Source organism: Leptinotarsa decemlineata, unplaced genomic scaffold (genome assembly GCF_025532065.1).
Source record: "Leptinotarsa decemlineata unplaced genomic scaffold, Ldec_3_MD MMD2_tig00001064_RagTag_RagTag, whole genome shotgun sequence".
Taxonomy (NCBI): Eukaryota; Metazoa; Arthropoda; class Insecta; order Coleoptera; family Chrysomelidae; genus Leptinotarsa; species Leptinotarsa decemlineata.
The window spans coordinates 8,253,572-9,309,648 of record NW_027412558.1 but is presented as its reverse complement, the minus strand read 5'-3'; the positions used below and the strand labels follow the sequence as shown (position 1 = coordinate 9,309,648).

General features: G+C 34.8%; 15 protein-coding genes, 4 long non-coding RNA genes and 1 other non-coding gene across 38 annotated transcripts; 11 read left to right on the top strand and 9 right to left on the bottom strand.

The window, feature by feature from the left end:
* Positions 1-32,421: 32,421 nt before the first annotated feature.
* LOC141482422 (uncharacterized) lies at positions 32,422-34,291 on the bottom strand. The gene is made up of 2 exons (XM_074175636.1): positions 34,205-34,291; positions 32,422-33,857 (listed from the first exon to the last, which is right to left on the bottom strand). Exon 2 carries the CDS (start codon positions 33,613-33,615, stop codon positions 32,812-32,814), a length of 804 nt encoding a protein of 267 aa, XP_074031737.1. The 5' UTR covers positions 33,616-33,857; positions 34,205-34,291; the 3' UTR covers positions 32,422-32,811.
* A 27,843-nt stretch (positions 34,292-62,134) lies between these two features.
* Positions 62,135-62,217, bottom strand: TRNAL-CAG (transfer RNA leucine (anticodon CAG)). Its single transcript has one exon. It is a non-coding gene; the product is annotated as a tRNA-Leu (tRNA).
* A 24,139-nt stretch (positions 62,218-86,356) lies between these two features.
* On the top strand, positions 86,357-580,746 carry EcR (Ecdysone receptor). Of its 7 annotated transcripts, none has more exons than XM_074175644.1 (10): positions 86,357-86,520; positions 151,756-152,089; positions 298,195-298,231; positions 363,144-363,682; positions 552,708-552,878; positions 558,993-559,252; positions 562,637-562,771; positions 569,544-569,696; positions 572,029-572,251; positions 572,624-580,746. In XM_074175644.1, the coding sequence occupies exons 4-10, from the start codon at positions 363,193-363,195 to the stop codon at positions 572,872-572,874; spliced, it is 1,683 nt and encodes a 560-aa protein (XP_074031745.1). In that variant the 5' UTR covers positions 86,357-86,520; positions 151,756-152,089; positions 298,195-298,231; positions 363,144-363,192; the 3' UTR covers positions 572,875-580,746. The 7 variants fall into 7 exon arrangements, with proteins under 7 accessions (XP_074031745.1, XP_074031742.1, XP_074031743.1 ...); XM_074175641.1 differs by having other exon boundaries at positions 562,622-562,771; XM_074175642.1 differs by lacking the exons at positions 86,357-86,520; positions 151,756-152,089 and adding an exon at positions 270,982-271,288 and having other exon boundaries at positions 562,622-562,771.
* On the bottom strand, positions 240,936-242,380 carry LOC141482421 (uncharacterized). 2 transcript variants are annotated; one of them, XR_012465526.1, is made up of 3 exons: positions 241,771-242,380; positions 241,582-241,719; positions 240,936-241,136 (listed from the first exon to the last, which is right to left on the bottom strand). It is a non-coding gene; the product is annotated as an uncharacterized lncRNA (long non-coding RNA). The 2 variants fall into 2 exon arrangements; XR_012465525.1 differs by having other exon boundaries at positions 241,582-241,723; positions 241,771-242,379.
* Positions 578,706-616,883, bottom strand: LOC111509038 (uncharacterized). Of its 2 annotated transcripts, none has more exons than XM_074175640.1 (15): positions 616,727-616,883; positions 612,292-612,448; positions 610,656-610,686; positions 607,713-607,827; positions 606,674-606,870; positions 606,145-606,274; positions 600,425-600,615; positions 596,400-596,592; positions 596,303-596,348; positions 593,623-593,782; positions 591,722-591,941; positions 590,810-590,886; positions 589,115-589,271; positions 588,019-588,233; positions 578,706-582,694 (listed from the first exon to the last, which is right to left on the bottom strand). In XM_074175640.1, exons 2-15 carry the CDS (start codon positions 612,337-612,339, stop codon positions 582,684-582,686), a joined length of 1,791 nt encoding a protein of 596 aa, XP_074031741.1. In that variant the 5' UTR covers positions 612,340-612,448; positions 616,727-616,883; the 3' UTR covers positions 578,706-582,683. The 2 variants fall into 2 exon arrangements, with proteins under 2 accessions (XP_074031741.1, XP_074031740.1); XM_074175639.1 differs by lacking the exon at positions 578,706-582,694 and adding an exon at positions 583,312-583,687.
* htt (huntingtin) lies at positions 611,714-666,181 on the top strand. Of its 2 annotated transcripts, none has more exons than XM_074175638.1 (31): positions 611,714-611,731; positions 620,713-620,896; positions 621,381-621,656; positions 621,709-621,850; positions 622,994-623,338; positions 623,392-623,774; positions 624,299-624,751; positions 628,076-628,231; positions 628,284-628,444; positions 628,573-628,840; positions 630,878-631,091; positions 633,663-634,060; positions 638,427-638,687; positions 638,738-638,974; positions 639,191-639,351; positions 642,766-643,297; positions 643,350-643,704; positions 647,267-647,498; positions 647,555-647,624; positions 647,678-647,857; positions 647,913-648,166; positions 651,255-651,654; positions 659,937-660,697; positions 663,271-663,525; positions 663,585-663,897; positions 663,981-664,178; positions 664,295-664,509; positions 664,604-664,778; positions 664,832-664,982; positions 665,436-665,701; positions 665,752-666,181. In XM_074175638.1, coding segments are annotated over exons 1-31 (8,346 nt in total). In that variant the 5' UTR covers positions 611,714-611,729; the 3' UTR covers positions 666,100-666,181. The 2 variants fall into 2 exon arrangements, with proteins under 2 accessions (XP_074031739.1, XP_074031738.1); XM_074175637.1 differs by lacking the exon at positions 611,714-611,731 and adding an exon at positions 620,421-620,660.
* Positions 617,292-619,100, top strand: LOC111509097 (macro domain-containing protein PG1779). Its single transcript, XM_023164788.2, has 3 exons — positions 617,292-617,668; positions 617,949-618,117; positions 618,582-619,100. The coding sequence occupies exons 1-3, from the start codon at positions 617,324-617,326 to the stop codon at positions 618,875-618,877; spliced, it is 810 nt and encodes a 269-aa protein (XP_023020556.1). The 5' UTR covers positions 617,292-617,323; the 3' UTR covers positions 618,878-619,100.
* A 2,506-nt stretch (positions 666,182-668,687) lies between the features above and the next one.
* On the top strand, positions 668,688-672,564 carry LOC141482423 (uncharacterized). Its single transcript, XR_012465527.1, has 2 exons — positions 668,688-669,754; positions 669,816-672,564. It is a non-coding gene; the product is annotated as an uncharacterized lncRNA (long non-coding RNA).
* Positions 672,565-673,691: 1,127 nt separating this feature from the next.
* Mi-2 (chromodomain-helicase-DNA-binding protein Mi-2 homolog) lies at positions 673,692-689,268 on the bottom strand. The gene is made up of 20 exons (XM_023164801.2): positions 689,040-689,268; positions 688,500-688,579; positions 687,336-687,461; positions 687,133-687,277; positions 686,537-686,682; positions 686,301-686,483; positions 686,038-686,187; positions 685,444-685,854; positions 685,080-685,361; positions 683,933-684,081; positions 683,525-683,866; positions 682,942-683,279; positions 681,969-682,192; positions 681,293-681,909; positions 680,730-681,154; positions 680,181-680,634; positions 678,424-679,393; positions 677,414-677,725; positions 676,178-676,538; positions 673,692-674,372 (listed from the first exon to the last, which is right to left on the bottom strand). Exons 1-20 carry the CDS (start codon positions 689,074-689,076, stop codon positions 674,236-674,238), a joined length of 5,889 nt encoding a protein of 1,962 aa, XP_023020569.2. The 5' UTR covers positions 689,077-689,268; the 3' UTR covers positions 673,692-674,235.
* A 340-nt stretch (positions 689,269-689,608) lies between these two features.
* On the top strand, positions 689,609-694,049 carry LOC111509114 (uncharacterized). Its single transcript, XM_023164811.2, has 5 exons — positions 689,609-689,866; positions 689,925-690,020; positions 690,738-690,857; positions 691,269-691,382; positions 693,716-694,049. Exons 1-5 carry the CDS (start codon positions 689,765-689,767, stop codon positions 693,989-693,991), a joined length of 708 nt encoding a protein of 235 aa, XP_023020579.1. The 5' UTR covers positions 689,609-689,764; the 3' UTR covers positions 693,992-694,049.
* A 1,214-nt stretch (positions 694,050-695,263) lies between these two features.
* On the bottom strand, positions 695,264-704,786 carry LOC111509029 (odorant receptor Or1). Of its 2 annotated transcripts, XM_023164701.2 has the most exons (8): positions 704,529-704,786; positions 701,763-702,124; positions 698,618-698,836; positions 698,458-698,557; positions 697,887-697,991; positions 696,394-696,549; positions 696,263-696,340; positions 695,264-695,478 (listed from the first exon to the last, which is right to left on the bottom strand). In XM_023164701.2, exons 1-7 carry the CDS (start codon positions 704,784-704,786, stop codon positions 696,287-696,289), a joined length of 1,254 nt encoding a protein of 417 aa, XP_023020469.1. In that variant the 3' UTR covers positions 695,264-695,478; positions 696,263-696,286. The 2 variants fall into 2 exon arrangements, with proteins under 2 accessions (XP_023020469.1, XP_074031736.1); XM_074175635.1 differs by lacking the exon at positions 704,529-704,786 and having other exon boundaries at positions 696,390-696,549; positions 701,763-702,159.
* A 781-nt stretch (positions 704,787-705,567) lies between these two features.
* On the top strand, positions 705,568-707,415 carry LOC141482420 (uncharacterized). Of its 2 annotated transcripts, XR_012465524.1 has the most exons (3): positions 705,568-706,488; positions 706,554-706,646; positions 706,948-707,415. It is a non-coding gene; the product is annotated as an uncharacterized lncRNA (long non-coding RNA). The 2 variants fall into 2 exon arrangements; XR_012465523.1 differs by having other exon boundaries at positions 705,568-706,646.
* A 1,799-nt stretch (positions 707,416-709,214) lies between these two features.
* cta (Guanine nucleotide-binding protein subunit alpha cta) lies at positions 709,215-739,682 on the top strand. Its single transcript, XM_023164823.2, has 2 exons — positions 709,215-709,796; positions 735,024-739,682. The coding sequence occupies exons 1-2, from the start codon at positions 709,317-709,319 to the stop codon at positions 735,648-735,650; spliced, it is 1,107 nt and encodes a 368-aa protein (XP_023020591.1). The 5' UTR covers positions 709,215-709,316; the 3' UTR covers positions 735,651-739,682.
* A 2,736-nt stretch (positions 739,683-742,418) lies between these two features.
* On the top strand, positions 742,419-798,318 carry ana3 (rotatin homolog anastral spindle 3). Of its 2 annotated transcripts, XM_074175632.1 has the most exons (27): positions 742,419-742,600; positions 742,652-742,843; positions 742,896-743,178; positions 745,171-745,438; positions 747,268-747,405; positions 748,621-748,854; positions 748,952-749,118; positions 749,177-749,396; positions 749,503-749,764; positions 749,815-750,020; positions 753,989-754,414; positions 757,562-757,871; positions 761,125-761,328; positions 762,026-762,299; positions 762,835-763,025; positions 768,066-768,338; positions 768,399-768,649; positions 770,123-770,282; positions 770,365-770,540; positions 772,367-772,484; positions 772,540-772,738; positions 772,797-772,993; positions 787,017-787,235; positions 788,609-789,409; positions 790,859-791,070; positions 792,962-793,232; positions 797,957-798,318. In XM_074175632.1, the coding sequence occupies exons 1-27, from the start codon at positions 742,558-742,560 to the stop codon at positions 798,214-798,216; spliced, it is 6,555 nt and encodes a 2,184-aa protein (XP_074031733.1). In that variant the 5' UTR covers positions 742,419-742,557; the 3' UTR covers positions 798,217-798,318. The 2 variants fall into 2 exon arrangements, with proteins under 2 accessions (XP_074031733.1, XP_074031734.1); XM_074175633.1 differs by lacking the exon at positions 742,419-742,600 and having other exon boundaries at positions 742,658-742,843; positions 742,900-743,178.
* On the bottom strand, positions 776,346-784,169 carry LOC111515662 (uncharacterized). Its single transcript, XM_074175634.1, has 4 exons — positions 784,054-784,169; positions 779,553-779,711; positions 776,686-776,841; positions 776,346-776,563 (listed from the first exon to the last, which is right to left on the bottom strand). The coding sequence occupies exons 1-4, from the start codon at positions 784,135-784,137 to the stop codon at positions 776,408-776,410; spliced, it is 555 nt and encodes a 184-aa protein (XP_074031735.1). The 5' UTR covers positions 784,138-784,169; the 3' UTR covers positions 776,346-776,407.
* A 1,291-nt stretch (positions 798,319-799,609) lies between the features above and the next one.
* On the bottom strand, positions 799,610-819,599 carry LOC111515664 (uncharacterized). The gene is made up of 7 exons (XM_074175629.1): positions 818,510-819,599; positions 813,121-813,219; positions 811,132-811,161; positions 806,046-806,144; positions 802,274-802,303; positions 801,116-801,214; positions 799,610-800,738 (listed from the first exon to the last, which is right to left on the bottom strand). Exons 1-7 carry the CDS (start codon positions 818,523-818,525, stop codon positions 800,701-800,703), a joined length of 411 nt encoding a protein of 136 aa, XP_074031730.1. The 5' UTR covers positions 818,526-819,599; the 3' UTR covers positions 799,610-800,700.
* Positions 819,600-819,657: 58 nt separating this feature from the next.
* On the bottom strand, positions 819,658-824,137 carry LOC111512117 (uncharacterized). 3 transcript variants are annotated; one of them, XM_023168212.2, is made up of 5 exons: positions 824,008-824,137; positions 823,339-823,437; positions 822,740-822,772; positions 819,790-820,011; positions 819,658-819,739 (listed from the first exon to the last, which is right to left on the bottom strand). In XM_023168212.2, the coding sequence occupies exons 1-5, from the start codon at positions 824,021-824,023 to the stop codon at positions 819,726-819,728; spliced, it is 384 nt and encodes a 127-aa protein (XP_023023980.1). In that variant the 5' UTR covers positions 824,024-824,137; the 3' UTR covers positions 819,658-819,725. The 3 variants fall into 3 exon arrangements, with proteins under 3 accessions (XP_023023980.1, XP_074031731.1, XP_074031732.1); XM_074175630.1 differs by having other exon boundaries at positions 819,658-820,011; XM_074175631.1 differs by lacking the exon at positions 822,740-822,772 and having other exon boundaries at positions 819,658-820,011.
* A 4,640-nt stretch (positions 824,138-828,777) lies between these two features.
* IP3K1 (inositol-trisphosphate 3-kinase-like protein) lies at positions 828,778-1,054,338 on the top strand. 4 transcript variants are annotated; one of them, XM_074175617.1, is made up of 7 exons: positions 828,778-828,975; positions 832,582-832,671; positions 856,969-857,022; positions 1,045,952-1,046,164; positions 1,052,059-1,052,337; positions 1,052,490-1,053,065; positions 1,053,853-1,054,338. In XM_074175617.1, the coding sequence occupies exons 1-7, from the start codon at positions 828,904-828,906 to the stop codon at positions 1,053,937-1,053,939; spliced, it is 1,371 nt and encodes a 456-aa protein (XP_074031718.1). In that variant the 5' UTR covers positions 828,778-828,903; the 3' UTR covers positions 1,053,940-1,054,338. The 4 variants fall into 4 exon arrangements, with proteins under 4 accessions (XP_074031718.1, XP_074031719.1, XP_074031720.1 ...); XM_074175618.1 differs by lacking the exon at positions 856,969-857,022; XM_074175619.1 differs by lacking the exons at positions 828,778-828,975; positions 832,582-832,671; positions 856,969-857,022 and adding an exon at positions 1,023,665-1,023,818.
* Positions 841,216-852,229, top strand: LOC111512115 (uncharacterized). 2 transcript variants are annotated; one of them, XM_023168210.2, is made up of 2 exons: positions 841,216-841,374; positions 849,579-852,229. In XM_023168210.2, the coding sequence occupies exon 2, from the start codon at positions 849,579-849,581 to the stop codon at positions 850,878-850,880; it is 1,302 nt and encodes a 433-aa protein (XP_023023978.2). In that variant the 5' UTR covers positions 841,216-841,374; the 3' UTR covers positions 850,881-852,229. The 2 variants fall into 2 exon arrangements, with proteins under 2 accessions (XP_023023978.2, XP_074031721.1); XM_074175620.1 differs by lacking the exon at positions 841,216-841,374 and adding an exon at positions 841,396-841,439.
* On the top strand, positions 964,579-966,764 carry LOC141482417 (uncharacterized). The gene is made up of 2 exons (XR_012465519.1): positions 964,579-965,096; positions 965,199-966,764. It is a non-coding gene; the product is annotated as an uncharacterized lncRNA (long non-coding RNA).
* Positions 1,054,339-1,056,077: the final 1,739 nt, after the last annotated feature.

Genomic DNA, 1,056,077 nt, shown 5'->3' with positions numbered 1-1,056,077 from the left:
TTGAAAAGCTAAGGAACTCTTATTCTGATGTGATAAAAATGCAATCACTAGATTCATTTCATGCCAAAGGTTCCGTTTCTATCTATCAAGCAATCATTTCGCGTCACTTTTTCAGTGAACAAATTTCAATTTTTTCTACAGATACCCCCGAATTTCTGGAAATATGAGATATCTGCGTTGCCTTCAAAGCAATTATTTTATTTTTTTTTGTATATACGGTAATACTGTATACTCTGAATTGACAAATCAATGAATACATTTGTTTTATTCACTACGCCATTGTGATTTTTTTTTTATTTTCCTAAAAACTACACTTCTGTCGTATTAATAAAAGTATTTCTGAATGTTATTCTTTAATTTTCAATTAGAATAAAATATATACAGGGCGTTCTCGGTCAAACCTAGAGTAACGAGAAACTGGCAATAAACTCCGGGACTTTTGGTGTCCACGGTATATAGAACTGACTATGTGTGAGCGGTCCTACTCCACATAGTTGATTAATTATGCATCAGCAAAGAAACGTCGATTATGATAGTGCAAATAACAAAGGATTTGAACACGCATTACTGCATTATAAGTTACCCAAGAACAACAAGTTGATCCCGATGGAGATAGTCACAATATTGCTTCTGATAGATTCAGAATGATAAATACTTTCGAAGAAGAAACTGAAAGGGGAACTATATGATTTAATTCAGATAAAAACAAAAAAGTTTGGCAGATCAGAAAACTGTGAGAAAATTGATTTATAAAGCTAAGAGTAACTAAGAACATTTTAAGTGCTACCTCTGACAAGAAGAAGCTGGTCAGATGCACCTATGGAAAGATGTAGAGGCTGAAACCAGTTATGATATAGTGGTTGGATATAATGATGTTTCTTTTTTCAGTGGTCAAAGATAAAGAAACCAACCACTATTAATAAAGCAGTCAAACAAGAATACCAAAACCTGCTGGTTTGGCAGTAACGAAAAACATCAAAAGACAACACTAACAATACCAGCACTGAAGATGGTCTTCTAATGAAGGGGAAGGCAAAAGAAGACCAATTCAGAATGGAAAATTCACCACCATACACAGAATCAGCATAACAGAAGTTGAAATATGAGCGAATTGAAATATCCTTCACCATTCAGGAATGCTTTCAAGAAAAACGGTCCAACAATATATTTTCCCAAAATTCTCGCCCAAATATTCAATTTTTGGGTATGTTGGGTGTGAACAAAATGGATGTGAACAAAATTGCAACGGAAATATTAATTTGAATACCTCGACCATTTGCGTGGCTTTCAGGAATCTATGAAAACTACGAATAAACATGCCGCTAACATTTCAACGTACAATGCCCACCAAAAATAATATAATACTTTCACAAATAACCTAGAGAAATCTTCAATTGTTTCTCCAGGTTCTCTGATGTAACACCAAAGAACAACCATCTTACACATAGTTAAATCAAATTAAAATTCATTCAATTCAGATTAATATAAAATATAAACCGTTACAACTTACATCTATGAAGGATCGTGGCTATCTAAGTCAAGCTTGTGTTACAGCCACGAATCCAATACAAACAATACATTTACGAACTAAGATGAACCTACTAAGTAGTTCTGGAAAGTCCTAGAAGGACGACCAAAATGATGAGCAGTCTTTTAGCATAACTAGAGCATCAAATACGAATGGAAATAGATATGAAATACATTGGAAATTTGTATTCAGTGGGGATGAACTGTCCAATCTTCACACAGAAAGCCTGGAAATAATCAGATTTGGATATGTTGAGAACATTTCCATTGAAAAAGGAAACTTTCTGTGTATTAATACCAAAAACATTTTTCCAGTTTGAAATGTTAGTTCCTAATTATCATATTTTTGATGACTCGTATACTGATTGACATATTGATTAAAGATATTTTTGAAACCCGAATTACTATTCAGGCTATTTACTTATCGGTATGATCACACTGTAATTACATTTTCTATGGTTTATGGAAGTACAGTTCATTAATATCGATAATTCCATTCGATTTTAGATAAAACCGAGGAAAATTATAATAATTTTGGACCAAAAATCATTTGATAAAATCATTACAATTACGAAACCGAAATATGCAACGTTGAACGTATTTTGTATTGTCACGAGAAATTACATCGAAATAATTGACCACGAAGTTCATTTTGTTGCGTAAATAATGCATAACATAAATTACAGCACCATTTTACACACAAGATGATATGAGCTGTTTGAAATCTCATAAAACGAGAGTGTTTGTTGTTACATGAATTATACCGAAGCCATTTTCGGGTTTTTTCGCCTCGTTCTGCAGGTTTTTGTGCCTGACGTTTCGTATACTACTGCGATATACATTATCAGAGGCGACGAGGTAATGGTCGAAGTGCTCAACGTAGGAACTCGAGCAATGTTACCTCAGTGCCTATAATAATGTCTACCGCAAGAGTAGACGAAACGTCAGTGTTAAAAACCTGCAGACCAGGGCAAAAAATCCAAATATAGTCGTGAAAAGTTACTTGATGACTTGATGATATTGATGGTACTATTTGATTGCTGCGGTGGTTCGATAGCTATTCACTTCAAACAAAGAAAGGGATGAAGCAATAGAGACTAATCCAAATTAAATGCATCCATTTGATGAATTTGTTAATATTGAAAATACATTCAATACTTTCAACTATAGAATTCAATCCACAGTTGAGAAAGAAAACAGGCATAATTTGATTGCATTTCCAGGTACTTCAATAACAAGAAAGCATAAGGTATTGGCACTGGGCTATAAAAAATGATATAAAGAAAACATTCAAATAGTGAGAAGTTTATTGTTGATAATCGATATGCGAAATCGCTCATCAAGGGAATCATGTACAATTGTTCGAACACTAGTCAAACGTATTCAAAAAATAGTTTATTTTGAGATGTTCACTAAACAGTTTTACAAAAACGCAACACGTGTTTCGCCATACAATGGCTTGTTCGGGCGGGTCTTTACTGACTCCATTTAAGAGGTAACCGGTTCGCATTGCTTTGTATAAGAGTAACAAAATGAAAACACCGGTCTAACCGTAAAAGACACATTACCGAAAGAAAACAAATCAAACATAGTAAAGTGTTTGAAATGTGATAAGGTATATATAGGACGGATTGAAGAGGTACTAGGCCCAAGAATTAGACAACACAAATATGGTTGCAAGGATGTATCAAACTCTGGAAGGAACGGCTTTGTCCAAATATCATCACGTTTTCTCTGTGAAGATAATAGTTTGGTATTATTTCTCAGAGTCAATATTTTTGTTATACCATTCTTACGTAATGACAGAACTATACCCTGATCTGAGTTCTGCCGGATCTAAGATTTATGAATGCAAAATTTCAAAGTATTTAAAATGGTTTCGGTAGATTTCGAACACAACAGAATTAAATAATTCTACCGTCAGGCCTACCATCTACCCTGTTTGTTATCGTTATATCAATTACTGCGACATAATGGGAATAATTACCTGGCATCAGCAATGTTGACTACATGACTTATTCCGAACGATTTCTTGAATGAACATGACCTCATGAGTAGTAATAATTTGTATTTCTAGCTCGCTGAGGGGTCTGTTCATAATTTGTAGAAGAACGTGCTAGCTTTCTGTGACATGGTTCAACGACAAATTGAAGATAATGAATGACCCTAGTGAGATTTTTTTCTACTTCTAACGCTAACAATATATAACGACTTTGGTGATGTAAACCTGACCGGAGCACGTACATATCGTATTTTTCATCACTTCAACACTAATTACTTTCATCTGTTCCTACGATTTTCTTAAATGGTTCAACGTTCGACAATTCGGCGAACTGACAACGCATACATTCAATTTAATTTTCCTTAAAATGTATAACATGTCACATACTAACCATTTGCTGTCTTGATTTACCTTATAATTTGAGCATTATCTCATATTCAAGTCCTTATGAAATGAATGACATTTGATTGTCAACATTTCTTGTTGAAATGATGACCAAAATTTCATATCTGAAAGAGAGTATACAAAAATGAAAGATTACAATTGGAAAATGTTTTATAATAATGAATTCAGGATACCAAAATATTGGAATACATTCTCAAAAATTGCATTGAACATGATATGAAATTAGTATTGAAAACAAAGGTATATGCAATTCAGAAGCTTATATGTAAAAAAACGAATTATCATGAGCAGACATGGGATTCAATTATGATTTGGTAGAAATGAAATTGAACTATGGCTTGAAAATGAAACCAATTTTATTTATTTTTTCGGATCATGTGGTACATCTGATTTATTGAACTGCAGCATATTCACTTTCAGAAATAATAGTTTTTAAACATCTCTACATTTCATTAATTGAATGCCAACTAACTCTATATGAAGAAAAGAGAAATGAAACTTTCTTTTTACCACTTTTATTTGTAACTAACGTAACTAATGTCCTATACGGACATTTTCAAACTTATACAATAAACTCTTTTTTTGTATATAAGTGTTTATTGTATTAGTTTGAAAATGTCCATATAGGACGAAACTGCAGTAACGTAAATTACGAATAAAAGTGGTGAAAAATATAGAAAGTTTCATTTCTCTTTTCTTAATCATGATTTCCTACCACGTAGTAACGCTACATCCATCAATTTACTACTCTATATGTATGCTTCTTCCCTACCCTTCTTTTAAAACCGGTACTTCTCTTTTGAAATCTTCCAGTTTGGACCTCCACATGTTTAATGGCGTCTTAGTTTCATGTTGATAGGTAAGATGTGTGTGAAAGAGTTTTTTTGCTTGAAGGTGCATTTTCCTCATTTTGAAGGGATCATCAGGGAAGGGAAGGGAAATGTGATAATATGGAATAAAAAATAATGAACCATTCTGGACTAGTTCAAACACGGTTTTCGGTAGGAGTCTCCACACTCAAAGTGGATGCAGAGGGGGTGGAGGCAAAACCAATAAATCGGACAGCTACTGACAATTTACATCTTGATGCAGTCGTTAGGATTTCAACTCATGCAGCAAAATAATAAAAACCGATTATTGACCTTCGGTATCAGTAGACTACGGAAGGTGAGTGTAGGCCCACAGCACTAAAGCCACATGTGACCCATTGTACATCCTCCCGAAGAGTTGTCCTTCTAGGTCATCGTCCATGCGGTCTTTTCCAGGAAGGTGAACAGGTCACTGGGATATATCTCACGGCATCTCACGGCAGGTGTAGGCCAAGACTCGCCGAACACACACTCTCTTATTGACGATAACTCTGGACACTCGCATAGGACATGCCTGACAGTTTCATCTTCCTGTTCACACATCCTGCATAGAGGTGTCTCTTCTAGCCCCATAATATGAAGGTGTTTCCCTAGTTGACAGTGGCCAGTCCTGGCAAAATTGCATCCTTTGATTTCACCCCATCTCTTCAGGGATTGAGCATTGGTGCTTATTGACCTTTTTTACGTAAAAAAAGTCAATGGACCCATAATATACCACAAAATGTATGAAAAATTGTCAACACATATAATTGGCAGGATCTTTAACAGAAAAGAATCCTTGCAAACCACCCCTTTGGAGGATGAATAAAGAAAAATGGACTCACCTATTCAATATTGAATCTAATCATGACTATTCAGTTGTCAACATTTCCATATTTCCTCTATTTGTATTAGGTAGTTATAGGGAAAATCTTTCATGAGACCTAGTGCCGGATTTCTACCGACTAAGAACCCTGTTCCTTCTCTAAGTACTCGTCATAAACAACTCAATCGAATGTCAAAAAATGAGGTTAATTTTGATTTTCTCAAAAAATATTTATTCACTCAATTCGAAGTATTTCCTCTCAGATTGGTCTTGAACTCTTTCATCGATTCAGTTTTATCGTCTCTTTCTTCACCAAACGTCGTTTTTTCATGGGTCTTTTCAATCTTGGAAGCTGGAAAAAGTCGCAGGGGCAATTTTGGTAGATATGGTGGCTGAGCTTGAACCACTTGTAACCATTTTTCTGACTCAGAGTACAATCACTTTATGCCACTGTCAACATATCAAGTGTTCTTGAGCACTCAATTCTGTTGCTCAAACAAAATTTGATGCTAATTCTTTGATCCTTTTTTTAGATAACAGAAAAACGCCGAACACGAAGAAACCTCGTTTTTGTTCTTTCCCGGGTTCCTATAGGTGTTTACTATGATCAGACGATTAATCTACCTTCCAAATTTGCAATTCGCCCATTTTATATGCTTACTTGGGAGGAGAATTGATATGGAAGTAGATTTGTTTACCCTTGTTTTTTTTCTCCTTCCGTTCCTGGATCAAAAGTTCGATTGGAGAAACTCCAGATGTTACTATGACTTCATCCGCTGAAACTGTACTAGAAGAGTGATTTTCCTGTGGAGAGTGGTGAGTTTCGACACTAAATTTTGATTCTCCATCACAGAATAGACCACCGGAAATAGTTTTTATTCGGTCACGACTAAAATTGATTATATCGTGGAATAAACAGAGTAAAACTTTGCATGATTCCAATTTCTACGAAGGATTAATAAAACAAATTTTCCAATAGAGAACGAGAGAAATTTCAGGAAAACCATTCTTTCACCTCTCATTATTTATCGAATTCGTTTGAAAATTCCAGAAGAAAGTTTTTTCTACTAACGAAACCGTAGAAGATGACGATCGTAATCCTGGCCGGAATTTCCAATACTCTCCCGATGTGAAACAATTCACACGTTCACTTACATAATACAATAACATATAACATGTCCTAGTTCAGACGTCCGTTAATCGTTATATAATGGAGTAAGTACATTATGAATTAATTATCGGTATCCACTGCTCAAATCTAGTGGTAAATGGATCTTCGACACTTTCTCCTCGATATTCGTGGTGATAAGTAGTTACAGGAAAGAGTGATTATAGTTGCTAGTCTTCAATTATAGAAGTAATGAATCTGAACTGAAAACAAGTGTTGCTGATAGTAATTCTGCAAATAGAAAAGAGATCTATTACAGAACAGCGACTGTAATATACTTGGTACTCCCTGTGGACATGAACCTGAAGCTGAAGCTAGCGTTCTGGAAGTAGGAGCGTACCTCTGTTGGTTTGAATAATTTCAATGAAACATTTTCATTATTCGATGTCAGTTATTGAATTTGTTGATGAATCCATAAAAAATGGTGAATCATAAATTGAAGAAAAAAAAATGAAAACTAAGCTAATTAGTAATAAGTTAGATCCAAGGAAGTGTATTTTTAGTAGAGATTAGTTTTTGGGATAATAAACATGAGGTCGTGATTTTGTTAGTGAAATAAGTAGGTACTTGATATTCAACGAAAGTCATTTTTTGTGGAGAAAAAAATCAGTTTTTTGTCGACCTTTTTTGGGTAATTGTTACCTTCCACAATCTGAAAAAATATAAAAATTATAATGGAGAACTTTATACAAGTGTAGAAGGGCAAACTTTTTAGTTTACCCCGATAAGTTACTGCATAAAAATCAAAGTATTTTTCACAAAGAAAAATCTTCTATTTATCAGTAACTTGTCGTATTTAACAATATTGCCTATCAAAAAAATTATTAAGAAATAATACTTCGGAGGCCAAAATCTGCCTCCGTCTTCAGAAATGGATAAAAAATTCGAATATATACGCAGTTATTCCTTTTTTGATAGTCTATTTCTTTACTTCTTCGACAGATGTCAAAGAAGTTTTGAAATATGAGATTATACACTTGTATAAAGTTCTCCATTATAATTTTTATATTTTTTCAGATTGTGGAAGGTAACAATTACCCAAAAAAGGTCGATAAAAAGTACTCGATGTTGTAACATTATTCAAAAAGTACTGAAGAGGTAAAGAGATGATATAAAATGATTTGAAATTCCTGAAAGAACCAATGAAATTGAAAATGAAAATAAATAGCCGAAAATAACTATATTGAGCAAAAAACCTGGAAATGAAATCACAATAAAATCATTATGTAATATTATTGCATGAAGTTGTAAAATTATTACAATATATTAAAACAACGATAAAAATAAAATAAATACAACAATAAAAATTAATTGGCGCTCCGGGGCGACTTCATTGATTCCAGTGGCGCATTTGCTTTTTCAGCTGCAGGAAAACCCGGAAAAACCTGCAGCACCACATCATCTGAAGATCTTGATCTAACAATGTCCTCTCTCTCATAAAACAAAATGTAGGGTGTCTCCAGCTCCAATAAATTCAATGCATCACCAGAACACTTCGTGACACGACTATCGTCAAACTTATACCAGGCCGTTTCTTCTTTGACCAAGGCGTAATAATGACCACATTTAACGCCAGAACCACAGTGAACAATGACTGCATGAATATTATAACAGTGGTCTGCTAGATTGAAATGTTCATCAATTTCGAACCTTCCAAAGAGTTTCTTGCTTCCGTTAGAGGTTGAGTCTTGTTTGAAAATCATCAGTGTTATTATTAGATTGACTGGTGCCTCAACTGTACTTGTTTCCTTATAACAGTCAGTTAGTTTGGCGCATGTTTGACAATACAGTCGATCATCGCCTGTTAAAAATTCCATTTTCAGATGATTTAACAATAAGCTTTGCACGGACTGGTAATTAGTCGTATTAGGAAAAGCTAGATGAAGTTCCAGAAATTCACATAAGTTTTCAGTTCTTCTTGAACATTTACCACAAAGTAAACAAGTGAGGATTTTTCCAGCATAAGATTTACAAACACAAGACGAGATGGGTTGTACGGAATCATTCAGTCCAGAGCGGCCGGGAGTATTGATTTTGCTATTGTTTTGCTCACGAAGAGTATTCAACAAGAACCCCAAGAATTCGGAACAATCCTCTTGTTGTCCTAACGAGTATCTAGTGGACTTCAAAGACTCCAGGAAATCGGTTGGAGGGAAAGATGATACCTTCTTACGAAACTGCAGCTGCATGAACAGTTGTTTGAGTTTGATGAATAAGCTGGAAACATTCTCGTTCTCGTTCATTATTAAAACTTCGTTCTTGAAAAATAAAATAAAAATTGAGCAAACATTTTTGAGCATTATCATTAGTTTGTAATTGAAAACAAGTTTTTTATGACTTTTCACAGCTAGTTGTTTATTTTCAAACATTTTTCAAGACTACCTCAGTTCGTAATTCATCTGTTTTTCATAATCGAAAACTTATACGGCGTTTAACAAAGTGAGAAAACTCACTGCAGTGAATAATATTTTCTTCGATTTGTTAGCATTGAACACAAGACCATAATTTGAATACCATTTTGGACGACTCCTTATCCATTGTCATCAAATAAACAAGTCACTAGAAGTTGTTACGTGACTTCAAGGTATTAGGAAAAATTTACGAAAGCAAATCTGGTTCTTAGTTTATGTTTATAAAAAAAAACTAATAATTTTATTTAGACTAAACAATTCTGTGTTCTAGAAGATTGCATTACTCTGAAGCAAAATTGATTATCTCAACTATCTGCGAATATTGATAAGGAACATATTTAGTCACCAACTTTTATCGTTAATTGCAATGAAGGCCATTCGATGAAGTCGTTTTTAATTAATACATGGCGACTAGAAAACCCTTAAAAAATAAATATTGAACCAACGGAAAAGAATGCTTTAAGAAGATGACCAAAGAAACAAACTATTGGAGGAATAGATTTAGGAAGAATCCGAAGTAATGAAAAACATTTTATACACGAAACTGAAATAATAATAATGATAATAATAATTATTCAGATTCAAATCACAAAAATAAAAACCTAAAGTAATACATACAGTTGAATAAACATCACAGAAACCACAGAAGCATCAGATGTTGCTTGTATGCGAAGAAAAGGATATCCAAAGGAAAAAATTAATATATGATAAATATTAAAGTATGATAATGAATTATATAAAAGGGATTTGCATATGAGAATAAACTACTTAATATATGAAATTAAAAACACATAAGATAATATAAAATCACAAATATAAGTATGAATATAAAAAGTTGTCAGTTTTAACATATAATATTATTATAAAATCTGATTTTGATAAAATCATACAAACATAAAACTAAATTGACAATTAAGTATAATATCACAATTGTAAAATACGCGTACTAGTAATAATAAATAACATGTTGAAATCGATGTTGAAAATAGATGTAATATATATCAACTAAACGATAGTGCCCATATATACACATCATGGATCAATAAGTCCCGAGACTAACAATGAAAACAACATTTTTTTTACAAAATTTTTTTTTATTCATCAACATAATCTCCTTTTAGGGTGATACAATGGTTCCAACGCTTTTCCAATTTTTCAATACCATGTTTATAAAAAAATGTATCTTTCGCTTCAAAATAAGTTTCAGTTTCAGCGATGACCTCCTCATTTGAGCCAAATCTTTTTCCCTGGAGCATTTTTTTAAGATCAGCAAAGAGACAGTAGTCACTGGGGGCTAAATCTGGTGAGTATGGGGGGTGGGGAAGCAGATCAAAGCCCAATTCGTTTAATTTTGCCATTGTTTTCATCGACCTGTGGCAAGGTGCATTGTCTTGGTGAAAAAGGATTTTTTTCTCTGCATGTGCGGTCGTTTTTTTGCGATTTCCTCCTTCAAACGTACCAGTAAGTCAATATAATAATCACTGTTGATCGATTTACCTTTTTCGAGGTAGTCAATGAAAATCACGCCATGCGCATCCCAAAAAACTGACGCCATCACTTTGCCAGCTGACTGCTGCGTTTTCGGACGTTTCGGACGGCTTTCGCCAGCTGTGCGCCACTCAGATGACTGCCGCTTTGACTCTGGAGTGTAGTGATGTATCCATGTTTCGTCCATGGTCACGTAACGACGCAAGAAATCTTTTTTGTTGCGAGTAAATAGTGATAAACAGCTTTCTGAATCATCGACTCGTTGCTGTTTTTGTTCCATCGAAAGCAATCGCGGCACCCACTTAGAAAAAACCTTTTTCATGCTCAATTTTTCATGAAGGATAGTAAATACACTTCCATATGATATCTGTGTCATCTCAGCAATCTCACGGAGCTTCACTTTACGATCTTTCATTACAATTTTTGTCACTTCACTCACATTTTCCGGTGTAACAGCTTCCACAGGTCTACCCGAGCGTTCTGCGTCATTTGTGTCGGTACGACCACGTTTAAACTCGGCAAACCACCGACAAATCGTTGCTTTTGATGGACAAGAGTCCGGGTAACATTTTTCAATCCATTCTTTCGCTTGCACGGTGTTTTTACCCATTAAAAAACAATGTTTTATCAGAACACGAAACTCGTTTTTTCCCATTTTTTAAACAAACTACAAAACGACTTTACTCTAACCTCGATAACTCAGCGTTTCTGGTCCGATCGACTTAAAATTTCGACACGTTTCAAGCAAAGGTTAGTACTCTAGAAAGACGTGGTTACTGGTTTACTAAGAGCGCCATCTCTGGGTTAGTCTCGGGACTTATTGATCCATGTAGTATACATACATATATGAACACATATGTATTACAGAATTGTAAGTGGAGAATATAGAAAAGGTACGTATGGTTTTTTCCCATCTACCCAAATAGACGTAGAAGTTCATGTCTCTGACTTTGAAGAATATGCTCTTTCAACTCTTTTTTGAAGCGATTGATATTTGAGATATATTTTATATTTTCAGGAATTCGGTTGTAGAGTTTAGGCGCAAAGTAAGTAAATGATGGTTGAGTAACCACCCTGACCATTAGAGGTGTAGTATACTGATCTTTTTGGCGGTACTGATGTGAAGGAAGCGATGCCGAAAGAGAAAACAATGATTATATGGTATAAACATATTCAATGAATGTTTGAATATAGAACAAGAAGATGAGAATGTACTCGTATGAAAGATCGGAATGGCAGTGATTGTTTCTTGAACTGTGTCTTTGTGGAAACTTGTTGAATATAAAAAAGATAAGAACTTATCTCTCGATGGTGATTCTATCAAATTACTTCTTCACATCCCAAAAGCAATTAGAGTTGTTCTCGTCTTTCAACACTCTCTAACACTGGGAAGGGTGTAAATTATGGTAACTTTGTCAGAATTATTTTCTTCAACTTTCTTGATGATTTCTTAACCTTTGTTTTGATCTGAGCCTGTTTTGAAAACTACGGAAGTGTAGTTGAGTTTTCACGAAAATCAGGTTGTGGCTTTGTACTTGTAATTGTAATTCGACAGCTGAATTCCTGAATATATTAATATCATAACATTCCAAAAGATTGAGTTTCAAACCTTTCACTTCTGTGTGATACTTCATACCCTTGGTTGAAGCTATGTCCCGCTTCGTCAAAAGATGGATTGTGGATGTGAAAATGGTCTTCATATAAAAAAAAACATCTTCGGTGTTCTTTGGTTCGTTGGAGAAAAGTTCTTCCCGTTTGGCCAATATAAAGTTTCAGTCAAGAGCTACAAGTCAACTGTTTTTAATATTTGAGTTTTCTTCAAAGTCTAATTCGCGTATGTCCTACAATGGGTCATACACGACATCAACGACAAAGATGGCACTCTTGAACATGCATTTCATATTCCTAGGAGAATTTTGGAATCAGGACTCATTGATTGAAAATTGGTGAGTGAAGGTTTTTTTTTGTATGTAAGTTGGTACCTACGAACTATCTTGATTCACATAAAACCTGCATATTCTCTCATTTTTGGATACCTAGGATAATTTATTATAGTATGTAATACACTCCATACCAGAAATCAGCTGTTTACAAGACATTCATTTGTTTATTCAAAAATCAAAGGCAACGAGTTGGGAGAAACCCATGGAAGACTGTACTTTTAATGTTCAGTTTACGAAAAATCGAAGTATCGTTATTTATGTTTTTGAACAATTCAAGATTAGGTCAAGAGTCAAAATTATTTATGTCTTGTAAGCTGACTACGAGAAAACTTAAAATTTCAAAATCTCTGCTAGAGATATTTTTCTTATCTATGACCCAAATTGTTATGTTATGATAAAGTATCTCATATCTTGCAATTTCTACAATATTCAACAGATCTTGCACAAATTAAACTTGTTTGCTTTAGAAATTGTTAAGTGGAATGAATGAGTTCTTCTTCAATTACTTACTCCAAAACATGAATAAACTGCATGAATTACGCATTATGATACTTAAAAATGAATTAAAATTGTTTTATGGTAATCATAACAAATTTTGTTTTTTCTTTTGCATTTTGAATGCTCTCAGATGCTTCCAATGAGATAGATATTACCTAAATATCAAGAGCGAACTTCGCTGTTTTTTTCTCATAAGAGAGAGAGATTATACAAATATATACGATTCACTAGTATTGAAAACCTTCAAATTTTCATAAAATTTCGTTTCACAAAAAATATTCTTGTAAGTTTTACAAACAAATACGTTTCGATTTGGGAAGAGATATGACAGATTGATTTGATTATTACTACTTCGGATATGATTGAATCAGAATATTAAAAAAATCATTTCATATAGGAGTAATTGGAAATATCCCCTGAAGTAACAAATATTGGAATAAACGGCTTTGTATTCGAGAAAAAATGTTCAAGGGGGAATGTTCCTCAATTTGGGTTATTACAGCAAATGGAAGTTTGAACAAAATAAAGTTGAAGATAATTCATGAGTTTTTCAAATTCACTTCGAAATGTATTCAAATTGATGTTTCGAATGTTGGGTTTTAATTTTTAAAAGGGTTTGTTTCTAATTCACATATGGGCAACATCGCCTATATCAAGTTGAAATAATTTATACGTACCTAGATATTATACTTTAAAAAAGGAAAATTATCTTCATAAATCAACAATTGAGGCAAAATATAAATTATAGTTCAATACCACCTCCACAAGCCACATAAACAACAGTTGTTTTGTTATTTATTTATATAGAGGAAGATAGGTTAGGTGCACAAAATGTCATATGTCACAGAATGTCTCGGAACTCGGAACATAAGTAATCAGAACAGCACGCCTCTGAAATATGTCATCTTTGTTTGTCTCATACAGGTAACAGATTCATTGTCCTTTATTAGCTATAACCGATATTGCCAAATGGTGAAATAGAAACGAATCCCTTTAAATGTTGAATCCATTAATTCATTACTCTTTTTTAAGTATAAGTATAAGTATTCAAATAATTTTTTAAAGAAAAAGGTTGAAATGATAACTTTAAAATGCGTTGTTTTAGAGCTCTTTTATGAAAACTACTTCATTTTCGTCAGGAGGAACATTCCCCATTCTAATTTTTCTAATTTTTTCTAATGAAATATTTTCATATAATTGTATGGCCCAGGTAAGAGAACATCAAAGTAGCCCCAGTTAGGCTAGTCATCAAAAAATCTTTCCTCTCCTGTGATAAAAATGTTATAGACCGGATTGGAATCACGAAAAGAAATATAGGTATCCGTCTTTCTCTGAACACAAGAGAAATTGTCGCCTCGGACAAACCGACAAATCATTTCTAGCCGAACATGCTCTCAAAAAAGGCTCTCAGATTATCTCATTCTATAATACAGTAATACTCGATAAAACTCAAAATTACTATCCAAGAATATATATGGAGGCAATAGAAATTCAGGAAAATAGGAATAATTTCAATAGAAAGGGAAAGGCAATGAACATTAATGAAATATGGCTACCTGTCCTTAGTTGCTAACAAACAAAGTCAGATAGTCCAATCAACAGAAACAAAGCGACGCTCACCTTTGATGATATGAAACCGAAGACTAATTCCAGCATCATAGTTTAATAATAATAATATACCCTTTATTATTTCATAACCAAAACAAAAACACAACATAACTTATATATTCAACTTACAATTGAAATAAAGGGCGAAGTTCATCGTCCTTAATGACATACATCACGTAAAATGTTCTTCCACTTAACCCTGAAAAGGAAACAAATTAAAGAAAAGAAACAAAAATAAAAATATGATTGTTGTATCACTTTGGCATCAATTTATATTATATTAGACAATATTTGACAGTCCGAACTGATGAAATGATTGTTATATATAAAGATATTATATACAAATACTTACGTAAAGAGTTTACTTCACCTATTCCTTACAAGATATCAATAATTTGATTCAATCTCAGTCTAACAATTAGTCTTCATATTCAGTTTTAAACTTTGGGAAATTTAATTTTTTGAGGGGATTGGGGACAGAATTATACTTTCGACAAATTTGGTACCTGAAAGACCGCCTGAACACTTCCATTTTGAATTTTGGCATTGCAATCATATTTTTATATCGAATATTCAGGTTATGGATGTCCGTACGATATGTGATTTTCCTATGAAGATATGAAGGTTTTTTTGTTACAATTATTTTATGGAAAAAACAGACAGCGTGAAGTAAACTTATTTTCTCCATGTTCAGCCATTTAATTTCTTGAAGCGTATATGAGATGCTGTGTGGCCGACCAATACCAAAAATTAACCCAAGGCACGAGTTTTGAACTTTTTTAATCTCATTTTTGTGTTGATTGGTTAAACATGGGCCATAAAGAACATCCGCATAATTGAAAACTGAAAGCACCAAAGATTCACATCAGGACTTTTTCACATAATAAGCCACAATATTTGGGTTACCTTAAATGATTTTCAGTGCAGAATAGGCACATTGTAAGAGTTTATCTATAGTTTTGTAAAATCTTAGACCTACATCCATCAAAACACCAAGATTTTTTGCTTCACTAACAATATCTAGTGGCTCATTTCGAATGCAGATATTCACAGAGTTATTCACTATGGAACGGCAAAATCTCGGACCAAAGATCATTACATTTGATTTACTAGAATAAATATACAGTGGTCTGTTGCCAATTCAACAAATCTATTTATATCTGCATTGACAATGTCACAAGCATTGTCACAAACATTCTGCGTTGAGAGAAACTCAAGCATTTCGACAATTATCTCATCGGCTTTCATGTCTACCGCAGTAGTAGATGAAACGATGAAAATAGATACTGCACTAAAGATAGTTTATTCTTGAAGTAATTAAGTACATCTTTTGTGATTGCTATGTCGGATGAAGGCATTCTAGTTACATCTGATTCTTGCACTATTTTTCCCAAAAATATCCCATTTTTTGCACACTCAATGAGTATGAAACATAAATATTCAAACAATGATAAAGCTTTCAATATTTCGAAGTGCAAGTTCGTCCAGGATATTCAGACGAAGATACGCAACTCCTACAGCTGGAACTTTTTTCAACACAAATAATTTGAATACACCAAATTTGACACTCTGTTAATATATCTATAGGCTTCATGTTCCGGACCTACTTGTTATATTTTTTCGTCACATTATACATCTTAAAATTTGTTCAAGTTCACAGAATCGGTGTCAAATCCTGACTAATAAAAATTATATCTAGTTTCACCTATAAACAAGTTGACCACAACTATTACAGAAAGAAAAAGTGGGTCTCTTTGCAAAGTAATATTCTTGCATTCTTAAAGTAATATCTTCGACTTACTCGGTCAACTGAAACAAGAATTGTTATTAAATACACGGGCATGTTTCTGGAAATCATCATCATCGTGCTTCCGATTGGAACGGAGATAGTGAAATTAACTGGACCTTAATGATATCTATCAAGACTACAAGAAAAACAGTCTAGTGTTACAGAGCAACAATGTATCAGTTTCAATTATAATATAAAATTACTACTGTTGTTTGACAAAACCTTCTCATTTCAATACATAGGAGTTTCTGTTGATTTGTTTGGAAAAATTGTTCACTCCTCTAGTCAATATCTTCATTCGATGGAAAACTATAATTAGGCTGTTTGAAGGTGGTTGACAATGTGAAGAGGGGATAGGTGAAAGCACTCGAATGATCTATAAATAGTCAGATCTTGGAAGATTCCCTCATTCTTTTTTTGTATCAAGATGGAGTAGTAGAAAGCCAAAAACTTTCTTTCCCAAAAATTAATCACTCCTAATAATATAACCCCTTCAATTCAAATAAGATTCCTCTTGGCTGGGATTAAATCAAATAGGTGAATGAATGTCATTACGATGTCATCGATGACAGAAGCAGATCAAGCTTATTCCGTGACATTCAAAATCGTAATTCATGAATTAATTGTGTGTATTTTCTATAATGTTATCTAATTTGGTACTGAAGAGCCTAAGGACAAGTGTCTTAAGGCGAAACATCGATGTATGCCAGTGAGGGTGACAGTGTTCCATGTAAGTGCAATTTGTTACCATTCATTTAAAGTAGAACTCATGTGAATGATATCTGATTTTTATTCCACAACGAATGTTTGAAATACAAACTGAGTAGAGAAAAGTATCTTTTGTATAATTCAGTGTTCATATAGAAGTATTTGTTTCGAAAGAATTTTTTTTCTTTCGTGTAATTCAATGTTTATATGAAAGTAGCAGTTTGTGTCTGAAAGTTACTTCTTTACATGATCTACACATCCATATATATATATATATATATAGTTTTCAAATTGATCACTTCCTTCCTTTCTTTGGAAGATTCCCGCATCTTTTTTTTTTGTATCAAGATGGAGTAGTAGAAATCTCTCTATATCTGTAGAGTAGGAAGGGTGAGTGTAAGCCCACGCACTTAGGCCACATGTGACCCATTGTACATCCTTTCCAGGAGTTGTCCTCCTAGGTCATCGTCCATCCTGTCCTTTCCAGGAAGGTGGACAGGTCGCTGGGAGACGTCTCCTTTATATCGGCAGGTGTAGGCAAAGACTCGCCGAACACACACTCTCTTATTGACGATAACTTCGGGCACTCGCACAGGACATGCCTGACATTCTCATCTTCCTGTTCACACATCCTGCATAGAGGTGTGTCCACTAGCCCCATATTATGTAGGTGTTTCCTTAGCTGACAGTAGCCAGTCAGAAATCCTACTGTAAGGCGTAGATTTTTCCTGGTCATCGCCAGATATTTCTTCGGCGCCAGCTTCCCAGGGTCGCTCAAGATGATCCTGGCAAGATTACATCCTTTGATTCCATCCCATCTCTTTAAGGATTGAGCATGGGTGTAACATTTGACTAGTTCCGCAATTGTCGAAGTCATCAGGCCGTGGGTGCCACTGGGTCCTAAAATTCTTAGGTCAGCCGCTTCTTTGGCTAAAGAGTCGGCAATGCGATTACCTTTACTCCTGTCGTGCCCTTCAACCCACCTCAGGATAATGTTATTATCTACCGAGGCTTTGGCTAAATCTTGGTGGCACTCTAGTACTATCCCTGAGGTAACATGCTGTCTGTTCAAGGCTAATAGTGCTTGTCTGCTATCAGTGCAGATTTTTATGGTTCAGATTCTTTTCTTGGTTATTTCTTTTGTGGCGATTGAGATACCAGCCAGTTTTATTTGGACCACGCTGGTATTTCTTCCCATTCCCCACTTAATCCTTAGGCTTAGTGATCTGGAGTACACTCCACATCCTGAGTCTCCTTTGGTTTTTGAGCCGTCTGTATAAATCCGTATTGCGTTTGTAGCATCTGACTCTGTGTTCTGCTTAATTTGTATTTTGTAGGGTTTATTAAACACAAACCTGGGTTCAATTGCATCACTTGTTGCCTGCAGCAGAGGTTGCGCAGTAAGCGCTTCCCGCCATAGGCCCAGCCTCAATTGACCCATTTCTACTTCGAGGTTTACACCAGTCGTGCGCATTCGTACCATGGCCATTAACGCAACCTCCTTAACGTACAGATCCAGAGGGGTCAGACCCGTGATCAATTCCATTGCCGCGGTTGGTGTTGTTCTCATGGCTCCTGCGATGTTTAAACAAGCCATTCGCTGTATTTGATATAATTTTTGGATGGTCGTTGCTTGTAGAACTTTCGGTCCTCATGCAATGGCTCCATACGTTAACATAGGTCTTACTATTGCAGTGTAGATCCAGGCGACCACACGGGGTGAAAGACCCCATGCACGTCCCACTGTCCTCCGACAGTGCTCATAAGCCACGTATGCTCTTTTTGCTCTACTCTGTAGATGAGAGTTCCATGTTAGCTTCTTGTCGAGGATAGTACCAAGGTATTTCACTTCTTCAGAGAAGTTTAGTTTGCTTTTGAAGGTTTCGGGAGGTTTCAAGCCCGTTAAACTTCTTTTCCTGGTGAAAAGGACCATCTCAGTCTTCTTGGGATTGATCGACAGTAGAGTAGTAGAAAGCCAAAACTTTCTTTCCCAACTAAAATATGTTAAAGACACTCAGGTTTCTAGACACTAACGGAAAATTTCAAAAATGAAATAAGATGAATATAATAATAATTACAATAATTAGAAGAATTTTTCAAAGTTTTGAAAATTTCACAATATTTTAGTATTGACCCGTATTTCTAATACTGATATTTGAAAATGATGTCAAATGTTCAGTTAATAGTAAGAGATCACAATATATTGGGTTGTTTCGAAAGTTCTGTCCGTTTTTATCAGTCTACTTCAAACTTAATATCTCAGTTAATACCCAGTCAATTTGTTCGAAATGATCGCCATTTGAATCAGAGTACTTTTGCCAACGTAACACAAGTCGATTGCTTCCGTCAGCATGAAAATTGGGTGCTCGAGATTCGATAAAATCGACGAAGGGCGTTTTTGCCTGGTCGTGATTGGTGAAAGTTCCATCGTTGAGAAAGTTATAGAAGTGCTTAAAAAGATGGTAGTCAATTGGCGAGAGGTGTGGACAGTATGGTAGGTAATGACGGTAATTTGTTAAACGTGCGGACGGGCGTTGTCGTTGAACAGGATCGTAACTATTCTGTTGACCAGTGTCGGCTGCTGCTGACGCAATCTACTGTTCATTTCGTGGATTTCCTCACAATAGAACTCTGCTCAGATGGTTTGGTCGGTTGCAGAAAGTTATAGTGAATCACATCTCATCAGTGTCCAACCAATGTCCCGAACGTCTCCTGTTGTCGTACAGAACCACACGTGGCGATCTAATCCAAAAAAGAATAGTTTTGGTTGTGCAAAAGCAATGAAGAACAGACCTCGAAACGTGACAATTTCTATCGATCGCACAAATAGTGAGGTGCCCACTTTTCGAGCTTCCTGACCTGTCCAGTTCGATTTGAATCGTCAAAAAATGCATGGGAACTGCCGCCCAGTTTCTTCGCCATTCCACGCACCGTTTGTGATGGATCAGTCTCCACCATGGTCCTCAAACCGTCGTCCTGGATTACTTCAGGTCGACCACTTCGGAGCGAAATTTCACAAACCAACGTCAAACAGTTAGAACAGTGCGTTCATTAACACAATAATTTCCTGGCAATAATGCCTGGTTAATTTTTCGGGCTGTTTCGGCAGCGCTTCGGTTCAATTTGAATTCGTAGAGAAAACTGATCAAAAATCGCCTAACAACATAATATAGTAATGAGCTGATTGAAGGCAAAAATTAAAAATTGGAACAAAAATCAACCGGATCAATGTATAGAGTGCAAAATTTCCTATCGATCGGTGTATACCACGACACAGTATAATAAATATTCCCTAATATAGGTATACTAGTTGTTGCCCGGGGCTTCACCCATGTGGAATTTGGTAGTTGTAGTACTAATTAGTACTATGTTGCTATCGCTGCTGTTCCAATGTTTTGACTGAATCAGAATCAACGAACTTAGGCGTGCACAGCGTTATAAAACAGTGCTTTCAAAAAATTGTTCTACAGCGCCATCTAGTGGCGAGTTACAGAAAAAGTGATAGCCTAAAAACCTTCTCTATGAAAAATTACTTATACATGTCAAGTTTCATCACGATCGGTTGAGCGATGTAGAAGTTTATCACTTACCAACCAACCAAACAAACAACAAACATGCATTTTTATATGTATATTAGATTGTGTAGAAATCCTATGAATGATATCTGATATAATTTCATAACGATTTTTTGGAACACAAACTGAGTAGAGAAAAGTGTTTTTTGTTCAATTCAGTGTTCATATGAAAGTATTTGCTTCGAAATAATTTTCCTTTCGTGTAATTCAATGTTTATATTAAAGTAGCTGTTTCAGGAGGAATGTTTCTTCCAGTTTTTGTCTGAAAGTTACTTCTTTGCATGATCTATACATCTATGTATATTTATAGTTGAACAAATCAAATCCCAACAACACATAAACACGTCATTTCCGTCCTCATCTCCTTCAATCACCGAAACGACACACACAGAAGATCCCTCCACCTGCCATTTTTAAGACAACGACCCGCAGTCCGATTCTCAAAAAATAAACATCAAAAACATAGGAAAACATGACCAGAACCTTTACTAACAATCACTATCAAATGAGAAGAACAACAGCACTTCAACATTATTTACATTTTGAAAAGTTATCAATAATTTTAAGCAAGGTACGTACAAAACAAAAAATTATAAACATTAAACAAATGAATCAATTTAAAAGAAAAACAACAGTAATACAAAAAATTGTATTCTTTTCTAGGAAACCAGTCAAATATCCAATGTGTTATAAAAATTTTTTTCAAATAAACAATTGATAAAGCCTCTAGCCAGGGGAGAAACATCTTGATACTTAATTGAAAAAACTTTTCCATTTTCTGAAAGAATCCAAAACCCAAGAACAACGAAACATTTATGTATAGAGTTACTTCTTTTAAAATTGACTACTTCCTTCCTTTCTTTGGAAGATTCCTACATTTCTTGTATCAAGATGGAGTAGTAGAAAGCCAAAAACTTTCTTTCCCAACAAATTGTTAATTAACCCTTTTTAGTTGTCCTTTCCACCGTAAGTTTTAAGATGGAATTGGCCGATACTTGATGAGAATCCATAACTAACGTATTCAGAAACACATTATCGTGAGACTTTCACAAAACTGTTCAGTGAAAATGTCACAATAAAGTGTGATCAATAAAGGGAGTCAGTTTGAACAACAGGAATATAAGTACATAATAATTTTGTTTGAATAATCAAGCATTTATACATGACAAAAACGGACTTACATTCATTATTAATTCACCCTGAGGATACCTCTATTCTCTGAGTTACAACTTTAAACAAACAAGATAAAAAACAAAAGATGAAGTGAACTCACAACTAGCAACTGAGAATGTTCATTCTCGCATTCAGATAAAAAAAGAATAAAAAAATGCAAAGTTCTTGTTGCCGCGTGATTAATGGATTCAATAATAAATAATAATTCAATTTCTGAAGCCTTTAAAAACTCCCGCTGGCCCAATATGAAAAACCATATGATTCATTACTTGGGTTGTTTTGTTCATGAATTGATTACCCTTCCCCATTCTTTCCTTTTAATACAAAAACTAATTCTGCGTGAAAATATTTACTCAAGAAACATTAGACATGAAAAAAATTTAACTATGCCACAACATCGCACTGCTCAGTTTCAGAGATCATTTCTTTGTGGTGCTGTAAAACTCTATAATTCATTGCCCGAGCAATTGAAGAGAATCATTATCAGGAAATTCAAATACAAATATAAAAATTATATCTCTGATAGTCAGTAATGTCAAATTTTGCTCATTGGACAACAGATCAATTAAATTTAATTATATATCAACTCTCTTTAGAAGGTAATCACAAATTATTATTTTTATTTACGTTAGAGTAGCTTTGAGCTGGACTTCGCCAAGCAGTACCATAATCTCCTGTAACCTATTTTCATTTTCAAATATATCTTTGTATTGTTTTTTTCTTGTATTATCAATAAAGCCGATTTATTATTATCATTATTATTGTTATTGTTACTTAGACTCACACATGTGATTTGAATAACATCACATCGATTCAATGATTGTTGATAATAACCATTGTGAAACTGATATCCAAAATACTGACAACTTCAGTAAACGGAAGGATAGTTTTTCATACGACACCATCATTCCATGTAGATTAGTTCAGAGCGCGTATTATTATGTTAAAAGCGACAGTGAATAAGTGAAATGAGTCAGGTCATTATAAAGTGCAAAACAAGTAGTCTTTCACTGCTACTTTTATTGCAAGGCAACCATCATTTATGTCACCCATATTTAGAAACATGGAGAGTAAAGGGCTGTTGCGCGTGATATTTCTAAGGCCTTTGACCCTGTGTGGCATGATGATTAGCTGGCCAAACTTCGATGCTATGGCTAGTCGAATCATTTTTGTATATTGCTCTCCAGCTTCCTGAAAACATTCCCTGTGACCGTCGATGTATATCTCGCGAATACTTTTACCATCAACGCTGTTGTTTCCAAGAGATCCATATTGTCCCCATTGGAAGAAACCAAGAATCCAATATATTGCTTTGCTGACGACAGTACTCTTGTCTCGTCATTCCATTTGGATTCCAGGACATCGGCTGAAGACACACATCTTCACCGGCAGCAGGAGTTTGCATATCTTATTGAGGATCCAGAGGTGCTTCTCGAAAGCTTGGAACATTGTTCCGAACTAGAAAACTGTACAAACCTCAGCAACTTTCGATGCTTTATGAAGCTCAGATTAGACTCTCTTTGGAGTATTGTTTACATGTATGAAGCCCCCCCACCCGAGTATACTCTGAAGATCAAATCTTATCAGTAGTGCTGGTTTGAATCACGAATGTATTTCTGGACTCAACAGTGAAGAAATACTATGACATCTTTCCACATGATCTATGGGATCAACAAAATATTCAATTCACGAATATCAATAATGAACGAGGATTCCCAAGGCAGTCCGATGCAACGCTAAACTTTGACATCGACCACCGAACAAGTTTCTTTCTCATTCTTTCACTGCAATAACTAGTTGAAACCACAATAAAAAACTTCCTCAGGCTTGCCCTTTGAGGACAGTTGAGTCCAATACATGCGTGGTTCAGCCCAGTACCACTGATGATACCTTGGCGGGTCAAGACAATGCTGTCTGATGTTGGATTGTGAACACTTTGTTTTTGAACAAAAAAAAAGGATTGCGTTGTAATTTGTTTTGTTGGTGTTAAAATCAATAACATTATCATTGTCATGCAAAAGAAACACAAGAAAATATGAGACTGAGGGAACCTTGTTGACTCGTATTTATGTTTCTGTACATTCGCCATTAAATTATAGAGAAATAAACATTTCTTGTATAGTGATTCTTAATCCGGATGGAAAAATTAATCAAGTGAACGAACACTAATCATCAAAAGCATATGCGCATTCACTTCAAAAAATGCAGTTCAACCAGCATTTCTTCAGGTTATTATGAACATTATTGAAATGAAAATCTCTTCTCTCGTTATTCGATCATGTCTGATTTATTAAGAGCCCCGTATAAGGGCAACAGGTAGAGCCAGGTAAGGCATTCCGGGAACCATATCCCTTAGAAGGTAGGTGGTAATTTGTACAGAGTTATTTTGGAGTTCTTCCTCCTTTGTACCCGTCACGATCGTTTCTTTTGACTGATCGTTATTAGGGTCCGGTTCGCCTAATAAAAATGAACACCTGCATGCTACAAAATTCTTTAGAAATTTCGTTAGTTAATTCTGAAGCCCATTTTAGTTTTTCGTCAGTATTTTGCGCTCAATTTCGAAGAGATCTTCACAGTTCTAAGAGTTGAAGATTCAACGGGGCTCTGTTCACATCATGTTTGAGTTATCCTCAAAAATATCTCAAAGCTCTTCAACTATATACGAGTATTTTTAGTACGATTGTCCTCTTTATAAAAATTTAAATCTTGGTAGTTATGGTTTTGATAAATGCAGTCGATATTTTGATTATTGAAAGTGCATGTTTTTTGTTCGCAATTATCGCAATAAACTATGGAAATTAGAAGTGCTACTGAGTAGCAGCAGCTGCTACACATATTCATTGTCTGAAAAACCAAATTCCAGATATGTAAAACGTTTTTGATTTGTTCTCGAAATGGATGGATATGAAGAAATTCCAGAAGATGTAATTTTGGCTTATTTGGCGCAAAAATCTGAAACTGCCAAATCCTTTATCCTAAGGAGCAGGTACTCTATGTTGAAAAGTACCATTTTACTGAAGAAATATGTAAACATAGCCAGTTTCTCGAAGGTTATCGCATTTCTCGAAAGAAAAAATATTGGTTACAGAGTGATAGTCTAATCAACAAGTTCAAAAACATGAAAAATAGAGATAAAGGTCCTAAAAATATGAGCAATAGCTCATTCAATTCGGAATCACCTCTAGAAAAATGTTTTTAAAGGATTTTGGTGCAGGTAAAAAAATTGCAATTGTTATCAACAAAATAAGATTTAAAAAAATGGTATTTAGTTTTTCGATAATAACTCAAAAAATATTAATATTTAAGCAATTTTGAGAAAAAACCCAATGAAGAGGAGGAAATTTCCAATAAAAATGTCCCGACTTCCGAAACTCTATCTCCATTATTTATAATTTTAATTTGACGTTGAAAATAGGGTTCTGCGCGGCTGCCGCTAAAGAGAGTTTATCAAAAGAAATAATTTTTTTAAAACATAAAATGTCATTTTAAAAATTTGAAAAAATTTCGCATCTTCTTAACACTTGAATGAATCGAGTCCTGTAGAAAAAAAGTTTCATCACCATTTTACAAAAAGTTATTCAATTGTTAACTAACAAATTTTTTCCCAATCTCCGTTGGCATAAATAAAATGGGATGAAAAGTATAAATTATTGGCCTATAGATTTTAGACTTCGTGGAGCCCTTTTGATATATATAGTTTATACGATCCTGCAATAAAAGTTCATAAAAATGTATTTATTTGTTAATTATGATTTTTTATAACTATTGCAAAATGAAATATCTAAAAATTATTGATGAATTTTTTTTTCAATTGATATTTGGTTGTGTCTGTTTTCACATCCAACAATGGCAGTTATTAACATAGGAAATGAATTTTTTACGTAATTTGTTTATTAAATTGTTTTAAACAAATAGAGAAATTCAATATTTTTTAAATTTTTTTTTGCTATTCCGTTGTCTAGAGATGATTATGAATTAAAAAAAAATGTTTTTCACAATTTTAATTTTTAATTGTTTAAAATTGATTTTTTTATATTTCGATTGTTTAAATAATTAGTTAAGAAATAATTCTGCTTTTAAAAATCATGATTTACACTTTTAAATAGTTTGGCAAACAAATTTTTTTTATTCATTATTTAATTGTTTATTAGTTTAACCATTTGTTATGAATAAATATTGACCATCGTTATATTTTTTTCTGAAGCAGAAAAAAATTATTAAAACAGCTATATATAAGTGTCATGGAATTTTTTTTGTATGATTGTATGAAAGTATCAATTTAATTTGCTGTATTTTCAGATAGCAACAATTATATGGTGCGTGTAGACGAAAAGTACTAACAAAAATGTCAATCGATCTGATAAACAACAAAGTAATGTTGCTTGTGAAAATTCCAGAACACACATCAATTATACAAGTCACAGCATTTGGCGAACTTCAGCGTTATTTGCTGAAAATTGTGAAAACATTACAAATTTGAAGAAACACGGTAGCTTAGGTTTATATAGACAATTCACAAACAAAATCAAAACTGCCAGATCATTCAGAATATATCATATGAAAACAATTAATGTAAAATGGGAGTTTCACCTTCTTGTTCTGACTTCGACAAAAGGCATTCAAATTTCAAACAATTTGAATACCTTCAATATCAGCATTTGCTCAAATTTTCATATTCGTATAAATAAGAATGTTGCTACAAATATTCTGTTCATTTCATTATTTCAATACTCAATACAAGTGAGAAATGAAATGTTTGAAATGTTGTTCTACAAAGAAAGTTAAGTTAAAGAAATAAGTGTCATTGATTTGTTATTCTACACGGGTGCCTAGAACTTTGTCACCTGGTCTAATAAACAGTATTTTCCAGACTTGATATGTAAATTACTATTCTTTGGAATCCATCCTAACTTATTGAGTTCATTCAGGGTTTTTTTTCAACTTTGAAAGATGAGGCTCTCCAAATGTGGTACAAAACATTTTATTTGAAATTGTATACAAATATTTTATCCACGTCTATCTCGTGGAGAAAAAACCAACAGACAAAAGCAGTAATAATCTGAAACTGAAATTTATTTTTAGAAATATCTCCATTGTCTTGCAAATTTCACATTTCCAATGTGCGCGCATTTTCAGAAGAAATATCTTGGTGTTACTATAATCAAATTATGTCAGAATTATTTAAAAGACAAGTATCCACAAGCATCAGCTATAAAATAACAGTTAACACTAAATTATACCACAAATATTTGAAGTTCACCTCTAACATTTCTACACGGAGGAATCTGGAAAATGTCTGCCTGAAACCTCTACTTTCCTAGCTTATACCTGGACGATCATTGGAGTTTATCGAGTACTAGATAATGCTCTCTTAAAAAGGTTTATCTTGCAGATATACTCTTGAACAGGCCTGTAGACTCAATTTATTGTAGTTAGGTCTTTCTCTTGGACAAACAACAGGCATCTGCAAGATTTTGTTTTGTGAGGAAACTTGGACAAATTTTTGTCGGAAATAGGTCAATGTCCAGCCTGAAATAAGACAAGGAAATGGCTGCGCAAGACAATTATTTTATTTCAGATCATAAGTCATTCATACAATCTCTCGAATATTCGTCTTCTAGGCATACTTATAACAAAGTTGTTTATTTCATTAGTATGCGGTTATTGACAGAAAACAAAAGGTTAATATGTTACCAAATTTGGAACACAATACTATCAATGGCCTTAGCAATTCCGTCTGGTGATTCAAAACGTTAGTCACCAATACCAGATCGTCTTTAAAACAGAAATTCCGTGAACAATGACAATTTACTTTGAACAGCATATAATACTAACTGTTATTAGCTGAGTTGAATTAGTTGTTTAATTTCTTAAACTAAAAAGGAATTATTTTTGGGAACATTCATTGAAAAAAGCTTTTTTGGTTTTTTTCTCTCCAAAATTAAACAAAAAATTTAGAAAACTTTCAAAAAAAAAAAAAAGAAAAAGTACCAATGAAAGATCTCTATAAAGATATGTATATCAACCACACAAGTTTCTTTTAGATTAAAACTAGAAAAAAAATCACTTTTGAAACAACTATTTTCATTGTTCATGAATATTATATTACACAAAGAAGTGATTTTCGTGTATTTCAATTTCCATATTGTTTAAAAAGAATGTTTTTCTTTCAGGTAATTCGATGTTCATGTGAGAGTAGTTGTTTCGAAAGGTTTTTTTTGTATCTGAAATAAACTGAATTGGAACTCAAAATAAACAGAAGTCTGACTGTGAGAGAATTCAACTATAAACAATAGAACTGTAGCTCACTAACCAAAACATTAGACCTGACAACTTTGAACACGGCGCTCTTTGCGATTTCTTCTTCACCTGCAGGGGATTGATTCGCAATATTCCGCAGTCTGATTGCATTACGATTTATATGTGAAATATTCGATCTTTTTGCTTGTGGCATTGTAAGTATCAGGTTCTTGTGATGCACTGTTTGGAACCTTTGGTGTAGTAATGAATATTACTGGAGTTGAGTCCCCAAACCGTTACGTTTCGTTTTGGTTGCTTCTGCGCAACGTTAAAAACAATGCTTGGACACCGATGAGCCACCCAGGACTTCCCAAAGATGCAAACTCACCATAAAAAAGACCTTGTTACTGTAGTGTGGTCAGCGTCTGGTGAGATTCACTATAACTTTCTGAAACCAGGTCAAAGCATCGCAGCATTGTGAGCAAAAATCACTGCCTGAGAATAAAACGAATTGAGAGTCGACGTTCTGCCTCAGTCAACACACTTCCCAGACCTCTCGCTAACTGACTACCATATTTTCGAGCACTTTCTCATCGGTAGAATCTCCGCCAGGCAGGGCCTGGCAAAACGGCTTTCGTCGACTTTATCGAATCTCGAGAACGCAATTTTTATGCTGTTAGAATTGATTGACTTGTGTTATGTTGGCAAAAGTACATTGATTCAAATGGCGCTCATTCCTATTGAATTAAATAAGCATGTACTGAGATATTAATTAGAGTTTAAAGTAGACTCATCAAGAGGCACAAAGCTTTTGTAACAACCTAGCTGTGATGGATATTGCTGACGTTGCTTTAGTTATGACATAACAATTACTCATGCGCACAGAATCATAAATGTAATAACCTCAATTGTCTTTGCACGCACCATGACAACTGTCATAACCTAATAAACCTAACCTCTTCAATTTGTTCAATCTTCAAATTTTTCTTGCTTTTTCGAATGTTTCAGTAGTTATTTTGTTATTTCCGGCGGTGACAAATCCAACAAAATTCATGAAAATCGTTCCAGCCGTTCTGGAATTATGAATGGTGTGATTAACACGATTTAGCGATTTTGTTTCAAATATTAGGCTCAGAACGGAAACAACACAAACACTACCAAAACTGTAACACTATTTTCATCGAGTAATTCATAAACTAAGTAGGCGTGATGAACTACTTTGATGACGCCACCTTCATTATTGCTGAAATTCGTCCCAAAATTTGTCTGTTGATTTTTCGTATAGAAGTAACACTATATTGTAATCTGTTTAGAAAAATTCTCAGAATAAAGCGTTATTTGAATGATCTCATGGAGCGAGTTCATAACATTACCATACAAGTTTTCAATTAATTTCCATGCATTCATTTAGATTTTGGTTCCTTAAATCTTCCTCAACAACAAAAGCACGAATTTCTAATACTCAGTTATTATTAGGACATATTTTATCATAGCAGTTCACTATATTCTTTATTATTTATCCTCATTTTAAACTTGATAACGGGTTCAGAGTTTGAAATTAATGTTCAACAATATCGTTTAAATATAGTGGTAAAACTAAATATAGACAATAATAATTACGACTTATTGAAGTAATTCGTGAATCATTGTTTTTCTGAATCAATGTTAATACCGAGTTTCATTGACTTGATATCTTGTTGATGGAACTGGTGACCTAATATCATAAACATTCATTAGGAAATGGAACTTATTGTATATACAAGGAGTATTTTTACAATAATAACATAGTAAGAGTTGGTCTACTCAAAAATAGTTTATTTTTGTCTCTGATAAATTTATTTGATTTTATTCAACTACGTCACTGTAATAGAGCTTAGTAATGTCAGAAATTCACATTTGGGTTGAGATTTTCATTGCAATACTATTGATGTTTCTTGTTACTCATAGAGTATTTTCCAGGTGTTCCTCACTAATTTGTTCACTATCATTCAGTTCCTCTTCAACAGACATCCTACTGATTTTATTTCAAATGATTCGATATATTACTTATTCAATTTTCAGGTAGTAACCTCGCCACTGCTCATTTAGGTGAAGTGGTTAGGTACATATCTAGAATGAAAACTGACGTGACCATGTCTTTCAAAGTCGTCGATCCTTATTTATTTTCTTTTTGGATTTTTCATTTCAGGCACGTACTATTTTTTCATCAGATATCAGATAGTTATGAAAATTGTGATATCTCTTATTATTTTTCTGGAAACAGTTGGTCATTTTCTAGAAAACTCAATAATAATAACTTTAGCGATTCATTTTTAATCTACTCAATCGTAGAAAAACTCCGTCCTTTCATGGGTCTCTTCAATCTTGGGAACAGAAAAAAGTCGCAGGGATGCAAATCTGGTAAATACGGTGTTGTTGTTGATCAAAAAAATACGAACATGCAATGGCGACTGAACAGTTGTACCGTAATGCAAACGTTATGAATACCATACGATTTCTTCGAATTGCTTTTCGTAAGCAGCGCATAATTTCAAAATAATACTCCCAATTAACCGTACGACCATGTGGCGAGAACTCTTGATGCATTGCACCACGGTTATTTCACAGACAGACAGAATTCGATACTTTTTCGATAGATTGTTCGATCGGCTAGCATCTTCAGAGGTCTGTGTTATCGGTTTGAAGCGAATATGACAGAAGATGATAGTCAATCGCGCCGGAGAAACATCTGGAAGAAATTCCAACAGAAGTCGACCTAAAAACCTGAAACAGCAGTTTCAAAAGATGACCGCGAAAGCCTAAATTCCTTCATTGCACATTATCTGCTCATAGTGTGGAAATAATTAGTATCGAACGAACCCATTTTGTGACATGAATCCCACCATAACTTCTGAACCACTTAATATTTTTGGGAATGAATCATTTGAAGAAAAGCAATCGTGTGAAAACATAAAGGGTGTTTCATTGAGGATAAAACACAATGCTCATTGAATACTGAGGTACTGAGTATACGATGTGAGGATAATCCAAGGTCTTCGTTGCCTTATTGCCTTTCATGATAACTACCGCACTAGTGGACGAAAGGTCAGACATAAAAACCTATGGAGCACGGCCAACAAACCTGGAAATATTTTTGAAACAAACACACTGTATATTACCGGTTAGTTTTAAAAACATAACTTTCGTTACTCTCTACAAATTTTGTTTAAACTGAAAGAGGCGTAGGTATTTTTTTCCCAAACATGTTGTTGTTTAGACATATCCAAAAGTTTATTTCGACCTTTTTCAACATTAATGGGACCTTATCTGCAAACATGAACATAAATAAAAAAGCTCTCAAGATATTGTTCTTAGAAGGCATTTTTCAATCAATGCGTTGAGTTCATCGTCAATCCGCATATCACTCTCAAGTTATTCTGTTGGTGTTTATGTTCTTTGTTCGTAGCCGGCCCTTGAAAGGTTTAAAAAGATTAGAGATAGCTGAAGTACCTGAGATCTCACCTGTAGTTGCAAATCACTCAGATTATTAGGAGTAAGTTTTCCGTAAAGCAGTTTTTGTTGTAATAATTATTATCTTCTTTATAGTGTACAGAGTTGCAGGTGTTACAGTTTGCCGAATTGTTGTGAACTTTAGGACAGATTGTGTTAAAGTTGAAAGGGCCATGGGGGCTTTAGTGAATAAATATACATTTTTTCAAAGTGGTAAGAGCTGTAAATTAGCCAGCTATAAACATATAAAGCATTATTGTTTTTTCTGATTGATTCATTGACTCGCCTACTTGATGAAGATCCATAGTAATTGATCACTGCTTTGTTAAAAATATTTCAAATAGTTTACTCAAATTCAATCCATTCATCCTTGAAACAGATATTACAGACCACTATTCGATTATATTACAAATTATCACACCTGAAACAAAAACTAAACTACCTGAATATTTAAAATTTAAGAAAATCAGACAATCAAAAACATAAAATAGCTAGTGAAAACCCATTGGAAGTCTACTCAACAGGTGATATTGAAGCTGCTACTGAAATATTTATTGAAAAAGTGAATAAAATCGTAAAACTGAGTACAAATACTGTGAAAATCAGACGACGAGATACCAAAAGGAACCCTTGGGTTACTGATGGTAGGGGAGAGGGGGGCAAGTTGTTACAAAATTAATTCTAGTTATTTTCATGTAACATGCCCCCTGTGGGGGCATGTTACATGAAAAAAAAATCTAAAAACTCCAAGCAACAACTTTATTAAGTGGTCATGGAATGAACCCTTTTACAAAAAGTGCCTACAAAAAATATAATAAAAGTAACACAAAATGCAATGAAATAAAAAATAACAATCTGAACAAACCTGTTAACAAGAATATCAAACTAGTCGCTATCGGACGAGCAGTGAATACAAGTGTAAAAATCGTCGTCTTTTCCACAACCAATATGTGCCCATTTTTTACACACATACACTGAATCCATTTTTCGTTTTTACATTGCGAAAATGGAGCTAAACATACCAGACACGACGATTCCTCATCTCCTTCCGAACTTTCAGAATTTGATTTTTCGAAGGTGTTTTTGGTGATGGTGTTCCGTTTCTTGCATTTTTCATCCTGCTTTTTGATTCACCTGATATGTTTTTTTGGTTGCCCCCACATTTCTTTTTCTTTGTATTTCTGTTTGTTCCTCTTCTAGAGCTGCTTTAATGGGAGTATCAGTCAATACAGCGAAAGTTCTTTTTTTCCGACCTTTTTTTGATTTTCTTGCCATTGCTTTTGTATAAGGTTTCACCTCTTGGGGCGATAAATGAGTAGGTGCCAAATCAACAGGTTCATTTTGCGCCAAGTTAATATATGTGCTTGTAGAAGGTTGCTGTGGAGAAGGAGTTATATGTCTTTCGGTGCAAATAGGTGAGGGATCTATGTCTACTCTTGCGTTTATATTTTCTGTTATTGACCTATTTGTTATCTCTGCAGGCAAGAATTCATCATCTAAAAATATTTCCCTGTTGAATGGCCAGATTCCAGTCACAAAAAATCCTTTCTTTATATTAATAGGTGTAGCAGCAAGAGGAAATGCATCTTTGAGAACGGTAGGTATGTCGTAAATGTTCATTACTTTACCGAGATTAGATCTTAACCATGCATCTGCATCACCGTTGAAATGTCTTTTGAGTGGGCCAAATACCGTTCTATCAAGTGGTTGCAATTTGTGCGATGTATGTGGCGTGAAACTTGAAAGAATCACTCCATTTTCTTTGCAAAAATTCAACACAGAGATAGACAAATGAGACTCGTGATTATCCAACACCATCAAAACGGGGTTCTCTTTGCTACATCGTACAAGTTGTAAGACCGTAATAAATTTTAGCAGAATGCTCGGTATATTTGGCAAGCTCCTCTTCTTCAGCATTGTTAAATATTTTTCAGGCCGTAGCGTAACCGACTAAGCTCTTGTTACTGTTTTCAACGCCTAACTTTGATTTTCTTTTCATATAGCGGTGCAATGTCATAAAATTAACTTCACCGCGAGTAGCAGCATCCCTAATTGACTAGTGTTCTTGTGAAACTGATTGCGCTGCCATTTCAAATTGTTCCGTTGGAATAACACCCCTTGTGGTTTTCTTGTTGTAAGTTCGCACCATGTTAAGCAAACTGAAAACAACCAAAACAATTGAATAATAGAAAAATTTAATAATATTCTGTGTTTGGTAACATGATGTACGAAAATAAATGTATACTATTCATTACAAACAAATTACTATCTACAAAATATTTCTGATCATATTTGAATGTTTAGTGGAATCATAAATTATAATAACCTTGAATTGTAGGTATTTCGATATATGCTTGCATCAAAGTGTCCGGGGCAAGTTTTTACAGTAACAACTTTCCCCCAGTTTTTTGGTAAATATTGGGAATCAATTACTAGCAACAGCATGCCAAGAACGAGAAATATTTACGCTTCAAAACTATATAATACACATATTTATACTACTTACCAATTTCTCACAAATGGAAACAAAAGCCAACTGACGGTACAGTTTTAGACCCGAAACCACATTCTACGCAATAACACGACGACGGATGCCTTGATTGAGTATCAGTATCCGTTCACAGACCGCGGGTAGGCAGAGCCCGCTTTCCGTAAAATATCAGCAACCCATTATACTTGCTGCGTTTTAAAATGAGTGTGTAACAACTTGCCCCTGTAACAACTTGCCCCCCTCTCCCCTATACTTGAGTCAATACATAAAAAATCGAATTATATAAAATAATGAAGGCGAATCCAACTGAAGTGATTCACACAAATACAATCAATATAAAAACAAAATTCAAAAAGTAATGGATGAATCTAAAATTAACTATTATAAAATAAAAATTGATGAAATAAAGGAGATTCCTCAAAGTTGTGGAAAACAATAAACGAAATTACAAACAAAACAAATAATATAAAAGAAATAAGACAAATCTATTTAAATGATGGTAAAAAAAAACTCATGATCCTCTACAAATTGCCAATGAATTCGTCGGATACTTCACGAAAGTTGGTCAAAACCTAGCAATTAACATTCTGAAAAGGCCAAATTACAGAAAAAACTATCTGAAAAATAGAAAAATGAATTCTTTTTTGCTAGAAGGAACCAACGAATCAGAAATCGAGCGAACCATATTGAACCTAAAAAATAAAAAATGTCCCGGAATCGACAATCTCCGAGCAGAAACTTACAAATTAATAGCTAAAGAACTAGTAAAACCATTAACTTACCTGATAAACTGGTCCTTCAGTAGTGGGATATGTCCAAACCCCTTCAAAATTGCCATTATAACACCAATATTTAAATCTGGAAATAGAACCAAATTGGTGAACTACCGTCCAATATCTACTGTTACAAATTTGGCGAAAATTTTTGAGACTATCCTGAAATCGCGAATCACCGCATACCTAAATAAAAATAATATTTTATTTAAAAATCAGTACGGTTTTCAACAGAGCAAATCAACTGTAGACGCCATATCAGTTCTCACGAATCACATTAGTAAATACGTAAATAAAAATATACCATCTCTATGTATATTCTTAGATTTGGAAAAAGCTTTTGACACTGTCAGTCACGATCAACTGCTAGAAGTACTGAACAGCTCAGATTCAGAGGTTTACCTTACTCACTACTGTGCAGTTATCTGAGTCAAAGAAAACAATGTGTGAAAATTAAAGACGCGATGAGTGACTTCCATACTGTTGAGTACGGCATACCTCAGGGAACCGTTTTGGGTCCGCTACTTTTTAACCTCTACCTGAACGATATTTTCTCACTGAATGTGGAAGGTGATATAATCAGTTTTGCTGACGACACTGCAATTATTTATCAATCGAAATCATGGAATTCTCTGAAATAAAAAGCGGAAAAAAATTTCAAAACTATAATTAAATGGTTCGAAAGTAAATTATTGAGTATAAATATATCCAAACATTTTACATTACCTTCACTTCGTATGCCAAAAATCCACCAGATTTCAAATCACTTTCAATAAAATACGATGATGTAGAACTTTCCTTTTCATCAGTAGATAAATTGAAATACCTTGGTATATATATTGACGCTCATCTAAAATGGGATGCACATATTGATTACGTAGTCAAAAAACTACGATTCGTTACAGATTAAAATACGTGAGACCATACCTACAAACAGCCCAGATGCGAATGCTATACTATACATTGTTCGAAACCCACTTCACATATGGAATAATTGCTTGAGGAGCAGCAAACACAACTTTTCTGAAACACCTAGAACAAGCACAAAAATCAGTATTGAAAATTATCCACCCCAAAGAAAAGAACTTACCCGACCGACTCAAAACTATAATAAGACAACATATTCATAGACATGAATTAAAGAAAATTGAACATCAATATGAAACTCGACACAAAAATAATTCATATGTTCCGAATTTAAGGAAAAACATTTTTCAAGAGTCTTACTCATACCTAGCTCCTCGATTATATAATCTCGTCCCACATCATATAAAAATTATCAGGAGTAACAATTCATTCAAAATAAACTCAAAACCTGGATCTTAGGCTTGCCAAGGCTTCAGATACATAAGTAAGTTGATATGAAAAATGTTTACTATCACAGTGACATGCACAGAAACTAATTCACATCTTTATACAGAGAGTTTGAAGATATAATTAAATTAATATAACAATACTTCTAAAACGTCTTATCTTTTATTTATTTAATTATAATATTTTATATTTCCAATTTTGAAATTGTATTCATTAGTACTCCAATTTCTCCAGAAATCACGGACAGATATATACTTCTGTGGGATTTTTATATTTATTCGAAAATTGTCTCGTACATCTTGTGACATTGAAATATGTATATTTGCCAATAAATATTATTATCATAATTTTACAAACTACACCTAATGATTTGATCTTAACAAACTATGTTATTAACTACAAAAAACTACTGTGATGGCGAAACATGTCGTGGTAGTTTGAGATATAAATTTAGGGTTTATCTGATATATACCATTTTCCAATATAAGGATTACTCACTAAAATCGTAGCGTATCAAAGTCAGGTTTTATAAATGGAATGACATATTGCTTTCAAGATTTGAATTCCGACTGAGAAATACTTCAGCGGTTCATAAAATATTCCAAAAATAACGTCAAGAAAGGAATATATTCAATACAAATTTATTTAAAAATGTTTTTGAGAGGCAAGTTTTTCAATGTTGAATGGTAATTTGACGAAGCAATTTTATTTAGTCTTTAGCTAGTACCAGTTTCGATTTTTGAGAGTTGTCGTTCGTAGGAGCTGGTTAACGCTAAAACACATTTTGGCAAATTTATTGGTTGAAACAGAACTCGTAGACACATTTGAGATGCCCATGATAAGTTTTTATCAGATGAAGAGGTGGAATGAATTTTGTTCTCATTATTAAAAAGTATTTTGACTGAGATACTGCGGATTCAATATTCAAAAATGGTCTTTCATTAATTTTTTCACGGATTTCTATAGAGAACTTCATTGTTGCAATTATTTTTTGAAACTATTTTTGTTTTGCTTTCTGATTCGCTAGATATTTACCCATACAACATATTATAATAATTAAAGCGGAAATCAAATATTGAATAAAAAATTCCGTATTCCATTTGAAACACTAAAAAACATGTTTGCGAGTTTCGCTTTTGCCCAGTAAAGATTATGGTCAAATTATTATCCTATGATGAAAAAACTTCAATTTTCAGATATCTTTACAACAAAACCATCTCTGTAAATGAGTTTTCATTGAAAATAGGCACAGTAATAGTAATATACAAGCAAATCTGCAAGAAAACAAAACATATTGAAACGCAACATAATGGTTTTTCCAATTTTTTTCTCTTTCCCGTACTTCAAACTGAAGTCATATAATTTCAATAAACGCAGACATTCCAGAGTTTATTGAATTGCTATTCAAATTCATTTTATAGTCCGAATATATTCTACTGACCGATTTCATAATTTCAGAATCCTATTCGAAATACCAAGATAGTGTGATATAGACTATATCTACATGCAAAATATTTCGTCGGAAATATTCTTGATGAAAAAGAATAAAGAGATCCTATAAGTTTCAGCCTTTCATTCACAGATGTCCTCAGAACACTTCAAGCATCTTCAAGCGACACTCTTTTCAATGTCAAGTTGGTATTTAAATTTTCAACGTTATTTACATTTGAGAATGAATTAATATCAAGCGAAAGTTTTTTTTACATTATGGTCCCTAAACTAAAGATCTGAACAAAATACGCATGGCAGATTTCGATTTTTGCGCCATCTATGAACATATGTAAAAAGTTGAGTCAATGCATCTTCCAAAATTCGTCTCGCTGGCTCCATCTGTTATCCGGTAGTATAACTAATTTCTAGTATATCCTATTCATATGCAACACTTGTTACTCTTTCATTGCTATAAACGCTGTATAAAACATTTACCTTTGAAAAAAGAGAATTCACAGGTTTACTTTGAAAAAAATTAAGAATTTCAGGCCAATTTGTCACATAACACTAATTAAATTTTGTTCGTACTGACTGATACTTTCAAAATGTAAATGAGTGGTTACTATTGAGATATTATTCTTCGTTCATTTGAAGTACTACTACAAATTTTCAAATTGTGGTGGTTCATAAGGTTTCTCAGCCTCTGTGTTCGAATCTGTTCGAACGACAGGGTGCTGAAACTTCCTGGTTAGTTGAACCGATTCTTTGAGGACAATTATTTCAGGCCTGCACTCAAGTTACATCTTCGAAAAACTTAGACTATACCAAAACAAGCTCTTTCCCCAAATACCAGAAGTGCAATACTCTCCTCATCAGCCAAGTTGGTGGTTTCAGGAGATGCATCTTCTGCAATAAAATATATTTTCACTTTTACCAAAGTGATCATTATCTCTGGTAATAGTTTCCACCATGGAATAAATAACTACTTTGGATAAAGGGACAAAATAATATATGTGAACTACAAGTTGTTCAGATAAAACTGCTTATTAGATTTAAAAAACGATCGATACTCAATTTCCTAAAAGAGGTCACAAAGTATGATTATCCTCTGGAAAAAAGTAAACTAGTCAAAGGTATCAGCCGAGTCACGCGACTGCATCTATTTATTTTCAGCGTGATTTAGTACGACAGACTTTGCATTTTTGTTATCGCGACCATAATACTGACGCTAAACTTGTCCTTACCGGGTAATAACAATTTTCCTTGAAATAACTAACTATTTTCAACTAATTTCGCTCAATCAACATGGTGGTCGGAAACTACTTATAAACGATCAAATTGCAGATAGAACTCATTATTCCCACTGAAAAAATGTGAAATGTAGTCACCTATCTACCTCTTACTCTGAAAACTTCTAGAATGATCCTTGACTAAAGTCAGGTGACCGGTCAACAGAAAAAAATGAGTGTGTGTTGTACTACGAAGATTATATTATCGATTCAGCTAAGGTTGTTAGTTGTCTAAACGACTCACCAACCTAAACCTGATTCAACACGGTAATTCAATTCAATTAGGTAATAGTTCTAGAAGAAAAAATATAAATTGAAAGTTTGAATGAATCTGATTATTTTGCAAATACGGGATTTACTTGATTATTGGGCAAAGCTCAATAAGGACCAGTTATACTCGAATCAAGAGCATGCTATTCATAGATTTCACCAGAGAGGTAACACGGAGCCCATGATGATAATAATAATAATAATTGTATATGGAAATGTTTATTTTCTGTTGTGTAAACACTTAACCCCATATAGGCGCAGAATCTTTTTATAGGCTGACGAAGACAAGTATAAAGACATCTATCCACTCGTAGATGCAAGCCAAATCGCTACATGGCTTTCAGTAATGTTCATTACAATACCAAAAATTTCAAACAGTGCATCACAAGTTTTATATTTATTGTTTGAAAACTATCTGATCAACTATCTGATCACCATATCAAGAACAAATTAGCAACATTTTAGCATAACACCCTGCACTCGGAGCCCAACAGTGTACCTCCTATCTATGTATGGTAGAAGAGTATTGGTACTTTCGTACAACCAGGGTAATGAGACGGTTGTGCTATAATAATACCTAATGGATGGTAATTGTCAAATCGACATTCTATCGAAAATCGAAGAGAACAATATCTGTGGTAATTATCTGATTGTATCTTTCATTATATTATTAATAGGATCAATCAATGAACTGAGTGGTCGATTACATTATTTTCGATGGAAAAACTGTGGGAAATTAATTCGTTTCGAAAATGAAGTCAGTAATTGTCTTTATATCATCTACCGAAAACAACAAATCAAGTCATTACATAAAATCGTTATTCGTCTAATCAGTTTTGAATAAATGATGTTATTTTGTACCACACAAATGCAACTTGCAAGTTCACCTGTATTTCCATAATACACTTCGCACTCACCAATATAATTATTCCTTGGTTCATTTCGGTTTTATATTTTATTGTAAGCCACACATTCAGTTACACTGATGATATCTCCCGCAGTAGCAGACGAAACGTTCAATACTTCGGGTTTCATTTGACCACGGCCACCATCCCGGATTTTGTTCTCACAACGATGATAATTCCAATAATAGTCCAGTAACTTTATACATCACAGCATGCGTCAAATCTGGTAGTTCTGATTTTTTGCAGAATTGTTTATGATGTTGGCCTAATGAATAATACAAGTTTGTGACCTCGAGCGCCGAACGCAACTTTTTCAAAAATCGAAAAATCGGGTTTTTAAAAATTTTGGCGATTAAAATCCTGAAGGACTAGTTTTTGAAAAAACTTGTTTTTGAAGTAGACTAAATTTGCTACAATATGGTACTAGGAATGTCTCTGTAGACCCAATAGTTTCCGAGATTAAGCCTTTCAAAGTTTATCATTTTTTTCGAACTTCGTAATTTTTTGCAATTCGGTCTTTCTGATTGATTTAATTTTGACCCTGATTATACCATCGAAGCTTTTTATGATGGGATGTTAAAAAAAGGAAATGAGAAGTGTGAACGATGAGTTTAAGGGTGAAGAATGAACAACTAGGAAGACATTGAAGTAAACAACTCAAAGAGGAAGGTGAGAAATGTAGAAGAATTGATAAGTCAGTTTTGAAATAAACCACTTTCATCTTTGATTTCATCTATTATTTATTAGGCTACGAATAATGAAGTAAAAAAGATAAGTACAACAAAAGTTAATAAGTTTATTTGTAGAAAATTGAGTAACATTGAAAGTAAATCACTTGCGACCGTATATCCTCTCGTATGAGTATGAGTTCAGTAGTTGCTTTCACCACGTGTAGTCTTTCTGCTTGAGGATCTAAGCTTCTAATACAATGTACTGGTGAGAATTTTGTGACCTGTGTTTTCAAAACAGTCGTGTGTTTGAAGGGTCTCTCAACTCAAAATGTCTTCCCCATTCTTTGCAAACAAGCGAGTTTTGACTGTTCCTAGTTGTGGTCGTCCTCTTTCTATCTGGTCCGTGAGTTCATCTAGAGAGAACTGATACTCCTCAACATTCTCTTTCAGAAATCCAGGAATGAATTAATATTTTTCATGGCCTTATCAACTGTGGGATGCTGATGATTTTCCCTGGACCTTCCTGTTGGTGGTGCCTGGTAGAGCTTTGGTTGGCAAAACCTATGATGTTTGGCATCAAGGGCTACCAAATCTGTGTTCTCAGATATACGCTCTTTTATTTCAAGAGTCCATTCATCACCACATTTCTCAGCTGCTTTCGAAATTGTTGCACTGAGAGACAACTTTTCCGCAGTAATGACATTGTTCCGTTTTTCTGGCTTCTTCTTCCTTTCTGCCACAATTAATTTTGTCTCCACATAGACAACAGTGTTCTCTGAAATTGAAATGCTCAGAGGCTGATCTCGTGGCCATTGATGGCGTAATATTTCATTTTCCACTGCTAACAGCTGCTTTGATCAACTTCGGATTGTTGTATTTTATCTCACAAGCACTGTGCATATACATCTCATTTACGCCCTTCAATAAACGCTGATTTTCTATGTTCTTGAGGGAAATACTCGACCCAAGAAGGGTCACTAGGCGTTTGACCTTCACTTGAAGTCCCCTTACACTGGAATTGGGATCAGACATTCTGTAGATTTTGAGTTTAAACAGCACTCACGTCATGGGCAGCCGGCCAGTCAATTGAAACGAAAAAAATTGGATTTTTCATTAGGCTAATATCACAAACAAGTATGCAAAAAATCACAACTATCGGGTTTCAAAAACTAGTCCTTTAGGGTTATTATCACCAAAATTGAAGAAAAAACCCAATTTTTCACGATTTTTTCGATTTTTGACAAAGTTGCGTTCGGCGCTCGAGGTCACAAACTTGGATTATTATTAGATCAATATCACAAACAAGTCTGCAAAAAATCAGAACTATTGGATTTCAAAAACTAGTCTTTTAGGGTTATCATCGCCAAAATTAAAAAAAAAACGATTTTTCACGATTTTTTCGATTTTTGACAAAGTTGCGTTCGGCGCTCGAGGTCACAAACTTGAATTATTCATTAGACCAACATCACAAACAAGCCTGCAAAAAAATCAGAACTATCGGATCTAAAATAATAGTCCTTTAGAGTTATCATCGCCAAACATAAAAAAAAACAATTTTTCACGATTTTTTCGATTTTTGACAAAATTGCGTTCGACGCTCAAGGTCACAAACTTGGATTATTCATAAGACCAACATCACAAACAGGTATGCAGAAAATCAGAACTATCCGATTTCAAAAACTAGTCTTTTAGGGTTATTATCGCCAAAATTGAAGAAAAAACCCGATTTTTCACGATTTTTTCGATTTTTGACAAAGTTGCCTTCGGCGCTCGAGGTCACAAACTTGGATTATTATTAGACCAATATCACAAACAAGCCTGCAAAAAATCAGAACTATTGGATTTCAAAAACTAGTCTTTTAGTTATTATCGCCAAAATTGAAAAAAAACCCGATTTTTCACGATTTTTTCGATTTTTGACAAAGTTGCGTTCGGCGCTCGAGGTAACAAACTTGGATTATTATTAGACCAATATCACAAACAAGCCTGCAAAAAATCAGAACTATTGGATTTCAAAAACTAGTCTTTTAGTTATTATCGCCAAAATTGAAAAAAAACCCGATTTTTCACGATTTTTTCGATTTTTGACAAAGTTGCGTTCGGCGCTCGAGGTCATAAACTTGAATTATTCATTAGACCAACATTACAAACAAGCCTGAAAAAAAATCGGAACTATCGGATTTAAAATAACAGTCCTTTAAAGTTATTATCGCCAAACTTGAAAAAAAAAAACAATTTTTCACGATTTTTTCGATTTTTGACAAAATTGCGTTCGACGCTCAAGGTCACAAACTTGGATTATTCATTAGACCAACATCACAAACAAATCTGCAAAAAAATCAGAACTATCGGATTTCAAAAACTAGTCCTTTAGAGTTATTATCGTCAAATTGAAGAAAAAACACAATTTTTCACAATTTCTTCGATTTTTGACAAAGTTGCGTCCGGTGCTCGAGGTCACAAACTTGGATTATACATTAGACCAACATCACAAACAAGTCTGCAAAAAAATCAGAACTATCGGATTTCAAAAACTAGTCCTTTGGAGTTATTATCGCCAAAATTGAAAAAAAAACCGATTTTTCACGATTTCTTCGATTTTTGACAAAGTTGCGTCCGGTACTCGAGGTCACAAACTTGGATTATACATTAGACCAACATCACAAACAAGCCTGCAAAAAAATCAGAACTATCGGATTTAAAATAATAGTCCTTTAGAGTTATTATCGCCAATTTAAAAAAAAAAATTTCACGATTTTTCACGATTTTTGACAAAGTTGCCTTTGGCGCTCGAAGTCACACACTTGGATTATTCATTAGGCCAACATCACAAACAAGTCTGCAGAAAAATCAGAACTATGGGATTTCAAAAACTAGTCCTTTAGAGTTATTATCGTCAAAATTGAAGAAAAAACCCGATTTTACACGATTTTTTCCTCCTCCTAGTCCTTTAGAGTTATTATCGATTTTTCACGATTTTTTCGATTTTTGACAAAGTTGCGTTCGGTGCTCGAGGTCACAAACTCGGATTATTCATTAGGCCAACATCACAAATAAGTCTGCAAAAAAATCAGAACTATCGGATTTCAAAAACTAGTCCTTTAGAGTTATTATCGTCAAAATTGAAGAAAAAACCCGATTTTTCACGATTTTTGTGATTTTTGACAAAGTTGCGTTCGGCGCTCGAGGTCACAAATTTGAATTATTCATTAGACCAACATCACAAACAAGCCTGCAAAAAAACAGAACTATCGGATTTAAAATAATAGTCCTTTAGAGTTATTATCGCCAAACTAAAAAAAAAACAATTTTTCACGATTTTTGACAAAGTTGCCTTCGGCGCTCGAGGTCACAAACTTGGATTATTCATTAGGCCAACATCACAAATAAGTCTGCCAAAAAATCAGAACTATTGGATTTCAAAAACTAGTCCTTTAGAGTTATTATCGTCAAAATTGAAGAAAAAACCCGATTTTTCACGATTTTTGACAAAGTTGCGTCCGGTGCTCGAGGTCACAAACTTGGATTATACATTAGACCAACATCACAAACAAGTCTGCGAAAAAATCAGAACTATCGGATTTCAAAAACTAGTCCTTTAGGGTAATATCGCCAAAATTGAAAAAAAACCCGATTTTTCACGATTTTTTCGATTTTTGACAAAGTTGCGTTCGGCGCTCGAGGTCACAAACTTGAATTATTCATTAGACCAACATCACAAACAAGTCTGCAAAAAATCAGAACTATCGGATTTGAAGCATACTACCCCATAATTTTAGGCGACAAAGTTACTGGATTGTAAGTAAGAAATATGAAGAGAGTTATGCATATAATTGAGATCGAAGTTTTAAGTTGTCATATTAAATGTAATGAATCAGCACTCGATTTGAGTGTTTCTTTGAAAAACCTTTCTTTCAATTCAGAAGGAAGATTTCAGTATCAGCAAACCAAAAACACCGACCGCTGAATTGGATCTGAATCGTTATGCAATAAAAATGAAAAATGTTTGTTCTTTGTACCTTCGCCAAAGTTTCAGTTTTTATCCTGCAATGAAAAGTTAGTATTATTAAATTATATTTCAAGGATACACGAAGTAGAAACGCTTCATAGGATAAACTGTCATATAAAGTCAATTCCGGAAAATAACAAATTTGCAATAATTCCGGAAAGATTTGGCATAACTGATATTACGAGTTTCCATATATTTACCCCTTCTTCAATTCCATTGCTTCATTGAGTGTAAAACTTTCAAGTACCCTTTGTCCTTATCAGGAACGCCAATTCTAAACTGGAACAACACGTGGCGAAGCGACGCCAAAACGTAATTAACCCCATAGGCGTGCCTTGGGGTTAGTAATTGATTATGAAATATTGTTTATCTTCAATAATTAGTTGGGTAGAAATTCATAATCTCAGTCCCTGAAATCCGCAATATTGGTATGCTGAAGAAAATCTGTTGTGGAATTGGCTGCGGTGGTAGTGCGCCCGACTCACGATCGGAAGGCCGTGGGTTCGATTCCCGCCTCGACCAGATATTTTTCTCGAGAGAATTTATCTGGTTGAAGCTGGGATGATTCTGCAACCGTATTAGGAATTACACGTTAAAAGGTAAGACCTCGTTAGTCCTTAGCTCGCAAAAGTTTCTCAACTTCGTATGGGGGTTACAGCTGATTAACGGAAAAAACAGATTTTTTAAACAGATTATTCTCTACAGAACTGGCAGGAACCAATGACACTTTCATTGAGAAAAGAGAAAGATAAATTGGGTGTTATTGAAGTATGAAGCAAGTATTTATGTCCTCTTGGAACGAATAATATCAGTAAGTTATGTTCACAAGAATTGTTACATCCAAAAGAGTTTCTCACTGTTAGAGGTAAATGAAGATTGAATGAATGGTCATTTCTGAGTTGTTGGAAACTTCACCATCAAAATAAAAAAAAATGTATGAAGATAGGGACTTACATTCAAAAGAGTTTCTCACTGTTGAGAAGTAAATGAAGATTGAATGAATGGTCATCTATAAGTTGTTGGAAACTTGACCATCAAAATTTAAAAAAATTTATGAAGATAGGGTCTTACGATCAGAGTCACAATTAAAGAGAAGAAAATTTGGACTGATAAGCTGAGGTCGAATGGAATCTGAAGTACCAAACGTTTCGTTTGCTACTGCGGTAAACATAATCATTGTATGTGCTCGAGAACCACCACAATAATATCACTTTACTAGAGACCATGACACCTTCCCCTTTAAAGACGCCGTATATGGGATAGTCAGAAGACTCAATTCACGATTAGCAAAGTTGAACAAGGCTCCCAAAGGCGACCTGTTGCAAAGTGATGCTTCGATACGACCACCAACCGAGATTTGTCCTCGGTCTTTCACTGTAGCTTTCACTACAAGGCCACTAGATTGAACCAGAACCTAAAGAAGAAAACATTCATGGTTTTAGATTAAGTTACGAAATTGAACTCAACTCTAAATAAAGGACAAGCCTGAAAGAGTAAAGGCGACATGTTACCTAATGCAGACGTCATCTTCAGGATCCGTAGAAGAATCAATCTACGACTAGAAAAGATAAACGAGACTTCTGAAGGCGGTTTGTTGCAAACCCAAGCTTCGACATCTACCGTTGAACGCGATTCGTCCTTTGTCACTTCAGCTTTCACCGCAAGGCAACTAGATGAAAGTGCAACTAGTGTAACATCAAAAAGAGATGACCTACTCTGACTCAATTTAGCCAAGCTGATGGAGAGCATAGCTCATAGAAAAAGAGTATATTCGAAAGTGCACAAATGCAACATAAACGAGGCTACCAACTCAGAGAGCCTTCCAACGTTTGATTTCTGTTTGTCGATTTTTATAACTTTTGAATTGTTGTATTTCTTTCTGCCCGGAATAGCAGAATAACTTTCAAAAAGTTCGAAAAATACCGAAACAAAATTAAAGATTAAACAAAAGACCTCGTTAATCCTTAGCTCGACTTCTGAGGGTCGTCGTTCGTAGGGGTGCGACAGCTGGTTAACGGAAAACCAGATTATAATATGCGAGCGAGAAGATCGGTATCCGAATCTACAACGAAGCCGTTACGCAATTAAACTGTGGTATATTTCGACCCAATCCACTGTAGAAGAAAAAGAAATCGCACAAGAGGAGCGCCGTATACTACTAAGCATGAACATGAATTGACAACACATAAACATAATACGAAAAAGGTATTATAACCCATCTAATAACGTAGGTAAATTAACATTTTTTTATTTTAAGGCGGTACAAAGTTTGCCGGGACAGCTTGTATCAAATTCAAAAGAGCGTCTCAACGCCTATCCTCTGCAAAGAACCGCCCTATAAGAACTGTTGAAATTGTCGAAAATAGAATAGTTGCGGAAAACAATATCACCAGAAGCAATATCAAAAATGTTTTCATGAATCTATCATGAAACTTGAAGATATGTATAATCGACGAGAGGATTTCAACAGGAGGAATCATATTTTATCAGGAGTAGTTTTACGAGTTTGGAAAATACATGACTCTTCAACACAAACTTTGCCTACAAAACTTCAGAGGAATGAAGCAGACAACAAAGTACTCTACCACATTGAGAATTTACCTTTATTTTCTTTCATTGGTTTACTAAAACTAATATGAAACCAAGCTGTACCCTTCACGACATCATTGTTACACGCTACTGAATATTTGTATCTGTTTTTCCTCTTTGTGGTTTTTGGAATAGTCCTTTGTGTGGAGAGGCGACCTGGATTTCGATGCAATGCTGCAGTTTTGTTATGAAAATGAGTCTAACTAAGAGATGTTGTATTTTAAAATAGCTTTTATGAGGATCCTAATGTAAATGTCTTCATAAGTGGAGCAAAAACTGTCTTTGTCTTCGCAGTTAGTGGAAAACTCGTTTATATTACACTTACTGCTTTATGGTAAGAGGTAGCTGAATTCAGTCTTTAACTTCTATAGTATGAACATTCAGAAATCGGTCTAGAGAAGTCACTTGGTGTTTTGGAAGAATATCAAAGGATCCTTAGTCCACTTGATAATCCTCTTACGATGATCTATTTTCGAAGTCCCCAGTTGTGTCTCTTTTGTTCTCCTGACTAACACACGTTGAAAGAATAAGGATGCTAAGCTCCATTCTGATGATCAATCGGATTTTTGAAGTTTTTTGACGGTAATCAAGCATTAGGAATATAAGAATGATACAAATGTTACATCATTTAGGTCGTGTAAACCTAGTCTTCAATGTAGGTTCTTTTTTTGAGATTTCCTGATTTCAAAAATATTTGTCAGTTTGAATTGAAGGGGTTATATTTTTAGGAGTGATTAGCTTTTAAAGAAAGTTTTTGGCTTTCTACTACTCCATCTGACAAAAAAAAAGTTACTTCTTTGCATGATCTACACATTCATATATAGAGTTACTTATTCTCAAATTGATTACTTCCTTTTTTTCTTTGGAAGATTCTCTCATTCCTTTTTTTTGTATCAGATGGAGTAATAGAAAGCCAAAAACTTTCTTTCCCAAAAATTAATCACTCCTAAAAATATAACCCCTTCAATTCAAATAAGATTCCTCTTGGCTGGGATTAAATCAAATAGGTGAATGAATGTCATTACGATGACATAAGCAGATCAAGCTTATTCCGTGACATTCAAAATCGTAATTCATGAATGAAGTGTGTGTATTTTCTATAATGTTATCCAATTTGGTACTGAAGAGCCTTAGGGCAAGTGTCTTAAGGCGAAACGTCGGTGTATACCACTGAGGGTGACAGTGTTCCATGTGAGTACAATCTATTACCATTCATTTAAAGTAGAACTCATGTGAATGATATCTGATTCTTATTCCACATCAAATGTTTGAAATACAAACTGGGTAGAGAAAAGTATCTTCTGTATAATTCAGTGTTCATATAGAAGTATTTGTTTCGAAAGAATTTTTTTCTTTCGTGTAATTCAATGTTTATATGAAAGTAGCTGTTTCAGGAGGACTTTCTTTCAGTTTGTGTCTGAAAGTTACTTCTTTGCATGATCTACACATTCATGTATAGAGTTACTTATTCTCAAATTGATTACTTCCTTCTTTTCTTTGGAAGATTCTCTCATTCCTTTTTTTGTTTTGTTGTATCAGATGGAGTAGTAGAAAGCCAAAAACTTTCTTTCCCAAAAATATGTCAGTTGTTTTTGTAGATTTTTAACATAAACTTTCCATTAGATTGCAACTACCTTTTTTCCACTTAGCTTTCTCTCCCATACAGACATTCTTTTAGCCTAATATCATTTGACAGATGTGAAAAACGAATATTTAGTGTCACTCAAGTCCATTTTTCACTTCGTTCAACATAAAATTTGGCTTATGGTAAACATTTTTTTTGGCTCTTACTGTCTTTGTAGATTTCTATATTCAGTATCCAGGAACTGTGGTGCATATTGATTTCCTAATTCAAGTTTATTCTTTCTCTATCTTTCTTCACTAACTTCATACTTCAGATTGACAAGGTGTTTTTCTTTCCTGTTGAATGTTCAGATTGCTATTCTCAAGATGATACGGAAGTTTTAACTTCATCGTTCATCTTGTTAGAAAAAATGTTCGTTCTGGTAGTGGAAATGCCTTGGGAAGGCATTTGACTCCTTTTCAGTTCATCTGAAAAAATCTACTTTGATATTAATTTTTTCAAAAATCGGCTTAGGAACTATGGTTGGTCCATTTTTGAGTGTCTCATATACCACTTGGTTATTCGAGCTAGACAGTTCTATGTGTAAGGGTTCAATCTCAGGGTTTTTTGAAAGGGGTTGCTGCTGATCCAATGAGACACAAGATAGGGTGTGAAAGAGTCTATTTTCGGTTCGAGGGGAAGACAGAGTACTTACTTGGTTACTGACTTAGTTCTAAAATAATTACAAATGTTTCAATAAAATTGTTAGAAGTAGTTAATAAAAACTTCACACACGTCTTCACGTTACATCATTTATAGTAAAAAAAAATCATTACCCACCTAAAATAATTACAGGCACGGGACTCGACGGTAAATCTTGTCCTTAAGGACCACAGTAAGGTAAAGAAAAATCTTCGAACAATCGAGCAAATATGGGGCATCAAAAACGTTTTCACTCAGGTCTCTAGAGACGAAGAAGAATCTCGACAGTCGTTAATAAAAAACCCGACACTGGAAATACTTTTTGTAAATGCAAAAAACCCGTCAAAGTAAAAAATTGGTTGCCTATCCCGGAGGGCGTGAGAGCACAGACCATATACCCTAGACGATTCACATAGGTTACTTCACCTTGAATCCTTTTTTTAGTACCGATACAAATCTTGAGATGGCACTAAATTTGTTCTTTGGTTTTATGTCACGGACCCACATATATTCTTGTGGTTTGTGATGTCAAAAATAAGAAGAAGAAGAACTTGTGCATAATATATAAAAGATGGTCATGTCACTCATGTGTTGTTGGTCTGTGTACCCTAGTGATTATTTATTTCATTATTTTGATTGTTTTACAATGGTTTACCACAACAAATGTTGCGTTCCTTATTGCAAAAGTATATCTTGTATAAGACATGCGTTCCCTAATTCAGATAAAGATATTAAATAGGTTCAAGAAATGGATACTGGCAATTAATAACTTGGAACTGATGGAAATGGACCCAAAAGAAGTTTACGGTTCTAGAAGGCTGTGAGATAGTCATTTTGAGGCAAAATACATTTCTGCTTGGTCTCACAAGTTATTTGGGAACGCTGTTTCAACTCTAAATCTTTCTGGTGAGTAAAAATTTTAATTCGTGAAACTTAAATGAAACAGACTTTTTTATAGGTTCAACAGGCCCAAATGATGTATATGATATTCCATCAACATCTAAGTCTTCAAATAGTTCTGCTCAAGAAAGTACTCAATTTAATGAGTTAGTCGTTGAGATTCCAGAATTGAACGAATCTTCTCACAGTATTGAAGGTAATGAATTTAAACATACAGACATATATCAAATTGTATGTTCTCAATGAATCATCATTCACACCAAAATTTGTTAATTTCGTTTTGAGAATATGGTGGATCTTTCACTAGAAGATTGTGTTACTCAACGTTATCATTTCTCACTTCTTTTTATGATATTGTCCAAGTGATAAACTATTGTTTAGATAAACAACTATACTCCAAACATTTAATTCGTATAATTGAAAATACAATAAGAGGCAAGGTTAGCTTTGAATTCTTATCTTGTAACAAAGAGGAACATAAAAATAATATAATTCAATTTATTATAAAATTCACCATAACAACTATCACACATAATTGGTGCAAGCGTGTAAATCAAATTATACAGGGGAAATCGAAACTGTATACAAATGTAATTAAATTACAAGTCAATAAAATTCGTTTGAACATAATAAAGAAAAAGAATTCTAAGCAATCTGAACATATAATCACACAAAAAGTTTAATGTTGAAATGTTCTGAATAAAAAATCTATAATAATTCAGCTTTTTTTTAAACCTTTTAAACATAAAGCAGTGGTTAAGAATTTGTTCTAACTATAATTTTCACATTGTTTTTGGAAATTTCAGCGTATTGTTTAAAGTCCACACAACACTCAATATAAAGTGTAGTTTGAGACTCTAAACAATACGCTGGAATTTCCAAAAAACATTTGAATAAAATGAATATTCCAACTATATACAACATTTGAATATCCCGCGTCCGTCACAATGGTACTGATACAAATCTTCAGATGGCGCTTTTTTCCGTCTGTGTTGTCTAGCATTGTCGTGAACCGTCTAGGGTATATGGTCTGTGCGTGAGAGCCTTTGCTACTTATGATTAAGGGCGGTAGAAAACTGTAAACAACAGGGAATCAGCCTCCATTGCGACGGATAAGTTACAGAGAAAATTCACCAGATGGCGAAACGATACAAGTTAAAATAGAAATAAATAAAATAGATGTGTTTTATCACATATTTGTAGTCCTGCCCCAAGCTTGCCATAACTTTAGACCTGGGGACAACATGCCTGAATTTTGACTTCCAATGAATTTATCTGAAAACCGGGTTGACCCTGGACATTTTTTGTTGATTCAGGGGTGTTATTTATTTTCTCCTTATACCTTTTGAATATAACTGGAGTTTTTCCCAACACCAAACCGTTATTTCAACACTTCGACACGTGTTTCGATCACCAAGTGATCATCTTCAAGCGGAAGATCAAACTAATTATACGTACAAAGTTATCCTTATTTATACTATAGATACCTATGGAACGCCGGTTTACTTTTTATTGTCACAAATATTCATTCCTCAATTTATTCAACTAACAATGTATTTATTTGAATTTAATTGATTCATGCATTTGTTCGACACATTAAAAACGATTGTTCCCAAAATTTGTTCTATTTTAAATGACACTTGATTTAAAATGTTACATGAATTAATTTGTTTGATGAAAAGTTACGAACAGTTATAATATAGATTCATTGTTTGAAATTTTTGGAAGTAAATGTTTGTCATATATACTTTTTTGTAACTATCGAATAATTTACTACAATTTCTGTGAAACATGAATAAAATGGTTTGTTGATAAATATAGTTACATGAATTAAAACGATTGTTGATAATTTTAATTCGGCGCTAGCGTCGAACGGATTCTTGCAGAAACTGAATTTTTAAATCTGGCAACATGATAGTTTAGTGATAGTAACACAATATTCCGTCCGACCGCAGCGCCGAATAAAAATTATTAACAATCAATTTAATTCATGTATCACCTAAAAGCAACAATCAAAACAATTCATTTTTACAAAATACCAATAGAAAGTAAAACGGCGTGCCACGCCGTTTTACTTTTTTTAATATTCCTTTGAAATGATCTGAATTATTTTGTTTGTTGAATTTCAGTGATACATGAATTAAATTGTTAGTTGATAATTTTTATTCGGCGCTGTCGTCGGGCGTATTTTTATGGAACTACTCAACTGTATATATGTATGGCGTTGGTCATAGTACGGTAATAATCCGTTAGACCGCAGCGACGAATAAAAATTATCAACAATGAATTTAATTCAAGTATCACCTAAATGCAACAGTCAAAACAATTCATTTTCACAAAATACCAATAGAAAGTAAAACGGCGTGCCACGCCGTTTTACTTTTTATTAATATTTCTTTGAAATGATCTGAATTATTTTGTTTGTTGAATTTCAGTGATACATGAATTAAATTGATTGTTGATAATTTTTATTCGGCGCTACTGTTGAACGGCGTGTTGTCGTACTATAAATGAACTAGCATGTTGCCATATGTAACAATTGAAGTTCTTGATGAATCCGATCGATACAAGCGCCGAATTAAAATTAAATGTATCTTTCAAATACAAGAAACTTTTTAAATCATCAAAAAATTAAATTTTTTGTCAGAAATTAGCTTTTTAAAAAGACTGATGAAATAAAATGATACTTGCTTGAGAATGTTTTACACAAAAGTTTTAACCAAATTTTAAATTGAATGCATTAAATTGAATGTTGCAAATATTGGACACTTTCAATAAAATTGAAATATAACAATCTTTATTATTCATTGAAAAATATTTAGTATGGAAAGTTAATTTGCTATATTTTCAGACAAACGAAAGTCTATTTTTATTACCAACAATGTTTCGTGGAAAAACTTTGACAGTCATTCAAATATATTCATTGAAATTTTATTCCCAAACTTACTTTTAGAAAGTGAATTTGAAGTTTCATTGTAATTCAACAGTCATTATTAAAAGGTCAAAATTATATGCGGAATTGGAACGTTTGTTGAATTTACTCGAATAATACATTCCATTGATTGTTGAATTAAAATGTTGGTTTATTGCTGAGTTGAACTATATGTATATAGATTATTTTTCAGCATAATATATAATAAATTGGCGTTCCATTTTCCAATACTCTGAAACAATATTTTTCTTCGGAATCAATAAAAGCTTCAAGTTATTTCATTACTCTTTTTTATTCAAATAACAATTTTATTCATGTAACATTTTAAATCAAGTGTCATTTAAAATAGAACAAATTTTGCGAAGAATCGTTTTTAATGTGTCGAACAAATGCATGAGTCAATTAAATTCAAACAAATAAATTGTTAGTTGAATAAATTGAGGAATGAATATTTGTGACAATAAAAAGTAAAACGGCGTTCCATAGATACCTGCGTCTTTAAGTGTCTTAAATTAATTTTACAATGTGTCCTTATGTAACAGTCAGGTAAATCTATTAATCATTACATTTACCTGATTATATTTCAATTATTAGATTTAACTGACTATTATATAAGGACACATTGTAAAATTAATTTAAGACTAGTAGATCTGGCAGTATTGTGAAATTAATGTAAGACACTTAAGACGCAGGTACCTAGAAGATGTATCTATGATATAAATAAGGATAACATTGTAAGTATTTTAGGTTTAATCTTCCTCTTGAAGATGATCACTTGGTTATCGAAACACGTGTCGAGTTGTTGAAATAACGGTTTGATGTTGGGATAAAACTCCAGTAATATTCATTACTACAACAAAGGTTCCATACAGTGCATCACAAGAACTCATACCTTTTCTTCATGGGTAAATGTTTTTCTTGTGATTTTTGCTTGTTTAGTCTGTTTGATTAAAATAATTGAACGCGTATGTTTTTTCATGTATTCATCTTTTAAATTCATCCCGGAAAACAACTACTTTCCTAGCTAATAAGACGCTGTATATTGAGTGATCATTAAAAGTAATTCATAAAAAATTTATTGGGTAGAATTATTTATCTGAAAAATATCACAATGGAAAATGTTTTTCCGTGGTATGGTGAGGATTGGGTTTATCCATCAAAAGTTAACAAACCGTGAAAAAAACGAAAAAAAACATGTATAGAACTGAAACGTGTACAATTCTCATTTGGAAAGTGAGTGTAGTCTATACAAGAAATATGGCGAACAGAAAAATAACTATTGAGATTTTTTCGATAAAAGATAAAAATATATGCTAAATAATCTGGTAGTAAACTTGTAGCCTCAGTAGTTTTAGACTCAGTAATGCCTACTTAATCTATCGTCAACGAAAATAAATATAGTTGAAAAACACGATTTGAAAAAACATCGAACTAAAAAGTTAAAAATAATGTTTTTTAAAATAAGCTTAAAACAATACCGAACGAAAAATACTAGTATTATCACAATTTCTCATGAAGCACTCTTAAATAAACTGAATTTATATGGAATACGAGGACCAGCAAATAATGTTTTTACATATTATCTTTCTTGTAGAAACCAACGGGTCAAAATAGGTAACAATGTTAGTGAACTGGCTAAAGACTAGTGGCGTACCTCAAGGTACCGTTTTAGGCCCAATACTATTTTTAGCATATATTAATAGTTTAAGTCGCATAAATAATTTCAAAGGGCACATCGTATCATATGCTGACGATACTGCAATTATCTGTACAGGTGATACATGGCAACAGGTATATAAAGTAGCAGAAGAGTGTTTGGGTAAAATACAAATTTGGTTAAGTAACAATCTTCTCAACCTTAATGTTGAAAAATCGAAATTTATCACTTTCACTCTTCTGAGCAACCACCAACCTGTCCAACAAAAAATTTATTTACATATGCCAAAGTGTTCTTAAACCATTTCTGAATGTCCATATATTGAAAAAGTAACTAAACTAAAAGACTAAGACTTAGACATCTTAGCTATAAAATGTATGAACTCAGGGATATACTCACAAAAAAAGCTTAATTATTGTTTACAAATCTCTTGTTGAGTCAGTTATACGATATTGTATCACAGTGTGGGGTGGAATGTTTGAGAATGTGCTAAATATTGTACAGGTGCTCCAGAATATAGTTTTAAAAATAATGTTGAAAAAAAAACAGAAAATTGTATACAGAAAAACTCTATTCTGAAACTAATCTGCTTGATATAAGAAGTTTGTATGCACACCAGTGACTTATATGGATATACTCAAACAATATCAATTATTCTAAGGCAAATACCAAGTACACCAGAAATGTACATAATTTATCCATTGATATACTCCTTTACAAAAAAAGTCATACCCAACGTTCAGTCTACTATTTCGCTCCAAAACTGTATAACATGCTTCCCCTTGAAATAAAGATAAATACCACATTTTTTAAGTATAAAAAAAATACAAAAGAATTTATAATTGTAAATAATACCCGTATAAACAGTTTATTCAAACATACTCAATAACCCAGAAATATCACTCAGTACATTTTCTTATCTTCCAATGTGTCTTTCAGTGTATGTGTACCTATTTCCAATATTATGTAAACCTAGATGTATAGATAATTTATAAGTACTTATTCTCATAAAATATACCAGCTTCCTCTGTCTATTCACTAATACAAATGCAACAGTTATTTAATCTTTTGTTACTTTTGTGCCTGATATATTTTTAAAGTACTTCCACGGGGAGACAGACGGAAGCACATTACAAGCCACCTGCGCTTAGGCTGCTTTCCTCAAACTCCTAGTGGTCCTAACCATAATATTAATAAATTGTATAATAACATATCCCAAGTGAATTGAATTGAATTGAATTGAATTGTGAAAAAAGCGACGGGCGCTTGATATACAAAAAATATGGCACAAAGCGCCCACACTTTTTTCACAATAATACTAGTATTTTTAGTATTTAAAAATATTTTTAACTTTTTACTTCGATGTTCTTTAAAAGTGTGATTTTTTTAACTATATTTATTTTTCATTTTTCAGTTTCGTATGCTATAAAAGCGTGTTTTTTAGTCTTTTCAAACTATATTTATTTTATCTAAACTTTGGGATCAATCAGCCGTATATTGTTTAGAAAAATGATCATTGATATTTTCCGATTCCGGAGAGGGAGCCTGAAAATCAGCTACCAGCCCAAGGCAGCAGGCGCGCAAAGGAGGGTTACAAAAAAGGCAGCAGGCGCGCGTGTTAATGAAAAAAATACTTTTTTCAAACGAAGAAATACATGTAAAGTGAGTTTGAATTATTTCAAGGAGTTTACGTACAGCGCCATCTGCCCGCGAATAGATCAAGCAATAATGTCGATAAAACTGTCAAATACAGATCCCGAGCAGTCAAACGAGAAAAAAGAGTTACAAATATACAAACATACAAACATCATATAGGTGAAGCTAATGAAAGCGTGTTTAAAGAATACTTTTTTCAAATGAAAAAATACATGTAAAGTGAGTTCGAATTATATCAAGGAGGTTACGTACAGCGCCATCTGCCCGCGAATAGATCAAGCAATAATGTCGATAATTCTGTCAAATACAAATCCCGAGCATTAAGACGAAAACATTGTTGTCAGGTTGTGATTCTTTATATTTTTCATATATTTTTTCTCATATATTTACAACACTTTTCGTACACCACAGCAAAACACAGATTAAGGCAAAAACGTCAGGAATTTCTGAAAATTTACTGCCTACTATTTTGGAATTATAGTATAGATAGTATAGACAGTATATTTTGAACAAGAAAAAGAATGATGATCACTTGGTGATCGAAACACGTGGTGTGGTTTTGAAAAACGGTTTGGTGTTTGGATTCAACTTTAGTAACATTCATATACAAATCTTGTTCGATTCTAATCTTGGTTGGTTTGTGGATTTTTTATCCTCGAATGAAAATCCCTAGTCTCAACCCTCGTAGTTTTCATAATGAAGGAATGACACGAAAACTACAAGTAGCACTGAGCCAATGACACGTCCACGACGCTGCATTCCCAAGGGCATCGGAGACGTCGCGACGCTAGACGTCATTCACCTGAATGTATAATAGACCGTATTATACTTTTCCCTCTTGACCCTGCTCACCCCCGGACGTCAAATCGCGCGCATCTGGGTTGGACTGCTCTGTTCGTTATCACGGTGAATTATGATCTTTGGGGTAGGTCAGGTTACGATATGACAATGAAGAGAATTAGAATTACATACGGGGTAAACAAAAAATGTTGATTTTCCTGAAATGAGAATTCAATTTCTTGATAGGTTCAATTGGAATATCTGATGTAAATGGTCTAGAAATGGCGTACAACAGCATCAATGTAGGCAAAAACGTGGCGGCAGCATTCTGTGATATGACAAAAGCTTTTGACTGTGTCAATCACACATCACACCGCAGAAACTCTCTCACTATGGTATAAGAGACATGGCCCATAAGTAGATGGAATCATATTTGACAGGACGAAACCAACTGGTTAAAATTGACCATACATCCGGATTACTAAAAGTCAGTTGGGAGTTCCCCAAGGATCAGTTTTAGGTATTTCCCTCTTAGATATATCTGGTTCCTTCACTTTATGTACCGATGACACTGCCATTCTATAGCATTCTGAAGATGTGAATTTGCTTCGAAAAAATGTTACAAGAGACCTACAAAATATCAAGTCGTGGTGCGATGCAAATTTTCTATGTTTAAACTTCAACAAAACAAAATTTCTTACATTTAAATGTTTTCTTCCGGATATAGAATTAGGTGCTGACTCTATATCATCTCACAACAATATAAAATTCTTGGGACTTAACGTAGATACCAATTTGAAATTCACAAATCATATCAACATTCTAAGTAAAAAATTATCATCCGTCTGTTTTGCCCTCAGGTCTACAGCTAAAGAGTTAGGTTATGCTGCGGCAAAAATGTCTATTTTGCTCTCATTCAGTCTCACTTACAAGAATAAATATTTATATGAGAATAACAATCGCACTGCACGTAATGCAATGAATTTATCATTAATCATCCCTAAATCTACGCTGATCAAAGATTCAATAATTTATGTCGGTGTCAAAATGTATAATAAACTTCCTGAAGATATAAAGAACATGGACTCCCTTAAAACTTTTAGGAAAAAGTTACATGAAAGACTGGCATCTAAGGCCTATTACAATCTGACAGATTATTTTAATGATGAAACGATATGAAATTGACGAAACTTATATATAATAATATATGTGTACTTTTACCTAGATGTGATTATTTATATGTATTATTTTCATGTAATTATGTAATTGTATATTTATCTGGATGTACTTATTTACATGTTCTCTTTTTACCAGTCTTTGTCAATAAGGTCATGTATTTTGGATAATACAATCAATACATTTTTCCAACTTTTTTCTATAATATAATTAGCTCTGCACTTGATTCCGTTTCAATATCAACTTTTCATAAACCCCATTTTGAAAGATCGCCAGGTTCACTAAAATTTTAATATTAGGCGAGTAAAGATCAATCTATAGAGGATGAAAACATTTGAATTTATTAGAAATTCGCAGAACTATATATGTTAAATTTTGGAATCCGGATTCAGTTTATGTGAATATCGCTTATTATATTATTATTAGTTGTTTTTATAGTTGACACAACTGGAAAAAAATCAGAACAGAAATCTCTAATAATCACATCAATCAATGGCTGGTAAAGCATTGTCCCGTCAAAATTATTAACCACTAATTTCTAGAGAAGTGTCCAATTGATCATGGATGTCATGTCATGTGCCAACTACAAGTGATGAAAATGTTTGCCGTCACCCTCAGAAACATACAGCACATACCGAGTATTGAACTACAAATAAGAGAGCATTTGACTAATTTCTCATTACTGCCCACTGTTCAATCTGGCTTCCGAAAAGGTCATAGCTGCACTACTGCCTTGCTTAATATTGTAGATGATATAATTACTTCTATCGATAAAGGTCAATGCACAATTTTAGTTCTTTTAGACTTCAGTAGAGCGTTTGACACTATAAATACAGATATGCTATACTTAACATTTTGGGCTATATAGGTTTATCTGATATGGCAACTTTTCTTTTACGAAATTATTCAAGTAAGAGGGAGCAGTGTGTAGAAATTGAAATGGTCCAATCTGAATATTTGACACTGAAATCAGGGGTACCTCGGGGCTCTATCCTGGGCCCGTTGCTTTTCTCTATATACACTATCAGTTTGATCAAATCTCTGAAGTTATGTAAGATTCACGTCTATGCAGATGACACCCAAATCTATTACAGTTTTCCTCCCCCACTAGTGGATAATGCTTGTGAAATTATAAATCAGGAATTAGCGACCATCATTGATTCATCTGCTGATCACTGCTTATTGATCAACTCTAGTAAATAAAAATTATTGTTGTTTGGTTCTGCATATAATCGTGCTAAAATGCAGCAAACAGACGCTAAAATCAAAGATGATTTGTTAACTGTAAATGAAGCCAAAAATTTAGGAGTCATATTAGACTCAGATCTAAGATTTGATAAACATATGAATAAGTTAATTCAACGTGCATATAGCTCCTCAAAATTGAATTATGGGAACCGGAGTAAAAAACTCTTGTTTAACATTGATATATGGCATAAAAAAGTTTCAAAGAATATCACACAAATTGCTTGAAATCGGATGGTTGGATATGGAACTTGGAAGAATTCTCCATGCAAATTCATTATATCATCAAATTATCCTTACAAAAATTCCTATATATCTCTATACAAAAATAACATTTAAAACGGATGTATTAATGTAATTTATATATATATATATATATATATATATATATATATATATCGATATATATATCGACTATCGAATAGTACACAACGGATGAACACCCGGAAAAACAACACATCATATTCTACCATCCGTGAAAACCTACATTGTAATATATATATATATATATATATATATATATATATATATATATATATATATATATATATATATATATATATATATATATATATATTGTCTATACTCACTACCCTATTATTATTGAGGAAAAGTATGCTATATTGAGTTAAGTGGAAGAACATATTCCTGATGAAGTAAGTGATTGCTTCATTGGAGAAAATGAACTTCGCTCTTCATTTTCCAAATATTTTTATAATTTTTTTTTAATATAGATGTACTGTATGTGGAAAATAATAAAGACGTATTATTATTATTATTATTGTTATTATTATTATTATTCAAATTGGGTATGTGATCCAGTGGATTAAAACAGGCCATAACCATCTTGGGTTTCACCTTCGTGATATCCTTTGGCAAAGCACAGATCCGAGCTTCAAGGGACACCAAAATAGCATTTTTTGCATTCGCTAATTTCTCTTCTTCAGTACTACCCCACTTAACAACTCCATAATCGATTGATCCTGGGCAAAGGAGTCATTGGGATCGATGACTATTATCGCGTCTTATATTGAGCTATCCTTGAAGTTACGAATGGAAGAATTTTTTCCTGTGCTGTTGAGTGTATTGTTGACCCAAGTGACGATTTCCTTCTCAACTGTAGACAGCTACCTCTTCATAATGATTAGTAAATCCAAAAGGTAACCGGTGAGAAGTTGGCAACGGTTTCTCAGTGGTCATTTTCATATAGGAAATATCAGTGGAGTCTGGAATAAAAAAATTGCTTCATAAAGTTTGTACGTATATAATGTGAAATGAAATTTTACCACAACTAATAGTTTGTGAATTCAATAATTGAACACTGAGAGACGGTTTATTTTGAGATAGAACTAGGTTATGGTTTATCCTTGAACGAAATTTTCAAACATTTTATTCACATCCTTGAAAACAGTAAAACTTTTGACAATTTCTAACAAGTTTCATTCAAAGTCATAAAAACTCTTTTGAAATAAATTGAAAATGGAATATTTTCTAGAGGGAATTTTTTGGGAAAAACATCTTTGAACGAAAAAATTTGAGAGACTTCCAAAGAAAGGAAGAAAGAAAATAACTACAATTTTTTTCATTGTGGAAGGAAAAGAAGGAATCCAAAAAGATTTTTTCTCTTGAAATGATTCATAGGACACATAATGATTAGTTTCAACAGTAAACGGAAAAGTGCCAATTTTTTCAATTCCTGGACAATGGCAGTCTTATTAAAATGTGATTACCTCACGAATTAAAATATATTTTTGGGTTGAATGTTATTTCACATGAAAATGTCTTGATAATTATATTTTTTATTTCAGCTCGAAGAGAGTCGAGAAATCCGCCAAGAAGTTACCTTGTCCTAAAGTTCTCTCCCAGGAATGCGGGGTATGTGATAATCAAATTCAAATATTATTAGAATTCGAAGGTCCAATTGGAAAACTGCCCGTGAAACAAAAAATATTTCAGTAATTTTAATGAAATGTTCAAACCATACAAATGTTTTGACAAAAATTATTTTTTGTAGACGTTAACATTGATCAATTATTATTTATTTTCAATATATTCTAAAGTACTGGTTTTCTTAAAAAAAATTGTCAGAAGTGGGATTCGAACCCACGCCCACAGAGTGGACTGCGACCTGAACGCAGCGCCTTAGACCGCTCGGCCATCCTGACTTGTTAATTTTTGTTTGTAATTGTATGTATAAATTAAACGTGTTACAACGAAACTCATGAATAAAAGATAAGATATGGATTGAATGAATTATCGTTATTGTCGTCAACAACGGTTTGTGAGTTGTCTAATTGCGACAGTCTTATGAAGAACATTTCGTTTTATAGAGAAATTATAAAAGATGTCCCAACAACAGGGCCGTAGCGAGAAGAAAAACCAGCAAAATTTCCCAACTTTCGAAAAAATGAAAGACAAGGGATTAGTTACTACTATAATATATTAATTTTCTTACTTAGCTATCCAAAGATTGGCTGAATGCTTATGCCCGTTAGGGTATGCACAAACAAAAATGAATTTTGGTAATTATTATGGTAATTATAAATAATAATGGGAATTATTCTACTTTGGACCAAGGTTCTCCCACCATATTCACCATGTATAGGGATATTCAATACAAATGAAAGGAAACAACACTTAAATAATATTGTGCTTATTGTAATAGTAGACTATTATTTTTTCTATCTTCACGGCCCGAAATTTACCAACTTTTCCAAGTCAAAAATACAGCGAAAAGAAGTTATGCATGTTGGGAAATCCCGACCTTCTCCTGGTTCTTTCCCTTTTCTTATTAACTCTTCCTTTCTTTTCTCTCATTTTTATTTTCTTAATTTTTATTTATTTTTTTCAATCTTCACGGCTCAAAATTTCCCAACTTTCCCAAGTCGAAAAAGCAGGGGGGGAAGGTTCCCCGACCCATCCCCTTCCATGGCGACGGTCCTGCCCAACAAGAAGACAGAAGAAGAATCACCATAATATTATAATTGATGGAATATGGTTTTATACAATTTTATACTATTTTAGAAGTAATTTTGCTCTCTGCTTTCCTTCCGAACATACTTAAAAGCAGTGTAGTATAGTTAAAAGCAATACTACAAAATTCTAATTTCGAATTATTATTCAATGTAGAGTGTGATTACTCTAATATTGAAAAAAACTACTAATATATACAGATCTATAAAATGGTCTGCTGTATCAGTCTCTTAAAAGCCCTTAAAGTAGATATGTATGAAGTAGATTTTTCACAAGCGATGATCAGTTACCAAACATACCGTATTGGGACACACCAAGCGGCATTAAATATCCTTGGTGGGACCCTTGGACCCCTTCCACATGTAAAATATTTTGTCAAAAATTTTAGATCTAGTTGTCCGGTCAATTTAGACATTCGAAGCTACCTAAATTCCCATTAAACTGAAAATCAGTAAGATTGTGGCGTACTCATGCATATTATGACGATTACAACTGTTAAAACTTTTTGAATCGTTATATCCCAAAAATGGTGGCTCGTAGGAAAAATATATTTTTTGTAGATAAATTTATGATCTACAGTTTTTGTCAGAAGTATTTTTATGATAAAACTTTTTTAAACCTTTGACCTTGAATACATTTTTTTCCATACAGGAGAAAGAAACTTTTATATTTTATTTCAATCATATTTTAAACAATCTTACTGATTTTCAGCTTGGTGGGAATTTAGGTAACTTTACTCTTTGAGATCTTATAAAATGAAAGTATGTTCAGAAAATAACGGATTTTTTTTTTAAAGAAATATATATATATATATATATATATATATATATATATATATATATATATATATATATTTGTTCGTCTACGTTTACATTATTGTTGTCACTCTCAGATATATGTCCCCATCAGATATATGCAATTGTGCTCAATCTTCTGGATAGCAATATGGGCTTTTCATGTCATCTATGTTTGTAAAACGACGGTCTTTCAAGGTTCTCTTGGGAAAAGGAAAACGTCACATGGAGCCGTGTCTGGCGAATATGGAGGCAGGGGTATTGTAACAGTATTATTGTTGACCAACAATTTACCAAAAAGCCATGAAACGAAACCTTCGTATACCGTTGATACTCTGGTGCAGATATGTTTGCAAATGACGGAGTTTGAAAATCATCGATGTATGGATTCAAAAATGTGAGAAAAAATGAAGCTGTGAAATTACTAAAACTGTGCATGTTGATGAAAAGAACAAACTTGCAAGATGACCAAAGTACGTATCCAATGTTAGGCAGAAAGAAATTGTGGAGAAGTATAAAGGAATTCAATTCTGCTACGAAAGACAAAAAAGAACATAGCAAATGATGAACCTATTTGTTGCAAGAGATATTACCTAAGGCAGATAAGCACTTCAAGCTTTTTCAGAAAGCTGTTCTACCGGATGTACCAAACAAAGTATGGTTATGAACGGACATTTAGTTGAGGAAATTGTACAACCTACAATCAAAACATTCGACGAAAATTCATCAGATTTATCTGATGATCACACAACATAATTTTTTGTTTTTACCTTAAAAAAGTATACCTCTATTATTATGTGAATATTTTGTATCAAAATGTTATAACAATATCAATTTTATGTAAACAAATAAATATAGATATTGGTTTTAACAAGTATTTCAGTTCAAATAACCGAACGCATGTCACTGCGGGTAGAAAATGACCCGAACGCACATAAAATATTTTGTTTGCGACTCATTCGCGGTACAAAATAGGGTGGACCCGGTTAAGTATCACAAACCCGCCTATGATTTTCAAATTATAACGTCATCGCATTTGAGCTTGTATATAGACCCGATATTTTTTTAATTTGTCCCGTGCTGACTCAGAATTATTTATAAATGGATTCAAATTATTATTTGCCTTAAATGCTTCATTTATGCCTTGTTTCTGAAGGAAACTATATATTTTGTAGAATAACAAAGGTCATTATTTTCTTTGATTCGGAGGTAGATCAAATTTAAACTTTTGTCAATCCCTCGAATTAAAGAAAATCATGCTCGCCGTTTTGCGTGTCTAACATATTTCAGTTATTCTACAAAACAAATTATCTAGTTTCCTTCAGAAACAAGGCATAATTGTAGTATTCAAGACAAATAACAATTTACCTTCATTTATAAATAATTCTAAGTCAGCGTTATATATAGGTCAGACTGGCCACAGTTTCAAGCAGAGATTCTAGGAACATTTGAGAAGTTATAGATCAAATAAACAAGGTTCCAACTACTCCAATCATCTCATAGAAAACACAGTCAAAAAGTTTGAAATTTAATATATTGGAATCTATAGAAATCAAAAAACGTCTTGCTAATGAAAACAACATTGTTCTGAATGATGAGATATGTCGGGACTGGTGATAGGTGACATATTAATCAGCGTACTCAACGGTAAAATTCATTAAGACAAAACACAACGACAAACATAACACAAAAAAAGAAAATTACAGGGTATCTTCGGTAACACTAAGTATTTTCTCGATCAGCGAGGAGACTGTATAGTGAGTTCAGTTCTCGGCGGAACTGAATAAGAAATAGTTTTCGGCCGAAAGCTCCGCACAGCATGAATCGGCTAAGAAATGTGTCACTGACAATGGTCGAGTCATAGATATAGTCAATAAAAGATCAACCACTTGGGCCCTTGTCTTAATCCGTAAAAGTGTTAACAATGAGTACCTACTCGAAACAACCCAGCTGGTTTCGTTCTGAATATTCATCTGTTTTTCGGCAATAAACTCTCGTTTCGAGAGAAGAGAGCATTCCAATGATATGTGATGAAAAAAATACGAAAATGATAAGTAAAAATTAAAAAAAAAATCAACATAAAAAACCCCGACAGATGGATATTTTGGACGACTGCTCGATAATGCAGTTATAAAAAGTTAGTTTCCTACCAAAAATATATAATACAAAATAAAAATCAATAATGCAACTTATAGTATTTAAGGAGATGACATCATATACCTATGTTACTTTATAATTCCCTCAGAGGATGACACAGTGTGTCGAAACAGCTGTTAGCATTGAATGTTACTGTTATATGAATTGTGAAGTAATATTTTCACCCTATTCATGCAATTAAAATGAATTTACACATATAAGAAGCCGAAATTAGAATATTATTAATATTTGTATTTCTATCAGTCATCGATATCCATTTCATGGAACTGATTTAGACTTTTTGTTTTCTTTGTTGGACAAATAAACTGTAATATCGTTCGTTGAAGTTTCGTTTTGATCCGCAACAAAGCTTTTTCTAAACACTCACAAATTTCCACCCCCTGCGAATCGGTACCGATCACACCTAAAAGTTCACTCATTAATCGCCACAAAGCTGGGCAGCGTATAGGTCAAATGACCTTTTCAAGGACGATATGGGCTCCACCGACCGCTCAGGGGGGAAACAGCTCGTCTGGTGTTTTGTAATCAATGATGCAGCACAGCGTCGGGGGCGTCTCTAGCAGGTCAATGTCATTGCCGTCGGTAGACGTCTAGCCAGGACCAATTGCCGAAATTGCGAAATTGCGACTGTTTTGGTGGTGTCGTCAAGTACAAGGCTAGATCCGTATTGTCTGAGACGGAATTGGATCAGTGTCAATATGTCTGGCCGGACGGATTTCTGTCTGACTCGGGAGAGAGAACGCTTTTTCAGCCGTTATTCAGCCGTTTATTCATAGTCCCCTCGTTGAAGATAAAATAAGGCGATACTGTATAGTTTTCTAAAATTGCACCGATTTGCACAAATATTTGGAATTAGTTTCTGACTACCCTCTACTTTGAAGTTGTACCAGTGGTTGCTTTTACTTTGGGTGAGGGTGAGAAATGTTTCATTGAAAATAAGTCCGAGAAAAGATAGATAGATTGCAACTTTTTTCGACATATTCGAGTGAGACTGTCAATTTTTCAGCCAATAAAACCGTGTTATCAGACGGTTTTTTACGAATAACTTGTTACGTTCTTCCTGTGGGTTTTCCAATAATTGAGTGCACTGTACTATTAAAAATAACTTCATTTTGCTGCTTCACTGACAATACAACAAACACTTTAACTAAACCTTCAAACTGATATTCATATGTCTATCGCCTTATTAGAACGCTTCGCACCGCACTGTCCACTAGACTTCTCGATATGCAACTGGGTGGTGTTTATATATGCCAATGGTAGAATCATTCTGGAAACCAGTAGGAAAGTCGCTGGAAGTATCTCGAAGCGCCGCGGAAACTATCGCGAACAATCGCGAAGCGCAAGTTGAGCTGAGCATGATCTTGGCGTCAGAAATGATCTACGACGGCCAGCGACGGCCGGCGTTATTTTTTTTAGGGTTTGATTTTCAAAAAACTGAAAAAGTTTGAATAATGGGCTCATGGTGTCTGTTAACCCAATTTAAGTGGAGTTATAGCTTGTTGATTGTCGGTTCTTAATCGTTAAACGACAAAATTCAAAATCAACGTGAGGTAACGAAAAAACAATGCATATATCGGGGAAACTCAAGAATCTTTCGGAAAAACCATCCGTTTGATTTTTCATAAAAGTTTCTAGTATGGAAACTAAGTAATGAAAAAAATAATGGTTATCGACAACAAAAATATGAAAATCACTTCTTAATTACGTTATTCAGGTATATACTTGTTATGCTCCAGAAGTTTGAACATTTCATTGTGGCTAGTAATGCGCGATAAAAGCAAATTCTACGAGTTATTTAAAAGAAAAGGCATTTTTTTCTTTTACAAAAATGCTCTTTACATATTTTCTCCTTCTCATATTTTTTCAACACCGTTCTGGAGTCTGGAGTGAATAAAGTGAATTGTGAAGTGATAACGATTATTTCTCTTTTCAATGCACTTCCATTATATGGATATCAAATGATGCTGATGGTATGCTGAAAATACAAAAAAAAATTCAAATGTAAATCCAATATGGCGCTCCGCCAAACATGATGGATTTATTTTTTATACACTCCCATGATGTGAGTATCAAGAATATGTCAAAAAAATATTGTTAAGTATCCAAAGTTGTCGCCATATCAATTGTCTGACCCTCATATATTTCTACTGAAAGTAGCTTCTATGTTATGTCTGATGTTATTTTACACTTCCCTTGAAAATACGAAAATTGCTTTGCTTTGTTGTCTGGGAGCTTCGGGCATGTAAAGTCGCAGTATGGAAAATTTGCTCGGTAGTTAATTAGAATTTTGCTTGTTGTTTGCATTAATAATAATTTTGACGATGTGGCTGTGGCTTCATAAATAATTGTTAGTCAGTGTTCAACTCTCATGAAAAGTTATTTGAGTGAGAGAAAGCAGTTTATCAAAGTAGGTAATACTTTAAGTGAATATGATGTAAATGATATTACTGGAAGTTTTTCTTCTTCTTGAAGATGATCACTTGGTGATCGAAACACGTGTTGAGGTGTTGAAATAACGGTTTGGTGTTGGGAAAAATCTTCAGTAATATTCATTACAACACCAAAGATTCCAAACAGTGCATCACAAGTGAATAGAAAGGTGATGAAGCTTGGGGTACCTCAAGGCACAATACTTGGTCCAATTCTTTTCACAGTATATCTCAATAACCTGTTCAATCTCCACACTGAAGGGACAATTATGAGCTAAGCCTATAATAATATAAAGAATGTTGAAATAATTAAAAAATGGATTTCAAAAGTGAAATTCAGAAAACCAATTACCGACCTATCAGCAATACGAACTTGGCAATATCTCAGATGTAAAAGAAATATTTCATTTGAAATTTGCTGTTGACCAGAAAAAAACCGGAACAAAATATATCTGGTTTATTTCTTCTCCATTATCATTCTGGTTCCACATGTGACTAAAACTATATCCCAGAGGTCTAGCATGTTTCTTGGGCCAAAGATATATGACGATCTGCCAATTGAATTGAAACAACTAAACACATTATCTCTGTTCAAGAAGAAGGTGAAATTATAGCTGATTTCAAGATAAAGAGTTAATTGATATTGATATATGATATATGATAATAATTGATATAAAAAATACATATTATGATACTAATTGAGTTGAACTACAATAATTACTTATAGACAATCGTGTCATACTTTTTTTTATGGAAATCTGAGGCATCACATTAACACAAGTTATAACTTTCCTGAATCTGGTGGTTGCGCTTGCCCATATTTCGTGATTAATTCATTGACATATTATAAGTTTTATAAGTTACTTCACAACAAATGGTAGTTACATTCGTAAATTCTTTCTGGATACTCCCAATCTTGTTATGAAATTTTGGTTACTGTTATGTTACTACTTAGATATTATTACTTTGAAAAAAGTAAATTTCAGTCTACAGCTCTTTTTATAATTAAGCTCTATCTGAAAATCACAACCTAGTTGAAAATACTTTCTTCTGGTTAATCTGTAATTTTACTTTTTCTCTTGTTTTTTTCCATTATTTTAACTGTATTCATTTGATTCATCAGTATCACACCATATGTGTGTGTCTCCACACACAAGCTGATAATATCAGTTTTTGTGAATTGTTTATTCATTATCAATCTCATATCATTAAGTTTTTTTATATCATTTGATTTTGTATCAATTGACTTTCTGTATCTTTTCGCTACTTATGAATGAATAAACATTATTTTTATTACTATCATTATTATTATTATTTTTACCGTAGTATGCGCTGGTCAGGCCTTATCCCCCGAAGCCTTGATACATTCGGGAGGGCGTGCCAACCAACAACTACTCCCCACACCGTGGAGTGACTCCGGTCACAATTAGATCGATTGAATTCTTAGTCAGTTTTCCCAGTGAATATACCTAATTCTGGAAAATTATTAAACGAGTTGCTATACTACCAGTGATACTAAAAATCATAGAGAAAAATTAATCAACACATTTTTAAATATCTGAACTACTTCAAGCGACCGTCAATATGGTTTTGGGAAGCAGATATCGACAAAGGACTTTCTGACATATATGTAATCATCTTTGGAACAATGCCATAGAGACAAAGTAATTTGGACTGTTGCACTCGGTATTTCTAAGGTTTTTGACGGTGTCTGACTTGACATATCAATGTTACATCCTACCACATCAATGGAAATCTACTACAGCAGATTTTAATAAATGTAATGATATCTGTATCGATTTGTATCTAACCTGAATCGTTAGTTTCGCACAGGCACAGCTCTCGATTTCTTTTTTAGTATTTCGATGCAGTACTTACGTATTCACTATTACGCAGTAAAAAAATCTGTAGTAGCCTAATTTGCTGCCTACTCAAAACTCATTGCTTTTTGAATTTGATTCCCGAATCTTCGACATTTCTATACGTGAAGATCGTAGAAAATTCATATATTCCCAAAAATTAACCAAAAACTGAATAACTCGAGACACTTCGAGTCTCTGCATCTGATGATTCACACGAGAGCGACCTGTGAGGAGGCTTCTTAGACATCGTAGTTCATCTTTATTGTAGTCCAACAACAGCTTCGAAGAGAGCCTTGGAGTGAGCCTTCCTGGAAGATTTTGCCAGAAGCCCATAAATCTTCTTGCCATCCAGGTGTTAAAAGTTCGTTTGGCAAGCGATGCCTTTGCAAGAGAGTCGGCAGCCTCATTGCCTTTTAGGCCAGTGTCACCAGGAATTCAGGCCAGAAACAATTTGTTGAGTCTTTCTATTGAGGAGAGTCGTTTTTGGCAATTTGCTTCCAATTTAGACGTTGCTCGGCAATAGCCAAGAGCTTCCAACGCCGCGTGACAGTGCAATACAAGGTACTATTTACTTTCGTCACTACAGGCCAAAGTATTTTTTTTACCAGAGAGGAGAGAGAAATTTGATCTTTTCGTATATTCTGCCACCAAAAACTTTTTTTTCATGTGTTGTGGAAAATGTTATTTCAGTACGATCAATAGTTCTTTAGACAATCACCTACTTGTGTCGCTTCACCTTCGTTTCCATATGGTTTGCCGACATTAAATATCTAAAGATATATCAGAGGTAAGAAACGTCGAAAAAATTAATGGGAACGGTTGAAACGAGTTTCTTTATTGGCCATAAATTAAGCTCGATCCCAAGATTGCGAAAGTATTTCTTTTTCAGTGACCCAATATATTCACAGCCAACCAATAACACTCTAAGTGTTTGTGTTTGAGGTGATCTTATTAAGTGTGGGAGAGAGTAAACTTTTATAGATCCTGTTTGCTACTTAACAATTCATTTATTCTTTTCACACCCAATAACCTATAACAAAATGTCCAAAATTATGAATTTCAGTAATAGTTATAAATTTATTCAAATTCAAGTCATGAATATATTATCAGTTTTAAATATATCATGAAGAGGAATACTTTTTCTTTGTGATTGATCAGAGTTTGATGCTCAATAAATATTTGAAGCTTGGTTTGTAGTAATCCACACTTTTTACAGTTGACCTGAAAAGTTCCTAGACTAACAAAAATAATTTTGAAATTTCATTTCATTATTCAATATATTTGCCTTCGAGGGCGACACAAAGTTTATAGCGGTCACACAATTTTTCGAATATAACGTTTGTCTTTAGCCTAAAAATAGGCCTCAGTATCGATGATTACTTCTTCATCGGCACTGAATTTCCTTACAGCGACTATTCTCTTGATGTAGAACAGGAATAAGTCGCTGGGGGCCAGATCTGGAAGGAGATGTGGATACGGAAGCAATTTGAAGTCCAGTTCATGCAATTTTGTCTTCGTTTTCATTGATTTGTGACGCGGTGCATAGTCTTGATGAAACAGCATTTTTTTTCTTCAGATGGGTCCGTTTATCCGCGATTTCGTCCTTCAAACGCTCCAATAACGCTATACATTAGTTGCTGTCGATGGTTTTTTACTTTTCATGAAAGTCGATGAATGTTATACCATGCGCATACCAGAATATTGTTGTTTTTAGTCCTTTGTGATCTCGCGCGGTACCCACTTTGAACAGAGCTTTTACACACCCAAATATTCAGGCACGATATGCCTCATATACATTGTACTTCTCATTTATACGCAGACGACACACAGATCTATATCTCTTTCAAACCTGAAGACGTTGATAAGGCTTGTGCACAAGTTAATAAAGACATCAATGATTTTGTAGAAACTGCAACTGATCATTGTCTAGTTAACAACCCAAAAAAGACAAATGTTTTGATATTTGGGCCATAAAATGTCAGGGAGAAGATTGAAGACAAAATAAAAATAAAAATACTTGACAAGGACCTGTCCATTGTAGATCGAGCGAAAAGTCTGGGACTTATTGTTGAAAGTAATTTAAGATTCGAAACACACGTGAAAAAACTTATTTAAAAGGTTCATGGGACTCTTAAGATAATTCATGGAAATAGAAGTTTTCTTACAAAAGCAACAAAAATAATGTTATGTGATAGTTTAGTTTTGTCTACCCTGAATTTTGCTGATTCAGTGTACGGTCTCTGCTTAACGAAAGCATATAAGCAAAAAATCCAAAAGATTCAGAATTCATGATTACGTCTCATTCACGGGGTTCGAAGGCGAGAAAGTAGGTATTTCCAATGAATTGGTTGAAACGGGTTGGTTAAATATGGCAGGGCATTGGTGGTTGCATGCAGCATGCTTGTTTCATAGAATAATCATAACGAAGATTCCGATTTACTTATATGAAAAAATTTCATTTCGAATTGATGTTCATATAATCAATATTCGATTTAAAGGTATTTCAACACCACCAATTCACCATCATGAATTCTTTAAACGGTACTTCAGTTACCAAATTGGCTACGTGTACAACGGTATTCCAAACGAAATTAAAAAAATGAATGTGATTAGTTTTAAGTACATAAGAATGTTTTGTGGAAGCAATAAACCAAATAATACATTCCAGATCCCTAAGTTGTTAGGAGTCCCTATTTTTTTTCAAATTATGTATTATGTGCATATTCCATAATGTTAAGCTTGTGTGAGGTTGAGTAGTAGAACAAATCAGTAATTTTGGATTATTGATTTGAACTTCGCCTTTGACGTCAGCCCTAGGATCATTAATTTTCCAAATGTAAAAAAAAATATATGTATCCTAGATTGACAAAATAAAGACACATTATTATTATTTTTTTACCGTAGTATGCGCTTGTCAGGCCCTATCCCCCGAAGCCCCGATACATTCGAGAGGGCGCGCAAGCATTATCAACCAATGACCACTCCCCACACCGTGGGGTAAGTGATCATTGGGTCCGAGAATCATGTGCCCTGAGCAAGCGCAGTGAGCCAAGAATGACAGCCTTCTGCATCTGTGCGGCTAATATTTCTGCCTTAGTGCGGCAAGCCGGTATGATTTTAAGATTCGAGAGTAGAGAGGACATCATTTCACCATGGACTCCAATAATCAGAACAACCATCTTGACAGAGTGATCTGGATAGAGTCTGCGGAGTTCGAAGAGAAAGTCTTGATATTTTATCCGTTTTTCCTCCTTTTTTCTCACGATATTCGTCTCGCCAGGAGCTGAAAACTACACGACAAATATCGTTTTGGTCTGGTGGTCGAGAAGGACTACATCAAGCTTATTAGCTTGTTTGAGCCTGAGGGTGGGAAACGAATAGTTCCAATAAATTCGGCACTTCTTGTTCCCCACAACGGATTCAATATCCCCCGGAGCGTTGGGTAACACCGGTGTCTCGACAACACCGTAAGAGTGCCATAGATAGTAATATAGCACTCTTAGGGCCGCGTTATGTCGATGGGATATAGGCCGAGACCGCATATGCTGGACATGCTGATAGCAAGTGCATTAGGGTCTCGGGCGCCTCACGGCAGGCCCTGCACCTTGTGTCAGGAACCTCTTTACCCATCACGCGACTGCGGTAGACTAAGGTGTTGAAGACACCATCCTGGCAAGCCATGGTGAACCCTTCATTTTCCGACTTCAGCCTACTCGACCTGAGAAAAGCGAACGTCAGGCGCTTTGATAAGCCAAGGTCTCCAATGTTATTGAAGAAGACCCCATGCATTGGCTTATCCTTGTGTTTCCGCAGAAGTAAGGTGATCTCTGCGGCTTTTATCTGAGATTTTTGCTGAACGGGTTCCAACTCGGTGACAGAGTTGTAGTCACCTCGTGCAGAGTCGAAAACTATACCGAGTTCATTAGCTGCTCGGGCAGCTGCCGTAAAGAGAAATGCTCCAATTCCTGCTTTCTCATGGTCACGGACTATGCAGAGAAGGGGATCCGAACTCCTGTCGACTTTACAGGCTGTATCCAGCACCATTCTGTCATGTAGATACTCCAAACTCGAGTTGATACAGCTCCTCCCGAGTCCACTTCACTACTCCAAACGAGTAAAGTAAGATTGGAACAGCAAGCATATTTGTTGCAGCAACTTTGTTCTTCCGTGACAGTTCCGATAACCAAATCTGTCGAAGTTTGTGCTGATACTTGCCGCGGAGAGAGTTTTTCACTGCAGTTACCTCTTGTGAGTGGCGTTGTTCCACCCCGAGGTAAGTATACGTCTCTCCGGCATCCATATGGTGTAGGATGCTTCCATCTACAAGCTGCACATCCTCTCCGTAGTCCCCGCATCGTCCTCCTTTGAGATGAACCATTGCACATTTGTCTATCCCGAATACCATGCGTGTACTCTTCCAGCACCCTCAAGGACTGATAGAGATGTTTCTCTCCAGAGGCATAAAGTTTAAGATCATCCATATAAAACAGATGGGTGACCTTGTGCCTCCGGTTTCCGGGGGTGCCACAGTTATACCCTTTTTATTATTATTATTATTATTATTATATATCTCGAACAACTTCATTTTGAGGTCATCCAAAATTACTTTGTGGACTTTTTCAATGTTTTCTTCGGTAACAACCTCTTTGGAGCGTTCATTGCATGCATCTTCCTCAGTGTTCATTTAACCTCGTTTGAACTTGGCAAACTTCTTCTCAACGATTGCTTTTCTTGGTGCAAATTCCCAATAATATTTATTAAGCCAAGCCTTGGCCCCAACAGTATTTTTTTTTCGACAAAAAGCAATGCTTCATTAGCACACGAAATTCTTTTTCATTTATTTTCTTCAAACTAACAAAAGTTGCTTCACTCAAAATGTTTTATTCGGCAAACTAACAGTCTGGCAGCTGTGAAATTTGTACACATGTATTTTGAAGGTTAATAGTAACTGAAAATCATATGGATTCAATACTTGTAGCGCCATAATTCATATCTTCTCTGATTATGTGTGTCTATGTGGTTCCACATTGTCATCTTTACTTTTCACTTCTACAATGATAGTGGTAGTATACTGGCACTACCATTGTGTTGATGTAATTTATGTGAATCCTTATGTTTAGACAGACCACGTTATTTTATATGTGCTTCATTTTATCTGTGTATTTAATCATCAACACGAATAACGAAACAATTAGCAAACTATGTATGAAACACGAACTGAAGATGTATTGGAAGCCGCTCCAATAAATTCATTCTAACCATAGTCGGAACACAAGGATATGAATGCAAACGACGATATGATAGTTAAATAAGACCACATAAAATTTTCCCAGCTATTATATATATGATATGAACTGAAAAGATTCGAAAGTGCCTCCAAATACAATTTTTGATATAGTTTAACCAATATTGTGTTCAATCTTGTCTTTCCATAATGCGTCTGCACTTTTCTAGATGTTGATTATAGTTCAATCTAGTTTCAAGTATAACTCTCAGATATTCAACCTTCCCTAACTGTATCTCTCCATTCCAAAGTTTTAGAGATCATGTTTCTTCATTTTGGTCTTTTCAATGAATGCTCCCATGTTCGATTTGTATAGTATAATGTTCAATTTCTACTGTATGTGTCCACTCACATTTGCTCTGGACTAGGATGACTAACTCGTCCACAGAGCCCAGCTCTAGTTGTCCATTATGCTCGTCCAGAAGATGGTAAGATCTCAAAAGTCGTCCACAGTGGCGAGAAGATTCTCTCTGGGAACAACCTCTTGCTACTCGTACCTCTACCTGTCTTCTCCTCATAACTGTCTTGTATTCCAGTTTTCCTTCAGCAAGTTTCATCGATCCTTCTCCTCAATGACTGGGTAACTGATTCTAAGGTCAGGTTATTCCATCGAAACCTTTCTCAATATCTAAGAAGGCAATATCTAAGAAGGCGAAATAAAGTCATTTTCTTTGGTATACGTGCTCTGTACTGTACTGTACTATTAGTCAATAATAGTAGTGACAGGCAATTCCCAAAGGCGAAAACCCACCAAAAATGACGTTACTGTATGGTGTGATTTCTGCAACCGGGCCATACTTCCCAGAAATTTTCCAACCGACTACCATCTTTTTAAACCACATCGATAACTTTCTCATTTGTAGAACCTTCGCCAATCAGGATCAGGATTAATTGAATTGTGTTATGTTCTTGTGATGCAGTGTTTGGAACCAGTGTTTGAATATTACTGTAGTTTAATTCTAACACCAAAACGTTATTTTTAACACCTGGACACGTGTTTAAATCACCAAGTAATCATATTCAAGACGAAGATTGAACTGTAACGTTGGCAAACTTGTGCTGATTCAATTCAGTTTGAAGTAGACTCAAAAAAACGAACAAAACTTTCAAAGCGACCAATATTGTTTCAATTGAAAGGAGTATCTTTATGGGAGAAATTAATTTCTGTAGGGAGGGTGAGTATACGCCAACAGCACTTAGGCTACATGTGACCCATTGTACATCGTCCCGAGGAGTTGTCCTCCTAGGTCATCGTCCATCCTGTCCTTTCCAGGAAGGTGGACAGATCAATGGGAAACATCTTCTTTATATCGACAGGTGTAGGCCAAAACCCGCTGAACACACACTCTCTTATTAATGACGATAACTCCGGGAACTCGCATAGGACATGCCTGACAGTCTCACCTTCCTGTTCACACATCCTGCATAGAGGTGTGTCCACTAGCCTCATGTGAAGGTGTTTCCTTGGTTGACAGTGACCAGTTAGAAATCCTACTGTTGAGCGTAGATTTTTCCTGGTCATCGCCAGATATTCCTTCGGCGCCAGCTTTCCTGGCAAGATTGCATCCTTTGGTTCCATCCCATCTCTTTAGGAATTGAGCATGGGTGTAACATTTGGCTAGTTCCGCAAATATCGAAGTCATCAGGCCGTAGGTGCCACTGGGTTCTGAAATTCTTAGTCCAACCGCTTCCCTGGCTAAAGAGTCGGCAATACGATTACCTTTAGTCCTGTCGTGCTTTTAACCCACCTCAGGATAATGGTATTATCAGTTGTCAATGTAAATCTTGCAGATCACTCAAGTCTCTTTTTCGAAATTTTGAATTATCAATTAAAAACATTGAATAACCAAAAAATAATCAGTTTCACGAACACATGTTATGAAAATCTTGCAAATCTCCTAGCTTGCCTAGAAAGTGAGAACTACAGTTCAGTTTATGAAAACTCTAATTGTATTCAATCCGCCTTTGGAACTTTCTTGAATATTTTAACATATTGGACTGATTTAACATGCCCCACTGTGAAAAAGACCGTTAATCTTGAAATACAGACGCACAAAAAGCAGTAGGTAACCAAAGAAATAATTATCATGGGAAATAGTCCCAAAAATGTGGATGATCCAGAACTTAACAAACACTACAAGACTCAAAAAAATGTATGCTAAAAAATAAACGAAGCTAAATATTCATTTCACCAGGATTCACTCAATGGCAAGAGTCAACAAGAAAAACAAAAGAAAATATGGAATATGGTTGAAAATCAGACAGGCAGGACCAATTTGAGATTCAATCATGAATTGATGCTAAATAACAAAATAGTAAGTGATAGAAATATAATCGCTAATACTTTTGGTGTATATTTTTCAACCATTGCCAATGATTTGATCCATACACATTTCGCATTTACATCCTTCAATGGCTATACAACGATGCATTCAACTGACACCTTTTATTTTACTCCCGTAAACCCAATAGATATTTGCGAAATAATATCTAGCCTGAAAAACACAAATGCTGTGGGAATCGATTGCATTTCTACAAAAATTATAAAACATAGTATGAACTTTATTTGTGAACCTCTGGCATATATGATAAATATTTCAGTGGAAACGGGAATTTTTCCCGACAAACTGAAAATTGGATCGGTTACGCCAGTTCTCAAAAAAGGTGATCCAACTATAACTACAGTACTGTGTAAAATAGTCGAAAGGTGTATCTTCAATAAAATGCTAGTATTCTAAAACCGTTTTTACATCATTTCTAAATTTCAGCATGGTTTATGCCCAGGTAGGTCAACGGGAAGTGCATTTTATACTTTTTTCATGTATGTTTATGACTCACTTGATGAAGGAAAGTATGTTGGTGCTCTTTTCTTTGACCTATCGAAAGCTTTCAACATTATTGACCCCGATATTGTTTGCAGTGAACTATATGCAATGAGTTTCAGAGGTGTCTTTCTACAGTGGCTCAGGTCGTACCTACTTGACTCAAAGGAAAATACATGTTAAAATTGATAACTGTTACTCTTAATTGTATGGCATAGACCACTCATTTTTTTACTATATATCAATGATATGCCGGATTATATAAGCACAAATTGTGTTGTCTTATATGCGGATGATACAACTTCAGCAATTGATGCTGATAGCTCCGAGGAACTTCAAGAAAAGCTCAACGTATTGTCGTTTGAATTCACAACCAGGTGCAGAAAAAATTCATTAGTTGTGAATTCAAGCAAAACAGTGGTGATGCAATTTTACTATAGAACGAATAAAAAAATTTGACCACTTTTGGTACGGGTAGGAAAAGAGATTATTGCATCATCAGACACAACCAAATTTCTTGGTACGGTCATAGATAGCAACATGTCATGGGAGTCAAGTATAGCTCAAATGAATAAAAAGGTCAATTCGGGGTACCATGCTATTAGACAATTGAGATCGGTATTCAACAGAAAACAGCTCCTAAATGTTTATTTTGCCCTTATATACTGTCACACCTCATATAATATCGCTGTGTGGGGTGGCTCCTCCAAGCTTCATAGAATTTTTGTGTCCCAGAAAAGGGTTATACGACTAATATTCATATTAGAGTGCCAAAAGTCTTGCAAAAAAACTTTTGTTGAAAATGGAATTATGTGTGTATCACGTATATATATTTACAAGTGCATACTAGTATTCAAGAAATATTCACACGATCACCATCGAAACTCTGAAATTCATTCGTACCCAACGAGACATGGTAATTTGATAAGGCTTCAAAAACACTCTGCATCGTTTTTTGAAAAGTGTCCATCTTTCGCAGGTGCAAAATTTTTCAATAATCTTCCTGTAAGTATAAGAAATGAAAAAAAAAATTAATATTTTCCAAGTCAAACTGAAAGAGATCTTGATTAACGGTTGCTTTTACAGTATAGCAGAATATTTGAGTCAATATGAGGACTGATAATATAAGAGTTGATAATGAAATATGCTTTGTGAAATATTCTATCTGTATGTTTGTATGTCATATATATGTATGTGTGTTTGTGCATATATGTATGTATTTCATTTTCCATGTGACGTATCCTATATCATTTTGTGATCTTGAAGGATTTAATAAACATTATTATTATTATTATTATTATCTACCGAGGCTTTGGCTAAATCTTAGTGGAACTTTCTTTGTTCTACATATTCAATTATTTATATACCTAATTTTACAATTTGAAGTACCCAAATTTGAGATACCTGAGTTTAACCTGGCTATTTAATGTTTTATGTAGACCTGACCTTTTCCTTAACCCCTCCCCCTGGCATCAAACCGGAGTTTATTTTTTAATTGGCGTAAAATGAGTTGTTAAATTGTTCCTGATTATTCCTATTTCTAGCAACGAAATCATACGTACGCCGCTGTAACAAACTCGCTCATTAATTGAAAAGTAAACGTGAAGTACTCCAATGGTTTTTCGCACCATAACAAATAAATTTTCCAGGAGATTCTGCGAACCTTGAACGGGTCCGTTGGGTGGGTCGATGAGATCGTGCATCGTGATACATTCTTGATCGTGACTCCACATAAATCTTCGAAGGCGTAATATATTCATTACCAGATCGATGAGACTAGTAATGTTCGCGTGTGTCAGGTTGTTTCACACATGCACATGTATGACCGACAAAAATGTGGATTTTTCTGAAAATTATTTGTTTAAAACGTGTCATTGAATTCAAAATATGATTTGAAAGTTTGTGATGCACTGTTTGGAACCTTCGGTGTAGTAATGATAATTGCTGGAGATTTTTCCCAACAACAAACCGTTATTTTAACACCTCTACACGTGTTTCGATCACCAAGTGATCGTCTTCAAGAGGCAGATTAAACTAAATATAGCCCTATCAGGCTAGCAAGGCGAATCCAGCAAAATTGCAAAAAAAAACATCAATTTGTAGCTAATTACTTGCTAATCAGTTGCCAAAACAACGATTTTGTTGCTCGTGTCGATCCCTAGAAATCGCAAATAATGCTATAGTGATATCAAGGTAGCAAGGTAACTCAATAAATTATATACTTTTCCTTTGATCTTTACAGAAAATTTAGTTGCTAAACTTTGGATATAGCGAAACATTTTTAAATATTTTTTTTAAATTTTTTATGATCTTGCTATCTTGAAACTGTTTTTTCCTGGAATTAAAGATGTTCTAAATGTGTTGCTCATCAAGAGTAAACTTAAATACACCTTGAGTAACAGCAACAAAATAGTTGAAACCGATCGGCCGATTTTCTATTTTTTTTTTTAATTTTCCACGTTCTTGAAACTGGTTTTCCTTGAGTATCAGCAACAAAATAGTTGAAACCAATCGGCCGATTTTTGAATTCTTTTTCCTCGTTCTTGCTATCTTGAAACTGGTTTTCCTTAGAATAAAAAAAGTTTCATATTTGTTGCTCACCAGGAGTATACTCAAATACACCTTGAATATCAGCAACAAAGTAGTTGGCCTTGATCGGCCGAATTTTATTATTTTTTTTTAAATCTCCCTGTTCTTGCTATCTTGAAACCGTTATTTTCTGAATACGGAGTTTTATGAATTTGTTGCCCACCAGAAGGAGACTCGAATACACCTTGAGTATCAGCAACAAAATAGTTGAAACCAATCGGCCGATTTTTGAATTCTTTTTCTTTTTCCTCGTTCTTGCTATCTTGAAACTGGTTTTCCTTAGAATAAAAAAAGTTTCATATTTGTTGCTCACTAGGAGTATACTCAAATACACCTTGAATATCAGCAACAAAGTAGTTGGCCTTGATCGGCCGAATTTTATTATTTTTTTTTTAAATCTCCCTGTTCTTGCTATCTTGAAACCGTTATTTTCTGAATACGGAGTATTATGAATTTGTTGCCCACCAGAAGGAGACTCGAATACACCTTGAGTATCAGCAACAAAATAGTTGAAACCGATCGGCCGATTTTTATTTTTTTTTTCTTTTTCCACTTTCATGCTATCTTGAAACTGGTTTTCCTCAGAATAAAAAGTGTTTCAAATTTGTTGTTCACCAGGAGTATACTCAAATACACCTTGAGAATCAGCAACAGAATAGTTGAAACCGATCGGCCGATTTTATTTTTTTTTATTTTCCTCGTTCTCGCTATCTTGAAACTGGTAAAACTGAATAGTAAGAACGAGGAAAATTAAAAATCGTTCTATCGGTTTCAACTATTTTGTTGCTGATACTCAAGGTGTATTTGAGTATACTCCTGGTGAGCAACAAATTTGAAACATTTTTTATTCTAAGGAAAACCAGTTTCGAGATAGCAAGAACGAGGAAAATGAAAAAAAGAATCAAAAATTGGCCGATCGGTTTCAACTATTTCGCTGCTGATACTCAAGGTGCATTTAAGTTTCCTTCTGGTGAGCAACAAATTCATAACACTCCGTATTCCAAAAAATACCAGTTTCAAGACAGCAAGAACAGGGAGAATTCAAAAAAATATTAAAAATCGGCCGATCAAGGCCAACTATTTTGTTGCTGATTCTCGAAGTGTATTTGAGTACCCTCCTGATGAGCAACACATTTGAAACGCTTTTTATTCTCAGGAAAACCAGTATCAAGATAGCAACATCGAGGAAAGAGAAAAAAAAAATTTAAAAATCGGCCGATCGGTTTCACCTATTTTGTTGCTGATACTCAAGGTGTATTTGAGTATCCTTCTGATGAGCAATAAATTTAAAATACTTTTCATTCCAAAGAAAAGCAATTTCAAGGTAGCAAGAATGAGGAAACTGAAAAAAAAAAATTAAATCGGCCGATCGGTTTCAAATATTTGTTGCTGATACTCAAGGTGTATTTGAGTATACTCCTGGTGAGCAACAAATTTGAAAGACTTTTTACTCTGAGGAAAACCAGTTTCAAGATAGCAAGAACGTGGAAAAAAAATTGAAAATCGGCAGATCGGTTTCAACTATTTTGTTGCTGTTACTCAAGGTGTATTCAAGTTCACTTTAGGTGAGCAACAAATTTAGAACATCTTTAATTTCAGGAAAAAACAGTTTCAAGATAGCAAAATAATAAAAAAATTAAAAAAAATATTCAAAAATGTTTCGCTATACCCAAGGTTTAGCAACTAAATATTCTGTAAAGATCAAAAGGAAAGTATATAATTTATTGAGTTACTTTGCTACCTTGATATCACGATAGCATTATTTGCGATTTCTAAGGATCGGCACGAGCAACACAATCTTTGTTTTGGCAACTAATTAGCTACAAATTGATGTATTTCTTTTTGCAATAATGCTGGATTCGCCTTGCTAGCCTGATTGGGCTATTATACACTTGGGCATTATTATAAAATTATAAATTAATTATGGGCATCTTCTCCGAAGATGCTTTTCATTAGGCCAAGTTATATAAAGAATCAGATACGTTTCGTCCTCAAGACTACATTGCTATTAGAATTAGATGACAACCGTTATTTCGTACTTTTGCCTACTTTTTCTGGACTAATGACATTATGCTTCCGTTTCGATTTCCAATATCGACTACGATCATAACATCAAATGAACTAATCGGCATAACTCTGATATATTATTGTTCTATGAAACGGTATAGCTTTGAACTTTCATAAATAGACATATCTATGGTGCTATAAACAATAATATTGAACACGACAATTACAAGTTGTTAGGACTAAAAATACAAACATTTCGAACTACCGATATCGAGCCAGTGAAATATGAGTATTGAGTAGTGCGATAGTAAATTATCTAATGAACGCATTAGATATGATTGTATTCAATATAGTAGGTGGATTGACGTTTAGGTGAAATTGTGTACTAAGCCTCGATCTTAGTGAAAAAGGGTGTTACATTCTTGAAGCTGGAATTCGAATGCCGGAGGATATCGGAGAGGGACGCTGGGTAAAAGAATTTTCAACTGAGAATTGTATAACACAGTCCTTTCGACAACAAAACGGCCCAGGCGAAGCTATCTGGCTTACAGAGACAGACTTGTCTGGCCATCAGAGGTACCATCAGTACCACACCGTCAACGGTTATGGGGATCGTTCTAGATCTACATCCTCACCACATTTTTCGGGAGAGAGAGGTTAGATGGACTGCATATAGTCTTGTGCACATTGCCAATTGGACAAATCAATTTAATGCAGAGTGTTGATTGACACTGGAAGTCACAGCATTTTGGAAATTATCTCTTATTTCATGCCTCCAACTAACAACTACGAACTGCCTTACAAAGTACTGTTATCGAGTAGAGAGGACTGGATCCTCCGGGAGAAGGAAATATTAGGAGTAGATAGTTATTGTTTCACAGATGGATCGAAAACAACTTCCGGTTCTGGTGCAGGTGTTTTCAATCGCAGACCCAGGACAGATATATTAACCTGCCTAGGAACCTATGCGACTGTATTTCATAGGGAAATTTACGCTATTGAATTGTGTGCGAAGAGATTGGGAGAATCCAAATATTCTCGAACAGTCAAGCGACGTTGTAAGCTCTTGGCTCCTACCAAGCAACGTCTTAATTGGTAGCAAATTGCCAAAAACGACTCTCCTCGATAGGAAGACTTATCTCTGGTCTAGATTCCTGGCCATACTGGCCTGGAAGGCAATGAGGCTGCTGACCCCCTTGCAGAGGAGGGTGTTGCAAGTAGCTTCATCGGACCAGAACCTGTAATTGGTATCGCTTTAGGCTTTGCCAAACAAAGATTGAACACCTGGATGGCAAGAAGATTTATGACTACTGGCAGAATCTTCCAGGATTGAGGTATGTAACCTTGGTTGTTTGCACACTCTTGAATTAATCACGGTTTACCCTTCAGCATCCAAGTTGTACCCGTTATTGACTGTGACAGGTTCAGTTTGGTTTCTGGGTTATATGTCTGGTATATATACAAGAAGGATCTTACTTGTCATGGAGTGTACGAATAGTCAAGTCGAGCTGTCAGCAATATGATGCAGGTTCTTCGTAAGTGGTTCAGCCAAACAGTAACTGTTTCCCAAAGATAGCCAGCCTACTTCTGGAATGGTATAAAGTCACCCTTTGAACAATGATGACATTACAGGATGATTTCTGTTGTAGGCTGTCGAAGACAGGATAAGAAAGATCGAGGGTGAAAAAAAAATACGTGGAAGAAGAATTCGGTCAACTTGGCATGTTCTTTTGTTTATACTCGATAACAGAATCTTTATCGTAGATAATTGATGACCTTATTAGATTAGATTGTGAAAACCAAGGTATATTACGAATATATCCAAGACAGTGGGTATGTTATACCTACAGATAACAATTAATAATATTCACTTGTGTTTTCTATTTTGGTTTCTAGAATCCACAAATGTGTTGAGCTGAAACACCTGCTCAGCGAAAGATAACCAAAATTTCTGCTCGATAAGAATCAAAAGTGAATCTTTTATTTCCATGAAGATTGAGATTTTTGTTCTAAACTTGAGCTTATCTGATTACCCCAAAAAACATGGAATTTGACAACAAGAAATGTTAAACTTAAAGAATGAATAATTATACAGGGTGGTTGTTATGAATTTATTGTACAGAGGAATTGTACTTTCTGCCAGTAGCGAATGCAGTTCATTTATTGGTATATATTTTGTGGAATATTAGAATAAATATACTGAAATATTACACGTGTGTTGGTATTTTACGTTGAAATGATACATGCAACTTTAACAATTGACAATAAATTTATTGAAATATGCTACCATAAGTTTTGTTAGAGTACGGAATCAACTTGACCAATATTCAATAAAATAATTTTACTACTACTAATGTAACTCAGTGATTGAATAATCGAATGTATATTCATTGTTTCTATTTTTTGTGTATTTCCTGTGACATGAATTTGAATGTTGTCTTTTTGCATACCTTTGGTAAATAGGGAGGGCAAATATATTAAATCGAATCGAACTGTGCTTACCTTGAGAACTTCAGCGACTAGTTTTGAATAATGTAGATTTTCATAGCAACAGCCATCATCCTTAGGGCAGCTCCTCAAGCATTCGATCGATCGTTTTTGACGGAATATCGTATACGTGCGCAACATTGGCACAAATGGAGGCAAGCTGAGTAATATCGCGGTCTGAATATTACAAATGAATACAATATAAAATACTTTAAGAAAACATCATGGTGAGAAAAAGTAATTACAATAATAATAGATTAAAATGAAATTGAAACTAGAGGTAAAGACGGAACGCTGGTAAATAAGTATTTTTGAAAATGTTTTGCTGAAATAACAATCAGTCAATCAATCAAACAAATAGATCAAATTTACAATTATTTTGTCCTCTAAGTGATGATGAAATGATCAAATTGATGAAATTAACAGACATGAAATTGACATCTCAGTGTCAATAATGCAATTGATTTAAACTGATTCTTAAATTAATGAATTCAGCTGAGAATGTTTAAAAACAATCTCTTTGATTCTATAATTACAGGGATTTGGTTTCCATTTCACCATTATAAGTAGAGAAGTTTATGTGAAATGAATTCAGCTGATCGTGGTGCAAACCCGGATTCCTGCATTACATCATCCTAACCTCTCAGTTTCCTCCATTATCACCTACTACTGCCCGAATTTTTTTCATCAGAAGTACCTTTCCGCGAAGGACAACGAAACACACCCCCGGCCTCCCTGCAGCTCGCAAACCCCTAATAAACCGTACTACACGACCCACAACTCCCACAAGTCCCCGGTGTCCCTCGAAAACATAAACATTCAATTCATGCGATGCAGCCCTGGCATGGCGCAAGCTCGTCCACCATTGCTCTCCGATTTTGCGCACAGCGCGCCAGTCTGTCGTGTTCTACTATAGTAGTAGGTTGTACGTTGTTTGTATGTGTGTATCTCGGTGGAACACTAAATGCACCAAAGTGCATCACTAAAAATCGGCTACGTGGTGATTCGAATCAGTGCCGAAGCCCAATACATGGATTAAAGTGATCTGGCGAGAGCAGAAGGTGAGTCTCGCGATACAGATTTGAGGTTAACTTTTAGTAGGTCGAAGAGAGTTATTTATTCGAGTTAGGCAGTCATGTGTTTTGGGTTGCATGTCTGCAGGAAAAGTGTACTCACTATCGGAAAAGTGGAAGTGCATTTTGCGGTGAAGGACAGCCGTTTTGTTATGATTTCCGTCGGGTATTACTAACTCATTCTTTGAAATCTGGTTATATCGTAAATGCGTTATGACATTAATCAGATTATTATTCATGCAACGTTCAAAAAGTTCAAATGTATATTTTCTACTTTGTTGGTACACTCATATTAGCATAGGTCAGTTTCAAGGTCAATGTACTCGTCCTAAATCAATATGAACATGGATTAATTCATGTTCAAACATTAAAGCAACATCAAATTCAGCAAGTCAACAAATAATTGATTTCCGACTTCCCGACTTCATTTACACAGTGAGTAAATTTAAGCATCACCAGCAATTTTTTTTATTTATTTGCAATAGTTAGGTATTAAGTCTACTGAATACAAAATTTCAATGATATACAATAAGTAAGGGTGGAGGCAAAATAAGATATTTATAATTTGAAATGAACACCCTTTGAAGGTAAATTTTCGTTTTGAGGGCACCCGGCGATTTTGAAAAAATATTTGTGTGTACTTACGTATTTCAATGCGTAGAATACGAATCCGAAAAAAAAAGTGGCGCTCTCACTTATTCACAAAGTTACGGCCCTTCAAAGTTCAAAAAAAGGGCAACTTTTCAGCCTTCTTTTTCACAAAATAAAATATTTTAAAACATAAGCATTTATTCACTAGGTCATCTTTAAACCTCATTCCTCCTTCTTTGACACTTTCCACTTCAATAATCAAGATTTTTCCAAAAAAAATGTACGCAGCTGCTTTTTGGTTACATATCTCTGTATTTTACGTTATTAAGGTTAATGGCATGGTTGGTACGACTGAAGCAGTCAATATTCTTAAAGTAATTAAAATGTTTTTACCTTCATTCTTTAGGTCGTAAATTGGTTTTTGGTGGTGTATTACCATTTTGAAATATTAGGCGGCGACAAATACCAACAGTTTTTTTTTCTGAAATGTAACTAGTAACTAACCTAGAAATAGAAGAATGTCACCAGAAGAAGCATTCGTTTTTAAATTAGGTTTTTCATAAGAAAAATGTTGATTATTGAAGTGAAAACTGTCAAAGAAAGAGGAATAAGGTGTAAAGGTAACCTAGTGAATAAATGCTTGTGTTTTCAAATAGTTTATTTTGTGAAAAAGAAGGCTGAAAAGTTGCCCTTTTCTGAAATTTGAAGGGCCGTAACTTTGTGAATAAGAGAGAGCGCCGCTTTTTTCTTTCGAATTCGTAATCTTCGCATCAAAATACGTAAGTGCACACAATTTTTTTCAAAATCACCGGATGCCCTTAAAACGAAAATTTACCCAAATGTATTGTTATTCTTGCTCTCTCTTGAAGTGATCCATGATATAATTAGGTAGACTAACCATAAGGCAGTGATTCACTACTTGGTACAAACTTTCTGAAGAAATACTGAGGTGGAAGAATTGAAGTAACATCCATTGTTATAAACCATAAAATGGAATCAATTGAATGAAATAAAGTGGGTCACTTAAAGTTAGAGTCTCCAGTCAAAAGTGATAAGAAAAAATACACCTAGCTACCACACGAACATATAAAAAATCATCAGAGCTATATTAACAATCATATACAGATGCGGAAACCAAACTATTCAGGACACGAAAATATCCATGACTTGCTTTAACTCTTGACACTGGATAATACGATACAACAGAAAATAGCGAATGTGTTTGGTATGTCATGATATTTCTATTAGTGGAAATGAATAATATAAATCAGACCAATTTGGTGAATGGCAAATATTTCACGAAGAATAAAATTCACATAGAATTTAAACCTGAAAGACCTGAGGATATTTTCGATTTTGAGCCAGGCTACTGCTACTTTTTGATGGCTCCCTTCCTCGATGAACTATTATGGTTGATTCAGATAGATTCTGATTGGATCTAGTGGAACAAAACTTCACGCCATTGTAGACTGACACTGTGAATAGGAAATTAAAGAAAAGCTAGTCTAAGAAAATGTCACGAATGAACAGTTAAATTAACCCTTCTATATTGGAAATGTTTTCTTGAAAACAAACATTCCATTGAAGGTTCTACAAATATTACACAGAATAGCAGAAATAACCTTTGAAAATTAAAGGACTTTAACCCATAACCAATAATCATCAGAAAAGTAAAGGGAAATCAAATGAATTGAAAGTAAATCTTGGGATTGCAACATACTTTTTTGGACCATATTCGTCTCTGCTCAAGCCAAAACTTCAATACGAATATAGTATATTTTGTATTATAGATTGAATTTAACCATAAGTTACTCGTTATTATTGAGTAACATAGAGATATCGTCTTTATGCTTGTAGATATGGGGCCAGGAACAAATATTGAATATGCTGATAATACCAAATTGTTCCATATAGATTCAAATGCTTTGAACTGAAGTTACCAGTTTATTTAGGATAACAAATAGAAGCTCAAAGTCTCGAAGTACCTTTATCTAAAAATTGAAAAGTTTTAAACAGATGGGATTGAGCAGCTAACCAGTTATTAAGTCTACAATACTGTACACTTATTTTTTTGCAAAAACCTGTCAATAATTTTTCTTCACAGACTGTAACGAGAAAAAACCTTTTAAAAACCTAACTACCAAGTATTCGATGGATGTTATATAGAACAGCAAGATAATCATAACTGAAATCCGCTTACACGATATCAAACACAAATGACTGCTCTCAAAGTAGAAAACGAAGTTACTCAAGTTTTCAGGTGAAAAACTTGAAAAATTACTTTCGAAAATAGGTCTTCATCTCATTGAAATGTCAATAATTTCATCAGGCTACTTGGTATGAATATGTAAAATTTTCGTCAGAGTTCTCGGGCAGTAAACACATGCTGGCCTCATTATGTATTCCGTTCTCGGTTCATAAATTCTGAATTTGAATAGATTGTCTCTAAAAACAAGAATATAATGTTGAGGGGTGATTTAGAGATTGCAGCACGAATTATAGCGGTAGGACCAAAAATGATTATTACGTAACGAAAAACGAGTGTGAAATTTGGGTACCTCAGGAAAAGGTATGAGTCACAGTCGTTAAGTAATCCATATGTGTACGATAAGTGTGTGTCAGCTTCATTCCAACAAAGGTGTATGGTAATTACATTGTTTTTACTACTTATCTCAACACACTTAAAATGTTCGTTAACACGCTTTGGGTGATTTAAACTGGTCGAAAATAGAGAAAATATCAAGTAACTAATGACTGATACATTCTACTCAAAACATGGTTCAAAATAAAGTTTCTTAAAGTGACAATGTGGGAGTATATACTATCTAAATATTAGGTTTGCAAACGCCCGTAAAAAGCATATTTGAATTCGAATGTGATATTTTCAAGGAATCACTTCTGAACATAATAAATTTCGTCGATTATTACTTGTTTTATGCACTAACTCGAAAATATTTTGTCAACTTTATTTGTATCTGTATCTGTAGAATAGCGAGGGTGAGTGTAGGCCCACAGCACTTAGGCCACATGTGACCCATTGTACATCCTCCCGAAGAGTTGTCCTCCTAGGTCATCGTCTAGGAAGGTGGACAGGTCTCTGGGAGATATCTCCTTTATATCGGCAGGTGTAGGCCAAGACTCGCCTAACACATAACTCCGAACATTCGTATAGAACATGCCTGACAGTTTCATCTTCCTGTTAACAGATCCTGCATAGATGTGTGTCCACTAGCCCCATATTTTGGAGGTGACAGTGGCCAGTCAGAAATCCTACTGTTAAGCGTAGATTTTTCCTGGTCATCGCCAGATATTTCTTCGGCGCCAGCTTTCCAGGGTCGCCCAGGGTGATCCTTGCAAGATTACATCCTTTGATTTCATCTCATCTCTTTAGGGATTGAGAATGGGTGTGACGTTTCGCTAGTTCCGCAATTGTCGAAGTCAGCAGGCCGTAGGTGCCACTGGGTTCTAAAATTCTTAGTCCAGCCGCTTTCTTGGCTAAAGAGTCGGCAATGCGATTACCTTTACTCCTGATGTGCCCCTTTAACCCACCTCAGGATAATGTTATTATCTACCGAAGCTTTGGCTAAATCTTGGTGGCACTATAGTACTAGCCCTGCGGTAACTCGTTGTCTGCTCAAGGCTAACAGGGTTTGTTTGCATAAGGTGTTGAAATAACTGTTTGGTGTTGTGATAAAACTCCAGAAATATTCGTTACTGTACCAAAGGTTCCCAACAGTGCATCACAAGAACTTTACTTGTTTTTCAATGTTTTTTGTATGTATTTGTAACCTTATAATATCTGAAGCTGAATCATCATAGAATCCGTTGAAGTGTAATTCTGCACGTCGTCTTGATTTCATTCAGGTTCTCTCTCTCCCTCTCTATTTTGGATGGTCGTTGCTTCCTATCGTCAGGCGCATATGACCAATGCTCCTCCTGTTGGTTAACAGGAGCTTCGTCGGGGGGCGCAGCGGTCTTGCACTAAGCAATGCTGCCACCCACTTTTTTTTTAACTTTTTATAATAAAAAAACCATAGTTTTTTTTAACAAAAACAGTTTGATTATTTGAAGTCGCCTCCTACTTGGGATACCTTTTGATAATTTTTCACATATATAGCCCCCTTTACGTGGTTATCCGAACCACCCCGGCCTGGATACCGGCGTGAATAAAGGGGGCCACTTATTCTTCACTTTTTTAGACACTTCACATTTTAGTTTTAATACGACACAACACAAAACGGAGCCCCATGATAGCACATGGCATCCGCGTACCTTCTTTGTGGACGGACGTTATCAGCACGTCCGTCCCCTACCACGGCCACCACGGAACTCATTTCATTCAGGTTGGAGGCCAGCAACTTTACCCTTTTGGCTGATCTTCGTCGAAGAAAATTAAATTAGATTATTTGCAAAGTTGATGAAACGGAGAAAATATTTTAGTTTCTATTGTCTTAACAGCACTTAAGATTCAGGGCTGTAGTAAATATTCAAATATAAGTTGTTTTTTTAAATGAAGTATTAGGGTTCACAACAAGTCTCAGGAAATATGTAACATATAAAATTCATATATGTCGTCTTAAAAGTTGTGAATGACCATCGCGTATTTGGTCAGTTTCCAAAGATCAAATTAGACTAAGATAATATTCATTAATATATTTGTTTCTATTGTCTTATCAGCACTGTAACGATGGTATTCTCAAATATTTTGTCAGTGAAATAGAAGAGTTTGCTTCGATTGCAGGAAGTTCACATGATAGAGTTGAAGAGAACAGTAAATTCGCCCAGTCGTCCACTCTAATATTTCACTTGTATCGCCTTCATTACCTGTTTCACAAATCTTCCTTCTGTACCCTCTCAGCAGACTCCCAGAGTGTGTTAGTGAGAGCTTTGACCTGTTGTTGAGTCTTATTAGGGCTTTATATTATTAAAGTATTATAGCAGATTCAGAGTAGAGACATTATATTGCCGGTTACTTGAAAAATATGCAACTCGTAATGCAATACTCCAAACCGAAATATATCGAATCCCTTGTTTGTGAACTGAATGATATATTGACGTTATTGTTCATTAATAATAGTTGAGCTTTACACACTATGCCATATGCCTTTGTACTTTAATTCCATTCACGTAACAACATTCTTTGAAGATACGTCCTACAGTTTGGCGCCCAACATGGGGCCAAAGGATCTATATTGATTGATCATTTTGAAATCACACAGGATATCAATTTCGAATTCCGACATCACATTTCAAGTAAACATTTCAACATAGCATTTTTTCATCTCATCATACATATATCTTTAAGTACAGAAGATTCCATTATCTGATGGTTTCTGAATTCTAGTTTTCATCAAACTAGTCCCCAAAATTATCTAAGAAGAAACTAATGCTGTTGATAGCGTTAAAAATAAAAACCTTCATTTCACAATCTTCTTAGTGGTACTGTCTATGTGAATGATTCACCTTGAACTTTTCCCCTAGTTCAGTTTACATTGCGAAAACAGCTCGCTAGGTGTTATATTTAGATCGAACGTGTCAATAGGTACCAGCAGAAGACATTAAGTAAATTACCATCTCATCCGCCCCCGCTCCGCTCCTGCTCACCCCTTTCACCCGATTCATACCAGTGCAGTTCTATTTTTACTCCTAGAACTTGTATACACGCATTCAGTCAAGTTTGTTGGTCTATCTTCTCGCGCTTTAAATATAAAACCGTTCCGATAGTGCATGAGGTGTATATTTAGAATCCGGAGTTGCGATTGGGGTTACTGATTGGAGAAATGGGATTCATGTTATGAGTAATCTGATTGAAGGTACTGAACGTCAGGAAAGTTTCACGATTTTTGTCAACTGTCGAATTGAAGTTACTATTGTTTTCGAAACCCGCGAAGTGGAAAATTTGGCAGATGATAGATGTGAGGCTCCGGTTGGGTAGGAAGTTGTTTTATCTCAATACAATATGATTCAACTTAAACCTCGATAGGATTTCTATATGAAAGAGTTTCACTTGAAACGGACGTTTTGATACTCGTACAAGAGTTACTACTCGTAGAGACAGTTGATAAACGAAAAATCGAAAACTAATCTTTCAAATATTGAATTCGTTGAGGTTCCTTCACTTCACAAGTTTCGATAACCTATCTTCGTGCGACTTCGTAGATTCTAATGAAAAAATCCAAGTACATTTGGGAGTGAAACTTCCTTGGTGTTCAAATGTAAAAATCAAACACGCGTGCCATGTTGGATATGAGAAATGAATGTGCTTTGACACATGGTGGAGTTTCTGGTGATAATTGTATTTTGAACAACACTTGTACCCTTTCGCAGAAACTTAAAGAACTGAATTTCATGATATATTGGAAGTTGAGTCTAGATGCGAGTTCTTGAGGGGAAATATTGGTCTCTACTCGTTTTGAAACATCTCTGTTGGATATGAGAAATGAATGTGCTTTGACAAATGGTGGAGTTTCTGGTGATAATTGGATTTTGAACAACACTTGTATCCTATCGCAAAAACTTAAAGAACTGAATTTCATGAGATATTGGGAGTTAAGTCTAGATGCGAGTTCTTGAGGGGAAATATTGGTCTCTACTCGTTTTGAAACATCTCTGCTGATATTTTTCTGGAGAACAAAATGGAAAGAAATGCCAGTGTTGTGATACATAGCAGAATTTGTTAAAATATCAGTTACTAAAATTGATGAAGTGAATCATTAAATATCCGTATTGAAAAAGTGAACATTGGCCTGTACCAGATTATAACAAACATGAAACAGCGTAAAAAGTTTCTCTGCGTTATTTCCGAATTATTTGAGATGATGGCGGTAGAGACAACGAACAACATTCAGCAGTTTTAGTTTTATTTGCAAATATCAAAAAACCTCATCAAAACCTGCAGTGATAGTTGCGACCCGAAGAAACATATTCTCTGTTCCTCAAAATGGACATGCAACTTTTGTCTAATTCTTCCAACTTCGCGTTGGACGATTTGAATATATTCAAGGATATCAAAAGTAATTTCTACTAAACTTTTGTTTGATATGAACTCAGCTCAGCGTTAAGCATGTGACACATCTACGCGACACAATTTGTGCTTCCTTCAATTGTCATAGACTATAATTCGATGACAGATGTTTGGCATCAAAGCTATAAGTATAGCTATTTTGGGATGCTTATAGAGGTTGGCGAAATATTACAGAATGCAGTGGAAAAACAATGAAGATATATTCAAGTAATGTGTTGAAAAAATATCATCTCTATCTTTGATATAAAGGAAAAATATTTCACACACTCACTAGTCATCCAAATGATCAGGAGAAGTTATATAACCTGTCGTTGCTTCCGAAAAAAAAAATTTAACATACTCCTCATCTTGTAAGAAATATATTTGTTATATTTATTGGATATTGTAACTCAATTGTGAACATTAATCTTTTTTTTTACTTTTTTAGGAGTTAAAATTCTTTTTCAAAATTGAATTTGGTTGACTGACAAAGCTTGCAAGAGGAAACGTTTTAAGGCATTTATTTCACTCTATTTGGGAGCCATCTGGCTGGTCTATATTTCCAAGTCTTTGAAACACACTTCAGCCTCATGATCATATTGCCTTTTGCCCCCAGTATTCTCATGACTGCTATTCCAACATTTTTTGGACTTGATTTTCAATACAGCAAAGATCTTATTTTCTTCAGGTAACCTCCAAGTGGACAGTGATCAGAAAGCAGTCCTGTAACTATTCTGAGCCGATACCTGCTCTGATGAAGCAGTTCTTCAGTTGTTTTCTCAGACGGTCCTTCTATGAAGGTTTTCTGAAGTATGCCCCAGGTGCAGTTTTTCAGCATTTTTCTTGGCCCAGCTGGTTTCTCACAACTGGTTCAAGGCCAATTTTTGGAATTGAATGCCCGTGTCTGGAACACTCGTGACCTTACAATATTCCTTGTTTCCTAAATATTGTTGGAAATGATGCCCGAAAGAAAATAACGCCGGCCGTCGCTGGTAGCATTAACCTAGCGTGACGTGGCCAAGACCGCGCGAGTGCACGACGATTCCCTGCCAATCGAGAAGCAACGAGAATAATGCTACCGACTTCGAAAGAACTTCAGATACATTTTGAACACATTCGATTACGATATTTAAAGGCTAGCCACGAGGATATCGAGACAGTCAATTGGACGTTACAGTGCGGTACGCGAAGTGATCTAGTAAGGTGATAAACATTCAAATAAGTTTTCAAGCATTCAAAGAAGTTTTAGTTGAAGTGTTTGTGAATTTAAAATTAATTAAAGTTAAGTTCGAATATTCAGTATAGTCAATTATTGGTCAACCCTCGGGGAAAAACGTAGCAATATCCTAGCATTTGGTATGAAATCAACCAGACCAGTCTTCATGTTATTTTTGGCTTCATACTAGTCTTACGCACAATTAATTCTCATCAACTGTTACTACCTAAGATACCATCTGGTAGATAAACAGTTGCAATATATGCACTATTCCCAATCGGTCAAATTCAGACATGTAATGAATTGATTCAACTATTCCATTAGGAAATCAAATAGCTAAGAGATTGGCTTGGAAAAATCTTTCAAACCGAGAATTGGTTTGAAAGGTAATTTTCGAAATTAAATAAAATTGCCTATTCCCTACAATGTTTAACAACAAATTTAAATCAAAATATCGTCCATACTCGACATTACAATCAGTTTGATTCCATAAGGTTTCTAATAGAATAAAACAGCAAATTAAAGAAGATAAGTTTCATTGTGAAGCTTCAGTATTACATATCATATAACGGAACGGACAAAACAGGGAGAAAATTTATTTTTGATTCTTGAAACTGAAGAAAAAATTCGGGCTTCGATATCATTCATTACTTGAATAGGGTCAACATCATGCGTATCATGAAAAAGCACTCAGGAAAATGGATTTTCTTTGTTAAAATGTGTTCCAAAATGATAGTTTTCTTTTTTCCAGAAGATTTATATGTACAGGATACTATACTATCGACCGATATTTCACTTTTCAACCCAAAGAAAGTATGTTCTAGGTTAATTTATCAGTTAACATAAATTCAAAAGCGAATTATTCAATAATCTTCAACCGTATATGGTTAATTCAAATGTAAGATCAAATATAGGTTTAGTAGCAAATAGAGTTCCTCAGGAGTCAATTTTAAGACTGCTATTATTCAGAATATCTTCCTGTAACTCATTTCGGTTTTACAGCTCCCGTGTGTAATCTGATGATATGCAAATCCTTTCATCATTTCACCTCATGTCCTGGGTCCAAACAAAACAAATGATGACTTGCAACACTTTATCGAATGTGTTATTTTTTAGTTAAGACCAAAGGATAGTTGGGAATGTAGATATTTGTGATAATAATCAAGATTTAGTCTCATATAATCGAGTAGAAATTTAATAATTGAGATACATGTGTAGCTGAGATTCAGGAAATATGTTACAAAATATAAGCACACGAGCTACATGTCTTTAAAGGTTATTATTTATATTGTGATTTATTAGCAGAGTCACTGGAGATCAAGCTAATTGATACGTTGATATTGAGTTATTTTTCGTGTTGCGATAATAATTGTCATCGTTGTTTTGGTAAAAGGAATATAGCATGACTGAAGAAAGTTCAAATGTTATGTCAGAACATCACCTGAAAATATGATGGCATTTTTCATTAAATCAAAAAAACAACTTGCTTTCGATGATGAATAAACAAAGTTTAGGTTCTGTTACATATTTCCATAGGATAATTATTAAGTACTTAGGAAGCATATCTGCTTTTCACCGTACTAATTTCTTTCCTTGAGCTTTCAGTTACAGTATAAAACCTTCCACAACTTGCATGAGACTGACATGAAGTTTTTGTCTACACAATAGTTGTGAATCATGACCATAGCCTTGCCATTAACATTACTCATTACCCTCGTACCGTCATTTTCCAGGAAGCATTCTCGAAAAAAACAAGCAACCCACTTGAGTTCATTATTTTCAGTTCGGTTATAAACAACGTTGACTTTCGGCTCTCAATTACCAAAGGACTATCATAAAAATCGGACGTGACACATTCTCTGTGACCCATTGCCAAAATGAATGAAATATACTAGGTTTAAAACGTCATTTGCTCGAGTTTCGATGCATCGTTATTCATTTACATTGCGTTTCTCTTTAAAAAAATTGCATTCTGCTGGAATGTTATGCTCCACAGAATTCGAAGCAAGTGGAAGTATTTAATTGTCTTTTTTCGTATGCGAAATTGATGAAAGGTTTATTAATAAGTATGATGCTATATACTATGGCAATTGTGCATTATTAGACTTCCATTGATATTCATCAAACAAATGTCCGGTGACAGCCGGCATATGTAAAAATATCTGATGCGAGGAAATGTTAACGTATGTCAGATTCAATTCACTAGCCTCTTCAGTATTTACCAGGCGAGTATAGAAGGTGATTGATTTAACTCAATCAAGGCCACGAATCTTCTGAAACGCCGGTACTTTTGGAGAATCGTCCCACCAGTTCCAAAAGAGTTTCACTGGGATACACTCGTATGTAATGATATGATTTTCATTGAAATAACAATTAATCTAATATTTCAGTATCATATCCACTACTTTAGAGGGGCACAGGAGAACTGTAATTGACATCAGGTCAGAAAGGATTGTAGGTGGAAATGAACTCGCACCAGTATTTTGCAGACTTTTCAACCTGTCTTACAAGAAAAGGGTTTTTCGTTCTCGATGGAAGGTTGTTCGCGTTCAGCCTATTCCCGAGTAGGGCAAGAAAAGTCTTTCAAGTAACTATAGAGCAGTTTATTTGCTATCAGTGATATCAAAAATCATGGAGAAAGCCATAAACCACCATATTCTGATCAAAGGAAAAACATATTTTAAAACAGACAGACAGACCGATTGTTAAATATTTGGAAGGCTCTAACATCTTTAGCGATCATCAATATGGTTTTCGGAAACAAAGATCAATAAGCCACCTTCTATCGTATGTCACCTATATTTGGAAAAACCCAATCGAGAAACATGGAGAGTCAAGAGCTGTTGCGCTTGATATTTTTAAGGCCTTTGACGGTTTGTGGCATGAGGGTTTGCTGGACAAACTTTGATGCTATGGCTTTTCGGATCTTTTTTGTGTATACGACTCTCCAGCTTCCTGAAAGAAGGTTATCTGCAAGTGGCCGTCGATGGATTTCTCACGAATAATTTTACTATCAACGCTGGCTTTCCCCAGGGATCTATATTGTCTTCAACCCTCTTTTTATTGAAAATCAACGGCCAATTCGAAAAACGAAGAATCCACTATATTGCTTTGCTGACCACAGCACACTTCTCTCCTCATTTCATTTGGAATACAAAGGCTGCTATTCAAAAGTTTGGAACAGTGTTCCGAACCAGAAAACTGTACACACCTCAGCAACTTTTGATGCCTTATATAGCTCAGATCATCTTCTTTGGAGCATTGTTCTCATGTATTGAGCTCCACGTCTAAGCATACGCTGAAGCTGCTGCGGATTCCATCCAGAAAAAAGCCATCCGCCTGATTGGAGACGCGAACATCATTTGCAACGTTGATAGTCTGGAACATCGAAAGAAGGTTATGGATTTGTCTTGTTTCTATAGATACTTTCACGGAAAGTATTTGCCACATTTGATTTCACCGAGATCGGTACATATCAGAAATACGCGACGGATTGTGGCTGCTCATCGTTTTGACGTTCAACTCAGTACACCCCAAACTTCATTGTTCAACAACTTTTTCATTTGGAGAAACTTGTTTATGTGGAATAAACTTCCTGGGAACGTTTTTCCAAATGGATTTAATCTTCAGCGATTCAAATCCAATGTGAATGCTACTTTCGCACAGGAACCGCTCTTAAAGCGCCTTAAAGATTCTCCTGTAGAAAGCACAAAATTATCTTGACGTAATTCGTAATAGGACTACCTGAAATACTTACCTTGATTACCGACTTTTCGTTTGTCCAGTTCAACTTGAGGGAAGAAAATGCCATTGAATCACTACTCATTAAGTCAGCTTACAAAAATAATAAAAATCAAATATAATGAAGAATAGAAAATTTTTCATGAAAATAATATTTAATCATAATTCAAATCAATTCTGAAATTGTTGATGGCTAAAGTAGAAATGCATTTATCACGAGTTGTCGCAATATTGACATCCGTTGGAAATACAGCGATCATTTAGACTCTCAGCAGCACACATAATAAATATAGAGAAGTAATATAGCCTCATTCTGTTCCCATTAATCAAACGTTCTCAATTATTATGGATATTTTTTCGCTCGACCGCCATTATCATTATTGATAATTGGATGTGATTGTGCTTTCGCTTTTATATTTCCGAACCAACTTGCCAGAGATGGACTTGTTTCTTTTCTGAGATTCTCACAAACCGAAGAATCATTATACGCAGCGTGAGGACTGGAATAAATTTTATGAAAAAGCTAAGAAAACTCTAGGAAGAAAAACTTTAATATACTCAAAGCGTTATAATAATATAAAGAATTATAGTATTCATCTTAAATCCTCAGATCACCATAGAGAGTGTAGTCAATTTTAAAAGCAGACTGGATGTACAATAGTCAAAGAGGAGAATATCACTTCTGCTGCAGCACTGTTGGCAGCAGTGAAGCAAAGTTGAGGCCCTTTATCGAGAGGCGAGAATGTGACTTCAAAGTTCCAGCTGCAAGGATTGAATTGCTCGTGAAATCTAGGTATGCCGACGATACTCGATCATACCTAGATTTTACGAGCAACTCAATCCTTTCAGCAACTTCTAAAATTGAAGGAGACTTATCGTCTTTATACAATATCTCAACTGCACATAATCTCACACTCAACCGAACGATGTCAGTAGCGACGCTTCTTGGAACTAAATCAAAACGTGATCAGCTAACTCAACGTTTTCAAATCAGGTTAGCAGGAATGCCGTTGATTCTTGTGAGTGAAATCGAAAACCTAGGTCTGTGGTTTGATGTTGACCTAAGATTTACCAAGCACGTTAGCTACCTCTGCAAGAACTCGTTCAATATTCTGAGACAGCTGTATCCTAGTCGTGGTATGTTGTCAACTGTCAACAAAGTGGGGAATTTGTCGTTTGTCAATCTGCTAATACTTTTTTATACTACGTATTTGTGTTGTGTTGGAGTGCGGTGCGGGGCGTGCGGGAACGAATGACGGTCATTAGCTAAGAGTGTGTGGCCGAAATGAAAGCGCGGGGGGATTGGAGACACGAACATCACTTGCAACATTGATAGTCTTGGAACATCGAAGAAAAGTTGGAGATTTGTCGCTCTTCTATAGATACTTTCACGAGAGGTGTTCAGGTGACTTGGCACATTTGATTTCACCAAGAGCAGTACATATCAGAAATACGCGACGGACTGTGGCTGCTCATCGTTTTGAGGTTCAACTCAATATACCTCAAACTGCACTATTCAAGAACTCTTCCATTTGGAGAACTGAGTTTATGTGGAATAAACTTCCTGAAAACGTTTTTCCAAATTAATTTAATCTCCAGTGATTCAAATCCAATTTGAATCGCTACTTTCGCACAGGCACAGCTTTTAGAGCGCCTCAGCGAGTTTTCTGTAGTGCTTGTATTTTGTCCTTAAAATGAAATAAAATGAATATAGAATGTCTGAAATCAGATTGTTTAATTCTCAAATGTTTTATAGTCAGAAATATCTTAAAACTTATCATTCGGTTTTTATATGCATATTCATAGTTACATAACCGACATTGACTCATGTAGAAACTACCCAATTATAATAATGGTCTGCATTTCCATTCATATATTTATCGGAAGCAATGACCCCAATATTTTCTTATCACAGAGAGGACGTTATCATCTGATGGTAATATTTATTAGTGATTTGGTTATCATTTGATACTTCGACTTGAGCAGTTCGGATCTGATTTTCTAATTTTTAATGCATTTGTGAACAGTGAGAAAGTTGCTGTAATGGAATTATTCAACTCATGAGATTTCTGATGGTGTTACGCTTTTAAGATTTTTATTGCAATTATACTTTCTTTTCTCAACATTCAGTCAACATCCAAACTAAATGAACGTCCACAACTCTTGATTGCTACCTTATTCTTTTTTTCCTTTGAAAATTTTTTCAGTAGATTGTGGCTCATAATTTTTACTCCAGATCATTAAAATCACTCATAAGAAGTGATGATTTATTACTCCTGCGCATAAATATAGTAACCTGGCTGATTTTTTAAATCTTGTTAACCTAGAAATTTGACTTTTAGTACAAGTCATTCAACATGTGTTTCGATTCCAAGGGGCTATTAACTGGCCCAAAATATATATGTACCAATTCCAAAAAGTAAAAATATATTTAATTTTAAGTGTTGGAAGTGGGTTACAGAGTTGCTATTAGATTACTTTGCCGAATAGCTATTTTTGTCTACGATATATAAAAAAAATTTGGAGTTCTCACAGGACACTATTTCTCGAAAAGGAAGCTGTGTAAGACTTCACTGATAGGAGTAACTCGGATTTATAATTAAGAAGTTATATTGTTATATAACTTCTCAACATTATTGTTATATTGTTGTTCTTAACAGTTCTTTAGCATCGGCAATACAATATGAAAAGCTGGAAAATGCAGGTAGTTCTCGAAACAATACTCAAAAATTGAAATGGTTTATTTTCAAGAGAGATTAATTTTTGGGAAAGAAAGTTTTTATCCTTCTACTTCTCCATTTCGATACAAAAAATCTGGGAATCTTCCACAGGAAAGAAGCTATCAATTTGAAAAATAACCTATATACAAAGATGTGTAGATCATGCAAAGAGGTAACTTTCATACACAAACTGGAAGAAAAACCCATTTGGAAACAAATATTTTCATATAAACATTGAATTACACGAAATGAAAAATACTTTCAAAACAAATACTTTTATATGAATGTTGAATAAGAAAAACACTGTTCGTTTGTTTGAAGGTGGTTGACAATGTTTCGTGGTGTATTTTATCAGTTCGGACTTCCATTGTCTAATATAATATAAATTGATTTGAAATTCCTGAAAAAAAATTAAAAAGATCAACCGAAAATAACAATTTAATTAAATATAAACTGTAATTACAAATAAATAATATACAAGCAACAACCAAAAAAATAAAATATTGAAATATTAATAAAAGCTGAAAATTAAAAAGTATTATTAACAAAAAATGAAAAATTGAAATATTAAAAATTAAAAGAATCCAAACCAAGTTATGTCACGACGTTTCGATTGTTAGTATCCACTATCGTCTTCGAGTGATAACTGGACTTATTCCTCCGACATCTGACTATTTATAGGTCATTCGAGTACTTTCACCTATCCCCTCTTCCCTCTCTCCGCTTCATTGGTTTTAGCGGGAGATGACCGTTTGGCGGGGGTTGGTCGTTTTTCTCTTGATTAGAGGTTTCCATATGTTACGTATATCTACGCTAGCTTGACTAAATGCGTTGTTGGACAACATTTACGCGTCTTCTTTGAATTTTCTCCTAAAAAAGTGTTCCTCTTTGTGGATGATTTCAGCCTGAGCCCACTTGATGTTATGTTGATGAGTCCAAACATGCTCTGCTATTCCGGATTTGCTGGTTTCTCCTCGCTGTGTGTGTTTCTTGTGCTCAGCAATGCGAACTTTCAATGGCCTCTTAGTTTCACCGATGTATGATTATCCGCACTTGCAGGGTAAATACAATTCTTGAAATCGCAGTCCGCATTTGGTGGCCTGGTTTTCGTGAGGCTGCTACGGATACTGTTCCCAGATCTGAAGCAGGTCCTGATGTTAACTGAGGATACACTACAAAAACACACTTTTGTCTATTTTCCACTATATTTCTTTATTGTTGACCGGTTTCGGCTATTATACCATTTTCCTTTCCGATAATCCTCTGATGTACATTGTACTCTGAAGTACATTGAAGGTCATTTTTGATGATGCCTGGTTCCTTCTCGAGACCTTTCTTTGTATTACAGAGCCCGAAAGCACGGTCTAGTAGATCCTCAATGATTCCTCTCTTAGTCGATTGATGGTGGTTGGATTTCTGGTTCAGATACTGTCCTGTGTGAGTGGGTTCTCGATATACAGATATTTCCCATTTAGTGTCGGTCCTCTTCACCAATACGTCTAAGAAAGGCAATTCGTTGTGGACTTCCTTCTCCATTGTGAAAGTGATGGAAGGACTTACGTTGTTGATGTGCTTCAGGAAAGTGTCCCATGGTTCTATATTATGAAGGTGTCGTCTACGTATCTTAACCAGACTTGGGGCTTTTTGTGGGCTTCTTCAATGGCCAGAGTTTCAAACCACTCCATATATATATTAGCTATAACCGGTGAAAGTGGCGATCCCATTGGCAGTCCCTCATCTTGCGTAAAGAATTCGCCCTTCAGTTGGAAGTAGCAGTTTCGTACACAGCATCCTAGTAATTCCATGATCACTTGTATCGGTAAGTTTATTCTATCTTTCAGGTTCCCATCTTCGGATAGCTTCTTCTGTATGATTTGAAGTGCTTCTTTGACAGGAAAGTTGGTGTAGAGGCTTTCCACGTCGAAATTGATCAGTTGATTCTGCTCTTTGACTTTGATTTCCCCTAGTAGTTCAACGAAATGCCTCGAATTTTTTACAAAAGATGATGTTTTACCTTGCAGTGGTTTGATTATTGGTAGTAAAAATCTGGATAAGTTCTGGGTGGCTGAATCTCTGGAGCTAATGATCGGTCTGAGCGGAACATCCTTTTTGTGGATTTTGGGTAGTCCATACAGTCTGTACATAAACATTGAATGAATACAGTCCCAGGATGGCTTCAAAATATAATTAATGAAAGAAGTAACATTTCACTTACATGGAACACTATCAACCTCACAGATAAACATCCGATGTTTCGCCATGAGACACTTGCCATACCAGCTCTTCAGTAGCAAATACGGATAACACCATAAAAACACCACTCACCGTCACACATGTCATTGATGACAGTATGTAAATAACATTCATTCGCTCATTTGATTAAATCCCAGCCATAGGATGAAAGGGTATAATTTTAAGAGGGATCAATTTTTGGAAAGAAAGTTTTTGGCCTTCTACTTCTTCATCTTGATATAAAGAAATGTGGAAATCTTTGTATACAATTGATTTTTGAAACTCATTGCTTTCTTCTTTCCTTTGGAAGATTCCCACATTTTTTTATCAAGATGGAGAAGTGGAAGGGCAAACATTTTCTTTCCCAGAAGACTCGAAACTTCTTGACTGTACTCGTGTAACAATGTATCATCTGGATTTATCAAAGTATACTTTTTTTGAGGTGCTTGGCATGCCAAGGTTCCAAAATTGTCAGATACGAGAACTGAAATTACATCCTGCTTGATCCACTTGTGTCACCAACCATGCTATTACGCAACCTATGAAGCTCACAACCAGAAGATATTTTGGTGTATGTACCGAAGATTGATATATGTTATGGTTCCGTGTTTGATCGAAGACATTTGTGGTTATAGATTTCTTTTAGTAGGTAATGATTCATATTTTCAGTAAGTATTTCATTTCTCTCACTGACAATTTCTGTCGATTTTATCTCGAACGTTTCGATGGTTCTAGTCCCTCATGGTCGATTCAGGGTGATACATGGATGACTATTGACTGATGTCAATGACCTGTCAGATCAGTGCTCTTCCATTACAAGATTTCATGACAATGAGGATAAACTATAATTTGAGGACAACTTTTTTTTAGCTGTTACCATTGTTTCCCCGACACATGGTTGATTGATTTGATGAACGTATTATCTAATGTATGAAAGTAACAGAAGGTTCTATGCTGTTTTCTCAAACGTATTCCTTCGTGATTCCTTATAAAACCATTTCTGTTGACATATCGCCCCTTTACCATATTTGTCTCGATTTTACTGAATTATCGGAGGATCGGAGGTTCCAGAATATATTGTTTGGTCGGTTTTGCTTCCCCGAATTGTCTTCTTCTTACTGAGTCTTTCAATTTATCTCAGAGATTTTGTTTTGCTCCACACTCCGGATTTCTTTGCATTTTCAGAAGCTTTTCTAGCTTCGTATCAGTGTTATTCATCCCTATTTTATATATGGATGACTGTGGGACAATGAGTGTTGTTCTTGAAGACCATAGATTCGTGTAATCGCTATGTAGTTCATTTTGTCTATTCCTCATTTCGAAACTCATCCAGTCTAAGCTAGTTTCCAAATCTAGTAATTTCTCTTACGCTGATAGTTGCGATTGTTTCACCAAAGCATTGTTATGTTCCCAACCATAGCTTTCATGACTGTTTTATTTGACCAGTAGTTCAGTTTTTCGGCCTATCTTGGCTTCTTTTGATTGTGTTTCCAAATATTTATCGTTGTCTATCGTTGTGCACTTACGAATGCACCAAAAGTTGCTGGAAGTAAAGATTGTCTCTCGGAGTCCAATTGGATATATGACGATTTGAAGATGAAGATGATCTCTTGGTGATCGAAACACGTGTCGAGGTGTTAAAATAACGATTTGGTGTTGAGAAAAAACTTCAGTAATAATCATTACTACACCAAAAGTTCTAAACACTGCATCACCAGTATATGACTATTTGAACAAAAAAACATCATTCATTTGTTATTACTTGAATATCAAATCAGAGAATGTAAGGAAGATCGGCTTCTGATGAATAATATTGAGACAAACAAAAATAGTTCGATTCCAAAAATCGAAATGAAAACTTTACTATTTTCTACAGTGCAGTTTTCGTGGCGTAGGCCTAATTTCGTGAAAACTGTCTTTTTTTTTAACTGTCTCATTTCTAGTTTTCCCTTGTTTCACACTTGTAGACAAACAAATAACATTGTTGTGAATAATACCCTGAAGAAAATAACGCCGGCCGCCACTGGTAACCATAAACCAAACGTGACGTAGCTAAGAGAGCGCGAATGCACAATGTTCCCCGCCACTCTAGAAGCAGCGAGAATAATACTACCGATTTCGACGGAATTTCAGCGAAATTTTCTAGCGAATTCGATTACGATATGAAAACGCTAGCCGCGAGCATACCAACACAGTCAAGTGGACGTTACAGTGCGGTACGCGAAGTGATGTAGTAAGGCGATAGACATTCAAACACAAGCAAAAGTTTTAGTTCAAGTGTTTATTGTATTTAAAGCGAAATAAAGTTGAGTTTGATTATTGAGTGTAGTCAATTATTGGTCAACTCACGGGTAAAAACGTAAGAAAACATAGACAACAGTAGCAACAACTCCATGGCGTGAAATAAACTAAAATATGAAAATGCGAGACCTAATTATTAATTGTACACATCAATTATATTTGATAAACACAACCAAAAACTCCAACTGAAATTGGAGATGAAATTGATGAAATTGGAGAAAAAAAAGGAACGTGAAAACAGTACATCCATCCGCCGATAAAATGTAACGACTTATCGCTGCAGACGTTTTGTCGTACCGTATAAACCCACCTTCAGAAAAGACAATGACCCCATAAAACAAAACAAATGCAGCTCTACTACAACTACTATATGGTTTCCAAGACAATAATAATCCGATTGCATTAAATATGCAGAAAGTATGGTAAATATTGAATCACTTCGAAAAAAATCGATGGAAGCGTATCTACCTTCTGTATCCAATCCAACAAATAGTACGGGTTATTGCGATAAAAATTCCTATCGATAGAAACACATACATCTCGTGACCCCTTTGAAAATTATATAACTTCCTTGTACTTCCGGCCTGCTAAGGTCACACTAGGTCGTGAACGAGGCCGGAAGAAGTTTTTTCCTTGGTTGAAGTTATTCCCATTGTTTGACCGCTATTGTGTCATAAATTATGTAGCACACGCACTTTAACGCTCAGGTTGGATATCGTGGAGGGTCTCACGCATTGTTGAGGTTTTTTCGGTGTTCAGGGCCGGAATGAAAATTGTATTCACCCAAAAGTTGTTTGAATTTCTCGAAAAAAATTAACCACCTGCATTACATCTACCAAATAATTGTAGAGAAAACACAATGAGACAAAAATGGAGAAAAATGGAATAGATGGTATATGATAAGAAATTATTCTGAATTTGGTAATACAGCTTTATGTAATTTTCATCATAAAACGTACATAAAATCGAGACTGTGCATTGGCCTCCTCAAGATGTATCTAAAAAATTACTTCCAAAGTATAATAATTTTATAATTACAGCTATGATCCAATAAGATAATTTATTCTAGGCTAGATTTAAGTACTTGAAAAGAGCGACTTTAATCCATAATATGCTAGTAATAGTAGGTAAAACAGATAAAAACACACAATTCACAAGTAAATCAGGTAAAATGAAGAAAAAAAAATCACATATTAGTTATACAAGAAAGAAAACAAACTCCTATTCCATAATACAAAAATTGAATTTTATAAAACAGATTGCGATCAACAAATAATAGCAGTCTAATAGGTTTTTTCAGTCCAGAAAAAGATAATGATTCAGCCATAAAGGAAATTTTTTGGATTCTAAGAAACGAGGTTAAAAATTATATCACATATTTGAATTAACTTCGTATGAACTATGAACCAATACATGCACATCATGGTGTTATATAGACCACGAGTTTTAGAGTAATAGTGTGCTTTGTGTCCAATAATTCACATGGGTCAAACTGGGAGAACATGTGAAACATGTACGAAAGAACATAGAAACAGTTTCCAGAATGTAAAAATGAATTTAATGCCTGCTACTCAACTCCTTACAGAGATACATGAGTTCAGTCATGAATTGAAAACTTTACAGTATCTAATGAACGATCTAATTGATTTGGATTACTCTCCGTTACTAGATACTCACTTAAGTCACCCTGCTTTCACTTCGCCCCGTTGCGTTTACTTCGTCCCCTGCTTCTACCAGTGAATCAAGGATTCTTAACTAGTTTCACTATTGGGTTGAGGATTATATCCGCTCTTCTCAGGTAATCAAATTTACTCTAGAATCTATTATCTGATTGGAATAGCGTTTCCCAGAAAAAAATCCCTCCCAATTTCAAAAGAGAATTTTTCATGTCCAATAAGAGTCGCTTCAGCCGAAATTCAAAAGAAATAAGCAATAGATTCAATGAAACTGTCCAATCCGTAACTTCAGAATATAATCCATGTTCCAGTAAAACTGGTTTCTATTTTTATTGAGATTGAAGTGCTGGCAAACATATATTTTCCGAACCCAGGTAAAAGATGAGTCGCTCCTAAAGCATCTTTGGAATCAATAAAGATGAGCAGGTATGAGTGGTGGTGACACGACGTGCCTGCGCTTTTCAGACAAGAAAAAAAAAGCGAAGGAAAACTGTTTCAAAATTCTTACCCTATATCCTCTGGTTTTCCAACTCTACAGCAATATCAGATACCATAATCACAGAGGCAGGGGTGGATTATTGATAGCCTTATGTGTTAACCACATCACCCATCTAAATAAGCTGCTGTTTAAGAGTTATACCCTATATGTGAATGAAGTTTTCATCTAAAAAATTAAGCTGGGCTACGAATTCATTAGTTTCTTTTGGAATAACTCAGCCATAGATGCCCTCTTGACACTCAAGCAAGAAGGATTTCAACTGCGATTGATTCAATGAGTAGAAATAATAAAAAAGTGCTCTCTATGTCTAAGGTCCAGCGGTATTGGGCATTTGTTGTTACATTTGTTGTGGGGGCCCCGTTATAGAATCATGCCTCTTTAGGGTTAAGGTTGATTTACAGGTGTTTTTTGCAAGATATTATATTAATCTATCTAAATCTACTTCATCTATGTTATTATTGGTTGGTTTTGACGACTCTTGATGCATGCTGGGTAGTGTTGTTTGCTTGTGGCGGATGATCCGGGAACATTTACGGTGGTCGATATTTGCGAGTTCAGGTTCGAACAGACCTAGGGTATGAGAAGGTAAGACTGCAGTATGTCCCAGCTGTATGCTGTCCTTTATCTGATTATTAGTGGTTACTCCTCGATGATATCCTAGATCTGTTCCGTCTGGCAGGGGGAAACGGGAACTTCTTTGAAATTCTGGACACCACGAGGTGTCCAGGGGATGACCAGTGTGTTGATGGCGGCGGTGTTGATGCTGCTCATTGTATCGGCCTTGGCGTTCCTGAAATTTTAAGTTTATTGGTGTACTTTTGGTGGGATCGTCTCAGGGAGAGCGTGTAGTAGATCGTGGCTTTATAATCCAGGATCGGTCTTATGATCATTTTGTATGTGTGTAATCGAGTATATCGAGAGTCAAAAACTAATCGTATCTTCAATATGTTGTGGATTGGTCATTAATAAAAATTGCAGTCTGCAATAAACAAAAAGTTTGCGGTTTTTCGCAGTTTACGTTGACAAAAAACTTTCGGGTTCCGTGCTTGAGCTCGTTTTATATTTCTCTCATTCTGGTATACATTTTTCCTTATCTTATTTTCCTAAGAGTCGAAGATCCTTACTTGTTAAACACGCAATGTTAACAATCTTATCTTCTAAATTTCGTAATAAAAGAAGGCATTTCAACTGCGTTCATTTTCCTAACAAACGCAAGATCTGTTCGTTGTTTACCGAGCGTTTGATAAGCAACGACTGGGCTATTTCAGTGCATTTTCCAGATAACTCCTATTGAACTCGAGTTCCTCTCGAATTACAACACTCTCATTCACGTACGCGCTATTTATAAAATCAAGGTTTCAAAGTCAGGGTTTGTGTTATACTTTGAGGGAGTGCCTGCCGTCATAGCTTGGATGCACTCATTGTGGTCGGCTAGTCGTAAGAACAGAGATTACAATGGCGGATAAAGACGTTGAAAACTGGAATGACGGTCTGGTTCGCAAGTGCCATGTCCCATGAGTTTTCTCTCACTGGAAATGATGTGTAATTCGAATGTGCACCCAGAGTAAATATTGCGCTAACAAATAATTCAAAAATTGAACAATTCAGATAAATATAAAAAGAGGTTTCCGTTTTTTGCAAATATATCCCAATAACTATTGCCGATATTCTAAATTTGAAAAAAAATCCCTAAAGAACAGAAAATCTACTGAAGAAGACCTTTTTCCGGAAATATACTACATATATAATTCAGATTTTAAACAGACAGAACAGAGAGAAATATTGTATTTGGAAAAAACATGCTGAAACGTGAAATATACACCCTTATAAACAACTATGAGCCAAAATTCAAGTGGTATGAAATAGATCAGCTTTCTAGCAGGAAATCACAACGTTGTACGTTTACCGCCACATCACCAACTGAGATGGTTTGGGCTGGAGTTGAATATTACTTTCAATTTCAACGATGTCATGCAGAAGTTATAAACAATTTAGTTGAATACAGAAAGAGGTGTCGTTTTTTGCAAATATCAGATATTCTAAATTTGAGAAAAAAATCCTTGAAGAACAGATAATCTACAGAAGAAGTCATCTTTCCGAAAATGAAGCACTAATATTTATATTTTCAATTGATCGGCGAAAATATGTGCCAAAATGTGTTAGATTGAATGAGAACTTGTGGCGTAAAATCAATCTATTGAAAACAGTTTTCCCACATCAGGTAATATTTTGTTCTGGTGTGGGAAACGTGTTTAAATTGGTGAAAAAAAAACGTGTGGCGGCCGATTCAGGTGCTTCAACAAAAAATAGTTTGATCCATTAATTTGAGTATTGAAAATAACTAAAGCTAGGTACTTGCTGGATAGTTGCATAAAAAATAATCCGCCGAAAACACGGCTTATCGCATTTGCTTTCGATTGTGCTTTTGGTAATCAATACTTTGTTTTCAAGTTAAATATTTACAAATAGCATAACCTATACTCCTGACCGCTCTGGATTGAATGGAGTAAATGTTCAAGAGGTAGCGGAAATTTCTGGAACTACAACTAGCATTTCCTAATATGACTAATAACCATTCCGTGCAAAGCTCATTGTTGAATCATCTGAAAATGGAAATTTTAACTGGTGATGATCGAATGTATTGCCAAACATGCGCCAAACTAACTTAATTGTTGCAATAAACTTGAAAGCGATAACATTTTTGAATAGAGAATGAAGAGACTTTCCAAACGATATATCACAAACCTATACTTCCCATTCGAAAAGTTTGGGCTTGTACCTGTCATTCGAAGGGGGTTGAAGGTAGAGGTGGCATTTTTACGTTGAAGAATGTCAAATTATAATTCACATTTGACGTGTTTCGGGATTTTTTTCAAATATGTACAGTAACCGAAATAATTTATTCCATTTGGCTTTTACACACTGTATATGCATTATGCACACTTGTGTTATATCGGTTTAAAAATTTATACAGGGTTCTATTTGAAATTCCTTGATTTTCAAATGTTTCAGCTTTGGAAATATCAGCTCCAGTGACCAATATTTTCGCTACAAATTTTTTTATTAGAAAAACGACGTGATGGCGTTGTGTAAATTGATTCAGTTGTCACACAATATTTCTAAACAAAGCCGCTGCTTACATTTAGAGGTGATTATCAACATTTTACACTTGAAATTTTAAAGTTGTTGGTCGCACTGGGGCACATAGTACCTATTCATTATCGTATAAATGCTGTTGTTACGAAACACCGCGTGGGTAGGAAACTGGAAGGAAGTATGTGGAAGACCACCCACATCTTGCACAAAAGTAATAAGATTAATCGCAAAATGATTGGGCACATTCATTTGTTGTTAGCAGATGTTGGCATCAAGTTCTACGTTATGATGTTTCCAAACACGACTCTCGCATACTTTGGTCTATAAATTGTTTCTTCATTAGATTTTTTTCGAATATAATAGTTGTTTTGTTTTTTGGGGCACAAAAGTGGTACCTGAGTGAAGACTTGCTTTCTATTTTTTTCAGTAATGTATTTGTTCATATCATAGAGGCGTCATATCAGATGATCTAGTGGGCTGAGGGGCCACGTCTGCCTACCAATTTGGATAATTAACAAACCCAAGGAGTTTTCAACTGATGTAACGTTTCAGCAAGATGAGCTACCCCCTCTTTACGAGAGGCTGGTTCAAAAGTAACTAGGTAATAAATATTCAAACCGGTGGATGGGTCAACATGGTCCTTTAGAATGGCCTGCTAGATCAACTGATATGACGCCCTTAGACTGTTTTTGTGGAGATTCGTGAACTGTAGAGTATACGTTGTTACAGAATTACGGTGTCTTTCAGAGATCATGCACGGAATAAGGAGTACGCATAATGAATTTACACCAGAAACATTCCATAAGGTGGGAAATGACTTTGGAAATGAACTTGTGATGAAAACACTTTTCTCAATTAGAACAAAAACAAGAAACGTGCATCGAGAAATAGTGTTTTTGTTCTAGTGTCGAAAAAGGGTTTTCATAGGATTAATTTTACGTCAGAGCTTCCACCACTGCCTAAACATTTGTTAACGAGAAGTGAAAGACTGATCTGATTTCCAAAAATAAACCAGTTTAGAAAATTGATTGAAATATGAGGTATCAAAAATCTCCCTTTTTCATTTGAAACGCAAAATTTTGATGGTAGATATTTAATGGTCACCTTCGAAATTAAAAAGAATTACATATAATGAAACATAGACGGAAGAAGATTTTTTTAACAAGATATTTGATTTATTAGTACTAATTGAATAATTATGTGGTATATTCTTTCATGTAATCTGTATCTCTGTACCTGTCGAGTAGCGACCACATGTGACCCATTGTACATCCTCCTGAGGAGTTGTCCTCCTAGGACATCGTCCATCCTTTCCTTTCCAGGAAGGTGGACAGGTCACTAGGAGACATCTCCTTTATATTGCCAGGTGTAGGCCAAGACTCGCCGAACACACACTCTCTTTGGCAACCTTGAGGTGCCTCAACGTGGCATCCGCGAAGGTTTAGGAAGGTGCAACGACATTACTGTCTTTGCGGGGCTTCTTCACCTTTCTTGGGCTTCCCTCCGTGGAGATGCACAAGTGAGGGAGCTTTCCTACAGGGGCAGCCGGTTCCTTGCCTTTATTCAAGGCGGAGCTCTTGGCGATCACCGCAGAAAGTTCCCTTGTTATTGGAGGTGGAGTGGGGGGAGGAGAAGGGTGTACTTATAGTTGCTGCTGTACTTCTGCCTCCTTCGCTCTCTTTCTCCTTTTGGTCTCGGCGCCGCAAATGCGCTTACGCCTTGGCCTATGTATTATATCACGACGTGATCTGCTATGTCCAGCCTCATTCCACCGCCTTAGATTGGGTGAGCACTTCTGTCCAGCCTTGGGATTAGTTTTTGTTTTTGTTGTTTCTGTTTTTGTGTTTGTTTCATTCATGTGTGTTCTCACAAGTAGCAAGGGAAGAGTTGGTCACCTCTGGCAGAGCCCCGCATTACCAGAGGGAGGCTGATTACAATGAGGTTTCGCCCGGTTCCCCAAGGGGATCGTTTGTAACCGCATATCACCCTTGTGGCCATACAGCTGTCAGAACGATTCCTTACATTTAGCTTGGGTAGGCTGGTCCCCGGTGGCATGTTTTGCAAAGGCTTTTGGGGAGTTTCAGTTCCCCCCACCCTACTTATTTCTGCCACTGACCAGGAGTCCGGCGACCCCGTCCGTAAGGCCACAGTCTCCTGGCCGTTTCCCTATGCGCCACCTGGAGACGCGCCCGATTGGTTGCCCAACCCACTGGTTTCTGCTTTAGAAAAATCATATGCATTCTGGAACGTGGTTTGAAATTAAGGGGAGGGTAGGAGAAAGTCTCAATGATACTGACGTCACAATAATATATATATATATATATATATATATATATATATATATATATATATATATATATAAATCCTTTATTTAGTCAAAGAATAGAATAGAATTGTTTCATTCAAATACATAGATATAATATATGAGCACAGAGAATATAGCGAACCAAAATTATAGTACGTTATGCTATTTTGGAATAATGATATATGTGATATAGATTAATTTAAATATATAAATATGTTTTTTGTGTACAGTAAATACAACGCACCACAATGTGTGTAATATTACAATCTGAGCAAACAAATATAACAAAACAATAATACAAATTACTACAGAGCAAGCTCGTGTGTAGCAAACAGTAATACCGTAATTTTAAATATGTCTCTAGTGCACCGTTTGTAAGTGTTATGTGTCGCGTAATACAGGACTATGAACTCAGACATAATTATTTGCAACAGAATTTAAGAAAAAAAATGAGTAAAAAAAGGCTGAAAAAAAGATATGGGGTAGAGATATGTCGGTAGACAGTAGTTGAATATAAAATGTGTGAGTTTGAAAATGTGAATACAACTTTTTATTGTATTGGATGATATAACAATTGTAACAACTGGTTGGAATTCTCAACGATCCACAGTGTTATTTTTGATTTGAAGGAATTGAGAAACTTAATATCCCTAATTGATTTATCTACAATATTGTACAATTTTTTACCGAGATAATTAAAACTGTATCTCGTCAACTTATAGTTGAAGGATGGAACTTGTATATTTCTATTAGACACAGCTCTAGTTGTGACACTGTCATAAGATAATGCAAATATCAGTAAGTTCTTGAGGTACAGTTCTTTGACTGTTAGGACTCTGAATTCTTTGAAAAGAAGATTAGATGGATATCTTCTAGGTTTCCGAAGGCAGATCTTGATAATGTATTTCTGTGCTGTGACCAATGATTCCATAATTGTTTTATATGCCGATCCCCATGCTATTATGCAGTACTGCAGTAAGCTCTGTGTGATAGCATAGTACACTGTTTTAAGAGTCTCAGTATTCAGTATATTTCTCAGTAAATGAAATTTATAGATGGTTTTTCTTATTTTTGAGACCAGATTAGATATATGCACTTTCCAGGTTAGTTTATGGTCAATTATTATTCCCAGATACTTGGAGTTCTCGACATAGCTGATATTATGTTTGTTGATATTAATGTTTTGTAGGTTATTATTACTATTGTTTTTGAAAGGAATTGCTTTTTTTGAAAGGATTTGACAATATTCAAAGTGAGCAAATTATTATTCAGCCATTTGCTGACAGACAGGAGATTTTGGTTTGTTCGGTTGATAACTTCAGGCCAAGAATTCCCCACAAAGGTAATCGCTGTATCATCGGCATAAGCAGTGAAATTTCCCTGAATATCTAAAGATAACATATCGTTCAGATAAATAACGAATAAAATGGGACCCAAAACCGTACCTTGAGGAACTCCATAGGAAACAGTTTTGTATCCACTCATCTCACCGTATACCCTGGTACATTGGATACGATCGGAAAGATAACTTTTCATGAGATCATGTCCTGGGCCTCTTATTCCATAACTATATAACTTGTTCAGTAGCTTATAGTGGCTCACGGTGTCACGGACTAATAATACAGTTCAGTGAGTAACAATTTCAAAAGAAATCAATAAAATCTAAAAATAAAATGGATTTGTTGTCACTTGTAGATTGTCATAAAGCAATAAAATACATATACATACATATACACACATATATACACACACATACATACAAAATTGTTAATTACTAATTTACATCTCGTCTCAGATATATTAGCATAAAATCTTGCGAATACATAAAGAAAAATGAAATATTAAATTAATGTCGTCATATAGAAAAAGTAAAATGTAAATAAAAAGTTTCTAAACTAGAAGTTTACGTCTCACAACAAATATAGATACTGTGTGTATATGATTATTGATTATATATTGATTATTGATTATTATATGATTGTTGAAAGCTTTGAGTCCTTTAACAAAGACAGTTTTGAAAGTCTTTGTCCTAGAGGTAAGTGAAAGCAATTTCTTGATCTGGTTGGGTATTGGTGCAGTTCAAAATTGTAACTTATTTTATCAATTAAGTTTTTAGGTGCCCGTCCTGTTTTGATTTTAAAAATGAAAATAAGTGTCTGGTATAACAGATAATATTTAATTGCTAACCATCCTAAACTGTCCAACATGCATTTTAAGGGAGTGCGTCTGCTACATGACAAAATAATACGCATCGATCGGTTTTGTAGTTTTTGGAACCTGTTAATTTGATTTTGGTGTGTAGGTATAAAATAGTGGAGCAATAGTTCAAATGGGGAAGTATAATACTATTGTATATCACCGTTTTTGTCCATGCATTAAGGTATCTTGAACATCTGAATAAAAAGTTCACTTTGAAAGAAATAGTTTTTAATATATAGTTTGCATGTTTTTTAAACGTTAGTCCATAGTCAACCATAATACCTAAGTATTTAATTTTTTTCTCTTGTTCGATTGGGTTCCCGCATAGTTTGATTTTCAAATTGGCAGTGTTTTAATCTGATTTTCTCTTGCAATGAGCATACATGTTGTTTTATTTTCATTCATTTTAAGTAAATTACTGCAACATCATTTATGACTACAATTTATTGTAACAGAAAAATTTTGGTGTTACTTCCTAAGGAATGAACGATTTTTTATACAACTGACGAATAATATCGAGTCATAATTTTTTTATGGAAAATGTGTAAAGTTTGATTATCTGAAAATGAGACAGATTTACGTAACGTTTGCCCTACCTTGATATCTTCACGTATGTCAAGGTAAAATATAAGATATCTGTTCATAATCGCATGAGAAGAAAAATAAATTTCATTTTTCTGTAACAAAATATCCTGCGAGAAATTTTCGTTCGGGCTGCATCTGCAGCACAAATAAAATTTTAAATCTCCTGACGCTAATCTAGAAATAAATTCAGTCTTGTAACATTTCGCACTGTATTTTTATCAACAGCGAAAGTGGGTTATCGCCTTATTGTCCGTCTGACGGGATATCATGTAGTTACTTGATTAGAAAACGAGGTCGATTTAAAAAATGTATTCAACGAAATGTAAATGGTTGGCTTCTCCCTGCAATTCAAGTAGGTATATTCCGTTATATGATTCAAGAAGGAAATACAAGTCCGTATGGAAAATTCTAGAAAATTTATACGGATTAAATAGTGTTGATATTTACATAACCTTCAATTGATTCCAGGCTGCAAGCATTTCCTAACCTAATTCCCCGTCATGGTGAATTCTAGAATACATCGTTCTTTGAATAAATCGAATACATAACCCTTAACCTTCTTTTCATCTATTTTTTTCTGGAAAATATCAATACTAGATAAAGTGTTTGTTTGAAAGTGGTTAACAATTATTCATGTTCAATTTCATTACTCAGGAGCTTCACTTAATTTTTTTGCAGATGGCGCCCAGTATTCATGCATTAAAGTATTCATGCATTAATTTCATTATCCCAAATTTCAATTTTTTCAGTTGACCCGTTCAAAAAACCAAAGGGGGTGGAAAATGCACCGTATAAAGAAGCAAAAAAGTGGAGACGTTCACTTTATACTGGATGACCCTGACCAGGGTAATTTTTTATCATGTCACGCCCCCTCTAACTTTTGTTCTACAATTTAATGGAAAAACCTTTGAAAAGGAAAGTTATAGAGTTTGAAAAGTAGTAGGAATATTTTGTTTAGTTATTTAAGTGGGACACCATATATATCGTGGTGGAAATTAATTCTTTAGCAACTTTTAAATATTTGATTTTCATTGATAATAGATGAATTCAACATTTTTAAGGTTTAGTAACCATATTATTCACAATTTAGAAGACTGTGAAATACAAAGGGTTTGCACTTTCGAGTCTCAGTTTTCAGTTATCTATTTAGAAAACCTGAATATTTTGTTCTGAGTGGAGCAGTTTACGTTCTACTACCCTTTAAATGATAGAGTGTTGAACTCAGAGTGTCAGTATTTAAAAAAACGACTGTTTGAGTAGTGTCAATATGTTTATTGAAAGAGAGGGATGAATCAAAAGTAACATCCAGATCAGTGAGTGTGTCGGGATGCTCCAGAACTTGATTGTTCATGTTGTATAAATTCAAGTTCGTTTTCAGTGAGTGAGACATTATATTTGGATATGTTGAGAGATAGATTATTCTTCCGACACCATGTAGCAACGCCTTTTGAATTCAGGACGAGACGTTCGCAATCATTAGAACATGTTATATTGTGATAGAGTTTCAAGTTATCTCCGTATAAAAGGAAATTGACATCAATCTCAGCTCCAATATCATTAAAAAAATATTGAACAGTAGGGGTCCTAGATTTGATCCATGGAGTAACCCGTTACTTGATAAACATTAATAACAAACACCATCCATGATAAAAATTGAACAATTTTCACAAACATTTGAAAAAATTCTAGATGCGTTTCGCTAATACCGTAGCTTCAGTTGGCCCTTCATTAATTACACTTCAGCGGATTTTCTATTGATATTACTTAGATAATGTTGTCGAACGTGATCCTATCAAAAGTCAGTTAGAAGTATAGTGGGCAATTTCACTATCACTCCTTTGTGAGGTGGAAAACTTAAAAAAAGCTCAACTTTTTTCATGTTACTGGTTGCAAAAAATATTTTTTCGATATTCGTTGCATCAAATGAGATATTGCTTGACTCCTGACTCCGCCAAGTGGTAAACGTGGCAAGTTTGAAAGTCAACGGGTTCGGGCGAATTTTTTTCCCTAATGCTGTTTATGAGAAACTGTTTCGTTTTCGCTGACACACCCTGTATTCATTCTGTTGTCAACATTCTATTTATAATTTACCTTTGAATTTAGGCTACTTCATTATAAACTCAGTGTGTACCATCACAGACATCCAAATGGCCTACTGATTGAGTTATTTACATGTATATATGTGGTGTTCGTCAGGAAAATGCCAATCAAAACAAGATCCAATTAACTTGTCAAACGCGGTCCTCGCTAAGGTAACTTTTGGGATCAGGTCATCTAAATCATGTATTTTCGATGCGGCACGCTTGGCATCCTATATATACCAGTTAATTACTCTTCGATGTCTCAATTTAGTTAATGGTTGACCAAATGAAATCAAATTATAATATCCAAGATGTTATCCCAAATAACAATTACTTCGATAAAGTGGCTTGTTTTTAAATTACGACAATAGTTAATGCAAAGTAGTGTGTAGTATGACTTGAAGACCTAGACCAACAGATCCTCAAATAGTTTTCACATGATAGTGAATGAATCGGTGATTGAATGATGTGTTTCATTATGATATCACACGCTATTCGAACACAAAAACAACATTCTCTCAAAACACCTCCATATTTCTATGGTTTACCTTAAATGCATGAAAAAATTATCCTCTGGGACCACTTGACGTGTCAAAATCTGGCGAAATATTTTCACCAAACTCTGAAACGTCTGTTTGGAAATGGAAACAGTTACATACAGAATACTTCTGATTTAATTCAAATGGATGGATTACAAATTCGGAATGCAGATCTACTGGTGAGTTCTTTCACGAATGTTGCATTTCATGGAACCTCAAGAATCAGTGAAAATGAAATTAGAAAAATAGCACAAAATTGAAACTGGAAAATGAAAACAATCTTGGATTTTCTGAGATTTGGTACCGATAAAACTTTATCCCACTTCGCAGAGGATTTTTATCGACAATTTAGAATGGCAAAAGTCTCATCCTCGTCAGCAATTCTGAGTAACATTCATATGGAAAGATATGATGGAGATACGTTGACGATGTATTCGCTATCTGCGACCATAATCCAGATTCCATTGATTCTTTTTGAAATTATTTGAATACAAGGGAACCGACAAGAAAATTTGCGTTAGAATGTTTTATAAACTCCGATGCTTTGATTTGCCAAGCTGTTTTTGTTTGTAGCTTTCCAGCTTTTGCAAAGGGGTTAACAGGGGTTCATATTCCAACAAACGACTTTTCTATTCTATATTAACCATTCATTGGTTCAATCCCTAAAGAGATGGGATGGAATCAAAGGATGCAATCTTGCCAGGATCACCTTGGGTGACCCTGGGAAGATGGCGATGACCAGGAGAAATCTCTGCTTAACAGTAGGATTTTTGACTGGCCTCTGTTAACCAAGGAAACACCTCCATAATATGGAGCTAGTGGACACACCTCTATGCAGGATGTTGAGAACAGGAAGATGAAATTGTCAGGCATGTCCTATGCGAATGCTCGGAGTTATCGTCAATAAGAGAGTGTGTGTTCGGCGAGTCTTGGCCAAACCCACTCGCCGAACACACACTCTCTTTGGCAACCTTGAGGTGTCTCACGGCGGCCTTCGTGAAGGTTTTGTAAGGTGGCGACATTACTGTCGTTGCGCGGCTTCTTCAACCTTGGGATTCCCTCCATGGAGGTGCTCAAGTAAGGGCGCTTTCTCAGGGGCAGCCGGTTTCTTGCCTTTATTCAATGTGGAGCTCTTGGCGTCCGCCACAGTAAGTGCCCTTACTGTTGGAGGTGGAGTGGGGGAGGAGGAGGGGGTGCTGCCATTCCTGCTTCTATCGCTCTCTTTCTCCTTTTGGTCTCGGCGCCGCAAATACGCTTACGCCTTGCCCTTTGTATTATATCACGAGGTGATCTGCCATGTCCAGCCTCATTCGAAGTGGTAGACAGTGCCTGTTTGCCTGTTTTTCAGTGCCTGTTTGTTTTATTCATGTGTGTTCCCACGAGTAGCAGGGGAAGAGTTGGTCACTCCGGCAGAGCCCCGCATTATCAGGGGAAGGCTGATTACAGTAAGGTTTCGCCTGTTTCCCCACTGGACAGGGCTCCAGTTCCCTGTCTGTTCCCCTATCCGCCACCAGGGGACGCGCCCGATAGGTAACCCAACCCGCGTGACAGTGATACATTATATGAGGCTAAATAATATGTCCAGCGATAACTGAAAAATCAATTGAAATCAAGAACTTTGTCAAAAACAAATGTATTCATTAACTTTCCCAAAAAATAAGAAAAAGTTTCGAATTAATTCAAACACGTCAATTCTTACATTAGGTACCCAATTTATATGAAAGCTAGTCGCGACATTTACATGTGGATAACCAATAACTTGATTTTGACATTAGTAATTCCAAGAAACTGAATGTTTTTCATAAAAAAGAAATATGAGTTTATTGCAAAAAATTTGTTTACTATCATTCTATTACAACGAAGCATATTTGTTCCAATTGAATGAGATATTGTCGTGTGGTTGTTCTCTGGCTCACCATTATCCTGAATTGTCTAATAAATTTCCATAGGGTGCGAGTCTCTTTCACAAGGAACTCAATTAAAATTCCTCGATGAACATTTCCTCCCCTTCTCGCTCATTTACGTTATTCCTGACCACGAAACCTATTTCTGGTCGAGTATTCCTTCTTTCTCTTATCTGTTTATCGCAAAGCAAGACAAAGACAATGAATCATCTGGGCTGAAATATCGAGCGAACTTCATCTATTTATAATCGACCTGTTTATATGTCACCAGGTCCGTATTTCGTTCGACTTCCCTTTGCGATAAGTTTTCGGTTACGGAAAGGAAATATACCAGACAAGGAAAATACATGAGAGAGATAAGGGCTTATGCCACGCATCCGTAAGACGGTCCGGAAAATCTACCACACAAGTTATACCATAAGTGATAACTTTAATTTCGTGGGGTGATTGAACATGTTTTTAGCCGGGTATCTTGTGCTTAAGAAATTAGTTATTTCAGAAACATTTCCAGAATGACTTCGATGTAGGCAATATGCAAATGAATCATGATAGACAAGATGACTTTTATTAGTTGGAACTTGCATTGTCTAATATTATTCTACTATGGTTCGAAATCTTAGAAAAACCAAATGTAATTAAAATTAATTGCGGAAATATCAATTATATTGATATTTCCACCTCCAATACTAACAATTTGCCGAATATGGGGCCATTGAATATAAACCAGAATATATCAATTGCAGAAGCCAGCTCCATTAAATACCTCGGTATAAAAATTGACCGACATTTGAAATGGGATTTACATATCTCACAAATAAACTTCGAGGATTCATATCAAGATTCAAACTCTTGAAAGAATACCTTGATATCACCCATTTGACAACTGTGTATTATAGTTTAGTTCAGTCCCAACTTTCATACGGCATAATAGGATGGGGAGGAGTAAATGACACACAGTTAAATTTCCTCAATATTGTACAAAGAAAAATTCCTAAAATCATCTTGGGCAAAGGAAGGATGTATCCAAGCGATAATTTATACAAAGAAAGTGGCATTTTCGATGTTAGACAACTCTATTGCCAAAAAATGTTGCAGAAAATATACAAAAATGAAATTAAAATAACACGCTCGGATCACCCATACAATACTAGGAGACAAAAACATAGTGTTGTGGTTCCGAAATGTATCAAAACAGTGGGACAGAGACACTCCAGCTATCTGGGTCCAAAAACTTGGGATTTACTACCTAAAACCATAAAAACTAGTCGAAACTACGTTAAGTTTAAGAAACAAGTAAAAAATTGGCTGAATAGTTATGACAGAGGTATATTCCAAAAAATTATTTTACTGTAAAAACTGCAAAAATTCAAACCTGTTATAATTTATAAGTTTTAACAAATTGTTTGTCATATTCAAAAGACAATGACATATATCTCTAATAAGAATCTAGATGTGACTTTTTACCGACTGAGATATTTATCTCATGTGATACTTTGCATAAAACTGTTAACCATCTATTGGTGATATTTAGATAATTTGTAATGTGATATATGTATATTATGTTTCACTGAGATTTCAAACCGATCGTGTTATTCACTTGATCTGGATGCGACGCTTTTACCGACTCGACTGTGATATTTATATCATGTAATATCTTGCATGAAACTGACAACCAATCATTGTGATATTTTAAATATTGTATTATGTGCTACATGAATGTTTTTTTTGTCATTTTTTTTAAATCTTTTCTAAAGGCTATATCACGCACAAGGAGCAATCTTGCGATTGTTTCTTCAGTGATGCCATTGTTTATTTATGCATCTCTCAAGCACTACTGATATATTCAATATTGTAATTTTTTGATAAATAAACATTATTATTATTATATTATTATATTATGAAACGTGAAAGGCAAAATAAAATAAAACGAATAAAATAATCAAAATACAAAATGAATGTTTGAAGGTGATTAACAATGTTTCATGATGAATTTCACTAGTTCGGACTTCCATTGTCTACTATATAAAATTATTTGAAATCCCTGAAACAACTAAAAAAGAAGAAATAAAAATGAATAGCTGAAAAATAACAATTATATTAAGCAAAATAAACCAGAAATGAAATAATAGTGAAATAAAATACAAGTAAAATAGAACAATTGAACAAAAATGAATAAAAATAAAGAAATGAAAAAATAAAATAAAAAGTGGAGAGATTCCAAGTCACGTTAGTTCACGACGTTTCGATTGTTAGTATCTTCAATCGTCATCACCCGTCAACATCTTCAAGAAATTGCATGAAATTTAAATAGGTCATTAGTTCGAGATCAGCGCTGGATTGTCTTTTTCTGAATTGGGACATGCTTCAGTTGTTTTTCAAAGGCTAGGAAATGTGTTTGTTGATAGTAACAAAGGGTCCAATAATGCCATAAGACACTCTTCACTTACAATTCTAGGAATTTGGTTAGAACCAAAAATCAATTGTTTTGGTAATATTTTAGAATCGTTGAAAATATAATTTTCAACAATCTTGTATATGAAGATGCAGTATGATTCCATTATTAGATTTTGCATGCCAACCAAAAGCGAGTGGTCAGTAAGATTATAGACGCTTTTGAAGAACTCGTATTGAATACATTCAACTATGTTTTGCCGTTTTTCGTAAATATCATCACCATTCCCCATTAGATCTTCAAGTCTCTCTCACTGAGAAACTTTCTCGCCCTAGGAGTGGATGCTATAAGTATTTCAGGCACCTCATGACAGACCCTGCATAGGGTATCTATCCTATACCCACATGACTACGATAGACCAAGGTGTTCAAATCACCTTCGAAGTAGGTCATGATGATTTTCATCTTTGACTTTGGCAACCTTGCTCTTAAAAAAAGCAAAGACCAGATGACTTAGGAAGCCGAGATTCATATTTTTTTCAAAAAACACGCTTTGCTTTGACGTGTTTGTTGTATTCCAGTTCAACTGGTGGCTGCTATAAAAATGCACGATCGAATTCTTGCTCTCTCATGGTTATGGACTATGCAAAGAAGAATATCAGACTCCTTATAGTATCATTCTAGTCTGTTATCCAAAAGCCATAGAAATGATGAGCCCATCACTGCTGGTATAGGATGCAAACTACACTATGAACAGATCTTCATATTCAGTTCGTACAACTACTTCCAAGTGCATTTCTGAGTCCTTACGACTGACATTCCAGACCAAGGTAAGTTTCTCCGGGATCAAGATTCTGCAGACCATTGCATCTTCGATCTGCATATCTTCTCCGTGTATTTTCTTCGTATTCTTTCGAGGAGGACCCTTGTACATTGACTCCAATGAAGACTATTTTCTTGCAGAGTATAACATTTAAGTCCGGTCGTATGAAGTAAATAATGATGCCAAAACTGAATTCACAAGTAATTCTGAAGCAGCCAATATGAAATTGTTCTATGAAAAGATGGATCTTGAATCGCAGTTAGTATACTGCTATTGGTGATACTGATATTAGTGGTACTGATATTGGTGAATTGATACACCAATATCAGTATACTGATAATAAATAACCGAGAATGGTTCCAGAAAAAGTGAATAATGCCACTTTTAACAGAAATGCTCCAATCATGGAAGTATCGATGAATTCGTACTTCAATGATATTCCACGAAGCTGGTGTTAATAACTTCAAAACTATTCAATACATAAATGTCTCGGTAATAGTTGAATAAACGTAACAACTTGAATATAATAGTTCTAGGTACTTAAGATTTGCATTCAATGATGAACGGAAGTAATTATTATCGTTGACTAATTACATATTCACGATGGTCAGTGTCACTGCCATACAGGGTGGACTATTTTGAAGGAAAGCAGTGCCAAATATACAGTCTGGATTCAGAACAGGTCATAGTTGTACAAATGCACTTTTATATATTAGTGATGGCATAATGAGAGCAACGGATCAGGGTAAGTGCACGATATTGGTTCTCCTCGATTTCAGCAGAGCATTCGATACCTTGAATCATAAATTCCTACTAAATATATCACATTATATGGGGATATCTGATAACGCTGTCAAACTCATGGGTAATTATCTGGAAGGTAGAAAGCAGCACGTTTGGTTGGATTCTCAAGTGTCAAATAATCTGGAACTGAAGGCAGGAGTACCACAAGGATCAGTTTTGAGTCCATTGCTCTTTACTATTTACTCGTCAACCTTGCTAAGGAAACTAAAAACCTGTAATGTACATCTTTATGCGGACGACACTCAATTTTATTACAGTTTTAATCCAGAAGACGTCAAAGAAGCCTGCGGAATCATAGACTCTGATATTTGACACTTTATTAAACTAGCAACTCCACACTTGCTTTTTATCAACAAAGAAAACTCTAAAGTTATTATTTTCGGGTCAAAAATCAATAGGAGTAAAATCATCAATTCAGTTGAAATTCACATAAATGCAGATACATTTCATTTTGTTGATGAAGCCAGAAACCTTGGCGTTCTATTTGATTCTCATATGAGGTTTGAAAAACACAAAAACAAACTCAAAGCACAATTAAATTTTGTAGATACTCTTTATGGGCTGAACCTGACAATTCACTAGTGAAAGAAAATAAGAGAAAGTGCAGAATTCTTGTTTGATTACATGGAATGGAAGAAGAAACAGAATATCTCACAAGCCAAGGAAGTTGAATGGCTAAATATGGAGAATAGAAGAAAACTACATGCTGTCTGCCTCTATCATGAGATTCTCTTAGCTGTCAGTTACCAGACAGCTAAAGTATGCAATGCTATTCCTGATCTGCCACTCACTCAGTTTAAAATCAAATTGAAATTATATCTTTTTCAAAATCAATAACATGATGAATTTTTCACCATTCCACTTTTCTATCTTCTTGTTAATGCTATGCTTCTTTAATACCCATACAGATACTTTTCTAGGTTAAGTGGAAAAACAGTTAAGCAGTTATTTGCATACCTGCGAAAATTGAACTTTTACTATAACTTTATACGAGTATATGTAGTTAGAACTTAATATTGTGATTTTTTGTGGTTGTGACGTTCATTATTATTATTATCAAGTACGTTCATATGGATTTTCCACGTGATTTCTACACAAGTCATATATATTCAATAAAAAATTAACCATTTTTCCAGAAAAAGTAGACCTCGTTTTTATTTCAACCCAACGAATTTTTGAAAAATAAGTGATTTCGTGATTTCCAATGTTTATATTATGTTCGAAAGTAGTTTCCAGTTTGTATCTGCACATCTTTGTTGACAGTTCATTTCGAAGTTGATTACTCTCTTTCTTTATTTGAAAGTTCATCACATTTCTGTATAAAGATATGAAGTAGAAAGCCACAAACCTTTTCTCTTCGGGAAAAGTTTCCCTATTCGATTTTAATATTCAACACATCTTCGATGAGTTGATTGTGCCTGTTAATTTCATCTCCATAAGTCTTGAGATAACGGTATTGCTATCCACATGTATAAATTTCATCAATATTCTATTTCTGTATGAAATCAATGTATTGTGGGTTAGTATAATTATGACTCTCAAATTCGTTTGAACTTGTTTGGTTTGGATTATGTCATATGTATAATAGTATATTATGCAACGATCATGTAATGATGGTTATTAAGACACGAGCATTAACCGGGATACGAAACGAGTCGAAGGCGAGTTTTGTATGGTATATGCGAGTGTATTAATAACCATTACATGAGAGTTGCATACGCTATTTTTTCTAAACCAGATAAATAATGAAAAACTATAAATATTATATTTGTATTGAACACATTTACAGTAATTAACTCATATTTTTTTTTAAAAAAACACAAACTTAATGGTATTATCATGGATATATGAAAACTATAAAGATTCTAATTATATTTATATTGAATATAAGAACTGTAATTAATCTGATCTTTTAAAAATATTGGAGTAGATGGTATTCCTTCTATATCGCTGTTTTCAGACATTTTGATAATATAGGTAGGTAATATGAAAACTGATTTTTGAAATGTTTGATATTTCAAAATTCAGTTTAAGCCATCGAACTATTTGCAAATAATTCATTTTTTCCTATTCCTTAAGTCATTCATTTTTGAATCAGGTATACAGTCAATTAATTAATTCAATTGTCAATAGTAGAAAGCGTAAAAATTTCCACAACGTAAATCATAATGTCTTTTTAGGTACAAGCTTAGGAATCAATATAAAATCCTACTTCTTTTGATCGGTTTTGGAAAGTTAAAGAAATGACTACGTTGAAGAATAAAGCCAATTTTGAACAAAAAAACCGTTTTCTTCCTCAGGCACGGGAGTTTTCAGTCCATGTGTTAGATGTTTTAACGAACATGTTGCCTGTAACTGAGTGCTTTTAGTTGTTAATATTCTCGTGTGGTGAAGCCATTTCATTTATGATTTGTTTTCCAAGATTTGAGTCAAACTAGAGGGGTTTTCTATATTTCTATGACAGATTGTAATATAACAAGCTATGCCTTTTTTAACTATTATAAAAATCACGAATCAGAGTAAGCTTGCGAATTATTCAACATTACAATGATATTTTTCGGTGAAACTTCCATAATGTATTTGAATGTGTAATCTCATTATCCTTGAACATACGAACTGGATAATCAGATCGTGAACCATATTATCTGCTCTGTACCATGTCATCGGATATCATGATAATTTGAGCTGGATACGTCACATATGCACATTCAAGTGCTCGCAAAAAATGTGGGTTAAAGTCAAGGCTAAATTCTGTTTATTGTGGGCGATTTTGCCAGAATATTTACGTTGGCATCCGCGATAAGAGTGTTTTATTAGCGCTGTGAATAAGATGGGGCAGGTTATATATATAATAGATCAGAGTTTTTTTCAAATTTGCAGCAGTCGCGGGTATTATATAGGTTTTGACTGTCCTAATAAAATGGAGATAAGTGGTTTATATGAAATACTGGTGTTTGAAGTAATTTTGGCTTTTGCTACTTTTTTGTTTGTTGACATTAAAACTATTTTTGCTGAAATGAAAACGAGAATATAAATTTGTACTTTATAAAACTACTCATATTGTCTACTTTGTATATAATATATAAAACAAGGCCGCATAATCGTGTTGGTTACGACATCAATCTGGACCAACTTTCATGATTCTTTATTTGTTGGATTCGTCTTCACCGGGAATGGCAGACAAATTTGAAAAAACAGACTAGCAAAATTCGGTTTGTTGAGCTATAACAGTTGTCATGATACATGCAAAGACAATTAAGGTTATACCATTTCTGATTGTGTGCGCTAGAATGATTGTTATGTCTTACTAGAAGCTAGAAGCAATGCGAGAAGATCGACTCTCACAGCAGAACCGTAATGCAATCAGACTGCGTAATATTGCGAATCAATCTACTGTAGATGAAGAAGAAATCACACGAGATGACGGCCATGTTCTTGCAGTAGATCTCTTGCTTTTGTCTTTCTGTGTGTGAGAAGTAGGATATACTGATGACTCAGTTCAATTTCTATAATAATTATTAACTGATTTCTACTATTTTTTCTATTAATCTCTTGTTTTCCCGACACAAAATCTAGTGCTGAGCATGAAAGTGACCAGGCAATATTGGCCGTATTAGTATGACACCACTTCGTGCTTCAAAAGTACTATTTAAAAAATTAATATATCTAACTTAGTATTTTCAATACATAATTTATAAATAATTGTTTTATCTATTTAGGTAACTTTTGAAAATGGTCTGGTGAGTTGCACAGTAATTGTTGTGAGTAATTGATTAGAATTTTAATAAAATGAAATTGTGGAACTTGTGTTGAAAGGGAGGATCATGAAATGCCGATTTTTTGAGAGGAAAAATCATTGCGGCAAAATTCGCCAAAAATTGTCCAAAAATTGGGATAATCGGGATAAATTGGTCAAAAATTGTTTTTTTTATTAGTGCAACTTTACGTCATTTTTTTTAAAGACCTATGGTCCAAGTTTGACCAATTGGGGTGTTTTGGTCAGTTGTGGCTGGGACTTCGAAATAAACATTACGTTTCAAAAAACGCATTGGTAATTCAACCTACCATTACTTATTACCTTAACAATTTTCAATGCCTGTGTCATCGGTACCATGATTCATTATGGTTTGGCTAACATTTTCCAAAAATTTACCTCCACCGAAAGAGTAATATTCTTCTGGAAATTATCTAAACATAATAATTGTACTTGTGATGCATTGTTTGGAACCTTTGATGTAGTAATGAATATTACTGGAGGAATATCAAACTGCAATTTGTGATCGAAACACGTGTCGAGGTGTTAAAATAACGGTTTGGTGTTCGGAAAAAACCCCAATGATATTCATTTACAAATAATTGTAGTGAAATTTGTTTTAGTAGGCTCGAAAATTAGGTACCATCCTGCAACACTCATTATCTTATAAATTACTAGTACTATGTTGCTGTATCGCAGCTGTTCCAATGTTTTGACAGAATCAGAATCAACGAACTTAGGCGTGCGCAGCGTTATAGAACAGTGCTTTCAAAAAAATTGATCTACAGGGCCATCTAGTGGCGAGTTACAGAAAAATGGATATCCTAAAAACCTTCCCTATGAAAAATTACTTATACATGTCAGGTTTCATCACGATCGGTTGAGCGATGTACAAGTTAATCACTTACCAACCAACCAACCAACCAACCAACCAACAAACATCCATTTTTATAATATTAGATTCGAAATATTGTCAACTGTACTCTAAACAATAATAAAGTATGCTTGTAACTTTGTAAGCTTTTTACAGAAATCATTGAGGTTTCATACTCTCTCTCGATATCAAACAAACCAGAAGAAGATGATACGGCTCACCCTGTCAGTGCTACTACAGATCTTGAGAACATATGAACTTCAGCACCTATTAATGTTTTTATGTTTTTTCCTTCGGTTCTTGTAGTCATAAAGATAAGAAGTTGCCTGAATCAGTTTCAGTTCCCAAACTTGATTGGTAGATCAACATCTTATAGAGATTCCATCTACATTTTTTCCTTTTCATTTGAACTTTGTAAGGTGAATATAATCGGCTTTCCTAATCCAGGATCTCAAACAGATCATAGAAAGCAGGTCATTTCATTAAAAGTTTTGTGCAATTATAAACACTTTTATGATAATTCCTCGGTTTTCTTTTCATTTCATCTTAATTACGACTCCTCTTCAGACTCATGGACTTGCATTATTAAGTTTAAACAGGAGGAGAATGAGATACTTCAAGTGGGAAAAGGAAGTTTACCCTCGAGATATTTTTCAATTTAAACTTTTATTAAATTGGGAGAATATACCATATATATTTCAGTGGAACGGTTGACAAGCCTTCAAAACACCCAGAAGTGAGTTAAATTTAATGAAGCTGAAAACTTTGCTTGATAATGTGTTGTTTTTTGTTATGTTCATTTATATTATTCGAGTATATTTAAAAATAGGATTTAGGAAAGTTGTATATGAAACAGAAAAATCGTACGTCATTTGGAATTTAGCTACTGAATATATAATCAAATCAGAATAATGTTTTGTGTGGATTGACGTTACCCACACGAAAACAGGTAGTTTTTATCGATAATTCTGCCTAATGCTTTTGAGAGATAACCAAACGATTCAACACATAATGTTTTTTTTTTCATAAGTCTACAGATAAGTCTATATTTTAAACATAGCCTGCTATACCAATCAATCAATCAACCAATCATGCTTTTTGAAAAATATTAAAATTATGATATACAATGAACAATCATTTTAGTGTTAAAAAATGTACATATACGAATACACATAAATTAAACAATATATAAACCATTACAGATAAACCATTACAATGCATATGTATTTGACAGCCCTTTTTTTTAGTACGAATACTGAATTTAGTAGTTGCTGACTATAAAGCCCCAAAAGGCAATTCCATATCTCAGGTTCGTCTCTATCAAGGAAAAATTTACAGTTCTGGCTGACGATTGATTGAGTTCTTAAGAAACAATTCGAACTGTATAGCAGCCGGATGCTATTTTTTGCATATATTTTTTATATGGTCATTAAATTTTAATTTATCATCTATAAATACCCCTAAAATTTTGTGTGAGTTTTGTTAACTATAGCGTGATTTTATATTAGTAAGTCGTCAAAATTGAGTTTGAAGCAAACTATGCTTTTTTATTTGTATTGATACATAAGGAGTTTGAATCGTACCATTGTTTAACCCTATAGAGATCCAAAATTCTGATTTCTCTGAGATTATCTTCATTTGTCCCACGCCAAAGGATCGTGGTGTCATCCGCAAAAAGTGTGAACTTTCCTTTAATGTCAATGGTTACCAGATCATTCAGATGAAGCAAAAAAAAGGGGAGGACCCAGAACCGAACCTTGTGGTACACCTGATGTTTTATTCTCCATATGCGATTTATTTCCTTGGAGTTTTACTAATTGCTTCCTGCCTGTTAGATAACTGTAAAGCCAGTGATATGACAATCCTCTAAAGTCGTAGCAATGAAGTTTAAATAACGCTTTTAAGAAATCACAGAATAGTGCCCCAATAGATTCATTATTATTCAAACCAATATATTCATCTTCCAGAAAAGAAAAGATTGCATCGCGTGTGTTTTATGGCTTTGGAATCCATATTGAGATTCGCATGGTATGTTATGATTACTTAAGAAGTTAAGCATTCTCTTTTTAACCAGTTTTTCAATTATTTATGAGTTAGTCGGAAGCAATGATATAGACCGGAAGTTTGATGGATCATTCATTTCACCACCTTCATGAAGCGGAATAAGTATTGCTAGTTTCAGACATGTAGGAAATCTGTCAGAAAGAAATGATTTTTAATGGCCTCAACAAGAATATCTAAAGTAGGAGATTTTCTAAAATGTTAACTGATATTTCATCATAACCAGATGATGTTTTGATCTTTAGTTCATTTATACTTTGCTTCAGTTCGTATATGTCTGTCACAATAAAATTAGGCTGCCGCACCCACCATACTTACCAGACCTTTCGCCAACCGACTATCATCTTTCCAAGCACTTCGATTGTGCTTATTTCGATTGAATTGAATAAGTAGATATTAACTGAGATATTACAGTTCAAAGTAGACTCATAAAATCAGTAAAATGCAGAAATCTCAGCTCCAGCGAATTATTTTACATGATTTTCTTCTGCATAATTCATAGAAGAATGGCCCAAATCACGAACCCCTTTGTCGTTTTAATTAACCTTGCAAACTATCTAACTATCGTTAATAAAATGAAGCTTCTAATTTGCATTCATATTATCATGGGCAATTCACATTACACGAGGGTAAACTTATATTGAAATTCCAAATTGAGTAATACAATTATTCACAAACATATGAATGTCAATAGATTCATAGAATAGAGAGTGCTTGAAATTGGTAGGTAATGCCAGAATATAACCAAATAATTCAGATAGATTCTTGAGAATTGGACCATTATTTGATACCACTAGAATACATTGCAGGGAATTAGTTCATGAATGGTATCTTTCTATTCATGAGCAGATAATACCTTTCAAGGGAAAATTAATAATAATAATTCATTTATTTCGCTTGTTAAAAAGTACATAACAGTGGATAATTGTATCAGTACAATAACAAGGAAAACGTCTTAAGATTTTGTTCTTTTCATGTACATATATTCAAACTCAAGTATTTATCTAAATATTTTGAAAGAATTGAGATAAAAAGATGAAAAATATATGTAGACACATAAAAGTAGCGAAATACTACAACAGTAAAATTGAGGGTCATGGTTGTAATTAAAAAGTTTAAAATAATGGTAATGTCAAATAGTGACAAGAACGTTAAAGAAGACAAAAAAAACACCTAACGTGAATGTTGAATGTCAAACAATATATCAAGGGAAGCCGTTTACCTTGAGAATGAAAAAAGTGGACTACTTTTTTATTTTTTGCTCTTCCAATGTTGAACAATTGACATCGATCAGAACCATGTACAATTTATGAGTCAAGGTGCAGCTGTATATATATATATATATATATATATATATATATATATGTGTTAAGTTAGGTTAGGTCCAAAGTGAGAGGGTCTATTCTATTCGACCTTTCAGTACAACCCGCACGGGTTTATTGTGGCTCAAACCTATTCACCACCAAATAAACCCAGCTTTCTAACGAAGCCGATTAGTTTGTAAGGTGAGTGGTCTTTCAGGTCAGATATTTTATCAGAAGCGACACACACTGTTTTCCTCTGCATATGATGATTCAAATGACAGTGACCTGTAAGAAGGCCTGTTAGACATCTTAGTTCATCCCTACTGCAGTCCAACAACTCTTTGGTGCTTCGAATAAACGCCTTGGAGTGAGCCAATCCTGGAAGATTCTGGCCAGAAGTCCATAAATCTTCTTGCCATCCAAGTGTTCAATATTTGTTTGGCAAAGCCTGAAGCGATGCCAATGACAGGTTCTGGTCCGATGAAGATGCTTGAATCACCCTCCTTTGCAAGGGAATCAGCAGCCTTAATGCCAGGATGGCCAGGAATCAAGACCAGACATAATTTGTTAAGTCTTCCTATCGAGGAGTGTCGTTTTTGGCAATTTGCTATCAATTTGGACATTGCTTGGTAGGAGCCAAGAGCTTTCAAAGCCGCTTGACTGCCCGAGAATATTTTTATTAACTTGTGTATGAGGTTGGATTCTTCCAATCTGTAATCCGTCCAAACACAATTCAATAGCGTTAATTTCCGTTAATACAGTCGCATAATCTCCTAGGCAGGTTGATATCTCTGTCCTGGGTTTGCGACTGAAAACACCTGCACCAGAACCGGAAGGTGTTTTTGATCCATCTGTGAACCAACAACTATCTGCTTTTAATATTTCCTTCTCTCGGAGGATCCAGTCCTCTCTGCTGTACGTATGTGTACACATGCAATAGAAATTACATGTGCAAACAGGTATAGGGCGTTGCACTTATATTGGTTTATCTAAGATAAAACAATAGGCTTGATTAATTTCACATATTTGGAACTCGCATTCTTCATCGTCGTCCCCTTCGTCAACGCTTACAACTGAATTATCTTCATTCATCATGTTAGGAATCACAAGTTGAAAGGTAAGACCTCGTTAGTCCTGAGCTCGCACAAATTTCGACTTCTGAGGGTTGTTGTTTGTAGGGGTGCGACAGCTGGTTAACGGAAAAAACATATTTCAAAAATTTTTTTAAAACTACGAAGCAAATTGTGACTGAAATAAGACCTATTGTTGAAGCTCGGATAAATGGCCAGAAAATAATAATTATTTGTATATTATTTTTGAGAAAGTTTTTTGAATATATAATAATCCAGATTCTACTGAAGAGTGATAAATCAAGTTCAGAAGATTTTGGTCACTCTAAGATATACTATCAACGATATTTCTCAGAGTACTATAATTATTTTGAATATGTAGGTACATTTTATCTTCGATGTTCGTTAAAGGTTTTTGTCAGTTTTTGGGATAATAACAAAAGATGCAGGTTTTATCGAAATTGTTAGTGTTAGTTGTTCCCAGCAGTCAGACTCGAATACTATAGCGGTATCGTTTGTGAAGTTCATCACTTTTTCAGTAATATTTATGATAGGGTGTTACATATACAAAGTGAACAATATTGGCCCCAAAATAGTACCCTAAGGAATGCCGCAAGTTACTTTTTTACAACTTGTAACTTACTAATTGCCTTGTAATACATCTTATAAATGTCCTCGTTTGTCCCGTTTATAAAACTTTAATTTTTTCTGTGATTCATTTGAAAAATTATTGAGTTTTGATGTTTGAATAGGGATAAATTGTTTTATGGGTATTTTATATTCCTGTGTACTATCTCTTTTCTCCGAAACTTTATACGCATCAAAGTAAAATTGATCGAAACTTCCGATACACAATACGGATTTGATTTCCTCTGGGACTTTTCATGTTTTCGATGAAGAAGAGAGTGAGTGGAAAATACCGATCGACAGGTTCTTTTATTAGCTTTGGCACGGTAAAATTGCTATGTGGGATGTTAGATGGAACACTTAATTATTTGCTGCGTGACGGACCGAAATGAATGGGGGAATTGCGTGTTTTTGATAACGCCTGTATTCTTTGAGTTGGTGACACATTTTCTTAGATATTCTGGTTGTTTCACTTACGTTGTTTTGGAAAGCAGGTTCTCTAAGTAAACGGTTATATTTCCTAGGAGAGTTGGTAATGTTTCGAAAGATTTTCGATAACGCTCTAGCATATTTCCAAATATCGCACTTTCTCACTAGAATTTTAAAAACAAAAGGCACTAGTCAATTCGCACGAAAAAAACAGGGGAAAAGCAACGGAAAACCTTTGTAAAACGACCGTCCAAGAAGAGAACTACTTCAACAAAGCAGGAATGGGGCCTGGTGCCTCCACAGAAGAGGGACTTCCACGGGAGAGGGGCCTCCACAATAAGAATAAAAAAGAACATTTTTTTTTACATTTTTACTAAGATTATTTGCACAAACATAATAATATTGTTGTCGATATATCAGAAAGCCCTGATTGCAAGTTTCCTTTTAATATACATTTTTTATTTGATCGAGCATTTCAGTGACAATACTTTTTTAATGTGTAATTGGTAATTTGTATAGTCGAAGTAATCGATATAGTAATTCTTAAAGCTTCGGCGAACTCAAAGGCTAAAAACACCAATACAAAGGAATAATGTCGCTACGAATTAGTTCACGTGGACTGAAGAATTGGCGGTTCGTATTGGTTAATTTTTACTAACCGAGTTTTATGATTGGCTGAAGAGTCATAAAATTAAATTTGAAGTTATGTTACGGTGACCAATAGAATGTGAGGTTGGTTAGAAGAGTCGTGTTGTCAATGTTCAGTTCAGGAACTGATCGCGATTTGAGTGTTGAAATTCGATATTGGTGAAGTTATAATTACTCAAAATTTTTGTTATTTGTTTAAAATGTAGCGTCCTTGGACAAGTACTAATAGTAATAACGAGTGTGATAACAACGCAGACTTTTTCCTGTGTAGTAATTCCAATAGCGCTGGTGAACAAGGCGAAAAAGAGATATCAGTTAATGAGATTCGGATGCATTTGAATATTGAAACACAGAGAGTATGTTACAATGTATATAAGAATCTACATATCAAGTTTGGTTTCGAAAAAAAAAACTATTACAAGCAACATCAGATTTGACAGAAATTCCTTTCTCAACTTCACGTGAAGTAGTTAAAAACAAACCTAATGAACGCAAGACGCGATTTGATGCGGGATTACCAAAACTTTTAGAATCATAAAAAAAAACAATATACGACTGCACTGAGATTCCTACAATTGAAATCATAAGGAAGACATTGAATACTTCCGGCCATAACGTGAGCTGATGTGACAAAACTCTTCTGAATTGGATAAAGAAACTAGGATATAGATTTAATATAATAAACAAACGTCAAGCAGTTATAGAAAGCAGACGAATAGTGGAATTGCGTAACAAATACTTAGAACAAGAAACTAAATATAGACAAGAACAACGGTAAATTTTCTATTTGGACGAAACTTATGACACTAACGACACAGTTACGAAAGGGTGGACTGATGGTTCGAGAATGTGTACGCCTAACATGCCTGCAAACAAAGGATAGCAACTAATCATTGTGCATTGCGGAGGAGGTAAACGATAGGTTCCGAATTCTTTTAAATTATGTGGATAAAAACTTGAGTACTGCAATGTTGACTATCATCAGAACATAGAAGCTAACATTTTTGAGGAATGGTTTGATTCCAAATTTGGATGCGAATAGTATAATAGTTCTTGACAAACGCTTCCTATCATTCGCGATAGCTCATCAAAGTATCGAATAAAAATTCGAGGAAAGATGAAATACAAAGTTTTTGGATGGATAACAATTTGTATTTTGAAGATAACTATACCGATAACCAACTAATTGAAGTTTTACAGACAGTAAACCTTATCTCCCCGTTAAGGTATCGATTGTTAAATCTGAAGTTCTCACGGATAGGATTATGCTGAACTGGTTTTTCGGGTATATATATATATATATATATATATATATATATATATATATATATATATATATATATATATTACAACATTAGTTGTAATATATATATATATATATATATATATATATATATATATATATATATTACAACATTAGTTGTCAGTATTTTGATTTTAAGTTCGTTAACTTCAAGTCTGACCAATGGTTAGATTAACGGAAATACATAAAATAACAGTTTTACAAATTATTGGTAATGGAGATAAAACGCGAACACAACAGGTAGTAGCTCGCCTATCTCCGTATCTCCCGTATCTACAGGAATAATAAGCAAAATAGAGAAGCAGTTTCGCGAGCTTGGTCATATGGGGCAGATAAAGAAGCAGCTGCCAATGCAATGAGTGATGAACTCAAGTAAGACATGAAGCTTGAGTTTGAGGAAAACCCACATACATCGAGTAGACAGGCATTCACTACAGTCAATGTTAGCCATACATCGATAGTAAACATATTAAAAGAAAATAAAATGCATCTCTATAAAATGATACCTAGTCAGAAGATGATTTTAATAGAAGAACTTTTTTTCTGAGCAAATTATGGACATGTTAGATAACAATATCATCCAATTAGAAAACGTTATGTTTTTTCATGAGTGTACTTTATCTCTTAACGTTCATGCTAATCGGCAAAATTGCCGCTACTGATCAACGGAAAATCCTCACGCAATAACCTCAAAAGGTTAATGTTTGGGCAGGGATTGTAGGAAACCATATCATTGGTCCCTTTCTCATTGAGGGCAACTTGAATAGCGATAATTATTCGGCACTACTTCAGAATGATGTCATTTCAAGTTTAGCAAATGTATATCTCGATTCAGGAAACCCTCAAGTTCCAGTGAATACTATATGGTTTCAGCAGGATGGAGCACCACCACATTACCTACTTAATGTCCGGCAGTACCTCGATACAACATTTCCCAATCATTGGATAGGGAAGCGAGGATCGATTAAATGGTTAACGCGTTCACCTGATCTTTCACCATTAGATTTCTTTTTATGGGGATATGTAAAGAGCAATGTGTAGAAAACCAAACCTTCAGATTTGAATGACTTTAAAAAACGAAAACCGCTTGCGGTTAGGTCGGTCACGCCTAACATGTTAAATAATGCTGGAAAACAGTTTTATTTGAGATTAAGAAGTTGTCAAGACGTTCGCGGTGAAAATTTTGAAAATCTACTTCGTTAACATCCATAGTTCTTTTTCGTATTCCACATTTCATTACATTTGAGTGTATTTTATAGAATTTCGGTAACCACTTGATTTTAATTTATTTTATTTTAATTGTTGCAATAAATTTGAAAGCGATACTATTTTTGAATAGAGAATGAAGAGACCTTTCAAACGATACATTACAAGCCTATAAGTACATTCCATTCCAAAATTGGTAGTTGTACGTGTTATTCGAAGGGGGTTGAAGGTAGGGGTGGCATTTTTACGTTGAAGAAAGTCAACTTTTGATTTACAATTGACGTGTTTCGGGATTTTGTTAAAATATGTACAGTAACCGAAATAATGAATTTACTCCATTTGGCTTTCACACACTGTATAGTCAGAATCATATTCGATATCAATTTAAATTAGGGAAATGATACAAAACTAGGCCCTGTGGAAATAATGATGTCAATTTCATGGCAATCAGTTTCATCACTATTGCGAAGAAGCGTGTCATCGCTGTAAAACTCTGTTCTAGTAACCAAGCCCTCAATTTTTTAAAAATATTTTATCGATTTGAAGGAAATAGTGGGTGGTAAAATCGATTTTGAACTTCAACATGTCACCTACAATATTTTCAACGTAAATAAATATCAATGTGTAGAAAACAATTTTCCTCAATGGTCTCTTTCAGATATTTCAGTGACAGATCCAACAATAATAAATAATACCTAATACCTTGCTTACTCGTTGGCCCGAGCAAAGTCATGGACCGTAAAATTCCGAAAACAGCAATTCTGGCAAGCGAAAAACCCAGCCCATTACGGTATTCCTTATCCAACTTCGTCGTGCAATACGAAAAATGGCAAATGTCGGAGTGCACAATGCATAAGAATAAAACGGCGACGTGTATTCATTTCAGAAAGCTGTTTGAGTCTTCATGGAAAATGGCGTGCTTTGTTTCACAATTCTGAATGCAGAATAGCGTGAGATACATGTGTAACACACAACAAACTGTTCATTTATGTCTGGTACCGAGTATCTAATAAAGTACATGACATGACGCCATGTCCTTTTATTTACCGGACTTAATGTATGTTTTCGATTCACGATTTTTGCTCGATGTTAACTAAACGCCTAACTGTGAAGGTACTTCAATGTTTATTGCATTTTGAAGTAGCCTATTAGTCAGTGTCTTTATATTTGGTTTACACGCACAATGAGAAGGAAACAAATGTTGATACGTTCGTTGAAAGGCATTTGAGGTAGAAACGAAATTGACTACAGTTGTCGTTTAGTTAGAGATTCGCGCACGACAGTTTTAAAAATTGAAAAAAAAATTCAATCATTCTCCAACTCAAATGAAATTACAATAAGTGTCTCAGTTACATATTCTAATAATGAATAGAATAGAATAGAATTTATTCGTGCAATGCATACATAAATAGAATTCGCATACGTCAATGTGATAAATAGTATATAAATTAAAATCAATGTTACACAATACAGTCAAATAAATACATAAATATTGTTGCATAAAAATATATCTATTATTAGACGCGCAACAAATCTGTTGATGAGTCGAAATAATTAAAATATCATTTGAAAGTGTAATAGGCATACTGTAAAAGAATATTCTTAATTTTCACTTTCAAAGTGTTCATACTCATGTCCAAAGTCTGAAACTCATATGGTAACACGTTAAAAAATTTCAAAAATATATATAAATAAGAGGTATCATGGTAGTGAATGTCCTCCTGCTTAGTCAATTTATTTTTACCTATTGAATATTTACCATAACACAGACATTCATACATAAAGCAAGATGGCAGAGTTAATATACGGAGATTTTTGAAAATAGGTTTACAATGATCATCGTATTTAGCGTGTGCTATAATTCTTACTACTTTTTTTTGTAGTTTAAATATTATATTCAGATGACATGATGAACTCCAAACTATCAAGTCCATATGTCATTATGCCGGGAAAAATGGCGAAATAAGCTACTCTTAAACAATCCGTTGTTATTATGTTGTCTTTTCATGTAAAATATTAATCACAAAATAGTTCTTACTCATTTTGTAAACTCATGATGGTTCGTAGTTGGAACCTCTGGCGTAAAATCAATCCTACACCTAACATAGTCTTCATACATAGATTCAGAGAACTGATAAATAACCAGCAATTCGATAAAATCCTTCATACTGACGCATCGAAAGAAGTTAATGGTACCGGACATGCTGTTACTACACTCGATACAATAATAGCAACATACAAACTTCCCAAGCGTGGAGGTCTCCAGTACAAGATAACAGTAAACTTGTCATATGCACAGACTGCCTTTCATCAATATACTCTACCAAAAATAACTACTCACGTCATCTTTTGGTTGAAGATATCCTCGACACCTGCCACCATCATTGTACCAGAGGTGTCCATGTGAATATCATCTGGATCCCTTCTCATGTAGGAATTGACAGGATACTGGACGAACATATCAGGATGGTAGCTTTATATGCATCCCCTCTGAATAACCACCAGTATGCTTATCAAACCGGCAAATCGACAGATTTATCATTAAACAACCTCGTTGAGAAAATCTTCCAATACCTTGACAACAAGGAGATTGCGGTTGATTTCTTGATATTGAAGGGGCATTTGACAATACACTACCTGAATCTATATTATTATCTCTGGCTAGGAAGGGTATAGAATCGACCATAACTGGCTGGATTTATGCTATGCAAGTAAACAGAACTGCAAATACGATTCTTCAAGGCGAGGCCATCAGTTTCAGGGTTACTAGGGGCTGCCCTGAAGGTGGGGTACTTTCTCCCCTTCTGTGGCTGCTCCTGGTGGTAATCTGCTTGATGCCCTTGAAGGAAGAAAAGTAGATCTGCAAGCTTATGCAGATGACCTTGTAATCTTGACAAGGTCCACGTCGGGAAGGGTAGCTTGTATTATCCTCCAAAGCACGTTGGACGCTGTTCACAGATGGTGCCTGAGGGAGCAGATGTCTGTCAACCCCAGCAAAACTGTGTTAATCCTCTTCACCAAGAGGAGGGAAAGTGGACGATCTAACGCCAATTTCCCTCAATGGTGAGGTCATTCCATTTGGATCGGAGGTGAAATATCTTGGTATTGTCCTTGATAAGAGTCACCTGAAACGCTCACTTGGAAATAGTTTTACACAAAGCTAGACTGTCCCTGTGGACGTATCAAAGGATTTGTGGTAAAACATCACATAAATCCATTGGATTTATGTGATGATTGTCAGACCAATGATCACTTATGGTACAGTTGCTTGGTGGCCGAAGGCTTGACAGAAAACGGCTCAAGCGTAGCTGTCTGGCTTACAAAGACAGGTTTGTCTGACTATCAGTGGTGCCATCAGTACCACACCGTCAGCGGCCATGGAGATCCTTCTAGATCTATCTCCTCTCCACATTTTTCTGGAGAGAGAGGATAGATGGACTGCATACAGACTTGTGCACATTGCCAATTACACAAATCAATTAAAGCAGAGTTGGTTGACACTGGAAGTCACAGAATTCTGGAAATGACCTCTGACTTAATGCCTGCAACTGTCAACTACTACCTCACAAAGTACTATTTTCGAGTAGAGACGACTGTACCTAATGTACCTTATAAATCAGGTGGAAAACTATCTAAATAAATCCTTTGGATCTAAGAGTATTTGTGTGCAATAACTGAAACTGTTTAATAACTTTTTCATTTCTTGATGATAAATGTTTATATACAATCACATTTATTAGTAATACAATATTTTTATATGTAATTAGAATTAATTTGGGTGAATCTTCACCTTGAAATAATTCTAAATGAAAGTATGCCTTCTCATTTTCAAAGTTAATAAGGTCATTTTTGCAGCAAAGAATAGGCGCAGTTCGCAATTTGTAGTGTTGGCACATAGATGAGAGATTCATTTTTAAGGATAAAACGCAAGCACTACGGGAAAATCCGGAAGACGCTCTAAGAGCCGTGCCTGTGCGAAAGGGATTAAATTCGATTGGGAAAATCTTCTCAGGAAGTATATTCCACATAAACGCAGTTCTCCAAATGAAAGAGTTCTTGAACAGTAAAGTTCGAGGTGTACTGAGTTGAACCTCAAAATGTCGCATATTTCTGATATGTGGTGGTATCAAATGTGACGAATCCCTTGAACACCTCCCGTGAAAGTATCTATAAAAGAGAGACAAACCTCCGGTCTTTCTTCTATGTTTCAGACTATCAAGGTTGCAAGTGATGTTCGTGTCTCTAATCAGGCGGATGGCTCTTTTCTGGATGGAATCCAGCAGCTTCAAGATGTGATCTGAGCTTTATTGAGTTTGAAAAATTACTGGGGTGTGTGTACAGTTTTCTGGTTAAGAACAGTGTTACAAGCTTTTGAGAAGCAGCTTTTGCAATCACAATGGTAAGACATATTTTGTCCATGTTAACCCCCAACAAACTTATCTCAAGATAATCATATCTCGACAAGACGATATAAGATATGAGAGATGAAAGAATGCCTTTTCTCGTCGAGAGAAACAGTATTCTTGTTAAGACGAGCGAGAAATTATCTCCGGTGTATTCTTGTCAAGAATAGAGAGGAATTTTCTGAAGGTGAGTTAAGACAAGACGAGAGAAAACATTTTGCTGGAAACCCTAAACCCATATACCTACTAGGAAAACTTTTTTGTGAATGTGATGAACTTCTTTTTCATTCATATGACTTCATGATTCATTATTCTCACTTCTTGCTCACTATTTACAGAAAACGTTTCCTTTTAGCCTTCGTTTGTGCCTATTTGTAGGTACAAAGCTTTTTGCCGGTTAAATTATATTAAATGTGTACCATTAATTACCAACATTCAAATACTATGCGACTCTTTGAAATCGATTCATACTCGTAATGTCATTGTATTTATATTCATTGCCATCCGGCCTTCTTTCTGTTTTATTCGCAATGTTCCCACAGTTCAAATTGACACAGACGAATTCCTGACTCAAGCTGTGTACCTGTATGCCTATTGATTTATTTTCACTGCTGTAATAGAGGCAATGTAACATAATTAATTCTTTAGGTAGGTCTCTAGTTTTACAAAACTATTAGTACCCGCATGAATTTAAAATTGTAAAAAATTACGAAAAACGCGGCTTGCACTGCCCGCATGACCTCGATCGAATCTCGTCCCAGATAGTGGGATAACGAGCCAAACTACCATACAAACATTATGGGTGTTATGTAAGACTTGAAAATGGATACGTATTGATTGAACTGAAAAAAAAACGTTCAATAGGAACGTATGTCCTGAGCCACAAGGAAGTATATCAGAAAATGTAGTAGATTTTTTTATATTGCTCTTTTGATTATCTATTATTTCTGTCAAAAATAACATTGCAAAACACTATATCAAAGATGCGAACTCGCTTCCTCCTTTTCATAAACCATCTAGAGGAAATTCGATGGGAACAGTGAACTTGTCTCTAAATATTTCCGTTTGAGATAAAATTTTGAAATGAATTATTAAAATACGGGAAACTTATAAATCGATAGAGACATTTTCTTCTTTCCTTGCCACTCGAACAAGTCGATTTTTCATGCCCATCCAAAGTTTCCTCCCTTGTGATGGAAAGCAAGCATTGTGACAAGCTCAATTGACCAGTTCTTTGTTATATGGGGGAGTGACAAATCCCAGAAAGGATCGAAGTTTACTGATGAGTGTCCACAGTGTGCTACATTCTAGATTCTAATTGACCAACAAAATTATTTATGTATATATTCATTTATTTATTTATTCAACGGCAAAGCCAATTTACAAAAACATATTTAACAAAGTGTGAAGAACTTCAAGGTATTTTTTAATGCTCATGTCTGATGTCTACATTACAGTTTACAATTTTACAAAACATTTAGCGAAGTGTGAAATATAAAATAATAATAAATCCTTATATCTAGTGACTACATTACTAAAAGATGTAACAATTCTGGTACTTACAAGAAAAAAGATGTAACAAATTTGGTTCTTACAAAGAAAATGGTGAGGTAAAGAAAATCTTCGATTGATCTTTAAAGACTTGAAGTGATACATTAAACAAATCTAAGTTACTATGATATTGATTTCCCAGCTTCAGAATACGAGGAATTTAACTGTTCGAAGCCTAATTGGTATGGAAAAAATTTATATGAAAAATTTCAGGATTTCTCGTATCTGTTTGTTTGATATGAAAAGTTATCAGTTGAATCTCACTATTTATTAATTTGAAGAGGAAACTCAAGTTCATAGAAATTCCCCTATCTTCCAATGACTTTATATGTAACTTGATTAAGAGTTGACTGTACTCATATTCATTTCGTTGAATACTAATGTGAAAAGCACAATTCCTCAAAAATTTCTTTTGAATATTCTCAATAAAGTCGATATTTACATTATAGTTTGGGTCCCATATAACCAAACAACTTTCAAGAATGGATATTATGAAAGAAAGCACAGTATAAAATCTTTTTTGTTTTAATTGAAAAATCAGTAGAAATTCTCAACCCAAAACCTAGCATTTTGAGACTTTTTGCCCACAATTACTGATACTTGAGGAATGAAAGAAAATAAATAAATAAAAATCAATCATTTGAGAACCGTAAATGAATAATCCTTGAAACTTTGTTGGTAAATGTGATGAAATTGGTCGATCTATAACTTATTCAAGAAATATGTTGATATATGTTTTTTCCTTTAACCAGATGTCGCACCCTTATGAACGACAACCCTCAGAAGTCGAAACATGTGCGAGCTAAGGACTAACGAGGTCTTACCTTTTAACGTGAGATTCCTAACACAGGTTGGACGATAGCAAGTGAAAATCGATCGTTCAGCCTGCGGTTTGAACTAGTGACTCACACATCGGTCGATTGAGAGAGTGAACAAAGCACCCACGTCGAACCGCGCGGCTACCGACCTACCCTTTATTTATATGGTAGAACTGACCGATACTTGATGAAAATCCATTATAACGTATTCAAAAAACATATTTCAATGTGAAGTTTCCAATTGCAACTTTACAAAACCGTGTTTCGCTATACAATAGTTTCTTTAAGCATTCTCATACTGCGTTTGTTACTGCATTACATTCTGACGAAAATTTTTCGGAAATAATTATGACCTTCTTACCATTTCTACTAAACTCAAAGCAATAATTTTCATTTAAGTAATGATCAGAAAATTTTAAAAAACATAATAATTAAATGATAATTAAAAGCCGCCCAAAATGATGTGTTACTTGGCAAGTTATCAAATTTTCACTCTATAGAATGGTGTCAACAAGATCATATCTGATCAAGTAATTGATACTATATTTTGTTCATTACCGTAAATACCGTAAATACATTTCATCGTGAAGATTAAATAAAAAAAGTCAGTATGATTCCTCGTTACAAGATAAGTTTATTGAACAGGAAAGTAGGCCAAGTCAATTTTTTTTTGATAATTTCAATTGTAAACTCATAAGTACAAGTCATAGTCGGTAATAATTTCTATCGTTGTTTAATTCTGATTGTAGAATTTGCTGCTTTAATGCACTAGTAGGTTCAAGAGACATACTCAAAGTATTTAACAAATGAAGCATAACTAACTACTTTTAATTAAGACTGAAATGTTTGTTCTCTGCTGGAATAACATCTGCAGAGTAGTTCAAATTTTATTGAAATATACGATGTTCTATGTATTCTTTGCAGCTCTTGTGACAATTGACGAGTAAAGCAAACATCGCTGATAAGACATATATGCATGATAACGTGCGACCTTATTATTATCGACGAGATTCAAGCAAGTACTCGGGTATATAATCACATTGTGTATATGTATTTGTGTTATCAAGTTGAGCAACTTGGAGACAACAACCGTTTCAAGTTCATGAAGAGTGTGGAAGACAGTGTTACCAGGTCAAAAAAGCAACGATTACGGATGAGTGAAGTATTTTGAATTCGAATTGTCCCATCTTCTATCGAAATAGGTATATAGTTGAAGGTCGCCCATTCTAGCTTGGTTTCTTGAGTAGGCCCTAGACGGTCAATCATTTTGATCAAAAGCTTGAGTCAATAGGATGACTCACGGAACTTCACTTTTTGATCAGTCAAAACGATTTTTTGTTTTTCGGTGGTACTGGACGTCTACTGCGTTCTGCATCATCGGTGTATCTACGACCAAGTTTGGAGTCAGCAAACCAAAATGTTTAATTGTTGTTTCTGATGGAGCGGAATCCTGATAACACTGCTTCGATTGAAACGGTATTTTTTTCCATCAAGAAGCACACGAATTTTTTTTTGATCCACTGTTTTGAAAATATTAAATGTAGTGCCACTCTCAGCCCAATAACTCACAAACTTATCAGTAGAATATCATGAAATTTCAACAGCTTTCTTTTGAAGGTTAGTACTAACTGAAAAAGCGATGAATGCAATCACACTATCGCCATCTACGTTTCAGGCCCAATACTTTTCAGCCCAGGTACTATGTCGATGTGATGAGGACCGGGAAGTTAAACGCTTTTATGAAACGTTCAGAAACAAATTACTCCATCCAAGTCAATACTCGAAAAATCGATTGATCCTAATAAGTTTGAAGAAAAGACTATAAGGGAAGTTGAAAATTGTAGTTTGTTAAACATCTGACAAAAAAAGTTCATAAAATGTACAGCAGATTATATTATATCATTTATACATCGTTAGAAATGAAATTCATTTGGAAGTTATTTCCACATTAACACAGTTCTCCAACTGACAGAGTTCTTAAACAGGTGTACTGAGTTGAACTTCAAAACGATGAGCAGCTACAGTCAGTCGCGTATTTCTGATATGTACCGCTTCTGGTGGAATCAAATGTGCCAGGTCATTTAAGCACCACCCGTGAAAGTATCTACAAAAGGTAGACAAATGTTTTTTTCGATGTTCCAGACTATCAAGGTCGTAAGTGTTGTGCGTGTCTCCAATTAGGCGGATGATTCTGTTGTGAAGGAATTCAGCAGCTGCAGGGTATGCTTAGGGTCGAAGATCCATAAATGAGAACAATACTCCAAAGAAGATCTGATACGATATAAAATATAAAGCATCAAAAGTTGCTGGGTTGTGTACAGTTTTCTGGTTCGGAACAGTGTTCCAAGCTTTTGAGAAGTAGCCTTTAAAATTCCAACGACATGATTGTGCCAAGACACATTGGTGTCCATTTTAACCAACAAACTTATCGAATCAGATAGTAGAGGTATCTGTCCTGGCATTATTATATTCCGTTCAGAGACATGACATTCATCTTTTTAGAGAAAACCGATGTCAATTAAAAATTACTTCTAAATCCTCATTAAGATATGCAACCTCCTGCTTTCAGTGAAAATGTATACCCGCAGCCGATTTCCTGAAATCCAAATGGAATGACGAGACACGTGTACTGTCGTCAAAGCAATATATCGGATTCTGTTTTTTTTTTTCAGTCAGACGTTGATATACAATCAAAAGAGAGTTGGAGGCAATACAGATCCCGGAGGAACACCAGAGTTGATGGTAAAAGTATTCGAGAGATATCCATCGACGGCCACTTGCAGGGAATGTTCGATCAGGAAGCTGGAGAGCCATACACAAAAATGATCATACAAGTTATAGCATCGAAGTTAGGCCAGCAAACCCTCTTGCCACACAGGGTCAAAGGCCCTAGAAATATCAAGCGCAGCAGCTCTTGATTCTCCATGTTTCTCTATTGCGTTATTCCAAATATGGGTGACATACGATAGAAGGTCACCTGTTGATCTTCGTTTCCGAAAGCCATATTGATGATCGTTCAAGATGTTGAAGCCTTCCAAATATTTGAGGATATGGTGTTTTACCTCCATGATTTTTGATATCACTGATAGCAATGCGACTGGTATATAGTCGAAAGATTTTTCTTGCCCATTTTGGGAATAGGCTGAACGCGAGCAATATTCCAACAAGAAGGAAAAACCCCTTTCATGTAAGAGAGGTTGAAAATACTGTAAAATACTGGTGCGAGGTCATTTGCGCACTTTTTAAGTACGATGACGGGCACTTCATCAGGGCCAGACGCCTTGTTGATATTGAGCTGTTTCAAAATTCGCCTGACTACATGTTGTCGAACAGTAACTACCGGCATTGTGGATTCCAGTGTGGGAATAGTGGGTAGTGCTTTTTCCAGAAAATCGACTGAGGAGTGGGACGCAAATTGTTCAGCTAGTAGATTTGCTTTTTCTATGGCTGTTGTTGCAATTGAACCATCCGCTAGTGTAAGAGGTGGATTATGAATTTTGTAATGTAATGATTAACAGCTTTAGCTACTGACCAGAGGATGGACGGTCGAAGAGTATCCCACTCCTTTGGACCTAGTTTACGGTATTTGTTTGCTGTTTTGTGTGCTTATAATACTTTTAGCCATGCAAATATATATTATTATTATTTTAGACATAACGCCTAGAAATCAAAGTGTTTTGAGAAATCGTTCAATTAAGTCCAGTCAACATTTTTTTTTTCAGTTCATTTTTCCAATAAAGTGACTCAAAATCACATTTGCTTGTTCCTAAAAAAGTTTATATTCACTTAGATGCGATTGTAGCGATCATCAAATCATTTTTCTTACAGAAGTTGAACAGGTCTAATGTATTCAATTGCTGTAAACATTTGTAAATCTGCCTAACAGTCAAGTTTTCCATCTTTTTCCTGCCTCAAGAAAAATAATCAAGAAATATATTCCGAGTATATATTTATAGTTTTCAAAATATTGCTTCGAAAAAGGGTTGATTGCATTGTCATCTTGGATCATTATACACAGAAGGATTTGCTTCAAGATTAAATTTAAAAAAATAGGGTATTGCACGCATTTGATTGATCGAGTTTGGCATACGAGGAAAGTATATTGATATTTCCTCCAGAAAAAAAATATAAACTCAAAACTGTGAAAATACAGATTTCAGGAATTATGTAAAGTGTTTCTAAAATATTTTTATTGCCTGTAAAAATATGTATGTTCATATAAATCGATTGAACAGGTCTAATCCATTCAAACAATGTAAAACCCTTTAAAAAATAACTAGCCTTTAAGATATTCATTCGTACATCTGCATTGAAGAAAATAATTGAAACTAAATAACGATTAATCACTTCGACAGTCACGGAAATCTGAGTCCAATTTCCCCGATAATATGGATGTTGGTAAACAATATAATTTAATCCTCAACCGCAGGATTATAATTAACGGTTCAGATACCATCTCGACTAATTTCAATTTGAAATTACCGTTTATTTGTAATCGATTATAGATAATGAACCAGTGGTCAAAGGTTGAATATAGAGTTCGACCAATAATTAAAAAATAGATAATTAACATTCAGTTAATCAATAAATAATGAACATATCTTCTGGATTTCATCCAAAAATGTTGATCATAAACATTTTTTAATATTCAAGTGATCCTATACAATTGTATAGAAAAAAATAATGTTCTGTGCAAAGATTAAAACTAATTCTCGTGGCAACGTGAATCACTAACTTGTCGTATATGTACATCAATTTTGCCTGCCAAAAAATTGCTGAGAAATGAATATAATTTGTCAGCACTCATTGTGAGCTATTAAATTATTATTATTATGTTTTCTTAGCTTTTTTTATAGAATAATTATTGAAGGGTTAAGAAAGTATGATAATAATATATCAAAAGCTCAAAAAAATAAAAAATTGTAATTATAATTCCTTAGCTCTTATTTTGAGCTAAGAAATAATTATTATCATTCCTCAGTTTTTTTATAGACAGAATTATTGATATGAAGATATCGAAATCTCTGAAAATAGCTGAGAAATTGTTAAGTATTATGATTCTTTATTCAGCTCTCATTTTGAGCTGAACATTTTGAAAAATTATAATTCCTTAGCTTTTTTTCTTATAGACAGACCTAAGAAATTATGATAATATAAAAGCTCAAGAAAAGAGCTAAGAAATTATAATAATAATAATATCTCTTTTTGGTGGACAAAATTAGTAAATACAAGTTACTGAAAAATACTTTGAATTATGAAGTAACTTATCAGGTTGAACTAATAAGTTTGATGTCTCTCCATTAAAATTTTTATATTGTTCTGATTGTAGTAGGTGGAAAAACCTCCGAAAAGGTAGATGAAAATCCCAATTTCTCCACAAAAGAAGGTTTTCCGTTCAATATATATTTCTGATATTGCAGAATATACCATGCATACCTATATGCATATGATGATATGCACGTGTGATACGAATATAAGTATATTGTATATGAATATATGTTATGTTTGAGGTGTATTTTAATATTGTATATGTACTGTATTTGTTTTCACATTATATACTATGTATATTTTTATATAAATTTTCAAGTGACGATTCTAATATCACTTTTATGATCTGTGGTTAATAAATATTTTGATTGATTGATTGATGAATAAACAAGAAGCATAATAAAAAAATCGTTCAAGAATCAAGCGGTAGTATTATTTACAGGGGAGTTAGAAATTGTAATGAAGTGTATTTCCGTACTTTTCTATGAATAATTGCGATTTCTGAATTATGTAATTGGCCAATTCTTGATGGAAATCCATAATGTTTTCAATTAACACTTTATTGTGAGATGTTCACGGAATAGTTTACAAAACCGCAATACGTGTTTCACTATACAATACCCTCCTCTGGCGTGTTCATACATATTTCATCAGTTCGGACTTCCATTTTCTAATATAATATAAATTGATTTGAAATCCCTGGAAAAATTTAAAAGAATCACCGAAAACAACACTTTTATTGAACAAAAATCTGAAATTACAAAGAAATAACTTACATCACCCGAAGACGATTGTGGATACTAACAATCGAAATGTCGTGACGTAACTTGGTTTGGAATTTTTCAATTTTTATTTTTCATTTTTTTTTATTTTTCAATTTTCAGCTTTTATTAATATTTGAATTTATTTTTTTTTTATGTTGCGTGTATGTTATTTCCTTCTAATTTCCATTTTTTTGTTTAATGAAATTGTTTTTTTCCGTTAATCTTACAGGTTTTCTCTTACATTATTGTTGGGGTGGTTGTCAAAACGGAGAAATGTTATGATTATTAGTACAACTTTCAAATTTGAGACAATTGTATGGTAAATTATTAGTAAATAAGAAACAAGTTGACTCAAAAGATCAGCGGTTTTTATAAAATGTATTTCCTCCGAAACACCGTTTTTATCTTGTTCATCAAAATATTTTTATTTGTTACAGATAAACGAGTAGACACGTCCAAAAATGAGAAGCTGACCAAGGGGAAAACTCTCCCCAATTACCATTTTCCCAACAAATTCCCGGTCCGTGTTTCCAGGCAGAACTCACGTATATATACTTATTAAAAAAAACATAGTGATTGTAGTGTTCCGTAGTGCGGGTTTTCGTAGTTGTAAAAATTTTTCAACCTATATATAATCCAGAAAAACTGCCAGTTTATACTAAATTTTCATCTTCATAAGAGCAGATAAACATTACTAGATTGAAAGTATTTCACGTGGGGAATTTTGTGGAACTGCAAGTATATTCGACGGAAAACAGGGACTGATAAAAGGTGAGAATAGTAATAGTGATAGTTATTAATGTTTATTGTAAGTCAGCGGTAATAACTCTTGATGAAACATGAGAAGCATTAGTTTTCAATGTAAACAATGATAATATATGATCCCCCTACAATTCTCTAGAGAATATTTGAAGTTATACTTCTTTTGACACGTTAGGGATGAATGAGAGTGAATATTTACGATGCACACGAATACCGTCACGAAATTATCTTCTCTCTTCTTCTTCTTTAATTTATATAATCGTTGCTTTTCAGTCGATCGCATTTGGCCAGTCTGTAGTGAACAGAACATTCGTCTGGGGGCGCAGCTGTCTTGCTCGAGACAATACTGCCACCATCAGTTTTCTCATTCACTTTTTTTTATAAAAACACTTAATATCTTTACTAGGGGGCCGCCGGTCATTTCAATATAACTTTCACGAATAACACATCTATTATCGCATTAATAACATCGTCGAATCCGTCGGCATCCAGCCTGGTTACTGGCGTAGAGGGCCGCCAGTCTTCTTAAAATGTCTTTCACTTCAATATTAATTCGAACTTGACTTCATGTTTCAAAAAACACCTCAGTTTTGGACTACACTCCGACCACGACATCCACGTGCCATCTTTGAGGATGGTCCTTATCGGCACAAACGTCCTCTGTAGCGATCGGAGAGGAAGTCCTTGACGTTATCTAGCTAGCTAGTTTTTCAAAAAAGTTACCAACAGAGTAACATCTATGTATGTTTGCTGGCAACTGTATTCAAGATATTTATTCAAGTGTTTTTGAAAATATATATTTTTTCATATAATATATCGTAGTGACTGATATTTATTAACGATTCATTGATTTGAATGTGATTATGAGTGAATAAATGGTTTTTACACATTACTTTGAGTACATTTTTTGAATTTGAGGATAGTTAATGATATGTTTTATTTATTTACGTCATAAACTGAAATACATTTCCACATTCTTATTTGATATATAATAAATGTACAAAAAAAAACTAATAATAAAGTAATTATCAAATACTTGAAAAATTGAATTATTCCAATAATAAATTAAATTTAATGTTCCTTTCCTTAAGTAATCTTAAAATTATCAATAATAGAATTTATCATTTTCCCATGCACAGTATAATGACGATATCATAATAAATTTCAATGAATATTTTGGAATCCATGAATAAACTTAAACGAATAGTAGAAATAGTAGAAATTATAAAAAAAAACAAAATATAACGTCTTACGTGCGTACATAACATTTGTGTAACATCTCGATCGAAAGTTATTTCTAGTGTCCATAAATTCATATAATTTTTCCCATTCGATTGATTATTTGAAAATCAAATTATAACTATGAAACTGTATAGAAATGACTGCACAAACAATACACGAGTTTTCGGATAACCGTAAAATTTCCTGAAACTCATGGAAAAGTTAATTTTTGACGAGTGAAAATTTAAATAAATGCCAAGCTCAAGACTTTCACGTTTCCACACGTCAAAGATTGAGTCAGTCTCCATTCAGTATAAGACCTACTATGGGGGACCATATCGATAATCTAATTTCGAATTCGTTATCACTGCTCTCAAAAAATTCAATTTCGGAGACTCTATTCCTATGTTGAGAAACCTACTAATAAGAAAATTAATTCAATACAAAAAAGTGTATCGATTTTCATGCTCCCCACTGTAAATATTATAGTAAATTGACCCCCAAAAAGAAAGTAACGTCAGCCGTCGCTGGACTTCGTCGATCGACTGAGAGATGGCCAAGGTCGCGCTCAACCCTACTTGCGCTTTTCGATCGTTCTAAGTGTGGCATCGCTTCGAGAATATTCCTATCGGCTTCTGAAAATTTCTATCGGGATATATAAGCACAGCCAACAGGCAGAGGAGGCTAATATAGTTGAAGGTGCGGTACGAAGTGAACTAATGAGGTGATAGACATTTGAGTATTAGTCTGAAATTCAGTTGAAGTTTTTATGTTGTAATGGCAGTGTAGTATTGAAATAAAGTTGAGTTTAACTAAACAGTGTAGACAATTATTGTCGAATCTATGGGGAAAACGTAACAATATGTTGTTTTCATCCTAAAGTTTTCAAGAAGAAGTTTTCAATAAGAAGAAATTTGTGAATTTGAATAACTCAGTGTTGTTTAAGATTCATCTGAAGACTTACTTGACTGATGAAATTGTTTATAGAGTAAATTAATTGTTTGCTCTTCAGTATTTGTTGACGACTATTACTATATATCTTACATCTTTGGAAAAATAATTGAACTATTACTTTCCAAGCCACACGTTCGTTCTGCTTGTCCTTATAAAATCGTATATTAGGTCTCAAAAGATAGTTGACGCCAAATTAATACATTTGCAGTCTATAAGAAGTCGCAAAAAATTATTAAACACGTGTCCCATTCAGAAACTCGTAACCTGAAGGTGGCCTCAGACGAATATAAATAAACTTTAAAAATAAATATGCTCTTAAACAATCATTATGCGTTCGCGTATGCCAACAAATGATTTAACGGTTGTTGGCACGAAATTGCAAAGATTACCCGAAATTTCCTCTGATCCTATGGCTAGATACGAACATAAAGTTTATTAGCTCCTATTTTATTTCGGCCCGAAATTTTGTTTACTCAGCGAATGTAGTTCAAGTTCAGATGGACCCGAGAATGGACCCCCGTTTTGAATAATTGCTTTGTCTTCTTGGGACAACATTTTCCAAAAATAACACAGATATTCACTAAAATTCTTTATTTTCAGGAAAAATTAATCTTGCCGCCAATGTCAGAAATGCCGGTCTTGCTGGCAATAATTGAACTCTCTATAACACGAACTATGCAATATTTACCCAGCCATTCTTGAACACTTTCAGTTTGAGAATGTCTCACTTGAATATTCCCAACTAGTGACTCGCCCCGGCTCCGCACGGGTGCAAAGCTGATACTGAATATGAATTCACCCACCGGAAATTTAAGGACATGGGGAAACAGTGATGAAAAGAGTTTTGTGGGCTCCCCTTTTTCCCCGTAGCTGGCGCCCCAGTTGGAATATTTGAAAATCCCTTTCTAATCCATCGCTAGGTATATTTGTAGACTTGAAGAAAGCATTTGATACAGTTAGCCATGATCAATTTCTAGAGGTACTTGAGAGGAACATCCCACCAACTCCTCTATAGTTATCTCCATGAAAGGAACCAATGTGTGAAAATCAAAGACACTCTCAGTGAATCTCGAATAGTACAATATGGTGTACCCCAAGGGACAGTTCTGGGTCCAATTTTCTTCAATATCTACCTAAACGATCTTTTTATGCTAGATGTGGAAGGGGACATAATAAGCTTCGCAGATGACACAGTAGTCATATACAAATCGGAAACGTGGAGCTGTCTGAAAGAAAAAGTTGAAGAAAATTTCAAAGCTATAATTCAATGGTTTGAAAGTAAACTACTGAGTATTAATAGGGCTAAAACATTTTACATTACCTTTACATCTTATGCTAGCCATTTACCAAGTTTCAAATCACTACTTATGAAATATGATAATGTGAATTCCACTATTTCTTCAGTAAATAAAATGAAGTATCTTGGTACATATATAGACGTCCATTCAAAATGAGATGCACATATTGACTATTTGGTGAAAAAATTACGTAGTGTTACATGTAGATTGAAATAATTGACATCCTATCTAGATATAGCTCAAATGCTCATGCTATACTATACCTTGTTTGAAACTCACCTCTTCTATGATATAGTTGCCTGGGGAGCAGCCAGTAATTCACATATAAAAATCTTAGAACGGATTCAAAAATTAACTCTGAAAATAATCACAAGTTGAAAAAGAACTTACCCCACAGAAGCGCTATATAAGGAAACATTGACTTCAAAACTGTTATAAGGCAACATAAAAATAAACATGAACTTGAAAAAATTGAACACCATTGTGCAACTTGCCACAAAATGAATTAAACCTATGTTTCAAAATCAGAGAAAAATAATTTACAAAAGTGTTCATTCGAGTATTTGAATCTGTTAACAGATGTGTTGATTTCAATTTTTTGTTTAGGGAAGCAGACCTCAAAACACCATTGGAGATGGCTTAAGTTATCAGATAACATTGTTTCTGTATTAGTTATTCGATCAATAATTTTGAATGATTCCATTCACATGAGTTCTACTTTAAATGAATGGTAACGAATTGCGCTTACATGGAACACTGTCATCCTCACTAGTATACATCGATGTTTCGCCTTAAGACACTTGCCTTAAGACTCTTCAGTACCAAATTGGATAAAATTATAGATTTTCATTCCACAACGAATATTTGAAATACAAACTGAGTAGAAAAAAGTATCTTCTGTATAATTCAGTGTTCATATAGAAGTATTTGTTTTGAAATATTTTTTTCTTTCGTGTAATTCAATGTTTAAATGAAAGTAGCTGTTTCAGAAAGACTTTCTTTCAGTTTGTGTCTGAAAGTTACTTATTTGCATGATCTATACATCCATGTATGAAGTTACTTATTTTCAAATTGATTACTTCCTTCCTTTCTTTGGAAGATTCCCTCATTTTTTTTTGTATAAAGGTGGAGTAGTAGAAAGCCACAAACTTTCTTTGCCAAAAATTAATCACTCCTAAAAATATAACCCCTTCAATACAAATTATTATCTTTTTCCATTGCTGAGCATTCGAAACAGCCTTCTATTGACGTTGCCATTATACGTTGAATGTTTTTACAGTTATTTAGTATTTCTTTTTTAACAAATATTGCCGTTCCTCCATGTTTAATATTCTTTCTGCAGTATTTACTAACGTTAATGAATCCCGAAATGATAACTTGCTCGAATTGATCACTGTTCATCCAGTGCTTACAAATACAAATGAGTTTTACCTCATTTCGATCACATATGATTTCCAACAAGTTGATTTTACACCCTAAACTTTGTATGTTGAGGTATAATTTTTGAGAGGCGCCATATCATTGTTACTAGTGAAAATTTGCTGAATTTCCAAATCTACATTTTTTTCTAGTTTTTTGCATTGTTTTGCATTTTGCATTTATTGAATTTTACTTTCCCGTTTTCATCTTCATAAAATTGATCCATCATTTTTCTATTACCAACCTATATAATTTTTCGCAGGTAGTATTTAAGTCTCCAACTGAAACTCATTACACAGGTGGTACCGTTTTTTCATTAAACTCTCACCAATGATGATAAATGTCTCCGAACCGGATATAATAGTGTCAGACAGTTCCGCTTTCTGCTTCGATAAGTTTATTGGGGCTTAAAATGGACACCAATGTCTTGGCACCATCATGTCGCTGAAATTGCAAAGGCTGCTTCTCAAAAGCTTGGAACACAGGTTCAGAAAACTATACGCACCTCAGCAACTTTTGATGCTAGATAAATCTCAGATCAGACCTTCTTTGGAGTATTGTTCTCACATACCCTGAAGTTGCTGAATTCTATCCAGACAAGAGCCACTCGCCTGATTTGAGTCGCGAACATCACGTGCAACCTTGATAACCTGCAACATCGAAGAAAGGATGGAGATTTGTCTCTCTTCTATAGATACTTTCACCGGAGGTGTTCAAGTGACTTGGCACATTTGATTCCACCAAAAGCGGTACATATCAGAAATACGCGACGGACTGTGGCTACTCTTTATTTTGACGTTCAACTCAGTACACCAACTTCACTGTCAATAACTCTTTGATCTGGAGTGCGTTCATGTGAAATAATGTTCCTGGGAATGTTTTTCCAAATGTATATAAGTTCCAGCGATTCAAATCCAATGTGAGTCGCTACTATCGCACAGGTACTGCTCTGAGAGCGCCTCAAGGATTTTTCTGTAGTGCTTGTGTTTTGGCCTTAAAAAATAAATAATAAAAATATCATACAAAATTTCATTTCAATTCTGGTCTGTTGTTTAGGACACAAATGTTGAATGACAATATTGACTGAAATGACAAGTGACGGTTGACTTCATATGACATATGACTAATATGAAAAGTTAAAACGGAAACTGACCTCACTTCCACAGAAAATATGTTGTAAATTTCTCAAAACTACATGTTTTCATTGACCATTTTGGTAAATTAAAACTGTAATGTAGGTCTTTACAGTTTTAAGAAGGCTAATAAAATCCTAGTTCACTCTGATAAGTTACTGAGGAAACTTATATTCGTTATGAAGTGTCATTTGTATAGGGTCTTCCATAACGCGTTTCCTATCTTTGTATGTAAAACAAAGTGTGTGTGATTGAAGGTGATTGAAGGTGATTGACAATGTTTCGTGGTGTATTTCATCAGTTCGGACTTCCATTGAATAATAATATAATAATCTGAACTGATTTGATAACCCTGAAAAAATCAAAAAAGATCAACCGAAAATAACAATTTCATTAAACAAAAAACTTAAATTACAAAGAAATAACATACAAGAACAACCAAACAAATAAAAATTGAAATTTTAATAAAAGCTGAAAAAATAAAAAAATTAAAAATATTATTAACAAAAAATAAAATAAGTATAATAATAATATGAATTTATTCAATTTTCAGTACAAGGATCAGTCAATAACAATCTGAACAAATTCAGGAAACACACAAAGGACACCCTGTGCGTGGGTATTATTGTTTTATTCACAATATTCACATTATAAATCAGAACAGTGTGAGTAAAATTGAATTGACATTTCAATTTATGAAAATGTAAAGATGTGGAAAAGTTGAATGTTAGAAATGTCAAAATGTAAAAATATAATTATGTAAAAATGTGAAAAGGTAATATGTAAAAATAAAATGTAATAAATTTAAAAATGGTAAATGTTAAAATGAAAATGCAAACATCTAAAAAGTATAAAAATTGGTGTTCATCCGTTGTGTACTATTCGATAGTCAACGTTTCGCCATCATCTCAGATGGCATTATCAAGACGAGTTACTGCTTCGAGAGGTGTAACTGTTACTGTTATGAGGAAACATACATGCATGTATATAGTGGTCAAAAAAACTTAACTTACAGCTATCTTTCTGATGAAAATCTGATTTCATTGACTCTACCAGTGAAACATTTTTTTTGAAACGAAGATATTCAAACGAATTAATGACAACCTGGCTTTCATCAACGTTCACATATTCATTTCGGTTATCGTGGAGCCAGAAACAGTAAAAGTGGTACAGTGATTCGGAATCTGGATAGAATTGCTGACACCATTTCCTGAGCCGTCCTCAAAGGGACAAATATTTTCCCAGTATAATCGACTCGCGTTCCAATTACATTCTTGTGTAAATAATAGTTGTAATCACACCGCAATTCCGTACCGAAGTCGTAGAATTCAAGTTTGTTTTATTTCTGTGCGGATTTTAATTCATTTTCAGGATTTATATTGGTAATGGAACTCTATAGAACGCGTGTTCACTCAGTTATTGAGGTCAAAGATACCTACAGAAAAATTAAATATTGATAAACGATAGCCAAGTGTTCTTGCATACTCACGGGAATTAAAGGTTACGTTAGAAGGAGGAGATATGTGCATACGAATGTTATTTCAACCCTACACCTGAAAAGATAAAGTAATTTTTCATATATAGTCAGTGGGCTATGCTTGAAGACAAGCAGTAAACAAATCTAAGGAAATGAACTTTGAACGTTCAAGTCCGTCTCGGATATACTTACACAATAGGTTGAATGGACTGACGCCTATCAGAAAACAACAACTTCCCTGGCTAATAACACGAAGGGTTATAACTTCAGTGAAGACTGACATCTGTCGGATACAATCCAACGCCCTCCGTGGTATTAACCAAGGGAGTAGTGATTTTCTGATAGGTGTCCGCCCTTTAACATATAGTGTAGGGAGTTGAGACTGGCCTGAGCATATTGTTCCTTTGGATGATTTGAGACAATTTGAGACAAAGTAATATCTATGTGGCAGTTTTTATTTTTTCAATCTATGTGAGAATATTGTTGCAATAATGGTCACAAATTTTCGTGAAATAGAAATTGAATGAAAATAAAAACTGGTATCAGTGAAGCTATAGTAGCAATATTGGGATGAAATCGCAATGGACAGTAAGCCTAGTTTGTTTGAAGGTGGTTGACAAAGTTTCATGGTGTATTTCATCAGTTCGAATTTCCATTATCTAATATAATATAAATTGATTTGAAATCCATGAAACAAAATTGAAAAATCAAAAAGATCAACCGAATATACCGATTGTATTAAACAAAACACTGAAAATTACAAAAAATAACATACAAGCAACTATCAAAAAAATTTAATAAATAAATAATAAAGCCTAGTATAAGAACAAGCGATGGAAAATGATTTTCTTATTTTCTTGTTTGTTACTCAAGCAAGTAAACTTTTTTAAAGTTTCATAATTGTCTGTAATGGATCAATAGCAGTCACATAATTATTCGCGAGGTACTTACAATACCCTCAAATGTTCTACGTGTGAACTAGTTCTGCGTATTTCATACATCACATGTTCCTAGATTTACTTTAGAAAACGAAAGACCCAGCTTGATGTTCCTGCTTCCACACTACTCAAAAACTTACCGTAATCGTTTTCGAGGTTGCTAAATAGGACCAATGAATGCAATTGAGTCACCCGACTCAAGTCCAGGTTCAGGCGAAAACACCTTACCCCTTGCCTCTCATGTAAGACCTACGACTTTGTAGGAACGTGTGGCAGAATCTACTCGACGGAAAACAACAACCAACCCAGCTAACGCCGCGCAGAGAGTTGAAATGAAACCATCAGGCACATGTGCAACGTCTTCGATCTGGAAGACTCGTCGAAAGTTATTTCCCACTATGAAGAGCAGAAATTAACTTCATTTGGTCGATATGACTAACCGATAGACCGGTTTCGGTGTTCTTGTCCCATTATCAGTACCGGACATGGTCTCTTCAGAACGGTGTGAACCGTCTGAGTATCATAACCAAACAAAGATAATTCCAGCTAGTCATGAACTCTTTCTGCAGTTGATTCAGTACCTAGAAAGTCGTAGGTTTGCCGAAAATAGAAAACAACACATACTCACAGGCTACATCTAACATGACCACGTAGCTACCTACATGAAATCAGGGTCCAGGATATAAATACAGATATAGATGTCATCGAGTGTGTATGAAACGATTCGTGGACATAATAATTCAAAAAGGGACAAACGGCGGACACGTGTTTTTGGCATTGGCCTCATCAGCGCGGTGCAGGCAAATGTAAAGATGGGCAACCTTCGTTTGCCGAAAATAGGAAACAGCACATAGCCAAGGAGTCAACAACAACGTTACGTAAAAGAATGTAACTTTCAAGTTGAAAGATGTTAAGAAACTGGCGGAGCACGAGTGATGGCAAAAGCGTTGCTGACATGTAGTAGATATAGAGCGGAAATATTGAGTAAATAAAGCATTCACAGACGTTTAAACAGAGGTGAATCCAGTGATTATAAATTTAAATGACGATAGCATCGCAAGCAGCAGCAGTGAAGATGAAGAAAATCTGTATTCAGATAGTGAATAATTAAAGTTTATTTTTGGATAAATATATCATTATATGACATTTTAATGAACTGTACTACTACCTATAATACTGAATAAAATATGAAAAGAAATAACAAAGAAGTCATGTTCCATTTGATATGCTAATTACAACTAATTATAGGTACACTGGCCGGCAAGGGGCTTATCGTAATCGAATAGTAATTAAGTTGGGAGAGTCTATACCTGCGCGATCGCTCGCAATCAGTCGTGGCGTGTACTGTACTTGTCTGTTGTATAAATATATAATTGAAAATATTTTTGAATTTAAAGTTTTAAATTACTTATTATTAATAATCTGAAAATAAAGAAGGTACATCTACCGTAACTATCAGTATATGGTTCCTCATTGAACTTGGTGTCAATCTTGTTACAAGATAACAAGCTACAAACATCAACAAGTGATATTCATACTGAAATGTTTCGCATGCTAATCCGCACTCTACGCATCATTGGTTAAGATAAAATATGTAGGTCAAAAGGTTAATGGCACTTTTCATACTTACGCATATATATTTTGACGTCCTTGAGGCCTCACTTGAAAAAGGTTTCGGATATACAGCTCATAAACACTTCGGAGTAAGTGAAATGTCAGCTGGATTTCATTTTCGTTTGCCATATGGTGACACTGATGTAGGTAGATATGTATCTTGCATATGAAATTTGGAGGTGATGCATTTTTAATGAATGCAACTCATATGTAATTGTTTGGCGGTGGAACGATAAAAGAGAATGAATTGAAATAATGAAATATACCAGATGGATTTGAGAAATATTCCGCTGTTTCAAGTTTGTGACAAAATAAAATAAAACTGTTAGTAGTAACTTGCAATAAAGATTTTTATGAGATAAGCAATGGGTTACAAAACACCACTGTAGGTATAGTCGAAGTAACCGTTATTGTGTACTCTTGAAGTTATCGGCACACTCAGAGGCCAAAAAAAGCAATACATAAAAATGAACTAGTCTACGTGTACTGTAGACTTGGCGATTTGTATTGGATAATTTTTACTAACCGAGTTTTATGATTGGCTGACGAAAATGCGGAGAATGCCAGGATAGTTAACGCCGTCTTGTTCGCGATTTGAGTGTTGAAATTCGATATTGGTGCAGTCATAATCACTTGAAATTTTTGTTATCTGCTTGAAATGTGGCGTCCTTTGACAAGTACTAATAATAATAACGAGTGTGATAGCAATGCAGACTTTTTCCAGTGTAGTGATTCCAATAGCGATGGTGAACAATGCGAAAAAGAGATACCAGTTAATGAGATTCGGATGCATTTGAATATTGAAACACAGAGAGTATGTTTCAATGTATATAAGAATCCACATCTCGAGTTTGGTTTCGGGGGAAACAAACTATTACAAGCAACATCATATTTGACCGAAATTCCATTCTCAACTGTACGTAAAATAGTTAAAAACAAACATTATGAACGAAAGACGCGATTTGATACAGGACTATCAAAACCTTTAGATGTGCATCTAATAAAATCATTGAAAAAAACAATATACGACTGTTACGAAAGCAATGAGACTCCTACAACTGAAATCATAAGGAAAACTTGTGATGCACTGTTTGGAACCTTTGGTGTAGTAATGAATACTACTGGAGTAATATTCATAAGGAAGAAATTGAATAGGTACTTCCGGCCATAACGTGAGCTGCTGTGACAAAACTCTTCAGAACTGGATAAAGAAACTAGGATTTAGATTTAAAATAATAAACAAACATCAAGCAGTTATGAAAAGCAGAAGAATAGTGGAATTGCGTAACAAATACTTAGAACAAATAACTAAATATAGACAAGAACAACGGCAAATTTTATATTTGGACGAAACTTGGTATGACACTCATGAAACAGTTACGAAAGGGTGGACTGATGGTTCGAGAATGTGTACGCCTAACATGCCTGCAAACAAAGTATCGCGAGTAATCATAGTGCATTGCGGAGGAAGTAAAGGATGGGTTCCGAATTCTTTGAAATTTTGTTGAAAAAACATGGGCATGGAAGTTAATATTTTCGAGGAATGGTTTGAAAACTTTATGGAGTATCTCAATTTTGTTCACCTGTGACAATGTTGGTACGCTAAGTTGAAAACCGGTGAGGAAACTAGAGTGATTTGATCACTTAGCAGGTTACATTCGCGTTGCTTATGCTTATGACTTTCCAAGGATTCCAAATAATTGAATCGAAATATTGAATTTGTGTAATTATTTTAATTTCCCAATCTACATTGTTAGCAGATAAAGGCAACAAGAATGCTCTGTGCAACATTGAATTATAGGTTGCTAATTTATGACTGTCAAAACTTGATGGGTGATAGAGGTATTATAAAAACTCAATTGAGGAAACATTTCAGTCTATGTTTGAAAGTACACCATTGAGGATGATAGTGTTCAATGTGATTGATATTTAATATCGAAACTGTCTTATATATCACGTTGGGTAGTGTTCCTATGAATGATATCTGTTTCAGTTCTATCAAAAATGTTTGTAGTACAAACTGATTGGGAAAAAGTGATTTTCGCATAATCCAATATCAATGTGAAAGGGTTTTTTCCAATTTGTATCTGAAATGAACTTTTGTGTATGCACTACATATCTTCATGAAGAGTTTCTATTGTAGTTTTTTTTTTTTCAAGTATCTCTTTCATTGATGGACTAAAAAAAGAAGCCAAAGAGCGTTTACCCAACCTTATTAGTATTCCTTACAAAAATGTCTTATGTTTTTACGAACATTACATCTTTGAAAAACTATTTATAGAATTGAATTAGAACACAAGTAATGATGATTTGAACTATTTTAAATAATTATCAACTATTTTGAAGAGACACACTCAAATCAGTTGAGTTTCAAGGTAGTTTTTTTCCGATTCAATGTTTGACAGATCCAGTTCAACGGTTCTCTGATTATAGCTGTCAGATGAGGTGAATGACGGCGACATAAGCGCTTTATGAGTGCACTTTGAACAGAAAATGTCGTAACATATTCACTTTATTTGATAAAGATTATCTGACAGCGATTACAATCACCTGTAAAATGCCACTCATTTTCTGGCAACTCCCACCTTTTGTTTTCTCGGGAGCGAATTAATTATGCAGACTGATTTTTTAATGAATTTTTTACATCAGGTTTGTGCGGCTCGTTTCTTAATCACACGGTGTCATGCGAGTGATACGATTCAAATTGGTTGCTGACACCGTTTCAAATATTCTAACATTCAAATTATATGGTGTTATCGGTAATCTAGCGAAATTTTTCAATTTGGTGTTTTGAATTCATTAACGTTTTTTTGACAACCTATAATGAAGTAATGTTCTTGAATAAACATTTGATTATACAATTTTCTATGGCCTGAAGCTGATCGTGAAAGAAATTATAAACACGTCTTCAGAAAACAGTGTGAATCATCAAAATATACACTGTTTCTTTTTAAGACAAAACACAATCACTACAGGAAAATCGTTAAGGTGCTCTAAGAGCGGTGCCTCTGCGAAAATGGGGATTGACGTTGGATTTGACGCTGGAGATTAAATTCATTTCAAAAAAAACTTTCTCAGGTTCATTCCACATAAACGCAGTTCTCCAAATGAAAGAGTTCTTAAACTCTTCTGAGCAGCAAAACGATGAGCAGCAGCTTCTGTGTATGTGTTACGGTTAATGTACACTTTTGGGAAATGTACAGTTTTACCGTAAAATGTGTACATTTCCCAAAAAGTGTGTACTCTTGCCTTCATATTTCAAGAAAAGTTGGAATACAAATACAAATAAAATAAATATTTATTTAAATAATACAAAAGGCTTTAATAACGAAAATTATTTCAATTAAAAAATGTAAATGACAAACAAAACATACTTTTCTTTGTATATTATATAATATATCGTAGGTTATATCCCAATATTCATAAACACAATTTTCGTCCTAGTTTTTCGGGACCAATACGATGGGAATCAAACAAATAATAGTAATAACATACTTGTCTTTATTATAACAGTGGAATTTTATGAAACTATAAAGGAACATATCGAAATTTCATAATGAAAAAAGTTTTATTTATTCAAGCAAGAATTGCTATTGTGACACTTGGAATTACATAATATTCCTGAGTTTTCACAACTGCATTTTTGGAGGAACATGTTCTTTTACAGATGCATCTTTTAAAACCTTGTCCATCAGTAAGGGACTGCATTCCCATAATTTCTCTTACCGATTTCTCAACATCTTGAGGAACATTTTCGTATGATATAAACTTTTGTTCGCAGATGGCGAATTCATGTCTAGAATAAGATTGTTTTAAAACTCCCTGTTTAGTTCCTAATTCATATAATTTTTTTTGCCATCTCTAGATAAAAAAATGCAAATCAAATTTTTTGGATCCGTTTTACCACGATCACGATCAACGTCTGGAATGGAAACTATAACACTGTCACCAATCACAGCAACAGGAAATTTTTTCTTTCGAAAGATTACACATTCTGATAGCTTGATTTTCTAAATTTTCCTTTGCTTTCTTTCGAGCATTATCAATTGAATTTTTTTTTCTCGTTTAAAACAGAATTTAACTCAAAACTTCTTTATCTTCAATTTGGTTGCATAATAAACCATCATCGAAAATTATATCTAACGTTTCAATAGAAAATTCATCGTTTTCTCCGATGTTGCTATGTGGTGCTTCTAGTAGGTTAGATTAGATTAGATTAGATTAGATTAGATTAGATTAGATTAGATTAATATGGTGTTAGGAATCATACGTTAAAAGGTGAGACCTCGTTAGTCCTTAGCTCGCACAAGTTTCTTAACTTCTGAGAGTTGTCGTTCGTATGGGGGCGGCAGCTGATTAACGGAAAAACAGATTTTAAACAGACAGATTTTTTTTTCTGTGCTGAACAGCCACTACACTGCGACCTTTGCAGGTCTATTGTGTGTGCCCTCATGTATGCTAGAGTTCCTTGTCTAGGCCGGTCCTTGTAACTAGACTCCAAAGGCCAGACATCAAGTTCCCCATATATTGAGAGGGTTGTGGTTTTTCCTCCCCTAATGTTGCAAACCGTATCCTTGACATACCTTCGCAATAGCATAGTTTGTGTACGGAGGTTTCCTCATCCTCTTGGCAAAGCCTGCAGAGGGCTGTGTCTGCCAGTCCGATGTTGTTTATGTGTTTGTTGAGTATACAGTGTCCCATCAATAGCCCGACCAGAACTCTAGTTGATCGCCTATTCAGACTTAGTAGGTACTCCGCTTTTGCTGTACCACTAAAGGGTTCTGGGCCAATGGGGGAGCATCGTGCTTCTTCTCGTGCTAGTGAATCAGTCTCTTCTTTGCCCTTGTATCCTGTGTGGCCTGGTACCCAGGCTAATGAGAGTCGGTTTTGACTACCTAGTTCTTGTAGCTTTTCTAGGCAGTTCCAGACCAGTTTGGAATTGACCTGCATGCTTCTAGTAACTGCTCTAACTCTTCTTCTGTTCCCAGCTGCTCAACGGATTCTATAGGTAAATTTGATGTTTTCAAACTAAATTTCATTCTTGTTCCGAATAAAGCTTTATACCCTCATGAAAAGCTCCATTTTTCATCAGTTGAACATATTTCAAACCTTCTGAACACTTGGTCAAATTACTAGCACTTGCGATTTCGTATTTTGTATTATGTATTTTTGTACCAAAACGACATGGCCATTGTGAATTCAATGTATATTTCCCTTATTTGAAATTGTAAATGTTAGTTGAATGCACATTACCCAAACGAGGTAACTTATGCATGAGAACAATACTTCAAAGAAGGTCTGATCTGAGCTTTATAAAGCATCAAAAGTTGCTGAGATGTGTACAGTTTTCTGGTTTGGAAAAGTGTGCCAAGCTTTTGAGAAGCGGCTTTTGCAATTGCAGCGACATGATTGTGCCAAGACATATTGGAGTCCATGTCAAGCTCAAACAAACTTATCGAAGCAGATAGCGGAATTGTCTGTCCTGACGTCATTATATCCGGTTCGAAAATATTTATCTTCTTGGAGAAAACCGATGCCTGGGTTTTTGTGGCATTGAATTGAACTTGGTTATTTTCACCCCAAATCGAAATAACCTCTAGATCCACATTTTCCTTATAACCTCCTGCTGCCGGTGAAGATGTGCATCTGCAGCTGATTTTCTGGAATCCAAATGGAATGTCGAGGCTAGGGTGCTGTGGTCAGCAAAGCAATATATTGGATTCTTGGTTTTTTCCAATGAGTCGTTTATATACAATAAAAAGCGGGTTGGAGACAATATGGATCCCTGGGAAAAAGTATTAGAGAGATGTTCATCGACGGCCACTGCAGGGAACGTTCTTTCATACAGACATGCCGACAAGCCATAGCATCGAAGTTTTGCCGAAGTGAGTCGGGTGCAATACCAATTCTAATCATGATGACAAGGCGTAATAATATTTCTTATATTTTTGTCCTCTTCCTCAGTTTTTCATTTTCTGACCGCTTGATTTTTTCTGATAATTTTTCTTCAATTCCTTCTTTTTCAGGTTCTCCTCCAAGATAGTTGAAATTGTCAACCTTTTCATATTTGAAGTTTTCAATTTCAACATGCATTCTCATGCATGCAGCTCATATTTCATTCCTCCAGGTTCTAATTCGTTAATTGCTTCGATTGTACTAGTTTTTGTTTTCCTATTATTACCATTTCGTCTGTCATTATTTGGATGTTATGTAGAAATATGTTTTTGTGTTCATATTGGTTTTATTTAGTACCTGTTCTGGTACTAGTTTGAATAGTTTTGGGGCTTTGCTTCACTTCTTGGTTCATGTTGCACTCCTCTGTTGTTTTTCCTCGAAATTTGACTCATGCTTTTGCAAAGCACTTGAAGTCAATAAAATACTACATTTTTTTTATCCATGATTTCTGTAGAATGTGTTCCAGTGTGTGTATAGCGTTTATCATTCATCTTCCTGGTCTGAATCCACCTTGGTAGTCACCTAGTCTTTTCTGTACAGCTTGAAATTTCCTTGTTAATTATATCATAAACTACACCTAACGATTTGATCTCCACAAACTTTATTTGAGAAATATATCAGATGTTCCGCTAATAACAGTGATTTGAACACGTATTCAAATAACTATTTATAAAGCTACTTTGTTAGCGAAACATGTCGTGATATATTTTTCGAATAAAGTTTGTGGGGATCAAATCGTTAGGTGTATATGTAATTACTATAGATCTTCATCAAGTAACGGCCGAATCAATCAGAAAACTTGTTAATTAAAAGTATATGGCAATACTTTATATATCCAATTTAGTAGCGTAATTGATCCCTAGTGTTACATGTTTTTGTTTTATATTGGTTTCATGATTCTTGTTCCATTCTTTAGGTATTTAGCTTTCCATTCCTAACTGTTTCAATAATCAGTTTTTCTATCAGTTCGTTTGTAATGTTATCTTCACAGGTGATATGTCGTTTTTCGTGTTTTGTATTTCTTTATAACTTCTTTCTTCAAAATTGTATGGAACCAATAAATATACAAAACTCAAAAGAGCAAAATAATGAAAATATAGACTAAGTGTATTTCCATACTCTTCGCGTTGATTGGATCAATTTCACTACAAATCTTGTATTGGAAGTTTTATTCACTTGTGTCCAAGATCTATTGATGATCTTCATTTGAGTTAAAATAGAACTGTTGGCAAAAATTCCCCAATAATTCAACTGTATTTGTGTCTCCAAAATGACGAGGATAACTTGTCACAAGCAATTCAAGTCCATGAGAACGATGTACCAGAAACAAGACAAACGAAAGTGTTAACCAAATTTTCGAGAAAGAAAGCTGAACATCTTCTAGTGTCTGGTTAAGACCATAGTGATGGTAGTGACGGAACTTTTTGCAGAACATTGCAACCAAAGTTTTACTTTTATTAAAATAACAGATCTAAGGCTACTGCAATTGTGCTGAAACCGTAGACTTTATGGGTGTCAATCGGAGGTCTGCAAAGGCTCAAGTTTCTATGAGAAGTTTTTTGAGGAACCTTAAGTTAATGCCCTGTGATATGAAGGATCTACCTTCCTAGAAAGTAGATCACCTTAGCCAGAAGAATATCCACATTCTCAGACAGGAATAGAGGGGAGTTATGAACCAGAGACCTTATTGATCGTAAGACAAGTCTGCCGCCACAAATGGTAAAAATCTCATTGGAATTTTCCGAATGTTGAATTAATCCACCCAATCACCTTCATTAGTAGCTGAAGTGCCGCCGCTAACAATCACAAAATGATCTATTATTCAACAAGGTATAAATAAATTATCGCGAGTCGATGTCCCCTATTTGGTATAAGCACAATTAAGCAATACTGCGTAGAGTACATTCGCTTTTAACAGGTTTTTTGCCTTCTAGATCGTCGACTGTCATGCAAAACGAGGACAACCTCTGGCCAAATGGCAAGGACGACTGCTTCTGCGACTCTCGTTAGTTCGTTAAACTATCCTGCGGCGTAAAGGATTGTCGGTGTTCAAGTTGTAGGATTTCGACAGATTTTCGTGTGCGTCATGAAATTTCGCTGCGGTATCAGAAGCCATACGGAGGCATATGATGAACTATCGCAAAAAAGGGAATCGTGAACACTAATTTAGTCCTTGAAAAGGTAACTAAACTGCGGACAGTTTTATCTGTTTGATTACACAAAATAAACTATAATATAGATGAGCTATGAGAACTTTTAATTTTTCACCACAATAACTGTCTCTTTTGTACTCTCTGAGAACCACCTAGACACAGGAAAGATATAGAAGTAAAGCCTCTTGCTCTTAAGATCTGTGCGTGGTTCGACCAATCGAACGTCGGAGAGAATTCATTTCGCTCAATGGGATAACGTAGAGGAATATATGAAAATAGGTTAAACTAAATTGTAAATTGAAAGGAAATTTTCCTATGATGAAATATTAAGAATATACAATGCCCTTCATGGTATTAGCTACGGGACTAGTTGTTTTCTGTTAGGTGTCAGTCCATCAACTTACAGTATAGATGAGTTGAGAGTGCCCTGAACGAATTGTTCTTCTAGATAATTCAATTTGCAGCCAGTCTTCAAGTATGCCCCTTTGCTATATGTAAAGTGGCAGAGTCTGCTCTCAAAGCCATTTCTAACATTCCGAAAATCTTCTGCCTGAATTCCTCTACACGCAGTTGCTTTTCGTCTCTTCAAACCTTCCAAATCTCGGGGCTGTGTTTTATAAATTATCGATTTCAAATGTCCCCATGGAAAAAGGCGGTAATTCGGGTGAATGTGGGGGCCATAATATTGCTGGTGGCCATACTGTATAAGTGGATCTTTGTAGAGGAAGTCTATCTTGTTAAAATTAAATAAGATCTCTTGCAAAATCAAGTTACCAACAGCATCAATTTCATTGTCCAAACTATCTGCTACAAAAAAGGTCAAGTATGTGGCACCTGTTTTGGAAAGGGTGAAGTAATACCTCACGATTTTGTATTACTTCACCCCCGTTTTCATTTAAGACTGAAGTGGTTGTTATGTCCGCCTCCGCTAGATGGTTGATGTATATCAATTTAACAAGTTCATAAACTGTCCCCTTCAAAACAAAGTTTGAGATGTTCTGGCATATTTCTAAATTTTCTATAGGAGAAGAAATATAGAGTGTGGTGCGTTCTCAAGTTGACACACTGTATAAATCTTTATCAAATATAAAAAGAACAGTTCAGTTCCTGCATTTATCTTCACTCTCAAGAAGTACGAGAATAGTTCGACTGAAAACAGAACCTGATTACCGAGAAAATAAACCAAAGTAAAAATCCGGAAAGATGCAATTACACATTTTCACGTTCTCTCCACTAAGTAAACCGGACGTTGATAGGATTAAACGAATCCTAGAATGTTCTTTACGCTAAAAGGATACTCCACCTCCATCTAATGTTCTGTTTCCCTGCGAGCTTCGAGTTGCTAAAAATAAAAATTTTACCGCCCTACTTTTTCTTTTCATCAGTTGTGAGAGCTTCTTGTACTTCTAAGCAAGTGGTAAGTCCAATTTATGTCCGAAAAAAGGATGATATATGTACAGATAAATGTTTCCTCGGGATACCTCAGGGTGATGTGTTTCCGTGACCAGCGGAAAATTTATATTGAAAAAGCCACAGTTCTAGGAGTTCTATTTTGTATTCTAGCGGAACTGCTGAAAATGTTGAAAATTTGCAAGAAACATATTTTATTGGTGGTACTTGAATTAATATACTTTTTGTATATTCTCAATACACATTATTTCATAATTTTTTTTAATTTTATTTTTCCACTGACATGAAGCGTTGATGTTTCTAGCAAGAATTGTGTTAATCGCCAGTGAAAGGTACCCAAAAGTGGTCGTCGATGGATATGTCTCGAATACTTTCATCATCAACGCTGGTGTTCCTCAGGGATCCATATTATCTACGACCCTCTCTTTATTGTATTCCAAAAATCCAATATATTGGTTTGCTGACGACATCGCACCTGTCTCGTCATTCCATTTGGATTCCAGGACATTGGCTGCGGATGCATTCTTCACCGGCAGCATATTTTACTGAAGATCTAGAGGTGATTTTGAATCGGGGTAGAAGTAACCAGGTTCAATTCAATGCCACAAAAACCCAGGCATCGGGTTTTTCTAAAAAGATAAATGTCTTTAATGATGTCGAATTTAATGATGTTAGGACAGACGATTTCGCTTCGTGCTTCGATGAGTTTGTTTGTGGTTAAAATGGATACCAATATGTTTTGGCACAATCATGTCGTTGTAATTACGAAGGTTAATCTCTAAAGCTTCGAACACGGTTGCGAACCACACCACTGTACACACCTCAGCAACTTTTGATGCTTCATAAAGTTCAGATCAGACCTTCTTTGGAGTATTATTCACGTGTATGGAGCTCCGCCACTAAGCATACTCTGAAACTGCTGGATTCTATCCAGAAAAGAGCCATCCGCCCGATTGGAGATACGAAGATCACTTGCAACCTTGATAGCTGGAACATCGAAGAAAGATTGGACATCTTTTAACGGCAAAGCCAATTTACAAAAACATATTTTACAAACGTTTGTTTGAAGGTTGTTGACAATGTTTCGTGGTGTATTTCATCAGTTCGGACTTCCATTGTCTAATATAATATAAATTGATTTTGAAATGCCTGAAAAAAAATTAAAAAAATTAACCGAAAATAACAACAAAAAATTGAAATATTAATGAAAACCGAAAATTAAAAATATTATTAACAAAAAATGAAAAATTAAAATTAAAAGATTCCAAACCAAGTTAAGTCACGACGTTTCGATTTTTAGTATACACAATCGTCTTCGGATGATAACGAGTGCTCTCACCTATTCCCTGGTGGGGTCGTTTTTCGCTTGATTAGAAGTTTCCATGTGTTACGTATCTCTACGCTGGCTTGACTTAATGCGTTGTTGGTAAAAGCACTCGAATGACTTATAAATAGTCAGATCTCGGAGGAATAAGTCCAGTTATCACCAGAAGACGATTGTGGATACTAACAATCGAAATGTCGTGACGTAATCTTGGAATCTTTTATTTTTCATTTTTGTTTTATCATTTTTTAATTTTCAGCTTTTATTAATATTGAATTTTTTTATTTTTTGGTTGTAGCTTGTATGTTATCTCTTTTTAATTTCAGTTTTTTGTTTAATGAAATTGTTATTTTCGGTTAATCTTTTTAATTTTTTAAATTTTTTTCAGAAGTTTCTAATCAATTTATATTATATTAGACAAAGAAAGTCCTTACTGATGAAATATTAAACAAAGTGTGAAAAACTACAATGTATTTTTGAATGCTAATGATGTCTTCATTACAATTTACAATTTTTCATAACATTTATCGAAATGAGAAATCAAAATTTTAATAAATCGTTATGTCTAGTGACTACTTTATTAAAAGACGAAACAATTCTGATACTTACAAGGAAAAAGATGTAACATATCTGGTACTTATAAAGAAAATGATTTTTAAAGACCTGAAGTGACACATTAAACAGATCTAAGTTATTATGATATTGATTTCCCAGCTTTGGAATAAGAGGAATATATATGGTTTAGAGTTGACTGTACTCATATTCATTTCGTTGAATACCAAAGTGAAAAGCACAATTCCTTAGGACTTTCTTTTGAATATTCTCAATCAAATCGATATTTACATTATAGTATGGGTCCCATATAACCGAACAATATTCAAGAATGGATCTTACGAAAGCAAGCATTTGCCTTTTTGACGGAAGGTGTTCAAGTGACTCGCCACATTTGAGTCCACCAAGGGCGGTACATATCAGAAATACGCGACGGACTGTGACTGCTTATCTTTTCAAGGTTCAACTCAGTACAACTCGATCCTCACTGTTTGAAAACTCTTTCAGTTGGAAAACTACGTTAATGTGGAATAAATTTCCTGAGAACGATTTTTCAAATGGATTCAATCTGCAGCGATTCATATCCAACGTGAATTGCTACTTTCGCACAGGCACCGCTCTTAAAGCGCCTTAAGGTTTTTCCTGTAGTGCTTGTGTTTTGTATTTTTAAAAAGGGTTAAAGGTGTTTTCAATGAAATCTTCTCTATCTCTATACAATATCTGATTCGATTCCATCACGAATGTTTGGAGAATACACTGAGGAAAAAGTAATACCCGTATATTTCATGTTCATATTTGATAGTACTTAGTTATTTCGGATGAATGTTTTTCTTTCGGTTTGTATTATGTTTATGATCTGCAAATCTGTGTAGCGAAATTTTATTGATATTCTAACGAATCTGAAGCCGCCCCTGGCCAGTATGCCGGCCGAATCATGTAACAAACACATGACATCACCGCCAAAGAATGCAGTCGGCAATCGCCGGTAAAACTCTAGTCGAGTATCGAACCAATTACAGATTTCTAGAAAGGACCGTTACATTATATAAGCACGGCTTCCCGATCCAACAGGACAGTTCAGAAAGTGAATCGAGCGGCTACACAAGAAATTCAATTAGTGGAAAAGAATTAAGCGTTAGTTGCTGAGTGTTGTAAATAAATTACTTTGTGATTAGTGAAATATTGTCGTAAATAAATTTGTTTAAGACAGTTAGTTCTTTAATTTGTTACAATGTATTCAATCTTTTCTCTTCTTCTTCATTTGTAACGATAGAGAAGTGGAAAATCAAAATTTTGCTCCAAAAATCATTCTGTTGTTCATGCTCTACTTATTCAATCTGTTTATTATATTGCATCTGCATGTACAAGTTTATTGAAGAGATAGTTTTTAAATACTCATATGCCAGCTAGTACTGAAATGGTTAATGGAAATTTTGGGTTAATTCATACTTTTAATTTCGAAGATATAAGACAATTACGTACGTGTAACATTTTACACATGTTTCAAAAATTTTTATTAATGAACGCCACGTCAAAAGCTTGGTAGACTTTCATATCCCTTCAATTTTCCAATCTGTCGTTGTCTGGAGGAATTGACTATTGACCATAAATCCTTCATTTTCTCCTGGATAATCGTCATAACAAAATTTTTCAAAATCTGGAAATATGTGGTCCCGTCAATTTTGCCTGGTGCTTGTATTTCATTTACCTAGGCAATGTTACAAGAATGGCATCAACCTGATCACTATAAATAATCCAGCATAGTGCACGAATGCAGTGTAACCGCGTGGGAAGGTGTAGTTTACTGCTACCAGGTGGGTGTCGAACTAATCAATTCACAACCAGCACCCACATTGTTCCCAACGATGTACGAACTGGGGATTCCAACCATTCCAGTTAATGAAGGGCCACAATCTCGGAAGACATCAAACAGAAGCTGTCTAAATTCTGTACAATGATTTAGATATTAATTGGAAATTTGGTATCTACAGTACGGTCAATGAATCTACACACGTACGTTCTCAGTTTGTGCAAACGGAATGCATAGACAAGATAGTTTACACAGAATGGCATGGCCATGGACCCAACCCAACCTTTCAATGATAATAATAATATGTATAATCTTTATTTGAAATAGAAACATCCTAATTTTCATACATTTCTAAAATTTGTGATTAGTAATAAAAATATTGAATGCTGAACAGTAAATGCTAAAATATCAAAATACACCTAGTGTCACAATCATCAGAGATTGTACACTCATTATACGAGGGTGATATGAAAAGTTTCTCGACATCAACATGAAGATAGCAGCACTAGTAAATGAAAGCTAGTGTGTTTCATTGTTCACATATACTCACCAGTTTCAGCTATTTTGGACGCGCAGTTGTTATGTAACATTCGTTTGAGTGAGTTGATGTAAAAGTTTCAATGAAAATGGACAAAATCGAGTATCGAACTGTCATCAAATATTTGCTTTTGAAAGGGATTACGCCTACGCAAATCAAAGATGAGTTGAATTCTGTGTATGGGGGCTCTGCACCACCATTTACCACAGTGAAATTTTGGACAGCTGAATTTAAACATGGCCGTAAGATCCAGAGAGATGATCAACGTTCGGCACGTTCAAAACTACCACCACCAATGATAACATCGCCAAAGTTCACTAAATGGTGCCAGATGACCCTCAAATGGAAGTCAGAGAGATAGCAAAAGTTATGAACATGTCAAAAGAACGTGTTTGTTACAGATAAAATCAACGTTTTGGCATGAAAAAGCTGCCCGCGCGTTTTGCTCACGTTAGACTAAAAACTTGTTAGAAAGAACATTTCCAACGCTCTGTTGGCGCAGTTTAGGCCCTATAAATCCCAGTTTCGTCGCCGAATGATTACTGTAGATGTAACTTGGATACACCGTTATACGCCCCAAACAAAAAAAAAGTTGAAACAGTGGACTGCAAAGGGAGAACCGGCTCCAAAAAAAGCAAAAACTGTTTTTAGGTTAGGTAAGTGATAGCGACTGTTTTTTGGGATAGTCATGGAGCTATTTTGATCGATTATCTTCAGAAAAGAAAAACCATTTCAGCAGCATACTACGTATCATTATATGATAATCTGAAGGCAGAACTTGCGGAAAAAGAGCCACATTCTCAGAAAAACAATTCACCGTCCCACACCCCACCGGATGCCGTGGCGAAAATTCACGAATCACAGTTTGAACTGCTTGACCATCCATCTTACTCACCAGATCTAGCCCCAAGCAACTTTTTTTGTTCCCTCATCTTGTCGTCCTCGAAGAAGAGAGAAACCCCGAGTACTATTTGAACAGGTTACAGAGATGTGAGCATAGCTGTGAGAAGTGTGTAGAATTGAAAGGAAAATTTAAAAAATCTGAAAAGATATGTTGTATGTTTTTTAGGTCAAAACTTTTCAAAATCCCCTCGTACATAAGCAACACAACCTACACACACACATTTCATATTTTGACATGTACAGAGGTGAAACGAATTTTGGATGTGTTCAAAGACGGTGAATTTTTCACTTGTCATGAAAAACAAACGTTTATTAACGTTATGCCAGTTCAAAGTTCTTAACGTCAGATCAATTGAAACATATTTATTGCATTGCAGAATGATTCTCATATCCCTATTCTGAAGTTTTTGTAAAGTCATTAAACAGTTTTTGTCCAAGAGGTACAGTACGCTAGTACAATAATCAAAGTAGGGTTTTGTTATCGTCGTACAGATGATTATTTTGGAAAAGACAGATATGTTATGGGATATCTAGATAACTTTTTTGATATTTTTTTCGCAGATGTTTCCGCTTTGACTTTTGAAACTTAGTCTATCATTTATCATTAAACCTAAATATTTAAATTCCTTAACCCATTCCAGATTTTCACCTTCTATTTTGATGTGTAATTATTGATCGTTCACGTTTTGAAATTTTTATTTTGTGCTCAGGATCATTGCCTTCGTTTTCCATGAATTTTATTTCTTCTTATTAGTTTTCAAAAATGATTCGAATGAGTTTGAAACATGATTAAGTTTCATTACCGTTCACTTCATAAAATTGATTATTCTGTAAATACATTATAGTTTATGTTCCTTACTGTTTTTGGGGTGTGTAACCTTCCACAATCTGAATCAATCAAATATAAATCAATTCTGCTGAAGCTTAATAAAGGGTAAAATAAAAAGTTCAAAATTCAAAAAAAAATCACTTGCGAACAATCAATGCATCCATTGCAAACGACTATATTTTCTTTGATGGCACTTCGAAGGAAGAAAGTAAATTCAGCTTTCATTTTTTAGCTCGAGGTTCAACTGTTTTTTTCACAATGAAAGCTGCAGAGAAATACGTTTTGGGAAAAGCCATACATGGACCCATTTTTTATTGAATAATTATTACATGCACTGTTGCATTGAACAATACCTCTTCACATTTAGACGATTGTACTTGTTACATGACCCAATGATTATTTGAATTTACAGTCCCCTGTGAATAATGCCATGTTTCCCTTGAGTTTGACGTTCCAATTATTAAACATAGATGTCGCCCACTGTGCACTTCTCCTGAATACTCATATAACTTACGGTAAGGCTAAATCCTTTCACACTATGACAAAGTCAAAAAAGCAATGTTTTCAGTACAAGACAAACGTATAGGTAATGAATACAAAATGTTTTTCTTCGGAAAGTGAAGAAGGTACTCATTTTCTCTGATGCGAATTTGAGAACAGTAATTTCTTTGTTGTGTTTTCTTCTGAATTACATCCTCTTGCGACTTTATTGTAAAGGCATGCCTTCACTATCCCTTTTCTGAAATTATCATGATTATAGATTTCAATGTAAATATTTGTTACTGGTCTTCTTTCGATCAACATTTTCCTATGAAAAAGTTGTGTATGTTTTCTTTCTTTAGACTGAAACTGGCGAGATGAAATCCTTTCTACATTTGTATTGAAGTTTTTCACAAGTTTTGCACAACGAATATTGGTGTTATTGTTATTATTATGCCTAGGGAGCTACTAACCTGAAACTAAACATCAACATACATTTATGGTCACCGAAGAAAGGGAATCAATGAAAACTATTGTTTCTTTCCACTTCAACGTAAGGCACACAACTAAAATACACAATTCGTTATGCTTTTTCTGTTCGAAAGATCCTTCTAAGTTGAACTACATATTTCCTCTAGAGAATTTATATTGCTATAACTTCTTTCCTGAAAGTACTTTATCATAACAAAATCTCCTGGGAAGATGCAAGTATTTCAGTATATAAGTTTCAGCTGCCCTTTGATCTATATCAAAGGGCAGCTGAAACTTGATAAAAATTACGACAGCTGTTCTTACGATGATGGAGAATCAGAAATCCTTCAGATCTGAAAATATGCCACAGACAAGTTTTATTCAAATAAATATATTCCATGAATGTAATTCTGTTTTTGAAGCGCTTTTAGAAAAAAGTTCGGAAAATAAAACGAATATCTTTGATGTTATGTTATTTCGAAATATTCGAAGTTGTTATGATCGAATACTAGTAAACAGTTATTACTCGATGAAAATTGATGCAAAAATCAAAAGTGAAAACTTTCGAGAAGGATACATACGTATAAGGAAATATATATTTCGAAATATTAATCTCTCCCAACTACCTATACAGTAGGGTCTGGTAAACGTCGGTCGGAAAACAACTACTTCCCCGGCTACTACCACGCATATATATATATATATATATATATATATATATATATATATATATATATATATATATATATATATATATATATATATATATATATATATATATATCATTCCATATATATATATATATATATATATATATATATATTTATATCATTCCATCTTTTGATAATACTTTTCTCCACTAGATTCATAGGTATATTGCTAAAAAGTGAAATCACATCAAGGCCCAAATTGAGTTTTGAAATTCCCTTTTTAAAGAAATATGTTGACGATGTCATCTGTGCAATACCTTATGACAAATCTAATGAAATTCTTGATGTTGTCAATAGATATGATAAGAAGTTACAATTCACTATCGAAATAGAAAATAATCAGACCCTTCCTTTTCTTGATACAAGAGTTATTCGTAAAACTGATAATTCCTTGATTACAGATTGGTATGTCAAACCTACTAATTCAGGAAGATATATCAATTACTATTCCTTTCACAAAAAATCAGTTAAAATTAATTTAATACTCTGTTTGAAAAAAAGAATAGAAAAATTAGTACACCCTTCCCTCAAGCAAAAAAAACTCAGACTTCTTAGAGACATACTGATCGATAATTCTTATCCCAGAAAACTTCTTAATAAAATAATTTTCAATACTGGCAGTAATACAAATTCTGATGTAATTAACAGAAATGTATGTAATGATAGTTCACCTATCAATATTTCTTATAAATCTATACCTAACCTTGGAAATTTATCTTCAAATATCATAAAACTTTTTCATAATGAACAAAATATCAAAATATGCCAAAAAAATATTAAAACTATAAAGAATTTGAATACTAAATTGAAAGATAAAACTGATACAACAAAAAAGTCAAATGTGATTTATAACATTCCTTGTAATAATTGTAACTTGAATTATATTGGAACAACATCTAGAATTCTTAATGATAGAATAACTTCACATAAAAGTGATATAAAGCTCAATAAAAAATCATGTGCATTAGCACAACACTCTATAGAAACAGGTCATAAACCAAATTTCTCTAATATCAAAGTTTTACATACAGAAAAAAATATTTCCAAACGCCTTTTTCTTGAAATGGTGGAAATTAATAAGTCTTCTGATTGTATGAATAAGAAAACTGACATTGATAATCTCAGCAGTATATATAGTAATTTACTAGAACTACATAAAAAACATAATAATAATGAAAGATGTATCAATTAATAACTCTTTCATTACAGTAAAAAATTATCAAATCATCATACCCATTGAAAAATGACATTTATGTGAAGGTATGACATTTGTCAAACCCACAAAAAAAATCGTATATATGTTAACTTTTATGTCAATTCTATCTTCAATTTATTGTTTTTCACTCATTTTTACTGTAAGTATGATTTGTAATATTATTCAAAGGCGAAAATATTCAAAAATCATTAAATTATAGGCCCTGAAGAAGCTTTCCATTAGAAGCGAAAGCTTGGCAAAGTAAAGCAGAGTTTGATTTTTGATTTTTTGACTGAGAGACCCTGTTAATCCATTTCACCATACATTTCTCCAGTCGCTAACATTATCCAATTTATATATATTTATATATATATATATATATATATATATATATATATATATATATATATATATATATATATATATATATTTATAAAATCTAGAAAGGTTGATGCAGTCAAGCTGCTGGAAAATAATTCCATGAAAATCAAAAAATAAATAGATAAGTACTTTTTGATAACTCCCATATTGATTTCAATTTAAGAGCCACCGGTAGACATCTGTTTCAGCCTATTGGACATTGTCAGTACCGGGCAGGCGGTCCTCGATTGAAGACAAAATGAGAAAAAAACCAAGAAAGTACTTGATAAAAATAGATGCGTAAACGCAAGCGAAACATAAGTGGAACCACCTATTGGTGTGACACCCAAGTCAACTTCCCAAGTTTGTATGTCAGTGTTGGTGGTTTGACCAATCAACTGGCAACTGCGGTAGCAGAAATTTATTTATTTATTTATTTTTTGATTTTCATGGAATTATTTTCCAGCAGCTTGACTGCATTAACCTTTCTAGATTTCATATCATTTCTAGAAACATGTGGATTCGTTTTCCGATGGCATTTCAGGTTAGCTTCCTAAATTTCTGCTACCGCAGTTGTCGGTTGATTGGTCAAACCACCAACACTGACATGTATGTAGGTTCGTTTCATGTTGTAGTTGTGCAATAAGAAAGAATTTTCAAATGTTCTAACTGGGGGTCTTCCACTGGGGATAAAAGGGATGCGTTTACATATGAAAATTACATTTTCATCACTGTTTCTGCGTACCGCTATATTTTCAGAGGCTGAAATTTTCTATGTAGGTTCGTTTTATGTTGAAGATGTTCGATAAGAAAGGATTGTTAGGTATTCCAACTGGGTCGCCAGTAGTGAGGGAAAAAGAGGCGTTCATAAAATGAAGTTACATTCTCATCATTGTTTCTCCATACCTGTATATGTTTGGAGGCTGAAATTTTGTATGTAGGTTTGTTTTATGTTGTAGACGTGCAATAAAATAGGATTTTTAATATTACAACTAGGACGCCAGCCGCGGGGAAAAAGCCGCATCCATAAAACAATTTTACTATTTCATCACTGTCTCTTCATTTCCGGTGGGTAAATTTATATTTAGTATCAGCATTGCATCCGTGCAGAGCCGTGGCGCTTTATGCCCTCATTCGCATAAAAAGAGAAATTTTTGACAATCGTTCTGGAAGTGTCCACTTTTCGGACGCGTTTTCTATGATAAAAAAGCATTTTTTTTAGTCCGGGAAGTATGAACTTCCCGTACTAGGCCTGGAAGAATCATATCGTTGTTATCAGCTATAATATCCCAAGGACATTGATAACTAACGAAATAATTTTATCAGTTTTCGAAAGCACGTTATTTGGTAACATCCCGACGCCGAAGGCGGAGGGATGTTACCTAAAATAACGTGCTTGAGGAAGTTGTGATAAAATTATGAGTTATTTATCAATGTTCGAGGGATATTCGGTGAGAAAATTTTTTGCAATTAGAACAAAATTATTTATTGAACACAGTTATTAAAAGAACAATTCGTATAATGATATTCCGTTGATCTTGCTGTATTTGCCCATAAATATTTTCCAAGTGTATTTTTTACTATTGACAGTATTTTTTGGTGTATTTTCTTCAATGATTTTGTCAATTGCCGCATCATTTTGAACACCAAAGCGAGGAAGTGACATTTTCGAAATAAATTGAATTACTGAAATGTCAAACAACTTTATTGTGTTGGTTGCTTAGCAATGTCATGACATAAGTGATAACTACCCGTGAAAACTATCCATGGGTAGTTATCAGTGTAATGATGGTTTCATTGGTTATTTCGACACACATGACTAGAAATAGACAAATTTGATAGGATAATTTTTTGGCAAAAAATTTTCATTGTAAATTTGGAAATCTTGGTAGCTCTTGATAAATGCAGTCGATCATTACCATATCAGCGAGATAACGACTGAAAGCTATTTGACATGAAATCAGTTGACAGTTTGATTTTTGAAAGTCTGCATGATTTTTATTCGCTATTATCGCAATAAATTATGTAAATCGGGCAGCAATAGTGAGTTTGATAAGTATCCATTGATTTACTGAAATGTGTTCCGGTAAGATGAATGTTTCTGCGATGAGAAAGGTAGTGTTTTCACTTTCTTATCAAACTTTCTTATTAGTCAGTGGGCTAATGCTTGAATACAGGCAGTAAACAAATCTAAAGAAATGAACTTTGAATGTTCAAGCCCGTCTCGGATATACCTACACAGTAGGTTGTATGGACTGACGCCTATCAGAAAACAACTACTTCACCACGAACGACGTTGGTTTATAATAATAATATATTTATTGCCATGGGTTTCCTATGAAACATCAGCAACGTCAAATACAAAATTACAATTTACAAACACACATATAAATAAATGAGTAAATACTTAAAATGACATCAAAATTACAAGTGAAATGTAAAAATATATATCATCACTCAGAGTACGTTCATTTGTCGCTGTTACAAAAATAGAAGAAAGTATGCATATACAACTCATACATTACACTTTACAGACATTGTAAAATTCGTCAAGTGAATATAGGGGATTTTCAGTCAGATAGTCCTTCAGAGTTCGTTTGAAGATACTCATGGTATTGATTTCTTTGAAATGTGGAAGCAGTGCATTATATATTTGTGCAGGTATTTTTTAGCGAATATTGCAATATTATATTGTATAGTATAGGCACAATGAACAGTCATAATTCCTAAATTAGAAAATAATTGTCTGCAAGAGGTATCATTTTTCAGGTTAAGTATAGTTCTTAACATTTTGATATTGTTAATACTTATGTGATCCCTGAGGTATCTTATGACACAATAAGCTGACGTTAATATACTCATTACTGCTTTTACCTGATCAGTCCAACGCAGGCGTCAGTGCAGGAAAATTTCCTGCATATACAATTGGCAATACAACTGAAAGAGCCAATTGCACTTGCAGGAAATTTTCTGTGAAGATTCCTGCACTGACGTCTATCGGATATAATCTAACGCCGTTCGTGGTATTAGCCAGTGGAGTAGTTGTTTTCTGAACGGCGTCAGTCCATTCAACCTACTGTGTAGATATATCCGAGACAGGCTTGAACATTTAAAGTTTATTTCTTTAGATTCATCTTATCAAACGTTCAATCATTTCTAGTGCAGTCATCAAGAGTGATACGAACAAATAAGTGTCAAAGAAGGTGAGACAGATGGAATTAATATTTTGCGAGTTTTCACTATTTAAGAAACGGTAACATAATTACATTATAGTCAGTGGTTGAATCATTGTTATTTTATTCTTTTATAGACCTTTTTCAATTTTTCCGTGCTTTAAATCACAATAAAAAATTCCAAATGCAGCAATCATTATATTAAACCTCCGTTCGTGCATTAATATAGTTGTCCTTCGCGAACAAATAAACGTCATGACTAATAAACCATAATCTTGCGTAAATCCAAAGTGAGCGAAAACAAATTTGTTTATTCCAGAAAGATGATTTTTCAGGTTAATTGGTCGAATCGAAATTACTGGCACCTGATATTTAGAGAATATCTGAATTACCTAGCCCAAGAATAATATTATTCGTTTCGAATGTTTTTCGCAAATGATGAAACAGTGAAATGGAATAATTCGTCAAAGTCCTATGTATCAACAGGTGAAACTATGATCACAGTTTAAAGTGAAGTGAAAAATTAAAAAAATATTTTTTGAAATTAGATTCTGACTAACGGCATTGATCACTGACCGGAAAAATCTAAAACCCTTCTCAATTCATTAGCTGATAACATTTCTTTAGGGTGAATGGCCTGATCCGTCATTTGATGAAAATTAATAACATTACCTATCCATGATATTTAATACACTATATATATATATATATATATATATATATATATATATATATATATATATATATATATATATATATAGTGTATTTGGCTTGACATTGGATTCGAGGCATTTCTTGTTGAAGTATATTTTGGCGTCTGTCTTGATGATCTGGTTGTTGAGTTTCTGAAATTCGTTCAGTAGTTCACCAAAACATTATACGAAACAGCAGATAATTAATAGAAGATATAAAGCTTCAAATCCTTTTTGTAGAATTTAATATTGAAATAGTAGTTGCGTTACCTTGTGGGGTGGATATCATTTTGATTGATGCAACTAATTTTTCTTTATTTTGAGTATTTCAATATTAAATTCTACAAAAAGGATTTGAAGCTTTATATCTTCTATTAATTATCTGCTGTTTCGTATAATGTTTTGGTGAACTACTGAACGAATTCCAGAAACTCAACAACCAGATCATCAAGACAGACGCCAAAATATACTTCAACAAGAAATGCCTCGAATCCAATGTCAAGCCAAACTACACCAAAATACAGATAAAAAACAATAGTACCAGCGCAAAGAAAGCAATAGAAAAAGCCCAAACTACATGGATCCAAAACGAAATACAAGAAACATACAAGAAGAAGAATATCCTCACCAAAAAATTATACGAAACAGCAGATAATTAATAGAAGATATAAAGCTTCAAATCCTTTTTGTAGAATTTAATATTGATATATATCTATATATATATATATATATATATATATATATATATATATATATATATATATATATATATATATATATATATATACACTTCACTAACTTTCTAACTTTCTTCGAAAGCTTCTGATAATTCCTCTTCCATATTCTCTGTTTCACTATCACTGTATCACTGTCATCATTTAAATCAATAATGAATTTATTTCCATCATTAATATGGAAGTGTCCAACCTTCATATAGTATTTTTCAACTAAAATTACTTTTTTTAAACTTTTCTGCCAGTCTTATTCGGTAATATTAAATACTTATTCTTTAAATAGCTCTATTATAAATATCACTCTCAGTAATCAAAGTTTTTGTTTAAGAAATGCCCTTCACCTTTCAAGCATTCACACCGTAAATGTCTTTCAAGAAAAATATAATGGCACTATGCAATAAAAGGAAAATCCCATAAAACGATCTTCTTTGATTAGAAAACGTGATTTAAAAGATGTTATACAGACAATAAAATAAATCTTCAGAGGGATAGAACATCCATCTAAATATATAAGATGTTTTTCAGTAATTGTTAATACGAATATAAATTTCAAATGGCGTTTACTGCTGAGTGGAGTATTTTTCATTGGACTGAAAAATCAGAACCAGTATCTATTGTGCAATCCTAGGAATGCTGCAGTCATTTGCTTTCAGGTCTAGGTACTTGGTGAAATAGCTTCATGAAATTTTGAAAGAAATTCATTTTTTTGAGGGGAAAATATATTTTTCATCGAGGATAAATCGAACCCAAAAAAAATGCAAGATTTGTGAGATTTTCTTCCAGAAGACTGAGACAGAGTTTGCATTCGAAACGTTAAGAAAAAAAACCCACAAAGTCAATAAATCTCAATGAAAATGATCAAGAATCTCCATCTAATACATTATGAAATAGCTTCACAACATTCTTATTTATACCTCCATCAGACTCATCAACTGTGAGTCATGATATTTTTTGTGATAATTTTGTTCATCATTCGATTTTTGTAGTTCCATAAATGGCAGTTTAAAAAGGTTAACAGTTAGTATTAGAATGAAGATAGAACAACATTGACAAAAAGAGTTTTCATATTTGGCGGATTTTCATTTATTACTATCAAATTCACCCAGATTCAGAACAATACAAGTATAATAGTATTGAAAACTACCAAAAAATTATTGAAGATTGCGACAATAATTATGTTGGTCAAACTAAGCAGACTATCATAGCTCGCTACAAAAAACATGTTTCACATATTCGATTTCATAGACTGGGAAGTCTTATACCGTTCAACATGCCTAAGAGAAAGGTAATGATTATAGGTAGGAGGTATGTAACATAATTTTTGGAATAATAACAAAATAACTCAATGAGTTATACTAGAAATGAATTCAATGTCCCTCAGGTGATGATGTTTCATCCAGATCTAAATAAAAGCATCAACATAGTTGTTACATTCAATTTTAGTGATTTTCTGATAATGGTAACTGGGTTGGCGAAACGTGTAATTACTAACAGAATTTTTGTTCAGGTGTTGAGCCATTCTATTTAATGATTTCAATTCGCTTCATCAATCATTGTTCCCACGGTTTCAACGGTGATTGTGTCATTATTAAATAGAATTATTTTCACTTCCACATGATGTTTTTCTATTATTCAAGTAACTCCCAAACCAAAGAAGAGTTATTATGGTGTAATATACCAAATTGAACTTTTCTATTCCCTATACTAAATCAAAAATGTGTAAATCATCCAACAAAAACACATAGAGTTAGTATTTTTGAAACAGCTGTTTTTCATACATGAACGCTTCTTTTTTGCTAAAAATAATTCATCGCCTTTCTAAGTAGGTTGCGGGGTTGCTAAGGCCCAGAGTCTCTGAGAAATACTCACTTTTCATATCAAGAATACGAGATATATTCCATAAAGGTTGCTTTAATTTGATATAGGCAATACGACGCTAGGAGCTTTGAGAATATTTGAAAAAATGCATGTTACCTCTCCATGAAATCATTTAACGTCTGCTGTAACGGTCTGGCGTCGCGCCAATAATAATTGGTCTCATTACAATTTACCGACCGATCTGAATCTAATTGACATAGTGAGAATAATTGTTGAATCATCCGTTACTAGTGCAGAACGTGCAAGAGGAAAACTTCATAGATGGAAATGAGAAGACCTATAACCAATTGTTTGTAGTTGTCACGATAGTTTTAGAATTGAGTAAATTCAGTTTGTCAAAGTTATGATTGCTTTCGTAGTTTGTTCCAGACTTCAAAAGATAATTGACACCAGAAAGGAAAAAGCAATTGACATAAGAAAGAAAGATCAGTTGACACAACGAAGAAAGAGCAATCGACACAAGAAAATGAAGATAAATTGACACAAGAAAAAACGATTGACATAAGGGAGAAAGAGAAATTGACACAAGAACAGAAAGAGCAATCGATCAAGAAAGATCAATTGGTATAAGGAAGAAAAAGCAATTGACACAAGGGAAAGAAGAGTTGAAGGGGTTATATTTTTAGGAGTGATTACTTTTTGGGAGAGAAAGTTTTTGGCTTTCTACTACTCCATCTTGATACAATAAAACAAGGATGAGGGAGTCTTCCAAGGAAAGGAAGGAAGTAATCAATTTTAAGATAAGTAACTCTATAAATGGATTTGTAGATCATGCAAAAAAGTAATTTTCAGACACAAACTGAAAGAAAGTCCTCCTGAAACAGCTACTTTCATATAAACATTGAATTACACGAAAGAAAATATTCTTTAGAAACAAATACTTCTATATGAACAATGAATTATACAGAAGATACTTTTCTCTACTCAGTTTGTATTTTAAATATTCTTTGTGGAATAAAAATCAGATATCATTCACATGAGTTCTACTTTAAATGAATGGTAATAAATTGCACTTTCATGGAACACTATCATCCTCACTGGTATACACCGATGTTTCGCCTTAAGACCCTTCCCCCAAGGCTCTTCAATACCAAATTGGATAACATTATAGAAAATACACACAGTTCATTCATGAATTACGATTTTTTAATGTCACGGAATAAGCTTGATCTGCTTATGTCATCGATGACATCGTAATGTCATACATTCACCTATTTGATTTAATCCCAGCCAAAAGGAATCTTATTTGAATTGAAGGGGTTATATTTTTTAGGAGTGATTAATTTTTGGCTGGGATTAAATCGAAAAGGTGAATGAATGACATTACGATATCGTCGATGACATAAGCAGATCAAGCTTATTCCGTGACATTAAAAAATCGTGATTCATGAATGAACTGTGTGTATTTTCTATAATGTTATCCAATTTGGTACTGAAGAGCTTTGGGGCAAGTGTCTTAAGGCGAAACATCGGTGTATACCAGTGAGGGTGACAGTGTTCCATGTAAGTGCAATTTATTACCATTCATTTAAAGTAGAACTCATGTGAATGATATCTGATTTCTATTTCACAGCGAATGTTTGAAATACAAACTGAGTAGAGAAAAGTATCTTTTGTATAATTCAGTGTTCATATAGTTCTTGTTTCGAAAGAATTTTTTCTTTCGTGTAATTCAATATTTATATGAAAGTAGCTGTTTCAGGAGGACTTTCTTTCAGTTTGTGTCTAAAAGTTACTTCTTCGCATGATCTACACATCCATGTATAGAGTTACTTATTTTAAAATTGATTACTTCCTTCCTTTCCTTGGAAGATTCCCTCATCCTTGTTTTTTGTATCAAGATGGAGTAGTAGAAAGCCAAAAACTTTCTTTCCCAGAAAAGAAGAGCAATTGATACAAGAAAGAAAGTTCAATTGACACAAGAAAAAAAGAGCAAAAGAGGGTAATTGATACAAGAAAGAAAGAGCAATAGACACAAGAAAAAAAAAGAGCAATCGACACAAGTAAGAGTAATTGACACGAGAAAAAAAGAGAAATTGACACAAGAAAAAAGAAGAATTGATGAAAGAAATAGTAATTGAAACAAGGAAGAAAGAATAATTGACAGAAGAAAAAAGCAATTGACACGTGACAGAAAGAGCAATTGCACAAGAAAGGAAAGAGCAATTGACACAAAAAAGGAAAGAGCAATTGATACAAATAAGGGAAATTTGACACAAGAAAAAACAATTGACGAGGGACAAAGAGCAATGGACATAATGGCGTAACATTGCTTTCCTCTTTAAGATACTCCTTACCAGGTGAACCGGCTGCTTGATGTAACCACTTGGGAAGATTAGTACCATTGTATGAAGCCAATCATTCTAGTGCGTGTTGGTTGGTTTCCGTCGTTACTAAGGAGCAGAATTCTCGTCTCCTATGTACATCCCCTCCACTTCTGCTGGAATTAGTACAACCACACAGCATCTCCTCTCTAGAACTCCATATCCTTGACTTTCCAGTGCAGCACCTTCTTTGTCCCGTCACTGTGAATTCTCTACTTGACACATATATTTCCTTCAAAAAGTTGAGATGCTTTGTTTATACCATTTTTCACATTACGGGGATAGTTAATACTAGAGGACATCTGCCGAATTAGTTTGTGGGACCTCGTGATGCCTAAGACATCAAAATCCAACACATCTCGACCAGCTAGTCCGCCCGATTCCTATGATTATGCTACTTGCCATTATTGCGGGAAAATGTGGAATCCCATTGAAACCAGCAGGTACTTTTCGACAAATACACCATACTTGGTGAGCCAGCTTCAAATCGTAATCTTAGTTCTGGTTTGTTCTTATCTCCTTTATGATCCACATTTCCGGTCTTCAAATGTGTACATGTCGGTCGAGAAATTAATTTTTTTTTCGTGATTACAGGCTTTGCACTACTTCTTACAAAAATCAATGAAGAAGTCAGTTGCGGACTATGATTTGTTTATCGGGCTTTGGCGAAATATGCCTTGCATAGATCCAATCAATATATCATATATCCTAAGGGATCCATTCAACTGTAATGGGTTTCTTTAAAAAACTAACATGTATTCTCTGAAGAATTTTATTTATTATCCTTATTATATTTTTCGTAATGAATGGTAGAACTAAAACCTCTGGCGTAGAGTGAATCTGGTACAATTACTATTTACAAACATCTGAACTGCGACACTCAACCGAGTAAGCATCTTCAGGAGATGAGATTCTATTTTATTCATTCCTAATTCCCATCACTTATTCCTTTTTAGATCAGTTTGACTTCTGCAGCTGCTTCATTATTAGACATGATTACATTTCTGTTTATTTTCTCAGTAAATTCGATAGTGTATCGGTGTTTTTCATATTCATAATGGAATCCAACAACTCTATCAGTAATGCATAAATCATTCACTATTTATGAAAAACGTCATATGTATATTGGGGCAGGTCAAAGTGATAACCTACAAAACTTGTAATTATGAATGGAAATAATGCTTTGATTTTTACTAGTTGGTCAGAATATCGTATTTCGATATATTCGATTAGGAATTGTTGACATACATGGGGTTCCAACGAAAACTTGACCCCCCATTCAAGTCAGAAACGGACGTGTAATCGAAAATTCCAAAGAACTCGTTAATTTCAATTTCTATGGGCACTAATTCTGATATGGAAATCATACCCGAAACTTCACCCCCATGCGGTCAGCAACTACCTCCCCTATTTTTTTCAATGATATGGGGGTCGAGTGATACTTCATTTCGAAGGCTTTTTTGTCCCTCTATTACTTCTGTAATTTTTTTCGAAATTGGTTCATCCGTTATTGAGAAATTAAATGTTGAACGTTTTATTTAAGAAAAAACAGAAAATTCGCTGTCGCCCATTTCATTGAGGAAATCAACAAAAGTAATATCAGTGGCAACACAATCAATGGATAAAGTGTTGAAAATGACCTCCATCTAGTTCCATACAATAATACAGTTTACTTTCGAAAGCGTTCCTTACATTATTGAAGATGTCCAGAGTCAGAAATCGTCAATCCCGAACAATTATCTGTCGCGAATCTTCTAGATTTGTAGAATTTATTTAATTAGTAGAAAAAGTTTTGAAACGGAGACACCGTTAGTGGTAGTTTTTGTTGAATCTAGTAGTCGCAGAGCAAAAAGTAGATAGTTGGCCACTGTCACTTCTTCACGAATTATCATTCAGTGATGCTTGTTCACTGTGTTCCAACATGGTTTATTCTACTGAAGAAAGAATATAAATTGTTGCAACCTATTATCGAAATAATGAATATGCTCAAGATGCTGTAAGAATTTATAATACGTATCATCCAGACCACAACGTCCGCCATCAATACAGCCAACAACAGTTAATGGATAAGTTTCGAACTTCAGGTTCTGTTCACAACAGAAAACATGAAGTATCCCGTCCTGTCAGAAATGACGGAGTTGAAGTTGCAGTTTCAGGACAAGTGCAAATGGATAATCGACAATCTATCAGAAAGTAGAAAGAGCGTCTGATGTATCAGCTACTGGTGTTTTTTAAAGTAAGGCTAGTTCAGGAATTAAACGAAGATGATCCTGATCGTCGACTTCAGTTTTGTGAGGTGTTCAGCGAGAAATTGACCAATAACTGTAGCGTTACTGGAGCGATGTGAATCGTCATTTCGTGATGGAAACACATTCACAAACTCCACAAACTTCGAATGTCTGGGCCGGCATTTTTGGTAATCACATTGTTGGACCATTCTTCAGTGAAGGTAATCTCAATGGAGATCACATGATATTCGATTTCGGACGAACGTTTTCTAATGCGTTGGATGGGCAAAAGGGGTCCAGTGGAGTGGCCAGCTAGGTAACCTGATTTTACACCGATGGACTTCTTTCTGAGGGGACACCTGAAGTCGAAAGTGTAATCTACTAAGCCTACAAATCTAGAAGACGTGCAACAGAGAATTGTTCGAGAATGCCAATTGCTAACTCCGGACATCTTGAATAATGTAAGGAACTCTTCCGAGAGTAGACTGTATTATTGTATGGAACTAGGTGGAGGTCATTCTGAACAATTTATCCGTTGACTTTGTTTCCACTGATTTTTGTTGTTGATTTCCTCATTAAAATGAACGACAGCAAATTTTCTGTTGTTTCTCAAATGAAATGTTCAACATTTAACTCCACAATAACGAATGAACCAGTTTAAGAAAAAAATACAGAGGTAACTTCAAACCTAGATGTCGCCCACATCGTGGTTCTTCTGAAAAGTCTTTTTAAACGTTTTTTATTATTAGTGTACTTGTAAATCGAATTAATTCATGTATCTTACACTTCCATCTTTGTATTGAATTTCGTGTTGTATTAGACGTCACCCTCATTTTATTTTCCTGTTCGATACAGGCAACTTCAACAGTCTAAAAATAAACAACCTATAGACGAGCTATTCAGGTCGTGCCATCTGTATTCAACGAATGCACATTTAGAATCCTGAATTATTTCTACATGGTGCATTCAGGAACGGTGTATTTATTATTTCGTCGGAAAATATTTGTGTTTGAAACCTTGAAGGAAACGTTAAATCGATTCGTTGAGAAAGGAACTCAAACAAATAATTTCGAATGGATCACGATCGTAAGTCTGAAACAAATTTCAGAGTTAAATGCGTCCAATGCGAGTTAATATTGTTATTACTGTTGAAGTTTTCGGCAAGGAGGTTTATATATTATTGAATATATTTTTTAATTTGTTTTGAATTGACCGAACTCGCAATGCTGGTTATGGATTGAAAAATAGAAAAAGAACTGGGAAGATAGTAATAGTAATTTATTTTGTTATCAGTAATACTTCGAGACTAGTCTGGGAAAGAACACAAGAAGCTATCAGACCAGAATAGATCAACTCTATCATGGATGCCAGTATACTCAAAAATCAAAGACAACGAAACATTTGTTAGGTGTGTTCGACATAAATCATCAACTTCAGAATAGGTCTTGATCCATCTGTGGACGTACCAACATTTTTGGTATGGTACCAAACTGGAAAGTGGGTCAATGAAGAACATAAAGAGTATTTTTAAAATGAATCCGGGATTACAGTCAGTTAGAAGATACATGAATGGACAGCCTGATATGTCCTGAATGAAACCTATTTTCGAAAGAGAAATTAAAGAACGTCATATTACCTCAATCTCCACAATAGATAACACACTCAAAAAAATCATAAAAATTAGATTTCTGAACTCTTTCAATAAAAACAGCGTTATCTCACGGAAACAGTTTGGCTTCAAAAAAAGATGCTCAACCGAAGGCGCTAATATGTGCTTTAACAACAAGTATACGAGGTCTTTTCAAAAACTAAGATGAAGGTTCAAATTTCGCGGTCTGTATACATTCGATTGCGATTGCTGTATTTCTCGATATTGAAGGAGCATTTGACAATGCAGTACCTAAATCTATAGGATCATCTTTGGCTAGGAAAGGTATAGAATCGACCATAACTCTGAATCTATGCCATGTTCAAGACGAGGCCATCAGGTTCAGGGTCACTAGAGGCTGCCCTCAAGGATAGTCTGCTTGATGCCCTCGACAGAAGAAGAGTAGATCTGCAAGCTTATGTCATATTGGCAAGGTCCACGTCTGGAAGGGTAACTTGTAATATTTTCCAAAGCACGACGGCCGTTGTTCACACTTGGTGCCTGAGGGAGCAGATGTCTGTCAACCCCAGCAAAACTGTGATAATCCCCCCACCAGGAGGATTCACCATTGAGAGAAAGTGGCAATATAACGTCACTTTCTCTCAATGGTGAATTCATTCCATTTGGAACGGAGGTGAAATATCTTGCCATGGTCCTTGATGAAAAAAAGTCACCTGGAACGCTCATTCGGAAAAAGTTTTACACAAAGCCAGACTGTCCCTATGGACATGTCGAAGGATTTGTGATAAAACTTGGGGTTTAGGTCCCAAACAAATGTATTGGATTCATGTGATGATTGTCAGACCAATGATCACATATGGTGCAATTGCCTGGTGGCCGAAGGCTTTACAGAAAACGGCCCAGGCGAAGCTCTCTGGCTTACAGAGACAGACTTGTCTGGCCATCAGTGGTGCCATCAGAACCACACCGTCAGCGGCCATCTAGACCTTTCTCCTCTCCACATTTTTCTAGAGAGAGAGGCTAGATGGACTGCATATACACTTGTGCACATCCTCAATTGCACAAATCAATATAATGCAGAGTGCAACAGTCTGTTGGTTGACACTGGAAGTCACAGCATTCTGGAAATAACCTCTGACTTTATGCATCCAATAGTCAACTACGAACAGTAGAGAGAACTGGATCCTCCGGGAGAAAGAAATATTAATAGCAGATAGTTGTTGGTTCACAGATGGATCAAAAACATCTTTCGGTTCTGGTGCAGGTGTTTTCAGTGGCAGACCCAGGACAGATATATCAACCTGCCTAGGATCGTATGCGATCGTATTTCAAACGAATAATCACGCTATTGAATTGTATGCGGGGAGATTAGAAAAATCCAACCTCATATACAAGTCAATAAAAATATTCTCGGACAGTCAAGCGGCCATACTGGCCTGGAAGGCAATGAGGCTGCTGATTCCCTTGCAGAGGAGGGTGCTGCAAGCAGCTTCATCGGACCAGAACCTGTCATCGATATCGCTTTAGGCTTTGCCAAACAAACATTGAACATCTGGATGGCAAGAAGATTCATGGAATTCTCGCAGAATCTTCCAGGATTGGCTCACTCCAAAGCGTTTATTCACCCTTCGAAGCTTGATATCAAACAATTGTTGGACTACGGTAGTGATGTACTACGACGTCTAACAGGCCTTACACGTCACTGTCATTTGAATCATCATATGCAGAGACTCGGAGTGTCGGAACACAGTGTGTGTCGCCTCTGTTTGGAAAATGATGAAACAGCAGGTCACATATTTTGTGCCTGCCCCGCTGGGGACCCAATCAGATTTTTAGAGTTCGGCAGAGCCTTACTCTTATCATTTGAAAGACCACTCAGCATACAAACTAATCGGCTTCGTTAAGAAGTTGGATTTATTTGGTCGAGTGTGAATAGGTGTGAGCCACAATAAACCTTTGCGGGTTGCGGTTGAGGGTCGAATAGATCCACTCACTTTGGACCTAGTCCGATTCGATTAGCAATTATTTTACTTTTCATGAACATATGTTCATAGTTTCACAGAAATTGAGCGCTCAAAAACACAATGGCATACGGTGATTCTACTATGAGGCAGAAAAATGTTTACAAGTGGTACAAGCTTCCCACAGGAGTACGAGAAGATGAAAATGTTCAGAAAGTGAAGGAAATTGTTATGGAGAGTCGGCTAATCACCTCATTTTCGAAACAGACGTCATATTAAGCAATAGACTCTAAAATACCAACACTATTTATCTTCATAGACTCATCAAAGGGCGTCGATACTGCTCTATATTTTCTATTGAAAAAATCTTTAACATAGTTGGAAGTAGAATACATGATTTAATTCAAAGTTATTTGAGTTATAGACAACAGCAAGATTAATTAAATAGTAGTATCAGCTGGAAAATAATATAAGATTTGGTGCTCCTCAAAGAATGGTTCTGGGGTCTCTTTGCATATGTTGGATAGCATGTTGGATTTTAAAATGAAAGGTTGCCATATCAGTTTCACTGACGATATTGCTATATTTTCACCACGACGCGCGTTTCATCTAACAAGTTTGCGTCTTCAGGCCAACTTGATTGATGAAACGTTTATAGAGAAGTGTTTTGCATTTCTGGTGATTTCGAAAAGTGTTTGTTTTGAAAAACCCTCTTTGTTCATCATTCATATCAACAGTCATTATATTCAAATACATATTATATTTATTTAAAACGATATGATACATGATTCATGTTCATAATTGTTTGTTTACATAAACTTGTCTGCTCTTTTATTTGTAAAAATAATGTTATTACAATTACTATATATTTCAGCATCTATTTTTCTTTTCTTATAATTTCTGTTTATTTTCAGGTGAGCAACTTGTTTTCCCAATCCAATTGCAAAAAGAAGAATGGTAAGTGGAGTTTGACTTGTTCAAAGGCGTCTTATTATTCTCAAACGTTCAGACCTTTGTAATTGGAGTTTCTTAATTTGCACTTTATTAAGGCGAGCGCTTTTCTCAAATTAGCTTGTTAAAATTGGAAATTCGCTCGGAAATAATGTGTTATTTGCCATTTATATTTTCCGACGACAGGGTAGATTGATTACTCTAGAGGCACGAAGAATATTATGCTGGAAAAACTTATCACTCAATTAATTTTTTGTTTATGTATTATTTCCAGTTCGTCATATAATCCAAGAAAGATTGGTTATTAAGTTGTTTGCTTCTGGTTTGAGATTTCTCAAGTGAAAATGTAATAAAAATCTGTAGATTTTTTCGAACATCCTTCTATATTTTGAAATTTTGAAAAATATTGCTTACAATAATGACTCATATTTGTGTTTGTTTAATAATGTTTAATAATCAACGTGAATTAGCGAACTAAACAAGGAAACTACCAAGTAATTTGATTGGAGATTTATTCATTAGGTGCTGACTTCCAATCATACCATTTGACATAGCCCAAATAAGTATTCAAATATAAAAAAGGGGTAACGTTTTTATCCTAAGAATCCTTCATACAGGGGATTCAGAGACATATAACACCTTCCCCTTTAAATTAGAAGTCATGAAAAAATAAATATTCTTAGAAAATTAATAACTAACTTATAACTAGACGGTCAGGACACTTTCACTGTCCTTACCACTATTATTTACACTATAATTTTTTTCTATCTTTACAATATTTACATCTAAATGTGAGCGAGGTATTATATTGATTACGTCACCATCGATCGCCCCTGATTCATTTTCTCTTGAGTAGATCGAGATGTCGTTTCCAAATAAGTCCCTGGAGTAATATTTTCAAAAGTTCAACTGTCGATCGCCTCCAATGTTCAAAGTATTTCTCAAAAAAGCACCCGTCAATTTTTTTTTCACCACTTATAAAACCACTTGACAGCTGCAGAGAAAAAATGAGGCCGAATCTTGTTCGGCGGACGACGTCGAAGTTTGACTTTGCAACTGACCGCCTTAGGGAGCCTCGTTCATCTTTGATATTCGTGGATTGAATCTTCTGTCGATTTCATAGATGGCGTTTTTGTGAGGGGAGATGTCATCGTATTTTTTTTCTTAGGCTTGTTTTTCAAGAATATAGTCATGCCCAGCAACGGATTCCTGGTTCAGCCTAGTGTCACTGATGAGACACATGATGGGTCGAAACAGTGTTGTTCAGTATCATGAAGAATTTGTTATTGGGCTCTGGTTTCAATGGTTATAATTATTTTATTATTATTGTACTATTTATTGTACTAATAATGTATATAATGACATATTATGAACACATTTTTGAAACATCAAAAAATTTATAAAAATTGTTAAAGGAGGGCTTTTTTTCAAAAAATAGTCACTCCTGATAATATTTAAATTCAAAGAAGATTCCTTTTGGCTGGGATTCAATCAAATAAGTGAATGGCTGTCATTACGATGTCATCGATTACATAGGTAGATCAAACTTATTCCGTGACATAAAAATCATAATTCATGAATGGAATTGTGTGTTTTTTCTTAAAATGTTTTCTAAATTAGTACTGAAGAGCCCTAAGGCAAGTGTCTTACGGCGAAACATCGATGTCTATCAGTGAGGATGACAGTATTCCATGTAAGGGAAATTTTTGCCTTTCATTCAATATATTATGTATGAATCCTGTGAATGATATGTGATTCAATTCCATAACAAATGTTTGGAATACAAACTGAGTAGAGAAAAGTGTTTTTGAATGATTTAGTGTTCATATAAAGTATTTGTTTCGAAAGAATTTTTCTTTCATATAATTCAATGTTTACATTATTTTGTATCAAGATGGAGTTGAAAAAAGCCAAAAACTTTCTTTCCCAAAAATTAGTCACTCCTAAAAATATAACCCTTTCAATATAAAAGAAAAGTTTATCAACTCATCAAATGGACATGTAAAGAACTAATTATCAATTATTAATGATTATCAATTCAATTGAATTTGGTGTTTCAGTGAATTTTTAGAGTCCTTAAATCTATAAATTCCCAAGCATCCCAAAAGATTAAATTTCGATTGTTCTCTTCCGGAAGTAATACGTCATAGTCGTTCGTGGTTGAACTTATGCATCTCTGCCAGAAGATGATTTGCAAATGTGGAATTGGTCTTTCCATTCAAGAATCTACCTTGATGTTCTTTCTTTGGAAAAAAGTTGTCCCCGTTTGCCGAATGCAAATGTTTGAGCAAGAACCACAAGTCAACTTATATACTCCTGATACATCCGACAATAAAGTTTGGTCCTCATTGTTTTTGATGCATTTTCATAGTTTATGGGAAAAAAAGTCGATAATATCTACCTGTCAAGGAATTATGTATGACAATGTATGTATTAGATGGTTTTTGTAGATTCAGTTGCTGTAATATTCATATGTCACAATACATGATTGATTGCTGGATTGGAGTTTCCCTAACGACTCAGTCATTATTTTATTCTGACGTTTCATATTTGTGTCTTCACAATTATTTTTTATCCAAACGTAAGTAAATTCACAAATAATCTTTCGATGAATTTCATTCGAAAATGTTTTCTTGTAGGACAGCATGCTTCCGAAGCTGAATCTTTCTAAAAATAAACCTCCTAGTTATGCCTCTCCAGTAAACGCCGAATCAAGACCAATGAAGTTTCCTTATACTTTCTCCGCAAAGATTGCGCAGTTTCCATATAGGTTTCACTTCGAAAATAACTGGCTGTTTAGGTACTACGTTTTTGGGGTCATTGCTTCTCTTCCATTTTTTATATATTGCGGAAAGATAGGTGAGTAGAAATTCAAATTCAGTCTGATCCAGTCAGATGAACTTGACATAACCATTATTACCTGCTAGCTTGAGGTTGATAACTGAACGTGTCCTTCATCCTCACGTTTTCTTTTTTTGCTCATTATCTCACTATATAATATATATAAGCTATGGATACAGAGCATGAATGTTTACTTTGATGCTTTGTGTCATCTAATAACTGACGACTTCAAAGTCGTCAATGCGTGCCTCTGTGTACCTATTCATATCTAACATCTTGTAAAAGAAATGTTATGATCTTGTGACCATAATGAATTTTATACAGAATGAGCAAAACCAAATCTACATCTATTACTGGTCTATGTAGATGCTGATTTCAAAAAATTTCAATTGACCACCAAAATTGTTGACTGTCTGTTGTTGATTCCTAGGCTTCTCTACTGTTCAACAATCTCCTTGAAATTTGCTTTAATCTGTCTCTGAATCAGACCTTCCTGTATAAGTCAAAGACTTTGAGTTTTATGGTGTTCAACCTTTGAAACGAGATGAAAACATTTTGAATTGACTTATCGAGAGAATCATTACATCATCAACCATAACGTCATACCATGAAGAAAGGTCTTTGTTTTCTACTGATCCATCTTCATACAAAAATGTTGGGAATCTTACAAAGGATCGACTAAAGCAATCAATTTCAAAATTAACTCTTTACGAAGATATGTAGATCATCCATAGACATTACTTTCAGATTAAAAGAAAGAAAAATCCTTCTCGAAACAACTATTTTCATATAAACATTGAGCTACAAAGAAAGTACTTTGGAAATAACTATTTCTATGTAAAGATTGATTTGTTCACAAAAACTTATCTCTTCTAAAAATATACCCATTTCAATTTATCCTACCAGGGTACTTTGAATACTTCTTCACAAGCTTTTATAATAGACGAATTAAATGTGGGCATCATTTTTGAGATCTTCCAGTTACCACCTTGTGTTTAATCAACATTGGATTATACCGTTTACGAGTATATAAGAAGTATTTCCAAAATTATTCAACCCTTAAATACTACATTACTATGCCAAGCATCATGAATTGAATGTTGTCGGAACTATTTCTGCTGTCAAGTCTGTAATAGTTTCTTCATCTACGATTCTTCTGTAGAACAACTCATATTGGATCCTCATCCAATCTTTCTGATGCAAAACAGGGAAATTCGAAAAATTATTACTGTCAAATATGACCAAATGGTCATGGTAAAAAGAGGAAGAGTTACCTCCACGACATCTTACCATCATTTCAAGGAAGATTGACAACACACAGATGATTTTTCCAGCAATGGATTCACCAAAAGAATGACCTGGAAGATATCAATGTTCAGGATAATTATCTGTGAAAGGTGGCACGGTGATTAGATAGTCACGTTGGTGCCATACATATACAGAAAAATATTGAACAGGAGATGATGAATCATCTGGAAGAGAGGATATTTCGTCAGCTTTCATCAGACGAATCATGGTTGGTCGAAAGACAAACTGGGTTAACTAGGACCGCCAGAAATATTACAGAAGGTCATATTCTTAGAACTTTCCGAAATAATAGGAAAATTTATTATTCGGTTTTAAAAGCTCTCTAAATTATCTAAAAGGGTAGACCAATTTTTGAAAGTTAAGCAGCAATGGAGAGGAATTAGAAAAACTTTCTCGATGGGAAATGTCTCGCCTCCACTTGCGAACAAATTGGTCCGTCTTACAAATTTGAAATAGATAGATTTTTATTCAGGTCGATATCAGTATTACAAAGTTAATATTTTTGCGATAAGTTCTATTCTTAACAGTTTTGTCTTGTGATATGTATTTGTTTTTTTTATGACCCATTCTGTATTGTAATTCAGGAAGTTGACAATGAATATTTAATAGAGAGACAGACCAAGAATCTGACATTTATGAAAGACGACATAACCATCACTCTAGTTCTCTTTCGATTTGAGGTTAAAGTGATTTCTTGACGAATAGTTTTTGACTCTAAAAATGCAAGTTATCGATTAACAATGTATTGTTTTTTTACACGCTTTATATTAGCTTCACCTGTATGTATGTATGTTTGTATGTGTGTTTGTTTGTAACTCTCAAGCTTGATCTATTCGCGGGCAGATAACGATATAAGTAACTTCCTTGATATTTGAATTTCACTAGTTCGGACTTCCATTGTCTACTATATAAAATGATTTGAAATCCCTGAAACAACTAAAAAAAATTATTAAAAATGAATATCTGAAAATAACAATTATATTAAGCAAAATAAACCTGAAATGAAATAATAGTGAAATAAACTACAAGTAAAAATAGAACAATTGAATAAATAAAAACAAAATAAAAATAAAGGAATGTCATCACCCGAAGACGATTGTAGATACTAACAATCGAAACGTCGTGAACTAACGTGATCTCTACACTTTTCATTTTTATTTTCTTTTTTCATTCCTTTATTTTTATTTTGTTTTCATTTATTCAATTGTTCTATTTTTACTTGTAGTTTATTTCACTATTATTTCATTTCAGGTTTATTTTGCTTAATATAATTGTTATTTCTATAATTTGTTATATAATTTTAAGACCGAACTGGTGAAATTCATCATGAAACATTGTCAATCACCTCATTGATATTTCTTGATCTATTCGCGGGCAGATGGCGCTGTAAGTAATCTCCTTGATAGGTTGTTCAAAAGAAAATAAAAATAAAAAATGGATTTTAAGAATCATAACTTTTAGCGAAATTTTGTACTACAGAGGAAATATTTAGATATTTAAATATTTCCAATGATTTCCCGTGATTTAGTACCGATAAAAGTTCTGAACGAAACGAAAGATACCTTTTAAAATCTAATTCGATTATTTGAAATCAAACCAGAATATGTATTTCAACAATGAAAACGTTATCGTAAAATGTACACCTGTATAAATATAGTTCAAAAAACTAAAAAACACGCTTTTATAGCATATGAAACTAAATAGTAAAAAAAATATAGTTTAAAAAAACGCTTTTAAAGAACATCGAACTAAAAAGTTAAAAATGTTTTTCTGAATAAGCTCAAAACAATAACGATCGAAAAATACTAGTATTATTGTGAAAAAAGCGTGAGCGCTAGATATACAAAAAATATGGCACAAAACTTATTTAAAAAAAAATATTTCTAACTTTTTAGTTCGATGTTCTTTAGAAGCGTGTTTTTTAGTTTTTTTTAAACTATGTTTATTTTTCAGTAATGAAGATAATGATTGTCACGGATATATCTGTGCAATAAATCCAACCTGTATAAAGGTTTCAGAACAACAATCCTCTGTAGATATTAGGAGACTACAAAAATAATGACTTCGAGTTCTCTTCATGATCTAATGACTAATTAACTAATTAAAGAGCGATTGTTTTGATTGAAATTTATTCCGCTAATCCTCGAAGGTCCCTCATTATTTACGTCTTTGTTGCACTAAAAATATCTCGCAAGGTCAGACACAAGCTATTTTTCATTTTGAAAGTGAATTCTTTTTTTTTCAAACCAATCAATGAGTGTCACTCTTTTGAATGTGTTAATATGTGGGCCGAATGTATGAATCAACACATCACGATCGGTAAACATGTTTTTGGCGGACGACTTATGATTTATTATTGGTGCTTTCAGCAAATTCTCCTGCAAATAAGGCGAAGTGGGCAGAAATTCGTCGTCAAGAAGAGGAAGAGTATAAACACAAGTTCGATTGAAAATGGATTGGTATATAGTTCGTTTACCAATATCGAAAGTAGCAATAAACCGTAATAATTCAAAATTGTTCCAGTAAGATATAGGTAGTAAATGTGTCCATGCTAAGAAAAATGAGAATAAAAAAAAGAACTTTGTAGTTATCATTTATGAGAGTAATATATTAATTTCAGTTCACAAAATTTTTGTTCATCAGTTCATCAGAATGGTTTTATCTGACCAGTTCCCATTGGCATAATAATAAGATAGAATGAGGTCGATTTTCATTACACATACTTATTTGTTTAAACTAAAAATAAATACGAAAATGAACAAAAAACTTTTGTGCAAGTATGTAAATGAACAAAAATGAATTGGAAATTCGTACTAACAACATAATCTTCATTGTTCGACCTGCTATCCAAACAAAATAGTCTTTTTTATTAACAATCACGACAAATTAAAGCTGCTTTATCTTGTTTTGTGAGTCCATTGTCATCTTCAAACAAACGGCACATCATTTTTGTTGTCAAGGCATGCTTTACAATACCACGATTCATTTATTGTCTTCAATATCATTTGTTTCACATCTTGCTCTTTCCCTCAGTATATCCTGCTTTTTTTCAATTACCAATTTTTTTCGTAGTGTCTTAGTACGTCTTTTCTAACTTTTCATGTCCTCCTTAGCTTTTCTATTCATATCTGAATACTCGTATACCTCATGTATAGTCTCTCTGATCTTGTTTATTTTCTAGTCTTAACTGTCCTTATTTTTGCTTTTTTTACTTTTTTGTATCTGATTTATCACAGCCTCGTCGGTACCTGTTTTTCACCTGTGTTTAGAAAAAAAAAATACCTCTAATTTGGTATCACTGAATATATAGACATGACCATATCAAAATGAGAAACCATTTTCCAGTGGTAACATTTAGATTACAATTTCCTTTTCTTAGATATTCGATTTTCGGATACTCCTACTTGGGGTGAAATTTTTCAAACATTTTCTTGATTTTCCCTCAGTTCATTTATATCTTCTGGAATATTTTTTCCGGCATATGTTTTCTGTTGAGTTGCTAGGAGCAAACTCTGTATCTGGAGTAGCATTAAAGTTGAAAAGTTATATATTCTTGGTCAAAAACATGATTCGATGTCCAATGCAATAGTGATTTACTTAAGAAGTCCCAAAAATACTGTTTTTGGGGGTGTTACTTCCACTATTTTTTCGGCAACCGTGTAGCAACCGTAACTTCCCAGACGGTTCCTTTCCCCCCAAGTGAGAATGGCTTGATGCTTTCTGTAATGTATTATTGAATAGGATACGCCACTGTTTTTGGTTTGATATATTTTATATTTTGTTTTTATGCGTTTACAAAAAGATCGAGGAGTTGTTTTTTTTTTGACAAACTGGTCTGAAAGGTCATTATAATATTATTCCAAGTGTGTATCTGTATGAGTAATATTCCTTGATGAATAAACCTCATTCGGGAAATGAATAGTTTTCTTTTTCCTCGAACGTACATACCACTTTCCAAAATAATCGGTTACAATATGCTTGTTGAACTTTTGTGACGTTGCTTGAGCTCACTTTGGTGATATTTCGGAACGTATCTTCGAGAAAACGTTCAACTAATAACAACCAGTCAAGCATTTTCCCTGTCAGAAATTATGAAGAATATTGTTCTGTTCTGAGTGAATAATCAATCAACTTGAGCTGCCCTGATGATTCAATACACCAGTTTTATTACTTGTTCTTAGGTCAACGCGATTCTCCTCTCAAACTCTTGTTCTTCATCTATAAATTCATTTTCACAACGACTTAGAGTCCCAATGACCTTTCCTGCACTAGCACTATCTCTCACGTGCGTTCCGTCAACACAGATCGTATCTTCAGGAGGTGCCTGAAACTAAATTTTACAACTGAGTTAGAGTCTTTTAGATACATCTGAATGAACTATCATCTTTTGGTAATGAGAGTGTATTAGTGCTTGTTAGTTCCTTGTATTATGTTAGTTTCTCGTATTATATTCATTCATATTCATAATTGATGTCAACGGTCTCTTTAGAATGTGAGTTTCGTCAAGTACTAGTCGCAATAATTCCAAGCATTTCCCATTTATTTTGTGGTCGTTCTCAAAGGTATGTTGAGCGAGATTAAATTTTTCTGGTCTAAAATGCTGTATATGTGAAAGGTTTTCCTCGAAACACGTTGTTATAATCAGCTGAGTTTGACCAACGTACTTTCAGTTGGAATCCCCACAGCTTATTTTTCAAATCCGAGTTTTTCGTTCGTTGAAATTCTCGAGCAGTTTTGAAAGCCATTTTCATGTTTGATTTCCCAAGACTTTGGACCAATTCATTAGTGTATATTGACTCATATGGAGAAATTTTGAAATTAGAGTAGTAGTCTTTCTGAAAATTCAAGGATTTATTTTCAGCAACATGACAGAGCCGATATACGTCAAATGTTGCTGTGGAAATAATGTTTTTGATAGATCCATTTTACGACAGGGATTCCATTCTATCTATCAATGACTTGCTATATTAAATTGGTTATAAGATTGACTTGAAAGCATTAATAATATAAAATTTCATTTACAAGAGAAACGTTCATTATTCAAGTCGATTTCTAGAAATTTCGTGTAAAAACACTTGTTTTCACCTTCTCATTGCCTCCTTCTTGAAAAATGTTTTTGGTAACTCATTCAATCCTTTTAAAAAGTTCAGGATTTTACCTCACTGGAAGCAACAAATCTGCTTTGTTTCCCTGGAGATTGAGAGTTTTTTCAGCTTTTTCAATTTTATAACGCATGTTTGGAGCACAAACTAAACGGGAAAAGGAAAGAAAAAAATAATTCACAAACACTAATTTCTCCTGAAAAATATACTTTTCAATGATTGACCTAAACTCCTATCAAACATTTTTTGTTTGATCGAAATGTAAATTATACAAAGTTTCAGAACTCCATGATTTCAAATTGAAAAGGGATATACTTTTTATTGGGAAAGCAAAGGATTTGGCTTTCATTTTGAATAAAAAGCTTTGCGTTTGAATATTTGTCTTGAAGTATTATGTGCTTGACAGCTAGTAAATATAATTTTTTTTTTAAATCTGGTACATCTTATAATTTCCAATGTTTTTTTCCAGCTCGAAGTTCTGATCACAAGCTGTGAAATTTTTAAAATAAATATGTTCCAATGTTGTTTTCCATCATAATTGAATAAATACCGTTTCAAATTCGATACAGTTATACTCAAGTTGATTACTTTTAAATGACTATAATGACACCGTAGTAGATAAAAATATCTTCGTTCGACAGAGACTGATAACTATTCAGTTGGAGGTATTATGATTAATAGTCCCACAATTCTCTTCACGTCAGTGTATTTTTGTATTCAAACTTTCCCAACTCTAGTTCGACAGAGAACGAATGTGTTCGATGAATTATTCATTGCAAAACTGAGTTCATTGAACAAGAAAATTGAATTTCGTTGTGAGGCCGACGATCAAAAAATAAAATCAAAAAGAAATGAAAACACCCTTACATAATACCGGCTAAGTCGTCAAAATTGATATTGCCTCTTAGTGTGGTGGTTATTTTAGAATATTTCCAGATTTTCCATTACGATGAAATGTTGCAATTGGTTTAGTTTTGTTCTCCGTAAGAGGGTTGAACTGGGTCATAAGGGGCGGAGGTGGCTGGTTCTCCACATGTGATCACAAAACAAACAACAAAATATAAATTTATTAAAAACGCAACTTATTGATCTCCTGCGTTTTATTTATAGCTAGCTTCGTTTTCGAGTACACGTACATAAAAGATTTTTCATCATTATCAAAATAAACATCAAACTTTGACTTGATTTTTTTTGGTACCTTGGGAGCTGTCTGACTTGTCCATTTAGTCGAAGTCACCAGAAGACTCTGCAACCTCTTAGGCTTATTGCATTTATTCTCCCATCTTCTCATGACACCCATTCCATCAGTCTCGTTCCCTGTACTAGTTTGTACAGATTCCGTGTTGGATGTTCGTCATATTCTTCTGGACGTAATTTCGTACGTCCATATATTGCCTGCCTCCTGTGATTCAGTGCCTCACATTCGCATAAGATGTGTAGAGCTGTTTCTATCCCTACGTTGCATAATCTGCAGCTGAGGTCTTCGTTGTACAGCCCCATTTTATTCAGGTGTCTTCTAAACGGACAATGACCGGTTAGTAACCCTGTAATTATTCTGAGCCGATCCCTACTATATTGAAGTAGTTCTTCGGTTCTTTTCTCGGACGGTTCCCCAATGAAGGTTCTACTGTGTTTGTTGCCAGGTACTTTTGTCCAGTACTCTGTGTGCTTCTTATTGGTCCATATCCTAATCTGGTTTCATACCAGTGATTTTGATACCCCCAGAGCTGGTTCAGGACCTATATATGAAGTTGATGATCCGCGTCTAGCGCATTCATCAGCTTTATCATCACCTGTGATTCCTGAATGCCCTGGCACCCAGTACAAAGTTAATTTGTTCTTGTTTGCAAGTTCATTCAGTTCTTCATGGCATTCCCAGACCAGTTTTGATGTCACCTTCGGGTTTGTCAGAGCCCCTAGTACGCTCTTGCTGTCTGTAAAAATATTGATTCGCTCATTTCTTTGAGGTCTGAATTTAATAAGCCTTGCACACTGCAAGATAGCATACACTTCCGCCTGAAAGACGGATGTATAACCTTACTGGATAGCTGTAGTTTGAATTTCTATCCGCTCGATATATTCCAGCTCCCGTTCCATGTTTGCTCTTCGATCCATCTGTATACTAGGTGTTTTTTCCAAACATGTTTTCGGGATGACTAATGGTCCTCCGCTCTTCACGGCTTATGATTTCGGCCGTGAAGTTTGTGTTAAAGGTGTACTTCGGTTTCATGTGGTTCGTGCACATATTCAATATATGCTCCTCCACTTGTTCCGAAATTTCTCGGTCCGATCTTTTGTAGTTCGGTGAGGTTTACAGGCTTAATTTTTCCAATTCTGGCCTCCCACATTATCACAAAGTGTAATGGAGGTAGATTCAGGAGCGTCTCCAATGCAGCTGTTGGGGTAGTTCTCAGTGCTCCCGTCATTCCCAAACATGCAAGTCCTTGCACCTTGCCTAGTTTGTTGATGGCCATCTTTGCCACCAGACCAAAGATGCGTATGTTATTATGGGTTTAATCACCATCGTGTATAGCCAATACACCATGTCTGCTTTCAGCCCCCAATCTTTTTCCATAGGTGCGTCAGGCGAGCATCAGTGCTACCTCCGATTTCCTCTTTATCCTGTACAGGTGTTGGTTTCAGGTCAGTTTGGAATCTAGAATTACTCCCAGATATTCAACCTCCCCCGACACTAGTATTTCTTCACCTCGAAGTTTTAGAGGTTCGAGACACTCCGTTTTTGTCCCCCTGATAAATGCTACTATGGTCGATTTGGATGGGCTTGAGTTAAGCCCTTCTTCTTCGGTCCATCTTGCTATGATATTCAGGGCCTGCAGCATTCATCCCTCCACTACAGGGTAAATACATTGTATTTACAAGTCGTCTGCATAGCCCAGTGCTTTATACCCATTGTGGTCCAGGAGACATAATAGCTCGTCCATTACAAGGTTCCATAACAGAGGGGATAGAACCCCTCCCTGAGGACATCCCCTTGCTACCCGTGCCACGACTGATTCTCCCATAATGGTTGTATATACCAATCGTTTCCTAAGCATGCAGTCTATCCACCTACAGCTTGTCTTGTCGATCCCTCTTCTCCTCGACGCCTGGATGATTGATACTAATGACGTATTGTCAAATGCGCCCTCAATGTTCAAGAAAGCAGCTAAAAGTACTTCCTTGTTTTTGTAAGTATGTTCTATCCATATGTATGTATGTACCTATCCGTATCACATACAGCGGGTCCAAACTTTATGGCCTGAGGAATGTCTCCCAAGATTTATGTGTTGCAGGTATTTGATTCATACGACAATAATTATTTTTCATAAAATATTGTATTTATGAACAAGGCTAATTTTTTTTCGAAATACTATTATGAACTTCCACAATGATTATTTTTTGACCGATGAAAATCCCTACGTTCTTAAAGTGGGTTATTTGGGTAAGAATTATTGGTGACAACCTTACTGACCAATTTTTTTCAACACCAAGATAAACATGTGAATCCTACACGGCATTTGGAGTGCAGAACATCGAAATTGCCCAGCTCGCAGTCGTGATATGAATCATCTAGATTTCTATGTATGAGGTCATCTGAAGGCCATTGTTTATAACATTTCTGTACTAGATGTGAGTGACTTAGGGAATCGAATAATTAACAATCGTAGTGCCTTATTACCTTAAACAACTTTACCAAATTTCAACCAAATCGGTTCAAGGACATGTATAATATCTTTTAAAAAAATTTCCATTTACACTCTGGTATCTCAGAAAGGAAGCCAGTTTATAGGAACCTTTTTTCTTGAAACGAAGTTTTAAATTATGAAGCACCTTGTATAGTAACACTTTGTCAATGAGATTTCATCTTCGACAATAAAGTACATTTTGATTTGATTTGATGATTTGATATCATGGTTAGGATAGCACTAGACAATTTGTTCATCCCCCTATGGAAGTAGTCGTTTCGAAAGTATTTTTTCTTTCGTGTAATTCAATTTTTATAGAAAAATAGTTGTTTTGAGAAGGCTTTTTCTTCCAGTTTGTGTCTGGAATGTCTTCCTTCCTTGTTTTGAAAGATTCACAGATTTTTTTTGTAAAGATGGAAAACTAATAGGTTGTTTCAAAAGTTTTGTTCGTTTTTATCAGAACCAGGTCGTTTAGGCCTGGTTCTTGTCGATTGGCCAGAGGCTGGGGAGTATGGTGGGTGAAAGCAGAACTTCGACACTCAATTCGTTTGTGAAACGTGCAGACGAGCGTTTTTGTGGAGCAGGATCGGACCTCTTCTGTTGACCAGTGCTTTTGTTGTAATTTTTGGTACGTTTTGTCGACTTTCTCACAATAGGACTTTGCTGTAATGGTTTGGCCTGGTTGCTGAAAGGTATGGTGAATCACACTAGCCGCTGACCACCATACAGTAACCATGGTTTTTTTTGGTGGGTTTTCGCCATTGGGCAGTGTCTCATCGATGTCCAACCACTGACCTGTACATCTCTTGTTGTCGTAGAAGATCCACTTTTCATCACACATAACCATCCGATCCAAAACGGATCGTTTTGGTTACACTTTCATTGCCAAATGTCTGGGTAATTTTTCGGGTTGTTTGGCAGCATTTTTGGTTCAATATGAATTGGAAAAGAAAAATTTGCCGCAACTCGCTCAACGACATCATATAATAATAAAATGAAAAGAAGCAAAAAAGTAACGTTTCAAAATAAAAATACATTATTAATGTATAGGGTCCAAATTAAAAAAAAAAAAATACAAATCATGAAATTATGAAACAACAAAAATTATTTGGCGTTCCTGGGCGACTTCATTGATTCCAGTGGCGCATTTGCTTTTTCAGCTGCAGGAAAACCCAGATAAACCTGCAGCACCTCATCATCTGAAGATCTGGATCTGCCAATGTCCTCTCTTTTATAAAACGAAATGTAGGGTGTCTCCAAAGGCTCCAATAAATTCAATACATTGCCAGAACACTTAGTGACACGACTACCGTCAAACTCAAACCAGTCCATTTCCGTCTTTAACCAATGCCTAATAATGACCAGATTCAACGCCAGAACCACAGTGAACCATGATTGCATGAATATTATAATAGTGATCTGCTAGATTGAAGTGTTCATCTATTTCGAACTTTCGTAATAGTTTGGTGCATTCGTCAGAAGTGGAGTCATGTTTGAAGATCATCAGTGTCATTATTAGATTGACTGGTGCCTCAGATATCCTTATTTTCTTATAATAGTCAGTTAGTTTGGCGCATGTTTGGCAATGCAGTTGATCATCACCCGTTGAAAGTTCCATTTTCAGATGATTTGACAATAAGCTTTGCACGGACTGGTAATCAGTCATATTAGGAAACGCTAATTGAAGTTCCAGAAATTCATATACGTTTTTGCTACCTCTTGAACATTTGCTACAAAGTGAACAAGTGATGATTTTTCCAACAGAAGATCTACGAACATAAGACGAGATAGACTGCACGGAATCATTCAATCCATAGCGATCATGAGTATTGATTCTGCTATTGTTTTCCCACGAAGAGTATTCAACAAGAACCCTAAGAATTCAAAAAAATCATCTTGTTGTCCTAACGAGTATCTAGTGGACTTCAAAGATTCCAGGAAATCGGTTGGAGGGAAACATGATACATTCTTTCGAAACTGCAACTGCATGAGCAATTGTTTGAGTTTGGTGAACAAGTAGGAAACATTCTTGTTAATATCATCGTTAAAACCTCGTTTTTGAAATTCTTCTTCATGAACAACACTTGTAAAATGCTATTTCATGTAGCAAGTGTTTCCTAAATTATATAAACCAATTTTTCTCTCAAGATTTTCAGGACAACTATCTACTGATTCGTAAGTTAGAACATGTTTCATAGAGTACAAAATTCTCTCTCTCCCAAAAATTTTCCCAAAAATTAATCTTTCCTGAAAATATACCCCTTTCAATTATGTTGATAGTATACTATAAACACTGTACTGATATTTTCCAACCTTTCGTTTTTTTTTGCATTTATCCACTGACATTCTTCTGATTTAAAAACATCTTACAGCCGTGAACCACGGCAATTCCATGACACTGGTATCGTAAACCACCAAGATTCTTCATCAAAAATTTTCTCGGGACGACCATGCAGTAGTATAAATTTGGCGAGACGATACAATCTCGTACAAAGTACTTTTTCTTTTTGTTATGTGGCTTGTTTTTAAATTGTGACCGACAGATCTCGGAGATGCATAATATTTTCAATGGCACACCCACGATCAAACGGACGAGCGAGAGTAAGAGGGAACCAATCTTCATTCCTGTCCAGCTTTTATTCATCCATAAAATTAAATGAATATAAACTTGATACAATGGTAAATGGTACGGGGTATGGACAAAGTGATGGATGTTTACGGTCGTAGCTGTCTGGCCTTTTCAACATAATAAAACATCCAGTCGGGAATGGATTGTGTGATGAGGCATTTCCGTATTGGGTACCGATATGTCTTTCCAAAGTCATTTTTCATGCGAGTCGATTCGACGAATTCTTCAGACAAGTTTCTGCACAGGTAATCATGCAGAACTGCATACACTGAGAAATGACCTGCGGTTATAAAACATAGTTTTTGGCTTTCTACTTCTCTATCACTGAACAAAGAGTTGATTAAATAAAATAAGTAAAAAAATTGTATGTTTAACGGTTTTATTGAAAAAACTAAATATATATATATATATATATATATATATATATATATATATATATATATATATATATATATATATATATATATACTGTAATAAAAGCTAAAAAATAATTCGGAAGGTACCAGATAGTGGTCATAACACCACTCTCCTCAGAAATCTACGGTATCGATCAGATAAAAAAAATACTAAAATCGTTGGGCGTAACGTAGACTAGATTAGATTGTCGGGGAGCTGCGGCCTTTTCAGAGCTATTGTGATGCTCTCTGGTTGGTAGAGATCATTGTCTAGCTTGATCTCTTTGATTAGACTCCATAGCCTTGACACTGACCCCTTCATATAGCTGATAGCCCCTAACTTCTCTTTCCCGTCTCAGCCTTGCTATCGCTTCGCATTCAAAGAGCACATGAAGTACAGTTTCTTCCTCTTCTTGACAGACCTATGTTGCTAATATGTTTTCTAAGTTGGCCATGCCCCGTTAGTAGACCCACCACTACCCTTACAACCTTACGGTTGTGGTTAAGCAGCTCTTCCGTGAATCTGGGCTATGGCTTCTTTTTGAACTCTTTTGTCTGCCTCATTTCTGGGAGCTTATTCCACCAATTTATTGATTTGGCTCGCATCCATGAGTTTATGGATGTCTTCATACATGCTTTTGCTACCCCGCAGAAGAGTCGTGATTTAATGAATAAATTGTGTGTTTTTCCGTATAATATTATCCACATTTGGTACTAATATTGAGGATGACAGTGTTCCAAGTAAGTGAAATTTCACCTCTTCCATTAACTACATTTCCGTCTAGAAGTTGAACAGTCAAAAAAGAATGTCAACGAATATTTCACAGATTTCATAAAAATATAACTGAAATGTTAATCTCAGTTATTGTAAAGAATTTGCATCAAAGCTTGTGTAAAAAATAGTACTAGAAACCACTTGAAATGTTGACAGTGGCATACGGTGATTGTATTCTGGGTCAGCAACATTTTTACAACTAGTACAAGCGTTTCACAGAATGTTGAGAAGATGTGAATGATGACGATCGCTCCGGACAACCGATGAAAAAATGTTAAGGGAGTGAAGAAAATTGTTATGAAGAATCATCGAATCACTATCAGAGAAGTTGCTGAGAATGTCAGCATATCAGTTGGTTCATATCATGCAATTTTTTCGGGCATAAAACTTGTGGCAGCGAAGATCGTTCCAAAATTACTGAATGTTGACCAAAAAAACCGTGGCATGAGCATCGTTCAGGAATTGTTGAATGACGTCAGGGGCACTACGGGTTTGCTTTAAAGGGTCAACTGTTGACGAATCATGGGCATAAAGTCATGGCACCGAAAAATTCTCCTTATTTGTTTAACAGACCTCGTACATGTACAAAAAGCGCTATCGATAGGAGAAGCTGTCTTCGAATTGAGGAATTTATTATTTTTTCAACTACTTCATCCAAATATTCCAGTCCTGGTATTTCAGTATTTTCAATATTTTCTACACTGATAACACTTCAAAATTTTTTGGTTTACTGAAGACGTCATAAATTCATTTCAGATACGAATATGATACATTTGCCATTATTGAAATATGACGTACTTGTTCAGATTTGAGATGATGAATCATGCCATGTAATTGACCACCTACTTTCATCAAAACAAGCGATTCGCTCGAGCAAGGTCGAACAAACCGAATTATTTATTATATCCATCAATAAAAATAGAGAGCGTTGATATATTTGTGATACTTTGTTGCAATTTATGTAGTAGCAAATTGGCAAACATTCCGTTATAATCGAAAATAAAGCACGCTAGTTTTATATTGAGAATGGTCAGTGTAAAAGTGGGCCGAACGTCAAAATATTACTGATTAATCGCATTTTTTCTCTAATTCCTACCAAAATTTATATCGATTACATTTTTTGAAGCAGATGACAGTAATAATGTCAAACTGTTCTTTTTCTGAATTTAAATACGAGAGTTTCATGTTTATTTCAAGTTTGATTTAAAAAAATTCTATTACAACGAACATTTTTGTTGGCATCATTCACCATGTAGAGAATCAGTCATTTCAAAAACAAATTTGAAAACTCGGTTGAAACAAAATTTTGTCCAGTAATTTTATAACATGTATTATAATGACACTGCTAGATTTTCACATGGTCATGCAGGAGGTTGCATTACTTAATGAGGATCTAGAGGTAATTTCGAATTGGGGTGAGAGTAAACAGGTTCAATTCAATGCCACGAACCAGGTATCGGTTTTCTCCAAAACGATAAATGTCTCCGAACCAGATGTAATAATGTCAGGATAGACAATTCCGCTTCATGCTTCGATAAGTTTGTTGGGGGTTAAAATAGACACCAATATGTCTTGGCACAATCATATCGCTGGAATTGCAAAGGCTGCTTCTCAAAAGCTTGGAACACTGTTCCAAACCAGAAAACTGTACACACCTCATCAACTTTTGATGCGTTAAGCTCAGATCATCAACCGCCATCAACAAACTAGGCAAGGTGCAAAGACTTGCATGTTTGGGAATGACGGAAGCAATGAGAACTACCCCAACATCTTCATTGGAGATACTCCTGAATCTACCACCTTTACACTTTGTGATAATGGGGGAGGCTAGGATGTGCCGACTCAGACTGGAAAACTCACCGAACTACAAAAGATCGGACCGAACAGAAATCTCGGAACAAGTGCAGGAGCACATATTGAATATGTGCATGGACCACATGGCACCGAAGTACACCTTTAACACAAACTTCACGGCCAAAATCATAAGCCGTGAAGAGTGGAAGACCATTAGTCATCCCGAAAACATGTTTGGAAAAAACACCTGGCATACAGATGGATCGAAAACCAAACATGGAACGGGAGCTGGAATATTCCGAGCGGATAGAAATTTAAACTACAGCTATTTGCTAGGACTATACACATCCGTCTTTCAGGCGGAAGTGTAGGCTATCTTGCAGTGTACAAGGCTTATTAAATTGAAACCTCAAAAAAATTAGCGGATCAATATTTTTACAGACAGCAAGAGCGCACTAGGGGCTCTAACAAATCCGAAGGTGACATCAAAACTGGTCTGGGAATGCCATGAAGAACTGAATGAACTTGCCAAACAGGAACAAATTAACTTTGTACTAGGTGTCAGGGCATTCAAGAATCACAGGTTATGATAAAGCTGATGAATGCGCTAGACGCGGATCATCAACTTCATATATAGGTCCTGAACCAGCTCTGGGGGTACCAAATTCATTGATACGAAACCAGATTAGGACATGGACCAATAAGAAGCACACAGAGTACTGGACAAAAGTACCTGGCAACAACAACAACACTGTGTTAGGAAATCACACGTTAAAAGATAAGACCTCGTTAGTCCTTAGCTCGCACAAGTTTCTCAACTTCTGAGAGTTGTCGTTCGTATGGAAGCGACAGCTGATTAACGATAAAACAGATTTTAAACAGATTTTTTTTTAAACAAACACAGTAGAACCTTCAATAGGGAACCGTCCGAGAAAAGAACCGAAGAACTACTTCAATATAGTAGGGATCGGCTCAGAATAATTACAGGGTTACTAACCGGTCATTGTTCGCTTAGAGAACCCCTGAATAAAATGGGGCTGTACAAAGGAGACCTCAGCTGCAGATTATGCAAAGAAGGGATAGAAACAGCTCTACACATCTTATGCGAATGTGAGGCACTGAATCACAGGAGGCAGGCAATATATGGACGTACGAAATTACGTCCAGAAGAATATGACAAACATCCAACACGGAATAAGAAGATGGGAGAATAAACGCAATAAGCCCAAGAGGCTGCAGTGTTTTCTGGAGACTTGGATTAAATGGACAAGACAAACAGCTCCCAAGGTACCAAAAAAAAAACCTCAGATCAGACCTTCTTTGGAATATTTGTTCATATATGGAGTGACCAAAATCAACCAAATTGTCCGTGCAGATTTTCGAATGAACATCCGGATGATTGCCGAGGCTGTAAACGTCGATAAAGGAACGGTTAGAAAAATTTTACACGAGGAATTACACATGACAAAAGTCTGTGCGAAGTTGGCGCCAAAAAACGGTACTCCTTAACAAACGCTCTTGCGTCAACAGGTCTGCTCAGATTTCCTTGAAAGGTTAGAAGAAGATCCCGGACTGATGAAAAACATCATTACTTGCGACGAAACGTGGATTTTTCAATACGATGTTGAAAGAAAGCGGCAATGGATACATAGGAAAACGCCAGAATCGCAAGGATGTCCAAATCAAAATTCAAGGCAATGTTGATGATTTTATTTTTATATTAACGGTATCGTGATGACTGAATGGGTTCTAGGGGATCAGACTGTCAACCAGACTTACTATTTGTCAGTTTTGGCCACACTGCGAAAACAAGTTCGTAAGAAACGCCCCGAGTTGTGGAAGAACAACTCGTGGATTTCGCACTAGGACAACGCATCTGCCCATAACGCCCCATCTGTGAAGCGGTATTTGGCCGAATAACGCACTCCAGGGCTCACGCGCCGTACTTGCCAGACTTGGAACCGTGAAACTTTTTTTTGTTTCCGAAGATAAAATCTACTTTGAAAGGGACCTGATTTGAATCGATGGAAGCGGCAAATCAAAAGGCGGCAGAGCTCCTAGAGGCCCTCACCAAAGAAAACTTCCAGCACTGTCTCGATCAATGGAAAAAACGTATGAAAAGATGTGTGGCGAAGGGAAGGGAATATATTGAAGGGGAGCATTCTAATGTAAAATAATTTGTATAATAAAACCCTTTTTCGTAACCAATCTCGTGACGGCTCACATTGTTTGTTTCTAGTATCTTGAATACTTAGTGTCATTATCCATTTACTATTCATCGATTATTACTATTGTTTAAATGCGATAGTACATTGAGTTTCTTTCTTTTAGTGATTATTTACTTCGTGTAGTACAAATGGGTGAATTCTGTTGGGCAAGATTATTACTCTTCTTACCGACTCTTACCTGACTCTGATACAAAAGTCACTAAACGATTTTTTTCAAGTCACCTCAACAATCCACCTGGTTGGGTTTTCACAACATTCTCTAAACACAGCAAAGCTTGCCAACATCATTTCATTGCCAACATGACAAGTCGAAACGAAATATACACTACATCACAAATCTGTCAATACGAGAGTCTAACCAAACTATTTTTATTTGGTTGCATGACCTGTCTGTTGTTACCGCCCACATCAGACCTCGTTATGCGTGTTGATTGATGTGTTTTGCATTTTTGCATGCAGATTTCCAAAGTACGCGACAAAAAATCGACCGCAACCACATAAAAATACCCGTAAATCAAATGAACATTGCCAACAGTGGTTTCTTTCGATGCCTTTTTGTCGCAAGAGATTTACGACGACTTGTTACGTGTTGGTAAATCGGGAAATGTGATACTTTGTTGCCGCGTCATACCGCGGTCTTGACGTTCGATCGGTTTTCATTTTTGTGTGTTGGACTCCGGCGCATAGAACAAAGGGAAATATAGGACGCGCCTCTCAAACTAGGACCGATGGTCTTAGTTTGAGTCTTAGGCGAAAAATTTGTTCGCACTGAAGAGAAACGACTCTCCTCGATAGGAAGACGTAACAGATTGTCTCTGGTCTGGATTCCTGGTCATACTGGCCTGGAAGGTAATGTGGCTGCTGAATCCCTTACAAAGGAGGGTACTGCAAGCAGCTTCATTGGACCAGAACCTGTCATTGGCATCGCTTTAGGCTTTGCCAGACAAAGATTGAACACCTGGATGGCAAGAAGAGTTATGGACTTCTGGCAGAATATTCCAGGATTTGCTCACTCCAAGACGTTTATTCACCCTTCGAAGCTTGATACCAAACAATTGTTGGTCACTGTCATTTGAATAATCATATGCAGAGACTCGAACACAGTGTGTGTCGCTTCTCTCTATTTGGAGAATGAAATAACAGAGCACATACTTTGTGCCTGTTCCGCTGGGGACCAAATCACGTTTCCAGAATTTGGCAGAGCCGTACTCTTACCATCTGATCCGAAAGATCACTCACCATACAAACTAATCGGCTTCGTTGAGAAGCTGGCTTTATTTGGTCGAGTGTGAATAGGTGTGAGCTACAATAAACCCTTGCGGGTTGCGGTGGAGGGTCGAATAGACCCACTCACTTTGAACCTAACCTAACCTAGTTTGAGACGCAAACCGATGGTCTCAGTTTGGGTTGTCAACGTCTTTGATTCATAAGAAAATCTGTTTATGAACTATGAATATATAGTTTCAGCCAAATTATCTGAACAATATTTGAATAATTTTTGTTTCAAATGATGTTTGACGAGATGTCTAAAACTTATTTCCCAGTATTCCACCAATTGGAACGCTCCAACAATTATTGAATATTCCACTGTGGGAAAGTGATTTTCAGAAAGAACTGAAATTCATTAAACAAATTGCTGTCAACAAAGGTTACAAGGTAGATATAATCGACACACTTCTTTCCAAGTAACTACGTAAACTAGCTATGTATACTCAAGGTAAACGATATAGTGCAAGCTGCCTTCCAGCAGCTCCCCTTCATTAATATAGTTGGGGAGCAAACAATAAACATTTCTAATTATATAAGACTCTCAATAACTAAATAATATGTAGATAATAAAAATATATTTAATGAATATTTCGTTTATATAGGTGAGTGGGAAAGTAGGGATTCAAATAACAGGGTGATAATTGAAAATACTTCTGAATACTATTTACTGACTTATATATACAATCGATCGCTTTAAAAACACTTCACTAACTTTCTTCGAAAGCTTCTTCTATATTATCTGTTTCACTATCACTGTCGTCATTTAAATCAATAATGAATGTATTTCCACCATTGATATGGAAGGGTCCAATCTCCATATAATCTTTTTCAACTGAAATTACTTTTTAAATTATTTTCTGTCAGTCAATCATAAACTCGGTTAGTAAAAATTATCCAATACTAACCACCAAGTCTACAGTCCACGTGGACTAGTTCGCTGCCAGTTCATTTCTATGTATTGGTTTTTTTTGGCCTTTGAGAGTGCCGGCAACTTCAAATATGCCCAATATTGTTTACTTCCACTATACCAGGTCCCACTTCCAGAAACGGTAATAAGCGTCATAGGACATTGCCATGCTTTGGTAAACCATCGTTCGTTTTTTGAAAAGGAACGACTTCAAGCAATGAAACCTGTGAAAAAAATGATCATAGCACCCTCATTTCCGCAGATGAAATAAATGTATCTCTCTTTGTATTTATGTAATTTCTATTCGAAGCCAGAAAAGACAATCGCAATTGGAAAAACAACATTTTTCGTGTCGACCGTTGCAAAATAACTTTATAAATATTCCAGGCGTACAAACGGTACATGAGGGTTTTCACAATTTATATATTTTGTCGACTGTTGCTATGCCAAACAAACATCTCACACGAAACGATTATTTTCGGAAAAAAACATGACATTCAACGTAGAGATGAAAATGTTATAATTGCCTGCGCTTTTTCGTATATGACAAGAACTCGATTACTTACCGTGTGCTTTGAAAAACACAGTTACAGCTTCCACTATTATGGGAAGCAATTAGTTTTTGGTAGATTGAATGCGGTTTTTCAATGAAAAAAGGAAATATTTTCAATTGTCGATAGTCTTGATGTCAAAACTCTCTCGTAAAACACAATAGCTATTTATGATATGATTTGTGAGTGAAAAAGTTTGCGAAACGAGCGTAGCGAGTTGAGCAATTTCACGAACAAAATAAAACTTAATTTTAACACAAATATCATACAAAGGTTTTGTACAATTGACTTGTTCTCATAATCAAATAGATGAATTTAATATTTCTATAAAAAAAACATTTTGACATCTCCTGTGTGGACCACTTTGGGAATCACTGGTTTAGATTATGAACGACCCAAGTTCCTAAAAATTGTGTATATAGTCCATTCCTTATTGAGAAATTAAATGTTGAACGTTTAATTTAAGAAAAAACAGAAAATTCGCTGTCTTTCAGTTTATTGAGGGAATCAATAAAAGTAATATCAATGGCAATACAATCAATGGATAACGTATTCAAAATGACCTCCATCTAGTTCCATAAAATAATACAGGCTAGTTTAGAAAGCGTTCCTTACATTGTTGAAAATGTCCGGAGTCAGGAACCGGCAATCACGAACAATTCTCTGTTGCAGGTCTTCGCAGAACAATAAGTAGATAGTTGGCCACTGTCACTTCTTCACGAATTATTATTCAGGTATCCTTGTTCACTAAGTTCCAACATAGTTTATTCTACTGAAGAGAGAATAGAAAATGTGGCAACCTATTATCGAAATGATGATTATGCTAAAGCTGCTGCAAGAATTTATAATACGAATCATCCAGAGCACAACGTGAACCATCAATATGTTAAACAGTTAATGGATAAGTTTCGAACTTCAGGTTCTATTCACAACAGAAAACATGAAGTAACCCGTCCTGTCAGAAATGACGGAGTTTTAGCACATGTACAAATGGATAATCGACAATCTATCAGACAAGTAGCTAGAGCGTCTGGTGTATCAGCTACTTGTGTTTTTCGGATTTTGAAAGCCTACAAATTCCATCCTTTCAAAATAAGGCTAGTTCAGGAATTAAACGAAGATGATCCTGATCGTCGACATCAGTTTTGTGAGGTGTTCAGCGAGAAATTGACCAATAACCCAAACCTATTATACAATACATGTTTTTCAGAAGAAAGTTCTTTTATGGTGAATGGTGAAGTGAATAGACATAATTGTCGTTACTAGAGCGATGTGAATCCTCATTTGGTGATAGAAACACATTCACAAACTCCACAAAAATTGAATGTCTTAGCCGGCATTCTTTGTAATCATATTGTTGGACCTTCATTGAAGGTAATCTCAATGGAGACACATATTTAAATCTATTACAAGACTGTGTAGATCCTATGATAACACAAATTTTAATGATGACAAATTGATGACAATTTAGTAGAAAATAAAATAACATTCCAACAGGATGGTGTACCCCCACATTTTGATGTTCGGGTGAGACAGTTTTTGAACGAACGTTTTCCAATGCGTTGGATCGGTAGAAGGGGTCCAGTGGATTGGCCAGCTAGATCACCTGATCTCACACCGAGGGACTTCTTTCTGTGGGGATACCTGAAGTCTCTATTACTGTAGGTAGGTAGGTCGGTCTAAAGTGAGTGGGTCTATTCGACCCTCCACTGCAACCCTTAAGGTTTTATTGTGGCTCACACCTATTCACACTCGGCCAAATCTCTATTACTGTACTAAGCCTACAAATCTAGAAGACCTGCGACAGGAAATTGTTCTGGAATGCCGATTGCTGACTCAGGACACTTTGAATAATGTACGGAACGCTTTCGAGAGTTGATTGTTTTATTGTATGGAACAATTCATCCGTTGATTGTGTTTCCACCGACATTATTTGTTGATGATTTCCCCATTGAAATGAACGGCAGCGAATGAAATGAAACGTTCAACATTCAATTTCTCAATAACGATTCAACCATTCTCGAAAAAAATTACAGAGGTAGTAGAGGGACAAAATACCTTTCAAATGATGTATCACTCGACCTCCCATGCCTTTGAAAAAATTAGAGGGAGTAGTTGCTGACCGCGGGGGGTGAAGTTTCGGATATGATTTTCATATCGGAATTAGGTCCCCTAGAAATAAAAATTGTATTGTTCTTTGAAATTTTCGATTACATGTCCGTTTCTGACTTACAGGGAAGGTCAAGTTTTCGTTGGAAAGCCCTGGGTTATGATGGTGTAATGGACTCATCATTAACAAAAACATTCAACTTGATTTTTTTTTGTGATTTTTCTCCAAAAAACTGAATCGATACTGTTTTGTTTGCATTTACAATGATTTTGTTGAAATTTCACCAAGCTATGAAAAGGTCTGCAACAATATCCAATTCATTTGGAGTTACTCTGGCATTCAAGCTTCTTCAGCTATAGATGTGTCATCTGCGTATCAGTATTTGTGATATTTTATATTAATAAGGTATATATTTTGCAGTAACGGCTGAAGGAGGTATGTGAGGAACTAACGAAATTTTCAGTAAAAAATCTTCTCGAAGTAAATATGCTCCAGGGAACCCAAACCTATATTCTTTCAAAATGGAATTGTACGGAGATAATTCTGAAGTAGTGATTATGTGAGAGTTTCAAATGCAAACCCATTCCTCCATATTTATTTTGATGACTGAGATTTTTAGCGTGATTATTTTTGTATTGAGCACACTGTATGCGGATTTGCCATCGATGCCTGTAAAATACTAGCAGCAATTGAAACCTAGCCATTATTGCTACCGCCCATGATTGAAGCGATTGTTTTGTTTACAAGAAAGCAAGAGATAATGAGCCGTACTACCATTTGAGTGCATCTTTTACAGTTACGAGTCAAATGGGTCATCATGTTAATTACGGCCTCTGTATAAAGAAAAGTCTGGCGGGATTGCACATGAATGCGGCTCGAAAAATCCCAAAGAAACGGAGGAGGCGTTTTTACGGCATCACAAGTATTTTGCGGCTCGCAAAGAGGAATATTCAACGGATATGTCGTGTTGAGGGAAATAAAAAAGTGCTTTTAAACTTAGCGACACAGGCTGGAGTCTCGCTTTGCACTTGGAGGTGTTACCATATTTGTAAATACTGGTTGAAAGGTATTTAAAGTAAGATGAATAACCGACTGAATCACTGTGTTGGTCATTTTTTTTGGATTAAAGGAAAATTTCAGGAGTAATAACTCAGGGACACGGCAATTACCGGATAATTTCACTATAATTTTCGACATCACGTTGCTTGGTTATCCGTTATATGAAGGCACCATACTCGAAATATTTTTAATGAAATTTTAATTTTCAGTCTGAGTTTTTTTTATTCATAGTGAAATATATTAAAGAAATAATATCGCACCTTGAAAACAAAAGCGGCGTTATACAAAAATTGACATTTTTCAGTATGACCATTTAAGTTTTTGACGCAGCATTTTGGCCAATATCTTAGCAAATAACTGGAAGAAAAGAATGCAATTAATTTCATTAAGTTATGTACTGAAAACATGCCAGTAAATTATGGAGTTATTTAGAAAACAAGGTTTTTAAAAAAAGTTCCGCATAGTGCCACTTTTGATTTCCGTAAACCTACCCGTTTTAGAATAATTACCCATTACTACCCTAAGATCAATAATGAGAGTTAGAAAAATATAATAGAAATAAAAAGAAATTATGTCATAGAAACAAGAAAAAATATTTATTTGGCAAAAACAATTAAGTTATAATCAGTACAATCAATATACACTTTAATTATGTAACGTTTCTCGTTGAAATGCAAGTTTTATGTATAAATCACAATTTTTGCCGGTTTTACCTAAATCTTACAACGTAATAATGAAACAAACTTTACAATTGAACATAAAATTCAAATTTAAAAAAATAAAGTATTTTTCAGAAAATAAAAAATAAACTCTTCTAGAACATAAACTGATCTAGGTAGATATGCTTGTATTAGTGATACCAATTATTTTAATGAGATCGTTTGAAATACGTAGGTTGTATGAAAATTATCGTTTGGTACTTACATATACTACTATACTACCGAAATATACTTTCATAGTAGGAGGTATAATAACAGGGAATCAAACCAGCATTAATGAGGCTCCTTATGTCAGTCTTCTTTCTTTCGGATATTTCCAATTTACGCTGATAAAGCGGTTTGAGTTTTGTATGACGATTATTTCTATTTGTTCTTTTACTCAAATCAAGCTCTTTAAAATCATCAAAATACGATGTCTTGTACTGTATTTTAATCTCATTATGTTAATTTTTCTCGATTTTGATAACTTTTATGTCTGACAACTTTACAATTTGGCCATCTACATCTTTATTCAGTCTAGGAACTGGTAGTTGTTTCATAGTTATGAAATCACCGTAACCCATTTCATTTACAATGAAAGGTGTTCCACGTTTTTTAGCGCCTCGAATAGCAGAAATATATTGCGAAGGCACGTATGTGGCCCCAGATCTAAGACATCGTTCAACTTGTTTCTCTATTGCAGAATGTACAGCATCTCCCTCATTCTGAGGGAGATGCTAGCGGCCTCTAGGGAAAAGTATTCAAACTAAGATAAAATGTCGTTTTTGCAATAAAAGCGCTTTCTTTTAAGGAATCTAAATGTCGTTGTAACTCAATATTGCTCATTTTAGTATAAGGTGCGATATTGTTAGGTATATTTTATTAGGGACACACCCGGCGCACCCGCCAAATAATTGACTTTTTGGCAGCCCCTCTCAGAAATACTTTCTTTCGGGACGCCTTTTCCATGATAAAGTAGCATTTTTCTGGCCTTGTCCGGGAAATAAATACCTCCCGAACTAGACCTGGAATAATCATATCATTGTTGTCATTGTGAATATAAAAATCTTGGTAGGAATGGTTTTGATAAATGCTGTGGATCATTACCATAGTAGCGAAATAGCGACTGACAGCAATTTGATATAAAAAAGTTGACATGTTGAAAGTTTGCATGGTTTTTATTCGCAAGTATTGCAATAAACTACGGAAAGCAGCAGTGATAGGACGAATTCTTTGCGCAAGATGAGGGACTGCCAATGGGATCGCCACTTTCATCGGTTATATATCTGCCAACATATATATGGCCGGAGTGAAACTCTGGCCATTAAGGAAGCCCACAAGAAGCCCCGAGTCTGGTTGAGACACGTGGATGACACCTTAATAATATGGAACCATGGTAATGCAGAACTAGACATCATCCTGAAACACGTAAGTCCTTCCATGACTTTCACAATGAAGAAGGAAGTCCACAACGAATTGCCATTCTTAGACGTATTGTTGAAAAGGACCGTATACCGAAAACCCACTCACACGGAACAGTATTTGAACCAGGAATCCAACCATCATCAATCGACTAAGAGAGGAATCATCAAGACTCTAGTAGACATCGTAGTTCATCCCTACTGCAATCCAACAACTGTTTGGTATCAAGCTTCGAAGGGTGAATAAGTGCCTTGGAGTGAGCCAATCCTGGAAGATTCTGCCAGAAGTCCATAAATCTTCTTGCCATCCACGTGTTCAATCTTTGGCAAATCCTGAAGCGATGCCAATGACAGGTTCTGGTCCAATGAAGCTGCTTGCAGCACCCTCCTTTGCAAGGGAGTCAGCAGCCTCATTGCCTTTCCGCCAGTATGGCCTGGACCAGAGACAATCTGTTAAGTCTTCCTATCGAGGAGAGTCGTTTTTGGCAATTTGCTACCAATTTAGACGTTGCTCAGTGGGAGCCAAGAGCTTCCAACGCCGCTTGACTGTCCGAGAATATTTTTATTGACTTGTGTATGAGGGTGAATTCTTCCAATCTCTCAAACCACAAATCAATAGCGTAAATTTCCGCTTGAAATACAGTCGCAGAGGTTCCTAGGCAGGTTGATATCTCTGTCCTGGGTCTGCGACTGAAAATACCTGCACCAGAACCGGAAGTTTGTTTTTGCTCCATCTGTGGCAGTTCATAGTTGACAGTTGGAGGTATAAAGTCAGAGGTCATTTCCAGGATGCTGTGACTTCCAGTGTCAACCAATAGTCTGTTGTACTCTGCATTGAATTGATTTGTGCAGTTGGTAATGTGCACTAGTCTTTATGTGGTCCATCTTGCTTCTCTTTCCAGAGAAATATGGAGAGAAGGTAGATCTAGAAGTATCTCCATGGCCGCTGACGGTGTGGTACTGATTGCACCACTGATGACCAGACAAGCCTATCTCTGTAAGCCAGAGAGCTTCGCCTGATAGTCGTAAGGTGAGAGGTCTGGGAGTATGGAAAGTGAGTATGGTGGCCATAAATTTTCGGACGGTGATTTGTGAGCAGGATCGGACCTCTTCTGTTGACCTGTGCCGGCTGTTACTGGTTCATTTCGTCGATTGCCTCACAATAGAACTCTGCTGTGTTGGATTGGCCCGGTTGCGGAAAGTTATAGTGAATCACACCAGCCTTTGACCACCATACAGTAACCATGATCTTTTTTTGGTGGGTTTTTGCCTTTGGAAAGTGCCTGGGTGGCTCACCGGTGCCCAACCACTGTCCTAAACGTCTTCTGTCATCGTAGAAGTGACACACATGACGATTAGATCCAAAAAAGGGTCGTTTTGGTTTCTCAAAAGGTCAAAAGTAAAGAAGAATAGACTCCGAAACGTGACAATTTCTATCGATTGTTTAAATTATGGGGCACCCACTTTTCGAGCTTTTTGACCTTTTCAATACGTTCTGAATCATCAAAAACCGCATGGGAGGTGAAGTCCAGTTGTTTCGCCATTCCACACATCGTTAATGATGATCAATCTTCCCCAGGGTCCACAAATCCTTTTCAAGAATCATCTACGAGGCTAGTCACCTGAACGAAAATTTGTGAACAAATGTTGCCAGATGCTTAGTTGATTTTTCGGGCTGTTTCGGCAGCGACACAGTCTCAACAATTACATGAGGATCGTCGTTATCGGTGTGTATTTATATGAGGTTAGTTGATTTTTTTCCAAAATCTTTTCTTGCTGCTAATGAGCCATCTAGTTTCCTCCTCCGATCCTTTTTATTCCTTGCAGCACTTTCCTGGATATCAAGGGTTTATATTTCTTGACGTAATAATCCACTTTCGTCAGTAAAAAGCCTTCCTTGCTCTCAGATCGGTTTCGATTTCGACTTTGATGGAGATTCAGCAGGCGTAACGAATACTTTTACCGACACTTCGGAACACGAGACGCCTACTATGATACGCTGTAAGCCGATCGAGATAAAAATCGGGTCAATTGTGAGTGAGCGTTTTTTATTTCTATGCCGTCTACGTGCTCGCTGTGCTGTGCAACTGCAAAAGAAGTTCCCAATAGTCTAGTCCACAAGTCTTGGAGTTTCACAAACAATAGGTGTTTGAAATGCTATTCAAGTAACGACAGCTTGAGGTATTCAAGAAACACTATATTGTGAGATTTTCACTACACAGTTTTACTAAAACGCAACACGTGTTTCGCTATACAGTAGTTTCTTCAGGCGTGCCTATACTAACTCTAACTTACGATACGATTCGAGAGTTTCAATTCCATTAATGGTTTTGATTTACTAGTAAATGACTCGACTGAGAAATAGAAAAAAGCATATTCAAATAGAAGTACTGCATTTTAGGTTAACTGATTTATTTATGAGTGTAACATTCCACTTGAAAGTCAATTAAATTCCTGGTAAGTGAATCCTGTAATTCATCACTTTTCTTTCTTTATGTCTAGGGTGAATTCAAAATGAGTAATGTCAATAAAACCACGTTATGTAAGTATCGAAGGGAGATTTCCTTCATATATATATATATATATATATATATATATATATATATATGGCTTTGGAGCCATTTTTAAGAATCACTTAGATTTGTACTTACATGATTCGAGGACGAGGTCGTAATCTCCCTTGTTCCCAAGTTTCGTTACTAGCTCTATGTTTGCTGTGTTCCACTCTAAGTTTGCACTGGTCACTCTGTTGTTCGGGGCTCATTATTATATTGTTGTAGCAGGTATCTCCTACAATAAGGTTTTCTAATTCTTTTACGTTGGCAATCAAAATGGGACAATGAGAAACAGTTGAAATTGTAACCTTTGGAAGTTTTAAAGTGTCAAGAAGACGGATGAGAGACATGACATTTGTAAATACCATTTTCTTCACAAAACTTGCTTCAAATCGTGAATAACTCTGGGTGAGATTACGAATCGAATAGACACCTCAATCATAATTTTCGAAAAAGGCGAACTGAAATTGACCTTATTTACCAGACTATAACTCGTCAAGAATTTCACTATCTCAGAGGCAAGGAAATAGTGATGTGTATGATCAGGTTACCTTGAATGACGAGTTGAAAAATCGAACCATCTGACTTTTATTGCCGTAATGAAGTTTGCCAGTAAATCTGTTACTTGGCGGAAGATGTACGGAAATTCTTCTTATGATTCTTGTTTTGCGAATTGTTCACCTAATTGCTCAACATTGAGACGGATTGCAGGGAGAAAATAAAAGAATTTCATGACAAGCATGTCTACATTGTTGTTATTTCATCACATTCTTTGCTAAACGTATGATGGCATTTTTTTATAGTTGGTTATTGTTGGTGAGAGGCATAAAAAGTTAAAAGTATTTTGCGTTTTCGGCGATTTTCTGCTATAGAAAAAAATTGATCAAAGAATTTGCATCAAATTTTGCGTAAAAAATGGAATCAGGTGATTAGAAACACTTGGAAACGTTGATAGTGGCATTTATTGTGCATTTGAATTGGAAAATATAAGAGAAGCTAATATAAAAAACAATCGTGATTTAGAAATCTTCCTTAATATTTCTAATGATTATCTTTCATCCATAAATTCTAATTAGTCTTCTGCTGTATTATTTGGTAACGATAATGAGAAACATGAATCTTCCAATGATATGCAGATAATTTTAGGGGCTGATATGCTGACTTTCAGTGACAGCTGCAAAAATTTAGGTTTACTCATAGATTCTAAATGTGGTTTTGAAACACATGTTACGGAAAAACTTCGAAAGGCCTACGCGTTGTTGATTTAAGCCTGAAATAAATACTTCCATAAAGGTTTTAGGGATTTTTTAATATCTTATCATTCGTCTACGTCTCATTCACTGATAAACAACTATACAAGGATATATTCGAACGCGTTAGTTATATTCGAACCCCTACGGATTCTGTGCTCTGTACAGTGAATGGTGTAGTGGTACTTTTGGTAGCCATTTGCTAATTTTGAAATTCATGTCCAAACTTCTCGATTTTTCGGATTAACCAAGTAAGATCATCTTTTATAAGAATAGGGAATTGTTTTATTCTTGGTATTTGGATGCTGGTAAAACATTCAACTCACTTGTTGGATTTAATTTCTTATGGAGAACGGAATCTTACTGTTTTGAATCTTGGCTTCTTGGGGCAAAAGTAAACCTATAGGCCACACGACACCAAAGGTGAGTTGGTATTCATCAACGAGACAACTCATACATTCAGAGAATGAGCTTGATCATTCTGTCTGGACGTATCGTCCTGGACATCACTTCCAGTGAACCGTTCCCATCTAATATGAATTATTTCGTTTCAGGCCTTCTTTTATCTGGATGCCATTTCCTCGTGATTAGTATTGCTGTAAGACTAGACATCTTTGAATGAATGCTTGATACAGCATTAGCAGTAGTTAGTAGTTACCCGCTGTTGAACCGATCACAATTGTTGTACCGACAGAACACTGCAGACCTAAGTTTGGAACTCTAAAACCTTTCTTGTTCTTCCAGCCACCTCAAGAGAGACACACCCAGATAAGCTTAGTTATCAAGATAGGGGCAAAGAACTTAATAGTGACTAGATTTTTTGATGCTTGTTTTATTATCTCAACAAAGATTTATGTTCCTCAAACCTGCCTGAAAGGGGGAAAACATATTAGTGTAGGGTATATTCTTTTATGCCTATATAGATGAATGCATTCCCTCAACCTAATTTAAGATGGTGATATAGCTATATCTAAGGTAAAGTATAACTTCAAAACAGCAACGACTCAAGTTTCGAAAAGACCTCCTTTCTTCTTTGGGGAGCCTGGGTTCATTACATCCCCCTTAGAATTGAAACATTTATGCTATAGGTGTAATATAATTTATATCTTATAAACATTTCAGTATTGTTAACAATTAGAAAGTAATATCTTCTCATATTTGACACTTTGTGGCCTCAGGAGCTCAAGGCTTCCTGCCAGTATTGTAGGGGAAGTCCTATAATAACGCTTGATAAAAGGTTGATAAAATTTATGAACTGACAGATAAATCAGGGGATTTGTTGACAAGTTTGCAACCAACTGAGAAAGGTGTAAATGTTAGGGAAAGGAATTATAAACATTTTAACTGGATTCGAGTTTGATTCAATTGGTTACCGTTCAGAGTAAATTTCCCGTTTTTGTTGTGTATGCTGTATAAGCTCCGGGGTTGATAAAGCGGGTGGCGCTTTACCCTCCATCTTACCCACGCCCTTTTTCACTGTTCAAAAGCTGGCGGCTTACCCTGAGAGCTATACTCTCTCTCTCTAATCCCTAGTAGCCACCCTCACGCCAAGTTGTGGAACGACGAAGAATCGTTTACAAATTGACTGAATCAGTCAACGATAAATACAAGGCGTGACACAATAAAGAAATTATTAAAAGGTTATTCAACTACCAGATATCTCTTCACGGTCATCTCCTGAATGTTCCCGAGTTTTTTTAAGAATATTTCTTAATTATTTTATTTGAGTTCTATTTGTATTTTGTTGCAACTATAGCTAGAATATTTATTTATTTTTGTTGTGGTTTATGTGGAATAATTGGTTTTCAGACCTAGCATAATCGATTCATTCACTTCATTATGTGATCTACTGAAGAATATTTTATGTTATGGTAAATAAATCATCATTATTATTATTATGAAACCAAAGTCCAATGGTCCCATCAAGTTCGATATAATGTCAAGGTTTTGCTCACCGTTTTCTTCAATTACCGTGGCATAGTAGCATCTTGCAACATGGTCGTACGGTTAATTAGGAGTATTATCTTGAAGTTATGCGCCGCTTTCGAGAAGCAATACGAAGAAAACTTCCACTGTTGTGTCTCCATCACACCGAAATTCATAGCTACGCTGATGCCACCCAAATTTATAAACGATTTCCGTATTCTTCTGTAACACTTGCGTGTGAGCAAATAAATGCAGATTTAAAATTCTTACTCACAACCTCAAAGAAGTACTACCTGACAATTAATGCCTCCAAAACAGTAGCTATTTGGTCGAACAGCAATGAGGAAAAGATGTGAGAGAAATATCGATATCGTTCTGGACGAGCATCAGTTGCCTTTGACAGAATCTACGAAAAATCTTGGTCTCATAATTGACCAATCCCTTAAGTTCAACTCTCATGTCTCCCAAATTATAAAACGTGGCTATTGTAATTTGAAATCAATATACTCAAATAGGAAGTCATTGAATCAAAAATCTAAGAAAATATTATGCGATACCCTAGTTCTCTCTTACGCCAACTATGCAGATATAGTATATGGCCCAGCGTTACGTTTATCTCATAAAAAGGGAATGCAGACCTTACAAAACGCATGCATCAGACTCATTATAGGAACTAGGAGGGGACAACACGTGACTCATCATTTGAAGAGACTGGGAAGGCTATAAATGGAAGCTCGACGCGTATTTCATGCTTGTATCACCTACCATAAGATTATAACAACAAAAATATCCAGTTATCTTCATGAAAAAATAAAATATAGAACAGACATCCTCAATTTGAATCTGAGATTCAGAAATCAACTAACTACATCCCGCCACAGAACCACATTATTTCGTGGATCCTTTTCTTATAGTGTGGCCTGGCTTTATAATCGAATTCCCAATTCACTGAAATCACTTTCCGGGCTAGATTATAGAAAAAAACTCAAAATGTACTTACTGGAACACAAACTGCATCAACCCCTCTGTCAATGAAATCATTTTGATGTAAATGAGCATTTCATACAGTTTGATTTTCATTAGTTTTTTTATCTATTATTATTAGTACTAACAAAAATGATTCTGGTGCATTTGGCACTGATATATATCTAGGATTTACGTATGTTGTGCATGTACAATATTTTTTATTATTATTTTTTTTTGACATTGAATGGAAGAGCAACTTCTGATTGAGTCATTCGTGACAATATCAGAAATTGAATTCTGCCTTTTGATAGATACGTGGGTGAATTGTATATATTGTATTCCATACATTGTATTTTGTTCTTACCTATCAATAAAAATAATTTTTATTATTAATATTTATAAAAACAATTCATGACAGTGCACCTGCCCACTCGTCATTGCTTGTTCGTAATTTTTTAAAGGAAAACAACACCGCAATCATACTTCAGCCACCATATTCACCAGATTTGGCACTTTTTCCTGTTCCCAAAGTCGAAGAGACCCATGAAAGGACGGCGTTCGTCGACGATGAAAGAGACAAAAACCGATTCGCTAAAATTGTTGAATAAATAAATATTTTTCGAAAAAGGAAAATTCACCTTATATTTTGAACAGGCAGCATATATTATTCAACGAGCAAGAAATGTGTTCATTACTCATGAGACTCAACTGTCTTGTCCTCTCCAACTGTCTTGTCCTCAACTGTTGAGTACAGCAACGCATTTGTGGTTCAGCCTAGCACCACCTGATGAGTCGAAACAGCGCTGTCTGGTGTTGAATCATAAATACAGTTTGTTTGGGCTCTATTTTACAACTAGTTGCCTAGTGAAAGCTGCAGTGAAAGGCAGTGGGCGAATCTCGTCGGCGGTCGATTTTGAAGCTTGGCTTTGCAACTGACCGGTAGATGATATCGACCTTACCTATCAAAGATGAATACAAAAGAAATACCTCTATGATTATTTTGGAGGTATATCCATTCTGCCCTGGGGCCACACTTTGTCCAGATTTGTTGATTCTCATTGAAAACAAAACGAGTGTCTTGTCTGCCATGGCGATATTTACGGGGACTGGATAGATCTAAGTGATTAGTAGATCAGGAAATCGTACTAACAAATTGATACTGTGGGCATTACTAAAAAGTTAAGGGGTGTTTACAAGACAGTAATATGATGTATTTGGTCAAGTGTCACTTGTAATGAAAAAATTAGAGAATTTTTTCGATTTACTGAATATGTTACATAGAAGTAGAGTTCAACGAATTTTCAGGCAATCCATTCGGATGTTGTTTCATGTACTCTTTGAATAAATTCAGTAACACCATCCGACTAGTAGCTTCCTGCCTATCCAATCGACAACCTCCCCCCTTACACTCAAATCTAATGTTCCCAAAGGCCAAGTCCTTGCTCCCCTCTTGATACTAATTTACGGCCATGACGTCCCCACGACCCAAAAAATCTTTCAGTATGCCGATAACACTATCCTTTACTCCTCCGCTCCCAACACCCGTAGCTTACAAATCCAAGCGCAAACCATGATCGACCACTTCGAGCAGTGGTGCAACAAGTGGCGCATCAAAATAAATCCCACCAGAACCCAAACCATACTTTTCAGACATCTTCATACCACTACCCGCCCTAAATTAAATCCTGATAACTTGAACCGCATACTTTTAGGAGAAAACCTCTTACTCCAAGACTCGGTATCCTACTTGGGGGTCACTTTCACGAGGACCCTCAACTGGACCTGGACCTGAGAGAAACTCTGGACAGAGTCAGGAAGAAAGCAAATCTACTAAAAGTATTGAGAGGCAAGCTAGGGAGATGCAACAGTAAAACCCTTCTACACACTTACAAAACGTTTATCAGACCAATTATAGATTACAAAGCCACGATCTACTGTACGCTTCCCCGAGACTATCCCAACGCATCCTATCCATACCAAACCTTATACAACTTAGTAATCACTACGTCAATCAACCTACGATTTTAGTAACTTCAAGGACGATACGCGACAACAACGATGAGCAGCAATAACACCGATGGCATCAACACGCTGACCACATCATAGGCTCCTCGTGGAGGACCCAGAAGGATACCTAGAAAGAAGCTTCCGTTTCCCCCAGGAAAACTCCTGGGAGCAATGGAAGATCCGTCGGAGCAGATCCAAGATATCCTGCAGGAGTACTGACCACCGCAACGGACCCGGATCACTCATACGGAATTACGAAAAAAAAAATGAACACATGACAACCTAAGACAACACACACACAATCTCCTAACACTGAAGAGACATAAGCCTATAAGAGGCAACCCCTCAAAACACTATCTCAAACACAATGTAAATTGAACAAAACTTGAATAAACATTTTTGAATTGAATTGAATTCAGTGGCACCAAAATTTGTTCGATTGTTGCCGTTTGAAATTAAAATAAACCTTCAAAATCAACCACCAAGCGAGCCATTCCCACTTGTATATTGAACACAGTGTACCCGTTCTCAACGAAAACAATAAAAAAGTCCTTGAAGTCTTGTTTGTCGGTTATTATGGCTCGCATCTGGAATGTGTTTAAACATATATATACACATGGCCGTCCTTCTCTTTCTCGAAAAACAAATATAGCACATTGCCGCCATCGTGCAAGCACCCATCCGCTATTTTTAATGCCCGGCAGACTCATGAAAATGTGTAGTAATTGGTTTGTGGAGTTGCTTCAACACCTTAGTACCGAAGCAGTTGACCTAGGTCGGAACCATGACAGCTGAACGTCGCTTATGAACATGCAAGGCCTACTGCGTATGTCATTCCACTCTTGAATATGTGGCGGTGTTGCCGCATCTCAAAAGTTGTACAAGGTGTTTCAATGTTCAGGCTGTTAATTTTGTGTTTCTGTATTACTAGGAAATAGTGCAGATACGAGTAGTAGCTGATCCAAATTAAGGGCTTAAGGGCAAATTAAGGATCATTGGTAACTTTGTTATTATTGCAGATACAAAATATTTTATATCGGCTATCTACTGGCATTGTTTGTGCTTATTGAGATGGAAGAAACAAACAATACATTTTTATAGAAAATATGGAAATTCCTATTTGTATTATTTCTCCCCCTGTTCACTCAATGACTAAATAAATATAATTAAATTTTTTTTTCTCCGTAGTGAATATTTTTGAAAGTTGAGATCACATTTTTGTTTTGAGTTACGGTATATTCTTCGATACTGTGGAATGCTTAAGAAAAGTCTCGAATATTCCAGGGGTGCAAGCTCCTTGATAGTCCGAGCCAATTTCCAAAATTTGAAATTTTTCGTGAGCCAAAATCAGATACGTATTTAAAAGGTAAACAATTTTTTACAGAAATTATATTTATTGGAAACATAAAACATGGGTATTGAATTTGAATAAAAAAAATTGAACACATTTATTTATTCTTTTGATAATTATTTGAAAGATTCGGTGAATAATTGGTGAAAAGCACTTCTCAGTAATTTTTTGAAATATTGGTTAGTTGATACTTATTGGTGTGTTTGGATTTTACATATTTTAAAATGAAATAAAATGGTTCACGTAATTACGTTTTCCCGAATATTTATAAATTCGACAAGCAACCTTTTTTGATCCAGGATACTTCGATTCTGGTACAAATTTTCAAAATGTAGTTATCGACGTCGACTAATATTTCAATGGGGAATGTTCCTCCTGACGAAAATCAAGTAGTTTTCATAAAAGAGGTCTAAAACAACGCATTTTAAACGTATCATTTCAACCTTTTTCTTTAAAAAATTATTTAAATACTTAAAAAAGAGGAATCAAATAATGCACCATTTAGCAACATCGGTTATAGCTAATAAAGGACAAGAATCTGCTACCTGTATGAGACAAAGATGACATATTTCAGAGTCGTGCTGTTCTGTTTACTTATGTTCCGAGACATTCTGTGACATTTTGTGCACCTAACCTATCTTCCTCTGTATAAATAAATAACAAAACAACTGTTGTTTATGTGCCTTGTGGAGGTGGTATTGAACTATAATTCATATTTTGCCTTAATTGTTGATTTATAAATATAATTTTCCTTTTTTAAAGTAGAATATCTAGGTACGTATAAATTATTTCAACTTGATATAGGCGCTGTTACCTGGAAACAAATCCCTTTAAAAATTAAAACCCCACATTTGAAACATCAATTTGAATACTTTTCGAAGTGAATTTGAAAAACCCAACTTTATTTTGTTCAAAGTTGCATTTGCTGTAATAACCCAAATTGAGGAACATTCGCCATTCTAGAGCTTGATCTTCTTCCATTCCCAATAATTCTAATTCTCCAGCTTTTTGGGTCATAGTTATATTCGAAATGGAAAACTCATCTTGAATTATGTTAATTTCAAATGAAATCTATTCTGGAATTTTGTCAATATTTCTTCTAGCATTTTTAACAACTCGTTGAGTTTTTCTTGTTTAATATTGAAACAATTTTATTATTCATTATTATTAATTTTATTACTACAGTAATTTACATTACTGTAAATCACTGTAAATGATAAATAATAAATAAAATTGTTATAGTAGTAACAATTTTATTTATTCGAGGAAAATGACTAAAATACGACACAGTTTATGTTTGTTCGGGCAGTTTTCCATGAGTCATATCATTCTTAACTTGGATAGAATTGAAATGAGGCTCGCGAGCTATAGGTTAGCCCCTCTCTGTTCTAGACTGTTGTACAAATTCATAGAAGCTGAAGACTTTAGCTATTTCATCTTGAAAAGCACAGTGAAAGCGAGAACCTTTTTCATAGATGGGGAACATATAACTCCATCAATTGTTCCTAAATGAGCTTGGATGTTCCGGGATATTCCCGAATGTTCCAGACAAGGCCGTCGCCATCGGTAGGATTGGGGGAGCCTCTCCCCTGCTTTTCGACTTGGAAAAAAGTTATTTTGGGCCGTGAAGAAAATGGAAAAAATAATAGTAAAAAAATGAATAAAAATTATAAAAATAAAAATGAGAGAAAAGAAAGGGAGAGGTAATAAGAAAAAGAAAAGAACCAGGAGAAGGTTGGGATTTCCTGACATGCATAACTTAGAGATCCCATACTTTAAAATTCTGAGTTGTTTGAAAACTTCAAAAAAGTTTAATTTCTCCCGAGTGAGAGAACAGTCCTGAACAGTCCACGAATTTTGAAGTGACAATTTTACAAAATTCCCAACTTTTCGATGTTTTTTCGACTTGGAAAAGTTGGGAAATTTCGGGCCGTGAAGATAGTAGTAGAAAACAATAAGCACAATATCATTTAAGTATTATTTCCTTTCATTTGTATTGAATATTCCTATACATGGTGGATATGAATCTTTGGATAGCTAAGGAAGAAAACTAATATATTATAGTAGTAATCAATCCCTAGGCTTTCATTTTTTCGAAAGTTGGGAAATTTTGCTGGTGGGGTTGGGAAAATTTGGATTCCCCCCCCCTGGTTTTTCTTTTCGCTACGGCCGTGGTTCCAGATTATTCCCGAATATTCCAGAATGTTTCGGGATGTTGCGGATGTTATAACAATTTCTAAAGGGCAACACTTCCAGCCCTTCACATAAAAATAACTTTCTTCAAGAACAAGTTGATGTGACACAATGGCAGGAGAAAATGTAGGGATATATTGGCTCGCTAGTACCGAAAAGGCAAGAGAATAACTCGGATTTTTTAGTTATCAAAAACGCATGTAGTTTGGAAGGAATTTCCCTTGTAGTCGTGTTGCTTATCAGGTATTGCAACATGCATCTCTCCGATTATCCTTATCAGACATAGCCTTCACTTCGTTTACTCAACCTTTTGTTGAAATAGAACAACAGCAAACAAGGCCGTATTACAAAGTGAGCTCGTGAAGTATATACAATGGGATACTGTCGTAGAAAAACCATTGCTTGCTGATTTCCAGGTCTACTCTCTTGGAGCAGAAAAATGTAAAAGCTAGAGTAATTGGATTGACAGCCTTCACAGTGGAGTACTGCCGGACTTTACAGGGTGGATTCGAGTCACATTCAAAGTTGAAAATTAAAAACGTGAGAAAGTTCGGAATGTAGGTTCAATACCAACTCTGTTAATCCTCAGCCGATTTTTGAATGTTAAAAGAATGAGCCTTGTGCAACTATTAGATTTTTTGGTTTTTCACCCACCATGATTTGTATGGAATTATTTTTCTGTGATCCTCAAGTTAATATATGGTATACCAGGTATATTCAAAAAATAAGGGAAATTTTTGAATTTCACGGGATTGAAGAGTCCCAATCGTTAATGTGTTTCTATATGATTTTGGTATATATGCTCATCAAATATAAACTTTTCAGCAGCTGTACTCATTGTCTACCTCGTCTGCGGCAACCGCTAAGGTTAGACGTGGTTTAAAGAGCTCGGCGATTTTTGTGAAATGAATTTATCCAAAAATTTGTATCAAAATTTGCCTAAAGAATTAAATAAAGTGTAACAAAGTGTGTGGAATGGTAACAAGGGCATATGGTGAATCAGCTATGAGTGAAACAAATGAGTGGTACCACGATGGCCGTTAGGACGTTGAAGATGAGCGCCACGGTCGCTCTATAGCACAAACTGAAGAAAATGGGGGAAAATGAGGGAAAATGGGGGAAAATTTGGACAGAAAGAATACTGTTACGATTCCCCAACCTCCACATTCGCTATACATGGCTCCATGTGACTTTTTCCTATTTCCGAAAATAAAGAGAACCTTATAGTGCCGTATTTTTACAGGCATTAATGAAATCGAAAGGGCATCGCTAAGAGATCTGAAGGCTATCCCAAAGATCGATTTTGAGAAGTAGTTTGAGAGTTGCAAGAAGCACTGGCACAATGAAGACTACTGAAAATGACCAGTAAATCAATATTTAATAAAAACGAAAATTCCCGTTATTTTCTGAACGTACCTCATATAATTTCAATTAAGTGCTTTAAACACAAATTCTAGCTAGTATGTGTATCGAGTCCTCGACATTGCAACAGCGCCTCCTCGATATTTGTATTAACGTTGTAAATATGTGAAGAACGTTGAAATGACTCGCCTGATTTATTTATGACTATAACCCAAATGTACGAGCAGTCTTTATGAGCTGCTGCACTTTTTGAAGTCTCTCGTAAGCCGAGCCAGCGAATGCTGAAGCTGTTGATTTGTCGAGCTGAATTTCGAAACCATCTGTCGTTTCTTGTACGTTTATGTTTATGTTTCATCTAATAGCAGCGGAAGATATGTTTTTTAATCAGGTTGTATTGATTTCTTCTTTTTAATTTTATCTCGAAATTTACATGAGTTTCTGCTGAAAAATGGATGGTGAGAATGTCTTGAATATAATATACGAAATTCCTTACTTTCCATTTCTTGATTTAGTTAAAATATAAATCAGTTCTGGTTGAGTTTGCTAACTCATTATCCCTCTTCCTATCCAGCCCAATCTCCTCTTTTCCTTCTCTTCAAATCTCTGTTTCTATTTCTTCCTCTCCTCACTCCTCCCTCAATAATTTTCAACCCTGGTTGTCTAGCTGATTCCTTTCTACTCTCTCTGCAATAATGTCTCACCACATTTATCTGTATCTTTGTCTTTTCTGTAACTCAATAAAATATCTATTCATTTCTTATAGACCAGGATCATAATACAGCACTGTACAAAACCCCATTTCCTTTCTTTAAAGCTTCTATAAATTCTCTTTCTGATTTTCTTTTATAGCTGCTCCGTATCAAATTCCACTCACTCGTTATTTTCTTTGCGAACTATTCCACTTTCCTCTTAACCCCTCTCATTTTCTCCTTTTTCCGCTTTCCTTTTCCTTTCTTTCCTTTTCCTTTCTTGTTTTTTTCCACTTCATTTCGAATCCTTGTTTCCATTTCTTCCCCTCTTTATACCTCCATAAATGTCCTACATTTTTCTGTATTCTTGTCTTTTCTTTCATCAATTTATTTGTGCTATCTACACGGAAAAAAAAGATTTGTTGAATGAAATAAAATTCACTTCATTCAAAGAAATAAAAGTGTCATATATGCACGACAAAATATTTTGTTGATGCAAGTAAAAAGAATTCTTGACTCCTAACTATTTCTTCAAGCATATGTTCATTGTATCAAACAAATATTTCATTGAAACAATCGCATCCATTAGTTATTTCAATTCAAAGAAGAATTGAATTCAAGTAATATTTTGTCTAATTGATAGCGAGAATGATTTAGAGTAATTTGAATATTCTATTGAACAAACAAAATTTAAAGATGGGTGAAATAGTGGATCTGATTGAAATAATCAAATGTATTTTCTATTTGAGTAAAAGTTATGTTGAAGAAACATAATATATCTGCAGGATGATGGAGAACTTTGCTTGTTTTGATAATGGGAAAATTTCCACTAAAGTAATGATTTTGTTGAACAAATAATGAATAGTAGTTGAACGAACAATGTTTATACCTTATTGTGAGTATCTTTCTGATAGAGTAAAGCATTTCGAAAGTTCAAAATAAGTATGAATAATGATGTACCAAATGAAATAAAGTTACAAATCAAAATCCTTCCCTCTTGTTTGAATTTGGTTATTGGATTCAATTAACCAAATATTATACTAATCTGAGAACCAGCATCTCGTTGGTAGTAATTTTCAGTTCTAATGAAAATTACTTTTCTCTTCTCCAAAACTTCAATATGTTTTTTAAGTTTGTAGATAAAAAGCATTACGTATAATTTTAGTATATTGAGAAAATTACTTTTCGGCAGAATCGGAAATACAGAGTCAGTGATTGAATTTACATGAATCTCCAATCAAAATAGATCAAGTTATTGAATAATTGTGAGAATATATTATAGTTTGTTCAACAACCCGATTTCTCAATACATTAAATACACTTTGTATCATTTTCTCAACTGGATTATTGATCTACTTACGTATCACGATTTTTTAATCAGCTGCTGATGGGAGTCTTGCGGATAATATTTCATATTCAATACTGATTATGTAAATGCCATGGAAAATTGTTCAACGTGAGAATGAGCAAAATATAAATAAAAATCGAGAAATTTTAGTACCAAATTTATTCAAACAATTAATAAATTATAATAGACTTCTACAAATATTTAAATGAAAATATAAATTTTTCACAAATGGTTAATCGTAATATAAAACATTAACATATTTTATTATCTATTATTATTATTGGTGATATCTACTAAAAAACAATTAGAGTTGATTTCGAAACCTTTCACTGAAGTAATGATCTAAAATGAAAGAGAACAGAGATTAGTGATAGCCTACATTTTCGCAATTATACTCTTGGATCAATTTCTACTAACTAGCTTAGATATTATCCCATAGAAATATAAAAATATAATTATTTTTTTTGTACACATCCAATTTAACAAAAGGAGATACCCTTATTTTTTGATAATAGGAAAAAAACAATGACGTACTTCATCACAGAAAAATTTGATAAGAAATATGACTGTGATGACAAAATTTACCTAGGTCTCCAATCATAACTTTCAGGCCTTCAAATCTATTAAATTTAAGAATTCTAGCATTTAATTACTCAGGTATAGACCTGAATAATAATAAGTATCTACAGCAAATCGCAAAAATATATAGTTATTTGAGAAAACTGAATATGTTTTTAATTGTAATGGTATACATATTTATTATTAAAGTTATGAATGAAAGACATACCTCTGTTATATATGATTCTTAATTTATTCCATCAATTGCTTCCTTGATTGAATATTTTTCTTTTGCCAATTGAGGGAGTCATTTCTTTCATTTCTTCATCAGTGAGCCTTTTAGCTATGTCTGAGGTTACATCATTTTCTGTCTGAAAAGTATATTATTAGGAGATAAATAATATATGTGTTTTTTTACCTTTAAAAATGCCAATTAGGTCATTTAATCCCAAGTTATTAAGAAATTCCCCCATGTTTAAAAATAAAAGAGGTTATATTGCAAGTTTTGAGTTCGTGCAGTTTTGTTGGATGTCATCATTTCTGTAAATATGTTACAAATAACTTTCCTTTTTCGGTATTACTGATTTTAATAAAGTAATACAAGATAAAACTGTGATTATTTCACAATGTTCTTTGAAAGAAAAATCTTAAAAAGAGGTTTCTTCAAGGATTCAGTATATACTATCATGATGAAAATGAAATCATTGTTTACGGCACCATTCAATTATTTATGATGTAAGAAATTTACAATTCAAAATAAAGGTACAGCTCTTCGCCGACATTGTATACCTTCACCTATTTTTGTGGCAAACACCTCAATTGTATTTACTCTGAAAATGTCCAATTCCTTCGTATCCAAAGATCAAAGGTCAACTAGGTACCCAGTGTATGCATACCTACCTACATCTCAATGATAATCATTTCACTCGACAACTTCTACTTTCTTAAAAACAGAATTGAAAACATGGAAGCTTTCTTTCAGTCATTACATTAAACAATAAGAACTTCAAGTATGGGCACGTGCTTGAAAAAAACGATGTCCGTTTATCCAATACATGCTATTCATAATTATTTCAAAATATGGAATGAAAGAAAGTATATTATCAACATACCTGTGAAAAACTGAAAACACTGAAAAACTTCAATCCACGTATAATCAAAAAAAACTGTAAACCTCTTCGTCATTTCCTTGAAAAACACAAAACACATTGTTAATTCTTATTCCATTCGTGATTAGTTTACGGTTCTTGCGAAAATGCAAATGGTGCCGACCGGCACTCTATTCCTTAGAAGTATTTCAACTATATCATTTCTTCAAAGGAAACAATTCAATTTTTCAAACCAACAAATAATAAAAATATTGAAATGAAATTATCCATAATCTTGAAATTATTTCCAAAATTAGTTAAAGGTATTGATATGTATTGTTGAAGTGAAAATAAATATTCAGTTGATTCAATTATATATTACTGTCAAAACAGCACCCCATAGTGTTGAACTGAATTGGAAAGTTTTCATTCAACAGACGTACTTTTGATTTGATGAAATTATATTGTTTGACTCAACCGAATTATTTTGAGAACTCAATAAATGTTATTCTTGAAATGATCCACATTTCATTTGACTAAGTAAAAGACCTCTTGAATTGAAATATTAGAGAAATTAAAATGAGAATTTCATTTTGTCTCCGCAAAATTATCATCTAATCGATACAATACACACATCGTTTGGAATGAATGATATTTAATCAAAGTGATGAAATAAATTAGACTAAATAAATTTCTTTGAAGTAACAAATCTTTTTTTTCCGTGTATTTTCATATCTTTTTCCCAATAATGTATGTTTCTAATCAGAATGGAGTCCAAGATCTTGTTAAAAAAATGTATTTTGACTGCTAAAACTGTCATTTTTTTAATATTGAATTGGATAGTTCTTAAACGTAGATTTTGAACATGAAATTAGTTTATCGGATTTTTTAACTGATGTGGTTGCGAACCTTGATAAGTTATCTATTTCTGATAGACCAGAATCATATTACATCCCTGTGGAACACCTTTCTATAAAGCTTCTGTAGATTCTCTTTCAGATTTTCTCTTATGGCTGCTTCGTATCATCATTCTTCAGCTTGAATCAAATTCATTTCACTCGTTATTTTCCCAGCGAAATCTTTCAGTTTTCTCTTCACTCACAGGGTATGCGTTAGCAGAAAAATAATTAAAGGAGAGACAAAAAAAAGTGGAAGTTTAAGGGCATTTCTTTTTCTTCTTGAGAACCATCTGAATTGTCCATTCATTTCAAGTCACGGAAACATTTAATGAAAACACTTTTCCCACACTAGAACAAAACCACTTGTTATCATCTTCAATCCTTCCTATAAAAATACTCATTTGAAATCATTCAATGGATTCGTTATGAAATAAATTGTTGCATATGTATACGTTAGATCGTTCTAATTCAACCGATCTTGACTTTGCACATTGCAATATGAACTACGAACTTCTCCAGTTCATTGATTCAGCCTTCAACTGCATTTTATTAGTTCAACTTTGCTAATTCTCGATTGTCATTCTCTGGGTACCTATTGAAGACTGACTCATTTTTTGACCTATTTCAAAGGAGTGTTTGAATTGCTGATTATCGCAGCTATTAAATCACTAACTAATTGTTGATTGTAGGTTGATAAACATCGGGAGTTCAAGGACGATGAATGCGATGTATGCGTTGTTTCTTAGAAGCTTTCAGATAATAGATCACTGTGCGGAATTCTTCTTTGACATGATTTATTGTTCGTGTTTCATGTAATCTAATTAATTGACAGGATGGTATTCACGTATCTTTCACTACCTGGAAAAAAGTTTTGTCACCAAAAAAAATCTATACAAGTGTAGGAAAGGCAGATTGCAACCTCAAAAATTCCTGGACCATTTTTCGAACTACTTCTCTGGAAACAAGGACGGAAATATTTTGTTTCACAATTTCAACGAAATAGTGAAGGTAATTCACAGTTTTGGTAATTCACAAGTCGATTATTACCAGCATTATTCGCTTACCGGAGAAACTATAATTTAGACACATTTATTAAACTCGGATTTTCGGTAGTAATAACTGCATTATTCACTTATGGAGAGTCATCGGCATGAAATTCATTTCAGGGCTCAGACGGCTAACTTTTGATGCAGAGTATATTCGTTATCCAGAAAAGAGCTTCGCGAATAATATTCAAAATGAAAATGCGTGACTCGTGTAGGCCACTTTTCTGCAGAAATAAAATATTAACATTATTTGAAATATACGTTCTAGCTAGAGACTGTCTGCTTACTTCACAATCAAAAAGAAAAGTTTGAAAGCCATACAGAAAGATCTACGCGTAGCGATAAAAAATTTACCCTTTCACTGCCCACATCATCTTTGACCAGGCAGTCTCAAATCTATAGAAGTAGACATAGAAGTGTCCGGAGATACGGGGTGTTGAAAATTAATTTTTTTGTTTTTGAAAATAACTGTTGCAAAAAATAAGTTATTTGCACGAAATTTGGTACCCGGGGTTTTTTGACATGGGAAATCATAATTTCGTAATAATTTTCATATATATTATTATTATTACTATTATTATTTGCATCTGTCATGAAATGCTATATCCATCCATGGTGATTTGGCAAAACAGACTGAATAAATAACAACTGATTTGACAGATGGCCATTATCAACTGTCAAAGTTCGGAAGTCCCTATTGAAAGACCCTAAAGTTTCTTAAATGTAAATACCAATTCTACATTTGCAAACCACCTCATAGCAGAGGGTCATGAGTTCAACACAGACTATGAAGTATAGTATTTGGAAGAGAATTGTTTGAAACTCAATCTTTTGGAATCCTTGGAAACTATTAGACCTAAGAAATTTGAGAATTCACTGAATGCTAATAGATATGAATGCTTCTCCTCCTCTAAATCTACTTACTAATGTGGACATTGGTAATCAGTTTACACATGTCCAGTTGATGAATCGGTAATTTTTTTATAGCGTAAAAAATTAGTTAGTGTATACTCAAACTAATTATCAGTCATTAAGAAGTCATATTCATATGATTCACTAATTAGCTAGCACCAATTAGCCAGCAATATTGTCAGGCATTTAAGTAGTGGAGTAGTGAAAGGTCAACTTCCTTACATCCTCTACATGATTTTTCCGTATGGATAGTCCTTGTCCAATTCTTTTATCTTTCCTTTCCATGGAATAAACAAGCTTGCGTCAATATCTCTCTCTCTTTATGTAAGTGGTTATTTTTTCCATTAGCATCAACATCACGTATAAGCAGACACCTGACAATTTACCAGTGTCTTCAGCGAGTAAACATTCGTTTCAATAATTCATAATTGCGAGCGCATACTATTATTTCTTTATTAACAATGATACATGTCAATTATATAGTTACAGCTGAGGAGGACTCAAATGAATGACAGATCGGAATTCCGTCGTTCTTTACGTTGTCCATCTCTCTGAGAATGAATGTGAAATGAAGTTGAAAACGACGTTCTGACATCCTGAAAATATATCGGCTGAAGCTGAGGTTGCAGACTGGAATGACTCTGACGGTATCCAGAAAATAAAATGGAAATGATGCTATTTAGATTCATTGAACTGTAGATGGAAATGTATTGGAGACTTTCATACTTGGACGTAATTGACTGAACGAAAAGATTAATGAAGTAGATGTTTCACATGAATATTAGCACAATGAAAGGTAATTTGGAGAGTAATGTTTAAAAAAATCTGTTTCTGTTTAAAATCTGTTTTTTCCGTTAACCAGCTGTCGCACCCCTACGAAAGAGAACCCTCAGAAGTCAAAACTTGTGCGAGCTAAGGATTAACGAGGTCTTGCCTTTTAACGTGTGATTCCCAATACGGGTTGGACGATAGCAAGTGAAAATCGATTGTTCAGACTAGGGCTTAAACCACCGACCAACACGACAATCAATTCAAGTGAGTGAACAAAGCATCCACGTCGATCCGTCGAACGATTAAAAATTGTCAGAAAGAACCATGCATACAATCAAGGTGGCGTACGGTGATTGTACTCCAAGTCAGAAAAAAGTTTACAAGTGGTACACGTTTTTCACGTGTCGAGAAGAAGGTCGAGAAGATTTGAATGACGATGCTCGCCCTGGATCCCCCAGCACATCAACAACCAATGAAAATGTTGAGAAAATGAAGAGTGGCGGGGGATCACTGCCTCTCTCTTATGGGTGTTTGACAGTCCCCCGTTGCAGACCACACGGCATTCACCCAGTAAAGTTATCGGTCAACCACCCAATCCCGCATCTGCGGGTAACAGGCGTTGGCCGGTTTCAAGCTAGATGTGTGGGAGAGGTGCCTCGCAAGAGCCCTCGGCGGTTACTCATCCAACGCTGGAAAGGTAACTTTCCTAACATGAGTGCCCCTCGGGGTATGCGGTGCAGACCACACGGCGTACACTCAAAAGTTGTTGATGAACCGCCCTATCCCGCACCTACACGGGTAATGGGCGCGACATCTTCGACATATGATGTGTGGTAGAGGATGCTTGAAAGAGTCCTCGACGGTTACTCATCAAACGTTGGAAAGGGAACTTTCCTAACATGAGTTCTAGGGGGGAGGCGAGTGCCCGCTCGCGGCTGGAGGCTAGCGAGCCTCATCTCCAACTGGCGTTGGCCTCTTAGGGGCAGCGGCTCCACTAGCGGGTAAAGGGATACGGGGATGCGGTAATCCATTCATGGGTGCATTGCAGCCCCATACCGAAGCACTGTTCCGTGATCCTCGCCTGCCTCTGTACAGATCCGAGCGTTCGAGGTGTTGGGGCTCGCGGTCCTTCCGGGCTCTAGTATCCGAGTCTAGTCTTGGAGGGCACCAAGGCAGACGCTTGAGGTGTCGGACCCCGGTTGGACGGAGCTACTAGTATCCGAGCTTAGGACCCCGACCGGCCACTTCCGGGACCATATTCCCAATTGATTTGGCATGGTTGGCGGGGGCAGGTGTGCGACGCGAGCACTCTCTGGCGAAAGAAGAGCTCAGTTAACTTGTACGAACGTTCGGTCGAACGCTGCCGATGGTCCTGTCTCTTGGTTAGCCACACTAAGTAGATGTAAGGAAGCAATTCCGGGTTCGGTGAGCGGGAGGAAGCCCTGCGAAATCCTGTTGGTGTGGGGTGAGGGGCGGTACCCGCAAGGATTTCCCGAAAATCCACCCCTCCACACCCGATCGCATCCAACGCCAGGGTGCGTCTGGGGGGCCTAACCGGCCCCCGGTGCGGTCGTAACTATGACTCTCTTAATTGATATTATGAAAAAAATTAATCGTAAAAATATATTTTGTGAAAATATAAAAATAATTCACTACGATTTCCATAGCTATAACTCCCCAACTTTGTGAGATTTGATGAAGCCTCAGAATGTTCATTCTTTGTTAATTCGACGAATGATATTGAATTTTCCCACACAGGCCTTCCTTGCTGATGCATCTTGTGTTCAATAGTAGGACAACGTGAAATTTAATCCTATATCTCATATCCAAGGCAACTAGACAACTCGTCGTGGTATTAAACTCAGAAATAATTATTTTTCAGGTGCATTTGGCAAATTTTACTATTTAAAATTGCTATGAATAACAATTTTCTCAAATGATTGTTACATATAAAATGCATGAAATATTTTTCTATACTTTATTTTTGCTAAATGTTTTTTTATATAGCTATTTTGAATGACGTGAAATCGTTGTTTTTACAATCTCTTCTGGCTATTCATTGTTTCCAGGTCTGAAAGTAGTATACTTTAAGTTGTGAACATTGCTATTCGAATTGTGAACCGATGAAAATATTTAGAAAGTGAAAAAAATTTTGAGTTACGTGTCTTCAGGATGTCAGGTTAGAATGTGTTTTTATGTTAAACTAAGTGAAAATACGTCATTATTAGTGCTCGTAAATCCATATGGGTTGTTGATGAAGTTTTATTGCATAAAATACTGTATGGCTTTCCAGGCATTGAATTATCGACGACCCAGAAGAATCCCTAATTATGAAAGGTCCAGAAGATGATAGGCATAACATTTTTGACATAGAATCAATGCATATTGATATGCTGGATGACGAGCAATTCGAACTAGTTTGTCGGCGTCATATTGATGCATCACCTACCATAGCCAAAGAAACTGATGGATGGACCACAGAAGATGAAATGCCTCTATCACAATTACAACTACAACTTGGAGACTGACCACAGTATGGACAAGATATGCCACATTCTGTACAAAGTCCTCTCCATTCATACAAGAAACAGAACCAATCATTCCAGGAGACAGAGAGTCCAACTGGTATATTCATTCATTTTTTTACGAATGGTTTTGATTGAAAAAATTGTTTTTCAAACAAACCTTTATGCTCTACAGAAAAGCGGTGGCAATTCTTGAGCTTTTCTTGCGACAATCTCATCTTAAATAAAGAATATTCTTGGATTGAATATTCTCATGGGACTAAAATCCATGCCCAGCTATGAAGATCATTGGTCATCAAGAATTGAGCTGAGAGACCCTTACATAACCAATGCTATGGGGAGAGACCGTTTTGGATAGTTGCTTACTAACTTCCATTAGAATGATAATGCAACTCAGCCAACAAAACAAGACCCGAAGTTTGATATACTTTACAAAGTTCGGCCGGTTATTGACACTGTCAGAATCGTATCAGAAATCGTTCGCGCCTAATGAACATCAAGCCATTGATGAATCGAAGATACGCAACAAAGGAAGAAACAGCTTACGCCAGTATATACCTAAAAAACCTATAAAAAGGGGATAGAAAGTCTGGGTACGTAGTGAGAACCACACCACGTTTGGAAGTTTTCTACGTGCAATGTGTGATTATGCCTCGAAGAGAATAAAAATTGTTTTATGGCTTTCATCGGAACTTGATGATGCCTAGTGGTCACTTGAAATAACCAAAGTCAAAGTCAAAATATGCTTTATTGTCTGAAGATTAATATCTTATTGACAAAGCTTTGTTAAAATATTTCGAGAAACAAATTCACACATAGTAGTTATCGCTACTTGTCAAGTTATGATTATTCGAGTAATGTTCTCGAAAACTATACACTATAAAATAATATACATTGACAGGTAGTTGTTGAATAAAATTTCAGGTAGTTATTGAACATATGTACAAAGAACAAAAAAATAACAAAAACAAAAACAATTAGTATTTACATAGCACAATACATCACTTGCACGAATATAGCCAATAAGAGTTAATTTGGAAAATTTTCAATATTAATTACATAAAACGAGTCAGCCACAAGTCGAATCAAAAAGTATATTGATAGTACTATGGTAAATTATAATAGGCTCTCTCACAAAAAAAAACCTTCAAAACTTTCCTAAAGTTTACGTTATTGCATGCAAATTTCAGATTTGATGGTAGGTGATTAAACATTTTCAACCCATTATAAATGAAAGAGTCTTTAATGAGGGAATATTCTGGAATGGGCATATGGCAATATTATATGGGCATATCATATACCGGATATAATAATGTCGGTTCAGATAGTTCCGTGCTCTGCTTCGATAAGTTTGTTGGGGGTTAAAATGGACACCAGAAGACACAATCATGTCGATGGAATTGCAAAGGCTGCTTCTCAAAAGCTTGGAACACGGTTCCGAATCAGAGAACTGTACACACCTCAGCAACTTTTGATGACTTATAAAGCTCAGATCACACCTTCTTTGAAGTATTGTTCTCATGTTTGGAGCTCTGCCCCCAAAACTGCTACTATAAATTTATCACTATCGATTTCATATTGAAGGGCAGTTCCACACGAGCGGTGTTCTCTAAATCCAGATTGATTTCCTATAAACAGGTTATTTTCAGTGAAGTACCTAGTAATTTGTTCATGTACAACAATTTCCAAAACTTTCTCAATAATCGGCATTGCTTCATTGCTATGAAGTCTGACATTTCAACTGCATTATTTATTTTTGGGATGGGAATAACTGTACTTTTTTTCAACATATTTGGAAAGTTACCGGCAGCGCGACCACGGTGAAATCAATCGAATAGATCACCTACAGACCGATTTCGAAGTATAACCTCTCATCAGTGCAGAAAAGATACGACCCAGTGTGCTTGAGACTCGATTAACTCTAAGACTCTAAGCCAAAGATTGTTAACTAGTAACTGCTCCATCTCGTGAACAAAGTCCCAAGCGTGGAAGAATGTTCAGCATGGTATTAGCCGGGGAAGTATTTGTTTCCCGTCAAGAATTTAGCACAACCTACTGTGTGGTTACGTCGGGAAATGCGAGATTTTTTTTCAATATATTTTTTATACGAATGTATCTCTTCTCGATACAGTCTTCAGACTTGTTTTGCGATATTCATCTTCAAAATCGTTCACTACGTAACCAATGCAATTTCAAACTTTCTTCATCATGCATGTCGTATCGATTTGTGAGGCCGCTTCAATTAGTTTTGTCGGGCGACAGTTATAATTTTACCATGACTTCTGAGATATCCATTCAAATCATGCGGGATAAACGCAATGTTATATTTAAAAAAATAGTTTCAGAAGAATGAGTCAGCTTTTTCGATATGAGCTGTCATGTTTCAACAAATTCATGCAAGGATAGATACATACATCTTTTCGTTGAACGCGATGGAGGTGGGCTTCGTTTTGTAATATTTAGTGATGCACCTTTAGAAAAATAATAAATGGTGAAACCATCAAGATTTATTTTTTATTGTTTACAATAAATTTCAATTGAATTCAAACAGTATAATTTTGGCCAGTTGAAATTGACTACTAATTGTTACCCTTCAAGTAACTTGGTTTGGAATCTTTTAATTTTTAATTTTCATTTCTTATAATGGTTTAATGATTTTTTTTATTTTTTTATTTTCAGCTCGTGTTAATAGTTCAATTTTTTTTGTTTTTTTGGTTGTTGCTTGTTATGTTATTTTTTTGCAATTTGTTTCTTTTTTTGTTTTGTTCAATGAAAATCATTATTTTTCAGCTACTCACTCTCGTTTTAATTTTTTTTTATATATTCTTTCAGGGATTTTAAATCAATTTATATCATATTAGACAATGTAAGTCCGAACTGATGAAATGGAATTGAATTATGTTACCTATGAAGAAATTCACAAAACTAACCCAACCGTTAACGACGTCTGCCCGTGTTCGAGTCGCGTTCTCGGCGATGGCGCTTCATTGCTTAGACCGCGAGCTGTTGCCATATACCTTGCATTTTGAGGACGAGACGTGGCTCTCCGGCTCAGGTGCTGGAGACGTGAGATCTTCCGTCTCCAGAGACGTGGGGTCTCCCGCTCTTCGTCTGAAAGCTCCTTTGGGCTCGTTGTATTTTGGCGCTAAGAGTCTTCCTCTCTCTTGGGATCGAGAGATATGTGAATGGGCGCTAACTCCAACGGTATAGGCAGCGCACGTCAAGATAGCTCTCAGGGAGCAAGAATTTTTCCGACTTACTTGATAATCATCGTTATATTATGACCAAAATTACACAAAACCTGTATAAATTGTAGCCTATAATATTATTTTGATGTATAAGCTGTATTTCATTTAAATCCGTTCAGTCATTTGGGCGTGAAAGAGCTCCATACATACATACACCCATCCCCACTTACTATGTAATAAAGTATTCGTTTGGTTCAAACGATACATATTGTCCAATTTTTGACGTATATGCTTTTAGTTAGATACTTGGTCTTCTCGCATCAAAATTCGTTCTAATTATCCAGCTTTCTAATTTCCTAATCGGTTGAGCAATCCACTTGACGTGGATTAATGTCAAAACCGTGAACGGTGTCCTTCATATCTGATATCAAGATATATCTCACGCCTTTGATAATAACAGCATAATGCAACTAACTTGGCATAACTGTTCAAGTGTATGGGGTAATTAGGGTTTTTTTCAAAAAAGAAAAGCCGTATTCACGATGGATCGTCATGATCTGCAAATACTGAAATTGCTCATTAAATGTAATTATATGGCACAAAATTACGAGCTAGTTTATCTTTGTTTTGTACACCTCAAAAATTCTGAAATTATAGATGTGGTACAATGATTGTTACACAGCTTACTTCCAATTATTGACAAGAAACAATTTTACCGATACTCAGGATCTGAATGAAAGATCATTGTTAGCTCAGAAAAATCCCATCAATGTTCGTATTGATAATTGCTGTAATAGCTGTAAATACAGAATTGAATATCAACAGGACGCAGATGATAGTCTAGGTCGAAATGTTCTCATCGAATGAAGAGAACAGCACATCTTCATGTGGAACATTCTGATTTATCTTGATATATATGTTCTTTTCTGAAAAAAAATCAATTTGTAAAGTTGAAGGGCTGTATATAAATTCGTCGGAGCTTTCGAAAATAATAATACTTGTATTGCTTCTGTTCTTAGATACACTATACAGAATAACTCTTGGATACAGTTGATACAACATCAAGGTGAATTTCATCAGTTCGGACTTCCATTTTCTGATATTATATAAAATGATTTGAAACCAATAAAAAAAATTTTAAAAAATGCTGAGAATAGCAATTATATTGAGCAAAAAACCCTGAAATGGAATTACAGTGAAATAAAACACAAGTAAATATTGAACAATTGAACAAAAAATAAAAAATTGAGATATTTCAAGTCAAGTTACATCACGACACTTATCTCGGCTTTCCTCTTTCCGCTTCACCGGTTTAGCAGGAGAAGACCGTTTGACGGGAGTTGGCCATTTCTCGCTTGATTATGGGTTTCCATATGTTGCGTATCTCTACGCTAGCTTGACTGAATACACTATTGGACAACATGTATGCGGCTTCTTTAAATTTCCTCCTAAACCAGTGTTCCTTCCTGTTTATGATCACAGCTTGGGTTCACTCGATGTTATGTTGATGGGTCCAAACATGCTCTGTTATTTCTGATTTGCTGGTTTCCCCTCGATGTGGGTGTTTCTTGTGGTCGGCAATGCAAACTTTCAGTAGTCTCTTAGTTTCAAAGATATAGGATTTTCCGCACTCATAGATTATCCGGTAAGTGCAATTCTTGGAATCGCAGTCCGTGTTTGGTGGCCTGGTTTTCGTGAGGCTGCTTCGGATAGTGATTCCTTATCTGGACCCAATTCTTTTTATCCTTTCAGATAATCCTCTGATGTAGGAAAGTCCAAACACTGGTTGTGATGGCTTCTCTTCCTTGCGAGGCTCCTAGTGTGTTTTAGCCATAGTCTGTTCCACCATCGCTTTGGAGTAGCCATTCCGTTGAAGATCATTTTTTATGATGTCTAGTTCCTTCTCGAGACCTTCCTTCGTATTACAGAACCCGAAAGCTCGGTCTAATAGAGTCTTGATGATTCATCTTTTAGTCGATTGATGGTGGTTGGATTTGTGGTTCAGATACTGTTTTTTAGGTATACAGATGTTTCCCACTTAGTGTCGGTCCTCTTCACCAATACGTGTAATAATGGCAATTCGTTGTGTACTTCCTTCTCCATTGTGAAAGTGATTACGCTGTTGATGTGTTTCAGGAAGGCGTCTAGTTCAGTTTTCCCATCAAGGGTTATTGACAACTTATCATGTCTTATGTGAATGTCAGGCTATGCAAGCAATTTATGGCAATCAATACTGGATCCAGAAGAATTTGATAAACACATAGCAACACAGTGTCTCATAAAAATATGAGAGGAAACAGAATGAGATCATGAGGCTGCAATGTTTCCCGGAGACTTTTAAAAGGAGTCCTCTTCCAGAAAAAAAATCTGTTCTACGTTCTTTCTTCTATAAGGTTTTTAAAAAATGTCATATTGAAAACACAACTCTTTATCTCCACAAAAAAAGAGCGTACGTACGTACGCATGTAAGAAGTTATACTTCGTTTTTTAAAGTTATTTCTCGCTGTTGATTCATTTGATTATTCGACGATAAAATTTTATTATTTATAATTTCAAGATTAATTTGAGAAAGAAACATTTAATTTAATTCAATTTTTCCGGTCTTTAATAATTATTATTTGTATTTATTATGAGTCCAAACATGCTGTGCTATTCCGGATTTGCTAGTTTCTCCTCGCTGTGTGTGTTTCTTGTGTTCAGCAATGCGAACTTTCAATGGCCTCTTAGTTTCACCGATGTATGATTCTCCTCACCCGCAGGGTATCCGCGAGTTCGGAGACTCTACTAGACCTACAAGACTCTACTAGACCGTGCTTTCGAACTGTGTAATACAAAGGAAGGTCTCGAAAAAGAAATAGGCATCATCAAAAATGACCTTCAATGGAATGGTTACTCCAGAGTGATGGTAGAACAGGCTTTAGCTAGAAGACAGCAAGAGCTCCTCAAGTAAGAGAAGCCGCCACAACCAGTACTTGTACTCCCCTACATCAGAGGATTATCGGAAAGGATAAGAAGGATTAGGTCCAAGTATAACATCAGGACCTGCTTCCGATCTGGGAACAGCCATCCGTAGCAGCCTCACAGAGCATGTTTGGACTCAACAACATAGTATCAAGTGGGCTCAAGCTGAAATCATCCACAAAGAGGAACACTGGTTTAGGAGAAAATTCAAGGAAGCCGCGTAAATGTTGTCCAACAACGCATTTAGTCAAGCTAGCGTAGAGATACGTAACATATCAAAACCTCTTATCAAGCGGAAAACAATCAACTCCCGCCAAACGGTCATCTCCCGCTAAAACCAATGAAGCGGAAAGAGGGGAGAGGTGAAAGCACTCGAATGACATATAAATAGTCAGATCCCGGAGGTATAAGTCCAGTTATCACTCGAAGACGATTGTGGATACTTACCTTCGAAACTTCGTGACATAACTTGGTTTGAAATCTTTTAATTTTTATTTTTCATTTTCATTAATAATATTTTTTAATTTTCAGCTTTTATTATTATTTCGGTTTTTATTTTCTGATTGAAGCTTGTATGTTATTTCCTTGTAATTTCAGTTTTTTGTTTTAATAAAATTGTTATTTTCGGTTGATCCCTTTTTTTTAAGGGATTTCAAATCAATTTATATTATATTAGACAACGGAAGTCCGAACTGATGAAATACATTTGTGGTTTCAGTTAATAGAACTTGTATTTACAAGACAACTATCAAAATCACCACGAAGACAGCTATAGCTACTTGCGTGACATCCTTTATACAAATATGAAAGTTATTGAGTATCTTGATATAGATACAGAAGTTATTAATCGGACATTGCACTCAAGAACCATAGACATGTGTTTCGGGTTTTTTGTGCATCATCTGTATGGTCAGCCAAGTGTAAAGATAGGCAACACTTGTTTACCAGAAGAAAGAAATACAAATGCACGCAGCCAACAGCTGCAAATTTGTGGTTTCGGTTGACATATCTTGTGTTTACAAGAATAACGACCATTTCTAAATATGGCATGTGGTCGAAGTGGAGTTAAGAAGTGAGGTGTTTTTCAAGAAAATAAAGTCAAGTTTGAATAAATATTGAAGTGAAAGATATTTTGAGAGGACTGGCGGCCCCCTACGCCAGTAACCAGGCTGGATGTCAAGTTATACTAACAGAACTGGCGCCCCTCTAGTAAAAAAATTAAGTGTTTTCATAAAAGCAAAAGTAAATGAGCAGCATTGCCTCGAGAGCAAGACAGCTGCTCCCCCGGACGAAGCTTCTGTTCACTATGGACAGGAAGAGTCTGACCAAACGCGCTGAGAGACAAGGGCCATATAAATTAAAGAAGAAAATGCTAACTTCACAGTGTCGGTTTTTCCAGAAGAAGCTTTGAGTTAGTCATTGTCAATTTTATATTCGACCAAGAGTTTTTTTGTATAAAAGCAATTTGGAGGAAATACTGCTTTCTCAAATCAATCTGAATTAATACCCAATTAATGTAACCCCTTTATATTTTTATACATATAATGACAGGGGAAGCCTATTCAGAAGACGTATCCTGTCGTTTAAATGGAAATAAAGTGCAGCCGGGAGAAATAAAGACATATATACAGACCTGTCCGAGACTCCACTGTAATGTGCCAATTTTTTGTGCCTCCCGGTAGTTTGTAGATATATTATTCGCGCCGCGCGCCTTTGAAAGTAACCTTGGATTGATGCATTGCCCTGCATACACTCGTGTTTACTTCAGTCTGGCTGCAAAATACATTTACACACACGGATAACGACTCTACAAATAAATATATGTCGTTTTTCTCCAGAATTCCGATATATTGACGAAAAACACGAGTTGACAAGTCGACATTGGCGGAGACATTTTCGTTCGATATTCCTCAAGGAAATAAAAGGTATAATATATAATGTCTATCGGAAAAGATGACTTCCTGCTTTGCCACGAGTATGAAATCTGGCATTTGTTTTTTTATCATATATTTTTCAAGGAAAACCCGTGGTCTGAAGAACCAAAGTCTGCTTCAGTTGATTTGAAAATCCCAAGATTTTATTATATCCTTATATGACATCCTTCTGTGTTAGGAATCACACTTTAAAAGGTAAGACCTCGTTAGTCCTTAGCTCGGACAAGTATCGAATTTTGAGAGTTATCGTTCGTAGAGGGGGCGACAGCTGGTTAACGGAAAAACTAACTTAAACATATTTTTTCATTTGTTTATTTTATGACTTATATGTTTGTTAATATCAACATGTCAAAAGTTGATTGACTTTGTTTTCACTTGAGAACATTTTTTTTTCAAGATGTTTTTGTTTCGTTTAGTCTGTACACAGAAAATATCAAAATGACGAATGGTTGGAGTTGTTTCGAAAGTTTTTTTACTTTTGTGTAATTCAATGTTCATGTGAAAGTAGTTGTTTCAAAAATACTTTTTCTTTCAAAATATATCTGAAAATAACTTCTATGCATGATTTATACATCATTTTGAAAGAGTTTACTTTGAACTTGATTTGTTTTTTGGAAGAAACCAGCAGCGGCTCGTCATAGGAGACAAGGGAGGCTTAGCCTCTCCATAAAATTCGAGGCTATTCATCGCAATGAATTAAAAGATATTGACGAATAATTATGATTATTTTTTTCTGAAAATGCTTGGGTATCATTACTTTACCATTAGTTTTTAATATAAATACATAATATGCCCGAAAAAACACTATCATTCACTACGTAGTACGTACCACATGTATCCTGCATCAATAAACCTCAAACGCACCGCCCACGAACGAAATACGAACTGAAGAAACTAATTTCTCCTAAAAAATATACTGCCTTCAATTTTAAATCTTAACCTGATGACCACATTATGAACAGAACATACAGTTAATAATGTATTACCGAAACATCGTCATAGATAAACCAGAAATTTTTCCAACTTGCTGCCAAGGTAGTTCATTGAAAATAAAAATACCAATATTATTATAGATTTCCACGCTAACGAATACTTCATGGCAATAACATTCATATCATTTCGATTTATTGACTTACTTTATAAAAATACATATATTTTAGTATATCTGGTTTAGGAGCAGAAATTGCCTAAGCAAAGATGCCTGTATTGCATTTCGGCACCCTTCCAGTTGCTTTTAAATGTGTTTTATATGTAAGTTAGTTGCGAGTATCGGGTAGGTATATAATCAACAAAAAAGAAGTTTGTTGTAATAATGTGGAGGAACCAACGGAGACAACGGAATTGGTTTTCCTTTTATGCCTTCTAGGTGAATCACGGAATCAGTACAATCGTACTAATGATTGATAAATGAAGAATGTTTTATATTGAGCAGGTTGTATTTTCATGATCTTAATCAAGATGTTTTGTGATGTCTGTAAAGATTGTAATATGGTAATGAAAGCGCCACCCAATGCGACTCTGCAGTATCTGATGATTGATTCAGGGAGACTGTTGTACAAATTAATCATGTTTTTTCTTCAGTTATCCTCTCCTTTTTTGTTCATATCATCGAATTATGATTTCTTTTCCAAATAACAATGGGTAGTAATAACGGTTATTTTCAATGTCAAAATATTGAGCTCTTCGAAAAAGTTTCTATATATATATATATATATATATATATATATATATATATATATATATATATATATACAGTGTCATCCCCAAAGTATGCACCATATGAGAAACTTATTTATTAAGGTTATTCTTGATAAAAGTTTGTGCATCCCCTAAAACTAAATATGCGCCAACAAAATACAATGAAAGTTACGTAATATACAACGAGCCTTCAAATATTTGATTTTGATACAAGAGTAAAGTACTCTCATTTTGAAAAATCTCGGAAAATGTTATTCATAAAAGTTGTTCAGTATTGAAAAGTACATCTAGATTTGAAGTCATGGCCATCTAAGTGGAGTTTAATTTTTTCACTTGTTTTTTTTTAAATGGGCCCTATGAAAACAAAAATTGCTAAAACAATAATTAGACAGCATCCTGTATAAGACGGTTCATTTTGGAAGCCTGTTATATTACGAATTACACAACTATGGTGTTAACCACGGTCAATTTTTTTGAAGAGTAAAATAATTTTCAAAGTGGTGCAAAGTTATTTTTATTTTTTGTTAACACTGGAAATTACTCAAAATTATACAGAACTGTAACGAAAACTAGGATATTCAATAATATCAAATCACACAACATCAAAATAAAATAGGTATTTCCAAAGAAACTCGTTGATTTTCTGGAGATTTTCTTGTGCAAAATAAATAATTATACAAAATGATCTCCAGGAAATCAATTAATTTGTTCCAAAATACCTATTTTATTGTTTTGTGATTTGATAATATTGAATACTAAGTTCTTGTTACAATATTGTATAATTTTGAGTAATTTTTGGTGTTAACAAAGAATAAAAATAACTTTGCATCACTTTGAAAATTATTTTACTCTTCAAAAAAATTGACCATGGTTAACACCATAGTTTTGTTATTTGTAATATTGCAAGCTTTTTAAATAAAACGTCGAATACAGGATGCTGTTTATTTATCGTTTTAGCAAATTTTTCTTTTCGTAGTCCCCATTAAAAAAATGGGTAAAAAAATAAAACTTCACTCAGATGGGATGACCTTAAATCTAAATGTATGCAAGCACTTCATTTGTATAGTTATGAAAGATTGGACTCAGGATAAAACCATGCGTTACACAATAGATATACCAAGTAATAAAGACTTTATATTTTGTCGAGAATTTTTTTATTGGTTTTCATTGAGAACAAAACACATTCCCACAGGAAAATCCTCAATGCGCTCTAAGAGCGGTGCCTATGCGAAAGTAGCGATACATGTTGGATTCGAATCGCTGGAGTTTAAATTCATTTGTGAAAACGTTAATTCCACATAAATGCAATTCTTCACATGAAAGAGTTCTCAAACAGGGTCTTCAATGTATCAATGAAGATTTGATGATTAACATAGTGATTGCAATAGATCCCAACAATCATTTTGTTTTTGTAAAAAGAAAAATAGCTGATGGATTTACCTTGGCGACTATATAAGAAACAAATGTTGATAATAATGAGTTGTAACAAACGCATCTCACAATTACCTACTATTAGTTGAAATTTTGAGAATACATTATAATAATATTCCATAGTAGAATTTTAGCTAGTTCTATTCGAAATGAGTTTTTTATCATTAATGATCGATTTTTTTTATGAAATCCATGGTTATCTTGTGGATTTCATGATGAAAATAACCTCTTGAAGATTTCAAAGTGATGTTTATGTATACGAAAAACAGTTTTTCCAATTCACACAGGAAAGTAGAATAAAGAAGAAGAAGATTTTGAAATGAATTTTAAATGTCTGTGAACGTGTCTATCACTTTTGCATGTGTAGCAATTCAAGACAGACAGATTGGCTTGAAGGATATTGAGTACAAAGCGACCTACGGAAGACACAATTGATATTCCAAAGGTAACTTCCAAAACTTCATTTTTTGTTGAACAAAATTGATATTTCTTCAGGCTGAAGTATTATTTGTTGGAGAACATTCTAGTCGTTGCTAAAACAGTAACCACGATTGCGAAAAATCACTAATTTAATAATCTTCTAAACTAAAATTTCACAATAGCAGGCAGTATATCCTCAGAAATATTATTGTATTAAAACGAAAACTTTGTTGTCAGGTTGTGATTTTATATATATTATCAAATAATGATATTAGTATAATTATTATAATTTCCGTACGCCACTACAAGAGATAGATTAAGGCAAAACCGTCACAGTCATTTCTGAGAATTTAGTGTCTACTTTTTTGGAATTATAGTTCCATATATACTACTATTCGTTACTTGTGTTCATCTACAAAGCCATGTTAAAATTTGGTGTTCCATTTATTATTTTTTTTTTCTAACAATAGTTGTATACTTCCAAATTCCCTTCAAGTTCTCTTTTCTAATCATCGCCCTTCTCTTTCATCTCTGATGTAAATAACATAAGATAATTTCTCGTTTGACCAAAAACGTTGATAATGGATGTTTTTACAGATGAAAACACTGCTGATATTCTTTATTTATCTGAGGTTCCACCTCATCAGTCGTTAATGATTGTACATACAATTAAAACCGACGTGTTGTTTGAAATCAAGAATATTTATTAACTATTAACATAACTGTAACTGCATGATGTAAATGAATGAAACTGACACTTGACAGCGTGTTTACCAATATGCTAACAGGAGATTATTTTTGGAGATTACCAAAGTAATTTAATGTTTGCTGAATAGGAATGAATTTTGAAGAACTAATGACTTGATAAAACGAGCTGATAATTCAGTTGAAGTATATTATAAAACATACTTATTTTTTTATAGTACCGTAAGATAAAAAATGAAAATGTAAAAAAGGTTTCTAGAATCACTAAACGTAATTAAACCAACTTTATATTAATGTTCCAGTATTCTCAAATGTTATAAAACTACGATTTTCGACTAGATTTCGACTAGATTCAAAGTATATCTCCTAATTCCTCAACTTTGCAAGATTTGATAAAGGCTCAGAATTAAGCTTTATTGTTAATTCGATGAATGATATTACATTTTCTTCACAACGTACTTCCTTGCTGATGCATATTGACAACCCGTCGTGGTAATAAACTAAGCAATACTTATTCTTCAAGGGCATATGGCAAATGTTACTGTTTGAAATTTCTGTCAATAACAATTTTCTCAAATGCACTTTACTTTACTTTTCCTAATTTTTTTTGTATATAGCTATCTAGAATTAGGTAAAATCGTTGTTTATACAATATCTTCTGGCTATTGATCGTTTCAGGTCTGAAAATAGTATATTTTAGTTTGTGAACATTGCCATTTGAATTTCCTATATTCGTTAAATTATTTATATCAACCTGCAGTGAAATTTGTTTCAACCATTTCAGCCCATTTTTTTTCCTGAATTTTGTTCCTCTCAAAACAATATCGTATATAAAACCATTGAGCTCTTTTTTTTGGAAATACTTGGGAGAAATTATGTGGTTCTCCCTGAAGCTGACATGACAAAATCGAAAATGAACATAATCATAGTACAATTTCATTCTTATTTATTATCTATTTATTTTTTTAGATGAGATGAGTTATCAGAGTTGCTACTCCAGATATACACTCATTTTTTTCGTTCCGTATTTCCGAAACAAAGCGCGCTATCAAAAATCATCAAAGGACAAAATATCCTTAGAATAGTCCAAGAAATAGTCCTTCAAATTGTTGCCACATGTTCAATTAACACCCTGTATACTGCGAACACAGTATCTGTTAACAATTGTCAACAGAAATGAATGTGATTGGTATCCACGCAACATGTTTATTCCGAATAATTGGAAGTTTATGACAAAAAATAGATGAGATTTTGCAGTAACAAACTCAAGTCTGCATACTATTCAGTTGAGCAAATGAACAACTAGTTGAGTACAGTGGCTTCTTCAATAATCTCTTTTTTTTTACACGCTTTATATTAGCTTCACTTGTATGTTTGTAACTCTCGTTTTCATTTCATATCGGGATCTGTATTTGACAGAATTATTGACATTATTGCTTGATCTATTCGTGGGCAGATGGCGCTGTACGTAACCTTCTTGATATATCAACATTATTGCTTGATCTATTCGCGGGCAGATGGCGCTGTACGGAACCTCCTTGATATATCGACATTATTGCTTGATCTATTCGCAGGCAGATGGCGCTGTACATAACCTCCTTGATATAATTCGAACTCACTTTACATGTATTTTTTCATTTGAAAAATTTTTTTTGTTAACGCGCGCGACTGCTGCCTTATTTGTAAACATCCTTTGCGCGCCTGCTGGTTTGGGCTTGGTAGCTGATTTTCAGGCTCCCTCTCCGGAATCGGAAAATATCAATAGTCATTGATTGATCCCAAAGTTTGGATAAAAAAAATAGTTTTAAAAGACTAGGAAACACCCTTTTATAGCATCAGAACGCTTTTAAAGAACATGTTCTTTAAAAGCGTGCTTTTTAGTTTTTTAAAACTATATTCATTTTCTATTACTAACTCTCACATCAGTTTTAATATTATGTCTTGGTGATGTGTCAAAATGTTCTAAAGGGTTTCAAAGATAGTTGATTGATGAAAACCTAGGATTTTTGTTGAGAAAAGAAAACAATAAGTGGATAATAATAAATATTACCAATTATGAAATGGTTGTCAGTCCATTTGTCAAGACTTCAAAAAAAATCATTAACTTTGTTTATGTCGAACGCTTCAAAGGGTTTTAAAATATGTTTTCTGGCGGATTAAAAATAATTGATGAAATGAAATTATACACAAGTTTTCGATTTATAGAACGTGAATGTCAATGCATGAAACAAAAAAAATGTATAACAACCTAGTTCACAACCAGCTTGTTTCCTGATTTTAATATTACGACATTATCGTGGAATATATTGCACAATATTAGGAAATGTCAATTATTTCAAAATTAACATTATTTGGTGTCGTCAGTGTGCGTTCAGCAATTACGATTTCATAGTTCTAAAACAATATTTAATGAAATACAGCGCAACACATTGAATCAGAAAGTGAAACGGCAAATATCCATGAAATGTCTGAAACGAAAAAATGATCACGATTTGTGGTCTCATACGAATTAACTGGTTGTTATTATGCCAATTCATCATCCTTGAATTTCAATCTAAACTGATGAAAACATGATTTATGGGTATTCTACATTAATGAAAGAAAATTTATTCGAGACGAATTAGTCTTCGCTATTTTTTAGGTTACGAAAATTGCGAACTCGTCAAAGTGAACAGTCTCAAAGCATTTTTATGAAATATACGAGGTGAGGTGACCCAAATCTGGCCTCCTTTCCCTTACCCAGTTTTGTTGAAAATGCACAGCAGAGAACCAGACGATCGTCCAAAATGATGAAGAGTAATTTAAATTGATGTAATTCGAAATAAAACTCAATACAGATGGATATAACTCTCAGTTTGTTTTCACTAATCATCCCTTTACTATTGTTATGTGAACATAAACTTAAGAAGGTTTCAGTGACGGCTCGTGCATTGGAGAACAGGAGAGGCTAAAGTCATAAATACTATATACATACAAATTTGGTTGAGGCCTTCCCGGAGTTTTAATTATGTAAAATGTATTATCATAAGATAAAGACTTAAAATTATTAGTCAGCAACCAATCGACCATATCGTCAGATTTTTTAATTTCGTCCAACTTATCAATAATAAATAAAAAAACACCTTAAAATTGAAAGAAAACACTTTAAAAACACATACAAACGCAGTCGTACACTAACGAAGACCAACTGGAGGATAGCCTTCTCTAACGCTATAATTTCTGCAACTAAAATTACAAATCGGGACGTATGTCGCTGGCTGGATCGGTCTCGCGGAGCTTGTCTTTTTCAAAGCGGTAGGAGGCTTGGCTCCCTTGCAACGTATGGCATTTATTATTTCGGGTTGATGGTTTTTTCGTTATTCATTCGTGGGCGGTGCGTTTGAGGTTTATTGATGCAGGATACAGTGTGGTACGTACTACGTAGTGAGTATTTATATTAAAAAGTATTTTTAGAAAAAAAAATAATCGTAATTATTTGTCAATATCTTTTAATTTATTGCGATGAATAGCCTTAAATTTTATAGAGAGGCTAAGTCTCTCTTGCCTCCTCTGACGAGCCGCCGCTGGAAGGTTGCAATAAGTTTGGCCGCAGATAGCTCACGTTGGAAACGAGTGTACTATGGTAATCTTTTAAAAAAGTATTCGGATGACACCAGAGGGATTTCGTAATTATTTCAAAAAGAATCAATCTTCAATGTCAATTACTAAAGAGCAATATTGTTCTAGTCCTTGTTTATTCAATGATATTTTTTATCAATTTCGCCTTTAGAATAAACAAAGAGATATGATGATTAATTTAGTTGAATTATTGCAGCGGAAATGTCGACTGCACCGCCATTTTTTACATTGTTTCGCAATCAATTCGCAATCCGTCATTTTTGTTCCAGATAATTTGTGTCATACATTTCGCCAATATAATCTGTACAGATGAGTAAAAATCTACACTGGGCGTTGGAACAATATGGAGTTCATTCAACCTCGTGCTCTTTTTGATAAACAGTTTTGTATGAAAATTATTTTGGAGGAGAGCGTAATTTATAAAACAAATTATACTTTGAATTGAGTTTCATGCCCTTTTTAAAACCTCTGTAATTCTCTGTAATTCAATATCCAACATTATATGGTCGTGTTGAATTGAATTGAGTCATGTTGAAACTTCCCATAAATACAGCTCATACATCAAAATAACATATAGGCTACAATTCATAAAGGTTTTATGTAATTTTGGTCATAATATAACGATAAGCATTAAGTAAGTCGGAAAAATTCTTGTTCCCCTGAGAGCTATATTGTCGTGCGCTGCTTAAAACGTTGGAGTTACATGCAAATAATCTACTGTAAGATGGTTTATCGTAAGTTCTAGTAATCTAAATAAAAGTCCGCAATAGCATATATCCACCTCTCATGTGGTAGCCACTATATGCAAAATACTGAGCCAGAAATACAATGAACTTTGATACTTCCTTTGCAATGTACATTTCAGAATATCTATCAAATTCTTATAAAAATTGATACAATTGTCGTTTCAAGTAGTGTCTTTTACACTAAGTAATTTGCACGAATCGTTTGAAAGTTATCACGATAAGATTAACCTGACGCAACGCAGTAAGCCATTGCGCGTCGCGTCTACTGTAAGATGACGGGGGACGATGCGCAAGGGTAGAGAGACGGTCTGAGCAGTGAAGCGCCATCGCCGAGAACGCGACCCGAACACGGGCAAACGCGTGATGGCAGACGTCGTTGACGGTTGTGTTAGTTTTACAAATTTCTTTATAGGTAACATAATTCGATTCTTGAAGCTATTCATTACTTAGTGTAGTTGGCATAGTTTTTAGTTACTGTATTTTTAAAGTGAAAATACTAATTACTAGCTGTTGCCCGCTCTGTTATTAACGTACACCCGAAGCTACTGAACCTAGAATCTTGAAATATGCAGGTAGGTTCTTTGTAAAGCGTAAATAAGCATCAAGATAGGGAATCAGGGATTTCCACCCCCAAAGGGGAAAATAGGGGTGCAAAGATTGTATTGAATTTTGTCAGTTTTGAAGTTTGAAACCTGAAATTATAGGTTAATAAAAATATATTGCAACTATTTGTTTAAAATGGTCTCACAAAACTCAATGTGACAAACTAATTCCAAATTCTACGCCGCAGGCGACAAATAGTAGTATGTAAATCCAAAGTGGAAATTTAATGAAAGATTTTGAATGTATTCAATGCAAACTATATAAAACAAACATGATAGTATTGTGGATGAATAAAAAGACTTCACAAAAGGGAAAAAATAAAAGCAAATAGTGAATCCAGATACAACAGATGCAAAGTAACGATAAATACCATTTGACATTGCAGAAAGAAACAATCTTAAATAGGTATTCAAAAGCAAGGTGGCCTGCACTTCAAGTAATTTCCTCCGAGGATATCAAAAGTTTTCAAAATATTGAATTTTGATGAAAAAAATTTGTAAAACTTCATTTGATACCAATAATATGAATATGCTTGTAGTTTTCTTTAGTGACAAACGTAATTCATCGAATTAAAAAAAAAGTAAGTAATTTTTGATATCCGTTGTTCGGAATTATAATAATAATGTTTATTGACAATCTCAAAATGCAAAATACGATGGAGATTACGTTACATCAGACAATAAACAAGGGCAGGATGAATTCCACTAAAACCGATTTGCTTGTGTGTGGAAGGGTTTCAAGTTCTTGTATTGCCCGGGTACTTGCACGGGTATAGACATTTAAAACTAATTTATGATAAAAGTGATTTTTTTAGTAAAACTTATAACTACTTTGAAACACTATTAATACGTTAAAATGATCAAAACCTTATAACTACGTTGGAACATTCTAGATTGATTGGTTTAATTGGTAAGTGAATTATTCAAATATTTTTAAAACCATTCGTTTAAAAAAATCATAATACAATTATTCGTTGATTTCTTTCAAATCAATGAAATCGTTCTCTGCAATGATTTTGAGTGGTTCAGTGACATTCAAACACAATTTTTGTTCGAATTGAAATGGGTATATTTTTAGAAGGGATAAGTTTCTTGGAAAATATTTTTTGGCTAACACTTCTCCACCATTATAGAAAAAACTGTGGGAACGAAGAATGTAAGAAAGCAATGCTAGTTACTTTCAGATACAAACTGAACAAAAAAGCCCTCCCGAAACAACTTCTTTCACATGAACATTGAATTGCAGAAAAGAAAAATTACGTTCCCCCATAATCATGAAAAATTTAGGAAAGAGAAGTTTGTACTAGAGTATTCGAAAAATAACATTTTTGGTATAATAATCTTCGAAAATAGTATTGTAGAAAAGAGTAACTCGAAATAGTGCCTCTGCAAAAATTAAAAAAAATTATAAATAAAAATGGCTAATTGACAATTTTAAATTTTTCAATTGACATTTTTCAAATTTATCAATTGTCACTTTTCTAAATATGTCAATTGACACTCGAATAAAATTATTTCAGGTCAACGGTGGTATATTACTGCAAGTCATTTCTATGGAATATTTGTTTTTTCGCTGATAAACACTGCTTGTATTTTTTTCTACTTGAAGCATCAAAATAATAGATAATATTCCTGTCGTTATCTCATGGTAGTGTTGCCAGTTCACTCTAATTCGTGTGTCCGATTATTCACTTCATACCGTAACCCTATATAACTTTTTCGAAAAACTGCATTTAATTGCGAATTTCCTGTTTGTCAGTCACATCCTTTGGACACCCAGACTGACGAAAAAAGGGCCGGCCAGGAACTTTAATGTGTATGTTGCGGCATGCATCAGCCTCATCAGTGGAACAAGATTAGAAGTGGTGGTTGAACTGCACATATCAAGCATTTATGAATCTTCGGCCGGCAACGGCATTTTTTAATAACAGGCTCATTTTGGCTGTCGTTCAATAATAGTCAAAATCGGTTTTTTTCTCAATCAGAAGTCTCATGCAATATTATGACCATATATCCAACTTCACTAAGCAAGGACTTTTGATTCATTTGACTATTTGGAACATCACTTAAAAAATTTTAATCACATTAGTTTTTATTCAGATATCCAATAATTTAATAAGTGTTGGTCTGAAGTTGAATCGCTCATTTTTGACGAAGGTTCAACTGAACCCAATAAAATCGTCAAGATGGTGATGAATTGATTTGCAAATTCCTATTGACAAATCTTTATTTGATTCAAACACAACTAATCAGAACGATATATTTAATTTGTTATTGATTTAATAAATTATTAGCTCCTGACAAACAATATTTTTATATATTACATGTAATGTTAACCTTTCCAAATATATTACTGACATATATCATCATGTACTTATTTCTCTATAGATTATTTGCTTGTGAATAGTAGGCTTTGGTTTATGAGAAAAAATATGACAGTTATTATTTACTGAATGGATTGTTGAGTTACCAAATTCTACTTTTTCATTTGATTTTCAAAATAATATCACCCATTTTGGAGATCTAAAATTAAATGAAATTATCGCAAATCTCGTAGTAATCCTGAATGAAATCTCTATTTTGCAAAGGATTCGATGAAACATTCCAATTTATTTGTTTCGAAGAATTAAATCCTACTTACCTAATTTATACGGGCACATGACTGAAATACGATTACATTTATATCGTCACATGATAGAATTTATTATTTTCTCCTCGTTTGGGTATGTGCCATCACTCTTGAATACTAGTTATTTTGAAAACTTCCGCTAAACATTTTGAAGAATTTTAATTTGTTTTTCATTCTATTCATATTAAATTTTGATAAGTATGACTTGTATTGGAGTCATTCAATTCGATCACATACAAAGAAAAACTTCAGAGAGAAGTTCATACTATTTCATCCTGAAAATTATTCGTCAAACTTATGGAATTTCTTCTGACTTATAAAATGAGGTTTTTTTATCTGCATAACTGATTTCATCGAATCATGATCGAGTATGTTTCCGGCGACTTCTATCACTTTATATTTTGAATCTGTGGAATTGGCCGTGGGGGTAGTGCGGCCGACTCACGATCGGAAGACCGAGGGTTCGATTCCCGCTTCGACAAGATATTTTTCCCAAGGGAATTCATCTGGTTGAAACTGGAATGATTCTGCAACCGTGTTAGGAATCACACGTTAAAAAGTAAGACCTCGTTAGTCCTTAGCTCGCACAACTTTCTCAACTTCTGAGAGGTGTCGTTCGTATGGGGGCGACAGCTGATTAACGAAAAAAACAGATTTTAAACAAAACAGAACAGATCTGAATCAAGTCATCAACTACGATTTGATGCAATGATTCTCGATGGAGCATTATAAGTCACTGTGATTACCTGATTTGAATTATATTTCAAAGGATTTGCAGTTATACGCTTCTCTGAGCAGTCACTGGTTTTTAGCGGTTATCGCTATTTTTCATTAAATGTGGGGCAGCATTTACTGCAGCTTTGGTCTTTCCTATGAAGTTATTCAAACATACAAAAAAATATCTCATCTCTATCTCATCTCTAGACAATACATACAATAGATGTTTCATTTATAACACTGGATATAATTACTTTCCGAAAATGATCGGGCCCCACGTTGGGCGCCAAATTTTTCCAACATCCATCTATGATTTCTGTTAGATATAATGAGACTAATTCTTATAATGATGTATTTCAAAAGGCATTGACGTAATGTGGAAAGGAGGACACAAATCCACACACTTCCAACCTCAAATTCTTCAACATCGAAGAACAGATATTTGAAGGAAGTAATTGCCAACAAGTGGAAAAAACAGTGAATGAAAATAAGAAAATCAGTCGTGAAGTATTTTGCTGGATGATTTTTCACGATTTTGAGAAAGACCCAACTCAACTGGAATCAATTCTTGGTAATGAAACACTTTCCAAAAAACTGTTTACCATTTGTTTGTTTAGTTGGTGACAAATTTTGTGAAGAATGGCCAAAATTGATCGTGATTTCAAAAACATTTATACCATGGCTAAGATAAACGACCTATGACATGTTGTAACACAGAAGTATTCTTCATTATATCAGCGACTGCAACGTATTTGATTTCGCATGAACATTCAAATGTGAAAACGATCAGATTGATTCCGCACAGTTTCACTTGACCGATGCTCAAAATTGTTATGCTCATAAAATTCAATTTGAGGAGTAAATCCATATAAAATATTGTAACTTGTTGTGAAATGTCGATTTATTCGTATGAATCGGAAAGTAATCCATAATCCACTGTTTGGGTATTTGAACATGACCAGAATTGCACGAAAGTTGTCTTTCACGAAGTACTGCAAAAAAAATTATGTTTTTTTTGTCGCCATTATTCCATTAGGGAACCGAAGAAAAGTTTTTGATGAAATCAATAAAAACAATGTAAAGCATCGCATCAAATAAATTATTATTTCGAATACAAAAACGAATTTACTGCCTAATGACTATTTTGTTCCTCCGTCAAGTAAAAAAATCATGAACAGCGATTGTTACAGTTTAAAATTTTATGATATTTTATGAGGACTACAAAAATAGAATCCACAAAATTTGAGTTCATTGTCGAAATTCAATAAAATTCTGAATTGAAAATCCTAATTTAACAATATTCCATGATTGAAGCATATAATCTCAAAACTTTCGATAAATTCGGAGTTAAAACTCTGAAGTGAGTGTTTTTCATAAACAGGTTGTGATCCTTCTGCTCCTTCGTGAAAAACTTTAAACTTTTTGTGAAACAAAATTCATTATATAGCGTTTTCAACGACGTGCAACTAATTCAATTTGTTATAAACTATAATTTGATGAAAACATTGAAAAAATAAGTCGCCCGCTCCAAACGAAAGTAAAAGTGATTAATTCTGCAATATTTCCCAACACGGATTAACAATTAATCATCCTGACCAGTTGAGCCTCGCCCCACCTCTCGCCGAACACCGCGCCTGTACCAGAAAGAAGCGAGAAGAGAAAGAAGAGCAGCGCAGCCTATATAATTGTAGTTGTCCTTGAGACCATATGTACACATGCATCGAGGGCAAATCTATCTAACCGTGTGCACGGGATGCAAGAGACAGAGAGCGAGCGCAGTCTGCATCACAGCACACTCGATTCTGTACGCGGCCGCCGCGTTCTCGATAAAATAATCGCGCCGGCAGAACTGAAACAAGTGAAGTCTATGTTGGCGTAATTGCGCTTTATATTTATGAATGTGTTTTTCTGACATAGTGTCCGTTCAGATCTGTCTATCGGGTTTATTTATTTCTGTGAATGGGAAATACTCGCGCCGACGACGTTTCGTATTCGTTTGTTGCCAGTGGATTATGTTACGGGATTGAGCCATCACCAGGTGTCTGTGTAAGAAAATTGTTTTTTTTTAAACGTGTTGTACATGCCGTTATAATCCAGTCAAAATAGACATTTCAATTTACAATGATTCGCATAGAGCTGAAAATTAATTGATACAGATCTTGGATACACTGTTTAAAATAAAATATCGAAAGTGACCATAGATTTAATGGGTGCTCCAAAATGTAATTGAGGTTAAATGTCAAAAATTTGTATTTTGACATTTTTCTCGTTAACGGTGAGTGATATTTTAAAAATATGTGAAAGAAATTTGTAGATCATGCAATTGTCTATAAAAACTATCCCTATACTTTTTTTCTACGACCCATTTTTTCCAAGATATCCCCTTTCAAAAGATGAGTCCTAGGTATTTTATATACTATACAGTGTGACACATTTAAGCTGAAGACACGACTGTATTTTAATAGTTTTTGAAAGTAGAGATTTGATTTTTGGTACATGCATAGACCTTCATGGGCTGCACTTTTCGCAATACTCAACCAGAGTGACATCCATAAACCCAGCCTACTGTGTTTTTGCGAAAAGAGCAAATTCTTGATACTTTGCTTCACGTTGGAGACGCGCTGTAAAGAAAATAATAAATTCGTTATAATTTAGGAATAAAAATTGAAAACCTAATATTTATTATGAAAACATTCATTTCATTGATTTTGAGTATTTTATCATTTCTCTACCTTCTTATTGGGAACCATTAATTGAAAATCGGACTTGAATATGAAAATTACAAAAAAAAAACAAATTTTGAATTTTGGGTTGAAATTCGGTATTTAGATCAAAATCGATTTCTAAACAACTCTTTCGAATAACTTATGTCGGTATCATCAACGCGAAGCAAAATATCGAAAATTTACCTTTTTCGCGGGATCGTAGTTGGCTATGTTTGAAGCTGTCACTCAGGCTAAGTATTGCAAAAAGTGCGGCCCATGAACTTAGTCTGTACCAAAAATCAAATATCTGTTTTCAAATATGACTGCTTTCAAAAACGACTTCTGTAAATATATGCATGAACTTTTGTAATCGAGTTTTCTTTAACATTATATTAATTAGAAAATGATACGTTGATGACGTAAAGCAGATGTTGAGAGATGTAATTGTTTCGTGTGGTTTTTATAAAACTTAAATATCTGTACTCATCAATGCAATAAATTTTTTGGTGTTCCTTATATATGCCAAGAACGCAAATAAATTGTAGTGAAGACTTGTAGAGATGACACGTTATTCAAAAATTTTAAATAGTGTTCCAGATATTGCATCTAAATATGAAATGTGATATTGATAGTATTCAAAAATGCAAACTTTCATCACCACAGTTGTTTTGTTTTACTAAATTGTTCTATTGATGTTTCAATAATGACGAAATCAGCTTTTTACCAAAATGTTCGATTTTTTTGCAGTAAAACACTGAAATTGAAATAAATTATTGAGTTTTGCGAGGAATTCTTTTCGTTTGTTGAAACTGTCATAAAATAGTCGAAGGAATTTTCACCTTCATCCTCGAATGTCTCAGTAACTCATGAGTTGTTTCAGAAGCCATTTTAACTTCACGAGTCGCGTAATAGTGCTTATCAATATTGATGAGCAGAGTTATACTGGATACAACAGTTTATTCAAAAGCTGTACCTATTCACCAATTTTCAGCTCCATGTGAATCATTTCAGGCCTGGCACTATTTGCGTTTATTTTGACTGGACTATTATACGGTTTGACTAGTCATGATGGCTCAGTCAGGTTTGTAATTGTATTGTGTGATGTTAGAGTCGCTTTCATAGACTTTGACATCAGTCTTGTCCGCCTCCTTGCTTACTGTACGTTCAGTTTGATATCATTCAATTTATTCCAAGTCCTGGGGATATATCTGAACCCAAACTGGAGTTGAAGAGAGAGAAGATTCGTTGTTTTGAATAAGACATTATTTTAAAAATTATTTCACCCATCTAGATTACCAATGAGCAACACGGGGCGTGATTTGTCAATAGTTATGATTTTGGGGCGGATCGCTAGTTCTTGATAACTGACAAATGAAAACAAAAACGCTCTGATGGATTAGCAAGTAGACCTCCCATCGTGACCCAACATTTACTTTGGTCACGAGATTGCAACTACCGCCAGTAATGTTCTCCGCAGGGATTTATTCATGCTTCAAATAGTGGAAGAAAGTTATTTTTCATATAATGTGAGCTAAGTATAGGGTTTTAATTTTTTCAATGTTCAACATGAAAAATGAGAATTGAAAGTTTCTATATTTTTTACCACTTTTATTTGTAACTAACGTTACTGCAGTTTCGTCCAATAAGGACATTTTCAAACATGTACATTAAACTAGAAATGACTGATTACATTAGTCCTTATATAACACCAGTCTAGGTAATAACAGAGATACTTAACTTAATTGAGTACCGGAATTTTGTTTGCCTGTGACAATGTGGATATGCTAATTTGAAAACCGATGAGTAAACTAGATCGATTTGGTCATTTAACAGGTTGAATATGCAATGTTTATGCAAATAATTGAGTTTGCAACCCTTCCCTGCATAGTGCAAAATTTCCGTATCGTTTAGATTCAGGAACTTGTGGTTGGTTGATTTTTTGTCCAAAAACAACAGCGTTATCATGCCTCAGACACCGTATTCACCAAATTTGCTCCCCTGCGACTTCTTTCTGTTTCCAAGATAGAAGATACCCAAGATACCCATGTAAGGATGGTGTTTTGCGACAATTAAGGAGCTCAAAGCCGAACCGCTAAGAGCTCAATGGCACACGAAAAAATGTATATCAGAACTGCTTCGAGAATTGGATAAGCGCTTGCTTAGGTGTATTATATCTTGAGAGAGACTACTTCAATATAAATTGACGAATTAATAAATGTTTTTTGAGAAAAACGAAAATCCCCCTTTTGAAGATACATCGTATATATCTATATTGAAGGTTATTATTTTTTGCGGTACTTTTGAATAGTGATCCGTGATGTTCATTCATATTTCACATATATAACATTTTTATATGTTTAGAATGTGAATGTGAACTTGTTAAACCTACCTTGTATGTTTTTTTGTAGTCGTGACTATTCCAATTGAATATTTTGTCTCTTGGGAAATAAATTATTGTTATTATTATTATTATTATTAAAAATGACCTACATTTTGTATTACTTAGGTACCTTTCGAAATAATGATTATAATGAACCAACATTTTTGCTTTTCTAGTATTATTTTTTGCATTTCTGAAAACTTTTCTGACGAAAATGATGAATAGTGATCCTTTTCTTTAGATAACAGGTTGACCCACATCTCGCGGGATTTCATGGTATTTTTGGCATCGCCCAAAATCCTGTCAAAAACCCTTCTGGTATTCTTCTTGCATTTCCAAACATTTTGAACGGTAATGATGGAGTTTCATCCTTTCTTTTCTATGATCGGTAGTTTTATAATTTGTCTGAGCAATGCATAAGTCTCGGAATAAGGTTTAATAATTCAAAATCTAATGATGAAGAAACACATATTTTTCGAAGACTGTAGGTTATCAACTAATGCTATTTTCAGCGTTTTCTTACTAGAAGATCATAATGCTAATGGTGGTGTATGTGCAGGGTTTTTTTTTTCATTACAATATGTCCCATAATTTGTAGGTCACCTGGAATCGAAACAAATGATGACCGTCCATCATTTCTGTCAGAAACATTTTCAGAAATGATATAAAACATACCATAAACGCAAAAACAATAATCAAAATTCCATTAGACTGTTGAATATTATGATCATTATTCCGGCCGATTATGAGCTACAAAACGTATAACAACCTATAATCGAAAAAAGAGAATACTGTTCATCAATTTTATCTGAAAGGTTTTTAAAAATGTATGAAACGCACATACATTGATCATTAAATTTTTATTCATTTTTATTATTATTATTTCGGTAGATATTTTATGATCTACAAAAATAAGATATTTTGTTTTAGAGAGAGGAAGATCAGTATTCATTGTTGTCTTTAATACAGACAGGTAAGTGAATTGAAAAAAAATTCTGGCAAATACATGATTCATTTGGAATTGGTCGTGGTGGTAGTGCGCCCGACTCACGATCGGAAGACCGTGGGTTTGATTCCCGCCTCGATCAGTTTTTTTTTTTCGAGAGAATTTATCTGGTTGAAGCTGGGATGATTCTGCAACCGTGTTAGGAATCACATGTTAAAAGGTAAGACCTCGTTAGTCCTTAGCTCGCACAAGTTTATCAACTTCTGAGAGTTGTCGTTCGTATGGGGGCGACAGCTGATTAACGGAAAAACATATTTTTTAAACAGATTTCTGTTTCCAATAAGTATCTAAAAGCGTAATGAAATCGTCAATAAGTTTGAAATAACTTTGAAGTTACGACTTTATAGACAGGGACGTTTCTATTCGTAAGAGCTTTCCAATAATTATGTATGTATCACATACATTACCGTAATATTACTGAATGAATCATTGGTCAATTCAAGTATTGCAAAAATTTAGGAAAATTTTTTGTTCGGAATCCAATTTTTGATACTTTTTCATCTCCCTGTGGTTGTAGAAACTAGAAACTACTACTTCAGAAAAAAGTCCCCCTACGGGTATATGGCCCGATGAGATCGAATAAAGTTTTAAATATATCAATTTGGCAGATTGAGGTTAATCACCTATCGATAAATGTCTGGCGCTAATGAATGAGTTATATATTATCAGATTGAATCAGATTGGTTATCTATGTTCTGGATAACCTCTGATGAGTTTATAATTCACCATAAATTGAATGAATAGAGAAAGGAATTCTTGATTTTCAATGCCGATCAATAAGTTAGGAATCTATTAAAATGCCTCATAAAACCTGTAATCATTGTAGATTTTTTAGTTTTTTTTATTACACTTCACTTCTATTTCCTGGACAAATTCTCAACAGGAGAGGCTAAATGTCATCTAATTTATAGGTTTTACAAAATGAAATGAAATAGTCAAATAAATTGTGATTGTATTTATACTTTTATATGACTAAAATTGATGACTTAACTTTTTATATTTTGAGCAACATATGGATTTTTTTTTCGAATTAGGTATAGAAAGCTGTGGTAGCCAAAAGGTGTTCTTATCATTGATCTTTTCCATCATTTTTTGCAGAAGATTAGGCCCCATAATTTATTCAATAGTTTTTTGTCAAAGCAGTCCTATAATTTGTATGTGTTTATCAGAACGATTGATTTGGAGCTAAGTTCTGAGTTTATTATTTTGATATTTGAAAGAGATGCACTTGAATTATGTCAGTAATGATTTTAAATTTTCACTATTACTATTTTTTTTGTACCTCATGACACCCATTCCATCAGTCTCGTTTCCTGTACTAGTTTGTACAGGTTGTATGTTCGATGTTCGTCATATTCTTCTGGACATAATTTCGTACGTCCATATATTGCCTGCCTCCTGTGATTCAGTGCCTCACATTCGCATAAGATGTGTAGAGCTTCACTTCGTTGCATAATCTGCAGCTGAGGTCTCCGTTATAAAGCGCCATTTCATTCAGGTGTCCTCTAAGCGGACAATGACTGGTTAGTAGCCCTGTAATTATTGTGAGCCGATCCTTACTATATTGAAGTAGTTCTTCGGTTCTTTTCTCGGACGGTTTCCTAATGAAGGCTCTACTGTGTTTGTTGCCAGGTACTTTTGTCCAGTACTCTGTGTGCTTCTTATTGGTCCATGTCCTAATCTGGTTTCGTATCAATGATTTTGGTACCCCCAGAGCTGGTTCAGGACCTATATATGAAGTTGATGAGTCGCGTCTAGCGCATTCATCAGTACAAAGTTAATTTGTTCCTGTTTGGAAGTTCATTCAGTTTTTCATGGCATTCCCAAACCAGTTTTGATGTCATCTTCGGGTTTGTCAGAGCCCCTAGTGCGCTTTTGCTATCTGTGAAAATATTGAACCGCTCATTTCTTTGAGTTCTCAATTTAATAAGCCTTGCACACTGAAATATAGCATACACTTCCGCCTGAAAGACGGATGTGTATAGTCCTAGCGGATATAACTATTATATAATGATTGCTTCTGTTATTCCCAAATCCAGCGGTTACAACGCGTTTCGCTACGCGGTGACTTCATCAGTTACTGTTACTATCCTACTATGTCATTTATATAACAGTAGGTGATGACAAAACTTATTAGATGGCTGATCAAATCTGCTGAAACATGTAGATTTTGGAACGCTTCAACATCTTGAGCGATCATCAATTTTCCCTTCGGTATGATCAATGGGCGACCTTCTATTGTATGTCACCCATATTTGAAATAACGCATGGGGAGTCAAGAGCTGTTGCGCCTGCTATTTCTAAGACCTATGACCGTATGTGGCATAGTGGTTTGCTGGCCAAACTTTGATGTTATGGCTTGTCGGATCGTTTTTGTGTATGGCTACCCAGCTTCCTGAAAGAACGTTCCCTGCAAGTCGCCTTCGATGGATATCTCTGGAATACTTTTACCATCAACGCTGGTGTTTTCCAGGGATCCATATTGTCTCCAACCCTCTTTTTATTGTATATCAACGACTTATTGAAAAAAACGACGAATCCAATATATTGCTTTGCTGACGACAGCACACTTGTCTCGTCATTTCATTCAGATTCCAGGACATCGGCTGCGGATGCACATCTTCACCAGCAGCAGGAGATGATTGGAGGTGATAATGACAGGGCAGTCAGTTCCGCTTTCTACTTCGATAAGTTTGTTGGGGGTTAAAATGGACACCAACATGTCTTGGCACAATCATATCGCTGGAATTGCAAAGACTGCTTCTCAAAAGCTTGGAACACTGTTCCGGACCAGAAAACTAAACACACCTCAGCAACTTTTGATGCATTATAAAGCTCAGATCAGACCCTCTTTGGAGTGTTGTTCTCATGTATGGAGCTCCGCACCTAAGCTTATCCTGAAGCTGCTGGATTTCATCCAGAAAAGAGTCATCCGTCTGATTGGAAACCCGAACATCACTTGCCAGCTTGATAGTCTGCAACGTCGAAGAAAGGTTGGAGATCTGTCTCTTTTCTATAGTAACTTTCACGGGAGGTGTTCAAGTGACTTGGGACATTTGATTCCATCAAGAACGGTTCATATCAGAAACACACGACGGACTGTGACTGCTCATCGTTTAGAGATTCAACTCAGTACACCTTGAACTTCACTGTTCAAGAACTCTTTCATTCGAAGAACTCCGTTTATGCGGAATACTTCCTGAGAACGTTTTAACGAATGAATTCAATCTTTAGCGCACAGGCACCGCTCTTAGAGCGCCTCAAGGATTTTTCTGTAGTGCTTGTGTTAGTCCTTAAGAAAAAAGCCTCATCAAGCAACGGTTCAGAGTGTTCATAATTTTTTTATACATTTCTCTTCAATACCCTGTATGAAACCGGTTATATTATTCTTTTGTACTAATGAAAGATAGATCCTGTGTTTTGCAAAACAAGTCTCATTCAATTTGTTGTTTTTTATGTCTGTATTCCAATTAAAAAATCCGATATGCGATTACCATTACCATTGCGACTTGTAACCTTCATATGTTCTTCACTGCATGATTGTCAAACCCGTTCCACCATGTGGGTCATCAATTTTAATAACGACATTAAGTAATTTTTATGTGTTACTTACTCACTTCACGTGGGACCCGCATTGTAACATTATTTTTACCCAAGTAGACAGATGCACGGAAACGGGAGAAAATAGCGAACGTTACCATGGAAATTTTATGAAGTTTCGTTTTTGGGCAGCTTCAAATCATGATAATCTTATCAGGGTTATGTTGATTTATGTTTGTTTTGATATTGTTGGAGAGTTCTGTTTCTGATAGCGGATGTTTTCAAATATAGCCAGGAATATTTTTATGACAAGTAAAATTTTTATGTTTCTTTGGAGATGAGATGAGATTGATTTGAATATTCGAGGGGATCATTGTCGCAAGCTGGCGGTTCACTAAAGTAAAGAATAGTTAAAGTGACAGTTTGTAATGCGCTTCTTTCACTGAATATTAATTTCTTGATTTGACAAAAATTTTCACATGCTTCATGCCAAAAATTTCCGAAAGATTTTGGTTGACATAAGCTAATCGAAATGCCGATATCCTCAGCATATTCTTCAGTAGTGATTTGACGAATCTCCATTACAATTGCCTTCGCTTCGCTCAACATTTTTATCGGTTGTTGATGTGCTGGGGCGTCCATGGCGAGCCTCGTCATTCACATCTTGTCGACCTTCTGTGAAAACCTTGTACGATTCGTAATTTTTTTTCTGACTCAGGGATCAATCACCGTATGTCACTGTCAACATCTCAAGTGTTTTTGAGAAATAAATTCAATTTTTTCATAAAATTTGATGCAAATTATCGATCCATTTTTTTTTCTATAGCAGAAAATCGCCAAACACCCGAAACACTTCTAGCTCTTATGCCTCGCATCAACAAACTGAATATACTACACAGCTGAAACTGTGAACACATGTTCGAGACAAGTGTACCAACATGAAAAAATAAAATATATCACTAATCGAATGTAGGTACGTAGCCCGGGAAATTTGAACATCCTCCTTTTTTTTTTTTTTCAACAGCCCACGTAAATATGTATATACACAATATTTCATGGGCTCAGATTAAAATCATATTTGTCGTAGGTATCTCTGTAGAGTAGGGACGGGGAGTGTAGACTCACAGCACTTAGGCCACATGTGACCCATTGTATATCCTCCCGAGGAGTTGTCCTCCTATGTCATCGTCCATCCTGTCCTTTCCAGGAAGATGAACAGATCACTAGGAAACATCTCGTCAATAATGGCAGGTGTAGCCCTGACTCGCCCTGACTCGTTCATTTTTTCTGTATGGTTACGTTCAGTACGTTCTATGTCGATTTGTGGACTTCTAGCAGAATCTTCCAGGATCCCAGGGCGTTTATTCACCCGTTTTAATCACCATTCGGAGCTTGATACCAAACAGTTGTTGGACTATAGTAGAGATGAACTACGATGTCTAGCAGGCCTTCTCACACTGTCATTTGAATCATCATATGCAGAGACTCGGACTGTCGGAAGACCGTGTGTTTCGCTTTTGTTTGGAAAATGATGAAACAGCAGAGCACATGCTTTGTGTCTGCCCCGCTGGGGACCGAATCAGGTTTTTAGAGTCCGGCAGAGCCGTTCTTTTACCATCTGACCTGAAAGACAAACTAATACAAATACAAACTAATCGGCTTCGTTCAGAAGCTAGGTTTATTTGGTCGAGTGTGAATAGGTGTGAGCCACAATAAACCCTTGCGGGTTGCGGTGGAGGATCGAATAAACCCACTCACCTCTGACCTTACCTAACCTAACCTTCTATATCAATCATTATATTGTGCAGTAAGGAAATATACTAGCACTGACAATAAATAAATTCTCAATAATGCAAAACAGCACTGATGTTTCCTTTTATGGAATCTGGCTTCGCTATTGTTTATCGCTGCTGCAACATAAACGTTATTTAATCAACCCTTTAAATATTCTTGTAAGCATGATATTTGATTATTGCGTCACTCATTATTATTAATCAGTATGTATCAAAATGAATTTTTCAGCTTGATTTTCAACCGAGGTGTTCAAGATGTTTGATCTTCGTGAATGAGTGAATCTTTCATATATTCTACAATCTACTAAAAGAGAATTTTAAATTAGACAACAAAACAGTACAAGGAATTACTTTGAAGATATATCTGGCTTACACTGATGTTCAGTTTGAGCTAATCCTAAATTATGACTTCACAATACTAACAGCTTGCTTGCCACGCAGATATAGGAGGTAATTATTGAAAGTATGATAGAGCACAATTTCTTGATATAAGTAACTAATGCATTGAATATATGAATTTCGCAAAACCGGCTTGGTCTGATATCGACCTGGTCAGAAAAATTGAAGCACAGATTGTTATGCGGTTCGTATGTATACACGGTAGAACATTTAAACAGTCTACAAAAAATATCTTCAATGAATTAGGTTTTCCGGCAACCTGAATAATAATCCGTTCATAAACATGCCAAATATTTTTAGAAGTTGAAATCAATACAAAATACCTTTTAGGAGTTTTGGTGAAATCTTTGTTCATTGTCCTGAACATTTAGTAGCTTTCCAGGGGTTATTTTACCATATGCAACTACTAGACTATTTTGAAGCTGAATATGGAGTCAGATCTGGCGATCTTGGGGGTCAATCAATGAAACTCCTGCTAGCAACCAAATCATTTTGGATACTGATACAATTTTATTTTCTTTGCTCCTAATCAACAGGGAGTTCACTCCCTGAAAAATTTTAATGTTTGCCTTCATATATCTGTCTTCAACCTCAGAACTGTAATTGAAAATTATAGATTTTTCGTATAAAAAATTAATACATATCAATAATACGTTAATTTGTTTACGTCCTTCTCAAATATTTTCTTGCAAAGTTGATCCAAAACTGATCCTTGAGGTACCCCCCATTTAATTTCTAATTTGTGTGATAAGTTGCCTTGAAGATATACGTTTCGAGTCCGTCCGGATAAATAAGACTCAAACCACTGGATTACTACATCTCTAAACCCATATTTCTCTTAATTTTTGCAACAGAATTTTGTGGTTAACACATTCGAAAGCCTTTGTCAGATCACAGAAAACTGCTGCTGTAATAACCCTATCATTCAGATTCAGATAAACGTTTTGAAATATTTGAAATCCGAATTGTGTAGAAATAATAGTGTTATGCTTATTCAGAAAGGCCATTATTCTTTTTTTCACGAGTTTCTCTATTATTTTTAAAATTTGCAGGATTATCAGTATCACCCCCTTATGTAATGGAATTACTATTGCGTTTTTTAAACATGATGGAAAAACTCCTGTTGCAAATGAAACATTTACTGATTCAACTAGTACCATAATAGCTGAGTCTGGGAGATGTGAAAATATTTTTATAGATTTTCACATCTCCCCGACTCAGCTATTATGGTACTGCTTCGATAAGTTTGTTGGGGGTTATAATGGACACCAATTGGAGCGCCTAAAGGATTTTCCTGTAGTACTGTGTTTGGTCCTAATAAAAATACCAAACCTACTCAATGAAACTGAAAGAAATTCCGATATATCATATAGATAATGTAGTATAAAAACTGATGTATACCTAAATTCAAATTTATGAGAAAAATACGTAGAGTTATTGGAACTATATATGCAATATACAGTTACAAATCACTACTTCCTGTGAGTAAATAAAATAAATTTCAAATGAATAAACTATTCAAAAATAATTTATTGGAAAAGACGTAATTCATTATAATTCCAATGATTCATTTTTTGAAACCAAAATATTCAATACAAAAAAATTATTCAATACTATGATATATCTATATAAAAACCATCACGTGTTTGAAAATAACATACATGCTTACCAAAACAAGAAGGAGACTTAACTATATCTTTGGAGGAAATGGAGAAATCAATTGATCAATGCCTTTTGAAATATCATGAAACTAAAAAATATTATCTCTAAGATATGTATCAAACTCGTTGAATGACATGGGTTTCCATCATTAAGCCAAGCCAGCGTATTTCTACGCTGGCTTGGCTGAATACGTTGTTGGACAACATGTATGCGGCTTCCTTGAATTTTCTCCTAAACCAATGTTCCTCTCTGTGCAAGGTCTCAGCTTTGGACCACTCGATGTTGTGTTGATGGGTCCAAACATGGTCTGCTATTCCTGATTTGCTGGTTTCCCCTCGCTGTGTGTGTTTCTTGTGCTCGGCAATGCTAACATTCAATGGCCTCTTAGTTTCACCAATATAGGATTTTCCGCACTCACAGGGTATCCGGTAAATGCAATTCTTGGAATCGCAGTCCGCGTTTGGTGGCCAGGTTTTCGTGAAGCTGCTACGGATAGTGTTACCGGATCTGAAGCAGGTTCTGATGTTGTACTTGGAACCAATTCTTCTTATCCTCTCCGATAATTCTCTGATGTAGGGAAGTGTAAGCACTGGTTGTGACGGCTTCTCTTCCTTGCGAGGCTCCTGCTGTCTTCTAGCCAAAGTCTTTTCTACCATCGCTTTGGAGTAGCCATTCCGTTGAAGATCATTTTTGATGATGTCTAGTTTCTTCTCGAGACCTTCCTTCATGTTACAGAGCCCAAAAGCACGGTCTAATAGAGTCTTGATGATTCCTCTTTTAGTCGATTGATGGTGGTCGGATTCGTGGTTCAGATACTGTCCCGTATGAGTGGGTTTTCGGTATACAGATGTTTCCCACTTAGGGTCGGTTCTCTTCACCAAAACGTCTAAGAATGGCAATTCGTTGTGGATTTCCTTCTCCTTTGTGAAATTGATGGAAAGTCTCACGCTGTTGATGTGTTTCAGGGTTCTTCTTTTTTAGTTGTTTCAGGGATTTCAAATCATTTTATATAGTAGACAATGGAAGTCCGAATTAGTGAAATTCATCATGAAACATTGTCAATCACCTTCAAACAAGGACTAACGAGGTCGTACCTTTTAACGTGTGATTCCTAACATGGTAAATAAATTATTATTATTAGTGTAGTACTGTTCCGCTTCCTTCCAATAGTCTTCAGGAATTTCAATCGGTAAAAGAACCGTCTATAACTTGAACAAAACCTCTATTCACCGTACATCCTCTAGATACTCGATGGGACCTAATTATGGTATCTTGAGGGGTCTGACTGGTCGGGATCGGACTGCAGACTGCAGCGTGCAATTTACGAAACGCACTAGCAACAGCTCAGGAACGCCGACTAAATCAAGATGGCCTTGGCTCCTTACCAGGCGATGCAGTTATACACACACGAAACAAACGCTAGCGCTAGCCGGTCGAAGATTCCAGTGAGGATCACTGCAAATTCCGCTTGCATGACGACTTTTACTTGAAATAATTGAAGTTTTTCTATCGGTTTCGATGAAAAAGCGACATGCAGGTAATGCAGGAATGTATGTTGAGGGGTTTGGTCTACGAAAGAAATCGAGAATACGTTTGTTTCCATAATAAGACTGAATGAATGCATATTTCAGATTGTAAGTAATTAATAAACGAAAAATATATAATTCCTCAACAAGGGTGAACAAAAATATCGTTGAAAAACTAATTAATACAGTTTATTGTATGATTTTCACTATAAAGGGTATTACAAAAACCGCGACACGTGTTTCGCTATACCATAGCTTTCTCAAGCATAAACTGACGTCAGCTCTATTCAATTAAAAATATCGTTAGTATATTTCTGGTTTTTTATTAACCCTTTTGAGGAGTTTCAACTCCCATAATGTCAAAGAATTAAAATTGTAATAAACACTTCCTGCAGTCGCCTAAACGACTGAACGGATTTAAATGAAACTTCACATAAATACAGCTTATACATAAGAATAACATACAGTGCATTTCTTTAATGTCCCTCCCTTTTATTGTTTGAACGGGTCAACTTAAAAACCTGAAATTTGGTAAAAGTAAAATTGACAGATGAAACTTTCAAGATGGCGACTGGGCGCCATCTGGGAAAATAAAAGTAAATGGAAAAGGTGGTCTTATGACACATCATTTTGAAGCTCCTGACGAATACTTCACAACCCTAGAATATGAAGTCAATATCTTCACCTACTAGAAAGTGGCGGAACATTTAATAATTTCCTGAAGACAAACACATTAATATCGATATTTCTAGAAATATTCCTTTTTATCTGCCAAATGGCAATTCCAACAACCCGATAAGGTTTGTTAAGTTATTTTTTTGTTTATAAAAACGTCAAAAAATGTCAGTACGACAATGAACATCATTGTTCAGTTCTCGCCCATTGGAAGAAAAAGCTGAAGCGATTTTTATTTAAGGTGCGACGCGTTTTCCGATTCATCCTATCTGTAGAAAATATTTAAGAACTTGTATCCAAATTCACAATTACCGGTTTTGTACAGAACAAAAAGCCCCCAGGTCATCCGTCCATTTCGGAAGAACAGCAAGTGCAAATAATTGGTCAGATGGTAGTAAATCCTGAACAGTATCATCAGGTGACCCTGATCAAAGAACAGAATTCTGCGAAATCATGACGGAAACCATTGCAAGGCATCCTACCTATCTCCACAATATTTGTTTTAAACGACAATGTTCACAGACAAAATTGCCGTTATTGGAGTGACACCAACCCTCACGTTTTCCGGGAAACACATACCCAATATGCAGAAAAAAATAATGTTTGGGTACGAATACTGGGAAACCATATTGTAGGACCTCTATTGATCAAAATTCAACAAGGGAACTGTATTTGAATATGCTGGAAACTACTGTTGACCCTCTCATCACTGTAATCGTCGAAGCGAATCCTAATGAATTCGTTATGGATATTGTATTCCAACAAGATGGAGCACCACCACATTACTCCAGACAAGTAAGAAACTATTTGGATACTACTTTTCCCTGTCTTTGGATTGGCCGTCGACGTCCTACAAAATGCCCAGCCCACTCGCCAGATTTGACACCTTTGGACTTTTTTATGGGGTTATTTGAAGCAAAAGGTGTACGAAACTGAACCTGCTTCAATATTGGATATACGGCAGTGAATAATAAATATTTGTTGAGATATTGACGTTACTGTGTTTGCAAATGTTCGGCGTGAAATATTGGCTAGGCTGTTCATATGTCAAGAAGTTCAAGGCAACCATTTCCAGCATCTTATGAACTGACCTCAAATGTATTACCTCATATTATATAGTTAAATGTCAATGTTTCCAAGTTCCGCCATTTTGTAGCAGTTGAAGATATTGACATTATATCCTAGGGTTGTGAAGCATTTGTCAGAAGCTTCAAAAAGGTGTGTCACAAGACCCCCTTTTCTTGATGACCCGTTCAAAAAATAAAAGGGGGGGGACATCATAGAAATGCACTGTATAGGCTACACCTTACAAAGATTTTGTGTAATTCTGGTCATAATGTAAAGATAAGTTATATAATTTTTGAACCCCTATTTTCCCCCTTGGGGGTGAAAATTCCTGATAACCTTTCTTGATGCTTATTAACGCTATACAAAAAAACCTACCTGCATATTTCAAGATTCAAGGTTCAGTAGCGTCGGCTGTACGTTAATATAAGGGTGTCAGTCAATCAATGTTGTTTCACTCGCGTTACATACTCATAACATCCTCTATAGATGTCAAAGAAGTTTTTAATTATGAAATATGACAATGTTGTTGATTTCTCTTCAAGACGGGTAGCTGATAACGATTCATTGATAAGGAGCTGTATGAAGTAGACTCCTCTCCAGGGTTTACATCCCTCCATTCGATCATCCTCTTCTTATTCCATAGGATTTCCAAATGTGTTGATTGTCTATTTCTGATGCATTATCGATGTTCATTTTGGCGCACTTTTAATGGCTTTTAATGTTTTACCAATATAAGTTTTACTACAAAAACAATCTAAGTTAAAAACTTGATTTTTTGTTTCTTCTTCTGTATTGTTGGGGTCATAATTGTTAATATAGATGTTGTAGCATCATATCTAGTACCGATTTGTTTTATCTATGATATTAGTATCAGAAAGTGTCGATGGTTGTTTAGTTGTTTCTTGTTGTTTGTGGAGCCATCTAGTTGTTTCATGAGTATTAATTTTCTACATCAATATGATACGACGACTTTCAAATATGCTATATAGAAAGTTGACCATTTTGTACAACCCCTATTGTGAAATTCATTGTCGGTCCTTGTTCTTCAAGGTGATTCAAAAACGAATTCAGATCAATATGATTTCGACCTCCAACAGCAAATGAATTATCAACGTATGTTTATCACAATGTTGTAACGTTCTGGTGATTTCCAACTTAGGATTTTTCCAATCGTTGCATATAAACGTATCTCAGGAAGGGAAATAAGGGGGCAAATTGATTGGTGATAAAAGTAAACTCCAAATTGAAAATTTGTTTCCTCTGCACCTGATCTCAAGAAATCTGATATAGAGCTAGCATCCATCTTTGTTTTGTGTTTCACAGTAGAGTTAGTTCTCAACCTATATCTCATATTTAAAAAAAAAAGACTTTCAACTCCAAGCTCTCCTTAATATTGGAATCTTGCAGTGTTGAATTTTGTTGCAATTATTACAATTTTCTGATATCGGTTTTCCAATTATCTAATAGATAACCAACCAGCTGAACTAACGAAGAGAAGTTGCAACTCTCCAAGAAGGATATTCAATAATTATTACAACTACATTTCTGGCAACGTGACATTCAATCTTGGCGGTTAAGACGAAGGACTAAGTTCTGGAAAAAAATAATTCTGATGAAAAACACCAGTATCTGCCAAGAGAAAGCAATATTTTACACTACTGTATAATGAACTGAATACTAAGTGTTAGTAAGAAATCTTTCTTGACAAGAAAAGAGATTTTCGTCAGGTGTTCAAGTCTTGGCCGGTAGCGAATTGGCTTAAGTTCATAAATATTGTTCTACAAAGCGATGTCTGGATTACCAGAAATTGTAAGTTGGGAAATTATGTTGTTTAGGCATTGTGAAGACCATGCTTATATTTTGGCTGTGAACGTAGGATTGCGTTTGAACATTTTGTGGAAACTGTTATTTCGAGTTCTGAGTTATTTTGTCGATTGAAAACAATCTGCATCCTAAAATCATAATTTCTATGGTGGTGCAAAATCATCAATTACGACGGATTTGAAGACTCACTTCTGACACCATTTTCAGGATTTGAAGGAAACTTGAAATAACTATTCAATGTTGATTTTTATTATGATTCAATGAGTAAACATTATACAATAGCAGGATGAATCTCTGGTTGTTCATTTTCTTCAACTGACATAATTTGTCACTTATCGTTTTCTTCTCTAAACTGAAATATCCACAGTTGATTATAACAATTTCAATAGACAGCTGTTTTAATTCAATTGGTGAATTGTTACAGAGTTTAAAAAACAATTTCTACATTGATGACTCGTACAGTTGTGCATTATCCACCAGTCATCTATATTTTTGAGAATCAATGGTAGAAGAGAATCAGTAATAATTTGAAACAAAATTTGAATAGACTGATCTGTGAAGGAGGTAATATCCTTAGTTATTTTTCCTCTGTTTTCAATTGGAAACAAAAACTCCATGGTAACATATTAGAATATCTTGATTTCTCTTTTCTAATGATTACGAAGCCTACACACACAAACTGCTGTCGAATTCTGTAAGTTTCATTTAGAACCACTTTCGAATCATACATTTAAAGAAAGCAGAACCCTTCTGTTCATAGTGAATTGCAGAAAGTAAAGAGGTTGGATGGTTATAACGCAACAATTAATCAGGTGCTAGGTATGTTGAGCATTGTTAATTAGCATGCTGCTCGTTTCTCGATGTTTGCTTTTGAATGGATGAGTATTTTGGAGAACATGCCTTGGGTTGCAAAGCAGAAATCATTACTATCAGATCGGATCATTAATTGAGGTGATACTCGGTGAGAATTACTTTTTCTGGTACGTGGATCGATCAAAAAGACCAGTAGAGTGCCCTGACTTCGTCATGCATAGATGATTTAGAGATGTTTTCGAACATTCAACAATCTCACTATCAACAGTTCTAAGGAATTTCCAGAAGATGATCCGCAGGTACCATTCTGAGAATGCACTTTATTTCCTGGAGAGCATCCTCTGGTTGGTGGGTGCAATGAATACCCTGGAGCCTCCCTAAAATGAGTAACAGGGGACCTTATTTCCAAGCCACAAATTTGTATTTCTTACCTATGTAGTCCCAGACTGACTGTTGATCAGGTTCTCAATAGATTGAGGACACTGTACCATGGTTGGCAAACATTGGAGTGCACTACTCATCAAAACAAAATTCAGATACTGGTAGCAGAGCACATACTGTATGCCAGCCCCGCCGCATACTAGCAGCTCAGTTTTTATTCATTGGGCAATATCTCAGTCTTGCCTGGTGTCCTGAAAGATCACTCACCAAATAATTAAACGGCTTCGTTGAGAAGATGTAACCATTCGGTTGAGTTTGGACAGGTATGTACCAAAATAAATCGTCGGAGGTCGCATTGGAGAGTCGAATAATCCCACTCAATTTGGACTAACCCACCTAGCCCCCCAACCTTGAAGTTGTACTTTGAAAGAATCATAATTTTTCTACAAATAAAAAATTCAGTTGAATGCTGAATTGTTGAATTGTGAATTTTCAACCGACTTATTTAAGGTCATTTACAAATTAATAAATTACCTTGAAATGTGGAAACTCGTAACTTCATTGTTTTGGCAATATTTCAGTGGGATTTGAAACAATGAACGCTGTAACAAAGTGCTTGGCTTCAAAACGATTCTTAAAGTTACTTTGTAGAGGCACAAATGTAGTTGTCCATGTTTCCTTTCAACGAATAATAAATTATCCTAATGATAAACAACTCATTTAAATAAAATTTAACAATTCATCTTCTGTTATTTACCTCATGATTTGTACATAAAATGGAAAATTAGGAAAAAAGCGTTCACAAATTTTTAGTATTGCATGGAAGTTTCGTTAAAAAATACACCCTGGGTGTCCTATGACCATAGCTTATAGCTTATTAAAGTTAAGAGGTGTAAATCTATGTATAACTCATTTTTCCTATTATAATGACGGATAAAACAAAATTATCACGAGTAAAATGAAGTACTCTTTCATTTTTTCGACTTAAGAAGCAGAAAGTCTGTTTCTGAAAAAAGTTCTTGGTCAAAATGGTTTGTATCTGATATTGCTTCCTAAGTACAGTAATAATATTAGAGATGCTCATTTTTTTCGAAGAGTTTTCAAAATTTTCATTATGAAGTTCGCAGTGTTTGGATTTGAGATCAGATGTATCAGTTATGAAATTCAGAAGTGTTTAATATCATTCCTAATCAATATATCGTCAAAATGCAATTTGGTTATTTATGATTTCAACGAAATCGCTGATAGAAATCAGGAACTAAACAAAGCACTCAGAAATTTTTACCAGGCAACATGATTTCAAACTACATGACCTTTATTGGTGCGATAATGTCAGAAGTAGCTAACATCAATTAGTCATAGAGCTTACCGTCTTTCATATTATTCCGGACTAGAATGTCTAGCCCATTTTGCTACTGGATTCTAGACAGCATAGGGTTTTTCAATATAGATTACAAGTCATCATGGGTATGGCAGTGAAGCTGTTTCTTTTATACCCAAAAGGTTCTATTGTTGTTTGTATTACTCAACATTCTTGTCTCCTTCACCAGCTTGTCAATCGTGAATTTACTTTCCCCTCAATAAGGAGAAGTTCGCATTATTTTAATTATGTCGAAGGTAACCATGTCAACACAATTTAATTAAAACCGTTCAGGTTATTTCAGGTGTTTAGGTGTATATTCAGTAATTTATTTTAATGAAGTGTCGCAGAAGTTCAGTTGTTAGAGTCAGTCTGAAATGCAATTTACGAAAAACAAACTTGAATTGGTCGTGCATAACTACAGTAATTCATTATATCTCTCTCACATACATTCTTGCTCTTGTTTCGAAAACTAGGTCAATGGAGTTTTGGTGTGTGTCAGGTGTATTTTGTAACCCGAATGTTAATCTGTTCTCGATTATATCTGTGGTACCTCTTTCTGGAGCTTGTCTTGGAGTCGAATATAGAATAAATTAGGGTCGAAATATTTAAAAGGACTGATTAATTATAAGTAAAAATACAAATTACCTCGAAACCTATAACTCAAGGATGAAAATCTTGATACTCGATTCCGGGCAGTATATACTTTTTCGGTACAGTTTACAAATCATCATAGATATGGCAGTTTAGCTATTCCTTTTATACCTAAAAGGTTCTATTGTTGTGTGTATTATGTATTAGTCAACATTCTGGTCTCATTCAACAGCTTTTCAATCGTGAATTTACTTTCCCCTCAATAAGGAGAAGTTCGCATTATTTTAATTATGTCAAAGGTAACCGTGTCAACACAATTTAATCAAAACCGTTCAGGTCATTTCAGATTTGACATTGTTTCGGTGTATATCCAGTAATTTATTTCAATGAAGTGTCGCAGAAGTTCAGTTGTTGAAATGCAATTTACGAAAAATAAACTTGAATTGGTCGTGTATAACTACAGTCATTCATTATATCTCTCTTCCACATACATTCTTGCTCTTGTTTCGAAAACTAGGTCAATGGAGTATTGATAAGTGTCAGGTGTATTTTGTAACCCGAATGTTAATCTGTTCTCAATTATCTCTGTGATATCTCCTTCCGGAGCTTGTCTTGGAGTCGAATATGGGAATATGGAATAAATTAGGGTCGAAACTTTTAAAAGGACTGATAAATTATGACTAACAATAGAAATTAGTCCGAAACCTATAACTCAAGAATGGAAATCTTGATAATCGATTCCAGGCAGCGTATACTTTTTCGGTACAGATTACAAATCATCATAGATATGACAGTTTAGCTATTCCTTTTATACTTAAAAGGTTCTATTGTTGGGTATATTAGTCAACATTCTGGTCTCATTCAACAGCTTTTCAATCGTGAATTACTTTGCCCTCAATAAGGAGAAGTTCGCATTATTTTAATTACGTCGAAGGTAACCGTATGAACACAATTTAATTAAAACTGCCACAACACTTAGTAACACGACTATCGTCAAACTTAAACCAGTCCGTTTTGTCTTTGATCAATGCGTAATAATGACCAGAACCACAGTGAACAATGACTGCATGAAGATTATAACAGTGGTCTGTAAAAACAGAAATTACTCCAAAACCTACAACTCAAGGATGAACATTTTGATACTCAATTTCGGGTAGCATATACTTTTTCGGTACAGATCATCATAGATATGGCAATTTGGCTATTCCTTTCATACCTAAAAGGTTCTATTGTTATGTGTATAAGTCAACATTCTGGTTTCATTCAACAGCTTGTCAATCGTGAATTTACTTTGCCCTCAATAAGTAGAAGTTCGCATTATTTTAATTACGTGGAAGGTAACCGTGTCAACACAATTTAACCAAAACCGTGCAGGTTATTTCAAATTTGACATTGCTTTGATTTAGATTTAGTAATTTGTTTTGATGAAGTTTCGCAGAAGTTTAGTTGCTAGCATCAGCCTGCAATGCAATTTACGAAAAACATACTTGGGTTGGTCGTGTTTAACTGCAGTCATTCGCTATATCTCTCTCTTCCATATACATTCTTGCTCTGGTTTTGAAAATTAGGTCAATGAAGTTGACGAATGTTATTCTGTTCACCAGCCATGGAAGGTGATATATTCGTCAGGATACTTCTCTAATTCATAAAACGTCAAAGCTTCGCGGCAATACATACCATTACACAGTAAAAATAAAAATCTCAAATTGAAGAACATTATCTCGATTTAAAGAAATCTTGCTCTGCTATATTCATGCAGAAATATTTTTTCAAACTGAGAAACATATTTTCTCAAGTTGAATTTGAATCATTATTTCAAATGGACTGAATAAACGCTTCTTTTAAGTAAAAAAAATATTCCACCAAGATTGTGCATACATTTCAATAGAAATAATCACATTAGCTCAAGAGAAGTAAGTATGCATTCTTCAGTCTGAGCAAAATTAATCTCGAATCAAAACTGTTTTGTGTTTCGAAAGAATAATATGTTTACTTGGAACATTATTTAAATGTTTCCGTATGAGAAATAAATTGTTTTCCTTTGAAGAGAAGCATTTTTCATTGAAACGCTTCTATTTGTATAAATCAAATAAACTCATTCACTTCATCAAAGATGAACTTATGCTTCTGTTTATAAACTGTCCCTCTCATTTGGATGTATTTAGTTACTTGAATCCAAAGTATCTCATCTGTAATATGAACAGCTATAAGTGGTATGGAAAGAAACTAAATAATAAATTACATATTATGATTGGTTTTTTTGAAGCAATTGCAAATCATAAATATTATCCTGAAAAAGCATGTGATAAAAACAAAACGTAATAGAGAACTAAATTTTCTTTGCTAATCTTTGCTTAAATATCATATTCCAACCGCACACTTTTGAGAGATCATACAGTTATACGAATAACATAAATAAATATTCAATAAGAAAACATATATAAAAAAGGGACATATTCTTGACAAACTGCAAATTAACAAATAAAATGAAGTCGAAGCCTATAAACAACATTACAACTCAGACAACTCAGAATTAATTTATTAGTAATTTTACACAAATGAAGTTTTTAAAACTAGATGCCATTCTGGTAAATAACATTAAAAAAATCACTATCGTCTATCAAGTTCTGCATTCTGCTTTTGTTTATCAACAATTGCCGGAACATCACTTGGATTCTGAAACGAAAGAAGAAATCAGCATATCATCCTTAGCCACTATTTCAAATATATAGAAAGGCAGCCACTTGATCAAAAAAAAAATATTTTTTTCAATAAAACACTGTTTAAGTGGGTTCATTCCGGTAACCAACCCAATTGTTGTTCGCATGCGAATGACAACCCTCAAAATTTTAAACTTGTCTGAGGTCGTATTATTTAACATACGATTCCTAGCAAGTTAAAAGGTGCTTAAACATTATTTGATCAGAAATAAATAATCAATTGAAAAGACGTACCTCAAATCCCTTTGAAGTGGACAGAAGTCTATACAGAAAAGTTGCCTTTCAAAATAATAATTTTGGAACCGTTATAGGAATTCAAAGTGTCTTGTGAATATTATTAGAGGATCAATGAAAAATATCAAATGTTTCATTAAAAAAATTTAACTCATGATCATACAAACATACTTAAAGGAATATGATTCGCTATTTAAATACCAGAATTCACTGTTTCCACTTTTTTGGAAATTAATATTTCATCTCTAGTAAGTTTGGTAATATTTCTACCTATTTCATACATTCCTAAAGGAAATCTATCAAATAATTTCAAGCTGAGTAGGGTATATTCAATTTGTTCCCGATGAAAAACATCACAAAGCAAAGACGTTTCGGAATTCAACAAATATTTACATGTTGAAATCAGAAAGTGGCTGACTCATATAGAAGCTTTTTATACCTACTGGTGCCTATTTTGGTATTTTTTGTATTATAATTTATTGTCGAAACTATAAGTACCTCTATCTTTCAATAAAAAATGAATTCGGTCTAAGAGAAAATCAAATTTTATATAGAGAAAATGCTCTTATTCGAAACAAGATAAAATGTATGTTCTAAACAAGAGATTGGAAAATTTGAATCAACGTGGAGGATTTTTCAGTTTAAATTAATATACACTTGCAGAGCTCGGCAAATGTAATAATACATGTGTAAAAAATTACGGAGTATTGGTATAATTTTCGCAAAATGAAGGCAAAATTAAGAGTTGCCGTCAAAGTTTACCACTTTCTCTTCGGTACTACGTATACAATGCGGTACTTACTGATATAGCGGAGTTTTATCCAATTATAATACTTACCCATGAAAATATCTATCAACTTTGCAATACCCCAGTCTTGTAAAATCTGTTCCATTATGGTAGATACAAAATAATTGGAAAGAAATTGCACTGCCTACAGACACATAAAACACTTCCTCCTCAAAATCGCAACACACCAACATCACTTTCCATTACATACTGGCGCGTACGCGATGCTTACAATGGAATTCCCCGCTCTCCTCTCACTTAGGAGGGTCATAGAAAGACCAGAGCCCCACAGGTTTTTTCAAACTGAAATGAATGAAATACTTCTTTGAAAGAAACCCTGTTCATTCTATACAAAATTTCTGTTATTTTCAGTCGATCATAATATAATAGTTTTTTGTATGTAGATTCAGAAAACTCTTATTATAAACGAATTGAGTTATTTGAAGGGAGACAGTATTAAATGCAAACAAACACTATGTGTTCAGGTCAAGTTGATATTGCTCTCCATTTGAAACAGTTTATTTTTCCCTTCAAATAGGTGGTCGATTTTGAGATGATATTATATTTTCTTGATTCAAAATAGTTCATCTTCGCAATGATATAATCAAACGGATAATGTCGTTGAAAGGCCAAGAAATTTGATTTCTTTGTTGAAAAAAGTGTGATTTTCTGGTGGAACATGGCGATGTTGGCATAAAGTACTAGTTTTTCCAACAGAGATAAGAATTTCAAAGCAACCTATGATCTTCTTTTAAAGAAATACTTTTTGCTGTGTACGTTTTTCCCGTCGGTTTAATAATAATTAACTATACTGAACAGTTATCAAACTTAACCTTATTTTACTATAAATGCCACAAAACACAACAACTATTATTCAAAGTTTTATCGTCTTATCAGATCGCTCTGCACCGCACTGTCACTTGACTTCACTTGATTATATCGATATTCGAGTAGGTCGCGGGTCGGGGTCTTAAATATACTCGAGAAGGGTCAACCACTTGTGCCCTTGTTCTGATCCATAACAGTGTTAACAATGAGTATCTACTCGAAACACCCCAAGTGGTATCAGTCATTCTAAATATTCATCTGTTTTTCGGCAATAAACTTTCGTTTCGAGAGAAGAGAGCATTTCAATGATATGTCATGATAAAATACGAAAATGATAAGAAAAAATCAAATTAAAAGAATTAACATAAAAAAACCCAAGCAGATGGATATTTTGGACAACTGCTCGATAACACAAGTTAATTTTCTAACAAAAAGTTATAATACAAAAATAAAAATCAATAAAGAAATTAAATTTTTGTAAACTAAATAGTTTACTAAACTAAACAGTTAATAACCTTGTTCTGTAGGGCGGCCTTTTTTTGTATAAAGAAATGAATGAAAACGGTTTTGGTGTGGAATTAATGAAGAATTTCCTCAAGTTCTAGTAAAATTAAGCTAAGAGTGTCAGTTCTACAGCTTAGTATATGTTCATGGTGGTGATGCTATTGTGGTGGTTGCGAAATTGTTTGTTGAATACTAATCCGCCTTCTGAAATCGAGTTTGAATCGATGGAATGGGGTCATTGATATTCTGGGAAAGGTCGGTCCGATGTATATAGGGAAAGGCATCCCAGATATTTGGTCACTCCAAAATTGCCAGCTTTCGCGTAGTAAACTTGTCGAACTATGGTCAGGTAGCGTTTTGTATTCTCAGTATTACAGTTTGATTCGGTTGAATTTCGAAAATCACAGTCAAAACTCCTGTATCTAATGAAATTGATTATTAACAGAACGTCGACAAAAGTAACGTTCAAATTCATTAACAACTAAATTACCGACATTATTGAAAATTTATTTTACTTAGCTAGTTCAAAAAATGGATCAAAATGAAAAATAGATTCAATGGGCTGAGATCAGGTTATCTAAGGAACCAATTCACTGTTCCACTTCCTCCTATCCACCTATCAGGCTCCTAATAAGATAACAAAACCATTTTATATTTTTCATATATTTTCAGTCCATAATTTTAGGCTAATTTGGAATTCATTTCTCTCCATTCAACAGAGGTATCATAGATTCTAAATTATTCAAAAAACACTTTAAAGTGACATTTCCACTTGACGGTTTACAAAACCGCCACAAGGCTGACTAAAAAAATTGTGTGTCATGCTTTTATAGTAATTTGAATCATATTACTACTGACAAATTTAAACATGATGAATTTATTACTTAGAATATTTACCTTCCTAGGAACAAAGGAAAATTTGGGAGAGTTAAAAATATATTACCAATTTTTGACTCAAGTTGGTCTCCTATTCCTCCATATCACCGATTCTGCATGTTTCATTTAAGAGTGTTCTGCTAGCTTTACCCTTAAGCTTTTTGGAAATTATTTCTATTGCTAAAAGGGAGTTCTTATTTGAAAGAACAAAGTTGATTTTAAAATTACCTTATAATGAGGGTCCAATTCATTATATTTCTCGTTGAAACTTACCTGGAGTATGACATTCTATTCGTTTTATGACGTTTTCAGTGTTTCCATACTTTTTCCTTAATCTAGCATACGTTTTTGATACAATAACGATGAAACTGTTCAATTTTTGACTTCTCAGTATCTTCAAGGTTAGAAATTGTTTTGAATAACTTCTAGTCGTCTGTTTATGATAACAAAGAAGCATTGTAGAAGATGAAATCAATCTTCTTCATGAATAAAATGGAGAAGGGGTCCAGAATGGGAACATTTATATAAGTACAAGCTATTCAGTGAAAAAATGATTGATGGTTTTCAAGGTGGACATTATTGCTTGATCTATTCGCGGGCAGATGGCGTTGTACGTAACCTCCTTGATATAATTCGAACTCACTTTACATGTATTTACATAAAAAAACGAGGCCGCTTTGAGCCATATTTTTTGTATATCAAGCGCCCGTCGCTTTTTTCACAATGACACTTGTATTTTTCGTTCGTTATTGTTTTAGGCTTATTCAAAAAAATATTTTTAACTTTTTGGTTCGGTGTTCTTTAAAAGCGTGTTTTTTAATTTTTTGAACTATATTTGTTTACAGCTCTTCCCTGAATCATTTCGAAACTTCAAAATATTTAACTTCCTCAATCCAATCGTTGTCCCTCAAGAATAGTTCGTAACAGTTTTAGTTCGATTCTTCCCTACTTGCATGTACAAGCAGACCGGCGCATTGTTTGTTTATGTAGCACAGATGACAGATATTATTCGAAACTAAGAGATAAACGATGAATGTGTTAGTTGAAATTCCAAACATAGAACGTAACAGCGGTAGGGTGAAATAAAACTGCGATAAAATAACAAAATTGCCTGAAATTCATAACATTTAGAACATCCATTCTGTTCTTGTTCTACTTTTATCGCAACCGTACGTGATAAGTATTAAAATGTATTTTTCCGTATTTACTGATGTTTTTCTATTGATATAAATGCTTGGTTGAAGGAATAAATGGTTGAAAAATATGTTTTGTTTCAGGACTACGCTGGATATTTTCTTTGAGGACTATTTCAATGTGAGTATGAATGCTTCTTTTCTACGACTATAAATTATTTTACAGTTTCTTGTTGAGTAAGTATCCAAAATGGTCCATAACGTACACCTCAAAACCAATCACAATTGACCAGATTCATTGCTCACTACTCTAGGCCAATCACGGCTGAGCAAACTCATGAGTAAAGCAAATAAAACTTGAGAAACGCAAGTAAACCTGTATTTCATCAGTTCGGATTTCCATTGTCTATAATATAATATAAATTGATTTGAAATCCCTGAAAAAAAAATTAAAAAGATTAACCGAAAATAACAATTTTATTAAACAAAAAATTGAAATTACAAAAAAATAACATACAAGCAACAACCAAAAAAATAAAAAATTGAAATATTAATTAATATAAATGCTGAAAATTAAAAAAATTTAAGAATATTGATAACTAAAAATTAAAAATAAAAATTAATAGATTCAAACCAAGTTATGTCACGACGTTTCGAATGTTAGTATCCATAATCGTCTTCGGTGTTTAATGTGTAATGGAGGTAACAAAACGTTTCTGGGATTAACAAGTTGTATATTATTCACGTTAGCTTCACCTGGAATATATTTATCTCTCGGATGCCATTCTTTTACTTGATAATGCTCTGTGTTGCCCTACTGTTTCAAAGGCAAAGAAACCAGCAAAACTTCGTAAATTTGTCCTGAAGACCTAGTAATAGTCCTATGACTTTCAGGTCACCACATATTTGTCACTTATACGTATTGTAACTTATTGCATTTAGAATAAGTGACATACTTTCGTGTGTTTCCTTCATGGCAACTGCATGTGCAAGAGGAATAGACGGTCTCTTGTTGCCATCATGGAGCAGAACGGCTTTTAAATTTATTTTAGACGAATCTATGAATAAACGCCATTCGTCCAGGTTATGTGCAATTTGGAATGCCGTGTTCATTAAATTTTTGTGAAAATAATCATAACTCAAAAATCTTACTATCATTTTCGCATTCAGGGACCAAAAATTAACAAAGACCTGTCTTTGGCATTACAGTCGTAAATTGGCTGTAAACTAGTGTTATCAACGTCAAACTTAATCATTAAACTGACAGTTCGTTCTGAAATATTTAGCTCCTAACGAAAAATAAGAATAGAAACATAAAAACGAGTGTCCCCGCTGAAAATTTGTAATGTGGCAAAAACATTATTTTTCAAAAGTTTCTCAGCTAATATGTGAAGAAAAGTCACCAAAAACTTAATGGTTTTACATACTAATTTCTGAGCAACATCGTAGAGAAGTGGTTTGAGCTCTGTGCTAGTGTGCAAGAGGTCATGTGTTCAATCTCGGGTCAAATCAAATATTATAGTTTTATTTCCACTCAGTTTTCAAACTGTTTGGAATTGAATAAAATAACGAAGATAGAAAATATATTTGAATGCCTTGTTGAGGTTATTCCGTTTATGTATTTTACTGTTATTCCTCTGATTCAGGAAATATTATTTTAATTTTTTTTTGTTATAAGTCATAGAAAAATTATAGTATTACACTCACGAGTAATGGCCAATTGTTGTACATCTGTTTCTTCGTCTATATGTGTGCATGAAGTAGGTTCAACTATTGAAGGAAATGAGATATTGATTTCAAGGCTTTCCGCTCATTAAATTTTTTTAAATCAGAAAATTTGAAAACTTTTTCAGCAATTTTGCGACATTCTTTCGGCCTCTTCTAAATAACTAGAAATATAATAAAACTGTATTCCATCGTGTGTTGTCCCAAAATAGTGAATTCAAAAGTTGTACTTATAATATTTTCTATTACAACGATGGTTATTTGAATTATTTGAGATTTGTCAATTGTATACGCAAATATCTCAAAACTGAACTAAAACCTGAATTTATCGTATAAACTTATACGGGTAGATCCTTTTTTGTTGAGATAAACAAAAAACTTCACTATAATCCTTGATATCATTGGTCTGGGTATCTGTGACGTCATTCCTTCAATCTGCGATGTTTATTCTCGTTGTAGTGTGGCGGTAGCTTTAGTTATCGAGTCTGTGATTGGGCAACAGTGCAACTGATTAAAGTAACATTTTCTAAAGTAACGTTTTCGTTTCTGGGGTTTCTCTCTTATCACAATGAACATTCCTTGCAACCTTGATAACCTGGAACATTGCAGAGAGGTTGGAGATTTATCTTTCTTTTATAGATACTTTCACGGAAGGTGTTCAAGTAGCTTGGCACATTGAATCCAAAAGATTAATAATATTGGCACTGGTTGGAATGACGACGTATTATTATTTGGTAGTTCCAAAAGACATTCCATATGAGTTAAGTTGAATGCATCATCTAGGAGGGCGTTGCTAGAAGTGTTTGATGTTCATAGATACGCATTTGTTTTAAAGAATCGATATCGCGAACGTCATTCTCCAATTTAGGAACGCAACAACCGTGAAAAAATTGGAGAAGATCGAGTGACCTGTCGCACAATTAGCGTTAATGGGAGTTGAAAAAGCCAACCACAAGGCCGCATTGTGGACATAAATGGAGACCGTCAGTCTAGAGAATAAAAGCAAAAAGGGGGCAATTAACTCGGGACATGTGTTTATTGAAATTGAAAACGTGTCTACTACTGTCGGCCGTTCATCGCTGAGAATAGACAGTTTATTTGGGTGACGCTAGCATTGATGATGGAATTTCAACTTTGAGCTTCTGTTTTGTTGTCCACCCTGGAAGCTTATTTCAATTCATTCATTTGCTAATGATCGTGATAAAATACGCGTACTATCAAAAACAATTATTTAAACTTCCCACAGACAATACAATTTGTTGTAGTGTAAGTAAAATGTGAATTTACAGTAATAATCGTTGACTATGTTAGGCTAGTACGAAACATTGTGAAATCACATATTGTGATTTTCCAACAGAGTTTGTAAATGTAGTGTACCTGGGCTGAAAATTATGGGGCCCAACACCAACCATCGAAAGAAAGAGCTCTTGAAATGTCATGATATTCTACCTCATAACATTTGATTGAAGGTGATTGACAATGTTTCATGATTAATTTCACTAGTTCGGACTTCCATTGTCTACTATATAATATGATTTGAAATCCCTGAAACAATTAAAAAAGAATAAATGAAAATGAATAGCTGAAAATAACAATTATATTAACCAAAATAAACCTGAAATGAAATAGTAGTGAAATAAAATACAAGTAAAAAAAGAACAATTGAATAAATAGAAATAAAGAAATGAAAAAGAAAAAGAAAATTAAAATAAAAAGTGAAAGTACTCGAACGACCTATAAATAGTCATCTCTCGGAGGAATCAGTCCAGTCATCACCCGAAGACAATTGTAGATACTAACAATCGAAACGTCGTGAACTAACGTGACTTGGATTCTCTCCACTTTTTATTTTTATTTTCTTTTTCTTTTTTCATTTCTTTATTTTTATTTATTCAATTGTTCTATTTTTACTTGTATTTTATTTCACCATTATTTCATTTCAGGTTTATTTTGGTTAATATAATTATTATTCATTTTCAATCCTTCTATTTTAGATGTTTCAGGGATTTTAAATCATTTTATATAGTAGACAATGGAAGTCCTTACTAGTGAAATTCTACTCATAAGTTTGCGAGTTATTGTGCTAAGAGTGACACTACTTTTGTTATTTTCAAAACAGTGGACCAAAAACAGTTTCGTGTTTTAATTTTTTACTGCTTCTTGATGAGAAAAAGTACCGTTTAAGCGAAGCAATGGTTTGAAAAGCCATCACTTCAGCTGAGTGAAGAGCAACTGGTGAACCTCGTCCAAAGTACCCGAAAGCTCAACAATCCGCTGGAAAGGTATTGGCCTCGGTATTTTGGGATATGCGTGGTGTAAAATTCATCGACTATTACCATCATTGTAATTAGTTTTGAATATAACATCAAACTAGGAATGCTTCATTTAATTTCTAGCATACTGGATATTTTAAATTATCAGATATCGGAGTTGGAAAATGGAATATAAAACATAATTTATTGACAGAATAATGATTGAAGTGCCAACGAAATGGACACAAAATTATTTTATAATAAATTTCGAAAATAAAAACAGTTCTTTGAAAGGTTAGATTCGGAAAAGTAGCCATGTCATTGCCTTTTCATTACTTTGACGACTTATACCGAATGCACAAAATAATGACGTATGTGTAAACATTTATCGACCGTAATGTATCTACATATTTATGAACAAAATAAAAATTACTTCTTGAATATTTCGGCAAGAGTCAGGAAGTGCTCTATTCATCCTCTGCCTTCCGACAGCAATAGGGAACTTACATGAAAATTTAGTCACAAAGATTACATTGCGAATCAAAAGATTTCATTGTAATAAAGCCTTCATTACTTAAAAAAACAAACTATTTTTTAAATGCCATCCATTCTATAGAAACAATTAAAGTTTACTAAAAATCTAAATTTCATCACGTGACTAAAAACGCCCAGACATTGGTTGTGACGTCATACTCTATTTCGCCAGTCGCCATTCCATTTATGTTGAACTGTTGCGTTTGCTGGTTTGAAGTTTCTGTGGTTTATTGTGATATTTTTGTCCAAATCTGTGGTTTTTACTGTGTTTAGTTAATTTTACACAGTATTATTTACTATTATGTGTGTAAATTCGAACAAACATGACCGACGACGGATTTACAAAAGGCCAATCCGATAATCTACCAGTTTTTGATATCTTTATGGTAGCGAAATTCATTAAAGAAGCTGAAAAATGTTCTCTTGGTGGAGTACGCGTAGTTTAAATAGACAAGTAAGTACAATTATTATTTGTTGTAAGTTTAATCACTATAAATTCTATGTAACTCCGTAATAAAATATCAATACTCGGGATGAAAGTACATAATATATTTCATTGATACAATATGAAGCAATGCCGTTGTTTTTGTATAACTCAAAAGTATATATATTATCATAAAAGGAGATAATTATTTGATAATAGAACCTAACTCAATGAAATTTGTATGAATAATTTGTGTTAAATTGTGTCAGTTTGATTAGCCTTGATTAGCTTCACAATTAATATTAATTATAATATTTAATTAAGTTTTTAATTTTCCAATATTCCTAGCCTGAAGGCAATTATCTCACAAATCAGATAGGTACATAATAATATGTAAATACTTACATTAAAATGGTCTTCACATACATGAAGAGGAGCTTTGCTGTTTTTGGTTCGAGGATTATGATCATCTTCAGGAACTCATAAATATTTTATTGGGTGATTTAATGGAAGAATTTGTGCACGAAGGCACAATGTTTGGGTTGCATTGCCTTTGAAATTGAAAGTCCTTGATAGATTTATAAATTCAACAGCACACAAAGAAAGCTGAATCAAGGTTAAACACAAATCACGAAACTATGCAACTTAATAATAACAATCTATTAAAAAAACAGGACCTCGTCACATTTTACACAAAAGCGTTCCGATGCAGCTGCCTAAATAAGTAGATTTAAACGGTAGTCACAGCCTGCGCCATATGCATGCGCCCGAATTGATACAGTATGACGTCATGACAGTTCGCGCCTTTAAACGCCTGTTTGAATTGGTTTTTCAACACAAGAAATTTTTATATTTTTTATAAACTTACTGTTGATATTTCACTGCTCATATTTTGCAGTACCCAATAGTTATCATAGCAGAACACATTTACGATGTAAAAAAAATCTGCAAGTTCCCTATTGCGCTGAAAAATCTAAACACGTGAGTCATTTTTCACTTGAAGTTATGTAGATAATCGGCGAATATTCATAAAATAATGCTTCGGGTTTCTTTAGTGAAAATAATTCAGGTTTTTTTTACTACTTTCGATTATTTATAATCTATGATAATAACGTATCTATCCTATGGGAGCGCAGTTTGGAGCGCAGATCGTACGGGAGCGCAGATTAATTTCTTGAAAATTACGACATTAAAACTTCAAATTTCGAGATTAAAGTCGAAATTTCAAGATTGAAAGTCAAAATTATTATTTAGTATCCTTTATAACTGACTTATAATTTCCATAGATCAGGTTGCTTCTGATCTCGCCGCGTAATCAAACTTATAAAGAGCACTTCTCCTCACTAGGAAAAATCACGATCCCACGCTTCTTTCACAAAATCCTCCATTTTGCATTAAACCGCCTGTTGGCGGTGTGATGTTTCAAACATTCTCCTCGAATCAAATTTTTCCTCTTTCAGTTCATTCAGAAACGCTGCAGTTCATGCCAAACGTGTAATCTCTCATTATTCAGATACATAACTCGCTCAAAGCAGATAATGAGCTTGCATTTCCACGCAGCAAGCAATAATAATAGTGAAATATTGTTCGGGAGCAGTGGGCTGTGACCGAGGACGGCATGACCTTGAGCGCGAATCGGTCAAGTGGGTGACGTCAACGGCGAGCTTGAAAATGCACCAGCACGCCTTCTACGATTCAAGTACCAAAGTACCATCATAAATTGTTATTCTGCCGCGTTTATAATGCATTCGCTGCGTTTGAAAACAAAAAAGTAAATAGAATTCCAGCTTTTTATGTCTTCCCAGACTAATGGATAATTAATTATTGGTTGGGATTATTTTTTTATAGTGGTTGGAGGTTGACCATCAGGCAGTTCGAGATAGAAAATAAAAACAAATACTTGCTACCCATGGAGAATTTGATGAGGATATTTCGAAACTTTTAGAATTAGCACCACTTGCAGTAACATTTTATTGTCGAAAATTTGTCGTGAAAGGAAAATTATTATCGCGCTTTACTTTTTTATGAGGGGTAGATCTTCTAACTTAATATCAAGTACAGTCAATCTAGTAACATTTTTCATGAAACATGGAAATTTCTATTACCAATATTTCTCGAATAATTATCGTTAGGCACTTTCATTTCCCTGGAAATATTGAATTTTTCATGTAATATCTTGCGTTATTAGAATTATTTGCTCCATGTGGCAACACCGCAATACGCATATTCGATTTCCTTATACACTTTTTCCAAAGGTCGTGAACGAATTAAAACAGAATTGATTTGTTGTTTACCCCCCGTTGGGTTTGATAAAGACTTTTACTAGTTTTACTTATCGTAAATAAAATGATTCACAGAAATATTAAAATTGAATTGCTAACAAGAAAAAATAGAAAATAAAAAAAAAAAATTTTTCCCTGATATTGATATTGACAAATTGATTATATTTTGGATTGTTTTCACGATCTTGTAAAAAAATTATAAATAAATCGAAAATACGTGTTGCGGTGTTGCCACATGCACAAATTATGCTTGAAATTCAATGCTTGACACGAAAAAAGCAATCATTTTTAGAGAAATGCGTTTTAAGGATTTTTTAATATGGAATTAGTTATTCGACAATTTTTTCAAGGACAAAACACAAACACTACAGTAAAATCCTTATTACTTCTGAATAAAATGAATACAAAGAAGGATGCACGCTTTTATGTCACTGTGAGTAAAATTGATTTTGTTTTCAATGCTACGAATATATCGGAGCTTCGTAGAAGGAACCTTATTCTGCTATGCTCTTTAGGAAATGATAATAATAGTAATAAACTTTACTATTACTAAGGGGTCACTTTCTACTGATAGTATAGCTAGGTTATGTCAGTTGGAAAATGTCTGAAAATATCTCATACTTGAAGTTGTATAGAATTTGTAATATAATCTTGATTTTTGTTTCTTTTCTTTTTCTTCAGTGTGAGTAATTTTTGTTATTGATGAATAAGTTCATCAACCTGTCAAAATGTGTGTTCCCGTTACCCTGCTGTCGATCCCTAAGAACGTCAACATTCAATAGTTGAAACTTGTGCGAGCTAAGGATTAACGAGGTTTTACTACAACGTAGGTTGTGAAAACAAATTGGATTCACTGATTTGCAAAGATTAGGATTTAAATATAAAAATGTCATCGGGATGCTCAAAAACATATTTGTTCATGATAATTTAAACATTCATATCAATGAAAACAATTCTTATTGTAATACTTTCATGATACCGAAAAAATAATAAATAAGCTTCCGCAAAATATTTTTCTCTCCTTATCTGAAAGATAAAAATATGTTGCAAAATACAGATCTGGTTTTCGGAGGGATAATTTCAGCAATGATTTTTATACAAGATGCCCCACGGTATCGGTAAAAAATAGGTATATGCTGACATGTTGAGTCATTTTCAGTTTCATACAGAAACTTTTTGAAAGTAATTCGAAAGCTGATACAATTCTCAAAAACTTCAATTTTTTGGACCGTTCACGAAATCTGGACCATTTTTTTTGTTCTAGTTATAAACTTGATGAATTCACTGAATATTGCCCATGAAACTCAACATCCTGTCATTTGTTTTCATCTTATAAATTTAATTTTTCTTTTTCATATCAATTGTGATTGGTTCCACATCTCACGTTGATAAATTGATTAATTGATACCCCACTTTTTTCAACTCTCCTGCATATATTCTGAACCACTCATGCTAGAGTGATAAAAACTTTCAGAGAATAAAATATTCATCTGTCAATCTTTAACCAGTTGAAAATTAGACCATTTTTAAATTAATCATAAAATGTAGTAATTGCATCACGTTCTGTCTTGTAAGGTTACTTCTATATGCGAAATAACATATTCATTTTCAAGAAGCAAGGTGGACTTTACAGAATTGTACTTGGAGTTTGAAAAATCGAATCAGGCAGAGGAAGTATTTTACAGCCCCTTCGCCAATCTTTCACTACCTCATTCCTCAAATTAGTTGCAAAAATCTGGCCCAACATCACCGCCCTTCCTTCACCAAATTCATCGGAGAATGCAATTTGATTCGCTCCCTCAATGGATATATAATATATCATCGTGACAAACACGATTTGTCACATCCGGTGATATGGAGTTATAATATTGTAAAAGAAATGAATGCTTCTTTTTGCAATATTATCCGAAACGGTGCCAATGAGGTGATAAGACCTGTGCCTTGTCCCGAAACTTTGAAGCACACCATTGAGGATGGTGGCGTTCCATGTGAGTGACAAAGTAACATTTCTTATCAAAACTCTTTCATAAATTATGTTGTGTAGCGTTTATATGAATAATATCAGTTTCAATAAATAGATGGATGTAGCCGTTATTACGTGGTAGGACATCTTGATGAAGAAAAGAGAATTGAAACTTTCTATGTTTTTTACCACATTAATTTATAACTAACGTTACTGCAGTTTAGTCCTATACGGATATTTTCTTGAGTTTTCAAACATTTATTGTATAAGTTTAAAAAAAAAATATAGAAAACAAAACAAAAAACATAAAAAGTTTCATTTCTTTTTTCTTGAGAATGTCTTTATAGGACATTTTCAAACTTACACATTAATGTATAAGTTTGAAAATGCCCTTATATACATTGATGTATAAGTTTGAAAATGTCCTTATAGGACGAAACTGCGGTAACTTCAGTTACAATAAAAGTTTCAATTCTCTTTTCTTCATTATCTGTTTCATTTCCATTACGAATGTTTGGAGTAGAAACTGAATGGGAAAGGTGTTATTCAATGTTCATGTGAAAGTAGTTGTTTCGGAAGGGTTTTTTTCAGCTCGTTTCTGTGTATGATCTACCTATATTTATAAAGATATTTCAGAGTTTTTTGTTTCTTCTCCTTGGAAGTTTCCCTCGCATTTTGTAAAGCCAAAAATATTTCTCCCAAACATTAATCTCTCCTGAAAACATGTTTTGTCCAATTTGAAATTTTAACTTGTATATACACCTATTTTTGCTTTTAATTTTTCATGTTTCCCACATTTTTTCTTTTTCAAATAACATGATTTTCATTTAATTTCATTGAATACCTAATCAACACATCACTTCTCCGAAAGTACCTACATAACCTCGAATAAGGTCGCACCTCAGAAAAATTGATGATTAGAATCCCATAAATTGTTTCCTTCCCGTAGCTTGTATTTCAAAAACGATTCAGATATCGTGACTTGTTAAAAAAAGTTGTAGAAAATTTGATCGACTCTAATTTCATATTGAAAAATTACCTGTGATTTATCGTCGTAAGTAAAAACCACCAAAAAACCGAACTTTGGAACTTTTTCTTTATCCTTCCTCCGAAAAGTCAGGACTTTAAGCATATTCACTCGTCAACTACCTTGAAGCAATTTCTAAAAAGAAATCTTGACTAGAAAATCACACACTCTATTTACCCCTTCATCGACTGAATTATAAGATTTCATCTGTAGAACATTCAGCGATTCTGGAAAACAAATCATTTCTTTGTTTCATTTGAGAAACCTCGAGAGAAAACATCACAACCGAGGAGAATATCAACAAACCCGAACCACTAAGATGTTATTTCATTTGGAAGCGACTGTGAATTCAACCCTTTGTAAACACCCCATTTTTACACGATATCGCTTGAAATTGTCACCAATCGTCGCTCGCAATGTCAACAAACCGCTAGTAATATCTCCTGCGACTTCTTGTTCCAATTCTCTTCGCAATTCGAGTATCTACGAATGCTTCTAACATTTCCCAACCCCTACATGATGGTGATATCTTAGTTGATTCAGTTGAAAAGCAAATAATATACAGCCTGACTTAACTAGGCAGATTGACCTAGGTTAAGCTGCTTAGTTGAGGTAGTTCATATACATTCCTTACCCAATTCTATGTCGCAACATGTTTGCTGTACTTGGTTTCAGTTTCTGAAATTGCATCACCCAAACACACTCTCAGTAAGTAAGACTTTATTTCTTTTGTGACAATATAATTTGAATAGGATTAGTCAGTGTCCTAAAAGTAAAATAATACCTGGTATAAATTTGAGTCTATAACATTCATACCACAAAAGAGGAACATACGTACATATATCTGAAAAGTCTGAAATCAGTGCAAATCAATATACCTCCACAGAATAAAAAACTAGATTCAATAAAAATTGTTTCAATGATAATTTGAATAATTTCAGTTCAGTTCCATAGTCAATTAAATTAATTGAAAAGTGGACGGTTTCGTGAAAGCGTAAAATCATACTACTCGTTATAGTTCAAGTAAACGATATAGTGCAACCTACCTTTTAACAGCTCCCCTTTAATAATATAGTTAGGGAGCTAACTAACTACTTCGTTATTCAATAATCATTATATATAAATAATATACTGTTGTCCGGGTTGAACCACACTTAAAGAGCTGAACACATCAAGCAAAGAGCTAGTGAGGAGACTTGGAGGCAAGGAGAGAATGCGACATCGTCCTCGAGTCATGTAAGCACAGTTTCAAGTGATTCTTGAAAATGCCTCCAAAGCAGGAGCCGAAACATCGAAAATTACAGACGTAGTTCAACCCGGACAACATTATATCAAATTATTGATTGAGGTAACCTACCCGAATACTGCTTCCTCACATATATATACAATCGATCGCTTCAAAAACACTTCTTTAACTTTCTTCGAAAGCTTCTGATGCTTCCTCTTCCATATTCTCTGTTTCACTATCACTGTCGTTATTTGAATCAATAATAAATTTATTTTCACTATTATTATGGAAGTGTCCAATCTTCATATAGTCTTTTTCAACTAAAATAACTTTTTCAATCCTTTTCGGTCAGTCTTCTTCGGTAATATTCGACACTTCTTTAACTAGCTCTATTACCTTCTTATCAAATTTTGGAAAACACAAAAATAGGGGAGAATTCTCAGTATGGTGTGTCCATACTTTTCAGCAATACTCTCAAATATTTTTGTCTATAAAACTGCAAGTAGTTGGTTTTTGATATAATTATCTTCAAAATACAAATTGTTATCCATTAAAAACGTTTGTATTTCATCTTTCCATTTTTATTCGGTACTTTGATGAGCTGTCACGAATGATGGAAAGCGTTACACCATTCGCATCCAAATTTGGGATCAATGTGTTTTCAAACCATTCCTCAAAAATATCAGCTTCCATGTTCTTATGATAGTCATTATTGCAGTCCTCCAGTTTTTTCCACAGAATTTCAAAGAATTTAGAAGCCATCCTTTACTTCCTCCGCATTGCACAATGATTAGGATACTTTGTTTGCAGGCATGTTAGGCATACACATTCTCGAACCATCAGTCCACCCTTTCGTAACTGTGTCGTGAGTGTCATACCAAGTTTCGTCCATATAGAAAATTTGCCGTTGTTCTTGTCTATATTTAGTTATTTGTTCTATTTGTAACGCAATTCCACTATTCTTCTGTTTTCCATAACTGCTTGACGTTTGTTTATTATTATGTATATCCTAGTTTATTTACCCAATTTTGAAGAGTTTTATCCCAACAGTCACGTTATGGCTGGAAGTATTCAATTTCTTCCTTATTATTTCACTTGTAGGAATCTCATTGCTTTTGTAACAGTCGTATATTGTTTTTTTATGATTTTATTAGATGAACATCTAAAAGTTTTGGTAATCCCGTATCACATCGCGTCTTGCGTTCATAAAGATTGTTTTTGACTATTTTATGTACAGTTGAGAAAGGAATTTCGGTCAAATCTGATGTTGTTTGTAATAGTTTGCATATTCAACTACATCTGAATCTTACTCACTGGTATCTCTTTTTCGCATTATTCAACATCGTTATTGGAAAAGTCTGCGTTGTTATCACACTCGTTATTACTATTAGTACTTGTCCAAGGACCCACATTTTAAACAGATAACAAAAATTTTAAGTAATTATAACTGCACCAATATCGAAATTCAACACTCAAATCGCGATCAGTTCCTGAACTGAACATTGACAACACGACGGTGATAACCATCTCTGCATTCCCTGATTGCTATTCGTCACCGTAACATGACTTTAAATTTAATTTCATGACTCTTCAGCCAATCATAAAACTCGGTTAGTAAAAATTATCCAATACGAAAGGCCAATTCTACAGTCCACGTGAACTAGTTGGCAGCGGATTTATTTCTCTGTATTGGTTTTTTTGGCCTTTGAGAGCGCCGACACCTTAAAGTATGCACAACACCGGTTACTTTGACTATAAATGGTTCGACTTGTGCTGAAGTGATGAGGATCTAATACTTCGAAACCCGGCTGTAGGAGATTGGAAGATGATCTATTATGAAATTTCATTTCTGGATTTTTTGAGAAACAAAATAAAACAAAAATGTGGTTTTAGGAATTGAATGGTGAAATGTGAAGTCTAACTTCTTTCTCATTACTTTTTTCAATATTCTTTCCAGAATGTGAGAATATGACCAAAAGGTTAGTTTGATTGGTTTGACTGAGATTTCTGGGATGTAATTTCATTCCTCGTTGACAAAGAAACAAACATGAATTATTTTTAATGTTCTCAGGAAAAATTTAATATTTTATGTTTCCGAAGTAGAATATAGTATTGGAAGTTCATAAAACATTACGTTCTCAGGTTACAAGGAAAGTATGTCATCAAAATGAAGAGACTGCTGTATACACAAATACATTTTGGATATAAACTTTGTTGCTTTATAAACTTTTATTAGGTAATAGAATTTACTTGTGATAAACTGCGTGTGACCTAGATTTTTATATTAGCTTGTAGATAAATTATATATGAACAAAAGTCGTCCTGCAATCCGTAGTGCTGGCATTGTAAAATTGTTATGATTTTGTTGAGTTTATGAGAGTTTCATGAAATTGCTATAGAACTAAAATGAATCGTATTTGAGTCATTAAGTTATTTTTTCAATACCTTGAAAGACATATATTGGACTTTGAACTTTCTGTAATTTCTACATGATGAGGTCATTTCCATTACATTTAAAAAACTGTGAAGATAGTTGATGGGAAAAATGTTGCTATATTCCAATTCATTTCTTCATTCTCTATTACCGGCTGCAGTCAGAATGGCACTGTTTTCAGCCGATTAATTTTCTGGTCCCATACGCCCGATTCCTCTAATAGTTTTAATTCATTTGTATTCCATTGACAGTACATCCGATTCATAATTCTCTAATACTTCTGCTTCCTCTTATTCGTGTTCTTCTTCTTCAGCTTGTTCTTCTTCATCTTGGGTACAAGTAAATTACATCAATAGTGATACATCGTTGGTATCAAACAAATCCTCAACTGTTGGTAATTCAACATTGGAGCACGACCGACCTCGACAATTTGTACATGCTAGAGAAGAACAAAACAGTCCGACTTTTTTTGCAACCACATTTAGCACTACATTTCTTTTTACAGTTGCAAAAATATATTTTTACGCCTGATGCTTTGTTTCAATTTTCCCCAAATCAACTCGATGGAATTGAAAACACAAAAATAGAGGGGTGTCTCAGTATGATGTGTCCATACTTATCAGCAATACTCTCAAGGGCATACACTTTTTTAAATGTTTTTGTCTGTAAAAGTTCAAGTAGTTGGTTTTTGGTATAGTTATCTTCAAAATACAAAGTGTTATTTATTAAAAAACTTTGTATTTCATCTTTCCTCGAATTTTTATTCGGTACTTTGATGAGCTGTCGCGAATGATAGGAAGCGTTGTCAAGAACTATTTCACTATTCACATTCAAATGTGTTTGCAAATGTGTTTGCATACCATTTCTCGAAAATATTAGCTTCCATGTTCTCATGATAGTCAATATTGCAGTCCTCAAGTTTTTTCCACCTAATTTCAAAGAATTCGGAACCCATTCTTCACTTTCTCCGCAATGCACAATGATAAGTCTCGATCCTTTGTTTGCAGGCATGTTAGGCGTACACATGCTCGAATCATCAGTCCACTATTTTTTGCTTTCCATAACTGTTTGACGTTTTTTTGTTATTCAAAATCTAAATTCTAGTTTCTTTATCCAATTCTGAAGAGTTTTGTCACAGCAGCTCACATTATGGCCGAGAGAATTCAATTTCTTTCTCATGATTTCAGTTGTAAAAATCTCATTGCTTTCATAACAGTCGTATATTGTTTTTTTCACTGATTTTATTAGATGAACATCTAAAGGTTATGGTAATCCAGAAAGGAATTTCGGTAAAATCAGATGTTGCTTGTAATAGTTCGTTTCCCTCGAAACCAAACTTGAGATGTGGATTCTTATATACATTGAAACATACTCTATGTGTTTCAAACCGAATCTTATTTACTGGTATCTCTTGTTCGTATTATGCACCATCGCTATTGGAATCACTACGCTGGAAAATGTTTGCGTTGTTATCACACTCGTTATTGCTATTAGTACTTGTTCAAGGACGCCAGATTACAAAAATGTTAAGTAATTATAACTGCACCAATATCGAATTTCAACACTCAAATAGTTCCTGAACTGAACAAGACGGTTATAACCATCCTCGTATTCCTCGATTTCTATTAGTCACCGTAACATGACTTCTAATTTAATTTTATGACTCTTCACCCAATCATGAAACTCGGTAAGTACAAATTATCCAATATGAACTACCAAGTGTACAGTCCACGTGGACTAGTTCGTTGACGGTTCATTTCTATGTAGTGGTTTTTTTGGCTTTTGAAAGTGCCGCCATCTTTTATAGTGCACAATATCGTTTACTTCAACTATAATATACCCGTAAATGGTGTTGATGTGCAGCTGCTGAGGTTGGAGGAAGAGAAGCTAATTGCACTCGCATTTTTAACGCAACATGCATATCGAAACTCATCTAAGCACATAGTTTTTTAGGAGCTCCATACATAGAGAGAAGAAAGCAAATTCCGTTGATGATAACTTCCAGTGGAGTTGAATTACTCTTTTTTGAAACTTCAGTACAATGAACTAAATCTTGTTTTTCAAACATTGCAGAACCTGTTTGTTTTTCCCACCTTTTTGAGTCGTTATGTCTCTGAAATGGTAGCTCTTAGGAAAAAAGTATTCAGACATTCTTTATCGATAACTATCTGATCTACAATTTTTATCTGAACTAATTTTATGATAAAACTTACCGTTTTGATGAAAATCGTGAAAATAAATGTAAATGTTTTTCCAGGTATCGGATCCATGAGGACTTTTCAGATTTCATTTATGATGATGTTTTGAACAATCCTACCAACTTTGAGCTGTGTGCGAATATTTGTACCATCGAATGTCTAAATCGACCAGATAATTAGAAGATTCATCATCTTGTGAACTAGACTAAATATCGAAACTAAATTATTTACCATAGGAAAACTCCCGCATTTTCATGTCGGCATTGAACTTATACGCGATTACAATTTCCCCCGTTCCTTATCTAACCACGCCTCCGCCAAACATAACTTACGATAACAAATGCATTATTTATTTATCGTCAAAGTATCAAACCGGCAACCGCCACTGCAGTCATCGATGACCTTTTCCAACACTATAAATGTTAACTTCGAAACGTCTCATCGGTTCAAAACATGTTTACTTGTGCGGTCTTCAATGCTATTTATTTTCGACATGAAATTAGATAATTCCTATCTTCAACAATGTAACTAATGAGCATGTAGTAAAATGCAATGACCGTGGAGCTTTTCAATTTGCTGTACAGTGTGTGTAATTCGCAGGTGCATTCGATATTTATTTTCGGGCACCTACTAGTATATTAATGTCGAAATATAAATCGCGTCCTATCGTTCACACCTGTGTCTCAGTGAGGGATATTAATATGCAGTGATAAATGCGGGATATTTCGGAATTCTCGACGGACATCTGTTTTTGTCTAAGTGAGTCACGTATTCCCACAATGGATCTGTTATTGTTACTGTGACATGTAAGTGAGGTGCAAAGTTAACATTGAATTGAAAAATAATTTCAACTCGTTCTGTGCTGGTGAATTTCATTCATTTGTATACTTATTGTCGTTAAGAGATATATTCATTACCTTCATATTGTCAACACAGCTACTCCCACGTTCATATATATATATATATATATATATATATATATATATATATATATATATATATATATATATATTTCAATTTTGAATTTCACAAAAAGGATTTAAAGTTTTATATCTTCTATTAATTATTTGCGAGCGCTTTCGCGCTCTGAAATCAAAGGAAAATTAGTTGCATCATTCAAATATATATATATATATATATTGAATATTGAGTTCTTGTTACAATACTGTATAATTTTAAGTAATTTTCGGTGTTAACAAATAATAAAAATAACTTTGCACCAAAAACTATGAAAATTATTTCACTTGAAAAAAATTGACTGTCTATCTATAAAGGTGAGTTACTTTTATATTTCCCATACTTAAAACTGACCGTTTCTGAGAAATTTAAAAATATAGACCATAATTTAAAAATTATTTTCATCTTGTAAGTGTACTTCTTAGCTCAAAGGTTAAAGTTGACTACCACATGAAATTTTTAATACAATATTATTCCGAGTGGCGAAAAAAATTGCCTCAAAAATTTGACACATATTCAATTAAATAACTTCTTAAAGTTGTATGGAACACCCCGTACTTAGTGGCGTGATTTGACGCAGGAGTAGATTCCCTTGAAAACTACACACATCGGAAAAGTCTAGGGATATTTTTAAAAATGGCAATAATTTTTTTTTGATCGCTTTAGGGAAAAAAGTTGACGGGTGATTATTAACGAATGTAACTTATAAAATTTATTAAATGGTCAAAAATACTGAGTGCGCATATAAGCAAAACTAAAAAAAATATGGCTCTTCTTTGGCACCCCGAAAAAAAATCATAATACAAAAAAAATTGGAATCAGTACAAAGTATGGCCTCCACGCTGGATTATTACGGCCCTACATCTATCGTGCATCGACAAAATGAGATTGTCAATGTCTTGTTGAAGTACATTTGCCCATTCAGCGATTAAAAGCTCTCTCAATTGAAACGTTGTGTGAATGTTCCCCATATGCGGAGTAATTCTTCGTTGAAGCATGTCCCATACATGCTCGATGCGATTCAGGTCCGGTGATTGTGCTGGCCATGGCAATACATCAACTCCTTCGTTGGTGAGCCAGTCAGTCACTAGACGTGCGACATGTGGACGAGTATTATCGTGCATTAGGTGGAAGTTTTCATCAACAGCACCAGCAAACGGACGGACGATAGGTAGAAGAATGGTGTCGAGGTACTGTCGAGCTGTGAGGGAGCGATTTGGAAAAACGAGATCGGTTCTGCCGCCGATCATGATTCCGCCCCGTAGCATTACTGTACCACCTCTGTATGTGTGGACTTCCTGGACGTGTCTCAAACGTTCATTATTTCCAGGTCGTCTCCACCGTCTTACTCGACGAGAATCTGGATGAGGCGAGAGGCGATTGCCTCTCGACAAAGGTGGACATCTAAGTGGCCTTCTGTTGTGGAGATCTGCTTCATGCAGTCGATTTCTGACAGTGTCACGACCAATTGTTACCTGGTGCGTCTGCTGCAACACGTTAACCAACTCAGGTGCTGTGATTGTCGGTTGTCTTCTTGCGGTTAAGACCAAAAATCGGTCTTGAACTGCAGTTGTAGCACGTCCTCGTCCTGGATGTTGTTCGGCTGGACTGCCAGTTTCACGGAAACGCCGTCACAATCGACTGATAACACTTTGGGAGACCCCCAAACGAAGAGCTACATCATTTTGTCGCATGCCACCTTGAAGAAGCCTTACAGCTCTATTCATCTCAGCCAATGGTAAGTGATGGCGTTCCATGTTAAAGCACATTATTTCCAGTTCAATTGCTGAGCAAGAACTGCATAGAATGTACAAACTCGACACTTTCAGATTATTCATTTTAGCCGAAAACCTACAGTTTGTAAAAAACTTGATAAAAGATTAGTTACCGTTTTTGCAGGCTTTGTTCAACCCATAGAAATCTACAGGGTGGTCGAGTGTACCAATTTAATCGAAATTAAACGACCTCATGCATTTATTTTTATGATATTTAGTATGTTATAAAAATATCCCTAGACTTTTCCGATGTGTGTATATTAGGGTTCCCTATACCTATCTCTTCTGCTTCTTACACCAAAGGCGTTTTTATATTTTACTTGTGAGTATTTTTTTTATCTTGAAAATGAAACACGCTGTATTGTAAAGAAAAGCTTAAAAAGCATTTTAAACACATTTTTATTGAAGAATACGTAGATTCGCTAGAAGCACAAGTTTAAAATTTTTGAAATAAGGTGTATCTAAAGTAAAATGCAGGCAAATGTAAAAACTAAAATAAGAAGATGCACGTGTCTTAATTGAGGCAAAATATGTTAAATTCGCTTGTTTCTTAGCAAATATATTAAGGTGCGTATTCACCAAAAAAGCGAGCACGAGCGAACAAGAGTGAACGAGCATTCTGCATCAATACTCGTCTGGTGAGTACGGGCTAGCGAGCGAGCGAACGTATGTTTGTTCGCTTTCAGAAAAGATCGAGAAGAAGGCGGTACATCAAAAGGTGCTCGCTTAAAGTAGATGGATCAACTATGACTAAGAACTTGAAGATATTAGCTCTGGTGTGGACGAGACATCAATATGTCGAGCAAACACGAGCGAACACGAGCAAACATACACGAATGCTCGCTCGTGCTCGCTTTTTCGGTGAATACGCACCTTTAAAGCGAGCACGAGCGAACAAGAGTGAACGAGCATTCCGCATCAATAATCGTCTAGTGAGATTATTGTGTGGATGATAAAAAAACTAGATCAGTAAACCATGTAGAGAATAAAAATCATTTTCACTTCAACAATAAAAGAAAACAATTTTTATTGTTGATTATTGATGCAGAATGGTCGTTCACTTTTGTTCGCTCGTGCTCGCTTTTTTAGTGAATACGTACCTTAAGGTGCGTGTATGTTTGCTCGTGTTCACTCGTGTTTGCTCGACATATTGATGTCTCGTCCACACCAGAGCGAATATCTTCAAGTTCGTAGTACCGCCTTCTTCTCGATCTTTTCTGAACGCGACCAAGCATACGTTCGCTCGCTCGCTAGCCCGTACTCACCAGACGATTATTGATGCAGAATGCTCGTTCACTCTTGTTCGCTCGTGCTCGCTTTTTTGGTGAATACGCACCTTCAGACGTCATAGTGGAATAAATACCAAAATTACAATATGGGGTCAATAAAAACATACATTCACGATTTCCTATAAAACCTTTTCTACTATTTTTTCAATAATAGTATACTCTGGCCTAGATGACGTTAATTATTATTATGAAACAAAAAGTATTTGACAGTGACACAACTCGTTAATCAAACCATTATGATACTCTATAGATACTTTTACGGGAGGTGTTCAAGTGACTTGGCACATCTGATTTCACCAAGAGCGATACACATCAGAAATACGCGACGGACGGACAGACGGACGGACGGACGGACTGTGCTGCTCATCGTTTTGAAATTCAACTCAGTACACCTCGAACTTCACTGTTCAAGAACTCTTTCATCTGGAGAACTGTGTTCATGTGGAATAAACTTCCTAAGACCGTTTGAGAGCACAGGCACCGCTTTGAGAGCGCCTTAAAGATTTTCCTGTAGTGCTTGTGTTTTGTCCTTGAAAAAAAAATGAAACTCTTTCATATTGAGAAATTATGCCACTTTTGCTGAAAAAAGGTGTGAGTGAAAAAGCCGATCATTCAACTATGTGGTGGAACAAATAATGTACATTAAGTGTCATTGCTTTTCGAGTTTGAAAGCCGTGGATTTTTGGAATTTCTTCCTGACGTTTCGCTGGCGCGAGTGGCTAGCTTCTTCAGAGGGTTAACCATCGTGGCTTGCTGTCCGATGACTACCTTCTTCGCAAAGCGTATTCATGCCTTGTCAGGTAATCAGTTGTATTTGTACCTGGATTTGTACCTGAATTTGTACCTGTACTCGTACATGCACTTGAACCTGGAACATTACCAATCTTGCTGCATGTTGTCCTGTTCGTTATTCTCGAATTCCTCAAAATGGGGTTCCATATTCGATTGAGGTTCGCCGCTTCTTCTTTTCTGTTGAAATTCTCCGTGTGTTTGTGGATCTCTATTGCCTCCCGTACCAGTCGGCTATAGTATCCATGGTTGGGGGCAATTAGTTCAAACAAAATTATGTGGTCTCCTTCACTAAGTGCGTGTTCTGCCACAGCTAACTTGTCCGTTTGGCCTAGTCTGCAGTTTCTTTTATGTTTTTTTAGTATTGTTCCCATGGATCGTTTGATGGTTCCGATATATACCTTTCCACAAGTGCACGGTATGCGATAGACCCCTGCTGCTGATAATGGGTCTCTTTTGTCTGAAGGCAAATAATTTTGTTTGAAAACACGGAACTAATTGCCCCCAACCAGGGATACGTAGCCGACTGGTTCGGGAGGCAATAGAGATCCACAAACACACGGAGAATTTCAACAGAAAAGAAGAAGCGGCGAACCTCAATCGAATATGTAACCCCATTTTGAGGAATTCGAGAATAACGAATAGGACAGCAGGCAGCAGGATTGGTAATGTTCCAGGTTCAAGTGCAGATACGAGTACAGGTACAAATGCAGGTACAAATACAGATGCAAATACAACTGATTACCTGACAAGGCATAAATACGCTTTACGAAGAAGGTGGTCATCGGACAGCAAGCCACGATGGTTAAACCTCTGAAGAAGCTAGCCACTCGCGCCAGCGAAACGTCAGGAAGAAATTCCGAAAATCCACGGCTTTCAAACTCGAAAAGCAATAACACTAAAAACCTCAGCCGTGGAAGTCTAAACCATTTTGTCAATGTAGGTACATTAACCAATGAAATTTCGTTCACGAAATGAACTGGATGAGATGTGGAACTGTGATACTATGTTAATCGTTGTAAATTTCCCCCGCCTCCCACGTGACAACTTTCGAAACTTCCGAAATAGCACGTTCTTTCGACATCCTCCGACTTTCATCTCCGCAAACAATTTGGCAGTATTCGTGCCCAGAAATGCTAGATTTCCAGATTGTGCATATTCTATTTGTACACCGTAGGCTAGGCTCCCGAAAGTGGGTTACCCGGACTATTCTGAGCGCGACTCGTTGCTAAGAGAACCTGGTTCAATATAACGAACTGAATAGGTCGAAATCGAGAGTATCTCAACGCTATCTCTGGTATGGTATCCGTTCGGATGCTGGGCGTTTCTGCTTTTGTGCGGGGATTCGATTCGATTGTGTGACCTCAATTGAAATAATTAATAATTTTTTCATTCGTGACAGCATTTGAATAATGAAAGGCCAACACAAGCACTTCTCCAAAACACCAGAACTACAGGGGTGCGCAAAAGTCCGGAATAAAATTAACATCTTCTTAACCAGTACTTTAGGAAAAAACCCTGAAACACGTCAGTTGATTTCACGTTGTACGCATTTTTTGGAAATAAAATGAAATATTTTTTTTCAATCCCTTAGCTGAAACCCTCCCCAACTTTTTTTTTTCAAATGAAAACCTATGTCGTGTATGGACTCATTGAAAAGCTCGTAAAAAATGGAATCTGACCATACCCTTTATTTTTTTTACTCATGCGGTTACCACGAAATGAGAGAAAACTCTTTTAAAACCAAAAAAGTTAGAAATACCTACTTAGTGCTATCTACGGGTGAATTAACGTTGCAAAAAACAAATAAGTGGTGATGATGTACATTGCTCAACAATTGCTAAGGATCACCAGTACCTACTTTCTAAAAGTTTACAAATTTTAAGAACAGACCAACCGGGCCAGGCACCACAACAAATTTTCTTGATTTATGTGTAAAACTGATAACGTAATGTAGTATCAACATTCTGTGGATTTTATTTTTTCACCAAAAACTTACACATAAAATAAGTTCCATCCCAATCAATTGTTGACCAGTGTACCTCAAAAAAAGAAAAAGGTTGTTGCATTTTTTGTACCAAAACGAATGCCCTGATACGAACCATTATCTTGACTCAATTTTAAAATTGTGGCATTTCTGGGTGAAATTGAAAATATGTATGTTTAGTTTATTAATTGGGTACCTTCAAAGTGTTATTTTTCAATTTGCTAAACAAAAATGTTATTGTCAGAAAGGCAGCCTATCGAAGTCTTGATATTGTTGGGAAGTGGGGATAGAATGCGGATGAGTCAAAGTGAGGGGTGTACTCACTTTGGAGTATCCGGAAAATCACATTTCCCAGGCTACTGTGAGTAAGATCTTACACAAATTTGAAGAACATGGTACAGTGAAGGACTTGCCCAGAAGTGGCTGACATGTTTTAGACGAAGATCAAAAATTGGACATTGCCGTATCTCTGCAGGAAGATCCACATTTGTCAACGGTTTTATTAGCCCAAAACAATCCTGCATGTAGACGTACGATTGGAAGGTTTTTGAAAACAGAAAAACACCACCCACATAAGGTATGTCTTGTCCAAGAGCTCTTGGAAGATGACTATGACAGGCGTTTGCAATTTTGTGAGGAAATAATGAAGCGATGTGACGAGAATAATGGGTTTCTACTCAACATACTCTTTCCGAACTATCGATTCTGGTGTCAGGAACACCCACACTGGATATGCGAAGCTCGTACGCAGCGTCCTCAGAAAGTAAATGTATGGGCAGGCATCATCAACAACAGAATATTAGGGTCATACTTTTTTGAGGAAAACCTTACAGCTGCACGCTAATTAGACTTTTTACGCTTTGAATTAGTCCCTGCTCTAGCTGTTATATTTCTCAATGAAGCAGATCCAGATATCCCCACTGAAACACTTTGGTTCCAACAGGACGGCGCTCCCCCACATTTTGGTATTGATGTCAGAGAATATCTCGATGACATATTTGCAGGACGCTGGATTGGACGACGTAGTACACTTGAATAGCCGCCAAGATCCACGGACTTAACGCCATTAGATTATTTTTATTAGGGATATATGAAAGACAAGGTTTATCAAAATAGGTCGGCTTATATTGACGATCTAAAAAGCATGATTAGAGTGGAATCACATAACATACCGGCTGAGGCCATTCGGAATTCCGTAGACGGGTTTTACCATCGCCTATGAGCCTGCCAAGTAGAGGGTGGAGTTATGGGTTGGTTATGTATTTGTAACTTTTCAAAAGAGTTTTTCCTCATTTCGTTGTAAACACAAAAAAAAGGGTATGGTCAGAATCAATTTTTTACGAGCTTTTCAATGAGCCCGTATACGACATAGGTTTGCATTTGAAAAAAAAAGTTGGGGAGGGTTGCAGCTGAGTGGTTAAAAAAAAATTTTCATTTTATTGCCAAAAATGCGTACAACGTGAAATCAACTGACTTGTTTCAGCGTTTTTTTCCTAAAATACTGGTTAAAAAGATATTTATTTTATTCCGGACTTTTGCGCACCCCTGTATAACCCCTGTTTTCTCGGTGCGCGTTATACCAACCAAGTTGAAATCTTCAGGAGGTGAAGAAAACAATACTGCCTCTCCTTTGTCACATGAACACGCCAACTTGGTTTGGGGAGATAAGGAGACGAAGAAAAGTTTTTGCATTTCCTGAAGACGTCAACTTGATTGGTGGAATGTGCGTCGAGAAGAGTCACACAGTTCTGATGTTTGGAAAAAGTTTTTGTTTTGGATTTATTCTACGCCAGAGGTTCCAGCTTCTCCTTCCATTAGGTATGAACTAGGCAAAGGTGACTCAGATGATACATTTCTTGGCATATCCGTCAATAATCGATTCGATCATAGCGCAGAGTAGGGCCGTGTTTTACGTCACAAACGTTTTCACGGATTCTGTGGTAAACTTTTCGGTAACTTTCATTTAGAATATTGTGTAGAAGTCCTGTGAATGATATCTGATTTAATTCCAAAACGAATGTTTAGAAGGCCTTTTTCTTCCAGTTTGTCTGAAAGTTACTTCTTTGCATGATCTACACATCTATGTAGGTATAGAGTTAGGTACTTCTTTTAAAATTAATTGCTTCTTTCCTTTCTTTGGAAGATTCCAACATTTTTTTGGATCAAGATGGTGTAGTAGAAAGCCAAAAACTTTTTTTCTAAAAAAATAGTGTTTCCATAGCCGAACGAAAACGTTTCCCGACGCGCGTTTCGCTAACCAAATTATCATCATCAGGAGATGATTGATACTGAGTTGCTACATAAAAGATAGGTCTACATATATAGTGTGGACGTACATAGCCTCCTACCCATTAGCACCTTCTGACCAACTTGTTTCCTTTCAAATGGAACGGAATGGTATTGTGCCATTTTTTATGAAAGGTATTCCAATTTTCTATACAAATACTTTCACTTGTTTGAATTCAGGTTTAGTAATTTGAAAACTTCGTCACTTTATATCGAATTTTTCGAAATAAATGTTCATTGGTAAAAGAAATGAATTGGTAACATTATTTGTGATAGATATGTGGTAATTTCAAGGGCATAAAACGGTCTCATACATTACAATTTTTTTTGGCAAATGTTCAAAATGTTCCCCGTGAACTTTTGACAGTGAAACCGTGTATTTTCGAACATGTTTCCAACATTTTGGATTGTTTCTGCGATTGTTTCAATTCGATATGGCCCCTAAGTGAAAAATCGGGAGAAGTCAAATCCGGTAAACAAGCGATTCATTTTCGAAAATTTCAACGAAATGAAATGAAGCTAATCATCAGTATTAATGGTGGCAAATGCCAAGCCAACACAATACTCTTCATTTCTAGGGTATGACGGTGTGGATTCTTATCTACATAGTTGATCACAAACATTTCTTAATCGGATTGAAAACTGAAATGAACAATTCACTTTTCTCACACGTTACAAACTTGTGATAACCAACTTTGCTTGTGATAACCAACTCTGCTTGTGATAACCAACTCTGCTTGTGATAACCATTTATGGAACCGCTTCGATACCTATTCAGATGAAATGTAACCAATTATCATTTTTCATAGTCTCAAGTGATTTCACACCATTGGCTTTTTTTCTCATTGTTCAATTTCCTCTGTGTACAAATTTCATTGGTACATCATGTTTTTTTTACTCAGTTGTTACCAAGGTAATTTTTCATTTTGAATATAATACAGCAATTGTTAAAAGAAAATTGTCATCGAATTGATGTCGTTTTTTTTAATGAAAAGTGTGCTTCATTAGGATTTGCGAAAGCCTCTATAAGTTACAGGATCTGTTCAAAAATTTGGAGAGGGGAAGGGCAAAAACCACATCAATTCAGGTAAAATAAATGAATTATCTGTATTATAATAATTTTGACTATCCTAATTTTCAATTTACATGTTAGTAATTACCTTCTGTGTACCTAATAATTACCTAGTTTCTCTTTCTAATCATTATGTGAGAAGGTGACCAACGGGCTGTTTGGAATGGGACCTTTATCACTTTTCATACATCCCATTCCACATTTTTCATTTTTATAACTTTAAATGTACCGGTCTCAAAAATTTCAAACATTTTCAACCCATGCTATGTCCAATTTCTGGAGCATGTTGGGCGATACTAAACTCATCTGGTCTGTGAAACTGAATATGGAAAACATGTTCTTGAAATCTCCGTATTATAGTTCGCTTAGTTTGACCAACATACTTTTTGTCGCACAATCTTCATAACTTATTTCGTGAATCTCTGACACCCTGTTTTTCGGATTGCCCATCACCTATTGTCTTTGTTTTCTTTGTAAGGTCAGTAGTTCTAGAATCTTACAAATATTCGAAAACAGGTACAGATATATCAGATATTATACCCAACTGAGTTTACTAAAAAAATATCTTTTTTTTAAGTCGATAATTCAGGGTATTTTCAGTAGTAATAGTCAATTTGTAAATGAATTGAATAGAACTGGCCGATATTTGATGAAAATCCATATTGAAACTAATTTCAGTTTATTGTATGATTTTTACTATGAAGGGTTTTACAGAAACCGCGACACGTGTTTCGCTATACAATAGCTTCCTCAAGCATAAAAGGTTTACGCTTGAGGAAGCGACTCGAGTTTCGCTATACAATAGCTTCCTCAAGCGTATACGGTTTACGCTTCCTCAAGCGCAAACGGTTTACGCTTCCTCAAGCGCAAACGGTTTACGCTTGAGGAAGCTATTGTATCTATAGCGAAACACGTGTCGCGGTTTTTGTAAAACCATTCATAGTGAAAATCCTACAATAAACTGTATAAATAATTTATTAAATAAGAAAGTTATACAAATCTTGAAATTATGAAACAACCAAAAATTAATTGGCGCTCCGGGACGACTTTATTGATTCCAGTGGCGCATTTGCTTTTTCAGCTGCAGGAAAACCCGGAAAAGCGACACGTGTTTCGCTATACAATAGCTTCCTCAAGCGTAAACGGTTTACGCTTCTTCAAGCGCAAACGGTTTACGCTTGAGGAAGCTATTGACACTATAGCGAAACACGTGTCGCGGTTTTTGTAAAACCATTCATAGTGAAAATCTTACAATAAACTGTATTAATAATTTATTAAAGAAGAAAGTTATACAAATCATGAAATCATGAAACAACAAAAAATAATTGGCGCTCCGGGGCGACTTCATTGATTCCAGTGGCGCATTTGCTTTTTCAGCTGGAAAAACCGGAAAAACCGGAAAAACCTGCAGCACCACATCAACTGAACATCTTGATCTGCCAATGTCTTCTCTTTTATAAAACAAAATGTAGGGTGTCTTCAGAGGCTCCAATAAATTCAAATCATCGCAGAACACGGCGTGACACGACTATCGTCAAACTCAAACCACTCATCAGTTTTAATTTATAAATTGATGTATGACTAAACATATTTCAGTTTTTAAAAATATTTTCAGCAAGAAAATATAGACATTTTAAATATCTTTCCAACGATATATTTATTTGTTGAAGATTGCAAATAAAAAATGGCAATGTGTTTGGGGGGGGGTCGAGGCCAGTTAATATTAAAATTTTAACGTTTTTAGAAAATGTTTGGACATTTCTTGATATTTCCTTCATTCGCAAGACAATTTTAAATCGGAAATATATGCTGCATAATTATTACATTGATGTTATGCACAGTCATAACTAAAGTGTGATTTTTTTCAAATTCAACTTTTAATCATAGTTGCCGAATTTTTTATTTCAAGATCAAAACACAAACACTACAGGAAAATCCTTGAGTCGCTCTCAGAGTGGTGCCTGTGCGAAAGAAAGAAAATTGATAAAAAGCTATTTTCTGATCATAGGTTTATTCTATAGGTAGATGACAAGATATTTGTTAATTAAAATAATGGTATATGACATATCTTATTTTTTTATCATCGAAGGCATTTCTTGGTCGCTGACATATTTAAATGTCAGCGACATATATGAAAATTATTTTTCATCTCTGTAGTTTTTGAGAGGATTCGGCAAAAAACCGAAACGAGTGATTTTTTTTTCGCTGTAAAAAATTACCCATGGTGTCCCAGTTATGCAATTTCAAAAAGTGCAACTGGCACCGAACCTAATTTATTATTTTCTGGCATATGATTAACGATTCCCTTGAAATCGAGTTGTCAGATACATTCACATTGTGTACCCACTAATCAAGATTTCGCTTCGTACCAACTTTGTATTCCAGACAGAAAAAAGAAAACGAAACGAAATTTCAACAATGTTATGCTCGAGGAGAGCGATCAATAATTTCTCAAATTACAACCTTGTACAATCAGATAAGTCCCAGAGTTGTTGCTCTTGTACGAGCTTAAAGAACAATAAATAACAGTAAATTACATACATGTGTAAGAGAGAATTATCAGATCCATCTAGGGAATTTGTCTCTACAAACGACTCTGCGACTCGCAATTGCAACCAGTTCGATAGATAATTAAATAGTCTCGTGAGCGGTTGCATCGGCCTACTACGGAGTTGCGTAATAGACCAGGAGATATACTAATTGATAAACGAACTTGTAAGGTAATTGGTAATAAATTAATGAATACAGTGTAGGTAGGATGGATTGCTGTGAAAACCCAGAGCTACGTGTTACCAGGACACTTTATAAGATTCGTATCTTTCAAAATTCAACTAAGAAGAAGATCATGATAATTTCATGTTTTCTTCTTTTGAAAAATATTGAGTAAATGCCTACATTGATAAAGTGTCCCTTTAAATTTTTTTTTATTCGATTGAACCTAAACCAGAGAGGGTTATTTTGCGGTACATATTTTTTTTGTTTTGCCATCGAAATCAACTTATTCGATAATGAAGCATATTTATGAATATTATTATTTTTAATAATCCAAAACGAGCACAGTTTTCAAATACCAGAATTACATAATCTTCTCTTCATATGTTAACTTAGTATTCGGGGATTAGTTGTTAGGGGCGTTTCACAAGGATCAGTTCTGGGCCCGATTCTTTTCCTTATATATGTAAATGACCTTGTTACTCTCTCAATTCAAGGATTTTTTACGATCTTTGCGGATGACACTACGCTCCTTTGGTATGGAAAAATACTTCTAATATGAAAGAAACTATCTCTAGTAATTTAGAAGTTGTGAAAAATGGTGTGACGCAAACAACTTGTGCTTTAATATTAAACAACAAACCTACTCACTTTTAGCTTTAATATTAACAATCAATACTTGAATGGACAAATTCTTGAGAATAAAAACCAATCAAAATTCTTGGGAATCTTCAAGGATAACAAATTAAAATTTTATCAACATATTTCAGCTTTGAATAAAAAATTGGCATCAGGGTGTAATGCACTTCAAATAGTTTCAAATGAACTGAGTTTATTCACAACAAAAATGGTATATCATTCCCTGATTGAGTCCCACCTGAGATATGGTGGTGTTTGTTTTGCAAAAGCGATCGGTTAGATACTTATGCAAGGTGGGAGTGCGTGAGTCATGCAGAACATTATTTTGAGGGAAAAAATTAACACTGTTACATGTATTTTCATACTGGAAACTGGATTTACAAAAAAACATATCATAGTTGGAACTACGGAACATATAAATTACATAAAACACATCTTCCTGTTCCAAAAACATGTCAGACAAAGTATTCTTTACTTTATGAAAGTAAAGAGTTCCACCTATAATCACATACCTTACGAAATTAGGAAGAAAAAAGCTATAAAAATTCAGAAATCTTGTTAAAAATGTCTTGATGAATATTACAATGCAATTTTGCTGTGATTTAATATATGTGTTTTTTTTTGTTGTTTATATCGACACTTATACTGCATATTTTATGCTGGGATATATAAGTAGTTTAACACTGTTTGCACTTGATGTAGTGGCAGAGCTTGCTGAAAACTGTAACTGTTGTGTTTTATCTGTGTTCAATTTGAGTCGATTTGTCACGAACCAACTTTCTGCCTTCTCATCGACTTCCTATGATATTCTTAATAGTTCAATAAAATTTTTGTCAGAGTGAATAAACGTAGTGTCATCGGCAAACAAAACAGATTTATATGGATGCGTGAAGTTACTAATGTCATTCACGTAAATTATGAATAGAAGTGGTTCCAATACTGATCCTTGGGAAACAACATGTTTAACGTGTTTTAAATTCGAAATGCAATTATTGCTACTGACTGCTTGATATCTATTCAACAGATATGATTTTATGAGGGATAGAGATACTCCCCTGACACCATGGTACTATAGTGTTTCCAATAATATGTCGTGAGAGACGCAGTCGAACGCTTTAGAGAGGTCGCAGAGCGTAATAGCTGTGTGGTTATCTTGCTCGAGATTGTCGACTACTTCACTCACCACATTGAGAACTGTCTCTGCTGTAGAGCGGTACTTACGGAAAACAAACTGAGATTCGTTGAATAATTTATTTTTTACAAAATATGCGTAAAGACGTTGTTTAATTGGTCGGTCGGTAGCCAAGCGGTTGGGCGTGGGTGCTTTGTTCACTCACTCGAATCGACTGCCGTGTTGGTCAGTGGTTCAAGCCCTAGGCTGAACGATCGATCTTCACTTGCTATCGTCCAACCCGTGTTAGGAATCACACGTTAAAAGGTAAGACCTCGTTAATCCTTAGCTCGAACAAGTTTCGACTTCTGAGGGTTGTCGTTCGTGTGGGTGCGACAGCTGGTTAACGGAAAAACAGATTTTAAACAGATTTTTTTTAATAATCTCAATTATTTTGCTGAAAATGGATATTATTGAAATAAGACGATAATTGTTAACAAGTGAAATGTCTTCGTTTTTAAACAAAGGTATAAGTTTTGTTAGCTTAAATGCAGCAGCTCATATCTGCCCATGCTGATTTGGCAAAACAGACTGAATAATTGACAACTAATTTGTCAGATGTAGCTGAATCAAGATGGCCGTTATCAATTTTCAAAGTTCGGAAGTCTGTTGGAAGACCCCATATTTCATGATATAACAAAATGTTATTCCTAATCGTTTCGTGCCCTCCATCTTGCATGCACATTCCATCCTAAGGGGTTGAAAATCTGAACCAGTTATGCTTCTTCACTAGAACAAGGGGATGATTCTTGTCAGGCGATTCCATGAGATGCCGACATTCCCAAACAAACATGTTTACTCTGCGCGGGGGTTGTTTGCGATCCCATTGCAATTAAATTGGGGCGTCCTTCGGAGTACTCCATGAATAAATTGAAAGCTTCACGGTTTCGTCATTGCAAAGTGCAACGCCAGTAAACGGGACGCGCATTTACGATTTGCCCCACTTCCGATGCAGTGCCGGGTGACCCATTTTCGAGTGCATGTCCTTCGAATAGGATGCAGCGTGTTGAATCCTGTAGTCATGCGTGCCGCAGAATCGGGTCCTGTCAGAGAACGTCCTCGAGGACACGGGCCGTCCTTCGGCTTGATTGCCAGCTTTGAATTGCAGGATTAACGGAGAGTTGTTTACGAGCAGTAGTAATGGAGCTGTCAACGGAGGGCGTGTCAAGTAGGACGAATAAGGAATGGGTAAAACAAATGATAATAATGAAAAAGGGGGTAATTCCATATGTACGATGTTACGTCTTTTGCAATCGAGGTCGTAATATCTTTGAGGGCGATGAACATTTCTGACACTTCATGATATCATTCTGTATAACACTTGAACGAGCTCTGTTAGGTGAATTCATAATGTTATAAAACTGGACATGATTTGAATTGTTCCTCCTGACGAAAATTAAGTAGTTTTCATAAAAAAAATCTCTAAAACAACGCATTTCAAACTTATTATTTCAAATACTCAAAAAAGAGGAATGAAATAATTTATTCAACATTTAAAGGGATTCGTTTCTATTTCACCATTTGGCAACATCGGTTATAGCTAATAAAGGACAATGAATCTGTTACCTGTATGAGACAAACAAAGATGACATATTTCAGAGGCGTGCTATTCAGTTTACTTATGTTCGAGTTCCGAGACATTCTGTGGCATATGACATTTTGTGTACTTAACCTATCTTCCTCTATATAAATAAATAACAAAACAACTGTTGTTTATGTGGCTTGTGGAGGCTTGTGTGGCTTGAACTATAATTTATATTTTGCTTTAATTGTTGATTCATAAAGATACTTTTCCTTTTTTAAAGTAGAATATCTAGATACGTATAAATTATTTCAACTTGATATAGGCGCTGTTGCCAATACGTGAATTAGAAACAAAAGCCTTTGAAAATCAAAACCCAACATTTGAAACATCATTTTGAATACTTTTCGAAGTGAATTTGAAAAACTCATGAATTAAACTCAACTTTATTTTGTTCAAACTTGCATTTTCTGTAATAACCCAAATTGAGGAACATTCCTTATTGCTGTATTTGAGCCTTTGTTGCATTACTTGTAGTTAAGGTCTCCTATTTTGTTCAAATGTTCATCTTCAGTCAGTAGTACTGAAATTATTCCACTCCTTTAAAACAGTTTTCAACATATTCACATCGCTATATTTTCTAGGAAAGCTTTTTATTTCTTTTCGACCACCTGATCTCGTCTCATACCAAACATATTGTTATCCCAAATCTGGTTCAGGACCCATACATGCAGTTAACAATCCGTGTCTTACTCAATCATATGCTTATCCGTTTCTTGAGTATCCTGGCAACTGACATGGGGTTATTCGGTTCTTGTTAATATATTCTTCCTCAGACTAGTCTCGACTTCACTCTTTAGTTTATCACCGTTGTTTGTGTCCCTAGTCCCTACGTCATGTAGTCCATGGACGTGTTCAGTGTTTCTTCATATATTCCGAGATTTTCATAGATCCTTTGTAGATCGCTGAATTTTCTATTCTAGATTGGCCCACTCTCACCTTCCCTTCACTACAAGAAGTCAAGGTGTCAATGCTGCTGTTGTGATGTTCTTCATTGCACCCGTTTTCCCAAGCAGGCAAATATTTGTACTTTGTCTAGTTTGTTATAACAGTCCTTTGTTTCATCTATAACCGCCAAACCAAAGGGTTCTGTCACAATTGAACCAAAGTCATTTCAACCTTGTCACTTCAACAGCGATAGTTCAATCAACGACATTTCAACCGAACGACATTTCTACCGCACGACATTTCAACCGTACAACATTTCAACCGCATGACATTTCAGTCTCAGACTACCAAAATACCAACGAACTTAACTTAACCTATCCTAACCAACCTGTATTTTTCTGGAGGAGGAATTCTTTAAAAGGCGTTGGGCTGGATTCAAAGTTACCCTTGCCTACCAGCTAAAACTTTCCCCGTTTGGCCCTGGGTGGACATACACATCACGTATAAACTGCCCCAAGGCTTGGGGTGAAGGTTAGGTTGGTGAGATAACAAATTTCAACGGCATGATTTATGAACACTACTTTTGATAACTGCTTGTAGTGAAACTATTAACGTTACCGACCACCAGTAAACAATATATGCGCGGACAATTCAAAAACTAGTAAGACATCACGTAGACTATAAGTTGAACTGCCGAGGTTGTAGTTTCGTTGTGTCGTCGTCAGGTTGAAATGTCGTGCAGTTGAACTAGCGTCGGTTGAATTGTCCAAGTTGAACTGACGAGGCTGTAATATCCGTGGTTGACAAGTCGTGTCACCAAACCAATTATCCATTTCTATTGTTTCAATACCTTCAATGCGAATGAGAATGATTGGTTTCAAAGCTTTCCTCCATTCCAGATGTTCATTTCACTTTTAGAAGTCTAGCTTAGTACCTGTGGGATGATGTTCATTGAACGTAGAGATAATAGCTTCCTGTAATCGGTCTACTTACAACTGTAAGTGTATATAGAATCCCTTTCGTCAAAACCAATCCGGTATGATATGGATTTCCATTTTGTTTTCCGAGTGTTTTGATAGTTTGGGGTGTAAATTTCAAAGTTTATGCACCGATGAATCGAATAAATTTTCTATTGCATACGTTTAATATGTTTGCGAGATGGTCACTAGTATTAGTCATCGTCTAATGAAGCTAACTTGGTTAGCGAAATGTGCGTGGACCATGTGCCAGTTGAATAGCTTATTAATGTAAAAATAAAGGAGGAGAGGTCCCAATTACGATCCTTGTGGCACCTTTACTCTAGGTGAGTTGTGGGAGAATTTTTCTTAGAGGCATAAAATGAATGTTCTTTAATGTATGAAAGTAAGTACCTCCGTCCCTATTTTCTTCTGAGGTTGACGGTAGTTTTACATCTCGTAGTGCGATTTTACCCATTTTTTGTGATTTTGCTCAAATATTCTGGCAAGTAACACAGATGAACACATTGATGAAAATGCCTGAAAATAGTTGACCCAGAAATATGGTCAACAAAACTCGATTACAGATTCAATTTCCGTATAGAAAAGTTCATAACTGATAATCATATTCAACCTTCGTTCAAAAATTAGTTTTAACGAGGTCATCCGCGGCATCACAAAAGCCTTCGAAGTGTGAACGAGCTGCAATCAAACTTTCGAAAACACCAAAAGGACTGGCGTATTAATGCAAAACCATGGAATATTGTCAAGGCCCTGTATGACGTGATGTCGTATATTTATTACAAATAAATTGATTGAAAAAGCAGTTTGGCGGTTTTTTACATTCGTTTGGTCAATGAGATTGATTGAGTCATTCAATGGACATATCTTCAATAAAAAATATTCGATTAGTCATTGCAGTAAAGCGATGTTAGAATAGATTAGACTAGATTGTCGGGGAGGTAGCCCATGGCCTGATTCACTGCGACGTTTTCAGATCTATTATGATGCTCCTTGGTTGTTAGAGCTCATTGTCTAGCTTGATCTCTTTGACGAGACTCCATAGCCTTGACACTGACCCATTCATATAGCTGACAGCCTCTGGTTTCTCTTCCCCGCATCTTGCGTGTCTCAGCTTTGCTATCACTTCGCATTCACAGAGTACAGGCAGTGCGGTTTCTTCCTCTTCTTGCCAGAATCTGCAATGGGTTTTTTCCGTCAGACCCATGTTGCTCATATGGTTCCTGAGCCGGCTATACCCCGTTAGTTGACCCACCACTACCCTTATAACCTTACGGTTGTAGTTTAGCAGGTCTTCCGTGAATCTGGGCGATGGTTTCTTTATGAACTCTTTCGCCTGCCTCATTCCTGGGAGCTTATTCCACCAATCTATCCATGAATTTATAGATGTCTGTATACATGCTTTCGCTACCCTGCAGAAGGGTTCTTGGGTCGATCATAGCCTTGGATGCGCCTTCACGGGCTAGAACATCGGCCTCCTCATTGCCCTTGTGACCCTCATGTCCGGATACCCAAGCTAGAGTTACCCTATTTTGGGTACTTAGCTCCTGGAGTGCGCTCAGGCAGCTTCCCACCAGTCTTGAGAAGACTTAAAATGAGCTGAACGCCTTAATTGCTGCCTGGCTGTCGGAGAAAATGGCAATGGTTTTATTTGTGACCTTCTGCCTATTTATTTTTTCTATACAGTGTTTGATGGCCGCTACTTCTGCCTGGAACACAGCTGCATTATGTCTGAGGCTGAGTGCGATTCTCGTCTTTGCTCTGCCTCTGTATATACCGGCTTCCACTCCTTCTTGGGTCTTTGAGCCACCTGTATATCAAGTTTCTTCCGTTTTTACCGGTGAGCCGTTTTGCCAGTTCTCTCTACTTGGTATGATGATTTTGAAATCTTTTTGAAAGTTGTACTGCGGAACTGTATTATCCACGGGCAGTTTCAAGTATTCTGCACCGTGGGAATGGGGTTTGTTCCTGCAATAGCCTCTTGCAGGAACAAACCCCAATCCCACGGTGCATAATACTTGAAACTGTACCAGTCACCAGTCGACCTTCTCTTTGTATGTAGATGTGCAATGGTGGAAGTCCAAGTAGGACCTCAAGTGCTGCAGTTGGGGTCATTCTCATGGCTCCCGCGACACTTAGGCACGCCAGCCTTTGTATGCCGCCTAATAGCCTGGCCGTACCCGATTGCTTTGTCTTGTCCACCAAGTCACTACACAATATGTGTTATTATCAGCAAGGACTATTGTAGATTAGTGGTGATTTTGGAAGTTTTATGAAATGTGGATATTTTCTTTCGACATTCATCAGAAGAAGAATTTGAATTCAACGGAATGTTGAATTGATTTTCAACATGAAGCGACGAAGGTCGTTTTGGCCTGGTCCTGATTGGTGAAGGTTCTACCGAAGAGAAAATTATCGAAGTACATGGAAAGATGGTGGTCGGTTGGCGAGAGGTTCGGGAAGTATGGTGGGTAAGGCAGAACTTCGACGCTAAATTCGTTCAACTTTCAGTCGGTGATTTGTGAAACGTGTGGACGGGCTTTGTCCTGGAGCAGAATCGGACCTCTTCTGTTGAGCAGTGCCGACTGGTGATGAGTCAATTTTTGGTACATTTCGCAAAATGCATGGTTGATTTTTCGGACTGTTTCGGTCGCGGTCTGGTTCAATTTGAGTCAAGAATCTCTTAACGACATCACATAAAAATAAGCTAAGACGAAGCACAACAAATTAAAATTTGCAATCGAATATGAATTGACATACCTACCTGATACTATGTAGTTGGTCTACGGAACGAATAAATTCATTTCCCTCTTTCCTACGTGGTGAAGAATGCCATTCAAAACGGATATCAGTGGATTTCCAAAATTCATAAAAATATTCCAAATCTGTTTTTCACCATCATCACCACCTACTAATGATCAAGTCGAAATTTGTGCGAGCTAAGGATTACCGAGGTATACGTTTAGCTTGCGATACCTAGAGCTCTTGAAATCCTGTAAAACTCATATTACTGTTATTTAATTTGCCAAAGAAAATTTGAACGTCATTGAAACCCCTTGAATAGAGAAAGAGAGCTAAATAAATCTCATCCATATTGCATGAAATGGATCTACGCCACTGGATGGACACACAATGAAAGCTTTTAGAATCGTGTTAACAAACACTGTAGGCTTTTTCTCCATGAAAACATGGAAGCCTTCAAAGAGGAAAGCGTTGGATGTACTTGTAAATATTGCTAATGGAAGCAGGTCCCAGGGTCGAGTGGTAAATTCAAATAAAATGCGTTCTATTTTTACCTTCTTGGATGAAAGGAATCGGTTGAAATTGTATTGGTAGAGATGAGGATTAGATAAAGTGATACGACGTTACGTTGGCAATGAAGCATGTTTTGTGTTTCTTACACAACTGTTTTCACTGATGAACTGATGATTTACAGTGCATTCCAGTTTAAAAATCATCTTCAGCGATGAGGCACATTTCTGGATAAATGGGTACATTTTAAATCTGTTTTAAAATCTGTTTTTCCGTTAATCAGCTGCCGCCCCCATACGAACGACAACTCTCAGAAGTTGAGAAACTTGTGCGAGCTAAGGACCAACGAGGTCTTACCTTTTAACGTGTGATTCCTAACACGGTTGCAGAATCATTCCAGCTTCAACCAGATAAATTCTCTCGAGAAAAATATCTGGTCGAGGTGGGAATCGAACACACGACCTTCCGATCGTGAGTCGGACGCACTACCAACGCGGCCAATTCCAACGTGAACAAATAAAATTGTCGAATTTGGGACGAATCCAATCCACATGAGATCCATAAGTGTCTAATGCATCCCGGAATAGTTACTGTTTGGTATGGCTGGTGGTGTCTGTCATCAGTTCATATTTCTTTGAGAACGATGTTGGCCAGGCCATCACTGTTGACGGCGAGCACTATTGGTCGATGATTGCCAACTTCTTTTGGCCTGAATTGGATAATCTGGACACCAATGACGTGTGGTTTCAACAGGACGTCGCTGAGTGCCACATTGGATATTCTGCACAAGTGATTTGAGGACATGGTCATCTCACAAGGAGGTGATGTGAACTGGTCACCGAGATCGTGCGATTTGGCCCCATTAGACTTTTACGTGTGGGTTTTTCTTGAGTCACAGATTTATTCGAATGGGTCACAAACCACAGAGGTCCTCAAAGCCAACATAACCTATGCCATCGGTCAAATTCAGCCTGATTTATGCGCTAGTGTAATGGAAAATTAGAAGTTTCGGATGCACTCCACCCAAAAAAGCCGAGGCAGACATTTGAACGATATTCCACGCATAATGGCATTATTAAGTCTCTCAAACGAATAAAAAATGGAAGCGCTCAATGAAAGACCTTATTCAATTATAACGCATTATATTAAGTTATCATCCTCAATGAAATGAAACGAATGAATAAACCAAGAACCATAAAAAAAAGTTGAAATAAAATAAGGAACAGATTCAAAAATTTTGTAATATTTTGTAATAATTATTTTCCTCAATGCCAAAAACTTTAAAAAAGTTTAAGGCTTGGCTGATTTAATAGAGTTTTACTCATCTCCCCTACTCAATATACAATATGGTGTCCCCCAAGGGTCCGTTTTAGGGTTCCTGCTTTTTCTTATGTTTATGAATGACCTGCCCTATTCATCTCCACTATCAAAGTTTATACTATTTTCTGATGACAGCACGTTAATACATTCAGGAAAAAATGTAAGTAAACTGATTTCCACAGTTGAAACTGAAAAAGAACAAATAGAACGATGATTCCTGTCAAATAAACTGAAAGTCAATGAATGCTCTTCAGTATGAGGGATACTGGCGAAATTAGACTCACATCCAAGTGTACCAAATGTTCAGGAGTTTACATTGACCAAAAACTGACCTGGCAAAAACACTGAATTACAATGCCTAATATATATAAAAGAAAACTTACATGAATGTATAAACTACTCCCAATTGCGCAACCTCTACTGCAGGCAACAAGCGATGCAATTGAACCCAGATTTGTGTTTAATAAACCCTACAAAATACAAATAAAGCAGGACATAGAGTCAGATGATACAAATGCAATACGGATTTACACAGACGGCTCAAAAACCAAAGAAGGCTGAGGGTGTGGAGTGTACCCCAAATCACTAAGCCTAAGAATTAAGTGGGGAATGGGAAGAAATACCAGCGTGGTCCAAACAGAACTGGCCGGTATCTCAATCGCCACAAAAGACATATCCAGGAAAGGAATTTCTGCCAAAAACATAACAATCTGCACTGACAGCAGACAAGCCCTATTAGCCTTGAACAGACAACGTATAACCTCAGAGCTAGTACTAGAGTGTCACCAAGATTTAGCCAAAGCCTCGGTAGATGAAAAAAGTATCCTGAGGTTGGTTAAAGGGCACGACAGGAGTAAAGGTAATCGCATTGTCGACTTTTTAGCCAAGGAAGCGGCTGGACTAAGAATTTTAGGACCCAGTGGCACCTACGGCCTGATGACTTCGACAGTTGCGGAACTAGTCAAGTGTTACACCCATGCTCAATCCTTAAAGAGATGGGACGAAACCAAAAGATGTAATCTTGCCAGGATTACCTTGGGTGATCCTGGGAAGCTAATGCCGAAGAAATATTTGGCAATGACCAGGAAAAATCTACGCCTAACAGAAGGATTTCTGACTGATCACTGTCAACTAAGGAAACACCTCCACAATATGGGTCTGGTGGACACACCTCTATGCACGATGTCTGAACAGGAAGATGGGACTTTCAGGCATGTCCTGTGCGAGTGCCCGGAGTTATCGTCAATAAGAGAGTGTGTGTTCGGCGAGTCTTAGCCTCCACCTGCCGGTATAGAGGAGATGCCTCCCAGTGACCTGTCCACCTTCCTGGAAAGGACAGGATGGACGATGACCTAGGAGGACAACTCCTCGGAAGGATGTACAATGGATCACATGTGGCCTAAGTACTGTGGGCTTCCACTCACCCTCCCTACTCTACAGATACAGAGATACAGAAACTACTCCCAAATTCACGACTACCCTACACGAAATCGTCAAAACATCTGAGCCAATTATTTGAGACTGTCAAGAACACGCGATGAAATCTTCTATTGGGCATCCAAGCTATACATCGCCCTCCATGCGGAAGCCAAGGAACTGGAACTCAATAATTTCAAAATAAAACTCAAACATTCTCTTTTACAATATCCCTTTTATGATGTCAATGAGTTTTTCAATGGTAGTCTTATATTTCAGAACAACTCAATTATACAAATTTTGACCTAATTTTAATGACTGTCAGACATTTAAGGTGTCTTTTTATGTCATTTTCCAATCTCTTCTGTACCTATTATTTTTGTAATTGTTTCATATACAACTTGAAATGACTTGTGTAAACACTCTTGTGTCCTAGCACCAATAAAGAATTTCAATTTGAAAACAAAATAAAAAATTTGAATTTGTTGCTAGCTTGGTTAGCGAAACGCGCGTTGAGAAACTTTTTTTTGTTCTAGTGTGGAAAAATCCTTTCGAAGAATCCAAAAATTTCAAAGAGTATACAGTATTTTCACGATGAGTTTGCACTGGCTACATAGTACATAGGGGTATACATGAGGTACATAGTACCTCTGACTGTCATGTTGCTAAACTGTTATCAGAGTTGATTATTTTTCTGATTGATTCCGCCATTACTTGATGAAGATCCATGCTAATTTATTTAAAAAACTTCACGATTTGATCTCCACAAACTTAATTTGAAAAATATATCACAACATGTTTCGCTAGCACCGCGAATCATGTGATTCAAATCACTCGAGAAAGCTACTGTGCTAGCGAAACATGTTGTGATATATTTTTCAAATTAAGTTTGTGGATATCAAATCGTGAGGTGTAGTTTTTGAATAATTATGAGTTGGAATTTCAGTAGTTCTCAAAAAAAACTGATTCCATTTTCAAGATAGACGAACATAAAATCCAACACGTGTTAGGAATCACATGTTGATCTGAGAGTTGTCGTTCTTATGGGGGCGACAGCTGATTAACGAAAAAACAGATTTCAAACAGATTTAAACTTTCAACAGCAAAATGCAAAATTCGAGTCTGCGATAAGTGATATGACTTCAAGTCATTGAAAATGAATGCAAAAGTAATGCGAAAAACAACCAAACAGAAAATATTTTTATTATAACCCCGCCCTTTAATGTTTTTCCAAGAGATGCTATTAAAAAAGTGAATGAAAATATATTGGTTCTCACTATCAATATTAGTATTTGAAACGGTTGAACAGAAATTTCAGGAGGATTTTTTATTTAATGGTTGACTCGAGGAATTATTTTTTTTTCATTACAACTTTGTAAATAGCAGTAGTAGTCATATGTTTATCGTTTGATTGAAGAAAAACTTGAACTATCTTTTCTATTCCAAATCCCTTCATTTAAATGATTGTTATTTCGTTTATAATTGATCAATTCTACGTAAAAGCATACTCGTTTATCCAAATAATCGCCAATTTCAATTGAATCAGCAACAGGTGCCACAAAACCACTTAGTGAAATAACGAGAGCAACAATCTAATTATTCAAACCAAACTCGAACCGGGATCCCAGTTCAAATTAAAATTATGCCAATCATTAGAAATTCAAATTTTATTTGAAAATGTTTCGTTAATTCAGATGATTTATTAGTTTAATTGTTTTTCGTCCGATTCCTTTTCTTAGTAGCAGGAATTCAAAGTCACCCGAAAAGTTATACAAGTTAGGGAATGATGGGGTCTCCTTTTTTAATGTGCGATTGGCCCATGGTGTTTTGAATGACTTTTTTGTGTCGATAACTACAGGTTTCGGAGAATTAAAAAGTGAAATGAATATGCAAGCCTTATTTTCATAGATAGAAATATCGTTTGAGTTGGGTCTCTGTCACCGAATATCAACATGGTTGTAGCTTCTGAAATCTATGTAGAGATATGCAAACTTTGGCAGAGTTTTGAATGTTATTTTATATTACCCTCAATTTTCAGAACTTACTAGAAATATATACTCCAACAATTTATCAATAATAGCATAATTTCTGGAACGTTGGATAAATTGAATAAGTAGATCTGTTTATGATGTCGAAAAAACTAATTTAAAATTATCACTTTCACAAAAAAATTTGAGGTATTATTTAATAGTAAAATGTTCAATCAGTATACTAATCCAGAACTACAAACTTCTGTCGCTGATAAAATTACAGAAGCTTGAATTTTTCTTGAAAAATCCAAAGAAATTGGAGTGTTTTTTCATTTGTTGTGAAAGTTTCATGTGTTTGTTTTTACCTCAGACAATTGATAGTCTCAAAATTTGTCAAGTTGTTTTAAGACTTACTGTTCCTTGCGATTTTGAACGGAGTTGAAAATAAGTTATATTGAACAAAATACGAATTTTCTCATGCACCCGAATTATAATTCCAAACTTAATCAATATTAGAACTTTGGTTTCAGTAAGTCTCAATTTTCATTTTTTTCTTGAATCGTGGAAATCAGTTGATTGTGGTTGACATAAGTCATAAACAAATTACAATGATTTCATGTGACAAATTTGCCTGGTAGAAAATTGGCCATCTCAATTGAATATATTTTGAAAACTGATTTTGTTGTTTATCAACTGATTTTGAGAAAATAACTTTTTCATTTACAATAAATATTTTGTATCGAACTTTTAATTTTCTGAAATATATCAGTTTTGTTTTGGAAAACTTTTTATCGACCTTTCTTGTTTTTTTACATTCCACATCTGAACCAGCAATAAATTTTCCTGTAATCATGAGAGCCGAGTTATTTAGGTACATCAACAAAACGATGGGCCAAGAGCAGAACCCTGGGGATCCCCATAGAAATCTTAATTCCTTTTCTTTGATTTTATTAGAAAATATATTAATTATTTTGGATCTGCGCTTTAAAAAATTACTGAAACTTAGGTATTATGCACTTGATTTCAGTCCAAAAATAGTTTCGAAATAGAAGTCAAATGTAAACTGTAAAAAATGGGTTTTCCTTATACGACCGTTTGATCTACAGGTTCCGCCCTTGTTTTCACCCACACTCGTAGTGACGGTCACCCCAGTGCAGTCTGTGACCTGAATACAGGAACAGAATACGGCGATGCATAGCGCCGTCACTTCGACGCCACTCCACCCCTTCCCCCCCTCTCCCGGGAGCGTCCATTTCCGTTGCGCTCTTCTTCTGTCAGAGCTGACTTGTTTTTCGGTTTCGTCCGAATTCTGTGCAAGAAACTGCGATTCAGATTACAAAAAAATCCAGTGCAAAATCGCAGTTTTCTGATTTTTACCCAATACATAGAAGAACATATATCCACACAAACAATATACGAGTAATTTGAAAATTTTAACAAAAGTTCCCATGAAAGTTTCTCAGTTTATAAGAGTATGTGAAGGTTCATGTGGAAAAAAATCATTTTCTCAAAAAAACTCAACAGGTTCTGTGAAAAAACTGAACTATTTTGTATATTTAGATAATATCATCCCTCCTATCTAGATCTATTTGAGTTACTGTTCTCAAAGACTTTGTCCAAAGCAAAAGGACAAAACTTGTATGCTTTGCCGGTGGTATGTGAGTGCATTATATTCTCATTATTGTCAATTCGTGACTTTACATTTTTTATTACTAGTTGAAATGACGAAGTTCCCTATTACAATTTCAATTTTTCAGATTGTGGAAGGTGAGAGTTTGCTGATTTGTTCCACAAAAATTGATTTTTGTTCAATCTGTCATCAATATTTGAGGGACACATTATGTTACGAAAAAAATTTTTTTTGCTCTTCATCCAGAAAAATAATTGGTGGAATGTATATATGTTCTTGAATATGTAGTCTTTATTTGGGTGCTTCTTGAGATAATTATAACGAATGAAAAAAAGGACCGAAACCTCTAGAAATCTCGCGAATCTAGTGATAAAACAAAAAAAAAGGTCTCGCCGCAGGTATCTTTCATCAGGGGTACTAATGGTCCAATGGACATTATTTTGAAGGTTATTCAAAAACTAATTTTTTCGAATGAAAATTTTATCTTTCATACTAGAATCGAAAATAGCAGAAAATGTTACGTTCAAATATGTATCTCTGTCCCTGAATCCTACTTTTTTCATTACCCAAGAACAATAACGTGGACCAAAAATACTACGGTTTCTCCGGGGTGCTTTCTTATAGCATGTACACCTCTTTATCACTCTCAGGTATTTTTTACAGTGAGATCCCTCGCCCTCCACGTTACGAATATGTAATTTGACCTTCAATTGACCCCTAAGGATTTTCCTAACCCTAGACATGAGAAAAAATAAATTTGATCCTGAAATAACCATGAAGATGAGGTTCCTTATCAAATCCAATTGGACCATTAGATTCTTGTTGAAAGTGTGATTTTTGTTTCATAAACCGAAAAACATTGGCTCTGCTTCTAATTTCTGGTGCTATTTTTGTTCTAGCATTATTTCAGAAGATATTGAATTCTCTGTCATATTTCAAGTTAAATATTATGGCGTTTCTAGATTTCCAACAAGAAGTTTTGTCTCCGAGAAACCATTATCAATTTTGGTTTTTTTATGTATAAGTTAGCCTTTTGTGGTGACAACTCCACTGATGCATCATCAAAATCGTTCAATTATTTATTAGTGAATTTCAATACGTCATGTAAATAAGCTCTGGAATAGGCAACTGTTTCCTAATTTAGCGACCCTGTATCTTTCATGCTTTCCGATTTTCCCATACTGTTCCTTTTTATCACAATGTTCACATTGTATACAGTAAAAAAAATACGACTTGTTCCATATAGGTGGTTTGATAACTGACCTTTTCAATGCACTTCACCACCGGTGAAAAAGGTTTCCGCCGTTCACAGCCCAGGGTTGTATCTAATTCACGACCTACGCAGACGCTTCGTCGCACTCCTACACCATCCTCAGTGTGCCCAGACTCTTCTATTTTCTAGCATTTCATGTTCTCTTTATATTCCGAATTCATTTCCCTTCCAGAAATAACCGTTCCATTTACATTTTAGCCAGCGGTATTTCGAGAACAGGGTTCGTAGCCATGTGATTACAGTTATACTGTGTTGGTTGATAATTTCTCCAAAGGGATATTCGTGAATTGACCTATAATTGTTGCTAAAATGGATCTGCTATTGTGTCAATAAAATTTTAAATATGAGTTTTTCGGTGAAAGTTGTAGAGAAAGACAAAAAGCGATTTCACAATCGATGGTCATTGTCAAAGCTTAGCTGGTTTATTTATCCTAAAAATATAAAATTTTCAATAAATAAAATTAATAGATCTGAGATAATGAACAGTCTATTTCTGAAAGAGACATTCAACACCTTGGGGCATGTTATACTGAACTTTATTAATACGTCTCTTCAAACAGGACAATTTCCCCAATACTTCAAAATAAGCACAGTAATACCAATACCAAAAATAAATAATACTTATGAAGCATGTTATTTTCGTCCTATCAGTACTCTTGAAACCCTTGAAAAAGTATTGGAATTAGCACTATATGGGGAACTCAACAAGTACGTTGATTATTTTTACAGGTACAGGTTACTTTTAGGTTGTTAGTCAGGCTTCAGAAAAATATATTCGTTCACAATAAAAAATTGGAAAGAAAAAAATGATAAAGATAATTACGTTGTTTGTACATTCTTGGATTTAAAGAGGGAATTCGAAACAATAGACAGAGATATATTAATCCAAAAGCTCAAATAGAATGGTATTGGTGATGTAGTTTTGAAGTGAATGAAAAGTTACCTCAGTTCGCGGAGTCAAATAACAAAAATTAATAGGTGCTACTTACAAGAGTTAGTGAATGATTTTGGAGTTTCACAAGGTAGTGTATCAGGACCTTTACTATTTCTGATTTATATAAACGATATCAATTACGTAGATGGTGATCATGTGATTAACTTATTTGCAGGTGATACATTATTATATACCTACGATAAAACCTTGCAAGTCGCTATTGAAAAGATGAATAATTCATTGAAAAATATTGAGTTGTACCTTGGAATGAATAAACTGAAACTTAATATCACTAAAACTAAGGCGATGATCATTACAATAAAGTATAAACAAAATGAAATTGGGAGAAACACAGTCAAAATTAAAATTAACGAAACTGATGTAGAAATAGTGAGTAAAATTAAGTATCTAGGGTTCATTGTAGATAATACAATTACATTGAATGATCATGCTGACTATGTAATAAGCAAAATATCAAAGAAACTGTATTTATTTTTTCTAGAGTGGCATCTGTATTATCAATGTATGACAAAATAACGTGCTATAATTGCATAATAAAACATTACGATTTTTGCGCGACTCACATATATCTCTTGAATCAGAACAAATTAAATCAATTACAAAAATTACAAAATCATGGAATGCGAATAATATTACTCTGCAATAGAATGACACCTATACATAATATGCTCTGTAGTTTAAGTTGGCTTAATGTCTCTCAACGATTGTATTATTAAACTATGATATTTATATTTGAAATAATAAATAAATTCCAACCAACATACTTAGTAAACTTTTTAATCACAAATAGTGAAGTACATCATCATGATACTAGATCGAACACCAATTTTCACATCCCAAGGACAAATTCACGTAGCGGTATGAACTCGTTATTTTTCAAAGGTCTGGACAGTTTCAATAAACTACCAAATAATATAAAAAACTCTTCTTCTCTCCGTCTATTCAAGAGGGACTTGAAAACGAAAAACTGAATTGAAGCTAATTTATATTTAAAATATAATAATAAATGAAACTTTGTATTGAATGAATATATAAGTAAATATGTAAACGTGTATCCTATATAGAATATGTGCGACATTTTTGTTTTCTTTTTTGTGATTTTCTGTTATTTGGTTGTAATCGACTAATTTATTTTGATTTTTATGTATTATAGATATTATAGATTAGATAAAGTACATTAATTATGCTCCACGCGGTTCCACTGTTCCCAATTTATTCTGTCTCTGCACCAGTACAATCAGTTGCGTCGATGCTCGAGGGTCAGTGGCAACACCCAATGGAGATGATAAAAAAAATCCAAAACTTCTTATTCGCCGATATATTGTGCACATTAAAACAACCCTTCCCTGTTCTTAAAACCACTGATTCGCAATTGTCCTAGTAGAAATGAACCGACCCCTAAGAGCCAAAAGTCTTAATCTGCGATCGTCAAGCGCTGTTCCCCTGCAACGACCGATGCCCCTAGCTCTGTGTTCTTCGCCTTCTCGGGTCCATGCCTGATAACATCTTAGAATAGTACGCAAAGATCGATTGGTTCTTTTTAAAATTTCTCTAACTGAAAAACCTACCTCACGTAAGCCAACAATTCGTCCTCTCTCAAAATCACTAAGTTGAGGAATACGACGAAGTCTTCACATTCGAGGCATAGTGTTAACAATACGAAACACTTTACAACAAACTCTTTAGCAGTAAAAGCACAAATAAGAATGAAAATTGGAGAAATGGTAAATGCTCACACAAAAAAACAGTTAAGAAACTGGTCAGAATAGCTTCGGATACGGCTGAAATTTCACTGTCTTTTTACTGGCCTCAACATAAATACACATGCAAAACATCATTGAAATATTTTCAATATAAATGGGTGTTTACCTTTCTTTGTCACTATGTCACTTAGTATAATTGAATTCATTTCGTTTCTTGTGTGAAAAATTACATTTCTACTTTTGGATTGCTCCACTGCAATGCAATCGTTCCGGATAGCGACATGATTGAAAGGGAAACAAAGCATTCAATAGAATAACTTGTAATTGCAGCCATAGAAAGTGAATTCTATTGTAATTTCGATTTTTACGCGTTATTTCGCAAAAATAGGGAACATAGATACAATCAACCGTGACTTAAGTTCTTATTGGGTATTATGCAAAGCCATAAAACAATGAGTCATTGCTGTACATAGTTACATGTTATGATATGTGTGAAATGTATTATTAGCTTACAAATGAAGTTGCCTCAAACTTCCAATTTAGTATGAAAAATCCAAAAGATTCGCCTTTCATCAGAATCAACTTCGTATTCGCTGCATTTTCCATCGTCATTAATCCTAATAAAAAGTCATGTTTTGAGAACAACAACAATGTTTATAAATTGAAAGGGTATATTGATAGGAGAGATTTAATTTTTGGGAAAGAAAGGTTTTGGCCTTCTACAGGGTTCAATGTAAGTGAAATTTTTCTTCTTTCATATACTACATTGTGTAGCAATCCTGTAAATGATATCTGATTCAATTCCATAACAAATGTTGGGATACAAACTGAACAAGAAACATTTTTTTATATAAGTCAATGTTCATATGAAAAACGTTCTTTCTGCAGATTTTTCCATTCGTGTAATTCTATGTCTATAGATAGATTTATTTGACTGTTTTACAATAAGTTTACAGCATGTGATACAGAGAAAATAGTCAAAGAGAGAATATATATAAACCGATAATATATAAACCGATAAAAAACTTTCCATTACTTTTAGGTTTGAAAAAACATTGCAATATAACATAACGCACACATATCAAAATGTGTTGTAAAAAGTGACAAACTTCACAAATGTGAATATATAAGTGAATGATTATAACTCAATACATTGATCAATGGATTATTAATTGTTTAAAAATTCATCAATACTATAAAAACAATGGTCTGAAAGTATATCTCTAATAGTTCTTTTGAATTAAATATTATTCAGTTAACGCATCTCTGAAGTCAACTTGTTGTATAGTTTCAAATTTTTGTTCGTTATGAATTTGGTTTAACGAAATAGCGGCAAAGCTATTTGACCAGCAGATCTACTATCATGAGGTCTCTGCGAATTCAAAAACTTCAAAAATTACCCTAACAAAGGACACAACAGACGCTTTAAAAAAATACTTCAATGTGAGGTTTTCACTTGATAGTTTACAAAACCGCGACACGTGTTTTGCTATACAATAGCATCTTCAGACGTCACAATACTATGAGGATTCAAATAACCATTATTTACTGTAAAAAAACATTTAGCAATCGGTGAAATACAAAATAATAATAAATCCTTATATCTAGTGCCTATATTACTAAAAGATGAAACAAATCTGGTACTTACAAAGAAAATGATAAAATAAAGAAAAGCTTCGAAAACGCTATAGCCCCTTCAATTGATTTTTGAAGACCTGAAGTGATACATTAAACAGATATAAGTTATTATGATATTGATTTCCCAGCTTCAAAATACGAGGCATCGGGATGTTCAAAACATAATTGGTATGGAAAAAATGTATTTGGGAAATGTCAGGATTTCTCGTACCTTTTTGTTTAATATGAATAGTTATTAGTTGAAGTAGTTTTGGGCAGTTTATTTCACTGTTTATTAATTTAAAGAGGAATCTCAAGTTCATAGAAATTCTCCTATCTTTCAATGATTTTATACTTAACTTGGTTGAGAGTTGACTGTACTCATATTCATTTCGTTGAATACCAAAGTTAAAACCATAATTCTTAAAAAAATTCTTTTGAACATTCTCAATCAAATCGATATTTACATTATAGTATGAGTCCCATATAACCGAACAATTTTCAAGAATGGATCTTACGAAAGCACAATATAAAATCTTTTTCGTTTTAATTGAAAAATTAGTAGAAATTCTCAACACAAAACCCAGCATTTTGAGACTTTTTGCCACAATATCTGATACTTGAAGATTAAAATTAATTTTGCTATCAAATTTAACTCCCAGATCGCTTTTAAGAGCTATATTATTCAATGTATATTCAACGAATATTGGACTTCTAATTTTAGCGAACGTAATGATTTGACATTCATCAATGTTTGCCTCCAACAAATTATTTGTATACCACATGGAAAAGGCTTCGAGATCTTTATGAATTAATTCAGCATCTTCCCGGCAAGTAATTGTCCGATAAAGTTTGAGATCATTAGCAAACATAAGAAATTCTGAATATTTGAAAACAAACTCTATGTCCGATACAAACAAGTTGAACAGCAGTGGGTCCATATGGGATCCCTGCGGTACCCCTGATGGAGGCTGAATGGGCGTAGATGTTGTATCTCCGTATTTTACAGACAGAGTTCTACCAGTTAAGGAGGTGTTGATTACTTGCTAAACATACCCGCCTATACCAAGCGTTTGAATTTTAGATATAAGTAGGCCGTGGTTGACTCTATCAAAGGTTTTGGAAAAGTCAGTATAGACCGAGTCAACTTGTAGCTTCCTCTCAAGATTTTCAGTTAAGTAGTTTGTGTAAAGAGCAAGGTTTGTACAAGTGGATTTACCTTTTGAAAAACCGTGTTTGGGAATTGAGTAAAGACTTACAGTCCCAGTAAAGTTTCTTTGTAAGCATAGCCATCTCTGACTGATTGCAAACTGCTCTATGATTCCTAATATTTTTCTCATCTTCTAGTTTATGTATTGGTTTCAGGAAGCTATGTTTCCAATAATCTGTCAGGAAAGACCTAAGCAGCGGGCCTAACCACTTGAAAACAATATTTACAGTATCATTCTCCTACAACGTAGCAGTATGTATGAATAATCTGTACAAAGTTGAGCCTGACCTTCTGAATACTGATGTTTAATTAAGCTCAGATCAAACCTTCTTTGGAGTATTGTTCTCATGTATGGAGCTCCGCCCCTGAGCGTACCCTGAAATTGCTGGATTCCATCCAGAGAAGAGCCATCCGCCTGATTGGAGACGTCAACATCACTGGCAACCTTGGAAGTCTGGAACATCTAAGAAAGGTTGGGGATTTATCTTTCTTCTATAGATACTGTCACGGGAAGTGTTCCATCAAGAGCGGTACATATCATGACGGACTGTGGCTGCTCATCGTTTTGAGGTTCAACTCAATACACCTCGAACTTCACTGTTTAGGAACTCTTTCATTTGGAGAACTGCGTTTATGTAGAATGAAATTCCTGAGAATGGATTTCAAATGGATTTAACCTGCAGCGATTCAAATCCATTATGAATCGCTATTTTGGCACATGCACCAGTCCTAGAGCGCCTTAAGGAATTTTCTGTAGTGCTTGTGTTTTTTCCTAGAAAAAAATTTTTTCCGTCTTCCTTTTTCTCCCCATTAGTTTCCTGTCTATCGCTCATTTCAGCTAATATCTGCAGTTTAGAACCTTTTCGTTTTTCATGATAATGATTTTTTGATATTACTGGAATTTTACATTTCATTCACTTCATATTTCCTCTGCGAGTTGTATTATTCATGGATAATAAACATATTATTATTATTATTATTTATTACTTTCTTCCTTTTGAATCATCTTGACCTTGGTGGTGAAGATAAAAAATTGAAAAGTGAATTATTATCATTATTATTTATTTTCTTGTTCTCCGTTCTGAATGCAAGAAAACAGTAGTTTCCGTTGGTCAGAATCACCCTGAATTCAATAAAACATCGATTTGTACAATTGGATCTGATTTATTGGGGCAATATCTCATCAGAAAACATTCGTTAGATTAAGCTCGCCCCCGGGTCGGCTGTAACCGTGGTCGAAATTAATGACATTAAAGCAAAATCAGTTAGAGATCCCAAACGGAGTTCCGATCGAATGCCGCTTAATTCCTCCTTTCGAATTCCAACCACCACCAGAATGTAATAATTCCTCCAGGAAGTTAATCGAATTTATAATGAATCACTTAATTCGACAAGAATAGTCCGACTCGATTTCAAACTCCAAGACATTGTGGACTGAATTGAGTATTCAAACTCCGAACTCCAACGGAAATGGAGGTAACAGAAAAGAGGGCTTGATTTAGAGATGAAACTCCCTCCTCCCAGATACAGATATGATATTTATTAGGAGCCTGTGATATTCAAGATCGAGTCTTCGGTCGATCTTGTAGATTGCGACTTTTTCATTGAATCGTGTTTTGTTTGAATAAGTGCTTCTCAACTAACCCAAAATGTTCAAGGAATTTCTACAAAAACTGTGATGATTCTTCGAGCAAGTTTGGTTCTTGAATACAAACCAACAACATCGAGACTGAGTCACTGAAAAAGTCGGACCGGACTCATCAAAGGTTTTGAGATAATTTACGTTGAAAATATTAAAAAAATGTCTGAACAAACATATCCGGAAGGAAACATTTTCAAACAACAGTCCACTGTATCGAGACCAATATGCGTACAGGGCAGGTGCGCCAATGGTTCAAAAAAAACAGAATGTGCTTATAATAACAAAAAAGTTGCTGGTTTTGATTGCTTTCTTGGATATTAAGGACGCATTGATGATACGGCCCTAGGACCATTTCTCAAGGTGTTGGGGAGAGAAGGGATCAACCACACAGGTAGATAGAATGCATGTTTAGAGAAAGATTTTAGTACATAGGAAAATAGAAGTGGCAAAGTAGCAAAAATCATCATCAAGGAGCAGTTTTGACCCCACTGTTGGAGATTAGTTGCTAATTCGTCTGGATCATAATGGATATAACGCATTGGGCTATGTAGATGGCTTTGTTATCGTGGTCCAGAGGTCCAGAAAAAGTATTAGTTATTGAAATTATGATATAAAATAGTTATTTGTTCAACTAACATTACCGTGTTACCATATCGCCTTTGATAATGTCTGCCGCAATAGTAGACGAAACGTCATGCATGAAAACCTGCAGACCACGGCCAAAAAAATCCGGAAAATAGTTTTCACATTATTCGTTTTTTCGCTCAAACCGTGTTTACCGAAACATGATAATGTAATACTGAATATGGATGACAATTCTGGGCAGTGAAAAATATAAGTATGTATGTATAGCAGATGTTACATTTATAATAATAATAATAATAAATTTAATCGATCTAATTATAAGTATCTACCTTCAATTATATTCTCTGCAAAAAGATACTCACAGTAACTCTGTTTGGTAAAATTCCAGAAAAAAAATTATATTTTCAACGCCTGGGCATGAAAAATCATTTTCAATGCCTAGGCATGGAAAATGTCACTTAATATGATCGATAACTGTCACAAAAATTGACGTTCAATGGCAATCGGAGAGAAAGTAATGAAGAAATATTGGAAAATTGATCGTTATGTTCAGTTTTTTCGTTTAATTATTATTGTTATAGTTGAAACTATAATAAAATTTTGAATTTTGTCGTTATATGTCTATCTTCAATTATATTATTGGCGTACTTTGATTTACCTAAAGACCTGAACTAAATAGAGCTAATAACAGAGAGAGAGGGGGTCAGGATGACAAGAAGCATACAATTCAGGAACCATCTAAATCAGATCCAGAGAAATATTATAAACATCCAACAGACCTGTTAAACTAAGAAATATGTTTAAATTGGTGAAAAAAAATGAAAAAGTGAATTTGAATTTTGATTGACGCGAAAGGCGAATTTCAAATTTTGCTTCCAACGTAAGTAAATATCAACGTTTTGAGGTTAGCTATAGGAGAAATTTTCAAAAACAGGCCTGACAATATGTTACATGCACTTCAACATCACCCCTTTCTTTGAAATGGATCATTTTTTCACCCTCTATCATGCCACTACAAATTGACTTATTGTTGGAAGTAGTGCGGCCTGTTTTATCGACCGCTGCAGCTTTTTTCCGGCGCGGCGATATTCTAGAAGTGTTCGTTCCTCCCACCTACCCTTTCACGAGGTGGCAGAGAGGGGGTGCAGCTGAATCAGCTTTATGCGACCTATGAACCCTTGAAGGCTATGACCTACTTATCGCTTACATCGTGGAAGTTTCAATCGACTTTCTTGTGTGGAGTGAATTTCATTCTGTAAAATGCTTTGTCAACTTCGTGCATTCTCGAAGAGTGGAAAATTCTGCTTTCGCAACCAATTTATTATGAGTCGACGATCGATAGGGATAGCTGTTCATTATACGGAGTCTTTTCAATATTTGAACAGTTTTCCGAATATAAATTCACTCTATTGTGAAATTTTCGTTGAACACTTTATAAAACCACAACACGTGTTTCGCTAGAAAGTAGATTCCTCAGGCGTGTTCATACTGACTAAATTCTATCTAATCAATGCCTTACATAATACACAATTTCCACATTAGGAAAGAGATTCAACAGAGAGGGAGAATTCAGTTCTATTTGGTCAGTCAATGAATTTTCCAAATTTTCAAATCTATTTATTTTTAAGCTATCCAAAACATTGATTTTCAAACTTTTCTCTTTCAAATTCAATACGTGGTTGAACTCATGCCCACATGCCAAAATATTTAATCAGTTTTCACATCCAAGAAACGATTCCTATGGTCTTTCATTCTTTGCAGAAATGTTCTCCCCGTTTGGCCAATATAAAGTTTTGGGCAACTACTGGAGAATCCATCACTGTAGTTTTATCTTCATTGTGTTCAATAAATTTGCATAAATCATTATTTGTTCTGTAAGCCATGTCCCAATCATTCATTTTTCTATGGATACCAAATAAATCTAGGTTCGGTTACAGTGTTCTGGTGTTTTTCAATTTTATTTTTCAGTGAGTTTTGAAAAATAGTTGGGATGGTTCATTCGAAACGGAGACTTCTATATGAGAAGGTCTATTAGAAAAATCAACACCCTCAGTATCTTTTTTAGAGAACATGAGATGAAAATTTGGAGACACGCATCAATTTTATTTTGACACGTTATTCGTGGTTCAACTTCCACTAGGAGCAGGAGCGATTTTTTTATTCTATTTCCAATGGTTCTCTAATTTACTATTTTTAGCTGCATTTTTCGAAAATTGACTTCGAGAGTTACAAAAGTAATTGAAACTTTTTTCCCATAAAGTAACCAAGCGGTTCTACAGCGCCATCTAGTGGCAAGTTACAGAAAAATTACTTATGAAAAATTCTTCTCGATGAAAAATTACTTATACATGTCAAGTTTCATCACGATCGGTTGAGCGATGTAGAAGTTTATCATTTACTAACCAACCAACAAACATCCATTTTTATGAATTAGAATTGGCTGTATAATCGAATTCCTAATTCATTAAAGTCACTGTCGCTTGCAAAATTCGGAAAAGACCTGAAAGATGATTCACTTTCAAAAGAATTTCTTCTACAAAATTGATGTCTAGTTGTGAATATTGATTCACTTATATATATCTATGCATATACTATATATATATATATATATATATATATATATATATATATATATATATATATATATATATACTATGTGTATTTGTACATACAGGGGTGCGCAAAAGTCCGGAATAAAATCAATATCTTTTTAACCAGTATTTTAGGAAAAAAACGCTGGAACACGTCAGTTTATTTCACGTTGTACGCATTTTTTGGCAATAAAATAAAAAAAAAATGTTCAACCCCTTAGCTGCAACCCTCCCCAACATTTTTTTTCAAATACAAACCTATGTCGTGTATAGGCTCATTGGAAAGCTCGTAAAAAATGGAATCTGACCATACCCTTTATTTTTTTTTTACTCATGCGGTTACCACGAAATGGGAAAAAACTCTTTTAAAACCAAAAAAGTTAAGAAATACCTACTCAGTGCTATCTACGGGTGAATTAACGTTGCAAAAAACAAATGAGTGGTGATGAAGTTATAATCTTCCTCTTTGAAGATGAACACTTGGTGATCGAAACACGTGTCGAGGTGTTGAAAATAACGATTTGGTGTTGGGAAAAAACTCCAGTAATATTCATTTGAATGACGAATTCTTTACGGAAGATGAGGGACTGCCAATGGGATCGCCACTTTCACCGGTTATAGCCAATATATATATATATATATATATATATATATATATATATATATATATATATATATATATAGTGGTTTGAAACTCTGACCATTGAAGAAGCCCACAAGAAGCCCTGAGTCTGGTTGAGATACGTAGATGACACCTTCATAATATGGAATCATGGGAACGCAGACCTAGACACCTTCCTGAAGTACATCAACAACGTAAGTCCTTCCATCACACTAAATTGGAAACATCTGTATACCGAAAACCCACTCACACGGGACAGTATCTGAAACAGGAATCCAACCACCATCAATCGACTAAGAAAAGAATCATCAAGACTCTAGTAGACCGTGCTTTCTGTAATAAAAAGGAAGGTCTCGAAAAGGATCTAGGCAACATCAAAAATGACCTTCAACGGAATGGTTACTACATCACTACAAAGTGATGGTGGTACAGACGTTGGCTAGAAGACAGCAAAAGCCTCACAAGGAAGAGAAGCCGCCACATCCAGTACTTGTACTTCCCTACAGCAGAGGATTGTCGGGAAGGATAAAAAGAATTTGGTCCAAGTATAACATCAGAACCTGCTTCAGATCTGGGAACACTATCCGTAGCAGCTTCACGAAAACCAGGCCACCAAACGCGGACTGCGATTCCAAGAATTGCATTTGCCGGATACCCTGCGAGTAAGGAGAATCATGCATTGGTGAAACTAAGAGGCATTGCCGAGCACAAGAAACACACACAGCGAGGAGAAACCATCAAATCAGGAATAGCAGAGAATGTTTGGACTCATCAACATAACATCAAGTGGTCTCAAGCAGAAATCATCCACAAGGAGGAACACTGATTTAGAAGAAAATTCAGAGAAGTCGCATTTAGCCAAACTAGCGTAGAGATAAGCAACATATAAAAACTAATAATCAAGCGGAACACGACCATTTCCCGCCAAACGGTCAGCTCCCGCTAGTTATCACCCGAAGACGATTGTGGATACTAACAATCGAAACGTTGTGAAGCAACTTGACTTGGAATCTTTCTATTTTTAATTTTCAGTTTTTTTGTTAATAATTTTTAATTTTCATCTCGCATTAATAGTTCAATTTTTTTATTTTTTGATAGTTGCTTTTATTTTATTTCATTGTAATTTCAGTTTTTGTTTTGCTCAATACAATTGTTATTTTTCAGCTAATCTTTTTAATTTTTTATAGATTCTTTCAGAGATTTCAAATCAAATTTATATCATAATAGACAATGGAAATCGGAACTGATGAGAAATGTAGGAGATATCATTCAAGAAATGTCTGCATTATTCATACCTACTACATTTTGCCAATAAAATTAATTGTCGATAAAGTCTTAGTTTTGTTATAAGGAAGTATGTCTTGCCACTATGAAATCTTTCCTTAGTTTCCCAACCTGTTTTGTTGAACAAATTGGATAAATGAATAAATAAGAGTGTTCTGGTATTCCCCCAGAGTCCAAAACGATCTCTATATTTCATCGAACGCGGTCCCCCGGTAGCTTAAACTTCTCGTGCGATATTTCTGAAAGCTACAGCGATCTTCAAGTATCACCACTTCTCGCCTCTCTCATTCCTGTCACGAAGATTAAAAAAGTTGTATACGACGTAAGATGCACTCAACGTCAAACCATCCAATCAAAAACTTTGGTAGTTCAACTGCAACCTAGAAGCAGAATCCCATCGACGCGGTCTCAACCGCTTAGATTGAGCGAGAAGTTAAGAGTCTTATGAGACCCTATCACGGGATGAAAGTATTTTGCCGGAACTAGTCTCATAGAGGTTTTATTTTGTATTTGGTTATCGTCGCTGTCACGAGGCGTGCTATTTTCTTGTCAGTATTAAAATGTAGAGAGGTACATACAGGGTGGTCATGGACTACCTACGTAGCTAATCTATCAAAAACTCTCAATCTTGTAACAAACACTATTTCAGAACGAAATTCAATCATTGTAAGTTCATTATTGTCTTGACAAGAGTACGAAACACTTCTGACTAATGAAAACGTGTGGCAGTACTGTAATATTTTTCAAAATCGAAATTGGAATAAACAAAGTATACTTTTAACATACATAGAAATCGATCTTTTGAGAAACAGAAAGGTGTTTAAGCAATATTTGTTTTTGATCATAAATTAATTAGTGAAAGCTGATTTACTTGCTTTGATAGCTGGTTGTTGCTTTGATATCTGACTAATATGTTCATAATATGATCACTTATGGAAAATTGTAGCTAAATTGATGTAGCTCTATGGAGTTGAACAGATGAATTTGGAACAAAAGCCAGTTCCTTTTTTTCGGCTACTTCAATAACTTTTTTTGGTGTTTTTCATGACAATGTTTCATTCTGAATACAGTGACGTATCACACAAGGTTATCCAATATTTCTCATTTCTTTATTTGACTCAACGGAAATTTTTCTACATTTTCATATAGAGTTCATATATTACTTTTTTACGTCTATGGTATATTTATTTCACTATCTCAAACGGAACATTTGCAGCGAAAGATTAAGAAATATAAATAAAATATAAAAATTTGTAATTTTTATTTTTTTTACAGCGTTGAGATAGTGGTTCTGTTCAATAAAATTAATTCTGGTAGTGTTTGAATTTAAATTTTTCAATAACTTTAGTACACACGAAAACCCAGGAATCAATTTTCTCCAAAAAGATAAATGACCTGTGGTAGAAGTCCACTATTTTTCTACATCGTAAAAAAAGAAAAATGTCTCCAAACCAGATATAATAATGCCAAGTCAGACAATTCCGCTTTCTGCTTAGATAAATTTTGTATCTGGAATTGCAAAGGCTGCTTCTCAAAAGCTTGGAACACTGTTCCGATCCAGAAAACTTTAAACGCCTCCGCAAATTTTGATATTTCTAGAGTTCAGATCAGACCTTTTTTGTAGTTTTGTTCACATGTATGGAGCTCCGCCTCCAAGCATACCCTGAAGCTGCTGGATTCCATCCAGAAAAAAGCCATTCGCCTGATTGGAGAAGCGAACATCATACAGAGCGGTAAATATCAGAAATACGCGACGGACTGTGGCTGCCCATTGCTTTGAGGTTCAACTCAGTACCTCTCGAACTTCACTGTTTAAGAACTCTTTCATTTGAAAAACGGCGTTTATCCGGAATAAACTTCCTGAGAACGTTTTTCCAAATGAATTTATTCTTCAGCGATTCAAATCCAGGTTTTCCTGTAGTGCTTGTGTTATGTCCTTAAGAAACACCCTGTGAAGGAAATGAAGCGAGTTCGCAAATCCGTTTGATTTACTTTTACCTTCCACTTCCCATGGATTAGATAAGGAAGAAAAATTTATATTGCCACGAGTCTAGTCTCTAAATTATAATTGCTTTGAGACGTTTTTTCGAAGACTGTAAAAGAATACTTTGGTATTCATGGCTGAAATCATATCAATGGACATCCAGGATAAAACTCTCACCACTGAAAATCAAAACTGCTTGATATATTCATTTGAAGTCATTAGCAATTTTCACAGTAATAATAATATTTTTAACAATTAAATTCCATGCCGAAAAAAAATCAACCTGGCATTTGGCAATGATATTTTTAATGATAGCACTATTCGACGTTGATTTGTGAAATTTCCTTTCGGAGATTTTAGCGTCGAAGATGAGCCCCGAAGTGATCGACCTACAGTAATTCTGAATGGAGATTTGAGAACCCTAGTGGAGATTAACCCATCAAAAATAGAAGAATTGGGCGCAGCGCCATTCATTTCTTGATGATTTATAACGTATTGGAAAATTACGACCCACGATTTGAACCATTGACAGAAATTATCACGTTTCGAGTTCTGTTCTTGTTTGCTTTTGGGCAACCAGAACGATCCTGTTTTGCAGACGGTCAGGAGAAGTTCAGGACTAGGACAGTGGTTGGACACCGATGAGCCAACCAGGCACTTCCCAAAGGCCAAAACTCACCAAAAAAAGATCATGGTTACTGTGTGGTGGTCAGCTGCTTGTGTGATTGACTATAACATACCGTTCCGCCCTTTCATCTTCCGAAAATTGAACGAATTGAGCATGGAAGGTCTGCCTCACCCACCATACTCCCCAGACCTTTCACCAACCGACTACCATCTTTTCAAGCACATGGATAACTTTCTCATTGAGAATTAGGATCAGAATAAACGGCTCCCGTCGACTTCATCGAATCCCAAGTACACAATTTTTATGCTGACGGATTCAATCGACTTTTCTTACGATCATAAGTGAACTGGCAAATGGCGTCTATTTCGATTGAATTGAATAAGTATTCACTGAGATATTACAATTTGGAGTAGACTCATGAAAACGGTCAGAACAATCTAATAAGTTTTGTCATTAACTACTGTTATATAAAAAACATTGTAGAATAGTTTAATATATCAGTAACTGATGAAGCTACCGAGTAGCGAAACGCGTTTCAAATAAAATTTTATGTGACAATTCTATACTTATTATCATTATCATTGATATACGTTGACGACACCTTCATAATATGGAACTAGACACCTTCCTGAAACACATCAACAACGTAAGACCTTCCGTCACCTTCACAATGGAAAAGGAAGTCCACAACGAATATATACCGAAAACACACTCACACGGGACAGTATCTGAACTAGGGATCCAACGACGATCAATCTACTAAGAGAGGAATAATCAAGACTCTAGTAGACCGTTCTTTCGGGCTCTGGGATACGAAGGGAGGTCTTGAGAAGGAACTAGGCGTCGTCAAAAATGACCTACAACGAAATGGTTACTCCAAAGTGATGGTAGAACAGACTTTGGCCAGAAGACAGCAAGATCCTCACAAGAAAGAGAAGCCGCCACAACCAGTATTTGTACTTCCCTACATCAGAGGATTGCCAGAAAGGATAAGAAGAATTCAGTCCAAATATAACATCAGAACCTGTTTCAGATCTGGGAACACTATCCGTAGCTGCCTCACAAAAACCAGGCCACCATTGTCGAGCATAAGAAACACACACAGCGAGGAGAAACCAGCAAATCAGGAATAGCAGAGCATATTTAGACTCATCAACATAACATTCAGTGTTCTCAAACTGTAATCATCCACAAGGAGGAACACTGTTGTCCAACAACGCATTCAGCCAAGCTAGCGTAGACATACGCAACATATGGAAACTCATAGTCAAGAGGAAAACAGTCAACTCCCGCTTAAACCGATGAAGCGGAGAGAGGGAAGAGGGGATAGTTGAAAGCACTCGAATGACCTATAAATAGTCAGCTCTAGGAGAAATAAGTCAAGTCATCACCCGAAGACGAATGTGAATACTTACAATCGAAACGTCGTGAAACGACTTGGCTTGAAAACTTAATAATTTTTTAATTTTAATTGCTTTTTAAACTTTTTAATTTTATTGATTCTTTCAGGGATTTCAAATCATTTTATATCATATATTAGACAATGGAAGCCTGAACTAATGAAATGCACCATGAAACATTGTCAACCACCTTTAAACAAACATTATTATTATAATTATTATAAACTTATTTCTTCTAAAAAATATCTCTTTTCGGATTTTAAGGATGTAGCAGTTGTAAAACCCCATGAACTCGCTTTGTGGAGTTGTGCATATTCCTATAATATTTTTCTCTAAAAAAAGCCCTTTCGGCAAATTCCTCTCTACTCCTAACCACCTGTCACCCAACACTATGTTTACAAATATGGAATAAATAAACACAATGCGAAGCCTGGCTCTTGAGCAATATTATGGCGTTCCAGACTACAAAAAACTATCCTCAAAACAGAAGCCCTCCACAACAGCGTATCATCTCTCGAATCAAAGCGCACCTCCGTCACCGTCCCCGGAGGCGGGGGGCGGTGGTACATCACAATCTAGTCTAGACGAGGCTGGGGGCGCTGCACTCTCAACCAGTACCGGGACAAGGACGAAGGTCGTGGAACTGGGAAAGTGAAACCCGCGACGCATAAAAACCGCCTCCTCGTTCCCTGTCCGCCTGCCGCTCCCGAAACAGTCGACCGGCAGGGATGCAGCACCCTCCGAGAGGTGGATTTTTGGCGGCGGGAACGGAATGAGCGGATCAATAGCGCCAGACCTGATATGAACATACGTAGGCACCCCTTTCGGAAGGGGGTGAGTTAATTGGGGTTGCTTGTGGTTCGTAGTGAAAGATGACAATCACTATATTAGTTATATGAATATTCGTTGTTCACTGATGGAAAGAGAGTCTTCACGTCAACAGGATTATTTTTGAAGTTTCCACGTGATGAATCAAAACTGCTCTAATAATAGGAACTCCAATGAAACGTACTAATATAGTTCATTGTGATTTCAACTATGATAGGTTTACATTATGATTCATAATGTCAGAGCACAGGATTCGGCTAGCTGCTTCGAATTATTTGTTGGCTGTCAAATTGGATACTAATATATCTTAGCATAGTCAATTCACTGAAATAGCAGGGATAGCTATTTGAGAAAGAAAAAAATCCGGGTGGTGGAAAGTTTCGTCTATTACTACGGCAGACATCATCAGAGGTCGGAGCTTATATATATATAGATAGATAGATATATAGATGATTTATTCAACTATGATACATACTGTTTGTAGCAGTTAATATAAATAAACAGTCTTATTTCCAAGACAAGGTTATGAACATCTACACATACTCATGAGTAAAAATAGTATAAAACAAACAAATCATTCCACAAAAAGGCTAACAATATCGTTAAACTGCAACAGGAATTGCATCTTCAATGCCGAATTGTTACAATTATATACAGTAGACAATTAAAATTATATACAACCATAATTATATCAAATATTATTCTACGAATGCTCTTCTACACTGTACATAAATTTGAAATGCCGTTATTTTTCAGCAGCTTGACTGCATTAACCTTTCTCGATTTCATATCATTTCTAGAAACATGTGGATTCGTTTTCCGATGTCATTCCAGGATAGCTTGCCAAATTTCTGCTACCGCAGTTGTCGGTTGATTGGTCCAACCACCAACACTGACAAACTTGGCAAGTTGACTCGGGTGTCACACCAATAGGTGGTTCCACTTATGTCTCGCTTGCGTTTACGTAGTTATTTTTATCAAGTATTTATCTTAGTTATTCCCATTTTGTCTTCAATTGAGGACCACTGACCCGGTACTGACGATGCCCAATATGCTGAAACAGGTGTCTCTTGAATTGAAGTCAATATAATAATAGTAACCTTTAAGATTGAAGAATAAAGATTTGAAGTCACAAAGATAAGTAGTTATAAAATTATCATTGAAAATATTGAGGGGATTTAAGAAAGTCATATTAACTGAAATTAGTGGTGATTACATGAACTTATATAATCAAACATTGCTCCTCAAAAAGTTTTTTTTTGTAGGTGTTTACGAAACCTGGCCACTGACATTGTTTTTAGATTTTCAGGGAGTAGGTTGTATGCTTTGATCAGATTGTAAAAGAAGGATTTTTCGAATTGTTTAGTGCGGTGATGAGGAATTTATGCCTCAAATTCAAATTGTGAACGTCTGTCCTGTATCTGATTTTTTCAGTGAGTGATATTTATTATAGGCCATGAAGTTTCCACCGATTACTCATAGACAACCATTTCGTAGTAACTAAGGTATGAGAGATTCTTTCGATCTTCCGGATGCCAAAAATAAGTCTTAGGCAGGAATTTTGCAGTTTTTGGATTCTAGATGTATCTCTTGCAGTCAGACAGGGCCCATAAACGAAATCGCAATAGCTGGCTTGAGATAGTACCAGAGAGTTGCATAAAAGAGTTTTGAGTGACCTACTCATAATATGTCTATGACCATATAAAATTTTAAGTTCCGCTAAGATTTCTGAAGTATAAAAGATAGGTACATGATCGGATAATTTTAACTGACTATCGATAAATAATCCAAGGTTTTTAGACTTATCTTTCACAGTTAGTTGATTACCTTCTAATTGAATGTTTATATCAGGTGGATCAATAGGTCCAAATAATATAACAGATGATTTCGATGGGTTTATAATCAAGTCATGTTTCTTAGAAGTATCTACAATTTGAAGCAGGTCTTCATTGATTTTCTGTTGAGACTCTGCTAATGTGTTTGAATCGAAAAAGTAGTAGATTTGAGTGTCATCTGCGTACATATGGATTCGTATTTTGAAGAATAGGAAAAATAACATGTGTAGATAGTAAAGATCAGAGGACCGAGAATCGAACCTTGTGCTACTCCACGTGATATAGATCCATCGTCAGATGAAACTCCCTGTAATACCACTCTCTGAGATCTCTGAGGGAGGGATCAGAATGGTTGTTATCTATTTATCTGAGACTTCGAGATATTTTCTTGATTTTATTCTCTTCAATCGTGATATCTCTTATTCAAGGGGTATTAACATACATTTTCATTATTGAATGTATTTCGATGTAGATAAAGTTTTCAATGAAAATTTCACATTGGAAAAATTTGTTTTCCTTCGTGACGGATAAACTCAGAAACCAACTACTTTCACCTATATAGAAAGCTTCATTATCAACCAGTAACATGTGCTGTACTTTATTGAAAAATGTCACAAAAATTTACCTTGAAGGTCTTTCATTTGGAGTGTGCGCCATTATTGTTGCTACTTTCAAATATTTTTAGGGGAATCATGGCCCCATATATCGAAAAATTTAATCAGAAAATCTACAATTGGTACCAGAAGGTGAAAAAAGAATGTCAAAATACTAAATCATAATAGAAAACAAATCGTTTTGTCTTTCTACTTTTTCATCTTTATACAGATGAAACTCCAAAGAAAGGAATAAAGAAATTCTTCAAAATGAATCCTTTATAAGGATGCTCAGATCACATCTTTTTTAACAGTTTATTTGAAACTCAATTGCTTTCTTTTTTTTTGGAGTTTGTCACAATTTTTTGTACTAATATGAAGAAGTAGAAACCCAAAAATACCAAACTTGAACTAAATTATTACTTCTCCAAGTCGAAAAACCAAGAGGTAAAAAAATAAGAGCATAAAAGGAAATCGGATGAGTCTGACAAACTGTAGTTTACCACTCATTTCACCAACTTGTTTTCGTGGGCTCCAATTTCTACAATTCTCCTTTTGTTCCAGATTGTGATAGAATGTTGTGGCATCCATCGCCACATCTCCAACCCCTTTAATGACCACCATACACTCGATCACCAGCCACCTAGGCAGCATGGACATCAAACACGAGATGATTTATCGAGACGATGACGTGTTGCTCGTAAAATCCGAGCCCCAGCTGTTCACCTCCAATAACGGCTCCATTACCGTGAGTAACCTACTCTCTACCTCCAACTTCACCACCAACACCAACAACATTCTGGTGGCCACCACGTCGAACATATCTTCCTCCAACGGACTTTTACTAGCGAACAACGGACTCGGGAATGCGGGACCATTCAGCGGGTTCAATAACAGTGTCGTGAGTGTCTCTCAGGCTACTAAGAGACAAATGACTGAGGATTTTATGAGTTCTCCAAGTCCGGGAGCCATTAGTGTAAGTGCGCCACCGTTAACGCCATCTCCCGGACCACCTTCGCAACCTTATACCGTTATAAGTAACGGATATTCTTCGCCTATGTCGTCCGGCAGCTACGATCCTTATAGTCCGAATGGAAAATTAGGTGAGTTTTTTTACAATTTTTTAAATTATTTTTGGTTGAAATTAATGTTGTTGAGTAGTTCTTTAGTAAGTAGCATATATAAATAATATATCTTAAAACCTCAAAACTGTTCAAGATTAAAAAAAAATAACTAGTGAATCATATGTAGCAAAAATTGAAAAATTTTCAGCTTTGGACAATTTTTGTCGATTTTGGAAAACTTTCGCCGGTATTTGGACCGTTTTTGTCGATTTTCTTTTTTTTCTGTTAAAAAGTACAATTTTTTGAACTTTTTTTTGAGTAAGTTGTTTCTGAGACTTTGAGATATAAACCTTCATCCTCCTGATGCTGCCGCAGTAGCAGACGAAACGTTTGATATTCCAACGTCCATTCGACCACGGTCTCAAAAGCCTGATTTTCTTTCGCGAAGAATTAAAACTCAAAGTCGTCTCCACAATTTATTGTCACCATCAGATGTCAGAGCGGTGAAACCATCAATCGGTACATATTTTGACCCTATATATGTTCATCATCAGCTAATATTTAAAATTATGATGAAGAAAATATTTTATTTTCTAACAGAGAAAAGAAAATTAACACATATTACTAATGAAACAAATAGTTACAGTGACATATTAATAATAATGAAAAACTATTTTTTATAGCAGAAAAAAGGATAAATTCACAACATCATATTCATATCATAGGTATATCATAAAATCAAATATTTTCTTCTCCATAATTGTAAATATTGGCTGATGATAAACCTATAAAGGTTCGAAACATGTACTACTTAATGGTTTTACCGCTCTAACATCTGCTGGGGACATTAAATTGTAGAGACGACTTTGAGTTTTATTTCTTCGCAAATCTACTGTACTCCACTTTGAGATATAATGGTCTTCTACCAAAGGCTGATTGTGTTTTTTTTAATTGTGACTTCGGCTGTGAAAGTCTATGTTCTTATAATATATTCAATATGGCAGGTTTGGTGTTGATTTCATTCTGTATACTTTAGTTTCCTCAGACATTATGGAAAATTCGGATGTAATAATAATAGTAATAATGTTCTATTTTCCATTTTACAATTAAAAATTGTATTGGATTCGTCAATACGAAATAAAATAAATACAAAATAGAATGAAATGAAATAAAATTGAACACACACAGAGGCTAAAAAAATTACATCAGAAAAACAAAGAAAGGAATGAGAAGATGACATGTCAAGTTTGTAAATATTCCTTCAAAGAATAGAAACACTTCGTCGCTAGGAAGTCTTTCAGTTTGTTTTGGAAGTTTGTGATTTCTGAATTGTGTAGGAGTTTAATTTGGATTGTAGTGTTCGACAGTAATTATTCCATGTGAACACTCATCCACTTCAAGGCCTAAAAACCTGACTTTTTGAACAATTTCTACATCAACGTAACTTTCTGTTGATATTATCACATCGAAACAGCTTATCTGACGGTTATGGAATCTAATGGATTTCGTTTTCCGTTTTTTTCCATGTTCAAGTGAAGGAGGTTTGCACTGAACCAATCCTTTACATAGGAGAAAGTCTCATTGCATTTATCTGACAGAAGTTTGTCACATTTATCTGAAATGATCAGTGACGTATCATCTGCGTACATAGTGAAAGAAGACTGAACTGGTAGGTCATCCAAATCATTCAGGTGTAATATAAAAAAATAGGTCCTGAAACCGAGCCTTGAGGGACACCAACTGTGACTGCTCGTTTTGTAGACACAACATTGTCGATAGAAACGTACTGGCTTCTTGAATCGAGGAAGCTGTGCAACCAATGCCTCTTATTCCATATCTCTGAAGTTTATCTAGTAAAATACTATGACCAACACAGTCAAATGCCCTGCTGAGATCACCAAAGATCCCAACAGGGCACTCACCCGTATCTATTGAGTTCACCAGTTTATCATAATACGAGTCAACTGCTGTTATCGTTGATTTTTTATTCAGGAATCCATGCTGATTATTGGAGAAAAGTTTCAACCTATTGCAGTGTGCTAATAATCTGTTGAGGAAGGCATACTCAAATATTTTTGGAAAATTGGAGGGGGTTGTGATTGGTCGATAGTTTTTCACAAGCTGCGGATCGCCATTTTTATGAATTGACACCACTTTTACAGTTTTAAGAAGATCTGGAAATATTCCGGTTGAGAGAGATAAATTGACAATGTGTGTGAGAGGAGAGATAAGAGATGGCAGAGATTTTTTTCAAAACAAACATAGGGACCTCGTCATACCCGCACGAAGACTTATATTTAAGTTTTAGCTGTAATATGTTTAGTAATTCTAATTCAGAATACGGATCGAGAAAAAACGAGATCATTATTGTTTTAGAAAAATGTAGGTATTCACTGAAGTCCAAGTTGTTAATTGGTATTTTACGAATAGTGCCATGAGGTATAGATTGAAAATATGTAAAATATGTATGAAAATATGTATTTAACGTGTTGATTCAAACTTTAGAGACAATAGATTCCAATCTGTAAGGTGTCCCAATATTCGAGCCAACCTGAGTTTTTATGATGCATTTTTCCTCGCACTTTTCTTAACCTTTCCACATTATCGAATGCTTTGGAGATATAGAATATACATCATACAACTGATTGATTTGTTTCTTTCCTCTTGTTCAAATTCCACTCGGTTTTCATTTTTTAAGTTTCGTAAAGAACAATAAATTCTCTCGTTGTTGACCGCTGTGGTACCTGCCAGAGATAAGAAATGAATCATATCAATCAACGACTGGTGTCCTGGTATTCCCCCTTGAAAATATCACATTGAGTACGGTAGTGCTAATGAAATAAAACGTACTTATATATGGGAGAGGTCGTACCAAGCATTCAAGCAAATAAATACCATTCGTTTCAGCAATGATTTACTGCCTTTTGTTGACTGCCGAGTATGAGTATCGTACCCACTTGAATAACAGAAACTGAATGTTATCATTGTGCAGACATTTTATGAATTGCTGGCTATTGAACGATGATGACTTGCTTAGGAGAACAATGACCAACTGAATAAGAGTGGGCTGCATTCCAAATTTACGATTGTGATAATTACTGCAGCTCTGGTATCAAGAATGCATTTCTTATCGTCAACAGTTTGGTCACATAAAGAATGACCACAACCTCATACGAGGTACATTTGCCATCTTCAATTCATTCTGGAACTCACCCGTTCCACGGAACTGTCTGTCGAAAAGATCAACAACTCAATATGGTTGATAATTGAGGATATAATATTTTTCGGGCCCTTTTGCTACCCTGACCGCATACACCCCCTCCTGAATGGGGTATATGATGAAAAACTTCTCCACCAAAATCACTGTTGTCGCGACATCACTTCGCTGAGAAGAAAGGCATTTGGGATCGTGAGTGGTCATCTATAGTGTACACGGAGTTTCTTCGGAATCTTACTAATTTCTCGCTTGAAGGGGCTGCTTTATGGAAGGACAGCTTCAAATCTTTACGGATGTCAATATTACATACGAACCAAGAAGCATTCACCAATATCCTTAGATTCCTTGGAATGAAAAGACTTGTAGGGACTTTAGAAAATAAATATTTCGAAATTGAATTCGAAATATTCACCTCTTCCAACTTTCCTGCGTAATAGAATGTGGTAAAAGCCTATACCGAAAACAATTACTTTCCCGGCTAACCACGATAGATATTTGACAGACATATCTTGACAGAAGGATTTCTTACAGATGCGTCTTGTTCATCCAGCAGCTGAAATGAATTACCTCCAGATTGATTTCGGAATATTACTTTTCGTCTCTGTAGGACAGATCAAAACAAGACAGCAACATAGGACTTGACTGACTTTGTCTTCAGGGTTGCCAACCCGAATTTTGGAGATACAGTAGACCATAGTAGAAAATTTCATCGAATTGGTGAAAATAAAGGGTTTCTAGATTTGCGTGCTTATTATGCGAGATGAAAAGGATAAAATCATAGAATAACGAATTATATTGACTCTAAAACCAAACCATTTTCGCCCTTTGATACTGGTTCACAACATCCTTCATAATTAGTACAAAAAAGAGCTGATATATTCATGTCCCAAATATTCTATAACTTTTACTTTTTGTAACTCTCACTTCATGGGGATGAGTTGAACCCAAAACCCAAAACCAAAGCAATTGTGATCCAACATCAAGCAGCTATGTTACGCTGAATCACGAATATATTATGGACTCATGTGTCATATGACAAGATAAAGTAATTTTATAACCATTATTTTCAGTTACTCCTTCACTTCTGCCAATATTTCACTAGAATTGATCAAAAAAAATTCCAGACTGTGTTCTCACAGAATTCCTCTGAATACAAGGCTACAGCTCTATGATTTATCAAAACTACCATAGACTGAAATGGAACGTGGCAAGCCACAGAACACTAGTTGAGCCATTGATTACGTAATACTCGTATGTGTCACTTTGTTTTCAGATGAATGACTTGTTAGCGAAAGTGAAATGAAAAGAACTGTCAGTGAATTTTTTCACCAAAAAAAGAGGGAATAATTCCAAAAATTGAGTAGATCTATGTAGAATCACACTGACATAATTGTTCATCGTTGCACCACTGCATATAACAAACATTTGTAATTTTTAAATTTCTAAATGTATAACATCTCTCTTCGAAGCAGTCGTCTTGACTTATTCAGGTTACTTTTAGAGAGTTAGTACACCGGGTGATTCTTTCCCGCTAGGAACTTCCTTCACTACATGGAATAAGATCCATTCCACAGTGCTCTCCTGGTTGGATCTGCCCCGCAATGACAAAATATTATATGTATCTCTTCTCAAAAGAGTCAGTTATTTTGATTTTTATTGGGAAGCTGTTTGTTCTCGAACACTTGAAATAGTCATGATGACAGTTCATCGTGTTTTAGAGAAGAAGTTATTTCTTTGATTTATAGAACGATTGTTAATTAAAGAATAGAGTTGGACTCAATCCGGGACAGCAAGAAGATTTATGGACTTCTGGCAGAATCTTCCAGGATTGGCTCACTCCAAGGCAATTATTCACCCTTCAAAGTTTGATACCAAACAGTTGATACAATAGAGATGAACTACGATGTCTAAAAGGCCTTCTTACAGGTCACTGTCACTTGAATTATCATATGCAGAGACTCAGACTGTCGGAAGACAGTGTGTGTCGCATCTGTTTGGAAAATGATGAAACAGCAGAGCGTATACTTTATGCCTGCCCCGCTGGGGACCGAATCAGGTTTTTACAGTTCGGCAGAGCCGTACCATTACCATCTGACCTGAAAGACCACTCACCATACAAACTAATCAGCTTCGTTGAGAAGCTGGGTTTATTTGGTCGAGCATGAAATGGTGTTAGCCTCAATAAACCCTTGCGGATTGCGGTGAAGTGTCCAATAGACCCACTCACTTTGCACCTAACCTAACCTGAATCCAGGTCAGTCTCCGATCTCGTAGAAAGGTTCCATTCCATCGAATTAGGCCATAAAGGAAGATGGAAATCCACTTTCGTGCAGAAGATTTCTATGCTACACTCGATCTTCGCAATGTACGCATTGTTATTAAGCTGGTGCATGTTATTTTTGACCAACCTCAGAACCTTTAGCATGGTGGGGTTCATTATGAAACCCAATTGCTACTCAGGATGAACTTTTCGATTTCTAAGGTCATTATTCAGTCTTGCAGGACGACTCTTTCACTCAACTCAACAACAAACCAAAACGGCGAATCTATCATTAGTTCCAGAGGAACTTCAGCTCCTACCCTTGTTAAGGAATCAGGATCTTCACAACATTCTGCTTCCAATTTCATGTTTCCTTTCTCTTCTTGAACCACCAAAGCTGATTATCTCCATAATGAAGAGATTCTCACTTCTCTCATTCTCATTTTCATAGTAACAGACTAAATTGGAACGATATTTTAAGGGGAAAGAAGAATCATTTTCTGTAGTACTACTTGAAGACCCTACAAAATATCATTTATTGAAAAGTTTGCTTATATTTATCTCTTTTGGGATTTGTTTTCTTAGATGCTTTGGAAATCACCTGCGTTTTGTCCTGTTTTTGTTGCATTGTATTGTTTTAATATGTAGCAACAAAGTATAAACGTATCCTGTGACAACAAAACTGCTGTAAATGTGTTCCCAAAACTTTAAAGAAAATATTTTCTGTCCCCATCACTTTCTACTCCATTCCCTCACTTTTATTGATTTTCAAAAATAATTTTTTGTAAGACCCACTCTGACCTCTTTGGATATAGGCAACCTAATTGTGTCACTGCTTTGTTGTAGAATAAGCTTGTCCAATTCCTCAAGCCCTTCTAAGCATTAAAATTCCAGACCAATCACCTAAAAGGCTACTTAATTTCAATACCAACTTCCTAAAGACACCATTAATCTTAATTTCCTAAGTAGTCCATTTCTCCTACTTGGATAACGCGAAAGATCTTAACGCAAACTTTCTCATGGCGTACGGCCAACTGAATATCTCAAGACGGGATGTCACATTACGTGAACGACGTGATTCAGTTTGGAGAAAATTTCGGCAACTACAGTTGGAGCTACGAAAGAATACACATGCGGCATTAATAAAATAAAATTCGGAAACGAAAACGAAACAGCTCGGATATTTTCATTGGTGGATAAAAAAATGCAAAAGCATTTTGAGTGTTCATTCAAGAGGGATATATTTCCCAATATACAGGGTGTTAGTTAAGTATGTACCATAAATTCAACAGACGATTCTTTAGGTAACTTCAAGACGAAATGTTCATATAAACATGGGTCCGCAAATCCTTCGTTCTCAAGATACAGGGTGTTAAAATTAAAATTAAAAAAAAGTTATTCGTAAATATCTTAAATATCCTTTACCTAATTTTGTTGTAATTTGGCAATGGTATTTATAGCATTAAGGATTGATTATCCGCACTCTTCTGAGTGCGAATAATCAAGGGTTGCCTTGGAAAACGATTGCAGCATTTAATAAACTAACAGTGAAATGACAGACTTGCATTTCTGTTATGGAATGGCTCACGGAAATTTGAATGCTGCAAGACGCATTTACCATGAAAGATTTCCTCAGCGTGTAGTGCCTGATAGAAGAACTTTTGTACGTCTCCATGCACGACTTTCTGGCAGCTTCAAAAGATCAACGGTTCTCATTGGGAGGCCTGCAACGGTACGAACAGTTCAAATTGAAGAAGCTGTTTGAATGAGATTGAAGTAAATCCTCATACCAGTACTCGGAAAATAGCTGAAGAACTGAATATTACCCATGTCACAGTGTGGCAGATTTTAAGAGCCCAGCAGCTATATCCCTATCACATGCAACGTGTGCAAGCTCTATTGTCCAGTGATTTGCCTGTAAGACTAGCTTTTTCTAATCGGTTACGCGGTGAAATAAGAAGAAATCCAAGTTTCCTAAGTCAAATATTGTTTACAGACGAAGCTTATTTTTCTCGCAATTCAATTATTAACTTCCACAACAATCACATTTGGGCCGAAAACAATCCACACGCCTTGATAGAAAATAATTTTCAAGGACAGTTTTCTTTTAATATTTGGGTTGGAATTGTCGGTGACCATCTCATTGGGCCTCACTTCCTTCCATCTAGACTTAATGGAGAAGAATACCGAAGGTTTTTAGAATTTGTTTTGCCTGGACTTTTAGAAGAAATTCCAGTCATGGAAAGATTCTGTACGTGGTACATGCACGATGGTGCTCCACCACACTTCAGTGTAGTGGCACGGCAATTTTTGGATGGAAATTACCATAATCGCTTGATTGGGAGAGCAGGCCCACACCCATCGCCACCTCGCTTGCCTGAAATGAATCCCTTAGATTAACTTCTCTGGGGACACCTTAAAGCGTTGGTATACAAAACTGCTATTCAAAGTGAAGAGGATTTACGGAATGAAATCATTAATTCATGTGGCATAATGAAAAATACGCCAGGTATTTTCAGAAGAGTGCGAAATTCAATGATGCGGCGGCTAGACGGTTGTATTGAAGCCGAAGGAGACCATTTCCAACACTTAATTTAGTGCTATTCGTTAGTCTAAATGTTAATGTTATTTAATATTGGTTGTTATTGTTACATAATTAGTAATGAAAAATTGTAAAAATAATAATTTCCAAAAGAAACATGAAATTCCCCATATTATTCTTTGTGAGGTCCAGAGATATGCAATTATGTCGACTTTCTTTTCTTTAAAACTAAGGAAGATACAAACAGAATTCTAGAGACGAAAAAATTGTATTTCTAATTGCTTAATCCAAAGAAATAATAAAAATTGCACAAAAGTCAGTGGCGTGAATTTTTAAGCCAAAAATATTAATTCAAATCCCACTCGAGACGCCACTGGACTTGATAAATCGAATCACGTTCTGGCTAAATTAGCTCCTTAATGTTATAAATACCATTGCCAAATCACAACAAAATCAGATGAAGGATATTTAAGATATTTACGAATAACTTTTTTTTTTATTTCAACACCCTGTATCTTGAGAACGAAGGATTTGCGGACCCATGTTTATATGAACATTTCGTCATAAAATTACCTAAAGAATCGTCTGTTGAATTCATGGTACATACTTAATTAACACCCTGTATTTCTATCATAACCTCAACTGTCATGCCTATGTCCACTGCGCATTCATGTGTTTATTTTAACTCCCTGTATCTTGAGAACGAAGGATTTGCGGACCCTTCTTTATATGAACATTTCGTCATAAAATTACCTAAAGAATCGTCTGTTAAATTTATGGTACACACTTAATTAACACCCTGTATTTCTATCATAACCTCAACTGTCATGCCTATCTCCACTGCTCATTCATGTGTTGGTGACAGAGTATTTCTGAAACAAAAAAGGACTTCATTAGTGTAGTACACATGCGTGACAAAGATCGCAGCATAGACGTATCATAATTGAAAATTTTAACCTCAAATTAGAAATACATCTATCTAGTGACACGTATTTTGGAGTGTTTACATTGGAGTTGGAGTATCACTACATAATTAAAATAAACAAAGATATTTATTTTTCTTTATTTTCCCGTCGCGTCTGTCTGTCAATGAAATTACAAAAATGAAAGTATTCTTCACCAGTAGCGGGAGGTTGAATATCTTAATGAGGATCTAGAAGTGATTTCAAATTGGGGTTCTATTCAATGCCACAGAACCCCAGACATCGGTTTACTCCAAAAATATAAATGTTTCCGAACCGGATATAATAATGTCAGGTTAGGCAATTCCGCTTTCTGCTTCGATAAGTTTGTTGGTCAAATCATGTCGCTGGAATTGTGAAGGCTGCTTCTCAAAATCTTGGAACACTGTTCCGAACGAGAAAACTGTATACACCTCAACAACTGATGCTTCATAAAGCTCAGATCAGACCTTCTTTGGAGTATGGAGCTTCGCCCCCCAAACATACCCTGAAGTTGCTGGATTCCATCCAGAAAACAGCCAACCGCCTGATTGGAGACCCGAACATCACATGCAGCCTTGATAACCTGGAACATCGAAGAAAGGTTGGAGACTTATCTCTCTTCTATAGATACTTTCACGGGAAGTGTTCAAGTGACTTAGCACATTCAACCAAGAGCGGTACATATCAGAAATACGCGACGGACTGTGACTGCTCATGGTTTTGGGGTTCAACTCAGTACACCTCGAAGTTAACTGTTCAAGAACTCTTTCATTTGGAGAACTGCGTTTATGTGGAATAAACTTCTTGGGAACATTTTTTCAAATGGATTTAATATCCAACGATTCAAATCCAATGTGATTCACTACTTTCGCACGGGCACCGCTCTAAGAGGGCCTTGAGGATTTTTTTGTAGTGCTCGTGTTTTGTCCTTGAATAAAAAATTATCATTTCGAGGTTTTTATTACATTATTATACATTGATGACGTATGTGTAATCTTTCGTTGCCCCAAGTGTACTGTCATAGATGAATGTTTTACTGAATCTGTCCCACTTAGCGCATCTAAATTTATCGATTCTCAAAGGTTATTCGACAGAACTGTCGGTGGTTCGTGTATGAGAACGCCAACAATTCAGATTCCAGAAAGTTTTACGAGTTTATAAATTCAAGCTCGAGAACATTCTCTTTCGAAACCAATAAATTCCTAGAGATGTTCAATTGAAACGGAAAAGTTTGTATTTGGGTGTGAAATATTTATATAGACAGAAGAGTGTTCAAATCCGTGAAATTTTCAAAGTGAATTTTTGCGTGCATAGAGATAATTCAAATAATGGGTTTATTTACATTTACTTGAAAATTCCTCTGAGATATTTCAGATTGGTCATGAGAAGCTGAGGAATCTGACACTCACGAAATACATTCTTAGCTTTTTCAGAGTCAGTATAAACTCTGAAGTGTTGTTCTTTTTATAACAGGTGGTAAATAAATAAAGAAATAATCGATCTAGTCATGTCATTACCTGGGAAATTGTCTACAGGTCCAGATGGAATTCCGCTATTCCTAATCAAAAAATGTATTTTTACCCTGATCAAACAAACCAATTCACATGATATTCAATATTTCCTTGAAATCGTCGATCTTTTCAGATTATTGGAAAAACAGTTTTTTTGAAACCTATTTATAAAAGTGGATCACATAATGATATAAAAAATTATCGAGCAGTCTATAATCAATCAGAATTACCCAAATTGTTAGACAGCCTAATTACCAAAAAACTAACATGTGATTGTAGACATATAATCATTATTCAACAACATGGATTCAGTAGTGGTAGATCTACCATCACAAATCTGCTAATTTATCGACACTGTATAATAAACGCCTTCGAGAATAGACACCAGCTGGATTCTATTGACACAGATTTTTCAAATGTATTTGACCGAGTAAACCACAATTTGTTGTTGCATAAACTAAACGCTTTGGGTATTCAAGAAAACATTCTGAAATGGATTGAAAATTATCTAGCCTGCAGAGTACAATTTGTAAAATATGGTAACTCAGTATCTTCCTCAATCTCAGTTTCATCGGGTGTACCACAGGATTCTCATTTAGGGCCGTTGCTTTTCAACTTATTTGTCAGTGACTTGAAAGATGTTATTCTTTATAGTGAATTTCTTTTGTTTGCTGATGACCTGAGGATGTTTGAAGTTATTCATGACTCAACTGATACAAAATTATTACAGTACGATTTATCTAACTTTGTTCGCTGGTTTGATATATATCTACTGCAATTAAATATAGACAAATGCCCAAAATTTACTTTTTTCGAAAAACAAAAATCCAATTAACTGGCCATACAAAATCAATCAATCAGAACTGAAAACAACAAACACAATCAGAGATTTAGGAATCACTCTCGACCCAAAAATGTCATTTAAACCCCATATTGCAAATATTACTTCTAAAGCGTTAAAATGTTAGGTTTCATATATTGTTCAATTGTTAGATCAATAATCGAATACAATTCCACAATTTGGTGCCCTTCATATCATGTGGATATTGATATGCTTGAAAGTGTTTAAAATAAGTTTTTAAGGTACTCTGCATATAAACTGGGTGAATATGACTATAAACTTACATTGGACATTCTTACCTTGAATATTCTGGCTCATAGAAGATTAGAAGCAGACCTTACACTAATTCATTAAATAATCAATGGTAGCATCAATTCCCCGGAACTTGTCGAACTTATAACTTTAAATGTGAATCCAAGGAGAACAAGAAATTCGGATATCTTCAAAGTACCCTTTTGTCGCACCAACTATGGCCGGAATGAATCTGTAGGTAGAATCTTGAGAATTGCAAATACATACAATGTCGATTAGAATTTTTTAATTCTTCTTTGAAAACATTTAAAAAGATTGTGAAAAGATTGTAATTCATTATTTTTACGATATTTTTATTTTATTTCATTTTATATATTTTTTCCTCAAACCTAGCTTATAATACTTATGTGTGAACTTGTTAATTATCTTGTGAAAAATAGGCATTGCCGTAAATAAATAAATTAGGATATACTGTTTTGAAAAATACCGTACTATAATACTATTAAGAATATAGTTGAGATAAATAAAAATAACAACTCCTGAAATATATCTGGGGGAGTTCCATAATGTTTTAAACACCTGCCACCTACAGATACGACCTGTTAAATACTTCTTTCACAAAACAATTCCTATGGTTGCGATATTTTTCCATATGATCTTCGAACGTATTCTTTTTTTAAGGACAAAACACAAGCACTACAGGAAAATCCTCAAGGCGCTCTAAGTATAACATGTATTGCACAGGCGGTGCCTGTGAAATACATGTTATTTCATTTTCTTAAAATCGACAAAGTCACCCTACACATAAACAGATAATTTAAATTAACTTGGCATATAGAATCGGCCATTTATTTCATAAAAACTCAAGTCAACTCCAAATCGAATCTGTTCACAGTGCATGCAATTAGATGGATGGAAAATGTCATATGTATGTATGTGCCATTCAAAAAATTACACATACTACTCTGATAGATCTAACGCTTTTGGACTGAATTTTGCAGCTTATATATCAAAACCAATAACAGTGTATTTAAACCAAGATTGTAAAAAGAAAGGAGTTCCATAGGGAGTTTTGTGTGAAAAATGGAATCGAGTGCACAAAAATAATTTAAATGACAGTGGCATATGGTGATTATACTCTGAATAAGAAAAATGTTTACAAGTGGTACAAGCTTCTCACAAAGGGACGAGAAGATGTGAATGACGAAATTCTGGACGCCTGAATATCCCAGTACATCAACAATCGATGAAAATATTGAGAAAGTGCGGAAAATTATTATGACATCAAAACCAAGTCTAATCGCCTCAATGGAAGGGTTCAGGAGAGCCAGGACCAAAAAAAGTCCCCTTCAAGTTTGATCAAATTTTAATGTTGTAGGAGTATTATCTTGAGTTCATGCCCTGCTTACGAGAAGCGATATGAAAAAAACGTCCGGTATTGTATCAAAACAATTCATGGCTTTCGCATCACGATAATGCACCTTCCGCAGCCACCGTATTCACCAGATTTGGCCCCCTGCGACATTTTCCTTTTTACACGGTTGAAGACCAATTTCTATACTACCTGTTCTGTCAAAAATTATCGAGAAAATTATAAAGAGCAGAATGACAGCATTTCTCAAAATATTTAATATTCTAAGTAACCGCCAATATGGATTTCAATGTTCTAAGAACACTCAGGACGCCATTTTCACTTTCTTAGAATCTCTTTATATTAATTTAAATGAACGAGAGGCTGCGGCGGCGATATTGTGTGATTTATCAAAGAAATTCGACTGCGTAAATCATGGAATACTGCTCCGTAAACTTGAAGTTTGTGGGTTTCGAGGCACGGTACTGTCCTGGCTCAGGTCGTACTTAACGGAGCGTGGCCAAATTGTATCATTTAATGGTACTAAGTCTGGAAAGCAAGTAATTGAGAGTGGAGTTCCTCAAGGATCAGTTTTGGGCCCGACTCTAATTTCTCATTTATATTAACGACCTCGCCAACTTAGATAACAATGGTGAAATTACTATTTTAGCAGATGATACATCGATTATATGGCACAACAAAAGCTCTTCAGAGCTTAACTACCACATAGGCATAGATATAGAAAAAGTTAAGAATTGGTGTGATTCCAATCTTCTAACTTTCAATATAAGCAAAACAAATATCATAACATTCAAGGGCGACTTAGATGATGTTTATTTGGACAAGGAACAAATCTCCATTTCTACGGATAATAAATTTCTGGGACTTCTGATTGATAATAAATTGAAGTTTGGTAACCATATTACAGAACTATGCAATCAATTAGCTTCAGGTTGCTTTGCGGTTCGTGTCGTTGCTAATGAGTTGAATTTGGGTATAGCGAAGAACGTATACTACGCACTAATAGAATCTCATCTTCGTTGTGGAATCTGCTTCTGGGGCGCTTGTGCTCAGTATTCATTTCGAAGAGTATTCTCTCTCCAAAAAAGGGCAATTAGATACCTATGTAATTCTGATTACCGTGAATCCTGTCGTTTCTTGTTTATGCAACATGGAGTTCTGACATTGGTTTGTCTCTACATTTTGGAAATGGCTTGCCTCATGCACAAGAAATACCAAGCTATAATTACTTCTGAGTCAATCTATAACACTCGCTCCTCTCACTTGATCTTGCTTCCAATTCCCTCCTCAACCTTAATTCGCAACTCTCTAATTTTTGAGGGCAAGAAAATTTTCAATCATCTTCCCCTAACCTTGCGTGTCATCAAAAGCGAAGTCAAGTTCAGAAAATCTGTAAAAATGCTCATAGTTGGGAGGGCCTACTATACCCTGGAAGAATACTTTCAGGATTATTTTTGCTGAGATCTCTATCTTTGGCGGCGGTCATATAACGTATGCCTAATTCTTCATATATTTAGAGGTAGTCCTTGTAATTTCATGTTCAAAATGTAAACATTTTTTCTTTTTGTTTTTCCGGCATGTTACTTTATTCGTTTAATTGGCACATAGTAGTTTTGTTGTTCAATGTTATTTGGCTTAGTGGTGTAAATCTTGTTGCTTTTGTATACGCAATTATGTCCGCTTATTATAAGTGTGAATTTATGTGTATTTATGATCTCCTTGCTAACTGTATATTTGTGATGTTATCATGGTGACTGAATGCTTTGTCATGAGAATTGTTATTCTTGGACAATAAAGTATATTTTGATTTGAAAAAAAAGGATGGCGTTTTGCGCCGATTGAGAAGATACCAATGGAATCGCTCAGAGAACTCAAGAACATACTGAAAAGGACTGCTTCCTGGTTTGGAAAAAACTTCAGCACTAGTTTAATAAATTTGAAGGGGACTACTTTGAAAGGGACATAATAGAAATTGGTGAATGAATAAATAGTTTTTGAGAAAAAATTAAAATTCACCTCAATATTTTAACAGACAGCGTGTGAAAGTCACAAAAAGCTATACTAGTAAGTATAGATATTGATTAACATAGAGTATCGGCCAAGTTCATTCAGATCTGGGTCTTCGTCATGGAAATCGATTACTGAGAATGTATGCAAAAAACTCTCTCGTCATAGATGATTATTTATTAGGTACACTGGCTCAAACTATTAAAAATGAACCCCAACAGCCCATTTGTCTGATTCACTCCATCTCTTCTTACATCAACGACTTTTTATGAGAAATTATGATAGGTAAGTGTTTTTACCGTAAACATCGACGTATTCAGGTGTATAGGGAAATTCTACTATAAATAGAGAAAATCCAATTATGTGTGACAATAATATCATTAATTTTGCACCATCTGGCATCATATCACTTTGCTGGGAATACTGAAAATTTGTTCACAATAGACGAAGGGAAACTAGCATCTAGTTTCATTCGACTTCAACCTTCTACACTTTGAATTATAATATTCTGTTCTTGAGCAACTACTTCTCTCTTTCTTTGTGATGAAGAATAATTTGGCAAATCGCTCACCGAGACGGCAATGTGCTGGTAACGTCTACTAGTTGAATGTATTCCACAGGGATCTATTTTAGGACCCTTACAATTTAGTTTATAGTTTAGTTTATATATTTCCGAATTTACGTCATTATACTAATTGCACTCAAACTTCTTTTTTCGATATAGTGACTTGCACAGTCAGTTGTGATCTCCAAATCAATGTTTGACTTTACGTCTGTTCGCAAAGTAAAACTTAACTTCAACAACAATAATCAAAGTCATACGAATATCAGATTATGATTGACTCTGGTATAGTCATGCGTTACCTGAGAATTTCAAAATAAATTCCCGTCACTGTTCATAGTTCTCATGTCACACTTTGATATTTCCAGACTTCTGAAACCATTCAAAAAACTAGTGTTATGTGTCGACCTCAACAATTTTCATTCATTCTGTGGCTGTTCTTCATGGGGTGTTCAGCGACACTGAAGTTTTATTGTCTCCAGATACAGATATGTGCTGGGTGTTCTTTGAAACGCTTTTCAATGGCTCGCTGTATTTTTTGTCACAGTCCTCGCAGCTTAATTATTTTATCCCCGTATTTTTTCATTTACCAACATCTTATCTTCAGAGTTACCTAATATTTCTGAAGTTGTGTCAGAAATATATCATTTACATATAATATCCAAGTTTGTGAAAGGAATCTTTTGCTCCCAATTCAAATCTGCTCATGAACAGCTATAAAAAGAGACAGTATGGTAACGGTTTAGTCGAGGACCGCCAATTCATCAACCTCATTGTTAAATTTCCAGTCATTTCAAATTATTTTTTTCCTAAATAGTGTTTGCCGATCAGACCCTCTACCCGAAATATCAACTGATATTCACTGCCAACATCGTGGAAGACAAGTGATCGTTGGATCCGCGAATCGTGTGCTCCAAGTGAAAGTTTCGGTTAAATTTGATTTCGTCATTTGTCCAGAATTTCTAAATAGACCAATGATAACATTACATTCTTTTTCCTTGATATTAAGCCTAATTACGGTACGGAATTATTCATTTTTATTTTGGTCGTGAACAAAAATAAACCGCTTCGAGATAATTGATGCACTTCATTTTGAATTTTCTTTTAAACTCCTTGCCAACAGATTTTGCTCTGTTTTTAGACTTTTTATGCATAAGCTTCATGTTTATATCACGTAGCGGCCGTTTCTCATCCACTTTCTGTCATTTTCGGTATCATTAGAAGCATTTTAATGCCAGTTATATTTTTTCTTAGTGGGCGTCCACGCCAAAAGCCGACTCCTATAAAATAAATACGGGATTTGTTCATTTTAACCTCTGATATATTTTTCGACGATGAAGAATTTCAAATAAACAGCTCGCTATGTCGGAATCCGAGAAAGAAAAATACATTTTCACCAGAGGAATGTTTTTCTTTTGACTGCAGATACGATATTTTATACAAAAAGCCAGGTATTTCAATCATTACAGCAGATACATTGAATTTTTTGTATTCACCCTCGGCTTCACCCGTATATTTATTTTTTTAATCTGTAGAGAGTTTCGAATCAATCTGAGTTGTAGTAATGTGCCAAGTCGCTGTTTTTATGGATAGAGTCGACTCGAGTCAGTTTATACGGTATTCGAATCATGACTCGATTCTCTGATTCGAGACCAGTACTTGAATTCTATGTTTGGTATTCGAATATTGACTCTAGTCCGGCTGGACTCGAGTCTAGAAATCCGAGTCCAGAATTCGAGTCTGAAAATTCTAGTCCAGAACGAGAGTCCGATTTTAGAACAAAAGGGAAAAATGAAAAGGAGTTCAAACAGCGTGTAGGTTAGGTTAAGCAGCCCATCAAGTTACCACAATCTGTCAAATTCTCCCAAACGGAAACCAACCTTTTTATCTCGCTATAAAGTCTAAATCGATTACATAAATTTGACAGATATGTATAGCTTGACGTGCTGGCGACTGTACATCGTACCAAAGCCAAAAAGGTCGTATAAATATGATATAAATAGTAGTATAGTTGGCAACGCTTGTACGAGCGAGTTAACCGAATTCGAATACGAGATTCGAGTCAGTTGGACTAGCATAAATGGAATCGAGTTAGCGAGTACGAATCGATTCTTCATGACTCGAGTACCGGAATCGAGTCCGGCGTACTCGAATCAAAATAAATTGGTATTCGAGTAGGCGAGTTCTAATACAGGAATCGAGTCTGACTCGAGTCAAACCGTACTCGTCACATCGCTACTGAGAGATAGAGAGAGAGAGACCAAGATACATGACCTTATTGACAAACACTGATAAAAAGAGAACGTGTAAATAACTACATCCAGATAAATATACAATTACATAATTACATGAAAATAATACATATAAATAATCACATCTAGGTAAAAGTACACTTATATTATTACATATATGCACCATCAATTTCATATCGTTTCGTCATTAAAATATTCTGTCAGATTGTACTTAATAGGCTTTAGATACCAGTCTTTCATGTAACTTTCTCCTAAAAGTTTATTATACATTTTGACACCGTCATAAATTATTGAGTATATGATCAGTGTGGATTTAGGGATGATTAATGCTAAATGATAAATTAATTGCATTCTGTGCTGTGCCATTGTTATTTTCATATAAATATTTGTTCTTGTAAATGAGACATGTAGCTTCTAAAACGTAGATTGAGGTTATTGTCAGGATTCCGTGTTTCAGGCAAAGATGTTTGCAGGAACTCAATCTATTTACTTGGCACAAATACCGCACCGCTCGCTTTTGCAGCAAAAATACACTCTCAAAGAGTTCATTACCACACGAACCCCAGAACTGGATTGCGTACCTCAAGTTTGACTCAATGAGAGCAAAATAGACATTTTTTGCTGCAGCATAACGTAACTCTTTAGCTGTAGACCTGAGGGCAAAACAGGCGGATGATAATTTTTTGTTTAGCATGTTAATATGATTTGTGAATTTCAAATTGGTATCTATGTTAAGTCGCAAGAATTTTATATTGCTGTCAGATGATATAGAGTCAGCACCTAATTCTATATCTGGAAGAAGACATTTAAATGCAAGAAATTTTGTTTTATTGAAATTTAAACATAAAAAATTTGCATCGCACCACGACTTGATTTTTTGTAGATCTCTTGTAACATTTTTTCGAAACAAATTCACATCTTCAGAGTGCCAAAGTAGTTTCGTCGGCAAATGGAGTGAAGAAACCAGATATATCTAAGAGGGTAAGATCATTTGTATCCAGAAGAAATAGATATGGACCTAAAACGGGTCCTTGGGGTACTCAACAACTAACTTTTAGTAATCCGGATGTATGGTCAGTTTTAACCATTTGGTTTCGTCCTGTCAAATATGATTCCATCCACTTCAGGGCCATGTCTCTTATACCATAGTGAGATAGTTTCTGCAGTAATAATGTGTGATTGACACAGTCAAAAGCTTTATTGCTTATTTTCAAAAACTTAGAAAATGTGCCCTTTCGAAACCCATCATTAATCAGCATTGAAAGTACTATTAAAGCCGGAAGCGGAAGATTTTTGAAGATTTTTATCGACAACTCATCATGATTTTTTATCGATCTGAAGACTTCAATCAATTCTGATAAAGTGGTGTCATAAAATATACATGACGAGACAATGTTATTTTCTCTAAGATATAAAAGGATTTTGGCAAGTGTTAAGTTTTGTGTTATAGACTGCGCAAGATTTTCCTCTTAGTTCATTGACTATACTCAAAGTTTCTTTTGTTGTGTTCTTCGCATTTTCCGGCCTAGAGAGGTAATACATGTCTTTTGCTTTCTTAATAACCGCTCTATAAACCTTTCTATATTTATTGTAGTAGTCGATATAGAAATCTTCATTTTAATACTTTCGAATGTATTGTAATGCCAGCATGTTTTTACACGAATTTCTCATTCCCTTCGTCATACATTGCTTTTTAGATTTCCTCAGAATGAATGACAATCTAAGGTTATAACTTTCACGGCCCGAGATAACAGTGTCAAATCTATTTTCCGGGTTTTTTGGCCGTGATCTGCAGGTTTTTATGCCTGACGTTCAGTTTACTTCTGCGGTGAAAATTATCAAAAGCTATGTGGTAATGGTTAAAAGTGCTCGAATTGTTCTCAAAGCAGAAACTACAATGTTTGAATTTGTCTTCGATTTCATATTATCATATGTGGCCTTCGTTTCTCTCAACTGGATTGAATGACCTTGTTTGTGTACAATCAAGGACCGGTAGCCAGATTTTACCAATGTTAGTTGCCTTTGAAATTATTCCTATGTTTCTGAATTTTCATTGCCTCTCTATATATTTTTGGTTTCTTGGACTATCCAGTTCAGAAACACAGGGATGATTTCAATAAACAGGAAGAGACAATAAATATTCGTGCAATCTGACTACCTGTCGTCAATTGTACATAAACAAAAGTTATTATTTTATAGGATATGTGATAATAATTCAAAAGTCAAATTGAAAAATATGTACTATTTTGGTTTCGGCATTAATTTACGTAGTTCTCCACCCACTTGAAAAAAACACAACTGCTTAAGTGAGTTTCATGTTAACCCACTAGGTTATGGATTCCATCAAAATATTTTAAAGCTTGAATCGAATCCTTAGAAGAATTGAATGCAATTTTCAATAGTCAAACACAATACGTTTGATCTATTCTGTAGCATGCGGCAATTTCTTATTGAATAATTAGATAAGTTAACTGGGGCACAATTAATTAAATATGGAAATAATTAACCATTGTGCAATAATAACATTGTTCAACTGTTCAGGAGTTTTCAACACCTGTACAAATAATTTAACGCAAACTATAATGTTCTAATGGTGTTGGCATGCTCATTTAAAATTCAATGTATTGTTAACTATGAGTGTCAGATATTTTTCTTCACAACATACTCAGTATCACTTGCTATGCTAATATTTTCAATGATCTGTATCATCTGGTATCACCACATTCCTAAAATTTTTCGATGAGTATACATTCTTTCAATTCTTATCTTGATTTCGCAACTTTGAATTGATTATTTCAAATGGCTTCCCATAAATGAGTCCAAAGATCTCTCTGTGGCTATTTTAGGGGATCCTCCGCCATTCTAATGAATAAAAAAATTACATTAAATTAATCCGCCACTGCTCTATACCTCACAAGTATTGATGATTGTGGGGCTTTTAAATTCCCTCAGATACAGGGATCACCTCAAAAAAAGATTGAATAAAAAAATACTCAGAAGAATTACAAATGAAATATAAGACATATAGAAACTACCTCAATAATCTCATCAAAACTCAAAAAAATGATTATTATATAAATAAAATTCAGGATGCTCAAAAAAATTATAGAAAAATTTGGCAAAATATAAGTGAAATAACCAACAGCAACTCGAAAAATCAAGACAAATATAACATTATAGATGATGAAGGCCAAAACATTTTCGATGATAAAAACAAATCAAATTACTTCAACAGGTTTTTTTGCAAATATTAGGCAACAAATGGCAGTCTTCGAAAAATGCTTGAAAAATAGACTTGTTCATTACCTAGACAAGAATAATATCCTAAATGAATGTCAGTTTGGATTCAGAGAACATATGTCAACATATAATAATTTCAATATTGGCAAAAAGTGCCTAACAGTCTTTTTAGATTTGGCGAAAGCCTTTGACACTGTCAATCATCATATCTTACTGAGGCGTTTAGAAATCATTATCTTACTTATCTGGCAGAAATCAGATTGTTAAAGTCAACAATATTTATAGTGATCCACTACCTATAACCATGGGTGTCCCCCTGGGGACAGTACTAGGCCCAGTTTTGTTCTTAATATATATTAATGACATTTACAAACTTGAAAACATCCAAAGCAGCATTATATTTTATGTAGACGATACAGGTCTGTCATTTCTAGGCGATACGTGGGACGACGTCTTTAAGAGAGCTGGAAGGGGACTCACATCTGTTTTCTCTTGGTTAAACTTTTGAGTCTAAACATCGCTAAAACTAAATACGTAACGTTTAGCCCCACAAATAAAGATCAACGTTCCAAGAATAAGCTAACTATACACAAACCTATTTGCCAAACCCCAATGATATGCACATGTCCTATAGTTGATAAGGTAAACAACATGAAATATCTTGGTGTATATGTAGACCAACATCTACGATGGGACGAACATGTAGACCAGACCATTAAAAGACCTTGTAAATTATCTTATGAATTCTACCAACTCAGTAATCTCAATGATAAAAAGCTACTAACAATGACATATAAGTCAGTCGCAGAATCAGTTCTGCGATATTGTATTATAATATGGGGTGGCGTCAGCTAAAGCCTGTTACATAATCTAGAGGTAATGCAAAATACTATCCTGAAAACCATTTTCAATCGTAAAAAAGATACTCCACTGTAGCACTATACAAAGAATCAGACTTATTTGATGTGAGAAAATTATACACTTATCACTGCATATTATGTTTGCATAATAACCCCACCCCCAATATAAATCATAATTATGAAACCCGAGCCAAACTTCCTCAAAAAACGAATGTTTCTCGCTGTAGATTAACTTGCACTCAGAGATTTATATCATACTCTACCCCAAAACTAATGAACCTAGTTCCTTTAGAACTTACAGCACTCTCCAATAAATACAAATTCAAGTCAAAACTGAAAGAATATGTGAATCAAAACTATGATAATAACTGTGAGAATAAGTAGAAGAAAATAGCACTGAAAAGAATGTTTGAGAACGGTAATATGATAGTGAAATTCCAGAATAAACTTTCGTTTCAAGATATCACTACAAAATATTATTTTAGATACCATCCACGGGTTTTATTGAGCAGTAACACATTGCATAAGATACTGTTATATTTCTCTGGGAACGCCGATTTGAGATAAAGAGATTATTCACGGTAAATCTGATCCGGCATTTAAGGCAATATTCAATTACACGTCTAAGAAATGTATGTGTCTAAACATCGTTTGCATATCTGGGTGATTATTATCATTTAAATTGTTTTACGCGGTCACGACATAATTGTTGCTAATTCCTTCTGAATTATCTCAAACGAAGCCTTACAAGTAATGTAGATATACTAATTACTTTCAGTTCGTTTTGCTTGCCATGCTAGGATTATGTTCGACATCTGCATTTATTGTTGGACCGCCAAACAAAATAATAATAATTGGTTAATAATACTGGCACGATATCTGAATGGGACTATATTTCTGGTGAAGGGCCTGACCTGCACCTACCAAGTAACAGGCTACCGGCAACGAAGCTACAGCAAAACCACTCTGGATGTTTATAATTATTTTTAGGTCAATCACTCTATTTTCGAATTTTTTGCGGAGATATCGTAGGTTCTGCTAGCTTAGGTTAGGTCAGGTTAGGACCAAAGTGAGTGGGTCTATTCAACCCTCCACCGCAACCCGCAAGGGTTTATTGTGGCTCACACCTATTCACTGTGTTAGCTTAGTAAAACTCAACCTCAAATTCATTTGGTTCTGCTAGCTTTATCGGTAAGCTGGCAGAACCAAACCGTAGTCCTAAAATTTTCGAAACATCGAAATAATTTCAGACTCATTTTAGGCTCCTCATTATCTCATTTTGCTTCGCGTTTGACTGGAATATTTCGATAACTTCCTCAAGCACCATGACGGAAGCGGAAATAATTTATTTTCAACATTCTTTAAATGAGAAAGACACAAAAATATATTGAAAATTATAAGTTCCTATTCCCCCTACACCGATTTTTTATAATTTTTTTTATTGGGTTCTGTTGGATTTCCTTAAACAGTTTTCTTGGCCAACTCAACATTTTGACCCCACCAGAAAGAGGAGTTAAATGAATGTTTTATCAGTGTAAAGTGAAGCTGCTCCAGCTCCAACTAACTTGATTTTATGTTAGCGGGTCCAAACATGCTGTGCCATTCTATATCTGCTGGTTTCTCGTAGTTGGGTGTTTTTTTTTTGTTTTCATCGATACGTATTTTCAATTTCTTTTGATTCTACCGATGATACAGGACTTGCTAGACTCACAAAGTATCTGGTAAGTGCAATTCTCGGAGTCTTTTTCCGCATTGAGTGGTTAGGTTTATATGATGTGATGGCACATCTGCTGATGTGTTCCCCGATCTGAAACAGATTTTAATGTTGTATATAGATCTAATTTCGGGAGAAGGAAATTATAAGAGCAGACAGTTGTTGGTTCACAAATGGATCAAAAACACCTCCCGGTTCTGGTGCAGGTGTTTTTAGTCGCAGACCCAGGACAGAGATATCAACCTGTCTAGAGTCTATGCAACTGTATTTCAAGCGGAAATTTACGCTATGGAATTGTATGTGGAGAGATTAGAATAATCCAACCTCACACGCATGTCAATAAAAATATTCTCAGACAGTCAAGCGGCGTTGGCTCCTGCCGAGCAACGTCTAAATTGGTAGCAAATTTCCAAAAACGACTCTTCTCGATAGGAAGACTCAACAGATTGTCAACCTGTCATTGGCGTCGCTTTAGGCTTTGCAAAGCAAAGATTGAACACCTGGATGACAAGAAGATGTATGGACTTCTAGCAGAATTATCCAGGATTGGCTCAGTCCAAGGCGTTTATTTACCCTTCGAAGCTTAATACCAAACAGTTGTTGGACTACATTAGGAATGTACTACGATGTCTAACAGGCCTTCTTACATGTCACTGTCGTCTGAATCATCACATGCAGAGAATCGGACTGTCGGAAGACAGTATGTGTCGCCTCTGTTTGGAAAATGATGAAACAGCAGAGCATATACTTTGTGTCTGCCCCGCTGGGGACCGAATCAGGTTCTTAGAGTTCGGCAGAGCCGTACTCTTACCATACAACCATACACCATACAAACTAATCGGCTTCGTTAAGAAGCTGGGTTTATTTGGCCGAGTGTGAATAGGTGTGAGTCACAATAAACCCTTGCGGGTTGCGGTGGAGGGTCAAATAGACCCACTCACTTTAGACCTAACCTAATCTAATTCTTCGTATTCTGGCCTTCAGTTCTCTTATGATGGCTTCTCTTACTTTTGGGACTCTTATTGTCTTTGGGCCTAAGTTTGTTCCATCAGCTTTCTGGAGTAAGCATTCTATTGAAGATATTTTCTGATATCTGTTAAAAATCTGTTGAAATCTGTTTTTCAGTTAACTAGCCGTCCCTTTCCTACGAACGACAACCCCTACAAATCTAAACTTGTGCGAGCTAAGAACTTACACAGTCTCATCTTTTAACGTGTCATTCCTGGTCCAGATCAATTAGATTCTCAACGATGTCTCTATTGGTAGATGGATGCTGATTAGAATTCAGGTAATGTCCTCTTGTTAGTTGGTTTTCTATAAAGACGTTTCACACTTGTTATCGGTCCTTTTCAGGACTGGCATACTCTGCAATTTATTGATGGCTTTTTCTGCATTGTGAGTATAGCTTACATTGCTAACTTTCTGAAAAAGGTGAACAGTTCTGTTGTCTATGTTTCCATAGTATAACGGCGTTGTCAACGTTAAAGGTTCTTATGAACTTATTCAACAGCCAACGTTTCAAAGCATTTCATGTGCATGTTGGCTATAATTGGTGAAAGTCTTTGTCTCTGTGACAGTTTCACATCTTGCGTCAAGAATTTGGGCTTCGGCTGAGAATAAAAGTTCCTAACAGCATAAGATTCCATGATTACTCAAATCGACAACCTCTTTCTGGCTTCATAGGATAGCTTCTTCTGAAGATAGAAAGAGACGTTGGGACGAGACTGACGTTGCTGTAGGCTAACTACATCTGAAGTGATAAATTATTGTTGTTCTTTAACTTTGATTGCCTCTAGTAACTCAATGAAGTGCCTCTGAAATATTGGCAACCTCCTAGCGAATGTTTTCCGATTAGTTTTCTTTCAACAAAAAGCATTTGAAAAACAAGTTTCACTGCAAACTATTCCTTTCCTGGACAACTTTCCACAACTCCGACTTGTCGCCTTATCTAATATCAAATTCACCGTAAACAAATTGTATGCATTCGCAATGAGTGGGTGTTTTTTGCATCCGTTTGAAAACGCGAATGCAATGCACAAACAGCGTAACGCGATACGTGCCTCGCATCTTTCCCATTGTTCTCAAGTTTATTTCGAATTTGTGCAAGGAATTCGCGATCTAAGTTTCCTCATTGCAAAACTGACAGCTACAGGGCCGACTCATCCACGAAACCAGCGGCGGCTCGTCAGAGGAGGCAAGGGAGGCTTAGCCTCCCCATAAAATTTGAGGCTATTCATCGCAATAAATTAAAAGATACTGACAAATAATTATGATAATTTTTTTCTAAAAATGCTTCACCATTAATTTTTGATATAAATACATAATATGCTCGAAAAAACACTATCACTCACTACGTAGTACGTATCACACTGTATCCTGCATCAACAAAACTCAAACGCACCGCCCATGAACGAATAACGAATAAACTATCAACCCGAAATAATAAATGCCATACGTTGCAAGGGAGCCAAACCTCCGACCGCTTTAAAAAACACAGGCTCCACGAGACCGATCCAACTAGCGACATACGTCCCGATTTGTAATTTCAGTTGCAGAAATTATAGCGTCAGAGGAGGCGTGCCTCCAGTTGGTCTCCGTTAGTGTACGAATGCCTTTGTTTTTTATTCAATTAGTCGGACGGGATACCGAGACGGACCGGGACTAAAAAATATTCCGGTAAATCGTTTTAGTGTTTCTTGATAATATTTGTTATTTGTGTATAAAACAGGCAGTATTATATTATAGCAGTGCTTTTTGGTAATATTTTTAATGTGTTTTTAAAGTGTTTCCTTTCAATTTCAAGGTGTTTTCAGGTTTTCACTTTTCGGTAAGTTTTTTTTTTAATTTATTATGGATAAGTTGGACGAAATTAAAAAATCTGACGATATAGTCGATTGGTTGCTGACAAATAATTTCAAGTCTTCATCTTATGATAATACATTTTACATTAATAAAACTCTGGGGAGGCCTCAACCAAATTTAATTTCAATTAAATCCGTCAGATAATCGATAAAATCGTGGATTTAATATTAGTTGGTACGATAAATGCGATTGGTTAACTGGCTCCATTAAACGACAAAAACTTTTTTGTTGGCCCTGTGTTTTATTTTCCGTACAAACCGAATACCAAACGTGGTCTAAAATAGGATACTCCGGTTTAAAAAATTCACCTCGTGTTATGGGGCAAATATGATTCAAAATTTGGGACTTTTTCAAACGGTAGCGTTTTTTCGGGCACCTCAAAAACCATCCAAAATGAGCTTATTATAGACAGTGTGGCATACATCAAGGAAAATATAAGCAAGGAGATTGAAAGTGTTTCTTTTTTTGCATGGGAAATTGATGAAACTACCGATATTACCTGTACATCACAACTTTCAATCTTTTTTAGATATGTCAAATATGGTAATGTGGTAGAACGTTTTATGGGTTTTCATGATGTTTCATCTGGGCGCACAGCTGACGATTTATTTAATTGACACCTATAATTTTAGGCAAAAGTTAATTGCGCAAACCTATGATGGGGCTGCGGTAATGGCCGGCCATTTAAATGGTTTACAAACTAAAATGTTCGCGCCTCCGGCAAGCTTTTCTGTGTGTATATAGTCTATATGACTTAAGCCTTCCCTGTTCTCCGTTGCACGAGCCGTCACTGCATGAAACCGACGTATGTCATGAACTGAGGCCTAGGTTGGAGGGGTCTCAGGAATTTTGAAAAGGGGCAGCGTATTTTCGGTCGACCACAAGCGGCAAAAACCCACGCTTTGCCACTGACAAAGATGACATCTGCTTAATTTTTCTCATCCTAAATAAGTATGGGTTTCCATAGTGGTCTGTTGAAAAACCAAGCTTTGACATACACCATCGAATGAAACATCGCTTTCTGCCTTTTTCTGCAACTTTCACCGCAAATAGATAAACTCCAAATGAGAAATGTTTCATGGGCCTGCTTGTGGTCAAAACAAAAAACAAAGCGATTTCCTGTTCAGCAATTGATGTCGAAGCTAGGCTTTGTAGCAATAAACTTAGATTCAGGAAGCTTTTTTTAAGAACTGTTTAGTCCAACACTTCATTAGTCGTTCAGTTTAGCACCATTGATGAAACCTATGATCTGATTGTCATTAGGTAGGTGTAGGTATCGATCGGTACCAGTTTGTTTGTTGTAATTTTAGTTTAATTTATATAGACTTGTCAGTATGTTAATTCTAAACATTTTTCTTATGAATGTTGAAAATGAAATTACAAAAAGTTTGGACTTCATTGTAACCAATTTTCATCAAATTTCAAGTAGATATATGATAAGTAATTTTTATGGGTGTTCATCTGTTGTGTATTCTTCATCAAATTAATTTCGACGTTTCGTCATAATCTAAGATGGCATTTTTAAGACTAGTTACTGTTCCTGCAGTAATTCACGAAGCAGAACTCGCAAAGCAGAAGCTTCGTGAGTTGCACCTCACGAATCAGTTGCACTTTTTGAAATGAAGTTTTCAGTTTGTCCCTTATCACAATTCGGCAGATTCTCTATTGATTTATCTCTGCGTATTATTCAGATTGTGGAAAATCAAACATCCAAATAATTGTAATAAACATTGTCTCTTCTTCAGAAATGTCTTTCGAAGAATAATTGAAGGATAATGTCATACGATTTATAGAAACGTTCTTCCAACAGGGACTTCTGACAATTCATATTTTGACAATTGAAAACAACCATCTTGTTGAAGCTACTTCTGTCAAATTAGTTGTCATTTATTCTAAGCGTGGCAGATCAATATACAGGGGTATACATTGTACCCGGTTAAGTACCTCCACCAAATATGAGCCCCATATATGAGGCCGCCTGTGAGAAATAAAGGATCAGATTAGTAGAAAAAAATTGATCATCAGAAATTCTCGAGCGCGTCAGATTAAGGTAGGGTGAGTTGATTACCTGCTAAAAAGTGTATATTCCAGTAATCTGACAATTTGAAAGTGACGTAAAGACAGGGGAGGGCAGCAAAGGTGTAAAAAAATAACGTCATTTCGACATTCTCGAGCGTAGCTAATTTTTTTTTTGAAGAAAATAATTCAAGGATAACGAAAAATATATATACTGACGATTTCCGCAAGCCGAAATAACAAAAATTCGTCGATAAAGTTTCTATTCCTCTATTCTCTATTCACTTTTTCTCTATAACTCTCTCACTCCGTCCCCACTTTGAATTCTGTTGCCATGACGCCATCACAGCTGATCACAGACTCGTTCGTGATGAAGATGATGATTAATTGATCAATTAATTGAAGGATGTAGCCGTTAACTACGTGATAGGAAATCATAATGAAGAAAAGAGAAATGAAACTTTTTATGTTCTTTACCACTTTTATTTGTAACTAACGTTACTGCAGTTTCGTCCTATAAGGGCATTTTCAAACTTATATATTGTATAAGTGTGTGGATTTCGAGCAGGCGCCATCATCGGTCCATATTTCTTCGAGAACGACGTTGGCCAGGCCATCGTTATCAACGGCGGGTACTATTAGTCGATGATTACCAACTTTTTTGGCCTAATTTGGATGATCTGGATGCCAACGACATGTGGTTTCAACAGGATGGCGCCACATGTCAAACAGCTTATGTCACATTGGATATTCTGCACGAGCGATTTGAGGGTATGGTCGTTTCACGTGGAACTGATGTGAATTGGTCACCGAGATCGTCCGATTCAATCCCGTTAGACTTTTTCTTGTGTGGTTTTCTCAAGTTAAAGCCATGAACCACAGCGGTAATAAAAGCCAGCATAACCCATGCCATCGGCATCGGTTAAATTCAGTCTACTTTAAGCGCCAAAGTCATGGAAAATTGGACGTTTTGGATGCGCTCCACCCAGAGAAGCCGTAGCGGACATTTGAACGATGATATCTCACACACCCTTTATTTTATTTGAATTTAAAGATAGGAAGCGTTTAATGAAATACCCTAAAGTTAGCAACCCGGGCCTGAATAGAACGTCAATCGCCGTTGTCTAGAAACAATGTGTTCGTCTGGATGGGAATCGATGTCGCTATCGAAATGGCCGTCCGATCATGAAAAGACGCGTTTTCAGCGATGTTGCGGACCCTTTGAGACATATTTCGAAGTGAATATCGAAATTGAGTTCCATTGTGGTTTATTGTTAGTGCTGTAATAACGGTTTTGGTCGTTTTATTATACTCTAGATACTGATATTGGCAGAACGAATAGAACAAAAGATCTTCATGAGCTTTGACGCCATCGATGTTGATCGATGATTGTTTCGTAACTGAATAACTGTTATATTTGATTAATTTGTCAAAGTGGTTGGTTGTTATGTTTTTATTGCTTATTCACCCACAAAGACCCTCTTGAATCGAAATCGACCTTTTTTTTTCAACAAACGTGTCTTGAAGATAATAGATCTGTTTCGTTTTCGATGTTTCCTTTTTTGAATTTTTTTATTTTTTCATGGGTGTCTAGTGAAATAAGAAAAACACTATTTTCAACAATTCAAATCTGGCTTTTTTCAATTAAAGGGGTTATATTTTTAGGAGTGATTAATTTTTGGCTTTGTACTACTCCATCTTGATACAAAAAAAAAGTGGTGATCTTCCAACGAAAGGACGGAAGTAATCAATTTGAAAATGAGTAACTCTATACATGGATGTGTAAATCATGCAAAGAAACAACTTCCAGGCACAAACTGGAAGAAAGCCCTCCTGAAACAGCTACTTTCATATAAACATTGAATTACGCGAAAGAAAAAAAATTCTTTCGAAACAAATACTTTTACATGAACACTGAGTTATACAGAAGATACTTTTCTCTACTCAGTTTGTATTCCAAACATTCGTTATGGAATAAAATCAGATATCATTCACAGGAGTTCTACTTTAAATGAATAGTAACAAATTGCACTTACATGGAACACTGTCATCCTCTCTGGTATACATCGATGTTTCGCCGTAAGACACTTCCCTTGGGGCTCTTCAGTACCAAATTGGATAACATTATAGAAAATACACACAATTCATTCATGAATTACAATTTTTAATGTCACGGAATAAGTTTGATCTACTTGTGTCATCGATGACATCGTAATGACATTTATTCACCTATTTGATTTAATCCCAGTCAAGAGGAATCTCATTTGAATTGAAGGGGTAATATTTTTAGGAGTGATTAATTTTTTGGAAAGAATTATTTTGGCTTTCTACTACTCCATCTTGATACAAAAGAAAAGTGGGAATCTTCCAAAGAAAGGAAGGGACTAATCAATTTGAAAATAAGTAACTCTATTTTCAGCAGGGCTTTCTTCCAGTTTGTGTCTGAAAGTTGCTTCTTTGCATGATCTATACATCCATGTATAGAGTTACTTATTTTCAAATTGATTACTTTCTTCCTTTCTTTGGAAGCTTCCCACATCGTTTTTTTTTTCTATTGCGATAAGAAAAAACTATTCATGAGACTTCTCGAGACAGATTTTTGGATTTCTTGAAACTATGAAATCAAATTTTTGCAGGTTCAAATCCCTCACCAAATCATTCAACTTGCCTTAAAAATAGTTGGAGTCAGCTGGAATTTGGTGATAAAGTATTCTGTGACATGAAAACCATGTCGTTTTGTGTTGGTGTTGTCTCGGAACTTTTTTTATTTATTTTTTTTATTTGTATCTAATGTCTAATGTCTGATGATTTTTAAAATAGCAATATTATTAAAACGAAAAAACTACTTTCGAGCTCTGAAGAAGAATTTAATTAAATCCGAAACGTCGGCAAGAAAACAATTGTTTTTTTTTTCAGGAAAAAATTGATCCTGTTACCCAACCAACCATTTTTTCAGAAAAATTATTGAATCACTAAACTAGTTAGTTAACTGAATAAACGAAAATATTTATCGTTCAACTCAACTTTGTAACTCGCAGATCTGCTGGTCGAAAAAAAAAACTTATGAGGTTCCAGAAAAAATCACACCATTGAATGCTATATCATTTCCTAAAATTCTGAGATATCAACACAATTCATGAAGAGTTCTGTTACAGCCGTAGTAAACATCTACATCAAATAATTGTCAGAAGCTGAACTACTTCACTAATTATTCAAAAGGAATCAGCATTCCAGCAAAGCACTCATATCAAATGTGACGTAAGGATATTATTTCATATTTGTACCAATTAAAATGCTACCAACTTGTGAAACATCCCTTTCGAGATTCATATCATTGGTAATTTATGGAAATGGTACGTTTTTTGCCAAGCATTTACTTAATTACTACGTTACCCGATGTTGTAATACGCATTCAAGCATAATTAAATTCTGTTGTGGAGAAATATAAGAATGGATTTCAACGTTTACGTACAATGAAACATTACGAGTACGATCATCAAATTGAGTGCGGTTTTATAAACGAAGGGATCATTTGTAAAATGAAAAAATTTCTGTGGTGCACAATGAAATTGAATGATTATAGCCACGTATTATATTACATAAGTACGTAGCAAGGGACTGACCGTATTTATAAATGACATTTGAGTAAAAACGTTTCAACTTTTATTTTTTTTCAAATTTGTCTTTTCAACGCATTATTCTGGTTGTTCATGAATTGCTTGCAACCTCTGATTCAGTTCCTCACATTCGTATAAGACGAGCTGTGCTGCCAATTTGTTATATTGTCTGCAAAATGGAGTTTCGTTATACGTATCCCTATTTTGTTCTGACATAATGTATTCAAAAAACACTTTATTGTGAGATTTTCACTGAACTATTTTACAAAACGCAATACGTGTTTCACCATGCAATGGCTTCTTCAGACGTGTCTTTACTATATATCTTATTTTACAATTTGAAGTACCTACATTTCAAGTACCTACCTGATTTCTACCTAAGTTTGTAATTAATTAAATTACCTGAGCTTATGTCCCAGTTTACACATTTACAAAATATTCAGTAACAGAGAGTTAGTCTTCCAGAATGTTTAGAAATCAATAGATTCAGGAATTCGGGTAATTTACTGAATGATCGATTAGAATTGAGTAAAACATCGTATTCGTGATTAAACTCATGTCCTTCTGCTAAAAGGTGGTTTGCAAATGTGGAATTGGTCTTTCTATTTACTAAACTACTTCTATGCTCTTTAATTATTTGTAAAAATGTTCCCTCTGTTTGGACAATATACAGTTTTGGGCAAGAGCCACAAGTCAACTTATATACTCCTGATCTATCCGACACCGAAGTTTTGTCTTTATTGGCTTTAATAAATTTTCTTAGACTATTATTCGTTCTGTAAGCTACGTTTACGCATTTTTTCTTCAAACTGTTGTTAACTGCAATTTGTTTGATCAAACTCAGCTCTCCCTGGAAATTACTCTCAGACAGTGGAATATTCAAAAGTCTGTGAAGCATACCGTTGAATGCAGCAACTTCATGTTGGTGAGGGTGTGTGGAGAAATTGTTCTGATATCATCTAAATGGAATAGTATGCAGTGAGTAGCTCTGTAATTTTTCCAAGCCCAATGTATATTTCAACTAGCGTCCTGTCCCAGCTTCGAAGGAGAAACATAACAATTTTTTGTCATGGTATCATGTCAATTTGTTCATGAAAAAGGTTCCCGGTTTACCCGAAGAGCGCACTTTTGCAGAAATGAGAGCTCTATACAATTCCAGAACAAGTGAGAATATTCGAGAGCATTCTATAATATTTTCCAGTATTCCCAGCATTCTGGGTCGTGTTTGAATGTTGAGGAATTATTTGAAACTTTTTGTAATATTCCAGAACATTCCCAGCTCATTTATCCTCCGTCCATGAACATAATTTTCGTTTTCACCTGAAAGACGTACTTTCGAAGATATAAGGACTCCAAAGTTTTCGCCTTCAAGAAAGTTTTAAAGTAGTCCAAAGCATTCGAGACTAGTTGACACCATCACACATTCCAAAACATCACAGAATATTATGTTGTGTTCGAGAATAGTTTAGAACATATATCCCAGATCTTTGTGGAACGATCAAGGGAGTATGGTATGGTGGAACTCTATCTTGCATCCAAGAAAATGGCCAATTAGATATAGGAATAAAATTTCCACTTACTTAATGTATTGATATTGATACGACCAAGGTTTCGGTCATCTTTATAAATTCAAAAGTGGAGACCTACAACCTACAATCTGTTTGTTCGTTAAGGATTTTATATTTTGAGTTTTAATTGATAGATTGATTTCCATGGCTTCCAACAAATTCATTTTTTTTTCCTTTACTACATGTAAAGAACACTTGAGAATGATGTAATAACCGAAACCTTGGTCGTATTAATATCAATACATCTAGTAAGTGGAAATTAGACAAAGTATTTTATTCCTATATCTAATTGAAGATGAATTTCCACAAAATAAAAAAGTCATCAATATCACAAACAAGAAAATGGTTCCTATCTTAACGGTGTTTTCTTGAAGATACAAGAAGTGTAAGTTTCGCGCTTTAAAATTTTCAAAATAGTCTAGAATATTCAAGAGTAGGTATTTGAAAGCATTCCACAAAATTTTAGAACATACCAGAACATTCTGGAATGTTTGTGAAGTGTTCTGGAATGTCCGAGAACACCATATGTTATCATGGAATATAACATAACAGTCTCGAATGCTCTGAAATGTTCTGATAGATCGATAGGAAATTCATTGTCTAAGGAACTGTGAAATATTGCTGACAAGTTCGGGGATTCATTATTATATGTGAACTTACATATATAAACTAGTTTTCGATATGGATATATGTATAACAATATGTATATATGCTTTGTGTTATAATTAGATGTGGAACTGTGCAAGGTTATGACAAAAAAGTTTGGGAAATGAATATGGGTTCGCAACAATAAAACAATTAGTGAATTTGGAGGCGATGATGCAGCCATCTACGTAGAGAACATTTATGGGTTCCACTTTCGTCTCTTTCCTGAGTGTCCTAACTTCCAGTGGTATAGTCGTTACCTCTAAGAATTTTTGACCGATCCTTTCGTTAACCGATCGGATAGCTATATTTCTAGCCTTCCATCATAACTCCCGTCGTACCACCAATTCAAATCTGCAGTGTCTATCTTACCCTATTCTTGGTCCTCTTGGTGAATGCTACTAAAATAATTTGCATTGTGTCTCATCGATCCACCTTGTTATAATATCCAAAGTTTTATTCTTTTGCTTACACAAGTACTGTAAAATCAAAATTTTACGAAGAAACTGAAATGTATCATGCTCTTTATTCTGGAAGTCATGATCAGATAGGAAACGGTGAGACAATTACCAAGACATTCTCATTGGTTTGTAGGTCTGTGAAAGAGACAGGACCTTAAAGCACGAGAAAGTACTGCAAGTTGTGATGATAATACGAATTAAATTAATAATTATATTTTATTCCAAAACCGACAATTATGCACAAGAATTGTGAAGTTACTTTATAGGACGGTTACATACAAGTCTAGTGATAAGTTAATTTAAAAGCGAGTGTTCCTACAATGGTTGCTCAAGAACTGCTTACAAACTACAATACAAAAATGTTTTGAGCTTTCACAAAAAAAGGCCGAGCCTTAGATATAAGTGGAAAAAGTCATAGTTTTGGAGTGGGACAATTTTGGTACAGAAAATCAATCAATCAGGAAAGTAGTAGATGGAGTCAAGGCGGAACATAATTAAGAGTGGCGGGAGAAGCAAAGCGTCTGGCTGGGCCTGCACCTTTCAAAGATTATAAATGAGCATTTGTGAAAACCCACTACTTGTATAGAAAAGTTATCAGCAAGATTCTATAACATACGGGTAGGAGGTCCAGACCGTTTACCTAAAAAAAAGCTGGAACTTTTACAATAACTTAAATGTTTCCCTTATCATTTAAATCGGCCTCACAATAAGGTATTGAAAATAATGAGCACTAGAACTTAGAGCAGAAAAGATTGAAATTGTCACAATTTTGTAATTATATGAGCCTGCACTTGTCGCCTATTTTAATCTGGACAATTGTATTACCTTATTGACGTTACGCCCAAATTGCAGGCCCCCAAGCCGTGGAATTTCCAACCTAAGTTCCAGTCAAAGCCTATGGAATAAAATCTTAATTCCAAATCATTTCCAGCGACGCAACACTCGAAAAGGCTAACTGAAATGCTAATAATAATAGTACAACAGGGTTAATAGTAACTCTGAAGTTGATGGTGCTTGAACCGTTGAACAAACAAATAGCAGTTCGCATTCCAAGATGTTCAAACAAAATAGCAAAATTTCTGTTGAAGACAGTTCGAATACCACAGAAATTTTTTATTCCACATTCATCAAATTTCAGCTTTTCAGCTGTATTTTTTAAACATAATTTCATTGAAATACATAGCTAGGTTAGGTCAGGTTAGGTCCAAACTGAGTGTGTCTATTCGACCCTCCACCGCAACACGCAAGAGTTTCTTGTGGCTCACACTCGACCAAATAAACCCAGCTTCTTAACAAAGCCGATTAGTTTGTATGGTGAGTGGTCTGAAAATCTGATTCGATCTCCAGCAGGGCAGGCACAAAGTATATGCTCTGCTGTTTCATCATCAATGAAGTAGTCGGATAGTCAAGGTGGAAGATTCCCACCTTGATACCCGCGACAACCTTCCCATATGAGGGTTTTTGTACGTCAGCTACATCTGACGATGTCTTAGATTCAACCGTGCAGGGCTTTTTCGCCTCTGGTTTTGGTGAATCATCACTTGAGCGCAAACGTTTTCTAACCTGCTCGTGGGGGGTTTGTTCCTCCACCTGAGACTGATTCTGTGTACGCCGCTCAGGAATTTAGTGCAAGGCGGTTTTATAAGATACCCCGCTCTTGAGGAGACGACTCTGTCGTTTTCTGGCTGCACCACCAAACCTTTTTTTTAGGTTCAGTTTTCGGATCAGGAGTTGGTGAGTTGAGCAGCTCTCGCTCCTGATCTAAATTTACAGCGAGGTCAGTTGGAGTCGTAAACTCGGCATCCATCTCTTCTGTAGACTCGCTCCTTAACTGAATTTACAGGAACAAACTTTGTATCATATTCTTCGATGGTTTTCAAGACCAAATCTAGATTTCTGAAATGCAAAATGTATTTGATTACTACTAAACAATGTTTTCATTAGTTTCCGGGTTGTTAGTGATTATATTAGTGATTTCAGCAATTACTACTTGTACTTGAATGGTTTTCTCCAACAAAATATGAATTTCCACTCGATATCAACAAAAACAGTAAATTCCCAACCCTTGAAGAAATGATGATATTGAAAATAATCAACATATTCTTTGATATTAAAGGGCATCTTTTGTAATATAATAATGTTATTGGTCCTTTTCCTATAAAACTCACTTCATCCACTGGTGTTATAGTTATAGTAATGAAATTGTCAACGCCTCAGCGACTCCAAATTAATCACTCAATCGATTTCCAAGTGAGATATATAACCATATGTAATCTCTGCGGCCGGCCCATAAACGCATCCAGCCTTGAAAACCATTTGTCACCCTCTGAAAGAACAACACCCAGATGAAGATAGCTCGCATTTAGGCGCTAAATCTTCCGACGTGAAAGAGGCAATATTTCCTTCAAGAAAACCGGAAACGCGTCGTCCCGGATATATTAATTCCGGATGGCGAGCGCAGCGCACTTCTCCGAGCCCTATTTCTCCCCGTAACGACCTTGGACCCATATTCCGTGTGACCCACTTCCCGGACGGATCTCACGTCTCCTTGACAGGATCGACGCTGAAGACTCTTGATCGGGAGGCCCTAGGATACGCACCTGGATGACCGAGAACCGGTGTGAAGAAGTTACAGAAAGTGGAATTCGTTAGATGACTTTTTTGGAACTTTTCACCTTTCACAATGTGAAAAAATGAAAACTTTATCGAGAATTTTCTGCATGATAAATTATATGCAGAAAAAATTAAACATCCTTTTAATCAGGATATAGTCAGGTATTTTCGAAAACAGAAAAATATTGTAGAGAAAAAACGCAAAGAACTGAAACAGGAATACTTTGAAAAGAAATGGAGCAATACAGGCAATAACCAGAAAAAGCAATGGAAACTCAGCAATAATCTTATTAAAGGCAATAACCAAAGTAATCAGATAACTAATTCGGAAATTGAGGGATACATTCTTGATAATCCCAAAAATATAGCTGAAAAAATTAACAAATATTTCGTTGATGTTGGTAAATCAATAATGAATAGTGTAAACCTACAAACAGCGCCATCTGCTGAGTTTGAGAAAATCACAAGTGACTGTTCAATGTACCTATACAATACAAAGTCCCAAGAAGTTCAGGAAGAATTATTGAATAAAAATGCAGCACCTGGTTGTGATAACATAAATACTAACTATCTTTCAACACTCAAGGATTATATTATAGGTAATTACCTATTTTAGTCAAATTAATAAATGAATCTTTCAAACAAGGTATATATTTCCAGATATTCTCAAAGTCAGCAAGGTAACACCTATACACAAGTCAAGACCAAATAACATTATTGATAACTATATACCTATTTCAGTAGTTCCGACTCTGTCAAAAGTAATAGAAGTTATTTTAAAGAAACGTATTATCAATTACATGAAATAATGAAGTTGCCTTTGACAATTACCAATATGGTTTCCAAGAAAATAGTAGCACCGTGAGTGCAACTATAGACTTCATTAACCACATTGCTTCTTCACTGGATGATAAATACTACATTATTGCTGTATTTGTTGATCTATGAAAAGCATTTGATGTTGTTGATTTCTCTATATTACTTGAGACAATTGAAGAAATGGGAATAAGAGGAAATGCTCTCTCTTTACTGAAAACATACCTTCTAGATCGCAAACAATTCACAATGGTTGATGGCATTTCAAGCCAAACTGAAACTACCAAAGCAGGTGTGCCCCAAGGCTCAGTCCTTGGACCCGTACTCTATACATTACATGTTCTGTCATTGAAAACTGATGAAAACATTATGGGTAGATACTTTAAATTCGGAGATGATACTGTTCTTGTATATAAGGGTGAAGACTTGAAACAACTCGAAACACTAGGAAATACAGACCTTGACATTACAAAAAATAAACTTCAGATCAATGTAAAGAAGACTGCTTTTATAATCTTCTCTCAGAAAAACATGAAACTACAGGACATCACAGTGGAAATAGGAGGCAAAGAAATAACGAGAGTCCATAATACCAAATATCTGGGACTAATAGTCGATGAAAACCTATGCTGGAATAACCATATCACCCATGTAGAAAAAAAGTGATTCCAATGGTTAGTGCCCTATATCGTTGTAGAACCTACTTACACCCATTTTCACTCCATCAATTATACAGTGCGTATTTCTTATCAGTTTTTAGCTATTTAATTCCTATATGGGGTACATGTGGACAGACATTATTCAAGAAAGTAAAAATACTTCAAAGTCGTGAAAATGTTATTCAGGCTTGACTACAGAACCTCAGCTGATACTTTATACAGTGTAACCAAGATACTGCCTATTCAGGATGTTCTAGAAATCGAGCAAGGTGAATTTGCATACAAAGTTATACACGAACAAGTCAAATGTAATACCAACTTCACTTTCGTTAATCAGCTCCACGAATACAGTACTCGTACCCATTATAATGTCTTTTTAGAAACTGTACGTACTAATATTGGCTTAAATAATCCCATTACACTATGCATGAAAACTTATAATTCTCTTCCCAAGGAAATAACAGATACCCCTAATTCCAGTATCTTTAAGAATAAAATAAAGAGTTTTATACTAGCATACTCAACAAAGGAACGGCTTGAATCTATTTAATTTTCTGTATTGATTACCATTAAGTTTTTTATTTTATTCACATTTGTATTATGTATTCTCAAGTGAATCTTGATAATATTATTTTGTTGTATTGCATAAAGTATTATTATTATATTGTTTCTAGCTAGTTTTCCGAGACCAGCATGTTGGTGCTGCTTTGGATACCTTTTTTTTCGATAGTCCTGCTATCTCAATTACTATTTACATGTGATTATTAATTTTGCCGATCAAAGAAGAGCTAGAATTACATTCATATATATCTTCCGGAGGCTAAAATCTGCTTTCGTCTTCAGAATGGAGAAATTACCTTGTCAAAATCATCATATCTTCAGATTTCTTCGACAGACATTTAAGAGGCGTTTCGCTACAAGACAGCTTCATATGTTGGATTAGTACATCAAACTATTCTATAATTTCTTTGATATAACAGTATGTAATCACAAAATTCAATTAGATAATACAGGAAAGAATAAAAATGGTTTCTAGAGATTTCGGCGTAAGTTTTTCTGATGTCTTTCCTATCCAACAGACTAATTTTCCGCCATGGACCATAAGCCAACTTAAATGTCATACAGGCATTTCCACCTTCCACAAACACTGTACTAGTCGATCACCTTCCACCTTCAAATTCTATTAGAACAATACCAACAAAACTGTATACTGGCGCTTCAAAAAACTGACGAGGGAGTGGTAGCAGCGATCATCGGTCCTAACATCCCTATTCTAATGAAAGTTCCACAATATACCTCTATTTCTACAGGGGAACTATATGCCATATACCGCGCCACTCTATTTATCAACGCATCCACTTACACAAACTATATTATTCTAACTGATTCCCTCTCTAAATATACTGCAGCAATTGTATCCCATGAACCCTTTAGGTGTGCAAATCAAGAACCAACTCTATGAAGCAGATATAAATGGCAGATATAAAATGGATCCCAGCGCACATTGGAATACGGGGTAATGTAATGTAATGAAGAAGTTGATGAACTAGCCAAAGAAGTAGTAAACAGCGCAGTTCCTGAAATTATAACCAAATCGATGACAGGCGGCATCCAGAATTCAATTAAAGAGACCATGCTGGCCGCATGACAAAACCGTTGGCAAGGATCAACACCGAAGCTAAGAGAAGTGAAAAGTTTCGTGATACAGTTGGCAAAATAGAAGTTGTTCTCATCATAATAATGATGACGTAAAGACCCGAAAAATGATGCACCTTCATAAGAGTTCCACGGTTATACATTTCCCGACAACTGGGAGACGGTGGAGTTTTGAGTTTGGAATGTCTTGATAATAGCATAGCGTCATCAGAAGTTCGGATCCTCTCATCTTTTTGATCCGCATGGAAGTGCTGGGATCCGAGCATTTCTCTTCAAAGCAATTGTCTGAGCGGCCGATGAACTTGATTTGGTTTCCGACACTGAACGAGTTGACTAGAACTCTTGTCACCTAGTTGGAGCATGTTCAGCAAAAACGATCGATCTTCACTTGCTATCGTCCAACCCGTGTTAGGAATCACACGTTAAAAGGTAAGACCTCGTTAATCCTTAGCTCGCACAAGTTTCGACTTCTGAGGGTTGTCGTTCGTAGGGGTGCGACAGCTGGTTAACGGAAAAACAGAGTTTAAACAGATTTTTAAAAGGCCCACTTAAGAGCCGCAAAGGTTACTTCACCGCAGCGGCTACAAACAGATAAGCTGTTGTATGAGTTCTTGGAGACCCCGGCTTATTAAAGAACCTGACCTTTGCTGCTCAGGTAAAGTGAACTCAAATAGGAAACTGATGGTTCCATCATGACCTGTCAGGATGGTGCCTTCAACATCTCAGTCTACCGTAGTCACGTGATTAGTATAGAGGTCTCTGACATCAGCAGCAGGCCCTGCAACGAAGCGCTTGACTTGATCTATCGTGTCATCTCCCACATAAATGAATAAGATGGTCTCCACCGCTACTGACCTAAATTTTCCAAAGCTTATTATGAACTTCCATACAACTCCATTCTACATTGAATTGTACAATAAATCGAAATTGTATATTCTTCAACATTGGTTTGAAAATAAGGGAAGTAAGTCCTTTTCAGAAAAGTATGCGATTTTTGACTGGGTTATACGAGAGGACATTTTCTTGTAATTGTATTTCTGCTATTACATTAATTTTTAACATACTTTGAATGGACAAACAAGAAGCAATGCCAACTGGTTCGAATGTTTACAATGTTACACTTTCTGTGCTGAAATTTGATGAAAATTTGCCAGGCGTAATCAATCTTATCTAAATAACAACCTGGTTAGTATTTACAACGATGCCAGTATTTTTCTGAATGATTGAAACTCCTAAAAATATTAGTTTATTTTGAAATTGTTCAACTATCTTCTAGAGACTTGTTGGATGAGTTCAAGGGGCTACGAAAAGGCAGAGGTTTTACCTGATGCTTATCATTTTTCTCCAAAGCAACTAGGGGTCTAACTTGTCAAACAACGTTCAGAATCTCGCAGAATAAATACTACAGTTTTGGAACTGTTTCACCCTTACTTAGTTTATGAATAATACTGAATGACATAAAAAGGTAAACATTCATATGTCAAAAAAGTACCAGGAAATAACCAATAAAACGCGTTCAAAATAGCCTCTTCTGAAATAATACACTTACGCCAACGAACTACCCAATCATGATAACATTTTTTTCAGTTTTTTTTGGAATCGTACTCGCTGCGAATTCTCTTGACTGGATCATTCCATTTCTAACAAAGAGAATTCTTCATAAAATTGAATGGTGTTGAGTCAGATAAATATACAATTGATGTTGGAGTAGCTCAAGGATCAATTCTGGGGCCATTGATTTTTTTTTACTCTTTCTCAATGACTTCCCACTAAATATTGACATAAGTTTTTATCTCATTAATTTAGTTGATGATATAACTTTTGGTATAGCTGAATCATCTATAAAGGATATGATTCTATCGAAAGAACTCGTTATTAGTGAAATGGCAAAATATTGTCATTTCAATAGACTGATGCTGAATGTACAGAAAACAAAAATTTTATATTCAATAATAACAATCTCATCGATAGTGAAGTCCTTCAGACACATAACTCCAGAAAGTTTCTAGGTGTAATGATTGACAAATCACTCTCATGGTCTGAGCATGTTGAAAGTTCATCAAAAAACTCTTCAAATCCTTCTTTGTGATTCTGCAATTGAGTTATGAACTTCATGAAATTATTCTAATCCAAGTTTTGACAGTTTCCTGCATTTACATATATAAATGAGCCTAAGAAAACTATCTACCACCACCAATATTACATTTGAAACGCTACTAATTCAATAACAGAAACTCACAGAACATCTGCATTTGAAAATTCGACAAAATATGCTGGTATGAAAATACATAATGAACTCCTTGATCTAATGAAGGCCTGTAAGTCGAAAAAATCACTGAGAGATTTGTTGTTGGCGTTTCGATTATTGATATTTTGTAAATATCTCTGTGCACAAAGCTCAACTTGCATACTCGCTTTTTGTTGATTATATACACTTTGGATAATTATTATATTAAGTGTAAATTGACATGTTCAATACTATTTAGTTGGTCTATGAATGAATAAATTTCTTTCAACCTTCCTTTCTTTCTATGTTATCCATCGATTGAAAACGGGTCCTTCAAAGTAGTTATTCGAGTTTTGAAAGAAGAAAATATCGTTGGTTTGTTGAGTTTTTTGCCAACCTGAAGTTTGCTCACAATGATAGCCTTGGGAGATGGTGCATTATCGAAGTGCAAAATCCATATCTGGTCTTTTTTGACGCCGCATAACGCCCAGACAATATTCTTTATTTACTGTCTCACCTTCTTGGCAAGAATTTCGAGTACACAACACCGCGGAAGTCGAACAAAACTTCACTTTTGACCGACGAGCATTTTTCGGCGCCATTTCGAAGCTTGTTGATTGGTTCGCATATCAAATTCGTGAACCCATGTTTCATCACCAGCTACAATTAATTTCACGAATGTGGGGTCAGAATTTACTCGTTCTAACATGTCTCCAGCGACTTTGCTGAAAATTTAGCCAGAAAATAGACCAGCGGCTATTTCTCTCAGACCTAAACGCGATTTTCAGTCACCATTTCCTTTACTTTGGCGATGTCAAGTTCAGTAGAGGATGTTGATGATATGATGATATTGTTCAATATTCTTATCCATTGTAAAAATCGCAAAACACGTTTGAGATTAATTAACAAATTGACAGATGGCGCTCAAACTCTGCGTGAGTATATAGAACAGTTATGCCAACCTAGCAACAAATATAATTTCGACAACCGCTTCACGCGGGCTTTTCAAATGATCGATTCCTGGTACATTCTTGACATAATATATGTTTCTCCAATTTCAGTAACTTTGGTGCATGTGCTCAATGTCTGACTCACTCAATTATTAGACTTTCAGCTTCAATAGCTGATTAACTGAAAGGAACAAGTTCAGTAGTGTCTCGACAAGACGCGATATCTTAAAGAACATAAAGGTATTCAACTTTATGTTCTTTAAGATATCGCGTTAACCATTTATGTTCTAACAAGAAAATCCTTAGGTTGTTTATTCAATATTGAATACCACAAAACATCTCAGAATGTCCCGTGTCATCGAACAAACAAGTTCGAGATCAATCTCGCCGAAATAATTAATGGACTTTCATGTATTTTCCGACCCAATTTGAATAAGACTTCAACGGTCGCTTTATGAAAATGATATTTTTATTTATGCGATGCCATTGAAAGTGACACCGTACAAATGGCGACCTTACTCGAAATTGTAAGCATCCATTTTTTATCTCTTCCTAAATTAACATTTTCGCTGCACAATTATTTTTGTTTTCGACCGATTCGGTTGCTTGATATCGAGCTATTCGCTATTCTGGACCGCGTTTAACATCCCGACGATAACATAAATCTCTCGTCGCGATGCATCCGCTTCTTTATAACCGTTTTCCGACGCTCGTTCATCATCAAACAACTCATCTTTTGCCAAGATGTCGACCCTAAGGCCAGTCGTACACTGGAAACTTTGAACAAGCAGCTCTTCAACTACAAAAATTGATCATTATCTTTTATGAGAACCCGCACGCCACTGGCGATTAAAAAGTTGCTCGTAATTTTCCAACCAGTTATGGATGTATAGTAAATCCTAAGGCTAGCCACGCACTGGCAACTCTGTTCGAGCAATTTTTCAATCACAAATATAGAACATATTTTATTTCTTTAAAAATCTTCATACAGGCGATACATTAGTTGCGGCAATTAAAAAATTCCAACATGCCGAATTAACCTGAAGACTCAATGTACTGAGTTGAACCTCAAAACGATGAGCAGCCACAGTCCGTCCGTCGTATTTCTGATATGTACCGCTGTTGGTGGAATCTAATGTGCCAAGCCACTTGAACACCTCCCGTAAAAGTATCTATGAAAGGGAAACAAATCTCCAACCTTTCTTAGATATTTCGGACTATCAAGGTTCGTGTCTCCAATTAGGCGAATGGCTCTTTTCTGAGTTGAATCCAGCAGCTTCACGATATGTTCAAGGGCAGAGCTCCATACATGTGAACAATACTTCAATGAAGGGTCTGATCTGAGCTTTATAACGCATCAACATTTGCTGAGGTATGTTCAGTTTTCTGGTTCGGAACAGTGTTCCAAGATTTTGAGAAGCAGCCTGTGCAATTTCAGCGACATGATTGTGCCATTTTAACCCCCAACAAACTTATCGAAGCAGAAAGCGGAATTGTCTGACCTGACATTATTATATCCGTTTCGGAGACATCTTTTTGGAGAAAACTACCTGGGTTTTTTTGGCATTGAAATGTAACACATCATTTTTTATAAAAATTTGCACATAGACGATATTTTAGTTGCAGCAACCGAAAAACTTGAACATTCGAACTTCCTGGAGACTCAATGTTGCCGGTAAAATAGAATAAATAGATGTTAATTCATACCAGTCTGAGAACACTGGCGAATAGAAAGTTGCTAGAACTAAAAAATTCATTTCGTTTGAAGATTCATTTGTTACCGATAAAACGAATACACAGTATAATTGCAGCCTATCCAAACGTATATCTTGTTACGAAATATGAGATTGTATTTAAACCAAAAGTTTATCAGAACGTTCCTTACTCATATTGAAATTATTAAAAAATTGGATTGGATTTTTTTCAGTTAGTTTATGAAATTGTCTATCTATAAGAGCACAAACGCATGCAATTTCGAACAAAAAATTGAAAGCCATTTTGAAAAGTTGCCAGTATGCGGCAAGCCTAAAATTCGGAGGAAAAATGTATTGGCTCGTGATTGTCCGTAGACCGTCTACATCGATAAATTTTTGGCACTGACACTCATTATGATTCACTTTGTAGTCGAATTGTTAATGACACGAATTCCGTTTTCCTGTGAAACGAATCCACTTAAACTTCAAAAACCATGGCTTTGGCACGATGACAAGGTCTTTAGAAATACTTACTATAATAAACTCTACTCCTGTTCAATTATTCATTTATTATTTTATTTCTATTTATTATTTCTTCCAAGAATCTGGTTGTAATTCGTTGGAAACAACCAAGCAATTTGGCATAGTATTTGAATTTGCACAATTTACATCTTTTTCCAAAAAAAACACGAAAATTATTAAAATTCACCAATATTTTGTGAAAACATTTTTTGGTTATTTACTACCAGATCAACATATAAAAAGTGAGGATTTTGCAAAGAAAGAAATAAATAAATATAGTTTAAAAAACTAAAAAACACGCTTTTGAAGAACGTAGGGCGCTTGATATACAAAAAATATGGCGCAAAGCGCCCACGCTTAAAGCGCCCACGCTTTATTCACAATAATACTAGTATTTTTCGTTCGTTGTTTTCAGATTATTTAAAAAAAATATTTTTAACTTTTTAGTTCGATGTTCATTAAAAGCGTGTTTTTTAGTTTTTTAAACTATATTTATTTTTCATTTTTGTATGCTATAAAAGCGTGTTTTTTAGTCTTTTTAAACAATATTTATTTTATCTAAACTTTGGGATCAATCAGCCGTATATTGTTTAGAAAAATGACCATTGATATTTTCCGATTTCGGAGAGGGAGCCTGAAAATCAGCTACCAAGCCCAAGGCAAAAGGCGCGCAAAGGACGGTTACAAATAAGGCAGCAGGCGCGCATGTCAATAAAAAAATACTTTTTTCAGAAGAATAAATACAAGGAGGTTACGTACGACGCCATCTGCCCGCGAGTAGATCAAGCAATAATGTCGATATATCAAGGAGATTACGTACAGCGCCATCTGCCCGCGAATAGATCAAGCAATAATGTGGATATATCGAGGAGGTTACGTATAGCGCCATCTGCTCGCGAATAGATCAAGCAATAATGTCGATATATCAAAGAGTTTACGTACAGCGTCATCTGCCCGTGAATAGATCAAGCAATAATGTCGATATATCAAGGAGGTTACGTACACGGTCATCTGCCCGCGAATAGATCAAGCAATAATGTGGATATATCAAGGAAGTTACGTACAGCGCCATCTGCTCGCGGATAGATCAAGCAATAATGTCGATATATCAAGGAGTTTACCTACAGCGCCATCTGCCCGCGAATAGATCAAGCAAGGAGAGTTAGTACAAGGAACGTTGGAATATATGGAGGACAACGTTCAGGTGGATGCCGTGTACACAGATTTTTTTGAGGCTTTTGACAAGGTCCACCACAGTACCTTGCTCATCAAGTTGGAGAATTTCGGTGTGCATGGCAGTCTGCTGAGGTGTATTTCATCCTATCTACGTAATAGGTATTAGATTGTGGAAATTTATGATAATATATCTGAAATTTCTCGAGTAACTTCCGGTGTCCCACAGGGATCACACCTGGGGCCGCTGATGTTCTCAATTTTCATTAATGAAATTGGTTCGTGCTTTCAACATAGTCATTATCTATTATACGCCGATAATTTGAAAATTTATTCTCCGGTAAAGCAGAAATTACAAGTACTTCTCCAATAAAACATCGATCGTTTATCTGATTATTGTCATTCCAATAAGTTATATCTCAATACTAATAAATGCTCTTCTATAACATTTTCTCGAAAAAAAGCGGAATCTTGATTACATTTACGAGATAGACGGATCACTTCTGAAAAAAGTTCAACAAATAAGGGATCTAGGCATTATTCTTGATCAAAAATTGTCTTCTGAAAACCATATTGACTATGTATTTAAAAAAGCACTGAGAAACCTTGGCTTCTTAGTCAGAAACAGTAAAGATATCAAAAACCCCAAAACCTGCAAACTCTTATATAATTCCATTGTTCAAAGCCACCTTGAGTATGCAACAATAGTGTGGAATCTTTTTATCAAAAATATATAAATATAATAGAACAGGTTCAATAGAGGTTCAAACGCCTACTAAACTGCAAATTCAGATTAATTCAAAGTTTTCCTCCATATACTTGTAGCCTAAAAATATAGAAATTTGACGAACTAGAAACCAGACGGAAAATTGTCATTTTTCTTAGTAAATGTGTGCTCGCACCTCTCTCTTTTGTCCCTACAGTATTATACGAAACGTAACTCTCTCTCTCTTTCTATCTCCACTAACTTATACCTCCCTCTCAACTTCCGTTCGCCTCGCCCGATCACCCCTTTCGTAACGCTCTCATCACGCATTCACCAGCTTACTCATCAAGTCAAGCGCGCTTAAAGAAGTTTTACTTCAAAAAGTAATACATCAATGATGTATGGTTCTAGAGTTAAAGCATATATCCACTGTTGGGTGAGTTTGTACAGAAGAGTTACCATCAGGATTGTTCGCAAATGCGGGAAAATTAAAGTGGTTTTTTGGGCAGACAGGCCGCTATTATCTTGGGACGAATTTCTCATTGGTTGATGCAGACAAAAGACAGAGAGTAACTCGTTTTGGAAATTCCCACCACAGAAGAAGAATAAGAATACTTTATCGTGGATCAGTTATTGTTTGAGGCACAGGACAATCGGACCACCTGCTTGAAGGTCCGATATTTTCTCTGAGAATGATTATCTGAACCCGACCTTTCCTCCAATATCAGCGCCGCATTTCGTTCACACAAAATGGCGGAAGCAACGGAATTGTCTTCCTTAGTTATAAGACACCACCTAGGGTTGTTCTTTCGATTTTTTAATATTCTGTGACTTACACAAGAGACCATTCATTTGAATTCAGTTTGTGACTTTTTAATCAAATTCGCAAGCTGATTGAAAAAATATGAGTTGATATCTGAAAAGAGCAGTACCCCAAAAACAACATCTACGTACTAACATAAACTGCCATTTCCAGAAAGTTTCAAATTCTCATTAAATATTTCTGGTCGATTTGGCAGACTGTACCCAATTACTACTCGCTTCGATATCTGCGTAAATCTCTCGCGTTGTATCCGAATCGTTATTACCATTTTCCGATTCATTTTCGTTGTGCATAAATCAGCCCGTATTTTCCAAATCTACTGGTGAAATTATGGAATTGGTTAATAAATCCTGACAATTCACAAAATGTGGATACTGGAAATCGTCCACCATGTTTGGAATGATATTTAAGAACAGTTTTGAAGTTACCGATGAAGGTTTTACAAGCATATTTCAAACAGTGCCAGGAGGTCATAAGTCTGTAAAATTAGAGGGATAACAAGAGAAAACCAAAATAAGATTCAAGAATGTTCCAAAAATTGTAGAACTGTAGAAAGAATACAAAAATTTAAAAAAAGTCGAAGAAAAACGTTCAAGACAAATCTCAAGTAAAAGTAACGATATTTCCAACATCACCCAATATTGAACTAGGAAGCATATTAGCATAGTGGATACCACGTCTTTCATATCATCAAATTCTATAATTTTGTTTCCTGCTGTCAAGCAACTTCTCATTTTTCATCTTTCTTTCTTTTCACCAGTTTTTGTTTTCATCGTTTTTCATTGTCTACTTACTTGTTTCTTTTCTTTTAAGGTCGTGAACAAATGTTAAACAAAAACTTCTCCAATTGAATCAGCATTGAATGAATGAATATCAAACCTGAGCCCTGAAGAAACACCGTTAAGGTGTAATGATTATTCATGGCTCATGACTATCTTCGATGAATAATGAAAAAAATATGTGAAAGATTATCAATATATTAGCACAAACTCCAAATTCAATGAAGCTCGACTGCACATTAAGATGTTTGCCAATCCTTGTCAACAATTTCGTTCCTCAATAAGCGATAGGTTGAGGTTCAACAGTTGACGTATATAGTCGAGATAAACAACTTTATCTATGACGAGCGCTCTTTACTTTGGTAACACTAAGTTCAATGCAACAACAGGAATCATCAATGAAATCAGCTTTCATTGTTGCTGGCTGATCGATAATCATATCCCCAGTGGGAATAAATCCTATTATCGGCATGATCGCGTGATTACAATTGTCTGTGGAGAACGATTTTACGAAATAAACGTTAACAAATAACACGGATACAATTCGGTTAACTATATTAGCTTTCTGTGCATTAAGCAGTAGTAACAGACACTTCTCGAAAAAATAGGTAAAGGAACGAGTTGATTTGGATTTTTTGAAATTTACTGTTCATGGGTTTTTACAACAACTTTTTTCGATCGGCATACATCTTTCAAGTCGGGGAATCACACAAGGTAGGGAATACCGATCACGACGGTTTACAAGCTGAACGCAAACGTTGGATGTTTTGTGTTGTAACACAATTTTCTTGGTTTTTCTCAAACAATTACACTGCAGAGTAATAAAGTACAGTTTCATGAAGGACTTTGGAAAAATTCAAGACCTCGTAATAACTTTCTAGATCTGCATATTACTGTAGGTTTTACAAAGTATTCATGTGTCATTTTATATCAGATGATTATATATACATTATATGTATATTATTTACTCAATTTTGGGGTTGACTTTTCTGTAGAATGGTGTTATCGGATAAAACTGGTTGAAACAATGGAGCAACAATGCAAAATTGTTGCATTTACAATAACTAGGTTTCCAACAACGCGATACAGATGTTAGTTATTTAATATTATAGCACGAGTTTGAGAAATCCAGAAATATCCCGATGAACGAAAGCAAATCATTCTGTATAATAATTATATTGTTATTATGTTTTATACCCACCTTTGTTTGTAAGTCCCTCATCAAGAAACTACGCCGCATTTTGCTGGTAGATAGCTTTGCGGTTGATAAACTCCCAAGTTCAAGGTTGTTTAGACTGAATACAACGACGTCTGGATTTTGGCAATGCACGATGTTTTATCTATGATGGGTTACCTTGGAATCTCAAATAACAAACATACCGGGAACACTCAAGATTTTTGTGGATCGTTTGTACTTCAACATCATCAACAGAAATTGGATAATCGTACTGTTGGAGTATAGAATCACTGGGGTGCTGCATCATCAACCATACGTCAGTATAGTTCGATTGATGTAGTCGGAATTGAATTCTCATTAGTGAAAAAGGGTATCAGTGTCACTATTTTTCATGTTTGAAGGCCGTGGATTTTTGGAATTTTTCCTGACGTTTCGCTGACGCGCGTGGCTAGCTTCTTCAGAGGTTTAAACGGCTACGTTAAGCGTATTTATGTTGACTCAGGTAGTTTGGTGTAGTCCTTCTACCTGCCGTTACGTTAGGTTAGGTCCAGAGTGAGTGTGTCTATTCGACCCTCCACCACAACTCCCAAAGGTTTATTGTGACTCACAACTATTCACACTGAACCAAATAAACCCATCTTCTTAACGAAGCCGATTAGTTTGTATTGTGAGCGGTCTTTCAGGTCAGATGGTAAGAGTACAGCTCTGCCGAACTCTAAAAACCTAATTCGGTCCCCAGCGGGGCAGGCACAAAGTATGTGCTCTGCTGTTTCATCATTTTCCAAACAGAGGCGACATACACTGTTTTCCGACAGTCCGAGTCTCTGCATATAAAGGCTTGTTAGACATTGTACTTCATCTCTACTGTAGTCCAACAACTGTTTGGAATCAAGCTTCGAAGGGTGAATAAGCGCCTTTAAGTGAGCCAATCCTGGAAGATTCTGCCAGAAGTCCATAAATCTTCTTGTCATCCAGGTGTTCAATCTTTGTTTGGCAAAGCCTCAAGCGATGCCAATGACAGGTTCTGGTCCGATAAAGCTTCTTGTCCGATGAAGCTGCAGTTTCTTTCATGCTCCTTCAGTCTTGTTCCCATGGATCTTTTGGTGGTTCCGATATATACCTTCTCACATATACCCCTACTGCTGAAAATGTATCTCTTGTCTTTAGCCGACCTGAGAGTTTTTTCTATCTTCTGGGTGAGTTTGAAAACCGTTTCAATATTGTGTTTCCCCAAGAGTTTTCCAATTTTGTCTGCAACCCTAGGGATATATGGTAGATAGGCACGTGCAACCATCTGAGCCTCCTTCCCGTTTGGAACTGTGAAAATCTTCAGTTTCATGGCCTTGTTGTCAAAAGAGGGTATGTTGTGTGTTAGGGGGTGTAGAACATTGTCAACTTGATATTTCCAACGGGCTTTCCGCATCTAAATATTTAAAAAAAGGTACAAGAAAACACAGTACAGAACAGATTCCCATTGAGTTGCTGGGCTAACATAATGTTTTTCACTGTATAAGAGAAATAATACCAAGAAATTCGTCACTTTATACCAAATATTCAAAAAACCAAATTATTCTTTCAAATTCATTATAATAAGACTGGATTTTTTTGTACTGAATAATTAATGAAAATGTTGATACCTAAATGATTATATAATAGTCGAGAAGGAAATTCACTTGTGTCAAGAGTCTTTTTACAAATTTATTTCCCAGCAAAGCCTGAATAAATTAATTACAAAAACCATTTACAAAACGAGAATAGTCATGAAAATATTATTATTACGAATTATAACATTCAGTAATGTTGTTTGTTAATCGTTCAAATTCATTAACTAATCGAGTTAACTGGGGAAAATCTCACTTAGATTATTTTTTAAAAGATTAGATGTTGTTTATGTTTATGGCATTTATGACTGTAATTGGGATCTATGTATGGTGAGCTCTGCTAAGTACGTACATCTATTGTTTACAGTATGGCACCTTTTCGAGAATCGCTCGTGAAATATTGAATATCATGGCAAGAGAAGGAATAAAGTAACGTTTTTCTTCGTTTGGCTCGTCTTCAATTTCTTCATTGCTTCATCAATCATCATTTCTGTCACTAGGCTCTTTCTCAATTAAGGGTTTTGGTGTATTATTTGAAGATTTTCAAAAGGATCAAAGAACATATGCCAACTCTTCAGTTTTTTTTTGTTCTTCATTGTGAGATCACCACTTGGCTTTATAACAAATTCGACTAGTCCTTTTGGTACATCCAACAGATATATTGTAAACTATATAGTTTTTTTTTAATTTCATGAGATAAAATAAGAGCTGAAGCTCTTTATGGTCAGTCACTTCAGTTACTAGATCCATTCGGACTGTAGATGAGTTCATTCCTAATTCTCTAATATTGCATTTCTTTGCTTTAGTTTATTCTCAGTTTGCAATTGTTATGAGCATTTACAAATCTACATAAATACATCGGTGCGTGACAGAATGAACTCAATGACTTGGTCTATGAGAAAAATGGTCATAAATATTTTCCATCTGAAAGATGGGAACCTTTGAAGGGTTCTTCAACAGTCAATAGTGTTCTAGACGATGATGTTCTCAACGAAGAAAGTAGTACTCTGATGTATACCGTTTGGAAATTAACTGACGAAATTCATGAATCTAGTGATGTTATCCTAAACCACGAGAATAACCAGTCTTTTCTCGTAGCCTGATTATAAAAAATATTCAGGGGGTTAGTTGTAGCATTGACGTTTGTTTCGGTAAGTGCCAGAAGATGGGAACGATTATTTGCTGTTGATATTGATGCACTGAACATATATTTGAGTTAGGTCCTCTGACGTTACTCAAATTAATTTTAATGTTACTTATGAACTAATAATGACTGGCAGCAATGTTTTGAAATTAACTGTTCGGAAGGTTATCTTGAAATCAGCCCCCACTCATAGATTATGTTGGGGTGTTTTTTCCTAAGAACTACATTCTGCAACTTTTTCTCTTCGGGTCTTCAAACCAAGAACAATCCTCACGCAAGTGTAATCTTCATAAGCCGTTGCAATGTATTTATCCAGGTTAGATCCTGGTCCTGGTCTTGTCATTTATGATGAGGTAGGGAAAGGATCCTGCAATTTGATCAGTCTATGTTTTTATTTTGTTTCCTTTGTTCACTCTTCTATCAAAACAATCTATTACTATTCAGTATTATTATAATCTCCTTTCAAAAACACAACGGCATAAACTGACTTGATGTCGAAGTCACCAATCAACATAATGTGTCGTGTAAAATATCGATATTTTTTGTTGCCGTATACCTATAAGAAATTTAGTAAAGTGCTTATCTATATGTGTATGTTCACAATCTTTCATTTATTTTTTTTCATATATCGAGTAGTGTTATAATTTGTAAATTTCGCTATGTACATTGGAAACTCTTGGACAATAAGCTATTATTGTTATTATTATAAACATTATTTTTGGTTAAAAAATCACAGTGAACTCTTTGTTCATCAGTTTCTTTGAGCTATTACTCCAAATACTGCTTTTCATCAAATTCAAGGAAAGGTACCTAAAACGTTAATGTTCTTACATTGTAGGAAAATTTTCGATGTACTTGGTTTTATAGATAATATTTTTGTATTCGGAAATACTTCACTTGCTTGTATTTCCCAAATATTCCTCATCAAGAATCTTCATGATCGATTTCAAGTGAATTACAAATTGATCACCCCCCGTATAAAAAAACACGTAACCACGCCTGTCTTCGTCATCCTTTTTATTTTTTTCTTATCTGACGAGCGGATCAAATATGCACGCATTACTCGACAAAAATATTTAGATTGGTTATCTATAAATATAGGAAATGGAGGATTTGTGAATGCACGGTAAATATTTACGAATTATTCTCGGTATAAATAATAATTCCGGATAAGTCTAAAATTATCCGACAACTGCAATGTTCGTAAACAAATCCGGACGGATCTGTATCAGAAAAATTTTCATTTCTGTGATTTACATGGATTCTCAGACGTGGACTCAGTGGCGGAGAATAGGGAGCCTTGGGGTTCAATACATGGAAAAGGGTTCTCGCTAATATTTTCGTCGATTCGCTTTTGTTTTGTCGAACTCTCGACGCGTGAAACGAGATTAACCCAACTTTGTACACATTGAAATCTGTGACGAGTATTTTGATCATATCTGTAATTTAAAGATCATAATGAAAAAAAAATAGTTTAAAAAAACTAAAAAATACGCTTTTGAAGAACATCGAACTAAAAAAGTTTAATTTTTTTTTAATAAGCTTAATAAGCTGGTTTGCTTTCAAATAATCGAATTAGATTTTAAAATGTATCTTTCGTTCCGTTCAAAACTTTTTTCTGTATCAAATCACGGGTAATTGAAAATATTTAAATATTTCATTTGTAGTACAATTATATAATTCAATATATATAATTCTTAAAATCCATTTTTTATTTTGATTTTCTTTTGAACAAACTATCCAGGAGGTTACGTACAGCGCCATCTGCCCACGAATAGATCAAGAAATATCAAGGAGATAACGTACAGCGCCATCTGCCCGCGAATAGATCAAGCAATAATAATATGGATAATTCTGTCAATACAGATCCTGAGCTTGAAAGTTACAAGCAGGCAAACATACATACATACATACATACATACATACATACAGGTGAAGCTAATATAAAGCGTGTAAAAAGAACTTTCACTCAATATCATAAATTTGAGAGAAATTTTTTTTATAACTGTAGTTCTTTTGTAATTATAAGGAAGGAATTAAATGTAATAAAAAACTTGTTTATTGAAATTTCAGCTTTATTTTAGAAATATATTTCATTTGAAACTGAAATGAAAAGTATTTGAAAACAAAAGCAGATCAAGTATCTGAATTGTTCACTAGTAGGGGATAGTATATGAGATTTATATTCATATATTGATTTTTTGATAAAAATTTATATACAAAATTCAAATATAAATACGTTTGCACAACAGTTTTGTTATTAAATTGAAAGGGTTATATTTTTAGGAGTGATTAATTTTTGGGAAAGAAAGTTTTTGGCTTTCCACTACTACATCTTGATACAAAAAAATGTGGAAAACCAAAGAAAGGAAGGAAGAAATCATTTGCAAGAGAAGTAACTGTATACATAGATGTATAGATTATGCAAAGTAACTTTCAGACACAAAGTGGAAGAAAAAAACCTCCTGAAAAAGCTGCTTTCAAATACTTTTATATGAACACTGAATTATACAAAAAAAATTCTCTACGCAATTTGTATTTCAAACATTCGTTATGGAATTGAATCAGATATCATTCACAGGATTCCTACACAATGAAAAGTAAAAATTCAAAGGGCTCTTCAGTACCAATCTGGATAACATCATAATAAAAAACACACAATTCATTCAGTAGAGCTTTTTTTCCAGTCTGTGTCCAAAAGTTACTTCTTTGCATGATCTACACATCTATATATATACTTCTTTTAAAATTGATTGCTTTCTTCCTTTTTTTGGAAGTTTCTTACATTTTTTTCCCAAGAAGTTTTGTTATTATTTTGTAAGATAATTTATAATTTTGATTTTAGAAAGTTCTTACAGTTTCTTTTTCAACAATATGGTTGTGATCACCTCCATCAACACTAATAGAACTTTAATAAACAACTACTATACCCACAAACTTATGAATCAAGATTGTTAGTTGATAGATTTCAAGATGCTCTAGAAATATTTTGTCGTCATACTAAGAGTGAAAGTAACTTAGTCTCATCTAGTCACATTCGCATGAAGATCAAGGAGTGTATGACAGACAAAAATTACTGAAGTTGCAACTGACTTTTATAGGACGAAATGTTTCAAAAATGTATATTCATTGTAACATGTTTCGTGATTGAACACTCCTATCTATCGATTTCCATTTTGATATGGAAAATTGTGGATTTGTACGTAGCTGAGGAATATTTTTCCATCACCTCGATGATCTGGAAGACCAACCTCAAAATGGTAAAATCGTTTAATGTAAACTTTATTTGATAGAAATCGAATGGTTGGCAAAATTAATCAAAGTACAAATATCTTAGAAGAGCAATATCTGCCGTGATATATGCCTTTCGAATATGGTTGTATCTTTTTTGAGGACCAACAATGAAAGCCTCATTATTATTACTAAATTGAGACGAAATAAATGTTACTGTGGGTTAGTTGCATGTTTCGCAAGTTTTGTCCATTTTATGAGTCTACTTTGAACTGTAATATCTTGGTGAATACTTATTTAATTTAATCCCAATAAGCACCAACGTAACACAAATCTAATAATTCTGTCAGCTCAAAAAAAGTGTGCTCGGGATTCTATGAAGTCGACGAAGGTTGTTCCTGCGTGCGTTTTCGATTTTGGAAAGCAATGGGTGGCTCACCGGTGTCCAACCACTGTCCTAAATGACTTCTGTTGTCGCAAATGATCTGATCAAAAAACGATCGTTTTGGTTGCGCAAAAGCAAAGAAGATCAGAATTCAAAACGTGACAATTTTAATCGTTCGTTGAAATCGTAGAGCAACCACTTTTCGAGTTATTTGGTCTTTCCAATACGTTATAATCCACCAAAAACTTCATGGGAGCTAACGCCCAGTTCTGTCACCATCACACGCAACGTTTGTGATGGATGATTCTCCACCAGAGTCCTCAAATCCTCGTCCTGGATTACTGTGGGTCGACCACTTCGGGGCTCATCTTCTATGGTAAAACCTCCGGAACTAAATTTCGCAAACCAACGTTGAACAAGTGCGTTCATTAACAATATCATTGCCAAATGCCTGGTTAATTTTTCGGACTATTGTAGCACCGCTTTGATTCAATTCGTAGTGAAAAATTGATTCAGTCTTTGTGTTTCTAATACATTATGTAACAACAACTGAAATCCTGTGAAATGAGCGTTTTTTGATACATAGAAATTCCTCAATGAACGAACGAAATTGATTTCAACAATTCAAATAATCCAAGGCCACCTCTAATCATCTTCGTCGTATCTACTAAATAATTCATTCAACCTTTCTTTTTCAGGTGAGTTCCTCAAGTAATTTATTCAGTACGCGCGGGCATCACTGCAAAATAATCGTAAGTATTTCAGACAGGTATATTTCAAATCATGGCTGTTTTATTTTAAATTATAATCGTAGATATATTCAAATTGCGACATTGAAATTCGACGCGTATACCGGTAACACGAAATTTCAACTCCTGCCACTGAATGAATTCAAGATGTCCAGAGACATCTGTGTGGGATGGCGGTAAGCTGATAGTTGGTCAGAAATTAGATAGGTGTCGTAATATCTTGTGAAACCCGACATTTCACAGCGTTTATTATTGATAGGTGTTGAATAGTGAGTGGTATGAGTTGAGTAGTTTATATGTTAAACGAGCGATTTTATACATTGTTCAATTGGTTTTTCAGCTATGAAGCTACTTAGGCACTGGTTTAGATAAGAACCATGTTGATGTTTCAACTACATTTAATATTATCTAGATAATTATATTAATATAGTAATGATAGTTAACAAGAGTTTGAATAACGCCTACTGAAAAAAATCCGAAACAACATACATAATATAGGGTTTTCTCAAAATATGGAGCTATTCAGCCTTTTCTAAAAAAAATAATTGTAACCGTGGAACAAAAAATGGAAGAGCAGTTCCTGGTATGATATTTATTGTATTCAATTGTCATTTCCAATTTTATCAATAGTTTTATCATAAGGTTAGTTGTGGAAACTGCATAACATACAGTACCACCCTTTTATCTTTCGATCGGGCAAGATATCAGAGCCGGACAAACGTTTTGTGAAACGTTTTGTACGTTTTGATGAAAAAGCCAATAGTATGACATCACTTGCCGCTATCAACTTTTGTTCCAATAGATAGGGGGACTTGTACATTAACCGGTTGTATAATGATTGATGTTTGAATTTGGGACTAGGAATTTGGAAACTTCGCCACCCTATGTCAGATTTTTTGAGATAAATGTTTTTTGGAAAACGAAATAAATTGTAACGTCTTTTGCAATAGATAAATGTTGATTTCAAAGGTATACAACGATAGCATTTCATTTTAATCTTATCTTATACCACAAAAAATCATTTGAGTATACTTTCACGATACTCCCTGACAGTATGATTTCGAACGCATTTCTAACATTTTGGAAGGCAAACAAAAGTTTCGTTAACTCTATTCCTAAGTTATCGTATTGTCCCAGGTTGCGTAACTTTCGAGGGTAATCAAGTCCTGCGAACAAGCAGGCCAGTCCAACAGACCGCGCCTACCAATCATACCTGGGTATGACTGAAACTAAGAAAATGTGGGGGAGCAACATCTTGTTGGAAAACAACTGGGTTTTTTCATTCATCTCGATTATTGGCCCGATTTCTTGAATCCGTGAGGTTTTGAAGAATTTCGAAATATAATCCACCAGTCAGATTTTCCTCTAAATATATGGAAACATCGATGGTCTGACCCCTCTGGACCTGTACTTTAAGGAGGTTGCGTTAACGGCTATGTTACGATTGCGCACGGCTGGTGTAAACCTCGAAGTAGAAATGGATCAATTGAGGCTAAGCCTATGGCGAGAAGCGCTCACTGCGCAACCTCTGCGGCAGACAGCAAGTGATGCTATTGAACCCAGGTTTATGTTTAATAAACCCTACAAAATACAAATAAAACAGAGTTAGATACTACAAATCAATACACATATATACAGACGGCTCAAAAACCAAAGAAGGCTCAGGATGTGCAGTGTACTCTAGATCTAGATCACTAAGCCTAAAGATTAAGTGGGGAATGGGAAAAATACCAGTATGGTTCAAACAGAACTGGCTGGTATCTCAATCGCCACACAAGAAATAACCAGGAAAGGAATTTCTGGCAAAAACATAACAATCTGCACGATAGCAGACAAGCCCTATTAGCCTTGAACAGACAACGTGTTACCTCAGGGATAGTACTAGAGTGCCACCAAAATTTTGCCAAAGCCTCGGTAGATAATAACATTATCTATAGGTGGGTTAAAGGTCTGGACTAAGAATTCAGCACCCAGTGGCACCTACGGCCTGATGACTTCGACAGTTGCGGAACCAGCCAAACGTCACACACATGCTCAATCCCTAAAGAGATGGGATGAAATCAAAAGATGCAATCTTGCCAGGATCACTTTGGGAAGCTGGCGCCGAAGAAATATCTGGCGATGACCAGGAAAAATCTGCGCTAAACAGTAGGATATCTGACTGGCCACCAGTGGCAGATTTAGAAATTTTCAAGGTGTAGGTTGTACAATTTTTGCCGCTCTTGTCTCTACAATTGTTATGCCCTACATTATTTTGAGAATCCAACAATTTCGTTGAAATTTTAGGTAAAATATTTTTTGGGTATATTTTTGAGCTAATCAAAGCTCATTCATTTACGAGCGGGGTAATGTTTTCTACTCACACAATAAAGTACATTTGGTAAACGTGAATAAATATTCTTTATTGCGCTTCCGAACAGTTGAAAAAATTAACTCAGTCAAGTTATGAAAGTTCGTTTCAATAACTTCTGTTGGCAAAATTATCAATGATATCGTCATAAGTAATCTTGTTCATAAATTCTGACTCTATGCAACAAAGAGCAGAGGCGTTGTTTTCCTTAGCTCAAGGTCGATCTCAGATAATTTTTTACACTTTTCAGACAAGAAAAACTTCTCTCACTCGAATAGTTCTTGAGGGGAGGAAAGTCATCGGCAAAATTTGTTGCAGACTTCTATTTGTAAGACATCAGAAAACCGTCATGCCAAATTTTTTTTGATTTCCATGATGTAGCGAAAAAATCTTACCCAAAATTTGCCGCCCCAAAAATCTGCCGCCCTAGGCTCAAGCCTACTCAGCTTGCTGGTAAATCCGCCACTGCTGGCCACTGTCAGCTAAGGAAACACCTCCATAATATGGGGCTGGTGAACACACCTCTATGCAGGATGTGTGAACAGGAAGATGAAACTGTCAGGCATGAACTATGCGATTGTCCGGAGTTATCGTCAATAAGAGAATGTGTGTTCCACGAGGATGGACAAGATGGAAGATGACCTAAGAGGACAACTCCTCGGGAGGATGTACAATGGGTCACATGTGGCCTAAGAGCTGTGGGCCTACACTCACCCTCCCTACTCTACAGATACAGATGGTACCGTCGAAATAATATCCCAATATTCCTACACAGACATTTATCTTCTCAGGAGTTTCAGTGTGATCTTCTCAAAAAAACATGTGGGTTTATGTCTGACCAATATCGCACATTTTGGTGGTTGACATTTCCGTTTAAAAAAGTGCATTATCTCTAAAACTAATACTTTTTATACAGTTTCCATTTGAAATCAAACGTTCATACATTAACTTACACAACTGCAATTTTCTGTCAGGGCCATCTCAGTGAAACGTATATCTACAGTGCTATTTCTTGACGGTAGTTGTTCTGACTTTGGTAAATATGTAGTGAGTAAATATGTAAATCCTGTGCCCAACGATTTTATTATATTTTATCTGATCAAACCGTAGATTGCAGAGGAGAGTGGTGTGATGACTGCCACCTAGGACCTTCCGAACTATTTTATTTCAGCTTTTAGTACATTATGTACATCATTATTATGTTTCTTTTTTCAATAAAATCGTTAAACCCAAGTTTTTTTTTTCTTCTTTTATTTTGAAGTCATTAATTCTTAAATCAATAACTCCACAACTGATTATCCATATTCAAAACAGTAGTGGTCGATGTATATATATATATATATATATATATATATATATATATATATATATATATATATATATATATATTATCCTATAAAAAAAAAGGGCATAGATCAAGATCTTCAGATGATGTGGTGCTGCAGGTTTTTCCGGGTTTTCCTGCAGCTGAAAAAGCAAATGCGCCACTGGAATCAATGAAGTCGCCGCGGAGCGCCAATTAATTTTTGTTGCTGTTTTAAAATTTTATGATTTGTATTCATAATAAAAAAATAATAGTTTAAAAAACTTAAAAACACGATTTTAAAGAACATAGAACTAAAAAGTTAAAAATGTTTTTTAAATAGGCTTAAAACAATAACGAACGAAAAATACTATAGTATTATTGTGAAAAAGCGACCGGGGCTTAATATACAAACAATATGGCACAAAGCGCCCACGCTTTCTTCACAATAATCGTTCGTTATTGTTTTAGGCTTATTTTAAAAAATATTTTTAACTTTTCCGTTCGATGTTCTTTAAAAGCGTGTTTTTTTAGTTTTTTAAACTATATTTATTTTTCATTTTTTAGTTTCATTTGCTACAAAAACGTGTTTTTTAGTCTTTTTGAACTATATTCATTTTATCTGAACTTTGGGATCAATCAGCCGTATATTGTTTAGAAAAATGACCATTGATATTTGCCGATTCCGGAGAGGGAGCCTGAAAATCAGCTACTAAGTCCAAGGCAGCAGGCGCGCAAAGAAGGGTTACAAATAAAGCAGCAGGCGCGCGTGTCAGTAACAAAATCCTTTTTTTCAAATGAAGAAATACACGTGAAGTGAGTTCGAATTATATCAAGGAGGTTACGTACAGCGCCATCTGCCCGCGAATAGATCAAACAATACTGTTGATATATCAAGGAGGTTAAGTACAGCTCCATCTGTCCGCGAATAGATCAAGCAATAATGTCGATAATTCTGTCAAATACAGATCTCGAGCTTGAGAGTTACAAACAAACAAACATAAATACATACATACAGGTGAAGCTAATAAAAAGCGTGTAAAACCTTTCAACTGAAGCTATTGTATAGCGAAACTGTCCAGTAAAAATATCGCATTAAAGTGGTAGTTGAATACTAATTATTTCAAAAGTGTGTATGATTTCTAAACTTTCTGAAACTATAACGCTACTTTCGCACAGGCTCCGCTTTTATAGCGCCTTAAGAATTTTTCTGTAGTGCTTGTGTTTTGCCGATAAAAATATTTCTTCAATCCATTCGAATCACTGCAACAAATATTTCTTTCGAGTTTTATGTTACTCGTTATAATCAAAATATGCGATTAATAGTATGTAATAACGTATGTAATTCGTGCAGGAAATGTGTGTAATTTTTACGATTGATACCCGCATATTTCATTCCCAACTAATTGAAGAAACAGACTTTTCATCCTTGAAATCATAATCATCATCTTGCTGTAATTCCATATTTTCAATTATTGCTGAGAAAAAGCCATTCGAACATTTTCCCATGCGCAATCGAAATTGTTTCACATAAAAATGAAATCATAACTAACAATTAATCGCTTGTGATTTTTTTCAACCATGAGAAACTTCGCGCGAAAATATAATCATTAATGCCTGGCAACTCCCTCAGCGAACGGAGTATCCTTTCTTGTTTGTCTTGTTTCATGTCTACATTCTCCGTGTTCTGCTGAAGAGTACAATGTGAAGAGAATCAAGGTAATGACTAGACTTTCACAATGGCCAAGGCAGTGGCGTATCTGGGTTTCCTGTCTAGTCTGTGAGTGAGACATGATGAAACTTTCAAGATGGCGACTGGGCGCTATCTGGAAAAAAAATTAAATGGTCTTGTGATACATCTTTTTGAAACCACTGACAAATGCTTCAGAACCCTAGAATATAATGTCAATACAACTACTTCAAAATGGCGGAACTTTTAATTATTGCCTGAATACATTGACATTTAACTACATAATATGTGGTAATAAGCTTGAGGTAGGTTCAGAAGATGTTCAAAATGGTTGCCTTGAACTTCTTGACGTATGAACAGCCTATCCGATATTTCACGCCGAACATTTTCGAACACAGTAACGTCAATATCTCTACCAATATTTATTATTCTCTGCCGTATATTCAATATTGAAGCTGGTTCAGTTTCGTACACATTTTGCTTCAAATAAAAAAAGACCAAAGGTGTCAAATCTGGCGAGAGGGTTGGCCATTCTGTAGGACCTCGACGGCCAATCCAACGACCGGGAAAAGTAGTATCCAAACAGTTTCTTACTTGTCTGAAGTAATGTGGTGGTGCTTCATCTTGTTGGAATACAATATCCATATCGAATTCATTAGGATTCGCTTCGACGATTACAGTGATGAGAGGGTCAACAGTAGTTTCCAGCATATTCGAAAATAGTTCCCGTGTTAAATTTTAATCAATAATTAGAGATCCTACTATATGGTTTCTCAATATTCCTGCCCAAACGTTAATTTTTTTGGATATTGGGTATGTGTTTCCCGGAAAACGTGAGGGTTGGTGTCACTCCAATAGCTTGAATTTTGTCTGTGAACATTACCGTTTGAAAGAATGTACATTCGTCACTAAAACAAATATATTGCCTTGCAATGGGTTCCGTCATGATTTCGCAGAATTCTGTTCTTCGATCAGAGTCATCCTCAGTTAATTGCTGTACCATTTTAATTTTGTATGGATGATATTTATTCCTCTCCAAAAGTCTCCACACAGTAGAAGGAGACACCTCACATTCGCGACGGAATAAGTGGACTGTTCAGGATTTACTACCATCTGCTAAATAACAAAGTTTTCGTTGAAAAACACTCTCATTTAAAATGCAAAATTTGTAGTATTGTAAATTTGCAAAAATGTTTACTGATTAAACTTGGTCCACTCGGGATATAACCCATAATAAAATTTCCCATTTTTCAAAGAAACAATACAAAAACGTCCACCTAGATTATTGAGTGATGTTAAAATCAATTTATTAAATAACCCTGTTAGACAAACCCAACAGATTAAAAAAATCAAATAAGTCGATGTCGAAGAGAAACATACGTACAAAGAAAATAATTAATCGACGTTCAGAACATTCACACCCCCCCAACATTCCTGCATAGACGGATCTGGCAAAAAACCTGCCGGAAAACAACTATTTTACACTACAGCACTACGTACGACAATGTAATGATGCATTACGCCACGGTAATAAAAAAAACAGTGACATCTAATCGAACTTGGCGTGCTTTTTTTGGTCTTGGCTCTCGTGGGCTCTACCAATGGAACGATAGGGCTTTGGTTTCGATGAGTCCCAGCCAAATCTGGATCGTCGTTGACGTCATTCAATAATTCCTGCGACGTTTTTTACCAAAAATCAGCAATTTCGGAACGAATTTCGCTGCCACACGCTTCATGCCCAAAATTTTCGAAAAAATTGCATGGCATGAGCCAACCGGTATGCCGATATACTCAGCAACTTCTTTAATAGTGATTCGACGATTCTTCATAACAATTTTCTGCATTCTCAATATTTTCATCCATTGTTGATATACTGGGACGTCCAAGCGTCCAGAGTTTCGTCATTTACATCTTCTCGACCTTCTGTGAAGAGCTAGTACCTTTTGTACATTTTTCTGACTCAGAGTACAATCATCGTATGCCACTGTCAACATTTCAATTGTTTTTTGTGCAATTGATTCCATTTTTCACACAAAACTTGATGCAAATTTTTTAACCATTTTTTTTTCGATAGCAAAAAATCGCTGAAAGCAAAACACTTTTATGACTCTCATCAACAAACTAAACATGCTTGACAGCTGAAACTGTGAACATACGTACGGGACGAGTGTACCAACATAAAAAAATCGCCCGCGAAATTTGAACATTCACCTTATTTTTGAACAGTCCACGTATTTGAAATATTTTTCAGTGTTACAACAAAGTTGATAAACATTTTTAAGTAAACTTCAATCAAATGCAGTAACTTATTTCTGTGCAAATCTCATCAACTGTGTTGGCTTTGAGAGTTTATAATAAATAATATATTCGTTTGATTGAGACACTGTTCATTAAAGATGAAATGGCTATATTTTTAGTTTTCCTAGTGGTCTACGCTACTGCTTGCTCCATGACTATGATTACTCTCTTCCGTCTGGTGATTTCGTTCGAGAATGTCAATGTCGAAATCAAAAATCACTTCACAATGGCTGGAACGCCAAGAAAATGTTCCCATCTGTTACTGAGCGTAGTTATGCAATTGCATTTCGATCCAGGGACGGATTTACTAATGACTTTCGAAAACAGTGAATGAAAATTGATGCATCATTGTTAGTAAGCTGAAGTTCATCCCAAAAATGTACAAAAGTAGGTCAAGATATTTTTGCAGTCGAAAAATTATGAGAACTTTCATGCACATTCATTTATTGGCATGTCTTTAGGTTGAATTTCAGGTATATTTCCAAATCATGTGAACTATGTTCCTATAGACCAGATATCTAAAAAACTGTGCAAAACTAGCTTGTATTAATCTGTTTAAAAAATGAAGTGAATTTTCATTTTTTACCAAAAAATATGTATAATTAGGACTGGAAAGAGTCACGTGGGGCCAAATCTAATGAATGCGGTGGCTGAGGCATGAATACGGTGTTGTATTTGGCCAAAAAACTGGAACAACCAATGACGAGTGTGCAAAAGCCATACATTGTTTTTCCACAACACCGAAGGTTTTCATCGTATTTCTTCTCGCAAGCGGCGCATATCTTCAAGTTATACTCTTTATTGACCGTACGACAATGTGATGATGCAGAACGCCACGGTAATAAAGAAAGGGAGCAAAACCTTTGTAGGGTTTTTCCTACAACTACACTACTACAATTATTTAGTTTAGAAACATTTCAGTTCGTTGTTGATTTTTATTTTTGTATCATAAATTCTTGTTAGGAAATTAACTTTTCATAAGTCTATTATCGAGCAGTCCTGAAACTATGAACGTATGTATGAAACGAGTGAACCAACATGAAGAAAAGAAAAAATCGCTAATCGAATGTTCGTAGCCCGTGAAATTTGAACATTCGCTTAATTTTTTCAACACAACGATATTTATGAGTCCGAAAAACGAAATGATGTAATTTGAAAAGTTTGATATTTATGAAAATACTGCAAAAAAGGGCCATATGTTCCAAGGGACACAGGATTTAGACATCAGAACATTCTGACGAAGATCTTGTCCTAATTTTTTTTCTGATTAATTCGGCCGTTACTTGATGAAGATCCATAGTAATTTCAAAAACTACACCTGACGATTTGATCTCCACAAACTTTATTTGAAAAATATATATCACAACATGTTTCTCTAAAACATTAGCTTTTTCAAGTGATTTATACTTCAAGTTGTTCTTAATATTAATATTTATATACTACAGGGGGAGAAAACGAGATATTAAAATTACATATAGAACAAGTAATACGTTGGGAAAGTTAGTTAAAAATAATATAAACATCAAAATTTGAGAAATCAGGAATATATAAATTAAAGTATGGAACGTGCCCTAAGGTGTATATTGGTCAAACTGGCAGGACATTAATATTTATATACTACAGGTAACCATAATTGAGACTACCTCCAAAAAATTACCTAAGTTAACGTACCTATTCAATTATGATCGCCTGAAGCATATTACCTCACATCTACATCAATAACAATTCTTTCTCGGTTTTTAAGAAAACAAGTTCAATAATGGTGATCTATTCAAATCTAGTTGGTCATCCATTAGAATGTTTGAATTTTCAAGTTCATTAATTTCCATTGCTTCCGAATGATTCCGAATGATTCAAAATTGGCCGCGGTGGTAGTGCGCCCGACTCACGATCGGAAAACCGTGGGTTCGATTCCAGCCTCGATCAGATATTTTTCTCTAGAGAATTTATCTGGTTGAAGCTGGGATGATTCTGCAACCGTGTTAGTACTCACACGTTAAAAGGTAAGACCTCGTTAGTTCTTAGCTCGCACAAGTTTCTCAACTTCTGAGAGTTGTCGTTCGTATGGGGGCGACTGCTGATTAATGGAAAAACAGATTTTAAACAGATTTTTTTTCAACATGGCTTGTATGATGTTCCTGGATTCGATTCCTAAATGTCCTGCCAGTTTGACCAATATACACCTTAGGGCACGTTCCATACTTTAATTTATATATTCCTGATTTCTCAAATTTTGATGTTTATATTATTTTTAACTAACTTTCCCAACGTATTACTTGTTCTATATGTAATTTTAATATCTCGTTTCCTCCCCCTGTAGTATATAAATATTAATGTTAAGAACAACTTGAAGTATAAATCACTTGAAAAAGCTAATGTTTCAGCGAAACATGTTGTGATATACATTTATCAAATAAAGTTTGTGGAGATCATATCGTCAGGTGTAGTTTTTGAAACTAAAAGATTGTGTTCTGTAAATTTTCACAAACTAGGAAATCAATATTGTGTGAAACGTAATTAGTAAATCGTTGGTCCTCAACACAATCAATACAAAAAAAGAGTTAGGTCGTATCTCAAATGTCGACAACAATAACCTTCATGTGGAATTTTAAATAATATACAACTGAAGTTCCTTATCAGATCAATGTTATTGTAGAAAAGTACATTGTTTTTCAACACGCTTTTATTAGCTTTACCTGTATGTATGTATGTATGTTTGTTTGTTTGTAACTCTCAAGCTCGGGTTCTTTATTTGACAGAATCATCAACATTATTGCTTGATCTTTTCGCGAGCAAATGGTGCTGTTCGGAATCGGAAAATATCAATGGTCATCGAACATCGAACTAAAAAGTTAAAAATATTTTTTTATAAGCAGCTGTGCCATATTTTTTGTATATGAAGCGCCTGTCGCTTTTTTCACAATAATACTAGTATTTTTCGTTCGTTATTGTTTTAACCTTATTTTTTTTTTATTGTTTTTATCTTTCCAGTTCGATGTTCTTTAAAAGCGTGTTTTTTAGTTTTTTTTTTAACTATATTTATTCTACATCAAACTTCACCATGGCATATTTTTTTTATTTTTCGACTTCCACAGTTCGAATTGAGATCCGTGCAAATCACATCTATATACAATAGATCACGAGTTCAATTCGTTATTATTGTTGTGTTCCACTTCAGTGAACCATTAAGTTTATTTTAATTCTGATGTGAATGATATTTCGGTTCAAGGACACAAATTTACTCGATACAGAGACCACCCTTGCAGAAGAGATTATTATGTCCATAAACATGTCGGCTAATTGTCTTTTCATGAGAAAGAACCTGTTTATTTATTGATTTGCCTCTTGTGAGTATAAAAGTGTGTTAGTAAAAAAAACGTTTTGGAAATTCAGCCCTCCTCAGGGGTAACCCTGGCAGGTCAGCCTTCTTTTCTGTAGCGTTATTCAAGATTAGTAGTGTATGCTATTTTTCATGCGCGCTTACCAAAGGAATAAATATAGTCTTTGAATTTTAGTCTTATCAATTCCTTTCAATATTGGTAATATTCGAACATGGCAAATTCTGTTATAGAATTTTCAAAAATAGTCCTGGGATTAATGCTGTATCCTATTTTCGTCATGAACATTGGAAATTCAACAATTTTTTTCTTAAGAATGTTTTGGATATTTTAAATCGATTCATTTAAAAAAATAATATTCGATTCTTATTCAAAATAAAAATCATCCCTTTTTTACTTTCTACCAAAATCAATTCTGTTATATCTGAAATCGTTACTTTATATATATCATTCAATTTAAAACTAATTAAAACTGTGAAATTTTCGATTGAAAAAATCGTTGACTTCTTCTTGCTTTGAATGATTTGTTAAGTTGTTATAATGCTACGACTTTTGGAGACTCTGGAAACACCCAACTTTTTTGTTCAACTATGTAGATCTATGGTTTCTTTGAAGGAAGTATTCAAAATCGAAAATTAGTACTTACCTCTGTCTTGTTACAATTTTGTTATTCATATTATTTTAAATCCATCTTGAAACACTGAATTTTATACAATTATACAGTCCGTTTTTGTTTTGAGGGAAATCAAAAAATAGAGACCTGTAGAGACCATAAGAGTATATTTCTCGTTCTCAGAAGTGTGCAAAAATTGATTACATATTTTGTTGCAACTTCTTTATATCAAAACATTGAATATCGGGAAAGTCTAATTTTTTTAAACTCTGGACTACAACAGGTATCAAAATTTTCTAAGAACCTAATATTATTCGCCTCAAAGCGTTAAACAAAACATAATTTTTGTTCGAACATTTTTTAAAGGAATTCTCAGGATTATCCAAAAAAACTAAAAACAAATTGTAATTTAGATCATTTTAAATGACTTAAAAAGTTCATTTTTTCTCATAACCACCGAAATTGTGATTATCAAAATCAATGTAATGGCAATAATAATTCACATAAATTAGCAAAAGTATGTTTTTCTTACACTTTTGAAACAGACGAAAAAATCGACTAGTGTTATATAACCAGTTTCATTTATCATAAAGGGTTCTACAAAAATTCAGTTTTTTTTTCGACAACTATGATATTTTGGAATTTATTTGAATAAAAAAAATTCCATGATTCGACTAGAATATTTCGTCAATATACAAACCGAAAATACAAAATAGACTGTTTCTGTGGAGAAGATAAACATCATTTTGCCAATATTTTCGAAAAAAGAGAAAAATTATATTCTGAAATGGTTGTAGATATCAAAAATTACCTTTTGACAAAAGTTAATAGTACTTCTAAGTGCTACAAACTAAAAACTTTATAATTATCTATAATAGTTCAGTTCTTTTACAAAGCAGAAGACTTCGATTTTTCAACTTGCAAATATCGAAAAATCTAAAATAACTTTTTTATTTCTCCTAGAAAGAAAAATTTCATGAACATTTGTGAAGAACATGTGCTTTTTTCATCAACCGACAGGCAAACGAAATTTGAACAAATGTCTGTGTTCTGCTGTCATTTTTCAAATGTGGCAATGTCGTATCAAGCCGGCATCGCCGACTATACGATAGTGAAGTCAGCCAAGCATCTCTTGACATGGTCACAGAACTGGTTTAGTAAATTAGAGCCATCTCTGACCACTCTTACATTCTCATTGTCCCGCTGGTCTTGTTCTTGTTTCTATCTTTAACCGAGAGGTTGTTGGCTGCCATTTTCGTCTTGTTGCGCGAGCTGTGTTGCCAAACTTATACATTTTTCTGGGTTTGGCTAACTTTTTTAGTGACACCAATTCCCATGCGAGAACTGGAGTAGATTTTTTGTAAAATGCAAAATCTTGTTTCAATATTCATTGCTGAAGAATATTCTGATAGAAAGTGGTATTTATCACTCTAGTATGCAAAACATAAATTGTGACCAAAGGGAAGGGTGAATACCAGGGCCCTCTGTTGACACTATTGAAACTGAAGAATTTATTTTCTTTTTAGCTCACAGCTGCTTTCACATACAGCTTGTACTCGTTGGAGTTTTTGTACATTTGAGGTGTTTTGCATTGGATTATATTTCCAAATTTAAATGTTGAGTCATACATGTTCGAATACTGTTCATTAAAATGTACCCCAGGAAATGATGTTATTCATTACATCCCTATAAATTTAAACAAAAAACGAATGAATATAGTAAAGATAAAGGTTCCAGATTTCAGATGAGGTTCAGTTTTTACACTGTCCAAAAAGTTAATATTAATTTATGTTTTTTCTGAATTGTGTTTTTCTCTGTAGCTTTCTATATATGCAGTTGGTTATAATTTTCAAATTTCAACTGCTTTGAGATGCCATCAATAAAAATTTTCCATTCAAGTTTTCTACTCGATTCTGAACACTTATTACTAATTTTTAATAAATGATAACACGACAAAGTACATATGTTATATACTCTTTCATAATATTATCCATTTGGATTGGTTGTAAAATTTGTGAAGTTTGGCAGCTTTTTTTCCAATTTTCTACCATCATCAGATACCCTTATTTGAAGAGTGATTTTCATCGAAGTAATAGATAAACAGAATTTGTATTATCCTAACGACTGTGCGAGTTACATGTAGCTGCAAAATGGCAGGCAACACAATATGATAAATGGATAACGTTGAAAATGAAGGTCACAAATTACTATTTCACGTCTCAAATTATTGAAAATCTTTCAAGCAAGATATAAAATATACAAAACATTCCAGATATGAAGTTCAATCAATGATCAGGGTGGCCAGGATAGAAAAATGAACACAATCTTAAATTAGTTTCGAATTATTTTTTATTTTTTGGTTTGTGTTGCTATTATTAAAGCGTTTTTTTATTTTTTAAACTATTATTCATTTCTCCATCCTTTTATCAAAACCTTTGGTCTGATTTTCAAAGGAAGGAATTATGCTCATTATTTTCGTATAACTTTCTATTTGTGACTTAGCAGTGCTAGAAACAATTATGAATCCAGTATTTTCACATTTTTTCATAAATCACCAAACTTTTATCATAAATCATTGAGCACGTATCTCATCTTACCTGAAACCACAAATATACAATTTGATATTTCCTCACTGATTCTTCTATAAGGTTATAAAAAATCACCGACTACAAAACCATAATAACATATGCATCAATGATCTGGTGGCCAGAGATGAAACTAAACAGGGTGCAACTTGCATGTTCGGTAGTAAAGGAAGCAATGAAAATCACACCAACTGTTAATTTACAACACTCTTGAATCTTCTTCCTTTACGTTTTGTAATAATGCAGAAAGCAGTTCTCTGACCACATGATACCGAAGTATATGGCATGAAGAGTGGCGTCATCCAGAGAACTTACTTGGCAGAAACACCTGGTATACATATGAGACTGGAAAACGAGTATATTGATAAATTCAATACCCAATTGATACATCTGCCTTTCAAGCGTTTGAGAAACGCTACTTTGACAGAGCAAGGATCGGCTCATTAGACGCTGTCCATTTAATGTACGCCTGAATAAAATGGGGCTGTATAACAGAAATCACAGCTACAAGCAATGCAACAAAGGCAATGCAGAGGTACCTCCTCATGTTTGATGTGGATATGAGGAAGTGGATTGAAGGAAGAATCAGTTAATGGGCCATATTTTATCCAGAAGATTTGACAAACATCCTATTAATGACCTGTTTAAACTAGTAAAGGAAGGAAAATTTTTGAAAAGGATGTAATGAAAAGCTGTAATCCCAAGAAGATGCCTTTCAAATATTTAGGGATGTGGTGGTTTACATGATTTTCAATATCACTGATAGCAAAGCGACTGGTCTATAGTTATTTGGAAGATTTTTCTTGTATTTTTTTGGGAATAGACTGAACGCGAGTAATCTCCCAACAAAAAGGAAAAACCTTTCCTTGTAAAAGTATGCAAAATACTGGTGCGATTTCATTGGCGCACTTTTTAAGTACGATGACGGGCACTTCATTAGGACCAGACTCCTTGTTGATATTGAGCTGTTTCAAAGTTCGCCTGGCTAGACGTTGTGGAAAAGTAATTTCCGACATTGTGGATTCTAGTGTGGAAATTGTGGCAGGCGCCTTTTCCAGAAAATCGACCGTGAAGTGGGACGCAAATTGTTCAGCTAGTAGATTTGTTTTTTTTATGGCTGTTGTTGCAATTGTTAGCGGTGGAATTGTGGATTTTGTAGAGTTTTGGGACTCTACAAAATCAATTGGACTCGTTGGGATTGGCGAGCAGTTTATTCCTTACTCTCTGATTGTGAAGTTCTTTGTTTCCATTTATTCTGTTTGCAGCTGTTGCGAGCATTAACAAACCTAGTTCGGCTTTCGGCACTGGGATTTTTGCGCCACTGCCGATAGGTAACTTGCTCGCAATGTTTATTGAACCAACAGTTTTCGTTAGAAGTTCATTATATTGATAAAACCCAATAATGATATTCTCCTTCTGGCTCAGTACTTCAGCAGGGTGGTTTTGCTAAAAAGCTAGTGAAGTAGCTACATTTGTAAGTGGTTACAACAGTTTAATAAATAGAAACAAATCTTATATATTCCAATAATGGACTCTAGGAGGGCTACCACATTACCAGAATAACTCTGAAGATGCCTATCACTCGTTCCATTGAGAAAGTCACTCAAAAAAATGACGGCCAAGTCCCGAAAACAAAAAATTCAATTTGTGATTTCAGCTGTTACTCCCATTCATTTAACTAATGGTAGCAGTAACCATCAAGTTAACTAGCTACAATCTTGTTATTGAACTTGGCAACGTTGTTTACGTTACTGTCGCCGGCATCGCTATTGCATTATCTTCTACTACCAGTTTTTGCCATAATAACTGATCATTTCATTCTGTGAAACTTGTTGGCCGTCATTCCACATCGATTTCTTTATAAAACAGTTTGACTTCTCTTTTTATACCACTTTTGCTTGCGCTGAACTTGTACGAGATTCTGAAGCTTTAATGAGCTGTTCTTCTTGTCGTTTCGAAGTTTAATGCAAAAGTTTGTACTTTTATTTTTGTACGTAACACGTCCGTGTTTTTGAATAACTTTGAAAAAGTCAGAACTTGTTATACTTTCAAATAATAATTATTCCATGAGAACTCCCTGTTTACATTTCTAGATAACCATTAGTTTTTAATAAAATTCCATGAAAAAAATTACTGAATATTGAGTGAGGCTTACTTCATCTGTCGTTTTTCAGAATTTTCAACCGTTGTTCATTTTTAGTGAATTTCTCGAACGTTTCGCTAATGCATGTGGATGGGATCTTTATTAACTTCCTTCCTTCCCCTGGGTTTATATTTGTGTATGTGTGGCGGTAAGGTAAGGAAACACCAGTCTTTGTAATCCTGAAGATGCCATTTCTTATCAAAAAGATATGTATGGCAGTTCACGCTAAAGTTGTTTCGAAATTGACAGAAAGAAACTCATAAAAATTCTAATTTGATAAGTGTGGTGTCAATATATTCCACTATGTGAATTCCTTGACGAATAATTTATATTCTATCATGTTTGTATTCTACAAGTATTTTTGAATAAGTATTAGCAATCACATTCGTATATATTTTGTGACATAATTCATGTTGTCACCCCGTGGGTTTCACAAAAATCGACTACACTGTAGAATTAAACTCAACTTCATTTCACTGTCACACTGGCATTACAACACAAACATCTCATACTAGAATTCAAATGTCTATTGCCTTATCAGGTCACTTCGTACTGCACTTTCAACTAGACTTCCTCGATCTGCCTATTAGTAGTGTTTATATATCGTAATAGGAGTCTCTATAAAATCAACTCGGGTGTCCCACAGGGATCAAGCCTGGGACCTTTGCTGTTTGTTTTATTTATCAATTATCCAACATCATGTTTACATTTTTCTAAAGGGCTCCTTTTTGCAGATGATTTCAAATGCTTTAAAGAAATTCAGACCGTCAGAGATTGTGTTGCACTGCAAAAAGACATTGATAGAATATATAATTGGACCATTGAAAATAAAGTATACTTCAATATTGATAAATGTAATATCGTTACCTTTTCTTTGCGAAAAAAACCCATTGAGTTTAGTTACAAAATTGGAAAAAGGAAGTGAAAGGTCTGGGATTATTTATGATCACACTTTGTCATTCTCGAAATATTTTGATGAAATTTGTAAAAGGGTTAGCTACTCGTTTGTGAACGTATTCACCATAAAATGTCTTTATATCACACTTGTAAGACCAATATTAGAATTTGGTTCGCTCATTTGGAAATCCCAACCATAGAGCATTTAATCAGAATCAAAAAAATACAAAATAGGTTACTGAGATATCCATACTATGAAGAAAAACATTGTTGGCCGGATTACACAAAAGTCAGATCAATGGATTTGAGGCAGGATTTCAAAATATCATCTCTTTATATTAGACGGGATGTAACACAAATAATTATACAAGGTGATAAACAACAATATTACAGATATTAACATACTCGAACTTATAGATTTTAATGTTCTTCAGTATCCTACAAGAAGTTCAATTCTTTTTAAACTACCCAAGACAAGTAAAAAAATAACTGCTCTGAGTCCTCTCTCAACCATGCTTCGTAAAGCAAATGAAATTAATATTTTAAAAAATTTAGATTTCAGTAATTTTTTCTCAGGTTTCAGATATGATGTTATTAATTATTCATTAGGAATATAACTGTGATCGCAGAGAATAAGTTTGAAAATAAATATTTCAGTGTATGGAAGTAAGCTCGCACAATCAATTTGTAATAAGAATATCCATGTAATTAGGCTCTTAAGACTGTATGGAAAATAAAATAAAATAAAAGTCAATAGGAAGAATCGATTGACGAAGATCAACAGCGGCTGTCGTTATTTTTTCAGGGGATAATTTACGACAATATTATTTTCATTCCATAATATTTTACACTTGTATATCGCTAGTTCAGAGACAAACTTTATTATTATTGCTTCTGCGATTTCAGGGTCTTATCAGTATTTATTTCGGGATGAATTATTCAATTGTTTGATATCATTTCATAAATATTAATGAACGTTATTGTAAACACTATTTTTCTAGCGAAAACATTGCATCAATCGGGTCTATACGACGAAATTTCGACAAAGCTTACCTTGAGGTGGGTGAGCATTGGGTTCGAGAATCATGTGCCCTGAGAACATGCAATGAGCCAAGAATGACAATATCCTGCATTCGTATGGCTAAGACTCCAATAATAAGAACAACAATCTATAAGATGGGTGATTATTGGATTCGAGAATCGTGTGCCCTGAGAAACCGCAATAAACCATCAATGACATATTTGTGCATTTGTCCAACCAAAATAATTATTAAGTAGTAAACACTTTAGTATCTTTCGAGGTTTTATAAAATTGAAATTCGAATTCTGACGCTGCTAGATTCTATATAGAAAAGAACCGTCCACCTGAATGGTCCACCTGTCTTAGATCAGTTCCACTAAATATACTTCACTCCTACAATCACCACGAGAGCAGAGTACAGGATATGCTTCAACAATGACATCAAAAGTTTACTGCAGTGCTACATGAAAAATCAACCATTCAATATCAATTTTAATGAATACCGCTAGAAAAACTACGCGTACCTTCCTTGATTGGGTCGATGAATGTTGATGACTTATTTTATTGGCGATAAAATTCATGTACCAATTATTCTGCAATTGCTAACCAAAGTTCATTGTTCTATTCATTTGAATTATTGTTCGTTTTACTGATTCATTTTTGGTAATGTTCAAAAAGTGACTGAAATGTTTAAAACAGTATTACATTCAAGATTTTTCAAATTGGTTTAAATTGTTGAAAGAATGGCATTTAGGTTCCGTTTATTCGTGATATACTGTCACAATCGCTTTCTTTGAAACACAATTCGGCTCTTGCAATCAAAAACACCTGCATCTTCTATCACCCAAACGAAATCTTTTCACATTTTCTCATTTTTTGAGTCTACTCAAGATCGCTGAAGACAAAATATTAAGAGATATTTATCTGATATCTTATTCACGTAAGTTTGTTGATCAAAGATATCACTAATCACATCTAAATGTAAAATATGAAATAGTATTGATCCTTCCTCAATTTTAATATATGTAATAAGAGATAGAAAGCCAAAAAGTTTTTTTAAATAAATAGTTCCTAAAAATACTTTTATTCAATAAACAATACTCAATGTATCAGTAATTTCGTTATATAACTTTCCGTGCTTTCCAATATAAGACCTTATATATTTTTATGCATGCATTTCGTTTCAAATATAATAAAAGGATGCTGGCTACATACATCGAGTTATTTTACCAAACCTCAAAAATATATCCCTTTTAGGCATGCAATATTATCTTCAATTCAACCCGTTTTTTATAAAGGTTTTCAAAATTAGATATAAAAATCGTATCATATTCTGTGTGATTGAAAAAACATCAAACGTTAATCAAATCAGTGTTTTTGTTATTGGTATAACTATCATCAGTAAAAATTAGGATATATTTCAGATACGAATCCAGTATTACTGCTAGTCATCCGTGAAAAACAAGTGAAGCGTGAAACAAGGAATTAAAGTGAAAAAAGTTCATTTGTAGAGTAATTTAAATCATAAACCACAATGTTTGGTACAGTTAATATCAAAATAAAACTACTATTTTATTAACATTGGTCGAATGAACTACTAAGAGAAAAGGTTAAAAAAATGGTGAAGGCAATTCATGATATTGACTGAATGTTATGATGCCAAAATCCAATTCCAAGTATGTCTGTTAACAAAAAATAATGAATGTTGCTGACTTCAATGATGCCATTGTATGTAACAACAAATGTAAAGCATCCAAGGTTCCGGGTCACTCAGTAAGTGGCATTAATTTTCATTATGCATGCAACTTGATCAAAAAAGTGCTGGATATCTCACCTAAAACCTAAAATTCCATATTTTTCGACTAACTTAGGCTACAGGAATATGCATATAATTAATCCCTATTCACTATGTATGAAATCTATAGAAAAACTTCTTACTTTTTTGCAGCTTTCTGATGCGGGTGAACGAGAAATCATGATAGGAATATCGATGATAATAATTAAGAAATTTTCACGAATAAAATGTTAATTCCGTGAAATAAACATCAGATAATGAAGTATATGAATCTTTTTATACTGAAACATCCTACATTTCTGCAACTATCACAGAAACAGCACATTCTGAAGCATCTGATCCTTCTGATATTGTAACAGGAGAATCAAATTCTGAAACTTCGAATACATAATAAATTGTAACAGGAGTGTCAGATTCTGAATAATCTAAGCTTTCTGAAATGTAGTGAAACTTTTGATACATCAAAATCTTTTGATTCTGTGAAAGACATATCCGATAATAACGCATCTGAGTCTTTGGACACTGAAACATCATACATTTCTGTAACTGTCAGAGAAACAGCATATTCTGAAGCACCTGTTCCTGATCTGATCTGATTCTGAAACTTCTGAAGTGTCAGCGTCTGAAATAACCGAAACTCACGAAATTGTAACAAAAACATCATATTCTGAAACATCAATATCTTCTGGTACTGTGAAAGAAACAGTTGTTAAGCATCTGAACTTTTTAATAGTGTAACAGGAAAATCGCAAATTTCTGAAACTGTAACAGAAACATCAATACTGTAACTGGAATATCAGATTCAGAGACTTGACTAATTGTAACAAAAATTTTGAGATCTGAAACACTATAAATTTCTGAAAATGTAATAGAAACATCAGATACTCCAGCATACTTCTGATACTTTAACAGGAACATCAGATTCTGAAATTTCTGACATCAGGGTCTAAAAACTCGAAGCTTTCGAAATTGTAACAGAAATGTCAGATTCTTAAATATGTAAACCTGCTGTTACCTGCTACAGATACATCGGATTCTGAAGCATACTTCTGATATTCTAAAGTGAACAAAGGATTCTTCTAGTGTTATAGAAATATATGGGTCTGGAACATCCCTAACTCCTGAAAGTGTAACAGAAACAAGATATTCTTAAACATTTTGAACTATCGCAGAAATATCTACTTTCGAAACTTCTGCCGTAGTAGATGTACAGCTTGGCAAATTTAGAAAGAGACTTGAGAATTATCTCTCTGTCTGGTCCTTCTACATTTGATAAGCTGTAACGGAAGTGATAGATTCTGAAACAGGAACATCGAATCATGTTTCGAATCATGTTTCGAGAATCAAGCTGACCACATCAGTGGATGATTGAAACATCACTTCCTGATGATGACACACGACGATCGGTCCGCCGAAGGGAAATATTCGCTTCATTTTAATGAGATAGTAGAAAAAATCTCAGGCAATCGCGAGCGTGAATTCCGTCTCGCGGAATGCGTTCGTTGGAAAAAAAAAGAGCCCGGAGGCTCGCGTCTGATGAGAGTGGGAAACAATGTATAATAAATAATGGTGGCCGTGGAAGAATGAGGGGAAGCGTGTTGTTAAATCGCATTTTAACCTTGACTCAAGTGCAACTCCACTTGGTTAGCCGAGCCTGCATTCGAGATGCAGCGGAGCGAGAATTCAATTGTTTATTATGCGATTTTATTGTTATTCGACAAGTGTGGCTGTGAAATTATTTCGTTGTGTTGCAGAGTTGGAGAGCCTCCAGTGAAACTCGTTCAAAAGTATCACGATTATCGAAGGTGTAAGCTGAAAGGTTTCTTAATTCTCCGAGTTTATCCCCTGAAATCAAAAAACTTTTTCAAATGAATCGAATAGGAAGAGGAAATTATCAAATTTGTATAGTTCAAGTAAACGATATAGTGCAACCTACCTTTCAACAGCTCCCCTTTATTAATATAGTTAGGGAGCTAACTAATTTCGTTATTCAATAATCATTTCTGATTACATAGGGATAACAATAATAATTTAATATATATAATGAAAATATATATAATAATATGCACAAATGAAACAATTCGTGGACACAACACGAATTGTTAAATTTGTGATAATTGAAGGGTGATAATTGAAGATACTTCTGAATACTACTTACTGACATATATATACAATCGATCGCTTCAAAAACATTTCACTAACATTCTTGGAAAGCTTCTGATAATTCCCCTTCCATATTCTCTGTTTCACTATCACTGTCGTCATTTAAATCAAAAATGAATCTATTTCCACCATTAATATGGAAGTGTCCAATCTTCATATAGTCTTTTTAACTAAAATTATTTTTTTAATACTTTTCTGCCAGTCTTCTTCGGTAATATTAGATACTCCTTCAATTAGCTCTTCCACCTTTTTATCAAATTTTGGAAAATTATTTTCACGCCTGATGCTTTGTTACAATTTTCCCCAAATGAACTCGATGGAATTGAAAACACAAAAGTAGGGGGGAAGTCTCAGTACTTTATGTCCATACTTTTCAGCAATACTCTCAAGGGAATACACTTTTTCAAATGCTTTTGTCTGTAAAACTTCAAGTAGTTGGTTTTTGGTATAGTAATCTTCAAAATTCAAATAGTTGTCCATTAAAAAACTTTATATTTCATCTTTCCTCGAATTTTTATTCGGTACTCTAGTGAGCTTTTGCAAATTATAGGAAGCGTTGTCAAGAACTATTACACTATTTGCATCCAAATTTTGGATAAATGTGTTTTCAAACCATTCCTCGACAATATTAGCTTCCATGTTCTTATGATAGTCAACATTGCAGTCCTTAAGTGTTTTTCCACATAATTTCAAATAATTCGGAACCCATCCTTTACTTCCTCCGCAATGCACAATGATTAGTCGCGATCCTTTGTTTGCAGGCATGTTAGGCGTAAACATTCTCGAACCATCAGTCCACCCTTTCGTAACTGTGTCGTGAGTGTCATACCACGTTTCGTCCAAATAGAAAATTTGCCATTGTTCTTGTCTATATTTAGTTATTTGTTATGCAATTCCACTATTCTTCTGCTTTCCATAACTTCTTGACGTTTGTTTATTATTTTAGAACTAAATCCTTGTTTCTTTATCTAATTCTGAAGAGTTTTCTCACAGCAGCTCTCGTTATGGCCGGAAGTATTCAATTTCTTCCTTATGATTTCAGTTCTAGGAATCTCATTGCTTTTGTAATAGTCGTATATTGTTTTTTTCAGTGATGTTATTAGATGAACGTCTAAAGGTTTTTGGTAATCCTGTATCACATCCCGTCTTGCGTTCATAAGGTTTGCTTTTGACTATTTTACGTACAGTTGAAAAAGGAATTTCGGTCAAATCTGATGTTGCTTGAAATAGTTTGTTTCCCTCGAAAACAAACTTGAGATGTAGATTCTTATATACACTGAAACATAATCTCTGTGTTTTCAATATTCAAATGCACCGAATCTTATTCACTGGTATCTCTTTTTCCCATTGTTCACCATTGCTATTGAAATTACTACACTGGAAAAAGTCTACATTGTTATCACACTCGTTATTACTATTAGTACTTGTCCAAGGACGCCACATTTTAAACAGATAACAAAAATTTTAAGCAATTATAGCTGCACCAATATCGAATTTTAACACTCAAATCGCGATCAGTACCTAAACGGAACACGCCGGGGATAACCAATCCCGCATTCCCCGATTTCTATTCGTCAACGTAACATGATTTCAAATTTAATTTTATGACTCTTCAGCCAATCATAAAACTCGGTTAGTAAAAAGTATCCAATACGAACCGCCAAATCTACAGTCCACGTGGACTAGTTCACTGCCAGTTCATTTCTATGTATTGTTTTTTTTTTGGGGCTTTGAGAGTGTTGCCAACTTTAAATGTGCACAATATCGTTCACTTCGACTATACAAGATTGTTACTGCGTTTGAAAATTCAGATAGGATTTATCCAACATACAGCAATACGGCCTGTTGTCAGTAGGTTTACATCGGTTCAGTTACTGCTTTGGTTTTGATATCACCATTTTTTCCATTGCTATTCTAAACCTATTTTCACTAATTACTCTTATGAAAGTCAGTACTTTCACCCTACCGTTATTCAAGACTAGCGATCTGCCCCGACGCTAGTGGAATTTAGAGTGAACCATAGTTTATGCTTATACTACATGGGCTGAAAAGTCTGGGGCCCAACACATAGATGGCGCTGGTCATGTTGCATTCACCGCTTTTTCAGTTAGTATTAACCTTCAAAAGAAAGATGTTGAAATTTCATGATATTCTACTCACTAAGTTTGTGAGTTATTGTGCTAAGAGTGACACTACTTTTGTTAATTTCAAAACAATGGAACAATAACAATATCGTGTTGTATTTTATACTGATTCTTGATGGGAAAAAATACCATTCAAGTGAAGCAATGGCTTGAAAAGTGTTATGGGGATTCCGCTCCATCATAAACAACAATTAAACGTTGGTTTGATGCCTCCAATCGTGGTCGTAGAGACACCGATGATGCAGAACGAAGTGGACGTCCAAATGAGGCACCAGAAACCATAAAAAAATACTACAAAATCGTTTTGAATGATCGAAAAATAAAGTTGCGTGAGTTATCTGACATTGTAGAGATATCAAAACAACGTGTTGGCTTTATATTGCATGAGTATTTGACTGTGCCGCACTAGCTCACTGTTGACGAAAAACAAGAACGTCTTGAAGATTCTGAGCAGTGTTTGGCCATGTTCAAACATAACAAATCGGAATTTTTGCATCGATATGTGACAATGGATGAAACATGAAACTTCACTCCGGAATCAAAACAATCGTCATCTGAGTTGTTCCGACATCCACCGTATTCGCCAGATTTGGCTCCCAGTGACTACTGGCTGTTCACAGACCTGAAATGCTCACCTGTAAGAAATGTCTCTCGAATGAAGAGGTTATTGCTGAAACTGAGGCCTATTTCGAGGCAAATGATAAATCGTTCTACAAAAGTGGAAAAGTGGTACTGAAATGTTGGAGCGGCGCTGAAATGATTGTGTGACTCTTGTTGTAGATTACGTTGATGAATAAAGCCAATTTTGAACAAAAAAAACGTTTTCTTTCTTAGGGCCGGGATTTTTCAGCCCATGTGTTTCATTTACCATATTCAAATTCTTTTGGCTGTTAGTTGTTACTATCAAAGTTTCATGATCACTGCAGTTGATACAGAATTTCTCTATTTAGTCTTGCTTATGTCCACGATTTCGTCCTCGTGAAATTCACAATTCAAACGCATAGATCCGATTCTAATAATTCGAGAAGAAATTTAGTAAGATAAGAATTGATTTCATGATGAAAATGCAATCACCTTTCGTTTCTATCTTTATTTCTATCGACCAATTTGAGCAAAAAAGGGACTGTGACTAAACTATTGTGGGTAATGATGCTTGCTATAAACATGCACAGGCCCGCTTTTAGAGCGCCTTGAGAATTTTTCTGTAGTGCTTGTGTTTTACCCTAAAAAAAATGAATTATGTATTTATAAATTGTTGTATGAGAATCTCATAAAATGTTACTCAAATATGCAGTGAATTGTTTAATATGCGACGAATGAATTAACACGAAAATGTGAATATACTCTGTATGTAGTTTCAAACTATTTCAATAGTCACGACCTGTTTTTCTATGTAAAAAAAACTCAGTTAATCCGCTTTCACAACTATCAAAATAAAACCGATGATATTCAAGTGACTGTTAATGACTCTATTTTGAGAAACACCCATTATGATGTTAAGTTCCTAGGCATGGAAATGGATGAGAGTCTTTCTTGAATGTGATCAACTAGTTTCAAAATTGAGCTCTATGAGCTCTATTTCATTAACTTGAGAAATGTTCTTAACATAAACCAACTTCTGTTTATCATGCCCAGGTCGAATCCAGGTTGCGCTATGGTGTATGTTTTTGGGGCAACTCTACAAAGAGTAAAAATGTATTTATCCAACAAAAAGCTATCCTACGCTGAGCGCTGTTTGTTCAATGTTCCTCGACAGTATTCATGCAGAAACATTTTCGCAACACACGAAATTTTAACTCTGGTTGGATTATATATTTATGAGTTGTCAGTTTATGTTTTCACTAACAGGAATGACTTAAATCTCAATAGCGATATTCATGATAAAAACACTCGGCAGAAGCAAATGATACACGTTAGATCGGCTAAGTATAAGGTAACTCAAAGTGCACCAAAACGTATAGGACCCAAAATTTACAAAACTGTTTACCAAATAAATTGAAGCCAATATGCAGCCTTTCGTGGTTTAAAAAAATTGAAATGATTTCTGTTAGAAAGATATTTTTATACTCTTGACGAGTTTTTAAATGTGATTTGCTACTCTGTGCATTTTCCTTGTCCATTCTTGTATATGTATTTTTCTTGTTTTTTGTCAATATATATAAGGAAATACATAATTTGAAATAACTACTTTTATATGAAGATTGGATTATATAAAAAACACGTTTTGTATTCAGTATGTACTCCTTATTTTACAATGGTGTGAACATGTATAACCATCTGCCGAGCTAATCTAAAGAGACAAATATTAACCCAATTAATACAGAAAAATAATCAATGAATTTTTGAGTAGTGAACCCTATTATATAGTTTTTTATTGACCTTTCTTTGGGTAATTGTTACCTTCCACAATCTGAAAAAATATAAAAATTATAATGGAGAACTTTATACAAGTGTAGAAGGGCAAACTTTTTAGTTTACCCCGATAAGTTACTGCGTAAAAATCAAAGTATTTTTCACAAAGAAAAATCTTCTATTTATCAGTAACTTGTCGTATTTAACAATTTTGCCTATCAAAAAAAATAATTAAGAAATAATACTTATCTTTTACGTTTCGGGGGCCAAAATCTGCCTCCGTCTTCAGAAATGGATAAAAATTCGAATATATACGCAGTTATTCCTTTTTTGAGAGCTTATTTCTTCACTTCTTCGACAGATGTCAAAGAAGTTTTGAAATATGAAATTATGTCAATGTTGTTGATTGACAACTGAAATATTCGATGTAATACAAGATACTCTCCGATATCAGTTTGTTGCCATTTCGCCACTATCCAAAGTTTTCTTCAGGATGGGTAGCCAAGTACGGTCTATTTCTAAGGAGCTATTCGAGATACAGTTCTCTCCAGACATGAGAATATACGCTGATTCTTTTAGCTTACGTCTCTTAGAATGAGGCTCATTGGTAATCTTTCTTGTCCTATTCCATTCCACCCGATGTTCACCGTCTGATTTTAAAATGTGTTCTGATAATTTTGATCCTGTCAATTGTCTATTTTTTATATAATCTCGAAACGTAAAAAGTAAGTATTATTTCTTAATAATTTTTTTGATAGGCAAAATTGTTAAATACGACAAGTTACTGATAAATAAAAGATTTTTCTTTGTGAAAAATACTTTGATTTTTACGCAGTAACTTATCGGGGTATACTAAAAAGTTTGCCCTTCTACACTTGTATAAAGTTCTCCATTATAATTTTTATATTTTTTCAGATTGTGGAAGGTAACACTTACCCAAAAAAAAGGTCGATAAAAAACTGATTTTTTCGTCCACAAAAAATGACTTTCGTTGAATACCTATTATATAGTTTGACTAAGTTCCATACCGTGCGTGTTTTATGTGTGTATTTGTTTCAACCATTGTATATTGTTTTCATTCATTGTTTTTTATACTTCAGTTTAGTGTACACTATATTTTATTTATATTTTTATATTCATAGGACATTTATGTATTTTATTTTATACTTATTCACTAGTTTTGTCAAAAAGATTCTTTCTTCGGACAATAAAGTCTTATTATATCTTCAACACGCCTCATAATAACTTTTTAGGCAAATTTTTGATACTTTCGGTTATATAATTGCAATTTTCGTAGGGATCTCTGATTTTTTTGAAAATGAAATACAGCCTATGTTATTCGGTTATAATGAAGATTTCTGAGAGCGGACGAATTTTTAAAATCAATTAAGTGGATTCTGAGTCCATTGATTATAAAACGTATCATAAATCATTTTCTGGTGAAACTGGAAGAATTGGTGAATGCGAAATAAGGTTTCATCTGCTTCATTATTTGCTTCATGTCGTCTCATGAAAACGGTTTTTGTACAGATATTTCATATCTGTACATATTTCAGCAGTTCAATAATTTTTTAATGGAGCCAGCCTTCATTAAATGAATTCAAAACTTTCGATGCTGTTGCAGTCGTATATTCTACTTTCAATATAATATTTATATTGTTGAAACTCTAGGTTTACAGCCTTTTCCAATCAGTATAATCATTAATATACGTCTATACTGATCGCAGGAACAATTAGCATTCGAGTTTGCTGTTTTATAGTTTAGTTTCATAGCTGTTCGCAAGATTTCCCATAAAATTGCGAATTTATGGCGCAATTCGAAAATTAACTTTCGTAACAGAATAATAATGAAGGTTCGCATGGATACCTATCCACACGTAGCAAAGTTTGCGATACTAAACTAAATAATGTAAATTCTTGGCCATTCCTCTCATCACGTTAATGTTGATTGAAGAAATTTGTTCTGTTGAAAATCTAGTTATTTATTTATTTATTTCGGGAATAGTGCATAAGTTTTAATAGTATATAAATATAAATAAATTAAGATGCAAGACAATGTTTCCAAGTTTCTAATCTTTCTCTACTCAAAGGAACGGAATGACACAAAAAATCCAAGTTAGAGGATTTTGTTTTGCCCCTCAAAAACAGATCCCTGAATATTGAGTTTACATCATAATTGAAAACAAAGAGAAGTTACCACTCTTGAATGACTTATAGTCTAATCAACAAGTTCAAAAACATGAAAAATGAGATAAAAAAATCTGTTTGAAATCTGTTTTTCCGTTAATCAGCTGCCGCCTCCATACGAACGACAACTCTCAGAAGTTGAGAAACTTGTGCGAGCTGAGGACTAACGAGGTCTTACCTTTTAACGTGTGATTCCTAATAAAGGTCCTGATAAAGGTCCTAAAAATATGAGCGATAGCTCATTCGATTCGGAATCACGTAATTTGTTTATTGTTTTGAACAAATAGGGAAATTCAATATTTTTGAAAAATATTTTTTGCTATTTTGTTGTCTAGAGATAATTATGATTTAAAAAAATTTCTCTTAATTTTAATTTTTAATTGTTCAAAATCGATTTTTTTATATTTCGATTGTTTAAATAATTAGTTAAGAAATATTTTTTTTTAATCATAATTTACACTTTTGAATAGTTTGAAAAAAAATGTTGTATTTATTATTTAATTGTTTATTAGTTTAACAATTTGTTATAAACAAATATTGACCAACGTTATATTTTTTTTCTGAAGCAGAAAAACATTACAAAAACAGCTATACCTATATAAAAAAAAAGTGCCATTTTTTTTATTCATTATAATATGTACTTAATATATATATATATATATATATATATATATATTTGAAAATTTAATCCATTTGTCTTTTTCACACTGTATTTTGAAGTTGACGTGTTTCACGATTTTATACAGTCTCAATATCAAATTATTTATTCAGGGTGGTCCGTTTTAACGATACAAACTACCAATTGAAATATTTTTTCAACTGACAAGTGGTTCCAAAGAATGTTCAAGTTTTTGGTCCAGTCATTTAAGCTTAAATCAGTTAAGAATCTCGGAATTTGAGATACCCAGCTGTAAGTCTGTAAATACTTGTATATTGACACCCTAAAAGTTGTCTGAAAACCTACATATGGTAGGGTGTACGCAACTATTAAATTTCAAGGTCAAAGGTCACAAAAATCGTTTTTTTGCGCTTTTTTGTAAATATCTCATTTCCTATGGGTTTTTTGCTATTTGTATTTATTTTCAGTATTGTAGAATACAAAATTCTCTACAAATTTTGTTTAAAAAAATGTTTCATACGGTGAACCGTTTTCGAGATAGAGGGCGGAAAGCGCGCGGTCACAGCATCACTTCAACCGGTGCCTCCGATCGAAAACGCGCCATATATAGTTGATGAATTATCGATAAATCAATGATTATAATTATTTGTCAATTTTTATCAACTATTATATTATATTTTATCATTTTTTTCATGAATTAAATCTATATCTATTCAATAATACTGATAACCGTTTCCTAAAATTAAAAAATAATTAAGGGAAAAACCTAAATCATAATATAATTATATTCCCATATTGATGGCGGATTTCTTCTTCATCATGTTGTATGGAGCAGAGAAGATACTTTTTCTATTATTTTTGATAAATACATGAATTATTTACAAGGGCATTACAGTTCCAAAATAATTGTTGTATTTGACGGATATTCAGACTACAGTAAGAACGCAAAAGCTATGAAGCAGTAGAGAAGAACTGCTGCACTTTCCAAAAACATATGAAGTCTGTTTCGATGAAACAATGGTTGTACCAGTTACTCAAGAAAAATTCTTATCAAATTGTTTTAACAAAGACATGCTCATTAATATGTTAATTGAAAAATTACAAGCTACAAATATTACTACTAAACAAGCCAGAGATTATGCGGATGTTCTTATTGTTGAAACTGCAATTGAAGATTCAAAGTCTGAAAAAACTGCAGTTGTAATAGGACAAGATATTGATTTACTAGTCATTTAATTTGGCCGTACACTGTCTTACGAACAAGAAATTTTCTTTTAAAAAGTTGGGAAAAGAAATGTAAAAACGGAGATATACTCGACTAAAAGTTTTGATAATTATCCTCATTCCAAAACACATATTTTATTTCTGCACGCATTAAGTGGCTGTAACACAACTTCTGCGCTTTTCAAAAAGGAAAAAAATCATTTTTGAAAGTTTTTGAGAAAATGACAAATTTGGATGAACTAGCTGCAGCATTTGAGGAAGAAAATTGTTCGGCCAGAGATTATTAGAGAGTGGAACCCAAACCTTATTGGCAGTCTATAATGCTCCGAAATCTGTGAAAATCTCAATCATCTTCGTTATATGCATTACGTCAAGTCTACAACACTTAATAAACCTGTGGTATATGGGCAGGTAAGTGTTGTTAAATAAATTAATACTGAATAAAAAGTGGATAGGTTAGGAAAAAAAGTATAAAACATAATATAATAGTTCATAAAAATTGACAAATATTTGTAATCATTGATTTATCGATAGTTCATCAACGTTTTCGACCGGAGGCACCGGTTGACTTGACGTGATCCTGTGACCGCGCGCTCTCCGCCCTCTATCTCGAAAACGGTTCACCGTATGAAAAATTTTGTTCAACAAAATATGTAGAGAATTTTGTATTCTACAATATTGATAATAAATACAAATAGCAAAAAACCCATGGGAAATCAGATATTTACAAAAAATGCGCAAAAAACCGATTTTTGTTAGCTTTGACCTTGAAATTTAATAGTTGCGTACACCCTACCATATGTAGGTTTTGAGACAACTTTTAGGGTGTCAATATACAAGTATTTACAGACTTACAGCTGGGTATCTTGAGTTCCGAGGTGAACTTACTATAATGACTGGACTATTTCACCTTCGCCCTCGTCACCCACTTTCGCGAAACTCCCCAATTTCCGGTGACCAAAAAGCAATCCGAAGAACCTTGCCCTCTTGACCGACATGCAGACCATAATCGCATCATTTCTGCATGAAGGCGACTGCGAACAACAACAAGAAATCCAAACCGTGAAAATGGCACGTATCTCTCCCTGATCCACCTCAACATCCTGTCGAAAATCGATTACGGCCTCGTTCCGGGGTGAATCGACCATTTGCAATTGGGGTAGGTCAGCAGCGAAACTGGGTCACCGGTGAAATTTAAGCTCGGTGCGGAAATTAGCGTATGCCCGACTGGTTAATGATATTGTAGAATAATTGTGTGTTTGGTGGGGTTGTGTTATTTGGTAGAGCGAAATTGACACGTTTGCATTGCTTCAAAAAAGTATTTTCTTAACAAATTAGTTTTTTGGGGTACACAGAATAGAATAGAATAGAATTTATTCATCATTAAAAATTTTATGGGAAAGAAAGTTTTTGGCTTTCTACTACTCTATCTGATACAAAAAAAAGGATGAGAGAATTTTCCAAAGAAAGGAAGGAAGTAATCAATTTGAAACTCTGTACATGAATGTGTAGATCATGCAAAGAAGTAACTTTCAGACACAAACTGAAAGAAAGTCCTCCTGAAACAGCTACTTTCATATAAACATTGAATTACACGAAAGAAAATGATTCTTTCGAAACAAATACTTCTATATGAACACTGAATTATACAGAAGATACTTTTCTCTACTCTTCTGTATAATTCAGTTTCGAAAGAATCATTTTCTTTCGTGTAATTCAATGTTTATATGAAAGTAGCTGTTTCAGGAGGACTTTCTTTCAGTTTGTGTCTGAAAGTTACTTCTTTGCATGATCTACACATTCATGTATATAGTTTCAAATTGATTACTTCCTTCCTTTCTTTGGAAGATTCTCTCATCCCTTTTTTTGTATCAGATGGAGTAGTAGAAAGCCAAAAACTTTCTTTCCCAAAAAATTAATCACTCCTAAAAATATAACCCCTTCAATTCAAATAAAAATTTTACAATTGCATTGCATTACATAACACTTATAAAATTTTATCAGACTAGTCAAACGTGAGCACTAGGCTATATATAAATAGATACTTACATGTACATTACAAAAATAAAAGAAAAGCATCTTATTGACTTATATTAGGAGATTAAAAATTCTTGCACAGAATAAAATGCATTCTTTGCTAGGTGACTGTATAGTCTCGATTTCAATGTTTGCAGACTGCATTTATTCCCAAATAGTTTGACTGCATGGTTATAGAAAATGATGCCTTGATAACTCGCAGAGTCCTGTCCCACCGCCAAACGTGAGTAAGGTAGTCTCAATTCGTTACCCCTATGTGTGTTGTAGTTATGGCACATATTATTTTTCGTGTAGTGAGATTCATTTTTTTTAATGTTTACAGCTACTACATATATGTACAGGCAGGGAAAAGTAAGTATGGACAGCTGAGTGAATGTGTTCTTATATGATTCTTTATACTGAAGTCCAGCTAGGCATCTCATCAATTTTTTTGGAGTTTAAATGCTTTCATGGCATGATCTGAGTTTCCCCAGAAGGGCAATCCGTAAGATAAAATAGACTGTACAAGTCCATAGTATATTAATTTTAGCACGTCCATCGAGACAGTTCCACGTAATTGTTTTATTATAAAACATATGCTGCTCAGTTTTGTTACTATATTTTCTATTTGTACTTCCCATGTTAGTTTTTGATCGATGGTTAGACCTAAATATTTGAAGTGACTTACATGCTCAATGGACTTGCTATCCATTTTTATAAGAGGACAAAAGTCATAGGAAATGTTTTTCTGCTGGAAAATCATAAATACCGTTTTGGTGACATTGATTGTTACTCCGTTATTTTCATACCACTTTGAGAATTCATGTGATACTGCATTTGCTGCTTGTACGGATAGAGTAACTCGTTTCGTGCCACCATTTGAGTTGTGTCATCTGCATAGATTATTGTTTTTGTTGTGACGTATTTGAATTTTCTATATCACTCATGAAGAGTATAAAAAGAATTGGAGTCAGAGTTGAACCCTGAGGAACTCCCATTGTAACAGAAACAGGATGTGACTTCATCGAATCAATCATTACCACTTGTGTTCTATTTTTTATATATGAGGCAACCCAGTCATTGACAGCTCCCTTGATCCCAATTCTGAGCAGTTTTTCCAGGAGTAAGCTATGGTTCACCGTATCGAATGCTCCAGTTAAATGAAAAAAATAAGCCAACAGTGAAAATGAACGTGAAATTACATACAAAACAGTGGAAATTCTTTGGCAACCTTATATTATGTATTTTGACACTCGAATCGGTATTTTATACTCGAAGTGTAAAATTCATTACCGGATAATTTATTGTTTCATACACCATTTTGGGGTATTTTCACCTTCCACTATCTGAAAAAAATATAAAAACTATGATGGGGAATTTTATACTGGTATATAAAGGGCAAACTTTTTAATTCTTTCCGAAAAGTTGCTGCGTGAGTACAAAGTATTTTTTACAAAAAAAATGAAAGACCCTCTAACAAGTGATTTTTGCTGGTATCTTTCTGGTAACACTGTTTTCGACAGATCACGCGTGAATCGTGTCTTGTGTCATTGTCAAACTTGTTCAGTTTGGTCTACGCTTGCAAATTATTGAATTTTATTATCAAAATTCATGCTCGGTGAAGAAAGTCCAACGTGCACTTCTTCCAATTCATGGACAGTTTCGTCGGCCTACTGAAGGAACTATTCGGAATCTTGTGACTAAATTTCGAACCCAGTTTACATTATTGGGCATTCAACCACCAACACGCATACGTAGAGTGAAGAACGAAGAAAATATTGCGGCTGTAACCGCCAGTGTTTGTGATGACCGTGAAATGTTGATTCGCCGCTGTTCGTAGCAATTGGGCCTCTGTTACTCCACTACGTGGAAAATTTTGCGAAAGGATTTGGGAGTTAAACCTTATAAGATACAGCTGGTGCAAGAACTGAAGCCACACGACCTCCTACAACGTCTAACATTTGTTGAATGGGCGCTGGCAAAGTTGGAGGAAGATCCACATTTTTATCGAAAAATTGTGTTCAGCGACGAGGCTCATTTCTGGTTGAATGGATATGTTGACAAGCAAAATTGCCGCACCTGGAGTGAATACCAGCCACAAGTATTGCAAGAGCTACCGATATATCCCGAAAAAGTCACTGTTTGGTGGGGATTATGGATCGGTGGCATCATCGGGCCGTACTTCTACAAAGACGACAATGGCCGAGACGTTACTGTGAATGGCGAGCGCTACCGTGTGATGATTGACGACTTTTTGTTACCCAAAATGGAAGAATTAGACATGCCTGACTCGTGGTTTCAACAAGACGGTGCCACATGCCACACGGCACACGAAACAATGACCCAATTAGGAGCCGCCTTTGGTGAACAGTTCATCTCACGTTTGGGGCCCGTCAATTGGCCGCCTAGATCGTGTGATTTAACGCATTTGGATTATTTCTTGTGGGGTCATGTTAAGACTCATGTCTACAGGGATAAACCAGCAACGATGCTCAGCAATGATGCTCTGGAAGCCAATATTGAGGCATTTATACGTAAAATACCGGTCGATAAGTTAGAGTGTGCCAAAATTGGACCTTGTGCATGGGTCATCTAAAGCGGAGCCGCGGACAACATATGCATGAAATCATCTTCAAACATTAAATTATATTGATTCCAATAAAGATTTTATCAATTTTTTCCAATTTTTTTGTGTTGTTTTGTCTTAAAAAATCAATTACTTATATTAACGTCTTCATAGTGGGAAAGAACTCTACAAACATTTTTTCTTTGGCTCGTTTTATTTTCAAAACGATCCCGTTCGATGTCAAAAGAGTTTTTTTTTTTATCGGGGTAAATTAAACTGTTTGAACTTTCTATACTTGTAAAAAGTTTTCCATAACAATTTTTATATTTTTTCAGATTTTGGAAGATAAAATAATGTGCATTTCATCAGTTCGAGCTTCCATTGTATAATATGATATAAATTGATTTAAAATACGTGAAAGAATCTTTAAAAAATTGAAAAAGAGATTAGCTGAAAAATAACAATTATATTAGGCAAATAAAACTGAAGTAACAATGAAATGAAATACAAGCAACAACCAAAAAATCAAAAAGAAAATTAAACTAATAACACGAGATGAAAATTAAAAAATTATTAACAAGAAATGAAAATCAAAAATTAAAAGGTTACAAACCAATTTACTTCACTATATTAAGCAAAAAAACCGAAATTACAATGAAATAAAATAAAAACAAACATAAAATAATGTATTTGAAGTGAGTTTTCGAATTGTTCTTCTCTGTGTTTGAGTAAAGTCGGTAAATTACATGTCCAGCACTCATTGAAAGGTATCGTGGGCATAATACATAATACATAAAATGCAAGAAAAATTAATGGAGTATCTGGAATCACACTGTATGATATGCAAAAACCTCGAACCTCTCTCGAACCAATATTTTGTTTGCGAAAATGTATTCGAACGAGAAATAATTCTGCTACATTATTTAGCTGTGGAACTGCGACTAAATATTATGCTTCCTAGATGACTTGGTGAGTTGTTAACATGTTATATCCAGAACAAAAACTAATGAACATAGTAATCGATGAAGTAGACACAATTTTTTTCAACATAAAAATGAAAATTGAATCATGTTTTTCATTCACCAATACACATAGTATCTAATTTTGTGATGAGTGCAACTCAAGCAACTATTATATTAACCAAATAGAACTATTTGACTAAAAAAATCGTGCTGTAAATATTAGGAACATTACCTATATTTTTTTAAAACAGTTGAAACTATGACAAGTTCAATGTGAATATCTGTATTACTAATTTTTTAGACTGTTAATCACATTGTATAATAAAACCGTTACTTTTTCTCGACGAACCTTTTTTTATCCAGCCAGGGATGAATATCCTAACATTAGCATAAACAGATTAGTTTTTTTGATAAAATCTAGTGCTTCTTAACAAGCCCCGTCTTTCACTGCTTGAATTCTAATTAAGCCGTGAATACATTCAACGATAAGATGACTAGATTAAATACCGCCAACGCGTTTCTGGTTCAACCAGAACGGGGTTTAGGTGGAGAACTCACCCTCGAATATCGAGTAAATGCCACTAACGAAACTGTAGAATGGCCTAACAGTTTTCTTTCGGTTTGGTCCCTTAAACAATATACGTTTTTAAAAATAATTCTGTCATCTTTAAAGATTCCTCTCGTTTTTTTTATGCGAAACAATATTGAAATTTGGAACGTCAAACCAATTTCTCACCGACTTCAGCTGTATTTAAAATCATTTGAACTGCCTCATTGAATGAAAAATAAAGGTGAACCACTTCATTTCAATTTTAATAAACTTTCCTTCCAACATCTCAATTGCTCACTTTTCATCATCATCATCATTTCAAATCAAGTTCCCTTCTAAAATTCCAAATGACCCCCTTTCATAGTACATCATTTCAAAATAATTCTCTTTTCAATATCCTAACTGACTATCTTTCATCATCATTTCAAATGAATTCCTCTTTTAACATCCTAACTGGTAACCTTTCAACATCATTTCAAATCAAGTTCCCTTCTAACATCTTAAGCACATCATTTCAAAAGCATTTTTCTTCTAAAGTCGTAACTGACTACCTTTCATCATCATTTAAAATGAATTTCTTAACATCTTAACTGTTAACCTTCATCATTTCAAATCAAGTTCCCTTCTTACATGTCAAGTGAACACTTTTCATAGCACATCGTTTCAAATTAAGTTCCCTTTTACAATTCCAAGTGACCACCTTTTATAGCACATAATTCCAAATGAATTTTCTTTCTAACATCCTAATTGACTTTCCTTTATCATCATTTTAAATTAATTTTTCTTCTAACATCTCAACTGATGAACTTTCATCATGATTTCAAATCAAGTTCTCTTCTACCATCTCAGTTTAATCTTAATTAATTAAACCCAGTTTAATCTTCCTCTTGAAGATGATCATTTGATGATTGAAACACGTGACGAGGTGTTGAAAATAAAGGTTTGGTGTTGGGATAAAACTCCAGTAATGTTCATTTCACTTACAGTTTTGTTATTTCATGCTGCAATATTCTGTTTGCTCTATAAATTAGCGTTCTTACATTCTCTAATTTTTTTGTTTTAACTAATTCGTCAATAATGTCAACATTTCGGTAGGTCGGTAGCCAGGCGCTTCGACGTGGGTGCTTTGTTCACTCACTCGAATTGACTGCCGAGTTGGACGGTGGTTCAAGCCCTAGTCTGAACGATTGATTTTCACTTGCTATCGTTCAACCCGTGTTAGGAATCACACATTAAAAGGTAAGACCTCCTTAGTCCTTAGTTCGCACAAGTTTCGACTTCTGAGGGTTGTCGTTCGTAGGGGTGCGACAACTGGTTAACGGAAAAACAGATTTAAACAGATTTCGTATTTTCATTTAATTTGTTTTTCCATAAATTGTTTTTTAACTGATACCTTGTATGCGGTCATAAAAACCATAACGATTTGAATGCCTCAAAATCGCAACTATATTTTTGTAATCAGTCCTCGGTAGCCGAGTAGAATCGTGCATTGATTCCTCGTCTAAGTAGTACTTTCTGTAATTCACCAGATAAAAGTAAACCAGCAGCCCACGAAGACGGGCCGACTCGGTAGAAGAAGAGTACCAGTACCATCTCGTGACGTCACGTCCGGAATAATAGAACCGGCGCCTTGCTCCAGCAGAGCGCGACCTGACCAACAGGTTGAAAATAAAAGTAGATTAGAGAATATGCGATGCAAGTTTAATGTCATTGTTGCCAAGCCAACTCATCTTTAATTCAATGTTGTAGGTACTCTCTTGGTGAAAATTCGAAAGCTGCAAACTTGCCGTTCGCGATTCGTGTACGCAGATAAATTCTACGAATTGGGGATACTAAATTTTCCTAGAAATTTTTGCTTCTCCTGCTACATTGTCAGATTTGCTAAGCTGGGTTATTATTCTAGTTCACAAGTACCATTTCATATAATTGCAGTGTCACTGAGGTGTTAATCGATTCGTAATTTCACACAGAGAAATTTACGATTTGAATCAAGTTGGGCCAAGTTCAAAAGCGATACTGAATTTTTCTCGAAATTTTTGCTTCTCCTGCCACATTCTCAAATTTGCTCAGCTGGGTTATTACTCTAGTTCACAAGTACCATTTCATATAATTGCAGTTTCACCGAGGTGTCAATCATTCTTTGTGTACTTCATCTTGGAAAACGTTTTCTCACACAAGTAAGTAGTACCAAAAACAGAAAACAATCCACGAGCAAATTTATGCAAATCATCAAATTGTTCCAGTGGAAGACTCTTATAAAATTCCAATAAAGATGAATTTTTATATTTGTTCTTAAGCATATCACTGCACCGTAAATCAATAATTTCCATTTGGACTGCCGGAGCCAAGGTTTGCTTCTCCTGCCACATTCTCAATTTTGCTCAGCTGGGTTATTTCTCTAGTTCACAAGTACCATTTCATATAATTCCAGTTTCTTTGAGGTGTTAATCGATTCGTAATTTCACACAGAAATTTACGATTTGAACCAAGTTGGGTCAAGTTCAAAAACGATACTGAATTTTCTTCGAAATTTTTGCTTCTCCTGCCACATTCTCAAATTTGCTCAGCTGGGTTATTACTCTAGTTCACAAGTACCATTTCATATAATTCCAGTTTCTTTGAGGTAATTCGTAATTTCATACAGACATTTACGATTTGAATCAAGTTGGGTCAAGTTCAAAAGCGATACTGAATTTTCCTCGAAATTTTTGCTTCTTCTGCCACATTCTCAAATTTGCTTAGTTGAGTTATTACTCAAGTTCACAATTACCATTTCACATAATTCCAGTTTTATTGAGGTGTCAATCGATTCGTAATTTTACACAGAAATTTACGATTTGAATCAAGTTGGGCCAAGTTCAAAAGCGATACTGAATTTTTCTCGAAATTTTTGCTTTTCCTGCCACATTCTCAAATTTGCTCAGCTGGGTTATTACTCTAGTTCACAAGTACCATTTCATATAATTGCAGTTTCACCGAGGTGTCAATCATTCTTTGTGTACTTCATCTTGGAAAACGTTTTCTCCACAAGTAAGTAGTACCAAAAACAGAAAACAATCCACGGGCAAATTTATGCAAATCATCAAATTGTTTCAGTGGAAGACTCTTATAAAATTCCAACAAAGATGAATTTTTATATTTGTTCTTAAGCATATCACTGCACCGTAAATCAATAATTTCCATTTGGACTGCCGGAGCCAGGGTTTGCTTCTCCTGCCACATTCTCAAATTTGCTCAGCTGGGTTATTTCTCTAGTTCACAAGTACCATTTCATATAATTCCAGTTTCTTTGAGGTGTTATTCGATTCGTAATTTCACACAGAAATTTACGATTTGAACCAAGTTGGGTCAAGTTCAAAAACAATACTGAATTTTCTTCGAAATTTTTGCTTCTCCTGCCACATTCTCAAATTTGCTCAGCTGGGTTATTACTCTAGTTCACAAGTACCATTTCATATAATTCCAGTTTCTTTGAGGTAATTCGTAATTTCATACAGAAATTTACGATTTTAATCAAGTTGGGTCAAATTCAAAAGTGATACTGAATTTTCCTCGAAATTTTTGCTTCCTCTGCCACATTCTCAAATTTGCTTAGTTGAGTTATTACTCAAGTTCACAAGTACCATTTCACATAATTCCAGTTTTATTGAGGTGTCAATCGATTCGTAATTTTACACAGAAATTTACGATTTGAACCAAGTTGGGTCAAGTTCAAAAGCGATACTGAATTTTCCTCGAAATTTTTGCTTTACCTGCCACATTCTCAAATTTATCCAGCTGAGTTATTACTATAGTTCACAAGTACCATTTCACCTAATTCCAGTTTCATTAAGTTGTTAATCGATTCGTAATTTTACACAGAAATTTACGATTTGAACCAAGTTGGGTCAAGTACAAAAGCGATACTGAATTTTCCTCGAAATTTTTGCTTCTCCTGCCACATTCTCAAATTTGTTCAGTTGAGTTATTACTCTAGTTCACAAGTACCATTTCACATAATTCCAGTTTCATTAAGTTGTTAATCGATTCGTAATTTTACACAGAAATTTACGATTTGAACCAAGTTGGGTCAAGTTCAAAAGCGATACTGAATTTTCCTCGAAATTTTTGCTTCTCCTGCCACATTCTCAAATTTGCTCAGCTGGGTTATTACTCTAGTTCACAAGTACCATTTCATATAATTCCAGTTTCTTTGAGGTAATTCGTAATTTCATACAGAAATTTACGATTTTAATCAAGTTGGGTCAAATTCAAAAGTGATACTGAATTTTCCTCGAAATTTTTGCTTCCTCTGCCACATTCTCAAATTTGCTTAGTTGAGTTATTACTCAAGTTCACAAGTACCATTTCACATAATTCCAGTTTTATTGAGGTGTCAATCGATTCGTAATTTTACACAGAAATTTACGATTTGAATCAAGTTGGGCAAAGTTCAAAAGCGATACTGAATTTTCCTCGAAATTTTTGCTTTACCTGCCACATTCTCAAATTTATCCAGCTGAGTTATTACTATAGTTCACAAGTACCATTTCACATAATTCCAGTTTCATTAAGTTGTTAATCGATTCGTAATTTTACACAGAAATTTACGATTTGAACCAAGTTGGGTCAAGTACAAAAGCGATACTGAATTTTCCTCGAAATTTTTGCTTCTCCTGCCACATTCTCAAATTTGTTCAGTTGAGTTATTACTCTAGTTCACAAGTACCATTTCACATAATTCCAGTTTTATTGAGGTGTCAATCGATTCGTAATTTTACACAGAAATTTACGATTTGAACCAAGTTGTGTCAAGTTCAAAAGCGATACTGAATTTTCCTCGAAATTTTTGCTTCTCCTGCCACATTCTCAAATTTGCTCAGCTGGGTTATTACTCTAGTTCACAAGTACCATTTCATATAATTCCAGTTTCTTTGAGGTAATTCGTAATTTCATACAGAAATTTACGATTTTAATCAAGTTGGGTCAAATTCAAAAGTGATACTGAATTTTCCTCGAAATTTTTGCTTCCTCTGCCACATTCTCAAATTTGCTTAGTTGAGTTATTACTCAAGTTCACAAGTACCATTTCACATAATTCCAGTTTTATTGAGGTGTCAATCGATTCGTAATTTTACACAGAAATTTACGATTTGAACCAAGTTGGGTCAAGTTCAAAAGCGATACTGAATTTTCTCCGAAATTTTTGCTTTACCTGCCACATTCTCAAATTTATCCAGCTGAGTTATTACTATAGTTCACAAGTACCATTTCACATAATTCCAGTTTCATTAAGTTGTTAATCGATTCGTAATTTTACACAGAAATTTACGATTTGAACCAAGTTGGGTCAAGTACAAAAGCGATACTGAATTTTCCTCGAAATTTTTGCTTCTCCTGCCACATTCTCAAATTTGCTCAGCTGGGTTATTACTCTAGTTCACAAGTACCATTTCATATAATTGCAGTTTCACCGAGGTGTCAATCATTCTTTGTGTACTTCATCTTGGAAAACGTTTTCTCACACAAGTAAGTAGTACCAAAAACAGAAAACAATCCACGAGCAAATTTATGCAAATCATCAAATTGTTCCAGTGGAAGACTCTTATAAAATTCCAACAAAGATGAATTTTTATATTTGTTCTTAAGCATATCACTGCACCGTAAATCAATAATTTCCATTTGGACTGCCGGAGCCAAGGTTTGCTTCTCCTGCCACATTCTCAAATTTGCTCAGCTGGGTTATTTCTCTAGTTCACAAGTACCATTTCATATAATTCCAGTTTCTTTGAGGTGTTAATCGATTCGTAATTTCACACAGAAATTTACGATTTGAACCAAGTTGGGTCAAGTTCAAAAACGATACTGAATTTTCTTCGAAATTTTTGCTTCTCCTGCCACATTCTCAAATTTGCTCAGCTGGGTTATTACTCTAGTTCACAAGTACCATTTCATATAATTTCAGTTTCTTTGAGGTAATTCGTAATTTCATACAGACATTTACGATTTGAATCAAGTTGGGTCAAGTTCAAAAGCGATACTGAATTTTCCTCGAAATTTTTGCTTCTTCTGCCACATTCTCAAATTTGCTTAGTTGAGTTATTACTCAAGTTCACAATTACCATTTCACATAATTCCAGTTTTATTGAGGTGTCAATCGATTCGTAATTTTACACAGAAATTTACGATTTGAATCAAGTTGGGCCAAGTTCAAAAGCGATACTGAATTTTTCTCGAAATTTTTGCTTTTCCTGCCACATTCTCAAATTTGCTCAGCTGGGTTATTACTCTAGTTCACAAGTACCATTTCATATAATTGCAGTTTCACCGAGGTGTCAATCATTCTTTGTGTACTTCATCTTGGAAAACGTTTTCTCCACAAGTAAGTAGTACCAAAAACAGAAAACAATCCACGGGCAAATTTATGCAAATCATCAAATTGTTTCAGTGGAAGACTCTTATAAAATTCCAACAAAGATGAATTTTTATATTTGTTCTTAAGCATATCACTGCACCGTAAATCAATAATTTCCATTTGGACTGCCGGAGCCAGGGTTTGCTTCTCCTGCCACATTCTCAAATTTGCTCAGCTGGGTTATTTCTCTAGTTCACAAGTACCATTTCATATAATTCCAGTTTCTTTGAGGTGTTATTCGATTCGTAATTTCACACAGAAATTTACGATTTGAACCAAGTTGGGTCAAGTTCAAAAACAATACTGAATTTTCTTCGAAATTTTTGCTTCTCCTGCCACATTCTCAAATTTGCTCAGCTGGGTTATTACTCTAGTTCACAAGTACCATTTCATATAATTCCAGTTTCTTTGAGGTAATTCGTAATTTCATACAGAAATTTACGATTTTAATCAAGTTGGGTCAAATTCAAAAGTGATACTGAATTTTCCTCGAAATTTTTGCTTCCTCTGCCACATTCTCAAATTTGCTCAGTTGAGTTATTACTCAAGTTCACAAGTACCATTCCACATAATTCCAGTTTTATTGAGGTGTCAATCGATTCGTAATTTTACACAGAAATTTACGATTTGAACCAAGTTGGGTCAAGTTCAAAAGCGATACTGAATTTTCCTCGAAATTTTTGCTTTACCTGCCACATTCTCAAATTTATCCAGCTGAGTTATTACTATAGTTCACAAGTACCATTTCACATAATTCCAGTTTCATTAAGTTGTTAATCGATTCGTAATTTTACACAGAAATTTACGATTTGAACCAAGTTGGGTCAAGTACAAAAGCGATACTGAATTTTCCTCGAAATTTTTGCTTCTCCTGCCACATTCTCAAATTTGTTCAGTTGAGTTATTACTCTAGTTCACAAGTACCATTTCACATAATTCCAGTTTCATTAAGTTGTTAATCGATTCGTAATTTTACACAGAAATTTACGATTTGAACCAAGTTGGGTCAAGTTCAAAAGCGATACTGAATTTTCCTCGAAATTTTTGCTTTACCTGCCACATTCTCAAATTTATCCAGCTGAGTTATTACTATAGTTCACAAGTACCATTTCACATAATTCCAGTTTCATTAAGTTGTTAATCGATTCGTAATTTTACACAGAAATTTACGATTTGAACCAAGTTGGGTCAAGTACAAAAGCGATACTGAATTTTCCTCGAAATTTTTGCTTCTCCTGCCACATTCTCAAATTTATCCAGCTGAGTTATTACTATAGTTCACAAGTACCATTTCACATAATTCCAGTTTCATTAAGTTGTTAATCGATTCGTAATTTTACACAGAAATTTACGATTTGAACCAAGTTGGGTCAAGTTCAAAAGCGATACTGAATTTTCCTCGAAATTTTTGCTTCTCCTGCCACATTCTCAAATTTGTTCAGTTGAGTTATTACTCTAGTTCACAAATACCATTTCAAAGCACCATCTAGTTAGCTTAAAAATAGAAATTTTTTTCCTAATTCAACCGACTATGTATATCTTTCACATTTTCCGATTCTGCACCACTCTGCCTTCTTATCTTGGATACAAAATAAATCTACATTATGAATTGAGTTTTGATTATTTTGAAATTCTTCGGAGCTTTTCGAAAGACAATGTATTTTTGAATAAACAAAAAAGGTAGTCGCTCATTTCAATGTGCTAGGAATCGGACGTTAAAGGGTAAGACCTCGTTAATCCTCGGCTAGCACAAGTTTCGACTTCTGACAGTTGTCGTTCGTAGTTGACGGAAAAACAGATTTTTACAGATTTTAACAGAATGTACGATTATAGCAGAGACATTGGATATCAAAAAAGCTCATTCGATATGATATATGATACGATTTTTCATAGATTGAAAGTCTAGGCTGCAATTCAGTCAGACGTGCTTATTCACTCTCTAAGTGTTTCAAATAGAGATTTGTTTTAATTCTTACATCTGAAAGAATCTCGAACATTCCGATTGTTTGATTGATTGTTTGTTTTCCATTTGTGCATGGTCTATATTCATAAATTTATATAACAAACTAAATAGAATGAAACAATTACTTTTACAGAACTGGCCTTCATGCTGTAGATTACAATTTCTGTTAGGATTCCGATATTTAAATTGAAATACAATGTGAAGCAGAACCAAGCGAATATATATATACGAATTTCCGTCTTCTTTCAAGCATAACCAACTTGGTATATTATTTCACAGGTAACCTTGCACACTCGACTTCCTAAACGAGCGACTTTTATACTTCCGGCTTTTACGAATTAAGTACACCATTTTTTCGGTCTCGTTTTGTTCTTATTACTTATACGGTCCGGCGAACAACGAGATTTAACGATGTAAAGTCCTAGGATGTTATGGTATTCATTATTCCGTTTGATGAATCGTTTGTGAGGTAACGCCTTGACGATAAATTAGTTTGTTTCGCTTCGTCAGTATCAGGAAGAGTATTCTAGTTGGTGTAACGGAGTAACCAAGAGCAGATAATACTTACTAGATTCTTGCAATGGAGCTTTCAATTTTTGGAATCGAGAAAAGTTATTAGTGAAGTGGACTACTAGATCGCCAGATTCATGACTGTTGGAACTTTTTATAGATTTGTGTTGAGAGTGGACTTCGAGGTTTATTAGTTGATAGATCCTCATTGAATATCTACTTGACGAGCGAGCAAAAAAATTATTCCAACTAACGTTATAATCTAGGTAGCTATAGCTACTTGTGTAGATTCAATACATGAAATATTATTTAGAGTCATGGTAGAAATTTCAAAATATCCCAATATAAAAAAATAACTACGAAAAAAGTCCTGTGAATGTATGCAAAATGTTATTTTATTTTAAAGGCATCTTTTGTTTGAGGAATTATTACTGTTTGATGTTTTATAGGCTTTTGACCTCCCACGACCTATATACAGGGTGTTTCATCTCAGACGAGCCACCTCGTATATTTCTTATCCCATAGTGAGTGGAAAAATTTCCCGAAACACGTCGAATGATTATGTTTGGGAAACATCTTTTGACGTATATTTTAGTCTTGAACGAGTAAACGAGTAACCCCCTAATAGGGGGCTCTTCAACCCCTCAATAATGTGATTTTTTGTGTAAGCTTGTAAAAAGGGCTTAATAAAAATGAGCTCGTACATGTAAAAATAACCAAATTATTCAAGGTGGATCATTCGAGCTGCAAAATACATTTTTGGCAAAAACGGTTCATCAAACTTACGTTTTTCATACACCGTTGTAAAGAGGATTCCAAGACCTTTCAAATAAAGTATCACTCAACCCCTCTCCCCTATTCAAGTTTGAGAGGTTGAAGAGCCCCCTATTGGGGGGTTGCTCGTTCAAGCCTAAAATATACGTCAAAAGATGTTCCCCAAACAAAATCATTCGACGTGTTTTGGGAAATTTTTCCACTCACTATGGGATAAAATATATACGCGGTGGCTCGTCTGAGATGGAACACCTTGTATTTATAAAAGTATTATAAACTTATTTTTTATAATAGCTATCATTTTGGAAAACGATCCTTTTTCGTTCTCATAATTTGAAAAAATTCACATTCAATATACATATTTCGAAAAGAAACGTTTACAATAGTAATTTATCGTTTATTCTTCAAATTGTGGAAGGCTGAAAACATGAAAAACGTCAAACAACAAAATGCTAATGCATTACAGGGGTATTGAAAATGGTTGATAAGATTCAGGAATTCTGTTGTCGTTAGTTCTGCTGACAGATTATAAACATTTCAATATGATCTGTGAGGTGGGATTATTTTTCGGGTAACCGTGAAAATACTTTTCTCATTACACTATACCAAATATCAGATTTTTATAACCATAAATGATTCCGACCATTAATATTTATCCTAATGTATCGTAGCAGTAGCAGAATATGTTACACTTTATTCTTCATCTTTTCGAAGAATCTAATTAAAAGTCTAATTTGCAGAAATATTGACATGATCTAATTTCTATTTTTTGTTACAGGTAGGTGTCTCCAAAAACATTAGATCACTATGAATGAGTAAGTAAGTTTTTACATTGTCCCAAGACATGGCAGAAGTAACCTCACTTGTATTTCAGAACATATTTCTTCGCCCAAATAGCTATCAGAGAAACAATGACCCCCTCCCTAACTAATATCGACGACTATTTAATTGTATTACTAATAATTTTTTTACAGTTATCATGATTTGTGATTTACAATTTTTTTACTCAATTAGTTATATTTGAAATCATTATAAATCCTAGTCTCATTACTGTTACAATATTTCCATTTATTATCATTACTCACCACGAGTTGAAATTTATGGGTTTTTTCACTTTTGATAAACTCATCAGTTGTTGAAAGTATTCATATGCCAAGTCCCTCATTTTTTTTATTATTTTAAATTTTCCAAGTTTCTTCACATCATATCCGATATTATCTGTTGTACATTAGCACTTAATAGATGTATTTCTACCATGAATTATTGCATGAATAGTTGATGTGATCTAAAAAAAGGGCTTCGATTTTGTTACTCGTGTTTCTCTACTTCTTCAAAAATCCAGTATTCATGCAGTCATAGGTCAGAACTTCAAAAATGTTTCGTTCTCAACCATTTTCATTTTATCAAAACTCCAAATACCTTACATTTACTCATGAAAAGGGACGTCAAATTATAAAAGCTTACTCGAAAATGATCACTTACCCCACGATGTGGGGAGTGGTCGTTGGTTGATAATGTTGGCGTGCCCTCCTGAATGTATCGGGGCTTCGGGGGATAGGGCCTGTCCAGCGCATACTTCGGTAAAAAATAATAATAAAAATAATAATAGTAATATTTATTCACAAACATTTATTTAAACAAAAAAAAATACTGCAGTGAAAGTATTTTTGAAAGTTGAAGCGTTAGACGTTATTTTCAAATATATTGGTAAATCACAAAAACTGCTGAAATACTTTGCAATAATCGGAAATATACATGCAACAAAAACAATATTCCAATGATTTTCAAACTGTTTTAAACTCCCCTCACGTAGTAAATAAAAATGATTAATAGGTTAATTTTTCAAATGTTTCTTTATCTTCCAATATTTGTTTCTGAAGATTTTTTCAATCACTTTTAAATGTAATACACAATTCCAGTCAATCAAAATTTGACTTCAATAAAGTCCTTTATTTTTTAAAAAAGTTTTTTCCACCAAATGTTAATGAACTCCATAGAGGAATAATCTTTTTTTGTCCATGATTTTCAAAAACACGCCGAATGAGATTAAGAAAAATGTGATTATTCACAACAATTTGAATGATTGCTTTGACAAACGTCTTCGAGTTATTAATACAAATTTTAGGATGTTGAGTTGTAACGATATTGCATTTTTTTGTAGTAATTCGATAGCTCAAACTGTCGATTATCTGTTACCCACTATTCAAACTGTAGATTATAAAATAAAAATACTATTTTGTGATTCAGTGCCGTCGTAAATCGACCTTTTTTTCTCGTCATGCAATATTATTGGGTCACAAACCCAATATTCCTTTTATAGGGATTCCCAAGGACATTTATCTATGAAAGATCAATAACCTAAACCGGCATATGCTCTCTATCAATGTTTCGGCCTTGTGCAGGTGCAGGGCTAACAACCCCCAATGATAAACAATCCCTCTGAAAGGTTCAACCACCATCTGTCTGGTATTCAGTCGTGTCGGTACCTTTTATCCTTGATCATCATTTTTTCTGTTGGTTCTATTCCGGGTATGAACACTTGAGTTGGAAAGGTCGGCAAATTGAACAGGGTTTTATATAAGACATACATATAATGACTGGCGACTCTCTATATAGATGACTATAAAAAATTCTAATCAATTCTTTGATGTGGTGTCCTACAACGATTATGACTATTGATCAGGTTCATGATGAGTTTGAGAATATTCTTTCGATTCATTGCAGTATAGTAGTAATATTGGCATGCAACTTCGCCCGGGTAGCATATACGCCTAATTTTTTTTTGTTGTATCGCACCAGCTCGTAACATATTGACAAAATTATATCTAATGATAATAGGATGTCTTGTGTTTGAATGTAAAGAATTTACTGATGTGAATTCTATCAGGCCCACCACTAGAAATGGTAATCTGCATGTACCAGCATTTTGTTCATTTTCAAAAAATAAAAAAGAAATTGGAACTAGCATCTTTCACCGCTATTTTGAAATCCCGACTGGTTTTATTAGGTCAGGACAATTGAGAAGTAAAGGTAGTATGCCGCTTCTAGTACCAAATCCCATGCTTTTTCTCATGCAGGTTTATACTGGCGATGGCATCAGTGTGGAATGGAGATAAACAAACATGGCGGCATGTCGCAAGGGCATTAAGCCGTATCTTCGCTAATAATAGTCGCATCGTCACTTGCAGCACGTGAAATGAAATGAAGGGATACAGATTTTATTGACAAAGAAAAAACAAAGATGGCGGAAGGCTAAAAGGACACCAAGACGTAATAATAGTCGCAGCTATTTGGATGGACTAGCGAAAATGACAATCACCGTTTAAATTTTGCACACTTCCTAATCATCAAATGTATCCTGTGAAAATCGTGACAAGTTTTTCAATGCAACCTAACGTCTCTTCGATCATTTGTATACTATTAATAAATTTAGTTCAGGTGACAATCATGAATATTGACGTACTGGAGTTTTGATCCTTTCCGGAAATTAAACTTGTCTTCTAATGAACGGGAAATGATATTTGAATGCACAAGAACTATTTGCACATTCACTTTGATTGTTTTTTAGTAATTCTATATTAGGTAGAGCAATCAAAGTTCTGAAAGACTTTCATAGGCCACAATCTACCTTTTTCTCCACTGAAATGTCCTTACACCATCTATTATAAAACATAGGAAAGATATTCCATTTTATACAGTTTCAAGTAATAGTTTTAGTCCTCATCACTCAATCTCCTAAGCGGGGTGAATTCAGTAGAAATTTTTGAGAGCTTTCATTTCTTTTTCAATTTTTTTATTCGGAAGATGGAACTGGAACCTCAGGCATATTCAGGAGACGAAGTGAACTTGTTGTTTTCTTCGTCTCCTGTTGTTTACAACTTGTTGTAGTTCTGATGTTTGGAAACACTGCAAGTTTTAGACCATTTCTTCGGCCAAAATTTTTCAAAATAGCACATTTGAAAATTGCAAAAGTAATTAAAACTTTAACTACACTAAGGTTGACGGGTTTAGGGATATTATATAAAAAGAAATTATTTTATTGCATCTCCTTTCAGTAACGATGTTTATAATATTGACATCGTTTCTGTACATTTTTGAGTTTTACAAGAATAACTTTTGAAGCGAAAGAAAAACATATCTGGAGTAGAACGTGTGGGATGTATTAACTCATTATTTTATGAGCTGTTCATCCCGTTATGCTTCAAACAATAATGAAAACTCCACTGACAACAGCACTGGAAATTGGCCGAAGTGCTGCTAAAATCCGTCGTTTAAGGTCATCAAGTCTAACAGAGTTAAGTCCGGTGTTCACGGAGGCCATTCGAATGCTTTCCATCTACCAAATCATCTACCCGGGAGTATACCGTTCATCCACTCGGGAATGAAAAAGATAATAAAATATAAAATTTTGCATTTATTTGGTTTGCTAGCGCTCGAGTTATTAGAAGGTCGATAGTCCCTACATATGATAAGATAGGTATATTTCTCCTGTTGTTTTTTGTAAAAACGGCATTTCAAAGATTCCCAATGAACACTGATTATTAAAAGAAAATTCACAAAATAGAGATTTTGAAAATGTATTCGTTGTTTTTTTCTCAGAACAGTGTTTGGTTGGTGTTCGCAAAAATGGGTTCTTATCAAAACCGCTATATATTCATATCTTCAACATATGGTTTCAAAATCAGTTTCGCACAGTAATTTTTTTCTATGAATGCGCAAGTAGATGCGAACTGTAGGAAGTGATGAATGCAGTAGATTAAACTGATTGTGTGTTCGAATATCATGGGAAAAATGCTGATAACCTTCAGTTAGGTAGGTAATACGAACCTATTTATCTGGCAGAATTTCATTATGCCGCATTTTTTACTTGCCAACACATCCTTAACGTTTCATCTGATGCACAATGAAGCATTCATTTATGAGAGAATTAACTTTATACTCAACACTTTAATTACTCAAACGCATGTTAATGAAACTAGGAAGTTCAAACAGTAATAAAAATTGCAAGAAAAAATTGTTATATAAAATGAATATTCACGAATTCTTTGCTATGCTTTCTTATAAGATACCACTTGATGCCCGCGGCTTCGCACGCGCACATTAAGTTTTGTGACAGACCATTTTAAACAAATAGTTACAATACCCCAAAAATTGAGGTTTCCAACTTCAAAACTGACGAAATTCCTGATTCCCTTTCTTGATGCTTATTTACGCTATACAAAGAACCAACTGCATATTTCAAGATTCTAGGTTCAGTAGCTACGGCTGTACGTTAATATTAGAGCTGGCAACTACTACTAATTTATATTTTTGCTTTAAAAATACAGTCTAACTTAAAAAAATATGCCAACTGCACTAAATATTGAATAGCTTCGAGAATCGAATTATGTTACCTATAACGAAATTTGCAAAACTAGCACAACCTTCAACGACGTCTACCCTCACGCGTCTGCCCGCGTTCGGGTCGCATTCTCGGCGATGGCGCTTCATTGCTTAGACCGCCCGCCACCCCCCTCGCATCGTCCCTCGTCATCTTACAGTAGACGCGACGCATAATGACTTACTGCGTTGTGTCAAATTAATCTTATGGTGATAACTTCTGAATGATTCGTCCAAATAACTTAGTGTAAAAGACAAAGTTTATCTATATTAAATACTTAAAAGGACTATTTTATCAATTTTAAAAGAATTTGACAGATATTCCAAAATGTGCATTGTGAAAAAAGTATCCAATTTAATAGTATTTATGGCTCAGTATTTTGCATATAGTGGCTACCACATAAGAGGTAGATATATGCTATCGGGGACTTTTAGTTAGAACTATTTAAGATGAACAATCTTACGGTACATCTGCATATACCGTAAGATTGTCTTGCTGCTCTCAGGGAGCAAGAATTTTTCCGACTTACTTAATACTTATCGTTATATTATGACCAAAATTACACATAACATATATGTTATTATGATGTATATATAAACGGTATTTATGTAAATTTTCATCTAAATCCGTTCAGTAATTTAGGCCTGAAAGAGCCACAAACATACATACAAACTTTCACATTTATAATATTAGTATATAGACTACTCGGTAGATAATGAGTTAATGACTGACAAAGGTCTCACTACTATCAGCGACTTTTATTTTATAGCCCAAAGTCATCAAAGATTGAACAAATAGATCTGTACTTCAGATAGGTTCATCATTGTGTACATTTATAGCAAACGTCAAATTGAATGATATTAGATACGATAAAATCTTTTAGTTGTACCTCTTATTGAGATACATTAAATATATCATTAACTTTTCAATTTGATCCTTGATTGAAAACGAATATAAATAGCGCACTACAGATTTGATTGAATACTCCAAGAAAAGTATAGTTTCCAAAAACATTTCGTTTTCTTTATGATTTACTGTTATTTCAAGAAAATGCGTCATTACGTACTGATAACAAATCTGGGGCACCCAAGACTCAAGGTCCCAACTTTTAAGATACTCTGATTGTAACTAGTTTTTTGGATTTTATTAAATACGACAAATTCCATGGGGCAGCTCATAAGTGGTGTAATCTATATTTCTCAACATGTGTGTGATGATAAAATTTTTGAATTGTATGAACTTTTCACGTTTTGGTTTTTGAATAATTGGAGTTATGGTTCTTGACTTGAAGAGTTACCGGTCTTTGTAATAACTAAAACTAGGAAATGAACGCTATTGAATTGTGTGCGGAGAGATTGGAAGAATCCAACGTCATACACAAGTCAATAAAAATATTCTCGGACAGTCAAGTGGCATTGGAAGCTCTTGGCTCCTACCGAGCAACGTCTAAATTGGTAGCAAATTGCCAAAAACGACCCTCCTCGATAGGAAGACCTAACAGATTGTCTCTGGTCTGGATTCCTGGCCATACTAGCCGGGAAGGCAATGAGGCTGCTGCTAAGGAGGGTGCTGCAAAGGAGGGTGCTGCAAGCAGCTTCATCGGACCAGAACCTGTCATTGGCATCGCTTTAGGCTGTGCCAAACAAACATTGAACACCTGGATGGCAAGACGATTTATGGACTTCTGGCAGAATCTTCCAGGGATTGGCTCACTCCAGGGCGTTTATTCACCCTTCGAAGCTTGATACCAAACAGATGTTGAACTACAGTAGGGATGAACTACGATGTCTAACAGGCCTTCTTACAGGTCACTATCATTTGAATCATCATATGCAGAGACTCGAACTGTCGGAAGACAGTGTGTGTCGCCTATGTTTGGAAAATGATGAAACAGCACATACTTTGTGCCTGCCCCGCTGGGGTCCGAATCAGGTTTTTAGAGTTCGGCAGAGTCATACTCTTACTATCTGACCTGAAAGATCACTCACCATACAAACTAACCGGCTTCGTTAAGAAGCTGGGTTTATTTGGTCGAATTTGAATAGGTGTGAGCCACAATAAACCCTTACGGGTTGCGGTGGAGGGTCAAATAGACCCACTCACTCTGTACCTAACCATTTGAAATGTGAAATAAGTGAATGTTATGAAAGAAATGTTTTGGCTTTCTCCTTCCCGCCTTTATACAAAAGAAAACTGAGAACCTTCCTAAGAAAGGAAGAAAGCTATCAATTTCAAAATTAACTATTAACAAAGGTATGTAGATCATGCGAAGAAGAAAGAAAAAATACTTTCAAGACAACTACTTTTATATGAGCATTGAATTACACAAGAAACACTCCAAACATTCGTTATGGAATTGAATCAGATATAATTCACAGGATTGCAACACAATATAGTGTATGAAAGAGATAAAATATCACCAACATAGAACACTTGTCATCTTCAATGGCGGCATTGAATGTTTCGGAAAGACACATAGCTCATTGCCTCTGTTATCCAGATTGGGGCTCAATTATTTTCAATTGTGGAAGATGAAAATCCCCAAATAGGCCGATAAAAACTTTGATTTTATCTACAATTTTTTTTCAGTATGACTCGTTTTTCTACTTTACAATCAATCAAAAACTAAGCTTTCTAGTTGACTCTTGCCTAGTCGAATAACTTTTGGAACTTCAGGATATCGTATAATGCCCGTTGCATATCTTTTAAATTATTCTTCCAAAAGTCTACGTGTTGTTTCTAGATTTTCAAATTCTTCTATCCGAAAAATGGTAATTTTTGCTTACTGCCTTCTACAAATTTTCTGGGCCCACACCAGTATTAAATGAATTTTTAGCTACTTCCAATGTCACAAATACAATTAAGTTTTTATGAGGAAAAACATGCCGGATGAATATTATTTTATTCTGCAATCAGTGTTGAATTTTCTAATACTCTTGAAAAAACCTGTTGTATGTCATTTACTAATATTCAAATGCCGATTATATATTGTTCACACAACTGGTTAGGTTAGTTCTAGAGTAATAAAATGGTATCATTGAAGAAATCTACTATTTGATAGAATTTCCAGGTCATTTGCTGATAAAATATACTTTATGTGAGTGTTATCATTAAGAAATAGCTGATTTCTGACTATATAAATGCCTACTCCAATTTTCCCAGATTATGAAAATTTTACCATTATCCTCGTACATCAGAGTAAATATTTCCCTTTCAAATTCGATATTTGAGAATTCAATTGTGAGTGCAAATTTATAGATGCTTTGATCAAAATTATTTGTTAACAAACGAGATATTGAAATGAAATTTGCACCTTACATGAAATCTGTGGTGGACGTCAGAACAATAGACCCTGAGAAAAATCAGGAAGTGGACACTCTGGTTTTTAAAAAATTCTAAGTTAAAGAAGAGTGTAGGTATAGAACATTTTTTCCTTACAAAAAAATATTTAAAATTAAGGAAGAAGAAGCTAACTTCAGGGTGTCGGTTTTTCGTGACGGTGTGCATACGCATCATAAAAATTTACTCTCATAATTTTTCCCTGAAGGCGCCAAATGAAGTATAACTTCAAAAATTAATTACAATTTTTTGTAACTTCGATTCATTCACGATATGAGCCTAGATTCAGTTATATTATTCTCATCAACACCTTTTGGTCTACATCTGGTCGTAATATTCACTGTATATAAAAGAATGCCGGTTTGGAGGTTTCGGAACTGTTAAATTTCAACTGTGGCGAGCACCCTGCTTCCATGGAGGTTTTTCAGCTTTGGGGGATCCCCAGGGACGAGCGATGTATCAGTCGCCACCACCTGGTTAGTTAATTTTTTTCAAATTTTTTGGGTCACTCCGTATTATTTCGAATAATTTAGTAACTGTGTTCCACCCGGTACAAATTCAAAAAGACTTTCGTTCAGAATGCTGCCAAATGTGTTTCGACTACTTATTATCACGTCCAACCAACCTTAATTCGAATAACTGTTAATGGACAGATCATAACAATAGAGAAGGTGTTCGTTATAAAAAGCGGTTTGACGTCAAGTTCTGTTCTAGATATTCCAAGGATCATTTCCGTGGCAGTAGTAGAATTTTACCTGGCATTCGAGATATTTTGGTCGGAATAACGGTATTCTGATTATGTATAGTATGATGTGAACCGTTCCACACCCTCATATTTTGACGGTGTTTAGTTTCAAGGTGGGGTAGACTTTTTGGCTGGCGTTGTTATAAAATATCAATGGCTGTTGAGTATTTGACGAGGAAATTTAAACAACTGGGTGAAGCACCTTTCAATGGAAAGGTGCCATTTCAAAAACAGTTTGAATTGAAAATGGAACGTTTCTAGGAAATATATTAATAGAAAAAAGCCTTTCTATTCCTACAATCATCATCATGATACAAAAAATGCCGGAAAACACTTGTTTCGCTATACAAGAACTTCCTCAGTCATTTTCATAGCATCAGTATTTTTTTAATATATAAAAAAACATGAATTTACTGAAGTAATTCTGATGTTTGAGATTCATCTATTTTTCTAAACTCCTCATTGTTGTAAAAAGTTTCGAACTAGAAACGCTTGGTGGCGTATTTGAAGTTGTTCACTGATGAAGATTTTATGCTAGAATGAAGTTGGTTATAAAGATTTTTTGACATATCGCCTATGCACAGGTGAATTCATTGAATTTGCAGATCTTGTGGTATTATTATGATTATGCTTTCGAAACTTATTAACATCACCTTTTGTATAGGAAAGAACGTTTTCCCGACTATGTGGAAAGTAGATTTGAAAGATCTGCGGTCCATCAGCATCCTTTCTACTTGCTCATAAATAGTAGAAAAAATCACAGAACAACAGCTTTGCTCACACTTAGATAGTAATAAACTACTATCAGTCGGGTTTTAGGCGTGGTCACAGCTGTACTACAGCTGGACTGAAAGTAACCGATGATATTTTCAAAGCTAGTGATCGAAATCAATGTATCGTCCTGGCTCTTCTAAATTTCAGCAGAGCATTTGACACCATCAGTTATGAACTGTTATTGTCGATCTTGCACTACATCATTGGTTTGTCAGATGATTCAGTTATGCTTCTTCGAAACTATCTGCACAACAGACGCCAGGAAGTTGTTTTTGATGGAGTACATTCCACGCTTTTGAATTTGAAAACAGGCGTTCCACAGGGACCAACTCTTGGCCCTCTCCTATTTACGATATACACCAGTCAATTAGTGAAATGCCTTCAGTATTGCAGTGTACATCTTTATGCCGATGATACCCAAATCTATTATTCTTTTGAACCACACAGGGTAAATGATGCTAATAGGCAGATCAGTCATGATCTCGACACTTTCTCATCCCTTGCTGAAAATATTGTCTTAAAAAATAATACGTCTAAGTCGAAAATACTAATATTTGGTCCAAAAAATTACAGAGATGTTGTGAAACAACAACTCAGAATTAGTATAGGCTCTAATGGATTGGAAATTGTGGAGGAAGCAAAAAATCTTGGGGTGACTTTAGACAGTGATCCTCGATTTGATTCCCATGTGAATAAACTTATCCGCAAAGCTTACCTCTCACTCAAGCTAATGTACGGAAATCGAAAATTCCTCCTTAAAAACACAAGAATCTATGTGACAGTCTCTTTCTTTCATCTTTGTACTATGCATATGTATTCTATGGACCAATCCTCATAATTAGGTACAAGAAAATACTCCAAAAGATTCAAAACTCCCGCCTTCGCCTTATTCATGGGGTACGTAGAAGGAACAGAATCTCATCCAAGCTGTCAGAAACTTGTTGGCTCAATATGGAAAACCGAAGGTCGCTACACTCAGCGTGTATCTATCATAAGGTTATCAGCAATAAAATTCCAACTTATCTATATAATAAAATTACATTTCGGACAGACGTACAAAACTCGAATGTACGCCACAAAGGGTTAACTCCCCCGATACACACTCATTAATTTTTCAAGCGAGCATTTACGTATCAGATATGCAACGTATACAATAAGCTTCTCCCTCATTTCAAAAACTTTTTGAAATAGGTATTTTAAGGCAAAAATTGAAAATTGAACTACTAGCTGAACAAACTTGACTACTCAATAATTTATCCATATGTATATTTCTTTTTGTTGTTATTCCAATGCTGATCGATATCAGGTTTATAATGTATTTATTTTTCTATTTTTTGTTTTCTGTATTTGTTATATTTTTGTTGCCAGTTGTCGTAGCTGGTTGTGGAGGTTAAGTGGTTGTTCTACTACAACAAAACCGTAGTGTTCTACACTGCAGTTTTGAACTTCGCCTCTTGGTTGTTATATTCTATTTCACCCAATAAAGACCATTATTATTGTCATTATTATTATCTGTGAATTTCCGAATAAAACATTTACAAAGTGTCAGAGGCATGATACCAAACCGAATAAAAATAGGTCGACGATGTTTCCGAAAACCTGCATTAGAAAGATTGAGTATGACGAATGACCCCACGTCAACATTCCATAAGAAATAACTGAGTGGAACAAAGAATAATACGTCATTTTTGACGTTCCTGTGCCAAGTGCCAACGTCATTTTTCAGTTACTTGGTAACAAATAGAACAGTTTAATGAGTTCCGTGGTGGCCGTGGTAGTGGACGGACGTGCTGATAACGTCCGCCCACAAAGAAGGTACGCGGATGTCATGTGCTATCGTGGGACTCCGTTTTTGTGTTGTGTTAGTCCATTATGTTAATTAAGGAAATGTGTGAGTGTCATTAAAAAAAAATTATTGATAAAGGGCCCCCTCCATTCACGCCGGTATCCAGGCCGGGGTGGTTCGGATAACTACGTAAAGGGGGTTGCCTCCCAAGCAGGAGGCGACTCCATAAAAAGCAAATTGTTTTTAATAATCAAGAATTGTTTTTATAATGAAAATTTATCATTTAGTTTAGGTTTGTTGAATTCTATTTTATGAGTTACGCTATCGTGAGAATTATTTAAGCATACTAAAGTATTGTCGTCGGCAAATAATACACATAAATCGTAAATTATAGACAGTAAGGGGCATAGCACGGAACCCTGTGGAACACCGTGATATATTCCCCTCAATTCTGATTTTCAATTGTTGACATCTATTTTCGAGGTAAGACTCGACAACCTTGGCACATTACTTCTGATACCATAATATATCAACTTCTGAGAAAGAATGGAATGAGATGCACAGTCGAAAAACTTTGTGAGGTCACATAATGTTAAAGAAGTATGTTCAACCATATTCATTAGTTTCATTGCCAACTGGTAAGCCGCTTGTGTAATAGACTTTTTGCGCAAACCATTCACTGAAATAGGTACCTAAGTATACATTTTCCTCAATCAAGTGATAAGTTGATCGACTGTCAGTTTACGATCATCTTCGTCTGATGGGTAAGCAACACAAACGTGTGGCTTGGCAAAGAGTTCTCCTGTGAAACATTTCAGAAAGGCGCCTTACCATGTCTGCAGGACACTAACTGAACACACTGAGACGCTATCCTGATTCTCTCAGGTAGCCTCCCAGGTAGCCATAATGGTATATTCAGGAGACTCCAGTTGATTTATCGATATTGAGCTTGATCGTTTGCTGAACTTCTTAAGAGGACTTGTGGTACACTGTTTGGAACCTTCGTTGTAGTAATGAATATTACTGCAGTTTTTTCCAACACCAAACCGTTATTTTAACACCTCGACATGTGTTTCGATCACCAAGTGATCATCTTCAAGAGGTGTTAAAATAACGGTTTGGTGTCTGGAAAAAACTCCAGTAATATTCTCAAGTGGAGATTGTTTCTTCATTTGATATAAATGCTGCCTGCGCTGTTCAGGAGAAACGAGTATACAAAAATAAATAGTGAATTTTAATGAATATTCGAACCCCTTTTCACTGTCTTTGTCTTATTTGAAGTTTGAATAATCATACCGGGTGTCAACGAATCTATTAGACAAGTCATAACTTCTAGACTATTAGGTGTATCAAAACGAGATTTGGTACAGATAAATGGTATGTGGAGAGGAGAATTTTCACATATTTTTCACTTTCCGGTCACTTCCGGTTTCAGCGGAAATGGCTCCGGTTCTGAATTTTTAAATGGAACACCCTGTATATTGTAACATTTTTGAATTTCTGAGACAATTCTGGATCAGAAACTGACATTTCCGGAAGTTTTTCAGCCTACTTGATTTTTTCAGAGTCACTTTTAAAATTGCATCTAGGTGGCCATGATCGGACGTAAACTAATCTATGGACCTCAGGTGATATCAGAAAATTGCAATAGCGGAGTTTTAGTGACTAGTGTGTTGAATATGAATGAGACAAGTTTTCAAAATAACATTTTCGTGTCTAACTATTATTTTTCAAATGGGGACCATTTTTTGACAAGCACTTTCCGAAAAAAGGATTTTTTGACAAATCTAACGATACTAATTTATTTGCGATTGGATTACAAATAAGAACATAAATTAAATCTTACTGAGGAAAATACTCGATACAAATTCATTTACTTTTGTCAAGGGTGCCATGGATAGGAATGATGCATAATATTTTGCGGTTATTTCCATCAAGTCCACTTTGGAGAACAAAACGCTCACCTAGGTTATGACAGTGACATAAGCTTTATGAGCAGAAAGTAGAAGTTTCTCTTGATTTTCGTTAATTTTAGGTTAATTTTTCGTCGAAATAATGTATACTCAAAGTGAAAAAGTGGATATGTTGTTATTGTTTGGAGAATGCCACAGAAATTCAAGGAAAGCTGCTGAGTTGTATGCTCAGAGATATCCCAATCGGCAACACCCATCTCATCAGTATTTTCCCTATGTTGAGAGTCGTTTTAGGCAAGAGGGAAATCGAGACGCAGAACAGAGGTTTGTCATAAATGAGGAGACTGAGATTAACGTTCTTGCTATGGTAGAAGTTGACAAAACGGTTTCTTTAAGAGAAATTAGTAGAGAAATGCAGATAAGTCACGAATCAGCAAGAAAAATACTGAAAAAGCACGGATATCGAGCATTTAAATATCAGTTACATCAACATTTGTATGCTGACGACGGCAATAGAAGAGTAGTATTTTGTGATTGGTTGCTTCAAAATCATAGAGTTAACCCAAATTTTATATCAACTTCATTCTATTTTCCGACGAATCATGGTTTACAAATAATGGCATGTTTAATAAGCAGAATTGTCGGTACTGGGCCCAACAAAATCAACATGCAATGAGAGAGGGCAATTTTCAAGAAAGGTTTGGCGTCAATGTCTGGGCTGGTATCGTTGGAAACAGAATAATTGGTCCAATATTGTTTCAAGGTCAGTTAACAGGGGTTAGATACTTGGGTTTTCTTCAAAATGAAATCGAGGATCATCTTAATGATATGCCTTTAGAAGTTTTACGGCAAATTTACTTCCAGCAAGATGGAGCACCACCCATAATAGCAGAGACGTACTTGATTTTTTAATAGAGCATTTTAATAATAGAGTTATTGCAACCAACGGTCCAGTACGGTGGCCTGCCCGCTCACCGGATCTGACTGTGTTAGATTTCTTCATTTGGGGATAAGTAAAAGAAAGGGTCTACTATGCAACAGCCCCAGCCACTCTCGAAATTTTAGAAGAAAGGATTCAACAGGCATTTAGAAGTATATCGCCTCAAATGTTACAAAACGTGTTGAGAGAAACAATTGAACGAGCTGAAATGTGTCTTGAACAAGGAGGGATGCACTTTGAAAATTTACTATAGTGGAATTTTCAAGATTGCAAAAAATCTAAGTGCATCGCTGAAATTATTAGTTAAATTTGTTAAATTTGTTGATCCAATCGCAAATAAATTAGTAACGTTAGATTCGTCAAAAAATCCTTTTTTCGGAAATTGCTTGTCAAAAAATGGTCGCCATTTGAAAAATAATAGTTAGACACGAAAATGTTATTTTGTAAACTTGTCTCATTCATATTCAACACACTAGTCACTAAAACTCCGCTATTGCAATTTTCTGATATCACCTGAGGTCCATAGATTAGTTTACGTCCGATCATGGCCACCTAGATGCAATTTTAAAAGTGACTCTGAAAAAATCAAGTAGGCTGAAAAACTTCCGGAAATGTCAGTTTCTGATCCAGAATTGTCTCAGAAATCCAAAAATGTTACAATATACAGGGTGTTCCATTTAAAAATTCAGAACCGGAGCCATTTCCGCTGAAACCGGAAGTGACCGGAAAGTGAAAAATATGTGAAAACATTCCTCTCCACATACCATTCAACTATACCAAATCTCATTTCAATTCTCCTAATAGTCTAGAAATTATGACTTGTCTAATAGATTCGTTGACACCCGGTATATCAATACCAAAATCAAGAAGAAAAGTAAAAGAGTTCTAATAATTGTATCAATCTCTCTAGGCCGATGAGTTTCATATATTTAGCTGTTATTTATAAAAATTCCCCTCCATTAAAAACTGATTCAATTGCGATTAGCATACGAATTGTCAAATCGAGGATCGTATATAACTGTAAACTACAATAATTGATCTTTTCGATTCTGAGACTGTGTCGCCTTATTTTCGATAGGAACCTGCGGACCAGAACATTCGTGGATAGATTTTCGTTAGTTTAACCCACTTTGAGGTGTCAATTGTTGTGTTCGGAACCAGTTTCACATCTGTTTACATATCAAAATGAACATAATTGAAGACGTCATTTTTCATTACTCGGTGATGCTGAATCATGGATATTTTTGTTAGTATTATACTGTTCAAGGCGGTGGCGGTGGAGCGTACCTGATTCAAGGACTATTATTGTGGAACTGTGGTTAATAAGCTCTGCATTCTGCGTGGTCGCCGATATACAGCATGTTTGTTTGATAAGAAGACAAAAATGGTGTTTATGTACAAAAGTTTACAATTAATTCAAAAGAGTATTCAGTGAAAATATCATCATATCAGTGTTGGAAGTGAAAAATTATTTCGTGTTTTTCCTATAATAAATTTTCGCTATAAGGGAAAATATATGAAATCATAGCAGTTAGTAATGTCATACAGTACAATTCACATAGTAAAAATCACATTTTTGAAATTTCAATACAATATTACCATAAAAACTTACGTAATTTTACGACAAGTATCAAGAGTTTAATGAGTATATTCATATAAATTATCATGTAATTAAATTTACATCAAGTGTGTATTATATCGAATCGAATGTAAAAGTACATAATACAGCGTTGGCAACTAATTATCAACGTTGTTTTATGTAATATCACTTTTATTTTCACCGTGTATACCTAAACCTCTGTAAATTATATGGAATGATTCATTTTCCTAAGCCTACTTATGTAAATGCAAGTAATAGTGACTGTATAAACATAACAAAAACATTTAGTAATTCTCAAAATCACACTGATAGTAACCAAAGAAGAAGAAAAAAATGATTATATCAAAATACACAACTGATAATTCATATGTATACTTATCATGCGATTTAAAAAAATAGCCAAGAGATATCAAGTAACCCCAATCATTTTTTACTGAGTATCAAAGGTGGAAGTATCAGGTGGAAGTTTATTATATGTTCTAGATATGAAGAAGAATGACTTGTAAAGTCATTCTTAGAAATCATATTAGCCATTTATATGAAAAAATCAGATTGAGCTGGCGAAAAACTAGAAGATTTTTTGTTGGTTCTCTAAGTAAAAATTGCAAATATCTACAAAATTATTATAAAAGTACTAAAGAAGTTGTAACCCAAAAGATGTCATATGATTTTACTAACGAATCTCATCAATATGCCAAATCAAACTTAAGAAAAATAAAAAATTATTCGCCGTGATAACTGTTATCTTCAGAAATATACAGATAAATAAAAATGTTTGTGAAATTATGTAATAAATTATAGAAGTGTGAGGAATCATGTGTTTATTACATTAATTTTTAATACATTAAAATGTTCTTGCGTTGAATGAAATTTCAGTATGAAATGGAGAAACCTGGAAGTTCACTTTGATGTCAACTGTAAAATTATGGAATATTACAACAATACCTAATTTATTTCTAAAATACGTTGTAATCTTACTCATATCGGTACAGTAAAAAAATCTCTTGTAAAATCATTTACAATCTACTAACTGAAGTTACAATCTGAACATGCAGAACTACAATATTCTTCCCGGCGTTCGTTTCACCAACCAAGTTGGCGTCATCAGAGAATGAACTATTCTATATCTATCATTTTCTGGTCTGCAGTGCAGGTTCTACCTTTCTAACCAATTATTCTTTCCGTTAGTTCACGTTTTACTTTTGAGAGTACCAGTAAATAACACTTGAAGATTCCTCAGTCTTCATAACGCCACTGCTGCAGAAACTTATCGGGTGTTCCACACAAACAGAACCAGATTTGTGTTTACGCCAAAAGCCGAATCCTTTCGAACGTTCGATTCGACGTGTTGATTTGTCCTCATTAGGTATGCCGGACCAGGTGTGAACGCTCTGTTAATAATTCGCATTCGTAATTGGGCCTCCTAATAATGAAAAGTGGTAATGTTTCGTTTCAAGGTCTGTGGAGCATTCATTAACCTTTTAAGGTTACGTCGGAGATATCGACTGTCCGGAGCGGATTTATTGAAGCGATTCGAGTGCGAAGCATTAAACATTGTTATGTTTCTTTTGGGTGCGCGTTGTTTATTTTGCATCAACTCTTCTTTATTCTTTTTTCGTTTGAAACTTTTCAATACGTGTATCTGATTAATGTTCGGTACATCTAGTCGATTCCCTCACAACAGGCCTCCAGGTTTGGCCCGGTTATTGAAAGTTATAGTGAATCACAACCAGCCGCTGACTACCATGCAGTGACTATGATGTTTTTGGTGTTTTTGCCTTTGGGAAGTGCCTGGGTGGCTCATCGATGTCCAACCAATGTCCAGAACGTCTCCTGTTGTCGTAGAGGATCCACTTTTCATCACACGTGACGATCCGATCCCAAAAAGTGTCGTTTTGGCTGCGTAAAAGCAAAGAAGAAAAGTGGTCAAAACGTGACAATTTCTGTCGATCGTTCGAATCGTGGGGCACCCACTTGTCGAGGTTTTTGACCTTTCCAATACGTTTTAAACCATCAAAACCCGCATAGAAGCTGACGCCCACTTCTTCCGCAATCCCACTTGCCATTTGTAATGGGTCAGTTTCCACCAGGGTCGTCAAGTCTTCTTCTTGGATTACTGTAGGTCCACCACTTCGGGGTTCATCTTCAAACCTTGAATTTCCGGAAGGAAATTTCGCAAATCAACGTCGAACAGTGCGTTCATAATGAATATTACTGGAGTTATATCCCAACATCAAACCGTTATTTTCAACACCTCGACACGTGTTTCAATCACCAAGTGATCATCTTCAAGAGGGAGCTTGAACTTGGTTATTGATATTATAACTCGAGTAATATTCATTATTACACCAAAGGTTTAGTTTGCTTTTGAAGATTTAGGGAGGTTTCAATCCCGATAAACTTCATTTCCTGGTGAAAAGGACCATCTCAGTGAGTGTTCCTTACACCATGTTTCTAATAATTTGAGCCCATCCTGCGCTCTATCATACAGTGTGTTCACAAATTGGCCGGTTTGCAAGTTAACTATGTCATCTGCATATGCCATTGTGTAGAATCCATTATTGTTGAGGTGATTATTCAGGGTGTCCAGAACTATGTTCCAGAGAAGGTGTGATAAGACCTCTCCCTGTGGACATCACCTCATGACCAGTCATCTCACTGTAATGTCTTCTACGTTGATACTTATTGCTCTACTAGAGAGCATCTTGAGTATCCATTCTCCTACTGCCAGGGGTATATTCTTGGAGTGTAGTTGCTGGGTAATTGTTGAAAAGGTTGTTTCATCAAACGCTCCCTCGATATCTACAAATATACCCAAGGTGGATTCTTTGTTGTCCAATGATCTCTCGATTCTGCCAACCACATGGTGAAGGGCCGAATCAGTAGACCGTCCCGGAGTATATGCATGCTGATTTGGATGACGTGGGTTGTGAACTAGTACTTCATTTCTTATGTACCGCTCACATAGCCTCTCTATAGTTTTTAAAAAGGACGATGTGAGACTAATTGGTCTGAATGCTTTTGGTAATGTGTAGTCCATCCTACCTGGTTTGAGTCTCCACTTACTAGGAATATACCTCAGAGTTAGAGAGGCCCTAAATATTCCAACCAGGTGCGGCATAATAATATCCAGTCCCCATTGAAGTAGAGCTGGTCTTATACCGTCAGGTCCTGGTGACTTGAAGGGAAAAAAGCCCGATATGACTCATCTAATATCGTCAATTACTGCAATAGCAGATTGCCAGTCTTATTGTGAGGGTGTTGTTGGTACTTCCGTCCAGTTCGTCGTTCCAGGAAAGACAGAACCTAGGAAGTGAGTTTCCATAAGAAAAGAGCACTCTCCTGGAGGTTGGCGGCTTTGTCGCCATTTTCCCTCGTCAGGATGCCGATACTCTTATGGTGGTCATTTGAGAGTGCCTCATGTAGCCTAGAAGCTAGTGGGAAGTCTTCGACTGCCTCACAGTAGGCTCTCCAGGCTTCTCTTTGTTTTTGTCTGCAGACTTTTTTGAACTATCTGGGGTGGCTTGATATATACTCCAGTCCTCTTCGAGTCTTGTACGTTTTGCTTTGTTAAAGATGGTTCTCGATGTGTTCCTGAAGTGTTTAAGTTCAGGGCACCACAATGTATTGGTTGTGCCATCTGTTTGAACGATCCTCATCGGTCAGGATTCCTTTCAGGCAATGTCTATTTTATTTTGGATAGATACCGTGTACCTTTCCAGTTCTTCATTATTGCCAGGAGTCAGGACCTCTGTTTCCCGCAGAGCCCCTTTTAAGAGTCGATTGTGGAGAGCTACATCCGTCCTCTTCGGGTCACGGGATTTTACAGTGGTGCTAAGATTCTGGCTTACCGTAAAGGTCAACCAGCGGTGGTCTGACATAGAAATATGGTCCGAGACTTGCCAGTTCTGGATTTTGTTTGATATTTTTGCTGTCGTTAGCGTGAGATCTATTAATTTTTGGCTACGGGCGTTAATAAATGTCGGCCTAAGTGATGTGAGCTTACACTAACCTCCCTACTCTACAAATAAAGATCTACCAAAGTTTCCAAACAGTGCATCACAAGTATACTATCGTTACCAAGTGCCTGGATAGTTTTTCTAACTCTTTCGGCAGCGTTTCGGTTCAATTTGAATTCGTAGAGAAAAATTGGCTGGAAAGAAGCAAAAAATTAACAGCATCAATATGTAGAGTATAATATAATAAATACTTAATGAGATATGGAGCTACAAAACACATGACATTGAAACAAAACTTTTGAAAAAACCTTATAGTTTTTCTCTAGTTTCGTACCTTTGTTATTGATAAATGACTTCGAAATATGTTAAAACTGTTGTGTAATCAAACATTTGACTCATTTTCTTGAAGCAGATAGCATTACATTAAGTTATCTTACTTTTCCAGATAAAATTTTCCAGAATGTCATGCTAATTTAGAGAAAACCGTAATATCTTTGAATTATCTGCATTTGTCTATATAACTTTGAAACTTTGGTAGCCTAACTGGGGACAAACTAAGTGAAAAACATCATAAATTATTCCAAATTCATTAAAATTTCCAGAAGATAAATGGAGAAACCACTCATTAAAGAGAATAGGGCCCAAAATTGAACCCTGATGAATTCCTGACAAAATCTTTTGCTTTGGTAGGTTACATCCTCGATAGCAACATATTGGTGTTTTTTAAATGGAAAAACTACAAAGCCATTGATGTCACATATTACATATCTCTTCAGCTTATCCATTTAAATAACTTGATTAACATAGTCGAATACTCTGATAAGATCTCAACAAGATATTCGCTTCCATCAATCAAATCATCATTTATCCTATATTTCTTGGTTAGGAATCCATGTTTCTTTTAAATGAAAATCATTTTTGCAAGATGATGATAATCGCCCCAGAAATTAAAATTCGAACATTTTTGAAAAGCAGGAAGGTACAGTAACGGGTCTATAATTCTTCATGAATCGTGAAACAACGTTTTTATGAATGGCTACTATTTACTTGCTTTCAGGCATATCTGGAAATCATCGTATTATTAAAGTTAAGTTAATTCAATGTGTAGTAGGTATCAAAGAAATTCGATCAGCCCCAAGAAGACTGAAATGGTATTTTTCACCAGGAAAAGAAGTTTATTGGGCTTGAAACCTCCCGAAATCTTCAAAATCAAAGTAAACTTCTGTGTAAAGGTGAAATACCTTGGTAATAACCTCTACAGGAAGCTAACATGGAACTCTCACCTACAGAGTAGAGGAAAAAGAACATAAGTGGCTTATGAGCAATGAGCACATGGGGTCTTTCAACCCGTGTGGTCACCTGGATCTACACTGCGACCTATGTTAACGTACGGAGCCATTGCATGGGGACCGAAAGTTCTACAAGCAACGGCCATCCAAAAATTATATCAAATACAGCGATTGGCTTGTTTAAACAGCTCAGGAGCCACGAGAGCAACACCAACCGCAGCAATAGAATGAATTACTGGTCTGGTCCCTCTGGGCCTGCACGTTAAGTAGTTTGCGTTATTGGTCATATTACGATTGCGCACGGCTGGTGTAAACATCGAAATAGGAATAGATCAATTGAGGCTGAGCCTATGACGAAAAGCGCTTACTGCGCTTCTGCAGGCAGCCAGTAATGCAATTGAATCCAGGTAAAAGGTAATCGCATTGGCGACTCTTTAGCCAAGGAAGTGGCTGGACCCAGTGAAACCTACGGCTTGATGACTTCGACCATTGTGGAACTAGCCAAACGTGACACCCATGCTCAATCCCTGAAGAGATGGGATGGGATCAAAGGATGAAGTCTTGCCAGGATCACTCTGGGCGACCTTGGGAAGCTGGCGCCGAAGAAATATCTGGCGATGACCAGGAAAAACCTACGCTTAACAGCAGGACTTATGACTGGCCACTGTCAAGTAAGGAAACACCTCCATATTATGGGGCTAGTGGACACACCTCTATGCAGGATGTGTGAACAGGAAGATGAATCTGTCAGGCATGTCTTATGCGAGTGTCCGGAGTTATCGTCAATAAGAGAGTGTGTAATCGGCGACTCTTGGTGACTTACACCTGCCGATATAAAGGAGATGTCTCCTAGTGACCTGTTCAACTTCCTGGAAAGGACAGGATGGACGATGACCTATGAGGACAACTTCTTGGGAGGATGTACAATGGGTCATATGTGGCCTAAGTGCTGTGAGCATACACTCATCCTCCCTACTCTACAGATACAGAAGAAAGTCTAGCGATGTTCTCAGAAGAAACATAGCAACCTCGTCATGTCAGACGATAGTTGTGCAATGTATACATGTAGGTCCCCTCGTCAATTATTTATCATACGGAATATAGTAACAACTTCAATACTCAATACTTTCACATACGGAATTATTAAGAAAAGTTAATATCCCGAAGACATTCGATGGGCTTTATTTCAGAGAACGTAACGGATTCATCTCATAGGGGCAACATTTTTTTCTATATAAAATATTCATGGCATATAAAAAACATTGTCTTGATAAGGATATACAAGATATTACAACAGATGATATTGTTGATTAAAAAATCAGAAGTGGTAACTTATAGATGTTTCTGAAAACTGGAAACGTGTGGAATATTTCAGAATGAAAAAAAATTAATGAAAATGATTTTTTTTGAGAAAAAAAGTGTTTTGGCTTTCTACTTCTCCATCATTGAAAAATGTGAAAAACCTCGATAGAAAGATAAACCAAAAAACTAAATTTCAATTCACCTAATTGAATAAATTTTATGTGATGTAATCTGCCGATACTTGATGAAAATCCATATAGTATATATTCAAGAAACATTTTATTGTGAGATTTTTACTAAACAGTTTTACAAAAATGCAACACTATTTTCGTTATACAATAACTTCTTTAGGCATTAGTATAGAAAATAATTATTACAACGTGAATAGTAGGTCTTGCTAAACCTTGTTTCATCTGTTTATGGTATATAATCTCATAGATTCCTTTAAATCATAATTGAAATTTTCTGATTGGAGATCAATTTCTCATGGATTGAACCATAAAATTACGAAGCACAAATCAGAAACGGGTTAAAAATAAACTAATCCAACAAGTGATAGTCATGAAGTTAGATATCGGGGCATTGATGGCGTTCAAACGTATTTGAAAGGGGTTTTCAGAGAATAGTTCGTATAATTTATTCATATTATTATTATTAGATCGAATTAAAGAAGAGTGAGTTAATTATTGGATAAAATTGATAGCAGTTCATACTATAATGAAGTATTTTTATTGTGCAGAAAACTTGATTGAACTATTGTCACTTTTTCAACGTTTCGAAATCCATTGTTTGTGATTTTTGTGTTCCAGAAATGATATTTTTGGGTTGAAAGAAAGGATTCACCATAACCATTAGAATAATCGATTTCCCGAAATCATAAAACATGGCCATATTTTTTATATCTCTTGTGTATTCGTCATTGTTTTACGGTAAGAGCTTTATTTTTTATTCAAATAACTGAAAAGCTCAAAATACTTCAAATTAAATTTTACCCAATTGTTATAAATTTCAAGTAACAACTGAGCAATAAATTTAATGAAATATAATACTGTCTGGTGTTTAAAAAATTATGTACCTATGTTATGAATTCCTAATGACAACAATGTTGATGCAAATGTGTTTTTCACTGAAGAAGCATGTATGAATGTTCAAGTAACTGAAAACAAAAAGTTCTTTGTTTTTTTCTTTCCTAATTTTAAATACAAATAAAAGGAAAAAGTTAGGATAATGTTAAACTAAAACTAGAGTAAAATGAGGGGATTGCTAAAACAGTTCGATGTTTGTAATCATGAGACACCAACTCATATTAAGAAAAGTAGATCAAATAGGTACCAGAAGGTTTTTTTCAAGAAAATACTTTACCAGAATTTTCGAGTAATTTAATAAACAAAGAAACTTTTCAGATGCCATCTTTACTTAATGACAGCATTTAATAGTTTTAACGTAATTGCATGCGCCACATTTACATACTAATAAGTTCTATCTATTCCAAGAGGGTTATCTACCTGAATATTATCTTTAAGTCCTCAGGTATGAATTATAATTTCAAAACTTTCTGCACTTTCGATTGTTTACAAGTATTTGCCCTCATTATTTCCTTTGGGAAAATACCTAACACTGTTCTTGCCCAGTTACCTCTGTTAAATAGGTCAAAAGGCTTCGAATCGACGACCTACTGCGACCCATTCAAAAATAATTCGTTTCTATCAATTGCGACCGCGTCTCTAGTATTGAAAGTCTTCGCCGACGCACCTGACGTTACGACAAAACCAGAGAGCGTAAGCGATAGACAGAGAAAACGCGAAGATGGCCGTGACAGTGGAACAAACATCGAGCTGGCGGCCAGGTAAACCTATAGGAATGTACGGGGGGACAAGGTAACAACCTGTTGTGACGTCACTGCCCGTGCTGCCCCTCTCCACTCTGCCGAACACACCGACATTAGTGCTAGTGTTGTGGACGAAGAGTGAAGTCGAAGACCCAGTTTCGCACGTGGTTCACTTTTCGTTGCGTTCGTGACGTTATTCTTCTATCGATGTCCGCTACCCTCGTAGGGGGCGTCTAATCCTTTCTGACAGCAAACGCGGAGGATTCATTGTGACGTTTAGTGTGCATCTTCAGTATCTGTGTCGGAGACTTCAACGCCCGTTCAGACGGGAAACCCCCTCATGTTGCCGGGTGTTTCGAACTAAAATGAAGCGTAGATGGAACGGCTTCAGGGATGCCACGGAGGAGTCTAGCTCGGAAGTGACTTCTTCTTCGACTTTAGTGATGAGTCCTGCCAATTCTCTGGCTTCTGCGGATATCGGGGACGTCGATCTCGAGTTCTGGGACTTGGATTTGAACCACCAGCATCACGCGAGGAATCTGATCATTCAGAATGGTTACACTTTAACGGGAACTATTATTTCCAGTCATACATTGGCTAAAAGTGATACAAGTTCGATGTCAGGTACGTGAGTTCATGTTGTGAAATTGATCACCTACTTCATATTCGATTTAGTTGATGAATCATCTGAGGAAACGCGGCAGTAGGTTGTCTTTCTAGGCTAAACAGCATCGTTCTATTGGTTATCAAGTTCGAAATAGTATTAAGATAAAGTAACCATTGTGATAGTTTCTCAGAGACGAAACATCGGCTTGAAAATATATGAAGGTGGTCTTCTACAGCTTGGAGAGTGGCAATGAGAGAGTGTTTTTGTTTTTTATCTCCTTAAAAAAGGTCGGATAGAAATGAAAACAGAATTTACGAATTTCGTTTTTATTAATATTCTCATGAACCGACTTGTGACTTTGATGATATAAATATTCCCCATTGGACACCCTTGTCCAATTTACATCTTACTGGATTTATTTACATCTAACTTGGACAGTTGGATGTAAATAAATCCAGCATCCTTACAAAGCCAAAGTGCATGAAAGTGATCAGAATATATGTACAGAATTACATATGTTGTTTATAATTGAAAATTCACTCAATTAAATATGGGAATCAATTTTATAATAAGGATAAAGTAACATAATTAATTACAAAGTAAGTTGGGATGATTATAATTTGCTATTAGAATAAAAATATAATATAAATTTTTGTATTTTTTTTTACAAGTGACAGTATTGAATTTGGTTATGTTTGTATTTACTTACTGACTTTTTGATATTTCGCTGCTGTTTGAACTTCTTCCAGCTCTTTGATTTATACAAAACTTTATACTGCGTCATCTGCAAAACTGATTTTCAAAAGTCTTGGCTAAATCTTGAGAAACATCAAGGAAGGACTTTGTTTTATATAATGACTCATGAATTAAGAAGGCTATTGCGTCTTCTGTGGATTTTTGTGATTGAAATACGAACTTGTTTGTAGACTTCATCCTTTAGTATCTTTCAAATGAAATTCCGTTTTAATAACGCTTTCAATTTTTTTTTGAGATGTTACTAATTACAGACATGGAGCGATAAATTGTGTCACTTCTATTACAATAGTTGAACATCAGTTTCACCATAGTACAAGAAATATAATGCTATGCAATTCTAGTTTCATTATCTTTGAGTCTATTGATCATATTCTACGTTATATTCAAAATGTGAATTAAAACTGTTAGTTTTAAAAACAACGATTGGTGAAGAATTCACCTAGGTAGTTCAAAACCAGGTTCTTCATTTATTTGATGAAATATTTGGCTATACGTTAGCTAAATATTTCATTGCCTTCATTTTCAACTTTAGATTTTTTTTTCGTTGATTATTTCTTTAATTGCTGTATATATCCTATAAGTACGCAAAGGTAAGTCGCTGACTGACATGACTTATTCTATTATGCATATTAGTCAGATCTTCATTCCCTTCACATGATATCTGCGGGACCCCCATGTTTGTTCACCCTCCATTTGTAGAACGCTCCAGTAATTTTGTTTTAAATTTGATGGACTGTATGAATGCATTCGATGCTGATACTACTCATAAAGTATTTTGGCTTGGTTAAATTTTTCAATTTATTTTTATACTCGCGAATTTATATATTTATAAAGATACGGGTATTTGAATATAAGATATTCAAATAATTCAAATTCGAAATAGATGAACATTTCAACCTAGCAGACCACTATTATCCTTCTTTTCTTTTTTTTGTATCAAGATGGAGTAGTAGAAAGCCAAAAACTTTCTTTCCCTCTATTATAATATTCATGCAGTCATTGTTCACTGTGGTTCTGGCGTTGAATTTGGTCATTATTACGCCTTGGTCAAAGAAGAAACGGACTGGTTTAAGTTTGACGATAGTCGTGCCACGAAGTGTTCTGGCGATGCATTGAATTTATTGGAGCCTCTGGAGATACCCTACATTTTGTTTTATAAGAGAGAGGACATTGTTAGATCAAGATCTTCAGGTGATGTGGTGCTGCAGGTTTTTCCAGGTTTTCCTGCAGCTGAAAAAGCAAATGCGCCACTGGATTCAATGAAGTCGCCCCGGAGCGCCAATTAATTTTTATTGTTGTTTTTATTTTATTTTTATCGTTGTTTCAATAAAATATTCTTTTATTTATTTTCAGAACACATTTTTTTGTGGTCCTAAAAATATAGTTCGTACTACATCATTCATTCACTGATTTATACTAGGCACATACATACAACATCAAATGCTTCAAACTCATTTCGAAATAAATACTACATTTTTCACTTTCCAACCAATTCGATTATTTTTCTGATGAATTCGGCCGTTATTTGATGAAGATCCATAGTAATTTCAAAAACTACACCTCACGATTTGATCCCCACAAACTTCATTTGAAAAAATATAATCACAACCTGTTTCGCTTCAAAAAATATTACCGACGCATTTACTTTTTAGTTGAAAGATTTTTTTCTGCTTGGAGTATTTTTTTTATTATACTGTCATCAATTTCTTTTATGCAATGCACGAAATCCAAACAAATTATTAAATATTCATATTGGATAATTGAAACAAGGGACATAAAATATCCACAATATAGGAAGCTAAAACCGAAGCTAAAATTTTCATTCGATATCCAGAATACATAAACATCATATTATAATAATAAGAGTACCTAGACATCGATACAATAACTTCTCATGGTGTGGAAGCTATCTAACTAACGGGTATTCCAACAGCGACTTTCGAACTTCAACAATGGATCTGTCAAATTAGTTGTTATTTATTCAGTCTGTTTTGCCAAATTATCTTGGCGGATATAGTATTCAACAACGTACCGCGCGCTTCGCCCATTTTACGGTCGCCATAATCGTCCTACCGGGAGGACCATTCGAGGACTATTTGAGTCCACTAGTTCAGTAAACGATCAATCAACATCCGTACGTCGACGAAACGAAAGATCTGCGAAAAACAACGCCACTGTCTGTGAGAGTGTGCAAGAGATTCCGTTGCTGTCGATTTCGCGTCGCTCACAAGAACTTGCATTTTCGCAGAGCACAACGTGGTGAAATGCTTGGGCCTGCACCCTTAAAAAAATTAACTGACCCGAAAAAGTCACTGTTTGGTGGGGATTTTGGGCTGGCGGCGTCATCGGTCCATATTTCTTTGAGAACAACATTGGCCAGGTCATCAAGGTCAAAGGCGAGCACTATAGGTCGATGATTACCAAGTTATTTTGGCCTGAATTGGATGAGCTGGACACCAGCGACATGTTGTTGAAACAGGATGACGCTACATGCCACATTGGATATTCTCTACGAGCGATTTGAGAGTATGGAGGTAATGTGAACTGGCCACCAAGAACGTGTGATTTGGCCCCGTTAGACTCTTTCCTGTGGGGTTTTCTTGAGTCGCAAGTGTCCACAGCGGTATATCAAAGCCAACGTAAACCATGCCATCGGTCATAGGCCTGATTTATGCTCCAGAATCATGGAAAATTGGACGTTTCGGATGCGCTCCAACCAGAGCATAATGCCATCAATATGCATTTTAAACGAATACAAAATTTCGATATCTCGCACAAACTTCCTACAGGAAGCGCTTAATGAAAGGCCTTATATAATATTCTAGTAGAATCCAAATAATCGCCACCCTTTAGCCACGATTTCAATTATTTCCCATTCAATTATTCCCAACCCTCATACAAACGACCCTATTGAATGAATAGTATGGGACAAGGGGAAATCTTTTAAAGGGTTTGACCAGTGCAATTGCTATGCACGGAGCATCACTGCATACCAAACATAGAACATTAATATGCAGACTTATTTTGCATTCTTTGCAGTGCAGATGTCCGCGTGTGTCGAGTTTGCGATCAATTAAAATGAAACTGAAGTTGAATGGGTCATTTTAGGCAAACCACCTCTTTCGATTTTTCTTTGGAGCTTCAGCTTTTTCAGAGGAAACGAATTTAACTGAGAATAAATGTTTGAAATTTCATAAATTTTAATCTCACAGAGCAACTATGAGTAATTCTTAAAAATTCACTGAGAAACTTGATCCGGCCCGTAGGACCAATAAAATAATTTTACTTCAATACCTCGTTATCGTGAAATTTGTTACTTTGGTGACCAAATATATTAAATCTGAAAACTACTTCATGTCAAAAATGGAATGTAGAAAAATATTAATAAAAAAATGATATAGGCAAATTGAATTCGTTTTTATATATTCTGATTTTATTTTCATTTTAGACAATCTTAAAAGTCTCCTACTTTTATTACATTGTGAGTAGATATTGAACATTTAATGAGACTATCTTTAATAATCGGTCTAACTGATGAAGCTACCGTGTAGCATCTACAATGAAGAATAGTTTGAATAGTAGAATAGGTATCAGTCTTACTGATGGAGCTACCCTTCAGCGAAACGTATCTTGAATAAAATATATTTTGAAAATTCTATAATTATTTTCATCAATGTTATCAACTTTGATTACGTAACGGGTCAGTGTATTCATGGTTCAATTAGACCTCACAAAACTTCACTACTGGTTATTGAATTTGGCTTGTGTGTCTAACGTCGTTTTCTTTCAGTTTACAGAATAGCCCTGAAAGTAGGAAAATATCCACAAGAAGCGATATTTTTGTTTCGCAGCTTCTCCAAACTGACTTGAAAGGAATTCAAGTTGATTCTATAAATAGTGTTCATAACTTCTGCTATTCAGATATTCTGAGATTCATGTAAAATATTTTTTCAATGTAAATGAGCATCGACTATTATCTTTTGAATTAACCTAATTATGAGTTTCATAATGAAGGTCAAACATAACAACCTAAATTTGTTGGATAGCTCCATTGTATGTGATGTATTTGTAGAAGCAATCATTTGTTGTGAGATACATCTCATTATGATTATCGTTATTTTTAATTATGGGTCCATTACGTGACTCAACTCTTTATCTGAATATCTACCATCTTTTATCATCTCGTACTTCGTAGTCGAAGTAAATATCTGTTAGTAGGTTCAAAATATATAAAATTCGATAAGTGACATAACTTTGTAGGTAAGATCGATTCAACTTAGTGTTAACGACAGTTGTTTATATTTTTTTTGTTTTACATTTGAATCGAATATTAACATTGTATTAAAGTGAAATTGAATAAATTGAAGCAGACAAGATGTCAAGCTAAATCATTTAAATATAAAAAAAACATGACAACAACTTGTAGAATGAATGAAAAGAATTATTATTGATGGTCTTTTCATTCCTAATGATTTCAAAGTTATTCTTATTGAATATATTCTCGGCAATGTTAAGCTAGGTTAGATAAGAGCGTTTTTTTCTACAAGAAAAGTAACGGAAAAGTAGGTACCTGGCGGTTAGTTTATCAATGCCCTTGATATATAACAAGTATTCTTGATAATAATGATAATGATGAAGACTCGGATTAAATATTTAGATTTTCTATAAACTTATACATTAAATGTATACAGAAAATAGCCTTATAGGACGAAACTTCCAGTTACTTTAGTTACAAATAAAAGTGGTAAAAAATATAGAAATTTCCATTTCTCATTTCACACTCTACAGACTATCCAGATCACTCTGTCAAGATGATTGTTTTGATTCTTGGAGTCCTTGGTGGAATGATGCCTTCTCTACTCTCGATTTCTAAGGCAGAAATCTTAACCGGACAAATGCAAAAGGTTGTCCTTCTTGGCTCACTGCGCTTGCTTAGGTCACATGGTTCTCGGACCCAATGATCACTAACCCTATGGTGTGGGGTAAGTGATCATTGGTTGATATTGCTGGCGAGCCCTCCCGGATGTATTTATCGGGGCTTTGTTGATACTTTGGGGAGTGCTTTCACCGATTTCCCCTTCCCTCTCCCCTTTTCATCGGTTTTAGCGGGAGCTGACCGTTTGGCGGGAGTTGTCCGTTTTCCGCTGGATGATAGGTTTCCATATATTGCGTATCTTCATGGTAGCTTGGCTAAATGCGTTGTTGGACGACATTCATACGGCTTCTTTGAATTTTCTCCTAAACCAGTATTTCTCCTTATGGATTATTTCAACTTGAGACCACTTGATGTTATGTTGATGAGTCCAAACATGCTCTGCTATTTCTGATTTGCTGTGATGTTTCTGATATTCTCGGTAATGCAAACTTTCAATGGCCTCTTAGTTGATGTAGGATTCTCCGCACTCGCAGGGTATCCGGGAAATGCAATTCTTAGAATCGCAGCCCGCACTTGGTGATCAAGTACAAGTACTGTTTGTGACGGCTTCCCTTCCTTGTGTAGCTCTTGCTGTCTTTTAGCCAAAGTATGTTCCATCATCACCAACATATATATGGAGTGGTTTGAAACTCTGGCCATTGAAGAAGCCTACAAGAAGCCCCGAGAGTCTGGTTGAGATACGTTGACGACACCTTCATAATATGGAACCATGAGAATACAGAACTAGGCACCTTCCTTAAGCACATCAACAACGTAAGACCTCTTCCATCACTTTCACAATGCAGAAGGAAGTTCACAACGATTAGACATTCTTAGATGTATTGGTGAAGCGGGCCGACACTGAATGGGAAACATCTCTATACCGAAAACCCTCTCACATGGGACGGTGTCGGAACCAGAAAGCCAACCACCATCAATCGACTAAGGGAGGAATCATCAAGGTCTCGAGAAGGAACTAGACATCATCAAAAATGACCTTCAACGGAATGGTTACACAAAAGTGATGGTGGAACAGACTTTGGCTAGAAGACAGCAAGAGCCTCACAAGGAAGAGAAGCCGCCACAACCAGTACTTGTACTTACATACATCAGAGGATTGTCGGAAAGGATAAGAAGAATTGGGTCCAAGTATAACATCAGAACCTGCTTCAGATCTGGGAACACTATCCTTAGAGGCCTCACGGAAACCAGGCCACCAAACGCGGACTGCGATTTCAAGAATTGTATTTACCGGATACCCTGCGAATGTAGAGAATCCTACATCGGCATCGGTGAAACTAAAAGGCCATTGAAAGTTCGCATTGCAGAGCATAAGAAACACACAGCTAGGAGAAACCAGCGAATCAGAAATAGCAGAGCATGTTTGGAGTCATCAACATAACATCGAGTGGTCTCAAGCTGAAGTCATCCACAAGAAGGAACACTGGTTTAGGAGAAAATTCAAAGGAGCCGTATATATGTTGTGCACCAACGCATTTAGCCAAGCTAGCGTTGAAATAAGCAACATATGGAAACCTATATAATCAAGCGGAAAACTTGGCTTGAAATCTTTTGATTATAATTTTCATTTCTTGTCAAATGTTGCTTGTATTTTATTTTATTGTAATTTCTGTTTTTTTGCTTCTTATAATTTTGATTTTCTAGCCAAGGCTTTTTGCTTTCATTAATTTTTTCAGGGATTTCAAATCATTTTATATCATATTAAACAATGGAAGTCCGAACTAACAAAATGTACCATGAAACATTGTCAACCACCTTCAAATAAACAACAAATCTTTGTCGTGCAATGAATTCGTAAACGTTATATTGTGTCACCCATCCTTTCAGAAACACTTCCGGTTTCAAAGCGCGATGGAATAACTTCCAGAAGATTTAATCGTCAGGTTGAACAGAACTTTTCCAAAATCACTTCGTCTCATCAATATCTTCGAGTAAAATTGGGCTCACGAAGATTATCGTAGTGGAGGAATGCAAACTAATAGTTCTTGACAAATTTTACCATAATTCATATCTGTAATATCGTCATAATCTTCTTTAATCTTCTTAAGATAACAGGATATTTCAGTCGATGTAAAAATAAAAAAGCAGCGTTGCCAACTCGGCAGTGATTACTGTGGTATACACTAATTTGGGTAATGGCTGTACATTGTTGTACGACACATGGGAATATATAGTATTTTCAGAGATATATGGAGTTTTCTGATTGATGCAGCCGTTACTTGATGAAGATCCATAGTAATTTCATAAACTACACATAACGAAGCTCAGATCAGACCATCTTTAGAGTACTGTTCTCATGCATACAGCTCCACTCCCACAAGAAAGGATGGAGATTAATCACTCTTTTATAGATGCTTTCACGGGAGGTGTTCAAGTGACTTGGCACATTTGATTCCACCAAGAGCGGTACATATCAAAAATACGCGTCATCAGAAATAATGGTCATCGTTATGAGGTTCAACTCAGTACACCTCGAACTCTTTGGTCTAACCCCTCTGGACCTGTACGTTAAGGAGGTTACGTTAATGGCCATGTTACAATTGCGCACGACTAGGTTAAACCTCAAAGTAGGAATGGATCAATTGAGGCTGAGCCTATAGCGACAAGCGCTTACTGCGCAACCTCTGCTGCAGGCAGCCAGTGATGCAATTGAACCCCGGTTTATGTTCAATAAACCCTACAAAATATTAATAAAACAGAACACAGAGTCAGATGCTACAAATGCAATACACATATATACAAACGGCTCAAAAACCAAAGAAGGCTAAGGATCACTAAGCCTGAGAATTGAGTGGGGAATGGAAAAAAATACCAGCGTGGTTCTAACAGAACTTGGCTGGTATCTCAATCGCCACAAAAGAAATAACCAGGAAAGGAATTTCTGGCAAAACATAACCATCTGCACTGATAGTAAACGAGCCCTATTAGCCTTGAACAGACAACGTGTTACCTCAGGGCTAGTACTAGAGTGCCACAAAGATTTAGCCAAAGCCTCGGTAGATAATGACATTATCCTGAGGTGGGTTAAACGGCATGACGAAAGTAAAGGTAATCGCATTGCCGACTCTTTAGCCAAGGAAGCGGCTGGACTAAGAATTTTAGGACCCAGTGACACCTACGGCCTGATGACTTTGACAATTGCGAACCTAGTCAAACGTCACACCCATGCTCAATCCCTAAAGAGATGGGACGGTATCATAGGAACCCATGTAAACTTTTTTCAAATGAATTCAATCTCCGCGATTCAAATCCAACACGTCTAAGAGTGCTTTAAGGATTTTCCTGTAGTGCTTGTGTTTCGTTCTTAAAAAAGAAGAAAGCTGCAGTGAAAAATAGAGAAAATATTGTTCAACCACCGACATTGAGGTCTAACTGCAACGGATCAACTTGTTTACCTTTTACATTCGCATATTTAGTCTTGTGTCGATCCCCTATATGGCGTCTTCGTAAGGGCAGATGTAACCATTTTCACGTAAGAGTATTGTTGTTGGTAAGGTTGGTTTTTCATCAAAAACACTACCAATAGATCCAACAGATCTGAATCACCAACAGAATTACCACAGAAGACCAAATCCCCGAATAACAAGGATAAATTAGATTTTCCAAGGCGATCACTTGCAAAATTTGATAGCTCTATAACTGTTTTCTAATATATATTTTTTTAACTGAAAATGAAATTTTCTTGAAACTAATTTTCAGTAGTTCTCTCTCGGAATGTTCTGATTTCTTTTCAAATCGCCGTCCTCGCATGAACTCTGCTACTTATCAGTTTTCTTTATGAAAAAAACTGTGTACGATTTCTGCCAGGTTGGTAGCGAAGTATGATTGTTTTGAGTTTTTTTTTTTATAAAATAGACAATCTCACGATATTCTGAAAATACATTTCATTCATAGCGACTTTCGATTAATTGTTTGCACGACCAATAATACATTGTAAAGAAGTCATTGAAGACAACTGAAGAGTGTTAACACCGGCAAAACATCATTCATTATATTTATTAAAGTCACTGCTTCGTTTTATAAACTAATATATCAAGTCTCAACTATTTCATTAGAAACTTAAACAACCTTGAAATACTTTAGCGGACTTCACAATCCTTTCACCGATTCTTTAATGAGATACAGCAATTACTAAGCCTCAATCTGAAGTGTACGGAGCCATCATGATTTCGAGGAGGGTCATCGAAAATACGAGGTGCTGTAGAAATTGCTGAAATTGATGAGTTATCTAGTGAAATTGAAGGAGGACAAGTTCATCGGATCTATCAAATCTGTTATTGAAGAGTTGCATTTTGTTTTACTGAACCCTGAGTAGAAATAGGCTACTCATACAAAACACTCGTGAAGAAGAGTCTCTACGGCGATCTGTTGCAAAGCCAAGTTCTCGACATTGACCGCCAAATGTGCTCTAATATTATTGATATGTGTCCATTACTGGATTTTTCTGATTTTATATTCAATTTTTTTATTCGATACTCGTGGTTGAATGTTCTGTGGATGCATTGAATAGCATAGGTAGTTAGGCATCATATCCATGTATGGTTAAGGCCTGAAATGCTATACAGGCTGACAGGAACTGTATGATAGGTCAGGATGTTGATGACATCATCCTGACAAACCACGATGAATCTCTTACTGTCTGAAGTCAGCCCACTTGACCTAGGAGAGGAAAAGTTCAGGTCACCTAGCTCAGCTGCCTTAAAGTTAAACTTTGCAACAACAGAGAAGCAAAAAGGGGTAAAATCAAGTATTGATGTTTCATGGGTTTCAGTGAGACGCTCTGTTTATCATCACTACCAAGATAGAGATCATTGCACTTTTACAGATCCAGGTGCCCCGTTTCTTCACTTCACGCTGAAGGTCTTTACATAGTTTTCTTCTGCAGGGATGGATGGCTCCCAAGTAGTAGAGGAAAATTAGGCTTCTACAAAGGTTTTCCCTTCAATTTTGAGTCATCGGCATATAGCAAAACATTAATTTGAATATAGTTGAAAAATGCATTTACACGCTGACAAATATATTGAAAAGCAAAAGACCAATAATATATTCCAGGGTATACTATTTGTCGCTGACTGTGGAATTGAAAGTTGGCCACCAATCCAAACTTGGCATGATTTTTCTGACAAAACATTTCATATCCAACATTCGATTTGTTTTTAGCCTCAAAATAGGTCTTAGTTTCGACTATCGGCGTTAAATTTTTTTCAGCGAGTATTCTCTTGAGGTCTGAGAAAAGGGAAAAGTCGTTGGGGGCCAGATCTAGAGAATACAGTGGATGCGGAAGCAATTCGAAGTCAAATTCAGGCGATTGTGCCATCGTTTTCATTTCGCCCTTCAAATGTTCCAATGACACTATGTAATAGTCGCTGTTGATGGTTTTTCCATTTTAAAGATAGTTCAAGAATATTATACCACGCGCATACCAAAATACTGATACCATAACCTTGCCAGTCGACTGTGGCGTCTGTGCACGCTTTGGAGTCGGTCCACACCTCAGATGACGATCGTTTTGATTCTGGTGTGAAATGATGGAACCATGTTTCATCCATTGTCACATATCGATGCATAAACTTGGGTTCTTTTATGGTGGAACAGCTTCAAACACTGCCCAGAATCATCAATTCGTTGTATTTGGTCGATTGGAAGCGCGCGCGGCACCTTCTTTGGACAGAGCTTTCCCATACATAAATATTCATGCACGATATGTCCAACGCATTCCTTTGATATCTTTAGATCCCCAGCTATCTCGATCAACTCCACTTTGAGGTCATCCAAAATTATTTTGTGGGCTTTTTTGATGTTTTCGTCGGTAACTGCATCTTTGAAGCGTTCCCTGCATGTATTATCCTCGGTGACCATTTCATCTCCTTCAAACTTAGTTCGACTTCGTGAACCATGAAATACCATTATTTCCAATTTAGTGCTATGGATTTAGAGGATTGTCATATAACTGGCTTTACAGTTATCTAACAGGCAGGAAGCAGTTAGTAAAACTCCAAGGAAATACATCGCGTATTGAGAATAATACATCAGGTGTACCACAAGGTTCGGTTCTGGGTCCTGTTCTTTTTTTGCTTTATCCGTTATCCGAACGATCTGGTAACCATTGATATTAAAAGGAAGATCACAATTTTTGCGGATGATACCACGATCCTTTGGCGTGGGACAAATGAAGATAATCTCAGAGACATCATAACTCTGGATAAGGTTAACAGTGGTGTGATTCAAACTCCTCCGAACAAATAAAACAAACATAGTTTGCTTCAAACTTAATTTTGACGACTTACTTATAAAAAATCACGCTATAGTTAACAAAATTGACACAAAATTTTTAGGGGTATTTATAGATGATAAATTAAAATTTTATGAACATATAACAAATTTATGCAAAAATAGTATCTGGCTGCTATGTAGTTCGAGTTGTTTCTAACGAACTCAATCAATCCTCAGTCAGAACTGTGTGTTTTTCCTTGATAAGAGCAGCACTTGAGATATGGAACTGCCTTTTGGGGCTTTTGTAGTCAGCCACTACTAAATTCAGTATTCGTTCTACAAAAAAGGGCGGTCAGATACATATGTAGAGCAAAATCGCAAGACCACTGCAAACCACTTGTCATCAGTTAGAAAATCCTTACTGTACCTTGTTTATTCCTTTTAGAAACAATTTGCCTAATTCACAAAAAATACTCTAACTCAACAGCAAATATTGATCCCAAAATCAGCAATCACAAAATTTTCTTTGATATGTGAGAGCAAGAAAATATACACCCACCTTCCAATGTGCTATATGGCAATAGCAAATTTTTAAAAATTCGGAAAATTGGTTAAAGCAGTACTTCTGCAAAAAAACTACTATGACAAAGGAATATTTCGATGATGTATTTTAACTCTTAGTATTTCAGATTCTTACATATCTGTAATGATATGTACAGCATGATTGATTAATTGATTGATTAACTGAAAATCATGTGGACTCATTACTAGTAGCGCCATCTGTGTTATATTTGTGAAACCACCACCTTTTTTTAAAACTAGTCAATATTCTTCTTGCAGTAGTTGTTAGATAATTGTCGAACCAGTTTTATCAAATACTTGTTCCGGACTTTCCCAAATGTGTTTTCCATGTTCCTAATCTAAAAAACTCTACAGAACGCGAGATTTTCTCTATAATGAACCAATTACAGCGCGTGTTGTGAAAGTGTTCATTCTCGATGTTCGTTGTGCAATGCTGCGATCTTGACTCGAAAGTGACACCAATACGTGCTTCGAACTAGGACATCATCGAAAACGTTCGCGTTACAAGGTTGGCTCCGCTGCCTTCTGATATCGCTTCGCACGATATGTGCCTCATAATTTGAGTTTTTTATGCAAATATTTAATTGCGGCCTTAATTAGAAAGTGGAAACGATAGCGAGTGTGATTTTGACGTCCCGGACGTAGTCCTTGTGGGATTTGAGGCAATTTTTTAATTGTAATGGAAATTTCCAACAAGCTTCACATGAGCTCTGGGGTAACCTCGGAGGAACTCATGTGTAAATATTTCGGTTTATGGTTGCCCAGTTGAGGTTTTTGAACTTTCAGAATCAACACTTCTGCAAAACAATTTTGAGATAGTTTCACTGATAACGGCAATAAAATTTGAATTGGTAAGCCAGGCCTCCCTGTCTATTTCTCAAAAACTTTCAAACACATCCTTGTTTTCTTGGGTGGTACATAGATGGCAGGCCAATCGGAAGCATTTGATGAGGGGTATTAACAGTTCAACATATGATTTGATTTAAACTACTACCTGGGCTGAAAAGTCTCGGGATGGCGCTAATATCATTGCATCCACCTCTTTTTCTGTTAGTACTAACCTTCAAAAGAAAGCTGTTGAAATTTCATCATATTCTACTCATAAGTTTGCGAGTTATTGTGCTAAGAGTGACACTACTTTTGTTATTTTCAAAACAATGTATCAAAAACAGTTTCGTGTTTTAATTTTACACTGCTTCTTGATGGGAACAATATCTTTCAAGCGAAGCAATGGCTTGAAAAGTGTTAAAAGGGCTCCGCTCCATCAGAAACATGAAAAATAGAGATGAAGGTACTAAAAATATGAGCGATAGCTCATTCGATTCGGAACCTCTAGAAAAATGTTTTTGAAGGATTTTGGTGCAGGTAAAAAATTGCAATTGTTATTAACAAAATAAGATTAAAGAAATGGTATTTAGTTTTTCGTTAATAACTCAAAAACTATTAATATTCAAGCAATTTTGAAAAAGGCTCGTTAAAGAGGAGGAAATTTCCGATAAAAAAGTCCCAACTCCCGAAACTCCATCTCCATTATTTATAGTTTTTATTTGACGTTGAAAATAGGGTTCCGCGCGGCTGTTACTTCATGCGCGCGCTGCCGCTAAAGAGAGTTTATCAGAATAAATAATTTTTTATAACATAAAATGTCATTTTAAAAATTTGAAAAAAATCTAGTTTCTTCCTAACACTTGAATGAATCGAGTCCCTAAGAAAAAAAGTTGTATCACCATTTTTCAAAAAGTTATTCAATTGTTAACTAACAAATTTTTTCCCAATCTCCGTTGGCATAAATAATGGGATAAAAGGTATAAATAATTGGCCTATAAACTTTGAACTTCGTGGAGCCCTTTTGATATATATACTTCATACGATCCTGCGATAAAAGTTCATAAAAATGTATTAATTTGTTAATTATGATTTTTTATAACTATTGCAAAATGAAATATCTAAAAATTGTTGTTACATTTTTTTTTCAATTAATATTGGCAGTTATTAACATAGGATATGAATTTTTTACGTAATTTGTTTATTAAATTGTTTTAAAAAAATTGAGAAATTCAATATTTTTGAAAATTTTTTTTTGCTATTTTGTTGTCTAGAGATTATTATGATTTAAAAAAAAGTTTTTTCTTAATTTTAATTTTTAATTGTTTAAAATCGATTTTTTTATATTTCGATTGTTTAAATGATTACTTTAGAAATAATTTTGCTTTTGAAATTCATCATTTACATTTTTAAATAGTTTGACAAAAAAAATTATTCATTATTTAATTGTTTATTAGTTTAACAATTTGTTATAAACAAATATTGACCAATGGAAATTTCCTCCTCTTTAACGAGCTTTTTTCAAAATTCCTTAAATATTAATATTTCTTGAGTTATTAACGAAAAACTAAATACAATTTTTTTAATCTTATTTTGTTAATAACAATTGCAATTTTTTACTTGCACCAAAATCCTTAAGAAACGTTTTTCTAGAGGTGATTCCGAATCGAATGAGCTATCGCTCATATTTTTTGGACCTTTATCTCTATTTTTCATGTTTTTGAACTTGTTGATTAGACTAGCAGTTACATCAGAAAACACAAAAACAAAACATATAATCGTTTTGAATGATCGAAAAGTGAAGTTGTGTGAGTTAGCTGACGCTTTAAAAATATCAAAAAAAACGTGTTGGCTTTATATTGCCAACACCTTGATGATTCTGAGCAATTTTGGCCATGTTGAAACAAAATAAACAGGAAATTTTGCATCGATATGTTATAACGGATGAAACATAGATCCATGACTTCACTGCGGAATCAAAACGATCGTCATCTGAGTGGAGAAAAACTGGTGAATGAACCTCGTTTGAAGCGCCCGAAAGCACAACAATCGTCCGGAAAATTTATGGCCTCGGTATTTTGGGATGTGTGTGGGATGTTTATCGACTATCTTGAGAAGGGAAATACCATCATCAGTGAATATTATATAACGTTATTGGAGCGTTTGAAGGCCGAAATTGCAAAGAAACGACCGCAAATGGCAAAGAAAAAAAGTTTGTTTCATCAAGACAATACACCGTGTCACAAGTCAATCAAAACGATGGCAAAACTACATGAATTGAACTTCGAGTTGCTCCCACATCCACCGTATTCGCCAGATTTGGCACCCAGCGACTACTGGCTGTTTGCAGATCTAAAAAATATGCTCACCGGTGAGAACTTTTGCTGGAATGAAGAGGTTACTGCTGAAACTGAGGCCTATTTTGAAGCAAATCGTTCTACAAAAGTGGTATTGAAATGTTAGAGCGGCGCTGGAATGATTGTGTGGGTCTTGATGGAGTTTATGTTGATGAATGAAGTCAGTTTTGGACAAAACGCGTTTTCTTCCTTAGGCCCGGGCTTCAGCCCATGTGTTATCTCTGAATCTGGTTTATTTATTTCATTTCCCTGGACATTTAATGTCTTTGTGAAAGCTATTTCCGGCTTTTTTGACCGTGGTCTACTATCTAAGTTTCAGGTCAGCTAAGGACCCCAGAGAACCTTTAGCAACACCCGGGGTATACCGGGTTCCTTGTAGCTGCGGGTTGGTCTACATTGGAACCACGAAAAAAAGTGTCTCTGAATACAAGAGAAATTGTCAACTCAGACGAACTGACAAATCAGCTGTAGCTGAACATGCTCTCAACAAAAAAGGCACTCGCATTATCTATTTGAAAATACAGTAATACTTGATAAAACTAAAAACTATTATCCAAAAGTATGCAGTAGGAAATCAAAAGAAACACGGATAATTTCAATAGAAAAGAAGAGGCAATGAACGTCAATAAAATCTGGCTACCTGTCGTTACAGGTACACAAACAAGGTCCGGTAATCCAATTTAGAGAAACCAGAAATGTTTACCGCCGTAGTAGACGTAACGTCAGGCAGACCACGGACAAAAAACACGGAAAATAGCTTTCACACAGTCATTTACATTCTTTGATTCACTCCCTTGTTCATATTCAGTTTTTGTGTTGTGTTAATCATTGCCTAAGTGTAATTCAAATACAAATAGTGAAAGACATCGCTTTCCTAAAAACGAGCCGGACATTCACAAGCTTGGATTGATTGTCTTCTTACAAAAACTTATATTTTCATCAGATTTATGACAAAGTTGTTGTTTGCAAGCAACATTTTTCTTAAGACTGTTAGTTTGTGGGTACCAAATAGACTTGAAGAGAGCCCCTTCAGAAGCTGCTGCAAAAGTCTGTCAGAAAGTATTCAATTAAAAAAATTCATTTGTTTTACGTGTATCTCGTCGACACCGTCATCAAACTTATTTGATTTGTGCTAGAGTTTTTTACACGGGATGCTTGTTCTATGTATTGCTCTGTATTAACTGAAGACACTTTTTTGCATAATAGTTTCACTGAAAATTCATTATTAATACTTTACTCATTTATGTTGTCTGAGATTTTGAATGAAGTTTTGTTTACACTTTTTACACTTTTTCAGACAATGGAAGTAAGAACCTTCTTATGCAATTTCAAAAAAATCAGTTTCACTAATGGAAACTGAAAAATAAAACTTCCTACCCACTACTAATATCCTATCTACTAAGATCTTTTATTATTTCGTTTAATGTCTTCCCCAACATTAATTAGCGAAAGAAAAAAATATATATGAATTCTGCAGATTATTTTTAGACTGGCTTTCAAACATGTAAGGATTCAGAGTTAATTTCATTTCCAACAGGCTATTTATTATTTTTGTAATACACAACAAAAGCGATGACTCCTTTTGTTCATTAAGAATTGAGAGGGATTTATTTTATATGCCCTCAATAATTGTTTCAGCTTCTTTGCTTTCAATTTCTATTTGTAGACCCTATTAATAGAATACATAAATAGAATACCCACTCACAAAGGAAATAGAGAAATATCAGTAAACAAAGTACGGTTTCAACAAAACTATTTCACAACCTTCGTTAAAAATTCAGAAACAACATCCGTGCATTTAAACAGTCTGAACTGAAATACCATCTGCACTCTCCGATTGATTTGTTTTGCATCTCACCTGTCTAACAAATTAGAAGCAGATGTCAGAGCCAACCCTGAAATCTCTAAATATCCCCGTGACCTATTTGTCCGCTAGACTACCTCCTAATGACCATATTGCCAATGTATTTCAGTAATTGCTGACATCCAGTTCACAAACATAAAGGAACAAAACGCTTTTGAGCAACGTTAAAAAAGTCGACATTCATTCATGTTCATCGATTTTTTGAATGTGACGTGTTTTTTTTTTTTTGGTAATTGTAATTCCATCTACTAAGAGGGGTTCATATAGATTGTGAATTTGAAACATAGTGTATTGAAAGGTGCTTCAAACATGAATGAAAAATACAATAGTATATTATTATCGCGAAATTTTGGATTTTAGAGTTTTATTTTTATATGAAAACTTTTTTTTGTACCTTGGGAGCTGTCTGACTTGTCCATTTAGTCCAAGTCTCCAGAAAACACTGCAGCCTCTTGGACTTATTGCGTTTATTCTCCCATCTTCTCATGACACCCATTCCATCAGTCTCGTTCCCTGTACTAGTTTGTACAGGTTCCGTGTTGGATGTTCGTCATATTTTTGTACTTCCATATATAGCCTGCCTCCTGTGATTCAGTGCCTCACATTCGCATAAGATGTTTAGAGCTGTTTCTATCCCTTCGTTGCATAATGTGCAGCTGAGGTCTCCTTTGTACAGCCCCATTTTGTTTAGGTGTTCTCTTAGGTGTCTTCTAAGCGGACAATGATCGGTTAGTAACCCTGTAATTATTCTGAGCCGATCCCTACTATATTGAAGTATTTCTTCAGTTCTTTTCTCGGACGGTTCCCTTGTGAAGGTTCAACTGTGTCTGTTGCCAGGTACTTTTTTCCAGTACTCTGTGTGCTTCTTATTGGTCCATGTCCTAATCTGGTTTCGTACCAATGATTTTGGTACCCCCAGAGCTGGTTCAGGACCTATATATGAAGTTGAGGATCCGCGTCTAGCGCATTCATCAACTTTGTCATCACCTGTGATTCCTGAATGCCCTGGCACCCAGTACAAAATCAATTTGTTCCTGTTTGCAAGTTCATTCAGTTCTTCATGACATTCCCAGATCAGTTTTGATATCACCTTTGGGTTTCTCAGAGCCCCTATTGCGCTCTAGCATTTTGGTCTTCGATTCATCTGTATACCAGGTGTTTTTTCCAAACATGTTTTCGGGATGACTAATGGTCTTCCACTCTTCACGGCTTATGATTTTGGCCGTGAAATTTGTGTTAAAGTTATACTTCGGTGTCATGTGGTCAGTGCACATATTCAATATGTGCTCCTCCACTTGTTCCGAAATTTCTTTTCGCTCCGATCTTTTGTAGTTCGGTGAGTTTTCCAGTCTGAATTGGCCCATCCTGGCCTCCCCCATTATCACAAAGTGTAAAGGAAGTAGATTTAGAAGTGTCTCCAATGAAACTGTTGGGATAGTTCTCATTGCTACCGTCATTCCCAAACATGCAAGTCTTTCATCTGCTTCATCTTTGGCCACCAGACCAGAGATGCGTATGTTATCATGGGTTTAACCACCATCGTGTATAGCCAATATACTGGTTTTAGCCCCCATGTTTTTCCATAGGTGCGTCTGGCGAGCATCAGTGCTACCTCCGCTTTCCTCTTTATCCTGTCCAAGTGTTGGTTCCAGGTCAGTTTGGAATCTAGGATTACTCCCAGATATTTAACCTCCCCCGACACTTGTAGTTCTTCACCTCGAAGTTTTAAAGGTCCGAGACCCTCCGTTTTACTCTTCTTGGTGAATGCTACTATGGTCGATTTGGATGGGCTAATGCTAAGCCCTTCTTCTTCGGTCCATCTTGTTATAATGTTCAGGGCCTGCTGCATGCCTCCCTTCACTACATTTTTATGAAAACATTACTTTCACCCCTGATCGTGAAGAAAAATGATGAACTGCTTTTCAATAGATCAAGAAAGGAATAACTGTGGTCCACATTCAGAATGAGAATAGTTTTGAAATGAAGTTTTTGTAGGAGACCAACGATTAAGTCTATTCGAAAATTTAAACGTTTTTACAACAGTCTCTTTGAATAACATAATGAAACTTATCTTGAATTATTGCTATACAAAGACCACTATTATTTCACAAAAGACTGTAGTTTTTTCAAGTTGAAGAGAATCATTCCGAAAATAGTTTTTCCAAGAATTTTGTAATTTATCCCATCTTGCAAATTTGTGCCGACAAAGAGTCAATGTAAAGATAGGCCTTTTTCTTGGCGAAACTCCAAACGCTTCTATAATTTGCAAAGGTTTTTAAACAAACTATCGATGTAATATCCTCTTAATTGCTTGTCTGCTTTGGAAAATATTATATTTTTCCAATAACTGTTTTCTACAACCTTCCAAAAGCAATTCCAGACGGACAATTACATGTTTGTGAGATGAGATAGGTCAAAGAGAGCTGAAATATAATACCTAAATCGTTACTTTTAGGTTATGCCATTAGTTTTTAATCATCTTCATAACGGTATCTTGTACAGCTTGACAAATCTTAGCAGATCAGCGGATCGAGAGCTCATTAATATCGATGAACTCGTGTAGAAATCATCGTGTTAGTAAAGTAAGTGTATGAATTATTCTGTATGGTAAACTTGAGTTATTTGTTGTCTTTAGAAATGCCTTCGAACAGTAAACTGGAAAACAAGGTTCTCAGTGGACAAAGCAAAGAAGTTGTGAACAATGTATTAAGATTTATGCAAGCGGAAGCAACAGCAGGTGGAATAAAAATTCCTCTTGCGGAGGTAAAAAGTAATAGTAATAATGAGTAAAATTGTAACCAATATGAACTTGTCACGTCCCGTTCAAAGTATTTAGTAAATTACTATCAAAAATAATTCACTTGGTCTTCTACTTGTTTTGATATTATTCACAAGTATTTTTCAATTCCACACTTGATTGAAGATTCTGAATCATGTGTAAATTAGAGACTTTATTTTTTATAGATCATTAGAATAAACTTATAGAAAACATTCACCATTACTTGAGTAAGAAAAATCACATGAAACCCCTTGGACTATTTTGCTATTTCGACAAAATGATTTAATTTATTCATCATAAATGAAGCATATTCAGTGTCAACTCATCTACGTGTTGAAACATCATCCGGTAAAGTGAGAAAAATATATGTCACTGCATAAATCTGTTACGTAAAAGTGACATTTCAGCATTTTTATTGAAAAATGACACCGTGCAAATAATGAATTTTTCCAAAGTTTGTTGAACTCATCAAGATAAAAACAAACAGTTAAATGTTGGATCCCACCATTTATCGAGAGGTGCGATAAGTATGCAAAGCCAGAACATTCATATTCGGGTGACGTTATTGGTTACATAATGAGTTACTTTTTCAAACTGGATTTTCCCCAAAAATTTGTGTAAGGCACACGTTTTATCTCATTTTCAGTTTATACAGTGGGTAGTAAAGAAAGAAGATAAGATAAGAAAGTCGGACAGTTTCTGTAAAAAGGCATTATAACAGTGGTAAAACTACAACATAATTGACTAGTTCCATCACTTGTTACGGCCACTGACACAATAATTGGTTTACAGAATATAGTAATAAAAATTCAAAATAATCTACTATGTAGGTGTAAAACAAACTAATAAAATCTCTGAATCAAAAATCAACCCACTGACGTGTCCTACTTTCCGTTTGAAAAACGTGACACCACATCATTTTGGGCGATGTTTATTTTATTATGCTTCAGAATATTGTTGACTTGGAATAATAAAATATATTGTTGCAAAATCGATTTCAACCTACTAAGCCATTTGAAACGTATATAAATTAAAATACAATACGTCTTGCACAACTGAAAACACATTGTATCTCGATGTTGGCACTACTAATTATCGAGATGACTGAAAACAAGATCTTAGGAAAAAACTGTACGTGTTGGTTGAAGGGTATTATGAAATAACATGTTTTTGAGATGGTGGAATGAGTCTGACTCTTGACATAAATCATTACTATTGATTGATCAAGAAGAAAATATATATTAGAAAACTCTTATTTTGTTTTACGGAAAGTGAAATAAGATACACATAGATTTTTTTCGATAATTTTATTGATGTATCATCATAATGATCTCCATTATACCTTTATCGTAAAATATTTATGAAATAGAAATTGAATTATCAATTTTATATTATTCTTTTCAATTTTACTTGTACGAATACCTTAAAATAGCAAGCTTTGTGAAACCTAACGACTTTAGACTCGGAATTCCGACTTTTGACTGGGAATTCTAACTTCAGTCTCAGAATTCCAACTTTAGACTCAGAATTACAACTTTAGACTCGGAGTTCCGACTTTAGATTCGGAATTTCGACTTTAGATTCGGAATTCTGCCTTTGGCCTTGGAATTTCGCCTTGAGACTCGGAATTCCGTTTTTAGACTTGGAATTCCGACTTTAGAATCGGAATTCCGACTTTAGATTCGGAATTCTGACTTTAGACTCGGAGTTCCGACTTCAAACTGGGAATTCCGACTTTGAACTGGGAATTCCGACTTTAGACTCGGAATTCCGACTTTAGACTCTGAATTCCGCCTTTAGATTCGGAATTCTGCCTTTAGACTCGGAATTTCGACTTTAGCCTCGGAATTCCGACTTTACACTCGGAGTTCGGCTTTGGACACGGAATTCTGATTTTCAATTCGGAAATCCGGTTAGATTGGTTCATAAAAAATAACATTATAGGAAAGGATAATATTTATTAACCAATCGTGTCACATAAATATGATAATCGAATCGATAAGATCAATAAGTCAAATGAGCATTACGTTCAGTGAACATCGTCAAAAACATTTGGATATATTATTATAATCACAAAATAGAATAGAGTTTAACAACAACGAGATAACATGAATACATGTATTTATAATAACATAAATACATGTAGTCTTGAAATTATTCATCTTCTTTTAACGCCGGATGAGATTCGCCTCTGTCTTTTCTGCAGCTTTCGCTGCAGGTTGTACAGCCATATTTTATTCAGGTGTCATTTCAATGGACAGTGCAGTGCCCAGTGTAACCTTCACTTACTAAGCCTCGTCCTTTGATGACAGTTGAAACTAGCAATGGTTTCAACTGTAGTGGGTCGAAATAATGTTGTCCAATGTTGGATAATTTATATAGTGAAATAAATACAAAAAAAGTAAATTGACGCCATAGTGACAAAAATTAAATTATACAAGCAACCAGACCATCGTTAAAAAATTACTTCTTGGTCTTTATTTCAAATAATGTCATATTTATGCAAATTCCATATCTACCACCTGCCCGGAGAATCTGATACGCAGACCTTTTGCAAATTTCAAGGTTACTGCCTAAATTCTATCGAAAGTCAGGTGGCCTTTCATGCATCTGCTCGACTTCCTGGGCGCTCGGATTTTTTTATTTTATTGGGATTCCATCTATCCTTCCTACTATTGTATTTCACCTAAAAAAAATCTGGCATCTGTGGCTTGATTTGAGATACGAGAAAGTGTGTCAAAGTTTGAGAGGATTTTTCAGCCATCATGGTTTTTCAATAGCAAATGTCTCAAGACTTCAATTTTGATCGATTAGAGTACATAAAATTACGGATTTCGAATGTGTCTTTTTTTTGACACATGTCATCATTTGTCAGATTTGTTGACCTACTTTCATTGACTGAAAACTGTTGAAACTTTCCTCTATTCTAATAGTTACTCTCTTTTAAGGTGTTTTTCCTACCCCTTCACTTACGCCAGTGTTAGTGAGTGCGGATGTCTAGACAATGATGATTAAAAATGATCGTTGATTGATTTCAAATATTCTTTGAAATTCAGTTCTATAAATCCATTGTGTATTCAAAAAACTACGACCCAGAATATTATTGATCACTTCTCTCAACTCATATTACCGGTAATTTCGTTAGATATGAAAAATAACACCAGTGTTTCAAATCAAATTTGAAATTGAATAATATTTCAATGGAGGTAAAAAATAAGTGAAGAAATCAGTAACTATAGTAAACTAGTGTAAATATAGAGAAATAGAAAGCCAAAACCTCTCTTTCCCAAACATTGAGTACTTTTTAGAAGTGATTCGTTGAGTTAGAAACCTATCTACCTAGTTCTCAATATTCTTCAATAATGAAAAACATTCTTGAAAAAAATCTCTCGAAGTTTTTGAACTAATAATTTCATAAAAAGGTAAATCTTGATTGAAATTTAATAACTGTTATGACTTTCATGGGTTCTTCAAAAGTCAATAGTGAAATCCTATTATTGAAAAATACGAGTTGAGTCATTTACGTATCCTGTTCGTATCCTATTTCGACTGCATAATCTGCTCGGGATTCGATGAAGTCGACAAAGGCCGTTTTTGCCTAGCCCTGATTCGCGAACATTCTACTGGTGAGAGAGTGATTAAAGTGCTTGAAAAGATGGTAGTTGGTTGCAGAGAGGTCTAGGAGTGGTGATTTGTGAAACGTGCTGACGGGCGTTGTCGTGGAGCAGAATCGGACCTTTTCTGTTGACCAATGCCGGTTGCTGCTGACGCAATTTTCGGTACATTTCGTCGATTTTCTCACAATAGAACTCTTCTGTGATGGTTTGGTCTTGTCGCCGATCACCATACAGCAACCATGGTCTTTTTTTGGTGGGTTTTAGTTTTTGGGAAGTGCCTAGGTGTATCATCGGTGTTCAATCACTGTTCTGTACGTCTCTTATTGTCGTAGATGATACTCTTTTCATCACAAGTGGCGATCTGATTTAAAAAAGCGTCGTTTTGGTTGCGCAAAAGCAAAAAATAACTGACTTTCGAGTAATACCATTGGAGCAACTAGAAATAGACCAAACCACTCGTTCTACGAACTCTCAGTTTTATCATGGTATTGCTAAATAAAGTTTTTGTTGAAAAATAGAAGTCTATCGATGAAATTTTGAGATCTTATGGTATATAGTACTTCCGATAAAACATTATAATAAATTCACTGAAAGACATAATTGACAAGCTATAATCGACGAACTGCATAACAGTTGCATAACAACTGCTCAGTAACTTTTCCTCGAATAATAAATTCGCGCACGGCAATGAACAACCAATCAACTGCACGACGTTCAGAAACACCTCCTGCCAAAAACATAATGAATTGCATTGGCCTTACGTCCAAAAATTAGGGTTAATAACAATGCACTCATTGTGAAGAAGATGAATGCATTTTGCGTTCGTAGTTTGCCCTAGTAGAGAGCTCTCCACCTGCCTCACAGCAACAGAGGTCGCGCAATGTCATGGTCATGGCCAACCAGATCAGCATCTGCAATATGCAACTGCACAGTGCAGCTCGCTTATTATTTCCATAGACATAATAGATTGTAAACCTGCCTCTGCCCTATAATAACATAAATTCATCCACGGAACAATTATCGAAGAAATTGACTGCCATTGAATTCCTATTAGTCGACCAGTTTTTTCCTAATGATGGGAGATTGTTATTTATTACCCTTTGAAATCCGGTTTGAATTTCGTTCGATTGATATGCATTTTCTAGAGATCCTTGTGTTTTCCCGTGGAAACCCTTTTTTATTGCTATACCTGTTTGATCTTATTTCCTTTGATATAATTACAAAATGAATCCAGAAAATGAGATATCGTAAAGTATGAATAAAGTAATAGTTGGTAACTATAAAATGTGAAAACTGAAATTAGCTCAAAGGGGCTTTATTGTAGAAATAGTTACGAAAGAAGTCCTAGAGAAAGGAGTTGGTGGTAAACAATGTTTTTATCGTCATCACTGATACAAATAATAGGACCATCAAAGGTATATAATATATTTCAATAATGGATATCATCAAAACTATTGACATTCTATAAATTTAAGAGAGTGATCACCAACTCGAATGCCGTTTGAAACTAATCTAGATAATGGAAAATGTTTACCATAATTATAACAAAGGAAATCAATTGCAAATATTTGAATGTTTGTGTCTCTATATGGGAGGTATATACAACTAAAATTTAGAAATATTATTTTTTAAATTAAGCAACTACAAGGTATAACGTAGTTTATAGTTGTGAATCCATAGGCCAGATTTCAGTTCATTTGGTCTGAAAATAGCAAAGGTTTTTATGATTCAAGATCTGGGACCAATAGACTCCATGCATTGCACCATTCTCATTGTGTGTAATCTTCAGAATGAATTTGAGTCTGGGACATATACCTAAAATATGGAGACTGGAGCCAATGAAGGCTTCTGAATCAATCAATCTCTTCGTTCGCAGTTGAAACATGAGAGAAACTGCTGTGACAACCATATTAGGGATGGCTCCCCCCCTTTTCATCTGCGGAATAATATTTCAGACAATAATATCTCAGCCAAAAACATCTCGAAGCAAATACATCTTGTAGCTGAGAAATTATGAGGAGTACCATTAGGGATGCATCGCTGCCAGACTGAGCGAAGACCAATAAGCGTATAAGTTGGGTATGTCCACAAAAACGGCTTCATGTCAGGTCACACAAAAGGCAGAATTTGCTAACAATTGCTTTCAGCTGCTTTCTTGAATTATCTAAGCGTCAAGGAAAAGACCAAACTACAGGCAGACTGCATGTTCACAGGAATATTGATATCCGATATAAGAAGAAAACATATGTGACACATACAGCAAGGGAGGAGATGCCTTTTTCCCCTCCCACTACTTTTTTTGGACCATAGTAGATTTAAAGTAATGGCCTAAACAGATGACTTAACCCTGGATATCAATCACCAAGTGATCATCACGAGGAAGATTTTAAGAGATCATCTTCAATCGTTTAATCTTCCTTTCGAAGATGATCAGTTGGTGATCAAAACACGTGTTGAGGTGTTAAAAATAACGATTTGGTCTTGGGATAAACCTCTACTAATATTCATCACTGCACCAATGGTTCCAACCAGTACATCGCAAGAGCTAAAACCTCTTAAACACCGAGGTGAAGATAAACCAGTGTAGGAAAGATTGAATATCTGGGAGTGATACTAGATACCAAACTATCCCGAAACATAAGACGGAATAAAATGAATGGTCTGTATGACAAGCGATTGCTATCGTTGAATTAGGTCGATTACAAATATCTGTTTGTTGGGCAATAACGATAGCGATGAGAACCACACCCACAGCATCATTAGAGATACTATTGCCATAGCACAGGAGATAAGAGTAGGTCAATCCAATGAGCATTCCAAAGACCTCATCAACTTATTAGATTATTTCAATTACACCTTACCTATGAAGTTGTACTGATAACATTATTACTAAGTGATTTCAATTTAAAAAAATACGCAAACGTATTCTTTTGAAGTTACTAGAATAACCAAAAAAATGTAAAATCAGGTTGTTTCTACCTAATACAAACAAGAGTTTAGTGATGTATATAGGGACGGTGTCAAATCTAATAGGTTTATCAATATTTTTTCCACTTGGAACTAATGAATCAGAGTGAATTTTTACCATCCAGAAATAAAAAGAGTAAAGATGAAAGGCGATTATGGTAAGAGTCTTTCACAAAAATTTCCACTGTACAAAAAACATTTGCTATTAAGATTTTATTGTCTTTCAGTCAGGAATTTGATACCTTAAAAACTGTTTTTGAGTTACATTATTTGAAAATGAATGTATTGGTTGTGAATTTAATGATAAGATACTTCTCTGAATGAAGTCAGCGGATCGAAATCAATAACAGTATTTTAAAAAGTAGTAGTATCAACAAGGGTGTCCCACAAGAGGCATACTTGGTGACCTGTTGTTTTTCAATAACTCGAGTTTTGTAAAAGTCTCCAATAAGTTGATGAGAGGCAAATATACAAATCAATCACAAACTATTGCTCAGGTCTTTATTACATTTCTCAATTATCGAAAGCACATTGTCACTGTTGAACTCCGAGTAATTAAATAATAGTCCTAACATTCCAGTTTATCTAAAATCTAACCTTTTGAATGGAATTGACGTACATTGTAAGGTTCTTAAAAAAATTTGTATTACCTCACCGAACATTGCACATTTTCAAAAATATGTTTCATATTGTTTCTTAAAAGTACAACTCCTCATCAGATTCTATCGAAGCTAGCTTTTCACCAAATGTATTCCGAAAACTTATTTAATTGCTTTTGGACAGAATGATTGAAAATCAGTGTTTCAATTCGCATTCGCTGGGAATACATTTCTCTTTCACATAAATTTCACATAATTTCACTTTCAATTTGTGTGTATTTTTCTTCAAATTTCATTATTTTTCTGTGTTGATAACATATATGTATATTTATATGTGAAGATTGCTTCCGAAAAGGAAAACGCATAATACTCATTATTATAAAAACAAGATCATTGCAACGGAAATAAATAGGTTCATGTATATCGATGATGATTGGATTTGAGTTATTTATCTTACCATTGATGTCTATAATGTGGGGTTCAATCCATTTTTGCCTTATATTTAGTGTTAAAAATATTCCGAAAATGTTATTCTCTCTGTTCTGAATGATTGGTGTGAACACCCACAGTAATTGATACAGTCACATCATCTAATATTCGTTTTTTTATTGTTACAGGTAGGTGTTTCCAGAAACTCTCGGGTTTCCATGAAAATGAGTAAGTTAATGTTTCTTTCAAATGGTCTCTGTGCCAACTCAAATATGCTACAGATACGCGTTCTCAAAACTAATCAAGTAATGAAAAAATCTAATGTATATCATTACATTCTTGAACAATTATCATTAATAATCTAAGCCCAGTGAAAAATTTGCATCAATCAAGCACTATGAATGCATATCCCCGTGTTTATATTTACAATAGAGACCAAGGAACTCCGTAGCCATGAAAACTTAACGATTCCTAACCTATGACGAATGTCTAAAATTATTGACCGAAACAATGAACGGAATCAATTTTGACCCACGGAAAATTACTAGGAAACTTTGATAATCAAATGAATCATTGCGTCATGCACGTTGTTAAACGTTGTTTGTACGGTTATATTTTTACAAACGGTGTCGAAATTCATTTGATGTCGATGAAAAAAACAATGAAATTGTTTGAGAAAAATAATGATGGAAACGCAGACAGGCCAAATAGGCAGTTACTGTATAAATAGATTAGTTCTGGTTCTACGAAATTCAGGTTCTAGGACGTCAGGATCATGCGCAGTTCATATAGAGCGTTCTGGTTTATTGAGGATAATTTCGGATTGATGAATCCTCTATTCTGGTTTCGACTGCGAAATCATCCTAAACTGTCTTGAACCGTCCCGAATCGTTCTTGCTCTCGAGGCTGAACTGTTGAGAACTGTTCCCGTTGCTCATGCACATTCATGTGGAAATTTGTTTGGGCTATTTTCTAGGATGTTTTTTTTATTTATTTGATTTAAATAATTGATGATTGAGGTTAGATAACATTTGAATTGACTACAAGGATACACTACAAAACAAAGTAGACATAATCAACAGTATTTTCTCGTCTTCATCTCTTCATATATACGATAGATGGCACAGCGGTAGAGGCGTAGCGGATTTGAACATAAAGTAGTGGAATTTTCTACAAATAATCAATATTGAAGAAAATATGGAAAAAGAAGAGTCAGTGGACAGCACTCGAAGCTGACAGCTGATGCAATTGAATAATTGAATGCACAGTCAAATTCAAGTAACCAAAACCAATATTGTTTTATAATGAACTCAAATTTGGAAGACAGACTTACTACAATGATCATCTTCAGGTTGTTCTCTTATTAGAGTTGAAAATGAATATTTCTATCATAAAAGATGTTTATTTTGCACACAGAGTCACTTACGCTGTAGTATCAGGTTATGGGGCGTATAGTACTTATTCAAAAAAGTTTTCTGTCTCTCTCAGAGTTCTCCTATCGGCATTATGCTTATACGTTTCGTTTTATGTTGTTTGATTAATAATTTCAGACACATTGTAGATCCTAATGATTATGTCTGCTGTGATATTCCATTCGACAATTTGTAAATCGACCGGTAAATTACATTTCCTAATAGTGCTGACCAAGAATCGTGCATATTTATCTCGAGTTTTTAGAGAACAATGTGCTTGAGTACATCAAGGCGTTCCCACGATGTTACTCAGCGAAAGAAACAACAAAAATTTCAAGGGCAGAGACCGGTTTAGTGTTACAAGAAATTTTTATAGTCCATAAAAGCAGCCGACTTCAAATTTACCTATTTTCAAATTGATATTGTAGTACATTGTTGTTTAAAAACTGAAAGTGTGATGTTTTAATTTGTTTTTATGACGTTTGGCTAGCACAAATAGTTTTTTTCATCACGGTTTCTTGGAATTACTGTTACATTTTCACTTGAGAAGATTTCAATTCTTCAAATAGATGAAGGTACATTTAATTGTCTCTTTCTTGTTTTTCCTGAACGTTTACCAATAATTTAAGATCATCCTCCTTTTTTTTCTTGTTTTTCCTAAATATTCAGTATTGATTCCTCCTGCGTTAATCTTCCTCTCTTCTGCGTTCACGTTCCTCTCTTCAGCGTTCGTCTTCCTCTTTTCTACGATTTTCATTCTTCTCCAGGCCCGCTTGAAAAACCTCGAACATTTCCTCAAGCTTTTCCATCTTGTCGTGATCGACACTCATTGTTTTCAACATACAACAGAACATTTTTAGCCAATTATCCCACGTATGACACCAAATGTTACGTTTTCCCGTGGGTCTGACAATAATTGACTACCCTGTACAATTAAACTCAACTTCATTGCACTGGCTACACTAACAATACAACACAAACATTTTAACTGAAACTTTAACGCACTTTCAACTAGACTTCTTGATCTGCGTATTGGTTGTGTTCATATATCATAATGGAAGTCTTTGGAAACCGATAGGGAAGTCGCTGGGAATCTCTTGAAGTGATGCTTTTTCTAGAACGATGGCGAAACGCAAGTCGAGTTGAGCGCGACCTTGGCTACGTCACAATCGATTGACGAGAACCAGAGGTGGCTGGCTTATTTTTTTTTTTAGGGAATGATTCCTAATAATACCTTTGTGACCAATGAAATAAACTGGAAAGTGTCCGAGCTTAGTGTGATAATAAAAACTGGAAAACCAAAACAAGCACAAGTACTACATTTCTGGGGATTAGAAAAAGTGTTTGTTTTGGATTTATTCTTCGCCAAAGGTTCCATCTCAGGTTTTATTTGAATATAAATGTAGATATCGAAAATTTTGCTAATAATTGCGCAATTTTCAAACAAACATCCAATCACATGTCTAAAAGGTTACACAATTTCCACAAAAGTAGTAACACGGGAGATGAGGCTGATGTCAAAGTATACAGGTTGGTGTTTCATAGAGAGATCTTAGAAAATAATAGTGGGTGCGAAAAATAAGACTTGATAATCTGAATGCACTCGAAAAAATGAGGACTGTAGAGACACTATTCACCTCTTTCAAGCTTTCGGAGAATTTTGTTATTTTAATTTTTATAGTTTCGTCTGACAATACGATTATTTCGCATTGAGATGCAAGTCACATGATACATATCAAGATACGCCTACATATTTATTTTTACAAATATGCCCTTATTCTATTCGATGATGAATTGTGTGGAGACTGAAGAAACGATTACAACCATGTGCATATGAAAGAGACACCTAGATAATTAGGTTCATATGTCACAAGCAACACTTATGACACAAGAAACATTCTGAATTTATTTCGGGACAAAAATTACGACATTCAAAAAACATACAGCGACTTGTTTTACGACAACCATGTTACATACGGCTATAACATAACTCCTGAATTTATTTCAACATCGAAATTATGACCGTATTCAAAGAGATGACTTGCCAGAAGCGAGTAATTTCAGAACAATAAATATAATGTAGACATTACAGAATATGAATAATCTATTTCGAGAATGAAATTATGGCATCAAGGGCCGATCTTAATGTATTCATTTTCGAGTCGGTCGTTTGTTTTTAACTGAAATATCAGGGACATTTTGTGGTTTTGCAGGTAAAATTTGTTAATGTCTCTTCGATTATGCTTTTAAAAAATACACAGAAAAATGTAATTGTAATAACCCAAGCACTCACGAACTTGGCAGAATAAACGAGGTAAATTCAAATTTCGCGGACTACATTCGATCGCAGTTTAGCTGTTTTGCATGTTTGGTTTGTTGGTGAGAGGAATAAGAGTTAGAAGTATTGTGCTTGTTCGGCGATTTTCAAGTATAGAAAAAAATTTACCAAAGAATTTGTATCAAATTTTATGTGAAAAGGGTAAATAACTGCTCAAAATCACGTAAAATGTTGACAGTGGTATACGGCGATTGTACTCTGAGTCAGAAAAATATTTATAAGTGGTACAGAAGATAGAGAAGATGTGAATGAGGACGCATGCCCGGGACGCCCCAATACATCAACAACCGATGAAAATGTTGAGAAAGTGAAGAAAATTGTTATGGAGAATCGTCGAATCACTACAAGAGAAGTTGCTGAATATGTCGACATGGATGTCGACATTCCATGCAATTTATTCGGAAATTTTGAACATGAAGCGTGTGGCATCGCAGTTCGTTCCGAAATAGCAAATTTTGACCAAAAAACCGTCGCATGAGCATTGCTCAGGAATTGTTGAATAACGTCAACGGCGATCCAGATTTGCTTAAACGCGTCATAACTGATGGTGCTTCAGCCACCGTATTCATCAGATTTGCCCTCCTGCGACTTTTTTTGTTTCCAAGATTGAAGACACCCATCAAAGGACTTTTTGTGACGATTGAGGGGATAAAAACGGAATACGGACATACCAATAAGTGCATATTAGAAATTCTTCGAGGATTGGACATAACGCTGGCACAAGTGTGTTATATCTGAGGACTACTTCGAAGGGAACAAAGGAGAAATTGATATATAAATAAATATTTTTTTAGAAAAATTAAAATTCACCTTATTTTTTCATTGAGGTTTTTAAATTGTGTGCCTATACATTATGAATTGGGAGAAATTTGTAGATTTCAAGTTTTTTGCTTTTTAACATTATAATTTGGAATGTTTTGTTAGCGTAAATTTCGTAGATTTTGAGTTTGTAGATTTGAGAGTTATGAATTAGGATAGTATAAGTTAGAGTTTCGTTGATTTGAGAATTGTCGATTTGTGAATTGTAACTTGAGGTTAGGTTATGTGAGTGGTTAAGGGTTGTAGGTTTGACAGTTGAGAAATACTCTATTGTAAACATATTTTAGCGTATTAATTTTTTTCTCTATTCATTTGCACGAATCGATGTTGCCAATTCAATGGAAAATTTAAATTCAGTAGTTCCTGGCACTCATTTAATCATACGGTGTCATCCCCGAAGAATGCACCATATGGGAAACTTATTTATTAAGGGTTTCTCGACAAAAAGTTATTTCTGATAAAAGTTTGTGCATCCCCTGAAACTAAACATGCACCAACAAAATACAGTAAAACACGCGTAATATACGAGGAGCCTTCAAATATTTGATTTTGAGACGAGAGTAAAGTACTCTTATTTTGAAAAATCTCGGGAAATGTTATTTAAAAAAGTTGTTCAGCATTAAATAATTCATGGGAAAGAAAGTTTTTGGCTTTCTACTACTCCATCTTCATACAAAAAAAAATGAGGGAATCTTCCAAAGAAGGGAAGGAAGTAATCAATTTGAAAATAAGTAACTCTATACATGGATGTGTAGAACATGCAAAGAAGTAACTTTCAGACACAAACTGAAAGGAAGTCCTCCTGAAACAGCTAATTTTATATAAACATTAAATTACACGAAAGAAAAAAAGTCTTTCGAAACAAATACTTCCATATGAACACTGAATTATACAGAAAATACTTTTCTCTATTGTATTTGTTTCGAAAGAATTTTTTTCTTTCGTGTAATTCAATGTTTATATGAAAGTAGCTGTTTCAGGAGGACTTTCTTTCAGTTTGTGTCTGAAAGATATTTCTTTGCATGATCAATCCATATATAGAGTTACTTATTTTCAAATTGATTACTTCCTTCCTTTCTTTGGAAGATTCCCTCATCCTTTTTTTTTTGTATCAAGATGGAGTAGTAGAAAGCCAAAAACTTTCTTTCCCAAAAATTCATCATTCCTAAAAATATAACCCCCTCAATTTAAATAATTCACTTATATTGGAAGTCATGGCCATCTGAGTGAAGTTTAATTTTTTCCACCCTTTATTTTTAAATGGGGACTTCGAAAAAAAAATTGCTAAAACGATAAATAGACAACATCCTGTATACGACGGTTTATTTTAAAAGCCTGTAATATTACGAATTACACAACTGTGGTGTCAATTCTTTTGAAGAGTAAAATAATTGTCGAAATTTTTGGTGCAAGGTTATTTTTATTTTTTGTTAACACCGAAAATTACTCAAAATTATACACTATTGTAACAAGACCTCAATATTCAATAATATCAAATCACAAAACATTAAAATAAAATAGGTATTTCGGTACAAACTTATTGACTTTCTGGAGATTTTCTTGTCCAAAATAATTCTCCAAAATAATCTCCAGAAAATCAATGAGTTTGTAATAAAATACCTGTAATAAATAATAGATAAGTTTCCCATATGGTGCATAGTTTGGGGATGACACTGTATATGTCTCAATTGGATCCTTATCTAAATTCGACATTTCGTTTTTCAGCAGAAAATTTTGAATCCGGAGAAGTTTAACAAAGTTGTCAACCGATGAAGTAGTTCTTACAGATTCTACGAACGATTATGACGAAAGAGATTTTTTAGAACTTTTATGTTAGAACCTCCAGAGCAGTTTTGACGATGGATTCGGATAGAGCAAGCCGACAATTTATAATATTTTGCCAACCAGTATAATTTCCATTTTTATACATTCATCTGACCATTCTCAACCTTGTTTGCACGTTAAATTTGTCCAAACATGTAATTCTGAACTTCAGTCCACTAGAAATTCCAAAAACTGTTTTTAACTTGCCGTCGTGCCAAATGTTTCACGAGACTTCAGTCATAATGCCTAGAATATATTAATCGAACAAATTCTAACCAAAGGCGAAGGAGAAATCAAACTGACGAAACCGTTTTCGCATACAATTACGCGAAACTCAAACCCACCTACCGGATCAGACTTGCTACAGGTGTTAATACTTTATCAATACAAATAACATGAATTCGCGAGCGACACTCAATCCGATCTGTTGTTATTACCCGCATCTCACCCGATAATTTACAATCGAAGAATAATGATACGTGCAGTCGTAGGATGATAATCAAAATTCGTTCTACCACGAAAATTACAAAGACGACATTGACAGAACGAGTCTCTGACCATCACGGTTGGCCGAACAATCGTGAGAAGGCAAAGCAAGTTGTACGTGGATAGCATTTTAATGCCATAAATCATAGAAGGTAAAAATAATACATCAGCTTACGCCGAGACTACGAGACATCTACTAGGGAGAGTTCAGCACGGAATTGTCGTTCTTTACTGTGTAGCAAGCAGTACATTGATACTCGTATTTATTCATCAGACGTCTGATCCTGATGAAGTGCCCGTTATCGTACTCAAAAATGAACTCGCACCAGTATTCTGCAGACTTTTCAACCTGTCTTACAAGGAAGAGGTTTTTTTTTCTCGTTGGAAGATTGGTCGCGTTCAGAAGCTGACGCCCAGTTCTTCCGCCATCCCACGCATCGTTTGTGATGGGTTAGTCACCACCAGGGTCCTGAAATCATCGTCCTGGAACGACATTATATAGTAACAAAGCAAAACAAAGTTCTTTATCGATCAGTATACACACCGAAGTAGAATTAATATTTACTAAGATATGGAGATACATTAAACCGGACATAACTTCTGAAACAACCAATACCTCTACTTACTCAGGCTTGTGCTTCAAAGACAGTTGAGTCCAGCAATGCTTTTTTGGTTCAGCCTAACAAAACTGATGAGACCTATGGCAGGTTAAAACAGCGCTATGGAATCGACGGACTCAATCCTCGAATGATGACGTCTTTGTAGGGAAAGGCGGCATCTCTACTTACTCAGGCTTATCATTCAAGGACTCTTGAGTCCAGCAATGCATTTGTGCTTGTGTCTAGCTACCTGACGAGACCTATGTCGGGTAGAAACAGCGCTATGGAATCGGCGGGCTCAATCCTCGAATGATAAGCAAAGCTTCCCATAGATGACGTCTTTGTAAGGGGAGGTGTCATTTCTACTTACTCAGGCTTATCATTCAAGGACTCTTGAGCCCGCAATGCATTTGTAGTTTTATCCAGCTACCTGACGAGACCTGCTATGGCGGATAGAAACAGTGCTATGAAGTCGACGGACTCAATCCTCGAATGATAAGCTAAGCTTCCCATAGATGACGTCTTTGTAGGCTTATCATTCAAGGACTCTTGAGTCCAGCAATGCATTTGTGGTTGTGTCTAGCTACCTGACGAGACCTATGGCGGGTAGAAACAGCGCTATGGAATCGACGAACTCAATCCTCGAATGATAAGCTAAGCTTCTCGTAGATGACGTCTTTGTAGGAAAAGGCGTCATTTCTACCTACTCAGGCTTATCATTCAAGGACTCTTGAGTCCAGCAATGCATTTGTGCTTGTGTCTAGCTACCTGACGAGACCTATGTCGGGTAGAAACAGCGCTATGGAATCGACGGACTTAATCCTCGAATGATAAGCAAAGCTTCTCATAGATGACGTCTTTGTAAAGAGAGACGTCATCTCTACTTACTCAGGCTTATGATTAAAGGACTCTTGAGTTTAGCAATGCATTTGTGGTTGTGTCTGACAAGACCTATGGCGGGTCGAAACAGCACTGTTTGGTACTGAATCAAAAATGCGTTGTTTCTGGACTCTATAGTTTCAACTATTTGCTTAACAGTTTAACCTGCAGTGAAAGACAGGACAAATCTCGTTAGGGTTTGATATTCGAGGATTGAGTCTTCTGTCGATCCAGTTGATGAAGTCTTCGCTGTTCGACTCGGTGCTGAAGGTTTTTCCTCTGAGGTTTTCCATGCGGTTGAGAAGTGAATGACCCACCTGGATAATGATGCCATGAATTTTCAATATTTTCATTATCAATTATTAATTTTGTCTTGACCAACAACCTGTCTAATCAATTGTGGCTAATCGGCTAAAATGTTAGTGGTCTGATGTCACGTTGAAGTCTCCGACAAACATTCAATTGTTAATTTCTGTTGATTTGCTTGTGTTTCAATAGTTTCCTTTTGAAAATATTTTTTCATTTCTCGCTTTTTTGTCGCTTTCATAATTCACAGATAATCAGAGGCCCATTGAAAAGATTGTTGTTGCGGATGTGAACAATGACTGGTGAGTTGAGTTCAGGTTGAAGGCTACGGATATAATTAAATTGAAGATATAAATCACGAACCATTGCGGTTCGTGATGGAAAAAGCAGATTTCATTTTTTCTAATGTTACATATTGATAGAAATGAATCTCCATTTGAACGGCTTCATGCATTCGTTTAAAAAGAATTTTACTTATTTTCTGTATATCATATTGGGGGGCAACCGGTTTCTTCCAGAGGAGATACAATTTTCTTCTGAAAAATTATCTTTTGTTTGTTGCAGCAATCATTTTCTTTGCATTCAAGGTTCATGCTTCATATTTTTAACGACTACGTTCAACCGTGACCAAATATATAAAACCATCAATAATCTTTATTGCGCTCTATATTAAGCAATTCATTATGAAGTAGGCGGACATATCGATTGATGATTTTTTCCTGACAAGTAATGTTTATTTATAAAATTTTTAAAATTCAAAAGGTTTCAATGAGTCCTATTTCATAAAACGATTTCAGATTCATTGTCAGTTCGACATTGCACCAATGTCGAACAGACATTTGACTTGTTTGAAGTTTCGGTATTGCAATGGTTTTCAGTGGTTCTAGTGCTAGTGTCTGGAACCATGATGTATCCAAATCCGTATAACCCATCTTACGATTAAAAATTATACAATTTTTACAGTATACATTTTATTCTAAACCTGTTTCGCTATAGGGTAGTTTCATTAGTTGACATGGTACATCAAACTATTCCAAGATTTTTTTTATATAACAGTAGGTAGTTACAACACACAATTAGGTAATGATTAATTCCGAGGTAGATTTTGAAAAACAATTATAATGAAATATTATTTCTAGGATAATTTCTAGGAAATTTATAAATACGTCAATTCTTGGCATTGTATGAAAACAAATTATACCATGGTGAGTGAATAACTTGTTGGTTGTTCAAAAGGAAATTTGAATGTTTCCTTTCATTGATTTCCAGAGATTCCAACAGGTTCAATTTTTGTGATTTATTTTCTGTATGTAACATGTTATAGTCAATGTTGAAATAGTGGTTGCTTTCTAAAAGGTGGCAAGCAAAGTGAAACCATTGAAATATTTAACAGGTTACATTTTTTCACATGAGAATGAATCTTACAATATTTCTTTGAAAAACTACTATTGGTACTGATCACATCAATTGATTATAAAAACCATTAATTAAAGAGTTCAATAAAAGTGGCTAATTAAAAAGTTCTGAAATAATTATATTTTAAAGTGAATGAAATTCAAAGTGTATACTTTTAGGAGAAATTAATTTTTGGGAATGAATTGTTTTGGCCTTCTACTTCTCCATCTTGAAACAAAAAAATGTGTGCAAAAATCCTGTGAATGATATCTGATTTGAATCCATTACGAATTTTTGTAATACAAACGGAATAGAGAAACGTGTTTTTCGTATAATTCAGCGTTCATATAGAAGTATTTGTTTTGAAACTATTTTCCTTTCGTGTAATTCAGTGTTTATATGATAATAGCTCTTCCCGTTTGTGTCTGAAACTTACTTCTTTGCGTAATCTACACATCTTTGTATAAAGTTAATTTTTTTAAATGGAAAGGCTAAATTTTTCTTTCCCAAAAAGTAAATGAACTGCTGTTATCAAAGGTATTTCATTTGAAAAAAAAGAAAAACTAATTTTCAATAGAATATCTTCAAAGTTAACCAGCTTTTTCCCTTCAAACCGATTAAATGATATTAACATCGAAGGCTGGTCCACAAAATAGTTTTATAGCGATAAAATACTTCTTCCCAGCAGCGATAAAATCAACTACCATGAAATTAACATCAAGGTGTAGTTATTATTGAGTCAGGGTCTGGTTTTACATCATTCTTATCAAGACTGTGTCAGAATTTCATTTTATTTCTTCATCTTAATAGGTATACTATGAAAAATCCCTATGAACTGAACAGTTTTTTGTTATGAAAATTGCTTTGACATGACATTTATACTTGTTTGAAATTCCTTTGTAAGTTGTTGCTCGCTCGTGGATTTTGAAAAAAAAAATATTTTATTTGAATTCGAATCAACAACAAATTTTAAATTTATCTTTAGAGAATTGTTTTTTTTTTAATTGAAAGGAGTATATTTTTAGAAGACAATAGTTTTTGGGAAAGAAAGGTTTTGAATACTACTGTAAGTAAGTTCTATTCCAACAACAAACTGTTATTTTCAACACCTCGACACGTTTTTCAATGACCAAGTGATCAAACTTGAGGATTAAAGTTGAGTTTAATCTTCCTCTTTCTCCTCAGTAATATTCATTACTACACCAAAGGTTCCAAACATTGTATCACAAGAAAGGTTTTGGCGTTCCACTTCTCCATCTTCATACAAAAAAAAATGTTTTTTTTTATATTTATTTCCATTTCAGATGCAGACATTTTATATCGACTTTATTATGACAAACTAATGATAACCATATTTTGAAATTGTATACTACTTTGCGACCCGTGGTGGTGTCTCATTTCTGTTAATATATGAAATATTTTTCAAATAAAAAAAAAATTAAAAATAATGTTTTTTCGTTGTCTATTATTAGCGATAAAAGTATGTAAATTACAAAGTTACACAACGAGTGAACACCATGATACTAATTTATAAAAACAACATATACCACAAACACTTGTTTGAATTATTACCCAAAGAAAACAGATAAACAAAACAATGTTATTGCCAATAATAGAACGTGTTCCTCCCAGTAAACCATTTATTATCGAATGAGCGTGATGTGACTGTATTTCCCATGTCCTCAACAGCATAATTTTATAGAATGTATAGACCCGCAAATGCAAGTTATGGTTATGCAAATGAAAGCATTGTTGAAATACGCCTCACATGATTATTTACAAACCTCGAGGAATGGAAATGCATCAACAATAAATTTTGTATCCCAAGTTGTGGCCTTATAAAATTGATGTAGGTAGATGTGAACAAATATTGACATAACCTCGAGTGCAAGACCTTTCTGATTCAAAGACAAAATGAAAAAAAAACAAAAAACCAACTTGCCAAGTTGACTTGGGTGTCAACTTGCCAAGTTGTTTTGGGTGTCACACCAATAGGTGGTTCCACTTATGTTTCGCTTGCGTTTACGCAGCTATTTTTATCAAGTACTTTCTTGGTTTTTTCTCATTTTGTCTTCAATCTAGGACCGCCTGCCCGGTACTGACGATGTCCAATAGGCTGAAACAGCTGTATACCGGTGGCTTTTAAATTGAAATAAATATGGGAATGATCAAGGAGTACTTATATTTATATATATATATATATATATATATATATATATATATATATATATATATATATATATATATATATAATTTCTTTACAGTTGGTATGGCAAAAATATGCAGTTCCACTTTCATCATAAGCATGATCTGATAGACATAATCAGTACATAAGCTCAAAATATGCAATACGTTTTTTGGAAATGGAAAGTTTCGGCTTTCTACTTTTCCAATTTGTTCAAAAAATGCGGGAATCTTCCAAAAGAGAGGAGAAGGCCATTAACTTCAAAATGAACTCTTTACAAAAATATGTTGCAAAGAAGTAACTTTTAGACACAAACTGAAAGATATAATCCCTCTCGTATTTCAAAAAATGTATGAAACTCATATTGACTGCTAAATTCAAATGAAACTCAGTCGCGGTACGACTCAATACTTTCAAAAACTAGAGAAAGTATTTTGACACGTTCAATCGAACGTGCAATACATTATCAATTCCTAATATATTTGAAGTTGACTGTGTTTTTGGGCTCTAAAGCCGAATGGCCTACTTCGAGAATGAATACAATGGATTCTCATAATGAAAATAAATGTATTCTCGAAACACAACGATCAGTCATGCATTTCCGATGAGGCAATTGTTTTCGGTGTCTAGCAAGAATAAACTTACGCTTAGAATACGCATTTACCTGTTGTCGGGCAAAGAAAACTGAAGTAGGCTGATATAAACAAATATTGATAGAACCTTGAAGGAGACAGGAGTTCATCTAGCTGGTACGCCTATGCATCTGAAAGATTATCTCTCTCTCTCCACGCATCGGCCATGAACGAGCAACACCACTCGTGAGATTATATTGTTTATTGGTATATGTTATGTAACATTCGATGTACTAGGTACTGCAGGAAAATTTGTCAGAAGTTTTATGGTTGATAGTAACAATCATCACATATCAGTCTAATACCCTCAAAATCAACTCTGGAAGTTCTCAGGGATCTATTCTTGGGCCCATAAAGCCTCAAAATTTTATCAATGAATTTCCATTTTTCAACAGACATTTTGTTATTTAATAATAATAATAATAATACTTTTATTCGCATTCAATTACATGGTCCAATATAAACATAAAAATATTTTAAAAAGGATGACAAAAAAGTATACATATGAAAAAATATGAAACACGAATACAAAATGGAGGTGAAAACAATTTGGAAAAGTCCTAGTTCAGCCCAAGGTTCAACATAAGTGCAGTCATAATTGTTCGAGTGCAAAAAAAATTATTTTGGAAATGTTGAAGTATATTACATGTGGAAATATTGAGTTATTCATTCTTGGCTAAGTAACTGTCTCTCGTTTTGTTTCGAAATGAACATAGTTTCATAGTACGAAGTGATGGATCGATCAATCTCATTATAAAGCTTGAAGACATTGTAGGTAAAGCTTCTTCTGAACAGAAAAGTTTTGAAAGGTGGGCCCCTATGACGTAAATTACGGTTATGAATATCTGTCCTATATTTTATTTTATTGAAAAGATATGGGGGACACTGTTTATTGATTATTGAATGGTTTAAAATGAGAAAATCAAATTTTCGACGATCTTGCATTTTTAACCATTTAACGGATCTTAGCTTATGAGACCTTGGATCATATTTCCATACTGTTAGGAATGCCTCACTGGCTAACAACGATATTGAAACACTTATAACACCACCAACTTTATAACATTTATTAGTCTATTCAACAACAATGTCAGTTTCAGACTGCCCCACTTAAACATATTTCAACACACAAAGGAATGTATCATCCTCTTATGTAAACTTATCAGGTGATATTCAGGGCTGTCCCATCCAGTACTCCCAACAAGATAATGTCCAGGGCTGTCCGGATCTCTGATCCTAACGCACTCCCTAACAATACAGAACATCAAGTGACTCAGGACAAGTGTATCACTTAACGGTTATTTAAGTGATTGTGAAAGAACATGTCGGTGAGGGTAAAGTATTTTCAATGAACAATAAGCCATTTTAAGACAAGAATCAATATGTTTTCTAAATCGAAGTTCTGTATCTAAGTGTAAACCTGAATTTCCTTTCATCACTTGTAAACAGTAACTCTTCATTTTGAATTTTGATTCTCATAATGGTTTCAATATGATATTTTTTTTCCTAAATATCATTACTTTAGACTTGAGTGCGTTGATTTTCAACTTATGCGCATGGGATACCTCTACTAATCGGTTTATATCCTCAGATATAACTTTTTGAGCCTTAAACTAATCTTTTGGAGCAAATGAGTGATACAGCTGTGAGATACCAGCAAAAAAGTGGACTCAAATAGTTGTAATGCTTGAAATGGAATTACTTGTATATATACTAAATAGTGCGGGGCCAAGTGTATACCCTTGTGGAACCCCACAAGTGACCTTCTCTCTCGCTGACTAACCCACAGCTGGCTCCACATATTGACTCCTGTCCTGTGAATAATGACACAGAAGACTAAGAGCACTGTCCGAAAAACCTATAAGATGTAAAATAGAGAGTAATATTTCGTGGTTTATCGTATCAAGAGCAACCAACATGATAAAACCACAAGTCCGTGTGAGGAGACAAGTTTTAGGTCGAATGGTATTCGTCAAGATTATTTCCTGAAATATTTTCAGCTAAATGGATCTATGTGTTAGGAATCACACGTTGAAAGGTAAGATCTCGTTAGTCCTAAGCTCCGACAAGTTTCTCAACTTCTGAGAGTTGTCGTTCGTTTGGGGGCGACAGCTGTTTAACGGAAAAACAGATTTTAAACAGTTTTTTTAAACAGATATAAGAACAAAATATCGATTATCGAATTAAAAGAATTTTATTAACTGAATTATGTAAAATTTCAACACGAATATTTGTTTGAGAGTATAATTATTAAAGACAACGCAACGGATAAATATTCATCACTCAATTACAATATTCCCAAGCGCCTTGTTTTCAGATAACAAGTATTTAGCGTGGTTTGGAAAAATGCGTAGGTATTGTCAATGTCCTTGAACTATTTCTACTTACATTTTAGCCACGGCGATCTGTTAAAATTTGTTTTTTATCAACTGAGGCCCCCTTACAAACGAACACTCTCAACTTGTGCGGGCTAGGGATTAACGAGGTCCTAACTTTAACTTGCTATTCCTTGCATGGCGATGTTTCAATATATATAGCGAATAATTTTCTAGAAAAAATCTTATGTGGATGCCTAGTTTTTCAGATCCAAAATAAGACATTCATAATTTTCCTGGAGTATCAAATCGATTAACTCATTAATAATCAAGGATTAACTCTTCTCACATCGTATGTACATGCGGTATTTTGCAAAACCTACATATATATGTATGGTAACGAAGGTCGCTGGAAATTGATATAATTTACTCCCATGCAGAATCATTCGCAATGCCAGCCTAATGATGGAAATTATGGTGTTATTCGTTTTTTCTTTGTTGCTCAGCATTGTGGAGTCTCTTGTATCCGCAGCAATAGTTGCCTGGAAAATTCCTATCATCATCGTCCGACATCTCTATTATGAAATATCGCAGGACATGGTGCATTGAGAAGCTGGAGGCTGCGTTTTGAATTGTCGACATGATCACACGGTATCTCGTGTGATCTCAATATATCTATTAAGCGATTCGAGTTGTATTTATTATACGGGGCGTTCCAAAGAAAACTTAACCTCTCTTGTGAGTCAGAAACGGACATGTAATCAAAAATTTTAAAGAACACGTCAATTTTGATTTCAAGGGTCAGCAACTACCCTACCCCTATTTTTTCAATAGCTTGGGGGGTCTCAAATAAAACGTTTAACATTTTATTTCTCAATAACGAAAGAACCAATTTCGAAAAAAATTACAGAAGTAATAGAGGGACAAAAGAACTTTCAAATGATGTATCTCCCGACCTCCCATGCAATTGAAAAAAATAGAGGGGTTGTTACTGGCCGCAGGGGGTGAAGTTTCGGGTATGATTTCCATATCAGCTAGAAATGAAAATTGACGTGGTCTTCGAAATTTTCGATTACACGTCCGTTTCTGACTTACAGGGGGGGGTCAAGTTTTCGGTGGAACACTCTGTATATGATGGAATTGGCCGATACTTCATGAAAATCGATAACTAACGTATTCAAAAAACACTTTATTGTAAGATTTTCACTTAACAGTTTTACAAGAACGCAACATGAGTTTCGCCATACAATGGCTTCTTCGGGCGTGTCTTTATACGCCCGAAGAAGCCATTGTATCATATAGTGTGTCATATAGGCATTAGCAGTTCTAAAAGATATGTGTTTATTGTCGGAAGAATGTAAATAACATCTTGTTTAATCTTCCTCTTGAAGATGATCACTTGGAGATCGAAACACGTATGGAGATGTTGAAAATAATGATTTGGTGGGGGAAAAACTCCAGTAATATACATTACTACACCAAAGGTTCCAAACAGTGCATCCCAAGTACAACATCTTATTGACAAACATTTTGTTATTGACACTATCTATACATCTATCAAAAACACATCTGAATATTGACAAATTCACACAGAAAATAGATTTATATAAAATATACATGTCAGTTTGCCTATCAGTGCAGGCAAGTTCTAAATACTTCTGTAAGTAGGTACTTTCGGAAACTGCTCATCAAAAAATAATAAACTAAGGGACCATTGGAAAAAGAACTGAACGCATTTCAGAATTATTTGCCACTTGATCCACCTTTCCGTTTTATATTCTAAGGCTACCACTTCAAGGGGGTTAACCCGTGGTGGTTGAAAATAGTCATTCAAAGTGTCCACTCCAAAATGTAGTTGACCTGCCGTTTCGATTTTCCATATGTACTGGAAGGGAGATGTTACAACCTGTGTATACATAAAGACAAACACATAACGTTAACCGAGTAAAAACATCAAATGATAAGTTTATCCAAAAGTTTGATTATTCCAGAAAATACCTTTTTGACGAGAAATTCAACTTGTTTTTTCGTAATTAATTTCGCTAATTCTTTGCGCATTTGGATGCAAGCACTGTTCCAAAATTTCCCCTACATTAATTGAAAAACTTTATCCTCAGTTTTATTTTCTGCGAATGTACTTGTTGATGTCTATTCCTGCCCAATTCAAAGTGAATAAATAATCTTGAAACCTTTGTGTTGTTTTTATGCTCATACGTTATTTTGAAAAGTTTCACTGAACTGTATAATTTTCTCTGGATGATTTATGCACGTCCGATCTATATTAAAAACTGTAATTAGGAGTCAACTTTCGATATCTTGAGGCGAGGTTCAATATAAACCATTAAAGTAATTAAATATTATTTATTTTGTTTTGTAATTAACCGAGTACCTACTAGGTTTTTCTTACAAATTATGTAAATCCGTTGAAAAAGCTTTTTACTTGAATTTTTAATCGTTTTGAAACTAGTAGTTGGTTTTTAAATAATATTTAGTGGTGATAATGGAATTAAACTCAGTTTTCTCAACCGGATCAGGTTTTATTCAGAAAATTGTTATCAACATTAAACAATTTCACAAAATTCACGAAATCAGGTAAATCAAGAATGTATTTCCTGCTATTGACGCCTTCACCTGTTTGATCAACGGCCAATACTCGTTCCGAATATCCTTGTATCCTTGCTGGGATTGATTAATGCATCGCTATTTCCATACCATGCGGCTTCTTTAAACTTCATTTTGAAGCAAGGTCCTTTCATGTGGATGACTTCTGTTTAGATCATTAGACAGTGTGGTATTTGGTCCAAATATACACTCTGTTTTACTTTTTGTTTTTACTATTCTTCGTGTATTTACTAATCCTAATATTCCGTGGGTCTCTTGCCCCATTCCTGTGGTATCCGATAACAAAAAACACGGACGCATATTGAAGTTGGTGTTCGCTTTTGGTTGTTACTGCTTCTTTATCTACTCCAAAAACAACATATTATTCCGTTTCTCATCCATCAGGCTTCAGGATGAAGGTCTAAGATCATCATTGTTTGGTCGTACCGTGCTTTTTCAAGGTTTCTTACTAATTTAGATTATTATCGGTAACCTTCCTCCTGTACGATATTAACAGTTGAATATTATCAATTTATAGGACTTGTTATTAAATATTTAAACTAACATATGTCGAGTACGTTTCGTTCGTATAAACATTCCGACATGACGCAACCGCGTCATCTGGTCGAAGAATTTCCATGCCGTGTCACGGTCATTGTCTAAGTGAATACACGAGTTATGATCGGTAAGGTTATGAACAAGAAAGTGAGCGAGAGTTGAAATAAGTTTTTGAAATGATACAGAAGACGTGATTAAAGTTACTAATATCAATAACTCATCCACAAAAAACAGACTAATCCTTGAATACTTAAAGTTATCAAAATCAATGATCATGAACGCCTAACTCACAATTGCATTTGTCGTTTCACTTTTTCTAACTCATTCGAGTTAAATGTGATCTATTCAATATTTTTTATTATTTATTATTTGTACTCAAATATTTCAACACTTTTATTCACAAAAATAGTAAGAAAAATATGGCCGGAGCTGACGCATGCACACTGAAATATTGTGATGTGAAGGACTATTAATTCCATGTTTATAGTATTTATAGTAAATCAGGATTAGCTTCTGTGATGTGCTGACATCTATTGTACCGAGTGCAAAGTGTACATGTGAATATTTCAACATTTTTTTAGATAATCGACGAAGCAGATTTCAGCACGTTACCATGGTTTGACTACACGTGATCAGTAGAAATACGTAGGTCTTATCAAAACATTTTCCGAAAGCTATCATGAGCCAAAAATATTACACATATTATGTTAGCGTTTTCATGAGTTGATTTGAATGATAATCAGGTGTGTTTTATTATTGTTTCCTTCAAACCGATGAAATTATGAAAAAATTGAATAACATAACCTCACGAAATGATTCAACAATCCTTCAATTATGATCTCAAGATCATAATCAAATCTCATTCGTAAAAGGCAGTTTTTATTCAAATGGAAATGTTACTGTAAATTTCAATGAAATCGAAAGAATACGCGACGTATTGATGATGCATCTAGCTCAAGTAGGTCTGCTGGTCAGTATTTTGACAAATACGACTTTAGTTATCTACGTATACTGTTCATTGTATTTTCACACAAATTTTTGGTGAAATTTCTCGTCATTAAAGTAATAAAATTTATTTTGAGAGTTGATATTTCGTTTCTATCTGAAAATATTTCAGTAAATAATCTTTACGAATACAACTCACCAAAAAATATAGTTTAAGAACTGAAAAATGCAGCGAAACAAAAAATATTTTTATTCCATTTCAACATCATGAAAGGAATTCTCAGAAAAAGTATCCGTTTTTTTTGTAAATAACGTTACTCTGATGTTTTTTTAACCTCCTATTTGAGGGGCAAAGGTTTCTCCAAACTGAATTTTGATTGAGACGAATTAAAAATAAAATCTTGGGAAACAACTGTTGCTTGATTTTTTTTTCAGAGGGGCATGAATGAGGATATGCATGCCTTTGTGATGACCCTCCTCTTTCCCTAAGGAAGAGTAAAGGAGGAAAAAAGGATATGGCCTAAATTTCTTCGGTTCAGTATAATCAGCATAATATAACGATAAGTATTAAGTAAGTCGGAAAAGTTTTGAAAAGTTTTGCGTTGGAGTTAAATGAAGATAATATGTCCGGAGATTGTATTTTAAATAGTTCTAAATAAAAGTCCGCAATAGCATATATCTTTCTCTTATATGGTAGCCACTGTACGCAAAATACTGAGCCATAAATTCAATCTAATTGGATACATTTTTTGCAATGCACATTTCAGAATATCTGTCTAATTCTTATAAAAATTGATACAATTGTCGTTTTAAGTATTTAATATAGATAAACTAAGTAATTTGGACGAATGGTTTTAAAATTGTCACGATCAGATTAACGCAAAGCAGTGAGCCAATACGCGTCACGTCAAATGTAAGACGACGGGGAAAGATGCGCGAGGCTATAGTGTCAGTCTAAGCCAGGGGTCTCCAAACTACGGGCCGCGGGCCAAATCCGGCCCGCCAGTGTCATCAATCCGGCCCGCGACAGCCAATGATTACCTAATTTCTGTTACTATTGCTGTGATAATTTGAAGAAGAAAACACAGAATGATAATTACTCGGTTTTATTTACTTGTAAGGTAAAACTTAACGACAGAAATGATGATAAAGAAAACTTAACTTAAGTATCTAAGTTTAAGCATATTAATAACTAACAAATAATTGAAAGGAATCACAGTAAAACAAAAACACTAATGAGATTTATGTAATTGTGATTTTCCACCGACAATACTTTGTAGTTGTGGATCAATTCTACTTGTACCAATTATCAAAAGAGGTTTAAGATGCTCATCGGTTAATTGAGATCTGTAAACATTCTTTGTGTACTTGGAAAACATTTTCTCACACAAGTAAGTAGTACCAAAAACAGAAAACAACCCACGAGCAAATTCATGCAAATTATCAAATTGTTCCAGTGGAAGACTCTTATAAAATTCCAACAAAGATGAATTTTGATATTTGTTCTTAAGCATATCACTGCACCGTAAATCAATAATTTCCATTTGGACTTCCGGAGCCAGGGTTTCAATGTCAGAATCAAAAGGATTTTGAAAAAGCTTAATTCCATTCGCAAAGCACTCAAAGTTTCGATTGCAAAATTGACGGGAAATTCAGTCTCTGTAGTGTGGCCGAATATTTCACATGTTTCATTCAAAATGTGTGAAACATATTTTACGTAATTGCGATTGAAATAGTATTATTTTCTGCCTGAAGGATTTGATATTGGTGTATAAATCACAGAGAATCTGATTTTCTCCTTGCAATCTCAAATTCAGTTCGTTCATATGATTTGTCAAATCGACATAGAATGCTAACTTCCACATTCATTCACTATTTTCTAAATCGGCAAAAGGGCGCTGCTTCTCATTCAAAAAAAATTCGATCTCTGCTCGAAATTCAAAAAAGCGTTTAAGAACTTTTCCGCAACTAAGCCAGCGTACGGCAGTGTGATATGGTAGATCATTTTCTCCAATCTGTTAAATAAACTCGCGGAATTGTCGGTGATTCAGCCCAGTGGATCTGATGAAGTTAACAACTGATATGACTGGTTTTAGAACATCAGACATATCCAAACATTCTCCGCACAAGGACTGTTGATGAATGATACAATGTAAGACTAATGGTTTTGAACCACCATAATTTTCTACAGCCTTTGACACAAGTGCAACCACTCCTTTATTTTTACCATACATATTTTTGCCTCCATCATTTGTTATAGATTTCAAATTTCTCCATCGAAGGTTCTTTTTATTGATGGCATTTTCAACTCCCTTAAAAATATCTGCCCCAGTTGTCGTGCCGTGAATACTATCAATATCAAGAAGTTCTCTTCATACACTTCATAGCTTTTATCTACTCCGCGAATAAAAATCAACACCTGAGCAATATCTGACACATCCGTTGACTCATCCAATGCTAGACAGTTGAGATGATATATTTTCTGCGATGTCTTGCACCCTCCGAGCTACGGTGTTTGCTGACAAACTGACACCTTAATACATTTACCTTTTCGGGGCATATTTATTCGGCTACTGCAATCAAGCATTCTTATTCTTTTATCATTTCTCCATCGGTGAATGGTTTGCCACTTTTCCGATTTCAAGAGCCACACGAAAGCTGACGCGAGTTGCAGACTCTTGTTCAGTTTTCGCTTTGGTAAACAAAGATTGCTGCGATTTTAGTCCGCATTTCAAAGCTTCAAATTTTTCCTTCCGCACACTTCCTGTATACTTGGAGTAACTTTGAAGATGTTTCGATTCATAGTGTCGTTTAATGTTATAGTCTTTGAGAACAGCTATGGTTCCATTACAAATTAAACATAGCGCCTTATTACTGGACTCAATCACAAAATACTGAAAGTTCCACTTTTCTTGAAACGTTCTGCATTCACTGTCAATTTGTCGCTTCTTTTCCATACTAACAAATCACACATAAAAACAATAAGTCAAATCAAAATACTTTTATTGACGGGTGTTACTTTATTTCACAATAGACAGTTTCGCTTCCTTCACCTTTCCTACGCAGACTAATTCGCAGTTGCGCCGCTAACCTTTTTATATGCAATTATTACTGTCATCTCGAGGTGATTGGAATACACTAGCTAGAACCAGAACTTTCTCGAACCAACGCGGTAATTCCAAATATTTAATTACGCCTAATTCCACCTATCGGGTAGCTGAAAAAGATAGTACATAGTACCACTACTCGCCACTAGATGTCGTTAAGTGTCACAATACACAATAATAATTGAAAAGCAAAAAAAGCTTAAGTTTGCTTAGGTCACGCACTTTGCGACTATCCTAGTCTAGAAATATAGTTAAGCGCAGAAATTGGCCCTTGGAACAAACTGAAATAATCATTATGGCCCGAAGGCTTCAAAGTTTGGAGACCCCTGGTCTAAGCAATGAAGCGCTATCGCCGAAAACGCGGGCAGACGCGTGAGGGCAGATGTCGTTGACGGTTGTTGTACTAGTTGTTGCCCGCGGCTTCGCCCGCGTAGAATTTGCTTCGTCTCATTAAGTTTCTCGACAGATCATTTCAAACAAATAGTTGATGCCCTGATGCCCTTTCTTGATGCTTATTTATGCTATACAAAGAACCTACCTGCATATATTTCAAGATTCTAGGTTCGGTATATTCGGCTGTACGTTAATAAAAATGTGTCAATCAATCAATAGGTACCCACTTATACAATATTGAATAGCATCAGCAAAAAAAAATCTGAAAGGATTAGACTGAAATACATTGGTAATCCTACTCCTATTAATATTATAAATGCATAGTTTGTGAGGATGGATGAATGTAACGTATGTATTTAAGTTTTTTACTTTTTCACGCCTAAACAGCTCGAATGTAAGTTGGTATATAGATAGATCATGACCTGGAATAACACATAGGGTAGGTTATCACGGTAACGCGGTTAAAACAGCTTGAATTGTCTAATCGGAAGGCGAAAAAAGAATCTCTTTAGTATGAGAATGTGGGAAGTAATATTGCTAATTTGTGTACATACTGATATACCATTATTTGCTAGCAAATAATGGTATATCAAACGGTCTGATAACAGAATTTCATATGAAAGTAAAATGTCTGAATAGTATTACGTCTGTCCAGACTAGAAAATTACTACTGATGTGATACACATTTATTACGATAACCTCCCATTATAATTGGAACCACGTGTAGACTCTCCTTAACTCTATAAGCACTACCAGGCCCCAGGTAAGGTAACCCAGTATTCCACATAATAAATTCATATTCAAACTTTGATCTCGCAAGAGAAATTAGGTTTGGGATTCCGATCAACCATTAAGAAGTATACAACGTAGGAAAAAAATATTGGCAATTTTTTTACGATTGTACGAAAACATTGCACCTTGTTATATTTTGGGAAAGCAGATTAGCTTGACACCATTTATCTCACAAGTAATGCCAATTCAATAACATCCTTACCTCATTAACTGTAAATGAGGATATACTTTCGATCAACTTTTTTGCTGGCAGGAAGTGCAGAATCCTTTCTCCAGGACAAGTTAGATGCTGTCAACTTTTAGCATTTTATGGAGTACGATTACAAACTAACTGAAACCGGTTGATGATTCAAGACTGTTTGTTTTTTATCGCTACTGAGACACTGAAATTGAAAACCGATTTCGAAAACTGGTTTGAGGTTTTAATGGATTATGGAGCTAACTAACCTGATGTGATATGTTGAAACTACAAATCCAGTGAACACGAAAACTCTGAAAGTGATTGTGAGAACAACATCGGAATAAAACTGAGAAAAGACCAAACCAGTTCGTTATTCAGATCATATCAATTATTTACCAGTTCGAATTACAAGTCAGGCTAATTTCGAAATGGCAGATTATGCATTGAGATTCTTGTAGTCTCATGAATTGTGGTGACAGTTTAAAAGATATCGCACATGGAGTTATAAAGTTGCTTGTGCGGAAAATATGGAAAGTTGTAACGAATTGATCAAGTGGTGAGATATTAATATATTAGTAATGATAATAATAATAATAATATGTTAGTAGTGATAATAATAGTAATATTATTTAGTTATAAAGCTACTAAAAAGGAATAATACAATACAAACAGATCATTATAATTGGTTATTGAAATGAATTACAGAATTATATTATTTTCAAATAAAATCTGCAGAAAGTCGATATGAAAAAAATTTAACATAATTTTATAAATTTTACAAAGTTTTCACAATTTTTATTCGTGGTGACAATTTATTATAATTTTGCAAATCTTTATAGAATAATTGATTTTGTCCAAAATTTGTGTTATATTTCTTCTTCGATTGTATATCAGTTGAATTTCTTGTATTGTGTGAATGGCTGTTAGTTGAGAACTGTATTTTATCTGAGATATTAATTTATATAAAAATATGAACGTTTATTTACTCTCACACTCGAAATTTCAAGGGACTCATGCATCCACGTTATGTATATGTATCCTTATTTAAAATAACTCTGAAAGTTCTATTCTGTAATATCTGCGAAATTTTCATCCGATTCTTATTTAGTGAGAATAAAATTGTTGAACAATTTGAAGAAGGCTCTATAATAGATCTGAATATCTTGAATTTTGTTTCATTTGTTTAGTCTTTTCGGATTCTTTAAGAAAGTCCAATTTTTCTAGCAAGTATTCCTGAAATGCATGTTACATGTTCATTGAAATTTAGTGAGATATCTGAAAATACACCCAAACATGTAAATTTTCAATAAAAAAGCTTTGTATTTGCCGGTGTGAAAGTAACCCTAAATTTTTATCTACTTGGCTTCAATTTCAACTCATTGAAATTAAATTGTATTAATGAGTTTCAATATGGATTTTCATGAAGTATCGGCCAGTTCTATAAAATTATTGAAATTGAACCAGTTTTCCATAAATTTCATATCTCCTTATAAATACTCAATAATTTCATCCACCGAATTTCCTGTTACATCAATCAATGTGTCATCTGCAAATTGTATTTTACAATTTTTTTGTAATTTTACAAATATCATTTATGTAGAATGAATATCAGGAGCCCCAAAACAAACCCTTGTGGAACACCATTTTTTGTTGAAATATTATTCTAAATTTCATCGTAGAACTGTGTGACTTGTTATCACTTCTTGATAAAGGATTGAAACCAGGAATCCATATTGTCTTCAACATCAACATCTTTTTCCATCTGAAGTCAACCCTACCAGACGGTAGAATGTACAGGACTGGTAATGTCATGTTCATTCAAAATTTGTCTGATTTCCAAATTCTTTGTCAGTTGACAGATCAGAAAATTCCCCAAAAAGGTCAATAAATGCTCTTATTGGCTTCACAAAAAATCACAAATGCAATACTTGCCAAATAAGACTGACAAACACCTTTCGTTTTTGTCGTGCTCAATCAAGTTTACAATCAATTGCCTTTGAATTTGCTCCCCCTGCACACAAATAAGCACGAGCTGTTCAGTTGCACTTACCTATGAGCATAACTTAGAAGTAACAAAGAAGGTGTTTTTCAACCAGTTTGCGTATAAACCGGTCCCATACGACTTGTAAATTCTTTACCATTACAAAACGGAAAACAAAAAGACTTTCAAACATGCCTAGACAGCCAATTCTGATATTCTGATATTTTGAAGAGAAAAGTCAAGGTCGCATACTGCCCCTGATAATCTGTCACCAAATAACAACTGGTAAAAGTTCCAAGCACATTGATCTACATATTTAATTGCACATGGGCGGGTAAAAGGGTTGCAATTAGTGTGAAGGCTTATTATTATTTATATTTTATTCGCATTGGACACGAAACGCAGGTTTCGAAACTACATAATTTTGTCGAAAATACATTATCGTTATTACGATTTCAATTATATTTCTAAAAACGTTTATATAAACTGTAATCAACTATTTCCTGTGTACTCTTTCAAATACATATAAACCTGGGAGAACCGTCAAAATCCAAGGCTGGAACTGAAACCAAAATTTCCGAAAGACCTAATCCTTATCTGTCATACCGTGTTATTATAGGTAATGCTTGTTTTTGTGATGCGGTGATTCATTGAATTTTAATATAATTGAAATTTTGTAATTTTACTTTTTCTGTAAAGATATTCATTGGGGAAATGATGATTTGAACATTTTACATGGTGCCTTTTTATAGAATTACCACCGTATCTAAGTTAAGAAAGGTTTGAATGACAATGTGCACCATACCCAGTCTTGTGACGTCAACCAATTGGACAGTGTTTTCATGTGAGTTCGAACTTGAAAGGATGAACAGTTAAAATTAAGGAGCAAATAAATTTTCGTTTTCAGGCATTCCAGCAATAATAGCAAGAACTCTGTCATGTTTAATACAAAACTACATATTATTTTAGATTTTTAATTTATCAGTCATGTTGAAAAATTATGTAGACGCAGCCTTAATAATTTTTGCAGTATATACAACCCTTATTTAAATGGAAAAGGGAATATTTTTAGAAGAGATTAGATTTAGGAAAGAAAGGTTTTGGTTTTTTTACATAAAGATGTAGAACCTTTCCCAAATATATTCCTTGTTAATAGAATCATTATATCATTTATATGATGAAACTTGAAGTGTGAAATAAACCCAAAAAAATTTTTTAAATGGCCTTCTAGTAGCGGCTTCCTAGACATCAACAAAAAATAATGTTAGAATTGGGAGTTGAATGTTCTGCTTTCTCTGGATTACGTTGCGGAAAACTACTCTTTCCTCTTTGGAGAAAAAAGGTTTTGGCTTTATACTTCATCATCATGATACAAAAAAAAGTGGTGAACATCGGATGTTTAGCAGCGAGGATGACAGTGTTCCACATGAGTGAAATTTCACCTCTTTCATATATTATATTGTGTAGTTTTCCTGTGAATGATATCTTATTCAATTCCATAACGAATGTTTGGAATACAAACTGAATAGAGAAAAGTGTTTTTTGTATAATTCAGTGTTCATATGAAAGCATTTGTTTCAGAAGTATTTTTCTTTCGTGGAATTCAATGCATATATGGAAGTGGCTGTTTCGAGAGGGCTTTTCTTCCAGTTTGTGTCTGAAAGTTATTTCTTTGCATGATCTACACTTCTATGTATAGAGTTACCTTTTTGAAACTGATTGCTTCTTTCCTTTTGGAAGATTCCCACTTTTTTTATGGAGATGGAGAAATGGAAAAATCAATCCCTCCTGATAATATACCTTTTTCAATTTTTCTCTTTCCCCTCTCAAATTTATGAATTTCGAAGAAATCATATCATAAAATTGGTTCACTTCAGATATGTCAGTTCAGAATTTTTGTTATATACGAGATGTTATGAATTTTACTAACCGTTTTTGTCTAGATTTGGGACTTCAAGAAAAAATCAAGATCTCGAGAAAAAGGCCGAGATTTCGAGAACAAAGACGCAGCAGCCAGAATAATAATAAAATACAAAATATATCATGTTCAATATAGTCAAATTATATCAGGAGAACAAATTTTCATTCAAATAGGTCGAAATATTTGTTTAAATGGCGGAAGTATAGAGCAGATAACTATTCAAAGAAATTTTCGTAAAATTTCGTTATCGGCAAACATCTCGCAAAGCCCCTTCGAGAAAAAACTTGGCGCCGCTCATAGACCTAGACTTCGATGGCAGAGGCCATTGACTATTACTATGTTTATCTATTCACACATATGAGGCGGTAGCGGCAAAAGCGAAAACTGGGACTGGAGAATCCGATGTTTTTTGTGTTTTTGGGTCAATCCGATGACTTGATGGATGTGATACGGCGATAGTATACGAGTAGGTAGAGGTAAAAGTTTCTCGCCAACCGGAAATTCTCGATGGCATTGATCGAATAGGTGAAATTGAAAGGTAGAATCCGAAAGAAGAGGTCGTAGAAACTACGCGATAAATATAGATATCATATACGAGTGCAAAGTTCATAAAATAAATGTCGTTTTGTTTGCAGTTATTCGAAAACCGACATTTTTTTAATACTTCTAAATTTTTTATTATTTCGAAGATGCTACTAATGATACCTTCTTGAAAAAGTAATCAAATGTTAGGTTAGCTTGTCAATTTTTCAATTTCAATTCTTTATTTATCCATTCGAGCAAATACAGCTATAGGACAAGTCAAAAAACATATAGACATACAATTATGTACATGCATAACAAGGATTGCAGACAAAATAAAATTAACATAGGATAGTGAAATGATACATGTTTACAGGTTGTTCTTTAAAAACCTAATTCATAATAATCTTCTAGGGAGTAGGGACACAAATCAATTAGTATCTTTTTCACTTGAATAAGAAATTTCCGGTTTGAAAAGGATCTATTTGCCTTTCTGTCTAGTATCATAACTGTGTAGTTCATCTACACGCAGATGTAGATGATCAAATGAAATTCATAATGAACTAAAAGAAACATATTACTATTTGCAAAAAACTGTATCGGAATTTTGAAACTACTTTTGGAAATTACTCTCAGTAAATATTCTATATAAAACTCTCCTTGGTGCATAGGTTAGGTTAGATTAGGTCCAAAGTGAGTGGGTCTATTCGACCCTCCACCGCAACCCGCAAGGGTTTATTGTGGCTCACACATATTCACAATCGACCAAATAAACCCAGCTTCTTAACGAAGCCGATTAGTTTGTATGGAGAGTGGTCTTTCAAGTCAGACAGGTACGGCTCTACCGAACCCTAAAATCCCGATTTGGTCCCCAGCGGGGCAGGCACAAAGTATGTGCTCGGTTGTTTCATTGTAAATGAGGTAGTCGAATATTCAAGGTGCAGTATTCCCATCTTGATACCCGCGACAACCTTCCCATATGAGGGTTTTTGTACGTCAGCTACACCTGACGATGCCTTAGATTCAACCGTGCAGGGCTTTTTCGCCTCGAGTTTTGGTGAATCATCACTTGAGCGCAAACGTTTGCTAACCTGCTCATGGGGGGGGTTTGTTCCTCCACCTGAGACAGATTCCCGCTCTTGAGGAGACGACTTAGTCGTTTCCTGACTGCACCACCAAACCTTTTTTTTTTTTTAGGTTCAGGTATTGGATCAGGAGTTGAGGAGTTGAGAAGCTCTCACTCTTGAACTAAATTTACAGGGAGGTCAGTTGGAGTCGTAAACACGACATCCATCTCCTCTATAGACTCAGCGGCAGAAAGAATTTTTAAGTTTACTCTGTTCATAAAAGTCCCACGAGTAGGTAGGGAAAGAAGGTCAATCACGGCATAGCCCCGCATTACCGTGGCAAGGCGATGCTACAACGAGAGGGCGGCCGGTATCTCGAAGGTTCCGTAGTGACAGCTGATAGGCTCAGTGTCATTCATCCTCTCGGCAAGGATACGCACACCTTAGGATTAAGCCATCGTTGGGATGCAATTCGGTTAGGGAATAACAGAACCACAAGTGATTCTGTTATTCACGTATCCAGCGGGACTGCGTGGAAGCAGGCATCCAATGGCCGGTTTGCTCAACTCCCACATCCCAAGCCAATGCACTCCTTGGTGCATAGAGGAAGAATGAAAAAGTTAGAGGCTAGGCCACTTTCACAGAGGTCTCCAGCGATTATATTCATCCAATTGACTATAGTAGAAATCCATAATAGTAGGCACTAAATTCTCAAAAATATTATTGCATTGAAACGAAAACTTTGTGTCAAGGTTGTGATTCTATATGTTTTATCAACATTTCTCTTCATTTGTTTAGTATAATTTCTGTACGCCACTGCAAAAGGCAGATTAAGGCAAATATGTCAGTCATTTCTGAGAATGTAGTACCGACTATATAGTTTGGAATTATAGTGTAGTTTTCACAGGAAAGTAATAATTATGAGTCATTTCACATGAATCCTGAAAATTGGATTTTAAAACTGATTTTTTGGGTTTACATTATAGTTTTCTTGTGTCAGCGTTTTTTTACAACCCTCGAAGCACCACTTTTTGGTATGTCCTTGAACTCTCATAGCGATTCGGCTTGTATCTCCTCAATCGTCTCAAAACACCTTTTTTTCATGGGTCTCTTCAATCTTGGGAAGAGGAAAAAGTCGCAGAGGAACAAATCTGGTGAATATGGTGGCTGAAGTATGCATGATAACCAACAAATTAAAAATGCTGAACAGCTGAAAATGTGAACATACGTCCGACACGGGTACGCATCCCGCGAAATTTGAACATTCACCATATTTTTTGCACGTTTATCAAACTAAATCAATCAATATGCGTGCTAACCTTCAATTTTCAAAATTTTCCTTTGAGCAAACTCTTTTGTTATTATTTTTCAAATATTTCCCAGATACAAGTATTGAATTCATGCTCTTTCACTAGTGAAATTCATTTGAGTTTATCTTCAAAGGAAATAACTCAGTACAAACATTAGTATTTATTAAATAAACAGATGATTTAAGTAACTTTGTTCGAATGGTGTGACTTTTTCAAGATGATTGATCATCTTCAATATTTTTTTATTAACAACAAAAAATAAAACATTTAAAAATAATTGAAAAAATTTATTAATTTACATATTTAAAAAATATTGTTTTAACATCCTCAAATTGTAATAAAGGTCAAAATTAACAAAAGTCTCAAACAAGGTTTTAAGAAAACCTCACCTCCGCAAGTGCGGACTTCCACATAAAACTATTCTGCGCTTCCGCATATTTTTAACGGAAATCTAAGTTTTTTTAATGAAAGAGCGTGCCAGTCTGCGCTGCAAATCTGTTTATAAATTCCGTCTATGAATTAATTAATGATTAGAACTTCGAGAGTCGAGATATATATATATATATATATATATATATATATATATATATATATATATATATATATGGTAAAATGGATTAATAGGGTCTCTCAGTCAAAAAATCAAAAATCAAACTCTGCTTTACTTTGCCAAGCTTTCGCTTCTAATGGGAAGCTTCTTCAGGGCAGTAAAAAACAATAAATTGAAGTTATAAATTGACGTGAAAGTTTTTTGATTTTTTTACTGAGAGACCCTGTTAATCCATTTTATCATACATTTCTCCAGTCGCTAACATTATCCACTTTATATATATTTTTTCCTACTACCTGGATTTTTTTTGACACGTGCCGTCAACCTGTACAAAATTGTCTGAAATGTGGAAAGTAAACTGACAGTAATGACACTGCGAATATTTTCTAGTAGAGCTACACAAGTAAACCTCTCGAGGCAACTTCATTGAAATATTCATATCGTTTTTTTTCCAGGTCGTGAAGATCTATCCCCTCCCAGCAGTTTGAACGGTTTCAGCGCGGATAGCTGCGATGCCAAGAAAAAGAAAGGACCCACACCCCGACAGCAAGAAGAATTATGTCTTGTATGCGGAGACAGGGCTTCTGGGTACCACTATAATGCTCTCACATGCGAAGGATGTAAAGGTGAGAATATTCATCTATTTTTGAAACTTACTTCATATATTTACATAAAAAAAACAACCACCCTCAAAAGTCGAAACTTGGGCGAGTTGAAGATCAACGAGGTCTTACCTTCGACCGTGCAATTCACATCATGAGCTGATACCGCGACGGACATTGAAATCATATTCGACAGACATTTGTTTCCACACATAGGAGTTAGCAAGAGGTCTGGGGAGTATGGTGGTTGAAGCAGAACTTTGACGCCCAACGGGCGGTGATTTGTGAATCGCGCCGGATCGGAATCTGTTGACCAGTGCCGGCTGCGGCTGATGCAATTTCTGGTACATTCAGTCAATTAACTCACAAGAGAAACTGCTGTAAGAGTTTGGCCCGGTTGCAGAAAGTTATAGTAAATTCCACCAGCTGCTGACCACTGTACACTAACTAACCATGGTCTTTTTTTGGTGGGTTTTCGTCTTTGGGAAGTATATGGGTGGCTCATCGGTATCCAACCACTGTCCTGAACGTCTCCTATTGTCGTAGACTTCGTAGAGGATCCACTTTTCATTACACGTGACGATCCGATGTAAAAAAAAGATCGTTTTGGTTGCGCAAAACCAAAGAAAAACCAACCCAGAAACGTGAAAAATTCTTTCGATCGTTCAAATCGTGGGACACCCACTTTAATAGCTGTTTGAGCTTTCCAATATGTTTCAAACCATCAAAAACCGCATGGAAACTTACACCCAGCTCTTTCGCAAATCCCGCGCACCGGTTGTGATGGATCAATCCCAACCAGGGTCCTCAAATTATCCTCCTAAATGACAGTAATATGACTTTCGGAAACAAAGATCAACAGGCGACCTTTTATCGTATGTAACCCATATTTGGAATAACGCAATCGAGAAACATGGAGAATCAAGAGCTGTTGCGCTTGATATTTCCGTGTATGGTCAAACAAGAGTCCAATATATTGCTTTGCTGACGACAGCACACTTGTCTCGTCATTCCATTTACATTCCAGGACATCGGCTACGGAGGCATATTTTAATGAGGACCCAGAGGTGATTTCAAATTGGGGTGAAAGTAACCAGCTTCAATTCAATGCCACAAAAACCCAGGCATCAGTTTTCTCCAAGAAGATAAATGTCTCCGAACCGGATATAATAATGTCAGGTCAGACAATTCTGTTTTCTGCTTCGATAACTTTGTTGGGGGTTAAAATGGACACCAATATGTCTTAGCACAATCACGTCGCTGGAATTACAGAGGATGCTTTCCAAAAGCTTGGAACACTGTTCCGAACTAGAGAACTGTACACAACTCAACAACTTTTGATGCTTTATAAAGCTCACATCAGACTTTCTTAGGAGTATTGTTCTCATGTATGGAGATCCGCCCCCAAACATACCCTGAAGTTGCTGAATTCCATCCAGAAAAGAGCCATCCACCTGATCGGAAACGCTAACATCACATGCAACCTTGATAGCCTGGAACATCGAAGAAAGGTTGGAGATTTGTATCTGTTCTATAGATCCTTTCAAATGAGTTGGCACATTTCATTCCACCAAGAGCAGTACATATCAGAAATACGTGACGGACTGTGGCTGCTCATCCTTTTGAGGTTCAACTCAGTAAACCTCGAACTTCACTGTTCAAAAACTCTTTCATTTGGAGAACTGCGTTTATGTGGAATAAACTTCCTAATAACGTTTTTCCAAATAAATTCAATCTTCAGCGATTCAAATCCAATGTAAATCGCTACTTTCGCACAAGCATCGATCTGAGAGCGCAGTTGAGGATTTTCCTGTAGTGCTTGTGTTTTGTCCTTAAAAAAAAATCCGGGGCTCCTCTTCGAGGCTAAAATCTACGGAACGAAATTTGGCAAACCAACGTCTAACAGTGCGTTCATCAGCACTCTCATTGCCAAATACCGGGTTAATTTTTTTGCTGTTTCGTCAGCGTTTTGGTTCAGCAGCGACATCATTTAGTAGTAATCTGAAAATAGGCAAAAAATTAAAATTTGGAAAAAATGAACAGCATCAATGCATAAAGCACAGCATTCTCTATCGATCAGTACATATCACGACACGGCAGAATAAATATTTCTTGAGATATGGAGCTACAAAAACAAAAACAATTGGGGAATGTTCCTCCTGACGAAAATCAAGTAGTTTTCATAAAAGAGCTCTAAAACAACGCATTATAAACTTATCATTTCAACCTTTCTCTTTAAAAAATTATTTAAATACTTAAAAAAAATGAAATAATGCATTCAACATTTAAAGGGATTCGTTTCTATTTCACTATTTGGCAACATCGGTTATAGCTAATAAAGGACAATGAATATGTTACCTGGATGAAACAAACAAAGATGACATATTTCAGAGGCGTGCTATTCTGTTTACTTATGTTCCGAGTTCCGAGACATTCTGTGACATTTTGTGCATCTAACCTATCTTCCTCTATATAAATAAATAACAAAACAACTGTTGTTTATGTGGCTTGTGGAGGTGGTATTGAACTATAATTTATATTTTGCCTTAATTGTTGATTTATAAAGATAATTTTCCTTTATTAAAGTAGAATATCTAGGTACGTATAAATTATTTCAACTTGATATAGGCGATGTTGTCAATATGTGAATTAGAAACAAATCCCTTCAAAAATAAAATTAAAACCCAACATTTGAAACATCAATTTGAATACTTTTCGAAGTGAATTTGAAAAACTCATGAATTAAACACAACTTTATTTTGTTCAAACTTGCATTTGCTGTAATAACCCAAATTGAGGAACATTCCCCATTGAAGATCTAGTTAAAAAAAGTTCTGGTCAGAAAATTACTATTTATACCAAAAAAAAGTTTCCATGTGCTTTGTTAACAAAAATCATAAATAAATCTATATAAACTCTTGGTCAATATAAATCATTGAAAGCAATAAAAAACTGTGTTCTGACCTATCAGCCTTGAACTGAATTTTACAGAGAAAACAACACACTACTATCTTACGCTGTGCTTGTTGCCTACACAAATGTGAATATCCAAGTGACACATAAATTCATTCAACCTAGTACCGATTGTGAATGAAATTAGAAATTGTTTCAATAAATTTTGAATAAATTACCTCGTCGCAAAGAAAGTGAGTAGGTAGTTCGTTCTTGGGTATGTATCACTCTATTTATATACGACTTTTCGTCCAGTTATTTATCAGATCGTGAACAGAGTGTTGAGATTGATGGTGTGTTGAGTGTTCCCAGAACTATGACCTATGGTGGTCCTCAAGGCAGTGTGCTGGAGCCACTTCTTTTCACTATCTATATGAATAGTCTGCTTTCTTTAAATACCACTGGTCAAACTATCAGTTTCGCCGATGATACTGCCATTTTGTACACTTCTTCAACTTGACAAAATATGAAACAAACCGTTGAAGATGATTTTCCTAAAATTTTGGAATGGTTCCAATTCAATAGATTAACTGTTAATAACCAAAAAACTTGGTACTTACCGTTTACATCTTATATTAGCGGATTACCGAACTTGGGTCCCCTTAAAGTAGGCTTGAATAAACAAATCCCTTCAGCAACATCGGTAAAATACCTTGGTGTCACGATAGATCGACATATGAAGTGTGATTAACATATGAAACAACTTGTCAAAAAGTTAAGAGGGTTTGTTCCGAAATTTAGATATCTCAAAGAATTTATAGATATCAGACAATTAAAAATGATCTAAAAGAACAATTCGTTCATGCCAATCTCAACTCCCTACACTGTAGGTTAATGGGCTGACCCCAATCAGAAAACAACTACTCCCCTGGCTAATACCACGAAGGGCGTTGGATTATATCCGACAGGTGTCAGTGCAGGATTCTTCACTGAAGTTATTCCTGCATATGCTGTTGGCGATACAACTGCAGCAATAGATTTTCAATTATTGGAACACAATTGCAGACCGGTTTCGGGCTGTTTGGCCACTCGTCAGTGCAAGATAGTGTATATCATCAACATAAAGTCGATGATTTCCGATAATTGAAAATCAAATTCCTTCAGAGTATCATTCCTCGAACTAAGCTGAAGCATACAACAAACAACAGGTTTGTCGTCGCCCCATCTGCCTGTGAACAAGGTAACCAACTGCATATCCGAAATTTGCCCAATTCCTCGTATAAGGAAAGAAAACTCTTTACATATAGTCAGGGGGCATACTTGAAGACTGGCTATAAATCAAATCATCTAAAAGAACAATTCGTTCAGGCCAGTCTCAACACCCTACACAGTAGGCTAATGCACCTATCAGAAAACAACTACTCACCTGGCTAATACCACGAAGGGCTTTGGATTATATCCGACAGGTGTCAGTGCAGGATTCTTCACTGAAGTAAAAATGATTTATTTCTCGCTAGTACAATCACAACTTACATACGGAATTTTAGGATGGGAGGGGTGGCAGTGATTGTTTTGCAGAAAACGTAAATGTGGTTCAAAAATGGATTCTAAAACTAATATTTGCCAAAACACGTGATTCTAGAATAGTGATCTCTTATATTAAGAAGCTCAAATCATGGACATCAGACAACTTTTCTGTATGAAAATATTATTACTCATTAAAAATAAAAAATTATATTACAAGTTTATGAACATTCTCATAATACACGAAAAAATTATTATATATTTTTACCCCGTTGTGACAAAATGATTGAACAACGAAGTGCCAATTACCTGGCACCTAGAATATTGAAAAATTTAGGACATTCAAAAATTCCCAACTGAGTGGAATCTCAAGACAGAACGTGATATTTTTAGTAATATGATAAATTGTAAATGAGCATTTGAAAGGAAAAAAAGGGTACCTCCTGATTATGTCTTTTACCGAAGTGTGAAATTTACTCTACATGTGACTTATCAAAAACCCAAATATGATTTTACCTGGATGTGTCACTAGGTTCGTTCCAACCAGCGTCAGAAACAGTTTCTGACAGTCAGGATTCTGCGCAGTAATGTGATTGCGTTCCAACGTGAGTTTCCAACCATTAGTAAACTATCAGTTTTCTGTTCCATCCAAGATTCAAACCTGTTCGAAATCTATCAGAATTGTTTGAGGATTATCTTCTAACCATCAATCTGACGCATGCGTATTCCGTATTACTGTTTCTGTTTTATGTTCAAGCAACTTACAAACAACATAACCTGCAAAAATTGTTATATGTTATGTATTTGCTGGCGCAGGAAAAATTGGGAATTCTTTAAGTGAACCTATAATATGAACATCTTTAATTACACAAATTAATTATTGCGGTGACCTCTCAGTTCCATGTTGATAAGTAAATAGAATAGAGATATAAAATACTGCAACCTTCTTTTACTCTCCAGAAGTACACTTGATTAGATTTATTTTTAAAGAATTGAAGGGGTTATATTTTTATGAGTGACATTCGTTGTGGAATGTTTGAAATAAAAACTGAGTAGAGAAAAGTATCTTCTGTATAATTCAGTGTTCATATAGAAGTACCTATTTGTTTCGAAAGATTTTTTTTCCTTTCGTGTAATTCAATGTTTATATGAAAGTAGCTGTTTCAGGAGGATATTCTTTCAGTTTGTGTCTGAAAGTTACTTCTTTGCATGATCTACACTTCCTTCCTTTCTTTGGAAGATTCCCTCATCCTCCTTTTTTGATTTAAGATGGAGTAGTAGAAAGCCAAAAACTTTCTTTCCCAAATTATTTTTAAAGGTTATGTTGAAATTCGATGCCAAACTTCAGTTGAAGTATCAGCTGTTCCAATCAGAAATTTCAAATTAATCAGAAACCAATATTTACCAGACATGCGCGTTGACAACGATTTACAAACAGTTGGAAATCTGTGACTCAAGGTTGGAACGAACCTACTATATCACGTGCAGGCAGTTTGAACTGCATCTATGATTTTTCTGTTCATTTGTTCTTTTGCATGTGTAACATTGTTTTGTAAGATTTTATTTTATTTCGCAAATAAACATTATTATTATTATGTAATGTTCAAAGTAACCTGTCTTATATATTTGAGAACAGGTAATTTTAATATTCGTTTGATGAATTTGGTCGTGATCAGTATATTTATGGGAATGTTCTATGCGTAAAACGTTTCTCTTTTTCAGGTTTCTTCAGGCGAAGTGTAACGAAAAACGCAGTCTATAAATGCAAATATGGAGCCAACTGCGAGATTGATATGTACATGAGACGGAAATGTCAAGAGTGTCGTTTGAAAAAGTGTCTGGCCGTAGGAATGAGGGCAGAGTGTGTGGTGCCTGAGGTGCAATGCGCTGTCAAACGGAACGAAAAAAAGAAACAGAAGGAAAAAGACAAGCCCAATAGCACTACGAATGGATCTCCGGAAGTGATAAAAATAGAACCAGAGGTAACTATATTCTACTTAGTCAGATATTTAGTTGTTGGTGGGGTCATATTTCAAACAATATATTTGTTTTCCATATCTTGCACAATGGAATATCTGGATTTACAATTTTTATGTTTTCTCACAATATCCCTTTCAGCTTATACAGTGTGACTCATTCAAAATGAAAACAACATACAAAACATCAAATTCCATGAAAAAGTTTTCGTTTTATTTGATGTGAAAATAGAAAAAATATTTGTGAAACTAATTCAATTTTATAACTGTCCTCAAAATTCTGACTAGGTATTCCACTAAATTCAGCTGGTTTCATCGTTAAAAAAGTTATAGATGAATTTTGAAAGGTAATTGAAATGGCCTACAATTATTGCATCAAACATTCCTTACTTGAAACTTTTTTATTATTCAACAGATATCGACGAAAATCTATCTGGACATGGATGAACCGAAACCTGCTGAATCTACTGTTGTGAGAATTTTTATTGAAAGTTCTAAGATTGAATAGGTGATATAATTAGAAAATGGCATATTTGACAAAATGGGTCAGACTTTCGCGGCTGAGGTTTTCAGTGTCATTGTTTTTCGAGTTTGAAAGCCGTGGATTTTTGGAATTTCTTCCTGACGATTCGCTGGCGCGACTGGCTAGCTTCTTCATAGGTTTAACCATCATGGCTTGCTGTCCGATGACTAACTTTTAGGCTTCGTAAAGCGTATTTATGCCTTGTCAGGTAATCAGTTGCATTTGTACCCGTATTTGTCCCTGCACTTGTACCTGTAATTGAACCTGGAACATTAACAATCTTGCTGCCTGTTGTCATTCTGTTCGTTATTCTCGAATTCCTTAAAATGGGGTTCCTTATTCGGTTGAGGTTCACCGCTCTCTTTTGACTAGCCAAAAGAGAGGATTCGTCTCCACTGTAACGGAACGGGCTCGGAGAATATTAGAACCAGAACATCTGGAGAGGGAACTGAAACACCTTGAAGTGACCTTGGGATCGAATGGATACAGTGCCTCCGAGATCAGGATAGCCAATTAAACCGAAGAGCACCACGTTTCAAAAAGCGAAAAAGGATCAGATGGTTACACGCGCATATCTACCGTTTATCCCTAGGGTCACGGACAGAATTGGAAAACTATTGGATTAACACGACATCGAAACAGTCTTCTAACCCACGAGGAAGATACAACGAAGCCTCAATTTGTCTAAAGACAAAAGATACCCATTATCAGCAGCAGGGGTCTATCGCATACCGTGCACTTGTGGGAAGGTATATATCGGATCCATGGGAACAAGACTGAAAAAGCATAAAAGGAACTGCAGACTAGGCCAAGCGGACAAGTCAGCTGTGGCAGAACACGCAATGAGTGAAGGAGACCACATAATTTTGTTTGAAAACACAGAACTAATTGCCCCCAACCAGGGATACTATAGCCGACTGGTACGGGAGGCAATAGAGATCCACAAACACACGAAGAATTTTAACAGGAAAGAAGAAGCGGTGAATCTCAATCGAATATGGAACCCCATTATAACGAATTCGAAAATAATGAACAGAATGACAACAGGCAGCAAGATTGTTAATGTTCCAAGTTCGAGTACAGGTACAAGTACAGGTACAGATACAGGTACCAACACAACTGATTACCGGACAAGGCATAAATATTCTTTACGAACCCTGAAAGTTAGTCATCGGACAGCAAGCCATGATGGTTAAACCTCTGAAGAAGTTAGCCACTCGCGCCAGCGAAACGTCTGGAAGAAATTCCAAAAATCCATGGCTTTCAAACTCGAAAAACAATGACACTGAATGGCATATTTGTTCGAATTTTTAGTTGTAACTTCTTTAATGTCGAGGGCAAAATACTTGAATCCAGTGGTGTGATCAGATATTTTCAATTCACTAATTTGTTTTTGAATCAAAATAAAAGTTGTCCTCGAAAAACAAGATTCACTCAGTCATGAAATTTGATGTTATAGTAGATTTTTCGAATTGACTAATGAAAAAACATCTAATCCGACAAAATATGTTTTCTAAGGGTACTTCCATTTCAAATGGGTCACACTGTCTAATGAACTATATTGTTTTTTGTATGACCTCCAATGTACATCTTTCGCAAGTGAATCAAACAAGAAGGCAAAAAATAATATCTCTAGAAAAATTTGCGCAAAATGTTATGGTATTTATTTTATCTGACCAGTTGCAGTATTGCTGGTGAGAATGGTATTTACAACAAATTTCAATGATAGAAATTGTTGTTATGATCCATTAGTTCAAATGAAATCTAATTTATCTTCGTATCTATCTTCACCTGCAGCAGGAGGTTGCATATCTTAATGAGGTTCTAGAGGTGATTTCGAATTGGAGTGAAAGTAACCAAGTTCAATTAAATGCCACAAAAACCCAGGCATCGGTTTTCTCCAAAGAGATAAAAATCTCCGAACCGGATATAATAATGTCAGGACAGACAAACTTCGATAAGTTTGTTGGGGGTTAAAATGGACACCAATATGTCTTGGCGCAATCGTGTCGCTGGAATTGCGAAGGTTGCTTCTCAAAAGCTTGGAACACTGTTCCAAACCAGAAAACTGTACACACCTCAGCAACTTTTGATGCTTCATAAAGAAGTCTTTGCTTCATGAGACCTTTGGAGTATTGTTCTCATGTATGGAGCTACGCCCCTGAACATACCTTGAAGCTGCTGGATTCAATCCAGGAAAGATTGGAGACCACATGCAACCTTGACAGTCTGGAATATTCAAGAAAGGTCGGAGATGTGTCTCTCTTTCATATATACTTTTAAGGGAGGTGTTCAAGTGACTTGGCTCATCGTTTTGAGGTTCAATTCAGTACACCTTGAACTTCGGAGAACTGCGTTTATGTGGAATAAACTTCCTGAGAATGTTTAAAAAAAAAAATAGTCTCCAGCGATTCAAATCCAATGTGAATGGCTAGTTTTGTCCTGAAAAAAAAATGCCTGAACGGATTTAAACGATTCTCTTGCTTTCAAAAAGCTACATCATCTGTTTCCCCTGTTCTGGTTTGAATTCAACCCAACGTTTTGGTTTATTATTCAACCATAAACAGGGGTGCTTAGTTCGTTTTGGCTATTGTTGAAAAATAATATGTTATGCACATTGAATATCTTTTCTGTCTTCTATTTAATGCACCAATTTACTTTCTGGCTATGGACCATAGCCAAAATGAACTAAGCACCCATGATTATGGTTTAATAATTAAATTTAAACAGTTTTGACTGATCTCTCACCACCAGTTCCATAAAATTGTATCAATATTTATTTGCGATTGATGTACGTATTAGATTTTTTTTGTTGTTTTCAATAAAGATCAATTATTAACGTTTCTCTGTAGACGCTTTTCTTTCAGCTCTCCGAAAATGAGAAAACCATATTCAACGGAGTCAAGCCTATATCACCCGAACAAGAAGAACTCATTCATCGTCTCGTGTATTTCCAGAATGAATATGAACACCCTGCCGAGGAAGACGTTAAACGAATCATGGTAAGTAGAGAAAAAATAGTTTTTTAAAACAATATCAATCCAAGAAAACCAAATCTTGAACACTAAGTAATGTAAAAAGACACACATAATATGTGGATGTTTTATAATGTTTGTATTGTGGTAAATCATGCCCTAAAGAAAATAACGCCGGCCGCCACTGGTAGCCATAAACCAATCGTAACGTAGCTAAGAGCGCGCGAATATACGATGTTCGCTGCCGCTCTAGATACAGCGAGAATAATGCTACCGTTTTCGAAGGAATTCCGGCGAAAGTTTCTGGCGCATTCGATTACGATATATAAACGCTAGCCACGAGCATATCGACACAGTCCATCGGAAATTACAGTGCGGTACGCGAAGCGATCTAGTAAGGCGATAGACATTCGAATAGTAGTTGAAGTTTTAGTTGAAGTGTTTGTTGTATTTAAAGTGAAATAAAGTTAAGTTTGATTATTGTTCAGGGTAATCAATTATTGGTCAACCCACGGGGAAACACGTAACTGTATACTCGTACTGTTGAAATAATATAACCCAATAAGACTGTTAGTTACTTAAAAGCAATATATGAAATTATCTTAATGCAGGAGATTATTGCATGACTGATTTTTTGGCACAGTAACATAGTGAATGTATGTACTAGTTTCGACGACCATAATGCGTTTTAATGAATGATTACGCCTGAAAATGTTTTAACTTTGTTTAAAGAAATGTTTTGAAAGTTATCTTTGAAATATTAAATGTGTTATCAGTGATTTTTTTGCCAGTTCAGTTCTTTGATAAATAGAAAACGTGGCGTCATTTTTAGATTACATTTTGAAGATATGAAACTGTGCGTCGAAATTCTCAGAACAGCTGAACAAGATTAGTTCCGAAAATATCGAGATGAATATAATTTATGGTACGGATTCCTTAAAATGATTATTAATGATTTTGACTTCGTTAATCATAGCATTCTTATACTAATCGACGGCGATAAAGAATATTTATTAACGAATGAGGGATATTCTATGTGGTTTATTGAACAACTTGTATACTTTTAGTAACATTTCAGTTTTTTTTGTTTTTCAAAACTTCGAAAATAATCAGTAAAAGGTTATAAAATAAGTAATTATCAAAATTACCTGTTTTTAAAAATGTTATGTTTTATATGAACTACGACTATTAACTCTTTTTATTTTATTTTCCGTATCCATTATTCAGTATCAGAATCTTGAAAATAAATTTTTAAATATCATGTGTTTTCCAAAAATATAATAAATAAGGAAAATCGGCTAAATTAGAGAAAGTTGCCCATTTTAGAGCCTATTTGAATGACGTTTCAAAATTTAGAAAAAGCCGTGAGTATTCAAAAAGAACCGAAATTCGCCAATTTTGTTTTAATTTCGTTCTGTCATAATTGAAGTAAATATCAAAAAACACAAATCACTTTCTCATTGCCTATTTTCAAGCTACACAAGAGGGTGTTCTGAATTTTAATTCGACGTTTTGTCTTCTAGAAACCATCACCAATTTTAATGTTTTATATGATTCGAAAGAATCACCCGGTGATTCACTCATGTGTCACCGTAATCGTTCGATTACTAATTTTTAAAACCTTATATAAATATGCTTTAAAAATGTGAAATTGTCAATTTTGTCAAATTATCTTTGTAAATAATTCTTGAATCTTGTCAAGCGATTATTATGATACAAAACTGTCATTAGTCTTTGGATTTGTGTGTTATTTTTTCAAACTCATCTTCAACACATGAAAAATTCATCAAATTTTCGTATTATAAAATGTATTTTTAAAATTTATATGATGGAATTCATATCATCGTTCATTGGAGATTGAGATGAATTGTATTGTTACGGTTTTCCCCGTGGGTTTACCAATAATTGACTACACTGAACAATAATCAAACTTAACTTTATTTCACTTAAAATACAACAAATACTTCAACTAAAACTATTATTCGAATGTCTATCGCCGTACTAGATCGCTTCCCGTACCGCACTGTAACTTCCACTTGACTGGGTCGATATGCTCGTGGCTAGCGTTTATATATCGTTATCGAATGCGCTAGAAAATTTCGTCGGAATTCCACCGAAATCGTTAGAATTATTCTCGCTACATCTAGAGCGGCAGCGCTCTTTGCTACGTCACGATTGGTTTTTGGCTACCAGTGGCGGCCGGTATTACTTTTTTCTGGGCATAATTTACAACAGTATGTAAATTTGAAAACATGAAAGGAAAAAATATAAGCAAAAGCATGATTTTAATTATCTATTTTTGTATCCTTTCAATAAATAATCCTGTTGGATTCAAAAAGATCGTTTCAAGAGGCCCAGCTAGTTTCTTTGAAGTTTAGCTATTTACCTACCATAATGAGTTCATGTAAAAAACATATAAGTATTTATGTCAGTGCCCATATTTTGTAATTTTCAAAAAAATATTTATCCTTTGTTGAAGGCGAAAAAAAAACAACGCGGATTACACAAGGTTGCTTCAATGGAAATTCTATCTCTTGTAGTTTCCGAGATATTTTTTTAAGTAAATATATCATTCTATGAGTTGAAGGACACATCCCATTTATGATCTTTCGAATAATTGTATTCTCTTAATCAAACTTCACATACAGATGAACTCACATGGCTTGTTGTACTGCTCTCATCCCACTTGAAGACGAGAAATAATTCTAACGTATCACAATTATAATGCAATTATCAATTCACATTTATTTAATGGTATAAGATCATATAGTCATTCACCACACCCATTCGAATTATTCTCTAATAGCGAATTAAAATTCAAAAACTTTGTACACTGCTATTATTATGTCAATACTTTCAACCAAGCTTGAGGCGAAACAAGAATCTGTGTTTGTGTCGATCATTATTATTCATAATTTTTATGTGCGTTGACAACAAAGTGAGATTCTTTCAGTGTCATAAGACATGCGCCATTTTAGTAAAACTAATATTTAATGAATAGTGTAATTTGCGCTCTAAATGTAATGTGAATATGAACCAATAATATATGTTGGTTTCTGAAGGATAAACTCAAAAACTACTGGACATATTCTTAAAATTCTTTCACCTTCAGAAAGCAACAATATCGGCGGTTTCATTTCCGAAAAACTAAAAACAAAATTGCCTATAAAGGTGAGCTGCGAAAATTATTGATGATACATAAAATAATATACTCGTTACATGTTATAGTACCCATCATTACAGAGAAAAAAAGTCAGCAACGCTACATGTCTAACGCAATAACCGCTTTTCATTCAAATAACACTTCACTGTGAGATTTTCACTGGACAGTTCACAAAATCGCAACACGTGTTTCGCTATAAAATAACTTCATCAAGTGTTTTCAAACTATAAGGATAAAATTTTGATAGTAGGAATCACCGGATCACCGGTAGGCACACATGCCTACCGGTGATCGACGCCGATCACCGATCGGCGTGTGTGCCAGGTCCCGTACCCACGTGTGGTTCACTATTGGAATTTGGACGACCGGTATAAAATCGGCCGTCCAAAATCGGTGTGTGCGCATTTAGCGTAAGGCTAGTTGCACACACACACCGATTTTGGACGGCCGACTTTGTACTGGTCGTCCAAATTCCAATAGTGAACCACATGTGGGAACGGGACCTTGCACACATGCCTACCGATGATCGTCGCCGGTAAAATACCGGTGAGCAGCCGTCCACTGCCACTGTATCGCCGGCAGTACCGGGAAGTAGTGGCGTACATGACTAAATACACTCTTGCATACTCACCGGTTTTTTACCGACCATTCCAGTCTCGAATGCTCGGTGAAATTGTAGTTACTATACATTAACTTCGTTTTGGTAGTGCGTGCTAATTACGACAACAAAGCAACTGATTGTTTGAGCGATAAGAATCCGGTGAGTGTGCAAGCACCCGCTACCAATAAAATATCGACCGATTTTGGACGGCCGATTTTGTACCGGTTGTCCAAATTCCAATAGTGAACCACATGTGGGAACGGGACCTGGCACACACGCCGACCGGTAATCGTCGCCGGTAAAATACCGATGAGCAGCCGTCCACTGCCACTGTATCGCCGGCAGTACCGGGAAGTAGTGGCGTACATGACTAAATACACTCTTGCATACTCACCGGTTTTTTACCGACCATTCCAGTCTCGAATGCTCGGTGAAATTGTAGTTACTATACATTAACTTCGTTTTGGTAGTGCGTGCTAATTACGACAACAAAGCAACTGATTGTTTGAGCGATAAGAATCCGGTGAGTGTGCAAGCACCCGCTACCAATAAAATATCGACCGATTTTGGACGGCCGATTTTGTACCGGTTGTCCAAATTCCAATAGTGAACCACATGTGGGAACGGGACCTGGCACACACGCCGACCGGTAATCGTCGCCGGTAAAATACCGGTGAGCAGCCGTCCACTGCCACTGTATCGCCGGCAGTACCGGGAAGTAGTGGCGTACATGACTAAATACACTCTTGCATACTCACCGGTTTTTTACCGACCATTCCAGTCTCGAATGCTCGGTGAAATTGTAGTTACTATACATTAACTTCGTTTTGGTAGTGCGTGCTAATTACGACAACAAAGCAACTGATTGTTTGAGCGATAAGAATCCGGTGAGTGTGCAAGCACCCGCTACCAATAAAATATCGACCGATTTTGGACGGCCGATTTTGTACCGGTTGTCCAAATTCCAATAGTGAACCACATGTGGGAACGGGACCTGGCACACACGCCGACCGGTAATCGTCGCCGGTAAAATACCGGTGAGCAGCCGTCCACTGCCACTGTATCGCCGGCAGTACCGGGAAGTAGTGGCGTACATTACTAAATACACTCTTGCATACTCACCGGTTTTTTACCGACCATTCCAGTCTCGAATCCTCGGTGAAATTGTAGTTACTACGCATTAACTTCGTTTTGGTAGTGCGTGCTAATTACGACAACAAAGCAACTGATTGTTTTACCGATAAAAATCCGGTGAGTGTGCAAGCACCCACTACCAATAAAATATCGGCCGATTTCATACTGGACGTCCAAAATCGGTGTGTGTGCAACTAGCGTAACGGGACCTGGCAAACATGTGGTTCACTATTGGAATTTGAACGACGGGTATAAAATCGGCCGTCCACAATCGGTGTGTGTGTGCAATTAGCCTAAGCTAGACTCATATTAGGATATCAACAGAATTATTTTTCATATCCTGCCATTATTAAAAGGCATTTTCCTAAGAAATCGACGACAAACATTTTTGTACAAATATTGAAAAACATAACCTATTCTTGACTCTCAGCTTTAAACATGACCTGTTATCACATTCTGATTCAATTGTCAGAATTAGAGTACGTGTTCTCAATGCAAGAAGTCAAGAATTCATATCCTTGTATTTGTAAAATATTAGCTTTTCTAAACTGACTTAGGTCTAGTGGTTCTGATATTAGACTAACATATAAAGTGTGAAGACTATATTTGACTCAGTGAAGGAACTGAAGGTAACCAGACAGTTTGCCTTATTTATAAACATAAATCGAAGTTTAACTTTGCTTCTACTCCTTATGCTACTCGCAATAGCAATTATACCTTTAGACTTCCCATCCCAACTTCGAATTTAATCAAGGATTCCATGTACTATAATGGTGGTAAATTGTTCAATCATTCACCATTAGAAATGAGATCTGCAAATTCAAGAAATATTCATTTCAAAAAGGCGGTGAAGAACCTACTCATTGATAGACCCTATTATAGTTTGGAAGAGTATTTTAGCGAATCCTTTCAACAATATATTAGCAATTTATTCTTTGTTCTATCACTTTATACGTGGTGGTATTTTATCTATACATTTTTAGAACTTTTTTATATTTACATTCATGCTTTTTGGAACTTTTTTATATCTACATTTATACTTTTTTAGTACTTTTTTTATATTAACATTGTATTTCTTGGACTTTGTCAATAAGAAGCAAATCTTCGGACAATAAAGTATATTTTGATTTAATTTGATTGAACCATACGTTTCGAATTAAACGTCTGAGCCTGATTGTCCCCTATTTCGTTACTTTCATCAAATCAACTCCTTTATATTCTATTTAGAAAACTCAATTTCAAGTTTTGGGGACCTGGTGGTATCACTAAAAGTTATTCTAGTTCATCTGCAGATACAGGTGCTTCATTCTATTATTCTTATTTCTGAAACTATCTATTTTTTATATCACTGAAAATATACAAGTAAGATAAACTAGGCCTGGAACTTTGTTCATTCAAGTTCGATAAAATAAAATCAGATGACAATTGTTAATGATTTTGATATTTTTTAAAGTTTTCGTTTAAATTTCTACTATTTATATCCATAGCGGACTGTATCCTGTGAGTATTTGAATAATCATCCATTTTTAGTATGAATATGTGGTGCTGGAAGAGAAGTCTTCTTTTTTTACTGAAATGTATATTTCAACTTGTTAATTTCATTTATCTACATATCACATGTGTGTGTTTCTATCAAGACAAACATTTATATTTTTTCAGAAAAGAAACCATAAAATTACACAAACAACAGCATTGATTCTGAATCAATGAAATTAACATCAATAACCGGTGACAGGATACTATGAAGTGCCAACTCGCATGACATTCAATTTGACTTTAGTCCTTAATTAATGTTAATAGAATGAATAGCCTCGACTCAATGTTACGTTTTGAAAATGAACGTAAAAAAGTTGAAATCATCATAGTGCATCTTTATTTGAAAATCATTTCTCTCTTTTCAGAATCAACCCCTTGAAAGTGAAGATCAGTGTGATGTTCGGTTTAGACATATTACGGAGATCACCATACTGACAGTGCAACTGATTGTGGAGTTTGCAAAGAGGTTACCAGGCTTTGACAAACTGCTCCGAGAAGACCAAATTGCCCTCCTGAAGGTGAAACATTTTTTCTGCATAATATAAAAACCTAAACATAGATTTTCTATACTATAGTTTTTTGCAAAACTGGTTATATTTGACATACAGAAATAGATATTTCAATGATTCTCGTGTGTAACAACCCCAAATATTTGTCTTTGAAAAACTATGCTTACCACAAACTGAGATCAACATCTGTCATCTTCAATATATTGCTCTCTCATTTGTATGTTTCATTATTATCTTTGGTTGAGAAAAGAGACAAAATAAATAAACATAACTCGTGCAATTGAACTTGTGAATCACATTCAAAATATTAGTGTTATTTTTTTCAATTAGGAATATTAAGAAATTATACCTATTATGATAACCTATGTTCGTTTAAGTCATGGTGGAACTTGGACTATGGCCAAAAAAAAGATTCTCCAAAATTGTTGTTCCACAAATAAAAAACAAAGTCAGCCACTTTCTTGTAAAAGCTAAAATTTATATTTACCTAATAAGTTTGTGATGCCCACATCAATCAGATGACTATATATCTTTAATGACATGTTTTTATGAACAAATGAGAAATGAAAAATTCTATGTTTTTTACCACTTTTATTTGTATAAGTTCAATGTAAAAGTTCAAAAATGTTCTTAAAGGACGAAACTGTAGTAACTCTAGTTACAAATAAAAGTGGTAAAAAACATATTTTCATTTCTTATTATTCATGGTGATCTCCTACCACAAAGTAACGGCTACATCCATCTGTGATATAATTGGGTCTTTGATTTTATTCAAATGACTGTCAACATTGAAATCTTTGTCAATCAATAATCCTAAATATTTATGCTTTTCAAGTAGATTCATTAGTTCGTACTTGGACATTCAGTTTGATATATACATGAAACTCGTTTTATCATCTCCCGATTATGGTAAGTGTGATAGCAGAATGTGCGTCGAGAGACAGTTTTTTTGTTCTGGTATAGGTATAGTGTGTTCAATTGATTTAGTTTTCGCCAAAAATTCCAATACTATCTGCTTCATTATCGTTCTTTTTTTTTTGTTTGAAGATCATGTATACTGTTACTTGAAAAATTAGAGTCATGTAGCCATTTTTCAATCATTTCCACATGATCATTTATACAATCATAATCGGTTATTACGCCATATAAGGGACCACCGATATTCGGTCATAAAAACCGATAGTCCTAATAAGCGGCGACATTTTCAGTGAATATACAAATTTCCCTTGCTCATAATTTCACATATTGTAATAATAGTCCAGTCATATTAGATGTTTCATCTCGAAATGAGAGAAAATAAGCTGTAGACTCTTACACACCTTCATTTTGGTATTCTAAAAGTTGTCTCTAAAGTCTCATATAATCTCGTGTCTGCGCCGGAAGTTATTCAAGGTCAAAGGACACAAAAATCAGTTTTTCGGGATAATTTCGGCATACAATTTGCGACAAATTTTGTTTGAAAATTTTATTCATATGCCTGACCTTTTTTTAGATATAGGGCGGATTACGCGCAGCGCTCAGCCATACTCTCTGTAATGCAAGGTCAACTGTGAATCTCTGTGAATAATATCTTGTATAAAGTTGTAAAATTGATGAAATATAAAAAAATTGTATTATTTATTAGTCAATAAATTAAAATTATTAACAGGTTACATATGAGATAACTCTTAAGGTGTATATGGGTTTACAGCTAATTATTTCTCATTACGAGGTTAACCTCTACATTTTTTTGTTTATGTGACGGGACTATAAGAATATTAAAAATAAAAGAAGAAACAGAAGTAGTGTTTACAATATTTATTGTATCTATAAATGTATAAAATGTAATAAAAAACAACAAGGGATTTACATGTAGATGCCTATTGTAAAATATTCATAAAATACTGAATTTCACTTTTTTTGGAACATTTATGTTGAGCATCCGAATTTTATTAGTATATTGTCATAATTTCCCTTCAAGTACTCACTAACAGACTGATAAAACCTTCTGACCATTTACTCTCTGCACTTGGTCTGCACATTTTGTTTCCCAAAATTACAACACACTCTGAATGCTTGTTATTGTTCACATTTATGATGATTCATTATCTGTTGACTTTTGGGCACTACAATTAAGTAAATGTGTTTGCTTAATACTCAATGTCCTAATAACCAATGACGTATTTAGCAATGTTTTTTATGAATAGTTCATAAAGCATTCAGCCCAGACCTATAATTTTGGTCATTATAACCCATATGTTGTTATAAGTGATGTCGTCATAAAGAGTTTTGATTGCATTTTTTCCTTATCTTGAAAATTGAAGTTTGCTTTCAACAGTAAGAATCTCTTGTTTGTTCACAGGCCTGTTCAAGTGAAGTGATGATGTTCAGAATGGCCAGGCGATATGACTTTCAAACAGATTCTATTTTATTTGTGAATAACCAACCTTACTCCAGAGATAGCTACAATCTGGCTGGCATGGGGGAGACCATTGAAGATCTGCTTCATTTTTGCCGGACTATGTATTCCATGAAAGTCGATAATGCCGAATATGCTCTGCTTACCGCCATTGTGATATTTTCAGGTAAGTACTAAATATACATATGATCAAATTATAGTATATTAGTCAACGAGCGGGAAATATAAACATTACCTCTGAGATTGAAGTTTAAGCGAGTAGATTACTATACTTTTTTATAAATAATAACAGGAATATTTTAAAATAAGTTACATTTTTGAAGATAGTAATGATAATATGATAGTAATAATGATAGTAATACCATTAAATTTCATCCTGGAACACACTGTATAATTATTTCAAATAGATGTTTCATTCATCTTTGGTATTTGAGGATTGAGTTCTCTGCCAATCCCATAGATGGCGCTTCGTACGGCAAGATGTCATCGTCCTTACTCAAATAGATATCTATAACCATTATTTTTTTTTTGTTTTCAGAACGTCCAGCCCTTATTGAAGGCTGGAAAGTGGAGAAAATCCAGGAGATATACCTAGAAGCGCTGAGGGCCTATGTTGACAATCGGAGGAAGCCCAAACCGGGTACTATTTTTGCAAAACTATTGTCCGTACTGACGGAACTCCGAACTCTTGGTAATCAGAATTCAGAAATGTGCTTCAGTTTGAAACTGAAGAACAAAAAGTTACCTCCGTTCTTAGCAGAAATATGGGACGTCGACATGAAGACATAGTAGAAGAGAATGAGACAAAAACCCGGAGAACCCGGAAAGGGTGGTGCTACTTTGTTTTACTGTTCGTTTGTTTTATTTTCGTTGATGTACATAATAGAAGAAAGGAATCGGATCACTTAATAACGAAAAATGGCAGTTGGACAATGCACCACCAATGCTGGCTGTGAAATATAAATTTATTCTTTTTTTTTACTACTAACACTCGACGGCACCTAGAAAATGTTATTGAGTTATAAATTTCGTAGCTCGATTTTTCGTATAAGAATCAAACTATACGTAGATTTTATAAACCTCTATGAAACTTTTATAAAACTTTATCTTGGCAAAATGCTTACTTAATTGGTAAGACTGGATTGGACTGAAAAATATATACAAGGTGCCTTCACGAAAACAAGGATCATAAGTCTGAGGGCTGGTGCAAGCAAAAAACGACGACTAAAAAAAAGAGAAATGTCAGACAGAAGAAGATGATGTAGTAAAGAGGGATGATCTAGAAAACGAAGATTCAAAAGTGCAATTTAGTTTTTAATTGGTTTTTATGCACCGATTTTGGAAAATGGAGGGCCGAATTACTTCGAAAACACAAAGTGGATACAAAAATTAGCAGCCGTCCGAAACGCATGAGAGTGGAAGTGAAGTGATTCAAACGTAACGTCTCTGAACAGTGCTATTTTGACGTGTGCCATTTAACATGGGCATGAGTCTGCGTATATAGGTATTATAACCACTTTATAGACTTTCCTGCCTTGAAAAACTATTGATGTTTAACTCTTTGGATGTGTAGTTAGTAGTCTACTCATTTTTTATACTATATAGTTTCCGCCATTAGACTTTCTGCAGCTAGTTAGAACCTGAAGAGCGAAAAACTTGAATCATCAGTTCACTCACAACTTTTGTTGATCTTTTCCCAATTGTGTCATAAAGTTAAATTTTCATTTAGTATTTGCGCAACCTGAAAGTCTAAAGTAACTCAACTCACTTTCAATTCCTAATAACGTATAAAAATTTTTCTAGAGAGAATGTTTAAGAAAAGAAATGAACTACAAGTCGTCTTTCACCTAATTATTATAGGTACACGGTATTTTTTGCCAATACCTCATCAATTACTCGATGACCATTCAAAACCTCCCGAAGTGATGGTAAGTTATCGAAAACCTATAAATTAAGAACTCTCCAACACTTCATTCTTGTGAAATGGATGAACATTGTTGTTAACTCTTTCAAATAGCTCTAGACTGATACATCTGAGAGTAGTACCATATCTTTTGAGTTTTGTTGAATTCAATAGGAGCCAGAATATTTCAAAAATATTACCAAGTCCTTTCCTCTCCTGTAAACCTTTTTTTTTATTGCTGTTACTTGGGAGATGTTTTATATATTAAGTAGCCAAACTAACTTTGTCCCTTTGTTGCATTATGTGCAACTGAGGTCTCCCTTATACAGCCTTATTTTGTTCAGGTGTCCTCTGAATAGACTGTGAATATTAGCCCTTAGATGGTTCCTGAATGTGTGAGTTGCCAAGTATATTTTCTCAGTAAGTAGGCCTTACTAGTTTGTAGACATGTGCGATAGAGTGAATGAAATTAATTTCTGCTTTTCATGGTGGGAAATAACTTGCGACGAATCTTCCAAATCGAAAAAGTTGCACACGTACCTGATGGTTTTACTTTCTGAGCGGCATTAACTGGATTAGTTGTTGTTTTTCCGTCGGGTATCTGCCACACGTTCCTACAAAGTCGTAGGTCTTACATGAGAGGCAAGGGGAAAGTTGTTTTCACCTGAACCTGGAGCATGTCATATGCACCTCTCCGAAATATTATTCATTATTTCGACTCTCACCCTGGAGAATATGCAATTGTTTCCTGCCTTTGTCTGCAGGTGAAGCAGTGGACCTCCCACTGAATCAACTGCAGAAAGAGTTCATGACTAGGTGGAATTATATTTGTTTGGTCGTGATACTCAGACGATTCACAAAGTTCTGAAGAGACCATGTCCGGTACTGATGATGGGGCCAGTACCCGAAACTGGTCTATCAATTGGTCGTATAGATCGAATGAAATTAATTTCTGCTTTTGCAATGAATCTTTCAAATCGAAGACGTTTTACTTCAGCTTTCTGGTGGGCCAAAAAAATCGATAATTTTTTTTTCTCTTCATACTCTGACAAATAGATTGGTAGATTGGTATCTCCAACAATTAGCTCTTAATTTTAATAGACAAGTCCTCCGCCTGTCAGTTTTTCATTTTTTCCTCATGATTAGGAAGAAAAAAATACTATTTGGAAAAAATATTTCTCATATATTCATAGTAAATTGAATTCTCAAAAAAAATCTCTTATAATTTTTTTGTAAAACTGACTGTTCAAAAGTTATTAATGGCTGACGTTTGGTTATTTTCAGGCAGATTTTTTTCTTGTGAATTTTATAACTGGTTAACAAAAATTCACTTCTACAAAAATGGTCTCTTATGATTAGTCGATTGAAGTAACCGTTTGAAAGATATTCATTGTCAAACTTCGATGCACATTAATTTTAACAGTTTTTGATTAATAACTCGAACAATTTTAATTCAAATTATGAGTTTTGGGAAAATTCCTACAAACCTGAATTTCTATCAACAGAGAAATGTCGAGGTATTAGCCAGAGAAGTAATTGTTTTCCGGCAGGCATTTACCAGAACCTACTGTGTATGTACGTTGGAAGAGGTGAATATTTCAAGATTTTATTTCGAAATATTTATTTTCCTATAGTTATGTATGTATTAATCCTTGATACAACACTCAAACTAATTTTGACTGCTGCAAGATATATAGTTTGCCTTCCACCACATTTTCTTTTGAATCATCCTTTGAAAATGATTTGGAAAATCTCCTTCACTTTCATACTCGAAATACAACTTGACAATCAAAATTATATTGAATTATTTGGTCACATACAAAAAAGTTTCAGTTTTGTTTGATCGTATTTTATTTCTTTTGTTTGGTTCATAGATTATGCAAGTATGATAACAATTCAGAGACTTTCAGAGAAAATTATTTTCTAGCCACAAATTTTACCATATTCTCACTTCTCTGAAACAAATTTAGTTTTGCGGCATGATATCTATGCCAGGAATGTTTCAAAAGAATTTTTTTCTTTCGTGTAATTCAATGTTTATATGAAAGTAGCTGTTTCAGGAGGACTTTCTTTTAGTTTGTGTCTGAAAGTTACTTCTTTGCATGATCTACACATCCATGTATAGAGCTACTAATTTTCAAATTGATTACTTCCTTCCTTTCTTTGGAAGATTCCCTCATCCTTTTTTGTATCAAGATGGAGTAATAGAAAACCAAAAACTGTCTTTCCCAAAAACTGATGAATCATATATCATTCTTCACAATAAGTTATATGTCGCAAACAAAGACTTTTGAGCATTACCGGTCATAGGGAAGAGCTGATGAATAGAAGAACTCATTTTTCACACCCACTTTGAATTTACTCAGAAAAACTTTGACTTTATGAAGATAGCAACGAAATGCAGCAGGCAATGAATTATCTTCAAGATCTACTATTTTTCTCAGAGAAATTAGTTTTCGAAAATTGTGAAGGAAACAAATTCTAGATTTTCTGCTCTTCTGACAGAAGCATTACATTTACTATTTACATACATATAAACATATTTTTCATCGATGTAGATAAACATATTTTCATAAATGAGACAGACGTATTTTCATTCAATCACATGATTCTTGCGCCATCTAATGCCTTATAGGAGAAAGTCTGGTTGTTACAAGTTCATGTTTTGTTCATGTGTTTTCCCATTAGCTTCAGTTTGACATTTTTTTATTGTTTCAAAGATCTGATCACCTGTTTGAAAAATGTCCATTATGTCACTTTTAATTGTTTATTTATATTGTTCTGTTAGACATTTGTTTCAACTAGACTTTCAAAAGCACATATTTGTTTACTCAGGAGTCAACCTAAAAACCTTTTGTCATCAGGTAATAAAATAATACTGGCAATATAATATATAAGAGATTCGCCAGTATCTTACAGCGTCTAGTTTGTGATGTGATTCTTATATTCAGATGGCCTTTCGATGTAGAAAGTTGTTTGTAAATTATTCAGAAGTATATTATTTATCCTCGAGAGATCTGCAGATTTTATATTAGATAGATTCACCCTATTGAATAAGTGTACAAATTATCATGGTACAAAGTTTTTCAGGAAATTGTTAATATTCTACAGCAATCGGTTGACTCCTTACGTTTGTCATATCACTCAGGATCATTGGTTCAATTACAACCCTAACCTATAAGATTTTTAGTAATATACGAAAATTTCATTCACGATTTCGGAAATTTTTAAAATATCTAGCCATTTATCACTGTAAATTGATATTAATGAGTTAGCTAGTCTAGTGATACAGTGATTCACTCAACAAAAAGGTGGGTTGGGATATACCTCTCATGATACAATACAGTTATGAGGATGAGTAATAAAGTTTTAATCAAATTACTGAAAAGGAGTTTTTCCATTTTAAAAATAGATTTTCTTCATAAACAATCACAAATGATATGAAATGAACGAATAGCTTTATCTACAATATTGATGAAGAACGGTTATGAAAAAAAGGAATTATTTTGCTATTTCACTGAACTATTCTGTATTGAGGCCATCAACATCTCTTCTAGACCAGTCAGAAGCGCCCTCTCTCTCTTTCACTTTCATCAAGGGCTATGGAATTCTTCATATATAATTTCTCAGAACTCTTCATGTTCTCTGAAACTCGTGTTTTATGATGATGTGCGGTTTGACCGACATAGTTTCCACAGTTCAATTTGTAAACTATGTTGTAGACATGCAATTCAACATAGTCTACAAATTGAACTGTGGAAACTATGTCGGTCAAACTGCACATCATCATAAAACACGAGTTTCAGAGTACAGAGAAATTATATATCAATAATTCCACAGCCTTTGTTGAACATGAAAGAGGTCATTGACACATTTTTTATTTTAAACATCTGGCATGTCCAACCATATTTATCCAATACACTTTTGAGCAAAATGATACATATCCTTAAACAAGATAGTGTCAAGCCTGAAAGAGATCTCAGTGGCCCTAGTTCAACATATTTCGATTCATTTAATAATTATTTTTTGTTATTATGGTGTTTCTAATGGTTTCATTTATGTAATATATGTGATGGTTTTTAGCAAAATTATATCAATTTATTATTGATTCTTATAACATTGGAATGACAACAGTTATAAAGTGATTTGTATTGTTGGAGGTACTTGTTATTACAGAGGCCTGAAGAATAACAATCAAATTCGAAACAATTGCCCCCAACCAACCTTTTTTTAAAATTGATATTAATAATATTACTGGCATAGTGATACTGAGTGATAAGTTTGTATTCACTGCCAGCAGTGACCCTGTCTCTCACTACATCATCATATTTGTCATGATACCTAGTGTCTCATTTGATGTCTATGGAAGATGCCTTCTGCAATAACTGATCATTAGCGAGTAATTTGGTTTTTCGCAGAAACATGCAATTCATTCTGAAATTAATATTTCGTCCATTTTAATCCATCCAATTTTCAAATAAAAAATTCAATCACAACTTGTTTTGCTCTCCACCTATTAATTCATAACCAAATTGAAGGTTGTTATTGATTTTTCCATTAATAACAAATCTCGCAAAATATTTGTTATGAGATTTGTGAGACAGTAAGTACCAATATTTTATTTCTAACTTCGCAGTTTATCACTTGTATATTTGGTACATCCTTTCTGAAGAGATACTTGCTCGACGGAGAGACACCAATAAAGGTTTTTTTAAATAATAATAATAATACTTACTGTTGTGAAACTTGATTCAGATATTCTAGAAGGTATCTCCTTTAAATCCATGCAGTCTAATGTAATTTTTATCGACTTTTTGAATACCAGACAGAAAGCTATTAATACTTAAGAAAGTCTTGGATAAATCCGGCACAAACTTCGAAATAAATTGACAAGTAGTGACAAGGAAACTGGTTTTTACTAGAAAAGCAGACTCGAATAAAAACTGTGTTGAAGAGCTTGGAACTTTTAGTTCAAACTTGTTTGAAGAAAAACCATGTTCTTTGCCTCATTTTGTACATTTTACACTGCCAAATTTTTTGGACTGCCATCAGGTTAACTGTAGTTTTTCGTAAATGTATGTTTGTCCTAGAAGTAAGGATGGCTGCATGGATTCGTTAAAAATATATTTAAAAAAAGGACTGTACTGTTAATCGTGTTTGTGTTCGAATTATCTGTCGAAATCTCGCAATGAGATGTTTGATAAATGGTGGAAGGTAATAGAGAAGATCAGATTTTGAGGGAAAGCGGGAATAATTCATTGAAAACTTATCTTTTATTTATGATCTTTTAACACTTAACAGATTATATTATTCTTCTATTAGAATGGACTCTTTTTACTGATTTCTTTTGAAATCACTTTAGGACAGGAAATCGTTGAAACTTTGAAATCTAAAAGAAATACTGAACCAAAATGAGAAATTGGCAGCAGAATTTTTTTGTCAGATACAGAAAAAATTTGAAGAACTTTGGGAGTTGACTGGCAATTTTCTGTTTTTAATTTGAACGTTTTTTAATACTCATTCTCAAAATGTTATTCAAATCAGAACACAGACTACTGAATTTTTTGTGCATTTTATAGTTTTATTTGTGTCTCGTAAACTGAAAGTATTTTAAATTTACATAAATTCACATTCAACTGGTGTAGATAAACGTTAACTTTCCTAAAGTAAAATACGAAATCAAAGTTTGGTGTATGGATTAGCCACAATAGTAGCATGTCACTACATATTTCAACTTGCATATTTGCAACTTGACATATTTTTGAAAAATAAGTCTGGTAAAGATAACCTTAAAGGACAATTCAGAATTTTTTCAATTTTTGGAAAGTGATACCTACATTTAATGCCATAAATGGTCCAAATTCCTTCTCGAATGATGTTTAAATAATATAATTTTAAAAAGTGTCTGGGGTAATTGAATTTGGAGGTTCAACCAGAAATTGACATTATAGGACTTCTTGATTATATTTATCTGAATATCTCTTGAAAAATTTTTCCTTTGAGGGATTATATTTTTTTTTCCATCAATATGCACTAATGTGATATTCATTTCGATAATTATGTGTGTTAAATTTTAATTATAGTAGGATGTGAATTTGTTGAATAAACATTTTTTATCCTTTTTCAATGATTTCCTATTCTAAAGCGTGTATAGTAATGTAAATATTGTGGTAAAAATAATTTCAGTCACTTTGTTGAAAACGTATAAATATATTAAGTTTGGACCCTTTTTGTTAACCCTCTTTTGTCTAAGCAGGATTCAGTTGTACACTTCGATTTCGAGAAAAGATACCTTTTTATATTTAAATTCCTGCTTTTGCAATAGGGGCCATTCCTACTAAGAGTGAATATAATTAGATTAATTGAGAAAGTGCAATATGTACAAATTTTACTAATTTACTTTTTTATATATTAATTATTAAGTCTGTATATCAAGATTTATTAATTATCATGTGTTAATTTTATACAGAGAATACTGAGTGGCAGTATTATACATAGCTGAAAACCGATGACATCTTTTGCTGTCGTTTTATTATAAGACTCCTCCAACAGCCATAAACTTTTGTTTTATATATAAATGATACCTATATAGTTAATTTACTGTTGTACAGACTCTATATTTTATTTTTTATGGCTGTTGGAAGTGCTTATGCCTTATCACAGTCGACCTGCAACATGACTTGTACTGTAAAATCGAGTGTTGTAAGAATGACATGTTCGATGATATATTTTGTGCAGTAAACAGTAAATTAATAAGACTTACAGTGTTTCATTTTTACATCCCTGAAAGCGTGAATGTGAATAGTTATAATTTTTTTACTGGAATCCATTCAAATTGAGGCATTCTTGATCATATTGACGAATTCAAGGAGGAAATATAATAGCACTAAATAAATTCCTCAAGCTAAAACTAGCTATACCTGATGATATCAGTACCCAACAGCTCCAACAATGTTTTCATGAAAGTACCAACTATTGAAATGTAGAGGTTCGGTAATAGGTACATTGTTCAAAAGAGTGTTGATAATGAAAGGTAAAACTGGAAGCTCTAGGGTCTAGGGTAGGATGAATCAAAACCAAGCGCTGTTCCTAAACACCAGAACTGCATTACTCTAATCGACGCGCTTTTCAACAACCAAGTCGGCGTCTTTAGGAGATGAAGTAAACTGCCAAAAATGTAATCTGGTCATTTTTTATTGTGAGCCATGGTCAGGGATATATCTGAAAGTGCTGGTAATTTATCGAAAGTGAAATTATTGAAAATACTTGAAATAATGGACCAAAAAGTCAGTTGAGTTAGTGAAAAACGAAAGTAATGTAAGAAAAATGAGCAAAGAATAGCAAAAATTGTAATAACGCTAAATTGTAAAGAAAACCAAAAGTGACCTGAAATGAATTGACAACTGGTTTAAGCAATACGTGTACTGTCAGTTGTATTAAAACAATAAAAATGTGAAATGAAAATATACGTTGTCAAATAAACTTTATCAATTCTGACCTAAAATAAGAAATTTCAGGTCACAATATTGTTTAACTTTGCAAATTAGCGCTCTCACAGGTTTTTTTATAACTTTTTGCTCACAATATTTGTCATTATTGATAATACTAACTTAATCTGTTTTTAAATTTGTTTTTACGTTAACCAGAAACATTATATGTTTATATAGAAACAGTGGAACTAGATGAAATACCAAACTATTAATTTTTTCCATAGATATAAAATACTAAGATACCTAAAGTTTTTTTGAATTGAGTGGAAAAATTTTTGTTCATTATGTATTTGTACAGACTGTTATAAATTGTTATTCCAGTGAATAATAATGGAATTGAACCAACTTCACTTTTCATTTGAGAATTGAAAGAAGTATGTTTTTAGGAGAGATCAATTTTTGGGAAAGAAAGGATTAAGCTTTCTATTTCTCCATCTTTGTACAAAAAATGTGGGAATTTTTCAAAGAAAGGAAAGAAGCAATCAATTTCAAAAGAAGTAGGTAAGGTTCGGCTCTGCCGAACTCTAAAAACCTGATTCGGTTCCCAGCGGGGCAGGCACAAAGTATATGCTCTGCTGTTTCATCGTTAATGAGGTAGTTGGATAGTCAAGAAGCAAGATTCCCACCTTGATACCCGCGACAACCTTCCCATATGAGGGTTTTTGCATGTCAGCTACACCTGACGATGCCTTAGATTCAACCGTTCAGGGCTTTTTCGCCTCTGGTTTTGGTGAATCATTACTTGCACCAAAGTGCAAGGCAGTTTCATAAGGTACCCCGACTCAGTCGTTTCCTGGCTGCACCACCAAACTTTTTTTTTTAGGTTCAGTTATTGGATTAGGGTTAAGCCATCGTTAGGATGCCCTTGTAACCCAAGCGTGTTGTCTGAAAAACAAAATATATCGACAGCAGGATCTACAATGATTTGTTGAAATAGTTTCCATCTTATATACTGAAAACTTGGTTGGAATTCGAAAAATATGTTTGAATATCACAAAAAAATACAGTTTTTCTATGTTTTCAATTATTTATTTTTTCCAAGATTCTGTCACAAGTGATTCTGTCATTACTGTATCCAGCGGGGCTACGTGGAAGCAGACATACGATGGCTGGTTTGCTCAACCCCCACATCCCAATCCAATTCACTTGCCAAAAACAGTAGTAACTCTTCACATAGATGTGTAGATTATGTAAAGAAATAACTTTCAGACACAAACTGGAAGAAAAAGCCCTCTCAAAACAACTACTTTCATATAAACAATGAAATTACACGAAAAAAATACTTTCGAAACGACAACTTTTATAAAAACATTGAATTATATAAAAAACACTTTTTGCTATTATGTTTGTACTCGAAACGTTCATTGTAGAATTGAACCAGAAATTTTGAATTTTTGAATGTTCATATTTGTTATAATTGGTTTGTTGGTTCTATAAATAGCGAGTTGTGAATACATTTCATCGCTTTATTTTCTTGGGTTTTCGAAGGTTTCAGGGATTTTCAGTATTTTCAATAATTTTTACATTTTATTCATTTTATTTGTTCTGAACTTGTAACGTTCGTCACAGAACATTGTCTACCACTTTCACGCAAACCTCCCTGATTCATTTTGTTCAATTATTTGTAATTCGAAAATAAAGACCCATTATTATCATTATTTCAGCAGAATTGTTCTATTTATGATACCAAGTGGACGACACCTATGTCGTGCAGATATTCTTTCACATAATGCAAAATTTTGAAGGCTACTGAAAATATCCTTCAGTTTACCCAGTTGAAATTATAATTTTATTGGTTTATCCGATTTTTATAATGAAATAATTATATACACCTTATATGAAAAATGTATTTATTACCTACTCCTCTGTAACTTACCTTCAAAACATAAACCAACAAAAATTACTAAAACCGTGAATCCTATACTATCTAAGGCTAAAATACGTAGGTAACTCTACTCATCAGAACAAGTTTCCGGAAAAACATAATCTGGCTTGATTTGCCGAAATTCCAAGTATACGTGACGTTTCGTCTCGTCTAATTGATTGATCATTTCGTTGAAAGATGGCCTGTCTTCAGGCCGTTCTCTCCAACATCTCAGCATTAAATCGTACAAGTCGTCTGTGCAAATTTCCGGACGACACAACCGTCTCCCTGATTTGAGGTAGTGAATAACCTCATTGCATTCCATATCTCCATAAGGAAGTGCACCTGGAAAAGAAGCGCAAAATTGTTGCTGATTGGTGAAGATTATTTTCAGAAGGCCGCAATAAGAGACAACAGGAACTAATTTCTGAAAGATCTCGGCTTAAAGTAGACTTTCTGATTTGAACGAACAAATAGTCAGCAGCAGAGAAGACAGAAGCTATTGAGGAGTTCGTGTTTGTCGAGTTCGTCCAAAATAAAAAGTAATTAGTGAAGAAGATATTCTTCTCGTCTTCTTAGACAATTTGCAATAGGTATTTATTACACTGTGTGTGATAGTGAGTATCAAAGAGACTGCGAAAAAAAATCAATACCTCATTTCTGACTCCGATAAACCTGCCATGAAGTTTCACTTACCTCAATTAGTTTCTCAAATCTTATTTCGCAGCCAATCACCGTACCCATTATCCCTAAACGACAATTCTCTATCTTGTCTTATTATATAACAACCATAAAGAAAACAATACATTCTTCAAGTTCTGAAGAATGTAAAGTCAGACAGCGGAAGTTCTAATAGGCAAAAGATACATTTTTCGCTCATTTTTGGAATACTCCAATAGATAAATACGGAAAATCTCGAGCTGTGATATTGGCTGCAAGTCTCCAAAGATAGTGATGTTCTCAAGGGTTACTCTGGGACCTCCATGTCATATGCCTATGCGATGACATATTTATTGTACCGCAAGTGGAATAGTCCAAACGAAACAATCATAGTGCACCAGTTGATTGTACTTAGAGCACAAGTCAAATATGTTTAAGAATAATTTTCTAGTAACCTAAAGCACTAGTTTGAGAGAGATGTAACTAGGTAAATTATCACTCTGACCTGGAAGAAAGGTCCCACAAGAAGTCAAGGAGAAATTGCACTTTGTCCGAAACCTTCTTTTGGAGAATCACAATAGACACACTCTGACCTTTTCATGGCTGACAACAACAACAAATACCTGATAGTGGTAATAGATGATTTGTAGCTGTGATAAACATTTCAAACGAAGAGGCTTGTATCGTAGCAGAAGAGTAGGCAAACATGCAGTGCTCGCTCATAGTTGGAATTTCAAGTCGGGACTCGCAGGAACTGATAAAAATACTAGGAGGCAAGAAGACGCGTACAACATCCCTTTACCCACACTCGAGCAGAATATTAGAAGAATATAACAAAATAATATCAGTCAGTACTTGACTATGTTCGTTTCAGTGAATCGGAAAGATAGAGCCAAGCCAGCAGTGGAGTTATTTGGTGTTTGTTCCCAAACAATTACACCTACAGATTACCAGTGACGGTACAAAGTAAAGGTTAGAGAGGAAAGTCAAAGATGTTCTGTTGAAAGGAGAAGATACTGTGTGATCCATGTGGAAAAACTGGATCACTATAAAAGTAGGTAATGATATTTTCGATTGGTTGCTTCAGAATCAACAGACGAGTTATCCAGGCATAGATATAAGTAACTTATGAAGGGAGCAATGTCTTGGATTCGATATTCAACAAAATACCTTTATTATTATACTTTCAGAATATGCTGGCAGCGATAATGGATCAGTCTTCTCTTATAAAGAATCGACAGAAGACTCAATCCATGAATATCAATAATAAATGGAAATCAAAATCAGTCTGATGCCTGTGTCAAAGAGGGATATAATTTTATCTTTCCAAGTACCTACAGAAACTATTCTCAAAAAGAATTTGTTTTAAAGCCAAGCTACCACATCGACCACTAAACCAGATTCGTCCTCTTTCTGTTTAGCATTCACTGCAAGAGAACTAGTCGAAACCAGAGCCTCAAAACCGTGATTCAAACAGTGGTGTTTCTACCTGCTTTAGACTAAACCATGAATACGTTGCCGTTTATAGAGTTTTCGTAAGGGGAGGTGTCATCGCCTTCACTCACTCAGGGTCACCTTCCAGTTGAATACAACGGCTGGTCGAAACATGAATGCGTTGTATTTGGGCTCTAGTTTCCTACTAGTTGCCTTGAACTGAAAGCTACAGTGGTGGTAGAGGATGAAACTCGTCGGAAGTCGATGGCGAATCTTGACTTTGCAACTGACTGCTTTGAGGAGACTCGTTAATCTTTGACATTCGAGGATTGAGTTCTCTGTCGATCCCATAGATGGCGCCTTTGTTAAGAGAGATGTCATTGCCCCCACTAACTCAAGCTTTTTTTTAAGGATAGTAATGAGTCCAGTAACGCATTTGTCCAACTGCGTTGAGGACCTTTCATCCATCATAAACAGCTCACTGACCCTCAGTTACTTTCCCAGAAAGTGGAAGCCTGCGATCGTTGTCATGCTCAAAAAACAGGGACAGAACCGATTGTTCCCGCAGAGCTATAGCCCGATTAGTTTGCTCTCGTCGGCGGCTAAGCTGGCTGAAAGAATCGTTCTTCAAAGGCTCAACGAAGAAGTTGGAGAAATGTTCTGCCTGACAAACAATTCGGCTTCAGGAGAGGGCACTCCACTGAGTTACAGGCTCTGAGACTGGTCGAAAATACCATCGCGAAGCTGAACCTAAATAGAAAAGTTCAAGTTCATCTCTCAAGTTATTCTGCAAGGCCTTCGACCGTGTTTGGCACGAAGGCCTTCTGCATAAATTAATTGCGTTCGACCTGCCTCGGGGCCTTATCCGGTGGATTGGGTCTTTTCTGAAAGACAGAACATTTCAGGTTAGAGTAGATGGCTCTCTGTTTGACAACAGAGAGATCCTCGCTGGAGTGCCACAGGGGGCTGTGCTCTCTCCCACGCTGTATTCTCTTTACACTAGCGACCTTCCGAGGTCCGAGCATGTGAAGGTATCCCTCTACCCCGACGACACGGTTCTCCTCTCTTCTTCCATGCGTCGGGAGCTCGGGATCGTCTACATGCATATGCGCATTGGACGACCTCGAGCGCTGATACCTCGAAGGGAAGATCCGAGTAAACCCGGAAAAGATCTAGGCGATAACCATGGGAAGAATACTATCTTCTCCGGCGAGAAAAGTGAGAATCTCTGGAGGGAGATTAACTGGCAGGTGGGGGTAAAGTACCTCGGTCTTCTAATAGATCGTAGGCTCACCTGGAACCCACACTTTATAAGCGTGAAGGCAAAGATCGAGGTCGGGTGGCAAGCCTGTACTCTCTGATAAATAGACGATCAAAGCTAAGCCTAAAAAACAAATTGGCGATGTTCAAGCTTGTTATCATGTATGCTTCAGGCGTCTGGGGACAAGCGGCTCCGTCCATCATCTCCATCCTGGAGAGATCACAAAATAAGTTGATACGAATGATTGTGAATGTTCCGTGGTTCGTGCGGAACAAAGTTATCCTCAGAGATTTACAGCTGCCTTCCATTCAGCAGTCCATTCAGTCGAGGAACCGGCAAGTTTTCGATTGCGCGGAAACTCATGATAATCCGTTAGTCAGGGAAGCTATAGATTACGCTGTAGACGACCCCTTCCGATATAGAAGGCCCGACATATTGTCGAATGGGGCCCTCATGTCCTCCGTTAATAGATGATTAATATCTTTACCATCTCACTCCAGCCAGGTAGGGGAACACCGCGAAGGGTGGTACTGATGTCTGAGGACATTCATGCCGCCATCTCAAAATCAGTTATGACCCATTTGTCTCTCTGACAAAAGCCAGCTCAAAGGGTAAGGGAGCTAGGCTCCAACCCGAATGACATCAGGATGACGAAGACTAACACATTTGCCCTCGATTTGTGGTTCAGCCTAGCACCGCTGATGATCAAAATAGTGCTGTTTGGTGTTGAATCTTGAATGCGTTATGTTTTGGTTCTTGTTTTCTACAGGAATGCATTGTTGGACTCAAACATGGCGGATCGAAACGGCGCTGTATTATGTTGGATCACGAATTGTTGTTTACTCTGTTGCCTTGCAATTTTAGACGAATACATAAGACGAATCAAATCGATGAAGAAAGTTTGGCTCTGCCTTTTGGAGTCGCTTTCATCGTTGATTCTATATCGAATCCCTAAAGTGAGCCGGAAGCAACGACCATTCATTCTATTGGATAGCGAACACTTACAAAACAAAGAACAGCTATTATATCGCTATACATATAAGTTACGGAACACTTGCGGAATCGTCGAAAAGGTAAGCTATAGTTGAATTCCAAACTGGCGTAAATGAAAACGACTAACAGAAGGTATTTGCGATCAGTTTAAGTTGCAGTTACGTCGTACCTACAACTGTTTCAAAGAACCCAGGGGTATAATACACTGCTTGTTGGAAAAATATTTTCTTAGAAAGAATAAAAAAGAATCTCAGGTAATATCTTCCGTAAATCTTTTCGAATAATATTTCGTCATTAATAATCTGCCAATATTTATATGAATACTTACCTAAAGTTCCAATTTCCCATAAAACGACACCAAAAGACCAAACATCACTTTTGTTGGTTGTTTTCAGTCCTTTGATGACCTCTATAGAGCACCATCGCAGAGGAATTTTTCTGTTCATATTGATGTTGACGTAGGTTTCTGGTCTAGACATACCAAAGTCGGTTATTTTCAGTAACTTTTCCTTTGTTATTAGAATGTTTCTAGCGGCCAAATCTCTGAAATAAACACAATTTCAAGAAAAAACATATTTGGGCAGGGCGAATCAAAACATTTTGCATTAAAAAAAAACAAAAATGTCCTACTTTTTTTCACTACTGATTTGAGAGATTTTTTTAATGAGATTTAAGTTTCATTATTTCTTTTAGCAAGTTAAAAAAATCTGTTAAAATTTGTTTTTCCGTTACCTTTTAACGTGTGATTCCTAGCACGAGAACTCCATTATGAAGAAATGACCTTTTTTTCTTTTATTGTTATTTAACAATCCATAATCTCTAGTTTTAGGTTTGATTTGATTCTAGTTGGAACAAATATCAGTGCAGAATGTATGATATTGATTGAAACTGAATGAATAAATGCATAGGTATTTCTAGTTTAAATAGTTGATGTAGATTTGTTTTCCATCCTGTGTTGAAATTTTGAGTATATCAGAGTTAAATAGATTTGTCATTATAGATCTCTTATTAGGAATGTTTATTAATCAATATGATTCTGAATATAACGTTAATTTGAGTTACTGAAAACAATTTTTCCAGAATTGTTCTCAACAATAATCTTGATCTCATGAATACTTTTAGAGAACAGGTCCCAATACTGATCCTTGGGGCACATCACAAATGACGTTCTAAGCTATTCTAGCTAATTTAAGTACAATTTTTTTTTTCGTTTACAATGAGTCATTCTACTGTGACTTTATACTCGACTGTGTATGTACCCTTAAGCGGTTTATTTTTCAAGCGATAGTTTTTCAACATAACAATGGTTTTAGTGTTCTCGCCATGACGTATCCTGTTTATTCTTGTTGGATTCGAAACAAATGAGGATTTTACTAACGAACATTTGAGATTTGTGTGTTTTTCTAACCTAATAATCCACTTACCGGTGTGTTATTCCGATTGTCTCCAAATGTGCCATGCCGGAGGCTATTTGAGAGGCGAACGATTGCAACTCTATGTGGTCTAGGACAGGAAAGGGAGGTGGCCTGATATCTTCTATAATGGGAGTCGTTGCTTCGGGTTCGTATACAACGACACCATCTGAAGAAAACCCACATAGTTTGATACTTATAATGATAGTGAACCAAAAAGTCGCAAAATTAATTTTACTACCTCTCAGGAAGTTATTTTGTTTGCTATTTCAATATTGAAAAAAAAAATTAGGATTTGGTAAGTGGTAATAACAATCCTTCTGTAATATTATAGAACAAGCTAAGTGATATATAAATGAAGAAATAAAAACATTGAGGCTAATTGAAACCTTTTGGCTCCCATTTTGGAGACATTTTCAAGAAATTGATGTGACTTGACGCCGGGGCCTCAATCTGTCTACTTCCCAGGTCTCGTCATAAGTTATCTCTAAGGTCTCAATCTGCCTGCTCCTTAGATTGAACCGAGGTATCGATGGGTGCTACTGAGAAGAAAATGTAGGTGCGGAACTTCGGGTGATTACCATCACCGGACGTCTGCGTGGGGAATGAACATGGGGAAATTAGGGGTTTCCAGGTAGTTGTAAGTCTCTGTTTGTTCAGGCAGGAATGTCGCTTTTCGATTTCGATGGCCTTGCGAATTATCCAAGCTTGTAGTGTTTTCGTAGAGGCGATGGTCTTAGTGTTCGCAAAGTCTATGTTGTGTCCTACCTCTTGACAATGTTTGGACAGGGCTGAGGATGGGTCTGACTTACTTACAGCAAGTTGATGTTCGTATAGTCTATTTGTCACACGTCTGTTGGTCTGGCCTACATACGTTCGATCGCAATCGGAGCATGGAATTTCATATATACCCTGGGGTTCATTGACAATTTTGTCTTTGGTGGAACGGAGGAATGTGGAAATTTGAATGTTGGCGGTGAATATCGTTTTCATGTCCTGTTTTTTGAGAATTCGGCCAATTTTGTCAGTTACACCTTTAGTGTAGGAAAGAAAATCTTTGTGGGAAACGTTGTTGTCTTTTGGGTCTTTGGGGCTAGACGGAGAAGCTTGTTGATGACGGATGGATCTGTCAATTTGATGGTAGGCGAATCCATTTTGAAGGAAAGCTGATTCGGGTTGAGCCAGCTCATGTGATTTGTTGTGGCGGTCTGTGAGGTTGATAGATCTGTGGATGAGAGAATTCAAGGCGGAGTTGGTTTATGCTGTATGATGGTGGGAGTTGGCGTTGAGATATCTGTCTGTGTGTGTTGGTTTCTTGTAGACCCACATTTCCACTTCAGTAGCTCCCGCCGACATAAATACCACCGAACACCCATCGATACCTCAGTTCAATCTACGCAGTAGGCACATTGATGCATCGGGCGTCAAGTCACATCAGTTTCTTGAAAATGTCTTCAAAATGGGAGCCGAAAAGTCGTACACAAAACTTGAACAATAAAGAAACTATGAGTATATTATATATAATCAATTTGTTCCACTGAGGTTTTCTCAAGGATTTTCCTTGATAAATTAATTTTTGCAGTTTTAAAATGACAAATATTCATCAATAACCACACAGATCGTAACAGTTTTTCAATAAGCAAAAACTTCATCAAGTCATATGAAAGTTTTTCAAAAGATTCTTCAAGGAATACTCTTAATCCTCACCTTTTGATTTTTTACTACTGCAGTCATTATTTTCATTCTCCTTATGGTCTGGTTGAATATAGGAATAGTCCAGTTTTCTACACAAAAGAAAAAAATATTTATGTAGTTATTGAAACCGGAGTATTACAATAAATATAGATATTTTATATTTTAATATACCTAAAATTTAGGTATATTAAAATATAAAATATAAAGTAGGCAGTAATATTTATATAAAGATATTATATTTAGATATAGATTGAGATAAATACCAAAATTAAAAATGGTATTTTTTTTGGAATCTTCCAAAGAAAGGAAGGAAGCGATCATTTTTCAAAAATTAACTCTATACATGCAAAGAAACAAACTGGAAGAAAAAACCCTCTCAAAACAACTACTTTCATATAAACAATGAATTACACAAAAAAAGTATTTCTTTTTGAATAAAATAGAGCAGATGTGTCTCGCTAATTGATCTAACTTTCTATAAGTGGAACATTTTTTAAAATAAGCAGTTTTTGAGTTTATCCAAATTAAGTTTAATTGAAATCATACATTTTGTCTTTGTATTAGATTAAATGTAGACTTCAACATTTAACATAACAATAACGCCGAAAATCTATTTAATCTAAAGGAATGAACTTTAAACGTTCAAGCCAGTCTCGGATATATCTACACAGTAGGTTGAATGGACTGACGCCTATCAGAAAACAACTACTCCCCTGGCTAATACCACGAAGGGCGTTGGATTATATCCGACAGGTGTCCATTTTGGAACGGGAACACTTGCAGACCGGTTTCAGGCTCATTAGCCACTCGTCAGTGAACGTTTTAAGTTCATTTCTTTAGATTTGTTTACTGCCAGTCTTCAAGCATAGCCCCCTGACTAATAAGAAAGAAAATCTATTTGAATAATGGCATCGCCCATATTACCCATCGAAAAATTTTTTCTTCTTGCTCTCTTCCCAAATCTTCCTCATCTCGAGAAGATAATCCTTCAAATTTCCTTTCCTTATCAATTCCATTATAATCATATACGGCTCCGATGTTGTAACGCAGGCTAGCATTTCAACAACATTTTTGTGTTTTCCAACTTTCTTCAAAGTATTTATTTCCATCAAGAAATCAATACGTGCCTGTTCCGAAAAATTATCTACAAAAAAATGTTTTTTTTTTTAATAATGAAGTGATTTATCCTGCAGAGTGCACAATAAGAAAATTGTTTAGAAACTCAAAGAAATTATGGGTTTGAACATTCATAATAATAATAATGTTTATTAAAAAAAAAATCAAAATTTTACAATTGAAGTACATGAGCATATTTGATAATTGTTGAATAAACAACGGCATCACTGAAGCAATATAAAAAATATTGCTTATATGTGATATAGCCAACATACAGAATAATTTAACGAAATAATATTTGACTAGAACATATATAATAATGAAGTACAAATATTACATAGACAAAATACTAAGATAAAACATATATAATAATATCAATATAATATAAGAATAATGATAAGTAGTAGAGATGTAGAAAGCCAGAAACTTTCTTTCCCAAAAAAAATAATGATAATATAATAATAATAATCATAATCATAATACAGACACGTTTCAAAATATATTACCAAAATTCGTCGCCGCAATGGAGATATACAAATTTGGCTAAAAAAATGAAATCTTCTATAACTGCAACTGATTCATTATGTTATGACATGCATTTCTATTCATTCCAATCCATTCTTTTAGTTTGAAAGTAATAAAATTCACAACGTTTTTTATGTTTTCAGATACTAAGTTCCAGATCTTTGAACCTAAAAAACTACTATGTCTCTGTCCAACCAATTTTATTCATTTTGGAATCAAAACATTATTATTTTTTCTCCTGGTATTATGAGAATGGTTCATGGATTTTTTCTCTATTTTATTTTTCTTAACATTCAGTAACATTTTCAAGCAATATAGTTATCTCACATCCATACTTCCTGCTTCTTTATATAATTTTTCAGTTGAAAATTTTCATGACTTCCCTAGAATAATTTTCATAGAGAGGACATTGTTAGATCAAGATCTTCAGATGATGTGGTGCTGCAGGTTTTTCCGGGTTTTCCTGCAGCTGAAAAAGCAAATGCGCCACTGGAATCAATGAAGTCGCCCCGGAGCGCCAATTAATTTTTATTGATGTTTTTATTTTATTTTTATCGTTGTTTTTAATTTGAAATATAATACATATTTTCAGAATTTTTTTTGGACAATATTTTGGCAATTCATATTTGTCTCGTTAACTCCCCCCCCATCCTAGGATTCCGTATGATAACTGTGACTGAATCAGTCCATAATAAAGTGTTTTCAGATGGAGAATATCGAGATTTTCTTTCAAAATCTTAAAACGTGGTAGAAGACCACGTATCTTCCTAGTTAGATATGACATTTGATATCATACTTATCAACTTCTAAGAGAGTCTTCATTTCTTTCAAATCAATTTACAAAAACCATTTGTATATATTGGCGACATTCGGCTATAGCCGTTCTTCCATGTTCCGGTTACATCTCAATAAAACCATATGTATATATTTTGTAGGTACTCGAAAGAGGATTATAAAAAAAAATATTTGGATTTCTTTCCCAGAGTTATTATCTCTTATCACTATTATCTCATTATCAATAACTCTCATTATCGTGACTTTTTTTTTCGTTTCAGGGAAACATATTTTTTATTATATGTCTGTGATAATGGAGACAAGAATTTGTCAAAAAGACGTCACTTTTAGCTTATCTTGAAAATTGAAATACAGGGTAGTATGATGAAAATTGATTTAGTTGTACTTACTTTTCATTCTCTTGACAGCAACCATCGCGTAACCTTTAAAGCCAAATATTCCGTAAGCTTTGGCATACCAAACCTCTCCGAAGTCACCTTGTCCTATGATAGTTTTCATTTCAATTTTTTCCCTGGGAAACTCAAAGTGATCGTAACCGTGTTCCATATACTAAGAAAGGAAAGCTGGTTAGAAATTTTCACAGCTGTCCCTGAGTTAATAATAATAATTATAATAATATGCTTCATTACCCAAAGAACATTAGGTCTTATAGACAAAGCTGTAAATTTTAATCAGTCATTAACCACTTATTTTAATTTAATGAGTTTCTGTATTTTTAAATGATTTTTTTATGTATTTACACGTTGTTTACTGTGAATAAACCTTATTATTATTATCATAAACATATATACATGTATACACATACATATACAGATACACATATAGATATCTATAAACACACATACACATATACAGGGTATAAATAATAGTAAACTAGTCAAACACATATAAAATTGATTAAAGATATCATACAATAAAAAATAATACGAAAAAGTTTAAAATGTTCAAATGCAGTATACCATCCTTTGTCTTTTTAATAAAAATACAGTTGACAAAATAAATCAGATAAAGCTGTCTTCATAGAATTCTTCTGTCTTCTAAACTATAATAGGGTGTACCACATAATAAGTCTTTTACTGATTTTCGAAATATACAGTTATCCTTTAAAATTTTAATATGGCCTGGAAAGTGATCAAACATCTTGAGACCATTATAATATATAGTCTTTGACTTAGAGGCTGGTATGGGTAATCTTAGGTCGTTAGTTTGACGAAGGGCATAATAATTGGAGTAAATATCAATTTATGTTTGTTTATTGAACATACTGTTTCTAAAATGAATATTTCAAAAACTGTAAAAATTTTATGTAATTCAAATAGGGGTTTTCAGCACTCTCGACTATTGGCATTGCACATGAATTTTATAGCCCTTTTCTGGATAATGAACACCATCTACATTTGAGTTTTGCAACATACTCCCCAGAAAGAAATTCCATACCTTAAATGCGACTCAACAAGTGAGAAATAAGCCGACTTAGCGGCAGACAAACCAAGATCCTTATAAGTTATTCTCACTGAAAAACACCCTGAAGCTAGCTTTTTATTAAGGGTAACAATGTGATCGACAAATTTGAGTTTATTGTCAGATATTTAGTACTAGGTCTGTTTTCAATTATCCTTTCCGCTTCGTGTGTTGGTAAACGAATGTTGTCAATAAAGCAGCGGAATGATATTAAATTTGTTTTGGAAACATTAAAAGACAGCAGATTAGAGTCGCCCCACTTTTTTATTTTTTTTTATATCTGCACTTATAATCTCGTGGAGATTATTTAAAGTTTTATTACGCTCTAATATTGTGGTGTCATCGGCGAAAAGGGTAAATTTTTCTTCTATATCGACAGATGCTAAATCATTTATGTATAGCATGAGAAGTATCGGTCCCAGTATTGAACCTTGTGGTACGCCTTTTTTATTTCGCCTTCTGATAAGGATGATGAGGTTTTCACAATCTGATTTCTTCCTGTAAGATGATTCTCGAACCAGTTATAAGAAATGAACACAAAACATTGTTATATGGTTGACCATTACGTGTTACACAAAAAGAGAAATAATAGGAACAAAGAAAATGTGAAAAGCGATATTCATTATCAAGGTATGTAACGGAATCGGCCGATAATTGACGAAAATCCATAACTTTTTTCTCGATATTATATCTTCCTTCGCTCCAACGAAGTGTGACCAGCTAAAGGATAAGAAAATGTAGTGAAGCCATTTTTTGTTTTTGCACGGGTTAGAGCTGACAGGGATATATCTGAAAGTGGTGATATTCTTTCTATATAAGGTGAATGTTCAAATTTCGCGGGCTAAGTACATTCAATTAGCGATTTTTTAAAATGTTTATTATGGTACACTCGTCTCGAACATATGGCATAAAACTTAGAAGTGTTTTGCATGCCCGGCGATTTTTTGCTATCGAAAAAAAAAGATCAAAGAATTTGCAACAAATTCTGTGTAAAAATGGAATTGAGAGCTCAAAACCACTTGAAATGTTGACAGTGATATACGACGAGCCACCGTATTCACCAGATTCGGCTCCCTGCGACTTTTTCCCGTTCCGGTGTTTTGCGACGATTGACGAGATAAAAGTCGAATCGCCTCGTTACTGAATTATTTGCTGACTGATTTTTGGTACTGTAGGATTTGATACCTGCAAGCTTCTGCCAAAGTCAGGAATATCAAGTTTTTACACTTCATAAGTTTAGTTTTCATTTCTGAAATCATCTTAGGCGGTGGGTTTTTAGATATTGTATTATTGTATTGTATTATCATTCAATTAAATACAAAAATTAATCATCAATTCCGTATTGTATTTGTCTGCTTTCAGATAGAAATCATCTATCTATTTTAATCTTATGGTGATGTTCCTTTCCTTTCTTTTCTTTAGGAATTGTTATCAATTCGTTTATTCATATAGGTAGCAAGAGGTATTTTGCAGGCCTATATAAATTTAATTTTCTACGAACAGAGTTAAGCTGATTGAAATTTTCATAAAACTGAACAAAATGGAATTAAATAGGGGAGAATAGATGGCAGTATAATCTAAGACAGTATAATCTATGATCATTCTCACCTGTTCTAATGGTTGATACAGAGGATTGATTTCTTGTCGTCCGAAACTGAAAAAATATCCATAATTTCTGGCCGCTAAAAAATTACAGAATTCTTACCTGTCGTGAAATTCAATGGAAAATTGTGATGTGGTATCCTGTGAATTACTGTACCAAGGAAAAATAAGACTTTTTATTTTCTTGTGTAGTACTTCCAACTTGCTTTTTTGACCAGTATAAATGAACATCAATGTAATGACAAAGCTAGCAATCACGAAAACAGCTATGAAAAGATTGATGTTATTCATTTTTGCTGAAAATTTAGAAATGTGTTCATCAATGGTATAGTCAGTGGCTCAGCAAATATTTTTCAGATTTATGTCTGTTCGATTATTTTTTTAGCCATTATGTAAAAGGAAACTGAGGTTCAATAACCTGTTGACTGTTTTTATGAGTTGGCTCAAGTTGAACCGATAATAGTCCTGAATTGTCTATGCTACTCCCTAAATTACTGAGTATGACTATCTGATATCTCGAATGAAAAATCTGCTGGCTTATTGAGTCGCTTTTTAAGAATTAATACTTGTGATAATTGTTCTGCATTTATGTGAAATATTTTTATTATATCTAGTTTGTTATTGTTGTATCTTTTGTTCTCTGCTTGGTTAGATTCTGGGTTGGAATACTTGAACTATGAACTATTGTCTGTTTGATTTCGTTTGGGGATCGTTGACGAAAGAAAATTAATATTTTTATTACAAGAAAACACTCCTGCACGATACAAACAAAGGTTATTCTTGCATATATGTTTCTCGTTCATCCAGGAGCAGGACCATGCTGAAATTAATCGAGCAGTCTGCTGTTAGGGTCTGATCTTTCCTGCACTGATGAGAGGTATTACCTCACCGGTGATCTACTCAATTGATTTCTGCATAGTTCTGCTGCTGGATGAACTAGAAACATCTGCGAAACTAACCTCTGCGAGGTTGGTCAACATTGATGGTGTCGGATACTCAAGGTGATGCAGCAGCAAGATGAAGGCACCTGTACGAAATCTATACCTGATGATGGTTCAGATTCTGCACAGCAAGGCTTTTTCGTCAATGTTTTGGGCCAATCATCGTTTAAGCACCAGCGTTTGCTGACTCGCTCAGGGAAAGGAGTTTATTTTCTCTCTCGATGCAGATTCTACTTCTGCTGCCTCTGAATTAGATGCAAGGCAGATTTATAAAATATCCTGCTCTGAAGAGGCGGCAAGTCGCTTCATGGCTGTACCACCTAGTCTACTAGGTTTGTCAAGCGTTAGTCAAGAGTTAGAGAACTGAAAAGCTCCTGATTCAATGTTAGAGCTGAGGTCATTTGATCATCGTTCATTTCTTTTGTAGATTGAGGGTTGAGTCCTCCAGGTAGTTCATGAGGACTGGATCCTCCAGGAGAAGGAAATATTAAGAGCAGATAGTTGTTGGTTCACAGATGGATCAAAAACACCTTCCGGTCTTGGTGCAGGTATTTTCAGTCGCAGACCCAGGATAGAGATATCTACCTGCCTAGGAACCTATGCGACTATTTCAAGCAGAAATTTACGCTACTGAATCGTGTGCGGAGAGATTGGAAAAATCCAACCTCATACGTAAGTCAATAAAAATATTCTCGGACAATTTAGCGCCATTGGAAGCTCTTGGTTCCTACCGAGCAATATCTAAATTGGTAGCAAATTGCCAAAAACGACTCTCCTTAGTAGGAAGACTTAACAGATTGTCTCTGGTCTGGATTCCTGGCCATACTGGCCTGAAAGGCAATGAGGTTGCTCACTCTCTTGCAAAGGAGGATTCTGCAAGCAGCTTCATCGGACCAGAACCTGTCATTGGCATCGCTTAAGGCTTTGCCAAACAAAGATTGAACACCTGTATGGCAAGAAGATTTATGAACTTCTTGCAGAATCTTCCAGGATTGGCTCACTCCAAGGCATTTATTCACCCTTCGAAGCTTGATACCAAACAGTTGTTGGATTACAGTAGGGATGCACTACACTGTCTAACAGACCTTCTTACAGGTCACTGTCATTTGAATCATCACGTGCAGAGACTCGGACCGTCGGAAGACAGTGTGTGTCGTCTATGTTTGGAAAATGATGAAACAGTACCTAGAGCACATACTTTGTGCCTGCCCCGCTGGGGACTGAATTAGGTTTTTAGACTTCGGTAGAGCCGTACTCTTACCATCTGACCTGAAAGACCACTCACCATACAAACTAATCGGCTTCGTTAAGAAGCTGGGTTTATTTGGTCGAGTGTGAATAGGTGTGAGCCACAATAAACCTTTGCGGGTTGCGGTGAAGGGTTGAATAGACCCACTCACTTCGGACCTAACCTAACCTACGTCATGCTCCAGAAAGAGTCTCGCGACTTGCCAGGGAGGTCCTCCACGGTATTGTCGTAACAAGACCTTCTACGACGAGAGGTCGGTATATCGAAGATTTCGTTAGTGATAATGGGTGAACTAAAAATCTTATATTTTTTTGGAACCGATACCCACACCTCAGGATGAGGCGTCATTAAGGAGAACTTTTACCTCTACGTTTGAAACCTCCCCTGCTGTAGGGCGGGTAGATTAATTCTTGCATGACTGACGGGACTGTGAAAACCCATGGTGGCTCGAGGATTTATATACCTACCCAGCACACGAGGCTGATGACCATTAGTAGTCGATGCTGCTGACATTGAATTGAAAAGACAACGTTGACTTGACCGATAAATATCGTCGTTACAAATTACGTATGGAACAAAATATTGTTGCAAGTAGGCAAGCCTCCATGTAACAATCGACTAAACACTTCTTTATCTATTATACACGTCGTCAAGAAGGAATAATGGATGTTTTTGAGGAATAATGACGAATATTTGATTTGCTTAGTAAAATTTTCGCGGAGTGTATGAAGCAAATGTACCAATTACTCAAAGTAGATTAGGTAAGGTAAGCTCCAAAGTGAGTGGGTCTATTTGACCCTCCACACCGCCACCCGCAAGGGTTTATTGTGGCTCACACCTATTCACACTTGACCAAATAAACCCAGCTTCTCAACGAAGCCGATTAGTTTGTATGGTGAGAGGTCTTTCAGATCAGATGGTAAGAGTACGGCTCTGCCGAACTTTAAAAACCTGATTCGGTCCCCATCAGAGCAGGCACAAAGTATATGCTCTGCTGTTTCATCAATAATGAGGTATTGTATCAGGAGTTGGAGAGTTGAGAAGCTCTCGCTCCTGATCTAAATTAACAGCGAGGTCAGTTGGAGTCGTAAACTCGACATCCATCTCCTCTGTAGACTCGCTCCTGATCTAAGTTTACAGGGAGGTCAGTTGGGAGGTCAAAGTATAGTAATGAAGAAACAACAACGTACATTTTATTGTGCACCCAACACGAAACACTAATCGCAAATTTTCTTGATAATAACATCCAAGATATTGGAAAAATGTCAAAAATAGGAAATATTGAACGGTTGAACACCCAGAAAAATATTCAATAATTTGATCATCTTTGATGTAGTTCGTAATGCGTTTATAAATATCAGTTTTTGTGGGTCATTAAATCAGAAAATGAATTGCTTTTTACATTCATACTGAAATATTCTGGAAAGTGTGTTTTTATATCCTACAAATGAAAGCAATATATCATTTTTTTCTCCTCATTTCCTAAATAAAATAGTGGACAAGTTGGCAGTAAGTTATCTATTAGCCCATTGAGATTCGCTGCCACCCTGCAAATTTTTATTTATATTGGGTATAGTACAACCACAGTATAACTACGAAGTCGTATTTACTTTTATTGAATATACGTACATTCTGAAGTCTACAGAAATCATTCGAAATAAATTTATTAATAATGGAGACATTCAATAATTCAAAACAGGTGTGATTTCAAATTTCACTGATTTAACAATATTCATGACGAGTGATAATGTTTCTATTTTATAAGAACATTTTCAACGTTTACTGGTTTATTTTGCTTCTTTGTGATTTGATTTAATTGTTTTTATCTCAGCAGAATATTTTCAAATGAAACGACAAATTTTATTCCGGTGAATTTATGCGGATCGTAATCTTCGAATCTTTCTAGAACACAGACCTGTGGATGTTAAAAGATAGTACCTTGAATGACGTTATTTCGTTTTGTAAAATTCGAAAATGTGCTGGATGTGCATAACTCATATTCATATGTAATATTGAGTGTGTACGGCTCGTTGGAATCCAAATCTATTATAGAAAAGAACATAGACTTGTTGTGGTTAGCCACATTAGTTAAATGAGCAGGAAACTTGGCACCATTTCTGTCTGAAACGCTAGAAGAAAATATAAGGTTGATTACAAAAACATTTTTTCACATTATAGGTTGTTTTAAAAGTTTTGTCTGTTGTCATTTTTTACAAATTTAAATTTTTTGCCTACTTTCAGCGTATTACTATACAGGCTGATTCACGGTGGATGGCACATTAGACGTTTCTGGTGAACCAGACAACGGATCACTTTGAAAATTTAGTGGAGGGCATATTCGGACATTCTCTAGCCAACTAAAATATTTTCTATTAGAAAGCAGTAGCAACTTTGATTTTTCAAATGGAACACTCTGTATATAATATTATTTTTGGAATCTCCAACAATTGCCCGACAACTTTTCTTGATATCTCCCTATACCTATCTGTTACCGTTTTCGAAATAAAAATTAATTTCAATTTTTTTCTTCGAAAATCATGACTTCTAAAAATGCCGATATCTTTTAGTTAAGAAGTACTATGATATGGAAATTTGGTTTGGAGTTAGGTGATACTTGGACACTTCCCACACGTCAGCCTAATCTCCGTTACTTCAATACAGGGTGGTAAAAAAATACAGTTTTTTCGTTTGCTTGAAAAAGTTGCTGAAATTTGATTATTTTAAATGAAATACCCTGTATATTATTGAAAATTCGGAAAGTTGCTGAAATTTGATTTCTTTCTATGTATATCATACCTATACCTAACTAGTCAAGTTTCGGACTTATGAACATTTATTTGTGAAAATGTCCCTTCAGAATGGTATTTCCATTCGGTATTTCGTAAGCAGGCCATGATTACTATTTGACAGTAGCGTTGTGACATTCTCCTAATAATATCAACATTTTCGTCACTTCAGAAGTTGCAAATACCTTCAAAACGATGGAACAAAACTATTCAAACGAAGTTCTTAATTTGTTTATTATTTTTGGACAGTGTGACAAAATTATCAGCAGAACATGTAGAAAGTTCAATGAAATGTATCCGAATCTACCGCCAATGAACCTCAATAAAATTTATACGAATTCAGAACAATTTCAATGCATTTGGATCAACTTTAAAAGCACCAAGAAACTTGCCTCGACCCGTAACTTTCGAAGACAACCAGATTAATGTCTTAGCATATTTTCACGCATTTCCCGAGTCATCGATAAGAAGTGCTGAAGAAGATTTGGGTATAAAATATTCATCGGTTCAAAGAATCTTGCGAAGACATAAAATGCATGATTATAAATTCACCAAAATTCAAGCAATGAAGCCTCAAGATCCTCAACAGAGAGTAGAATTTTGCGAAATGTTGTTGACACGCATTCAAGAAGATCCACTTTTTTTAAATAAAATTATTTGGACTGATGAATCGAAATTTTCGAGAGAAGGGATTTTCAATAGAAAAAATCGTCATTATTGGTCCAGTGAAAATCCTCACGTCACAAAAGAAGCCGGATTTCAAGAAAAATTTAGTTTTAATGTCTTCTGCATGTTGATGGACAACAAATTGAGGTACGTGATATACGAGGAGTCATTAACATCCAGAAGCTACCTGAATATTTTGGAGAATACTGTAGACAGTTTCGTGGATAATCTGCCACTCGAAGATTATCGAAACTGTTGGTACCAACTAGACGGAGCTCCTGCACATTGCACAAGAGAAGTGAGCGCAGAACTGGATAGACTATTTGACGATCGGTGGATGAGGCGCTTGGGACCATGGAATTGGCCAGCGAGATCACCCGATCTTAATCCATTAGATTTTTATTTGTGGGGAATGTTTAAAGAAAAAGTTTACAAAATACCCGTGCGTTCGAGAGATGAATTGTTTGAAAGGATTGCCCAAACATTTGAAGATTTGGATCCCAATGAAATCAGATCTGCCACCACGAAAACAGTCAACACCCGCATTTTAAAGTGCTTGGAAATGAACGGCCAGCGATTCGAACATATTTTGAAGTATTCCACATGATTGTTTTACTTTTTTATTATTATTCATATCAATATTTCCAATTTCAAGTTTCTTGGTGCTTTTTTAAAGTTTATCCAAACATATTGAAATTGTTCTGAATTCGTATAAATTTCTTGAGGTTCATTGGCGGTGGTAGATTCGGATACATTTCATTGAACTTTCTACATGTTCTACTGATAATTTTGTCACACTGTCCAAAAATAATAAACAAATTCATAAGAACTTCGTTTGAATAGTTTTGTTCCATTGTTTTGAAGGTATTTGCAACTTCTGAAGTGACGAAAATGTCGATATTATTAGGAGAATGTCACAACGCTACTGTCAAATAGTAATCATGGCCTGCTTACCAAATACCGAATGGAAATACCATTCTGAAGGGACATTTTCACAAATAAATGTTCATAAGTCTGAAACTTGACTAGTTAGGTATAGGTATGATATACATAGAAAGAACGCAAATTTCAGCAGCTTTCCGAATTTTCAATAATATACAGGGTGTTCCATTTAAAATAATCAAATTTCAGCAACTTTTTCAAGCAAACGAAAAAACTGTATTTTTTTACCACCCTGTATTGAAGTAACGGAGATTAGGCTGACGTGTGGGAAGTGTCCAAGTATCACCTAACTCCAAACCAAATTTCGATATCATAGTACTTCTTAACTAAAAGATATCGGCATTTTTAGAAGTCATGATTTTCGAAGAAAAAAATTGAAATTAATTTTTATTTCGAAAACGGTAACAGATAGGTATAGGGAAATATCAAGAAAAGTTGTCGGGCAATTGTTGGAGATTCCAAAAATAATATTATATACAGAGTGTTCCATTTGAAAAATCAAAGTTGCTACTGCTTTCTAATAGAAGCGGCAACACCGCATTGTCGAAAATATTTTAGTTGGCTAGAGAATGTCCGAATATGCCCTCCATTAAATTTTCAAAGTGATCCGTTGTCTGGTTCACCAGAAACGTCTAATGTGCCATCCACCGTGAATCAGCCTGTATGATGTCAATAAGCATTTTTGAGCTACCGAAACAACCCTAAAAATTAACCAGGCATTTGGCAATGATAGTGTTAATGAACGCACTGTTTGACGTTAGTTTGCGATATTTCATTCGGGAGATTTTTGCCACGAAGATGAGCCTCGAAGTGGTCAACCTACGGTAAACTAAGATGAGGATTCGAGGACCCTGGTGGACACTGACTCATCACAATCGATGCATGGGGTGGCGGACGAATTGGACATCAGCTCCCATGCGGTTTTTGATGGTTTAAAATGTATTGGAAATATCAAAAAGCTCGTAAAGTGAGTTCCCCAAATCGTCACGCGTATGATGAAAAGTTAATCCTCTACGCTAACAGGAGAAGTTTAACCAATTGAACGTCGAATTCTGCCTCACCCACCATACTCTCCAGACCTCTCACCAGCCGACTACCATCTTTTCAAGCACTTCGGTAATTTTTTCGCCGGTAGAACTTTCCCCAATCAGGACCAAGCATAAACGTCGAATCCCGAGCACTAAATTTTCATCCTGACAGCTTATGGCTTACTTTTCATTTTCCTCTTCACGGAAAACTTTCAATAATAATTGGTACGATATGAAAATGTGAAGATGTGAAAACGGAAAGAAAAACGAAAAGTCAACTACTGATTTAAAAAAAGGAGAAAACGACAGGCAACAAAACTTTTGAAGCAACCTAATACCATATACAGGCCGTCCAACGAAAACTTGACGGAAACGGACGTATAACCGAAAATTTCAATCAAGACGTCAATTTTTATTTCTAGGAGGACTAATTTTGATATGGAAATCATACCCGAAACTTCACCCCCATGTGGTCAGCAACTAGCCCCCTATTTTATTCAAAGGCATGGGGGTCGAGTGATACATCATTTGAAAGTTCTTTTGCCCCTCTATCACTTTCGTAATTTTTTTCGAAATTAGTTCATTTGTTATTGAGAAATTAAATGTTGAACGTTTTATTTAATAAAAAGCAGAAAGTTCGTTGTCGTTCATTTTAATGAGAAAAGCAACAATAAATAATATCAGTGGAAACAAAATCAACGGATAAATTGTTGAAAATGACCTTCATCTAGTTCCATACAATAATACAGTCTACTTTCGAAAGCGTTCCTTACACGTACCTACATTATTGAACATGTCCGGAGTCAAAAATCGGCATTCCCGAACAATTCTCTGTCGCAGGTCTCTGTCTAGATTTGTAAAATTCATTTAATTAGTAGTAAACGTTAGTTTATGACACTGTTAGTTTTTTCTGCGCTGGAAGTTTTTGTTGAATCTAGTTGTCGCAGAACAAAGAGTAGGTAAAGAATATTACTTGGAGTTTTTTCCCAACACCAAATCGTTATTTTTAACACCTCAACACGTGTTTCGATCACCAAGTGATCATCTTCAAAGAAGAAGATCAAGTCTTAATCTTATAAAATACATGTTTTTCAGACGAAAGTTCTTTCATGTTGAATGGTGAAGTAGATAGATATAATTGTCGTTACTGGAGCGATGTAAATCCTCATTTGGTGATGGAAAAATATTCACAAACTCCATAAAAATTAAATGTCTCGGCAGGCATTCTCGGTAGGTATATTTATGGACCATTCTTCATTGAAGGTAATCTCAATGGAGATACATACTTAAATAGATTACAATCTGTTTAAAATTTGTTTTTCCGTTAACCAGCTGTCGCACCCCTACGAACGACAACCCTCAGAAGTCGAAACTTGTGCGAGCTAAGGATACAAGACTCTGTAGATCCTATAATTACACTAATTTTGGAAAATGATAACAATTTAATAGAAAATGAAATGACATTCCAGCGGGATGGTGCACCCTCACATTTTGATGTTCGAGTGAGACAGGTTTTGGACGAACGTTTTCCAATACGTCCAGTGAAGTGACCAGCTGGATCACCTGATCTCACACCGGTGGACTTCTTTCTGTGGGTACACCTGAAGTCGAAAGTGTACTCTACTAAGCCTACAAATCTAGAAGACCTGCAATAATGTACGGAACGCTTTCGAGAGTAGACGTATTATTGTATGGAACTAGGTGAAGGTCATTTTGAACAATTTATCCGTTGATTTTGTTTCCATTATTATTATTTGTTGTTGATTTCATCATTGAAATGAACGACAGCGAATTTTCTGTTTTTTTTTAAATAAAACTTTCAACATTCAATTTCTTAATAACGAATGAACCAATTTCGAAAAAAATGACAGAGATAATAGAGGAATAAAAGACGTTTCAATTGATATATCACTCGACCCCACATGCCATTGAGAAAAATAGTGGTGATAGTTGCTGACCGCAGAGGAGTGAAGTTTCGAGTATAATTTTTATATCAGAATTGGTCCCTCTAGAAATAAAAATTGACGTGCTTTTTGAAATTTTCGATTACATGTCCGTTTATGATTTACAGGGTAGGTCAAGTTTTCGTTGGAATGCCCGGTATATCATATATTCATTAGTTTGTAGATATTTAAATGTTAAAAAAACACAATCTCTTAAAGAACAATCATATCCAAAGAACATAAACATTCATCATTTTTCAGGAAAATATTTAAGACTGAATGCATTTACTCACAACTGCATTCCTACTATTTTCAATTCAGTATCCAGCTTTTTAGTATATTGTGCTATTAAGGTTCCATCTGAAATCTGAGAAAGTTTCTTTATTTCCAAAAGTGGGTCACACTCAAATTGGTTTGTAACATCTGAAAAAAATGTGACAGTATAATAATTAATATAATTTGCATAAGAAATAATTCCTATCAAATATATTAATTCATTTCTATCTAGAGATATAGATAATTCAAAAAAAACTTTTTTTTGAGTGTCTCTCGTCCCATTTGACTTTATAAAAACAAACGAATAGCCTGAAAAAATTCTAGAACAGATAAGTTTTTTGTGACGAAAGCTTTTCTGTTTTCTACTTCCCCATCATTAAACAAAACATGGAAACATTTTTTTCTCTGGAAGTTTTCTATTTATTTTTTTCATTTATGGAGAAGTAAAATGCAAAAAGCTTTTTTTTTACTACAAACTATTCGACCTAAAGCAGTTTACAGGAAGTATGAAAAACCAAATCAGATGTTTGATAAAAATTGAATTACCATGTTTTATGAATCTTGAAAAAATACTAAATGTGCAGGTGCTGTTTGTGAATTCATCCCCAGATGTACCATAAGTGATATTGAGTGTATAGGATTCGTTGACATTTAAACTTTTTATCCAAAAGAAAAGTGTTTGTTGGCCGTAATCCAATTTCATAAAGTCAGCAGGAACTTTCATATTGGTTCTATCTGAAATACTAACAAACGACTGTGGTTAATTAAAAATGAATGTAATGACGAAAGTTGGGATATTTTTGGAGACATTAACAACAGTAATAACAAAGTTGATTTGAAAAGAAATCATCCCAAAAAACGGAAAACAATCTTTTTCCGTTTTCAAAACCCAAAGTTTCCTTGAAAACTCTCGCACCAATTATAAGAAGCTGTATTTTATTCATTTTTCAGATTGTGAAAGGTTTTATATAAAAAAGCAGTAACAAACAATTTGGAACTCTTTCTTAAGCTAACTGAACATCTTGAGAAAAAATAACAGGGCATGGCAAAAAATCCGATAATCAACTGACAAAAAATTTAAAAAAGGGGAAGTTGATCAGCAAAATCAACTAGAAAAATAGCCAATAGTTTTTACTTCAACATTCGACTGAAAAAAAATCTGCAGTCGTATCTACTAACCAGAACGAATTGAAAATTAATATTTGGTCAACCCAAACTTGCATAAAAATGATCAGATATTCGATTAATCACCAGCAAGCAGCATTTGATGTCCTTGATTCATTGTTTTTTTCTTTTCCGTAGATTTCAGCAGAAATTAAAAATTTTATAGGTTATTACGAATGATCTGAAATGAGTAGAAATTCATAACCCTATAATTTTGAAAATCTCTAGCTAGGTAATTGTGAACTCCATACGCTATAATATAATGATGGAGAGCTTTAGCTTCCTTTCTAAAGGAAATTTCCCACATTTTTGTATGAATACAATGGAAAAATAGAAAACCAAAACCCCCTATTTGCCAAAAATATACCCCTTTCAATTTAATATAAGAATAATATTGATCTCATTATTACTGTTCACTTACAACTCCATTTTCTTAAATTTGCACTCTCTATCTTTCATTTTTGTATATTTCACTTCGTAAATGTCTTCTGAATTCTGTATTCCATCAATAATTTCCAGTATTGGTTCACATTCATCTGAAAAATATTGATTATAATCATGAATGATTCATTCAAAAAACAAATCAATGAATAGTTTAACTAACAAAAACACAAACATTCTTTTTACAATGCGGCTAATTCAATGAAAACTTGAATATAGACGAATGTCATAAATTTACTTTACTCCTAAACAAAAATCCTGTAAATAGTCCATATGAAATAAGCAATCGAAAATGGAAACAACAAATACAATCAAAGATCCTGAATCTTGGCCTCTTGGCCCAAAAATGTTATTCAAACCCCGTATTGCAAATGTTACTTCAGAGTACTGAAAATGTTACGTTTCACTCTTAGATCTGCAGAGAAATTATTTCTCTCTTGAAATCATATACAATGTGTCTCAGCTAAAACTCGATTTGGGATTGAATTTCCATCAAAATGACGTATCACAAGTATAGTAATCCCATTGAAAATTCTGAAGTAGGGACTGCTAGGGATGAGAGGGTTGACAACACAATGACGATGTATTTGGTGAAAGTGTTTCCCCTTGAAATAAACATCGACGGGTCTGAGCCATTTTCAATTTATTCACGATCGCAGATTAGGTGGTGACAAGTTTTAGCTAGGACACACTGTATTGTGCAATTGTTAGATCAACAATCGAATACAACTCCACAATTTGGTCCCCTCATATAACGATATACTTGAAAGTGTTCAAAAAGGATTCCATAACTTACTTTTTGTGTCCGGCCATTTAGAAACCTCTTGAAAAGGTCTTAGACCACTCCCCTAATGCACAGGTGCTCAAGCCGGTCTAGCAGGAGCTTTTGAATATCGAATATTATCGTTAAATGCAATTTTTCTCACTTCTGGATCATTATTCGACAAAATATCATTAGGTCTTATGATGTTTAAAAAACAATGTGTATAAAATATGTTTGAAATATTTTTTTTTCGTTTATCAGCTATCACACCCCTACGAACTACAACCCGCAGAAGTCGAAACTTGTGAGAGCTAAGGACTAACGAGGTCTTACCGTTTAACATGTGATTCCTAACACGGGTTTGGCGATAGCAAGTGAAAATCTAGCGTTCAGCCTGGGGCTTGAACCATCGACTCACACATCGGCCGACTGACTGAGTGAACAAAGCATCCACCTCGAACCACCCGGCTACCGACCGATGTTCAACACACCAATAATTTTTCAGCTTTCAAGTAACACTATCAATTTTCAGCTTTTCACGACCAAACACCACGGATATTGAAATTATTTTACAAATCTTGCTATTTAATTCAGATTCCACCTTCGATTATTTCATTTATGTATAGCTTATACTAATTTATTGATATTTTATATTTTAACGTTTCTCCAATTTAAGCAGCTAACTTAATTTTTAAATTTCTCAAAATATTTATATTGAAGTTATGTGGTTAAAAATCAAATAAAATATGATTCACCGAGTTCATTCTGAAGACATTTCCTGTGAAAAAAAACGTTCCCTACAAGTGTCCATCGATGGATATCTCTCGAAAACTTTCACCATCAACACTGGTGTTCCCCAGGGATCCATATTTTCTTCAAATCTCTTTTATTGTATATCAACGACTTATTGGAAAAAACCAACAATCTAATATATTGTGTTGTTGACGACAGCACACTTGTCTCGTCATTCCATTTGGATTCCACGACATCGGCTACTGAGGCACATCTTCATCTGCAGCAGAAGGTTGCATATCTTGATAAGGATCTAGAAGTGATTTCAAGTTGAGGTGAAAATAACCAGGCCACAAAAACCCAGGCATCGGTTTTCTCCAAAAAAATAAATGTCTCCAAACCGGATACAATAATGTCAGGTCAGACAATTCCGCTTTCTGCTTCGATAAGTTTGTTGGGGGTTAAAATGGACACCAATATGTCTTGGCACAATCATGTCGCTGCAATTGCAAAGGTTGCTTCTCAAAAGCTCTGACCCAGAAAACTGTGTACACCTCAGCAACTTTTGATGCTTTATAAAGCTCAGATCAGACCTTCTTTGGAGTATTGTACATATGTATGAAGCTCCGCTTCTAAGCATAACCTGAAGCTGCTGGATTCCATCCAGAAAAGAGCCATGCGCCTGATTGGAGACGCGAACATCACGTTCAACCTTGATAGGCTGGAACATCGAAGATGGGTTGGAGATTTGTCTCTCTTTCACGGAAAGTGTTCAAGTGACTTGGCACATTTCATTCCACCAAGAGCGTTACATGTCATAAACACGCGACGGACTGTTGCTGCTCATCGTTTTGAGGTTCGACTCAGTACACCTCGAACTTCACTGTATAAGAACACTTTCATCTGGAGAACTGCGTTTATGTGGAATAAACTTCCTGAGAACGTTTTTCCAAATGGATTTAATGTCCAGCGATTCAATTACAATGTGAATCGTTACTTTCGCACAGGTACTGCTCTGAGAGAGCATTTTCCTGTAGTGCTTGAGTTTTGTCTTTTGAAAAAATGAATAATATGAGCTCCGATGCTGCAGTGTTTTTCTAAGAAATAATCAAGTGAGGCCGTTACCACGTAGCAAATAGTGAAGGTTTTTTTTTGGGCACCTGGTATATTCTTTTCGTCACATAATGTTGACTGTATTATTGGAAATGAACAGGTATTCAATACACCGGATTGCGTATTTTATTAAATTATTGTTATTGTTCATAAACTTCATGGTAATAAAAAACTATAGATAGCTTACTTATTCATTCACAAAAAAACATCGAACATATGGACTGGTGAATTATTTGATGATGATTCGAAATCAGTTAATCCGATAGCTAACAAACAAAAATTTATATCTATAAATTATTAAGGCATAATATTTACCTGGCGATATGGTGCTGTTGAGGGACGCAACCTGGAAAATAGGAAAATGATATCAGTAGATCAGATTCATTATTTATGATCGAGGGTTACATGCAGGTGTTATTCTAGCAGTGATAATATTCACGTTTTGATAAAGCTATAAGTAGCATCGATATTAATGACGAATTTTTAGATTATTTCATCTCCGCAATAAAAAATATCTGTTTGAATCAAAGTAAACTCAAATAAGAGATAAATAATCACCAATATCCAATAAATGATGTTAATACATATACACTCACAAATTTTTCTCACCTAAAAGTACTTCTGGGAAATTGCAATTAACAATACATTTCTGTATATGTCCTTATTGTTACAGGTGTATTCGGTATTCAATTGCACTAATACTAATATTAAACGAGTCTGAAGAAGTGATTGCATAGTGAAACACGTGTTGGAATTTTGTAAACTATTCAGTGAAAATTTTCAAGTAGACCAAAGAAGCCACAATCTATCTCTATGAATACCTATTCAGTCGAGTATTCAACTATATCTGTGTAATTATTTATAGAACTACTTTTTACAAGGAATAACATGACTGATATTCGATGTTTCAGCTAAACAAATCGTCTAACCAAATATTCAGTTTTTTTCAAGATTTGGCAAAAGACCAGAATGAATAAGACAAATATTATGTCGGGCTGGCTATTCAGCTTTTGTTTCCCTACTCATTGAACTAACCCATTCCCTGCAATTCATTTCATTTATTGATCGCAATCTTTCTTTGAAAGATTCACACATTTTCATTTTTTTGTGTAAAGATCGAGAAATAGAAAGCCAAAATCTTTATTTCCCAAAAATTGATTTCTCCTAAAAACATATCCCCTTCAATTTAAATAATATTCCAAAGGCTGGGATTAAATCAAATAAGCCATTGAATGTCATTACGTACTGTCATCGATGACATGAGTAGATTTAACTGATTCGTGACATAAAGTCGTAGTTTTATAAATGAATTGAACGATTCATCTTGTGTTGTTATCCAGATTAGTGCTGAAGAGGCAATAAGACAAGTGTCTTATTCCGAAACATCGAATGTAAGTGAAAGTATACCTCTTTCTTATACGGTATTGTGTAGGAATCCTGAGAATGATATCTGATTCAATTTCATAACAAATGTTTGGAATACAAACTGAATAGGAAAAAGTATGTTTTATATAAATCAATGTTAACATAAAATCAGTTGTTTCCATACTATTTTTCTTTCGTGTAATTCAATATTTATACGAAAATAGTTGTTTCGAGATGGATTTTTCTTCCAGTTTATGTCTCAAAGTTATTTTTTTGTATGATCTACAAATCTTCGTAAAGAGTTTATTTTGACATTAATTACTTTCTTCCTTCCTTTGGAAGATTCCCATTTTTCAATTTTTTTATAAAGATGAAGTAGAGAGCCGAAACTTTTCTTTCTCGAAAAAAATACGATAATTTTTTTGAATTACTGTAACACCTGCTGAGCCTTCCTAGCTTTTTCTTTCTGAAATAAAATCGAATTGGCTGTTCCTATAATATAGCTCTTAAACTGAATATATTGCTAGAACAGATTTTAGTTTATCAAAAAAGCTTCTGCGAATTTGAAATCAATTATACGACCCACCTCTGTAAATGCCGCAATCAAGATGAAGGTCCCTGCTAGCACAAACATCACTTGCTCTATTTTCGGTCTTTCATAAACACATTCAATGAAAACATCCACCAGGTGTTATATTATTGTCCGGTCCGCCATAGTAGTTGGTGAAAACATTTCTGAAAAACTGAAAAGCGACATAGTTAGAGGATACAATAGATAAAATGATGCTCTAATCCTGATTAGACATGATATGAGTAAATGCGATTATAAAATATTAAAATCAGTAATGTAGTCCTTGAACAAATATAAGTGGAAATTGATATTTGCTGATACTGGACATAATTCGAAATTCTGAAGCGTTTTGAGATAGAGCTGAGTATGCTTTACCGTTACACAATATCTTGAAGGAAGAAAATAATGGAATAAATATGATTTAAAAAACAAAAAACATGATTTTAAAGAACATCGAAATAAAAAGTTTAAAATATATTTTTTAAATAAGCTTAAAACAATAACTAAAGAAAAATACTAGTATTATTGTAAAAAAAGCGACGGACGCTTGATATACAAAAAGTATGGCACAAAGTGCCCACCCTTTTTCACAATAAAACCAGTATTTTTCGTTCGTTATTGTTTTAAGCTTATTTAAAAAAAAAAATATATTTTTAACTTTTCAGTTCGATGTTCTTTAAAAGCGTGTTTTTTAGTATTTTAAACTATATTTATTTTTCATTTTTTAGTTTCGTATGCTATAAAAGCGTGTTTTTTAGTCTTTTAAAACTATATTTATTTTATTTATACTTTGGGATCAATCAGCCGTATATTGTTCAGAAAAATGACCATTGATATTTTCCGATTCCGGAGAGGGAGCCTGAAAATCAGCTACCAAGCCCAAGGCAGCAGGCCCGCAAAGGAGGGTTAGAAATAAGGCAGCAGGCGCGTGTTAATAAAAAAAATAATGTTTTCAAATGAAGAAATACATGTAAAGTGAGTTCGAATTATATCAAGGAGGTTGCGTACAGCGCCATCTGCCCTTGAATAGATCAAGCAATAATGTCAATAATTGTCAAATACAGATCCCGATATGAAATGAAAACGAGAGTTACAAAGAAACATACATACATACAGGGGAAGCTAATATAAAGCGTGTAAAAAATGGTGGAAAAGTTGAATATGGGATATCGCTGATGAATTTTATAGAGATCACAGTGATCATTTATTAAAGACAATGTTTTGATTTGCTACAAAGGAAAAAAGTAATTTGATACATTTGAAGTATATTTAATTGGTCTGAGTAATAATTTTTTCATCATAAGATATTTGTATTGAATTCAAGAAATCGATTTATTTCAATGGAATTAAGTATACATTGGAAATTGAATTTTGCTAACTATTCAGATGAATGCATTCAGTTATTTTAAGTCGAAACTTTAAAATTCGACGTTTTTCCAAAACAATATTTTTCACTTTCTCAACATTTTCATCTTTTGTTGATGAGCTGAAACGTCCAGGGCCAGTGTCGACATTCACATTTTCTGGACGTTCAATAAAAAGCTTGAACCACTTGTAAACTTTTTTCTGACTCAGAGTAAAATCACCATACGCAACTGTCAACATTTCAAGTGTTTTAAGTCCTTATTTTCGTTTTTACACAAAATGTTATGCAAATTCTCAACTCTGGAACAATAAATGTTTACTGTCGATCGTATGAACCGAGCTAGAGTCGCACGTTGAAAAGTAAAACCTTGTTGATCCTTAACTCCAACAAGTTTCGGCTACTATGAGCTGTTGTCTTTCACCAAATAATTGTGCAGAAGAAGCAGAATCCGCATCAGAAAATAATCACGTGTGCTCAAACGATAATTCACCTAAACCAGAGGGGAAAAAGTCCAGTATGGCTGAATCTTATGTATCGTTATGTATAGTTGATAGAGCTAGTACCATATTGTTCCATGATGTGAGCCATAATCATTTATTTTACTCGAATATTCGATCTATACCTACTGAGTAAAAAAAAGTAAATTGCACATGCATATCGCATGAATTATTATATCTAATCCTTGAGGAATTTTGAACATTACAAAAAAGCACGTGACAAAAATGATAACAACAAAATTGAACTCCTGAAGAAATGTGATGGAATTGGCAGATACTTGATGAAAAACAATAACGGAAAAAACAGAATAGATAAAAGAAAAATCAAAATGGGAGAGGCAAATAAAATGGAGAACCCAAAATTACAAAGGATTTGACTTATATGTTTGAATTGGTAGGACAAAAACAGGGCCGGAATTAGGGGAGGCCAGGCGAAACTACAGGAGAGGAGCCCCCACGATAAAGATGAAAAAAATCCAAATTTTGACGGATCAACAACGTATTCGTTTTTCCTTCCAAATATTTTTTTTGCATTTTTACTAAGAATACTTGCACAAAAATAATAATATTTTCATCGATATATCAGAAAGTTTCCATTTACTATCAATTTTTTATTTCATCAAACAATTCAGTAGCAATACTTTTTTAATGTCTAATTTGTAATTTGTACCCATGAGTTGAAGAGAAATAAAATAAATTAAAAAAAATTGGTTGACCCTGGAGGTCATCCTTACAACTATCCGCTTCTTCGAGCTCAAAATTTTAAAAATCACTTGAATGAAAATTTTCAATTCTATTAAATGTTTCAATTTTCGCCCAATTACCCTTTTTTGAAAATATTAAATTTTTTTAGCTGGAAGTTAAAACTTCAACTCTAATATAAAAAAAGGGGCCCATTTTTTAAAAAAAATTGGGACCTCCATTCTTTCGTTGCCCCAGGGCCTCCAGACTTCCAAATCCGGCGCTGCACAAAAATACCATTGTGAACCACAACTCTGGAAAACAGTCGTCGCTACATCGCTATTGACATGACCAGTGGGCTGTTGATATTGATATTGATAGACTAGGAATATCGATATGTTGAAATTTATTTGAACAGTCACGATAAGTAAAATAATCTTTCGCAAATATTCGTTCTGGAATGGAGAGCAAATGATGTACACAATGAACAGATAATCGTGTAATCTATAAATATGCTATCATGGATGTCAGTTTCAATATTTCTAGATATCATGAAAAGGATATTTATTTCACTTGATATGATAATGTGATTTTTTCGTTAAGAAAAATGTGCGATGGCCAAATTGTTCAAAATTGTTCAAAAAAAAATGTACATATTTGCTACATCATCAGGCATATCATAATATCCTATTAGTTCATGATTCCAAAGCCGTCAGTCATAGATACATCAATTTGATAATAGGTACATAACGTGTAGTTCCTAATGTTATATCAATGTTATTAGTAAAAAGGACATGGAGAATGGGAAAGAGAGAGACAGAGAATGAGAGAGATTTAAAACTAGTGTTGGAAATGAATGAACACGCTTGTGTACATTTTATGATGACTGATTTTTCCGATTGTGAATGATCTTATTAGTATCAAAACCAAGTAAAAACGTCTCCACTGACATAACTTTCAAGCAATAATGTATCTGTAAGTTTTTAAATTACCAATAAAATATCTCTAAAATATACCTACTACAAAATTACCATAACCTGAAATTTTTTCAGGTTATGGTAAACACAAATTTTTCCAAATCAAACTGACTCTTTTAAAATTATCTGTCATTATTATTGGTGACACATCATGGGTAGATATATGTTTATGACATCGAAACCAAAGTCCAATCGTCCCAATGGAAGAGAGCCCAGCAAAAGACCAGTCAAAGAGCCAAGACCAAAATAAGTACGCAAAGTTCGATCAAATTTCAAGGTTTTGCTCAGTTTTCTTGGATTACCATGGCATAGTGTATCAGGAGTCCTTGCCACATTGTCGTACGGTCAATAAGGAGTATCATTCTGAAGTTATGCGCCGCTTGCGAGAAGCAATACGAAGAAAACGTTCGGTATAGTGGAGAAACAATTTGTGGCTTTCGCATCACGATAATCCACCAATTGCCAAAAACAATACCGTAATCATGTGCCAGCCACGGTATTCACCAGATTTGCCTCCTGCAATCCAAGATTGAAGAGACTCATGAAAGGACGGCGTTTTGCGACAACAGAGGAGATAAAAACCGAATCGCTGAGAGTGATCAAGGACATTCCAAAAGGAACATATCGGAACTGCTTCGAAAATTGGAAGGAACTATGGATATAATGTATTATATCTGTGGGGCCTACTTTGAAGGGAACGAAATAGAAATTTATGAATAAATAAAAATTTTTTTAGAAAAATTATAAATTCACCTTATTTTTCCTAAATTTCAAAAATTTTGTTGAAAATGAATTTGTTCTTTCCTAATCTGCCTTCCGCATATCTTCAAACCATATTCACGAATAAATAACCGAAAATTTGGGAAATTTATTGTCATATTGTCAATCGATTTTAACATTATATACACATCTGTGAGCTGATTTCGTACCTGTGTCAACAAATATGGATAAACATTCAGAATGAGATCCTTCACAGTTATTCATTTACTATTATTATCAAACAATTTCCCAGAATTCGCAAGACGAGACTTTATCCGCGACGAACTGTTGGATTATGTGCGTTTACTACCGTTTCATGGTTTTCTGTTTTCGTAGATAACACAGCGGCAAATCGTTCGATATAAATCTCCAAATAGATTAGAATAAGCTTAACCGTGCTCAATTAATGAGAACTCAAATATTTCGAATAAGGAAGCGCAGAAGGGTTACACCTGAACAAGCTGTTGTATAGCGAAACACGTATTGCATTTTCGTAAAACTATTTACTGAAACGCGGTTTTGGTGATAATCCTAATCTTGCATTAAAGTCTCTCTTGAATACGTTATGGATTTTCATCAAGTATCAAAACGGACTCCAACATTAAACTCTTATAAGATCTTAATATTGAAAATTTTGAATATGTTCATCATCTGCAAAAAATCATAAGTATAACCGAAGAAAATCGTTAGGCTGTGTTAGTGGCAGTAGTTAAGAGTCTGTTGGTAAACTTGAATATATTTACGTTGGTGGAATTGAGATAACCAAAATGTTTTCTTCGAAGTTAACAAAATCAGCTGGTCATTATCATAAAGTAGTGTCAAAAGGCGATAAAATATTCCTCAGAAATATCAGTTTGAGTTTTATAAACAACAAAATGAGTGATTGGAGAACTGAAAAACGAAAATTTCTTTCGATGGGTACCGAGGAAAAAAGAAAATTTTACAAATCGAGCCAACAGCTAGAAGAAATTCCTACTTGGAAAGAATATGCCAAAGGAAAAAAATTGCTACCAAAAATAGACCTCTTATCAGGGCACAAGATTGACCCCTCGAAAAATGCCGTTTTGTCCGATAAAATTTCATATTTTTCGGGGGATATAACTTGTCTGGAGGTAAACAAGAATTCCTGAGTTCTGATCTTTTTTCTCATATGTAAAAAAAATTGGTTTAAAGCTATTAAACTTCAAAAAAATGTTGCTTGAAAGTTTTTCTGTGCATTATTTGACTGATGGTATGTATTGATAAAGTTATTCAATTTTTCAAAAAATTAATTTGAAAAATTAATTGAAAATATGTATGTATATTTTAATGTACTAATTGGACAATGATAGTGATAGTTTTAATTGAAGCCGTTGATGTAAATATAGTCATTGATGTATTATCAATTTCCAGATTGATGCAATAGTCAATGCAGCAAATGAAAGTTTACAAGGAGGTGGTGGAGTGGATGGGGCCATTCACAGAGCTGCTGGAAAGATGCTAAAAGAAGAATGTATAACTTTGGGAGGCTGTTCCACTGGAGAAGCAAAAATTACTGGTGGTTATAAATTGCCTGCTAAGTGTGAGTTCCATAATTAGTTTTTCATAAATTTGAATCACGAGTTAAACCTTTCTTTGCTGCTTTGTGCCTCCTTTGTTATTAGTCATATACAATAATTCTTATAGAAAATTTTGTACTATGTGAAATTGAGTATAAAGCATACTTGGCTACTATGCACTGTTTGAGATTTATAAACAGTACACCTTTAAAACATATCATGAAGAAAAATGCAGGGGTGGTAGTTATGATGAAAACTTGCATTTTCACTCCCAACAAAGTTATTATTAGCTGATATAATGTAGGGTTGGATCTCTCTAGCAACTGAATTGATAATTTAGATTTTTTAATATACAATATCTGTGGACGTTTCTATTTAAAAATAATTTTGCCAGACTGCACACTCTTACCCAAGTTATACATTAATGACTTTTATTCCAACTGGTAGATCAGCTACAACTCCCTGCAATTTAAATTGATTTTTACAGATGTTATTCACACAGTTGGTCCAATCGGAGAAAAACCTGATAAGCTCAAGAACTGTTACTCCAACAGCTTGAAGGTCATGCTGGAAAATAATCTGAAATCAGTAGCGTTCCCATGTATTTCTACTGGAGTTTATAGGTATCCAAATTTGGCTGCAGCTCATGTCGCAGCATATGCCGTCAGACAGCATTTGGAATCAAACACAGAAGCAGTTGACAGAGTAATATTTTGCTTGTTTATGGATGAAGACAAAAAAATATATGAACAACTGTTGCAGTCTTATTTTCCACTGGAATAATTTTCATGTCTATTTATAAGGGTATATTCCTAAGTGTCAGTTGTTGCATAGAAAAATAACTTTCGGAATTTATCATTTTAAGTTATGTTTTTTACAGTTTTGGTTATTTTTGTATTATCCTCTGTATGTCTAGTTATTTATAACATACTTTCAAGTAATCAAACCAAATGACTGCATATTTTATATAAGAGATGTAATAGAGGAATTATAGTTATGAACATTTTCCCAGTGGTCTTTTATTTTTTTCATAATAAACATTTCATCAGATCTTAAGCGTGACATATCATCACCATTACTTTCAATAATTTTGGGTTAAGTTTCAAAAGTGTAATTGTGATGTCATGGCCGTTTTTTCAAAAGAAAAGAAAATCTAATAATATTTGTAAGATATAATATAATAAAAATGTTGATATTGATTTTGAATGTTTTGGTTGTTAAAAATAGTTCCAATTGCTTAGGTTTTCATAAAAACATACATCCTCTGGAATCTAATCTCCCACATCAGATAAAATAGGAGCAATGATTTAACAGAAAAGGCTTATGGCATTAGTATATAGACTTTATAATATCAAATCTATACAAAGTCCAATAACCTGAAATCAAAAGAACTACGTATGTTATTTTAGTAAAGCTGATATTTTGACAATGATGTAATATATAGGTGAGAATGTGGGTTTTTGCTTGTTTGGAAGCGGATCTGTTATTAATTTAACTACATAAAATTTAAGAACATTTTTATTAAATTAACAAATGTAATATTTCGTAGAAATGTCTCTTCAACAATTCATTATTTTCCTTGAGGTAAGCACTGCCACCTTCTGACCATGGTTTCCTCAAATAAAAACCATTTTAGCACAGAACAATGGCACAGAATACTACACAATATTCTGTGATTAGGTTAGGATTATTCTCGCGCGGAAGATCATCTTCAAATTTTTTAAACATTAATTTCTTGTGGGAGCTCAACTTTGAAGTCAAAAATTACGTCCCAAGAAATGTTCTCATCGTAATGATATCGAATGCCTTCACAATTCAGTTATCTATCGCAATACATATTTTTCAGAAATTCTCTTTGATGCTATCTTGAATTGAAATCACACACACGATGACACAAATCATCGGAAATATTAATTCTGAATAAGCCAGCCGCTCGTGCTGGCGAAACGTTAGGATGCAGTTCCAAACTATGATGGCCTTCAAATTCGAATGAAAATAGTAACACTGAAAATCTCGGCCGCGAAACCCTTAACCGCTTTATCAAATTTACATAAAATAGATTTTGAAAATATGTCGGAAAGTCGACGAAACTCAAAACCAATGTGAAAATACATGGTAAATGAATACTTAGATCCAGCGATGAATCGCAATTGGAATCTCTTCAACCTCACTAATGAGGTTTACTGGTTCTTCCGAATAAACAACGGGAAATGTCATTCTTTTTTCGGAATCGTAGCAAAAAAACGTACCTAATGCCTTACTTTCTTAACTTTTCTTCTTGACAATCTGATTTTGAAGACGAAGAATTTGACATGACAGTATGACAGATTGTGCTTTGTAAATTGTAAATAAACAATTCCTAGAATAAGTAGGGTCGAATCACAAATGCGTTGTTTGGGCTCTGGTTTTCCAATTCCTTGAATGTTTTCTTGGAGATAATTACCATTTATGTAGTAATTAGTAATATAATCCACAAAATAACGATGGCAACACAAGAAAAACTCCAGAAATCTCTGGAGGCTCTGAAAAACTTATCAAAACACAATCAACCATCTGAGCAATCCAAGTAATAGTAAGTGTATTTCATCTGGAACTCCACTGAATTATTTCTTTTCAAGGAAAAAAGAAAAAGTACAATTTTGTTACAATGTAACAGAAGCTATTTCTAATCCTACCATCAGAATTTCCCCAAACTTCCAAACACTCTTAGGGATCAGTGTGGAAACCTTTCTTTTACTATGTGATGATCAAGATGCTGATATACGAATGACCAGCGAAGAATGCTTGAACAGAATCATTAGGGTATGCTATTATAAATTTTTGTATTAGACCTATTTATTTTTGTCTGCTGATCACGAAACTGAAGTCAAGACAATGCGCTCTGGTCTATTCAATGTTGAAAGTGTTGAAAAGTCAACTATTTCAGGAATCCATTGACAATCAAAACTGATGAAATGATACCTTCTCTTCATGATCATATGTTATGGACCTTCATTTATCCATTTCCATAGAAAAAAATCAAGTGGCAAGCAAGTAAAGATTTCTAGCATACTATTTTGAAAGGAAGATATAATTTCAAGAGTTTTTATTATCAGAAATGGTTTCTTGAAATAGTTGATTTATTTGAGTAGTTGTGCCTCCGAAAGTTTTGATTTCAGATTCATGATCAGCGGACAGAAATACGTAAGTGTAATGAAACATTTTACTGAAACTAGTGCAAGCCACTGGTAAATAATCACCATGAAAATAGAGACACTTTTTGCTCATCTATACGTTCAATTTTTAGGCTGCAGATGGCTACGTAGGCAAGATTCAAATAGAACTCCACAAAGAAATAAAAAAGAATGGAGCAGTCAGACCCCTCAGAGCTGCCTTGTGGCTGTTTTCAGCTCTTGCCCACAATATACGGCCACACAAAGGAAAGCCTTATGCTGCAAACATGTTTCCAAATTTAGTTGAAATTGCCAAGCGAACTGAAGAATCATTGCATGAAACTTTGGCAGCTAGTTTACCTAAAATAATGAAAGCTCTTGGATGTTTCACCACAGAAAATGAAATAAAAGTGGGTATCTGAAGTGAATTTAATGTGATCTTATTAATTTTTCATGTTTTAGATTCTTCTGAAAGCTTTCTTAGCAAATATTTCCAATGAATCAGCTGTTATCAGAAGAACTAATATAAACTGTATATTAACAGTCTGTGCACATTGCAGGAAACCTGATATATTATTATCATACTGCCTCAGTTATCTTCTAGGTATGTTATGTCTGATAATATGAAAGATTAGGTTGCTATGGTAATTGAAAATTATTGCAGTATAATTCAGTATCAATATCCAGCCGGGAGAGATGATTATTTCTAGATTTTTATTTTGAAATATTTATTTTCTTATGTGTATGTATCTCTTCTTGATACAGTCTTCACACACGTTTTGATCCCGTTACAAATGTTGTAGTTTTCAAGTTTGTAGCCTTGCTTCTTTTGGACTTAATATGTTAGTATCGAAGTTATTTTCAATTTTATCACCAAAAAAGTCTTCCTCTTTTTCTTGGTGATTGAAACATATGTTGAGGTGTTAAAATAACGGTTTTTTGTTGGGAAAAAACTCCAGTAATATTCATTACTACACCAAAGGTTCCAAACAGTGCATCACAAGTCATTGGTACATATCAAAAATAACAGTAGCCCTCAGACACTACCCTGGGACACTCCACTTTTGTAGTGACTGGATTTGTAAACTCATTTTGATCTGATTTGTTGTTTGAAAGTTAATTAGTCTTGAAAAAAATTGATACAGTGTCTTCAGTCCCTATGACTGAATTTTTTTCAATGAAATATGTTTGTCAAAAGGATGAAGTCTCATGTAAATTATCAGTTAATGAAAAATATAATTTTTGATTGGAATGTCTGTATGGCAACATCATTTCTAACTTAATTCTATAATATGACTGGGTAAAAGTAAAAATTAGATCCAGCATAAACTTACTTTATATTCGTGATCGTACTAATTTGGATAACAACAAATTATCTAGAATTTTTTTGGGAAAAATGCCCTTGTTTGTTGTTGTTGTTGTGACTTACAACTTAAGACTAATTTGAAGTGAAGCCACCTTAATTGTATTTTTCTGTGGATTGAAGCCTATAATAGAAAATCCAACTACATAAATTGAAACTAAAGATTGACTTGTGTGCCAATCGTAAATCCCAAGAAGTTGAATTTTAAATTTTCAGTAGGAACAATCAGGCAGGAGTCGTAAGATTTTATGACTTAAGTCTCAATATTGAATGAATCCGCCTTAAGTTTATCTTTTAGTGGTTTTGATCAAGACAAAAATCCATTCAAGTTGATGAGAATGTGTAGCAATGATACTGAAGTACAATATATGTTTTCTTTTGTAGACCTGCTGATTCCTGTCACTGAAGATAGCTTGTGTTCACTGATTCTGGGAGCGATGTCTTGCATTAAATCTTCAATACCAACCTTGCTCAGTACAAATAGTGATTGGAATGAAAAAACTAAGGCTTCCATTAATGAACAATTATTGCAGGTTTTTGAGTTGTGTCTACATTATTTGAATTATAAAGATCATAACGTAGTCAATGTTTGTTTAGAAACCCTAAACGTTCTGCTGCAAAACTGTCCCAGAGATTTGAGACCAATATTTCTTTCTAATAAGGGGCTTGGCTGTCAGAGAATATATACCACAAACAATACGTCTGATAGTTTGAAGCATAGAACTCCAAGTAAGTAGGTTTTACAAAAAAATTTCAAGTTATTATACGTTATATTATTGAAGGTCAGCTCAGCGTAGCTACAAACTTAACAGCCGAAGATAACTTATTTTCCGAGTCTGAATTGACCGAAACACTTCATTCCGACATAGAAAAATGGATTGACGAATCCAAGTTATCAGTGATGAATATTACTTTTGCAAAAACAAAGGAAAAATCCGTATCATTGGATAAAGTGAATAATATTGGGACAGAAACAGAAAGAAATCTAGATACCTGTGATTATGGGAAGATGAATGAACTGAACAGAGAAAACTTTGTTAGCAAACTGAAAACTCACAGCATGGAGAATACATTGGATATACTCAGTCTAAGTGATAATTCCTCAGAAAAAAGTTTTTCGTTAAGTACTGACGATAAAATTGTTAATGTAGACGAAGAAATTCTGGTAAGAATGTTACTATTTCTATCACAAATCAATAACACAAACAGTGTATCAAGTATACTAGTACTTTTAAAAAAAACCTGATTACCTTTAGTATACAAGGAAACAATTGGTAATTTATCACAAGACACCAAAGTATCTATAATATTTCTGATTAACATCCAATTTTTCCAATTTATATTTTGATTTTCCACCCAGTAGGTGTATGGCCAAGACAAGAATGAATTTTATCTTCAAATTTTGAATAATATAGGTGATTCAGATAAATATAACAATATTGGACCCAACGCAGAACCTCGTGTCACTTTATACTCAAATATTCACTTTTTACTTGACGTTAAATTCATTGCCGAATTCTGCCGGTTAAGTATGTCTCAGGTGAATTATTATTTAATGAATTTATCTATCGTTACCTCAGGTGTCAAAAACCATTTTCCTTACATTTATTATAAATATTTTCAACACATTTACCTACTTTCTCAGATTTCTGTTATATATGATTCTAAAAATTTAATTGTTTTTTTCAGGAAATTGACATTGGCAATATTTCAGATGAGGTACCTCTAGTATACTGTATTCGAATGATTTCAAAACTTTTCTTACTTAGTGGAACTACTGGCGTTTATGCCTCGGATAAAACGGTCAGAGTTTCTGTCAAATTTCTATCTTTATCCTGCTTATCGACCATTTTTCAATTGTACCCTACTGGATTTTTCATCTATTTGGATAAAAACTTCACGAGTAGTTCAAATTTTTCGGGTAAAAAAATCAGCGAGCAGGGCATATCTGACGTACTCTTATTCAGGAATCATCCGGATCCGCAGTTGAGAGGTGCTGTCAGGACTTTGATAGGTAGTTTTCTGAAAACCGTATCCAGCTTGTGTGAGGGTGGTTACGAAGATTGGATTGTTTCAAATTGTGATGCTGTCGATCATACTAGGATGTTACAAACTGAAAAATTTGTCAGTATTTTCATAGAGGTGAGACTCAATTTCGAATATCATAGTATTCAGGAAGTATTCTATATATTCAATAAACATTTTGTTCAAAATTACTCTAAAAAATATATATTTCTGGATATTATGAATTCATATGGATTTAAGTAGATGTGTTCAATAAAACAAGGTCAAATAAACTGTGATTATAGTGTGATAGACATGAAAACTAACATCACTCGTCTATTTAAACAAAATACAATAAAAGAAACCATCTTCTTTGGAGCACTAAAATAGGGAATTCACTAAAAGCTGTACAATAACTTCAAAGTAATCAAGTTTTTGCAACAAGATTTCATGCGATACACAATCAAATGCTTTGGATATGTCACGCTTTGAATAGGTCTATAATTTTAGATATAATTTTCATCTCCTTTCCCAAATACTGGAATTACTTTTACGAGCTTTAATATTGATGGATATACATCTATTCGGACACATTTATTGTATAGTCGAAGTAATCTAATGTGTTAAGCTATCGGCTACCTCAAAGGCTAAAAAACCAGTACAAAGAGATAAAGCGGCTGCCAGCTAGTCCACGTGGACTGAAGAATTGGCGGTTCATATTGGATAATAATATTTATTTTCCGTTAGACACAGATAACATGTATTGGAATTGTCAAAGTACATATAAAGCCATGACACAAAATTTAAAAAAAATAAAATACAGCACAGATACACTTACATATTACGAATTGTAAAATTCTTGCAAATTATAAAAAAAATTCTCAATCAAATAATTCTTCAACAAGTTACTGAATTTATTGAGGTTTGTTATATCTTTCAGACACCTAAGGAGCTTATTGAAAATAGTAAGACCTACCACTGATGGACAATTTAATGTTGTTTTATATTTACAAAACGGAACATGGAGATCACGTTTTTGTCTAGTGTTCACATTATGAATACTTCCATTTGAAGGAAATCTATTCTTGTTTTTAAAAACATAGATTGACAGTTCAAAGATGTGCATACAGGATAGGATTGAAATTCTAAATTTTCGAAATATATCCCTACAAGAAAATGTATTAGGAACTCCTACTACTATACGAATATTTCTTTTCTGTACAATAAACACATCTGCAGTTATAATTACTTAAAATTTTTATTATATGTTCAAAATGTGGCGTCCTTGAACAAGTACTAATAGTAGTTATGAGTATGATAACAACACAGACTTTCAACTATGTAGTGATTCCAATAGCGCTGGTGAACAATGCGAAAAAGAGAAACCAGTGAATAAGATTCGGATGCATTTGAATATTGAAACAGAGAGTATGTTCTATGAAACTATGCTCTATGAAACAAATCCCGAGGAAATAATAGCAGTTATCAAAAATATCAAAAACAAGAATAGCAAAGGTATAGACGATATTTCTGTTAAAATTTTTGAAAATCTACCTTATTCAACCTTAGTGGTTTTATCACAACTCATAAATCAGTCTTTTGAATCTGGCGAGTTCCCATCGTTTCTGAAGACATCTCTGATAATCCCTTTGTATAAGGGTGGACCCAATGATGACCCTTCCAACTTTCGGCCTATAGCACTTATTCCTACCCTTGCTAAACTCATAGAAAAACTAGTGAAAAGCAGAATTTTATGTTTTTGCAATGATAATATCATCCTTACTTCTCGTCAATTTGGATTCCAAGCAAATAAGGGTACTAATGATGCTATGTTCTCTCTGTTAGAAAGGATATACTCCATATATAACGCTAAAGAAGCAGTCGCTGCTATTTTCTGTGATCTATCGAAAGCTTTCGACTGTGTCAACCATGAGATCCTTCTTAATAAGTTGCAACAGTATGGCTTCAGAGGCAACACTTCCCACTGGTTTCATTCGTACTTATCAGGTCGCAAACAGGTAGTTAAAACAACCGAGTGTTCCTCTGCTCAAACTATCAAATGTGGTGTACCACAAGGATCGATCCTTGGCCCAATTTTGTTTCTTATCTACATAAATGACTTGGCTTTTATAGATATAACGGCCACAATTACTCTCTTTGCTGATGACACCACTTTATTATGGCACAACAAGGACATTCCTACCCTTCAAGATGCCATCTCAGCTGACATCAACAAAATCAAAGAATGGTGCGACTGAAATAAGTTATCATTCAATATCAATAAAACTAGCATACTTACCTTCCACTGCAACTTACCTGAGATCTGCCTTGGTGACAAAATCTTAGACAGGGTACATAATTATAAATTTCTAGGGTAGAACATTGATGATAAACTGAAATTTAAAAATCACACAATAAACTTAAGCAAGAAGCTTGCCTCAGGTTGCTATGCACTAAGAGTGATTTCCAGAGAACTAGGCTACTGCCATTCAAGAACAGCTTATTTCGCTTCAGTAGATCCCTATATTAAATATGGAATTGCCTTCTGGGGAGTCTGTTCAAGAGATTTATTTCAAATGATTTTTGTGCTCCAAAAAAGGGCTGTCCGATATATGTGCAAAGCAGCTCCCAGGGATCCATGCAAGCCTCTTTTCATAGCTCACGGTATTTTAATAGTAGCTGCCCTGTTTATCTTGGAATCAATTTGCTTGATAAAAAAAAAATTCTTGTGCATCTCCCCCTTCCTCATATAATACTCGTAGCCACAATAGTAACATAGATCTGCCTATTCCTGCGAGCTCCCTTGTTAGGGATTCAATTATATTCAATGGGATCAAACTGTTTAACCACTTACCAGCCCGAATTAAAGAAATCATAGTGCTTAACAAATTAAAAAAAGCAGTTAAAATGCTACTTGTTGATAGGGCCTATTATTCAGTTCAGGAGTATCTTGACGATTCACTTGAATCTTAACTTTTATTTCTGTCTTGTTATTTCCAGCTGAATATCTCAGTGTATTTCACATTTTTAGCTTATGTTTATTGTATTTTGTTTAAACTGTTTATGTTTTTTTATGTAGATTTTTGTATCTTATTATTTATGACTGTCTACAAGATGTAGTTCTTCAGACAATAAAGTATATTTGATTGATTGAATGTATATAAGAATCTACATCTCAAATTTGGTTCTTTGAAATTATGTGGAAAAAAACTTGAGGAATGCAATGTTGACTATCATAAGAACATGGAAGCTAATATTTTTGAGGAATGGTTTGAAAATACATTGATCCCAAATTTGGATGCGAATAGTGTAATAGTTCTTGACAACGGTTCCTATCATTCCCTGCTATAGTTTATTTTAGTTATGTTCTTGACTTCTGTAAAACTCAATGTTTAACAACACCAATAAATCTCATTCCCATTTCAAGCATGCTAGTGGTCCAACAACCTTTTTATGTTCAAGGGTCTCAAGGATGATTCGTCAACTTGCGTGAGGCAGACATTGATCAGTTTAGATTCCAGTCTAAAATACATTTTAGATTATCAAAATGGAACTTCTGTGATAGCTTTGTTGAATATCTTGCCCATATTATCAAAGAATCCATATTGGTTAGTTAAAGTAAGTCACATGCAAATATTTTTCAGTTATTTTTTCATTCCATTTCTTTCAGGTATCCTTATGTGAGTTGGTTTCAAAAATTGATTACATCAGCGTATATCATGTGACGGAAAATGATGATTTCCAAAACAAAGTGATATACAATATTTTATTTGAACTTCTAGGGGATAGTGATCAGCGAGTCAGGACTTCTGCTGCTCTCAGCATTGTAGGGTAAGTTATTCAAATATTTTTTTCGTCTGTGATAGCTACATTTAGGTGTTTAACTGATGAGTAAAAGATTTATTTATACATGTACTCTCCCAATTTTCTCTTTTAGTTGAAACTAACATAATTTTCAGTATCATTCCACGATTGTATTCCAAAGAATATTTCGTAAACAAACCCCCATCCACATCAAGGGCCACTCTTGAGACGAATCGTCTCACACAAAGTTTCGTAGAAGTCGAAACAGAAACGAATGTCAACAAAAAACACTTCATCAAGCAGATGCCATTTCCATTCAATAAACTCTGCAACAACTTCTGCGACAGGATTGACTTTACTTTATCTAAAATTATTGCTCGGCTATGTAATATGCTCCTCACATCAACAATAAAAAACTTGGTGGTAAGTGAACTTGAAGTCGTATTGGTGGTTTATAATTCAAAATTACACCATTAGTGTCTATATACAGTGCATTTCTTTAACGCGCCCCCCCGCCCTTTTATTTTTTGAACGGGTCAACTCAAAAAATTGAAATTTGGGATAATGAATACTTTATTTTGAAGTGAAATTGACAGATGAAACTTTCAAGATGGCGTCTGGGCGCCATCTGGGAAAAAAAATTAAATGGAAAGGGGGGGTCTTGTGACACATTTTTTGAAGCTCCCGACAAATGTTTCACAACCCTAGAATATAATGTCAATATCTTCAACTACTACAAAATGGCGGAACTTTTAATAATTGTCTGAATACATTGACATTTAACTACATAATATGAGTTAATAAGCTTGAGGTAAGTTCAGAAGATGTTCGAAATGGTTGCCTTGAACTTCTTGACATATGAACAGCATATCCGATATTTCACGCCGAACATTTTAGAACACAGTAACGTCACGTCAATATATCTACAAATACTTATTATTCTCTGTCGTATATCCAATACTGAAGCAGGTTAAGTTTCGTACACCTTTTGCTTCAAATAGCCCCATAAAAAATGTGCAAAGGTGTCAAATCTTGCGAGCAGGCTGGCCATTCTGTAGGACCTCGACGGCCAATCCAACGACCGGGAAAAGTAGTATCCAAATAGTTTCTTACTTGTCTGGAGTAATGTGGTGGTGCTCCATCTTGTTGAAATACAATATCCATATCGAATTCATTAGGATTCGCTTCAACCACTTCAGTGATGATAGGGTCAACAGTAGTTTCCAGCATATTCAAATACAGTTCCTCTGTTAAATTTTGATCGATAAATAGAGGTCCTACAATATGGTTTACCAATATTCCTGCCCAAACGTTAATTTTTTTCTGGATATTGGATATGTGTTTCCCGGAAAACGTGAGGGTTGGTGTCACTTCAATAACGGCAATTTTGTCTGTGAACAGTGCCGTTAAAAAAAATACATTCGTCACTAAAATATTGTGGAGATAGGTAGGATGCCTTCGATCAGGGTCATCTTCAGTTAATTGGTGTACCATTTAAATTTTGTATCGATGATACCTATTCCTTTTCAAAAGTATCCACACAGTAGAAGGAGACACCCCACAAACATTCGCGACGGAATAAGTAGACTTGAGGATTTACTACCATCTAATCAATTATTTGCACTTTCTGTTCTTCCGGAATGGACGGATGACATGGGGGCTTTTTGTTATGTATACTACCCGTAGTTGTGAATTTGGATACAAGTTCCCTCAAATATTTTCTACAGATAGGACGATGCGGAAAACGTTCATTGAAAATCCTTTCGGTCTCGTGAAAGTTCCAATGGACGAGAACTGACAATTTTAGAGATTGTTGACCTGGTACCTTTCTACTAGTAAAACCGAAAACTAAATGAGAATATTCTAACTGAACAATGATGTTCATTGTCGTACTGACATTGTTTGTAGTTTTTATAAACAAAAAATAATGTCAAATATGGAAAACAATCATGAAATAATTCAAATTCATTCAAGCGAATACATGAATTGAAAGATGTTTTCCATATTTGAAAATAACTTAAAAAACCTTGTTGGGGTTGTTGGAATTGCCATATGGCAGATAAAAAGGAATATTTCTAGAAATATTGGTATTAATGTGTTTGTCTTCAGGAAATTATTAAATGTTTCGCCATTTTGTAGTAGGTGAAGACATTGACTTCGTATTCTAGGGTTGTGAAGTATTCGTCAGGGGCTTCAAAATGATGTGTCACAAGACCCCCCTTTCCATTTAATTTTTTTCCCAGATGGCGCCCAGTCGCCATCTTGAAAGTTTCATCTGTCAATTTCACTTTGAAATAAAGTATTCATGCATTAATTTCATTATTCCAAATTTCAATTTTTTGAGTTGATCCGTTCGAAAAAGGGGGGGGACATTACAGATATGCACTATATATTTCATTTAATTCATGAAATAGTTCGACAGACTCTCTAATGTATAAATGATTCTTTTTGTGTTTTTAGAGTGGATGTATTGAAACCCTTTCTCGACTATCTAATGCCTTTCCTTGTACGGTTTATAAAAACAGCTGGTGCACAAGGGACTATCAATTTTGTGAAAACTTAAAAATACCCGATTTGTTGAATTTGTGCCTGAGTTTGTTAACAAATTCTGTGCACGTTTATGGATTACAAACTCATATTGATATCTTGAATTTGACTTGTAATCTCTATGCAGGTAGTATTTTACAGAATATTACATTCCACATTTCTGGGTAACTGTTTTGAATTTGATGCAGACATTTAGTACCAGAACCGTTTATAAATGGGAACAAATATAATATTCTTGCATTTGAATTGTGTTTTAGAAGAATGGCGGAAATTAATCAAACTGTCTTGAAATAGTGAAAAAACAAAAAATTAGTTTTTTATCTTTCTGTTTCTCCATCATTGAATGAAGAATGTAATTTACGTGAAATTCAATGTTTATGTGAAAGTAGTTGTTGTGATAGAGTTTTTTATTCCTGTCTGTAAATAAAAAAAACTTCTGTTCGTGATCTACATATCTTCATAAAGGTTTTTCAATAGTTTTTTCTATCTTCCTTCCTTTAGAAGTTTCCCAAATTTTTTTGTTTATTGGTGGACTAGTAGAAAGCCAAGAAACTTTTTTTTTATGAAAAATATGTTGCAATGAATGCTCCTTTACCAAATATCAAAATAAGGAAGAATAAGTGATCAAATAAATAGACTTTTGTTTCGAACACAAATTATTGAATTAATACTTGATCAATATTTATTAATATATTGAGTAGACTTTGTGTTGCTAAATTGTTCATGGAAGTATAATAAATAAATACTTAGTAAACATAAAAGCGATATAAAAGTATATAGGATCAGTATCAGAAAATATGTCCAGTATAATTTTGATTGTTAGTTCCTGTACGGTTGTCTTCATTTGGTTCATTTTCATTTACACATTTCAGTAGGTTTGTTCTTTTCACCCCAGTCCATGTTATCACTTATCAAATTTCACCATTTGCGTTAAAAACTGTAGAAATTTTATTTGTTGAGTGAATTGTCTGTCTGTGGTATTTTTATTGTAAACCAGAACTTCAAATTTTTTGTTATAGTGCTGATCGAAATGGAAAACCTTCAAATAGAAACAGTAAAAAATATGTTCTCATGAATGTGGACCAAATTCAGCTTCTAAGTTCTTGACTGCTACCAACAATCTTTTTTTTAACCAGAAACTGCTCTCACATTACTTCGATACGTATACCCTAGGCAGTGTTTGTGTGAAACACTAAAAGTAAATTTAAGAACTATTCAACGGTTACATATACATTTGAAGAAAATATCACAGTTATTATGACGAACTTTTGGCAGCTAACTATCACATTTGGTCATTGATTTGTGCTCCAACTGATCTCAAGTTTTATTGAACTTATTACTCGAGTTTCTCGTCACCTGCTCTCTCTTTCCTTAGTTTTGATGATTTCTCTTATCGTCCAATTGGTTTTATTCCAAGTCTCTTCGCCACGTAAGAAACTTTCCATCATATTTTTGGCATCGGATATGGTGTTTGTTTCACGTGCATACAAAAGTCTCGCATTTTCCCATCTTATACAGACTAAAAGGGTGTGTTCTACGTCGTCGTCCACATTGCAGTAAAGACAATCTGAAGATTCTGCTCTTCTGGGGTTAAATAGGTACCTACGGAAACAACCGTGCCCCGACAGTGCCTGGGTGAGGTAATAGTCCACCTCTCCGTAGGTTCAATTCAACCAACTCTCTATTGCAGGTATTAATCGGTGTGTCCATCTACCGTATTGACCGCTGTCCCATTTTCGATGCCAGTTATTCATCAAATTTTCTGCGATTCCCTTGAAAATGCCTGCATATTGCTCTTTTCTCTCGATGACTTGGAACTCTATTGGTGGAATTGCAGCAATAACACATGCTGCTTCTGAAGATATAGTTCTATATGCAGTACATATTCTAACTGTTAATTTCTTTTGTAGACTGGTACTACCAACAATCTAGTACTGACCTCAACGGTGAAGATTAGGATATAGAAAATCAGTAATGAATGAATCTTCTACTGAAGATTACACATTTTTTCGGTTACGGAAAGAAAATATCTATGCATTTTCAGTATGTTGATTGAAAGTCTTACCCGCAAAAACAAACGAGCCTCGCATGAATGGTTTTAGTCAGGTAGCACAGAGTTCTAGGCATCTACCAATGTCACTAGATTGGTCCAGGATATAGTATAAGTAATATAGAGATGGTTTTGTATTTTTCATGAGTCATGAAAAGGCATCTGGCTTCTTGGTGACGTCAGATAATACTTTAAACTCAGGGCCACCTGACACAACATGTACATGTTTCTTGTAACCAAGTGATGACAGTTAATAAAGCAGAAACACGCTTTGCCTGTAAATACTTTTTGTTCTGAATTATATCACTATAATTAAATTACAAATCAATTCTTCTTTTCGGGACATTCTGTTGAATAAAATGAGGTTTGAACAAGATACTTGATAGTTTTCGAATTAATTGATCAGTATATCTTAACTAACTCAATTTGTCATTGAAGGTATTCCCAGAAATGATACGTTTTCCCTTGTCGATAATTTGTGTTTAATGAAACAATTAAGAAAACTGTTTTCGGTAGATCTGCCATCTTTGAGAAGACTCTGGTCATGGTACTAAATTTGATAATAGATTCTCCGACAGTTTCTGAGAGATGTGCGATGGAAGTGAATGATTATGTGTTTCTACATTTGTTACATTTTTCAATTTTCAGGGCAATCTCTTCCTTTGCTGAAGCCTATCAATATTGAATGTACCAACTCCATGTGGAGCATGTTCAGTAACGATGCCTTTCAGGAAATATCAGAAACTTACTTAAACCACACTATAAAGTTGTTGAATATATTTCACCATGTTCTAAACGATTCAAACCCTGCCCAACCTCATACTAAAGTGACACTACCCAATCTTCCAGCTGCAAGTTCCTTGTCTCCATTAAAAAGGCGGAAAAGTGATCTCGATAGAAAGACGATGAATGCAATGAAATATGATAAAGAAGAGAAAGCAGATAAAAAAGACTACATGAAAACCAGTTCTTTGGGGTGTTTTGCTCAGTCTAGTCACTACATGAAAATTTTTGATACATTGAAAAGTTCATTTTCAAATTATAAGGTTAGTATTAGATAATAACAGTTTTGTTTGACTCATTTAAATTTTTGGGGGCGGGTCCTGCCCTAGAGGCACACAATAATAGAGAGAGAGAGAGAAAGTACTTTATTGTTCATGGATAACATCATGGTTACAAAGTTAAAAAATTTAAAAAAAATATATAAAATATACATAGCACTGATACCAGAGAAAATATGTCAACAACAATTAAACTTGTTAATAAAAGGTTACATGTCACACTTAATACTATATAAATCTACACAACTATACATAATAAAAGATGAGCAACACTATGCACCATATGGAAATCAAATAAGGATTATTCTAGTGTTTCACTAAAGTATTCATTCAGACTGTAATAGGCTCTGTCTAATAATAGATTTTTTACTGCTCTTTTGAATTTATAGAAGGATCCAATGGTTTTTATTGCAAGTGGTAAGTGATTATATATTTTGCCACCTTTGTAGATAAAAGAGTCATATACAAGAGACGTGGTAGGCAGTGGGAGTTTGATGTCATTACTTTGCCGAGTTACGTAATGTGAAGAATTTGAACCAAATTTATTCAAATGTTTTTTTACAATAAGTACCGTTTCTAAAATATACAATGCTACTACAGTTAGAATTTTATGAGATTTAAATAGAGGTTTACAGTGGTCGTTAAATTTAGCTTTACACATGTACCTAATGGCACGTTTTTGTAAAATGAATATGCTATTGAACAGAAAATTACAGCAACTGCCCCAAAATGGAATGCCATATCTTAAGTGTGATTCAAATAATGAATAATATACAATTTTAGCAGTTGGAAAACTTAATTCTTTAGAGATTAGTCTAACTGCATAGCAACCGGAAGATAATTTTTTTTAAGAACAGTCAAGTGATTATCAAATTTAAGTCTATCATCAATTAGTATTCCCAGTGTTTTCACAGTACCTATATTTCCAATATTCTTCGAGTTGATATTTAAGTCATCAAAATTACATTTGAAAGTCATCAAATTGGTTTTCTGTATTTTGAATGAGAGACGATTCGATTCACACCAGATGAAGACTTTTGTTAAATCGTTCTCAACTTGTATTTTTAGAACATCAGTGTCTTCATTATGCCAAATAATAGAATTCAAGTTTACTGAAGACTCAGGTAAGAATTAGGTAATTACAGTGAGTTCAAAACGAGCACTTTTCCCAAACCCTAGAAATGCAATACTATTCTCGACTCGCGCTTCACCGACCAACTTCGCGACTTCAGGAGATGGCGAAACGCGCGTCGAATAGAGTATTGCATTTCTGGTCTCTGGGAAAACTGCTCGTTTTAGATTTATTATATGCCATAAAGTTCCAGTTTTACCTTACGAGGAAGGTCGTTTGGGATAGAAACCCCAAAGTAACTTAGTATTTTTGAAAAGTAAAGCATATAATCAGATTGAACAACTTTATGGAAATACTCAAAATTTACTTCAATGAGCCTTTTTCCTAAAGTACGAAAAATCACTCACTAGCAGCGCTAGTAGTTCGGTAGGGACAAACACTGTGTAATCCTCATAATCCTCAAGTACAATTAAAAAAGAATGTTTTTAATAGAAGAAGATATTCCTGGAGCAAAACTAAAATTTGCAATTGTAAAAGATAACAATTTTGTAACATTAAAACGTTGGCTTGCATGCCGTAATTTAAAAGTAACTGGAAAAAAAGTGAATTAATAAAAAGGTTAGTATACAGACTCTAGTAAAAGAGTAGCGGTAGATTCAAACTGTTATAAAAGAAATTTAAAATAATCATGAATTTCAGATTTATTTCCGAGTGAAATATGAATCAAATATAGATAGTAATGAAATAAATTTAATTAAATATATTAAATGAATATAATTTAATAAACGATTGAGATTATATCTAATTCTAATCAATGGTAATCAACTACGAAAAATTTACTATTCATTTCATGTTTAGAGCATACATATAAATATTTACTTATTTTTTGCACTGTTAAATCCACTCTCCTCGAAGCATGTACAGTTTGCGTACAATTCGCAAAACAGCAATGCTTTGTTGGCATTATACTAGCACAAAATAATTTTTTATGTCAGATTTATATTTTTGAATAATAAATTAATAATATGTAAATAGCACTGTTTTACATGTGAATAGTTTATGTTTGTCCCTGCTAGTAGTGCTGCCTCTCGTGACACGTAAGCTGTACTATTCTCAGGAAAAAGGCTCATTACACTTTACAGTTATTGTACTTAATATCTCTGCAAACTTCGTCACTTGCCATAAACTGCTTCTAAACTAATCTATTTGATCTCAGAAGCGATCTGTAACATACAATATTCGAAAGATCTTGTAAATTCTTCAAATACCTCCCGATCAATCAGTCAGTCAAGTTCGTAGAAAACAAACTTTAACAATTTTATTGTGATATTTTAACTTGCCAGTTAACAAAGCTGCGGCGCTTATTTCATTGTACAATAACTTTCTCAGGGGTGTTTAGTAATAACGGTTTTGTGATCTTTTCAGTGAAAATCTCTCAATAAATGTTATTTTAATATGAAGTTTGTGTCTGACAGTTACTTCTTTGTCTGATCTACACATGTTTGTATAGAGTTGATTTTTTGAAATTGATTGAAAGATGGAGAAGTAGAAAACCAACACATTTTTTTCCCAGAGAATTACTTTTACTTGAAATTTGAACTATTTTTCATAACATTCATGGAAATAGTCTGATTTATCAAAAGGAAAGTTTTTTTTCATTCCACACATCACCAAAAATCTTGGACCCCCCTAATTGTAAAACAAAATATTTATCATGGCTGGTTTTTTGTACATTTCATCTTTATTTCTTACATGCAAAAATGTTTACAAAAACAATTTCCTCTAATTTTAGATAGCAATGTTTAAAAAGTGGTTCATAACGATTTAGCGTGTTTAAGTGGTTGTTGAGTCTTCTTTGCAATTACGTCTAGCAATAGAATTTCAGTATTCCATAGAACAAGAATAGTGGCTTTCCATGATGAGGACTGACGAATCATCAAATCGCGGATAGACTAAGGATTCCCCGTGCTTCAGTTATCCGAATAGTGCATTTGCACAAGGAAACTTAACAGCGTTGACTGGAGACGTGAAACTGGGCATCCTAGGGTAACTAATGCAAGAGAAGATCGGTATCTACCAGGATATGTATTTAAGAAGAATGTTTGGTTAATTAATTTCCAGTACCGCAATACGGCGGAGACTTGCTAGAGCCAATTTGCAATCCAGGAGGCCATTAAGAGTACCCAGGTTACTTCCCAGACCCATAGCCGTTCGTCTACAGTGGGCGCAGGAACACAGAGACTGGCTTTTAGCTCAGTGGCGAAATGTCCTTTTTTCGGACGAAACCAGATTTGGTTTAGTTAGTGATAGTCGACGACACAGAGTTTGGAGAGGGCCAGGGCGACAAGAAAGACTATCTTTTGCTAGAGAAGTAGTTCCATACCAAGGAGGATCAGTAATTTTTTGGGGAGGCATAATGCATGGTTGTTGTACGCAGCTTATTCCCATTCCAAATACTATGACAAGAAATAGATATGTTCGAAACATTATTGAACCCATTATTTATCCTCTCCAAAATGAAATTGGACTCAATTTCATTTTCATGGATGGCAATGCTAGGCGCCATCGCAAGAAAAAAGTACAAAATGCACTATAGATTGAGAATATTCAAAGATTACCGTGGCCAGCAAATTCACCAGATGCGAATCTCTTTGGGAATTCGTTAAACATGCAATCTCAAACAGAATTATACCTCCTAGCACCCTACCGAAACTCACACTCGCGGCCCAAGAAGAATGGAACAACATCTCAATGGAAACCATTAACGCCTTTATTGTTTCCATGCATAGGCAAGTTAACATTTTATTACAGAACAGGGGAGGACACACCGAATATTAATGCATTTTTGATTTCGCTCTAAAATGGTTTTCTTCTACATTTCAAATTATGGTAATCATTTTATTATGCACTATTTTTCGTTTGTATTTTCTTTCTTGTTCGGTTAAAATTAAATTCAGCCAATTTGCGTTGGTTACATAACCAAATTGAATGTACTTTGTAATACACTTCTTGACTTATGATAATAGTGCCTTATTTAGACAAACATAAGAGGGTCCAAGAATTTTGGTGATGTGTGTAATAATGGATTACTCAAACTCTTTTTATATATATTTCTAATTTGAGATTCCAAAATTATACCATTCTCTTCTTTTCCTCCAAATGATATTGCTTTGCATTGAAGGCAACTCAAATATGATGATCATTTATAGAAATATTCTCGAGTATTCATTTCATACACGCGAGTTATTTATCAGTTCTTATAATAAACGATAATTTCAGATGTCCATAGATTCTGTTTCTTCGCAAACCTTCCTGGAGTTGCTTGTCACAACTCTTCAGTCACTCTCAGTGTTGATGGAAGTAAGTTCACTAACTGAATTCGGCAAGATTGCTGAAGATATTTTGATTTATCTACGTTCCACGTTTGTGGTGGAAGCCTCAGCGACAGTGGAATGTGTGCAACAACTATTGAAGTGCCTGTTTGGAACCAATTTAATGGCGAATATAACCGAATTTGCAGAGAAAAAAGTTGAAGAACAAGTACCAGTTCCATATTATAAAAATTTACATACTCATGCAATTTTTTCAAGGTTGGCGAGCAAGGATTTTACCATAATGTTTTTCAAAAACCGTATAACCTCATTTCTCAGTTCTACGTCGCTTTGAATAACATCAGTAGGCATGATTTCGATGATGACAGTACGGTTATGGGCTATCTGCACCGGACAGATGTCAAAAGAAGATCTGTAGTTCTGTCAAGGAGTTCTGATAAAATCTTAGCTGAATATATCAGGATTTTCGAGCCTATGGTTATTAAGTCATTGAAAGTAAGTTTTTCTGAAATGAATAGAATGTCTATGCTACGTTGTTATAATTAGGTTTGTAGATAAAACGGTTTTGCGCTGACTGAATCCCAACAAATCCTTCCCTGAGAAAAATATTCCTTTGAAAACTTTTTTTTTATCAACATTTCAACAGATTCAAATTTGAACATTTGAAACATTGGGTTATTTAGTCTTTTCTACAATAATTTTTTGTTTTAGCAATATACTGTAACAAGTGACGTTAGACTACAATGCCAAGTTTTACAATTACTGAGTCAGCTAGTTCAACTCAGAGTCAACTATTGTTTACTTGATTCTGAACAAGTCTTCATTGGCTTTGTCATCAAGCAGTTTGAGTTCATTGAAGAAGGTCAAGTACCGTAAGTTGTGACACTTAATTTCACTTAATATCATTTCTATGGACCGTATCATTCAGACGATATCAATACAGCACTAGGAAAGATACAAAATGACCTTTTTCGTTTTTAGATTATCCATAAGCTTTGTTGCATCATCAGTTTCATTGTTTTATTGTTTCATTGGGCTACTTCATTACTTACTACATATTTTCATAAAGAGAGTTGATAAAGTGAATTCTGAAAGATATATGAAAGCAATTAGTCTTGCCACATGGTTAGTCTGATTGGGGTCGTATTACACTGACGCAAGTTAGTATGCCTGCCTCATTATCCAGATATTGTGGTTTGAACCAGATATTTTTCTCACAGGAATTTTTCTGAGGTGGCTAGGTAGTTATTAGCATAGCCTATTCAGAACACAAAGTTAATGACCATGGCAGTCGATGCTGTAGACACCATAAAAATGTACCTCTTGTTCTACTCTACATCTTTGGAAAGGTTACTTTAAATATTCTCCTATTATTCTAAAGTTACGTGGACCAGATTTGTTTTGTTGAAATCAAAGAAGGTTTTTAGACGTATTCAAAAACACTATTGTGAGAATTTCACCTAAACGATTTTACAAAAATGCATCACGTGTTTTGTCATACAATGGCTTCTTCTGGCGTGTCTTTACTAACTAATTCTACATATTCAATGCTTAATATAACTTATTCTACAATTGATCATTCAGTAAGTTACCCGAATTTCCGAATCTATTAATTTCCAAATATTCTAGAAGATTAAGTTTCAAATTCTTCTCCTCTAAATGTAACACATCGTATTCATGATTGAACTCAAGTCCTTCTGCTAAAAGGGGGTTTGTAAATGTGTAATTGGTCTTTCTATTTTTAAAACTACTTCTAAGCTCTTTAATTCTTTGGGAAATGTTATCTCCCTGTTTGGCCAATATTCAGTTTTGGGCAAGAGCCACAAATCATCTTATATACTCTTGATCTATCCGACACCGAAGTTTTGTCTTTATTGTCTTTAATACATTTACTTACAATATTATTCATTCTGTAAGCTACGTTTACACATTCTTTCTTATTTCTTTATGAAGGAATTGGCCGATACTTGATGAAAATAAGTAATGTATTCTGGTTGGATGGAAGAGCAATTTCTGCCTTGATTCGTCATGCGCAGACGTTGAATTCTGCCATTTGTTAGGTTAGATTAGTATCCTTTGTACTGAGTAACCTTTCAATAAAAGCATTTATTATTATTAAAAAACACTTTATATGTTTATGTAGTATAATATAAGTAGTTTTTTTTACCTAAATTACTGCTTTTTGGATTCAAGGAAAACGATCTAAATGTCATACTATATTATGAAGGTATTCTATTAAAGTTTCAAGTGTTCCAGTCATGTAAAAGAATGCTAAGATTCAGTTGGATTGTATTATAGTAACATAAAAATGACATGAAAGATAGAACTGGGACCGCTGGCTTAGTATACATCCAAAAATTACATGCTTGCAAAGTAACTAAGTAAATTTGGATCAATTTCCATTTTCTCCTAATAATATCTCTTCAATTATCTGTTATGTGTTGTTTCATGAATTCAAGATTAATGTTCAATAGGTTTTTTGTTGTGAATAGATGCACCACTCTTAAGTCACAAGTTTCAAATCGTTTCAACTCAAAAACTACTACTTGTAGATATAGGTATCATGAGCAAAATACAATATTTATGCTCGTGCATGGATTTTGCCACTAAAAATCAGTGATCTAACTGCTTACGACTTATTACTTGATACTTGCTCACTTACATACTCTCACACTTTGGCAATACTTCCTAAATTTGAGTTCTAAGGTCTTACCAGCCCTTTCTCAATATTATGTGAACGTAATGAAAAACCAAATCCAACTTGTTTCTCACTCACTCCAGTAACATCGGGTGTACCACAATAATCACATTTGGGTCCACTCATGTCCTTGATCTATGTGTAAATCATCAAAAGTGTCACTACATAACGTTTACAAGAAATAAAAATGTCCATGAAGGCCAGTATACCCTCAATGGTGTACTACTGAAATGTAACCAGCAAATAATAGACTTGTGAGTGAGTCTCTTTGACAGCAAGTTCATTTTTGATGTTCACATTATTAATGGTGCTCGGAAATCACTTCAAATGTTGAGATTCATTATGAGAGAAAATAAATTCATGTCCAAACTTGAGGCGATATCTTTTTACTATGCTTACGTTTTCAGGCATTTGAACTCCGCCACCCCTATATGGAATCTTCTATATTGAACGTCTCGAAAACGTTCTGAAAGAATTTTCAAAATATCTTCCTTTGACAACACCTATGACTGATAATTCGTTCGTAATTTGCAGTGAATTTAAAATACATTATCTGAGAACCCACATACTTTTTAATGGGAAAATTGACTGCTCTAATATTTCGAACAGAATTAATTTTGAAGCACCTTCAGAACCATTACTAAGTCATAACTGGTTTTACATCTCATTCAAAAACACAAACTCATCCAATAACTCACCACTTGGTAGAATGATAAGAAAGTTGTACAATTTTTTTATGCATTGTATGTTCAATACATATTTTCATTTATTTAAAAAATGTATTAAACAACTCCTACTCAACAACGGTTTAGAAAACCTGTAAATTTTCTTATAACAAATTTTTTTTTGTTACATTCAGTAATTGTTAACAATATGTTGTTTTTTATGTTGAGTGAATGCTGTTTTAGGCATATTGCCTGTTGTGTCCCTAATTATAAATAAATAACCTATAACAAAAATATATATTTCTAAAGAAATGAACTTTAAACAATCAAGCCAGTCTCGGATATACCTACACAGTAGATTGAATGGACTGACGCCTATCAGAAAACAACTCCCTGGCTAATACCACGAAGGGCGTTGGATTATATCCGACACGATGCATGCACTATGAGTTCCTACCTTTACAAGCAACTAGCTCCATACCTCATATCCTAGTATGATGCTATTCACAAGTATTGAGTAATTTGTTGACATAATTTTCATTCTGTTTCGATTCCTGACATCTCTACACTTATTGTTTTTAAGCTTTCAATCAATGATGCCAACCTTGCTTGCCACCTCAAGCAATCCTTTATAAGTAAGAGTAAGTACGAACCTTTATCGATTATCACTCATTCTTATAGTCATATATGAGTTATTAAATGTATTCGAAAAATATTTCACTTTTCAGTCCATAACCTCTTTCAAATGTACCTTTTCCTGTAATATTGGTATCGTCTACACACTACAACCTAGATACAAGTCTATAGGATCAATATTTACTTTCTGAGCCAAGATCCAAGCAAATTCAAATGATTGTGTATCAGCTAAGAAATATATGTTTCTTAAATACAGTTACTCTCAAATCATTTCAACTTTTCATCAGATCTACAGAAGAATTGATACCAAAGATCTTCCAGTTCCTGGTCCAACTTTCGTATAGCAAGCACCATTCCAAATGTATCATAGGTGTTCCGAAGATAATTCAGCTCTGTGATGGTTTAATGGCTAGCGGCCAGCCTTCGCTAACACATTGCATACCAGCTTTAGAACCTATAGTAGAGGATATATTTCTCAGCAGAAACAAATCCAACACATCAGACGTAAAAGAATTGGAAACTACTCGCGAAGTGGTTCTGTCGATGTTGTTACGTCTATGCGATGACATACAGGTGCTCGACTTGATATCTTTAATTCTGGAAGATAGTAAATATTGCACTGACAACACAGAGAAGTGGTACGATTGGTCCAAAAGGGTCTTTAGCGTTGTACTCCCTAGGTTGAAACAGAACAAACTGAAGTTAGATAGTTCAGATGCTTTGTCTTCGATGAGAAGGTTTATTTTAGCTCTGAATCCTGAAGTCTTCAAACCGTTTGATGAGATCATCATAATGTTTTTTCAGGATCCACCTCCAAGGGCAAGTATTCTCATATAGATAAAAATGTTCATTCGTGAATTACATTTTTTAGGAAAGTGATTTAGCGTCAATCTGTGGTTGGTTGTCCAAAATTCTGGTATTACTCTTCGTGATCACTCCTGTTAAAGAAGAAACACTCTTATCAAAAATCAACAAGTTGAAACACGAGTTCTCTCCAGGAAGTATTTATGATAATGTCGTCACGAAAGCTGATCCTCTGAATGTGAATAACAACGCAGACACCTTTCAAAGAATTCCGGCAGAGATGATTTTTTGTAGATTATTATTCAGAATAGTATCAATAACGGTAAAACAATGTTTGCTCTTTGTGAGAGAAGGACAGGAAGCATTTCTAACGGAACAATTTTCTGGATTATTACTCCAATACTTGTATTTATTTCAGTCAGGTGAGCAATTTGCAAAACAATGTTACGAACAGAATATCTGTAACTAGATTTTTAGAGAACCCATTTTTCTATTCATTCGTGTTTTAGTTAGAATCACAAAGTTATTCAGCTGAAATCAGAAGATATTCAGCAACTTCAAAAACTACATATATAAGTTGAAAGGTACACTACGGAAAATATATCTCGTACAAATTACATAATTATTGCATCAGCTCAAATCTGACAAAATGGTTTTTACGCGTCAGTGACACTATTTTTCGGGTTTCAATGTCGTCGATTTTCGGAATTTCTTTCTGACGTTTCGCTGGGGCGAGTGGCTACCTTCTACAGGTTTATACATCTTGAGTTTGTTTATCTGTGATGACTGGGTATTACAAAAGCATACTTATGTTGACTCAAGTAGTTTGGTGTGCTAATACCTGAACCTGGATTAGGTAAAAGAGAATTTACCTAATATAGGATTAGGTAAAATGACAATTTACCTAATCCAGGTACAAGTATTAAGACACCAAACTACCTAGTTGAGGTAAAAATGACAATTTACCTAATTCATGATTAGGTAAAATAACAATTTACCTAATCCAAGTACAGGTATTAAGACACCAAACTACTTGGGTGTGGTAAAAATGACAATTACCTAATCCACGATTAGGTAAAATGATAAATTACCTAATCTAGATACAGTTATTAAGACACCAAACTATCTGGGTGTGGTAAAATGACAATTTACCTAATCCAGGTTCAGGTATTGAGAAACCGAACTACCTGAGTGAGGTAAAATGACAATTTACCTAATCCAGGTACAGGTATTAGAACGCCAAACTTTTTGAGTCGACATAAATACACTTTTTGCAATTTACCTAATCCACGATTAGGTAAAAATGACAATTTACCTAATCCAGGTTCAGGTATTGAGACACCGAACTACCTGAGTGAGGTAAAATGACCATTTACCTAATCCAGGCACAGGTATTAAGACACCAAACTACCTGAGTGTGGTAAAAATGACAATTACCTAATCCACGATTAGGTAAAATGATAAATTACCTAATCCAGATACAGTTATTAAGACACCAAACTATCTGGGTGTGGTAAAATGACAATTCACCTAATCCAGGTTCAGGTATTGAGAAACCGAACTACCTGAGTGAGGTAAAATGACAATTTACCTAATCCAGGTACAGGTATTAGAACGCCAAACTTTTTGAGTCGACATAAATACACTTTTTGCAATTTACCTAATCCAGGTATAGGTGTTACCTCAAATCTTTTCACCATAGTGAGAAACTCATAAAAATTCGGGTATTGGAATATATACGTTTCTGGCTGATTAACTCAACTATCTGAAGTTACCAAATGTTTTCGTAGAAAGAGTTTAACTGAGCCCAATGCTTTTTACACTTTTTATTGTAAACATCCACACATTTTTCGTAAGCAAATACATATGTATCATTGCTTCTCCAGAAATAGTTGTAATTTATAATTTCCTTGCTAAATTTGGCACAACTCATTCGAAATTTGATTGATTCGCATTCGGTAAACAATTCACAGAATGTTTAGTTCCCAATTTATTTTTTATTTTTGATAACGAGAAACGTCAAATCTAGCTTTATGAAGAGTTTTTTCAAAAACGAATCTTCTGTTTCTCCCTGCCAAGAAACAATTTAGTGAAGTTACCAATGTTTCAATCCCAGCCATAGGAACTTCGTTTAAATTCAAAGGGAATATGTTTTTTAGGAGAAGTTTCTATGGATGGGTTCAAAGTCACCGTTTGAATGTTTTACGTGCTGTCTACGTGATATGAACAGAAGTCGTGATGTTTTACAAAAAAGTTCAAAAATGGAAGCACGGGTTTTTAATATGAAATTTCGAAAAATACATCTTAAGAATGCTAGATTTCTATGTAAGTGAAATTTTATAACAGTGCTCCTCCATTTATCACGTTGTGTAGTTTTCTTTTGAATGATGCCCAAGTCTTTATAAGAAAATAAATATTTCGAAATAAAATCTCAAAACAATCATCTCTCCCAAAGTACCTACACCGTATGTTATGGTAAATGTCTGCCGGAAAACAACTACTTCCCCGGCTAATAACACGCTGGACATTTGAGACATTTTTAAAGGAAAGATCCAATTTTTAAAGGAAAGATCCCATTTTGTCGATGTTGGTGAGAGCATGAGTGGGCATAAAAAAAATAATTGTGGCTCACCACAGGGATTCCTTTTGGAATAACTGTTGTATACACTGATGGTACTGTCTCTGAGGCACGCTGAGCCTCTGGAGAAGGTATTTTCCGTTCGCCGATTACACGGTCCTTTTGTACAGTAGATATGATTTACACTTTATGGAGAACACAGTTAATGAAGATCTCTCTAAATACTCAAATTGGCTTGCGCATAATGAAATTGAGGTGAACTCTGCAAAAACCATTACAAATAGAATTTGTGGAAATATTGAATTAAGAATAAATAACTTACCCTTAATGAATGTTGCAAAAACCAAGTATTTGGGACTCATAATAGATGAAAAGTTGAACTGGTCTGGTCACATAGAACATATTAATGATAAAATTGTACCAATGTTAGGAGCTCTATATAGGTGTTCCAGTTACTTAAGTTTCAGTAATAACTACTTTACAGTGCATATATATTGGCGAATCTTAGGTATCTGTTAATCATATGGGGTAATTGTGGCATTTCTAATTTCAAAAAAATTCAAACGCTACAAAATAAATCAGTGAAAATTTTATTTCAAATTCTATTTTGAACCCACACAAAAGATCTATTCTCCCAGACTATTTAAATATCTACTTAGACTTGAGCAATGCAAGAACATATATAAAATAAAAAACAAAAGACTCAGCAACAACGATCTACTAGTCATCAACCATTTTTATGAGTATTATACAAGGGGTAGAAATGACCTACACCTGAGCATGGTAAGAACGAACAAAGGATTATACAATCCTTTCACACAGGCTGTAAAAGTCTTCAATGAATTTCCTGTCCATATATGTGAATTGCCGGGCTATAGTTCATTCATCCATAGTTTTAAAAAACATCTGAGCCTCGATGCACATGTCTGATACGTTACTACTATGAGCTTTGTACTGGTTTTCTAGTTTTCATATTTTACTTGTCATGTTGAATGTTTGTGAATCCATAGACCAACATTTTTACTGATTAGGGAGAATAACAACGTATTTTGATACTCATAGTGTCTTAACTATGTTGAACTGTACTCTGTTGTTATATTTTTAATAAAAAAAAAAACTTATTCTAGATACAATTTTCAAATGTACTTCGGTATATGAGTCAATTCAATAAATGTTTGGAGAACAGATTAAATAAAAATAGTATTTTTCAATTAATTCAATGTTCATATGAAAGTAGTTGATTTGATAATAATTTATTTTGAACCTGATTGCTTTCTTCCTTTCTTCAAAATTTTCCCATATAAAGATGGGAAAGTCAAAGCCACAAAGGTTTTTCTTCAAAAACTAATCTACACTAGAAATATCTTGCCTTTCAATTTAAAATAAAACTAGTCGATGTTTTTCAGGAAATCATCGTAAGATTTCGAGCACGGCTTTAAATGTTGTTAATCAAAACATTCCATATGGCGAAGATGACGTTCTGCAGTTGAGTGAAATTAATGAAAATTTCATCAATTTAGCAGCATTCCACCCTGTACTGACCGCTCAGTGGTGCAATTGTTTAACGCCATTAAACTTCAATGATGAACATTTTTGGTCAAAAGTTTTCGCGGTAGATATCAAAGTTTTGAACGAAAGGTAAGAAAGTTAGATACTCCTCGATTGATATTTATCGTCATTATTTTCCTTTCCAGGCAAAATAAGTTTTCAATTGATTTGGAAATAATGAAAGTTGGAGGTGTAGTTTCATTTTGTGACTACTTGGTATGTCGAGCCTTAATCAACTTAAAGACATGTAATTCGGTTTTTACTTTTAGAGCGAGAATATTTCTGATGAGGATCATGTGACGTGGTTTTTACGAAACAATTCTCCATTTTTGGTGGCTTTATTAGAAGAACCGCCAGTTTTGGAATTCATCTCTTCCGTTCATAGAAATCCTTCCTTTAGCGAAGTTTTTATAAGGAGCATCTCCGGACATATCAAAAACGCTCGTTCTGTATAAAAATCAATTAGCCTTGGCTTTCATTTACACTAATTTCCAAGTTTTTCAGTCCGTCGACAAAGTAAAAGTATTGAAATGTATCGAGAACTGTCATCAGTCACAAATAGGCCCGGTATTGAATTTGTTGATTCCGGACATGTTAAAGTGCCATCAAGCGGTAGTTTCACGAATGGCCGCTAATTTGGCTAGTAGAAAAATTGAAATGTTACTGATGATGCCCATGGAAGATGTGAGTAACCAATTATCAAAGGAAACCCTGACCAAAATTCAAAGGTTATTAGTTTCCTTGAACTTGGTCAAAAAGTGAGTATTTTTTTCAAATCCTTCATAATATCTTACACTGAATAGTAGTGTCCGACTGAAATTGGTTTTTTTCGACCGAAACCGAATTTCGGGAACGGTCCCAGTTTCGGCCGAAACCGAAACTTCCTTACAAGGTTTATGTTTTGAGGGAAAAATAAAGAAAACGTTTTTATAATCAGTCAGTCTTTATTTTTTTATCTTTAAATCACAACGTTATGCACTCTTCGACATTTTTACTTATTGATAATCTACATAAAAAACCCTTCTGCAAGAAAAAATAATAATTGCACCTTAGAAATACTTAAAATAGGTGAGGTGTTCATTTGAGTTGGTGTAGATTCTTCTTTTGAATATTATTGATGGGTTTTCAAAAATATTAAACATGAGTTGATACCTAATATCACAATAGTCACGACATGATTAGGCACGTGGAAGCGGCAAAATGTCTTCGTCGATTGTATGAAATTCAACGAGCCGAACATGACCGATCACAGCGCGGGAACTCCCGAATGCAGTTTCGGTCGTAGTTTCGGCAGGTTTGGCGCCGAAATCCGTTTTTTGCCGAAACTCGACCGAAACCGAACTTTCGGTCTGACACTACTGAATAGACAAATAGTTATAACCGAAGAAGTAATTGGTAAATAGGGCAGAGCTGTACTTGCACAATGTGCGTCGAGACGTTTTTCACGATTCTGGTATATGGAAAGGCAAATTGTCATTACTATTACGTTTTCCCCGTGGATTCGACGGTAATTAACTACAATGTACAGTAATCAAACTCAACGTAATTTCACTGTTAATACAACCAAACACTTCAACTATAACTTCAAAATAATGTTCACATGTCTATCGCCTTATTTGAATTCACTCCGCACCGCACTGTCACATGACTTTTCAATTGGGGTGTGGTAGCGTTTATATATGGTAATCGAATTCTCTCGAAGCAAATAGGGATTTTGCTAGAACGCTATCAAAGCGACGCGGCATCTAACTAGAACAATAATAATAATAATAAATTTTATATTCATTTGAGTCATACAGGTTTCGAAATTATCAGTACACCCACACTGAAGTTTAAAAAATAAAATACAGATACATACATCAATTTACAAAACACAAAGCAGATTAAAGTTTGTTTTGGATTTAGAAGTCCTGTTTAGTTGCCATGAATGAGCCTTTTTCCTGAGAATAGTACAGCGAACGTGTCACGAGAGGCAGCACTAGTAGTAAGGACAAACATAAACTATTCACATGTTAAACAGTGTTATTTCCGTAATATTAATTTACCTATTATTTAAAAATATAAATCTGATATAAAATGGATACATGCTTCCAGGAGAGTGGATTTAACAGTGCAAAAAATAAATAAATATATGCTCTAAACATGAAATGAATACTTAATTTTTCGTAGTTGATTACCATTGATTAAAATGAGATATAACCTCAATCGTTTATTAAATTATATTCATTTATTATATATAATTAAATTTATTTCATTACCATCTATATTTGATGCCTATTTCACTCGGAAATAAATCTGAAATTCAGTACTATTTTAAATTTCTTTTATTACAGTTTGAATCTACCGCTACTCTTTTACTAGAGTATGTATACTAACCTGTCTATTAATTCACTTTTTTTCCAGTTACTTTTAAATTACGACATGAAAGCCAACGTTTTGATGTGACAACATTGTTATACTTTACAGTTTCAAATTTTAATTTTGCTCCAGGAACATCTTCTGTTAAAACATTATTTTTTAATTGTACTTTACCATATGTTTATATGAGGAGTAGGCAGTGTTTGTCCCTACCGAGCTACTAGCGCTGCTAGTGAGTGATTTTTCGTACTTCAGGAAAAAGGCTCATTCCCCAAATGAATAAAAAGCATGGCCTTTTAGATAGTCTTCCACTGCTTTTTGGAAAGTGATTAATCCATTTTTACTTCTTATATCAACTGGAAGGTTAATATAGATTTTTATTGGTGTCATAAAAAGTCCTTTGTGAACTTGTGTTAGATGAGCTGTGGGTAGGTAAAGTTTGTCCCCTTTTCTAGTAATATACTTATTTACATCTTTGAAGGTTGGAAATTCAATTATATGTTTCTTTACATAACAAGCAGCCTCGAGAATATATAGACTTGTAGGATTTTTCCTACAACTACTTAGTTTAGAAACTTTTCATTTCTTTATTGATTTTTATTTTGTATTATAAGATTTTGTTAGGAAACTAACTTTTCATAACTCTATTATCGAGTAGTCGTCCAAAATATCCATCTGCTTGGGTTTTTATGTTAATTCTTTTATATTTATTTTAACTTATCATTTTCGTATTTTCTCATAGCATATCATTAGAATGTTCTCTTCTCTGGAAACGAAAGTTTATTGCCGAAAAACAGATGAATGTTTAGAATGAAATCCCTTGAGATGTTTCGAGTAGGTACACATAGGTAACACTCTTACCGATTAATACAAGGAATTCGGGCCCAAGTGTTTGACCTTTCTTGACTATATCTATGACCCAGCCTATTGCCAGTGATGATTTTTCGAGAGTTACTTCGAACACATTTTTTTAGCTGAGGCATTCATTCGGTTGTGGGGTTTCGGCCGGGAACTATTTCTTATTCAGTTTCCGCCGAGAACTAAACCCGCTCTAGAGTCTCCTCGCTGATCGAGAAAAAACTTAGCGTTAGTTCCTTGAGGTAATTTTCTTTTTCGTGTTTTGTTTGTCGTTATTTTGTTGTTAATAATTTTGTTATTGATAAACGCTGTGTCCGTCTGTTTAATAATTCACCTATCACTAGTCCCGGCATTGAACATACTTCTGAGGATACATTTCTGTAAAATTAGTACTCGTTCAATAACATAACAGCATAACAATCCATATGTTACCTTATCCATGATAATATATTTTCAAGGTGGATATTGTGAATCGCGAAGCACACGTCGTCATGCCACAATTGATTTATAACGACCAGCGGCGACCGGCGTTATTTTTTGTTCAGGGGATGATTTAAAACATTACATTTGAAATTTCGAATGTATTTTTGTGAGTGAATGATATCGATGTATATTTGCATATATTTTCAGGCACGAAACTCTAGTTAGTCTCTTGAACAAGCTCTCAGTGCAATATTACGATCTCAGCCCTATAGAATTCGAACAGAGACGGGTAGTTAACCCACAGTACATAAAAAAATTGAACGTTAACAGGACTTGGTATTTGTCCCAGATACAGGCGAAATGCAATGACGCCAATATTGGAAATGAAATGGCTGAACTGTTGAGTCAAATCGAGTACCATGAAATCATCAGCTTCATGTGTAGCGATGGGTTCAATAAATCTTGTTTGAAAGATTGCTTGAGGTTGGGTTTGGAGAATACTAGAAAACAAAAGTTGACTGCGGAATCTGACTTGATCAGTGCCAGTATCGACTGCGTTTTGAAGGATATTGATATTTTGGTGAGCAAAATGCCTTCTAATCATCAGGTGAGTTTTCATTTTTTTATTCATAGGTATATTTTTGTTCGAAAATGCAGCAAAAATTTTGTTCAATGTATTGTATCAATCTAGCGTACAAGAAGGGGATATGTATATGAACTAAGCCGACAATTTCATATGAGATCCAGGCATTTATTAGGTTCTTCAAAAAGTGTTGACCGTTTTAATGTCATATGTTTTTGTAGCTCCATATTTCAATTAATATGTATTCTGTGACATGATATTCACTGATCAATAGAGAATTTTGAACTCTAGACATTGATGCTGTTGATTTTTTCCAATTTTTTTTTTCCTTTTCTCAGCTCATTACTATATTATGGCTTTAAGTGATTTGCAGCCAATTCAAATTGAACCAAAAAGCTGTTGAAACAGCCCGAAAAATTAACCTAGCATTTAGCAATGATAGTGTTAATGAACGCACTGTTTGACGTTGGTTTTCGAAATTTCGTTTCGGAGATTTTATCCTCGAAGTTGAGCCCCGAAGTGGCCGACCTACAGTAATCCAGGACGAAGATTTGCGGACCCTGGTGGAGACTGACCCATCACATACGGTTCCTGGGATGGCGAAAGAACTGAGCAGTTTTTGGTGGCTTAAAACATATTGGAAAGTTCAAAATGCTTGAAAAATGGGTGCCTCATAATTTGAACGATCGACAGAAATTGTCATGTTTCGAGGTCTGTTCTTTGCTTTTGCGCAACCAAAACGATCATTTTTTGGATCGGATCGTCACGTGTGATGAAAAGTGGATCCTCTACAACAGCAGGTCACCTTCAGGACAAAGGTTAGACACTGATGAGCCACCCAAAGGCGAAACCCCACCAAAAAGACACAATGGCTACTGTATAGTGGTTAGCGGCTGGAGTGATTCACTATAACTTTCTGCAACCGGGCCAAACCATCACAGCCAGAGTCCTATTGAGAGGAAATCGACGAAATGTACCAAAAATTGCGTCAGCAGCAGCCAGCAGTGGTCAACAGAAGAGGTCCGATCCTGCTCCACGACAACGTTTGTCCGCATGTTTCACAAATCACCGTCCAAAATATAAACGAATTGAGCTTCGAAGTTCTACCTCACCCACCATATTTCTCAGACCTCTCTCCATCCGATTGCCATCTTTTCAAGCACTTCGATAACTTTCTCACTGGTAGAACTTTCGCCAATCAGGACCAGACAAAAAACGGCCTTCGTCGATTTCATCAAATCCCAAGCACTCAATTTTATTCTGACGGGATTAATAGATTTGTGATAGGTTGGCGTTGATTCAAATGGCGCGTTTTTCGATTAAATTGAATAAGTAGTCACATTCAAGTTCTCATCTGAATTGAAGCAAATGATGTCTGAGAAGAAACGCATTCACAAACAATTCAAAATTCACAACCGCAATGAGGATTACATGTTGTTTACTCATTTAAGATCTCAATGTTAATATCTCACGAAAGTCTGCTATGAAGCTTACTTAAACAATATCGAGTCAAACCTAAATAATGATCCGAAATATTTTTGGAAGTATGTAAGAGACAAAACAAACTTAAATGATATACCTATCTCAATAACATATAATGAACATCTTTCTACAGATATACATAGCACAGTTGACTATTTTGCTGAATCTTTCTCGACAGTCTATGTAGAATCAGATCCTTCCCTTATAAATGATTTTAAATGTGATAATACAATTAATCTCTCTATTTGTGCTTTCGAACTGTCTAGTGTTTTTGAAGCCATTTGTATGATGAAATCTACATTATCTAGTGGCCCAGACAGAGTTTCTTCATGTTTGTTGAAACAATGTGTTTACTCATTATCATATCCACTTTTTCTTTTATACAACAAATCCCTAGCTAGTGGTATATTTCCTGATTTATGGAAACAGAGCTATATACGTCCCATTTTCAAAAGTGGTTCGAAAGAGGATGTATCCAACTATCGAGGAATATGTATACAATCAGCTATTCCTAAACTTTTGGATGGATTAGTCAGCAAAGTGTTAACTAATATTTGTAGATCATTAATTATACCAGAGCAGCATGGGTTCACAAATGGTAGATCTACAGTATCCAACCTAATTTATTACCAGCACTACATAACAAAAACACTTGAGAGATCTGCACAGGTTGATGTTATCTATACAGACTTTTCTAAAGCCTTCGATCGGGTCTCTCATGATTTATTGATCAAAAAACTATATGCCATTGGGTTAGGTGGTAGGATGTTGGATTGAGTAAGCAGTTATTTGATAGGTCGTTTTCAATCAGTGAGGTTGAATGGTATAATCTCTGAACCTTATGCAGTAAAATTAGGAGTACCTCAGGGATCCCATTGTGGTCCCTTGCTGTTTTACCTTTTCATCAATGACATTAAGACTAAAATTCAGTATTCTGATTTTCTCCTTTTCGCTGATGATCTGAAGATCTTCAGAGTAGTGGAAAATATGTATGATGCTAATCTTCTCCAAATAGATCTCAATAATATGGCAGAATGGTGTTATGCAAATTGTCTTTACCTTAATAATAATAAATGTTTCTCAATGGTGTTTAGTAGATCACAATCAGCAATTCGATTTGATTACCAATTAGAAGATAATATGTTAGATAAAAAACAAGAATGTAAAGATTTGGGAATATTATTAGACAACAAGCTTTGTTTTAATAACCATGTGAACAATGTCTCCCAAAGAGCGCTCAAAATGCTTGGTTTTATTGCGAGGTCATCAACAAATTTTTCCTCTTCTACTATAAAAGTTTTATACTGCTCTCTAGTCAGATCCATTGTTGAATACAATACCATAATTTGGAATCCATACTATGACAAGTATATCCATCAAATAGAAAATGTACAAAGACAATTTCTGAAAATCATAGCATACAAATTAGGTCTAGTTGTTGGTGAATAGAACTACAATGAAGTAATGAACTTGATGAGTCTACCTAGTCTAAGTGATCGCAGGATTATGATATCGTTGGTTTATCTCTTCAAAATAATCTCTGGCATAATCGATTGTCCGGAAGTTCTCTCTATTATACCATTCAATGTTCCAAATAGACAAACCAGACAGAAAAACTTATTTGTTTTACCACATCACTCAACTAACTATGGTTTTTATACACCCATCTCAAATATGTTAAGATTGGGAAATACATATTGTCATAGTGTTGATTTCTTCTGCGAAAATCCAAAGATTTTTAAAAAACAAATAGCTAGATTGTTGTTCAATTGATTTCTATTTATGATTTTATGATTAGTGATAATATTGTCAAATTGAAATTTTATTATTATTTTATATTTATATATTTCAGATATTATTATATTTTTGTATTCTTATGTGATTTCAATGTGATATAGTGCATAAGTTAAACGTCGCAACATATATGTTATTTCTTAGCTGTATTGGGGTAACCCGTTTATAAATAAATAAAATAAATAAATAAATATCACAATTTAAAATAGACTCATAAAAAAACATAATAAACAGTAAAAGATTTGAATTATATAAATGAGACCTTCATGTAAAGGTAACAAATGATAGAATGACATTATAAAATTGATTGATGCATACTTGATATGGTAGTACTGAGAGAAATATAAAAGAAATGTTCATTCTTTGCTCCATGTCAAATATTGAAGTTTCAATTCTGGAAATATAGTTGAAGTTTCATATTGAATGGTAACTAAATATTTCTTCTATATCAATTCGATTGGATCACATCATACATATACATCATAGTGTCAACTCCATCAACAGATGCGCAAGTACTCTACTAATGAGGATCTTAAAAATGCATAATACATTAACTTTTCGTACAGTTAGGCTTTATTCAGTTATAAAATTTCGAATTCCATTTAAATAAAGTAACCCCGAAAAGTTACTGCGTAATATAAACTACTGTCCAATTAGTCAGTAACTTGTATTCATGAATTTTGCTTACAAATTGATAAAAAAAATCGATACTTATCTTTCTTCAGTGGTCGACGTTTCGGAAGAATATACCACTTTCAATTTATTTTAATAATATTTTTGTAATGATTTTATCTACCAAATCCCGTACATTAAATCTTGCTACTGATTTATTTTACTTTTTGGATTGCATACTTTATCCAGTAGCAACTCTTTGATTTGATAATTATACAGTTTTGGAGTCGGATTTTTTATTGCACTTGTTTATTGAATCATTCAATGGGCGTAAGCTGTGTCATGTTTCAGATACTACTAATCTATGTATTGGCACTTTTTTTTGGTACCTTGGGAGCTGTCTGACTTGTTCATTTAGTCGAAGTCTCCAGAAAATACCGCAACCTCTTGGGCTTATTGCGTTTATTCTAGAGATGAAACGGATATCCGGTAACTATCCGGTATCCGGCCTTGTTTTAACTATCCGGCCGGATACCGGATAGTAATACAGTATCCGGCCGGATACCGGATAGTAAAATTTTAAAAAATCTCATAATTTTACACAAGGCAAATCATACTCCAATAGGTTATGGACACCGTTTATTTTTATAATCGCACATCAAAAATGTTTGTTTTATTAATTATTAGTTTAATAATCAAAATTAACAAGTGGCAAATTGTGATGAATAAATACCAAATTTTCCGCGTTTGTTGGTAAGAGGCGACTTCGCTTGGCTTCGTATACCAGACCAGCTTCTGAAAATAGCCTTTCGCTGTAAACGCTACTGCCAGGTGCTGAAAGATAAATTCTAGCAAACCTTGACAACTGCGGGTACTGATTTAGATTAACTGACCACCAAATGTCTGGGTCGTGATTGCGATCGATTCGAGATGTCTTTAAAAAAAAGTCAATCTCGTTAGCAATTGGATTTTGTTTTTCTTGATCGCGACAATCACTACTATTATCCTTTGCCACTTCATTGAAACAGTTCCAAAAAGTGTCATGAGCTTCACGTGTGAACTTGGATCCAGTTTCATCTTCTTTCATTCGTTTAGCAGGTGTTGAAGACGGCGATGATCTTTCACTGTCAGAAGAAGATTCCTCGCAAGAGTTTGTTATATACTCTATCATGATTTTCTGTCGGACTTTTTCAGTTTCAAGAACTCCTAAATAATCTGACTTGAACCTTGGGTCAAAAAAGGTAGCAATTAGGTAGTTTGGATTATCTCCTAAGGATTTAAAACGACTTTCCAATTCAGCTTTCAAAGAAGCTCTCATACGAGCTAAGTCTGGTGTTCTTTGTGCAGTCTCGTTTTTGTCCAAATACTTTTTCAATACAGAAATATGCGGAATCGCCTCGGAAAGGCCAGAACTTGTAATTTTCGTTATTTATTCAAATGGTTTTAAAAGATTTATGCACTGCTCCATTAGGCCCCATTGTTGTATCGTCAAATTAGTGAGTGTGTCATGTTCAGCGATATAAAGAGAGGTAGCCGTTTTTTGTTCCAACAAGCGTTCTGCCATGTAGTAGATAGAGTTCCACCTCGTGTTGATGTCCTGCACTAACTGATGCTGCGGTAAATGTAACTCCTTTTGAATTGCAAGCAATTTTTCTTGTGCTAAACCTGAATGATTGAAATGAGTTACTAGAAGTCTTCCAGTAGCAATCATGTCTAATACTTCAGCTTGGACCTTCATTGCCTCATTAACAACTCGCTGAAGTGAATGTATGAAACATCAAGCAGAATCATACTCTGCAACTCGAACTACTTTCACCATATTAGCGCCTCTATCATGGATTAGTAAATGAATTTTATTTCTATCGATATCCCAGCGAGCAGCAATAGTGTTCAGTTCTGAAATTCCGGAGACAAGCTATGGGCTGTGAAACTCAAGAAGCTGGAACTATTGTGCAGGCAGGTCCAAATGTCAGAAGTAACAGAAACTGCAATAGCTTTTGAAATGTTTGTTTTAATTTTGTCGTGAATTCTATTGTAGATATCGGGCACAATTATTTGAGAAATATAAGTGCGACTTGGTAATTCATAACGAGGTAGCGCTTGTTCTAGAAGCCTTTTAAACCCGACCTTTTCTACGATACTGAACGGCTCGTTATCTAGAGCAATCATTTCTGAAATTAAATAATGATATTTCTTGGCTTTGGCATCATTTACATTCCAAAGTAATTTTCTTTCAAACGATTCCGACAGTGTTAGTTGTTTTTCTGCTGATGATGAAGATGCACTTGTGCTGGGAACGACATGTCCCGGAGCCATAACCGGCTTTGAACTCTCAGCAGTTTTTTTTTATTTATCAATTTAAACTCCTCTGGATGTTTGGACTTCAAATGATTACTCATGGCTGAAGTACCTAATAAATGACAAAAAAAACAAACTTCAAAATATTGAAGGTACCGATTCACAATGTACATCAATAAAAAAAGCTAAAGTCATAAACTTGCATTCATAAAATTGGTGAATGTCGTTTTATTTAAAGAATTTAAACTAATTTAAAGTAAGGCCGTAGTAGTAGGTACCTAATGAAAATAAAAATGAAATGACACAGCGACCAAAATTTTGTTATACTGGTAGGTACTACTAAGTTTGTTTATTAACAAAACCAGTTTAAGAATATAAGAATATTCATATTTTTTCGTTTTCATATCTTTTCGTTCAATTGAAGCAAAAACATAACTTCTAAAACTTATGTACCTGCCTTTTTTCCTTCACCACCTCGAGAAATTTTAACCTGACACAACAAACATACCGCGTACTTGTTATCGTCACTGTTTAAATCAAAATATTGCCATATTGGCGATCGTGTTTTTAATGATGACATTTCTTGTTAATCTATCAGAATTCAAACATAAAATCACGACGACAAGTGATAAACAATGAAATAAACAACAAACGAACTGAGAAACAAACACAAATTAACACGCGCGATAACACTCGAACGCCCCCGAGTCGACCCGACATCAAACTGATCACGTCAACGCAATAAAGGGCCGAATATCCGGCGCTCCAGCCTAGTAGCTTGCCGAATATCCGGTCAAACTGCTATCCGTTTCATCTCTAGTTTATTCTCCCATCTTCTCATGACACCCATTCCATCAGTCTCGTTCCCTGTACTAGTTTGTACAGGTTCCGTGTTGGATGTTCGTCATATTCTTCTGAACGTAATTTCGTACGTCCATATATTGCCTGCCTCCTGTTGTACAGCCCCATTTTATTCAGGTGTCCTCTAAGCGGACAATGACCGGTTAGTAACCCTGTAATTATTCTGAGCCGATCCCTACTATATTGAGGTAGTTCTTCGGTTCTTTTCTCGGATGGTTCCCTAATGAAGGTTCTACTGTGTTTGTTGCCAGGTACTTTTCATCAGCTTTATCATTACCTGTGATTCCTGAATGCCCTGTCACCCAGTACAAAGTTAATTTGTTCCTGTTTGCAAGTTCATTCAGTTCTTCATGGCATTCCCAGACCAGTTTTGATGTCACCTTCGAGTTAGTCAGAGCCCCTAGTGCCAGCGCCTCTTGCTGTCTGTTAAAATATTGATCCGCTCATTTCTTTGAGGTCTCAATTCAATAAGCCTTGCACACTGCAAGATAGCATACACTTCCGCCTGAAAGACGAATGTGTATAGTCCTACCGGATAGCTGTAGTTTAAATTTCTATCCACTCGGTATATTCCAGCTCTCGTTCCATGTTTGGTCTTCGATCCATCTGTATGCCAGGTGTTTTTTTCCAAATATGTCAGGCATCTATTAATATTTACATAAACAATAGATGCTTACAATTAATAGAACAAGTTTTTTTTCATAAAAATATTTATATCTTATAAGTACATCTTGCTTATGTCAACGAACACATTTAAAAACAAAGCAGTAAAATTTAAAATTTGGTATTATAAAACAATGACGAATGCCTATATGGTTAAGGAACTTATATCACAGTGTAGGAATTCTTCGGTGCTGAAGAAGGCGTTTTTCATTAAAAAATATTTTATCCTTATTTTGAATATGTTAATAGATAGAGAACTTATTTTTTGTGGAAATTTATTGTAAAATTTCACAGCCCAAAAATTTGGTCCATTTTGACATCCTTTTAAGCAGCAATAGTTTGTACTCAAATCAATGTTATGCCTAATGTTGTGGTCGAGCACATGTTCAAAACTTTCATACTAAGATTATTTTTTATTTATATTAAATTTTTCATGATATATAGAGAAGGAAAGGTTAGTATTTTTAATGTAATGAATAAATTTCGACATTCATTTCTGTAGTCGATATTGTCTAATATTCTAATTGCTTTCCTTTGGTGTTGGAATATTCTATCACAATCTGTTGCATGTAATATATGATATATGTTAATTGCAGGTGTTCTATCCTTTTGAACGCCAACGGTATTCTGTAGAGATGGACTATAGTGCCAGCATGACGGAACTTTTCCAAAACGAAGACTTTTCCAACCTCCTCTGTTGCATAGCTCAGTGCATTCCTCCATTTTTAGACTGTATACAGTTGAACTCTAACAATCAAATTTCCGATAATAATCTAGAAGAAATAATGAGGTTTGCTGTGTTATGTTTAGAGTATGTAAGTCATTTAACTCAAGTCCACAGTGATGATTTCAAAGTGCACGTGACAGATATGTTTCTGAATGCTAGCAACGGTATTTTCCGAAAATTGGAGGTTTGCAATTTATTAGGACTCGATAGTAATGTTACGTGGTTTTGTTCTACTGTAAATAGCATATACCGCCTAGTGAATTTACTGCTGAGAAATGATAGGCCTCTACCAAGTGTGCCAACTTATGCCTTGAACGAAATCCTCAGTAACGTAGAGACAATACCTATAGGACATGCGGTGCACCAGATGTACACTTTATCTTGTTGGTTGTTCGAACAAAAGGCTGTGAACCAATCAAAAATACCTGACTTTCTGTTCAAACCTATTAAAAGTTTAGTGATACGTTTATCGAGGATACCGCTGGTCAACTCGTATATTTTGGTACCACATCAAGCCTGGAAAACTGGTTGGCAACCCGATGTAATGTCGGGGTTATTCAAAACTCAGGTTCCGTCGTTGCCCTTAGAGTTGCTGAAAGAAATTGATGTTCTCCAAGAATATATTCTCAGGTACGTAAATATGTTGATGCAAAAAAACTGTTTTTCTTTGCATGAATTTATAATGAATCAAACAAATATTAATGGAAATCAAAACGATTTGATGACTAAATGGTTGATGGTTTCGCAGCTGAAGTTTTCAGTTTATTGGTTTTTCTGAGACACCATAGCCGACTGGTACGGGAGGCAATAGCGATCCACCAACACACAGATAATTTCAACAGGAAAGAAGAATCTGTGAACCTCAACCGAATATGAAATCTCATTCTAAGAAATTTAAAAATAGCAAACAGCATGGCGGCAGGTAGAAAAGGGTCGACGAATGTTATTTACAATTTACCTCGTTCAGGTACAGGTATTAGCACACCAAACTACATGAGTCGACATAATTACGCTTTAGGCAAACGTAATATCCAGTCATCGGAGATAACTCAGAATGTATAAACCTTTGAAAAAGCAAGCCACTCGCGCCAGCAAAAAGTCAGGAAGAAATTCCAAAAATCGATGGCTTTCAAACCCGAAAAATGGTGACACTGATTTGTGTCAGGAGGTGATTCCTCATCGAAAAAAAGATAGGATCTTTCATATGAAGAAATTTCATTGGAGCGTCCCTTGTTAAGATACAGCCCCTTAAAGGGGGTACATAAAATTTGTATAACAATTTTTTTCACTAACACTAAAAAGGTTACAATATTGAAATTAACCTGACGTTTTGTACTACCAAAAAGACACTCAGCCAGATATTTATTTGGTTTACTCCATGGTTGTAAGGGGTGGAAAACGCAACCCCTAAAATTTATTTCCAATGTAACTTTTTGTCTAATTATATGTTTACCATTTAAACATTTATTTCCGATAGCCTGTTTCATTCTAAACAAAAAAATGTCTCTTGAGTTTTTTGCCCAAAATAAACCAGTTCACAGCAAAAAATTATTTTAGGAACAACTACAGAGATACATCGTCATAAATGCGAAAATACGAAACTAATCTATCTAGTAGGTCGCTATTAGCAATAGTGACAACTAAATTGGTATGACGCTGTCAGTTTGTGAATTTTCGAAATTGAATTAATACTAATTGTGTGCTGTTGTTCTGTTCTTGATTTGTTACTTTAATAATTCACTTGTTATTAAAATGGCATACACAAATGAGGAAACGGCTGATATGCATTACGTTTACGGTCTGTCGCAGGGGAATGGGTTAGAAGCTTCTAGAAGATATGCTGAAATGTATCCTCAACGGCAGCATCCTTCACATAGAATATTTGCTCGACTTTATCAACGATTACGGGAATATGGTTCATTCGACAAAAGAACGCAGGAGAAGTACGAACCACACCACATCAGAATTCCCAAATTATAAATTCTGACGTCTTTCATCGGAAATAGTTCTTAGTGAAGCTACCTGTTTCGAAAGGTACTTTTGACAAATTTGGATGAACTGCGGTTGTTTGTTCTTTTCTGAATAGATCCATACAGCAAAGTAACTGTACTGAATTCAAAAGCATCTTCAAGAAAAAGAATGACCACCCCACCAGTTCGTCAGGTCTGTATCTTTCGAGAAAAAGCTATGGCATATTGAAATAAACCTTACTTTCACAACAAAGACCTATGGTCAATATTGCAGCATCTCTCTCATTATGAGTTTCACTAGACTAGAGTTGACTAAAGTACATGGAATGCTTCTTACCTGTTTAGGGCTTTGTTCACGAGATGGAGCTAATCTGTTATATTTAGGCTACTCCAGTCTCAAGCAAAAGTTGGTTATAGCAGTAGAACTTTGAGACAGTTGATTGAGAATGCAAGGATTTTGTCTGTGAGAAAATTTGCAAAAATATATGTCATTAGTTTTTCAAAAATGTTCGGAAAAAGTTAACTGTTTTACCTTAATTTGTATTGCTACTCATCCCTAAAGTTATAATAATAATATTTATTCAGTTAACAGATGACATTGAGTATGTCAAAACGTGTACAAATACAAACTCCGTGCACTTAGAGGCACAATTTACATAGACAATATAATATATAATAGTCAAAACCTAAAATAATCTGCTATTTATGCAACAGCATCGTTATTAAAATCAGCCTGAAGTGATGGGCATGTGCATACTATATAAAAGTCAAAACCAAAATTAATCTGTTATTTATGTAACAGCATCGTTATTAAAATCTTCCTAAAATGTTACGCATGTACAGGGTCATAAGTTATCATCCATATATTCTTTGAGAGTATAATAGGATTTATCCAGGAGCAACTCTTTGATTTGATAGTTATACTGTTTTAGAGACACATTTTTTATTGTACTTGGAAGTTTATTGTACAATTTAATGGCCATAAATAAGCCTGGGACATGATTCAGATACAACTAATATGTGTGTTGGCACCTCCAACTGTAGGGAATTTCTAGTATTATAATTCTCATTACCATTAAGAGTAGGAAAACTGGTTGTGTGCGATTTTACATATTTTATTATCTCGTAAATGTATATACTTGTAACAGTCAATATTCTGAGATTTTGGAAGATGAGTTTTCAACTTGTCCTTCTAGTATGCTCTTCGTTCAATAAATTTCTCTGTTTCTTTAGGGTAACTTTTCTCGGTTGGACATCTAGACAGCAGTTTGAAGAAACTTGGATGTGTCTCCTAAGTGTCCTTTGTATTCCTCTAGACAATTTAGATCCCCTCGAAATGAATGAGACTTCACACGCGTCCAGTCTAGCGATTAAAGCTATCACAGCACTTTTACTGGAAACGCTAACGAGCTCGGTGGCTGGCAACCCAAATATCTCGAAGCTGATCCATATTTCAAGGAACCTTCCTCTGGATAATGGAAGCGTCGGGTAAGATACAATGAAAACAGGAATCATAGAATCATCACAAACTGAATATTCTATTCTAGGGTTCGAAAATTGCACCACATTCAAAATCAAATTTCTCTAAGTTGCGACAACTCATTAGATATTTACAATTACTCCAATATTTTTAATGTGTTTGAATGTCGTAACTTGGAGAAAATCAGTAAGGAATATTCGTGTGGACAAGTTTCTGTTGAATATTTCCTTAATGCACTGGGTCTTAAAGAACCTGAGCAGCATTCGTTGACTGCTGAAATATTTCAGAGTCGAAAGAAGATGCTCGAAGATTATGGATTGGATATAAATTCTTGCCTTCAATTTTTGATTGATTACTATACGCAGCTTATGAAACCACAGGTGAGGTGTCTTGAATATTTTCAATTGAGGTTCTCACCACTACTTTCCTTCTATTTCTATTGACTTTATTTTTGTTATCACAGTCCAACACACATATACGTGTCCTTCATGAGGCTGTGAGATCCACCGTAATGATATCCGATCTCTTTTCGGACAAGTCTCAGTTTTCTTGGATGATGGATGTTTTTCTAGAACTTTCCAAGCTGCATCCCGTAGAAGACGAATTCATACATCAATATTTGATAGTTGGAATATGTAAGGCAGTTGCTGTGTTGTCTCCGGTGAGTCCATGTCAGTAAGCTGAAATCTATGAATTGTGAATCTTGTTTGAACTCAGAAGCATATCATATTTCAAAAGATTTTTTTTATATTGTGAGATATAGTTATTTTCTATTAGGAATTGGAAGTTTATGAACAAGTCAAAAAACTACTAATGCAATACCTGAAGAGCCCGTATTTGGTGTCAAGGATGTCATGCGTACAGGGGCTTCTGTACATTTTGGAGGGTTGTAAATTTAGCAATACAAAAATTGGTGGAATATCTGAGGAGTTACAGCTGATGTTGCCATGCGCAGTTGAATATGTTCAATTCAATTTGAATAATACAAATAGGTAAAGTTTTCATTATTTTAATAATTATGTGGTTTCATAAATCAATGAAGGAATTTTATTGTGTTATTTCAATGTGATCTGAATTGATTTTCAGTGTTTTGAAAAAATCTCAGGAACATTCCACTTTGGTGTGGTCTTTGACATTTTACTTGATCGAAAACGTGGAGGAAGTTCATATGGAACAGAATTTCGTTACAAATACACTGGTATCGGCATTTTCGTCCTTGAATAAGATTAAAATGAATCCATTGGATATTTGCGTTATAAAGGTGAGAAAGTATAAAAAACATTTTTACATAATTAATGTTCATCTCGATTGAAGGGTCTAGAGAGATTATTGATAATCAAGAAAGTATCAATGATGGAACGAGTTGGAAAGCAGTTTTTGAAGCTAGCACTAGATAAAATGAGAAATGACAATCCTGTATCTGCACTTCTTGGGACCCAGTTACTTTTGACATATATGTATATAGGTAACAGAATTTCGATACTGTAGCGGTGTAATAGAAACATAATAATACTTTCTCTCGATTTTATCAATGACTACTACAAAATTAAAGGGTATGACTCAGATATCCCATATTGTCTGCTGAGCTGAGAAAAGATGTGTTATTACTTGTGACAGATTTATTCACTCTGTGTTGATCAAGATGAATAATAATATGGCATTTTATAATTTTTCGTAACTGCCGAAGAGTATCATCAGTAAATAATTAGATGGTACCATTCAATTTCTTATTTGCTTTTCATGAGCATATCAACCGGAACAAGCATGGATCCTTGAGATGTACCACAACTTGGATTTTGAATTTTTTGAATTTACTTAACTAATTAGAAAAATCGTGAACATTTAATATACATCCGAATTCATAAATATCAGCCAAAGATGCATTGATCGTTCTCTAAGAACAATGATTTTGTTTCAGATTGTGCTAATCACCTGCAAAATGTACAAACTTCTGACAATACACCCACGAGTCCAGATCATTTGGTACAGACAATGGAAAAAATATCTGCAATATTTGAACGTATAAAGAAAGGATATGTTCATGAAGTTGAAATACTCTGCTCAGTGTTACCGGATATTCTCAACGACTTCTTTTCTCCTTCTGATATCCTCACCAAAGTCATAGGGGAGTTCTTGTCTTCTCAACAGCCTCATCCGAAATTGCTCAGCAAAGTAGTATTTCAAGTAAATTTTTTGCACAACTTTTAGCACAGTTTGAAGGAATTTTATTTTAGGTGTTCCTGAGCGCAATCCAAAGAAACCAACTGCCATTGTTACAGGACTGGGTAGTTTTCAGTTTGTCCAATTTCACACAGTCCTTCTCAATTGGCATGGCAACTTGGTGCCTAACCTGCTTCTTCATCAGCGCCAGCACTAACAATTGGTTGCGTTCATATTTCTCATACGTCCAAACCAGAGTCGGTAGGTACGAATATGAAGACAGAAAAATGTTGTGTATAGCGGGGGCAGATTTTTTCAATAATTTAACCAATGACAAGCAACGGCAAACGTTCATTGATAATTTTACAAAAGTTATGGACCAGCCAGATACTCCATATAAAGACTTGTTATTGTCGCTATAGATAAAATCAAATACTTTATTATTGTTGACTGTTGTGACCAAACATCTTAGATTATATTGTAAATACATGTTTTCATGAAAGAGATTGTGATTTTATTCGAAACTGAAAACAAAGAGGAAAGAACTTCTTCGGTTTGTTGAGGCGCACTGGCTAACCATGGACATCAAACAAGTTATTATCATACTCGCAACACAGTTTTACAGCTAAAAAAAGTACCGAGACAGCCTTATGTGAATTCCAAAACAAAATAATTCAATCTCTTGATAATAAAAAAACTTGTTATGGGCCTCTTCATAGACTTTTCTAAAGCATTTGACTGTGTTATTCATGAGATTCTTATATCGAAATTGTCAAGGTATGGACTGAGGGGAACACTGTATAGCTTGCTAGAATCCTATGTATCTGACAGATAGCAAATTGTTAAAAAAACAACAACAATAACAGAAATCCCTTAGGCATTACGCAAGATGTCCCTCAAGGATCAATATTAGGCCCCTTCTATTCATAGTATTTGCCAGTGATCCATATCATACTTGAACGAACACAATAAAATTATTACATGTTATGCAGACGACACAAACATTTTAATTATAGAAGATTTAGTATCATTAAAATTCAAATGAAATGAATAAAAACACTTTTGTCTAAATACCACTGGAAAATTTTATTTATACGACTGGTTTCGGGTTTGATCTCATTATCAAGTATAAAACTGAACTCTGAAATATCGATTTTATAGAATTTTCAGGTATGCTGCAAGGACAGGTATTCAAGAGACAGGATGCCAACTTATACTTATACTGGATACTGGGATCAAACCCGAAACCGGTCGTATAAATAAAATTTCCCAGTGGTATTTAGACAAAAGTGTTTTTATTCATTTCATTTAAGTGATCATGAATTACCATAAAGTAAACAAGCCATCAATCACACATATCATTAAAATTATTGGCTGAGACTACCTATGCTAAGGAGATAACTTGGTCAGACAAAAACTATTTAATAATTAATATATCAAAGATTATTGCCCTGATGTTTTGTTCAAATAGTAGGGAACACCACCAGCTTTTGTTGTTTGAAAATAGCAATAGAGTCGTGTCTTCTTCTGAATCTATCAAAATGCTAGGAATTACTTTTGATTCAAAGCTCTCATGGGTTTCACATATTGATATTGTCTGCGGGAAACTTAGAAAAGGATGTTATGCACTCAAGTTTACGTCGAGTCATTGCAGTGAAAATATCTTTCTGTCTGTTTAAAATCTGTTTTTCCGTTAACCAGCTGTCGCACCCTTACGAACGACAACCCTCAAAAGTCGAAACTTATGCGAGCTAAGGATTAACGAGGTCTTACCTTTTAACGTGTGATTCCTAACACGGGTTGGACGATAGCAAGTGAAGATCGATCGTTCAGACTAGGGCTTGAACCACCGACCAACACGGCAGTCAATTCGAGTGAGTGAACAACTCACCCACGCCGAACCGCTTGGCTACCGACCGTCTTTATACTTTGCCCACTTCCATTCTCATATGAGGTACGGAATTTTGAACTGGGAAGCAAGTTCCTCTGTACAAAGGGTGTTCTTATTACAAAAATAAGCAATCAGAATAATTGCAAAAGTGAGTAGAAGAGTCATGCAGAGATTTTCAAAAAATTCAATATTTTGACTGTTATGAGCACGTACATCCTTGAAGCGTGTTGTTTCATTTTCAAAAATAAGGCCACTTATAATGCCATCAGAACACACCATGAACATGATACCAGACGAAAAAACCTTATTTTACCCCACCGGCATACCACCGTCCGGTATCAAAAAAATTTTGAATATATTGGATTCAAATGCTATAATTATCCAGCAGATCACATAAAGAATGCAGCTTCCTTAACAATTTTCAAAAATCTCCTGAAAAAATACTTACTCCGCAAAAACTGCTACACCATAGAAAAAATTTCTAATTAGAAAACTTGAATTTTAAATGGAATATGTAGGCAATATGCTTTTCATGTAAGTATATGTGAATTATTGTGTATTTATGTATGTAAACATGTATGTGTATTTATATCTATGTGAATATCTAACAATTTTTTCAATCTCATTGTATTATGTTGTTATATTACCTGTATTTTTTCACAAGTTAATTGCTGAAATAAAGAGAGAAAAAAAAGAATTGTATTAATGAATGACTAGTATATGTAATAGAAAACAAGAAACCAAATATAAAAACTATGGCAGAAATTTACAAAAATGTGTACAAATAAAAGTTTCAGACATTTATATTCTTTTATGGAAATACTTTTTTTGGAGCAACTTGTTTACTTTTGGCCAACCACGTTTTGTTATAAATTTACCATAACCTCTATACACGTTTTGGCCAACTTTAAATTATCTGATATAACTAGTATGCACATTATTTTATTCTTGGAAGTTGTGAAACCCCCATGTCAATGGTCTGAATGCTGAGGTAATATGAAACTATTTATTATATTCAATAGTATTACTAGTGATTTGGGTTGAGATAACAAAGGAAAGAGAAGTAGAGATTCGTTCTTGTTTCGTCACCTGTATCTTTTTGACCTTTTCGCAGGTAATAATTTATTCCACATTCGTCAACTGGGACTACTAGGGCCATAAAAGTCCGTAAACCTAAATTCTTTTTAATGCTTATTTACAATAATATTATATTAATCAAAAATCTACACTGATATTATGAAGAGGAAAGATTTGATTTTTTGTTAGAATTAATAGGCTCCAAAACATTAATTTTCACATCTGGGAAAACTTTCTGAATACCATGTATCGCAGCCTTCTCAAAATCGACATGGAATTCCACTGGACTGAATTTAGGTATTTTTTCTTTTAATGCGGTAAAAAACTCCGTGTAAGTCACTTCTTTTCTATTTGGTAACAAAGCATAAATAACTGGCCAAACGCAAGTTTTTCCTTCTGTACTACCAAAGTCCATATGAATGGTGTATAATTGTTCAAATAAGGAAGGACAACTCTTAAATGTTCCGTCTCCAAAAAATATTTTACCACGCTCTAGTATACGTCCACATTCAGCAGCAAATATAAGTATTCTGTCGTCCGATTTATTGTCAAATAAAAGGAAATGTTTATATTTATCTGAAATGACAACATCTTTGCGGTGCTTAGGCAAACTATTAATGCCAAGAGAAGTATGTCTAGCATGATACAACTGTTGCTTCACTGAAGAAAAACTGGGAATTTGGGTTACAAAGTCAAGACCCTTGTCTACAGCTTTATTCATAACTTCTTGCTGATATATTTGGGTTACTGGTAAAATTTCTTCATGGGACCTTTTCTTGGCATTGAACAATACTGTTTCAACTTCATTTTTTGCAACATCTGGTGCACATATGGAATGTTCTTTACTTTTCAACACTGTTGTAATTGTTTTATCAGTTGTCACACTTCCAATACATTTTCGATTTACACAAGTCCAAAAGATGTCACTATTTTGATAAATCTTCCTTTGGTGAAATTTATAACCTAAGTAGAGCACCACCGGCTTTCCTCTTTTTGATTCAACAACTTGCATTTCCATGTTTACCGTAATGTTGCTTGGTACAAACTAAACTTTAAATTTAGTGCGCAGGTGCAAACATGAGGTGACGAAACAAGAACACCTTAAGCAGGTATATTTTGCAGTTGAAGAAACAAAAATAAAATGGGTCATAACAAGTAAAATTTCCCTAGGTAACGAAACACGAATTGACGAAACAAGAAACTACCGAAGTAGAGGGCCCATGGCAAATCTGAAATTTCAGAGAAAATCAGTTCTAAGAAAATATTGCGATTATCAGGATTATCATTGAGCAGGTAGCAATTAAAACAAGCAGGGGAATTCTGATGGCAAATGGTATTTGATCCCAAGTTATCGCCCTCACATTTAGCATCAGGGATATTGGAGTCACCAGCTAAAATGATGATACTGCTGGGGACATATATTTTGTGCATATATTTTCTGTGCAATGAAATTTATTCAACATTACCCGAGAATACCAACCACAGAGAAGCGACAAAGACGGCCATTTTGTGTCCCTTTTTCGTAGACGCATGCGTCGACTTGGTTGTCTCACGTCATTCTTGGACTTGGTTGTCTCCATTAGTTTGTGAGCACTGAGCAAACATAATGAGGTAGGTAGTTAGTTACAAAAGGTACCTACCTAACTCGGATTAAAATTATGCTATTTAAGCAAGAGTTTTCAGGAGATTAGTTTTGAAGAATAAATCTTGAGAAAAACAGTAGAAAATTCAGCAAGATTTAAGGCACTTGATATTAAAATTAATACAATGCTCGAACAGGTCAAGCGATGTGTGATATCTATAGATGAGATGGCTTTAAAATCCAATCTGTTTTTTGATACAGGATGTGATGAAATTATTGGTTTCGAAGATATTGGAGAGGCAAATAAGAGGAATTCCATATGTAGAAATGTTCGTGTTATTATGGCTAGAGGACTTTATTCTCCCTCTGGAAACAACCGATTGCTTTTCATTGAATCACAGCTACCAGCAAAAAATTTACGTGATATTTTGGATAAGTGCATTTCTAAATTATCCAATATAGGTCTGCATATTGATGGCATTGTAAGTGACATGGGCTCTAACTTTTATGAATTGTCAAAGTTATTAGGGGTCACTTTAGAAGAATTTGAATTTGAGCTCGGTGGTAAAAAACTTGTTTATATTTTTGATCCAAGTCATTTGATGAAAGCCACTAGAAACAAGTTTTTAAAACATTCATTTCATTTTGAAGGCAAAAGTAGAACTTGGTCTTTTGTGCGCTCCTTTTATGAGCAAGTCATAGGGCAATTTTTTGGTGCTGTAAGACAACTATGCGGAATTAATGTTAATCCGACCCCCATACAATTTCAAAGGACATTCCGGAAGTTGTTTTGCCAAAATTATTTTCATTCCAATCATATGAATTGTAAGAATGATTTATTAATCAGTATACAATCCACAAACGTAAATGATATATTTATATCAGATGAGAATCACTTTTCTCCAGCCCTTGCCCTTCCGGATTATGATTATAAAAATGAAGATGTATGTACTCAGAATTCATTCATTTACGTTTGTTGATACATTTTAAAAAAATCTCTTCAAGTTCATACACGTTATGTGTGTCAGTCTTTCAGCACGATGTGCAGGACTTTGGATGTAATTCGTCTGTTAAGCTATTTTAAAGCTTATACTACGGAAAAAAACATGTTTGGAAATTTGCCCTCACCACCAGACGAATTCATTAATTTTATATATTAGTTGGAATGTTTATTTAACAATCGATTTACAGCAATTTCTACTGGGAAAGCAGTTTCAAATATATTATTCAACCTAATGAAGGATGTAGATTTTCTTCAACCTTGTGAAAATTTTCCAAAAATGTACGCAATTAAGCTATTCATAAGAATGAAAATTGTTTATAGTATCAAATATACTACTAGAGATATCAATAATACCAAAGGTAAAACTGTAAAAAGGAAACTTAAGATTCTGTCACATTCTTAAATTAAGAGGTTTTGGGAAAATATCTTTTTTCATTATTTTTTCATTCGGAACCTTACTTAATTAGAACGCTCAGATTGTATTGATGTTGTTAATGAAAGTTCAAGTTGAGATTACATAAAATATAAGTCACTTCTATTCTATGAGCTGGGAAAACAATATTAACTCTATATCAAAAAAAATTAGTGGGTATTATGCAATTCTACAGCTTAAAACTGCACTGGATAACATGCAACTCCTAAACGTATATTATGCCATAATTTATTCTCATATATCTTATAATATAAGAGAATTATTAGGCTGATATTTGGTTTAGGTCCAAGAGACTCATGCAGAACATGCTTCAATCAGAACTCAATCCTGACTCTGCCTAGCATATACATCTATAAATGCATTCTATACTTCAGAGACCATCAGGAAATGTTTGAAAAAAATTCCAATTTTCATAGCTATCCCACAAGACAAGGAAACTCTATCAGGCTTCCCAAACATCACACAGCTCTATATGAGAACAGTCCATTTTATATGAGCATAAAACTTTTTATTTAATTCTCTTCTCACATACGTAAAAGAGGTAAACAGCCAAATTACTTTTAAGTCCACTCTCAAAAAATACCTCTTGGAGAACGCCTTTTATAGTACTACAGAGTTTCTTCAACACGGGCAAAACTGAAATCATTATTTTTAATAATGTTTGTAATGTGTTTTACTTATATACACTCTAAATGAAATGTTCAATCATCTGTTTTAGCGACTGTTTTAGTGATGTTAGTAATGTGTTTCATGTTTTTTTTTTTTATATATATGTATATACATTTTTTATATTTATTCCTTTAGGATAGTTTATCTTTGAATGAGATATTCTTGTGACTGTGACGTTTCCAATATCATGTAAATGATCCAGATGGAATAAAAGAATTATTATTATTATTCATCCTTAGTGGTCTTATTTATTTCAGAGGATATAAAATGATTATATAAGCATTATTCTATTATCGTAACTTTATTTAAATTTTCTATCTAATGTATTGGATTTACAAAATAAAGTAATTCAATTTATTTCTTAAAAGCCAATTCATCATAACATAAATAATAATAAATTGGCAACATAGTAGAATATTCTCTATTATTACTGCGAAAGTTGTTCAATTAGCAATATAAAAATTGAATGGATTTCCTTCACACTATAATTTTATATTTCACAGTGAGCCTACTATACTAGAACGAAAGAGTATGTATTTTTATTAGTGTTTATCGCTGAGAAGTCATTTTTCTCAGTGAACCAGGTTGTTTATCACTCAAAATCTTCGGTTCGGAGTTGGGACACCGAACATCAAAGGATCCGACGTTAATGTCGCCTCTGTGTTAGGTATTCTCGGACATTACTCTGAACAGAATAAACTTTGAAATTGGATGTTATGACAATCAATACACCAAGTTTGTTGCCAGTTTCTTCTCTGTCACATCTGAAAATATGTGGCAAGAGTCCAAGTTCATCAAAGGAAATCACCTTACATTGAAAAATACAGGCTTGCCTTTCAGATGGTAATTTGTATCCTTACTTCATTGGACTAGAACTGGAACCTTTCATTCCCTAAAACATGTCTGAAGATTGTATCGAGGAGAGATATATGTATACGTATAAGAAAATAAATATTTCGAAATAAAATCTTGAAATATTCATCTCTCCCAACCACCTACACTGTATGTTCTGGTGAATGCCTGGCAGAAAACAACTACTTCCTCGACTAATACCACATTGGATACTGAATTATATCCAACAGACTAACCTCTGTGAGGTATCTTGCATAAATCTCTGTCGCATATAATTCCAACACCAGAAATTTCTCTTTTTCTGAAGGCGCGCTGAGAAGAGTATTATGGTTATGGTGTGTGGAAAAAATACTAGTGAAAATACTTTACTTTGAAAAATGGCATGTAAATGTGGAAACTTTTTTTTTCTGTGGAGCATTTTATGATCATTTTTTTAGCAGCCTTCATAATTTTGTTGGTCCATATAATATACAACAGCACTGATTAGTGAGAAAATTAAACAAAAACTGAATTTCCTATTTCTTTTATTGGAAGAATGCTCACCGTGAACAAACATATCAGTTCAAAAATGAACCACCGTATTTGAACAACTAGAGTTGATGTAACAAATTTCTAATCACCTATTGCTATAATTAGAAAGATATTATATTCAATTACCTCAATTTAACACGATAAAAACAAATCACATGTCAATCATTTAATAAATTACTTTCCAAACTCTATAAAGTAGGGTACAAAGTAACCAAGAGTGAATTTAATTCAATGGATAAACACTAAATTATTCTAAACCTGTGATAAATACAAAAAATTTTAAAAGCTAAAGATTTCACTATGTTCCATCAAATCAGATTTTGGCCACTTTTGTTACAGATGATCATAAATGTTTATGTAACACTCAAAATGTGACAAAGGCATTTATGAACAAAAAGAAAATTACAAAAAATTTCACAATATTGATCTGCAAATAAATATCTTATTCTGTAAAATATAAGAATAAATTATCTGTCGGCCTTGAGCTATTTCATTTTATGGGAGGCTTCCACTTCTACTATTATGAGGGGAATCCGGTAGGTGGTTGACCGGGTACTGAATATTGTGGCCTAAAGTTGGCAAAATTAGCTGCGGCAGTTGCAAAGCCTGGAAGATTGCCGGCGCTGAAGCCTGCAGGGAACTGACTTATGACTTGAGCTGAAATTGAACATAAAATAATTATTAAGATTAATGGAAATTTATAGTAGTCTCAAAACCGTTTCCTGTGGCACATTAGGGCGAAATATCTTTTGTTCACATTTCATTTCATTGATTTCAGCTAACTGTTTTGTTTTATGAATACTTTGTTTAATTTATTATAAATTCTGCATTGATATCTAATAAAGCAAAAAAATCCATGAATATAATAGTAAAACTACTTTTCAGGTTTGTATAAATATTTGAAACAAATATTGTTTTATAAATAGTTATTGACCACGTCTATAAGGCATGTTAAAAAGAATTTATAAGAACCGATGATACTAAAATCAATATTAATGTCTGTCAACCATTTTCATCGAACATTAAATAAACCGGTTTAGTAATTAGTTTTAGCATTATATAATCGGTTTCACTGAGTAGTGTAAACACCTACTTTAAGCAGTGTAATAATTTAGTGACATGAAAATTCCCCAAAGTGTGAAACTTAACTTTCTTTTAAAATAGTTGTTTAGTAATGGGGCACCTGGGATGAAAGTAAAACCTTGCTACTACTCGAATTCATAAGAAAAAGACAAGTGGTGTATGAAATAAGATGGGAAGAGATATAGGTTTGATCAAATATTTTCACATTTAGTAGAACCTATGCAAAAAAACTCCCAAACATATTCAAACATGTTTCAGGACATTAAAAAATAAGTTTTAATCGATTTAGAAGGTTTTGGTTTCATTTTTCTCCTGAATATATTCAGTCACTAATGTAAACTCAAAATAATATGGTTCCAGAAAGAAAGATTTTCTGTAATCACAAAAGACATTTTCTCATAGTTTTTCACTTTACAGGAAAAAAAAATCAACTTTCAGACAGTGCATAATATGTCAAAGTCACAGATAGTTAAATGTATGGTAGTCAGGAAGGGGTTTTATAAAGGTAGATGTGTGATCCGTATAAATACTTACCAGAGAGTGAATGTCATGACTCTCGATTGTTACAAAGGATGTTATAAGCTTTTGTAGAGCGGTCATTAATATCAAAATAAGATCTAGTTTAAGAATAAATGAAGTGTGTTATTGGTATATAATAATTACAACGAATTTATTTCCCAAGAAAGCCAGAGGAAAATAATCAATTTTCTGTATAACAGTAATTCTATTAATATAACACTTTGGTTCTGAGAGGTAGCACATTCGAAACATTTCATTTTAGGGGTAGTCAATTATATTCTCAGTCCTTACTAGACGTCAATTTTTTTTACCACTGGTAAGCAATCATACATTAAGGTAAAGCAATGAAAACATCCTTGAGATAGATAATATCCCTTATGTGACCTTGAAGGGAGCTGATTTTTAGGCTGTCAACAGCTGTGACAGTTGATACTTCTTATATACAGGGTACCTCATGAGTCATGGTCCAATCAAGTTACTCGGAATTGAAACAAATAAGAATTTGTTCTGAGCAGCATTAAACGTAGTATTTTTCACCAAACTAGATTGGCTTGAGTTACACGAATTCAAACCATTGCAACTTTATGAAGAAAAATAAATGTAAAAGAAACTTCTCAGATATTCAGAAAACTGAAATTTTTACCAACATAGTGCAATTCATTTCTAAAAAAATTATTGAAAATGTCATTGGGTTGTTATAAAAACGAGGCTTTTAGTGAAAATCACAGTTTTCTCAAAAACAGTGAGGAATTAGGCACCGTGTCTAATCAACTTTTTCATTAGTAATGCCTATTTTATCACCTTCAATTTGGACGATGACACAGATGAGACATCCTATATACCTTTGTCCAAAAACTCACCTGTTGATTGACTACTCGACGATGACGTTGCTGCCAACCGCGACAATATACTCCTCTCAGACATCTGCAACCGCTGCGCAACAGGTGGTATCCTGGCCAGCGTGGCAGGCAACCTAGACACGTCTGATTTCATATCGGAGAGCAATTCCTCCAACTGATTGAGCACCTTGTGCAAGACAGCATTGGCTGGTTTATTTCCTGCCAAGGATTCCTTGCTGAGGTGTTGGTGAGATTCGGCTAGACACTCTACCTCAGCGAATCTAGCATTCAAGGACATCGCCGGGTGGTTTGGATCCTGCGTGAGATTGAGGTAGGCCGCACGTCGAAGTTGTTCTTCAATTACAAGAGCTTGTTCTAGCAGCTGAAAAAAATACATATTTGAAATGTGAAATTTAGAACATAGAACCTATAAAAATATTCAAATACAAGTCAACCCTATTTTCAAAAATTATATTCTTCAATATAGTTTTCAGTCAAATTGTATCAACCCTGCCCTTTGGCGAGTTAGATACAATCTAAAACATCAGTTCCATATGCTGGTATCAAAATATATGGTATGGGTTCAGATCAGGAAATGGATCAATAAATAAAGTGTACTTAGAAAATATACCTAGGAAAACATATGGAGAAACCTTTATATATAAAAGGACTGCCTGCAAAAAAGGACTGAGAAACTGCTTCAACAGAGCAGAGATCAGCTCAGAATTATTACAGGCTACTAGTTGGACATTGTCAATTTAGAGGACAGCTAAACAAAATAGGGCTGAATGACAAATAATCAATATTGATAAAAAATGGAGGATCATAACTTGAGCTATATTTGGCAACACTTTAGCTGGCCAACATGGTCACTTGCCAATTGATAAGGTCATCCTTAAAAAGGTATGTTGCCAGGATTTGAACCACAATCTCAAGGCTCATTTAGGCGAACTGTATGTTTGAAAGTTAATGTATTAGAAAGTTAAATTATAATAAAAGCATTGTAGTTTAGACAAAAAAACGACTTGGATGGTGGACAGTACAAAAAAAAGCTGTAAAAAATATGTCCAAGCCATGAAAATTTTGTTTGTTTCACACTGTTGGCTTATAAACAATGTAAAAAAAAATTGGTTGAGAAAAACCCTTGGATAAAAAACATTTTATTAATTTTGGAACTTATAGTTTTCATCTGATTTCCCAAAAAAGACTGAGAAGAAGGGTCAAGTATGTGGCATTTTTGAAGAGAGAAATATCTACCTTGAACCTCCTAGCCAGGAACTTGTTTTTGATTTCCAAAAAGTTGCCTTTTCCGACATCCATCTTGAAAGGTTCGTTGATAATGGCGAACCTAGCATCTGCTTGAATATCCTGCCACCTGCCATAACCGTGTGTCACGATACCAGCCAATAACCAATAATCATGGCGTCGGTGCCATATTTCGTAGTCACGACCAGGAGATGCCGCTTTTTCTTCGTTGAGCCATAAAGTGTGCAGTTCTGTGAATCCACCATCAGCTATATTGAACATAAATCGTTTCTTTGCATCCAGATCTATTTCACGCTTTTCTTTCTGCAAATGGAAAACAAATAATTTCAGTCCTAGGTAAATTATTTCACTTGTAGTTACCAACATAGTAGGTACAAGTGTACTTATGTAACTTAAATCTAGGAACTTAACGAAATTATAAATGAAAAGTACTACAGATTGTTCAGATGAGTTAATGAGAGAGGTCAACTGAAGAAGCTACAGATTGTGGCAGTAGTGATTTAAATAGGCTGCTCAACCATGGAGTTGTAAACCTATTGTTCAAATTTACAAGAAATGTCTTAATCTTTAAAAAAAACAACATTTTAAAATTGAATTTCAGGATTTCAACTTAAATGTTCAATATTCAACAAAGGAAACTGAGATGTCCAGTCATGGAGTAACTCTACTTTTTTTCAATGGTCACTGAACATAAAAGATGAATACACTTATTTACTTAAATAAAAAACAATAGAAAATGGCTAAATAATCTATAAAGAGATGAAATGAAAACAAATGACTCGAGTGTAGTGAAGGAAAAAACTGAAAGAACTAAATTTCATTTCTAATACAAAGGCAGACCACTCTTCTACGGTATAGAAAATCATGATAAGTCTGCTGCCTTGATAACACCCTGTGTTAACAAGACAAAAAAGTATATACGTGTTAATACAAAAATGTATTGTTTCACATTGAGTTATTATCATTAATAAATCAAAGAAGTAGACTTTGATAATTCTTACCTTAGCGTCCTTGTCATCTCCCTCAATAATTGTTACATCCTCCTCCTTTTCGATCTTTGGTTTCTCTTCCTTGACTACCTCTTCATCCTTCTCCTTTTTATTAATTTCCGGCTTAATTTCTTTATCATCCTCTTCTTTCACCTCCTTTTTGACTTCTTCAAGATCCTCTTTCTTAATCTCTTCCTGCTTTTCTTCCTTTTTCTCTTCACCTATGGAAGAAGTATCAGGTTCGGGTTTCACTTCAGGTTTCATTTCAATATCTGTGTGTAGAGCCGATTCAGTTTTTGTCGCAATGTCCTTAACATCTTCAGATTCCACGTGTTCCTTTTTATCATCTGCAGATTTTTCACTGTCAGACTTAATGTCTTTTTCCTTGATTTCATCACCTTGTACTGAATCCTTATCTTTCTCAGAAGCATCGACCTGCGTGGGAGCAGGACTGGGAGCGGCACTAGTTGCCGGAGTAGCACTCGTACTAGTCGTAGCACTTTTTGGAGTTTCGCCCTCGGTAGTTGGAGTTGAGCTGATTTTGTTCTGCTCCAAAATGGCTTTTTTGATAAGTTCTGGTATGCTATATTCGCCATTGATGTGTTCAAACTCCTGTACCTTTTTCCTTATTAAAGACATGACACCGATCCTAGTCAAAACGTGCTGCCTGCTAAGTCCTTCACGTGGCACTCCATCTGCGAAAGTGTCAGCATTGTCCGCACCAGGTTCACACAAATGCCTCATAAACAATGAAACATACGCCTTGAATATCTTCTCAGACTTTCCCCTCAGATCTCTCACAAGCCACTGAGAGTTGAAAGCGTCCTGTGGCGGCATGCCATACCGCATAATGGCGTTGAGGAATGCTTTACGCTGTCTGGCATTAAAGCCAAGGACTTCAATGTTTCCTCCAACTCTAGCCAATAGAGGTGGTAATGGTCGGTCTTTCTCTTCCTTCCTTTCCATCTTCCTTCTACTCCTCCTGGTTAAAAATTATAAAATGAGCTCAATAACCTTCAGTCAAAAAAGCTCTGCACTTCATAAAAAATATTCCATGAAGTTTAAATTAGATACTCTTTTTGAAAATCAATGTATCAGTAAACAGATTATAAAAATAATTTCAATGCCATTTTTACAATTTACAAACTCACATTAGTGAATAAATTGCAACGATATACTTTCAAATTTCCAATTGGCTCTAGCAAATTTTGGTTTATGGAGCATTTGCTTCATAAACCAAAGCAATAATTTGATAAAGATAAGAAAATCCTCAATATGATAGAACAAAATGGTTGGAATCACAGGAAAGAGTAATTCCAATTTACAATCATGGAAATAGTTTTTGGATCCATAACATTCACCAATTACCATGCAAATGTGCGGAAGTATAGAAGTATAACAAGATTTAACCATTTTTTAATAAAGCTCAGTAATTCAATTTCACAACATGAATTCCTGCTGCAACATCAACCATTACTTCTCCTAATGTGCCTCAACAAAAGGACATCTCAAGATAGATTAACCTTTCTGATGTAAGGGAACCAACATTAAGACCATGATTAGAAAATGATAGAAGAGAGTTGACACATGGAATTACTGTGTCATATGGAAATTAATGATGAACAAGAGTGAATAACATTGACAAAATACTGCAAAATAATTTGTAAAAGTATTGTGATATTCCTGAATATAGTGAAATAAAATTGTTTTGATATGTTGTATGGAGCAAAGCTAATTGAAGAAACCACGAGATACTTCACTACACTTACCTACTGAGATCAGGATCATTCTTCTCATCAAAGTCATCATCTTCTTTATCTTCATCGGAACCAGCCGAAAAGTCTGAATGGTAGTCAGAGAGATTCTCCTGCCAAGTGGTATCCTCCCTAGTGTCAGTCGTCATTCCACCGTCATTATAATTGACCTGCTTTCTGACTCGCTTACCCTTACCCAACGTCCTCGCGATATCCTCTTGCTGCTGTTCGTAGTGATGTCTCAGCAACTTGATCCAGTAGGCAGGATCGGTATTCTCGGCTTCTTGCTTGATGATTTCGGTGTTAACTTCCTCTTCAGCTTCTTCTTCTTTGGTAACGTAACTGGCTACCTTGAATGAGCTGAGGTATTCATTGGCCCAGCTTTCTTTCTGTTCGATACCTTCTTTGCTACGATCAAGAAGTTCGGAAACAGCTCTGTCATCGTAATGAATGGCTTCATCCTCTTTGCCTGATTTCAATTGAAAAGAGATTTAAAATTCATGCATTCAAAATTTTAAAAAAAAGAAGAGAATTACAATTCTGACAAAATTCTTTGACACTTACCTTGGTTTTCCTTGAACAACTCTTCAGTTCCGAACCTCAGAATATCGTCCAACTCTTGCTTGGTGAAATTGGCTCCTTTCCCACCCATGCCGGGTCTCACCACTAAATGAGTCAACATCATTTTTCTTTTGGCTACTTGAGTGACTCGTTCTTCAACGCTGTTTCTTGTGACAAATCGATAGATCATCACTTTATTAGCTTGTCCAATACGATGGGCACGGGAAAAAGCCTGGATGTCATTGTGGGGATTCCAATCGGAATCATAGATTATAACCGTATCAGCTGTTGCGAGATTAATACCCAACCCACCAGCTCTGGTGGATAAGAGAAACACAAATTGAGGAGCACCGGGTGCGTTAAATCTGTCTATAGCTTCTTGACGTTGGCTGCCAGTAATAGCACCATCTATTCGTTCATATTTGTACCTGAAAGAGTGATTGAATTAACATGAATGATTTCTCCTCGTTCCTTCATTGATTGATCCATTAACTATTTTTTCCAAATATCAAATTTATAGGACGACTATCACAAAAAATTCCCAACACAATTACAAACTCACATACCCTTCTCCTTCGAGGAAATCTTCAAGAATGTCCAACATTTTGGTCATCTGCGAGAAGATAAGCACCCTGTGCCCTTGTTCCTTCAATATCCTGAGCATCTTCGACAGCAAAACTAGCTTCCCAGCCGCCTTCGTCAACTGCCCCACGTCCCAATTGCCATGCGGTCCCAAAGGCGCCTCTTCTGCAGCGGCAGGGAACAGATAAGGATGGTTGCAGCACTTCTTCAGATCCATCATAATGTTCAGCAAGGAAACTTGTTGGCCTCCTCCTTTCGGATTCAAAGCCTCGAAGTTCCTAGTCAGGATATACTTGTAATACTTTTTCTGCATCGGAGACAACTCCACTCTTACGATGAATTCAGACTTCGAGGGCATGTTTTTGAGTACGTCAGCCTTGAGACGCCGCAACATGTGGGGGCCCAACATCTCGTGCAACTTCTTCACTTGGTCTTCCTTTGAAATATCAGCGAATTCACCTTGGAAAGCGGATAGATCGTTGAACTTCTGACTGTTCAAGAAATTCAACAAATGGAAGAGTTCCTCGAGGTTATTTTGCAATGGTGTACCAGTAAGAAGAAGCTTATACGCAATGTTGTAGCTGTTCAGGAATTTGAAGAACTGTAAAATAAAATGCGAATCTAGTCTTGCTCGATTTGGTAATTGATAGTGATACTCACTTTGGACTGATTACTCTTCAATCTGTGTGCCTCATCTACAACAAGAACGGCCCAATCGATGGATCCCAAACAAGCGGAATCAATAGAGACCAACTCATAACTGGTTAGCAAAACATTGAATTTTATAGAACCAGCTCTAATTTTAGACGCTCTACCTCCTCTCACTGCACCCTCCTCAAAACTAAGTTCGTTTTCTCTAATCACAGCTCTGCAGTCTTTGTCACCTAAAATATCACCCCATTTAGTTTGACACCATGGAGTAGATTCAAGTTTCTGTTATGTGATGGAATCGGCCGATACTAAATAGTTTTAGAAAAACTGTAGCACGTGTTTTGCTATACAGGCCAAGTGTTTCTTGAAAAAATTCTGTGTTTATACGATTTCTATGGCCACACAAAAATTCTACTAGATTAAAAGTTTGTGAATGCTTATGTCTGAATAGTAGTCGACATAATGACCTCCATGAATTGACTAAAATATTCATGGAACCATTATTTCCAAATTATTAGTTTATGAGATTTTGTGAAAGCTATTTTTCGGGTATTTTGGCTGTGGTTTTTATGCCTGACGTTTCGTTTACTACTGTGGTAAAGATTATCAATGGTCATGTGGTACCAGTCCCAGTGCCCGAGTTGTTATTCACGTATGAACGCAATAGGTAGTTATTGCGTTCAGAAAGCAGTAAATAAGTAGTTACTGCGTTTGGTTTGGTTCATCAGACTTCTCAACATCCATTCTGATGATTTCGAGAATACGTTTATGTTTATACTTGAATACGGATGTTCAAGGGATTAAAAAATAACTTTATATTTTTTAATATCACTGATAATCAACCTATTACTCCTTTGTTCGCGAAAATCTACAATTTCATGTCAAATAAAATTTATATGTATATTTGGTGAAATTTCAAAACCTTGGTTTTCATGAGCAATCCTTTCTGAGAGGCCAAAAACGAATTGCTTTTCTCACTTACCAACATAGGTGATGCAGTAAAAATCTGGCGCCCAAGTCTCAAATTCCCTTTCCCAATTGATGATAGTCGACAACGGTACACTGATCAAAAACGGGCCCCTGCAATGTCCCTCCTTGAAGAGGGAATACAGAAAAACTATAGTTTGGATGGTTTTTCCTAGACCCATCTCATCAGCAAGGATGGTATCTATACCATTAGCCCAAGAGTAGCGCAACCAGTTTAGACCTTCCAACTGATATTCATGCAATTGACCGCTTTCGTCCAAGTAAGAGGGTTGTCTATCCATTTTTTTCTTCAAATCAGTACAAGGTTTGTCTGGAGGTGGAGTATATCTACGACTGAAATAAAAATATTTACCTTCAGTAATTTAAAATTTGTAAGTTGCTTCATGAATTTTTATTAAAAATATCTAACAATATGAAAAAATCGAAGTATACTAAATTCAAAACACAACTTAAAGAATATATCTTGAAAATGATTGACAGTTTTGTAGTTTCACATATTTTTATTTGTTGTTTACATTTACAATTGTTAGTCTTCTGATCATAAGAAACCTATAGAAAAAAAAATCAAAGAAACTTACGGAGTCCCCCGGTCGTCGTCGTCCATCAGTTCCTTCATCTTGGGCTTCTTTCCCTTGTTCTTTTTTGATCTGGCTCCCGATCCGCCACCAATGCAAGCAGCCCTCAAATCCAAATAGTATTCGACAGCCGGCTTCAGTCCAGGTATGTCGTCGCTTTCATCCTCCCAGGTGGCTTGGTCATAAGTCAGCTCTCGCCACTTGATCAGATACAGGTTTCTACCATCTCGCATGGTACGGTGATTGATGACTCGATGCACCACAAGCCATTCGGGTTTCACGCCATATTTGTAATACTTTTCTTCAAGTTCTTCGTCATTATTACTACCACCCATCTTCAATAGTCTAAAAATAAGACAATTTCAAAACATAGTTTAGAATTTTACTTTATTTCAATGACAAAACACTTACCTGTTAAATCTAGTGTCGGCTTCATCCATAGGTTCTTCCAATTTGGGGGGTTCCTCCATATCCCATTTTCTCGTGTAGGCACGGAACATAAGGGGGTGGTAAACGTCTAACTGAAGCTCTGTAATCCAGCTACAATGCCAGTACGATAACTGAAAAATATAGGTGATGAATGCTAAAACTAACTAACAAAAAAATTATTCAGAAGTGACAAAGCATTGTATATCATGTCAATAGGAACACATATAACCCAGTAGAACTAGGGATTTATTCGTTTCTGGAATGCAACGAACTACCATTTACCAAAAGAGTCAGTTATCTGGGATAAAATATTCAACAAATTGAATATTTCAATAGGAAATGAACCTAATCTTTCTATATTCCAATTCAGAAGTAGGAAAAATTATTATAATGTGAAGGAACAGAAAGTTTTTACCTGTAATTGTTAAATGTTATGTCTAGTTATACTATCATTGTTCTACTCTTTGTTATTGCATAAAATAGTTTCAAATAATTTTATGATTTTCAATGAGAAATACATTTTTTACTGATTTTTGGTTTATAGCCTTCCACAATCTCAAAAATAGACAAAGCTGAACCAAAAGAGATCTGCTGGAGCAGAACTAAAAAGTTCACCCAGAAAAATTACTGCGTAATATAAACCCATTGGAAGTTCAATTACTCAGTAACCTATATTCATGGAGATTTGCCTCCAAATTGAATAATCAATTGAAAAAAAATTCAATCATAGCTTCCTTTAGATGATCGACACTATGGAAAACAATCCTTTTCCACTTTCAAAACCAAAAATTCACTCAAAAGCAGCGCCCCCATTGAAAACAGCAATATTTTCCTCGACGCACAGATTCTCTATTGATTTAGCATTTTTCAGAAAACAGTAAAAAAACATGTGACTCCTCCACAAAAAATGTTTTTCAAAGATTAAAAATGAGATTATTATTATGGATCAATTTAGAAATATAATTTGTGTAGTTGAGTTCTATCAAGTCAAAGTAAAATTTCTCAATAATCTATAGATCATAACAGTGAAGTGAAGAAATGCCTTTGAAATGCCTTGGAATAATATTTATATATTTCAATTTGTATGTACCATTGTAGTAAATTGCATTTTGCACGAAATGGGACCTACCTCATGCCATTTGACAAAAAACTCTCGATGTCTGGTCTTCGGTTGTTCTTCACCATCTTTCTTCTTTGGTGGATCGTCCACCCACTTCCAAGTCAGGATTTTGGACACCTTTCCCACAAGAGGCGGGCATCCACACCTGGGACATTTCCAGTCGCCATCTGGAATGTCGGTGAGAGGTGGATTCAGACAATGAGTATGATAGGCAGAGGTGCAAGAATCACAGCACAACAGTTCACCACCATCCTTACAAACTCTGCAAAACTCTTGATGCTCATCATCGTCCTGTTGAGAGATACGTTTAGAGAAAATTGTGCAAGTGAAATCAATTCAGAAGTATATCAACAAATTTCTTTTACTATCTAACCTGTTCAGCTGGTCCTTCATTCTCACAGTGTGGACAACTCCACTTTCCTTCTGGGGTTTCTTCAAGTTCGGGTTCGAGACACACCAGATGGTAAGCTCTAGGACACGTATCACAGAGGATGATTTCACCACCTTGCTGACAGACTTCACAGTAATCTTGGTGTTCGTAGTTTTCTTCCTCTCCTTTACCGGTTTTCACTTTCCTCTTTCTAACTTTGCTCTTGTTACCGATCTTTGTTTTAGCTTTACGCCTAGGAATGGCTTCTTCAGAGCCACCCTCAGAAGGTTGATCTGGAGCAGTTTCCACTGGAGATTTGCTAGTTTTTGGATCTTCCGATTCTTGAAGCATCTGCTCGAATTCGGCATCAGAGTCTTTGTCTGAACCTCCAATACTGACATCTCCTTCTTCGTCCTAGAGTTATAATGATTATGCTTTAAAGGACGATTCAGATAATCAATTTGATACATTGAAATTTAGTTGTGGATGAAAATGAGAGACTTGAAATGACCTTTGAAACAAAGGTGTGTTTTTTCTACAATACAAGATTCACCTATGTAAAGACAAAAAAATTGGCAGAATAAAGTATTGTCTTACCGAACTGCCACGCTTTCTTTTCCCCAATTTAATTTTCAAAGTAGGCACTTTGGAAGCTTTTTTGGGCTTTCGTCCTCTTTTCTTTTTTTTCGCCCTATCTTCATCTTCCTCCTCCTCTTCTTCGTCCTCATCATAAGGCTCAGAGTCTGCCTAAAAATATATACATTACTACAAAGCTGATACTTTGAATTGGAAGTAATCTCATAAATTTTAAAAATAGGAATCTATAAGAATCATTATTTGTAACAATTGATAATTCTTACTTCAATCACTTTCGAGGCAGCTTCTTTTGAAACCCGAGATCGATTTGACTTGGGATAACTCTCTTCCGAAGTGGTTGATGGAGGAGCAGAAGGCTCGTTTCCTTCCGATTGTAGATTAGGGTTAATATTGGAAAATTCACGCCACTTAGCAGCAACAAGCATCATGAGCTTAGTCATTGGTACCTTAAAAATTTATATTCAGTAACAAAACAGAGCAAATAATCTCAATATATTACCTTTGGGTTTTCCTTAGCTAATAGCGGTCTGACATGTTGCTGAAAAAGTTTGTAGCTCGTCAAGTTTTGAAAATCAGACTCAGAGTAATCGAGGTCAACATCTGTAAGGCCAAAGGTTGAACAAACTTCTTCAATAGTTGGCATACCTACAATGAAAAATTTCAAAGTGAATTTCAATTCCATAAAGGCACCAACTTGTAAAAACTATTTCATGGTGAAACTAATACTAAAATTATCAACTTTCTATTCTGTTTTTTTTTTATTTTAAATAATTGTTATTATTTTTTATCAAAGTCAAAGTCACTTTACTTATTGAACTCAATTAATGGGAAACAATAGGTAAATCCATTATCAAACCTCTGAAAAACAAAACAATTGTAAGCATTCATAAATTACAATAACAAGAATCAACATTCAACTCAAACAAAACCAAACAATCAGATTTTTTTATTAGATTTAAATTCTAGAAAAGGAAGGACGAATACGAAGCCTGATTCGAAGTGACATATTTAAAAATTTCACATTTAGTTGTACTAGTGGTACATATTTTTCAATATGTTTTTATCGGAATAAAAATTATCAAATGATCTTCATACCTCCTCCTCCACTAGTTGCCTCCACAGATGGAGCCGGGGTCGATGGCGTTGAAGAATGTTTGGTAGAACCTTTTTTCCTCCCCCTTTTGCTGGTGTTCCCAAAATCAGAATCTCCACCTGCGTCTTCATCCCCAAAATCGCTTTCCTATCAAAAATAATAATAATAATCTTTATTCTGAATCTGAAAAACAAGTAACACCTACATCTCCACTGTCATTTTTACGTTTTTTCTTTTTCTTTTTTCCCTTTTTTTCTTCTCCCCTCGCTTTTCTTTTCTTTCCCTTCTTTTTTTTACGACCGTCTTCAGGTTCATAGTCATCATCCTCTTCCTGAAACAATGATTTCAATAATAACCAAGGCACATTTCCACTGTTAGTTATCTCAATTTATATTCAAGAAAACCATGTAAAGATATTTTTAATTAATATTCGTACTAATTCATACATTCAGAGCAAAGCATGAAATATCAGTTGAAAAATTTTCTTGAATAACTCACACATATATAGGGACGCACATATACATATCCACATATATACATATCCACATCTATACATACCCACATATATACACATCCACGTATAAACATACTCACATAAACACATTTATACATATTCACATAAACACATTTATACATACCCACATAGACATATATATATATATATATACACCTATATTTACAAATACACACAATTCTGTCATGTTTGAAAGCAAAAGCAACATTATACTTCAAATGTCTGCCAATTTTTATTCCCAAGTGTTTATCGTATCCAGATTCATTGATTTTAAAGAAGTGCAAATTTATAACAGGTGAATCAATTATAGGTAAATATTCATTAGAACAGTTTTTGAAAAATGTTCTTTAACCCTCAATGTATAACTTGACTATTCCAGAAATTCACTGCAGGTAATGACTCAAAATAACATTATAGTTTTGATTATTTGTTGGCAGTATCATAAAAAAAAGTCTGATAATGAAAATTTGTTGTTACCTTTCAATAATTGTACTTAGCTTTGTCGTGAAAGAAAAAAAAGTCATACCTTTTTTAAGGGTCCTTTCTAATACTTACAGAACCAGGATCTTAATAATTTCATTTTTAAAATTCTTAGCTATTTGCTTTTTAACAAGGCACTCTTAGTAACATAATATCTATTAGTATTTTTATCCTATTGACATGTTTTTTTATACATTTAATTTTACTCTTGGAAACATTCATTTATATATACATATTTATTTTTATGTATGTAATGTACCTATGTGTAGTGTATATATCTATCCACAGAATTTGTATAAAAAAACTATAGGATAATCTATAAGTAAAGATAATCAGAAAAAACAATTAGTGGTGTTATTTTAATTATATCATTACCCCTCCTTTGGGAACAGCATCTTCAGAATCCGGCTCATTATCAAGTTGTTCTGCAGCATCCTCTGGGGCATCTTCTTCCCCTAAAGAATGAAAACTAATTAATACTACTTTCAACCATGTGGACGATGGTCAGTGCAATCATAACAGAATTTAGGAGGGAAAATATGAAATTTCTAACCCCCAAAAGCAATACAAATTATTTATTGAAATTACATAATTTGGAATCTGCCAATCTCTTTGTTTGATGTCCTCCATTTTGTTAAGGGTCAGGATATGCCCGCGCGCTGTCACAAAAATAATGAAAATCAACCTCCCCCTTCCCCCGCGGAAGTATTATATCTGATTATGAAGTTGTAATTACCCTTTTTTCTCTATTCTAGCCACAAAATTTCGAACGCTTTGAAGTCGGTTCGTTCAGAGAAGAACGTGAACTGCAGTTTTACACAGAAAGATGCGATGAATTAGCTTTTAAAAAAATAATCGTGCTTTAAAAGTCGGCTTACGTTTGCACCTATGCAAAGCTACACAAAACAAACTTACCGGCGAATGATTCATCCACTTCTTCGTCCGATGCCATCACCACGCACTAGTTGAACACTTCACTTATTGAATTAAACAAATATCTTCGATTTATTTATTAAAAGAAATTTCTCACCACCAAAATACACAATGTAATCGGTTTGTGATACTCGCTATAACTTTTTCACCCCCTCTCTAATATCTGATTAGTCGACGTCTTGACGTAATAGAAGACATGCGCCAACTGTCATATATCTCAGACTTGTGAGTCTCAGTCGCAATCATGGAACACTAATTTAAATGGTGACTAGAAAGGATGGCCTAGTTCCAAGGCGGCAACTCGGCAATTGTTCACTGCATAGGGTCTTAACTTGTGGCGTCACAAGCAATAATTCCTGACCTAAAATTCAATTTCTAATTGAATATTTATGGATATTACTTATTTTTTATATATTTACTTTCATTCACTTTTCATTCATATACATTTCTTATACACCAAGCTCAATCGATCAAAATGCTTGCGTCATAATATTCAAAATGTTGCTTTCCAGCAAATGTTTCCGTGTTCAAAATTGAAACGGAATCGAAAAAATTTTCATCAGTAGTGACAATTTCCAAAGGGTCAATATCAAAATACGTTTAGGTATTAATATTATTATTAATGAAAGACAACTCAGCATCTAATTTGGATTACCCTGTAACTTTGGGAATTTTCAACGATCAATCATCAGTCAAAATTTCACAAAATGCCATTCATTCCCACCAAAGATCGAGATAAAATTTATGAAACGATAACAACAAGACTTTTCACGCATCAAAATAACAAGGACCATATTTTGGATTCAGAAGTAAATAAGTTCTAGTTTTACTCACTTGCAACTGTGAAAATTTTTCTATTAATTGCAGACACTGAAGAATTTTTCTATAACAAAATCAGAACCATCAACAAATATGAAAATTTTAAGCGGAACTGCTATTCAAAACTCAACAATAAAGGCTGGTGTAAGTAACGCAATATAAAATATATACACAATATTCATCCAAACATGATACAAGGAGCTTACGAAAATACAAAACTTGTAATAATGTTCGTTACAATCAGATTTGGAAACTATTCAAAAATAACTTAAAATTTAATCGGTTTGTGTGTGTCGTATATACTTCGTTTCGAATAGTGACAACGCGGGGGAATAAAAACAGTCAGTAAAACAGTTACTTACGAGGGTTGTCCAAAAAGTTCCATTCTCAACGGATGTGTACCTAATAATCGATTTTAACCGGAATTTCTGTCATCGGTTGATTGAAGGGTAATAATTTTTGATTGAATTTCTAATTTTTGCAGGTTGTGTATTATAATTATTTGGTTATATCGACTACTAGGGCCTTTATATATTATTTTGAAATTAACGATATCAAAAACTAACATCGAATGGAAGCACACCTGTATCTTCTACAGTAGAAAACCAAAACCTTTCTTTCCCAAAACTTGATTTCTCCTAAAAATATACTTCTTTCAATTTTAGTGAAATTAGTATTCGAATCAACGCTTTATTTTGATAAATTCATCTTCTTTTTGATATACTGAATTTCACTCATTCTTCTTGAATAATGTACAAGGAAGATATGGGGAATTCTTGTTCTCAATTTTATAACTAAAGAACATGAGAAAACTCACCCATACTTCGAATCGTCTCAGTTCATTCATTCAATTATTTTCAGTTACTGAAAGCAAAAGAAACTATGCCAGATGATAAATTAGAAGATGAAGATCCGAATTCCACCACCACTATAATAACATCCATAAAAGAAGGGTCGAGAGAAAATGATGAGTATAAAACGGTAAATATGAAAACAATCGATGTGAATGTTTATTGTAACAATCTTTTCAGGATTATTCATTCACATAAAAATATACACGTACATGTTCTTCCGATTTGAAAACTTTTTATATAAATAATTCCAACAACACCTCAGCTAATAATTTTTATACATTCACAAGTAACATGTTCGAAAAAAGAAACAAAATAGCTTGATTATAGTTTATCTCTGCCAAAGAAATTGTACTGACTGGTTCACAGTTTGGATTTCATTCGTTCAAATATATTAAATATACAGATGTAAAATTTTGATGCCCACTTGATTATTTTCAGCACTTTCCACAACTGTGTGTTGAGTGTCTCAGCATATTTCAGAAAATATTAAACAAATTTGTGGTTTCTTTAGTTTTTCGTTATAGAGTGATTATTTTAGATCATTGAAGAAAAATACGACAGAAATTCAATAATTTCTGGTAGCCAAGAGTTGCAGGAGTTGAAAAGTCTTCACAAACAATTACGGAAATCTTCAACTGAACCTAAAGAGCCGGTAAGCTTCATAATTTTTTTTATTCATTAATTAATTATTATTTTATTACACGCTTTAATTAGCTTCAACTGTATGTATGTATGTACCTATATGTATGTATGTTTGTTTGTTTGTGAGTCTCCTCTTCATTTCATATCGGGATCTGTATTTGACATAATTGTTTGACCTATTCGCATGTACTTCTTCATTTGAAAAGGGTATTTTTTTATTACCACGCGCGCCTGCTGCCTTCCTTGGGCTTGGTAGCTGATTCTCGGGCTCCCTCTCCGGAATCGGAAAATATTAATGGTCATTTTTCTAAACAATATACGGCTGATTGATCCCAAAGTTTAGATAAAATAAATATAGTTTAAAAAGACTAAAAAACACGCTTTCATAGTATACGAAACTAAAAAATGAAAAATAAATATAGTTCGAACTGAAAAGTTGAAAATATTTTTTTTCAAATAAGCTTAAAACAATAACGAACGAAAAATAATAGTTCTATTGTGAAAAAAGCGTGGGCGCTTTGTGCCTTATTTTTTGTATATCAAGCGCCCGTCGTTTTTTCACATAATATCAGTGTTTTTCATTCATTATTGTTTTAAGCTTATTTAAAAAAATATTTTTAACTTTTTAGTTCGATGTTCTTCAAAAGCGCGTTTTTTAGTTGTTTTTCAAACTATATTTATTTTTCATGCATTATTCAACCGAATACAAATGAATCGAAACTGACCATAAACCCTTCTTGTAGCTTCTGTAAAACAATATGAAAAAGCGTTAACAATCTTCAATAATGAAAGTCTTCATCTTTTTCATCAGATTCAAATATTGACACCATTTGAATAATTTCAATTCATACTTTAATTTTTGAATTTTTCACTTCCATTATTTTGCATGACTTATTGACCAGAACTATACATAATTGACTGTATTAGATAAGGATTAAGTGGTGGTCAAGTTTTATATTTCATTGTTGGCAATCATGATTCTCATCACCTCTGCCAATATCATAAATCGAAATAGTTCATATATTTTCGAGAGAATTTATTTGGTTGAAATTGGGATGATTTTGCAAAGTTACATGGCTGACGGACTGCGAATAGCCAAGATACTCCCTAGGTGGCTCGGGGAGTTATTGACATTGCCTACCCAGGACACGAGGCTAATGACCAATGCAGTCGATGTCGATAACTCCCAAAAAATCATATATATGACATTTTTGAAGCATTTCATTAATCAGAAGTATTATTCAAAATATAAAACTCAAACACCACCTTGAATTAAACTGCGAACATTTTATGTGGCGTCATCTAATGTAAAAAAAAATGAGGTTGAAAATTGACAGCAATTCAGTGGTGCCAATAATGAAATATAAAACCCGACCACCAAGTCAATTTATGAAATCCAAAATAAGTGATACTCTCCCTGGTATTGATGTTGTGAACTAGAGACAAATACATTAATCATCTTAGTAGACATTAATAAGGTTTTTTGGTCGCTATTATATCGATTCTTCTAGTGAATTAGTGAAGATTTGGTCGATTATCCCTTTTTTCCGATTCAAAATAAAGCTATTTAGAATCAACTTGAAACTATCAATACTATATGTCCAGAAATGTAATTTCTGGGAAAAAGATCTCGATGTTGTGACATCAATTTCCATTATTTTCCGCAAAAAAGTTAACTTTTTCGTGGAAACGAGTTTAGGAATGAAAGAGTATGTTCTAAATAAATAAGATGAAAATTAGGAAGTGTGTCTTCACTACATCAGTCATTTTATATGATTAAAAAAACTTCAACAAACACGTTTGCCTTTACTACACAAATCTGAAATACGACAATCTTACTCAACTAAAACTCAATCAATGTATTGCCAACAAAACATGTAATTTTCGTATAATAGGAATATGATCAAACATAGAAATTATAAACAAGCAATTGAATGTATTAAAAATTAAATCCGGTGTAGACATATGTGTTTTGCACGTTCCCCACCATGGCGCTGCCATCTAATTTTGAATTTCCAATATCTATGGATAGGAATATCAAGCACCATTTTTGCACTGACTTTCGACCAAAAGAGGTCAGATGTCAATCTTGCTGAAGTGCCCATCAGTAAGTTGAGGACCGCTCGGGGGATGGAGTGGAGTATTAGGTTTTCCTCGCAAATTAGTTACTTCTGGGCACTCAACCCGGGAGGGGGCATAGGGGAGGCACCACTTTCGTATTTCACACCTAATAATTGAAACTTGATGTTTTTTGAGAACAGGCAGCCTGTCACCTTGTAACAGGCTGCTGTAATAACAGTGATAATAAAATAGAATAGTATAGTTGTCTTTACCTTTCTTCAGTTGTTTGAACCACGACGACCCACCTTAGAGGCCATCAGAGAAGCTATTGATAAAGTGAAACAGATGGAAATCAACCGCCACAAGAATGTTGGAACGGATGACGATGAAGCTTCTTCTTTTTTAGTGAGTGATGCATCGACGTCAACCGAGAGCCGGAAAAGGAAACCTAAGAAAAAGAAAACAAATTCAACACCTTCGAGTACTGGAAGCAATGTCTCGCCGAGAAAGCCTTTGAAAAAAACAAAAAAAGAAAAAAATGTTTCAAAACCGAAATGAATCCTAAAAACGATGACTGAAAAACTATATTTCATTAAATATCATGCCAATAAACTTACTTTTTATTCATTTTATTTTCAAACATGTTCTTCACATTCCATACCAGTAAACACGCCAGTGCGGTGAGAAAGTTATCGAAGTGCTTGAAAATATGGTAGTCGATTAGCGAGAGGACTGAGGAGTATGGTTAGTGAGCCAGAACTTCGACGCATAATTTGTTTATTTTTCAGACGGGGATTTGTGAAACGTGATGCGATGGGCGTTTGTTGTGAAGCAAGATGGAACCTCTTCTGTTTGGCCCGGTTGCAGGGAGTTATAGTGAATCACATCAGCCGTTGACCACCATACATTAACCATGGTTTTTTTGCCATTGGGAAGTGCCTGGGTGGCTCATCGGTGTCCAACCACTGTCCTGAACGTCTTCTGTAGATGATCCAATTTTCATCACACGTGACGATCCGATTAAAAAAATTGTACCCCTTACGTAAAAGCAAAGAAGAACAGACCTTGACAATTGCTGACGATCGTTCAAATCGTGGGGCGTCCACTTTTAGAGCTTCTTATCCTTTCCAATACGTTTCTTTCGCCATCCCACACACCGTTTAAGATGGGTCAGTCTCCACCAGAGTTCTCAAATCCTCGTCCTGGAATACTGTAGGTCGATCACTTCGGGGCTCATCTTCGAGGCTAAAGTCTCCGGAACGAAATTCCGCAAACCAACGTCGAACAGTGCGTTCATTAACACTATCATTGCCAAATGCCTGGTTAACTTTTCGGAGTGTTTCGGCAGCCAAGTAACTTATTGGCTTGGAATCTTTTAATTTTCAATTTTTCAATTTTCATTTCTTGTTAATAATTATTAATTTTCATCTTGTGTTAATAGTTCAATTTTTTTATCGTTTTATTGTTGCTTGTATTTTATTTCATTGTAATTTCAGTTTTTTCTGCTCAATATAATTATTTTTTTTTTCAGCAAATCTTTTCAATTTTTTATAGATTCTTTCAGGGATTTTAAATCAATTTATATGATATTAGCTATTAGGTACCCACGGCTTCGCCTGCGTAGGATTTGGTTTGTCACATTGAGTTTCGTGACAGACCATTTCACACAAATAGTTACAATATTTTTTTGTCAACAATTAAATTTTTTTTAATAAAAAGTATCCTCCAAGAACATCTGTACACATTTTCATGATGATCGGTTTCTAGTTTTTGCGTGAAACCGTAACAAACAAACTTAGTAGGGAAGTAGGAAATGGAAATCCAGACTAATGAAGCAGAATAAATATTTATTGAGATATGGGACTTCAAAAATACATTGAAACGGATAACACTTTTGAAACAACTAATATATTATTAAACACAATTTGAGTTTGAATTTCCTTAGTTATTGGCTTCAATCAATCGGTAGCTTTTGGTATAGGATCCTCCATTATGAAAGTTACGGACTTACGGAGAGTCAGTTATTGAAGTTCCACAACCTACAACTATAATACAGTTATAGGTTTAGACATTTTTTTATAAACCCATCTGTTTGAATATTCCAAATATGCCAAAGAATAAGGCAGAAAATATTATTGAAAATTATTCTGCCAGATAAAAGTCCTTTCCTTCTAGTAGCAGAGATTAGCATCTTCTTTTTTGAACTGATTCTTATTTTCATACGAGAGATATTCAAATTTTAGACAGTTCGAAAAATTAAATTATTTCAGAGCCTTTTTGTAAATTATTTAATAACAATAGAATCATAAAAATGACACATTTTGTTTGAAAGTTGAATTTCACTGCCCTTTATTCTTTTCATGAATAGTGAAAAATCAGCTGTATTTGCAACAAAATCTCGTTGTGTGCATGTGCGTTCGCGTTTTATTGCAGGAGCAGTAAGAATTTCACATTGGAAGGTACCGTTATACTACTTTCATAATATTCCTACTATCGAAATAATAAAATTTTAAAAATCATCCAAATCCTGCGGCAATGCTGTTGAATTCGTAAAAGATCCTGACTATCTCAACAAGTGTAGCGATTCATGAAAAATTTACGAAATGGAAACCCCTGTAAACCACCAAAATAATTCCTTCAACTTAAGAGTTTTTTATGACATTTCCTGGCGAAGTTATTCAATATACACATACTTCAATTTTGTTTGCAGAAATCGATTATTCGAAACATCTAAATTTCTACTTGTACAACTCAAGCTTTAAAAATTCAATTTTCAGAAACAGTTTTCTTTGTTTTTGTATTTATTTAGTGTGAAGCCATTTATAGTACCTGTTTCGAAACCTTGCGATTTCTTCAGTCAGACGTATTTTTAATAACGGTGTAGAAAGAATAGGACGCCTTGATGATCTGAAAGAGGATATGATTATCTTAAGAGAACGTTTATTCTTTGTTATACCAACTGCAATAAAAGTTCCCAGAGTGAGGGGAGCGAATTTTCCAGCCGTGAGACGAAGAGGTCTTTTTGCTCGAACCATAGTAAAAATCATCGCTCTTTTGAATTCCGAGTCTGCGGTAATCCAGTCACATTGCCAAATGTAAAAAGGCATATTGTCGGCCTAAAAACAAATTTCAAAAAATCACTAAAAATTTAGAAAATATTAAAATTATATCGCTTGATGGGACTTTAAAGAAATCGCTGTTCCATGAATACACCATGAGGTATCTACATTTTCATTTACATGTGTCAAAAATAGATATATAAGCACGTCTTTAATGATCTATTTTGTTGTTCGAGGAAAACAAATACAGTGCAAATATATCTTTGAATTTTATATATCTCTTAAATCGCTCGCTTTACAGAATTGCTTTAATTATCAAAACTGTTCATAATAGAATTCCATATCTATAACACTGAATTCAAAAGTTATTGCCATCGAAAAATACTTTCAAGCCGCATCGCCATCTACAAAAATAAAAAAATTAAATTGACTCTTATGTCAAGATGATTTCATCATTCTTGTTAATTCCCTAGAGTTTGCAGAATTGAAATGTATCCCTAGTTCTGGAGATATCTCGTGTGGGAGTTTTTGGTGAAATGGCCTGTACATCAAGCGCAATGGGGAATGTTCCTCCTGACGAAAATCAAGTAATTTTCATAAAAAAGCTCTAAAACAACGTATTTTAAACTTATCATTTCAACCTTTTTCTTTAAAAAATTATTTAAATACTTAAAAAAGAGGAATGAAATAATGCATTCAACATTTAAAGGGATTCGTTTCTATTTCACCATTTGGCAACATCGGTTATAGCTAATAAAGGACAATGAATCTGTTGCCTGTATGAGACAAACAAAGATGACATATTTCGGAGGCGTGCTGTTCTGTTCACATTCTGTGACATATGACATTTTGTGCACCTAACCTATCTTCCTCTATATAAATGAATAACAAAACAACTGTTGTTTATGTGGCTTGTGGAGGTGGTATTGAACTATAATTTATATTTTGTCTTAATTGTTGATTTATAAAGATAATTTTCCTTTTTTAAAGTAGAATATCTAGGTACGTATAAATTATTTCAACTTGATATAGGCGCTGTTGCCAATATGTGAATTAGAAAAAAATGCCTTTAAAAATTGAAACCCAACATTTGAAACATCAATTTGAATACTTTTCAAAATAAATTTGAAAAACTCATGAATTAAACTCAACTTTATTTTGTTCAAACTTGCATTTCCTGTAATAACCCAAACTGAGTAACATTCCCCATTATCAATATCAGTAATGGTAGGCAATAAAAACGAAAATCTGTTTCTATTTTGACTCTACTCTGACCAGAAGTTATGGCAAAGCAAACCCTTCAGAGTCCTTCCATGTCTATTTGATCTGACACTCCGAATTATTCGAGGAAATATTAGCATTATCATATTAAAATTATCCACTATCTAAATTACCTTGAGGGTAACTTCATTTCCAAACCAACAATACAGTATAAGCTGAAAACCCATAGCTATCATATAAACAATCTCCGCCAAAAATTGTTTGCTAGATGCAGGGGTCTGAAAACAATAATATTCACTTGAGTGATCATGTTGATATTGAGATCCTTGGAACCCTTTCCCATTTTGCAAAAACACTTGACGTACAGATAAAGAAATGAAGAGATCCTATAAGTTTCAGTCTACCATTCACAGAGGCGCTGAGTACACCTAAAACTGACACTGCTTGACAATGTCAAATAGGTACTTCAATTTACATTTGAGAATAAATTGATATTTACGATCCATGAATGAAATATGAGTGACAGATTTCGATTTGTGCTCCATCTATGAAAATGTGTACAAATTTGTGTCAGTCTCACTTCTCGCGTAGAGAGATTTTGACAAAACAAAAACAGCACCAGGGTTTCTATGCTTCTTTAGTGAGACGGTAGTTTCATGAAGACCAAATTCAAAGGGAATTTAGTTTTTTGGGAAAATTCGTGGCCCTTTGTAAATAACAATGAAAAAATTAAATGATTATTACCGTCGAAACCAGATACAAGCACGAACAAAGTATAAACAAAGTTGCTGTAGTTTGGGATAGTGTCAAAAATGTATGTATATTCTCCAAATCTTCACAGACCCTAAAAAAATCAGAAAAAAAGAACGTAACTGTCTCATTTCTGATGCTATGAAACACTTGCTTGTAAACTGTTTGGAGATGCCTGCAAACTTTTTTCATTTCTTGGTTTAAAATTATTTTCAGATCTTGGGAATTGTAAAGTCCATCCGGAGTTAACAAAGGGCCTGTGGTTTTTTCAACAGACCTTTCTCTGAGTGTCGCAAATGCACCTTGGATGATATCCAAATTCATTCCTATGCAGTTCATTATATTCATGAACAATGTGTCCATGCCCACTATGCTGAAAAGTATAATACAATTAAAAAAATTGAGGCAGTTTAAATAGGGTCACTAAACATATAAAAGGAGGGTCGAGATCAAAAAGTAAATAATGTGCGTACAAATTAAAAATAACCTCAGTGTCATGAAAAAAAATTAATTAAACTGTAATTATGATTTGCGTTTTCCATTAGCCTTCAACGCGTTTGTAACGAAGGAGCCATGTCTGTAACAATATGAATATATGGTCGTTACAAGTATCCATGATTATGACCATTTATAATTTTATAAAGACGCATAAAAACCCTGGGGTTTGAACAGATTCGCCTTCGTTTTGATAAAAACTCTTGACGCGAGGGACGATACTGACCCATAATAATGTAATGCATAATGTAAAAAATCTTTTACTTAATATCAATTCATTCCCAAATGTAAATAACACTGGAGAACGTATCATCTTTCCCTCTAACCGATTTCCTGGAGTCTGAAGTCCACTAGATACTCGTTAGGACAACAAGAGGATTGTTCTGAATTCTTGGAGTTCTTGTTGAATACTCTTCGTAGTCATTATTACGCCTTTGTCAAAGACGAAACGGACTGGTTAAAGTTTAACGATAGTTGTGTCACGAAGTGTTCTGGCGATTGAATTTATTGGAGCCTCTGGACACACCCTATATTTTGTTTCATGAGAGAGAGGACATGGACAGATCAAGATCTTCAGAGATGTGGTGCTGCAGGTTTTTCCGGGTTTTCCTGTAGCTGAAAAAGCAAATGCGCCACTGGAATCAATGAAGTCGCCCCGGAGCGCCAATTAATTTTTATTGTTGTTTTACAATTTCACAAATAAAGTTAATTATAACATTGAGAATTGAAATATTAATTTTATATTGTCAAACAGTGTCACTTGTAAGGCCGGCCACTCACGTACATTTCTAACAGACAGTTATAACAAAACAGTTGAAACTAACAAAGCTGTACGTGTGTGGCTATTTTGGTCACAGTTCAACCCCAATTTTTCAACTGTATAGTTTAACTAAGAGAAATGAAATCATTCATATTCTTTACTGAAATGACAAACTGAACTGAGTGTGTGTGGCGGTTTGAACTGGCATTGTCCATACTTCTCAGTTTAGTTTGTGTCGACAACTAGAGTCAAACTTCCCCTGAACCCCACTATGTGACTAGGTGCCGTTTGTTTCTCCCACAGGCAGACAGGTGAACGTCGCGCACCGACCGAGCATCACTATAATAGAGTGTGTATCAACATAGAATAGATTATCATCATAAGTTTTTGACTTAAATTGAATAATCTTACTTTACAAAATATACGTTCATTTCTCCACCTTGTCTTATTTTTTATCAATTCCTATAAACAGTTCACAATCATATGAGACATTTATTGTGAGCTCCTCGTAGCAGTGATGAAGTCAGATCATGGTCACATATTTTTTGATCGTGCAGAAGTGCACCATAGTTCTTAGCCTACACCCTCCTGCCCTGTCATATGCCAGCAAAAAATGAAATATCTACCCAATACATCAAAGACGCCGACCGGGAGTGAATTTACTTGTGTTTACTTCTATACGGTGACTATAGAGTGTGCATCAACATGTCGCGTAAACAAAACCAAGTTTATGTTGACTTTATCGAGCTATATCGATCGAAACCTTGCTTAATTATGGCTCATTACCATGATCGTGCAAAAAAAGGATGCAGCGTACAATAAATCGGCAAAGAAGTTTGAGCAATTGAAACCTGGTGCCATAAAGAAAAAGTTATGGCAAAAATAAAAAGCCTAAGGTCACCAATGTTTACCCTTTTTATTTTTTTTCTTTTTTGTACTAACGTTGCAAAAAGTAAACCGAGCGTGGCCATACCGTCGTTCCCGTTTGAAATCATGAAAAAAACTGAACAGTAAAAACTGACAGTTAAAACTGCACGTGAGCGGCCGGCCTAAGAGTACTCAGCACCTCTGTGAATGAGTAGCTGAAACTTATAGGACCTCTTAATTATTTCTTTATCAAGAGTGCCGTAGGTCGAGAGTTTTTGGCAAAATATTTAACATGGGAAAGGGGTCCAAGTACGGAAGCGTAAAAGGATCAAATAAATAAATAAAGTTTGAAAAAATAAAAAACACGCTTTTAAAGAACATCGAACTAAAAAGTTAAAAACATTTTTTTTAAATAAGCTCAAAACAATAACGAACAACGGGTGCTTGATATACAAAAAAATATGGCACAAAGCGCCCACGCTTTTTTCACAATAATACTAGTATTTTTCGTTCGCTATTGTTTTAAGCTTATTTACTTTTTAGTTCAATGTTCATTAACAGCGTGTTTTTTAGTTTCTGAAACTATATTTATTTTTCATTTTTTAGTTTCGTATGCTATAGAAGCGTGTTTTTTATTTTATCTAAACTTGGGAATTAATCAGCCGTATATTGTTTGGAAAACTGATCATTGATATTTTTCGATTCCGGAGAGGGAGCCAAAGCCCAAGGCAGCAGGCGCGCAAAGGAGGGTTACAAATAAGGCAGCAGGCTCGCATAGGAGGGTTACAAATAAGGCAGCAGGGGCGCAAAGGAGGGTTACAAATAAGGCAGCAGGCGCTCGTGTTAATAAAAAATATACTTTTTTCAATCAAGGGATACATTGTTATATCAAGGAAGTTACGTACAGCGCAATCTGCCCGCAAATAGATCGAGCAATAATGTCGATATATCAAAGAGGTTACGTACAGTGCCATCTTCCCGCGAATAGATCAAGCAATAAAGTCTATATATCAAGGAGGTTACGTACAGCGCCATCTGCCCGCGAATAGATCAAGCAATAATGTCGATAATTCTGTCAAATAAAGATCCCGATATGAAATGAAAAGGAGAGTTACAAACAAACATACATGTAGGGGAAGCTAATATAAAGCGTGTAAAAAAAATTAACCGTTCTTACCTATAAGCGTAAGAAAACATAGGTATAGCCTGATACCCCAATGCTATCAAATAAGTAGTAGAAGTAGCACATCGGAATGGCATCCAACTATAATATGGCAATTTTTCGGGTAATGTTTTCCTTGGATTACCCTCTTCATACTGAAGCGCTGCTATAGTGGGTGGTATATAAGATGATATCAAAGTTGCGTGTGCAAGCATGAAAAATAATAGCGTATATTTAATTCCTTCTTTCTTGTATGTCCTTGAAATTAAACCGGGAAAAAATTCCCTTTCAAAACTGTTTTCGTAGTGGAGTTCAGCAGATTCCAAAGTTGTCATGATCTTTATTAGGTTATTTCCTTGAAAATAAAAGAAGATGACCTGAAAAATATTTGAAGGATATCAAATAGACGACCTCAATACGAAATCACTTCCAAATCAGTCATCTCCTGATGATGCTTACTTTGTTAACGAAACGCACGTCTTAAATACATGAAATTCATTATGGCCAATTTTAGATAGATAGATAGGTAGCTTATTCTTTTTGAAATTAACTAACTATTCAAGAAGGATCATTTTCAAATTATTCACTTTTTAATATAAGAAAATCAAACTGTCGAAAAATAAATGAATATACAAACAGATGATGATTGAATATTTTATTTATTATTATTATATTGGATTGTTTGTTGCATGCCGAGGTGCATTTTTGAAATTGTTTCCAAGGAAAGGAACTCATTCGATGTTTTTGATAACAGGAGAATATAAGCCAAGACAGGTAACAACAATGTAACGTACTGAAGTGTGAATCAATTGAATATACTTCCCAAGTAAGTTTTGGACATTAATTGGATATTATGTAACTTCATACAGAGGTGAAATTAAATATTACACAGTCCAATGTCCAAATCCAAATCTATAAAGTCAAACAATTTATCTTCAAATAATAGTCAAATAGAAAAGGTAGGTATATTCATTTGTCTATATAGTATAAATACGTTTCATAAACACATGAAGAGTGCTAGTAGTCTATTACTAGGTAGATTGAAATTGATTTTTTACTTTGTCTTCACAAATTTTTCTACCTACTGTAGTAAGTAAATCTTTTTTTTTAATAGTATATTTTTATTTCGGTATTTCCCTATTATTATAAACTTTGTAGTTTCTTGAAAACAATAAAGTTGAAAGTAAATTCACATATTTTATGAAGTAGGTATGTCGATTTATTTATTGCTGCACCAATTTGTAAACCTTTTTTGACTGACCAACGACAAACACAGCCACTTGCACATATTGTTAAGAGGGGAAAAGAAGCCCCATCTGTCCCACCAATTCGTATTTATTTTTTACTTTTTAAACAAGAATGGGTTTGTTTTTTTTTGGTAAATTTGATTTGCTTGATTCAAGTAAAGAGAGGGACTGTAATCATTGCCTCGAATAGTAGGATAACATAAAAAGGTAGGAGATATTCAAAATGAATTCGATTCGAACCGGCTGTGCAAGTTGTATTCTTCGACTTTTTTAACAGAGCTGCATATATCACGAGAAATAAAGACTCAAACATATTTTCTACCCTGCCAAATATTAACCCAAACCGTAATAATGACGATATGTTTCCCTGATTTCATAGATTTTTGAACATGTCTCTTAAACTTTGAAGAGGTTCAATTATTAGCAAAATTAATATGAATCCAGCCTGGTACTTCCAAATGATAAACAAATCTGTTTTCAATATTTCTCTTTTGAAGCAGCTCCTTTCTTATACAGGGCGTAACTTAAGAGATGACTTTAATTTTGGGGGATGGATTTCCTATGATATTTTATGAAAATAATTCATATAAACAAACATATTTCTTAAATCGCTTCGATTTGATAATAAAAGGATGTTGAAGTGGTGATGGCACAGGTAGCAAAAGGGGCTGTCATCAGGGGGATTACCCCTCATAAAGCAGGAGCAATAGCAAGTCCTGATAGTCTAAACATTATGAAATATGGCGATATCCCAAAAATTTTCCAAACAGCATCAATTTGCACAAAAATTTAGATTTAAATTCTACTTACTCTCTACTTAAAAATTGACCCCGTACCGAGGGTTGCTTATACCTGGGGGTGTATGTCACCCCTTCTCGAAGGTGAAAACTGTTTACTAAATCAATCGTTGCACTTTCCCTGCTCACTGAAAGGTAGAAATGGAACGTAAACACTTTTCCCGGCGCACATTTCACCAATCAAGTTTGCATCATCAGATGAGTTTGCGTCGTCAGAAATACCAAAAAACTCATTCACATTTCCCTCGAGTAAGAAAAATATATCTTAAAATATACCTAGTCGATACGTTAATTGGGAAACGTATATTCAAGAAGTGTCTTCATAAATCCTCGAGTTTTACAAAAGACAATGAACCAAGATAAAATAATAAGTTGGAAGGGATTTTCAAAAAACTGAACGTATACTTTAAAACTGTCTTTTCACTTCAGGCATTGTAAGGAAAAGTCTAGGATTTATGCGACAAACATATGTTGGTCTGAATAAGCGAGCTAATGAATCTCGTTTCAAAGAACACACACCGTTTAGAAGTCACAAGAAAGTTCTCGTTTCCCGAAAGTTTGCAGGAAGCAAGGTGTGGTATATGGGAATATGATCACACTAAAAGTGGAATGTGTCAGTTCACCCTGTAAAACATACATATAATCGAAGTAGGATGGATTGAACAAGTGAAGGAGGACCTTCATTGGGATTTTGCTTTCAGTGAAAAGAGAAATTGTACAATATTTGCATTACTCACCTTCACAGCGCCCATTAAATGAGTAAGAGCAAAACTCACATTTTTTATCAAGTCGTATTCATTATTGTAAGTATAAATCAAACTTAGAAATTCAGTAAATGTGAAAAATACATTAACAAACAGAAAAATTCCTGTGGCATAACCAGTGTATAACAACTGAATGGTTTTGTTCTTGGTTTCTGGTCTCCACAAGCCAGCACAACGCAAAATCCAGCGATTCACAACAAAAAAGTCCTCCACGTAGGGAACGGATGACATTTTGGTATCGTGTATGTAATATTCTGGAAAGCGTTTTTGTTTTTATACACAGATACGGAAATTACAGTTAATAGGAAAATAATATGTATCCATATACACTTACTTCTGAATCGAATTTCCAGCTTTTGATCTGCTGTTATTTATTAAAGAATCGCATTACATTCGGAACTGAAGATCAAAGAGTCAACATTATTGAAGGATATTAGAAATTCGGCATGTAATTTTGAAACACGAAATATTTTGACATGAAAATCGTGCAACTCAGGGTAGATGAAATGCATTTTGATGATAATAAGAATGACTCAAATAATATATAGTATGTATAGCTCATAGTACGTTCCAAAACCTTTGTCAGGATTTATTAATTTTCATAAGAGGATTGTCACTGTTAAGTCCTGAATTCCTCATAGAATACACACTACTTTAATTAGTGGCTACTTCTCGCTGATAAATGTTCATACTTTTAAACTATATAATTTCTGTAAAACTGGGTTTGGATAAATTCAGAAATAATTATTGATGAAAAATGAGAAATAAAACTTTCTTTGTTCTTTTACCACTTTTATTCGTAACTAATGTTGTTACTGCAGTTTCGTCTTACAAGGACATTTTCATAAATATAGATCGGAAACTCAAAATATGTACTTAACTATACATACTATACATAAAAAATAAAAACACATAGGTACATATACACCCATATATATATATATATATATATATATATATATATATATATATATATATATATATATATATATATATATATATATATATATACCCACACAGCACTAGATATTCATGGAATATTCCCTGTATATCATAAAACGAACGTATATATTCCAAATATTCATAGAATATTCTTGGAATATATACATGCCTTTAGAATATTCATAGAATATGCTTGAATGAATATGGCAGGATTATTCCCGAAAGAATGTGCATAGAATGTCTATAAATGGATTATTCTCCCTTGAATATTCTAAGAATATTGTCGCTCGAATATACCATATGGTATATTCTTAGAATATATCCCCACGGTATATTTTGGAATATTCTATACAATGGAATTTTGAATTATCTTATAATAACGTATTCAAATAATTCAATATTATTAAAAACAAAAATATTTGAAGATCTTAATCGAATGCATAACCTAATGTATATAACCCTGATAGTGTTAACCAGTTTTTGAACTCAACGCAAAGATTCTGGATGAATTGCTCCAACAGCAACTGTTGGAAACGACAAAAAAATTTGAATGGGCCAATAAATGAACCAATTGCATCAATAAATTGGTTAATTCTCATCCTATTTGTCTTTTTGTATTTGAAATTATTTAATTACAAAGCGAAAAATCCTGGAAACAGAGAAATGGGGAAGTGAATAATTGGAGTAAACGTTTCTCATTGGTCAATTGAAGTGTAGCGCGCGACAGTCGAATAAGCTCTGTGAAAGCGCCTGTCCCTTAATGCATGGTACATTTGCGTTTGCGTAAAATTCGACATTTGATTCAACATGGCGGTTGACGTGGCAGGTTCGCGTGTGTAATGCATGGTGTGTTGGTGTTATTATCAAAGTATAATTCTCTCACGTTCAGTGTACCATTTATAATTTGGGGTTGTCCAATTTGCAGTACAGCGAATAGTTTGATTTTGGATCTTCAAACAGGAGAGTTGCATCTATTCAGTCTTCAAGAAAAGTAAGTAAAATGCAATAGTATCGATAGTAAAGTCATGGTGATTAACCTACTATACCTCATTTTAGGTTCGAGGAGAGTTGGTGTGTGGGATTTGTTGGTTTGACTAAGTACATGTTTGAACTAGAGTGATTTCAGTTGTGTATCTTCAATAGAGAAAAGTAAGTGAATGACACATTCTTTTGTATCATTTGTTTTCATAATTTTTATCACTCGTTTTCAAGATAGTATCAATTTGCCCAAAAGGAAACAGAGTAGTACCTGGTACAGGCAGGTGCGCCAAGGAACTGAAAACGTAATGATTACTTTTTTACAAGGCAATGCATGTTGTTCTCCAAGTCATAAAATGTTGTAAATGTTCATGAGTAACCTATGCGAAAAATATCTATTTGATTTTTATTCCAGTTTTATTGTGCCACTTTCAAATAGTGATAATGAACGTTAATGTACATTTTGTTCCAGGTATTACTATTGAAACACTGGCTGATGCATTGTTGGACAAATATAAGGAAAACTTTTCTGGTGAGCAAAGTTTGAATAACTTTAAGTAAGTGAAATTCATTGAAGAACCCATCATACCACTCATTTTAAATACTTCATTTGTGGGTTTATTTTTCTAAATGAGAAACCTAACCTATTTCTTGATGTAATACACTTTTTCTTTTTCAATGAAATGATATATTTATTATTTTTTAATTAGTGCTGATGAATTCACAGAGTTGTTATTTTAGCATATTTTTTAGTATACATTTGTTTGAGAGTAGGAACATCCTAATTTGAATACATTTCTAATATTTGTAATACGACAGTATTCAGGAATATTTTATTCAGTGAATAAATATTTTGAATTAGATTTTTTATTTTTAATATTGGTTGAAACGTCAAATATTTCAGTGTATATTGTTTTTAAAATATATTTGTTTATGAATATTATGTGTTTTATTACTTGTGTGAATCTTGTATCAAAATGCAATATATACATGCCTAATAGCGGTTACTCGTCACATTCTTGGAATATTCCAAATATTCCTAGAATATTCATAAAATATATTTAAAGAATATTCTATGGTGTTTCTCTATTGTATATTCCTACAATAAACTAAGAATATCCTGAATATTTTATAAATATTCCTCGGGTTCTATTCCTGGAATATTCTTAATAGAATATACCTTAGATATTCTAAGAATATTATAAGATATTCCAAGAATATTCCCAAGGAATATTCTTAAAATATATCAAAGGTTCGCCAGGAGCACTTCCAGGGAATATTCTTCAGAAGATATATATATCCATGGCATATTCATAGCATAATACAATATCCTCAAATGTATATTCATGAAATATACCTGGAATATCTATTGCTATGTGGGTATACATATACATAAAAGTAGATAACTATTTAACTAAGGTAAAAGACATGCAGTGAAACCAATAATCATCATAACAATGTATCCCTTTATAAAAATTATTCTACGCTATAACATCCCTCATTAGGTACAGAAAAGATTTGAATAAGACTCAGTTCACTAGTTCTTTTGACACTGGTCATTCTCTTCCTTGTTATTCATACTGTTTGCATTCATCAAATATCGATTTTAATTATGATAACATTACATCTGAAGCCAATTGCAATGAATTTGAAGAATCATTTTGAAATTAATTTGTACTATTGAGATCAAATAAGAAGAGAAATCGTAGAAAACGTACATATTTGAAAGATTATGTCACTGATTTAGATTCAGATAATGTAGATAATGTTGTTGATATTGAAATTTGCGTTTTGTTTCGTGATTATTATTATTATTATTAGTTTTAAATTTGTGATGTACTGTTTGGAACCTTTGGTGTAGTAATGAATATTACTGGAGTTTTTTCCCAACACCAAATCGTTATTTTTACACCTCGACACGTGTTTCGATCACCAAGTGATCATCTTCAAGAGGAAATTTGTTAAAAAAAGGGGGTAAACATGTTATAAGTATGTTCATTACTCTGCATTAAAGATGGTAAGCTAGGATGATTGTCATGACGACAGATAACAAGAATAGAGGTACAACTTGAAGGTACAAAAACTGTTAAATAATACTGAAAGTTAATAAAGCTTGTTTCCGTTTGTTGATGTTTTAAAAGGCTTATAACAATTCACTTGGATGGCGAATTTTGGAAAACATGATATTGCTGGCAAAAAATAATAAATATAAATAAAATAAATATTTTCACATATAAAATGTCATGAAGTCAACGGAGCACCGCCATGAGTACAGGTTGGTTCGTCTCTTCCAAATAGTAGATACTCGTAAGTAAGTACTGTAGGATCTATTCGTAGACGATATAAGCATATCCCCTGTCTGCTCGACTCAGTGATACAGAATGAAACCTAATTTCAACATGGATTTAAATTTTATATGGTGTGTGTTTAAATTTACAGTGGGTTGTTCAAGTACCAATACCGTAGCTTTAACTGCATGTTAAAATATCTTTAAACATATTCAATGGATATAGAAAACATATGATTAGTAAGATATGATGAAAGTACATTAGAAAGCGGAAGATACTAGGTGATAAAAACTCAACTAAGTGTAAATAATCAATATATTCGCTGATGTAATGAAATTGCAGTTGAACTGGGCTATCCTTTTGACGTGTATAATTAGTGGTCCAACCGTCTGTGTATTCTGATGTCAATGTCTAAATGAGAAGAAGAAAGGCTGTGGCTAGTCAAACATCGGAGCGCAAGCGCTTTCATCAATTCAGTCGATCTTCTGGCTCTGTTACGGCAGGTTTAAGAATGTAGTTGTGAAGTTCAAGTTTGCGTTTATAATTCGCTAAAATGTCAAATGTGATGTGGTCCTGTTCGTGTTGTTTGCGGTTCAAGTTCAGCCCCGAAGAACTGGAACAACGTTACAAGAGTCTGGAAATCGATAAGATTATTGAAAAAGACAAACAGGCCATGAAGAGACAAGTTAAGCTTTTGCTACTAGGGGCTGGAGAGAGTGGAAAATCGACGTTCCTCAAGCAAATGAGGATCATCCATGGAATTAAATTTGAGAGCCATTTAGTGAAGGAGTATCAGCAGGTTATTTATCAAAACTTAGTGAAGGGAATGAGAGTGTTGGCAGACGCTAGAGACAAACTGGGAATACCTTGGGGTAACAATAATAACGTTGATTTGGGCAGAGAGTTGTTACAGTTCGACAACAATTTAGTTCTCGATTCCAGGACTTTTAGTCAGTTCACACCTCTTCTATCTAGGCTTTGGAAAGATTCTGGCATACTAAGAGCTTATGAGAGACGAAGAGAGTTCCAACTGGTAAGTATCCCTTTACATTCAATTCCAATCATTTATAAGTTATATCAGTTTTTATGACAATCTTTTATCTTGATGCTTAATCTTTCTTATTTAAAGTTAAATGACTCATAAAGTAGGTCATGAAGAGGAAAAACCTAATTATGTTACCAGGAAGTATAAATTTCAACATTCTTGAATGTACTTCGTTTTGGTAATTTCATATTCTGATTCTTGAATGTGCTTCGTTTTGGTAATTTCATATTCTGAATACGAATTTGAAGTACTGTTAGTTGTTTAGTGACATAAACAATTAGATTTATTTTCTATTTAGTTATTGCCTAAATTTATAGATTAGTGTTGTCAGGTATTCTTAAATTGCAGGGTCTGTGTGAACATTTCAACTGTACACACTTACCTATATGGTGCCTTGCCAAAAATCAAATGACTTATCTATTATGACCAATAATAATGTTTACTTATTGAAACTAATGACCATAGCTTTCGATGGTGCTGTCGCCGACACCGAGAAAAATATCATGAGATCCATAATCCGATTTACACTTGAACTGGATATTTCTTGCAATTCCATGATGAATTTCAGAAATCCTATTGAAAAACAATTTAAAAATTCAGAGGGCAAATGACGTGGAAGTGAGAGTTGAGTTTGTAACCTTTCCTTGCATATTGCAAAATTTAGAATCCTTGGAAATTCACAAGCATAAACATTGCGGGTGCAACCTGTTAAATGATTAAATCGATTTAGTTTTCTCAAATTAACATATACGCATTGTAACTAGTAAACAAAATTCAGGTACTCAATCAATCCAAGTACCTCTATTATTACCTACAGGGATGCTATATAAGGGCTAATGTAATAAACCATTGTTAGTTTAATGTATAAGTTTGAAAATGTCCTTGTAGGAGGAAACTGCAGTAACGTTAGTTACAAATAAAAGTGGTAAAAAACATAGAAAGTTTTCAATTCTCTTTTCTTCATTATGATTTCCTTCTACATAGTAACGGCTACATCTTAGCTTTTAATTATAGAACCATAAAATAGCAATAGCCAAAAAATGTATTACATTTCACTTTTAGTACCAACTTTTTTACAAATAAGGCTGCTAGGAAAAGTACACACTTTTGGACGGAAATAATGAAATGTGAAAAATTCAACTTTTATTGTGGTTTTATGAATACACTCAATATTGAATATTTATGAATCTAAGTTATCTACATAAAAACAGAAACGAAAGTATGGAATGTACGTACTTTACAAATGAAGAGATATAAATAAAACATATAATGTAGGATAATTACTATTTGTCTATATGGGTAATTCGATAAACAAACAGAATGTGATTTTAATTTTCTTTCAAAATATTTAAACTATCTCACTGCATGCATATTGCTATATTTTCAAGTCATTAATACCAGATACCAGAGCTCATTAATATTGTTACGAAAATGACACTTGTGAAAACAGCAAAACGATGAAATAAACTTTTTCACCTATGAAATACTCATTTAAAAATATCAGAATCAAATTACTCACTTGTGCAGTAAACATTTCGATATTTTTGAACATGAGCTTATTGCTTGATTAAAATAATTGATATTTATTAAAGAGAACTGAAAATGCCAAATATTTTCCTTGGCAGGAATTTATTTTCAATCTAGTATTTCTTTAGAGCAATAGGAATTGTTTGAAAAACCTTTTATTTCCCAAAAAATTATTTTAGAAAATGGAAATGCCAAGAAAATGATTATTTCAACCTTTTCCCCCGCCTATATTCACAAAACATTTCTTTTATATATAACTTGAACTGAAACATTTTCTGATATCAAGAAATACACATGAGAAACTTCACACAAGTTTTGAATGCCTGTAAATGTATGGCTCTTTATTTTATGTAATGTCTTTGATGTTAAAGTCCTACTTTCTTTTCCAATGTAAATAAAAAAAAATCTTTAAATCAAACTTGCTATCCTAGAATAAATAGTATTAGTGAATTTATTCAAATAATTGCATGAATTTTCAGAGGACTGATCTACGTTTGTAAATTTATATTACTTAAATGAAGAATATTTAGATTAGTTCAACTATCCATTATAGCGGTGAAAACTTTACAGAAATAAATGGGAGATCTACCAGTTGAAACAAGACTCAACCTGATCATTCAATTAAATAACAATACATATTGGTATTTGTCCTGATACTATCTTACTCTCAAAATAGATAACATTATTTCTCTGATAATTTGCAAGATAATTTTGAATTGCTGTTGGACGATTTGTTTTTGATTTGACATGAATATGGGTTTCTCAAATTGAATCATAGTTTGAATTATAGTACGGAATGCTAGTTTTAACCTTTATTATTGAACAGATTTGCATATTAAAATTGAACAGAGATTAATTTCTCGTTACTTCAGGAATTCTCTTCAACTTGGACTTCACTTACATTTCATATTTAAAGCCTATATCTTTCGGGAATGATAACCTGCATTATCCATCACAGAGTTAGGTAGAATAAGGTCTAACATTTGCTCAAAATACCTCATTGAAGCATTATTGGATCTGATAAAATCATGATGTCATCCTCTTTTTTGGCAAAAATAGAAAATATCTCAGGTATCACAAATAACAATTTGTGATGTTTATTTAAAAAAATCTGAATGTACTGTGTTCCATATTTTTGTTAGTCACCTTATAAAAAGTCAACTACAAAATGTATTTTCAGATTTGTTATGTAAAATCATATAACAACATTGAATGCTTGGTATTTTCTTATAGAAATTCTAGAAATTTAGTATTCATCCATGAACTGCTTAGGCAATGTTCATTGATATAATAGTTTCTTCAGTTGTTTTTAGAAGAATACTAATCGTATCATTCTGGAATATTCTGTGGGCTCCATAGAGCCCACCACATAAAAATGTACGAATCTACCTATGAAAAGGCGAATACTTTTTTCTAAGGATTCTGTTCACATTTTTTTTAATAATGCCAATTTAAATGCGTTCATAATTCTGCTTACAGTTGTCAATGTTAACACCAAAACAATGTTTTGATAAACAATGCAGTCATTTCTGGAATTATTATTTTTTAAAGTTTTGTTATAGAAATTTTCTTTAAACCAACAAAGTGAAAAATATATTCAAGAACAGTTCTGATATTTGCCTTGATAAGAAATGGAAATTATAAAATCAGCCAAGAGTGAATATGCGCCTGTCTCATTTGCTCCTTTATGGACTATTAACTAATTTATGCCTCAAACTTTAATTTGGATAGTTTTAATAAATCATTTCATGGCCAGCTGAATTAAGTTACAAAATATCGCTGGTATAGAGTATGACATATATGTAGGCAATTTCAAAAACACCGGGACCTGTGTATTGAAAAAGTGAAACCTTTCCTGCTTTAGCCATTAAGGTATACTTTTTTATGGAAGAATGACCATAAGGTATATTTTTATCTTATCTTTATGTATGGTTTCTGTTTTTTCTCTGGTTTTGAAATGAAGTGAGTTTTATGATGTACGATACGATGTACGATACTTGATGAAAATCCATAACTAACGTATTCAAAAAACACATTATTGTGAGATTCTCACCACTTAAACAGTTTTACTAAAACGCAACACGTGTTTCGCTATACAATGACTTCTTCTGGCGTGTTTTCACTAACTATATTCTACATATTCAATGCCTAATATACCTAATTTTACAATTTGATGTCCTAGTTTTCACATTTGAAAAAATATTTAGTAAAGGGAAGTTATTCAATTCTAATGGGGAATGTTCCTCAATTTGGGTTATTACAGGAAATGTAAGTTTGAACAAAATAAAGTTGAGTTCAATTCATGAGTTTTTCAAATTCACTTCAGTAAGTATTCAAATTGATGTTTCAAATATTGGGTTTTGGGATTTGTTTCTAATTCACATATTGGCAACAGCGCCTAGAACTTTACCTGCCATTCCTAAAAATATTTTACCTTGCATATAATATATCAAGTTGAAATAATTTATACGTACCTAGATATTCTACTTTAAAAAAGGAAAATTATCTTTATAAATCAACAATTAAGGCAAAATATTGATTATAGTTCAATACCACCTCCACAAGCCACATAAACAACAGTTGTTTTGTTATTTATATAGAGGAAGGTAGGTTAGGTGCACAAAATGTCATATGTCACAGAATGTTTTGGAACTCGGAACATAAGTAAACAAAACAGCACGCCTCTGAAATATGTCATCTTTGTCTCATACAGGTAATAGATTCATTGACAAAATGGTTTAGACTTTCACGGCTGAGGTTTTCAGTGTCATTGCTTTTTGAGTTTGGAAGCCGTAGATTTTTGGAATTTCTTCTTGATGTTTCGCTGGCGCGAGTGGCTAGCTTCTTTAGAGGTTTAACCATCATGGCTTGCTAAAGCCTGTATTTGTACCTGTATTTGTACCTGTATTCGTACCTGCACTTGAACCTGGAACATAAACAATCTTGCTGCCTGTTGTCCTGTTCGTTATTCTCGAATTCCTTAAAATGGGGTTCCATATTTGATTGAGGTTCACCGCTTCTTCTTTTCTGTTAAAATTATCCGTGTGTTTGTGGATCTCTATTGCCTCCCGTACCAGTCGGCTATGGTATCCCTGGTTGGGGGCAATTAGTTCTGTGTTTTCAAACAAAATTGTGTGGTGTCCTTCACTCAGTGCCTGTTCTGCCACAGCTGACTTGTCTGTTTGGCCTAGTCTGCAGTTCCTTTTATGCTCTTTTAGTCTTGTTCCCATGGATCGTTTGGTGGTTCCGATATATACCTTTCCACAAGTGCACGGTATGTGATAGACCCCTGCTGCTGATAATGGGTCTCTTTTGTTTTTAGCCGACCTGAGGCTTTGTTGTATCTTTCTCATGGGTTTGAAGACTGTTTCGACGTCGTGTTCGGGCAAACTATTGGGCAGAAATTTAATTTCAATATTTAATTAAAAACGAAACTATGTCTTTTCTATTATCATGTAAACCGTTTATACTTTGGATAAAGGGTATTTGAGTGTTTCAAGCTTAAAGAAATGTACGCTGGGGCATGACCAAAAATTACGAACAATAAATGACAAGTAAGCAAATGCATTATCATGATGCAAAAGTCATACATTGTTTTTTCACAATACTGGACGTTTTTTTTTTGTATTGCTTCTCGCTAGCGGCGCATAACTTCAGTATAATACTCCTTATTGATGTGGCAAGAATAAAAACATTCAAACTATAATTTTATTTTATGTTAACTCCAAACCTTTTGAAATTGAGAAGTAACGCGAGAAAATTTTTGAAAGTCCAAAGCAATTTTTCATACGAAATCTAGATATTGTAAAAGAAATTCATATCATACTATTGAAAATAAAAGGAAAAACAAATCGCTGAATTACATTTGTTAATTGAACTTTCCTATGTTTTCAATAAAAATAAATTAAATCAAGATGAAAAGCAATAAAAACAGCAGCAATAAGAACAGCAGTGAAAATACTTCAAGAACTTCCACAAATATTTAATTAAAATACAAACTGACAAAAAAATATCTTTAATTTTTTTTTATTTTCCATTTATCTACTTGATTGGAGAAAAAAATCTAAAAAGTAACTTTTTCTAATTAATAAACGAAAATCTCTCAACTAAAAAACCTTTTACCTGATTTCTCTTGGTTTTCCTTTGAACAAGTTCTCTGTTTTGAACAAAACCGAAAATTCAATAGTCACAATTATAAAATACATGAGGGCAGGTAATAAACCGATTGTATTATTGAAAATGTGTTTTATTTTCTGATAATTCAAGGTCGCCTTGGGAAAAACTCGGTTATGATTTGAAACATTTGTGTTGTGATATAAATAGGCATACTTAAAGTTAGAAACATATTTCTTCATCTGTAATAATCGCAAATTTTAGCGCCTTTGACTCTGATCATAAAATAGCAATTGAACAATTAAATATTGCAGTAAAATTCTTGATTGACAGATTTTGCTTTGTGCATTTGTTTCCGTATTGCTCCTCGCTGTACAACAATGATCACGCAAATAATATAATAAATAATAATTTTATGCCACTGACACAAAAAAAAAGTAACAATCGACTTTTTTTTTTTACCGGAGAGTTTTATATGGTGAATATATGGTATGAAAAACAATATTTGAAAACTCAGTTTGAAACTTTGGTGGCGATAATGTTCCCCTGTTCCCCTGAATGATATGTGATTTCATATTTTTTACACTATAAAGGCTTGAAAACTCAAAAAGTTTTTTGTTATTGTAATTAGTTTTTTGAAGACTTGTTTCTTGACACTAGTTTGGTGTCAAATCACAGTAGGTAAATATCATTCCCTGAGGGGACAGAGCTGTCATTGTCTTTTTTGCAACATTACCCCCGACATTCTGACCTAATCAATTTAGGAATTTGTTACTACTGAGCAGGACCAGCTTATCTAAGAGAACGACTAATAAGTCACCAGTCATTTGAAGGCATTGTCTAATATACTTTTTCAAGCCTGTTTCTAATGTGTGTAACTTGAAACCTAACAAAACAAGGATAGATATATATATACATATATACAATACATATAAGTGAATAACAATTTTAAAGAAATCGATACAATCTAAAAATTATAGTTTTTTTTTTTTTTTTTTTTTGTAGTATAGTTGCTTCAAGGACATCACTTCTATATGAAAGGAGAAATATTGCCTGCAGCTTATCCCAGTCTTATTTGCAGAAAGGCGTCATACACATTTTTTTATTGCTAATGTTTGCATCAACTCTCTTTTTTTGGACAATCCTAAATATTATGGTTTCAAAGTTACAAAGTAACCCCACTCTACGATATTGTGTATCCAACAAGTGAAAGTTTATCATCAGATGACCAGTCTTTTCCTGATGATGCAAACTTTATAGTTCTGGTGTTCGAAAGTGCTTCATCAGATCATATTTTTGATAAACGTTTTATCCCAATCTTACTTGAAACGTCCATTATCATTCGTTCGCCAACATAATTGTGTTTTCGAAAAGCTAAGTGTCTAATTGAATCCAGGAAGTACCAATTCCGCGCAATTTAGGTACATGATGTTAATTTTCAAGTTCGGAATTAGAATGATGAATCAAGTTACATCATATGAATTTTTATGTACCTCGAGAATGACAACAAACCCAAGACGTTCCAAATAGTTGAATAGAAAATGAAAATAGAAAAGATCTGTGCAGATGTTGACCTCAATAAATCATGAATTTTGTTTTGTAAACATTCTGAAATGTTTTAATATTCTTTTCGGTACAAATGCAAGCTATAAAAATAACCGCGAATTTTTTCTTTTGGCAGGTTCCCATATTAAGTTTTAATAAATTTTGAATATCTTAACACTTGTATTGGTTTCTTTTCGGAAGACAGGCTACCAATTTATATCGTAATAAATTCATGAATATCTTTTGAGTCGTAGTTTTCAAATGTTATTCCTTTTTGGCAAAAAAAGGGGTTTAATTCAAACGTAGGCGTTTTTTATCCACCTAAATCTCATTTGACGTTTCTTCTTATCGGAGTCCTTATCTATTAGGTAAATATAATGGTTTTACAATTGTTATGTCATTTCTGATAACGTTGAGTTTTGAAGCAAAAATATTTTTAGCTACGATTCAAAATAGGTAGGTAGCACTAATTGTTTTTGGAAACAAATGACTTTATTTTTTAGTTGCAAAGCATTGACTGCTGCTATGGTCATTATCCTCAGCATATGGCTTTGTTATTTTTCGAAATGTTTGCTTCAATAAGTTATTACGTACTTGAAATGCTTATTTCAAAAACGTGTATCTACAATACCCGACAAAATTGTTTTTAGTAATGTCCACAACGACCTCTAGAAAAAAAATTGTTACAATCTTTCAACATTTAGAAGTATACGAATGATTTTATATTATTTTGAAGCATCTCGTGAATTCAGAAGAACATAAACAAATTAATGGAATGTTATGTAATGGAAATGACAGATACTTGATGAAAATCCATAACTTATTCAAGTAACACTTTACTGGGAGAATTTCACTGGATAGTTAACAAAACCGCCGGTTTTGTGAACTGTCATTTACAATACTGAAACCAATGATGAAATCTTCACACATACACATACATACAAAGAGTGGCAAAATAAAACGGAGACTGTAAAGATACCAATCATCAAAAAAGATGATCGGGCAATATAGCTTACGGCTAATCCGATGATAAAACCGGGTTTCGACTTAAAAAAATATCATTAGACGTTAGATTAAAAAATATCATACAGACTATTAGACGTATCAGATGAAACCCCTGAAGAAATTATACAATAAATTCTTACTTGATAATTGTTTACAATTCTACTAATAACACAAAAAACACTTTATACTGTATAAAAGCATTTCAAGAAGACTATAAACATAAAAATATAACGGTGCCAATATATAGAAAGGGTGGCAAAATAGAATGGAGAGGATATGAAGATACCGATCATCAAACAGAAGAAAAAAAAAAAGAAAGGTAATCGGGTATATAATACAGCTCCATCAGATGGTAAAATACGCTGTAAAAAATAGTACACGTCAAAAAATAGCCAGACAGGTTAATATGATATAATATTCAGTTGCCTATTGAAAATATCTGATAAAAATCCTTAAAAAAATGTAGATTGGGTTCATACTTCAGAATCATCTACAACTTTTCTGATACAACAAAATAAATGCTTGATATTTATCATAGCATCTGAAGGTTTCAGAAGACCATAAAGTCGATTATTACTATTATTATATTATGAAGGAAAAATTATAATGTGGACAACACGTAAAACACCTATTAGAAGAAGGACAAAAAAGGTGATCGATTTTAGTTCACAAGTTGAAAATGGTGCAAAAGTTTAAACAAACTTAAATGTAAAAAAAGGTATTTAGGTTTTTGCATAGGTATAGTTCAAAAACTATAAACAGTTGAGAAATTTAAAAAATCCTTGAAGAGGCGGAATCTAAAGCGAGTACGTCACAAAATATTAAATATCAATTTGAAATTTATAAAAATAGGATGTGTTCTGAATACTATAAAAAGTTGATTCTTGTTGGAAAAAATCTAAGAGTGAATTTTATTAATTAACAATATTTTACTTGACTTGCGTGTTCATTAAAGACGTCAAAAAAATGTTTATAAATAATTTTCCAAAAAATTTTTCGCTTCGTGGAGCTTTTTTTATAGGTGTAGTCAATAAAATCACATCCTAAATGTTTTTAATTTAAAGAAATTAATATTTTGTTTAATACATATATTTTTTTATTGTAAAATAATCGACGTGTTATTATAATTTTTTTTATTTATTATATTCCCGTTTTTGTATTAAATGAAGACATTCGGTAAGTTGAACAAAAAACATTTTAGAGCCATTTGTTCATAATTCGTTTATAAACATATAGACTATGTGAGTATTTTAATTATTTTTAATAATTTCGTTGTTTTCATAATATAGTGATTTTTAGAAAAAAATCCTTACCAACAAGTGTTCATTGTTTATAATCTTTTTTTGTATATTTCAAATGTTTTTTGAGGAATGTTTTCTATTTTGAAAACTATAATGACATTCCTCTACAAATCAACAGTTTTTCTATTGATAATTTTATTGTTTATCAACTAAACAAATGCTCAAAAGCGATATATTATTTTTCCTCAAACTGCTAAAAATTGATAAAATAATATACATTTCAAATTTTCGATTAATTTTTATAAATGTTTATTGTATTTTTGAAAATTAGGGGATACAAAATTTGCATGAATCACTCAATTAGTAAATTAAAAAATTAATATAACTTTGAAACTATTAATTTTTTACTTCTAGCATGATAAATAACGCAAATACGATTCAATCTGCAGATTGAATCATAAGAAAAAATGGTCAGACAAATGTTGAGGCTAATCCGTTGATGAAATATCCAGTAGGCTATTAAAAATTTTATATAAAGTCCTTGAAGAAATTGTACGATGAATTCATACTTGAGAATCCATCTTACAACTGTACTAATAACACAAAATAAACGCTTTATACTTTATCTAAGCATCTCGAGAATTTAAAAGTATCAATATATGCACTCAACTCATCACGTTTTTTCCCAATGAGTAGATGAGTAATTTATTGATAACGTTCGGTGAATCATTGAGGATACACGATTTGTGTGAACGCCAAATTTATTCAGGTAGATAACGGAGGTTCGTTAGTATGGATTTGCGTACCTACCTTGAGAATGACCTGTAAATACTTTTAATGACACATGACGACCAGGTAGGAAGTTTTGAGTATTGTAAAAAAACATACAATTTGGAGTGTGTTTTCTTTCGTATTGTAAAGTGCGTTCATTTAACCTAGTGAAGTAGGTGCGAGCGGGGCAATAAAAATTACATTGGGGTTGGTATATTGTTATTGGAGGAATTTAGACTTGAACGTTTTCGGCAATGTAATTTTTTATTGTATGAAGGTGTTGAAACCCTTTACGGTCATTAGTAGAATTGTTCGAACCTCTGGGTCGGTTACTGTACTTGAAAAAATTCAGAATCCAGTGAGTACATTTTTTTTCAATCGTAAATAGAATAGAAATGTAACGAAAATCGGAAAATTCCATTTATGGAACGGCTAAACATATTTCTTTCCAAAAGTCAAAGAGAAAGCAATAATAAAAAGAAAAACATCAGTATCGTCATAGTCGATAAGGTAAACATAACATGATTGTTTGAAGGTGGTTGACAATGTTTCGTGGTGCATTCCATTAGTTCGGACGTCCATTGTCTGATATGATATAAATTGATTCGAAATTCCTGAAAGAATCTGTAAAAAAATAAAATGAAAAGACTAGCTGAAAAATAACAATTTTATTAAGCACAAGCAACAACCAACAACCAACTATTAACACGAGCTAAAAAAAATTAAAAATTATTAAGAAACTAAAATTAAAAAATATAAAATTAAAAGATTCCAAACAAAGTTACTTCACGACGTTTCGATTGTTAGTATCCACAATCGTCTTCGGGTGATAACTGGACCTATTCCTTCGAGATCTGACTATTTATAGGTCATTCGAGTGCTTTCACCTATCCCCTCTTCTCTCTCCGCTTCATTGTTTTTTAGCGGGAGCTGACTGTTTGGCGATAGTTGGTCGTGTTCCGCTTGATAAGAATCAAGATGATTGTGGATACTAGCAATCGAAACGTCGTGAAGTAACTTTGTTTGGAATCTTTCAATTTTATATTTTTTAATTTTAGTTTCTTGTTGATCATTTTTTCAGCTCGTGTTAAGAGTTCAATTTTTTTGATTTCTTTGATTGTTGCGTGTATGGTATTTCATTCAGTTTTTTACTTAATAAAATTGTTATTTTTCAGCTAATCTTTTTAAGTTAAAATGGGCACCAATATGTCTAGGCACAATCATGTCGTTGGAATTGCAAAGACTGCTTCTGAAAAGCTTGGAACACTGTTCCGAACCAGGAAACTGTACACACCTCACCAACTGTTGATGCTTTATCAGATTCTCAGATCAGACCTTCTGTGGAGTATTGTTCTCATGTATGGAGCTCCGCTCCAAGGCATACCCTGAAGCTGCTGGATTCTATCCAGAAAAGAGCCATCTGCCTGATTGGAGACCCATACATCACTTGCAACCTTGATAGTCTGAAACAAAGAAGGAAGGTTGGAAATTTGTCTCTTTCTTATTTTGTCTCACGGGGGGTGTTCAAGTGACTTGGCATATTTGATTCCACCAAGAGCGGTACATATCAGAAATACGCGACGGACTGTGGCTGCTCATCGTTCTGAGGCTCAACTCAGTACACCTCGAACTTCACTGTTTAAGAACTCTTTCATTTGGAGAACTGCGTTTATGTGGAACAAACTTCCTGAGAACGTTTTACCAAATGAATATGCTCCTCAGCGATTCAAATCCAACGTGAATCGCTACTTTCGCACAGGTACCGCTCAGCTGATGGTTTACGGAAAAACATATTTTTAACAAACATAGTTGTATAGCGCCTTAGGGTTTTTTCTGTAGTGCTTGTGTTTTGTATTTAAAAAAAGTAATGTACTAGTAAAAACTGTAGGTCAATGAAAAATGAAATTTTACATGTGATTTGATAGGAGAGTTTTATTGAGAGAATAGCCTGTTTATGATTTTTATTTTCATTAATTTTTTTTCACTTAGTTCCACCCCTGTTGAGCTAGAAGAACCATTTTGAATTTTTATATATATTTTTATATCATAATTGTCGGCTAATTTTATACTTCCTTCCAGAATTTTTTTCTCTTCATTCAACGGAGATATCGTTAAGCTAGCAGAACCCAACCACAGGAAACCATTTTTTTATTAGTCTTTGGCCCCCTTTCTATGCGTTGTTTTTCAAATAAATCTATGGGTTTTTGCTAACTTTACCGTTAAGCTTGCAAATCGAAATCTGTAATTTTTTGAAAAATTTGAACTTGCAAGAATTTTAGGCTTCTTCACGACGATATTGAACACTTCAATGTTGTTCGTTTGAATTAAATATTTGGGTGGTCACCTCTGACACGTGATAAATATTCCTAAATTATGGATGAGAGAGAAATATATTGACAATTTTAGGCTCATTTTAGGCTTTCATGACTCATCCTCTTTTACTTTTTCTATTTGTTGTTTTTTTTTTTAACTAGTGGGTTCTGCTAACTTTACCATTAAGCTGACAGCACCAAATTGAAATTTTAGGCTCCAAAGCCGACTTTCTATATGTGTCTGAGGTATTTACCCAAATATTTTATTCAAACGGGGAGCAGAAAATGTTAAATATCGTAATGAAGTTGAAATCTTTCAAAAAGTGAAGGTTTTCGATTTGGTTTTGCCAGCTTAACGGTGAAGCTAGAAGAACCCACAGATTTATTAAAAAAAAACTCAGAAAATCGGCGATAGGGGGCAATTGGAGTCTAAAATGATAGTTGAATTTTGACGTTATCCAAGATTTTTTTTTCTGTGGTTGGGTTCTGCCAACTTAACATTAAGCTGGCAGTGCCCACGATGTCTCCGTTAAATGAAGAGCTAGAAATTCTGGAATAGAGTACAAAATCAGCCTGAAATTATAGCCTTGAATCAAATATGGAAATTCATAGTGGTTCTGCTACCTCAACAAAGGGATTAGTTTTCGGCCTTATTATTTCGTACGTAGGTGTTTTTGGGCAAGTTCAATCCGAATATAAAAACAATTTTCATTTATATCGACTCGTAGTATATTTTCCATGGATAATTGATCCCATTAGATTTCTTAAAACAACACGACTACAAGAATAATTAGTTTAACTTTGGTCAATCTGAAGGAATTTTGCATATACACCGAAGGTCCAAATTTGTTCGAAATTGTATTCTAAATAAGAAATATATTAGGATAGTGGTTGGACAACGATGAGTTACCCAGGCATTTACCAAAGGCGAAAACCAACCAAAAAAGACCATGGTTACTGTATGGTGGTCACCGGCTGGTGTGATTCACTATAACTTTCTGCAACCCAGTTGAGGAGAGTTCCGATCTTGCTCCACAACAACGCCCGTCCGTACGTTTCACAAATAACCGTCCGAGAATTGAACGAATCGACGACGAAGTTCTGCCTCATCCACCATACTCCCCAGACCTCTCCCCAACTGACTACCGTCTTCTCAAGCACTTCGATAACTTTCCCACCGGCAGACCCTTCGGCAATCAAGACCCGGCAAAAACGGCCTTTGTCGACTTCATGGAATCCCGAGCACAAAGTTTTCATGCCGACGGATTCAATCAACTCATGTTATGTTGGCAAAAGTGCACTGATTCAAATGGCGCCTATTTCGATTAAATTGAATAAGTATTCTCTGATATACAGGGTGAGTCAACAAGATTCCCTCAGAGGAAACAATTTTTCGAACTGCTCAATTTTTTTAGCATTCATATCAATAAATACTATCTTTCAAAATTATTTTTTCGCATACTGGGTGATTCTGCCGAGCGTGGCCAACTAAAGAAATGAAAATGAAAAATACTGGGTTGTAAAGTTGAATTATGTCTGTTTAAAAATGAATGAAACTTGACTGGTTTTACCGAGCATCCTATATATTTTTTCCGAAAGTTGAGATTCTAGAAATTATCATAGTGATGTTGACTGATTATTCCTTAAAAAAAAATCCACTTAATTGCTGTAGACATGCGGGTGGTGAATTAAAAAAATATTGTCTGCAAAATAGATTTTTCTGGAATAGCTTGGCATTGCCGCAATGGAAATTCGAAAACAATTCCTTAGAGAGCTGAAAAAATATGGAATCTAATGACGTATTCATATACTGGGTGTTCCATTAAAAAAAATAAGACGTTGGTTGGCCACGCTCGACTGAATCACCCAGTATGCGAGAAAATAATTTTAAAAGATAGAATTTATCGATATGACTGCGAAAAATTGTTTTCCCTGATATTAATGGACCGAGCGAATCTTGTTGCCTCACTCTGTATTACAGTTTAAAGAAGACTCGTAATAACGGACAAAATTTTTGAAACAAGCTAATAAAAAACTAGAAAGAAAATTTCCGGATTATTGTTGTCTTATTCTTTCCCAATCTCCCCCAGTTACTTGTTGTATACATTTTCATCTGTTAATTATTTGAAGTTTCAAAATATCGTCATTAGGTTAATAACCTATAAATATCAGTTTCAGTCGTAAGGCGTTGATTATTCGCCAAGGGCATTTCAGAAGCTGATGACAGTTTGATAATAAATAGTTTACTAAATATATTAGTAACTGTATGTCAATTTCGGATTTCGTGACATTCCGAGCAAAACGTTGCGTTGTTGCAGTTAGAGAGATAAATAACCTCTAATATTACTCATGCAACGTCATATTTATATACCGCTTATATCTGTTTTCTGTTTGTCTTTTCGTGCGGATTTCTATTCCCGGTAAACGTTGTTTATGTTCGAAAAATGTTCCTGAAAATGCCCTACTTCCTGTAATATTCAATATAAACGGTGTTGTGTACGTGCTTAGGTATTTTCTGCTAAGTCGCGTCTTATTGGTCCTGAAAAATTAGTCTCTTCTACGAAAATTAAGTTATTCCAAGGAATTTTCGCTGTGTTTATTTTCTTGTAATCAATTAATGTTTTTTGCTATGCTCCGACATACACCTTTCGATTCAAATGATCAGTTTGTCTATTTGTAGCCGTTTGCGTTCTCGGTAAACGTTGTTTATTTTCGAAAAAAAATCTTCATTTCCAGTGAATTTTCTTGAACGGACTTATATTCCCGGAGAACTTTGTTTATTTTCGAAAAAAGTTCCTGAAAATGCCGCACTTCCTGTAATGCTAATGTTGAAGATCCTGTCTACTTGCCTAGATGCTTTCTAAAAAAAAACGGCGTCGGCAATACTCCATGAAAATTAGTCATTTCTGTGGAAATCTTTCTTGAAACTTTTTACTGAAGTTATTCGTGTACATATAAAGATTTTCTCAGTATGGCGATTTATCCATTATCCAGTTAAAAAGCTCAATAGGTGCCTTTAAAATACAATATACAAAACTGAATACAAATGAAAAATAGCTGTTCATACTTTTGAAGACCGCCATGCAATTTCTTAAAGGCGTAAAATCATTTTTCGGAAAAATGTTTTCAGTCACATTTTAACGTATTAAATGGTCTAACCAGGGCCGTCGCCATGGGGGAGTGGGTGGGGGGAGCCTCCCCCCAGAGGTAATAAGAAAAGGGAAAGAACCAGGAGAAGGTTGGGAGTTCCCAACATGCGTAACTTTGAGATTCCGTACTTTGAAATTGTGAGTTGTTTGAAAACTTCAAAAAAGTTTAATTTCACCCAAGTAGAAGAACAGTCCACAAATTTTTAAGTGACAATTTTACAAAATTTCCAACTTTTCGCTGTTTTTTTCGACTTGGAAAAGTTGGGAAATTTCGGCCGTGAAGATAGAAAAAATAATAATAGAAAACAATAAGCACAATATTATTAAAGTGTTGTTTCCTTTCATTCGTATTGAATATTCCTATACATGGTGGATATGGTGGAAGATCAAGGACCTTGGTCCAAAGTAGAATAATTCCCATTATTATTTTTAAAAGTACCAAAATTTATTTTTGTTTGTGCATACCCTAACGGGCATAAGCATTCAGCCAATCTGTGGATAGCTAAGTAAGAAAATTAATATATTATAGTAGTAACTAATCCCTCGGCTTTCATTTTCTCGAAAGTTGGGAAATTTTGCTACGGCCCTGGGTCTAACCAACGTGGTGTTTTTCAATTTTACATTCAATAGTGAGAATGGTTCTCCATTGTATGGAAATAAATGAAGACTTTTGATAGTTTTTTTGTATGTACCACTTTTTTCATCTATATATAAGTAGTCATAATTGACTGAGACTTTTCAATAAACGTAAATCTAGATAAAATTTTGACTTTATATAACCACTTCATTTCCTCATTCTTCATGGAGGTTTATTTTTTTTACACGCTTTATATTAGCTTCACCTGTATGTATGTATGTTTGTTTGTAACTCTCCTTTTCATTTCATATCGGGATCTGTATTTGACAGAATTATCGACATTATTGCTTGATCTATTCGCGGGCAGATGACGCTGTACACAACCTCCTTGATATTTAGACATTATTGCTCGATCTATTCGCGGGTAGATGGCGCTGTACATAACCTCCTTAATATAATTCGAACTCACTTTACATGTATTTCTTCCGGTAGCTGATTTTCAGGCTCCCTCTCCGGAATCGGAAAATATCAATGGTCATTTTTCTAAACAATATACCGCTGATTGATCCCAAAGTTTAGATAAAATAACTATAGGGTAAAAAGACTAAAAAACACACTTTCATAGCATACGAAACTAAAAAATGAAAAATAAGTATAGTTTCAAAAACTAAAAAACATGCTTTTAAAGAACATCGAACTAAAAAGTTAAAAATAAGCTTAAAACAATAACGAACGAAAAATACTAGTATTGGGAAAAAAGCGTGGGCGCTTTGTGCCATATTTTTTGTATATCAAGCGCCCCTCGATTTTTTCCCAATAATACTAGTATTTTTCGTTCGGTATTGTTTTAATCTCATTAAAAAAATATTTATAATTTTATAGTTCGATGTTCGTGTTTTTTAGTTTTTTAATCTATATTTATTCTTCTAACCTTCAAAGGACACAAGTACAAATTTGACAGACATCTTATCTGTTAGTTTGAAGAAAATGGTTAAAAAGGAATTTCGTGTGTTAACGAAGCATTGTTTTTTGGCAAAAATAATACTTTTGAAACGACGGCTTGACTTGATAAACATTATTAACCAGGAACATTATGCACCAGGAAAATCCACCGTTCAAGAAGTTTGCTAAGTTTGATCGAGGTGAAATGAGCACCGAAGACTATGCATGCAGTGGACGACCCAAAGAGGCTGAAAACATCAAAAACGTCCATAAACTAAATTTGGATGACCTCAAAGTGAAGTTGATCGAGATAGCTGAGGATCTAAAGATTACAAAGGAAAGTTTTCGATATATCGTACATGAATATTTGGGTACGCGAAAGCTCTGTTCAAAGTGGGTGCCGCGCGAGCTCACAATCGACCAAAAACAACAACGAATTGATGATTCTGAGCAGTGTTTGAAGCTGTTCCACCATAAAAAAATCCGAATTTATGCGTTGATATGTGACAGTGGATGAAACATGGCACCATTATTTCACACCAGAATCAAAACGACCGTCATCTGAGTGGACTGTACGTGGTGAACCGACTCCAAAGCGTGCAAACACCAACCACTCCCAACCACTCGGTTAGGAAAGTTATGGTATCAGATTTTTGGAATGCACGTAGGTGTTATTTATAATCATCGACTAATTTGAAAAGGGAAAAACCATCAACAGCGACTATTACATAGCGTTATTGGAGCGTTTGAAGAACGGAATCGCAAAAAATCTGCCCCATTCGAAGAAAAAGAAAGTGCTATTTCATCAAAACAATGCACTGTGTCACAAATTAATGAATACAATGGAGAAACTTGAATGGGGCTTCAAATTGCTTCTGCATCCACCGTATTCTCCAAATCTTGCCCCCTGCGATTTTTTTCCTGTTCTCTGACCTCAGAAGAATGCCCGCTGGAAAGAAATTTAGCGCCGATGAAGAGGTTAATCGTCGAAACTGAAGCCTATTTTGAGGCTAAAGACAAATTGTACTATAAAAATAGTATCGAAAAAGTTGTAAGACCGCTATTATCATTGTATCGTTCTCGAAGGCAACTATATTGAATAATAAAATGAAATTTTATAGAAAACTTTTTTTTGGCCTGTCAAAGTATCATATGATCTAGCAACAAATAGAATATAGAGTGCTTTTAAAATAAAAAAATTATTTAAATACTTAAAAAAGAGGAATGAAATAATGCATTCAACATTTAAAGGGATTCGTTTCTATTGCACCATTTGGCAACATCGGTTATAGCTAATAAAGGACAATGAATCTGTTACCTGTATGAGACAAACAAAGATGACATATTTCAGAGGCGTGCTGTTCTGTTTACTTATGTTCCGAGTTCCGAGACATTTTGTGCACCTAACCTATCTTCCTCTATATAAATAAATAACAAAACAACTGTTGTCTATGTGGAGGTGTTGTCTGTTGTGGAGGTGGTATTGAATTATAATTTTTATTTTGCCCTAATTGTTGATTTATAAAGATAATTTTCATTTTTTAAAGTAGAATATCTAGGTACGTATAAATTACTTCAACTTGATATAGGCGCTGTTGCCAATATGTGAATTAGAAACAAATCCCTTTAAAAATTAAAACCCAACATTTGAAACATCAATTTGAATACTTTTCAAAGTGAATTTGAAAAACTCATGAATTAAACACAACTTTATTGTGTTCAAACTTACATTTGCTGTAATAACCCTAATTGAGGAACATTCCCCATTGGTTTGTTGACACTTTCAATACAATACTGAGTGTGTCTGAAGTCCAGTTCCTCCTCAAATCTCATCAGTTTACCTATTATGTTTTTTCTCAACTGGTGTTAATGATTTGAGTGTCCTTTACTTATTTTTATAATATATGATGGAATCGGCCTATTCTTGATGAAAATCCATAACTAACGTATTCTAAAAACACTTTATTGTGTGATTTTCACTAGATAGTTTTACAAAAACGTGTGTCTTAAGATACGCCCGAGGAAGCCATTGTATGGCGAAACACGTGTTGCGTTTTTGTAAAACTGTTTAGTGAAAATCTCACAATGAAGTGTTTTTAGAATACGTTATTTTTATAATTTGGTTTCTACTGTTTTTTTATAAATGTAGGTCCATGTATTTTTTTTATTTTCTTGATTTCCTGTATGAAATAGCTTTATTTTTCCTTTTATTTTTAAAGAGAATGTATCATTGAATATTCTAAATATGTGTTTATTTTTGTATACCGAGAAAGGAGAGCTGAGTTATCATTTAGATAAAAGAATACTTATCCCTTCACTTTTCTGGAGTTTTCTAAGAATTTTAATATTATCAATAAGTACTTATTTTTTATTGCCTGTTCCGAAAAGGAAAGGTAAAGAGGGATAATCCCTTGCTGGATATCTTTAAACATGAACTTTTTTATGATCATGATGATGGTGATTGTAATTCAGTTTTTTTTTAATTTCATAGAGATAATAAAAGGATTTTGAGTGTTTGATTAAGCGGATATTTATTGTATTTATTATTATTTATTGTATAAGACGGCTTCACCAAAGTTATTCTGATCCTATTGTTAAATTCAAAAAGATACACAGAGATCCAAGAAAGAAGTGGAAAATAGATATAGTTTGAAAAACCAAAAAATAGGCTTTTAAAGAACATCGAACTAAAAAGTTGAAAATATTTTTTTCAAATAAGTCTGAAATAATGCTAGTATTTTTCGTTCGTTATTGTTTCAAGCTTATTCGATGTTTTTTAAAAGCGTGTTTTTTTTAGTTTTTTTAAACTTTATTTATTTTTCATTTTTTAGTTTCGTATGCTATAAAAGCGTGTTTTTTAGTCTTTCTAAACTATATTTATTTTATCTAAACTTTGGGATCAATCAGCCGTTCGAATTATATCAAGGAGATTACGAACAGCGCCATCTGCCCCCGAATAGATGAAGCAATAATGTCGATAATTCCGTCAAATACAGATCCCGAGCTTGATAGTTACAAACATACATACATACATACATACATACATACATACATACTAATATAAAGCGTGTAAAATAATAAAATACTACACTGTTTAGCGGAAACCCGTTCAATTTAGGACATAACATATTTATAAAGTAAAACTCGAAAGTTGTTATATTTTGAGATCTGAATTGTGATATGTTCATTGAGAAAAAATTGGAAATTGGATGTGCCATGCGTTACAAGCAAGCCAGAGGGTTTTGATCAACCAAGACGAATCTGGACAACACTCAATAGAATAAGGACGAATTGCGAAGATGCTTCGACTCACTATTCAGGTGGGGAAAAATACCTTCCCCAAATTGTTACTGTGGCGCTGAAAGACAGACTATCGAACACCTGGTACAGGACTCTCCAGTTAATTCCTACAGTGACAACCCATCCGATTTCCTTATTGCGACAAGAGAGTCAATAGAATATATTCGTAACCTCAGTGTTTATGAAATGTTAAGAAATGTGACATGAAAATGTTACTTTTGTTACATTCGGAAGTCCATGTTGAAAGACCCTATATTTTGACCGATAGTAAAACAATTAGCCGTAATTCCTAGATGACTCTGCTAATTAACATGCCTTCACAGATCACGAGTTTAGTGGACATAGTTGTCGATGTCATTCTCAACAAAGAAAAAGTAGGACCAGTTCAAAAACAGCAACATGAATAACAACTGTCAATACTAACACTATTTCGAAATGTTGTGGATCATCATCACTTTCTCATTTCATCGACCAAAAACTCGATAAAGGAAAATTAAGTGAAAGATCAAGTAGGCGGCTTGCAGTAGTTTCAAACCGAATTATTCTCGGCGTTTCGCTTTTCGTTTGTTTGTATTCACAATCATCTTGGCGTGATGAGCGTTTTATTATGTTATAGTTTTATTCACCATAATTGCTAAAATGTGATTCGTTAATGAAGTCAGAGCTCAACGGAAAACCTTGTTTTTCACAATCAGAATATCGATTTATATGATGTTGTTATCTTTGAAGTTTCGTCATATTTACAGACATTTTATAGCTATAACGTGTGCGAATTTCAAAATACCATTTTTATCGGTAAATGGATTAAGTTGCTGTAATGGCTATAAAATGAATCATTTTTTATCGGAAAACGCCAAAGTGTTTTATCAGAAGAGAGATATCTAAACATAATTAAGAGAGATATTTGGGTTTGGCAGTGTTGTGTTGCATATTGGCAATACTTGATTGAATTAATATATTATGTTGAATAATTGCTTTCACGCAGCGCAGAATAATCAGGAAAATTGTTTTTATATTTTTTTCGAATGCTAAGTTGCCGTTATTGATATTTAAAAACACACACATATAGTAACGCAATATTTTGTTTATTCGCGAAATCGGTCTATAGGCTAGCTAAATGTATGTACAACTACAGTTCGTGAAAATATCACAATATAAACAAGGCTCCCAAAGGCGGTCTGTTACAAAGTCTAACTTCGACATCTACCACCAACTTAGATTCGTCTTCTTACTTTCTCTGCAGCTTTCACCAAACAGGCAGCCGGCAACAAGAGTCCGGAAACCTAATAATGGTTTTAAAATTTATTATTATCCATTTATATGTTTGAGGAATGTTCTGTAATTTATATATTGTTACAAATTTCTACTTATTAATGTATAGGATACCCTATTTTGATATATTTTATTATACCTGTATCTGTCTATATACATAACTGATTCTTATGTGCTCGTTTAATTTTCTTTAATGATTGTTTGTACATGTTACCTCTTGCTAAGTAAGAGTCTATAGAAGTGTGTATTTACCAGAATTTCACAAAGTTCATCGAATCAGTTCCGAATTGTTAACATGATAAATGAACAAAATCATTTTACATCCTTTCGAATCCATAACCAAGCAAGGTGTACTCCGGGGCTCAATCCTTGGACCAACACCAAACAACTAACCAAAGCTCTGAGTCTGGGTATTGTAAGTACCACACTCGGTAGCCATGGAGATCCTTCTAGAACTACCTCCTCTCCACATTTTTCTGGAGAGAGAGGCTAGATGGGCAGCATATAGACTTGTGCACATCTCCAATTGCACAAAGCAAGTACTTTAGACTGCTGGCTGACACTGGAAGTGACGTCATTTTGAGAATGGCCTCTAACATTATGCCTCCAACTGTCAACTACGAACTGCCTTACGCAGTACTTTTCCTGAGTAGAAAGGAATGGATCCTCCGAGAGAGCTGATAGTTGATGATTCAACGATGGATCAAAAACACCTTCGGGCTCTGGTGCAGGTGTTTTCAGTTGCAGACCCAGGATAGATATATCAACCTGTCTAGGGACATATGCGACTGACAGATTGGTAGAATCCAACCTAACACACAAGTCAATAACAATTTTTTCGGACAGTCAGTCGGCGTTGAAGCTTTTGGCTCCTACCGAGCAACGTCTAAGTTGGTAGCAAATTGCCGAAAACAACTCTTCTCAATAAAAATACTCAACAAATTGCCTCTGGTCTGAATTCCTGGCCACACTGGCCTGGAAGGCAATGAGGCTGATGACTCCCTTGCAAAAGAGGGTGCTGCAAGTAGCTTCATCTGGCCAGAACCTGTCATTGGCATTGCTTTAAGTTTTGCCAAACAAACATGGATCACCTGTATGGCAAGAAGTTTGAAAGACTTCTGTCAAAATCTTCCAGGATTGACTCACTCCAAGGCGTTTATTCACCCTTCGAAGCTTAATACCAAACAGTTGTTGGACTACAGTAGGGATGAACTACGATGTCTAACAGGCCTTCTTACAGGTCACTGTCATTTGAATCACCATATGCAGAGGCTCGGGCTGTCGAAAGACAGTGTGTGTCGCCTCTGATTGGAAAATGATGAAACAGCAGAGCACATACTTTGTGCCTGCCCCGCTGCGGACCTAATCAGGTTTTCAGAGTTTGGTAGAACAACTCTTCTACTATCTGACCTGAAAGATCACTCACCATATAAACTAATCGACTTCGTCAAGAAGCAGGGTTTATTTGGTCGAGTTTGAATATGTGTGAACCACATATAGAGGGACGGTGGAGGGACGAATAGGCCCACTCACTTTTGACCTGACCTAACCTAACGTAGGTGTTGTATATTAGTGTTTAGATGACATATCAGTCATTATCACAGAAAGTACTACATTAGAACTTTCAACCGAAGCAGATAGTCACAGGGGAATACGCTGAATCTCAATGTCACCAAACAGAATTTTTAATTTTAAATGAATTGAATAACTATGAGGAATCCCTAGATGTGAAACTCTAAAATAAGTCTATTGCAGAATCTGATTAAACAAATTCTTAGAAGTCACAATAGATGTAACTCTCAGTTGGGAAACTTACATAAACTAACCGAATAACAACTGGCTGAGCTCTATCTGTGGAGTTGTACGTTATCTGAGAACATTATTATGCCCATGCGCAGTCATTGGTTTCATATGGTACCACATTTTGGGTTTTCCAGTATAGTCGCAAAGCATATTCATTACCCATTAAAGTATTTTGAGATATATTCTAAATCTTGGTCGCAAAACCTCTTGTAAAACGTTCTTAGCGAAACTTTCTTCCTAGCTGAACTTCCTCAGTCTTGCCTGTTTTGTAACTGTAACCTGTTTTCTTGAAATAGTAGTCAATATTCCAGTAATATGAATTTTAATACCAGGCATCGTAATTAACTGACTATCCCCAGCCAAAACTCTACATATTACAAGAAATGAAAGCATATAGTTATCTACCGAAGAAACTTCAAAATATCACAGCTTTAAAAAAATTTAGGAGCTCAGTCATTTCTTACTTGAAACATAAACGTGACAATTCGTTTAACTGCTTGCTAAGACGAAAGATGAAATATAAGGTTGTTTCAAAAGCTTTGTCCGTATTTATGAGTCCACTTTAAACTGTAATATCTCAGTAAATACTTATTCAAATTTGTCGAAATAAGCGCCATTTGAATTCGATGAAGAAGTCGACGAAGGCCGTTTTTGCTTGATCCTAAGTGGCGAAGGTTCTACCGGCGAGACAGTTATCGAAGTGCTTGAAAAGACGGTAGTAGGTTGGCGAGAGGTCTGGGAAGTATGGTGGGTGAATCATAACTTTTATGCTCAATTCATTAAATTTTTGAATAGTAATTTGGGAAACGTGCCACTGCACCAGCTGCTGACCACCATACAGTAACCATGGTCTTCTATTGGTGAGTTTTCTCCGTTGGGAAGTGCCTGGGTGGCTAATCAGTGTTCAACCACTGTCCTGAACGTTTTCCGTTGCGAAGTGGATATGCTTTTCATCTCACTTGACGATCCGATCCAAAAAAGGATCGTTTTGGTTGCATAAAAACAAAGAACAACAGACCTCACAATGTGACAATTTCTGTCGATCGTTCAAATCATGGGACACCCACTTTTCAAGCTTTCCAATAAATTTTAAACTATCAAATTAAGCATGGGATCTAACGCCCAGTTCTTCCGCCATCCCATGCACCGTTTGTGATGGGTCAGTCTCCGCCAGTGTCCTCAAATATTCGTCCTAGATTACTTATTTGAGTTGTTACCTTATATCACAATAGTCACGACATGATAAGGCACGCGGAAGTGGCAAAATATCTTCGACGCTTGTATGAAATTCAATGCGCCGAACATGACCAATCATAGCGCGGGAACTCCCGAATGCAGTTTCGGTTTCGGTCGTAGTTTCGGCAGGTTTGGCGCCGAAACAGAAACTAAACCGAAATCTGTTTTTTTGCCGAAACTCGACCGAAACCGAACATTCGGTCGGACACTAGTTTTAATATAATAAAAATTGTGTAAATGGTGTTTTATGATGAATATTTTTAAAATTCTTTTGAACATTTAATTTTTAACTGTAACTGTGTTGATGTAACATTAGTATATTTCAATTTGAAACTTTTCTAATTAATAATGTAATTAGTAATGTAATTGTAGTATTGTATAAAAAATATTCTTTTCTAACCGTTGTTTTTCTTTATTTTCAGAGTGATTCGGTTGAATATTTCCTCAACAACCTGGAAAGGATATCCAAACCAGACTACATGCCAACAAACAAAGATATTCTCCACTGCCGCAAGGCGACCAAGGGAATCACGGAGTTCGTAATACCCATAAATAATATTCCGTTCCTGTTCGTAGACGTTGGCGGGCAAAGATCTCAGAGGCAGAAGTGGTTCCAGTGTTTCGATTCGGTCACCTCGATATTATTTTTAGTATCTTCCTCAGAGTTCGACCAAGTTCTTCTAGAAGATCGTAAAACGAATAGATTAGAAGAATCTAGAGATATTTTTGATACCATCGTGAACAACATTATATTTTCCGGGGTGTCTATAATACTCTTTCTGAACAAGTACGACTTGTTGGAGAAAAAAGTGGCGAATCCAGAAACTGATATTCGCTGGTACTTTCCGCAGTTCGCTGGGAATTCTCACTCGATGCAGGATGTACAGGCATTTATTCTGGCGATGTTCACTGACGTTAAGAGAGACAGTAAAAAAGCATTGTACCACCACTTTACTACGGCTGTGGACACGGAAAACATTAAAGTAGTATTCAACTCGGTTAAAGACACAATTCTTCATCGCAACTTAGAAATTCTGATGCTACAGTGATTAATTTGTGTGTTAGCAAAGTGTTTCAAAAGTGTTCTGATGTTCCATTGGCTGTGTTAAACACAAAATATATTTAATTTAAGACTGACTAAATTTTAAATTAGTCTTAATTGATTTTAACGGTTTTTGGTTGTAGAGGAATTTTTGAAATGTTTACCTACCAAAAGAAGTACAATGTTTATCTAACCGATAAGCTGGAATTGGAGTAGTATCCCATTACTAAACTTTATAAAAAGCAAAAACTCACATGATTCGTGTTGAGATTTGAACAGTTTTCAAAGTGACAAAAAAAAGGCTCCAAATTTTGTTCTATGATGCTAGAGTTATGCAAATATCAAAATATAGATGTATTTCTTATTGCATTTTTGGAACTCTTTTCATCGCCACGTTTCATTTAAGGTATTCAGTTTCAGACTCCAGTTATAAAACTATTTGCACCCAAATGAATAGTCACATATTAAAGATGTTAAGTAGGGAGGGGGTATATAGAGGGACAGTTCTTTCTCAAAGGAATAGATTTGTACAGGAATATTTCTGCATGATGCATTCCAATGCAATGCATGATGCATTGTTGGTACATATAGGGACATAAGTTTACATATTGGGACAACAAAATATTTGCACAATAAATAATCTTGAACATAAGTTTATTCCAAAAATAGTAACATTTCTCCTTATGAGTTATTGAACATTATATAGAGAAAAGTTGAATGGAAACTGCAGTTGTTTGAAAGCTTTTTTCTGTGCCTCCAAATATTCTTGGCATGGGTAACTTGCACAGAACATTCTCTCTGTGTATGACATTCTCATTTTTTGTCTGGAATGATGAAAGTTGGGGGTCTTTTTCATGATATTTGTCATCATATGATACATCAATTTGACCAGCATAATGTTTGATACTTTTTTCAACACATATTGAACCAAGACAAAATCGGATACTTCAATTTGTATGTCACTAACTATTTTCTTCTCTTTCTACTTTTCACTATTCATACATCAGTAGAATCATCTGATATTACACCTTGGTCTGGTTCACCATCTTTACCATCACTAGATATTTCCTTAACTACAACTTTTTTCTCGCAGCTCAATTTTTTTCTCTTTCATTCATGTTACAAATAACTTTCTCAACTTCTTTCTCCATATTTTTTTGATACGAGGCGTGACGCTCCTTGTTCTTTCTAATGTTTTTTTTTTCGTCTTTTCTGCTTTTCCTCAGCATCTGAAATAAGGTAACAGATGTCAAGAAGAATGGACACAAAACAAGAGCTCACAAAAATGGTGTGACTGTCCCAGTAAGAACCACCTGAATTTGTCCCTTCATCCTTATTGAAAATAATCCGAATGGCAAAATTTATTCGTGCATACCTTTCAAACTATGGAAACAACAACAAATTTCAAAAACGTTTCACAGAAATTGGAGGAGTAATAATAATAATAAATCTTGAAGACATCGAAAAAAGATCAGCATTAGGTTGAGCGTTGGAACATTTGGTTAACAAGTTTTCACTGTTGATAATGGAAATTGCTGTAGATTAGTGGAAATCTATTCAGTAGTGATCACTTTCGACCTAAACAAACTTTATCTAGTTGGTAAAACATTGCAAATCATTTATTTGTCCCACTGTGTACCATGTCCCACTATGTACTATGTCCCACTGTACACTACCTTTTCCTACATGTATTTTAGTTTCATGGTTTTCTTTGATTTATTACTCCACAATTTTTTTCTCATTTCTGTCACTATCGGGCTACATCATATTTTGAATATGATAAGCTGCAAAAAGGATTCTACAAAATTAATATTTCATTGTTTGATTGACAGTATTTCCTTCTCATCTCAAGTAAAGGTACTGTATAGAAATGTGTTTTTGGCATGTATGTCGCGTGTTGGTGGATTTGTTTTTCTTCAGTAAATATTTTTAAATTGGATTCCTGTGATGTACTTGTTTCAAAAACAACAATTTTTCTGAGTCAATATTTTTGTTTAATTCATTGATTATTTCATTATGTTGTCTCTACTATGCTTTTTAATGGTGTGGGATTCTGCACTCATACTCTGGAAGACTGATCTCAACTTGCATTTGTAATTTGGCAGGTATACCAACTTGCCTATACGTTTTCTATCCACTTACTTGCAGGATATAGTTGTTCCAAAACCTTCATGGAACTTTTGAGAATTACAAAAAAATAACTACTGTCTTTCATTAAATTCTTGGGGACAACGAAAATATCTTACATTCACTACTTTCACTCGAATGGAGATGTTTTTGTATTCTGGTTGTTGATTGCTCTGACTTGAGATTTTTTTTTCAAATGACCTGGTCTTATTAAATTCGTCATCACATCCTAATATTGATGAAATTATTTACTGAAAAAATGCGGGAAGAGGCTTTGCTCAAGGTATATCTTAGACTCTAGCATCAAACTACATAACATTGCAGATTTTGATTGTTTTTGTGAATAATTGGTATTGCATTGTTTTGAAACTTTTATACTTTTATATATTGAGTGATATTTATGTTTAGAGTTACAATATTTACATGAACACTCAAAATACAGGTTATACATATTTTAAAATTTTAGTCTGCAAGTGAATTTATTATTTTGGAGTTACAAAAAATATATATACGGACACTTTGATGTTTAGTATATATTTATTCAATGAACATATGATTGTACTGGGATGCTACCTACATCTTCACGATTCTTCATATACCGTGCCAAGTGAGGTCTTCCCCTTTGTGTTATTGAAATTGATAACGTTTTTCATTTGCATGCTATTTTATGAATAGCTGATTTTATGAAACGAAAAATTTCCATATTCTATTTGTATGGTTTTTGTGTGGCGAAGACATTTGAAAACAGTTTAGTGTGTTAGAACATATCAAGAAAACCAAAAATAACTTCACAAAATATAACTTGTTATTGACCAAAGATAATTCTCAGAGTTTGAGATATTGTGTGAAACATTCTGAAGTTTCTCTGATATTTAAGTAATTTTATATTACCCATGTATCTACTGAAATAATGTATATTATATAACGGCTAAGTTTTTATATATTTCACCAACAGATATTCTTTGCATTATCCAACTGCCAATGTGCCTCGAAGATGTAATTTTATTTTAGATGTACTTGATCATGGATGTGATACAGTTTTTCCATCATGTAAAAGTATGCTTCTGCCGAAACAATTTTTCTTATATTTTCTTTACAGAAGAAACAAAAAGTGTGAGCGACTAGTACTGTATATATTTGTAAATAACTTGAGAAATTTTATTTTCATACAAATATAGTATTCATCAAAGAGTGTAAACCGTGTCAAAGATATTTTGTGGGTTTTTCAGCTGTGATCTGCGAAGTTTTGTCTGACGTTTCGCCTAAAGCTACGATATAAATTATCGAAGGCGATGAAGCACCCTAGGAAGTGTATTTTCTGCTCTGCAGACAGCACAGTGGCAACTCGAGCACATCGCTTTTGATATTGTATACCGCAGTCGTAGACGAAACGTCAGTCATGATAACCTGCAAACAACAGCTAACAAGTTCAAAAAAATAGATTTGACACATAGTATTGAAAAAGGCCTTCCATTCAAGAGAAAATGGGGCAGCTTGTACGATTGTGTGTTTATATGTTCATAGTAGAAAAACAAATTTGATTGTGAAAAGTTTCATCTGATTTATCACGAAGTTTTCCAAGGTCTTTAACTTGGTGGGATGATTCATTTCAAAATGTGAAATGATTTGTTGCAACTGGGTTCATTCACTCGTTATTTATAAGTTCCATAAAATATGTTGTGTACTCAGGTTAATATATCATATTGCATAACTTTTGGGAAACTTCCAATACATTACTTGTGAAAAGCAGTAAAATATTTACAGGAAATACTATCCAGCGTGCCTTTTACCATGGAATCTGAAGATGTATTAATTTTGTAGATAAGCTTACATAGCTTTTTAATGATTTGTACAGAAACATTTTATTTCTATAAAATATTTTTCTATTTGTTAATAAAAACTATTATATGAATGAGGTTTTTTTGTTACACAAATTTTATTGTCTCGGAGTTATGGAGCAAGTAAATATTAGGATTAGATAACAGATTGGTGAGACATGGACTTGCAAAATCTTATTTATACAGTTTAGGAAAGAGACATTTTTGTAACTGCCTCAAATACCTGAAAAAAAATATTAGCTAACTATTTTAACAAAATAAAATGAAATATCTGAAATTCAAATGAAAACAGATGCTGTTTGGAACTTTTGTCGATAGATTGTAATTATCGAAATTTGCTTCCTAACCTCCACTTTTTTTTATGAAATTTTTCTCTAAATTTTAACACAATCATGAAATACAAATAATTATGAAAAAGGAATGAAGAGGGAAAAAAAGCACCCCAAAGGTACTGCTTTGTTCCCTCCTATTCATAAAATAGGACATGGCTCATCACTCACAAGCGATTTTGTTGAAATCGGGGACATGTTTGAATCGTTGTATTCATTCCACGTGCCACTATATGGGTGTATGCAATATGCTGTGTAATGCCCGTTGTAAGTAGTTTTACTGTGATTCGAAAGTGCATATAGATTATAACGACAAGGAGCCATATTGTCTGCTGCATAACTGCTCATATTTAATCCTTCTAAAGAGAAGTCAATGGCAACATTCAATTTGTCTCTGAATCTTTCCGTTGGAGAAAATCTTTTCAAATGAATTACTAAAATATGGGGAAACTTATAGATTGATAGGGACTTTGTACATTTTCTTCTTTCCTTGCACCTCGAACACAATGGTTTTTTGTCTCCATCCAGAGTTTCCTCTCTTGTGAAGGAATCCAAGTAATGTGACAAACTCAACTGGCCAGTTCTTTGTGGTATGGGGAGAGACAAATCCCAGAAAGGATCGAAGGTTACTGATGAGTGTCTAAAGTGTGTGCACTTGATAGTGGATTTTAATTGACCAACGAAATTGTCTACAATCTTAGGGTTGTTCATATTCAAATATCTCAGCCAGGACTCTTGTGCTTTTCCACTGTCGCTCAATTTTTCGTCAATCTCCGTTAGGATCGGTTCAGGTTTCTCAGAAATTCTGTTGAGGTCCTTATGTAAACCTTCTAAAAGATATCGAAGGAATTCGTGGGCGTCCTGATGGGAAGAACCTATGAATCGAGGGACAGATCTATATGCACCACATTTAGATTATCAATCCACTATTGCCAGATATGGATTATTTCATAAGAATTAGTGAAACTATTGACAACATTTTTAAGAAACCTTCTATTGCATAAATGATGGTGAGGTATATTTTGCTAGAATCAACACTGAGAACACCTAAGTTTTTACTCATTGTAAATGACAGTGATCGCTATGAATTCGTAAGGACCAACATGAAAATTAATGTAGGTACGTAAGTACTGATGCAATAATGATTGAAAAAAAGTGAAGTATTTATGAGTCACAGCAGACAACAAGTTATCTTTTGAAAATCATGCCAACTATATAATCAAATGTACTTGTAATGCAGTGTCAGTTTATTAATCTTCCTCTTGAAGATGATTACTTGGTGATTGAAACACGTGTCGAGGTGTTAAAAATGAAGGTTTGGTGTTGGCATAGAGCTACAGTTATATATAATCCAAATAATTTGAAATTGAACTATATGGAATTTCAAAGCAAGAGGACAAATGACATTTTGAGCACTTTATAATACTCTGATACTTCCCATTTCCACTGATATGGGAATTCCTTTCTAATTGATTGCTTCAATCTCCTTGAAAAGTGGATTGAAATTCATAATTCAATCATAACCTTGAAGAAATGTTCATTTTCAATTCTGTTTTCAGTAGGCTGATTATAGTTTTTTGAACTTTTTCTTGTGCATACATTAACATAGGTTTCCTCAATAAGACTAAAATGACCTTTTTCAATGTCTTATAGAGTAAATTTGTTTTCTATCCCGTGGTATATTTTAATGTTATAGGTACTATTATTCACATTTACGAATCAAGACTTTTCTTCTCTTTCATTTGTCATCCCACTGAATACCATAACAAACGCAGTTTTTGGATATAACATACCTCTTGACTGTTCATGAAAAATGTTAATTAAAGTAAATGAATCATATAATAATGAATCGATTGTTGCCTCGCTCATCAAAATTGGCTCAGTAGTCTAAGCGTTATGGCACAGTATAGCGTAACTATAAATACAAATAAAGCCGTATATGTGATCACAATAAATCACACTCCTTTTTGGCTTGGCCGTAGTCGGGTAAGAAGCTGGGGCCGGTCCTGTTACAATTTATACTTAACCAATGACAATCAAATTATGTTTCGTATGGACCAATAAACAAATCCACCGCTGAATGTACATTTGTACATTTAGACACAACTCAATGAACTTGCTCTCCTTTTTTCTGACAAACCTGTCAATCTACGGGATCCTTCAAATTAATTGTTTCTATTAATGGAATGAAGAATACTTTGCAAACGAAAAATGTTTACAGAAATCACGAATATTGCAAAAGAGACATTAGAAAATCTTAGTAGCATCGATTATTTTGATGTACAAACACCAGAAGATCTCTACAAGTTATTTTTCTTCTGTCATATTTTCTCCTGGGTCGATGTTTTGTGGAAACTGAAAAATTGAAATTTGATGAAAAATGTAATTGAACACTCATATATGAATTGTAATATGTAAAATATCATTAAAAGATGGTTTTTGAAAAAAGTAGTTTAAATTTCAAATATCTACATTTGAATTTTCAAATTGACAATTGACACTGACTGACGCAGGCGTATGAAGTTTGTTTATACCGACAAACCGTTCAAACAATATTTATATTTTTGAATGTTCTGTTAGTTTATTTCGATAGTATCAAGTAAAACATGCGTCTTTTGATATGAGTGAACAATTTATTTCAGCTGCTCTTATAGAAAAGTTGGGTAAGTATTCATTTTTACATATGAACTAGCATAACTTTTACCAACAAACAGGACACAAAATACAGGAAATCAGAGAAAGGGCCCTTTTGAATATCATTTCAAAAATTGAAAATGGTGTTTTATTCGATAATGACTTGGCTAGAACCAGAGAACTCATTACCAAACTATTCAAATGGTTCCTGTTTGAACCATGCACCCAGGAAGATATGGTTTTCCTATTACTCAAGCGTGTCCTGAAGGCAGGTAAGCTATGCCAAGTGAAGGAATCATCCATTCATTCATACATTTCAGTCAGACAGTGGAAAAACGCTTATCAATCACCTAGGAAAAAGTTATTTTATGAAAGAATTGGACCAGATTCGTTCATACCTAGAGCCAGAATACTACACTAAATTAGATGAGATTACGAGACTGATTGAACAACAATCAACAGAGACGATAGTTCCACCGTTAGAATGTGATGTCCCTTTGAGTTACAGGACTGTAAGTAGTACCAACGTATCGTCTGTTGTGGGTACTACCGCATCAGTCATAGAAGGGTATATCCAGAAGAGTTCCTCTGTTCAGCAACAAGCAGGGTAGGTACCATCGATTTGAACTATCAGAAATAGTAAATAAGGTGACGGATAGCAAGCTATACGATAATGTACATTATATGTCCATATTAGTAAAGCATCACCTTGGCATCAAAAAGTATTGAACCAAGTGCCTGGCTACTATATATTTTTATATTTGTTTGATGAGCGATATATTCCAATCTGAATAACATTATGAAAAAAACCACACAACTCATTCATAAATTACGATTTTTATGTCACGGAATAAGTTTGATACTTATGTCATCGCAAGTGTCTTACGGCGAAACATCAATGTCTGCCAGTAAGGATGATAGTGTTCCATGTAAGTGAAATTTTCACCTTTCATTTAGTATATTGTGTTGAAATCCTGTGAATGACATCCGATTTGATTTCATAACGAATGTTTGGAATACAAACTGAGTAGAAAAAATTGTTTTTGTATAATTCAGTGTTTATATGAAAGATTTTTTTTTCAGTTTGTGTCTGAAAGTTACTTCTTTGCATGATATACACATCATTGAATAGAGTTACTTCTTTTAAAATTGATTGCTTCCTTCCTTTCTTTGGAAGATTCCCACATTTTTGTATCAAGATGGAGTAGTAGAAATCCAAAAACTTTCAATATAAACAAGATTTGAATGTTATATATTACTAGCTATTACCCGCGGCTTCGCCTGCGTAGGATTTGGTTTGCCACATTGAGTTTCGTGACAGACCATTTCACACAAATAGTTACAATATTTTTTTATTAACAATTATTAAAAATATATTTTTTTTAATAAAAAGTATCCTATGTTACTTCTAATACCTCCAAGAACATGTGTACAAAATTTCATGATGATCAGTTTGAATAGTTTTCACGTGAAACCGTAACAAACAAACTTAGATTCGCATTTATAATATTAGTAGGGATTTCATGAAAACCAGGGAATTTTTTTATATATCACCTTATTAAAATGCTATAATATATATTATAGTATAGCTCTCAGTCCGTTGCTGGCTTAATATATTATATTAAATATATATTTACTGGTATGATATATTATACAGAGCTATTAAAATCCAAGTTTATGCTTGGAAAACTCGTGAATGGTAAGAGATAGAAAATAGTTAAAGTAGTGATAAAGTTGTCTATTTTCGGATACCAGTTTAGGTTAGGTTAGGTCCAAAGTGAGTGGGTCTATTCGACCCTCCACCGCAACCCGCAAGGGTTTATTGTGACTCACACCTATTCACACTCGACCAAATAAACCCAGCTTCTTAACACAGCTACACCTGACGATGCCTTAGATTCAACCGTGCAGGGCTTTTTCGCCTCTGGTTTTGGTGAATCATCACTTGAGAGCGAACGTTTGCTAACATGCTCATGTCAATGCACTCGTTAAAAACAGCATGCACAGTGGTTCAGGCAGTGAAAGATGAAGAAGGACAGCCAACCCGCCTACTTCGTTTGCAAAAATATTGAAAATATGTTTGAAATTCGTCACAGGAACTTTCAATTAGCTATCACCATACGTTCATAAAATTTTTATTCGAAGTGCCATCAGACTTCTCTCATCCCAAACTTTGAATTTTTGAAGACGAATCTGTATTTTATGTAGCAATGTTTTGACAGTGTTCATATAAATCAAAGCGAGTTCGATATTCCTCAGAATTTAGGTAATTTGGTGATCATACGATAAAATTATCCCACACTTTCTAATTCTTCAAAATTGGATAAATGAAGCAAGAAGTATCTGAAATGTCTCTATATCACAAACCTCTGATATTGCCATGGATTTGGGAGTTTTCCCATATACCTTTGAAAGCAAACGAAACTGGAGTCGATTTTTTTTGTATTGTTCACTAGTACTTAAAAATAGTCAATTTTTCCATACGTCAACTCACTTTCTGTCTCACCATTTACGAAATCTCCATGTATAGACTTGACTTTGAATAACCCTGTGTATTGTAGTATAGTCTGCCAGAGGCTTAAATGTTGAGTTTGTTTAGGGTTGATGAAAGAGGTGATGCGAAAAGCTGTGTGGGAGATTCGTTGACATATAGAGTGGAAGATACGACCAGTTTCAACCTACCAAATTTTTTCTTTGAGTGGCAACCTCTCATAGAAACTGATAGGCATGTTTTACACTCTGTGGAAAAATCGTTAACCAACCCTCCTCAACCATCCTCTTTGTTGCATTCATGTGAATTTTTCACCAATGTCTTACTGCATGATTTTCCTGCTGAAATATTTTTGCAAAGGCCCACAATTATATTGGTAAGTGCCAATTCAGAATCTAGTAAATTATTATTTTACTGTTTTTTAAACATTTTTAATTATACTTGCTCATTTCCATTCGCTGATCACGAATTCTTGAATAAACTCAAAAGTAGAAACTGTTGAAATTTACTTCGGGTAATGAAAACTAGAAAAATAGCCCCTTCATTTCATGATACAATGCTGTGGATTTCTATTTACCCATTTCAAATGTTTTTACGAAATAAATTACTAAAAATAAAATAAATTACCAAAAAAACACATTTTTGGAATCATTTTCTGAATGATGTCATTACTCTAGAGTCTAGAGTTTTTTTGAAATTATTTGTTGGCAATATCACACAGTCATAGTCTAGGAATAAAATTTATGTTGCCAAATTTTGAAAATTTCAATCAGCTCTGCCCTTACTCGTTTCTTTATTTCAGTAAATAAATACAACTTGTCAATTCAGCCTTCACATAAAGAAATTTACATTCTATATGTTTTCGCATTCGAAAATGAATTTTGTAACATCAATAGAACTAACAAAAAGTCCCTTGTAAAAATGTCATACAGTTTAATGGAAACACTCGGACGTTTGCAACTGATTTCCATAGATGCAATTATGGAAAACACTCACCATAACCCAGAATTGTATTGAATGCTAATGAAATTCAAGTAGATCTGATCCGAAAGTAGTTTTAAACGATGTTTGCCATCACTTCTTGAAAACAACAGTACATAGATGTGATATATTATAACATTACAATCATTTATAGTATTTGGGTTCAATCTTAATTTTTAGGTTTGATCTAAATCATGAGTATTTATGTACACCTTTGTAAAACATTTTTGTATTTTGGGTGCTGCCCATTAGATAGATAAATAAATGAATAAACAAACAATTTAATTCATAACGTGAAGATGAACGTATAGAAATAGTAATATCAGTGGAGTATTTGGGATTTCAACTTGATAATTGCTTATCATTCGACGACTATAAATACTTCAAGTATATTTTAAAAAAAGATTGCAAATAAATTATATTTTTTCTCAAGAATCGCCAATAACTTATCAACAGATACAAAAATGATGGTATATAAATCAATAATCCAACCCCATTTTGACTACTGTGCATCTATTTTATTCTCTTTTAATTTGAACAAAGTGCAACGAATACTACAAAGTCGGGGAATGAGAATAATTTTAAAATGTAATAGGTATACATACGCCAATTTCTACCATGCTATCTGCTCTGCAATGGCTCTCAGTATTCAAAAGATTATTATATGGTTTTCATATATAAAATATTAAATAAAATGACCCCACCGTACTTGCTATCATTAATAACTTTCAATAAGGACATTCATCACCATTCTACTAGGCACAACAGTCACATTCATATAAATAGAACAAATACAAGAAATAGTATGAGCAGTTTAGGTTTTGTCCGATTCAATGATTTACCTGTTTCAATTAAATCTACTCTATCATTAAAGATTTTCAAGAGCGAACTGTTGAAATATATTCATGATGGAAATTGAAAAATTCCTTTTTGTTCAGTTCAAATTATGTATGTATATAAAGTTGTGTTATTTTTATGAATTTTGTTGATTATATTATATTTTAAGTTAGCTAACCTGTATATTAGGGAATCCTTATTCAATAAATACATTCAAAATGAATTCAAAATAAATTAAAAAAAATAACTGTATGTAGTTTGCTACTAAAAATTTGTATGGCAACATATTATATGTAGATCTAATTGAAAATATCTTGAAACTATCTTGAGCTATAAAGACAAATGTTTACCGAATATCCGGTTAATAAATGATTTTCCCATTTTTAGGAGTTTCATGCCTTGATGCAATGTGGATCAACTCGAATTACAAATGCTGTTTTGGAATGTTTCTGCAACTTGACTAGCATGTTGCAAAGGAGAATTCATCATCAAAATGACCTGACCATGAGAAATCGAAAGTTGGGAGTAGGTGCAAAATTTTAAATGGATCTTTTAAATGGAAATTTAGTTTGATGACCTGGTAATCTCTGTGAGATATCTTGCATAAATGTCTGTCAGATATAAATAGATAGATAGATATATACATTTATTTCGACAGAGTATTTTTATAATCATTCACAGGAGTGGCAGAATATTTTTGTCTGAGAAATATGTCAAAAGGAAAATTGTAAAAATATCAAACAAGTGTACATACATATAAATCTAAAAATGAAACTTTCAAAATGAATTGCTTCAAGTTTCGAACACGATTAGAAACATTTTAAAATGTGCATCTTATTGCGCATGATTACTGAAAGTAGAGATAATTTCTATAAATACATAGCACAATTTTGAATAAAATTTGGTTCATGAATTTCCACAGGCCAGAAAATATTCATCAGTATTGTAGGGCTCTAGATTATATAAGAATTTTCTTACAGATTTCAGAAATTTGTTAGCAACGACAATATCTTTTTTGTGTTTTTTAGAAGATTATTATAAAATTTCATTCCAGTATAGATAGTGCTACGTTCATATAGGGATTTTGCGTGGATGGGATATGAGAAGTCCGTCTTGTCTCATAAATATGTGTTTTGCGATGTATGTCAAAATGACCTGTATGGTTGATGATGAATTTAATTGATTCATAGATATAATTCAATGTCAATTGTCAGTGTCAACTCGAAGATTCTCACGGACAAAGTATGATGAGCTGTTTTTTCGGGGTTTGCTCCGTGTTCTGTGTTTTTGATCCTCAAGGATTATTTCACAATGGTTCGGCAAAATCTTATTTACTATCTTCTGGTGATGTCTGATTTAGAATTAAACTAGTTCCTTATCATATTACCATGACGTGTACATTAATTATGAGAAGAAGCATTTGTTACTTTGTATGATCTACACATCTTTGTAATACATTTATTTTGTAATTATTTGCTTTCTTCCATTCTTTGGAAGATTCCAACATTTTTTTTTTGTATGAAGATGGAGAAGTAGAAAGCCAAAACCTTTCTTTTCCAAAAACTAATTCTAATTGTTATTCAACTTCATCAGTTAGAACTGTTTATTTTTGTTATAATTTTCTAATTTCAGGTATTCATATTTGAATTATAAATAAACATTATTATTATCACTGTTCGTTTTTATTTGAAGAAATTTGCGTGAAATATGGCACCTTATATTTTTTATGCATAATTTCAGCAACTGGCTCGTTTCAGTTCAATTCCTAACACCCCTGTCTCCGGCACTAATAGAACATTGAAAGATGATATAATGTCAGAAATACGTGCTGAATTTGAGATGCCGGAAGAAATCTCAGCACTTGAAAGAAATCAGTTATCCACTACAAAATATTGTTTTATAACTGTGAATGCAATTTTCAAATATTTATGCATCAAGGAAGATATTTTAAGGGAAAAAGTTAAAAGTAACCAGGTGAGGCTGACCATAATGAAATTAGAGCATATTCTGATTTGTTTCGTCAAAAGTATCTTGAAAGAATAGAATTTTTTCTGAGAAAAGTATATTTTAGGTGGCCGTTAATTTGAGTTTGTCGTTATTGAACAAACTTACTGATTTACTGAGCCTTTGTATAAGAAAAGCCATCTGGGATGAGACACAAAATGAAAGGACCCTCAGTGTTTTGAAAAACCTCAATGAAATGTTGGTGAAGTATGGTATGGCCTTGGAACATTTCAGGTGAATCTCAGATTATCATTATTATAATTCTTTGGAGGATGATTGATATTTCTTTTAGATTAGAATCTGTAACCTTCGAGAGTAATCTGAATTACAGAGTGATTTACATCTACTTGTTACATAGCTGTGTCAATTTGCTGAAAAAAATTGTTCCGATTTCTAAAACGGACTTGATATTACCCAGAAATCTGAAAAGTGCCTTAGCAAATTCACTATTAGACGTCACTTTTAGTCGGCTTTATCCTCATGCACATAATTTTATTTTGGATTATGTTCAGGTAAGAGATTTTTTCTTAGTGAATTTCTCCTCTTAAACATATTTTCGCCTAGCATATCAACTCGCCAAGTATATTACCATATCACTCCATCTCTATTCTTTTCCAGAGTTTCTCAATAGATAAAGATACAGACCTCTTAAAAAAGTATATAGATGTTCAAAACGTTTGTCAAGGAATGACTTCAACTGTGAAATTTCTCAAGCAACACAAAACCCTACCTTGTTCAGAAATCCTCAGTTTAGCTGTGGAGTCCCTGCCCAGCTTGGAATTTCACAAAGAATTTGATTTCTTGAAAATTTTAGTTGATACTTTATCAGACAGTTTGCACCAGTTTTCTGAAGATTCCGTGAAATTGGCATCGGCAGAAGGTAATGATGGGTATTTTCCTTTATACATGTTATTTTTTTGGTGTTTTTAGACATTATTTTATCATTGCTGGCACACAGTGCAGTAGACATAAGAGAAGAAACATACCGACTCTGCCAAAAAAAAGTACTCACCAACATTGGACCAAAACTGAGCACTTCTCCAATTGGTGTGGCAGGTTCCCAAATATTATTTTTACTCTCGTCTAAAATTTTAACTGAAGTTGCAGCTTTTGGTATGACAAGTGATAATATAGAGGTAATAATAGTATGATGCAAGTTAATATAAGACATACTCTCTTGCATGATTATAAAAGATGTATTTATTTCAACCTCATTATTGATTCAGATACAGATAATTTATTCATCATTGAAGTTTTTTACACAATGGTACAAAACTTATCAGACTAGTCAAAACATATTATAGTATTACAACTTATAAAATAAAAACATCATTTCTAAATGTGACAGTAGTTGTTTCGGAAGAACTTTTCTTCCAACTTTTGGAATATACTGACCCATTACTTGGTGAAAATCAGTAACACTATTCTTGATAGTTACAAATTTTCACAGTTTAGACTTTATTTCCGATACGTGTTTCACTACATAGTAGCATCCTCAGTTGAACTGGCGAGTCTATAGACCCACCCGAAAAAGCTATTGCATAGCGAAACACGTGTTCCAATTTTGTTGAATTGTTCAGTGGAAATCTCACAGTAAAGTGTTTCTTGAATATGATATGAATTTTCATTTAGTATCAGCCAACTAAATTATATACATATATTATAACTTGAGTTTCGCCAAGCAATACATTGTCGACAAAGCTAGTAAATAAATATAAAATAAAATACATAAATGTCCTATGAATATAAAAATATAAATAAAATATAATGTACACTTGAGTAAAGTATAATAAATGGATGAAAAACCACAAACAGTGGTTGAAACGAACATACAAATAAAACATTCTAGGTTAAAAATGCTCGGTATAGAACTCAGTCAAACTATAATAGGGTCTACTTCTCAAAATTTCTTTAATTATTTTTCTTTATCGATTGATATAAATATTTGTTTCTTTCGAGTAACTTGGCAGATGTTATACATTTTCACACCATTGTAAAATAAGGAGTCCTTGACCAGAGAGCTGCAAGAGAGGTAATTTTAAATTGTTTTGTATGCTCTGACGAGTTGTATAGTGATATGTGGTAACCTCAGGTTTCATCAGATGTTTTTTAATCAAACACACTGTCTCCCGAATAAAAAGAGCTACAACAGTCAAATTTTTTTATTTACAAACTGTTGCCTGCATGAGTAACGAGGTTTAGGGTTAGGGTAAGGACCAACGTGAGTGGGTCTATTCGACCTCCACCGCAACCCGCAAGGGTTTATTGTGGCTCACATCAATTCACACTCAACCAAACGAACTCAGCTTCTTAACAAAGCCAACTAGTTTGTATGGTGAGTGGTCTTTCAGGTCAGATGGTAAGGGTACTGCTCTGTTGAATTCTAAAAAACCTGATTCGGTCCCCAGCGGGGCAGGCACAAAGTATGTATTCTGCTGTTTCATCATTTTCCAAAAAGAGGCGACACACACTGTCTTCCGACAGTCCGAGTCTCAGCATATGATGATTCAAATGACAGTGACCAGTAAGAAGGCCTGTTAGCCATTTTAGTTCATCCCTACTGTAGTCGAATAACTATTTGGTATCAAGCTTCGAAGGGTGAATAAACGCCTTGGAGTGAGCTAATCCTGGAAGATTCTGCCAGAAGTCCATAAATCTTCTTGCCATCCAGGTGTTCAATCTTTGTTTGGCAAAGCCCAAAGAGATGCCAATGACAGGTTCTGGTCTGATGAAGCTGCTTGCAGCACCCTTCTTTGCAAGGGAGTCAGCAGCCTCATTTCTTTCCAGGCCAGTATGGCCAGGAATCCAGACCAGAGACAATCTGTTAAGTCTTCCTATCGAGGAGAGTCGTTTTTGGCAACTTGCTACCAATTTAGACGTTTTGACTTGTGTATGAGGTTGGATTCTTTCAATCTCCCCGCACACAATTCAACAGCGTAAATTTCCGCCTGAAATACAGTCGCATACGTTCCTAGGCAGGTTGATATTTCTGTCCTGGGTCTGCGACTGAAAACAGCTGCACTAAAACCGGAAGGTGTTTTTGATCCATCTGTGAACCAACAACTATATGCTCTTAATATTTCCTTCTCCCGGAGGGTCCAGACCTCTCTGCTCGGGAACAGTACTTTATAAGGCAGTTCCTAGTTGACAATTGGAGGCATAAAGTCAGAGGTCACTTCCAGAATGCTGTGACTTCCAGTGTCAACCAATAGTCTGTTGCACTCTGCATTAAATTGATTTTTGCAATTGTCAATGTGCACAAGTCTATATGCAGCATCTCTCTCCAGAGAGAAGGTAGATCTAGAAGGATCTCCAAGGCCGCTGAAGGTGTAGTACTGATGGCACCACTGATAGCCAGACAAGCCTGTCTCTGTAAGCCAGAGAGCTTCTCCTGGGCCGTTTTCTGTAAAGTTTTCACAAATCCAATGGATTTGTTTGGGACCTGAACCCCAAGTTTTACCACGAATCCTTCGACATGTCAATAGAGACAGTCTGGCTTTGTGTAAAACCTTTTCCAAGTGAGCGTTCCAGGTGAGTCTTTTATCAAGGACAATACCAAGATATTTCACCTCCGTTCCAAATGGAATGACCTCACCATTGAGGAAAAGTGGCGTTAGATCGTTCTATTTTCTCCTCTTGGTGAAGGTGATTAACACAGTTTTGCTGGGGTTAACAAACATCTGCTCCCTCGGGCACCAACTGTGAACAACGTCCAACGTTCTTTGAAATGAAATGAAATGAAAGGACTTTTCTTCTTCTGCATCAAGCAGACTATTCATCAGGAGCGACCACAGAAGGGGAGATAGTACCCCACCGAGGGCAGCCCCTGGTGACCCTGAACCTAAAGGCCTCGCCTTGAAGAGTCGTAGTTGCAGTTCTATTTACTAGCATGGCATAGATCTCCTTGTTGTGAAGGGATTGGGAGATTTTCTCAACGAAGTTGTTTAATGCTAAATCTGTCGATTTGCAGGTTTGATAAGCATACTGATGTGTCCGTCCAGTATACTCTCAAGTCCTTTGAACAAGAAGGAAGTAAGGCTAACTGGTTGGACCGATTCAGGGTGTGGGTTTTTCCGACCCAGTACCACCCTTGCTGCCAACCAACTGGGTGGTATATAGATCCACGCCAGACTAGCTCTATACAATTTTATGAGAATAGGTAAAATCATTTCCAGTCCGTTTTGAAGGATAGCTGGAAATACACCATCCTCTCCAGGAGATTTGAAGGTTTAGCTTTACACAAGTACCGTATAGCTCTCTTCTGTAATACAAATACAGACTCCAGCAAATTAAAGCTTCACACACACCCCAAAAAGGTATACCGTACATTAAGTAAGACTCTAACAAAGCATGTTATGCAGTATAAACTCCAAGTTCTCTAGCAATAACTCTCACTGCATTACATCTTTCTGATGTGAGTCTCAAATTTCAGTCCACCGTCCATGGACAATATATTTCACAGACTTCCAGACAAAGCAACTTTTGCTTAATTTATTACATAAACCGTTGATATGATTTTCAAAATTGATTTTATAGTATTGGCTAACACTTGGAAATTTAACTGATGTAACATGTTCACCGCTTTTGAAATCATTTTTGAGAATGAATCAGGATGAATTTTGATTTTTCTTTGGTGTATCAATTTACGTAATTAGTTGACAAACATTTATTTCTGATATTATAGATGTGACGTCTTATATAAATTTGTGTGCTTTATTTTATAAAACGTCTATGTTATTATTAGTAAGCACTGCAGTCCATTAAATACTTTGAACGGCGATGTTTCAAGTACCCACTTGCATTTAAATCTGTCATTTGAGATTACAGTGAGTTTTGTAAAACTTTTTCGTGAAGGTTTAATTATGATAATTTATGTTCGTTTTTCACGTTTTCAATTACTTATACCTTATTTTCATTTTACATACCTGTTTTGTATGTAAAATGAAAATATTGTCTTTACTTTCAACTTGAAAATTTTGACTCGTACTTCTGTTATTGTTGAACAATAATGAAAGTACCACGGAATGACTGTATACCATTCAACTCAAACAACGTGTCTCACTTCATTTTACCAAATCTTAACCAATCGACAAAACTTTTCTAGATAAAAAGGTATGCTGAGGACATGATCATCTACATCTTGAAGTGTAAAATTCTGGTCTGTGAAGCCATCTGGAACAAAGTGATACAGACTTTGATACCTTCCCTTCCGATAATTGCATGTCATGCCAGCAAAAATTCTGCATTAGGAAAGACAGTAATGAATCTTATGGATCCAGATACCTCTAGAGATTCTTTAATTCCGCCCATCGTTATGCTAAAATGTAATATACAATTATTGTTCACTGATGATGCGTATTTGCGCGAAGAAGCTTTTTCCAGAGTGTGTTGGCTGTTGTCTTCCCAGGAAAATTCCAGAGAAATGCTGCCCAAGGTCAACACTCTGTATGATACTTCATTGGCGGGTGTTTGCCGATTGAAAAAAGTTGTCGATATTAATAAGATGAGGAGGACTGAACATTTTTATCAGGTGAGGTTTAATGATAAACCTGTAATATAGTAAGAATGACATTAGAATAAAGATGGTGCTTGCAACCCTTTAACTCTTTCAGGGGCAGAATTTGCTTCTCATAAATTGACCTACAGGGGCAAGGAGATAAAAAATTCCGAACAAGCAAATTTTTCATCAAACGTATATTTGAAAATATGCATAGAGATTGAATATTAACTCCATTTCACAAGAAAAATTATATTTGAGGAAAACATTTGGTGGTTCATTTTATGTACCATCGCCCCGAACTAAGCACTGTGATAATTTTCGAAGCATGTTTTGTTTTTTCCCAAACACAGTGGAACTTGGCATCTTGAGCACATCCAGTTAGTTCGTACTTGAGTCAATTTCGTGCTACAAAAGCCACACCGTCTTCTTGTATCATAAATTGGTTGATGTTGTGAATCTGCTAGTCTCACAACTTTGGGAACAAATTTTTTATGTCGCTTCACAGTTACTGGGATACGTGACGTTGTTGCTCTTGGTGGCTCCATGATCAGATTACGTGCTATTTCGAGCCTGAAATCTTTCATGGTTAAAGCTTCTAAATCGGGATTCTCTAACATTAGTTGCTTATAAATCACATAAGCGTTAACTATTGATGCATCTACGAAATAAAAAAAAAAAACTATGCCACCATTTGTGGCTTTTCCGATTTACTTCATAAATGGCTTTATTTTGATCAAACTTGCCGACGGAATTCATATGCTTGTTGTAATCAACGAGGAGCAACGGACAAGCGACTTCTTCGGAAGTGCCGTCTTTATTTTTTCTTTTTACAGATGTAAACTGATCTGGTTTATGATAATTCGAAAGCAAATGCATACATCTCTTGTCCTTCCACTTGATTGCTAGAAGTTTCGTGTTGCTAAGTAATAATCAAATTCGCCCCTCTTCATTCTGGTATCAGGCAAAAAAGAAGGCAAATACTTTCGTGATGAATTAATTGTTCCACATGCATATACCCCTTTGGCCTGAAGACACTCTAATAATGGAAAACTATTGAAATAATTATCAAAATATAGCTGATGTCCTTTGTTTTCAAGGCCTTGTACAAGAGAAAGAATAACCCTACTACCTAAATCTTTTTCAATTGAGCCTCCTGATTTGCCTGTATAAATATCAAACTCATAGCAATAACCACTCTGATCAGCCATCATCCACACTTTGTAACCCCTATTGATAGGCTTTTTGGGCATATATTGAGTGTTGATCTGCCCTTGAATCTGATCATGGACTCATCAATTGAAATGTGCTCTGACAAAAAAAGTCCTTGAATTTTTGCGATAAATGACTCAGAGGGGTCTAACTTTATATAATTTATCAAAATTTTGATCTCCGCGTTTTGGCTGTAGGCTATTGTCAGCGATGTGCAGATTTGCTAAAAGCCAACTAAATCGTTTCACGGGCATAAGACTGCTTATATAACGGTCATTGAGTTATTTTCAGCTTGACCAGCAGTCTCTGTAGCTGGGTAATTTTTTGATACCCATTAGCAAATTTATTCCGATGAAAGTTTCCAGTTCATTCTTGTTCGTGGGACGATATGGCTTTCCAGATTGCTGACAGTATAAATTAGTTTGAAACACCAAGGATTCTAAAAAAATATCAGTGAAGAAATGTTGAAATAAAGTGCATAGATCGTGTTTATTTCTGTACTTTATGAGGTCAGAAACACCAGAAGTAGCAGAGAATTCAATAGCATTGTCAAAAAATCGTTTTTTTCCATGTGGGCGGATTGTAGATCGTCTTCATTCGCACATTCAACAGGAGCTGTTTTCTCACCTCACTAAGAGGCAGGTTATCTTCTGGATCGGATTCTTCCTGTTCATCAAGCCCAATAGGTGGCTCAATGTCATCAAGAAGTTCGTCGTCTTCAGGCGTTTCAATATCGTGAAATGAGTCATTATCAGACGGGATATCTTCTAAAAACTGTTGTGTGGAGGGTTCATCATAATCCAGATATAAATCATTCATCAGCTCATCTCTACTCATGCCTATTAAGTTGAAAGGGAGATCATCCATTTTATTCTGAAAAAAATTAATACAGAATGAAAAACGCATTTCCGGGGTGGTGGTACATATTTTGGATACATCAAATTGTGCCTATCAAACTACCGATTGAGTAAAAATAGATTTCAACAATATTAAACATTAAAAAAACATGCCCAAAGTAAAGATATCTTACCTCAGAATGACAATTGTTTCTTATTTCTGCTTGAGAAAACTCAACAAAATCACAATACACCGTGTTTTCAAATAACAGATCCTTTTGAACACGAACTACCGGATTCTTCACATTTGTATCACTTTCTACAACGTCCGGCGCCATCTATGTATGAGTAGACACATGAAAGTACGGTGAAACAACAGTGGTACAAAAATCCAACCGCAGCCCTTCAAGAAACAAATATTTGAAAAGGTCGTCTATTTATTGTACCACTGCCCAAAAACAGTCACTTTTTTGTGGCTAAATTTTATACCACTGCCCCTGAAAGAGTCAATGAAATTTTTTCTTTTCAGACAGTTTGATCAGATTTTTAGGTCAAGATATTTTAAAAATATCTCGCAAAAAAAATCAATGCTACTCGTGTAGGATGTTTAGAACATTTTTCGATAATTTCAGTAAAATTGAATACTGTGTCTGAAATGCTTTACAGCAAGGATGAATACTCCCGTCATTGATCAAATACAGTTCTTGATATGACGTCTGTTACAATTACATTGTGATTGTTTGGTATTAAAACTGAAAAAGAAAAAGTAATGTATAACCATAATCGAAAGTAGTTGTTTCAAATAGATATTTTCGCCGGTTTGTATTTGAAAGAAACTTCTAGCGCAAAATCTACACATCTTCATGTATTGATGGAGAAGTAGAAAGCTTTGAAAGTTTTTTCCAAGAAATAATTTCTCCTGGAAATATCCTTTTTTTCAGAACATAAGTCAGTTGATTGTCTCGTGGTAAATCACTTCTGAATTCGTTTCTTTTTCATTTTTCTGATAACTCGTCATTTTTTCAGAACGATTTTTCATTTACCCATATTCTCAATATTTGGGATTCGAAGGCTGGTTATTATTTTTACTTTTTTCGGAGTGAACTTCAGTTTTTGATTGAGTTTTTTCTAGCCTAGCAGTTTACACCAAGTTCTGGAAGTCCTGAAATCTCCAAATATCGAACCAGTGATCAGGAGATCTGCCTTGAATCAGATCAGCGTTATGATGGAGGATCCTCTGTTGCATCAAATACTTTTGGACGCAAATGGAATTGGCATTCTGAATGAAATGATGAAAAGCGCACTAACTGAAAGTGATTATAGAAATTATCCCGACTCTATTATTCCGATTGTATCAATTTTCAAAAATATTTGTTTTTATCATGGAAATGTGAGAGAAGAACTAAGTCTGGATACTGATGTGATTTATTGTATTTTAAGAGGTAATTATGATACTGATAATTATACGAACCGGTATGTCTCTTAACAAAAATGACACATCTTTATAATGAATTTCACTTACTGGGAAATACCATTTATTAGCATTGAAATTCTGAAAAATTGCATCGCTAATTGGGTATAAGAAACATCCCTAAAACTTATTGTTTGGTTCTTGGCTTCACTAAGTTTGTATTCAGTGTAGTTGTGACAAGCTCGATGGTGGAAGAAACCTGACAATTAACGATAGCTTGATTTTCTCATTTTTCTCCCACTTACTCTTTAAGGTATTGGGTGTATTCTGGGAAATGCATTGACCTACATTATGGATTAGTAATGTTGAATATACATATTCAATATTGTTATGAATAATTTTAAATTACATAAAAATTGCGGCAAGCCTATGAAGAGTTTTGCACAGAACTGTCAACTATAAGTTATGAAAAATTCTCATTCACCTTCGAAAATGTCTTACCAGTTTTTGTTGATCATTTGGTTATGTTGTTCTATGATACTGGTTCACAATCATCCTTTCGTAAAGAATCATAAACCTCATTTTGAGGGTTTATTGTTTCTAATATTTGAAGACAGCATAGAAGTCTGGTGTCGCCATAGAGAACGGCCACAGATTAAGAGAGGAATGCTTGAAATTGTTGAGACCAGTACATGACATCAAGTGTTTAGATGTCTTCGAGATCTATGAACGCCGACAAAGGTCCTGTTCCTAACAGTCGTTTGTTGACAATCTTACGTAATTAGAGGTAGAAAACAGGAAAAGATTACCTATCGATCAGGAACAATAACAAAATACTATAAATCAATTTAATGAATAATAATGATTCAATGTAATGATTCATCTAGTTACATGTGTTCTCAACAATAACATTTTGAAAAGTATTTTTCAGGTTATGGGACATGTCCTACTGAATTTCATAAATACATCCTTAGTAACTGGTGAAATACTGCTTCAACTAAAAATGAGTACCATAGTCCCAATACCAAAAAGCAATATGTTTCATAACCCTAGTAACTATTGTCCTATAAATACTTGGAAAAAATGTTGAAGTGGCTGTATATGAACAGTTTAGCAAGTATATTAATGATAACAATTTACTAATGGACTACCAATCAGGTTTCAGAACAAATCATTCTTGTGAGACTGCTTTACAACTGACAATAACAAAGTGGAAGTTTTTGATAGACAAAAATAAATTTATAGTTGCAGTGTTCTCAGATTATAATCGAGCTTTCAAAACAATTGATATCGATCTCCTGTTGATTAAATTGCAGTATTATGGAATTCATGGGACAGTTCTAAAATGGTTTGATAATAACCTGAAAGGTCGTTCTCAAATTACCAAGGTGAATGATGTAATCTCCAGTGAAAAAATATAACCACCGGCATTCCCCGGGGCAGTGTTGATTTTGTTCAAGACTATGAGTCCATTAATTTGTTTGCTGATGATACTCTTGTAGTTGTCAACAGTTTTAACCTGGATGAGGCCATAGAAAAAATGAACAAATCTTTGGAAGTTATCACCAATTTTTTTAATATTAATAAGCTCAAGTTGAATACTCTCAAAAGCAAGGCCATGATAATAACTTCAAAATACAAATATAGCCAAATCAATGTAAATAACACAAATATATCAATATATAATGAAAACATTGAAAAAGTGCAAGAAACGAAATATCTTGCCTTCAAAATAGATAACTTAATCACTTTCAAAAGTCATTTCAATTACGTTCACAGCAAAATAAATAAAAAAATATTCTTTCTTTCACGAATATGCCAATAATTATCGTTCTCTACATCAATAACGGTCTATACAACTATAATCCAACCTCACTTTGAATATTGTCCAAGTTTACTGTCCTTACTAGATTCTAACAGTATCGCTGCATTACAAAAATTGCAAATGAGAGCTATGCGAATCATTTTTAAATGCAAGAAGTCCACTCTTATCGATTCAATGTTAATTGTACTGAACTGGAATCCATTGAAAACCCGATTATAACATCTTTCAATGATTTTTATTTATAAATTGTTGAAAGGACAGTTGCCTTCATATTTCAATGAATTTATCACATTCAATAATCAAATTCACAATTATCAGACCAGAGGAAGTTCAAACTTTCATGTAAATAGAATCAATCACAAAAAAACATAATTCATCATTTCATAAAGGATTGATTCAATATAATAATAATAATAAATCGGCTTTATTGATAATACAAAAAAAAACAATACAAAGATATATTTGAAAATGAAAAAAGTTTACAAGAGATTCTGGTACTCCTTGGCGAAGTCTAGCTCAAAGCTACTCTAACTCAACCAACAAGCACCAATCCATAATGCACGCAAACATACAAAAATAAAAGCAATTAACAGTGATGGTACCACGAAATGAGAACCGTAAATAAAATAATAATTTGTGATTACCTTCTAAAGATAGTTGATAAATAATTTAATTGAATTGATCTGTTGTCTAAAAAGTAAAAGTTGACATTACTGACTATCATAGATATAATTTTTATATTTGTATTTGAATTTCTTGATATTGAATCTCTTCAATCTACCCTTTCATATCAAGGATAGTGCAACACTGAGTTCATTCAAATGCAATCTTCTGGGGTACATCAATGAAAAAATAACCTTCATCTTGTATAGAGTCAGAGTCAGAAATGCTTTATTGTCATAAAACATTAACAAGAAGGCCAAGAATTTAAAACAAGATATTAATATGGCTCAAGCACACTTCAAAAAGTCTGTGGTAAAAGTCTGATAAAAAGTTTTATATGTTGACAAAGCTGACTTAAGAACTAAAACAATCAGAAACATTAAAATAACGGTCAAGAATTAAAACAAGATAGTAAGGCTCAAGCATACTTCAAAAAGTCTATGGTAAAAGTCTATGATAAAAAATTTTATAAGTTGCGAAGTCATCCGAAAGAAATTCCTCAATACTATAAGAAGCAGATGATGTTCATTCATTTAATCAAATAATTATGTAATAGTTATTATTAAATTTTTGGTATCTTAGGATTTCTATTTCAAATGAAGATTATTATTATATAAATACATTAACATAGTTTTGGAATTCAGTCTTAGTCATCTCCGGATGATGCCAATGTGGTTACCATTTTTTTTTGTGAGTTTTCATTTCATCCAAAAGGTTTCAAATTTTACCCATCACATTATAAATATTTTAACTTTCAACGAAATCGATAATTTCTGCAGTGCCATTCAATTTTCAGGTCTATTTTTATATTTTGCCGAAGAAAGAATGAAACAAGATGCAACATCATTGCTAGTCATGTTGATATTTAAAGATTTCATATTGGGAAATCCATCCAGAGCAAATTTTTCCATGCCAAACCTCGTGATAGATAGAATGCATTTGCCATTCATATGTAGTTCCCATTGGATTGCTAGTGAATACTCCAAGGAAAATTTAAAAGGTAGGTTTTTAAGATAGTTGAAGGACCTCCTACTAGTTCACGATCCAGAGACATCAAACAACTTTTTCATATAAAGAGGTTTTTTGTGGGAAAATATATTTTCCTAAAAATATCTGATGATTCTTTAAAAATATTTCATTTCATTATATAATATAATTCAGCCATGTGAGATTCTACTATTATTTATTTATTTATTTAACAGTAAAGCTAATTTACAGAAACCTATTTAACAAAGTGTGAGGAACTGCAAAGTATTTTTGAATGCTCATGTCTGATGTCTACATTACAATTTACAATTTTAAAAAACATTTAGCAAAGTGTGAAATACAATATATTAATGAATCCTTCCAAAAACTCATCCAATTTTGAAGTTCATAATTTTCTTACTTAAAATTATGTACCTTATCCTAAATATCCTAAGGATATTTCTGTTGAAGAAATCAAAAGTTTATATCATACAAAAATCAGAATTTATTCAAATACTTGCCATAAGAATAGTGTTGGTAGACAGAATTTGTTCAAACAGTATCGTGACACCTGAAGATGCTATTTTATAGCACACATGTCGTGGTTTCGTAAATTTTCAAGTGGAAATCTCACGTTGAAGTGTGTTTTTTTAATACGTTAGTGTGGGGTCCTTTTAATATACATTGTTCAGGATTATATGGAAGTTCTTACTAGTGAAAACAAATTCTAGACACAATAATATCCGATCGTTGGTGTTTGAGTTCGATTCAAATTCAGTGGAATGCCGAATTCTTTGGAGGATTTGAGAACCTGGTGAAGCGAAATGATATCACTTGCGATGATCATTCGATGTGTGATTTTGCGGACATTTTGAAACTGAACGACAACGATTTGAAAGCTATCAAAGCTTCTTCCATTGATTACTGCGTTAAATATTATTCAGACGCAATACAAAATGCAACGTCACATTCTTCTGTTGTTCAGTCGATTGACCAGCTCATTCTGTAAGTAACAATATTCAAAAGTAGTCAATGTAAGTGATTGTTGAATTTTTAGGTATGTATAAGAAAATAAAGAATTCGAAATAAAATCTAGAAATATTCTTCTCTCCCAACTACCTACACAGTAGGTTCTGGTAAATGCCTGCTGGAAAACAACTACTTCCCCGGCTGATACCACGCTGGATATTGAATTATATTCGTCAGACATTTATGCAAGATACCTCACAAAGATTAATCTCGCAGATGTTTCATGTTCATCCAGCAGCAAGACCATGTTGAAATTATTCGAGTAGATCACCAACAGACTGGTTTCGAAGTATTCATCAGTGCAGGAAAGATACGATCCACAAAGTGCCTGGGACTCCTGCACTGCACTGATGAGAGGAAATACCTTGAAACGGGTCTGTAGTTGATCTACTCGAATAACTTCAGCATGGTTGGGAGAGATGAATATTTAAAGATTTTATTTAGAAATATTTATTTTCTTATACGTATGTATCTATTCTCGATACAGTCTTCAGACAAGTTTTGATTTCAGGTATGTTTTTTTGTATAAACTCGTGACGAATATTGGAAATGAAGGAGACACTTTAAGTTTGCTCAACCATCCTTGGGAGCAGACTTTTGTTAGGTTTCTCAAAAGTTTGCCAGCATGTGAGGAGGATGCAATGTTGCTGAAAAAAGTTATTCAGTTTTTGTGTGAGCTTGCTTGTTTATATAAAACAACTGGTGAGTTTAGCTATAATAGTTTAATATGAGAAGCAAGTCGAGCGAAGTAACCTCAGAGTTCATTCATTATCATGTTCCAGGAACTTGAATAAATGTTGATTCTTTTATTGTCAATATGTTTTTCGAAATTAATTATTTTGATGTCCAGATGTTTGTTCAGTTGGTAGTAAAACGAGGTGGTATAATTTTGATTTATTTTACTTAGCTATCGCTGTCAGTCCTGTGAAGGGGGCGTTAAAATACCCCTGCCGGGTGCGATAAAAGTCCTTCTAAATGACACCTCATCCACTGTAAAATAATAGTATATTATGCAACGATCATGTAATGATGGTTATTAAGACACGAGCATTAACCGGGATACGAAACGAGCCGAAGGCGAGTTTTGTATGGTATATGCGAGTGTATTAATAACCATTACATGAGAGTTGCATACGCTATTTTTTCTAAACCCGATAAATAATAAAAACTATAAATATTATATTTGTATTGAACACATTTACAGTAATTAACTCATATTTTTTTTTAAAACACAAACTTAATGGTATTATCATGGATATATGAAAACTGTAAAGATTCTAATTATATTTATATTGAATATAACAACTGTAATTAATCTGATCTTTTAAAAATATTGGAGTGATGATCGCTGTTTTCAGACATTTTGATAATATAGGTAGGTAATATGAAAACTGATTTTGACAAATAAAGCAATTAGTTACTTAGGTTAGAATCTAGGACAAACAAAGGAACAGGATTCTTGATTGAAAAATTATGGGTTTCTATTGGTTGATAATCTGTATCGTTATGAAAAATCTGTATCATAATGGATATCATTATGAAACGGATTATGGTCATATAAGTGTATTGTTAGAGTACGGGTGTAGAAAAAATTTATTATCGACTGGGCGTGGTGACAACTTCACATTTTCTCTTTGACTCATAAAATTATTTTTTTACAAATTTCATTGTTTTAAGAGGGATTATCAGAAATATCATTTAATAATCTGAAATATTTCAAATTTTTTGTTAACGTTAATGATATTGAAGAACTTGTGTATTGAGTTGATTATTTCGTACAAATTATTGCAAAATGAATATTTGTGCTTGAAGGTGATTGATAATATGATGAATTTCATTAGTTCGGACTTCCATTGTCTGATATATAAAATGATTTGAAATCCCTAAAAGAACTGAAAAAGGAAGAGTTAAAAAATAAAGAAGAAGAATAAAAATAAACAGCTGAAAAAAACAATTATATCAAGCAAAAAAAAAAAACCTGAAATGAAATAATATTTAAATGAAACAAATTGAACAATAATTAAAGAAGTTAAGAGATATTCCAAGTCACGTTACTTCACGACGTTTCGATTGTTATTATCCACAACCGTCTTCGGGTGATGACTGGACCGATTCCTCCGTGAACTATTTATAGGTCATTTGAGTACTTTCACTTATCTCTGCTTTCCTTTTTCCGCTTCACTAGTTTAGTGGGAGATGACCTTTTGGCGGGAGTTGGCCATTTTTCGCCGGATTATGGGTTTCCATATGTTGTGTATCTCTACGCTAGCTTGGCTGAATACGTTGTTGGATAACATGTATGCGGCTTCTCCTCCTGAACCAATGCTCCTCTTTGTGTATGATCTCAGCTTGGGATCATTCGATGTTATGTTGATGGGTCCAAACATGCTCTGCTATTCCTGATTTGCTGGTTTCCCCTCGCTGTGTGTGTTTCTTGTGTAGGATTTTCCGCACTCTACGCTAGCTTGGCTGAATACGTTGTTGGATAACATGTATGCGGCTTCTCCTCCTGAACCAATGCTCCTCTTTGTGTATGATCTCAGCTTGGGATCATTCGATGTTATGTTGATGGGTCCAAACATGCTCTGCTATTCCTGATTTGCTGGTTTCCCCTCGCTGTGTGTGTTTCTTGTGTAGGATTTTCCGCACTCACAGCTAGCTTGGCTGAATACGTTGTTGGATAACATGTATGCGGCTTCTCCTCCTGAACCAATGCTCCTCTTTGTGTATGATCTCAGCTTGGGATCATTCGATGTTATGTTGATGGGTCCAAACATGCTCTGCTATTCCTGATTTGCTGGTTTCCCCTCGCTGTGTGTGTTTCTTGTGTAGGATTTTCCGCACTCACAGCTAGCTTGGCTGAATACGTTGTTGGATAACATGTATGCGGCTTCTCCTCCTGAACCAATGCTCCTCTTTGTGTATGATCTCAGCTTGGGATCATTCGATGTTATGTTGATGGGTCCAAACATGCTCTGCTATTCCTGATTTGCTGGTTTCCCCTCGCTGTGTGTGTTTCTTGTGTAGGATTTTCCGCACTCACAGCTAGCTTGGCTGAATACGTTGTTGGATAACATGTATGCGGCTTCTCCTCCTGAACCAATGCTCCTCTTTGTGTATGATCTCAGCTTGGGATCATTCGATGTTATGTTGATGGGTCCAAACATGCTCTGCTATTCCTGATTTGCTGGTTTCCCCTCGCTGTGTGTGTTTCTTGTGTAGGATTTTCCGCACTCACAGCTAGCTTGGCTGAATACGTTGTTGGATAACATGTATGCGGCTTCTCCTCCTGAACCAATGCTCCTCTTTGTGTATGATCTCAGCTTGGGATCATTCGATGTTATGTTGATGGGTCCAAACATGCTCTGCTATTCCTGATTTGCTGGTTTCCCCTCGCTGTGTGTGTTTCTTGTGTAGGATTTTCCGCACTCACAGCTAGCTTGGCTGAATACGTTGTTGGATAACATGTATGCGGCTTCTCCTCCTGAACCAATGCTCCTCTTTGTGTATGATCTCAGCTTGGGATCATTCGATGTTATGTTGATGGGTCCAAACATGCTCTGCTATTCCTGATTTGCTGGTTTCCCCTCGCTGTGTGTGTTTCTTGTGTAGGATTTTCCGCACTCTACGCTAGCTTGGCTGAATACGTTGTTGGATAACATGTATGCGGCTTCTCCTCCTGAACCAATGCTCCTCTTTGTGTATGATCTCAGCTTGGGATCATTCGATGTTATGTTGATGGGTCCAAACATGCTCTGCTATTCCTGATTTGCTGGTTTCCCCTCGCTGTGTGTGTTTCTTGTGTAGGATTTTCCGCACTCACAGGGTATCCGGTAAATGCAATTCTTGGAATGGCAGTTCGCGTTTGGTGGCCTGGTTTTCATGAAGTTGCTAAGGATAGTATTTTCGGATCTGAAGCAGGTTCTGATGTACTTGGATCCAATTCTTCGTATCTTTTCCAATAATCCTCTGATGTACGGAAGTGCAAGCACTGGTTGTGACGGCTTCTCTTCCTTTCGGGGCTCCTGCTATCTTTTAGCCAAAGTCTGTTCCACCATCGCTTTGGAGTAGCCATTTTGTTGAAGATCATCTTTGATGATGTCTAGTTTCTTCTCGAGACCTTCCTTCGTATTACAAAGTTTGAAAGCATGGTCTAATAGAGTTTTGATGATTCCTCTTTTAGTCGATCGATGGTGGTTGGATTCGTGGTTCAAATATTGTCCCGTATGAGTGGGTTTTCGATATACAGATGTTTCCCACTTGGTGTCGGTCCTCTTCACCAATACGTCTAAGAATGGCAATTCGTTGTGGGCTTTCTTCTCCATTGAAAAAGTGATGGAAGGTCGTACCCTGTTGGTGTGTTTCAAGAAGGCGTCTAGTTCAGTATTCCCATGGTTCCATATTATGAAGGTTTCATCAACGTATCTCAACGAGACACGAGGTTTCTTGTGGGCTTCTTCAATGGCCAGAGTTTCAAACCACTCAATATATATTTTGGCTATGACTGGTGAAACTGGCGATCCCATTGACAGTCCCTCATCTTGCGTAAAGAATTCGTCCTTCAGTTGGAAATAACAGTATCATACACAGCATCCTAGCAACTCCATAATTACTTCTATTGGTAAATTCGTTCTATCTTTCAGGTCCCCGTCTTTGGATAGCTTCCTCTGTATGATTTGGAGTGCTTCTTCTACCAGAACGTTGGTTGCTTAATATAATTGTTTTTTCAGCTGTTCATTTTTATTCTTCTTCTTTAATTTTTAATTCTTCTTTTTTTAGTTCGTTCAGGGATTTCAAATCATTTTATACAATATCAGACAATAGGAGTCCGAACTAATGAAATTCATAAATATTTGTGTCCACCTGGAGTATGTTACAATAGTAAAAATTTGTGATGCATTGTTTGGAACATTTGGTGTAGTAACGAATATTACTAGAAGTTTATCCCAACACCACACCGTTATTTTTAATTCCTCGACACGTGTTTCAATAACCAAGTGATCATCTTTAAGAGGAAGATTAAACCCAAAAATAACTGTTTGATTTTGCGATAAAGCTCCAGTATTATTCAATAGTAAAAATAATAATTGCCTTCTTTTGTGTTTACTCGTACTTTCAGTCAAATCTGCCCCAAAGCATTTTTTCCTGGAAAATCATAGGCTATTTTACAACATACATTTTTCAACATTTGTTCATTGATGGCTCAGCATATCACAATAATTCGTTTCAAAGAACTGTGCTTCTAAAAATTTGTTGCTATCATGAACTCAAGTGAAATGACTTCAAAATTAAGCCTTCGACTTCTTCAAGAAATATTACTTCTTGAAAATATTTTTATTTTCATTTCAGTAAAAATTGGCTTGCAATATTGATTGTTTTTAAAAAAGGTTGGTTGGGTAAAAGGATCAATTTTTTTCTTTAAAAAAAAACAGGTTTTTTTTTGCCGACGTTTCGAATTTAATTAAATCTTTCTTCAGGACTCGAAAAGTAGTTTTTTCGTGTTGATGATACATGAAAAAACTACTTTTGGAGCCCTGAATTATCGTGTATTATCAACACGAAAAAACTACTTTTCGAGGCCTGAAGAAGAATTTAATTAAATTCGAAACGTCAGCAAGGAAACAATTGTTTTTTTAAGAAAAAATTGATCCTGTTACCAACCAACATTTTTTCAGAAAAATTATTGGATCAATAAACTAGTTGATTGATTGCTTTGTTCCATTTATATAAATTCTTCTTAAGCTTCAGGAAAAGATGGTTGGATATCCTCAATGTTGAAAGACGAAACACAGTCGATATTGGATTTACTGAGTATTGACAGCACTACCGATGAAATGAGTAAGGCTATTGGACAAGAACTTCTAAAATTAATTACGACTTGTGTTCGTCAGGAACAGCATTATATTGATTATCAATCGCCTCCTTTTACCGTTAATTCGAAACCTTGGACGTTCGTGATCAAAACTATTGCTGAAAATTTGAGTTTCAGTGATTCACAACATTTCTATAATTTGGGTGAGTTGAAAGTAATTACGTTTATTTTTACTATATGAGAAATTCTGTGTCAACTTTCAGCTTATCTGGATTCTTTACTTTCTTGTCTGGTTCATCTAACAGCCTCTCTTGGTTGGAGTGATTGTAAACCCAACTCCAACGTCAAGGAGCCGTTACCTCAAATGATTGCGGGTCTGTGCGGATTGATTGGAGCGTTCCATTCTGGTAAAGGTCCAACGGCAGCTATATCTGTTATGGGTTTAAGTATTACAAGACATGCTCTTCTGGTCCTTAACCACCTCATTGCCGAATTGCAGTATGCAAAAGTCAAGGTACATTTTGAACAACTATTGCACTAAAAAAATAATAGGTTTTCCCAAAAGTTTTGTCTGTTTTAATGTCGTGTGTTCTTGTAGGTCCATATCTCAATATTTATTCTAATTTGTTGTGGTATGTACCGATCAACAGAGAATTTTGTTCTCTATACATTAACGCTGTTAGTTTTTTTCAAATTTTAGTTTTTGCCTCTTCTCAGCTTACTACCTATGTCGTTAAGCGATTATCAGCCAATTTGTCTCTACGAATTCAAATTGAACCAAAACGCTGTTGATTATCGTTTTTGAAAATTTTTATTAGACTTTCAAAGTCTATTCCATCATTGAATTTTTTTTCTGTTCTGATTCAACTTTTTTTGCTTTGTTCATACTTAGTTATGTTTTTTTCCTACTGTTAACATGTATGTTATATATTCCAACGATATAACATGTATGTCTTTTGGGAAAATAAATAGTTTTTATTATTATTATAATTTATTATTGTTTCAAAAAAAGGACAATTTTGATGTAGAATGCAATTATTAAATAAAAGATAGTAGCATTGAAAAATTATATGTTATGTATAACAATTTATAATTATGTTGAGATTGGCTTCTGGGTTTTACCGTGGTCTCTCTTTGGTTATAATCTTTGGTTATGATCTTATTAAAGAAGACCATGGCAAACCCGGAAGCCAGCTGTGAAAGCCTACATTCCTATAATTTAATATCATAATATACAGTATGTCTCGGTAAGTTGGAACCATATGGAAAACTTTTATATTATCAATTTTGGAGACTCAAGTTAGAAATAAAGGTGAAATTCATCACCTATATCAATTGAAAATTCTTTCATAATCTTAAAGATCCTTACAAATTAAAATACAACTCAATCTGATATATTTGGCGGATAGACGCCAAATAGCCGATATTAAGTTCCTATATAAAATGATGAATAATTGTTTGGACAGCACTTCTATATTGAATCAACTTTTGATTAATGTACTTCTGTATAATACCAGAGGATTATATTCATTCCAAACAAATCAAAGTAAAACTAATTAGTATTTGAATTGTCCCCTAAACAGGTGTTGTAAATCCTACAGCTCTAGATACAAATCAATAGAAATTGACATCTTTTCTAATTCCCTCGCAACCTTCACCACATCTCTCAAACGTTCATACAATCACCATTTTCATATTTAACTATTGTAATTTGCACTGCACTGTTCATAACACGATATTGCATATTATTTATAACAATCCAATCATTTACTTTTATTTTCACCTCATCATTTGTTATAACTCTTTTTGGGTTTTGTATTCCACTGAAAATACATAAATAAATAAATACCTGTATCTTGAGGTTGCATTTGAGGTTTTAGTTGTTGCATCCTAAAGTCAATAATAAAAAAATGGTTATAACTTGCTAAGACATTCTGTGTGTGTATATTATATATTGATAACACTGGGTATATTTTTTTTTCGCAAGGGATGGGAAACTTATTTTTTCGAAAACATTAGCAATGGAAACTCCCTTCATAATTTAATCGGATTGTGGCCCAGTAGAGACGTTATTATCAGAGCTGCAGCGTTACAGTTATTCAGTGGACTAGCTGTCTCTCCAAGAGCAGCTGTAGAAATAGTGACTGGTGAGTCGTAGTGATGTTATTTTGTGAATACCTGATTATTGAAAAAATATTTCTTGAAATCATCATTTATTCAAATTCTCAGGTGTTAAGATCGACGATACCACAATTTGGGATTTGGCATTCACTGTTCTTATTGATCACGATGAAGCCAGCATAGTCAGAGAGAATGCTGCCCAGTTTCTAGCAAACTTGGCTGGTCATTCGGCTCCAATGGATAGCGAGAAATCTGTCGGAACAAGTATGCATACTCTGAAGAAGGTATGGTTTTTTAAAATGTTGATGGTCAAGTTTGATGCTTGACTGAAACTATTAGGTTATGCTGAAACAGCTACTCCTCTCCTGTAGTATTGAACAAAGTGGTATTATCATTCATGTTTGTCACAAAAAATGTTCATCTATCGATTTAAAACAGCCCGTTTACGTTCATAATAGAACTATCAAATATTCGTCATCATAGGTGAACATTTATCGTGGTCCTTACATAGCAAAATTTAACATAAATGAATATCTACGATAATTGAAATACCTTTTAAAATCATACATTTTTTGTCACTGATAAATTCAAAATGTGTTTTCAAGAAACACTTTTTTGTGAGATTCTCACTGGAAAGTTTTACAAAAACACAACACGTATTTCGCTTCAGGTGTGTTGAGTAAAGACACGCCTGAAGAAGTTATTGTGTAGTGAAACACGTGTTGCGTTTTTGTAAAACTGTTCAGTGAACATCTCACAGGGTATATCACCGAATGTTATACTCAGATTGTTATCAGATTAGATTATAAGGAACCAACTATAAATTTATACAAACGACAAAAACATATTTAGATACATCAGTGTCTAAATTTATTATACAGGGTGGATAATATAATTATTTTGAAAAATGTAGGTGCCAATTTTTTTATCTAACTGTTGAAAACTTTTTAAGAACCAACGCCAAAAGATCTCAATTTTTTAAGATACATTTTACAAAACCTAATCTATAAATGAATCGCAAAAAAAAGTGACACCTGAGAAAACATTTTTCAATATTTTGTTAATCATGATGGAAACCATTTTTATTATGTCCACACAAGAAACAGAACTTACATTGTATGTATTCTGTATGTTTATGTGCATATTTATTTGTATTGACATATACTGCCAAATTTTTTATATTCATTAGGTTGTTTCAAAAGTTTTGTTCGTTTTAATTTCATGGTATATACTGATCGAAAGAGATTTTTTGTACCTACTCTATACATTGATGCTGATAATTGTTTTTCAAATTTCTATTTCATTTAGTTTTCTATGTCGTCGAGTTTGTGTCAGTTTTTCTCTACGAATTCAAATTTAACCAAAACGCTGCCGAAACAGCCCGAAAAATTAACGAGGTATTTGGCAATTATAGTGTTAATGAACGCACTGTTCAACGTTGGTTTGCAAAATTTTATTCCATATATTTTGGCCTCGAAGACGAGGCCCGAAGTGTCGACCTATAGTAATCCAGGACGAGAATTTGAGAACCTTGGTGGAGACTGACCCATCACAAACTTGCGTGGGATGACGGAAGAACTGGCCGTCAGCTAACATGCTGTTTTTGATGGTTTTAAAAAGTTGGTGCCACATGATTTGAACGATCGACAGAAATTGTCACATTTCTACGTCTGTTCTTCTTTGCTTTTGCGCAACCGAAACGACGTTTTTTTGGATCGGATTGTCAAGTACGATGAAAAGTGGATCCCCGACGACAACAGGAGACGTCCAGGATAGTGGTTGGACATTGATGAGCCATCCAGGCACTTCCCAAAAGAATAGTTTTTAGCGCTATTCATAACCTATCAACTATTTCCAAACAAGCTGTTCTGAATTCGTTGATTTTTTTTTGTCTAACGTTATTTGTATACCTAGCTGTGTTTACTCGTATGTGATTTCTTTCCTGATGAATTATATTTTCAATTGTATTTTTAGATGAACATTTTTACACTTTAGCCGTTCGACAGAATACCTATATGTCTACATATTAGTAATTTGATTTGTTCATCTTCAGATGTAATATTAGTCTTTTGTCTTCATGAACATGATTTTTTTTAAACACTAATTTCAGAGCTACACAATGAGCCTGTTGAATCTTATAGAAGAATACGATTTTTACAACAATTCAGAAATCCTTCTCTGTAATCTGTTCACATTGAACATCTCAGAAAAAGTTAAGTGCTTACAAAGTAAGTAAATGTTCACTATCAGTATCACATAAACTTGTCATGAAGCTAATTTTAGAAAATCTATTCAATAAGTGTTTATCTGATTCTGAAATTTCCCGGAAGTCCGATACCACTGACGGCGAAAATTCTATCATTTCAACAACTCCAGGACTAGTTAAATCTCTAGGAAATTTGCTGTTGAACCTGCTGAACTTAGATTCTGATACAATATGTCGTAAGATGCAGGAACAAGGCCTCGTTAAGTTGTTATTCAGGTATTAATAGGACAGCTTTTCTGCAGGTTAGATTTCTAAAATAAATTTCAATTTTCAGACTCTTGTTCAATCCGTCTATGAGTATCGATAATACTAGAGAGCTGTCGTTTTATTGTGATATTCTAGAAATGAATGCCGTCATCTGTTCAGTTTTGGCTCGAGTGGCTAGTATCGATTCTTCGATTCTTGGAACCATTTTGCACACCAGGGATTGTTTGAATTTGATGTTTTCTCTGCTGAATCCCAAGGTTTATCGTAAGTATACTGTTACGTTTTCCCCGTGGGTTGACCAATAATTGACTACACTGAATAATCAATGCCGGTAGCCTTACTAGACCACTTCGCGTGTCGCACTGTAACTTCCACTTGACTGTGTCGATATGCTCGCGGCTAGCGTTTAAATAATAATAATAATATTTATTTCTTTGGTTGAAAAGTACAGTTGACAGCAGTCAATGCACAATAAACAAAGAAAATGCCAACTATAAAAGTAAAAGTAAATGTAAAAACATTTAAATGTAAATAACTACATGTAACCATATTATAAGTCAGTCAAAATAATGTAAACAACACAATAACACAAACAGTGATAAACATCCATAAGTAATAAAAGTAACATATAAATATAAATATATAAATGTAACTAGTTATAGACCATGAAAAAGCCAATAAAATATAATCAACACACAATTTCTCAAGTATTGAAAGTAAACACTTTAACCAAATGTGCTAAAGCTCAAGATCTCAGGTTAGTTGATTGGTGAATTCTTGAATGGTGTAACAAGTCCTTTGAAGTAGCATTTTTTTCAACTGACTTTTGAACACATTAGTATTTGGGGAATTCTTAAGAGCTATTGGAAGCATATTGTATAATTTACACCCACCGTACTCTACGCTTTTTTCATGCAAAGAAGTTCTATGAGCGTTTGGTACGATTAGATCTTTCGAACGAGTATTGTGGTTATGATTTGGAAGAGGGGACTGAAAATTGGATTTATTTTTTAAAACGTATGCACTAGCCTCTAGTATGTAGGTACTGGCAACTGTAAGAATTTTTAGCTGTTTAAAAGCATCTCTACATGAATCACGGTACCCTAGCTTAGCTATTATTCTAACTGCATATTTCTGGAGGAGAAATATCCTTTTAACAGAAGCACTCATACCCCAGTTGAGAATGTCATATCAAAGGTGTGAATGGAAGTTAGCATGGTACAATGTTAAGAGTATACTAGAGCTGCAGTGATTTGACATGAATCTAATGGAATATCAGCTTTTCTTCAGTTCATTACATAAGGTATCAATATGTTGATTCCATATTAGTTTTTTATCTAAAACAATTCCTAGCATATTTACAGTTTCTACAGGACTAATTGATTTTTCACTATTTCACATATAGTATCACATTCAAATCCCTTTGACCACGTCTGCTGAACAATTTGGTGTTAGATTTGTTGAGTTTCAAATTGTTCTTTTCAGCAATATGATCACAATATGATTTTATCATATATATCCTCAGCAGTTTTATGGAGTGCCTCCATGTTGTCTTCAACAATCAAAATATTTGTATCGTCAGCATAACTTGTAACGAATACCGAGTTTGTTTTACTGATGAACGTAATTAGATCATTGGCAAATAACAAGAAAAAAAGGGACCTAAATTCGAACCCTGGGGAACTCCCTGCTTTATATCACAATCATCGCCTGTACATTGACCAATTCTCACTTTTTGCCTCCTACCTATAAGATAAGATCTCATCAAATCATGTGGTACCCCTCTTACACCTGATTTATCGTAATCGAAAGCCGTAGAATTTTGGCGAAGTTCCGTCGAAATCGGTAGCATTATTCTCGCTGCTTCTAGAGTGGTGGGGAATCATCATACATTCGCGCGCTCTTAGCTACGTCACGTTTGGTTCACGGTTACCAGTGTCGGCCGGCGTTATTTTCTTTCGTGCATAATTTACAATAATACATTCGTAAATTTAGATGTGTTATGAAAATATATTTTCATTTTACTTTCTTGTCTTGATGAATATTGAAGTGTTAGTTTCAACTAACAACTATTTAAGGTGATAAATATTTTTTTTTCAGTGGTTCTGTATTTGTATGGTTGCCATACAATAATTTTTTGTTTGAAATTTTTACCCAATTTCTGAAAATTGATGTGCAATATAATTAACTGGACAATAATGGAAAACACATTTCCAAAAACAAGTGACAGTTACTAGATTTTCTAAATATATTTTTATTATATTCTATTGAATGTTTGTATGTAAGATATAAATATTCTTACCTTAATGATCTATATAATTCATCATACATTTTTCACCTCTCCGGCACCTGAGGATTGTTTCTGATGGTGCAATAAACACGTACATTTTTTCAATGCCAGATTTCAGAATTGAACTTGAGGCTTTATTTCGAAAAAAAATTTATAGATAGTGTTGTACCTGTGTAATTTCATCTGTACCTATCTTTTTTGATTATATTCTCTTCTGAATATTAATTAGGTGTATTAAGAATGGAACAAATGAATCTAGGTCTCTCTCTTTTGAAGAAGAATAATGAATTTTCAATCCTTTATATAGTCAGTCTATGTTGGGTTGATAATGCTAGTATTATATCTAAGGAAAGTTGGAAAATTATTAATGGGATAAAAAATGATTTCTCCATGAAATCCCACCAAAAATCTGTTATGAAGGATTATAATATCACAGATGGGTATGTTATAGCCAACCCTTTCAACAACTTTTTCATGGTAATGTCAGATATGAAACCTCATCTACGATATGTTTATATGCAATAACAACACTCAGAAACTTAGTGTGATATTAGCAAAGCACACTGAGTTTATATATATGTATATGTATATATATATATATATATATATATATATATATATATATATATATATATATATATATATTAAATTCTACAAAAAGGATTTGAAGCTTTATATCTTCTATTAATTATCTGCGAGCGCTTTCGACAGTTGCTAGTACTGTCATCCTCTGGCACTCCTCAAACTGGTCATCCTGTTGTCAACAACAGGATGATCAGTTCAGTCATTATTGGCAAACCGCAGACACGTCTTTCTAGCTATTGGCCTCATCAGCGCGGTGTAGCCGAGTGCCGAGATGGGCAACACTTGGTTGCCAAAAAAGGGGAAAAATAGCACAAATGAACGGAGTCGACAACAGGAGCCTACCGCACATTTGTGATAGGATTTCCTAACATCACCACGGAGGCATTTACAGCTGTTGTTGACTCCGTTCGTTTGTGCCATTTTCCCCCTTTTTTGGCAACCAATTGTTGCCATCTCGGCACTTGGCTACACCGCGCTGATGAGGCCAATATCCAGCCGCGGTTAGCCAATAATTTTTTTTTCAGTGCTGTTTCCGATTAATCCTTCCTTTGGCTCTACTCAAAGTAGAGCCAAGAAGACGATAGCTCATATAATCAGAAACGATTATTGAATAACGAAATTAGTTAGCTCTCTAACTATATAATTAAAAGGGAGGTGTTGGAAGGTATGTTGCACTATATCGTTTACTGAACTGTACCTTTACGGAAATTGAATTGATGTAATGAAATAAAACTCCATGAATAATAATTATGAACTTCAATCTAGATTTTATTTTCTATTGATGGGTTGTTGTTTGTACACAGCTATTTTTTGCAAGTTAATTCTACTTCAAGGCATCCCAATAGATCGTTAGTCTTTACATTGTTGTATTCAATTGTCAACTTGATTACACCATCAGGAATATCTTTGAACTTCAATTTGGACCAGTCTATTGGAAAATTAGAAACTTTATGTGTTCCCTGGAACCGAAAAAAAATAGTGTAGGTTTTCGTTCCCAAGAAAGTCTGTTGACGAGATTCAATTGTATCTCGTCATTTTCATTAAACTTGCATATTCACATTATAAATATTCCGATACAAACCTTAGGATAAGGGCAGGTTTTTTCAAGTCCAGCTGCTTTTTCGAGGACTGTGGCAAGCTCTCCAAAAAAATTTTTTTGCATGTCGCAAAAGAAGTCTTCTTTTCCGAGCACAAACATCCATTCCTTATCTTCCAAGGAGTAAATTTTTATTGTTTCCTGAAGAAAATGTTTTATGTTATTCTCTCCGATTCTTCGTATTAATAATGCTGAATGATACATTGGTTAGCCATAATAAACATGAATATTTTTTCGTAATATAGGGTATCCTATTCAATTTTAAATAAATAAAAACTATACTTCTTTTATGCACACGATTTTGTCGCGTTGCGACAATGGGAGCGTTCTAAAATGATATAAACATGACACATTTAAGTGTTTCTTGTTGCATGTAAGCAGAATGAAATATCTGTGTGAAAAATCTGTTTAAAATCTGTTTTTCCGTTAATCCGCTGTCGCCCCCATACGAACGACAATTCAGAAGTTGAGAAACTTGTGCGAGCTAAGGACTAACGAGGTCTTACCTTTTAACGTGTGATTCCTAACACATGTTGAAATATATCAGTCGATTAATTGACATCTTCCTAAATCCTAAACAAACACGCGTTTATTGATAAAGAAAAAAGTGTATTCTCATATTTTGCGGTATTTTTTATGGTAGTACACTCGTCTCAATATTTGTTCACAGATTCAGCTGTTTAGCATGTGAAGTTTGTCGGTGAGAGGTATAAAAGTTAGAAGTGTTTTGCGATTTTCTGCTATCGAAAAAATGGATCAAAGAATTTGCCTCAAATTATGTGTGAAAAATGAAATCAAGTGAAATGTTGACAGTGGCATACGATGATCGTACTTTAAATCAGAAAATTGTTTACAAGTGGTACAAGCTTTTCACAGAAGGTAGAGAAGGTAAGAATGATGACGATCGCTCTGGACGCACCAGAACATCAACAACCGATAAAAATGTTTAGAAAGTGAATAAAATTGTTATGGAAAATCGTCCAAAGCGTGTGGCAGCGAAGTTCTATCCAAATCGCTCAGGAATTGTTGAATGACATCAACGGGCATCCAGATTTGCTCGAAAGGGTCATAACTAGTGGAGAATCCTGGGTATACAGTTCATTTCTTTAATGTCCCTCCTTCCCTTTTATTTTTTGAACGGGTCAACTCAAAAAATTGAAATTTGGGATAATAAAATTAAGGCATAAATACTTTATTTTAAAGTGAAATTGACAAATGAAACTTTCAAGATGGCGCCATCTCGGAAAAAAATTAAATGGAAAGGGGGGGTCTTGTGACACATCATTTTGAAGCTCCTGACGAATACTTCACAACCCTAGAATATGTCAATTTCAATTTCACTTCAAAATAAAGTATTCATGCATTAATTTCATTATCCCAAATTTCAATTTTTTGAGTTGACCGTTCAAAAAATAAAAGGGGGGGCATTAAAGAAATGCACTCTATGGTTTTGATATCGAAACCAAAGTCCAATCGTCCCAATGGAAGAGCCCAGGAGAGTCAAGATCAAAAAAGGCACGCCAAGTTAGATCAAATGTCAAGTTTTCGCCACATGGTCGTACGGTCAATAAGGAGTATTTATTATCTTGAAGTTAGGCGCCGCTTACGAGAAGCAATACGAAGAAAACGTCTGCAATCATTCCACAGCCACCGTATTCACCAGATTTGGCTCCTGCGACTTTTCATGTTCACAAGATTGAAGAGATCCATAAAAGGGCGATGATTAAGGAGATAAAAACATGTCAAAACGTCTGTCGCGACGTCGTTTGCAGTTCCAAGCTAAATAATTAGAGAACGCCGCGACACTGGTCATGATCGACTAATGCATAAAAGCTCTTTTATAAAATTATAGTTGTAGAAGATGCCGCAGTTTTTGTCGCAACACGCAGAAGAGAAAAATCGTGTACACGCAAAAGAGGCCTAAGATTAAAAAAAGTCAGCTATACTTGATTATGATATTACATTTTTATCCCGGTAAACATTTTTTCCTGTATATGTTGAAGAAACGCCTGAGTTTTAATATTGAAAATGATGGACAGCCTCCTAATTGATAATCATGAGCGAAGAACCATTCTTGTTAGGGACGAATAGTCTCTTTCGAATCTTGCTTGCCATTGCCTTTTGGCACAAATGAAAAGAATACAAATGAAATGGTTGTTGTGCAATAACGACTCTTTTTTTGGAACTTTCAATTGCCGACCTTGTAAAAACGTAAGATAACCTGTATCAAATTTACATCACGGAAATGACTAAAAGATATGATGTAAATTTTGAAAATGGTGAACAGCATCAAATTAACATCATGAAAATATGCTTGAAAATGTATTATAATTTATTACTATATTAAGTATTTTTATCACTTCACAGGAGATGGTCTAATATAAATATGTTTGCGACAATATAACTACATATTTGAAACATAAACTAATGTACATTCAAAATCCCATGATATTTAAGCTGTTTTATAGGAAATCAAAATAATAGGTCTTATAAATATAACGTTATTTTGTAGAACTACTATCTTCCACCTGCAAATATTTACTCATCTTATTTGTAATAATACGTGAATGAAACATTGTTTCTAACGTTTAATAATAAAAAAAATAAAAGGTATGTGACATCCTATATGTGATCGTCACTATTATGACGATTATGTATAGGAGTACATAATTTATCAATCATTTTTATGATCATCTCATTACAAAATTATTTGTTTAGTACTCTGTTAGTCTATCTGCAGACGTCTTACAAAAACATCTTAAAAGAGATATTTTGCAAATACAGGGTTTACCGGGATATTATACGTATATTTTGATGATTTCATAGATACTTTTGACTGTAAATGAACATACCAGAATATTGTTGTCCAGATCTATTCTTGAGGTAAGACGTCCTTCTTCTATAACTTGCCCATTCTTGTCGTTTTTCAGTTTTAGCATCCATTTTATGGGATAATCTACCGAAGGGTCGCACATTTCTACTCTGTCGACAGTTATTGTGGCTTGAATAACCTTAAAAATGAAAAGTTCATTCGTGGATGTAAGTTAGATGATATAATGATATCATTATTATCGATATTCTTACATAAAATTCACCATTCGAAGTGGTAATTTGTATTTGACGCGATTACTCGTTTGATATGTGTCGATAATTAGGACAATAGCTGAATAGCCCGATATAAAAAGTGATTCATTATGCCACATGCATAAATAAATCTTGGCGTAGTTTAAGCCCTGACAATGTTGAATACCAGAAGGACTAACGAGGTCTTACCGTTTAACGTGTGATTACTAACACGTTGGATGATAGGAAGTGAAAATCGATCATCCAGGCCTTGCGGCTCGAACCACGGTTCACACAGCGGTCGATTTTGAGTGAGTGGAGCAAACCGCCCACATCAACCCGACCCGCTACCGTCCTAATACTACTTTCATTAACCTTTTTTTTTCATGTTCGATAAATTATCAATGTTGACATACATTGTTTTGGCATCCAGCAGCTGAGCTGGTTTATATTTATATTTTATACCCCATGTACTTACTCAGCAAACAAACAATGTTGTTCAGTAGACAACATTGAACATCGGCCATACTGTTCATAAACAATTTTCAATGGAAGGTAACTCATATACAAATTGAACTGAGAATTAACGGCAACAATGTTAAATGTTAGAACTTAATTCTTACCGGAGTCATTTTTATTATTGTAAATAATTGATAAGTAAGATGATTCCATAAAATTTGCCCCCCGTAACAAGATAGCTTCTGCATACGATGTACGAGCGAATAGGTGAACCAGTTCTTTAAATACTTTGAAACATCGGTAAACTGATCAACACTTCGCAGGTCTATTATATTTGCTTCTTTTAAATGCCATAACAAGTCATTCGGTTTCTTCATTATCAAGCGTCCTTATCTGCATAGGCGTAGTGTGTTCTGTTTCTTGTGAAGGTGACTTTGTTTTGTATTTATTAAATATATTTTATTATATTTATTAAATAGACTGTTATATTTATTAACTTTAAAATATAAGTTAGAGTTGGCCGGTACTTGTTTTAAAATAGTTTTTGAGGTAAGTAAACAACTGACAAATAGCTGAATAATATGATTGAATTTTATTATTTTTATAGTATTAAGATGGATGCCGTAGCAGGTCCAAGTAATGTACAAAGAAAGCGGAAAATTCAAAAAATACACTCCGTACAGTGGAAGCGTGGAAGCTGTAGGCCAGTGTTCATTTTTAACGGGAATATCCGTGTCGATAAATAATTGAACGCATTGTACGTAAAAAAAGGGGGACTGGGATTGTGCAAGCTCCAAAAGTACATTGTTGTGGTAGAAAACAAATTGAATTGAACGAGTACCAGAAAAATTTTGTACGCTATACCATTCATTCTTTCTTTTTTGAGAATAAAGCGCCAACCCTCGAATCCATTAGGACAAAGGTAATGGATAATGATCTAATTCCAAAAATGAGCAAAGAGAAGTTAAGGAAAATAATAAAAAAATATTTGAGAGATCTTCGCTCTATTAGAGAAATGCGTGCTGCTCACAAAAAGATTTTGTGGACGGTTTATCAACAGGGTTACGCGGACCAACGGGTAAAGGGCAACGACTAATTCTCGCCCATATAGGTGGCGAGAGTGGCTTTTTAGTCGATAGTGCACTCATTTTTTTATCCAAGAAAACGGGGGATTATCACGAAGACATGGACGCCCAACGCTTTGAAGGATGGTTTGAATCCCTTCTTTCACGAGAGGAGCCAAATTCGGTATTAGTAATGAATAACGCTTCTTATCACAGCCTATTAGTAGAACATCTGCCAACTATGACCACCTGAAAAGCAGAAATGCAGAGTTGGTTAGGACAAAAAGGAATTCCATTTTCCGAGGACATGGTTAAGGCCAAGCTTATGAGTGTCATTAAACAGCATCATGACAGATATCGCCAGCATGTGGTGGATACAATAGCGCGTGCTGAAGGCATCTCCATTTTGAGACTTCCTCCTTACCGTTGCGAGTTAAACCCGATAGAATTAATCTGGGCTCAAATTAAGGGTAACGTAGCTCGTGAAAACGTGATATATAAAATTTCTGATGTCCAACGTTTATTAGGACTCGCAATGGAACGGATACGGAAAGAAGATTGGGCTAATGCTGCAGCCCATGTGATCAAGGAAGAAGAGAAAATGTAGAGATTGGACGGGATGGTACACTGTTTTCGACCAAATAATAATAGATTTAAGTGTGACTGGGGATTCCTCTTCGGACGAATCAATGGATTCTGAAACTTCATAAGCATAATATGTATAGGTAATTATTTCTTTGCTTTATAGTTATCTTTCTATATAAAAGAAACATAATAATTATTTTGTAAATGTTTCTGTTTTTTTGAAGTACTGTATTAGGCATAATAAGAAAATGGGTAACACCACCTACTATAACAATATTTACGTAATTACCTATGTGTTTAAATAAATAAAAATATTATTTTGGTACGCCTCTGCAGAGTTGGTAAGAGGATTATCCGTTGGTCACTTCAAGTGCGACGTTGCTAATGAATCACCTTCAATTGAAAATTGTTATAGTATAGTAGAAGATAGATTTACGAATAAATCACTCAGAGATGATTGAAGATTTGATCAAATATTCATGAAGATGTATTATTATGGCTTCTCTGAGGGATTAGTTTATCAAGCTAGATTAAATGGTCAACTTGGCATGTGTTTATACCGTATTAATTCTACGTGCAGTATTTTACTGTATTTTCATATACTTCATTATGTGGATTCAATTCATAAAAGTAATAATTAATTTTGAACTCACGATGAATTCCGATTGAACTTGATATTGAGTCTCAATTGTAGTTTACTCTGTGAGATCTTAGTCCAAGATAGATCGAATCAGTTCACGACTAGGTATAGATAGATAGTTGATTTAACCACGTTATGTAAAAAAAATACATTTGTAGCTATACAAACATAAGAACAACAAAAATTTCAAATAGATTACAAGTAAAATAAAAAAAAAACACAACTATCACCAGTGGTGATGCAAATGTATATGAGAGATACAGACATGATGTAAATAATATGGTTAATTAAATTTAAAAAATAATATGGTAATCAAAGGCCACAATTAAAGTGATTCCGATTCAAACATGTGAGATGGTGTGGCCAGGTACTTGTTGACACTATAAAAACAATTTATTAAGAAATTTTTGGTAAACCTTTCGAAACTACATATAGGTATTGTGGCAATATATTATAAATATTAACATTGAGTGTATTGATCGATGATTTGTTTAGTTTCAGCCTGCGTGGTCTTAAGAGATTAGCAACTCTACGTTCATGAACCTGTGGATTGGTCAGATGTTCGTTTTTGTTATGAATTTCCAATAGAGATTGATAGATAAACATAGAGGGTATCGTCATTATGTTTAATTTTTTGAAGAGGGGTCGGCAGGTATTTCTGAAAACGAAATTATTCTAATAACCCGCCTTTGTAGTAAGAATATTTTCTCAGCATTCGGGCAATTTCCCAAAGTAAAGTTTCGTATCTAACATGGGAATGAAAAAAGCATAATATGCCGATAAAAGAGTGTTCAAGTTGACAAAATTTTGTAATTGTCCGAGTAGAAATAAATATTTGGAAAGTTTCGAGCCTAATTATTCGATGTGGTATGACCATAATTCAAAGTATCGTCTAGGGCAGTGTTTCCCAAAGTGTGCGCCGCGGCGCCCTGGAATCTTTACTGGGGCGCCGTGGGCCACGTGTGAGTCTCAAGGTACAACGTTTTACAACAAAGATAACTGAGAGTAAAGGTAATACGTCGTCACCTATTGATAAAAATCCTCTGATAATATGATAATATCGGTAATTGCAAAATGCAATCCGTTCAGACAGCCACCTACCTACTTTTATTAATTAATCTAGTGTAGTCTTTACGTTCGGGGCGCCACGATAACCTTCAAAGAACATAAGGGAGCCATGAATTGAGAAACGCTGGTCTAGGGTGATGCCTAGTAGTTTGGCAGTTTCATCTTTTGCTATGTTATTATTTGTAGAGAATGTGATAGTTTGACTTTTATCTTCATTCAGTTTCAAAAGGTTATTGAACCGTCAATATATTGTCATTCTCTATTTATTGTGAACATTCAGGTTACACGTTTTGCGGATGCGGAATCAGATAAAGGAACTGGCTGAAAACATTACACCAACGAATGATGAATTTTGTGTCATTACTTTGTTACATAAAACTCTCGTTGGATAATCGGTATCATTAGATTTTTGTATATTGAACACCCTTCTATATGATTCTAACAAATTATTAAGAATAATTTAAATCAACTCACGCTCGCCATGAACAACACTAAAGAAATCTCCGTGACTGTCATATTTGAGATATTACAACTGAAATTTGAATCGAGACGCACCATTTATATAACCAATATTTCATTCAAATGAAAATAGCTATTTGTTGATCCAATTATCGATAAGTGCAATGTAATTTATAAAAATCCATTGTTAACAATATTTATATTAATATCTGCTCGTTCAATCGTATTCATGGCTTTGACAGACAATAACCTTTTCATTGATGAGTTCGAGTCCTGGGAATTGATCCGTAAATCCTCCGTTTCAAAATTGAAAAACTACAAACAGGAAATTATTTTAGTTATTCAATACTATCTCTGGTTGAAACGTCAAAACGATTTTCCTGTTGATCAATTCAAATACCATGTACGTATTACTTTCTGAGATGATGCCTGGATTCTGTATTTATTGTTCCAAAGAACAATATTTATTGAGTGATAATAAATCAATAGTATTAGTACACTGAGCCGTTATTTGATGAAAATTAATAACTCTATTCAAGAAAATGAAGCTTAGGCGCCGCCAGGATCAGTTTCAGGGAGGTACATCTGCATCTACACATACTATTAATCAATATACTCGTTAAATATAGAACTATGAATGATGATCTACGTTTGAAATTACTAAGACATCCTTGGAACCCTAGCAATAAATACAATTCCAAAAATGATGTGAACCTTGATGCTAAACAAGCTTTCCGACATGAATGGCTTACAACATATCGGTGGGTAGCTTATTCAGCTTTAGGAAAAGGGCCGCTGTGTAGGATATGTGTTTTATTTCGGCCTCCAGTGCAGCGCGGTCTATAAGGACAGTTCATAGTTTTTCTCCCTGCTTCAAATATCAAAAGTTTTATGACGCTGATCAGTCTCACGCGACAGGTAAGTTAAATTGTGATGCACTGGCTTGCGTCACAATGCCACTTGTGAAAAAATTGTAGATGGAAAAGTACTGATCGTTCATTAATCTTCAAATACGGCATCATATCACAAAGAAGTTGAAGAAAATGGCGGCATGATCTTCCTCTTTGTGGAAAAATCGCCAAGGGTTCTGTTTTCACAGACCTGCTACATTTTCGAGTTGACTCGGCAGACGAGATTCTGAAGAATAATTTACCCCTCCACAAGAAAGGTAACAAAGAGATTGTCGATAACTACAGACCTATTTCTATTATAAGTATCTTTTCAAAAATCATTGAAAAATTAATTAGGAAAAGACTCACCAAATATTTCGAAATCAACAATTCTTTTGCAGTTATCAATTTGGTTTTCGCGAAAACTGCTCTACCACCGATGCTACTATGAGTGTTGTCAGAGACATAGTTGAGGGGCTCGAGTCCGGGAAGGTTGTTGGGGTCACACTATTGGACCTGTCAAAGGCCTTTGACTGTGTTTCCCACAGCATCTTACTCCTTTGGGTTTGATTGAAACTTACTTGAATAATCGTTTCCAGAGAGTTTTGTATAACAGTATATTTTCTGAGCCGAGGCCAATTGACTTAGGTGTACCGCAAGGATAGGTTTTGGGCCCGCTCTTGTTCGTTATTTACATCAGTGATTTTTACAACTATATGAAGCCATGTCACAATGTACGATTTGCTGACGATAGATCAGCTCTTGTTGATAAGTCTATGGAAATACAAGGAAAAGCGGAGCACTGGTTCAGTGTCAATAAACTCATGATAAATAATCGTCACGTGCGATGAAAAGTGGACCCTCTACAACCACAGGAGAGTCAAGAAAGCAACCCATCACTTCGTACTATGAAACTGCATTTATTTCGAAACAAAATGAGAGAATAAGTAACTCAATATTTCCACATGTAATATTTATACTTCAACACGCGAACAATTATGATTGCACTTATGTTAAACCTGGAACTGAACTAAAACTTTTCCAAATTGTTTTCAGCTCAATTTTGCATTCGTGTTTCATATTATTTCATATATAACTATATATACCTTTTTATCAACCTTTTTGAATTTTTTTATTAGATTTATATTGGACCATGTAATTGAATGAAAATAAAAATTATTAAATATCATTATCATTATTTCTTTCTCAGCTACTCTTTATTATCGTCGTATCGAATTTTGCTAAACTTCTCGAAATTGCCATCTATAATCGGGTATATTCCTCAGTTCGTAGTATCATATTTCCGCAACAACATGGATTTATGTCAAACAGATCCGTCATAACAAATTTAATTATATTGACCCAAAATGTTAGAGATGTCTTAGATAATCGTCGTCAATGTGATGTGATGTGATATATACTGATTTTGCTAAAGCATTTGATCGACTTGATCACATGATCCTTCTACAAAAACTCCACCAATTTGGTTTCCATAATTCAGCAGTATAATTCATTAAATCCTATTTACTTGAACGCGAACAGTTTGTATCTCATAACGGCTATGATTCTTTTTATTACAATCCTTCATCTGGAGTATCTCAGGGGTCGAATCTATTCTTATTATTTACGAATGACTTCAGTAATTATGTCGATTAGTATACGTTATTTTTTTCATATGATTTAAAAATATATTTACTTGACGAAACTATCGAAGACTGTAATACATTGCAACGATAGTTAGAAAATATACATACTTGGTGCGAAGTTAACAAACTATGTCTCAATGCATCCAAATGTAAAGTAGTGTCCTATAGTAGGAAAATGTCTGTCATCGAGTACAATATTTGAGTAGATACCATTTCACTGTCACAAAGTAACTCAATTAAAGATCTTGGTGTATATTTTGATAAAAATTTGTCTTTTTCCAACCGCATTAGATCTAAAGTTACATTTTCTCAAATTGTAACTTTGTAATTACAAGGACCTATATTACTTTCTTAACATACTTAGTTAACCCTGTAAATGGTTTTCAGCTGTTTGGTAATAAAGGCTATTATTATTATTATTTATTATGAATTTTGTTTACAGACGTGGATCTTCCCCAACTAATTTATTTAAGGAATCAACTGTGGACAGAAATTTACAATTTAATATCAACTCTGATAGAATATAGCAGTGAAACGAAAGGTTGTTTATCGAGTAGGTCATTAGAAGTTCTGTCAGTTTTCTGCGACACTTTATCAGAATTGGGAATCCAACAGTTTTTGGAAGCTTTATGTGAATCTATAAGTTGTTTAGGATCACATGGTGAGAGACGTTCTTTAATTAACAGTGTGACCCAATCAGAATCGAGAAAATTCTTGTAAAATTTTAATTGAATCGGTTTCAACCATTTTTTGTCAAGTGACGAAAGGTCCACCTCAAGGACAAAATATAAAACGTCTATAAAAATTTCAGAACATACTATGATGCTTTTTTGTAATTAAAAATTGAGATTTATTCAATAATTTTTTTAATTACCATGCTATTAGATTCAGAACGCTTCTATATAGCTATGAACAGATTTCTAACATTGAAAAACTCACTAATCTAGTTGTAATAGTTGTGAAAAATTATCGTTTTTTTATTTAATTGTAACAATAAACCACCACAATATGAACAAAACGTTAAAAAAAGCTTAAAAATTTAATGAAAATGATATTTAACATTGCAACTCATTTTTGTGTCGTAGCTATAATGAGAGATGAACAATGTCCATCGTGGTATTAGCTGGTGAAGTAGTGTTTTTCTGTCTGGCATTTATCAGATCCTACTGTTTAGGAGCATTGAAAGAACATTCCAAATAAATATTTCATCAATAAGGAAATTTAAATCAGTAGTCTTTTGGGAGATGACGATATAAATGCCATAGAGTGAAACTCTGAATCTGGTGCAGTTCAAAACTTTCAAAAAGTATTCTAGAACGAAAGAAACATGAATGGTCAAATCATTATTAAGATCATTTCTGAAATAAATCTAATAATGCCAGTTTACGGAGTACAATTCAGATTTGAATGTGCTTTAAGAAACTATTTGGCTAAGTAATAGATTTGCCACCTAGATCTCAAGATATCAAGTTAAGATTTCTTTCACTGGGACATCTCAAGGCAGTTTTAGTATTGTATTTTGGTTGGTTTCCGGGCTTTGCTGTGGTCTCTTTTAGTTACAATCTCCAAACGTTTCGGCTGCAACTGCGACAGTCATCTTCAGTGGCGTGGTCGAAGTACTTTTCTTGACGTATCAACTGAAGTTACAATTAATTTAAAAAAATATGTTTATGCAGAGTGTTCTTTTGTGACTAAGTGTAATGAGTTTTCAAATTTAAAATTATTCTATCTCTGTTATTAACAATTATATGTTTATGAAATTTTGCTCACAGATATTTCAAGATACTCTGAATCCAGTGACGTGGTAATTTTCAAAATAATGAAAATACAAATTTTCCGTTTTCAACTATAAACAAGTATTTTATTAGTATGCCCTAAAAAGGGAAACAAATATTTATTGCTCCGTAGACAATTGAAAAAATGTTTGAAAATCGCTAATGAATTGAAATTTCACAAAGGTGTTTCCTTCTAATTGGGTCACACTGAATTATCATCATACAATTATTAAACAAAATTTACTAATTATTTTTGCAGATCTTCAGACTTCAGCATTGAATGCTTTGACATGTCTTTTACGAATCGAGTCACACAGACTTTTTGAGAAGGGAAGAATATCCACGGAAAAATTTTCTCTACAAATTTTGTTGGATTCGGTGAGGTCCTCAAGAAGTATAGTGATGTCTGATAGCAGAGAGACTGTTGGTCGCTCAAAAAACAACAAATATCAAAATCCTCGTAAAGATTTCGATAAATATAAGATGAGTTTACTTGAAGAGGCGTATTTCGGAAAAGTTTTCACGGTCAAGAACGAAGAAGAAGTACACGAAGAAATCGAAATCAGCATCATCGAGGACTGTGACAGCGCTTTGATGTCTGGCGCGGAAATTTGCAAAATACTGCTGTACCTATATGACATTTGCGATCTTAAAGTCTGCGATGATTCTTTCAACAAAAAGAAACCCATCGTGATATCAGCGCTTTCGGGGTTATTGTGTATCTCGAAAGAAGCGAAACGTTTCGCCTCGGGAAAGGGTCTGGTACTCCTGATCGTGAAACAACTCAGAGACTGCCATATAAGACTCAGTTTGGAATCTGTAGAGTGTTTAAGAAGAGTCGCGGACAAAAGGCGGGTGTGTCCTCTGTTGAAAGAAGCTAACGATTTGATTGGGTTGCTCACGAATTTCATGTTGAACGACGAGTCTGTTAAAACTGAGGCGGCCACCCTGAACTTGGCTGACATCATTCATAAATTATGGACGTGGTTTTTAGTACAGAATGTTTACTTGGTTGACGTACTGAAGATGATTTGTGTTTATACCACAGGCTGCAATTTGGGTGAGTATATTTTAGGATTAGTTCAAATCTGTCTCAAAATAGTACAAAATAAGTACTGCTTCCAACCACCAGAACAGTAACACTCTTCTCGTCGCGTGTTACGCCATACAAGTTGGTGTCATCAAGAGATGAATCAGAATAATTTCTAACCCTAAAATATCTTTATAACATTCACTTTTATTTTCACACATCAATGTTTTTTTCTGGGGCACAATCTATTTTTGTTGTTGTTTCATTCATTGTGTATGTATGTATACAACAAATATATATATATATATATATATATATATATATATATATATATATATATATATATATATATATATATATGGGTGTCACACCAATAGGTGGTTCCACTTAGGTCTTGCTTGCGTTTACGCAGTTATTTTCATCAAGTACTGTTTTGGTTTTTCACATATTGTCCAGGCGATAACCATGGGAAGATTGCTATCTTCTTCGGCCAGAAAAGTGAGATCAACAGAAGATCAAAAATGAACCTTAGGAAAAAAATTACCATCTACAACACGATGTTTAAGCCTGTCATCATGTATGCTTCAGGCGTCTGGGGACACGCGGCTTCGTCTAACATCTCCATCCTGGAGATATTACAAAATGAGTTGATACGGATGATTGTGAATGCTCCGTGTTTCGTGCGGAATGAAGCCATCCGCAGAATTTTGCAGCTGCCTTCCATTTAGCAGTCCATTCAGTCGAGGAATCGGCGAGTTTTTGATAGCCGTTAGTTAGGGAAGGTATAGATTATGCTGTAAACGACCGCTTCCGATACAGAAGGCCTCGAAACTCTGTCGAATGAGGCCCTCATGTCCCGCGTTAACGGACGAATAGATTTTTCATCCATCCCACCCTAGCCAGATAGGGGTGCCCCGTGAAGGGCGGTACCGATGTCTGAGAACTTCATACTGCCAATATCTCCTTAGTCATGAACCCATTTGTCCTTCTTCGACAAAAATCAGCTAAAAGGGTAAGGGAGCTGGGCTCGAACCTGAATGAAATGAAGACGCTTGGTTGGTGTCACTTATTGTCTTCAATCGAGGACCGTCTGCCCGGTACTGACGATGCCCAACAGGCTGAAACAGCTATCTACCGATGGCTCTTAAATTAAAATCAATATGGGAATGATCTTTTGATTTTCATGGATTAATTTCCTAGCAGCTTGACTGCATTAATCTTATAACTTTTATATGTTCGTATGATTACGTATTTTTCATTTTTCTTATTTTTTGAATCTGTTTACACAGTCCAAATTGTATACTTACTTTATTAAGTATAAATTGACATGTTCAATACCATGTAGTTGATCTGTTAACGAATAAATTTTTTCGCATCTTTATAGTATTTGTGCCAATCCACAATTTCATTTCGATTTAATATGATAATACTAGTTGTAATATGTTTTTGCTAATAATTTGTTTTTGTTTGACATTTTAGCATGCCAAACACTACCTCTGACTAGTCCTGTCGCTGGCTCTGGCCCTAGAAAGTGTCCGGGAACTGTTTCTTTGTTAAACGCTATCGTTACTCTCATAAACAAAGAGATGGAGCAAATAAGCCGCACTCATGACCTGGCTCTTTTACAAATTGCTTTCAATATTCTGAATAACGTTTGCCATACTTTGGAGTGCAGGATTTTAATATCAAAGGTAAGTATTTCTCAAGAGTTCAATAGATTTACATTATTTTCAACTCAGAAAATAAAATATTACACGATTTTCAAAGATTCACAGTGGGTGTAAGGTAGTTTTCAGTTTTAAATTATTCAAAATAGCATTAAAAAACACTATAAATAGAAAAAATTTGAGGGGTTCTGTTCTATTCAATTATGTTTTGTTGAGGACAGGCATTATCCATTACTGTAGAGTGATGTGGCACTTAGTCATTTCAAAACTAAAGTGTTGTCTGCTAATAAATCAAGTTACTTCAACTTCAGAAAGCCAATCTCGATCTAATATATCATTTATTTGTACATATGAATTGGTGTGGTCACATATTATTCACAGATCCAAATCTGTGAGCTTTTTTACAGTCAACTTCAATGATTTTTTCATTATCTGTGTTCCAAAATGTAAAAATCTAAGAACTACTCCCACATGGTTCAATAGGCAAATAATAATTAAGAACAAATTGAGATTAAAGGGTATTCATAATAGTACTAAGGAACCGGTAAACGTGGTTTCATAAAAAAATGTATACTATTGATTATCTGAGCAATCTGGCCTTTACATAGTCTTGTTAGGATCCAATGTAGGGCCTCTCTTATTTATTCTTTTCACCGATGGTCTGCTGAAAAATATTATTACTTCTCGTTACCTACTGTTTGCAGATGACTTGAAAATTTATAGAAACATTACAACTCAAAAAGGCTACACTTAACTGAAAACCTGAATATGGTATGGTCAAAAATGAACAAATTGCTATTCAATATTGAAAAGTGTAATATTATGACTTTCTTCTGGAAAAAAGTGGGTATCACATATAACTATGGATGGTACGCTCTCACATTCGATTTTCAATTATAATTGGAATCTTAGATCATAAACATATCGAATAAATAATCAAAGATGTATGGATTCTTGATTTGAAATTCCACGCAATTCAATAATATAACCTGCATCAAACTGTTGTACATCATATCAGTTAGACTCATTTTGAAATATGTTGCCATCATCTGGTGTCTCCAGTATCAGTTACACTAATATAGCTTTGAAAGAATAACAAATTTCTTGGGTACCTAAACTATGGAGATACCTTTGATACTCCCACAGTAGTTTATAGAAAAATACAAGCCATATTTTCGGGGCAAAAAAGAGTATTCTCTATACAATAGTATGAGTGATCCCTGTCTTCTTTTAAAAATCAATTTTAAAGTATCTGCGTATGGAATTCCAGTATCAGTTACAATAATATAGGTTTGAAAGAATAACAAATTTCTTGGGTACCTAAACTATGGAGATACCTTTGATGCTCCCACAGTAGTTTATAGAAAAATACAAGTCATATTTTCGGGACAAAAAAGAGTATTCTCTATACAATAGTATGAATGATCCCTGTCTTCTTTCACAAATCAATTTTAAAGTATCTGTGTATGGAACAAGGTTGTCACAGACATTTTACACTGAATGTGTCAGAACAAACTTCTTTGAGAATGCTTCTTCAAATGCTATGTTTAAAACATAAAATGGTGTACGAAATCACCGTGACATTTAGTTTACTTTTTATGATATTTTGTTTTAAGATATTCTCATGTGATATCAGGCTCTATGTATAAACCTACTTCTGATATACTTCTTTCTCTTTAAACGGGTTAAGATCTGGAGTGTTTGTAAAATAAATAAATAAATTACTTATACAGTAAGAGGGGGTTTGTTCAAAAATTATTAGTTTTGATTAATGAACATTCTCTTAAAGTAGTCTCTGAACTTTGAAGTAAACAAGCTTGACAATATCATTGAAAAAATAATGAGGTCTGCTACTGAATAAGCGTAATTCAATTCACATATAATTTTCATTGAATGAACCACTGTTTTATTTCAGAGTACTCTTTTCCAAAGCATTTCTCGCTTGCATCCCGCCATAACGAAACGCCAGAAGCCTTGGGAGAGCATAGAACTGATTTGGCTCGAGTTTTTGCAAACGTTCACAACCCATCCCGAAGGACAGGCATCAGTAACAAAAATAACTGACGTGCTTGAACTAGTAATGACCTTGACCACAAGCTCCAGGACACAGAATCGACAGATGGCCATGTCGGTGTTGAGAAATATATCATTCTATCAGCCTAATAAAGCGAGACTATTGAGTTCAGGTATGCAAATTGGGGCAGAGAGACTTTGAGATGGGATAATTGGTCACATTTTGCTGGTGAATTTGAATTGTAGTGTCCGACCGAAACTGGTTTTTACGACCGAAACCGAATTTCGGCAACGGTCTCAGTTTCGGCCGAAACCGAATCTTCCTAAGAAGGATTATGTTTTGGGGGAAAAATAAAGAAAACGTTATTATAACTAGTCAGTCTTTATTGTTTTATCTTTAAATCACGTTATGGAGTCTTCGACATTTTTACTTATTGATAATCAGCATAACAAACCCTTATTTAAGAAAAAATATTAATTGCACTGTAAAAATACTTAAAATAGGTGAGGTGAATTTATTTGAGTAGGTGTAGATTTTTCTTTTGAATATATATTATTGATGGTTTTTCAAAAATATTAAACATAAAATTACTTATTTAAGTTGTTACCTTATATCACAATAGGTACTTAATATTTCTGTAATAAACAAAGTAAATCACAAAGTAAGTCACGACATGATTAGGCACATGGACGCTGCAAAATGTCTTCGTCGCTTGTATGAAATTCAACGCGAACATGACCGATCACAGAGCGGGAACTCCTGTATGCAGTTTCGGTCGTAGTTTCGGCAGGTTTGCCACCGAAACTAAACCGAAACTCGTTTTTTTGCCGAAACTCGACCGAAACCGAACTTTCGGTCGGACACTATTGAATTGTCATCCAGTTAAGAGCCACTTAGTTAAGACACGAAACGGAAAACTACAAGCAACTTAAAAGAGATGTAGCCATTAGTATGTGATAGATCATCATGTAAAATAATAATTGGAACTTCCTATGTTTTATATCACTTTTATTTGTAACTAATGTTACTGCAGTTTCGTCCTACGACATTTGCAAACAAATACAATAAACTGAAATAATTGACAACTACAGTAGGCAATAACAGACGGTCCTTAATAATTTTATTACCTGACATTTGTTTACCTGTGACAATGTGGGTACGCTAAACTTAACTGACCTGGTCTACTCGCCGGTTTACAGATTAGCGTACCCACATTGTCACAGGTAAACGAAATTCAGGTAATAAAGTCATTAAACACCGTCTGTTATTACCTACTGCAGTTGTATAGGTGAAAATTGTCAATTATTCCAGTTTATTGTATTCCTTTGAAAATGCCCTTGTAGGATGAAACTGCAGTAACCTTAGTTACAAATAAAAGTGGTATAAAATTTTTCATAGGTCTCCATCTTTGTCCAATATTTCAGTTCCCAATGTTGTCTCTACCTATAAAGGACTGGTTCTACTGTTTAAGGTATAGCTTAGACATAAATTATTTAATGATGTTATTCATACAATACATTTATGACAAATGAAAAGGATATAACTAGTATAGTATTTAAAAACTGAAACAAAGTTTCAATCAGAACAAAAACTGGAAAGAGAGCAATTGTATATAGTTGAATAAAAACATGTTTTGAAGATGAGCTTCATCTTCCCTTTCAACACTGGATTGTGTAACATAAAATGATAAATAGGTAAATAGCTTAAAACATCAATATTTCTAGCCTAATCATCGACTGCTTGAGATTTACCGCATTTTTATGAATAATTGTGAGTCAGGTTGGACTGGGAAGTGTACTTTTTTTATAAATCTGTAGCAGAGTATGTAGTTATAATAAAAAAAACAAGATTTTTTTTTCAAAATGGAAACGGGTTTGTCAAATTATATTTGAATTTTCTGAATTCTCTATTACTGTTTTTAGGGAAAATGTTTGCACTACTATTAAAAAGTTTTTTCAACAACACTGTTTTTATAACATTGAGGAATATTTTGACGCGACAGGGTCTTTAACTTGTGAAAGGCCTCATTAAATCACCTTTTTATTGATTTTATTTTTATATTTTTAATTAACCTACACTCTTCTTTTTTATTATTTTGTAGTAGACGATTTTATCTCTCTTTAACTCCGAACAAGGATTAATGTATTCGTGTCTTGCCATATATGTATAACACCATATATGTAAAACGGTCAAATATAGTACTCATCTCCTCTTATCAAGATAGAAAATGAATTACCCACCAACATTTGCTATTGTTTAAGTTGGTTATGTTATCTATACAATTGTTACTTTTGGTGCTGGCATGATCAACAACATTCCTGTTCGTAATGTGAATAGGGACTATTTATGGCGAAAGTCAATATGCCTGCTCCTCAGGTAGTGACACGCTGCAAGGGTTTTGTGACTTGATGCCTGGGTCTCAATCTGCCTACTCCCAAGGTCTCGTCGCTGGTCTCTGCAGGGGTTTCAATCTGCCTACTCCCAAGTGTCGACTATATACATATACAGTGTGTCCAAGATAAGGATCCTAAGCATGGGAATCTCAGTACCTGTTGGAGATACAGCTTAGGTTAAATTAGGAAAAAGTTGTGTTCTTTAAAGCTTATTTACATGCCGTTTAGAAACTTGAAGAATTTTCATGGCCTGCTGAGATATTTGGGAAAAACGAGAATTTGACAATATCAATTTTATTTTTTTCTGACTTTATTTGAAAAGATATCAAAAAACGAATAACACTTTTTCATTGGCACTTTCAAGGTACTACACGATGGTATTTTTAGATTTTATATCCGACGTTTCGTTTTCAAGAAACCATCGTCAACTTTATTTTTTTATATGACCCGAAACAAAAGTACACCCTGTATCTGATTCCATTTTTTATTACGAATTCAACGATGTATCACATGCCATTGTTTTCTTTTCAGTTTAAAGGAAAATTACATTATTTATATTTTAAAAAAAATATTTAAGTAGGCGTTGCAAACAAATGCTTTGACGTAAATACCTGTCACCGAGCCTGTCAAATATTATTTAATTACACGATAAAATAGTAATTGTCGTTGTTGTTAGCCTGTTTGTCGAGTTGTTGTTTTTAGAGTTATTGTTACTATTGTCGTTATTATTGTTCATTGTTGAATAGATAATATTGTGTTATTATCGTCGAATATGACGGGTGAGCATTATAGCCATGAAGAAAAGTTTGACATGCTAACGTGCTACATTTTGTGCCACAAAAATACTGCAAATACAGCAGCAATGTATCTTAATACATATCCAGAAAGAAAGCAGCCATGTAAATCCATTTTCTTGGAGCTGGCTCGAAATTTAAAAGAATATGGTTCATTTAAAAAGCCTGTTTTATCTCGAAAAAAGGAATCTTCAGAAGAAGCCCAAAATAATGTTTTACAAGCAGTTGTTGAGAACCCTGAAATATCAACTAGGCAAATCGAAAATAATGTAGGAGTAGTCAAATCCACAGCTCAATTTATTTTGCGTGAAAATAGATATCACCCCTATAAATTTAGGATTAGCCAAGGACTTAAACCAGGGGATTTCGAACGGCGCCGAAATTTTTGCGAATGGTATACACGCGCGTGTGAAGAAGATTATAATTTCCCTTCAAAAATAATATGGTCCGACGAAAGTATGGTCACTAATAATGGTATATTCAACCGCCTCAATACGCATTACTGGGCTCAGCAAAATCCGCGTGTTAAGAAAATATCAAGACATCAAGAACGTTTTGGGTTTAATATGTGGTGTGCAATTTTAGGAACTAAAATACTATGTCCGTTTTTTTACTATAATACTTTGACCGCCGAACGATACCATCATTTATTGCAAAACTATGTAGAAGACTGTTTAGATAATTTACCTCTGGCACAGGTCAATAACTGTTGGTTTCAACAAGACGGTGCTCCTGCACATAATTCTAGACAAGTTCGAGAGTATCTTTCGCAGCGATTTCCTGGAAGGTGGATTGGAACCTTTAGTGAAGTGTCTTGACCAGCGCGATCCCCTGACTTAACTCCTCTGGACTTCTTGTTAGAAGATCATACTTATGTTTGGAAAATAACGGAAACCTGTTTGAACACCTCCTTTGAATTAAATAAAAAATGCGTTAATTTCTTTGTTGTTTTCATTACTTTAAAAAAATCATTATTAACCTACTTAAAAATACATTTTAAAAATTGAAAAAATGCAATTTTCCCTTAAACTAAAAAGAAAACGATGGCATGTGTTACATCGTTGAATTCGTAATAATAAATGGAATCAGATACAGGGTGTACTTTTTTTTGGGCTATTTAAAAAAATAAAGTTGATGATGGTTTTTTGAAAACGAAACGTCGGATATAAAAACTAAAAATACCATCGTGTAGTACCTTGAAAGTACCAATGAAAAAGTGTTATTCGTTTTTTGATATCTTTTCAAATAAAGTCAGAAAAAAATAAAATTGATATTGTCAAATTCTCTTTTTTCCCAAATATCTCAGCAGGCCATGAAAATTCTTCAAGTTTCTAAACGGCATGTAAATAAGCTTTAAAGAACACAACTTTTTCCTAATTTAACCTAAGCTGTATCTCCAACAGGTACTGAGATTCCCATGCTTAGGATCCTTATCTTGGACACACTGTATATGTTCTGAAAGGTATCTGCCGTCGACAATCTGATGATCTGAAGGCCGGGTTGAACGGCGTCTGGCGTTTTTAGTTGTTCGACGTTTCGGCTTCGAAGCCATGGCGAAGAAGCTATGACTACACAGATCTCAACCTGTCTTCTCCTCAGGTAGTGACACGTTGTAGGGGTTTTGTGGCTTGACGTCGGGGTCTGTCAGTCGACGCTTGGGAGACAGTTGAATATATTTTTTGTTAACATCAAGATTTATTTTTTTTCAGGAGACTTCCTGAATATTCTACAAAATAAACTAACTAGTGGATCTAATGAAGAAAAAAATATTACTGTGGTCATAATTTGGGCCCTTTCAGCCAATAGTCAAAAAGCCAAAATTATTCTAAGATCACTGCATTTGGATGATAAGCTCGAGAATATAGTGAAGCACTGCCAGTTGCTTGGTGCTGGAGATTTTGGATGGAAGAATGAAGATTTGGATACAATGCGTTACGTTCTAGATATGTTAAGGGATAAACCGAGATAACCATTTGAATTAGTATTTGTAAATATTTTTAACCCGTTTTATATTTATTGTATTTTCATGTGATTATTCAAATATATTTTATATTAAAGATATTTTTCGTAATAGGTTATTGGTAATTTACCAGCGAAAATAGATAGGTATTTTATTATTAATCAAGTAATACTTTGTGAAATTTTTACACTGAACAGTTTAGGAAACCACATGTGTTTCGCTATACAATAACTTCCTAAGGCGTGTTACTATTTAATAAAAAATATTTTGCGAAAATTCATTTATTGAATGAACAATGTACAAAATATTTTCGAATAATGATTTTTGGTTGTTTTAACAAATGATTGAATTTCCATAAAAAATAATATAAATCTTATAAACAATGTATTTGTTAATAATATTTTTTCAAACAATGGAAGTGAAAAAAAATAATATTCTTGAAGTATTCCATAAATAGGAAATGAAGCAATATGAATATTCAGAAGAAAAAAAATTGCTCCATTTGAATATTTTATATCTTAAATTGTTTATGAAAAACGTGAGAATCAAAATATTTTGACTTTTTCAAAAGAAATCTGTTCGTAAGCCTTTCAACAATATATTCAAGGAGTGAAAAATGAGTTCTTTAATTCCAAAAATATCACGATTTTTCCTTGGTTAATTCTCAAATTGTAAAAATTCCTTAACGAAACCATAACTAATGAACAAATTGTAGGAAAAATTTTAGTCAACGTATTGTTCATCTATGCATCTAAACTGAATTTTTTCATTCATGGATATTTATATTTTATGAGATCATGAACATATATTTTTTTATGAAATGAATTATGCAACGCATTCGGGACCAGTTTTTAGCTTTCTATCAAACACTATGAAGCAAGACCATATGACTACTGTTTCTTATATGTGGCTTTGTATTACCAAAAATATAATTTTGATATTTGAGATGCTATTTGGTAATGGGGTTTTCTGTAGTGCGTATTTTTAGTTATTTTACATTTCTGAATCAGTCCAAAAATACACTTCTTGGATTAGGAATAACTACTACTAGAACTAGACCAATGAAACAATTTAGAAGAGCACAAAGGTGCCGGCTGTTGGCTGTTGAATGATTTTGAGAATTTACTCCTCAAACCCCTGGAAAATACCGTTTGTGTTTATTTCTTTTTTATTATATAGAGAGAAGTAGAACGACAACACAGGATATTTGCAAACAGTAATATCTCTACAGTATTCTCTATTTTTTGCAGATATAAATTTTGGGATTGATTTAATTCTGACAAGTGAAACTTACCTATGAACTATCATATAAGGTTTCAAGAAAAATAAATCTTCACAAAAAATACAAATTAAGAAAAAAATGTCTTTTTATAAGGTAAACTTGAGTACATAAAAGTTATACTCTATGTAAAAAAAGGTAAAAATGAACTGGGCAATTAAATATTTGAAGTGCCTACAGAACTTTATGAAAACTGAGCCAAATATTTCCAGATTTCGGGATGTTCTACATAACCTCAATCTCCAGAAAGTATTGTTATTAGGATTACGTTTGTTGCTTTTTCTTCCATATTCTTCATATTCATCATCTTTGTAGTCTCCTTCCTCCTCATATTCATCTTCCTCCTCTTACTCATCTCCTTCACATCCATTTTTATTTTCCTTTTCATATTAATGTTCCCACTCAAAATCATATTCCTCCTTCTCCTCTTCATAGAATTCAGCGTCATCTAGGAATTAGTAATTACTGATTTTGGAGTTGAGAACTGCAGTAGGGTTACTTACAAATACAAGTGGTTAAAACATAAGAAGTTTCATTTCTCAGTTTTCAAAAAAAAAACATTTTAACAAAGAGTAATATTCCTCATCATAGTCTCATTCTTTTTTGCAATCTTTGTCTTCTCTCTCATAGTAATTTTTCTTTTTCACAGTCTTCTGTCTCATAGTAATCTTTTCTCCGAAGTCTGCTTTTTCGTAGACTTCCATCATAGTTATAGTCTTCTTCCTCATAGTGATCTTTCTCCTGATAGTCATATGGGTAAGCAAATGCATCCTCATATTAATTTTTCCGCACCCCTTCATATTTATTCATTGTCATCTAGGAATTACGAATTATTGAACTATAAGTTGGGAAAATAAGTATTCTTTATTTTAGAAATTTTAACCCCTTCACACAAGTAAACTATGAAAATATAAATACTTTTCCAACATGAAGAGTTCGCCTTCACTGTCTCCAATCTGAGATCTTTCCTAATCCAACGCCGTAAAAAAATGGGACAGGAAAATAGGAGAAATTTTCATTTTCAGAAAGTGACATAAAGCTTTTTGATTGGGGTTCAAGGTTATTTATTTTTTACAAAAGGATATTGACAGATTCTCCGTTTTCTAACAAAAATAAATTCACACTCAATGAATATAAAAAATACAGTCAAATAACCTTCACTTGGCGGGTGTCAGGGATACGACAACAGATCAACACTGGATTACGAAAATGAATTATGTACAATTGACATTTCTCATTTCCTCCAAAATATCTGAAAAAAAAACATTAAAAAATAAAACTTTCTAATCTTCAAAATTTCAGGTAGATTCCAGTACCTATCACAAAATTCTGACAAGTACATTATTTCTCATTTCATTATCTTTTGAAAAAGATCTTGGAATTGACAGTAGTTTCAATTTATTGAATTTGCCAGAAACGTATTTCCATCACAAATTTCAAAATCTCATATTCTCATCCCCGCATTGAATTCAAGATCTAATAATGGAATTGTGTTTTTTGTCTAGATATCAAATGTTCAATGAAATGCATATGTAATTTTCTTCAATATGATCACATTCAGTTTTGGTTTGACTTCAGATTCATGAAAGTGCAAGTCTTGATTTTTTCCTCATCAACATTGTAACTTACCTTTCCAGTTATGTGGCCTTTCCGAATAACCTCTGCTTTTCCAGAACAAATGATCACACGGATTCAATTGTCTGCTTCTGAGATCTAATCGTTTCTTAGCTGAAAGAAGTGTGTCATGATAGCATTTTTCAATTTGAAAGTGAGTACTAGTTAGACAAATACCACTTTTCACCAGAATTACAGTTTTTGACATAAGTGATTTTACTAGATATCTACTAACCTTTCATGAACAAGAAAATAAATTCTGATCATCTGAAAGTATATGCAAGCCTAATAGCTATGTATTAGTCAGAAACTCATATTTATGATTTTCATCTATGGAATGTGTTATCACTAATAAAAGATAATTTTTATATATACTTGTTTTTTTGGAAAAGGGTTGATGTTTCAAAAACTACTGCTTTGCAATCTCAAAATCTCAGCTTCTTATCTATAAAATCACCTTCGATTAAAAATTTAATAGCAATATTACGATAGCAAACAGCATTACAAAACCAGAAGTCCAAAGGATGAATGTTTTTGACCATCTCACCTCTCACCTATTGCTTTGAAAGAAATAATCAGTATTACACCAGTTTTTTTTTTCCTAAATGATTAATGATAGTATAGTACTTCAATGCACAAATTGAAATTTGAGAAAACCCAAATAATAAGCTCTTTATCATTTTTGGAAAAAAAACAAAGAGATGTACATTAAAATAACAGTGATTTTTCGAAAATTTAAGACGAAAGTAAATTTGAAAAAATCATCATCAAATTGATCTTTCACTTAACATTAAACAAATATCCCAAGGTACAAAAAATCATACATATTATTTCAATATATTATAATGCCAAGAAACTTATACAGGCAGCTTGTTTACTAGGTCATTATTGCTTTACAATGCAGAAAGGATTTTATCAATGGAGATTTTGTAGTGTGACTCGTTTTATTGACTCCGTTATGTCATTGTAGATAGCATAGATTTAGTAACTCGTCGAAAAAAATCCAAGCGAAAAACGGTGAGGTTATCAACATCTGTTTAGAAAGTAATTTTCCTGTAGAGGTGAAATGAAGCTTTGTTAATAATAATTTTATGCAATCTAATAACCTTCACTTGGCGGGTGTCTCGGATGATACAACAGATTAACACTGGATTATGAAAATAAATTACATACCATTGAAATTTCTCATTTCCTCCGGAATATCTGAAAATAAAAATTAAGAAAATACAACTTTCAAAATTCTGATAGTTTTGAAACAACCGTTTCGATTGGCTTCAGGGTTTTGGAGTGGTCTTATAATAATAATAATCGTCTTTATTGTTACCCAGCTGTAGTTACATACAAATATTTAAATAAATTAGAGAGCTAGTTGCTGACATAACAAAAGGCGAAGTTCAACTTAGTTAGCACAAGTGCTACTGAGTTGTTCTTCCACTCAACCTCATGTGGGTATAATTTCCAAACGTTTCAACTGCGGCAGTCATCTTCAGTGGCATGGTCGAAGTACTCTTCTAGACGTCAACTGAAACTGAAGCTTTCATTTCTGCCATGTCATTTATAGTGTTGATTTTCCGCGCACTTTCACTAGTGGCGGGTTCGCGCGTACTCCCCGCGCGATTTGGATGGCTTGGCTTCGTTTTGGCGCTTTACAATTCTGTGTGCCAGATCTTTGGTAGATATGTTATCTCTTCCTTTCTGTTGAAGTTCTCTTGGTGTTTGTGTATTTCTATGGCTTCTAAATACATCCTTGTTGAATAATGATTTGACGTTGCTAGCCTCTCGGTATTTTCGAACAGGATCTTGCTCCCCGTCCCCACAATGCATGTTCACCGACTGCAGACTTCTCGGTCTGTTCCAATCGGCAACTCCGTTTGTGCTCGACTAGGCGGGTACCAATGCTTCTTTTTGTCTGACCGATATAGACTTCACCACTGTCTTTTGTTGATCTCAGGTACTCCGATATTTTCTTCGTTATTTTGAAGACGGTGTTAATTTTCTCCTTCTTTACAATTTTTCCAATTCGGTTGGTGACACGTTTTATGTATGGCAGACAGACAGTACCTTGGGGTTGATCATCACTGGTGTTTCTCTTCTTCTCCCTTAGACGCGTAGCGTGGATTATGTCTTTTTTGTCGTAGCCGTTCGTTTGTAACACAGTTGTTAGGTGTTTTATTTCATCGTCGATGTACCTTTCTTCACATATTCTCAAAGCTCTGTTCACTAGGGTGTTGATGACGGTTCCTTTCTGTTTTGGATGATGGTTAGATCCATTATGTAGGTATCGATCTGTGTGTGTTTTCTTCCTGTACACCTTATGGTTTAGTTGATCACCTTCCTTGATGACTAAAACATCCAGGAATGGGATTTGGAGGTTTTCTTCTAATTCCATGGTGAACTGGATTTTAGGATGAAAGCTATTCAGATGATTTAGGAAGTTCTGAAGTTCTCCTTTTCCATGGCTCAAAACACCGAACATCTACATACCTCAACCAGTGTTTCGGTCGTTTTTCTGAGATTTCAATGGCTCTTTCTACAAATTATTTCATGTAGAAATTTACCACTACTGAGCTGAGTGGATTGCCCATGGCGACTCCATCAACTTGTTCATAACAGGTTCCATTCCTTTAAAAATAAGTTGTCGTTAGTGAATGTCGAAATAAGATGGTATATTGTGAAAAGATCTCCTGTGTGTAGCTGCGAGGTATTCATCGAGTGGTACATTTGTGAATGAGGATACAATATCGAAGCTAACTAGAATACCGTTTGGCTCCAAGGTGATGCCTTTCATTCGTTTGATGAAGTCAGTGGGAGTCTCTGACGTACGTCTTAATGTTCCCAAGTGCAGCATATCCGACAAATTCTTGTCGAGGTTGAAGGTTGTTGATCCTATGGCACTTGATATCGGTCTCAGTGGTACATCCTCTTTGTGAATTTTCGGTAATCCATAGAGCTTCGGTGGTAATGCTTCTCATATGCAAAGTTTCTTCTTGTGGTAACGAAGATTCTTTCATCAGTTGATTGGTCTTTCTCAAGATTTTCTCTGCTGGGTTTTTTTGTGATCTTTTGTACGTTTTTTGACTGACAAGGTTATTGAGTTTGCTTTTGTATTCCGAAGTGTTTAAGACCACTGTTGCGTTTCCTTTGTCGGCGGGCAGAATGATAATATTTTCGACAGCATTGAGACTTCTTATGACGGCTTTCGGATGTTTGGATTTTCTCAGAATCATCAGCAGGTAATTTTTCAATTCCGGCTTCTATGTTCGCGACGATTTCTCCTGTGGGTATTGTCAATGGTATTACGCTGAATTTTCCTCCCTTAGCTAGTAAACTTGTTTTAGTCACTGGTGAGTGGTCGATTGGATTTATTGATAACAACCAGCTCAAATGTCTAGTTTTGGATTATTGAGCTGTGTTCTCTGAAGCTGGTTGAATTTCCTCTTCAGTCTCTCATTGGATGACTGTAAGGTACGTCGACAACGAAATAAAACACCTAACAACTGTATTACAAGCGAACGGCTACGACAGAAAAGACATAATCCGCGCTACGCGTCTAAGGGAGAAGAAGAGAAACACCAGTGAAGATCAACCCCAAGGCACTGTCTATCTGTCTTACATAGAAGGTGACCAACCGAATCGGAAACGTTCTAAACAAGGAGAAAATCAACACCGTCTTCAAACCCACGAAGAAAATATCGAAGTATCTGAGATCAGCAAAATACAACAGAGGCCCACTCAAATCAGCGGGAGTTTACAGGATTCCATGTAAATGTGGTGAAGTCTATACCGACCAGACGAAAAGAAGCATTGATATCCGCCTAGTCGAGCACAAGCGGAGTTCCCGATTGGGACAGACCGAGAAATCTGCAGTCGCTGAACATGCACTGTCCGACGGGGAACACAAGATCCTGTTCGAAAATACCGAGAGGCTAGCAACAAGAATGTATTTAGAAGCCATTGAAATACATAAACACCAAGAGAACTATAATAGAAAGGAAGAGATAACATATCTACCAAAGATCTGGGACACAGCATTGAAAAGCGCCAAAGGGAAGCAAAGCCATCTAAATCGCGCGGGAAGTACGCGCAAAACCCTCCATTAATAAAAGTGCGCGGAAAATCAGCACTATTAATTACACGGCAGAAATGAATACTTCAGTTTCAGTTGACACGTCAAGAAGAGTACTTCGACCACGCTACTGAAGATGACTGCCGCAGTTGCAGTTGAAACGTTTGGAAATTATACCCAAAACCCGGAAACCAATCGAAACATTGACGCCAGCCGTGAAAGCCTACCTATATTTGAGACAACTGTTTTCAATACTCAGGTAGACAGTATGAGATACAATGATTATTTTAATTTAGCATTGGTAAATGTTCAAATCGTGCATTTTCAAATCACCATCTATAGACATCATGTTGAGTTACCTATAAAAGAAGCGAAATTATTCTGAGAAGACCTAAATATATAAATTATAACAAAATAAATATATGTATATTAATAATTAGAACTGGACTTTTGTCTAGAAACAAATGTAACATTTTTTTTTCATGAAAGGAATCTTGAAAACAGATTTCTCAAAACATTTTTCGCCCATCAAGTTCATCTTATCATTAGATGATCATAAGTATCATAACTGTGTGGTGTATGGAAAAGGTGACAAACATATTTAGGGATAGCAGAAACAACAGGAGGAAGATCTTCCTCATGAAGATTATGACTTGGTGGTCGAAACACGTGTCAAAAGTGTTAAAATAACGGTTTGGTGTTGGGAAAAAACCCAAACTACACCAAAGGTTCCAAACAGTGCATCACAAGTAGATGTCAAATGTTCAACGAAATGAATATAAGATTTTCTTCAATATGATCATATTCAGTTATGGATAGACTTCAGGCTCATGCAAGTGAATTAGGTCTGGATTTTTTCTTATCAACACCCTCACTTACCTTTCCAGTTTTGTGGCCTCTCTGAATAACCTCTGCTTTTCCAGAACAAATGATCACACGGATTCAATTGTCTGCTTCTTAAAGTTAATTGTTTCTTAGCTGAAAGAAGTGTGTCATGATGAGTGCTTTAGAACTTTATCAGGATAAAATTCAGCTAGCATTTTTCAATTTGAAAGTAAGTTTACTAGTTGGACCAAGATCCTTTCCCCAGGACTACAGTTTTTTAGATATGCAATTTTAACTAAAGTCATTTTTTCTGAACATTTCTGGGTTTTACTAACCTTCTACGATCTAAAAAATGAAATCTCATCATCAGAAAGTATGTGCAAGGCTAACAGCTTGTATTAGTGAGGAATATTTTCATTCATGATTGTTGTCTATCAAATAATTTGTAATTACTAATAAAAGATAAATTTTTATAGTTGTTTTTTTCAGAAAGAAGTTAACACTTTAATGAAATGAATAAAAACACTTTTGTCTAATTTTCACTAGTTATTTTATTTTTACGAGCGGTTTTGTGTTTCAACCCATTATCAAATATAAAACTGACATGTGAAATGTGAAAACTCGGTTATATCGGAAGTTTCTAGGTAAGCTAGAAGGAGAGGTAGTTGAATGAACAAGGATGGCAACTATAAAATTCAACACTGAAGACTATAGGGGTTGTTAAACTTATAAATTCAAGAGTGGAGACCTACATAAATCGAGTTGCTCGTTTAGGGGTTTTTAATTGATTTGTTAATTTCCTAGCTTACAACAAACTCATTTTCTTTCCTTTTATTACATATGTATAGGATTTTTAGGTTATCTTTACTTATCTTGTGTTTTGATTCTTGTAGATGTTCATACATTGAAGATTGTTTATCGAAAGAGACGTGTTCACGGAGCCATACGTCAAAGTTTTTAACGGTTTGGCCTGTATATAGTGCAGAGCATTCACCACACACTATTCTATATATAACTGATTTTTTCATTCTATCTCGTTTGGGTTTTGCATTGAAAAGAATTCTGCTTAAATTATCATGCAGAGGTAAGATGGAGTTTTGTTGATAATAATTTTATGGAGCAGAGTTGCAGCATAGATAGTTTGTTATTCATATTCTACCAGCCAACGTCATTCAGGATGTATAGAATTATTTCTCTCTCTCTAGGAATACCGTATTGTAAACAAAAATTTTGTACTTTTTGTATTGTTTGTTTCATTGTGCTGGTCATAAATGGTTTATCCAAAACATCAACGTAGTTGAATACCTGATAAAACCAAACTCCTACACAAGGTCACTTTCAATGCAAACTTAAAAATTGCAAACAATTGATCAGTTGTGATGTATAGACGGCAAATAAAAGCGGGTCAAGATTTGAATCTTGTGGTACACTATAGCGGCATTTCTGGAGAGACCGATATGACTTATTATCATCAACTGAAAATTCTAATTAATGATATCGAAATCTCTGTTGAAGTCAAGGAGAACTAAAATCATGTTATTGGAATCGATAGCTCTTATACTATCGGAAATAACAGGCAGTGAAACAGTTGTGCATCTAAAACCTCAACGCAGACTGAATTGACAGTAACATAAACAAATGATCAATATGCTTTTTAATTGATTTTCCAAAGATCTTTTAACGCTTGGCAAAGGAAATATACCTGATATGGTTTGGGGTGTTATTTACAAAAGTTTTTGATGAAGGATTACTTTCCGGAACGTTTACCATCGTTTAATTTTATTTTTTACACAGTTCATTCGATTTGTAGGTAATATTTGTAAATACTTCTTCCCTTGTTTATTATTTATTACCCGTCAGCAAATTCTCTAATGATTCACTTTTGTTTATTTTTTAGATTGTGGTAGGGTAAATATCCAAACAAATTATCTCTATACTTTTGAAGTGGGACATACATTGTTGAATTAAATATGACCTGTATTTTTCTCACACTGAGAAATAAGTACTCCAGGCTTATGAAATAGTATATAATTGATGAAATGGTTGTTTAAATCAGTGGGATTTCAGAGATTGTCAGACAAAGAGGTCCGAAAGACTTTTCTTATTAGTCAGTGGGCTATGCTTAAAGACAGGCAGTAAACAAATCTAAAGAAATGAACTTTAAATGTTCAAGCCCGTCTCGGATATACCTACATAGTAGGTTGAATGGACTGACGCCTATCAGAAAACAACTACTCCACTGGCTAATACCACGAACGCCGTTGGATTATATCCGGCAGGCGTCAGTGCAGGAATCTTCACAGAAAACTTCCTGCATATGCAATTGGCAATACAACTGAAAGAGTCGACCTTCAATTTTGAAAGGGGCACACTTGCAGACCGGTTTCAGGCTTTTTAGCCACTCGTCAGTGCAAAATAGTGACTGACGAGTGGCGGATATAATCCAACGCCGTTCGTGGTATTAGCAAGTGGAGTAGTTGTTTTCTGATAGGCTTCAGTCCATTCAACCTACTGTGTAGGTATATCCGAGACGGACTTGAACATTTAAAGTTCATTTGTTTAGATTTGTTTACTGACTGCCTGTGTTCAAGCATAGCCCACTGACTAATAAGAGTGTTTTTCTTCCTTATTCAGAGGAATCGGCCAAATTTCGGATATGCAGTTGGTTCGTACCTCGTCCACTAGATGGAGTGACATTTTTGATGTTCGCTCCAACTTAAGACGAGGAATGAAGTACTCTGAAAGAATTTATGGAATATCATTAACAGCAGACCTCCCCCGCGAGTCGCCGTCAGGCGGCTCCGGTAAGTATAATATTCCAGTGGATATTAACCATATATTCTCTTTCAGCAAAACCGCGAGTCAATTTTAAAATCACATTTCTCAGCTTCACTGGGAAAAGCCCGACTATCACAACTCTGGCCGCCGTTAGCTTTGGGGGCCCCCATGCAAAAATTCAGTCAGGAATACCGCGACAAACAAGAGCCAAAAATTTTCAAAACGCGAATAGATAGGGAAATAAAAGCACCTAAAGGCTGGTTTCCAACCAAAAGAGGTTAGATATCAATCTTGCTGAAGTGCCAGCAGCTGGATTGAGGACCGTTTCCTTAAGAAACGGGGGTGGAAGGAAAGGGTCGCCAGGTCCAAACCTGCGGAAGCATTTCCGTAAGGAGGGAGCTTGCGACCTGGGCACACAACCCGGGAGGGGCATGGGGGGATGGAATATCATTGACTGTAGGTCGATGATGGTCACTATTTTGCACTGACGAGTGGCTAAGGAGCCCGAAACCGGTCTGCAAGTGTGCCTGTTCCAAAATTGAAGGTCGACTCTTTCAGTTGTATTGCCAATTGCATATATGTAGGAAATTTTCTGTGAAGATTCCTGCACTGACGCCTGTCGGGTATAATCCAACGCCGTTCGTGGTATTAGCCAGTGGAGTAGTTGTTTTCTGATAGGCGTCAGTCCATTCAACCTACTGTGTAGTAGGTATATCCGAGACGGGCTTGAACATTTAAAGTTCATTTCTTCAGATAGGTCCGAAAGAACTGTCCCGTATGTGTGCGGTGCGTCCCTCGGATGAAAGATAGTGTGTATACTACTTGTCCGTGTAATTGAGAAGGATAGCGATATACTAGTGAATACTGAGTAATATTTTAGAGCAATTGGCTCTACAGCCTTGAGAATTGAGAATCCAAAGATTTTGGTCTTTCTTCGGCGGTAGAAGTAATAACGTGTACCTAGAAGTTATCTTTTGGAATATGAAATGAAAAATGATTTTAATGAAATGTTTTATCATACCATGGAATGAAAATATTGTCATGCATAATGTCGCAATGTTCTGGCCAACATATGACGAGAATTAAAAAAACCGTTTTTGCAACTTTTTTCATTTCTTATATAATTTATGATAATAAGTTTCAACTTTATATTCAATCGCAGAGTCGTTCAAATCATAAAAACACTTTTCAACCATTTTTTATTACCATTTATTATTTATTATTGAGGCAGCTCAAAGGAAGCAATATGGTGCTAGCTGAAGACCTAATCAAAAGTCGATTCGATTTGTTGAACTTTGCTAAAGATAAGCTGGGGAAGAATAACGTTTGGACGAACAATGGAAACCTATTTACTGTGGTTGATGGAAAGAGAACTCTACTGAAAACAGAAGAAGCTATACTAAATTTATGTAAATAGCCGGATACACAAAAATGACACATCAGAAATATTTTTCTTTTCCTTTTCTATTTTTAGTGAATATTATTTGTTATTTAATATATTTATATTTATTTATATATTTTTTCAATTTATATATTTTTTTTGTTTTTTTTGATATTGTAATATAAAAATATTGCAGGTGGAAACATGAGGGAAATATATGTTGCATTTCACAATACTAGGTCCTTGATTGGCCATTTTGCAGAATTCAAATCCCTTTTATTGAAAGAAAATTTCGATATTATTGGAGTATCAGAAACGTGGCTGTCAGATAACATTTTGACCAATATGCTGAACATTATGGGTTATACATTCATTCGTAAAGACAGAGGTTCAAGAGGTGGAGGCGTTGGTATGTATCTTAAAATTATTTTCAAATTTGTAATTTTGGAATATCAATCGTGTGACTATCTGGAACAAATTTGGGTTCAATTTGGGTTCAAAACAAAGAGATGTAGATTAAAATAACAGTGATTTTTCGATAATTTAAGACGAAAGTAAATTTGAAAAAATCATCATCAAATTGATCTTTCACTTAACATTAAACAAATATCCCAAGGTACAAAAAATCATACATATTATTTCAATATATTATAATGCTAAGAGACTTATACAGGCAGCTTGTTTACTAGGTCATTATTGCTTTACAATGCAGAAAGGATTTTATCAATGGAGATTTTGTAGTGTGACTCGTTTTATTGACTCCGTTATGTCATTGTAGATAGCATAGATTTAGTAACTCGTCGAAAAAAATCCAAGCGAAAAACGGTGAGGTTATCAACATCTGTTTAGAAAGTAATTTTCCTGTAGAGGTGAAATGAAGCTTTGTTAATAATAATTTTATGCAATCTAATAACCTTCACTTGGCGGGTGTCTCGGATGATACAACAGATTAACACTGGATTATGAAAATAAATTACATACCATTGAAATTTCTCATTTCCTCCGGAATATCTGAAAATAAAAATTAAGAAAATACAACTTTCAAAATTCTGATAGTTTTGAAACAACCGTTTCGATTGGCTTCAGGGTTTTGGAGTGGTCTTATAATAATAATAATCGTCTTTATTGTTACCCAGCTGTAGTTACATACAAATATTTAAATAAATTAGAGAGCTAGTTGTTGACATAACAAAAGGCGAAGTTCAACTTAGTTAGCACAAGTGCTACTGAGTTGTTCTTCCACTCAACCTCATGTGGGTATAATTTCCAAACGTTTCAACTGCGGCAGTCATCTTCAGTGGCATGGTCGAAGTACTCTTCTTGACGTCAACTGAAACTGAAGCTTTCATTTCTGCCGTGTTATTTATAGTGCTGATTTTCCGCGCACTTTCACTAGTGGCGGGTTCGCGCGTACTCCCCGCGCGATTTGGATGGCTTGGCTTCGTTTTGGCGCTTTACAATTCTGTGTGCCAGATCTTTGGTAGATATGTTGAAGTTCTCTTGGTATTTGTGTATTTCTATGGCTTCTAAATACATTCTTGTTGAATAATGATTTGACGTTGCTAGCCTCTCGGTATTTTCGAACAGGATCTTGCTCCCCGTCCCCACAATGAATGTTCAGCGACTGCAGACTTCTCGGTCTGTTCCAATCGGCAACTCCGTTTGTGCTCGACTAGGCGGGTACCAATGCTTCTTTTTGTCTGACCGATATAGACTTCACCACTGTCTTTTGTTGATCTCAGGTACTCCGATGTTTTCTTCGTTAGTTTGAAGATGGTGTTAATTTTCTCCTTCTTTAGAATTTTTCCAAGTCGGTTGGTGACACCTTCTATGTATGGCAGACAGACAGTGCCTTGGGGTTGATCATCACTGGTGTTTCTCTTCTTCTCCCTTAGATATGTAGCGTGGATTATGTCTTTTTTGTCGTAGCCGTTCGTTTGTAACACAGTTGTTAGGTGTTTTATTTCATCGTCGATGTACCTTTCTTCACATATTCTCAAAGCTCTGTTCACTAGGGTGTTGATGACGGTTCCTTTCTGTTTTGGATGATGGTTAGATCCATTATGTAGGTATCGATCTGTGTGTGTTTTCTTCCTGTACACCTTATGGTGTAGTTGATCACCTTCCTTGATGTGCGCGGAAAATCAGCACTATTAATTACACGGCAGAAAAGAATACTTCAGTTTCAGTTGACACGTCAAGAAGAGTACTTCGACCACGCTACTGAAGATGACTGCCGCAGTTGCAGTTGAAACGTTTGGAAATTATACCCAAAACCCGGAAACCAATCGAAACATTGACGCCAGCCGTGAAAGCCTACCTATATTTGAGACAACTGTTTTCAATACTCAGGTAGACAGTATGAGATACAATGATTATTTTAATTTAGCATTGGTAAATGTTCAAATCGTGCATTTTCAAATCACCATCTATAGACATCATGTTGATTTACCTATAAAAGAAGCGAAATTATTCTGAGAAGACCTAAATATATAAATTATAACAAAATAAATATATGTATATTAATAATTTGAACTGGACTTTTGTCTAGAAACAAATGTAACATTTTTTTTTTCATGAAAGGAATCTTGAAAACAGATTTCTCAAAACATTTTTTGCCCACCAACTTCATCTTATCATTAGATGATCATAAGTATCATAACTGTGGTGTATGGAAAAGGTGACGAACATATTTAGGGATAGCAGAAACAACAAGAGTAAGATCTTCCTCATGAAGATGATGACTTGGTGGTCGAAACACGTGTCAAGGTGTTAAAATAACGGTTTGGTGTTGGGAAAAAACCCAAACTACACCAAAGGTTCCAAACAGTGCATCACAAGTAGATGTCAAATGTTCAACGAAATGAATATAAGATTTTCTTCAATATGATCATATTCAGCTATGGATAGACTTCAGGCTCATGCAAGTGAATTAGGTCTGGATTTTTTCTTATCAACACCCTCACTTACCTTTCCAGTTTTGTGGCCTCTCTGAATAACCTCTGCTTTTCCAGAACAAATGATCACACGGATTCAATTGTCTGCTTCTTAAAGTTAATTGTTTCTTAGCTGAAAGAAGTATGTCATGATGAGTGCTTTAGAACTTTATCAGGATAAAATTCAGCTAGCATTTTTCAATTTGAAAGTAAGTTTACTAGTTGGACCAAGATCCTTTCCCCAGGACTACAGTTTTTTAGATATGCAATTTTAACTAAAGTCATTTTTTCTGAACATTTCTGAGTTTTACTAACCTTCTACGATCTAAAAATGAAATCTCATCATCAGAAAGTATGTGCAAGGCTAACAGCTTGTATTAGTGAGGAATATTTTCATTCATGATTGTTGTCTATCAAATAATTTGTAATTACTAATAAAAGATAAATTTTTATAGTTCTTTTTTTCAGAAAGAAGTTAACACTTTAAGGAAATGAATAAAAACACTTTTGTCTAATTTTCACTAGTTATTTTATTTTTACGAGCGGTTTTGTGTTTCAACCCATTATCAAATATAAAACTGACATGTGAAATGTGAAAACTCGGTTATATCGGAAGTTTCTAGGTAAGCTAGAAGGAGAGGTAGTTGAATGAACAAGGATGGCAACTATAAAATTCAACACTGAAGACTATAGGGGTTGTTAAACTTATAAATTCAAGAGTGGAGACCTACATAAATCGAGTTGCTCGTTTAGGGGTTTTTAATTGATTTGTTAATTTCCTAGCTTACAACAAACTCATTTTCTTTCCTTTTATTACATATGTATAGGATTTTTAGGTTATCTTTACTTATCTTGTGTTTTGATTCTTGTAGATGTTCATACATTGAAGATTGTTTATCGAAAGAGACGTGTTCACGGAGCCATACGTCAAAGTTTTTAACGGTTTGGCCTGTATATAGTGCAGAGCATTCACCACACACTATTCTATATATAACTGATTTTTTCATTCTATCTCGTTTGGGTTTTGCATTAAAAAGAATTCTGCTTAAATTATCATGCAGAGGTAAGATGGAGTTTTGTTGATAATAATTTTATGGAGCAGAGTTGCAGCATAGCTCTGCTCCATAAAATTAGCTCTTATACTATCGGAAATAACAGGCAGTGAAACACTTGTGCATCTAAAACCTCAACGCAGACTGAATTGACAGTAACATAAACAAATGATCAATATGCTTTTTAATTGATTTTCCAAAGATCTTTTAACGCTTGGCAAAGGAAATATACCTGATATGGTTTGGGGTGTTATTTACAAAAGTTTTTGATGAAGGATTACTTTCCGGAACGTTTACCATCGTTTAATTTTATTTTTTACACAGTTCATTCGATTTGTAGGTAATATTTGTAAATACTTCTTCCCTTGTTAATGATTCACTTTTGTTTATTTTTTAGATTGTGGTAGGGTAAATATCCAAACAAATTATCTCTATACTTTTGAAGTGGGGCATACATTGTTGAATTAAATATGACCTGTATTTTTCTCACACTGAGAAATAAGTACTCCAGGCTTATGAAATAGTATAGAATTGATGAAATGGTTGTTTAAATCAGTGGGATTTCAGAGATTGTCAGACAAAGAGGTCCGAAAGACTTTTCTTATTAGTCAGTGGGCTATGCTTAAAGACAGGCAGTAAACAAATCTAAAGAAATGAACTTTAAATGTTCAAGCCCGTCTCGGATATACCTACATAGTAGGTTGAATGGACTGACGCCTATCAGAAAACAACTACTCCACTGGCTAATACCACGAACGGCGTTGGATTATATCCGACAGGCGTCAGTGCAGGAATCTTCACAGAAAACTTCCTGCATATGCAATTGGCAATGCAACTGAAAGAGTCGACCTTCAATTTTGAAACGGGCACACTTGCAGACCGGTTTCAGGCTTCTTAGTCACTCGTCAGTGCAAAATAGTGACTGACGAGTGGCGGATATAATCCAACGCCGTTCGTGGTACTAGCAAGTGGAGTAGTTGTTTTCTGATAGGCGTCAGTCCATTCAACCTACTGTGTAGGTATATCCGAGACGGACTTGAACATTTAAAGTTCATTTGTTTAGATTTGTTTACTGACTGCCTGTATTCAAGCATAGCCAACTGACTAATAAGAAAGTTTTTCTTCCTTATTCAGAGGAATCGGCCAAATTTCGGATATGCAGTTGGTTCGTACCTCGTCCACTAGATGGGGTGACATTTTTGATGTTCGCTCCAACTCAAGACGAGGAATGAAGTACTCTGAAAGAATTTATGAAATATTATTGACTGTAGGTCGATGATGGTCACTATTTTGCACTGACCAGTGGCTAAGGAGCCCGAAACCGATCTGCAAGTGTGCCTGTTCCAAAATTGAAGGTCGACTCTTTCAGTTGTATTGTCAATTGCATATATGTAGGAAATTTTCTGTGAAGATTCCTGCACTGACGCCTGTCGGGTATAATCCAACGCCGTTCGTGGTATTAGCCAGTGGAGTAGTTGTTTTCTGATAGGCGTCAGTCCATTCAACCTACTGTGTAGGTATATCCGAGACGGGCTTGAACATTTAAAGTTCATTTCTTTAGATAGGTTCGAAAGAACTGTCCCGTATGTGTGCGGTGCGTCCCTCGGATGAAAGATAGTGTGTATACTACTTGTCCGTGTAATTGAGAAGGATAGCGATATACTAGTGAATACTGAGTATTATTTTAGAGCAACTGGCTCTATAGCCTTGAGAATTGAGAATCCAAAGATTTTGGCCTTTCTTCAGCGGTAGAAGTAATAACGTGTACCTAAAAGTTATCTTTTGGAATATGAAATGAAAAATGATTTTAATGAAATGTTTTATCATACCATTGAATGAAAATATCGTCATGCATAATGTCGCAATTTTTTGGCCAACATATGACGAGAATTAAAAAAACCATTGGTGCAACTTTTTTCATTTCTTATAAAATTTATGATAATAAGTTTCAACGTTATATTCAATCACAGAGTCGTTAAAATCATAAAAACACTTTTCAATCATTTTTTATTACCATATACTGACAATGAATAGTACGTTATAATAAGTAGTAAGTACATTGTCTCAATTTAATCTGTATCACTATGTTTTGGGTTTGAAAGCCGTCAATTTTTGGAATTTTTTCCTGAAGTTTCGCTGGCGCGAGTCGCTAGCTTCCTCAGAGGTTTATACATCCGATAAAATATGTTTAAAATGTTTTTTCCGTTAACCAGCTATTGCACCCGTACGAACGACAACCCTCAGAAGTAAAAACTTGTGCGAGCTAAGGACTAACGAGGTCTTACCTTTTAACGTGTGATTCCTAACACGGGTTAAACGATAGCAAGTGAAAATCGAGCGTTCAGCCTGGGGCTTGAAACATTGACCTACACACCGGCCGATTGAGTGAGTGAACAAAGCACCCACGTCGAACCGCCGGCTACCATTAGATATTACGTCTGCGTAAGGCGTATTTATGTTGACATGGCTTAGGTAAATTGCGTAAAGCCTGTTCATGTTGACTCAGGTAGTTTCGTGTTCTGATACCTGTTCTTGGATTAGGTAAATTGTTAATAACATTCGTCGACCCTTTTCGACTTGCCATGCTGTTTCCTATTCTTGAACTTCTTAGAATGGGATTCCATATTCGGTTGAGGTTCAAAGCTTCTTCTTTTCTGTTGAAATTATCCGCGTGTTTGTGGATCTCTATTGCCTCCCTTACCAGTCGGCTATGGTATCCCTGGTTGGGGGCGATGAGTTTCGTGTATTCAAACAGACTCCTGTGGTTTCCGTCACTGAGTGCCTGTTCCACCTCAGCCGACTTGTCCGTTTAACCTAGTCTGCAGTTTCTTTCATGCTACTTCAGCCTTGTTCCCATGGATCTTTTGGTGGTCCCGATATATACTTTCCCACAAGTGCACTGATAGTGGCTCTCTCTCTTGTCTTTAGCCGACCTGAGACTTTGTTGTATCTTCTTAGTGGGTTTGAAAATAGTTTTAATGTTGTATACCCAATAGTTTTCTAATTCTGTCTGTGACCCTAGGGATATAAGGTTGATACGCACGTGCAACCATCTGAGCCTCCACTCCGTTTTGAGCCGTGAAAGAGGCACCAAAGTTTTATGTTTCAAGCTCGCCAACCGTCATTCAGGCCAGGTCATTCGTAGGCAGCCCTATATAATCGTATTCGCAATGAAACAGGACTTATTTTGATATGGGATTTATTTATTATACAACTGGGTGTAAATTACTAGTGTCGACTTACCTGTTTATACCTGATGCCGACCCAATAGATACAAGTGTATTAACAATAACTTAATAACGACGACTCTGTCCGTCGCTTGTAATTTTACGAAATATTTAGTGAACGAGCCTTCAATTGTAATTTCTCATTTAATGTCTGTTTTTGGGACGACTGTATTTTTAAAATTGTTTGTTGAATCGCCATAACTGTCGTTACTGGGCTAATACTAATCCAAAGATTTTTCCGCCAAATACACATCTCCAAAAATTTAATGTAAATGCAGGTATTTTAGTGGAAATTCAGTGTAGGTCCTGGCAATTCAACAGGCGATATATACATTGATCTACTATAAAATGCCATCGGCCTAGCTCTAACAACTATCACATAAAACGACCCTACGTACAATGAGCAGAATATGCTTTTCTAATGAAACAGAGCTCCTCCATATTAATCGCAAAATATGTGTGATTATTAAATATCACAAGGGGGCAATGTGTGGCCTTCTCGATGAACCAATTTATGTCCTTTCGATTTTTTGTGGGGCACATAGTACACTTTTATACTTTATAAAAGAGTGGATCTATCTTTGAAAATCAAGCTACAATATAGATGGGATGAAAATCCTTTCTTAATAAGGTATCACTTGATCCCTATTCCCCGAACAAACTTGACGGGTGGATTTTACCGAAAAGTTATTCACGCCCTGTAAAGTTTTTTGCGGTAAATTTTCGGAGATGAAGATGATCACTTGGTGTGGAGATTTTATAATACAGGTTTGGTGTTGGGAAAAAACTCAAACTACACCAAAGGTTCCAAACAGTGTATCACAAGTAGATGTCAACTGTTCAACGAAATGCATACTAGATTTTCTTCAATATGAACATATTCAGTTATGGAGTCATGCAAGTATTAGGTCTGGATTCAATATTATACCTAAGGTTCCAAACAGTGCATCACAAATAAATTTTTGAGCCACTGTGTGTATACTTCATATCTATGTGCATGTGTAATTATTTGCATTAGCAACAAAAGGAAAACAAAATTTTACAACTGAAAACATGCGAAATACGAATATACCTTGGCATAAATATGTTCTTCTGGGAATCCCTCACTTTGTAAGAATTAACTTAGAATATGAATCAAACTTACTTAGATGAGAAGTCATCTTGGATATGGATATATAAATAAAACTATAAGCCTATCTGAAAAAATTCATACATGCATTATTTGTACTTCACACTGTTACACGTCTTGCTTCTTGTTCTTATTGATCAATATCGACTTTGGTTCGTTCGGAGTCTGTGCACTTATTTGACCTGAATGTGGACCGGGCATTGTTTCCTCTTCTGTGACCGGGGTAACCGGAACAGGATAAAATTCAATCGGTGAGGGCGCTGAAAGTTAGATTTCCCATGTACGCCCTCTGTCACTGGAACTCCTCAGCAATTGAGACGATTTGGAATTTGGAGGTTATTCAGACATCTAATATGAGAAGCAGGTAGTCAATTATTAAGACTCGCTTTTTCTAAAGTTTTTTTTTATTTCATGCTAACAGAACTGATTTCTAACGCTGAATTCTTTTCTATCACATAAAATAGTGAAAATGATAATAATGTATAGAAAAAACCTTTTCAATTAGGTGGTCATTTTATACATTTTAAAATATATGATTTTCATAGTCCTGAAGTGCAAAGTGACTTTTAGCGTTATGCCGTCGGTTGTATTTAGGTGTGCACGTAAAAACCTTGGAGAAGTGAAAACACCCAAGTTGAGGGGTAATTTGCCAAGGAATCTTTTCAAGTAGGTACTTCATTATGTCAAATACTAAAAAATTTTACCCATTTGGGTTAAATTTTTTTTTTAGTGTTGAGTTAGGCAAGATCCTAGCCTCAATTAGTATTTGAATTTATGAAAGCTGAACAAAACCTTTTGTTAAATTTCCCCCCACTTTTCACTTCTCAAAGGTTTCAAGTGCACCAAAGTTTTAGCATGGGTTTGCGATTTTCCACAATTCATTTCTAACGGAGATAATGAATTTTCAAACGATTTGTGTGTCTGAAAAAAAATATATCAAAGATTCCAATCGGATTATTGATAGGTCAGTCAACGCGTAAATCCCTTTTTAATTTAACCCAACCTTTAGGTTTTTCATTAAATCATACTCATGGGTGCTCAGGTCCTATTGATATATATATATATATATATATATATATATATATATATATATATATATATATATATATATATATATATATATATATATATATATATATATATATATATATATAATAAACAAATTATTTCAAAATTGTTTTTATTATTTCATAGTGAAATATGTGTCCGTAGTCGGAATGCCTCATTTTCCTCATGGAATGAGTTCTGAAAGAAGTTTAGTTATTATGAGTTTGAAGATACTGAGACAGATTCACCTCTCCAATTATCAGGACGTTCACTATAACCTCTCAATCTCCAGAACGCGTCATTGTTAGGATTATTCTCGTTGCTAATTGTCATATGCTCTTCATATTCCTCATCTTCGGAATCTTCTTCTTCTTCAGCGGAATCTTCCTCTTCGTCATATTCACTCTCTTCTTCAAATTCAGCTTCTTCCTCATACTCACTTTCTTCCTCATGGTAAGATCCTTCAGTATCTAAAAGCATATTATGATATGAATTGTAAGGGGTATATTTTCAGGAGAGATTGGTTTTTAGGAAGAAAGGTTTTGGCTTTATACTTCTCCACCTGTTTACAAAAGATTGTGGAAAAATTCCAAAGTGAGAGGAAGGTTCAAAACTCCAAAGGATTTCAAAATGTTGTTTTACTTGGACCACACAATGTTGAGTCTATCTCAAATTGCAGTAGATTCGGCACTGCTCTGTTTATCTAGCTAGACCTTCAATAGGGAACACGCATATGTGTCAGTTTGAAAATACTTTCATTTCAACATGTACAAAGTCCCAGAAAAATTCTGAAACTTGCTTGGAATTACAAATGAAACTTACAAAATGCCAAGATTTCAGATCTACCGAAATACGTACCTCTGGCGGTATACTTCACTTCCATTTTTTTCAGTGTGCCCTCTAGAAATTGTTTTTATTACCATTATTGATCTGAAGATAGTAGTTTCAAGTAATTTAATCATTATCAACTGAAGTGTTATTATTGATATGATTGTATTCGGGTTATTCTGAATGTTCATAAGACATCCACAAATGGCGCTGTCGTTTGGGGGCAATGAGGGCAAATTAAGTTTGACTTTGAAGACTACTTGTGGGCTACTGAGTGAGTAGTGAAATTTCTTTCAAGTCTCTAGATTTCTGAATCCCATATCTCAGTTATTTACAAAAAATACGCTATTATTTATTTGGGTTTAGTGAAACTCTATTTATTCTCATTCACCATGATAATGTGAGTGTTATACTCATTACATGAAATTTGGTATGCTGCATTCTAATTTTTGGGACTAAATTTTTTCTCAGTATAGCAACACTGTCTATGGGTAAAGTTTGGCAGCATTTGTGATGAGGTTAGTGGTAGCCCAACTCACCAAAAACCCACAGATGTTAGATGGCCATCTCCATTTATAATTTAATAATATTAGCATTTGGAACTTCATATTGAAAACGAGAAAACAATAACAGCAGAAGGTATACGAGGCTGTTCAAAAAATAAATATAGTTTAAAAAACTAAATAACACGCTTTTAAAGAACATCGCGTTGTGCCATATTTTTTGTATATCAAGCGCCCGTCGCTTTTTTAACAATAATACTAGTATTTTTCGTTCGTTATTGTTTTAGCTTATTTAAAAAAATATTTTTAACTTTTCGATTTTCTTTAAAAGTGTGTTTTTAGTTTTGTAAACTATATTTATTTTTCAATTTTCAGTTTCGTATGATATGAAAGCTTTTTTTTAGGCTTCTTAAACTATATTTATTTTATCTGAACTTTGGGATCAATCAGCCGTATATTGTTTAGAAAAATTACCATTGATATTTTCCGATTCCGGAAAGGGAGCCTGAAAATCAGCTACCAAGACCAAGGCAGCAGGCGCGCAAAGGAGGGTACAAACAAGGCAGCAGACGCGCGTGTTAATAAAAAAAAAATCCTTTTTTCAGATGAAGAAATACAAGGAAGTTACGTACAGCGCCATCTGCCCGCGAATAGATAAAGCAATAATAATGTCGATAGTTCTGTTAAATACAGATCCCGAGCTTGAGAGTTACAAGCAAACAATCAAAAATATATACATACATACAGGTGAAGCTAATAAAAGCGTGTTAAAAAAATAAGGTGAATGTTCAAATTTGGCGGGCTACGTACATTCAATTAGCGATTTTCTTTATGTTGCTACACTCGTCTCGGAGATATGTTCACAGTTTCAGCTGTTTAGCATATTTTGTTTGTTGGTGGGAGGCATAAAATTCAGAAATGTTTTACGTGCTTGGCGATTTTCTGCTATCGACAAAAATTATTAAAATTTTCATCATTTTTTATGTAATGAATTGAATAAAGTGCTCAAAAAACACTTGAAATGTCGACAGTGGTATACGGCGATTTAACTCTGAGTCAGAAAAATGTTTAAAAGTGATACAAGCTTTTCATAGAAGGTCGAGAAGATGTGAATGACGATCCTCGGCCTAGACGCTCCAGAACATCAACAACCGAAAGTTTAGAAAGTGAAGAAAATTGTTATGGAGAATCATCGAGTCACTATTAGAGAAGTTGCTGAAGATGTAGGCATATTGGTTGGATATAATTTTTCGGAAATTTTGGGCATGAAGCGTGTCATGCCCAACGTGTCAACGAAGTTCGTTTTTAAATTGCTGGATTTTGAACAAAAAAAAACATGGCATGAGCATCGCTCAGAACGACGATCCAGATTTGCTTGAAAGAGTCATAGCTGGTGACGAATCATGGGTATACCGTTATGACATCGAAACCAAAGTCTCAATGGAAGGGCCCGCAGGAGTGCCAAGATCAACAAAAACACACCAAGTACGATCAAATGTCAAGGTTATGCACCGCCTACGAGAAGCAATACAAAGAAAACGTCCGGTATTGTGGAAAACTAATTCATGGCAAAAACAACACCGTAATTGTGCTTCAGCCAGCGTATTCACCAGATTTGCCCCATGTGCCTTTTTATTATTTCCAAGATTGAAAAGACCTATGAAAGGACGGTGTTCTGCGACGATTGAGGGGATGAAAACTGAATTTCTGGGAGAGCCCAAGAACATTGCAAAAGGTGCATATCAGGATTGCAGGATTGGACAAAATAGAAATTGATGAATGAATGAATATTTTTTGAGGAAAATGAAAATTCAACTTATTGTTTTGAATGCAGTACTAACAGAGTACGTATAATAGTACTACATACCACTAGCATAGTATCCAATCTCCTCTAATATATCTGAAACAAAAATATAGTGTGTATCAGATCGAGCTAATTTGTGATTAAAGAGTTATCAAAAAGTTTCGTGTAAAAGTCATAGATATCAATCAGATATCAAAACTATGTTTTTCGAAATGGATTGAGATTTATTGCATTCCTTATTCGATTCTGACAGAAAATAACTTTTGAAAAATATAGCATTGTATGGGTATATACTGAACGGTACAGAAGTTATTCCGAAAATAACGTCAAAAAGTTGATCTATTGAACTGTTCTTATCTTATTTGACCATATTCTTTTTTCTAATACTAGGTGAATTTAAATTAGAAATCATTTTTTTTCTTGATTTTCTCAAATAGAACATAGAATACCAAATTTGTTATTTGAAATGGGTTTTCTCCTTGAGAAATATGAGGTTAAATATGGTAAATCAGTTGATTAAAATCGTCTGAAATAGGTTGAGGGTATTGACGAATAAGGTCAAGAAAAGTAGATGGGATACAAGCTGAAAACAAAAGTAAGTCAAAAATATTCGTGATCTGTGTTTTAAAACTGAACTGTTTGATGAAAAAAATGGATCCTACCTTCCCAGTTATCTGGTCTCTCTGCATAACCTCTGCTTCTCCAGAACAAATGGTCACAGGGATTCAGTTGTCTGCTTCGAAGTGTTATTTGTTCTTGAGCTGAAACGATATAAAAAAATTAGGTAAATTGTTTATCAGGATTTAGCGAAATGTAAGTATAAGATAAAAACTGCTTTCTTATTCCTTTAAAGTATTACTACCAGTTATACCTAAATTTTTATAATTTTTTATGAATGTTGGTTCAAAAATGAACTGGACTTCATCACACAAGTTTGAAAATATTCACTTTGGAATACTTTGTTGAGGTATTTTTTATCGTTTGTTTATCAAAAGTCTAGAATTCACATACTATGAGTACCTATTTTTCGATAATAATGATTATTGAACTTTGAAAATCTACAACCTTCTAATCCAACTGTGGAAAAAATTTAAAATTTAACCTGACGTTGAAAATTCAAACGGTTTTTTGAGATTGCATTTTCAGATGAGATGCATTTTCAGTTCATGTAAATTGCATAAAAATATTTGATATTGAAAAGATTTGAAATTTAACACGACTTGAAAAAATTCATACGTTTTTCTGGGATTCCCACAATATTCATTCCCATATACCTATACGTTTTCAATTTATCTGGATTACGTAGAAAATATTATCCAAAGCAAACTTACTCAAGTGGGAAGTCATCTTGTGAAAAACTGCACCAAAGTGATAGAAATGAAATGAAAAATGAATTACCTATTTCATGCTTCAAGTTCACTGACAAGTTACATTGAAACAGCGTTGCCGATTCCTTTTGAAAAATAGTCCGGAGGATTAAGGTAGACAAAGGTTCTTACTTTTAGCTGCCAGAAGAATTCGATTTTTGATCTTTTGTTTCTTTTCATCCGTCTAGATTCATGAAAAAAGTACGTTCATTTTGTACGACTTGGTATCTTCTTTTTGTCTGATTTTATCAAGAATTGAAAGTCTAGGAGTTCAGAGATTAATAAACTAGAAAGATTTGTGAGGCGATGTTCCACAAATTTTGGTCCATTAGAAACCTGAAAAAAAAATATGTTTTCCACTGCTTCCTACATACTAGAACATACTATAACTTATCCTTCAAAGGATAATTACTTTCAGCTGGTGAGTTATTAATAAAAAATGTCAAGCTGTTTCGAAATAATCCTTGGAAGGACATCTACTCTAACAGAGTAGCTTTGGCAATGCCGCTGTCGCGTAACAAAAGACTGCTTGATATTCTAGATTAGCCAATCATAAGCACACAAACAACTATTTTCAGTTAGTAACTGATTGGATGAATCATATCAGGCAGGTTAGAGGTCGAATTTTTCTTGTGATCTGCTTAGATCTGCTAGAATATCAGAACGTGTATGTATCAGCTTTCATGTTTATTTATTAACCTCATCTGGAATACGTTGCATGAATTATTCTGAATAATTTTAATTCAAAATCTTTTTGGCTAATTATAATGTTAAATAAGAACACAAATGAAATCTCGTGCTATGGAAAGTGACTAAAATTAGGTTATTGGAGCTTGAAGATTTGAACAAAAATAGGTATCAAGTTTGAGAAAAAACATTGGAGAATGACAGGTTATTAATATGTATAGCAGTATTACAAGTGAAATAAAACGGACTTTAATATGATTCAATAATTGCAAACTCTACAAATAGACTCAATTTTTTATGTTTGAAGGAGAAATGAGTTGAGAGTACTAATGAATATAGAGAAATAAGTCTGTGATAGAAAGGACTTTTATATATGTTGCAAACCACGCAAAATATATGTCACAAGATAACAGTGATCTTCTTGGTGCCAGCATTTATAAAATAATAGTTTATACTTCTCATTACGAGATGGCGCAACATAACTCACCAGAAATTGCAATATTCTTGTTTTTTTCTATTTCCACTTCATCGCTACCTCTATTTTGAAATTCGATACAGGATGTGAAGTTTGGAATGCTAAGAATATGTTTTTCAAAAAAATAAAAACACGGTATAAATTGAACAAATGCTAGAAATGTCCGCTAACCTCCATATCGGAAGAATTCTGGAGCAACACAACTCAAAATGAATAGGTACTCAACAAAAACTATCAGAGTTAAGTATTTAGGGGTTTCCCCGGGGGTTACTCAGAATTCCTTTTAGCTGTGGATTGGTCTAACTTGAAAATTGGAACCACGAAAAGTGGAAATCTTCATAGTGCTCTCGTATAAGAACCCTCAGATACACCGAAAACATGCATAATGATTATTCGAAAAACATTAGAAATAATGAAGTCAAACTGAAGATGTCTGGTGTGGGAAGGTTAAGGGAACCGTCATTGGATCAGAGTGCCTTTAGTCCATTCAGCCAAGTCTTTGATTGCGCAGAAACCCACGATAATCCGTTAGTTAGGGAAGCTATAGATTATGCTGTAGACGACTCCTCCCGATATAGAAGGCCCAGACACTCTGTTGAGTGAGGCCCTCATGTCCCCCGTTGAAAGATGAACAATATTTTCATCCAAATACCCCAGCCAGGTAGGGGTCCACGTGAAGGACGGCACTGATGTCTGAGGATATTCATGCCGTCATCTCATACAATCAGTTTTTGACCCGTTTGCCTTCCTGACGAACCTCAGTCCAAAGGGTAAGGGAGCCAGGCTCCAACCTGTTGGAACCCAAGATGGCTGTTGACAGCGTGCCTTTCTTAGGATAGTCAGGAAATGCTGTCAATCAGAGATGTTGACGAACTAGTGAAGGTCTGCACGAGCTCATAATTGGCTGAGATGCCAATGCACACCACCTGACCTGAGGGAGCAGTGACACCAATGAACGTTCTCATGAATAATAACTAAGATATTTTAAACGTAGGCAATGAACTTACCTTAATTAATACGAGAAGTAGGGAGAATTGGAATATATCTGATGAAAAAAGTTTCAGATCATCGGCATATAAAACCCCCGAAAAATAAACTGGGAAGCCTATAGGGCAGACCTGTGAATTTCTTTAGACCGGATGGTTTTGTATTTGTATGTTTCAAAAGTTTTGTCCGTTTTTATGAGTCTACTTTAAACTTATCCAATTTAATCAAAACAAGCAATATTTTAATCAGTGCACTTTTGCCAACATGACAGAAGTCTATTAATTAAGTCAGCATATAAATTGTGTGCTCGGGATTCGATGAAATCGACGAAGGCTGTTTTTGTCTGATCCTGATTGGCGAAGATTTTACTAGTGGGAAAGTTATCGAAGTGCTTGAAAAGATGGTATTCGATTAGTGAGAGATGTGGGGAGTATGGTGGGTGAGGCAAAACTTCGACCCACAATTCGTTTAATTTTCGAACGATGAATTAATAATAATAATAATAATAAATGCTTTTATTGAAAGGTTACTCAGTACAAGGGATACTAATCTAACCTAACAAATGGCAGAATTCAACGTCTGCGCATGACGAATCAAGGCAGAAATTGCTCTTCCATCCAACCAGTGAAACATTGGGCGGGCGTTGTCGTGGAGTAAGATCTGACCTCTTCTGTTGACCAGTACTAGCTGCTGCTGACGCAATTTTCGGTAAATTTAGTCGATTTCATCATAATAGGACTCATCTGCTGTGATGGTTTGGCCTGGTTGCAGTAAATTATAGTGAATCACACCAATCGCTGGCCACTATACAGTAATCATGGTCTTTTTGGCGGGTTTTGTCGTAGATATTTCTTTTTTCATCACACGTGATGATCCGATCCAAAAAAAATCGTTTTGATTGCGCAAAAGCAAAGAAGATCGTTCAAATTGTGGGCACCCACCTTCAGAGATTTTTGACCTTTTGGTCATGGGAGCTGACGCCCAGCTCTTTCGCCAACCCACGTATTATTTGTGATGGGTCAGTCTCCACTAGGGTCCTCCAATTCTTGTCCTGGTTTACTATAGCTCCACCACTTCGAGGCTCATCTTCGAAGAACGTGGAACGGAATTTCGTGAACCAACTTCAAACATTGCTTTCATTAACACTATCTTTGCCAAATGCCTGGTTGATTTTTTGGGCTGATTCGGCTGCCCTTTGGTTCAATTTGAATTCGTAGAGAAAAATTGGCAGAAAATCGATCAACATCATATAGTATAAGCTGAAAATAGACGAAAAATCAAAATTTGAACAGAAAATCAACAGCATCAATCAACCATAGATCAAACTGGAATGTTTCCTTGTGCAATAAAGATCTGACACAGATGAGTCAACAGACTAAAAAGGCCTCAAAAGGACAAGGCAATCAGGTTTCCGGGATCAATACAAAATGTCCCTAACAAAATCCTGAGAAAAATCTGAGAGAAGTTCACGAAGTGGGTAATGCGAGGAGGTCGAACAGGCCCAAGTACAGCTTGTCAAACCTAGGAAGCAACTTCAAAATTTTCGCCTTAGGACCTCCCTTAAAACCCTAAACAGTTCCAGTTTTCAAAATCCACTTTATTTGGATGACGACAGCTATGAAACACAGGTTAAAACAGGTTTATTTGGATAATTATCGAGAAAGACATTTGAAATCTAGTGAACCTAACGTAAGCCAAATGAAAACCTAGTAAACTAACAGTACTTTGATTCTTTTTCACAATCACCTATCAATGTATTTTCTTATTTTCTTCTAATCAAACCTCTAATGACTAGTACCAATATTGAGTTAATATTATATTGAGGTTAGGCTAGGTTTAGCAACTCAATATAATATCAATTTAATATTAGTACTTGTAATCAAAGGTTAGCTTAGAGATTAGGTTAGTCTGGTTATATTTTAATTATGCTATTGAACTTTCTTATTTATATTATAGGTTCATTGAGAAAACTGCGCCGGGACGTACGACACACTATCAAGTCATCAGTGAGTTAATTATATTTTATAATTAGAGTGTGCATCATTGAGCCCCCATATATTTGGTCTGTCTCAAGGGTAAGTTATAATGTACCCTGAGAGTAGATCTCTGGGTAGATTAAAACTTACCCATTTTTCATAACATATAATATTTCAAAATTAATTATAATTTACTTTTAATTTCATTCTTATACAAAATAATAACTGGAAAAAATTCGTAATATTTTATTTTTACATTATGCCATATTTACTTCCTGTCGTAATGTGTTTTTTATGCATATTTATTGTACAAAATAATTTCAATGTTTCACATCTGTCGGGCGAGTCTAGTGACGACTTACAAATTTTTATAAAAATGGGGAGATAAAAAGCCAAAAAGCTTTTTTCTTTAAAAACTGATCCCTCCTTAAAACTACACACCTTGCAACTCCTTCAGAAAATATTTTTGTGAATAAAAAGTTCCATGAAGAAAATTGTCAGTGTGCGGCCGGCCTTATTCAATCAACTGTCGCATATCCCAGTGCATCGGGACTTGCGTGTTTGAATATCGAAAGCTCTCGATAGACGCAATCGCAGCAAACAAAACAAACGCACAGAAATTCTTCGAAGTGTCAAGATGAAGTCGTGTTTCAGCTGAAAAACTATTTCGCGTTGTTTTTTCGAGAAAACTCGGTCTGATTGCCGGTGAAAGTGTGCATAATTGTGTCAGTGATTATGTCGGACTCTACTACGAATTTTCCACCGCAAACATACTCGTCTTCATTTTATATTAACGCCTTGGCTGAGGTAAGAGAGATTTTGGGGTTATGTTGTATGTTGTAAACATTATTGCTGGTACTTTCTTAAATTCAGAAAGAGCAATGGACTTTCCACACTTTCTTTGATTGATTTTGCATTTATGAGTGTAATATTTGAACTCCAATTCATGTTATTGTTAGTTGTTGTGTTGATATTCTCCGAATTGTCGTTGTTCAGGAACGGATGAACACTTCCAAATATTTGAACTGAATCTGAAAGAAAATTGATTATATTCTATTTGGAATATGTATCATTCATTATATTAAACTACACCGCAACGTACAACTTTCAAAGATTTTCTTTTTTAAGCAAACTTCTCGTATAGAAATGTTTATTAAAATATTTTCACAGCCTTTTTAATACTTCCTATCTTGACTGAGACAAGATCCAAACTGAGAATATTATAAGGTCCATTGGGAAAAGAGTAAACATATATGCAATTTAGAAGAGAAGTTCGAAGTGCCCTTTAAAGAACAAAATCAATTAAAAAAATTGTGTGGAAACTAGGAAAAAGAAATGTTATCAATGACCTAGTTGTTAGGCAGCATTAGACTTAACAACATTCAATTTGGGGATTAACTTTTACGATTTTTGTTGAAAAAAAATTGACAAAAATGTCGAGCATATTCATCAATATAGCGTTTCAATGATTCAAACATTAATTCTGAATTTTCCTGGAATTGATGAAAGCTGATGATAATTTCGAAACAAGCACTGTTCCCAAACACCAGAACTGCAATACTCTTCTCAATGTACGTTTCACCAACCAACTTGGCGTCTTCAGGAAATTATGCAATCAATGAAATTTTGATTTCTAACGGGGAGCAAAAAAATTGTTCAATACAGTACTAAAAAGTAGCAAAAATTTACAAAAATTTCGTTTTGGTTATGCCAGTTTTACTGTAAAGTTAGTAGAAACCATTGATTTTTCAAAACCACACATGGGAAATTAACTATAGGGGGAATAGGAACCTGAAATGATGTAACTAACGTTACTGCAGTTTCGTCCTATAGGACGATTTCCTACCACGTAGTAACGGCTACATCCATCAATTTATTTTTAACCTGAAATGGGCCTAAAATTCTTAATATATTTTTATCTCCCCCACATACGAAGAATGTTTCCAAAAAATTATTACCGCTTCTGCCATGTGTGCCAGAGGTAGTCACCCAAATATTTAATTCAAACGGGAAGCAAAATATTGATCAATAGGGTAATGAAGGAACCTAAAATTATTGCAAATTCAAAATTTTAAAAAATTTGAGGATTTCGATTTGGTTCTGACCAACTTTACGTAAAACATCATAGACATGAAAAATTCCCATAGGAGTCTAAAAGAATGGCATTCACTAATGAATGAAAAGCAAAAATTCTGGAATAGAGTAAGTAGAAAATTGGCCTAAAATTGTGGACTAGAAATGATTGTAAAGATCCAATGTGGTTCAGTCGGCTTAACAAGGGTGAAGATATTTCACCCAATGATCTTAAAATAGCACCGGTTTCAGGCAAATTTTTGAATCTTTCATGCAATTTTTTTATTTTACATAAATGACCTATTGGCGAAGATTAAACGACAGCATACTTGTCTTTGTTTATCTTAACGAATTATTCGGTTGGGGTGGCAATAACCAAGTAGAATTTATTTTCAGAAAAATCCAGGCATCATAAATTTAAACGATAAATTTGGTAGAACCGAATGTAATAATTTCAGGACATCCAATTGATGTTGAGTGTTGACTTGTATACCAATGGGGAATGTTCCTCCTGACGAAAATCAAGTAGTTTTCATAAGAGCTCTAAAACAACGCATTTTAAACTTATCATTTCAACCTTTTTCTTTGAAAAATTATTTAAATACTTAAAAAAGAGGAATTAAATAATGCATTCAACATTTAAAGAGATTTGTATCTATTTTACCATTTGGCAACATCGGTTATAGCTAATAAAGGACAATGAATCTGTTACCTGTATGAGACAAACAAAGATGACATATTTCAGAGGCGTGCTGTTCTGATTACTTTTGTTCCGAGTTTCGACACATTCTGTGACATATGACATTTTGTACACCTAACCAATTTCCTATATAAACAAATAACAAAACAACTGTTATTTATGTAGCTTATGGAGGTGGTATTGAACTATAATTTATATTTTGCCTTAATTGTTGATTTATAAAGATAATTTTCCTTTTTTAAAGTAAAATATCTAGGTACGTATAAATTATTTCCACTCGATATAGGCGCTGTTGCCAATATGTGAATTAGAAACAAATCCCTTTAAAAATTTAAACCCAACATTTGAAACATCAATTTGAATACTTTTCGAAGTGAATTTGAAAAACTCATGAATTAAACTAAACTTTATTTTGTTAAAACTTGCATTTGCTGTAATAACCCAAATTGAGGAACATTCCCCATTGTCACTTCACAAACACCCTTCAATAATAACATTTTTGAGTAGTATAGACTCTGTATAGCGTTGACAACATGCCAGTTAAGCACTACAGAAAGGTCTTGTCAAGAAGAAAAATCACTTTTCTGGACATTTGGTTCAATAGCGAATGCCTGATTTTTTCAAGGACAAAACACAAGCACTACAGGAATATTCTTAAGGCGTTCCAAGGGTGGTGCCTTTGCGAAAGGAACAAGTGTGCTGTCGTCAACAAAACATTATATTTGGATTCTATATATTTTCCAAAAAGTCGTTTATAAAAAGAGGGTTGGAGACAATATGGATCTCTGGGGAACAGCAGCGTTGATGGTAAAAGTATTAGACAGATACTCATCGACGGCCACTTGCAGGGAACCTTCTTTCAGGAAGCTGGAGAGCTACATACAAAATTGATCCGACAATCCATAGCATCGAAGTTTGCGATGGCTAGCAAACCCTCCATATCTCCATGTTTCGAAATTGCGTTATTCCAACTAAGGGTGACATGCGATAGAAGGTCGCCTCTTGATATTTGTTTCTGAAAGTCATACTGATGATCGCTCAAAATGTTAAAGCCTTCCAAATATTTGAGGATATGGATTGGTGCGAGTTTATTTGCGCACATTTTAAGTACGATGACGGGCACTTCATCAGGACCAGACGCCTTGTTGATGATATTGGAGCTGTTTCAAAATTCGCCTGACTAGACGTTGTCGAAAATTAATTTCCGGTATTGTGGCTTCTAGTGTGGGAATGGTGGGTATTGCCTTTCCAAGAAAATCGACTGCGGAGTGGAACGCAAATTGTTCAGCTAGAAGATTTGCTTTTTCTATGGCTGCTGTTGCAATTGAACCATCCGCTTGTGTTAGTGGTGGAATTGTGGATTTTGTAAAGTTTTGATTAACCGCTTTAGATACCAAGCAACTCACCACCAAATATGTGTCCGTTTAGACATCAGTCAACAACGAGTCATCAAGAAAATCAATACTCATTACACTAAATCAAGATGGCATCAAGTCATCCCATTTCTCTTTCACATTTCCCTACCATTACACCGCTAGGTTGTATTAAAATTGTTAAAGATGTGGAGATGATTTCGGATTTTATTTCATAAAAAATAATAGAATACTTAGTTTAACTAATGCTAACAAATCTTTTTACAGGATGAGAAAACTTCTTTAGTGTCTAACGTCGATGTACCCAACGATGTTGAGTCAAGAAACACACCTATTTTGGACTGCTTCATATCAACGGTAAGCGATAGTTATAGATAATTGAAAAAAAAAGGAATTCCTACGAGCTGTTCACACCAAATGTCACAATTATTGACAGTCATACTTCGAAGATGAGAGTTTCGGCTTCTGTTGGACATATATTTTGTTTTTTGTACAAATCTTGAAGAATTGAGTTGAATTTTCAAATTCATTATCCGTATACTTTCGAAAACAATCACTTTTTACATTTATCAGAAATGCAATATTCTTCTCAACACGCGTTTCATAAACCAAGTTGGTGCCTTTAGGAAATGAAGTTTTCTAAGGGGGTGGAAATTGAAAACATCATATCACTGCAAATTAATTAAAATTGAAATATTTTCACCCATTCAGACGACCTGGAAAACTGATACATTCCACGTATTTCACCAAGCCAGAGATGATATGTATAAAAATTCTTTAAATTAATAATTTAATATTTTTGTGGATGTGGTTAAAACTTTATACCCATTCAATTCAATTTGAAACGTCTCAGAGAACCAAGAGAAAAAGTGTTTTGACTTGAACGTATTTGTGAACAAATTAAAAATAATACATTTACATGTTGACCCCAATGCTGTTATCCTTGATGTTATTTTTGAAGATAAAAACTTTGGTCGTGGTAGTGAATAGTAGTTTTGTTCGAAAAAGTTCCCTGCAGCCATAAACTATCAGAAGAATCATTTAACTGGATGATATCAGAGCCGTTAATTAATATATTTTGTTCCTCATTTTACTTATCTCGCATCGAATAACAGATTATGTTCACACGACCATGTAATCAACTTAAATAGTTTCCCTTCCGTTTTCATCCACCGCTTGAGTTATTGTTATCAAGTCAAGCAGGCAGTCTAGTTTGCTATTATTTTAAAATAAAATAACTGCATTATTACACAGTTTAAAGTAGGTATCAACACCACTCAATAAAACCGGTTTTATAACGCTTATCCTCTTTTCGAAATTTTTAGCGTTGATAAACCGGTTTGGTAACTTTCGATGAACATGGTGTTTACCCAAGAACTAAATTTGGTTTTAGGAACATCGGTTGTTATAAATCATCCTTTAGGATACCATGTAAACGTAGCCAAATGAAAATTTGATTATAACTTGCTTTCATATTTGCAATATTTTGAATCCTGACTCTATAAACTTTTTTGAAGTTGTTATTTTTGCCACTTGGGACCATCACACTGCAGCATCATGAGCTTGCGTTTTTCCTCTCATCTTTTCGTGACACCCAATTCAACAATCTTGTTTTCTGCACTAGTTTGTATAAGTTCTGTGTTGAAAGCTTCTTATATTCTTCTGGGCATAATTTGGGATGTATATGAGTTGCTCACTTTCTCTAATTACAAACAGTATATGTCTCTTTGTTGTATTGCTAGCAGATAAGTTCACCGTATCTCTGTATCTGTAGAGTAGGGAGGGTGAGTGTAGGCCCACAGAACATTGGCCACATGTGACCCACTGAACATCCTCCCAAGGAGTTGTCCTCCTAGGTCATCGTCCATCCTGTCCTTTCCAGGAAGGTGGACAGGTCACTAGGAGACATCTCCTTTATATCGGCATGTGTAGGCTAAGACTCGCCGGACACACACTCTCTTATTGACGATAACTCCGGACACTCGCATAGGACATGCCTGACAGTTTCATCTTCCTGTTCACACATCCTGCATAGAGGTGTGTCCAATAGCTCCATATTATGGAGCAGACAGTGGCCAGTCAGAAATCCTACTGTTAAGCGTAGATTTTCCCTGGTCATCGCGAGATATATCTTCGGCGCCAGCTTCCCAGGGTCGCCCAGGGTGATCCTGGCAAAATTGCATCCTCTTTGATTCCATTCCACGGTAATACCGTTTTTTTTGTTTAGATGTCCTCGAAATGAAACGTGTCCAGTGAGCATCCCTGAAATTATTCAAGAAATATCGCTGGTGTTCTTAATTAAGGCAGTCACACAGGTTTTCCAGTGTGCGCCTCGAGAAGATTTTCTTCTTTGTGTTATTAATATATTTCCTCACCTGGTCTCATACAGTATTTATTGGTACCCACACGGCGGGTTCAGAGCCAACATATCATTATATGGAATTGATTATATCCGTATGTAGTACACTCATCAGCTGTTTCGTTGTCTTGATTCCTGAGATTCCCGGCACGCAGTATAAGATTCAATTTGTTCCGGTCCGCTAGTTTCTTCAGTTCTTCAAGGCGTTCTCAGACCTGCCTTGATGCCACGTTTGAGTTAGTCCCTAGGAAATCGAACCTTGCACTTCGCATGTTTCATCTTTGGCCACCAAACCAAAGAAGAATATAACTTGGATTTAACCACCTTTGGGTGGAGCCAATACATCGTGTCTGGTTTCAGCCCAATTGTCCAATGTTTCCACCGATAAATCTATCAAACTGGACTTGATGCAGTAATCTGTTAGTCAAGTAGTTTTTCTAATGAGACATGAGATTAATTGGTATCAAGGCATTAGCCAAGTCACGTTCTATTTTTCCACGTTTCAGAAAAGAGGCGCTGTCCTAATCAGTCTCCATATTTTTTGTAGGTATCCAGGTATCCCAGAGCCAAGATTGATCTGAGTATTATATACTATTTTTGAAGTAGAGGTTCTGGTCTTTTTCCAATAATTACTGGATGAATCCCATTTGGCCCCAAAGATTTCATGTCCAGGACTTCGGTATCAAATAATGGTTATTTTTTATCTGGGGAAGTGCACCAGAAAAAGCTTTCTTAAGGGTTTTTCCACCTATTTGTGTGTACTTCCCGGGTATTATTGGGACCTGCGGCAATTTAATGTTAGTGGGACCTGCGCAAATTTATAATCTTCGTATAACCTTGCTGAGGTCCCATCGAAAGAATCTTACAGAGTTTGGTATATAATTCAGTCGGTTCGACTTTTTCGTATTGCCTTCTCCACGAATCTCTATTAGATTTTCTGATGACTTTGTTGTATTCAGTTGGGGACTCTTTTAATTGATCCGTTACACGTGATCTTACACTTTTGAAGGTTCCTGTAGGTTGTTCTTATCCGTGCAAGATCTCTATTTCACCAGGGATCATTCCTGGTTGGCAAACTGTGGTACATTGTTCGTTGCACTTGGAGACAATAACTCCTAGTAATCGATCTGCTGCCAACTCTAACATTACGAGTATCAAATATCTTAATCCAAAACCCATCCTGTCTAAGCGATCTTAGACAGGATGCAGTTCTGCTTTGTAGGCTTTATAGAATCTGGTGATCGAAAAGGTCACAAAGGAAATGGCACAAAGTGCCAGCTATTCAATCGCGATTCATGAAAAGGATCAGATTGTAAAACCTAATCGACTTTCATCTATTCCTCGTATCAGTGTTCATTATGCAAAACGCTTGCTTTAATGTGGTACTTGGGATGCATTCGGCATAACCATTCATCATCGTCGCAAAAAAAGGTCAAGAGAATGCTGTGACGCAAACCGACTCATTGGCATGTTGGTAGCACCGACTGTTTGATGAAATTGTTGGTGCGTTAATTGTGACAAACGACAATCGATGCGGGGTTTAGGTCGATTGTTTTCACATGCTTCTTCGATGCTATTTTTAGGCGTTGACAATAGACGGGGTTATTTTCGGAAACAGAACGTGGCCAAGGAAAATGTTTTGTTATAGTTTTAAATGAGCCTGTGCTCAAATTGGAATGGTTATTTTTATTTTGTGTCAACTGATTGATTGTTAGTGTAAGCAGTCGGATTCGTGTGAAATTGCTTATTTATATTCGGCACTGGGACTGCGGAGTTGAGTTGAATCAGTCCATTAGCATAATATCATTCATCAAAAGAGATAGTCTGGCTGAAAAATATTCTCTATAAAATTAAGCCTGTCTTAAAAAATATCTCATCCCCGGGTGTTGTCAACATCTCCATGGGGTTAGCTACTCAAGAAGTAACCATTTTGGGGTTCGGGTCTTCGTTTCAATTCGATTGATGGTAGGCTTCGTTACTATTGATTAGATTATTAGGTCTGTTTCGTATATTTTTGAGTGCGGATAGACAGATTTTACTTATAATAATAGTATAACTTTATTCACAAATGATAAATACAAATACAGATACAAATAAGTTATAACATAGAATAAATGAATAAAGTGATTTTAGGATAAGTGCAAAGCACTTGTTTCTCATAAAAATTCAAATATATGTATGAATGGTATTATGTACAAAAAATGACCAAATACAAAATATTATGAACATTTATGAAATGTGAAAATTGTAACAATTTAAGAATGCGTGTATATACAGGGCTTTTCATGATGAGCGTTAATTAGCCGTTTCTGGCAAACTATTCAACGGATCAACCTGAAAATTCCACAGTATGCATAAGTCAATATGACCTACACGCCTAAAATATTTCAGACGAAGCGGCGTTGTCGCTTCTACTATAAAGTAGCGGATTCTTTGATTTTTCAAATGGAACACCCCGTATATAATATCATATTATGATTCATTATCACTTTGTCAATAAATTCATATACTATTTCCCTATACCTATCTATTACAGTTTAGAAGATATAAATTAATTTCGATATTTTTTTTACCAAACATAAACTTTTATAAATGCTGATAATCTTGAACTCTCTTGCACTAAAACGATCAAATTTGAAATGGAGTGGAGTGATACTATGAGGATCTTCACTCTGAGTCATATTTTCATTTGCCTCATACAGGGTCTTCAAAAAATGCAGATACTTTGATCTCATGAAAAAATGAGTGGAACTCAAATTTTTCAAATGGAACACCCTGTATATTTCAACATTTTTGAGCTCTACATCCAATTTTAGATTAACTTGGTTCAGATAATATTATTTCTATTTTGAACCGTTTTCGAGATAAACTGTTTCAAACGGAAACTGACGTGGTTTTCTTGCTCGTTTTTTTGAATTCATCACTTTTTTTGGATATTCAACATTCAACATAATTAGCACGGCTAATTAACGCTCATCATGAATAAGTCAAGTATCATAAAGAATACACAATGCAATAATAATAATAATAACTTTGTTCACTTAACAGATAGCTGTACAGAACACAAGACATAAATACATTTTAAAATAATTATTAAATGAATAAGACAGAAATAAAATTACCTCTTCTTTTCGTTTGAAACTGTCTTTTTGGTAGTACAAAACGTCAGGTTAATTTCAATAGTGTCACTTTTTTAGTGCTTGTGAAAAAAATTGTTGAACAAATTTTATGTACCCCCTTTGAGGGGCTGTATCTTAACAAGGGATGCTCCAATGAAAGATCCTATCTTTTTTTCGATGAGGAATCACCTCCTTAAATGGTTTACACTTATTTAGTTACACCCTGTATAAATACGAATAGAGTAAAACACATTTGAACAATTTTTTATATTTATTATCATCTTTTAATTTTTTTAACTTTCTAAAACATCAGTGTAAAAAATTATAGGACGAGATGTAGAGATGATCTTGGGGTGTCACCTTCATGATGCTAAATAATATCTGAATCTATTGAAAACACTTTTCCCGCACCACGACAAATATTCTGTCTCAGTCATCTCCTGATAAGGCTCCCTTGGCCAGCGAAACGCGCGTCGAAAGACAGTTTTTATGTTCTGGTACGGAAAGAGTACTCTTTCATGTTACGCCACAATTTCCAAATTGATGAAACTCTGAGTAATAAAAGTATTGGAAAATAGTAGACTTTTCATAAATTTCCCGAACATCATTGGGACAATCTTCACGGGTGTGAAGTTATCCACATCCACAACGTACACTGAGAAAAAAATATCGCATTATTATTTTTTCCTTTACCGACTCTGCACTTCTACCATTTTTCAATATGATACGCTTATTGACTAAATTAGTAAAAAAACAGAACCGTCCTAGTTTATTAAACTGTCTGAAGGGGTGAAAATAGGGTGTAAATATTTAAAAAAAAAGTAACATGAAAAATTGACTTTGTACACCTACAAAATTGAAATATGTTATTCCTGATGATCTACCCGACAGAAAAAACTTCACGTCATAGTTTTCCAGGCCGTCTGAGGGGGTGAAAATGGGGTGGAAAGTTGAAAAAATCATATATTTGATAATTGACTTTGTACACCTACAAGATTAAGATATGTCATTCTTGACACCCGATTTGACGAGAAAAACTCAACGTTATAGTTTTCCAGGCCGTCTGAGGGGGTGAAAATGGGGTGGAAACTTGAAAAAATCTTATATTTAAAAATTGTCTTTGTACATCTATGAGATTGAGATATGTTATTGCTGACACCCGATTTGACGAGAAAAACTTCACGTTATAGTTTTCCAGGCCGTCTGAGGGGGTGGAAATGGGGTGGAATCTTGAAAAAATCATATATTGAAAAATCGACTTTGTACATCTACAAGATTAAGGTATGTTATTCTTGACACCCGGTTTGACGAGAAAAACTTCACGTTATAGTTTTCCAGGCCGTATGAGGGGTGAAAAGGGGGTGGAAATTTCAAAAAATCTTATATTTAAAAATTGACTTTGTACATCTATGAGATTGAGATATGTTATTGCTGACACCCGATTTGACGAGAAAAACTTCACGTTATAGTTTTCCAGGCCGTCTGAGGGGGTGGAAATGGGGTGGAATCTTGAAAAAATCATATATTGAAAAATCGACTTTTTACACCTACAAGATTAAGGTATGTTATTCTTGACACCCGGTTTGACGAGAAAAACTTCACGTTATAGTTTTCCAGGCCGTCTGAGGGGGTGAAAATGGGGTGGAATCTTGAAAAAATTATATATTTAAAAATTGACTTTGTACACCTACAAGATTGAGGTATGTTATTCCTGATACCCGATTTGACGAGAAAAACTTCACGTTATAGTTTTCCAGGCCGTATGAGGGGTGAAAAGGGGGTGGAAATTTCAAAAAATCTTATATTTAAAAATTGACTTTGTACATCTATGAGATTGAGATATGTTATTCTTGACACCCGGTTTGATGAGAAAAACTTCACGTTATAGTTTTCCAGGCCGTCTGAGGGGGTGAAAATGGGGTGGAATCTTGAAAAAATTATATATTTAAAAATTGACTTTGTACACCTACAAGATTGAGGTATGTTATTCCTGATACCCGATTTGACGAGAAAAACTTCACGTTATAGTTTTCCAGGCCGTATCAGGGGTGAAAAGGGGGTGGAAATTTCAAAAAATCTTATATTTAAAAATTGACTTTGTACATCTATGAGATTGAGATATGTTATTGCTGACACCCGATTTGACGAGAAAAACTTCACGTTATAGTTTTCCAGGCCGTTTGAGGGGGTGAAAATGGGGTGGAAAGTTGAAAAAATTATATATTTAAAAATTGACTTTGTACACCTACAAGATTGAGGTATGTTATTCCTGATACCCGATTTGACGAGAAAAACTTCACGTTATAGTTTTCCAGGCCGTCTGAGGGGGTGGAAATGGGGTGGAATCTTGAAAAAATCATATATTTAAAAATTGACTTTGTACACCTACAAGATTGAGGTATGTTATTCCAGATACCCGATTTGACGAGAAAAACTTCACGTTATAGTTTTCCAGGCCGTATGAGGGGTGAAAAGGGGGTGGAAATTTCAAAAAATCTTTTATTTAAAAATTGACTTTGTACATCTATGAGATTGAGATATGTTATTGCTGACACCCGATTTGACGAGAAAAACTTCACGTTATAGTCTTCCAGGCCGTCTGAGGGGGTGGAAATGGGGTGGAATCTTGAAAAAATCATATATTGAAAAATTGACTTTGTACACCTACAAGATTAAGGTATGTTATTCTTGACACCCAGATTGACGAGAAAAACTTCACGTTATAGTTTTCCAGGCCGTCTGAGGGGGTGGAAATGAGGTATGTTATTCCAGATACCCGATTCGGGTATCTGGAATAACATACCTCAATCTTGTAGGTATACAAAGTCGATTTTTCAATATATGATTTTTTCAAGTTTCCACCCCATTTTCACCCCCTCAGACGGCCTGGAAAACTATAACGTTGAGTTTTTCTCGTCAAATCGGGTGTCAAGAATGACATATCTTAATCTTGTAGGTGTACAAAGTCAATTATCAAATATATGATTTTTTCAACTTTCCACCCCATTTTCACCCCCTCAGACGGCCTGGAAAACTATGACGTGAAGTTTTTTCTGTCGGGTAGATCATCAGGAATAACATATTTCAATTTTGTAGGTGTACAAAGTCGATTTTTCATGTTACGTTTTTTTTAAATATTTACACCCTATTTTCACCCCTTCAGACAGTTTAATAAACTAGGACGGTTCTGTTCTTTTACTAATTTAGTCAATAAGCGTATCATATTGAAAAATGGTAGGAGTGCAGAGTCGGTAAAGGAAAAAATAATAATGCGATATTTTTTTCTCAGTGTACGTTGTGGATGTGGATAACTTCACACCCGTCAATCTTCTGTATGTGTTAATCGATTTTTTTTTTAATTTTTTTCTCACAATTTCATCCGCGAAGCAAGAACACCGACAAAAACAATACAAGTATCTGAAACAATAGGACTGGATGTTTTGTGTAGCATGTCCGATGTTTCCACAATGACCATACTTTGATAAGGAAATATCGGCGATAAAGTAGTCAACAAAACCAGGCAGCCATGTTGTTTTTAAAATTAGTTCAGTGAAATGCAGCTGTGAAGAGGAGCGATAAAAGGTACGTTGTGTTTTATTTTGTTGTGATGGTATTGGTTACTTAGTTTGGAATCATAGCTGTACAAGGTAAAGGTGATTGTACATTTTTCAAGTCTCTTGTTGATGCCGACAATTTTTCCGGCTATTGCCTGTAGTAAATTGATCACGGGTGTAATCATATAACTAATGTCTTCACACTGATCTGTTGACCTTTTTCAGGTCACCTTAGCTGTTGTTAGGCATCTTAAAAGTAACTTTCCAAAAGTACAAGAGGGGAATTATTGCCATACTTCCGAGAGAACTTACAAATGAAAACACTTATTTTGGTAAAGTTTCGTTTTGAGGACACCCGACGATTTTGAAAAATTTTTTAGTGTACTTACGTATTTTGATGCGTAGATTACGAATCCGGAAGAAAAAAGCGGCGGCTCTCCCTTATTTACAAAGTTACGGCCCTTCAAAGTTCAGAAAAGGACAACTTTGCAGCCTTCTTTTTCACAAAATGAACTATTTAAAAACTTAAGCATTTATTCACTAAGTCACCTTTACACCTTATTCCTACTCCTTTGACACTTTTCACTTCAATATTCAACATTTTTCCAATAAAAATGTTGAAAAATGTACGGAGCTGCTTTTTGGTTACATATTTCTGTATTTTACGTTTTTAAGGTTAATGGCATGGTTGGTACGACTGATGCAGTCAATATTCCTAAAGTAATTCAAATGTTTTTTACGTTCATTCTTTAGATCGTAAATTGGTTTTTGGTGGTGTATTACGAATTTGAAATAGTAGGCGGCGGCAAATACCAACCGTTTTTTTCTGAAATGTCACTAGTAACTAACCTAGAAATAGAAGAATGTCACCAGGAGAAACATTCGTTTTTACATTAAGTTTTTATAAGAAAAATGTTGATTATTGAAGTGAAAAGTGTCAAAGAAGGAGAAATAAGGTGTAAAGGTGACCTAGTGAATAATTGCTTGTGTTTTTAAATAATTTATTTTGTGAAAAAGAAGGCTGAAAAGTTGTCCTTTTCTGAACTTTGAAGGGCCGTAACTCTGTAAAGAAGGGAGAGCGCCGCTTTTTTCTTTCGGATTCGTAATATACGCATCAAAATACGTAAGTACACTCAAATATTTTTTCAAAATCGCCGGGTGCCCTCAAAACGAAAATTGACCCTCATTTTGAAACTGTATGAATGATTTTCTTCAATAAGAGATATATGGAGATTTTAATCTTGAAATTTTGAGTTGCTTACTAATTTTGCGAACCGAGAAATCTACTTATAACTTTCTACAACTATTTTTTGGTAACAGTTCCTAACTATGTATCTACCATAGTAGATAATGACAGTCTCAAGATTATATAACAAAATAGGGTAAGAACGTTTTTGGTCTTCTACTTCTCCATTTTGATACAAAAAATGTGGCCAAAAAAAGCCCTCTCTAAACAACTATTTTCATATAAACATTGAATTACACGAAAGAAAAATACTTTCGAAACGAATACTTTTATATGAACGCTGAATTATACGAAAAACACTTCTCTCTATTGCGTTTGTATTCCAAACATTCGTATGGGATCGAATCAGATACCATTCACAGGATTCCTACACAATATAATTAATGAAAGAAGTGAAATTTCACTTACAGAACACTGTCATCCTCACTGCTAGACATCCGATGTTTCGCCGTGAGACAATTGCCTTTTCGGCTCTTCAATAGCAAATACGGATAACATTATAAGAAAAAACACTCAATTCGGTTATAATTACGACTTTTTGTCATGGATTGGGTTGAATGCACTCATGTCATCGATAACAGTACGTAAATAACCTTACATTCGCTTATTTGATTAAATCCCAGCCACAGGAATCTTGTTATAAATGAAAGGGTATATTTTTAGTAGAGATTAATTTTTGGGAAAGAAAGTTTTTGGCCTTCTACTTCTCCACTTCTCTACAAAAAATGTGGGAATCTTCCAAATGATCTACACATCTTTGTAAAGAGTTAATTTTTGAAATTGTTTGCTTCATTCTTTTCTTTGGAAGATTACTACATTTATTGAAAGGGGTTTATTTTTAGGAGAGATTAATTTTTTAGTAATCCTGTGAATTATATCGAGTCAATTCCATAACGAATGTTTGGAGTACAAACTGAATAGGAAAACGTGTTTTTTGTATAATTCAATGTTCATATAAAAGTAGTTGTTTATATTTATTACTGCTGACCTTTCTCATTTGATACTATTTTTTATTTTATTGCTATATTATAGTCACATTACCATTTGGTTTTCTGTTGAAATATTTTTGATCTCTACTTAGAATAAAGACGGATTGACTTGTTACTGTAAGCATATAAAGAAAACTGTCAAGACAAAATTCCTTGTTAATCAATAATAATAATTATTTTTGTATTCGAAACATTCGTAATGGAATCGAATCAGATATCATTCACAGGATTCCTACACAATATAATTAATGAAAGAAGTAAAATTTCACTTAATTAATTACATTGTGAAGGAATCCTGTGAATGATATCTGATTCGATTCCATTACGAAATTACGAATGTTCAGAATACAAACGGAATAGAGAAAAGGGTGTTTCGTATATTCGGCGTTCATATAAAAGTATTTGTTTTCCCCCAACATGCTTTCATTATCACATATTGCCATATAATGAACTAAACTACAACGCAAAGTATACTTTTATGTAAATAAGAAACATCCAAAAGTTATTTTAATGACTATGATTGTCATTGATGAATTTCAAAAATTCATGGCAATGAATTGAATGGTTACCGAAAGCACTCGCCATTTGCAATGAACGAAATGAATTATTAATAATGCAAAGTGAAAATATCGGTGCACCTTGAGTACAATAATTCCCATAAATTTCAAAATGAGACAAGTAATGTATATTGATAAGTTTGCTTATTCGCGAATGAAAAAAATTCATTCACACGTTTTATTGATCGATGACAACTATTTGAAGGTGAATGATAGAAAAACTAGAGCGAGAATAATGAAGCTCTTTTTCTCGCTCTTTTGAATCTAGATGTAACAGTATTGCAGTTGTTTTTGATACAAAACTGGATCAACTTCACAAAATTTTGAGAAACAATATGGGTGGAATAAACAAAAAGTAAAAGTTTATTTTAAATTATTTGTTTCAACTTTTATGCGTTGGGATTTTGAAGGGAAATATCGTGAAAAATATTCTCATTTGAAAGTTGAGAAGATTGAGTTGAATTGATTTCATTTTTACGGGAGCTTATAACATCCATTTGAGCATGTCTGCATTTTCTGAAAAAAGTGTTCTGATAATCTCAATCCTTCTATTCAGACAAAAAACAAAACTGTTCCAGTCAAATTATAAAACAAAAATTCGAAAATGAAAAAACTATTGAAAAAATTAATTTATGAAATCAAAAGTGAAAATTATCGAGGAGAGATACATGCTCTTAAGGAAATATTTCGAAATATCAATATCTCCCAACTACCTACACAGTAGGGTGTGGTAAATGACTGTCGAAAAACAACTACTTCCCCGGCTAATACCACGCTGGATATTAAATTATGCACATTGCCAATTGCATAAATCAATTTAATGCAGAGTGCAACAGACTGTTGGTTGAGACTGGAAGTCGCAGCATGCTGGAAATGACCTCTGACTTTATGCCTCCAACTGTCAACTACGAACTGCCTTATAAAGTATTGTTTCCGAGTAAAGAGGACTGGATTATCCGGGAGAAGGTTGGTTCACAGGTGGTCAAAAGCATCTTCCGGTTCCGATGCAGGTGTTTTCAGTCACAGACCCAGGACAGAGGTATCAACCTGCATAGGAACCTAAGCGACTGTATTTCAATCGGAAATTTACGCTATTTAATTATATGCGGAGATATTGGAAGAATCCAACCTCATACACAAGTCAATAAAAGTATTCTCGAACAGTCAAGCGGCGTTGGAAGATCTTGTCTCCTGCCGAGCAACATTTAAATTGGTAGCAAACTGCCAAAAACGACTATCCTCGATAGGAAGACTTAACAGGAAGACAGGAAGACTTAACCTTGTTGGACAGTTGTTGGACTACAGTAGGGATGTAGGCCTTTTTACAGGTCACTGTCATTTGAATCACCATATGCAGAGACACGGATCGTGGGAAGACAGTGTGTGTCGCTTCTGTTTGGAAAATGATGAAACAGCAGAGCACTTAATTTGTACCTGCTCCGCTGGGTATCCTCCTTAGACACTTTGCTGTCTATGTAGGATCTTTCCTGTACTGACGACAAGTAATACCTCGAAACCGCGGTCTGCAGGTGATCTATTTGAATAATTTCAACATGGTCCTGCTGCTGGATGAATGAGAAACATCTTCGAGAGTAACCTCCAATGAGTTATCTTGCATATATGTCTGTCGAATATAATTCAATATCCAGCGTGGTATTATTCGGGGAAGTAGTTGTTTTTCGACAGACGTTTACCACATCCTACTATGTAGGTAGTTGGGAGAGATTAATATTTCGAAATATTCATGTCCTTAAATTTATGAAAGCTTGTAATTGGATATAATTATCGAATTCACAACTTATTTATTTACATCAGTTTTTGTCAACTATTCAGTCAAATCTAATATTTAAAATTCATATTTAATTTTAATAGTGTAGGCGTTTTTCAAATTCGAGCATTTTTGTTGTTGAGAAATCAACTATTAGGTTGTTTCAAAAGTTTTGTCCGTTTTTATCAGTCTGCAGTCCCATTCAATTTAATCGAAATGAGTGCCATTTGAATCAGTGTACTGCCAACGTAATACGAGTCGATTAATTCAGACACTATAAAAATATGTGCTCGGGATCGATGAAGTCGGCCGTTTTTGCCTGGTTCTGGCGAGAGGTCTGTGGAGTATGGTGGGTGAGACAGAACTTCGACGCCCAATTCGTTCAATTTTCGAACGGTAATTTGCGAAACGTGCGGACGTGCGGTGTCGTGGAGCTGGATATGACCTCTTCTGTTGACCTGCGCCGGCTGCTGCTGACTCAACCACTGTCCTGAACGTCTTCTGTTGATGTAGGGGATCTACTTCTCATCACACCAGTGTTGCCAAATGGATGAACTATAAAGTCGCTGAAGATAAAGCAAAATTCCGCTACACTGGTTCATATTTCGTTACATTTGTATATCTGTCGCAAATCATTTCGCGCATGCGCCCTATGTAAATTTAAATACTACGGAACTTAAATTGTGTACCGTTGGTACAATTAGATGAACCATCTTTCATTTCCACTGTGATTTGTTCCATATAATTTACAATACTTCAAACTTTTATTTTCAAAATATTGGAGTTCAAAAATATTATTCTTCTCTATCATCATGTAATGGCCTCAGCTACTGAGGTCAGTACATGTCATTTTCTACCTCATTATAATCTTGAAAGTCTTAATGGAAAGTGCTATCAAATGTAGTTGAGGAATAAAGGCTCGGCTAGCTGAACTGGCTGAATACTAATTTTTTATCCGTTTCACAATATTTCTTTATCAGTGCCGTGTGTTCGTGGGGTTAGGTGAGGTAGTGAGTGGTTTTGAAAACCGATTTTTGAAAACTTTTTCTAGAGATCAATTTCCCTAACACCAAACTGATATTTTTGCACTCGACGCGCGTTTTTCTAACAAGGTTAGTCAACAATACATTAAAAAGCGGACAAATTAATTTGCAGGTAGTGGTTCCACTAGTTAATTACCGAAAAATCAATTAGGATAATCATCATTCAACAAACAAAGTCCACATCGGACCAAAAAACTTTAGGTATATAAACAGCTAATCCTTGTCTTTAAATGCAGTATCAATTTGCTTCTCCTGAAGATGCTAACCTTGTTAGCAAAACGCGCGTCGAGTGCAAAAATATCAGTTTGGTGTTAGGGTAATTGATATCTAGAAAAAGTTTTCAACTTTTACATCAAAGGTTCTAATATCATCGTTTAAACCGATTTTTGTACTTTCATCAATATGGCTTTCTGGAGACCTTTTGAAACAAATGATAACATTACGGGTGAGGAATCTGTGTCAATCGACAGGGATCCGGAATTTGAAAATACATGTTCAAGTTCAGCGAGTAATTTCAAATATTCATGAATGCTTGAAGAAGGAAAACTGTCACACTTCACAGAATGCTATTGTGAATAGAATATGCGAGTTAACGAAACTATCTCGTTCGACTCGTTCTTCGAGTCATTAAACTAGGGGATGTCATTGACCATGCAATGAAACGAAAACAAAGGAATAAAAAATTCGCAAACGCTGATGGTGCTACAAAAGATCTGATTCGGCGAACAATTTATGGTATACACCAAAAAAATGAAGTACCAACCTTGGAAATGATTTGGTATAAATTACTCGACTATCCCGATTACAATTACAAATCTTTAGGAACTCTACGAGGTGTCTTATTGTCTTGTGGTTTCAAATATAAAAAATTGAAGAATCGGATGGTCATAATGGAATCGACACGCATTGTTCAACTCCGACAAGAATATTTGAGGCGAATGAAAAGCTACCGAGAATCCAGCAGACATATAATCTACCTCGACGAAACTTGGTTTGACACCCATGATGTTGTCAAATATGGGGCTGGGTAGACGAAACCAAGTATTGTACTTTGAACACACCTTCTTCAAGGGGAAAACGTGTTACAATTTTTCATGCCGGGAGTGAAAGTGGTTTCGTACCTAACGTTTTGCTTCTGTCGGCCAAAAATATAAAAGATTCGTCTGCTGATTACAACGAAGATATGACTGCGGCTTTATTCGAAACCTGGTTCAGTGAGCAGCTTCTCCCAAATATTCCTTCAAACTCTGTTATTGTTATGGATAACGCTTCGTATCATTCTCGGTTATTGACTACAATACCAAACAATAACACAAAAAAAGCAGATATTGTTGATTTCATGCGAAATCATAACATGGAAATACCCGAAAAGATTCCAACGAAAAAGGTATTACTGGAGACCATAAAACAACGTAATTTCAAAAAAGAGTACCTATATTATTGATTCGATGTGTGAAACACGTGGTCATATTCTCTTACGTTCGTCTCCATACTATTGTGTGTTCAATCCAATTGAAAGAAAGCTTCCGGAAATGTAATCAGTCACCGACTTTGAATGGTGTAGTGCTTGACAATATAAGGCGAGTGGTGAATGAAGTAGGTAATAATGATGTGTGGAAGAACTGTGTGACCTACGCTATAAAAGAAGAGAACAAATATTATGTGCAAAGTTCCATAAATCCGATGATGATTCCACCTCATCCGAATATAGCGAAGAAGAATTTTGATTTTTCTAGCAATTTTGTTGGCCTCTATTATTTCCTAAATATATGTTTGACGAGAATTCGGTGTGATTATTTGTGTTTTCATTGTATTTTAGAGTTTTCGACTCGGAAATCAACTACCTTTAATTTCGAAGTTTTTCATAATTGCCCATGGTAGAAAAATTCAGTTGAGATAACTTTTTCATGGAGTGATCAATTGCTATGATTGTAAGAATAAGTAACTGAAAAACTACCACTGAAAAATAATATGCCGACGCCTATGTCGAGGCGGGAATTCCTTCTCTGTGCTGTTCCAATTGGTATTGGAAATACTATACTGTGGTTCATTTTTATGGGCCGGCAAAGTGAACTGTATTGTAAGTGACAATAACTACTTTCACTGGCACAGAAAAATAAACCATATAGTATTTTTTGTAGTACAAAAGGTACACTTCAATGTTAAAGTTCGTAAAATAAGACTTTCTATTAAGATTTTCGAAATGAATTAAGTGAAAAATTGCATTTGAAAAAATGATAAAAAGTACGTCAATTGACGAAAAATATTGATTCTTCAATTTTCTTTTCTCAATAATTTTTTGTTCGTCAGTAACTTGAAATAGTATACTGGAGTTGAAAGAAAATCGTAAAACCGCATTAAAGGGCCGCAAAACAGGGAAAAAGAAATGCCAACATGACGTTCAGCATGGTAAAGTTATTGTAAAAATAACTATTTTTGATCGTCTTTTTGCTTTTATCACTCCTAATACCGAAAAATAAGTTCGTAATCATTTCACAATTTATTTTCCACCTCCAATGTACAGCTATGTGTAAAAACAAATAATTTTAGAAAATATCCTCATTTTTTTCCATGAAAAAAAATTCTCATTTTTTCCTAAAAAAAAAGTACTAACCTTTTGTGTTTTCAGATGATCTACCTATTTTTTCTCCCACTTCTGCTAAAAATTGGAGCCACCCAGAATCCATCGAACATAACGGAATGTTACTTCGATTCCAAATCCCCAACGCGAACCTTCCATTCCCTAGTCGAGTATCAAGGTTCAAAAAACAGTTTCAAGCTCCATCATCCGGGTTATGAAGGAAACGTCGTTAATTTTGATTTCAAAGCCATCGACACACTTCCCAAAAACTCCTTCATAAGTTTCGATTCAGATTACATCATCAAGCTCATTCTGGACCATAAAGGAATCCAAACCGTCGATATCGGAGCTTTCGCCGGTCTGTATTGCCTCCACGAACTTGACTTGAGCTTCAACAACATATCTCGTTTGATGGAAGGTTCTTTCGAGAATTTGGAGAATTTGATCAAACTGAATTTGAGCCACAATCACCTGGGAGATTTTCCTGAGAGCGGATTGACGTTCTTCACTCTCAAGGGATTGAGGGATTTGAATTTAGCCCACAACGAAATATCGAACTTGGATAGGTACTCTTTCATACCGCTGGAAAAGTTGGAGAGGTTGAATCTCGGTTTCAACAGGATAATGCATATCAACGACGGACTTTTCTTTCACCTCAGCTTTCTTGAGGTTCTGGAATTGAATAACAATTACTTGTTTGAGGTGAGTCCGGAGAATTGGAGGGGACTTATCAGTCTGAAAATATTGAATTTGGCTGAGAACTTTCTGATCAGTTTTGACACCACCGATAGCTTCAGCTTCGTACACTTGAACACCTTGAATCTCAGCGGTAACTCTCTCAGGCAACTCAACGTGTTAGGCTTGAGGAAACATCTACCAGAACTGGAGTTGTTGGATATCAGCGAGAACAACTGGTTTTGCGAGGACTTGGAAATCGTCAAGCATCATCTGAAAGACTCCAGGATAAGTCTGTCGAACTCCGTGAACTGTAGCGTTGTTAGAAAGACTTACGTGAAGTCTTTAACGACCGACTCTACTTCCACCAGGTCTTCGACTCCAACGCCCGTAATGTCTACTCAGCGGGACTACGCCAAGGAGGTTTTCTTGCAGAACGGAGAAATTCTGGTGGCCAATAAGAAGTTGGAGGGTAGAGTCAACAACATCGAAGCTCTGATCGTTTGGTTGTTTGTGCTGTGCATGTTATTTATCATGTTGGAGATGATCTTTAGAATGGGGTTGTTCAGGCGTTGTAGCAACTGGTGTTGCCCCGTGGTTTTGAGACAGAATTATTCAGATTCGAGCGATGCTGAAACCGTTCTGTTGATGAGAGGGATGAATTCAGATCCGTGATAGATTCAGTAACGGTTCATGTATCCAGCCAGGAAGGGAAGTCATGTGATATGTGTATGTGATACAGAAAAATTTTGAAAATTCGAAAGGGAATTCAATGGACAAATGGCTTATTATACCACGTTCACGTACTTTGAAGATGATCGAAAATTGACGTGAATTTCAACGTTCTGACTACATACAGGGTGTTTCCTAATTGCGTTGAAGAAATGTATAGGCATGTTCAGGAGTTAATTTCATGAAAAAGGATACATTGTTTTCAAGATACAGGGTGTTGAACTTTTCTAAAAAAATATCTTTGAATGCATGTCTTCAACTGAAGAAACTGCTATGTTGTGAAACGCATCTTTAGTAAAATTCCTAGTCAATAATTATTATTGTGGATAATGTTATCAATTTTCATCAAATAACTGGTCAATGTATATTATATACGAAGTCTGTTCGAATGACATGAAAACTAAGTAGTTACCGAACGTCTGCAGTTTCCTTGTATGGCATGGGCGGCGTGGTATAATTACGAGATCCATTAGATGAGGCCCAGACCCGGTACATTAGTCTTTTATTTAGCGATTGAATTCGTATAGACTATAATCATAATGAGAAATAATTGATTATAGTATCGATCAACTGTTGAATAGTTGATATATCAGGTGATATCAAGTTTGGTTTTGAGTCGAGTAAATTTATTGCATAAGTTTTTTCCACACCTCAGAATTGTAACACTTATACCAACTGTGTTGGTGTCAGCAGGATATGATATAAAGTTCGAACTATCTTTCGAAGATACCAACTAGGTTAGTGAAGAGCGCGTCGAGAAAAGTGTGTTACAGTTGTAGTGTGTGAAAAAAATATTCTTGTTGGAAACCAACGTTTGTTGAGGTTTTGGATAGGTATGATTTTTTTTAACAATGTAAGGAATATGATATTAACAATGACACTTTTGTCTATTGACAAATTCATTTGAACAGCAAATCAATGACTGCCAAAATATTGTGTTTTGCGATGTGCGAATGAATGTCCATTTATAATGAGAAAAAATTTTTTTTGGACTTCGCCGATACCACTTATTCTTTTTAAGTTACTCAATATGACATATAGAACTAACTTTTTGCAATATGTTTGCTGACTCAATAAAGATGTGTAATTCCAAATGATTGAAATCCTCATTTGCAGAATGCTTTTTTTGTATATTTCAACAACTATGCACTGACTATTTTTTATGTCACAAAAACAGATATTTCTACTGTATTTCAAATTGATGATAGTCTTTTTGGAATCGATTGAAATTCATTTTATGTACCTGTTACTTGCACTAATATTTTGTGTAAATAAATAGTACAATCTGGAAAGTTGTGTTATTTGTTTTTAGACATACTAAACATACTTACATTACCTTCCATGTATATTCTAGAAGCAGTATTGTTTGTACATAAAAATAAATATAATAGTGGCTCCAGGATTCATAATTATGATATAAAACACAAAGATATCATCAGGCTACCGAAGATGCATTATCAAAAGACAGCCAAACAAACGGAGTTTCTTTCCATAAAAATATATAACACTTTGCCTAGTGAGTGGAAAGACCTTCATATCAAAGAATTGAAGTTCAAAGTAAAAAGTTCACTTGTCACCCAAGCTTTCTATAAGATTGATGAGGTATTCAATTGTCAGTGGACCTAATATATGTACCTATATGTGTGTGTATATGTGGGTATATGTATATATAGTGTCATAACTTTTGTGAGATTTTTTATGTACTCTATGTATATTTTTTATATTTTCAGTATGACGTACCTAAGCAAATTTTGTTATTGCAGATATTTTCGAATCTAACACAAATTGTAATTTGAGGTCAATAAAATTTCTTTCTTTCATTTAGTAGGCTTGTCTAAGAAAAGAAGCGGTTGTAGTGTGTTGCTTGGACCATCTTGGACTATGTTCATTCTTGCCAGAATTCTTTGATGATTTCAGTGGTTTACACAAAATTTGAATGAATATAAATTTGGATATATCAAAGAAGAAGGTAATTCAAATCATGAAATTATGAGACAACAAAAATTTATTGGTGCTCCAGGGCGAGTTCATTGATTCCAGTAGCGCATTTGCTATTTCAGCTGCAGGAAAACCCGGAAAAACCTGCAGCACCACATCATCCCAAGATCTTGATCTGCTAATGTCCTCTCTCTCATAAAACAAAATGTAGGGTGTCTCCAGAGGCTCCAATAAATTCAAGACATCACCAGAACACTTCGTGACACGACTATCGTCAAACTTAAACCAGTCCGTTTCGTCTCTAAGCAATGCGTAATAATGACCAAATTTAATGCCAGAACCACAGTGAACAATGACTGCTTGAAGATTATAATAGTGGTCTGCTAGATTGAAGTGTTCATCTATATCGAAACTTCGTGAGTTTGTTGCTTCCGTCAGAGGTTGAGTCATGTTTGAAGATCATCAGTGTTATTATTAGATTGACTGGTGCCTCAGATATACTTGTTTTGTTATAATAGTAAGTTAGTTTGGTGCATGTTTGGACGGACTGAATATCAGTCGTATTAGGAAACGCTAGTTGAAGTTCCAGAAAATCTCATACGTTTTTGCTACCTCTTGAATATTTACTACAAAACAAGTGCGTATTTTTCCAGAAAAAGATCTACAAACACAAGACGAGATAGACTATACGGAATTATTAAATCCAGAGCGGCCAGGAGTATTGATTCTGCTACTTTTTTGGACACGAAGAGTATTCAACAAGAACCCTAAGAATTCGGAGCAATCATCTTGTTGTCCTAACGAGTATCTAGTGGACTTCAAAGACTCCAGGAAATCGATTAGTGGGAAAGATGATACATTCTTACGAAACTGCAGCTGCATGAAAAATTGTTTGAGTAGGAAACATTCTCGTTCTCGTTCATCGTTAAAACCTCTTTCTTGAAATTCGTCGTCTTGAACAACACTTGTAAAACGCTATTCATGTAGCAAGTGTTTCCTAAAATATCTAATCCAATTTTCTTTCCAAGATTTTCAGGACAACTGTCTACTTATTCGTAAGGAAGAACATGTTTCACAGAATCTGTATCAGAACCATGCGGTTTTTGATACTTCAAAACGTAACGAAAACGATGCTTTTTTGGATCGGATCGTCACGAATGATGAAAAGTCAACCCTTTACGACAACAGAAGATCTTCAGGACAGTAGTTGGACACTGATGATCTACCCAGGCACTTCACAAAGGCGGGAGCCCACCAAAAAAGACCATGGGTAATGTATGGTGGTCAGCAGCTGGTGGTTGGACACTGATGAGCTACTCAGGCACTTGATAAAGGCGGGAGCCCACCAGAAAAGACCATGGGTAATGTATGGTGGTCAGCAGCTGGTGTTATTCACTATTGACTAAATTGCTACCGGGCCAAACCGTCACAGCCGGGTCCTATTGTGAGGAAATCGGTCATCAAATGTACCAAAAATCAGCAGCAGTTGGCACTAGCCAACAAAAGAGGTCCGATCCTGCTCCGCAATAACGGAGCTGGATCGTACGAAAATTAAACGAATTCAACGTCAAAGTTCTACCCACCATACTTTTCAGACTTCTCATCAACTAATCTTCAACCAATCATAATCAAGCACTTCGATAACTTTCTCACCGGTAGATCCTTCGCCAATCAGGACCAGGGAAAACGGCCTTCGTCGACTTCATCGAATCCCGATCACATAATTGTTATGCTGATGGAATCAAATGGCGCCTATTTCGATTAAATTTAATGAATACTCACTGAGATATTGCAAAATAGACTCATAAAAACTGACAAAACTTTTTAAACAACCCAATACTTACTCCTAGTTTCAATTTTAATGGAATATTCAAATTATCAAACCCCATCGGTTCCATATTTGATGGAAATTCCGGTAGGTGATTTATTACAGTACGAGTTGTTTTTTGAATATAAACTAGTGAGAAATCAAATTTCCTATTAGTTTTCATGTAACATCTAGAGGGCGTTGGATACGCTCTCATTTATTTCAAATTTCCCTAACTTTTTTGACAGTAAATTTTTGGTATTTTTCATGAAGAAATCGTTCTCACATTTTTTCCAAGTAGAAAATCTACACTTCCTCAGCAACGCTGAAGGTGATCATTTTCGAAATATTTTGCAATTTTCTATATCGATGCATATTACTTAGCTCCTAGGGCGCTATGTGAAGTTGCTGAGAACATTACAAAAACTAAGTATGTGGTGGTATTCTTATAAAATGTTTATTTATCGAAAAATCATTCTTTTTCGACATACAAATAACTAAAATTGCAAAAAACATGACAAAAACCAACCATGTTTTACAAAGTTTCAACTATTAGTATCTCGAAAACGAATGATTTTTCTATAAATATTTTATAGAAAAAAGTTGTTTATTTTGACGAGATCCACCACATACTTAGTTTTTGTAATGTTCTCAGCAACTTCACATAACGCCCTAGGAGCTAAGTAATATGCATCGATATAGGAAATGGTAAATATCGATCACATTAACTATCACTATTAACTTTGAGAAAACCTATTACGTACCATTCAGTAGTTATGACAACTCTCTACCAGAATATGACATAAAAATCTCCAATACGGAATATTTGATCCCAGACAGCTGTTTTTCATTAATAATACTATTGCACAGCATAAAAACAAAAAAGAATTAACTACTCATCACCATAAATATGATACACGTCGGAATCATAGTATCGTCATACCATTAATGCTCAAATCAGTTGAGCAGAAATCCTACCGGTATTTAGGACCGAAACTCTACAGTTTTCTTCCTGAAAATTTAAAATGCGAATCAATTCTTGAAAAATTTATGACAATTGTCAAGAAAATACCACCAGTAGAAATACATAGACAAATATAAATTCAAATACTCACTTCCACGATTGTGGATATATATTGTGTATTAATTTGTTTGTAGTCTAGAACCCTTATAATTAAAATCTCTATATCCATTGATTGTTTGATTTATTTATATTCTGTTCAAATGTGTCCAGTTCAAACTTATGTTTTTATCCATACTTAGTATCCATTCAATACATTCGTTTATTTTTAATTCTTCATATCCTGTTCAAATATGTCCAGTTTAAACTTATATTCTTATCTATTTCTAGTACTTATTCCAATAGAATGATTCGTTTCATTTATTTATATCCTGTTGAAATGTGGCTATTTTACATTCATATCTTAATACTTAATTTAATGCAAGAATCTCATTCAATGTCAGATTCAGTATTCTCATTCCTTACACACAGGCAAATCATTTTGCATCATAAGATGTATTTTATTTGTTCACTGTTCATTTCTATATGTACATGTATGTATATTTACTGTAAACAATCTTAAAGTGAATAAATACATATTATTATTATTATATTATCTCGAAAACGAACACCTCCAGCGTTGTTGAGAAAGTGTACCTTTTTTACTTGGACAAGGTGTGGGAATTGGGTTTTTTCATGAAAAGTACCAAAAGTTTACTTTTAAAAAAGCAATTTGAAATAAATAATGACAGCGTACGCATCGCCCTTTGGATGTTACATGAAAATTAATACGAAATTATGATTTTCCACGTCAAAAAACCCCAGGTACCAAATTTCGTGCAAATAACTTATTTTTTGCAACAGTTATTTTTGAAAATCAAACAAAAAAATTCAATTTCAACACCCTGTATCTCCTGACGAAGCATTTCCGAACACAAATTTGAATTAAACAAAATTAAATTGTCACTTTAATATTTTAACACACTTATGTTACCCCTGTATAAAAAATTATAACTAGGAGTCTATTCTATAGTTTTCTATCTAGGGGTCTTGAGGTTCACCTATATAACTTGTCCCTAAGAAAAAGGTATATTGAAAATTCACTCTTCCGTTTGTGTCGGTAGTTCTGAAATCTGTTAACGATTCGACGCAATTTTTCAGACAAACTGGGTAATTTTATATGAATAGATCACTGTTAATTTCTTTGAGTGGAATAAAAAATAATATAGACCTTATCGAACATTGAATTCAGACACATGTAGATATACTTTTTCTTTTTCTTACAGTTCCTGTCTGGTAGTAGAAAACATTCACAGAAGGTAGATATCGGCAACAAAAAGGTAATAATACACTTAGTTGATAGGCAAGTTTCTTGTATACAACTTATCCACCCAAAAATAAAAGATATTCAATGCGATATTGGAAAAAAATTCCAATATCGCAGGTGATATCTGTAAATCAAACATGTATATAGATAATTTTAAAAATAATATTTTATTATTATCGAAAAAAACACGTGTGGGTATATTGAATGTTAAAAATTCGAATGATTGGAATGTTTACTATTTGCCGTAGAATAGATATCTATTACTTTTTTTGTATGGTAAATAATACAGAACATACTTGAAATTGTGGTTTAAACTTTAGAATAACATAATAATGCTAATTTGTTTCGTTTGACTCGTATTTTGCATTAAAGTTCATTTGAAAACAACACTAGATCGAAATGAAAACTTTCTATGATAATATAATAGATGAATCGAATAGTGAGTTCTCGTTGAAACAAGTGATATTCACAAATTACTGAGATGAACTCATTACACGTACACATTACAGAGTTAGAGCTTCAAAAATCAAGTGAAGTCTTTCTAAGCATAGTTTTTGACCAATTTTGACCAATACGGACCTTCAACGGCCTTTGATTTCAGAAATATTTGTGGAACAGAGTTAGTTTAAAGAGTTTTCCTCGGCAATTTTTTGCCCTGTTCCCTCAAAACTTCAGTTAAAAGTTTTATGGGTGATCCTGCCCTGAAGCCGCCTCTGGTCTCAAGTTGGTGTTGCGCTATTCCCGTAGATGGCGCTGTAAGTAGCGATACATCTGAATAATTGAATCAAAGTGAGGAATGTTGCACGTACTAAGTGCTGCTATCTGGAAGGTTTTTTTTTAAATTTATCCAGTAAATTTTGATTTCTCATTAGATCGGTTATCAGTATAATATATACTTAATTGATTTATTGATTTCAATGGTTAGGTATTTGTTCGCTGAATATACTGTTCGTTTTTCTTTTTCGTCTATAATTGATTAATGAAATTCAAAATAGAATCTAAATATAGATAATGTTTGTAAACAAATTAAAGATGTGGTGATCTAGACGAAAGTTCAAAGTATAAAAGTACTTCTTGCGATCGTAATTATTGATTATTTTGTCGATTTTAGGGATGTGAGCATTTTTTTGAGGTATGCGAACAGCCAGTAGTCGCTGGGAGCCAAATCTGGCGAATACGGTGTTTATCAATATCTTTTCATAACATTTTGGGGAGAGTTATTTGGAGGCATTTTGAATTCAGATAGAAAAATCGCTCACGTAAAGTAAAATTATCGTATAAAAATAAAAAAAAAATCGGTAAAACTGATGCAGTTTCCAAACTGGTTTTAAAAAAGAATTCTGTGCAAAAACAGCATTATGGGTCAAATCATTTTGGAATTATTCGGAAATGATCCTATTGCCGAGTTAAGGTTTATATTTGGATGTTTGTTAAAAAACTGTTTTGCGATTCATTAGACAAACAATACTGAAGATTTTGAATCAAAAACTTTACACTCATTGCAAGAAGACGGCGAAGAAAAATTTGGGATATTAACATCAACGTAACCTCCATCAAGAGCCATACAACCGTTTCAGCGCCGCTCTAACATTTTAATATCACTTTTGTAGAACAATTTATCTCTTGCCTCAGAATAGGCCCCAGTTTCAGCATTAACCCCTTCGTACGAGCAAAATTTCTTACCGGTGAGCATTTCATTGAGGACTGCGAACAGCCAGTAGTCGCTGGGAGCTAAATCTGGCAAATACGGTGGATTTGGGAGCAATTCGAAGTTTAATTTATCTAGTTTTGCTATTGTTTTGATTGACTTGTGACACAGTGCGATCTCTTGATGATACAATTTTTTTTTCTTTGCCACATGAGATTGTTTCTTTGCAATTTCGGCCTTCAAACGATTCAATATCGTTGTATAATATTCACTGTTCCCTTCTCAAGATAGTCGATGAATATTACACCTCGCACATCCCAAAATACCGAGGCCCATAACCTTTCCAGCCAATTGTTGTGCTTTCGGGTGCTTTGGACGAGCCTCCAAATGATGAACTATTGAATGTATTTGTCCAGTTAGATGGGTGTTCAGTTTATTATGCCAGAGCTGTACGTTAACAACATGCCATCCCAATCCATTGTTGGATTGGCCACCAACATCTCCAGATTTGACAAGTTTAGATTTCTTTCTCTGGGTCAATTGCAAGGCCGTAGCCAGAAAACAATTTCGGGGGGAGTGGTTGGTTTGGTGGAACAGTAGAAAAAAATGAAACATGAAAATAACGAAAGAAAGAAAATTGTGTTGCATGGTCATGTATATTTATTAGAAAACCATTACAGAAATATTAACATTTTTTTCCAAAATCAAATTTAGTTTTTTAGCTTTCTTTGCAGCAAACAAACCAATTACCTCCTGGGTGTCGGTGTCAATTCTACGGTGGATTGACATTAACGCCAAACCGTTTAGTCGTTCCTGGCTTGTGGAGTTTCTTAAATAAGTTTTGAGGCGTTTCAGAGAAGAGAAAGTACTTTTAGGGGTATATGTGGAAACAGGTAGTGTCGGTAAGATCTTTGAAAGTTTGTACGTACATTGCCGTAAGGTTTTTCCATTGTGTTTCGGGGAAGTTTTTTCAATATTCTCTTTCAAGCACTTGTATAAAATTTCTAACGGATTTCATAATTCCAATAGTATCTGTATCTGCAGAGTGGGAAGGGTGAGTGTAGGCCCACTGCACTAAGACCACATGTGACCGATTGTACATTCTTCCAAGGAGTTGTCCTCCTAGGTCATCGTCGATCCTGTCCTTTCCAGGAAGATGGACAGGTCACTAGTAGACATCTCCTTTATATCGGTAGGTGTAGGCCAAGGCTCGCCGAACACACACTCTCTTATTGACAATAACTCCGGACACTCGAATAGGACATGCCTGACAGTTTCATCTTTCTGTTCACACATCCTGCATAGAGGTGTGTCCACTAGCTCCATATTATGGAAGTGTTTTCTTAGTTGTCGGTGGCCAGTCAGAAATCCTACTGTTAAGCGTAGATTTTTTCCTGGTCATCGCTAGATATTTCTTCGGTGCCAGCTTCCCAGGATCGTCCAGGGTGATCCTAGCAAAATTGCATCCTTTGATTTCATCCCATCTCTTTAGGGATTGAGCATGGGTGTAACGTTTGGCTAGTTTTGCAATTGTCGAAGTCATCAGGCGGTAGATGCCACTGGGTTCTAGCCGCTTCCTTGGCTAAAGAGTCGGCAATGCGATTATACCTTTACTCCTGTCGTGCTCTTTAATCTACCTCCGGATAATGTTATTATCTACCGAGTCTTTGGCTAACTCTAGGTGGCACTCTAGTACTAGCCCTGAGGTAACATGATGTCTGTTCGTTGTCTGGCAATTGAGCCAGCCAGTTCTGTTTGAACCACGCTGGTATTTTTTCCCATTCCCCCTTAGGCTTAGTGATCTGGAGTACACTCCACATCCTGATCCTTCTTTGGTTTTTGAGCCGTTGTATATATGCGTATTGCATTTGTAGCATCTGACTCTGTGTTCTGTTTTATTTGTATTTTGCAAGGTTTATTAAACACAAACCTTGGTACAATTGCATCACTGGTTGCCTGCAGCAGAGGTTGCGCAGTAAGCGCTTCTCGCCATAAGCTCAGCCCCAATTGAGCCATATCTACTTCGAGGTTTACAGCAGCCGTGTGCAATCGTAACATGGCCATTAATGCAACCTTCTTAACGTATAGCTCCAGAGGGGACAGACCAGTAATTAATTCCATTGCTGTGGTTGGTGTCATTCTCATGGCTCCTGTGATGTTTAAACAAGCCAGTCACTGTATTTGATATAATTTTTGGATGGCCGTTGCTTGTAGAACTTTTGGGGGGGATCAATTCCCATTGATCCCTTCCCTGGCTATGGCCTTGGTCAATTGGTAAGAGGACTATAGGATCTAAATCAAAAAGAGTTTTGAAATGAAATATTTTTTTGATATTAGTTACTTGAGTGTTACGTTGAATATTGTGTTCATACAGTGCAACTAGTTGGAAAACCACGTCTCATAACTATCTATTGGTACAGGGTGTTCTTTTGTGACAATTGGTTTGGTGAGTTTTCTATTTTTCAGTTGTATCTTTTTTATTAGCTTATTAATATCTTTTCATAAAATTTTGGTTATAGTTATCTGGAGGCATTCTGTATTCAGATAGAAAAATCGCTAACGCAAAGTAAAATTATCTTCTCATCTTTGAGGTTTAAATCTCCGGAACGAAATTTGGCAAATCAACGTCTAACAGTGCGTTCATTGAAACTATCATTTTTATTCGGACTGTTTCGGCAGCCCTTTGGTTCAATCTGAATTGTAGAAAAAAATTAGCCGAAAATCGCTGAAAAGAGGGAAAAAATTAAGAACACATGGCACATGACATGAAAACGGAGAAAACTTTTGAAGCAATCTAATATATGGGTGTTTCCAATCCAAATGGATCACACTGTATACTGTTTGCCAGTTTCGCTCGTCTCCAATTTTGTGTTTCGGATATATTTCCTTGAAAAAATAAGTACATTGACTTCTCAGGGTGTCATTTCAGTATGAAATTGAATTTCCGACAAAAAAATTCTCGCTACAGGGAATATCTTCGTACATGGAATGGCACAATAATACGCAGCAACCGCCACAAAGATCGAATCCACTGTTGGGAAACCGACGACGGAGGTCACCATTGACGTCAATCGCGGTGGTCATGTGCCTTTTAAAAACTCTCGCCGCCTTTCGAGGAATTCACAAGTGCTTTGGACACAGTTCTAGACGGTTGTCTGTTACTGCAATTGCCACTTGAATTTATAACGATTGGAAAGTGCTCAGCGACATGCAAACTTGTTTCAGAACGTGAAAATAGTACTAGATTTTTGTGTAGAGTCGTGAGCCTCAACGAAAATTATGAAGGTATATTCGCAGGTGTCTCTAAAATATGTAGTTAATTTAGGACAAGCGTACTTTTAGGTACTGGACGATCTCACTTCATTAAAGTGCAGTTGGAAAGTAAAGATGACCGTTCGGTAAAAAATTCTTTAAATTTTTTTAATGTATAAAAAACATATGAAGGGCCAGGGGGAAAAGATGAAAGTGACCAAAAAGTGATTTCGAGAAAAATTAAAAACAAAGATTGATTTCTATTAGGTAACTCATAACATTGTCAACAGTATCAACATGGTTGTTGTATATTTCAATATCTGAAACTGGAGGTATATATACAGCACCAATAATTATGTATTCTTTCCCCAATGACATCCTGACAAAAATTTGTTCAATATTATTCAAAGTTCCTTCAATATGATTTGCGGATAATGAGCTTCTAGTTGCAATTAAAAAACCACCACCTCTAGATTTCGATGACCCGGTTGAGTCTCTGTCTTGTCGAAAAATGTCATATCCTTTTAACCCCAATTCAGAATTTGTTAGCCACGTTTCCACAAACACAATGACGTCGTAATGAGAAGACATAATGAGTTCCTTCAGTTACCATAATTTATATCAGTTGAATACTATTCCAAACTCAAGAAATACCCTCTTAGACCTTTTATTTTCGTCTTACAAAGATATTTTAGTATATAATCCAGTCGAATTCATCTTTCACAATAGTGTCCATCACTTTTGATTTCGAAATGGAAACATTACCTGATTTAAAAGTTGAGGAATACTTTTATGACTTTAGAAATAGTGACTACATCCTCATGAATAATTTTCTTGCTAGCATCAAATGGGAAACTTTATTACTTGAAAAAGATATAATTTTATCTATAATGAATTTTAATAATGATGCAATCTATCATTTTGTTCCGATAAAAAAGTTCAAATCCTCAAATTTTTCTAATTGGTTCAGCAAAGACTTGAAGAAAAGCATACTCGATAAGAAAATAGCACACAGAGAATATAAAAGTGGTGATGTGGAAGCATTTCATAGATTTCAATATCTCACATCTCATTGTAAAACCATGCGAGATGAGTGCTATCGTAGATATATTTCAAAAACCGAAAATAATATGTCAACTAATCCCCGATACTTCTGGAAATATATTAATGATAAGAAGAATCTTTACAATCTCCCTTCCCGTATGTTTTATGATGATATCTCTACTGATAACGCTAATGAAATAGTTAATCTTTTCTCAAAATTTTTCTCAACAATTTATGACAGCACTACGGTCAATGAAATCCCCAAATTCAAATTTCAAAATGTAGCTGACGTCTGCCACTATAATATAGATATTAAGGAAGTTATAGATTTAGCTTTGAAACTACCGTTTAAACTAACAAAAGGTCCTGATAAGATACCCTTGCACCTGATTAAAAATTGTATTTATACTCTAGCAAAACCACTACACTGGCTATTCAATCTTTCTATTGAAAAAGGAATATTCCCAGAATTTTGGAAACAAAGCTATATCAAACCAGTTCATAAAAGTGGACTTCGTAACAATGTTAAAAACTATAGAGGCATATGCAATCAGTCAGAGTTGCCCAAAATGCTGGACTGTCTAATCACTAGAAAACTTTCATTAGATTTTAGAAACATCATAATCAATCAACAACATTGTTTTACCAAAGGGAAATCAACTTCTACGAACTTATTACTTTATGAAAACTACATCATAAATAATCTTGAAAATAGGCTACAAGTGAACTTTATATACACAAATTTTTCTAAAGCCTTTGATAGAGTCAACCATAACCTACTGATTGCTAAGTTGAATGCCTTGGGTTTAGAGGGAGATGTTTTAAATTGGATTGAAAGCTACCTTTACAATAGAGTTCAACACGTTAAATATGGCAACTCTATATCTGAACCGATAAATGTGCCATCAGGTGTTCCTCAGGGATCCCACATAGGCCGATTACTGTTCAATTTATTTATCAATGATGTCTCCACTGTTTTTACCTCCAGCTCATTTCTAATGTTTGCAGATGATTTAAAGGTGTTCAAATCAATACAAAATATATCAGATGCTCAGGCACTTCAATGTGATTTGATACAGTTTTCTAGCTGGTGTGACGTCAACCTTTTGCATTCGAATCCAGATAAGTGTCAAAAAATTACTTTCTCAACAATCAATAATGTATATGATTACTCGTATAAAATCAATGGGAATGATTTAGCAGTAACGGATAAAATAAAAGATTTAGATGTCGTTTTTGACTCAAAAATGTCATTTAAGTACCAAATAACGGAAGCCTCATCTCGAGCCCGTAAGATGTTAGGTTTTACACTTCGTTCTGCTAGAGACCTAAGTGTCGAATCTATAAAACTGATTTATTGTGCACAAGTGAGATCCATTCTTGAGTATAACTCCATTTTATGGTCACCCTATTATAATGTTGATGTTGAGTTGTTAGAGGGGTGTCAAAACAAATTCTTGAGATATGTTGCTTTTCAGTTAGGATTAAATAGAGGAGAGTATACCTACTCACAGATATTGAACATATTGAACATGAACACCTTAACTCATAGGAGACTTGAAACAGATCTTGTGTTTGTCCACAAAGTATACAATTTTTCGATAATATTTTTATAGTAGGATTTGTCTTTATCCACAAATATACCTCCTCATTGGCGCTGATATTCTTTCCAGCGAGCATGCGAACATGGTCTGAAAATAGAAAAATGTCGCTGGGGCCAGATCTGGAGAATACGATGGATGCGAAAGCAATTCCAAATACAGATTTTTCCTCAAGTTCGTCCTTTAAACGCTCAAATAACGCTATGTAATAGTCGCTGTTGATGTTTTTTTACCTTTTCAGGATAATGGATGAATATTATAACATGCGCATCCCAAAATACTGACCACATAACCGTGCAACTGCAGCGTCTTTGCACGCTTTGGAGTTGGTTCACTCAGATGACGATCGTTTTGACTCTGGTCTGAAATGATGGAGCCATGTTTCATCCATTGTCACATATCGACGCATAAATTCTGTTTTTTTTTTATGGTGGAACTGTTCAGAATCATCAATTCGTTGATGTTTTTGGTCGATTGTGAACTCGCGCGGCATCCTCTTTGAACAGAGCTTTTGCATACCCAAATATTCATGCAGGATATTTCCATTACATTTGTTTGATATTTTTAGAGCCTCAGATATCTCGATCAATCTCACTTTGCGATAATCCAAAATTATTCTGTAGACTCTTTTGATGCATTGTTCATGGTGCTCATTTCATCTCATTTAATGACACATTTTTCTCAAAGGTTGATTATCCTGGTGCAAAGTCCGAATGATGTATATCAAGCCAAGCCTTGGCTTCAACAGTATTTTTTTGCCAGAAAGCAATGCCTGAACACCTGGAAAACAGCGTTGACACAGTTATTCTCAGCCGTGAAAGTTTACATTGTGTTTTTATTACTTTTCTTCCCGTTTCAATCTTGGGAACAGTTAAAAGTCGCAGGGGTGCAAATCTGGTGAATACGGTGGATGAGGTGTTATTTTCGACCAAAAAATAACGAACAACAAACTTGCTAAACAGCTGAAATTGTGAACATTCGTTCGGGAAGAGTGTAAAAAAGCTAAAATTGAACATTCACCTTATTTCTTGAACAGACCTAGTATTGTCAAAATTGAAATTTCTATTTTCAATGTGAATTTAATAAATCTACGAATACGTAAGTAAAATATCCACAATAACCGCAAGCTGAGAAAAAAATACCTTCGACAACCAATTTCTCCAAAAACGCTTATCTTGGTTGTGTTCCGTTCAGTAGTTTTCCTTCTTATTTATTATTCAAATGATAATAAATATTTTCACTAGAATCTTATCTGTTTTCCGAATAATGCAAAAAACAAAGCCCGGTAGTTTCCCAACAAAAGATAATGATTTTCCATTTCCTATTGAGGGCCTTGAAAACGTAAACAGAAACCTATCCGTGTGTACACATGCGTTCGCGAAATGGTTTTGTTTTTGACACATTCAGGATCAATCTCAGCGGTTAATTGCTTACTTTTCCTGAGTATCCGTTTAGTAACCACTTTCTTATGGTGTAATAATGTGTTAAACATTTTTTTTCAACTACGGAGATGTCTGTCGTACACCAGTGTCAACAATGGGAACATCTTTCGTAATATATAATTCCTGCTTTAGTATCTTTTGAATTTTTTCTTTTCGGAGACTTGAAACTGGGGCACTTTAGTCATTTTTTTTTTTCATCTCAATAACTAATATACGATTGGTGCGGTAGCTTGCAAAGCTCGTTCTTCAACTATGTTTACGAAGTATGTTAAAAAATGAGGTGAATTTGAATTTTTCTCAAAAAATATTCATTTGTTAATGAATTGTTATTTTGTCTCTTTCAAAGTAGTCACCCTCAGATATATTACACTAGTGCCATCGTTTTTTCCAATTTTTCAATCAGTTCTGATATGCACTTTTTGGTATGTCCTTGAGCTCTCTAGGTGACCACTCCTTTATTTTTACCATACATATTTTTGCCTCCATCAGTTGTTATAGATTTCAAATTTCTCCATCGAAGGTTCTTTTTATTAATGACATTTTCAACTCCCTTAAAAATATCTGCCCCAGTTGTCGTGCCGTGAATACTATCAATATCAAGAAGTTTTTCATACACTTCATAGCTTTCATCTACTCCGCGAATAAAAATCAACACCTGAACAGTATCTGACACATCCGTTGACTCATCCAATGCTAGAGAAAACCACTCATGATGTCCACTTTTGTCAGACAGTTGAGATGATATATTTTCTGCGATGTCTTGCACCCTCCGAGCCACGGTGTTTGCTGACAAACTGACACTTTTAAATAAATTTACCTTTTCGGGGCATATTTCTTCGGATACTGCAATCAAGCATTCTTTTATCATTTCTCCATCGGTGAATGGTTTGCCACGTTTTCCGATTTCAAGAGCCACACGAAAGCTGGCGCGAGTTGCAGACTCTTGTTCAGTATTCGCTTTGGTAAACAAAGATTGCTGCGATTTGAGTCCGCGTTTCAAAGCTTCAATTTTTTCCTTCCGCAAACTTCCTGTATACTTGGAGTAACTTTGAAGATGTTTCGATTCATAGTGTCGTTTAATGTTATAGTCTTTGAGAACAGCTATGGTTTCATTACAAATTAAACATAGCGCCTTATTACTGGACTCAATCACAAAATACTGAAAGTTCCATTTTTCTTGCATTCTGCATTCACTGTCGATTTTTCACTTCTTTTCCTTACTAACAAATCACACATAAAAACAATAAGTCAAATCAAAATACTTTTATTGACGGGTATTAACTTTATTTCACAATAGACAGTTTCGCTTCCTTCGCCTTTCCTACGCAGGCTAACTCGCAGTTGCGCCGCTAGCCTTTTTATATGCAATTATTACTGCCATCTCGAGGTGATCGGAATACACTAGCTAGAACTAGAACTTTCTCGAACCAACGCGGTAATTCCAAATATTCAATTACGCCTAATGCCACCTAGCGGGTAGCTGAAAAAGAGAGTACATAGTACCACTACTCGCCACTAGATGTCGTTAAGTGTCACAATACACAATAATAATTGAAATGCAAAGAAAGCGTAAGTTTGCTTAGGTCACGCACTTTGCGACTATCCTAGTCTCGAAATATAGTTAAGGACAGAAATTGGCCATGGAAACAAACTGAAAAAATCATTATGGCCCGAAGGCTGCAAAGTTTGGAGACCCCTGGATTAGACGATTATCTCGACCTTATGACTCACAGTTTTATCACCGTATGCCACTGTCAACATTTCAAGTGTTTTTTTGAACACTCAATTCCTTTTTTCACACAACAGAATTCGATGCAAATTCTTTGATCCACTTTTTTCGATAGCAGAAAATTGCCGAACAAGCAAAACACTTTGAACTTTTATGCTTCTCACCAACAAAATAAACATGCTAAACAACTGAAACTGTGAAAATAAGTTAACTATTCCCACACTAGAATCCACAATGCCGAAAATTACTTTTCGACAACGTCTAGTCAGGCGAATTTTGAAACAGCTCAATATCAACAAGGCGCCTGGCCCTGATGAACTGTCTGTCATCGGACTTAAAAAGTGAGCAAATAAGCTTGCATCAGTATTTTGCAGACTTATCAACCTGTCTTACAAGAAAGGGGTTTTTCCTTCTTTTTGGAAGATTGCTTGCGTTCAGCCTATTCCCAAAAAGAGCAAGAACAATCTTCCAAATAGCTATAGGCCAGTTGCATTGCTATCTGTGCTATCTGTTATATCAAAAATAATGGAGAAAATCGTAAATCGCCATATCATCAATATGGCTTTCGGAAACAAAGATCAACATGCGACCTTCTATTGTATGTCACCCATATTGGGAATAACGCAATCGAGAAACATGGAGAGTCAAGAGCTGTTGCGCTTGATATTTCTAAGATCTTTGACCGTGTGTGACATGAGGGTTTACTGGACAAACTTCGATGCTATGGCTTGTCGGATCATTTCTGTGTATGGCTCTTTAGCTTCCTGAAAGAACGTTTCCTGCAAGTGGCCGTCGATGGATATCTCTCGAATATTTTCAACACCAATGCTGGTGTTCCCCAGAGATCCATAACGACTTACTGGAAAAAAACAAGAATCCATTATATTGCTTTGCTGACGACAGCACACTTGTCTCGTCATTCCATTTGGATTCCAGGGTATCGCCTACGGAAGCACATCTTCACCGGCATCAGGAGGTTGCATATCTTAATGAGGATCTAGAAGTGATTTCGAATTGGGGTGAAAGTAACCAGGTTCAATTCAATGTCACAAAAACCCAGGCATCGGTTTTCTCCAAGAAGACGAATGTCTCGCAACCGGTCAGATAACTCCGCTTTCTGCTTCGATAAGTTTGTTGGAGGTCAAAATGGACACCAATATGTCTTGGCACAATCATTTCGCTGGAATTGCAAAGGCTGCTTCTCAAAAGCTTGGAACACTGTTCCGAACCAGAAAACTGTACACACTTCAGTAACTTTTGATGCTTTATAAAGCTCAGATCAGACCTTCTTTGGAGTATTGTTCCCATGTATGGAGCTCTGCCCCCAAACATATCCTGAAGTTGCTGGATTCCTTCCAAAAAAAAGCCATCTGCCTGATTGGAGACGCGAACATCACGTATAATCTTGATAGTCTGGAACATCGAAGAAAGGTTGGGGTTTTTTTTTTATAGATACTTTCACGGGAGATGTTCAAGTGACTTTGGTTCCACCAAGAGCGGTACATATCAGCGGACTGTGTCTGCTTATCGTTTTGAGGTTCAACTCAGCACACGGTTCAAGAACTCTTTCATCTGGAGAACTGCGTTCATGTGGAATAAACTTCCTGAAAACGTATTTTTTTCCAAATTGAATAAACCTCCAGCGATTCAAATCAAATGTGAATCGCTAATTTCGCACAGGTTCATACAGGGGCGACCGAATTTTATCTGCAATTTATCCGCAATTTACTAATCTGTACAAACATCTCCCTCGTACACCAGATTTCAATCAGTCTGAGCATCATGTCTTTCATCTTCCCCGTTTAGGGCTTTGGTGAGGAGATGGATCTGTTGGTAGTTAACAATCTTTCTTTCAGACGAAGGCTTCATATATGCAGCGGAGCCGCGTTGAAATTAATTGAGCCCCGGATATTTTGCTGTCTGGGTAGGATCTTTCCTGCACTGACGAGAAATAATACCTCGAAACCGCGGTCTGTAGATGATCCACTTGAATAATTTCAGCATGGTCCTGCTGCTGGATGAACGAGAAACATCTACGAGACTGAGCCGTGTGAGGTATCTTGCATAAATGTCTATCGTATACAATTCAATATGCAGCGTGGTATTAGCCAGAGAAGTAGTTGTTATTCGGCAGTCATTTACCGGAACCTACTGTGTAGGTAGTTGGAAGAGATGAATGTTTCGAAAATTGATTTCAAAATATTCATTTTCTTGTATGTATGCATGTACGTTCGCTTCGATACAGTATTTTGTTTTGATTTTCGTCGCGACGTTTCTAATTGAATAATTTGTACGAGTGTTGAACATGAAACCTTTTTCCTGTTTCGTTCCATAATTTTAGCTATGTGATAGGCAAACTAGTTCGAGTAATCATTTGAATATGATAATTGTTTTATTTGTTTGTAATTAATTATGCGTATCAGTTCATGATTACATTTGTATTCTAGGTGATATGGACGAAGTTCATCAGACATCAGAATACATTCGTGCCCTTTGGTCCTCTGCTTAACTGAAAACAGTTATTTCATGTTTTCTATAAATGTATTTGAAATTCAGATTCTCTGTAACATGGACTTGAAACTGATTATCAGACGAAATTTCCATAACATTACAATTAAGAGCTTCAAACACAACTTATCAATATATTGTAATATTCGTTTATCAACTGATCACTGGAAGTTGAATTATTTTTTAGTTATCTGTGAAACGTGTTTTTTTTCAGTCAATAACAACTGATGAATATTGAAAGATTTACGTTCAAGAGATAATATGCTGAAGTTCACATGATGGGTATTAAAAAATCGAAAACTTTGCTAATCTGAAACCTTTCAACGCCAGATCAGAAGTGTGTCTCCTATCCTTGATAAATTATGCGATTGGTTGTAGTATCACCTATGAAGACGTAGGGTTGCCTTCTGAAACATAGGGAGGACGTGGACTTTTGAGTTTGGAGTGTCTACATGAGAGAATGGTACTGGATACAGCCTTTAAAGTCGTAAGGAGTTCGGATCCTCTTCTCTGCATGGTCCGTGACCATGAGAGAGCAGGAATTGGAGCATTTCTCTTCAGGGCAGCTGCCCGAGCAGCAGATGAACTCGGTATAGTTTTCGACACTGAACGAGACGACCACAACTCTGTCACCGAGTTGGAACCCGTTCAGCAAAAAGCTCATAAAAAAGCCGCAGAGGTCACCTCACTTTTGCGGAAACACAAGGATAATCCAATGCATGGGGTCTTCTTCAATAACATTGAAGACCTTGGCTTATCAAAGCGCCTGACGTTCGCTTCCCTCAGGTCGAGTGGGCTGAAGTCGGAAACTGAGAGGTTCATCATGGCTTGCCAGGATGGTGTCTTCAACACATTAGTCTACCGCAATCGCGTGATGGGTATAGAGATTCCTGACACAAGGTGCAGGGCCTGCCGCGAGGCGCCCGAGACCCTAATGCACTTGCTATCAGCATGTCTAGCATATGTGGTCTCGGTCTATATCCATTGACATAACGCGGCCCTAAGAGTGCTATATTACCATCTACGGCACTCTTACGGTATTGACGAGACACCGGTGTTGCCCTACGCTCCGGGGGATATTGAATCCGTTGTGGGGAACGAGAAGTGCCGAATTTATTGGAACGATTCGTTCCTCACCCTCAGGCTCATACAAGCTAATGAGCCTGCTGTAGTCCTTCTCGACCACCAGAGCAAAACGATATTTGTCATGGAGTTTTCAGCTCCTGGCGAGACGAATATCGTCCGAAATGAGGAGGAAAAACGGATAAAATACCGAGATTTTCTTTTCGAACTCGGCAGACCACTCTGTCAAGATGGTTGTTCTGATTATTGGAGTCCTTGGTGGAATGCTGTTACTCTCGAATATTAAATGCATATCGGCTTGGCGCACTAAGGCAGAAATCTTAGCCGTACAGATGCAGAAGGCTGTCATTCTTGGCTCACTGCGCTTGCTCAGGGCACATGATTCTCGGACCCAATGATCACTTACCCTACGGTTGTTGGGAGTGGTCATTGGTTGATAATGCTGGCGCGCCCTCCAGAATGTATCAGGGCTTCGGGGAATAGGGCCTGACCAGCGCACACTACGGTGAAAAAAAAATAAGAATTTATTATTTTGGTAAGATGAACTTTTCGAAACTGTACTCTTTCAAAATCTGGCCACGTGGTAATGTTTCGTGTAGCCGCATTGTAGCTGCGCGCGGTGCGTCCTTCGGATGTATATAAACAGAAATGCTACCAGTTCTTGGGATATTGATTGGTTAAGGCTTTCGCGGCCGAGATCTTCAGTGTTCAGCGAAAGTTTAGGATGCAGTTCCAAACTATGACGGCCTTCAAACCCGAATGAAGTATAGGTTTGTGATATATCGTTTGAAAGGTCTCTTCATTCTCTATTCAAAAATGTTATCGCTTTCAAGTTCATTGCAACAATTGAGATAAAATAAATCAAAAACTAATGTAATGCAAAACGTAATGAAATGTTAGAATACGAAAAAGAACTATAAATATTAACGAAGTAGATGTTGAAAATGTTCACCGCGAATGTCTTCTAACATTATTTAAGATATCAGGCGTGATCAACCTAATCGCAAGCGTTATTCGTTCTTTCAAGTCATTCAAATCTGAAGGTTTAGTTTTGTACACATTGTCCTTTACATATCCCCATAAAAAGAAATCTAATGATGAAAGATCAGGTGATCGCGCTGGCCATTCAATCGATCCTCGCCTCCCTATCTACCGATTGGGAAATTTTCTATCGAGGTATTGCCGGACATTAACTTGGTAATGTGGTAGTGCTCCGTCCTGCTGAAACCATATCGTATTCACTGGAATTTGAGGGCTTCCTAGATTAGGATATACATTTGCTAAACTTGGAATGATATCATTTTGAAGTGGTGCCAAAATTATTTGTCGATAATTAATCGCCATTCAAGTTGCCCTTGATGAAAAAGGGACCAATGATATGGTTTCCTACAATCCCTGCCCAAACATTAACCTTTTGAGGGTATTGCGTGTGTTCTTCTCTCATCTAGTGAGAATTTTCCGTTGACCATTAGCGGCAATTTTGCCGATTAGCATGACCGTTAAGAGACAAAGTACACTCATCAGAAAACAAAACGTCGTTTAGTTGGATGATATTGTTATCCAACATGTCCATCATAAGTTCTTCTATCAAAATAATCTTCCATGAGCTCCTGAGTAGGGATGCATTTTATTTTCGTTTAATATGTTTACTATCGATGCGATGTATGGCTAACATTTAGTGTAGTGGATGCCTGTCTACTCGATGTATGTGGGTTTTCCTCAAACTCAAGCATCACATCTAATTTGAATTCATCACTCATTGTATTGGCAGCTGCTTTTTTTATCTGCCCCACTGGACCAAGCTCGCGAAACTGCTTCTCTATTTTGCTTATTGTTCTTTGAGATATGGGCGGTAAATTAGGAAATTTCTCATGAAATAGGCGAGCTACTTCCTGTTGTGTTCGGGTTTTATCTCCGTAAACAATAATTTGTAATCTAACCATTTGTCAGACTTGAAGATAATTAACTTTAAACTTAAATTAAAATACTGACAACTATAGTCTATTTCAAAAGAGTGTAGAGTAATAAAATCTCATTAAGTATTCAAAAGCGCTACAGGGTGATCCGTCAATAAATTCTGTCACTTCCCTAGTCCGCATTGCAAAATTATGTCGTTTCATAAAGAGCAGGTAGGTATCACCCTGTTTTAAGGGATTTGTCCATTGTTATCGACGGATAAATACTGAGCCAGAGGCGCGCTAGTGGGATAATTGCCAAAAGAATATGCATTCATAAAAATTATATTAAAGGAAATAAAAATTTAATACAGCAGAACAGTGTTATTAAAAAAATATAAAATGTAACAATAAAATATATACGAACCGAAATCGGGAAATACTCACAAACACACACGAACGAACTTTACGTATTGAAACACTTGTGGGGACTTTAAATCAATTTATTCACAAAAACGACAAGAACTTTACTGGATACGTTATTACAATTTGACACTTGAACAATACTAAAACTGTGAACTTCCCTTAACGTTTAACAACACTCTATTTATACCCTAATTGAATGTTCTAGAGATTACTAGGTACAATTTTCGAGAACCTTCCGAGAAAATAATTATTCAGACTACCCTTAATTCTAAACCCTAACCTAAGCAAAAGTGTCACTGTCACTGATACACTGGTCTCTGTCCAGATTGCTTATCCCGCTACAGTATATTTACAATTCAATTAAATTATTCTACATCAGTATAGTCTTCATCCGAAGAACTGTCATCATCCCCTGGTGTTATAATTATAGGGTCAACCACCTGATCGACCAAGTTGTCCAGTTCCCACATTTTATCTTCCTCTTTTAAAACATGCTGGATTGCTTTTTGCCAGTTTTCTGATGTGATTTCCATAATGGCTTGATCAAACAATACCTTGACATCTTTCATTTCAAATGTGGTATTGTGCCTTGCAACATATCCTTTAACTTGTGCCCATATAAGTTCTATAGGATTTAATTCGCAATGATATGGCGGTAGGCGCAGCACAGTTACTTTATACTTTTCTGCTACATCTTCTACGGCATATTTCATGAAGCGAGATTTATGTTGTTTTACTATGGCTAGTAGTTCCTTCTTTACTGAATTCGTCTCAAACTGAATACCTTTATTTGACAGCCAGTTAATAATTTCTTGCTTTCTCCAAGCTGAAGTTGGTACCTTCTCTAAGCGCCTTGAATGGTAGCTTGCATTATCCATAACCACGACCGAATCAGCTGAAAGAAATTTTAACATTTCCCCGAAGTAGTCTTCGAAGACATCCGAATTCATGTCCTCATGATAATCTCCCGTCCGGCACGACTCAAAGCTTAACAAACCTTCTTTTAAAAATCCGTCTTCGCTTCCAATGTGAGCAATTATAAGCCTCTTCCCTTTTCCCGAAGGCACTTTAATACCCGTCGAAAGGCCTTCTATGAAAGCTTGGCGAGAACTTGTTATATTTTTATCTTGCCACATTTTTTTGACTATATAACCTTCGTTTATCCACGTCTCATCAAGATAAAAAATTTTCTTTTGCTCTCTGCGGTACTGCTTTATAGTTGTCAAATATTTTCGTCTCCAGCAAACAATTTCATCACTTTCCAGTAATAGTGCCTTTCGATTGTGCTTTTCCCAGGCAAAATTCATACTTTTTAAAGTTTTCCATAAAAGTTTTCTGGATATCAAAGGAATATCGTTATCTTGGCTTATCTCGATAAATATTTTTTCAAGAGTGGGTATTTCCTTTTTAAAATGAAACGAATGAACTTTTCTTCGAATGTCACATTTGGTGTCTTCATCTAAGATTTTTATTGGTCTTCCTGATTTTCTCTTGCATGGACTTACCTGGCCTGATATCTTTCTTTCTCGCAATAATTTAAAAATCGTGGACTGTCCAATTCCAGTCATTCGGGCACATCGCTCAACACTTTCTTGCACAGACAAACTAGGGTGATCGTGTTTTATGCAATCATATACATTTAAAATTATAACTTTTTCACAAACAGATAGCGGAGAATTTTTTACACTTCTTTTCTTTGGAGTAAATGTCCCCATTTTATAACTTTTTTACTATTTCTATATCACAATATCACTGTACGTTTAATTGGTGTAGTAACAATTACTATTATAACTCGAATGTTTAAGACACCATTACAATATATTTAAACCCTTTTTCTTAATTACCTGGGTTTAATAGGTATTGCATGATTGGTGGGCAGGGTCAAAAAGGGATTATTATAATAACATGGCACCTCGGAACTAAGTGTTAACCCTTTTTTGAGAAATCATGCTCAAGTATATGAACCCAAATTGCATATTAAATAAGTTTACAAGAACCACTAAAATTAATCTTAATCTTTTTTTAAGAAATTTTACTTACCTAAATACATGTAGGTACTTAGTTTTAGACCAAATTACTTCCCAAAAATGGCCTTTTATTATTATCTATGTCTGTAATTTTTAATTTACTTTAATTATTAAGTTTAATAATCCTAAGATTTGCCTACGCCCATGGACGACAACGAAATTCAGGCAAATTTTATGACACTTCATGATTTATTACTCTACACTCTTTTGAAATAGACTATAATGTTGTAACATACAAAACAAGTTGACAAGGCGTTTTAAACTAACGTTGCCACGGAAATTATTTACAGTTTTTAAAGGATACCATCTAAAAAGAACATTGCTATGGTTTTTACTTCCTTTCTTATTATCAATACCTCAACATTAAATAAGTTTTGAGTATGTTGCAATAAGTTTTGAGTGCTTGATTGCTCGAATTTTCATAATAATAATAATATGTCTACATTCTGATCAATCTAGTACATATAGATTTTTTTTATTTGTAAATTTACTTATAATCCTAGGACTGGATATCAAAGGCAAAGTTCAAATCAATAATTCAAAATTATAGATATGTTCTACAACTTAACCTCACATAAGCTTAACATTATGGAATATGCGTAGAATATAGAAAATTATAAAAACAACAACAAGGACTCTTAACAACTCGAAAATATGAAATATATTATTTGGTTTATTGTTTTCACAAAAAATGCTTATAGTAGTACTTGAAACTAAATCACATTCATTTTTAAAAATTTCTTTTGGTACACCGATGTACCCGTAGTCAAATTGGACCAATTGATGGTGAATTGGTGGAGTTGAAAGACCTTCAAATCGAATATTGATTGTATGAACATCGGTTCGAATTTTTTTTTTCTCGGCTTCGAACTTAATGAATGATACGTTAACTTGAATTCTAAATCTTTTGAATTTTTTGCACGTATCCTTTCGTTGAGCGGGGACCGTACACTGAATCAGCAAAGTTCAGAGTAAATAAAATTAAATTATTATATAACAATATTCTTGTTGCCTTTGTAAGAAAGTTTCTATTTACATAATCTCGAGAGTTTCATAAGCCTTTTGAATATTTTTTTACGTAGGTTTCGGATCGTAAATTACTTTCGTGAATAATCCCCAGAATTTTCGCTTGGACAGGTCTTTGTCAAGTGCTTTTATTTTTACTTTGTATTCAATTGTCTCCCTGAAATGTTCTGCTCCAAAGATTTACACATCTGACTTTCTTGGGATGTTAATTAAAAATGGTCAATTTCAGTTGCAACAAAATTACAAAATCTTTGATATCTTTATTAACTTGTACACAAGCCTTATCAGCGTCTTCAAGTTTGAAAGAGATATAGATCTGTTTCTGTTCGAATTTAAACAATTAACACAAATAAGAAATAAATGTTCGAAATTTTGTCCTACAGAGAAATATAATAAAAAATGTGCCTGATTGATTTGTTATTCTACACGGTAGCTGAAAACGTCCGAAAACAGATTTACTGGACTCGCAGACTCTTAGGACTAGCATACGGCTCTTCCTAGAATTTTGTCTACTCGTCCAAAAAACAGAATATTTCGGACTTGTTACGTAAATTACTATTTATTTATTTATTATTGGTATGGCTAAGATCCTAGATGTTCAACACGTTCACCACCTGCTGTTTTATTTTCAAACAGAATCTTTTCTATTCTATCGATCTTCATTGAAGCCGTTCCAACATCTGGTGTTTTAACATAAACATCCGTCGCAAATTCCTAACAATGACAATGACAGATCCATACAGCTTGGCATTCTAGACATCATGACTCTGCATCAATTGTTCTGGTAATCCGTCTCATAAATATTATGGCCCCATTATCGTATTACAAATATTCTTTATTGCTATTCCATTCCGCAATAAGTACATCATATTTTATCTAGTCGTGGTTTTATGATACACTGAAATTTTCCATTCTAAACGATTAAAAATCCGAACAAACAATGGGTCATTGTTATACTTCTTCGAAAAAAACATTGTATGTAATGATTGATGACTGTTTCTAGTCGCAATACACCCGTTTATTTTAGTTAAGGGTAAAACGTGAGTAAAAGCTCTCCTGAATTTGGGTAACAGATAAACCGAACTTATCACATAGGACTAGTATTAGAGAGAAGTATACTACAATGTACAATAAAAGAAATGATTCGGCATCCAAAATGTTCGACCAATTCTGTTGAATTCTGTTGTCTGTCTGTCTGTCCGTGTATCTGTTTTTATTTGTAGATATTGATATTCACACATTGATATTCACACATTGTGAATAATTAAATGAATGGTTAATTATTTGTGAGATTGAATTGAATCAAAATTGAAATGAAAAGTAGATATTAATAAAGGAAATTGGTACAAAAGTGGAAATACCAAACAAGTAAGAATGTGAAGTGAACTAGGATATATCTTTGAACCCTTCAGAAAAACTAAAAAAAAAAACTCAACGTCAGAATGTACCTTTATTTAGTGACTTTATTGGTGATTTAGTACTGAAATTTGCAATGATTTGTATGCATTTTGGGAAAGAAAATATTCTATTAACTTAAGGATGTTTATTCTATTGTGTTTTTTAAAGATTTTGGAACCTGCGTGGATCATCGTTTACAAAAGATTTTGTAAGTCCCATGTATATATTAGTCAGATCTCAGAGTAATAAGTCCAGTCATCACCCGAAGACGATTGTGGATACTGTCAATCGAAACGTCCCAACGCGAAGTAACTTGGCTTGGAATATTTTCATTTTCAATTTTCATTTCTTATTCTTATTTTATGGGTCTACTTTAAACTGTAATAGCTCAGCGAACAGTAATTCAATTGAATCAAAAAAAGCGCCATTTTAATCAATGATTTTTTGCCAACGTATCACGGGTCGATTAATTCCGTCAGCATGAAAATTGGGCGCGCGGGATTCGATGAAGTAGGAAGGCCATTTTTGTCTAGTCGTGGTCGAAGTGATCGAAAAGATGGTAGTCGGTTGGCAAGAGGTCTGAAGAGTATGGTGGGTGAGACTGAGTTTCGACTCTCAATTCATTTAATTGTGGACGGTAATATGTGAAACGTGCGGACCGGCATTGTCGTGGAGCAGGATCGAACTTATTATGTTGACCATTGCCGGCTGCTGCTGACAATTTTCTGTATATTTCGTCGATTTCTCACAATAGGTCGATTTCCTCACAATAGGAGTTTATGTGATGGTTTGGCCCGGTTACAGAAAGTTAAAATGAATCACACCAGCTGCTGAAAAATAAACAGTAATCATAGTCTTTTTTTGTTGGGTTTTGGCCTTTGGGAAACGCATGGGTGTCCACCCACTGTCCTGAACGTCTCTTGTCGTAGCCAAGCAAAGCAAAGACAAGTTCTGTCGATCGTTCAAATCATGGGGCATGGTTTTTGATGGTTCAAGACCCCCAGAAAGAAGCGGCCTAGAAGAGCATCGGCAACTGATAGACAGAAGTGTGTCGTATTACGGTAAAAAAGTTTCAACAAAAAATTAATGATGTTTTGGAATTTGTGGCTTCCGAAACATATCTTCGTAGAATTTTATAGAAAATAGGTGGCAAATGGAGAAGGACTGAAAATAATAGAAAAATTTCAATAGAGAAAGTGGACATTAGCGCCAAATAGCGCCAAATTGTGTTTCTTGATGAAACATACCTTCATAGTGGACATACATCTTCCAAGAACTGGAAGGCATATTTAAAAATATTGCGAAGGGATCGAGACTCATTATTGTCCATGCAGGAGGTGACATGGGCTTATATTTAAATCAGGGGATTATTATTCAGAAATGAATTCTGAAAATTATGGTAAAATGTTGCAAAAAAAGTTGATCCCAAATTTACCTGTGAATGCTCCATACCATAATATTCAAATTAATCCAGTCCACAACACAAATTCTAGAAAGGCTGATATGATGAAGTGGCTGCACGAAAAAATCATTATATTCACCCATAACATGCTCAAACCCGAATCATACGAGTTGATCAAGGTAAATAAGAAGCATCATATTGGATACAAATTTGATGAGGTTCTGCTTGAACACGGACATAACGTTTTGCGACAACGTGTCCCAAAAGAATCTAATTTTCAAGTTGGAAGATGTGAGGAAACTGGCGGAGCACGAGTTTGATTAAATCAGACCCGAGGAATGGTAAAAATTTTGCCAACATATAGTAGATTTAGAGCGGAAATATTGGGAAAATGAAACATTCATAGTCGTTCAAACAGAGGTAAATCCAGTCGTTACTAATTTGAATGACGATAACAGCACAAGCAGCAGATGAAGATGAAGATGAAGAAAATTTGTATTCAGATAGTTACTGATTAAACATTAGTTTTGGGTAAGTGTATCATTATATAATGAACTGTACCTATAATACCAAATAAAATACGAAAAGAAATTACAAAAAAGTCATGTTCCATTTGCTACCATAGGTTAGGTTAAGTTATGTTCAAAGTCCAAGGTCTTAACGAAGCCGATTAGTTTGTATGGTGAGAGGTCTTTCAGGTCAGATGGAAAGAGTATAGCTCTGCCTAACTCTAGAAGCCTGATTCCGTCCCCAGCGGGACAGGCATGAGGTATGTGCTCTGCTGTTTCATCATTTTCCAAACAGAGGCGACACACACTGTCTTCTGACAGTCCGAGTCTCTGCATATGATGATTCAAATGACAGTGACCTGTAAGAAGGCCTGTTAGACATCGTAGTTTGCTACCCCAATTAAAACTAATTATAGGTACGATACTGGCCGGCAAGGGGCTTATCGTAATCCAATAATAATTTAGTTGGTAGAGTCTGTTCCTGCGCGATCGCTCGCCATCAACCGTGGCGTGAATGATCTGAATTTGGGGCTTGTGAATCTACACACAACTTATCTGAAAAAAAAATAGATTACATCAACCCGCAAATGAATTAATCAAGTACGTTTAAATATAACCTGAATGAGTAATCCGAATAATAATTTTCTTTCATTGAATATGGAACGGTCTAAATGAATCATGCCTTGGATGCATTGTTTATTCCAGTTCGATTTATGATAATTCCTCGACCGTTGACATACGACCGTTGACGTCAATGGAACGAGGTCTTCGTTCTCTGGATATATTGGATATATACCTAAATAAACATTTCAAATTTAGAAGTTGGCATCGCACTCCTTGTAGATTGCAATCATCGGAGAGTCATTCTCGGGGACATCTCTGATTGCTTCAATTTTTATTATGTGACATCATCTAAAATGATAGATATATGTCATTCAGCAGTATACAGGGCATCCCAATGAGAACGGTAGATAAATAAATACAGGGTGTAATAAGTACGTTAAAATATTTAAGTGACGTATTCCTGAGACAATTTTAAGAAAAAAAGTCTATATAAACTTTTGTTCGAAAATACTTTGTTTCGGAGATACGGGGTGTTGAAATTGAATTTTTTTGTTCGTTCGCAAGGTCTCATTTGCCATCTTCTGGTGATGTCTGTAGTTTAGAACTAGTTATTTGTTTAATTGTTTGAAAGAGTCTGCATTTTGAACAAATATCGTAATCCCTTCATATTTGTTACTACTTCTGCAGAAGAAACTTCAAAGGTTATAAAAGGAAAGATTGTTATAAAACATGCTCGATTTGGTAAAGAAATGCTCTGACATGCACACAATTGGAAATTGATTAGTATTCAAATGAAACGAAAGTTTATTTTGGGGGTCGACAAGTAGTTTTAGGTGGGGTCCGGATACTGTGGCAAAATTGAGGTCCAGAAAAAAAAAACTGATAACAATGAGGTGCTACCTATGTATTATTTTGGTTTCAAATTCTGAATTATAGAACACAAGACCTGAAATTAATGTGAGAAACTACACCGACGGTCTTGAGCCAGTTTGGTTCTCGAGAGGAAGAGCAAATTCGAAATGGGTCTTCTGTTGGGCGTCCGTTAATTCATCTTTGAGAAAGATGTTTCACATACGTATGTCGAACCAAACATAGTGACCAAATTTATAGCTGGTTTCTTGTGATTTTCGTATTTTTCTCAGACCCCCCTTTCCATTTAATTTTTTCCCCATATGGTGCCCAGTCGCCATTTCGAAAGTTTAATCTGTCAATTTCACTTCAAAGTAAAGTATTCATGCATTAATTTCATTCTCCCAAATTTCAATTTTTTGAGTTGACCTGTTCAAAAAATAAAAGGGGGGGACATTAAAGAAATGCACTGTATAAGAATAGTTTCGGATGGAGCCTGATTCACTGGTATACAGGGTGTCCCTGGACTTCCTCTTTTCCTCTCGGGAATGTATAGATGGGGTCAAAATATCACCAGTACTTCATATAACTTTTTTTCCTAAAATCCTTCGTTACCAAGTAACGGGCTCTCGAAGTTACAAAATGAAAAATGTTTTTCTTTGATAACTTTTCAAGTGAATATTCAAAATCATCCAAATTTTGGTAATTGACTAAACAAATGAATTCCTTCGATGAGCTTTCATGCAGGAGTCAGTTGTTTTGCTACAAAGTCAGGAACGGACTACCCCCGATGGTCCACACCCCAAAACTTTGAAATGACAGATATTTTTCAATATTTTTCAACAAATTAAGGTTACTTGGACAATTTTATGAATAAAAGTACTCGTGTGGAAAGTCGATCGGAGCAACGAGTCTTGATAAAAATGTAGTTTCACTCGACGACATCAAACCCGCTCGTCCACCATTATTTGAAATGAATAATTATCAAAGCAGAAATAATAATGATAACGTTAATTCAGCAACATTTATCCTGAGATGTCTACCATTATTCGAAAATATTAGTTTTTAAGGAAAATGGAAATGATAGGTAAAATGTTCATAACGAATTTTTATAATGCAAACACGTTTAACTAACGAAACTCAAGAGCCTCAAGAGCAAACAGAAATGAAAAATCCGCTTCAGAAACTGCTCGATATGACCACATTCTCTCTCTATACATTTTCTTAGTCTGCGAAGACACCCTCTCTGTACTTGAAATAGCATTCCAGGGTCGTTTCGTATGGCTTCACAATGTAATGTTATTCTATTCAACAATGCATCTCTTGTTTAAATAGGTGTAGCGTAAACAAGGCTTTTTAGATGCCCCCACAGAAAGAAATCCAATGGATTTAAATCCGGAGACCGCGATGGCCATGAATATGGCCCACCTCTACCAATCCATCTATTGTGGAAAATATGGTTCAGATGGTCACGCACAATCAAACTAAAATGAGGAGTAGCGCCATCATGCATAAACCACATATCTCTTCGGGTTTGCAATGGAACATGTTCCAAAAGTCCATTCAAATCGTTCTGAATGAACTCCAAATAACGTTCTCCATTCAATCGGTCCTGTAGAACGAATAGTCCTATAAGATGGTTTCCTATGATACCAGCCCAAACATTCACGTTGAAGAGTCTTAGAGTTCTGGTGTCTGGGAGAAGCGTTTCAGTTGGAACCGCTAATATTTTACACGTTGCAGTTTTTCACAATTTGCGCTAATAATTTTCGACTTCATAAAAACAGTTAGGCGGCGTTCACACTGAGACGATAGAAAGGTTCACAGTCTCGCGATTGCACAATATATCGCAAGTGACATATCTCCGAAGTACCCATTTGCCGATCGCTCCGCGATTAGTTTCTCATGACGTTTCTGAACAGAAGTAGAAGAATTATGTTTTCACCACATTTGACCGGTTGCTGGCGTGGCGACGGGTCGCCATGCGCAAGCGACTGTGCCATTCTCTTCTCACTGAGTTCGGATACCTATAGTGTATACGGTTGTGTTTGCTACAGTATACATATTTGTATTTTTTATAATTAACTATCGAACCGCTCCGTCGCCGCATGGGGGTAATGCTGATAGTAAATATACATAAAGTGCTATTTATACGCAAGCGCCGCCGGGACCCCAGCCGGTACCTCTGCAACCGCTACGTCCCTGCATTTTAATCTGTAATATCTTCGAAAATACATGCTGTAAAGGGCCATATCGATCTATATCAAATGAACAATGTATTTAAGGTACTTAGATGGATAAGGCTTAATGCTGTATTGCTAAAAATCGCTTCGTAAATAAGCCGTTATTTCTCGAGGATAAAGAATTGTTATTGTGGGTTATCTCTAAGAGATAGACATATACCATCGCGGATTTTTTTTATAGAACTTATTGAAGGTGTACAATACTTGTAGTACATTCTTTTTTTATCTATTTCGTAGGGTTCAGCCAGCGTTCGCAATGTAAGCGACATCACATTATAAACCTCTAAAATTATCAGTTTTTCTTTACTATATTAAGCATGTTATATACATATAAACCTTCTTATTGAATCACTCTACCTATTAAAAAAGTCACATCAAAATTCGTTGCCTAGTTTTAAATATCTAAGCATACAAAGGGACAGACAGCGAGAAGCGACTTTATTTTATACTATGTAGTGAAGTGTGCATTTCTTCTGTGCATTGAGCCCGCATATAGTTGGTCTGGCTCAAGGGTCAGTAAATGTGAAATCTACTCTCTTAGTAAATTAAAATTTTCGCAATTTTCATAGCCTACTATATTTTAAAATTAATTAATAATTAAAACACTAAAACACTTGCTTGAAGATTAAATTTCATAAAAACGAATAGCGAATAGCGTACGAATGTTTTTCTTATTTGTTAATTATTAACAGAAACACCAAAAAATTAATTAATTTCCTGATGATGGTAGATTTTATATAACAATAATTAAACATTCAGTATTGATATTTATAATTTAAGATCTTTAGTAATATATTGCAATAACTTACTGGAAAAAATCGTAATATTTTATTTTAACATTATGCCACATTAGTTCCTGTCCTAATCTGTATTTTTATGCATATTACTTGTACGAAATGAAGTCAAAGTTTCACATTCACCAGGCGTCCCGTGACGGCTCAACATTTTTATTACCCAGGTCGCGCCGATCTATCTCCCTTCTTAGCGATATATCGCTTCAATGTGAACGCTGCCTTATAGTTTTGAAAGGAATATTGTTCATGCCGCTGTTCCAAATGGATTTGACAACAGAAGATATTTGGTAACTGTATCTAAGTTGATACAAATATATAAGTAAAATGAAAAATAAGTGTTCCAAATTTTTTTAGATTTACTGTCGATGTTCTTCAGAAATTCTTATTTTTGTTGTGTAGTTCCTGAAGTTTTTTTTGGAATCTCGAAAATGATCCCAATTTCTAACCCAAACGTCATGGTAATGTTTTTTTAAAGATTAGGAAATGTAAGTCCAATCCTGTGTATGCCAACAAGTTCTTCAGAATAAAGGCACTACGATTCCATATCATGCTTGCTACCTCAGCGTATACACCCATATTGAAGAAACATTTTTTCAGCATTGACGTCAATGCCGCCCAGCGGCTAACATTGTTGGGGGGCGGCGGGATAGGACATCACATTAAATTTGAATGTATTTACATAATTAAGCACGGTTTGGCGGTTTTTATAAACCTTGCAAAGGAATTACTTGAAAAGTTGTTGAATTACAACAATTTATTTATTCATTTTTGGATGATTTCGTGTGAATTTTCTGCCTGATGCGTAGTTGCGGTTTTGACGAGTTGCTGATGACAGGGGACTAGTTGCTTTTCCAGAATTTTTTAAATACGTTCCGATACAACTTCATTTTCGTGGTATTAACCGATGAAGCGTGATGTTTTTGTGTGAAATCGTAGTTTATATCTTTTGTTGTGACATCATAAGGATATGTTCTTCTCTCAACGCAAAAGCAAGAAATGGGTGGAATTCTTAAAGGTAATTGACGAATTCAACTGTTTCGATGACAGTATTAGTTTAAAATCCCGAAATACGTCAATTTCAATAATGAGGTTTAAACAATATATTTACAATGATATTTTAATAGAGAATCAGATAACTTAGTCATTCGAATGAGCAATTTGAATTTTGTAGATAGTTATTTCGAAACATTTTGCGTCACTGTTAACCACTTTGATGTTTTCTATGATAGAAGTAAAATGAAAATTAAAACGTGTTATTATACGGCATTGATAAAAGAAACCCAGTTCGTCTTCCAAAGCTGCAGAAGTGAATTTTTGTATAACGACTTGTGATCGTCAAAATAACCATATTTTTTCACAAACTCGCTTTTCTGTCCACCTGTCTTGCACAGGGCCAATGAGATCACTAATGATTCAGAGATAATTTGAATTGAAGCTGCTCTTTCGAGGGTCAGAGTTTACTGAAATCGGGAAACGAAAAACCTGTTTTATGTTAAATTTCCAATATCTCCAAAACAACAATTTTAGAATTATTCACTTTGACCGAATTCATACATACAGGGTGTTAATTAAGTATGTTTCATAAATTTAACAGACGATTCTTTAGGTAATTTTAAGACGAAATGTTCACATAAACATGGGTCCGCAAATCCTCCTGAAGATACAGGGTGTTAAAATAAAAATAAAAAAAAAGTTATTCGTAAATATCTTAAATATCCTTTACCCAATTTTGTTGTAATTTGGCAATGGTATTTATAACATTAAGGAGCTAATTTAGCCCGAATGTGATTCAATTTATGAAATCCAGTGGCGTCTCGAGCGGGATTTGAACGAATATTTTTGACTTAAAAATATACGCCACTGACTTTTGTGCAATTTTCATTATTGCCTTGGATTAAGCAATTATATCACTTGCTCAGTTGAGCAGAATGCGTTCAATTCCAAATTTTCAAAACAGTTTCGTGTATAGTAATTAGAAATATTCTTCGACGTAATGTGTCGGGATTTCATCAAATTATTGAACGAAAATCTTTTTTGCGAAAGAATTACATTCTCAGCTCTTCTTTTTGAAAGACAAAAATTATTTTTATTATTATTATACTTTTTGGCTGATTCTTTCCTGTTGAAAAATAACCTTATATTATGGAAATACCGAGTAGAAATACCAGATTAATAACATTCATCCTCGCATTAATCACTATAAGAGTATAAGATACTGACCTGTTCAAAACACCGTAATGATTCATTCTTGTTTTTTATCATTGATTTACACGATAGTAATCATATTATTATTGTGTAATGATTATAATTCTCTATTGTGCTCTTTGGTTGACTAAACCAGTTAACGATGCTTGACTTGTAGTTGTTATTAAGTATATTGTACCAGATGTATGAAATGAATCATACGTCTCGTGACACTGAATGTTAGTAAGACAAAAAATTTCCCCTGGCTAGATGTTTGTTTTAGTTCTAATGATCCACCAACTTGTGTCTTTGAAGTCACAGAAGTTATTCTATCATCCATGGATGCATAATTCCTTTTTCAATGAAACGATCTTCTAATGGCAAACTTTGGCAAGCTGTCGCCTCCAAAAATATCGCCTACTGGCAAGTGCACAAAAATCCCAGTGCCTAAAAACGAACTAGGTGTGTTAATGCTCGCAACAGCTGCAAACTTAGGATAAATGATAGCAAAGAACTTCACAATCAGAGAATAAGGGATAATCTGTTTGCCAATCCCAATGGGTCTAGATCTTTCTGGTCGGTAGCTAAAGCTGTTAATTAGAACTTTACAAAATCCACAATTCCACCATTAACACAAGCGGATGGTTCAATTGCAACAACAGACATAGAGAAAGCAAAGCTTGTAGCTGCTGGAAGATTGCTTGCGTTCAGCCTATTCCCAAAAAGGGCAAGAAAAATCTTGCAACTAACTATAGACCAGTCGCTTCGTTATCAGTGATTTCAAAAATCATGGAGAAAGTCGTGAACCACCATATCCTCAAATATTTGGAAGGCTTCAACATCTGGAGCGATCATCAATATGGTTTTCGGAAATAAAGATCCACAGGTGACTTTCTATCGCAGGGGTTCCCAATTTTTTTTGGTCTAGGAACCCTAATTGACGATATTTTTTTTGGCGGAACCCTAAAGAAATCACCTTGTAGTTCGAATATTTTTCATGTGAGACTTAAAAAAACAAATCATGACTGAGAAATAATATTGTAAGCATTACAAAATATTTATTATACAAAGATAAATACAATTAAGTAAGTAACTATAACTATTTCAATGTGAAGAATAAAATTTTTTCACATATTTTCTTATAAGAGAATTAAAATCAGGCTCAATGTCTGACAATTGAACACGAAGATCCGGAGCTTCTTCCAGCCTATTTCTGAACTTGTTTTTGGTATAAGCGTAAGCTGAAAAACCAGTCTCGCATCGGTAAGTACTCACAAAAGGAAGTAGAACCATGATAGCTTTTTCATCGATTGCGGGGTATTCATCTTTAAGTGCAATCCAAAATTCATTCAGATCAGAATCTTCTGATTCGAATTTTTGTTTTAGAAGGAATGAACACTTAGTGTCAATCAAATTATCTTACTCTGATACTGTTAGCATCGATGGCTTGGTATGTTTTGTGAATGGATTCTGAACCCTGTCGATGTCCTGTAACTTCTCCGGGAAATAATCTCTCAAGGATTTTTCGAGGTTAATTAAATGTTTAATTATGTTTTTTTCCACATCTGAGGTTACTCGTAACTCATTCTCTTCCAGTAAGTTATTCAATAGAGTAAAACATTGGTAATCTTTTTTGTTCCAAACATTCTATCCGGGAGCAAATTTTGTTTTTGAGAGACGATATTTTGCCTTTTACCGTTCTTTCTTTTAGGTACTGGCAGATTACGTTGAGTTTATCGAATATATCAACTAAGTAAGCTAATTTTATCAACCATTGCTCATCATGCAATAGTTCAACAAGCGTACTTACAGATACAGAAATGGGTTGTTCAGCAAAGAATACGTAAGCTCGTTGCGCAATTCAAATAATCTTGATAAAACTTTTTCTTTTGAAAGCCATCTTACTTCCGTGTGTAGCAAAAGTGATTGTTGCTGACTTCCAACCTCTTTACACGCTTTTTTGAAAAGCCTCGACTGGAGTGGACGTGATTTAACATAATTAACAATTTGTACGGCTTGATCGAGAACTTTCTTTAAAGCCGATGGCATATTTTTCGCGACAAGGGCATGGCGATGCAGAACGCAGTGACTGTTACTACAATTGGGTGTAATATTCTTTATTCTTGTTACAGCCTCTTTTATTTTGCCGATCATAGCTGCAGCTCCGTCGCTGCACACATTAATAAATTTCTTCCAGTCAATATGGTGTTTAGTTATATAATTATCAATGACTTTAAAAATTTCTTCTCCTGTTGTATTGGTCTCCAAAGGTGTACAGAGAAACAAATTTTCTTCAATTGATCCTTCGAAGGGGTATCTCCCGAAAACAAGCAATATTGATAACCGGGCGACATCTGTACTTTCGTCAAGTTTTGAAGCAAACATCTCACTGTCTTTCAACCTTCAAATTGATTTATCTTCAATGTGATCTGAAATCTTATGAATTCGATCAGATATGATATTGTTGGAAGACTGAACTGCTGCAACTTTTTTTGCTGCATCTTCTCCGAGTACGCAACTGACGATGTCTGCAATACATGGTTTGATTAAATCATCTGCAACCGTGTGTGGTTTACCAGCACGAGCAATCCTGTAACTTAGCAGAAATGATGCTTGTGATGCGTTTTCATTATCTGTTTTAACATATCTCAACCGTAAGGTTCAAGATGTTTGCCGCGCACCGTACAGGGATTCAAGCGAAGTCGTATTAGATGTAGTTATGAGGCTTTTCTACGAATGTTTTATTTAACTGTCGGACAGACGCGGATCCCCTGCGTCCCTTCTACGGAACACCAGGGTTCCGCGGACCATCGTTTAGGAACCGCTGTTCTATCGTATGTCACCCATATTTGGAATAACGCAATCGAGAATCATGGAGAATCAAGAGCTGTTGCGCTTGATATATCTAAGGCCTTTGACCGTGTGTGGCATGAGGGTTTGCTGGTCAAACTTCGAAGGTATGGCTTGTCGGATCATTTTTGTGTATGGCTCTTCAGCTTCCTGGAAGAACACTCCCTGCAAGTGGCCGTCGATGGATTTCTCTTGAATATTTACACCATCAACGCTGGTGTTCCTCAGGGATCTATATTGTCTCCAACCCTCTTTGTATTGTATATCAACGACTTATTTGCTGACGACAGCACACTCCTCTCGTCATTTCATTTGGATTCCAGGACATCGGCTACGGAGGCACATCTTCACCGGCAGCAGGAGGTTGTATATCTTAATAATGATCTAGAATTGAGGGTGAAAGTAACCAGGTTCAATTCAATGCCACAAAAACCCAGGCTTCGGTTATCTCCAAGAAGATAAATGTCTCCGAATCGGCGGTCTCCGCTTTCTGCTTCGATAAGTTTGTTGGGGGTTGAAATGGACACCAATATATCTTGGCACAATCATGTCTCTGGAATTGCAAAGGCTGATTCTCAAAAGCTTGGAACACTGTTCCGAACCAGAAAACTGTACACACATCAACAACTTTTGATGCTTTATTAAGCTCAGATCAGACCTTCTTTGGAGTATTGTTCTCATGTATGGAGCTCTGTCACCAAAGAAACATACCCTGAAGTTACTGGATTCCATCCAGGAAAAAGCCATCCGCCTGATTCGAGACGCGAACATCACTTGCAGCCTTGATAGCCTGTAACATTAAAAAAAGGGTTGGAGATTTGTCTTTCATCTATAAATACTTTTACGGGAAGTGTTTAAGTGGTACATATCAGAAATACGCGACGAGGAGATCTGACAGGATTAAAAATTATTCTGCCTTGCATGGGCAATTAGGTAGTAAATCAGGGATGCGGTGTTTTGTATATAACTATCGTATTCTTTCCTGCCATGCTATCTCATCAGATATGGTTTCATATTACGTATTTGTTTGCACCATGAATAAGACATTCTCCTTTCCCAGAACGAAGCAGCAGGATAAGGAGTCACACCCATCAAATACGTTGATGAAACGATTTTGGTTTAAAAGTGGGAGCTCTGCCTCGTTCATATTTTTACAATAATTCTCACGCTATTGTGAAACACCAATAAAAGGAAAGGTAATTTTTAGAAAAGAAAGTTTTTGGCTTTCTACTTCTCCATCTTGATACAAAAAATGTGGGAATCTTGCAAAGAAAAGAAATTGTTTGCTTCTCCATTTCTTTGGTAGACTCCCTCATGTTTTTGTATCAAGATGGAGTAGTAGAATGTCAGAAACTTCGTCAGGTCTTTAGATTCGGATTTATAACCCCCTACGTGCGGATGGGAGCGCCGCTGCTAGGTTGGAGGACAGAATAATCAGCATTTGTGTGGCCGTCATTGACGTCAATGGATGCGATACGAGTCTCTTTATCATAAAAACAATTGACGGTTTTGAGGTGGGCGATGGCGGCGTCTCTTTACTAAAATTCAAAAAACATATTTCTCCAATGCGAGATGAAAAATAAAGTTTCAAAGATTATGTCACACTTGAACTCATAATATTCTGAATACTGAACGTATTTTTTCAAAATTGCGAAGTAGTTTTACCTCTCTCATATATTCACGGAGAATATTTTTTTAAAGATGAATTTTATACATTTATCAAAATAGAATCAGAACTTTCAAGAATATGAGAAATATGAGTGGATTTGGATTGGATTGTGGAAGGTATTTGTATGCAGGATTTCTCAAAACAGATACTAGAGGATATGATTACACAATATATTAACAAAACTGTATATAAGAGTCCCTGAAAGAAGACTGAAGAATGGTTAGAAAACATATGCCTTGAAAGAACCAAAGAATTGATGTTTTTTTTTGGAGAAGCGCTAGATAGTGTTTTTATCTCAGCGATACCAATCACTATTAACTGGACTTTTTATTCAGAAATTTATGAAACCAGATTTTTGGTAGATTCTTTATTGATCTTGATTCACCATTACAGACTGGAAGGAAGGCTGAAAACTCGTGAAAGTTAAAAAAATAGAGTATACGATAAATTCTTGTTTGAAGGTGATTGACAATGTTTCGTGGTGGATTTCATTAGTTCGAACTTCCATTGTCCAATATGATATAAATTGATTTGAAATCAATGAAAGAGTCTGCGAAATTTAAAAAAGATCGGCTGAAAAATAACAATTCTATCAAGCGAAAAAACCTTCAATGGAATGGTTACTCCGAAGTGATGATGGAACAGACTTTAGCTAGAAGACAGCAAGAGCTCCACAAGGAAGCGAAGCCACAACCAATACTTGTACTTCCCTACATCAGAGGATTGTCTGAAAGGATAAGAAGAATTGGGTCCAAATATAAACTCAGAACCCGCTTCAGATCTGGGAACCCTATCCGTAGCAGTCTCACGAAAACCAGACTACCACACGCGGACTGCGATTCCAAGAATTGCATTTATCGGATACCCTGCGAGTGCGGAGAATCATACATCGGTGAAACTAAGAGGCCATTGAAAGTTTGCATTGCCGAGCACAAGAAACATACACAGCGAGGAGAAACTAGCAAATCAGGAATAGCAGAGCATGTTTGGATTCGTCAACATAACATCAAGTGGGCTCAAGCTGAAATCATCCACAAGGAGGAACACTGGTTTAGGAGAAAATTCAAAAGAACCCGATTATATGTTGTCCAAAAATGCATTTAGCCAAGTTAGCGTAGAGAAACGCAACATATGGATACCTCTAATCAAGCGGAACACGACCAACTTCCTCCAAACCGTCAGCTCCCGCTAAAAATGGATGAAGCGAAGAGACGAAAGCAATCGGATGACAAATAAATAGTCAGGTCTCGGAGAAATAGGTCCATGAATTGGTTAATACTTTCGCGGCCAAGATTTTCAGTGTTACGATCTTCGTTCGGGTTTGAAGGCCGTCGTGGTTTGGAACTGTATTCTAACGTTTTGCCAGCACAAGTGGCTGGCTTCTTCAGAAGTCAATTCATTCTGATGATTCGTGTTTTCTAGTTCGTAAGCTGTATTTATGTTGACACAGGTAGCCCGCCTTTCTAGTTGGTGCGTTGTTATTGAATTGTTATTACCTGTTATATTGCGTTGCACACTTCCCGTGAAAGTATCTAAAGAAGAGACACAATCTCCATGTCCCATGTACATATCATTCAAGTCAGAAGACGAAAAAAAGTTACCCTATTGATGCCATTATGTATGGAATATAACATCGTTCAAATGTCCACCACTATTTTTGAGGGTGGGGCGCATCCGAAACGTCCAATTTTCCATGACTCTGGCGAATGAATCAGGCTGAATTTGACTGATGGCATGGCTTATGTTGGCTTTGAGGACCGCTGTGGTTTGTGGCTTGTTCGCAAATACCTGCGACTTGATAAGACCCCACAAGAAAAAATCTAACGGGGTCAAATCGCACGATCTCGGTGGCCAGTCCTCCACGTGAGATGAGAATCCCCATAAATCGCTCGTGCAGAATATTCAATGTGGCATGAGCTGTGTGGAACGTAGCGCCGTCCTGTTTAAACCACATGACGTTAGTGTCCAGGTCATCCAATTCAGGCCATGTAGAGTTGGTAAAGATCGACCTATATTGCTCGCCGTTGACAGTGATGGCCTAGCCATCCTAAAATCCACACCAACCAGCGACTTTTTTGGGATGCATTGGACGCTCTTGGATCACATTTGGAGTGGTATCGTCCCAGATTCGACATTTTATTTGTCCACGTACTCATTCATCTAGAAATGGGCTTCATCGCTGAAGATGATTTTTCGAAGAAAATTAAGGTCAGTTGCCAACTGCTCCAGGGTCCATTTAGCGAATACACGTCATTGTATATCGTCGTTTACCTTAAGTTCCTGGGTCAGTTGAATTTTGTACAGGTGTAGACCCAAGTCACGACGCAAAATTTGCCAAGTTGTGTGAGTTCTTGTAAATGACGCGAAATGGACTGCCTCCGATTCTCCTGCACACTCTCACAGACAGCGGCGATGTTTTCGGCAGATCTTGCGGTTCGTCTCTCATAGGGCAACTGTAGAATGGACGAAGCGCGCTGTACATTGCCCAAGTAGAACACTAACATTGATGAAAAAATTGTGTTGTCGAATACTATATTTCAGTCAATTCCTTACCTAGACATGATATTATCAACATCAACAGGTTCGATTGGAAAAATATATTCATCGAAGCTTACAAAAGACATCACAATCTTGCAGTATTGAATCTGATGGGTTTGGAGGGAGTCAGGGGTATTTTTCGAAAATCTGGCGTTACTTTATCTGCTGGAAGTTTTAGAAAGTGAGTAGTCTTCTCATAACTGTTCAAATTATTTGGGAAAGAAACGTTTTGGCTTTCTACTTTTCCATCTTTATTCAAACAAAAAACCATACCCATCAAACAAAAAATATACCCCTCATCAATCAATTTGTTCAAATTACTTTCTCATATCGTACCTGTCAGAACGTACTTAAAAAGTTAAACTCCCGAACAACATATCTCATCTCCAGATAGTTACTTGTGGTGTTCCACAAGGATCGGTTCTAGACCCAATTCTCTTGTTATATATTAACGACCTAGCGTGCATTAATATAACTGCAGAAATAACCAAATTCGCTGATGACACTACTTTATTTTGGCATTGCAAGAATGAAAGGGTACTGCATGATTTGATTAGCAAGGATATTATAAAAATAAAAGACTGGTGTGATACTAATCTCTTGTCATTTATATCTCAAAAACTAGCATCATCACCCTCAAGCGCTCCACTTGGATATTTACCTGGGTACTCAATTAATAATAGAAAACAAAATGACAGCAAAATTTCTGGTATTACAAATCAATAAAAATTTGTATTTTGAAGGTCACATAAATAACCTATGTGAAAAAAAAACATCAGAATGCTCTGCAGTCAGAGTATCAGTAAATGAATTGGGCACTAATATGTCAAAAAATGTGTACTTTGCTCTCATTATTTCCCATCTGAGATACGGTATCTGGTTTTGGGTTTTTGGGGAACGTGTTGCCAATACATGTTTGATAGGGTGTTTGTACTACAAAAAAGAGGAGTTAGAAATATGAGTAGAGTTTGATTCTGGGATTCCTGTCGACCTTTATTCAGAATGCATAAAATCTTGACCTTTCTTTCCATACTTATATTGGAAATGGTATGTCTGATGCAAAAAAATATAGGACGGAAATTTTCATTTCACAACAAAATACCAGAAATAAGCTCAATATAGGTTTACCGATTCCAATATCATCAACAATAGAGGTATTTCATATATAATGGAAAAAAATGTTTAACTATTTGCCAATTGAGATCAAATGCATAACATGTACCACTAAATATAAAAGTCTGTAAAAAAGCTTCTGATTCCAAAGGCTTATTAATTCTCTAGACGAGTTATATTCAGACAGAAATTTAAATTATATAAACAATTTATTTTTATTATTGTGTTTCAGTACCTACTGGTATTTGAACTATGTGAAATTTTGTTTGATGTTTATACATTTGGCTCTGAACTGTATAGTTCGAAAATGTTTACGAAGTATATACTTACTTTTATTTTCTAAGCATTCACTTTCATATTTTTATGCTTTGCATGAGAATATTCATTATTATTATTATTTATTTCAATATGTAGCATATATATTATTACTTTCTGACTACTTTTTCACCCCAAAATTCAGAAATCACTAAATGTTCAAGTATTACTTTTAATTTGTATAACTTATATTCTTTAAAATAATAACACTTTTACAATGATATTTTATCTTCGACAATATCTTTTAAGTTGTGTATCTTACACTTCTTAGTAAAGTAACACTTTGTCAATGAGATTTCATCTTCGACAATAAAGTACACTTTGATATGATTTGACAAACTTCACAAGCTTTTTTCATTATTTTATTCTATCGTATTTTTATTTATCCATGGATGAACATAGGTGTTTGGCAATAATTCATGTAATAATAAAAAATCCCTACATCGAATATAATATTTAATTATATTTTATGAATTTTGTGATAAAGTGAAATTAACTATTAATTAACAATTGAATTTGGCGCTTCGTATAAATTCACTGTTCATGAAAAACCACATCGGAATTGTTGGGAATTCTGTTGTGAACCTTTTCGATTTGTTGAATAATAATGGCAATATGAATAATAATGTCATTTGAATAAATTGACGTTTTGTTGTTTTTGGGGAATGCGAAAACAAGTTCCTCGGATCATATTCAACTCGTGCGGGTTAGTCATGCTCATGGAAATGAATAAAATACTCGTTGTACGAGTACTACCATTTTTAATTATGATCAGAATGTTATGATTACTGCATACCATTGGAAGTTATAATTCTATACGACCTCGGAATGCCACAAAAATTATTGGTTTCGGCAATGGTTCAAAGAAAGAAAAACCATTGTTTCTTTTCAAATCTGATTGCTCGCTTGCAGTATCTGATTGTTTTTCGTTGAACTAGAAATCAAATTCTGTAAAGAAAAAATGGCACCCACAATATCAAATTTTATTAAAAATTAGAAAACTACTTGAAGGTCATTTTTCATGAAAAAATATGAATTTAGAATGCCACAAGCATGAATATGTTTGCTTTGTGTGAGTGCATGCACAAATTCACATAGAGCAGGGTTGGCCGACTTCAGTGGCGGCGCAAGACCTAAATTTAATGTGGGCAAGGTATATTACGCGAGGCCCTCTGATGGTGCAATAAGAAGCGTTTATAAAATGAAAGAAACGTTCGAAATTGAACAATTTTCCATTCATTAAAACGCACTTACCAAAATTTTCACCAAGTACTTTAATTAATAATTATATATAAAATTATTACAATGTGTTAAAACAACGATAAAAATAAAATAAATACAACAATAAAAATTAATTGGCGTTCCGGGGCGACTTCATTGATTCCAGTGGCGCATTTGCTTTTTCAGCTGTAGGAAAACCCAGAAAAACCTGCAGCACCACATCATCTGAAGATCTTGATCTAAAAGTACTTATTTGGGACATTGAAAAACAAAATCAAAAAACATAACCTGACTCAAAAGGTCGCAGTATCGAAACCCTAGTCAAAGTCACTCAGACGGCGGCTATTTTCTCATTGAGACCTTTAAAATGAGCTCAAACACGTCGCGCCTGCTATAAGTTGTCGAGGAGTTGGTCCTGTGCAGGCTGTAAAAATGTTTTTGTACATACTCTTGAAAATGTCGAATTTTTATCTCGATCACTCAAGTGGATCTATTATCAACTATAATTCCTCTTCATAATCTTGGAGACAAACTGGTAACTTCTAAACGACTGCTGCCATTTTCATAAAACATATCTAAGAACTGTGAGAAAGTTATAAGGGTCAAAAGGTCACGAAAATCAGTTTTTCGGGAATATCTCGCGACCTATGGCTCGGAGGTCGTCAATAAAGGTCATTATAAAAATTATTCCTCATACGATTATCTATAAAAAATGTCTCTTGCATTTTTCTGTAAAGTCTACCGTTTTTGGACTAGAGCGCGGAGAAAGCGACTACATTATGATGATGCACTCGTTTCCGCACCACCTTTGAGGTAGAATGCAAGGCGCGTTTTTTTTACATGGTTGCCCCCGTAGGCATAATCCATGAACTGTATTAAAAGGTTTTTTTATGCTCAATAATTTTTTAATTGTACATTGAAAAATAGGGAAAAAAAATTTTATATTAATTCGTCAACTTCATCAAAAGTTGCTGACAAAACATCGAGTGGACTTATTGCTGTATTTGAACCAACATCTTCCTCATTTTCTTTACTAGACTGACCACGACAATGTTCCCACAGCTTTGGAACATCTCAATCCAATTTTTTTACATCCACATTTGCCGCCACAACCTTTTGTATAATTACAAAAGATTGTGTTTAGTAGATCATCAGGTGCTGGTGGCAATAAAGTTGTTATTGGTTGTAATATATTATTTTTCAATTCCCAACCCCACTGTTCTGGAGCAATTTCTTTTCCAAGCCAGGTTTGTATTTGATAATAGACTCGATAAATATTCTGTTGAGCTGCTGAGGAAGTGGGTGGTAATAATTGAAATTTCACAGCTGTGCTTTGTCTTGTTAGTTTAGCAAAGCTGCAATATCTGTAATTGTCCATTGAATTTTCTGATTTTGGAGCACCGTACATTGCTAGTAGACAATGTATTCCAGCATTGACAAAGGCATCTCGAGCGCAATTTTCTTGTTGGAATATTTCTACAGAATTGTGTAAATCGGGTCTTTTTTCAGACATCTTCATGACTTTAATTTTTCCTTTCCCAAAAAGTGTTGAAGTTGTGTCACATCCGGTCATAGCATGTAGAAACAGAATATTTTTCTTGTTCAGTGTGGATACTTGTTGAGGCTCTCAGTCGAGTATATTTTTGTTTCAACATGGTTTTTCCTGGTTTATTAAAAAAATGGATGTAGTATTTGTGTGCGTGCTATGAGAAGTACCAATAGATCTATGTCTTCGCCAACGATAATTGTAGTATTATTTATTGATTTTTCAATTGCTCTTTCAACTATTAAGACGTCAGCATCATCACGTGATTGTGCTCAATGAGCATTTCAATTATTTTTTTTTGGTAAATCGATTAGATAAACATTTCTCTTGACTGATAGGAACTTCCATCGATGCATTGAATTGCACTTCACAAGATGTAGAAACGACTGCGGTTCGTCTTAGTTGTTCCATCGCTTTGATATTTTTACTGGTATCGGAGTAACCATCAAAAATTACAACAGTATTTTGACCAAAATTGTTTGATAAATGATTAATATATTTGTTAATGATAATATTGAATGTATCATTTTATGCCATACAACACGATGCATAAGAAATCCACCATCAGTTATGTATGTTGCATTATCACAAACTAATTGATAAATTAATTGGCTCCAAGTATTGATATATTTGATATCTGAGTTTTTCTCATGCCAACATCATCAAATAGTGCTTTTGGATATGGACTTAATTCATATTGTAAATATTCACAAAGATTTTCCTCAAATTTTTTATGTAAACTAATTCGTTGAAATAGCAATAACGGATCGATGGGTGCCTGAAAGTTATGAACCATGATAGGAGTGTTTACTGATGATAATGGAAGAACTATGTCAGAGCGTTTTAATGTAATTTTGGCGAATGTTACACCTATAATTTTTTTAATTGACTGCAGACCAATTTCTTTGGCATTATAACAGTTGATTTGATTATTGCCAACAATTCTTGTTGATATAGAAACACAAAACGCCCGATTAGAAGTTAGAAGTTTTAGGAAAACTTAAATGCATTGATAAAAAGCAATATAGTTGATGCCTTATACAGGGCTTTTCATGATGAGGGTTAATTAGCCGTTTCTGGCAAACTATTCAACGGATCAACCTGAAAATTTCACAGTATGCATAAATCAATATGACCTACACGCCTAAAATATTTTAGACGAAGCGGCGTTGTCGCTTCTACTATAAAGTAGCGGCTTCTTTGATTTTTCAAATGGAACACCCCGTATATAATATCATATAATGATTCATTATCACTTTGTCAACAAATTCATATACTATTTTCCTCTACCTATCTATTACCATTTAGAAGATATAAATTAATTTCGAAAACTCAATTTTAAATTTGATCGTTTTAGTGCAAGAGAGTTCAAGATTATCAGCATTTATAAAAGTTCATGTTTGGTAAAAAAAAATATGGAAATTAATTTATATCTTATAAACGGTTATAAATAGGTATAGGGAAATAGTATATGAATTTGTTGACAAAGTGATAATGAATCGTAATATGAAGAAGCCGCTACTTTATAGTAGAAGCGACAACGCCGCTTCGTCTAAAATATTTTAGGCGTGTAGGTCATATTGATTTATGCATACTGTGAAATTTTCAGGTTGATCCGTTAAATAGTTTGTCAGAAACGGCTAATTAACGCTCATCATGAAAAGCCCTGTATGTATACGGTATTTGAGTGCATTCTACTCGCTTTCTCAGCGCTCTAGTCCAAAAACGGTTGACTTTACAGAAAAATGCAAGAGACATTTTTTGTAGATAATCGTACGAGGAATAATTATCATTATAACTTTTATTGACCTCCGAGTAATAGGTCGCGAGATATTCGCAAAAAACTGATTTTCGTGACCTTTTGACCGTTATAACTTTTTTAGCCAGCACGATATCAATGTCGATTTTTCACATCTTCATTAAAACGCCATAATGAAGGAAATATTACGGAAACTGTCTGAAGTTGGTTTGTAATCATGACTTATTCTTAGGTACAGCCAGAAATTGTCTGAACATAGTTGCCACGTCCGCATGCGTAATTGCAGATTGACAATGGTAAACCTAACGTACCAAGCGAGCTGATTCGGTTCACCAGTGTTTTTATGTAGTGAAAAGAATCAAATTCAACACATATAGTAGAAGTAGAGAAGAATGTTTGTTAGATGTTTCTACGTCAGAAGTTTTAGTTTTGCTTCAGTAAAAACAATTGCCATGTATCTTTGAAATTTATTACCGTTATTATATTATCTACTCTTAGCAGAAATTGGACAATATCATTTGAAAATTCATTTATTATATCGACATCAATTCAACCTCCAAAGTGAGCAAATCACGCATTACTGTTAAAAATATCCGACTGAAAAATATGCTTTTCTCGCGAAAATAAAAGCGATCTGTTTTTTTAAATCCATTATTCGTATATCCTGGAAGTGTTGACAAAATGTAGAAACTGTATATTATTTCGATAGCGAACAGGATATATTAAGAAAGCGATATAACAGGAAGTAGTACTTTCGATTTTTGTATTTTTAATCAAACGCTTGCCAAACGTTAAACGGACACACAAATCACCTGTTTGAGTCAGAATAAACAACAAAACATGCGGATTTCAACCAATAACAAATAAACTATGAAATTTATGAAATACTAATACATTTCAATAGTAAAATTTATAACTCGGTAATGCTATTTGGAATTTTATTGGGGATCGGCAAGGAATAAGGTGCGAATGAGAAATAACTCTCAACGAAATTCTTTGTTTACTTAATGCTAACCAGAAGTTGAGTTTGTATATTTGTAGACGTCGTAAATGTTATACCGGGTCCGATATCCCACAAGATGATTTCTCAGACTGGACATTTTAACGTAAATTGGCACGTCACATTTTTTTAAAATGAGACATTTCGAATTTGGTCTTAGTTTCGCTACCTACATGATTTCCTTTTCTGAAGAGTCATTGGCTTTTTGTACATGCTCATTTACTAAAAAGTGTGTCATTTTGTGTTAGAACAAGTATCCTAGTCAAAAGTTGCTAAGAGCTACCGTTCAAAACAACAATTTAGTTTAAAAATGTTTATCACGTAGTTATTTTCGGAAGAGTTGGAATCACCAGTGGATAACTTCAAATTTGAATTTTTAAATTGGAACCTGCTGCATATATTTCATTTTCATTTCATTTTTCGTGCTTTCATGTCCCAGAAATCCTTATTGACAAAGCTAGTGAAACTTAATGAAGTCAACAATGTTAGTTTTTAAAAAAATTTAAAATTATGATGTACAATGAACATATACGAATACACATAAATTAAACAATATATAAACCATTACAGATATTAAATAAATAAATCATTACAGATATGTGAGCATATGAAATACTAAGAGTTAAAATACATCATTCTAATATATCGACACATATGACACAACATCTATGAAGTAAAGCTGCCTTATATCAAGGAGTAGTGCCTCTTTGAATAGTGCGTCTGAAGGGTAAGTTGAATTTTTTTTGTATATTATTTTTATAAATTTCTTTGTAATGATTCCAATTTTTTCATATGGGTTTTCGCAACTCCACCCCAACCAAGTATACCATACCTCAACCTAGATTCTACAAGTGCACTATAAATGATTCTCATTTGTGGTAAATTAACAATTGTTTGATTATATTTAAATTTGAATTGTAGGCTTATCAATGTGCGAGTATAGTCTATCCATTCCCAATTGGAACGGTAATAAAAATAGGAGCACTACGAGGGGGGGTTCATAATCACTGGCTGAATACTAATTTTTTGCCCGTTTCACAATATTTCTTTATCAGTGCCGTGTGTTCGTGGGGTTAGGTGAGGCAGTGAGTGGTTTTGCAAACCGATTTTTGAAAACTTTTTCCAGAGATCAATTACCCTAACACCAAACTGATATTTTTGCACTCGACGCGCGTTTCACTAACAGGGTTAGCATCTTCAGGAGAAGCAAATTGATACTGAATCTAAAGACAAGGGTTAGCTGTTTATATACTTAAAGTTTTTTGGTCCGATATGGACTTTGTTTGTTAAATGATGAATATCCTAATTGATTTTTCAGTAATTAACTAATGGAACCACTACATACAAATTAATTTGTCAACAATAGATTAAAAATCGGACAGTCACGGACAACTGCGGACAATTGAAAAAATTACATAATCCAATCATCGCAAACTACTTTAATTCACAGTAGATCCTCAAAGTATTCGCCATGAAATTTGTTCCAAAACGGTGATAGTCACCGAGGGGTGGGGGAAGAGGTATGACAGTTGAGGTTATGATAGGAAGATGTCCCCTTTGGATTACAAATCGACGTGTTTTTGCATTTTTTTCAGAACACATGTGTTTTGAAGATATTCGATCTGTTTCGTTTTCAGTGAACCCAATATGGAGATATTGTCAACGCGTTATAGTTTATGATTTTTCTTCGTTAAGTTTTTTATTCGTGTTTTACTGAAGCAAAAACCGCATTGGAGCTGACACCCAGTTCTTCCGGCATCCCCTTTTACCATTTTTGATGGGTCCAGGGTCCTCAAATCCTTGTCCTGGTTACTGTAGGCTGATCACTTCGGGGCTCATCTTCGAAGCTGAAGTCGCCGAAAAGAAATTTCGCAAACCAAGGTCGAATAGTTCATTAGAATAGTTCAGTGAAATGAATATTTATTGAGATATGTATCTACAAAAACACATGGCATTGAAACCCACAAAACTTTAAAAACAACGTAATACATTCGACAAATCATATCTATCTGTGGAATAAATCACCGTAGTGTCCCCACAACAAAGTTTTCTGACGTATTGTTTATCTCGAATATGCAAAGTGTGCTCTGGAACAATTAGATAATTCACAGTTTCGTCAAGGCGACTGGCTTATAATAATTACACCCACGAGTTTCATCACCCAGATATACGAGGGCGAGTCGGATTGTGAGAAATACAAATATTTATTGATTAGATTTCTATGAGCTTCATTAATTGCTTGAGCGGAGAAGTTATTCAAGTATGTTTTTCAACCATAACTAATTGAGGGATTGAATCTCTTTTAAAAATTTTGGTTCATGCTGCGTATTTTTTTTTACACTTTCATCAAACAATTATTGAGAAAAATAAAATTGAGATATAATAATAATAATATAAGTTTATTCACAAAAGATAAATACAAATACAGATACAAATAAGTTAAAACATAGAATGAATGAATAAAGTGATTAAAGTGATTTATGGGAAATGAGTGCAAAGCATTTATTTCCTATAAAAATTGACATATAGGTATGAATGGTATTATGTACAAAAATACATATGCATGTAACATTTAGAAAAAATGCAAAAAACAAAATATTATAAAAATTTATGAAATGTGAGAATTGTAACAATGTATGTATGCGTGTATATATAAATAAATAAGTCAAATATCGTAAATAATACACAATTCAATAATAATAATAATAAGTTTGTTCACTTAACACATAGCTGTACAGAATACAAAAAATGTACAGTAAAAAAATTATAAGTACCCAAGTACTTGTACTCAAGTACTCGTACTCAAGTACTCAGTGGCGGATTTACCAGCAGGCTGAGTAGGCTTGAGTCTAGTGCGGTAGATTCCTAGGGCGGCAAATTTGGTGTATTGATTTGAAACACTTTGAGTGGACTGTAATTATTGTAATTTTGCTATTTGACTGGAAATTAAACATTATTCATGAAAGCATGCGTCTATTCCCTTTTATTTATACAGACTAAACTTATTTTCTTTAAAAAAGATAATTGAGGCCACTTAGTGACTTGCGTAGAAGTCCTGCCTTTGATACATTTCTAACTAGACTAAACAAATCGGTTTTTCTAAGCACTTAAGGAGACGAAAGGGCCACAAACATGTCCTCGATCGCTGTGGACACTAGCGGCGTACTTGGGAGGAATAAAGTTCTCGACATTTGGGGTCCGATTTTTTCCTACATTATGGAAATCAAAAAGATTTTGGCATGACGGTTTTCTGATGTCTTACAGATAAAAGTCTGCAACAAATTTTGCCGATGACTTTCCTCCTCTTACGAATTGTTTGAGCGAAAGAAGCTTTTCTTGTCTGAAAAGGTTAAAAAATTATCTGAGATCGACCTTGAGCTAAGGAAAACTGAACGCCTTTGCTCTTTGTTGCATAGAGTCAGAATTGATGAACAAGAGTACTTTTGACGATATCATCAACGATTTTGCCAAGAGAAGGTATTGCAACAGAATATTTATTCACGTTTACCAAATTATTTTATTGTGTAAGTGGAAAACAAAACCGGCTCGTAAATGATTGAGCTTTGATTAGCTCAAAAATATACCCAAAAATTATTTTATCTGCGATATCGAAGAAATGGTTAAAAAATGTAGGGCATGACAATTGTAGAAGCAAGGGCGGCAAAAACTGTACAGCCTACCTACATCATAAAAATTTGTAAATCCGTCACATAAAACATACATGAAATTAATTTTAAATAGATCTATAAGAATTATAATGAATTTCCAGGTAGATATATAAAGATTATGATAAAATTTCAATATACCAGTATGATTAAAAAAAATGCAATGATTAAGGGGAATTTCATCTGCGAAAGATGCGTTAAGCTCAGTCGTTAAAGTTGTGTCAAGCCCTGGTAAGTATTTGAAGTCTTAGTTCAGCATTTGTACAAAATATCTCCCACGTTCGAGTATATATACCCCCAGCTTTTTTTTGAACATATGCTTATTATTGTTTTTTTTTATTGTTTCAGGTACTGCATTGTAAAATTTTAACGAAACGTATGAAAAGGCTCATTGAGAAATTGATTTCTTTAGAATGTATGGGTAGGTGGGTATCGGAAGAAAATCTGAGGGATTTATTGAGAATTAGCCGAATGAATTTTTTTTGGATTATTTCCAATGGATTCAAATATATTCTAGATGCGTTTCCCCAAACCGTAATACCGTATCTCAAATGACTCTCAACAAAAGAATAATTCAGTTTTTTCAATTCGGTGATGGGCAAACATTTTTTAAGAGTTTTGAATTGATAAATAATTTAACGCAGTTTTTTAATAACAAAGTTGATATGGGAGTTCCACCTCAAGTTATTATCGACGCACACGCTTAGATATTTCTTACAGATTCGATATATAATGTTTTTTCAGGTAAGTTTACTACAATTTCATGGAAAGGTGCAGCCCCGGATTTATTGCAACTGAAGGTGATAACTTTAGTTTTTTCCGGATTGACAGTTAACAGTTTTTGGCAAAACCAGTCATTTATGAGAATGAAATCTTTTTCCACCATATTTTTTTAATTCGTCCCAAGTATCCGCCTGATAAAATATTGTAGTATCATCGGCGTATACAGTTACTCTTCCTGCACTGTTCAGTTAAAACACATCGTTGACATAAAAATTGAAAAGAACAGGACCAAGAACAATACCTTGAGGTACACCACATTCAATATATTGCAGTTCACTCCGGTCATCACCTATTTTCACTACTTGTTTACTTTTTTCTAAATAACTACTCAGAACATTGAGACATTTTCCTCGAATTCCATTCCTTTCTAATGTTTGCATTAATATAGAGTGGTCCATAGTATGGAAGGCCTTGCTTAGGTCAATGAATGGACATAAACAAGGCTTTCCATTTTCTAGGGCTTCATGAATTTCATTTGTTAACTTCAATAGAGCGTCTTCTGTGGAAGTTCTTTCTTTGAAACCAAATTAGTTTTCAGAAATTAAATGATATTTGTTAATAAAGCTTATTAATCTTGATTTTATGAATTTTTTCAGGATTTTTGTTAAATGGTTGATCAGACGTATAATTAGTCACAGAGGTTTCGTCCCCGTTTTTATCTATTGGGCACATTATTTATCTTTGAACACATCAGGTCAAACTTCCTCCTTAATGCAGGTGTTAATTATATATTTCAGAGGTTCAAGTATATAATTTGCAATTGACTTGATTATTTCGGCCCTGATTCCATCGGCTCCCGGTGACTTATTTTTCAGTTGATGGATGATATCAAAAATTTCCTCATTATCAGCTTCTCTCAATATAATGGAATTTGGTATCGTCACTGATTTTATTTGAAAACTGGGATTTTTTATAATTTTTCCTGATAAAACCTGACACTCATGTGTCATGAAAATCCATATCAAAACTAACTAATACGCTTTATTTGGATTTTCACTATAAAGGGTTCAGGAACTTCGCTATAAAATAGCTTCCTCAAGCAGGATTGTATTATCTACAGAGTGACAGAGTGATCTATTCAGATCACTCTGTCAAGATGGTCGTTCTGATTATTGGAGTCCTTGGTGGAATGATGTCCTCTCTACTCTCGAATCTCAAAATCATACCGGCTTGCCGCACTAAGGCAGAAATCTTAGCCGCACAGATGCAGAAGGCTGTCATTCTTGGCTCACTGCGTTTGCTCAGGGCACACGATTCTCGGACCCAATGATCACTTACCCCACGGAGTGGGGAGTGGTCATTGGTTGATTATGCTGGCGCGCCCTCCCGAATGTATCGGGGCTTCGGGGGATACGGCCTGACCATCGCACACTACGGTGGAAAAAATAATAATAATAATAATAATAATAATAATGTCTTTATTTCCAATGAAAAATAAAATGCATGATATTCATCTTGTTACACAAAAATCCCAAGGGGGAGTTCACCCGAGGGTGCTCTACCACTCAACCCTTGCTATTTTAGATTGAAACATTTTATATTCTGAAAACATTCCTATGATCTACGGTCTGATCAGATAATTAATTCTAATCTAGCAATTACAATCATTTCATTAACTAGTAGAAGCAGATGAATGCGGGTAGAAATACTTATTCACTAGTAAAAATTATGTGGAAAACAAGTCAATCAATATTATATATTATTTATTTTAGGGCGACAAAGCATGGTTATCTGGTGAGAACATATTAAGTTCAACTCATTTTGATCGTTCACAAGATATTGGGAGTTTTGATTTTATGGTTGAACTCATGTCTCTGTGTAAGTTGATGAGTAGCATACATTGAAATTTTTCCATTCAGAAATATGTTTCTATATTCTTTCATGCGTACTTCAAATGTTCTTCCAGTTTGACCTATATAACAAGATAATGTATACACTCCCGTTCTATCCGAAACTAAACTCTTGTCCAGGTTATTTTTAATATGCACCCTCAAGCTAGTATTGTTAGTATTGGTTTTGAATGCATTATTGTTACGTATGCTGTATTTATAGATCAGGGGTTTCCCAACCTTGGAACACGCTCTCTTTCGACCATAAAAAAAATTTCGCGCCCCATCCTTCTGTCTAAATATTCAGATTAGAATTAAAAAGTATTCAATAACAATCTAAGTATTTTAACAGATCGTAAAATAAGCGAAGCGCGCGGTACGTTGCCTGAACAGAACACCCATTTTGATAAAACAATTTTATTATTTGCACGTGTTGTTAAATGCCATAACACTCTTGGTGATTCGACAAAACATACTGGATGAATGATAACTAATTTGATAGATGTAGCTTCAACAAGACAACCGTTATCAAGTTCGAAATTCCCCATTGTGTGATCCACAATAAACCCTTGCGGGTTGCGGTGGAGGATCGAATAGACCAACTCACTTTGGACCTAACCTAAAGTATATATGGGGTGTATAAAATATCAACCATTTATTTATCTATTCATTTATTTATACATTTATTTATTTCATACACTATTCTACAGGATGAACCCAATTACAGAATAGGGAGTAAGAGGGGCATTTACAAATATGTCTTTACATAATATAATTTGTGAATCTATATAAAAAATAAAAATAAAAACAGAACTGTCAGTAAGCTAAGAAATGTCTTTTGATTTATATAATCTGGCAGTTGAATATATCTAGGATATAGAGAATTAGAACAGCATTAGAGGTATCGCATATTGTATAAATTTGAGATTTTTTCATTATATTTGTACGCGGAGTGCTGAGGTAAAATGTGACACTATTCCTAGATGACCGTCTAGGAACGAAAAAAATCAACATATGTAACAGGTGAGAGCAGATGATGATATTGTTTGTGACCTTGAATAAAAAAAGAAATGAATAAAATTTACGCCTTACCTCGAGACTACAAAAAAATTGTGAGTTATAAGCAATTCGTAATATGGTATTCCTACAGTAGGATACGTGCTTTCAAGTTTAAAAGACATATATTTTAGGAAGCGCCTCTGTAGGGTTGTTAGTTATATGAACCTGATAGTAGATACTCCACACGACAGATTGATATTTCAGTCTAGATCAAACAAAAGTGAAATAAAGTAATTTCAATGTTGAAGCTTTCTCGAAGTCTTTTGTATTTCTAACTAAGAATCCATACATGCGACAAGCTGCTGTTAGAGTAGTGTCAATATGTTTATTGAAAGAGAGGGATGAATCAAAAGTAACACCTAGATCAGTGAGTGTGACAGGACGCTCCAGAACTTGATTGTTTATGACGTAGTTGTGTGAATTCAAGTTCGTTTTCAGTGAGTAAGACATTGCATAACATTTGGATATGTTGAGAGATAGTTCTTCCGACTCCATGTAGCAACGCGATTCAACGTTCGCATAAATCTCAGCTCCGAAATCATTACTGAACAGTAGGGGTCCTAGATTTGATCGTTGTGGTACACCAGATGTAGCTATATATTCGATAGGCTATTGAGGCTATTGAGTTGGTCGTACTGCTTACGGTTGTAAAACCGGGGGTAATTAATTAATTGGATAACCCAAAAGTCGAAAGCTTGATGAGCAGGATACTATGGTCAGGTCTGTCGAACGCTTTATAAAAATCAGTGTAGATGACATCAGTCTGAGACTGACAATCAATACCCCCTGCAATACATTGAGTGATTGTTACAAGATTCGTTGTGGTTGAACGTCCTTCCATGAAACCGTGTTGATTGGGGCTAATAATGTTGCTGGCATGACAAAAGATTGTCTTCTCAATAAGCATCTCAAACACTTTACAAAAGTTGCATATGATAGAGAATGGTCTGTAATTTTGTATCTCACTTTTATCTCCTTTTTTGAAAATTGGGCAGTCTTTCGACATTTTCCATATTGATTGTATAGATGTTGTTTTCAGGCATATATTAATTATTGTAAAACTAATACGTCGAATTTGAAGTATATTCAGGAATCAGATTGAAAAAATTGATGAATAATAATCATAACACATTTTTCATAGGAATGTCTCAAACTATACTTCGATTTGAATTGAAGGGGTTTGAGATGGGTTTTTTGTATAAAAATGAAGAAGTAGAAAACCAAAGAGCTTTTTTTTCAGCACCATAATTATTTTAGAAAAACCAGATCATTTTGTAAATGTAGATTCAGCTTCAACATTCAATATACATACTCCAGTTGGAAATTTGATCTACGTTAATAAATTGTCTATATGAATATCGCTCATTCATCAGAAACCGTTAAAATATTTTCAACAGGCCATTTCTTGGTAAATAGAACAAATATAAACCCATTGACGTCTTTAAGCGACATTTGATATAAACAATCTTGCATTATTTTGCAATTCCGTTTATTTATAATGTCGGTTACCCTTTCGCAGTTTGCGTAAGTGGATGTTGATATTTTTTATTTTCGTCTTGATTCATCACGGAAATTCTATCGTTTCACATATTTCGAGACACTAAGCAAATTTTGTATGTAACTAAAACCACTACCAGTTTGGTTCTTCGATATAAATATTTTTTTAGAGAAATCAAAAGTGTGCACTAGTGAGTGCACTATCGAAAGTCGAGTATTTTCCAACAAACTTCTCCACTCATTCTTTTTACATGTTATATTTATCAAAAGTTATCAAAACTCATCCCAACCAAATGTAATAGTAAAGCCTAAAGGCTTTGCTATTACATTTGGTTGGTTACATTTGAAATAGCATAAAGGGCTATTTCAGAGAACTCGATACATTGTGAGTTTGGGTCCCAAACAAATCCACTGGATTTAAGTGATGATTGTCAGACCAATGATCACTTATGGTGACCAATGGTGGCCGAAGGCTTTACAGAAAACGGCCCAGACGAAGCTCTCTGGCTTACAAAGACAGGCTTGTCTGGCCATCAGAGGTACCATCAGTGCCACCCCGTCAGCGGCCATGTAAATCTCTTTAGATCTACTTCGTCTCTATATTTTTCTGGAGAGAGAAAGAGAGGCTAGATGGACTGTATATAGACTTGTGCACATTGCCAATTGCACAAATCAATTTAATGTAGAGTGCAACAGACTGTTGGTTGACACTGGAAGTCACAGCATTCTGGAAAGACCTCGGACTTTATGCCTACAACTGTCACTACGAACTGCTTCATAAAGTACTGTTCCCGAGTAGAGAGGACTGGATCCTCCAGGAGAAGGAAATATTAGGAGCAGATAATTGTTGGTTCACAGATGGATCGAAAACATCTTCCGGTTCTGGTGCAGGTGTTTTCAGTCGCAGACCCAGGACAGAGATATCAACCTGCCTGGAAACCTATGTGACTGTATTTCAAGCGGAAATGTACGCAATTGAATCCTGCGGAGAGATTGGAAGAATCCAGCCTCATACACAAGTCAATAAAAATATTCTCGGATAGTCAAGCGGCGTTGGAAGCTCTTGTCTCCTGCCGAGTAACCTCTAAATTGGTACGTCTCCTCAATAAGAAGGCTTAACAGATTGTCTGTGGTCTGGATTCCTGGCCATACTGGCCTGGAAGACAATGAGGCTGCTGACTCCCTTGCAAAGGAGGGTGTTGCAAGCAGCTTCATCGGACCAGAACCTGTCATTGGCATCGCTTCATGCTTTGCCAAACAAACATTGAACTCCTGGATGGCAAGAAGATCTATGGACTTCTGGCAGAATCTTCCAGGCGTTTATTCACCCTACGAAGCTTGATTCCAAACAGTTGTTGGACTACAGTAGGAATGAACTACGATGTCTAACAGGCCTTCTTACAGGTCACTGTCTGTCATTTGAATCATCACATGCAGAGACTTGGACTGTCGGAAGACAGTATGTGTCGCCTCTGTTTGGAAAATGATGAAACAGCAGAGCACATACTTTGTGCCTGCCCTGCTGGGGACCGAATCAGGTTTTTAGAGTTCGGCAGAGCCGTACTCTTACCATCTGCCTTGAAGACCTATTCACCATACAAACTAATCGGCTTCGTTAAGCCTAACACTAACTCAACAATATTTTATTATTAATAGTCTTTTTTTTTTGTTTCAGGTGAGTCGATTTAGTGGTTGGCCAAATCCTGCGTTCTTATTAAAGAAGTATGTATTCAATCAGATTCTTTCATAAATAGTTTTTTAAAGTAACCTATCTAAAGTATTGCCTTGAAAATTTAGATACATTCCATTAACTATCAACGTTATAACATAACATTATAGAAGTACGAGTCTGATCTATGAGGTTTGAAGAAATAGCTTCTTCTGAGCTGTTGGTTTCGACAATTATTGTTTCAAATTAAGAGAGGGAGTGTGAGATTTCTGACTAACTCGTTCAGAGTCTGATACAAGATCAGGTTCATCAGTTTTTTAAAATAGGGACGCTCTTAAGTTTTTTCATATACAGGGTATTCCATATTCGATGGTTTATTAGACGCATCTAGAGAACACAAATAGATGGGAGTGTAAAATTTTGGTTACCGATGTAGATGGTTGTGATCTATGGTTTCAAAATATTTTCATTGCCGCATTGTTGCCACATCTACATGTTACAGACATCAAATTGGAAGTTTCAAATGGAACACCCTATATATTATATCACTTTTGAATTCTGCATCGAAATTCAAGTTACTTCTGTGTACCATATTCTATACCTTTCTCTCACCGTTTTTAAAATAATAATCATTTTGTAATTTTTTTTTGGCAAAAACATAGTATTTTTAATATTTAATGTCGCATGAATTATCAGATACATCGAACATAAATTCTGGCAATATTGAGATGAAGTATGATGGCTGTTATTTCAGAATGAAACTCAAATCTTATTCTATACAGAGTGTCTGAAAAATACGTCTCAATTTGTATCTTTGAAAAAAGACCATAACTATTTTTTTTTAACAGAACACCCTGTATATTATTCAATTTTCGAATTCAGCCAACCAATGTGAACAACTTTGATCGACTATGTCCTATACCTATCTCTGACCGTTTATGAGATATGAACTATTTCTAAAAAAATTTGCTCCTATGCAAGCATAAAATTTCCAATAAAATTAAAAATCAAGTGCATAATACACAAGAAATTCTTTTGAATATTATTAAATTAGACTGAAAAATTCAATACATATGGTGAATATTTTTCTATTTCCAATAATCTATTCGAATATCAAAAGAATTTTAATTTAAACATTAATTTTCAATTTCGCAACTGAATTTCGGCAAGGATCATGATCTAAGTGTATCATGATCTAAGTCTGATTTAAAAATCCAAATAATGGATTTGACGATAACTTGTTTAAATCGTTCGACTGTCATATTGAACAGTGAAGATGGATAATAATAATTATTCGAACTCTTAAAATCTTAAATTCGTTTTATATTCATTTATTTCACCTGAGGGAATATTCAATCGTCGAAATAATCACTTCTGGGCTTCAGAAAATCCCCATTTCATTATACAAAGGGGATTTCAACAAAAATTCAGTTTTATTGTTTTCTGTATGCCCACGAATGATGAAGTTTCTATTTGCATATATGAAGAAAAGTTGAATTCCGAAAAATATTTAGATATTCTGAGATCGACTTTGAGTTATTTTCTAGACAATTTGCCCCTGAACTTGTATCGGAATTGTTGGTATCACCGGATCTTTCTCCCCTAGATGTTTTCCTCTGTGGAAAAATCTAAGAAATGATATAGAGAACACCTATCAATACGAAACAGGAACTGAAAGATCGGGTAGATGTGCCTTCGAGAAAATCGATCCGTCGGAAATCTGCAGAGCCACGACTGATCACATAAAAACATCATCAATCCATCAATGTTTACAAGCGAATGGTCAGCATTTCAAGCACCTGAGCTAGTGAATTTTTGTCATGTCAGTATCAAATGTCAAATATTGCGAAGCTAGTTTCACAATATTATTTATTGTTTTGTAATTGAAATGTTATATTTGTATAGAAGCAAAAAAATTATAGAAGAATTCATATCTCATAAACGCTCAGAGATAGGTATAGGACATAGTCGACCAAAGTTGTTCACATTGGTTGGCTGAATTCAAAAATTGAATAATATACAGGGTGTTCCATTTGAAGAAAATTAATTATGGTCGTTTACAAATTTAGTCGCATTTTTCAGACACTCTGTAAAAAATAAGATTTGAATTTCGTTCTGAAATAATGATCACCATACCATATCTCGATGTTGCCAGAATTTGAGTTCGATGTATCAGTTAATTCATGCGATATTAAATATTGAAAATACCATGTTTTTGCCAAAAAAAAATTACAAAATGATTATTATTTTAAAAACGGTGAGAGATAGGTATAGAACATGGTTCACAGAAGAAACTTGGATTTAGATGCATCATTCAAAAATGATATAATATACAGGCTGATTCACGGTGGATGGCACATTAGACGTTTCTGGTGAACCAGACAACGGATCACTTTGGAAATTTAATGGAGGGCATATTCGGACATTCTCTAGCCAACTAAAATATTTTCGACAATGCGGTGTTGCCGCTTCTATTAGAAAGCAGTTGCAACTTTGATTTTTCAAATGGAACACTCTGTATATAATATTATTTTTGGAATCTCCAACAATTGCCCGACAACTTTTCTTGATATTTCCCTATACCTATCTGTTACCGTTTTCGAAATAAAAATTAATTTCAATTTTTTTCTTCGAAAATCATGACTTCTAAAAATGCCGATATCTTTTAGTTAAGAAGTACTATGATATCGAAATTTGGTTTGGAGTTAGGTGATACTTGGACACTTCCCACACGTCAGCCTAATCTCCGTTAATTCAATACAGGGTGGTAAAAAAATACAGTTTTTTCGTTTGCTTGAAAAAGTTGCTGAAATTTGATTATTTTAAATGGAACACCCTGTATATTATTGAAAATTCGGAAAGCTGCTGAAATTTGCTTTCTTTCTATGTATATCATACCTATACCTAACTAGTCAAGTTTCGGACTTATGAACATTTATTTGTGAAAATATCCCTTCAGATTGGTATTTCCATTCGGTATTTGGTAAGCAGGCCATGATTACTATTTGACAGTAGCGTTGTGACATTCTCCTAATAATATCGACATTTTCGTCACTTCAGAAGTTGCAAATACCTTCAAAACGATGGAACAAAACTATTCAAACGAAGTTCTTATGAATTTGTTTATTATTTTTGGACAGTGTGACAAAATTATCAGCAGAACATGTAGAAAGTTCAATGAAATGTATCCGAATCTACCGCCAATGAACCTCAAGAAATTTATACGAATTCAGAACAATTTCATTATATTTGGATAAACTTTAAAAAAGCACCAAGAAACTTGAAATTGGAAATATTGATATGAATAATTATAAAAAAGTAAAACAATCATGTGGAATATTTCAAAATATGTTCGAATCGCTGGCCGTTCACTTCCAAGCACTTTAAAATGCGGGTGTTGGCTGCTTTCGTGGTGGCAGATCTGATTTCATTGGGATCCAAATCTTCAAATGTTTGGGCAATCCTTTCTAACAATTCATCTCTCGAACGCACGGGTATTTTGTAAACTTTTTCTTTAAACATTCCCCACAAATAAAAATCTAATGGATTAAGATCGGGTGATCTCGCTGGCCAATTCCATGGTCCCAAGCGCCTCATCCACCGATCGTCAAATAGTCTATCCAGTTCTGCGCTCACTTCTCTTGTGCAATGTGCAGGAGCTCCGTCTAGTTGGTACCAACAGTTTCGATAATCTTCGAGTGGCAGATTATCCACGAAACTGTCTACAGTATTCTCCAAAATATTCAGGTAGCTTCTGGATGTTAATGACTCCTCGTATATCACGTACCCCAATTTGTTGTCCATCAACATGCAGAAGACATTAAAACTAAATTTTTCTTGAAATCCGGCTTCTTTTGTGACGTGAGGATTTTCACTGGACCAATAATGACGATTTTTTCTATTGAAAATCCCTTCTCTCGAAAATTTCGATTCATCAGTCAATAATTTTATTTAAAAAAAGTGGATCTTCTTGAATGCGTGTCAACAACATTTCACAAAATTCTACTCTTTGTTTTGAAAAATCAAAGTTGCTACTGCTTTCTAATAGAAGCGGCAACACCGCATTGTCGAAAATATTTTAGTTGGCTAGAGAATGTCCGAATATGCCCTCCATTGAATTTTCAAAGTGATCCGTTGTCTGGTTCACCAGAAACGTCTAATGTGCCATCCACCGTGAATCAGCCTGTATAGGGTGTTCCATTTGAAATTTCCAAGTTAATGTCTGTTACATGTAGATGTGGCAACAACGCGGCGATGAAAATATTTTCAAACGATAGATTACAGCCATCTACATTGGTAACCAAAATTTGAAACTCTCATCTTTTTTGTTCTCCAGATACGTCTAATAGACCATCGAATTTGGAATACCCTGTGTATTAGCCTAAGCGCTCTTTCACACGAATAGCTTCACGTCTCTCGCTCCCGAGAGAGAGAGGAAAGCTCTTAACGCCAAAATGCAACGAGTCCAGTGGCGCTTTCCAGACGAAGAGCGGGAGCCGCCGCGTTTCGGGAGACGAGAGCTCTCACGACCCCTGCACCCCGAGCCGGGGAGCCACGTCTCCTACTCAGAATTCAAAAGGATGAGTGGGATCTTCCACACGAGGAGTGAAAACGGTTCTCCCTAGTTGACGCTTCACACTATTTATCATGGCAGATTACGATGTGGAGCTGTTGATTGGTGATGTCTGCAACCAACCCGCTCTTTGGGATAAAAGTCGCGACGAGAAGCGAATTTGCACTCCTGTCAACTTCGCAGACTTCATTCCAGTGTCTTACTACTTTATATACACTCCACACTCTGCATCCTCGTCATTGACAGAATTGCAGCTTTTTGGTTTGGGAAGTTTCCATCATGTCCGGGTTCAAACTAACAGCCAAATTGATTAAGAGAGTTGCCAGATGTTTTCTAAGCTAAAACCACAATAGTTTTTCGGAAAACGTCACTCAAATAATTGAATAATTGATAATTGAAAATACTTCTGAATAGTACTTACTCACATGTATATATAATCGATCGCTTCAAAAACACTTCATTAACTTTCTTCGAAAGGTTCTGATAATTCTTCTTCCATATTCTCTGTTTCACTATCACTGTCGTCATTAATATGGAAGTGTCCAATCTCTATATAGTCTTTTTCAACTAAAATTACTTTTTTTAATCCTTGTCTGCCAGTCTTCTTCGGTAATATTAGATACTTCTTCTTTAATTAGCTCTATTACCTTCTTATCAAATTTTGGAAAATTATTTTTACGCCTGTTGCTTCGTTTCAATTTCCCCCAAATCAACTCGATGGGATTGAATATACAAAAATAGGGGGAAGTCTCAGTATGGTGTGTCCATACTTTTCAGCAATACTCTCGAGGGCATACACTTTTTCAAATGTTTTTGTCTGTAAAGTAGTTGGTTTTTGGTATAGTAATCTCCAAAATACAAATTGTTATAGGTTGTTCACGTTAAAAAGAGAATGACGTCACAAGATGACAAGTTACGGCGTTGCCAACATGTGCACTATTTCAAACTTTCAAATATTTTTGAACTGTTGATATGTTTTATTGCTATTATCCTTACTTACTTCTAGTATTTGTTGAGACTATTTCGAAAAAGCTTTAGGCATATTGAATATATGCAGGTCTTATCAAAAGAAATGATTAGTTCTGAAAAGAAAAGAAAAACTGTCAGTTTTCGAGTTTTTTTCGATTCGGCAACGTCTGAAATTTTATCATCAGTTGAGCAACTTACAAAATGAAATGTTACTAGTTGCATTGCTGTTGAACGCATTCCAGTGGGAATTTTAACGTTGTTATGTTGGATATACAAAATTACCAAAAATGACGTCATTCTCTTCTTAACGTGAACAGCCTATATCCATCAAAAAACTTTGTATTTCATTTTTCCTCGAATTTTTATTTGGTACTTTGATGAGCTGTCGCGAAAGATAGGAAACGTTGTCAATAACTATTACACTATTCGCATCCAAATATCGGATCAATGTGTTTTCAAACCATTCCTCGAAAATATCAGCTTTCATGTTCCTATGATAGTTAACATTGCAGTCCTCAAGGTTTTTTCCACATAATTTTAAAGAATTCGGAACCCATCCTTTACTTCCTCCGCAATGCACAATGATTAGTCGCGATCCTTTGTTTGCAGGCATGTTAGGCATATACATTCTCGAACCATCAGTCCACCCTTTCGTAACTGTGTCGTGAGTGTCATACCAAGTTTCGTCCAAAGAGAACATTTGCCGTAGTTCTTGTCTATATTTAGTTATTTGTTCTCAGTATTTGTTACGCAATTCCACTATTCTTCTGCTTTCCATTATTTGTTTTAAATCTAAATCCCAGTTTCTTTATCCAATTCTGAAGAGTTTTGTCACAGCAGCTCACGTTATAGCCGAAAGTATTCAATTTATTCTTTATCATTTCAGTTGTAGGAATTTCATTGCTTTTGTAACAGTGGCATATTGTTTTTTCAATGATTTTATTAGGTGAACATCTTAAGGTTTTGGTAATTCCGTATCACATCGCGTCTTGCGTTCATAAGATTTGTTTTTGACGTACAGTTGAGAAAGGAATTCAGGTTAAATCTGATGTTGCTTGTAATAGTTTGTTTCCCTCGAAACCAAACTTGAGATGTAGATTCTTATATACAGGGTGGAGCACCAAAAACGAAACAGATCAAATGAAATTCAAATAAAATGTGAATTGAAAAACGAAACAGTTGTTTTTCCTGCAATAGAGCGTCAAAATGAAAAGTTAAGTAGCGAACACTCATATGTCTGAATTCCATATGGAATTACCTTTTCAATGCTGTGTCACCCTTAGTACTTTTCCTAATCAAATTGTATGAGTGAACAAGGGGTGGGGAGAGAAGTGTGACAGTTGAGGTAACGATACGATTTGTCCTTCATGGATTTAAAATTGACGTGTTTTTGCATTATGTTCACAACACATGTGTTTTGTAGAATTCGTTTTCAGTGTCGGGTTAAATCGAACCATAATTACAAATTTCATCCGCCATTTTGGAACCACCATCTTGATTTTTTGCATTGAAAAACAATTCATAATTTCCGACCCTGAAAACCACCACTCATCACTTTGAATCAAATCGGACCATAATTGCAAATCTTGCCTGCCATTGTGAAGCCGCATCTTGTTTTTCCCCTAGAAAAACTCCATAATGCATTGTCACCGAATTTATGTCAAATTAGCTTGCGAATGAAGTATTATAATTTGGAATACGAAACAGTTTTTTTTTCCGCAAGAAGGCGCCAAAATCGAAAGTTAAGTAGCTAAAATTGACATGACTGAATTCCTTATGGAATTACCTTTTTAAGGATGTATTATACTTACTACAGTTGAGTTATGACAGTTGAGGTTATGATAAGAACACATGTGTTTTGAAGAAGATATTCGATCTGTTTCGTTTCCGGTGCCCCACTCTGTATATTGAAACATACTCTCTGTGTTTCAATATTCAAATGCATCCGCGAGATACTGGTATCTCTTTTACGCATTGTTCATCATCGCTATTGGAATCACTACACTGGAAAAAGTCTCCGTTGTTATCACACTTATTACTATTAGGATTTGTTCAAGGACGCCACATTTTAAACAGATAACATAAAATTGTAACTGCACCTATATCGAATTTCAACACTCAAATCGCGATCAGTTCCTGAACTGAACACGACGGTGATAACCATCCCCGTATTCCCCGATTTCTATTCGTCACCGTAACATGACTTCAAATTTAATTTTATGACTCTTCAGTCAATCATAAAACTCAGTTAGTAAAAATTATCCAATACGAACCGCCAATTCTACAGTACACGTGGAGCATTTTGCAGCCGTTTCATTTCTATGTATTGTTTTTTTGGCTGTTGAGAGTGCCGCCAACTTTAAGAGTGCACGAGATCGTTTACTTCGACTATACACCTGAAATCAATACTGGTCGCATTTTTATGTTAACATCTGCAAAATCCCACATGCTGCGCCCACCGTGCCTAATCAAATGAATTTTGTCCATAAGTAGCATCGACAAGGTAGACATGAAGTCTGGCGGTGCAGCGAACAACGCGAAGTCATTAATATATAATTTATTTATCTGTTAGCATTTGCCCGTCCTCTCGGTTGGTTGTGCAAGGCATTCTTCGATCATATCTCCGTACCAGATGCCTGTTGTTTTCATGAATTATTTAAACTGTATCGTTTTTTATTGTATGAATTCTCGGTAGGCGCGTACTGAAGCATGCGAGTTTTTTCAGTGTTCGTTTCTACTATTGCCGCAATATCTCTTTTCAATCGACTGTCAGATGCAATCTTTTCAAAATCACTACGAGAAATAGTGATTGCGCTAAATGACAGGTGTTTTTTTTATCCAACTGTGATTTACCTCGTGTTTCACATGTTTACCAGAAAGAATTTCTCAGCTGCAGATAGAAGTAAAAATGTTTAATGATGCAAGTTACTGGCAATGGATTTGTTGTAATTTCCACCGATATTACCATCAGTCAACAAACTAGAAAAACGACAGATACTATGCTTCACACAGTACATAACTCGATCTAACAAAACGAAGTTTTGGGCTAAAGCTGTTCAATTAGCCCACCTGAATACGAGTTCTTCATATTTTATCCCGCAAGCTCAACTCATGGTGTGGAAGTGAAATTAATACAGAAGACTATCATTGGACTCATTAGACTGAAAAGCATATCCAACGTCTAGTGTACTTCCCTAGACCGACTGAGTTGGGCAATCACAGTTACATATTTTATTAGTTCTTGCCTCATTTGAATTTGATGTGGTCGTATTCAGCTCGTAGATCAACCTAGTTGATATTTCGAAAAGAGAAATACTTTAAATAAATATGTTGCCGAATTCAGAGCTATATTGTTGATTTCGAGCCAATCTTTAAATAGACTGTAATTTATTTGCTTGGCCACCAAGAGGAACATCAGAAATTTCTCAAAACTAAGTCTTTGCAACAAACTAGGAAATAATTGTTGTTCGGTTGAGAATCAATACTATATATTGTTCGTTAGAATATTTCATAAAGTCGGTTCAGTTTGATCTGTGTTCTTTATAGGATAAATGGATACATTACCGTTTCCTCCGCTGTGCTCTCCCCCTTGAAGTACCATAACCTTTGACAACTGCTGTACTTGAACAGTTTCAGTTCCATTTTGGAGTTAGCTTCAAATCAACGAGGTCCTTCAGTATATATTTATTTATTCAATATTTCTACATTTTCATTTATTAGAGATCTATCGGGGAATATACCCCTTTCAAGTCAAACATTTTCCTAATTGTTCACTCCTTATTTGTTGGGTTTGTTGGTTCCTTGTGTTGGCCACTTGAACCTTCTCTCGAGTGTAAACGTCCTGTTATATATCCTCGAAATTTGTCGGTTTCTTCGAAATAAGCAAGGATGCTTTGAACTAGCAACTTCTGGATTTAGAATACTCTTAGTATATTTTAAGATCTTATCTATTCCACGAATTGAACAACATTAAATCTTGGGATGTCATAGTTTCCATAGATGTATCAACACAGGAACTGCCTTTCCTTGGGAGATTCGTTTTCGGAAAAATTAGTTTGTTTAGTGCTCCACTCACCTAAAAGGTTTCTTTTGTTGTTAAGTGTTCCTAAGTTGATGTGTATCTGGAGCTTTCATAATTTGGTATTCGTTTTGCATCTTTCAAAAAATGACCTCTGCACTATTCCTAATTTTTGTCCTCGCAGAAATAAAACTAATCATTTCCTCTTTTGAGCCGCTGTTAGCGTTAGTTACTGTCTCAAATTGTCAATAATACCTGGCCAACGATGACTGTTTGTAAAGTTGGAAGCTTTGGTCAGGTTTGACTTGGTCTGAGCTACAATAAACTCGCTAACTTTGACCCAACATAACTTATAGTCATCTTGGTAATTTCTCTAAAACTGGCATACTCTGCCAGTAGAGAGCCTCTTGGCTGGCTATGTGTTCGAAATGTTGATCTCTTCTTTGATTTTTTCGTTCGTCTGTTCTATCACTCGTTCATTGACCTTCCCCAATTCTTTTAGGAAATGTTACATGGCGCCCGAAAGTCGGATAAATTTTATTCTCCTCAACATCACCCTTTTTTTGATTATTTTAGGTATTGGCTGATTTAGTTGGACTAACCAGTCTTCTTGCTTATATTGGTATTTCCTTCTCTGCTTCTCTAACCCAGAAAAATGTTCTTTTTTATTTAAATAAATTGTATTTTTCCTATGTTTTTCTCTGCTCACTCTTTCAATTCTCCTTCACTTCTTTCTTCTTGTTCTTTCATTTTCCCGACCCTTTTTTAATGTTTCTTGTTTTTCCAGCACCTTTATTTTTGTTCTTGCTGTTCCTGTTTCTCAATAACACATTTTAAACTATCACTCATATAATTATTTCACTAGGTCACTTTCACTCTTCTTAGTTACTGCTATCACTTCGCTGTCTGTGAATAATCTAAATTGTGGTGGCCATTATATATCCCAGTGGAAACCGCGACAAAATTTAACACCAAAAATTCATGGTCGAAGATGCACTATTCAACTTAAAAATTGAACGAATTGTTTTGTTAATTCTGTGTTTCACTGTTTACTTACCTTGAATATAATGTATTCTGTATTGCTTACCATCAGCTTGAATTGCAAACTATACGCATTTTCTCCAGTTGTTGCATTTTTGGTCAATTCTCTGTGAATTAATAGAACATAATAGGATTTCAACAATTTCTTTTGAGGACCAACTACTTTCTCGAGTCTGCGTTTTGTTTAAATGAATCATTTCAACAAATTCCAAAAATATATACCTAACATCAAAAATGAACTTTATAACATTGTTGAATTCTCTTTTTCAAAACTCATGACCTGGTAATTTTTGATAATCACCCAAGCTCTTCAAAATGCTGTCCGCGCAAAATTCTCCTCATTCATTTTATTCATTCTTGACGTACGTGACTCACAATGCCTATTTCAGAATAATTTTTATTCTCATTCATTGCAGAAACAATGCAACAGGTTTGATTTTTACAAACCTCATTGAGTTACTTACGTAAATCATTCGCCTTGGTTATTGAAACTGATAAAAAAACTACACAATGCTCAAGATCCCACGTAATTGTTTCGTTTTCGTTTCTTTGCCTTGTTCGCTTCTTAAAATAACAATTGACGAATAAATCATTTTAATAGTCCGGGAAAATTCTATGAAAACTAATTTAAAAAACGTAACCTAAGAAACTTGTAACACATTGCCATAAATTTTCTCCCTATCTAGGTGCATATAACAAACTCTAAGTTCAGTTGAAAACACCGTATCCCTTGCTTCTCATGTAGACCTACGACTTTGTAGGTACGTGTGGCAGAAAGCCAACAGAAAAACAACAACTAACCCAGCTAATGCCGCATCTTCTTTAAAATTATTTATTTTTTTATCATTTGCCATACTGAGCAACTTTAATGTTTTTGTTCTGATATTTATTTTCATTTGGGTTCAGTGAACGTGTTAGGAATCACACGTTAAAAGGTAAGACCACGTTAGTCCATAGCTCGCACAAGTTTCGACTTTTGAGCACTATAGAAAATTGTTTTGATGAACTATAAGCCATTCTTTTATTGAGTAAGTTGTTTCTTTATGCAACAGTTTTGGCCAATGTTTAACAGTACAATCCACAGTTGTGTATCGGGTATAAATCCACAATCTGGTACAAATTAATGAGAAGGATGTACCTACTGCCTTATATTACAGAATGGGCCAATTTCATAGGATTCGTCACCAATTTGTCAATTACTCTCTAAAACATTATTTTTAAAATTTTCAATAAACAACATGTAAATTATGTAAACTGTCAAACTGTTCGAAACTCAAAGAAATGGCTATCGACTCTCGTTTGTTTAGCTATTTCTGTTCGAAATACTGAGTCATCCAAAAAGAGCTCCCTTTCTCTCTCTCTATCTCTCTCTATCTCTCTCTATCTCTCTCTCTCTCTGTATAAACGCAAAAGGTAACTGTTCAGTCTTCGTTTTTCTACCCCTAAAACTATAACCCTTTCTATTTATAAAAGTATGTGTTTATCGCATATTTTGTTGATGCATTCTTTCATCGTCTTAACTGTAAAAGTTGAATATTTTGAAATTATTTCAATTTCTTGTGACCCCTTTCCTCATTTCAAGCATTTGGAAAATGCTTCAAACAAAAACTTGGGGAACCAATGCTAATGACACCCATCTCACCAAATTACACAAGTCATGGTATGCCTCTTGTGCTGATGCTCACATTGCTTGATGGACCCTCTTACTCTGGGAACGTAGAGGGTGGTAGATAATAATATTTTTTCACAATGCAAATAAATATGGGTTCTTACAACCTACTACACCATTTATTGTCTTCTTTTTAGGGTCGGGAAGTAGGTATTTAAAGGTAAAGGCTTGACTTAATTTTTTTCAGAAATATATTTTTTTTATTGAAGCCAACCCTGGATGTGGCATCTATTTCATGGTGGGCCTACCAACTGCCTATCATAAACCAATGCGCATACAAAATTTTGTGTCCCTGCTATTTACCGCTGAGGGGATCTCTCGTAAGGAGCCGATCCTGGCAGCAGCATCAGGTCACGTTTATGATTAACATGCATTGCAGTCAGTTCTGGACCAGCATGCAAAATTTCAGGTCAATCGGATACCGGGAAGTGGGTAAAATTAAACTTGCAAGATTTGTTAACATACATACAAGTCAAGGTGAATAAAAGCTTTCAATTTAAAATGTATTAATTTCCTGGACTATCAAATATTTGTTATTTTACTAGTATTATTATATCGAATACCACGGCCAAGATGTGCGTATTTACAGAAATGTCACGGAGTCAGTTAGAAAATGGCGTTAATTGAGTAATTTGGAACCTTGAATACGTAATTGCTATGAAATGAATGCTGTTATAAAGATTGATATATCACTTGCGAACGAGAGGATTTAATTTGGTTCGGTCTTCCTCACAGAGATATTTTTGATGATCATTTGATTTCGTTTTTAAATCACTGAAGCATTTGGCTCAAATTCTTTAGTTGTATAATTTGTCTGATTTTCTGATTATTTCACGCCAAATTTAGCTATTGTTATTTTTTTAAAAACGTTTGATAAATATTGAACATAAGTAATTTTTTGTGTAGGAAATCTGAGTTTTCATCGACCTTTTGTGGGTATTTTCACCTTTCACTATCTGAAAAAATATGAAAATTGTATTGGAAAACTTGGAAAGAGCAAATTTTTCATTTCACCCTGAAAGGTCCTGCGTAAATTCGAAGTATTTTTTCAATAAAAAATGTTTTACTTGTTGTTATTGTTGTATTAAATAATTTTGTCTATCAAAAAAGTGCTAAGACATTATTAAGGATATTCGATGAAGGTGTTCTCTATATATTGCAATTTCGTGACTACTCACATTTTTCTTGAACTATCAACTCAACAATTACCGACTCAACAACAACTGACACCTTCCACAACTAACGTTATACCTAACATTCCAGGACTATCTGAAAAGATAAAACTAATTGGAAATAGAACTTCTTGCAAACCAAAGAATATACCAAGATCCATACTAACACAAACAAAACACAACAGATCAGAAGAAAGAATAAAAAAATTGCCGTGCAGTTATACACAATTTTCATCTCATATTCAAAAAAATAGTACAGAATTTCATCTACAGAGGAGATGAATCAGAAGTGATCTAGTCAGGATTAGGAGTACCACAGGATCAGGAGTATCCCAAGTTTTTACCTAGAACCGTTGCTTCTTTTGTTTCGGATTAATAATCTTCCAACAAAATATCATGCTGTTTGTTATATACTGATGATTTTGAAATACTCCAGAAAATCACAGACTGAATGACTCCTTAAAATTTCACATAAGATAGATCAATCAGTTAATTGGTTACTACGAGTAGATAACGAACTACGAAATAAATTCAAATATTGGGTTATGATTTCCAGTAGAAATAAAAGTATACATCACTTCTTTTATGACGTTTGTGATGCAGATGAGAAATGGTTCACGAAATACACGACCTTGGTATCCTTTTCCAAAGCGAATTGAAGTTCAACCGACATTTAAATGTTGCTAACGAAGCTAATAAACAATGAACGACTAGGTTTTGTTAAGACTAATTTAAAGTTTACATAAATTAATAGTATGAAATACTATCACGTCATCACAATTAGACGTTGATATGATTCCAATCAACATTAAAACCTAGTATAGTTCAGAAATTTCAATTCGAATGATCAAATCAGGAATGAATTTCACATCTGAGTACTGAATAAAATATATTTTTCTGAGAAAACATTTTGAATGACCATTAATCCATGACAAACTCCTCATCGATTAACATGTATCTAAGAAGATTATGGACAGTGGCACTGTAATAATTGGTGAACTTTTTTTAAGATAAATGTGTTCGACAAAATAGTTTATACTGTTTTTCGAGTTTGAAAGCAGTGGATTATTGGAATTTTTTCCTGACGTTTCGCTGGCGCGAGTGGCTACCTTCTTCAGAGGTTTAACCATCATGGCTTGCTGTGAAACTTGAAAAACAGTGACACTGATAAATGTGTTCATCCTAGGTAACATACCTCCATTATAACAACTGAAGGAAAACACAAATATCAAGATAGTAGGTAGTAGGAGAATGGATACTCAAAATGCTCTCTAGTAGAGCAATAAGTATCAATGTAAGACAACACAATGAGAGGACTGGTCATGAGGGGATGTCCACAGGGAGGGATCTCATCACCCTTTCTTTGGAACATAGTTCTGGATACCCTGATTAATCACCTCAACAATAATGGATTCTACACAATTGCATATGCAGATGACATAGTTATCTTGCAGACCAGCAAATTTGTGAACAGACTGTACCATAGAGTGCAGGATGGGCTCAAATTAATAGAAACATGGTGTGAGGAACACTCACTGTCGATCAATCCCAAGAAGACTGAGATGGTCCTTTTCACCAGGAAAAAAAGGTTTATCGGGCTTTAAACCTTAGGAAATCCTTAAAAGAATACTAAACTTCTCTGAAGAGGTGAAATACCTTGGTACTATTCTCGACAGGAAGCTCACCTACAGAGTAGGGCAAAAAGAGCATATGTGACTTATGAGCAATTTCGGAGGACAGTGGGACGCGCATGGGGTCTTTCACCCTGTGTGGTCACCTGGATCTACACTGCAATAATAAGACCTATGTTAACGTACGGAGCCATTGCATGGTGACCGAAAGTTCTACAAGCAACGGCCATCCAAAAATTATATCAAATACAGCGATTGACTTGTTTAATCATCACGGGAGTCATGAGAACAACACCAACCGCGATAATGGAATTAATTACTGGTCTGACTCCTCTGGATCTGTACGTTAAGGGTGTTGCGTTAATGTCCATGATACGATCGCGCACAGCTGGTGTAAACCACGAAGTAGGAATGAGTCAATTGAGGCTGAGCCTATGGCAAGAAGCGCTTACTGCGCAACTTCTGATGCAGGCAACCAGTGATGCAATTGAAACCAGGTTTGTGTTTAATAAACCCTACAAAATACAAATAAAACAGTCAGGAGTCAGGTGCTACAAATGCAATACGCATATATACAGACGGCTCAAAAACCAAAGAAGGCTCAGGATGTGGAGTGTACTCCAGATCAGTAAGCCTAAGGATTAAGTGGGGAATGGGAAAAAATACCAGCGTGGTTCAAACAGAACTGGCTGGTATCTCAATCGCCATAAAAGAACTAACAAGGAAAGGAATTTCTGGCAAAAACATAACAATTTGCACTGATAGCAGACAAGCCCTATTAGCCTTGAACAGACGGTAGATAATAACATTATCCTGAGGTGGATTGAAGGGCACGACAGCAGCTTTACTGCTGTCGACAATGCGATTATCTTTTAATCGCATTTTAGGACCCAGTGGCACCTACAGCCTGATGACTTCGACAATTGCCGAACTAATCAAACGTAACACCCATGCTCAATCCCTAAAGGGATGGAATCAAAGGATGTAATCTTGGCAGGATCACCCTGGGCGATCCTGGGAAGCTAGAGATGACCAGAAAAAATCTGTAGGATTTCTGACTGGCCACTGTCAACTAAGGAAACACCTCCGTCATATGGAGCTAGTGGACACACATCTTTGCAGGATGTGTGAACAGGAAGATGAAACTGTCAGGCATGTCCTATGCGAGTGTCTCGCATAGGACATGCTCCTCCCCTTCCTACTCTACAGATACAGATATGCGGGGGAAAAGGTTACGCTTGTGCCTCTTTGTATTTGAATAAGCCAAAGAAAATGAGTCAATCATCACTCAACAGCCATTGAGGATGTTAACACCCGCAAAACCACATTTTTATTAAGTCCTTTATTTTGTTCAAACTGAATATTGTTTTTATTGTTATAATTTGTTGGAAATTTTCATTTTCATTTCCTACAGTATTATCTTTTATACAGGGATTCGTTAGGTTCCTATGAACATAAGTTCGGAGTTGTTTCCTTTCTGAGATACAGGGCGTTAAAAAAAGTTATTTATAATATATCATGGATATCCTTCAACAAATTTAGTTGAAATTTGGTACAGTTATTCAAAAAATAAGGTATTTGTTTAGCCCTAACTAAATGAAACTATTAGGTCCAGTGGCGTCGCAGTGAGAAACTGCGGGAAATAATATTGAGAAAAAAGTGCGTCACTGATTTTTTAAGATTAAGGTACTGAAGATACAACTTTTTGCACTATTGTTTTCTTCATATCTAGCTTCGTTTTCGAGAGAAAAAAATGATACCAATCTATTGCATATGATGAACATAATAAAATATTATTAACACAAAAAAAAATTTCGCACATTTGTCTCAAACGTGATATTTACTTTTTTTTCCTTTTATTTCGAGTTTATAATGAAATTTGACTTAATCAGGTCAAGGCCGGGAGGCAACTGAATTGATATCTGTAACGCCACTGGTTTACTATTGAAATATAAATATTCATCTGCCTTTCATAACAAATAATTACCGAGTCCTACTAACCCGCTTTGGAAACCAGCTGAAAGTGATAGTAGTATTGTCAGTAATATTCAGAATTGTCAATGATTGGTGATTCCACCATGAATAATTTTACTGGAGCCGAAATGGCGCACATGCCCTTCATTTGGAGATTAACAAATAGAAATGCGAAAGGAGCACTGATAATTTACCAGTACAAAGTAATTGCAGAGTAATTACATGTGCTGAAATATTCAGAACGGTACATGCAAGATTATCTGAAACTAGTAGTTTGAATGAAAATGCAGATGGTGGAAGACCAGAAACTTCAAACAACGTCTGAACCAGAAGAAGCTACACTTCATGCGATAGAAGATCCTTGAAATAGTACCAGGAAGATTGAACTGCAGCTTGAAAGCCCAAAACTATTATGAAAGGTCTAAAAAGTACCCTCTATACTATACCCATATCACATACAGCGAGTCTAAGCTCTACTACCTCGGTATTTTTACTTGCTCAAGATTAATGTTTTGCAGGAAGTTGATTCATACGATGGCACAGAATAACCATATCAGAAAAAGTCATTTTCAGAAACATTTTCCACTGGGTAGGAATTATTGGTGAATATACCCAATTGGCGTATTTTTACCATCAGGTTTAACAGGTGAATTCTGCACGAATTTTCTGTGAGATTATTTAACCATTTCGTTAAAATAAGTATCCGCACTGCTAAGACTTATCATTTGGTTCATGCACGACGGGGCTACGGTTCATTTTAGTGTTCATGTTTGTCAGCATCACGACATCCTAATCGCTGAACCGGACGTACCACAAAATAAACCAACTCGCAGTGCTGATATGATTCCTCTAGATGCATCGTTATGTGGTGGTCATCTAGGCTTTTGTTTATAAAACTCTTTCATTCAATGAGTCCAAGTATATTTGAACATGTCAGATAATCAATGACAAATCGATTGCAGTCGTGTATTTTATCAGAAAGTGAACATTTTGCTCCTTCATTTTGAAATCTAAATTTTTTATTTTTGTTGTCCATGAATAGTCATTAGAATAAGCTAAATTACCTTTTTAAGAAAACGAAGTTGGATATGAAAAAACACAGAAAACAAAAAAGTTGTATTTTTAGTTGCTCGACCTCAAAAAATAAGAAAGGCAGTGGCGTATTTTTTTGGTTCTGATACAGATTCTGTGAAACATGTTCTTCTTTACGAATCAGTAGCATTTTACAAGTGTTGTTCATGACGAAGAATTTCAAGAATGAGGTTTTAACGATGAACGAGAACGAAAATGTTTCCTACTTATTCACCAGACTTCAAACAAATGTTCATGCAGTTTCGTAAGAATCTATCATATTTTCCACCTGAAGTCCTGGAGTCTTTGAAGTCCACTAGATACTCGTTAGGACAACAAGATGATTGCTCCGAATTCTTGGGGTTCTTGTTGAATACTCTTCGTGAACCAAAAAATAGCAGAATCAATACTCCTGATCGCACTGAATTGAATGATTCCGTACAGTCAGTCTATCTCGTCTTGTGTCTGTAGATATTTTGCTGGAAAAATCCTCACTTGTTTACTTTTTAGTAAATGTTCAAGAGGTAGCAAAAACGCATGTGATTTTCTGGAACTTCAACTAGCGTTTCCTAATATGACTGCAGTCCGTGAAGAGCTTATTGTTAAATCATCTGAAAATGGAACTTTCAACGGGTGATGATTAACTGTATTGCCAAACATCCGCCATACTAACTGACTATTATAAGAAAACAAGTTTAGCTGAAGCACCAGTCAACCCAATAATAACACTGATGATCTTCAAACATAACTCAACCTCTGACGGAAGCACCAAACTCTTACGACGGTTCGAAATAGATGAACACTTGAATCTAGCAGACCACTATTATAATCTTCATGCAGTCATTGTTCACTGTGGTTCTGACGTTGAATATGGTCATTATTACGCATTGGTCAAAGACGAAACGGATTGGTTTAAGTTGGACGATAGTGGTGCCACTAAGTGTTCTGGACCTATGTTCAAATGCACTTTTTTTTGGTAAAATGACATAGCGAATCACCCTCTGCAGTATCGTACCACAGTTAGGAAACAACCTTTATATATTTACAAATATTTTCATTAACGTCATTATTCTGACCTAAAAACATTGAACAAATTAATGAAATTCATTCGTTTCTTCTTTGACGGCTCTTTTCATCACCAGGGTCTATAAATTGTTTACCATTTCCTAACAATTTTTTGAGTAACCCAGTTGCTTTTCCTCTTTATTTTTTCTGTTGGTTGGAAGGAATTACTTTAGTCTATTTTTATCTTCTATAAATAAATACTGAAGAACCATAACAGTACAACTTCCTTGTCAACTTTTATAAATAATTCACAATAATCAAATGCCACACGGACAGGAAAATACCGGCCACCCACGAATTCGATAGTGCTTTGAATTGAAATGATCCAATCTGCCCGAATAGCGAGATGACTAGCAATAAAGTCCGTCTATAAGATGAGGTAATAAGCTATAATGGCTCTATTTAAGGCGTTCAATTCGTCCTAAACCACGGAGGTCTGCCATTGATATTCATTTATTCGTCGGTTGTGGTTACTCAACAAGCCGTGGAGTATTTAGGACTTCTTTCGGAGTTACGATGAATGAATTTGAATTGTCACTTATTTTTTGGTGTGGATTGACGATCTGTTATATTTGTGTGTGGATATATCCCAAAACTGCTACATCTACAACATTTTAGCAAAGCTAGTATTTTAACAGTAGAGCAATGTCTCTTAAAGCAGGGGTTCCCAACCGGTGGTACGCCTACCACCAGTGGTACGCGGGAACATTTCAGGTGGTACGCGTGAGTGATTTGAGCAAAATGCTATTAATAGCAAACATGACTCAGCTCACGGGTCGCTAGGAAAACGAAATACTCATAACCCAGTGAACGACCTGACATCTTTGTTTTTCATTGGAATTTATAAATCCTAGGTAATAAAACAATAAAACACTTTAGGAATTTTACCTAGGAATACCCAGATAGTACAATTGGTAAACAAAGGGTGTTTCATTTTTTATCTGTGGGTCTTTAAAAGGATTGTCTTTTACTTTCACTTGGCATTACAGGTTCGTTTTGGATGTTGTAATTATTATTTCTGATTTCTTATGAGAAAACTGAACTATAAAACTATTTCTGACGTCCTCTTCTACTTCAAATTGTGCTAAAAAACCTAAATTACCGACCAATCGTAAATACGATGAAAGCTACTCACAGTACGGTTTTATAGTGAAGCCACTGACTGAAACCAGTGACATTCCTATTCCTCAATGTGGTTTATGTCTTGAAACACTTTGGAACCAATCCATGAAGCCTTCTTTACTGATGCGACACCAAAATACTAAGCACCGTGATTTGATTGGCAAGACCATTGAATTTTTTAAAGGAAAATCTAATTTTTTAAAGAAAGAAACCCAATGTTTGACCAAGTTTGTCAATACTGATACCAAATTGATTAAGGCGTCATACCTTGCTAGTTTAAGAATTGCAAAAGATGGAAGGCCTCACACAATAGGTGAGACGCTTTTACTGCCGGCCGCTGTGGATATGGTCCAAGCCATGTTAGAAGAAAAGCCAGCCAAAGAAATTGAAAAATACCAGTGTCGAATAACACAGTAGAAAGACGAATTGACGATATGTCTAATAATATTGAAGAACAACTGGCTTTAAAACTCCAAGAATGCACTTATTTTTCACTTCAAGTTGACGAAAGCACTGATGTTACAAACATGGCGCAGCTACTTGTTTTCGTGCGATTTAATTATAATGAAGAGGTGATAGAAGAGTTTTTTCTGCAAACCACTTGAATCAAATACCACAGCGGAACTCATTTTCAAGGTAATTGACGAATATGTGCACAAAGTAGGCATTCCCTGGTCCAGGTATATTGGCCTGTGTACAGATGGGGCCAAAGACGTCAGGAAAATTGACAGGGCTAGTAGCAAAAATGAAGAGAGTTGCTCCTGAATGAAAAAGTACGCATTGTGTCATCCATCGAGAAGCATTAGCTGCTAAAGGTATGCCGGAAAATCTTAACTCCGTTCTATCAGATGCTGCGAAAGTAATTAACTTCATAATGGCTAGGGCTCTAAACACAAGATTATTCTCCTTAATGTGTGAAGACCTATTTTAGACCTTTGGGTAATGAATAAAGTTGTAAATTAATACCATTTTAATCTTTTTATTCCTCCTTTGTTATAAGCATGTTATTAATAAACAAATATCTAACCATTAACTATGAAGTTTCCTCAGGAACTTAACTAAAAAAAGCCTTTGAACAATTTTAGAAGAGTAAATATTATACATGAATTGATGGATGTAGCCGTTAGTTACTACGTGATAGGAAATCATAATGAAGAAAGGAGAAATGAAACTTTCAATGTTTTTTACCACTTTTATTCATAACTAACGTACGCCAAGCTAGCGTAGAGATTCGCAACATATGGAAACCTCTAATCAAGCGGAACACGACCAACTCCCGCCAAACGGTCACTTCCCGCTAAAACCGATGAAGCGGAGAGAGGGAAGAGGGGATAGCTGAAGCACTTGAATGACCTATAAATAGTCAGAACTCGGAGGAATAAGTCCAGTTATCACCCGAAGATAATTGTGGATACTAACAATCGAAACGTCGAGAAATAACTTGGCTCGGAATCTTTCAATTTTTAATTTTCATTTCTTGTTAATTATTTTTTTAATTTTCATCCCGTGTTAATAATTCATTTTTTATATTTTTTGGTTGTAATTTCAGTTTTTTGCCTAATATAATTGTTATTTTTCAGTTAATCTTTTTAATTTCTTTCAGGGATTTCAAATCAATGTATATCATGTTAGACAATGGAAGTCCAAACTTATGAAATGCGCCACGAAACATTGTCAACCACCTTCAAACATATGTCTTCGGAGTTATGGCGAAGAGATTTTACTTCTCGAATTCGAAGTTTCGTAGAAACAAATAATATCAGAAATGTCAGTGACAGGATTCTTGTTGAATTCAATTCACTTCAATTTTCATCAGAATTCAGATATTTTTTCGCAGTGTCACATATACTATTTCGCAGTGTCAAATAAATGAAAAACTTTTTTCATAATGAGTACTGTTTTCCAGGGTGAACGGAAATTCTGTTGATCATTGTGTCATTTGTTACGGAAGTTTGGTACAGAACGTTTTTGGAACTTCACTGGGTTCAATTGAAAATATTTATACATAAGGGGAATTTTTAAAATTATATTGAAACGATATTTGGCTGATTATTATTTCCCAATAGAAGTGTTTGAAATGGGAATATAAGTCAAACGAATTTATTATTTGGTATGGTTTTTATTTAGGATTGTTACCGTCTACTGATCTATAAAATTATCAGAGTATTGAATTTAAAAATAAATAGAAATGTAGAAAAGGCAAAAAATTACTGCATTTGCTAAATTTGTCATATGATGACGTTTTAAACTGTCAATTTTCTTTGTCCAACCTATTTAAATCAAAATGTTATAATTCGTCTTTTGATGTGAATCAAATTGATATTATTATTATTGACACTGATAATATCAAATTGGACGGAGGTTTAATAATTAAAATGGATAAAGTCTTCGAAACGTCACCAGATAAATATACAAATAGAATAGGTTTCAACGGTTACAAATTTGAAAATCTAAATTTCGGGTTAATTTACCCAGTGGATGTCAAATAGACCAATAGTTGGAATCGACCCCTTTTGATTTGGATAAAAATTGGTCAGAAGTGCTCATTCATCATATAAAGAACTTCTGCTAAAGGAGAAAAAAAAATTCAAAGTTATGCAACTTTGAAAATTCCACTATTATTCCTTTTTTATAATATCATAAATTACTCTAATAATCTGAGCTAGGCCTTTGGGGATACTTAAAGGTATACATTTTTTTAAAATCATTTTTTGACAGAATTTTGAAAATCGATGACCGCCACTACATTTTTCGCTCATTTTTTTTCTAGAGTACCTCTGATGGATTTTAAAAGATCCTGAAATTTTTGAGATGTATTTTTTTCGTTCAAAAGATATACATTTTTGAAATTCAGGAATTTTTTTTATAAAATTCAGATTTTTGCCAAAAATACCATTTAAAAAAAAAAAAATAAATAAAATTTTTTTGGTACCTTCAAGTATCCCCTCAGAAGCCTAGCTAAGATCATTAGTGTAATTATAATAGTTTTTGAGATCTTTGAAGCATACGTTTAAAAAACAGGAAAAATAGTGAAATTTTCAAAGTTGCATAACTTTCGAAAAAAAAATTTCGATTCTTTTCCTTTGCCATAACTGGGAAATTCTGGCCAATTTTGCAGTTTCTCTCATTTCTGGACAGACTATAAGTTCTTGAACTTCATAGCATTCAGAGAAACAGACAGAACGGAACACTGTATCTATTATTTCTCAAGTTTTTTTTATAATGATGAGTTCTATAAATATACTCTCTTGGAAACATATTTATTTTGGATATTATCAGTTGAAATATACAGTGTGTCCGCAAAGTAACTAATCGATATTTCCAAAACCAAAGGTCGTTTCACAAAAACCTGAAACCTGTCGATTTTTAATTTCAGTATTCTACATTTTACACCAAAATTTCATTATACAGGGTGATCCATATTAATGTGATGACGTCATCGGTTATTTTTTGAAAAGCAACACCCTGTATTTGGTATCAGTTTTAGATAATCCGTAACTAGCTGATTCCGAAAAGGTATGATACTTGGGGTCTAACGGACAGAATTTGAAAACTGTGCGCTTAGAAAATGAATTTTATTGATATCTAATAAAAGTAGAAATTATCAATTATTTTATATTTTTTTCTAATGATTAATTTAACAATGGGAAAGTAATCCAGTAATAAATACATGACTTTATTTTAAATGTTCGAACTGTAGTCCGTGCTGTACTTAGTTGACAGTAACCGTGCTAATAAGTATTTTTAATTAATTTCAAAAAACTAGGTGGCTAGTTTTTTTTTGTTATTGTAAAATGTCATTATTTCTATTGAAGTTCAGTAACTGTTAAATAGGACAGTAGTTGTTGTATTAATTCTTGAATTTTCTGTAGTATTGCTTCCAATTAATTTGAAGTAGTAATGAATTTAAGTGTAAAGCAAAGAATTGAAATACTTATGATGATTGACTATGGAGACAGATTGCGAACTCAGATGTGTAACTTATTTAATGAAAAATACCCAGAAAGACGCATAACGCAGTCAGCCGTAAGTAAGATTGAAAAGAAATTTCGAGAAACTGGTACAGTTGAAAATGCACGCAAATCAAGTCGTCCTCCTGTAAATGATGATACAAAACTAGATATTCTACTTGCTTTTGAAAAAGATATGCACACTTCTGTTCGTAAGGTTAGTCGTGATTTCGATATCACGATGTATCACAAAATATTAAAATTGGAAAAATGGCATCCCTTTGAAATCGAACTTCTACAGGAATTGAACAAGGATGATCCATATAGAAGAATTGAATTTTGTGAAGTCATGATGGATAACTGTCACCGAGACAATCTTCTCGTAAAAATTATATTTTTTCTGATGAAGCCACTTTTACATTAAATGGTGGGGTCAACCGTCAGAATTGTAGGTACTGGGCCAAAGAAAACCTCCACTAGATGCGTGAGCATCATACACAATACCCGCAAAAGGTAAATGTATGGGCTGGACCCTACTTTTTCGACGGTACTTTAGACGGGCCAACATACCTTCAGTTTTTAAGGAGATATCTTGTACCTACTATAATTAATTTATTTCCCAGTAGAATTAATCCTGGAAGTTTTGATGGAAGTTTATGGTTTCAACAGGATGGTGCGCCTCCACATTATGCTGCAGATGTTCGAAGATATCTCGACCAAATGTTTACGAACCGATGATGGATTGGTAGACGCGGACATATTAAATGGTCAGCGAGGTCGCCAGACTTAAATCAGTTGGATTACTTTATATGGGGCCATCTGAACAAGGTTCAACAAAAATTTATTCAACGTTTAGGTTACTGCCAAATACAGCAAGCACTACAGTTCGAACATTTAAAATAAAGTCATGTATTTATTACTGGATTACTTTCCCATTGTTGAATTAATCATTAGAAAAAATATATAAAGTAATTAATTAATTTCTACTTTTATTAGGTATCAATAAAATTAATTTTCTAAGCGCACATCTTTCAAATTCTGTCCGTTAGACCCCTTTTCGGAATCAGCTCGTTACGGATTATCTAAAACTGACACCAAATACAGGGTGTTGCATTTAAAAAAATTATCGATGACGTCATCACATTAATATGGATCACCCTGTATAATGAAATTTTGTTGTAAAATGTAGAATATTAAAATTCGACGTGTTTCAGGTTTTTGTAAAACGACCTTTGGTTTTGCAAATATCCAATTTATTCCATACTTTGCGGATACACTGTATTAACCGTAATGGATAACCCACTTTCAAAATATATGCTCGAAACCAATTTTCTTCTAAATCATTTGTGCGGTAAGTCACGTATTCTATGATCAATCTACGTCAGTAGAAAGAATTACCTGATACAAAAAGAGGAAAGTAAACATGTGTTGAAATTTCCCGTCATTTGATTCAAAATCAATGGATTACGCTGATACTAACTACTAAGAGGACTTCCATTTATGACGGAGAGAAAATAACGTACTGAATTGCCAGGAATGGAGAACTTCTGGGTATTCATTATGGTGACACCGTCGTAATTGAAAATTTATGACGACGATGATGGATTTCTTCTTTTGTATGTTATACCAGTGATTTAAAATATCTTCAATATACGCTTTGGGGTTTCATTGTATTCATTTTCAATAATAGTTGGTTGATTAAACAACCAATAAGATTCACAAGACAGATATCCTGAGTGAATTTCATTCTCATTGTTTTTTACTTCTAGTCAGTTTCTCTATACAAACAAAAAATTTCATCCTTCAATCATAAATAACCCTGCTCATATTTAATTGAGGTGTGAATTTCGACTACAATCTCGAAAGTTTAAGTTTAAAGTCATAATTTCGATTTCAATCTCAAAATTACTACTTCAATTACGAAATTTCAACTTTAAATTCAAAATATCGACTTCAATCTCGAAATTTAGACTTCAAACTTTTAATTTATGCTTCAATCTTGAAATTACGACTTCAATCTCGAAATTTCAACTTCAAACTTGAAATTCTGACTTTAATATTGAAATTTAGACTTCATTCCTGAAATTTAGACTTCAACTCGAGATTTAGACTTTAATAACGAAATTTACACTTTCAATTCAAAATTTTGATTTCCATCTCGAAATTTAGACTTTAAAACTCTAAATTTTAGACTTTAATCTCGAAATTGCAATTTTAATCTCGAAATTTCAACTTTAAACATGACATTCTAACTTCAATCTCGAAATTTCGATTTCAATCTCGAAATTAAAACTTCAAACTCGAGATTTAGACTTTGATCTTGAAATTACGACTTCAATCACGAAAATTCAAATTCAAAATTTCGTCTTTAATCCCGAAATCAGACTTTATTCCCGACTTTAATCTCAATTTTTCAACTTCAAACTTGAAATTTTAATTTCAGTTTCAAAATTTCAACTTCAAACTTGAAATTCTGACTTTAATCTCAAAATTTCAACTTCAAACTTGTGATTCATACGTTAATCTCGAAATTTAGACTTCAATCTCGAAATTTAGACTACAAACTCGAGATTAAGACTTTGATCTTGAAATGGTTATTTCGAAATTAAAGAAATTTCGAATTCAAAGTGGTAATCCTGAGATTAAAGTCGAAATTACAAATTGTAAAGTCAGAATGGCCAAGAAACAAATGATAAAGATATGTAATCTACCTACGCTTCTGTATTATATCGTTTATAAGTCAATTAAGTCTTGCAGGAATTTGAATAGGTACTAGTGCATTTTTATAGTCACGCTGCTCACCAATTGGTCTACGTGATCAAAGTCGTTTTGTAAATAAATTATCTATCAAAATTGGTTGGCTGTCATATGTTACGACTGTGGACATCACAGTTTATGTCTATTTAAAGTTTGTGTGAAATTTATGATCAATCTACCACTATTATTCAGTTTATTTATGCCTGCCTAACTACCAGTTGTTAACTTGAATCAATTACCATAAAATCGGCAATTAATTTCAATAATAGTGTTGCCAATATGACTTTCATTAGGGTTAAATTTTATGTTACGTGCTGTTAAATCGGTCTAGGAACTATATAGTTGAAGTGAACAATTATTATTATTATTTGATCGTTGGATTTTCCAGGCCAGCCACTTTCTGGAAAAACCTTGCTATTTAACTGTTGTTAGGAAAGTTAGATGGTTAGGAAGAAGTTGGGAAATTTCAATAAATTTGAATGCTTGCTTCAAACAGTCTTATTTGAACTCACAAGATGTCGAAGGTTACTGGTTCCTTCTCTCAATTACAGTAACAAATGATATCAATATTTCTTTAATTGAGGCAAAATATTCATTTCAAAAGTCAACCGATCAGAAATTGTTTTTATTGGAGAATCTTTTTATTCCCAGGTATTTGGAAATTTTTCATAAATTCACCAGTCTGTGACTAACTGCAGGAAGATCTTTGTGTTTGTGAATTTCTTCAGAGGTGTCTTTCTATCAATATTTCTTTGAGGCAAAATATTCATTTCAATCGTCAACCGATCAGAAATTATTTTTATGGGAGAATCTTTTCACTCCCAGGTATTTGGAGATTTTTCATAAATTCACCAATCTTTGACTAACTCTCGAAGATCTTTGTGTTTGTGAATTTCTTTTACAGATGCTATCAATAATTTTTCAATTGAGGCAAAATATGCACTTTAGGAGTGTTCAGCAATTGTTTTTATGGGAGAATCGTTTTACTTCCAGGTATTTGGAGTTTCTTCATTATTCCACCAGTATGTTACGAACTCTCAACTTCTAGAAAATTTTCATGTTTGTGAATTCTTTCTACAATTCCTAGGTGTACTTCCATCAATATGTTTCATTGGGGCAAAATATGCACTTTAGAGATGAATCGATCAGCAATCGTTTCACTCCCAGTTATTTGGATTTTCTTCATAAATCCACCAGTATGTTACCAACTCTCAACTTCTCGAAGGTTTTCATGTTTGCAAATTTCTTCTACAGATTCAGAGGTGTACTTCCAACAATATTTTTCATTGGGGTAAAATATGCACTTTAGAGGTGAATCAATCAGCAATTGTTTTTATAGGAGAATCGTTTTACTTTCAGGTATTTGGAGTTTCTTCATTAATCCACCAGTGTGTTACCAACTCTCAACTTCTCGAAGATTTTCATGTTTGTGAATTTCTTCTACAGATTCAGAGGTGTACTTCCAACAATATTTTTCATTGGGGTAAAATATGCACTTTAGAGGTGAATCGATGAGCAATTGTTTTTCAGGAAGAATCGTTTTACTCCCAGTTATTTGGTTTTTCTTCATAAATCCACCAGCCTGTAACCAACTCTCAGCTTCTCGAATATCTTCTTGTTTGTGAATTTCTTCTACAGATTCAATATTTTTTTTTATTGGGAAAAATTATTCACTCTAGAAGTTAAGCGATCAGCAATTGTTTATATGGGATTATCGTTTAACTCCCAGGTATTTGGAGCCTCTTTATTCAACTACCAGTATGTTACCAACTCCCAAATTTACAAGATCTTCATGTTTGTGAATTCATTTTGATCCTTCTGAAGATTCACAAATGTCTTGTTTGGATCTAAAGATTGGCTATGATTTTTACACTATTGAGGTAACTGTTAGTAACTTGTAAATGACTAAAAATCTGCCTACAGCAATGGCTAATTGCACGATATGAAGAAACCCAAAATATTTCATGAGGTTTCAAAGATGCGTAAAAAACTTGAAAGGTACTTTCCTGAGGGCTGTATTTTACAAAAAAGCGAAAGTATATTCAGATGTTCTATTGTATTTTACATGTCGCATTGCATGTCGAATATGACTTTTCGTGTTTTAAGGCATATTTTTTCGTCTCGTTCATCAGTTGATCATTTTGTGAATATGTAGTGTGAAAAATCATTTGTGAATAACGCCTCCATTGCAAACAGCTATATTTCTTTTGACACACGTCTAAAGAATGAACTTGGGTTTTGAGAAACGGAAAATAAACGTCATTCGTCTAAAGAAAAAATATAAATTTAATTTTTTCAATTGATAAATCGATATCTTGGCAAAATTTTAGAATACGACTAATTACTATCTATTTAGATTCTTCGGTGTTTTATATTACGCAATAACTTTCAGGGTGAACTTCTCAGTTTTAATTACACTTCAACAAATTCTCTTTTCATTAAACTTTGTTTATTTTTCAAACTGTTTGAGGATGAACATCCAAAAACCATGAAAATAAATGGGATAAGATCAGGTGATCCAGCAGTCTACTTCACTGTTTCCACTTTTTCTATCAACCTATATGGACATTAAGGAGGCCTTATTTCATACTAATGTCTCTCCCACTTGAAGATATGCCACCCTGTATATTCAATTATGATTTCAAAAAGTCTCGAGTCAGTATACTGGTATACTGAGTCAAATTATACTGGTCTGATATTGTTATCGAAGTACGGCGGTTCTTCCTTTGCTTAAAAGCTTTACTCATATTTCCGCTCAGAGTGGTTCTTGTTTCGTTTTGATAGAACGCTTTCATTACGTTACAAGTTCACTTAATTTTAGGTTGTAATCTATTTGAAATAAGCGTGTAGATGTAATAAATTCTATCGGTCACTAATAAACAATGATAATTGACCAGAATACTTAATGATAAAAGCGATAAGAATTCTGTAACAATGCTTATGTAATTGAAAAAATTTGCATCTTTACATAATGAATAAATCTATTGACGTCATCGGCACGAAAAAATGTAAAGTTGTCTGTTTTCTGCACTTGATAAGCTTGCTTTTCAACATCAATGGGCTATAAATATTTAAATCGTGTTCTTATCTTGTACCCCAAACTTTTGGAGCAGAGACGGACCGGCCAACAAAGATTCAGAACTGAGTAGAGTAATTGATATTTCGAATGTTCTGACTGTATTATTTTTTAAAGTTTCATGAGGCCAAATATCCAGCTGGGTTCGCAGTAAGAATGAGTAAATTCGTCTACAACAAGCGCCAAACGTGATGGCGAGCCCGCTCTCATGCGCACATTTTCATTTCAACCCCCACTACAGCTCTTGCAAGACATATGAATGCTCTGTACAGAGGCGTATCATTACTTGTTCTCCTATGCTATTGGTATTGTTTGAATAATTTATGTTGTTTCTGGAAAAATGTCATCGCCTAACATAAAACCAGGCATCATGAGTAAGGCACGTGAAATAATTTGTAGATTGTTCAGTTATTTTCAAAGTGTTGAATGTGAGTCGAATACGTTATCAAATGTGAAAAATAAAACCTCTCACTACAAGTAACATTAAATAAATTTAAAAAATAACTATTTCAACACAAATCTTTATTTTGTATTAGGTATTTCAATAAGAACCATTGAAAGAGTGGTTGAAGAAGGGGAATTGCTTCCTTTCGTTGCCGACATGTAGTAGATATACAGCAGAAATATTGGGAAAATGAAACATTCACAGACGTTCAAGCAGAGGTAAATCCAGTGATTATAAATGTAAATGACGTGCCTGCCTGACGTGGGTTTGAATTAGTTGGTACAGGGGAATGTAACTTTATTTCCAAAATACATTTCTGGATATTAACAATTTATATAGTTTTAGTTCTGTCAAAATCTAGTACTCCCATTGGTATCATATATGATAAACACCTTTGACCACTGAAATAAATTTGCCAAGTATCTGGCGCCCCACGTTGGGCGCCAATGGATCTCGTATTCTCGTTGGTATCATATCTGATGAACATCTTTGACCACTCAAATAAATTGGCCAAGTCGACCGGATTCACAGCTGTTTCATTTGCTCCTACAACCCCTGAAAACTCTGAGATGACGAGATCCAATGTAAGCACAAGCACAAAAAGCAGTGAAGATGAAGAAAATGTGTATTCTGTTAGTGACTAATTAAAGTTTATTTTTGGAAGTGTATTATTATATAACATTTTAATGAACTGTACTACTACCTATAATACTAAATAAAATATGAAAAAACTACAAAAAAGTCATGTTACATTCGGTACCTTAATTAAAACTAATTATAGGTACGACACTGGCCGGCAAGAGGCTTATCGTAATCCAATAGTAATTGAGCGATCGCTCGCCATCAGCTGTGGCGTGTACTGTATGTATTTTTGACTAAGTTTCGATTATATTTCCCCATGTTTATATATATTTAAACCCGAATACCGTATAAACTTTTCATTTTGAAAACTATCACCTGCAGTCTATAGTAAATTTTCTTGAGCAACGGAGTAATAAATTATTTTCAGGTAGCTGTTCCAAAGACGTACATAATTGAGTCGGGTAAAAAGTGAAAACTTTTTTTTGAAACATTCAATAATAGGTCTCACACTATGTGACTTATTTAAGGCGTTTGACAGTGTCTTCCATGAGCTTGTAAAAAAGGCTTAAAAAATGGGCTTGTACATTGTAAAAATAACCAAATTATTCAAGGTGGCAAGCTGCAAAATAGATTTTCATACACCATTGTAAAGAGGCTTCCAATACCTTTCAAATAAAGTATCACTCAACCCCTCTCCCCTATCTAAGTTTGAGGGGTTGAAGAGCCCCCTATTAGGGGGTTGCTCGTGCAAGCCTAAAATATACGTCAAAAGATGTCCCCCAAACAAAATCATTTAACGTGTTTCGTGAAATTTTTCCACTCACTATGGGATAAGAAATATACGAGGTGGCTCGTCTGAGATGGAACACCCTGTATTGAACATGTTATAAAATAAGATGACAACATGTGGAAATTTGACCATTTAGTGGGGAAAAGTGTTTTACTTATACCAAATATCTTCTCAATTATGCATTTCTATTCATCATTTTGTGAATATTTCAAATTAAAATGTTGATAATCCATTGGTTATAAATAAATCATAATCATAAATCAAATACCCAATCTCACGCCATCGCAGGTATAAAACGACCCGTAAGCTCAAAAAATATTTTGTTCGCGACTCGTCTGTCATACAAATATAGGGTGGACCTGGTAAAGTAATATAAATCCTTTTATATTAGCTGTGGCCAATCTCAAAATTCTGTTTCAACGTTTTGCAATCATAATGAACATTTATTACTTTTCACTATTAGGAAACATGATGAAATTCATGTTTAACATTTAAAATTCATTGTTAGAAAAATAGAGAAGACTGGATAATAATAATAATAGCTTTATTGTCCAACAGGTACCCAGGACAATATAAAATTTTATTCACAATGCTTAACCATAGGCGAAAAATAGGTGAAATACAACAACGTCATGGCTTTAATATTATGAAAGTTTCTGCAATTTCTAACAATGAAACCATAAGTTCTGAGATATTCTGAAACTTTTTGTGAAATATGTCTACCAAATGTTAATTTATGATCGAATATTACCCCTAGGTCTTTGATCTCATTACATCTCAGCAGATCTGAATCCTGTAGTACATACGGGAATGTATAAACCTCTTTTTTTCGACTGTAACTCACTACTTTACATTTCTTCACATTGAGTTTCAATTTATTATTGCTACACCAAGCAACAAGAAATTCTAATTGAGATTGAAGATTTACACAAACACCTACTTCCTCAATTATAGAAAATACTTTCAAGTCATCCGCGAAGCATAACCGCTCACAAGCTAAACTTTCACATAGGTCATTAATAAACAATAAAAACAAAAGATGACCTAGGTTGGAGCCCTGAGGCACACCAGAAGAAGCTATATATGTTCTAGATTTATAACCGTTATAGGAGACGGAAGAAGGAAATATCAAGAGCAGATAGTTGTTGGTTCACAGATGGATCAAAAACACATTCCGTTTCTGCTTAGGAACCTATGCGACTGTATTTCAAGTGGAAATTTACGCTATTGAATTGTGTGCGGAGAGATTGGAAGAATCCAACCTCACAAAGTCAATAAAAATATTCTCGGACAGTTAAGCGGTGTTAAAAGCTCTTGGCTCCTACCGAGCAACGTCTAAATTGATAGCAAATTGCCAAAAACGACTCTCCTCGATAGGAAGATTCAACAGATTGTCTTTGGTCTGGATTCCTGGCCATACTAGTAGGCTTTGCCAAAAAAAGATTGAACACCTGGTTGGCAAGAAGATTTATGGACATCTAGCAGAATCTTCCAGGATTGGCTCACTCCACCCTTCGAAGCTTGATACTAAATAATTGTTGGGCTACAGTAGGGATGAACTACGATGTCTTATAGGCCTTCTTACAGGTCACTATCATTTGAATCATCATATGCAGAGACTCGGACTGTCGGAAGACAGTGTGTGTCGCTTCTGTTTGGAACATGATGAAACAGTAGAGCACATACTTTGTGCTCTGCCCCGCTGGGAAGCGAATCAGGTTTTTAGAGTTCGGCAAAGCCGTACTCTCATCATCTGACCTGAAAGACCACTCACTATACAAACTAATCGGCTTGGTTAAGAAGCTGGGTTTATTGGGTCGAGTGTGAATAGGTGTGTGAGCCACAATAAACCCTTGCGGTGGACGGTCGAATAGACCCACTCACTTTGAACCTAACCTTACTAACCTAAAAAAATCTCTTGTTTCTCAAATATCCTAAACGACGAGTTATTCAAATTGAAACAAAATGTTTTTGTTGGGAGCAGGAAAATAATTAATTGTAAATAAATAAGTATTTAGAAACTGTTGGTCTGTCTTGTAAGTTGTTAATCTGAAATAAATTAATGCCAGTTTCAGTAGTTGCAATAGGAAACATGAAAATTATACTTGGAGTGAGATTCGAAATACATCAAAGCAATTTATTTAACATAATATTGCCATTTACGGTTGTTACAGCAGATATCAACATAATTTTTATTCTTACGAAATTAATTTTAAAAATATCGTGAAATAACTATGTTTTCAATAGTTTATATTATTAGAATGAATGGCTGAATGTAACTAAATATAAGCCTTTTGTTTGAAGGTGATTGACAATGTTTCATGATGAAGTTCACTATTTCGGACTTCCATTGTCTACTATATAAAATGATTTGAAATCCCTGAAACAACTAAAAAAGAAGAATTAAAAATGAATAGCTGAAAATAACAATTATATTAAGCAAAAAAACCTGAAATGAAATAATAGTGAAATAAAATACAAGTAAAAAATCCTATATTGGTGAAACTAAGAGGCCATTGAATGTTCGCATTGCCGAGCACGAGAAACACACACAGCGAGGGGAAACCAGCAAATCAGGAATAGCAGACCATGTTTGGACCCATCAACACAACATCGAGTAGTCCCAAGCTGAGATCTTGCACAGAGAGGAACATTGGTTTAGGAGAAAATCCAAGGAAGCCGCTTACATGTTGTCCAACAACATATTCAGCCAAGCCAGCGTAGAAATACGCAACATATGGAAACCCATCACCAAGCGAAAAATGGCCAACTCCCGCCAAACGGTCATCTCCCACGGAAGCAGTGAAGCGGAAAATGGAAAGCGGGGATAAGTGAAAGTACTCGAACGACCTATAAATAGTCATCTCTCGGAGGAATCAGTCCAGTCATCACCCGAAGACGACTGTAGATACTAACAATCGAAACGCCGTGAAAAAACGTGACTTGGAATCTCTCAACTTTTTATTTTTATTTTCTTTTTTCATTGCTTTATTTTTATTTATTTTTGTTCAATTGTTCTATTTTACTTGTATTTTATTTCACTATTATTTCATTTCAGGTTTATTTTGCTTAATATAATTGTTATTTTCAGCTATTCATTTTCAATTCTTCTTTTTTAGTTGTTCCAGGATTTCAAGTCATTTTATATAGTAGACAATGGAAGTCCGAACTAGTGAAATTCATAAATATAAGCACGTTTTGACAATTGGCTAATCGATAGTTTCAAGATTTTATTTCTCCACAATTTAACTTCCATCAATTTTGACAGACTTCCTGACCAGTTTGCTTCAAAGAAAGCAAGGAAAGTTGATTTTATTTAAATTTTTCAAGGTAAATACATTTTTTGTTTCGATGATTATTGTTGTGCTGGGTAATTGATGTAGTTCATTTTCTCTGTTTACTTCAACCTACATATTTGGCAATATATCAAAAACAATGTATATTTTTATAAATAAAGGTCTTTGTTTTTTTGATTGGGTCATACATTCAACAAAATAGATAGGTATAGAGTTATTTTTCTTCTATCCTCTTAGCAAAATAAAACAATTGAAAAAGTTTATTCACGTAACAATATCTATATTGTAAATTATCAACATTGCCGGTTTTCCTTTCCTCAATTATATTTAAGTTTTCTGGCACCGACACATGAAACTTCCCTTCCTCCTGTGCCGGACAAATTGTATAGCACGCAGACATGGACTGTGGCAGTTTTACTTTGCGGTATGTTTTCCTTTCCTTCCTTTCTTATTGCACATCTAGAACATAAAACGAACCTAGATACAAAATTTCAGCCTCCGAAAATATAGCAGCGACACGGAGAAACTGTGATAAAAAGTAATTACCATCTGTAAACGCGCCCCTTTTATCCCCAGGGGGGTTCCCTAGTTGAAATATTCGAAAATGCCTTCTTAGTGCGCATCTAAGACCTAAGAAGCACGTATATACTAAATATTAGCTTCCTAAGACTTACCACTACGGAGAAAGAGAGATGATTGAATGTTGAATGACTTTCGCATTCATAAGTATAGAAGATGTAGTTAGCCGGTCCTGTGGCCCACTTTCTGATACGCTGTTTCGTTCACTATTATCGTTCTATTCGGGAAGAATACAAATCGCCTATTTACTTTTATAGCTCATCAACTCATTTTTGATTAATTAGTTTTAAATTCAAGATTATTCAGATATATTTGCCTCAGGCGTTTTGTGGAAGGTTGACGATATATCATTTCGGATGTTATTATTTTTTATTTCCAGATAATATTTCCATTATAGTAAGTTCATTATAATCACAGTTCACAACAGTGTAAGGTTGTGATTCTTTCGAGTTGTCAACATTTTCATAAAAATATGTTTCGTTGCCAGTGGTTAGACGGGCTGGTTTTACTATTTTTGAGTTTGGAGTTTGTAAATATTGATTACTATAATCCCCCGTTTTTTTTGATAAATACATTTGTGCACTATCGTCTAAAAAGCCACTCTCGCTACCTAAATGGGCGACAATTAGTCGTTGCCCTTTACCCGTTGGTCCGCGTAACCCTGTTGATAAACCGTCCAAAAATGCTTGACGATAACTAGTTGCAGTAGTATCTTGCCAGATCTTAGATACTGTGTGACCAGCATTCACCCACGTTTCGTCCTGATAATAAATCTTCTTGTGAGCAGAACGCATTTCTCTAATAGAGCGAAGTTATCTCCGTCGACATGAGATTATATCTTCTCTTTCTTTTAAGACGGATTTACGGGATCGTTTGGCATATATAAATTTTAAATCTTCTTTTTTATTATTTTCCTTAACTTCTCTTTGCTCATTTTTGGAATGAGATCATTATCCATTACCTTTGTCCTAATGGATTCGAAGGTTGGCGCTTTATTCTCAAAAAAGAAAGAATGAATGGTAAAAATTTTTCTGGTACTCGTTCAATTAAATTTTTTTTCTACCACAACAATGTACTTTTGGAGCTTGCACAATCCCAGTCACCTTTTTTTCACGTACAATGCGTTCAATTGTCGAGACGGATATTCCCATTAAAAATGAACACTGGGCTACAGTTTCCACTGTACGGAGTGTATTTTTTAAATTTTCGTACACTCTACAATCTATTTTTCTTCCAACGACATAAACTTCCGCTTTCTTTGTACATTACTTTGACCTGCTACGGCATCCATCTTAATACTATAAAAAAATAAAATTCAATGATATTCAGCTATTTGTCAGTTGTTTATTTACCTCAAAAACTATTTTAAAGTTGATGTATTTTGAAAAACACTTTATTGTGAGATTTTCACTAGAACAGATTAACAAATCCGCAACATGTGTTTCGCTGCACAGTAGCTTTTTCAAGCATGTTCACTAACAAACTGAATTCTATATACATTGTGATTTATATATACTTTTTGAAATATTACTATTTACCTATAAACTAATAATATTCTAGGAACTAATTGATGACAGTTATACCTGAGTTTAATGACTAGGTCTCACAATAAAGTGTGAATGTGATGAAAATCTATGATAATGTATTTTGAAAAACAAGTATCGGCCAACTCTATCTTATATTTCAATGTTAATAAATATAACAGTCTATTTAATGAATATAATAAAATATATTTAATGAATACAAAACAAAGTCACCTTCACAAGAAACAGAACACACTACGCTTATGCAGATAAGGACGCTTGATAATGAAGAAACCGAATTACTAGTTATGGCATTTTAAGGACGCAAATATAATAGACCTGCGAAGTGTTGATCAGTTTACCGATGTTTTAAAGTATTTAACGAACTGGTTCACTTTTCGCTCGTACATCATATCGATATGCAGAAGCTATCTTGTTACGGGGAGCAACTTTTATGGAATCATCTTACTTTTCAATTATTTACAATGGCGATGAATAGACAATAAAAATGACCCCGGTAAGAATTTAGTTCTAACATTTAACATTGTTGCCGTTAGCTCTCAGTTCAATTTGTATACGAGTTACCTTCAATTGAAAATTGTCAGACAACGCATTATTAATTATAGTGTTTCACTGCTATCGAATTGTAGCGGTTCGGTGTCACCAGACGTTAATTATCTCGTACTATTATCAATCATATTTTGATTTCAAGCACTCTCTACATTTCTGTTGATGATAATTGAAATTTCCTGTACGGTCATAGTTTAAAGCCTCCGAATAAAATGAAACTAAACATAATTCCTATTTAAAACATCGGACTACGGTACAAACTAGATCTTAAAGTGTTGTGACATTTTTGAAGCCGATTTGCACCTAAGGTAATTCAACTCCAAGATTTTATTATTACGATTCTTAACGAAGACTGTTTCCAGGCTTTTTCTGTTTTTTATCTATTTCCCAAATATATTTCATTACTGGCTCATGGTAATTCATGGCTAGAGAGAAACATTATCCAGAAGCAACATTTAATTGATAGAACTGGATTATTTGTGTAATAGAGATTGTCAATGCTACTGGGCAGTGGAAAATATCTCGTTAGAAAAATGGTATTTTGTGGAATCTGAGAAATACATAGAATCACTTTTGCCTTTTTTCATTGGTGTTCTGTATGTACACTTCACTAAAGCTTGTCAAACCTAGGAAGCGACTTCAAAGTCTCGGCTTAGGACCTCCCCTAAGATGCGCGTGGTAGAAAACTCTTAAAAACGATCGGAGCTCTGTATTAACGACAATCTTGTAGTGTCCTCTTCGGTGGAGTACGCGACAAAAGTCTGTGCTCTAAGAAAATGGCATTTGAATCGAAATTGAAACGGAAAGTTTTGTGTGGTCAAGCGAGAGAAGTTATTACTCATGTACTTTTTTTCATGTAGCGGATAATGGCATAAGCATGGACCTGAAAAAAGTTCAATAACGTTGCGCAAAACCGGCGGGTATAGGTTTGGGTAGCATTAAAAGAATAGAAAGTGAAATGAAAACAATTGAAAATGGAGGGTCATCGTCTTTTTCAACGCATAGAAAAAGACATAGAAAAGCATCAAAATCAGATTTTGATGATTTCGACAAGAGCCTTCTTCGCCGATATATAATCAATCATTACATTACTGAGAAAAAAATTCCCACCTTAGGCCGCATACACAAAAAATTCATTACAAGAGATCTTATCAGTCTCTGAGGAAAGTGATGAAAGAAATAGGGTTCAGATGGAGGAAAACGAAAAAAAAAAAAAGAAAATTGTTCGTGGAAAAACCGGCGATTGCTTGGAGATTGTTTATTACACAGTCGATTGTAACTTGAAAGCGGCCGTTTTCACGAATAATTTATTTTTCTGACTATGTCAGAGTTGAATAAATACACAAAAATGTCAAATATCAATCGCTTCCAAGGATTGCAGACAGTGGAATTTCTAACACAAAACCACATCCGACATTTGTGAAAGGTGCTTCACAGAGAACATCAATTTCAGAGACTACCCTTTCCAGGGCATTGATTTCTTTATATTTCAATACTATTTTCAGCAACTACTCGGGAACTAAAATCCTATTGTCTGCGAGTGATGCTGGGAAGTAAATCATTTTGCCTTGATCTCGTTTGTGAGGGAATGGACTGAAACCTTAAATTTTATATAAAAATTCATTACTATTTTATTTATCACCATAAATCATTTTCGAGGCGAGAGCAATATCTTCCTATAGGTACATCTTGGTTTTAGAATATATTCCTTGAAAAATGTATTTGCTTACGCAGACATATATATTTAGTATGATGTTAAATTGTTATCGGTCCAAGTTCACTACCAGGTTTTATTTTTAGAAAAAAATTCAAACTATTGACGTACAATAAGTAAACACATTTATAATTGAATGCTGTCATTAAAACCAATGAATTTTATGACTATCATTAAATGCATTTTGATAAAGACCACTTAGTCAGTCCATCATATTGAAATTATAAGGTAGTTTTAACTTGAATTTCATTTTCTTGCACTTCTTAGAACTGTAAAATATACGAGATGACCCAAAGACCCTTTAAATGGTCCTACAATGATGTGCAATTATAATCCCAGATATTCTAACAACAATCTCAATAAAAATAAAATCAAGATCCGATAAGCGATAAGTCGAGTGTGTATGATATGAATCAAAAAGGGGATAATTAACGAAACAGCATTCTAGAAAAGGAGGAGGGCAAACCGCGGCACGTGTTTCTGGCTATTGACCTAATCAGCGCAATGTAGCCAAGTGCAAAGATGGGCAACACTTGGTTGCCGAAAGCGGGAAATAACACAAACGGACGGAGTAAAAAACAGGAGCCTACCGCACATTTGTGGTTTCGGTTAGGAGACCTGGATACAGCCAACATTACCACGTAGGCAGCTAATAATAATATATTAATAATAATAATTTATTCATCAGTAAATTATAATACATAAAATAAAATGGAGTATATGGAGTACAATGTACCTTGATGAATAAACATATATTTCCACTGAGGGTGAAACCCTGTGTGTGTGTAAATTACAGAACAATAACAAAATAGAACAATTATGATAATGAAAAACAATACCGCACATTTGTGGTTAGTTAGAAGACTTAGGATTTCTGGGATACACCCAACATTACCACGTAGGCAGCTACCGCCCATTTGTGGTTCCAGTTAGGAGACCTAGAATTTCTGGGATACACTCAACATTAACACGTAGGCAGCTACCGCACATTTGTGGTTCCAGTTAGGGGACCTAGAATTTCTGGGATACACTCAACATTAACACGTAGGCAGCTACCGCACATTTGTGGTTCCAGTTAGGAGACCTAGAAAGCCTTGGAATACACCCAACATTACCACGTAGGCAGTTACCGCATATTTATGGCTACAGTTAGAGGACCTAGGATTTCTGGGATACACCCAACATTACCATGTAGGCAGCTACCGCCCATTTGTGGTTCCAGTTAGGAGACCTAGAATTCCTTAGATCACACCCAACATTACCACGTAGGCAGCTACCGCATATTTGTGGTTACAGTTAGAAAACCTAGGATTTCTGGGATACACCCAACATTACCACGTAGGCAGCTACCGCCAATTTGTGGTTCCAGTTAGGAGGCCTAGAATTTCTGGGATACACTCAACATAAACACGTAGGCAGCTACCGCACATTTGTGGTTCCAGTTAGGAGACCTAGAATGCCTTGGAATACACCCAACAATACCACGTAGGCAGCTACCGCATATTTATGGCTACAGTTAGAAGACCTAGGATTTCTGGGAAACACCCAACATTACCATGTAGGCAGCTACCACCCATTTGTGGTTCCAGTTAGGAGACCTAGAATTCCTTGGAATACATCCAACATTACCACGTAAGCAGCTACCGCATATTTGTGGTTACAGTTAGAAAACCTAGGATTTCTGGGATACACCCAACATTACCATGTAGGCAGCTACCGCCCATTTGTGGTTCCAGTTAGGAGACCTAGAATTTCTGGGATACACTCAACATTAACACGTAGGCAACTACCGCCCATTTGTGGTTCCAGTTAGGAGACCTAGAATTTCTTGGGTACACCCAACATTACCACGTAGGCAGCTACATTTGTGGTTCTAGTTAGGAGACGTAGGATTCCTTGGATACGCCCAGCATTACCACGTAGGTAGCTATAGCTAGCTGCGTGAGTTCCGGGTCCAGGAAATGAATATAAAAAAAATGCTGTCGGACCCGGGAGTCACGTAGGTAGCTGCTATATCTGCCTGCCTGGTAATGTTAGGTGGATACTGGAACCACAAATGTTCGTAAGCTCCTGCAGTTGACTCCGTTAGTTTGTGATGTTTCCCGTTTTCAGCAACGAAGTGTTGCCCATCTTTGCACTTGACGACACCGCGCTGATGAGGCCGATCAAAAAGAGTAAATCTCGCGGACATAACACTGAAAGGCAAACCGCGAACACGTGTTTCTGGCTATGCGAACGAGTAGATTTTTCATGACTCTAAAAAGCACAGCAGTCGAACTTATTTTGAAATTTGAGTCTGTATTCTCAACTTCTTTTACCTGACGTCAGAAGATATATGAATGGTGTAGAGTTGTTGATTGGCATTCATGAAATTCTCTGTAATATGACCCTTTTTATGAATATAACTTAGAAAAATTACTCCTAATATGCTTTTCATTATCGCTTCAATTTAACGCCTTATCTTTTCAGAACACAATCGACAATTATAAACGATGTTTCGTGAAATTATCTTTGGCTTGCTAAAAGTTTACGATGTTTTTAAAAAATAATTCATATGTGAATATTTTCTACTGATTTGCATTTGTCATTCGACATTTCTGACGCCAATAAGCGGTTATTTATAGCTAAAACGATCGAGGTTTAGTTTGAAAAGGAACACAATATTACATATTCTAAATATTATTTTGAAATGAAACGTAGTGAATCAAATAACAGGAAGTTTTCTAAATAACATTTTATTTCAGTTTTGTTCTTGATTTATAATTCTCAACAATAAAATAAGAAGTTTAATTACACTGAATTATCAGAAAAGTATTAATATTCGATAATATAATATTGTAATGGAATTTGCCGATATACTTGATGAAAATCCATCAAGTAATACTTGTGAATTTTACCTAACCGATGCTTTATAACCTTTGTTCCAATACCTATATCTTAGGGGTGCATAAAAACTAATCCCTCATCTTGAACGGTCGGCCATATTTGATTACAGTGGCGTCATTTTATTTTTCCTATTGTTTTCAGAAAACTCTGTCATTTGATGCCAATATCATGGGGTGCTTGAAAAAGTAGTCCGCCATCTTGGGCTGTCCGCCATATTGGATGTAGATTGTTGTCTTTTAACTAATCATGTATTGCCATTCGAACTAAAGCTGTATCCAAAATTTCAGGTCAGTCGGTTGAAGATAAGTGCTTCAAAATTCAGTCAATAATGAAATTTAATGAACGAAACGTCGCACTGCAAATTAGTCTATATCAGATTATAACAAATTATATTAATTATATTAATATAACAGTATTGCCGTTTTTAATATAATTCGAAATCATAGCGGTAGACCAAAAAAAAAAACGAAATTCTATAATTTTAGTTTTTGGCGAATATTTCAAAAATAATCACTGATATTTCCAAATATGAAACTTTTATTCAATTTATCCGATCAGTTCTAGCCGTTTCCGAGATAGCAAAAGGGGGATCAGCTGAAAAAACGGCCTGTATATTTGAAATCAAGTCACTGCCACAATTATCACCAAAACCATGTATGATCTTGCTAATTGATATCTACCAGAGCCAAATACTCTACACACGCACCTCTTTTACTATTTTTAAAGGTTTGAATGTTACAAATCGTTTTGATTTCGTTGATAAATATAACAAACGTAAATTGTTTTGAACTTTGGTATAAAGTTACCCGTTCATTTTAACGTCAGATAAATTATAAAACTCGATTATATATTCATATCATTTTTTTCAAATTATATTATGGTAACTATTCAAATTTCTGAGTTGAACTTTCATCTTGGATCTCGATATCAACCTTATCAAATAAATAACTACAATTTTAGTGTTCAAATTACTCAATATCACACCGATAATTATGCAAGATGGAATTCGGATTATTAACGAAATTAAGAAATTTGTTTCATTTCAACTGACCGGGTCAACAAAATCTATGTTGGAACTTTTGCTAATCGAACGAAATTATGAATCTTATTGGCTCATTTTTGAATCGGTCGAGTTTCGATTCGAACTCATTTGATTCAAATATGTTTCACCACAATAGCTTGAGACGAACCGAAAATTATCCGTTTTGAATTTCCAATTATATCAGTCGATTCACTTTTTCTATCCATGAAAGTGAATTAACTTCACTATCTTTTGTACTTAAATTGTACTATGTACTATGACCCGTTACTTGATGAAAATTAATAATACCATCCATGCTAATAATTTTGGAATTTTCACAATGAGTTTTATTCAATAAGCGTTTCGCTAAACGGTAGGTTCATCAGTTACTGGTACTGGTCCTACCAGTTTTGTGTAACCGTCGCGAAACATTTTTCTTCCATCTCTTCCATCAATATACCTATTACTGAATTTCACTAGTTCGAACTTCCATTGTCTGTTATATAATATAGAATAATTTGAAATCCCTGATACAAATTGAAAATGAATAGCGCTGAAAATAACAATTATATTAAGCAAAAATAACCTGAAATGAAATAATAGTGAAATAAAATACAAGTAAAAATAGAACGATTGAACAAAAAATGAAGAAATAAAATAAAAAGTTAAGATATTCCAAGCCTCGTTAGTTCACGACGTTTGGATTGTTAGTATCTACAATCGTCTTCGGGTGATGACTGGACTGATTCCTCCGAGAGATGACTATCTATGGGTCGTTCGAGTACTTCCACTTAACCCAGCTTTTCATTTTTTCCGCTTCACTGGTTCAGTGGGAGATGATCGTTTAGCGGGAGTTGGCCATTTTTCGCTTGATGATGGGTTTCCATATGTTGCGTATCTCTACGCTAGCTTGGTTGAATACGTTGAATTTCCTTGAATTTTCTGCTAAACCAATGTCCCTCTCTATGTATGATCTCAGCTTGGGACCACTCGATGTTGTGTTGATGGGTCCAAACATGGTCTGCTTTTCCTGATTTGCTGGTTTCCCCTCGCTGTGTGTGTTTCTTGTGCTCGGCAATGCGAACATTCAATGGCCTCTTAGTTTCATCTATATAGGATTTTCCGCACTCACAGGGTATCCGGTAAATGCAATTCTTGGAATCGCAGTCCGCCTTTGGTGGCCTGGTTTTCGTGCGGCTGCTACGAATAGTGTTACCAGATCTGAAGCAGGTTCTGATGTTGTACTTGGAACCAATTCTTCTTATCCTCTCCGATAGTCCTCTGATGTAGGGAAATACAAGCACTGGTTGTGACGGAATCTCTTCCTTGCGAGGCTCCTGCTTTCTTTTAGCCAAAGTCTTTTCTACCATCGCTTTGGAGTAGCCATTCCGTAGATCATTTTTGATGATGTCTAGTTCCTTCTCGAGACCTTCCTTCGTATCACAGAGCCCGAAAGCACGGTCTAATAGAGTCTTTTAGTCGATTCAAGGTGGTTGGATTCGTACTGTGTTGAGGGTTTTCGGTATACAGATGTTTCCCACTTAGTGTCGGTCCTCTTCACCAAAACGTCTAAGAATGGCAATTCGTTGTGGATTTCCTTCTACATTGTGAAAGTGATGGAAGGTCTCATGCAGTTGATGTGTTTCAGAAAGGCGGGTAGTTCAATATTCTTATGGTTCCATATTACATTTCATGACTTGTTTCCACTTTCCAAAACAATTTCCAGGACAATTAGTTCATCACTTTTTCGATGATCATGTTTACTAAACAAATCCTGAACCCTAGTATGTTGTTGTGTGCTCCTCACATGAATGAGAGCTTTATTGTCATCCCCACTAATACTACTTTATGAACTATGTTTTTACTTTAACATTGTTTATTCTTCTGCGTAAGTATTCCATCATTCGCATTCCTTTTAAACATTATCATATTTTACTGCTAAACAAGTGCAACAACATTACCGCTCATTAGCTTCATCCATATGTTTCGTAGGATAACACTTTTGTATCACAATTATTATTACTTACATAAATAGAGAGAAACTTTATAATTACTCTGATTATTATTTTATATACTATGTATTTGTTTATAAATTTTTTTCTATTGTTTAGTACTTGTATATGTATGTTATAGTTATCCGTATTTTTAGGTATTGTATGGCGAAACAAGTGAAATAGCGCTTATCGCTCATCGGCTTTATTCACTTCATTTTATTGTGAGACATTTCTTTGTATTATGCAAAATTGAATAAAGAGTATTATTATTATACTTTGATCCAAATAACATTTTCCATAGGCTATACCATAGGCATTATATTAAGTTTATTTCATTAGTGCGGACTTCCATTATGATATAAATTGATTTGAAATCCCTGAAAGAATCTGTAAAAATTAAAAAAGATTAACTGAAAAATTATACTAAGCGAAAAAACTGAAATTACAATGAAATTAAATACAAGCAACAATAAAAAAGAAAAAATTGAACTATTAAGAGATGAAAATAAAAAAATTAAATTAAAAAATTAAAAGATTCCAAACCAAGTTAATCCACGACGTTTCGATTATTAGTAGCCACAATCGTTTTCGGTGATAACTGGATGCTGATGTTTAATGTCTTGCATAATGAAAAACAATAGTGTGTTCCTGACGATCTTGAAGAGGCTGCAAAAAGAGCTTCAAGTGAATTGTTACCAAAAAAATCGGCTCAGCAGTACTAAATCGCATATTCTAATTTTCTTAGCTGGTGTAAACTTGAAAAAGATGAAGGAAATTTCAGCGAAACCGTATTCTTAGCCTATCTAGAAGAGAAATACAGAAAGGAATACACTCAACATTAACACGTAGGCAGCTACCGCACATTTGTGGTTCCAGTTAGGAGACCTAGAATTTCTTGGATACGTAGGCAGCTATCGCACATTTGTAGTTCCAGTTAGGAGACGTAGGATTCCTTGGTTACACCCAGCATTACCACGTACGCAGCTACCGCACATTTTTGGTTCCAGTTAGGAGACCTAGAATTCCTTGGATACACCCAACATTAGCACGTAGGCAGCTACTGCCCATTTGTGGTTCCACTTAGGAGACCTAGAGTTCCTTGAATACGTAGACAGCTATCGCACATTTGTAGTTCCAGTTAGGAGACCTAGAATTCCTTGGATACGTAGGCAGCTATCGCACATTTGTAGTTCCAGTTAGGAGACGTAGGATTCCTTGGTTACACCCAGCATTACCACGTACGCAGCTACCGCACATTTTTGGTTCCAGTTAGGAGACCTAGAATTCCTTGGATACACCCAACATTAGCACGTAGGCAGCTACTGCCCATTTGTGGTTCCACTTAGGAGACCTAGAGTTCCTTGAATACGTAGACAGCTATCGCACATTTGTAGTTCCAGTTAGGAGACCTAGAATTCCTTGGATACGTAGGCAGCTATCGCACATTTGTAGTTCCAGTTAGGAGACGTAGGATTCCTTGGATACATCCAGCATTAACACGTACGTAGCTACCGCACATTTGTGGTTCCAGTTAGGAGACCTAGAATTCCTTGGATACGTAGGCAGCTATCCCACTTGTTCCAGTTAGGAAATCGCATATTCTAATTTTCTTAGCTGGTGTAAACTTGAAAAAGCCGAAGCCAACCATTAAAAATGTCACTTTTAATAACAGCTGTACAAAAAATATTTTCTCCACCAGTCTATCCCTATTCCCGTTTTTTAAATCGTGTTTATTTTATCCTCTACTTTAAATCACCTTGTATACTAATCAATTGTAAGATCATTCTGAAACGCTTTGGTATTTGGTGAAATCAATTCTCTCATTGAATCTCAATTCAAAAATCATGTCCGGAATTGAAATTATACTGAAAGGAAGGAAGTCGCGAAAATTAAAAAAAACAAATGAAAAAACACGATTGAAAATGTCCTCGCGTTGAGGTATTCGTTTTGTTTGCCAATTTTAATCGATTATATATCACGCTTTGAATTCGGAATCAATATTCGTAAAGAATTTTCAAGTATTTGAAACCGTGTCCAACTTTTTACATTGATTAACCGAAACGAGTTACTGAAAATTCAAAAGAACCCATTCCTTGTTTAATTGTCTTAAAAAACTTGTTCTACTTCCTAGATTGTTTCTATAAAATATATTATTTTCATGAGAGAAAATGAAATGTTTACCTATTTCCTTTTTCAGTCTGGAAAGTATAAATAATTGAAGCCAATGGAAATACTCTTTTGTTAATTTTTTGTCTTTGTTTTATTAGATGGGCGCAGTGGACCAGATCAACGATTATTGCAAACTTTCACTTTTTTTATGCAAATTCAATTCGTGTCCTAAAATTTTTTCACGTAGTTTATATCCACATTTGAATTTTTGCACGTTCGAAAACAACAGAATGTTTAGCAGAATTTCAATGGCAAAAAGGAATTATCGTGAATAGGAAAGAAATTCATGAAACGTATTCTGAATAATTCATAATAACATATTCATTTGAGATTATGGTATATTCAATGCGCAGATAATTTATGTTTTTCTACAACTATAACTATTGGAGCAATAGATAAGTTTTGTGTCGAAGGATTATTCACTTTAATAACATATTGATACACATTTGTCAATAATTATTTCACTTTCATTTATGATATTGAAAGAGGTATGAGGTAAATTTTTCTTTTTTCAAGTCTTTGTTATATATAAATAGTGACTACACCAACACTAAATATTTTGAATTTTAGTGCATCATGATTTAAACATCGATTTATCAACAGAAATTGATCATAGTGAAGAATATAAAAGCAACTTAAGAGTACTTTGGGTACATTCCATATATGAATGCAGTAACACGGCCAGATAGCTTTACATGTCTAGACCATTTCTTCGCTAAAACCAATACACATTTTCACGATAAAATTGAGTCGTTCATTTTCCAAGATCAGATAAGTGATCATCAACCTATAGCTCTAATGGTAGAAGTAGCAGGTAATAAGACAAGTAACACAATGAAAAGAATAAAAAAATACACCAACTATCCGCGATTGAAGTTATAGTTCCAAAACAAAACATGAAATAACATCTATGAAGAGAATAATGTCAATATAAAGTGTGAAATATTTGTCAACAAATTGAAGTTTTATATTAATAAAAATACCACCGAAGTAATAGTCAAAAACAAAATTAATATTTGAAAGAAATGGATAACACACGAAATATTAACATTCATATCACAAAAAAATTATTTATACAAACGTTCACGGGATAATCCTGACGATATACAAATTAAAAGACTATTATGATTGTAAAAATAAACTGAGAAACCTTATCAAAGCAAAATGAAATAAAGAGAAATCAAAATAAGTCCAAAGCTCTATTCTATGAGAATGTATAGATGAAGTTTGTAACAGATAGAGACCACAAAGTTATATTGATGAAATTAGATTGGAGAACCAAAATATGATTCATGAAAAGCTAGAAATTTGAAATGCATTTAATGAATACTACATCGAAGTAGTGTACAAACTTGCAAACAAAATTGATGCACCGATAGCATTTGAGGAAATTGTAGAGTGTCATGACAAAAGTATATTCATGTATCCGACAAATGCTGAGGAAGTTTCAAACATTATAAAGAATCTAGAAACGAATAAAAGTCCAGGGAATGACGGCATAAATACGCAAATGTTGAAAAATATTTCAGAGCTAATTGTAGACCCTCTCACCCACATTGCCAACGCGTCCTTAGAAAACGGAATTTATCCTGATATTTCAAAAATTGGTGTCGTCAAACCACTATACAAAAATGGAGATACACTTGAGATTGCTAATTACATACCAATATCATTAATTTCTAATATAGCAAAAATTTTAGAAAAAAATATTAAAATAAGATTAACTGGATTCCTTAAAAAAATGCAACCTTCTGTCAGAACAGCAGTACGGATTCAAGGAGGGGAGGTCGACATATTCACTTTAACATCAGAAATTTACAAATCGTTGGATTTATCAAAACATGCATTATGTATCTTTGTTGACCTATCGAAAGCATTCGATACTGTTTGCCATAAAAGACTCCTCGGGAAATTAGAAAACATCAGCATAGGGGGCGCATTTTTACATTTCCTACACCGTGAATGCTACTGGTTGCGTTGACGAGCTAGGAATTGTACTGTGTGTCAAGCTATCCGTTCCCTAGACAGTGCGTGATTGATACTCAAAATGCCTGACAGTAGGTCATAGTGGTAGTAGTAGGTAGTAGATTTTTTCTAAAAGTAATAAAAACAATCTGGGTAATAATTTGTGATGTATAATATCAATTTAATCTGTCATATACATACATTCTGATAGTAGGTGACTTTGTATAATAGGTACTTAATAAACACCTATTTAATATGAATAAACGCAGAAATATGTATACAGGTAGCACACTTTAATGTTTACTTTCATGACCGATAGCATTTGGTTGATTAAGCTCAATATTTTCACTTAATGATCTCATCTTTTTTTATCTCTTCTTTTTGTTTCTTAAAACTTCCAACTTTGAAGGCCTATCTGCCTGTATTGCTCTAGCGTCAGCATGTAAACTTCTATTTGCCCGGCGTGCAATAGAAGTAGGTTGGACTTTTATCTTTTTCGTTTTTTTTAAATTACAAATGCTTGTGCAGATATTGGCAAACGACTCAATATTTTCAATAGTTTCGATTTTTTTAGAATTAAGGGCGTTACCACAACATAGCAAAACGGCTCTTCGCTCATAAAGGTCTTGTTCCATTATCTTCAAAATGTGCCTTCTTCTCCATCAGCTTTTCAAAAACGCTTTTGCTTGTTCTTTCTCCAGAAGAGTTGAATATTTATAAAAGTTATAATTGGAAACAAATTTTAACAGAAATATACTGAGAAAATTCCATTTGAAAAGTTACTGCTGCTGACATTTTTTTGCTACCACTATCAAAGTTTTACTAACATTAAATAACTACTTTTTGGTGGCTAAGAAACACTTTGCTATAACCGTTTTGCTGCTGTAAAATTTTCTCTCAGTGTACGTACCTCCATTGTTCATACAAATGATAAATTGATCGTTTCATATGATTCACTTGGGCATTGGCAAGAGTTTCATATATTTTATCACTTAAAGTGATAGCCATTAGTGTCGACTTATGGACTTTTTGTCTTCGCTAGAAGTCAATCCTTCACTGAAGTACTTTAAAAATTGATCTTTCGTAGACGCGCTTACTCTTAGATAGCTCTAGGCTTTTGCCACCGTAACTCTGTGGCGATGCGTAAGTTGAAGAATTAGTAAATTATTATTGTTGTTATAATATTATAACTTCAAACAAACTTCTACAATGGTGATTAAGCCTTCGTTAAGCAAGGGATCTCACATCTTGAAAATTTGTTTTCATTTTCAACCATAATAAAGATTTTGGCACCGCAGTTCCTGTTTCTTTTCCTAATGCTGCTCGTTTTTGTTTCTCTATTTTAAGCATTGTGCCGACAAACTCAATCTTTTCGACACTGTAGTTTTTCATTTCAGGATATGTTCTGTTTACAATCCACTCTGTGCAAGTAGTTTTAAAAAGTTTTTTGTTTACAGTAATATCAACATATCTTTCGATGTTGGTTCTCAGAATGAAAATGTTTTGGTCGATGTCAATTATTCTGATATTACTATCAAACGTTTTTATAGCTTCAATGACAGTCTCTTCTACGCCCTGATTCAAATTGACAGCCTACCTTCACAAAACAAACAAAATATGTGAAATAACTTTTTTAACTTGTACGTGGACGACTTACTGGTACCATAGCAAATGAATAAATACGGCATGTGAATTACAGTATAGCAAAAAAACGGGCGAAATAGTAAAGCAAGTGGCGTTGCACCCACTATCTATGGAACGGAGTGTTTGGCACTCAGTACATTTCCTAGCTCGTCAGCGCAACAAGTAGCGTTCAGGGTGTAAGAAAATGCGTAAAAATGCATACAGGGCAGAGCATATGAACTGTTTTATTCCTACTTGAATAATTGAAGACAAATAGTTGACATCGATGGAAAAAAAGTAGTCCGAAAATAATTACTTACGGAGTTCTGCAAGGTACGGTCTTGGGTCAATATTTCAAATAGCAATGAGATCAACTTTCATATTCAAGTTGGCTTCTTTGAATTTTCTCCTAAACTAGTGTTCCTCCTTGTGAATGATTTCAGCCTGAGACCACTTGATGTTATGATGATTCCAAACGTGCTCTGCTAGTCCTGATTTGCTGGTTTCTCCCCTCGCTGTGTGTGTTTCTTGCGCTCAGCAATGCGAACTTTCAATGGCTTCTTAGTTTCACCGATGTATGAGTCTCCGCACTCGCAGGGTATCCTGTAAATGAAACTCTTGGTATCGCAGTCCGCGTTTGGTGGCCTGGTTTTTGTAGCGCAACTAGCGTTACGCTAGTTTCACACACACCGATTTTGGACGGCCAGTATAAAATCGGCCGATATTTTATTGGTAGCGGGTGCTTGCATGCTCACCGAATTTTTATCGGTCAAACAATCAGTTACTTTGTTGTCGTAATTAGCACGCACTACCAAAACGAAGTTAATGCCTAGTAACTACAATTTCACCGAGCATTCGGGACTGGAATGGTCGGTAAAAAACCGGTGAGTATGCAAGAGTGTATTTAGTCATGTACGCCACTACTTCCCGGTACTGCCGGCGATACAGTGGCAGTGGACGGCTGCTCACCGGTATTTTACCGGCGACGATCACCGGTCGGGAATTGTGCAAGGTCCCGTTCCCACATGTGGTTCAATATTGGAATTTGGACGACCAGTACAAAGTCGGCCGCCCAAAATCGGTGTGTTAGGCTGCTACGGATAGTGTTCCCAGAACTGAAAGAGGTTCTGATGTTATACTGGGACCCAATCCTTCTTATCTTTTCCTACAATCCTCTGACGTGGGGAAGTACAAGTACTGGTTGTGGCGGCTTCTCTTCCTTGTGGAGCTCTTGCTGTTTTCTAGCTGTTATTTTTTCAGCTAATCTTTTTTAATTTTTACAGATTCTTTCAGGTAATTCAAATCAATTTATATCATATTAAGGTGCGTATTCACCAAAAAAGCGAGCACGAGCGAACAAGAGTGAACGAGCATTCTGCATCAATAATCGTGAGTACGGGCTAGCGAGCGAGCGAACGTATACTTGTTCGCGTTCAGAAAAGATCGAGAAGAAGGCGGTACATCAAAAGGTGCTCGCACAAAGTAAAAGGATCAACTACGACTACGAACTTGAAGATATTAGCTCTGGAGTGGACGAGACATTAATATGTCGAGCAAACACGAGCGAACATGAGCGAACACGAGCAAACATACACGAATGCTCGCTCATGCTCGCTTGTGCTCGCTTTTTTGGTGAATACGCACCATTAGACAATGTAAGTCCGAACTAATGAAATACAACACGAAACATTGTCAACTACCTTCAAACAAGAACTGTCTTGCTCCTCAAAATAGCCTCAACTGCCGACATCACTTCTTTATCGTTCATCTTTTATATTGATTCAGCTGAGACCTTTCGAAAAAAAGTATTGTACCACATAACGATGACCAATTTCCTCCATTTTCACAAATTCGCCGAAAACGTTCGCTATCGATGGCTGCCAAATAAATACTAAACAATGCATCGTCTTCAAACTTAAAACATATGCTTTAAAGATTGTGTACTTTCTAATACGGTGACATTTTTCAAACAGCTACCGCCATCTATATGCAAAGACTACAGAATACTATAAGACGTGTCACTCGTTCATTTTTCGACATCTGAGAAATCTCGCCGCCCGCCAGCGACAGCGGGTAATTACCAGCCGAGGTAGTACAGTGTGTCGCTTGAAGTTACCAGTTCTCGTCGGCACACGAGATATAAAGGTTGTCCGTATTGTTTGGTATTGTCAAAGACTACAGAATCGGTGAACTTTGGTATTGTGATAGTGTTGTGTTCGTTCGGAGTTCGAAATATTTATTTTGTGAAAATGTCGACGTAATGCTCAGTGGATGGTTGTCTGAGTACGGTGGGAAGCCCAGGTATTTCGTTTTTCCGCTGCCCAAAGTACAGTGAAAGGTATGCATTCAATATATTCACCATTAATTTTTATTTTACCTATCTATACCTTTTATGGTTTTGTTGTATAAAATTATTCATAACGAAATATACCGCCGGCATTTGCCAATCCAAACTCATTTCAATCTTTTTTCAAAATGTTCAGTTTATCGATTGATATACTTGAATTTTTTTTTTAGGTGTCAACGTTGGAAAAATGTATTAGGCTTCATTGGGAATCATAGATATGCAACTCTTACCCCAGAGCAGAGTCACAATAGAATTAAAATTTGCAGCTTACATTTTAGAGCCGATGATATTGTGAATTCTCGTATTCATAGCTATGATGTTCCTTCATTGCGTCTGCCTCAAGATGGTTCTCAGAAAGGTTGGTTCAGTGAAGTTTATAGATTCAAATGATGAAAAAATCTTATTCCACTTTTTAACATATGAAATTTACAATATCAATTTTGTTGTTTAAACCTTCCAGATGATGATGCCATTGCCGGTACTAGCAAGGATTTTATTTACATTGATGCTCAGGTTCAAACGGATCAATTAGGATCACGAGGTGAAATATCTTTTCGTTATATTATATACTTACCTGATCTATTTTTATATGCTTCGGAAAAAAAAACGATGACAAGAAAACAATTATTGAAAGTACGTACATCTTTCTTTTAGATGAATGCAGCCAAACATCTGCTAAACTCTCTTCGGGAACTCCAAGAAAAGTGGCATTACGAAAAAAAATTGTATCACTAGAGAAAACAGTAGCTTCAACATCAAAAAGAGCACTGGACGAAACCGGAATTACTCTGGATGATGTTTTCAAGTTTCTGGATCGAAAATATCCTGAGCAATATTGTAAGCTCTTGAAAGCACAGCTTTCTTTGATAAATAAAGCACCAAAAGGGTCCAGGTATAGTGACGAATTCAAACAGTTTGCATTGACTGTTTATTTTCTTGGTCCGAAAGCATACAAAAAATTTTCAACAATTTGTAGATTACCGTCAAAAAGTACACTTCATCGTTTCACGAAAAATTGGATTGTTGAACCAGGCTTCAACGATTTTATTTTTCGTGTTATTGAATTCAGGATTGGGCTCATGAAGGAGAAAGAAAGATATTGTATTTTATGCCTAGACGAAATATCTTTGAAATCTCATCTTTATTATGATATTTCCAGAGACAAAATAGTAGGTTTCCAAACAAGTTTGAATGGGACCTCTACTGACATAGCAAGTAGTGCTCTAACAGTAATGGTCAGAGGTTTGGCAAGCAATTGGAAAATACCACTTGCATACTTTTTCTATAAGACATCAGCAACTTCTGATGATTTGAAAGATATTTTGTTCAAAACGGTACGAAGATGCAAAAGTATAGGCCTAAATATCATGGGGGTGGTTTCCGATCAGGGTTCAAATTTTCAGATGTTGGTGAAAACTTTGAATGTTACAGACGAAAATCCCATATTTCTGATAGACGATCATAAACTTGTATATTTGTTTGATATCCCGCACTTACTGAAGTCGACACGAAACAATTTGTTTTCCTATCAGTTTTTACTTCAGGGTGGAGAAACAAGAAAACATTACATAGAAACAATGTATAATTATGATAGAACTAACCAATATAAATTGGCTCTTAAACTTAATAATGACCACATTTATCGAAATAATTTTCAAAAAATGAAAGTCACGTTGGCTTCCCAAGTTCCCATCAAGAGATATTGTTGACCATGTAATAGAGATGGAAAACATATTCATTGAAAATTTTGATAAAATCGGCAGTGAGAAGGGAATTGGACAGTATTTGAAAACAAAATATTCGAAAATTCTTTTCTCACATCCATGTCAAAAATTCCTCTTCGATTATTATATATCTTTATATACAAGAGTTCGGATATACTTTACTTTAAAATTCATGAACCAGGACATGAAGATTGTTAGGAAACATAAATCATGCAATGTAAAATTGAATATTTTAAATCATTTATAAACATATAACATTATATAATTGTATTATTTTTGTTAATAAAACATGTTTTTCTGAATGTATGTTTATCATTTCATCAGTAAATCACTCTGATCTGTTTCTTAGATCATTTATTCATGAGTTTATCTATCATGTTTCTAGAAGTTGATCGACAAACAACTACTTTCGTATCTTTGTTTATCTGTCTGATACAACCGAGCAAGCGAAGTTTCAACTTCGGAACGTCCCCTGTAGATATCGCGAATAGGAACTGCCCTCGTATAACTGTCATGCGGCCGGCGGCTTCCAGACATCGTCTGTCGGCGATATGATTTATGGAAATCGCAAAAAATGCAATCCTGAGCCGTACCGACAAACGAATTCCTTGGAGTGAACCAACTTATAGTATTCGGTAAACTTTGCTATATGTCAGGCCTTCTGGGACCACCCTGGTATTATAGAGTAACCACTACTGATTAATTTTGTGATTGGCAAAGTACAAGGTACTGATAGTGAGCTATGACCATTGAACTGTTGCCACCAACATTTTTTCCCATTCACGATGGAAAAATTAATAACTGATACTCCAACTAAAATTATTTCTCTACAATAATAACACTAAAACGATAATTTAGGGTATCTATTCGTAGATATTTGTCAGATTTGCTTTTTCCTCCAAAGTAAATGTTTTCCTCCTTAAATAAAGTTCGGGTCACCATAACAAAAACTTGGGTATTTCTGTTGATAAAAATAGAATTATCTGAAAAAACTTGATTACCCAAGTTGTTGGTTTCAATGAGACGATACTATTCCCGGAACCACTTAATACTTTTAAACGTTCCGTAGCGAAAGATTTTATACTAACATCGTAAAGTTTACAAACATATCCACCAATAAATCGGCCAGAAACAAATATAAAGCAGAACCCGATTCTATGGGGAATGTGGATAAGGTAATATCAGCAATATTTTCAACTTATTTTCGATCGAAATTATCGTTTTTTTGAATAGCTGCGGGTAGCAACAAACTCAATATATGCATTACGTCTTTGTTTTTTAGTTTCACTTATAAATTGATGTATAATATTTCATTGGAATATTTTTGGTGAAATGTTTTTTCTTTTGTATGATAATTTGGCAGTGTTGAAAGAATAGAATAAAATACGTCTATTGATTACGTTATTTGAAAAATGTAGAAGGTCAAGTAAAATACACACAAGATATCAGGAATAAACAAGGCAACAATTCGTTCAGACCAGTCTCAACTCCCTACGCTTTAGGTTAATAGACTGACACCTATCAGAAAACAACTACTCCTCTGGCTAATACCACGAAGGGCATTGGATTATATTTGACAGGTGTCAGTGTAGGATTCTTCACTAAAGTTATTCTTGCATATGCTGTTGGCGATACAACTGCCGCAATCGATTTTCAATTATTGGAACGGGCACACCTGTAGATCAGTTTCAGGCTATTTGACCTCTCGTCAGTGCAAGGTAGTCACCATCAATGACATGAAAGGTATCAGTCCATTAACTTACAGTGTAGGTCAGTTGAGATTGGCCTGAACGAATTGTTCTTTTAGATGCTTAGTTCGAGGAATGAGATACTCTGAAAGGAATTCGATTGTTAACTATGGGAAATTATCATCAACTTTGTGTTGATGATGGATACTAACTACCTTGCAAATTTAATTTAGAACCAGTCTTCAAGTTTTTTTTCTTATACGAGGAATTGGAAATTCGGATATGCGGTTGGTTACCTCGTTTACGGGCAGATGAGGTGATGACAAATATGTTGTTTGTCTTTCGCTTCAGCTCAGTTCGAGGAATGATACTCTGAAAGGAATTCGATTGTTAATTATGGGAAATTATCAACTTCGTGTTGATGATCGATACTAACTACCTTGCACTGGCGTGCATGTGTAGAATTCTCCCATAACATAGTTCCGTAGGATACGTGACTATGGAACATATTCCATCAAAAAAACATCTTGATTAAGAGATCTCTTAAGTTTCCTTAACAAAAATAGTTGACCAGATAGTTTTTTGTTGGGTTATCAATATGTTGCATCCTTTCAAGAGAAGTTCCAGGGTATTGCCTTATAGTTTCGAAAAATCATGCCGGTTCAAAGTGCTTTCATAGTAAAAAGAATTGTTTAAGTTTCGTCTTCGTTTTATGTTAGTTTATCAGGTACTCCTACACTTGTCATAACGTATGCAGAAAGTTCTATATAAATTACAATTATAATGAAATTACAGAATCGATAAAAACAACCTAAGAGACGAACTTGCGGGATCGTGAGGGAGTAGATGGGCTCAGGGTGGGTTGAAAACGTTAAAAAGGTGAATCTACGTATTGACAATGTTGCGTTTTAGAGTGAAAAATAGAAAAATACAGGTGGCGCCATCTGAAATGGACAAGGTGGAATAATTCGATCGTAGCGCCATCTGATGTAAAATAACGGAATTGAGTTAGTTTAGGTTAGGTTAGGTTGTACTATGTTAGGTGAGATTTGATTAGGTTAGGTTAGGTTTTGGGTTAGACAGAGACTAGGGAGGAGGAAGGGTAGGGTGGCTTTTAGTTGGCTGAGTTGAGGTAAATGGCTTTGGAGGTTAGGGTGGTGACTAGGAGATTAGGTTAGACGTTACACCAACATCCTTTTAGGGTGGATAGGCTGGGTTAGGTCCAAAGTGAGTGGGACTATTCGACCCTCCACCGCAACCCGCAAGGGTTTATTGTGACTCACTCCTATTCACACTCGACCATATAAACCCAGCTTTTTAACGAAGCTGATTAATTTTTATGGTGAGTGGTCTCTCAGGTCAGATGGTAAGAGTACGGCTCCGCAGAACTTAAAAACCTGATTCGGTCCCCAGCGGGGCAAGCACAAAGTATATGATCTACTGTTTCATCGTTAATGAGGTAGTCGGAGTGTCAAGGTGCAAGATTCCCATCTTGATACCCGCGACAACCTTCCCATATGAAGGTTTTGCACGTCAGCTACACCTGACGATGCCTCAGATTCAACCAGGCAGGGCTTTTTTCGCCTCTGGTTTTGGTGAATCATCACTTGAGCGCAAACGTTTGCTAACCTGCTCATGGGGGGTTTATTCCTCCACCTGAGACAGATTTTGCGTACCCACCTCAAGAATTTGCTGCAAGGCGGTTTCATAAGGTACCCCGCTCTCAGACGACTAAGTCATTTCCTAGCTGCACCACCAAACTTTTTTTTAGGTTCAGTTATTGGATCAGGAGTTGGGGAGTTGAGAAGCTCTCGCCCCTGAACTAAATTTACAGGGAGGTCAGTTGGAGTCGTAAGCTCGACATCCATCTTCTCTATAGACTCAGCGTCAGAAAGAATCTTTAAGTTTACTCTGTCCATGAAAGTCCCACGAGTAGCTAGAGAAGAAGGTCAATCACGGCATAGCCCCGCATTACCGTGACAAGGCGATGCTACGACGAGAGGGCGCCCGGTATCTCGAAGGTTCCGTAGAGACAGCTGATAGGCTCAGTGTCATTCATCCTCTCGGAACGGATACACACACCTTAAGTTTGAGACATCGTTGGGATGCCATTCAGTTAGGGAATAAGAGAACCACATGTGAATTTGTCATTCTCTTATCCAGCGGGGCTGCGTGGAAGCAGGCATCCGATGGCCGCCTTGCTCAGCTCCCACATCCTAGCCAATGCACTCGCCAAAAACAGCATGCCCAGTGGTTCAGGCAGTGAAAGATGAACAAGGACAGGTTGGACTTGGAGATTGAGTTGTCTTCTTGGGTTAGGCCGTTTGGGGTGGACAAGGGTAGGTTGACTTGGGTTAGCTCATTTGTGGTGGACGAGGTTGGGTTGGACGAAGTTAGCTTGGTGACTTGATGGGTTATGTCATTTGGGATAGATGGACTCGGAGGTTAGGGTGGTGATTTGTTGGGTTAGGTTCGACAAAAAATTTAAGAAAAAAATGTGTCGTTTTTATTGGAAAAATGTTGTGGGTTAGTCTTTAAAAATGTCATTATTTATGATTTCGACGAGAAATTAATAAAAAAAACATTTTTCATTAGACAAAAAGTGTGTTTTGGGTTATTTTCAATAGCAAAAATTTTAATAAAATTGTAATTTCCATTCAACAAAATAAATGACAACAAAAACTTCGTTTTTTATCATCAAAAAGTGGTTGTAGTTGTTGATACTTGGCAAAATTGTCAAATCTTTGATTGTCGAACACCACGAAGGAGAATTACTCAGAAAGAATCTTGAAAACAAAACCCTGCTTTTTTTCTCTGACAGACAGGCGACAATTCAGACCTACCAAGTTTTTTCGCGACTTGTAGGGAGCTGTCTTAACGCACTCAATGAGCTAGGTTCTCACAATAGGGCAATAAGGAAGCCGATCCTTCAGCCCGTGAAGGTGAATCCAAGGCCATCATAGGTCCAGAACCCAAAGCCTCGGTAGATAATAACATTATCCTGAGGTGGATTAAAGGGCACGAAAGGAGTAAAGGTAATCGCATTGCCGACTCTTCAGCCAAGGAAGCGGCTGGTCTAAGAATTTTAGGACCAAGTGGCACCCACGGCCTGATGACTTCGACAATTGCGGAACTAGTCAAATGTTACACCCATGCTCAATCTTTAAAGAGATGGGATGAAATCAAAGGATGTAATCTTGCCAGGATCACCTTGGGCGACCCTGGGAAGCTAGCGCCGAAGAAATATCTGGTGATGACCAGGAAAAATCTACGCCTTACAGTAGGATTTCTGACTGGCCACTGTCAGCTAAGGAAACACCTACATAATATGGGGCTAGTGGACACACCTCTATGCAGGATGTGTGAACAGGAAGATGAGACTGTCAGGCATGTCCTGTGTGAGTGCCCGGAGTTATCGTCAATAAGAGAGTGTGTGTTCGGCGAGTCTTGGCCTACACCTGCCGATATAAAGGAGATGTCTCCCAGCGACCTGTCCACCTTCCTGGAAAGGACAGGATGGACGACGACCTAGGAGGACAACTCCTTGGGAGGATGTACAATGGGTCACATGTGGCCTAAGTGCGTGGGCTTACACTCACCCTCCCTACTCTACAGATACAGATACAGGTCCAGAACCCTTCTGTGGACTGGTGAAAACATCTTTTAATTCGTGGAAGCAAGCCAAATCGCTAAATTGGTGGAATAAGCTTCCGGGAATAGTACAGGCGACATAGTTCATAAAGGACACTCGCCCAAATTCACAAAAGACCTGCATATGAGCATTAGGTGCCTGGCGGAAGAAACTCCATGCAGGTTCTACCAGGAGGAAAGCTATGGCATGGGAGATGCGGGAATGGGAAACCAAAGGCTGCAAGCTACGGGAAGAAGCCAATATCAAGGCTTCGTAGTAGCAAAAGTCAAGCTAGATAAAGAGCTCTGATAACCAAGAAACATCACAATAGATCTGCAAAGGTCACAGTGTCCGCTGTCAAGTGCCTGGTACAAAAGTTGTTCAACAGCAGTTCATAATTCTGTTGTAAATGTACTTTCCCCTGTAGACCCAGGATTCAAGCGTTTTCATTAAATTCATTTTACGCCATAAGATCAAATTCCACCTATCAAATATCAGAAGGAAAAGTGGTCTGAACTTTGGAAATGCATTTGGTCGTTTCGTTGTTTATAACAGTATTATTGACGTTCCTATAGTCTATACGGAATGTCTTAAACTCCGTTTGGAGAGACATACAAGGTACACAAAGATAACTAAGATAAAAATGTTTGTGAATACCTTCTCGTATTTGATCAAGGCATAACTTCCTTATTATTACATTAAACTTCAATAGTAATTAATGAGCTATGATAAAAATAAATTTAAATGGAGATAAGATAATGTATGAATTAATTATAATGTTTGTTCTAGATTTTTACTCATAGTGGAATTAATTTGAAGCTTTCGTAAGCTAAGTAAGTTTCGCCCTGAGAGACCATGATTTAAAATTTTGACCAAAATCAATAGAAGTATACTCTTCATTGTTGTTGGCTCAGACTTCTATTGTCTAAAAAACACCTGCGCCAATGAATACAGGTGTTAGATCAGATAACAACTACATCATTAATCACTACCAACATCCAGAAAGGAAAGATATCGCCAAGAGGCGTCTGCAAATCAATTATCTCTATTTGAAGTGATGCCTTTGGCAGCCACATCTGTCCATTCTGCTGCTACATCAACTTCAAATGACGATTTTTGAAACGGAGATAGCTTGCCCATCTCTGCAAAGTCTTGGAATCTTGTAGCAAATTCGTTCCTAAGATCGGCCAGAAATTGTTGGAATATGAATAAATTCTTGTCTCGCAATATCTTTTTCAAAGATAGCCAGCTTGCGACGAAAAGCAGACACGTTTTGTATCAGATCACATATAAATTTTCCATTTTCTTGTGATTCTGTGTTGAGCGCATTTGAATATTTCAAAATATCTTTTGAAAAAGCCACGACCATCATATTACACTTGTTTGTGCTTTCTGGCTTTTTGCTAACATTAACATTATAATATTCGTTTCAACTTCAACCTGAATTTGTTTATAGAAAATAATGAAAATTAATGATACTGCATCAGATATTTTTGCTCACAACTCAAATTGAGGGACACTGATGCTTTAAACTTGATTATGAATCGCTCATATTTATTTAAATCAAGAAAAAGTTAGAATCGACAACTCTTCGCCAATTGAAGAATTAATATAATAACAACAACAAAAATACATTGTCACTATTTTTCGGGTTTGAAGGCCGTCAGTTTTTGGGAGTGTTTCCTGATGTTTCGGTTCTAGAGGCTAGCTTCTTCAGAGGTTCATAGATCCTGTTTCAATCTCCGGAGATTAACTCCTGAAAAACTCCAGGAGCAAGAATCCAAATATCGACGGTCTTTTAACCCGAAAAATAATGACACTGAAAACATCGGCCGATTAACCATTAAGAACAAAAATACATACTTATCTTTGAATTCCCTATTATATAGGAAGATCATTTTTTATTGAGGAAAATAAAATTGATTTTACTCAGTAACTTACCGGGGAGAACTAAAAAGTTTGCCCTTTCTACACCTGTATTACTATTTATTATTTCTTCAGTTTGTGAAAGAGGAATACTTCCAGGAAAGGAAAATATAAACTAAACATATTTTTATGTAATGATGTAGTTTCTCTAGTATAGTTCAAGTAAACGATATAGTACAACCTACTTTCCAACAGCCCCCCAATAATATAGTTAGGGAGGTAACTAATTTCGTTATTCAATAATAATTTCTCATTATATAAGAATCACAATAACTGTAAGATATATATATATATATATATATATATATATATATATATATATATATATATATATATATATATATATATATATATATATAAAAGAATCACAATAACTGTAAGATATATATATATATATATATATATATATATATATATATATATATATATATATATATTAATCAAAAGGAGGAAATCGTGGACATGACACTCAAGAAATATGGAGGCAAACCGCGGACACGTGTTTCTGGCTATTGGCCTCATCAGCGCGGTGCAGCCAATTGCAAAGGTGGACAACAACTGGTTACCAAAAATGGAAAAAAAAAACATCACATATACACTGTGTCACCAACAGGAGCCAACCGCACATTTGTGGTTTCAATTAGAAGACCCAGCATTCCCAGGCATCATCTAACATCACCACGTAGGCAGCTATAGCTACCTGCGTGACTTCCGGGTCCAGGATATAGATACAGAGATATATATATTATTTAGTGTGTATGATATGAATCAAAAGGAGGAAATCGTGGACATGACACTCAAGAAATATGGAGGCAAACCGCGGACACGTGTTTCTGGCTATTGGCCTCATCAGCGCGGTGCAGCCAATTGCAAAGGTGGACAACGTGGTGATGTTAGATGATGCCTGGGAATGCTGGGTCTTCTAATTGAAACCACAAATGTGCGGTTGGCTCCTGTTGGTGACACCGTGTATATGTGATGTTTTTTTTTTTTTTTTTTTTTTTTTCCATTTTTGGTAACCAGTTGTTATCCACCTTTGCAATTGGCTGCACCGCGCTGATGAGGCCAATAGCCAGAAACACGTGTCCGTGGTTTGCCTCCATATTTCTTGAGTGTCATGTCCACGATTTCCTCCTTTTGATTCATATCATACACACTCAATAATATATATATATCTCTGTATCTATATCCTGGACCCGGAAGTCACGCAGGTAGCTATAGCTGCCTACGTGGTGATGTTAGATGATGCCTGGGAATGCTGGGTCTTCTAATTGAAACCACAAATGTGCGGTTGGCTCCTGTTGGTGACACCGTGTATATGTGATGTTTTTTTTTTTTTTTTTTTTTTTTTCCATTTTTGGTAACCAGTTGTTGTCCACCTTTGCAATTGGCTGCACCGCGCTGATGAGGCCAATAGCCAGAAACACGTGTCCGCGGTTTGCCTCCATATTTCTTGAGTGTCATGTCCACGATTTCCTCCTTTTGATTCATATCATACACACTCAATAATATATATATATCTCTGTATATATATATATATATATATATATATATATATATATATATATATATATATATATATATATATATATATATATATATTGTGAATATTTTCGCCATTGAATAACATTACAAATCATACTCACAGTAAAAATGAGCGAAAAACAATAAATTGAACATATAAATTGACGAGAAAGTTATACATGTATAGGATTTTTTTGTGGGTTTGACAAATGTCATACCTTCACATAAATGTCATTTTTCAATGGGTATGATGATTTCATAATTTTTGACTCTAAAGAAAGGGTTATTGATTGATACAATTTTCATTATTATTAGGTTTTTGATGTAGTTCCAGTAAGTTACTGTATATACTGCTGAGATTATCAATGTCACTTTTCTTATTCATACAATTAGAAGACTTATTCATTTCAACCATTTCAAGAAAAAGGCGTTTGGAAATATTTTTTCTGTATGTAAAACTTTGATATTTGAGTAATTTGGTTTATGTCCTGTTTCTATAGAGTGTTGTGCTAATGCACATGATTTCTTATTAAGTTTTATATCACTTTTATGTGAAGTTACTCTATCATTAAGAATTCTAGATGTTGTTCCAATATATATATATATATATATATATATATATATATATATATATATATATATATATATATATATATATATATATATATATATATAGTTTGAGTAGAGCCTAGATGATGATAGTACGACCAGCTATCGAAAGCGCTCGCATATAATTAAATAGAAGTTATAAAGCTTCAAATCCTTTTTGTGACTTACATTAATATTAAAATTATGAAAATAAAGGAAAATTATTATTATTATTATATATATATATATATATATATATATATATATATATATATATATATATATATATATATATATATAATAAAGAGAGAGAGGAGGGTAGTCTTTGCTAACTAGTTAAGAACAAAAACCTTGAAATTATTTGGGAATGCAGCGAAAGCCTGGGTGTACTCTTATAACATTATATTTTCAATATTTCGACAATCATCACAGAGATACAAGATGATGAATAGGATTATATTCTTTAAATAGTAATATGATAATTTAGTTAATACTTACAATGTCAAGTGAGGTTGTTAGGCGAAATGTTGATGAAATGTGAAATAGTTAATTATCAAGTGTTTGAAATACATTAATTAAAATTGTAATTAAAAAGAATTGAAAATGAAGTGATGATGATACAAATTGTTATCCATCAAAAACGTTGTATTTCATCTTTCCTCGAATTTTTATGCTGTACTTTGATGAGCTGTCGCGAATGATAGGAAACGTTGTCAAGAATTATTACACTATCGCATTCAAATTTAGGATCAATGTGTTCTCAAACCATTCCTCGAAAATATCAGCTTGCGGTCATAAGGTTTGTTTATTGACTATGTTACGTACAGTTGAGAAAGAAATTTCGGTCAAATCTGATGTTGCTTGTAATAGTTGTTTCCCTCGAAACCAAACTTGAGATGTAGATTCTTATATACATTGAAACATACTCTCTGTGTTTCAATATTCAAATGCATCCGAATCTCATTCACTGGTATCTCTTTTTCGCATTGTTCACCATCGCTATTGGAATTACTATACTGGAAAAAGTCTGCGTTGTTATCACACTCGTTATTACTATCAGCAATTGTCCAAGGACGCCACATTTTAAACAGATAACAAAACATTTTTAGAAATTACAACTGCACCAACATCGAATTTCAACACTCAAATCGCGATCAGTCCTGAAATGAACACAACGGCGATAACCATCCCCTATTCCCCGATTTTTATTCGTCACCGTAACATGACTTCAAATTTAATTTTATGACTCTTCAGCCAATCATCAAACATGTTTAGTAAAATTATCCAATACGAACCGCCAAATCTACCGTCCACGTGGACTAATTCGCTGCCGGTTCATTTCTATGTATTGGTTTTTTTGGCCTTTGAGAGTGCCGCCAACTTTAAGAGTGCACAATATCGTTTACTTCGACTATACAATTTTATGGGTAACATAGTCGAAGGCCTTAAAAAAAGCTCGCGTCACATTATAATCAGAGGAGAGTGGACTGGTAGAATCGACTGACAGGAGACGGCCGGCGTTTTGATAAGTTTTTTGTTCACCTTGACATATGACATATTCACTAACTGGATTACCAGAGTACCATTCATCGAATTTCGAGACTCGCTTTAATGTCACCGCTGTTAATAACAATCTATTAGCGAAAACGATATTCTAAATCGCATTGTATTTATTAATGGAACTGAGCCGACACGGATTGTAAAAAAACGATATCGTGTCGCTCGAAGCAGCGGCGTCGTACCAGATTTCGTTGACCTCTTACAGAAGTGGAACCGGACGCGGAACCTCGAGAACCCACATCTGAATACATTTTTTACCATTGAGATCTTCATTTAGCGCTTGTCTCTGCTAGCTGTAAATAGATCGGTTGTTAGAAGTAATGAGAGGAGCGTGTCCGAAATAGTTTATGAAATCTGTGACGGATTCAATTTTCTTTTTTTTTGTACAGAAACATTTGGTACACAACATTTGTAAAAAAAAAATCTGCATACAATGTGAAAACCATAATTACCAGTTTTCACTTTATTAACCATTTTCAAAAGTAAAAGACGAAACAAGTTTCTGTTTTTGAAAATTCCCTGTTACATTCCCCTGACAGCCTTCAGCAATGATTTTAATGAAGTGAACGAAGAGTATTCAGTCAATTTTTTTCTGAATATTGTTGATGATTTATCACATCCTACCAAATGTAATACGTCATAGTCGTAGTTGAAGTCATGTCCCTCTGACTAAATATTGTTTGCAAAGGTGGAATTGGTTTTCACATTCGAGAAAATTCTACTGTGTTCTTTCATTATTCATGAATAGGTTCTTTCCGTTTGGCCAAAGTAAAGTTTTCTACAAGAACCATAATTCTACGTATATAATCTTGATCTATCCGACATTTTGTTTGGTTTATATTGTTTTCATTGAATTTGCTTAAATCATCATTTGTTTTTTCTTTTCCAAAAACCGATCGATGTTTACCTGAAGAGTGTGCTTTCGAAGATATTACGCTAGAATTTTTTCTTTCTAGAAATTTCTAGAAGAGTCAGAACATTCGAGAGTATTTAAGAGAATTCCACAATATTCCAGAACTCTCTGAACATTCATGAATGTTCTGGAATAATCAGTAACGTTCGGGAACATCCTGGAACATCCCAGATCATTGTGGAACGATCAAATAAGTTTTTTCATGTGGTAACCTTTTTCAAAAAGAAGGATCCCGTTTTCACCTGAAAGGTGTGCTGAAGGTTTCGCCCTCCAGAACCTTCTAGGACATTTCAGAACATTTAAGCATGTTCGAAAGCATTTCACAACATCTAGAAAATTTATTATGAATTTTCGAACCATTTGTTGTTTGAATTGATAGGTTTATATTTCTAGAAGAGATTAATTTTTGGATTTCTACTTCTCCATATTTAAACAAAAAATGTGTAGAACTCCAAAAAAAGCAATTAATCTTGAAATAAACTCTTCACGAAGATGTCTAGATCAAGCAAAGAAGTTACTTGCAGACATAAACTGGAAAAAATATCTCGCGAGTCAACTACTTTCATATAAACATCGAAATACACTAAAGTGCCTTCGAAACAATTGCTTTTATATGGCCATTGAATTATCCTTTCTTTGGAAGTTCTCCATATTTTTTGTATAGGGCTTTCCAACAGAGACTTTTCCAACCGAACTTTGACTATTGATGACGGCCATCTTGTTGAATATGTCAAATTAGTTGATTTATAGCCAGTCCCCAAGTGTATCCACCATTTTGTGAAGTTTTCTTCCTTATACGAGGAATTGGACAAATTTCGGATTTGCGGTTGGTTACCTCGTTCACAGGCAGATGGGGCGATGACAAACATGTTGTTTATCGTTCGCTTCAGCCTAGTTTGAGGCATGATACTCTGAAGGAATTCGATTTTATCATCTTTAGCTTGATGATAGACACTACCTTGCACTGACGAGTGGCCAAACAGTCCGAAACCGGTCTGCAAGTGTGTTCCAATATTTGAAAATCGATTGCGGTAGTTGTATCGCCAATAACATATGCAGGAATAACTTCAGTGAAGAATCCTGCACTGACACCTGTCGGATATAATCCAACGCCCTTCGTTTTATTAGCCAGAGGAGTAGTTGTTTTCTGATAGGTGTCAGTCCATTAACCTACATTGTATATAATTTGAGACTGGCCTGAATGAATAGATAATTTGGTTTATAGCCAGTCCCCTTGTATGCCCACTCAATTTGGGGACCATATATAAAGATGGAGAGGTAGAAAGCCAAAACCTTTCTTGTTCATTTGTTGTTGTTTTTAAGGTGCTGCCGTCATATGTAATGAAAACTGTCATCAGTATCCGAACTCAATATTTGTATTCAGCAAAAGTGAAACCTTGAAACCAACAAACCCGGAAAAGTGCAAATCGACTTGGAATTCCAAATTCTGCCCGTAAACAACAGTAATAGTGAAATATCAACTTGCATTTACCAGATGATTATAAACCGTCTTGCGTAAAATGACTCACACTTATTGGCATCTAATTATATTAACATTATCATAGGAATCTGTTTCGTTAATTTTTCGAAAAATATATTTACGTAGTTTAAATTTTTTCCGACAGCAAATATGCCGTAGTTGTTATTCAACAATTTTGTTTGAATAGCTTTTAAAAATCCCTTACGTAGAATGAATCATGTATTGAATTGTTTTATCCTTATTCATCAGGTTTCTCGTTAGCGTTAGTTATTTGGAAAAAAATCAATTATTACGCGATGAATTTCATGACGACGTGTTTTACTATCGGTGCGGATGTGATGATACCGCTGAGATCATATTGTTTTTCGTACTTCCGATTCCGAGATTATGACTCTACTACGATATTGTTTTGATAGTAAGAGTAGTTTTATACTACGATGGATATGAATCACATATATTTGGAATCAAGACGTTGTGATACTGGGGTCATTTTTTGAAAGACATGCTGGTTACTAGAATTTTTACCAGGGAATTGACTTTATTTATATTGTAACATTTCATTTTGTCACTTTTCCTTTTATACTGTTTGCGAAACAATTATAACATTAAGAAAAACTTTTTCACCAATTTTGAATTGTAGATTGTAACTAATTATTTGAAATTTCTTTCCTTATACGAAAACTTGGGCAAATTTCGGATATGCGGTTGGTTACCTCGTTCACAGGCAGATGGATCAATGACAAACCTGTTGTTTGTTGTCCGTTTCAGCCTCTTTCAAGGAATGATACTCTGAAGGAATTCGATTTTCAGTTATCGGAAATCATCGACTTTATGTGGACGAGTGTACTGACGAGTGACCAAACAGCTCGAAACCGGTCTTCAAGTTGTTTCCAATAATTAAAAATCTATTGCGGTAGTTGTATCGCCAACAGCATATGCAGAAATAATGTCAGTGAAGAATACTGCACTGACACCTGTCGGATATAATCCAACGACCTTCGTGGTATTAGCCAGGGAAGTAGTTGTTTTCTGATAGGTGTCAGTCCATTAACCTACAGCGTAGGGAGTTGAGACTGGCTTGAACGAATTGTTCTTTCAGGTGATTTGATTTATATCTAGTCTTCTAGTATGCCCACTGACTATATGTGGTTACAACAATTACTAAAACTTGGTATAATTTCTAAAGTATCAGTTTATCGTATAGTATACCTTTTATAAAAAATGTAGTGAAATGTTGATACATTTCATACAAATAAAAAAATATAGGGTGTTCCATTTGAAAAAGTTGAATTATGTCTGTTTGAAAATGAATGAAACTTGACATGTTTTTCTGAGCACCCTGTATATTGTTTCCGAAAGTTGAGATTCCAGAAATTATGATAGTGATGTTGACTAACCATTCCTAAAGAAATCCACGGAATTGCTGTAGACATGTAGGAGGCGAATTAAAAAATTATTGTCTGCAAAATAGGTTTTCTGGAATAACTTGGCAATGCCGCAATTTAAATTCTAAAAAAAAATTCCTTAGAGAGCTAAAAAAATATGGAATCAAATAATGTGTTCGTGTACTAGGTGTTCTATTCGAAAAAAAATGTAACTTTGGTTGGCCACGTTCGGCTGAATCACCCAGTATGCGAAAAAATAATTAAAAAAAACAGTATTTATTGATGTGACCGCAAAAAAAAATTGAGCAGTTCGAAAAATTGTTTCCTCTGATAGCAATGGACCGAGGGAATCTTGTTGAATCACTCTGTACACAAAATGAGTATCATCATTTTTAAACTACGTTTCACATAATAAAAAATATAACGTGCTTGCCAGTTAGATTTTTATAATACCGTCAACAGTATGTATCTAACGCATACTAATCACTGAGCGTCTGTCCGACGAGAGAGGAGGAACCTGCCTTCCGCTGACGCATGCGTAAGAGAAAGGGAAGCCAGACAAACTGGCGCCGTTACGCGTTAGGTAACGAAACGGTTTATATCCCTTTAAGAAGTAAACCACTTCAAAACAAGTGAATGCATACAGACAGAAATGAATTGGGCACAACGAGGAATTCATCTTGGACGTTTCAGGCTGCACTATAAAACATAGATCTGAGGTGGCTACTGCTGGAGACTACTGGAGCCCAGGATCTCAATAATTAGAGGAGTCTATTTTAAAGAGTGAAAACAAAGGCCTTGAATTTTCTTGGTGGTTTCTAAAAATAGGATTTCGATCGTAGATTGTAAGGTTTAGTGCATTAAACCTTAGGGCAATAAATACCCTATATTTTGTTATTTTTCCTTTCGTACCAACCATTGGAAATTATAGAAAATTTCAGAACTTTGACACTCTGTTTTCCTTATACAGTGAAAATTTATGTTCAATCATTGTTAAAGTCCGGCAGTAGTTGAATATAAAAAAACAAGAAATCTTCATTTTATACGTTGATAAAAAACAAAAATCGTTGCTCATAAATATTGTATTCCATTGAGATAAAATGTTGAATACTAGCGATGACGCTATTCATCAGAATCAACAGGTGAGGATATCATTAGAATTGCCACATTTCAGATCAGTTATGACGATCTTCCCGGAAGAATGTGTTTGTGAACAACCACAACTATGAATATAATGATGAAGGTAGCAGTTACCAGTGAAAAAAATATTTTGTTACTCATAGCTTTGACGATGATGAAATTTCCGTTTGTGACAAAAATATTGAAATGAATCATTAGGATTTGATATATTTTTGATGGTGGAACCAAATGCCTATTTCAAATTCAAGATTGAATTTTTGAAGTGATAACTTTTTATGGGAGGGTGAACCGCTTCGTTACCTAACGCGTAACGGCGTCAGTTTGTCTGGCTTCTCTTTCTCTTACGCATACGTCAGCGGAAGGCAGGTTCCTCCTCTCTCGTTGGACAGACGCTCAGTGTGTGCAATTAGCCTTACGCTAAATGCACACACACACCGATTTTGGACGGCCGATTTTATACCGGTCGTCCAAATTCCAATAGTGAACCACATGTGGGTACGGGACCTGGAACACACGCCGACCGGTGATCGGCATCGATCAGCGGTAAGCATGTGTGCCAGGTCCCGTTGCCACATGTGGTTCACTATTGAAATTTGGACAACCGGTATGAAATCGGCCGTCCACAATCGGTGTGTGTGCAAATAGCCTTAAGTTACCACTTCTGTCGGACGTCACGAGACGCACACGTTTTTTATTAGTGTATGTGCCAAGAGGAATCCAGACCTATTATTATTTTACGGGGACAACCGAGTTATCCTAAAAAATTTCAAATTTGCATGTAGCTCTTATGAAACGATGACGCTTCACTTGTTTTTCCGTAATTTTCAGTCCTTTAAGAAAAACAAACAAGCGTCTTTGGGTCATTCATGTTATATTTGGGTCATCAATACAATGCTGTCACACACCTTGTCTAATGAATGACTACGTATTTGAGCACTCAAAAACCGAATGGCCATCCGTCATACGGATATTTTTGTACATAAAGATATTTCTGATAGAAAAATATGTTTTTCCATTAACCAGTCGTAGCCACTTTTACGAACGACAACCATCGGAAGTCAAAAATGGTGCAAGCTAAGGATTGACGAGATCTTATCTTTCAACGTGCGATTTTTCGCAAAAGGAGTCATTGATGCATTTGAAAATCTTTTTTGAAGGTGTTTCAACCAAGCAGATGTAACGTATGTATAAGTGTATAACATAAAGAAGAACATTGTGATAACCATTAATGCTTTTTCGAAAGACATTTTTTTTTCAACTATAAGGCTCAGAATATAAACAGTTGTCTTTGGTTCTATATGAAGTTGAACAGTCCCCAATGAACAATTGTTTCCGTTCTTGCCAATAATATATTACTTCATTCATTTTTCTTGACGAGTTGTTGCCAGATGACTCACTTGATTTGATATTCCGTCAGTTCAGCGATAAATTATTAATATCAATGGAGCCTTCATCAAAGAACCACTGAAATGCATAATTGTATTGTTCCTACGTGCGAACCTGATGAATATTTAATTCCTTTATCAATAACGTTTTGTACTTACGATTCAATGTCAAACCGAAACATGGAAGAAAGATAAAACACAAAGTTAAAACGAGTACAAACGAATTTATGAATTTTGATAATTGTTCGGCTACAATTCTATCCATTTTTCTATCGTAATTGAATATGATGAAGGCATTGGAAGATATTTCAATGATTTTATTCGTTTTCTGGAGACTTGGAGACTGGCTGTAAATCAAATTATCTGAAATAACAATTCGTTCAGGCCACTCTCAAATTACCCACACTGTAGGATAACGGACTGACACCTATCAGATAACAACTACTCCCCTGGCTAATACCACGAAGGGCTTTGAATTATATCCGACTAGTATCAGTGCGGGATTCTTCACTGAAGTTATTTCTGCATATGCTGTTGGCGATACAACTGCTGCAATAGATTTTCAATTATTGGAACATACTTGCAGACCGGTTTCGGACTGTTGTTTGTTGTTCGCTTCAGACTAATTCGAGTAATGATACTCTGAGGAATTTCGAATTTCAATTATCGGAAATCATCGACTTTATGACTATTACCGGAGTTTAATCCCAACACCAAACCATTAGGAAGAATCAATTAAACTGTACATCGACAAGTACATCGACTTTATGTTGATGATAGACACTACCTTGCACTGACGAGTGGCCAAACTTTTAGACTAGAACAGCGGTTCCCAACCTGGGGTACGCGTACCCCTTAGGGGTACGCAACGACCTGGTTGGGGGTACGCCGAAAATATTTGGTATTGGCGGACTTTATGTGTTTTTTTGTGTTTGTCGTACGTTACGTACGTGGTGGTTGAAAAGTACAGTACAGTACAGTACTGAAGATTTTGCCACGCTTCATGATTTCTTGAGTGACAATAATCTGTCCATATCTGACAAAGTGAAACATCAAATAATGACTCATTTGACAAACCTGAAAGACTCTTTTAGAAAATATTTTCCTAAGCGAGGTGACGGAGAGAACTGGATTGCAGATCCTTTCAATGAAGAAAACGTCAAGACTGCCACATTGACCGTTCATGAGATGGAAAAGCTCCTAGAACTTTCAAGTGACTCCTCCTTGAAGTCCGAGTTCAAGAAAAAACCCCTTGGATAATTCTGGGTTTACATTAGGGATGAATATGGACCCTTAACCACAAAAGCCCTTCTGGTTTTACTTCCTTTTACAAACACAGAACTAGTTGAGAGATCGTTTTCTTCCTATGCTTTTATTAAGAATAAGTATAGGAGTAAGCTAAATGCAAGTCCTGATTTCAGAGTGTATTCATCAACCTTTGATATTGATTTCAAAATATTATGTGCAACAAAACAGGCCCAAGGGTCACACTAAAACAGTTTTGACTTGTTTCAAAAATAATTTTGATTTCTTTTTTTTTTTCAATAAACTTATTTGCTAATTATAGTATGTTTCCGTGATGAGAAACATTGTATTTACTTTGTTATTATTTTTTTACAGTTGGTATTTAGAATTTACCAAGTTTACTAGAAACATATATAGGCCTAATTTTGGAACAATAACTTTCTTGTCAAATAAAAGATAACAAAAAACTCTCGCGTAAATATTTACTTTCCATGATTATTGTTCTTGCATTTTTTTTTTCTTGGGGGTACAATTTCAAATAAATTTATCTCAAGGGGTACGGCAGTGAAAAAAGGTTGAGAACCGCTGGACTAGAAGAATTTTTTCAATTCGCAGGATACTGCGAATTAAGTTGGTCGGGAATTTATATAATTTGTACTAAATAGCAAACTAAGTATGAGTTTTGATAAACTCTGAATATTTTCATGGATTTTTTTACGGATGGAACCGTTACGAAAACATCAGCTTTAATATCTTTCAATCATAAACATATTTACTCATCATGGAGTTTCTTTTACTTCCCTGTGATGGAATAACAGATACTGTATTATGTATTTTAGAGAGATTCGTAATTATCATCTATATTTATAAATGCGAAAGTCCCTCAGTCATTAAATTTTTTTTTCGCACTGGTAAGTCGTAGCAAAGCTAAAATTAAGTGAATAGGTGCTTCTCAGGTCCTTGATACACACTGAGGAAGGATTTTCAAATATTCCAACTAGGGCGCCCCCCGTGGGGGCAAAGGGGGGCGTTAACATATGAAAATTACCTTTTCATCGCTGTTTCTCCGTACTGCTATATTTTCGGAGGCTGTAATTTTGTAGGTAGGTTCGTTTTTGTTGTCAATGTCCAATAAGAACGGATTTTTCAATATTCCACCTGGAGCGCCAGCCGTGGGGGGAAAAAGGAGCGTCCATAAAATAAAATGATTTTTTCATCTTTATCCTTTATCTTATTAGTCCATGGTGTGATCAATATCACCCCTCACGGCATGTAATTTAAATTAATATTATCGAAGATATTACAGATTTTAAATGCAGGGCCGTAGCGGTTGCTTCGGTACTGGGCTGATTATGTCGTTCTTTCAAGAATAAACTCTAAAGATAACATGTTTGTATTGTCTACTAACAAAAAACTGTAAAAGTTGTATATAAAAACATTCTGTAGTATATTTAGTATCAGCATTGCACCCGTGCGGAGCCGGGGCGGCTCGCTAGTAAATACTATATTATTGGAATCTATCTTCGGTTTTATTCCATCGAAGCTGGGCGTAGCCTCATTCCTAAGGGTTGGATTATAAGAACTGATTTGTGTGTAATTCAGGACAGGTACAATATTTTATTCATGTTAATTTCCTCTTCCTTTCGATTGAACTTGACTCTGTGTTTATAAATTTGTTATCTGTCCTTTTTCCAACGAGTGTGAGTGTCTTCTTTGAGTCGATGCCGACAATCTTTGAATCGTCCAGAGTGTTTTTCTCATGATATTTTTTATTTATAGCAATGCATGTCCAACCTTCACATCATTAATATCTACTTTTTGTTTAAGATTTCGAATTTTCGTTTCTTCATTGAAATGATTTGAACACTTCCAATATGTGTTCATTTGAATTATTCGTATCTCGAAATCAAAACATTCTGTACTTGCGGAATTTATTCAGAATGATTTTATGATTGAGATCTTTTCCCAGGAAACAAATTTCATTTTGTGTAAGGTCAGTAAAAAACTAAAAAATCGTTGTGAAGGACCTTTCTTGTTTGCATGAGAGCAATACATACTAATAACTCTAGTCAACAACATTCTAACTGTTTTTGTCACATGAAAACTTATATCAAACTTTGAATCTACTAGGGTCACTAACCAATATTGTATCAATGAAAAAAATTGACACAACAGGTTTTTGTCTTGACATCAAAGCATTTATTTTGGTGAAAATTACAAAAATCAATTATACTCAAAGAAATTATTACTTACTGCACAATGAATATTTATGATTTTCGTGAATATTTGTCTTCTGGAAGGTCCCTCCTGAGTTTTCAATAATAATCTACTAGCATTCCTGGGCTCCATTTCCATTGATAACGCTCCTCTATTAATATTGAGTGAATGTCCTGATGGAATCTCTTCCCTTGCTCGTCACTCACAGCACCCAAATCTAGATGAGAGTCAAACACACGTATTTTTTAGGACACATTACACCCCAAAGCTTTATCTGACATTATTAGTTCCTCTATTGACTTTTTTTTTGTTTTCCGTTTTATGAGTTCCTAGGAAATTTTGGACAGCACTCACAAAACATTTCCAGGCGATTTTTTCCTGGTTATTTAGTTCTCCCTCGGAACTCTTATCATTCATAATTTGTCGTATTTTTTAGCCTACAAATATTCTCCCCTCAATTTTCGCGTCGCTGAGTTTGGGGAATTTCTCTTTCAGATATAAAAATCCACTGACATCTTTGCGCATAGCTTTTACACATTTTTTCATCAGACCGAGTGCAACGGTGGTAAAAGTATGTCATCAGGGTTCACTACAAGTTTATTTTTTCAACATGTTTACGGCCTGAAGTAAGTGACACGCTTGAGCCACATTTTATTTTAATAGTGACTTTTTTTTGTCTCTGCTGTCCCATTCGCAAATGAAACAGCAAAATGTTGTGTAATCAACATGTAGTCCAAGCAAATAATAAATAACTTTTGAATCGCCACAAATTTTCCAAGCGTGTTCACTGTATTTAATTTTTTCAAGAAGTAATCTCATATTTTCGTAAGTCTCTTCCATAGCAGAACAATGAGCAACCGGCACTGAAGGGTGTTCGTTTCTGTTATGCAGCAACACTGCTTTCAAACTAGTTTTTGAGAAGTCAATGAACAATCGCCAGTGACTTAGATCATATTCAAAATTCAATAAATTTATCACAACATAAATATTATAACAATGGACTAAATCATTTACTATAGAAAAGTAATCTTTTATTTCATCGTCACAATGCCGAAAATAAGTAAATTCCAGTCCTTTAATCTAGACCCCAAAAGCTCAGCCTGTTTTTTAGACAAATTCAAATCACTAACTAAATTGTTTAAATCACTTTGTGTTTGCGGTTCATAACTTGAGTCACTATCTTCATATTCCTCATGCGAACAAGTTCTTCCGGACTGGAATCCCGACTTTCTGGTCGATTTGGAGGCTTCGGCACAAGCAGTTCGGGACTATGTAGGATGGGTCTGTTGGCTGAAGATAAGTTTGGATACTGGATAGTATGTTAGGACTTCGTTGTAATGTCTTTTATTTTTGTTTGACTCAAATAAAAGCCAATAGAAATCTCACACACGTTACACAACATTTATCTGTTACCCAGAATTTATCTTGATGCTGCACAGTAAATCCAAAATATTCTTAAAAGTACTGCTCAATTAATGGGATGAAATTTCGACGCTGGGATGTAAAAGCTGATTCTTTACACACATAACAAAATTGTAAAGGTTAGTAGACCACTTTCGTTGCATATTTGGCTTATACCTAACGAAAATAAAATGTATGTTAGCTGATGCAATAGTTATACAGCCGCCTAAATGACGTATATTACGTCAGAAAGGAATATATAGCTGTCACAAAAAAACTGGATGTGACTTAAACAAAATTATTATATATTTATAAGGGGGTAGGCCAACATAAACAAAACACATCACAAAGTTCATGTGACAAAAACACTGTTGACCTGTGTAACATACGCATTTTTCCAAACAGTTTTCACGAAAAACCTCCTAATAGTTATTTTCATGAATTCTAAAACTTCTAGTTATTTCTGTATATTTCTGCGAATGGAATATTTCCCGGGTGAAAGTATCAAAGAATATTTACGAATCAAATAATGATGTTAATTACTTGTTAGCCTGACACGAAACATCAACTTGTAGTTATTGAAACAATTTCATGATTGGAAACTAATTAAAATGAACATAGCATCTGATGGAAAAGTCACGTGTTACATTAGAGTTAAAGGCGTCTGCTGCGTCAATGGAAATAGTTGTTAGGATTGTATTTGTTTTGAAGTGGCATTTGTTTTTCGTTCGAATAGTCAATGTTTAATGATGTTTTGACAAATATTGTTTATGTGTACCGTAGTATTAGAATCATGTTACACCTGTAAAGTCCTAAGACAACTTATATGTTTGATAAATGCCAATACTGATAATAATTCATAAAACCAGGACCGGTCTCTGAAGAGTAATAGACCGCAAAACTATGTTAAATTTCAGGTGGTTATTTGATATCTCTTAAAAAAAAATGTATGATTTTTATACTAATGAAGTGGAAAGTGAAGTTCAGCCTAACGGCTTTTATAAATTCAGGTAATCATAATAATAAATCTTCAATTTTCTTTTTGACAAAGTTATAAAAAGATCTGAGACTAGAAATTCCTGAAAAAAGAATATGAACACTACCTACTTATACACATAAATTATTCAATACGATAATAACAGTTATCAACAAGTAAATCCCGCAGTTTTTTTTTGAAATGCATGGTTTTGAATTTTTTTGTAATATCTACCAGAAAATTATAGGCATGTGGAGCCATCTGATCGGGTGATTCAAAGGCCAATTTGGATTTTTCTAAGGGTACAAAAACATTTTTTTTTGTCTTATATCAATATTATCCTTACATTTATTTGGTACAAACAACGTATTTCTATTCTCAAGTCAAAAAAATTAAAAGTCGCAGAACAGTTATAATTCTAAAATTTTCAAAAGCATTTCTGCATGAATGACGGTAACTTATGCCACTAATGATTCATATGAGTGCTATAAATACATCAGAGCAGCGAGAGGAAAGACCCCAGAAGCACATTCCATATCTCATATTTCCATATTGGAATTAATCGACTTGTGTTACGTTGGCAAAAGTGCATTGATTTGAATAGGGCTTACTTCAATTAAAAATCTTGTTTAAAATCTGTTTTTCCGTTAATCAGCTGCCGTCCCCATAGGAACAACTCTCAGAAGTTGAGAAACTTGTGCGAGCTAAGGACTAACGAGGTCTTACCTTTTAACGTGTGATTCCTAACACGAAAAAAAATTACAGTTCAAAGTAGACTCATTTTTGAGAGTACCGTTATTGAATGACACCAAGAACGTGTCTTTCGTGAACCTTTGCCAGAGAGCCCTGTTTTGAACAGTAAGTAACGGTGTTACAATCAATACTCTCTAATATTAGCAATTTCATCACTATATTATTTCTGAAGCTATGGGATACATTGATCCATAAAATATATAGATCACTTCATATAATCTGCTTTACTGGATCAGGACGGATACGAAAATGGTATGTTTTCTTTTCCGTTCCATCACAAAAAATTTATGATATGTCATTGTCCCTTAGACTTATGTATCTTTCAAAATATACGTGAATATGGAGCTTTCAATGTAATCTCTTAATTGTGCTTCAATTACACTTGGTAGCTATCGCACTTCTTTCACTAATTCACTGACGCTTTTTTTACTATCGAACTATTCCTAAGTAACACAATGCATGCTACGTGTTATATTTGTGCCATTGGCGGTTCTTTCTCTCGATCTTCTTGTTAATTTGGCCATTGGCCTAACAATATCATGTCGCAACTAGAAACTATATTAGATAAATTGAATGTATAATTCAAGAGCATCACTAAGTTAATCATTAAATAAGTCCAGTTCTTTTACTGAAAATTCCCCTGCATTCGCGATTTTTTTTAATACGAACCGTTAGTATTCTCGAAATAAATCAATGTTGTGCTTCAATGCAATCATACAGTTACGTTCTCCCCGTGGGTTTGACAACTGAAATTTTTGACTAATGCTCGTGTCGAAGCCGATAGGAAAGTCGCTAGAAGTCTCTCGAAGCGACGAGATATCTAGAACAATCGGGAAGCACAAGTAGAGTTGAGCGCGATCTTGGCCAAGTCACAATCGATTTATGACGACCAGCGGCGGCCCGCGTTACTTTTTTCAAGGAATGATTCACCTACCTTGTAAGGTAAGCGGCAATAGTGTCGGTATAAGTTTGAAATGTTTATTAAAGTTTCAGGGCATACTAACATATTTTTTCTTAGTCGAAAATCGGGATTTTTTATTAGCGATTTTTTTATTGAAAAAATTACTACGCCACTGGATTCAGAGTGCCTCTAAACAGATGTGACCAAAATTTCATGAAAAAATATTCATTATTAACAAAGTTACGACAACTCAAAAATTCGAAAACTCACACATCTAACAGTCACAATATATCATTTTTGTATGATTTCAACAATAAAGTGCCGCCAGATGAAAAAAAAAAACAAATAGCGTAAATATTTTTAATGAAAATAACGGAATTACATTCACACAATTCAACTAACAATGAAGCAAAAAATTTAAATGAACGTAACTAATAACTAATTATTGAAATGTTTCGATTCAGTGCAACAATTAATTCCAACTCATATTCCAGTAGCCTCTACTAATCCACCACGTATTTCGATACATGTGTCGTGGCGCTTACGAATGTTTCTGATTACGTTCCTTAGTTCATGAGGGCTAATATCTGCACATACCTGTCGAATTTTTGCACAAAGTTCATTTCTATCTCTTGAGCGGTTTTTGTAAACCTTTTGTGTGAGAAGTTCCCAGGGAAAAAAGTCAAAAACTGTGAGGTCTGGAGATCTGGGTGGCCACTTTATAAACGGACTACCACGGTCTATCCATCGGTTTGTTCGTTAAGCCATTGCCTCACAGCTCTAGCATAATGAACTGAACACCCATCTAACTGGATAATTAAATTTGATCGTTCATTGATTGGCAGCTCATCCCTAAACTCTGTGTTTGAAAATTCTAGAAACCTCTGCGCATTAATGTTTTCCTCAAAAAAGAAAGGACCAATAATTCGTTCGTTCAATATCCCACACCAGACGTTGATTTTTTGGGAATACTGGCTTTTACACTTTATTACCCAGTTAGGTTTATCCGCTGCCCAATAGCGACAATTCTGTGATGACACTACTCCATTTGTAGTGAAAGTGGCTTCGTCGGTATATAAAATATTTTTTAGGAAACTTCTATTGTTTAAATATTCCCCTTGGGCCCATAAACAATATTACAGGCGTCTTGCTTCGTCGCCTTCTTGAAGTGTGTGTAAAAATTTTGGCTTCAAAGGTTTAATATTCTTCGCCTTGAGACATCTCCGAATAGTTTCTCGTGGAATATTCAAATCTAAAATGGCATTCCTTATACTGGCATTGGGATCATTTCCGAAATAATCTAAAATGATTTGATCATTCCTGTCATTCCTGTTTCGTCTTTATACAGGATTACTTTTTAACATCATTTTTGATACTGCACCAGTTTCATTGATAATTTTATTTATTTTTTTTTACCGTACCGCAGCTAATACGAGGATCTGGATGTCTCTCATTAAATACTCTACAAACCTCTCTAGCACTTCTAACGTCATCTCCCGAAAGGCGTACAATTTCAATTTTCTCTCTTACGCTCAATCTTGCAGCCATGACACAAAATAATTCGAAGAACTGTAAGGTGAATATTGTTGACAATAGTACACTTAAATCTTTCACAAGTGTCAAACTGTAATATCATTTCCATGGCAACTAAGATTTGAATTGAAATATTAGGTCTTAGTTTTAGTTAATTTGCCTGAAAACTTGAATGTAATTCCGTTATTTTCATTAAAAATATTTACGCTATTTGTTTTTTTTCATCTGGCGGCACTTTATTGTTGAAATCATAAAAAAAATATTCGCATGGATATATCTGTTGATATAGGGTGTTTTTGTGACTGTTAGCTGTGTGAGTTTTCGAATTTTTGAGTTGTCATAACTTTGTTAATAATGAATATTTTTTCATGAAATTTTGGTCACATCTGTTTAGAGGCACTCTGAATCTAGTGGCGTAGTGATTTTCTCAATAAAAAAATCGCTAATAAAAAATCCCGATTTTCGACTAAGAAAAAATATCGTAGTATACCCTGAAACTTTAATAAACATTTCAAATGTTGTCCCAAGGTAGACCTTTTAGTATTTGACATTTCAAAAAAAAAATATTAAAATCGGTTTACAACTTCAAATTTTAGGGGGGTATTTCCATTAAAAATGGGTCACACTGTATATATATATATATATATATATATATATATATATATATATATATATATATATGTACATATATATATATATATATATATATATATATATATATATATATATATATATATATATATATATGTATATATATATATATATATATATATATATATATATATATATATATATATATATATATATATATATATATATATATATATATATATATATATGTTAGATGTTAGATCGGAGGTTTTTCACGGACAGGAATATGTTGAAATAATTCTTCGGGTTTGTTCCGTGTGGTGTATTGTCATCCTCGGTGGGAATGAATTTCGCAACGTTTCGACAAAGTCTCATTTGTCATCCTCTGGCGATATTTGCTAAGTGTTCGAAAGTCGTCTGACCCTACTCAGATGATCATCAGGTGATCACCAGATGATCAGGTAATCACCAACGGTATATATGTAACAGCATCATTATACCCACATAGTAAAAAGTCATCATAACCTCCGATCTAACATTTCAAACCTTAACGGGGAGAAGAGGTCACATCGAGAAGAAGAAGAACTCAGGTACCAAAACATACAGGTACCAAATTCAGGTAATCACCAACGGTATATATGTAACAGCATCATTATACCCACATAGTAAAAAGTCATCTGAGTAGGGTCAGACGACTTTCGAACACTTAGCAAATATCGCCAGAGGATGACAAATGAGACTTTGTCGAAACGTTGCGAAATTCATTCCCACCGAGGATGACAATACACCACACGGAACAAACCCGAAGAATTATTTCAACATATATATATATATATATATATATATATATATATATATATATATATCAAAAGGGGGAAATTCGTTGACAGAACACTCAAAAAATAGGGGCAAACCGCGGACACGTGTTTCTGGCTATTGGCCTCATCAGCGCGGTGTAGCCAATTGCAAAGATGGACAACAACTGGTTACCAAAAATGAAAAACATCACATATGCACGGTGTCACCAACAGGAGCTAACCGCACATTTGTGGTTTCAATTAGAAGACCTAGAATTCCCAGGCATCATCAAACATTTTTGGTAACCAGTTGTTGTCCATCTTTGCAATTGGCTGCACCGCGCTGATGAGGCCAATAGCCAGAAACACGTGTCCGCGGTTTGCCCCTATTTTTTGAGTGTTCTGTCCACGAATTTCCCCCTTTTGATTTATATCATACACACTCGTTAATATTTATATATATATATATATATATATATATATATATATATATATATATATATATATATATATATATATATATTGGCTTTTGCTTTCGTTCAGGTGCAGTGAGCTTGAGAGTGCTGAAGTCTTGCTATATGCAATTTTGTACCCCTTTGTTATCTTCCTAAATTTTTTGTAATTTGCTGGCACGTCTTACAACGACGGACACACACACTACGTATAAAACAATCATCATCTTAATTTTTCTCTTTATAATTGATGCATTCTCATTCACACATGGGCATCCGATCCACCCCGGCGTCCAACCGGAGTGAATGGGGGTAGGTATTATGTAATTCCACTTCAATACTCCCATGTGGACATCCGGTCCACCCCGGCCTCTAACCGGCGTGAATGAGAATACTCTTTCTCTTAGAAAACTTTCCCCAAAATATTCATTTTAATGGTGGTACGTTCTTTAACGGCGGACAGTCACAACACAACTGAGTTCCATCTCCAACAATGGCGCCGACGTATCTTTTTTGTGGACGGTCGTTATCGGCATGTACGTCCACCACCATATCAGAAACGAAACTCAGCATATAGATATATAGTTGAACTAACGAAAGTAGTCAGCAGTAACAGTTTCTCGTACCACTTCAAAACGGGCTACCGGCAGATATCCCATAAGTCTTTACACGAACCATAAAACTAAGATCATGCTTACAATATCACAAAATAACTTACAGAAGTGACAAGTGGCACAGAACAGGAACCATGAATATTGCAATACCACAGAATACCTTACAAAGGTGACAAGTAGCACGGAACAGAAAACATGAATTTTTGGCAATCTACACCTGTATTATACAAAAAACTGATAGTGATAAATAGAATATTTTTCTTTGTGAAGAATATTTTGAATTTACGCAGTAACTTATCGGGGTAAACTAAAGAGTTTGCCCTTCCTACGCCTTTATATAGTTTTCCATTATAATTTTGATATTTTTTCAGATTGAGAATGGTGAGAATTCCCAAAAAAATCTATAAAACCATATAGTTTTTTTATCCAATTTCAAAATATTTGAACTTCCAAATTTATATTTGTATAATTGATTCTGAGGAAGCAACATCTTATTGAAATGTAAAATTAAAAACCTACCATTCTCTATAAATGATTCAACTCCCAACTGAACCACTCCTCGATAATTTATATTTTTTTCTCGTTTGTTGCAGGTAAGACGGTCATGTGATTGGTAACTAGAAACTTGTATCTCTTATAGTAAGTATTCTCATTTCCTCACTATTTTATCAATTATTTTCGAGAAGGTCCTCATGAAACTTTCGTATAGGTAATATTAAATGATGGGGTCAGTTAGCTCTGCTGATACTGTTTAATTCTTCCAAAAATATCTGTTAAGTTTAATCTGTTTTTTTCGTTAACCAGCTCATTTAAAAACACAAATATATTGAAATACATTTTCATAAAACTTCAAATTCGATTGAATACTATTGTCTTTATGAATAGATTTATGTTTTTCTTCTTTTTTTCATACCTCCATTCTTTAAAAAATGAAGGACGAGTCGATTAATTATTGCGGTAGTTTTTCCAATTCAATCCTCCACTTTCATTTATTGAGGATATTAGTGAGAGTCGAGTGGTTGACTTAGTACACAGAAAATTTCTTAGTCTTCCATTTTGAAAGATACCGAAAATTCATTCGTGAGAAATTAAAAATCAAACGTTCATTGTAGCATTACGTAACATATTTGTACAGTCCCAGATCACAACAGAGATGGCTAGACGAACGATATTTAAATTTGAAAATGTATCAAGTTGACGGTTCCGTTAGTTACTCTGCAATTTTGGCGACAAATTTTGTTATTTTCGGTTAAGAATTTGTTGACGTTGGCTTCTAAACTAACTATTGCCTGTTTGAAGGTGGTTGACAATGTTTAGTGGTGTATTTCATCAGTTCGGACGTCCATTGTCTAATATAATATAAAATGATTTGAAATCCCTGAAAAAAAATAAAAAGATTAACCGAAAACAACAATTTCATTAAACAAAACACTGAAATTACAAAGAAATATAATGTATATAATGTACCCTGGAAACTTGTTACAAATTTCTACTGTTTATTTCACTTTATAGAAAACTTTGTACCTTGCACCTATTTGTTTTTCTGACTTGTCATAAATGTATTTTATACATAACATGATCAAATAAATATATTTATTTATCTATCTTTAACTTACAAGCAACAACCAAAAAAATAAAAAATAGAAATATTAATAAAAGCTGAAAATCAAAAAAAAAATAAATAAAAAAAATTATTAACAAAAAATTTAAAATTGAAAGATTCCAAACCAAGTTATGTCACGACGTTTCGATTGTTAGTATCCACAATCGTCTTCGGGTGATAACTGAACTTATTCCTCCGAGATCTGACTATTTATAGGTCATTCGAGTGCTTTCACATATCCCCTCTCTCCGCATCAATGGTTTTAGCGGGAGATAACCGTTTGGCGGGAGTTGGTCATTTTTCGCTTGATTAGAGGTTTCCATATGTTACGTATCTCTACGCTAGCTTGACTAAATGCGTTATTGGACAACATATACATGGGTTCTTTGAATTTTCTCCTTAACATTTCATTGGTTTTATGGTCATCTCCCGCTAAAACCAATGAAGCGGAGATGGGAAGAGGGAAGGTGAAAGCACTCGAATGACCTATAAATAGTCAGATCTCGGAGGAATAAGTCCAGTTATCACCCGAAGACGATTGTGGATACTAACAATCGAAATGTCGTGACGTAACTTGGTTTGGATTCTTTTAATATTTATTTTTCGTTTTTTGTTAATTATATTTTTGGTTTTCAGCTTTCATTAATATTTCTATTTTTTATTTTTCATTTTTTTGGTTGTTGCTTGTATGTTATTTCTTTGTAATGTCAGTTTTTTGTTTAATAAAATTGTTATTTTCGGTTATTCTTTTTATTTTTTTTTTCAGGGATTTCAAATCAATTTGTATTATATTAGACAATGAAAGTCCGAACTGATGAAATGCAATTCTTGGAGTCGCAGACCACTTTTGGTGGCCTGGTTTTCGTGAGGCTGTTACAGGTAGTGTTTCCGGATGTGAAGCAGGTTTCCTTAATGCATAAAAACGATGAAGTAGTTGAAGACTGGAGAGCATTTATAGAGTTTTTACGGTGAATAAATGCACTAGACTTGATTACCCGATTAAAATGACATATTTCACATAAATGCTAAAATGGTGATTTTCAAACTGAGTCGCTTTTTTTGAAAATAAATAAGAAATTTCCATAATTTAAATTTTTACCAATTATTATACTGTCTTCAACCCTTCAGAAGATTTTGAATTGTTGACGGCTTTGCAGGGTTTTGATTACCTGTTTAAGCACCTTGCTTGAATCAGGAGATGAAACTTTGGCTGCTCGAGGCCAAAGACATTTGGCGACGAGTCAGCTTATTCTGTATCTAATTCATAGTGTTATCACCATCGATACAAATAGTTAAACAATTTGAATTCAGAATATATTAATATCTCTTAAACAGGCCCGGATTATCAGCTAATTAAACCCAAGGATAAATTTTTAAAAAAGCCCCTTTGAAAGCAGGTCTGGAGAGCTTTTAACATTATCTTTCACTTCTGATCGAAATAATAAACAGGGACTGAGTGGGGCTGTTGAACTTATATTTGTGATCTAATTGATTTATCCGATTTTCATATTGCTTGATATTAAAGTTCAGCAAACAATTGGAGTTATTTTTTGAATAAAATTAAAAAACTATGGGTTTGCACGCATTTCAATCGATTCAGAGGTTCTCAAACTTATTTTGTCTACAGCCCACTTTGAGAATTAATTATTTTCTAGCGCCCCCAATTTTTTTTACTTTACTACATTTTAAGAATCACAATCGCAGTCATTATTTTAATGATTAAATTAGGTGTGTCATGTGAAAATAAGACTTTCAGATGAGGGTAATGTGAAACACCATTTTGTAATATTAGGAAAACTTTTATTCATGTTATTGAAACAAACATTTCAATTTGAATTTTAAAACTAATCTAATGTGAAGGATGAATTTGATGACTTTCAACAAGATTGGTTATATCAGTCTCGAATTTACTCAAAAACAGCCATAAGTCACCGCGTTCGGTAATCTCCAACCGATTTCTCTTTTTACTTGGCAACGTTGCCACAGAACTAAATCCACGTTCACACAAATACGATGATGGGAATGTTATCAAAAATCGTTGAACGATGGACCACAATCCAGGGTACGATTGGGGGATTGGCTTTTGTAGCCAAAATTCTTGGTATCCATTCTTGAATTTTATTTTGTCATTTCCTCGTTCGTTAACAGTTCTATGAGTTCTTCTTCCAGCTGGGATGATCCTGCTGTGTTGACATTTGAAAAAGGATTCAACACCCAGTCCGGTATTTCCAATTTTAAAATATCCTGGAATCGTTCTGCGAAATCACTGTGGAGGTTCTCCAAATAGTGGCAGTAGACAAGCAAGTCGTCGTTGTTGAAGAATACTGCTGACAAATTAGGGAAATTGCGAAACTCACATCTGCCGATATTATTCTTGTATAAGAGCAATTTGGCTACAAAAGCAGCAGTGACATTTTTTGTGTTATTCAAATTCAATAATTTATACAGGTATATCAAGTACGCAATATGATCCTTTGAAGTGATGAGGTTGTCATGCAATTCTTTGTCTTTGTTTTCAAGAAAACTCTATTACAGAGTCAAATGGATTGTGAAATCGAGTCAGACAGTTACCTCTTGATAACCAACGCACTTCTGTTTCAAATAGCAATCGGTTGAAATCTTCATCATTAGCAACACATTGGTTGAAGCTGTTTCGGATTTTATTGACTGCTTTGATGATATATTGCAGTGATTGAGAGAGGCGCTCGCTCAAATTTTTCGTAACCAAATGTTGCCTGTGAATGACGCAATGTACAGAGAGCACATCTGGAATTTTATTTTTTAAGTACGCTATGAAGCTTTTGTGACGTCCTGTCATAGACGGAGCGCCATCCGTAGCGGCTGATATAATATTCTTCAGTGGAATTTCTTTCTCATCAAAAAATTTTTCCAGTGTATTATATATGGTTTCTCCTTTTGTGTGCGTCTCTAAATTTCTGGCAAATAGTAGTTCTTGATATATTTTCTCATTTTTAATAAACCTCACGTATGACAACAACAATGTTTCATTGGTTGGTAAAGTGGACTCATCTAACTGAATTGAGAATTTGGAAGTCTTCAGATAATTGCACAATGACTCTTCAATGTTTTCAGCCATCTCATCAATTCGTCTTTGCACGAAACTATTGCTCAAAGGAATTTTTCGGATAATATCTGCCGATGGTTTATGGCACACAGTAGTTATTACTTATTTTATTGCCGGTAAAATTAAATCCTCTGCAATAGTGTGAAGTTTACCTGTTTGAGCAATCAGCAAGGAGATATTGTATAGGAAGCTCGGAGTCCGTCGTCGTCTTGCTTAGAAGCCGCTGAAAAAAATTTTGACACAGTTGGCTGAGCTGAGTGTTTCATTTCCAGTTCTTGAAAAGTCACACTTTTGTCTTTTTTATCTTAATGCATTTGATTCAAATTATCATGTAGCCTTGAGGGTTTCATCGCTTCATTCGAAAAAGTTTTTTGACAAAGAAGGCACATAGGCGAAGATGAATTTGTCGGATTTTCAATAAATCCATATTTTATCTTCAAAAATGCCAAAGTTAACAATCGAGTATTAAATACTTGCTAATGACACCATTTACAGTATTCACCACTGCACGTACAGCACTTCACCTAGCTAGTCGCTAAATAAATTCACTTGTTTTCGTAATATCGTCGAATGACATTACTGGCTGGATGGCTCGCGCGCTTTTATAAGAGCAGCGGGCGGGCCTAGTACTTTCGAGAATGGAAACTAGGGACTGCCCCCCTATAGGCCTCCAGCGCCCACAAGGGTGTGTTATCGCCCACTTTGAGAAAGACTAGATTAAACATTAGGAATATAACACAAATATGGTGCCAGTAAAATTTTTCATCAATACTCTTGAATATGTTTTCCTGGGGATGTTTCTCATTTATTCCTAGTTTTCGAAACGAAACGAAATGGCGTATATGAGGTAAGTCAGAGAGATCGGAATAATAAAGTTAATAAAGTATTGTGGATTCTGATTCAAATTCCATTGATCGTCAAGTAATCCAAAGTTTCCTTATATAAAACATTAGGGAGCTTCAATAATTATTGATTCAAAAATGATCATTAGGAATTATGAAGTCCTTAGTCAGATAAGTTGTTTTGGTGGCTCCATCATTTAAGCTCGTATTTTGTTCATCATTAAAAACGAAAGAAAAATATTGTTTTGGTTAAGTACATCTCCTGAGCTTCATATCAAATGTTTACTCTATGTTTAGATACTAAGGATAAAAAGTCTATTTCAAAAATCAGTTTTGCCCCAATAAATTTAAAAATGAATGAAATTCCAAACACATTTTCGATTTATGACGTCAAAAAACGATTGATGACCAAACAAAAACGTTGGGCGTGAATATCCAAACACAGTGGTCACTGATCGCCGTTTTTCATTTTTATTGAAGGATATTTACCCAAACCAACATCGTAAAGCCGTAAGGACACATTTAATGACCGACTTTGACGGTGTAAATAATGAAAAGTAGGACACGTTCCTTCACCGTCTTCTGTTTGAACAAAGGGAAACTAAAAATAGAAGCATCGATTTTCGAAGCGTAAATATTTTCCAAGCAAATGGAAAACCGACCATAAAATATTTGGATTAGAAGTGCGTTTTCAAACGAGGTACTAATGGATCTTATTATTTTATTTATATTTTGGAGTAATTTATAGTCGTACGTGCCAAAAAAAACGGTCGATATTTATTGTGGAACATTATTTTGAGTGCTTCGAAAGGTCGCTGAATGAAGGATTTGATATACGCCACATATACCGGTTTTGAGTTGTTTTTGAAAGAAAAATAAATGGCCGCAAGGAGCTTTTAACGCATTTGATTTAGCCTAAACAAATCAAACAGAATTGTGGAAGATGATAGATTGAGTGCTGTTTTGGCAGCTTTGATTGTGTATGGTTCGAAAAAAGTAATTTGGAAAATTTGGAACGTCATTCACGTATTTGAAAAATAAAGTTGCTGATGAAGAATATATATATATATATATATATATATATATATATATATATATATATATATATATATATATATATATATATACGTGCCCCCCCATGCCCTTGTCCGGGTTGAGTGCCCTGAAGTAGAAGCTTCCCCCCCAGCTAGTTAGCGAGGAGAACCTACTACCCCACTCCATCCACCCCCGCTCTCCGAGCGGTCCTCAACTTACTGATGGACACTTCGGCAAGATTGACATCTGACCTTTTTTGGTCGAAAGTCAGCCTTTAGGTGCTATTCTTTCGCGATCGTTAAAAATGTTTTGTCATGACTATTCCCAACTGAATTTTTGCATGGGGGCCCTCAAAAACTAACCGGCGGCTATTGTTGTTAGCGTCGAGCGTTCCTCAGTGAATTCAAGGATAATTGAATCGCGGTCGAGTTGTTCTGCGGTGAACTTGCTGAAAGAAAGTCTGATTAATATGCTTACTGGAGTCGCCTGGCGGCGACTCGTGGGGGTGGTCGTAGATTCTGTGTCGTCGGCCTTGGGTGTTTGTCCCTTTTTCGGAACCTGGGGTCATCCATGTTCAACGCATCGTGTAGATCGCGTAGCGCTGGGTTGTTGTGCGATCTGATTCTATCAAACACGCTTTCTGCGTGTTCTCTCATATACACGTCCACATATTGCGTGTCCAGGTCTAAGTCTCTGTATATAAATCTATTGGGGATGTAGTACGGAGCGTTCACGGCGGCCCTTACGCTCGCGTTCATGAACGACTGTATCCTCTTCCTGTATGTCTGTGCGTACTGGCCCCAGGCAGTGCATGCGTACAGTATACTGGGCATGAGAACGGTTTTGATCATCAGCAACTTCACTTTCAACCCCATGTTGCTTCTGCGTCCTATGATTGGTGCCAGTCGTTGTCTGGCGTGTCTGGCCATTCCGATTCCCTGCCGTACATGAGACTGAAATGTTAATCTCCTGTCTAAGGTGACCCCCAGGTATGTCGCTTTGTTGGTCCACGGAATCTCTTCTCCGTTGAAGGTGACGTTACCTTCCGGTTGTACAAACCTGCGAGTGAACAGTATCGCCTGACTCTTGTCAGGGTTTATACTGTTCTTCCACAGGTTGGCCCACTCCTCTAATCTGTTCGTCTGTTGCAAGTACCTTGTGACATGTACTTGGCTAGTGGATCTCGCCAGCAGGGCCGTGTCGTCCGCGTAGAGCGCTAACTTGTTGAAGTTGTTCTCTGGCTTGGGCACGTCCGCTGTGTATACGAAGAAGAGGTGTGGCGAAAGGACTGCTCCTTGCGGGACTCCTGCTTCCAGTAGTCGAACTGTTGATAATTCGTCTCCTACTCTGCAACGGCATCGCCTGTAGCTAGAGAAGACTGAATTAATCTTACCATTGGTTTTGAATATCCGAAATCGCTCTTTTGGCCAGTAGTCCGTCATGCCAAACTCTGTCGAATGCCTTGGAGACGTCTAAGAAGATAGCTTCGGTGTTGTGTCCTTTTCTGCCGAGGTTGAAGCCCTCAGTCGCGAAGTCTACTACCCTCAGGACTTGTAGCACTGTCGTGTGTTCTGATCTAAAACCGAATTGCTCATCCGGGAGAATTCCTAGTTCTCTGGCTTGGTCTTCGAGTCTCTTCAAGATGACACGCTCCGCCACTTTGCTTATGGAAGGAAGTAAGCTAATTGGCCTGTGATTGTCTGGGAACAGGTGGTTCTTCTTGGGCTTTGGGATGTGGATAACCGTTGCCTCTTTGAACGGGTTCGGGAAGTGCTGCAATCTGAGTATATCGTTGATGATGTTGGTTATGGGTGCTATACCCTTGCGCGGTAGTACTTCCAGTGCCCGGTTTGTTATGTTGTCCGGACCTGGTGCTTTCCGAGTGGATAGACGTCTTACTATGTCTTTCACTTCCTGGAGAGATGTCGGGGCCAGGGGTTGCGTGTTGTCCGTTCATTGTCTTAGTCTTCGTACCGTTCTTTCCACCTGTCTCTCTATTTAGTCTACCTCGTCCGTGAACGGGACGTTATTCTCTCTGCACTGCCTTTCGAAGTTGTCCGCGAATGCCTCCGCCTTTTCATGGTCAGTGTAGACGATTCCTTGCTCGCCGTGTACTGGCGGTGTTGGTGGTTTGACCAATCAACCGACAACTGCGGTGGCAGAAATTTGGGAAGCTTACCTGGAATGTCATCGAAAAACGAATCCACATGTTTCTAGAAATGATATGAAATCGAGAAAGGTTAATGCAGTCAAGCTGCTGGAAAATAATTTCATGAATATCAAAAAATAAATATATAAGTACCATTTTGATCATTCCCATATTGGGTCTTAAATTGAAATCAATATGGGAATGATCAAAATGGTACTAATTTATTTATTTTTTAATATTCATGGAATTATTTTCTAGCAGCTTGACTGCATTAACCTTCCTCGATTTCATAAGTAACTTTACTCTGTCGATTTTATTATTCAGAATTAAATTATCGTTTTTTATATTTCTGAAAGTACTATACAACTCAGTTCATTGCCCCCTTCATAGAAAGCAGCAAAGTAACATCTTGCAAGTTCAACAATAGAAAAATATCCTTCAAACACCTCCTGAAGAATACGGCAGATAAAAAAAAACTACTTGAAAACAATCGAATTTTTTCTTTGAAGACATTTTTACGATTTCTCTCATAAGCTTCAATTCCATCATTCCATACGCAGTTACTATGTGAAGATCTGATGTATTACCGTTATATTAATTATTATATGAAGAATGTTTGCAAAAAAAGCCACGCAAAACTCCATTTCTTATATGGACCCCATGCATATTGTTTAAACAATATGAATATGGCTGAGTTAGGTTAAGTCGTGGAACAAAACTGAAGCTTCGCCTTTTGGCTATTATTTTATATTTTATTCAGTAAAGACCATTATCATCATCATAATTCTGAACCTGCTTCAAACAGGGACTGATTTCGAACAATTAAAAAAAAACAAACATCATGAAAAACTCATCAAAATCGAAGCAGGTTCTGAAGACTTTGCGACTCTTTTCGCGACTGCAATATGAAATTTACTCGTTTTCCTTGCCGTACCAAGGAGACTTTTACATCATCTGGAGCTTTTACTTATTATTATCATCTTCATTGTATTTGAGAAGTTCATAATCTTGCGCAATATAACACGCATAACTTTTCCGATCAAATTATATTTTTGGTGCAAGGTTATGTGCTGTTTCACATTCAGCCAAAGTTCAACATTTTTTATTTTCGTATTAATTATTGGGAACGCAATAATTTATCAAATTGCACACGTATTTTCAACTCTCGTGAAAATTTAAAATATCTATTTCATACTTGAGAAATTAACTCAAAACTAAATGAAACTAATTTTCCGAAAGACGTCATAAATTATTTCAGTAACGACATTTTATCCAGGCGCCCTATGACTCCATCAATAAGTCAGTTGAAAAAAAGTGTATGGTTCTCGAAGACAGCTAATTCATTTACCCAGTAATATTTTCTTCACATTCGTGACAAAAGAAGCGATCCTACCCGCCCGGGTAGCATGGCTACATTTTGTTTCTGTTTGTGCATGAAGAAGGTTCCTGTTTTCACCCGAATGGCTTACTTTTAGGCTGGAAGTTTTATTTATTTATTCAATGGCAAAGCCAATTTACAAAAACATATTTAACAAAGTGTGAAGAACTACGAAGTATTTTTTAATGCTCATTACAATTTACAATTTTACAAAACATTTAGTGAAGTGTAAAATACAAAATATTAACAAATCCTTATGTCTAGTGACTACATTACTGAAAGATGAAACAATGCTGGTACTTACATGGAAAAAGATGTAACAAATCTGGTACTTACAAAGAAAATGGTAAGGTACAGAAAAGCTCCAAAACGCTATAGCCTTTTCAGTTGATTTTTAAAGACCTGAAGTGATACATTGAACAGATCTAAGTTATTATGATATTGATTTCCCAGCTTCAGAATACGAGGAATCGGACTGTTCAAATGATAATGGGTATGGAAAAAATTATATGAAAAATGTTAGGATTTCTCCGTATCTTTTTATATAATATGAAACTCAAGTTCATAGAAAGTCTCCTATCTTCCAGTGATTTTATATTCAACTTGATTCAACTGTACTCATATTCATTTCGTTGAATACCAAAGTGAAAAGCACAATCCGTTAAGAATTTCTTTTGAACATTCTCAATCAAATCGATATTCACATTATACTATGGGTCCCATATAACCGAACAATATTCAAGAATGGATCTTACGAAAGCACAATATAAAATCTTTTTTGTTTTAATTGACAAATCAGTAGAAATTCTCAACACAAAACCTAGCATTTTGAGACTTTTTGAACTAATTCAGCATATTCCCGGCAAGTAATTGCTCGATAAAGTTTGAGATCATCCGCAAACATAAGAAATTAGGAATATTTGAAAACAAACTATATGTCCGATACAAACAAGTTGAACAGCAGTAGGCCCATATGGGATCTCTGCGGTACCTCTGATTGAACTTGAATGGGCGTAGATGTTGTATCTCCGTATTTTACAGAGTTTTGCAAGTTAAGAAGCAGTTGATTACTTGAAAAACATTTCCGGCTATACCAAGCGCTTGAATTTTAGATGTAAGTAGGCCATGGTTGACTCTGCTGCAGTACTGCAGTTTGTACCAACTTTGGAGGTCGTAGCAAGGAATATTGAATGAATTTATCTGGCAAAGTAAGTGCAGTAGGTATAGGCTGTTTGTTCAAAAAATAAGTTGAATTTTCATTTTTCACGAAAAATATTTATTTATTCATCAATTTCTATTTTTTACCCGTCAAAGTACTTCTCATCAGATATAATACACTTGTCACATAATACACTGTCAACATTTCAAGTGTTTTTAGACAACATTTAATGCATCTTCGTAATTAATACCAAATGATTCACCACCTTACAATTGAAATTATTGCAGTTTTTAAGAAGCTTCACCAACACTTCCACTTAAAACTGATTATACATCTGATCTACATCTACATCTGATTATACATTATCGTAAGAAAGTTGTGAAACTGCAGAAAAACTATTCATTTTCTCATTGATATCAATCAGATTTTCAAAACATGGGATTTCGTTTGTTGTATTTATTTCAATATTGGCATTCGTCAGTATAATCCATGTAATATTTTCTCTAACCAGAACACTGTCATTTTCATTCAAAACAATGTATGGTCAAAAGATTTGACTATAGTAATTTATTTCTAATTGACAGCATTAGAAAAACGAATAAATTGTTCAGTAAGTAAAGTGCTACCTGGTGAAAATCTTGTTAACTCAAAATAATAGTCATTGTTGAAGATTATGCAAAAATGATACGTAGTTCGTAGAATCGATTATAGAATATAATCAATCATTTATTGAATAAACTAATTATTACGGTTGGAGATAATTATAGTTGAACAATGCTATTGTGACAAAATAATAAACAGGAAAATATTGCTAGTCAATAAATCATTTTGTATGTCTTTCGCAAAAAAACGTTAATACATTTCACTATAGTACAATTAGATAGACCATATATCTTTCCCAAATACCCATTTTTTTTAACACCACAGGACTTTTGCACGATGTCTAAGAATCAGTTTTGGATATACATCATTATATCTATCTAGATATATGCGAATCCCATTGTGAAAATATGGAAAAAATAAACACTTTGGAAAGATTTTCAAGGAACTAAGTATGAAGGCGGTATTTTAAACAAGTTATACACTACAGAGCCTTTTAGAAAATCCAAAGGACAAAGTCGAGAATTCGAAAAAGTCTGGAATTTGCGAAATTAAATGTAAGGACTGCGATGCAAAATATTATGGACAGACTGAAAGATCTATTAAAATAAGATATAAGGAACACTTAGCACACCTAAAATATGGAAGATCAGAAAAACCAGCAGTCGCCTATCATATTTTGCAACAAAACCATTCCATGTGAAAGGGTTCAATAGAAATATAACTACCGATAATTGGTATACCTCTTTAGAACTTGCAAATGCCTTGAAAAAAAAGTTTTCATCCATTTTCAACAAAAATTGATAACTCCTTCCAAACATTCGGGGATAGAATAAAAAAATAAATTCACAAATGTTTTTTGGAAATGAATGGAAACAGGGATGGAGGTTGATTTTTTGCCCGACAAAGTAATTTGACTTACGGAATTTATTTAGTAAGTAATATAATATATGTTAATGAGAAAAAAGTCACATCCACGAAGGTTTTGAGAGAGTTTCGAAATAATAAAAACAAGAGTGTGGGTTCATTTTCTGCCCTATAAAAAGTCTGACATATAAGCTTCGATCAACTAAATAGTTTACATAGAATTCTCCAGATAAAGTTTTCATCCACGAAAATTTTATTGAAATTGAATCGTAGCTGTTTTCTCACTGATTTTTTATTATTTAGTTTTCCTGTTTTCCAGATCTATGACTACACCATTAGCATGTTGTAGTTATTAGCGAATGACTTGTGAAGGAAAATATAATTTTCCGTCGTTCAAACAAATACATGCTGTCTTGCTAATTTGTCACCCCTGTTAAGCTATCAGAACCACTTTGGAATTTTACATTTATTTTCAGGCCATAATTTAAGGCTAACTTCAGGCTAATTTTGTATTCTATTGCCGAATTTTTTGATCTTCGTTTAACGTAGATATGGGTCCTGCTAGCTTAACGTTAAGCTAGCAAAACCCACCCTTATAAAAAACATTTTGTCAAATCGGATTCCATCATAATTTCAGGCTCATTTTAGGCACATCTTTTCCCTTATCGCCGATTATCCAGGTGTTCAATTTTTTGAAAAAATGTTGGGTTCCGCTGGCTTAACCGTTAAACCGTGAAGTTAGCGAGACTATGAATGTTTTTAAAACTAAAGGTAAATCAAATATTTTTTCCGCAACTAATTAGCGAATAAATATATGAAACCAATGTTATAGTCAAAGTTCTGGAAAACTTAATAATGAAAAAGTCGTATCGCCTACTTGACGTCAAGTTAGCGAGACCCCATGTATTCAAAAAAATATTTTTCTCCGCAACTAATTAGCGACTAAATATAACAAGCCAATGGTCTAGTCAAAGTTCTGGAAAACTTTATAATAAAAAAGTAGTATCGCTAACTTGATATCAAGTTAGCGAGACAACATGTATTTTTTAAAAAAAAGGGTCGAAAAAATATTTTTCTCCGCAACTAATTAGCGAATAAATAGACTAAACCAATGGTCTAGTAAAAGTTCTGGAAAACTTTATAATAAAAATGTGGTATCACTAACTTGATATCAAGTTAGCGAGAGAACATGTATTTTTTTAAAAAAGGGGCGAACAAATATTTTCTCCGCAACTAATTAGCGACTGAATATAACAAACCAATGGTCTAGTCAAAGTTCTGGAAAACTTTATAATAAAAAAGTAGTATCGCTAACTTGATATCAAGTTAGCGAGACATGTATTTTTTAAAAAAAAGGGCGAAAAAAAACTTTTCTTCCGCAACTAATTAGCGAATAAATAGCGGCAAATTGTGAAATCACTCGTTTTGAAAATTTCGAAAAGTGTCTCGTCAACTTGATATACATGAATTTCTACCGTCCAGAGAAAAAGAAATTGGTAGCTCTCTATTTGGGTTCACTTCCGATATGACGATTGTTGCCTCATGTTCCGAAGAAGAAGAAATCTGTGATTTAATTATCCTCTATGCACTCAGATGATATAATTGATGAAAAAAATCAAGAAGCCGGATATTGTTATTCTACAACAGCACGAAGGGTGGCGTAGGCGTATTAGATAAAAAATGCGTCAACTACATTACGTCAAGAAAACTCGCAGGTGGCCAATGGCAATATTTCACATGATTTTAAATATTTCTGGAGTGAATGCCAGAGTTATTCATCAGCTCTCACCAGCCGGAAAGGAATTAACTAGAATATACTTCCTGAAAATATTAGTCAAGGAGTTGTAGACCGCATGTAGTAACCAGGATAACTAACCCGAAGATATCACTCAAACTTCGAAATTTAGCAGCGGACACATTTAGTTTTGAGTTTTCCTCTCCACTAGAGCCTCAGCCTCATGCAGGAGCTTCGAAAAGAAAGGAATGTGCCATTTGTCCATCGAAAACAGCACCTTCTGTTCGATGTGTAAAAAACCAAATTGCAAAGAATGTGCCATAGGTATGCTTTTTATGCAAAAACACCAAATTAAATATAGTCTAATCAACAAGTTCAAAAACATGAAAAATAGAGATAAAGGTCGTAAAAATATGAGCAATAGCTCATATTTTTGGTGCAGGTAAAAAATTGCAATTATTATTAACAAAATTAGATTTGAAAAAATGGTATTTAGTTTTTCGTTAATAACTCAAAAAATATTAATATTTAAGCAATTTTGAAAAAAAGCTCGTTTAAGAGGAGGAAATTTCCGATAGAAAAGTCCCGACTTCCGAAACTCTATCTCCATTATTTATCATTTTAATTTGACGTTGAAAATAGGGTTCTGCGCGGCTGTTACGGCATAAGCGCGCTACCGCTAAAGAGAGTTTATCAAAAGAAATAATTTTTTGTAACATAAAAAGTCATTTTAAAAATCTGAAAAAATCTAGTATCTTCTTAACACTTGAATGATTCGAGTCCGTAGAAAAAAGTGTTATCTCCATTTTTCAAAATGTTATTTAATTGTTAACTAACAAATTTTTTCCCAATCCCGTTGGCATAAATAATGAGATAAAAGGTATAAATAATTGGCCTATAAATTTTAAACTTCGTGGAGCCCTTTTGATATATATACTTCATACGATCCTGCGATGGAAGTTCATAAAAATGTATTAATTTGTTAATTATGATTTTTTATAACTATTGCAAAATGAAATATCTGAAAAAAATTTGATAATTTTTTTTTCAATTGATATTTAGCTATGTCTGTTTTCACATTGAACAATGGCAGTTATCAACATAGGATATGAATTTTTCGTAATTTGTTTATTAAATTGTTTTAAACAAATAGAGAAATTCAATATTTTTGAAATTTGTTCTTGCTATTTTGTTGTCTAGAGATAATTATGATTAAAAAAAATGTTTTCTCCTGATTTTAATTTTTTAATTGTTTAAAATCGATTTTTTTATATTTCGATTGTTTAAATAATTAGTTAAGAAATAATTTTGCTTTTAAAAATCATAATTTACTATTTTAAATAGTTTGGCAAAATAAATTATTTATTATTTAATTGTTTATTAGTTTAACAATTTGTTATAAACAAATATTGACCAACGTTTTTTTTCTGAAGCAGAAAATAAATTATAAGAACAGCTATATATTATATATATAATATAAGTATTATAAGAAACGAAAAAAAATGTATGGCACTTTTTTATATATAGCTGTTTTTATAATTTTTTTCTGCTTCACAAAAAATATTACGTCTGTTAATATTTGTTTATAACAAATTGTCAAACTAATATATTAATTATTATTGAATAATATATAAAAACAGCCGCGTGGAACCCTATTTTCAACGTCAAATTAAAATTATAAATAACGGAGATAGAGTTTCGACAGTCGGGACTTTTTTATTGGAAATTTCCTCTTCTTTAACGAGCTTCTTTCAAAATTGCTTGAATGTTCATATTTTTTGAGTTATTAACGAAAAAGTAAATACCTACCATTTTTTTAAATCTTATTTTGTTAATAACAATTGCAATTTTTTACCTGCACCAAAATTCTTCAAAAACATTTCTCTAGAGGTAATTCCGAATCGAATGAGATATCGCTTATATTTTTAGGACCTTTATCTCTATTTTTCATGTTTTTGAACTTGTTGATTAGACTAATATTCGAGTTTAAAAATTATGCTCTGAAAATTATTATTTTGAAATAAAATGCGAAAATATAGACTTTTTTCTTTTGTTAATACCCATCAAGAAATCGGGTCATATTGATCCACCGTAGTACTTGTGTTACAAAATTTTTGTGTAATAATTAATAGTTAGTGTTCTTTACAATATCCTTGGGGTATTCCAGGAAAGAATTGATGTGAACATCTGGAGTGTCAGGCGTTATGAACACTAATGAATGAATCCCACAATGAAAAGCGGTACCTCAAATCCTATTACCGAAAAGAAAAATAAACCGAAAACCTCGTAATTTCCATCAAAAACAACAAATGTTAACTATAAACTCACTCGTAAATAGTTTTGAGTATCAGTTTCAATTCGAATGTGCTGAAAAATGGACGAGAATTCAATTCGATTTCCATCTGGTTTTAAATTTAGATTTTATGTCAGACTTATAGCGAAAAAGCAATTAATTTTTAGTATTTGGTTGTGAAAGAAGTTCGAAAGTAATGCAGAATCGTTCGAAGGAATTTCGAGTGGTGTTCCGTGAAGTATGAAAATGTCAAAACAGGAGATGGTAACGTAAATATTTTTGAATTTTTTTGGCGATTGTAATTCTGAAATTCGATCGTGTTTTTGTTAGTTGTTATTTAGAGCAGGCTTACAAGTAACATCGATGAAAGCAATCTGTTTCAGTGCTTTTTAGGAAATTGTATATTGAGATCGTTAACTCGGACGTCAATTATCCTAAATGGGTTCAATTATATTTATCCTAGCAATGAATCATCGTTAACACATCGTAACAGTCACAATTCGGAAGTGATTAGTTTTCATTTCACTGTTATTTGCAAAAATTCACTCTTCTGACAAAGGGCTGTGTGATTTGTTAATAAATTTGAATCGGAATTATAACGGAACCTCCGCATCTACCTCCGCATCTTTTTTAACGGAGTTTCTTGTATTCCAATCTACAATACAGCAAACTATTGTTTTGCAAAATATAATTACCAAACAATAGTTGCAAATTATATTTCCTACAATTTTGGTTCTCACCAATTTTTTCCTATGATCTATATTTTTCAATTTATACCCGAAAAAAGGGGGTGAATTTTTTTATCGAACGACTCGTTTATTTTCAATTTTATGAGAAAAATTCTGATAAATAAGGTTGTTTGAAGTCAACTTTCCTTCAATTATAGTCCTTATCAATTTTTCTATAAGATCGATATTTTTCGATTATACCCGAGAAAAGAAGCTGGTAAAATCTTATTGTTGTATTATCAGGTTTATTTTCAATTTTACGAGAAAAATTGCAATAAACAAAGTTGTATATAATTGAATTTTCTACAATTTTGGTCTACATCAATTTTTTTCCTAAGATCGATTTTTTTATTTATACCCGATAAAAGGAGAGGGTGAAATCTTATCGTAGGAACGGCAATTCAAGAAGCCTCAAATTATGACGAAGTTACGACCATCAGCGAAGACATCGATCTCTCCTCGTGATACTGACTGCCTCATAATAGGGAAGCCCAAGCGGGGATTTCGGGATTTACTAAAGCGCGGCAGATTAATATACAGGGGGATACCTTGTACCGGTCAAGTACCTCCACCAAATATGAGCCCCATATATAAGGCCGCCTTTGAGGGATAAAGGATCATATTAATAAAAAAAAATTGATCATCAGACATTCTCGAGCGCGTCAGTCAGATTAAGGTAGGATGAGTTAATTACCTGCTAAAAAGTGTATATTCCAGTAATCTGACAATTTGAGAGTGACGTAAAGAAAGGGGAGGGCAGCAAAGTTGTAAAAAAATAACGCCATTTCGACATTCTGGAGCGTAGCTAATTTTATTTATTTTGAAGGAAATAATTCAAGGATAACGAAAAATATATAATCTGACGATTTCCGCAAGAAGAAATAACAAAAATTCGTCGATAAAGTTTAATGCGTGCAGCTGTGTGATACCTATATTTCCCTCTCCGAGTTTCTATTCCTCTATTCTCTATTCACTTTTTCTCTATTTATTACTCTCTCACTCCGTCCCCACTCTGAATTCTGTTGCCATGACGCCATCACAGCTGATCACAGAGACTCGTTCCTGATGAAGATGATGATTAATTAATCAATTAATCGATGGATGTAGTCATTACTACGTGGTAGGAAATCATGATGCAGAAGAGAGAAATTAAACTTTCTATGTTTTTATCCACTTTTATTTGTAACTAACGTTACTGCAGTTTCGTCCTATAAGGATATTTTTAAACTTATACAGTATATAAGGACATTTTCAAACTTATACAATATATAAGATTGAAAATGTCCTTATAAGACGAAACTGCAGTAACGTGAGTTACAAATAAAAGTGGTAAGAAACATAGGAAGTTTCATTTCTCTTTTCTTCATTAATTAATTGATCGATTATAAAAAATTTGTTTTTTTGAGCATTTTTTTAAAATTATTCTCTTATAAATACAAGTATTCTACTTAAAAAATATACACTCATTTATTTGCATGCTATTTCCTGAGCTTTTTAATTAATTAAGTTCAATGAAATGAAAAAATGTTTAAAAAAATATTATTTTTGTCAGATTAAGCGAATCCCTCTAGATAATCGTCAGATTATGAGACAGCACGTCTAAAACATAAAGATGAACCATATATATCTTAATCTGACGCGCTTGAGGACTGCACATTATAATAATGGCCGCGCGTTTGCGTCAGATCGAAATCGTCCGATTATTGAATGAGAGCTTTTTTTGTTTCACTCAACACCCTCTTAGAAAATCTGACGCGCTCGATTAAATTTTTTTCTTTTCACTTTTAACCCTTACGTTCAACCACCCGCATCATGCAGACGATCATATTAACATATCAACATTATAAAAAATACGTAGGACATTGATGCTATCAATATCTGACGCGCTCGAGTATGTCCATGCGACAGTATTTTTTTACATATTTGAAAATCTATAGCAGCTTTCCCCACCGATGAAAAGGTATATATTATATAAAAATTTTTTCTTTCTTATCAGCTAAGCTTTGCAACCTAATATGTCTCAATGACGCTCGAGTAAATCCCCATTTTGCTCGTGGGCTCCTCTGCTATCAGGGTACCATTTGAAAAAATAACTGTTCAAGAAACCGGCAGAGGACGGGTTGCGGAAACTATCATACTCACCGGCAGGTTTCAAATATGTAGAGTCTGTAGCATAACATATTTTGTTCTCACATGGCTTCAGCGTCTTCAATATTCAACGCAGGAAAATTGAAATTCTTCAACACTCTCAAGGAAAATATAACAATTTGAACAAAGCTCTGAGCTTTGGCTTTCGGAAACAAAGATCAACAGGCGACCTTCTATTGTATGTCGCCCATATTTGGAATAACGCAATGTGAAACATGGAGAAAACAAGAACTGTTGCGCTTGATATTTCTAAAGCCTTTGACAGTGTGTGGCATGAGGGTTTGCTGACCAAACTTGTCGGATCATTTTTGTGTATGACTCTTCAGCTTCCTGATAGAACGTTCCCTGCAAGCGGTCGTTGATGGATATCTCTCTAATACTTTCACCATCAACGCTGGTGTTCCCCAGGGATCCATATTGTCTTCAACCTCTTTTTATTTTATATCAACGACTTATTGGAAAAAACCAAGAATCTAATATATGTATTACTTTGCTGACGACAGCACACTTGTCTCATCGTTCCATTTGGATTCCAGGACATCGGCTACGGAGGCACATCTTCACTGGCATCAGGAGGTTGCATATCTTAATGAGGATATAGAAGTGAGGTTTTGGACACAATGATGATGATCGACCACTAGTGGTCACATTGAGGCTTGGACCACACCGCTATTTCTTTCCATATGGGCGAGATCAATGATTCAATGAACATGGATTTTTTGCGTCCTTTGTTGTGTGGAAAATTTCATCATATTTTGAGCGAGTTTGGAGATTAACTTACAAAAACTATCAGCTCCAAAAGATTTCTTTGGAAATTGGATGATTAACCTTTTCGATTCCCCTTCATCCTTGATGAAGCTCTTCAAGGGTCCACAGAACGTTCTGGTCATCGGGAGGACATCTCAGCTTCTTCTTTCTTAACTTCAAGTAACAAAGTTACTTGATTCTTCTCTACTTGTTACGTTAGGAATGTTTTGCAATCAATTTAGACTCTTTAGACTCTTTTTCGAGACACTTCCAAATAAGGTGCCGTGGTGATGAATGTTTTATGATTATTCACGCCATTGCCAGTGTCTTTCATGTGCTGCCTACCGGCGATATTAACTTTAAAGACCACTCAAGTAACCAAAAGTTTCTTTATTGTTCCTGCAGTTTTTCACAAAAAATCACGTAGTCATAAAAAATCTAGTTATCCTTGAAAATGATCAAAGATGAAGACGAAACTTTAGTGAATAACCAGTTTTTGAAGATTTTATCATGAAACACATGAACGAATGAAAAAACTTTTTGCTGATTGGCAACGTTATAGTGTATTATTAGAATCCCAACTATTAAACTTTATTACTATTTAATTTATAGCTCAATACCTGGTTATTAAATTGAGCAGTTGGCTTTTTTCTCCACAATTCATGGTTGAAAATTAGAAACAAGTTTGTATAAACCAATCATTAACCCGCTATTATTCATACTATACATAGTGTTGAACCAGTTGACATATCTGTGACCGTTGAATTGGCTGGGTTGGTACTTTTCAAACCGTTATGTTCTTTAGAGACAATAATCATAAAGTTTTCAATGAAATTAAAAATTATTCAAATCGCCTTCAATATCAATCATTATTTGTTACTTTTGATGGTCTTTATTTCGTAATTGGTACGTTAATTTCAACACATTTTGTAGCTTAGAATTCAATTGAGAACGCAGTATTTTTCATTAAAATTATTGAAACGAGAAAGTGAATCTGTAGCTTTAGAAATACAAATTTAGTACCAAAAATTTTGTATAAAAAAATCAAATGAGTGAATGTTTTTCTTCACTATTTTAAAAATCAGTTTGTTATACATAAACGAGAGCAAATTTTCAATTTCAGACTAATTATTTTAATTGTTTTGCCGACTTAGAATGATTCTCATAACTACTACAATATGTAAAATCATCTCCCCTCTTAACTTTTGGACGGAACGAGATATCAAGGTCGTACAAAATTTACATTAAAAGAAATCATTTTCAGTACGTTTTTATAATAACAATAAATGTGACTTGTCGGCAAAAAGGCGCTTTGAACATTTTTTCAAATCTATCCATTATTGAATAATTTTGTGAATTGGATCAGTCGTTACTGTGTAATAAACAATTTGATAACAAGCGATAAATATTATGGTTTCAATTGAAATTTAATCCAAAACTCATTCAAGTTTATTTAATTTGTATCATAATAAATGTCCTTACATAGAAACTATTTTTTCATAATGAATAATGTAGAATTTTCGGTGGAATAATTTGAAAAAGCAAGTTGTCAAACAAGTTTCATTAAATTAGGTGTTCAAATTGCGACCCATTTACTTCCACACAATAATACGATCTCTTCTTCAATATTTTTTGAATATTTTGTAAATAAAGTCCAGGGGTGTTAGATTTGACTATCTTGAAAGAGGGGCAAAAAACCTTCCAATCCAGTATTTGAGATAATGTTGGTTCAAAAATTCTCATATATGAGCTGAATGGAGGAGTGCCAATCTGACAAAATACACATTTTTTAGAATTTGTAATTTTTGGGATTCAGACGTCGTAGATGAAAAATTGAAGTTGGGGTAATGGAGGTTGAAAAATAAATAATAAATATGGGATAGGATACTTTGGTCTAATTTCTACTGAGTTTATTATTTGTTACGAACGGTTTTGGTTTGTTAGACCATTCTCAAGTAACTGATACATTTTGTCAATACAAGTTCTTTAATATACAATGATTCAGTCAGGAATTATCAATACCATTACCACAACAATAAATAATTATCTTCTATAATATATCACGATTACCAACTATTGATCCCCAAAAACCTACTTGTGGATTCTGAACTAGTTGTCAAAATTCACAAATTCAAAAGGTTCTAGTTCTAGTAGAATTTTCATGAAAATTCTTCATATGTGCAATAAAGGAAGAGGATGAATTTGTTGGAAGCATTGGAAATGAATAAATTGTATAAAAACCCCGATTTCAAAATGCTCAAAGATCAACGCCCCTTTTGAAATTGTGAATTTTGACAACGTAGTGGTGATTTGAGTAAAATTTTTGACAATCATCCATCAGAATAAATTTCAACGATTGAGTTCTGACAGGCAAAATCACAAAATCATCAAAATCATAAAGGCACATAATCATTAGAAGCATGCAAAAAATCAAAAGTATAAGAACCACTAATAGCATAAAAACAGGAATAAATTGGACAAAATTAGGAGATGGTCTTGGGCTGCACTGTAGAACATGAATCTGAGGTGGCTACTGCTAGAGGCTGCCGAAGTTTTGGATCTCAAGAATCAGAGGAGTCTATTTGGAGGAGTGCAAAACAAAAGCCTTGACTTCCTTTGATTGTTTGTGTAAATAGGATTCCGATCAGAAGTTGTGAGGTTCAGTGCATTAAACCTAGGGTAAGACCCTGTATTTTGTTTCAGAACATTGGCGCTGATTTCTTTATACAGTGACAACCTATTTTTGATGGTTGGGAATGCAAAACCCTAATAAAACTCCCAAGTCAACCGTAATCCTTGTTTTATTAGTATGCTTGAAGTGTCTGTCTCCTATCCCAGTGTAATTGAGTTGTTGAAAAGGGGGACAGCACTTGTTGAAACTTCTATACATGGCGTCCGAATAAAAGCTTTCAATTTGGAAATCCTTTTCAGCACTTATAATTAGATTTCTGTAGAAAATCAATGACCGACCTGCGCTTCAGCCTCCGCAAATCAAGAGCTACCTGTTCCAACTGGGCACATATACGGTACAGTGAATATTTTAACAAATTATACATATTTTTTGCATTCATCACACCTGAAAATATAATTCGGTAATAATTCTCCAACTCCTTCTCTTTCTCTTAGGTATGGGATAAATGTTGAAACTTGTTTTTTATTCAAAATCTGCTGTTCAGTCACCCTTGTGATAGAAAACTGAAATCTAGAGAACCTAAATGGGCGAACCCATTAAAAATTTCCAACTATTGTTTGTCAACCAGTACGAATTATTCCATGAAACTGTTTTATATTCGACCTTTCTTGTCTACGCGATTTCATATGTGTAATTTGGAAAATAACATTGAATGAACAAATCTATTTCCGAAAAGTTTTTTTTAATTAATATATCACAAACAGATTTGAAACCCAGCTCTATCTCATTTCATACGTCAATGCCATTAATTGGTTAAAGACCGAAGTAATCAATATATCGTTTCCTTATCCTGGTCGTTTGATACATTAAGGTGAGTAAACATATCCAAAAAATTTAGAAAATCAACCAGAAATTTGAAGATACTATAAACTAAACTATCTGGGTGATGTGAAAACACTTTGTTGAAATTATCTCATTTTCAAAAAATTTCTTTAATAGAACCATATGTCTATTAATTGACATCAATTTACTGATTGGGGACGAAACATTATAGAATTTGTTGACAAAGTACATATCAAATTCGCCAATGCAACATATGGTTTGAAATATAATTAACATGTGAAACTTTTTTGTTATCGGAAATGAAAGTCAATACCAATTCGAAACATATGCCAATATTTCAATCTCCTGATGTAACACGTTTATTATGTGTTCGATAGATTTTTATTGTATTAGGAATTTTGGTTGTAATACGGTTTGATGTCATCTGAAATCGCTTAGAAACAGTTATTAGTGTTAGTGATACATTGAAAGTTTTCACATTTTGAAAATATGCATTTGACGAACAGAATTAGTATATAGCACATTAATAATCCACTATAAACATTTCAGAATTTTCGATGAACTTCAAACACAAGCATTTTTCTACCAGTTCCTACCTATGGCTAATGTATGTTTCTTCACATTTTTTATCAAGAAGGCGTTTCATTAGGCGCTTCCTATTTTTAAATTTAATTAAAACAAAGGGTTTGTGAATATTACTGGAGTTTTTTTTTTCCCAACACCAAATCGTTATTTTTAACACCTCGACACGTGTTTCGATCACCAAGTGATCATCTTCAAGAGGAAGATAAAACTGGAAACTTCGCGAAACTAAAGCTATTTATGCTATACAGATATACCATACAGGTATACCACCCATACAGGTATATCACCCATACAGGTATACCACCCTAAATTAATTACACAATTATCCTTATCTATTATTTTACAATATGTCCTTATGTAATGTTCAAATGTTATAGCTATATATACAACAATTTTCAGCTATATAAAAATTAATTTCACAATATTGCCTATCTAAATATATTTACAATGTGTCCTTATGTAGTAATTAGTAAACCCAACAGTATTATTTTAACAAGCTATATAGTATGCTATTTGGTATTGGTCCGTCATCGTTATTCATAATATTATTATGTTTACTTATTTCTACACTCTCATAGGCATCTAGTTGCCTGTTGTTGTTAACTTGTCTAACTAATCTTAATGAACTGAAGTCTATGGAATGGTTTTGTTGCAAAATATGATGGGCGACTGCTGATTTTTCAGGTCTCCCATATTTTAAGTGTGCTATGTGTTCCTTATATCTCACTTTAATAGATCTTTTTGTCTGTCCATAATATTTTGCATCGCAGTCCTTACATTCAATTTCGTAAATTCCAGACTTTTCCGAATTCTCGACTTTGTCTTTTGGACTTCCCAAAAGGCTCTGTAGTGTATGACTTGTTTTAAAAACCACCTTCATACCTAGTTCTTGAAAATCTTTCCAAAGTTTTTCGTATACTGGTGGTATGGAACTGAGGTGTATATATCTTGGTTTTTGTCCTTTCTGAAAGTCGAGATTTCGTTCGTTCTTACCTTAACTTTTTCTTCCTTATTATGTCATCTACAATACCCTCGATATCCCGTTAGTGGCTGCTATTTCCTGTATTGTACGTTTTTCTTTTGTGAACCTATCATGTGTTAGAGAGAAAAAAAGACGATGCACTAAAAAATTCAACCCAGCACGTTTGTGCTGTCCACAGTGATGTGAACTGTCAGGAATATACCTGTACGTGCTTGTTTCTTTTCTAAATATATCGTATTCCAACACTCCATATTGGCTCCTCATTACCAAATCGTCAAGAAATGGTAGTTGTCCCTTATTTTCTAACTCATACGTGATTTTTTTTGATGGACATCTATTATTTAAAAAGGAAAGTCCTCAATATTTGATATTTTGATATCGAATATCGCGAAAATATCATCCACATACCTTAGCCAAACCCTAGGAAAATACTTTGACTTTTCTTTGGTTTCCATTTCGAATCTGCTCATGAACAGGTCTGCCAGGTAGGGGGACAAGGGATTTCCCATGGCCGTTCCTTCCTATTGTTCATAAAAGCAACCTTCTACCTGGAACCAATTTTGTTTCATACATAAATTAGTAAGAGAAACGAATTCATCGATTTCGTTATTATTGAAAAGGGTATGTGACATATCATCGAAATTTTTCATTCGTTTGAAAGACCTATTGATGCCATTATGTGTGGAATATAAACATCGTTCGAATATCTGCCGTGGCTTCTCTGGCTGGAGCGTATCCGAAACGTCCAATTTTCCATGACCATGACCATAAATCAGGCTTAATTTGAACGACGGCATGGCTTATGTGTGTATATATATATATATATATATATATATATATATATATATATATATATATATATATATACATATACGCATACAAACACAAAAATAATTTTTAGAATGTCAAAATAATGTATAAAAACACAAATGTATGTATATAAAATATGATTAATGGTATCGTCATAAAATTCTTGCAAACTATAATAGGGCCTCTTGATGAGAGAATCCTTTGTTGATTTTCGAAATTCAGTACAATTTACTACGCATTTCAGGTAGTTAGGAATATGATTATACATCTTGAGACCATTATACAATATAGAATTTTTAGTTGAAGAAGTTAGGTATGGAAAGACTTGAATTTAGGATCTGGCGTGTGGTGTAATGAGAGACGACTGAGGGAAGTTCTGCCCTATGTTTATGCACTAAACAAACTGTTTCTAAAATGAATAGAGCATACAGTGATGAAATTTTGTATGCTACAAACAAAGGCCTACAAGAATCTCGCCGCCTGGCTCTACAGAGAAATCTTAATGAACTTTCCTGTAGAATAAAAATCGACTCTCGACTCGGGTCGATTTTGATTACTTACCCCGAGAAAAGGATCCCATATCTTAGATGTGATCCTGCTGATGAATAAAAGACAGTTCTAGCTGCAGTTAGTCCTAGTTCGTTAGAAGTTATTTTCACAGCATAACATCCAGATGAAAGTTTTTTGTTGAGTGATAGTATGTGGTCCCCAAACTTCAACACTTATTTCAATTAATAACCTAAGAAATTTGTTGCATGACGTGTTCTCAATCACATTCGAATTCGAAGCAAGAGGAATATTATCAAAAATGTAATTGAAGAATGGTTTTGAAACATTGAAAGCTAATAAATTTGCCTTACACCAATCTGAGAGTGTGGAAATATCAGAGCAGATGGCATTATATAGATAGATCATTAGTCTTGGTTTTGTGCTATAATATTGTAGTGTCGTCGGCAAACAAAGTACGTTTACCGTCTATATCGATGGTAGTCAAGTCATTGATATAGAGTAGAAATAGGGTAGTACTGAGCCTTGTGGTACTCCGTTAGATATGTCAGAAACATCAGATACTGTTGTGTATTTAATCCTTTGACTTCTACCCGATTGATAAGATGCAAACCATTTATGATTAATATCCTTAATATCATAGAGATAAAGTTTCCTGAGTAGAATCTCGTGATCATCACAGTCAAATGCTTTAGAGAAATCGCAAAAGACTACTGCTGTGATCTCCCGTCTGTTAATGGTACTTTACTCTTCATATAAAAATGAAAATATGGCATCATGAGTTCTTTTGGAACCACATGTCGTTGGTGTCTAGATCATTCAATTCAGGCCAAAAGAAGTTGGTAATCATCGATAGTGCTCACCGTTGACTGTGATAGTCTGGTCAACGTCGTTCCCAAATAAATATGGATCGATGACGGCGCCAGACAGCCAAACAGCTGACTTCTTTCCCAGTCATCCAGAAAATGAAAATTAGGATCAGTTGCCCAGGTACAGGCCCAAAATTCGCCAAGTTGTGGTCTGCGAAGAGCCGAGTTCTTGTGAGAGACACGAAAGCGACTGCCTCGAATTCTCCTGCACACTTTCACAGACAACGGTGAAATCCATCGCATTGCGGATAGTTGAAGCATGCAGAAGTATTCACTTCTGCATGCTTCAAAATCAATTATCCGAAACAGTTTCTCTATTCTGTAGTTGATGTGTCAAAAATATGAATTTGGAAGGCATCAATGATTTTTTTCAATCATTAAATTTGATGTCTGGAATGAGCATATAAAAATTCCATCCTCCAACATTGAAAGCTATGCTTTATAACAGTTCAGACGTGTTCATACAATCGCAAATATCTCGTGACGTCACACAAGCTTTCGACGTAGGCGCGATTTGAAACTTACGTATCCTTAAACTGTCAATACTATCGATTTGAAAACTTTGCCGTTGTGTTGTGCATAACAAAACTCGAATAATTTCATTTACTTTGACTTTCGTCAGATAACCCAGCTTTAATATTTTTCATGACAGTCTGATGAAAATTTACAACATTCTCAGTTCATTGAAGTATTTTTATCTAAATAATAATGATATATTCATTTTCAAACACACAACTTCCAAAATATTAAATACTTGGTCTCCTCATGCCCTTGTCCTGAATCGTCCTGTACAAGTAATTGACGTAATTTGTGTAGGGGATCGTGACATTGATTAACGATCAGTTGAGATTAGATAAACATATCGCACCTAACGATATCTTGAGAATGTAATACAGTGATTATTTTGAGTATGTTACTTTCAATGTTCGCGTTACATCAAATGATAGAGAAGGCAGGTTTTGAAAATATTAGTCAGTTGTTTTTCTGAACCGTCCGGTGCCTTTTCATGAAAATTCCACGAGGATATATCCGAGCGGGATGATTTGCGTTAATAATCTGGTAAGAACTCTATATCAATATTATTATTATTATACTAATAACCTGTCCCGGCTTCGCACTTTAATTTTAAATTGAAGCATTGGGTATAGTAAGCTATCGTAAAAAGATGAATATATGCCATTGCGCACTTTTTTGTAAAACTATGAAAGAAGAAAAATATGTAGTGAGTTGCTTTGTTATACCTTATTAGGTAGGTAACGTTTCTGATGAAAGTTTCCCGGGCAACAACACCGCCGACTTGTCATATTAATCATTCCACACAAAACATCAACGCTTTCTTCTTGAATCACTCCGTATATTTGTGGTAACCGTATGAAACACCGTTAGGTAGTTTTTTAATGCATTATGTTCAGACAGACAGAGCGCGGGGGTACTTTATTTTAATAAAATAATAATAGACAAGTATATCGATGATCACTTCAACATTGTTTCAAAATCAGCGTCTAGGTCATAACGAAAACACCCAAATGTATATCATCGTGTTAATTCATGATCAAAATTGTGACAAAAGGGATTACGACAACTATATAAATAATATCGAAAATGAAATCCTTATTGATTCTAGAAGTTTCTGGAAGTATATAAAAACAAAAAAACAAAATATTTCGAATATACCTCAATCAGTATTTTTAGACAATCTGTCAACAGACACCGGAGAAGGCATATTATATGTGAATTATTTTCTAAATATTTTAAGAGTGTATATATTCACGACCCGCTTGCAAATGATCGTCCAATGCTTAATGATAATCTTGACTACTCTGTTAGCATTTCTGAACAGCAAATTTCTGAATCAATTAATGATATAAACATACGGAAGTGTCCTGGTCCGGATGGCATACCAGGAATATTTATAAAAAAATGTAGAGTGAACTTGATACCACTTTTTTTTCACATCTATAATTTAGCCCTACAGACAGGAAGATTTCCTAGTAAGTGGAAATCTTCTATCGTCATGCCACTCCTCAAAGATGGTGATATAGTATTTCCAATACCAATTGGAACAGCACAGAGAAGAAATTTCCCACCTCGACATAGACGTCGGCATATTATTTTTCAGTGGTAGAAAAACTACTGAAACACTGAAAAACAAACTGAAAAACAGTTACTTATTCTTACAATCATAGCAGTTGATCACCCCATGAAAAAGGTATCTCAACTGAATTTTGCCACCATAGGTAATAATGAAAAACTTCGAAATTTAAGCAAGTTGATTTCCGAGTCGAAAACTCTAAAATACAATGAAAACACAAATAATCACACCGAATTCTCGTCAAACATATATTTACAAAATAATAGAGACCAACAAAATTGCTAGAAAAATCAAAATTCTTCTTCGCTATATTCGGATGAGGTGGAATCATCATCGGGTTAAATAACGATCGGATTTATGGAACTTTGAACATAATATTTGTTCACTTCTTTTATAACGTGGGCCACACAGTTCTTCCACATATCACTATTACCTACTTCATTCACCACTCGCCTTATATTGTCAAGCACTACAGCATTCAAAGTCGGTGACTGATTACATTTCCGAAAGCTTCCTTTCAATTGGATTGAACACACAATAGTATGGAGGCAAACGTAAGAGAATATGACCACGTGTTTCACACATCGAATCAATATTATATTCTTTTTTGAAATTACGTTGTTTTATGGTCGCCAGTAATACCTTTTTCATTGGAATCTTTTCGGGTATTTCCATGTCATGTTTTCGCATATAATCAACCATATCGCCTTTTTTTTGTTATTGTTTGGTATTGTAGTCAATAAACGAGAATGATACGAAGCGTTATCCATAACAATAACCGAATTTGAAGGAATATTTGGGAGAAGCTGCTCACTGAACCAGGTTTCGAATAAAGCCGCAGTCATATCTTCGTGGTAATCAGCAGACGAATCTTTTATATTTTTGGCCGACAGAAACAAAGCGTTAGGTACGAAACCACTTTCATTCCCGGCATGCAAAATTATAACACGTTTTCCCCTTGAACAAGGTGTGTTCAAAGCACAATACTTGCTTTCGTCTACCCAGCCATATTTGACAACATCATGGGTGTCAAACCAAGTTTCGTCGAGGTAGATTATATGTCTGCTGGATTCTCGGTAGCTTTTCATTCGCCTCAAATATTCTTGTCGGAGTTGAACGATGCGTGTCGATTCCATTATGACCATCCGATTGTTCAATTTTTTATATTTGAAACCACAAGACAATAAGACACATCGTAGAGTTTCTGAAGATTTGTAATTGTAATCGGGATAGTCGAGTAATTTATACCAAATCATTTCCAAGGTTGGTACTTCATTTTTTTGGTATATACCATAAATTGTTCGCCGAATCACATCTTTTGTAGCACCATCAACGTGTGCGAATTTTGTATTCCTTTGTTTTCGTTTCATTGCATGGTCAATGACATCCCCTATTTTAATGACTCGAAGAACTGTCGAACGAGATAGTTTCGTTAACTCGCATATTCTATTCACAATAGCATTCTGTGAAGTGTGACAGTTTTCCTTCTTCAAGCATTCATGAATATTTAAACTGAACTTGAACATGTAAGTCCTTATTTTCAAATTCCGGATCCCTGTCGATTGACAGATTCCTCACACGTAATGTTATCATTTGTTTCAAAAGGTCTCCAGAAAGCCATATTGATGAAAGTACCCAAAAACACTAAGATTTTCACAAAAATCGGTATACACGATGAGATTGGAACCTTTGGTGTAAAAGTTGAGAACTTTTTCTAGAGATCAGCTAACCCTTGTCTTTAGATTCAGTATCAATTTGCTTCTCCTGAAGATGCTAACCTTGTTAGCGAAACGCGCGTCGAGTGCAAAAATATCAGTTTGGTGTTAGGGTAATTATTTATCTCTAGAAAAAGTTTTCAAAAATTGGTTTGCAAAACCACTCACTACCTCACCTAACCCCACGAACACACGGCACTGATAAAGACATATTGTGAAACGGACAAAAAATTAGTATTCAGCCAGTCCAGCTAGCCGAGCCTTTACTCCTCAACTACATTAGATAGCACGTTTATTAACTATCTGGGCGACTAGGGGCCACAGGCAAAAAATGTTTATGACTGTACTCTTATTTTTATTGCCGTTCCAATTGGGAATGCCTACTTTTTTAAATGCGATAAATAGATATCGAGAAAAACATTACTGAAGAAATTCTCCAACAAAAAAATGTTATGCTTTTTTACCTTCAAGACTAATGGTGCATTTTGTAGATAACATTGTGTTTGTTCTAAAATTGCTGTTTATTTGTTTACATCGTCGGACTTAAATATCGATGCTTATAATGAAAATTAAGATATTTTTAGATATCTTCCGTTTGAAAGTGAAAGTAAAGAATTATTCACATACCGTATTGAACATTTTGACAGTACAATTAACACTGATAGACGTTCCTAAACCTAGTGACCGTAACAATGAAAAGGAGTTGACATTTCAAAAATATTTTCATCAGTATATGAATGTAATCATTGAAGGTAGACGCATCGATTGAAGAGAAGCAGTTGCTTGGCCCGAAAGGTCAGTCGGTTTATATCTGGTTGATAAGGTACGATTTGCATTTTTTAGAGAATTATCTGCACTATACTGTAAGATAAATTAGAATACGTTACAAGGTCACGTATGCAATTTTCATGATAGGTATCAAAAGAGCCTAAGAATTTCCTTGACCTCACTAACTATAAAATTATTTTCGGAGTAAAACTTTTTTTCGCGCGCTTGACTTGAGGAGAGCATTACGAAAAGTGTAATTGGGCGAGGCGAACGTTACTTGAAAGGGGGGTATAAGTTAGTGAAGATAGAAAAAGAGAGAGAGTTACGTTTCGTATATTACTGTAGGAAGACTTAACAGATTGTCTCTGATCTGGATTCCTGGTCATATTGGTCTGGAAAACAATGAAGGCAATGAAGGGTGCTGCCAGCAGCTTCATCGAACCAGTACCTGTCATTGGCATTGCTTTAGGCTTTGCCAAACACAGATTGGATGGCATGAAGATGTATGGACTTCTGGCAGAATCTTCCAGGATTGGCTCCCTCCAAGGCGTTTATTCACCCTTCGAAGCTTGATACCAAACAGTTGTTGGGGTTGATTAGGGATGAATTACGATGTCTAACAGGCCTTCTTACAGGTCACTGTCATTTGAATCATCATATGCTGGGACTAGGACTGTCGCAAGACAGTGTGTGTCGCCTCTGATTGGAAAATGATGAAACAGCAGAGCACATACTTAGTGTCTGCCCTGCTGGGGACCAAATCAGGTTTTTAGAGTTCGACAGAGCCGTACTCTTACCAATTTTTTTTAAATATTTTTTGTGTTTTCTCCGTTGGGCGGGGTTCTTCTGGAACCACTCTAGCAATTGAACGACAACCTATATTCGAGCTTTGTAGAAAAATGAAAACGGGAAAGATGTACGAAGCTGTGAAGAATTTGGTGAGGTGAGACAAAAATTAGATATGCCAAAGAGTATATAACCCTGTATAGCAGACAATACCTTTTTTCATACAGTTTTCTGCCATGTTGAGGGTTTTTTGATTTCCACTGATTTCTTCATTCAATATTTAATAATTTCCACTAGAATAAAGATATTTGCCCAGCCAAAAGATAATTAATATTTTCCGACTTTCAAACAATAATGAGATTGTTCAGTCTGAATCGGTCTCATTAGAAAACATTCTGTTCCATTTCTTGGTACCTTTTCGAGTTTCTAAAAATTTTGTCCGCAGAAACAAGAATTCAGCGATCCTTCCACATACAGTGTGTAAAAGCCACATGGAATAAATTCATTATTTCGGTTACGGTACATATTTTAATAAAATTCCGAAACAAGTCAAATTTAATTTATAATTTGACATACTTCAACGGAAAAATGCTACCCCTACCTGCAACCCCCGTCAAATGACAGGTACAACCCGCAATTTTTTAAATGTAAGGATTGGCTTGAGATATATCGTTTGAAAGGTATCTTCATTCTCTATTCATAAATGTTATCGCCTTCAAGTTTATTGCAACAATTAAGATAAAATACATTGAAATCATGTGGTTATCGAAATTCGGTAAAATACACTCAAAACTAATTGCAATATATTCAAAACTTATTTCATGTTGAGGTATCGATAATAAGAAAGTAAGCAAAAACCATAGCAATATTCTTTCTGATGGTATCCTTAAAAAAATTGTAAATAATTTCCGTAGCAAAGTTACTTTAAAACACTTCGTCAACTTGTTTTGTATGTTACAACATTAGTTGTCAGTATTTTAATTTAAGTTCAAAGTTCGTTAACTTCAATGTTTGTTTGAAGGTGGTTGAAATACTCGTCAACTTCAAGTCTGACGAATGGTTATATTAACGGAAATGCATAAAATAACAGTTTTACAAATGATTGGTTACGGAGATTAAACCCGATAACAAATTAGATGAACTCAAATTAGATGTGATGCTTGAGCTTGAAGAAAACCCACATACATCGAGTAGACAGGCATGTACTACATTCAATGTTAGCCATACATCGAGAGTTAACATATTAATAGAAAATAATATGCATCCCTATAAAATGATACCTACTCAGGAGGTCATGGAAGATGATTTCGATAGAAGCAAATGATGGACATGTTGGATAGCAATATCATCCAATTAGAAGACGTTATGTTTTCTGATGATTGTACTTTAATTCTTAACGGTCATGCTGATCGGCAAAATTGCCGCTAGTGGTCAACGGAAAATCCTCACTGGATGAGAGAAGAACACACGCAATACCCTCAAAAGGTCAATTTTTGGTCAGGGATTGTAGGAAACCATATCGTTGGTCCCTTTTTCATTGAGGTCAATTTGAATGGCGATATAATTATTTGACATTACTTCAAACTGATGTCCAGGAAACCCTCAAGTTCCAGTAAATTCGATATGGTTTCAGCAGGATGGTGCACCACCACATTACCAAGTTAACGTCCGGCAATACCTCAATACAACATTTCCAAATCGGTGGATAGGGAGGCGAGGATCGATTGAATGGCCAGCGTGATCACCTGATCTTTCGTCATTAGATTTCTTTTTATGGGGATATGTAAAGAGCAATGTGTACAAAACTAAATCTTCAGATTTGAATGACTTAAAAGAACAAATAACGCTTGCGATTAGGTCGGTCACGCCTGATTTGTTAAATAATGTTAGAGGACAGTTTTATTTGAGATTAGGATGTTGCCAAGACGTTCACGGTGAACATTTTGAACATCTACTTCGTTAACATCACAGTTTTTTTCGTATTCTACATTTCATTACGTTTTGCATTGGGGATTGTACCTCTCATTCAAAGGGAGTTGAAGGTAGGGGTGGCATTTTTACGTTGAAGAATTTCAAATTATAATTTACATTTGACGTGTTTCGGAATTTTTATCTGCAGTAACCGAAATAATGAATATATTCCATTTGGCTTTTACACACTGTATAATCTCCCACCATTACACTCTTGCCGGACATTGTGAAGCTGAAGGTAACAATTGTTCTAAGCATTTTTATGCGGGACATTTTTTCGTGTATTATTCATGAAGGTTGGTCAGGTATTGAGCGCTTCACGATTTGGGTCATCAACCTAATTAATGAAGTGACCTATGAAAGGTTACGATCATATTACATAACTTTATTGCATAATTCCGAGGGTTTCAGGCACACACCTTTGGTTTTATAACCAGCACTCATTAATCATATAGTTTCAAATGTCGTGTCCGAATATTGTTCATAATATCTGTTATTTTCAACTTTCCATGGGGAGTCAGTTTGGGTTACTCTTTCTCTTCCTGAATAGATCGTACTGAGACATTCTCAAGGAGTTTTCGAGGAGTTGAAAAGTCTAGAGAAAGTAAAAAACTGGTCGTGTTTTCGAAATGTCATAGTCTTGATTGCTGTCACAAAGTAGTAGAATTGAATTCAATCACTGATTGTTCAAACAGAGAATAGAAATGGTAACCTCAACCCGAAAATTCCAAACTATCAATTTTTGGAAAGTTTTATTTTATGAAACCACAAGTTGAACTTTTCATCTAATACGTAGAAATATAGTAAATTGGTCTGTTGAAACGAACTGTTTAATGTAGGTGGAGAAGAAGCTATGGATGATTATAGATTGAAAGAGAAGTCTTTCCATAATCTACTCTCATCTAGTTTTATCTAGCTCCCAAATTTTAGCTGCTTTACGATTGTATGAAAACGAAAGCCCTCAAGAAATTGCACTATCAAATCATTTTGTCTTTGTTGTACAATATTGTTCACTGGTTAAACTATTTTAGGAAAAAATAAGTTGATACTACATATGTTTTTCCGATCATAAATATTTCCGTGTTACTTTCACAATCTGTTTCAAAAATATGTTTTACGTCAACATGTTGTTGCTCTTCAAAAAATATTCATTCAAGTTTATGCTTTTTAATTATTTTCAGGAAATACAACAAATAAAACTGAACACATTAAATGATAAAAGAGGTTACATGCTGTCATAATTTTGGGCTTTTGGATTGGTTGAAAAAGTTATCGTGAAGTTCTGTTTGATTTCCATTCTGCTTTCTACTCACAAATTTGAAAAATGTTTTTGAAAGTAAAATGGAAATGAAGGAGTGAAAAAAGAAAGGGAGTATTCATTTCAATCAAAATCAAGCATAGGTACCTATTGGTTATGAAATCAAAATGGCAGATCTAGACTTGTGATCTGTGACAATCCTGTCACAGTGAAGAAAATGATAAGTTCTTATCAATGTGGCACATTTCTCTATTGCCCCTCAAATGCCAATAACATCCCCCTATTCGCTTCTTCAAACAAAAATTCATGTACTGCAAAATTCTTACTCAAAGTAGAACCGATTATACATCACATCAAAAAAAGTTCACAGTAGTTATTGACGTCACAAGTCTGCTACGTTGTTATTCGACATTACTAGTCGTTCTTCATTGGCTAGTTCGAATCTGGAATGTTTTGATAATTTGAAGGGAATCTGGGGACAATTTTTCGTTGATTCATTTTATAAATTTCACAAGACTTTGTATAGAAAATACTATTATTTCGCCAATTATCAGCCACCACGTTTTGTTGTTGGATGTGGTAGTATATTTTGTTCGAAATGTTATGTTTAATTAATATCATATATTTCAGAATTTGGTACTCACTTGTCAATATAATTTTTCCGCGGTTATATAATAATATATCTGTTGTACCCTTCCAAAGTTCTTTTCAATCCACAAATTTATCATTTTGTTTATTTCTATTCTACATAATGCAGTTGAACTTTCTTTGCTTTAAAAGAAATTAACTTTCATTTTTCGTCGTATAGATGGCCGATAGCTTTTCTTCGTTAAACTACAACATTTTTAAATGTCAATTTCTATATATTTTTTCTGTGAAAACTAATTTTATAGGTTAGGTTAGAATTCTCGCTGTTAAATGGGTCAAGTGAATTTCTATATATTTTTTCTGTAAAAACCAACTTAATAGGTTAGGTTAGAATTCCCGCTGTTCCATCGTTTCTTTTTTATATTCGTAGCACAATATTTCAAAATCTACACCAACTCTTTCACCCCCGATTCCCATCTAATTGATACTTTCAAACATTGAAAATATGAATGTTTTCCATGAACTTTTTCAATCTGGACGGTATTTTTGGTATACGTGTGCTTTAAAAATAAGGTTAATGTTCAATGTGTTGGAATTTTATTATTATTTTATTTATTATTTTATCAGTAATAAAAAAAGGTCCTTCATGCCATGTACTATAGGAATACACACAACAATTTTTGTATATATTTGAGAATGATTACCATACAACTAGTTTTGAACAAATTGCTCTTGAGATTCTGTATAGCCTGACATTCTGATTCAGAGATTTTTTTCAAGAACAAAATACAAGTGCTACAGGATAACCCTTAAGGCGATCTAAGAGCGAAAGTAGCGATTCACATCGGATTTGAATCGCTGGAGATTAAATTCATTTGGAATAACGTTCTTAGGATGTTTTTCCACATACACTCAGTTCTTCAAATAATAATAATAATTATTATTATTTTGTTTGAAGGTGATTGACAATATTTCATGATGAATTTCACTAGTTCGGACTTCCATTGTCTACTATATAAAATGTTTTGAAATCCCTGAAACAACTAAAAAAGAAGAATTAAAAATGAATAACTGAAAATAAGAATTATATTAACCAAAATAAACCGACACTAAGTGGGAAACATCTGTATACCGAAAACCCACTCATACGGGACAGTATCTGAACCACGAATCCAACCACCATCAATTGACTAAAAGAGGAATCATCAAGACTCTATTAAACCGTGCTTTTGGGCTTTGTAATACGAAGGAAGGTCTCGAGAAGGAACTAGACATCATCAAAAATGATCTTCAACGGAATGGCTACTCTAAAGCGATGGTAGAAAAGACTTTGGCTAGAATACAGCAGGAGCCTCGCAAGGAAGAGAAGCCATCACAACCAGTGCTTGCACTTTCCTACATCAGAGGATTATCGGAGAGGATAAGAAGAATTGGTTCCAAGTACAACATTAGAACCTGCTTCAGATCCGGTAACACTATCCGTAGCAGCCTCACGAAAACCAGGCCACCAAACGCGGACTGCGATTCCAAGAATTGCATTTACCGAATACCCTGTGAGTGCGGAAAATCCTATATTGTTAAAACTAAGAGGCCATTGAATGTTCGCATTGCCGAGCACAAGAAACACACAGCGAGGGGAAACCAGCAAATCAGGAATAGCAGACCATGTTTGGACCCATCAACACAACATCGAGTGGTCCCAAGCTGAGATCTTGCACAGAGAGAAACATTGGTTTAGGAGAAAAATCAAGGAAGCCGCATACATGTTGTCCAACAACGTATTCAGCCAAGCCAGCATAGAAATACGAAATATATGGAAACCTATCATCATCTTATTTTAGGAATATAATATTGAAAAAAATGTAAAAATTGGTTCTTCCAATGATTGTTGTATCAAGTTTTATGCAAAGTTGAAGTTTAACAGTTAATTGCGAAAAAAGTTTCGTTAGCTATTCGTGATGACAAATTTGGTATTCCCCAAGGTTTTGTCTTGAAATGAAACCATTATTATCCATAAATTTCATTAATCACTTGCTCGAAATCATTTCTGTTACATCGATATGATGACGATACTCCAATAGCTGTTTCCTAGAAAAAGTATGCGTTATTAATTCACAATCAACTTGACGAATATGGTAGTTAGTGTCAACGAATTCTAATAATTTTGAATAAATACAAATCATTACTGCATCATTTATTTATCAGAAGGGCATTAGTACTTATCTTCATTATAGTATATGGTATTATCTACTGAAAATAATATTGATGAGTATGAATTAATCAGCTAGACTGGTCAGCTTGTCACATATAAAAAATGTGAAATAGGGTTCAGATCTACACTAAATTCAAAATAGAACTCTCTAAATATGAGTTACTGAATTGATTTCACAACAACCAAGAAAATAAATTCACGTTTCTGAAACATACCCTATGAAGTACTGTCGATATTTATGAAAACATACTTTTTTGAAACCACATTATATCCTTTAGTTTTTCGAAGTATGAATATGATGAAATAATTAAAAAAAGTTTTTATAATGACCACGTACTTGGAATTTATCTATAATAAAATCGAGATGTTCAAAAAAGGCATTTATTATAATGGATTGCACAATTATAAACTATTCACAACATAAACGTAGCTGTTTTGTTACTTTTGTGATTAGAGTATCAGTTTGTTACCAGGCATTTTTCAAACCTCAAGATATATTGAAAAAAATTGTAATGTGCCATAAACTGCCGCAAAATTTTGATTCTATTCGAAAATCATGGAATGTAGGCTGAGAACGACAGTGTAAATAATAACCAATAATAAATAATAACCAAATAATAAAATACCCGTACGTCGACGAAACGCAAGATCTGCCGAAAACATCGCCGCTGTCTGTGAGAGTGTCAGTTCAACCAGAAACCTTTGTTGAAGGTATACGGTCATATGCCAGCAGGTCCAATAACTAACTTCCTGAAGGAGGTAAGGTTAGGTCCAAAGTGAGTGGGCCTATTCGACCCTCCACCGCAACCCGCAAGGGTTTATTGTGGCTCACACCTATTCACACTCGTCTAAATAAACCCAGCTTCTTAACGAAGCCGATTAGTTTGTATGGTGAGTGGTCTTTCAGGTCAGATGGTAAGAGTGCGGCTCTGCCGAACTCTAAAAACATGATTCGGTCCCCAGCGGGGCAGGCACAAAGTATGTACTCTGTTGTTTCATCATTTTCCAAACAGAGGCGACACACATTGTCTTCCGACAGTCATAATATCTGCATATGATGATTCAAATAACAGTGACTTGTAAGAAGGCCTGTTAGACATCGTAGTTCATCCCTAGTGTCATAGAATAAAAAAATAAATAAATAACAATAAATAAGTGGTGGTGTTCAGTTCTTGGGAAACGCCTAAGCAAAGCTTGTGTTGCGTATTTTCCCAGATCTGAACACAACCATGAATGTGAGAAAAAAAACCACTCATTCCTTTCAGTAAGAAATAAAAACTTATACTGAAAAAAAAATAGAAAGCAATAATCAACTTGAAGAAGTATTGAACCAGACAATAAGGCGAAGAGGAGGCAGGTGTGAGATAAATAAAAAAAAAATCAGACATGATTCAGTGAGTTGACTCAAATATTTCTTTTGAGAAATCAAAGTTGTAATCAATGAAGGATCTAATTGTTTTCTTGCGTTCATTCATATTTTTTATATTTCAATGGAAACAACTATCCTTCTCCCGGGGATCCAGTCTTCTCTACTCGGGAACACTACTTTATAAGGCAGTTGGTAGTTGACAGTTGGAGGCATAAAGTCAGAGGTCATTCCCAGAATGCTGTGACTTCCAGTGTCAACCAACAGTCTGTTGCACTCTGTATTGAATTGATTTTTACAATTGGCAATGTGCACAAGTCTATACGCAGTCCATCTAGCCTCTCTCTCCAGAAAAATGTGGAGAGGAGGTAGATCTAGAAGGATCTTCATGGCCGCTGACGGTGTGGTACTGATGGCACCATTGATGGCCAGACAAGCCTGTCTCTGTAAGCCAGAGAGCTCCGCCTGGGCCGTTTTCTGTAAAGCCTTTGGTCACAAGGCAATTGCACCATAAGTGATTCATTGATCTGACATAAATCCAATGGATTTTTGGGACCTCAACCCCAAGTTTTACTACAAATCGTTCGACATGTCCATAGAGATAGTCTGGCTTTGTGTAAAACGTTTTCGAAGTGAGCGTTCCAGGTGAGTTTTTTATCAAAGACAATGCCAAGATATTTCACCTCCGTTCCAGATAGAATGACCTCATCATTGAGGGAAAGTGCCGTTAGATCGTCCAATTTTCTCTTCCTGGTGAGGGGGATTATCACAGTTTTGCTGGGGTTGACAGACATCTGTTCCCTCCTGTGAACAACGTACATCGTGCTTTGAAATATATTACAAGCTATGCTTCCCGACGTGGACCTTGCCAATATAACAAGTCCATCTGCATAAGCTTGCAGATCTACTTTTTTCTGTCGAGAGCATCAAGCAGACTATCCATCAGGAGCGACCACAGAAGGGAGATAGTACCCCACCTTGAGGGCAACCTCTGGTGACCCTGAACCTAATGGCCTCGCCTTGAAGAGTCGTAGTTGCATTTGTGTTTACCAGTATGGCATAGATCCAGCCAGTTATGGTCGATTCTATACCTTTTCTAGGCATAGACGATCCAACAACAGATTTAGGTAGTGCAATATCGAGAAATACACCAACCGCAATCATCTTGTTGCCAAGGGATTGGGAGATTTTCTCTACAAGGTTGTTTAATGCCAAATCCGTCGATTTGCCGGTTTGATAAGCATACTGGTGTTTATTCAGGAGGAATGCATATAATGCCACCCTCCTCATGTGTCCGTCCAGTATCCTCTCAAGTCCTTTCAACAAGAAGGATGTAGGACTGTCCTGAAGGAGGTTTGCCTATTGCGTTTTGGAGTGTACGTTCTCCATATTCATTTCATGATCCTTATTGACCTGTTCCAAATTAGGATAATAAATTAATGCAATAATAGCAGTTCCTTACGAAAAAATTGTATATGAATTCGCAGATGAAAATAAAACAAAGAAGAATATCAACAAAAAGATTGGCAATCAAGTTATTGAAGATCCACATATCATTCAACAAAAGTCAATGATATTTCGCACGTATCATTTGAAATTCCGGAAATTATCCAAGTAGATCATTCCCGAAATTTCTTCTTTTTAATACGCTGTAGAGAATATATCCCTAAATCCCGCCTCGAACGCGCAAACCAACAAATCTAAATAAAACATTCGATTTCTGGTAGACATCACCGTCGAAGCTTGCCGTGGAAGTGGCATTCGGTGACGTAAAAGTTCTGAATATCTATGCCGAGTACAACCCGAGTGAAATCAGTGATGAAGAGACCGCATTTCAGTACGGGCAAGCTTATTTTTCACAGTTTTTATTATCGTCAGTCGCGTTGACATTATTAATATTGACTTTTCGGTGAAGATACTTTTTTTTTTCGTTGGTTGTGTGGGCTAAGATGTGCGTAAACCAAAACAGTATGGTGCCGGCCGTTGTTAACTTGGTTGCTAGCAAAGGAAGGGATACCTACACAGGATTTATCAACGAATTCACTTGTTTCAAATGCAGGACATTTTCGGTGAGTTTTAAAAGGCTTTTGAACTTTTGTAAATTTCGAAAGCGAGCCAGAAGGGTGAAAGGAATTAAAAAATATAAAGGTCGTTTGTTAGGGGTGTGCATAACAGTAAATCAATTTTTTGCAACTGTTGATTAGTTTTTTAGTTAGTCATTATTGAGTGAATTATTATCATGAATTTCAATACATCTCGTTCAATATTCATCTTCAATTTTTAACGAGTTCATCGATGAGGCGAATAAACTCGTAAAGTTTGGCACGGAATCGTCTTTTGAAGTTACAAAGTTATACAAAAAGGTTGAGATTGAGAGTTTTTCTTGTAACTTTCATATTTTCGGTATGTACCGTTCTTTTGAATGATATTTGTTTCTATTACGAGTGGATTACAAACTGAACGAAAAAAAAGTGAATAATGAAGAAGCAGAAAACCGTTCCTCATGAGTTCCTCATTTTCAGTATAATAATGAACAAGTGGAAACCAAAAGAATTTTTCCCTGAAATTCTCCAACTCCCTTTTCACTTGAAAAAAATTCTTTGGCTGAAATTGAATCGGTTAAGTATGGAATGAATGTTTGTTTTAGTGTTTTTTTTTTCATACGAACGCAGTGAGTTTTTTATGCTAATTTATCGCCAACTATAATGTGTTTTTACAAATAATTCAACCCAAGGATATTTCAATTTTGATCAGAGAAGTATGTTTTCTGTGGTCTTTTGCCAGCTCAATTATTTAATTAATAAACAATGTCGACTCATTTGTATATCATATTTTGATGATATAAATTTGTTCGACGAAAACTGAAGTACCTGAAAAATATAGAAGGAATGTACAACAAAGAATTCGGTAAATTCATCCACTGAATTGATGATTTGTACATTTTCTGGCACAGATCGGGTTACATAATAAAACTCGATCACTTTAAGGCAAAGGTGTCGGAAAGTGGAATCTCAATCATAGCGTTAACGAAATCCTAAAGATAGGAAGAAAGTATTCAAATCAGTTCTTGGCATTTCTCCGAGATGTATTGATGCAATTTCTGAAAAAAAAAATCGTAAATTCTCACTGATGATTCCGGATCATGAATGCCTTTCAAGTGGAACATTTTTCTTTCACTTCCGGTTGTTCAATAGTTGATTCACAAATTCACTGACAAAGCATCAATTATTTTATTTCTAAGAGAGGAACCCGATCTTATCACTTTGAAAATTTGATGAAAGTTGGAAGAAAAAATGTTAGTGGATCAATCCGTACGCGAATTTCAAACACGATTGTGAAAACACTTATGTAGTAGACTGCAAACATGCTATTTGGAAACTAAGCTCTTCTGTTGTACGTTTTTGAGACAACATGATTATAATAATAATGGTAACATAGCTTGTTGATATTGGAAACTATCGTTCGATTTGCAACACATTGTGCTCATTCATCAACAATCTAGAAATGTTGAACTATATCTGTAAATATCTTATTTTCATTAATATCAACATAGAAAAGTCATGAAATTGTTTTTTGAGAGGCCTAAGAAGGATTGGCATTGTTTTTGAGAGCCTTGTGAACCCGAATAATATTCGATGAAACTGTTTTTCAACGATTAGTAAGAATATCAATCCCAACCAATTAATGAGCTAAAACTGAAATCTTATTTTGTGTTTGAAGTTATTAGCGAACTAGCGATTCATCCTGGCGCGGAGGCCAAATCTTTGACAATTATTGTAAGCTTTCTTTATTCTCGTAGGAATCTCTAATTTGATAATTTAATGATTCAATGCATTCGTCAACTCGTTTTAAGAGAGAACCTAATATATTATTCTGATTAGAAGAATATCACTACTATTACGTCTGTTAAAACTGTGGTATAGATGGGAATTTTATCAAAAGACTCGAAATGCTTCGAAGCCAACTTTGAATTGAAAAATTCACTCGATAATTAATTGATTCGACGTTATCGTCAACCCGTTTTAAGTGGAATGGAAATCATAATTCTGGTTGATATAATATTTCTATTGAATTATATCTATGGTAGGTTCTACTGGGATTTTTTTATCACAGATGAAGCATGAGCACGAGTTTTATCATGTAAAGAAATGATGCAATTTCATCAAAGCTTACAGAAAAATAAATTTAGGAATACTTGAAGCTATTTGAATGTATCAAAATTAGTGATCAGAGCCGTGTTTATCAACACGTGAATCGCCAGAGATCAACGAACAGTTCATTTTTTTCAACGAATAGAATAAAAAAAATGTTGTAGAAATTACAAAAACATAAAAAAAAAATTGAATTAATACCACATTTTATACAAATTTCGATAGTGATGTAACAAAAGTTCAAATCATTTTAATCCTCCGCTAGAGCATTTGATATTTATTTTTTATTGTTGTCCTGATCACCCCTGATGAGTACTAGATCAATACAGTGGATTATTTTCTATCAAGTGGCAGGTATTTATTTATTTTTCATTCTGAAAAGAATTAATGGATTGTTATAGCACCAATATAATCAATTTGTTGGTTAGTCTTTAAGGCAATTTTCATAGAAGTGTGTGCTTGAGCTGTAAGGTATTTTAACGATTGTTAATAAGCATTGTGTTAACTAATTTGTTGATTCAATGGGAAATGAAAACAATCGCTACACTTCTTTGCATCAAAGAGGCATGTATTTGTAGTACATTTGAATGTTCAACCATTGGCGTATACTCCTATAGAGAAATTTGTTTCGGGTGGAGGAGAGGCAAATTGTTTATTTTTGCATAATAGTATGCGAAAAATGATTAAATTATCAAATTTATTAAAAAGGCATTGCAACTAGGATATATTATTATCTATTTGCCCTTTGGGCACTTCCCCCCGGGATCTTCCAAAGTCTATACAACAAAACTCAGAAAACATACAATTTATCCATTTTTCAAAACCCCAAAAAATATTTTCCGGAAATATATTGTTAGGAGAATTTTTTAAGTGCTCCTTCGGCACAATTTTTACATAATTTGTGTGTGTGTTTACATGTGCGTTATTTTTAAGTATCAGCACTTTGGATTCTACATATTTTCCGTTACATACTGTATTGGTTTGGTGTCTACATTCATTTTATTTTTTAGATACAAATTAAAATGAAATGAACTATAAAATAGAACTATCCATGACAGGATTCTAATTATCTTCACAAATACATCGAACGGGAAGTGATCTTCTTGTTTTTTTTTCAGAATTTTAATTTCAATTTCAATACTTCTCAAAAATAAATTCAAAAGCACTGAGAGTCACCCTCATCGTTTGGAAAGATACCAATCAAATCTAACAGCGACAAAATTCATTGTAGAAAGTAACCTCGTTAGGATAATTAACAGATTTTTTCTCATAGTAAATTGGAAAGCTTTCTAATTTCATGTAAAACAAGTGTCAGTTTATGCACCTGGCAGGAAATTAATACGGTTGAACGATGAAATAATGAGCAAACTGATGTGGCTACTGTTCCGAACAATATAACCTAGAAAAGAATTACTTTTATTCTTAAAAATCACTAATAGTTAGCCCCTTGTTACGATTTTGTGAATCCTGTGAAAACATATATTATATTTCATTGTTCAACTTTGATATATGGCAATTCAAATTTTGCAGTTGGTGTAACATCAGATAGAGCCATTTCCAATTTGAAATTTATGATTACGATATAAAATTTACTTACTGTGAGATATGAAGTGCCCACAGCTATTCGTACAGTATAAAAGAATCGAATTTTATCTTCCTTTTTTTACTTGTAGGAGAAAAGGACGTGTTTTATCGCATACTTTGTTGATGACGCTAGGGCATTTGTTTATCCCTCCAACGGTACCTTATTTGTTCTCGGAACGCAGGATGCGATTATGTATTGAGGTCACGAATATCTAAAAAATTCACTTTTCGGTACTGATAGTGGTTTCAAATGATACGTGTCCATTTGAAGTTTTTATTTGGTAAAGTGCCTATTACGTATTGCGTGACGTTACCCAACACATGCTAATTAAGTGCCAAAATATTGTGATTTAACAAGCACATTAGTTAAAACACTCATCTTTAAGTACCAACATTGTGGAGACGCATTCTATTTTGATATTTCCTGTCATTTCCATAATAATTATCTTCAATCGACAGTCATCAAGCTCAAATTATTATTATGGTTTGTTCATTTTCACCATTTTCTTCCTTTCTACTGTTGTCTTTGTTAAAAAACACCTTTGATTTGTTTATTGTGCCGACCTACCTTGTATTATTCAATTATAATAACAGTGTTGGAGGTGATTGGACACGTCAAATATATCCTTGGCTCCTCAGAATGATAAAAACATAAGAAGACAAGAAAGAATGTTTGTCATAAAGAAGACTTCGATTCTTTGACTGAACGATATTTAATCGATTCAAAACACGGTACAACGGTTTGACGCATTCATCGTGTGTTTTTTTGGTTGTTTGTGCATATAGAGTTTCATAAAGTACGGTTTTAAATTCTTGGATGATAATTTTCAGTTTGTAACGCTTGAATATTGATGGGGTACCTAGTCGTTAAATTGAGGCTGATGTCAATAACAAATTTGGTCTCTTTGGTGGATGCCAACATGGTTACGTAAAGTGTGGGAAAAAGTAAATTACTCAGATGAAAACCTGAACAGTTTAGATTTACCTGTGGTCATTCTTCATCATACTCATTACATCTGTATTGGAATTTGACCTAATGACTATAAAATAATGCAAGTTTATATGATTGAAAATGTTTACAATGATCGTGAATATTTTTAACATTTTCGAGTGTTGTCCAAACAGTCTTAACAGGTTAGTGTTTGAAGAAGGATTAACATGCTAATGCTGATCGTTTTCGTTGATTGATTCTGGAAACAAGTTTAGGAAAGCGTCTGCTGCATACGTAAAACGGAATATTCCATGCTTTTTTTTGTTTATTTGCGATTCGAAACCTATCTGTTTGCGGTTTTTATTCTCGAAGTAATTGAAGAATCAAATTTTGGACTTCATTACAATGTTGTATTCACATCGCTTCACAACTTTAGAGTGTTTTCCAATTCTGCTGCCTATGATGTAGTAATTATTTCAAAGGTGCATCCACATTATGACGGTCGATATTGTCCATTGATACCTTATAAGCCGGATATAAATCGATAAATAAATAACACACACATATTCTTTCGCACACTCTGTAGTAACTGTTAATTTTACAATCATTTTTCTGTGACAAAATTGAATTTGATTAAGTATGGTTGACAAATATCTGTTGAAACTTCCATACTTATTTTTCATCAGCCTTGGGAACTCCTGTAACTTTTTTCCATTTTCATATTTATAGAAAATCGCATTTTTCACGAAAAATGTTTCATGTTCTTTTGTCAATATTTTCCTGAAAAATAATAAATGGTTGTCAGTTTTTTGTGCTAGTTTCACTCGGTTATTGCGTCTTCTTCAGTAATCATTTTGATCACCATCGAAATAATTTTATACCGACTCAAGTAACTTTCTACTTCTTTTGACGTTTGATCTCATCAATGCCTATTGAATCTCTTTCGTTTTTTCAAAATCGTTCATAAATGGTTCAAGAATTATCTCACAGAAAGAAGTCAGATTGTGAAAACCTCATCATTCTCATCAGAAGGTGAAATAAAAAGTGGCGTACCACAAGGTTCAATATTGGGACCGATACTTTTCCTGTAATACATTAACGATTCAACATGTATCGATATAGAAGGAAAATTTACCATATTCGTTGAAGGTTGAAACCAGACCTAGTTCTAAATTTTTGGGGGTAATAATTGACAATAAACTAAAATTCGTCGAACACATTGAAACCCCTTAATAAAAAGCTAGCTTCATGGTGTTTTGCAGTGAGAATAATTTATAAGGAACTTGTTTCACGATGAAATTCTCACTAAAATTACGAAACTGAAAGAAAACATTTGTGGTGTTAATGAGATAGAAAACCCAGGAACGAAAAAGTTATTTAAAAAAGGTTACTTTAATCAGCTGCAAACTCGATAACTGAAGCTACCCACAAGCTACAACTGAAGCTAAAGCCACACTACAACGAGAATAAACATCACAGATTGAAGGAATGAGGTCACAAATACTCAGACCAATGATATCAAGACCTTACACCTTACACACGCTTTTCTCGAAAACTTCTTTTCATACATTTGTACCTTTTTTTGGCGACCACCACGTAGGTATATAAAAAAATGTATTGAAATTTCAGTCAAACCAAAACGAATTCATCATATTACAAAAGGGATGTTTTTATGTATTGTATTATGTATGTTATATATTGTATGTATGTATGTATTGAAATTTCAGACAAACCAAAACGTATACATCATATGCGTGCTCGAACATACTGTTCCGTTCTATTACATAAAGGAATGTATTTTTCCATTTACTCGGGAATGCAAGAAAATCACAATTCTCAATTAGATTAAGTTAATTGTCGATTTATTTAAATGCGAACAATTACTCTTCGCTAATTAATATATTAAACTAGAATGGAATGCGTGGAAGTGTTTGTTTATCTTTTCTCCTAGTGAGATATCGACCTTTACATTTTTCTGAATCAAGATTACCGTTTCCTAATACGATCTCGAAAACGTCATACGGTTTCTCTTAGGACGATCACATCGTCGTGGATGTTTATGTTTGGCGTTTAGTTGATACAATATCTGCGTAAACCGCGGCCGTGTGGCTAGTTTCAAGAAAAATATGATCCTTATACCAGCAATGCATAAATCTTGATGAACATTAATCGTTTCTCTTGTTTAAATATGCGTAGATAAACTGTTTATATTTCCTTATGGACGACGGATAACGTTCCGGACTAATCATCAGTACAATAAAAAACGTTATAAATATTTGCGATGGTACTAGGAAGGAGTACAGGGTGGAAACTTGTTGAGTGATGAATAATTGATATATTGACTTCCTAGAGTTGGTTTGTAGATTATTTGGAAAACTGTCAAGAGATAGAAACATCACCTTCTTCACCTACGAAAATTTCGATGAATATGAAAGCATATTTATTAAACGCTTTAAAAGAGGTAATTTACTCCAAATTCATCAATGATTTAGCCGATGTCTGATTCGTTTTTTATCCACTGTACCAAATGAAACCGACGGACAGTCTGAAATTAGTCTCGATTTAATAGGAAATTTCTCGATTGCAAATGACATTTCGTTCAATAGATATCTGTTGTTCATCGACTTCGTAAATGATGTTTGAGTGTCTTAGGATGGAACTTGTATGAGAAATACATCAGTTCTGTTCAGATATCAATGGAAAGTTTCGCGTAGAATTCTTTTTTTTTCAGAACATAAGAACACGTTTATCAGAAAGCGAGATTTCCAAAATACTCACAGGACGTGGTTCTATCTTCATAGACATAATTTTTGTTTCCTCCCCAATTGTATCTTATGAACACTCTTGTTCATACTACAGTGCTTACTTTACTTGAACGTAAAGTACATTTCTTGGGCAGTTCAACCCAAAACAAAAATCTACACTAACTCATACAATTTATTGTCAAACGCGATATGTGTGACGGTTTTTGAAAAACCCTTACAGTGAATTTAATGTAAGTTGCGACACGTGTCGTGGTTTTTGAAAAACCCCCTTATCGAAAATCTTACAGCTTATTTACCGTGAGACGCGACACGTGTGACGGTTTTTTAAAAACCCTTATAGTAAATATCTTAGTTACAGTGAATTTACTGTAAGTTGCGACATGTGTCGCGGTTTGTGAAGAAGTCTTATAGTGAAAATCTTATAGTAAATTTTCTGTAAGACGCGATACGTGTCAAGGTTTTGAAAAACCCTTCTAGTGAATATCTTACAATGAATTTACTGTTAGAGATACTGTACGATTTTCACCACGAGGTTTTTGAAAAAACTTTGTGATGAAAATCTTACAGAGTAAATTTACTGTGAGACGCGACACGTGTCGCGGTTTGTGAAAAACTTTCATATCGGAGATGTACCAGTAAATTCTCTGTAAGATGCGACACGTGTCGCGGTTTTTGAAAAAGTCTTATAGTGAAAATCTTATAGTAAATTTTCTGTAAGACGCGATACGTGTCAAGGTTTTGAAAAACCCTTCTAGTGAATATCTTACAATGAATTTACTGTAAGAGATACTGTAAGATTTTGACCACGAGGTTTTTTGAAAAAACTTCGTGATGAAAATCTCACAGTAAATTTACCGTGAGACGCGACACATGTCGCGGTTTTTGAAAAGCCCTTATAATGAAAATCTCAAGTGAATTTACTGTAAGATGCGACACTTTTAAGTATCGACCTGTTTTATCCAATTCTTATGCAGTAATTTTCATGTGACATTCTTTTATTTGCAGGCAAGCGACAAAGACATTGAGGTGGCTGATCTATGGAAACGACATGGAAAGACAGTCAGATCCCCTTCACCGCACAATGCGTTCAAAAGATGGCGGATCAAGTCCAACTTGAAAGCTGCAGAATCGAAAAATGGCATCAATGGATCCATGTTGGCTATCAACTCTAAAGACAGAACGGAAGAGGATATGTCGTTGCTTAAATTTTTGGCAATTGTAAGTTACTATTTCGTATTTTTTTATCACCCGTTGAATGATTGAGCGGAATCGTTGACTTTGTATGCGTACTTGTACTTGTTAGTTTTTGTGGCAAATTTATGATTCATTGACAATTGTATTTTTTCATTAATGAAATAGTTTTTCAACCAACTTAATGTGATTCATGTGTACGAGTTTTTCTACCTGATGTCACTAATACTTGAGCAGCATTTTCTGATTGATAAACAATTCAAACAACACATACCTATAGACGGGGTATCGGGAGGATTAAGATAGGTATATATGAAATATCATTTTTTGGCGTTGTCTATTTTGGATGTAAACATTAGAAAATTAGTCTTTTGTAACTTTGAAATGAAAAGTGATTGTCCATTTTTTGGGTGTGCAACAAAGTTTGATATTTTCAAAAAATTCACTGAGAATGCAATTCTTAACCTACAAATGAATTGTATTGTAATCTGGGAAACACAAGGAAAACGTTCATTCTTCATTTGCAAGAGAAGAAAATTCTCCATAATGGTATAAATTTGCAACATACCTGGAATAAATTTCTAAATAAAAAAAAACGAAAACTTGAATAAAAAATGTTTACACTGCAATTGAAACTACTGTATCGAAAAAAATAACAAATTCAAAACGAAATATGTGGTATGGTTTTTTAAAACGGCATTATCTCTTCAAGAAATCAGTCATCAGTTCAACATTATTTTTCTTATTGTTGTAAATCATGCCCGAAACAAAATAACGTCGGCCGCCACTGGTAACCATAGACCAATTGTGACGTAGCTAAGAGCGCGCGAATCAGCGAGATTAATGCTACCATATCGAGACAGTCAAGTGGAAGCTATAGTGCGGTACGCGAAGTGATCCAGTAATGCGATATACATTCAAATAATAGTTAAAGTTTTAGTTGAAGTGTTGTTGTTTTTTTAGTGAAGTAAAGTTAAGTTTGATTATTCAGTGTAGTCAATGATTTGTCAACCCACGGGGAGAAACGTAACATTATTTTAGTTACGAAATTTGTTTTTGAAAGTTTTCGGCTATAATTGTCGTTGGTATGTTGATATCCAAAAGGTAAACGAAGTGACATTCAAATTTTTTACGTTATGTAAAAGCCACTTCATGAATAGTCAAAAAATGAAAAAAGCTCATTATGTGTGAAATTACTGTAAAATTATCAAGGCTAGCCAGGCTCGCCAACAATGTGAAAGTAATTTAAATGGGAGGTTAGTTACACTTTCATTGAGTAATAACAAAAATAACACGCGCACTCAAACGTCAATATTAACATGAAAACAGCTATAAATGTGAAGTGGTTTTTAATTAGATTTATTTGTTTGCATACGCAATTTTTTATTGAAAAAAAATACGAAAAAAGCACGCGTGGTATTTACAAGTTTACAAGTAAATAAGTTTACTGTCCAACGCACAGGCAATGCCAGCATTCAAATAAAAATATCCAACGGTCATTTTCATGTAGCTTATTAACTTATCTTACATTTCTAAATATATTATTTGCAATTGCTGATTGATCATTGTGCAGTGAATTGCAAATCACTTCCCAGCAGAGTCATAAACATGTGCGTTGATAAACGTGAAGTGCTTCCTCTATTATATTTATTTTAACACTGAATGCCTCATTTGGTCTGAAAAGAAATAAAAATTGACGTTTCCTTTTATGTACTCTGGTTTTTGAATGATTTTCGGTCAGTCGTCAACGAGATTTACTATCGGTAATTAATACTGAAGGGGAAATATACGCTAATTGTAAATCAAGGACTACCAACAAATTATGTTGAGAGATTAAACGAGTTTCCAAGTCATCCATAATTTATCTCAATTATAAAAAAACAAATTATCTTTTGTATCTGTTGCCAAGTGAAATTGGTGGAAATTTGAACGTTTGTATGAGTATATTTATGTTACAGTTGGGACACAGAAAAAATACACATGGGTCATCAGTTGGTGCAGTCGACAAATTAATGAAAATCAAATCACATACTGCCCCGAACACCCTAAAATTTCAATGAAATTGTCGGTGCTTTTTCAATTATTCTGCAAAACATATTTTATATTCCATTTTTAACTCCAATATCTGGCAATTAAATAGTCCAGTCAAGCGGCGTTGGAAGCTCTTGGCTCCTACCGAGGAACGTCTAAATTGGTAGCAAAATGATGAAACAGCAGAGCATATACTTTGTGCCTGCCCCGCTTGGAACCGAATCAGGTTTTTAGAGTTCAGCAGAGCCGTACTCTTACCGTCTTACCATACAAACTAATCAGCTTCGTTAAGAAGCTGGGTTTATTTGGTCGAGTGTGAATAGGTGTGAGCCACAATAAACCCTTGCGGGTTGCGGTGGAGGGTCGAATATACCCTTTCACTTTAGACCTAACCTATGTGGAATATTAGACAAAACCATTCCCAATTTGAGATTAAACTTCATAATTTCGGTACAGTGCAACCACCCGTCCTATTATCATTCGAGTTGTCGCCACCAAGAAAAAATAATTTAATATTAGCCTAAAATCAATGACATAACTATCAAGAGTGTTATTAGACGGCTTTACAGCAAGTAACGAATTTGTATCAGACAAAGTCACGCGCATATCAATTATATTTCCAATATACGTCAGCAAACACGTTCGAGCAATACTGATGAGGTTGAGTTAGTTATGGAAAAGGTTTCTTAATTGCTAATTTATGTATGTCACAAAGCCAAAATCGATAACGAACTACGTAAATCGCCAAATTTACAATAAAAAACAGGAATATTAACAAGAGCCTATCGTTTAGTAGACGTTTCTAGGGTGACAAATTACATTAGCCTTCACATGAGGTCAGCTGAGGAATATTCAGTAAAGAAGGCTGTTTAGTATTCGAAAGGGACTATTGCCGGAAGGTAGCGCTTCAAAACTCGGGGATAATGGAGTAAATGTATTGAGAAAACTACTACAAGATATCTCGTTTTCGTATTTGGAATGATATTTCCATTGGGAATGTTCTCAGAGGGGAAGTTTCTTCTTCAGTCACATAAACTTTCTCTCTGCTATCTTAAATACAATGAATCAGTTACATAGATATATTGAAAATGGTAAATATTGGAATCATTTGTAAATATTTATTTTCCTGATTCGTATACGAGTAGGTATGTCTCCTCGACACAATCAAACTAGTTTTGATTTTTGTTGAAGTTTTGAAACACGGAGTGCTTCTGTTCCGCTTGAAGTTTTGCTGATACTTCTTCACTATAATCAACAGGTTAGGTTATATCTCAGACGAAGATTTCACATATCGGTCGAATTCCTGCTGTAAATGTCCTGCACTAACGAGGGGAAACACCCCGGTACCATTCTGTACTTCTACTTCTACAAGAACAATTACTCCTCCGTTTTGTCTCAGGATGACCAACCTTGTTTGTGTTCTAATTTCAATTTTTCCTTTTTCCACTTGCCCTTTTTTATAAAGTAGGACTTATTTTGTGAAGTCTTCTACAGTAAGAACCCTAAAGTAGTTCATATTTTGTATCAAGTCCACATATTTTACACGGATACAAAAATCATTGAACATAACCCAAACACACGGATTAGATAAAGAAAACATTCTTGTCTCAACACGAAGTCCGATCGTGTTAAATTAATGATTATTCAGTGTGGCTTGAGCATGAAACTGTTTTTGCAGATATATACGGTTTTTTTCTCTTTCAATTGAATGGTTATATGAAATAAAAACAAATTTCGAACTTGGAATTCATAATTTTAGATATTGGTGTTGATTGTTGTCATTATTTTTAAATTGGTATTAATGTGACTCGCGCTTCAGTTGACACGTGCTTTTCAATTTATGTCGTCCAATTTTAATTTTGATTGATTGCTGTTCTCGAGGGCAATTTCTTATGCATGGTGAATTTTTACATATATGAATGAAACATAGCCGTGAAGCTCATCATATTGAGTTCATTCATGAATATATTTCGATAAATGAATTTCCATACCTATTCGACCTTATATTAAAAATCAACGTAACTAATGGATGGTTGCATTCATTCAATATTTTGTTATCGTGAGGGTGAATGTTATTGTTACTTATTACGTATTATTGTTACTTATTTTGTTGAGTTTGTATTCGAAATAATCAAAAATACATACAGATGTAAAAATATCATTATTGATCAATAATAAGATGCATGCCGCTTGTTTGAATTGGACAACTATTAAAATAGTTGGGTTTATGAATTACAATTCATATTATTATCAAATGTGACATGATTATATTCAACGACAATCAGTATCTAGTACCTTGGGATTCATTGAACAAACATATCATGATTCGTATTGTTACAAATTGGCAGGTACTGACCTGCCCTGCCCTGCCTGTAAATGCACTGTATCAATTCAGATAGTAACACATACAAAAACGAAAACTAATCCAACATGAATTGTGAAAAATATTTGTACTAGATAAATTTTAAGGGTGCTTCAAAAAAAAAAGTAATAGTTAATGAAAAATATGATCACGTGAAAATAAAATTCGGGCAAAAAGACTTCGTTAGAAATATTGCTAAAATTTACCTGTGGAATGGAATTTGTTTTTCAAATATGTTTGAACAGGACAGATCTCTAAATTTTGTATCAAAAATATATTGATGAAAATCCCACTTTTATTTGTGAAATTATAAAACAACGATAAAAATAAAAGCAACAATAAAAATTAATTTGCGCTCCGGGGCGACTTCATTGATTCCAGTGGCGCATTTGCTTTTTCAGCTGCAGGAAAACCCGGAAAAACCTGCAGCACCACATCATCTGAAGATCTTGATCTGCCAATGTCCTCTCTCTCATAAAACAAAATTTAGGGTGTTTCTAGAGGCTCCAATAGATTCAATACATCGCCAGAACACTTCGTGACACGACTATCGTCAAACTTAACCAGTCCGTTTCGTCTTTGACCAAGGCGTAATAATGGCCAAATTCAACGCCAGAACTGCAGTGAACAATGACTGCATGAATATTATAATAGTGGTCTGCTAGATTGAAATGTTCATCTATTTCGAACCTTCGAAAGAGTTTCGTGCTTCCGTCAGAGGTTGAGTCTTGTTTGAAGATTATTAGATTGACTGGTGCCTCAGCTAGACTTGTTTTCTTATATCAGGCAGTTAGTTTGGCAATACAGTCGATCATCACCTGTTAAAAATTCCATTTTCAGATGGAACCTAACCTAACCTAACCTTTGCACGGACTGGTTATTAGTCATATAAGGAAACGCTAGATGGAGTTCCAGAAATTCACATAAGAGTTCGCTACTTCTTGAACATTTGCTACAAAGTAAACAAGTGAGGATTTTTTCAGCAAAAGATATACAAACATAAAACGAGATGGACTGTACTGAATCATTCAATCCAGAGCGGTTAGGAGTATTGATTTTGCTATTGTTTTGCTCACGAAGAGTATTCAACAAGAACTCAAAAAATTCGGAACAATCCTCTTCATGTCCTAACGAGTATCTAGTGGACTTCAAAGACTCTAGGAAATCGGTTGGAGGGAAAGATGAAAAATTCTTAACAAAGTTTGTTTTAGGGAAAATGTAGTATTTTGTATATTCTAATTACCAAAGATGAATGTCCCTTCAAAAAAACTTTAGTATTCAGTTGTGTAATAATAAGAAAGATGATGATAATTGTCAAGAACTTTTGTATGCTATGGATTAACAAGGTTTCATCTTTTCACATACGATATCTAGCCGGAATCGGATAATAGGCAGTGAACATCGTTGATTCCGCAGTTGGGATCGAAACAGTGATCACATAACTGTTGATCGAATGAGTCTGGCTACTGTCTGATCATTGAAATATTTTTTTCACGTAAATATTGAACATATCTTCTCTTTGTTTCAGAATGCCCTAGATCTCAGTGCTCCTGCCAGTGACGTTCTTTTGAAAAGTCGAAGTAGCAACTGGTTCCAACTGAGTGGTCATCCTGATAGTTTAGCACCAGCTGGTCCTGGTACGGTTTGGAAGAAGAGATCACCCAGTTCCGATAACACTGAACGTTTGGTATATGAGGAAATTTCCCAAGATCCGAACCTTTGCGACATCATACCAAAATATTACCGTGAGGTGGAGTACCAAGGAGAAAAATTCATTGAGCTACAAGACTTGCTACATGGCTTTCAGGTAATTATTAGAAGATGAATATTAAGTTGAATTGATTTTGGTAACATTAATTCACTGCATAAACCACTACTGTTTTCAACTTTCATGTCAAACAGAAGAAAACACGTACTGTAGTGTATCAAACGATATTCATGTTCTCTATGTTGTTTCAGGACCCGTATGTCATTGACATCAAAATGGGAACCCGAACCTTCCTGGAATCCGAAGTCAGAAAATCAGCAGCTCGACCTGACTTGTACCAGAAGATGGTAGCAATCGATCCCCATTCACCGACAGAGGAGGAACATCGTGTCAAGGCAGTCACAAAACTGCGTTACATGCAATTCCGCGAACTTCAGTCTTCCAGCTGCAGCCAAGGTTTCAGAATCGAAGCCATGAAGTGCCGAGGTTCGCCTCCCGTAACAGACTTGAAAAAAGTGAAGTCCAGCGCAGAAGTTTTCAACACTCTGGACAGGTTCTTAGGAGGGAGAGAGGACGTGAGACAAAGACTGTTGGCAAGACTGTGCGAGATCCGTAGCAAAATTGAGAATTCGGACTACTTCAAGAGCAGAGAAGTAGTTGGGAGCAGTTTGTTCATTATTTATGACGACACCAAGGTTGGAGTTTGGTTGATAGATTTTGCAAAAACCAACAAATTACCTGAAGGAAAGACTGTTAACCACAGGAGACCTTGGGTGCAGGGAAATCACGAGGAGGGGCTGCTCTTTGGTTTCGATAAACTCATTTCTGTAAGTATTTCCATCAGAGTATATATATATATATATATATATATATATATATATATATATATATAATAAATAGATAAGTACTTTCTGATTATTCCCATATTGATTTCAATTTAAGAGCCACCGGTAGACAGCTGTTGCAGCCTATTGGGCATCGTCAGTACCGGGCAGGCGGTCCTCGATTGAAGACAAAATGAGAAAAAACCAAGAAAGTATTTGATAAAAATAGCTGCGTAAACGCAAGCGAAACATAAGTGGAAACCACCTATTGGTGTGACACCCAAGTCAACTTGCCAAGTTTATATGTCAGTGTTGGTGGTTTGACCAATCAACCAACAACTGCGGTAGCAGAAATTTGGGAAGCTAACCTGAAATGCCATCGGAAAACGAATCCACATGTTTCTAGAAATGATATGCTACCGCAGTTATCGGATGATTGGTCAAACCACCAACACTGACGTAAAAACTTGTCAAGTTGACTTGGGTGTCACACCAATAGGTGGTTCTACTCATGTTTCACTTGCGTTTACGTAGCTATTTTTATCAAGTACTTTCTTGGTTTTTTCTCATTTTGTCTTCAATCGAGGACCGCCTGCCCGGTATTGACGATGCCCAATAAGCTGAAACAGCTGTCTATATGTATATATATTTGTATTTGTATATATATATATATATATTTGTATTTGTATGTATATATATATATATATATATATATATAGTCTGGCAAATCTCAAATTCAATCACTGTTTATTTCAAATAAAATCACTGCAATAATAATATTTTTTTACAGATCATTGAGGACATAAAGAATCCACCACCTGATAATAGAAAGGACCGTTTCACCAGCTCCCTGTCGGAAGTGAGGGTGAAGTCTTGAACGAAATGTACCCAAACTCTGATGAATTGACAGGCTAGGATCCTAGGTGGGGTCCTTTTAGCTTCTGATGGAATTGTCAGTAGCTGCATGAACGGATGTTCTTTTCAGAAGAACGCGGAGTCGGTTGTATGTTTGTGGAAGATTTTGTTGCTAGCCTGAACGGCTTGTATTTAATGTTTTGATTGGCAAAGTATTACGAAACCAAGTTTCGATATTGTCAATATTTGCAACTTATTTTATCTAGTCAATGTTCTTTAATTTCTTATTTTGTAAGTATTTATAAAATTAGATGTAGAGTTGTCGATATAGACACTGTAAATAATTGTAAATATCTTTTGTATTCCTAAATTATCAATTTCTTGATGTTTATGTACTTATGTAATAAAAGAAATGTCAGTATTCCGTTTATTTATTTTGTTGAAAAAATTCTAAAAGCTGAACATTTATCAACCAATGGTATGTGTCACCATCCTTCCCTTTCCATCTTTAGTGATTTACTTATCCTTTCACTGTGACCGTTTAACGGTAGTCCAGATGTGGCGCCATCTGTTGATAGATCCTTTCTTGAGGCAATATCTGTTATTCTTGAGGGAATCAATATCGCCAACTGTTTATAGATCCTTTCTTGAGGCAATATCTGTTATTCTTGAGGTAATTTGGTATATAATCCCTCCCACCTTCCCATCTTAGTATGATTTATTTATCCTTTAACTGTGAGCGTCTGACGGTAGTCCAGATGTGGCGCCATCTGTTGATAGATCCTTTCTTGAGGCAATATCTGTTATTCTTGAAACAATTTGGTATATAACCCTCCCACCTTCCCATCTTAGTTTGATTTACTTATCCTTTAACTGTGAGCATTTAACGGTAGTACAAATGTGGTGCCATCTGTTGATAGATCCTTTCTTAAGGCAATTTGGTATATTTGTTGACAGATCATTTATTGAGGCAATCAATATCTGTTATTCTTGAGGCAATCAATATCGCCAACTGTTTATAGATCCTTTCTTGAGGCAATATCTGTTATTCTTGAGGTAATTTGGTATATAACCCTCCCACCTTCCCATCTTAGTATGATTTACTTATCCTTGAACTGTGAGCGTTTAACGGTAGTCCAGATGTGGTGCCATCTGTTGATAGATCCTTTCTTGAGGCAATATCTGTTATTCTTGAGGCAATCAATATCTGTTATTCTTGAAACAATTTGGTATATAACCCTCCCACCTTCCCATCTTAGTTTGATTTACTTATCCTTTAACTGTGAGCATTTAACGGTAGTACAAATGTGGTGCCATCTGTTGATAGATCCTTTCTTAAGGCAATTTGGTATATTTGTTGACAGATCATTTATTGAGGCAATCAATATCTGTTATTCTTGAGGCAATCAATATCGCCAACTGTTTATAGATCCTTTCTTGAGGCAATATCTGTTATTCTTGAGGTAATTTGGTATATAATCCCTCCCACCTTCCCATCTTAGTATGATTTATTTATCCTTTAACTGTGAGCGTCTGACGGTAGTCCAGATGTGGCGCCATCTGTTGATAGATCCTTTCTTGAGGCAATATCTGTTATTCTTGAAACAATTTGGTATATAACCCTCCCACCTTCCCATCTTAGTTTGATTTACTTATCCTTTAACTGTGAGCATTTAACGGTAGTACAAATGTGGTGCCATCTGTTGATAGATCCTTTCTTAAGGCAATTTGGTATATTTGTTGACAGATCATTTATTGAGGCAATCAATATCTGTTATTCTTGAGGCAATCAATATCGCCAACTGTTTATAGATCCTTTCTTGAGGCAATATCTGTTATTCTTGAGGTAATTTGGTATATAACCCTCCCACCTTCCCATCTTAGTATGATTTACTTATCCTTTAACTGTGAGCGTTTAACGGTAGTCCAGATGTGGTGCCATCTGTTGATAGATCCTTTCTTGAGGCAATATCTGTTATTCTTGAGGCAATCAATATCTGTTATTCTTGAAACAATTTGGTATATAACCCTCCCACCTTCCCATCTTAGTTTGATTTACTTATCCTTTAACTGTGAGCATTTAACGGTAGTACAAATGTGGTGCCATCTGTTGATAGATCCTTTCTTAAGGCAATTTGGTATATTTGTTGACAGATCATT

Coding starts and splice junctions, on each gene's coding strand:
- LOC141482422 (XM_074175636.1), bottom strand. CDS start 33,615: ATGCTGAAGAAGAGGAGCTTGCCAAATATACCGAGCATTCTGCTAAAA.
- EcR (XM_074175641.1), top strand. CDS start 363,193: ATGACCACCATACACTCGATCACCAGCCACCTAGGCAGCATGGACATC. Junction 552,879..558,992: donor CACATGCGAAGGATGTAAAG/GTGAGAATATTC, acceptor TCTCTTTTTCAG/GTTTCTTCAGGCGAAGTGTA. Junction 572,252..572,623: donor CGCCATTGTGATATTTTCAG/GTAAGTACTAAA, acceptor TTTTGTTTTCAG/AACGTCCAGCCCTTATTGAA.
- LOC111509038 (XM_074175639.1), bottom strand. CDS start 612,339: ATGTTTGTGCTAGCAGGGACCTTCATCTTGATTGCGGCATTTACAGAG. Junction 596,593..600,424: donor ACGAAATAACGTCATTCAAG/GTACTATCTTTT, acceptor CTAAATTTTCAG/CAAAAATGAATAACATCAAT. Junction 590,887..591,721: donor AAGAAAAAATTTTTCGATGG/GTAATATGGGCG, acceptor TCTTTTGTGTAG/AAAACTGGACTATTCCTATA.
- LOC111509097 (XM_023164788.2), top strand. CDS start 617,324: ATGTTTTCTTCGAAGTTAACAAAATCAGCTGGTCATTATCATAAAGTA. Junction 617,669..617,948: donor GGGATATAACTTGTCTGGAG/GTAAACAAGAAT, acceptor ATCAATTTCCAG/ATTGATGCAATAGTCAATGC. Junction 618,118..618,581: donor TTATAAATTGCCTGCTAAGT/GTGAGTTCCATA, acceptor TGATTTTTACAG/ATGTTATTCACACAGTTGGT.
- htt (XM_074175637.1), top strand. CDS start 620,578: ATGGCAACACAAGAAAAACTCCAGAAATCTCTGGAGGCTCTGAAAAAC. Junction 634,061..638,426: donor GTTCATTTTCAAATTATAAG/GTTAGTATTAGA, acceptor CGATAATTTCAG/ATGTCCATAGATTCTGTTTC. Junction 647,625..647,677: donor TTTCATTTTGTGACTACTTG/GTATGTCGAGCC, acceptor TTTTACTTTTAG/AGCGAGAATATTTCTGATGA.
- Mi-2 (XM_023164801.2), bottom strand. CDS start 689,076: ATGGCATCGGACGAAGAAGTGGATGAATCATTCGCCG. Junction 687,462..688,499: donor ATGCTGTTCCCAAAGGAGGG/GTAATGATATAA, acceptor TCATTGTTTCAG/GAAGAGGATGATGACTATGA. Junction 683,867..683,932: donor GCCGACACTAGATTTAACAG/GTAAGTGTTTTG, acceptor TCTTATTTTTAG/ACTATTGAAGATGGGTGGTA.
- LOC111509114 (XM_023164811.2), top strand. CDS start 689,765: ATGCCATTCATTCCCACCAAAGATCGAGATAAAATTTATGAAACGATA. Junction 689,867..689,924: donor ACCATATTTTGGATTCAGAA/GTAAATAAGTTC, acceptor TATTAATTGCAG/ACACTGAAGAATTTTTCTAT. Junction 690,858..691,268: donor AAAATGATGAGTATAAAACG/GTAAATATGAAA, acceptor TGATTATTTTAG/ATCATTGAAGAAAAATACGA.
- LOC111509029 (XM_023164701.2), bottom strand. CDS start 704,786: ATGTCATCCGTTCCCTACGTGGAGGACTTTTTTGTTGTGAATCGCTGG. Junction 702,125..704,528: donor ATTTAATGGGCGCTGTGAAG/GTGAGTAATGCA, acceptor AATATTTTTCAG/GTCATCTTCTTTTATTTTCA. Junction 697,992..698,457: donor GCTTGTATCTGGTTTCGACG/GTAATAATCATT, acceptor TATTGTTTTCAG/ACCCCTGCATCTAGCAAACA.
- cta (XM_023164823.2), top strand. CDS start 709,317: ATGTCAAATGTGATGTGGTCCTGTTCGTGTTGTTTGCGGTTCAAGTTC. Junction 709,797..735,023: donor GACGAAGAGAGTTCCAACTG/GTAAGTATCCCT, acceptor CTTTATTTTCAG/AGTGATTCGGTTGAATATTT.
- ana3 (XM_074175632.1), top strand. CDS start 742,558: ATGAGTGAACAATTTATTTCAGCTGCTCTTATAGAAAAGTTGG. Junction 749,119..749,176: donor ATGGCCTTGGAACATTTCAG/GTGAATCTCAGA, acceptor TATTTCTTTTAG/ATTAGAATCTGTAACCTTCG. Junction 789,410..790,858: donor TACCACAGGCTGCAATTTGG/GTGAGTATATTT, acceptor TTGACATTTTAG/CATGCCAAACACTACCTCTG.
- LOC111515662 (XM_074175634.1), bottom strand. CDS start 784,137: ATGGTGCGTCTCGATTCAAATTTCAGTTGTAATATCTCAAATATGACA. Junction 779,712..784,053: donor TAGTGTTGTTCATGGCGAGC/GTGAGTTGATTT, acceptor TTCATTTTTAAG/GTTATTCAAGCCACAATAAC. Junction 776,842..779,552: donor ATCTGGACAACAATATTCTG/GTATGTTCATTT, acceptor CATTTTCTTCAG/GAAACAATAAAAATTTACTC.
- LOC111515664 (XM_074175629.1), bottom strand. Junction 811,162..813,120: donor GAGGCCACAAAACTGGAAAG/GTAAGTGAGGGT, acceptor TTTTATTTTCAG/ATATTCCGGAGGAAATGAGA. Junction 802,304..806,045: donor GAGGCCACAAAACTGGAAAG/GTAAGTGAGGGT, acceptor TTTTATTTTCAG/ATATTCCGGAGGAAATGAGA.
- LOC111512117 (XM_074175630.1), bottom strand. Junction 822,773..823,338: donor GAGACCAGATAACTGGGAAG/GTAGGATCCATT, acceptor TTTTTGTTTCAG/ATATATTAGAGGAGATTGGA. Junction 820,012..822,739: donor GATTGGATACTATGCTAGTG/GTATGTAGTACT, acceptor ATATGCTTTTAG/ATACTGAAGGATCTTACCAT.
- IP3K1 (XM_074175617.1), top strand. CDS start 828,904: ATGTCGGACTCTACTACGAATTTTCCACCGCAAACATACTCGTCTTCA. Junction 828,976..832,581: donor ATATTAACGCCTTGGCTGAG/GTAAGAGAGATT, acceptor ATCTTTTTACAG/GATGAGAAAACTTCTTTAGT. Junction 1,052,338..1,052,489: donor ACTTGCTACATGGCTTTCAG/GTAATTATTAGA, acceptor ATGTTGTTTCAG/GACCCGTATGTCATTGACAT.
- LOC111512115 (XM_023168210.2), top strand. CDS start 849,579: ATGATCTACCTATTTTTTCTCCCACTTCTGCTAAAAATTGGAGCCACC.